Here is a 1153433-nt window from a genome sequence, read left to right on the forward strand (position 1 = left end):
TTCTATAAATTTTTATTTAATTCATTTGGATCTATTTCAGAAGGCACCCATAATTTTAGAACTATGGTATCTTCCCGATGAATTAAACATTTTATTATAATGATAAAAAGCCCTAGTGATACTTTTTGCCTTATAGTCTATTTTGTCTCATATCAATATAATTATACCAGCTCTCGTTTAGTTAGTATATGGCTGGTACAATTTTTTCATCATTTTTACTTTCATCCTTTCCATGTCCTGTTATTTTAGGTGTGTCTAAGGCCTTTTTCCTATTTATTTATTTTATTTTAGTGAGCTCTACACCCAATGTAGGGCTCAAACTCACAACCCTGAGATCAAGAGTTGCATGCTCCACTGGATAAGTCAGCCAGGCGCCCCTAGGTGTGTCTAGTTTAAAAAAAAAAAAAAATCTAGGTCTGAGAATCAAGTCCTTTTTTTTTTTTTTTAAAGATTTTATTTATTTATTAATGAGAGACATACAGAGAGACGCAGAGACACAGGCAGAGGGAGAAGCAGGCTCCATGCAGGGAGCCCGATGTGGGACTCGATCCCGGGACTCAGGGGTCACGCCCTGAGCCGAAGGCAGGTGCTAAACCACTGAGCCACCCAGGGATCCTGAATCAAGTCCTTTTTTAAGATTTTTAAAATTTATTCATTTTAGAGAGAGAGCACCGGGGGGAGGGGCAGAGGGAAAGGTAGAGAAATTTCAAGCAGACTCTGCTGAGCATGGAGCCCTACACAGAGCTTGATCCCACAACCCTGAGATCATGACCTGAGCTGAAACCAAAAGTCAGATGCTTTACCAACTGCACCACCCACGTGTCCCTGAGAATCAGTCTTTTTTTTTTTTTTTTTTAAGAATCAGTCTTTTAATTGATTGTTTAGTCTACTTATACTTCTTGCGATTACTGGTAATATTTCCATTTCAACCATATTTTTACTTTTTGTTCTTCTCTAAACTTCTTTCTTCCTTTTTTTTTTTCTTAAACTGAGTTGGGATTTTTTCCCTTATTCTAGCTTCTCCACTACTGGCATGAAAATTATATCTTCTCTGTTTTTAGTGATTACCCTTGAAATTTTGCCATGCGAATTTAACACACTCTGAAGTGAGTCAGTATCTGAACCTTCTCAGGAAGAATACAAGGAACTTCACTTGACTGTCATCAGCCTCACCTCCCCTTTCTTCACCGACATTATTGTACAGACCTTGTTCCCACCCCTGTCAACTCCACAAATTGTACATCATCATCATCTTCCACTAGTAGATTTATACAGACAGTGTGAGTTTGCGATTATCTACATGTTTATGATTTCTTTGCCCACCATTTCTTCTTGCATTTTTAGATCTTCCTTCTAGATCATTTCCTTCTTCCTAATGCACCTCTTCTAGACGTTGTTTTAAAGAAAGTCTATTAATGGTAAAATTCTCCATTTTTTTCCTAAAAATATCTCTGGTACACCTTCATGTTTCTATCTCACACTCACTCTTGAGTGATAGCTATGCTGGGTACACATTTCTGGGTTAATGGTTATTTTCTTTTATATTTGGAAGATATTTTTCTGTCTTATAGATTTACTGTTGCTGTCACCATCTAATTATTGTTTCTTTGTAGGTAACTTAGATTTTCTCTCCAGCTGCTTTTAAGATCTTTGCCTCCAGCGCTCTGTGGTTTCTCTACAATATGTCCAGGTGTGGGTTTTTTTTTTTTTAACCTACTTGATGTATGTTTTGTTTCTCAGTCCAGGGGTTTGTGTCTCTCATCAGTTCTGGAAATTTGCAGCCATTATTCACTTTACAAATATAGCTTAATCCTTCCTTCATATTTCTCTCTAGGTAATTTTCACTGATCTGTCTTCCAGTTCATTAATTCACTATTCTGCTGTGTTTAGCCTGTCCACTGAATTTTTAATACCAGCAATTAAATTCCATTTGCTTCTTTTCCAGATATTGCAATAGTCTCTTTACTTTGCTTATTTTTTAAACGACAGCTTTATTGAGATATAATTCACAAACAATAAGATTCACCCTTTGAAAATATACACTTTTATAGTACATTCACAGTTCTGATACTATTACCACTGTCTAATTCTAGATTTTTTCTGTCACCCCCCAAAATAAATTCTATGCTCATTAGCAGTGACTACAAATTTCCCTCCACCCCTATCCCCCAGAAACCACTAATCTATTTTCTGTTTGTATAGATTTGCCTATTCTGGAATTTCTTTTTTAAAAAAGATTTTACTTATTTGTTCATGAGAGACACAAGAGAGGCAGAGACATAGGCAGAGGGAGAAGCGGCTCCCTGCAGGGAGCCCAATGCGGGACTTGATCCCAGGACCCAGGATCACGACCTGAGCCAAGGACAGACGCTCAGCCACTGGCCACCCAAGTGACCATATTCTGGGCATTCCATAATGGTTCTAAGATTCATCCATGTTGTTGCAAGTATTAGTACTTCATTCCTGCTTATAACTGAATAGCAGTCCATTTTATTAATATACCACATCTTCTTTATTAATTTACTAGTTGATGGACATCTGGGGCTATTACTGCTTTTGGCTAGTATGAATGATGCTGCTATGGACATTTATGTACATTATCATGCTATAAGACATATAAAGAACTATGAGGCTGCGAGAATGTACCCAAGGAACACAGACTTTGAAGGGGGGGGCTCCCTTCCCAAAGCTGGGTTGCAGCCCACTGGATGGCAGAGAAGACTGGAAGGTAGCATGGATCAGAGCCTGTCCTTAGTCTCTGGAAAGGGAAGAAGTAACCTTCTAGGTCACAGGGGAGCTTCTCTTAGCGGGGGTGGCAGGTGTGCAGAAGCAGCATAGGCGCCGCTGCTGGATGGAGGCCTGGAGCATCTATTATCCATATCAGAGGGCCACCAGAAAGTGATCACTAGGCTGGACAGGGACTGCAAGTTCACTGAGACTGTGCATCCTGGGTGTCTGGCTGGGACAGAAAACCACTGGAAGTCCCCCCATCCATACCACCCTCCAAAGGTACAGCACCAAAAGCCCCTTGCTCCCCCAAAGTCCTTCCAGTGCCTCCTCTTGGAAAAATTCACCATCTTCATTGTAAGGCAATGTGTTAAAGGAATGTTGCCCATTACCACACTGGTACTGATGAGTGAATTTGGAGCTGAGAGTCAATAAATTGATGATTGGCACACCAAGTATCTAAGTTTTGAACACAGGGAAATAGAGGTTTACACAACCATTTAATCAGTTAGGGGAAGAGAAGGAGGATCTCAACTGTGACTTCCATCGGTGGCTCCCACAAGGGTGGTTCTCAAGGTTTGTTCCGAGTCTACTCTGACTTTGGCAGCCTCTTGGAAGCTCCCACCCACCCTCTCAAGCTGCAGCACCATTGCTGGTGATTCTCAAGCACATCCAGAAGCTGCTGTGAACCATGTCTCCCCATAAAGTCAGCCTGCAACACCTCTAGAGAATTGTGCCCTCTCTCTTTTGCTCACCTTCAGGGCCTCTCACAAAGGCCTCTGGTTTGCAGACAATACTGGACTCCCACGGGGCAGAGGATTCTCGGAAATGTAGTTTCTGCTTCCCCGCACTGCAGAGGAGACCTCAGAAGGTGGGGAGAGCAACAATATACAATCCCTTAGAGACCTGAGCTAAAGTGGAGTCTTGAGTGAGATTCCCCCACGTTGTCACTGGCCCAAAGGGGGCTTCCCAGCAGCCGCTGAAATGGGCATCTGCCCTCAGGGCCACCCACTCTTCCCTTTGCTCTCCTGTCAGGGCTTCCTGTACATCTCAGGTCTGTGATGTTTTGTTTGATGAGTGCTGAAGCACCTTGGAGATTTCAGTTTTTTAGGGAGTAAGCCCTTCGGAGAATCTAGTCTATCACACTGCCAAAAGCAGATGATCCAGGCATTCATTCATTCATTCATTCATTCATTCAATTAAAGTCAGTGCCTTGCCCAGCATGGAGGCCAATGCAGGGCTTGAACTCAAGATGAGATGAAGATCTGAGCTGAAATCAAGAGCCAGACTTAATTGACTGAACCACCCAGGTGCCCCAATCCAAGCTACTTTTTAAAAGAAAATGATTCCAACTCTGAACACTCCTGTCAAGTTGGCGGAGTAATTTTGATGCCACTGCTGACAAGAGAAAAAGACTGAGAAAGAAGTGATTCAAACTTGTGGCTGTATCCCAGAGGCCTTTGAGGATCTGAATGAAAGCTGTAACTACAGAAAAAACATATCCTCAAAACATGCTGCATATGATTTCACGTGGTTCAAAGACCTCTGATGCCCATTTGCAGGCCCCTAGCCATGGAGAGTAAAAACCTGACCAAAGAGAAATAAGGTCCCATACAAAATCTCAACCCAGCTTTCATAAAGAGGCCAAGGCCATTGGGATTTTTCTCCCAATGCTTTTCTAAAGACAAACAAAAGCATCTCTAATTAAATGTCCACTGCTCATCATTTTTAGCATATTAGCTTGAAATTACATCAAAGATATAGTTGAGTTTTTCATGTGGCAGTAAAAAAATGTGCAGGGGGCTAGGCCCCCTTGTGTAATTAATGCCCACACTGTCTTCACGCTTATTTCACAAAGACTGAGCATAGTTTCACTAATAAGATATTATAAGAGTTTCTATTTGTAATAACTTTGCTTATACGAGCTTTTTGTCACTTCATTTATGTCAAGGCCTCAGGAACAAGCTCCCAACCCAAACAATGCTGTTATGGGGAAAACACAGTTTTATGCAACGGTTGGGTTTTTCAGGAATGCCCTGGGTGAAAAACCGGATTGTCTTGTACCATGCGTGTAGTCCTGCCACCACTCCCAACCCCTGGCTACCTTACACCACTCCCAGGAGAGAAATGGCACAGCAGAAAGACCTGGGAGTCCACTATGACGTCTGCCCGGAAGCCTCAGGCAAATTAATTCACATCTCCAAATTTCCATTTAATCCTCTGCCCAGGAACAATGACAATACCCCCAGAGTGCCTCGGCAAGGACAGTAAGCTTTCGAGAAACATTGGTTCCGTGCACACTATCCTGGTGCAGCTCACCAAATGTTTATTGACTGTAACTGAGTGGTTCTGTGGTTCTGGTTAATTGTCTAGCTAGGAAAAGGGATCCAGCTTTGTCTGCTGGGTCCATTTAGAATTATGACTTGCCCATTGTTCAATGGTGGATCCTGTAGCCAAGCAAATGAATAGTTAATTGAAAGTCAGGCAACTAGGGCTTTTTGCTTTGGGTGGAAACTTAATTCCCAGACAATCTATACATTATGAATAAACTGCCTTGACCTGATTCTGCACTTGGCACTCAGGCCAGCACCCAGCACAGGAAGATCATGGAAGGGTAGGGGAGATGAGGGTGAATGACCTAATTTAGAGCTTTCCTCTCACTCTACAGGGACTAGGAACCTCCAGGCCATCAGGGATGAATGCGCAACTTGATTCATCACAATGATGCACTATCTGCTATAGTCCAGAAGGTAATCTTTCTGAACTGCTATTGTTGGGCAGAGTGCAGCTACTTTCAAAAACAATTTGCAATTTCTAATAAGTAAAATATGTACTCACCATATGACCCAGCAATCCCATTTACCAAAGAGGTACTTATCTAAGAGAAATGAACATTGGCCCACACAAAGACTTAAGTGTGAATGTTCTAGCAGCTTTATCAAAACAGCCCCAAACTGGAAAGAGCTCAGATGTCCTTCAACTGGAGCATGAATTAACAAACTGGTCCATCCAGACAATAGAATTCTGCTCGGTAATAAAAAGAACTGAACTCTTGATATATAGGACAACTGCAAATGAATCTCAAAAGTATCATACTAAATGAAAGAATCCAGATGGAAATAGCTGGATGATTTGTATTTATATAGGATTTAAGAAAAGGCAAAATTATAGGATTTAAGAAAAGGCAAAATTATAATGGCATAAAGAAGGTCAGTGGTTGTCAGGGGCTGGGGGTGGGTGGGAGGGAGTGACTACAAAGTGACATAAGGGAATTTTCTCAGGTGATATAATGATTCTGTGTCATGACTATGGTGGCGGTTATATGAAAATACATCAAATCTCATTGTAATCAAATCTCACGTATCAAATCTCATTGAATTGTGCTTAAAATTAAAGAATTTAATTGTGTGTAAATTGGACCTCAATGAAACTGATTTTTTTAAAAATTATGCGACTTGAAGCTATTGTGTTTATCTCTCAGTAAAACCTGAAGCTTACTTGAGTTTGATCTCAGACTCATTTTGCAGGCAGGTCAGTGGGCCTCAAAAGAACTCCCTCATACCTCATTCTGAGCCTGTGGCAGCAAAGGCTGCTGCAGGCTTCTAGAACTGAGCTTATGTGGTGCTTTCTGCTCCAAAATCCACAGGTTCAAAACCCAGAGAGGAACTCAGGTCATTCTTATGATATGGAACAGGATACCCAACCACCTGGTAGAGCTCTAGGGGACCCCAAAGTCCTTTAGATGACCTCCATGTTGGTGCTGATGTTCTAGTCTTTTTTAAAAAGTTAGTTACTTATGGAGCATAAGCAGGGGATGAGGCTGAGGGAGAGAGAGAGAGAGAGAATCCTCAAGCAGACTCCTCGTTAAGTGTAGAGCCTGCCTTGGGGTTGGATCTCACGACTGAGATCATGACCTGAGCTGAAATCAAGTCAGACACTTCACCAACTGAGCCACCAAGGCCCCAGTGATCTTCTAGTCAGTGCTTCCTGTGGATTAAGCATCACCTTCCCAGAGCTTCCTCTCAGGAAACATTTTTCTTACCACCAGATTGATTATCACAAGTTGTCAAGCTTCTCCCACCTTTGTTGAGCCTCCCAATGACCTTGGAAGGTGGCTGTTGTGATTGTCTCCATTTTGCAGGTGAAGAAACCAGGACTCAGAGAGCTTGGGTGCCTGTTCCAGGATCACACCGCCCTCAATCAACCTGGAAAGGGCCAGATCCTACCTAAGGCTTCTCTCTTCAAAGCCCTCACTTTCAGCAGCATGCTGTCCACCTGGTGAATGGTTATCCTACTTTTGAAGGATCAGGCCTATGAAGATACCTTGAGAAGCCAAGATTTGATTTGATTTGATTTGATTTGATTTGATTTGATTTGATTTATTTTTAAAGGATTTTTATTTATTTAATCATGAGAGACACGAGAGAGAGGCAGAGACACAGGCGGAGAAGCAGGCTCCCTGCGGGGAGCCCAGTGTGGGACTTGATCTCGGGACTCCAGGATCATGACCTGAGCCGAAGTTGGACGTTCAAACCCTGAGCCACCCAGGCTCCCCATCTTAAACCCTTTTTAGAAGCAGATCTTACTCACTGCTTGCTATGGCCACAGGAAAAACTCCCTCAGGCCTGCAGGGCCTGTGCCCGCAGTTCGTGCGGGATTCTGAACCACTCAGGTCCCAGAGGAAGGACTACACCACTGACAGGCTATGTGGTCTTGGGCAGGTGACTCGGTTTCTCTATGCTTGAGTTTCCTCATCTGTCAGTGAGGTAAAAGTTATTCCTACCCTTTAGGGTGGTTGTGAGGATTAAATGAAATCCTATACATGAACCCCTTGGGGTGCCTGGGTGGCTCAGTCCATTAAGCATCCGCCTTCAGCTCAGGTCATGGTCCCAGGGTCCTGGGATGGAGCCCGAGTCTGGCTTCCTGCCCAGCATCTGCTTCTGATCCTCCTCCCCTTCCTCCCTTGCCCCCTGCTCTTCCCCATCTGGCTCCTGCTGTCTCACCCTCTCACATTCTCACACTTCTTTCTCTCAAGTAAATAAATATTTAGGAAAAAATGTGGGGGGGGTGGGGATCCCTGGGTGGCTCAGCGGTTTAGCGCCGCCTTGGGCCCAGGGCGTGATCTTGGAGTCCTGGGATCGAGTCCCACATAGGGCTCCCTGCATGGAGCCTGCTTCTCCCTCTGCCTGTGTCTCTGCCTCTTTCTCTGTCTCTGTCTGTCATGAATAAATAAATAAAATCTTTAAAAAAAATTTTTTTTAATCTTTAGAAGTCCTGAGATCAGGACATATATAGCACACAGCAATTGTGTAATACATGTTAGTTACGACCAAAAGAAAAGGTCCCTGAATTCCTTTCTGAACTTTGAAACTATGGACTCCTAAAGCAGAAAACACCACCCAAACTCTGGTTCTAGAAGCCTGCAACAGCCTTTCCACCACAGGCTCAGAAACTAGGTCCCTGGGAATTCTTTTGAGGCCCCTGACCTGCCTGAAAAAGGAGTCTAAAAATCAAATCAAAATAAACTCCACTAGTGTTCGTTTCAGTGCTAAGGATGTAACATTAGGACTGTGGTGGAGGGGTGGGGGGGGGTGGGAATGGGGGGCTCAGGGCCCTCTCAGCTTTCCCCATCTCTCAACAACAGATGGGGGGCTCGGGGGCTGGCTGAGCACAGGTCAGCTCTGGGCTGAGAGGGGAGGCAGGCTTATGGACAAGGTTTGAATTTACAGCCACATGTAGATGAGACTGAGCTCTTTCTTTCTTTTTTAAGATTTTATTTATTTATTCATGAGAGACACAGAGAGAGAGACAGGCAGAGACACAGGCAGAGGGAGACGCAGGAGCTCTTTCATTAAAGAGTAGAGAAAGAGCACAGAATCTCCTGTCTCAGGGCTTTTGTTCAAGGTGCAAGCCCAAGGCAGTGGCCTGCCCCCCCCCTTCCCCTGCCTGGCCGGTTGAGAGGGAGCAGCCCTGGTACAGCACCTGGCCTCACTGATCAGCCCAGGGGAGTACCTGCCCCAAGCCAGGCCAACCAGAATCCTTCCCTGAGCATTCAGAATTGTGCCCAGAAGCGTCCGGGCTCATCCTGTGTAGCACCATGAAAGAGAAGTGAACTTGGAAGCTGTTGGCTGAGGCCATTTGCTGTCATATTCCCCAAAATGCAGGTAAGTGCATGCTTCCTGGAGACAGGGTCAGAAAGGGAGTGGGAGCAAAGTGACTTTCTGGGGGTGCCTGGGTGGCTCAGTGGGTGAAGCATCTGCCTGCAGCTCGGGTCCTGGGATGGAGCCCCATGTCAGGCTCCCTGCTCAACAGGGAACCTGCTGCTCCGCCTGCTTGTGAGCTCTCTCTGTCAAATAAATAAATAAAACCTTCAAAAATAAATAAATAAAGTGACTCTCTGGATTCTCCAATCCAGACCCTGGGTCTCATCTGTTCTCCAAGACCCAGCTGTACCGTTGTGCTTAGATTTCCTAAGATGTCCCTGTATCCTTATAATAGAGAATCCCCTTTTGTCACCAACCTGTCCCCAGGTTGTTTCTAGGAGTCTCAGCCCCAAGGATCTTCATGAAAGCAGCCTGAGGCACACACCTCTTTCTCTTTTCCCCAAAATGTGGCTGCCGGTCACCCTCTCTGCTTCCTGAAAGGTGAATTCAGCCTGGACAAGGTGTCCCCCAGGCGCCACCAGTGGACATGGAGGCCAATCTCTGGCTCCTTCTGCGCGCCCACTATTCCCTGGGGCCTGTCCTGGTACAGCCTTCCAACCACACCTCATCCCTGTTTCCTGCATGCAGACCTCCTTAGTCCAGGTGTTTCTTTCCTTTCTTTCTTTCTTTCTTTCTTTCTTTCTTTCTTTCTTTCTTTCTTTCTTTCTTCTTTCAAGTTTAAAGATTTTATTTATTTATTTGGCACAGAGAAAGCACAAGTAGGCAGAGCTACAAGCACAGGAAGAGGGAGCAGCAGACTCTGCGCTGAGCAGGGAGCCCGATGCAGGGCTCCATCCTAGGACCCTGGGATCATGACCTGAGCTGAAGGCAGGCTCTTCACTGACGGAGCCACCCAGGCGCCCTCCAGACCAGGTGTTTTCGGATGGCCTTTCTCCCCTGTCCCAGTTCGTCTTTCTCTGCCCCCACTGCCCGGGTCCCTGCTTCTGCATTCAAGGCTCTGTGTGTCAGGCCCCCCAGGTGGAGGCTGCAGTGCAGCAGGGCCTTCCTCCAGGCAGCCTGTGCTGGAAGATGTTTGGGAAAAAGAAACATTCTCAGAAGTTCTTCAATGAACTTGAAAGAAAGAGTGCTGGCTTAGGAGGGAGGAGACCGGATTCTGGTCTGGCTCTGCTTCTAACTTGCTGTGTGACTTTAGGTTTCAGTTGCTTCCACTGCTGAGTGATAGAAATAGGTGAGATCAAAGGCTTGCCAGGCAGCCCTGTCGAGGCGCCGGGGTCATCATCCTGGAAACTGTTATCAAGGGACAAGGGATGGCATGTGGGGCCCAGTTTCTCTCCACCCAGAGTGGCCCCATTTGTATCCACTTTCTACTCTGAGCATCCTTGCCAGATGCTGCCTTAGCCCATGTTCCCTAAAAGCAGAGCTCGAGGCAGAGTGTGTGTGCTGCCGCTTGATGAGGGAGTGCTGTGCCAGGGAAGCTGTAGTGAGGGAAAGGAGGTGAGGCAGGGGAGGACAGAGAGCTTCGCTGAGGTGGCCACCACGAGCAGCAACGATGCTAGATCCTGTGGGACCTTCTCTAAAGAGGCTCTGAGAAAGAGGGAGACAAATCATAACAGATTGTTAATCATAGAAAACAAACTGAGGGTTGCTGGAGGGGACAAGGGTGGGGCGATGGGTAACTGGGTGATGGGCATTAAGGAGGACACATGATGTAATGAGCACGGGGTGTTATATAAGACTGGCGAATCACTGATCTCTACCTCTGAAACTAATAATACACTGTATGTTAATTAATTGAATTTAACTTAATAAAATAAAATAAAATAGGCTCTGTGAAGCTTAGGACAGTTCATCCAGAAAGAAGCAGCAAAGATTTCTCTGCCAATCCCTGTCTCTTGTTGGTCAAAGTTCCACCCCACAGAGTGTCTGACACCCCTGCACTTCTGAGGCCAGAAGTCCAGAGGGGAAGTGGGTGCAGTTGGCTTATGTTGGAATGAAATAGGTGGCAAACACCTGGAAGACAGGTATGGCTGTATCAGAAAAGTATCTGACACAGCTATAGCTGAAAAAGAGTGAGAACATCTGCTACATAAAAGGTGAAGCCACTGGGCTGGATAATCCCAAAGGACCTTCCTAGCTGAAAAGTTCCTTGATGTGGCTTAATAGAATGGCAGCTCAGGGCTGAGACCATTTGCCCTTCTTGTGTGCAGGATCCATGTCCCCAGAGAGTTGCAAGCAAGATCTCCGGAAACGTGTACTCCCCAGTGCCCAAGGGTTGATGCCAATTTTGCTCTGTCCCCTGGCCCCCAAATGTCAGTGCAATTTGAGAGCACACGAAGATGATGTTCTTAAAGGGTCCTTAAAGATCAGTCACAGGAAAGAGTGATAATCCTAGCAGGCTGAGGACAGGGGGGTGCAGGGGTTGTTCATCATGTTCTTTCAGGAAGGCCCCGCTGCCAGCCTGGGCTCCCCTCCACTCGGGGCAGCTGCCAGTTCCAGATGGAAGTAGATTTGTGATATTTAAGGGACTGGAGAATTAAATGGGCCAGAGAAGCTTCCTCCACACAGCCTCATCCTCTCATGGCTGGAAGCCCAACCCTGGGTGCTATTAAATTGATATTACATCATAGGCACTTCATGCCCCTTCCTTTGAAGCCCAGCAGGCTTGCAAAGCCAGCAGAGAATAAGAGATTGGGGTCGGAGCCCGAAGCCTCCATCCTTCTTCTCTGGCATATACATAGAGAGCAATCTGTAGAAGGAAGATCAGACTCTCCCAAATCAAACCTGGGATCCAGTCTGAGCATTGTTGTTGGCTCACCTTAGGGATCAGCTCAGGGCACTTTCTCTGCTGCAAATAGGGACATCAGCTCTGCTTATGATGACATGATGAGAAGCAAAGGAAAGTAAAAAACTATAAAGCCAACATGCCCTCTAGTGGGGCTGGGGTGGGCACCAGGGTGTGTGGCCTGTGGGTTGCTGGACCCCAGGAAGGAGCTGATGGAAAATGACCCCAAGGTAGTCACCTCTCACAGCCAAGATAGGATGTGGGCTTTGATCAAAATGGGAAGGAATAAAACTCAATAAAATTCTCCCAAAAGAGAGGACAGGCAAGAAAACAGAACGGAAATAGGCTCAAACCCCGCACGTCTCTCAGGAAACATCAGGTCCAGGGTCAGAGCCCAGGGTCAGGCTACGGTAAAGAACAAACCCGCCAGTGCCAGGCTCTGTGTAGAGCGCTCCATATGCATTACTTCATGGAATCATCACAGCCCCAATACAGTAGATGCAACAGACTTCACCTCATTGCAGATGAGTAAACTGAGGCTAGGAGCAGTTGAGCAATTTACCCAAGTGTCACAGCTAGTCAGGAATAGTACCAGGACTGAAACCAGCAGTCTGCTTGCTGATTGTTCTTGGGCTTTGCCCCTTGTTCTTTCTTCTCACAGGGTCACTGTCTCCCCAGGCAGCCTGTTAGGTTCAGACAGTCATCTATATTCCCCTGATTCATACGTCAGTCTGCCCTACTCCCAGGTCTGCCCTAAGCTTCAGATCCATGGGCCCAACAGCCTTCCTGACCCACCTCAAGCATATATCCAAGGAAGAATTCTCATTTACCCTAAACTTGCTCTGACCCACTTCCCAGAGGGCACCTCCACCATCCACCCAGCTGCAGAACCCGGCCGAAGCCTGGACTTTTCTCTCCCCACCCAACACCCAAGGCACTGCCATGGTATCCCCCATACAACTGAGGTCATCATCTCTCTCCTTCCCACGGTGCCTGCTAGCAGGGCAGGACCCTCACTAGGACAGATACACACCACATTCTTTGCCTGGTGGTGTCCAGTGTTGCCTCCTCTCCTCCACCCCACGCTAAAATGCAAACATGATGGTGCCACTTCCGTGCCCCAGATCTCTTGAACGGCTTCCTCTTGTTCCCAAGATAAAGGCCCTCTTCATCTGTACCCTTCCCCAGGCCACCTCCTGTTGCTCTTCCTGTGTGTACTCTGCTGCTCTCGCTGAACTTCCCTTCCCTCCAAACACCGGCTTCTTTCTGGATGCTGCGCCTCCTGACTGGCTGTTCCCCCTGCCTGCAACACTGTTCCACACTGACTGTGTTCTCTCCACTCCAGAGCAGACTTCATGGTCAGCTCCGAAATCCAAAGTGACAAGCAGGATGTCCCGCCTCCAGAAGCCCGGTCTGACCCCACCCCCTCCAAGTCTCTGCTCACACCACGCAGGATACCTCCCCCTTCACACCCTTTACCAGGGCCCCTTTCCCAGCACCAAACGCGCGCCTTACTAGAGCAGGGCCTGTCCATTCCCGCCCGCACAGGGCGCTGCTCACAGCAGGGAGTTAATACGTTCGAGAGGAGGAGAGAGCAAGTGACCTTTCTAAAGCCACAACGTCCAAGAGAGTGACAAATCCAGAATTCGAATGCATCAACCTACTCCACGCCCCCCAGACTTGGAAAGACGTCTTATCCTCTTATCCTGTTCATTATTTAATTCTTGCGTCAAGGGCCACGGAGGTGACATTTTAGGAAACGACATCTTCCATCTGGAAAAGGAGAGCGCACAGCGCAGGGGGGACGGACCTTAACTACCCCCTCGCCCCAGCCCCGTCCGTCTCCCCAAGGACAAGGGAAATCCAGCGTCGCCTCCTCCCCAGGGGAGCATCTGCCGGGCTCTGGGCCTCAGCCAGCTCCGCGAAGCCTCCGCCCGGAGGTCGCAGACGACCCCAGGAACGCCCAGCCCCCCACAGGGCCCCCCGCGTGGTGCGCGCAGGCCGGTGCCCCGCTCCCCGCGGGAGACCCCGCCCGGCTCGCGCCCGTCCCGCGCCCGTCCCGCGCCCGGCCCCGCCCGGCCCCGCCCGGCGAGCCCCGCCTCTCCGGCTCCGCCCACCTCCCCGCGGCCCCGCCCCGCCCCAGGCCCCGCCCCCGCCCACCTCCCCCGCGGCACCGCCCCCGCCTCAGGCCCCGCCCCCCGCCTCTCCGGCTCCGCCCACCTCCCCGCGGCCCCTCTTCCTCCCCACCGCGCCGACCCCGCCTCTCCGGCTCCGCCCACCTCCCCGCGGCCCCTCTTCCTCCTCACGGCACCGCCCCCGCCCCCCGGCTCCGCCCACCTCCCCCGCGGCACCGCCCCCGCCTCCGGCCCCGCCCCCCGCCTCTCCGGCTCCGCCCACCTCCCCGCGGCCCCTCTTCCTCCCCACGGCGCCGACCCCGCCTCTCCGGCTCCGCCCACCTCCCCGCGGCCCCTCTTCCTCCTCACGGCCCCGCCCCCGCCTCTCCGGCTCCGCCCACCTCCCCGCGGCCCATCTTCCTCCTCACGGCTCCGCCCCCACCCCCGGCTCCGCCCACCTCCCCCGCGGCGCTGACCCCGCCCCGGGCCCCGCCCCCGCATCCGGCCCCGCCCACCTCCCCCGCGGCGCCGGCCCCGCCCCCGCCCCGCCCACCTCCGCGGCGCCGGCCCGCCCCCCGATTCTCCGGCTCCGCCCGCCTCCCCCCGCGGCGCCGGCCCCGCCCCAGGCCCCGCCCCCGCCCCGCCCACCTCCCCGCGGCGCCGGCCCCGCCCCAGGCCCCGCCCCCGCGCCTCCGCCCCGCCGGCCCGCCCCGCGCCGGGTGTCCGCCGCTCTGGCCGCCGCCGCCGCCGCCCGGCCGCACTGTGCTTCCCCCAACTTGGAGAGCGGGGCCGAGGCGCCGGCCGCAGGCAGGGCAGCCATGGAGGCAGCGGCGCGGAGGCGGCAGCATCCGGGAGCGGCGGGCGGTGCGGGCGCGCAGCCGGGCGCCTCCTTCCTGCAGGCCAGGTGGGCGCGCGCCGGCGCGGGGAGCGAGGCCGCGGCCCCCACGTGACGCGGGCGGCGGCGGCGGGCGGGGCGGGCGGGGCTGGCGGGGCCGGGGGTGGGCGGCCGTGGGGCCGGCGCGGTCGCCCTGCGCTGCCCCGGAGTCCACCGCGCTTCCCCTCCCGGGGCCGCCCCCGCTGCCCGCGCGGCTCGAGGACCGTCGCCCCTCGGGAGGCCCGGCAGGGGCCCAAGGACGGGGCGGGGAGGCGGCGCGCGCTCGGCCCCGACGCACCTGCGCGCCCCGGGGCCCCGGCCTCGGGGTCCCCCTGAGCGGAGTAGGACTGGGGTTTTGGTGTCAACGGGAGCGACGTGTGGAAGCTCGCCTGCCGAGGAGGAAAGAGCAGGAGGGCTTTTCTCACTCGGAGGGGTGGGGGGGAGCACGGGAACCACCTTTTAGTCCCCCCCCCCCCCGTTTTGCCTTCATCCCGTCGTACAGGCCCTCGCTTTAAGGAGGCATCTTTGGTTGCCCGGTGCTGCGGCGGGCACTGAAGAGGTGGGTAAGGTGAAGCCCCAAGGGGCTGAGGTCGTCTTGGAGAGCTTCGTGGAGGAAGCGGCCCCGAGCTGAGGCTCAGAGCATTCAGTAGGCGACTAGGGAGGGAAGGTTCCAGTCGGGGGAGGAGGTGGTGGAAAGTTTGGGGAAAGTCAGGTGGTCTGCGGTGCACAGCAGCGAGAGGATGTGGACTGAATGGGAAGGGCCTTTCCTGGCCGCAGGACTGGGACTAGAGTGGAAGCCTGGACTGCATTTTTTTTTTTTTAAGATTTTATTTATTTATTCATGAGAGACACAGAGAGAGAGAGGCAGAGACACAGGTAAAGGGAGAAGCAGGCTCCATGCAGGGAGCCCGACGGGGGACTCGATCCCGGGTCTCCAGGATCACGCCCTGGCCTGAAGGCAGGTGCTAAACCGCTGAGCCACCCGGGATCCCCTAGACTGCGTATTTTAAGGAAATTTAAGGAGACGCTCACCCTCAGGCAACTGTGCCTACTTAAATGCTGAGCCCTGTGTGCCTACCTTGCCTCACCCTAGCTCCTGCCCTAAATGGCGGGTTAAAAATACAGCCTTTATTTTGCAAGTACAGGAGAGCCATGGAAGGTTTTTGAGCACTAGTGCGCTCAGAGTCAATTTTAGAAAGCCTGGTATGATCTGGGATGAGGGGAGAGTCTGAGAGACTTGGCTGAGGGTAGCTCTTTCCTCTGCTACTGAGGGTCATCTCTCTTCTGGATCCCCTTCAAGTTGGGGATCTTTGACTGCCCTGAACTGTGGCAGCCCAGTTAGAACAGTCGTCGGTATCACATATGATCGCCACTTTAACTCCCGTGTGGGGCTTCCATATGCAGTATCTTAGTCTTTTTATATTTTGTATTATATGGAAACATACACATATTTTCTGTCTGTACAAAAACATATATATATATATATATATATATATATATATATATATATATTTTTTTTTTTTTTTTTATATGAGGCCCAGAGAGATTACATCATTTGCCTGCAAGAACCAGGATCTAAACCCAGGGCTTCTGCTTGTACTTCCACTTGGGCTGCTGAGGACCAGTGTTCACCTTTACTCCTGTATGAGCTCACTACCGGCCACCGTGCTCCCTGGGAATGGCACGAGGACTGACTGCCACCCTCTATGACCATTTTCAGTATCATTGTTGCTGAACACAATAGACAGAATCATCTTGTCTAGTTCCTAAAATGCTTAGATTTCCTCTTCTGCCCCCATGCTTTGCTTACACGCCTCTAATGACACCTTTCAAGGTGGCCCATTCCAGCTGCCTGTGCTGTTGACACTTTTTGTATTCCTATCAAAGTAATACATGCCTGTCGTTAAATAATACAGATGGGCTTAGAGTAAAAAAACAGTGGTTCTCTCTTCCACCTTTCCCTGGCACCAGAGACAACAGTAGCTTCTTTTAGCTGTTTCTACCATAATTAAATCCATATTTTAAAATATTAACAAGTGGGCAGCCCCAGTGGCCCAGCGGTTTAGCGTCGCCTTCAGCCCAGGGTGTGATCCTGGAGACCCGGGATCAAGTCTCATGTTGGGCTCCCTACTATTTGCCTGCTTCTCCCTCTGCCTGTCTCTCTGCCTCTGTCTCTCTCTCATGAATAAATAAATAAAAATCTTTAAAAAAATAAATAAAATATTAACAAGTCTTATGTAACACTTTCTGTGGTCCAGATCCTGCTCTAATGTTTTGCACATAATAATTCAATCGCAACTCTTGAGATAGGATCTGCTATTATCATTCAATTTACAGATGAGAACATTGAGGCCCAAGAGAGATTAAGTAACTTGCTCAAGATCTGGCTGGTGGCAAAGCTAGGATGTGAACCCAGGTGGTCTCCAAAGTCCATGTCCTTAAAAGCTGTACTCAACTGCCATTTCTTGATTTATCTTGTGTAGCTTCTAAGATAATGTTTATTTATTTTTTTAAGACTTTATTTATTCACGAGAGGCACAGAGAGAGAGAGAGAGAGAGGCAGAGACACAGGCAGAGGGAGAAGCAGGCTCCATGCAGGGATCCCAATGTGGGACTTGATTCCCAGTCTCCAGGATCACACCCTGGGCTGAAGGTGGCACTAAACCGCTGAGCCACCTGGGTGCTTTCATATTCTTAAGGGTAATGGTATTTACCTGCTGTTTTTAAGGCATAATTGCCTTCATGTTTTGTGTGTGAATGGATTCTAAACTTTGAAAATCAGTATACAATATTTTTATTAGTTAAGCCATGTAAACATTCCCTGCAAAGCCAAGGAATGTTTGATAGTACCATATGCTGTCTTATATTGTTTTTGTTTCTCCTGGGGTTTCTAATTGCCTTTCTTTTCCCTTCTTATTATATGCCTTCACTTTCTCATTTTTTGTTCAAGCTTTCCATCATGTCAGGTATTTTACTGTTCTTTATATAGAACCAAAATTAATCCCCTCTGTAGTTCCCATTTATGGGTCCCTGCTTGACTCCACCATGGTTGGGTCCTTCCTTTTCTGCCAGGCAGTCCTGCACATGCTGACTGCTTTGAATATTTCAGCTGTATGTTATGTGGTCCCTGCCTGTCATGGTGTCAGTTCCCTCATATGGTACACTTGTAAAGCTGTGGAGGAGAGAAAAGGCTATCCTTGTCTTGGGTTACCTGCCATTCACTAGTGTTCTCAGCTGTAGTTTCTGATGACAGATCTAGAGCTGGCACAGGCTGGGGGTTCAGTGTGTGAAGTCTGTGGAGTCAGGAACTTGGGACCGGCTTGAGGTTGCTCATCCCCAGGACAAGAACTAGCGGAGAGGATGCCAATGCCCTCTGTGATCTGCCACCTGGAGTCACAGTCCCAACGAAAGAAAACCAGTCAGATGCTAACCAGTCTTGATTCCCAAGCTGAGTGGGATCTGCCTCTTTTTTCCTGCCCTGCTAAACCAGGGATCCTCATTAACTGAGATGCCCCCTTCGGTAGAAGAGGAAATAATGGCTGAGCCCCTAGTATATACTAGGTATCCGCAGCTTCCAGAGACCCATTCGTAAGTGCTTCTCCAGGCTTTCAAAATACCTTTCTTCTCTGTAGCAAACATCCTACTCTTTGACCACTTTGGAGGTTTCCAGAATAAAACATTGAGAGTTTATCCTCTCTCCTGCCAAGTTCTTTACGCCTGGAGGTTCTCACCATCTGCTTTTTGAGTCCTTGACTAATAGTCACTAAAGGGAAGGGCACATGGACCCTCTAAGCCAGTTGTTCATCTCAGACTCATCTCTGAACAATGGTCACATTGAATTTCCGAATATCTGCCCAGCCTGAAGCCCAGCCAGTCCCTCACTTCTCTTCGTCTCAGCCGATAATAAGCCCAGGCACTCAACTCCATGCAGTGCCTTCCTCACTTTCACCCCAGGCCTTTGATCATGCTCTCCTGCTTTTCTGCCTACTTAAATCCACCTATTCATGCTTCCAGGCTCTCTTCCTTCATACAGGCTTTGCATTCTGATCTCTTCATATGTCACATAGTTTATTATAATAGAAACAGAATAGGAAACTATCATTCTGATCTCTTCATATGTCACATAGTTTATTATAATAGAAACAGAATAGGAAACTATTTAGAGCACAGGTCTTGAGTTCATAAAGACACAGGTTTGGATTTGTGCTGTTCAGGGCTCCTGGATAAGTGACATAAAGCTAGTGTGAACTCTAGTACCTTTAGCAAAAAAGGAGTGTATTGGTTCATGTGGCCAAACCATTAGCTTGGGGTTGCCTAGAACTCTCGGGCTTTTCCTCATGTTTTTCTCTGGTCTTCTCTGCAGGGTTGCTTCATTCTTGCCTGGCTGCCCTTTGAGGTTGGCACGCGTTGGCCACAGGCAGCCCTGGGCTTGCAGCCTTAGCACCCCAGTGCCAGAAGGGAAGACACTCTCTCCACCAACTCTAGTTGGAAAAGCCCCACTGGGTTGGCTTAGGTCACCAGCCCTGCCTTTGGCCAAGGAAACATCATCTCTTACTAGAAGAAGCTTGAAGTGGGAAGTTGGCTGACAAAAGGAGTAGTTGCTGCAGCGCCTTACTACATGGGTGATCTTGGCTAAGCACTTAACCCCTGTAAGCCTCAGTATCCTCTTCTGCAACACAAGAGGGGAACAGCCTCGTGCAGGTTGCTGCCAGCATTCAGTGAGATGGTGCAGGTGAAGCTCCTAGCACAGCACACACCAGCACTCAATAAATGTGGGGGACGGGAACGCTGAGTAGAAGGGACAAGCAGGCTTGACCCAAGAGAGGCCCCCTCCACCTGTCTTGCCTGCCACCAGAGGATGATGAGATCCTCCCCTCCTCCCGCTCCAGGAGCTTTGCCCCTCTGCCTCTGGGCTGCTCCACCAGCCCACTGTGGGCCATGCTTAGATTGGCTGAAAGGAATCCCAGAAAGTGACAGAAGCAATAGCAGTGCAGAGAAGAGGGAACCCTTCATGTCGCCTCTAAGCTAATATTGGCCAGTAAAAAGAATGAGTAACTGGTAATTGAGATTGTTTTAAATCATCCAGTAATCTCTCAGCACAAACCAGGAACTGAGCTGAGAACTCTGGGTGATCAGGACCATTCACACAGCTCCTGTTCTTGGCATAAATAGAGCAATAAAATTCACACCTCAAATCATCTTAGGAATAGCAGGCTGCTTCTCGTCACCGGAGGCATGCAAGTAGTGTCAGGGACATTGTGAAGAGGATTTGGACTCTGATGAGGAAGTTGATGAGTTGAGAGAACCTTAAAAGTCACTCATCTTCTTGAGGGGCTCGGTAAGAGCAAAACTCCAGACCCATGATGTCATGGTGAGACTGGGGGTTAGAGATGAAGCACCCCTGGAGTGGGGCTGGTGGGGCTTTGGGAAAAGCTTCATCAGGAAAGCCATCCTGGAGGAAGTGGCATATTCACTGGCCCTTGAACTTCAGCTTATCTGTGAAAAGCAGATGGCTAACTGCTTTGCAGGAGGGACAAGTGTCCAAAGATGTGTTTTCAGATGGCATTCCACTTCTTGCCATGTTTCTTGTGTCACCTTGCAGGGTGTCCCTGCTGGAGCGTTGCACTGTGGATGAGTGACACCAGCAGCCTTATTCTTCCTTCCTCCTGCCTGGTTCAGGATCTGAGGGAAAGGGCCTGTTGGTCCCAGTCTTTAGTCTATAAGGCAGGTCTCACTGGAGGGCTCTGATAGCTCCAGCTCAGGTCACATGCCCATCTGGTGGCCCAATCCCTGTGGACATGATGCTGGCAGCGAGGTCATAACTATAAGCTATGGAGCCTAATCATTTGAGTGCAAATATTTAACCATAGGGGCACCCGGGTGGCTCAGCGGTTGAGCGTCCGCCTTTGGCCCAGGATGTGATCCCAGGATCCGGGATCGAGTCCCACATCAGGCTCCCTGCATGGAGCCTGCTTCTCCCTCTGCCTGCGTCTCTGCCTCTCTCTCTCTCTCTGCGTGTCTCTCATGAATAAATAAAGTCTTAAAAAAAAACTTGTCTATAATTTTGGGCAGGTTACATAACATCTTGGACCTCAGCTTTTTCACTTGTAAAATGGGGCTAATATTCCAACCTCAAAGGGTTTCTGTAAGGATTAAAAGAGTTAGATGAGAATGCGCGTGGAATACAGCAAGTATTCAATAAAGGTTCACTGCTGTCATCTATCAGCATGAGATGCATTTTCCAGCCACATTGCATCCTTTGCCCTAGTTCATTTCCCCGTTATTCTATAGGTGAGAACGCCCCCAGAGAAACTGCTGGTTTAGCAGTTTCCTTCCTGAATCACGGAGAAGCTAAGCTAATGTTGGGGCAGCTGGAATCCATTCCCAGGACGCATTCCCCTTGGCCTCAGAGCCAGTATTTCCAGCAGAGCTCTTCCTGGCAATGAATACCCCTACCCTCGAGTCCCCATACCTTTCTGTGGCTCATCTCAGGGGGAAGGTTCCCATGGGAGCAGAGAAGAGCTGACCCCTCTTGTCTGGTTGCTTCTCAGGCACAGCTCTGGCAAGGCTGATGAAGCTGCTGGCACAGCTCCCTTCCACCTCGACCTCTGGTTCTACTTCACCCTGCAGAACTGGGTTCTGGACTTTGGCCGCCCCATCGCCATGGTGAGTGTGAAGCCGTGGACAGAGCCCCTACCAGCAGTGAGGACACAGTGTGACCTGAATTTGCCAAGTGACCTTAGACAAGTCACTTTCCCTACAGTAAACTGGGAGGCTAGACCTGGATGTTTCCGTGTCCTTTAGCTCTGTGACTGTGCCAGCGAGTGGGGGTCCCGAGGGCCTGCATCGTCATACTGTGCCCTGACTCTCACAGGGGAACTGGTGGCCCTAAACAGTGATACTGTGTCTCTGTCCATCCCACCACCCCACACCCAGATTTAGCCAAATCACCAAGCCATACTGTGCGGTGTGGGAAAGAAAGCAGAGCATCCCCACAGCCTTGGCATAATACTATTATTTTTCTGGAGGTAAAGAGTCTAGGTTGATTTTGTGTATCATGACTCTGCGCCCCAGGTAATTTTTAGTGCTGTCTGTGAAACCATCTCCTTCCTTCCAGGGCTACTTCATGCATCAGTGTACAGTGGTGGCCTCCACAGAGATTAATGCAGAAAGAGCACTGAAACCCCTGGCTTGTAATAAGTAGGTAGGTAGATAGATAGATAGATAGATAGATAGATAGATAACAGAATGTGAATATATTGAGTGAGGTAGCACCATGTACCAGGTGGTTAATTTGTGTGTGTGTGTGTGTGTGTGTGTGTGTGTGTGTGTGGTAAAGATAACTATATCCAATACTGGAACAGACACCTGGCACATGCTAGTGGAAATGCAAATTAGCAAAGCCCTTTTGGAAAGCAGTTTGTCCAAGTGATAACTAGGAGCCTAGAAAAGTGCTTGGCATAAATGCTTGATGCACTTTTATTTTTATTATTATTTTTCAAAGGATTTTATTTATTTATTCATGAGAGACACAGAGAGAGTAGCAGAGACACAGGCAGAGGGAGAAGCAGGCTCCATGCTGGGAGCCCGATGTGGGACTCAATCCCAGGACCCCAGGATCATGACCTGAGCTGACAGCAGATGCTCAACCACTGAGCCACTCAGGTGCCCCTTTTTATTATTTTTTTAAAGGTTTATTTATTTTAGAGAGTGCTTGCATGGGTGGGTAGGGGAGTGGCAGAGGGAGAGGGAGAGAGAGACTCCCAAGCAGACTCCACAGTCAGCGCAGAGCCCAAATTGGGGCTGATCTTAGGACTCTGAGGTCATGCATGACCTGAGCCGAAATCAAGAGTCAAACGCTCAATGGACTGAGCCACCCAGGCACCCCTCAATGCACTCTTATTGAAGGAATAATAATAATAATAATAGGAAAGTAGGAATAGTGATTAACATACATTGAGTGCTTGCTCTGTTCTAAACTCTTTATGTGTTTAAATTTATTGGATCCTCACCTCACCACTCTTATTTTACAGATGGGAAGACCCAAGGATAGAGAGGGCAGTTAACTAGCTCGGGGTGGCCCAAATAGCAAGGGGAAGAGCCAGCACCTGCACCCAGGCACTCACCCCCTTCCTGCCCTGTATATATCCAGAACTCTAATATGTTAACCCTCCTGACCCAGTAAGACCCCTTCTAAGAATCTGCCCTGAAGATGTAATCAGCAAGGAGACAACAGCCTCTATAACCAAAGGTGTTCCCTGCAGCGTTGCTTACCTGGGACGTGACTTCAGCGTCCAGCAGTAGGTGCTGGGCAAATCAGCTTTCTGTATCTGGTATAGAGAACATTATCTGGCCATTAAACATGGACAGTCTGGAGCAGCCTGGGTCGTTTGGGAGAAAAGTTGTGGCGGTGGCATGCATAGTGCCGGATTGCAAGTCAGTGACAATCTCAACATCTTGTATACGTGAGTCAGACACTTGAAGGGAATTAAGAAAAGCTTTTCTAGGGCACCTGGGTGGCCCAGTTGGTTAGGCGGCAACTCTTGATTTCTGCACAGGTCAGGATCTCAGGGTCCTGGGATCAAGCCCTGAGTCAGACTCTGCACTCAGCAACTCAGCACAGTCTCCTTGGGATTCTCTCCCTCGGCCCCTCCCCCTGGCTCATTCTCTTTCTCTCCCTTTCTCTCTCTCTCTCTCTCTCTCAGATAAAAGAATAAATAAATCTTTAACATAACAACAAAGAAAGCTTTTCTGGCAGCACTTTTGGGGCAGACTTGGGGTGGATACCGTTTTTCCTTTCTGCAGACTCTCTGTAAGATTTATGTTTTTTCAGTGTGGGAGAAAGAAGAGAGCCTGAGCCAAGAGTCAGGGTACCTGGTCAGCTTTGTGGGTGACTTTAAGCAAGTCACTGTCTGCTAGGCTTTGGTTCTCTCATCTGTAAGAAGGCTGGTTGGCCTGGCTGCTCTGAGCTCCCTTCCCGCACAAAGGTCCCACATACTAGGGACCAAAGGAGCTGCCCATCAAACTGATGCTAAGGAGTAGGGGGGAAGTGAATACGGGAGCAGGCTCATGGCTGTCCTCTGCCCTCACTCCTTAGGACTCAGCCACAACTGGCCATGGTGGCCCATGTGGTGGCCCACATCACTTCCTCAGCCCACCCAGCCACCTAAGTGAGCTTGTTAGGAGAGTATACATATGAAAAGCTCATATATACACTGGAGCTTTTGAAATGTTGGCATGACGTCCCCAAATTTGTGATAGTGAAAAACAAACTCGTACAAGCCATAAAAGTGGTATGTAGTTAATTGTAACAGGTCAACTAATGCCCAGGTGTATGAAGAAGTATTAGATTCTCCCTTTCTATTTTTTTTAAAAGATTTTATTTATTTGTTCATGAGAGAGAGAGAGAGAGAGAGAGAGAGAGAAGCAGGCTCCATGCAGGGAGCCCGACGTGGGACTCGATCCCGGGTCTCCAGGATCATGCCCTGGGCTGAAGGCGGGCACCCAACCGCTGAGCCACCCAGGCTGCCCAGATTCTCCCCTTCTAAGTCTCACTTCGGACAGTTTGGGGCACAGCTACTCACTCCTTTCTCTGCTCCTGCAAACACACATTCTTTTTCCTTTTCTAATTAAAATGAGATCTTACTTTATGCCTTTTTCTACAACTTGCTTTCCTTTAGAATATACAATGACTGTCTTTTCATGTTCGTACATACAAGGTGTCATTTCTGATAATGGCTACTTCACCTGCTAGAGTAAAGATGTGCTGTAACGTATTCGGCTCATCCTGGTTAGTTGAGGAGTCGGCCTGTTTCTGATATTTTCCTATCACAAAGACTATTTCAGCCATCACATGTATCTTTTTTTTTCAAAGAAATTTAAGTATGGTTGACATACAGTGTTATTTTAGTTTCAGGTGTATAACATAGCGATCCAACAATTCTATACATTATGCTGTGCTTGCCACACTTAAGTGTAGGTGCCACACCGCATTATTACAATATTATTGACTATATTCCTTATGCTGTACTTTCCAGCCTCATGACTTATTTATTTGATAACTGGAATTTTTTACCTCCTAATCCCCTCCACCTATTTTGCCCATCCCCCAACTTCTTTCCCTCTGGGACTCACCAGTTTGTTCTCTGTATTTATGATTCTGTTTCTGTGTTTGTTCATTTGTTTTTTTAGATTCCACATATAAGTGAAATCATACGGCATTTATCTTTCTCTGATTTATTTCACTTAGCATAATAGACCAAGAAGTTATTGCAAAGTGGGAAGATTCTTCTTATGACTGAGTAATGTGTTGGTGAGCACATGGTGAAAGGGTAACCCTCGAGCACTGTTGATGGAAATGTAAATCAGTACAGCCACTGTGGAAAACAGTATGGAGTTTCCTTTAAAAAAAAAAATTAAAAATAGAAATATCATACAATCCAGTAACTCCACTACTGTGTATTTACCCAAAGAAAATGAAAACACCAATTCGAAAAGATGTATACACCCGTATGTTCATTGCAGCATTATTTGCAATAGCCAAATTATGGAAGCATCCTAAGTGTCCATCAATAATTGAATGGATAAAGAAGATGTGGTGTATATATCCAACATATATATCTTGATATAGATGAAGATACAGAGATACACACCGAGTAAGAGAAAAAGAGAGGAACAGAGACCTCTATCCTGGGAGTTTTATATGTGCAGGTTAGTTTTAACCAACATGGCATTTCTGAATTAAAAGAGATAAACATTTATGATTTCAACTGAAATTTGTGGTCATTGCCTGTGTCCTCAATCAACAGATACTGGAAGTCCAGTTTGGGGGGTCATAACATGTTTTGACTTTGCACAGGGGTTTTCACACTGACCCCAACAAGGCCAGGACTCACTGGGGTAGACCAGTAAGAGAGGGCTTGCCAGGCAGAGGAACTGCCCCTGGCCTGCCTCCTTTCTCAGGGAAGGTAAGAAAGAAAGAACTGAAGCTACTTTGTAGAACTCACTTATTTTCTCCTTTGTTTCCTGACGTATACTTTTAGAAGTGGTCCATGCTCAGTACTTAGAGCATGGAGCCTAGCGGTCAGGAGATCTTTTCATCATCAGAGGACTGGAAAGTGCCAGACCCCTAAGGGCCCAAGTAGACCACCTGGGCCACATCTCTTGTGTTGCAGATGGGGAAACCAAGGCCCACACAGGAGAAGGACTTGCCAGGGGTCACCCAGAAAGTTTGTGGCACCATGAAGTCCCAAAGTAGTCTCTAACTACCAGACCAATACCCAGGGACATTTATTTAGTACCCACTGGGAGAGGGGCGTAGAGTCAGGCTCTGGATTTGCCTCTACTTGTGTGCCTGGGGATACCTCCTTTGGGACTCAGTTTGTCTGGGTACCCTAGGGCTGCCAGGAGGATCCCCAGAGATCACAGAAAGAATTAAGTATGTGTGGAGGAGGTGGGGGCCAACTCTCCGAGGGCCTTCCAGGCCTGGGTGAACACCATTTCTTCCCTTGCTCCCCAGCTGGTGTTCCCACTCGAATGGTTTCCACTCAACAAGCCCAGCGTAGGGGACTACTTCCACATGGCCTACAACATCATCACGCCCTTCCTGCTGCTCAAGGTACAGTCCCAGCCTCCCTGCCCTCCCTTCTCACCCTCATCCTTCCTCCCTGGCAGGAGGCTGGTGCCAAGCCCTGGGAGTCATGGAGGCCAGTGGAAGCAGGCCTACCCTTCCTGAGCCTGGGGGGGTGAAGGCTGTGGCAGAGGGACACACCAAGGGCCTGGCGAGGAGGGATGCAGAAGCCCTCCCCGAGGAGGGCTGTTTGATTTGGGCTTCATCCTGGTGTGCCAGGGGATGATGTGCAAGAGGTGCTCAGGCAAAAGGACCCGAAGACAGGGCCATGCTTGTGAAACCACAGTAATTTTGGGGAAGCTGAAGCAGAAGGAGTGACTGGGCTGGTTGTCTGGGGGAGAAGTCAGGGACCAGTTGGGAAGGCGGGTAGGGTCCAGGTGGCAGCAGTGGAGGTGACCTTTACTCTGGCCTGGAGATCTGGGAGCACAGAGCTAGCCAGGGCCGCCGGCTTGGCAGGTGCAAGTAAGGGCTCTTAAAACAACTATTGCCATGTGCCATCCTCATCATTTTATTTCTGGAAAGATGCTTCTAATCTCCAAAAGTAAGAAAGGTATGATGCTAGAATTCAGAGGAATCTTAAATAGTTTGGTTTCCAAAGCATCTGCCCTCCCCTCACCCCACCCCCCCCCACCACCACCACACTTCCCTGACATTTTCTTTGTGCTTACCATGGGCCAGTGGCTCAGAAACCAGAGGGTCCCACTGCTGAGCCAGCCCAGCCACCCAGAGGCACACCTGGGGGTAGGGAGAGGGCCGGGCATTGTGCCTGGATGCCTGTGTTGAAGGCCTGGCTGTCACTTCTACCATGTGGTTAGTGTGTGACCTTGGGCAATCAGCTAGTCCCTCTGAGTCTGCTCCCTGGGGAAAGGGGGTGCTGTTTCCCAGCTCATGCTGGCTTCACGGGGATTGCCTGAGACTGGAGGCTGGCTTAGCCTGCTAACGGGACCCACCAATTCCGGGACCCACCAATTCCGGAGTGACTTTTCAGCCCGTGGCATGCATCCGACCCCAGGCATGAGGGGGGCGCAGGGGTGTCTCCTGTTGCGGTGGAGGCTGAGCCACGGCCTCCCTCCAACCTCAGCTCATCGAGCGGTCCCCTCGCACCCTGCCCCGCTCCGTGATCTACGTCAGCATCATCACCTTTGTCATGGGCGCCAGCATCCACCTGGTGGGCGACTCCGTGAACCACCGCCTGCTCTTCAGTGGCTACCAGCACCACCTGTCTGTCCGCGAGAACCCCATCATCAAGAATCTGAACCCCGAGACGCTGGTGAGGCCTCCCCCCCCCCCCATGCAAAGCCCTGTGGGTCGGGCCGTCCTGGAGCCAGAGAGCCCCGCCGCCCGCCCTCCTGACCTGCTGGAGGCGCCCTGCTGGGGAGAGGGACCCCTTGGGAGAGGGGGGGCGGGGGGTGGTATGAGGGCGGCTGGGGGAGGCCCGCCCCGGCACCTCCCGGTGCACCTGCCGCCCTCAGATTGACTCCTTCGAGCTGCTCTACTACTATGACGAGTACCTGGGCCACTGCATGTGGTGAGTGATGGGCCCCGGCCCGGGGTGCCCGGGGTTGCGGGGGGCGGGCGGGAGCCCCTGGGAGCGGGGCGCGGCAGTGCCCGCGGCGGCCACTAGAGGGCAGCCGGCAGCCGGCCCTGCGCCCCCGGAGCCGCGGGGAGGGCGCGGCCGAGGCCCCGTCCCGGAGCCCGGGGTCTAGGGGGGAGGTCGGGGCGAGGCGAGGAGGGCCGGCTGGACTTCGGGGGGCGCGGCTGCGTGCCCGCTCCTGCAAGTCCGGGAGAGCCCCCCTGCACCCCCAGGGCGGCGGAAGCCTCCCAGCTGTGCGCAGCCCCCCCACCTCGCGGGACAGCCGGCCGGGAGCGGGCTGGGGGGCGGGTGCAGCCAGCCGCCTCGCTCAGGGGGCCTCCCGCGTGTCCGGGGTCCTGGCCTGGCCTCCCGGGGGGCCCCGGGGAAGGGAGGAGGGGCGGGCCGGGAGTGTAGCCCCCCCAGGCGGCGGGGGCGGGCACCGGTGAGGGGGCTTCACAGAGCCCCTGCAGGACCTGGAGCCTGTGGTCCCCAGCCCTGGAGTAGGTGGGGGGCACCCCCTCAGACCCCCTCCCCGCGCAGGGAGGTGCGCCCCCCGCAGCATAGGCGGCCTGTGGGCCTCTGATGTGCATGTGCCCCAGCCTGGACCCCAGCCTGCCCCCCCCAGCCCGGGGAGGACCCACCGGGAGGGCTGGTGGGGGGGGGAGCGCTGGGTGAGCGGGAGGGTGTGCACAAGCCTGAGGCACGCTCCCTGTTGCAGGTACGTCCCCTTCTTCCTCATCCTCTTCATATACTTCAGTGGCTGCTTCACTCCCACCAAGGCCGAGAGTTCAATGCCGGGGGCAGCCCTGCTCCTGGCCATGCCCAGTGGCCTCTACTATTGGTGAGTGGACCTGGACCTGGGGGGCGGGCGGGGGCGCCAAGTGAGCCAGGCAGTAAAAACGTGCCCTGGGCTCCTGCTTCCCCCTCTGTCTAGCGGGGACGGTGGCAGTGCCGTGTGGTAGCCTCTCTGTCACCGGGAGGCCAGGCCTGAGTGCAGCCTCTCCACCCTCATGCCCCTCTGCCCCAGCTCACAGAACCCCAGTGCTACCTTGGGCCCAACAGAATCCACCTGTAATACCAAACCCATAGAGCCTGGTGGGCCTCAGTTTCCACCTGTGCGAAGTGGGACAGTCCTTGCTCGTCTCCGTCTCAGGAGATGGCGAGGATCTAGCAGGGCGGAAGGAGGCTTCGTGAACTGTAAAGCACTATGAAGGTGACAAGGACAGAGAAGGGGAAGTCCGTGGCAACTCCGGCCTCAGCCAGGCTCCTACCTCTCCTCTGTCACTTCTGCCCCAGGGACAGGCTCCGGGATGTCCTGGGAAGGACCGGACCCTTCTCTGATGGGAAGCTTGCCTCAGAATGAGAAGGGTCTTTTTTCATGGAGCCAGATCCCTAGGGTCCATCCCTGGGTCTGTCCCCTGCCCTGCGGAGAGGATGGACCAGGGCCAATTGGTATGCCCCCTGACGACAGGGCGAGAAAGAATGAGTGGCACCCACAGCAAGAAGGAAGGTGGTTCGACATGGGCAGGGCTTTCTGTGCAGTTCTTACCCACAGGGTGTTAACGCGGAGGTAGCCACAATAGGAGCAGCAGCCATTTAAGCCACGCGCTTTTCCGAGTAAGAGATGTACACAGTTCCTGCAGGTCTTACCTCCGGAGAGCCAGGCCCATTTATGCCCTCTCTGAGAGAACACGGAAGCTCCAGGATGTCCTGTAAATTCCCCGAGGTCACACAGCCACTGAGCTGTAGAGCTATAATTCCTCGAGTGGAATGGTCAGCATCCTGGCTCTCCGTGGAGGCAGGGGAGTGGACCAGACAACACATGTTACTGGATTCCTGACCACGTGCTAAGCACTGCCCTGGGAGCTGCAGAGAACCCTGGGAGGTCTGGGACTGTCCCAGCCCTCAAGGAGACAGAAGTGACCACCCCTATGAATTGCAACTGCATTCCCAGACTCAAATGCCTATAGGAGCCAGGCTGGTAACAGAGAGGCATCGAGGAAGCATTAGGGAGTGGTGGGGAGTGCGGCAAACAGTAGCCACATGCTCTTTCTAGAGGGGACGGCTGCCTTCTCCTGTAATCAGTTGTTGTCATGTGGGAATAGGGGCCTAATGTGACCAAAGAAACCAGAAATCCATACTTTCTGCTACTTTGTTACTTAAACATTGGTAACAAACTCAACATTTTAAAAAATGGCAGCTATACGAGCCAAATTATCATGCTGCCCACGGGGCTGTGGCTCGGAGTAGTATGGTTCCCTGAGACCCCTGTTACGTGAGCTGCTCTGACCGGCTGGGAGGGCACCCTGGTATGTGGGTACAGCGAGGGATGCCGGGCAGGACAGAGCTGTGATGGGCCCCGACTCACCTCACCCGCTGGCCTCTCCAGGTACCTGGTCACCGAGGGCCAGATCTTCATCCTCTTCATCTTCACCTTCTTCGCCATGCTGGCTCTTGTCCTGCACCAGAAGCGGAAGCGCCTCTTCCTGGACAGCAACGGCCTCTTCCTCTTCTACTCCTTTGCTCTCACCCTCCTGCTTGTGGCCCTGTGGGTCGCCTGGCTCTGGAACGACCCCGTGCTCAGGAAGAAGTACCCAGGTGTCATCTACGTCCCCGAGCCCTGGGCCTTCTACACCCTCCACGTCAGCAGCCACCCCTGAGTCCCAGGCAGCGGCCACTCGGGGCCCTGCCTGGAGGGAGATGAGCTGTAGCGAGTGTGTGAGTGTGGGATGTGTGTATCCCCCCGTGGATGTGCAGGCATCACGGCATTGGTAGGGATGTGTGTTGTGCACATGGACAAGGGTGTGTGTGTGTGTGTGCGCGCGCGCATGCGTATGTATGTGTGTCTGCTTATGTGTAACTGGTAACAGGACATTGGTGAGGGTGTGCATCGTGCACTCGGACAGGTGTGTGTGTGCGCGCGTGCGCATGTGCAGAGTGCACCATCATAATACTCAGTTGTTTGGATCAAGTTTCTCTTTGGTTTGGATCTTTTCAGGTTGGGATATAGTTTCAGGCAGTGCGTCCAGGCTGAGGTCGGGGCCCTGCCTTCTCGTGCACCTGACTGGAGCCGGGCCTCCTCACGCGCTGCGTGGGCTGGTCTCTTCTGGGGTGTCCTCTGACCACGCTGTGTAGGTGGGTGGGGCAGCAGCAGTGAGGGGACTGGGCATGTCACCGTCCCACCTGGCTCACCCCTTAGACCTGCCCTGACCCTGCAGGCCGGGTGACAAAGGTTAAGTTCACTTTCTGGGCGTTGTTGAGCAAAGCGCATCCCTCCCCTGGGCCTCACTTGCACTGGCGGGGCTCAGGGCCCAGAATGTGTCGGGGGGCTGGTTGTGGTCTCCTCTTGGGGCAGCCTCTGGGATGGATGGAAAGTTCTTTCCTGTCACTGACCTCTGCTACCCCCGGGTAGGGTACGTGCACCTCAGATCCCCACCCAAACTCAGGTCACACGGAGTGTTGAGCCACCCAACCCTGGAGAGCCGGAGGCCAGCCGCCTCCCCTGACCACAGCCCGGTCTCAGGGCCTCCAGCCATTTCCCTCTACTGGAAGCTGCCTCCCTGCTCCCCACCGGAACTGCGGCACCCCTTCCTGGCAGCCTGCCCGGGATGTTTGAGCTGCAGCTCCCAGTATTTCCTGAGCCCCATTAGAGGGCCAGGGGGGCTCTTGGGGCTGTTGGGGGCCGGGAACCGGAGGCCTTGTCTCAGCCTTTGCTCGTGGCCCTGCTCCCAGAAAAGGGAGGCATCGCTCCCAGCAGGACGCCCCAGGCCCACGTCCCCCCGGCCTTGGGGCCAGGTGTGCCCACACAGCTGCCCACGCAGTCCCCCTTTCCAGCCAGCACTGGCTCCGCGAGCTGGGGGTCTCGGGGCCTTGCCTTCCCCGGGGCCTTGCGCCTCTCCTGTGTCCTCAGGGAGCCCCAGGCCTCAGCTCCTTTCATGTTGGGGCCCCTCTACAGCCCCCCTTAGAGGTCCCCCAGCCCCTGGTCGGACGGGTGGAGGGACGTGTGAATAAAGACCAGCGTGGAGCCAAGCCTGGCTGGTGGCCGCTTCTTGCTTCACTTGCGTGACTTGGCGGGGTGGAGGGGGTGCCCTGGGGCCGGGCAGAGGCCTGTGGCTAAGAGCAGGTGCTGCTGCTGCCCGTCGGCCTCCCGGGCCCCTCATGGGATGCTGGGGCGTGGGGGGCTCCTCCCAGTCAGTCCCAGCCCTCTCCAGAGGAGCTGCGGATATGGGGGTGGGGAGTCAGGAGGGGCACCTCCAGGCCGCCTGCCCCCCTGCCAGCTCCTTCCAGAGGCCAGAACAGAGAGGGCGCCTTTGGGGAAGGTGAGGAGGCTGGTTGGTTGGAAGCTGGCACTGAGCCTTGAGGAGCCACTTACCCCCGCGGCCTCGGACTCCCCATGCGGCCCCCGGGACTTCTTGGGGCTCCCGTTAGCCGGGACAGGAGGTGCTCTATGTTGGCGTCGTCCCTGGATTCCTTCCTGGCCGGATGCTGCTCCTTCCAACCCGCTCTGGGCCTCTTCTCCACAGCTGCCTGCTGGTGGCCTCTGAGCAGGCCCAGTTGTGTGGGGCCTGGAGCTCATACAACTTTTAGGGGTGGTGGCAAAGGGGGAGGCCTGGCTAAAACAGCAAAAAAAAAAAAAAAAGAATAAGAAATTAGGTATGAGGGTTGCTGGGTGGCTCAGTTAAGCATCTGGCCCTTGATTGCAGCCCAGGTCACCATTGCAGGGTCCTGCGATCGCGCCCCGCACTGAGCTCTGCCCTTGGCGGGGAGCCGGCCTGACAGTCCCTCTCCTTCCTCCCTGCTCCGCCGCAGGTGCGCTCTCTCCGTCTCTCTGCCTCGGTCTCCCTGTGTGTCTCTAAATCTTAAAAAATTAGATATGAAAGTGAACGTTTAAAATGGAAAAGACATCACAGCCCGTTATCAGTCTTGGAGATTTCGTGTCCCTCTTGCCCAAGACCTCTTTGGGCATTTTACTGGAGAAGGTCCCCAGAAGTTCCCAAGTGCACCCCGGAGGCCGCGGTTCTCGGTGTGGCCCTGACTGGCCGCGTCAGGATGGGAGCAGAAATGCCCCGTCCTAACTGCCGGATCGCGAAGTCTGGTGGCGGGGTCCCGCGGGTGAGCGAGTCCTGCCCCCCGCCCTGCTGCTATTGGGGCGGTTTCTAGCTTTCGTGTTGCGGTGGCGCGTGGCGCGTGGCGCGCTCAAGGATGCAGCTTGACGGGTTTTAGGGGCCCTGAGGCAGCCACCCCTCCCTGGGCAGCCCTTTTTGATCACAGGCTCCCTCAGTCCAGGATGCCTGCCTCCTCCGGGAGCAGCGCGAACAGGCTAGTTCCAAGGGCTCCGCACCAGCCTCGGCTCTGCACCCCTGCCCCCGCCTCCCGCATCCCACGCATCCTTCCTCAGCCCCAACCCAGGGGACTCCGACCCTCCCGCTGAAACCCTCCGGGCCGAAGCAGATGTGAGGAGGTGAGGCGGGACTTCCCCTGGGGGGACCCCTCCACGCGGAGGCTGGCCCGGGAGAAGGGGCAGAGCAGGCCGAGGGCTGGAGCGAGCAGGCAGGTGCAGCCTCGCCGGGACCCGCCCCTCCCCTGGGCCCGGCCCCGAGGACGCCCCAGGGAGGCGAGGGCTCCCCGCAGACAGGGGCCGGCTCGGAGCGGGGAAGGCCCAGGGCCGCACCCCCGGCGGGGCGCAGGGGGGGCCGCCGCTGGGGCCGCTGGAACCCGACCCGGGCGCCCGGCCCGTCCCCGGGGCAGCGCGTTCCTGACGGGGCCTCACCCCGCCCCGCGGACTTTGCCCTGGAAGCCGCCGGAGCGAGGAGCCGCGGCCCTGGGAGCCCGAGCCCGAGCCCGAGCCCGAGCCCGAGCCCGCCCGCGACCGCCCGACGCCCCGATGGTGGGTGGGGGCGGGGGCGGGGGCGGGGGCCGGGGCCGGGGCCGGGGCCGGGGCGGGGGCGCCCTCCCTGACTGTCTTCCTCTCTCTGCTCCAGGCCAAGTTCCTTTCCCAGGACCAGATTAATGGTAGGTCGGCTTTGCTCTTTAATTAGCGACTCGCTGCAAAATGTGGGGCTCATTAGGCAATTTGCTGCGCCGGGTGTGCCGGCGGAGGGGGAGGGCGCGGGGCGCAGGCCCACCCACGGGCAGGGGCCGCGGGCTGCGGGGGCTCGGACGGGGAGCGGGGGCCTCGCCTTGGCCAGTGCGACTGGCAGGTGGGCGGACGCGAGGGGGCGCTCGCCCCGGTGCCTCCGGCTGAACGCTGGATGGGGGAGAGGGAGGGGGGAGGGGGGAGGGGGAGGGGAGGGGAGGGGAGGGGAGGGGAGGGGGCGGGGCAGCGGGGCCACCTGTAACTGGCTGGCGCCGAGGGCGGAACAAAAGGGGCTGCGAGGGCAGAGGCCCCGGGTCCGCCCTCTGGCAGGCGCCTCGGCTCCTGGGCCTCGGTCTCCGCATCTGTGAAATGGGGGCGGGCTGAAGTGGGCCCTGCGTCCGCCGTCCTGGCGTCAGGCCTAGTTTGGGCGTCCGGAGCGTTTCCTCCCCGCGCCCAGCAGGCCTCGGTGAGGCACGGAGTTGTGTTTCCAGGAGGCCCGGAGGGGAGAGTTGGGTTACACGGAACAGAGCGCGGACCTGCGCGGGGGTGCGGGTGCGGGTGCGGGTGGGGGTGGGGGAGGCAGCAGAGCCCAGCGAGGGTCCCGCAGGCGCTGGAGGTGCTTAGGTTACTTGGGATAACCATAGTGCTGGGTCCCCGGAGCCGGGTCTGCAGCGGGTGGGTGGCTTGGGGCACCTCGTCTTAGACGGCGCCGCATCCTCACCCCAAGACCCCCAAGACGAAGGTAAAAACCTAAGGCCTCTGCGTGGCGACTCAAGCTGCGGTCCAGCTGTCGGCCTCAGGGACTTCCCTCCACCTCCAACCAGCCCACGCCGGGTTCTGAGGCTCAGTGACCGCCCTCCTGGCACCTGTGAAACTCCCAGGAGGGAGGAAGGGAAGCTTCCCCATGGATTCTGGTATCAGACACCAGGAGGGTGGCCGCTGGCGTCTCCTGAATGCGAGGTTGCACACAGGTGGCCCGCTCGAGTGGGAAGGGCAGGGGGCTTGGAGGCGGCAGGCCTGGGGCCCAGTCACCTCTCAGCCTCCACTTTCTGGTCTGTGAAGTCGGGAGAATGACCCGGCCTCCCAGGCCGCTGTGAGCAAGGGGCAGAGACAGGTCAGTCCGGGGCCTGGCTCCGGCCGGTGTCGCCCGGACTCACTCTAGGACTCACTCATTCTTAGGATTTTTAGATTTTTGAATTGCTTCTTCAAATCAGCCATTCTTAAACCGTGTAGCATCAGAGTTTCAATCCCTGCATCGAGACAGCCAGTGTTTTAAAATAACCCTATTGGCATCCGTGGTGCTGAAGACTTGCAAGAGGTCTCACTTTTAATGAATGTAATTTGCACGAGGGTGAGAAATAGCATAACGGTGGCTCACTTATCAGATTTAATGACAATACATTCATTGGGGAAGGAGTTGCATTCACTGACATGCGACCTCCCTTGGCAAACCGTGTTAAATGGAAACTGTAGGTTGGCAGCGGACACAAGAGTTGGCAAAACTCACTCATGATGATCAACTGGCTGGAACGGGACTTAGAAAGAACAGTGCATATTTTATTATCATTTATAAGCCGTGTGCTCCACAGCCTGCACGTGTGTAGAAGTGGAAGACTTGCCATACACAGATCATGGAGCTGGTTATTCTAAACATCCCCTAGCACTCACCTGGTGCTATCCTAGGCCCTGGGGAGGATTCTTTCCTGCCCCAGGGCACTTGCATTTTCAAAGGGAAGACCTCAGGGGGCTTTTCAACCTGATTTATTCTTTCCTTCACCAAATACGAGTCCTTTTTTTTTTTTTTTTTCTGCTCCAGCCCAGTTCTAGGCACTAAGATAAGGCCGCCAACATGATAGACAAAATCCTTTTGCTCACTCACACAACAAAAGCGGTAACATATATAGGGGGTTAAATGGCCTGCCCATCAGAAGAATAGGCCAGTAAGGGGGAGCAGGGAGGTGTGGAGGTCGTGGGGGTGCAAGGAGAGCAGCCTGCTGTCCTGTGCCAGCACCAGAGTCCCAGGGCAGGTCTGGCTGGCCAGGTGTTTTGATGGTAGATTTGTCAAGGTGGGAAGATCATTTGCCCCTGGGCCTGCTGATGGCAGGGGCACGGTCCCCATTACTGACCCATGTGGGAGAGGAAGTGTGCCCACCTGTAGGGCTGGCCCACTCCAGGTCCCAGGGGTGTGATGACCGCCTTCCAGCGCTGGCCAGCCAGGGACAACTGTCATAGGACAAAGTCTCAGAGCACAAAGTCAGACAGAAGCAGGGTGTGGGCATGAGAGGTCCCCAGGAAGGATGCTCTGGGCGTTTTAAGCCCCATGTGCGGGGTGGCTCTGTCCCCCCATGTAAGGTGATGGTATCACCCCTGCTGGCACTGGGCCCTCTTGGAGGGAATTAGGTTTTGCAGGAACCAAAGGTGAGATCTTAGGCCAGGCTCTGGGGCTGCTTCCCCTGGGCCACTTTAGCTCCTGCCTCCTGGTCATGTCTGTGTTCTGGCTTTCTCCAATCCCATGCTCTGGAAAGTTCTGAAAAGGGCTAGACCTTTCTCTTCAGCCCCTCCACAGGCACAAAGGTGGCTGTCTCCAAACCCTGCCAGGGAGGCTGTCGATTATTAGCAGCACCCCTGAAATCCTCAAGGAGAGGCCTTAATTGGGGAACACAAAGGGGCCTTGGGGCAGGAGCTGCGGGCCCTCCTCCTCCTCCCCCGGCCCCCTTCTGTCCCCTGGTGGCCTCGGCCTAGGAATCCAGGGTGCAGAGTGGCCTCGTGGTGGAGCTCTGTTTCAGGAGCCAGACTGCCTCCCCGCCCCAGCCCCCAGGCCCTCAGCTGCCCCAGCCTTCGGTGGCCCGGTGCACCATGGGAACAGTAGAGGCCCTGCATGACCGTCAGGGGCCACTGCAGGGTGGGCCGGGGTGGAGAGCTCAGCAGTGTGAGCTGCCACTGCTGCTGTTACATCAGCTGAGGAGCGCTGGCCCAGCCTCTGGGAGCGGGTGCTGAGAGGCCCCGGTGCGGCTCACGCAGTGGCTCCCCCTGTAGGCCTCAGGACTTGGAGAGTCACCTGGGCAGCTCTTGACCAATTCTTTTTTTTTTTTTTTTTTTAATTTATCCATTTGAGAGAGGGAGCACGAATGGAAGGGAAAGGCAGAGGCAGAGGAAGAGGAATAAGCAGGCTCCCCACTGAACAGGGAGCCTGATGCGGGACTTGAACCCTGGACCCCGGGATCATGACCTGAGCCGAAGGCAGACACTTAACCACCTGAGCCACCCGGGTGCCCCAGCTCCTGACCAGTTCTGATGGCAGCCCCACCCCAGCCTGAATCTGACTCTTTAGGTGGTGGTGACAGTGGCAGTGACGTGGCGCAGGCCTCTTCCCCAGCTCCCCACTGGCTTCTCCGTGCTCCTGAGGCAGGGAGCCGGGCTCCCTGCGCCCCGACACTGGTCTGGAGGAGCCTTAGCTCCAGCAGCTGGGTGGAGAGAGCAGCCAGCCAGATCGGTCAGAGCCTGGGGGCAGCCTGCGGTTTTAAGAGCAGGACCAGGGCGTGTGTGGGAGGACAGCCTGGAGGTGGCAGGCTGGAGAGCTGACGCAGCCGTGCGCACAGAAGTGATGATAACCGTCACCACGTAGAAGAGCCCTTCTCTGCCAGGCCTTCCCAGAGAGGGGGGAGCCTCTCCATAACCCGGAGCCATTATTTCCCAGGGTCCCGACATCAGCTGTCCTTGCGAAGGCACCCTGGAGTCTGCACACCCTGCTGTGGCCCCCGGGGCTCCACGGGCTGGCCCTGGAGGGTGGGATTGCTTTCCTTCGGGTTTAGTCAGTCATGGAAGGGGAGAAAAGAGGAAAAGAAAACAGAGAAGGAAGGGAGGGGCTTGAGCAGGAAGGGGGCCAGAGGGAGGAAGCAGAAGGGAAGTCAGGAGGGGGAGGGGACAGGGTTGCCAGATAAAGCACAGGCCACCCAGCAAAAGTTGGGTTTCAGATTAGCCACAAAAGCTTTTTAGTATAAGTATATCCCATGCAAAACGTGGGATATACTTATACTAAAGATGTCCTCCTGGTTTATCTGAGATTCAGCTTCACCTGGCAGCCCTGTATTTTTCTTTGCTGTTGTCTGGCAACTCTTAGAGGGGAGAAGAGTCAGCAAAAGGCAGGGGCAGAGAAGGGAAAGAGAAGGGGGCGAGGGCAGAGAAGGCCTGGGGCCTGGGAGGGGAGCAGCTGCGCGCCGCTAACCCTTCTTTCCCGGCTGTGCGCAGAGTACAAGGAGTGCTTCTCCCTGTACGACAAGGAGCAGCGCGGCAGGATAAAAGCCACTGACCTCCTGGTGGTGATGAGGTGCTTGGGGGCCAGCCCAACGCCAGGGGAGGTGCAGCGCCACCTGCAGAGTCACAAGATCGGTGAGTGGGCTGGGCCAGAGGCGGCGCTGGAGGCAATGGCCACAACGGCAGGGAGGTGGACCCCGAGCCCTGAGGCCTGCGGCTGTGGTCCTGGGGTGGGGCTCAGCAGGCAGGTATGGGTCGTGGGGGCGTGAGGAGCTCAGACATTTGGGGGGCAGCTATGGAGACATCTGGCCAGGTGTGCTGTGTATCCCTCAGGCTTCCTCGAATCCCCACAGCAACCGGCGACATCCCCCTCTGTCACAGAGAACCACAGGATCTAGGCGATCCCTCACGGTTATCACAAGCCTGCAGCAGAGACAGTGCTCACAGGGATCCCAGGTGTTATGATGGGACAGTTTCCCTTCACTGAGTATCTGTCACATGCTGAGCTCAAACAGCTTGGGGAAGGAGGCACCATCCTACTGTTTTACAGGTTTAAGGATCAAGGTTCAGAGCCATTAGGTAACTTGCCCAAGTTCTTAAGCCGATGGTGGCGTCAGGGTTGGGACCTGATTCTTCTTTCAAAGACTGACCTCCTAAAAATGATGCAACACCCGAGAAAAAAGGTAGAAGGAAACCCACACAAGACGCTACCAAATTGTTGTCTCTGGTGATGCAATTAGGGATGATTTTCATTCCCTTTATTGTTGTTCCTTGTATGTTTGACAATTGGAACATCTAGGGCTTTCATAGCCAGGAACAAGCTTTATTTTTTAAAAAACAAAAATAATAAAATAAATAAAATAAAATAAAATAAAATAAAATAAATATAAAACAAAAATTAAAAAAACAGAGAGGTGTCAGAGGCCGGGTGGATGTTTGCATTGGTAGCTGGACACACAGGAAGGAAAGACTGGCCCAGAGGAAGGAAGTAGACTGGAAAGAGCACTTGACCTGGAGCCCAGAGGCGACTTCTCGGTGTCTGGACCTCTCCTCCTCCTCTTGCAGATGGGCTTGCACCATCGGCTAGGGTTACTCTCAGGTCCCATCAGGAAGTACCCACGGCAGCGCTGGGAGCCCATCGGGGGGTGGGCCTCTGAAGATCTGGAGCCAGGTGATGGCTTGTGATGGGGTGCTCGGTGACTGAGAGACCCTGTTCCCAGCTCTGAAGGGGTGGTGGTTTCCTTTGGCTTCTGTCTCCTCCAAACAGGAAGTTGTGGTCAGGGGAAGCTCTGATTTCCTGCAGTTGTAGCGGGTGAGGGTGAGGCCCCCAGGCGTGCTTGGAGGAGGGGCTGGGGCTGGGGAGACTAGAGCAGAGGCCACAGGGAGGGGGAGGGCATGTGGGGTCATCTGTCCCTCCTTGTGGATATGCTGCAGTGGCCACCGAGGAGCGATGGATGCAGAGTACTTCCCTCCAGTCCAGGGCCAGAGGGAAGCACCTGGAAGGGCGCAGAGGACGTGGGCCCCACCCTGGTCCTGCCAAGGCTCTGTGAAGTGACTGCACACTCTGGGGCCTCCATCTCCTTAGTGGGCAAGATGGGGCGATGGTAATCTTGGTCACTGAGGATTATTGAAAGGATTAGGGAGGCAGATCCATGGTGGGCACTCAGTGGGAGGGTCTGCCTCCTCCTCAGGACAACATTGTCTCCATTGTGGCACCTCCTGAATTAGGGGGCCGTTGAACAGCCCATGAGGACTTGGGCCGGGGGGGTGGTGGTGGCATTTAGCTTCTTCAGGATGAGCCTTTCCCTCCCTGCTCACTCTGCTGTGTTTGGGGGTTTCCCAGACAGAGATGGGGAGCTGGATTTCTCCACTTTCCTGACCATTATGCACATGCAAATAAAACAAGAGGATCCAAAGAAAGAAATTCTCTTGGCCATGTTGATGGCAGACAAGGAGAAGAAAGGCTACATCATGGCATCCGAGCTGCGGTCCAAACTCATGAAACTAGGGGAGAAACTCACCCACAAGGAAGGTAAAGGCCTGGGTCCCTCTTGCCCAGCAGTTGGGGGGGGGAGGGGAGAGCTGGGGGAAGGACACCAAAGCCTGATCCCTGCCAGCAGGATTGTGCAGACACTGCATGTGATGCTTGCCCCAGGGGGCTGAGCCTAGATGTCTCGCTAGGTGGCCGCCGGAAGAACTAGGGGCCAGAGTGACAGAGGAAGTCCACCAGGGTGAAGAGAAGGCCTGTGGAGAGACAGCTAGGATCTCCTTGGGCCTTCATTTATGCTCACAAGACCCCTTGGGACGCCAGTGTTCCCCATATAGGGACAAACAGGTGACAGGAACGGCTGGCAGACCTGGGGCTTGAATGCAAGTCTATTAGACACACATACACCCCCTCGCTCTTTCCTCTTGCCAAAGCTGTCTTCTGAGGTTGTTGCTGATGCCAAATTTTCAAACTGAGATGCTACTTTGCCCCCTCTTCTCATGACTCAGCCAGTTCTAAGAGCTCTTCCAGAAGGAGCGTGTGCGGTGGCCTTTGCCTCACAGCTTCCAGCAGGCCTGTCTTGCTGCCTCGGAGCAGGATGAGGGACCGGATGAGGGACAAGGGGCTTCTGGCCCACACCCTGGGGACCTTGGAGGAAGTGACCCCCTGTGCTGGGCTGTCAGCTGCCTTTCTTCCAGCCTCACCCCTCGGCCCCGTCACAGCAGCTGTCCCAGGTCCGAGGCCAGAGGCTGGCATTTCTAGTTAGGCTACTGGGTCCATCTGTGGTTGGGGACAGGAGCACAGGGCTAGGACACACGAGGCAGGAGGGAAAGGCTTTCAGTAATGGTGGCCCTTTAGCCTTTGGTTGGATCTCAACAGATCAGTGGCTTGAATTAGATGTGACCCCTGGCTCCCCCTCCTTCTGGGGGCCCTCAGAGGAGTTTCTTAACTGCTCTCACCCTCTCCTCTCACCCTCCTTGGTTTCCTGGTTGGGAAACGACGTTACAATAGACAATCCCCCAGGTCCCTCCAAGAGCTAACATTCTGTGAAGCACTCTACTTAGATTTTTACCTGCAGTCACTAAGGCACAACGCAAAGCATTTAAAAATAGCGCTACAGACGGCACATTGAGCTTTCCCTGAATTTTCAGGCTGGCAGCGACCGTGATCTCATCCTTCGCTGTGGCTGTGTTCATGTGAACGGGGGGAAGCATGGGCTCTCCTTCCCTCTCAGGCTCTGAGGACACTGTCCGGCCTTTTATGTTCCAGGTGGGGTGTTGGCAGCGGAGGCCCAGCTGGGGCCTGCATTCTTCTGGTTAATGATCTCTGTCTAAAGCAATACCATGGCCCCCAGACTCGCACACAGCTCTTGTTTGTTTAACCAGGGAAGAAACATTTCAAACAAACTGGTAATGTGTTCCAGACAGGCAGGAAGACCCATTTCCCTTCCCCTTGCTGGGGGAGAGAGGAAAGATGATACTAGAAGTAGGAATCTTTTACCCTGGGTGACTGAAAGAAAAGCTTCAGTTTTATTAAGAAGCCTCCTCCGAACGGCTGGAGAAGGCTGCTGGGGAGGCCTGGGACAGGCTGATGTCAGCACCCTGAGTCTTTATGGGTTCCGGGTGGACTGCCGCTCTACCCAGAAGCAGTGGTCAGTACTTGGCCCTGAAGCGCAGCCCCTCTTCTGGGCAGGAGGGAGCTACAGGACTCGATGCTGCAGGTGGTATTGGACCTGACCACTGGAAAGGGTTGAACCAAATGGCTGACGGGTAGAAGCTTCTCCATGAAATAAGATAAATTACAGTCTCCTCAACATTCTAAAAATACTCAGAACTACCATCAGCTTAGGCACAGAGCATAGTAATTACATTTTAGAGGACGATGGATGGTTAAGCAGAGAAGCACAGGATACTTTCCAACTGCCCAGAATTATGTGTCGGGGCATCCAGCGCCAAGAAAGTTGACACAGGGCAGTGAAACAGTTTTTGCAAGGGGATGAGGATGGGCCCAAAGAGCCAAAAGCAGGTTGGCCCCAAGAGGCCACTGTGGAGAAATGGAAGCCGAAATGGTCTTCTCTTGCCAGCATCTGGAACAAGCTAGTATTTTGTCCGAAGAATCCAGAAGTAAATGAAGTGATTTTTTTTTTTTTGGGGGGGGGGGGGCAATGTCAGAGAACAATGACAGTTTTGTACACTTTGAGCTTTAGACACAGTTGAGTTTATTTTCTCTCATGATACCCCCCGCCCCCTAAACATACACATTTTAAAAAAGAGGTGATGGTGGCAGACACCACTTGTCACCAAGTCTCCTCTTGGGGTGGGGCATGCCCATTAGGAAGGGAAGACAGGCAGGCCGGGGCAGGCCAAAGCTATGGGGCAGGGTGGCCCAGGACGGGGCTGCTGAGGATGCTGAGCTTACTCTGCTCTGCTCTGTTCTGCCGGGAGGCTGAGAGGGTTGGCTGCAGAAGGTAACATCCATACCTAATACCAGATGTTTCTGGAAATACAGGCACGGGGGTCAGATCTTTTCTTAAAAAAACAAAACAAAACCAAAAAACCAAAAGACAAAGATGCAAGCAAGCACAAGGTGGCTTCAGTGACTTACTGGTCACTGGCACACCTCCATACCCTTTACCCACGCCCCTGCAGAAAGCCTGAATAACTCAAAATTCAATCAGTGGTCTTCAGGGGCAGGGGGTGGCTTGTCCTGTTCTGTTCACTGGTTTATTTCCTGGCCTACAGGAACGGTCCATTGGACACAAGGGAAGACCTCTGGGGAGCCCCACCCCCCAATAGCTAACGTGATGTCCTATACAATAACACTACAGCCAAACTGAAAAATTAATGTGATTTATTGCAGTGGATGATCTTTTCAAGGAAGCAAATATAGAACCAAATGGCAAAGTGAAGTATGATGAATTTATCCACAAGATCACCATTCCTGTGTGGGACCACTGAATGAAGAAAACGCGAGAGAGCACCTCCCCTGGGCCTGAAAACTCAGAAGTGGTTTTTAAAAAGAAAAAAAAAGCGTTCCTTTCACGGGGGGGGGGGGTTGGTAAACACAGCAGCACGATGACATGACCTGATTGCAGCGCAGGGTAAAACTTAAGAGTGGCATGAAATGATTTCAGTCATGGCATTAGCATGTCTTTAATAAAAGATGTGTATTGATTTTAACAACTATCATTAGTCCAGCCCTTTATAGCATCGAAAGAGCATATGGTTTGGAGTTGGGCCTGGGTGGCTAAGTCATTTGACTCCTCAAAGCCTTGTCGGATCCTTGAACTTAAGTTGGATCGCTACTTCTTACCTCACAGAGCCTATTGAGGGTGGTCTGAGACAATGACTTGGAAACGCTGTAGCAAACTGTAGAGCACCATGCAATACTGAGTTACCGAAGTGGCATGTCTCCTAAAAAGTGCAGTCTACCAAAAGTCACTATTCTGTATTTGGGTGCTGGAACCGTCTTCCACATTTCCAAGGTAAAGCCAGTGCTAGCGGAGAACTAGCATCAAGCAAAGAGCTAAAACAAACAAACGAAGAACTATGGTTAACATTTCTGGCAGCCATCACAGGGCCACTGACAAATTCTGATTCCCAACACAACACATAGTGACATCTTTCAGGATATTCATTCATAAACACAGAGTATGGAGTGAAAACAGTCACGTTAAAACAAGTAGCATCAGCCAAACGGCAGGAAGAGTGATCCGACTTTACAGCCCACACCATAGGACACCAGATGTGACATGTTGCATTCATCAGAGCCTCACAGATCTTGAGGAGCTCCGTCTGAATTTCAAGCTCTACTGTTATCACAGAGGGTCACGGCACCACGATGGTCTGCTCAAGTGGGCCAAATTGATCATGGCTTCAAGCCATTTCCCCCCAAGACTAATGGAAAGTAATAAAGGGATGTAACAGGCCACGGCCACGATATAGCAAGAGGCCTGCTGGGACCTCTTCCAGCTGGAGCGGATTTTTAAGTGAGTTATGTAGCCAGGAGGTGCCAGGCTGGTACTCCCTGTATGCTCAACAAATTTGTGGAACCACTGGTGGTGTCAGCACAGCCCTAAAAAGGGCTGGAGTCAGTCACACACCAGCATGTTGAGCAGGGGCAGGCCAGAGCTCTGAGCACGGAGATTTTCATCCTTATATGTATCAAAATTGGGCACTCTGGGCTGTGGCTTTGTTTAATGGAGCCTTAGTGGCTCAAGCAAAAGAAAACCAAATTAAGAGGGAGGTGGGTCTCTTGGGAGACAGAAAACACAAATCTAGGGCTAGGCGTGAGGGGAACCACGAGGGACAGATCAGTCCTGGCCTTTCTACGACTATCTCCTGATGCTGTGGCTTCAGACCTAACCAAGGTCCTCAGAGAGGAGACTTTCATTTTCCCAGCAGTGTAACTGCCAGAGGGGGCGACTGGGAATTCCTAGGAGCTGTAGAAGGGTCTCAGTGAGGGCAGGCAGTAGATAGTCCAGACCCCAAGCAGGTGAAGTTGTGACCGTCTAGCTGGGGGAGGCTGCAGGATGTGGGGGCACACCCAGGTTTTGTGCGGTCTGAGGCTTCTACTATGTGATGGCCTTCTTCCAAGAACACATGAATAGAAATACAGAATTGCTAGGCTATTCCCAGGACCCTCACAGAGGCCAAAGTAGTAGGGCTGGGGGGGCAGGCACTGGTGCTTAAACTTCATTACCTGAAGGCTCCTCTGGCACCCCATAAAGAACCAGTATATTTCACTTTCAGGCAAGGCTCAAGGAGCGTGGCCCCACATCTTTTTCTCATCATGGACATTAGGAAGCAAGTCCTGCACAGCTGCTCTGGAATACCACAGATGAGACAGTAGATACCTAGGAGTTAGATGGGACAGGAAAAGGAAGTTCTGGGCTAGAATAAACAAACAAGGGTACTTTCCCTCAAAGCTTTTTAAACTGCCACTAAATGGTCCCAGGATGGTTTTAAAGCAAGTCTTATTAATCTCATTTGCCTACTAAGAATCTGAAGTATAGCTTGCCAAAAACACCTAAGTGGTGTGGAGTGGTCATTAGAACCTGGGGCTCATCTCAGTGAGATGAGAACCTGGAACACTGACTCAGTGTTCCTAATTAAGGGTGTTCGGTGGCTAGGATTCTAAGATCCTGTGACAGGTTCTGATGTAAACCTCTCCCCCAGGAAAGGCTTTATATACTACCCCATGTCCAGGTTTCTTGTTCATTCCTGAAATTCCAGTTGGTTTACCTAGCACCTAGTGTTGTTTACAAAAAGGCCACCGTTCTTAGCACTCCAACTGCAGATTACTAAACAGATTAATTTAAAATTAAACAGATGCTATGGTTCAGTACAAAGCTTACCATGTTTCAGTGAGAAAGGGGAATGATGGCCATATATGCATTACTTACCTCAAAGCATGTTGCAAGAGAATTAGTTAAATGCCATGCTTTGAAATCTCTGGATGAAAGGTGCTTTGGAAGCACAAAAGCATTATCATTTTTCTCATAGGGATTGTCCCTTGGTACCCACAGTATATTTTACAGAAGACAAATTAACTGAAGGCTTTTCTTTTATTACATCTAAAGAGCTCTACATAAACAGGTAACATTCAATAGGTAAACAATTTTTTTCCAATGCATGTAATAAATATTTTCACTTGGTACTTTTATACAAACTGACATTGGTCTACTATACATTTTTAAAAGCCATTTTACTGGTTTGGCATGCGGTATGGAAATTCTAAGAGAGAAAGTTTTAAGGCAATGAATCACAGATTTAAGTTCATGGAATTTATGGTAACTTTTATATCTGTTTATATACATTTCCCCTTTGTTAATTAAACAATTAACAGCAGCGCACTCTGGGACCACCAGCTATTCTCCCTCCCTCTTTCTGAAATCCAAGCTTTGTGGTTTTTTTTTTTTAATTAAAAAACAATTCAACACGTATTGATAAAACAAAATTCTTACTAAAATAATTTTAAATGTGCTTTAAAGTCCTGAAGATCTTGAAGTGTCTTATGTATTTAAACTTGGAACTATTTAAAAATGTTCTTTCCACAATTAGTTCATTTAAAATTGGGATATATATTTTCATTCAATTTCAGACATTTGACTCTAAGGAAAATCTGCCAAAAAATCACATTTAACAGAAGCTTAAGTGCAATCTTTCCTAAGTCAGTAATGATACAGAAATGTGATAATGTCTAAGTTAACAGAAGAAAAATTTTAATGCTCAAAATAAATTAGTCAACCAAGTGTGGTTATGGTTAAGGTTCAGACTGTTTTAAAAAGATGTGTCCAATAATGCCCACAAAATGATTAAAAGCCACTTCAACCCTAAGTCAAACAGCTATTTTATCAAAGATGTGTGCATGGGTGGGTGTGTGTGCATACACCCACCCACCCACACCTACACACAGAGAGTACTGTACAGAAACACAATCCTATGCACAACTATTATGAAAGACCATGGCAAGGGGACGGTGATAGCTTTCTGAAAAGACTCTGAGAACCACAATGTGTCCGCAGACAGCATGTCAACATTGGCATGGGCAGGGAAGCGAGGGTAGGCTAAGGAAAAAACAGATGAAATGACTATGCACTTCTTTTTTTAACTTAGGACAGTGCAGTGCATGACTGTACCAGTAACTAGTACAGATCAAGACAGTCTGATTGACTAGTATCAACCATGAGACCAACAGAATGATAGCTACCACTCAGGCAACACTTTGGAAAGTCAACAGAAAGAAACAAACTCCTTAGAGTGGAATGAACTAAAATCAAAAGACAATCGAATGGTTCATTTCTCCTTGTGGAGACATGACCAAAGCCACTAGACAGACATTTCTTTCTCCCTATTACCTGTTCTTCCCTTAGGTTGGCATAATGCAGGACACTGGGGAAAACTCACCATCCCTAAAACTGGGCTGAAGAAAGGAGAGGGATGGGTTTTCAACTGGATCAAAGTGTTTGGAATTCAGCATCATACACAAAGTTATTGATCAGAATTTTGAGGCCACTAATGACATCATAAAAACAAACAAAAAATACAGAAAACTATTCATTTTAGGTAGCTGAATTAATAGAAATGTTTCCTATTACATGTGAAATAAGAAGCAACACCCCACAACTTGAGTGATTTCTATCCCAATCTGAATTTAGACACAAATTATGGTACCATTAAATATTAGCCTAAGTTAATATAGCTATGAGAGTTCTTAGTTTATTCACCATAAGAGCAGATTCATTAAAAAACTTAATTCCTGTTTTAACTGACAATGAATCTTTTGTTTTTATTGCAAATTGTTTAGTGACTATAACTCAGCCATGTATGTGTGGAATACACATGCGTAGGGGAAGACTATATAACTCACGTGTCACTCACACTTGTCTATAAATACATATATACACACACACATATACATATCAACACCAACTTGTTTTTCAAAATTCAAGTCAACAAATTAGTGGCAGAGAGATGCTGTAAAAACAGATATTATTTTTAGATGCCACACAGTCATGTGAACCGTTAATTTTATCATACAACTGAAGATATAGCCATCTTGAATACTACCTGGAAAAAGTAGGTTGCTTTGTTACCACTGCAAGGTTGAAACGACACTTTTATACACAAAGGTGGTCCTTCATCAACTCTGTGAACAACTCTGAGAACATGAACAGTTGTGAAAGAAAAATCCAGTCTGGGAAACCAGTAATTATTATGCCCCTTCCTTCTTTTTATCTTTTTTGTTAAACTGGTTAAGCCTCTCCATCAGCTAGAAGATACTTCCCACACCCTCAGGTACTCCCTGAAGAATGTGATACCTTCTCTAATGAGGATTTTGGAACACAAGTAGAACCACCTTCTTTCCCTCCAACCCACACTCATCTCCTGAAAAACAGTTCTCACTATATTTACATGTTCCATTATTAATAAATAGATCAGATTGATCCATGAATTCCAAAAAAAAAAAAAAAGAAAAATAAATCCACTTTCCTATGTCATGCTTCTCTTTAAAAGGTGAAGAACAAGTAAAACGAACAAGATAGCCAGGCTAAGAAAAAGAAGTACACTCAGAACGAGAGTAAAAATAACCAAGAATCAAGCCTATTTTTGCATTTCAACTGTTTATCAGATAGTGGATTTCTAGACTGACATGTGTGGTGCACTGTATTTTCCAAAGAGAATTCACTTTTAGGATAACTGACTTTCTTTTTCGAGGTGATGTAACCTTACCTCTGTCAGCTGCACAAGACACCCAACACGGCTTTCTAAGCTATTTTTACTTCCTACTTTGGCATGAAGATCTTATATGAAAACTTTTTACCCTGTGGCCAAAAAGGCAGGTGTTCACAGACTTGGTTTAAATACATAATACTGGCAATCCAAATTTAGAAGAAAGAACTAGACTAAAGTGTATTATTCACAGGTCTGCCAAGCCTACTTTACTCCAAATCCAGACAGCTTTACTCCAAATCTCTAAAACATATTCTCAGGGGGTATCTAGCAAATAAGAGAGAATATGTGATGGAGAACATGCAATTGGGATATCAATAAAGATGCTCATATGTGAGTTCAAGACCTTCAAAGCACTTTGAAAGAAGCAGGCAACTGATTTATCAACTGAATGCAAACTTGGGAGAAGGAACAGTAACAACAGAAAAATATACACAGACACACACACTGAACACACACCCCCACGAGCTAGGTCCTGAAAATACACAGGGAATGCAGTGGGACAGATGAGATTTATAACTTAAGGCTGGATAAAATATGCACACACACAAACAGAATCCAAGTCTGTCCTTTTTAGAAAATGGAAATGAAAACTACCCCCCCTGCCCCCTCCCCGCAACAAAGAAAAGCCCACAATTTAAAACTTCATACATGCAATTCCTTTTGTTATTGCAAATAAAATAATGCCATTGAAGTAAAATAAAACCAAAACCATAGGACAAATGATGAAAAAAAATCTTCAGAATCCAGAAAAAAAAAAAATTGAACTGAAGGTGGTTTGTGGGTACTGTTTTTTTTTTTTCTTTTTTTCTTTTCTTTCCTTTTTTTTGGTTTTTTACAAGTGTTTTATCAGACAGGCAGTCTTAGATTTATATACAAAAGTAAAACTGAAAATATAGTTTTGTTCTCTGTACATTTCTTTTAATTTTTTCCCTAAAAAAAGGAAAAAAACACGCTTGTGTACTTTTCTAAACAGAATAAGGTAAAACATAGCACAAAGTTCTCTTCTTTCTGCCAAGTTCATTTAATCTGGGGTGGGGGTGGGAGCAGCAGGGGCAAGGGAATCAGTCCAATGAAATAATGTCTGGTATGATGCCAAAGATGGATGCCGTGTCCGTGCTGCTCCTGTTTGCAACAGTGTGGCTATGGCTCTCCCGCAGGCTGTTGGAGGACACGAGGCTGCTGTTACTGCCACTACTGCTTCCATTGGTGGTTGGCAGAGAAGTACTGCCTCCTGCACTTAACTGATCGAGAAACATCTGCGAGGAGGTATACGGGAAAAACCGAGACGAGTGTAAGAGGTCTTGATCATCTGACACTGCTGCTGCAGCAGCAGCCAGGAGGGAGGTGTTATAATGCTGGTGGGGAACAGAAGACACAAAACCCATCAGTTCTAATTCATAAACCTTCTTAGCAGAACAGAGTCCTAAATTTCATATACACTGCATATCTGCTATGTCTGAGATATCTAATAAAATATTTCACAAAATCAAATGGCCTTATGTAATGATCACATCCTTGATCTTGAGAGACATTTCTGTATACCAAATACCAAAATAAAATCGGCACTGTTTTTCATTTTAATTTGTAATGCAAACAATTCTCAAAATTCTATTTCCAAAGAAGCATATGCTCATAAGCAGCTGGAAAGAAGACCGTCCACCCTTTTTCTCTTCTGGAGATATTTGGCAAAGAATTTATCAATTGACTTACTGCCTTGTTTCTTTATGAAAAAGTACTGGAAACCAACAAACAGATACTATTCTTACTATATACTCAGGCATGGTTGAAACAAGGGGATTTTTATTTAAATTCTTAAAACCTTAACAATAATGAGTAGGACTACTCTGATTTTCCTAAGAAATGTATCTTGTCTCTCAGTTACATTATTATATTTTAATGAGCAATTAAAACAACAGCATTTTTTTCATTAACATACCTGATTGTCTCCTGATAAGAAAGGAAAGAAATCTAATCCTGTGAGAAAAAAAATTATTTTAGTTTTGAAAAACAAAAGAACCCCCCCCCCCACCTCCCAATCCCCTAATACTCCAGAAACAAAAATCTGAAAATGTTAGTTCTAAATTCATTTAGAATTTAAACAAGACTGGACCTGAATGTTGTATGTCTCCCTCATCTCTAGATTATCAAGGCTGAAGTCCAAGCTTTAGCCATGACTTGCCCTCCTTATAACTCCATCTGTGGGGTCTACGTCATTGCTGCCCTATTGGATCCAACACTGATCCCTTAAACTGACAGAGCACTTTTCACCAAATCTCATTGACTCCTCTTAAGAAACATTTCAAATTACTCTAATTTATTCCTCACAAGCACCTATGAGGTTTGTCATGATTACTAGCCTCATTTTATGAGACAGTTTTACGCAGAGGGAAGTTAAGCAAGCTTTAGCACAGATTTTCTTTTTCTTTCTCAAATTTGCCCACTCACCACTAACTGTACCAGATTCTAACTCAGAGATCCTCCAGTGGTAGGAGCGGGGAAAAGAGATCTGAGGGGCATCTGGTGGCTGGGGTGGTGCATCACAGAATGACCAGCTCTGATCCCTGGCTGCCAGGGAGTCAATGCAAGCTGCCCCTTCTAAGCCCCAATCTTGTCTGTATCACTCAATGGGTAACAGGACGAAGAACAAGAAAACCCATTTGAATAAAATGCCTTACTATGAGATCGCAACTTGGGGGAAAGGACAACAAGCAGATGTAGAGAAAAATATGACAACAACAGCGATACTTTGGAGATCCATTCACTGTCTACACTAGAACACATTATAACATGAGGATCTGGAAAATGGATAGCACTGTGGTTCCTGATAGTGAGATCTGGCAGTAGCCTAAGTGAGAAACAGGGCTGCACTGTCTGATAGAGTAGCCACTAACCCCATGATGTGGATCTAAATTCATTAAGATTAAGTAAAATGAAAAACTTCAATTATTCAGTCACACTAGCCCTGTGTCAAAATGCTCAATAACTCTATGTGGCCAATAGCCACTATAAATTATAGCATTTCTCCTCACTGCAGAGTTCTTCTGGACACAGCTCAAAGAGGGTTTTCCTAACAATCACTAAGAATCTACTCAACTATCTCAGCTTCCAAGAATCTCTGTGTCGGATTCTTAGTCCCAGATTTTTCTGTAGGGGAGGGGTGGAGGGAAACTTTCACTTTACATTTTTGTATTAAATTTTCTACAATGAGCATATATCATTTTTAGAATAAAAATATTCTTAGATATACAAATTATTAAATTACAAAGATATAGGAGAACAAACAACCTTTTGATAATGTAAATAATTATAATCAACTCAAAATACATTGTGCAGTGAGTCCGCTGACATTTCAAACTACTTTTTAGAAGAATCAGGTTCACTGGAACAAAAACTATAACTTGCCAACATCTCAATTCAGTACTATTTATTTATTTTAAAAGATTTTATTTATTTATTCATGAGATACACACACACACACACACACACACACAGAGAGAGAGAGAGAGAGGCAGAGACACAGGCAGAGAGAGAAGCAGGCTCCATGCAGGGAGCCCGATGTGGGACTCGATCCCGGGACTCCAGGATCATGCCCTGGGCTGAAGGCAGGCGCCAAACCATTGAGCCACCCAGGGATCCCCCTCAATTCAGTACTATTTAAAAGATAACACAACATAGCTACCCACAATGCCTATTGCATTATAACTGGATTCAAGGAACACAGAATCATTTTTATAAATATCAAAATTCAAAGCAACATATTGAAAGTCACCCCAAAACAATTTGCAGACTATTTTGAAGCTCACAAAACCTAAAGATTATCGTACTACTTTCACCACTGGTAGTAAAATAATAGTTACTGATGAAGGTACAAACAAGAAATTGGATCTCTATTTATGACCACAGTATATATATTTATCCCAGTTCCCTAGGCCAAGCCACCACTTTTTCAGTCTTTCCATTCTTCCTTAGACTCACCCAGAGGAAGATTATGTAGATGAAACATATTCATAATGCTATGTGACAAGAGAGAAGAACTGGTGACTCACCTTGTAGGTCATAAGGCATGGGTGTCATGTGGAAAGGATGCCTGTAGTCTTGGATGAGGGATGTATTAATGTAGCTTGTGTCTACAGCAGGGAGGCTCGGGGTGCGGGACACTGGAGATGCTTGATGTGGAAGACTTAATATGCTAGAAGGAAAGGTTCACATAATTTTCATAAGTCAGTTGAACTTCTAAGTTTAACAAGGGACTGCATCTCACAAAATGAATCCTAGGTTTTGTGCTGGAAATAAAAAGACAAGCAAAATAATATATAATTTAGACTATCTTACTTACTAGGAGATAATCTGCATATACAGTAGTGCTTTCCAGGGGCTAAAGGGAGAAATGGATGGGTGCAACAGCACATCCAACATCCATATATACCAAGCTGTCTCACCTACACTTTCTGAATGCACAGAGAAAGCATGGCTGAGCCACTTCAGTAAGACATGAGTGAAAGGTATCTATAGCAGCTGCAATTCTGAAAACTTTTAAAAGTTTTAAAAACACTAGAGTGCTGTCTAGTAAAGTATAGGTAAATCCTCGCAAAGAAAACACATATAGACAAGCCTGGGGGACAGTAGCAATCTGAGCAGTGGAGTTAACACCTGGCCCTCAGACTTGTAAGCTTTATGGAACAGAGACGAAGACAAGGAACTGTTTACCCTGGTGTCCCTAATGCCCTGCACGCTCACCAGCATATTGTTTGCATACAAGGCCTGCTAAATGAATGAAGGCAGCAAGATAAGAAGAGATGTTTCAAAATAAACAGGTGGCGGTGGAGAGGGAGAACAGAACTGAGGGGGTTATGAGAGGGGAAGAGAACAAAAAGAGGGATTCTGGAAGAACAGCATGAAATGTTTAAGTAGCTGAGAAGTTAAACCTTTTTTCTTTTTTAAAAAAGATTTATTCCAGAGAAAGAGAGAGCAAGCGAGCATGAATAGGTGAGTGAGCAGGGGTGAGAGGATCCCAAGCAGATACTACACTGAGTGTGTGGAGCCTGACACGGGGCTTGATCCCATGACTCCAACATCATGACCTGAGCCAAAACCAAGAAGCTGGATGCTTAACCGACTGCACCACCCAGGCGTCCCTAAATCCTTTTTCTTTACAAAAAATTAAGTAAAAAACAAAAAGGAGAAAAAGAAATGAAAAAAAAGAAGAACTGAAATGATTTTGAAAAGAAAAAGAAAGAATTCTAATATAAATATAGAGTCTAAACTCTTTAAGGTTAGGACGGTACTTACTCATTTTATTAAGCACAACCACAGAAGGGGCTAATAGGCATGTAAATTATGGAAAGTAAAGAGAAAATAGGGTATAAAGAGGCTGATTTTTGCTTGTAAAACATAAAGTACTTGGGTGTGGAGATCAATTTCAATGGTGTAATCCAAGTTCAGAATATTTCAAAAGAGGCCAAGGCTGGATTTTCAGGAATAGAATTCTAGTTATGGCCATCTACCACATTTTTATGAATGAGATATGAAGCATAAAATATACTCTCATCTACCTCATAAAAATGTTTTGTCTAATGGAAACTTAATTAAACCTCTTACATCTATAAAAAGTACCATTTTCCATTAGCTGTCTCTTCTGACATGCCTAAGGGATTACAAGAGAGAAGAAAGCAGATCAGATATGTTAGCTTTTGAAAACATCTTGGTATACACCACACAGCAAAGGGAATTTCTGGATGAATACTAAACACTCGGTGGCTGAAGACAGTAAAATGTTTTACATTTACTAGTGTTTGCCTCTAATTCCTAACTGGCAACTTTTCTTTCAATTTTGTGATAATATTCTGAACATGCATTTCCACCTTTACATTGCACAGTAACAAATACAATATGCTTAGGGTTTAAGTTTTTATTTGTTGGCTAGTTATTCTTGCAAAATGGCCACCAGTGTTGAATATGGCATTATCCTTCTAAAAATGTCATAAACTTTCAGGTTGCTTGTTTTTATAGGAAAATAGAGAAAGGTCTGGCATTTGTAAATATCATATCTGGATTTAATTGGTTACTCGGAAGCTCAGGAAGTAGTTAATGCATTTAATGTAATTTTTTAAACATAATAAACACACCTGTTTTTGGAAAAAAAGCAAAGCAAACATCTAAAGATCTGAAATATTAGATTTCTAAATACTCAAAAGTTTCTTTTAAGGAAAAGTTTAGAGTCAAGAGAGCAAAATTACAGCATAGTTTATGTATATATGTATGTGACTACTATAAATATTCTGAAGAGTAGAACGAACTTATACACAATGGTGCATTTAACCCATAAAAAGTATTTATATACCCAGAGATTTATGAAATACCTTTTAATGTTGCAATTATAGCATCTAAAAAAACAATACGATAATATGTGTTTGGCTATAGTATGGTTGGATAATGAATACAAAATATCTCAGAATCAAGATTCTATTGGTATTTGTTCTAACTATACCAGCTTCTGGCAATTTGACTTTTCTTTTTCTCCCACTCATATTCATAAAATAAGTTGGTGTAATAATAAGGTCAGTCTTATTGGGGAACAGCCATCAAGGTAGGCTTTCATCAGAGGTAAGTCTTCATAAAGTAGGATTTAAAGTAGAATTACTGTTTAGATAATTCTTTTTTTTTATTTTTAAGAATGACATTGCTATTAATGTCTTTATTGCTGTCTGATGTCTAAGCTACTCTAGAGTGAAAATACCAACTTGTGTAACAGGGTTTTATTGTATTATGAAGATTCCTCAAAGTTTGTTTCTAACAAGCGAGTTATATATTTATAACAATTATGCTTTTACTGTTGCAACTCTTACCTTTCAAATAACTACAAACATTCTCAAATAGAAGATCTTTTATCTCATCAAACAGTCTCAAACCTGAAAAGGATTTCACTCCAAGCATGAAAATGCCTGCTTTGGGTCTGATGTTAACTCTCTCTCTTGAACCCTGAAATCTCGCAACAATGCCTTCTGTGGACCTTCCTTCTCACTTAACATTCTTTCTTCAGGCACTACTATTTGTTGGAAGGAGATTTTTTGAATAGCTCCTATTCAGTTCCAATAAGCTACACCATTCTCCTGATACATACCTAAAAAGGGCACACCTATTTCTAGATTTACCTTTAGTGTGCTACAATTGTGCTTTAGTAAAACATGCAATCTCTTTGTTGAGAATCCTTGGTGTGTCTCATGAGGCTGAGTCTATTTAAGAGTACACCTAGAGCTAGCTACTTGTTTTACCATCTTCTACAAAACGTTAAACTCTTTAAGGTTAGGACGGTACCTACTCATTTTATTAAGCATAAGGTGTTTTACCTAAAGTAGATAACAGTGTTTGCTAAACTGAACTGAAGCATAACCAAGGTACATTATTACTGATATGAAACTAATGGGAAATATGGGAAATCAGTCTGCAAAACAAAAAGCACTGTGCTCTGCAACTTCAGTCTCCAACTTCTTTCACTGCCAACTTCAAACACTATGAGACAGGTTTAAAGCATTCCCCTGGTCTTCCTCTGTTTTCTACTTGAAAGACTCAACTCAGGATTAATCTTACAGCATACATTTCCAGTTTGAGTAAATGTTCTAAATCCTATGAGCAACATTAAGATTCCCTAAGAATTGACGAGGTTTCTCAGTCCCTACTCCTGAATCAGACTTGGGGGAATAGGGGAGTGATGTGTGTTAATGAGCCCTCTGGGTGACTGCTGTACACCAAAGTTTGAGAACCCCTGTACTAGAGCATCCTTTGGTATGATAAATACTGTATCCAAGGAACTCCTTTAATGTATTACTCCAGCCCCTCAAGAATATCACACACCTGGGGAAAAGCCAACCTACACTTCGATTACTCAGTTAAGTTTTACAATCATGCATAATCATTTTATTAGGCAGATCTTTTAAATCGTATTGCAAAATTAACTCTCACAATGACTTTTTAAGGTCTCAGTACTTACCCTTTATTATTTAGTGGTGATGTGGGAGATAGGGAAGGACAGGTCCTCTTGGCAGAAGGCTCTTCCTCCTCTTCATCAGAGGAACTGTCTATGGTTAAGTCAATCACCTCTACTTTCTTATTTTTATTTGAGGACTGGTGGTGAGAAGCCACCTGATGCTCCAATGTGGAGCTCAAGCATCCTGTGTAGGAATGATCAAAACACAAGGCAAAAAGGACATATGATACCTCTCTTTTTTCCTCAGTGTGCCTATGGATTAGTTTATCAATTACGGGGTAGGCTTACAATATTGCTGGGGTCTGAGAGTAGCTCCAGTTTCCTAAGCTTAAAACTACTACTTTCTTATTGGTTGTTAAAGATTTTCTTTGTTTGTAAGACAATTCTGAATTACGGCAAACAATCAAAATATATGTCTACTTCAGAATAAAAACAGTTTGAGGGTAAAGACTATATATTACGTATGTACTTGAGATACTTAAGAAATGTATGGTAATAGCTTCTTCCCAGCAAAAACAACTAAAAATCAGAAAAACAATACAATATAAATGAATCTTTCTTTACCAATTACCATTTCAAAAATATGAACTTACAAATGACTTAGTAGATTATGTTACTTTTAAATCTTGTATCCCAGGGACGCCTGGGTAGCTCAGTGGTTGAGTGTTTGCCTTTGGCTTAGGGTGTGATCCCAGAGTCCCAGGATCAGGTCCTGAGTCAGGCTTCCTGCATGGAGCCTGCTTCTCCCCCTGTGTCTCTCATGAGTAAATAAATAAAATCTTTAAAACAAAATAAATCTTGATTCCCCAAATTTTTAAAGTTGGCAAAGTGAATTTAAAAGGAGTTTTACTACTTCTGAACATTCTTAAAAATATTTTATTTATTTATTTATTTGACAGAGAGAGAACAAGCAGAGTGAGTGGCAGGAAGAGGGAGAGGGAGAAGCAGGCTTCCCAATGAGCAGGGAGCCCCAAAGTGGGGCTCAATCCCAGGAACCCAGGATCATGACCTAAGCCAAAGGCAGACGCTTAACTGACTGAGGCACCTAGATGCCCTCTACTTCTGAATATTTAGTCAATAATTTAATAATAGTTTTTGAGCTACCCATGAAATGCTGAGTTTTTCAGAAGTGTATACTTTTTTTAAAAGGTTTTTTTTCCCCCCAGTAATCACTACACCCAACGCGAGGCTCAAACTCACAAATCTGAGATCAAGAAAGTCACATGCTTTACTGAGCTGAGCCAGCCAGGTGCTCCCGGAAATATATACGTTTTAATACTGAAAAGCAGGGCTAGCAGTGCTAAACCGCTACTGAAAAGCTGGCTCCCCCAACAGCAGGGAGACTGCCCCACCCTTCTGGAAAACCAGCACTCACCATCAACTCCATTGTACGAGGCAGAGACTTCCTGTACTTCCTTTTTTGATCTCATAGGTGCCCAAGAGCCATCTTCCTTAAACTGTATCTCATCGCAGTCTGTACAGTACTTTAGGATTTCCATAAACAAGCTACAAAAAACATGTGGTCTTTTGAATATCACATTGTATATGAAAACAGGCTAAAGTACTGCTGTTCAAAAAACATTCCGACCTCCAATGTTTTGTACACGTATAGATGAGAAAGAAGAAAGAATAGACAAGTTGTATTTGTTCTTAAAACCTATATTGGGGAAATATTACTTAGATTATTAGTACATTATACAAGGTACCTTATATAACCATGAAAAATGAGGTTTTCAAATATTTTAATACTGTGGGAAAATATTTCACAGGAAAGTGGGAAGAGGCCAAGAAAATAAAATTCTACATTGTAAAAATAAAATTCTGTGGGCGAATGGTATACAAAGAGCAGTTATTTCTGAGTGGTGACATCACGACTATTTCTTTTTCTCCTTTATATTCTTGTGCATTGTCCAAATTGTCTACAATAAGCGTATCTTATTGAAGCAATACGTACAAAAATATGTACTGAATGTTACCTCTCCTTGAAAAATATGCAGATATTAAGAAATGAGATTTGCAAAAAATATGTAAAACTGTCCAATTATGAAATGAAGCCAAAGGATAAAAAACATTAATACTGTACAATCCAGTCAGAAAATACATCAGAAACCCCTTTTATTTTCCTATGTTTTTCCATTTTTCTTTAGATGTGTATATAAATACATGTATGCGTATACGGCTTTTAAAATAAAAAAGGAAAAAATTGATGGAGCACTATACAGCGCTGGTAAAGTATTACTCAATTTATTTTATTATTATTATTTTTTAAATATTTTATTTATTTTTAAATGAGAGACAGAGGGGGGAGGAGCAGAGACACAGGCAGAGGGAGAAGCAGGTTCCATACAGGGAGCCTGACATGGGACTTGATCCTGGGTCTCCAGATCAGGCCTGGGATGAAGGCGGTGCTAAACTGCTGAGCCACCCGGGCTGCCCAGTATTACTCAATTTAGATTAATGATCACAGTCATTTCTCAATGATTAAATGTAAAACATTTAAGTGACACATTTACGTTTTTCCCATGATTGGTCTGCTATTTTTCAAGCTCGAGGTGACACTATATTGCTAAATGTATCCCCTTCCTAATAGTACATCTTCAGACTCCTAGGTTTTCTCAAATGCTGTAGGTAAGCTGCCTTAAGTGTTTTGCTGGAAGTATAGGAACTGTCAAGAAGATCCTTCTTTCCGCAATTTATTTTTGTTCAGTGGCAAAAAGGAGGCTAGTGGATAAGGGGTACATTTAGAGAAATATTCCAAGATGTCTGGAAGGAGAGATAAAACATAAGAGTGTTAAATAAAAAAAGAGAGAGAGAGACTGCTATGACTGTTATGATGCTGTAGGTGAACAAGAAAGACAAAGACAAGTATTTCAGAGGAAACAGAGAAACCAAGAAAGCTGCTATTCAGCATGCTGATCAGTTTAGGCAGTCTTTACAGTGGGGAATAGGTATGATGAACCATGACTGAAGCAAGAGAAAAATCTGCAAAAACAGGTTAACTTCCACTAAAACGTCCAATTTGGGTGAGCTTAAGTTAACCAGAGTTTCACAGTGCTTTCACTCTTTCTCTAAGGTCTGCATGGCTTGGGGTAGATGGATTCATGTGAGAAAAAGGTGTAAGCATACCCTGCTCAGAACCAATGGTACTTTAAATGGTAAAAGTAAGGAGACACAAATGGTAAAGGATGCACTTCCCAAATAGGAGGATGTCAGTTTAAAAAGGAAAAATACTCATGATAGTACTTACTTTGAAAAGTATGAATTTCTAGAATCAAGAAAATCCTAAAAATGTATTACTCAGAAAACACTACCTGTAGAATTTTCAACCTAAACCTAGTTGGATAACAAATCCAGATAACAGATGGCCATTCCACAGTAAACACTTTAAATTGACATACCCATCAATAATAAGGTGTTCGTACGGAGCCTTCTTATCACAGACAGGACAAACCCAGGTTGGTTTTTTCTCATTCATCTGAATATAAAGAGTTGCATCAAAACACTGCAGATGAGAACATGTCAGGGCCCGACATGGAATTGTCAGCCGCATTTTACCAAGCTTTAAAAGAGGGAGACAAAAGTAAATATTAGACAACTGTCATTCAATTTAAGTCTTGATAAAAATCTCCTTAAACACAGTATGTATGTATGTATGTATTCTAACTTAAAGCATATTATATTTACTTTCTGTCAATATGGAGGAACAACATTAAATACATTTTCTATGAAACCTACATGTTAAAAAATTATACTATATCTTTAGATATTAAACACAGTGACTATGGAAGTCTACAGCAAGGGTTATTCCCACCCTCATCCCCAAGCTCACATATCAGCTTATGGAGTAAAGAATCATGAACTCCTTAAAATGATATGCAAAATTCTGTAAGTTTGTGCATTTCCCTAGGGATAGCACTTTAAGATTTTTAAAATGTATTCATTTGAAAGAGAGAGAGAGGGAAAGAAAGAGAGCATGCACACACATGTGCAAGAGTGTGGGAGGGAGGGGCAGAGCAGGAAGGAGATGCATACTCCCCACTTAGCAGGGGGTCCAATGCTGGGGCTCAACCCCAACCCCGGGATCACGACCTGAGGCCAAAGCAGACCCTTAACCGACTGACCCACACAGGTGCCCCACCAAATTCTTATAGTAGTCTGTGATCCAAAAAAGTTTAAGAATCACTTTACTAGGGATTTGGGGAGTGGAAAAACAATGTCTTATTAAATACTACAGGATACAGATGTAAAGACATTCACCGTGATCTCTGAATGACAGCAGTTCACAGTTCAAAACAGAACGAAGGGTAAGCACTCCCCAGGATGTTTGGCACAGTTGCCAAATGGCAGCTCCGAGACAGAAGTCAAGAGGGTGCACTCTATTTCTTCCCTCACGGGGCACACCATCAGAGACAATTCAGCAAACATCCCTTAGACCTCTAGCATGTCCACCATGTTATGAGACTTTCTCTTCTCACCTTGAAATGTTGCTTAGGCTGAGGTTAAGTAGAACCTGTCCCATGAAAAATGATACCTACTTCATCCAGTCCCTGAGCTGCTGCTAGCTTGGGCCCAGGGGACAGACACTGCACTGAGAGCTGTCCCATCACAGCTCCTTCCCTGGAGGTCACCTCACAGAGTGCAGCTGGGTTACCACCATGGGGCCCAGGTAAGCAACTATGGCCATACAGTAGAGAAGTTATCTACAATAACTTCTGTTATTTGAATAACCACACTGTTTGCTAACCAGGAAAAGATTTCTCACATTCTTGCGAGCTTGAAAAACAAAAAGGCTTGAAAAGGATATGAGTTAGATGAGGAAAAAAGGAGGAAAAGGATTTTGGCTAAGAAGAATTTCAGGGAAATGTGCAATTTCCTACTCTACCAAGGAAATTAAGTGTCATTTGTGGCCTTAAATTATTGTTCTGGTACCAATGATTTACTGTGCCTCTAGGAAAGCCACTTAACCTTTCTGGGCCTCTTTTTCTATCTCCAAAGTAACACTGTTTCCTCCTTACTTCAACAGGATGTACTGATGAAGACTAAAACAGGACCCTGTGCTATAAGCTTGTGAGAAGGGAGTAATGCCAACTTAGAGTGTCAGAAGTTTGGACAGGAAAGACAGAAAACTGACAGCTCCCTTCTCTGGGTGCCCAACTCTACCCTGTGCATGACTAGGTACTACTTGTTTATATATGTGTTTCCTCCTACGAGATGTACTGCTATACATCAGACTTGGTTCCTTATTCCTGGCACTTGGAACTGTATGTGCTACACAGCAGGAAGATGGTCATGTGTGTGGACTAATAATGCCTTGGCTGTACTTCACTGACCAGCTCTAGGATGGACCGGACCGCTCATGGAGTGTGGGGGGCTGTATGCAGTACTTTATGAGGCAAGTCAGAGTATGAATTCTGGAGTCAGACTACCTAAATTTGAATTTACTTGCTGTGGGAATCCTGAATCTCATTTAGTCTCCCCGAGTCTAGCTTTGTAAAATGGCGATAAAAATACCATCTATGTCATAAGATTGTGGGATTTAAATTATGTTATGTTTATTGTATACTGCCTGACATATAGTAAACTAGTGCTCAATGTATGTCACCTATTATAATTAAAGTACAGAAACATTATCTGTTTCAAATTACTTTGTAAGCTAGTAGGAGACACACCCACATCTCAGCTCAGCCGTTCTTCCATTCTAGCTCACCTAATATTTAACAACTCTTTCCTCTATTCTACTACTATTCAATTTTTATGATTGGATTTATACGAGCACCTGATGAAAAGGCAAAAAAGAACAAAGCAGTTCTTACAACACAAGAACATCTATTTACTGTCAGCCAAAACACATTGCATTATTCCAGAAATATTTTCCAAATAACAATCTGCTTGGTGGTGTTAAATTAAATTTTTATATCTGAAAGCAGACCTTCACTTACCTGAAGTGCAAATTCCTACTGAGCAGGTATTTTTGCTACTGCCTAAATACTAAGTAGAGAAATCACTGGCTGGAAAATCCTATACAAATACAGTAATCATAGACAAAGTCCATGAATTGCAGAATTAGTAGGCCATTTTGGATAGCTTATGAAGACAGCGGATAAGAAGGTAAGACATAAAGTCTGATTCAGAATCCAAGCCATAGGCTGTAGAATGTACACTCTGAAAGCAGTTATTCTCTACACAATCATCTCACAGACTTTCCTCCCTCTAAGCCTCACTTGTCAGCTCATCTTTTTGGTGAGAGAGCTACTTTCAGGGCCTGATGATCAGCCACACTTGACAAATTTACCCGGAGTTTTAAGGAACATTGCTATGTGAAGGATGCAGGAAAGACATTTACAGAAAAGGAAAAGATCACTTCCAAATGAGCTGTTTATTAGCTGTCACACAAATGCTTTGCTTCCCAGAATCACTAAGTAATAAGTGTTTTATGATAATACTCCTCATATTTCTGATTTTAAAAACAGTTTCTAAATCCTAAACACTTAATCTACAAATAGATACTGATTAACATGGTATCAGGAAAAAAGCAGAGTTTTAAACGTCTTCATAATTACCAATTTCCCTTTTTCCTTCATAGGGCATCAACCCCCAAACAAGTCTCCCAATGCCACTAAATTTACTATAACATAACAGTACTATTTAGTAACTGAGGAGGCTGCAAAAGAAAATACCCTACACCTAGATATGTTGAAACTAGCTTACATCAAAAGGGCCCTAAAAAGTCAAGAAAATGTATTTTTTCCTTGTAAAAAGAAAGGAACAGTGATATCAAGAATAATTTCACAACTTCTTCATTATCATCATCAGTATTTCATAAATAAATTTCAAAGGATTTTTTTTTTCTTCTATCAACTCCAAGTCATTTGTATAGAAGTTCATAGGTCTGGGGAGTATTTCACAAAGTAGGTTCTTAAACATTCCTCCAGTTGTATTTTTTTTTTTTTTAAGATTTATTTATTTTAGAGAAAGAGAGAGTGCACACAAGTGGGGAAACAGAATCACAAGCAGACACCTCACTGATCATAGAGCTAGATGCAGGGACAACGAACACAAGGCTCAATCTCACAACCCTGAGATCGTGACATGAGCCAAAACCAAGAGTTGGATGCTCAACCGACTGAGCCACCCAGGAGCCCCTCTTCCAGCTGTATTTTTAATAAATCAGAACTAAAAAATACCTAAAGAGCAAAAACATTTCTAATTATTTTCATTGCCTTTAGCTAAATGGTACACAAACAACAGGAACTCATTTATTTTGAGCTGTGTATATCACAAGGGCAATTCAAATGCACAGTCAGATATCATATTTACATAGTTCAAAGAGAACAAATCTCTTTTATTATTCTATAAATTTGATATATAGAGGAGTTGTCGTTACCAAGTTCTACTTTTTGGAGTAAAAACATACCTAAAATATATTGTCTTAATGTTCCAGAATAATTGTAAAGGGATTTTCCCTTCGGCCAAATAGAAATCCATAAAAGTATTACAATTATGGATTTTATATATATAGTTTTTTTTCTATAATCTGAATTTTAAAAGCAGATGTCAATTTAAAATGAACTGCTAAAGCTGTTGCAACTAAAAAAGGGAGGAAAGGGGGGGGTTAAGGTAAGAAACATTAAAGTTGGCCCATTATTAAGAGGTGCAACAGGCAAAACCTGATTAATATTTTCTAATAAGACGGGGCAGCCCTGGTGGCTCAGAGGGTTAGTGCCACCTTCAGCCCAGGGTGTGATCCTGGAGACCGGGGATCAAGTCCCACATCAGGCTCCCTGCTTCTCCCTCTGCCTGTGTCTCTGCCTCTCTCTCTGTATTTCTCATGAATAAATAAATAAAATCTTTAAAAATATATATATATATTTTCTAATAAGATAAAGATCATCTGAACTATAAAATCCAAAACTAGTTCTCTAAGTAAAAACGCCAAGATTTATAGTACAGTGCTTATCTATATGAATAAATGCTTCATCTAATGATATAAACATCACATACATTAGAACAACTGTAAACACTTTTAAAAGGAGACTGCAGGAAAACAAGACTTCTTCCAGTGATTTAAATGGAAAATGAAGCTTCTGCACTTTACTAAATTTCTCAGTCTCTGAACTGGTATTTTCTAATGGAATGGGATGGTAAAAAATCACATGGAGGAGGAAAATAGATACCAAGGGTCTGGGGGAAGGAGGGTAGGATAAACAGGTTACTTTTTTTTTTTTTTTTAATCTTTGTCTTCTTCCTACCTTCCACTTCCTTGGTCTGTGAGCCATTTTCCTAATGTTAAAAAAATGCCAGCTTCCTTTACACTATAATCTGTTATAACATTTATCTTGATGTTCTTACTTAAGAACCCACCCCATGACTCTGGCCTGTATTTTCTATCGTGGTAAAAACATGTAATATTAAATTTACCACCTTAACCATTTTGAAGCATTCAATTCAGTAGTGTTAAGTATATTCACCTTGGAATAGAGACTGAGACTTCTTGAACTTTTTCATCTTCTAACACTGAAACTTGATATCCACTAACACTAATTCCCCCTCCCCCCCAGTCCTTGGTAACCACCTTTTATTTTGTTTCTATGGTCTTGACTGCTTTAGATACTTCATATGAATGGAAACACAGTGCTTATGTTCTTGTGACTGGCTTATTTGTTTATCAGAATGATTTAGAGGTTCATCCATGTTGTAGCATAGGACATGGCTTTCTTCTTTTTAAATGTTGCATAGTATTCCACTGTATATACATATTTACCACATTTTCTTTATCCATTCATCTCTCAATATACATTTGGGTTACTTCTACGTCTTAGCTATTGTGAATAATGTTGTAATGAACATAGGTGCACAAATTTTCTCTTTAGAGATCCTGCTTTGAATTCTTTTGGATATATACCCAGAGGAGGAACTACTGGAGCATATGGTATAACTTTTTTTTTTTACTTTTTTGGAGAAACTTCCACACTGTTTTCCAAAATGGCTGCAGCATTTTACATTCCCACCAACAGTGTACAAGGGTTCGTTCCAGTGTCTTTACATCCTTACCAACATTTGGTATCTACTCTTCTTTGGATAGTGGCCATCCTGATGGGTATGAAATTAATAATTCATGTGGATTTTATTTGCATTTCCTTAGTGATTTGCAATGGAGAACATCTTTCCATGTGTTTGTGGCCATTTGTAAATCTTCTTTGGAGAAATGTCTATTCAAGTCCTTTGCCCATTTTCCAATCAGGTTGTTTGTTATTGTTGAGCTGGAGAAGTTTCTTATATATATATTTTTTTAAGATGTTATTTATTTATTCATGAGAGACATAGAGAGAGAGAGGCAGAAACACAGACAGAGGGAGAAGCAGGCTCCATGAAGGGAGCCCGATATGGGACTCGATCCTGGGACTCCAGGATCATGCCTTGAGCTGAAGGCAGATACTTAACCGCTGAGCCACCCAGGCATCCCAAGTTTCTTATATTGTTTTTTTTTTTTTTTAAACACATTTTTTTTTTAAATTTTTTAAATTTATTTATGATAGTCATACAGAGAGAGAGAAACAGGCAGAGACACAGGCAGAGGGAGAAGCAGGCTCCATGCACCGGGAGCCTGATGTGGGATTCGATCCCGGGTCTCCAGGATCGCGCCCTGGGCCAAAGGCAGGCGCCAAACCGCTGCGCCACCCAGGGATCCCTAGTTTCTTATATTGTTAACCTCTTATCAGATATATGATTTGCAATGATCTCCCACTCCATAGGTTGTCTTTTCACTCTCATATTTTTTTTTTTTTGACATGCAGAGGATTTTAAGTTTGGTATAGTCCTTCTATTTTTGCTTTGCTACTTACATTTTTGGTGTTATGCCCAAGAAATCACTGTGAAATTCAATCAAACTATCCCCCTACATTTTCTTCTAAGAGTTTAGAAGTTTAAGGTCTTTAATTCATTTTTAATTACTTTTCTACATGTGGTATAAAGGCCCAACTTCCTTACTTTGCATTTAAATACCCAGTTTTCCAGACACCATTTGTTGAAGAGACTTTTTTCCCCTGCATAGTCTTGGCACCCCTGTTGAAAGGTAACTTGGTCCATAAATGCAAGAGTCTGTTTCTGGGTTCCCTATTCCATTATTATAGTCAACACTATTTGTCTTTATTTCTGTACCACATCATCTTAACCATAATTACTGTTGCTTTGTAGTATGTTTTGAAATCAGGGAATGTGAAGCTCAAACTTTGTTCTCATTAAAATATTGTTTTTGGCTCTCTGGGGTTCTTTGAGATTCCACAGGAATTTCAGGATTATTTTTTCCTATTTCTGCAAAAAATGCCATTGGGATTCTGATAGGGATTGCACTGAATCTGTAAATCACTTCGGGTAGTACAGATATTTTAACAATATTCAGCATTCCAATCCATGAACCTGGGATGTCTTTCCATTTATTTACGTCTTCTTTAATTTCCTTCAGCAATGTTTTATAGTTTTCAGTGTACAAATCTTATTTCTTGATTAAGGCTATTCTGGAGTATTTTATTATTTTTGATGCTGTTGTAAGTGGAACTGTTTTCTAAATTTCCATTCTGGATTGTTTACTGTTAGCGTTTAGAAATACAACTAAGGGGATCCCTGGGTGGCGCAGCGGTTTGGCGCCTGCCTTTGGCCCAGGGCGCGATCCTGAAGACCCAGGATCGAATCCCACGTTGGGCTCCCGGTGCATGGAGCCTGCTTCTCCCTCTGCCTGTGTCTCTGCCTCTCTCTGTCTCTCTCTGTGGCTATCATAAATAAATAAAAATTAAAAAAAAAAAAAGAAAGAAATACAACTAAGTTTGTATTTTGATTTTGTATCCTGCAACTCTGATTTTGTTTTTATGTGGAATCTTTAGGGTTTTCTACATAAAAGACCATGACATCTATGAACAGAGATTATTTTACTTCCTTTCCGATTTTTAGGTCTTATTTCTTTTATTTTATAATTGCCCTGGCCAGAATTTCCAGTACTCTGTTGAACAGCAGTAGTGAGAAGGTGGGCATTCTTGTCCTACTGAGTATCATGTGTGCTGTCGGCTTTTTATATGTGGTTTTTATTATGCTGCAGAAGCTTCCTTCTATTCCTAGTTAGTTGAGTGTTTTTTATAATGAAAGAGCATTGAACTTTGCAAAATGCTTTTTTCCCATCAATTGAGATAATCATGTGGTTTTGTCCTTCATTTTGTTAATGTGGTATATTACAATGATTGATTTTTTAAAATTTTTATTTATTTGAGAGAGAGGGAGGGAGGGAGGGCATGAATGGTGGGGAGGGGCAGAGGAAGAAGCAGACTCCCTGTTGAGTAGGGAGCCCAACTCGGGACTCAATCCCCTGGCCCAGAGATCATGACCTAAGCAAAGGGCAGACACTTAACTGACTGAGCCACCCAGACACTCCACAGATTGATTTTTGTATGCTGAACCATCTTTACATTCCAGCTACAAATCCCAACAACTGGTCATGGTGTGTGATTTTTTTAATGGTTTGGTTTCATCTGGTTTGGGGATCAGGGAAATGCTGGATTCAGATAATGAGTTTGGACGTATTCCCTGGTTCCTCAATTATTTGGAAGAGTCTGAAAAGGATCGGTGTTAAATGTATTTTAAACATAAGGTAGGGAGGTGGATCCCTGGGTGGCTAGGCGGTTTAGCGCCTGCCTTTGGCTCAGGGCGTGATCCTGGAGTCCTGGGATCGAGTCCCACGTCGGGCTCCTGGCATGGAGCCTGCCTCTCTCTCTCTCTATGTCTATCATGAGTAAATAAATAAAACCTTTTTTAAAAAAATAAATAAATAAATAAACATAAGGTAGGATTCTCTGGTGAAGCCATGAAGTACTGGGCTTTTCTTTGTTGGCAGATTTTTGATTGGTGCTTCACTTTCTTCACTACGTATAGGTTTGCTCAGATTTCTTATTTCTTCATGATTCATCTTGGTAGGTGGTAAATTCCTAGGAATTTATCTATTTCTTTTTTAAGTTGTCCCGTTTGTTGGCACATAATTGTTCACAGTAGTCTCTGATAATCCTTTTTATTTCTGTTGGATCAGTTCATTAGTTGTAGCATCTTCTCTTCCATTTCTAATTTTAACTATTGAAGTCTACCCTCTTTATCTCTTAGTCTAGCTAAGAGTTTGTCAATTTTGTTGATCTTTTTGAAAAACTAACTCTTGGTCTCATTGTTTTTTTCTATTGTTTTTTTATTCTCTGTTTCATTTATCTCTGTGCTAATCTTTGTTATTTCCTTCCTTCTGCTGACTTTGGGTTTGTTTTTCTTTTTTTAGCATCTTGAGGCATAACATTAGGTTGTTGATTTGAGATCTTTCCTCTTTTTTTAATGTAAATATTAACTGCTATAAACTTCCCTCTTCCTACTGCTTTTGCTGCATCCCATAAATTTTGGTGTATTGTGTTTTCATTTTCATTTGTCTCCAGATCTTTTCTGAATTCCCTGTGATGACTACTTTAATTCACTGGCTGTTTAAGAGTGTGTTGTTTAATTTCCACCTATTTGTGGATTTTCTTGTTTTCCTTCACTACTGACTTCTAGTTTCATCCCACTGTGGTCAAAGAAGATACTTTGTATGACTTGAACTTACTAAGGCTTGTTTTGTGGCCTAACACGTGGTCTATACTGAAGAATGTGTGATCTGCTATTATTGGTGGAGTATTATATGGTCCAATTGATCTTCACTGTTTAATTCCTCTGCTTCATTAGTGACTTTCTGTCTGGTTATTCTATTCATAAGTGAAAGTAGAGTATTAAGTCTTTTACTATTATCATGTTGCTTTCTATTTGTCCTTTCAGTTCTATCAAATGATTGCATCATATATTTGGGAAAGAATTTTAATAACATTAAAAAGGATGGAATCAAAATATTTTCCCTAAGAAAAAGATTGGCTATTTTAAGGAATAAAGAAATATAAGGATATATACAAGAGGATAGGATTTGGGGGGGTTTTATTACCTCCACTGTACTTTTTTCTGTAATTTTACAAAAGCCTAATAATGAATAGGGGTTCCCTTAGCAGTAATTATGAAACAAAAAGTTTTTCTTTTCTAAGAGCTACATCAAATACAGTATTATACACTAATCTGTGAGCTAATGGCTTTTTCATCTTCTGTTTTGAGATTTTATAAATTATAAAAGACTAAGATGTAGGACAAAAAATTTAGTTTCTGTTTAAATTATTTGTTTAAGAATATAATAACTTCATCTTCATCTTAGATTAGCAGGATTTCAATATTAAAAGCTTTCAATATCAGGCCTGCCCAAACAATCCAGGCATGTCAGGAAACAGCTGTGTCCTCTTATTCTTCATACTTTCTCCCTAATTTAGATATGAATAATTTGATTAATTATAGAATAAAAGATAATTAAAATGTCAAAGTAATTTACTCCTAGTTTTTCACATATTTTTGTACGAAAGCTACATTCAATTACCATTCCTATAACTGTGGACCTAATATCAAACTGGTTAAGAAAGAAATCTTAGCAACATATTTTTTTAGGGAAATCTTTTCACTACAAGTTTAATCATCTGGTATGTTTTGGACCTTATACTCATTTTGTACAAATGACTGATTTTGACCTCATTTTCTGTTTTAAAAATATTTCTAGGTTATTTTTATATGCATAACCAATTCAGTTATTCAGATGAAACAGAACAGTTTTTAATTGGTAGATTCTTACAATGTAGTCATTGTTGGCAAATGGTTAAACTAAATGTGTTGGTAAATCATAGCTAGATTTCTATTCAAAAGGATACTATTTTAAAAATGCAATTTTAATAAATGCATCAAGATAATACACATTCCTTATCTGAAGACTTTATACTTGAGTCTGAGAAATAATCATTAATCATCACAGCAACATTTAAATACAGCTAAGAGTAGAAAATTTTTAGACTTAAAAATTTGGTTAGATTCCAAATCTTATAACTAGATAATAATGTCTTTTTACTTTTCAGAAACTGTGACAAAGGTGGGTATATTTCAAAAGTAAACCTCATTTTGCAAATATTGGAAATACTTCATAAGAGGAAAAAAATGTATGTTGAATCTTCTGGAAAGCAAGTATTAGTTAACACTTACTGGACATAGTAGAGAAACCCTTAGGCTGGTTGTAGCTATTTCACTGTCTGGATCCGCAGTCAATTTCTCTTTAACTGAAATTCATTGAAGAAAAAACAAACAGAACATGTTTATTAAAGATACATCAGTGATGCAACATAAGAAAAAGAACAAGCAACTTAAAATGAGAGGTTAAAAAAAAAAAACCTCAAAAATCATCTGTCCAATTATCTCCAATTAAGTGAAAAGTTAAAAACAATTACATGGTTTATAATTCCTATCATAAGCAAAAGGGAAATAACCATATATCTATAGACTGACTATATTTCCTGTAAGTTTCCTATTTCTCATTCATGGAACAAAACTGCATTGTGTAACATACAGGAAATTTCTATAGTAAGCTGACATAGCAGAATCTTTTCCTTTTATGATTCTAAGAAACTGAATAAAGTTTTTCTTTCTTTTAAACTATGACCATTATCTTTTTTGCCAATACTGTTTTTAAAGAAATTAATCAATACTGACTATAAAAACATTTATAAATTTTTTCCAAAGCTCAGATAACAAAATATTAATATATTTGTTAATATATTTCTATTTTTCTATTAATTAAATTCTTAAATTATGAAAATACATTAATTCTTTTCAAATTATGGAAAGAAAAAAGTTCAATTGCTTTTTCCCCATATAACTGAGTTTTGTATTTATTTATCTATAAACTAATTATGCTATCTTAGACAAGTCAATCCTCCTCTCTGAGCTTAATTTTGTTTCTAGCAAAAGAAGAACCCACGCTAGATAATCTCTAAGTCTTTTTAGCTCAAACTTTCCATGGTTTTTACAAATGGAGGCACTAGTAATAATGGCTGTTCTGTCACTTGTTGTCAGTCATATAACAAGGACCTACACGCTTCTCAGGAATCCTGAGGCATATGTTACTTCTGAAAACCTCAATTTGGAACTTCAATTAAACCACACTGGAGTGAAACTGGAAATGTGAAAATGTAATACTCCAGTATTTTTAGAAATTATTCCACAGTGACTTTGAAATCTGTGAGTGATGTGGGCCCAAGTGGAGTGGCTGTGTACATAGTCAATCACAGATTTCAAAGCTGTGGCACAACTAAGTATAACCAGAGAGTTAATACATAGTAGAACTAAGAAAATGGGGAGCAGAAAACTACTCCGATAAGGAAGAATGATTTCAGAGTAGATGTCTGTTGTGCTGATAACCATTTATGAGAATTAAGAGTCAGTTCTGCCTTTATTAAACATGGTGATCAATGCAATCTGGATTTTTTTTTTTTTGAGATGGTCCACATTTTATTCCACTTACTTTTTAAAGTTTTATTTATTTAAGTAATTTCTACACCCAATGTGGGGCTTGAACTCACAACCCTGAAATCAAGAGTTGCATGCTTTTCTTCTGAGCCAGCCAGGTGCCCCAGTATGGTCTACATTTTAGATATTCTATCTGTCTCCATAAATTAACGAATCTCAACTATGATACACATCAGAACTACCTACAATGTTTCCTAACTTGTAATTGCCCACTGATTCAGAAGGGGAAAAAGAGATACCAATGGGTCTTTTTTCAAAAGCTCCATATGTGATTTTGATGCCAGAGTAAAAAGTCATTTACATTTGGCCTGGAAATTCCAAATGTTTGAAATCTATATAATTCATAGGCTGCCTCTCACAGCTGAAAAGGCATAAAATCCCTAGGTTTTAGTTTGGAAAATATAGTTACCACATCACTTATGCTATATAATACCATATGTGAATTATGGAAAGTGTACCTGTGTCATTATAGACCCAATATTAGTCAATCTTTTCTTATAAAGATACATTTAACAAATAGTATCTTTTTAAATAAAGGTAGCATAATCATCATACAATATAAACATGTAAACAGAACTGTAATGGATTACTAGCCATTCTGCATGCTGCAAACCTTCACCACCTTCACCACCTTACCCTACACACAGCAATGGAAAGTTTGGATTTTATCTATTTAAACTTCCACTTATATGAAGGAATACAACAGACCATAATATCTGTGTTATGCAAAACAAAGTTCACTGGTTAGTACTTCCTAAAGAAACTGAAACAGGAGAGGAAACCTGAAGTAGTGGTTAAGAATACCAGGATCTAGAACCAGTCTAACTTAGAATCCAGATGTTAGCCAAGTTATGGGAATAACAGCACCTCATAGCAATGTTCTAAGGATTAAATGAATGAATACATATAAAATGCTTTAAGATAACAATATTCAATAAATATTAGCTATTGCTACTTAACATGTGATTTGTATGTTTACTTTCTCTTAGAAAAGGTAGAATTTTCTGAAATTATTTTAGAATCAGCAGGCCAATTTCTATTTTCTTTTTTAAAAAATAAAAAGCCTTTGATTTTTGCCTCTGCTAGGATAGACTCAATCTTAGTCAATCCTTTCATGTGAAGACACTTTAAAAGATCCTACTAGGATATTGATTAGATTGGGATTAGATTCAAGATTGGATCTTGAATTTAACCTACAGGCCAATTTGGAGAGAGCTGACATCTCTCCAATAACAATACTGAGTGTTCTGATCCATTAACATGATATGTCTCCCCATTATTATTAAGGTCTTATTTTAATTTCTCTTGGCATTATTTTGAAGTTTTCAGCATATACATATTGCACATATTTTGTGAGCCTTTCATATTTCTGGATGTTATAGTAAATTCTTTGTTTTATGAATTTCACTTTCCATTTTACTATGGATTATCTTTTTAAATTTTAATTGAAGTATAGTTGACATACTGTATCATCTTTTTATTAATCGACTTAGAATTGTTGACTGTGTATTCTGCAACCTTGCTAAACTCATGGATTAGCTCTAGTAACTTTTTAATAGATTCTTTGGGTTTTTTTCTACATACATAATGAAGTCATCTTTAAGTAAAGACAATAATTATTTATACATTTCCAATCTATATGTTTCTTTTTTCTTGCCTTATTGTGCTGGCTGGGATCTCAAGGGCAAGACTGAACAAAAATATTAAGAGCAGATATTCTTTCCTTTTTCCCCATCTTATGGGGAAAGCATTCAGGTTTTTCACTAACTATAATATTAGCTAAAGGCTTTTTGTAAATGCTATTTATTACACTGAAACTGTTCCCTTCCCTTCTCTTCTATTTTCCTAAGAATGGATATTGAAGTTTGACCAGATGTTTCTTCTGCACCTATGGAGCTGATCATATGATCTGTTCTTTTTTTTTTTCTTTTAGTTTGCTGAGAAGGTGAATTATACTGACTGATTTTCAGATATATTGTATGAACCTGATATTCCTGGAATAAACTCTACTTGGTTACTATGGATTATCTCTTTTTATTTTAATTGAAGTATAGTTGACATACTGTATCATCTTTTTATATATCGACTTAAGAGTTGTTGACTTAGTTCAAACAATTCTGAAAAACAAAGTTGGAAGACTATCTGACTTCAAGACTCACTACTATCAAGCTACAGTAATCAAGACTGTTGTATTAGCATAAAAATAGACTTATAGGTCAATGGAAAAATAGATTCTACATCTATGGTCAATTGGTTTTTGTTTCTTTTTTTCTTTTTTGTCAATTGGTTTTTGAAAGGTAATTAAATGCAGAAAAAGTTTTTTCAACAAACGTTGGAACAACTGGGTATCTATATGGGGAGAATGAATCTCTAACCTCACCTTGCATCATACACGAAAATTAACTTAAAATGAATTGCAAAACTAAATCTAAGAGCTAAAAAAGTAAAACCTCTAGAAAAAAATGTTTAACCTTCAGTTAGGCAAAGACTTCACAGTACCAAAAAGCACAAGCCTTACAAAGAAAGACGGAAAAGATTTGAATAGATACTCCATCAAAGGAGTTATAAGGATACCAAGTAAGCATGTAACATCATTAGTCATGAGGAAAATATAAATTAAAACCATAACAAGATACTACTAGACACTAAAATAGCTATAAATCAAGGCAACCTGACAATACAAAGCACTAGTAGGGATGGAGAAAAACTTGAAATTACATACATAATTGGTAGGAATGCACAAATGGCATATACATTTTATAAGAAACTATCAATCCATTTTCCATACACATATCATGTGACCCAGCTGTCTGTGTTCTAAATATTTGCCCAAGAGAAAAAAATATATATCTATAAAACTGGGTTATCCATATGCAAACTATAAATATTTTAGTAGCTTTACTTGTGATAATGCAAAACTGGAAACAACCTCACTGTCCATTAATTGATAAGTGGATAAACAAATGATGATACAGATTAATGGAATACTACTCAGTAATAAAGAACAAACTACATAGATGAGCCTCAAAAACATTTACTAATGTTTTAGAAAAGACAAAACTACAGAGACAGAGATCACATCAACAGTTACAGGAACTGAGACTAAGGGGATGAGATGAACTGCAAGAGACCACAGGGGAACTTTCTGGGATGAAGGATGTTCTATATTTTGATTGTGGCAGTGGTTCATGATTGCATGCACTTATAAAATTCATCAAACTGTACAATTAAAAAGGTGAATTTTTATTTTTGTAAACTATACATCAATAAACATAACCAAAAGAAAGCAGAGAAGGGAGGAGTAATCACCATGTTAAATTGAATCACAAGAAAGTGAGGGAAAATAAAGTAAGCAAAATCCTTATAACATGTGGGCAAGGGAATAAAAAATAAAGACAAATCATAATATTTACCCTGCAACCATCAACAAACATGTGGAAAGTCTTCTGGGAATTAAAGTTTTCCTGTGTCACTGAGTACAGTGGTAACAGTATTTTATAATATTACCTATAATAAAGTTATAGCGAGCCACATTTAAAGTTAATCTTTAAAAAAATCTGTTATCATGACTTATGAGAGTTAGCCACCAGTCAGTCACATGTGGCTATATTTAAAATAAATACAATTTAAAATTCAGTTCCTTGGTTGCACTGGCCACATTTCAGAGCTCATAGCCACATGTTGCTCGTAGCTATTACACGGGACAAAATGTACATTTCCATCATCACAGATTTCTCTATTTCTGCTGCTTTAGAGTTGTTTTTTAATAATTTCTGTTGTTCCTTAATATCAGATTATTTTATAGTCATCCTTTTAGAACTTTAAGGCTGTAAGCAACTTAACATATTAAGTCGAATACTTCATTTCAGAAGCAAGGAAACAGAAGCACAGAGACAGGATTTTTATTCTGTCTCTTTTAATCAGTTTACCTCAACAGAAATCTGAGGATCTACTATACTCCAGGAATTGTGCACTACGAATTCAAAGATAAATAAGATTAAATTCCTGCCCAAGAGGAACTCAGTCTGGTAGAGAGTAAAGATGAACAGTGGGATCATCTCTAATGTGGTCTAATGGAAATATGTTCAGGAAGTTAGCTGAAAGTCAACTTATCTATTCTGGGGGGTTCTGAGATGCCTCCTGGAAAAAGTGAAGCATGAAAAATAACTGGAGTCAGTCAAAGAGGAAGCAAGTTTAGAAACAGAACAATACTGCCAGAGCAGTGCATAAAAGAAAAGAATTCAGTATTTTGGGAATATGAAGTACAAGAAGAAGGGTGAATACAGATGACACTGGAAAGTAGTAAGCAGGTGCCACTTCACGGAAAGCTGCATCTGCCATGCTAACAAAGCTGGAGTTTTTACTTCACTGATGTTAACAAGTCATGGACTACAAGGGAACAGTAAGATTAGATCTGCATTAATCACTTAGGTTGCTACCAGGAGAGAGATATGAAGAAGGTTATATTATTGAAGAATAGGGTTTTTTTTTAAAGATTTAATTTATTTATTCATGAGAGACACACAGAGAGAAAGACACAGAGACACAGGCAGAGGGAGAAGCATGTTCCATGCAGGAAGCCCGACGTGGGACTCGATCCCAGGTCTCCAGGATCACCCCTGGGCTGAAGGCAGCACTAAAACGCTAAGCCACCCAGGCTGCCCAAGAATATGTTTTTAAAATAAAGGCAGAATATGAGAGCTTAAATGAGGGCAGCGATGGTAGGAAGAGAAAAGACAGATTTGAGAAATATTTAGGGTGGAAGTTTGATAGGGTTTGGTTTTAAATAACTGAATCTGAGGAACCAGTGGAATGTTTTGGTAAGGGCAGTTACCTAGCTATACACATTTATATTTTAAATTAAGTGGAAAGTCTGGGATGAAGGTATGTATTGGGGAGTCGGTGCTAATTTAAACCACAAGACTATATGTGATTATCTCTAGGCAAAGTATGCAGAAAAGCGGACCAAGGATGACACCCTAGGGAAAACAAACATTTAGGATGCTTCCCTTAAGAGAATCCACTGAAACCAAGTGATTGAGAAGAAAGAGCCAGAGAAGAGACTTTCAAGGAGAAAGTGGTTGGTGTGAAATACAGCAAAAATATCTAAGATGAAAACTGGAAAGATAAACTTTAAATTTGGCAATCAGACTTACTTGTGACACCAGTGGAATGACAGGGGCTAAAAGAGCACAATGAGTTGCAGCGGGGAGGGGGACAGCAAGGGTAGAGCACTCTAAACAAAGTGGGATGAGGACAACAGGAGAAACACAAGAGCTCTATCCAGAGTAGAGGATAGCTTGTTTTTGTATTTTTTAAAGGATGAAAAAGACCCGACAGGGAAGGCTGACAGGAAGAGTTCATAGAGGGACAGAGAGCAGATAAAGGAGGGAGTGAGGTCTCATAACACTACCTCTGAGCACCTCCACCTGGATGTCTCATAGACATCTCAAATACTAGTGTAAACATACACTCGGATCTTTCCTCTGCACTCTAATCTTTTCCATACTGTTTTTGCATTACAGTAAATGGCACTGCTATCTAACTGGCTTAAGAGGCCTAGAACCCCTCCTTGACTTCTTTTCCTTCACTCACCACATGTAATTCACCACTGTTGCTACCCTTCAACCGTTCTCAAGCCATCAACTTTTATGTCTAGCATGATTACATACGTTCAAGACACTATCACCTCTTACCTGGACAACAGGTTCCTAACTGGCCTCACTGTGTCAGTCCAGCCGCTCTTCAATTCAGTCTTCAGAGCAATCTTATTGCCCAAATCTGATCATGCCACTCTGCATGAACTCCCCCCATGGCTATCTCTGTGGACACTGTCCTCCTCTGTTCTCTCTGATCTAGCTCCATAGGCCTTGTCTCTTGGCATTTCTCTCCCTCTCATCTTAGGACTTCACTCCTCCTCACCCTTATAGTCTTGTCATAAACATCACAGCACCAGAGAGGACTATATTCTTCTGTTGTTACCTCCAGAGTTCCCTGTCTTTCTTCTTCAAGGCACATGTCACAACTGTAATTCATTAATGACTTGTTCAATCATTTAATTCTGTCTTTCCCACCAGACTGCAAACTTCTAAGGGATGCAGAGACGATGTGTGTCTTAATGCTATATTCTCCTGTGCCTGGAACACTGTAGACTCTTAATATAATTTCTTGAATGAGAAGAATAAATGAATAAAAGATTAACTTGGAGCCGAAAAAGGGACATTTCCTCCTGAGACTGAAGAGAATAAGTAAGGATAGGTATAAGTATAGATAAGTTGAAAAAGCAGTTATGGTGGCACTAAGATTAGGGAAGAAATAGACAGTTGGGAGAATTCACACCCTATAGCCCCAATTTCTTGCAGTGGCAGTGGGCTGACGGAGAGTAGTGTCTGAGTAAACTATGACCAAGGTTTAAAGTGACTGCTGCAGGGAAGAGGGAAAGGAGATAGGAATGTGACCAAAAACTAGTAAAGAGCTGCCTCTGTGATAGAGGGGACAACTCTTCACAAAGGCAGAAACAAAACAAAAATCTACTAAATCAAATGAATCAGAGTAGATTTCTCGATGAGAAGTCTCAATATTACTAAGTTTATTCTTTCAAGAACATAATAGTGCCTGACTTGATGAATACAACTCTGCTAGCAGAATTTACTGATAAGATTGAGAATAACTTACTATGAATATATTTTTAGGTAATTTGATTCTTCAAAAATATCTGGAGAAACCTGTCAACATTTCTTTCTGTCAAGTTGTTTTATATAATCTTTTAATTATACAATCAATTTATTCAGAATGTTCTTTCTTTATAGATAGCATAAAGGCAAATAATCTGTTTTTTTAGCCAATTACAACGAATGTCTTATTGGAAGGATCCAAATTAATGTTCTATTGGTTCTCCAAGCCAATAAAATAAGATATAAACTGCTACAAAAATCCCACCCAATCTGTATCTACTCTCCACTTCCAGCATTGTATCACAGACAAGATAAACAGCTTCTGAAATGAGACGTTTTTGCTGCTTAATAGTGACTAACAGTGTTTCCTTCCTGAAAATAAAATAATCCTAGGCTCACCTTCCCACTCTCCCTCCAGATGGTGCTCAACTACAAGTGGGGAAGAGTGAACAGCTTGAGCAAAAACAGTTGCCGTACTACTACTACTATTATTAATAATAGCCTCATCTGCCTTATTTGTTGGTGTTACTTTTTCCACACAAGCTCACATAATTCCATAACACTTTCTGATTAGCTGAGATTCTAGTGCTATGTGGCAAATATGAAGATTTCAGTAGAATGACCATGAATGGACTTCAGCAAGTGTGAAAAAAGAAAAATTCTTGTCTTGTATTCTCCTTCAAAGCAGATGCTTATCCGTTTTCGTCTCTGTCTCTGCCAACTGGTGCTTTCTCTCCCCTAGATCCCAAGCCAGGGCTGTCATTGTAGCTCTCCACTGTCTTTTGAGGAATATCTACAGAGGCAGTAGCCAAAAGTATGTTCCTCTTGACTCTGGATTATTTTCATTTTAAAAAGAGTTCTTTTTTTTTTCCCTTCCTTCCTTCTTCTCTTTCTTTTTTTCTTTCCTCTCAGATTTTTTATGTATTTATTTGACACAGAGAGAGAGAGCAAAGCAGGGGGAGCAGTAGGCAGAGGGAGAGGGAGCAAACTTCCCACTGAGCAGGGAGCCCAATGTGGAGCTTGATCCCAGAACCCTGGGATCATGACCTAACACCAAAGCAGACACTTAACCGACTGAGCCACCCAGCCGCCCCTAAAAAACGGTTCCTTTAATGCAGAAAGTCCTTCAATGAACTACTGAGAGTATACTGCTATTCTGGAGTTAGTGGGATCTTTTACTCTGGTACAGAAATAGGTTAGAGAAAAAAAAAAAAAAAAGATAAAAGCTATGCCACAGAGGAAAGTGAGAGAAAGCTGGCCCTACTACTAAAGTACTTTTCACCAGTGTGTCTAACAACAAATCTGAGAGTGGGTTTCATTAATCAACTCACATAAAGAATTGTTAAAGAAAAATAAATAAAAAATTAAAAAAAAATTTTAAAAAAAGGGGATCCCTGGGTGGCGCAGTGGTTTGGCGCTTGCCTTTGGCCCAGGGCGTGATCCTGGAGACCCGGGATCGAATCCCACGTCAGGCTCCCGGTGCATGGAGCCTGCTTCTCCCTCTGCCTGTGTCTCTGCCTCTCTCTCTCTCTCTCTGTGACTATCATAAATAAATAAAAAAATTAAAAAAAATTAAAAAAAAAAAAAAGAATTGTTAAAGAGGAGCTAATTCCTGCCTGTAAAAGTTTTGTTCCCTGAGACAGAACCATCCCCAAATCCATCCATAAAGAATCTATCTCTCACAAAGAAAAGAACAAAAGAAGAACTTAGAGGTGAACTCTTGGGAAAGGCTGCCAACCTCTGGCCTTCATCCTCAAAAACTGAGGCCAGAAAGGTCAATTTGCAGACCTTGCTGCATTTCACATTCTACACAACAAAATGAACCATCTAGTTATTCATAACTATGAATCTAGACTTAGAGGAGCTTTAGAAATCATGTGGTAACAACTTCTTGTTACAGATGAGGAACATGAGACTCAGAGAAGTAGTGACTTGTCCAAAGCCTACAAAACTAACAGAACTTGCTTCGTTATTATTTTTACCATCCCACTGACTCTCCTTCTATTTTATTAATGTAGGGATACCATCATCACATACCCCTGCACATTTTTCCTGGATAAATCTTAAATATAAAATAACTCTCATGGAATACATGCCAAAATTTCCTGTCTCCTAGGATTCCATAAACATTTATTTATTTTATGAAGTTTTAGTAAAATATTCTTCTGTATTCATTTACTGGCTTCCTAATGTTAATCTTAAGGTCAGTAAAACAGAGACTATAAAATATAGGTCATAACAAAGATTAAAACTACTTCTAAGTCTTGATTTACTTTGTGCAGAAAACAAGTTTTCAGAGTTTTGAATCTTCTATGACAAGCTCTAGTGAAAAAAGAAATTTATTTTTTTGAAAATTTACTACCCTAACCTTTACCGGAATAGTTCAGCTGCATAAATGAAATAAGTTTATCATACGTACTTAAAGCTCTAGAATGATCCGGATTCCTTATTCCCTTTGCTCGTAACCTCTGAAGAAGAACTGTTGAGGACAACTGTTTTACAAGATACACTGCCATGGAATAGTTCTGGAAAAAAAAAAAAAAAAGATGTAGAAAAACAACATATATAAGTAAATAGTACATCTATTTTAATCCCACAATGATAGGGAAAGAAAACTAACACTTGTTAAAACACCTACTGTGTGGCCAGGTACTATCAGGTGTTTTCACAAACAGGAATTAATTTGGTCCTAATCAAAAAGCTGCTGAGGTGGTCATAAACCTACTTTTATGGACGAGGAAAGGTAGGTATAAAGAAGTAAAAGAATTTTGCAACTTTCAAGCAATAAAGCCAGGCCTGTCATGCTTCTATATTACCCGGCTACTTACACTTGAAGCTAATCAACCTGAGGCACTATATAAAAAAACACTGTTAAAACTAAATATAAACCAAGGCCAATAGGATGTCAAAGTCACTATAAACCACATTTAGTAAGTAATAGATAGATCTAAAATAGTAGCTATTTAAAAATTATAAATTAGATTGGCTTCCTAATCTATACCATCAAATCTCTCTTTATACCTCTAACTAGTTTTGAAAGACCCTATGTGAGCCATTATCACAATGAGAGGGAATATTAAAGATTCTCAAAGAGAAGCTGCTGGTTTGGCTAATGAATAGATGAGTATCCATTACCAGCAGAGGACTGGTAGAGTAGATGGTAGCAGAAGAAGGGAACAAAGAAAATAGTTAATAAGTCAAGGCAGAGTGAAGGGTACATGACTGGATCAGAGGAAGAAAAGGGGCCGAGGCTTATTAAGGATACGAGAGAGTGAGCTCCAAATGAGAAGGCCCACTTTCCATTTGGTGTTGGGATCAAGAGGAAGATCAAGAGATTTGGAAGGAAGCAAAAGGAAAAGCACTGCCACCTTCTAGCTCACAGCTACATAAAGTTTCTGAAGCCCTCTTAACATACACTATCTACTTAATTTAAACCTCACAGAAGGCCTATATGAGATGGGGAGGATAAGTATTTTTCTAAGTAAAGAGTTCATGAAAAAGAGGCATAAAAAGATATGTCATTTGCTCATTATCATTCATCCGCTTGGTGGCAGAGCTGGCACTAGAACCCAGGAAGAAAGAGTATGTAAGTCAGGACAATGGACTTAAGGGTCATGGCTAGTGGAGTTCTCTAGTTCTTGCTTTCACACATCTTGTTTGCTTTGACCCTTCTAACCTAGTCCAATGTATACTACAAATTTCAGACTTTTCAAAAAAGCATTCCCCTCTTTAACGACAAGAGAAAATATCCTACAGTATCCTCTGGAAGGCCAAATTTTCATTTAGAATTCAGAAACCTATCCATGTTCAGGTGTTACATATTTTCTGGGGAAAAAAAGGAAGTGTCAAAAAAGCTAATTTACAAAGAACCTTCAAACTTGCCTAAATTTTAGAGCATACAACACACCAATCTAATATAAAACTAAAAGACTTCCTCTGGGGGGAAAAAAAACCCTTATTCACCTTTTTTATTTATTTGATTAATGTTATGAGTATGATAGAAACTGGAGAAATGCTAATTAACACTGTGAAATTAGGTACTGACAGCTTGAATCTTTAGTACTAGAAATTCCCCTCAGGCTTTTTATAACTTTTTAAGGAGAGATCAAGTAGAAACCACAACTACAAGTTCAGTGAAAAGGTATGTTCGCTCTAGTTGAAACATGTAACCAAATTTTTAAAAGCAGCAGCAGGAGCAGCATCAAAAAAAAAAAAAAATGTCAGGTATTAACAAATGCCACTTGTACTGATAATACAGAATTCAATTTTACATCACTTGAAAGAGATTCCGAGCAAAAAACCCCAAACTTTCACGGTACTATGTTCTCTCTTCTAAGTAGATGATATATTGTTTCTGCTAACTCTTCAAAGTACTACTTAATTCCAACTACTCGGGATCCCTGGGTGGCGCAGCGGTTTGGCGCCTGCCTTTGGCCCGGGGCGCGATCCTGGAGACCCGGGATCGAATCCCACGTCGGGCTCCCGGTGCATGGAGCCTGCTTCTCCCTCTGCCTATGTCTCTGCTTCTCTCTCTCTCACTGTGTGCCTATCATAAATAAATAAAATTAAAAAAAAAAATTCCAACTACTCATAAATATTGCATTACACTGATGTTTTTGTCAAATGCCTTCTCAAAAGTCTTCAAAACTGTCTATCAAGTTCACAGGACATTTTCTCCACAATTAAGATATAATTTACTCATTAAATGTCCTCTATACCAGTATCTAAATAACTTTTCTATAAACTATGAGAGTTTAATAAATGCTAAATGCAGTGATTATCCTGAAGTAGGATAAGAAGTTACAATATAGTTCACTTGTTTCCTTCAAGCACTGTACTGGTTCTGTTTTTTAAAAAAATATTATTGTCTTTTAAGAATTGAGATATAGGGGATCCCTGGATGGCTCAGCGGTTTAGTGCCTGCCTTCGGCCCAGGGCGTGACCCTGGAGTCCAGGGATTGAGTCCCACATTGGGCTCTCTGCATGGAGCCTGCTTCTCCCTCTATCTACCTGTGTCTCTGACTCTCTCTATGTGTCTCTCATGAATAAATAAATAAAATCCTAAAAAAAAAAAAAAAAAAAAGAATTGAGATATAAATGACATAACACTGTGTAAGTTTAAGGTGTACAATGTGTTGATTTGACACACTTATTGTAATATGACTGTCACCTTAGCTTTAGCTAACACTAACTCTTCTATTTCCTTTGGGGATATATTTTTAACATTTCTCAGTGCTAACTAATAACACAAGTTAATCCCCCAAACAGTAAGAGATCCTACACAAAGAGTATCTTTACAAGTTAAATTAAAACTAGTGATAGAAAAACAGTCTAATAACTTATCTTTTGGGCTTTGGTAAAGAACGATTTTCTTTCAATGTTTTACTTCAAAAAGAAGGTCTCCAACCTGTAGACTGGGGTCTACACAAAGATCTTACCTAGTAGACCATCTTCAAATCACTGAACATACCATCTTCTCTCTGAAGTTTGAAAGGCTTTCCTCTCTTCTCTTATGCTATATATCAGCACCATATTTCCCTCCCTCCTCTGTCACAGTTGGAGTCTTTTTTCAGAGGTCACTGTAAATACCCAGTAGGCTACAGGTTTCACCCATGGGCAAAAAAGCCAGCACAAAATAAAACATTTGTTAACACCTTCTTCAAAAAGGAAGACAAAAAGGGGAACCCCAAGGTATACTAGAAGTAAAACATTTAGAAGGATTTCAAAAACCTGATGGTGACAAATTAATTAGGCAAAGGAAAAAATATATAATCTTGACAGGTGTCAGAAAGTATTCTGGTGAAATTTAAAATCCATGTCTCATAAAGATATGCAGTAAAAGAGCAATATAGGAGTACATTGTTAATCTAATTAAGTTCTGTCAAAAATTAATAGTAACACTATTAGTATTATTCTATTTCTGTAACACTAGTAGTATTCTCATTTTCATAAGGACCAAGTTGAGCATGTCCACTAACACTCCCATTATTTAACATTGTTCTGAAGGTTCTAGCCAGCACAGCAGAACAAAAACAATTAATTATATAAGTACTAGGATTATCATTACGTGTATAACAATACGTTTTTTCTTTTTTTTTTTTAATTTTTATTTATTTTTATTTTTATTTATGATAGTCACAGAGAGAGAGAGAGAGAGGCAGAGACATAGGCAGAGGGAGAAGCAGGCTCCATGCACTGGGAGCCCGATGTGGGATTCGATCCCGGGTCTCCAGGATCGCGCCCTGGGCCAAAGGCAGGCGCCAAACCGCTGCGCCACACAGGGATCCCAACAATACGTTTTTTCAAACTTAAAACTGTCCACCTGGAAATACCAAGAAACCAATTAAAAAGCTGTTGGAAACAATATATGAACGTAGGTATTATTAAGTAAATATTCGACTGTAAGTAGCTTTTAAATAAATCAACAATAAATAAATTCTTTAGAAAATATAACAGAAAAAAGATCTGACAACAGCCAACTATAACAATAAACAACATAGGAATTAATAAAAAATATGGAAGATTTATAAGAAGAAACCTATTAAATTATTGAAGAACATAAAAAAGGTTCTGAATAAATGGAGAAACATACCATTCCTGGAATGGAAATACTAAATACTACAAATAAATTAATCCTCCCTAACTTAATATACAAATTTAAAACAATCTCTTTCCAATTCCTAGAAAGATTTGGGGGAGCAATGCAGGGAAATCTGGCTCCCTCTCTGTAATTACTCTTCCAATACTCCCGCTCTCCTCACAGCCTCCCTCACTCTCAGCTCATATTTTCTTCTCTAGCCCAAACTTAGCCTCTCAGCTTATTATCAATTGCCTATTCAGAATATCTCCCAGGCATCTCAAACACAAAAGCTTCAAAACTGAACTCGTGATTATCTCCATCTAGTCCTCCAAAGCAATGACAAAAATACACACCTAAACTCAATCCTTTTTCATTGTCTCCTCTATCTTAGCAATATTATTATTCACTTTCTCACTCCAAACAGAAACCCAGGAGTCATCCTTGACACTTCCTGGTCCCTCAGCTCCTATTTGTAATTTCTCTCTCAGTCCTACCAACCCGACCCGTGACTTCTCTCCATCCCCACTGCCACGCCTTCAGGCTAACTAACACATGCTCTCTGCTACTAATACTTCAGTGATAGCTTGCTCGAAGCCGTGACTGGAAGACATGACTGCTCTGCAGGATTCTGGCCTCCATTCAAACTGTTTACCACTCTGAAGAATAATCTTTTATAAACAGAAATATACTACCACAAAATTCTCACGGAGAAAGAGAACATCCTTAACATTACCTCACAGGCCCTGCCTGGCTCAGCCCTTTCTCACTTCTGTAGCCTCATCCTGTGCACTGGTCTTCCCTACTCTCTGCACCCTAGCCCCAGTGGCTCCCTCTCAGTTTCCTGAAAAGAACCATGCTCACCCCTGTGCCACAAGGCTGTCTGTGGCTCTCTGTGGTTGTGTCCTCTGAAACTTTCACCCAAACTGCTTCCTTCTACCCTTAACTCTTGTATCAGTCACTACTTCCTCAGGGAAGCCCCACCTGAGCTCTCCCTAGTTCAAAGTACTCTTTTTATTTTAAAAAAGATTTTATTTATTTATTCATGAGAGACACACACAGAGAGAGAGATGCAGAGACAGAGGCAGAGGGAGAAGCAGGCTCCCTGAGGGGGAACTCAATCCCAGAACGTTGGGACCATGACCTGAGCCAACCAGGCACCCCCAAAGTACCCTTTAATATACTATAAAAATCACCACACACTTCTCCTTCATAGTCCTTCTAATAAGTATGTTCGCCTTTTTGTTTTTGACCACTTGGCCCCAGATCTCAGGCTCTAAAAGCATTAGGACTTTCTTTTCTCACTACGGTACTCCCAGTTTTCAATACAGTGTGTGGCGTACTATAAGCATTCAATGCATTTCAAATGAATTAATGAATAGACATGAGCTCACAGGATAAAACTGAAATAAGCAAAAACATTCTGAAATTATCCCAGAAACAGAATGCAAGACAATACAAAATATAGAAACAATATAGAACAAATTCAGAAACACAGGATAAATAAAAATCAAATACATAGTAATGATGGCTTTTGAATCAGCATTTGTTTAGGTAATAGTGTTAGACCAACTGGCTATCTAAAAAATGTAAGTTCTTATTTCACACCATATATAACTTACAATCGATTAAATATTTAAAAGATTAAACAAAAAACCTTAAAAGTCTAGAAGAAAATAAAAATAAATATTTATGTAAGCCTGAGAAGGGCAGACAGACTTAAGTGTGATGGGGACTGAGGAGGAAAGACTACAAAAAAAAAAAAAAAAAAAAAGATTAAAAACTGGCTCTATAATAATTTAAGTCCTCTAAACATTAAACAATCACATAAAGAAAAGTAAAAAGCAAATATATTGGAAACAAATATTTATAACATGTGAAAGAAGTCTTAATATATAAAGAATTCATAAATAAGAATAAGAGCAATAGAGAAATAAAAATAAATATATAGTTTTAAAATATAAATCACAACTGACAAAATATGTTCATCAATCTTAGTAGTAACAAAAGGAGCACTAATCAGAGCAACATGCTGCTTTTATTTACCTACTAACCTTGGTAAAGATTCTAAAGAAGATAAAAGTATTGACAGGGTATGGGTCAAGAGACACACAAACACTGAAAGTCAGAGAATAAATTTGTACATCTTCTGGTAAGGCAATCTGTCAAAGTATACAACATTTCTTAAAATTCTGCATGCTCTTTGACTCAGCAATTCCACTTCTGGGAATGTAAGGGAACTATGATGTATGTATGCAAAGCTGTAGCTACTAGGATGGTCTCTGAAACAACAATGAATCAATCAATAAATCCACTAACTGCTCAACAATAGGGAATATACTAAATTATGGCATACTCATGCTGGATTATGATCTAGCCATTAGAAATCATGCAGATGAACATGTAATGACATAAAAAGACGTTCATGATAAATTGCTGAGTGAAAGGATCAGGTTATAAAACAACGAACACTGCATGATCCCATTTTTTAAATGGGAACATGTTGAAAATTCATTTTGAGACAAAAATAAATCCTTTTGCAACTCATTTTACAATATCATTTACATACAAAGCTCAGGTAGCCATGGAGATTAACCCTTCCTTTATACTACTAAAATTTAGTAGAAATAAAAATCTACTTACTCTTCCAATTTCTGCAGTCCAAGAAACAACAATGGTGTTTGGTACTGTTGTGGACAATCGGACAAGTGAGGTGATATTAATTGGTCGGCTGGGTCGCTTTGGTTCCACACCATTTTTTGTAGGTGGAAGATAACCCTAAGGATGAAATATCATTTATTTCCACAATCATTTCAACTTCTATTCCTAAAGCAAACAAACAAAAAACTCCCTCTCTACATACTGGAAAACATGAATATTTTCATTAAAAAGCAAAGGAGCAAATATCTGTAAGCCTGTTTCCCTAAACAATCCTACAGTCTCATTATATAGTAAGCCTGAGAATAATACTGGCAATAGAATTTACAAATCTCTAAAACTTAAGAATCAGGATGAATTCATCAAGAACTTGGATAACTATATAAGAAACATTTTAAAGGTGACCAGTAATATCCTGCACTCTTGTTCTCTGTTTAAGACCCAGGATTCCCCCCCACCCCCCCCAAAAAAGACCCAGCATCCCTCCCCTATTCTACCGTAGGCTTCCAGATTCACAGTGTACCACTGAGGTTTTGGTGAAACAACTTCTCGTCCCCTAAAATCTAGTATAACACTAAAACCACCACACCCAACTCCAAGTCCTAGACTTTGTCTCCACAGCTAATGTCACAGCTGTTAATTATACAAAGCTGGTTCAAGTGTCTCACATAGTCACATGAATATACATCAAAAATAAAGATGTTTCCTTAGTGAAAAACTATGATTAACAACAGCTGTCATGACTTATTTGATAGCTATGTTGGCAATGCATTTAAAAAACAGCTTTTAGGACTTACCGGGAGGCTGCAAGGTTTTGTATTCACTTTCACACAAAGATTGGGTGGGAAATGATCTTCTTGTGGACAACTGGTTTCTGATAAACAAAACCTAAACAATAAAGGACAAATTTAACTTCCTTTATTAAAGGATGACCTCAATATTTCTGTTCAATAGCTAATCTAAAAGGTTGTCAAACTTAACAACACAACCAAAACTACTAAAGCTAGCCATGTCCCATGATGAATAAGCACATTTAAACAAATTGAAAATAAATAATCCTATCAATGTAGAGTTTCAGTGATCACGACTATCAACCTACAGTTGTCATAATATATCCAATCATTTGCTTAAGCATGTTCTAGGAAGGAAAATAAAGGCTCTGTAATGGAAAAATTAAAGAAATTCTGAATAAAAAATTAAGTTATCTAAATATAGAACATTTCAGAGCTAGGGTAACATGCACTGTAATTTTCTAAGAGGGAGATATAATACACAGTAACTCCCAAACTTATAAAACATTCATTTTTTTGGTTCTCAGCATAATATACTGAAAATGCTGTAAATCCATCCCTAAGACCAAATTCTTTCCACTAAGCTAAGGTACTCCATTATTCCCTGAGAATTGAAGGTGTTGAAAAATAACATTATTTGTACTCTATCCACATACATTTAAAATACTATTATATAAACTCATGAAAACATTAATTTCTAAATTAAATGCATAATCTTTTTGGAAAACTATGGATGGCTACATAATTTGTACATTCTCATTCTGCTCATGCTTACACAGATAAAGAAGTAAATTATTAATTTGCTATTTAAGATATTTTAATAACTTCCTTAATCGCAATATACAGCTGAGGCTCATCCTACCTTTACAGAATATTCACAGCATCTTTGAGTTATATGTTAAGAAGAACCCTACTGGAATTCTGTGAAATATTTATTATACACAAACATCTTCCTTCATCTACAGTGTAAAGTCGACCTGTTGGCTGTGGAATCTGTGTATGGGAGGATCTACAAATTGGGACAATTTTCTATGTACATATATATATTCATCTATATGGGGAAGCAATCTTTAGCTTCTATCAGATTCTCAAATGGATAATGACACATAAAGGGTTAAGAATCAGTAGATGTACAAAGATTTTCTTGAAATATACATAACAACACAGATGTCAAAGCTCACAGGATCATCTCTAAGCCCAGCAAAACCTATTACAGGCCAATTATTTATACTGCAACAGTAAGAGGGTGGCACCATGTTTTTAATAAATTATTCCAATGCAGTGATAAATTTAAAACATGGATTCTGGCTGCCTGAAGCTATAGAAAAGAATGATTTATATGACAAGTTGATTCCTATTCAATTAAGTAAAAGGTGAAAATCGAAGCCACTCTAACAAACTAAAGGGAAAAGAAAAAAAAAAGAGGAATAGTAGAAAGTTGCTGTGAAGGAGTTCATGGGGATGGGGAGGGAAAACAGGTACATAAATGAGAACAGAGTAGGAATCTAATAGAACACTGAACCTAATTCTGACCAAATTTATTTTCATGCTTTAGATAAAATTTATAATTAGCATAATAGATAGGTATACACTTGTAGACCTAGTTAATAAGGGTAAGGGGGCTGAGATGAAAAAATAACCATTTTATCAAAACGCAAAGACTGCCTAACAATTACCAAATATAATACAAAATGGTTCTTTTTTCATCAAGTTCTGGAGATAAATTTGAACTGAAAATGGCTAAACCATTTTTAACTACCAAGATTCCCTCAGAACCTATGAAACAGAGAGCTGATCTATCCTAGAAAGAAGACGTTCCTTTGGAATATGAACCATACCTGTTGCTGCATTAAAGAATGCATATATATATATCAATATAAAATATTGAAGACAGGAACTAGATCATTTGTTCTAGATCTATGGTTTTCAAACTTTCTTTTAGTCTTGGGATTCTTTCTTTAAATGAAAACTAACCCAGAAGCAAAAGATTATCTAAGCAGCACTACTACCGTGGTTCAGACAGAGTGTGTGAGTGTCGGGGGGAGTGAGGGTCCCAGCACAGACTCCTAAGAGTGGCTCCAAGCAACAGTTTAAAACCCACCGTTTGAGGGGCATTTGGATGACTTAGTGACTGAGCATCTGCCTTTGGTTCAGGGCATAATACCTGGTCCTGGGATGGAGTCCCACACTGGGCTCCCTATGAGGAGCCGGTTTCTCCCTCAGCCTATGTCTCTGCCTCGCTCTCTGTGTCTCTCATGAATAAATAAATAAAATCATAAAAAACATAATAAAATCCACTGTTTGAAACAATAACATCATGTATCAGTATGACCAAAATATAAACTGCTGATGTGGGAAGTAAGCAAAATTACAGCAATATATAATTATGAAGGCATCATACTTTAGTCCTTTATTCAGTCATTATCATATTCTGCCTCTGACAGAGGATAAAGCACCTTTTACATAGGAACATCTTTGTCAGTGCCCCCTAAAATCAAGACTTCAACCTCTCCTTTGCTTTCTCGCTGTTTTCATCACTCAATTTTTAAACCAAGATCAGAGGTTTTCACATTCCCTGAAGCAATGAGCAGGCGCTTTATTCTCTTTCTGATTTCCTAATGTATTTATTATTTATACGCACATCTTCAGATCCAATTATTGAGACTGGGCTATTTGACTTATCCTTCCCACTTTAGGGAAAATAGGTTATTGAGGAAAACAACTGTCTTGTACTTCCTCTTCTATTTCTATTGCGACAAGACTACTGTGGAGCAGTTTGGTTCCCACAGGGATAGTCATGGGGTAAAAAAAGTACCATAAGATGGTTTATATAAGACAGACATATTAACATAAAAAGAAATCTTAGATAGCCTTAGAAAAAATGAGCTAAGAAAAGAAAATGAATAAGGGGAAATTGTGAATCTATACTGGAAAATTTTCCATTCATCTTTGCAAAACTATCAAGAGACGTCTCGTGAAATCTAGAACAGTGTTTTTAAATTAATGACTTAAAATACAGAGCAAAGCAAATTAAACTGTTTTGGTTTTTGTTAGTCTGTGAGACACTGTAAACTTAACCTAAGTACTAGTCCCTTATTTACAGTGGTTTGTCATCCATACAGATAAAGCATTTGCACTATCACAAAAAGAGTAGTTTTAGAGAACCCACACTATCATATCATTTAAATATAACATTAGCTGGAGCTTCTCAATCATCTAGAGGCAACCAAAATGGAGACACACGGTTAGATATATGGCACATGAGTTGTTATATTAAAATGTAAACTGGATAAAAATTAGGATATTTCATAACAGGAGAAGGTCTTCCCTCACCCAAACATCTAAACCCAATATTTTCAATATACTTATTGAAAACTACATAATCTTTTAAAATATTTAAGAAATATTAAATTTTAAACATTGGATATATACTATAGGTGACACTGTACCTTAACTGGACCTGCACTGTGAAGTCACATTTGGTCCCAGAAATATCCCTAGAAAAGACAGTAAGAACTACAATTATTTAGAAAATATGCACATGAAAGCTGATTCAAAGACACTGTTATTCCATAAGTTTTTCAAATTATCAGAGATCTAACTGTTCTTTGGATAACTAACACTATAATAGTATATTCAATACTAATATTTGCATGACACTAATGCTCCCCCAATACATACACATATAAAAAATCACTTTATACACATTACTGGTTTCAAAGGCTAAAATGCAAGTTACACTTGAATAGAACTTACATGGAACTACTGATTTGCTGCACTTGTTGTGGTGTCAATGCAAATGCAAAACAGGTTTCTCGAAAGCGCTGACTGTTGTCTGATGCTAAAGAAGAAAAGAATTATACTTTTAATTACCTTCAAATTCATCAATAGAGAACATAACAGCAAGAAAAAAACAAGCCAAGCCCAATCATTGACATGACTTTAATTAACTGGAATGTATTCTAGAGTTTAGATAACAAGGCAATTAAAGTACTGAAAAGTAAGAAATGTGCCAGTTGTAATGTAACAGAAATAGCACCAAAATGGCTAATTCCAAAAGCCATATCAGGATTCAAATTCAGAAAACACATAATCAAAGAAACACTAATCAAAAATTATCTAATCATATAAATGGGTTCATCTAAATAAAAAGCACACTTGTATAAAAACATGCTTATCTTAATTTTATTTAAAATAGAAAAATATAAACTCATTTAAAGATAACATGGTTCTTGAGCTAAGTAACAAACATACCCATCTGGAGAGCTGCACAGGTGAAGTGACATTTGGTCTTCAAGGCAAAATAAGAATTTTATCATCTTCTGCCTAACTATATCTTGCAAGTGCTTATACAGTGAATATCATACATAGTTTCTCCCAAACTTAGATCATCTGATTTGATTTCAAAATCTGCCTATGGTCACTATCTCAAAGGAGGAAAGAGTTACAAAAAGAGGGGAAGGAAGGGAATGAAGAGAGGAAGAAAGGGAGGGAAAGGGATCCCTGGGTGGCTGGGCGGTTTAGCACCTGCCTTTGGGCCAGGGCGTGATCCTGGAGACCTGGGATTGAGTCCCACGTCGGGCTCCCTGCATGGAGCCTGCTTCTCCCTCTGCCTGTGTCTCTGCCTCTCTCCCTCTGTCTCTCATAAATAAATCTTAAAAAAAAAAAAAAAAAAAAAGGGAGGGAAAGGGGAAGTAGGGAGAAAGAAAAGAACGAGAGAGCAGGCAAGCAAGGACTGGTCTGTGTAAGAGTAGGGATTCCTACAGTATACTGCTGTGAACAACAATTCTATTGGCTTATACCAGTTACGTATATATTTTAAAAATAAGCACTAAGGTTTCCTCAGTGCTTGGACTTTAAAGAAGCAATGAATGTGCAGCCCAGTGGCTCAGCAGTTTAGCACCACCTTCAGCCCAGGGCGTGCTCCTGGAGACCTGGGATCAAGTCCCATGTCAGGCTCCCAGCATGGAGCCTGCTTCTCCCTCTGCCTTTTGTCTCTGCCTCTCTCTCTGTGTATCTCATGAATAAATAAATAATATCTTAAAAAAAAAAAAAGCAGCAGCAATGAATGATTGCTGAATGAATGAAGGAATATGACAGCTTAAAAATACCGAACTATTTAAACTGTACTTTTCAAGGGTAATTTTCTAGGACAAAAGAATCACTAAAAGTTACTACCAAGTAAATCCTGGCCTCTGGGCCATTTAAACCCATGCAGAAGAAAGAAAAAGTAGCTGAACTTGGCCATCTCTTGTTTAAACAGGGTTTAATCTGACTTGCAAGCAACACTTCCTCTACAATTACTACCAAATTGCAGTATGCCATGCTGAAAAATCTGTATAAATGTTCACGATGAGAAAAAAATGGAAAAGATTACTGCTGATCTACAATTCCATCTCAATATAGAAGTATCTTTTAAAGGCCAGATTTGCATTTCTGCTTTCTGTGAACTGGAAAGGATTTTTTTTTTTTTTAAAGAATCTATCCCCAAGAAAGAATTACTAACCAGAAAGCTATCTTAATTATGAGGTACCAATCTGGCAAATGGCTGATAACCTAGGACTAGAATGCAGAAAAGCAGATAATTTCCTCCATCAAACAATACAAGTAACTCCTTTGCTTCTTAAAGGATAGATCTCTATGAAGATTTTAATCCAGTAGACTTAGCCTAATTTAGATTTCTGGCTCCATTCTAAAACAGTGTTAAAATAATTTCCCAAGTACAAAAATTCGTATTTCTCTTTAGGCAAAATCTGAGGATTCATTTTAGAATTAGGAGTACAGTAAGTTTTGGACACACACATGCAGATTTAGATATAGAGGACATGAGTAAAATAAAGGAGTTGCTTGTGTCACACATAGAAATGAGGTTTATTACTTAGTAACAACCTCTATTTACAAACGTGTTAGATTATAATGCTCATGAAGTTATTACAATTTATCTGGAAAAGCATCTTTCATCTATGTGGTTTTCAAGCTTAATTTCCAAAATGAATGCCAGTGAAGAACTTAGAGTTTTGTCTTAGATAATAGACTATGTTAAAAACTCATCTGAAAGGCAATTAAGCTACTATTATCCGTTTCAGAAAAACTCAGGCCAAACAGAATCACAGAATCCTCAAAGTGAAAAAAAGAGTCAAACATATTATCCAAAATACTCACTTCCAATGTTGGGGGTATGTATCTCAAAAGGTACACAAGACAATCCACAGGGATACAAGAAAAAGTATCTACCTACCTTGTAAATATGTTTTAAAAAGTTGAGATTTTACATGAAATCTCAAATCTAATTTATAAAAATATCTAAAATTTTACATAAAACCTTTTTAAACTTCTATTTTTGTTTTATAACATACAGAATATTAGTATAATAGTTTAATAGATATCACACACACATACATATATGCTAAATTATTTTACTGAGAGGTGTATATGATCACATGTTTGCAGACTACCATTCTAGAGTTCAATTCTCCTTTCAATCCTTCCTCATGTTTTGTTTGGACCCTTTTAGAGGTGGGAGAAGAGTGGCCGTTACATCGTCAGGCAGAAGATGGCTGGTATTAACAGTTTAATTGTAAGAAAGCGTGCAGCCCTATAAAGAGTAGCAAAATTTAGTGGAAAGAGATGAGATCACATAGACCTGGATTCCAAACTGGTTTTGCCACTTACTTGTCATATGACCATAGGTACTCATTCACTCTGTGATAGTTTCCTCTTCTAATATTTAAACATAAACACACACACACAAAACTTCATAGGGTTATTTTGAATATAAATAAGTTAAGGTATTTCAAACATCCAACAATTTTCTATCTGCTCTCTTCCTTACGCCCTTATACTGAGTCAAAATACATAATGCTGTATTTTCCACTCATCAGTGTCATATATCCAGTGACAGTCATTCTTCAAATATTTTAGACAGCATTAACAAGTCCCTCTTTCTCAACTCTTCCCATTGTCTTTCAGGGGAGACTGCAGAATTACTCACCATTCTGATCCTCTGGACATAGTCCAGGTTGTAACACCCCTAAAGTAACAGCAAGAACTGGCCACACACTGTCATAGCATATATGTTTATTCTAAATATTTGTTGACCCTCTGTACTAGTCCATCCCTATGGGAAGGTTATTCCAGTACCACTGACATTAGCCTTGGCCAAAGAAATGTGAGTGTAAGTGTACCACTTCTAGGCAGATCTTTATGAGTTATCCTTTGGCTTCACCATTTTTCATTCCAGTCCACCCTGATTCTAGAGTGGAAAGAACATAAAGCAGAGTCACAGCCAATCTGCAACTAATAACTAACATAAACGAGACATAAACCTTATTTGCTGTCACTGAGATTTATGGTTGCTTATAAACTGATATATTATTCCAGATGTGATATGACTAAAAGAGTATTTTTGCCAACAACTACCATCTACTATTGCTAATCTACACAAGAGTCATGAAGAAAAGGTATCTGCTCCTTGTTCACATTTAGAAATTGATGTTCAAAGTCATTATGCAACTGTCAAGGCCTCATACTAAGTTAAGTAGAAGCAGAACTGAAACTCAGATCTAGGGGATCCTGGGTGGCTCAGCAGTTTAGCGCCCGCCTTTGGCCCAGGGCTTGATCGTGGGAGCCCCGGGATCCCTACATGGAGCCTGCTTCTCCTTCTGCCTGTGTCTCTTCCTCTCTCTCTGATGAATAAATAATTAAAAAAAAAAAAGAAACTCAGATCTAAACACCTCCAAAGCCCATGTTCTTTTCATAATACAGGTCCATTAGGTCCCCCAACCTAGGTGGTATATTTCTTTTAATGCAGCCTAGGATCATGGAAAATAGGAAAAGAATGATCGACTTATTCCTTCATCATAACTGGTTATCATTTTTACGTATTTCCTTTTAATCATAAAGTCCACTTTTAAAAAATCACCCTTGCAATGCCTAAGTGGCTCAGCGGTTGAGCATCTGCCTTCAGCTCAGGGTGTAATTCTGATCTGGGGATCAAGTCCTGCATCAGGCTACCTCTGAGGAGCCTGCTTCTCCTCTGGCTATGTCTCTGCCTAGCTCTCTGTGTCTCTCATGAATAAATTTTAAAACTCTTTAAGCAAAATATAATAAAATAATTTTTTGAAATTCACCCTTATCACATTTTTCAATTTTAATCTCTATTACCCAATCTTAATTATCGCATTGTATGAAAAATTTAATTACTCACTTGATTAGCTATTTAGGTTGTTTCTAATTTTTCATTATTTGAAACAACTCTGAACATCTTTGGGCTCATATTTGTTTTTTGAAAGGGGAGGGTAGTTATTACTTTGGATCAATTCCCAGATGTGGCATTTCTAGGTCAAAAATTATGGAGATTTTTATGAATCTTGACACATCACGGAAGTGGTTTTCAAATGGTTGTAACGTTATATGTAAGACCACCAGCAATTTATGCATCTACTATTTACCCCCTACTCTGGTCTTCGTGAGAGTTGTGCTAATTTAATGGGTGGATAGTGGTAACTCGTTAGTAGTTTAATTAGCATTAAAGAGCTCCCCCCTCCCAAAAAAAGTTTTTTCCCCCGTTTGTTTAGTTTCCTATTTCATTATCCAATCTTGTCTTATACCCATTTTTATATTTGCACAGAGGTTTCATATATAAGAACATTAACCTTTGAAAATCTGCTGCAAATATTTCCCCTAGGCTGCTATATGTTTTTTTCATTTGGCTATATTTTGGATGATATACAAGTTAAACTTTTATGTAGTCTAATCTGTCAACCATATCCTTTGCAAGTTCTAATTGTTCCTTTCCTTAGGTTTAATCAATACACAATTCAATTCTTTGGCTTGTTGTTTTATGTAATTATTAATTCATCTGGAACTTATTTTAGTATTTTAAAAATCTAAATTTCTGTTATTCCAAATTGCTTACAGTTATACTAACACCATGTGTTAAACAATCCTTCTCATCCCTATGAATATGTGTGTTTCCTTTCTCATATGTTAAATGCTTATATCCAACATGTTCCATTTCCGGGTTATTTTCCCATTGGTCTTTTTTATCCTGGTGCTGGCACTCTATTTTTTTAATTGGTATAGATTACGGTTTAATATCTTATAGTTAAGTTGCTCTCCACTCATTCTTTTTTCAGAACTTTAATCAATTTAAATATTTATTCATTTATATGAACTTCTGATTTTTAAAACCTAGGATTTCTATAATTTTAAAAATCATAGCTCTAATGGTATTTTGAGTAGAATTACAATAAACCTACGAATTATTTTGACAGCAGAAGTCTTTATATCTTTACATCTTTAATCTTGCCATCCCTAAGTATTGTATATGTGTCCATCTATTCATATCCTCGAGGTTTTGTCATTTTCATCACATAGTTACACAGTTCCCATTAAGATTATTCTTATGCCAAATATCAATCAATAGAATGAATGAATATTCATATAATAAACAAAAAAACTCTGAAGAACTACCAACATTAAAGGTGCAAATGAAGGAAGAAATAGCCAGAAATTCAGAAAGAAAAGCAAGGGGGAAATGGTGTCCTTGATACCAAGGGAAAAGAATTTCAGAGCAAATGTGGACAGTGTTAAATGCTCAGAGGTCAGGTAAGATGAGAATTGAGAACTGGATTTAACAACCAGCAAGTCATAGGTGACCTTGGCTGGATATGTGTTTCAGTGGAATGGGAGAAGCAAAAGTCAGAGTGCAATGGGTTCAGATGTGAATGGTTTAAGTTATTGATCTTAACACTTAAATATGAGATCTTCAAGTGTTTTCATATCTGTACCAGGAAATTATATTAATGTCTCAGGGTTTTGCATTAATTACTGTTCTGAATCACTATAACCAATCTTGAAGGTCTCTAAAGTTCTAGAATGTATATTAATTTGAAACTTTTGAAATTTTGCTAAGGCCAGAATTTTGACTGTTGGCTATTTGAAGGATGAAGAAATTGGTGTCTTGCAGGTAGTACCTCAGCCTCTCATTGTGACCTGAATTGTTGTACACTTGTAGTTACTGAAGGTAAAACAGAAGACATTCAAATTTTCACTTACTCTATGTTCCAATTTAGAGAAAAAATGAAATGTCCTAGTGGTGTTCCTAATTGAGGATACTTACAAAGGTTATAGAGGAATCTCTCTTATGAATGAATACTAAGGGGCTTACTGTACTCATGGGAGATTTTCAACAACCTTCCCCCTGTAAGTATTAATTACTAATGTTTCATCTGTAAGAAAGAAAAGCATTGCCCACAATAATCAGGATAAAATTATAATTCAAAAAACACAAAACATGTAAAGAGAAAATTAAGGTTTTAAAATTTCATTTTTTTTACACACTGCTCCACAGAGAGACGAACTAGAGTAAAAAGAGGAATCATGTTGCAATTTACATAAACTCAAAACATTGGAAGGTAAAACCTAGATACATAAAATAAACAAGGTTATTGAGATTCTGATGATAGAAACACTGAGCTAATCTAAGTGGCTGTACTTTCAACTGCTCTAAAAATATTCAGTATTCCACCTCACCAGCAGAAAGAAAAGCTAAAAATAGTCATCTTTCTGTTATAGAATATTTCTTGCTGTCTTGGGGAAAGTGAAACTAAAGTACCTATATACAAATGTCAGACTTAAAATCTCTAATGAGATCTCTAGTTTATTCAACCAAACAACCAAAAACCTGGACAACTATGTAATTTTTGAAAACAGAGCTGGGACTGATATATTTTCAGCATTAGACTGCTAAACTACCATTAAGACAGAAGGCTGTAGAAAATTTATTTCCTCCAATGAAGGCATATACATCAAATCATCAACAAACTAACAGTGCTTTGACGAACTACTTTATCTTTAAAATGGGTGGTTTCTTTAAACGATATTTAATGACATGAAACACAATCATAAAACATTAAGATAAAAAGGCAGGATATAAATTTGAAATGTAGAGCATAAGCAAAATTGTGTGTGTGTGTATATATATATATATATACACACACACACACACACACACACAACTACTGAAAGACCAAAAGAGCCAGAAAAGGCTGATTTGTAACTTTACTTTTAAAATTCTTCAGACTGCATTACGTATAGCCCTTACAATAGTTTTTGTTTTACATATCTTGTACAAAATCCAATGTAATATCACACACACATTAACTAGAGGGCTGTGATATTCTGCTAGATTTCAAAAATTTTCATGATGGCAAATGTTTCAGGATAAAATCTAGTTAAAAGTTCTTTGGGGTACAGCAAAAGTTACAAATGAATTTTTCTACTCCTACAGAATTACCAATACTAAGAAACAGGAAACAATTGTAACATGGAATACTATTCAGCTCAATAAAACCCTTTGATTTCATTTTATCATACTCTAACTGCAGGTTCCTAATAAACTCATTTCAGTATGCTTGTCTGTGCTTTTCACGATCTTTCTCCTCTGGAGTTTAACTCCTATTTATTTTGTCTTTCAATTATTTTTTGATAGTTTACTGAGTTAGTAGCTGGTTTTCAGATCGACTTAATCAAATGAGCCTATAGATTCCTGGGTAACTTTAAAGCTAAAAGTAAAAATATTTGATCTGGTTAATCTATTCTCTTACAGCTGGCAGGCCCTCAGGCTATTTTAAGTTTAGTGGTTTAAGAAACAGGACTGGGTCAAATCAAGCCAGCCAGCTATGAACCAAGTCTGATGACCAATGTTCAAATGCAAAAACAGAAAAGGAAAATAAACTATAATTAAGAAGTTAGTTTTCGGGGCAGCCCTGGTGGCTTAGCGGTTTAGCGCCGCCTTCAGCTGGGGTGTGATCCTGGAGACCTGGGATCAAGTCCCATGTCAGGCTCCCTGCATGGAGCCTGCTTTTCCCTCTGCCTGTGTCTCTGCCTCTCTCTCTGTCTCTGTCTCTCATGAATAAATAAAATCTTTAAAAAAAAAAAAAAGAAGTTAGTTTTCCTTTCTTTTGTAAAAATTTCTTTTCATTTCTTCCTTTTTTTCCCCCCTTGGTAATACAACCATTCCAAGTCCAAAAAAAAATCTAAAAGTCTACTACTTGATGGTAACAGCTAAAATATACGGTCGTATATACTCTTCCAGGCACTTTCCCATATATACACATAAGCACACATGTGTACACACGTGTTAAGATACGGTTTCTCACAGAAATTGTGAATACATTTTTTTCACTTAAAAACATGCAATGAAATCTTTCCTCATCAATAAACATCATTGTCATCATTTTAAGTGGTTACATAGTATTCTATTATAGAGATGTGCATAATATAACATTAATCTCTTATTGCTGGACATCTTTATCATTTTCAATTTTTTCCTTCCACAATCAATGCTTTTCTTCCCTCCTTGGGTGTGTGTGTGTGTGTGTGTGTGTGTGTGTGTGTGTGTGTCTGTGTAATCATTATTTCCTTAGGACATCCTCTTAGAAACGGAATGGGTGGGTCAAAGGATAGACACTTTCTTAAAGCTTTTGTACAAGGTACCAAATTGCTTCCAGAAATGTTCACTTGCATAAATAAGTGAGTAAATGAGAGTTCTAGATTTCCCCGGCAACACTGGGCAGTAGGTTAAAAACATCTTATTGTCTTAAATTTGTCTTTCTTTGGCTACTCTCTAAGTTGACTACTTTTCATACCCTTCCTTACTGGCTTTCTTCATGTTGTGAATCACACTACTCTGCTGTGTTAGTCATCTTTTCATTTTTTCTCTTGATGCTTCAAACTGAGAAACAACCATTACTTTTAGTGACATTATAGTCACTGATGACCTAGATAACAGCAGTTTCTTTGGCGTGAGATAGGTGAAAACCTACTTGGAAACAGTTCATGAAAGACAGGGAGAAAACAAAGAAGAAACAGTAAATTGAGACATTCCTGGCAAGGAATTCTGTGATGAAGGAAGAGAAAATGGGGGTATAGCTGGAGGGAAATTAAGAGAAAAGTAGTTTGTTTTAAGATGGGAAAGTTAGCCTAAAGTTGTATATTAATAGGAATGATCTAATAAAGAGGCAAAGAGTTGATGATGCACAAAGTGTTAAGGATTGGCCTGAGCCCAGAGATTTCATCCAGACTCTCAGAAAAAAAACACATATAACATATGGGCAGAGATACAGGTAGGTGGGTGCAAAGTTACCTTCTGATTGGCCCCATCATTTCAGTGATGGAGAAATAAAGACATCAGCTCAGAGAGTGGAAGAATAGTTGCTTGTGACAGATAAGAATGCAATGGTCATCTAGCAGAGTGGGAGTACGGAGGAGGGTAACACTGTCTGACAGGGATTAAGAACTACTATCCACACACACATGATTCCAACAGCCTTCCACATATTTAAGATATGTAATATGGTCCAATATTCTAAGAAGTTTCCCTTGGTTTATTTATTGTGCCATTTAATGTAATAAAGCTTTCTGGGTTTTGTTGTTGTTGTTGTTGTTGTTGTTGTTGTTGTTTAGTCTTCACTATGAAATAATGTTTTTTTTCCTTAGCCCAATATTATTTAAGTATTATTTATGTACTTTAATGCATTTATTTAAATGCAACTTATATTTCTCTCTGACATTGTTTTAGTTTCATTTCTAAGCATTTAAATCTTTAAACCATTTTGACATTACTCTGATAAGTTGCAAGATAAGAATACTTTTTAATGGTTAATTAGGAACTCCTGAACAATTTAATATCTAATTCATGCTACTAATTAGAAATTTCACTTTCATGTTATTTTTAAATTGTGTTTCGACTTCATTAACTGCTTATTCATGCACCAGCTTCACAATTACTCTGCCTTTGCCACATATAAAGATAGTATATTCTATATTGAGGTATGGCGTGCAGTCCAGCCCTTTGTTAGAATTCCTCTATTCTTATTTTTCCTTTTGAATTATACTGAACATTTTACTCATGGTACCTATATCACATCCAACTTTCCTTTCTAGTTGAATCTTCCCAGCTAACATATATGATGAAGGAAGCAAATTTAGGCTGTTTTCTGCAACGAACATTGATAGGACCAGGGAGCATAATTTTTCCAGGAGTGGCCTACCCACTGACTTCTGGACAACTCACGAAATGACTGAGCTTGAAGGAATCCACCATTATCAACATATGTAACTATCATCGATTCAAACTAGCTTCTTCCAGGATTTCTAAGGGTCTCTGGAAGTTCTTGGTAGCCAGAAGAAAACCAAATAGATGCTTAAAGATACACAGGTGCCATAGAGGGAAAGAAGGCATGTAACCAGACAAAGTACATAATCATAACTTTCTGATTCTGTTTTTAATTCCTATATATCCTGGGGTGCTTGAGTGGCTCAGTGGTTGAGCATCTGTCTTTGACTCAGGTTGTGATCCCGGGGTCCTGGGACTGATCCCACATCAGGCTCCTTGCGGGGAGCCTGCTTCTCCCAGGGAGCCTGCTTCTCTCTGCCTCTCTCTGTGTCTCTTATGAATAAATAATTTTTTTTAAATCTTAATTCCTATATATCCTTACATTAAACTTTTCTTAGATAACCTGAGGTATTACTGTCCTCCCTTGCAATAAAAAAAGCCTATGACACAAGGAACTTTAGAATCATTTGATAAAGCTCTCTTCCTCTTCCCTTTACCTCCCTGTTAAGTTTATTTAAATGCAACTTATATTTCTCTCTGACATTGTTTTAGTTTCATTTCTAAGCATTTAAATCTTTAAACCATTTTGTAACCATTTTGTAACATTTTGTAACTACAGCTACACTAAATTACTGACAATAGATATCTTTCAAAGGACTGTATCTTTCTACATATTAAGATCTCTAGGGGTCTATAAACTTTTTTTCTTCAACTAAGTTCTGTACATTTGAGGAGTATGCTTTTGTATATTTTTAATTGTTGCATGAGCTTTTGTCTTCAGTTTTATAACTAGTTCTTAGGAAACATATCAATATTTCTCACAGTGTGGTCCATAAGAATACATTGAGATGTTCTAAGAGAGTTCTGGAAAAGGAAAGATCTCTATAAAGGGGAAAGATTCCACGTTCAAAGAATTTTGGGTAGTTGTTGCATAAAACATCTTCCACTTAGAGATTCATAGAACACAAGGATCATATTTAAAGCCTGAGAAATTTTGCAGTAATAAAACTTATTTAAATTTAAATTTCCAAACTTAATGAGACATGGTCAAAGAATACCTACTGACATCCGATGGACCTAGTATCCAAGAATCATATTTCGTAAAACTGTGGTATATAAGCTAGTAGACATTTCTTGTATATTTATTCAGCAGATTCTATTCCCTCAATAGACATTTTTATTTGTAGCTTTACTTCCAGTCTCAGAGTGGAGCATATGACCAAAGCCTAGGAAAAAGTACATTACATTCCTCTGCCAGGGTTGATTGATCAAGGGCCGGACATGGCATTTAAAATAGTCCAATCATAATGAACCTCAGGACTTTCCCTGGGAATGTTGAGACAAAGACTTTTCCTCTTTTCAGGTAGATGGGAATCTGAAAAAACTGCTGGGAACCACATAAATGCCCCCAAAATGGGACCAACATCAAGGAAGCAGAGCCAAGAAGTGGAGAACATGAATTCAACTGTTAAACAAACATTCATTCAAGAAATATTTACTGAGCACCTAATATGTTTTAAGATACTATTATAGGTGCTTGAAATAATCAATGAGCAAGAGACCAAAACATTCTAATGGGCAAAGATAAATATCAATGTCATGATAAAGTATATTAGAAGGTGCTAAATATTATGGAAATAACAAAGCTAGGTAATGGGGATTGGAAGGAATGATATGCAATTTTAAAAGGAAATCTGGATAAGTCTCATTAAAAAGAGTAATGCCTTGAACTGAGAGAGATGAAGACGACGCTGGGTAGCATTTATGACAAAAGACAAATATTCACTTCTGGACATACTAAGTTTGAGACAGACATGTGAATGGTGATTTTTCTATAGGTGGTTAGATGAGCCTCTGAAACTCATGAAACAGGTCTTGGCCAAAGACATAAATTTAGGGTCATCGATGTGGAATTACTATTTAAAGACTTGAGACTAGATTAAATCACCAAAGTAGTAAGTGTAGGCAGAAAAGAATCTGGGAAGAGAAGTACAAGCCGAGAGGTTATAAGAAGAAATGACTGGAGAGATGAAAGGAAAATTGAGAGAGGGTAGTATCCTGGAAACCAAGTGGCAGAGTGCTGCAAGTGGCAGAATCTATGTCAAATGGTGCTAACAAATCACATGAGTGGGTCTCAGAAGGGACCATGGCTTTGACATCACAGATCTTGACAAGGGAGGTTTCAGTGGAGTGACTAGCAAAAGGCTGATTGGAATGCACTTACACAGTGAATGGAAGAGGAGGAACTGGAGATCTACTACAGAGGACTTGCTCATGGAATTTTGCCATAATGGGGAGCAAAGCAGTGGGGTGGAACCTGGAAGGGAAGTGGAAGTTCAAGAAAAGGATCTGGTGTTCACTGAGCTCAGCATCAAGCCCCTAATTCTTTGGTTATATGAACTAATGGATTAGCTTTTAGGTTAATGCCAGTTTTCGGTGGATTTTTCTATGATTTGCACTAAAAAGAAAACTGATTTTTTTTACATTAACTTTTAATTAGCTCTCATGCTGAACTCTTTATTACTTCTAACAATCCTTCACTGTTGATTTTCTAGTAGGTTTCTTGTATATGAGTTCTTATATAAAACATCTAGAAGTTTCTGGTTATGCTATATCTCTAGACTAGAAAGGGAAATTATTTTAAATAATGTTTCACTGGCATTATTGACTGGCAATTTCAGGAATTCTCAGTAGTTAGGCTAATACACTGAACTTTTATAACCAACTAACTTTGCTCTATAACTTACCTGGTACAGACCGAAACAAAATGACCACACTGAAGTTTTTTTCTTAAATGTGTATTTTCTCTAGCTAAGTATAAGCATTAAGTATTTACCGTCAACTTTTTCCTGTTATAAATGTTGGCCACTTTCTCTTTCCTCATACACTACAATTAATTGTATAATTGCATTTAGATATAGTTTAATAGCCATTTTCAAATCCATTCTATACTATCCTTTCTTTCTTAAAGTATAAGGATAAAATATTAAAATTTGAATAGCAACCTAAATTCAAAAACCCAGAAAAGGCTTCAATGACTAGAGTTATCTATCATAAACATTAGGCATTTAGTAACATTTGCCCATAACTAATTTTCTATTTACAAAAGACAAACTAGAAATTCTAGGCATTTGGGGGTGCCTGGGTGGCTCAGTTAGCGAAACATCTGCCTTTGGCTCAGGTCATGATCCCAGAGTCCCGAGACTGAGTTCCACATCGGGTTCTCTGCTCAGTGGGGAGCCTGCTTCTCACTCTCCTTCTGCTCCTCCCCTCGCTCATGCTCTCTCTCACTCAAAATAATAAATAAATTTTTTCAACAATTAAAGAAATTCTAGGCATTTGGGTAAATAATGATTTATACCCCTAAACAGTGTTTAAGAGACCTCAATCTTACAAACTATTATGTTTACTTTCCCCTAGGAAGAAATGAATTTCCTTTTGATAAGGATTAAGAGGGTTCATGAAATAAATGTGGTGGCAGGTGAGCCCAAACCTATGCATACTTACTATAAACAGTGATTAGAGGAAAAATAGTGTAAGTTGATGGGAAATCTCTGACAAACATCTACTACTGTCCTGAACTCCCATCCCTAAGACAGGAAGCCTAGAGGTTGAAAAGTAGAAATATTATGAATACCAAGACTACTCTAATGAAGCTAGCCCAGAAGATTGCTCGAGCAAATGTAGATTTCTTAGATTTAGCTCCTTCTCAAAAGTATCCTTCCCATATGGTGCCAAATAATCATAAATCATGCCAGATATTCTGTTTGACCACAGTTCCCAGGTGAGAAGGAAAGTGTGCTTACCTCAGTCTGTTCTTTGTACCCTCCTAAGGAGTGTATCTCACCACGCTATGTTAGTCTTTTAAAGATCCAGGAATGATTTTTCAGACAAAGTGCCCCTGAAAATAAGCCAACTTCATCTGTGTTCAACCAAAGAAACAGCAATGCTGGAGAAAAGCTGGTAGTATTTATTTAGACATGGCACACTAGAGTGACTGGCAATTTCAGGAATTCTCAGTAGTCAGGCTAATACACTGAACTTTTATAACCAACTAACTTTGCTCTATAACTCAGATTGCTTTCTTTCATTATACAGATAATATCCAAAGGAAAATGAAAGGGTTCTGTGGGGTTTAATAAGAGGGACATCTGTAGCCTGTGGAAAGTACCATAGTGAGGAGCCAGAGACATTAGGCACCTAAGAAGGGGGCAGAAGAAGGCAGGAGAAGCACAAAGAAACAAATTGGGAGATGCCAAAGACAACTTACCATTGAAATTTGACCTGGGGAAAAAAATTTTGACCTGAGACAGTTTTGTGACAGGTAAGAGAATATTTCCTTCTTGCTCTTAAAGTTCACCTTTCCTGTACCACAAACCCTCTCCCACTCAGATAATCTAGAAAGTCTTGAAGCAAAGGTGACTTTCCTCAGTGGCACAGAAACGATGTTTAACCATCATTTTTAGCTTTGATGGGGGAGGAAGAAGAGTAGCAACAGTTTAATATCTCTAAAAGGTATGTTCTCATTTTTTTCTCATCCTTTCTCTAACTCTAGGTGCAAAGGAATGCACTCTCTTAAACTACACAGTCATTTTTGCAAATGCTTGTATTCACAAACTACAGCATAAAAAAATCAACTGGAAAAGGAAATTGTCATCTTTAATTGAATCAGTATCTAAATTGTAGTTTGCCATACAGCAAAGGTACGCTTTGCAATGACCCTAAGTTGAAGAACTGAATTAGATAGATAATTATCTCTTTTTTAAAACAGTGAAATGTTTAATTACCTGAGGTGATTTCTTAGGTATCAAAAAAAAAAATTAGTGTTTATCCTCAGTTTATATAGAAAAGATAATCCGTGTAAAACAATGAGAGCTATAAGGAACTACTATCATTAAAAACTATAATTTCATTTTATATAAAGTTAAAATACATTTCAGAGGTTAAGTTAAAAGCACAACAGGGGTAAAACTAGAAGTGACATGTTAGATCTGGGAGCAAACTAAAAGGAAGCTGCAGATTTAGAAAGGCTAACAGAAGGCAGTAGAAAGCCTTTCTGTTAACAGAAAGGCTAACAGTCGCCAAAAGCTACTTCGGCTATTCCCGAAGTAGCAAAAGCTCCAGTATTTTTATTCTAGTCATAGTATCATTCTTCTCCAAATAGTCTTCTGATTTAGCAAATCCAGATCTTATGGTGGGAAGGGGAGAATCAATACGAAAAAATGACCACACTTTTTATTTTATATATATATTTTTTATTTTATATATTTATTCATGAGAGACAGAGAAAGAGAGGCAGAGACATAGGCAGAGGCTCCCCCCAGGGAACCCAGTGTGAGACTTGGTCCCAGAACCCCAGGACCAGACACTGAGCCAAAAGCAGACGCTCAACCACTGAGCTACCCATGTGTCCCAAAAATCCTAATTTCCTAGTCTGCTAAATGGATACATTACAATTTGACATGTTAAATATTGTTAGAATTCTGCTCTATTGGCTGAACTTTAACTCAATTCTCAATGCATTCATCAGGTCTTCTTATCCCCTCCCCACCTACCTTGAGTTGAACGACTACTTCTTAGCTTTGTATTCTATAGATTAGAGTCCTCTCAAAATAATCAGTCTGTTAAGATTTCGACTCTTATGCAATGAGGGAAAATGCTTCTTCTGTCAATGACTCCTAATGTGAGCTTTAATTGTTAATAGAAAATTTGAGGAATAAGCTATTAACACATTTCTAGTAAAACAAACCAGTGAATAAATTAATGGAAAGGAAAGGGAAGAGAACAAGGCACACTGGTTACACTGAAATTTCACTGATGTCTGCAGGAAGAGTTAAGTTTAAATTTTGATGTTTTGGTATTTATTTGGTGTTTGGTAAATTTCAAATAGTAACTACTTGCAAAATAGAAATAGAAGGGAGAATTCCTAAACACTAGAAAATGAAAAGGAAACAAAGAAAACATAATTCATCTCACAGGTCAGGAAAGAAAAATAAATGACAAAAAGAAACAAAGATGACAGAACAAAGACCAAATATAACAGTGATAATATAATAATCAGAGTAAGTTACATTTTTTTAGACTGAGTTTTTAAAAAGCCAGTCACAGCCTTGCTATTTATAAGAAATAAACCTGCACAAATACCACTTCACATCCACTAGGTTGATTATAATCAAAAAGACATACAATACCAAGCTTTGAAAAGGATGTGGAGAACTAGGACCCCTCACACTTTACTGGTGAGGATGTAAAATGGTGTCACTGCTTTGGAAATGTCTGAAAGTATATCAGATGTTAAATACAGACTTACCATATGTAATTCCACTCCTAGGTATATGATGAAGAGAATTAGAAACATACATCCACACAAAATCTTGTACATGAGTATTCATTCACAACAGCAAATATTCATAATTTCAAAAAAGCAGAAACAACCCAAATATCCATCAATGACAAATGGATTAAAACATATGGTATATTCATACAATAAAATGTTATTTTGCCACATAAGAGGAATGAAGTACTGACACAGGCCACAACGTGAATGAAGCTTTGAAACATTATGTTAATGTGACCAGTCACAAAGGTCACATATTGTATGACACCACTTATATGACATGTCTAGAACAGGCAAATCCACAGAGACAGAAACTGCATCATTAGTTCCAGGGAGTGGGGATAGGTGAGAATGGGGAATGGTTGACGATGGGTAAGGGTCTCTTTCTGGGGTGATGAAAACATTCTAAAGTTCATAGTGGTGATGGTGGCACAACTCTGTGACTATACTAAAACCAGCTAATTGTATGCATTTTAAAAGACTTCATTTTATTTATTTTTTTAAAGGACTTTTTTTTTTTTTTAGATTTTAATTATTTATTCATGAGTGACACACAGATTGAGAGAGAGAGAGAGAGGCAAAGAAACAGGCAGAGGGAGATGAAGGCTCCACACAGGGAGCTCAATGTGGGACTTGATCCCGGGTCTCCAGGATCACGCCCTGGGCCAAAGTCAGGCACTAAACTGTTGCGCCACCCAGAGATCCCCCAAGGCTTCATTTTATAGTGTGTGAATTATATCTCAATGAAACTTATGTAAAAGACAAAAAACACCCTAAAACAAAATGCCAGAAAAGTTTGAAAAAACAAAGAACAGGGCAGCCCTGGTGGTGCAGCGGTTTAGTGCCGCCTGCAGCCCGGGGTGTGATCCTGAAGACCCGGGATCGAGCCCCACATCGGGCTCCCTACATGGAGCCTGCTTCTCCCTCTGCCTGTGTCTCTGCCTCTCTCTCTCTCTCTGTGTCTCTCATGAATAAATAAATAAAATCTGAAAAAAAAAAAGAAAAAAAGAATAAAGTTTCTATCAGGCAAATGCTAATAAACAGGAAACTTAAATAAAAATAATGACAAAAAAAACAAGGGGATTTCAAGGGAAAAGTCCAAAAACAGAAAAAAAAAAAACAACAGCAGTTTATCTTGAGGCTCTCCACCTAAGACTGAGCCTTTAAGAAAGGATTTTATTCTCACCAGTATTAACTTCGCACTGGAATCCCAAAGTCCTATAAAGCAAGGTAAATGAATGAAAGGCATAAAGATGACAAAGGAGAAATAAAAGTTCCTATTTGCAGATGACACAGTAGTCTAACTAGAAAATCCAAAAAGAATTACAAAAAACTTCCTAAAACTAAGAGTGACCTTTACTAAGGTCACAAGATAACTAACAAAACAATAATAACAAAAATCAACTGTATCTATATCCTGACAATGAAAATCAAAATTTTAAATACAATAACATCTGTAATCACTCCAAGAATAAACTACTGAGGTACAGCTAGCTCTAACAAACAAGTGTAGGACTTGTATACTGAAAACTACAAAATGCTGATCAACAAAATCAAAGATCTAAATAAATGAAGAGACATACCATGCTCTCATCTTGGAAGAATCAACACAGAAAAACTACTAATTTTCCTTAAATTGATATTCAGGTTTAATGCAATTCCTATCAAATTCTAAGTAAGATTTTTTTCAGAGAGATAGATAACTAGAAAATCTGTATATAAAGGCAAAATAACTACACTAGCTAAAAGAATTTTTAAACAAAAAAATAAAGTTAGGGCAACCCAGGTGGCTCAGCGGGTTAGCGCCGCCTTCAGCCCAGGGCGTGATCCTGGAGACCTGGGATCGAGTCCCACGTCAAGCTCCCTGGATGGAGCCTACTTCTCCCTCTGCCTGTCTCTCTCTCTTTCTCTCTCTCTCTGTCTCTCATGAATAAATAAATAAAATCTTTAAAAAAATGAATAAAGTTAGAGAAATCACTCTGATTTTTATGACTTTTTAGCCACACTAATCAAGATCATGCGGTACAGGCAGAAATAGACACAGATCAGTGGAACAGAAAAAGGACCCAGAAACAAACTCATACAAGTGTGGACAACTAGTTTTTTTAAAGGTACAAAAGCAATACAATGCAGAAAGGATGAGTTTCAGCAAATGATACTGGAACAATCAGCCAGTTGTAAAAGAAACTCAACCTAAACCTCATTTTATGAACAAATGAGTCACAAATCTAGCATTTCAAAAAAGATTTATTTATTTTAGAGATAGAGAGCACATGGGGAGGCAGAGAGAGAGGCAGAAGGAGAGAAGCCTACTCCCAACAGAGCTGGGAGCCCACAACCAATGAGATCACAATGAACCAAAACCAAGAATCAGATGCTTAATCAACTGAGCCACCCAGGTGCCCTATGAGTCACAAATTTAAATGTAAAACTTTTAGGGAAAAAAATGAAAGAAAATCTTTTAAATCCAGAGTGAGGGAAAGAGTATTCAACCCTGACATCAAAATAGAAAGAGATTTTTTTTTACTTTTCTCTTGCACAAGGCCCTATTAAGAAATTAAAAAAAAAAAAAAACACTACAAAGTAGAAGAAAATAATTGCAAACCATATACTCAACAAAGGAATAGTATCTAGAATATATAAAGAATTCAGAAAACTCATTAGTGAAAAACCCAAACATCCCAATTAGAAAATGGACAAAAGATATAAAGAGAAATTTCACTGAAGATATTTTAAGGTAATGAAAACTAAACCACAATGAGGTATCACTACACATCTATCAGAATGGTTAAAATAGAAAATAATGATAGTACCAAATGCTGACAAGGATGGAGAGAAACTAGATCACTTAGATATGGCTGGTAGTAATATAAAATGGAATACTGTGAAAAATAATCTTGCTGTTCCTTTTAAAACTAAAAATGAACTCACCATATGGCCCAGCAACTGAACTACTGAGCAGTTATCTCAAAGAAATGTAAACGTATTTCTACACAGAAATTTGTATATGAATGGTCGTGACAGCCAAACACTGAAAACTATTTAAATGTCCTTTGGTGGGTAAAATAGTCAAACAAATGGTAGTATATCACACAATGAAATAATTCTTAGCAATAAAAAAGAACTACCAGGGCACCTGGGTAGTTCAGACAGTTAAGCAGTGGAGTCATGATTTTGGCTCAGGTCATGATCTTGGGGTTGTAGGATGGAGCTCTACATTGGACTCTGTGCTCAGCAGGGAGGCTGCTTGAGATTCTCTCTCTCCCCCTCTCCCTCTGCACCTGCCACACCATTCCACACTCATAAATAAATAAATAAATAAATAAATAAATAAATAAATAAATCTTAAAAAAAAAAAAAAACACCTATCAGTGTACAACACAACTTGGATGAACCTGAAAGAAATTATACTGAATGAAAAAACCCAATCTTCAAAGAATACATAAGGCATGATTTCTTTTATATAACACTGGTGAAACATATAATTTACAGATAGAGAACTGATTGATAGATAGGGGTAGTAAGGCTATAAAATGGCAGCAAGAAGGAATTTTGTGGTATCTTGATTATGGTCAAAGTTACATGAAACTATACATGTAAAAATAAACTGCATAGACCTGAACACACAAATATGTCCATGAGTAGTAAAATTTGAATAAGCTCTGTGAACGTCAATTCCTTGCTTCTGATACTGCTCTATTGTTAGTAAAGATGCTAACTATGGAGAAGGCTAAATGAAGAGTACACAGGGCATTGCCTTCCTGTACACTTCTTCACAATTTCCTGCAAGTTGATAATTATTTCAAAATCAAAAGTTAAAAAAAAAACCCACAAGTTACAGACTGGAAAAAAATATCTATAAACTATATACCTAAGGACTAGTATCTAGAATACATAAAGCAACTCTCACTACTTACCTAAACTCCTAAAATTAAGAAGTGATAATAACAAATATGCTGGCAAGGATGCACAAAAACTGGACCTTAGATATTGCCAGTGGAAGTGTAAAATGGTTCAGTGTTTTTCTCAAAAAATTAAATACACACTTATACATATAATCCAGCAATCACACTCCTGGGCATATAGCCAAAATAGAGGAAACTTATGTGCATACAAATACCTAGACACCTCGGTGGCTCATTCAGTTAAGCATCAGCTTTTGGCTCAGGTCATGATCCTGAGGTCCTGGGATCAAGCCCCAGGTTGGGTTCCCTACTCAGCAGGGAGTCTGCTTCTCCCTCCCTCTCTGTGTACGTTCTCTCTCTCAAGTAAGTAAATAAACCCTATTCATGAATGCTTATAATAACATCATTTGTGATACACAAAAACTGGAAACAAGCAAAATGCCCTTTGACAGGTAAGAAGGTAGAGAAATAATGATATATCCATACCATGAAATACTACTTAAACAACTAAAAGGAATGGATAGCAAATTTCTAAAATCAATCATAAATATCAAAAGGTATCACACTGGGGGAAAAAATGGCTGCAATTTATATCACAAAATGCTAAATCCCTTCTACAAGTCAGAGGAAAATTTCCAATAAGCCAGTTTTTAAATGGGAAAAGTTCATGAACAATTCAAAAAATAAATGGAATATACATATTTAAAAAACCCTTCACTCTCATTCTTAGGAGAAATGAAAGTTAAAACATTATAAATAATGAGTTACAAATATACATCTATTATTTTTAAATGATCAGAAAGTTTAAAAACATGGTATTATTGAAGGCACAGGAGAAAAAGCATTCTGCATAGCCAGTAGGATTATGAACTAGCACAAATCTTCTATGAAGGGAAATTTGGCAACAACTATCAAAATTTTAAATATATATTCTACTTCTAGGAATTTATCTTATAAAAATATTTTATACATTTAGACTTGTGCACAAGATATATATTACAAAACATTCTCTGTAATGCTGTTTTTAAATGCAGGAAAATACCTAAATGTTAATCAGTAGAATATTTAATAAAGCATAGTCCAATCAATCACATAGTAAGTAGATGCTAAAAAAGAATGTGGCAAATGTTTGCATATGCAGAGAAGTCTCTGGAAAGACAAAAAGGAACTGAAAGCAACACCTGTGGTTGAGATAAAGGTAGGAGAGGAACTTCTTTTCCATTATAAAGCCTTTTGTAGTTTTTGATATTGTATCAAGCAAATATACTGATTGGAAAGTTTTAAAACAATCAAAAATGTTAAATAAAATAATTCCATGTTAATGGGGAAATAAATAAAATAATTCCATGTAAATGGAGAAATATACAAACAAATCAGCAGTACAGAATAAGATTCAAAAAAATATTTGTTCAAAAAGTTTTGGAGAAAATAAAAGCTTTACTCTCATACAAGTAAAAATAAAGTCTAGAGTTGTTTTTTTTTTTTTTTTTTAAGCCACATAAATATCAGAAACAGAAGTGCAAGTCAGTTTTAATTTACTCATCTTGGAGACAGGATAGGTTTTCAAAAATCAGAGAAAAATCCAAAGCCACTGTTTTAACAGCAATCGATACAGTAGACCATGTTAATAGACTAAAGAACAAAGACCACAGGATCATCTCAATAAATGGAGAAAAAAATTTAAACAAATTCCAACACACTTTCATGATTTAAAGAAAATTCAACAAAATAGACATCTCTGAAAAAATTTATAGCTAACAGAGTCAATGGTAAAAAACTAGATACATACCCTCTAAAGAGCAAGCTAAGAATGTCTACTCTTCAAGTTCAACAGCATATGAAGACCATTATATACCATGAACAAGTGGGGCTTATTTGTGGAATGCAAGGATGGTTCAAAATGTAAAAATTAATAAATGTAATGTATCACATTAACAGAATGAAAGAAAAAAAAAAAGGTAACACATGATCATTACAATTGAGAGAAAGCACCTGACAAGTCAAGTTTTCAGGATAAAAAACCTCAAAAGACTAGGAATATATGGACATTATTTCAACCTAATTGAGACAATATATGAAAAATGCACAGCTAATATCATAGCCAATAGTAAATGACTGAAAGCTTTTCTTCTAAGATCAAGCACAAGGAATTCTCTAACATCATACTAGAAGTCCCAGCCGTTATGTAAACAAAGAAATAAAATACTAATTTGAAAGGAAGTAAAATAATCTCTGTTCATACGACATGACTTATATGCAGAAAACCCTAAAAAATCCATGACAAACTATTAGGATAAACTGATCCATCCATGAAGTTGGATCAAATTCTCAAATATCAGTTTTTTCTAACACCAACAATGACCAATCTGAAAAGAAAATTAAGAAAACAATCTCATTTTCTATAGCATCAAAAAGGATGAAATACATAGGAATAAACTTAATCAAAGAGGTGAAAGACTTATAGGGGAAAAATTACAAAGCAATGCTGAAATTAACACAAATGGAAATATATCCAGTGCTCATAGATCAGAAGACCTATATTGTAAAAATGTGCATACTTCACAGCGATCTACAGATTCAATGCAATCCCTATCAAAATCCCAATGGCATTTTCTATAGAAACAAAAAAAAATCATCTTAAAACTCATATGAAATCTCAAATGACTTTGAGTAGCCAAAACAATCTTGAAAAAGAAGAAAGTCAGAGCCTTCATATTTCCTGATGTCAAAACACATAACAAAGCTGTAATAATCAAAACAGTGTGTTACCGGCATAAAAACAGATATATAGATCAATGGAACAGGAATAAACCCAGAAATAAACCCTTACACATCAGTTCAAATGATCTTCAAAAAAGGTACTAGGACCATACAATGGGGAAAGAACAGTACTTTCTACAAATGATGTGGGGGGAAACTAAGTATCCACGTGCAAAACACTGAGGTTGAGCCCTTCTGTTATAATATATACAAAAATTAACTAAAACTGGATTAAAGACCTTAAACTATAAAACTTCCAGAAGAAAAAAAAAAAAAACTTCCAGAAGAAAACATAGGTGATAATAAATTTGGCAATTATTTTTTGGATATGACACCAAAGACACAAGTAATAGACACTTGGGACTATACACCAAACTTAAAATCTACTCATCAAAGGAAACAACCAACAGATTGAAAGGCAACCTACTGAATGGCAGAAAATATCTGGAAATCATATATATGATCATGAGTTAATATCCAAAATAAAGAACTCCAACAACTCAACAACAAAAAACCCTATTAAAAAACAGGCAAAGGACTTGAATAGGCAATTTTCAAATAAGATATACAAACAGCCACAAGCACATGAATAAATGTTCACCATTATGAATCATTAGAGAAATGCAAATCAAAACCACCACTTCACAGCCATTAAGACAGCCACTAAAAAAAAAGAGAGAAAATTAGCAGTAGTAAGGATACAGGGAAACTGGAACCCCTTTGCACTGTTAGTGGAAAAATAAAACGGTGCAGTTACTATGGAAAACAGTATGATGACAGCTCAAATAAGCAGAATTACCATTCAATACAGCATTCTCACCTTTTGGATATATATCTAAAATAATTAAAGCAGAATCTCAAAGAAATCCTTGTACACAGCAACATTATTCACAATAACCTAGAGGTGGAAGCAACCTAAATGCTCATTGACAGATGAATGGTTTAACAAATGTAGTATGCATACAATGGACTATAAGCCTTAAAAGGCAAGGAAATCCTGTCACATGCTACAGTACGAATGAACCTTGAGGGTGCTGTGTTAAGTGAAATACAGCCAGTCACAAAGACAAATACTGAATGATTCCACTCACATGAGGTATCTCAACTAGTCCAATTCTTAGAAACAAAAAAATATAATAGTGGTTACCAAGGGGCCGAGGGTAGGAGAAAATGTGGAATTGTTTAATGAGTATGGTTTCAGTTTTGCAAGATAAAAAGTTATAGCATTTGTTGCACAATATAAATATACTTAATACTACTAAATTGCAAGTTAAAAATGGTTAAGAGGGTAAATATTTTACCACATTATTTTTATTTATTTATTTATTTATTTATTTATTTATTTATTTATTTGAGAGAGAGAGAGAGAGAGAGAGCATGAGCAGGAGGGAAGGGGCAGTGGAAGAGGAGAGAATCCCAAGCAGGGTCCATACTCAGCTCAGTGCAGAGCCTGAAACGGGCCTCAATCCCATGATCATTTTTACCATAACTTTTAAATTTGTTAAATTTTACTATAACTTTTTAAATTTAAGAAGGAAATTAGAGGGGTGCCTGGCACAGCTCAGTTAGGCATCAGACTCTTCGTTTCAGCGGGTTTCATGATTTCAGGGTCATGGGACTGAGCCCCATGTCAGGCTCTGAACATGGTGAGCAGTCTGCTGGATAGTCTCTCTCCCTCTTGCCCTTCCCCTGCCCTACTCTTGCACGTGCTCTCTCACATACATACATACATACATACATACATACATACATAAATCTTTCTTAAAAAGGGAATTAGACACACCTCATTAAAAATTATATACCCTCCAAAAAGAATGAAGTACTCTTTATGCATGCTATAACACTGATGAAACCTGAAAACATCATACTAAGTAAAATAAGCCAGTCACAAAAAGCCATGTATTATATGATTCCATTTATATGAAACAGGCATAATAGGCAAATCTATAGAGACAGAAAGATGATTAGTGGTTTTTAAGGACTGGGAAGAGAGAGGAATGACTGTTAATCAGTACAGAGTTTCTTCTCAGAGTGATGAAAAATTTTTATATTAAATTGTGGTGATGAATGCCTAACTCCATGAATATACTAAAAAAATTAAATTGTACACTTCAACAGAGTGAAATTTAAAATATGTGAATTATATCTCGATGAAGCTATTATTTTAAAAATCCAAACACCATAAAAGTCGTAACTAACAGATCTGACAACTTAATTGTTTTCAACTTCCGTGTTGAAAGATTTTTATAAATTACATAATAAGGTAAGTAACAGACTGAGATGAAATATTTACAACATATAATAGAGAGTAGACTAGTATGCATTACTCACAATATACAAACCCTTAAGAAAAAAAAAAGGAAAATGAGCAAGAATATGAACAAGCATTGAGCTACAAATGGTTAATGGTCATAAAAACATTCATTTTAGCAGTAAGCAAAGGTATACAAATTAAAACAAAATATCTTCATTATATCAGTTTACAAAATGTCTTAAATATTGGATAAAACTGTGGCTAACAGGCACACATAAGAATGTTCATAGGAATATAACTGTTTTACGGTCAGGGACGCAATTGACAGCAAATGAGAAATACACATATCCTTTCACCTAGCAAAACTACTTCAGATTTAAAGAAATACGTATTATATATGTATGTATTATGTTATATATAAGGATGTTCACTGGGAAAAAATGGAAACAATCTATACGTTCATGGAAAGGAGAAAGCTTATGATCATACTATGATACATTCCAAAGGAGTGGATACCTTCCCTTTACAGGAAGGTATGTATATACCCTGACCCTTGAACAACACAGGGATTAGGGGCACTTATTCCAATGCAGATGGAAACCTGCATATAACATGACTCACCCAAAATCTAATAACCTACCATTGACCAGAAGAAGCCTTACTGATAACATAAACAGTCAACACATATTTTCCATGTTGTATGTATTATCTACTGTGTTCTTACAATAAAGGGAAAAGAAAATCATAACGAAAAGAAAATACATTTAGAGTGCAGTGCTACATTTAACCAAAAAAAAAAAAATCTGCATATAAGTGGACCCAAGTTGTTCATGGGTCAACTGTACATACTAAATACAATTCAGAAGATCTGGACTTGGATAATCTCTATTTTTAATGAGCACCTCCAATAATTCTGATTCCACTATTCCATAAAACAAAAATGTTAAATTCATAATCCCTGGTGAATAAAATCCCATTCATCTTTATCCCTAGGTTATGCCTTTTAGTTTACTTGGTCTTGCATTTTTAAGATGAATTAATGGTTTTTTTATTCCTCTACTAGACCATGTCTTTTTTTAGAATTTTTATTTACTCATTTATTTAAGTAATCTCTACCCAATATGGGGCTTGAACTCACGACCACAAGAATAAGAGTCACCTGCTCTTCTGACTGAACCAGTCAGGCATCCAGAACCATCTTAATCTTCCTCAGACAACAGAAGGTGCTTGGCACAAAAGGTACTTAATAAATATTAGTTGAAGGATGCCTGGGTGGCTCAGTGGTTGAGCATCTGCCTTTGGCTCAGGGCATGATCCTGGGGTCCTGGGATGGAGTGCCACATTGGGCTCCCTGTGAGGAGCCTGCTTCTCCCTCTGCCTCTGTCTCTGCCTCTCTCTCTCTCTCTCTCATGGATAGATAAAAATCTTTAAAACAAATAAATATTAGTTGAATGAATAAATTTTTAAAACTCAAAAGTAAGTTTTAAAGTTATGTTGTTTAAAAAGTCACAAATTTCTTGGCAGGAAGAGATGGAGAAGATTCTACTTCCATGACTATTGGTATTTACATAAAAATGAAAACATGCTTTATTAAGAACTTTGTTCTTTTGGAATATTTTACTTGATCCATATGAAAAGGATAAATCAGCAAAAAAAGAGAGAACAGACTGAAGAACCACGATAAATGATGAATCTTCTATAATTCCATTTTATTTCTTTTTTATTCAAGTAATTTTAAAAGAACTTTAAAATATTCATTTTTTTTCTACTGCTTTTAAGGAAATTTACAATCTCTATCTTATTTTTAAGGTCTCTCTCTACATCTTAGAAAATACTATAAGTTATTTTCTTTAAGGCAAAAATATTAAAAACCATCAGAAAAATTTTGAGATTAACTACAAATGTCATCTTAAAAGACTGTTAGCAAATAACTAAAATCTAGACAGCACTGAAAAAAGTTTAATTTTCTTTACAATATTCAGGTATTTTAAGTTATGAAGGATCTGTAATTTTAACATACTTTCCTTTAAAAAAAAAAAAAAACCTAGGGGCTAACATCTAGAAAATGAGAAAAATGAAAATGAAAGTGAAAAATAAGAATTCCCCACATATGCTGTGAATTTCAAACAGATCCAAACTGATTTGCTGAAATAAAACTCCATTTCACTTACAATGTGTACTGGTAAAGATTATCCTATAAAATTAAAATCTTACTTTTTTTTTTTAAGATTTTATTTATTTATTTATTCATGAAAGACACAGAGACAGAGAGGCAGAGACACAGGTAGAGGGAGAAGCAGGCTCCCTCCAGGGAACCAATACTGGACTTGATCCCAGGACCCCAGGATCACACCCTGAGCCAAAGGCAGATACTCAATCGTTGAGCCACTGAGGCATTCCTAAAGAACAATTTTTTAAAATCTTTTTATTTTTATTTTTTAAAAAGATTATTTGTGACAGAGAGAAAACAAGTAGACGGCAAAGGGAGAGGGAGAAGCAGATTCTCTCCCTCCTCAGAAGGAAGCCCGATGCAGGGGCTTGATCAGGACCCTGAGATCATGACCCAAGTCAAAGGCAGACATCTAACCAACTGAGCCACCCAGGCACCCCTAAATCATTTTATTTTTAATATCTCATGTTATATAACAGGAAGAACACTGGCTTTGGAAGCAAACTTATTCAAATTCTAGCACCATCTCTTAAGTTTTGTGAACTAACCTCGTGCAGACCTTAGCTACCTCTTATGTAACATTCAGGCTACGGGCCTAAACTTCCAAAGTTGTTTAGAAGCTTAAATGAGGTAACAGACACAAAGCTCTTAACTTATGCTTGTCCAAGTAGGTGCCTAATAATTTTTATTTATGTATCCCATTTCTCTCCCTACCTGATATGTTAAAGACTTCATGATAATCATTTTTAAAAGATTTGTTTTAGAGAGAGGGAGAGAGAATCCTCATGTAAACTCCCCGCTGAGCGGGACCTAGGGCTAGATCCCAGGATCCTGAGATTATAACCTGGGCCAAAATCAGGAGTCTGCCACTTAACTGACAGAGCCACCTAGGCACTCCCTCATGATAATCATTTTAACTCATCATTAAAATATTCTACATAGTAGATATACCACAGGTTAATGAAGTATTTTCTACTATTGGATTTTTAAGTTATTTCTAATTTTTATATTAGTAATCATGTTACAGTGAATATTCTTAGGCTTTGGGTCCCCAAAGGGGAATTAACAGATCAAGAAGTATTTTTAAACTCTTGCTACATAACGTCAATCTGTACTCTCAAAGAGCTATATTATAATTTATATTGCTACCACCAGTAAATATAAATTTTAACAAATCTTATCAGTACTAGACAGAAGTATATATTTTGAAATCTAGTACTACAGACAAGATTTCAAGCCTCATGGTTGACTTATTTTGAATTTTCTTTACGAACTAGTAAAAGTACCTTTTCGTGTTTCCTCATTGCATTTCCCTTTTGCTAACTTACCTATTCATATATTTTGCCCAACAGAATCTTAGTAGCCTCCCCCATGCTGATTTGTGAGAGTTCTTTCCTTAAGTCTTATGTATGATTAAAATATTTTCTATTTGGTATTTACTTTTATACTTGGGCTTTTTTAAAAAACCATGATGTAAAGGTTTAACATTTTTATATAAGCAACTCTATCATTTTCCTTGTGATTTCCTACAATTGTATATAGATATATTTATATAATTTATATAAACATAAATTGCTAACTTTACATTTAAAGTTTATTTGGGATGGGGCACCTGGGTGGCTCAGTTGGCTAAGTGGCCGACTCTTGGTTTTAGCTTAGGTGGATCTTTCGGGCTCTGAACTCAGCGTGGAGTCGGCCACAGATTCTCACTCCCCCTCCCTCTCCCTCCAGCTCATGTGCTCTCTCTTGCTCTCTCTCAAATAAATAAATAAAATCTTTTAAAAAAATAAAGTTTTGTGGGGAGATGGTGAAAAGAAGCACAAAATATTATCAGTATTTATATTATACACAAGTGATATTCCCTTCTGATCCATCATTAAACTCATTAATTTAAAAATTAAAATAAAATTTAAGAGCCAAAATAAAATAATCAAAAATATGGCTCTAAAATAAACAGTGAAGCAAAATTCTAGGAACTGCAGAGGACATACAGAAATAATTTAGACTTTTACATTTCTACTTGCCTTAAAATTGATTTAATTCTAATAATACATTCAACATCCAGCTTCTTTTGAACTGTAATATCCCCATATTTGACACATCTAAAGCTTATTTACATTTTAGTTTTAATAAATTTAGCAGCAGTACTGCCAAAAAATTAGAACTAATCTCTGCTCAAAACTGAGTTCATCTGCAAACCCTGTTGGCAATAAAGTAGTATGGCTCAAGAAAAGGAATGGCTTAAAATTATCTTCCAATCACCCAGAATCACCCAGATATCTATCAACAAAATTTCTTTTAAAAAAAGGAAAGAACTTGATTGTCAAAATTGGGTTATTCCTTTGTTGCACCATCTTACCTGCCCCATGATTACCACACCCAAGGCCTCCAGCTGGCTGGTCTGCAACTCATATGGAACCCAATTTGTGCTGGGGAGACTGAGCCAAAGCAGTGTGGAACCCACTGGCAAAGTCTGAAATGCTGCATTTCAAACACCACATATACTACATACTTGAACTTTAACTTACATTCTAGTAGCATCTTACATGTTGGATTTCTTTGTATTTAATTGCTGCTGAACCTAAACAGCTGGCTCATTAATATCATAATTAAGATTTTCAATTTCATATTTACAACTACACGGAGGAGTTCTTTTTTTTTTTTTAATTTTTATTTATTTATGATAGGAACACAGTGAGAGAGAGAGAGGCAGAGACACAGGTAGAGGGAGAAGCAGGCTCCATGCACCGGGAGCCCGACGTGGGATTCGATCCCGGATCTCCAGGATCGCGCCCTGGGCCAAAGGCAGGCGCCAAACCGCTGCGCCACCCAGGGATCCCGAGGAGTTCTTTACTGATTCTGATTTACTAATTCTATCAAGGTTCCTTTTCAACCCAAAACAGTTTTTTATTCTTAGTTCCCAAGATAACCCTTAAAAACACAGTCATTTATTAAAAACATAGCACCACTAGAAAAACAGCAATCACAATATTAAATAAAAAGAATATTATTTACAAAGGAATATAGGTTTAGGAGGTAAATCTTAGATTTTGTTTTGAAAGTCAGAAGCCAGTGCTGCCAAATTAGGAAGAAAAGTTTCTAGGATAAAAAAACCCACCTAGAGAAAAAAATTAGTGCTCTGATTTCCGAAAATTCAAGTACAGAAGAGCAAAGCCTTGTATTGAATTGTTAGAAGGCAAATTTTCTAAAAGCACAGAAGAGTGAATCATAAAACCTTTGAATGCCCTTTCCAATACTTATCAGAGCCTGCGTCCTTGAATTTGCATCACCTGATCTCCAGGCAGTGGCTATCAGGCATATGGAGGAAGGCAAACTCAATTATAAAAAAAATGAGAGAAGGAAACTGTGAAATCTAATCCAATGCCAGAGGAGCCCTTGGCAGAAAACACTGGTAACCAACATTATTAAGACAGAGCAGAAACCTTACCCATGCTGCACAAAACAAGATGGATCATTTTAACTATTTAGAAGTGCTGAGGCATCTGCTGCCTTTCTACCTAAGGCAAAACCCAAACCACACATATTCTGTGTGTGTGTGTGTGTGTGTGTGTGTGTGTATAAATTATTCATACAGCTTCCCAAGCCTAAAATAATTGTAATTTTCTATATAAAAGTGTTCTATTTTAAAAAGGAAAGAAAGCAACCTAGCTTTCTAAAATACTGAGACTATAAACCCCAATACATCTAGTCAGTCTTCCTTAGGAAGTATAGTATTTGTCCCACATCAAGTAAGAACTAGTTGTAACAAAGTTCAAGAAAATCCAAATATATATAACCCAGACAACAGATATTCATGGTGTTTAATGGGGAAAGACTGTTTAACAAACATTAAACCTTAAATAGAAGACACTTTCCAAGATTTAAAAAGGAGAAAGATAGGGGGCGCCTAGCTAGCTCAATTGGTAGAGTATGCAACTGGCTCTAGGAATTCTAAGTTCCAGCCCCACGCTGTAACAGATTCTACACTCAAACTGCTGCACAAGTCTTTAAATACTCTCTGCTCTAAAAAGAAAGACTGAAACTGGGAAATCTACAGTCTAAAACAAAGGCCTTGGGGATCCCTGGGTGGCGCAGCGGTTTGGCGCCTGGCTTTGGCCCAGGGCGCGATCCTGGAGACCCGGGATCGAATCCCATGTCGGGTTCCCAGTGCATGGAGCCTGCTTCTCCCTCTGCCTGTGTCTCTGCCTCTCTCTCTCTCTCTCTCTCTCTCTCTATCATAAATAAATAAAAAAATTAAACAAAAAATAAAAAAATAAAAAAAAATAAAACAAAGGCCTTGACTTACACCAAAAGGCTGGCAAGTGAATATACATTAATATGTTTTACATTAAAACAAAATATTTAAGTTATTATGTACCATTTCTATCAGTTGGTTCCAATTTGGATAAGAGAAAATGTTGTATCCTTTGATAATCAATTAAATCACTGAATGAGAACGTCAGAAATAACGCTCAATAACAATTATTATTCCTCATACGAATGCTCAATAACAATTATTATTCCTCATACCAATCTATGAGAAATCCATAGACACATGATGTGAATTTATTCAGATGTACTACTTAAGACCTTTAAAAATCTGAGAATGGGGCACCTGGGTGGCTCAGTGATTGAGGTCTGCCTTTGGCTCGAGTCGTGATCCTGGGGTCCTGGGACTGAGTTCCACATAGAGCTTCCTGCAGGGAACCTGCTTCTCCCTCTGCCTATGTCTTTTGTTTGTGTGTGTGTGTGTGTGTGTGTGTGTGTCTCACTCTCTCATGAATAAATTAAAAAAAAAAAAAAACACCTGAGAATGGGAGTGCCTAGCTCACTGGATAGAGCACATGACTCTAGATCTCAGGGTTGTGAGTTCAAGCACCACATTGGGTATAGAGATTACTTAGAAATAAAAGCTTTTTAAAAATGAATGAATTAATTAATGAAAAATAAGAACCTAAAAAGGAAGACATCCCTTGAGAGGATATAACGTGGCTTAAATTTGATATACAGCAAACCTTGTGATGACGACTCAACAAACTTTTACATGAGTACTCCAAATGAAGGCAAAGCTATCTATTCTCTATATGTTAGCCTTTGAAATAATTAAAACTACTAAAAATATTTCAAGGTACTGTTTTAAAACTGTAGTTGCTCTTTGAAAAATTTACCTGAGTCAAGGAAAATAGAAATAACTAAATCACTAACAAACACAAAACTGAGTATTAATGAATGTTTACCCATGTTAGAATGAAACCAAATATTCTTTCAATCACTGTGAAAATATTTTGTACTTTTGCCATTATGTTCTAACACGGCAATGTAAACAATATAAACGATAATACTCTAAAAAAAAAAAAACCCAAAACAGTAATATTCTAAACAATTTTATTATTCTAAAGAACTGAGGGAAAATTTTTTGCCACTGAATAGACATGACAAGATATTTTAATCCAAAATGATTGTCCATTGACTTTCATAATTGTAAATTTGATAGCTGAGCAACAACAGTGGCACATTGTACAAATAAGGTACTTCAAAGTACACTTCTAACACATGGTGCTCAATATACTATGAAGATTAAAATATCCTGTGCCCCATTTTTTATTGATACGGATCAATAATATATGTGGCTAAGAACCTCCTGGATTAAGTCAGTATTTGAGATTCTCCTTTTCATGAAAACAAAATCAGAAATAAACACACACACAAAACAATGACTGACTAGAACACAATAGAAATATTTTTAAATTTCTAAAGTAAGTAGTGTCTATGGATTCTATATTAAACATGTGATATATATCTTTGTAAATGGGGGGGGGATGTAGAGTATATTAAATATCCAAGTCATCAATTAACCATAGAGATTATAATGGGGGTAGAAACAATAAAGGGAAGGACATCTCTTTTCTCCCTACTCTATTTCCCATCCCTATCATAAGCCACTATTTATGGTAGATTATATAATATCCCTCAGTTGTATTTGAATGGTAAAATGATTAAAATTCACTAAATTAGAGGAAGTAAAAGACTATCTACTGTATTTAAATCAACTAGAGAATAAATGTTTACTGAACAATTACCATGTAACAAATTCACAGATAGCTATTATTATTATTATTTTTTTTACAGATAGCTATTATGGAAATATAAAGATGAATACAGCAAAACCCTTCCATTTTGAGGAACAACAAAATGTTGTAAGAACATGCTAGAAAGTGAAAGCAATTTTGGATGGGGGGAAGGAACAGACAAATATGGGAGGAAATCTTAGAATCATGGAAATGGTTTTGAAAAGCATTTAAAATAAGCCTCATAGGACCAACAAGATTTTAATGATAGGCAAAAATAATAAATCAAGCATTTTACTTTATAACAACCTTTACTATCTCCCAATTCTTCTAATTAACTATGGACAATGAAAAGAATTCTCTTTTATAAATATATGGTTCCATAATAAAGGATCTTAAAATTACTCATTGTTCAAGAAATAACAAAATTAGTTTAAGAATGGGTTAACAATTACCTAATAAAACTGGGGATACCAAAACTATTGTAATCTGGGCTATAAACATGAACCATACAGAAAACCATTCAAGTTACATCAAACATCTTAAAATCTGTTTAATGATTAAGGCCAAAAGAGGGGTGGGGAATGAAAACTTAAATTTACTTTCTGGACTCAAGGGATAATTGTAATGAACTAGCTGGCCATAGGTCAAAACTAATTCTTATGAGCTTGTAATGATTTTAAACGTATATATATTTAAAAACAAAGAGAATGTTAGAAGTCATTTACTTTTTCAGAAAATGTTGTTTTCCTATATTCAGAACAGATGAGCTATTGGCAAAAGTAATACTTTAGAAAACTGAATTCTATGATGAAGTAGTCACTTCATTCAATGAAGTAGAAATAGTTTTTTAAATAACATAAAGAATCTTATAGATTCTTTCATTTTTTTGCCAAATAGACAGGGCTTTAAAATATATTCAGCCTAAACTCTGCAATTACTCAAAATCCTTTTTCAATAAATCTTTTTCAGATTCACTGAGCATTCCCTCCCCTCAATATTTACTGAGTCAATAAACCTCCACAAATTACTTTCTGGTAAGATCATTTTATGCATAACCAGAATGATGATTTTTATTTCAATTCTATGGTAAAAATGAGAAATTAGCAATCTATATACCACCGAGCAATTCTGTTAACACCTATTCATTGTGTTGCATACCACAATGGATTTATTCAATAAAAACTAGTATTCAAATCAAATTATACTTCAAATGCACAATTTTTATTATGTGTGGCAATTGTTCTATAAAGTCATCACAAACAATAAATTAGTAAATAATGAACCAATGCTCCTAGGGAATACATAGGGCTAGGTTCCTGCAAGCCCTGATGATATCTGCAGCAACTAACCACAATATAACCTTGTTTTAGGTGTGTTTCTGTTCAAGGACACCTTATTTAATATATACTGGTGATTCATTAACACTACCTCATAGCCAACAGCATTAACTCAAGCCTGAACAAAACTGAATACATATATTTTTTTTCCTTTAGGTGAATTGCAGCCTTTTTGCATTTAGGAACACTAGACAGAGCTTCAGCACTATGGCTGGGGGCTATTTATAACTGAAATCACCAACAAAAAGCACAAAAGTGCAAAGAACATGACACTAAACAGAGCACAAGAGGACACATCTTTACAGTATGAGAGCTGAAAACAAGGCTGCAAGATTCACCTTGTGGGAAAGAGCAAATCCAAAGACTCAGATTTTTCACCATTCTGTGCATGTCCATAATGACCATGAAACTGTTGTAATGATTTTGAAATTACAAATAAATTTGAAATATCAGATATTCACATACACAGAATGTGCAAATAACAAGAACTGACAATACAAAGAAAGCCTAATTAAATAAATCTCATGGGAAATATTTTAATACTTCAATCTAGTCAATTTTACAAGGGTTTACTTACTGGTTATCAATGATGGGAAAAACTTTATGGCATTGTTTTTAAAAATTACCAAAAACAGCTCATTGAGTAGTCTATAAGTTTTCAGATAAAGATGGAAAAATGATGGCATTGTTTTTAAAAATTACCAAAAACAGCTCATTGAGTAGTCTATAAGTTTTCAGATAAAGATGGAAAAATTATTTAAAATTTACTGCCTAAAGAAATAAGATAAAATAAAATAAAATAAAATAAAATAAAATAAAATAAAATAAAATAAAATAAAATAAAATTTACTTCCTATTCTTTAAAAGTCATTAGGAGAAAAGCACTATAGAAAAATATAAAAAATTAGTTTTAAGAATATAATTTCTTTTTTTTTATTTTTATTTTTATTTTTTTTATTATTTGTTTTTTGAAAGAACATGATTTCTTAGGAACTGTTTCTAATATCTTTCAGAGGAAAATCAGATAGGTTTACCCATTACTATTATACATAGAAAAGTTCATAAGGATGAAAGTATCCTGAAGTAACAAAGCATAAGATACAAAATGTATCATATAACTTATGATACATGTTAAGCTAAAAAGGCATGAAAAGACTATCAGTGTAGACAATTAGAAATTGTCTAACATTAACAAATATATTCAAAGTACCTCAGTGAAATTAAAAATAACTGACTTAAAATTCTCTCAATTCTAATTTAAACTTTACAATAAAGTTTAATTATAATGTGTTGTATAAGTTTAACATTATAACTATGTGTGTAAAAATAATTACTATAATGTCTGTCAAGTTCGCATTTCTACTGTTTATAACAAAATTTAGATACATGTAAACATCATCTATTCACTGGTACTTGAAATTTATATTACTGAAAATGAAAACAGCAAGATACATTAATTAAGACCAGAAGAGAATTTGGTCTCAAATCAAATAAAAGCTACCAACAATTTTTCCTTTTAAATTTCAAATGATGTTCACTATAGCACGGTTTTTGGCAGCAAAAAAAACTAGAAAAATTTGTTTTTTAATAGGGGATGTATTTAAATCATGGAATAGTATACACTCTTTTAATAAGAAATGAGCTAGAATGTATGAGTATGTATATATATACATACACACATACACTGTGTGTATGTGTGCATGCATAGCCTTCAATTAAAAATGTGAAACAAGATAGAGGAGGGAGAAAAGGCAAGTCATGGAATATGATGAAAATATGATTCCTTCTTGAAAAACAAGACATATAGTTTGTTTATATATGCATGCACACTAAACTAATGAGGAAAAGACTGACATTTCATTTTTTATAATGAGCACATATATGTTTTATAAGCATACAACAGGTTCTTGACAAATGTTAGATTCCCTTATTAGAGCTATTTTAAAAATACAATAATGTGATATAAAATTCATGTTGTTTGAAAAGGATTCCTATAATCTTAATTTATTCAGGTAATTCTGTTAAATATAATTAAAAAAAACATTTCCCAATTCAAAGAATTTCAGTATGTTTTCAGTAAGTTTTCAGTAAGTATGTTCAGTAAGTTTTCCAAATTTCAGAATTTCAGTTCTCGAAATTTAACACTAACCAATCCCCCAAACTGAAATGTTTACTGATTTATAAACAAGGGTCAGCAAACTTTTTCTGTAAAGGTGAGACAGCAAATATTTTAGGTCTTGCAGACAAATGTGGTCTCTGCTACACATTATTCTTTTTGTTCTTGCCTTTGGTTTTTTTACAACTCTTTGGGAATATTAAAAACAAAATAAAACCAAAAAAAAAAACCCAGGTTATTATAATTATTATTATTCACAAAAAACAGACAGCAGGCTGGAGTTGCCTTGCTGGCCACAGCTTGTCAATCACTAATTTACAACAATAAACCAGCACCTGGACATCACATATTTTAAATATGACAAAGGTATCAAGGATCACAATACTCAGTTTTATTCTATGTTAAATAAAGTAAGGTTAAAAAAAAAAAAGAGGTAGTATTGGCGAAACTAAAATTACAAGTTGATTAATATAGTGAATTCTATTAATATGCTAAACATTAATCAAACAATGGTAAAACACAATTAATAAAATTTCATTCAAGTATTCATATTATAAAACCATGATCATGTGTGCACCTGCAAAGCACACATATCCACTTGAAAAAGTCAGCTGAAACTGAAATACTACACATCAAAGCTCAAATCCCCTTTTATAATAATTAAAACCATTTACTCATTTAAATAACCAAAACTAGTCAGTCATTTGTTTTAGATGTTATCAACCCTTGAAAATTAAGAATTGAATTCTGAGGCTGGTAGTATTACTAGAATTAATTTTTTAATTTGTAAGAGTTATAATAAAAATATTAATCAATAATCTAAAAAATTACACTTTAAAGGTTTATTACATTCTTGGAAACTTTTTAATATTTACTGTGTCAGCAACCATCACTGGAAACTTGACTATACTTTTTTCTTTGCCTAAAACATAGCTTTTACATATTTGATTTTGTCTAAGACTGAAAGATCCTTATTGTAATCTGAATGCTACTATCAAAGGAAAATTTCATTATGAATACTAAACTGGGTCAAATTGAAACTATCTCCCCACCCCACCCCCCTCAAGTAACCAAATAACCATTATAGAATAATCTTACCTAGACTGGTGGGTTTTATCAGTTCATCCAGTAAATCATAAAATGGTAATTTTTGAAGTTTTATATCCGGATGGACTGGGTGAAGAGCTGATGTAAGATGTGGGAGTTCCAGTTCATGTTTAGGTCCCAGAAGAGAAACAGGGAGTAACGGTGATGATGCAGGGTGACCATCGTAAGTGAGCTGTGGAATGGTAGATGGAGACAAAGCTGCTGGCATAGGACTTGAATGGACATTGGGGATGGACAAGTCCGCGGGCGTCATGATTTTCTGGGGGAACCTCCGCCTATAGAGTTCTTTAATTTTCATTTGCACAGCAGGACTGCAGCCAGCCTTTAGCAAATGCAGGGCTTTTGTGAGAAGTTCGTGTTTGCGTCCGTGCTTGTTTCTCCCAGCGTAGCCCAACAGTACTTGGAGTTCAGAAACTCTAAGGCTCATAACCATTTGCTTAGAGACAAAACAAAATGTAAAATGTTAGTATTCCAATAACATATTACAATTAAACAGTATAAATTACAATTAATACTTTGTTATACCCTTTCTCCTCATGGTTTGTTCAGTTACAGCCAATTCTAGTTATTTCCAACTTCAAATAAGTAACCAAGAAAATTTAATACTCATAAATTCAGTGACTTCTACCCAGGGTTATGAAAGATGTAAGAGGACATATACACCGGGTAGAACCACATCTCACCTCATTCCACCACTGTTTTGAGACAATTATCAGCTATTAATCAAGCACTTACTGAGTCTCCAGGAGAGTGTTGAGTGCTATGTGGATGGCAAAATAGAATGATGAGCCCTCAAGAATATTTGTTTTCTTGGAGGGAAAGTCTATAACTATATGTTAAACACATAAATAGCCTACCTCAAACACCAGATGCAAGCAGGATATAAATAACATACTATCACAGGGCACCTGGATGACTCGGTTGAGCGTCAATCCTCAGCTCAGGTCATGATCTCGGGGTCCTGGGATGGAACCCCACATTGGGCTTCCTGCTCAGCCGGTAGACTGCTTCTCCCTTTTTCCCTCTTCCTCTGCACCTCCCGTCCACCACCACTTCCCATGCGCACATGCTCTCTTTCTCAAGTAAATAAAATCTAAAAAAACATTGGTATTACATTCTATGCTGACCCTGAATTTGTACGACTTAAAAACTACATACCTTTTTGACCCATTATTTACCAGATATACTTGGTATTTTCATATGGGTTGACCCTTAATCTATATTATCTCCACAAGGTGTTATACCCTTCCTTCTTTACACATGAAGAAACTTTACAGTTAAGAAAGGTCAAACAACTTACCTAAGGCCACAGAGCTACTAAGTAGCAATCAGGATTCAAATCCAGATATGTATGATTCTAAAGCCCATGCTCTTTTCACTAAACCTTTAGGAAAGGTTTTAGGAAAAGGACAAAGCTGGAAACAATATTGACTCTCTCCACTGGCAAGGCCACTGCTAAAAAGTCTAGGAATTCAATCCACATGCCATAATGTAGAAGGTCGTAATAATGAAATCTATTTAACTTGTTTAACTCTTTGTTCCCAAACCTGTTTGGTCACTGTTTCTCCTTTTTCTCCAATTACTAAAAGACTACCAAAAAGAAATGCCCATGTATACAAATCCTCTCATTTTAAAGTGGAAGAAAATGGAATCCAGAGAGAAGAAAGGGTTCTTACCCAAGATCATATAGTAGTAACAGTAGGATCCTCACTTGACCACCACTGACAGGGAAGTGTTAGAGTAGAAGACACATATAAGTTTATCACGGGCTCTCTATTTCCCCAGCTGTTTTATCCCTCACCTCATACCAAATAGCAATACACAAAAGATAAAATGCCTTTCCTAATTCACTGCCACTCCTTGAGAGGCCACCCTACCTCAGCCAATCCTCTGGAAGCTCTTGAGAGAGCGCATAACAAGTAAAAAAATCAAATAGAAAACAGGGTATAAAGAGCTTTATGTACAATATAGCTAGTAATCAAACATATATGAGCCCTTCCCCTACTTTTCTGGCCTGAAAAATACTGTATTTCTTCAAATTCTAGCTTTTGTCAGCCTTAGTCTTTTAGGCCTGGCAACATGAATGACTCTTTTCTCACTACTTTTACTAGCCATTTTTCATATCTTTATTTAGCACTTGTCTTGCTTTATTACAATTTTCTATTTGCACAAGCAATTCCATGACCAGTATGAGGTCTTCTAAGTCACAAGCTAATGTCACCCTCAGCATCTAACACTAGGGCCTGACAACAGTACAAACTCATCAAATACCTAGGCAATGAATAAATAAATGAATGAAAAAAAAAACAAAATAAACAAGGCAGTCACACCAGAAGAAAGGGTGGAGTAGAATCTACAATGGTGAAGTCATATATGTAACTACAATACAAATGCAAATGAACTCCCAAACTCTTATGTCCCATATAAGGCACGCAAAGAAATACTATAGGCCTTAAAAATAAAGTCTACCCTAAATCCTACAAATGTTTCCCTTTTTTAGATATGATCAGAAATAATTACTAACTATAATGAGAGCTGGATATCAATTTCTCCCTACTCTCCAAAATGTCCTAAGAGTACAAAATAGTTCTAAAGATTTTTATGACTTATTTTAAAAGGAACTGGCACTTCAACTGAAAAGTAATAAGCAAGCATTAATAAGTAAGCTTCTGCTTTTGTAGAAATAGCAGAATTTTATGCTACTGAGATTATCGGTTAAAAAAATTTAGGTTGGGATTGGTCAAATGTACCTCATTTTTATACAGAAAGTAGTATAAATTTTAGAAAGAGAAGGATGTCTTTCTACTTCAATTGCATTCTCCTAGGTCAAACACAAACAAACCTGAAACTCAGTGATCATCACAGCCTTTTCAGTGATGACAGTTTTTGTCCTTACTCTATGGGTGTTAAGGATTTAAATGCAGCATAGATGTATTATCATCTTACTTATATGAAGAACACATTGTCAATTCACCTAAAATCTCTTGCTTGATGGCCAAAAGAAAAAATGACATAAAGTATAACTTTTTACTTATACTTTACTTTTTACCTTTTTTTACAGGATGTGTAATTAATCATAATTATGAGGCAGATACCGTCCTCATTCTACAGATAGGGAACCTGAGGCCTAGGCAAATTAAAAAATTTGTTGAATATTGTATAAATACTCCAAATGTTGTGCTCTTACACTGATACCATCATTTAGAGGAAACAAACCACATGCCTTTCAATTAGGAAAGAGAAACACCTTTTAAAAGACTAATTGATTTAACATTCAATCTCCATTTCAAGCTTCAATATTTTGGCTTTACAAAAATTGGTTCAGATAAGAAAAGAATGCATCTGGATTCAAATTAACCACTGCAGCTTAAAATCAGGTTTAGTGAAAGACGGGGTTCTATCCATTACTATTATTGGAGCAGCTGCTGCATACTCTTAAGGACTGTAATAAGCATGCAGTACTTAAAAAAAAATAAAATAAAAGGGGGCGGGAAACACAAACATCTGAAGTATCACTCAACCGAAAGGCTTCGGAGAAGCATGGAGCAATCAATTCACAATGCAAAGTGTTGACAACACAGAGGAAAACTAAACACTCACATCTAAGATGTTAAAACGTGATATACTTTAATCTGTCATGTGTTTAAAAATCTCCATTTGTTAGCACTACAACAAAATGAATATTTATAACTAAGGATAACATCAACCACTGCTACTGCTAGAAATCATTACCTCCTCAAATAGCATTCTGCTGACTCTACATCCCCAAATGATAGTTGTCAGAACCCTAGGAAATTCAGAATGTCTGAGAAATGTACATACTCTGTACAGAAAGCATTCTGTGAGGGGCATCTTTTTAAAATTATTTTTTTTAATCAAACAGACATGCACACAGTTTAAAAAGTCAAATAGTGTGAGGAGAAAACAGATGCCCTTTGCCCTATTCCCACTTTTCACATCCCTGAGGCAATCTCTTTCAAGTTTTTTTGGCAATTTCTTCTGGCATTTTTCACTATATTCTATACAGCAGGTTCTTAAATTTTTTCCTCCTAGGAAAAAATTAACCTATTATAAACAATAACTTAGGTTTAGCTCTGTGATACCTCTACCACCATGTTCCCATTATAAGTTTTGGTTGAACTAATTGTTTACATTATTACTATGGCTGTAAATAATTACAGTTGAGCCAAAGTACATTATGATTACTCTTCCTTTTCGGTGGGAACTTGGCTTTCCTTTAGTTAAAAACTGCACCATTTGTGCATTTGCTTTGTTTTCTAGGTTAACCAATTCATCTGCAAACTGATAATAAGTTTCCTTTCAACATACTCAAATACATCAGGTAAATATGTTTTCATTTCTTTCTTAAAAACATGCCTTCTGTATCCCTCCATCAAGTTCCAATTTAGACTGCTTATTCTAAACCTGGTACACAACTATTGTCATATAATTTCTCTTCAACTTATCTTGGTAATTTCCCTTTGTCTCTTCCATATTGGATCCATTTCATTGATCTCACTTTTTCCTCTTAGTTTTCTCTTTTTAGTAGAGTATTTCTTCCACTAGCTTCCTAAGAAGGAACTGAAAGCTATGGTTTATTCTTTGCATTGGCCAAAAACATATTCATTTACTCACACTTAATAATTGAGTTTGGCTCAGTATATGAATTCTAGACAGGAAAGCAGGTTCCGTCAGAATTTTAACAACCTTTCCTCATTGTCTTCTAGCTTCTGGTGTTGCTGTTAAGAAGCTTGGAATCATCCTGATTCCCAATCCTTCACAGTTGCCTATATATCCCCCTAAGGAAGCTTATAGAAGCTTCTTGGGATACCTGGATTCAGTGAAGCGAATGACTTTGGCTCCGGTCATGATCTCAGGGTCCTGGAATCCAGCCCTGTGTCATGCTCTGTGCTCTGCAGGGAGTCTGCTTCTCCTTCTCCCTCTGCTCATGCACTCCCTCTCTCTCTCTCTCTCTCTCTCTCATATAAATAAATGAAATACTTTTAAAAAGGAAAAAAGCTTCCTTCTACATGCTCTGCAATTTTGCAATGTTGCATCTTGGGGCTGGGTTTTTCCATGGGGTTTGTTTTTGCTTTCATTGTATGGATTGGTAATTACCGAGTCTTTTAAATTTAGAGATGCATGTCCTTCCATCCTGGGAGGTTTTCTTACTTCATCTTTTTTCTAGTCTCTTTCTTGTGTGCCTATTATTTAGGTACTAGCCTTCCTGGAGCAATTCTCCAATTTTCCTTTACTCTGTTTTGTTTTGTTTTGTTTTCCCCTTGCATTTTACATCTCTTGCATTTAGTGCTATTTTCTGAGAGATTTCCTCAATTTGATCTTCTAACGCTTCTATTAAAAATTTCATTCCCGGGGCAGCCTGGATGGCTCAGTAGTTTAGCACTGCCTTCGGCCCAGGGCCTGATCCTGGAGACCCAGGATCGAGTCCCACCTCAGGCTCCCTGCATGGAGCCTGCTTCTCCCTCTGCCTGTGTCTTTGCCTCTCTCTCTCTCTGTCTCTCATTAATAATAAATATCTTTAAAAAATTTTTTTTCATTCCTATGAGCTCTGTTGTTTGTTCCATGCCTTTTTTCTTTGCTTTTCCCACTATATTTTGCTCTTATTTTTCATGAATGGAGTATCTTATTTTCTCTCTGGTGATATAAATAAATAGAGTGTTTGACATTGTTATTTTCTTCTGCTGCCCACATGGTCTCTGGAACCTCTAGGTTCTTTTTCATTATCAGCTTTGGTCTGTCTTTCATGCCTGATGTTTTCCTCAAATGACAGGGGATTGCTAGCTGTACATTTTTATTTAAGAGTATAATACTAAAAACATGATCAAATGATCTGTGTGAGTGAGTAGACTCAGGTACTCCATTCTAGGTAGAGCAGGCAGGAATTTGGCTGTTTTGAGGATTCTTTCTTTCCTTTTATCTCATCACTCCTGATAGAGGAATCCTCCAATGTTCTGCTTTGGCAGTATAGGACTGGCTTCCAGTGTTCTCAGGATAATGAGGAGGAAGGAAGGGGAAGTTCTCAGGATTCAAAAAAGAAGACATTTCAACTTAATCCCCTTTTAAGATATGTAAAATTTTACACACACACACACACACACACACAGGAGCCTATGAGAACACCTATGCCAACTACAGAAGCAGGGACCACATTCTGATAAAGATAAATACCAACAATATTTAGTACTACAGACAGACTTTTTTTATAATTAAAAAAATTTCCAGTATTATTGTTTCTTTAGTTATGACCCCACATTATTAAAGGTCATACATAAATTGTGAATAAGAATTAAGTACTTCCTGTTGAGCAACATAATTACTTTCATTCACACATCCCAATGCAAGAGTTTAGAAGATTAGTTACAATAAAGCAGACTCTATATTATGAATCTTTATCTGGTATCAATTTATAACCAATAGTAAACCAAAATGAATTCTGAACACAGGCAAATTAGGCATTTAACGACATTATATTTCATTTATACTTTTGCTTTCTATCTATAACAGCAATCATCAAAAATTCTATAATTGCATAAATTAAAGCCTGTATAGTACAACAAAAATATATTATTATTTTTAAAGTCAGATGCTTCATCTAATGAAAATGACTTCTGCATCATTTCTAATCCTCTCCATTCAAAATAGTTAATAAGCAGCTATATTAGTAATCGGTCAACAATGTCCAGTTCAACCAGAAAACCTAGTTAGACAGTTTCTACTAAAGCAGCAAATCAGGATGGTTATCTCAATAATCTTGTTCAACCCAATTTCTCATTTTGTATTTATTTCTCAATATAAGATAACTGAAAAGTGACCTCGAGGGCCTATTCCTCTAGTTGATCTTCTCCATCTTCTCCTGGTCTCTATTCCATCATACCAGCTGCATTTAGTCCCACCTAATGACAAAATATGGAGATCATGCTCTCCTTTAAGCAAAATACAAGCTTAGTACTGTTAGATTGGTATAACATGGCTTTAATTTCTGACAGATCATTTAAACATCATTCCCAGTTAGGCACTACCACATTTCATGAAACATACGGATATGTCCTTCAAAAGGCTCCTTCCAGATGACAACCTGGATATTAAAAATAATAAACCTAACTCAGAACATTTTAAAATTTGAATATTTTTTCTAATAAAAAAACAAAGTTTAGAGTGTAAAATTCTAGCACATTGCCAAACTTCTTGGGCAATGGTAGGAAAAGTATGACTCTTATTTAAGTATAAGGCTGTTCTGCACACAGATGTTCAATAAATGCTTTCTGGATCAATGCACAGCTCCTAAATGAGTATGAAGAAAAAGGGAATACAGAATGAACACATAGAGAGAAGTTAGTCTTCAGAGACAGAAATGCATAATTATCATATTAATTCGATTCTCAAAACTTACTGAACACCTACAATGTACTATGTATAATATCAGTATATATAGAATTTGGATTCCAGTACCAAGTTGATCACTAATTTACTGAATCGCAATCTTTCACAAGGTACGTTTTCTCACTTCAAAAAATGAGATTAACTAGAGGTTTTCCAAGGCTCCTTTAAAATTCCAAAATTCTGTAATGTCATAACGCTATTAAATGAAATCTTTCAAAAAAAAAAAATGAAATCTTTCTTCTCATCCTTCTACTCTCCCATAGTTAAGGAAACAGAAACAATCTGTATAGTCAGTGAATCTAGGTTAGTAAGATTTTCAATCAAAATTCTGAGTGTCATTTACATGGACTGACAGAATTAAAATAATGATACATCTAATATATGTTTAATGCTTACAATATGCCAATCACATACTAATTATAGTAAACATAATTAACTTATTTAACTCTCACATGAACCCAAGAAGACAGACCATTATCATTCTCATTGCATGAACAAGAAAACTGATACTAAACCTGAAGTCAAACATTTAAATAAGTGATGGAGACAGGGCTCAAACCTGACCTGACTCCAAAGCCTAAGCTCATGAACACTAACCAACAGAAGTGTCTTATCACAAATCTCAGCCAGAACAGAATATGTGTTACACTGGGACATGGGGCATTAAATGACATAAGGAACTTAAACTATACAGAGTAAACAAGCATATTTGGGAGCAGTAAAAATGTCAAAAAAAAAATAGTGTTTAAAGCTATCCCAGTAGCTGCCTTTGGAACAGATGAAACAAAAAAGACTAAGAAATAAGATCTCTAGCTAAAATACAGAGCAACAAGAATTATTTACGTACATATAAGGCAAGAAGGAAATGTGACAGTCAACACAGAAGAGACAGGACTAAGAAATATTGCAAAGAAAAACTGCAGGTCACATGCAATATTCCAGCTACAGGTACCTCTTTTCACAATTAATACCAGACGTGATCATGAGAACAATCACCATTCACTTTTCAAATAAAATCTAGCACTTGAAAATAATAAGCAGGGCTTGAAGAAATTTTAATTTTGTCAAATTATAAAAGATTGAGGATTCTTTTCCAAACTCCCCCAACCAAAAGCAAGCAAAACACTGCAAGTGCAATTGGGAATACCATCTCATCTAATTTAAGTTTCAAACAAAAAGAGAAACTATGAAAGAAACCGTATATTCTATTTGAGAGAAAGGTAAGAAGACTAAAATGAGGAAAAGACAAGTATGAACAAAACAAAAACTGAGGGGGGAAATGCATTCTATATTAAACAAAAAGTTTTTAAATCATAGCTTTCTAAGTCCCAGAAAAGAGATTAAGGTGAAGCCCTTGAGGGAAACTATCAGGGAAACTATTTCAGAGTAACAGGTGTAACCTACTCAAAGTTACAGAGCTAGCAAGTAATGGAGCCCAACTCAAAAGTCAGATGCCAAAGTCCACACAATGCTGCAGAGTACTGACAATGACAGACACTATCAGATAACTGGAAAATGATAGTTTTTGGAAACAGGAGATTCAGAACATCAAATAAAACTTTAGAAATCTTCTAATCCAACTCTTCATCTAATAATACAGTTTTACTATAACCTCCTTAACTGATGGTCTCCCAGCCTCTGCTGAAACTCTTCTGAGACTTCACAACCTAATAATTTTAAAGCAACCTACCTTACTGAAAAGCTCTATGAATCAAAATTTTCTTTTAACTCCAACCAATGGTTCTATAAGTTTGTCCTATTGGTGTTCTACAAAGTCTATTTTTTTAAAGGTGCTAAGAGGATTATTTTCCTTCAACAGGCTTGGTTTCTAGACCTCTTCCCACCCTGATCATTGTTCTCTGGAGCATTTAGCAGTCCACTGTACTCAGAGCGATTGAAATAATCCAAGTAACAGCCTAATCTTGAATATAGCAATATTACCTCTCTTACTATGAGCACAGTATTTCTACCAATGTAACCTAATAAGGCATTTGCAGTTTAGGCTGACTGGTTTATTTTACCTGCACAAGGGGAAGGATGTGGTATGTATTATGTTTTTGTTTCAGCAATGAAGAGGAGTTGCATCCACATCACAGTTACTCATACTAAGCTTAAAGTTAACTAAAACCTTTATTCGATTTTTTTTGTTTTACGTGAACTGCTTTTACATTAAACCTCCTCATGCTTTAATACAAATTTTTTAAATCTAAAAGTAGAACTTCATATTAGGTGCTGTTAAACTTCACTTTTTTCCCAATTCATCATTCCAGCCTTTCAAAACCCCTCTGACAAACCGTCGTCTCCACCCTCTACTGCAGCATATACAGTAAATATACAGGTGTTATAAATTATTGATTTTCTGGTCTATGTCCTCCCCTATACTTTGAGCTTTTCAAAGACAAGCACTTATCTCTGTACCACCTATGTTAAATATTGTACATGACACTTGTAAGTGCCCAGGAGATGATGAACCAACTCCCTTTGATTCTGTCATCTAACATACTCTTCCCAGGGCCATCTACAAAACCAGAAATAATCATACAGGCCATTCTTCAAACCTGGGATATAACAGGGTCAAGACTACAGAGCCCTGTGGTACATCATGAGATTCCCCTTCAGATAACAATAAAGTTTAAGGTTACAAATAACATTACTCAACTACTTAGGATGCAGATGACTATTTTTCTCCAATATTCCCCAATCTTAAGGTTATTATTCAATACACTCTGTCCAGGGTGTCCAAGAAAAATAATTAAAGTTATCATATTTCAGTCCTGATTTATAGACTTGCTTTTCAGAGAAAAACAAGCTTAGAAAACATGTCCACAAATGTTCTAAAAGCCTTGGGTGGGGAGGGAAAGGGAGGAGATCGGGGTGGAAATTAAGACTCTGCCTTCTGCTCAGGTCATGATCCCAGAGTCCTGGGATCAAACCTGTGTAGGGCTTCCTGCTCAGCGAGGAGTCAGCTTCTCCCTCTCCCTCTCCCTCTGCCTCTGCCCCCATCCCCTGTTCCTGTGCTCTTTCTTCTCTCTCTGAAATAAATAAAATCTTTAAAAAAAAAAAAAAAAGCCTTGGGAATGAGATGCCTGGCTGGCTCAGCGAGAAGAGCATGTGGCTCTTGATCTTGGAGTCGAGTTCCGAGCACTATGGTGGGTGCAGAGATTACTTAAATAAACTTAAAAAAATTTTTTAAATCAAAGCCCTGGTAATGAATCCTCAAAAACTACAGGGAAATATTAAAAAGAAAAAAATAGGCTGGAGGAAAATGCTGTTCAAGTCTTACAGTGACAGCCTGCCTAAGGTTTGGGGGGTGAGGGGCAGAAAGAGATCTTACACAGGTCCCAAATCCAGTGCAGAGACTGACAAGAGGCTCAATCTCATAACCCTGAGATCATGACCTGAGGTGAAATCAAGGGTCGGACACTTAACCAACTGAGACATTCCAAAAAAAATTTTTTTAAGATTTTATTTATTCATGAGAGACACAGAAAGAGAGAGATAGAGACACAGGCAGAGGGAGAAGCAGGCTCCATGCAGGGAGCCTGACGTGGGACTCAATCCCGGGTCTCCAGGATCACACCCTGGACTGAAGGCAGCGCTAAACGGCTGAGCCACCCAGGCTGCCCAAATTTACTTATTTTAATAAAACTTGTGGGCAGCCCTGGTGGCTCAGCAGTTTGGCACTGCCTTCAGCCCATGGCCTCATCCTGGAGACTGGAATGTCGGGCTCCCTGCATGGAGCCTGCTTATCCCTCTGCCTGTGTCTCTGCATCTCTCCCTCTCTCTATGTCTCTCATGAATAAATAAAATCTTTTAAAAATAAATACATAAATAAGTAAAACTTGTAACTAAGACGTAATCTGATGGGGCTTCACAATGAAGAGCTTTAATTTGAATAACAGGATACTCTAAATCAGCATTTTCCAAACTAGGTTCATAATGTTAATGGATATTCAGAGAAATAGGCTTCTATGGCAAAACAAATTCAAGAAATTCAAGATTCTGTAATTCCCCACCATATCCTCCTTTCTCAAGTCATATTTGAACACATTAAAGGTCCCAAGAAATCCAGCAGAAATGTTCAAGCTGTATTTAACATTTTGCAAGTTTACTTAGCCATTTAACACACTGCAAAGTTTACTTACTTAACAAACAAAACCTTCTTTCTTATTATCATTGTTAAATCTATTATCATCTCATTTCTTAGCACCTCATAGAAGAGCACTAGAACAAATTACAAGATCTTCAAGTGGTCCAGGAGTTCCATTTTATGTCTGTTGTTGTGGCAAAATTATTAAAAGCTTCCCCCTCCACTCTTACAAGTGCCCCAGTATGGATGATAAATTATATAATCATAGAAGAATTAAAACTCCAAAACTAAACATGAGTTGTAAAGCATGTGAACTACCTTTACCAAATGTCAAATTAACATGGTCATGTTACTACATGCAGTTAAAATGTTATGTAGATGATCAATTCCGAATCCTTTTCCCAAACTTCTTAAAGAATTCTCTGCTAGAAATGTTACATATATTTTCAAAATACCCTGGACTGCTGAATTCTTGCTAACTAAACTCACGAACCAAACAAATTTAGACAGTGAAAGATATCTGTAGTGGCAAAATTTTAAGTCCATTTATATCAAATTGTAAGGAAAGACAATTTTTTTAAAAGATTTTATTTAGTTATTCATAAGAGACAGAGACAGTGACAGAGAGAGAGAGAGAGGCAGAGATACAGGCAGAGGGAGAAGCAGGCTCCATGCAGGGAGCCTGATGTGGGACTCGATCCCCGGTCTCCAGGATTAAGCCCTGGGCTAAGGCGGCACTAAACCTCTGAGCCACCCAGGCTGCCCAAGACAATTAAAAACATTAAAGCAGTCCATAAAAGATGTTTAAATTTTTAAAAGGGACTTAAAAAATTATTCCAGGTCTTAACTATGAGAATTTCTCTCTATTCCTGACTCTATCTTCACTCAGACCAGTCTTTCTGGAACACCTCATCCATCTTATAATTTCAAAATGCCATCACTAGCTTGGGTGGCTCAGTCAGTTAAGCATCTGCCTTCTGCTCAGGTTATGATCCCAGTGTCCTGGAATAGAGATCCACATCCACATCGGGCTCCCTGCTCAGTGGGGAGTCTGCTTCTCCCTCGCCCTCTGTCTGCCACACCCCCTGCTTGTACTCTCTGCCTTTGTCTCTACCTCTCTCTCTGTCATGAATAAATAAATAAAATCTCTAAAAAAACAAAAAAAGAAAGAAAATCCTCTCCATCTCTCAAAGGATTCTTAAACTGGGTTCTACAGAGATCCCTACAGATGTCTTCCCTTCTAATCCTCATACTACTTATTGGTGATATTATTTCTATAAAATCAATGACCAAAAGAAAGATAATATAAGCTCCAAATTCAAGCTACATATGTAATTTAAAATTTTCTACTAACTATACTTTTTAAAAGTATAGTTAAAGAAACAAGTAAAATAATATATTTTACTTAGCCCCATATATCCAAAATATTATCATTCCAATATGTAAGCAATATAAAAATTGAGATGTTTTCCATCCCCCTTTTCACACAATGTCCTCAAAATTCATTATATATCTGCACTTCCAGTACACCTCAATTCAGACCAGCCACATTTCAAATGCTCAAGAGCCACATTATGACTAGTGGCTATAGTACTGGACAGTGCCCATCTAGAACAATATCCCTGTCATTCACTGAAGGTTTTAGCACCTACTTCAACTATCCAAACTCCAACCCAATACCTTCAACTATATTTAACTTTTTATCATTACTCTCCACCCTCAGCCACTCACTCCTGTGGCCACACCTTGGATCTTTCTACAAAACCTGCACCACCTCCAAAATCACTAATTCAAACACTAAACACAGAGCACCTGGGTGGCTCAGTCGTTTAAGTGTCTGCCTTCAGCTCAGGTCATGATGCTGGGGTCCTGGGATCAAGTCCCATATTGGGCTCTATGCTCTGCGGAGGGCTTGCTGCTTTTTTTTTTTTTAATATCTTATTTATTTATTCATGGGAGACACACAGAGAGAGAGGCAGACATAGGTAGAGGAAGAAGCCTGCTTCTCCCTCTCTCTCTCTGCCCTACCGTTGCCCATGCTCTCTTGCTCTCTCTCAAATAAATAAAATCTTAAAAAAAAAAAAAAACACTAAATCCTCCAACTATCACCTCCTATTCTTGCTTAAGTACCTCCACTGCAACAATTCAAGATCATAAATATCTCCAATTCATTGATGTTATCACTCTCTATTCATCTGCCCCCTTACATCCAGCTTAGAGATTCCATAGCCCATCATTAAACTTTCTTTGCAAAATTCCCTTTCCCCTCTATACCAGGCACATTCAACTGGTTCCAACTTTACAACACAGACAGGCAGATACACGGGTAAACAGATGTTACTATCCATCCATAATCATCAATTTCAATGGACACAGGCATCTCACTAAATTTTCCAGTAAGCCAGCAATCAAACTTCCCATGATAATTACTTCAATCTTTTCCTTGCTATTCCCACATCTCTTTCCTCCAAAACTACCTTTAATAAGCATAAAGCAAATAACTACTCAACTTTCTACAACAAAGTATTCAACACATTATTATTTAAAAAAAAGATTATTTAAAAATTTTTATGTTATTTAAAAAAAAAATTCCAGGGCAGCCCCAGTGGCGCAGCGGTTTGGCGCTGCCTGCAGCCTGGGATGTGATCCTGGAGACCTGGGATCGAGTCCCACATCGGGCTCCCTGCATGGAGCCTGCTTCTCCCTCTGTCTGTGTCTCTGCCTCTATCTCTGTGTCTATGAATAAATAAATAAAATCTTTAAAAAAAAAAAAAAAATTCCAGAAGTGCCTGGGTGGCTCATTTGGTTAAGCCTCAGACTCTTGGGATTCTCAGTTTCACCCCAGGTCATGATCTCAGGGTGATGAGATGAGGCCCATATTGGGTCCCACAGAGTTTGCTTCGCTCCTCTTCTGCTGCCCCTCCCCATGCTGGAGCTTACTCTCTCAATAATAAATTAAAAAAAAAAAAAAAAAACCTTCCAAATTTTAAAAACAGCATTTTTTGCTAATTATAAAAATGTGTTCTTTATAAAAATTAAGATATAGAAAGGTGCAAGAGAACCAACCTACGTTTCATGTACTTAACTGGAATACTAGAATGTAAGACTCAACCTACTTCACTCCCAAATAATGACTGAGCATCTAACACAGTATCTGGCACACAAACCAGCCCTCATTTTTATTAATGGAATAAGATCCTTGCCTTAAGCAATTGGGATATGAAAGGCCAAACTTGAAACAGGGAAAAGGACAAGAAAGACGACAGTGCTTATTTGTTTTTCAAGATTTGGCATAAGATATATATATAGCACAGAAAAAGGAATATTTATTTTAAATAAAACTTTTTTAAATGTATCAAACAAAATAATGGGGAAAATGTATTAAGTGTAACACAGACTTCAATGGTTTATGCTTCCACAAAAAGCTAGACTTTTCTCACCACTTCAATTCAACTTCCTCATGGATTACAGCATGAACAGATATAAAGCTAAGCACTTTTCAAGATTTAACCAAGTGTCAATCACTGTGGCATTAACTTAAGTCCCTTTATCTTCCCCAAACAACATTAGGCATAATTGCTAGATTCTAATGGCATATATATTTACCACAGTTATGCATGTTTTCAAAATGAGGTCTCCAAAACTTTCCTCTCTACCTCCATCTATGGAATTCTCCTCTTCAAAGAATGCTATATCAAATTTGGAAAAACTTGTAAGACTACGACATAACTAGATGGTTTAATTAAAGCAACAGCTTAAAAACAACCTTACAAGGTAAATAATATACATAACTAATATTTCATCACCAGTTTTTATTTTAAAAGCAACCTATTAATACAAATTACTTAAAAGGAACTACAAAGGAAAACAGGATGAGTGTGCACAAAAAAAGGCCTCCAACTTTTGGAATATTCTATTAAGTTCAATGTTTTATTAGTTCTGTAAGTTATACATTCCTCAAAGTTATACATATTATTTTGGTATATACATTCTCTTTAAAGCAACCTAGCTTTCTCTCAGAAAAGAACACAATTTCTACTATCATTTGATATACATCTTCATTCAACACTGGCAACTATTTAAGAATGGTTATCATATATTAATATAGTTCATATTATAAGCTTCACAGAGTTTACAAGTCCACCAGTCAAATACAAACTGACCATACAAACATCTACCATATTCCTTCCCTAACAGGAAACAAAATGACAGTAAAAGAAGAAAAAAAGAAAAGTCACAAGCACAAAGCACAAAAGACAATAATCAACTGGTTTAAAAAAAAAAAAGTAGGGGCGCCTCGGTGACTCAGTCAGTTAAGCATCTGACTCTTGATCTCAGCTCAGGTCTTGATCTCAGGGTCATGAGTCCAAGCCCCATGCTGGGCTCCACGGTAGGCATGGAGCTTACTTAAAAAAGTACATTAATTAAAAAAAAAAAAATGTAAAGGCACAGGTCCAGTTCTCTGACAAGAGAAAACAGAAAATAAAAGGGAGAATATTACTAAAGGATTAGTTACAAAACAATTTCTTAGAAGTAAAGGACAGGTGTCTCCAGATTGTGCCATCAAGTACCTTAGCACAATGACTAAAATATACCCATATGAAGGCATTTCATCATGAAGTTTGAGCACACCAGGAATAAAGATCCTAAAACCTCCAGACAGGTCACATGTAAAGGTTCAAGAATGAAATGGCACACTGTACCATGTACAATGTGGAACTCATCTTTATGTTACAAAAGACAAAGATATACAATAGAAAATGTCTGTTCTGTCCAAAATTCCAGAATACTTCAAATTGTCTAGTTTTCATTCAAGAGAAAAAAACTAGCCCTTAGAGAAAATTTTCTGAAAAGTTAAGATTTGTCAAAGATCTAACAGTAAACTTTCAGTAAGATCATTATTAAAGTTCAACCTTAACTTTATTTAAAGTGCTTTACTCCTAATAGATTTTGGTTAATTTAGCTTGGCAAAATACTAATCTAAAAATGAAAGATCCTTTTTTAAAACCATGGATCAGGCAAGAAGGGAGGTGGGCAGGGGCCAGGCATCTGGGATAAGAAGGACACAAAAATCTCAGAACAAAAGACTATTATAGCATGTTTTTCAAAAGAGTTATGGTTAATTTTTTTTTTTACCAATCTAAAGTATTCTAATGTGAAAGTTGAGGAGAAATAATCTTAAATATAATAATTCAGAAATATAAGGTTTCAAAATTAAACTGTACACATCAACCACACATGGCCCTACTACTAGTCTTAAGCAGAGAATTATGATACAAGATAGTATGTGTCTGTCTCTCCATCATATGGAATTCCTTTCTAACAGAAATTGTTCTAATTATCCCTCTATACTGATGACTAGCACAATACCAGACACACAGCATACACTCAAATATTTACTGAATAAATAAATAACTGTATGAGAAGGTCTAATCATATGTGAAGTAAAATAAGTTATCTTTAACCTTGTTTTTAATTAGCTATGTTAAGACTATAAAAGGGAAAACATTAATGCAATTAATAAAACATCAAACAATTTTTAAAGCAAGTAAAAAGGGGCACCTGGGTGGTTCAGTGGTTGAGCATCTGCCTTTGGCTCAGGCTGTGATCCCAGGGTCCTGGGATTGAGTCCCACATCAGACTCCCTGTAGGGAGCCTGCTTCTCTCTCTGCCTAAGCTTCTGCCTCTCTCTGTGTGTCTCTCATGAATAAATAAATAATTTTTAAATAAATAAATAAAATAAATCAAGTCAAAAAATTATTTTTATATTCATAAGGTATTACTTTTTCAAATATCCTAAATCCATAGCTAATTAATAACAGCTTAACTATTTGCACTTCACATCAATATCAATTTTTTCCTTGATTAGCTTTATTTGCAGAATTACATTCAGTGGAGGATATGCGCCTTGAATTCCAACAGCATTCACTGCATCCTCAGCACCACAACCCCCACCATACAAACACAGCGTCACACTCAGGCCCCATTCCTTCAAATGGATTATGAGTTAGGATGACAAGACATTTGAACATCAAAAATTGGGCCACTTTTACTAAAGCTACAAATAAAACTGGAAACTGTATGCAAAACAAATGTTCAGTATCACTCTTCCCACTCAACAGAATCACCTGTTAAGATCAGCAGATTCCAGAAAATAACTCAGTACAGTATGAAGTGTTTACTTGAAAGAAAATATGTTCTAGACAATTACAACCAACCTATAAGTAGCAAAGCTGAAAACTACTCAACCCAACTATTCAAGAGGCACAGCACATTTTTAAATGCAAACAATGCTAATTACAAGTGAGTCTTACTAATACCCTTTCCATTGGGCATAGGAGGGTTGCCACATGGAAAAGCTTTTTTTATTTTTTATTTTTGTAAAGGTTTTATTTATTTATTCATGAGAAACACAGAGAAAGAGGCAGAGACATAGGCAGAGAGAGAAGCAGGCCCCATGTAGGGAGCCCGACGTGGGACTCGATCCCAGGTCTCCAGCATTGTGCCCTGGGCTGAAGGTGACGCTAAACTGCTGAGCCACCCAGGCTGCCTGGAAAAGTTTTTCTTTTTTATTTACTTTTATTTTTTTAAGTAAGCTCCATTCCCAACATGGGGCTTGAACTCACAACCCTGGGATCAAGAGCCACACGCTCCACTGAATGAGCCAGCCAGACACCCCAGAAAAACTTAACATAGTTGCCACAAAAACCAAGAAGTATCTTTTTAAAAATAGTATGGAATTAAGGGTTATTAACTTTTAACTCTGCCCGCTTCTCACTAGTAACTGCACTATTTCTAGGATTACTATTTAAATTTAGGAGTGAAAAATAATGGCAATTCTAAAATTCATGTTTTTTCCCCAAATAGGATTCAATTACATAAAAAAATGCCATACTTAAAAATATCTTTTACCTTTTAAGACTTTATTTTAAAATCACAGGTTAGAATAACTTTTGTACAAAAATCTTTGTTTTCCAATATTACCTTGACACCCAGGGTTTAGAAGCTTGAAAAATACACAGGCTGAAGCTTTTCAAATACAACCCTAAAGAAAGGTAAAAAGAAACTACAAAAGCATTCAGAGTATTATAATCTCTAGGTTCCACTTCAATCCTACAAGAGGGAAAGAAGAAAACAAATAGGTTGAATGCAAACTAATCATCTTGGATATCTGGAAAGAGCTAGTATGATCGGCTGAAGAGGAAATTATTGGCTAAAATAGGTTAGGGGACATCTGTATGGATTTTTCATTTATCCAAGGTATTTCTATCCCCCACTTCAGAAAAAAAGCCAATCAAGGGTTGAGACATAACCTTGAGAAAATAAAAAGTTTTTTTTTCTTTTTAAAGATCTTATTTATTTACTCATGAGAGACAGAGAGGGAAGGCAGAGACACAGGCAGAGGGAGAAGCAGGCACTCCTCGCAGAGCCAGATGTGGGACTCGATCCTAGAACTCCAGGATCACGGCCTGAGTCGAAGGCAGACACTCAACCACTGAGCCACCCAGGCGTCCTGAAAAAATAAAAAGTTATACAATTCCCACAACGTTACTGATTTAAAGCATCTAAGACTAGAGTCATTCAATGCAATGCAAAGCAAACCATCAGTACTTTTAATACAGAGATGCAGGATACAATTAAACAGTTTCTGCAAAACTTGCCTTGTAAATGGGATCACTGTTATCTATAAGCAAGCTATTTTTCCTTTTAAGTAATAAAAAAAATGCCATGGGTGAGGTGAAAGGGATAGTCTCATTTTAAGCTATAGACTCTTATAATGTAAATCTTACATAAACAGGGGCAGCCGGGGTGGCTCAGCGGTTTAGCGCCACCTTCAGCCCAGGGCCTGATCCTGGAGACTGGGAATCGAGTCCCACATCGGGCTCCCTGCATGGAGCCTGCTTCTCCCTCTACCTTGTCTCTGCCTCTCTCCCTCTCTCTCTACCTGTGTCTCTGCCTCTCTCTCTCTCTCTCTCTCTCTCTGTCTGTCTCTCATGAATAAATAAGTAAAATCTTTTTTAAAAAATCTTATATAAACAGCATTCAGGTTTTCAAAGTTTTTGCCCTCTGGACTCTAGAAAATGGAGGACCAAGAAAACTTTGTTGATTAAATCTATCTATACTGGGGCACCAGGGTGGCTGAGTTGGTGAAGCATCAGACTCTTGGTTCCATCAGTCCCCGCCCACTGGGCTCGGAGCTCAACAGGGAGTCTACTTGAGATTCTCACTCCCTCTCCTTTTGCCCCTCCCCCCATGCTCTCTCTCCCTTTCAAATAAATCTTTAAAGAAATCTATCTATATTTACTATATTAGAAATTAATACAGAATTTTTAAAGATTTATCATCATTTAAAAATAGGGATCCCTGGGTGGCGCAGCGGTTTGGCGCCTGCCTTTGGCCCAGGGCGCGATCCTGGAGACCCGGGATCGAATCCCACATCAGGCTCCCGGTGCATGGAGCCTGCTTCTCCCTCTGCCTGTGTCTCTGCGCCTCTCTCTCTCTCTCTCTATGACTATCATAAATAAATAAAAAAAAAAAAAAAAAAAAGATTTATCATCATTTAAAAATAATTCATTGTTTGTTAACATAAAGCACATATTAATTTTAAAAACTATGTTCCAAGACAAAACCATACTAGCAAGAAGACTGTTACTGTTTCACATTTTTGCAAACCACTTTAATTTCAGACTTAATAAAGACAGCCTGATTCTCATATCTGCTTCTGCATTTAATCTGCTCCATTGTTGTTCTAACTCCACTGTTGTTTTGAGATTGTTCTGACTGAAGTACATGAGGAAAATTCAGCCTCATACAGGTATGTAGTTGGAAAAAGATAATACTTTGATAGCCTTTTCAAGTAACTGTGGACATTCTTTGATCCTTCACCAAAACTCAACAAGCAGCAGTTTCTTAAAGGCTGCCATAATATGGAATCTGAAACCGTATCAGTGAACACTTCCTACTCTGATTTATTGAAATGCACTGATCTATCTTCCATTTCCAATGGATCTTTTTACCTATGCATGATTTTGTAATACCAAGCATTATTTAGAAAGCATTGCTTCACTGAGTTACACAGTTCTTCCAAATGTTGACACTTTCAATATATTGCATTCATTAGTACCACCACTGATCTTATCAAAAAGTACTGGGAAGCTGTCAAACTCACAGTAGCAAATACAAGTATTCCAAGATTCCATTTTTGCTTGAAAGCTTGAATTTTATCATCAGCAACAAATACTGTCAGTTGTTTTTCTTGCAGAGAAAAATGTCTGCTGAATATCCAAGTCTATATAACCACACTTTGTAAGCCAGTCTTTCAAGTAAAAACGGTATTCCATTAAAAAAGCAGCTAGTTTGCCCCAACTCAGGCTGCAAAAAAAGTCTTTTCTTTGAATTAACCATCAGATTTGGTACTCAGTAAAAGTGCTTTTACAGGTACTTTCCATTTCATGGCACAAAATATATTTTCAAACAGACTCAAGGATTGAGACATAATCAAATTAATGTGGTGGTGTTTTTTTGGTTTTTTGCTTAATTAAGGATACTATGTATAACTGGCATTTATTTTTTAATTCCAAATGGGTGGTGATGTACTAAGCTAGTACAGTTTAGTGCCACTGCCTTAATTCATGCTAAGGCACTAGCAATTTTACCCACCACTGATTCTGCAAATGCAATACAACAAGCAATGCCTTACTACTATTAGAACAATAGTTTTGGCCTGGACAACCCCAAGAAAGAGCCGAGAAAACCACCAGAGGTCTAGAAAATGGACTTTGAGAACCACTGTAATAGCTGATGCCCTACTTGTATGATTTAAAAAAATAATAATTTTTAAATAAATGTTCCATTATAACAAGAATGTTTAAATACATTTAATACACAGAGATAGACTAAGACCGCTGATAGCCTGGTACCTCAGAGCTAGAACTCAAAAATAATGAATGACAGAATGTGACAGATAACTTCTCGAATAAAACTATTGCCAAGTACCTACCATAAGATAGGTGCCTCTACATTCCCTTTCTTGGGTAACTTATAGACCCTAGAGACCAGAATGATGATTTTAATATAAGAGAAAAATGTTTATCCTGAAATCTTTCAGATTTTTTTTTAAGATGAGACCTACATGACTGCAAGAAAAAGTCTTAAAATTCACCATAAAGCACAAGATAGCATGTTAAATTCTATTTTAAGCACTATGCCATGAAGCTAAAAACAGGCTTGCTCACATTCAGAAACCCAAATACAAAATGAACTGCTTTGGCTGTGCACTACCAGAATCCCATAAAGAGCCTACATTCCATTTCTCCTCAAGCCAAACAACATTTACCTGTTCTAATTTTTATTCCTATTTTTCAGTGCAACTCCAATACTAAAACCATAGACAAAACATTAAATGTGGCAACTATTTAAATAAAGCAACAGTATAACAAAACCTTCAAAACAAGAACTTTTAGACATATACACATAAATTCAAGACGTAAACCTCTATAAATATACACACAAAATATGTGCACTGTTAAAAAAGAATGAAAAACAATCTCATTTTGGGATATGGCATGGAAAGATCTTCAATATATACTATTAATTGAAAAAAGCAAGTCACAGGATATTAGGTATAGTATCATCCCATTTATGTTTTTAGAATATATATTTATGTATATGTACGTTCATTTAGTAACACTGAGTTCCTTCTCTATGCTCAGTCTGCTCCCAATCTAGATATACACATACAATTACAAATATGACACAGCACAGATAAATGCCCACAAAAAGAAATATGAATAGGTCAGACACACAAGACTATTATAGGATTTCATATATGTGAAATGCCCAAAATAGGCAAATCTACAGAGACCAAAAGCAGACTTGCAGCTGCCTCAGGATGAAATGAGTTGTGAGCAATCGGGGTAATAGCTGAAAGGTACAGGATTTCTTTTGGGGTAAGGAAAATATTCTAAAATTGATTATGTTAAAAAAATAAAATAAAATAAAACTGATTATGTTGATGGTTGCACAACTTTGTAAATGATTAAAAACCAGTTAACTGTGTACTTTAAATAGATGAACTGTATGATATACCTCAAAAAAGCTGTTATGCTCCCCACCCCCCAAAAAAAGAAGATATCAGAGTGATTGCCCTTGGGGGAAGGGAAGGTTGAAGATGATGAAGGTCTTTAAATCTGTACTCTATTTACTGCCATATCACTACACTAAGAAATGTATTCACTTATTATCTATATAACTTAAAGAAATATAAAAGACAAACCTAAATCAGTCTTTCATAATTTATTTCAGATTTAACATTATTCAAGTTCATCTACAAAGCAGCCATGAAAAAAAAATGTGAAGATGTGAACATTTACAATTTAGACTGTCATACAGACATGTGCATCAGGCCCTTACTAACAGAAACAAATCTTGAACATAATTTGTTCATTCCACAAATATATCTTAAGCATCTACTTTGCCCACAGGATAGGAATGGGGAAAAATGAAGTGGTCTACAAAGCAGTACACCAGTCAACAAAAAGAAGGAAGCAAACTAACAGCTCTGGCTTTAAGTTGAGGACTTTCGCCACAGTGAAGAAGACAAAAGACACACAAAGTGGACTGGGATCACACTACAGAAAACCCGGAATACCTGAGAGCTAAGACTTTATCCTGTTTTCGATGGAAAGCTATTGGAGTGCCAGGATGAAAAGAATGTTTTAGGAAAATTAACCTGGCAACCAAAGGGGGGAAACTGAAAGCAAAGAAAAATAGCAGGAAAGGTAAGGAGATGAAGTTTTAAAAAACAGAAACATTTGCAACAAGCTCTTGAGAGTTACTGATATTTCAAAATTATTAATGTTCAAAGGGTTTATATTTATTTTGTTTGATCTAAGGTGAAACAGAAAAGGCAAAAAGGTGGTTTCATTTTGCTGAGTTCTAGAAATCCATTGCAAAGAATGAAGTTTTACCAGTTAATTCTGAAGGGAGGAAGAGTTTCGGGGGCTATCATTTCATGTGATACCACTTAAACCAAAAGTAGAAGGAATCAAAAGTAATGAGAGTTCCACAGTTTTTAACATGGAAGGGGAAGTATAATCACAAACATTTTATTAAGAGTAGCAAAAAGTACACAGCAATTATGAAATTAATAATATAACTACATACCTAACTTTTATTTATCACCTATTTTTTTAAATCCTATTCATAAAACTTTTTACATAAATTCGAGTTTACATGAGGACTAAATCTGACATGTCAAATTTAGAGTTTGATCATCTTCACTCCCTTAATCTCATCAACTGTTCCTTCCACAGTGCAGTACTTTCCAGATGTTGCACAAATATTCTTAACTGACATATCCATTTATTGATTTAAACCCATAAAGGCTCACATATGCACTTATTAGTCGATTTAACCCTTAAAAATGCCTTCTTAAAATAGAAAAATATTTTCACTGCCTCTGTAACCTCTTTTCTATAACAGCTTCAACAATGTTACCTACCAAACTACTACTCTGGCAACATTGAGTTTTGAGGAAAAAAGATATGAGTAAGGCAAATTCATTTCCACTTGAAAAAAGATATGAGTAGGGCAAATTCATTTCCACTTTATATTAATGCTCAGCACTGCTTTACTTAAAACGTCAGTTAAAAACAGATGTGCATCTAAACAAGGCACATAAACTTCCAATATTTGATTACTACGATACTATTTCCAAAATCAAACATACTTGAAATAAGTTATAATTGCTGTTTCATAGTTTATCTCATGCTTTATCAAATGTTCTGATTCAGAAACAATGTTTTCTTATATTTTATAGAATATATCTCTGCCATCACTTAATAATCTTATCTGATAGGTTTATAAAAACAGAAACAAAGGTACAGACAACGAACAAAGCAAGAATTAACTTATTTCACTCACAACACTTGATCTAATCAAACTACCATTAGCACTGCTCCCTCAAGCACAGAAAGTTCTGTCATATCAATGTATTTTGTTAGAATAAGACATTTGCAAACCTTTATACCAGGCTGTCAAGACATTGTTTAAAATAGCAAAAAGTGGAAATACTCTAATTGTCCAAGGATAAGGGACTAGCTGAGTAAACTACAATGTTACCTTTCAAATAATCACACAGACCTATATTTACTAACCTGTAAAGACAGCCATGAAAATAAGCAGATTACAAATAAAAGTGTGATCTCTTTTTGTGATGAACATACATACACATATGCTCACCGAGAGAAAATCTAAATGGATAGATATCCATATGTTAACCATGATATTTCTAAGTGCTGGGATTACAGGTGTTTATTTTTCTGCTTATTTTTCAGTATTCTCTGAAATTCTCAAAGCAAAATGACATTTGCAAGAATTAACATCTATGATTCCAACTAACAAGCTCCAAAATCTTCCTTGCAAAAAAGCCCAAGGAATATCCAAAAATACCCTGGCATAGCAAGAGGGAAAGTATTAGCAACAACATAACTAGAATTCTTTGTAAGCTGGGCACCCTGGAGGGCTCCAGGACAGACATGGCACCTTTACAGCAACCTATACAGTACAGGGTTTAAAATCACAAGACCTAGGTTCAAGTCCCCGCCACTTTTATTTGTATGACCTCGGGCTAGTCACTCACTGTTTCTGGGCTCACTTCATCAATAAAAGAGAGATATGACCTGCCTTCCCACCTCAAAGAACTGTTGGAAAGATCACATGAGATAATGTGATACATTATGAACTACAACATTATGAACTGCAAAGTACCTTGCAAAAATAAGATATTATTCATTCAAACATGAAAAAAGAAAAAGAAAAAGGTGCTTAATGCTGGAGCAAAATATTTCAGAAAGCACTACAATCAATTCTATAACATAATGAACCAAGGGTTTTGTTTTCAAAGGCCAGATCTTATCATAAACACCTAGTTTTCCAGAAACTCAGATACTTCTTCCCAGTTCCCACTAAAACCATGAGCCACTTTATTTTCTTTATCCCCAGTTACCACCAAGAAAGGGTACAAATTACACTGAACTCAAAAAGCTTCAGCAAGAACCCTGGAGCAGCATGTTGATATAGTTCATCAGGAGAAACCCAAGGTTAATCAGCTATGGACTCACCACTAAACACTATTGCAATCCACAGTGGTTACAAGAGAGTCTTTGAGGAGAAAGACAATACAGTGACCCAAGAGAAAATTGTAGATGAAAAAGCAGTATTTTAAAACAATTATATAAAATACTTAAAAACTAAAGTGTTTATAAATTGTTTTTAAATACTGTTCATAAAAATGGTGACTTAAAGCTATCTAAATGGGGTACTTGATACCAAACCAAATTAGGGAGATTCAAATCAAATTCAGGAATAGACTGTCAGGTTTATTTCCTTCTATCTGAAATAAAAGCCGACGAATCATACCACAAAGATCAAAATTAAGTGGCTATTTCTTGAAAATAAAGAAACAGAATATGACAACAGAATTTACTGACATGCTGATACTTTTAAAAGTATATAGTTTAAAAAGTATGGCTTCTCTTCCCACTAAATTCCATTATTTTACTCCATTAAAATGATGAACTTCTTCCTCCCCACCCCCCTTCCTCCTATGAGTTAAAAGGGCAATATAACTTAATTTGAGTTTTAATGTAAAAAAATTATAATAAAAAAAGTACTTTGGGGTGCCTAGGTGGCTCAGTTGGTTAAGAATCCAACTCTAGATCTCAGCTCAGGTCATCATCTTAGAGTTGTGAGATCAAGCCCTCAAGCTCCACCCCCCAAGGCCCCCTCCCCTGAAACTCCAGGCTCAGCCAGGAGTTAGCTTGAGATTCTCTTCCTCCCCCTCTACTCCTTCCTCAACTCCCCCTTTGGCGTGTGCATGCACTCTTTCTCTCTCTCTCTCAAATAAATAAATCTTTTTTTTTTTTAAGTACTTTAAGAGGAACTACATGAAGCTATCAGATTATTAACTTCAAGATCGTCTGGCCATCATACCCTCCTGTTCTAAGTTCCTAAAGATAATAAAATGTTCACTCTACATTCTTACAGATGTCATTTATGGGTATTCCCCTAATGAAAATTTAAACCTTTCATAAACAAATGTGCACAGAGAATTCTTTTTGATATGTATGACTCACAATCTAATTTTTATTGGCAGTATCTTCAAGTGTTGCAGCTTGCACTATTCCTACAGGAGATACAGATCTATTTTTCCCATCTGATCTTCATAGATCTGCTATAGATTTAAAAGGACTCACTAAAATGGGCCGTGAGGAAAATAATTATGAATACAATCAACAGCAAGATGAAACGTGGGTTGTGCATTAAGATAACAAAAAAGTTACTGTATTTACTCAAAGCCTAGTTGGAAATTCATTCTAAGTACTGCAGTTTTACCTAAAACTGAAAAATCTAGGTTTTTCTTATTCTGACTTTTCCTATCTAATTAAGAATAAATGCTATTTACTCCCAAAACAAAAACAAACAAACAAAAAAAAAAACCATCAGAAAATATAATTTCCATAAGGAGGATCTTCCAAAAGCTTACTGCACAGGAAATTATATACACACATTCTCAGATAACTATGGTAGGCGTTCCTAAGATCATCTACCCCCTTCAAAAACAACAACGGAAAAAAAAAGAACAGCAAATCTAACCACAATCAAGTACTAAAGTTTTTAACACAGCTATCAACAACTAAGCAATTTATCACAGCTTTTAAAAGTATTGGGCACACACAATGACAAACTAGTTTGTCAAAACAGTTCTTATAATCCGAAAAAAACTGTACTACATGAACACAAGAGCAGTTTTTCCTCTGGGGAAAAAACTCAAGTAGATTTTTGAGAGCAAAAAGGGAGACCATTTTTTAGAAAAATAACGTTCCCTCCCCCCGCCCCAAGTGTTTAGCATTTATCTGATACAGGCTCATTTTTGTAAAGAGAAACTTTACCTAACAAGACTCACACCAGGGATCTGATCTATCCCCAAAGGCAGTTTCTTAAAATGAGAAAGAACAAAGGAGGAAATCTCCCAGCATGTGCTTTCCATACCAGTTTCTTTGGACAGCATCAAGAGTGACAATATAACCGGCACAAGCTTTTCAGCTTTATTCTGTGGCCCATGTATAACAGAACTGATTAGCTATCATTCAAAAGGATTCCAAATAAGATAAATATTAGAAGGCAAAGATCACAGCAACATTGTGACTATAATGAGTGAAACTATAGAAAATATGTATCTTAAAGTTGTGTATATTTCAAGAGTCCATGATCTCAAAATATTTCAATCGCTGAGGCTTTTTCATTTCACTCAATAGTTTGAAAGTGGGGAGAGGAAAAAGAAAAAAAAAGAGAAAAACACGAAACCAACCCTTCCAAATCTGCTCTCTCTTCAATTAGTGTGTAATGAGAAGTAAATTTTTTAAAAGAATGACATTCAAAGCCAGCGCCTTAATATACAAATGTTGGAATGTCAACATTGCAAAAAAAAAAAATCATTGAGGAAGCCCATCCTTCAGCTAAGCTTTCCACGGAAAAACTCCAGAAACAAACCTGGTGTTTGCCTGTTTGAGAAGCTGTCGTTTCGGGAGCACGGAGAGGAATTTTTTTTTTAAGACGATTTTTATTAATTTGAAGCCGAGGACCCTCCCCGGAGATTTACAACTGTAGATCCCAATCGCCACTCTGACAGGGATGTCAGTGCCCTGGGTCGAGCTGGGACCGGCTGCTGGGTTCACACACACACACACACACACACACAGGAAGCCAGGAGAGGGGACCTATCGCGTTCAGAGCCTCGACGTCGTACGCGTTAGTTAAAACTGCCTGCTACTAAACCAAAATTATTCAAGCGGAGCCCCATTTGTCACGATCCAATCATAAGGGTTCCACCCCCCCTCCCCCCTGCAGCTCGTGTAGTGGTCTGTCTGCCTCGGTAAAGAAGCCACCATCATCAGGTAAAGAAGGCTGGGGTGGGAGCAAAAGCAGGGGGTTGGGGGTGGAGGGGGGGGGGACACCCTTTCATCCAAATTCCGCGAGGCGTGAGCCATTCGGTACAGTTGGGAGGGACGGAGGCAACGTTCTATTTATTGGGGGTTGAAGTAGGATGAGGGGAGGAATTCCGTCCAAATCAACATGGCCAGCGAGATGTCCCTACAAACAAAAGGCAACGGGGGGATATAAACACGAACCATTCACCTCCATCAGCTATAGCATCGCCATCATGGTGTGTGTGTGCAGAGACCCCCCCAACCCCCCTGCAAAGGCTCCTCTCTCACCCTCCACACCAGCCAAAGGGGAGAGGAGCACCAGGAGGGGGGAGACGCAGCCGCTTCCCACCACCGCTGGCAGATACACACCCTGCGAGGGGGGGTCCTGCCCCCCCTCCCCGCCCCGGGGGTCCGGAATCAGAAAGTAACGTCCCGCCGAGAGCGACCCCCCACCCATCACCAGCATCACCAGCACCGCCGGCACCACCAGCACCGCCCCCCGGGCCGAACCCCAACGCCGGTCCGGGGCTCACGAAACTTTCCGGGAGCTTTTCCCCCCGCGTCCCCGCCCCGCAGCCCCAGCATCGCGCTGCCCACGGGCGGGGACCCCGGGCGCCTCCTGACAGGCGGGCGGGGAGAGCCGGTCCGCGGCGGCGGGAGCGGGGGCGGGGGGGCCGCCACGGAGGGGAGGGGAGGGGAGGGGCGGGGCGCGGCGGCCGGAGGCAAGTTCCCGGGGGTCCGCGGAGAGCTCCTGACAGCAGCCCGGGACCGCAGGGGAGGAAGAGGAAGCGGCGGCGGGGAGCTTTCCCAATCCCCCCCTGCCCCAGCCCCCGTTCCCCGTGGGGGCGGGGAGGCCGGGGGGAGGCGAGGAAGCCGAGCCCCGGGGGCAGCCGAGGCGCCCACCGCCCGACGCGCAGGCTCTTCCCCCGCCGCCCCCGCCGGAGGCGCCCACAACAATAACACGCCGGGGACGACCCGTCAGCGCCCCCGAGGCACCCGGGGCCCGCGGCCCGCCGCTGCCGGGCCCCCCTCAGCTGCGGCCGGGCGCGCCGCTCCTGCCTGCAACTCCGGGCCCGGGTGGAGTCCGCCCCGAGCGGCCCCCCAGGGCCGGACCCATCCCCCCCGGCGCCGCTGGTGCCGTCTCCGCGGCCGAATATTAGAAGTGAATTCGAGCTGCGCTTTACCTTTAGTTCCGCACTGTCCGCCATCTTGCGTCTGTCAGCGCAAGCGCACTGAACCTCGCCGGGGGCCGCCGCTAGACCCGCCCCCCCGGCCAGCCTGGCCCCGCCCAGGCCCCGCCCAGGCCCCGCCCCTCTCGCCCCTCCGCCTCCCCGCCCCGCCCCCGGCCCCCGGCGCTCGCAGCCCCGCCCCGGGCACGTACAGCAGCGAGACCCGCACGTACCATTTAAATAAAGGCGCCAAGCGAGGAGGTTTGACAGTTACTCCCCCCTGGACCTCCCCGCCCCCCATCCTCGCCGGGCTAGCGCCTCCGGGGAAAGCCGGAGCCAGGGGGCTGCGGGCCCGAGCCCCGCCTCTCCGTGGCCTGCAGAACCCTTCTTGCAAAGCTTGGATGCCTGCAGTCCCAGAAACCATAACGGCCCCCTCGCCTCCTCCCTCCCCCTCCCCACCCCCCCCACCCCCACCCCCGCAGCCAGCGAGTCCTTTTCACCACCTGCTACCTGTGAGGCCACGCGTGCGCTAAAAATAATCCGTTACGTTTGCAGATCGCTGGATGAAGCATTTCCAGATTTCTTAGCTCACATGTTCCTCATGACGGCGCGGTGAGGTGGGCAGAGGAGACGTTACAATCCCCGTGGCATCCTACGTAGGCAGAAATGAGAGTTCAGACAGGGGGAAAAGTGAGTGCCCCAAACACTTGACAGCGGTGACCCGGAGACAAAATTTCGAAGACGTTCGTCCATTTAACGCTGTTTCAACGAGTGATGATTCACTGATTATGTACCAGTCCTGTTTCTCTGTGAATACATCGGGGAAATTAAAAAAAAAAAAAAAAAAAACCAGAGTCCCCGCCCTCCTGTATGTAGTTCTCTACTGGAGGAACAGACAAGTGCACGGATAAAAGATACAATTACAAATGGTGATGAGTACCGGAAAAGAGCAAAAAAGGTCCAGGGAGAAAAAAGCGGTTGGAAGGAGATGTGCTTAATACCGGGAGGGCTTTCTCCAATATTTTGACGTTTGAGCAGATGTGATGAATTATTTCACACCTTTTCCTCTCTACTGAAAGCTTCCTATACCTCCTCCCCAACCTCCACTCTTTGCTCTCAATTTTTGCTTCATTCCTCATGGAAAAAAATTAAAAGATATAACAGCCATGAACTCCCTTATCTTCTCATCATCAAAACTATTATTACAGACATAGTAACATTTGGGTTACTATGAATGAAGTGTCCTTGCGCCTATGAATGCCAGTCCCTCTACCAGTGACCTGGATTCCTTTCCCTCCCACATTCCTAAGAACTTTACTCCTACAATCACCTCGCCCTCCAGCATCATAACTTTTTCCCCTATTAGATTACTTCTATCAGGATACAAACATACTGAAATTCCTCCCATCTAAAACAAACCTCCCTTGACTCCAACATCTCCAGAACTGCCCTATTTCTCCCTCTTCAGTGCATAAAATCTCAGGTTTTTCAAGATCTCCCAACAGTGATTGTTCTCCTTTCCTCATTCCCTTCTCCTATCACATTCCCTTCTCAGCCCACTCTGATCCAGACTTGACTTCTCTCATCAAGATCACTTATCAAGACTATTAATAATCTCTCTTTCCAAAACCACCTGTCAATTCTGTATTATCTAAAATGACCTCACAGCAGAACTGCAATAACTAAATAAATCTTAAAAAAAAAAAAAAAAAGGATGGGAGCTGGTCACTGGAAAGACTAAACACTGGGCACCTGGGTGGCTCAGTCGGTTAAGCATCTGCCTTCAGCTCAGGTTATGATCTGAGAGTCTTAGGATCAAGTCTCACATGAGGCTCCCTGCTCAGTGGGGAGTCTGCTTCTCCCTCTCCCTCTACCCCTCCCCCCTGCTCATGTTCTCTCTCTCAAATAAATAAAATAAAAGAAAGAAAGAAAGAAAGAAAGAAAGAAAGAAAGAAAGAAAGAAAGAAAGAAAGAAAGAAAGAAAGAAAGAAAGAAAGAAAGACTAAAGTGATTAGAGGGAGGTTAGTAGATACATGGAACTAGGAAATGGGCACCGAGAGAGAGCAGAGAAGCTCTGCATTCCCACCCTTCATGCATTACCCTATGCATCTCTTTCATTTAGCTGTTCCTGAGTTATTTCCTATATATTAAACTGGTAGGGGGCACCTGGGTAGCTCAGATGATTAAGCATCTGCCTTTGGCTCAGGTCATGATCTCAAGGTCCTGGGATCGAGTCCTGTATTGGGCTCCCTGCTCAGTGGGGAACCTTCTTCTCCTCCTCCATCTGTCTCTCCCCCTGCTCATGTTCTCTCTCTGTCTCAAATGAATAAATAAAATATTTTAAAATAATAATGATAATAACAATAAAGTGGTAAATGTAAGTAAATGTTTTCCTGAGTTTTGTGAGTCCATTCTAATAGATAATCAAAACTGAGCAGAAATTATAGGAATTCTCAAATTTGGTAGGTCAGAAGTTCAAGTGGCCCATGAGACTAGCAACTGGTATCTGAAGTAGGAGCAGTCTTGTGGAACTGAGCCCTTAACCTGTGGGATCTCAACTTATCCCTGGAGTTGATGTCAAAAGTGAATTATTGGATATTTAGTTGGTGTTGGAAGAATTGGTATGGAAAGATTTAGTGTCAGAACCTCAGTTTCTTTAATATATATATTTTTAAAACCACATTTTACATTTGTATTGGTATAAAGACTAATGCAATCCAAGCAGAGTATGCTAATTTTTTTCTTCTGATTTTAAAGATTTAAAACATTTTTGTGGGCCCTAAAATGATTGTCTCACCCAACATGTAAAAATTAACTTCGAATTAATCATGGACCTAAATATGAATTAAAACTTTAAAACTCTTTGGGGTAAGTATCTATAACCTTGAGTAAGAAGTAGCTTTCTTAGATAGGGATCACACACATGTTTGTGGTAGGAATGGTATAGCCATTTTGGAAAAGAGTTTGGCAGTTCTTTGAAAACTGAAAAGGTACTCACCGTACAACCCAACAACTCTTGGACATTTATCCCAGAGAAACAAAAATTTCTTTCCATGCAGGGAATTGTACAAGAATGTTCATAGCAGCTTTATAAGAATCCCAAACCAGAAACTATCCAAATCTCCTTTAATGGGTAAATGGCTAAACAAACTGCAATACAGGTATCTTATGGAATACTACTTAGCAATTTAAAAACAAAAACAAAAACACACAACAACTTGGATAAACTTCATGGAAATTATACTGATTGAAAAAAACTAATCCCAAAAGGATGTCTATTATGTAACATTAATGAAATAACATAATTACAGAGATAGAGAACAGACTAGTGGTTGTCAAGGAATTAGGGATGGGGGAAAGGGTGGTTCCTACCAATGTCAATTTCATGGTTTTGATATTACACTTTAGTTCCACAAAATATTAACTTCCAGGGAGACTGGGGAAAGGATGCATGTGACTTCCCTATACATTTCTTTGCAATCTCCTGTGAATCTACAATTACTTCAATACAAAAGTACACATTTTTTCATATATATATGTATATATGAATATGAATACCTAAAAAGTATACATGTATATAAATATTGAAGATACAATGTATCAAAATTGTGAGGAGAGGGATATCAAAATGGCAGAACTGACAGCTCTAAATCCCCATACCTTCATGGAAACTTTAAAAAATAACCAGCAACTGTCAGACCAACTTTGTCAGAATTCTGGAAAACAGTCAACCAAGTAAATGTTCAATCCAAAAAATAAAGTAAAATAAAATAAGACAACTTAAAAATGGCAAGAAAACTTTATGATACTTTCATTTACCCCTGCCCTACTCTATCTATGACTTGGCCACAGTCTTAAGGACCACAGCCCACCTTCCTAGGATGGAGCTCTAGTCCCTGGAAATCATTGTGTTCATCTGTTCTAATCTTCCTGGAAGCCAGCTGAAGGACTAATGCAAGGCTTATCTCTCTTTTGCTTAACCAGCAGAAAAGCGGCAGACATTGCCTGAAAATACTGTAAGGTAAATAAACAACCTGCAACTGCCTGGGGACAAAGGTTACCATTGGTACCTAAATAGACCACCTAAAGCCTGGGAGTAAAAGCTAAGGAGAGAAGTATACTGGGAATTTAGGGCATTCGAAATGAAAAGTGCTCATGAACACAGGGGCATTTAGAAGGCCATGTAACATGCCTGAGACAAGATGCATCTCAGGAAAGACCCCAAAAAGGCCTAAGATTCCAACATTGGCTGGTAAATATGTTAGTTGCAACCAGGAAGTGAAGGCTAAGAAAGAATTTCAAATGGCCTTGTTAAGTGTTAAAGAAATACTCCCACACAGAGCCAAACCACAAAGATTGGGAAAGGTGTTTTGTTTGTTTTTTTAAGTTGCCAGTGTTCAAGGAAATCTCAGTAAAAACAATGGCTGAACATAAGCTGAGTCTTCAATAATCAAGAACAGCAAATTCTGGAGAAGGGAGAGCACTTGACACCCAGAGATAACACATTATAATATTCAAATGCTTAGTTTTTTGATGACAGCAACCAAAAAATAATTTTAAAAAAATCCCAAAACATAATAAGAAACAGAAGAATATGGCCTAGTCAATGAAAAAAAATTGACAAAAACTATTCCTGAGGAAGCTCAGACATTGGACTTATATAGACTTTAAAACCACTGTTTTAAATATTCTCAAAGAGCTAAAGGAAGCTAGGTAAATAATGTATGAACAAAATTAAAATATCAATAAAGAGAAATTGCTAAAAAGGAATAAAGTAGAAATTGTGGAGCTGAAAACTACAATAACTAAAATGAAAAATTCATTAGAGAGGTTCAAGAATGGATTTAAGCAGTCAGATGAAAGCAGAGGAAATCCTGAAAGCAGAAAGAGTAAAACAATTTATCATATACAAGTATTCTCAATCAGACTAAAAGTCAATTTCTCATCAGAAACAGCAGAGGCTACAGAGCAATAGGATGTCATATTTAAAGTGCAGAAGTGCCAAATAAGAATTCTATATCCAGCAAAACTATCCTTCAAGAATGAAAGAAAATATAATGGGCAACTGGGTGGCTCTGTTGGTTAAGCATCTGCCTTCAGATTAGGTCATGGTCCCAGAGACCTGGAATAGAGCCTCATATTGAGCTCCCTGATCAGCAGGAAGTCTGCTTCTCCCTCCCCCCACTTGTGCTTGCTCTCTCTCTCAAATGAATAAATAAAATCTTTAAAAAAAAGAATGAAGGACAATATAAAACATTCCAAGATAAGTAAAAGCTAAGAGTGTTTATTAGTAATAAACCTGCCCTGGAAGGAATGCTAAAGGGAATTTTTTTTAAGATTGTGTTTATTCATGAGAGACACACAGAGAGAGACAGAAACACAGGCAGAGAGAGAAGCAGGATCCCTGCAGGGAGCCCAGTGTGGGACTCGATCCCAGAACCCCAGGATCACAACTTGAGTAGAAGGCAGACAGTCAACCACTGAGCCACCCAGGTGTCTGATAAAGGGAATCTTTTTAGGTTAAAAGAAAAGGACAGGGGTTCCCTGGGTGGCTCAGCTGTTTGGCACCTGCCTTTGGCCCAGGGCCCGATCCTGGAGCCCCAGGATTGAGTCCCGCTTCGGGCTTCTGGCGTGGAGCTTGCTTCTCCCTCCTCCTGTGTCTCTGCCTCTCTCTCTCTCTGTGTCTATCATGAATAAATGAATAAATCTTAAAAAAAAAAAAAAGGAAAGGACAGTAAACAGTAACTCAAATCCACGTGAAGAAATAAAGAACACTGGTAAAAGTAACCATATAGATAAATAAAAGTCAGTATTACTGTACTTTTTGGTTTGTAACTCTTCCCCTTTTCTTCTATATGATCTAAGATATAGATTCTCAAAATAATAACAATAAATCTATGTTAATGGCCACATAATATATAAAGGTGCAATCTGACAATAGAAGGTGAGGAACAGAGAATGTATGAAAGCAGGGTGCTTGTATATTATCAAAATTTAGTTGGCACTAGTCAGATTAGGTTGGAAAGTCACTAAAGTATGTACAAAAAATTTAAGAACAGAATCAGAACACTAAAAAAAAAAATCAACTAGATGCAAAAAAAGGCAGTAATGGAGGAACTGAGGAATAAAAAGTATATAAATTATACATAAAAGATAGTTAAGTGGCAGAAAGAAGTCCTTTCTTATCAGTAATTACTTTAAATGTAAACAGATTAAACTCTTCACTTAATAGATGTTGTTGGAACAGATATTTAAAAAAAAAAAAAAGATTATATGCTATCGACAAGAGACACCTTTTAGATACAAAACACAAAGAGATTGAAAGTGGGAAAAAATATTCCATGCAAGTATTAACCAAAAGAGAGTGGTTATATTATTATCAGACAAAATAGATTTTAAATTTAAAAAGGTTATAAGAGAAAAAGAAGGACATTATAGATAGATAAAAGGTTTTTTAAAAATATCCCCTCTGATGGGGTGCCTGGGTGGCTCAGTTGGTTGGGTAATTGCCTTCAGCTCAGCTCATGATCCCAGGGTCCTGAGATTGAGCTCCACATCAGACTCCCTGCTCGGTGAGGAGTCTGCTCCTCCCTCTCATTCTGCCTACCACTCCCCCTGCTTGTGCTCTCTCTCTCTCTATCAAATAAGTGAATAAATAAAATGTTTAAAAAAAAAACTATTTTGACAATCTGTCTTTGAATTGGAGAGCCTAATCCATTTACATTTATATTGACAAAGACTTAATACATATAGAAGACTTAACACTTAGAAACATATATGTAGGGATCCCTGGGTGGCGCAGCGGTTTGGCGCCTGCCTTTGGCCCGGGGTGCGATCCTGGAGACCCGGGATCGAATCCCACGTCGGCTCCCGGTGCATGGAGCCTGCTTCTCCCTCTGCCTGTGTCTCTGCCTCTCTCTCTATCTCTCTGTGACTATCATAAATAAATAAAAAAAATTTAAAATAAAATAAAATAAAGAAACATATATGTACATATTGACAGAGCCCCAAAGTATAAGAAGCAATTGCACGTGAAGCATTCTCTAGGATATACTATATGTTAAAACAAGTCTTAATAAGTTCAAAATTATTGAAATCATACAAAATATTTTTTCCAAACACAATGGAATGAAACTAGAAATTAACCAAAGAAAAACTGGAGAATGCACAAATATATGGAAATTAAACAATAGTCAACTAATATGACAATAGTACCCCAACAAATTGGATAACCTAGATGATGGACAAACTCCTAGAGACACAGAAGCTAACAAAATGACTCACGAAAAAATAGAAAATCTGAATAAACTTATAACAAATAAGGAGATTGAACCCATTATTATGTTTTTAAATTCTCCCAACAGAGAAATCCCAGGACTAGATGGTTTCACTGGTGACTTCCACCAAACATTTAAAGAAGAGTTAACACCAATCCTTCTCAAACTCTTCCCTGAAAATTAAGAAAACCTAATACTTTCTCTCTTTTAAGATTTTGTTTATTTATGAGAGAAAGAGAGAGAGAGAGAGCACAAGCAGGAGGAGAAGCAGAGGGAGAAGGAGAAACAGACTTTGTTGAGCAAGGAGCCTGATGTGGGGCTTGATCTCAGGACCTGGGATCATGATCTGAACTGAAGGCAGATGCTTAACTGACTGAGCCACCCAGGTCCCTGAACCTAATACTTTGTAACTTAATCTGTAAAACCAGCATTAGCCTGATACTGAAATCAAAAACATTACAAGAAAAGAAAACTATAGACTAATATCTCTTACAAATCTTTTGGCTAAATTTGCTCCTAAGAATTTTTTTAAATATTTTTATTTTATTTTATTTATTCAATCATGATAGACAGAGAAAGAGAGGCAGAGACACAGGCAGAGGGAGAAGCAGGCTCCATGCTGGGAGCCTGACGCAGGACTCGATCCCAGGACTCCAGGATCATGCCCCCAGCCAAAGGCAAGCGGCAAATTGCTGAGTCACCTGAGCAGGATCCCCTGCTCCTAAGACTTTTATTCTTTTTTATACCATTATAAATGAAATTCTTTTCTTAATTTCTTTTTTAAATTGTTTGTTGCTACTATATAGAAACACAACTGATTTTTGTTTTTTGGTTTTGTATTTCTCACCTTTGCTGAATTTGTGTTACATAATTAACCACAATTTTTAAAATAGTATGACAAACTCAGAGAGAAATTTAGTGCCATTATACATATATTAGAAAAATTTTTAAGTTGAAAACCAATTATATAAGTTTTCAACTCAGGAAGACACTAAGAGAACACCAAATCAAACTCAAACCAGCAGTAAGGAAATAATAAAAATGATAGCAGAAATAAAATTTATAACAAATATAAAATATAGAAGATCAATAAAGCTGAAAGTTGGTTATTTAACATTTTTAATAAAATTGGTTACCCCAATAAGGCTGATTAAGAAGAACAAAAGACAAATTATCAGTACCACAAATGAACAAAGGATCACTACAGATCCTGTAGACACTAAAGAAGATTATTAGAGAATACTGTGAACAGCCTGTTGCAATGTAGCTGATGATTTAAATAAATTAAACAAATTCATAAAACATGTAACTTACCAAAACTGACTCCAGAAGGAATAGAAAATAAGAATAGTCCTACATTAATGAAAGAAATTGAATACATTATATAAAAACTTCTTACAAAGAAAACTCCAGACACAAATTATTTCACTAGTGAATTTTCTGGACAATTTAGGAAGAAACAATAACTAATCTAACACAAAGTCTTCCCAAGGATAGGAAAAGATATACTCAACTCTTTATGAGGCCAGGACCTTGAAACCAAAACCTGACAAGGATACTACAAGAAAGAAAAAGTATAGACAGTTCTCTCTCATTTCCACAGGAGCAAAATTCTTAAGCCAAATATTAGTAAATTGAATCCAGTAATATATAAAATCAAAATAGAATATAACCAAGAGGCTCTTATTCTAGGAACACAAAAAGTTGTTTAACACTTAAAAACCAATCATCTTAATTTACAGCACTAACAGACACAAAAATTGAAAAATCATATGATCATGTTGTAAGATGCAAAGAAGCACTTACTAAAAATTTAACACCCATCATGATATAACCTTAATAAATTAGTCGTAGAAGGGAACTCTTTTATATGCTTATAAGTATCTACCAAAAACATGCAGAAAACATAGTTAATGGTAAAATACTCCTTTTGATAATGGCGATGAGAAAGGTGATAAGGTAGGTAGAAGAAAATATCAGGATTAGAAAAAAACTAATAAAATTTCATTTACAGAGGACGTAATTGTGCCTGAGAACACCTAAAATAATTCTCTGAAAAACTATTAGATAATAGAATTAATAAGTGAATTTATCCAGTTTACTTAATGCAAGGTGAGCTAATAAAAATCAATTATATTTCTACATATCATCAGTAAACAAACAAAAATATATAATTCAGGAAAGATACCAATTACAGTAACACACACACACACACACACACACACACACATATATATATATATATATATATATATATTTTTTTTTTTTTTTTTTTAAGGAAGCTCTACATCCAATGTAGGGTTTGAACATATAACCCTGAAACTGAGAGTCACATGCTTTACTGATTAAGCCATCCAGGCACCCCTACAATAACATTTTTAAAATAATAAAAGATATCTTGGAACATATCTTTTAAAATAGGCCTCTACACTGAAAAATATTAAAATTTCATTGAAATTAAAATAAGACTAATATTTGGAAAATAAAGACAGATTATACTCTTTTCATAGATTTGAATACTCAATATTGTAAAGATGTCAGTTTGCCACAAACTGGTGCATATTTAATTGGAATATACTCAATGTAATTGTAATCAGAGCCTTGTTTTTTTTGCTATAAATACAGATTAACTGATTCCAATATTTACAGAAATGCAGTGGATACCTCACAGTACCAGATATCAAGACATATTATCAACCTAAAGTGATTAAATCATGAATATTAGCACACGGATAGATGGGAAGACCAAGGAACAGGAGATATAGTTCAGAGACTCTTGGGGAAAGCATGATCATTTCAATAAAAGATACAAGTTAATTAGAAATCATTTAGCAAAAAATGATATCTCAAATAGTACAAAGAAAGCAATTCCAGGTAGATAATAAATCCAAATATGAAGTGTAAAAATAGAAGTGCTTTTTAAGTTAACATAGAGGAATATCTTTATGACCTCAAGGTAGGCAGAGATTTCCTTTTTTAAAAAAAAAAAATTATTTATTTATTTATTTATTTATTTATTTATTTATTTACTTATTTTTAGAGAGAGAGAGAGAGAACATGGGGGGTTGGGGCAGAGAAAGAAGCCAAGAGAGAATCTCAGGCAGATGTCCCATTGAGCACAGAGCCTGTCAAGGGGCTCCATCCCACAACCCTGAGGTCATGACCTGAGCCAAAAACAAGTTGGATGCCCAACCAACTAAGCCATCCAGGTGCCCCTAGGCAGAGATTTCTTAAATAGGATGTAAAAAGTGACAACCACAAAGGAAAACATTAATAAATTGGAGCATGTTAAAATTTAAAACTTCTCTTCATAATAAGACATTATTAAGAGAGAGAAAAAGCAAGTTAATAGTGGGAGAAGATATTTGAAATCCATTTATCCAACAAAAGAGATTACTTAGAATATTACACTACAAGTTTTTAAAACTCCTTCAAATCAATTTAGCAAAATTAAAAGCATGCAACCCAATAAAGCAAATAGACAAGAGACTTGAATTGGCACTACACTAAAGAGCATATTCCAAATGGCCTATAGATACATGAGAAGATGTTCAACTTTGTCAGTCACCAGGGAAACACTCACTAAAATCATGATGTGACAAACTTGGGAAGAAGAAACAAACAGGCATGGCTCAGCTTAAATACTGTTACTTTCTCTGAGATGCCTGCTTATCAAAAGATGGTAGAGTTTATTTCACCCAGAGTCAAACTTTGTCCTATTTTCAGCTGATCCACATCTAAATCACCTTCACTATAATAGACCTCACAGAGAGAATTCCCCACTGTGGGAATTTTAGTGGGAGGGGAGTGCCAAGAGCTAGACACCCAACCTCAAGGCCAGAAGCTGAGAGACGGTTCAGCGAGATGGGCCAGGTATGTGAGCTAAGCCCAAACAAGTAAAACCTCACAGTGGGCTCCCTGGTTACAGGGACACAGGGGACACCAAGACAGAGACCTAGCAACCAGCTTTCTGTAGAAGGACCATCTCAGCTCCTGAGTCATACTCCCTGATCTCTCAAGGTTCTTCTTCACTTTCCAAGCCTTCCCTTTGACCCCGAAAGCTCCCAATTATCTTCCTTTCTTTTTTCTTTTTTTAAAGTTATCTCTATGCCCAACTTGTGGCTTGAACTCACCACACGAGGATTGAGAGTTACATGCTCTACCAACTGAGCCAGTCAGGCACCCCCTTTTCTTCCTTTTTAGTGTATATCCTTACTTGCAATCAAGAATCTAAACTAATGCATGGGCATCTGACTGGCTCAGTAGGAAGAGCATGTGACTCTTGATCTTGAGGTCTTGAGTTCAGGCCTGGTCCACACTGGGAGTCCCTGCTGATCTGCACTGGGAGCAGAGATTAAATAAATAAACAACTTTTTAAAAAGGAATCCTGACCTATGCACCATTCTATCCTTCACCTTTTCACTGTAGTTATCACAGTGTATAATTATTTTATTAAATTGTTTGTCTAGCTGGTGCTGACCCACACCTAAAAGTAAGCTCCAGGAGTTCAGAGTTCCTCTCTGTCTTGTTTTCCACTATATTCCCTGCACTTAGAATAGGGCCTGACCTATAACAGGGACCCAATGAATGTTAGATGAATGAATGAATGAATGAATGAATGAATGACTTATTTGCTTGTGACCTTGCAGCCTTGGGTGCTTATTCACAGAATGGGGTCTTCAACAGCCATCTTTTTTTTTTTTTTTTAAGATTTTATTTATTTATTTGAGAGAGGCAGTGTGCACACAGAGGAATAAGGGGGAGGGGCAGAGAGGGAAGCCAACTCCCTACTAAGCAGGGAGCCTGATATGGGGCTTGATTTCAGGACCCTAGGATCATGACCTGAGCCGAAGGCAGACACTTAACTGACTGAGCCACCCAGGCACCCCTCAGCAGCCATCTTTACTGAAATGTTTAACTTGACATATTTTCTGTCAAGGCATTTTCAACCAATAATTTAAAAGCCTGCATTTAGTAAGACTAGCTTCAAGACAGGCCTAGGATCTAATTTCAGGATGAAAGATTAGAAAGCTGCCTCATGTTGCTACTGAAGTTCTCAAATATGCTGAGATATTTATATTAGTTGCTAAACAACAGCTCGGCTTTCTTTCTCACTAACATTTTTCCACTCAGTGAAGTAGATAATCATAACCTTAAGAATACTCAATATTTTAGAACTAAAGCCATTTAAAAATTTTTTAAGACAAACGAAAGTGAAACAAAACTTTCATTTTGAATAAAAACAAACATTTGAAATTTTCCAAATTGGCCTTCTTGCAAAACACATTATTAACCATGGTCTACAGTCTCTGATAGAATTGCAGAATGAAATGTCAGCTGGGAAGAGAGGATAGAATAAGGAAATAACCAAATTATAACTCCTGTTGAATGGGTGTGGCTTAAGTGGAAAGAACTCAATCTTAAGGATTAGGTACTTTTATTCAGGTGTAAAGTTTTTTGCTTTTAAAAAAATATTTTTTTTTATGTATTCATGAGAGACACAGAGGGAGAGAGGCAGAGACACAGGCAGAGGGAGAAGCAGGCTCCATGCAGGAAGTCCAATGTGGGACTTGATCCCAGGACCCCAGGATCATGACCTGAGTGGAAGGCAGTGGCTTAACCACTGAGCCACCCAGGTGCCCCCCCAGGTGGAGTTATAAAACTAGACCCAGAGATATGGATAATTGTTACCCATAGTCTATTTCACTGCAATAAACTCTCAAAACAAAAATACCTGTGATAGCCATTAAGATTGTTCACAAGTACGCATGTTCTCTTTTCTGTGAATCTGATAAGATGGACACTTTCCCAAACCTTTTGAAGCTAGGCATACTCATGTGATTTGCTTTGAATAAGAAAGTATTAGGAAAAGGAAAATGTGTCACTTTTGCACAGAGCCATGGATCTGTGCCATGTCCCCTATCTCCCTGCTGGGATGATTGTGGAAGCATATGATAAAGTGGAGCTCGTGTCAGCTAAGGTTCCTGAGTGGCTTTAAAGAGTAGATGTCCCTACTGATCCACACTGGGCATGTAGCATAGGCAAAAAATAATTGTATCATTGTTAGTGATTGGGATTCTGGAGCTTATTACTTATACCATAGCCTATCTTATCTTGACTGATCCTTAATATGAGATGCAGCCAGAACAAAAATCTAGAAAAGTGTCACTGATAAGGATGGTGAACCATATGACACAATAGTGAAACATTTGCTAAGGATGTTGCCCAAGGGACACCTGGGTGGCTCAGCGGTTGAGCGTCTGCCTTCAGTCCAGGGCATGATCCAGGGTCCTGGGATCGAGTCCCACATCGGGTTCCCTGTGTGGAGCCTGCTTCTCCCTCTGCCTATGTCTCTGCTTCTCTCTCTGTGTCTCTCAGAAGAAATAAATAAAATCTTAAAAAAAAAAAAAAGATGTTGCCCAAAATTACTTGGAAGGTGGATTAGGTACCTAATGAACTTGTAGCCCTGGAAGAAGCAGTTAGAAAACATAGTATTAGAGGGACCTGGCTAGCTCAGTCAGTAAAGCATTTGAGTCTTGAGTTTGAGGTTGCAAGTCTGAGCCCCAAGTTGAGTGTAAAGATTCCTTAAGAATAAAATCTTTAAAAGAAAGGAAGAAGAAAAAAAAAAGAAAAAAGAAAGGAAGAAAGAAAGAAAACAATATTAATGATGTGCCTTGGTTGTATTTGACAAGATATCAGAAAGAGATAGTGATCTAGAAAGATAGAGAAGGAGAGGTGTGGGTGGGGGAACACACAGAGAGGAACTGGCTTGTTTGCAAGTAGAAATGAAAAGGAAAAGAAAGAGTCCACAAATTCAGAGATTTATGGAGTTGGAAGACAGACTGCTTCTCGTTAGAGATTAGATAAAACGATAAAACAGTGAAGACTCAGCCTTATGACAAGGATCTAATAAAAAATATTGCTTCCACATCCATGTTAAAAACCGGGTGGATTAAGGTGTCAGAATAAAGATCCAACCAGAATGAGACTATGGAGTTGACTGCCTCAGAAAGGGTGAGTGAAGGTATTTTGATCGTAGGGATGGCATTCAGTGGCCAGAAATGTGGATTACAGCCTCCAACTTAATGATTTTTTGACTTTATAATGGTGCAAAAGAATTCAATAGAAACTGTACTTCCAATTATGAATTTAGATCTGTTCCTAAGCTAGTGATGTGCAGTACAATCCTCTCCAGTGACCCAGGGCAGGGGCAGTGAACTCAGCTCTCAGGCAGCCACACCATCATCAGGGTCAACAACCAACAAATTTTTTTTTTAAAGATTTTATTTATTCATGAGAGACACACAGAGAGAGGCAGAGACATAGGCAGAGAAGTAGGCTCCTTGTGGGGAGCTTGATGAGGGACTCCATCCCAGGACCCTGGGATCAACCACTGAGCCACCAGGTACCCCAACAACCAACAGACTTAGAACTGCCCTGTACCCAGACATCCATTCTGTTGTCCACTTTCAGTACAGGAGTCAACAAATTACACGAGATATTCAATCCTTTCTTATAAATGAGGCTTTGTGTTAGAGGATTTTGCCCAACTGTAGACTAATGTAAGTGTTCTGAGCAAGTTTAAGGCAGGTTCAGCTGAGCTATGATGTTCGGTAGATGGGTTATGGGCATTTTTGACTATTTTATTGTATTTTTTAAAGATGTTATTTATGTATTTGCCAGAGAGAGAGCACAAGCACGGGAGCAGTAAGCAGAGGCAGAAAGAGAAGCAGGCTCCGGCTGAGCAGAGCCCCATGCAGGGCTTGATCCTAGGACCCTGGGATCATGACCTGAGCCCAAGGCAGACGCTCAACTGACTGAGCCACCCAGGCGCTCTAACTGATGATATTTTAAACTTGGGATGGGTTTATCGTGAGGTAACCTCATTGTAAGTTGAGGAAGAACTGTATAGTAGTCCTTATTATTACCTGAAACCGGGTTCGCCTCTTGCTGTGTGTTGAACCAAAAGACACAACCAAGCCAAAGAATTGGAAAAGGAAGAGTTTTGCTTGCAACATGCAAAGGAGAACACCGGGGATATTTCCCAAAGCAATGTCTCCCTGAACAACAAAACTGGGGAAGTTTTAAGCTTAAAGTGTATACATATTCATGAAGGGGCTTGCACAATGAGAACTACAGCATGGAATTGGGGCAAAAGTCACGTTAAGGTGACTTAAGTCCAGGTTAAAGTCATGAGGCTGGCAAGGATCAGCATCAACAATTCTTGGGCTCCAGTCGGTTGGGTATCTGAGTGCTCAAAGGGGTTTAGATCCTGCAAAGATAAGTCAAGAATGTGTGTCAGGTCAATCTTTACTTTTGAATCAGCACTGGGAGTTTTACCACTGATTTATTGTCTCTGATATGATTAGGCTACCTCCTGGCCTGATAGTGGCTGTTTGTTCTTAAATTCTTTCACAAGATGGTCAGGGTCCTTAAATGACTTTTCTTTCTTTCCTTTTTTTTTTTTTTTAAAGATTTTTATTTATTTATTTATGAGAGACAGAGAGAGAGAGAGAAAGAGAAAGAGGCAGAGACACAGGCAGTGGGAGAAGTAGGCTCCCCACAGGGAGCACAATATGGGATTCTATCTCGGATCCTGGGATCATGCCCTGGGCCAAAGGCAGACGCTCAACCGCTGAGCCACCCAGGCGTCCCCTAAAATGACATTTTTTTATGTCAAGAAAGCTATATCTGTCTTTGTTTTTTCCCCAGGGACCCCCTAATTCTTTCTGCTTACATTGTGGCTGTTCAGAATATTTTGGTTCTCTTCTCCTTGGATTCAGGATTGTATTTCCCCAATTTATTGGAAATTAATCCTTGCCATGTGACTGAATGTTTTTGATAAAATGGGACAGGAAATCATGTATGTCATTTAGGGGCAGAAAATTTCAGAGTTAGTGCATACTGATCATTTCTTGAGATGGAGCCTCCCTCCATCAGCCTGAGTCCCTGAGTGACTACAACCAGTGTCAGTTTCTTTGAACCCACCACAGAGCATGAGTGAGAAATATTTGGCTTGAGTTACTCCACTGAAATTTTAGAGGGTTTTTTGGTTTCCTACCGTAGCGTCCTTAACCTAGCCTCACCAATCTACTGACCATTGTGCTTATCTTTGTAGGAGGAAACCGTTATTAAGCAAGAAAGGAAATCCATAAGGCATAAAGTGAAAGAAAGTTACATCCGACAATATTCTAATTTTGACTTTCACCCGGCAAAAGGCACTAGAAAGAAATTACATGCTGGAAAAAGCAATCACAACACATGTACAAAGGGTTAATGTGAGCTACACATCCTTACACCGATGACAGAACAACCCAATAGAAACAATAGAGCAAAGGATATGAGGAAGTTGTGGACATTGGTTGTTTCCTTCTCCAGCATTGTTTGTCCTTCTCCTGCCAAAAGCACCTAGATTTTCTTTGAGGAAACGGCCGCTCTCGTTCTCAGGCGTGTGATTTTGAGTAGGTTTGACTACCCAGCCTGCAGCTGCAGGTGGGGATCACTGGATCACGTGTTGAACCTGAGCCAATCAGTGAGACTAGGAATGATTGGGTCAATTTTGGCATTTCCGTGAGATATTACTGAGCAGTAATTATTCATGTGTTCTTTTGTTTTACTGAGCAGTTTTTAAAAATGAGATAGCTCTAGTATGCTTACATGAAAAGATGTGCATGCTATATGGTTCAATGAAACATGCAAATTTCCGAGTAATGTGTGTGACAGGACCACCTTTTTCTACATAAGAAAGAGGGGGGGAAAGCCTCTAATAAATATGACTATATCTTTGCGTGAGCATAGAGGAAAGTATGTAATGCTATGGACCAAATTGTTAATGTTGTGTGCTTGCTGTTAGGCTCTTGTCTCAGATCCAAACCAACCCTTTAATTTTTCTCTGTGATGCCAGGATAAGACTCCACAAACTACACTTGGGCTTTGCCAGCTGCTCTGTTACACTCTGGTAACAGAATAGTAATATGGGATTCGAGAGGCTAGAGGAGGAACTTCCTGTTTGCTTCCTGAGGGCTTCCTATTCCTATCAGAGCATCCCCAGTAGTTTTTCACCCTGGCAGCAACCCCTGGTTCTAGTTTCCAGTACTTTCCACGTGCCCAGAATGAGCTTCAGAGCGCCCACACCTCAGAAGTCTGGGTGCCAGATCCACAAGCCCCTTCTCCAAGTTTCTGGGTTCAAATGACTCAGCCACTTCCCTTTGTTTCTCAGGCTTGGGATGGGAGCCACCTCCTGCAGCTCCTCTCTCATTCCAGCAGCCCCTTTGCCTTTGCGGTCCTCTACTACCTGTTAGGTCAGTTGTCTTAGTTTGTTACTGCTGCTGTAACAGATCATCACAACTTAGTGGCTTAAAACAACCCAAGTTGATTATCTTACAGTTCTGGACGTCATCGTCCAAAATGGGTTTCACCTGGTAAAAAACAAGGTGTCAGCAAAGCTTCCTTCCTGCTGGAAGCTCTGGGGGAAATCTGCCTCTATGCCTTTTCCAGCTTCTCAAAACTACCTACATTCTTTGGTTCATGGCCCCTTCCCCTACAAAGACAGCCATGCAACATCTTCAGATCTTTCTCTGACTCTCCTGCCTCCTCTATCCCTTTTAAGGACCCTGTGATTACACTGGACTCACACAGATAATCCACGATAATCTCCCCATCTCAAAACCCTTAATGTCATCACATCTGCGGAGTCCCTTTCATCATATCAGGTAAGTGACCTGGTTCTGGAGATTAGGACATGGACATATTTGGGGACTATTAGTCTGTCTGCTATCCCAAACCCCTAGATCAGAGGTTTGTAAACTTTCACTGTAAAAGACCAGACAGCAAATATTTTAAGCTATGCAGACCATATGGTGTCTGTCACAACTCTTCAACTCTGCTGTCATAGACTGAAAGCAGCCATAGCCAATACAGAAGGGGATGAGCTTGGCCGTATTCCAATAAAACTTTATTTACAAACATATGCGGTGGGTGGGATTTGGCCTGTGGGCCTTAGCGTGCCAACTCTATGCTAGATAAAATTTCGTCTTTTAAAATACTGATGTATTTTCTGTTTTCCTGACTGATTCACCTAAATTACCTAAGGATGGTGAAATGGAAGAAGACAGTGAGGAGATTACTAAAATTTCTGTATACAGATCTCTATATTGTCTGTCTTGTCATGATAAGAATACATTACTTCTATGACTAAAATATCCAATAAACCAAAAATGTGTCTATTGTATGATCTTAGCTCTGTATAAAAAATATGTTCTTCATAATAGCAAAATATTGGAAATAACCTAAATGTCCAACCAATGCCTGAATTGGTTGGATAAATTACATATTTTACACAACGGCCAGTGCGATGGTTCCCCATTTCACTCTTACTAAAAATAAAAATCCTATAAGGCCCTACATTTATTTATTTATTACTTTTCTTTTTGTTTTTTTGTTTTGTTTTGTTTTGTTTTGTTTTTTTAATGTTTATCTCCTGCTAAAATGTAAGTTACATGAGGATGGGGGTTTTTCTCATTTTTGTGAATTGATTTATCCCAAGAGCCCAGGACAATACCTCTCACATAGTAGATACTCAATTATTATTTACTGAGCAAGTGAACAATGGGATAGTTTGCAACCATTACAAATGATTTTATAGAATTAAACCTCCACATTTAATTGCGTGGGAAAATGTTCAAAATATATTAAGTGGGGAAAAAACCTATTACAAGATAATATATCCCCCATAATTTAGATATCAAAAGTTATATTTATATGTGAAAAAATAGGGACAGATATACTCTGATATTAAACAGTGGTTATCTCAGAGTTTGAGATTTTGAGTAGTTCTAATTTTAAAATTTTACTTTCAAAAAAAAAAAAAAGAAAAGAAAAAAGAAAAAAATAAAATAAAATAAAATTTTACTTTCTGGGCACCTGGGTGGCTCAGTCACCTAAGCATCTGACTCTTGATTTTAGCTCAGGTCGTGATCTCAGGGTCTTGAGATCTAGCCCTGAATCTCAAGACCCTGAGATCATGAGCAGGGAACCTGCTTCTCTCCCTCTGCTCTTTTTCCCACTCGTGCACACAGGTGTACTCTGTCTCTCAAATAAAGAACAAAAAAAATCAATCTTAAAAAATTTTCATTTTCTTATATATTTTTTAAGATAGAAGTTAGACTATCCTTGAGATACACTTTAGGGGTTCCACTGCTTTTTTTTAATGTGACTCTTTAGCTACAGAGAAATAGCACAATTCCTAAGTTACTGGCTTCCCTCACCCAAATGACAAAAACAAACAAAATAGCCCTGACTTTTGAACCAACCTGCCCTCCAACCAGCAGTCCTGATCGTAGTAAGAACTCCCAGAGAGTTAGCTAGCTGTCCTTCAAGGTTTACAGGGCAAACAGCAAACCTGCTGTCAATCTACTCCTCCTGTCACTTCTGGTGACTGTCATACCACCTTCTCTGAATGCCCTAGACAGTTTATTGGCACTTCAGAGGCACTCATTATGTAAGAATCCCACCTAAGAACAGATGCACCTTGCGGGCAGGAATCCTTTTAGATTGAGAATTAGTCTAGGTTAGTAGAAGCGTGATAGCTTGGGAGTCATTAAGACCTACTTGATCTTGGACAAGTTTCTTGACTTCTTGGACTCTCAGTATTCTCGTCTGCAATTTGGGATAATAAGGTCCATGTGACATGACTGCAGAGGTGTGATTGTTAAGCACAAGGGCCTTGGGGCGCCTGGCTGGTTCAAGTAGGTCAAGCATGCGACTCTTGATTTAAGGGTTGTGAGTTCAAGCCCCATGTTGGTCATTGAGATTACTTAAAAAATAAAAAGAACAAGGACCTTGGAGTGAGAGTGGGCTTCATATCCTAGCTTTGCCACTGTGTGCCCTATATCCTTAGGCACGCCACTTTACCTCTGATCCTGAAAATCCTCTTCTGTGTGAAGGATTATTATAGTACCCCTTTCAAAGATACGTGGAGGCTAAAACACAATTGTAATCACTGTGACCTCCCTGGTCTGCGAATCATCCTCATGTGTCCCTCAGTTGACTGCAGTGGTCTCCTCATATATCCCTGCTTCTCCTTCCAGTCCCTTCTCAACACAGCAGCCAGGGGACTCTGGTTGAAGCTCAGTAGATCCTGTCATTCCTTTAATGTGAGGCTCAGCAAACTATGGCTCACAGGCCAAATACAATGCATGAACTCAGAATGGTTTTCACATTTTCAAACAGTTGGGGAAAAAAATAAGAGACGAATATTATTTTGTGGCACGTGAAAATTATATGACATTCAAACCATGTATATACATAAAGTTTTGTCAGAGAACAGTGACATTCGTCTGCTTATGCATTGTCTCTAGCTACTTTCCCTGCAGTGGCAGCCAGTGAAGCATACAATATTTACTCTCTGGCCCTTTCCAGAAAAAGTTAGTTCACCAACCCCTGCTCTAAAACACAGATTAACAAAAGAAAGCAAACTATGAGCACTCTGATGGCTTCCATCTCACTCAGAGTAAAAGACAAAGGTCCTTCAGAGCCAGACCCTTCATAATCCAGCCCTCTTCTTTCCAGTCACTCTAACCTCCCTGGTGTTCAGACACAGTCACTCTGGGCCTCAGGCCCTTTTCCCTGGCTCTCCCTTCACCCTGGAACACTCTTCCTCAGGTATCTGCAAAGCTCAGTCCTTTACCTCCCACAGCTGAATCTTGGCTCAAGTGTTACCTTCCTGGGGAGGAATACCTGGAGCACTTTTTCATATTCAAGTCTCCTTTGTGCTTCTTAAATGAGTATGAGCCACCAAAGCCAGCTCCATTCATTGCTGTTCTCCCACATTCCACTTAATTTACTTATTTATTACCAGGGTACCTGAGTGGCTCAGTGGTTGAGCATCTATCTGCCTTTGGCTCAGGTGCTGATTCCGGGGTCCAGGGATTAAGTCCCACATGGGGCTCCCCACAGGGAGCCTGCTTCTCCCTCTGCCTATGTCTCTGCTTCTCTCTCTCTCTCATGAATAAATAAATACAATCTTTTTTAAAAATTTTCTCATTTATTACCTCTGTGGGTCAGTCCTTCCCACCAGACTTAAATCCCCAGAGCAGGGATTTTTGTCCACTGTTGTTTCCAAGCACTTACTACCTAGTAGATGCTAAAACAAATGAGTTAAATGAGCAAATGAAATAAAAGAGAACAGAAAACATTAAGCGCTGTGCCTAGCCCGTAGGAAGTACTTCGAAATGCTTACTATTGTTGGTATGATTATTAGTATTGAATGTTAGTGTGTATATAAGTGCCTAGTGTGAAACACTTAATAGATTTTAATCCCCTTCCCTTCCCTTTCTATCTCTAACAGCACTCAGGAAGGTGCCTTACCTGTACTGATCACTCTCCTCTCTCACCTCTGTGCCCCTCTCTGTCACTAGGATCCAAATGCTGGGCCTCTGATCCTCATCCCTCTCTACCCCCCACAGCATTCAGCTCTGTTACTCTGGGCCTCCGTGACCAGGGGAAGAGCGTGCATGTCATTAAGATGATGCTAGTGGCCTCACCTTACCAGATCTGCCTGAACTGCTATGGACTGCTCTGTGGAAGACCCCAGCTCTGGTGTCAACATTTGAAAGACAATTCAAATGCAAAAGACTTGGAAGGTATGGATGCTTGGCCCTAAAATAAAATTGTTATAAAGTCTTCAGGGGTTGGAAAAAAAACTTGGCTATGTAATCACCATAGCTGGGCTTTGTTTAAATAAGAGTGTTTGAGGAATGTGTTCAGGATTATTTAAACTCAGACCATTTAAACTCTAAAGAATTCAAAAAGTAAGGGCAAACACTTAAATGATTTTAAAGTTTTGCAAGATAAGAAGCTATATAATTTATATAGTTATATATAACTTATATAGCCTCCATCCATCATTCTGAGGATCATGTCATTAAAAATGGCTTGTCTGTGGGAAACAAATGTGGGGAGGGGAGATGGAGTCCATGTGTAGGTGTACAATGAGGTTATATGTCCTGGATTTTCTGGGGTTAGGTCTAATATAAAATACTCTCACATAGGAAGGCAGTGTATCTTGGATTTTTTATTTCTGAAAATACGGCCACCATTATAATTCATTGGGATCATCTATTCCAACACCCTTATTTACAAAGAAGATTATGAGACCAAGAGAGGGACTTACCAATGCTAGGTACAATTCCTGACATATAGGTGTTCACTAAATATTTGCCAAATGATGAAACTTGGGCTGATGACTTGCTTAGAATTCATGAGTTGCAGAGTTAAAACTCTTCCTCTGGCCTTCTTAGCTGGAGACCACCCAGCCCACTGTGTGTGGGATCCAAGCCAATACTGACCATGGAAGAAAGAGTATTAGCAGCCATAGGTCCTTCAGAAAAGTGGGTTTGGGATTAAATGAGCCTCTTCAACTTTGTTGGGGCCTCTGGACAACTGGTGCACAAGTCTCTAATACCTGTCTCACTGGTTAGTACATGATGCCATTTTTACAGGCCCTTCTGAGAAGATATCTTGCTCTGAGTCAGGTAGCTCTCCAACCTATCCCCTCCGACTGATTAGATGGAGGATCAGGCCCAAGTCAATGGTGGCCATCTTTATAAACTGGAGATGAAGAGGGAGGGGCACCTGGGTGGCTCAGTCAGTTAAGTGTTTGCCTTAACTCAGGTCATGATCCCAGGGTCCATGAATCAATCAGGCTCCCTGCTCAGCAGGTGTCTGCTTTTCTCTCTCCCTCTGACCCTCCCCCTGCTCATGCTGTCTCTCACTTTCTCTTTCTTTCAAAGAATATAAATAAAATCTTAAAGAAGGAAGGAAGGAAGGAAGAGAAATGAAGAAAGTCTGTAGGGTGCCAGGCATAAGAACACTAAGCAACAGACAGTAGACCCACCAGAACCACTCTCAGGGAACAGCCAGATAGAAGATATACAGGACGCTATGATGTGCCACCATGCTCTCCTTTAGGACTGAAGAGCTCATTCCTTCTGCTGCTGGCTTTATTGGCTGTTGACAACCCACTGCTGAGTCCCTCTTCTAGAACTGCCCTCTACTTCTTTCCCAGGAGCAGCCAGCATCAATGCTTAGTGAGAGTACAGAGGCCTAACCCCACCATCTCAATCTGGAGCAGCTCTGAAAGGCCACCCCAGCTTCAGAACTCCCCAGGGGGGTTGGCTGAGGCCTTTGTTTTGACTATATTGAGGTCCAACTTCTCCCTGGGCCCTCACTCCCCACAGATGTTGATGCCAAGAGTTAGCATCAGTTAATTTCCTGCTTACAAATATCCACTTCAGAGTCTTCTTCCTACGGAATCCATCCTGAGACACAGGGGGAAGCAGACAGTGAAGCAGAAGCCTGGAGACCATCAGAGAAGACAGTGAACAAAAGCCAGGAGGTCGCAGACACTGAGACCTCACAGAAGCTATTCAAGAATCAGGAGTTACAATTAAGAAGAGAGAAGAAAAGTAGAGGGAGGTCAAATCAGTGCACCCTTAAAATCAGGTGAAGGAACCTGAGTTATCTCCCTTCAAGCTAACAGAACCTCTCAGAACCGAATTCAGCTGGGCATCTGCCTTGTGTCCTTATCTTCTTTCCAATTCCTGCCATGACCCTGGGGCTGCATGACTGGGACATTCTGCCCATGTTTGTCAGCATCTCTCTTTGAGGAACTGGCCAGTGTTGTCTAAACCCCCAACTTGTGGCTGCAGTCTTGTTCTGAATCAACTGATGACCCAGAACAAAGGTGCTTCCGCCTGTCTGACTCCGAGAACTGCATGTCCCTCTGGACAGCGTCTTGGACTGCTGCCGGCTCCCGTGGGGGCTAGTCTTATGGCAAGGTCATTTCTTCGAGCTCCATCCCCTCCGGCTCTGGCTCCCTTGCTCCCTCCATTAACCCGTGATGTAGAGGGTACAGCCAAGTACACTCATGTTCTAATCATCTCATTTTCCTTTCTGGCTATAGTTCCCTCTTTAAGAAAATACAGACATAGCTCCTAACAATTTAGGGTTTTTTTTTCCCCCCTCATTTCATGCTCTCTTGGTTTACATGTTTCGTTCTTTAGCAAGAGATATTTTCAAGCTTCAAAAATTCATTAGGTCAGAACTAAGGGCTGTGGAGAACATCTAATGAGTAGAATGGAGTGTTGTTCACTTTGAGTCTGAAACATGAGTTCAAATATTTGTTGTCATAATAACAAGTTGATGGATCATAAAAAGTTACTTTTAAAATGGGTTCATGTGTGGGGCACCTGGATGCTCAACAGTGGTTGAGCGTCTGCCTTTGGCTCAGGATGGGAACCCTGGGGTCCTGGGATTGAGTCCTTCATCAGGCTCCCTGCAGGGAGAGCCTGTCTCTCCCTCTACCTATGTCTCTGGCTCTCTGTGTGTCTCTCATGAATAAATAATCTTAAAAAAAATAAATAAAATGTGCTTATTTTTAAAAATGTTAGGGGCACCTGGGTGTCTCGGTCAGTTAAGCATCTGACTGTTGATTTTGGCTCAGGTCACGATCTCAGGGTGGTGAGATCGAGCCCCACATCAGGCTTCACAGTGAGCATGGAACCTGCTTAAGATTCTCTTTCTCCCTCTTCCCCTCCTTTGCTCACACACTCACACTCTCTCTCTCTCTCTCAAAAAAAAAGGGGGGGGGGGTTAGGATGTAAAATCTTAAACATACACAGAATCATATAATGAACCCCTCATGTACCCATTATCCAACCTAATCTATCTAAAATGTATATATTTATTTCTACTGTATTCAGTTGAACAAGTACAGTCAGTAGATGATGAAGAAGCAACTAATTTACTTCAGGTACCTGAAGGTGACCTTAAAATGACAATTACTGACCACATTGTCTGATTGACCTGAGTCATGCTCCTTTAGATGTGCATTCCTGTGACTCTTTACACTGAATTGGCAGGCAAAAATTAATTCTTTTTTCTATACCTTTTTTCCTTCTGTGTTCTTTTTTCTACATGTCTCTCTCTTTTTAAAATTAATTAAATTATTTACTTATTCATGAGAGACACACAGAAAGAGGCAGAGACATAGAGGGAGAAGCGGGCTCCCTTCGGGGAGCCCAATGTGGGACCCGATCCCAGATCCTCGGGATCACGACCTGAGCCAAAGGCCGACACTCAACCACTGAGCCACCCAGGTGCCCTTCTATATATCTCTTGAATCCACCTCCTTTTATCTCCATCCTACATTTATGATTTCGGGTCCTCAATCATCTTTTGTCTGTACAACTAGATCATATATTTTGAGATTTTAATATGTTATCCACCCCCCCCCATCCCTGCCCCATATTTGTTTCTATCTCTCCAGTTCAAGCAGAAGGTTAGCTCTGAACTATGAAACCTCAAGAGAAAAAAAAAAGCAGAGCAGAAGGCAGAAGCTGACAAAACTTTCTGGTTTTTGTTTTCCCAAAACCCAAAGAGCTTGAGGGAAAATTAGAGGGTGTGCAAAGTAGAAAAAGGAAGAAGGCTATTTGCAGGTATAGATAGTGTTTAGAAGCAAAAATAGAATCCCTTGGTGGGGGGAGTCCCCATCCATGGGGAGTCTGGTTTTGTTTCTGGTGATGTAGCAAGTCCTCAGGGAGGAACGGCTGCTGGCTACATCAAAGCTGGGTGACTTTTGGGAAAAGATGCCCAAATTCCCAGTGTGGTACAAAGGTTACGGAGAGTTGCTGGGCTTGAAGGGACCAGAACCAATAGTTTTCTTGGTGGTACTATGTGTCTAGTGAAGAACACATTGCTGTCCACTCCCATCTTGACACCGGGTGAGACTCCAGAGCTGTATGGTACCACCCCTGCTGGTGAAATGGGGGAGCATCTCAGGTTAAGTCTCAGTGGAATTGTCTTGGCATCAGTTAAATAACTTGTCTAAGTTCACATAGCTGCTAAAACATGGCAAAACTGCTACTTAAGGCCAGCTCTGGTGGCTTTCATTACCTGTGTGCCCACTACTCTGCAGGATTGCAGACATTCAGCGCCTTCATACCTCCATCACCTGCTACCCCTTTGCCCCAGAGGTATAAGGGTATATCAGATTCCCTTTCAGCTGATCTCTTTCCATAGGCAGCTGTAGAGAGTAAAAGGAGCCCAGGCTGGCACAGGCCCAGACTCCCTAAGAGTCTCTGAGCCACGGGATGATGTCTGGCCTCAGGCTCCTCGTCTGTGAAATGGAGCTACAACGTCTACCTTGTAGGGTTTTTGGTGAGCATGAGATAAGAGAATGGAGATGAAATAAACTGTACTATCCAAATGTCTGGCTTTAGGAGTAATATGGGAAAAACAGTGGCAAAAAGCACTACCATATATAATAACCCCATCCCTGAGGCCTCAGCCCCTACTGGGGCTCCAAGGGCAGCTCTGCTCCTAAAGGCTGAGCTCTCTGAGGTCACAGCCTAAGTCACAGCCTGCTCCCTTTTCCTGAAACTTCTTGCCCAACACCGTCCCTCCTGGTTTTCCCTCTGCAACCTCCTATTGATCTTCTGGTCTCAAGGTAAGATGTCACCTCCTCTGAAGAACCTCCCCAGACCACACCTTACTCAAACATTTGGGCGGCACGCCCCTTCTCTGGGCAATCCCAATGCGCCCACTCTGGCCCTTTAGCACTGAAATCCCCCCATTCACCAGCCCACCAGCCTACTCCACCCTCCCTACAGCCCCTAACTCCAACTAACTAGCAAGTTCCTGCAGAGTAGGGGCTGTATCTTATTTATCATTGTATTTCTAAGGTCTAGAAAACCAGGCCTCACCATAACAGACACTCGGTATTATATATTAATAAAGGGAGGTACAAATATGCCCTCTGAGTCATCAAAGACGATTCATTTATGGCCTGGAGCATTTCAATGCCAAGTATATGTCTTATTATAATTGAATTTATTTAAAATTGGCAATCCAAATACAGCTTGAATATAACATGGCTAGTCACCACCCACCCACAAATAGATCATAAGTTCCTCCTTGAAGGGCTTGATAATTCTTTGGCTTGTCTCATTGTCCCTAAGTAAGTTCTCAAAAAACATTAGTTGAGTAATTGGTAAACATAATACATCTGTCCCTGACTAGTGTGGGGACAGGATTAACTGCTTAAATCCCCATTATTTACCATGACTCAGAGCTCAAGGGTGTTCTATATTTCATAAATCATAGGAATTGAGGACAGATCTTTCCTCTTAATACCATATGAGGGTCCAGTGTATGTGAGGCCTGATGCCAGGAACTACGGGATGGCTATGATAATCTAGAGCCTGGATTCCAGACAGCCCTGCCTTCAGCTGTTTACAGTCCAATATTGGAAGATGGGAAACAGTGCACCGTTCCCAATCTTAGCCGGGGCTTCTGCTCAAGTCCACAGACTTGTGTTCTGCTCTCCCGTACCTCAAGCTGGTTAATGAGAAGTTGATGAACTAAGACATCAGCCAAGTCTGAAATGAACAACTGGCCTAAACATTGACTAGACTGATCAGCCACAGACATTTCACAATGAACGATGGGGGGAAATTCAGTCTTACTCACAGCAAACAGTACTAGATTAAAATGTCTCCCACAATACCATGACAAGCAGTTGGGCCATTAAAATTACAAATGGCCACTTAAGCTAATGTATTTTGTTTGCCTGATGCCCTCTGGAGCCGTTCATCTCTCTGCCAGAGATGACACAGATATGTGATATCTTGGTTTTTGTCTTAGGCTGGAGTAAGAACAATGAGGTCTCCTATAAAGTTTTGGATGGCTGGTCTTAGGACACAGCTGTTATCTTTTATAACACCCAGCAGACTCTGGGCACAAATGATATATTTCCTCATAAGGAAAATATGGACATAGAGACGTAGACCTTTTTTCCGTGTGGCTTCTGTATCTCCCTCAGCTTTTTTTTAATAGAAGAAGAAAACTTTGACTGATGGATCCAGGGCTGGGCATTGGAGCAAGCTGAGCCAATAAGCTCCTTCTCTGGAAATCTGGAATCCAGACTAAGAGATTCCATTTTCTGTGTGACTGGTTTACAGACAGGACTTAGAAACTCAGAACTGGGAGTGGTGATTTTTTTTTTTTTAAGATTTATTTATTTAGGGATGCCTGGGTGGCTCAATGGTTGAGCATCTACCTTTGGCTCAGGCCATGATTCCTGGGTTCTGGAATCACGTCCCACATGAGGGTCCCTGCAAGGAGCCTGCTTCTCCCTCTGCCTATGTCTCTGCCTCTCTCTGTGTGTGTCTCTCATGAATAAATAAATAAAATCTTTAAAAAATTATTTATTATTTTAGAGAGTGAGGGAAGAGCAGAGGGAGAGAAAGAATCCTTAAGCAGATTCCCTGCTGAGTGCAGAGCCTGTCGCTGGGCTGGATCTCATGACCTTGAGATCATGAACTCAGTAGAAACCAAGAGTCAGATGCTTAACTAACCGAGTCCCCCAGGTACCCTTGGTGATTTCTGCCACATTTATTTGGTCTGTGGGACAAACAGAGCCAGAATGCTGTTGGGAAAAATTACCAATTTGTTTTTGTTTTTTTCTAAGATTTTATTTTTATTACTTATTCATGAGAGACAGAGGGAGAGAGAGAGGCAGAGACACAGGCAGAGGGAGAAGCAGGCTCCATGTAGGAAGCCCGACGTGGGACTCGATCCCGGGACCCCAGGATCACACCCTGGACTGAAGGCAGCACTAAACTGCTGAGCCACCTGGGCTTCCCCCCAAATTACCAATTTGAATGAAGACACCACTGCCTCAAACTTTCTAGTTGGGTTCTGCTTTCCAGCCTGTTTCATGACTCAGGGGGAAAATCCTGAGTGCAAAGCATCCCCTGATGGGAACTGACACTCCCCCCTCAGCAACAAGGACTGCCCCGAGCCATCAAGGCCCCGTCCATGATTGACTGCAACACATAGATGGATTTGACCTTCACTGCCCACCTGCTGGTACCCACCCTCCTTTGTCCCACATTCTCCTTACATAAACCTGGAAGTGTTTTTGGCCACTTTGGAGGTTGTCTTTGAGACCCTAGTCCACTGTCTTCCTGGTGTTGGCTTCGTTGCAATAAAGTCCTTCCTGTTTTCACCACCACTCGTCTCTCTGCCTTAGGATTTTGTGAGCAGTGAGTGGCCAAACCTGGTGTGTTTGGGACCCCTGGAGCCAGGTGCCCTTGCACCCCCATGTGCCGGCTACAAATTTGTTCTATTACCAATTTGGTGTAATCTGTTAGTCAAGAGATTCATAACTCGTACACTGTCCATGTTGTGGCAAATATAAATTGCAGTAGGAGTTTGAGAAAAGGAGGTATTACCAGCATCACTAATCAGCGCCAGAACCCAGGTAGAGTGGGCCCTGCAGATGTGTGGTTTGATGGTTTTCCCACCTTACTGCTACATTTAACCCTTACAGTACTTTGGTTTTGTCCAGAGGTATAGGATGTTGTCAAGAAATATTTGTGGAATGCGTTAAGATCAGTGATATGCTGGTACATGTTTAACTACCAGCTTTGTGGGGCCGGAGGGGTAAGGAGGTGAGCCCTAATTTCTAGCATTTGCCTATTTTTAAGGTGTCAGTATTCTATTCATGGCCAATTTCAAGCTATCACTGTGAATTCGGCAAATGCACAGTTAGAAAAAGATGCACAGTAACAAACCATTATTCAGTATTTCTACCATATACACACAACCGGTGTAAATGACCTCAGGACACTAATAATAGCAGCATACAGTAGGGCGTCTGGGTCGCTCAGATGGTTAAGTGTCTGCCTTTAGCTCACATCATGATCTCCAGGTCCTAGGATGGAGCCCTGCATGGAGCCAGCATCACATCAGGTTCCCTGCTCAGTGGGGAGTCTGCTTCTCCTTCTCCCTCTGCCTCTCCCCTCTGCTTGTAGTTCTCTCTCTCTCTCTCTCAACGAATAAATAAAATCTTAAAAAAAAATAGTAGCATACAATAAAATTATTAGGAAATGATGAGTATTGAATGAGTATTTATTACTCTTGTTTTTTTATGTAACTTATTTAATATATTCAAGTTTCAATTTTAATAATGACTGTGTTTAATAACTGGCAGAGTTCCTGTAAATTTGACCATCTGCTTTTGCAAACTGGTACAAGTGGGCTCCAGCAACACCACTAATTGGGATGAATGTTTGTTGATCAAATTCAAATACAGGTTTATTATCTGGCTAATATTATCACTAATACAGAGTAATCTCACTGAAACTGTCGGTGTTAGGGTTTGACATATGCATTCTTATTTTGTTGGTGTTGTTCCTAACTCAGAACCTTCTCGTCCCCTGTGCAAGCTGTTCTAAATCTTTACCCATTCTTCTCCCAGAAGACGTAATGCCCCACCTTTTCCAAGGCTCTCCCATCCCATCCCACCCCACGCTCCTGCTCTCAGCCACCTCCTCTGGAACATCAAGCCATTAACTGCAGTCAGCACATCCCAAACCAAACTTATTAGTTTCTACCTGAACTTGCTCTTCCTCTCCCTTCTCCACCTATTTTACACCCTAACCACAAAGAACTATTTGTTCCCTATCTCATTTAATACCATCCCAATTCATTCTGCTTACCAAGTTGGAATGCTTCGTTCGATTGTTCTCAACCTTCGCGCTACATCCTTAGATATCTGGGCCTAGGTACAAGGGCCACAGTTCTAGACTTAATTAGTCCAAGATGTGGCCTGAACGCTGGGGGATGGGAGGCTTACAAGATCCCCAGATGGTTCTGATATGCAGCCAAGTGCAAACCACTGCTTTAGTGCCCTCCCTACCCGATCTCTTCCCATTTATTATTTTTAACTGGCTGCCAAAGACCAGGTCAATCCTGCCTCCAAAATGTTTCCCAAACCTGTTGCAAATCTCCATTTCGTATGTCCTTGCTCCATCCCCACCTCACCTAAACTACCACAGTGGCATCATGACCTCTCTCCCCACCGCCTCTCCTTTAGGGCATCCTCTTGCAATCACCAGAGTAATCTTTCCAAAATGCAGGTCTGATCGTGTCTTCACACCCACTGAAAAGCCATTAGAGTGGCAAGCGTTTGCACCACAATATCTGGATGCCAGGAACATAGCATCTCATTATCTTTCTAAATCAAATTAAATTCACTCTGAGCATCCATTTTTGGGGGGAGTGGCTTATTATTCAGAGTTTCCTTTCCTAGAATTGTACAAGAATCCCAGGGGGCTTAAAGGGCCAGGAAGTGTGGAGAAAACCTTTCTGGGTCCATTTTGGTCACTACTGAGATGTTCTTTATCTGACTTGTGAGGTAGCTCCATTCCTTTCAATTCAAGCAATTCACAAAGGTCTTTCATGGAGACTTCATGCCATAGTGTCTGGGTCTGGCTTCCCTGGGCCCAGCACACTGCTGCCTGCCATCTGGGGCACTGTGCGCCAATGGGTGCCCAAGAGTTCACCATCCATGGGCCTCCTACACCCAAACACTTGGTCCCTTCCCTACCTTGGGGAAACCAACTATCTCCTCAACTTTGGAAGAATTCCTTCTCCTAGAGGAATCAGTTTCAGAGTTCAACACAAAATCCTGCTCGCTGAAGGGTACCTGCCAAACAACCCATTTGACCCAGAGGACAATCCTGGCCCTGGCCTGGTCTGAGCAGGTCACATCCCTGACTGGGGCTCCCTTTTCCTCAAAGGGAGTGAGGAGGGACACTTTGATGGCTCAGTGGTTGAGCATCTGCCTTTGGCTCAGGGTGTGATCTCGGGTCCTGGGATCGAGTCCCACATCGGGCTCCCTACATGGAGCCTCCTTTCCCCTCTGCCTGTGTCTCTGCCTCTCTCTCTGTGTGTGTGTGTCTCTCATGAATAAAGAAATAAGAAGAGAAAGACAGAGAGAGAGAGAGAGGCAGAGACACAGGCAGAGGGAGAAGCAGGCTCCATGTAGGGAGCCCGATAAGAGACTCGATCCCAGGACTCTAGGATCAGGCCCTGGACTGAAGGCAGATGCTCAACCTCTGAGCCACCCAGCCATCCCAAAGAAATAAAATCTTAAATAATAATAATAATAATAATAAAGGGAGTGAGGAGCCAGCACTGCTGTGCATTGGGGTAGCCATGACTCCACTGCTGTGCATTGGGGTAGTCCTAGCCTTTTGTCATAGATGCACTCACCATCTTATCAGCATGTTCCTCCTTTACTTAACCCTGTGGAGTTGCAAAACAATAGAAGGAAGGAGTGATGTGGTCAATGATTAAACAACCGTATTGTTAGTTGGTCCTGTACTTGCAGGATCCAGTATCAACGCAAAAAGAACTCACAGAAGCTGAGAGTTTGGGAGGAGTGTCTACTCTACTCAGCTGGTTCCTCAGCATCCCTCATGGCTACTTCTAGCCACAGTCCTTGGGTACACAGGGAACATACCGAGCTACCTGTGGTCCCCCAACCATGACCCTTCTGTGGCCTCTGTACCTTTGCTCATTGCTGATCTCTATGCCTTTAACAACATTCACTCAAATGTCACCTTCTCTAAAAACTTCCGAAATCATCTCTCAAATGCTAGTTCCATACTTCATTTTAGACATTATCATGTTACTATCTTTAATATCACACATGGTATTTCACGCATACCCCCACCTGCATACTCACACGTGCACCTGTGGACTGGTGAATTTCTTACACCTAGGAATGAGAGGGTTGTTTTGTTTGTTTTGTTTTTGTTTTTGTTTTTGTTTTAAGTAGGCTCTATCCCAAGGTGGGGCTTGATCTCATGACCTGAGATCACGTCATATGCTCCAGCAACTCAGCCAGTCAGGCGCCCCTAGGGTTTTTTTCCTTTTAATCTCTGTATCTTCATCACCTTTCATAAGTCAGACACGTGTTAGCTGGATTCCTAGAATTTTAGAACTATATGGGACAGTGGAGCTCATCTCTTCCAGTGGTTTACCAATTCTACTTGAATTATGTGATCCTTCTTTTATTTCAAACAAAATCTTACACAGAAAATCCAATATTTAAATAGGTGAGAGCAGAGAAGCTCTAGTTAAAGCAGGAGAGGCGTGGTGCTGAGAGAGGCCCATGGACCCACCTCCACAGGTCAAAATCAAAAACCACAGGTCTTGCTCAATGCCTTCATTTTGCTAATGAGACAACCACAGACAGGGGAGATTTCTATTTTACATAAATGTACTCCACCCTATATCTTCGGAAGGTTATTACTTTATTCTAGAATCACCATCATCTTCTAGAATCATCTCAGGTTCATAAGAGACATCAATGACCCATTTTTCAAGCCTTTGTGGAATAAACAATTTTCTTTGCTGTGTATTGTACATCCTATTAACCAATTCTTCAAGGAAGGTGTTTACAGGCAAGTTATTACTGTGTTAGGGTTGCAGAAACATGTATTCCAATTATACTGGTTTTTTTTTTTATGACTTAAAAAAAATTTTCACCCTATAATATCGTGTGGGTGTTTGTGAAATTAAACTGCATGAGTTGGTGCCACGGGGCTCTGCCAATGTGCCTCAAGAGTCTTCCAGGCTGAGGATTCAGGAAGTATCAGTAGTCACTTATTACAAGGTCCAATTTGGTTTTTGTTGTTTTTAAACAATCCAGGAAGCTGACCAAAGAACTCCCTTCCTTTAAAAGCCACAGTGCATGGAGATGCAACTCTTTGAGGGTGGAGGCCTTTGCTTATACCTGTCAGGCTCTGGGTACTTTTTAATGATAACACAGACCATTGGAAACTCTCAAGTTCAGGTCACAATCGCCTGGAGGGGTACACGTGTATGGTGAATTCCTGCAGTGCCATAATGTCATTTCTTTCACATTCAATGCTCTTCTAATCTGACCCTGCCTCTCTTTTTCTACCATCTCTTACAGGAACCACTGCTGTTGCCTCCTGACAAATTTCGCTGCCATCGGTTTCAACTCCCCTGACCCATCTTTCCAGCTGCAGCTAGAGAGGGCTTTGGCAAATGCATCTGTGTCCTTGGGAAGGGATGGTGACCAAAAGCAGCTTCTGGGATGCTGATCTCCATCAGTTTTTGATTTAGGTTCATGGTTACATGGATGTGCTCACTTTGTGAAAATTCCAGAGCTGTATATTTATCATTTGTGCATTTTCCTGTCTTTGTGCCTTACTCTACCAGATGGTTTAATTATCCTGTTAGGGAAAAAAAAAAAAATTGCCCTGTTAGATCGTGACCCAGGGACAGAATTCCTTCATCATCTTTATATTCCATTATCTAGCACAGAGTGGTTAGTCTACAAATTCTGGTTGAAAATGTTATAGGAATATATGATTAAATAAATGTATGAATGGAATTGAAGACTCAGGTAACAAGGACAGGAAGATCTTTCCTTGGACTGAATGATTGGATATGTAAGAATGGAATTATTACATTTGTAGGAGAGTGGGGGTGGAGAGTAGAGTAGAAAATATGCACTTGTCCTGGAAGGAAGAAGGTTGTTTAGAAGCATTAGGTGCACACAAGAAGAAGGCCCCAGAAAAGCCAGGGGCTCATGGAGCATCTGCCAGCATAAGCCACACTGGAATCGCCATGCCCTGCCCCACGTCTAAGGCAGTTCCTGACTTCCTATTTTGGCTTCTGGGACTAACAATCCCCCAGTCACAAAAGCACCCAAACTCTTTCTTCTTTCTCTCTCTTTTTTGCCCCTTCCACATTCCATTTGCCACCAGACTTAACCCTTTTCAACTCAATCTTCTTTGCATTCCCATTATTGGCCCTTTTCTTATGACTCCCATGGCTTTGGGAGCCTGGCTGGCTCAGTTGGAGGAGGATGTGACTCTTGGTCTTTGGGGTCATGAATTTGAGCCCCACGTTGGGTATAGAGATTATGTAAGTAAATAAAACTTATTTTTAAAATTAAGAAAAAGAAGATTCTCATGGCTTCTTAGTTTGGTAGCTCCCAACTGGTCTTCCAAGTAAGACTTTTTATGAAATGGAGCTAATAATGGATATGAACTGTTTTGTTTTTTTTTTTTTTAAGAAAAAGAACAAAGGCTGGAAAGTAAGATTCATTGAAAGATTACAGGGATGTAAAAAAAAAAAAAGATTACAGGGATGTCATACAAAACCTCAAAAAATGTTAGACAAGGGTAAGAATTCACCAAGACTCTTTAAAAAAAAGATTTTTTTATTTATTAATTTTGAGAGACAGAGCAAGAGGATGAGCAGGAGTGGAGGGGCAGAGGGAGAGGGAGAAGCAGGCTCCCTGCTGAGCAGTGATTCCCAACACCGTGTTCCATCCCAGCACTCAAAGATCATGACCTGAGCTGAAGGCAGACGCTTAACTGACTGAGCCACCCAGGCATCCCACCAAGGCTCTTTTGGTACCTCTTTCTGTGTACCTTTCCATGAGAGGTGCAAATCCTTCTCCTGTTCCTCAGATCTCATGGTGGAAATCATGGCCATTGAACCACAGCTGAAATTTTACATCTGCTTTCCAGAGACCAGACCTGGCAGGGACTAGAGTCTCCCAGGCTCAATTCCAAGTTCCCACACAGGAATCCTGGTTAGCCCCCTGGGTTGGGCCTCCATCCTTGGACCGCTCAACTGTGCCACAGGGATGGGATCCCACTGTGCCAAAGAATTTCCACAATCGAGCACCCTCACCATGTGGACGGAGTCGGGCCATTTCCAGAGAAGAGGAACAGGACACAGAGCCTGAGGATGAACTTACACCTTTGGCCTTGAATCTGCCTGGCAAGCTCCTACAGGTTATCCTTCTTAAAGGAGAGCTCTGATCAAGTCACTTTCCTTCAGCACACTGATCGCAGCTAGTCACTTCACCCGTGGTCACACCCCAGGGCAACCCAGAGCTGTCCCACAGCAAGACCCAATGAGATGGAAGTATAAAGGCCTAGCCCATAAACCACACCTGAGAAAGCCCTGCCAAGCACTACTCCAAGCAGAATCAATTCCCACCCAGCTGGCCAAGGCTTTATCAAGCCTGCATTGCAATTCCACTTCTGTGCAATCCCGCTTCCTCTCTCTTCCTTTCATAGATGTGGGCCTCAGATGCTGCTTCCAGAGAAGTGAAGCTTTGGCAACTACTCACATCCTTCTGCCGCCTCCAATTCCCAACTCCTACCTTCTCCATTCACCACACCCTCAGATGCCACCTCTTCTAAGAAGCGTTTTCTGGTTGTCCCGATGAGGTGTCCCCTCTCCATCCTATAATCTCTGTCATCCCCTGTGATGCTGTGCCTCTTTCACTGAACTCACCTCATCCTTCCTAATACTGAAGCTATCTGTGAGGTTTTCTACCCCCCAACCCTCATTACATACTGATCTGTAAGCTCTTGGAGGGCAAGGCCTATTTTTGTTGGTTTTTGTTTGTTTGTTTCAATCTCCAAAGCTCTGCTCAGGGCATGGTCACTGGTCACTTCCCAGTGAATGCTTATTAATGTTCCCAAACCCTTGGGAGAATCAGACAGTGAACACATACAAACCACTAAAGTTCTGTTAAAAAACTTTTTTTTTTTTTCTTGGAGTGCCTCTAGCTCAGTCAGTAGAGCGTGTGACTCTTGATCTCTGGGTTGTGAGTTCAAACCACACATTGTGGGTAGAGTTCACTTAAGGAAAACAAGCTTTTTTCTTGAATAAGGCAGGACAGAAAAAATTTAATACCAAATGTTTGCAAAATTGTTTAATCTCCTCTGCTGGCCTGTAAGCTCCTAAACCACAGAGAATATATTTTGTCAATTTATTCATATCCTTCCCCAGAACAATTTTAAGCGAGTTAAACCCATCAGGTCTGAGCCCCTTAGGCCTGGGGTCACTTCTTGACTCTATCACTTACTTCTTGCATGACCTTGAGCAAGTCACTTCAGTCATTTGACCTTTAGTTTTTACTTGTAAAGTGGGAATAATAACTGCCTCATAGCACTGTGAAGGGATTAAATGAGATAATTAACTTATATATAGTGTCTGGGTTCAGGTGTTTCATAAAAATTAGGTAATTTTATTTATTATTAAAGGGTGTTTTATACTGTTTATTAAATGAATGAGTAAATATAAAGAAAGGAGGAGGAAAAAAATAACATGGAGAAAAACTCCTTGGTTGTTTGCTGAAAGTAGCTTCAGAAGTTAGAGGCTGAAATGTCAAGTCACATGACTTGCCAAATGGTTGCATCCCACTTCTCCATGAGAAAGAACTGAGCGTTTGCCCATAGGAGGTACAGGACATATGGAACTCTTCCAGAGGCTGAAATGGGAGAGGAGATAAAGGAAATGGATCTGTCTTAGAGTAGGAAACTGTTCTCAAACCAATTTGTTCTCAGGATACCTTTACATCCTTAAAAATTATTGAGGAGTCTAAGAACTTTTGTTTCTCTGGGCTGTATCTTTGATAGGTCAGTATTAAAAGTTAAAAGAGAAGGGGCATCTGGGTGGCTCAGCGGTTGAGCATCTGCCTTTGGCTCAGGTCGTGATCCCTGGGTCCTGGGATCAGAGTACCGCAATGGGCTTCCCGTGGGGAGCCTCCTTCTCCCTCTGCCTCTCTCTCTGTGTCTCTCATGAATAAATAAATAAAATCTTTTAAAAATAAGTAAAAATTAAAAGAGAACATTTAGAAGTATTATTTTTACTATTCTTTTAAAAATGACAATAACAAACACATTACACATTAACATAAATGACATAGCTTATGAAAAATAACTATATTTTCCACACCAAAAAGTGGTGAGAAAAGTGGCATTGTTTTGGGTTTTTGCAAATACCTTTGATGTCTAGCTAATAGAAGACAGCTGGATTCTCATATTGAGGAGTCAGGGGAACCACAGGGACCCCATGACAGAAAAAAGCTCTTTTTTTCTTCCTCCTTTCCTCCTTCTATTCTTACTAGGACCTGTATCCCTGCTTTCCAAATGCCTTAACTTATGTCCTCCTTGTAAGGGACAAAGAATTAACGATATGTTTGGGGTCTTCCAGCACAATAGGTAATATCTAAACCACTGGCTCTATACATCTCAACACCAGGACCCCTGACTTCAAAGAAGAAGTGACTTATGATGGACCCCTGGGCCTTGTCCTTGCTCTAACCAGTTCCTGAATGCTTGAGAGGACACATACACCAGACCGCCATTCCCTTTAAGAACCCCCAAACCCTGAACAAAGAGGAAATTTCCTCTTTCCTTTCTGAGTCTCCTGGACATTCACTCCATCTGTTATCTGATCTCTCTATATCTTCGATAAACTCTGCTTTCACCTCCTGCTGGCTCATGTTTGATTCTCTCCTGTGTGGAGCCAAGGATCCTTTATTTTTTCTTAAGTTATTTTTTATGTTTATTTTTAAGTAATCTCTACACCCAACATGGGGCTTGAACTCACAATCCCAAAATCAAGAGTTGTATGCTTCACCCAGTGCCTGCCAGGTGCCCCAGGAGGAGTATTTTAATAGCCTTTTCAGATAATTGTGAATATTCCTCTTGCTACCACTTTAAAACTTATTAATGATAGTTTTCTTTTAAAGATTTTATTTATTTATTTATTTATTTGAGAATGAGAGAGCATGAGTAGGGGGAGGGGCAGAGGGAGAAGCAGACTCCCTGCTGAGCAAGGAGCCCCATATGAAGCTTGATCCCAGGACCCCAAGATCATGACGTGAGCCCAAGGCAGACACTTAACTGACTGAGCCACCCAGGCACCCCAAAGATGGTTTCTTGAAGTTTGGTTGTAGTGGTTGTTTGATTATGAACACATTAATGAACTTTTCCCACTCTGTTACCTGAAAATCCATGTGCTTTGAATGGATCATTTTACTCATGTATGACCATTTTAACATGCTTTGGTCATTTGGAAAATAGTGGCTCACTGAGTTACACAGACCTTCCAAATGTGGACATCGTTCATTATATAATATCAAAAAATCTTATTTATTTATTTATTTATTTATTTATTTATTTATTTATTTGGGCAGCAAAGCAAAGTTTACTGAGTGGTAATAAAAAGCTCCCGAAGAGAGAGGGGACCCAAGAGGGTTGTCCAGAAAGTCACATTAATTAATATGATTGTAGCCTGTGCGCAGGGGTGCAAGGGCATCTATATCCGGGGGTCCCAAACAGATCAGGTCCAGTCACTTGACCAGTCCAGAGGCAGAGAAAAGAATGTTGGTGAAACCAGGAAGGAGTTTATCGCAATGAAGCCAAAACCAGGAAGACAGTGGTTGTCTCAAAGACAACCTCCAAAGTGGCCAAAAACACTTCCAGGTTTATGTAAGGAGAATGTGGGACAAAGGAGGGTGGGTACCAGCAGGTGGGCAGTGAAGGTCAAATCCATCTATGTGTTGCAGTCAATCATGGGCGGGGCCTTGCTGGCTCGGGGCAGTCCTTGTTGCTGATGGGGGAGTGTCAGTTCCTATCAGGGATGCTTTGCACTCAAGGGTCTTCCCCCTGAGTCATGAAACAGGCTGGAAAGCAGAACCCAAGTAGAAAGTTTGAGGTCACTATGAAGGCAGCAAAGTCCTCTTTCTTCACCACTGATGTCATTAGAAAAGTCTTTAAGTATGAGAAAGCTGTCAAGTTCCCAATGGCAAATATTGGCTTTCCAAAGCTCATTTTCCATTGAAAACTTGAATTTTATCCTTGGCAACAATACTATCAGTTTGTATCAATACTATCTTGTTTTCCTTAAAGTGACTGGCTCACTTTGTTTATATTTAAGAGAATGACTGCCAAATATTCAAGTCTGAATAACCACACTTTGTCAGGCTTGAGCTCTTTCAAGTAAAAATGGCATTTCAGGAAATAGGGGAATTCAGTATGTCACGCAAAACAATTGCACAAAAGCCTCCCAAGACAACTGTCACTATTCTTCAGTAGTTAGTAGAAGTACTTCACTCCTGTTTCCCATTTCATCATACAGGATAGTTTACTTATTTTTTTTAAGATTTTATGTATTTATTAATGAGAGACACACAGAGAGAGGCAGAGACACAGGCAGAGGGAGAAGCAGGCTCCCTGCGGGGAACCCGATGTGGGACTCGATCCCGGGACCCGGGATCACGGCCTGAGCCAAAGGCAGATGCCCAACCACTGAGCCACCCAGGCATCCCATACAGGATACTTTAAAAAGACATGTGCTCAAGAGTTAAGATTTAATACAATAGATACATTCACAGCTTCATTGGGGACATTCTTACGGGAATCTGGCTTTTTTTTTTTTTCTAACTGCGAATGCATCATAGTAAAGAATGTAATGACTCATGGTATCCATGGGGGCCACTCCCTTTATTTGTGCCAAGGTGCCAGGAGTTTACCCATTATTGCTTTTGTAACATCAGTACGAATGCCAATCTGAGGAAAGAAGCAAAAACATCTTGCTGTATCATGAAAATAGTTTTAACAAACCCCCCAGAATGGTCTCGGGGATCAACAGGGCTCCACCAATCACACTTTGGAACAGTTGACTAGAGGAAAGATATTGAGAAAAAAATAAGATATGTCACAGCTCAAAGGGTTATGGCAATAAGGGTAATTTGGGGAAGCGCAACGGAGGCATGAGGACAGAGTCCTTAAAAGGGACTACAGAAGACCCCTTGGGTTGGCAGATTAGAAAACTGAGGTTTGGTGGGCACCTGGGTGGCTCAGTGGTTGAGCATCTGCCTTTGCCTCAGGTCATGATCCCAGGGTCCTGGGATGGAGTCCAGCATTGGGTTCCCAGCAAGGAGCCTGCTTCTCCCTCTGCCTGTGTCTCTGCCTCTCTCTCTGTGTCTCTCATGAATAAATAAACATATATATATATTTTAAGATTTTATTTATTTATTCATGAGAGACACAGAGAGAGAGGAGAGGCAGAGCCACAGGCAGAGGGAGAAGCAGGCTCTCCACAAGGAGACCGATGTGGAACTCCATCCCGGATCCCAGGATCAGGACCTGAGCCATACAGGCATCCCTCTCATGAAAAACAAATAAAATCTTTAAAAAAAAAAAAAAAAGAAAGAAAGAAAAGAAAACTCAGGTTTGGGTTATCTTTAACCAGTGATATAGCCAGCATATTTGTCTCTGGAGCTGATCTTTCACTTTTTTTGGTGAACTTTTCATTTTAAAACTCTATTAGGTATACAGAAATTGAGAGTTCCCATAGACTCCAAACCCAGTTTCCCCAATTATTCACATTTTACATTGCTATAATATACTTGTTACAATGAACCAATATTGATACATTATTATTAAAGTTTCTACTTTACTCAGCTTTCCTTAGTTTTTAGCTACCATCCTTTTGCTGTTGTTCCAAACTCCCATCCAGGATGCCACATTGTTTTTGGTTGTCCCCCATCTCCTTAGGCCTCTCTTGGCTGTGACCCTTCTGATGATTTTTTAATGCTCTCCTCCCCCATGTGACCAAATTTTTCTGTAAAGAAAATTTTATTTATTTGAGAGAGAGAGAGAGAGAGAGAGAGCACGTGCATGAGCCAAAGGCAGATGATTAACTGACTCAGATACCCAAACGGCCAACAAAATTCTTTTCAATAATAATAATCAAATAAATAAAATAGTATTAGTGGCCAGGAAAAAAAAATCAGTGAGTAATAGCTTTCTTTTATTTATTTATTTTTAAAGATTTATTTATTTATTTGAGAGAGAGCAAGAGAGCATTCATGCACACAAGCAGGAGAGGGGCAGAAGGAGAGAGAGAGAAAGAGAATCTCAAGTGGCCTCCATGCTGATCTCAGAGCCAGATGCAGGGCTCCATGTGGGGCTCCATCCCACAATCCTGAGATCATAACTTGAGCCGAAACTAAGAGTCAAACGCTTAACCTACTGAGCCACCCAAGCACCCCAAAGCTTTCTTTTATTTAACTTTATATGGACAATTGTGTCTGGGAAAAATAAATAAATATAACAGTACAAAAAAGGAAAAAAACGAATAAGCAGTATTTCTTAATTATATTGTCTCTCATCTTTTAAAGAGGAAAAAACTTACATCCACTTATTAATTTGTTGTAGCAATGAATAATATGAGCATAATTTCTGTTTTCTTGATTTGTTCTTTAGTTTTTAAACATGCAACAGTTTTTAAGATGAATACGTGTAAAATATATTATCCAAAATCATTAAAATACTTCATGTGTGAACTAAAAATTCTAACTACCTAAAAATGTTTGATCTCGCAGTTCTTACTCTGTTTTGATGTTTTAAATTTTAAACACGAAGGACAACCAAAAATAAATAAGTGAAAAGAAACACAGATGACAACTGCACGCGGTTGTAGAGAATGACAGAACCGAAGTCATTCGAGTTCTTGACAATCATCGTGCTATATCATTGTTTACTGCAAATGTGCAGTTGAAATGCAGGAAGTGGTAGTACCACAAGGGCTGGAGACATGAATTGGGTCCAGTGTGGGCTCAAGATGGGTCTTGAGCATTAGCAAAGTCTGACCATGTATGATGGAGGTCACTGTAGAATCAGTGCTTCACTGAATGAATTTCCACATAGAATACGGTTATTAAGGGAGAAGTGATCATAACACCAATTTTCTTTTTTTTTGTTAAGATTTTATTTCTTTATTTGAGAGAGAGAGAGAGAGAGAACATGAGGAGGGGGAGGGTCAGGGGGAGAAGCAGACTCCCCACTGAGCAGGAAGCCCGATGTGGGACTCAATCTCACGACCCCGGGATCATAACCTGAGCTGAAAGCAGACACTTAACTGACTGAGCCACCCAGACACCCTCAATTTTCAATATTTGCTCATTTATCAGAATTCATTTATAATTAAAACAATAGCTGCAATCCTTTAGAACTTAGGCCAACAAAAGATTCCTTTCAGGGATGATTATTTCAGGAGCAGGGGGAGGATATTGTTTAGAGTTGCCAGGGCACTGTGATAATTAAAAGCAAAAGGATTCTAGAAGTTTCAATATTTTTGTTTTTAAGTCCTCTACAGATAATCCTGCTTCTGTGATGACCGGCGGAAGACTGCTCCCAACACCGTTTTTAAGAGACCTTGAAGGCCTGTGACCTGCCCATGGTCATTTGCCCTTTCCTTGTTCTTTACTTCATTGTTTTCTACTTTGGATCACAGATGCGTTTTGGGGGAGGTGACATTTCTGTAATTCATCAGTCTCGGTATGTGCATTTTTATACATGGTAACACTTCTGAAATTGAGACACTTACTATAATCCATGGCATTTGACAAATGCTAGTGGCCAGCTAGTGTTGTGTTGCCATCGGCATTGCCACACATGTGCAACCTTGGCTATTGTTTCCCGTGTGTGACCAGAATGGTGCCAACCATCAATACTTCTCTCGACAAAGCATTGAAGGACTATTTGGGTAAGGAACATGAGTCCTGCTTGATGTTTGAAAATGTCTGTTGACACCTTCTGGTGAGATCAAGTGCCAGAACAGGAGGTAGGGGCTTGGAAGAAAATCCGAGAGGCCAATCACAGAGCAATCTTTGAGAAAATGCACCATCACCAACACTCTTGGTGGCAGGGAGGATGGCACTGTGTGGAAAACACAGATCTCACTCACTCACTCTAAAAAATTATCCAGGGGAGTTGACTTTGGATGTGAAGATACTTTAGGAATACGTTAGCAAACTTACGTGTCTCTATGTCCCTTTTTACTTAGGAATGATATGTAATAAAGGTAAAATATCTAAATGAGTCCAAGAAAGCTCTTTCAATGGGTATAAAATAAAAGAACCAAGTGATAAAATGTTGTTTATTTGGCAGTATTTTGTTTTTATTCTTAGTGATACATAAAATGATGGTGTATCTCATAATAGATAGTGTTTTAGATTTGATGAATTATGGTGGCAATATTTGGATTTGGGCATACCTGAGGTTTTGAAACACAGTCCTTATGTATGAAAGGAGTCTAGGTGTCTGGCTAACTCATTTGGTAGAGTATGCAACTCCTGATTTTGGGGTTGTGAGTTCAAGCCCCAAGATGGGTAAAAAGATTACTTAAAAAAAAATAAAATCTTTGGGGCACCTGGGTGGCTCAGTCTGTTAAGCATCTGCTTTCAGCTCAGGTCATGATCTGGGGTCCTGGGATGGAGCCCCACGTTGGGCTCCCCACTTAGCAAAGAGTCTGCTCCTTGCCCCTGCTCATGCTCCCTCTCTCTCTCATTCACTCTTTATTTCAAATAAATAAAATCTTTAAAAATAAAAAAATAAAATCTTTAAAAGAAAATAAGAGAAAGGAGTCTAATATAGTTTTCCCTGTTTTTTTTCTTATTGTTTTCTTCCAATACAAACGTTTGCATATACATCATGAAAGAAAATCTGAAATAGGGGAGAAAGTCCCCCAGAAACTCAGTCCCTAGGCACACCACTGCAAACAGTGGTGTACCTTCCTTTAAAAATATACTAAAATATATTTTAAATATATTAATTTAATTCTGAAGTATTTGATATGTAGAATTTAAGTAATGCATATATAAGTTATGTAGCATAAAACCAATAAGCATGAACCCATCCACCACTTTAAAAATTATAACATTGCAATATCATTGCATTTTCTTGTATACTCCTTCCCAAGCCCATCATGTCTCCTCACCAGGGAAACTGATATTTTTCTATGTTATTTTTCTTGATTTCAGTATAATTTTACTATATTTGTGTGAGTCCCTATATAATGTATTCTTTTGTTTTTTTTGCCTTTTGAACTTTTAAAACATAATATTACACAGTATATATATCCTTCTGCAACTTGCTTTCTGCACTTAATGTTATATTTATGAAATTCATCTATATTAATGCCTATAATTCAGGGTTTCTCGATCTTGACACTACTGACGGGTTGGACCAGATAATTGTTGTCTTAGGGGACTGTCCAGTGGCTTTGCAGTCTTAAGTTAGAGCATGATCTGTAGAGACTTCTCTATAAATATTCTTTCTTATAGTGGATACAGTGACTTGCACATCAAGGTACTCAATAGTAATATTTGTTGAATGAATGAATGAATGAATGAATCAATGAATGAATGAATGAATGAACAAACGAAGCCTTTACTCTTCTGGGGGATCCTCTTAGGGCTGGTGCTACTCCTAGCTCATCAATCTTGGCTTGGTTTTTCACTTTGCTTTGAATTCCGACCAGATCTGAGCCAAATTCTGCCCTTTGATCATGGTTTGTCCCCCTGTGGGAAGTGACAAGCGATCAGGAGAGTACTTGACCTATCCAAAGAAGACAGCTTCTCGTCAGCTCCATCTGAGTGTCAAAGGCCAGGATTTGAAAATCTCTGATTTTCAAGAGAATCCCCAGATTCTAGGATTTATGGATATCTTCCAATATTGAAACATTGGCAAGGAATTCCATTTATTTCAACATCACATAGGACAGATTGGAAGGGTCTAAGGTTGGCTTTGGCCAGCAGGCAGCCAGTCTGCAGCCTCTGCTGAGAGCTGGCCACCTTGGGCCTGCTTTCAAGGGGCCATGGAGGCAACAGCCCTTGGCCTTGAGAAACAGGCCTTCACACAGGGCTGCTAGGACTACCCTTCCCACATGGAGCTTCTGTAGGCTATAGACTCAAGGAAGGGGAAGAAAGGCAACATTCATAGATGCATCCTGCAACACACACCCACTATTTCCTTCAATCCCTACAGCAGCCCTGCGAGGGCGGTGCTATCATCATTCCCATTTTGACAGAAACAGAACCTCAGAGGTATTACACAACTTGTTCAAGTTCCACTTTGCCACTAAGTTACAGAACTAGGATTTGAACTGAGGACAATATGATTAGACTAAATTCACAAAGAGAAGGGAGAAGTAGCGCCTTACTCCTCTCTGGATCCTTCAAACACAGGCCTGGGCACGTAGTCGGGGCTCAGTAAACACTGTTGATTGATGCATATTGACTGAGTAAAGACATGCTTATGGAAGCATCTTCTCAACACTGGCGAATTTGAAATTCAGTTGGTCCATGCCAGATAGACAAACTTCTCCACCAAATAAGAAAAACATCTCATGTGTTCAAGTAAATTAAATGATCCAAAAGGAGTCTTTATCTGAATTGCCATCTAAGAGATATAAAGTAAATATTTAAAAGAATAAAGTTGTGATAACCTATTGGCTTCTCATAAGCTCTTCCCATTCTCTCTCCTCCTCATCTTCCCCCAAAGAACATTTTCATGGCAAAAGAGAGAGAGAGAGAGAGAGAGATCTCTAATTATTCTTTCATGAGCACACCCTGAGCAGGATTCCATACACTATAAACCTTTAGTTAATATGAGTGGCTGGTGATGATGACAACAATACCTCACCTATGCACAATGATTAATATCTCTATGTCAGTATTTCACAACATAAAGCTCAAGTTACAGACTTTATCCAACGAAAAAACACGAGAGGCATCTATAGCCAAAATACTTGTTGAAAGACTCTCCACCTATAGAAACATACAGAATAGCTCCAGGAAAGAGTCTCATCATTTTCCTAAAATTTTGGCAAGAGGCTGTTAAGGAGTCCTGATAAGGCTGGCAACAAGGAAGAACATTTCCTCCTCTCGGTGGCACCTAGCCAGCTTCTGACAGCCCTGTGCCAGCTTCCCAGAGCTACAAATGGCTCGGGGTGATTTTATCTTGACTTTATTATCCTAACTCACAACCTATAGAAGTAATAAAAGAGGAAACACAATGGATGAAATGTGAAGCAACAGCAATGAGCCATGACCAATTTGAGATGAAGTTCAGAATAGATAACCGAGGAACAGACTTAATCCAAATTCAAACTACTGAGGTGGAAAAGCCCCAAAGAAAGTAGTGGCTTTAGAGAATACAAGGACAAAACCTAAAATTTTCCTTTGACCTCCCTCCCCACCCCTGTGGGGCCAGAGAGGCAGAGATTCTTTTTCCTCCCTCTTAAGAGGGCTTGAAATGGAAGTCATGGATGATAACAAGGATTTCTATATAATTCATTGTCCTAAAATATCATTTATAGTAATATCATACTAATATTAATATACAAGAGACTGACCATAACTTATTCATGCATTCATTTATGAAATATGTTTTGACACCCACTGTGCCATATTTCTGCCCTCAAATCACTCACAGTCCCCGGAGGGCCTCAGTCATGAAGACACATTGTTACAAGATAAAATGATAAGTTATAGAACAAAAGGATGGGGAGCAAGACCAAGGAATGGCCTGACTCCTTCCTTGGGGTTGGAAAGCTGAGTGAGGACCTAAGAATCTGGGGTTAGGGCCAGGAATTCCCCTCACATATAGCTGGGCCACCAAAACAATTACAGACTGTTTGAACCAACTCTGGGATCTATGCACAAAGCCAAAATCCAGAGCCAGAAAGTAGTAGGGTGGGGGCTCCTGGGTGGCTCAGTCAGTTAGGCATCTGCTTTGGCTCAGGTTATGATCATCTCAGGGTCATTGGCTTGGGCCCCACATTGGGCTCCCTGCTGAGCAGAGAGTCTGCTTCTCCCTCTCCCTCTGCCCTACTTGTGCTCTTGTATTCTCTCTGGCAGATAAATAAAATCTTAAAAAGAGAGAGAGAGAGAAAGTAGTAGGGTGGACAAGAGAAAGCACTCAGAGGCAACTCTCACCACTGGAGCACAGAGCCCCAGACCTGGGAAGTCAGAGATGGCCCTCAGGAGCCCCCAGAATGGAGCTGCATACTCAGCCTGCTTCTGTTTTGATTGTTTTTTTGTACTTGTTGGGGGACATTGATGTGTGGGTGAATCAGTCAAGTTAAGGATGTGATGAAAGGAGTATGTTACTCTTTTGGGGGAAAAGAGGAGTTTTCTTAGAGACTTTGATGAATAGAAAGGCATTGAGCTGGTGGAAATAAGGAGTGAGGGAGACATGTATGCAAGGGCAGGAAGTGTGTCTTGGGGCTGGGCAACAGGCTGGAGGGGCCATGGCTGCTGTGGCCATGGGCCTGGTCTAGTGGGCTTAGGCCATTAGGGGATGCCTTAGGTGCAGGCTCCAGGGCTTGGACTTTATCCTATAAGCAAAGATACCTTTTCTTCAATTAAGGGGAGTTGGTTCTGAGCCCTCAGGTTCCCAGCAATTCTCACTGCCTTACTAGGTCACCTGAATGGTGACAGTCTTTACACCCTTGTCTGTGTCCCAGAGAACAAGCCACTTAAAAACAGATGCAAGTTGTCTGGTGCCAAATCACTGCCTCTGGGCTGAGGAGGGCTACAGATGCTCCAGTCACAGGAAGGCTTGGTGAAAGAAGGTGCCAAAGGGATGCAGATGTCACCAGTACCCGAGACCATAGCAAGGGTGCCTCTGGAGGATAAGCAATCCCACTGCCCCCGATCCTGGGATACAGCCATTTTTGGGGGGTCTTGACCTTTCACCTCTCAGGATCTCCAGGGTCCCAGAGTCCATAACTGCCCTGGTGGGTAGTTCTGACAGGCCCCTGTGCCACAGGCGAATAATACATCCTTATGCTCTCCTATTAGGGATACAACTCATTTGCCCCTGGTCTATCCCTGGGGTAAAGAGCTGGATTATTTCCAAAGTATAGACATCATCTAAGAATCCAACAGGTCTTCCTTCCTTCCCATCTGTGTATAAAATCACTGTTACACCACTTTGTGTTGCTCAAAGTTTTGGGGACTCTGAAAGACAATCCCACCCAACCTCATGGCTGCCCAGTGTCATCACCCCCTCCTACAGGTGAGGAAACAGAGGAGACTAAGTCCCACCAGTCACAAAGCTGAGATTCAAACCCAGACTTTCCAGAAGCTCCAGACCATGCAATACCCACCCCCTGCACCCCCACCCCCCTCCGCTGGGTCCACACCTTCTCTCCTCCAAGGGAAGAGAGGCAAGCCCAGTACAAGAACTGCTCTCCCAGACAACTTAGGTTTCTCCAAATGTTCGCTCTTGAGGTCAGGTGAGTTTCCTAATCTTACAACTCAAATCATTCTGACTGGGTCTTAAAGACAACATCTTCCAAAGGTGAAAAGTGTCTGGGGAGGAAGGTTTCATTACAATATTTTGCATTTATAGGATTCTCTGTTCTCCCAAGCATTTTACAGTTTCCACTGCACTGAGTCACACAGCCATCCAAGTGTTCGTTACCACCGGCTCCTTCTGAGGTTTGGGCAGAGACCAGGCATTCTGCTTGAACTGAGCTGATCTGAGCTTCAGCAGCTTCCTTGTCGAGAGTTACAGTCCTTTACTGTGTATTAGGAAGGAGAGGTTTGTGCAGCAGAGACCTTCCAGCACCTCTCACTCCTCCCCAACAGCTCACTGGGGCTTCCCAGAAAGCTTGCTCATGGTCCCCTTGAGAGGAAGATGCTTTCTCCAAACTGGAAGAGCAGGCCGCCTCTCTTTTATTCTCCACAACATCATAATATGAAGCGAAACTGGGGAGGTGGGTAGAGTTAAGTAGAGGGAATCTCAGTGTAGCAATGGAAAAAATTTTAAGCATGCATGCTAAATATGGTTTCTTCTCCATAGATTGAGAGAGAGCGCCAAGAAGTTAAACCCTTCATCCCAGGTATGTCTGTGGGAAACACAAGCCCTCAGGGCTGCAGTATCATGCAGCTGGGGCCCACCTGGGGCCTGGCCAATCCCTAACCCAGTGCCCCAGCCTCTTGCTTCTCTGAAAAAACTCCCTCCTTTTCACTTCTAATACACAGGTCTGACTTGCAAATCTTTTTACTCTGCCTTGAAAATCTGCTCCCGCTTTTTAGGAAATCCCAACTCCAACCTGCAGGGCTCTATCTCACCCTCCCCAGCAGTACAATTTCTTAAGTCTGAGTTATTCAGTCTGGAACGATGTCTAGATGGTCCGCAGACAGACCCCAGAGGGTCGAGGTGCTTTGTCCCACAGAACAGTCAGAGAGGTTGGGGAAGGCCTTACCGGTCTTCTTTAGAACCCCTCCACCCCCATTACCACTACCCTCTGAGCATCAGGTACGCTTCTTTATTTTCTGATTAACGGGTGCTTAAGTGCTAGATTAGATAATACACGTCTAGTGAACAGAGTTTCCAGTCTAAAGCCCCAAAGCTAAATGAAAGCCACAAACATCTTCTATTGGGCCAGTGCTGTGTGTTCAAAAATGTTGGAGAATCTGCACTCCTTTGGTTAGAGTATGTCTTCTCAATTAGTCACATTCTCCACTGTTCCCTAGTGTCCTACACACCAGGGATTCACTCATTTATGTTATGTGTCGTCCCTATGGGCATTTGTGTTTGCAATTGCTCTTCCAAACCCACAAGGAACAAGAGAAACATTTTCCTAATTGCCCCTTAATTTGCAAACCTGTGCCCCTCTCAGTAGAGCTGGTACTGCACATTATTACTGGCATCATGCTTGACCTTTTCCATAAGCCCCCTCCCTCCTTTTAAATAGGCTTCGTTGGCTCTGTTGGAATCTAAAAATTCCATTACTGAAGCTGTTCATCTTTTAAGGGTTACTCTTCTTATTACACCACACAGTCAAAGCTTTGGAAGTGTCTCTGGGATTGGGACAAGATGGTGGGAAAGGGGGTGGGTGGGCAATACCAGTCACTAGGCTGAGCAGAAAAGAGGTCCTTACTTGGTCCTGGGACTGGCCTTCAGACTGTGACTTTCTTTCAGTGTGAGCAGAAGGGAGTTGCCCTGAATCAACTCATCAATTCACAATTCGCTAAGCCTTAGAGATGTGAAGTGGCAGCCAATGACCCCAACGACCCGAGTTGTGGTAGAGGACTCTGGTCAGGTTCAACGCAGTCCCCAAATGCTGCAAGGTGCACTGACCATCCCTCATGCTCCTCAATCCCCCTGCCTGGCAGACATGACCAAACAATCACAGCAGCCTTTCTCACCAAACCAGCCTTCTCAGTTCATCTCCCCAGGGAGCTGCCACAGCTCAAGCAAAACAATTGTGATGAAACCTTTCCTATCCTTGGTGTGTTGGGAAGTCTGTTGGACAGCTAGTCAGAGACCTGGGTTCTGTTTTCACCCCTGCCATGGACTCATGAGGCTATCTACAAGGCTGTTTTCCCCCATAGACCTGTTTCTTCATCTGTTAGATGAAATGGTTGGACAGGTGATTAATTGGTTTCCAACATCCAGTCAAGGCTGAGTGGAATGGTGATTTGGATGAGGAGGACTGGAAGAGTAGGGAAAAGGAAGAGGATACTTGTGGATCGGTGGCCGTGAGAGGGTCTCTAAGTTAGCAGGATTCATGCCAAAGCTGCTGACCGCCTTGCAATATGCGGGAAGGATTAGACCAAGCAGGAGGCATGGAGGTGAGAATGGACTAAGCAGGGAGAGGACCCATAAATGAATGGTGATCTCATAGCTTCCCAGGCTAGATGCATGCGTTCGCTCTCTCAGTGAACACCTCCTGCATCTGACCATGTGCAGGGCATTGTTCTAGATGCTGAGATCCATGAATAAAACACACATACAGAGCCATAGGGCTATAAGCTAGCTGTCTCCCCAAATGTAAGCAGAGAGGCCCGGAGACAGCTTGCCCCGTGGCCCTTCCAGAGGGGTGAGGATATACATCTTACTGGCAGAGTGAGCACAGCCAAGTCACCTAACTGCTCTCAGCATTTGTGGAGAAGGTGAGTGAGGTGCTTCATGTAAAAGGCATGTTTTAAATTGTAAAATCCTTGACTGATGTTGTCTATAAATCACAACTGTAAACAATAACAATAGGATGAGGTGCTAATGGTGGAGTTTCAGTCGCCAAAGGCCTGGAAGCCCCTGGAAACCAGCTTGTCAGAGTAAAGCCAACACGGACCCTTGCTCTCTGACCTTCCACCTTCGATGTTTTGACCCAGGCAAAAGCTCATAGAAATAATTCCTCACTGTAATTATAGGCGAGGCTCAGGATCTGTGTCGTAAGTAGAGCTGATAGAAAAGGGACAATTAACCAAGGCACATAATTGAAGGGTAGATAAATATATCCGGTGGCAGATGAAGCCCCCTCCTATTGGATACTATTCCCAGTATCCAAGGGCAAAAGTAGGAATTTGCTTCATTTAGACCAGAGATGTTGAGTGCTTTATTATTAAAGGCTCCTGTCAAGAAGTGAGGTGCGTGTTAACGTGGGCGTGGAAGACTTCCGGTGCCTCCTGCGTGGACTGAGTCAACGTGCTCCCTTCCCTACCCGGAGGCTTTCCATGCTGCCAGCAGTGGTTCCATTTAAAAAGTCTGCTAATCATGAGATTCGAGAGAACATTTGGAGCAGAGACAGTGTGACTCCTGTTACTGAGTGGGACAATGAAAAGTTCAAAAATAGTAGTATCCACTGGTGGAAAAACCAATAAACATATAATTTCTAGGTAATTACTATCATATAATTAGCTCTCTGCTTTTATATGCCCCAGCGGAAACTGGGTTGGGGAGCAACTGTAACACAGTTTAATAATCACGGTACATTCCATGGCAAGGTGAAGACTTTGATCCCAACAAAATTGAGGGCCTTAGAGCACCAAGCCTGGCTGAGCCCAGGCCCTGAATGTACATACCGCCTGGTGAGCCAGGTTCTCGGGGGATATAAAATGGACTCAGGACGAGGCATCAGAAGAACTGGTTTTCAGTCCAGTTTTGCCTGATTCCACTCTGTGACCACTCCTCTGGCTCTACATCCTTCTAATCTGTACGATGATGGTGTTAGACTAACTCATGCATTCTCATCACACCCAGAAGGGTGAGGATTGGTTTTGAGGGAGGTGAAGAAAAATTTAGCCCTTACAAGGGTTGATGGTCCTCCAAAGCTCGGCCCTACCATGCAAAACCTTATTCCTTTGTGTTCAATTGATTTCCCTAATTGGATTTTCTTTTGTATCAAATGAACAACATTGACACAAAGGTCATGGAAGATGCATTAAGCCCATGCAAGATCAATCAGTGCTGTGAAACTATGGCGGACAGATGGCTGTGATTGGCGGACTCTCTCTCCCTATTTACTCCACCAAAAGGTGCTGTAAGAGATAGCTCGTGGGTGCTTACTGGCTGCCATAGCCCCCTTGTGCGTATTGTTCATGCTTATTTCAGAGCTTTTGTGTGTGACTTAGGCTTTGAGAATTAAATAAGAATGGCTTATACTTTACTATTTCATTCTAGTAAGTTATTTGATCTATCAATAATTATGTCAAGCACGAAAAAGAAAAAAATGTCAACAATATCTGAAAGAATCTCTAGCCAATGGTAACACACACACACACACACACACACACACACACACACATAGTGCATAAATATATATACAGTATATCTGTCATATTAAGATTTTGTGGGGACAGTGATTGGCAAAAAACAAAACAAAACTGTATCAGAGTTTTGGGAAGGTAATAACAGGTTGAGAAGGTTATTAGGGGATTGCACTAGATGATTCTAAGAGTCCTTGCAGCTACAAGATTGTGTAGGTCATGTTTGAGAATTGCCCTGTGAGTTGGTATTCACCCAGCATAGCAATGTCGTTTATGTCTTGTGAATTTAGGAAGCTTCCTTAGCCACTCTGAGCCTTAAATTTCTCATTTGAAGAAAAGGAATGCAGACCTGCATGAATAAATAGCAACATCTTCCTTCCAGGGGAACAGAAGTAAACCAGTTTAACCAGTGTCTTAATTTGTGTTCTCCTCAAAGTAGAACCTGAGATAAGGACCCAACAGGCAGTTTGATGGGAGACGATCTCAGGGAGTAGGAGTAAGGGAATAAGAAGAGCAAGACAGGGGAAGCCAGTAAAGGGTGTAAGGTGGTTACTGCTGTTAGCAGTTGGGCTTCAATCCTGCGGGCGAATGTCTGAGGAGTCAAATAGGACGCATCTCAGAAATGCTCCTTCGAAGGATGGGAGGTGGGGGCATTTAGGCCCTGATTGTCATCCTCTGTGGCAAAGGGTAATCCCTCACGATGTTGACTTCTATGCACCTTGAGGCCGCCCTGCAATTAGGCTGAGTGAGTTTCTGCAGCTTTGGAGAAAGTTTTTAGGCAGAAAAAGGGATGAGATGCCCGAGGTGGAGCATTATAGATGTGCGTGGAAATATTCACTGTGGCTGCAGTAGTGGCACAGGGTACCCAGAGTCTCTGCCACAACACAACAAAGTATGTATTAAGAGTAGTCTTTCCCCTAATATCCATCCATGCATCCATCCACGCACCATCTATCCATCCCTCCATTCATATCCCTGCGCACCCATGCATGCACCCATGCATCCATCCAGGTACCCATCTATCCCAACATCCATTCATCGTGATCCTTCCTTTCATAAAAAAGGAGCCACCAGCATGTGCTAAGACTGTGAGCAAGTCATTCCCCCTTTCTGAGATTGCCTTCTTCACTGAAGAAAAATGGGAAAGAACTGGGACAGCTGATCATACAGCCCCCTGCCAGCCTTGGCTTCTAAACTGTAATAGGAACGAGTTGGAAAGGCAGACAGAGTTTGGATTGTCAGCAGCCAATCACTTCTGGAGAACGGAAGCAGAGATGAGTTCTGGTGAGGCTGGCTGGTTGTCCAGAGAGGCAACACCCTGCTGCAGGTCCTTCACTCCAGAATCTGGTCTTCCACACCAGAGCTTCAGACACTTGGTTATTGAATCTGGGTGTGTGGGCCCCAGAGATGGAAATAAAGATTATCAAGAGAATTGGAACCTTTCATGGGCTGATCAGCACAATCACTCTGTACAGGTGAGCTATATGGGAAATCAAATGCTAAACACAGGGATGATTGGGGAGTCTGGACTCAGAGCCCTGGGAGGGAGCAGGTGGTCTTCATGGCCAGTGTCACTGAGCCATGAGAGTCTCATGTATCCATCCCTCTTTGGGGGCAGGCTTATAGGGGACCTGTGGTGAGTCTACTTTCTCTCCTGAACAGAATTGAGACACATGGCCAAATTCTGTTCTCTGAGTCCTCTCACCCTGGCTGTCCATACTCCTACTGAGAGGTCTTAGTTCCAAGAGTTCTACTCCGTGATTGAGTGCAATGCAATCAATTTTCAATTCAATTTCTTAACTGAAATCACATTCGAGTTCTGCTTCCTGGGAATGTCATCAAAGCACTGTGGCTGGAGTCCTGGGGGCACTCAACCCCCTCTATCCCCTACCAAGGACTGTTTCAGGGTGGTCGATGGCATCCATCACATGTAGGTTTTTCTAGTTTGGCTCTCAGACAGTGTGTTGGCTTGTCACCCCCTGCTCCCTGACAATCACACACACCCTACCCAGATCTATTCTACCCCCTGATGTCTCTTTCTCTGTGGACCTCCCACCCTCTTTTGCCAGTTCCCTTCTAGTTGGCAGGAGATTGGGGACAGGAAGAGATATGGGTCAGATCTTTTTCTTTCCCTCTAACTCCTGTGGTGATGGCAGTGGCTGCTTGCCTCCATGGCTACAGCCTCTTCTTTCAGGTTGAGCCCATCCTGGGCTCCAGTAACACCATTTACTTCTCTTGCCCCTTCAGAACTAAAGGAGGCACCAGCTTCCCTCCCTCTGAGTGCCTCAACATCCCTCGCTCTCTAGACTCTGCTGATATCTCTCTAAGTATCTCTTTCTGTCAAGTGTTTTCATTTGAACCATCTCGGGTGAAGTCTACTTCATGCTATGACCCTGATCATTACAGTGGCTATCCTTATTCTCAGAGTCTTGGCAGGCACCCATAATCATTTCCCTTATCGTCACAAGAAGGGCTTTATGTTTTCATGTGACAACATGTGTTAGTGTAAAAGTGAAAGCAATTGACATTGACAGGTTTAGAAACCCCGGACAAGTATAAAGTGCTTCACGAAATGTCTCAGCTGGACAGTAGCACATTAAGGAGGAGACAATTATGACCATCAGTGACTTTCTCAATGACAAACCGAGGAGGGCGTGCCAGTCCTGCAAGTAATCCCATCACATTTCACTTTATGAGAATATAGAGGTATCAGGTTTAGAAATTAAATAGCTTATCAAATTTTAACTATCAATCACAGATATTAAAGCTATTAATTATTAAAATTCTAATCATGCATTAAGGTACTTTAAACATTTAAAAATACACCCAGCTTCTAACAAATTAAATTTTACATAAAGAACATTGGTCCAAATGCACGGAAGCGAATTTCTCTGGGACCCCTTCCCCTTGTAGTTCAGCAGAACGATTTTTCTTATCCTTCTTACTAGTTTAAAAAGTCTAAGATTCCGTGATCCCATGGAGATGGCATTCTACCCAGCAGAGTATCAAAGACTCAGGCTTTCTTCAACTTCTTTGACAAGCAACACTGTTGCATAAAAAGTATTGTGGAGCCCACCCAGGGGAGTGCTTTGTCCCGCCTCCAGGTCTGCTTCAGGTCCCAAAGGCCCCCTCTGGTACCCAACCACAGTGATCTCATCCCTCTTTTCTTTTCTTTTTTTTTTAAATAAATTTATTTTTTATTGGTGTTCAATTTCATCCCTCTTTTCCTTGTCAACACTCAGAATTTAAAGCACACTGTTTGGCATCTCACTGCATATATTTTGTTTTCTAAATTGAACATTGCTGGTAAGGCTCAAAGTCCTTTTGAAACTCCTGACCCCAGGACCCTCTCACCCTTTCTGCATCCCCAGGGGAAACTATTATTGTCAGTTTGGTGTGTAAACCTCTCTGACTGGATGGATAGATAAATAGATGATAGATAGATAGATAGATAGATAGATAGATAGATAGATAGACAGATACACACACACATATATATATATGAAATAATTTATGAAACCTAAGAGAGAAAAGATATGGGAAATATCTTTATTGAAACCATACAGTCTTTAAGCAAGTAGAGAGCTCATAGTCCTTCAATAACTTCCAGCTACTTTCTCTTTTCTGATTTAGTATCTGAGCACCAAGGGCTTTCAGGGACCGCCGGGGCAGCCAACACACTGTGTGCCAGAAGGATAAATGTGTAAGAAGGAAAAATCCTTGGACATCACTCCCAACTCCCATTCTACAGATGGGTGTATCAAGGCCTGGAGAGGAAGAAATGAACTTCTGAGGTCATACAACTGGGTAGCAGGAGGGCTGGGGTAGAAATCCAGACTTCCAGATTCCCAGTCCAGTACCCTATCCACACGCACATGCCTAGTTTCTGCTTTCCCTTTGGGAACTTTCCCACAGACTGGCCTGTGTGCAATCTCTCAGAAGTGATCATTTAAGAGAGTCCACTTTTGTACACACACTGTGCCCATTGCTGCTGATGTGGGAAACTGTGAAATTGAAGGATTTTATGTGGATGGGTTCTTTCATTCACTTCTCCCAGTGTTCACAGAGCACCTACTCCATGACAGGAGCTGTGATAAGTGACATTGGGATATAGAGATGTGTCAGATCTGGCCCTGCCCTTCAGAAACTCACAGCCTAATTGAGGGCATATGACAAGTACAATAAAAGCTGAAGTGCTGCGTTTTAAGTGCCAAGTCCATGGGAGAGATGGAGAATGCAGAGAGAGCTCAGGTGCCATCGCACCCGAGAATGGGCAGTCAGAGAAGGCCTCTTGGAAGAGGTGGCCTCTGAGTGGCCCTTGAAGGATGATTAGGTTAGATGAGGGGTAATAAGTGCAAGGAACTCCAGGCATAGCAAAGTACTAAGGAAGAAGGGCACAGAGGGCTCCAGGGAAAAGGCGCAGCTCAGGGTGCTGGGCGGCACAAGGATGCTTAGAAAGGGTGCTGGAGCTTAAGGTCAGCTCCCTTGCTTTGGAATCATGAGGCACATATCTTGCTGCCTTCATGAGAACATGAGGGGGAACATGGCTCCAGGAGAAAGACAGCTGGCCTCATTCCTCTGAATCCTCCTGGTGCCTGGCAAAGTCATGCATGCATTGTATTATCATGGATTATATTACATTAATAATGAGAAGATATAGCATGATATTAAATGTATACATTATATGTGTATACATACACAAACCATATATTATTATATATGCATACATATATTTAGAAGGGAGGAAAAAGGGAGATGCGAGGAGGGAAAGTGGGGAGTATGCAAACAGGCAAGGAAATTACCTCCCCCTGTCACCCACTCTTCACCCTTCCCTGGGGATATTGTGTTTCCTCGTTCTAGGAGTCTAAATAAATTGTGGATTCAATCTCGTGTGGTAATGCGCTTGTGTCACAAGTGATGTGACTGCGTGCTCTAGTATGGTAATCACTATTTATTACTTCTTAGAAGTTACAAACGGCTTTGCTATCGTCACCCCCAAGAGAAATGTGTGACTGTCACAAATCCCCCCAGGAACCCGGAATAAACACAAAATCACTATTCATAGGGGGGGAAAACATCCCCTCCAATGCTTAATGACAATTAAAACAATATGAAATATCCCTCTTCCCCCTCAAATTAGCAAAACTTTTAAATGAATGAGAATATGCATGAACATGACTGAGTTACTCCAATTCACATGAATCAAGCATGTTTTTAGAGTCTTAAAATGTTCACACCCCTGGACAGTGAGTGATTAACACTTCCATGGACTTACCCAAAGGAAGACATCTGAAATGTGGGCAGAGTATCAAATATAAGGGTGTTCACTTCAGTATTATTTACCATTGGGGGAAATTAGAAATAATAGAAATGTCCAACTTGAAGGCTATGATTGAGTGAATTTTTTTTTAAAGATTTTATTTATTCATGAGAGACATAGAGAGGCAGAGACACAGGCAGAGGGAGAAGCAGGCTCCCTATGGGAAGCCTGATATGGGACTTGATTCCAGGACCCCAGGATTACGCCCTGAGCTAAAGGTAAGATGCTCAACCACTGAGCCACCCAGGTGCCCCACCCTTTTACTTTCAAACAGAGCTTTATATACTTTTCCCCTTCTAATTAATCAGAATGTTGCAAGGAGATGCTTTGAGGGAATGTAAGTACCTTGTTTCTTGCTAAATCTTTACCCACTAGTTTTAGCATCTGTTGGTGATGACTCCTGTTTCACAATTATTACTATGGTTGTTGCCAAAGAATGGCTTTCTGATTCCATCAATCCTCCTTCCCTTCTCCCTTCTCCCTTATTTATTTATTCATTTTTCATATCCGCATCGATTCTTTTTTTAATTTTTAATTTTTAAAAAGGTTTTATGTGTTTATTTGACAGAGAGACAGAGACAGCAGAGCAAAGGAAGGGTAGAGAGAAGGAGAAGCAGGCTCCCCACTGAGCAGGGAGCCTCATGTGGGTCTCAATCCTGGGACCCCGAGATAATGACTTGAGCTGCAGGCAAACACTTAAGCCACTGAGCTACCCGGGCACCCCTCAGCATCTATTCTTATTTTACTTTTATGCTATAAGTTATTATTTGTTTTATAATTATTTATTTTCATGCTCAGATTGTCCCAGATTTGCCCAGTGGGAGCCCCTTCAACTCACTTCTATGTCCTTTTGATTTAACCCCATTGGTTTTGGGGGGTTTTAGCACTTCCCTGCTATTTTGTGAAATAGTATGTTCCAGGTCTATCTTGTAGTCCATGCTTGTCCATGCTTCAGTCCTGGAATCAGTCATTTCTCCAAAGCAGTTTTGGTTACTTTTAGTGGATAATAGTACTTAGAAACCAAGATTTGGGCCATACTTTTACTCTTTCCTACTAAAGCATCATTGCCTTTGGGCCCTGTCAGTAGTCACAGGTAGGAAATACACACACATACACATTTATACTCACATATCTGAAAATATATTTTTAATACAATATCAAGTGCAAAACCATAGAATTATATTTGTCACATATAGTTATCTATAATATTAAAAATATTATAATTATATAAAATAAATATGTATCATATATAATTAGTATATAATATATTTTATATAATTAAAACATATTTTATACATTATAGATAATTATATATGATAAATATGATATATACAATATCACATGCAAAAACAGAATTATATATATTTATCATAACATAATCATCTATAATATACAAAATATTATAATTATATATAGTAAATATATACTATTAACTGTATATTTTATATATCATATATTTTTATGTAAAATAATATTTATTTTATATATTATTAATATACAATATTTATTTTATATAATTAAAATATATTATATATTTATTATATATTTGTATTATGATATATACTATAACATTAAACATATTTATATATTAATATGTAATATTTATTTTATATAAATATATAATTAAAATATAATATTATACATAATTATATGTGATAAATACAATATATATAATTCTGTGTTTTTCACTTTATATTGGTGTATGTGTGTGTGTATATATATATATATATATATATATATATAGCACACTGATTCCATATCCAGCTTTAGAAAAGACAGCAGGACAAGATATATGTTCAAAAATGAGTAGGGGCTCTATGATCCAAAAGTGTGAGGAATCTCTGCCAGGCTAAAGGCAGGCAGGATTGGACTGGACAGGAAAGCAGCAGCAGCCACAGTGGAAATGAACCTCCTAGAAGGGAGAAACACCAGGATGTTCCATGTCTAGAGGTGATGAAAGAGAGCTGTAAACAAGAGAGTATCCAGGGGAGGTTGACAGGGGTATTATTTGGGAAGCTATAGCAGGAGCAGCTAGGCCTACCCACTTACATTTCTCGACATAGCCTGTGTATATGAACTTTGGGGGTAAGTATTAGGATTAAGGAGAAAAGACCATGTACTGAGTGGCTGTCAAAGTCTGGAAGGAATGAGAAACATCCAAGCCTGGAAGACCAGCTGCTGAGGTTCCCACCCAGCAGCAGGTCCTGCCCATCAAAATGGTATGGAGTACAAGTTCCAGCAGCTGTTTCTCCATCCCTATAAGCACACTGCTCAACCAGAAGCAGCCATCAGCATTAGAAGACAGTGCAACTGCAAAAATGTACATAGTCAAGAATCACTAAATGTTTGAAGTGTGCAATATTATAAAAAAGAGATCCTAGATGTAATAAACAGATAAATACACATCAGAGGAAAGAGAGTTAATAGGGTAACTGGAATTAGGCTTAAAAATAAATATAATTTGGGGCGCCTTGCTGGCTTAGTCGAAAGAGCATGGGATCCTTGATCTCAGGGTTGTGAGTTCAAGCCCCACATGGGTATAGACATTACTTTATAGAGGGGCACTTGGGTAGCTCAGTCTGTTAAGCATCTGACTTCAGATCAGGTGGTGATCCCAGGGTCCTAAGATGGAGCCCTGCATTGGACTCCCTGCTCAGTGGGGAGCCTGCTTCTTCCTCCCCCTCCCCCATGCTTTCTCTGTCAAATAAGAAAATAAAATCTTTTTTTTTTTTTTGAAAATAAAATCTTTTTAAAAAAACAGTCTTGCCCCAATGTTCATAGCAGCAATGTCCACAATAGCCAAACTATGGAAGGAGCCACGATGTCCTTCAACAGATGAATGGATAAAGAAGATGTGATATATACATACAATGGAATATTACTTAACCATCAGAAAGGATGAATACCTACCATTTACATTAATGTAGATGGAACTGTAAGGTATTATGCAGAGTGAAATAAATCAATCAGAGAAAAACAATTATCATATGGTTTCACTCATATGTAGAATATAAGAAATAGTGAAAGGGACCATAAAGGAAGTGGAGAAAACTGAGTAAGAAAAATTAGAGAGGAAGACAAACCATCAGAGACTCCTAACTGGGAAGCAAACAAAAGGTTGCAAAAGAGGAAGTCGGTAGGGGGATGGGGGTGACTGGGTGATGGGCATTAAGGAGGGCACATGATGAGATGAGCACTGGGTATTATACCATATGTTGGCAAATTGAATTTAAATTAAAAAAAATAAAATAAAAATGTGAACAATAAACAAAACTCTTAAAAGAAAATAAAAATATGGGGTGCCTGGATGACTTGGTAGGTTAAGTGTGCAACCCTTGATTTCTGCTCAGGTTGTGATCTCAGGGTCATGAATTTAAGCCCAAATCATAGTAGATTTAGGGTCCATCCTACTCCAATATGATCTCATCTTAACTGGATTACCCCCATGTTTAAAATTCTTTCTCTCCCTCTCCCTCTGTGACACCTTTAAAAAAAAAAAAAAAAAAAGAAGGAAGAAAATAAAAATAAAAAACAAATGTAATTCTAATGATCAGAAAGATAAGGGAGAGTATTTCATTCATGAAACTGGAATGGCTGGTTGTAAAAAAGAAACAATTAGAGATCTTGACTAAAAAATTGAATTATTGAAACTGTTAATAAATGGGCTATTATCATAATGAATACAATCAAAGTGTGTATCAGAGCTGTAGATGAGGCCTAAGAATTCTTTTGTTGAATGTAGCACATTTAATAGAGATTTTGGCTGTACTGCCTAGCTCAGTAGAGTGTGAAACTCTTGATCTCAGGATTGTGAGTTCGAGCCCTACAATGGTCATGGAGCCTACTGAAAACACACACATATACACACACTCAAAGTAATAGAGATGGATAGTAAAAAGAAAACTTAAAGATATAGAGGATAGAATCAGAAGTGCCAATATTATCTAATAAGAGTTCTGGAAATATTTGGCAGAGATAATAGGATATAGTGTTTAAAGAAATAACAACCAGAGATTTCCCAGAATTAAAAAAAATATATGTCTTCATATTGAAAGTATCACTAGTTACTAATAAGGTAATTTTTTTAACCCGCATCTGTACTCATCATAGTGAAATTTCAGACATCAAGAATAAAGAAAAAATTCTAAATTAAATGCTTGTAGAAAAAAATCAAATTTACCTACTACCAAAAAAAAATTGGTTGTTGAGATCCCCCTGACAGTCCTGGTAAGAGAGAGAATGGAGAATCACATGTGAGCTCCTTCTGCTCACATTCTACTGACCAAAGTTCAATCATAGGGCCATATCTAATGGCTAGAAAGACCAAGAAATGTAGCCTCATGGTGTACCCAAGAGAAAGGTGGAAACAGATTTGCTTATTGGTTAACTAGTCTTTAACACAGAAATTAACCAACTGTGAATTTAATGGATGCATGTAGAACCCTGAACCCAACAGAGAATGTGCATTTTTTTAAAATACAAATACACCATCCACAAAAATTGTCTAAGTACTAGGCTGCACAGTAAGTCTCCAAAATTTTTAAAAATTAATGTAATATAAAACATTTATTGATGACACAGAAATAAAATTAGGTTGTATAAAGATGGTAGAAACACACACATGGAAATTTAAAACAGAGGTCTAAATAATTCATGGATTGAAGAAAAAATCATAATAAAGCAAGAATTAAGTACAGTATTTGGGAAGCAAAGTGGTTTTAGGGGTGCCTGGGTGTCTCAGTCAGTTAAGCACCTGCCTTCAGCTCAGATCATGATCTCAGGGTCCTGGGATCAAGCCCTGCACCGTTGATGGTGGGGGTGAGGACAGTGGGGGGAATGGGGCCTGCTTCTTTCTCTCTCTCTCTGCCCCTCCTCCCCACTCATTCGCTCTCTCTCTCAAATAAGTAAACAAAATCTTTAAAAGAAAAAGACCAAAGTGGTTTTCAGGAAAATATATTGACTTACAGAGTTATTCTAAAACAAGAAAGACTAATGACGAATGAACCTAGTTTTTGTATTAGGGCAGCCATAATCAATTACCTCAAACTGAGTGGCTTAAAACAATAATTTCTTGCCTCATACTTCTAGAGAAGAGAAGATGAAAATAAAGGTGTTGGTAGGACCCATGCTCTCTGTGAAGGATGTCAGAGAGAATCCTTCCTTGCCTCTTGCTAGCTTTTAGTGATTACAGGCCATCTTTCACACTCCTTGATTTATAAATACATCACTTCATTCTATGCCTCCGTTGTCACATAGCCTTTTCCCTGTGTTCGCCTCTGGGTCCAAATTTCTTTTTTCTTCTATAACACCAGTCATATTAGATTTAGGACTCATCCTACTAAAGTATGATCTCATCTTAACTGGATTACAACCACTAATATACTATCTCTAAATAAGGTCACATTTATAGGTTGGACTTCAATTGGGGGGGGGCACTTCCAATTCAACCATGTCCAGCTTCCAATAAAAAATTAATTGAGGGGAATCTGGCTGGCTCAATGGAAAGAGCACATGACTCTTGATTTTGCAATCATGAGTTCAAGCCCCACAATGGGTGTAGAGATTACTTAAATAAATACACTTTAAAAAAAAATACACTTTAAAAACAAATATATAAAGGGGAAAAAATTCCTATGAAATATAAAGTAAGTAGAATAAAGGAAAATAGTAAAGACTGAAGTAAAAAGCAATAAGATAGGGAAAATGTTAATTAATAAATATAAAAAATGATTCCTTGAAAAGACTTAAAGAAATAGGCAAGCTTTTTCAAAATTGACCAAGTGAAACACAGGGAGGAAGACAAATTAACAATATATAGATTGATAAAATGGTCAAACTACAAACTACTAACTCAGAAGAGAATCTAAATTTTAAAAAGCTGGGATCCCTGGGTGGCTCAGCGGTTTAGCACCTGCCTTTGGCCTAGGGCACGATCCTGGAGTCACAGGATAGAGTCCCATGTTAGGCTCCCTGCATGGAGCCTACTTCTCCCTCCTCCTGTGTCTCTGCCTCTCGCTCTCTCTATGTCTATCATGAATAAATAAATAAATAAATTTTTAAAAATAAATTTTAAAAAGCTACTAAAAATATATAAATAAATAAAAATAAATTTAAAAACTACTAAATAATATTATTCAAATAAATATGAAACCCAGATGAAATGGAAACAGGAAAACATAATGGTAGACAATTAAAGAAATTAAAACAATAGTCAAAGATCTATCTACTAAGAAGATAACCGGTCCATGTGGTTCTATGGGAAAGTTTCACCACAAGGGAACTTTTCTGTATAACACAAGGAATTCTCATCTTATATAAGCTCTTTGAGAGAAAAGAAAAAGAAGGAAAGCTACTCATCTTATTTTCTTGGTTAATGTCCTGTGTGAATTTGAGAAAAACATTTATTCTACTACTGTTGGATGAAGTGGTCTACAGATGTCAATACAGCAATCGATTGGCGGTGTTGTTGAGTTCAAGTATATCTTCACTGATTTTCTGCCTGTTATTTCTGTCCATTTCTGAAAGAGGAGTGTTGAAGTCTTTAACTATGATAGTGGATTCATCTATTTCTCCCTTGCAGTTCTATCCATTTTTGCCTTGTGTGGTTTGATGCTTGATCGTTCAACACATACATACACGTCTCAAGAATTATTATGTCTCCTTGGAGAATTGACCATTTTATTATTATGCAATACCCCTTTTAATCTCAGATAACTTTCTTACTTTGAAGTCAGCTCTGTCTGAAATTAATAGACATATTCCTGCTTTCTTTTGATTTGCATGATGTATTTTTCCTCTAACCATTTACTTTTAATCTGTATGTGTCTTTATATTTTAAAATGGGTTCCTTATAGACAACATGTAATTGGGTCATTTTTAAAATCGATTCTGATAATATCTGTCTTTTAATTAGGGCACTTAGACCATTGACATTCAAAGTGATTATTGACATAAGCAGACTAATATCTACCACATTTGTTACTGTTTTCTATTTGTTCTCTTTGTTCTTTGTACCTATTTTGTCTTCCACTTTTTCTGCCTTTTGTGGTTTGAATTGAGCACTTTATGTGATTCCACTTTCTCTTCTTTCTTAACATAGCAATTGTACTTTTTTTTTAGTGATTTGCCCTAGAGTTTGCAATATAAATTTACAACTAATCCAAATACACCATCAAATAACACCATACTACTTCATAGATACTGTGTCTTTTAATAACCAAATAATCTGAATTCCTTCATCCTATCCTTTGTATCATTTCGGTCATTCATTTCACTTATATGTAAGTGTACATAATATATGCATATGTGATATGTACATAAGCATACATAATTACATTGTTGCTATTATTATTTTGAGCGAACTATATCTGTTTCATCAATTAAGAATAAGGGAGATAAGTTTTATTTTACCTTCACTCATTCCTTCTTCAGTGCTTTTCTTTATGTAGATCTGAGTTTTATTTTGTTTTTTTTTTTAAGTTTTTATTTATTTATTCATGAGAGACACACACAGAGAGAGAAGCAGAGACATAGGCAGACATAGGCTCCATGCAGGGAGCCCAATGTGGGACTCAAATCCAGGAACTCCAGGATCATGCCCTGAGCTGAAGGCAGACGCTCAACCGCTGAGCCACCCAGGCATCCCTAGATCCGAGTTTTTGAACTACATGATTTTCCTTCTCTCTACAGAACTTTCTAAAAATATTTGGAAGGCAGAGGCACCTGACTGGCTCAGTAGTGGAGCATGCAACTCTTGATCTCAGAGTTGTGAGTTTGAGCCCTACACTGGGGGTAGAGATTACTTAAAAATAAATAAATCAATAAAGTATGAAAAAAAATTTGCAAGGCAATTCTACTGGCAAAAATTCCTTCAATTTTTGTTTACTTTAGAAAGTCTTTTTTTTTCACCTTCACTCTTGTAGGATAATTTTGCAGGGTACAGAATTCTAGGTGGCTGGGTTTTTTCCCCCCTCAACATTTTAGATACATCATTCCACTTTCTTCTTAATTTCATGGTTTCTGAGAACTCACATGTAATTTTTATTTTTGTTCCTTTTTGTCCTCTGACTTCTCTCAGGATTTTCTCTTTATCTTTGGGGTTTTTTTTTTGTTTTGTTTTGTTTTGTTTTTTTGTAATTTGAAAGTGATATGCTGGGATGTAGCTTTTTTGCTTGGTGTTTTTTGAGCTTCCTTAGTCTGTGGGCTGGTGCCTGACATTAGGGAAATTTGCAGTCATTATTGTTTCAAATATTTCTTCTGTTTCTTTCTTCTCCTTCTGGTGTTCCCATCACAAGTATATTATACTTTATGTAGTTGTCCCACAGTCCTTATGTATTCTATTATGGGCTTGTTTCTCTTTGTTTTCTTTGCTTTTAAGTTTTCAGATATTCTATTGGTCTATCATCTGCCTCAGAGATTCTTTCCTCAGCCATGTCCCTGGTCTACTAATGATCCCATTAAACACGTTCTATCTTTCTGTTACAGTGGTTTTGTTTGTTTGTTTGCTTTATCTCCAGCATTTCTGTTTGGTTCTTTCTTAGGATTTCCATTTCTCTACTTACATCATTGCCCATCTGTTTTGCATGCTGTTTACCTATTAGAGCCTTTAACACATGAATCATAGGTGTTTTAAACTCCCAGTCTGATGATTCCAACAACCCTGCCATCTCTGGTTCTGAAGCTCACTCTGCTTCTTCGAAGTGTGTTTTTTGCCTGTTGGTGTGCTCTGTAATTTTTTTAATGGCTGGACATGACATACCAGGTAAAAGGTAATGTTTTATCAATCATTAAGCAAAATTATTTTTAATTGCAATATGATACACTCTGTACAAAGAAAAAAGCATAGAAGAAAGACTGAAAGGAAATGTACAATGATATTGAACAGTGGTTGCTCTGAGTAGTGTGCTTATATGGGTGATTTTTATTTTCAGCTTTTCTTTTCTTCGTTTTCTGTACTTTACACATTTTCTGGAATGGCCATGTGTTAACTTTATAATTAGCCATGAAAAATGGAAAAAAGATATAAAGGTCCTTTTAAAAACCCACTGTCAAATTCAATCCTTAAAGAACAGTATGCTTACTCCCTTTCCCCCTGACATTTAGAGACAATATAAAACACTCTGAAGCACCATTTAATCCTATTATTCTTCTGGACCTCTCACAAACCAGGGGATGATCCTTTTGGCTCTTTAAAATAAATCTCCCAAGGTCATGGGGCTTGTCTGTAACAGAGGGGGCTGAAGCTCCCAGGCCAGCACTCCTCCCCCTGCACCATCTGGCACCTCAGAGTTTCATTAAAGACTGCACGAGCTAGCCAAAAAGCCAAATGTTCAAATTCATCTTTTTTCTAAGGGAATATCACTCCCTTTTAGAATCACTCCACTAATAAGCTACTGTCCCCTCTCTGGACCTCAGTTTCTCTCTCTGTGAAATGAGGGCATTGTGTTGTCCCAGGAGATCAGGTTCTTAAGGCAACCTGTGCCCACCCTCCCGTTCTCTTTCCTGCTGCCTTGAGACTTCTACTTCTTTCTGCTGGTTCTGTTACAGTCATGGGGAGGCCACTTCCCATCCTGGTTCTGTCATGAGCTTATCTACTGGGTGTCCTTGAACAAGTCAGTGCTGTCTGGGGATCTCAATTTTCTCATGTATACGATGAGGGTTTGGGCCCAGATCAGAGATTTTCACACTCTGGGTGTTGCAACCCTAGAGTCCTGGGGAGGGGAAGGTGAGCAGCTCTCTATGTGTTTTGCATATTGGGGTTCTGGGTAATATTTCTTTTGAAACAGGGATGTCTTGCTACAAACCTATTTGAAAACCACTGGGCCAGGAGACTTTGCAATCCCTTTTTCAGAGCTGACATTCTATTTCTACAAGAAAAAGAGTGGCTGAACACTGGGTACAATGGTAAGAAAGTGGGGAAGACTCCCATGGGCTCCTCGAGGCTGGCTTCCCCCCAGCAGGGGCTGAGCTATTAGGAGCAGAAGAAGCAAGGAGGGATACTACTAGGTGGTGGTAATATCGAGATGCTCAGATAACTCAGCCCACCCAGCCACTTTTCCCTCACCCACCCCCCCAACCTTCTCTCTCCATCACCTAGGCAACCAGGCAGGGCCTGGGCCTGCAAGTTCCTCCTTCCCCCTTCCTCCTACCCACTCAATCTGCAGGGCGCATTCCCACCCCTCTGTCTCTGCCCACAGCTTCTCTGGGTCTGGAGAGGAAAGTTCCACCTTCAGGGCTGCCTTTTGTGAGCATGGAAACCAGATTCCAAACAGGAGGCCCCTAACTCCTAAAATAATCCTGGTTTGCATGCTGAATTTGACTGTTTTCCTGGCGGGCCTGTTGCAGGCAAAGGGCCTGACCTTGCCAGGGCAGCTTGTGCAGAGCTCTGGAAGGTCTGAGAAGGGGGTTCGCTGGTGCTGGGGGAGACCAGGGTTCCTGGGAATGAGGGCAGAGCAGAGGGGTTGGGTGGCCCTGGTGGTCCTCTGCTCCAGAAGGGAGGTCAGGAACAAAGGATCCTGGGTTTAATTTACTACAACTTATCTCTACTTCCAATCAGCCAGAACTGGGGGTCAGGGTGGGAGTCCAGCTCGAGTCATGATAATAGTTAAAATGGGGGCAAATGGGATGGGGAAAGACTGGGGAGTTGGAAGCAAGAGACAGGAGGCTTTGTAGAGGGAACTCGATAGAATTTGTGCCTGTAAGTTACATTGAAAAGTCCCAGGTTCAATTAGGGGAGTGAGCTGGAGTCCTGAATCCTAAAGAAAGCACTAAGCCAGACCAAAGTTCAGCCATAAGGGACAGTAGGACCCCAGCAAGTCCCAGCTACTGAATATCTTCAACAATGAAATGTGGATGAGAGAAGGTGTGTAGACTAGAGCAAAGTTCAAATATGAATAGGAATTGGAGCTAATAAATTTAGCAAAGTTGCAGGGTACAAGATCGATATGCAAAAATCAGTTTTATTTCTGTACACTAGCGATTAACAACCCCAAAGAAAATTAAGAAAACAATTCCATTTATGATAGCATTGAAGAAAGAAAAATAAGAGGGTATACTGGAACTCTCTGTACTTTCTGCTCAATTTTTCTGTAAACTTAAAACAGCCGCATAAAATAGTCCGTTCATTTTTTTAAAGTTTCAGAATAAATCATAACCAAGGAGATGCAAGATATACACTGTAAACATTGCTGAAAGAAAATAAAGATCTAAATAAATGGGAAACCATTTCAGGTTCATGGATCTGAAGATCCATCTTAATACTATTATGATGGCAATACTATGCAAAGCACTCTGTAGATTCAATTTCATCTGTATTAAAATCCCAAGGACTTTTTTTGCAAAAATGGACTAGGTGATTCTAAAATGCATATGGAATTGCAAGGGACTACAAGTAGCCAAAACAGTCTTGAAAAAGAACTAAATTGAAGGACTCATCCTTCCTGATATCAAAACTCACTACAAGGCTACAGTAATCAAAACAGCATGGAACTAGCGTTCAGCATTGGCTCAGTTGGTAGAGCATATGACTCCTTTTTTTTTTTTTTTTTTTTTTTAGAGAAAGAGACTCTCGAACTCAGGGTCATGAATTCAAGCCCCAAGTTAGGCAAAGAGCTTACTTAAAAGAAAAAGAAAGAGGAAAAGAAAGTAGTGTAGAACTGGTATAAGGGTAGACATATGAATCAGTGAAATAGAATTGAGAGTCTAGGACTAAACCTATACATCTATGGCCAATTGATTTTTAAAGGACATGAACTCCATTCAATGGGAAAGGAAAGGGATCCCTGGGTGGCTCAGTGGTTTAGTGCCTGCCTTTGGCCCAGGGTGTGATCCTGGAGTCCTGGGATCGAGTTCCACGTCAGGCTCCCTACATGGAGCCTGCTTCTCCCTCTGCCTGTGTCTTTGCCTCTCTCTGTCTCTGTATCTTTCATGAATAAATAACTAAAATCCTTTTTAAAAAATGGGAAAGGAGAGTCTTCACCAAATTGTGGTGGGAAAACCAAATATCCACAAAAAAGTGAAGTTTGAATCCTACCCCACATAGTATTTAAAAATTAGCTCAAAATGAATCAAAGGCTTAAACATGAGAGCTAAAACATAAAACTTAGGATAACATAGAGATAAATCTCCATGACCTCAGATTTAGTGGTGGCTTTTTAAAACATGCCACCAAAACACAAATAATAAAAGAAAAAAGTGATAAATTGGACTTTGTGAACATTAAAAACTTCTGTATATCAAAAGACACTATCAAGAGAGTGCAATGACAACTTGTAGAAATGAGAAAAAATTTTTGCAAATTGTATATATGATAAGGGACTTGTATCCAGAACATATTAAAAATTCCTACAACTCATCAACAAAAAGACAAACAACCCAATTTTAAAAACAGGTAAATTAGGCAGCCTGTTTGCCTAATGGTGGCTCAGTGGTTTAGTGTCTGCCTTCGGCCCAGGGCATGATCTTGGAGTCCCGGGATCGAGTCCCACATCGGGCTCCCTGTGTGGAGCCTGCTTCTCCCTCTGCCTCATCTCTGCCTCTCTCTCTCTCTCTTTCTCTCTCTGAGTCTCTCATGAGTAAATAAATAGAATCTTTAAAAAAAAAACAACAGATAAATGATTTGAAAGACATGTCTCTAAAGAAAATATGCAAAGGCCAATAAAATGAAACGATGCCCAAGTTCGATAGTCATTAGGGAAATGCAAATCAAAACTGCAATAAGATATCACTTCACACCCTGTGGGTTAGCCATAATTTTAAAAAAATAGAAAATAGATATTGACAAAGATGTAGACAAAATCAGAACCCTTGTCCATCGCTGGTGGGCATGCGAAATTGTGCAGTCACTACAGAAAGCACTGGCACTTGCTCAGTAACTTAAACATATGACACAATCATTCCTCTGCTGGGTGTCTACCCAAAAGAATTGAAAACAGGTGTTCAAACAAAAACTCGTACACAATTGCTCATAGCAGTATTATTCACGATAGCCAAACGGTGGAAACAATTCAAATGTTGATCAATAGATAAACAAATTGTGGCATATGTGTACATGATATATTATTTATCCATAAAAAGGAATGAAGTACTGATATTATGCTATATCAAGGATCAACCTTGAAAGCATTATGGTAAGTGAAAGAAGCCAGCCACAAAAGACAACAACATATTGTATGATTTCATTCATATGAAATATCCAGAATAGGCAAATCCACAGACACAGGAAGTAGATTAGTATTTGCCATGGACTGGGGAAAGAAGGTAATAAGTGACTGTTCAATGGACATGAAGTTTCCCATTGGACTAATGAAAATGTTCTGGCACTACATAGTGGTGCATGTTGCACAACTTTGGGAATGCTAAGTGTCAGTAAAGGTAAATTTTATACTGTATACATTTTACCATAATAATAAAATGCACAATGAATTATTTTCCAAAAGAAAATGAACTCCCTAAAATTTTTGCTCACCTCTCCAAAAACAAACGACTTGTTTTAATAGCAAAACTATTTTTGTTTAAGCATGAGCTTATGCAGAAACTCCATATCTAAAATAGATAAAAGTGGAGGCCCTGGGGCAGAGGAGAGCCTGTGCCCCTCTCATCCCATATGGGAGTCCCTCGGCAACTGGACAGTTTCTGAGATGCCTTTTAGCTTGGTCTTCTGAGCTGGAGGTGCTTGGTAAATGTATATTGACAAAATGCTCTGCTGAGGCCACCAGGATTCAAAGGTCCTGGATTGGAGACTATGCCAGGGTCTCATCTCTGGTCTAAGTCCACTGTGGGGTTCTGGCCAGAGCCCGCTGAGCCCAGCACTGGATGGCATTTTGAAAAGATGGCAAAGTGAACCAGTAGTGAAATCCCAGAAAAGGTCTGGATAGGGAGTAGGTCGGTATGGTGCTTGACTTGGGGACTCTGGAACCAGTCTGCTGGGCTTCAATTCCTGCATCCATACTTGTTAGCCATTTCCTTGAGGTTATGTTCTCCAATTGTCTGTCCATCAGAAATGAATAATACTATATATGGTGTGATGGTGCTATGAGCATTAAATGCATTAATTGGAGTAAAGTGCTCAGAAAAATGCCTGGCACATAGCCCTCAATAACTAACCTTATTTTCATTCTAGAAATATAGTAGTCCCTTTCATCACCTGACTCAATACAGTCAACCCTATGGTGGCTGAGAATCACCAAGGAGGGTCCTCGATGGTCCTGGACCACAACATGCCCTTCATCCTGGTTTCTCCTATAATACACATGGCGGAGGCAAACTGAGGTATCCTCTCCAAAATATCTGCATAACTCCATTGCTTTGCATGTGTTTCCAACTGCTGGCCTTAACCCGCTGGTCTTGAAATTAACTGAAAGGGTTGTGAGCAGTTACAAACATTTCCCAAAACAAAAAAGAAAAGAATGGAATGGAAAACAAAATGCTCATAGATAATTAGGGTTAAGTATTAAGTATTGTTTGTTGAAACTTGTTGCAGGGTGTGTGTGCGCCAGGGCACGCTACTGCGCACCTGTGTCCTGGGTTGTGCTGTGTATTCCTTAATAAGGGTTGCAGAAGAGAAAGAGAAAGAAAGAAAGAGAAAGAAAGAAGAAGAAGAAAGAAAGAAAGAAAGAAAGAAAGAAGGAAGGAAGGAAGGAAGGAAGGAAGGAAGGAAGGAAGGAAGGAAGGAAGAAAAAAGTGTGAAGGCCATGATCTGGTAACACTGGAGGACTTCCCGAAAGCCCTGGAACGGAGCAGAGGAGGGCTGCCTGCCCTGGGACAGCAGATCTGATGTGGGGCAGGACTGAATGAGCTCAGGCGATTTGTCCATCCCCCAGCAAAGTTGGACTGGGGACCTGCACTGGAGACTGGAGTCAGGAAAGCAGGAAGATTCTTTAACTGAAAGGTGGGGAGACGCAAAGGGTGGGAAAGGTGCCCTGAATCTTGAATTAAGTCATCAGAACTCAGAAGACTCCTGCCCCACCCTTGCCCCCCATGAACAAATCCTGGGATCATTTAAGCCCAAACCAAGGCATTTAGCCATCTCTTTCCCAATATTTTGTATTTTCCAGGCTACGTATTCCCCAGAACAGTTTTGTGGTTACAGACATACCCCCCCTTTTTATTTTTTATTTATTTTTTAAATTTTATTTATTTATGATAGTCACACACAGAGAGAGAGAGAGGCAGAGACACAGGCAGAGGGAGAAGCAGGCTCCATGCACCGGGAGCGCGACGTGGGATTCGATCCCGGGTCTCCAGGATCGTGCCCTGGGCCAAAGGCAGGCGTCAAACCGCTGCACCACCCAGGGATCCCATACCCTCCCCCCCCCCTTTTTAATGATCCATACAGACTTACTTCAGAGTCACTGGCTGTCCTGTTCTCCTTAACCCTAAGGCCTCAGATGTCACCTGCTCCCCTCATTCCAGGTCCTCCTGGCAGCTTTGGCCCTCTGCGGACTTCTCCTTTCCTCTACTCCAGCATGGAAAACTAGCACCCGCTCTCTAGATACTAATTTAGGAGAGAAGGTTTAGATTCTTCAGAGGTCTGGAATCATTGCGATAGCCCTGGGCAAGGGCTGCCAGCTTTGTGGAAGGGGGCTTCTGGAGATTTCCCACCTGGGGATGTGTCCTGAGAAAGAGAGAGGGAAGATGAGCTAGAAGTGGTGTTAAAAAGGTGAACAGTTGGGACACCTGGGTCGCTCAGTCGGTTAAGCATCTGCCTTCGGCTCAGATCCCAGGGTCCTGGGATCCAACCCTAAGTCGGGCTCCCTGCTCAGCACGGAGTCTGCTTCTCTGTCTGCCCCTCCCCTACTGCTTGTGCTCTCTCACTCTCTCTCATGTGCTCTCTTTCCTTCTCAAATAAATAAGTAAAATCTTTTTTTAAAAATGTGATACACCGAGACTACCATTAGGTATTACTCAATCCGGGATTAAGTGGTGGGAGGTGAAGTTGCCTTCTGGTGCTTGGGACTGCAAAGCCTTGCTCTCACTCCACCCTCACTTGGGTCCCTGGCTGGAGGATGACAATTTTCTGAAGACAGCACATCAGAAGTCAAAAGGAGGGAGCTTGACCTCAGCTGAAGAGGAGTGTGTTTGAGACTCAGTTTTCAAAACCATTCACGTGCCTCACAGGGGTTCATCAGGTCGGAGGCTTTAAATCCAATCCTTATAACAACACCAGGGGTGTCTATGCTGACTGCACCTTTGCTTTGAATTTCCTGGAAGCCATGATCAGAGCCAGAGTTTGGGGTCAAGACACTTTGGCTCTTTGAGTTCCATCTTCTTCACCTGCAAAACGGTTCTAATAGCATCTTTCCTAGGGGGCTGTGAGGATAAAATAAACTAAGAGGTAGAAATACATTAAAACAGTGACTAAAGCAAAATAAGCATGCCGCAGATCAACCAGCTAGCACAAACATCCTTACGATATTATATTTTATGATTTGGTTGAAAAATTAGTGAAAGCACACAAATTGAAACCAACCGTAACCCAATGATGCTTAAAAAGGCAGTCCAGGTGGCTCAGTGGTTTAGCGCTGCCTTCAGCCCAGGGCGTGATCCTGGAGACCCGAGTTCGAGTCCCATGTCCGGCTCCCTGCATGGGGCCTGCTTCTCCCTCTGCCTGTGTCTCTGCCTCTCTCTCTCCCTCGAATAAATAAATAAAATTTAAAAAAAAAAAGGAAACTATACAAAGACCCACTCTCCACTCCTCAGATTCACAATTTGCTGTGTATTCTTCTTTATTTTTTCCTTTGTGTTTAGATGGACCCACCCATTTATCACTCTCTCTCTCTCTCCATGCTTGTTTTAGAATACCGAAATTGAATCACGCTATCTGTCTGATTTTTCAATTTGCATTTTTCACTTAATATATCATGAGCAATGTATGGGTGCAGCCATTTCCTTACTTTGCACTTCTGTCTTTTTGGTTCTTTTCCAACCCGGTGGGCACAAAAGAGCACTTCATTGTTTTCTTTTGCATTTCTTTGACTAAAGTAAAGTCAGGCATCATCTTATGTCTTTTGGAGGTTTGTGTTTTCTCCTTTGTGAATTGCCTGTTCAAATCTTAACCTATTTTTCTATTGGGCTTTTCAAATTTTTCCTTATTAAATTGTAGAGTGCTCTTTGTATAGGAAGGACATTTACCTTTTGTCTGCCACATGTGCTGTTTCCCCACTCTGTCATTTGCCCTCTGACTTTATTTGTGGTATCTTTTACCCTTGCAAAATTTAAAATATTTTATGTAGTGAGATATGTTCATTTTTTTTCTTTATGGTTTCTGGATTTCTTTGCAGGTTTTTTTTTTTTTTTAGAAAGCTTTTGTTTTCTGACCTTCCTGAGCCCACAACTATGTTCTCCATCTGTTCTTCAATGACAACTGGCTATGAATGTCCTCACTGACCCCTGTTCGTCCTTCATGCCAGCACTTTGGGTTCCTTATCTAATAACATGGTGTAATAATGTCTGGTGCTGGCAAGTATTACATTGTGTCAGAAGAACGTGGTGAAAGGATGGAGTGGAGGAGCCCAGATAGTCTGAGAAGGCAGTGAAAGTGGGGAGGGAGTTCGTGGAGGTGAAGGATGGAGGAGCAAGGAAGGAGAGGAATCCCATGACCTTGACTCAAGCCCCTAAAAGTCATCTGGCTGATACTCTGAGTAGGAATCTTAAAGCCAACAGCGTCCTGGAAAGGAATTCCGTTTAACTTTTTCTCCAAAGCCATTCCATTCTTTACAAGCACTGCATAGGAGCTGGTCCCCACACCTGGGAGGCAATATAAAAACCTCCTGCCAGACTCAAAGTGAAAGGAAAAGAAATCGGAAAATAGGACCTCAGCTCAAAAGTATGTCTCCTCGTGAATGAATTTTAATCTATATTCCAGGCTCCATAGATCAGTTGCTTACATTTAAAAATGACCAAGATCAAGCAACTAAGGAGCGAATCTGAGTTCCTTACCTCTCCATAGTTAACCTTCCTGAATAAACAAACAGCAACAGCCCAGGCAGCCACATACAAGAGAGCACCGACTCGCTCCCCATACAAAGTGCTGGAAGTAAATGGGACTTGGTTTAGTGGGTCATGCAGCTCTGATGCCTGGAGCGCTGCCTAATGGCCCCAGGCATCCATTGCCCTGACTCTGGGGCTCTCCCATCAGGCCACAAAACTGCTCTCTGCCTCTGCCATTACCATTCCTACAGCCTTGCCCTACCTTCCTTAGGGCTGCTGCCCACTGCCCTCTCCCTGCACCTCTGTAGGCTTCTGCTTCTTCCTGTCTGCATGAGGTGCCCTCTTGAGACTCACACTCAACCATCCCAAAAGAGAGAGGGGTCTGATGGGTTCAGTTAAGTTATGGGTGTCCTTCTGGGGGCTGTCTCACTGGCTGCTGGTCAATCCACAGCCGGCTGTCCTTGGGTTCGTGGCCCACTCCTGCTCCATGGTGGTGGCCTCAAGCAGCCAGCTTTCCTTAAAAGGAGCCTCACATGGGCATTAAGGTCCCAAGAATAAAGTTAGAGTCTCTCCAAGACTGACTCCTAACAGCACACCTAGCTGCAAGACGTGACATCTGGCTCCCCAGGGCACAGTAGATGAACAGCAGTTAAAAATGAAGAAGGGAAACCAAAGATGAGAATCAATAGCCAAACATTATTTTCATTCATTTGTTGTTTTGGCAGCTTGATTTTCTTGCAGAGAAGCTAGGGAGAAACAGGGCCAGTGAGGGTCTCTGCAGGAACTCCCCACTCCTGAGCAGGGCTGTCAGGTCCCAGTCTATCTGGAAGCCCGAGAGGATCAGCATCCTGCCCCCTTAGGCCCATCGGGCAGGCTGGACTTGGGCCTTCGCTAACCGCCTTTCCTGTTTTCCCCAGGGGCTCCAGCAGTGTCTCCCCTGGGCTCAAAGTCAATTCACACCTGCTTGTTGGGCAGGTCCATGTCAAACTGAGCTCCTCCCAGCTTGCTGAGGAACTGAGTGACCAAATCAGAGCAGTTTTCATGGGCCATGTCCGTGGAGAACTGGTTCTTCTTCAAAATCCTGGTTCTTGAACTACTAGGTTGTCTCAGGACCACCAACAACTCTGATGTGGGTGGGCCCCCAGCCTCTAGTCAAACCTTATTAATCAACCAATATTTATTAACATTTCCACACATTTCAACAACATCGATCACTTTCTAAGCAGTTAAGATATGGTTGCTAAAAGCCTATACTGAGGGAAGAGGCTGAAAATTATAATATAAAATGTATAATTGAGATAGAAGACCTCACAAACCTACCAACTGGGGCCTTTAGAGGGTCAGGGCAAGGCTTGTACCCTTCAGTTACCCACATACACCCCTGTCCTGCAGCACTGAATAATATTTGATGTTCAGAATAAACCATGGACACATTAAGCTAGTTCTAAAGACTCTAGTCTGTGTTTAAGAACAATTGAAACTTTTTTTAAAAGTATTTATTTATTTATTTATTTATTTATTTGAGAGAGAGACAGTACAAGCTGGGGGAGGAGGGGTGGAGGCAGAGTGAGAAGCAGGCTCCCCACCCAGCAGGGAGCCCGATGCAGGACTCGATCCCAGGACCCCAGGATCATGATCCAAGCCAAAGGCAGACACTTAACCAAATAAACCACCCAGGTGCCCTGAAGCTTTTGATTATTGATCTGTCATTACCCCTTCATGCCGTAGCCAAAAGTCATCTACCTGCCAGTTTGTATAATCTCGGGGCAGACATCAGGGTTTTAATCCTTTTTCATAGTCTATCCCAGTCTAGACACTGTGCTTTTTGGACACAGGCACCAGGCATAAATTCCAACCCTAGATGTTGTAGAAACACATCTTCCTGGTCCATACCAGAGGCAATACTGGTGGTGACACTATCACCATCACTTTAAGTAGAGGACTCTTTTCGACAATCCTACAATAGTACTACACTCATCTTGAAGAAGAGAAATTCAAGCCAGGTGCCTGTGAAGGTATGCTGGCTCCCCGGGCAGGGACAGCCACTAAAGCCTTGAGGGGTAGCCAGGATGGGAATAGAATGGCACTTCCTAATCCTCCAGGCCAGTTTGGAAGCAGCTGACCCCAGGTGACTCCTGCTCAGGCTTCTCCTTTATGTTCTCCTTAAATTTTTATAAAGTTATTTTTGCTGCTGTTGTTTAAATTTCAGGAGAGAGCATTAAGGGGAAGTGGGAGGAGGGGCAGGACTCTGAGTAATAACCATCCACCCCTTCCCTGTCCCCTTCGGGAGCAAGGTCAAGGCTGGGCCAGCCTCCTTCTCGTTGACTCCCTCTCTCCACTAAACCCTTCAAGCCTCCTTCCAGAACTACCTGGGAGGTCCTGGGTGTTGCTTTGATGAGGGAAGCAAGGTCCCTTCCATACCTACAGGCATGCATTTGGCCAGAGAATTCAACTCAGAATATTTAAACAACAATTTATTGAGATTTTTCTAAACTCAATCTTCTTTCTATCTATTTGGATTCTTAGCAATCTTTCAGATTATGCCATGGTGTTTTAGCCAGGATCATTATTAGAAACAGCCATAACTAACAATTCTAACATAATTTCTGAGCTATGTGTGTCACTCAGGGCCCCTGCAGGGGATCTGTGTGATTTGAGGGAAAATTAAAAAGGAACTATAGTTGGCTCTTGAATAACATGGGAGGTTTGGGACTCTGACCCCCACGATGCAGTCGAAAATCCCACAGTTAACTTTTGACCATCTCCCCCTAAAACTTAACTACCAATAGCCCACTGTTGACTGGAAGCCATACTTTAACACATATGTTGTATATTATATGAATTATATATCATATTCTTTAGTTTTTAAAGATTTTATTTATTTGAGAGAGAGCATGCAAACAAGAGAGAAAGAGAGAGAGAGGGCATGAGTGACAGGGAGGGGCAGAGAGAGGGGGAGAAGCAGACTCCCCACTGAGCAAGGAGCCTGACTCGGATCTTCTATCTCTCTGGACTCCAGGATCGTGAACTGAGCCGAAGACAGATGCTTAACAGACTGAGCCACCCAGGCACCCCTATACTGTATTCTTAAATAAAGCAAACTAGGTAAAGGAAACTGCTATTAAGAAAATCATAAGCAACACGGAAGACTCCTAACTCAGGGAAACGAACTAGGGGTGGTGGAAGGGGAGGAGGGTGGGGGGTGGGGGTGACTGGGTGGCGGGCACTGAGGGGGGCACTTGATGGGATGAGGACTGGATGTTATTCTGTATGTTGGCAAATTGAACACCAATAAAAATAAATTTATATAAAAAAAGAAAATCATAAGCAAAAGAAAATACATTTCCAGTGCTATGCTGTATTTGTGGGGAAAAAAATCCATGAAATTCAAACCCGTGTTGTTCAAGGGTCAACTATATTTGCAAAAGTATGAGGGCAGAATTTAGGGAAATCACCCAGGGGCAGTGCCACGGCCTAGGACTAGCAATGGTAGGGAGCAGTTACCACTCCAAGGTAACTGCTAGAGGCCTAGAGGGGAGCAGGGAGGAAGTGGTGACCAACACCCAGACAGGGGGTGTGTAGGGAGAGGTAGAGTCACAAAGCCCAGCCATGGTGACCCAGCAGAGAAGAAACCAAGGAAATATATCCCTTTCTTCACTTTCCTCAGGCCCAGCTACTTCTAGTATTTCCCATTTGCCAGAACCTACTGGAAGCCTGAGTGCAAGAGATACAGCCCACAGAGGGCTGTCTCCTGGAGCACAAGATAGAGTGGAAAAGATGAGGGGATATAGAGGGTCGAAGAGAAGATGTCCAGTGCTTCCATTATTAATGACAACAATATTGGGGCACCTGGGTGGCTCAGTGGTTGAGCATCAGATGCCTTTGGCTCAGGGCGTGATCCCGGGGTCCTGGGAACGAGTCTCGCATCGGGCTCCCTGCAGGGCACTTGCTTCTCCCTCTGCCTATGTCTCTGCCTCTCTGTGTGTCTCTCATGAATAAATAAGTAAAATCTTTTTTAAAAATTACAATATTAATCATATTAATATTTCATTAATAATGCAATCAACAATATTGATAATAGTTTCTATTTGAGCCCGTGCTTTGTGCCCTTCACACCAATTTGGCCTTTTACAGAAAAGGCAACGATGGTTCACAGGTTACTATGTCTTCAGTGTCCCAAGTCGAGTTTACCCTCTGCAAAGGAAACTCTTGAGAATGAAAACAAAAAAAGATGATCTCGGCCACCTAGGGTATATTAGTTATCTGTCGCTGTTAACAAATCATGCCAAAACTTAGTAGTGTAAAATAATGAACATTTATTATTTCACACAGTGTCTGTGGGTCCAGGGCAGATTGGCTCAGGATCTCTGGTGAGAATGTCAAGGTTGGCCAGGCCACAGTCATTTGAGGCTCAATTCGGGCTGAAGGATCCACTCCCTGTGTGGCTCACTGTCACCTTGCAAGATGGTGTTGGGTTTTGGCCGGAGGCCCCAGTTCCTCACTGCCCAGACCTCTCCACAGGACTGACAGAGTGTCCTCAGGACACAGCAGTTGGCCTCTCCCAAAGTGAGTGGTCTAGGCGAGCAAAGCAGGGAGGAGCCACAGTGCCTTTATGACCTCATCTCACCAGTCACACACCGTCACTGCTACCACACACTACTCATCAGAAACAAATCACAAGGCAGAAAGTGGGGAGGAAGGTGGTGTGGCCAAAATCTGTCTCTTAAAGAGAAGATTCGGAAAGAATTGGGGGATGTATTTTAACACCACCATTCATCACAGTAGCAATATCCCAGGTGCTGTGGTTATATAATTGAAGAGTTTGGGAAAGACTTGACCACCATGGGAGTTGAAATCTCCCACGCATGCGGTGCTTGGTCTGAAGAAAGTACATGTTAACAGGAGGGGACTTTTTTTCCAAGGCATTTAGGAAAAAATGGCCCAGAGGGATGATACTGTGGTAAACCCAGTGGACTCAAGTTATCTGATAAAAAGAGAGGTTGACTTGGTTTGGGGACAGGAAACGATCAGGTCTGGATGAAATCAGGTCTGGATCAGGTCTGTCAGGATTACCCACGCCCCCTGGGTGGGAGATGCCTTCTCAGAAGGCAGTATTTCAGTAAATGAGTGTGAGTACCTCAGTAAAACTAAAGAATCGCTTCCACTTAATATCAATTCATGCTACTTTTGGATGGTCCTCAGGGTCTTCTGAGTATGGTTAACGTGAGGTGGGCCTCAGCATTTCCAGACCTGCAAAGCTGAGGACCAATGAGATCCATGAAAGGAGAGATCCACGTTGCAGAGTAATCATCTCCTTGTGTGAGATCCATGTCTCACCTTGCTTTTGTTATTGAGGAGCCCCTTCTAGAAAAATCCATGTCCCCTTTCCTTCCTTGCACCCCTGAAAGCAAGATGGTCACCAGCAGTATTATTGGTAGTATTGGAGCCACCTGTGAAAATTCAGCCAGGGTTCTTGCTCTGGCTGCATCGGCTCACACTGGCACCGCCTGACCTGGAAATAGCATCTCAATAGGAGCCACCACAGTTTCTGTCAGTACGTGGAGGACATAGACTCTGTCAATTTGGACTAAATGATCTTTCTTAGTAAGAAAGCAAGATGTAGGATGTGTAGACCAGTATTTGGAACATGTGATTTCTTGTGATTGAAAGAGAAAGAAAAAAATATATTTATATTTGTGTGAATTTACACAAAACTAGTGAAAGGGGGCAACCCTGTCAGGACCCCTCTCACTTCTGAAAGCTTTCTCTGTATCTCTACTTAATAAACTTCTATCCCTTTACTTAAAAAAAAAAACCAAAAAACAGTGAAAGGGTAAATAAAAACATATACCTCTTGGACAAGCGGAATAGGGAGGATGGGGGTGGAATAAACGTGAGGCTTTGTAGTGTGTACTTTCTTATATTGTTAAGGTTTTTAAGCCATACAAATGTATTGTCTACTCGATAAAATAGAATAAACCAAAGTAAAATGAAACTCTAAAGATTAAAAAGGGGGAAAAAAATCCCTATGAGGAGATACTCAGCATTGAGTGTTAAGAATAGATCTCTCTCTCTCTCTCTCTCTCTCTCTCTCTCTGGGTGTTCATTGACTTCCTGCTATTGGATAAAGCAAGATATATGAATTACCATGTTTCTTTTTTGCCTGAATTGCCAGGTAGGACAGAGCAAAATTTAGTGCTTTGCTACGGTGTCTTTCACTTATATAGTTTTATATAGATTTCTAGTATAAATCTACCCACCTTCCTGCCCAGTCCCACTGCTTACCTGGCTTTGGTTCATTTATCCTCCTTTCTGGCTTTCATTGTAGGCCCACTCTGATCCTTTCCAAGGCAAAAATAGTCAAAAAATAAGGGAAGGAATAAACATAAAATACTCCCTTTAAAAAGACAAGAAAGAGGATACTCACACTTTTTTTTTTTTTTAAGTAGGCTCTGTGCTGGGTTCAATGCAGGGCTTTAACTCACTATGTGAGATCAGAGCTGATCAACTGAGCAGGACCAAGAGTCGGATGCTTAAGCGACGGAGCCGCCTGGATGCCCCCTGCAAATTTTTGATAAAAGCTTAAGATGATATGATCTTTTCAGAATATAATTTGGATGTGTCTACTAATTTTGTAAATGTACATGTCTCTGATTCAATAGTTATTTTAGGAGTTTGACTTACAAAAATACTTGCAAACATGTATAAGACATAAGTACAAACAGTATTCATCATTCATTACAAATATTAATGAAAAATTATAACCAATCTAAATGTCCATCAATAGCAGGCTGGTTAAGTAAATTATGAGAAAAGTGCAATAGCTAAAAGGAGAGAGATAAACCTGTGTTTATTGGCATGCGAGGATGAGCAAGTATGGAAAAATCTGTAGAACAGCAGTTCTCAAACTTTTTTGTCTCAGGGCTTTTTTATATTCTTACAAATTAATGAGGATCCCAAAGAATTTTTATTATATATGTTAGGTCTATTGTTGTTCACCCATTAGAAATTCAAACTAAGACATTTAGGGGCATCTGAGTGTCTCAGCTGGTTAAGCGTCTGCCTTAGGCTCAGGTCGTGATCCCAGGGTCCTGGGATCGAGCCTCGAGTTGGGCTCCTTGCTCAGCAGAGAGCCTGCTTCTCCCTCTCCCTCTGCCTCCCTGCCACTGCTCATGCTCTCTCTCTTTCTCTCTCAAATAAATCAATTAAATCTTTATATAAAAAAAAACCAACCCAACTACTAAGACAGTTTTAAAATGTACTTACTAATTATTTAAAGTAATGAGAGGTGTCTAACTGGCTCAGTCTGTAGAGCCAGCAACTTTTTTTTTTTTTTTTTTTTTTTGAGCCAGCAACTCTTGATCTTGGGGTGGTGAGTTCAAGTTCCACATTGGGTATAGAGATTACTTAAATAAATAAATACATAAATACATACATACATACTAAAAAAAAGTAACAATAATGATGAACTCATTACATGTTCACCTAGTTACATTCTTTTTATGAAAATGAATCATATCAAGACATAATTTAGTGAGAAGGCTGGCATTGTCTTACACGTCTGCAAATGTATTTAATGTCACTTTAATAGAAAATAGCTATATTCTTTTTTTAAAAAGATTTTTTTATTTACTTATTCATAAGAGACAGAGAGAGAGAGAGAGGCAGAGACATAGACCGAGGGAGAAGCAGGCTCCATGCAGGGAGCCCCACGTGGTACTCCATCCGGGGTCTCCAGGATCACCCCCTGGGCTGAAGGCAGTGCTAAACCTCTGAGCAACTCGGGCTGCCCAAGATAGCTATATTCTGTCCCCACCTTTCTCTTTCTAATAAAAAAAAATAGAAGATAGCTATATTCTCAGATCTGCTTCTGCATTCAATCTGTTGTGATATGTTGTGCTGGTTGAAGTACAGGAAGAAAATCCAGCCTCATATACATATGCAGTTGAAAAAAGGGAAGATTGTTTTGATAGCCTTTTCAGATCATCGTGGATATTCTCCTCAAATAGTTCACCCAAATTCAGCAAGTGGTGATTTCTCAAAGGTTAGTTGCCGTGTGGATTCTGAAACCCCATCAGTGAGCTTTTCCTACTCCGTTACGTTAAAATCCATTACTCCGTCTTCCAATTCGAATGATTATTTTCCCCATGCATGATTTTGTAACACTCGTCACTTGAAAAATATCAGTTCACTGAGTTATTACAGACCTTTCTAATATTGACCATTTTTTAAAAAGACTTTATTTATTTATTCATGAGACACAGAGAGAGAGAGAGGCAAAGACACAGGCAGAGGGAGAAGCAAGCTCCCTGCAGGGACCCCATGTGGGGCTCAATCCCAGGACCCCAGGATTACGCCCTGAGGAAAAAGCAGACACTCAACCATTGAGCCAGCCAGGCATCCCTGGTATTGACCATTTTATTAACAATATCAAAAAATCCCATTTGTTACTATCACCACAAAGCTCATCACTCAAGTCTTTAAGTGTTGGAAAGCTGTGCAGCTCATAGTGGCAAATATGAGTCTTGGAGTATTTGAGAACTGCCCATGTAGTGAATAATCCCTCCCTTTTTAAAATTTAACTTTTGTTTGAAAGTTTGCATTTCATCATTAGTAATAAACAGTTTTCTTTGAAGGGACAGGCTCATTTCATTCCTTTTTGAGAAAATGTCTGAAAAATCCCCAAATCTGAATCACCATAGCTTGCCTGTTAGTCATTATTTCAAGCAAAAATGATGTTCCTTGAAAAAACCAGTTGAATTCAGTTTGCAAGTCAAACAATTGCTGACGCCCTACTCCCCAGACGATCATTGTACTGTGGAATGCAGCCGAAGTGCCTGGTGTGTACTTCTCATCGCCCTATACAGAATCTTAAAAAAAAGACAAGTACTCCAGGGTTGAGATTTAATAAAATGAATCATCTTACAGCTTTCAAAGACATTCCTAAAGAAACTGGCATTTCTGTTATTCTGAGTGTGTCGTGGTGAAGGGTTACAGTGACCACTAGGACAGTTTGGTGTTACAAGCTCTCACGTACTGGCTGTTTTACTCACTTTTGCTTTTTGTCACATCAATGCCAAGGTCAACACTGGGAGAAAAGGCAAATCATGCTTTAGTATTATTATTAAACATTGTTTTGGCATTGCAGACCCTCCGAAATGGTCTCAGGGACCTTCAGGGATTCATCAGACCACCCGCAGAGAGCTGCTGACCATAGCATATAATTCTCTTTTCTGTTAAAAGAAGAAGCAGCAGCCAAAAAAATAAACAAACAAACAAAAAACCCAAGATACACACCAAAATGCTAACAGTGGCTACTGGTAGCAGTAGAAAGTGATAAAATGTTTACTTTTTCACTTTATATACCTTTCTATTTTTTGACTCCTTTACAGCGAGTATGTATTTCTTAAGTAATTAAAAACAGTAAAGAAAGAGATTAAATTTAAATTATAAACAACAATTACAACACACTCGGAGAACGTAAAATGCCGGTAGAACTATCTTCACTTGGAAAATATGGAGAGATTAGGTACATAAAGCAGGGAGCTTAAATTATTAAAAAACAAAACAAGACAAAACAGAAACCTCACCCTGAGAAAGACCTCATCTCCCACAGGGCTACAGGAAGGCAGCGCTGCTCTGGGTGTGCACACTGGAGGCACCCACCAGGCCCAGGTAGCTGAAATGAATGACCCTGCTGGTACCTCGCGATGCAGTTTGAAAATAAATCTAAAACACATTCTCTCTAGAAGGCAACAGGATTAGCTTCCAAGAGTGATTTGACACTCTGGAAAGCTCACAGCTTCCTTCCCAGAGGAAGGAAGAAATCAGGCCTAGGACCCAGAGCCAACAAAGCAGCTGTCATGTTTTTCCTTTGAGGCCTTACACCACCCAGTCCTGTGCCTTCCTACTTCCAGACTGAGCCCTAGTCACCTGGGCCCAGCAGATCCCGCACCCTTCTAGATCCCCCCTTCTCTACCCCCCCTATCTAAACCTCTAGGTGTCACAACACCATGATAGCAGTCATCCATGCCCTTGCAAACATGATCTCCATTACCACGTTCCCTCCCTCAGTGCCTTTGCTGGGTAAGCTGATTTCTGATGGTGATACAGAAGGCGGGGTCCCCTGCAAAGAGTTTTAGGTTCATCAGAAAATGATGGGGAAGCCTCTGAAGCCAAAGTCTCCTCCCCAGCTTCTGAAATCATGCTCTGTGAGTGGCTGCTTAGGCAAAGCTTATCCTTGCTGCCCTGTGACATCAAAGAAGTTAGTGCCCCTTTCTGGGGTCTGTAAACTGAGTGGGTTGCACTAGCGACCTCCAAGGTGGCCACTGCTCTGGAGTCCTTGGGGTGAGCTCCTTTGATGCAGGGTGGCATTCACTCCGGAGGCTTTGGGAATGGGGCATCTTGTTTTCAGTTGCTGAATTAAAAGAAGATCCCGAGGAAGCTCCTCCACACACACTCCCTGCAGTTTGCTGCTCCCCCTCCCCCTTCTCTTCCTCATGACCTGTGTCTCCAGGGGGAAGATCAAACAAAGAGGTTGCAGAGGGTGGTGAAATGCTGTGTTTGGTTAAGTCCCAGCCTGGATGTGATTACAAAGTTCCTGTGACTGGGGAGACGGGATGGGGAATGCGGTGGGAGGGATTCAGATCTTCGAGAACCAGCACAGGCACACACACCCCCGACTCCTGTGCACACGAGGACACATGCACACACTACCCTCCACACAACTGGGAGTTGCTAAAGTCTGTGTTCAAAAGCCCACCCTGTGGGCGCCCCCCCCCCCACCTCCTTTAGATGTCTTCTTATAGGGATTTGTTTTTTCCACAAGAACTGTTGGAAGAGTGGAAAACTTCTGCAAAGTAAAGGGATGGAGAAGTGACCTTTTGCCCATATTGGGTCTCAGAGTCTGTCTTCCTACACCTGTGAGTTTGTCAAGGGCAAGACTCTTGGCTGGTTCTTCTCTTTACCCCTCATTGTTTTCATTACACCTGGTACCTATGTGAGGCCTCAGAAAATGTTCTTCCATGGATGGATGTGTGGATAAATGAACAAATGGAAAAATGAATGCTTCCACTAAGGTTGGAGAAAATGTTTTTAAAGGTAATGGATTATTCTCCATCAGGTGTCACCATGTCATTCACCGTGGCATCACGTCTCTATTTCCTTCACCATGGTTCACAAAAGAGGGGCTCCGGAGGACTGTTTATACAAGCTAAAGAAGAACACAAGAAAGCCATTGTGCTGGCACTCTTAGCTGTGTGATCCTAAGATCACCCTAGCCCTCTCTGGATCTCAGATTCAACTCAAAAATAAGGTTAAAAATACCAGCCATGAGTCTACAGGGAAGCTATGAGACTCCCAATGACTGAATGAGCACCATTTGCAAACTGTAAAGTGAATTGCAGCCGTAATGGCTCACAACAATTACTTTTAGATAAGCCACCTAAGGCCCAGAGAGGCCAAGTGATTTGTTCAGGGTGACCCAGTGCGTCAGTGACAGACATTCACACTCAGCAGTGTACACTGGGGGAGGGCTTCCCACCTGGTGCCTGGCATCGCCACCCACTGGAAAGCACATAAAGGACAAAGTGCTTTGTCATCATCATTCACCAGCCCCTTAGAGCAGTGGGGACCATCAACTCAACAGGGCATTCTGGAACTATTTATAGGAAGATGGCAATCTGGCTGGGGTGGGGCCAGGGTCACAGACTCGGGCTATGCTTATCAGATAGCTTTGCTGCCTTTTGGGGGCTGCACCTGCCAACAGCTGGGCTGGTGGTGATGGGGTGGGGATGACAGTGCAGACATTCCTCCATCAGACAGTGTCAGCGCCCTGCCTGGATCCCCATGGCCCACCCTGGAGGCCACCCACAGCAGTGGTGGACAGTTCCTGCCACTCGGTTCTACTCAAAGCCTGCTTCTCTCTGCCTGAGGGCTTCCCCTGTAGCAGGAGCGTGGGACAGGCCGAAAGTGTAGAAAATTAATAGCCCCAGGTTTAAACCTCATCCAGTTGATGGCCAACAGCCTCAGAGTGTCTCCGGGGGGACTGACCAAAGAAACAACCAGCTCATCGATGGCCCTAATAAAGTTGTGACTTTCCTGCCCTTCTGTCTCACTGCCCCACTCTCTCACCTTGAATTCCTGGGCTTACCTCCTAAACAAATAATTACCACCAAACCCTTCTCTTAGGTCTGCTTTAGGGAGATCCAGGTGAGACAACTCCTTCCACACTCTCCAAGTAGAGAAATAGCTAGAAGGACAGGGCATCGTATCCACGCAACCATTCAACAAATCCAATCACTGGGCAACTTCCTCTGTGCATCATTTCCACAAAGGCTACTGTGCTAGATGATGGGGATGCCAAGCTCAAGCTGGGGAGGGGCTCAGCTGCCACCTGGCCATTCGTTTGGCCTCAGTCTCCTGTCAAAGCAGCTCTTTGAGAGACAAGGCCAGGTCAAGGCCTTAATGGAAAGACAGGAGAACAGTCCCCAGGGCCTGGCTGGTCCGTTCACTTCTTCATCCACTTGTTCATCACAAATTTTTGAGAGCCAACCATGAGCAAGGCCTTGTGCTGGGTGCAAACCTGCCGTTGTGAGAAGCATGGTCACAGCTCCTCCCTCTGTGAGCCATTCCATCAGCACAGGACGGGCCTGCCAAGGTGTCTTGGACAAGCGCTTTTCCCTCCCTGGGCTGAACTAGACCCTCCTGAATGGCCACTTGAAGCTGGAACATCTGTACACCTAAGGCGGAGACCCTGCCCTCCAGCAGCAGAAACCCTAATGATTCCTCCGGGGCCTGAATATTCCTTGGTGGGATCCTCTGCACAGCATAAAGTGATCAGTGTTACATGGCACAATGGGATTTCTTCCCTTAAAAGAAACATATAATGGAAAGGAAGTTGTTGGTTTTTTTTTTTTAAGATTTCATTTATTTATTTATTCATGAGAGACACACAGAGAGAGATAGAGACATAGGCAGAGGGAGAAGCAGGCTCCCTGCGCGGAGCCTGGTGTGGGACTTGATCCCAGGACCCCAGGATCATGACCTGAGCCACAGGCAGATGCTCAACCACTGAGCCACCAAAAGGAAGTTTAAAACAAATTTTAAATTTGGCAGGGACGCCTGGGTGGCTCAGTGGATTAAGCGTCCCACTCTTGATTTCAGCTCAGGTCATGGTCTCAGGGTCATGAGATTGATCCTTGTGTTGGGGTCTGAGCTCTGCTGAGAGTCTACTTGAGATTCTCTCCCTCTCCCTCTGTCACTCCCCCCCCTCTCCTGACTTGCATACTTTCTCTAAAAAAATAAAAACAAATTTGAACTTAGCAGTAAAGTAACCAACTACAGATTCTTCATGAAGAGGGTACTGTGTTCCCCAGATCCCCCATGTTTAGGGTCAAAGTATTTAGGGCCTAGCTGTAAGGGATGCCTGCTCCAGTGGCCTGAGCACAGTGTTGTCAGCCCCTGCTGCAACAGGACATCCTGGGAAAGCTGACAGCAAGAGACAACACTCTCACCACTAAAGGGACCTCAGCAAGGGGCTGTCACTACATGGACTCCAACCCTGGAGCAAGTAAAAGTGTCCTGCAGTCCTAGCCCCACACTGGGTTCCCAAGCCAGCGGTGTCAGGGGATAGGCAGGAGTGTCTGCAGGATGGACACTTTGGATCAGGATGAAGTCATGAGAGTGAGTGGCCAGGCAGTGGGTTTGGTCAAGGCTAGACTGCCAGGCCCAGCCTCAGCTCCTTGCTATCAGCTTCTTTGTAACTGGCAACATTCTGCTGAATGCTTGGTCAGATGTGGCAGGTGTAGCAGCTGCCATTCCTCTTTGTAAAGGCACAGGGAACAGGGCTGGCTTTGAACTCAGTTGCAGCCCCTGGGAGTCTATGGCTTGATGGTGGTGGTGGGCTTCCCTACCTCTGTACCCCCTGTCCCATTCCTCTTATCTATACAATGAGTAGTAGAATGGAATCTCAAATCCATCCTTGCTTGTCTCAAAGCCTATGATCTTAACCTCTCCGGTACAGGGTCACTGGGGGGATTATCTTCAGGCCCCCTCCTCCCTGTGCCTTTCTCCAGCACCCCCAGCCCAGGTGGCCAGGATCCTCTTGGTAAGCAGAGGCCTCCCATCAGGAGGAAGGCAGCAGACAATGAACCCATTCAGACTAGAGTTTTGTGAATTTACTTTGTTCCCCATTTGGGCCTTGAGCGTACTCTAGAAAGAGGAGATGGAACAGGAACTATATTTAAGAAAAATGGCCTAATTAGCCATATGACCTTGGGTTACTTACTCAGCCTCAATGAGCCCCAGTATCTTCACCCATACCACGAGAATAATAACTCTCTTTGCCTTGTGGTTGTAATTATTAAATGTAGAAAATGCCCAGAATATAATAGGAATCTATTAATTTAGAATCTCAGGCACAACAAAAGAGAGATTTGGGTTTTATTTCCCGACATCCTTCATCCTATGACCCACCTCACTGATGTTAAGCTTCCTTGAATTTACTCATGGAAGTGGAGGGTGGAACTGTGTTTCTTTGGTGAATGATTTTTTAACAAGGTTGCCCATTTTTAACAAGGTAGCAGTAATTGGAGTCTATGAAAAGATGTCGGGGCTAACAGGACTCTGAGAGGCCCCCACTTGTAGCCCAAGCCTGAAGGGAATCTGGGGGCAGACAGAGAAGGGGACCTGGATTAGAGTAGCCTGTACGGTTTAATCAAGGCTCCCCACACCGTTGGTCTGTGTTTCTCTAAATTTCTACCAAAGAACTCTTTATAGTTGCAGAGAGGAATGTGTACTGCCAAGAGGTTTAGATATGCATATGGACTTGGAACCCCGCCAGTCAGAAATTTCTTAGAACACATTTGTGTTCTCATAAAAATTCCTGCAGATTCTTATATTCTACGCCAAAATATATATGTATTTAATTTAAAATTTTTTTTAAAAACCATGTCTCGCCCACCCCCATAAAATCTTCAGATCGGTGCTTCCGGAAGATGCAGTGTGCTCAGCCTGTGGTTTCAGGCTCTGCCTGTATCTGCCACAGGCCCCCTTCCCCAAACTGTGCAGTCTCAGTCTGACAGCATGGCTCGGGGACTGGGATATGAATCTAGCTGACCCTACCCCCCTCTCCTGGTACCTAAAACCCAACCCGGCCTGCTCCACCCCTGCCCATGCCACATCCACAGCCTAAACAAAACACAGCCAGAATTAGTAAGACCACACATGCGCACAACTGAAATAGTCCCTGAGCCCTTGGGGAGAAAATGGGGCTTGAGACCTAGGAGGCATGGGTGCCATATAAGTCAGGAATCTTAGGTGATGAGCAACAGAAATTGACTCTGGATCATTTACTTGGCAAGCTCTTCAAACAGAGAACTGAAGGAAAAGCTACAGCTCAGAAGAACTCAGTTCCAGGACTCTGGGAAGCAGACCCCAGAGGGAAGTCACCAGAACTAGGATAAATTTGCCCCCAAAACTTTCTGTGTCTGTATCATTTGCTCAAGATCCAACTTCCTGGGAGGAATATCTGGTGGCATCACTGAGGTGGCATGGCTCATCTTCTGGCCAGGGGAGGTGGCAGATGAACAACCCCACCAAAACCATGGCAAATGAAAGAGGGGTCAGTTGCTAAGGCAAAGGTGTGCTGCCACCAGAAAAGTAGACATTGGATGCTGAGCAAGCAGGAGCAATTCACAGCTATTCATTGCAGATCCTCCAACTTGACTCCAAAGCCAGCCTGGCTGTTCCCCCCAGGGACTCACAGGTCCTCTCTAGGTAGAGTGTACCGTGAGTGTAAAGGCACAGGGAACAGGGCTGGCTTTGAACTCAATTGCAGCCCCTGGGAGTCTATGGCTCGATGGTGGTGGTGGGCTTCCCTCCCTCTGTACCCCCTGTCCCATTCCTCTTATCTATACAACGAGTAGTAGAATGGAACCTCAAATCCATCCCAGCTTGTCCTCAAAGCCTATGATCTTTGATCATAGTGATCCGGGTCACTACTGTCACCTGCTGCACTGAGTGTCTCCTTCTCAGGACACAGAGCCTATCACCTTGAGTAAGAAGGTCCAGCAGAAGGCACAAAGGCCCCAAGGGATAAAAAGACCACCTGGAGAGACCTTTGTCCTCATCAGGATGACCCACAATCAGAACCAGAACCATTCAGTGGCTTGAAGTAGAAGTAGAAGGGGCTGCAGTCAGGGGGAGGAGGTGTGGCCACAAAAGAGAACCCAGGAAGAGAGGCCTCCATTCCTATGGGCAGCCTCACCACCCTCAGTTTGGCCAAAGGCAGGTGCTGGCCTAGGAGTCCTTACTCAAGGTGCACCTGGGTGGCTTAGTGGTTAAGCATCTGCCTTTGGCTCAGGTTGTGATCTCGGGGTCCTGGGATCGAGTCCTGAATTGGGCTCCCTGTGGGGAGCCTGCTCCTCCCTCTGCCTGTGTCTCTGTGTCTCTCATGAATAAATAAATAAAATCTTAAAAAAAAAAAAAAAAAAAAGAAGAAGAAGAAGTCCTTACTCGAGAAGTCTCCAGCCAGACCTGGATTGCCAGCCAGCATCTTCTTTCTGCAATTTCAAAAAACAAAAAGGAAAGAGAAAATAAAGAAACAGCAACAGCTAACGTGCAGTCTACAAATCACACATGTTATAAAACATTCGAGTCGTGCAGAGCTATATGGAGTAAAAACTTAAAGTCTGTAAAATGACTCTTTTATTCCCTGCCAAACTCCCCGACATGTGCCCCATTGAAGGGAGCCTCCGGGTACCCGCTGCCCCCTTCTCAGTGGACAACCAGGGGAGTCCCTGGGAGGAAGGACCAGAGGAGACAGGGCAGGGACTTGCCCATGGCTGTTGCAAACCTGCAGCCAGGGCCCAGGCGAGAGCTGGGGCTGTCTGGGCCAGCCACAGCCCGGCACAGAGGTCCCCTGGGCTCCCCAGCAAATAGGGCAGTGGGGGGATGGGTGGGGGCTGGGGCATGAAGCTGAAGTCAAGGCTTCCTTTTACTTCCCCAGTTCACCCCTGCATCGTACTCCTCCCACCCTGGGGGGCGGGTGGCGGTGATAACTGTTACCAGCCCTCCCTTACTCATACTTACGTATGGCTGGTAATCAAGGTGAGAAATGAACGGAGGGTTCTTTTCTTGTAGGCTTTTAATGCAGGCAGGACAAGAAAGTAGTTTGCTTCTCCTCCTCTCAAGAAGGCAAATCCGCTTGACCCTCTGGAGGACCAGGGCTTCCCCGTGGTCCTGTTCCATAGAAAAGAAGCCCTACAGGGTGGTGGGAGTTTTGTTCACTTTCTTCCTCTTCCTTTTTTTTTTTTTTTTTTTTAAGATTTTATTTATTTATTTGACAGAGAAAGAGAGCACTAGCAGGGGGAGTAGCAGGTAGAGGGAGAGGGAGAAGCAGGCTCCCTGCTAAGCGGGGAACCCAACGCGCTTCGGGGCTCCATCCCAGGAGCCGAAGGCAGGTGTTTAACTGACTGAGCCACCCAGGCACCCCTGTTCACTTCCTTCTTGTTTCTCTACCACTTGGAGCAGAGCTTGGCATATGGTGAGCGCCCGGTACACATTTTTTTTTTTTTTTTTAGTTTTTTTTCACATTTTTGAATGATCGAGGTCTTCTCTTTTCTCAGATGCCAATGAGATTGTTATTTAACAGCACCTCCTGATTCGGTCGAGTGTGAGGTACTGTTCTCCCCAGTCAACAACCCTGGTCTGGGTCCTGCCTCTGAGATAGTGGAGCCCATTACAGCACTGGAAAAACAGGGCTAGCCTTGTTAGGTTTGGATCAGGTGCCTCTACCTTCCTGTTCCCTACCCCCCAACCAGAGGTAGGGACCCAGGGTAGTGTAGTGGAGGCTGTGGTGCAGCATGCAGAGCCCTCTTCAGGGCTGAAAGGGTGTTTCCTCAGCAGCTGGAAGTGCTACAGCCCAACAGCCCTCAGCTGAGTCCCCTGGGGGCTGTAAGGCCCCACCCCCCTGAAGGTGACCTCATTGTCCTGGGGCAGCCCAAAGGCTGTCTCCCTGCTGGAATATACAGAGCTGCCCCAGCTCCAGAGCAACCTGTGGGATAGTGTGAGGCCTTTCCAGTGGTGCATCCAGTCCAGCCTCCCTCTGCACCCATCCGCTCAGTCCTGCCTTCTACCCTGGCGCCACCTCCCCAATCCCCACCCCCACCCCACCCCCCTGTGCTGCTCCTGAGAGCACTTCCCAGTGAACTTCCTGCATGCGGGCATCAGAGCCTGCTTCCCCTTCCCCGGAACCCAATGCATAATAATAGGCCATCTGATCTCTCTGTTCCCAGGCTCCTTAGCTATACAACACATTAAAGAATATAAGCTTTGAAGTCAGAGTCAGATTTTAATCCTAGATCCAGCACTTGCCAGCTCTGTGTTTGGGCATAATTTATTTAACCTCTCTGAGACCTAGTTGCCTCATCTGTAAAATGAGATAGACATCTCTAGTGCCCCCAGTCTCATCCCTTCCACCTGCCTGTGACATCAGCTGCACGGGGGGGGGGGGGGGGGGGGGGGGGGGGGGGCTGTTTCAGGCAAGCTCAGACTCATAAAGACTCCTAACTCTGGGAAATGAACTAGGGGTGGTGGAACAGGAGGAGGGCGGGGGGTGGGGGGGGAAATGGGTGACGGGCACTGAGGGAGACACTTGATGGGATGAGCACTGGGTGTTATTCTGTATGTTGGTAAATTGAACACCAATAAAAATTAATTTATTTAAAAAAAAAAAAAAAAAAAAGCTCAGACTCACTTGTGCTGGCAACGTCCCAGCAGTTATCCTTGACATTGGCAACTCTGGAAGGGATGTCTCTAGGCCACTGAACCTCGATACGCCTCACTGACCTGTCTTGGCCTTAAATCTGGGTAGGATTTATTTCCCATCCTCTAGCGTGAATTCATCATACTTATCCCTTCTTGCTCCTTTGGCCTCATTGACATGACGTCATTGCTACGGTACACTAATGTGATAGTCTACAGAACTGCTCAGATGGTCTAGGCCCCCTTCAAACTACATTAGGGGTAGCAGACAGAGTTAACATAACCCTGATGCAAGACGCCCGTGTATCCTGTTCTCTGCTCCATGAGAATGTGAACTGCTTTTGATTCTCCTTTCTGATATAGGAAAGAAGGCAATAAACAGATCGCAATCGTGCACCATGTACCGGAGGCTGAGTTGATCTCCTCCAGCAAAAATAGCATACTTAGCACAACACCAACAATCAGGGCTATGACTTGGTTAAATCTGTGGTAGCTTATTCTCATCAGCATTTTATATAGTTTGGTAGGGGGCCAGGCTGGGAAGTTAGACGGGAATGTGATGGAAACCACCATCCTTGCATTGTTTCTTCCTTGCGAATGGCACTGATTCCTGCCGTTCCCCCTGGATACAGTCATGAATCGGATTTACTGTCCTGGCCAGGGAGAAAGGGCAGGGTATAGACTTCCAACTGGATTTCCTTACTACACTAACTCTTATTCCACAGGTCAAGGAACCAACAACATTGGGGATCTACCAACTACCAAGTGTGTCCATTTCAGTTATACACTCGGTCACAGGGATATAAGCACAGTGTACCCAGGGACCCCAGTGAATTCACTGTGAGCTCCAGGCAGTCCAGGTCTCCATTATTTCCTGGCTCCCATACTACTCACTCCAATGGCACACGGGGTGGCGCATAATGGCACTTTGGGTCACCAAATGTCAGTGTCAGTTCAGATTCCGTGGCCAACATTCTTCAAATTCCCTGCTAGTCACCCTTTCTCATGCTTAGTTACACAAGTAATGGCCATGGATTCTTTTTTGAAAAGGGCTGGGGATGATACTACCAAATACACTCGCTATAATGTTGCGGATCTTCAATCAATGGCTCAGGTCCAGAAATTGGGTAAGGAATGGTGACCTTTACTGGAGGTGGGCACCTTAGCCCCTAATCATCCATCCTTGACTTCTTCTGACTGTCTAAAGTAGGCAATACACTGTTGGCCACTCATCTATCTTGCCTCTAGGAACATTGTGTTCTTTTTTTTTTTCTTTTTAAAGATTTTATTTATTTATTCATGAGAGACACACAGAGAGAGGCAGAGAGAGAAGCAGGCTCCCTGTGGAGAGCCCGATGTGGAGCTTGATCCCAGGACCCTGGGATCACGACCTGAGCTGAAGGCAGATGCTCAACCGCTGAGCCACCCGGGTGCCCCAGAACACTGTGTTCTGTTACCATCTCCAGAGCTTCTATGGGTCAGGCCCTCCTGACTGCCACTCTGAGTTTGCTGTTCATTGCAGTGATCACACCTACCTAGGTTCTAAAGTTTAGGCACCACCGCCTGATCTCTCTTATTTTGGGGTCCTATAATCCCCGTGGGTAGCAGCCCAGTTGTGCAACAGCATCTCCTACTGTCAGGAAAGCAGGTACTCCCCCTCACCAGCTCATTCCTTATTGCTTCAATAAATAGTGTTCTCTAGAGCCTCCCCCTGAACAGCAGGCAGGTGGGGTTTTTTTTTTTAAGATTTTATTTATTTATTTATTCATGAGAGACAGAGAGAGAGAGAGGCAGAGACACAGGAGGAGGGAGAAACAGGTAGAGGGAGAAGCAGGCTCCATGCAGGGAGCCTGACGTGGGACTCGATCCCAGGACCCCAGGATCACGCCCTGGGCTGAAGGCAGGCACCAAACTGCTGAGCCACCCAGCGATCCTGGCAGGTGGGTTTTCCTGGCCCTCTGTGTTGCACACACTACAACTTACCTGCTTCTCTGAGCCTTTTGACTTCTTCCACTATCTGCCATGGCCATTCTAACATTTCTGCTTCACGTGGAACACTACTTTTCCTGAAGCTTCTAAAATCCATCTTTAAGGCATGTTAGCACCGTCTCCTAGGTTCCTTGCCAGGTGTTAAATCCTGCATCACAGGAGTGTATTTCCTATCAACACCTGCTCTTACCCAGCTCTCTTTTCTGCTTCTCTTGATCTGACCCCTCAGGATTCAATTCTGTGCCTACTTCCCACCCCGGAGGTATCTGAGATCCAGTAGCTCCTCCCCTAGCAGGCCCCACACAGTTGGGATTTGACTGTTGGTGTCCACCAGATAGTCAGAAAGAGGTGGAGGCAGGTTCTGAGGGAGACAGGCATTAACTTCAAGGGCACTCACCCCATTTAAAACTGTACACCCTCTCCCCCAAAGAGGGACCACTCTTGGTCAACAAGAAGTAGACCACTTCTGCAGGCCCAGTGGGTCCAGAAAAATCTGAGTTCAAGCTTGTCAACTGCAGGGGCACCTGGGTGGCACAGTCCATTGAGTGTCCAACACCTGGTTTCAGCTCAGGTCACGATCTCAGGGTCCTGAGATCCAGCCCCGCGTCAGGTTCCACGTGGAGCATAGAGTCTGCCTGAGTTTCTGTCCCCTCCGGCTAGTGCTCTTGCTCTGTCTCTCTCTCTCAAATAAATAAATCTTTAAAAAAAAACCAAAAAACTATTCTCAACTGCATCTACTATCCCCAACCTGAGTATCAGATCCCACCTCTTTCCTAACAGGCTCTCATCTTGGCACAAAGCCTGTCAGGACTAAGAATCCCACCTTCTCTGGACCTCTGCAACTCTTACCATGAAGTCTTAAGCCTGGTCCTCCTGCTGTGGGAGGCATGTCCTTAAATATGGCCCCAGAGGTCCTCTGGCTTTTGCCTTCAGCCTTGGTGATTTTCCACTTTGAGATGGTCATTATCCCTCTTTAGCAAATCTGTGGTCTCAGCTTCAATCATTCATTTCCTCAGTCCTTCCCTCACTACTTCCTCAACTTCCAGAGATGCTGCACCAACCACTGTGACTCCCTCCACCCATCTCCCACCCCAGCGCACTAGCTGTGAGGTTTTATTTTTTAAAAAAAAAAAGATTTTATTTATTTATTTGAGAGAGAGAGCACAAGCAGGGGGAAGGGCAGAGGGAGAGGGAGAAGCAGACTCCCCGCTGAGCAGGAAAACTGACATGAGGCTTGATCCCAGGACCCCAGCATCATGACCTGAGCCAAAGACAGATGCTTAACCAACTGAGCCATCCAGGTGCCCCACTATCCATGAGTTTTGATAATCCTGCAGTTAGAGCATGCCAGGGACCAACCTTCCTTCTAGACCAGTGATGGGGTCTTCACCGACAGCCAGATGGCAAATGACCCATTTCCCATTGCTCACTTCCACTTCCTAGGACTAATTCTGGCACCAACTGTCTTGGTTTAGGTTCCCGGAAAGCAGACTCTGAGTTGGAGAAGTGTCTGCAGAAGGTTCATCAGGCAGTGCTCTTGAGAGACACACCCGTTAATAAGCAAGAGGACAGGACTAGGAGAAAACTGACCCCCAGTGGGGGTGCAGCTGTGACCTCAGCTGATCCTACAGGGAGCTCTGAGCTGGGATGGCCCTTCGGAGGGTCCCAAAGTGAGGCAAGGAGGGCCGGGCCTTCACATTCCCACATCAGTCAGTCATGGGCTGCCCTCTGAGGCTGGGCCTCACCTTGATGGAGGCAGCAACTTTATAGTCAAGGACAGTTCCCAGTGAGGGAAGGAGATGTGAGCCATCAGTAGCCAATATTCCCAGCAGCTGGGAATGGATGTGAGGGCCTTACGGGGGACCCGGGAGGCACACTGCCCTAACCACCCTAGTGCCCACTTCATAGAGTTCTCTTGAGAACTGAATGAGGTAAAACATGCTAAGAGCTTAGCAATATTTCAGACACTTAAGAAAAAAGTGCTATTATTGTAGTTATTTATAATAATTATAGTTATGTTTGTATAATACTATTAGGCTGAACCATATACATTGTCAACATTCAACCATGTTTGACCTATAAATAGGGAGTTTCATATGGCTCATCCTCTTAATGAATAAACAGTTAATCTCACGCTTGTTCTACATATCTTATAGGATTATGTGAGGATCAACTAGAGATGGCACGTGTAGAAATGCTTTGTAAAGTGAAAAGCTCTATTAAAACATTGACACACTAGATTATTCATATTATCTATTTTTCTACTACAACATCTAAGACAATGGCTATGTCAGGCTCCCCCAGCCAATGATAATAAACTGTCTTAGTCCATTAAAGACTCCAGTTACAATTACTTTGAACCCTACTGGCCCTCATGAGAGCTCAGCACCTGCAGAGTATCCAGAGCTATTTTGAAGAGCTCCTCAGTGCTAGGCTACCCCAGCCCCAGAGCTTCTCCTCCAGCCTCCTCAATAGGTCCCACACCCCCTAGGACTCCCACTTTGGGGGAGATGGCCTCTACAGGCAGCTGTCACCCCTGTGGCCCCACTCTGGCCTCATCTTAGCTACTCAACTCCAAGCATGGCTAGGGCTCTTTTCTCAATGCATTGCACTTAACAGATACCAGGTCCAGCTTCTAGCACTGGATGACAAGATTTGGGGACCACAGAAAAAGAGTAAAACAGAGCAATACTCACAACCTTGATTCGTGTGTGTTTTTTCTCAGAGCCCACGGATCCCACGCTGGTCCCCAGGTAATGTCAGAGGGCCACCTACTTATTCAGCCTCGGCTTGCTCCACATGGCCAGGTCTATCCCAGCTCTATCTCTAGAGTTGCATGGAATATGTCTTCCCTTATAGGGAAGATTCAACCTTTTTTTTTTTTTTTTAAAAAAAAAGATCTTATTCATTTATTCATGAGAGACACAGAGAGAGACAGAGGGAGAAGAAGCAGGCTTCCCCCAGGGAACCCGATATGGCACTCCATCCCAGGGCCCCAGGATCATGACCTGAGCCAAAGGAAGACGCTCAACCATTGAACCACCCATGTGCCCCCAGATTTAACCTTCTTAAAACAGAAAAGACAGGGGACAGAGAGAGAAACTTCTCTGTCATCCCAAAGGCCCACATCCTGAGTCCTTAATTTTTCCTCCAGGACACTCTTCCCCCCAGGATTGACCGGCACTGGGAACTTCCCTTTGGTGAAATTTTCCCTCCTCCTAAGGCCATCGTCTTGCTCTCTGTGAATGGCAGGACAATACAGAAATGCAGAATGGCCCAAGATCAGTCCAGGCCAGGATCTCGTGTACGTGTGATGTGTGTCCAGCCCCGCCTGGCCCAGGCCCTTTTCACAATTTTTCTTCTGGGAGACAATCCTGTCTGCATGCGCTTTCTGCAGTCCTCTAGATTACAGTCCCCCAAATCTTCCAAAACGTCTGTGCAAAGCACCCACAGTTTCATAAAGAGCAAGCAACAAGTTTATTGCCCCAGTGCACTCTTGACTGAGACAGAGCTGAGAAACTTTCTCTACCCCCCACACACACCCAGCAAAGCACAGTATCCCCTGAGTGCCGGCTACATGCACCGCATACACAAGATGCCAGCTGCCGTGAGCTTTCAACCAGTGGGGGTGAAAGACATTACGTCGCCCGTCAACCCATCAGAAGAGCCTGGTAAAGGGACAAGGGCCCTTCCGAATGATGGGAAGTTGGGACAGCCTGCTCATACCTTCTGTAGGTACTGCTATGGAACTCTGGTCTGCAGCTTTTGTAATAGCTCCCAGTGATCCCCACCTCCTGGCATTTATTTACACTCTGTGATCCCCACCTCACAGGTGGGAATGTGTGTGCATGTGTGTTGTGGCTGGGGCGGAGGTGGGGTACAGCCTCATGCCTTCTCCTAACAACTAAATTATGCAAAAGTGATGAACATCACTTCCAAGATTAGGCTCTAAAAGCCTAGGACTTCCGACTTGCCTATACTCTTCCTTCTCAGCGCGCTGCCATGCTGGAGGGCCCATGTGGCCAGTTCCAACAGCTCCCAAGGAACTGACTCTTGCCAACAACCTCATAAGTGAGCTTGGCATCTGATGACAGTGGAGACTTGAGATGACTGTAGATGGCACCAACCCCCCCTCAACTTCTTTTAAAGATTGTATTTATTTATTCATGAGAGACACAGAGGCAGAGAGAGACAGAGAGGCAGAGGGAGAAACAGGCTCCCTGTGGGGAGCCAGAAGCAGGACTCAATCCCAGAACTCTGGGATCATGACCTGAGCCCGGGGCAGACGCTCAACCACTGAGCCACCCAGGTGTCCAGGAACCAGCCCCTTGATGACAGTCCGTGAGGGACGTGGAGTGAATGACCCAGTTTAGCCTTGCTCAGGCTCCTGACCCACAAAAATAGAGGTAGAAGTGTGGTTGGGATAAGCCACTAGCTTTGAGGGGAATTGTTATATAATTAAGACAGGAATACTTTTCAAGATATATTCTCAAGTAGAAAAATCAAGGTGCAGAAAAATGTGTATAATACATCACATACACAATATAAAAAGGGGGAAATAGATCTACGTTTGTGGGTCTGGGTCATCCATATATGTGCATCCGTATATATTTATTTGCTTCTACATGCATAGAATATCCCTGAATACATTATATTCATAACTTGGGTTGCTTCCAGAGAGGGGACCTGGTGGTTAGGAGAGGGAGGGTCTCCACCGTATACCTTTTATATCTTGATTTTGTATCATGTGCAAAGGTTGGTTCTTCAAAAATGAGCACAAATAGGGGCATGTGGGTGGCTCCGTCAGTTAAGCATCGGACTCTTGATTCCAGCTCAGGTCCTGATCTCAGGGTTGTGGGATTGAGCTCCGCGGCAGGCTCCCTGCTGGATGTGGAGTGGCTTAAGATTCTCTCTCTCTCCCTCTGCCCCTTCCCCCTCTTAAAAAAGAAATGAATAAACACAATATATATTAAAAGAATAAAAAAGAATCAGTCAGTAAACCACTTAGGGAAAAGAAGCTGAAGATAAAACTTTTGAAAGTAATTAGTGAAGCCCCAAACTGGGACTGTTTATGGACTTGCTCATGCCATTTACTCCCGACATTCAAGTGCTATCAACTGTGCTTGCCATCTCTGCCCCCCCTCCCTGCACAGAGCCACAGGCCTCTTGGGCCTGGACTACAGTAGAGGGTCCATTCTCCCTGCTTCCACCCCTGCCTCCTTTCCCCATCCTGTGCCACCCAGCCTCCAGAGGGATCTTGAAAAATTAGAAACTAGATCATGCCACTCCCCTTCTTCAAACTGGAGTTTTCAAGCCACATTTTCACTTTCTCTTTTAGCATATTTGGTATAGAGATGGCTTCCAGTTTTAGAAATGCTCCTGAAAACATGAAGGGAGAGAGGAACTAATAGGTATTAGGTGTGTCCATAAAGCAGACTTTGTATATATTGTACTGTTTACTCTTCATAACAGCCCTATAGCGTGGGCACAGTTGCTGTCCCCATTTTACAGATGAGGAGAGTCAAGGTCAAGAGACTGCAGTACATGTCCATGGAAATTATCTGCTCAGTATCCCCTCTTCTGAAATTACCTCCCTTTGGCTTCATCCACTTGCTTTATTGAAAGAGCTGCTATCATCTGTAGTTGCCCTGCCTCCAGGCCACAGATGATTGGTTCAAGGGCAGACATCTGGCCCAGTGTGGGCAGCAGAGCACTCCCAGTCCTCAGGGATTCCTTCCCCAGCTGCTAACAGCTGCAGAGAGACCCAGGGAGCCGGAACAGGACAGAGGCCTTTGCCGATCATCACTCTTGGCTGAGGAGAGGCTGACCTGGGGTGGTCAAGACTCCCTGAGTTTGGACCAGGAATCTCACTACTCCCCCCACTTCAGTCCTGAAATTGAGTTTGTCACTTTCCCTGAGCCTCAGTATCCATGTCTATAAAATAACAGGGTGGAGACCATGGGTGATTTGGATTGGAGAAGATCTCCCAGGACCCCTAGCCGCTGTGTGATGTTGGGAACTCTGTTTCCCCTCTCTGGGCCTCAGTTTCCACCACTATTAAGTGAGAGTTGGAGATGGTAGTGGGGAGGTAAGGAGTGGATGAAGTGACCTCTGGAAGAATTTTCCAGTTCAAAAAAAAAAAAAATCACAGGGTGGGACGCCTGAGTGGCTCAGTAGTTGAGCGTCTGCCTTTTGCTCAGATCATAATCCTGGGGTCCTGGGATCGAGTCCTGCATCAGCCTGCTTCTCCCTCTGCCTGTGTCTCTGCCTCTCTTTATGTGTCTTTCATGAATAATCAAAATCTTAAAAAAAAATCACAGGGTTATCCTCTCAGAGGTAAAAGGCTGCCTCCCTTCTTGGTAAGAGCTATATCGTTCCCCCTAATTTTTTGGCTGAGCCCCTCCTGGCCTCTTTAATGAGAGGATGGTAGACCTTCTGATCCGGGTCTCCTGACTCAGAGGGGGCTAATCTCACTCAGAACAAATGAACCACAGAGATGTAAACCATCTGTGGTATGGTGGAGACCCTGCCAGAGGCCCCTCAGCAGCCTGCCTCTCGCCAAGACCCAAGCACCACCCCCCCCACAATCTTCCAGCCCTCTCTGCACCCCCTCTCCCCCCAGATTTGATTAAATGTTACATTTCCCACCATGCACTTGGCCCTACTGCTCAGAGGTTACTAGCTGCTCTTAAGAGTTCTTTATACAACTCCACTTGGGCTCCCGGCCACCAAATTCTTCCTGCGCATGCATTACTTAGATTAGCTAAGGATGTTGGCATTTAGAGCCAAACTCCAGCATTTATCTCAGAAGGCGGCCTCATGACTGTTATTTCAATGCGGCACTTCTCTGAAGGGATCGTTCTTTGTGATGTGAGGTGTTATATAGGCTCTTGCTGTATCTATAAGTCTGCATATTTTTACAGTTAGTGGGCTCAGAGCACATTCCACTGGTGACCTCACACATACAATCAGTCTAGGAGACAAGGCAGTAGATTCCAACCACTTGTGTTCCCTGGATCCCCTTCAGAGGACCCCACCTTGCCTCTCAGCTGAGATGGGGCCTGTCTCATGTCCTCCCCTGCTCAGCCAGGGAGGAGCCCTCACACTTGTAGGATGCTCAAGGGTGCTATGAATCGGTCGCTGGCACTCCTCGTCTTTCTGTGGCTTGCCATGGTACAGATGAGGAGACTGGGTCTCACGGAGATCTTTGTCACCTATAATGCAAAGCACAAAAGGTCCATTATTTTCACTAAGCAGTCAAACTTAGCTTTGAGTCTAGGGCGTTTTCCACTGGAACACAATGGCCTATTGTTTTCTTTTTTTTTTTTAAAGGAAACCAACTTTGACAAATGGGTGCCCTCACCACGAAGGCCCGTGCCAGATGTTAGGGCAAGGTGGAGCTGCTGCTGTAATGAGAGATCCAATAGAACCATGGCCCGGGGAGGGAGCAAAAGGATTAATTTCCCTTCACACAGTCCACCAAGCCCCAGGTTCCTTCCAAGTTGTTGCTCGGCCATCTCCAGAACCTGCTTATGGTCTCCATGACTGACACTGGTTTTGTGGCCACATCTGGGTTCCAGCTGGTGGGAACGGAAACGAGGAAGAGACATTCTGTAGTCTTTTTTTCTTTTTAAGATTTTGTTTATTTATTCATGAGAGACCCAGAGAAAGAGGCAGAGACACAGGCAGAGTTTGAGAAGCAGGCTCCCTGTGAGAAGCCTGATGTGGGACTTGATCCCAGGACCCCGGGATCACAGCCTGAGCCAAAGGCAGATGCTCAACCACTGAGCCACCCATGTGCCCCACATTTTGTGGTATTAAGGCCTGAGTCCCCAAATGTCACACATCATGACCACTCGCACTCCACTAGAGAGAATCTGGTCACGCACTCTTAACTGCAAGGGGGGACCTGGGAGATAACATCTAGCCATGTGCCCAGGAAGAAAGAGCTGAATTTGACTAGGTAACCAACATGGCCTCCTACACAAAGCTTTGAAAGCCTCCAATCTTCATACTCTCCTTGACCCCCTCCCAAGAAAATAGCTCTTTCTCTCTCTCTCTTCTCAGTCTCTCTCTCACTAGTTTCTCTTGTACCTGAAAAGCAAACATTTAAGGGCCACCTTTAGGGTTTGTTTGGTTTTTTTAATGTGATTTTTTTTTCTTTTTCTTTTTTTTTTATTCATGAGAGATACACAGAGAGAGGCAGAGACATAGGCAGAGGGAGAAGCAGGCTCCATGCAGGGAGCCTGATATGGGACTCGATCCTAGGTCTCCAGGATCAGGCCCTGGGCTGAAGTCGTTGCTAAACCACTGAGCACCACACCCCCTCCCCGGGCTGCCCCACCTTCAGGTTTTGAAGGCCCTTTTGTCTTCTACCAATCAGTATTTGAATATTTTTTCACCTTTTCAATTACCATCCATCCTCTATACTGAGTTTGGATCATCTTTATTTTTTTTAAGATTTTATTTATTTATTCATTTGTTGAGAAAGAAAGAGAGAGAGCTGGGGGAGGAAGAGAGGGAGAGAGAGACCTCAGACTCCATACCCAGTGCAGAGCCTGATGCAAGACTCGATCACACAACCCCGAGATCATGACCTGAGCCAAAATCAAGAGTCAGATGCTCAACTAACTGAGCCACCTGGGCACCCTAGCATCATCTTTAATCCTCAAAATACTCCATTAAGTAAGTACCATTATCCTCTTTTTATAAGTGAAAGAACCAAGACTCTGGAAAATCAAGTATGTGATTCAAAATAGAGTCAAAATTCAAACTTGGCTCTGACTCCAAAGCTCACTCTTCCTGCCACATCATAATGATTGCAGATTGATGGATTTTCTTTGTAACTACAGCTTTTCTTTTTATCCAGAACTATGTTCCTAAAAATCGGGTGCTAGTCTCAAAACAAAGTCTGCGGGGCCCCAGGAGACAGGTCAGTGAGGGGTTGAGGTCTCATTGTAAGCCTCCTGCACGGTCACGGAAATGATGTCCACCTGCCTGCCATCCCACGAGAGTCACATGTTGGGAGCATCTTTTCTTTCAGGACTATGTTGCAGTTGCCATCTGGAAATTCTCCTGGGCTGTGACCCAGACTCTTTACATTAAAAAACAATTCTTAGTGAAACCAAGGAGCATGTTTTGGTTCCAGATATTATTTTATGGAAAAGACTAACAAGAAACATTTTTTTTTAAGGGGCACCTGGGTGGCTCAGTGGTTGAGCATCTGCCTTTGGCTCAGGTCATGATCCCCCGGGGTCCTGGGATTGAGTCCCCCATTGGGCTCCCTGCAGGGATCCTGCTTCTCCCTCTGCCTGTGTCTCTGCCTCTCTGTGTCGCTCATGAATAAATAAATAAAATCTTTAAAAAAAAAAAGAAATAAACTGTTTTTTTCCAAATCCTTGGAAAAGCCCACTGCTCTCATTATCCATGGATCAACTTGACTTTCCTTGTGTTTTTGGACGATCTTGTAATTAACTACTTCTGGGATATCAATCCTCAGCCCAGTGGTGAGGAGTGGCATGTGTTGATGTCTGGATGTGACAAAATTATTCTCTGCCCACATCTATCAGCACAGGCAGAGAATCTCCAGTTCCAGACTAGAGGAACACAATGGTTATCTAGAATGAGGCCTATGCAACACTCTCCTTTTTTTCTCACTATTTACACACCCCACCTTGGGCTTATTCACTGTCTTGTCACCACTGTCCTCCTGGGATGCTCCTGAGGCCTCAGCATTTTTCTTTCAACCAAACTGACATCTTTTTCCTGAAAACATTCATCCACTGGCCCTAGTGTTCCTTCTTGTACCATCTAAAGCAAATCTAATTCCTTTCCGATGTGACAGCTCTTTATATATCTCAAGATATAGTCCCATCTTCCAGAGGCCTCTCTTCTTGGAGGTGAACATCTTAGGTCCAATAACCATTTCCTGGATAATACCTCTGAGTTTCCTAACCTCACAAACAGCTTCTGTACCCACTTACTCTTTTATCCATCTTCCTTATATTGGCCAGGGATCTTTCATCAGCTGGCAATATAAATCCAATTCAGGGAAGCCTGGGTGGCTCAGCGGTTGAGTGCCTGCCTTTGGCCCAGGGCGTGATCTTGGAGTCCCGGATCGAGTCCCACATGGGGCTTCCCTGCGTGGAGCCTGCTTCTCCCTCTGCTGCTCTCTTTCTCTGTGTCTCTCATGAATAAATAAATAAAGTCTTTAAAAAAAAAAAAAGAAATCCAATTCAAATCAAGGATTAACAAACAAGAGGGGAGAGGCCGGGAATTTATTGGTTCACAAAGCTGAAAATTCCAGGAAACGGATTTTTGCCTTCAGGCATGGCTGAATCCAGGAACTCAAACAATGTTATCAGGTCTCAGTTTCATTTAATCCATTTCTTAACTCTACTTTCTTCTGCCTTGTCTTCTTCTCAAACATAAGCTTTCAGTGCAGTGAGTCATCATAACTCCAGGCTAACATTCTTCCAGTTTTGCAGTCTTAGTGGAAAGGCTGCATTTCTTTCCCCATGGTTGCAACCAAAGTCCCAGATCTAGGTCTTACATGCAGGTCTGGGTTGCTTGTGTTTCCTTGAAGCCAGAGGATAAGCTGAATCACTGAAAACCATATAGACTGAGGGAAAGAAGACTCTTCAAAGGAAAAATTCCATTGCTTTTATCAGAAAAGTGAGAGTAAATGTTAGGCAGGGAAAAAAAATGAAAACAGATATCTACTCCATCTATCCACTCCATCACTCTTACCCTCTCAGCAATATCCGCTTCACTCTCTTATCTTTCTGTCCACCAGAGTGCTCAGCACAGCAGAGGCCAAAAAGTACTTGCTGAATGGGCAAGTTATGCTCAGAGAAGGCCAGCTCTATCCCCCCCACACCCAAAAAAAGAAGAAGAAGAAGAAGAAGATGAAGAAGATTACCCCAATGGGAGGCAAGTTACTCAACAAATATTTATTGACTGTATACTCTGTGCCCAGACACTGCTCTAGATGAATGAGCAAAACAGACAAAGCTCTCACCTCCAAGGACCTTACCTTCTGGTAGGGAGTGTGAGGAAAGACAACAGCAACAATAAGCAAATGAAGAGATAAATATATAAAATGTGGCAGGGATGCAAAATTCTTATCCGTACTACAACATGGATGAACCCTGGTGACATTATGCTAAGTGAAATAAGCCACACACAGAAGGACAGATATGAGGTCTGTAGACTGATCAAATTCATAGAAACAGAAAGTAGAATGGTGGTTGCCAGAAGACGAGGTGGTGGGGTAGTGGTCAGCGGGTACAGAGTTTCAGTTGGGGAAGATGAAAAGGTTCTGGAGGTGGATGGTGGAGGTGGTTGCACAGCGATGTGAATGCACTTAATGCCACCAAACTGTACGCTTTAAAATGGCTAAAATGGTAAATTTCACATTACATGTATTTTATCATTTCACCCAGCTGGTCTAGTGAGTGAAGCATGTGACTCTTGATCTTGGAGTCATGAGTTCGAGCCGCATCTTGGGTGCAGAGATTGCTTAAAAATAAAATGTTTAAAAAAGAAAGGCAGGTGATAATAAATGCTGTAAGGAAACAAAGTCAGGGAGAGGGGAATAGGAAATGGAGTGGAGAACAGGGAGATGTTATTCTTAGGCAAAGGATCAGAAAATTTCTTTCTGATCATCCACCAGTGTTGAGGTAGGAGTCCAGAATGAGGCAGGGGTGCCCCCACTGACCACAGGAGCACCAGGAGAACGTGCCAAGTGGAACCAATGGTAACTGCAAGGACCCTGGGGCGGCAGTGATGGGCTTGGTAAGGACCAAGAGGAGGCTAGTGTGGCTGGGATCCTGGGAATAGGGCAGAGCAGCAGGGATTGAAGTCCAGGGGCAGTTAGGGTTGGATCCTGCAGGGCCTTGGAGGCCATTATAAGAGCTTCGAGTTTGGGGGATCTGAGTGGCTCAGTTGGTTAAGCATCTGACTCTTGGTTTCCACTCAAGTCATGATCTCAGGGTTGTGAGATTGAGCCGTGTCAGGCTCCCTGCTCAGCAGGAAGTCTGCGTGTGATTCTTTCCCTTCCTCTCCCTCTGCTCCTCCCATGCTTGTGCACTCTCTCTTTCTCTAAAATCTATCAATAAGTCTTAAAGAAACAACTTTGGGTTTTACTTTAATGAATTGAGAAGCCATAGAATGGCTTGAGCAGCATATTACTTGCCCTTTTTCTACTCCTTTAAAAAAATTTTTTTAGATCTCAAACATGTGAAAATAGTGTGTAACTATCACTTTACTAGTACATAACTATCACCAATGATTTAACAATTATTAACATCTTGCCAAATTTGCTTCTTTTTTGTTGCTGAGTTTTTTAAAGCAAATTTTCAGACATCATGATATTCCATCATAATTAAATGTACATCTCTAGAAAATTAAAGACTTTTCCTAAATATTGATGATACCATGCTTGTTCCTAACAAAATTAATGATTCTTTCATATCTATATCCAAATTTCACCATGTGTCCCAAAATGTCATTTTATAGTTGGTTTGTATAACTCAGGATCACACATTGCATTTTCCAGTATGTCTCCAAATGTTTTACATCCCTAGATGTAGACAGTCTCTCATCCTATCCCTGCACCCTTTTTCATCACATGTTGACTACCAAATTGGTTAGGGCAGTGTCCTATGGAATATTCACATTTTGATATCGTGACTTGCATTTTAAAGGACCTTGTGTGTGGATAATAGACTTTAAGGGACAAGGATGGGATCCAAGAGACCATTTTGGGGGGCACTGCAATAAGAACAAACTCTAAGCCCACAAGGATAAGAGCACAAGAATGGAAACCATAGGGGGAGAGAGTTGTCAACATGCTGGGAGGATGAAAAGCTAATAGAGTTATCTAGTTGGTCTTATCCGAGTAGAAGCTGACTCCTGAGAGACTGTACATTGGTAATACCATGCAAAGTGCACCAGAATGGCTCAGGGACTGGGGGCACCTGGTAAACAGAGGCAAAGAGGAAACTAGAAACAAGAGGCTTGGTTGATAACGACACTTAGGGGTTTCCTCCAAAGAGCACTCTCTCTGCTCTGTCTCCTTCAGTGAGGCAGTCTGTTGACAACCCTCTCTATGAAAACAGAGCTTCCATAAGCTTTTCGGCATCTCGCTCTTCAATAAGAATAGTCAAAGATTACCAGTGAGTTGGGGAAAGCTTCCAACACTAAAGACAGAATAAAACAAAAGGAAAACAGGAACTGAGAGGAAACAAAGACAGTGCAGGGAGCAGAATAAAACTTACAAATAAACAGAGGCCCATCCATACTTAATATCCTCAGAAGAATACAAGAAGATACCGTGAACATGTAGAAAGAACACAATGCTATAAGAAGCAACAGAGGACAAGACAGAGCTTTGAGAAATCAAAAGTATGGTAGCCAGTGGGAGGCCTGGATGGCTCAGTTGGTTAAGCATCCAACTCTTGGTTTCAGCTCTGGTCATGATCTCGGGGTCATGGGTTACAGCCCCAGTTGTGCTCCACGCTCACTACAGAGTCTTTTTTTTTTTTTTAAGATTTTATTTATTTATTCATGAGAGACAGAGAGAGGGACAGAGACATAGGCAGAGAGAGAAGCAGGCTTCCCCTAGGGAGCCCCATGCAGGACTCAATCTCATGACACCCTGACCCAAAGGCAGATGCTCAACCTTTGAGCCACCTAGGTGTCTCATCACTGCAGAGTCTGTCTGAAATTCTTTCCCCCTCTCTCTTTCCGCTCTTCCCTTTGCTTGTGCACATTATTTCTCTCCCTCTTAAATAAATAAATAAATAAATAAATAAAATCTTCAAAATTATGGTAGCTAGAAAAAAACTATTTTTTAATATTTTACAAATTTATTTATTCACGAGAGACACAGAAAAAGACAGAGACATAGAGGGAAAAGCTAGCTCCTCACAGGGAGCCTGATGTGGGACTCGATCCCAGGTCTTGGATCATGCCCTGACTCAACCACTGAGCCACCCAGGAGTCCCAGAAATGAAAATAATTTAAATGGAAGTATTGGAAGGTACAGTCTAGAAAATTCATCCAAAAATAAAAAGATAAAGGCAGCAGGTTTTTAAATTAAGGGACAATCCAAGAGGTCTAAAAGACAATGAATTGGAGTTTCATAAAGAAAGAACAAAGAAAATGGAGAAGAGGAAATTTCAGAAGAAATATTACAAAGAATTTTCTCAGAACCAACGGTCATGAGTGTCCAAATTGAAAGGGTCACTGAGTGCCTGGCACAATGACTACAAATTTTAGAACATTAGTAATGCAAAGAAGAGCATGAAAACCTCTAAAGAAGAAAAAAAATTGCATACAAAGAGTTAAGAATCAAAAAGATAACAGACTTCTCACAACCTGTGTGTCTCAAAATCAAGAAAAAAATGATTTCCAGTCTAGAATTCTGCACCCTGCAAAACTATCATTCAAGAGTGATGGCAGATTAATGATATGTTCAGATACACCAAACTTCACAATTTTATCTTCCATGTGCCCTTTCTCAGAAAGCTACTAGAGGATGTGCTCCAGCAAAATGATGAAGTAAGTCAGAGAAGAAAACTTGGGATCTGGGAAAAAGAGATCCAACTTAGGAAGGAGTAGAGAAAGGAAGCTTGAGGATAAGAGCTGAGCCCAAGCCCAAGGGGTACCCAGTCCACAATAGAGGAGGAGACTAGAGGACTCTAGGAGAAGCTCTGGTAAAATAATGACACTGGAAGAAAGAGGCACTGATGCACTATCTGTTTAACCATGTAGACAATTGTCTGAGAGGCTGTTGAAGGTCAAAGAAAACTTGCAAATGAAAGAAAGAATAAGAGACTTATCAACTCCAGATAAAAACAAAATCTATATGAGAAAGTAAATGTCACATGGTATGCAACTTGACTCAGGAAAGAACAGTATTTAATCATAATAAGCAAACATTAAATACTGATTTTACTAATAATTACAATAGGTCTTGATTAGGATGGCTGAGGCAAATAAACAACCATAGAGAGGGGAGCTGTTTAAGAAAGGTGAGTTTCTGTACACCACAATCGAAAATGAATGGGTTGTGCCTAAAATTACACATCAAAAATATTAAGGAATAGAAGTTTAAGCAATTAGAACAGGTGTCAACAAATGATATGCCACAGGCCAAATCTGTTTTTGTAAATAAGATTGTACTGGGATATGTCCACACCCACTCATTTACCTATTGCCTAGGGCTGTTTTCTAGCTACAAGGAGAGCTGAGTGATTGCAACAGACTGGCCCATAATGCTGAAAATATTTCCTATGTGGTCTTATGCAGAAAAAGTTTGCACTTCTACAGAAAAAGTAAACCCCCAGGGGACCTGGGTGGCTCAGTGGTTGAGCATCTCCCTTTGGCTCAGGTCATGATCTCAGAGTCCTGGGATCGAGTCCCATGTCAGACTCCCCAGAAGGAGCCCACTTCTCCCTCTGCCTATATCTCTGCTGATGTAGAATACTGGAGAGAAATACATAAAGCATTAGTAGCCAGAAAGGTTAAAAATGATTTTTCTCAGATGTTAACTTTTTGTTATAAGCCTTCAGTATTGGTTGGCTTTTTTTAAGTCATATGCATTACTACTTTTAATAAAAATTTTAAAATTATTGTTTTTAAGGAGTTGTCCTGATGCCCCGGGGTGGGGGGGGCGGGGAGGCACTGGACTGACATCAGGGTTCATGCCTGAGCCTTGCCCTGCTGTCTCCTGCTCTTTGCCAGCTGTCCATCATCCCATCTAAATGAGGCTGAGTGAGTCAGAGCTGCCTGGCCAGAGTCTCACAGGAACTGGAACCAATTCCTGATATCAGACTTGGACAGAGTTGCCTCCTGCCTCAAGCCATCACTTGGTATTGTCAATTTCATCAATGAGTGACAGCGTAATAGCTCCATGGTTTAAGTTACTATGAGCTCTACTATTAGATTGCCTGGCTTCATAAACTCCAGGCTCCCCCTCGAATTAGCTCTGACCTGGGCAAGTTATTTAATTTCACTGTATCTCAGTTTTGCCATTGATAAACAGGAATAATGATACCTCCTTATAGGGTTGTGGTGAGCTTCATTCAACTAAAACATGTGGAAACACTTGGCACAGTGGCAGGCACATATAAGCCTACTGAATGTTAGCTATTAGTATTCCCGTTTTCACAGATGACACAGATGAGGTCCAGAGGGGGAAAGTGGCAGACATAAATGTCACACAGGGGACTGGAAGCAGAGCTAGGCCTAACGCCTGGGACTTCTTTTTGTCTCATGCAATGCTCTCTCCTGGCACCACTCTAAGTTGCTTATATATGCATAAAGCATCTCTGGAAAGATACACAAGAGATGAGCACCAGTGGCTACCGAGGGGTGAGTGGAGCCAGAGTGGAAGGGGGAGCCTATTTTCACTTTAAAATGTTCAAGTCAAAAACAAAACAAAACAAAAATTTCAAGTCAGGGACACCTGGGTGGCTCAGTGGTTGAGTGTCTGCCTTTGGTTCAGGTGGTGATCCAGGGGTCCTGGGATCGAGTCCTGCATCAGGCTCCTCGCATGGAGCCTGCTTCTCCCTCTGCCTATGTCTCTGCCTCTCTCTGTGTTTGTCTCTCATGAAAAAATAAATAAAATCTTAAAAAAAATTTTTTTTCAAGCCATGTGACTGTATCTTTAGTACAAAAACCAGAAGCCACATAGATTAACTAAATATATGAGATGAATAATGGCTTTTTTTCACGGTGGAGATCAAACAAGATAGCAAAAGTGAAAGTCTTTTCTACATCGCAGTGGTATCCAGAAGTAAAAGGTTATTACTAGCAACCCCGGTGCTTTTTAGTAAAAGGAAACTTTGCTCTGGATTTGTCGAACAAGCCGTGGGAAGGGGCATGAATTTCACTAGCCAGGGTCTCCTCTGGGAAGGCAGAATGGGTTTCCTTGGCCACAGGTGAAGCCATCTTGGAGGGCAATGGAAATTTCCACCTCGGCACCTTGCAGATGAAAGGCCCCCTCCCCCCAAACCAGCTCTCCCAAACTCAACATTTTGCATCCAGGCCCCCACTTGGACAACTCTTCTGGAAAACATGATTAAGCCTGCAAAACCTGGGGGTTTTATTGGGGATGACAGTGAGGGCCACAGTTTGTTTTTCAAGGGAGGGAACGAAGTCCCAGAAATAGCTGAGCCTGAGCTGGCAGGCGGCTGGCAAAGAGCAGGAGGCTCCAGGGCAACGCTCCCAGGCCATGTTGACTTTGGACGGGCTGCTTGAGCATTGTAAACAATTGCAGAAATGATTTCCTACCCTGGCAAAAGTCTTGTTTGGACAAGGGGTCCCCCCCCTTCTTTAAAAGGCAGTTTTATCATTTGTTTGCAAAAATGCTCAATCCCCTCTTTCTTTTCTTGTTCCCTCTGTGGCTCTGGTCTCCCCCAGAGCCAGATGAAAAATCTTTGTGTTTCTTTAATGTTAACCAAACCCCCATTCCTTCTTTTTAAACGGTTCCAGGTCTGTTGGACAAATACTCCCCAGCAACAGGACTTACAAGGGTCTGTTAAGGATTTTGTTAGGCTGGAGTCTTTAGCCAGAGTGACTTAAAATATTTTTTTTCTCCTTGTTTATTACATTTTAAACTCCTAGCACAATAAAAGCTGCACACAAGGATTGGGAAAGCAATAAAAATACGACTCATAATGTCTTGGCCTGAACTAGCTAATGCTCCATCTAGACACTGATGTAACAGATTTGGTCTCACCCACCCCTCCCAAGATGTCAGACTAGTAAATAAAATGGGTTGTCTATAAGGGAAAAAAGCATAGGATGGGACTGTGAGCCTGTCAGACTGCTGGCCAGGGTGGGGCTCTGAGAGGCTGAGAGATAGACTGCACGTTCTGAAAATCAGCCAGAATATTGAGCCGTTCAGAAAGAAGGAATACTCTGTTCTTGACCACCCAGGGCAAGGGCAACCACAGAGCAGATGAAGAGGATGATATGCTAACCCAATACCACCTGTCACCAAAGGACAAAAGGAAGAAGAAAAAGTAGGGAGAGGATGGAGGAGAGAGAGAGAAAGGGGACAGGAGGTAAGTAAGAGGTGTGGGAGGAGAGGCCCATAGTCCCTGCTGGAACAGAAGCTGGCTCAAACTGGGTAACTGAAGGGAATTCAATGAAGAGACAATTGACAAGGTTTAGGCAAGAAGTGAGGGGGGCCAAAGGGGATGGAGCTACATCCCAGAGCTAACAACAGCAGGGAGCTGTCCTACCTCCAGGCTGGAAGGCCCCCCTCCAAGGATGTCACACAAAAAGTTACATTCTTCTCATTCATCCCATCAACAGGAAATCTATTGCTCTATTTGAAGACATGAAAAAAAAATACAACCAACCAAAAGATGAATCCAAATTAAGAATGTACATAGGAGGAAACAGAGGTGTCAAAAGACTCATGGTAAGCATTAAATCTATTTAAACATAAAATTACACATTTATAACTGCAATGATTATGTTGACCAGGAAAATAATACAGTTGTGAGAGTTATCATGAAAAAAGAAAAAAAAGCTATAAAATGTGTTGTTGTTTTTAAATTTTATTTATTTATTCATGAGAGATGCAGAGAGAGGCAGAGACATAGGCAGAGGGAGAAGCAGGCTCCCTGTGGGGAAGAGAGCCTGATGTGGGACTTGATTCCAGATCCCTGGGGTTGCAACCTGAGCCAAGGGCAGATGCTTAACCACTGAGCCATTCAGTCACCCCTGTTTACTTTTCTTACAGTAAAATATACATAACATAAAACTTACCATTGTAACTGATTTCAAATGTACAGTTCTGTGGCATTAAATCCATTCACGTTGTTGTGCAACCACAACAATCATCCATCCACAGAACCTTTTCATCTTCCTCAGCTGAAACTTTATATCCATTAAATAGTACAGTAGCTCCCCGAGCCCCCACCATTCTCCGTGTCCTTGACTATTTTAGGAAACTCGTAGAAGAGGAATCCTACAGGGGTGCCCAGGTGGCTCAGTTGGTTGAGCATTTGCCTTTGGCTTAGGTGGTGATCCCTGGGGGTCCTGGGAGCGAGCCAGCATCAGGGTCCCTACTCAGAGGGGAGCCTGCTTCCCCCTCTGCCGCTCCCCCATGCTTGGGCTTTCTCTCTCTCTTTCTGTCAAATAAATAAATAAAATCTTAAACAGAGAGAGAGAGAGAGAGGAATCCTACAGTTTGTGTCCTTTCCTAACTGGTTCCTTTCATCTAGCATAATATCTTCAAAGTTTATCCATGTTGTGGCATGTCTCAGAATTTCCTTCAGTTTTAAGGCGGAATGATATTCCACTCTATGTATGTCCCACATTTTACTTATTTATTCATCTGTTGATGGACACTTGGGTTGCTTCTTTCATTTGACTACTGGGAATAATGCTGCTATGAAAATGGGTGTTCAAATATCTGTTCAAGCGCCTGCTTTCACTCACTTCCTTTGGGTAGATACTTGTAATAGGGATTACTGGATCATATGATAATTATTTATTTATTTTTTTGAAGAACTGCCAGACCATTGCCACAGCAGCTGCGAGGGAAGTTGTTTAAACCACTAATGTCCTTATTTTTCTTAGGAGAGAGAAAATGACATTGTTTCTCTTCTGAAATGATAAATGGAGAAATATCGGTTAAAGATATTTCAAATGACAAAGATAACCACCAGGAGAACTAAAAACAGTCTGACTACTTTCCAAATTATCCGAAAGCAACAAACAGAAACAGACCACATGGAAGTATAAAAGCAGAGAACACAAAATATTACAGAAGTAGGCCAAATCTACCTGTTATAGGGATGAATCGAACTGATATAATTTCACTTTTCAAGAAAATGAAAGCCAATTATGAGTTATCAAAAGACTGAGGCCTAAGACAAAAGAACCTGGAAAGGTTGAAATTGAGGCAGGAACAAACATATTGCAGGCAAACACAAAAAGTAGAGAAGAGTTCTGCTAATAATAACAGGCTGACATCATAAAGAATGAAATGTTGCCATTTGCAATGACATGGATGGAGCTAAAGAGTATTATGCTAAGGGAAATAAGTTAATAAGAGAAAGGTAAATACCATATGATTTCACTCATATGTGGAATTTAAGAAACCAAACAGATGAACATTTGGGAAGGAGAAATGAGGGAAACAAATCATGAGAGATTCTTAAAGATAGAGAAGAAACTGAAAATTGATGGAGGGAGGTGGGTGGGAGATGGGATAGATGTCTGATGGGTATTACGGAGGGTACTTATCACGATGGGTGCTATATATATGTAAGTGATGAACCATTGAACCCAGTCCTGAAACCAATGTTAAACTGTATGTCAACTAACAAGAATTTAAATTAAAAGAATAATAACAGGTTGAATTCAAGCCAATAAACACTATAACAAATAATAGCATTGAAATATAAAAATTATAAGGACTAATCAATATAATACTATACTGAAATAAATACAGAAATAGAATTGTAATAAGATGCTTTCACTCACATCTCTCAGACCTTGACAAATCACATAGACTAAATGTTATGATTCTGACATTCCAAATAACATATTTGATAATACTGATACTACATAGCTAACTAACTAGCTAGACAGGTAATAGGTATATAAAGCATATACATCTCTATATGTAGAATCTGAATCTAGAGACTCCATCTTATTTTCAAGCCTCCATGAGACATATGTAAATATTAAAAGTAGAGTAGGCCATAAAGAAAATGATTTACCAAAAAATGGAGGGATGCCTGACTGGCTCAGTTAGTAGAGCATGCAACTCTTGATCTCGGGATTGTGAGTTCAAGCCTCACATTGGGTGTAAAAAAACAAAATCTTAAAAAAAAAAAATGAAATAGAATCAGTCACATCCTTTGACTATAGTGCACTAAAACTGTCAATGAAAAATAAAAATTAGAACAAAAATTAGAATACCATCTCTTAAGTGACTTCTGAATCAAAGGTGAAATCAAAACAGTAACCATAGAATATGTAGAAAACAAAGAAAACACTGTATATAAAAACCTATGACCTTGAAAACATGCTCAGTGATAGATGTCAGACACAAAAGGCAACATACTGTAGGATTCCATTTCTATAAAATCTCCAGCACAAGCAAATCCATAGAGACAGAAAGTAGACAAGTGGCTGCCCAGAGCTGGGGGAGGGTACATGGGGAGTAGCTGTTTAATGGATGTGAGGTGTCCTCTTGGGGGTGATGAAAATGTTCTGGAACTGGATAGTGGTGATGACCGTACAACATTGAAAATGTACTAAATGCCACTGAGTTCTTTACAATGGCTTAAATGATAAATCACATGTCAATGTATATTTCACCACAATGAAAAAAAAATCTATGGAAAGAGGGATTTATGTTTCCATTGATGGTAGACTAGATAATGCTGACCAAACTGAGGACACTTCTAAAATCTGGACAGAATATGAAATACATCTGACTGGAGGATGGAAGATCTAACAAGACAATGAAAAATTATAGGGTTAAAATTCAGAAAAAGGAAATCTGGAGTTTGCCTTTCCACAGTGGGCATCAGGTGAGTCCACAAGGAGCACTTGAGAGGTAGAGAAGCTGAGTGCAGTATCTTAACAGCCTTTTGGGGCTGGGGATAAAAACTGGAGTCTGTTCTGACACCCACTGGTCTACTGCAATACAGTTCAGATGATGACTACCTGGAATTCACATCAAAGTCCACTTCAGACACCAGCCACACTTTGGGGGTCCCTAGGCCATCTTCATTTCTGACCACTTGGCTACATATTCAAGGGTTCCCATGACTCCCATAGGCTCAATATTTTCTTTTCTTTTAAGATTTTATTTTTAAATAATCTCAACACCCAACATGAGGCTCGAACTCATGACCCCGAGATCAAGAGTCACATGGCTCCACCAACTGAGCCAGGAGTCCCAGATTCAATATTTTCACAGAACTGAGGAAAGCACCATACTTATGATTGCAGTTTTATTATAAAAGAGCAGCCAATGAAAAGACACAAAAGGCAAGATTTGGGAAGTTCCCCAAAACCATGCTTCTAGGCCGTCTCCCCATGGCATCAGTTCATTTCACTCTGCCAGTGTGTCCTTAGAGCTTCAGTATCTCGAGGTTTTGTTGGGGCTTATTGAAAAGACATGCTGATTGAATCACTGGCCATCAATCTGCAGGCCCCATTCTCTTCCGGGAGGTTGGGAGGTCAGGCTGATATCACAGCTCGATCAGCCCCTGTCCAAAGCTATGAAAGGACTCAGCAAGATTCAACTCATTAGCATAAACTCAGGAGTGATCCAAAGAGGTTCATGAATAACAAAGACATTCTGACCACTTGGGAAATTCCAGGGGTTTAGAAGCTCTGTTATGGGACCCTAGGAAGAAGAGCAGATATATTCTTTCTTATAAGCTCAGGGCACCCCGGGTTTTTGGTCATGGTTCCCTTGTAACAAAATGATCAACCCTGTCAGCATCTACATTTGATATAACATTTATATAACATATACAAAACAACAGTCCAACAATACGTAACATTTGGAGGAGCCATTGTGAGATAGGGATGAGAGGCTTTTAACTCAATTTCCTAATACATCTGACTGTCAGGATCAGTATTATAATTTTGCCAACAATGCAATGTTACATCGTTATCACACTATGGTAGATGTAACCAGAAAAATAAGTGTTAAAAGATATCAGCATGTCACTACAGTGCCCTTCAGTTACTGATCATTAGTCCAGTCCATAATCATATCATATGACCAAAACGTGTCCCGAGGCGGTATCACTCAGGTTTGGAGGTTTCCATTTGATCTTGTCAGGCTCCAAAAGTAAGACTGGTCTCAGTCATGTTGGCTTGCCCTTTCAGGCATCTGGTATAATCCAGCTAAGAGTCAATATCATCTCTTGCTCTGAACCCCCTTCAAGGTGTTAACGTATTATTGAATTTCCCTCATTGCATAACACATTCATTAATCCCTTTGCCCTCAGCTACTAGTTCCTCTTTTAACTTATACCCAAGTCTTTCCACCTTTGGAAGGGATGTTAGGCTCAGCCACTGTGCTGGTCTAGACCACAGTAAAGGATGCTAGTCTAACAAGTGCCTCCCTCTCTGTTCACTCTCCTTCATCTAGGAAAGGGTTACACGAGTACAGATTAGTGGGCTATTTCGACCACTGTGAAATATGGTTGCATCCACTGTTAACCCCAATTTTGCCAGATGAGATAAAAACACCACCAGTTCCATCAGACCATTAGGAATTCTGACATAGAAGTTGAACAGTATAGTTACAGTTTCCTTCTTACAGATCATTCTTGCCTCTAGCACTTGTAGTTGCAGCCCCATCCCTGGGACCACTGCATCAGGTAGGAAAAAGATGTTGATAGTTGACATGATGTAGGATAGAAAAGAGAAGTATACTCATATAACCATCTTTTCCCCATGGGAGGAATTGCATAGTCATACTGGTATCCATCCCCCACCCCCATTCCCCAAATCCACTGAAAAAGCAGAAGAATCTATCTAGTGGGGACCCTGCCTTGGCATCCCCATGTTGGATATGAGCACACGCTCATGCAGGCATTAAGCCACACTTCATGCCAGTATCTGCTCTCATTTTAGACAACCACTATTTTAATCCACCACTTCAATTTCCTATCAAACTATCTCTGTGACTGGGGAGGAGAATGTCTGCCCATCGTTGGACATTATGGACTATAGATAGAGCATGTTCCTTGGTCTGAAGAAATGTGACTTGGTGGTCCAGACTGGCGGAGTGTCTTCAGTTCCAGGTTTTCTACAGCACTCTGAGTTGAGTATGCAAAGCCCGGCAGGAGTGTTTGCTCTTGCCAGAACCCATTTGCAGCCTCCTTGTGCCACCAGCATTGGTCCCACTTGGCAGCTATGTTCAGGTCCTTCTCCCCAGGAAATTTCCCCATAGCCATCTGCAGTCTCTGCCTCTCTTATTGGAGGATGGAACGGTTCTTATCGGCGTGCTGCACCTCAGAGGGTACAAAAGGAATCCATCTAGTCACCACATCTGCATTGTCACAGCCCCCATGACCATTTATTTCATGGACCTACATGGTTACCTCAGATGGGCACACCAGAATATCTATTCACTGGCTCCAATGACCTGATCCTGAAAGGGAGTTCTTATAACGATGTTCAAACAGTGTTTTCTTAGACTCGGTATTTGTCTGTTTGGCACCCATTAATCTCAGGCCAAACTGACAGTCCCAATTGTGTATATTTCACCTGTGACCTGGAGCCCGTAATCTGAACACTTGCTCTCACTCTAACACACCACACCAACATCCCTCACCCCAAACCACCCAGGGCCGGGGACCAGACAACTAGTGACAGCCCCTATATGCCAAAGCCCAGATGAACTGGTCAAACTAGCCAGTCCTAGACAAGTCACCTTTGGCTGCCTTGCCTTTCCCATAGAACCCCTAATAAAGGCTGTGGCCTGTGCCTTCCCCTCATTCCTCTCTGTCTCCTCACCAGCACTCATGCTTCTCCATATGGCCCTGTGTGGTGTAACTTGCCCCCTGCAGGAAATGTAAGTAATGAAAATCTTTCAATGGTGTTAGCCTCCAAATGTCAGCACTCAGTTGCTCTCATAAATTGCAACCCAGCACAAATAAGAAGGACACTGACGTGTTCTACTTTAATGCACCCCTCAAATTCCCATGATGGCTTCCGTTGGGCTGTGCCCTAAATAGGCATCCCTTTATGTTAATTTCTTTTAAAGATTCAATTTTTTTAAAGGACTCTCTGTACCCAACATGGGACTCAAGCTTACAACCCTGAGATCAAGAGTCGCATGTTCTACCAACTGAGCCGACTAGGCACCCCATGAATTTTGTTCCTTATCTCAGGTCACATGTGAAAATAATTCCAAAGGACTGGAGATCTAAGTATAAAGGCAAAAACAATAGCACTTTTAGAAAGAAACATAAGAGAACATCTTCATAACCTTGTAGTATAAAGATTTTTTATTCACTTATTTGGATTTTAAAGATTTATTTATTGTAGAGAGAGAGAGAGCATGGGGGGAGGGCAGAGCGAAGGAAAGAGAATCCCAAGCAGACTCCACCTTGAGCATAGAGCTCCACTTGGGGCTCAATCTTACGACCCTAGGATCATGACCTGAGCTGAGACTAAGAGTTGGATGCTGAGCCAACTGAGCCACCCAGGCTCCCCAGTAAAGATTTTTTTAAAACAGGACTGAAATATGGGGTGTTTTTATGTGGCCAGAAGAGATTTAAAATCCCTACAAAGCAATAACAAAATGACAGAAAATGAAGAACCACTTTGCAATAAAATATATCCAATGACCAGTAAACACAGAAGCAGTACTCAACTTCAATCAGCTTCACTAGTCTAAAGAGATGCAGATTAAAGTCATAAGATATTCCACACTATCTCCAGAATTGACTAAAAAAAATGGGGGGAAAAACCCCAGACAATACCAGGTGTTAACAAAGATGTAGAGCAAACAGAACTCTCAGAAACTGCTGTTAAGAATGTAAATTGATCTATGGGAAAAATGATTGTCAGTATCTAGTAAAGTTGAAAATAAGGACCCAGTAATTCTTAGATATATATCAAACAGAAATATTTTTTAGGGATGCCTGAGTGGCTCGGTGACTGAACAGACATCGGCCTTCGGCTCAGGTCGTAATTCCAGAATCCTGGGATCGAGTCCCACATTGCAGGGAGCCTGCTCCTCCCTCTGCCTATGTCTCTGCTTCTCCCTGTGTGTGTCTCTCATGAATAAATAAATAAAATATTTTTAAAAAAGTAATTTTTTTTATATTTATTTTAGAAAGAGAGAGAGAATTAGGAGGGGGAGGGACAGAGAGAAGGGGAGAGAGAATCTCAGATAGACTCTGCCCTGACCTCAGAGCCAACTCGAGGCTCAATCTCATGATCCAGAGATCACAACCCATGAGATCACATCTGAGCCTAAACCAAGGGTCAGACACTTAACTGACTGCACCATCCAGGCATCCCAACATACCCAACAGAAATGTGTAATATTGACCTAAAAGATATAGAATGTTCATAGAAGTACTACTCATATACCCTCAAAGTGGAAACTAGCCAAATGCCCATCACCAGTAGTACAAATAAATAAAACAGGGTATATTCATACAGAGAATTTCTTACAACAATGAAAGTTAGCACTCATGCAACAAGATTGTTATGTTGAAGTCCTAACCCCTACTGTTTCTATATAGGGTCGGTCTTTAAAGAGTTGAATGAGGTCATAAAGTGTGGGACCTTCACCCAACAGAACTGGCATCCTTATAAGAAGAGGGAGAGATGCCAAGGACGCACATGAACAAGCCATATGAGGACACGGTGAGAAAGTATAGTCTGCAAGTCAAGGAGAGGTGCCTCAGGAGAAATCAAACTGCCAAATCTTGATCTTGAACTTCTAGGCTCCAGAACTTTGCAATGATAAATTTCCGTTGTTTAAGCCACCCAGAATGTAGTATTTTGTTATGGCAGCCCTAGCAAACTAATACAGTATAGATATGGATATATGTGTGGATAGAACACATTTTGTTTTTCCATTATCAGTTGGTGGCATTTGGGTTGTTTCCATTTTGAGGCTATTATGAAGGATGCTGCTATGAACATTTATGTACAAGTTTTTGAGTGAACATATGTTTCCATTTCTCTTGAATATATTTTGAAATGTAATGCTGGGTCATATGGTAACTCTGTGTTTCAACAAATTAAATGTTTAAAAGTATAAAGGAATCCATAAAGATAAGCAGAAACTCATATAACAAAAAAATAAAGTACATAGGACAATCAAAGTCAAAGGATAGTTCTGGGTTTACATTAATAAAACATAAAAGCCCATAGGAAAACCGATAAAAGAAAGAAGGCATTAATCGCCAATATTAGGAATGAGAAAAGGATAGAGCTACAGATCCTACAAACATTATAAAAATAAGATGATGAACAAGCTCTGTCTTCAAATACATTGAAAATCCAAGTTTGAGAAAGATGCTAAGAAACTACAACTTACAAAAACCCACAAAGAAGGAATAGAAAATCTAAATGGTGCTATGTCTATTAAACGAATGGAATTCATAATTTAAATCTTCCAACAAAGAAAACTCTAGTCCCAGATGGCTTCACTGGAAAATTCTAATAAATATTTAAGAAAGAAAAATATCATGATTGCACATACTCTTTCAGAAAATAGAAGAGAGGAAACATACCCAAACTCAAATTATGAGGCCAGCATAACTTGTCACTAAAACCTACCACAGATATTAGAAGAAAGAGAATGTGTCAGTCTTGCTAATGTACACAAACACAAAGTCCTGAACAAAATAACAGCAAATTGATTTCAACAATATATAAAAAAGAAAATACATCCTGAAAGTTTATGTTATTCTAAGAATGTAGGGTTGGTATAAATTCAAAATTAATCATTAAAACTTATGAACAGAATAAAGAAGAAGAAACATATAATCATATGAGAGATTTTTCTTTTCTTTTTTTTTCTTAAGGTTTTACTTATTTATTTATAAGAGACACACAGAGAGAGGCAGAGACACAGGCAGAGGAAGAAGCAGGCTCCCTGAGGGGAGCCTGATGTGGGACTCGATCCCAGGATCCCCAGATCATACATCTTGAGCCAAAGGCAGACGCTCAATCATTGAGCCATCCAGACATCCCCATATGATAGATTTTTCAGTTTAAAAAGTAATTTGATTAAATTCAAAGTTAAATTTAAAAAAATTTAAAACTAATATAATTTAACCTCCATTGATGGTCATCCACCACCATGTAGACTCTTACGTACATCTCTTAATTTAATCCAATTTCCCTCTCTTTCTAACTTCCCCATTCTTCCACTGTGACCTGAACCTCAGGTCTGCCCTCATCAGTATGCCCTAAATCCTCAATTTCTTTTCCAAACATTCATTTTCCCTTCTTGCTTTCACTGAAATCTGGCTCTGCCTGAGAACATCACTCTTCTTACAGTCCTTTCATGCAGTATACCCCATAGATCACAAGCCCAGGGGTAGACTAGGGGTCCTCCTTGCTCTCCTTTCACTTTGACTTTTCTAGATTATCTCTCCTTTTCTCTACAAAATCACTATTCCCTTGGAGTTTGTGTCCTTAGATTTTAACAGTCCCTATTCTCGTTGAAGCCTTCTACCAGCTGACTGGTTACTGTCAGTCGCTCATTGAAGATTTTATTTTTTAAGATTTATTTATTTATTTATTTGAGAGAGAGAGAGGAGGAAGAGGAGCAGAGGAAGAGAATCTCAAGCAGACTCCTTGTTGCGCATGAAGCCCCACAAGGGATTTGATCTCATGACCCCCAGTTCACGATCTGAGCCAAAACCAAGAGTTGGGAGCTTAACTGACTGAGCCACCCAGGCACCCCTCACTAAAGATTTTAGAGCTTGGCTTCAGCCTCTCCCTTCACCATTAATATCTCAATATTCTTTGTGACTTCAACCAACAACCATCAAAGACTATATAACACCCTAGCTTCTCAGGTTCTGTATTGTTTGTCTATTATAAGAGCTACATTGTACTATGAGTTTACACATGCCAGGTTCTAAACTGTTCTAAATGCTTCACAGGTATCAGCTCATTTGATCTTCACAATAAGCACAATTATTATTTCCCTTTCGCAGATGAGGAAACAAATCATAGAGAATTAAAAACTTTGCCTCAGGGTCATGCAGTTAAGTAAGTGAGGTGTCTGGGATTTGAACACAAGACTCAGGCAGCCAGGCCTTATCTACAAGATACTATCAAATGTAGATCAACAAATTGGGGGCATGTTTATGGGGCCAGAATCAGAGACAATAAGCTATATGTTTAACAGTAGGAGCTGGTTAAATAAACTGTGATAGAATCTTATTTAGCCATTAAAGTGATGATATAGATCTATATTCATAATACTGAAAGCCATTCATGATGTGATTTTAAAAAAGCAAGCTGGAAAATATGTAATAAATTCGCACATGAATGTTTATACCAGCCTTATTCACAACTGCCAAAAACAAGAAGCAACCAAGATGTCCTTCCAAAGGTGAATGGATAAACAAACTGTGGTACAGTCATACAATGGAATATTATTCAGCATTAAAAAGACATGAACTATTAATACATGAAAAGACACGGAGGAACCTTAAAAGCATACTATTTAGTGAAAGAAGCCAGCCTGATGTAAGAAAGCACGGCTACTTATTGTATGACTAACTGTGACATTTTGGAAAAGGTAAAACTAGAAAGACAGTAAAAAGATGAGTGGTTGCACCAGGTCCCAGGGGGAGGGAGGGATGACCAGGTGGAGCCCAGGGGATTTTTAGGGCAGTGAAACTATTTTGTATGATGCTGTAATGGGGGACACATGACATTATGCGTTTTTAAAAAGATTTATTTATTTATGTGAAAGAGAGAGACAGAGAGCACCAGTGCCAAGCAGCAGGAGGGGCAGAGGAAAAGAATCTCCAACAGACTCCCTGCTGAGCACACAGCCAATTGTGGGGGTGTGGGGCTTGGAATCCATCTCTCAACCCCAAGATAATGACCTGAGCTGAAATCAAGAGTCTGGAGCCTAACCCACTGAGCCACCTGGGGGGGGGGGGGGCCCAGTGACATTAGGCATTTATCAACACTTTGAACTTTACAGCACAAAGAAGAAAGCTTAATTAAGCTATGGGCTTTATTAATAGTAGTGTATCAATACTGATCCATCAATTGTGATGAATGTACCATCCTAATGCAAGCTGATAATAGGGATAATGTGAGGATGATGAGGATAATGATAATAGGGAAAACTGTGAGGATGGGGATGATAGGTATATGGGGGGATAGTAGGTACATGGGGACAGGAGGTACATGGGAACTTTCCACTATCTCAATTTTCTGTGAACCTAAAACTGCTCTAGAAACTAATGTCCGGGGCAGCCTGAGTGGCTCAGCAGGTTAGTGCCACCTTGGACCCAGAGCCTGATCCTGGAGACACGGGATCAAGTCCCTGCATGGGGCCTGCTTCTCCCTCTGCCTGTGTCTCTGCCCCCTCTCTCTCTTTCTCTGTGTCTCTCATGAGTAGATCAATAAAATCTTTAAAAACAAATAAAAATAAAAACTAAAGTCTTAATTTAAAAACGACAGTATGGGGTACTGGGTGGCTCAGGTGGGCGTCTGCCTTCAGCCCAGGGCCTGATCCCAAGGTCATGGGATCGAGTCCCACATTGGGGTCCCTGCATGGAGCCTGCATCTCCCTCCGCCTCTCTCTGTGTGTCTCTCATGAATAAATAAAATCTTTTAAAAAATTTAAAAACACTATAATTGCACGAGCCCTTTCCTGTTAATATGCACGTGCGTGTGCTGCGCGTGGGGAGGTCTGGAGGGACACAATCCGAATCAACAGCAGTGGTCTCGGGGTGGTAGGATGCACGGAGATCCATCCTTTCCCTAGTTCTCCTTGTCCTGTTTTCTTAACAAAAGGCTGCATTCGTTTCTTATAAAGGCTGAAGTGAGGCCGTGGGGCCGCCGGGCCGAGCCCAGCGCGGCCGAGCCCCGGCGCCCGTCTGCCCCGCCCCCCGCCCCCCGCGGCCCGCGGCCTCCTGCGAGGCGGGTCGGGAGGTTGGGGGGGGGCGGGGGGCGGCGAATTCCTCCGGTGCAATCGCGTCCGCACGCGGGCCGGGCGCGGAGGCCAGGGAGGGGGCTCTGCGGGGTCCCGCCCGGCCCTGGGGGGGGCTGGAATGTTCCGCGGCGCAGCCTACTTTGTTCTGGGGCTGCAGGAGGGTGCAGCGGGGGCAGGACTCCAGGGCCCCTGGGACTTGGAGCACAGCCAGCTTTCCGTTCCCAGGGTGCCTCTGCACCCCCCTCCCACCCCCGGGGGTGGGGTGGGGAGTGGAGGCAGAGGAACTGTCTAGTTCCCAGGCTGGGCAGCTACAGGGGGCCCCCAACAGAACCCCTGGATTCTAGACCCTGCCACCCACTAGCCAGCCTCATGCTTCTGGGGTGCGGTCTCAGTCTCTCTGGGCCTTGCTTTTCCTAATCTACAGATTGGAGATGATCAGTAATAATAACATTGATGCACATAGTTATTGCCCGGCACCATTGGAAAGGGCTCTGCAAGTGCTCAAGCCTCATAACTACCCTTTGAGATAGGTACTGTTGATAGAATAACATAATTATCCTATTAATAGAGTAGGAAGGACATGGGAACATGTATGGGCCCTTTGAACAGCTCAGATGCTCTGGCCCAGCCTCCTTCCAGATAGTGAAATGTGCACCATTATTATTTTCACTGTAGAAATGAGGAAAGAGAAGCTCAGGGAGGGTAAGTAACTTGCCCAAGGGCACGCAGCTTCTAAGTGGCCAGAAGCAAACAGAGGCAGGAAGGAAGTCAGGCAAGAAGCCTCTACTCTTAACCTCTACACCCCCTGCCTCCTCGCTGCCAGTCTCAGGAGGCCCTAAAATCTTATTTATTTGGACATCCTGCAATCCATGCAATAGTCTGGAGGAAGTATTACTAGTAATAATTACATGTAAGTAATGATAATTATCACCAACCGAGGGCTGTGATTCTCACAACACCCTATGAGGTAAGTGCCATTATGATTAATCTCATTTTAGGAATGAAAGAATTGAGGCCCTGGAAGGTCACTCTGGTTCTAGGAGATGGAACTCATTCATCCTGAAGCCAGAGCTCAACAAAAGCTTAGCTCTGAGCTAATTTCCAAGTATTTAATAGGGAGACAGACTTCTACAGACTCTGAACATAGAGGGGAGCTTGGAAGGACAGTGCTTTGCTTCCTTCTGCAAATGTTGTGAGAGGCAACTTTGCCTGGTAATCCGAGGAGCTTTGGAGAGTGTAATGAGTCTCTGAGGACACCTAACACCAGCTAAAGAGCCGTTCCTCTCCCCTGGGTGCGCTGCCTCCGGGGCCCAGCTGCCTAGTGCCTGGAACCACCTCTACCCAGAATCTCCACAGCAGGATAGGTCAGTAATGTGACTTAACGGCTTCAATTCAATGTGTTTGAAGTTTGCTCTTGAATATTTTAAACCACATAATTCACAGCGTGTTTGATAAATAATATTTCATATTTGTTCCTGGGGGATCAACACGTGAGCTTCTACTTTCTTATTTTTTGAGCTATGTTATTTATTAGCAACAACTATGTTTTCTCATTAAAGGAAACAGAAAATTCCATGCTTGACTATGTTCCTGCCATAATCTACATCCTTGTTTTTTGCTTTATTAGGATGAATTTTCAAAATTTGTTTAGGGGCGCCTGGATGACTTAGTTGATTAAGGTCCAACTGTTTTTTTTTTTTTTTTTAAGGTCCAACTGTTGCTTCCAGCTCAGGTCATGATCTCAGGGTGGTGAGATCCAGCCCTGTGTCAGGCTCCTTGCTGGGCATGGAGCCTGCTTAAGATTCTCTCCCCCTCCTCCCTTCCCCCCCTCTTCTCTTGCACATGCTCTTTCTCTCTCAAAAAAGAAATTTTGTGTGTGTGTGTGTGTGTGTGTGTGTTTGTTTAAGTGGCCTGAGAAAGAGAGGAAGAAGAGTTTGAGCCTTGTTCCTGGGAGGTGAATGAAATCTGCTGGGCTTCTTTTGTAGTCACCCGAGCTCTCTGGAGAATTAGGGGAATGCACTGCTATGGATGACACTGAACTCACACTTCCTCTCTGCCTGAATTTCCCCAGGCTTGGCTGTACTGTGGACTGGCGTCACATCCGACTTAGGAGAAGTGGGAGGGACCACTTGAGAAAAAGTAGTGAACATATCGTTTTTCTTATTGAGGAAACTCTAAAAATATGCACAAAGTAGTATGTCTTATGTGATTTGAATCAGAAATCTTATTATATTGCATGTGTGTGATGATCCTGGCGTCTGTTAAAATGGTGGTAAAAAGTGCATTCTGATTGGCTTGATTCTAGAAAAATACATCAGAATGAGTTCTGCATAACTCTCTGCAAGCAATCATTGCAGGATCCTTACGAGCTGCGTGGGAGAGAGGGACCGCTGAATGGAAGGATGAGTGGTGGGTGATAGATGAATCCATCTATGGATGAGTGTGAATGGCTGGAGAGCTGCTTGGGTGGACAGGTGAGATGATGGCAGATGAGTATATTTGCTGAGCTCCAAAGGTCCTTGGTCCACCACAGCATTGATCATATGATTTCAGAGGTATTTCCTCACGAGGAGATTTGGAGCTCCTAAAGGCAAGAAAATAATTCTCTCCTTTCTTGCTTCCTGGGCCCCACTCCCAGAATGTGGCACATTCGTGGAGGTAGTAGTTAGGATGTAAACCTGGCTGCTACTACATGCAGCATCCCTTCTGTATAAAGAGCGCCACAAAGCCCACAGTGCAGACCCTAGAAGGAAGGGAAAAACAGGAAGGGGCAGGCACACAAGTCCTCTTCAAAGGCAGGACCTGGTATGGTAGTTGTATCTATCACCCTGGCTCTCATCACACAGGCCAGAACTTAGTCATATAGCTACATTTTGGTGAAAGGATACCTAGAAATTTTGTCTTATTTACGGTTGCCTTGTGTCCATTTATTTAGTTTTATTTTGTTTATTTTTTTAAGCAGGCCCCACGCCCAGCAGGGAGGCACCACCAGGCTTGAATTTAGGACTCTGAGTTCAAGACCTGAGCTGAGATTAAGAGTTGAAAGCTTAACCAACTGGGACGCCTGGATGGCCGGCGGCTCAGCGGTTAAGCATCTCCTTCAGTGCAGGGCGTGATCCCAGGGTCCTGGGATCGAGTCCCTCATCGGGCTCCCGAAGGGAGTCTGCTTCTCCTCTGCCTATGTCTTTGCCTCTCTCTGTGTGTCTCTCATGAATAAATAAATAAAATCTTTAAAAAAAAAAAAAAGCAAGCAAGTGAAGCAAGTGAGTAAGCTTAACCGACTGAGCCACCCAGGGCCCCATCTTCTGTCCATATAAAAACCAGAGGTTTTAAAAATAGCAGAAACGGATATTGGAAAGCGATTAGTCTCCCTCTGCCACCTAAGTGAGCAACACATTCTTATTTGTGAAATGAATAAAAAGACACAAATGAATCTAACTGACATTGCAAGTCTATTCTAAGAAGAGAAAGCATGTGGAATCACATAGTTAAGTGAAAAAAGCCAAGTAGGATTGGCAGATATAGAATGCAATTATTGCTGTCCTTCTTTCCCGAGAGACATTTTGTTGAGAACGATAGTGGGCCCAGATTAGATATTCTGCTTCCCAGACTCTCTCCAAGTGGCCATGTGACGCCATGTGGCCAATGAGATATAAATGGAAGACAGCTGGGAGACCTGAGAACGTTTTGCTTTAATATAGGCATACTCTTCCCTCGTTCTTCTGTTTGGTTTCTGAAGTGCAGATATGAGAGTGTAGCAGCCAACTCGCGAGACAATGAGCAAGAAAGCAAAAGTCACACACTAAGCATGAGGGAGAAAAAAGAGAGGTGTGACCAGACATTGACACTGTCATGACAACATGCTGACTCTGTGGTGACCATGCTGTGGGACCATGCCTGCCATCCTCCAAACACCTTGTTCATCAGAAATGGAAACTCCTACCTGGTTAAGACAAGATAGCGGCCTTTCTGTTGGATGCAACCTAACCAATACACACATTCACACGCACATACACCTTGAAAATTCACTGATTATGTTGAATATTTCCAGAAGGATACCCAAGAAACCATAGCCATAGCTGCTTCTCCTGGAGGACTGGGGGACAAGAAACTTACTTTTCATTTATAAGCTTCTAATTTTTTAAAGATTTTATTTATTTATTTGACATAGAGAGAGAAAGCACAAGCAGGGGGAGTGGTAGGCAGAGGGAGAGGAAGAAGCTCCCCGCTGAGCAAGGAGACCGATGACTCAATGACTGATGGCTCAATGACTCAATGATGACTCCATGACTCAGGGCTTGATACCAGGATCCTGGGATCACAACCTGAACCTAAGGCAGATGCTTAACCAACTGAGCCACCTAGGCACCCCTAGGCTTCTAATTTTGAATGTTGAATTGTTGGCAATTATATATTCAACCAAAAAGTGTTGAAATAACAGCTTACAATGAGGAAAGTCAAAAGACACTGTTCATTCATGACTTTTATGGCTCAAGAAATATGATGCCCAGCAGTTATGATTGTATCACTTTGCTACATCGTCATCAGTGGCACAGTTGTTCCAGGACTCTAATGACTAAGGGTGGTTCAAGAACTGAATTTTGAAAGCTATGTATCTGTTAAAAATAAATTAGCGTATGTATGCCACATGTCAATAAAAGTGGGGCTTGCCGGGTAGGGGGGGTTGGGGGAGGCTTCTTTTGGCGTGTTTTATTTAAATCAGAGAGACCTAATTATCTTGGAGTTTAATCATAGCTCTAATATTGCATCTCTTAAAATAGGTGGAGAATATACCGTTTTTGTCTTATCATTCACTGTATTTCTTTGATTGGAATATTGTCTAATCTGAAATTAATTGTGAAAACTCAGAGTGCATTCAAATATAATCAACCATTCTCAGTCCCTTGAATTACATGTGCTTTCTTGAGAAATGAAAACAGGGCTGATATAGAGACTACCAAAACTGCACATGACTCACAGTGTATCTTATCGCAGCCTCAACTAGTGGAGATTATGCCAGTGGCACCAAAGAGCTGTGGAGATTATGAATGCTCTCAGTACCTGGGAGTCATGATTCTTAGACTTACTTTCATTTTCTTCTTAATTTTACCTATAGATAAATTCTTAATAGGGAATGAGGTAGGAGAGATGAATCAAACCCAAAGATTACATCCAACTCTAGCAGGTGCAAGAAAGAGCATGGCCTTACTATCATTTCTATTAGGAGTCACATGGCAGTGATGATGACCAAGTCAAAACCAAACTAATGATGCAAAGGCAACATGTTGTATTCATAGTCACATATATATATGTGATTCAATTCTGTGATAATTTTCAACAGTAGAAGATTCACCGTTTATTCTGCAACAACACACACTTGTTCCTTTCCTAATATTATCTACACTATGAAGACATGGGAAAAAATAAAATTTATTAGAAGATGTACTTTTAACTTAAATACAGCTTTGTATTTTTTTTTAAAGATTTTATTTATTTATTCATGAGAGACAGAGAGAGAGGCAGAGACATAGGCAGAGGAGAAGCAGGCTCCTTGCAAGGAGCTCGATGTGGGACTCAATCCCAGGATCCAGGATCACGGCCTGAGCTGCAGGCAAATGCTTTTTATAAAATGCTTTTATAAATACCATGCCAAAGAATGTATGGGGGGTTATTTATTTTACTTTTCTACAGAATGTTTAATGTTCCTTAATAAAAGGTTATGTCCATGAGATTGTGCCTTGTATGTGAATGTCGTTTGCTATGTACGTCATGGAGGTAAAAAAAGGTTGAGAAACAGAAGAAAAATCCCACATTATTGAGAAATTCTAATAAAACTTATCATAAGATCAGCTGTAATTCAAAAGGATCACTGAAGAAGATCAAAACTGGACTTCTGGGTGTCAGTATGTGTGATAAATTACATGTTTATTTTGTGGCAAGTCCAAGATCCTTACCATGCTCCCCCTAAGTAAAAAAAAAAAGGAGGGGGGAGATTCTGTATCATCTCCTTTGGAGGTGACTTGCTAAGGGACAGATATAAAGCAATATATTTTTTAGAAGAACACTGATATTTTGTTAGGCTATAAATAGACCTGATAATAAAGATGTGTGTATCTTTTTGAAATAAAAAAAATATTTTTAAAAGCTTAAACTCTAGTAGAATTAAAAAATCGGATATCTGTCTTCCAAATCACAGCAAAAGAAAAGCAAACAAAACCCAGCCTGCATAAGAAAAGACAGGAAAAAAGTAATTAGAATGATAAACAAGTATGACTCATAAGCAAGAGTACCAAAACTAAAATACATAATCTAAACAATACATGTAAATGAGTTAAATCTTCTAGTAGAAGACAAAGACTCACATTGTGTTAAAAAAAAAATAAATCAACCATATGCCTCTTATAAGAGACACATCCAAAACAAAATGATGCAAAAAGAGGATCAAAAGGACACACGACACAAACATTTAACACTAACTTAATGTCAATAAGAAAAGTAACTGTAGTACTTACTTTTCAGTGTTGGGGACGGTGGTGGTTGGTGGTGGTAAACAATTTCTAGTAGGATGCCAGATTCAATATGGACCTGCCTATATTAACAAAATGTTCATACTAATCCTCTCACTCCTTCCAAACTACCCTCCTCTCCTCTATGTGCCCAGGAACCTATTGTGTGTGTTGTGTGTGCATGCTGGTAGAGGGAGTGAGTAGGAGGGTGCTGCTCACTTTTATCTTTTTCACCACAACCAGAACTTGGATACATATCTTTGGGGCCAGAGAGTGCCAAAAAGGCTAATGCAGACTCCTCCAGTATAGACTGGTGGGCCCCCAGGACACTAGATCAAAAGCTATTGTCATAGTCATTTAGAATGGAGATAAGGGGTGCCTGGGTGGGTCAATCAGTTAAGCACTTGACTCTTGAGTTTGGCTCTGGTCGAGATCTAAGGATCCTGGAATCAAGGCTCCCTGCTCAGGGATATACTGGGCTCCCTGCTCAGTGGGGAGACTGCTCCAGGATTCTCCCCCTCTCTGTCTGCTCCTTGCCCCTCTTATACTCTTTCTAAAATAAATAAGTAAACATCTTTTTTTAAAAAAGGAATAAGAATGAAGACCATGGAAGGATGGGGTGGGAAGAGTTGTTCTTTAAGGCAGAACAGTTCTTGATGTTATTCAGCCCCATTTTATCCCTGCTTTGATAGATCTCACAAATACTAATGCAGAGTCTCACCTTCCCAAAGATGGGCTAACTTCCTCTATGCTATAGGCTGTTCCTCAAAGTCATGCAGGAACCCAGAGCAGCAAGGCAGGGCTGCTATCTTCAACATATGGTTTTCAAGATTGCTTCAGTTGTGATCATTTCTGATGAGCAAGAAGACAAGGAGGATAAAGCACAGAAGTATCTTTAAGAGTATGAAATTGGAAATTGCACTCACATCATATTGAGGTGAGAATTTTGCCACATGGTCATAAGTAGGTGGAGGTGGGGTTTCCAGGGGGCTGGGAAATGTAGTTTCTAGGTAAGTAGCCCAGGGCCCAGGAAGAAGGAAAGAACAGTTTAGTAGCAACCATCAGGATGCCAAAATTATCATCAATAATCTATGCAAGACCCCTCACTTGTTTTCACTCATTCATTCATTCATTCACTCACTCTTTTTTATGATCATTCCACATACCCTCCTATATACCTTGACAATCACTCTGCTGTGTCTAAAGCACATGCTTTATTTTTCTGACAAATATGTATTTCTGAAAAATAATGTTTCAATCTGCCTTTTGTTTTAAAAAGGTGAATTCATGTTTTGAAATCTCCCAAAGCATATTCTGGTTTTTTTTTAGTGTTACTTACCAATAAAGCCTCCATGCATCATCAATGGGATACCAATAAAAAAATATAACAATTGCATAACTATGATGCAATGGACTGCAAACAGAGGCATGTGAGGGTGATGCCACTGTTCATGACTCAGAATAAAGAAGAATTCTTTAGACTATAAATAAATATACATATTTGTTTTGTACACATGTATTTTCCTTTGAGTCAATCTAATTGCAGGGAAAATTTTTAAAGATTTTATTTTGTTTGTTTATTTGACAGAGATAGAGGGATGCCTGGGTGGCTCAGTAGTTGAGCGTCTGCCTTTGGCTCAGGGCATGATCCTGGAGACCGGGGATCGAGCCCCACATCTGGCTTCCTGCATGAAGCCTGCTTCTCCTCTGCCTATGTCTCTGCCTCTTTCTCTATGTGTCTCTCATGAATAATAAATAAAATCTTAAAAAGAGAGAGAGAGCACAAAAGCAGAGGGAGAAGCAGGCTCCCTGCTCAGCAGGGAGCCCAAATGGAGCTTGATTCCAGGATCCTGGGATCTCAATTTGAGCCAAAGGCAGACACTTAATGGACTGAGACACTCAGGTGCCCTATTGAAGTAAAATTTACATTCAGTAATAGTCAACTGATCTTTGTCAAAGGAGAAAAGGCAATTCAAGGGAAAAATGATAGTCTTCAATAAATAGTACTGGAATCGCTAGATGTGCATAAACAAACAAACCAATCAACCAAGAATCTAGACACAGACTTTCTACCTTTCACAAAAATTAACTCAGGGGTGCCTGGGTGGCTCAGTCAGTTAAGCATCTGACATCAACTTAGGTCATGATCTCAGGGTCCTGGGATCAGCCCCGCATCAGGCTCTGCACTCAGTGAGGAGTATGCTTCTTCCTCTCCCTCTGTACCTTCCCCTTCTTGAGCTTTCTGTCTCTCTCTCAAATAAAGAAATGAAGTTTTTAAAAAAATTGTTTTAATTAACTAAAGATTGATCATAAACCTAAATGTAAAGTTCAAAACTATAAAACTTCTAGAGGGAGACAGGAGAATGTCTAGATAACTTCGGGTTTAGCAATAATTTTTTAGATACAACACCAAAAACATGACTGATTGAATGATTGATTTTTAAAGATTAATTTATTTATTTGAGAGAGAGCGAGAGAGCACACATGTGCACACACAGGAGTTAGGGGAGGGGTAGATGGAAAGAATCTTCAAGTAGACTCCCTGGTGACCACAGAGCCAGCCAGGCACAGAGCTTGATCCTATGATCCATGAGATGACAACCTGAGCTGAAACCACGAGTCAGTCACTTAACTGAGCCACCCAGGTGCCCCTAAAAACACGATTTATTAAAGAAAAAATTGACTGGTTGAACTTTATTATAATTAAAAACTGCACAGATACTGTTAATAGAATGAGAAAGTCACAGACAGAGAGAATATATGTACAAAACACATATCTAATAAAGGACTTATATCCAAAATACAAAAAGAACTCCTAAAACTGCATAGCAAAAAAACAAACAACCCAATTTAAAAATGGGCAAAACATCTGAACAGACACTTCACTAAAAAGATAAACAGATGGCAAATAAGCATACAAAAAGATGCTCAATATCATTTGTCATTAAAGAGTTGCAGATTAAAACAATGAGATATGTTCATAAGTATATATTTAACTTTGTAAGAAATTCCAAAGTGATGAACCATTTTACTTTCTCACCAACAATGTATAAGAGTTCCAGTTGCTTTGCCTTAACAACTAGTAGTTGGTTTTGTCAGGTTTTTTTATTTGAGCCATTTTGTGATGTAGCAGCCTGTCATTGTGGTTTTCACTTGCAATTCCTAATGACTAATCATACTGAGAATCTTTTTTTTTTATGTGCTTATGTGCCATTCATAGATCTTATTTGAAATAAATAAAATCTTGAAAAAAAAAAAAAAGATCTTGGGCAGCCTGGGTGGCTCAACGGTTTAGCACCACCTTTAGCCCAGGTTGTGATCCTGGAGACCCAGGATCGAGTCCCATGTTGGGCTCCCTGCTTGGAGCCTGCTTCTCCCTCTGCCTGTGTCTCTGCCCTCTCTCTCTCTGTCTCTGTGTCTCTCATGAATAAATAAATAAAATCTTAAAAAAGATAAAAGATCTTATTTGATGAAATGTTTAAATCTTTCATTCATTTTTAAAGTGTATTGTATGTTTTATTTATTATGGAGTTGTGAGATTTCTTTAGACATTCTGGGTATAGGTCATATCAGTTAGGGTCCAATCAGGAAAACTATTAACAGGAGATTGAAATAATGGAGAATTGGCTTGTAAGAGTCAAAGAGAGCTCTAACGAATACAGGAATATCAAATTCCCCACTACTGGCAGGGCTAAGATCTAGTTATCTGAAAAGAACCTCCAGACCTGTTGGAAAGAGCATAGCACAGCTCACTGGATGGTGAAAGAGACACTGAGGTGGCTCACCAGAGGACATCTACCTTCTGTGATATTGTCCACAGGGAGGTGCCGTACCCTGGAACTTGATGCAAAGTCACCTGAGGGGTGCTGGAGGAAGTGGCTCACAGTCAGGTTCACTTAGCAGTGGCACACCACTTTGAGAAGGTGTTGAGAGAAGCTTCTAGCAGCTGGGCACTGCTGGTTGCCCTATGCTATCAGAACTGGGATCTAGGGAAGCTGCCCTTTACGGGAGCTCAGTGCAAGGAAGCCTGTGCACTCTGCAGGAAACAGGAAGGGAAGTCTCCTTCCTCCGTCAGTGTCCCTCCAGCACTCCCTACTGGCACAACATCATTCCAAATGTCACAGGTGAAATCTCTACATAGCCCACCTCCAGGATCACCGAGCAGGCGAAGAAGGGTGGACTTGGAAATGTGAAGCAATAAACTGTTGACTCGCCCAAAATCCTTTATCATATATGTGTTTCTCCAGGCCATGGCTTGCCTTTTCATTTCTTAACGGTGTCTTTTGAGAAGCAGATGTTTTTCATTTTAATGATGCTCAATTTGTCAGTTTTTTCTTTTGCCATTCATGCTCTTTTCAGCCTAAGAGATCCTTGTGTTATCCCCAAATCAAAGACTTTATCCTATGTTTTCTTCTAGAAGTTGAACACTCTGAGCTCCTAGATTTAGGTTTATGATGCATTTCAAGTATTGTGTATATGTATTTAAATTTTACTTAAAGACATTTTTAAAAATTTTATTTTTCCTTTGAATAGTTTTAGGCTTACAGCAAAATTAAGGGGAAGATACAGAGATTCCCCATACTCCTCCTTCCCCCTCACATACATAGCATTTCCCATTTAAAACATCTCCTACCAGAGGGTATATTTGTTACAAATGCTGAACCAACACTGACACATTATAATCACCTAAAATCCATAGTTTACACTAGGACTCACTGTTGGTGTTGTACATTCTGTGGGTTTGGACAAATGCATAATGACATAGGTTCACATTATTTTCATTGCCCTAAACATCCCCTGTGCTCTGCTTATTCATCCCTCCCCCACTCCATATGCATTTTAGAAAATTGATAAAAAGCATATACACAGTAAATTACAAAAATATGTGCATGTACTGTAATTTATATGAATGGTTTAGAGTTATCTCCTTTGTCAACTCAGCACTGTTTTTAAGGTCTATTCATGTTGCTACATATGCATCCAATCTCTTGCTTCTCTAACTGCAGCATAGTATTGTTACCAGGTGTACCTTCTATACTTTACGCATCTACTCCTCTGCAGGTGGACAGCTATGATTGCCCACTATCAGAACTGACACAGCAAGTAAACATTCTTTGTTTTTTTAAGATTTATTTATTTATTTATTCATGAGAGACACAGAGAGAGAGAGAGAGAGGCAGAGACACAGGCAGAGGGAGAAGCAGGCTCCACGCAGGGAGCCCGATGTGAGACTCGAATCCTGGTCTCCAGGATCAGGCCCTGGGCCAAAAGCAGCGCCAAACCACTTAGCCACGCAGGCTGCCCTAGCAGTAAACATTCTAATGCATATCGCCTGATGGACCTGTATGATCATTTGTTTGGTCTATCCACCAGGATGTGATTTGCTGGGCCCTAGGCTCTGCACATGTCTGATTTGCCTGTGTTGTGCCAGACTGCTCTCCAGAAAGGTTGACTGTTCTGCATCCCCAGTGGCAGCAGGTGTAGGAGGCTGTATCTCCATACACCTGCCAACACTAGGCATTTTCCAGCTTTCTAAGTTTTGCCAGTCTAATAGATGTAAAGTGACACTTCACTGCTGTCTTCAGTTGAAATTCTCTGATCACCAATGATTTTAATTCTTGATAATTCCCTTCATATGCCTATTTGGGTTACCACTTTTATAAATTGCCTGTTGGTAAACTTTGCCCATTTTTCTATAGGACCTGTTAACTTTTTGCTTACTTCAGATTTAATCTGCACTTCCTTTTCTAGTTTCCTAAAATGGAAGCTAAGATCATTGATTTTAGATCTTCTCTAATACATGCATCAGTGCTATAAATTTCTCTCTAAGCACTGCTTTCGCTGCATCATACAATTTTTGATTAGTTGTCTTTTCATTTTTACATAGTTACTTTAAAACTTCTCTTGAGGCTTCTTCTTTGACCCAGGTGTCATTTGTAAGTGTGTTGTTTAATGTCCAAGTATCTTGGGACTTTCCAGCTATCTCTGTTATGATTTCTAGTTTACTTCTGTTGTGGTCTGAGAGCAGACATTGGATGATTTCTACTTTTTAAGTTTGTCAAGATGTGTTTTATGGCCCAGAATGTGGTCTATGTTGGTGAGTATTCCATGTGAGCTTGAAAAGAATATGTATTCTGGCCTGGGATGCAGTAGTTTATAGATACCAATTCTATCCACTTGATTGATGGTGCAGCATTCCAGTGTCCTTACTGATTTTCTGCCTGTTGATCTGTCCATTTCTGGTAGAAGGATGTTGAAGGCTGTAGCTAGGAGAGTGGATTCATCTATTTCTTTTTGCAGTTCCATCTGTTTTGCCCCATATATATTGACACTCTATTGTTAGGCACATACATATTAAGGATTGCTCTGTCTTCCTGGAGAACTGACCTCTCTATCATCATATACAGCCTTGCTTTGTCCCCCAAAACCTTTCTTGCTCTGTAGTCTTACCTGGTTGAAATGAATATAGCTACTCCAGCTTTCTCTTGATTAGTCTTTTTCCATCCCCTTACTTTTAATCTATATGTGTCTTTTTATTTACAGTGGAGTTTTCCATAGACAACATAACTGGGTCACATTTTTTTTATCCACTCCAATAATCTCTGTCTTCTATTTGGTATATTTAGACCATTGACATTTAAAACGATTATGATATACTATAATTCGGTTAATATCTACCACATGTGTTATTGTTTTCTATGTTATGTTTCTATTGTTTCTTATGTTATCCTTGCCTTTGTTCCTATATTTGTCATGTAGTCTTTTTCTGCCTTTGTGGTTTTAACCGAGCAATTTATAGAATTCTACTTTCTCCCCTTTCTCAGCATATCAGTTATACTTCTTTTCTTACTTTTTTTTACTGGTTTCCCTAGAGTTTGCAATAGACATTTACAACTAATCCAAGTTCACTTTCAAAAACACTACAGCTTCACGGGTACTGCAAGTACTTACTTAATAATAACCAACATTCCTAATTCCGTCCTCCCATGCATCACGTCACTCCTATCATTCATTTCACTTACACATAAACTAAAATCATTGAACACGTTGCTGCTATTACTATTTTAAACAAACTGTTACATATTAGGTCAATTAAACATTTTTAAAAAGTGTTTATTTTGCCTTCACTTATTCCTTCTCTAACACTCTTCCTTTCTTTTTTTTTTTTTTAAAGATTTTTACTTATTTATTCATGAAAGACACACACACACAGAGAGAGAAGCAGAGACATAGGCAGAGGGAGAAGCAGGCTTCATGAAGGGAGCCTGACGTGGGACTCCATCCTGTGACTCCAGGATCACACCTGGGGCTGAAGGTGGCACTAAACTGCTGGGCCGCCAGAGCTGCCCACACTCTTCCTTTCTTTATGTGGATCTAATTTTTTGACCAAGATCATTTTCTTTCTCTCTGAAGAACTTCTTTTAAAATTTCTTGCAAGGGAGTTTTACTGGCAACAAATCACCTCTTTTTTTTTTTTTTTTTTTTGTCGGACAGAGTATTTCTTCCTCACTTTTGAAGGATAATTTCCTAGGATACAGAATTCTAGGTTGGCAGGGTTTCTTTTTCTCTCAACACTTGAAATATTTCACTGCACTCACTTCTTACCTGCATGGTTTCTGAGAAGAAGTTGAATGTAATTTTTTAAAAAAATTATTTATTCATGAGAGACACAGAGAAAAGCAGAGACATAGGCAGAGGGAGAAGCAGGCTCCCTGTGGAAAGCCCAAAGCAGGACTCGATCCCAGGACCCTGGGATCACCACCTGAGCTAAAGGCAGATACTCAACCACTGGGCTACCCAAGTGCCCCTCCTCCAGTGTAATTCTTATCTTTGCTCCATTACAGATAAGATGTATTCCTCCTGGCTTCTTCTAAGGCTTTACCATTGATTTTTTTTTTTTTCAATTTGAATATGTCTAGGTGTAGGGTTCTTTCTTGAGGGGGATTTATCCTGCTTGGTGTTCTCTGAGCTTCCTGTATCTGTGTTTTGGTGTCTGACATTAATGTTGGGAAATTTTCCGTCTTTACTGCTTCAAATATATCGTTTGTATCTTTCTCTCCTTCTCTAGTGTTCCTATTATGTGTATGTTACACCTTTTGTAGTTCTCCACAGTCCTTGGATATCCCATTCCATTTTTGCATCATTTTTCTCTTAGCTTTTCAGTTCTGGAAGTTTCTATTGATGCATTCAATATTACATATTGTTGCACATGTCTGATTGACCTAATAATGTCCACTCTATTAATGAGATGGCATTCTTCATTTCTGCTACAATGATTTTTATCTCTACCATTTCCTTTTAATTCTTTCTTAGAATTTTCATCTCTCTGCTTACATGACCTTACTGTTCTTGAATGTTGTCTACTTCATCCATCCATTCCCTCACCATGTTCATTACAGTTATTCCAAAACCTAATCTGATCATTCCAACATCTCTGCTAGGTTTGAGTCTGGTTCTGGTGCTTGTTCTGTCTCTTCAAAATGTGTTTTTACCTCTGAGTATGCATCGTAATTTTTTATTGAAAGCCAGATGTGATGTGCTGGATAAAGGTAACTGTGGTAAGTGGGCCAATTTTTTTAAGGATTTTATTTATTTATTCATGAGAGACACAGAGAGAAGCAGAGGGAGAAGCAGGCTCCCTGCAGGGAGCCCCATAGGAGACTCGACCCCAGGGCCCTGGGATCACAACCTGAGCCAAAGGCAGATGCTCAACCACGGAGCCACCCAAGCGCCCCTAAGTGGGCCTTTAGTGATGTGGTATAAGGTATATGTGGGGGAGAAGAAGCCTAGAGGCCTGTGATGAGCTCTTAGTCTTGTTCGTGAACCTGTATCTTTGGAATGAACTTCACAAGTACTTCCCAGTCCCCCACCCCCACCCCAGTCAAGTGGACCAGGATGGCTAGAGCTGGCTGGAGGCTGGAGTTGGGTATTTCCTCTCTTCCAGGTTGGTTAAGGTCTGATAAAACCATGGCGAGCAAAGCTCAGCTAAAAGTTTCTCCTGAGGGCTGGTATTAAGAACAAAGTCCTCCAGCATATTTCAGAATGGTTACTTTTTCCCCTCCCTCTGCTAGAAGTGTGAATAGAGCTCTCTCTGATATTTGCTGTGAGAACCTGTAGAGCTTCTGGAGGTAAAACTCTAAGACTGGCCAGCCCTGGGGTTCCTAAATCTCAGACTTGTGCACCCTGAGCCTTCAGAAATCCGACAAGCACAGTTCCAGTTTTCCCACCCAGCCCTGGTTCCAGGAAGGTTTCTGCTCTGGTAAGTTGTGAGCATCCATCTGTCTGTATCTCCAGTTTTTGGAGCAGTGGTTTGCCCTGTGTCCTCAATTCTCTGGCAGATCTAAGAACAGTTGTTTATTTTCAGTGTGTTCTATTTTTTACTTGTTAAGAGAGAGTGTAGACTTCCAAGCTCCTGACTTGCTGGACCGGAAACTCTCTTTTGCTTATTGGTTTGCATGAGTTACTTGTATATTCTATTTTGGGGAAGTATATTCTATGTATTAATTCCTCATCATCTTAACTAATTTATTTATTTTGAAATGCCTTATCATATTTAGAGTTACAAATATATCCACTTATTCTATCAAGTATTGTCCATGGTATCCTCTCTTGAATAGAAACCCTTAATCTTGACATGATCAAATGAATCCATTTTTTCCTTCTGGTTTGAACTTTTGAAGTTTTATAGAGTCTTTCTCCTGGGGCACCTGAGTGGTTCAGTGGTTGAGCATCTGCCTTCAACTCAGGTCATGATCCCTGGGGTCTGGGATCGAGTCCTACGTCGGGCTCCCTGCAGGGAGCCTGCTTCTCCCTCTGCCAGTGTCTCTGCCTCTTTCTCTGCGTCTCATGAATTAAAAAAAAAAATCTTTTTAAAAAAAAAGAGCCTTTTCTCTCAACTCAGGTTCCAAGGATACTCTCCTATATTTTCTTCTATTAATTTCGAGTTTTATTTTTATATTGAGGTCTTTTGTAATTTAGAGTGTATCTTTTTATTTGGTGTTAGGCAAGGATCTCATTTATTTTCTCCATGTAGTGAGCTGGTTTAATCTGTCCCTTCTTTATTGATTTGTGATGCCTCCCACACATACACTCCTGGTCTGACTCCGAGTTTTCCATTCTGTTCCATGATCTATTGGTCTGTCTTTGTGCCAAACCAATGTTGTTGTTTTGCTTTGTTCAGTTCATAGACAACTTTGTAGTGCGCTGCTCTTTGCTCTTCTTTTGCAAGCTTGACTTAGTCCTGTTTGTCCCTATGCTATACATTTTAGAATGAGTTTGCCAAGTTCCGGGAAAACACACCTGGAATTTTTATTGGGATTTCATTGCACATGTAGATTAACTCATGCAATTAACACCCGTATAATAGTAAGCCATTTTATCCAAGAGTGTGAGATTTGCCTACATTTATTCAGGTTAGTTTCTACATCCTTTATTAAAGTTTAAAGTTCTCTCTGTAGGTTTCTTGTATATTCTTAGACAAGTTCATGGTTAGAGATTTTACATGCTATTTTGATCCCCTTCTCCCAGAAGCTGGTTACTGCTGGTGAAGAGAAATGCTATGAATTTCCTTTTTTTTTTTTTTTTTTTAAGATTTATTTATTGGAGATAGAGAAAAAAGTGGCAGGGAGGAACAGAGGGAGAGGGGAAAAAAATCTCAAGCAGACTCCCCACAGAGGGCAGAGACCCACTGGGGGTTTGATTTTACAACCCCAAGACCATGACCTGAGCTGAAATCAGGAATCTGATGCTTGACCGATTGAGCCACCCAGGTGCCCCAAGGATTTCTTTTTTTAGGTTAATCTCTTATCTAGCGATTTACTGAATTCTTTTAATCGGTTTGACAGTCTGTCTGTTGATTCTCTTTGTTTTTCAAGGAAAATGAAAACATTATCTTTACATACCATCATTTTTATCTCTTCTCATCCTTATATCTCTTATTCCTTCTCCCCTGATCCGTTTGCCAAGAATGTCCATTACTATATATTCAACAGTAGCACTATAGTTGGATTCGGATTTCATTCCAGATCTTAAAGAAGATGCACTTCACGTCTTTTCATTAAGCGAATGTTTGCCTTAAGCTCTTGCCATATAACCTTCACCAGTTAAGGATGTCTCTCTTATATCCATAAGTGAGTGATGAACTTTATCAGACGTTTTCTCTTCATCAATGAATTGAGATAATGGTATTGTGTTTGTCCTTTATTCATGGGGTGATTCTGATGTGGAGGGAACTCAGAATTCCTGGCATAAATCCTACTTGATCAAAATGTATGTTTTAAATACATAATTGGATTAGTTAACTGATATTTCATTTGGGATTTTTATATGTACATCATAGGTGAAAGGAACCTATTCTTTTCTCTTATTGCTTTGTCTTTACTGATTTTAGAATACATATTGCACTGGTTTCATAAAATGATCTGGGCGGTATTTGGTCTTTTCCAACTTTCTGGAGAAACTTACATAAGATAGGAATTAACTGTTCCTTGAGAGTTTGGTACAACTCCAGAAATTCATAAACGTTTATTACTCTGACCCCGCCAGCTTCATTGTTCTCGAGTTTACCACATATTTTGAAGAAGTTGGTTTAAATTAATGAATACGGGGATGCCTGGGTGGCTCAGTCAGTTAAGCATCCAACTCTTGGTTTCAACTCAGTTCATGATCTCAGGGTCATGAGATCCAGTCCGTGTCCGGCTCCTTGCTCAGCATGCAGTCTGCTTCAGAGTCTCTATCTCCCTCTCCCTCTGCAACCCCCCCCCCCCCCGCACGACTACTACTCTCATGTGCTCTCTCTCTCTCTCTCAAATAAATAAATCTTTAAAACAATAAAATAAATTAACAAATACAAGTCTTACTTTCCCAGGTAGCTGCATATGGTAGAGAAAATACACACAGCCCTTAAGAATAGTGGCACCACATACTGGGTCACATGCCTCAACCCGACTTTCAACCCTGTTAGTCTCTGTAGGTAAAAGGGCTGCATCTTCTCAAGTCTCTCCCTCTTCAGCCCTCGTACCCTTGAACTCAGCCTCCTGTTTTATTGAGAAAATGAAACCCCTAGGGCCTAGCTCCCTTGAATCTCATCTACCTGCTTACAGCGACTGCCTGTCCAGTCACACCTCTTTTCCCCAGCCTCAGAACAAGAGGTGTCAGGGATGCCTGGGTGACTCAGTGGTTAAGCATCCACCTTCAGCTCAGGTTGTGATCCCCGGGTCCTGGGATTGAGTCCCACATCCGGCTCCCTGCATGGAGCCTGCTTCTCCCTCTGCCTATGTCTCTACCTCTCTCTCTGTATCTCTCATGAATAAATAAATAAAATCTTCAAAAAAAATGAGATGTCCCTTCTGAGTCCAGGCGACCCCCATGAACGTGTCCCCAATCCCCCTCTCTTTCTCTCAGGGACCTCACTCCTTTAGACAATCCCTCCTCTCCTGAAATTCAAATTCTCTCTCCCTACAGGGCTTCTTCTCCTTGGTCCAACAACATAATCAAATCTCACCCATCCCCAAAAAATCCCTCCTTTGTGTGCTGTGGGACAGGCATTCTCACACGCTGCAGGTGGGAGTGTAAATTGGCAAGATCTTTCTGGGAAGCAATTTGGTAACCCGAATCAAAAGCCTGAAAAATATTTGCACCCTTTGTCCCAGTAATCCTGCCTCTAGAAATCCATCTAAGGAAGTAATCAGAAATGCTGACAAGGAGAGATGTTTAAAGATGTTAATCTCACTGTTATTTTAACAGCAAAAAACTGGAAACAATCTAAAGGTTCAACAACAGGGGATAGGTTCAACAAATTGTACTTAAATATAATGCAATTTTGTGCAATCACTAAAACTATAAGTTTTAAAGACTGGTTGACATGAGAAACTATCCATTAAAAATAAGTGAAAACAGCAGCATATGAACAATATGTACATAGTACGGTGCTGAATTTGTTATGTATAGAAACAGCTAACCCTTCTGGAATGTTAGCTATTGTATACATTCTCTCAATCTTCGCAACGTTCCTGAACAGTTAATACTGTTATCCATGTTTTATAGAGAAAGAAACCAACCAGAAAGAAAAACATCAATATCCATGGGGGGGGGGGGCGGGGTGTGACATTACTGATGAATGTTATTTTCTTCATTTCCTTCCGCATTTTCCAATACTTAAAAAAAGGAGGTTTTCCTTTCTGTCAAACAGAAATACTGAATCATTCTTCTTTCTGCGTTTTTTCTGTGTTATATATGCTTTATGCGTATAGTAGTGAGTAATTTGAACGACACAGAGGAAATGAAAATCCTCCTCCCAGTCCTGCTGTTTCAACCACCAGAGACTGGCCACTGAGGACAGTCTGGCTTTTGTATTTATATTTGCTGGAAAACGTGTATATGGGGGGCCTGGGTGGCTTAGGGGTTGAGCATCTGCCTTCAGCTCAGGTCATCATCCCCGGGGTCGTGGGATCAAGTCCTGCATAGGGCTCCCTGCTCAGTGGGCATCCCTGCTTCTCCCTCTGCCTATGTCTCTGCCTCTCTCTGTGTCTCTTATGAATAAACAAATAAAATCTTTTTTTTTTTTAAGTGTTTGTAGACATACATGCGGAGAAAAAGCAAATGTGATCACCCTACCGTGGCAATACATGAGACTGCACAAGCGGACTGGCTGAAGGGACTGCATTTTGGTCTCTGCCCCGAGAGGGGCCCCTTTGGGCAGAAGGCTCACGTTTAATTTGGCCAAGTGCTGGACCGCCTCCCGACCCTCCAGCGCTGCCCTAAGGGCTGCAGGTTTGGGGCCTTGCCCAGGGAGTAGCCGTTCCTGCCTTGCCCACTTGAGAAGGGGACCCTGTGATGCTCCAAAGTGCTGATGGTTAGACGACCTCTTAGGGCTCCCCCCTTCTGACTCTCCTCCGTATTTCCCAGCTGCAGGCATTCAGCTTGTCCCCAGTGGAGCCAAGGGGCCCGCGGGCCGCGAGAGGGGGAGGAGAGAGACCTTATCACCAGACCAGCGCTGGCGGCCTAGAGACCCCAGGCTGGCTTCCCAGCGCGCGCCAGCTCACTAAAGATGGGCTTCAGCGGCGCAGGACTCTACGGTGCGGGGGCACCAAGGGGCGCCTGCAGGGCGGTGGGGGGAGCGGCAAAGCGGTAGGACAAACTGGGAAAGCCCTGGAGGGCTGAGAAGGCTGCGCAGCCTCCACTTCAAAGCGCCTTTCCGAGGCTCTTCCGGAGCTGGCGGGTGCAGAAGCCAGGGCCCTCCTCCGCGGAGCCACCGCCCTCTGGTGGCAGCGTGCAGAGGTTACGGCTGCTCCCTCGGCCCCGCCTCCCCGCGCAAGGCTGGACGGCGGAGGTGCCACTCACGCATCCTGCAAGCAGGAGGCGGGTAGCGAGCTCCCACTGGAGACCTGAAACCTGCCAAAAGGGGAAGTCAGGCTGGGGTGATCCGGGGCTGGAACCTGAGATTCTGGACAGCCCGCCCAACTGATGACGCTTCCAGGCACCTCTGCTAATTGTAAAAGCAAAAGGCACCAGACAATGAAGATTTTATTTCAAAATGTTTCTTTGGCCAGGATCGCCTCAAAGGAAAGGGATGGGGGCCTGGGGTTTTAGAAAGGCAGGTAAACGGGGGGAGTCATCAGCAAGTCCTAGGGGGGTTAGTAAGAAAGGATGGAGATGGGTTTTTCTGGGCAGAGTAAGGGGGTCCCGGTGCAGTTAGCTGGTTGCCCAGAACTTAAAGGGGTTGGGCCTTTTCTTAACCGTCGCTGCCTTCGGGGAGCACAGGATTCAGGTGAAGCTCCGCGTTGCTGTGACAGAGGGAGCATGCTGCAGAATGGCCCTTTGAGAGCTGGGGAAGGGGGGGTCCGGGTCACCCATGTGTGTTTTAGTGGCTGAGGCAAGATCCCAACTTGCAGGTGCCGAGAGAGCAAGGTGACCCCAACCCGAAGTTTCACGTCCCTCCAAGAGAAGAACCACAGAGTCACCGGGGAAGGGCTGAGCCCAGCCAGCAGCAGCAGTGATCTGCTCCAGTCGCAGCTTCTGGCTTTGCAGGCTGTGTCAGAGAAGTGGGGGATCACCTGGACTACCCCAGGAAGGAGGCGGGAGGGTTCTGAAGGCGCAGGGAAGGCCCCAGTCAGGCCTCTGGAAGGGTCAGAAGCCCCGCAGTTCTGAGACTGGGCTACCTGTCTGCTTCTCCGGGTATCTGAGTGCCTGTCTCTGACTCCTGGGCACCCACTCAGTTCCCTTTTCCCACCCAGCTTCTTTTTCCCACCCACGACCTTTGCTCACTGAGGGCTTCAGCTGGTACCGGCCCCTTATGGCCATCCCAGCACCACCCTCAGCCCTCGGCCCTGGGGCGCATCATCCCTGCAGCTGCATCCGAAACTTTGCAGCCTCTCAAAAGACAGCCCACGTTTTCAAGCCAGAGTCACTCACTGCGGCCAACCTGTGCCCTGCCCGGCTTGCTTCTGGAAGGCGGCCCACCCTGGCCCCTCAGTTATAGGTGGGGGGCTCCAATGACCTGCTTCTCACAGGGGCTGGGGCAGGACAGCTGCCCTTGGAAGAGTCAGGTGCACTGCACTGAGCTGAAGGAAGTGAGAAATGACTTAGAAAGACTTGGCATGCGTCCTGGAACCCCATGCAGGTCATACCGCCGGACCTCAGGTGTATCGATCGACTCCTTGCTCAGGCTTCCCCCAGCCTGCTCTTCTCACTCGCCTGACGCCCTAGCTCACCACTGCCGTGGCTGGCTCCGGGCTGGATCACAGGCCACTGGGCTTTGGGAAGGGCCAGTCTGACCCAAGTCCAGATACCCTGGAGAAGTAGGCCCTGATCGGCGTGTTCGGGTACCCACCTGACAATAACTATAGCTACCTTTTCACTGAACAAAATGGCTTTCTGGTAACCAGGGAGGTGGATAGGTGGGGCATTGAGGTAAGGGGACAGCAATGCTAGAATGAATGTCCTTACCGAGCTTGTCTGCTTGTGTCATTTTTCCCCCTCTGCTCAGGCTGCTCTCCTGCCCTGATTGCCCCCACCGCCCCCACACCCCTTCAGCAGGTCAGCTCTTCCTCTCTGTGGAGACTCAAGTTGCCATCACCTCCAACTGGAAGCCCCTCCTATCCCTCCCGGCCCTCACAGCATCCCCTCCATTCTTGCTTCCATCCCTGTCAGCTCATCCCAGCTCCTGAGATACTTGAAAGACTCATCCCGAGAGCTGGGGACCCGAAAGGTTCAGTAACTGTTTCCTGAATGGACCAATTTTGAGAGCTCAGGTTAAGCACTGGGGTTGATTTTTCAGAAAGGGATCCCAGGACTTCCTTTCCAATGTTTCTCACATGACCGCAGGGTAGCAAGGGAGTTTCCATGAGTTTCAATCCACACTTCACCACATGCTCATTGAACAAGTTCACCTAACCTCCTAGCTCCTAACTGCCTCAGTTTCCCCATCTGTAAAATGGATATACCGATAGTGCCTACTTCAAAGAGTTGTTGTGAGGATCCAGTTAAATAGTGCTTACCACAATTCCCGGGACATTGCATGTGCTCATTGTTTTATGATTATTACTGTTACTATCATCATATGCCCACCCCACCCCCCCAACTCGATGCTGTTCCCAGAGGCCCTGCAGAGGACAGGATGCCACTCTTGGGCCCTTGGAGATCTGTAAAGCAATCATCACTCCATCAATAAAACAAAGGCTGAGACTTTAACCTCACTGGGCTTCTGTAGCAAAGGTACATATTTTAAATTCTTTGGAAAATAATAAAAAATAGATCAAGCCGTCTAACACACTTTGGTATATCTTTTCCAGTCTTTTTTTCTTAAGAACATTAAATGTAGTTCTAATCACACTGTACATACACATATGAGTTCTATTGCTCATAAGTAGCCTTATATCATGCTTGCTGTGTTGTTATACATAATGCCGAACATCATTTCTCAACTTTTCAGGAAAGGACAGTTAAAGTATATTTTTTTAAAAAGGCAAAACTAAAAAATAAAAATAAAAAATAAATTAAAAAGGCGAAACCATTACACTTGTATGTATACAAAATGAACACATTAAACATTTTATTTAACACATTATAAATAAGGGACCTAGGAAAATGACAACCAGGTTAAAGAAAAATGTAGGTAGGAGTGCCTGGCTGGCTCAGTTGGTTGGGCATGACTCTTGAGCTTAGGGTCATGAATTTCAAGTACCAGGTTGGGTGTGGAGCCTAGCTGATTAAAAAATATTGTGGGATGCCTGGGTGGCTAGGTCACTTAAAAGCATGGGACTCTTGATCTCAGGGTTGTGAGTTCAAGCCCCGCTTCAGGTTCCATGCTGGGCAGAGCCTACTTAAAACAATCTCAGATACAAATATACCAGATCCAGCTGATCAGGGTACTCGTGACTACCAGGAGGAAACATGGTTCACTTACAAAAGTGGGGTAAAAAGAGAATCCACTCCATCAAGCAAGGGAAAAAACAATATGGATAATACCATCCGATCCAAGAGTAATAATAATAATCTCATATGCTAAAATATATGTAGAAAAGTGTACAGGAATATATACTAAACTGTTAATGGTGTCTAGAAGGTAAAGCTATGAAGGCTTTTCATTACCTTTGGGGCTTTTTTGTAATGTTTAAATTATTTACCATGACCTTGTATTACTTTTATAATTTTTAAAATAAAAAAGGAAATGGCAGTTTCACATGCCACAGGTTAAGACTCTCTGGATGATTTCAGAGTTACTTATGCAATTTTCCTGAAAGAAGTACTCAAACACATACTCCCAGCTATCCGAAACATAAATCAAAATCAAGAATTCAGGGAAATTGGGGTGCCTGCGTGGCTCAGTCAGTTAAGTGTTTGACTCCTGGTTTTGGCTCAGATCATGATCTCAGGGTTGTGAGATTGAGCCCTGCCATGGGCTCCAGTGCGGAGTCTGCTTAAGATTCTCTCTCTCCCTCTGTCCCCACCCCAACCCCTACCTGTGCACACACACACACACACACACACACACACACACACACTCTCTCTCTCTCTCTCAAGCAAAAAAAGAATTTAAGGAATTGCAGTGTGACTGATTTTTCAAAGATGACCATGCCAACATATATCCGTATGTATGTATGTGTATATATGCACGTACATATGTGTATACTTTTTTCAGATTTTATTTATTTATTCATGAGAGACACAGAGAGGCAGAGACACAGACAGAGGGAGAAGCAGGCTTCCTGCAGGGAGCTCATACAGGACTCGATCCCCAGACCAGAGATCATGCTCTGAGCCAAAGGCAGACACTCAACCACTGAGCCACCCAGGGACCCCCATGTGTATATACTTGTAAGCATCTCACATGTTCATCTTACAGAATGATGCTGACACACTTCCATTGAATTTAGGTGAATGTCTGTAATGGCCCTAACCACTAGGATACAGCAGAAGTGACTGAATGATTTCTGAGGTTTGGTCATGAAAGGCAACGTGGCTTCTCCTTGGCGCGCTCTCTCTCTCTCTATCTATCTGGGGACACAAGTGTTTAGAACTCAGCCCCTATATCATGAGGAAGGCCAGACTACACAAGAGGCCGTGTCTGGAAGTTCTGTCCAATAGCCCCAGCCAGGTCCCAGTGGGGTAGCAGCCAGCACCAAGCCCTCAGATGATTAAGCCAAGTTAGAAACTCCAGCTATTAAGTCTTCCTGCTGAGGCCTCAGACACTGCAGAGGAGACACAAACCTTCCTTGCTGTAATCTGCCTAAATTCACGATACACAGAAACTGGAAGAGATAATAAGGATTGCTGTTTGAAGCCATTGAGTTTCGGGATAACTTGTATGGCCATAGTACCTGGAACATGCGGTGTAGGTGGAGACCACTTAAATACCCAGAATTCAATATTTATAATGATAAGCAGTGTTACAATGTGAACATGAAATTCAGAACCAATGTGTGAAAAAAGAAGACCCATGTTGTTTTTGAAAAGAGATACAGTACTCTGAGCCCCTGACGGAGGGGCACGCAAGCAGGGAGGCTGGAACACTCTTCACCTTATCTGGTAAGGGAGGCAGAAATGATGGATGCATCTGGAATGTGACAGAGACATGGAGATTCAGGGAAATGTTTTACAATCTTGAAGGTGTCGAAGGATAAAACAATAGGCTGTATACTTTCCAAATCACAGAAAATAAAAACAAATAAACCTTTGCGCGTATCACTGAGAAGGAAAAAAAGCAAAGGAAACCAAAAAGCGAAGATGTAGGCCAAAATATGATAATAAAGCCCCAACATGGACATAAGACCCAACATGCCAGAATGAATACGAATGTGTCACACTCTCCTGGAAAGCCAAAAGACCCTGCAACTGGATGAATACGATTGAATTACTTCGATGCGTACAGGTCACCATCCATAAAATACAGCTAACCAACCCTGTGCTCTTTGTAGCCCGGGTGTGGTGGACAAACACTGCCTCTGGGTGGCCCCTCACCATCCCACCCTGCTGCCTGCCTTGTAGGTGCCGAGTGCCAGTGTCCAGGTGGACGTGGGCAGACACATGTAATGGAAGAGCCCAGTGAAGACAGCGACAGCCCCAGAAAGCTGGACCTGCGGGGCGAGGGGCTGCCCAGCTATCTGGCTGGAGCGACTCCGAGCCCGAGTGCGGGCCCAGCCTTCCTCCTCCAGGCTTCCCACCCTGCAGTTCTGGGTCAGTTTGGAAGGCAAGACATGCACAGGCCACCGACTGTGCCGCTTTGCCTGGCCCCCACTGGCACCTCATTAGGGAAAATTCGTCCCAGACTCCTGCCAACAATTTGGTACTTTTTCTGAAAGGTTCTGAGTTTGTTGTTGTTTTTTTCTTTCTCTGTGTCTTAATTAGCTTTTTAATTGGGACGTTTGGAGGTGGCATATCAAGGAAGGTTGGTCTAATGCCCTCTACATCAACTCGAAAATCCTATTATCTGTCATTGGTAATAGCAACGCTTTTTGGGGGAAATGCGTTTGTTAACATCAGGTGCTATGCTGCATGCTAGGAGGGCAATAATGAAGAAGGTCTGGTCCCCTGTCCTGGGAGGGGTGGGAGAGGCAAGCAAGTAAACAACTAACTTTAATACGAGGCAGAAGAAAATAAGTGCTAAATATAGGAACTGAGTGGCAAGAACGGGGGAGGGAGCAATTAATGCTGATGGAGGAATGAGAGGAGGCTTTATGGCGAGTTTGCAGGGCCTCGCTCTGCACGGCAACAGTAAACTATCAGAGGGAAAAAACTGCCCACACACCAAAGTGCTCTCAGCCTGCAGAGCTTGGGTCATCCAGGGTTAGCTGAGCCACTCTGAGGGGAAGCTGTGACCCTGGGCACGGGAATGGGGAGAGGCCAAATAAAATGGGTCACACTGGGGGTGCCTGGGTGGCTCAGTCAGTTAAGTGTCTGCCTTCGGCTCAGGTCATGGTATCAGGGTCCTGGGATCCAGCCCTGCATTGGGCTCCCTGCTCAGCAGAGAGCCTGATTCCACCCCCCCCTCCCCTGCTCGTGCTCTCTCTCAACACACATGCTTGCTCTCTCTCTCTCTCAAAATCTTAAAGAAAAAGAAAATCCGGCTCCTTGTGCACAAATAAACAACTATTTAACATGATTTCAGTGACAAATATCTATCACCAGCATTAGGTACTAAAAAGAAAAATAAAGGGAAACAGAATGAAAGGAGGTGCTATTGTCAAGAGGTGGTTAGGGAAGACCTCCTGGAGGAGGTGACATTGAGCAGAGACCTGAGTTAGAGAGAGAAAGAGCCTTAGGACATTTAATGAGGCTTCCCCAGTCTAAAGATGGAGAAACAAACTTCACAGAGAGGCAGTGACTTTCCCTAGATTACAAAGGTCTTAAGACTTCTCTAGAGGAGAGTGTTCCTCCTGAGATTCTGGGCTCAGATGATGTGCTCTGAGGCAGCACTGCCTTCAGATCCCCTCTTTATATATTGCTGAGGCCTCACAGACCCTTAGACAACCCCACTTGGAACCAGGTTAGCCCATTTGTTCCATCCTCACCCCCTTCCATCTGCCCTCCTCCCCCTCCCCTTCTTCTCTCTCTCCCCCACCTCCTTCTCCTTGTTTTTACAGTTTTTGTTGTTGTTGTTGTTGTTGTTGTTTTGTAAATAGACACTGAACAGTATCTAAAGATAAAGGTTCAGGTGAATGAATAGTTAGAGGAAGAACACCTGAGGGGCCAGCACCCAAACGAAGAAATGGGATGTTGCTGCCTCCCCTGCCCCAGGAGCTTTCATGTGTCCCTTCCCACTTCCCTGTCATTTATGGCAATCCCTTCCTTGCTTTTCTTACCATCTCTCCATGTGTCCCTAAACATATAGTTTTGCCTTTATAACTTTGAACTTTATATAAATGGTGTGATCCTATATATGTCTTTTGTGCCTTACTTCTTTCACTCAGCATCAGGTTCACAAGATTCATCCCTGTTGCTGGGTGCACAGGTTTGCTAGAGCTGCCGTAACAAAGTGCCACAGACAGGCAACTTAACAGCAACATAGTTTTTCACAGATCTGGAGGTTAAAAGTGCAAGGTCAAGACATCAGGAAGGTTGCCTCCTCCTGAAGATGGTGAGACAAGGATCTGCTCCAGGGCTCTTTCCTTGGCTTGTAGATGGCCGCCTTCTCCCTGTCTCTTCACACCATCTTCCCCTCATATGTGTCTCTGTCTGAATTTCCTCTTCGTATAAGGATATCTTCGGACTGGCATGAGTCCCACCCATATGACCTCATATTAATATCATTACCCATGTGAAAACCCCGTCTCCAAATATGGTCATGCTCTGAAGTATGGGGATCAGGACTTGAACATACGAATGAGGGCGGAATGCACTTCAGCCCATCACCCTGAATGTAACTGTGGTTCACTCATTTTCATAAGCATATGATTTTCAATACTGCGTAGCGTGAGGACCCCACATTATATTGATCCAATCTCTTGCAGATCCGCACTTGAGTGGGACCATTACAGATAATGCTGCTATGAACATTCTTTTGCCTGTAAGTTGGTGCGGGTGTGCATGAGTTTCTGCAGGGCTTACAACGAGAAATGGAACAACTGAGCCATAGGGGAAAGTTTGTCTTCAGTTTTAGAGGCTATGCAAACAGTTTTCCAAAGTGGTTGCACCGATTTCTCTGACTCCAGCCCCATATTCTCCGATCTTCATCACTGTACTTCCTCAGCAACACTTGGTATTCTCAGACTTGTCAGTGTTAACTGGGAGGCAGTCTATTTTGCATCTCCCTAGTGACTAAGGCCCTTGAGTACACTTTCACATGAGGTGTTTGAAGCTCCCATTTTGTGAAGCACCCATCCAAGCTTTACCAGTTCTAAGTTATCTTTTTAATTTTTAAAATTTCTTCACTCTCTCCACTCATGGGAATTTTATTTTATTTTTTTTAAGATTTAATTTGGGAAACCTGGGTGGCTCGGCAGTTGAGCACCTGCCTTTGGCTCAGGGCATGATCCTGGAGTCCCGGGATCGAGTCCCACATCAGGCTCCCTGCAGGGAACCTGCTTCTCCTTTGCCTGTGTCTCTGCCACTCTCTGTGTGTCTCTCATGAAATCTTTTTTTAAAAGATAATTTATTTATTCATGAGAGACACACAGAGAGCAGCAGAGACACGGGCAGAGGCAGAAGCAGGCTCCCTGCAGGGAGCCTGATGTAGGACTCGATCCCAGGACCCCGGAATTACCACCTGAGCCAAGGGCAGCCTCTCATCCACTGAGCCACCGAGGTGCCTCCACAATTTTATTTTAAAGGCATAATTAACATTTTCCTCTGATGGATTTTGGTATGTACCATCCAAGTTGCCCTGCAAGTTTGTAATATCTTGATTCTAGCCAGAGTGAGGCTGGGAGCTTCATCCCTTCCTTCTCAGAAGTCTCTGGGCTTCTCATGCAAACATTCCAACTTCCCACCTCCATCTGAGGACACAGCTTCCCCCCAAAATGCAGCCCCTCCTCTACTCAACCCGTTGCTCTGCCACCATGAACTGTTGCTCTAAATGGTCAAAGAGCCAGCTCTGTGACACAGTGGAGCCATCAGACCAGACCTTGAGAGACAATTTGTCTCATGCAAGACAGAAATTTACCTCTGTCACCTTAAAGCAATAGTGATTTGGCTTTCTATTACATGAGGCAGAACCTAAGCCAGATACTTACAAAGAGTACATGTTTTTGATTAATCATAAACATGTGTTTGCTTAGGCTAAGTTTTCCTGCCCCCATCGAAATTATTTTTGCTGGTAAGCAAATGACAATATATTTAAGTCTCTACACTCAAATTTATATTTTTCAAACAGCCCACTGGATCGGTATCTTCACACTGCTATGAGCAATTGAGATGTGGCATCTCAAATAGCCAAGAAATTAGCATTCCCTAATTAGATAAAAAGTACTCCTTACTCTTTGTAAGAAGTTGTCTTGTTTGTGATAGGTACACATAGATATGTGTCAGGATCCTCAGAAAGTAATGAATTCATTCTCTCTCTCTCTCTCTCAATCTCTCTCGAGAGATTGAGAGAGAGGTGAGGGGAAGGGCAGAGAGAGAGGGAGAGAGAGAATCCTAAACAGGCTCCACACCGAGCCCAGAGCCCAACAAGGAACTTGATCCCACAACCCTGAGATCATGACCTGAGCCAAAACCAAGAGTCAGAGGCTTAACTGGCTGAGCCACCCAGGCGCCCCTGAATTTGTTCTTTTTGAATTGAATGAGCAGCAATACTCACAGAGCTTCCTGTGTGAGTTAGGTAGACTGTTCAAAGTGAGACTCTCAAGTCATGGTCCCTACCCTTCATGTGAAAAGTCATAGGTTGTAAGTCACGACCAGACAGCAGGTTATTGTGTTTGGTTCCCGAATCATGATTAAAATAGGAAGCGGTATACACGTGCATGTGCACACACATACATATACACACATACTAATGTGGAAGCTGTGGTGCGTGATGTAGGGGCAAACACTACGGATTCTGATCATAAGACCTTGGATGATTCACGTGATCTTTCTGAGTCCGTTTCCTCCTCTGAAAATGGTGGCCTATTTGGGTATTGTGAGGACAAAATGAGAAAAATGTGTATAAAATGCCTGCCATAAACAAAGCACTCAGTAAATGGTAAGGAAGGTAGGTGTGTCACTCCCCTACCCAGCCAGGCCCCAGGGGGAGAGGCCATTGACACCTTGACCCTGATGCCCTGCCCTGGGGTGGGTGCATGGGGGGGGCACCTCCCCAAAACAACAATACTCCCAAGCAGTGAAGCCCAGAAGAGCTGGGTGTAAGTACAGATTCAGTTTCAGTTTTTATTTAAAGATCCTAATTTCTGGACGTTTATTTGCAGGATTACAGTGGTGGCTTAAGCTCCTTTAAGACATTCTACGTTGAAGTCTTTCCTTCACTTGGCTGCTAAAGTTTAATTCAGTCTAATTATTTCATATGGCACCGACTATAATAGTTTCATAATTTCTAGTATATTAAGCACTTAATATGTTGTGTCATTTGAAATCACATATTAAATTCAGCAAAGTACATTTTAATGAGAGTTAAGTGGTGTGAAAATATTAATACAATGTGATGGTTCATCTTGGTGCTTATATTTTATAGGTCTGTTCCTGATGCACAAATGCCTCGCTCACCAGGTAAGGGAAGCATTTAACTCTTGAGGCTAGAATGGGTCTGGCGAGACAATATTCCTACCTTTTGCCATGTAGCATTTTACAGTAGGATTTCCCATTGGGCCTCACGACCCTATAGAGTGAGTAGGGAAATCATCACTTCTATCTTAGAAAGGGGGAAACTGAGGCTCACTGCTGGCCCTCGTACATAGGGTTTTTCCTGGCTCAAAGCCATTGCAGGTTTTCACGGTACCACAGCTGCTGTCAGCGTGACCTGAAGGGTGAGCACTATCTGGACTCCAGGGAGGAGGGTGAGCATCCGGAGGATGTGTCACTTCTCCCACCTGCAACCCCACGTAGAAAAACCAGACAGAACCAGGAATTTGGCAGACTCTGGACTTGGAGATTGCTTTTGCACCCTCTTTCAGAGTGTCCCTTCCATACCCTCAACCTAAGCCTCCTGGGAATACCAGAGAAGAGAGTCTTGAACTAAATCACAGTGAACCCTTCAGATAGCAAGAGCTCAGAATAAGGAGGCTTCAAAGGCAGGACTTAAGGCGAGAGAGACAGAGAGAGAGAGAGAGAGAGAGAGAGAGAGGGATATGTTAGGGAGAGCCTCCCAAGAGCCCTCAAATGGGACTCCTTTATCCCATCGAGGTGCAAAGTTGGCCCTTGGAGCCAGAGAGATCCCAGAGCAGACTTCAGTGTCCTGTACTAGCTGTGTCACTTTCCTCGCCAGGCAGGGCTAGGTTTTCCCCATCAGCCAAAGAGGAACAACATTCTCTTGTGCTTTATCTCTGAGACATGCAAATGAAACAGAACGTCAGAAGAAAGGGCAAGGATTCACACTAAGCTGAGTGAACAGGAGTGAGTGAGTCTAAGCACGCTGCCCCTTACTAATGACATAGCTGCAAGCAGACCCAAAGCACTGAAGGCCTCTGGGCGACAACAGTCCTCTGATAGCTAAGAAAAGGAGGGGTGGGGGAGAAAAGGAAGAAAAGGAAGAAAAGGAAGCTACTACAACAAAAACTTGATCCAAAAATGTTATCATAGTGAAGAAACAGTCCCTGCAGGAGCTTTTAAAAGAGGACCCATTTTCACTTTTTAAGAAGCCTTATTCATCCCGAAATTAGTTAATTAGTTAATTAATAGTTGCTAAATTGAGACAACCAAAGAAGAGTAAGGAAGTGGTTATACATTATTTTTTTTAAGATTTATTTATTTTAGAATGAGAGAGAGAGAGCGCAAGCCAGAGGGGCAGAGGGAGAGGGAATCTCCAGTGGACCCCACGACCCCGAGATCAGGACCCCAGCTGAAACCAAGAGTCAGACGCTTAGCAGACTGAGCCGCCCAGGCGCCCTTACATTGCGGGTTTGTATACCTACCGTGAACTTCCCGCAGGCCCAGGGCCTATTTTAAACACTTCACAGGAAGCAGCTCATCAAAGGTGCTCAGGCCATTCCCAGCAATCCTGCAGTTACCGTTCAAAGAGCCGTGCCGGGCACCCAGCAGAGTCACCACCGTCCGACAGGTGGGGGGGAAATAGCCAGATATTCACAAAGCTCCAGGCACAAAAAAAGAGATCGGCGGGAGAGTGAACAGTGTGACCTGGGCTGGGATCCCCAACCCCCTCCGAATGCAAGCTGGGGAAGGGGCAGGATTACGGGGCATCCCTGAGGTCAGGCATCTGGGATGGATTAGAACTGCTCTAACCACAGCAGGGGCCAAGCCAGAAGAGCAGGGGCTCCAAGCACACGGGGATTAGGAGGCTTGGAAGGAGAGACTCCCTCGGCCACAGCTGACCCCGCCTCTTCCCCAGGCCACCCTCTGCGCGCCGCACACAGCAGACCTTCTTTACCTGCCCCTCCCCCACCCTGGCTTTCTTTACTGGGAGGCAAAGGAGGAAACAGGGAAAACTCATTTACACTGGAGCGATTGGGTGGGAGAGTGCTTCAAAAGAGATCTTATGAGGTTTAAGTCGGAGCAGGCGCTGCTCAAAGGGCGGGCTCTCCCCCACACCCAGATTCCCTGCAGTCCTGCTCTGTGTCTGGGGCCGTGGGTGCTTCTGGGCCAGGCCTCTGAACCCGGTTCTGGGGAACACCTGCACGCCGGTGCCGTTCATCCAGGGCTCCCAGCACAAAGGAGGCCATGGCTGCTTCTCCACATCCCTGCTTCGTTCTCCCTGGGGGGGGGGGGGGGGGGTGATACCAATCCCTGGCCCCTCTTAATGTGACTTATGGAAACACTCAATGCTCCCAGGCTTTAGCGGAAACACTATAATGTTAGAGAATCCTGAGATCTGATGTCTTCACGGACATGGTTTCAATATGAAACAGCCCATTTCTTCATTTACCAAAATGTAATGAAATTGGCTCTGATTGCTCCCACTCGGAGTGGTGGGGAGCTTCACCTCAGACAGGACTGGGGGAACCACTCTGCATCTCCTGAGGTTCTGCAGCCCAGGACATTCAGGGAAGATTGTGAGGACTCAGGCCACCTCAGGTCTCGGAGTGGAGGGAAGACAAGGGCTCTGTCAGCCAGCGGCAGGCGGGCCTCCATGGCAGCTCTGAGATGGCCAACCAGTGGGTCCTCTCCGGTACCCACAGACTCCTCCTTGCCTTTAGTGTGTCTGTCCCTTTGGGGTCTCTGGGGGCATCCATCCATCTCATCTCATGTCACATCCAATTCACCACCTCCCTGCTCATCCTCACTCTCCTCCCCCTTCCTCCACGCTGGGTCTTCAGGGTTCAGGGGCAAGTTTTGCATAGTTCAGCAGGTTGCAGACCCTAGGGCCACAAAGCCCCTTTGGACTGTTCTTGGGATCTTCCATGCCCCCAAGGACGACCAGAATTCTCCACCCTTCTAAAATAAAAAACAGGAGCACTTGGGTGGCTCAGTTGGTTGGGCAGCTGCCTTCACCTGGGGTCATCATCCTGGGGTCCTGGGATTGAGCCCTGTATCGGGCTCCCTGCTCAGCAGGAAGTCTGTTTCTCCCTCTCCTTGCTTTCTTGGTCTCTCTCAGATAAATAATCTTAACAAAATAAAATGGAAAACAAAAAGTTGAATTTTTATATCTTGCTAATTATAGTCTCAAAAAAAGTCCTTCAGTTACCCAGTTACCAAAAAAAAAAAAAAAAAAAAATCGCAGGATGTCAAAGCTGAGAGAGATGTTAAAGATCACATCTAGGGCAGTTTCATCACTTTGCAGAAGATAAAACAGGACCAGAGAGGTCCGGGGAGCTGGGCAAGGTCACAAAGACAGACGCAGGAAGGAATGGAAGCTAGAACTCAGATATCCCTCCTCTCTGCCACCACTGCTCAGTAAGAAAAACAGACAAAAACAACAACAACAAAAAAAACCCTACCCCTGGCTCAAAATAACACATGCCCGTGTAGCCGGAAATGGCGAACAACCAGGTCCATCTCCTGCTGGTTTTTGCAATAAGGCAGTTATGAGCTCATGAGATGTACCTGTCACCGTGACACGTGGGCCCATCGACTGTGACGAAAAGGCTCTTCTTCTAAATAAATGAATAAAAAACGTGGATGCTAATTGAAGATTAGCATCATCTCCCATCAATGCTAATACGCTTTTTGGTTATTTGCAATTCCCTTTTGTAAATCCAAGGGAAACGTCATTGCCCAAATTAGCTCTTTCTCGCTCAATAAAGGCCATATTAGCATTCCGAGGTTTGCATTTGCTTACTGCTTATTTAGAGAGAGGTCAGGTGGGAAGTTGGGCAGCCTGCACCTGATTTCCATTTCACTGAAGACAGGTGCGGGGGAGGGGCTCCAAAGTCCTCAAAGGGGGTGCTCCCTGGCTGGGGCTGGAGTCAGGCTCACCCGTGCTGAGCTAGAGCAGGGCCCGGGCGCACCAGCCACCTCCACAGCGGCCTCACCTGCCTCAAGGGCTTTGCCCAGGTCGGCAAAACTGACTCAGGTGGCTCCAGGCCATCCCCTGCCTGGTGCTGCCCGCCCTGTCCTCTCAGGGCTGCGTGCAGATCAGGTGACAGCTCCACTGTCCCCTCCTGTCCTGCCCACCTCCAACCCCCAGTCTCTGTGCCCCGGGTTCTTCCTTTCCAGCCCATCTCAGCAGCTCGTCTTTGCTTCAGGCCTGGCTCGCCTGCTGGAACCCAAGCGCCCTGGCCACGGTGACCCCGACCTCCCCAGCTTCGCCCTGCGGACCCGGCGCTGACGTCACAGGCGCTTGGCATCTGGCCGAGGCCCGAAGGCAGGAAGGAAGTCTGAGCTGATAAGGCCTCGGGCGCCTTGTCTGGGGTAGGGACAGGGAGGCGGCAGCCCGGCCCGGCCCCAAAGCCTTCCTTTCTCCAGTTCCACGGTGAAGAGGGAAGCAGGCTCGCCTGCAAGACCCCAACTTCTTTTCACAGCTGGCGGGATAGTGTTGGCCTTGACTCACCCACCGGAGCTTGCTTTCTAACCTGCGAATTAAGGAGGAGGGCGGGGCGGGTTAGGAGCCCGGCCACCCGCACAGGCGCATCCCGGCGGCGGCGGGGAGCACCGCGCATGCGCGTCCGCGGAGGAGCCCCGCGCGCGACCCCGGGGGGAGGGGCCCAGCCGGCAGGTGCGGAGCGAGCGCGCGGGCTGCGCGCACCACGTGACCGACCTCGGGAGCGCGCAGGGGTCGGGCGGGCCGAGGGCCAATTTCCCATGGTCCCTTCATTTGCATACACGACGTTGGCCGGTTGGGGAAGCCATTAGGATTAATCCGGCCGCAATCACAGAAATGCATGACCCTGTGCACGACATACAAGAGGTCATAACTAGGCATGGACAGTTGGGAATTTTGAAAAGCGCGCAGCAGAGTCGCCATAAGCATAAAAGTCTCGGCATATTAGAGTTTATATAGTCCCGGGAAAGCCTGCAGTTCGTGCTCGCTTCGGCAGCACATATACTAAAATTGGAACGATACAGAGAAGATTAGCATGGCCCCTGCGCAAGGATGACACGCAAATTCGTGAAGCGTTCCATATTTTGGTGCCGGCCCCTTTCCTTGCAAACACCTCCCACCTGCAAGGATTGATCTTTCCTTTCGCACAAAGGAAACTGTAGTCGCGGGAGACAGACTAAGAGGAGGTGGGGCCGAGTCCGGTGCCCTCTCGGCCCTGCACAAACGCCAGGCCCCAGGCCTAGATCTCCGCCCTGTGGCCCCTGCTCCCCTGCACCACCCCGAGTCCCGCGGTGCCTGACACCCTTTAGGACGTGGCTCTGCCGAAGTGGACCCGCTTCAGGTCCCAACTTAGCAGGACCCTAGTGCTACGATAGACCCAAGGGGACTGCAGCAGGAACGAGCACCAGGACTCCCTCCTCATGCTGCCTCTGAGCCTTAAAATAAATAAATAAATAAATAGATAGATAGATAGATAAATAAATTAATTAATTAAAAAAAAAGACAATCCCAACTCCTTACTGAGCATCGGTCATGTCCAGGGGCTTCCAGTATCTCATTTGGGTATTGCAGACAGCCCTGCCCTGTGAGTACTATTGTCACTTTACAGAAGACCCTGGGGGGTAAAGCCCCCGGGTCACGAGCGTGCAACTAGTAAGTGGCTGCAGCGAGGCCCTGCGCAGGCCCTGGAAAGAGCGGGGCCCCTGCCCTCGCGTGATGGATGCAAAAAAAAGCACCGTCCTACTTAGTAAAATGGGAAGGGGGCCAGGTCCAGGAAAGTTCAGATTTGCAGCGCCGACTTTATCAATGTGTTTTTGAGACACCCGTTTCTTTCCAGTTGGAAAATGTTGGTGCGCGTGCTTTGCTGGTGCCTGAGCACACGCGTGGAAGGCCCAGCGGTGCCCGCAGCCGCCAGGGGGAGCCCCTGGTCGCCTCCAGGGCCCCAGGGCAGCGGCGGGGCCTCTCCCAGGCGCTGCGAGCTGCCAAGCAGCGTTCCATCACGGATCCATTTCTGTTCCCTTAGTGGAGGTGAAATGATCCTCTCCAGGTAACAGCCGAGACGGGGGGAGAGGTCCGTGGGACCTCTCATTGCACCTTGTCTGCTCACGGGCTCCAGTGCATGGAGCTGGGAGACAAGCTTTGGTTTCCCTTCCCCCCCCCTCCGCCATATGCCTGGCTCTTAGGAAGAACTTGGGTCATTGGGTGAGTAGTTCTCAAAGTCCCCTTCTGGGATGCCAAACAAGGAAAGGACCAATGTTGGCGTGACTCTCTCTCCTTTTAAGGAAACTTGTCATTCTTCTTGGTATGACCCATTGTCTTGGAGCAGAGAGGAGGAAACACGGGCAATTCTTAGTCCTGGAAAAGCCAGAGACTTGGCTGACTCTCCTGGCTCTGCACTGTTCTGTGAGGTTGGGTACCCTCTCCGGCCTCCTGTTATTGTTATAGATGAGGAGGCTGAGGCACAGAGAGATCCCACAACTTGCCCAATGTCACACAAGTAGTAAATGGCAGAGAAGGGATTGAGACCCAGGAAATCTGGCTAGAGAGCTTGTGCTCCTAAACAAACACTAGGCCACCTTTGAAGGCAGAGAGTGGGAGATAAAGCGATTTAGAATTAATGGAAAGAGCCTATGGGTCCAGTCCCGCTCTTGCTGGTGTTCTGAATTCAAGGATCCTTTTGCAAAGGATTGAGGCTACACTTTAGATGGGGGTAGCTGGGACTAGGTGGACAGGTACGTGCGTGGTGAACTTGAAAATGTGAAGGAGTGAAGCAGTGTGTGTTTGGGACACAACTGGAAGAGGAAGGAAGTTTTCCTAGGCTCACAGTCTCTTACCAGACACCTGCCCCCCCCCATGCAAATAATCCTATTGATGAAGGATCATCTGAGCAGCAAACTTGTGCTTTATTAATATTATGCAAATGAGCTAACTGCCTCCCAATAGCTGCTGTCCAGAAGCACCTAGGGACTCCTCCCCCCAGGCGTTTCCAGCACCCAGATGAACCACAAAGTTGGAAAGCCTTCATTTAGACATCTTTAAGCTACTGTGATACACTGGGACCTGTGTTGGAGATCACAAGGAAGAGCAAGATGTGTCCCTGGTTGCCAGGATACTTACAGTCCTATGGGAAACACACACACACACACACCAAGGATAACCCCGAGAGGTGAACACACCCTTAGTTTTATGAACCAAGTGCCACAGGAATGCAGAGGGATTAGTCCCAGGAATCCAGAGGTCTTGCAGCTGTGTTTTATCTGGTTTTGTTTGGCCAACAGGTTACCCAGATTTGCAGGATAAATAGAGGCACGGATAGTCTGGGGGGGGGGGCGGGCGCTGTGAAAAATCAAACCGCTGGATGTGGTCCCCACCAAGGCCTACAGCTTCACTTAGTTTCTCACCTTGGATTTGCTGGGATAGGTGAGAATATAGACCAGTTCACTACATCCCTTAACTAGTAGTGGTGAGTTCCTCTGCTGAAAAAAGGGAGTCTGAGGTTGAGGGGGGCATGTTTGCCTGGTTCTTTATCCCCAGACCCTGGACTCCAGAGCAGCACCTCCTGTGGGCCCCTCCTGAAGCCAGGAGTGTGAAACCAAACACCTCGACGGAACACCCAGGAGGCGTTCTGTGCTCCACAGCCCTCTAGCAATCCCCCAAACCCCACCTTTTCTCCTTAAGACAAGGCTCCTTAGTCTGGGGGGCCTTCGGACGTTGGCTGTAATACCTAAATTGCGTCGCAAGGTGGCAACGTTGTGGCAAGAAACAGACTTTTAAAAAATCCTGCGGGTTTTTTTTTTTTTTCAAAGCATATTTTCCCTATTAATGTTTCATTTAACTTAATTAGAATCTGGTAAACTAATTAAAGTAGCTACGAGCCCCGCAATCAGCAATAATTCGTATAATTATTGATAATTACATCCATACCAATCGTTTGGTTATTAACATTTGGGGGAGAACAAACCACTTCAGAAGGGACGAGGAACCCAGGAGGTTTTTGCGACAAAGCTTTCTGGGTCGGATCCGCCTACACCTTCAATCTGCAGAGACTCCGGCCCCGGATGGGGTGCCCTTTCCGGCAAGTCCCAGCTGTCTAGGGCTTTTTTTCCCCGTCCACTTCGGGGGGAATTCGGAAAGGGATGGTGAAAAGGAGTATTTGCGAGGCTCCTGTGTACGGGCCTGGGTGGTAACCGTAATTCCCATTTTACTGGGAAGGGAGAGCGTGGTCACCCTGGGGGGCCAACACCTGCGCTGCTGGGGCATCCGAGCACCTCCCGGCCCTGGCACGCCCCAGGATGCAAGTCACTTCCTCTGGCGACCTCAGTTTCCCCGTGGGCACAGCGGGGACCTGATCTGGTGGGTTCCACCCAAAGGGAACGTTCCCGCGCCCTGGAGGGTTCCTGCTGGAGATCGCGTCTCCCGAGGTGGCTTCTTCCCAGGGCGACACCTCGCAGCGCCACTATCTCTGTCCTGTCCTCTCTAGGACTAGCCCTCGGCACATCTCGGGCCTGGCGGGGGGCTCAGAGCTCCAGCGCGGGGGGGCTCCGGGGCCCCGCTCGCCGCCTGCTCCGCGCGCACCGGCTCGCCGCCTGCGCCCCTTCCCCGCCTCTGCCGTGCGCCCCCTGCTCGCCGCCGGCCCCGGGGCCCCCCAGACGCCCCCCCCCCCAGACTTCCCGGAACCGCGCAGCCCAGGGCCCCCAGGCCCGAGGGGCGGACCCCGAGGCGGGGACCGGAGAAGCGCACGCACCGGGGTCCCCGGGATGTCGGAGCGCGGCGGCGTCGGGGCTGGTCCCGCGCGCCCGGGGTGGGGGGTGGGGTGGGGGGAGGCCCGAGTGCTATTTTATTCTTCCTAGAAGAATAAAGGGAGAGACACAGCACCCTTGCTAGTCAGCCCAGGAGGTGAAACTGGGAGCCAGGGCTGAATGATCCCCCAGCACGGTGCGCTTTGCGGCTCCAAGCACACTCCCCGCGCCCCCCTCCAAAAAACGCGCTGCAGGTTGCATCCTTTATCTGTAGCCTACCCGGCAGGTGCGCTGGGGAAACTGAGGCCTATGGGGGCCCAGCAGCAAGGTGAGGCCTCATCAGCTGGGCCAGGATGCCATCCATCCCTCTCACACACACCCTGACACCCCCTCATCCCAGCAGTCGAGACCACATGACTTCAGCGTAGACGGGCCTCACCTGGCTCCAGGTCCCCACACCCTTTGGGATGGAAATGGACAGAACAGTAAAAACTGCCAGGGCCAGCCCGGCACGGGAAGAGGAGGCCAGGCCCGAGGACATTTGTGCCCCAACGCGGAGTCACGCCCTGCCCTTGTAGGCCTGGCCCGCCGAGGGACTCCCTACGTACCTCGTCCCCCTCCCCCCCCCCCCCCCCGCCCCGCCCCAGCGCATGGGGCTGGGCCCGCAGCGCCCGCGCCTCCTGGCAGTTCCGGGTGAACCCGGCCTTCGCGGCAGGGGGCAGGGCTGTGTCCCGCCCCCGAGAGCGCCGGGGGTTACTCCCGAAGTGGGGCAGGCGTGGGAGTGGGCCCGAGCAAACCCTGGCGCTTGCAGAGCTCCAGGGAAGAGTGGGGGACCCTGCCACCCAGGATCCCGCCTTGTCCTCTTACCCCGGGCCGAGAGGCTCAGGGGAGAGCCCCAAAAGTGGGGATAGCGTGGCCTGTGGGGCCAACTCGGTGTGTCTGAATGGCTGGGAGGGAGGTCGAGGCACTCGCTGCTGCCCTACCGAGCGGGGTGACTCCCAGCCCCTGCGCCCCAGAACCCGCACCTGCGGCCTTCCAGCTGCACCTGTTGCGCATCGCTCAGCCCACCCCCGCCCACCAACCTCCGCAGCCCCAGGAAGTGACAGATTTCTTTCTTTTTCTTTTTCTTCTTTTTTTTTTTTATTAAAAACAAAACAAAAGTCACGGATACAGGGTGGTCTCCCCAAACAGGCTCAAGGTGGTCTCCATCTCGTGAGTCAGTTGTCGCCCTTTTTAAAGTGCTGTTACATCAAGAGGTTAACAAGGAAACATAGACAAAACCAAACCCAAAGGGGAAATGCAAAACGGGGCTGGAAATAGGTCCAGGAGAAGGGAGCAAAATAACTTACAGCATAAATAAAACGGAACCCAATAGGGAACCAAGAGAGACTCACAGTACATTTATATCCATTGCACATAGCCACTTTGTCGTCAGGAACAAGTTTCAGAAGTGGACGGGACGGGGGAGCGCGGGGCCTGCGCCAGCGAAGTTGCTACATCGTGGACACAATCGGGGGTGGAGGCCGAGCGGGGCGGGGGAGGCCCCCCTTCCCCTATCTTACCCCCTGCGGTCCAGTTAACCCCATGAGGTCCGGTGCCCTGGAGTTCAACGGTGGGGCGAGGTGGTATTTACACTTGGAAACGGAGAAGGGGCCATGGGCCGAGGCGCCCGGGAGGAGGGCGGGCGGGCGGGCGGGCGGGAGGCTGTATGTACACGGGCGGGTCCGAATGGCTTGTTCCTCGCTCTGGGCCGCCGCGGCGCGGGCATTTCCAGGAGGAGAGCAGCATGGCTTGAGGGCGCAGGGGCGGCCGGGCCGGCCCTAGGGCAACAGTGGGGGCTTGAAGGAGCAGTTGCCAGTGCAATGGCGGGGCGTCAGCATCTTGCAGGAGAAGTGGTGCAGGGCGTCGTGGGCTTCTGGAAAGACAGTCGGGCAGGCCGAGGTGGGCACCTCGCCCGCGTGGCCCATGGGCTGGTCCACTCGACCCCCTGTCCTTCCCCGCCCCCGTGCCACCCACCCCCTTCGGGCTCAGGGGTTCTCAACGGATAAGAAAAAGGCAGGAATGTAGGTGAGAAAACTGGGCGATTTAGAACCACTGCTCTGGTTCAGTAGCCCCATTATACAGAAGAGGAAACTGAGGCACAGAAAGCGGTAAGTCAATCTGCCCACAGCTAGATTTGGATCCCACGGCGGATTTCCCAATGCCAGGGGCTCAAGGGGTTCTTAATCCCCATTCTATCGTTCTAGAATTATTTCCCCATCACAAAAAAAAATTCCCATTTTCCTCCTCTCAGCTTTTGATCTAGGTAGACCTGGCCTTCCCCTCTCACAGCCCGCCATTTACTCATTCACTCATTCATTCGCTCATTCACCATCCATTCATCCGCCCATCATTCGTTCACTCATTCATTCATCTATCCATCCATCCATTCATTCATTCATTCACTCGTTCATTCAGTGGCACAGCCAGAACCTGGCAACAGTCCTATCTTTGTTCCTCGGCATCCGCACCTTTTAATTTCTGCTGGATGGCATAGCGCGCCTTCCGCTCTTGGTCCAGTTCGTTACACAGAGTGTCTGGAAGACATGGGGAGGGGCCGGTGAGGAAATGAGACCACCCTCCAGCCGCGGGGGTCAGAGCCCACGCCTCACCCTCTCCCCAGCGCTCAGCCCCTCCAAGAAACAAATCCGGGAGACGGAGGAAGGAGTATCAGTGCTCCAAACTGCAGCCTGGTGGAGGGAGGAAAAAGCCTGGGCTGGTGCTTAAAGGCAGACGGATCTAACCAAAATTAAAGCAAACTTAGGCATTACTTCCCAGGTAATTTTACGCCTCGATTTTTAATTTAGAAACCATGGAAATTGCCGCGATAAGAAGTTCAATCACTCCATGTAATGATGCCTGCAAGCCGTTTGCTGGGCTCGCTTGCCATTCTGAGGCTAATCAGAGTATACAAAGGATATTAAATAAAAAAAATAATTGTTAAATTACCTTCAATTTAAATCCAAATGACTGAGCCAACATTGAGGCTTCTGCCAGACGAGAGGCAGTTACGGCCCCGTGCGCGCGCTCACCTGACTCCCGTCTTACCTCTGACAATTTGCAGCTGTTGCACCATTTCTTCTCGATAAGCCAATTCCCTCTTCATTTGATCCTGAAAATTATCTGTGCAAATTGATTAAGTGAGAGCTGTGACGCACAGCCCCCTCCCTCGGCCCCGTTTCCCCTCGCTCCCCATTCCCACCCCCACCCCTGCGGGCTCGGGCCTAGCCGGGAAACCCGGGAAGGGGAGGGTGCTGGGCAGCTGCCTGTCCCAGGGTCCCGGTGTGCAGAAAGAAGGCTCTCCTGCTGAAGTGGGGTGAGGTGGGTCAGGAAGGGGGTACCTTTGAGACTCTGAAATTCTCGCTCCAGTTTCTTGCGGAGCTCCATTTGCTCCAGGAGCAGTTTTTGCAATTCGTCTGTGGGGGGTGGGGGGTGGGAGGAGAGTGGGAAGTAAAGGTGGGTGGCATGTGCGGGACTCGGCTCCCCACCCCCCAAAGGTCCTGGAGGTCCTGCTCTGGCCAAGAGCCCTGAGGTGGGAGTTGTGGAGCGGTGGGGCCAGGAGGTAGAGGCCCTCTACACTGGTTTTCCATTTGCTTCCAAAGGATTTGGGGGTGTGTGTGGGGGAGGTGTTGGCCAGGAGACAGGTTGCCCAGGAGAATTAAAATTCGGGGTTGTAGAAGCCATGTTGGGCTTCTAAGCCCTGGCTCCAGGCGCTAACCAGCATGGTATCTGCTTTAAGTTGTTCCTAACTCCCTAACCTTAGAGGCTGGCCCAGGACTTGATTTACCCCTCCAAATGACACACCTAATCCCTCCCTTCAATAGTAGGAGCTGGATAAATCTGATCAAAGACTTGGATCCCTGCCCTGGAAAAATACCTGTACTCACAACAGTTTGTTCACCATTTCAGGGGGTCCCAGGACCCCAAATCCATACTACGAGCTCTCATATAAAGCACCAATGATTTTGAAGGTAATTGTATACCTTATAAAATCTGTGACTTGGAAGAGTGGAAGACCACCAATGTTTCTCCCCCTTCCCACACCAGTTTGCAAGCACATATCTGGGCTGGTTGGGGGCAGGGTGATGGATAGCAGGTGGATGTGGAAAGCACTTATGCCCTCAGAACCAGCTACAGAGGGATGGATGGCAGGGGCTGCCCTGACCTTGGAGCTATTGGGATCAGAGTCCTCCCCATGTGGAGGCTCTCTGAGAAATCCCACCCCAAGCAGGTGCTGAGAAACACAAAAATGGGAGGTAGAGGAGCAAAGTGGGGTCAGAGGCTTCTATCCTCTCTGCCTCAAGCCACACTCTCCCCCCTGAAGGTGAAGCAGCAACCCAGGATCCCATTCTGAAAGGCTCTATCCCCCCCCCCCCCATTTAGGGTGCATTTGGTTGGGGGTGGTTATATGTTAATTCCAGGAAAAAAAATTAACCTCTCAGATATTCCTAAAATAAATGCCTCCTTTCCACCTTTTTAGAAAAAGTCCGGTCTTCCAGTGAGTTTGGGAGACCCAAATTGCCCTGATTGTCACATGCATCAACTTCTGAGGATCATTACTCACTGCTCTCTTTTACTGTGCTCTTCACACAGGCCAATCTTGGGAATCCAAACTTCTAATGAACCTCTAGGGGTCTGGTTCACTCACCCCCTCCCCCTTCCCCTCCCCTCTACCTCTATGCCAGCATCAAGTGCCCAGAGGATCATCCTTTCTACTCAATGAAAATTGACCCCCCCCCCAAAAAAAAAGAAAGAAAAAAGAAAACTGATTCCCCAAGAGTCCTGTCTTCCCACACACTCCCCTACAAGAAGGGTGCCTCTACCCCAAGCAGAGTGTACCCTCATTTCACAGATTTAACCTCACCTCTGGCCAGGTTCTCGATATCTTTCTCCACTAGCTGAGTTCCTGTGACATCCAGGGTGAGCCCATCTTCACCTGAGATACAAGGGCAGGTTAGAGGGATTCTACGCTGGGAAAGGCCTTGGGAGGGGAAGGGTGAGCTGCCCGGATCTATGCTAAGTCAGGGAGCTGCTCCACATCTTCCGCCTTTAGAAGAGACAGTTACCGGTATGGAATGCCACCTACCCTCCAAGCTATCAGTTTAGGGGTGTAGCTCTCATTTTAGAGAGTGACCCACTGAAGGACAGTGGACTCACGTAGGCTATCTTAGGGCAGGAAGTGCTCTCTGACCTACTTCATGTGGGTGATGGTGTCTGTCATCTCCTTTTAGTACACTATCCCTTTCTTTTACCCGGAAGAGCCCCAAACCCACTAAGGAGGAAAACAGCTCGGGAAACCTGGCCTGCACCTCGCGCGCGCTCTTTAAATGTGTATCCGCCAGCCGCACGCGGGGCCCAGCAGCCGCTTACAGTCGATCGAAAGCCCTTCTCGCAAGCCCCGGCCGGTGGGACCTGCGCGACCTGGGCCCCAGCTTCTGGGTGCGGGTGCGGTTGGCGCGCAGGGGTCCTAGGGCTCACCTCGGTCTGTATTTGCGGGACTTGGTTGGGAGATACTCCTTTGGTCTGGATAGGATTTCCTCGTTTCCAAATCGTCGGCGGTCGAGTGATTGTCTTCCTTATCTGGTTCTTAAAGGCAATAAACCGAGTTTCAAGGAGAAGCAAAGAAACCGTGACCCCGATACGGCCAGAGCTGCCACGGTCGGGGCGCCCGAGCCCTAATTAAAAGTGTCGTGGCCGCCGCTGGTTCCCGGCTGTGCGCCTGGGCTTGCACCCTCAGGCTTTGGGCCGGGCACCCCCTCCCCCGCGCGCGGTCTGCTCCTCTCCTCTCGCGCTCCACGCCCCCTCCCCAGCCCCCCGGAAAAGAACAAGACGAGCTGCCGAGCCCACCAGGGACGAGCGACCTACATCGCGCGCAGATACTGGGGCACCGCGAGCGCGCGTGGCCGCCGGCTCTGCCTACGCCGCTCCCGCCGAGAACGCGGCCCAGGCGGCCCCCCGCGCGGGGTGGTGGCGGCGGGGGAGCACCCTTCCCGGGGCTTGGCCTGCCCGGATCTGCGAGGCCCTCAGCCCCTCCTCTTCGAGCCCCTGGGGCCCGGCGCTAGGGCAGGGCCCCCACCCCACCCCCACCCCGGGGCCGGGCCGCGGCCGCCTGGGCGCATCGGGGGCATCCAAGCGCGCGGCCCAGCGCCCGCACCCTGCGCCCTCCCCCGGCCTGCCCCCGAGGACCTCGGGGCCCAAGCACTGCCGAATGAGTGAGGTGCCAGGCGTGATTTTAAAAAGGATTTGACCCAGTGTGTGAGGTGTACGGGAGCGTGTTTATGTGCGGGGGACAGGGCGGTTCGTTAAGTGACCAAACGGGGGAAGTTACTGGGAGTTCCCGCTGAGTTTCCTTTATTCTTCTGTCCGTCTCCCCCTTTCTCTTGCTCTCTCTGCCTCTCCCTTTTTCCTCCTCTCGGCTCCCCTCGCAGCCCACCCCCTCCCCCCGCCCCCGCCCCGGCCCTCCGCCCGCGGTCCCCACGTCGCATTGGCCAGCGACCTCGGCAGGGGGGCGGGGGGCGTTACCGTGGGCCTCGGGGGTGCAGAGGTAGGAGGCCGCGGGCCCCAGCGCCGCCGCGCTCTTCACGTGCTCGTCCCGCTCCGGCGCGTACACCTGCGGCGGCCGAAAATGACAGGCGGTTAGGGGGGCGCTGGAAGCGCATCAGGGCCGCCCGGCCCCGCGCGGCGGCGAGAGGGAGGCGCAGGTCGGCCGGCCCGCGGGACCCGAGCGCCCCGCGCCCTCCGAGGCCGCTCCGCCCGCTGCAGTTTCGGGGTCATCAGAAAGACAAAGCGGCTCCGAGCCGGGCCGGGGCTGCCTGTTCCCAGCCGCACCCGCCACCCACCTTCGCCCGCCTCCTTTCCCGCGTCTTCCCGCCAGCCCTCGCCCAGAGTCCCCGCATAAATGACGCCGTTCGCATCCGGCTAATGATTCGTGTTTTAATGGACCTGATGCAAATGTACAGGTGTGCGCACCCACTTTCGGCTCAGTCGCGCAGCCCCGACCCGAACCCGTGGCCCAGCCACCCCGAGAGCCCGTCCCCGCGCCCCCACGTCCCCCCACCAGCCGTCTGGACAGCCGCCTACCAAGGAACCCGGCGGAACCCGGCGGAACCCGGCGGAACCCGGCGGTTCCCAAGGCCCGAGTTCAAAGGGGCTCAGAAAGCAAGGAGCTGGGGTGGAGGGAGATTCCGGGCCGGCGTTGCTGGGGCCCGGCTTGAGCGGGGCGCCGGCCTCTCCTCTCCCTACCAGCCCGTCTTCCCCGGGACCCTGACCCCGCTCCGGGTGGGTGCGCCCCGGGCCCAGCCTCGCAAGCGCTCTTCTCCGGCCCTGGGTCCCTTTCTCTGCTCCACGTTCCTTCCCCAGACCCCTTCTATTTCCCGCTCTCAGCGCTACGGGCGGCCTCCACCTCCCCTCCCCCACACTCAACGCGAGCGTAGCACACCCGTCTCCCAGGCCTGGGCGCGCCCCCCACCCCCCACCCCCCGGATTTTCCGAAACCCTCCCCCTGCGAGGCCCCGGCGGGTCGCGCGGCGCTGCGGGAGCGGGACACGGTTCCCGACCCTAACTCGGCCGGCGGCTGCCCCACAGCCCCGTGGTGCCGCGGGGTAAGCGAGGAGGCGCCCCCAGCGAGGCGGGCGCGGGGCTCACCTTGGCCGGCGCGGGGCCCCCCAGCGGCCCGCACGGCTCTCGCAGCTCATAGCCGCCGCCCGGCGGGCTCCTCTCGGGTCTCCGCACCACGTCGTCGGCCGCCAGGTCCCCAAACGTCGGCCTGCCGGCCGAGGGCAGCCCGGGGCGGCGCCGGGGACCGGGGCTGCCGCCGTCGGGGGAGTCCGTGGGGCCGTCGGCGCCCGAGGAGGCGGCGGACGGGGGCCCCGCGGGCTGGTCGCTGTCCGCGCCGCCGCCGGCGCTGGGCGCCCTGGGCGCGCCCGGCTCGGCCTCGTCCGGGGCGCCGTCCTCGTCGGGGAAGCGGCTGGACTCCACGTCCACCTCGGGCTCGTCGGCAGTGTCCACGTCGGGCGAGGCGGAGCGGTAGCTGGAGCTGCCCTCGCTCAGCAAGTCCGGGCTCACGTAACCGCCGGCGGCCCCCGCGCCCGGCCCCGGCCCCGGCCCCGGCCCCGGCCCCGGCCCGCGGGCAGCCCCGGAGCCGTAGGCGTCGCGGGCGCTCCCGTAGAGCTTGGCGATGCTCTCGGCGTCCTTGACCACCGGCCGGAAGGCCGACACGTAGGAGCCTTTGCGCGCGGGCGGCGGCGGCGGCGGCAGCGGGGCCAGCGGCGGCGGCAGCGCGTCCTCGGCGCCGTCCTCGTCCAGCGGCCCGCGGGACAGCGCGCTCGGGCAGCGCTCCTCGGCGCCCAGGCCTCCCTCCTTGGCCGGCTCGGCCGCGTCCAGGGCCTCGGGGCCGCCGCCGCCCGCCGCGGCCGCCGCCGCCGCCGCCGCCGCCGCCACCGCGGCCGCCACGGCCTTGGCCTGGCTCTGCGCCGCGGGGTAGGGCGGCACCGGGAGGCTGCCTGCCGCCGGCCAGAACATGGGGAACGTCGGGTACACGGTGGCCGCGGCGGCCGCTGCCGCCACGGCCGCTGCGTCCTTGGCTGCCCCGGAGGGCTGGTGACCCCAGAACATGCCGCCGCCTCCCGGGCCGGGGCCTGCCCCCGGGGGCAAGTGGCCAGACCCCGGCCCGCCCGCGCCTCCGCCCGCGCCCGCGCCCGCGCCGCTCCCGGTGCCCGGGCCGCCCTTGGGCTCGCCCGCGCCCAGCACCGGGTCGTCCTTTTTGGGGCAGAGGCCGAAGGCCGTGGGGAAGCCGTAGGGATGAGGGAAGAGCGGCGGGGGCAGCTTCTGCAAGAGGCCGAAGCCCTTGCTGGGCACCGGGATCACCGGGTAGCTGCGCACGCCCGCGCCGCCACCAGGCCCCCCCGGGCCCGCCGGGCCGCCGGCGCCCGCCGCTAGACCCAGGCCCCGCTGCGGATGCGGGGGAGGCGGCCCAGGAGGCCCGGCGGCCTCGTCGTCGCCGCAGCGTAGGGCTTTGTGCGGCGGCGGGCCCGGGGCCAGCTCTGCGCCGCAGCCCGGGCCGCCCCCGCCGCCGGCACCGCCCTTCCCCTGCGCCCCCGCCCCGCCGCTCGCGCCGCCGCCGCCGCCGCCGCCCTGCAGCGAGAAGGTCCGCTTGCGCGTGCCGCCGTTGAACATGGCCTTGACGTCCTCCCAGGCGTGGCTCAGTTCGTCCGTGGCCGACTTGTCGCTGAGTTTGAGGTGACGGCGCCACGAGTTGAAGTTGGCGGCGTCGGGCTGCGTGTACTTGGCGTCGGGTGTGCGGTGCGAGTGGAAGATGAACTTGTTCGGCGAGAAGTACATGCTGCAGTAGCCGCACTTGATGCACTTGGCGCGCGAGCTGTTGTAACGCGCGGGGATGAAGCTGCCCCGCGAGCCCCACGCGCACTCGTGCACCACGTCGAAGGCGAAGTTCTCGGGCAGCTTGGGGGGCTTGTGCTCGCCCAGGAACGACTTGCACAGGCGCTCGGCCTCGCGCTTGGTGATCATACCGCAGCGGCGCGACGAGATGGGCATGGCCCCGGCCCGACGCAGGATCTCCAGCTGCACCGGCGTGCACTGCACGCACGTGATGCCCAGGGCCACGCGGCGGTTGTGGATCTCATTGTAGCTGTAGTTCTTGAGCAGAGTGTTGGAGATCTGCGCCAGACACAGGCGCTCCTGGCCGTCGATGACCAGAGACACGATAGGCACCCCGTACAGCGACGTCTCGCCCACCTGGTTGGGTTTGAGAGCGCTGGAGCCCGAGTAGGGTTGCAGCTCCTGCTTCGAGGTGGGCGAGGAGTTGCCCTCGCGCCCCGGCCCCAGCTGAGTGGTGAGAGCCTCCATGCCGCCGCTCCTGCGAAACAGAGAAAGTAGACAACAGATGAGCCATTTTCAGCGCCACTGTGGCTCGGGCCCGCCCAGCGGGGCGCGCCGACTTGGGCGCGCGGGGAAACTTGGCTACAGGGAGTCCAAGCTCATTCGCCCCCCGCTCCCCCCTCCCGCCCCCGGCCGGGAGCCTTTTGTTATCCAAACGCGTGCTGGCGCCACAACAAAAGCCCCTGGGGCTTGGGGAAGAAGAAAGGGGTAATTGAGACCCCAAGAACGCCCCAATTTTGCTTTCGGATTGTGGAGGAAGTGGGGCCCAGAGACGGAGAGTGACTTGCCCAAGGCCACACAGCAAAGCCATTGCCTAACCCAGGCTTCCCAACGTCCAGATCCGCGCGCGCCTTTGGCTACCCTCGCAGCCTGCCCTACCCGCCCGGGTCCTGAAGCCCGGACTTCGGGGACAGGCTGCCCCTCTGCTCAGTCGCGCATGCACGCGGGCGGGCGGGGGAGGCGCTGGGAGGGGTACGGACGGGAGGGAGGGGCGGTCACTGCCCATCTCCAGACAGCAGGGGGCGGGGGGGGGGGCAAGGAGAAGGAGGAGGGTCCCGAGGCCGCGAGGGAGGGGGAGAGGCTGAGGGGACCGCTGTTCGCGGTGCTGAACCCGGCTGGCTCTCCGAAGCGCGCCGCGCGCGCCCAGCCCCCGGGGCGGCCCCCACCGCACCCAGCTCCGTGCCGAGCCGGGTCCCCGGGATAACGGCCCTGGTTTCCACAAGCCCGAGTTTCACCTTTCATGCCCGGAGCCTCGCGTTCGTTGAGCAGAAAGATTCCGGCTGGAAATACAAACCTTTTTTTTTTCCCCCAGCCATCAGTGGAACCGGGGTCACGCAGTTCCTAACCACATTTTCTGCATTTTTAGCTGCGTTCCGGACCAAAGCTGGTTTCCATCCGGGTCAGCGCGTGGGGACAGACAGGTTCTCGAGGAAGTTTCTCAGGAGCCACACTTCTCCTTTGCTTCCGGCAGCCCACTCCCTAAGTTTTCCTTCTTCTTCATATATGCCTTTCCTGCTCAGGCCAAATGCAGCCTCTCCGAGCTCTGGACTTCCTCTTTGGGGGGCATCTCCTCCCTGAGTATACTTCAAGCCAGGCTGTCCCAGCTCATCTGGGTTGAGAGGAGTCCTGGCCTGTGTCCGAAGCCACAAGGGTCCAGGTCAAAAGTTGCTGCTGGTCCCGCGCTTTGATCTCTGGCCCAAGCAGGGAGGCAGCCTCTCCCGTGGACCTCAGCAGCAGGAGGACCCAGGAACGGATGCGTGGGGCCCTCTAGGTCGCCTGGCCCAGCCACGTGTCCTCAGACACCGAAGGCTCCCATCCGGCCCATGGCTGCAGGTGCTCTTGCGGCCCAGGCAGCTTGACCCCGAGGGCCCCTCCGCTACACTCGTCAGGAAAGGCCAATCCATTTTCCGAGGGGCAGCTCCAGGGTGACTGGGGATCCGAGTTCAAAAGCTTCATCCAAGAGACCGGGCTCCTCTGTCTCTTTCCCTCCCGCTGTTCCTCTAGGTGCCCCCCGTCTGTCGATCTTATCTGGCCCTGAGCTGCCTGTCTCTCCCAGCTCGCTCCTCTTTCTCCCATCTGTCTTCAGACCTTCTTCAAGTATCACGCTATTTATCTGTTATCTGTCTGTTTCATCTTCATCTCCGCGGATCGAATTGAGACAAGTTGACCCTCCTTTCACGTTGAAGTCCCTTGCAAACATCTTAGGAGGCAAAACCACTGTCCTAACTCCCCGGCAGAGGCGAGCCCCGCGCCCCCTCCCTCCCCAGGAGCTCTCAGGCAGGCGTGGGGAGGTGACGGGGGGCTCCGCAGCTCTGGGAAATGACGATGTCTTCTCGGTTTCCGAAATCGGCAAGTGTGCCCTGCCCGCATGCAGTGAAGGGAGCGCCCAGAGCAGAGCGCGTCCTCCCCAGGCTGAGGGTCTGGGGGCCCCGCAGGGCTTTCCGGAGTGGAGGGGGCTCTGGGCCCCAGAGCCAGGAGAAGGGGGGCCCTAGGAAAGGAACTGGATTTCGAGGGCCAGAGCGGAAAGCCCGGGCAACGAGCTGTACGCAGCGGCCAGGAGCGGCCGCCCGGGCTGCTCGCGGAGCCCTCTCCGGCTCCTGGGGTTTGAGGGGTGAGCTTGGAGGGGGCGACGAGGCGGGAGGCGGACAGCAGTGGGAGTGAGGGGATGGAGTCTTTAGGTCGAATAATAAAAACAACAGCCGCAAGAACCCAAATCGGAACTAAACGAAAAAAGCTGCAGGGGCAGGGCGCGGGGGTGGCGGGCGGCCAGACGCGGGTACTCACCGTGCGGCGGCGGCTGGAGCCGGGCGAGCGGTGAGAGGAGGTGCGCGGCGGGCGGAGCGGCGGGCGGGAGTCCGGGATCCGCCGGGCTCTCCGGGTGACGGCGCGGCCCCTCCCCGCGCGCGCGCACAGCCGCGCTCCCGGGCTCCTCGCGCTCACACCCGCGCCCCGCTGGCCCCTCCCGCGCGGCGCCGGCTCTCAGCAGGCGCCCGACGCCGGGGCCCCGGGAGCGGAGACGTGTGCCCCGCGCCGCTGCCCCCGAGGCCTCGGACGGGCCCGGAGCGGAGGCCGGAGCCTGGAGCGCATGGCTGGGCGACGGGCGCGGCGCGGTCACAGCCCGAGTGGCGAGGCCGGCGCGGGGCGGGCGCGCCTGGCAGCTGCGAGCCGGGGCGCCACACCCACCGCCCGCGCAGCCACTCGCGCCCTCCCGGGGTCCTCCAGCCCGCGGGCCACGCGCCGCGCCCGCCGCCTCCTGCAGCTCCGGGCCTGCGCGCCCCAGGTAAGCGGCCGCACACCTGCGCCCCGCGCCCGGCACCTGCGGCCCACGCTCGCCAAAGGGGACGGGAGGGAGGAAGGGCCCAGGGCCGCGAAGTTTGCCTCCCAGGACGAAGTGGGGAGGGCCCCGCACTCCCCGCCTAGGGGCCGCGAGCTGTCTGGGCCAAGGCCGGATGACGGGGCTGAGGAAGGCTCTGAAGGAAGATGCGCGGGGAAGGACATCGCGCTTTGGGGCCAAAGCAGTGGCGAGCCCGAGCGTGGCCGTGGGGAGCCAGTTGGGTAACCGGCGGCGGCGGCCAGCTGGGGCTGAGATAAGGGTGTGGGCCATGGTGTGTGTGGGGGGGGGTAGTTGGGAAGCCGCAGAATCAACTTCCCCCCCGCTTCTGATTTGGTTGGAAGACAACAGCTCCAGCCTGGGGAGGGACGACTCCTTCACCAAGCAGTGGAATTGGATTTGGGCCACACACACCCCCATCTTGATCGCCTCCCCCCCCCCCACAACGACCTGCCCAGGGTAGGAATTAAGTCATCGCCGCTCCCAGCAGCGTCAACTACTTTCTAGGTGGCTGCTAGCAGAGTCTCCAGCTCTCCAGCTAACTCAGTTTCCCCATGGTATGGGTTTAGCCCTCTGACGCTACAGCCACCCCTTGGCATCTTCTCTTTCCAAAGCTCCATTTCTCTCCACCCTTCTCTCCCCTCTCTGCCTGTAGGTTTCTGTCTTCACCATTCTTTCCCCCCACTACTCGTTTGGGTCACCGTGTTCTTCCTTTCAATCTCCGTCTCTACTTCATTTGAGTTACCAGGCTCACCCCCTCCCTATTTGTTCATACCCGGGTGCCCCCTCGCACCCCCCATGGCATTAATGTCCTTAATGGACACGTTAATTAAACTGTAATTAATCATACTGTCCAGCCTAAGTTTGAACAATTACCCTAATCAAACAGAAGTTAATAATGGCAAAGATGGCCCGGGGCGCAGCGGGCCGTCCGGGCAGGGGGCGCAGCGGCCACTGCGGCTACCGACGGTGGCAGTAGGCTAGCGCAGCCCGTCCTTGGAACCCGGACGGCGCCATAAATCTTCCGCGGCCGGCGGCGCGGGGTCGCCCTCGACCCCCGCCCCGTCGTTTTCCCTCTCGCTCTGGGTTACAGCCCTCTCCCCTCCTGCATTAGGCCTTCTCTGGGGTTCGTCACTCCTCCCCCTTATCAGTCCACTTCTCTCCTCTAGCTTTTTCTTCACCCCCAACCCCCTGTCCCTCGCCCCGGTTCCCAGGGACCCTAGGAGAATCCTCTGGGGGTGCGAACGGATTGCCCAGGCCTTGCCCTTGGAGAGAGGGGGCCTGGCCTGACTCGTTTGTCACCCCCTCCCCTTGGCTAACGCGTTATCAAAAACTGCCCCCAAGTTTCGGGGGGGGGGGTCTGTTGGCCCTGAGGGGTCCCTTCTAGAGCGGCCTCTTGCTCTTTCACCTCCCTCGGTTTCCGAGGCTTTCTCTCTCCTGGATCTCCTTGCCGGACTCTCTTTTCTTTCAGAGCCTGCTCAGTCCTTTTCTTTGCCTCTGGTACCTCTGCTGGTGCGTCTTTCCCAGGCTTCCCTCTGTCCGGCTCTAACTCTACCGCTTTTTACCCTCCCCGAGACACTTTCCTCCGAGCTAATAAACAGGAACCCGTTTTCTGTCCCAGTCCGAGAGCCAACCCCAGCCTCCACCTGCTCATCCCCCCTCCCTCTGCCCAGCCTCCCCCACCCCATAATTACAATCCCGTTCGGTAATTATTCTTAGGCTCCTAATGATTTTTTAAAAGGCATCTCAGAATTCGGTGTGGTAGTGACAACGATCGCGGAGCCAGGACGCCCCTGGGGTAGTGGGGAGGTGGGAGTGGAAAGAGGAGGGGCAAGGCCTGCCTGTCCTGCCTCTATTGTACTGCGAGGACCAACGACGCCCTCCAGGGTCGGCCTCTAGGGTGTTTCGGGCAGCCTGGCCCCACGCCCCCGGGAACTTCTCAGACAAAAGTTACCTCCCCGGGTTAGGGTTACGGTTAGGGCGCTAGGGCCGTGCAGGGGCGCCCCGGCATCTCCCTTCAGCACCAAGCTGCGGACAGCTCTCGGCACCCAACACCCGCTTCCCGGACCCACCCAACGCTCCGTCCAAGGGTCTGAGCTGGAGAGAGTCTGAAGGCGCCTGGAGACAGGTTGGGGAGGTGACATCGCTCCCTTGGGGGGCAGTGAGTGGGCCCTGGGTGTCGGGCCTGGGCTCTGCCCTGAACCAGCATCCCCTTAGCACCACCGCGAACATTTTGCAGTTGCAATGGCCTTGGGAATAGATAGGGATCATTTATTCCCATTTTACAGGCAGGAAACTGAGGGTCAGGCCGTGAAAGCCAACCCTCCCAGGCTCCCCAGGCAATAAGGGAGGCAGGCTGATCTCCCAGAAGCCAGATGTGCCTTGCACGCATCTGGAGAACCTCGCTTAGGGATGGGAAGATAAGGAATGCGAAGGACCGCGCAGCTCTCCAGGAGCTTTTATCATCACGGGACACCTCGTGCAGAGGAAACAGGCCTCGCACCGCCAGGTCACTTGCTCTGGTTCAGGCCGCCAGTGCAGGGCAGCACTGGGACTTGAACTCGGGACCAGTCGTTGGAGGGTGGGGCCCATCTTCCACAGAGGGAGCTCTGGATCCTGAGGCCCAGTGCAGAGTCTGGGGGGAGCCCGCGGCACTCAATGCCCTTGGTCTTTCTGACCCCCCAACAGCGCCGATTCTCTCTTATATCCACTGCGAGGTGGCTCTGAGGTCGGAGGGCCCTGCTCCGGATCAGGTGCTCCCCCATCCCGCTCCAGGTCTGCTGTGCCTCTGCGTCCCTGGGTCCCTGGCGTCGCGTCCACGCGGGCTGGGCGCCCCGCGCCCATTGGGCTCCGGCAGGGGCTGGGGCTTGGTGGCCGCGCCTCCTCCACAAGCCCATATCTTTTACCAGTTGAATTAACGGCAGTTTTCGTCAGTTAATTAGGTTTAATTTACATAATTAGTACAGTATAAAGAGGATTGGGGATAATCATGGGGTACGTAGCGCTTACTGTGTAAACACGTATTCTGAATTAAAAATCAGATGTAATTAAGGCGCGCAGGCCCTGTTTAGGCAGGGTTTTAATTGTAATGAATTTCTAATTAACACTCAATGATTGCCAAATGCAAAGGGCTGTAAAATTTTCTTGTAGTTTTGCTAATTTATTGTTTACTTAATATCTGGATATTAATCCGACGGCCAGATAGACCCGAACCCCGCGCTGCGGCCTCAGATGGAGGCAGGAAGGGTGGCTGGGCGGGGCCTGCGGGCCGCAGCCTGAGAGCAGTGGTGAGGTCGCGCGGGAGGCGGGGCCCCAGAGCTGCGCGAAGTGATCAGGGCCACCTGCCCACCTCACTCTGGGTGCGGCCACGAGGCTGGCCGGGACTTGCCGGAGGCTGCACCCTCCGGGTTCCCGTCGCCCAGAGCTCCTCCCAGCGGGACTCCCAGCTTCTGGTCGTTGGAAAGAGCAAGGCAAGTTGAGGTCCAGAGCCAGTTCTTCCACCTACCGCTTGAGTGCAGGGGACCTTTTCTTGGCCTCAGTATCAGTCTGCATCTGTAGGATGGGCACACTGACCATCACTTTTTGAGAGTGAAGGATTGACCAGCCCTGGAGGGCTAGGGTGGGGAGTGGGACCTGAGTGCCCCAGCTTGAATGTAAATCCCAGAGCCAGGAGGCCTTGGGAAAGGTTCAAAAGTCATGAGGCCTGGCTCTGTTCACCCTGGGGTTTGCTCTGCACTTGGGGAAGCAAGTTAGGCTAGGAGGGCCTGAGTGGGGAGCCAGGACCAGATTTCTTTGCCTCAGCCAGACATAGAAGCCTCCCAGACCTGACCAGAGGTATATGGAAAGAGGGTGGCTGAGTAGCTCAGCTGGCCCAGGACTCCCTCCCCGTTCAGATCTCTAGTTTGGGTCCCTGCTCATATCCCAGCTACCCTCCTCTCAACAGCTCCCCTTTGGTCAGCGCCAGCTTAACCACAAGTCTCTTTCCAAGGTCCTGAGCACAGAGGAGACTGTGGGCATGTGGAAATTTCCTACCAACCTAAAGAAACACACCAAGAAAATTCAATGGCACCTAGAGACTTCTAACCCGCAGAGCAGGCTGGCTTCACTTCTCTTTCCAGGTCTGCCTTTCAGAAGTCTCAGAGCGCTCTCCTGGAGACAACACTGGGCCTCCTCCAAGCCTGCCTGCTTTCCTCGGCCCACATCCCTCTGTCGCGTACTGTTTTGTTTTCATCATTAGATTGTCCACCAGTTAATATTGTCCAATTAGGTAATTTGTGAGCGTTTTCTGAATCTCTCACTGGAATGTTTTATTTGCTATTGTATTCCCAGGACCTAAAACAGGGTTTAGCACACAGGAGGTACTCACCATAGTTGTTGGATGAATGAATGAGTGAATAGCATTTGAATGTAAAGGCTGTGAGCCCCAGCCCAGGTCCCAGTTGACTTGTTGGCCATGGTGATTGAATGGTACCCTTGGTGTCTAGCGAGCAGCTGGTTCTTCAAGAGTAAAGTTTTGGTGCTCTCTGGTCATGTCTAGGAGGTCCTTCCTGGGATTCCTATCATCCTCACAGGTTCAGGCAAGACCACTCAGGTAGAGCCCTGAAAGGCTTGCTGTCTTAGACGGTGGGAGTGGGTCGCCTCAGTGGCTCTTCGGCTAAGTGTCTGTTGGTCTCGGTTCAGGTCAGGGTCCTGAGATCAGCTCTGCCTCCTGAGATCGAGCTCCATGGTGGCCACCTCCCTCAGGGTGGAGTCAGCCTGAGACTCTCCCTCTCCCTCTCCCTCTGCCCTTCCCTCTGCATCTCTCTCTCCCTCTTTTTCCAAAATAAATAAATAAAATCTTGGAGGAGGAGGAGGAGGAGGAGGAGGAGGAGGAGGAGGAGGGATTAGGCCCTGGCAGGCAGGTGGAGAAGCAGCTGGAAGATTTGCCAAGCTCCCATTGGTTTTAGGTGGCTTCCTTCCCAGGCTCTCTTTCCACTCAGCATGGTGGGGAGGCCTGCAAAGAGGACAGACTCTGGAGCCAGCAAGACCTGGGCTCAAATCCCAGTTCTGCTCTGAGTCTTCAAACCTCCATCAGTAGAGTAGTTACGTGGGTGTTACAGCGGTGTCATAATGATTACATAAACTGCTGGGTGTGTGGCACATACCCAGGTCTGGGGCTAGAGTGAGGTGCTAAGGTGCAAAATTTAAGGAGATGTTATCTTTCCTGAACATCCTTCCCCTAGTCTCAGCCTGCACAGAGCACACGGCACAGAGTGGATGCTCAGCACATGTGACTTTTCCCCTCCGTGACAGCCTCGGGTCATTTCCAGACAGCTGCCTGAACATTGGTGGTGGAATCCGGTTGCTTGGGCAGGGCAAGCCTTACTAAGGTGTAATACACAGACCACATACTTCACCTATTTAAAGTGTACAATTCGGTGGTTTTGTTTATATTCAAAGAGTTGCGCAACCATCACTTTTATTTATTTTTATTTTTATTTTGTGGGACTGGCAGTGGCTTTATTTGGGAAGACATGCAACCATCACTTTTAGAATGTATCTATCACCCCAAAACCCTTGTACCCATTAGCTATCACCCCACAGCTCCCCATCCTCCCCAGCCCTAAGCAACCACCATATTTCCTGCCTCTATATATTTGCCAATTCTGGACATTTCATCTAAATGGAAACACACAATATATGGTCTTTTGTGACCAACTTCTTGCATTTAACATAATGTTTTTAAGGTTCATCCATGTTGTAGCATAGATTAGTGCTTTATCCCCTTTTATTGCCAAGTAATATTCCTTTGTTGGTATCTCTTATCTGTTCATCCATTGATGAATATTTGGTTTGTTTCCATTTCTTGGCTATTATGAATGAGGCTGGTATGGACATTCATGTGCAAGTTTTTATGTGGTTGTATATTTATTTAATTTTAGTATGTGTGTGCGCGCGTGTGTATGGTTGTATGTTTTCTCTTGGATATATATCTAGGTGTAGAATTGCTGGGTCATTTCATAACTCTACACTTAACCTTTTAAGAAACTGTCAGATTTTTTTCCAAAGCACTGCAGCATTTTACATTCTACCAACAATATATGAGGGCTCTGGTTTTTCCACATCCTTGATGACACTATCATCTTTTTTTAAAAAGAGATATTTAGGGGATCCCTGGGTGGCTCAGTGGTTTCGCGCCTGCCTTTGGCCCAGGGCGCGATCCTGGAGTCCCGGGATCGAGTCCCACGTTGGGATCCCGGCGTGGAGCCTGCTTCTCCCTCTGCCTGTGTCTCTGCCTCTCTCTCTCTCTCTCATAAATAAATAAAAATAAATCTTAAAAAAATAAAAAGAGATATTTATTTATTTATAGCATTTGCATACATCAGGTGTAGAGGGGAAAGGGCAGAGGGAAAGAGAAATCTCAAGCAAACTCCCTGCTGAGCACAGAGCCCCATGCAGGGCTAAATCTCAGGACCCTAAGATCACGACCTGAGCCAAACCCTTGAGTCAGATGCTCAACCAACTGCATCACCTAGGGACCCCCATCATCTCTTTTTATTATAGCTATCTTAGTGGGTGTGAAATAATATTTCATTGTGGTTATGCCTTGTATTTCTCTGATGACTAATGATTTTGAGCATCTTTTCATGTGCTTATTAGCCATTTGTACATCTTTGGAGAAATGTTTGTTCAAATCCTTTCCCCACTTTTTCAATTGGACTATTTCTAGTTTTATTATTGAGTTGAAGGAGTTCTTAATATATTCAAGGTACAAATCTCTTGTCAGACACAGGTTTGGCACATATCTTCTGTGAGTCGTCTTTTCACTTTCTTCTTGAGGGTGTCCTTTAAAGCACAGAAGTTTTTATTTTTGTTGACATCTAATTTATTGATTTTACTTTGTGCTGCTTGTGTTTTTTGTTTTTTGTTTTTTTTTTTTTTTTGCTTGTGCTTTTGGTGTCATATATAAGAACTTGGCCAAATCCAAGGTCATAAGATTTACACCTACGTTTTCTTCTAAGCTTTATAGTTTTGGCTCTCATACTTAGAGCTATGATTGATTTAGAGGTAGTTTTTGTGCATGGCGTGAGGTAGGGATCTAAATTCATTCTTTTGCATATGGCTATCCAGTTATCTCAGCACCATTTGTTGAAAAGATGACTCTCCCCATTAAATTGTCTTGGCACCCTACTGGCTTCTCTGGTTGCCGGAAATGATTATCCTTTTTTCTCCAGGAGAGAAGAGCCCCCTCAGCCTCTTCCCTCTGCAGATGCAGATGAAGTTCACCATAACTACTCAGGAATTAGGGACCAGTCTATTCCTCAGCAAATGCTGTTGAAGCTTTCCCCTTTTCCCACTGATAATTCACTTCTCCTGTCTGCCTTCCAGTGATTGTGGTATGTACCTCTTTTACTACACGGGTCTGGGATGGAGTGACTATGGGGTGTTCTGTCTCTCTGTTACTCTCTCGGAGTAAGAGAATGTAGCTGGCATCTTACACGGAGGCAGCTGTTGCTGAGGAAGCAGCTTGCCCTTCAGGCAGGCATGGGTTTAAACCTTAGGGTTACTACTTCCTGGCTGTGTGGCTTTGGGCAAATCACTTCACCTCTGTGAGCCCTAGCTTTCTCGCCTGTGAAATGGCATGCTGGCATCATAGGATTGTTGGGAAAACTAACCGAGATGAGATATGCCAAGGGCCCAGCACCAAGCCTGGCACTTGGGGGCGGCTCAAGTTTCCACTTGAGGTGTCATTGGAAATAGGAAAGCGCCCCTGCTCCCAGCAGCACAGCGGCCACCCCAGCCTTCATCCTCTGTCCCTTCACTCTGCTTTAGTTCTTCACAGCGATTGTCCTCACCTGAAGTCTCCCCTGCTGGAATGCGAGCTCCTGAGTGCAGGGACTTGCCTCGATCCCCACTGTGTCCCCAGCTCCTGGCACACACGCGGTGCTGAGGAAGTATTTGATGAATAACAGTGACTCCAGTGCCTGCAGTGGGTACCTCTGAGGATCCGGAGAGGCCCCGGGTCGTCCGCTGTGCCAGCTGGTCCCCAGGATGGGCGAGGTCCTGAAAAGGCTCAGCCTCCAAGGCCCAGGAGGGGAGTGGAGCTGGCGTCCTGAGGGAGCCTGGCTCTTGAAGGATGGGTGTTGGTGCTGCCAGGTGCATGGCTCTAGGAGAGCGCGTGGGGGTACAGGCCGGTCAGCCGGGAGGACGCTAAGGACGGCGGGCTGGAGCATGGGTTTTGTAAACTCTAAAGGGATGTGTACATGAGAGGGTTTGCTCCAAAGGCATTTGGGCAGCATGGGCTGGAAAATGAAGAGGAGACATTGTTTGAGTTTCCTATTGCTGCTCTAACACCTGACCACAGCATTTTAAAACAGCACAGATTTATTATTTTATGATTCTGGAGGTCAGAAGTTGGAAGCGAGTTTCATTGGACTAAAGGCGAGACACCAGCAGGGCTGTGTTCCTTCTGGACGCTCTAGGGAAAATCCATATCCTTGCCTTTTCAGCTTCTCGAGGCCACTTCTATCCCTCGGCTCCTGAGTGCTCCTTTCTCCGCCTTCAAGCCAGCAGCCTAACATCTTCACATCTCTCGGACCCCACGTCTCCTCCCCTGCCTCCTCTTCAACTTTCAGGGACCTTTGTGATCACACTGGGTTGACCTGAATAATCCAGAGAATCTTATTTTAAGATTAAAGGACGGTTGATTAGCAATCTTTATGCCCCTTAGCCATGTAACATAATATATTCATAGTTTCTGGGTATTAGGATGTGAATTTCTTTGGGGGGGAATCTCTTGTTTTGCTTACTGCGGATGGAGGGAGGCAGAGAAAAAAGTGGGGAGTCACAGGGAATGAGGAGTGGCTGTGTGTGTGTGTGTGTGGGGGTGTTAAGTGTGGGGGGCCGTGACCTGCATGTCCTGGTCAGCAGCAAGGATGATTTAATAATGACACCAACAGCCCTGAGGTGGGTACTGTCATTACCCCATTTGACCAAGTCGAGAACTGAGGCTCAGAGAGGCTAGGAGTCCTGCCTAGGGTTACACAATCAGTGGAAGAGCCAGAACTTGGGGCCAGTTCTGTGTGACTCCAAGCCCCTTCCTTTCATTGCTACATTGCATCAACTCCCCCAAAGGGTTGCCAGGAGGACCCTGGAGGCCACGGGGTAGAGAAGGGCCCTATTTGCATGTCAGAAGTCTCACACTGAAGGCTGCCTCTCCCACTGCCTCACTGACCAAGGCACTTAAAATATTAAAACTATTATAAAAATAAGGAAAGCCAAGAGCACCTATGCCCCATGGCTTCACGGTGCCTTTTAGGATCTTATTCCCAGAAGGCAGAGGATGAGGCCTCCCTGTGCCCAGCGTCTCCTGGAATGCCAGGCACTGCCCCAGCTCCTGCCTTCCTGGGTGAGGGAATGAGGCAGACGGATGGGGTGAGATCAGGACAGCACAGTGAGGCCAGGCCCTGGTGGGGGCTCTGGGGCCACAGCTGGACGGGTCTGTGAGGGGTCTGAGGGGTCTCCTGTCCACCTCCCCACCCCTTCTTCCCCGGAAGTGTATTTCAGCTTTGGAGGGTGAGGAGTTGGGAGACAAAGGGGTGGCTGGAAAGGTGTTGGGGCCAAGGGACCAGTCCCTGCAGGGGCTTGGCTCATCCATGGGGTGGAGCATCCCCTCCTGGGAGGGAGCAGGGGGACGGGAAATGGAGGTGGGCTACTCATCCCTGGCAGGGGTGCCAGGAGGGCCAGCTTGCCAGGTCCAGCTGATGTTGCGAGAAAGTATTTTCTTTCTCAGAACTAAAGTGATCTGGCCCCAGGAACTCTGGGTACCCCCCGTTCCCTGTTTTTGCACCTGCCGCCCTTGCTGTGTTTCCTGGTGTGTACCCCCGCTGCTTTCCCTACTACCCCCCCATCCCCAGGAAGGAGGGGAGGATAAAAAGCACATCCTTGGGAAGAACCTGCAGCACAGCCTGACTCCCCCCGGTTGGACGCCTTTAACTAAGTCTGTGGACAGGAAAGACTTTTTATCCCTTGCAAGTTAATGCGAACTGTTAGGGAGATAAATACATGACAGGGCTGCCGATGGACTGTTGGGCTCCAAGGAGGGAGATTTGTCTCACTTTAGAAGAAGGACCTGCAGGGCTCAGCCCCATCGACTCGTTCATTGTGTTGCTATCTGCCAGAGAGGTGGTGACACCACAGCAATTAAGACAAACTTTAGTCTATAAGTTCGTGCCTGCAATCTCTGGCTTCAGAACAAGACAAATGATACCGCCAAGGGAGGAAACAAAGTCTTTTTCAGACTGTGTCCAAAGTCACAGAGAATATTTGTAGTTGTTCAGCAGAAAATTTGTCATTACGAGGCCTGGGCTCTGCTGCCCCCACCCGCTGCCCCACCTCATGAGGCCTCTTGGTGCTTTGTGCCAGGCCAGCCCGGCCTCCTGGAGGCCACAGGGCCTCCCCCTGAGCCCCATGTCGCCCACCTGCTCCCCAGCGTGGGAGCATCTCTGGGGAGCCAGGGGCACAATGTCGGCCCACCAGAAAGGAAGTGCCATTAAAACCCAGCCCCTCCGCTGAAGGCTGGCTGACTTCTGACTTCCTCCCACTGGCCATCTTCGAGGACCAGGCTGGGGGATGTGGCCCTGAACCATTTGCCCCTCCTGCCGACCTGGGCTCCCCTGCCAGCCCCTCCCCATCACCACACCTGCTGGCCTTCCCACACACCCCTGGGAGCTGATGCCCGCCGCTTCCCACCTGCTTGTAGTGAAAAAACCCTGGCCCTTGGTGTAGAAGCTGGGATCTGGTCCAGGTACAGTCTCGGGAGTCTACCTGCCCCAGGATGGTGTCAGGAACTGCTGGCCTGGGCTGCGGCGAGCTGTCCCCACCGGCTCCCTGCTCGCCTTCCTGCTGCCACTGCGACATGGCCTTTGGCCAGCTTGCCTGCCACTACCTTGCTGCCCCCAGCCCAGGACTCGGGGTCCCATGTTCTCTCTCCCATCTCCCCTTTACAGTGAGAACAGAGGCTCCCGTCTTTAGGGCCCAGACTTAGCTGAAAGATGAAGCTCTAATGGGGCATGTGGGGTACAGTCAGTGGGACAGAAGCAGTCTTTGGGCAGCATGATGGCCTCCCTGGGCTCCCCCAGCCCATGTGGAGGCAACTGTCCATCCCCTTCTGGCCCTCAGTCCTGAGTATGATCTGGAAGCTTATTTTCAGCAGGAGCACAGGGCTCTAGGTCCTTGGCCTCCAGGCGGCCCCCTGCAGCCTTCCTTACCAGGTTAGAGTACTCGGCCCACCTTGCACTTGCCTGACATCCCCCACTGAGCCGGGCCCCAGGTGGGAGGCTCTGGCTCCTACTTGTCTAGGCCAAAAGGACTCTATCTAAGCACACCGGGGGAACAAGGGTCCCACTCCCCCCCCCCCCCCCTCCCCCCCCGTCCCCATTGCCTTTTTGGAGGATCTTCAAAGCTCTGGGATTCTGGAACCTTTATTTCCCAGATGGGAAAACCAAAGGACAGAACCAGGAAGGGACAGTGGGCTAAGTGCCAAGGGGCCTCCCTGCCTCCGAGCCAGGGCAGCACCTGTTGCCCAGAGTGACCTCGGGGTCCCGTGAGTACACTCCTGTCCTAGAAACTCTCCCCTTCAGTTCTGAGAGGGCTGAAGCTGGATCTCATGGGCTTGGGTCTCCAGGAGGCTCTGGTTAGAAAGCAGATGGGCTTTACTGAGGGTTGGAGCAAGAGGCCAGGACAGATAGTGACAAGTCCTGGGGAGCGGGAACAGCTCCAGGGGCCTGGGGCCTGGGGCCTGAATGCCCCCTCCTTCCATTCTGCCCACCCCCCTCCCATATCCTGGAGCACCTTCCCCCTGCCACCCTGGCCAGTCCCTGGGGAGAGAGGAGTCAGCCTCATCCCTGCCCCAGAGAGGCTCACACAGTCTGTACCCCGAGAAGGGAATGAAGAAGCTCCCAAGAGGTGCCATTTGAGAGGCCTGATGGGAGGTGTGGGGGTTGGCCACGTGGACGGGGGAAGGTGGGTTGGGTGGCTTTCTGGGCAGAGGGAAGAGCTCACTCCTGCGGGCAGTTCCAGCTCTCAACCCTCCCACGGTCCCGAGGGCAAAGGCAGCTTGGCCTCGGAGCTGCTAAAGGTGGTCGGAGGAATGAGAGCGCCGAACCAGGCAAGAGAGGGTCTTGCTCTCCAGCCCGGGGCGCTGGGGGCGGTTTTTGCAGGAGAACTCCTCGGGAATTGCCCAGGTCCCCATCTTCCCAAGACTTTGAATAGAAGGAAATTTAGACATCGGGGGCCACCCCAAAGCAGGGGCTGTCGATTTGGGGTCCATGAGTGAGTGGGCTCCGGGGGTGCCAAACCCTCTTTGTGAACAAAACCCTGTGTGCTTGCATGTGGATGCACGTAATTCTGGGGCCAACTATGTTGCTTTTGTGGGATGCTCATGGCAGTCGCCCCTGCTCCAGAACATCAGGCCTGGGAGAAGCTCCAGGACTCAGTGAAATCAATGCCCGCATCTACTGATGAGGAAACTGAGGCTCAGGTGGACACACCTTGTCCGAAGTCAGCCTAAATGTCAGGCAGGGCTTCAATGTGGCCTCTGGAGCAGTGTCTCCCAGTACCGCTGGGGGGCGCTCTGCATGTGTGTCCCAGGGGGCTGGTCGTAGAGCAGATGCCTGGGCCCCATTCCCACAGATGCGGACACACTATCTCTGCACACCAGTGTGTGTGTGCCATCTGTGTGCCAGGTAGAGTGTGGGGTGTGTGTGTGTGCACGTTCACACGCACACATGTATGCTTGGGGAGCTGACTTCTGGGGCTGTGGTGAAGGGTGGGTTCTGAGTTTCAAACCATGCTTTGCTACTTACTTGCTGGGAGACCCTGGGCCATGTCTCTTGGCCTCCCTGTGCCTCAGTTTCTCCATCTGTAAATGGGCAGATTAATACTAGCACCTACCTCAGGGCACTGTTGTGAAGAGGAGAGTCGATGAGGTGAGCCCTCAGCACGGGACTGGTGCCTGCTTGTTTTCTCTACTCCCCTGGCTTGGGATTTGGGGGATGACAGGCTTGGTGGGTGCATCTTCTTAAAGCGAGGATAAGTGTTAGGTCTGGGTGGTGGCTGGTTCCCATTCTGGGGTGGTCGGCCCCACCCCTGAATGCCCCCACTCCCCGAATGCCTCCCCACTCCCTGAATGCCTCTTCTTTGGGAAGTCCACAACCCGTGTTCTGCGCAGGCCTCCCGGCCCTGAGCCCTGACTCTGGGAGCAGCAGCTTCGATGGCCTGAGCTGCATCCAATCTGTGACCTTCCTAACCTGAGGCAACAGCAGGTGCTCAGCAAGAAGACGAGCGCTCTGTTTGAGGCCAAGGGGCAGCTGGAAACCTGTACCACCTTGAAGAGAGTTACTGGAAGTATGAGGACTCCAGTCCTGCGGAGAAAACAAAATGTTGCCTCACGTAGGGTGGCTCCTTCGTGGGCAGCAGACTGAGCATGGCCCGGGACTCACAGCCCCGCCTGCAGCCACTAAGCCAACAAGCATTTCCGGGCCCCCGCGAGGCTGGGCTCTGCTCCTGGCACCGGGGATGCCGTGTGAAGAAGGCAGACCAGAATCCCCGCCCTTGCAGAGAGTGTACACGGGGGGCAGGAGGTGAGAAGATAGGAGGTACATTGTGAAAGTAGGGGTAGGTCATGTAGTAACAGATGCAGGAAGGAGGACATGTAGGCAGAGGAACAGGAGTCCCAGGGAGGTGTGGGGGGCTGCAATCTTAAATAGAGCGATCGGGTCAGAGCTCGCCGAGATGCCACCTGAACGCAGATCTGACGGGGGGAGAAGCGAGCCATGCAGACGCACGGGCAACTGTGCTCCCACACCAGGTACAAAAGGCCCGTTAGGTGGTGTGGGTGGTGACTCAAGGATTCAGGACTCCTTCCACTTGGGGCTCGGCCTTCCCATAACCAGGAGAGAGAGAGAGGAGTGGAGAAGGCACATTTTGCACCTGATGCTTCTTGGCCTGGAAGCAACGTACCATCTGCTCTCTCCTTCCATTGACAAGCACTAGTCAGGTGGCCCTCTTAACTCCAGGGGGGCTGGGTAGTGTCCTCCTGGGCTGGGCAGGGACTTCCCGGCACCTGGCCTTCACTCTGGAGGGAGTGTCAACCTCCTAGATGTCCCTGCCCCGGCCCTGAGTGCGCAGTGCGCCTGGCTGTTCAAGGATCCCCCATGTGGTGGGAGGGAGCTGGGGGTGACGGGAGAAGAATGTGGGGTGCGTTGTTGGGTCTTTGGCTTGTCCTCTGAGGGAGCGGGCCGGGTTTCACTGGCTCCTCTAGCGGCCGTGTTGAGAATGGACTGCGGGGGGCAGGGGCAGTGAGGAGCCTGGTGGGGGCTGCCGGGCCGTCCGGGCACGGTGCCTTGGAAGAAGACACGAGTGGCAGAATCAATACATTTTGAAGGTAAAGACAACAGGTCTTCGAGGTGGGCTAGATGTGGGGTGTGAAGGAGGAAGGAGCCCAGACTGGGGGCCAGAGTGTTAGCTTGGGCGCCGGGAGGACCTCCGTGTCTCCCCCAATACTGAGGGGGGGAAGCGGTGGACGGGGTTCTGGATGTGTGTGTGGCACCAGGAGTCTGCCTTTGGGTGTGTGGAGATGCCACTTAGCCCCGCGACTCAAACCCGAGGCTCTCTGAGCCTCCGCTGTAAAGTGGGGGTGCCCACACTTACCCGGCAGGAGGGTTCCCGGAGGGCGGCTGTGAGTGGCCCGAGAGGAGTGAGGTTCACTGGGCCTGGGGGATGGGGGCGGGCCTCAGAGCCCCTTGGGGCCCTTGCCCACTCCCCACGCACTGCCCCAGGATCCCCGTGTTAGAGTGGGCCCTGCTGTCGGGGGCCAGGCCAGCAAGGAGCATACAACTGGGTCCTGAGGTCCGGGATCGGTGGCCGGCTCCGCCGCTCCTTGCCATGGGACTTGGCTCGGGGACCTGCGTGCCTCAGTCTTTTGTCTCAAGCGGCTGGGCTGTGGGCCTCATCACAGCATGTGCGGAGGCACTCGCGGCGCTGGCAGGTGCCTGAGGGTGGGCAGCTGGGGCGCTGCCATACGTCCTCACTGAGTGGGGGCCCTGCCTCCCCCCCGGGGTAAGAGGCTCCCCACACAGTACGACCGCATGAGGGGAGGCAGTCACAAAGCAGTAATACTTTTATTCCCATCAGTGATGCTGACGGGCCTGACCGTTTACAAAGAAAAATGTTAGGAAAAAAGAGAGGCAGGGGTACAGAAGCCTCCATTCTCGACACCCCCACCCCCCTGCCCACCCCAGCCAGTGCCTCCAGACCAGAGGAGGCGAGGGCTGGCCACTCTCGAGGGCTCCCTAGGCTAGGCCATCTGCCAGCAGAGTCGGAGGTGAGAGCAGGGAAGCCGGGCCCAGCGAAGCTCTTCTGGCGCAGACAGCAAACAGAAAGGGGGCGCAACAGGTAGGTTGTCCCCTGGCGACCGGTTCGGGGCCCCTCTGCAGCATCACGGGGGCCCCTGCTGGCTCCGCCTCTCCTCCAGCGCCCTGCACACCCACATGGACACCACGGCGGCGTTTCCGTCATTGAACTGCATGATGAATGGGTGGCCCTGTGGGGGGGGGGGGGAGAGGCTTTGACACACATTCCTCAGAGTCTGCACATCATCACTCTTGCCCAGGCCTGTTCTCGGCCTGAAGCTTCTCCCCCTTGACCCCAGCCCTGTGAGGTATGGAGGGCACCATCAACCCATTTCACAGCCGGCTGACTGAGGCCGGGGGCAGGGCAGCACCCGCTCCCTGCAGGGCTGGGTGGTCCTGGGCTCCACTACCTTCTCCTGAAAGCCTGGCCGGCCTGCAAGCCACCAGGGGTGGGGGGGTCCCTGGTGACCCGCCGTGGGCTGGCCTTTGGAGGGGCCCACACTGCCTCCACGTGGCCTGTCTTGGGCTCTAACCTCCTTAGCCCACAATGCAGGCCACGCTGGATTTGGCCAGTCCCCTCCCCTGCTCTCCTGAAGAATCAGGATTCACATTCACGATCTTAGGGCCCCTCGGGACTTCCCAGGGACGGTCAGAAAAAAGCAGGGGTAATCAGAGTTACCCTGACCACAGGGTCAGGGGTGAAAGGGAAACTGAAAAGCATTCGCCTTCCTCCTCGTCACGAAGTGGCATCTCTGCCAGGAAACGCACCCCTGGCAGCTTCCTCCTCTACCAAAAATGTACCTGAGACTCAGGGAGCCCCCTGCTCCCTTCCCTTCCCCAGCTCCTCCTCTCTCACCCCTGCAGCCTTCTAGCTCCAGCTTCCCTGCACTCTCCAGCTTGTTTTTTCAGATTTATTTATTTGAGAGAGAGAGAGAGAGAGAAAGAGAGAGAGAAGGGGGGAGACAAAGGGAGAGAGTGAACGTGTGAGTAGGGGAGAGGCAGAGGCAGAGAATCTTCAAACAGACTCCCTGCTTAGCATGGAGCCCAACACAGAGCTTCATCCCATGACCCATGAGATCATGACCTGAACCAAAACCCAAAACCAAAAGTCAGAGTCCAGCCGACTGAGCCACCCGGGTGCTGGTGCACCTTCCGGCTTCCTGAACCCTTCCTGGGCTCCCTTTCACCTCCTCACTGGCGTGAGCTGGGCTCCCAACACTGCTCTTCCAATATACTCCAGTCTTGCCCAGCAGCCCCCGGGGATAGCCAGCCACTGGCCACCTGCTTGAAGCTCCAGGCTGCCTCAAGATGAGTTCCTCACATGCCAGGAGGGATGTGGGCCCGGGACTCTGCCCTGGGTGCCCAGATCCCAGTGTCTGCAGGGAACGGTCCAAAACCAGACCAGGGGTGGGAATGGGGCTGCTTGGTCAGACCCGCTGTGTCCCTGGGGACAGAAAGGAAGACCATCCAGGCTTCCTTACCCTGGACTCATGCTGCCTCCCCTTACCTGGCTTTCTCAATTCAGGCAAAGACAACCATCCCCAGGAGCATCCTGCATGGTCTAGTTCAGAGACATCCAGAACACTGGCAGGAGGGCAGGGAAGGTACCAAGGGCACTCAGCCCTGGGCAGCAAGGCCCATCACGGACCTAGGTCTGGAGTCCATCTGGGCACCTTCTGTGATCTGCTCGTGGCATTCCACGGGGCTCCCAACACACCTGTGGGACCACTGGGGGGAGTAGGTGCCCCTTGCAGACTGCCACTGGGGAAGGGGAGCTGGAGGCCAGGTCGGCTTGGTGCTTGCAGGCAGCTGGGTTGGGGGCTGGGGCAGGAGAGGCCCAGGAGAGCCTCTATCTTGACTCCCAGCTAGAGCTCTCTCCACCATGTACATGCCTACCTTACACCTGCATTCCTAAATCGCTGCCTAAACAGAGGGAATTCTTCCTAAAGTCCGAGGGTGCACATTTCCTTTCCGGGAGGCTCAGGAGAGGCGACCTTGTGCCCTTGTGAAGAACAAAGGGAGAAGCTGTGCTCAGAAGCCGATGGACCCCCTCCCCCCAAGCCTGGGGTAGCACAGTGTCACTTTCCCAGAATGCCCGGTGACTTTGGGGCCCATATGCTCCATCTCTGTTATCATCTGTTCGGGAACAAGCAGAGCGGAACTGCAGGAGGGGAGCGCGGAGGCATTCCTCCAGTCATGGGAAGGCTGATGGCCGCACTGCAGGGAAGCATTTGCCCAAGTGCCCTGGGAGGCGGGGAGAGGAGGAGGAGGAGGAGGAGGGGGGGGGGGGAGGCCGCATGCACTGCTCTGGCGGCGACCCTGCCCCTTTCCCGCCCTCCTTGGCGGAGGTGACTCTCCTGTCCTGCCAGTCCTGATGCCTCACACCAGCCTGAAGCGAGTGACCTGGACAAGTGGCCATGTCCCCAGCTGCAGTCAACTGGCAGGGGAGAGATGAGTGGAAGAGTCACAGAGGGAGGCAGAGAGGGGACACAGACAGACAGATAAGGAGGGGAGCCCCCACCTCTCTAGGCAGCCGGCCTGTGACGTGTGAACTTGGGAGCCGTCAGCAGGGTGGCCCCCAGGGTGACCGAACATACAGAGAAAGCCAGTGTGCAGAAGGGAGGGCAGAGGGGAGCAGGGCGGAGCAGCAGTGGCCTCCGGAGCCACTGAGCACCTCACAGTTGGGGCAAGAGCCACCCATCACGGGGCGGGGGGGGGCACTATGACCTCCACTGAGCAGGCCTGGGCTCCCAGGGTCGCATGTTTCTGCCGCCCGCGCCCACTGCCTGGGGCTCTCCCCTGCTGGCCGGGAGGGGACAAAGGGGGAGAATCGAGGACCAGGTCACAACTGCCCTCACCTTCATGTCTGTCCCATGATCCAGCCCCTCCTGGACGGAGGTGACATCGAGACTGTGAGCCCGACCTGGCCCAGCTCCTGTCCTCTGTCAGCACCATGCCTTGGACACACTGGGAGAAAGCCCGCTCTGCCATGGTGGCAGGTCACGTACACCATCATCCCATTTTACAGACGAGGACACTGAGGCCCAGAGAGGGAAGCGATGGGCTAAGAGTGCTGGGGCTGAACCCAGCCGTCCTGGTTTCGAGGCTGCTGCATTCTCAGGGCTGGTCTGTGCCCGCCCCTGTGACCCTGGCAGCGTGTGTCCTCCCCTTCCCGTCTAGAATACAGTGGCACTCCTCCAGCCCCGACATGCACGACGCGGGAACTTCTCACGACTTTAATGAGCAAACAGATAAAATCCGACGGACGGTCATGGGGAAAGCAAGAGAACCAGTCAGCCACTCTGGGGTGCCTGGGTTCCCAGGTGGCCCTGGACAGGCCTGAGCAGATGCCAGCACAGCCAGACACTCCTGGGGCCCCGCAAGGCCACATGCCCAAGGCGGACGGCAACTACACCCTCCGTGACACTAGTCCTGAGTCCGGCCCTATGGAGGAGTGCTGTGTGCCAGGCACCTGCCGGGGGCTTTGTCCTGACTTTCCCATGGAATCCCCACGCTCACTCTGGAGGCGCACGTAACGATCTGCCCCCAGATGAGGAAACAGGCACGCAGGGACCCGTCTGAAGTCGTCAGAGCAAGTGACTGGGCTGGACCCACAACGTGGATCTCCTGACTCCAAATGCTCTCCTGTACCTGCCACCAGAGAGACTTCGCAGGCCTCTCTTGGGCTCTTCATGAGGCCCCGGAGGGCTCGAGCCTGCCCTGCTGGCGGGAAGCGCCCGTCCCTCCCTGGGAAGAGGAACCCGGACACAGACCAACTGTCGCAGCCCCCATCAGGCTACGAGAGGCAGAGGAGCGTGCTGCGGCCCACCTGCACGGCGGGACCCCCTCGCAGCTTGTCAGGAGCATCCCACCTGGCCGCGGGCGGCTGCCCCAGGTACCAGGCCTCTGTCCTCCAGGGAGGACATGTGTGGGCAGCCCCTCCACCGAGGCTGGCGGGCTGCGCCGGGCCGGGGCTCCTTCTGACCTCAGCGGCCTCCTCGCCAGGCGGTGGGAGCCACTCTCAGTTCCCGGATTCTCTCAGGGCCAAGGGCAACTATTAAACCAGCCAGGGGTGAAGCGTGCTGGTCCACCAACTTCGCCGCAGAAGATGGAGACAAATGAAGGCAAAAAGATGGGATGGCAAGAAGTACGATGGCTCTGAAAGTGGGACGCGGGGAAGCACGAGAGGGACGGGTCAACGGCCGCCTATGACAGCTGGCACCCCTGGTATGGCCACGGCCACGCGGGGCTGAGCAGCAGATCCTGCCAGCACGAAGAGGGGCGCCCATGGAAACCAAGAGCTCTGGGGGAGGAGCAGTAGTTGTCTCCTCCTTCATCTGGGCAAAGTGATCTGTGGTTTGCTAGTGTGACTCTGCCTAGGTAATGATGTCCCTATTTTTCCCATCCATTTATTTCATCATGACGAGACGCCTTCTGGACTGACAGCAGAGCACTCCCGAGTCCCCAGGTGGGCAGTGCTCTTCCCTCTGCTGGGGGGAGGGTGGCAGCGGGGAGGTGGGGGGTTCGTGTGCCCACTGCACAGGTGGGAAAAGGAGCTCCGGGCCTGCTGCCCTGCTAAGAGCTGCCCAAGGCTCAGGCCTCTGGATTGCTCATGCTCTGCCCTTAGTTGGGTTTTGACTTTTTCCCAAATGGGAATTTACCTACTGGGTCTCCACACTTCCTTCTCTTGTGTAATTTCCTAAAGAACATCATGCATCTGAATCATTACTACCACGCTGGTGTGGCTGCCATGCTGACACGCAGTAGGCCCTCGATTAGTAACAGGTCTGCGGCAGGACAAAGCCATCGCATATTCTGTGTGTCGCCATCTACTCACCAAGCACTTGTCGTGTGCCTTCTGGCTGCTTGATATTGGCACATGGTCTTGAACCCTCCTGGTACCGCCGTTTATAGACAAAAGGAACTGGGGTGTCAAGAAACAGGACCCGGGGCAAGGTCACAGAGCTAGGAAGTGACAGTCTTAGGGCTTGAATCCAAGACTCTCTCCTGTCACGGAGGACATCATCTACAGTGCTCTCGGAGGTCAGGCACAGTTGAGTTCTAAATTTCTGCTTTTGAGGAGCCTGGGTGGCTCAGTCAGTTAAGGGTATGACTCTTGGTTTTGGCTTGGGTCATGATCTCAGGGTTGTGGGATGGAGCCCCATGTTGGGCTCTGTGCTCGAGGGGAGTCTGCTTGAGATTCTCTCCCCCTCTCTCTCTCTCCCGCTGCTCACCAAGTGCTATCTCTAAGGGAAATCTTTTTTTTTTTTAAAGTAAATTTCTACTTTTTAAAAAGAGTATCTTATATATCATAGGTGTTTAGCAAATGTTTTTAAAAAATACTTTATTTATTCATTTGACACAGAAAGAGAGAGAGAGAGAGAGAGAGAGAGAGAGAGAGTGCACAATAAGCAGGGGGAGCAGCAGGCTCCCTGCTGAGCAAGGAGCCTGACATGGGGCTTGATCCCAGAATCCTGGGATCATGACTTGGGCTGAAGGCAGATGCTTAACTGACTGAGCCACCCTTGTGCCCCCCAAAATGACTTTTTAAAAAAGATTTATTCATTTGAGAGAGAGTGCACAAGGAGTAAGGAAGAAGGGAAGAAGGAGAAGTTTTGTTTTGTTTTGTTTTGTTTTTTTAAGATTTTACTTTTTTGGGCAGCCCTGGTGCTCAGTAGTTTAGCGCAGCCTTCAGCCCGGGGTGTGATCCTGGAGACCCGGGATCGAGTCCCATGTTGCGCTCCCTGCAAGGAGCCTGCTTTTCCCTCTGCCTGTGTCTCTCTCTGCTTCTCTCTCTGTGTCTCTCATGAATAAAATCTTAAAAAAAAAGATTTTACTTTTTTATTTGAGAGAGAGAGAAACAGAGCATGAGCAATTGAGGAGAGGCAGAGGGAGAAGCAGACTCCTTGCTGAGCAGGGAGCCCAACTCTGGGCTCGATCCCAGGACCCTGAGATCATGACCTGAGCTAAAGGCAGATGGTTAACTGACTGAGCCACCCAGTCACCCAGGGAGAGAGAATCTTAACAGATTCCACACTCAGCGTGGAGTCCGATGTGGGGCTCAATCCCATGACCCTGAGATCACAACCTGAGCAGAAACCAAGAGTTGGAACACTTAACCAACTGTGCCACCCAAGGGCCCCCTCAACAAGTGATTTTTAACTGGTAACTGCAGTTAAGGTGACAAAATGGCCTATCTGTGTCCTCCCTTGTTCAAAGTCCTATGTATTAGGCACTTCTATTCAAACAATTTATGTGATAATCAGCAACTCTAAGTACTATTATCTCCATTTTACAGGTGAGGAAGTCAAGGCAATGAAGGTTGAGAAAGCTGCCCAAGGCCTTGGAGCTTGAATACCGGGTTGTCTCCAGAGCCCGAGCCCTCAGCCAGGGTGCTGACCTGTGTCACCAGTGCCAGAGCTGGAGGATGGCGGCCCCCACCCTACAGGACATCCTGCCCTCAGAGCAGAAGTGGGTGGTCTAGCTAAGAACTCCTGCTTCCCTGTTTCTCCACTCCTTCTCTCTGGGCCTAGTCTTTAAAGAAGCTGGAAAACTTAGGTCTCGGGCCTGGAAACTTCCCAGGGCTCCAGACACCAGAGCCTGAAGGTAAGCACAGAAAGAACAATCAGAAACTGGATGTCCAACAGCTGACTATACCCTAAACTTAAGATCTCCTTCTATGGGGCCTTCCATCATGTCTCCTCACAAAAGATGCCATCTCTCCCAGACAGAACTGTGCACACACCTTCCTGCTGACCTCCCTAGAGCACACGCTTGGTTCTGCCTTGGGTTATCATCATTGGAACCATTTTTACCCTGACATTAGACAGGAAACTACTTGAGGGCGGGGTAAAACTGATCACATAGCAGCCACCAAGAAAATTAGCGGGACTGGTCAGTTATGGCATTTCCCCAGGGGCGTGCTGCCAGGCTGAGAAGCGTCACAGGCTGGGGTGGGCAGGCCTAGCGAGAAGGCGCCACAAGCTGAGGCTGCTCTACACTCTTGGGGTCGGGGGTCCTCTCTGGACCACAGGACGAGCCCCAGGCCACCAGGAGCTCCTCTCCCACCAAGGAAGCTGCTTGAGAGAGAACGCCAAGAACCAAAAGGCCCGTTGAAGCGAGCAGGCCGAGCCCAGTTGCATTTTTAGCCAAGTTTAAAACAAGTGAAGAGTCCAGCAGGCTGCTCACGTGAGCTGGCAAGGGCGGCCTCCTGATTAGGTGGTGCCTGTTAGGGGTGCCCCGAGGGGCTGAAGGCGCCCCAGTGTCACCACAGTGTCCATCACTTCGTGTTTCCTGGCTGGGCCCGCAAGCCTTGCCTGAAGGTTCTCCGCATGTCCCTTTTAGGATTCCGGCCCTAGTGGTGGGCTAACACTTCAGGTCCTTCTCGGCCATTGTGGAGGAGTGGCAGGACTGGATGGGACCTCAGAGGCCAGTGGAGCCACAGGATGTGAGGGGTGCTGGGGCTTCTACATGTTTGATGAAGGTTGTCAAGAAGTATTTTAACTCTATTTGTAAAAACCTAATTAAAAAAATAATGTACGTACTCATCTACCTAACTCACATGTCATGCTGAATACTGGCCATCGTCACTGTGCACCGTGGCCAGAAAACTTGTTTTTTGAACAATTGGAGCAGAGCCGGTCCTGCTTGTTGGATCTATGCACGTTACTGAACTTCTTCTGTGTGGGTTCACAACTGGGAGGCGCACTGGCCATTTGTAAAACCTCCTGGCTGTGATGTCAAGTCACACTGTAAAGACCTATAACACTGTGAGTGCCACACCGCCCAGTGGCTGCCCCGCGAGGCCCAGCAAGGGCGGTGAGGGTCAAGGCTGCTCTGAGTTTCTGAGGCTGCCGGTCCCAGTAAGCTCCACCTACCTCTTGTCTGACCTGCAGAGGTACCATAAGCAGCTCATATGAACAGCTGCTAGTCACTGTCAGTGGCTAAACTTTGAAAATAAAAGCTTTCTGCTGTTCCCTTTTGTCAAGCTTCTATGTGGGTTCATCAATGCCTCAGCTGAGCAGGCATCTGGGTAAGTCAGGATTTCCTTGACTCTGTGCTCCTGAGACAACAGCAGAGGGAGGCTGAACGCTCCTGCAGACAGGACTGTAAGTCTCACCGACTCTTAGATTTTGTGTCCTTCAAGAGAGGGCTGATAAATGACTTGCTAAAGAAGTGTCCACAATGAAGACTAATACATTCATGCTAAAGAACACACCTTTTTTCTCTATTAAAATTGGGGTGCTGCATTAATGTCACATAATAAAAAAGACTCCACTGCTAAAGGTTCAAAACCACTAATGGAATCCCTGCTTACCTAGGAGGTAAGTCAGAGTAGAGAGCGAGATGACTTCTAAAAGGAGGCACAGATGTCCGACGTCTGTCAACCTGCTGACAAGTGGCAGGGCAGCGGGCAGCCTTTATAGTATTAATTACATGACATAATAAGTCATACTCACCCCTGGGGTCAACTCTGCCTTTCAGGCTGGGTGTGCCAGGCTGGTCACCAGGCAGAGCTGGGGAAGGAGGTGGCAGGAGGGGAGCCCCCACGAGCAACTCAGTGGGGAAGAGCTGAGGCAGCTCAATAAAAACCCTTCTCTCTGTCCCTGTGTGGGGTAATGCAAGGAGCTCTGGACAGAGAGTCAGGAAACCCACTTGTTGCTACCCCAGAACGATGGCTCGGGAAGGGCCACGATTGCCTCCAGGGGGGAACCTCCATTCCCCAGGCATCATCGCTCTTCCTAGAAGGCCTTCTGCTGTTCATACACTCCTGAGTCCTGCCCCCAAGGAGGAGGACAACACTGAGAGGGAGGGCTGGGGTCTCCTGTCCATGGGGTGGTGGGGGACGCATTCTGGCCTGCCCTCTTGATGGGGGAAGCCTGGGGTTGCTCACCCCTGGGACTCAGGAAATTCCCAGCAAGGCAACTCAGGCCACAGGGTAAGCATGGGCTTTAATCAGGGCTTTATTTATTTATTTATTTATTTATTTATTTATTTATCTATCTATCTATTATTTATTTATTTATTTAATCAGGGCTTTAGAGAAGTAAAGCTGATACTCGCTTTCCATTGTCTCCCAAGTCATGGGTCTCTGATGGTTTTGAACATGAGCACAATGTTTGCAGGCCTCCTCAGTCCCAGCCAATACCGCTGCTCCCTCTTCCTCTTGGAGTGGGGTGTAAGGACCACACGAGATCACCAGCCCCCACACAGGGCTTCTCAGATACAGGTGGGCAATGTGAGGGCTGCTGATTAAGATGCTACAGTAAGAGGGGGGTGTGGGCCTTGTCTCTGTGCAGCTAGTGTGGAATCTGCCTGTCTCCCCAGCTCGGCTTTCTAGAATGTGCTTTCTCAGCCTCTGATTTCTAAAGCTTTTCCCTGGGTGGAGGTCTGATGCAGGGTGTGTGTGTGTGTGTGGGAGGGGTGTGTGGGGGTGGTCCCTTCCAGCCCTTCATTTTCTTTTAAGACCTCAAAAAACAGTTTGCAGCTGTGACATGCCATTTCAATCAACCTTCCCGAGTTTATTCTTCACAATTGCTACAGAAATAGATGTTTCTCCCCAAATATTCAATTATTAACAGCAAATTGCTTACCTCTAGCCATCCTAGACTGTACACAGGCATCTAAGGAGGGTCAAGGAGCTCTCCACCTTTCATCTGAGTAGATCTATGTGCTCCTTCACGGAGTAATTGGTCAGAAAATGGCCCATCGAGAGAACAAGGTATTTGCAGAGGTCTCTGTGAGTCATTCTTGGGCCTGTGCAGTGTGGTATAGGGCAGGGGCATAGGGTGACTTCAGAGGGACATGGTGAGAGGGGTAGACATGTGGGATGCCAGCACTCATGAGTGTGTGCCAGAGGAAGCTGACCCATGCGAGAGGCAGAATGGTGTCTCCGGCCCACGTAAGGGGTGGGGGGCTGTGGTGGCTGCCTGGCAGGAAGGAACTCAGGACCACGGAGGATGCTGGCTCCCTCAGGCAGTCTCAGGGTGGGCAGATGCCCAGGGGGGGTCGGGATCAAAGCGTTGCCAGAGGCAGAAAGGGGGTCTTGCTTCAATAATGCTTAGGACTCTTTGCTGAGAGGCTGAATCCACAGCAAGTCCAAGCAGTGACTATGGGGCCAGTTACTGATCCATGTCTTAGACGTTCAAGGTTGGCCTTTTGGGGTGACGGCTGTATGGTGGTGAAGGTTTAACAACTCAATGCTCATGAGGGTGCATTTTCTCTTCTGCTCTCTTTTTTCTTACCCTTAAGATTTGATGTTTGAGCTCAGAGCCCTTTGCTGAATGTGTGCATCTACTCGTGTGTGTGCGCGCATGCACCTGTGTATGTGAGCATGTGAGTGTATGAAAGGTGGTGGGGGGTAGTCAATGAGAACCAGCACAATTTCTGGCACACAGTGGGAGCTCAGTACATTTGCTGAACACAACAGAATGGACTGATTCTGACAGTTGAGATTATGGGAGATCCAGACAGCCTAAAAGCCTTCCCTCTACATGGCCCTAGCCATGCTAGATAATATGGAGCAGTTTTAAAATGCATGGGTGAACTCATAAGAAAGAAAGAGAATCCATAAGTGCTGACAAGGAAGAGGGAACCGGAAACCAGAATAAGAGAGTGGAAGTATGTGGCTTTATGGGGGTTACTGGTTCCAGGAATGCAGTCCTGACAGGAATGAAGAACTAAGCAGAAACAGGAGACAAGGTCCCTCAGGGGGCTGACCTTGAGACCCTGAACAAAGCTGAGACTACAGAAAGGGGGAGCTGTAAAAAGTCTACCTGTCAGCAAAGGGGACCTGAAGGTGACTCTGAGGGGAGTTGCGCAAGAAATACAAAAGCAGGGTGGATCCCTGTGCGGCTGGGGACTGAGTGTACTACCTCTGTAGTCTCAGAATCCCAGGCTGAGAAATTAATATAATGTTGATCTTGAGCTAGCAATACTCTGGAATGTCTGCCAGAAGCACATAAAAAACCATTCTGGGCAATTCTTCTAAAATTTAGGAGTTTCCAGAGTAATAAACCCCATTCCATATGAGCTTACAGTAACATGTATCCTCCCAAAACATGGGAGGATATAATTCACCACAGACAAGGATGAGCAGACAAGACACATGCAGGAAGAGGAGAGTTTCTCAAAACTGAGATAATAGGAAAATAATTGGGAGGGAAAATGTAAAAAAAGTGTGTATCTAAAAAGATGAAAGACATAAAAGAAGAAAGTGAAATACTAAGAAAAGAATAAGACATGATAAAAAAAGAAAGAGATTTGAAAAAGAATTTAACTTCTAGAAATAAAACATACAGTCCATGGAAAAAAAAAAAACAGTGTATGGATGAGGCAGTCAGCAGACTGCAAAGAGCTAAGAGATACTTAGTAAGCTAGAAGAATGGCCAGAGAAGATCCAGGGCACAGTGGAGCAAGATAAAATTTTCATTCATTCATTCATTCATTCATTCATTCATTCATTCATTCATTTAAAAGATTCTATTTATTCATTCAGGAGACACACACACACACACACACACACACACACAGAGGCAAAGACACAGGCAGAGGGAGAAGCAGGCTCCATGCAGGGAGCCCAATGTGGGACTCGATCCTGGGTCTCCAGGATCATGCCCTGAGCCGAAGGCCGTGCTAAACCACTGAGCCACCCGGGCTGCCCCAAAACTTTCTTTTAATGTGAAAGACAAAGGCCTGGAAGAAAGACTGAGACAAGACTGAACACATGGGGGGAGAGGTAATATCCAGAGACAAGAGCTGAACATTTTGAGAGCTGATGAAAGATGTGAATTCTCAGATGAAAGAATCACAATGATCTCCAAATAGAATGTATATAATAAAAGCTACACCTAGACAAATCATAGAGAAAGTGCAGAATAACAAGGACAGAGATGTTTTGTGTAGAGTGGGCGGTGACGGGGCAGCCAGCAGATTCTTACCAGGAAAAGTAGAAGCCAGAGGACAACAGAACATCTTCAAGGCCCCAGGAAGAACTGCCAGCCTATACCACCAAACCTGACCTGATTAAGCTAACAATCAAGAGTTACCCCAAAGCAAAGACAATCCTGAACAAAAAGTCAATTGTTTCGCCACCCACAGACACTCCCCAACAGAACTCTTAATGGAGGAAGTACAATGCAACAGCAACTAGGAACAAACAACTGGTAAACACACAGATAAACCTAAACAAGCACTGATTTTGATTTATATATATATATATATATATATATATTAAAGTATATATGATAGTATATACAATATATATTATATATTAAAGTGTCAACAGAATGCAAATTATAAACAGAACAAAAAATAAATCCAAAGAAAACATAAGACTGCAAATAACCAAAGAACACAAAGATATTAGATAGAAAGGTATCACAGAGATGGCCAGTTCAATAAAATACTGGTCCTTCAAAAAATTAGAAAGCAGGCCAACCTCTGACAAAATTGATTGACAAATTGACAAGCACACATCATCAGGGATGAAAATAGGATATATAACCACAAATTCAGAAAACACAATAATGACATTCCATATGGATGCTATGAGGCCAAACATTTTTGAAAATGCAGAGTGATGACTCCACAGCAGAGTGGGGTGGGGCGAGATGGATAAATACATGGTGGGGGCAGTGAGAAGGGTGGTATGGGTGGGGACTGGGAGGTGCCCAAGAGCCCTGACTATACATCACCCCAGTAGGTGAGCCATGGGTTCTGAGCCCTGGTATCACAATTTCAACTTTTAAAAGAATGTCCTATCCATTGCCTTATTTTATTTCAAGAAGCACCCAGTTAAGTGAGGGCTGCTACTTCTTATATTCCATCTTAGTAACAGCTTTTCTGGTTTCTTAATAAAGATAAGCAACTGGGATGCTTGGATGGCTCAGTTGGTTAAGTGTCTGCCTTTGACTCAGGTCACGATCCTGGAGTCCTGGGATCAATCCTGGCATTGGGCTCCCTGGTCAGTGGGGAGTCTGCTTCTCCCTCCCCCTCCTCTCCTGCCCCTCCCCCTACTTGTGCGCTCTCTCTTCTCAAATAAATAAAATCTTATTTTAAAAGATTTTATTTATTTATTCACGAGAGACACACAGACAGAGGCAGAGACACAGGCAGAGGGAGAAGCAGGCTCTATGCAGGGAGCTCAATGTGGGACTTGATTCTGGGACCCCAGGATCACGACCTGAGCCAAGGCAGACGCTCAATCACTGAGCCACCCAAGCGTCCCTCAAATACATAAAATCTTAAAAAGAAAAAAAAAAGAACAACCATTTGCATGAAGCCTGAACCCAAAGTGGACATTTTCTGATGCTACCAAATCAATAAAAAACAGAGAAGAAAGAAAATTGCTAAAGACCACTGAATGTCAAAATTTTGGGTACATAACTAATTTAAGTGCCATCTTTTTTATTGTTTTCAGCTGTGATGCCCCCGAGTTAACTGAGCCTCACTCAAGTTCAATGGAATGGGTTACTACAGGGGTGAGTGTGGGGAGCCCAGGGGACTGGCTGGGGCAACCCTTTTGGAAATCTGAAGTAAGAGCATTTAACAATGGCCAAAGCTGTTAGGCCTAGTCTACAAAATACAGGATTGAAAATCACATCACCAGTTACTCCAGAGTTTCTGCTATCAGCAACCAACATTTTCCATTTGAAACTGCCCCTCTTTTTCTTTTTTTAAAGGATAGCCACAAAAAAGGAGCAAGCCATTTGAAAATTCTGATCATTTTGTGTCCCAGCAGCAAATAAAAATCATCAATAGAACCTACTTTTTTTAGCCTTGAGCAATATTTTCTAAAACAAAACACAAAGAACCTGTGGTACTTAACTATTCTGTTATTGATTTACTGTGGTTTGCAAGGTAATGTTGAAGAAAATTAAATGTACGGGAGCCTGAAATGCGTTTTCTGTGGCGGTGAACGGTGTGGCTTGTGTTTTCTGAGGCAGTGTCGTTGGTCATGCGCACGATGAATGACTAAGGGAACACACTTCATCTGGTTACAAATAAGCTGTCCGCCTTCACTGCAGAGCCTTATGAAACCAAAGTCTACTTTCACTGTTAAGAAGGAAAAAGTTACCTTGTTACAAGCTCGCTTCTCCTGGCATTTATGCTCCAGTTTTCACTCAAATCCAATACAGATGAGTATTGAAAGGCTTCTAGTTACCTGACACTAGATCTGGTTTCTTTCTTTCTTTCTTCTTTTTTTTAGAAAATCAAGTTATATATATATTTAAGATTTTATTTATTTATTCATGAGAGACACACACACACAGAGGCAGAGACACAGGCAGAGGGAGAGGCAGAGGGAGAGGCAGGGTCCATGCAGATAGCCCAACGTGGGATTCGATCCCGGGTCTCCAGGATCACACCCTGGGCCAAAGGCGGCACTAAACCGTTGAGCCATTGAGCCACCCGGGCTGCCCTAGATCTGGTTTCTAAAGCCTCAGTACTTCCTTTAGCATAGTCATGGCTGGCTTACTTGTTCTCTTCAGAAAATAACAGAACTTCAATACTTTCAGGCCTACCCTAATTATTGACTCCAAAGCAGCAAAGTGGTCATATGGTTTCAAACGTGGACATTCACATACAATATGTTCCCTAGTTAGATGGCTGTTTTCAAATCTAGAAGCACTGGACATATCAACAGGTCACTATAATTTAAATATAAATATAAACCCTTATTTAAGATGAAGAATTTGGAAGTTCAGCTAAAACTTCATCACTTTTAGCTAGTCAGTCACTCAAGCCTTTATTCAAGCCAGTTTTCTTATAGTGAAGACTTAGTGCAAACAAGCTTAGTATCTGGTTTCCCAATCTAAAGCACGTAAGGAACAGTCAAAGGGTAGAGGAAGAGGCGAAGGTTGGCTGTTGGAGAGAAGAATGAGGACAGGAGTAAGAAGTGCCATCGATGAGGAACACTGACACCACAAAAACGGAAAGCCAGCTTGGGCTCAGTCAGGGCAGGGACAAATGGCCCTACACAAACAAACAAACAAAAAACCAAATGGCCCTACACATGTTAGTATCAGGAGACACTGATAAGCAGAACCCAGCAACTAGACAATGTTCATAATGTTGATCTAGGGACATTCATTTTTTAAAAAGCTAAATCCTGGTGTACATATCTGTTGAATAGAATAAGGAAATGTGGAATACACTTAAGAAGACCTCTTATCTATAATTTTTTAATTTTTATTTTTAAAAAAGATTTATTTGAGAGTAAGAGAGTGAGAGTGCGCACATGAACAGTGAGGAGGGGCAGAGAGAGAGAGGGAAAAGCAGGCTCCCAGCCGACCTGGGAGCCTGACCTGGGTCTGGATTCCAGGACCCCGAGATCATGACCTGAGCCGAAGGCAGACAGGTGCCCAACCGACTGAGCCACCCAGGCGCCCCTGTAATATCTTCTAAAGTTTTGGTTTTATAAAGAATAAGCTTCAGTTACCTGGATAGATTCTTTGTATGGGGCAGCTCGTTCACCAACAGAAGGTGTGGCGCTGCCCTCTGAGCTTTAGAACGTCAGTACTAAGCACGGTGAGAGTTCTCACTCTGCCCGGCGCCTTTCTGCAACACTGGGTGATGTCACGGGGCAGGGAAGCCCTCATATCGTCTGAATTCAGTAAAGACATATGGGGCCATTCGGGGCCCAAGTTTATCTCCGCTTCCTCTGCAGAGAGTTTGATTACTTCTAAGATTTATGGTCAAAGTGGAGAGAAAAAAAAGAAATACTTCACAAGAGCAGATTTATAACCTCATCTTGTTTTTTTAATAACATTAGGGATGACATCCTATGACAGAATCTTGGAAAGACTGCTGGGCAACTTGGAAACTCAGTGGGAAGTTTTATATTTTGGGGGTTTGGAGCATTTTGTACTTATAAAGGTCAGGTAGGAAAGGGCCAGGGAAATGAGCCAGGGAGACCGTCAGAGAGTGAGTGTCAGCTGGTTTAATTTTCTGTGTCAACTCTGAAAATTAGATAAACAATGACAAACCAGGCTTTTTAAATGAACTTGTCACTTCTGGTTTTCTTGATACATGGTAACATTTTTCAAGCCCTGGTAGCCCTAAAGACAGATTTAACCCCTGAGAGGTTTCCGTGTTAAGTGTTCTGAAGTCCCCACATCTGAAAACAAAAGGTTCAGTCCAACTCTGTAACCCTCAAAAGAAAAACTAATTATCTTTGAAACTTAAATACTCTTCTCCTAACAATTAAGGGGACTTTGCTATAGCCAAAATGTTCAGCCTGAAATTTTCAGGACGGGTCTCAACAACTTCAGATTTTTTTTTTTTCTTTCCATCATCTTCTTGGCTCTCCAGCCCAGCCCAGCCCATTCAACACAGTCCCTTGATCTTTCGACCACTGTTCTAAGCAAGACTGTCTACCTTGAGCCGGTACTGGCTCTCCTCCCGCTAACTCAGGTGAGGACAGACACTGCTCTTTTCTCATGAAGACAATAGAATAACTGCCCCCCCCCTTTTTGGTGCTATCCTAAGTCTACATTCCTGTGGCAACATGCTCCCCCATGGTGAGGGAGGGAGAGACCCGTGAGGCTTTTCAGAGACACAGGCAGAGGGAGAAGCAGGCTCCCTGCGGGGAGCCCAACGTGGGACTCAATCCCAGGACCCTAGGATCACACCCTGAGCCGGAGGCAGACGCTCAACCGCTGAGCCACCCAGGTGGCCTCCAGTGAGGCCTTTTAGTAGCTGCCCTTATTGGCTTTGCTATAAGCATATTTATTCAGAGATAACGCAGTTTGAATATATTGATTTGAAGAGAGAAATACATATATTTACAGATACCAGCATTTGATGGGGTTTTTCGTTCCACAAAATGCTTTCAGGTCCATTAACTAAATTCTAGCGTCACAACCACCCCCATGAAGTAGCTGGACGACATTACTGTTAATTATCTTCAATCTATGGATTCAAAAACTAGGTTCAGATTTAAGTGACTGGGGTAAGGTAGGGTGGGGATTTGAACCGGATGTCAGCTCCAAAGTCTGTGCCTTTGGTTACGATATGGCACAGCAGCAACGTAATCGGGACTCTTGTGAGCTCCTCCCTGTCCCAGGCACTTATCAAGTGCTTTCACATATGTTACTTAATGCCTCCTTCCGTCGAAGAAGCAGATGTTGGCCTGTTTATAAACATGGACAATGGAGCTCTGAGGCACGAAGGACTGTTGGGGGCTGACGTCACCCCAGGTGCTCGATGTCCCATGTCACTCTTTCCCCCCACCCTACAGTTGGTAGAAGCTGCACCCCCCTAACAAAGCACAGACGCCATGGTCTGCCCTGGATAAAAGTAGGAAATAGGTGATTTTCAGCCCTCCGATCCCCACCGTGGCCTCATCCCTAAATTCTGATGTCCTTTTCTGATGTATAAGAGTCTCCTTTGCCAGTGTCCCATGTTCAAAATTACCTCTGCTACCAGCTAACTGCTGAGAAGAAAATCACCTGATTGAACCAACTCATAGGAAGGTAAGGAGAACTAGTAGGAGCGCCGGGACCACATGTGTTTGAAAGGAGGGCACCTGCCTGGCACAACTGCCATCTCTGGTCTCAGGTGGTCGGCCCGAGTGCGGGTGTGAGGGGCTCCATCTGTGCCCACACGTCATTTACCTCTGGCTCCTAGGAGCCAGGAGTCTCCCTAACAGTGCAGCTTCCCCCCAGCTCTGTGAACTCTGTCTTCTGTAAAATAAGAAGAGCAGTGACCTCACAGGGAGGCTGTGTGTGAACCTCCCAGTGCAGAAGCTATCATGGAGACAGGTGTGTAGTCATGATTATTAAGGGCTGAAACTTGGCAGGACTTACCATACTTTACTTTTTTTTTCTTCTTTCCTTTTTTTTTTTTTTTTTGTAGATTTATTTATTCATGAGACACACAGAGGGAAAGAGAGGCAGAGACACAGGCAGAGGGAGAAGCAGGCTCCATGCAGGGAGCCCAAAGTGGGACTCGATCCTGGGTTTCCAGGATCCCGCCCTGGGCTGAAGGCAGTGCTGAACCGCTGAGTCCCATACCCAGGCTGCCCCCATACTTCTTTTCTAAGGAAATTTTTATAACACCCAGCATATGTTTAGTGCTAAGTGTGGAAGACACTAGACCAGCTCTCCTGCACACCTTGTGGGTGGATGGGCAATAGAGAATTAGGGACCTTGCCAATTCTCCAGTAAGGAAGAATGTATTAAAGACCCTCAACACTCACTGAGCAGCCCCTGCCCTGAGCCTCAGGCCTAAAGGCCCAACTCACTCCCTCATTTAAACTAAGAATGAGCAAACTTCCCTGGGTTCAGAATTCCGTGTAAGTAAAACACAAAATAGAAAAGAGGCATCCCAACTGTTGCACTCGTGCACAGCCTATAGACAAGACGGCAGTGCCCTCAGACAGCATTTCAAATACAGTTTATTAGTGTGTGATATGAAAAGGGTATTTTTATTGCATGATATAATGCAATGGGACCTTGGGCGCTCTGTGGAAAGACCTCACACTCAGAAGTGTAATGAACCCGTAGTCCCAAAAACATTATACTGTACATTAACCTATCATTAATGGCACATTAGGGCTAGGGGCATTGCACGCTTGCTGGTCAGGGCTCTATCAGGACAGTGTTGAGAAAACCACACAGTCTTCCCAGGCTTAAAACAAATAGAGAAAATAAATATTCCTGATGTCTACAGGCAGCTTTAAAGGAAGTTCAATCCCAGCTCTGCCTTGTAATTTCCAAGCCTGCTTTTTTTTAAGAGACGAAGACACACACTAAACAAAAGAAGAAAACGGCCCTCTTGCAGTGTACCCTCGGCTATTGGCTATGCAGCCTCAGTGCTGGCTCGGCAAGGTCACGATCAGATGGGCACTTTCGTTAGCATACAAGCTGCCCAAAGGACAGCTTGGATCCTGGATCCTTGGGCCAGGATCCCAGACCAGAGAGGCAGAAGGTGCCTTGGAGGTGGTATGTCCACCTCCCTCGCTTTCTAGATGGGGCATTCAAGGTTCAAAAACATGATGAAGCTGGGGCAGCCCGGGTGGCTCAGCAGTTTAGCGCCGCCTTCAGTCCAGGGCCTGATACTGGAGACCCGGGACCGAGTCCCATGTGGGGCTCCCTGCATGGAGCCTGCTTCTCCCTCTGCCTGTGTCTGTGCTTCTCTCTGTGTGTCTCTCATGAATAAATTTTTAAAAATCTAAAAAATAAAAATAAAAACAAGACAAAACAAAACATGATGAAGGAAGAGACAACCTACGCAACAGAGAAAGGGGCACAGTATGTGAAAAATATCACAAATGGCCAATAAATGCAAGAAAAAACTGTTCAACTTCATGCTTAATAAAACAATGAAATTGAAATGACTATTGCTGGTAGATTGGCGATGATTCAGGTCTGGTAATCCAGCAGCAGAACAGGTGAGGGGGAGCTGGCATTCCCATAGCCAGTATACAAAGATGTGTATAGAGATGGTCACCATCTTACTAGCAGAGATCTGGAAATGGTCAAAAAGTTCTATGACAGGGTCCTGGTTAAATAAATATGGTACATTTATATAATGGATTACCATGCAGCCATTAAGAAGAACAAGGTAGACTTTTGTATGATACGGAAAGATTCTAAAAGAGTCTAAAGATATAGTAAGTGAAAACACAAGGTGAGGAACAGGAACACTATAAACTACTATTAAAGGTGTTTTAACTCTGGAGAGCGGGGCTTGGGTCGTGGGAGGGGTTGGGAGACCACGAACTTCTTATTGTATATCCTCCTGTGCCACTGGAAATTTTATTTTTTTATTTTTTAAAGATTTATTTATTTGTTAGAGAGAGCGAGAGCGAGAGAGAGAGAGAGAGAGGGAGAGAGAAAGAGAGAGCACACAAGCACAAATGGTGGAGTGGAGGGAAAAGCAGACACCCCAGGACCCTGGCATTATGACCTGAGCTGAAGGCAGATGCTTAACTGACTGGGCCACCCAGGTGCCCCCGGAAATTTTAATCATGACTTAAAAACTAGTTTCAGAAAAGAAATGATGAGGGTAGGAGCAAACATTTTTGGGAACCTCTTATTTTCCAACTCCTATGCTATCTGCTTTGTGTGCTTCATCTTGTCTGGGTTTTCACAAAAACGGAAACAGTAAGTTAGTTACTATCATCCCTCTTCCACGAAGCGGGGATTGAAATCTCGAGGGGTGACATCATTTGTTCAAGGTGACCCTCATCTCATCTACCTTCAATAACAAAACAGAGTATTTGTAAAATAGAGAAATTCTTTCCAAACTCTCCTGAGCGGGGACAGTCTAGACTGGCTGACCCAGCGGTGATCCAGGACATGGGGGAGAAGGCAGGGCAGAGGCTACTGACTTTGGCGGAGGTCCAGTCAAATTTCTGGAAATATCTTATCTCCATGGCGCCCCTAGGGCTACACAGTGTTCAAGTAAGTAATGCTTGGCAGCCAGGGCTCAAACACATGGGGGAAGTGTTTCTCTGATTAAACACAAATCATCTCCCCCCCCAAACAAACAAACAAACAAACAAACACAAATCAACTTCAAAGGACACCCAGTTGCAGGTACATGGAGAGGTAGCTGCCTCAGACCAGCAGAGTCGCAAGGTGACGGTCAGGGCCTGCAAGTATCTGGGCAGCCCCACAACTTAGGACCGTCTGTGTCAAGTCTCCCCATCGCTGCAGAAAGTTTGCTCCCTGTTTTCCCATCCCTCCATTCTTCCCAATAACCGCCTTGTGATTTTCGGGTAACAGACTTTGCAGCGATATTTTAAAATGCTGGATTTTATTTGTCCTAGGGTCTGCCAACACACGCTGTAATTAAAATGTTGATTAGTAAACAGTTTAAATATATGACAGACAATGCAGTTAAAGCCTACAGTTAGGTCAATATGTGATTTAGATTTGCCATTTAAAAAATCTCATTTAAATTTTGCATACATTAATCACTACCATACTTCAAGGTTCTGATATCCACCTGACTACAATATTAAAATAAAACTTGCTGCCCCAGGGAAATCCTACTTATTCTTAATTGTTTCGAGGCTTTGATGGGCTTTTAATCTAAGATTAATTTATGCAATTTTAAATAACTCTTCTTATGATTAATAAGCTTGAAAATTAAAAGGAGTCTAAAGCAATTATAATGAGCATTTGGTCATAACCTCATTAGAAGAAGGAGTGAAGGATACAGCTCTGGAATTCTTACAAGACTACAATTTAAGGTTACTTTTAGAGAAGTCAAACATAGTTCCTGAAATTGCAAAGGCAGGTTAGCAAAGGTCAGTGTTAAAATGACGGCTAGCTAGATTAGCATACTAATGATTTTCCCTGATGGTGGCAGAAAGGACACAGAGAAGAAGCTGCAGAAAGAGAGACAAATGACATGCTGCCAGGAAGCTACAGGCTCCGAACTTAGTTTTCTCTTCTTCTGGCTAGAGACCTCCATGGAATTTCAGAAAAAGCCAGAGGGTGAGAACACCCCTATTCTGAAGTAGGTTCCAGCCAGAGTCTGGTCTGTGTGGAGCAGATGGAGACCAGCACTGGGTGGCCTCGTGGAGCCCCTGTCCTGCTCGGGAACCAACGACAGCTTCGTGCAGCCACGGTCCTCACCAGCGTGCAAAGCCCTTCTAGGTCAGACCCGCCCCACCCAGCTAACTTCACTGCCTTAATTCCTGGGGGTCTTCTTCGCTTTGGCCAGAAGGCAAAGGGTTCCTCACTATCTGGTGCTTCCTTTTCTCTCAGCTTGAGCTGTTCCTTCTTCCTGAAGCCTTTCCCTCTTGTTATTAGGGGTGAAGGTGATGATAATGCTTATTATCATCACTACTTATTGAGTGCTCATTTTATGCCAGACACTGTGCCAGGCATGAAACATACTTTTTGATCTCACTTAAATTTCCTGCTTTGTGGGGACTCTGTTTCTGCAGGTGAGGAACGTGAGGCTGAGACAGGCCATGTCTGACATGGAGCAGCTAATGAAGAAGGGGTGGAGGGATGGGAGGGGCTGGCTTTTGGCTGAGCCATCGCTTTCTAATTCTCATACTGAGTCAAATTCCAACCATCCCACAGGTTCAGCTGGAGCTGAGCTGCCTCCCTGACCACAGACCCCTTAGCTATCCTCCCCTGAGCTCTTGCACCCTGCAAGTCAGCAGCACACTACCTACCCTGCCCTCTTGGAATGTCTCCTGTGGGTGTGTCTCATCTGCTCGTTGATGACACAAATTGTTTCTTATATTCTTTTTGAACCCATCACAGCACCTCAGAGACACAGACAACAAATACTTGTTGATTAACTTGTTGATTCACAATAATTCCCTCCAACAAGATGCTGCTTACATTTTACCGAGGACAAAAGGAGACAAAAATTAAGCTTTCTAATGACTGAGGAGGAAAACTCATAGGAATCAATCCACCTCCCAAGAAATTACCAGTTCACTGGACACTCACTGCAAACATCCAACACATTTCTTTCTAACTCACATTCAGCTCCACTAAACACATTTGTCTCTCAAGAAGCTACTAATTGGAAATGCCCAGAACATTAGACAGATGAGAAAATCATGACCCAAAGAGGCTAAATGATTTAGTGCTCCACATGTGTCTAGCACACTTTCAGAAACTCTTATCTTATTTAAATAAAAACAGTACTTTAAGATTGGTATCTTAAAGTACTTACAAGACTACATGGTCTTGTAAGTACTAAAATGTCTAAAATGGGTGGGACCCCCATTTTACAGAAGAAATGGAAGCTCGGATAAGGTACGTAATTGTTGACTATTCAGTTACTTAGAGGCAGAGCCTGTACTTGAAACCATACCTTCTGATACTCAGATCAATGCTCTTTTCCGGTTTACCATATTGCTTCTTGGCTTATTTTCAAGATCTAGAGCCCATCTTTGGCCTCTCCAGACTTCACAGAGGAGAGAGTGTGTCTTGCCAGTGGCCTGGCCACAAATCTTTCCACCTTTCCATTTCTGCCTTAATGGTTACAGAAACGAGCAAGGCCATGGCTCCACGTTTGTGCTCCTGCTGCTCTGCTTCCCTGATGCCTGTGTCGGACAGACATTTGTGGGTGGTCTTCCCAGCCTCGGGTTCCCTTCTGCTTTCCTGACAGACCCTGATCTCTGTCCGGCTTTCTAGTCTGTGTGACCTAACTACTTTGTTCACACATCTCCTGAGGCACTCACCAGTTTGGATCCTCTTTCATTTAGTTCTACTCGCGCCCCCAGCTGGTTTTATTGAGATATAACTGACATACTACAACGTATGTTTTAGGTGTACGGCATAATGATTTGACTTACGTTTATTGTGAAATGATTACCATAATAAGTTAACATCTGTTATCTTTTTAGAAAAGACTCATCATCTTATATAAATAAAAAAGAATAAAAGAAAAATGTTTTATGTTTTTTTTCCCCCTGGTGATGAGAACTCTTAGGATTTACCCTCTTACCAACTTTCAAATATACCATACACATAGGTGGTGTTGACTATACCTATCACATTGTATGTTATATCCCTACTACTTACTTATCTGTTTGTACCTTTTGTACACACATTTATCTATGACCTTTTTGACCATTTTTATCCAACCCTCCCCACCAAAAATCTATTTTCTATGAGTCTTTTTTTTTTTTTTTGAAGAGATTCCACATACAATGAGATTATACAGTATTTGCATTTCTGTGTGGCTTCACTTAGTATAATGTCCCTTCAGGCTCCATCAGTGTTGTTGCTAAAGGCAGGATTTCCTTCTTTTTATGGCTGGATAATATTCCGTTGCACACATATACTACATCTTCTTTATCCATTCATCAGTCAATGATACTTAGGCTGTTTTCGGTCTTGGCTATGTAAATAATGCCATAAACACGGGGGTGCAGATATCTCTTTTGACATAATGTTTTCACTTCCTTTGGATATAATCTCAGAAGTGGAATTGCTAGATCATATAGTTTATTTTTAATTTTCTGAGGAACCTCCATACTATTTTCCACGATGGCTGTACCAGTTTGCATTCCCACCAACAGCACAAGAGGGTTCCTTTTTCTTCACATCCTCACCAACACTTCTTACGTCCTGTCATTTTGGTGACAGCCATTCTGACAGGTGTGAGGTAACAGCTCATTGTGGTTTTGATTTGCATTTCCCTGATGGTCAGTGACACTGAGCATATTTTCATGTACCTGTTGGCCATTGGTAGATTTTCTCTGAAAAAAACGTCTATTCAGGTCCTTTGTCCTTTAATTGGTTTGTTTTGTTCTTGCTATTGAACTGTATGAGTTCTCTATATATTTTGGATATTACCTCCTTATCAGATGTATGGTTTGCAAATATTTTTCTCATTCTGTAGGTTGTTTTTCACTTAGTTCTTTTTGACTATCTATAAACAGAGATTACTGAACAGCTCCTTGGTGTCTTCTATCAGGTCAGCTTACCCCTGCAGAAGTTATATAAATGTCTTACTCCCACACCACACTGTAAGCTCCTCTGATCAGCCTCTATGTTTCCTGCAGCTCCGTAACTCAAGTGGTTGGTCTGGGAACTGCTTGCTACTCGTCTGCGACAAGATAAGGAGCTATGACACAAAGTGAATCAGCACACAGCTTCCTTCATTGACCAAGTTTTGCTACCAATGAATGTTAGCTGAATTAAACAGAAGCTTTGAGTCATGCTTGATTTATATTCTAGCACAAACTCCTTTCTTGTTTTCAAGAAACAGTTCAGATTCTACTACTAGTTCATGGTCCATATTTGAATAGCACTAAATACAGCATCTAATAATAAATTCTATGAATAGAATGTGGCTAGTAAATTTGCCAAGTTAAAAGAAATTTCTCCCAAACTCAAGGAACAGTTTTTCTTGGAAACTGCTTATTTCTTTCTTTCTTTTTTAAGATTTTATTTATTTGAGAGGAAAGAGCACACAAGGGGCGGGGGGGGGGGGGTGCAGAGGGAGAGGGAGAAGCAGACTTCCCGCTGAGCGGGGAGCTGGACTGCCAGGCTTGATCCCAGGACTCTGAAATCACGACCCGAGTCAAAGGCAGGTCTGAGCCACCCAGGCACCCCAGAAGTTGCTTATTTCTGTAACCACGATGGAAGAACTGAAAATAAGGTTTGAGGCTCTTGGTTTCTGCTACAAAGTTGACAAAACCAAAAAACAATAATAACTCAAAAATACTCACAGCCTCTGCTCAGATAACCAACTAACAGACCAAATGCAAACCGCTTGTGATTATTTTCTCTCTTCCTGTTTGGTTTGCCTGCACTGAGGTTGAGGCTTTGGCCAGGCACCTGCTGCAGTGTGCAGCCACCAGCTCCTTGCCTCAACTATGGCAGCTGCAGGATGAGGCCAAGGTGGAGGGGACCAGAGGGGCATTTTGGCTTCACAAGCACCCTGCTGAAATCCTACATGTTTCTTTGTAGGCTATTTGTATTTAGTTTTATTTTTGAGTGCAAGAAATAGTTTGACTTAGCTGAGATTCTCACAAGCACCATCCCCTGCTCAGGGTGCGCCAGTAGATACAGCTTTGTTTAAGGCACGATGGTCCCATTTCTGTCCTGGTTTTGTGGCTCCAGGCAAGCCAATTAACCTCTCTAAGCCCCAGTTTAACACATCAGTTAAATGGGAATAGGAATAACCCTTGTAGTGTTTGTGTGAGGGTCAAATGAGTAATTTATATGAAAGAACTCTGAAACTCAGGTGTTTAAGAAATGTTATCTGTTTAGATTAATTTCTCTCTCTATAATAATTTTGGTTTTTTAGATGTTAAAGAACAGAAGCCTTTCTGAATTTATCTGCAGCTCCAAGATGCATGCAATCCTCGTAAGTGCTTTCAGGTAAGTTCAGAGAAAATAAGTTGTAATAGATTCTGGCCAATGCGGACATTACAGGGTCTGTCACTTGTGATCCGAGCTGTGTTCCATGTTGTATGCAAGAAGTAAGACGCTCACGTAAATAAATGTTCTGTGAGGACTGCCTTACTTGTCACCAATTCACAAAGCCTGCCCGGAAAACCCTGGCTGGAAGAAACCTTGCCTCCCGCAGAAAACATTTTACCTGTTAAATTCATACCATTTCAATTCAATAACTATATAGTGGGCATTCTACTTGGGGCTATGCTCAGGATACTCACATAAATAAGACATGACATTGTCCTCTAGAAACCAGTAGTCTTGGGATGCCCGGGTGGCTCAGCAGTTGAGCGTCTGCCTTCAGTTCAGGGCATGATCCCAGGGGCCTGGGATCGAGTCCCACATCGGGTTCCCCATGGGGAGCTTGCTTCTCCCTCTGCCTATGCCTCTGCCCCCTCTCTGGGTCTCTTATGAATACATAAATAAAATCTTAAAAAAAAAAGAAACTAGTAGTCTTGTTCATGCACTGTTACCAGTTATGTAGACAAGCTGCTGCCACAAAGGGTGAAAAGTGCACTAACAGAGGTACCTGCCAGCAGGAAGGATGCCATACACCAGGAAGTCGTGAACCCTACCGAAGCAGGCCTGGGAAGCCTCACAGAGGCTGTGCCAATGAACACTCATTTCCCACCCAAAGCTACTTCTAATCCTCAACACGTTTTTGGAGGCTCTTGAAATTACTGGAATTGCAGGAATTTCCCACTTGGATGTAAGGAGACAGCACATCAAAGACATGACCATGCAAGGCTGTCTCACGTATCTGGGCACCATGAGAATACTGGAGCCCAGCGTGCGTGTGAAGGGGCAGGTGAAGGTGGGCAGGAATTGCAGAGGGAGGGCTTCGATGGGTCTCATGTCCCATCCAGGGCTTGGCTGTTACAGCCTCATCTTCCTTGCTAGACTATAAGCTGGTTGAGGTCAGGATTCAGGGTTGCCACACCACTTCCTCGGCATCAGGTAGGATGCTCTGCACCTGCCAGGTGCTTGACAACTAAAAACGGTGAAAGCACACTCGTGATGCCCAGAGGTGTTCCCTCCCCTCTCACAGGAGTAGAAAAGCCTTAGTCTGAAATCTGTATCTGTACCAGACATGCAGTAGGTTATAATGTAGCCAGCCCTCTAAATCTACCCTTCTGCCTTTCTTTGGTATTTAACCCACTTTCCACATGACGTGACACCACTGCCTGCACAGGAGAGCTGGGCTATTTCCGCAGGCAGGAAGGACAGTGTGCCCAGCCACAGCTCTGCTGACCTCCCTGAAGGGGACGAAACGCCGGCTCTGGTTCTAGAAAGAACTTTCCAGCCTGGGAGCTGGTGCCTCGGGCCCTACACACACTAGCATTCCAGGGTTGCTGATTTGCCTTCCGAGAGTTAGAGCCAGAGTATTCCAGAGGCAAGGCTCTGGCTTAAAAAAAAAAAAAAAAAAATCATGTTTAATTTAAAAATTAGAAACTGGAGCAGGCTGTGAGCACAGGGGTTGATTGAAACAAAATTTAAATTCCTGTCAAGCCCATTTAAACACGGGGGCCCTTCATAGACAATTAGCTGCTCCCTGTGAATGCTGAATAAACTCAGGCCTGGTCACTGCGAGAAGACAGGCGCCTACTGTGAGGCACTGGAAAAAAAATTAACTAAAATCAGGCTGTATGAAATATTTTGCCTTTCACTATATCACAGGGGTTTGAAAGTGTAAACAAGACAAAAATCGATTCCTTGGTGCCCTCAAATCAATCCCCCAAAATGGTTAGGGCATCTGTTTCTGCTAAATTTTGTTTACATCGGCAGATTTGCCCTAATTGCGGTTGTTTATCTCTCATCGTCCCTGGGGCCCTAATCTCCCGATTACTAATACTTAACACTCATTTCACATCTAAAGCTACTTCTAATCCTCAACAGGTTTTGGGGGCTCTTAAAATTATTGAAGCCACAGAGGCGGGAGACACAGCCTCTTTGTGAAAGGGACATTTTCTTATCTACTACCAGCTGGGCCCAATCATCACCAGGGATGGTGACAACAAAGGTGCTAAAAGGCTCTTCCACAATGACTGCTGCTCCACTGGGGATTCAGAGGATAAAAAAGAGCTTTGATGGAAAAATCTGAACAAGAGGCGAGAGCAGTCCAGCCAAATAAAGTTACTGTCATAATCAAATGCTGTCAATCACCATGAAAATCCAATTAAAAATGTTTCAGCACAGCCCTCTTAAGTGGAAAAATGTACCCTATTTATACAAATTTTTGTCAACTCCACACCAGTCCCACAATTAGAAAGTCCTGCTATTAATTGAATCCCTCTGCCCCCCCCCCGCCCCAAGTTTAAAAAGAGACGCAGGCCATCCAGAAGCCTTCTGAGGGAGGTGAGACACACGTAGGCTATTGGTATACAATTAAGAGTTAATCAGGTTACATTTGAAAATTCCATTTTTATTTGTGTCAAGGGAACCTCTGCACGAATAAACGAATGCTACCTAGCCTCCTACTTCAGGATCAGTGACCATTTATACTGAAAGCACAGAGAAACGGTAAACCAGGATACTGGAAAGAAACTAGTCCATGCTCCGGCAAATGTCTCTCGGTAGACCAAGACCTAATGTTTAATTCTAATCTTGAAAATTAAATAGAGGACAGAAGGCCCAAATGTCTTTACTGCCTTTAGGCAGTCTCTAAATGGCCAAGCGAACCTCAAATTATCTGCAGGCAGATCCAGCCCCCCAAATAACTGCATATCTACAAAAGGGTTCACTGAAACCACAAGACTCCCGATCCCCAAAGGTCTCTCTCAAAACTGCTACAAATTAAAAAGCAAACAACCCATTAAACAAATCCAGCTGGTTTCAACTGTAAATAGGAGGCCTCTAATATTTTTCCAGCCCTTGAAATTCCTGGTTAGACTCATTAATTATTGATAAGAATTGCATCTATTTATTGGAGTGTACTCCCAGGAAAACAAGTTTGCTGCCTTCAACAGCAATTCCCAAATCACAGAGACTAGGCTTCAGATCTTTTTATATTTCCCCCAGAAATGACTAAATGTCTCTGGTTGTTTTCAACTTAATCCATTATTCCTGAGAGCTAGGGGTTGGGGTGACACGCATCTGTGATGCTGAAAAAGACTGTGGGGTCCCCCTGCCATCAGTCTAACCCAGCAAAGATGGTGCTGGCCAGGTGGTCTCCTCTAGGTCTTGGTTCTCTGGTGACCTCTTGACTTGGAATTAACGGTCAAGGTGGATTCTCGTGTGGTTAGAACACACCGGAGAGCTCACAGGTGCTGCTGAGCAACACCTGGGTAACACTGTCTTGCTCTTCTCGTACTTCCAGGGTGGGATGGCCAAACCCTGGTGCCTGCTCTGGTCACAATACTGGTTGTTAAATGCTTTGAACGTTATCCCCCCTGCAAACATCGCAACATCCTAAAAATGTCTTTATTTTAGCATCAAATTATTTCACCCACATGACCTCTTGGTAACTCCGACAAAACCCTTTGATGGGGCTACGCATTCTGGTGTGATCACCCTAACTTATCTTGTATGTTACAACGTCCAGAGATTACTTGTTCTTGGGTCAGTCTGAGGAAACTGAGAACAAGGGACATATCCCGTTTGTCTCTCTGTTCGATGTCTAGTACAACGTTTCACTGAACTGGATGAGAGAGACTGGCGCATGCAAAGAGGAAGTGATAGCGATTTCTCTTCTTGTAATTAGATCAGAGACCTCGCCTGAATGGCAGTTGCATAGAACCAACCATGCTGGCACTGAATTCTAAGAGCATGATCCTCCTTCACGGCACTTATAATCGAGTAGGAAAAAAGGGAATTAAACTAGCTTCTCCTTGTAATCACCCAGAGAGCTTTTAAGAAACAAAACAGTACCTGCTCTCTGGCCCAAGCATCACAGATTCTTTGATCTGGGCTGGGATCCAGGGTTGTTTTGTTTTTTGTTTTTTTTTTCCTCTTTATTTTTAGCCCACTTGTCTGATTCTGATGAGTTGCCAGCATTAGGAACCTGTACCACATGGGCCAAATTGGGAATATACAACGAATATGTAATTTTGTGTAGTTAAGTGCCATTCTAAGTTAGAGACAGTAAATTCTGGAGTGCCTCAGAGAAGGGACCAAGCACTGTGATGCAGAGGAGGATGGAGATCTCCAACGGCAGGGAAGGGTATTCCAAACCGAGGCCACCACCCAAATAAAAGAAACTGCCAACAGGCTGAGTGGTGTCAAATGAGGAACTAATGGACGACACACTCCCAAGACCCAGCTTCGCCCCCCGTAAATGTGGCGTAACACAGTAGAGCAGCCCCAGAGATCCACTTCACTGCCTCCAGGATAACCAAACTATTTTTGCAGTCAAGGCACCACAGCCTCATTGTGCCATGAAACGCGATGCTGGGAAGATGACAGTTGGCCCAGTAAAATGAGAAAGAAGCACTGCAGGCAGGAGTTCAAAAAACCGCAATCTTAAACAGGCAAATCATCACCATATTAAGAGATCTGACCTGACTGATGGAGGAAAAAAGTTATCCTTAACTGGGAAATTAAAACTGTTAGATCACCATGATCAAGGAGTGACAGATTTTTATCTATGTGTATCTCTCTTGCTACGTGCGTGTATATAAATACACACAAACACACACATGTTTATCTGCTCAAGTCTCGTGAAAAGATTAAGCAGTCATGTCTGTGGAAAAACAAAGCTTGTTTTCTGGGGTTATAATCTCTCTGTTCTTGCTGAAGTGCTAACGTGTCATCAAAAATTCAAATTAAAGCTGTCTGATTTAGTGCGATCTCAAGCATCCAGATAGTGATTTTGCCGTTGTAATTATGTGCAATTAAAAAGCTAAAATCAACTTCTTACTAGTAGATTCCTATTTATAAGCAGACACAAACAGATGATTTTAATGGCCTTCAGAACTTGAAAATAATAATAAAAAGATCATTACATGGTTGTCAACTGGGCCTCTGTAGAGCCCCCAGGTTTCTGGGATGCTATTTGTGCTTGAAGGAAATACTTAGCTGAAGTTACAATCCCAGTCAGGGAGTCTCCCTGCAAATTCTGGGTGCCTTGGCTAATGAGCTGATCTGCACCTCCAGATGAATAACCAAAAGCAAAAATGATGTCTGCAAGAATGGGTGGCCAGACACACATATGAGTTTGGCCTAAGGGTCTATTTTAAAACATGCTCTTTTAGACACAGGCAATAGCTAGATGTAGTAAATGACAACCAAATTCGTAATTGCTTATTAAATCATCATTAATATCTTAAAAAGTTTAGATTGCAAGCAGAGTGGTCCATGAACACTATGCAAGGGGGCTGCTGAAATGTGCATTTCCTCCTATCTGTGCTTGGAATACATGTAAGGTCTGGATCAAAGAAACCAAAACTCACTGCTGGTCCGTTTAGTAGAATGTGGTGACATAATGTTGAACTTTATCTGTGCTCCCAGAAAGAAAGAATAGATGAGAAATCTCCTTACTCTTTTGTTAGCCACAAAGGACCACCCAACTTTCACAGAGATATGATCCATCCTTCCATCTGACTTCCTCGTTTACCTGCCTCCATAACCATGGCCCACTCCTTTTTCTTTGAGACATTCCTCCCTCATAAACATTCTCCATATTGCAACAGCCTGAATAAAATCATCTTTTTTTTTTTTTTTTTTTTAATGTAGGCTCCTCACCTTGCATGGAGTACAACATGGGCCTTGAACTCATGACCCTAAGATCAAGACCTGAGCTGAGATCAAGAGCCAGACACTCCGGCAATTGAGCCACCCAGGTGCCCCTAAAATCATCTTCTTAATTGTCCATTCTGACTATCACAGGGGTCAAAAGGTTTGGGTCTAACAATGCCGGATGAAACCATTTGGTGTAAACCCAAAAGGGGTTTTCTACCCTGGAATTGAGGTGCTGGAGAGACAAAAATCTAACGTGGTGATTTCTTCAATTTTTAAAAGGGACCATGTAGATGCCCAGTTTATCACATCCATTGATTAACTGAGAGAACAATGAGCAAAACTATCTGAAAATGTAATTACAATCAGTTTTGGATCACAGAAAAGCTACCAGTGACAATTTAACAGAGAGGAGTTAAACAAGTTAACAAGTAATTAAATGTTTAAACAGATTTTTCTGGAGCAGTTTGGTGTTTATTAGCCCCCAAACAATACCACCTCTTATACATAAAGCCTTTTCTGAGAAATGAGATGCCTTTAAGTTTGCAGCTGCTGGGATTTAGATGAAGGGAAAAAAAATCTAAAAGCATTATTTTGATTATAACTGACATCCCTCCCCCAAGATCCACACCTGCTTTTTAAGATTTCGAGTCCCACGATTTACTTGCTTTCTAAGCAAAATGTCAAATTTCAATTGCAAACTGCACTCTGTGTTTCTTCTTAGTAGCCTGAATGGAAAACCAAAACCAAAACAAACAAAAAAACCCCCCAAAAAACAAAAGCCCAAACCCGAGGAGATACTGAACGAGGACGCCTTGCTCTGGAATGTACCAGGAAACGCACAAAATAACAGGCATTATTAGAACCTAAGGAGAAAACCCATGTTTTTAAACAATTACTAAAGCAGTATAGTAATAGCATAAAGACAATTTCTGCGCCAGCTTGTTTCTTTGAAATTCTCTTTGCCACTGAACAGCTAGAACAGATAATAACTATTAGTAAATCAAACTCCTCTGCAATATCCAGCTGTGCCTCACGCATTTACATACAGATAGAATGGGTATATGTTTTTAATATGTATGTGATCCGTACTTTTACCACAGCCGAAGTGCATGCTACAAAGGAGGAGGAGAATGGGAATCGGATCAGCATGAGATAATAAAGTGGCCTAGATAAAGTATTAGCCAGCGATTGATCTCAAACCGGGATGCTGCTTCTTCTGACCTGATTACTTACTATGCATAGATTCCATTAAATAGAGCTTAGACATGGGAAGCTTCTGGAAATACTCTAAATGCATAGAAGGATCTACAGCACTCTGAACCTAAATTGTAACTGTAGAGGTGCCCACGGCCCGTACCCTCCTTGCCTGCGTCGAGGCCCACATTCAGGACAGGCTGGGAGGTTAAGGACACCTGCCAGCTGGGGAGCAGCCCTGGCGAGTCCCACAGGGAGGGCCTTTCCCTTCCTTCCCCTTTGCCGGGCCAGCACCCTCCTGAGCTGCTGGTCTGGTCCTGGCTGCACTGCAATAACAGAATGAAAAGGCAGCCAGGGAGCTTAACAATCATTCAGGGTCACGGTCCCGTTTGAAAAAATGATGACAGCCACAGATTCCTCTCCTCAGAAAAGAATGCAAATCCCTGCATGCATACACGAAGCTGGATGGAATTTTAGGGGCTCTAACAGACTTCCTGAAGTCATGGACCTGAGATGGAGGACTGGGGGATCTCGTCCATCCCCTCCGTTTTGCACATGAGGATGCTAAGAGCTGGGAGGGGATAGGGAGCTGCTGACAAGGGAAGGGAAGTGGGGAAGCTTTCCTGCTAAAGCACAGCCTGACCTTGGCTACCAGAGAACTCCACAGGAAGACTCATTCAGCAGAAGGCACACTCGGTGGCCTCCTCGAGCAAGGGCCTACAAGATAATGTTTCTCTCCGTTTTCCTTCTATTCAAAAATACTTAAACACAACCATTTGAAGAGCAAAACCAGATCTGACCCTCTCCATCTCAATATGCTCCCATCTCAAGCTGTCCCTGAATTTAGAGGTCTGATTGTTATTTTTGTGTGTGTGTGTGTTTTTAAAGATTTTATTTATTTATTCATGAGAGACACACAGAGAGAGGCAGAGACACAGGCAGAGGGAGAAGCAGGCTCCATGCAGGGGGCCCGATGCGGGACTTGATCCTGAGATTCTGGGATCACACCCTAAGCCGAAGGCAGACGCTCAACCGCTGAGCCACCCAGGTGTCCCTTTTTGCGTCCTTCAATTGGATTGCTGACATTTTGGGAAAAGGCCTCCATCACCCTTGCTTTATCATCTTCTCCCTTCTTGCCGCATCCTCGCCATCCGTTCTGATGGGCAGCAGCTGTCCCCCACTCCACATAAGCTGCAACGTTCCCCCTGCGTTGTCTTAAGCCTGGTGAACATTCTGTTTGCCATCTCTACAGAGCTTCTACAGACTGAAACTTTTTTCTAAGTTGATGGGTCCTACTTCACAGAGCCGAGGCAGCACTGACCTAGGTCTTCCCTGTGATTTACCAGGGTGATGTAAAAGTGGGTTAATAACAGAATCATTTTCTTAGGAGCAGAAAGAGTGTGTGTGAGTGAGGGGTATCAGCACGTCGGAGGGTCTTCACCGCTTGCATGGCTGGCTTTCCTTTGTTGGGTTTAACGCTGACTCTTGATTTATGCAATAGTTCTTAAAGGACAGAAGGGTTTCCTTATACTTGAATGGGAGCCCACTCACGGAAAAAAAGTGTGGGTGGGTGGGTGTGTTGCTTCCATGTCAGGTCAAAGTTTTCAGACTTGGACTAGGGTTTCTTCTATAAGAAGTGGAAGTTTTAACAGATCACCCAGCTGGTGGTGAACGTGTAGCCTATCTGAATTCCACCTTTGTGGGTTTGGGACTCCACGAGAACAATGTCAATAGGATTTCTGTTCCAAAGGGCACTAGAGTTCTCATGCTGCTCTGAAAAAGTCTGGAGCCTCTTCACACTCAGGCTTTGTCCAGTCTGTTTCCTTTGTCTGGAACGTCCCCTTGAAAACTCTTTACTAAAATTCAGTCCATTCGCCAAAGGCCCTTTTCAAATGCTACCTTCTTCATGCAGCTTTTTCCATTTTCTCCCAGTGGATCCCCCAGAACTCTGCAGTTCTTTTTCTTTTTTTTCTCTGCAGTTCTTTTATGAGTTACTTTATCCTAGCAATTTGTATACTTGCTGTGTTCCCTGCAGGACTGTATGAATGTGGCTTGTTCTTCCTTGTATCTTGAGTCTAGCACAGGACTTTGCACATAATGGTCTACAAATATCTGCTGAATTGAATTATTTACCTGGTTCTGAGATCTCCCAAGATGATGTGGATGCTACCGATGAGAGTTCTGAGTGAGTTCTATATGTAGCTTAATGGCTACATGCCAGAAAAGCCTATCAGCTCACATGAACTCTGGGCTCCCCAAAATGTGAGCGTTAAGGGAGTTTCTTGGTCCAGCTTTAAAATATTTCTACTTAAAACAGAAAAATTGATAACTAGGGATGCCTGGGTGGCTCAGCGGTTGAGGGTCTGCCTTTGGCCCAGGGCGTGATCCCCGGATCTGGGATCGAGTCCCACATCAGGCTCCTTGCAGGGAGCCTGCTTCTCCTTCAGCCTCTGTCTCAGCCTCTGTCTCTGCCTCCAGGGCGTGATCCCCGGATCTGGGATCGAGTCCCACATCGGGCTCCTTGCAGGGAGCCTGCTTCTCCTTCAGCCTCTGTCTCTAACTGTGTGTGTGTGTGTGTGTGTGTGTGTGTGTCTCATGAATAAATAAATAAAATCTGTTTTAAAAAAGAGAAAAATTGGTAACTATCTTTGGAACAACCATACAAAGTAGAATTAAATAGCTAAACACCTAGATGAGTCCTAACACTGGGATTTTAGTGGCCTCAGGAGTCTAAACTTGAGCTTTACACTTCATCTTTAAGACTTACATGGTCAAAAATTGCAAAGATGATGGTTTTTATGACTGGGGTATTCTGGATATAAGGTAACCCCACCAGATAAAAACTGCTTACAGGCCCATTGTGTGCATGGCCCACCCCTCCCTGCACTCTGGTTTACTTAGGCGGGACCCAATGTGTTCACGGAGGTCACTGCCACACCAGAGGTCCCCGGTGACGCATCTGTAACTCTCAGCATTTCCACCTGGTCCCATCTCTGATTTTCTCCCTTTGGTTTGGACAATCTCCAGGCCTCCCACAGCTGATGCGGCCCAAGCGGTACGCCCAAAAGTATTGACCACGTCAGTACCCTGCTACCTGGTGTTACCGTGTCTGGGAGATAAACTGCTCTTTTTATGAAAGGCAGGCCCCCACCCACAGTGACAAATGTCCTCCACAGTTCATGCATTCCAGAGGGTGCTCTCAGCTTCCAGATGGGAGCACCATCAAATAGGTTGTGGGCGGAGAGGGAAAAGGAAAAATTAAAGTCATTAATATGCTGGAAAACACAAAGACTGGGATCCAAGGATGTGACTCAGGTACCCCAAGTCAGGTACAACCCACTTTCCTTCCCTGCCCCTATTTGGCTCAATATTGCAGTCAGAGGCAGGCAGCACCCAACCCTCTTGACCGCAGGAGCCTCACATATGTTCCAAGTTTTCCGCCTCCTCACCAAGCTCTTTCTTAAGCCAGGGTGCCTCACTAGTGCTGTACCTAAGGAATATGTTCATTTAAATCCAACTGGGAGCAGTACTAAAAATGTTAAATTACGTATAGGATGGTGCTTCCTGTGACTAAATTTTTCACTGTTTTTTCACTGATTTATTGATATTTATTAATTAAAAATGTGGGACAGCACACACCAGGGTGTACAGTTATAAAGAGATATCAAAATATGTATCGCTTGTTTCTCTCCATACACACACACACACACACACACACACACACACACACCCTTACATACACTTCCTTCTAAGGCACTGAAAGTACTCACCCTTTAGCTTTGTCTTTATGACCTGCCACCCTGGAGTTGTGCTCCTTACCAAGAAGACATACATCCGTATGCATTTATGAGTGTACGTGAGATCTGGAGTGTTTTATTTATAAGTGGCCAACTCATCATAGCACTGAGACATGCGTTTACAAACATATCTATTTTATGAAACCCTATTCCTTTGTTTTAATAGCTGAGCTATCCAGCCATAGCATAATAATGTACAAGGTAAATGGGTCTCCATCTCTAGAACCTGTTCCAAGTTTTCTCAAATGTGACTAACTGCAAGAATTTCCCAACCATCAAAGAGATGCCGTCGCTGAAAGATCAGTGTATTCTAGACATGAAAACTGCACAGTTGTGAATTGCAGAGGTTTTAGGGCTGAACTTTAACTTGAAACTACCCTGAAAATGGAGATTTGCTCCAGGGGTAACACGAGGGAGAAAACTACCTTTCTGGAAAGCATTCATGATGCGAAAGGGAAACATAGCGTTATTTTATATTCTAGGATGAAATCTGTATCCTAAGTAAGAAGTCTGGGCACTCAGGGTGTTGATTAGGATGGCAAACAACGGATGAAGACCTCTGGACTGGTATCTGTAAAATGTTCACTGTTTAAAGTGGTGAAAGGAAATCGGCTGGAATGTGCTCTGAGCAATAATCTAAAGACGGAATGGTATACACAAAACATGAGAAAGAGCAGACGATAATTATTATTTACTAATGCTCGATCCTAGCGGTCTAACAGCTTGTGCATTGTCAAATCAACAATCTGCACTAAATAAATGACCATTTGGGAATTGCCAGGGAGCGTCTCTGTTCCTCTCCCTGCTCCACTAAAAACTGTCATTTGCAATCAAAGAAAGCGGCCTTGGAGCTGAGAACACAGCACCCGCAGCCTTATAGTTGTCTCTTTCTGTGGAAAGACCAAAGATTCACATTAACTTGATCTTTTGCAGCCAATCTAATTTCATTCTACATGAATCCAAGAGGACTCCACGCCACATTCAGACTCTCCTGCAGGACTGCGCTAAAAACTTAATATGCTGACTCGCTTTTCTGTTACCAATCCTCTGGATTCTGAGAGGCTGTAACAGCAAATGAGGACAAGGAGTAACCCAGATTAACTTGTGACCCTTGGGTGTGAGGCGAAGGAAGAGAGTTCTGCTTTAAGTTTCAAAAACGGTGGTGGGTTTTTAAAAAGTAAAAACTACTGTCTGAGGATATGAACTTCAAAAACACCTCCCCAAATGGAGTAAGTAATGCTGCCTCTCTAAAGCCTGTGGATGTTTTAAATTCCATTCTGGTACTTTTAACAGAATGTTAAGCACAGATCTATAACTAGAGAATTCTAATGTAACTAAAAAAATGTACTTACCATCAGGTCCTCAGGTGCTGGTCTTTCTTTTGGTTGTTTTCGCATGCTGTAAGAGGAAGGAAACCCCACTGTTAACCGGTATCACTTAGGAATCTGTGCTATACTTTCCACCCTTGACCGTTTCCCCTGGAATCTGAATGTTTCCAAATTCATCATATTTAATTCTTGGCCAAAGTATTAGCATATATACCCTGTCTTTTATTTGGGCCTTTAATTAATCAGATTTTGGGGGAAATCTCATGAATCAGAAACACAAAGATTTTTTCTTGTGTGTGTGTGGGAGTAGAGTTATTCTTGCAATACAGATGAAGAATGGATTTAAATTTACCTAATTCTACTTTTGAAATAAATGTGTGTGTGGTGGGGAAGCAGCAATATGTCTTCCTGACTCAGTTCTCAATTTATTTCAAACTTAAATGTAGGGAACAACAGACTTTTTTTTTGGTAACTGGGAGAAGGTAATAAGAAAAGAAACATGACTATCAAGTCAAATAGGAAAATATCTTATTCCTTCATTATCACTCTGAATGACAAATAATACATAAAAGAGGCCAGGAATCTAGAGAATGCTACAAAGTTACAAATGGGCTGTTACATTATCTCAACTTTTATTTATTCTGGTTACAATGCAAGTCTATATGCACTAAACAGCTGTGAGGAGTTAAGTTTGTTTAAGCTGCTTAAAGAACCACATTCCTTACAAAATATTTCTTGTCTTACAGACAGTAAGTATCATCCACAGCTGTATCATGTACGTAGCTACATGATGAAACACTCACACGTGGGACTGACGTGACTATGGGTAGCTCTTTGGCGGCCGTATTTGTACTAAACCCAGAATGTCTGTGGGATGAAGTCATGAAAAGAGACTGCTTCTTCGATTACTTCAAAATCATATGGATGCTTTTTCTTTACATCAGGCAACCTCTAACAAGCAACAGGAAAACCCATCATATGATCCCTGCATTTGCTGACAGTATTTATTTTTTTTTAAATAGAGAGACTTAATGATCATTTGGTAAATAAGAACCGTAGTTATGAACCATTAATGACATCGAGGACATTTGCCTTCCCTATAAATAACCATATGCACCTCTCAAATACTGCATCCATTAGCAAGTAATTCAAGCTGTCTCGCCAGTGGAGTTGGTAACAGTCCTAATCTGACATTCCAAAGTAGCTGTATCTCTTGGGAAAACAAGGCTATTACCCACTATCATTTCTGTTTCGGCTTGACATCTGTGGAAATTTCAACACAGGTTATCCCTCCCCCTGCCTCCATAAAACTTTTACATAGCAGCTGATTAATTTTTTGGACAGAAGGAAGGCAAAGCCTTCTCTGCTTTTCCCCGTCTGCCCAGGACTGGCCCCACCCCCGAGCGGCTCTCAGGCCACACAGCGAGATGCACAGCCGTCCTGTCCCGTCACAAAGCCCACATTGCCGGTCGGGTGATGCCCAAATCAGTGCTCCAGGCGGCTTAGGAATGGCACCGTTTACTTTTCAATTTCTGCATTTCAAAATAGGGCATTCCCATGATGTGCTTCTGAGTGTTTCTAGGAATTCCATGTAAAGGAAATTAAGAGAGATTAATACACATTTCTGGATAATGGCTCTATATTATTGATGAGCTCAGGACTCCAGTGTTAAACCGATATATGTGCTTTTTTCCAACATGATATGCTTTGGAAATAAAATGTCTGCAGGGTAAAAATAGTTTTTAAAAGCTACAGAATACTATATAAGTATTTTAAATAAATAGAAACAGTGTTAATAAAATTTTCGAAGTCGGGGGGGAAAATCTCTTCCTCACATATTTTTCTATGCAATATAAACCGTATGAGACATTTTTATTAAGAGGTAACATATTACACTTAGTCAAAAAGGTGATAAAGCTTGACATTTATATTAAGGAATATTTCTTGGCTTCACTTTAGCGTAATCATCAGATGGATCATGGCAGGGGGGAGGGGGACAGCGTACAACAGTTTTGGTTTAGCAAGGACTCCCGACAGCACCATTTCGAGGCATCGCGGGAATAAAGGGTTCATTTTCCACCACTGAACATGACTCTGAAGGGCTGATGAAATGGAACCTGGTGGATGAGGGGAAGGAATGGAGAGGTAGTTATGAGAAAGTTCTGGAACGTCCAGAACAGTTTCTGGTTAGTTCTGTCTCCTGCATTGGGGTGGTCATTGCTATGCTCTCAATTTCTTCCTCTGTCTGTCTTTCTCCATGCTGGGGCGAGGCAGAGGGCAGAAGCAGGGCAGTGGGTTGGAGCCACTGAGTTTCTAAGGCCACCCTGGTGCTGCTGAATGGGGAAGAGGCAGGTGGATGATGTGCAAGGGGAAACCTCACTCTACTGCGGGGAAAGGCAGAAGGCTGGACAAGAACCATTGGCAGGAAAATGCCTGTTTCCTCAGGTGTAAAGTGATGAGGCGCTGCCCAGAGGCTATGAGGGCCCCTTTGATAGAAATCCTGTGGTTCCTTCCAGTTCTTTAATGGTTCAAGTGGGCCTCATGGAATCATGCTTGCATGGGCTTTCAAACATCAAAATTCACTGAAAGGGGACCCCAGTATTGTGTTTAACATATAACCAGGGATAAAAGTTATTTACTGAAAATCCAATGAATTAATAAACTAGGCTGCTTCCACTAAGTGACAGACAGTTTTATGGGTAGCTTGAGGTTACATTAATAAAAATAAGCTTCATATGTCTGTTCAATAGGGGCTATAAAATTGCGTATTTCTTAAGAAAAAAAAAATCGGATAGCACAGTATCTGTGCTTGAAGAAGTAGCCCGATTCTCAGCAGTTTATTAAAACAGGAAAAAGCCTCTAAAGTACATTTACGACCCTTTGTGTAAATAACGTTTACATAATTTAAACAATTTCTTCAGCTTTGCTGCCCCATCTGCCCAAGGCCCCCCGAAGTCCCTCCCGTCTCCAAGAGGAGGCAGGGAGAGCCAGAAGGTCTCGCGGAGCCGCAGAGTTAATGGCATGTATCATTTACATTGAGGGCATGGCATGTTTGCAAACGGGCTCACCACTGAGTGATGAAATGTACAAATGGCTCGGAGAACTCTCCAACCGGAAGGACGGGCGAATCCTGGGATGGAGGAAAAACAAGTCACCAAAAGTCACAACAATTCCTGTTTTTTTCCTCTATGTGCTCCCCCAGCCTCCCCCCTCCAAACCCCACCCGCCCCCCGGAGCAGGAGAAAGATGAATCTGTAACAAGGCTTCACCACCATGTGCAAATAAATAAGGCCTCGGCCAATTAAGAAGACTGTCTACACCCTCTCCCACACGTTTATGTTAAAAATGCCAAATTTCAAGCCACACACGTTTTTACAACGGTGAGAAACGCAAGAGCAAAGAGGCAGGGGAGGTGAAAAAAGGACAATGATAGCCACGGGGTAGGAAAGAAGGTACGAAAGTGTAAATGAGAAATTAATGATTATTTAAGTAACACACAAATGGTCTTGTAATTAACAAAGAGCTGTGAAATTATTCTTGTGCTGACCTTTGTTTCTTTTACTGGATTTGCTATTTATTTACACTTTCCTTTTTATTTACATTTATTTGTATATTCAACTGCTCTTAACTGCCTGCCGGATCATTTGGGTTAGTTGTGTTTTTGTTTTGTTTTGTTTTGTTTTTTGTTTTTTTACTTTAATAGAAAGGCTTTTTATAGGGGAAGCTGTTGCCTGAAAAGGAATTTTAGCCTATTTTCCAGTATGGGCAAACTCGTCACATGAGAAAGGCAGTGAATTAAGGACACAATAAAAAACTCCTACCTTGACCACCAGACAGGACTGGGATGGAGGTAAGAGCCACTCAAAAGAGCAGGAAACAACACAGCCACAAATGACAACCACTGAGTAACACAGGGAGCAAACCCCATTACCATTTGCAAAGGAAGGCTTTAAGAATTTAGGAGTTTTTCCAAGAATGACAGAGAGCGCCACTGTGTTTATAGTGTAGCGGCTCAGGATGTAATGAAATTACACTGCAGAGTACTTTAACAGTCATCTCATTAGACCTACAGTTGGAACAAGAGAGCCACATAAAGTAGGCAGCTGCAAATGACTCCATTCCCATCTATTCTCATTTGCTATTAAAAATACCTTTCGGCGGCTTTTTTCCTCTCTGACATCCCTACACAAAGTGCCCTGCAAAGTATGATACATGCACCTATTTAAATTAACAAAGGAATGACTTATTTTAATCTCACTGTGCTTTGGAGTGCTTTGGCCATTTGGATGAGCAATATATCATTACATACAACCTTCCAGCGCTGCAGGCAAGAAACTCAGAGCATGCAGCATTTGGTGGGAGCCAAACAATTTCTCTAGCACACAACTGTGTCAAATGCATGCATGTATTCATTATTGAGAACGAGAGGAAATAGCTTTGATGTAGTGGAAAAAAGAAGATGATAAAAGCACCTCTGCAATATGCGTGTCATTATCAATGGTGGCAGATAGATACAATTGCACAGCCTCCTATGTGATTAGTAAATATACATATAATTGCTGTGGCCAATTATCAGAAAAATGAGATCGGTAATTACAAGACAGAAAATTAACTAGAACTCTTATTAAGGCTTTGTTTCCAATTCAAACAATTGGAAACTGCCGGAAAATACAATTAAATCAAAAGGAACTGGGGGCGTGGGGAGGGGTCAAAGCAGCCAAAACAAAACAAAACAAAACAAAATCCCAAAGAGGTTAAAAGAAACAGAATGTGAACCAAATGATTCTTAGATTTTCCGTATCTGTCCTCTTTGAATTTACTCTATTCATCCAGAGCAGGGGAAGATTAGTAATCATAAACTTAAAATACTCATCAGTAGGGAAAGGCTTCCAAGAAAAAAGGAAAACAAAGGAAAATGGAAGTGAAATAAAATCTTGCCAAGTTCAAAGGATTACATGCAGGCATTGCATAGGACATGAAAAACAGGGGGCTGATGAAGTCGTCCACTCAGAAGAAGCAGGCACGCAATCACATGACAAGTCTTCGATAAAGGTACTAGAAAACGGTCACTAAAGTCCCATCGGTTTGAAGAGCAAAAATAAAACATGGTATCAATTTCAGCCCGGCCTGTTTGAGGAAAGCCATATATATCACCGCGCCTGCGAGATTCTACAAGGCCCAGTTTAAGAAATGACATTTCACTGTGTCTCAAAAACTGTTAGTAAAAAAATGGTTCAGAGTCTGAGGTGCAAAAACTATGGATTCTGATCCGGTATTTAGTCCTCTATGTCATCATTTCTGACATTCTTTTGGAGGCCGTAGTACTGGAAGTGTCTGAGTAGTGGTTGATTTACAGTGCAATGGTTGGGAAGATAAAAGCCTACTACTGCCTTAATGTGGCTGAATATTTACTAAGATGGTTAAAATTCTGGACCGGTTTTCTACAAAGATCCTAGTATAAAACATGATGCTAATGTGGGCCTCATTTCAAAGTATGATACCAAGAGTAAATTAATGAATTATAGACTAGGCAACTTGATGAAGATGTCATTTTAACATGGATGAGAAACAAAACGAGGAAATGTGACATCTTTGCATGGGTAGTTAATTTTATTTAAGACCTGATATTGTAGCCTGTTAAGTTCCTCATAATATAAAACTAAGGAACACTGGGTGGTACCCATGAATAATTTATTTCACTTGTGAAAATGCCAGCCCAAGTCGACTTTACAGAACCGCAGAGAGTGGAATCTCATCTCAGGGGTGCCTGGACAGAATCACTCATCAGAGATGTGGGGGGAAATTCTAATCTCACATGCATAATGCCAGATATTTCTTTTCCTTTTAAAACCCACGTCTCTGGCATACCTCAAAGACAATTTTCTGTGATACAGAAGACTGCATGATGTGGGGGGGAGGGGTGGTGGTCAGAATGTCACACACACACATGGGGGTGGAGGGAGAGCAACCGAGTCCTCCGAGAGCCTCCCACTCTACAAAAGCACACAAGCTGGGAACACGCCAAAGGAAAGCAAATGAATAGACCTGACGGTGCTCACCACACTGGAGGATTTTAAAATACACTTTTCTCATTTTTAAGCAAGTAAAAGCAGAAGTTTGTTTAGGCCAGCATGTAAAACACCTCCGAGAACCTGCCTATTTCATTATCTAATTCAAATCTGTGCAAAGGAGGGAGGCAGGCTCAGCGCAGAGCTGTCCCAGTTTCCCTGCAGCTCCCAGGGAGGGGGGCACATCCAGTCACTACCAGGTTACAGGGAGCCTGAGACTCATGCCAGGGAGAGCAGGGAACTAGTAAAGTCCTTGCTGCTACTTATCAAAAATGTGCTCTGTGAAACATGGGTTCAGGGAAGATGAACAAATACATTTCAAAGATATAAACATGAATTGGAGAAGCGGTTACACTAATAACTCTCAGGACTGGCTGAAACCGACTCTGAATTGTTAATAAAAGTCACTCTTTTTTAAGACCCTGGGTGCCATACTTCACCTTAAGGGCTTTTTTTGGGGGGGATGCTTGTCTGTTGAACTTCTAAGCACAGAGGTATGGAATAAAACTGTGGACACAACCTTAACCAGAAGCCTTAACCCAAGATCCTGGTCCCAAATCAACTTTAGAGTCCTGCTAAAGGGACACCAGCTGGATCTTGTTATCGAGCCGGCCACTGTTATATAAAAACAGCAGTCATAAACCATTTCAGTAAGCAATTCTGGTCATCAAGGAGGACAGTCTCTGAGTCTCAGAGGCTTCAGTAACTACCTGGTCAGCCCCTTTTGCTAAACAACTGGAACACAAGCACGTGGCATGCTGGAGAACAGCGAAGGACAATGGGAAAAAAGTTTGAGTGATGCCTTTGCCTTGTGAATAATGAACAGTTCAGGAAGGTCAACCCATTACAACCGAAACTGTTTAATTATTAATTATGCACAATCTATGAGCAAAAGGACAAGTTCAGAATGTTTAATGTATGCTAACTTCAACTGGACTCTCTCTGGGTATTTTGTTATTAGCACTTGTCAGCAAGGTACTCAGGCATAAAAAAGGCAAGCAGCAGAAAATCTGAGTGTGTGTGTGTGTACACCAACACACTCAGAGAGTGGGGGGTGGGGACGAAGAAGGAGGTCTGATTTCAATCGCCGCTGCTGCTAGTTCACTTGCAGACTGACTATGCCAATAAGCACACTTTGTGACCTTGAGAGCAGGCACATAGGCTGGATACTCCAAATACAGGAAAATACAGATGAGATAAATGCTTTTGAAATCACACTTTCTTAAAAGAGAGATCATTATTTCAAAGGCATCTCTTTTTTTTTTTTTTTTTAAGATTTTATTTATTAATGAGAGACAAGAGGCAGAAGGAGAAGCAGGCTCCCTGTGGGGAGCCTGATGCAGGATTCGTTCCCAGGACCTTGGGATCACGACCTGAGCCAAAGGCAGATGCTCAACCACTGGGCCACACAGGTGCCCCAAAGGCATAGTTTTTTTTGTTTTAAACCATGACGTTTTTTGGCTTTGGAAAGATCCATGACAATGTTTATGCAAGTACCCACACATGCGCACACATGCATGAGTGCATGGAAAATGGGTAGAATCTGAATTCGGTGGATTGTATCAATGTCAGTTTCCTGGTTGTGGTACTGTACTATGCTTATGAGCTATTAACATTGGGGGAGATTGAGTAAAAGCTAAACAGGCTCTCTCCATATTATTATTTAAAAAAAATTATTATTATTATCATTATTTTTTAGAGAGGGAGAGGCAGAGAAAGAATCTTAAGCAGACTCCTTGCCCAGTCATGGAGCCTGACACCGGTCTCGATCTCATGACCCTGAGATCATGACCTGAGCCTAAATCAAGAGCCAGACATTTAACCGACAGAGCCACCCAGGTGCCCCTCTCCATATTCTTTCTTACAGCTGCATATGAATCTCAAATGATGTTGAAATAGAAAGTTTAAAGGGAAAAAGGTAAGGAGCTATTTTTAAAAACTCTGATGAGGTCCAGATTCTTGGCAGAGCTTACCTTTGTGTAAAGGGAAAGGCTGGCATAACTACTCAATGGAAAAAAGTTAAGGAAACTTTGCCTAAAAAAGTATACCTGAGGATTTAATTTTTGCTTTTAATTCCTAATTACAGATAATAATGAAGCCTGACAAGGATATGGTAGTTAACTGAAACATTGAAAGGGCATAGACATAAAATGATAGTCATTCATTACTTATTTATTGGTTTGTTCAATAATTTTCTTGATCACCTAACATGTCAAAGGCTCTGAGCCTGGCATTGTGGGATGACTGATATTTAATCTATCACCTTAAAGAATTTGTGTACTATCGAGGGGGACAAGATGTGTACCCCTAATAAATAGCCCTGCAAGATGGAGGGAATGGCCAAGTAAGAGCTGGGCATTTGGGCTGTACTGGGTGGCACTAAGTTCGGCTGGTACACATGAGTTCATAAAGGAGAGTGACAGAGGACAGAGTATGAGTCTGGAGGGCTGTAAAGGATCTTCTTTGCTCTCCCACCTTCTTCCTTCCTCACCTCCAGAGAACACGTGGGTGGGGGAAGGGACCTTGAACATTTTCATCCACGTCTTATTCCCTTCAAACGAAGATTTTATACTTACTGGCAGTAAATGAAAGAAGACAGGTGTCTTCTCAAAAATCTTAAGATGTTGGGTACACTGGCAAATTCTAAGGTCAGTTGTGATGTGGTTAAACTAGCCTGGCAAGTTACATAGAATATGGCAAACCTTCTAACATTTTTTAATAGCCTATTTCCAGATTTCATGGTGTCAAGCCATCACATCAACAGGTAGTTAAAATCAGAGACTCACCTAGAGTTTGATCAGTTTTGAGTTAATATTCTAACATTTTAAGAATAAATTTTCTAATTTGAGCCTAATGTTCCTTTGGCCCGGCCCACGATTTCTGTTCCTACACCCTGGGATTCACATTAATCCCCACAACTCTCTTAGACTGTTCCACTTTTGTCCTCAGCGTTGGGATCAAAGGTTGTTTGTAATTCCAGTGGCTTCATGTCAGGCACAATAGCATTTTGCCTTGACAGATCCTAAATTGGTTTTTGATTCTCAATTGTTCACTGCCTTAAAATTGGATTTTTAGGAGACAGATGCAGATTCCACAGGACCTATCTCTCGACTGAGGAGGAAACCTGGTTTGTCTGAAAAAAGAGAAAAAAAAAAAAACAAACACAAAAAAACTGCACCTTCACCTTTAAGGATCTCCACAGAAATTCATCTACAAACCAAAAATGTATCTATCCAAAATGTAACCAATGGTAGATTTTGAGAAATTAGCTTAGTTTTAGTATTTTGAAGGTCCTCAGTGTTTGTGTCTGTAATTTGCTGCTCTAATAGACTGTAGTGGGGGTGGAACAGGTCGGGAGAAGACAGTCACATCTTGTCAGAGAGAGAAAGGTGGGAACTCGATGGACAGGTGCTCCAGGTCAGCCAGAGACAGCCCAGCTTCAGATATAAGTGAATCATAATTACACATTGGAGTTGTACATGTTTACACAATGTTTATTAAAGACACTCACTTAAAAATGTGGCCACTCTTGAAGGAGTGATTGGTATTTTGACATTATGTATATTTTTGATTTCACAATGCACAGTTCTGTGTGCATTGTGAAATCACAATCTTTGGGTGTTAGGTGGGACAGGGCTGGTAATAAGGCTGTGAATTTAGGAAGGCTTGCAGATGCACGTCATCAGAAAAAAAGCCTCTGCCCCTCCTCAGCTGGAGACCAGAAAGCCCTCCTTTACTTATCCCACTCCACGTCAAGTCCCGAGCAGAGAAAGTGAAAGATGATTCAATTTCCACACTGGGTCACCTCATGCTCTGGGGTTGCCAGATGTGACAAATTACATGTGTGGGCATTTTGGTGTGAAGTTCTGTCCACTGGGCCTGGGCTGACAGTAGCAGCTCATTTAACTTGTCTCAGAAGGACCCAGGACCAGGGGCAAAAGGCTGGAATTTTTGCCACTTAAACACCCACCTGACCTATAAACCCTTAAATCAAGGGAGAACCAGCTGTTAGCCAAGTGAACATCACAACCAGATGGCTTATAAAAAACCACAAATATAAATGAAAAGGTCTAAAAGAATCTGTCTGTAGATAATTGAGACTTGAGATTATAAAGATTTTTCCTATTTGGTTTTTCCTCCTAAACATTTTGTAGAAGTCCTTCGGTAGTGAGGTAAAAGACAAGAGAAAAAAAAACTTGTCATTAATAGCATAACTGACCATTTAGTCTACAATTTTTCTGTCACTTAAAGATCTATATTCACTTAGAGATTTTCTAAACCTATGGCAAAGATTTTGGGGTTTTATTAAATTCCTTGAAAAGAGGTAGAGAACTGGAACGTGGATTAATCTTTGAAACCCTATTTATAGTTGCTTTTTTCTCTGAAGCTAAAACACAACACATTTTTTTCTCTTTTTATTTTAGGTCACTTGTTGGTCATACATTATAGGTCACAGCATTGTTTAGGGGTGTCCATATGAATAGTACACACACACATGGTTCACACACACACACTTGGACACTCACACTAACATCTACATCTACCTCCGTTTTCCATGGCATAGGCGGAACAGCAAAAACATGCCTGTCTCATACCAAAGGGACCGCATTTACAAAAGCAAAACCCGTTATTGTCCTCTCTGGAGCCTCCCAATGCATTTCCATTGCTTTTCCATAAAACACTGCTGCAAATAATCAAGCATGACCATTGACATCCACAAGATTGAGTTTTAGGAACCATTAAATGAGCTCACCCTCGTGGGAAGCCTCCTGCTCAGGCTGGTCTAAAGGTAATTATTCAGCAATTCCTACCTGTGGTTTTACCTTGTCCCTATATAGTGTTTGAATTTCATAGGCTGGTAAGGTCAATTTTTTTTTTCCTCAGGAAAAGTCCAGCTACACATGTTTGATCCAGGACTTAAATTATAATGTTCCTACACGCACTTTACCAGGTTCTATCTGCAGAAGTGCTGATTAAAAGCCATCTTAGATTAAAAGTAGATCCTAAACTATATTAAACAAAAACGAGAGGGGAAAAATCTTGGGGTGAATAATCACCCTTCATGGATTCAGAAATGAAAAGAAATACTCTTCCTCTTTTCACAGGTAAGGGGTTAACACTGAGAGATCCGAACTACATGCATACACTGTTCAAGGGCAAGAACATGGCAGGTCCGTGTCCTGAAAAATCAACAAGCCATAACACTATCAAGGCAGACTCTGAGAACTCACTGAAATCCAAAGACCACATCATCACACTGTAGGTCCTCCTGATGTTCACTCGACTGTTAGTTAAAATAATTACCGCCATTTGCCACCTGCACTGCGAGCTATGGATAAGGGGACAAACAGAACTTCCAGAGGCTGCATAGTGCAGGAGTGCTGGTGTTATTTGCTTACATATTTTTATAAGCAAATTCAAAGGCTATGTGAGCTGTGACTCAAAGGCTGAAAATTATATGTGAAACTGTGCTTTACCTGGTTCCAAACAATAAACCCGGAGGGAAGAGAATTTAAAGCTGGGTGAAGAAGATAGCGCATCAGTTTAAAATTAGTCAATATGAGAGGAACAAAGAGAGGGAGATAGGGAGGGAAGAAGGGGGAGGAAGTGAAAAAAAAATAGAACTACATACTGTGAAATGAACAAGTTCAGTTAGAATGTTCATCAGGATTTGGAAAATCATAATGCCATCTGCTACTCTGGACCTCAGAACATCAGGGATCTCGTGGGTCCAGACGCTTCCATTTCCAGGAGGAAGGAAGGAACTTATACTCCCTGGAACGCTGCCTCCGTTCTGGAATGGAGGCAACACCCCAGCCGACCAGTTTGGAATCTCTTTTGAGAACATTTGCACTGTTCGCATATGCGTTTTTCCCTGGTTTAGGGAAAATGAACGGCAGGCAAAATGATTAGAGCAGCTCGGCAGTGAGGCGGAGCAGTGCCCCAGCCCGAGCTGCGGGGTAACTGACCCTGGCATCCAAGTTGGGCTCAGGGTGTGTAGGTCCCATCATGGTGGATTAAATGAGCATTGTCCTACGGCTGGGTAAGACTTCACAATAGAGCAACACATGTTAAATGACAGCAGCCAAAATTGGCCCCACCAGGCAACTGCCCATTCACAGAACGCTATTCATAGGCCTCCACCACCAAGAAATTAATTCATTAATAATACATCAGGCTTCATGGACAATTCAAAGAAAACAACACAAAGCTACTTGTCCAATGACTGCCTAAAGATGCAGATTTTTTCCTGGTTAAAAAAATAAACAAAACCCAAATCTAATTCACTTAGTGAAATCTAAATCACAGGGATACTTATGCTAATATTTTGGTTAGTAAAAAAGAAGAAATGGAGAAAATTTACTCACTGAATTCACTCAATGCCACTAAAAAATAATAAAAACACAGACTTTTCTTCAGCATCAGTTAATAGAATCTGAATTTATATAACTGTGTATTTAAAAAATTATTTTTTTCCCACTAAATGACTTTGTATATCCTTCAGACTCTCAGGAAAAATCCTGCCTTTAACTTGTTTCTTCTGTTACATTTTTTAAACTCACTTTCCTTCTCCTCCCTCCCGACAACTCATAAATATGAATTAAATATAATTATAAATGAACAGAACATTAACTTTTGGATTACTGCTGTGTTTTGGTAGAATGTTAATGTCATTTCTAAAGAAACAGTTATTACCAATAGAAAAAGTAATTACTAAAGGAATCATGGCCTTAATGCTAACCTATTTTCAATCTTCAAACCAGCCAAACTGCATTAATTTAAATATACTGGACTTTTCAAAGGAGGTATTAGATTTCTAAAGGTTGGCTTACATAAAAGAGGAGTATCAGTTTTCAGGGTCCCAATTATATATTCCCAACACTATGGGACACCGGTCTAGTTAACGATATCAATGGAGGGCAAGACTATTGTGTATCCATTTGTATTAACTTACTAAGTTTCTAATGCCTCCATCATTAACTCATACAAGTTACAAGCATCATGGAATTGTGTATCAACACCCATGTATCTGAGTCCATAGAGTGTTAGCCACTGCGGTTAGAAGCTCGGGCCAGTACAGGTCATCGGAGAGCTCAGGCCAGCGAGTCCTGTCTCACTAAACTGCCTGCGGTTTTGTGTCATGAAAGGAACAGGCCAGCCTTTGGATACTGGGAGCAGGAGAGATGGGCATGTTCCTTTTAGTTTTTACTAATTTCAGGAGCCAGAATTATGGCAAAGTCCCCCAGGCAAAAGAAAAAAGGGGATATTATTTCTTCTGGGGTTGGTTAATACCACTTTTTTGAATTCCAGGGCAGTTTTCCTTAGGCAATCATTCCACCTCTCCACCCACCCTCTGCCCCCAGAGAGCACCTGCTATGTTCAGAGTCCAGTAGTTTCTCAGTTAGCCAGCCCCCAGTGACCTGCCTGGGAATGAGTGATTCTCCAAGAATGAATTTTTTAAGACAACAAGGGTTTAAGAGCCAAACTTTTTATATATATAAATCTTTCTAAAAGCAGCCAACCTCCTTCCTGCCAATTTAAACAGATATGCAGAATAGAATTCAATTTTTTCTTAAAGACCTGGAGTCATTCTCATAGACAACAAAACTGAACTGTGCTGCAATAGATCTATGCCCTTGGGGCATGGCTACAGTGCTTTCTACGTTGTTTTCTTTTGTAGCTTTTAAAATAATCTCTCCTTCTGATGCCAGAATGTTCAGCTGTCACTTTTTGCTTCCATCAAGGTCAGTTATGAGGTAGTAAGTGGAAAGAGCCATACCCTCTGACTGTCACTCAGTTTCCTCATCTGTAAAATGGAATGTTATGGGAAAGCAACATGATTCCTTAGGGTAACATCTGTAAACCACAGAAGTTAAGCCTAGATTTCTGAATTTTGATAAAGAACCATATAAATTAGCTAGGTACCTTCTCATCATATACTCTACTTTACTTTTTGGATTTGTTTTTCTGAAGTCTTGAAAACACAAGTAGTAAGTTCTTATAATTATGCACACATTTCATCAACAAGTATTTGTAAATGACTACTCCACATTAGGTGCAGCAGTACAAAGACAGAAATGAAAAGCCTAGGAACTTAAGAGTCTAGTTGATAAATTATGTATAATTGGGTCTGGAACAGGAATTAATAACACAGTTTTGAATGAGGTATGCAGAACTGTCTTATGAACAGAATGCTAATCATCTTTTTCCCGTGAACATGCCTGTCTCTCTGTGAGACCCATGTCAGTGAGGGCCTGACCGCCCAAGCCATGTGCTTCATCCCTGACCCCACCTCTCTACTTTCCCCTACATCTCCAATTACTCTCCAAAGTCAGTTTATCTCCTGACTACTCTTCAAACATGCACAGGCTAATTAAAGCCCTCATAATCTGTGATCAGACCTATAGCTTCCTAATTGCCCTTCCCAAACATCTTCCACAACTCTGTCAGTGATTTTTCTGAAACACAAATCTGGTTCTGTTGATCCCATTTAAAACTTTCAGTGCCCTGCCCCTGAAAATGCCTTCAGGCACAGTGTGTAAAGATCCTCTGAAATGTGGCCCTTGTCTCATTTCTTAGTATTTTGGTAAGCGCTGCAGCCACACTGAACTCTGTAGGGGCTTCTGGTATCTCTGAGAAACCTCATAAACTGCTGACGGGAATGTAACATTGTGCAGTTGCTCTGAAATACAGTTTGGAAGTTCATAAAAAAATTAAACAGAATTTTCATACAAACCAGCAATTCCACTCCTACGTGTGTGTGTGTGTGTGTATCCACATTAAAACTTACACATAATGTTCATTATTATTCATAAGAGCCAGAAAGCAGAAACAGCCCAATGTTCATCAACTGATAAACAAAATGTGGTATTTCCATACAATGGTACATTACTTGGCCATAAATAGGAATGAAATACTGAAGAATGGCTACAACATGGAAGTACCCTGAAATCATTATGTTAAATCAAAGAAACCAAACATACAAAAACCAGGTATTATATGGTCCAATTTATATGAAATATCCACAATAGGGAAATCCATAGGGATAGAAAGTAGATTAATTAGTGGCTGCCAGGGATTGGAAAGGACGGAGGAATTATGAGTGACTGCTAACAGGTACTGGGTTTTTTTGAGTAATGGAAATGTTCTGGAACTGAGTTGTATACTTTAAAAGGGTGAATTTTATGTTATGTAAATTATAATTTTAATAAAAACTTTTTCAAAGAAAAAAAGACAGAAATGAGTTTCTCTATGATGGCCTCTGTTCTTAGCTGCTGTTATGGGACACAGGCCCTTCTCTGTTAGATAGAATGGACCTCAGAAGAAAAGACAAACTTAGACCACATTCTGTTTTGTGTAGGACAAGCCTTGCCAGAAAAATCTGTATTTAATTTACTCCAAGGAGCATTTACTGAGCTCCTTCTTGAGTCATTATCTCTACCAGGTGTTGGGATAAATAAATCCCTGTGCTGGATGACTTCATGATCTACTGGCAGAAAAACTCATGAACTTAATTTGATTTTGTGTAATAAAAACCATGATAAAGTTTTTGTAACCAATGCTATGCTGAATGCTGCCTAGTATTGGGCAGGAGCATGGTACGATGGAAGAGGTGGGAAGGTAACAGGGACAGCTTCAAAGAGGAGATGACTTTTGAGCTGGGCTTTAGATGATGCTTAGATGGACGAAGTGAATAGCAGGAGGAGGTCATTCCCAGCAGGGGGAGGGGCATCACCACAGGTGTGAAAGCATGGGGCAACTCTGAAGGTCACTGGCTGAGCTAAAGTGAGGCTGAAAGAAATATGGGTGAGAGTCTCAAATGCTGTGCTAAGAAGTTTAGATATTACCTTATAGACAGATATTACCTTATAGATATTATCTTGAGATCTGTATTTTTAAAAAGATAATTCCATGGAGGTGGAGTGATAAAGAGAAACAAGGCAGAGCAAAAAAGCTTTTCAAAAGCATTTTTAATAATGTGCTTTCAAAGCAGGCTCTTCCCTCCTTTCTTCCCCCTTTCCCCATTCTCAATCTTTTTAAAATTTTAAAAAGATCTTATTTACTTATTTATTTGAAAGAGAGAGAGAGAGAGAGAGAGAGAGAGAGAGCGCACGCACACACAGGGAGAAGGAGCCCAATGTGGGGCTTGATCTCAGGACCCTAAGATTATGACCGGAACCAAAGGTTGACGCTTAAGTGACTGAGCCACCCAGGCACCCCCCCGCCCACCATTTTCAATCTTTTCATCTCCTTCTTCATGTGTCACCCTCTGCTAGAACAGAGATATTAGGTGCCTCTTGGTTTGCCCAGTTCATGTCCAAGTGTCTAGCTAGCTGCGTGATTAACCTCTACCCTCTTTCGCCAAGTAGGCGCCAGCATTAAACGCTATTTTCTTCCAGCACTGGACATATTTGGTGGCATTTCCAGAAAATATTAGAGGAGCCTCATCTAAGTGAAGGGTTCTTGTGAATTCAGGTGTTTAGTGGGGTGGATGACTCCCTATTTATAAGGACTCTTTTTTTTTTTAAGTAGGCTCCAAGCCCAGAGTGGAGCCCAATGTGGGTCCCTAACTCATGACTGAAATTAAGACTTCAGCTGCGATCAAGAGCTGGATGCTTAACTGAGCCATCCAGGCACTCCTCATAAAGACTCTTTTTAATGCTCCTGTAATGATATGCATATGCCAGTCTAGCAGCTAAGTAAACAGTAGAGGCTCTTTTTAATCTTCATTAAAATTTATGGTTAAACAGAGTCATAAGTACTCACTGAAGGCACAGACTTCTTATAAATGGAGATTTGCAATGATAGGCTATCTATTATTATTATTATTATTATTATTGGCAAGAGTCTGTTCCTATCTTCAGCTTTACTTTTACTCATCATGGATGACCCCCAGCGGGGCCTCTTGGCAGCACCTCCTCCATCCCCCACCCCCACTTCCTCCAGTTCTTGCCTATCACTCAGCTGGTCACTTTGTTTCCATCTTCCTTCCCCATCTCCACTGTGGCCTTCTTCTCAAGACCCCTTTCCTAGCCACAGACCTTACAGGAAAAGACATTACCTCCCCAATGTCCTAGAATGGGCACAAAGGTCTCTCTTTTAGAGCTATGGTTGGCCACCACTCTGTCTATTGACCCGGAGGCCTGGCATTGTTGTAGTGATTCCACTTTCTTGATGGTGTCCTTTTGCATTTTGATGAAGTACAATGTTTTTTCCTTGCTTATGCTCTTGGGTGTCATAGCTCAGAAACTGTGACCTAAATCACAGTCATGAAAATTTACATCTATGTTTCCTTATAGGAGTTTCATAGTTTTAGCTCTTACATTTAGGCTTCTGACTTTTTTGAATTAATTTTTATGTATGATGTGATCAGTAGGGGTCCAAATTCATGCTTTTGTATGTGGATATCCAACTGTCCTAACATCATTTGTTGAAAAAGTGATTCTTTCATCATTGAATGGTCTTGGTATCCTTGCTGGAAAATAATTGAGCATGGATATTTGGGTTTCTCTCTGGACTCTCAATTCTATTCCATATGTCTGTCCTTATGGCAGCACCATACTACCTTGATTATGTAATTTTGTAGTTTTGAAGTCAGGAAGTATGAATCCTCCACTCTCTTTTTCTTCTGAGATTGTTTTGGCCCTTCTAAGTTCCATGCGTTTCCCTATGCATTGTGGGATCAGCTCATCCATTTCTGCAAGAGCTCACTGGGATTTTGACAGAGACTGCACTGAATCTGTACATCAATTTGGGGGGGTACTGCCATCTTAACAATATTAAGTCTTCCATTCCCTGAACACGGGATGTCTTTCCATTTACTTAGGTCTTGAATTTCTTTCAATAATATTTTGTAGTTTTCTGCTTTTGTCACATTTCTTCCTAAGTCATTCTTTTTGATTCTTTTGATAACTTGAATTGTTTTAATTTCATTTTGGACTAAGAGTGTATAGAAATACAACTGATTTTGGGGCGCCCGGGTGGCTCACTTGGTTGAGCATCCGACCCTTGGTTTTGGCTCAGGTCATGATTTCATGGGTCATGAGATCAAGCCCTGCATTGGGTTCCATGCTCAGGAGGGAGTCTGCTTGAAGATTCTCTCCTCCTGCCCCTCTTCCTACTTACATGTACACATGCATACACATGCTCTCTCTGCCAAATAAATAAATCTAAAAAAAGAAAAAGAAATTGATTTTTGTGTGTTATTCTTGTGTCCTACAACCCTGCTGATCTCATCTATCAACAGTTCTATGTTTTTCTAGTGTCTTCTATATATAATATCATGTCATCTCTAAATAGTTTTACTTCTTCCTCTTCAACCTGGATACTTCTTCTTTTTCTTGACTAATTTCCCTGTGTAGAATCTCTAGTACAAAGTCAAATAGAAGTGGTGAGAGTAAATAAACATCCTTGTCTTTTCCTGATCTTAGATAGAGGGGGCAGCTTTTAGTCTCTACCATAAAGTATGATGTTAGCTGTGGGGCTTTAGTAGATGTTTATAAGGTTGTTGAAGTCCCTTTCTCTTCCAACTTTGTTGAGTGGTTTCTTTTTTTAATCAAGAAAGGGTGGTAGAAAAAAAAAAAAAAAAGAAAGGGTGGTAGATTTTTGTTAAATGCTTCTTCTGTGTCTACTGAGGTGATCATGGGATTTTTGTTTTTTATTCTACTAATATGGTGTATTATATTGACTGATTTTCACTGGGCCAACTTTGCATTTCTGGGATAAATCCCACCTGGTATATATGTGTAATTTTATATGCTGCTTGATTCAGTTTGTGGGTATTTTCTTGAGCATTTTTTGCATCTATATTGATAAGAGAAATTAGTCTATAGTTTTTTTGTGAGGTCTGTTTGGCTTTGGTATCAGGATACTACTGGCTCCATAGAAGAAGTTAGGAAGTATTCCTTTCTCTTCTACTTTTTGGAAGAGTTTGAGAAGGATTGGTATTAAATCTTCTTTAAACATTTGGTAGAATTCACCAGTGAAACCAAATGGTCCTGAGCTTTCTTTTGTGGGAAGATTTAAAAATTTTTTATTTACTTGTAAGTCTATTCAGGTTCCGTATTTCTTGAGTCTGTATTGGTAGTTTGTGGTTTCCTAGGAATTTGTCCATTTCACCCAGGTTATCCAATTTGCCAGCATACGACTGTTCATGTCATTTCCTGATAATCCTTTTTAATTCTGTAAGGTTGGCAGTAAGGAGCCTGCTTTCATTCCTAATTTCAGACATTTGAGTCTTCTTTCTTTCTCTTTTTAGTCAGTCTAGATAAAGGTTTGTCAATTTTGCTGATCTTTTCAAAGAACCAATTTCTGGTTTCATTGATTTTCTCTGTTGTTCTTCTGTTCTCTATTTTATTTCCATTCTAAATTTTATTATTACCTTCCTTCTGCTTGCTTAAGTATAGTTTGCTGTTTTTTTTTTTTCTAGTTTCTTCTAGTAGAAGGTTAGTTTATTTCTTCCTTTTTAATGCAGGCACTTACAGCTAAAAATTTCCCTCTGAACATTGTTTTTGCTGCATCCTATGAGTTCTGGTATGTTGGGTTTTCATTTTTGCTCATCTCAAAGTATTTTCTAATTTCCCTTGGGATTTATTTGTTGTCTCATAGCATTTATATATATATATATATATATATATATATGTGTGTGTGTGTGTGTGTGTGTGTGTATTTTACACACCTATATTTGTGACTTTTCCTTCTGTTTTCTACCCCATGGTCCCCTGGCTCCCTGACCAGCTATCCATTTGGTATTCATACTCTGTCTATGCTACTGTCCTCTATCAAAGCTTTCTTTGCATTCATCTTCTTCAGAAAGTCTTCTTGGAGTAAGCAGAAGAGATAAACTGTCCAGTAGACCCACTCAGATGTTCTACATGGAGTGCTATGCTATGACATTCCTAAGACCAAATCTTTTTTCCTTTCTGTTCATGGCAGGAAAGAACAATCAGTGCATCTCAGAATTATTCAACTAGCACCTTCAACAATCAAGTCTATTGTTTGTCTACACACCTGGCCCGGTTATAGCCCACTACTGACCACTATAAGTTTGTGCTTCTATATCAGAATATAAATTTTAGAACTTAACAAATCTTGTAGTTCTTTCAAAATTTTTTGTTTGTGTATAGTTGATACACAATGTTACATTAGTTTCTGATGTACATCACAGTGATTTGACAACTCTATATGTTATGCTAATGCTCACCTCAAGTGTAGCTAATCATCTATCACCATACAATGCAATCACAGTACCACTGAATATATTCTCTATGCTATAGCTTTCATCCCCATGACTTACTCATTCCATAACTAGAGGTCTGTACCTCTCACTGCTTTTCACCCATTTTGCACACCCCCAACCCTGTACCCTCTGGCAACCACCAGTTTGTTCTATCAGTGAGTCTGTTTCTGCTTTTATTTATTTGTTTTGTTCTTTTTTTACAGTCTACATATAAGTGAAATCATATAGTATTTGTCTTTCACTGCCTGACATTTCACTTAGCGTGATACCCACTAGGTTCATCCGTGTAGTCACAAATGGCAAGATCTTATTCTTTTTTAATGGCGGAGTAACATTTCCCTGTGTGTGTAAACATGCATCTCTTTTACCTACTCATCTATCAATGGACACTTGAGTTCTTTCATATCTTGACTATAATAAATAATGCTGTAATGAGCACAGGGGTGCACATATCTTTTCAAATTAGTGTCTGCTTTGGGTAAATATGCAGTAGTAAAATTACTGGATCATATTGTATTTCTATTTAAAAATTTTTGAAGAACCTCCATACTGTTTTCCACAGTGGCTACACCAATTTACGTTCCCACCAAGAGTACATGAAGGTTCCCTTTTCTCTATATCCTAATACTTGTTAATTCTTGTCTTCTTGATGCTAGCCATTCTGACAGGTGTAAGGTGATAGCTGGTTGTGGTTTTGATTTGCATTTCCCTGATGATTAGGGATGTTGAACATCTTTTCATGTGTCTGTTGGCCTTGTAGTTCTAAGAAATCAACACTTTCATGTAGAGGATATTACTGATCAGGTATAAGCACAACTTAAAAGAATTCACTTTTTACTAGTAAAGTGAATAAACAGAAGTCTAAATCAGGGGTTTGCTGTCTTGCTGAGCACCTACAAATGTTAGATAGGAATTTATTTTTAGGCATATGATTGAAATATATATATGCTGAGAGTAATAATTCATTTTTCTGGTTGTCATATTTTAGACAATCTGAATATTTTGAAAACATATCTGTGAACTTAAAAATGACTCACAAGAAGGATTCAAACCCTTCTGCTGACATTAACTTTTTTCCTTTCCTGATCTGAGAAGCTCCTAGTCATCCTTTAAGACCTAGCTTAAATGCCACCTATCCTGAAGGATCTTTCCTAATCACCCCCAGAACAAACCCTCCTGTCCCTGGGTTGGATAGATGCCCTCTACACCAAGCCATACTATTCATTTCTGTGTCCATATGTTTTCTAAGGCTGTGAATGACTTAGGGGTAGGCTCAAGGGTGAGGTTCTCACTTCCATCTTTGAAATTCCTAGCACCTTAATCCACTGATGGCCTCTACTAGTTGACTCCAGCCAGCTTGGGATTTGGTGACTCAGAAATCACTGGTGTATCCCCACCTGCCACAATACCATTGTGGCCAATCCTTTGTTGCCAGCCATGCTGGGACCCTAGGTGTTGGGGAGAGTGTTAGATGGCTATGTAGCTTCCTGAGTCCTAAAACACTGTAGTGGCTCAGGATGTGGGACTGTGCTTCTGCCTTTCTACTTTGATTTACACACCTAGGCTGCAGTCGGCCTAGGTGCCTTGAGTGGAAGCCTAAATTCCCTCTAGGCTTGTAGCCTGTCCTCACTGTGCCTTGCTCAACTTGGGCTATCAAATAGCTGGAACTTTTGATAACTATCTGCTCAATGAATGCAAACAAGCCCACCCATCTTACTTCATTAAAGAGAGGTACAAGTCTCTATCTTCCTTCTCAGATGAGCTTTGACCTTACACATACCACTTAGATTTCTTTTTCTTTTCTTTTCTTTTTTTTTTTTTTTTTTTACCACTTGGATTTCTGATTTCATTTGGTACCTGCTAGTTTTGCTAGGGTCACTATTAGGAGAGCAAAGACCGAACACAGATGGTTAGATCAGTGCGGCAGCAGGGAATCACTGTCAAGAATGAAATAACCAAAGAAACCAGAGATGATCACAGGAGAGAACACAGGAAAGCACCAAGCAGAGCAGCACAGCCAGCGCAGCCCAGGTGGCTCGGCAGTTTAGTGCTGCCTTCAGCCCAGGGCGGGATCCTGGAGACCCGGGATGGAGTCCCACGTCAGGCTCCCTGCATGGAGCCTCCTTCTCCTTCTGCCTGTGCCTCTGCCTTTCTCTTTGTGTGTGTCTCTCATGAATAAATAAATAAAATCTTAAAAAAAAAAAAAAAAAAGCAGCACAGCCATGTAAGGGCAATTTAGCCTGGGGACAAATGGCTTTGTACACCTCAAGAGGCCCAAGCATATCATTGAGTGCCAAGGCCAAACACAGACAAAAGGGTTGGTAAAATTCAGTGAAAGAATAAGGTAAGTCCACACAGTTGTATTGCCCTAGAGGGCATCAATACATCAAAGTTTAGTTTGGTATCATGTTCAAAACAAGGACCTGAGTCATCAAGGAAAGGTTAAATGATACTCATTATACACTGTCAACAGGCTGCCAAGAGCAGATGCATTTTAGAAACACTTCTTTCCAAAAATGAAAATTTCTCATTGATGTCAGAGCTTAAAGTGGTAAATCTCAGTTATCTAGACAATAGGAGCTATCTTACTCCCCAAAGATACCAGATGGCTAAGGCATCATGGCATACATAGAAACTCATCACGTAATAACTAATCAAGTACTTCATATCACAGGTATTCAGGGCTTGGAGAGGGCCTGATTATGTAACAGTTTTATTTATTTATTTATTTATTTATTTATTTATTTATTTATGTAACAGTTTTAAAATAAGAAGTTGTTTTGAGAGAAGCAAGTCGAGGCATTGATGGTATTAAGATATCACTCATATCCTGAGTTAGCCAGCTCTAAGCCAGATGAACTCTGCATACCAAAATTAAACTGGATTGCCCTGATTTCTGATTGGAGTTTGATTCTCTCGTTACCTTGAATATCCTTTCAGTTCCTGATCTGTAGTCCAAATTTCATGTTCGTGATTGTTACTTGTGTTTAACTTTTGGTGTCTTCTGTTTGAACGTCTGGTAGCTCTGTTCCACAATTCCACTTCCTGACTCCCACACTGGCTCCGACATTCACCCCTGGCCACTTTAGGGCTGGCTCCTGCCCACCTGGTCTTGTTTTATTGTTTCTTCATTGTTTACTAGGCCATGCCAGGAGGTCAAGAGGCATCCACATAATGTATGTAATACTGGGCTTTACTTAGCCATTTTATCTATGACTCTGAATATACCCATCCTGTTTGAACTAAGCTCCCTTACGGTGGTACTTTTTTTTTTTTTTTTTAAAGATTTTATATATTTATTCATGAGAGAGAGAACGGCAGAGACACAGGTAGAGGGAGAGCAGGTTCCACGCAGGGAGCCCGACATGGGACTCGATCCCAGGTCTCCAGGATCACACCCCGGGCTGCATGCAGGCAGCGCTCTACCGCTGTGCCACCAGGGCTGCCCACAGGTGGTACTTTTTGATCTGACTTTTCTCTATCGGAAACGGTATATACCATCATTGGATACACATTTCAAAACGGGGTGTATCTCATACCCAAGGAGTAACATGGCCCAAATCCTACCTGGTTATATTCACGCAGGAAGAGAAGCCCTAAAAGTCAGGTACAAATGAATATAGAGGGCTCACAGCCCTCTGGGATCTAAAAGGGCAGATATTGCCCTGAAAGACATTACAGAAGAGGTTCTCAAATCTGAATGTCAGAGAGTTACCTGGGAAACTGGTAAAATGTAGATTCCTGGGTTCCATCCCTTGAGAGTTTAATTCAGTGATCTGGGTCGAAGAATCTAATGCAGTTAGTCCTGAGACCACCCTTTGATAAACACTGTACCACGGCAATGAGAAATCCGACAAACATGGGACAAGCACAGTAATTAACACCTCCCCCAGCCCCTGCCATCCTTTCTTTCTTAAAAGCCATGATGCCCTTTGCATAAGGCAAGTCATCTGGCCAACTCTTTCCTAATACTCATCGCTGAACAGAGCTCAGTTTTAAGATCAATTTATGTTTGTTTTACTAAATACAATGTGAATTTCCCATGTTTCCATAAAGAAGATATTTTACTATATCTTTTGAATAAGTGGGAAGAAATGTCTAAGTCATATTTTTCTCTCAACTGAGGAAGAAATGCTATAAAGAAAAACAAACTGTTGAAGTTAAACGCTATTGTCTTCCCCACCTCAGAACAACATCTCCTTAGGATAATTTTAAAAATCTCAGGATTTTGCCCAAATCAAGAAAGTAAAGTATTTTAAATTTAACAGCAATCACTACTACCTTAAATAAGGAACGAAAACATCTATTGGATTTAGAAAAATCTTCAAATTAGCTCTCCAGCAAAATATATACTGCTGGTGAGTAGTATCTGTACCTGAATGTTCTGATGCCCAGGAGCCTGGCAGACCAAGAACAGGAGAGTCGGGAAAACCTGGCAGGCTGTGCAGACTGAGTAAGCCAAGTTTCCCTGGGCATGGCCCTAAGCAACCCTGGAGGGGGACCTCAGGAAAATCAGCTTAATTGGGAGGATTCTGATGGGGATAGGATGCTTTTGGAATCTAAGATGACAGAAGATATTGATGAGCTATTAGATCCAGGGGGCCTGTCTGATATTTGAGATAATGGGACCTCCATTTGTTTCAGGACGATGCCTTCATTTTTGCACTAACATGGTTTATGGCTTGCAGGGGATATATGGACTGACGGATGCAACCATTAAGGATGTTAGAGCCCCACTCTTACTATTATTGTGATATGTGCGCACGTTTGTTTTTTTCCTAGGAGGATCTTTATATTTTCTCCCAAATCTCATAACTGGTTATACAGATGTTTAATTGAGAGGAATAATTATGAATTACGATTTGTTTTTTTCTTTCAAACTTTCCTATCTGAATCATTTATCGCCTTCATTACAAGTGTTTTAAATATTGTAAAATTAAAGTTTAAAAAATAAACATTGCTGGTAGGCAAGCCCAAACCCAGAAAAAGTGTTTAAAAAAAAAAACATTAATGTTGCTTGATTGAGAGCTTTGTGCAGTATAAGCCTTTAAAACGGACTTTACATTCAGAATAAGAAGTAGAAAAAGTAGATTGAGAAAGAAATGCAGGTAGATTAATTCCATGAAGGCAAAAGGACAATGGAACTCAATGGATAAGGATGATCAGAGGTAGGATGATTTAAAATGTGAGGATTCTAGTTTAAGGCACAAGAAGTTAGGGATGTATTCTGGGGGAAAATGGCTAATTAGGAAACTAAAGCTGAACCGTTGACCTAGAGCTTTGGAACATTTTTATCACCCTGCTATGCTTTGGGTAAATAAAGCAAGGAAGACAAATTTTATTCAGCTTATGTCTGCTGTTCAACTCTGACCCCTGTCTACTGGAATGACTTTAAATATCTGCTATGGAAAAAAAAATGATACCACTTTAATTTCCGGCTCCATCCCCATCTGGCTAGGGAGACGATGAATTAATATTATCCTGTTTTGTCTTTAGGGCTTCCGATACCCCTGAGGACCAGCCTGTGGGACAGTCTGTTTGGGCAGGGATTCTGGGCCAGAATCAGAAGAGTGGGATTCAGGACAAGGCCAGTCCACGTAACACAGCTCAGAGCCATACAACACAACTTGCTCCGAGGATGTTGGGCATTGTGCTTCATTAGGAAACAAAATATAAGCTTTCCACACCATTAGGAATGACTTTAGGAGTGAAAGCACATAAGACGATGCCTCACCTCATCAACAATGCACTGCAGAAGCTGGAGAGGCTGCAATGGGAAAGAAGAAAGGAAAAAGTATTAGCCTCTATGCAATATCTTTACAGTGGAGTGGAAAGAAAAAATCATTAATGCAATAAAATATAGCAAGATTAATCAACAACAGCAAACTCTTATAAAAACATTGATGCTCAGGATGTTCTATTATTTCTAATGGTACCTAATCTAATACAGGCAGTTAAAGGTTTGCATTTTCTTCAAAATGCAATTTGCTAAGTTTAAAACAAGGCATTCAAGCATGCAAAGGAAGCAGCCATCAGGAAAAAGAAAAGTGAATTTTTTTCTGAACTCATAAAGCTTACCATTAAAGATCCCTGGTTTTTCTGAATCTGAAAAAAGGCAATATGTAATTAGCATGTCATAATCAAAATGACTCACTTGGACACATTATGATCACTGAGAGAAAATTATTGCATTGCTGGTGGCAATTTGTGGGCATGTGTTAACACAATTTACATAATGAAAATACACAAATGTTAATAGCTCGCTTCTCATTTATAGGCGAAAGTCAGCAGAATGTTAATTTCACACAACACTTTTTAGTACCCTCCAGGTTGTATTAGAATAGGGAGAAAAACCATAATCCATTTCAAAAGGCTGTTTACGATTCAGATATAAATAATGTTTTATATTGCTAGATTGTGAACACTGGGCTTAATGTTGCAATCATTGCTAATGTTATGAAGCTCACTCTTTTTAAATTAAAAACCGATTTATTTAAAATTGAAATTAAATCATAGTCAGAAATTAGAATTTTGGATTCCTGCCAGTGTCTGCTCACAATCCCCTATTTTGTGAAGAAAACTTTAATTATGTGGTTGAAGTATTTGTCTTTAACTCCAGAGTGGGGTGAAAACTCCACCTTTTCCAAAGTTCCTTCAGCCTGTTTCCTGGGAAGCAATGCTCCCTGGGAAACTCAAATTCATGCAAGTTTTACAGTGTTTTTCAGGGAATAAAAAGTAGAGACAAGTGAATGCCTACTTATAATCAACATTGTGAAGGCAGGCCGCTCACGCATCTAACGTGGATACACCATATTTCTTAAAAAGTTACTAAAATGTGACACCAAATTCATAATGAACACAGCCAGTAACTGAAGTACTAAACACTTCTTCAAACTCCCACCCCTACACAAATGACTGCAGTTACTACAAACTCAATGAAAATGGAGTCCCAGGCACTACATTTCCCAAGAAGGAAAATTTCAGAAACCAAATATGATACTGACGGGACAGATATTTGCTGAGATAACTGAGCTCCAATAAGCTAGTAAAATATAGGGAATATATAATAGGACAGTTGATCAATGAGCAATGCAGGGGTTAGGGATGCCAAACTCTGTGCAGTTGAAAATCCATGTATAACTTTTGACTCCCCAGATATTAATAGCCTACTGTTGACCAGAAGTGTTACCGATAACATAGTCAACACATATTTTACACAGTATATGTATTACATGTTGTATTCTTTTTTTTTTTTTTAAGATTTTATTTATTTATTCATCAGAGACAGAGAGAGAGAAAGAGACAGAGACAGAGACAGAGACAGAGAGAGGCAGAGACACAAGCAGAAGGAGAAACAGCCTCCATGCCGGGAGCCCGACATGGGACTCGATCCTAGGTCTCCAGGATCACACCCTGGGCTGAAGGCGGCGCTAAACCGCTGAGCCACCAGGGCTGCCCCTACATGTTGTATTCTTATAATAAAGTAATCTAGAGAAAAGAGACTGTTATTAAGAAAATCCTAAGGAAGAGAAAATACATTTACAGTATTGTACTGTATTTATCTTTAAAAAAACTTGCATATAAGTAGCCCCATACAGTTCAAACCCATGTTGCTGAAGAGTCCAATGTATTTTTTAAATTAACAAAATTTTGATGGTGTCCTAAAAGTTCTTCCATGGGACACCGGGGTGGCTCAGTTGGTTGGGCATCTGGCTTTGGCTCAGGTCATGGTCTGGGATTAAGCTCCCCCTTGGTTTTCTCTCAGCAGGGAGCCTGCTTCTCCCTCACCCTCTGCCCCTCCTCCCTGCCTGTGCTTTCTCCTTCTCACATAAATAAATAAAATCTTCAAAAAAATAAATAAAATAAAAAGTTTTTCCATGTATATTTGTTCTGCACAACCACCCTTAGGTTGGCAGGGAGGATCATGTCTTTTTTTTTTTAAACATTTTATTTATTTATTTATTTATTTATTTATTTATTTATTTATTTATGAGAGAGAGGAGCAGAGGGGGAGGGAGAAGGGGACGGAGAGACATCAAGCAGACCCCTCGTTGAGCAAGGAACCCTAAATGTGGGGCTCAATCTCACTGCCCTGAGATCATGACTGGAGCCAAAACCAAGAGTTGGGTCACTTAATGGACTGAACCACCCAGGCACCCCAGGGATGATCATTTCTAGCCTCTTGATCGAAGACTGGCCTCCCAGAAGACGGGGCAGGCCCAAGGCCATGGGAACAGTGATGCTGGGGTTTCTCCCATGATCCTTTCTTTCTACCATCTGTATTATATCTGTCTACAGTCACAGCATTATTTAAAAACAACTGGATTTGTATATATTTATACTTGGTGTGGTAAAGTTGATAAATTATCAATTTTTGGCGGGTTCCTCTGAACTAGACTACAAGTTTCTCAAGGGCAGAATATATGTTTTCGCATTTCTTTTGCATCCATATGGCTTATCGGCAGACCCTTCACGTAATGCTTGAAAGCACTTTCCCATGTTTTACCCCAACTGCACATGGCACCCACTCATCCCTGCTCTCCCTAGTCACCATTCTCCAAAACCTCTGCCCAATGTTGACTGGCTGTGAGGGCGCCTTGGATGGTTCCCACTTAATGCTTTGCTGAATTACTGCTCCTTCCTCTAGTCCGGGAGTTTTTCTGGATAATGCTGTGATGGGTAAAGATTTACTTTAAAAAGGAAAACGGGTTAACTACCACCCTGGAGTGGATAAGGATTTTAATAATCCATACCACCTTCCAAAAGTCTTGAAAGGCCTAGGTAACTTCTCCTATGGTAGGAGACACCTTTGGTGTTCGATTTTATTTTTTTCTAAGTACACATGGATACTCTTCCCCCATCCTCCATTCTTAGTAAGATATATCTGCTTCAACAGGAGAGTTACTTGTCATGAACTAAGAATCAGAAATCCAGTTTTGGCAAAGAGAATGTTTTTCACAAATTTCCGATAGTCAGGGGGATTACAACATTCTCTGAGGGAAAACATGCAGCAAACATTCTAAGTGAGATGTTTCAAAATAAATTCAGGAATAAATTGTACAACGTTGTTCCCAGCAACATATAAGTGGTGTGAAATGAGTTCAGGGGAGAACATTTTCTCATGAACCGAGCTCTTAAGAGTTCTCCACTTTGCCCTACCATGGTTTAAAGACAACTTTAAAGAAACCATGGTTTAAGACAACTTAAAATTTTACTATTTTAATGCTTTCTTTTTACTATGAGAAAGAAACAGCAATATCAAAGTCTTTTTTTACGATCTTATAACTAGACCGATTTTCCCAGGTTTTTAAAGAGAGATGTTGTTACCAGGTTTTATTACACAGCTTTGATAGCTACATATTATATGAAATCATCTTCATAAATTTTGTATTAAGGTAGCAGTGCTACTACCTGAAATTGATTCAAAATGCTTAAGATACTCAATTACTTTTTAACACTGTTACACAACGCGGTGACTTATATCTTCTATTTCACAAGAACTTGATGATGCAATATCATTGTAATTGATTCATTTTCTCAATTAAATAAAGCTACTGTGCTTTTCTTTATATGAATGCCACATAGACCATAGAGTTAGATATATCCTTTCCTTTCTCTGTCTCAGATATATTGCCTTCAAGGATGTATTTTGTTCCTCTGTTTAATTTCACCAGAAAATTTAATGCCACAGTCATATTTTTCAAATTCTGAACTGCCATGGACTTGACTGTATTTATATTAGGCATATTTTTCACCGCTAAACTCTTTGTTGTTTACCTTTTTCAAGATCACATTACTGTACTGGAGCAGCAAGCATAAAACAGACTGAAGCAAAGGCAACCTCCAGTCATTGCCTCTGCTTTTGCACACAGTTCATGAAAGAGTGAAGCCCCTAGTTTTATAGCACATTAAAAGTGGTACTAAGGGTACTCGCTATAAAATGTTAGCTTTGTGAATGCCTCCCTTTATTCTAGGTCTGCCTCCCAAATGCTTAGCTGTGAGAGCAGAGTTCAGAGGAACACAATAATATTGTTAGGGCTGATGAACTGCCTGTACCCCACAACATATGAAATGCCGTTTATAACTAACTCGTCCAAGTCCAGAGTCCTGCTTGCACACTCTGCTGGTGGTGGGAGTTTCCAATGTGTAACCAGTACTCTGGGACAATGAGCAGAACAGCAATTGCTCCAATCATTATACTTTTCTAATCAGACTCCAGAACTAGTAGCATTTTGATAGACTAATTAGATGAATCTCTTCCCTTTTCTGGACATAGCCTTTTTCTTTTTCTTCTTTTCTCAGCCCCTAGCTACAAGACTTTAAGTCACACTAACCAGGGATAGTTAAGCCTCAGTTTGATGTAAGACAGACCCTTGTATGTTTAAACGGGGAAGACTGCCTTCCTATCAGGCAGGCCTAGGTATCAGTTATGGGGTATTCCTGCAGTAACATTTATCATATATTTCCTTGCAAGGACCAAGTAGTTGGCAATCTCAAAAGCTCCTATAACATGACTAATGACTGGAAAATGATCCTAGAGAGGAAACTGCCAATGCAAAAGTTTGCTGGGGCCTTCAACTTTTTAGTCCACAACTCCAGTGAGAAACAGCAAGTCTGGGAGCCCCACATTCCATTTCCATCTCTGTAGAGGTGCTTTTTACAGAGAGGGAAAGCCGTGGACTTGCCACCAGTCCTTTTACATTATGTGCAGAAGCACAATCAGGAAACTAAAATGATCCACCTACGTAAGTTCGAGAAGACACCAGCTATAGCTTTCATTTTCTCTTTTACTCTCTGAAATTATGGCTTGCCCTGCAGCCCTTGTCGGAGAGATTTATGTGTGACCGAGGTCAGATCTTCCAATATCAGTTGACAAATTTTCTCTTTACATATTTACTGCTTTTCAAGCCTGTGTTATTTTCTCTTAAGTAGAAAAAGGAAATATAAAATTAAATGATATGGTTGGCATTTTTAAAGAATACCAGGTGTGTGTGTGTGTGTGTGTGTGTGTGTGTGTGTGTGGTGTCACTGACATCACACTCTAGCCTTCAACATTCTATTCTTATTTTACACTTTTGTGTATAGGAACGAAAGCTATTTTGCAGACGCTCTTTCCAAATCAGATGCATCCAGCCTAACCCTGCCTAATATGAACCAGATTATGGTAAATTGAGACTTTTATATTCTAAGTGAATAATGACCTAAAATTTTTGTTTTCTTAATGAAAGTAGCTGCAGAGATAGTCTACTTCAATCTACTCACTTTGCTGCTAGGGAAACTGAGGTTTAGAGGGGCACAGTGTCCAAGATCATAGATACAGACTGGCCTAGACCTGACTGCTGATTCAGCTGCCTGGTGCAGAGAAAATGCACAAACACTGAGAAAACCGCCCAGAATTCCTGTCAGACCCCTATGGCCTCAGAGGCTCCCTCCTTTCACTGGGCTCAGCCTTTGTATACAAAGTGAAGGGATGAACTAGAGGAATCCGAAGACTCCCCCCAGACATAGCTTCCATTCAGGTGCTACAGCACTTGTTCCTACCCATGGGAGAACTGGTACTGGCATTCAATCTCATTTTATCTGGCACTGTGCTGGGTGCTAAAACTTAGGGACACATGGCCTCCAATGCCTTATAACTTATAAAACCAAAGTGCTCAAATCTCAAAAAGGCTTCAGTGAGAGAAAAGAAGAATTATTTCCACATGACCACAAGCTAACCACAATGCTTGGTATACCACTAACTTAAAGTAAGATTTCCTAGACAAAGGACTGCTTTAGGAAAAAAAAAAAAAAGTAGAACAGAATGTACTCTAGTGAACCATACATGGGAATTCTGACAAACTGATATTTTTAGATATTGAATGCATGAGGAAACAAAGAAAATGAATAATACGTAATCACTAAAATATAAAATGAACAAGTAAAATTCACATGTGCCATTGTATCTCTCCTGTTTATCAGCCTTGGTCCCTGTTCAAGTTTTTTTTTTTTTTTTAAGATTTTATTTATTTATTCATGAGAGACACACACACACACACAGAAAGAGCGAGAGAGATAGAGAGAGAGAGAGAGGCAGAGACACAGGCAGAGGGAGAAGCAGGCTCCATACAGGGAGCCTGACATGGGACTCGATCCTGGGTCCCCAGGATCAGGCCCTGGGCCAAAGGTGGCGCTAAACCGCTGAGCCACCCAGGCTGCCCCCTGTTCAAGTTCTTAACATGCCTGTAAGTCTATTGGCTTATCTTATATAGAAGAAAACAAAAACAAAAAATAAGTCATGAAACTTAATTAAAAACTAAGGACTTGGGATCCCTGGGTGGCGCAGCGGTTTGGCGCCTGCCTTTGGCCCAGGGCGCGATCCTGGAGACCCGGGATCGAATCCCATATCGGGCTCCCGGCGCATGGAGCCTGCTTCTCCCTCCGCCTGTGTCTCTGCCTCTCTCTTTCTCTCTGTATGACTATCATAAATAAATAAAAAATTAAAAAAAAAAACAAAAAAACTAAGGACTTAAAAATAGGTGGTAAGAAGATTTAGTAAGGAGTGACTCAATGGGATATGAGAGAGTCATTAGGTTCCCCACCTTTTAAGATTTACTCATGGCATCTTCTCTGCTGCCTTCAGCAATCACCAGTTTTGAAAAGCCAAAACCAGATATTCCTGAATCTCACAAACAGCGAGGTGGGACAGAAAGTCTCTACGATGCCCAGAGGAGGGCTCAGCTCAGATGGGACCAGAAAGAAAATCATCACAGCCATAAATTAGATCACTTGGCTCTTACCGCTTCCTGAGTATCAAGGACAATGCATTTTCACACAAAACACAGCAGCCAGAGCATCAAGGTACAGTGTAACATTATTCATTTGCTGGGTCTACCAGTCAGCGAGCAGGAAAGAAAGGACCTGACTGCCAGTCTACACTCTTATCTCTTGTGTATTTAAAATTGACATAGCTCATGTCCTATTCCACATAGGTATATAGGAACCCTAGTAAACCATCCTCTAGGCAAATGTAAATTTTAATATTTAGACTTGAATTTTGTGAGAAAAGCGGGGGCTCAGAAACATAATTTAAAATGATCAATGTAAATTATAAAATTAACCCTCTCCCTAGTGGTACAAAGACTGGCCAAGACGTCCATTAAGCACTTTCCTTTCAGATAAGATTTAGAATATTTTTCTTTTCAAAGAAGATACATTTGCTGTATCAAACTTTTCCCTTTTCTTTGTTCCAAAAGAGGGTGGTCTTGTTTCAGAATCTAGCTTAGAACATCAGTTATGTGTGTATGGGGGGTGCAGGCAGTGAGGGGAGATGCAGCTTTTTTGAGAAAGGCCTGTTGACCATTCCATTCTTTATGGTCAAATAAATCTGCTATAGCAAAAGATTTTTAATATGTCAAAATGTTTTTTCTGAAGCTCTCATTTGGTCTGTACTTCTACTAGCTCCAATCCTCTATATGCCATAGAATCCAGAACGATGTTAGAGGTCACCTGGTCTGACTCCTTGCTCCATGTGGCAATTTACTTTATAATATTCCTGACAGGCAGGCATCCTGTTTTTGCTAGAAGACTTCCAGCGATGGGATCCAGTTATTCGATCCTGGGTGGCTTAAATTGTTGGAAGGTTCTTTCTTATTATGAGTTCAAATACGTCCTCCCACAAGATATGCCCATGGTCTGGAGCTGTAGTGATTAAGTCTAGTGATGGCAATTTGCATATTTGAAGATGGGTTGTTTCTCCGCAATGTTTTCTTTCCTGAGTAAAAATCCTGTTTTCTTCCTATGATCATTTGCTATGACTGGTTGCCCTCTACTCTTCCCCCTTCTATTACTAATGACACTCTAATAACATTCCCCTGCCCCTCAATAGCCCATGTGCTTCACCTCCAGCTACTTCACCACCAGCTTTATGGGTGGGACATGCGGTTCAGGCTTAAACTAGTCAGTATCATCTAGATCCCCTGGGCTTGGGGAGTTAAACTTATCCAATCAAACTGAAGCCTAGGGCCTCCGGTTGTCTCTGGGGAAGAGAGACCTGCTCTTCCCTTCCAATAGGGGAGCAGGTCGCCCTGGAACCCCAAGCCAGTCTTGGTCTGTGAAGGAAGAAGCCCACCAAGAACAGAGTCAGAAGTGACTTTTTGGACCAAGTTCTACCTAAACCCACCAATACTTGACTTTTGGCCATGCTGTTCAATCAAGTCCCTTTGTAGTTGAGGCAACCTGAGTTGGGTTTTCTGCTACCTGAACTGGAAAACTGCCTGGAGGAGCTAGGCGTGGTTTGACAATCTCCACCACTGTGACGGCATTTCTTGGAATGTGGTTCCATGTGCATGTGTTTCTCATAAAGCAGGACACCCACACCTGCACACATACCTCAGACTGACTGGCTTAGTCAACCTATTCGGGACATTATACACCACTCAGTAGAAGAAACTTCTAGAAGCTGTAAGTGCGTTCATGATTTTGATAGCCATATCACATAGTTGGCTCATGGAGAGAAACATGGAAGTTTATTAATCTTGGACTGAAGAAGAATTACTTCTTTCCTATATTCCATTTCTTATGTGCTTCATACTGACCAGGGTATTTGAGAGTTAAAATGAGTATATGATTAAACCAACTGCAGAATCTAAACAAGTCTGAGGAAGTTTCTACCTGTTGCCTCTCCCTTGCAACAGATAGGAAATACATCATCAGCCTTTTGTTTGTCTGGTTGAGGAGAGGCCTGTCCAACACTGAAACAGAATCATACACTCTTGGGACTTGAAAGAATCTTAAAAGGTTTTTTTAGTCTGACCCACCTCTGTTTGATCCCTGAATCCCTTCTTCATTACACTCCTGGCTGACTGGACTTCGGCCTGGATGCATACAGTGATGGGGAGCTTAGGTCTTCTGTCTGTCTTTTCTACCTCTCATTCCAGTTCTACCTTCTTGACAGTACAAATCCATGTCTTTTCTTATATAAAACCCTCAAGTATCTTAAGACAACTCTTTGGAAGCTTTTATCCTTCAGGTATTAATGCTGGCAGGATAGGGTAGAAATATGGACACAGAAGAAAAGGGGACAAAATTATTAATTTAAAGCCTAAAAGCGTGTATTGATTCTTAGTTCCTTCTGATTCTAAAATTTGCTATGCCAACCTATAAAACAGTCAAGTTAGACTAAATCACTAACTCACTTATTCATATATCTTTATCAAGTACTCACTCTATACAAGGCACTGTATTGGAGTCTGGGACCCAGGGGATGGATGAGCTACCATTGCTGGTCCACAGAAATGAGTGACTTAGGGATCCCTGGGTGGTGCAGCGGTTTGGCGCCTGCCTTTGGCCCAGGGCGCGATCCTGGAGACCCGGGATCAAATCCCACATCAGGCTCCCGGTGCATGGAGCCTGCTTCTCCCTCTGCCTATGTCTCTGCCTCTCTCTCTTTCTCTCTCTGTGACTACCATAAATAAATAAAAATTAAAAAAAAATTTTAAAAAATGAGTGACTTATTGAAGTTCCCTGAAAATTAGTGATAAAGAGAAGACTTAAGCAGAGGGCTTGCATTCTCGCCTAAATGACACTCATTTGGATAAGATACAATTTGTTAGATTCAAGGAGTCGTAGATTTCTAAGGCAGTGTCCCCCAAAAAAGGGATATTTTCAGGCATTTCAAGGAATGCTTTCTTTGTGGGCAAAGACTCTACATATTGCTGCCTTTTTAAATGTTTTTTTGGCCATGATGTATTTCACAACATTGTTTGACCTGCTGAGATTTTGAGATAAGTTGCAACTGCAGTCACTACATGTTTTATATGGGATTAAGAAGGAAAGAATTTTGAAATACAGTTACGCGTAATGATGTTAATTAACATGTGTCTTATTGGTTTGACTGTAAATGAGATTCAAATCAAGACTTAAAGAAGTCATGGATCTAGAATGAACTGAACAAAGTTTGATTTCTGTTTCTGAGTTGTAGGGCACATTTCTCATTTTGATATAAGTGAAATCTGGTCCAAAAGAATCCAAGAGCATACTCGGGGAGATGATGATGAGAAAAGCAGCTGAAGATAGGGAAAAGAGGGGGAAGTTGCTCATACAAAATGAAAGGAAACCACAGAAGGAACTAGGCCAGCATGTTTCAGATTCTGTTTACCAAATAACCCTAAGTTCTTATAAGATATTATTTAGATACATAAGCAAAAATTAACAGACAAAAACAGAACTGCTCTGGGGTTTGTGTGTGGACTGGTGTGTGTGTATGTGTGTGTGTTTGTGTGTTTGTGTGTGTCAAGGAGTGAATGTCCACCTACCTACTTCATGTCCTGTCTCTCATCATTCTGCAAATCACTGACCTAGCACACCTCTCTCCTCTTTCAGATGAGAAAACTGAGATCTGTGGTGGGGAGGGAGGGCAGCCAACGATTCCACTGGTTATCTGCTGGGGGTGTCACTTCTTGCCTCCCCATCCACTCTGTAGTGAGTCAGTGAGCATTTGTAGCTGCCTGGCTAGGGAGGCAAAGGGCTGTCCAAAGAACAGGGGGTGGAGGAAGGCCTTTAGCTGGCAACTTTCTTTTGCTTACTGCATTTAACCAAACTAGAACTAGGACTGTAGTCAAGTCTCCTTATGTACAGAATGGTGCTTTTTGCAGCCTGTTTCTGAACAGAAAACAAGACAAGCTTCATTACCTTCTTTGGTCTTTCTTTCCTCCTCTGGCCTCCTTTCCTCTTAAGATTGACCATTCTATTCTCCAGCTTTTCATTCCCTCTCTTCATGGCAGTCAACATCTACAGACTTTGACAGAATATGGCATAACAGAGTCCACACTTGGTTCTGACTGGTTGCCTCAGCTTCCCACAATTCCTTGGAGCTGACACCCTGGCTGTGTGCATAAACAAACAACTAACTGTCTCCTTTCTTAGCTCCTACAAGCCCTTGGGACCCTCTTTCCTCTTTGGTGTGTCCTGGGCAATCTCCAGTCCTAAATCAAATCTCCTTTGCTCTTCTTAGGCAACTCAGTGACTTTTCAATGAACTTAGCTTGTCCATTTTATTGGCACTAAAGATGGTTGAGTTCTTAGCATCATTAGCATTTTAGTTGAGGAAGAATTCCCAAGCCCTCCCCAGGCATTCATTCAGAACTGTTAAACATCTAAAAAGTAATTTGTGCTCAAACAAAACTTGGCTGGGTCTGCCCCCTTCTTTAACTTAGAGTCCCAAATCTATCCAAGTTTTCTAAACTGAAAATAGTGATAAGTAAAACACTGGAGTGCGATCAAAGTTGATGTCTTTGTTGCTGTTACTACCACTGTTGAGGACCATGTTCCCTGCAGGGATCTGTACCCATCAGCAATTATCTGATAGACAGGGAGCATCCTGGGACAAGTCCCTTTCATCTCTGCAGACACACCAGTTGGAGGCAGTACTTGAGTGGATGGTTGTGTAAAATAAAAATGGCATTTGGGCTCAAAGCCTCTGGGTGCCTTTCTCCCTGCAACCATCTCTCTAGAGTGGGAACTCTGTTGCTAATACCTGGTAATCATGAGTGAATCACCGAATGGCTATTGGAATCCCATTTCCTCCTCTATAAAATAAGAGTTGGAATAGATCATTGTAAGGTCTCATTACATTCTGAAATTCTATGACCCCATGAAGTAGCAGACAGCACCAATAAAAACCAAGGTGGTAACAGTGGAAGGGCTCCCAGACCACAGAGCCCAAGAGGGAGACAAGATGGCAAAGCTGCCTGCCACCTGAAAGCCAGACTGGGCACCAAGTTCATTACTTCAAACTTCAATTCTATTTCCGGGCTAAACAGATTATTTAAAAATTGTAAAAGAATCAGGGTCCCCAGTTACTCAACTAAAAATGACTAAGTTCTGTATATAATTCTATATATTATGATTGTGATTGTGAATGATAAATTATAACTCGAAAAAGAAACACTGTAAAGGAAGGCTCTTGTGGGATCAGAAAAGTAATTCATTTTAGTCCTACCTGGTATGAGACATGAGACATGGTCATATATTTTCAGAGCTACATAGGTAAATCCCTAAAGTACTTTCTGGAAATATAAATAATACTAATATTACCTTGCTCTTGTTTACCCTCTTATATTTTTCAAAGTGTCCTCTTAGGTATTAGCTCATCTGATCATGACAACTCCCCACCCCCAGCAGTCTAGAAAATGTCCTGTGATGTGCCAAGTCCCTCAGAGGCATGTGCCAGCTGACCTTGGGGGCAGAGATCTTAAAATGTAATGATTTCCAGCCTCAGACTGGCTCCCAGTCATCTCAAAGGGATTCATGAAATTCTCAACCCCAATTTCATTACCTGGTCTCTGCTGCACTTGCCATCTCCATCCTGACACATCACCTCTCTCCTCTACCACTGTGCCCTTCCATTTTTCCTTCCCTCCCAGGGCTGCTTAAAGTTACTTAGGGAAATTTCTAAACTGGTAGGGAAATAAAAGTAATAGTAGTAGTAGTAGAAGTAGAAGTAGTAGTACCCTACTGAATTAAAGTATTGGAAGGATACTACATACAACATGCTGCTTCAGACCTTTAGCTTTTACCAGATGAGTCTCCTTCTGACTAGAGTGGCTATAAAGTTCTTTCCCATTCTTTTAGCCTCATAGCCTCAGCTCTGGCATCACCTGCTCGGCGAAACCTTCACAGCTTTCTAAAGTGAGCTGACCAGTTCCAGAGCATACTACCTCCTATTGGGTTCTTTTTGCATCAACTGCCATGTGTTTTATATTTTTCTCTCCATTAGACTAGACTCTTTGAGAGCGGGGACCACATCTGTTTCATTTCTGTACTTCCGGTGCTCAGCACAGTGCCAGCACAGAGTACTTTCTCAACGACAAATACATGTTGAATTGAATTGAGATGTATGTCATGAAATAGTTTAGGATGTGCTATAAAATCAAAACAACATGGGGTTAGTGTTTTAAAAAAGACAGGGTTCATTAGCCTAGCTGGCTAACTGCATTTACCCCAAATGAGGTATTGATAAGTAATTTATCTTTAATGAAAAATGTCATGTTTCTAAGCAACCCACACTTTTGGGATTCCTAAGAGTTACATAGGTAAATCCCTTAGTCTATACCCTAAATAACGAGAATGAAAATAATAATGGATTAAAACATGTAGGCTAAAAATCTGGCTAGCAAAAAAAATTGCACCCACATTGCTCTTTTGGAGTCTTGCCAATTACACGTGAGTACTTAAAGTTTGGGGTAATTACCTACTACTGTTTTTTTTTTTTTCCCCTTCTGACTAGAGACCTCACACAAAAAACTGGATACTTATGACTTTATAGAATCCTTGATGTTCTGGACTTCAAAAAGTTTACGTAACAGAGGATAAATTCCAAATACCTCTTTTCGAAGAAGGTCAACTTCTGAGGTATTATGTTGCAATTTTAGGTTGCTCTGGTCATGATCAATACATCAGTACATAAATAAGGTAATAAAATCTATGGTCTGAATTTAACACTGGATATAAAACAATATTAAATTATCAAAATTAGGATTAGTAGTAGCATAGTCAAAGGCTTTTAAAATATGAATAAAATTAGGTATAAAAATTAGGTATAATGCTGAAACTAGAATTTCAGCATTAGTTTTTGAAAAGTGTTTAATATTTTAAAGTAGTTTTAAGAGCACACGTTTTCTACTCCATTATGAGACAAATGCTCTATCCAGAGCACAATTTATTACTACAGAATAAATGAATGTTTAAAAGACAGTCTGTCAATCGAAAAAGAAAAACACAATAAAATAGCAGGTTTCCAAGCCAAGTTAAACAAAATATTTTCTCCTTGACAAGCTGCTTACATTTAAATGAAAACAGGGCAAATTTGGTCAATAATATGGATTGTATATAATAAAAAGGACCTTAGATCATGTTAATACAAGGATCAGAAAGCAGTAAGTTCAATTAAACCCACCCAATTATTTAGCAAAGTTTCAGATACAGCAAATAAATTAATCTGTTTTAAGTGAAAGTGCTCAGATAAGTAGCTTTTTGACCTGAGTAAGTTTCACTGGCAGCAATCACAGCAAAGCAAGAATCTGCTGAAGCAAGGCAAAGCCCCCAAATCAAACAAACGGTATTAGTAATCAAAAAGCATTTGCAAAACATATTTCCTTGGTTAGTAGCAGGGGGTTCTGAGCAAAGGCCACCTACAGCTTCTCTCGTACTTTGATAGATAGTGCACAGGGGATGAACACACATTCCGTTTACCCACAAACAACTGGGGTATTCTGATTTTAAAACAGGGAATTTCATTTCTGTACTATCTTACGAAAAAGGCCAGTCGTTATACTATTAAGAATGCATGTCTTTCACTTAAAATCCTCTATTATCCACTTATGTTGAACTTGTATTGGGATTTAAGAATGCCTCTTTATTGAGACAAGTAATACGTCATCATTTTGTTGAGCTAACAGGCCTGACAGACCCTGTCTTCTCGAGTTAAGAACTCTAGATCTCTATTTTGTACATTGGTGGCAAAAGCTAGCAGAATAAATGAGAATTAGCCAATTGGTAGTAAAGGCTTTTAATCCCAAAGATCCAGACTTTCCTTCTACCGTAGCCTTAATTATTCTATTTGGCCAGATGATAGTATATTCTTTTCAAGAAAAATGATCTCTAGATATTGCAATAACTTATTTGAATGCCATTCTTATGTATTTTTAACAAATAACGTTGCCATTCACTATATCTCTTATGTTTTTGATCCTTTTTACTACTTATCATCGTCTTTATTTGAAACAGATTTTTAACAGATAATCTTGATCGTTACAACAATATCTTGCCTGCATTTTATTCAAATAATTCTTAAAAACAGCTTAAAAAGCCGTTTGGAATAACATCAAGCTTGCCATCAATCAAACGAAAAAATTCCGCTGGCGGTTGTATAAACATCAGATCAAGTCTGATGTCTTCACGGATTTCAGAGTGAACCATAAAAAACTCCATTAACTTCTGACAAAGAATGCAAATTAATCACAACATGGGGTGAAATGAAATTAAAGGCTCTTTTCTAATCAATGACAAGGCGGGATGAAATATTTGTTACTCTCTCTGCACTCAGACTGCCTGGGATGTTTGCGCTTCCCTCGCAAAGCCCCAAATGTAAGGTGTGAGTACAGATTCACCCGCAGTTGCCGTACAGCCCTCCTGCCCCCCCAGAGCTATCTGCTTACAAGTCGTGGAGATTCACAAAACACACTAATCATCTGAATCTCAGGTGCATCCAATTTGTTATTCACACTCTCCCATGCCAGTGAAAAGCCTGGCGCAGACAGATGCACCAGGAACCCTAAATGACAGTTTTGGCCTCCGGAAGTACGATCACTACAACAAAATCTAGTACAGCCTCCAGGTGAAATGTCTGGAGCTCCATATGGAGCAGGGAAAATTAACAACAAGATGAAAATCACTGCAGCAGCGGGGAGTCGGAATTTTTGAAAAAAAAAATGAAATTTAAAGATGAAGAAAGAGAAGTAATAAATTAATGGGGTGTGAAAACATTCAAAGCTTTACAATACCAGGGGCACTATTTGCTCAGATTTTTTTTCTTTTTTTAACTTCAGGTCATTTTGATGTAATTTATTAACCAAGATCAGGAATTGTAGCCAAAAGAACAACAACATTTTTATACATACAAAAGTACTTTAAATACATTTGTATCTGTATTATCTTCACTTTCCTGTGGCAGACATCCTGCTTACCAAATTTCCAAATGTCAGAGCTGGCACATCCACTGAGAAGTCTCCCTAATGGATTTACTATCATCTTAATGCAAGGCACTATTGAAAAGTTTGAATGAAGGATGATAATTTTTAGCAGGCAATCTTTTTCATTTCTCCTAAATTATGGTGTCATTAAACAAACCATTGCCCACCATCATGTTTTTTAAGTCAACTGAACTTGGATTTACATGATTAACTATACATAGCTCCAGTCCTTTTCCAGACCTGTGCATCTTTCCCAATTACTGTTAATGCTAAATTGTTCAAGAAATGAAGATAATATGTGGTTGTGAGCTATATAAAAACACAATTTTTCATGATCCTATTGCTTCAAAGGCACCCAGAATTTAATGGCAGTAGGGTCAGTGAGAGCTCTGGAGCCCTCTAGACCCTCTTGTCACTCTGCTAAACACAAGGTACAAAAGCAAAGGGCTCTAGGGAATGGCCTTGTCATTATCTACCATGGTATGGCCTCCGGTGTTCAGCACATCTTATCACACAAGAGGCCTCCTTGCCTGGAGATGGCAAACCAGGAGACGGGCTTGGAGGGGCTCAGTGGGAAGAAGAGGAGTGGTGTGAACAGCCAACCATGCTCAGAGTACACCGAGCCCATGCATTTGGTTTAGTTGCCTACCAGACCTAGATCTAACTGTATCCATTCATCCCTGTGAAGGCACAGGTAAGGTGCCTTACCTGTCCAGGCCTCGGTCGCTCACCTGAAGGATGGGAATAATAGCTGCTGCAGGTGGGATTCACAGCCTGAGTCAGATAACAGGAAGGGATCTGAATGAAGCTTGACATCAGAAAGGGGCTAGATGAACCCAAGACACTGCTGTTGTTCCTATTATAAGTTGTAGTAATATGGCTGTGTGTCTATAGCGGCTCCTAAACTTTTTTTTCTAGAGTCCTAAACCGCATGGCAGTGAGGCTATGCAACTTCAAGGACTAAAGGAAAGGATTAGACAGTCCTTCCCAAGAACAAATAAAACACTAATGCACAAAACAATGAAGTTCATAGAGAAGACTATCTCAACAAAAATCCAGTCCTTTCATCTTTATATTGGCCCCAGGCCACTGACTCTCCCTGATACCTTCCTGACACCCTTCCCTCATCTGGGTCCCCACTGGATACACACTGTGTCACCGGCAGGAAGAGGCACTGCTAACGACACTGTTAGCAGCACTGACGCTGGGCTGGTGGGAGGACAAGTCTCAAAGCTGGCCTCTCCTCTCCGCTCATTTTATGTTCTGCTCCAGTTGTGGCTGGCAGGTTGCCGAGCACATCCTTTTGTGAACTTTGGTTGACAACCAGAAATTCTGTTCTGTGCTATGGCCCAACATCAGGGCCAGTGGGTTGGGCCCTTGTTACTTTCGCAAGTGGTTTCTATCCATAAACTCATTTGATCTGCATACTTGCTCTAATGAGACAGGAAAGGTAGGTATCAGGATCTGCAATCTAGAGTTAAGGCAACTGAAGCTCCAAGGAGTTACAGAGCAAGAATTAAGGCCTGTGGTGACCACAGTTTGTGGTAGAGCTGGGTTCCCATTCTCATCTTTCAGCTCCTGGTCAGGAGCTCTTTCTGATAGGCCCGTCTTCTCAACTTGCCACTAGTGAAGAGCTCAGATCTGGTGCCCTGACCTGACTTTGAGTTCAAAGTAGCAATGTCCTGGGATTGTCCCCAGTCCTGGACAGAAGAGATGCAAAACTATGGTGATCATGAGGATATAAGAAAGGCTTTCACCTGTTCAAGGGTCAGACCAGCAGGTGACAATGAGGATGAAGCCGTCAATCCTCAGCTTGGTAAACAGAATGAAAGCTGCTTTGACTGGATGGCTATGTATAAAGTAGTGAGTTTTATCACTCGAGGTATTCAAGATGAATGTGGATGCTTGCTTCTAGAGATATGGTACGGAGGTTTGATTCGATGATGTCTGAGAGCCCTCCCAATCCTGCGAGTTTGTGGTTCACTCCTGACTACTGAGCTTGGGATTCCAAGGAACTAACCTCACTGTTAGTTCAACAGTGTTGAACTGTAGTTCAACATTGAGTAAATCAACCATTTGGTATGCCCAATTTATGAGGGGATGCCATCTCACAGAACGGTTTGGGGTTCAAATGAGATACGTGATGGGCCAAAGAGAAGGTATTATTCCTAATCCAGTGTCTGGAATACTATGAAAATAAACAAGGTTCTTCATGTACTTTGAGGACAGTGTGATGACAGGAAGGGCATCGATTCAGTACCCTTTCCCAGTCTCCAGTCTATAATGCAATGCCTGTAAAATAAATGCCAACTCCACCAAATGTCATTACTGATTCTAGCAACAAAGTGCACAAACTTCTGTTGAAAGATCTGGGAAATAATCCTAATGGCACCAAAGCTGCTTCTATTATTTCAAATAAAAGTCCCAGTTTGGTGACAATATTGTATCACAATTCAAGGAATATAGCTTTCCCCCCCACTCTGGCATAAAGGTTATTGCTAACTAGGGAGTCCAGCACATTAGAATTTTCCAGCTTCCACTTGACTGATCAAGTAAATGTATACTTAAACATCCAAGAAAACAGAATTGCAAAGGTGTACAGCCTCTTCCCAAATCTGACCAGAGCATCCAAATGCTTCATCTGTCAAACACAACAGCAGTCCGTTTCTTAGACTCATCACTTACCAAATCTCACTGGTTAATTACTCGACACATTAGGAATCTCAAGAATATAGCTACATTCTCAATCTCTGGCATTTTTATGAGATGGTTTACAAGTTTTCTACTAAGACTTCTCTGAGAGCTATTCTGTAACAGGATGTCTTCATTTACAAAATTTTAGGGGATTGTATAAATTGGCCAAACAGTGAATTGTTTAAAAATTACTGACAGAATAAGAGGCTTACCAAGATAAATATTCTAATGAGCTATAAATCCTGAAAATGTGATTTTAATTTGATGGGCTACCTAGAGCTAAGCAGCAAGGCTGTATACACTAAAGTCTGACTAAATGCTAGCATGCATGCCAAGCAATTACACTTTAGATTTTCTCTTTAAGGAAAAGATTATATTTAAGCAAAGAAGCCTACAAATTTGACAAGTGAGTCTAACACTCTTGAACCTAATAACTTAGGCGATTTCTCTTCCACTCATCTGATGGCTTTAACTGTAAAAGAAAAAGGATACAAAAGACACATTTCAGTAAGTGAAGGGCCTTTAAATGTCCACATGGGTACCAGGAGAATTCGCTTAAAACAGCTTATAAGGATGGTAGAGTGAATGAGCCCCATCCTATTATTCAATAACCATGTTTGTGATGCATCTGCATAATCTAACCATGCATAAATTAGTATGTGTAATACAACACTTATTTGCATAATAATAGCAAGTTAATAGATGCTTAAAGAGCAGAGACCAACACCACCTTTAAATCAGACATGCCTCCAGGCACTTTGGCCTGTACAGACCAAGATGCCAGAAAAACAGTAAGCACCAACCAGAGGAAAACAGTCAAACCATTCATTTTTCATCCCTCTAGACATTTCACTTATTCCCCCCCCCACATCGGGGAATCATTTTCAAACCACCAGAATAGCTTTATATTTTCTAAGTGCTAGCACCCTTCTAAAGAAAAATCTTAAAGAAACGATAAATGGTAATATGATGGACAGTTTGTTTTCTTACAAATTGTATGGGAATGGGCATATTTTAAAAAATAGTATATTCAGAATCACACCCACATAAAATTGGGGGCTTATTTATGTAGCAAAAATAATGATCTAGATTCACCCTTCATCTCAACAACCCTTTAATTGAAATAATTTTAATTGAATCCAAAAGCTCAAATACCGTATAAAGAAAAGGCTGTGCCTCTCTAACCTCAGCATGAGCACATGGCACTGGGCGAGGATAAGGAAAAACATCACCAATGTCACACAAAGGAAGAGCACGATGATGCCTTTCAACCTTTAACAAAGAGGAAAAAATCTGGAGTTTAAAAAAAATCAAAAATCAATAGAGACTTTTAAATGACTCCTTTAAGATATCACTTTTCAATTTAACAGGACAGATTTATTTGTATGTGGCTCAAATGTTCACAATTGCTCCCTGTACCTTCATACATAGGAATGAATGTCACAGTGGCAAACGGTAGTAATGAACAATCTTACCTGAGGATATGGAAACCTCCCAAGAGCAAGCTGGGAAAGGAAATAATATTTGTCTAGTTATAGATTTGCATGCAGGGCAGATCTCCTTAAGACAGACAAGTACTAAATTTTAGAACTATACTCAGCAAATATAAAAAGCTCACAACCCTGGATGCAGGAACCCTATTTGCTGTAATTACACTAAAGTTGTATTTAGAATGGACATTTTCAATGGGCAATGTTGCATCCCTGATAAAATATTCTGATTTTAACAACTAAACATTAGCAGTATGTGGCTTCTCTTAGGAATATTCTTAGTTCTTTGGGCATTATTCACATTTACCTGTGTGTGACAGTCTTCACCTAGACAGAGCTGTAAAACCAGAGGAAACTGTGGGCTTTTCCTCTTGTACGATGGAAACACCTTATTGTTCCCAGCCCATAGTTCTGTAATGTTCTTAGTAACAAGTACATAGGTAGTGTTGTAGGAAATAGGGAATGGGCCACACAGAACAGAAAATTTTGCCACTATTTTCATCAATTTATTATATTTTTGATTAATTTTCTATCCACGGGGGGTGGGGGGAGCTATCACTAGCAGGAAAGTGGCCATTTCAAGGCTGAGAAGTTAGGACTGTAGGTCTAAGTTTGAAATTGGGAATGGCAATTTTTAGAGAGCTTCCAATTTTGCTTGATTTGCAAACTGCCATGTGTTTCTGGGCCAGTCACTTAATTTTGGTCTTGGGATTCTCACCTGTAAAAACACAATGATTCAACCTGGACAGAGTTGATATAAACTAATAAAACTTACGAAATATACCATAACATATTTAAAGAAAATAGTGGCAAAATTTTGCAACTTCATAATGTGGCTCATCCTCAGGCCTGTGAAATCCTTTGTATGTATTTGTAACTACTTTCAAAGTAGAATCACAGGGAACTTTGAAGCTGGAATGAATCCAAGAGAGCATCAATCCATTTCACACATTAGAACCCTAATGGTTTAACTCTAAACCTATTAAAGAAGTTCTCGCACAGTGAATCAGGAGAAGCCTAGGGCCTGACCATAAGACTTGCAACTTAATCCAGTGTTCTTTCTAGAGTTTTACATTGCTTTTCTACAACTTGAGGAGTTGTGCATTTGTTTCAAAAACAAGGATATTACTGAAACATTAATGAACTTCTTTGGAATTGTGTTTAGTATCGTTTCAAATAACAAAAGAGCACCTACTTCATTTTATTAGAATTGCATTTTATCTTGGACTTAAAATTATACCCCCCAGCTTTTTGATTGTGTACATTATTTGTTGACTCGGTTTGAATGGCCTATGGGTATTACCAATACCCAAAGCTACCTGCAAAGAAAAAATATTTTGTTCCTTAATAAGGACAGACACGAAGATGCTGTGGTTAATTTTCAAAGATCTAAAACCAGTCTGAGCAATAGCAATGTAATAAGAATGAACCATATGACTTTGTAAGGTGACTACTTTGAAAAGGCCAACGCTCATTTGGATGTATATTTATATATACGTGTCTGTTTTGCAATGCCTAGTCAGTTTCATTACCTTGTACTCATTCTTACATACTCAGAGTTCACTGATTATCAAGATATAAAGTTATACTACTGAGATGCCTGGGTGACTCAATTGTTCAAGCATCTGCCTTAGACTCAGGTCATGATCCTAAAGTCCTGGGATCAGTCCTGGGATCAAGCCCCGTATGGGGCTCCCTGCTCAGTGGGAAGTCTGCTTCTCCCTCTCCCTCTGCCCCTCACTCCACTCATTCTCTCTCTCTCAAATAAATAAAAATCTTTTTTAAAAAGTTATACTGCCATTATTTCACTTGGTAAATATCATTAATCAAGGGACTAGTATAAAGCATAGACAGCAAAAACATCACAAGGTGGGAAAGAGAGTGTGGATGTTAATCAAACCCCCTTTCAGTTTAATGTGATTGTTTGTTGCTTACGTACTGCTTTATTTTTTAAAGATTTTATTTCTTTATTCATGAGAGACACACAGAGAGAGAGAGGCAGAGACATAGGCAGAGGGAGAAGCAGGCTACCCGCGGTGAGCCTGATGTGGAACTTGATTCCAGGACCCTGGGATCACAACCTGAGCCAAAGGCAGACACTCGACCATTGAGCCACCCAGGTGTCCCTGCTATTTATATACTGTCTTAAATTAGGAAGAGGAGAGACTCAGCTCTCCACTCCCCTTACTCCAATCTTACCTAATACAGGCCATCCATTTGCCTTATATTTTGCAAACACTGTGTTTCTGGACAACGGGAGCGGGCACACTGAGGGGGAGCCACTGTGGTCTACCATGGCAGTGATGGCAGGCTAAGCCTTTGCATGATTGTATATTGACTTGACAGGCAATGGCAACTCTAGAAAAGCTGTCACCCATCATCACAGTCATCTGTGGATGGCAAGTTATGTGTATCTTTCCATTTGGAATTATTAAACAACCAAGAGGAGGATCTCTCATCTAAAAAGGCTAGCAACTTAGTGACTAGTAGATAATATTTAGAATATTTTATCTCAAGCCATTCTATAGACACTGTGTCCCTCACTTGGGTATACGTTTAACATGCACTGAGGATCATGGAAGAATTCTGTCCATGTAGCTTTCCAGAGCAGAAGAACCTGCCCATGACACATACAGTGGAAATCTAAATTTGCTGGCTGGTACCAATATGGGACATTGGTTTTTGCTAAGGAAGTAAATAAGCAATGATTAATGGAAGGCTTAAAAAAGAGTGGCATAAAATGAAAAATATGAATTGTTTCCAGTCAACACAGACCTTCAAATTCTCAAGTCATTATTGTTCTATGGAGAGGCCAGGCTACAGTCAACTTGGGAACTTGCACTCATCTACTTGGTGCCCTCTGCCATAACTGGTACAATGTAATAAGGATGGCTGATATCATTCATTTACCCTATAAGACCCCCCCATGCATACAGAGAGAAAATTCAGTGCAGGCTGGTCAGCTGGGAGCCTCTCTGTACCAGTCTGCTTGGAAACAGGTGTCAGGGCTTGAACTAGTGAACTCATCATTCTTGGGTCTGGCTTTGCCTTGTGCGTACTTTTCTGACATCCTATGAAATTGCAGTCCTGTCAACTACATTCCTGGGAGAACTACTCTAAGACATCTTGCAGTTCTGACCTCTTTGGAGCCAGAGGACAGAGAATGTTTTTTTGTCCTTGACCAGAGCAGTTCAACAATCATTTCCTTTCTTCTAGACCGCCACCACCTTGCTGTTCCAGTAGCAGGACAATGATTCCAATTCTGCACCAGTGAAAACTGGCAGTGGCACCATTAGGCTGGTACCAAAAGCAGTCATTTTAGGGCCCTGGGAAAGGAAGCTGCCTTCCATGTATGTCACAGGCCTTCTAAGTTTAATGCAACCAAGGTGTTTTTGTTCCACACTATTTGTCTTGTGGCAAAAGAGAAGGAAATATATAGCCAGGCTCTGGAACCCTTTTATCAAGTTCAATTAGGAGAAGGCAAAAAAAGAAAAAGGTCTCTTAGCAGATATGGCTGCCTGAAGAACAGGTCCCTCATGAGGCTGTCAAAAGTCAAAATAAACACCGAACCCTGATGAGAAAGAGGGAGCACATATGCTATGAGTGAATATTTCAGAGACAGATGGACCTGGGGCCATTCCGTATCTTTTACCCCTACTGGTCTATTAATCTACTTGCATTTCCCCAGTTTTTATTGTCAAGGTATTATAAATTAGGAAACTTACAAAAGAGAGTATGTAATCTTCTCTGAAATGGCCTGCAGATATGTCACTGTACTAAATGTGTTTCAGATTTAATGAAGCTTTAATGTCCTTTTTAATTTTGCCTGTTTCTGTATCACCAGGGGTCGGGCAAGGCAATCAGCACTCAAGAGGGTGGTTTGGTTTAAAACTAGGAAAAAACTCATTTGCTTATGAGTTGCACTGTATTTTCTTAATTAAATTTACTGAGTAAAATGGTTTAAGTTCAGCCAACCAATGACCTTTGTATGTAGATTTAGATTTATAAATAGGTTAACAGTTAAAGAAAGGGGAAAAAAAAGAATCACAACAAAGCAAACAGATTAGGACTAAGCCAATAGAAATCTTTGCTCTCTTTATCATCTTTACAAAAGAAGCATTTAAATATAGGCAGCTTAAGTCCAGTTAAAAAAAAAAAAAAAGTATATTGAAAAATGTGGATGCACATAAGTGCCAGCAATTCATCAAATGACTCTCACATCCTTTTCATTCCCAGGAGGGGAACGGCTGCAATGTAAAAGATTTGGAAAAGCTTTATTTATTTTTTTTTGGGGGGGGGCAGAGGTAAAGAGATGGGAGAGGGAGAGGATTCTATTTAATGTTAAATAAAAAAGTACGTTTTAATTCTAAATACTTAAGATTCAGCAAACTGCTAAATACTCTGTTCATTGTGGGAAATTCACTATATAAGAGGCAGAAAAAGAATGCTCTGGAAACATTTACCATCAGGAATACATTTAAATAACAGTAAACCAAAAAAAAAATATAAATAAATAACAGTAAACCACTAACACTTCACTGTAAAACTAAAATTGTTCCTTAGTGGCATCTTACTGATCTTTGATTTGTCCTATCATAATCTATGAAATACTCTTGAGTTAGCAGCATTTGAATATGTTGGATTTTATCACTTAAATAACAAATATGTGTGTGGGGGTATGATCATAATGACTGTCAAATGCATAGCAACAGCATGAAAGAAACATCTGTATTTTTAACAAAAAGATAGAAGATATTTATTTACAAAGCAACAAAAATGGCTTCTGTTGAGAACATGAATAATTATGTATGAAGTCACAAATGATAAAGAGAAAAAATAAATTATATCAAGAAAGAAAGTGGGGAATACACATTCCAAATATGTTTTTGGTGAATCATGTTTCTTAGAATATCAACAATGTATGAGTAGTTTTAAATTTACAGTTATACTAAAGAGCCCTGGATTTCTTTTTAATTCTTAATTTAGACATATTCTATGTTTGTTGGCATAACTGCAAATTGAAAATAAGCATTTTCAATACAGCCAGTGATCTAGCTGAAGGAGGACTTTATAGTCTGAAATGCTCTAAAATTTGTTCTTAATTACCTTGAGCACATTTTATACAATTAAATTTCCATCTAAGGATCTTGCATTTAGATTGTGCACTGCAGTTAAACCTTCATTTTACAGAAATGCAGCAGCCACTTTGGAACATTCAGACACAGGGAAACTTTAAAAAATCAGACTTAACTACTGGATTACATAAAATTCCCTAGGTGAGATTTCATCCCAAGACCAATTTACACAGTCCTAGGGAGAGAGTTTAAATCATCTGAAACTATGCTGGTGAAGAACCATAATAAATATTAAATACCTCAAGATCTACCCTAAGATTTTACTTTTCTTCCCATGTATCAATTTCACTATCCTCTTACTGAATGGTTTAAAAACAATCCAAAGGATATAACAGCAATTTACCAGTGTTAAAGTGCTTTGGAGGTTAAACTGACAACAAAGAACACAGAAACACAAAGCGTCTTGAAGTAGGGTTTCAATTAAATGTGGAGGATTTAGCAATGCAGGACCAAAAAAAAAAAAAAAAAAAGAGTTACAAATTAATTTAATCTTCTGCCTATAGTTTGCAGCTGCACTCCAAAGTGTCTAGGGCTTAAGAACAAAGCGTTGAAAGGCCTCGGAGTGAGGAAAGCTTCAATTTTTAATGTATAACGCCATTAGCTGATAACTTGTGGAATCTGCGACCCCTGCGGAGGGGCATAAGTGCGAGTAACAGAGACTGATGAAGTGACATATTTGTTCGTGTCTAGAACTATGAGGAAGAGGGTTATTACTAACACCATCAGGCCCAACAGAAATATGCCCTAATAACCTTAGGGACCTTCCACGTTATCAGTTCTCACTACATCAAATATATTAAAATCAAAACCTAATTCACTTTAATTAAAGACAATTAGTTTGTTTTACTATTATTGTTTTAACTTGCATGACATTATACTACATTGCAAATTAAAGATGGGATAATAAATGTAACGAAAGCACTGAACTATGTCTACCTTTCTACCCTGCTTCGAGAAATAAGCTTATCACTGGTGTCTACTGTAAAGAAATTCACGAATACCATCATTAAAAGTGGTGTAGAAACGTTTCACTCTAAAATGAGTATAGTAGGATTGTGCAAATCTCTTCCCTATTCAATTTATACTTTTCACATAACACTTTCCTATAAACTCCAAGGATTTCCTTAACACAAACAGAATTATGGCCCAATGGAGGCACCAGAAGCTTAATTAATTTGCCCAAGGTCATACTGCAGGTTGGTGGCAAAGCTTGTTAAATCACTAAGAACTGTGGGCTCTACAGATGTTTTTGGCAATGGCAAAGGACCCTGTCTGCAAAGGCCTAAGAGACTTCTAGTGCAGTGGGTGAACCACGACAAATAACTCATTACGGCTGTACAAAAGTGCCAAGTGCTCCTGAGAGCTCGCAAATAACATGTTTTCTTTGTGTCAAAAGAGCCTAAATGTGAGGTTCCCATCAGGAGTGCTTCTTAACATGTGCCAATATTTAAAAAAGAACTACTCATCCTCACTAGAGTCCAAGGATAAAAAGTAAATTTATTTTAACTTAAGGAGGCCAAACACAGTTGCACAAAGAAATAAATCAAGTCCTTCTCCATCATTCGGAAGGTCCTACATTCTATCCCTCAGATTACTAATAATAATGAAGAAAAGACAGCATTATAAATAAATGTTTCCAATAGAGTGTGCTTTTTTTTTTAATTAGAAATGGGCTTATTACAGTGGACACTTAAATGGGGAGAGGGCAACAGTAATTCACAAGTACAATATCCTAATGCTGTTCCATTAATTGCTTTATTTGTTTCACGGTTAAAAATGATTGCTTGCTGTAGCCTAACGGTGGATGCTGAAAAGCATGATACATTGAGGTCTCAACCTGGGCAAACTGTACCTAAACTTACACTTTATTGCAGCTTAGTTCACAATCTTCACCTAATATAGGGGTATATCCCAGTGCAGCAGGAGGATAAATCATCCTAGAATATTACTCTGGCAAAGTTTAGCTGTGACTGGAGCATATGTGCTTTCGAGCCACTGAAGCAAAGGCCCATAAAATACACTAATTACTGGAAGTTATGGTCACTGAGTGATTGATAGCGCTCTGCAAGGCAACTTCCTCATTTTCAGCTCTTCAGACGGGCTCATCCGCCACATAGCAATTATTAATTCATGACCCACCCCTCGGGCACTAGTACCTTTACTTCTAATTCTCCTGCTACCAAACTACTGCTACAGCTGGACACTGTCTTTCTTCATTCTGATGGCTGGGTAAGGATGATAAAAAGTAGATTTCATGCTAAATGCTATTGTTTTGAATCTTTAAACGTTGCTCGGTCCTTCTAACCCTGCTGTCCCAACATAAATTCTCCATTCTCTCCCACAATGCTAGTTCACTTTGCATGGTTTTCTTTCAGACTGTGTGTGTTTGTATATATGTGTGTATATAGCTATCAATCCATCTGTCTATATACTACATTAGGCCAAAAACTCTGACTGAATAATTTTTTGCATGAATACTATGGTTTAAATACAATTTTAACTAGGCCACAGTAAATATGAAGCAGCTGATTAAAAAAATAGGAAAACAAACCCTCTTTATTTAAAGAGACCACTTTTTTAGCTTTGAAGATACTCTGTTCCATGTTGATTTCCATTGGCATTTTTACTGAGAGCAATGCTAATTAAAATATCTGGGTATATAACCAAATCTCTAAAAGTCACCGAGAAACAACTGCAAAGGTCTCTTTTGTGCACTGAAAGGAAACTCAGTGAGAAATTCTAAATTAAAAAGAGATAAAGTTCAGTCATGATGGGTGAAAGCAAACAATTTACTTTTCTAACAGAAAAAAATGAACTTCAAATTTTTGCACAACTCAAAATGCAATACTGGGGGGTAGTTTATCTGGATTCTAAGACAGTGTAACAACAGATGAACAGATGGAACTCTAAGTCACCTATCCTTTCAGGACTTGGTTCAAGTTATTCTTTTTCTTCTGCTGGGAGTTAACCCCAGAACACAATTTGAAGACAAAATTCCTATCACTCCCTGTCCATACCGTTCCCTAGGCAGCGCTGCACATCCTACCTGGTGACATTTCCTAGTGTTCTGCATCTTCCTGTGTCTCTAATGCCTGGCAAATTTTAAATTTTGTTTAAGGGCAAACTCTTAAGTCATACACTTTTGTGTTCTCCATGACACCAGAAATGGTATTTTTCAGTCAGCTGACAATAAGCATTTGTTGGTTATGATAAAACCCCTGATGGTGACGTCTTCTAGAGCCTAGCCAACTTGGTAGTGCATATTAGTTGTTTCTATGTTATAATACTTTTTCTTTTTTTAAGTAAGTTCCCCATCCAGCATGGAGCCCAAAGCGGGCCTTGAACTCATGACCCTGAGATCGAGACCTGAGCTAAGATCGAAGTCAGATGCTTAATTGACTGAGCCACCCAGGAACCCCTCTGCGCTACACTACTTTAATGAACATAGTATACAAACTCTTCAGTATTATGGCTTGATAGTCTTAACTGACAAGGCCTTCTTACACATCACTGCTTAGAATAATCATTTTCACATATTTAAGCATTATGATTAATTTAAATGACTTATGTCTTATTAAAGACTTAGGGGTTGCAAGAAGGGAAAAAGCCTGGCCTCCAATCCATCTCTAATCCATCTCGTATACTTAATTCAATAACCATTTTAACCTTCACAGTAAGAATATTAAGAAATGATACTCTTTCAATATGTTTGTATACTGTTGACCTGTGTCTTCTAATGGTACATAAGTTCAATTATGACAACAGACACTGGAGACCTAGCTCTGGGTATTGGGTGTGTGTGTGGGGGGGAGGGGGTGTTCCTCCCCTTCTAAATTGCTCACTGGAGTCATGCAGCTGCAAGTACCTGAGAAAATATCAGTGCGGGTATATTCCACTGGTTCAACCAACTCTATACTTCTATTTCTAGACATTTCAAAGTCAAAGGAGTCATCATCAGGTAGTGTTCTCATACTTCTAGCATCTGTATGATGCTCCTGAGAGAGAGGGAGCGGCCACTCCCACCAGGGTGCCATGCATGCAGGTGAAATCATCTTGGATCTTTCATTCTTAACCACCATCTGGCTGCACATTCATCAGAGGCCTCTGTGGAATCCATGTTGAATGGCTGCACCTAAGATTCCTGATCCATAGAATCCTGAGTAAATAAGGGGTCATTATTTTAAGCCACTAATGTCAGGTCCTTTATTAAGAGTAATAGATAACTGAAATGCTTTCCTTGAAACTGATGTCAGCCCTCCTTCTCATCTTCCCTGTCCTATGCACTTCCTTGGCACTTTTATTTATCTTTTTACCTCTTAGTCAAGGAGCTCCTGAGGGCAAAGTGAGTATCCTTACTGCCAACATAGAATAGCGCTACATAATACTTACTTATTAGATGGAATTCTCACCTACCTGCTTCCTAACAGAGCAGACACACTGGAAATTAGGTTAATTTTTGTATTTCTTTAGAAACATAAACTAGGCATTGGCTTCTGAAAACCGATGGTACATGTACACTTTGAAACATGGTAATACTGAAGCAGCTATAGAGACAGTGTAGGTAGTAAGCCTGGGACAAGCAGTCTTGACTGACAAGCAGAATCATAATAAACCAGTCTTTTCCTTTATATAATTTCCTGCTCATTTACATTTACCATTTCCCTCTTCTCTTCTCAAACTAGTTGGTCTACTTATTCTTTATAGTATAATGATAGCAGCAGAGTCAGGGCACCTGACTGCTGCTGCCTGGTCTATTCACTTAACCTTTCTAAAAAAGTCCTTTTATTTCTCTGGATCTCAGTTTCCTAACTTGCAAAATTGGAGCTTTGCTGCTTTTATGGTGGAAGAATCTTGGGTGCCTCAAATTACTGATTTTTCAGTCATTTCCCATCACAGCGTAGAGGAGCCTAAATGAGGTTATGAATATCAAGTGGTTTGGTTAAGCATTAGGTATGTGCAAAGTGTTATGTTGTCACCCTTCTTGTGAGAATGACATTGAGCCAGAAGATGTCAACAGCTGAAAAAAGAAGACAGAGCACCAGACTTGACTCAGAAGTTATCGATTCCAGTCCTCTTTTGCCCAGGACTGGCTCTAAGGTGTCACTGTGGGCACATTTACTTCCTCTCCTGGCCCCCAGCTTCCTCACCAGTACAAGGACGGATCTGATTTAACAAGTTCTAAAGACTCCTTTGAGATAAAAAACCAAAACCAAACCAAACATTCTAATCTCTAAGAACAAAATAAGGTGTGTAAAAGAATTGCCTAAATAAATTCTATAAAAATGTTAGAGTTTTTATTAGCCAGTTCAGAACCAAAGTATGTGCTATGGTCTGTAGGATCTTCAAGAGGATTTTTAGACTGACTTCCAGATCATTGGATTGAGTATTGACAGAATTCTAGGATCAGTGGTTTTTACCACTAGACATCTTCAGGGAGCAATAGTGGTTCCCCAAATTATCACTCACAGAATTTAGAGCTGACAGGTGTCACTAGAAGACTGGCCCCTTATCTTTTAGATCTCAGTTTAAGAGATCTTAATTTACACACCACAGCACTCAGTTACTCCTATCACATAATGCTGTTTGTTTCTGTCTAATGACTTGCTCTTGTCAAACACCTTCTTTGGAAGGTAGGCTCCACAAAGGGATTTTGTGAGTTTCCATCACTGCCATGTTCCCAGTGACTAGCACGGTGCTTGCCACACATTTGACATTCAATAAAAAATCTGAGTGATTAATGAATATGTTGCTGCATATTATCTAACCTTATCCCTGTTTCTTCTACAAAGCATTGCTTCTTAAGAAACAAAACAAAACAAAAGCTTGAGACATGGCATGTGGTTATTCAGTCACTATGTAAATAGGGCATTTGTATCCCTAAAGAGGACCGATTCCACTGTGGCGGAATTTCCTTCTTTATATTAAATAGAAAACTATGGGTTGGGTTTTTGTGTTTTTGGTCATGTTAGCTTCAGAAAGTTCAGCCTGGGGCAGCCCGGGTGGCTCAGCGGTTTAGCACCACTGTTGGCCCAGGGCGTGATCCTGGAGACCTGGGATCAAGTCCCACATCGGGCTCTCTGCGTGGAGCCTGCTTCTCTCTCTGCCCGTGTCTGTGCCTCTCTCTGTGTGTGTCTCTCATGAATAAATAAAAATCTTTAAAAAAATAAAAATTAAAAAATTAAAAAAAAAGAAAGTTCAGCCTGCCAGTCATTGAGCAGCAGCTTGCTTCTTCTCTACTGACAATCCTTCAAACATTTGAATATGGGTTGTCAAATGTTTGCTTTGTCTTCTTTTTATTTCTTTATTCTTCACATGAAGACTTTGTTGATTTAATGTTTCCTTAAAAGTCCAAATCACGTGTGTCTGTGTGCACACAAATGCATACAATTTGGACATGTGCTATTGGAAAAAAACTTTTAAATCAGTCTGAAATCCATCAAAATAATAAAATGCTTAGCTGGGACTGCTAGCACCTGTTCCATCTTGTTTTGTCAATCTCATGGTTGTTTAGATAGTTCTGAGCACAAAGCAAGCTCAACAATGCCTCATTCAGTGGGAAACACTCACTTTGTCTGCCAGTTGCACATTCACTATGATCACTGACAACCTTGGAAAATGCACATTTAGGCATGGTAATCTGAGACAGCTGGATCCCTTCACAAACCTTGCAGCACTGAACTTGTCAACCCATCATCTCCCAAAGGTCATTTTAACAGTTCCTTTTTGCAGTAAAGTTGTAAAAAGTTTTAGATTAAAAAAAAAAAAAGACCATGGAAAAAATCAAGTTGAGACAGAATTTATAGAAAGGGGAGTTAAGAGCAGAGGAATGAGTGACAGAAACTGTGACATGCATTCTTCAATGGGAGGGAAGGAGGCCCATGACAAGGACTCTGGACCACTCTCCTGCCCACTTTCCTATATGATCTTCCCCTGAAATCTCCTTGGTGTTTCGACCCTTCAACTTTGATCTTTTTGCCCTCTGATGGTTTCAGCAGACACTTCTGATCAACAGGTAAAGATGTTTCACTAGATGGAGCAGCAGACCGAACGTATGATAAGATTCAACTTCTACTCATGTTCTTGATAATAATTATAAAAAAGGAGAGGTGAAAATATCAGTGTTTAAGTAGAGCACACCAAATGCCAATTTTTATGGTCTTGAGAAGCTGACAGCAGCTGTTCATAGGGTATCCAGAGCCATACGTCACCCCTCAGACCAGGTTCATAATCACCAAGGGCTAGAAAAGCAAACAAAGCCGCAGCTGTAGACCACTAGAGACAGCCGTGTCTCTGGGTGTTTTTATGTAGGGGGGCAGAAGAGATGGGTTCTTCCGTATATTTAGGAGCAGGAACTGAGACTGGATAATACTCCATAGTTGTCATTTGGCAAAAACACCCAATACATAGATGAGGATGCTATTTCAAACAGAAGCTTACTCTCAAAGTAACTTTATGGGGTTGTTATTATTAAATGAAAGTGTTCATAGAAGAGCCATGAATACTGAAAGTACCTGTTTTCCAAAAATGTGTTCACTCTTGTTTATCATCTGCCTCCCTCGTGTAAGTTCAACAAGGAAAGGGAATATGACTGTTTTATTTATTCGTGTATCCTTGGCACTTAATAAGGTGTTTGGAACATAAAAGGTGCTTGGTAAATATTTGAAGAATGGATGAATTCTAAAGTTACCTTCATTTTATAGATAAGAAAGTGACACTGGAGTAGCAAAATGACTTGGCCCAAATCACACTGATTGTAAGTGGTGGTACCAACATATCTTGGTAATTCAAAGTCTGAGCATTTTAAGAGTTCAAGAATTAGGATGACAGCCCTTGAATCTGAAAATCATATCACAGAAAGAAAATTTAGCCACTTTTCATCAAACTTCTCTAGAAGCTTCTGTCAAGGGTACCGGGCTGAGTGATCCATGCCACTTTTTCAATAGTTTTATTTTCATTTCACATAGCTCAATGTATTTGCTTGTAAATGTAGAGGATTACATCTCATTTTCTTGGTATCTAGTGAGTCTTATCTAGCATCCACTAAAAACATGTATAAAGGCAGTATGTTAAAAACAGGATATGTTCACAGGTTTTAACATTTCCATAAAACAAGGTGATTCTATCCAACTATTTTTACTTTTTTTTTTTTTTAAGATTTATTTATTTATTTTAGAGGTTGGGCAAGAGGGATGCAGAGGGAGAGTCTCAAGCAGATTCCCTGATAAGTGCGGAGCTGGACACAGGGCTCAATTTCACAGACCTGAGCTGAAACCAAGAGTTGTACACTACTTACCTGACTGTCCCACCAGGCACCCCAACTATTTTTACTTTCTATGATAAATTTTCCTTGGGAAAAATTCTATTGAGATGTCTACAGAAAATTCAAAAAATTTACCTTTCCCCAGTAAAAATTCCATTTCTCTGGGCAAAACTGTTGACATATGTCACTTAGAAAAAAGTAAGGTTTTTTTTGTTTGTTTGCTTGTTTTTTGTTTTTTTGCTGGAATACTAAAGAGGAATACCAAAGAGCAATCTTGAACAACATATAAATATCTTTCTCATGTTATAAAATTCAAATGAAAACATTTTCTTTGGTGATTTCTTCACCTCTGTTTCCTCTTCTCTTTCTTCCTGAAACTTCTGCTTTTCACTTTAGACTATCCGACCTGGTTCTCTAGTTTTCATTTCTCTGTTGTTGTCATTCTCTGAAAGTTCCTTTGTTACAGCATACTGTTCTTGTTTCCTGAAGGCAGTATTTTCTCTTATCCCTCCAAGAAATACTATAGCAGTTCATCTGACTGTTTCTTCACTTCATAGTTTCCAAGGTCTTCCAAGTTGCTTTTGTTTTTTTTTCCAGTTATTTTAGGTCTCTGTGTGAAAACCCTTCCTCATATATCTTGCCAAGAGTAAGGGACTAAAAATCTGGCTGGAAACACTGTGCTCATTGGCAGAGCTTGCAGACTGACGTAACATGATGTAACATGAACCCCCAGTGTCTGGATCTTTAAGACTTCTTGGTCAGATTTCCTTAGAGAAAGTCTCTTCTCCCTGAAAGGTAATCTTGGCTGCCAGCATTGTAGGAACAGGGTATGATAGGAAGGCTGGGAGCTCTCAACATTTACCATTCCCTTAATGCCTCTGTGCTTCAGTAACGGGACACAGTCTTCTACAGTGCCAGATATCACTTATTTTACTCTTTCCAAAAAAGACCTCCATCTTCTTGTGTTGAGGCTGAGGAGTGGTGACTGTGCACACATGCTGAGTTAGGGGAAGAACATGTGGGTCAGATAGCTTACGTGTTTCTCAAACAGACTTAAAAATAATTCTTTCTTCTTTGGTCCCACTTTCACATCTAGTTCCAGATAACTAGTACCACCAATTCCTGAGCCTTTTCGGTGTTCTATGGGAATTGGGGATGCTTGTCACTTGCTTTATAGCTAGCTTAGGATTTTTGCATTCTGATGTTTGCCGCTGTCCATCTGCTTCCCTAAATCCAAAATTTGACTTTGTAGTCTTCTTTCCCTTTTGCTTTGTCTTCCTGATAGTCTGCCTTTTTTTTTTTTTTTTAAATCCCTTATGGTTATTTTTAGCAGAGTTTGAAATGAAAGTGCAAGGTATGGCATGTTCCATGTTCTATGCTTTATCCAAGTTAGTGGCCTTTCTGAACCAAATAGAAATATTTCAAGAGATAATTCCTTTTAAAGAGAGGGCAAATTGGCTTAATTTTCTCATTGTGACCTTTGTCCAGAAGGTCTGAAGCTTCCATCTAAAGATGAGGACCTTGAGGCCCAGAGATTCAATGACTTATTCAAGAATCTAGAGTTTATAATGACAAAGGTGGAATCTGAATCTAGGTCTATATCCCGGCAAAAGAAAATCCCTTTCCACATCAAAACATTTGCGATCTATTCAGCAAACATTTATGTATGCTTATGTTTAAGACTCCATCAAACTTCAAGCTCTGAACTTTATTTTCAGAAACTGCTTTAAAACTATTACAAAAGTATGAAAAAACCAAGCCAAAAAGATTTCTTGAGTGCCCACTTAGGGGCAATCGAATTGTGCTAGAGAGTGTAGGAAGTTTTGAGACTATCAGATTTGCATGCTATCATAAGGAACTCTGACATGCCTATAAATTATTGTAGCACAAAGTAGAAAAGGCAGATGCCACAAGGAAGATGTAGATGAAGGTCAGAAGAAAAATATGTTATTTTTCCTGGAGAGATCAGAGCAGGTGTCATGAAGGATGAGTATTTAAATTCTATCTTGGGGAGATGAAGAAAAATGGTATTCTCTAAAGAGTGAACAGCACGGTATTCCATGGATTTATTTTTAACTTGGTAAAGGTGATTCTAAAACTCACAAGAGAAACTCTAACTCTTTGTTGAAACAACAGAACTCATAAAAATCTTCCAAAGATGGTGTTACTTTGATGACAGTGACCTTGTGTGGCTCTCTGAATATGTTCTTCACCTATCTAGAGACGTTTTTCTCAGCCATGGACCTTGCTTTCATCATTTAACACATCATTCAAACCACTTCAATAAAATAGGGATCATGCTGAAGAGGAGTCTCAGAGGACTAGATGACACTCCAATTAACCAAGCACATCGAGCCAGATTGTTCTATGCTTCGGACTCAAGAGACTGGCAGAGAGAGGAGGCAAACAAAGGCAGAAAGAGCGAGGACCCAAGTGAAAAGAGCAAAATGCATGTGTTAAAGATGGGCTTTCAGCCTGACTCCTGCAAAAAAACCTGTCAGAAGATTATTCACCACCAACCTTAATAAGGTTTATAATATCCCTCAGATAGAATCACTAACCATAACATGTACTTGTAGAGCATACTCAGTGAGAATAAGAACATTATAGGACTGGCCTGGTGCCTTTTTAAATATGTATGCATTGTTCTGGGTACTGCAAATGCAAGGCTAGAAGGGGATGTATTTTGACTTCTTTTTTGAACCAAGAAGGGCTGAATGAAATATCCAACTTTGGCGAACATGTTGTGATTTAAATGACACAAGAATATGAATGGAATAATGAATTTGTGAAAACAACAGTGGGGCTTCTCTCCTTAAGCTGTTCTGTGGGAGGAGAGATATACACTGAGCTCCCTGTGAAATTAAGAAATTGTGCCCTAAAATGTTTAGGTATTCCTCTCCCCTATAGATTAAATAACATCATTAGACGTGGTGAAACAAAACTCTTATTACCAATTTTCATTTTAAAGTTTAGCCCTGAGGTCTTGAATGGCAACTGCCAGGGTGAATTGTCCTAAAAAATCACCGAGTTGACTAAATCAGTGCGAGCTTTCTAGAAGAGTCAAATATTGTGGGAAGCAGGATTAATCCTTCCAGTTTGTCTTAGTCCAGGAATTTTGAACCTTTGTTAGTGGGCCTTACTTCTTTTTCTCTTTTCTTCTTCCTTTTTTTTTTCTTTTTTTTGCATTTTCACACTGATTTCTTTCATGAAGTTTCAAGGAAGAAGAGCAATTCTACATGGATTCTTTTTCCCATTACATAATGAGCCCATACATACTCCACATATGGCAATGGCCTTTATTTGGTTTCACAACTAATCCACATGAGGAGAACTACAACACATTTAAAGATCTGAGTATCTGAGTTGAAAACCATAAACAAAAAACAGAAAGGGGCCAGATTCGTCTCATCTAGTAAAACTGCCATGCTCTAGTGAAGCTGAATAATCTCATTTTTTTTCCCTTCTTAAGGGTAATCTCCATGTTTATGTTACTTCTGCCAACTCTAAATACTACATGCAGCTGACAAAATCCTAGAAGAGAACCATTTTATCCCACGGGGATGCTGAGCAGAGAGGAGATGGGGAGGTTCTGTCCCTGTATAAAAGATAGTCTGATATTAAAGATTCTTTGCTTAAGGCACAAATGTACCTGGCTGTGACTTTTTTAATGGCACATTTTAGTGGCATGTAGCATCATCTTTTATGAACGAGTGTGCAAGAGGCCTTGTTATGACACCCATGGGGACTGTGACAGCACATTAATGAGGGAAGGGCGGTATGGAGAAGGCAAGCAAAGGTGAACCTTGCTATTTTGGGAGTTGAAAACAACGAAGGCCGCTTCTGATGCCTGCATCACCAAATTTCAGGGATGGGTTGGGAGTTTATGGGATTTGCAGGGGGGCAAGGGTGCTAGCAGAGATAGAAGGGATAGAAAACTCTAGTTCCCATTTTGTCTCGATTTGATTCTTGTGTAATTTCAGAAAAATTTCCTTTGCTCAGTTTCCTGTATTTATATCTCATTTGTTTCTTTACCACCAGTATTCTAGGGGAATAAAATGACTCAAAACACTTTGAGGAAGGTACCCACACAAATAAGTAGTGAAATGGCCTAGGCGAGACCTAGTAGTAGGCTCTGAGACTAGATCTCTCCGGAAGTGTTCACAGAGATTTACCTTAGAATGTGCAGGGCGATGAGGAGGGGCTCTTCCCTCTTTCCCTTCTTTCTTCCAGTGGCAAACTCTCTTCAAGACTAACCCAGTTCAACTTTCAACTCCTTTGAGAAAACCCACTTCTCCCCCAGCCCTGGGGCTCAGGGTACTCCGGAAGCAGCTTTACTGACAATGCTCGCATGCTGTTTGTTTCAGCTTTAGATGTCTTGTCTTCTCTATCAGAAGTGTGCCCCCACTCTCCAAGGCCCAGCACATGATAAGTGCTTAAACAGTAATTATTGAATGAATGAAAGTTTTTACTTGTCAGGGCACACACCTAGAAAGGGAGTCTTGTTTTTAAAAGTGAGGATAAACAGAAGAGAAGTAATTCTTTGACGATATTGACTATGTTTCAAAACATAATTTGTTATTTGGAATTTTAAAATACTATTGAGATTTATACTTTTCTCTGTTGTGATTTTAAATAGGATTTGCCATATTTATCCCAAGCAGACTGTGGTGAACACAAAGTGCATCTTGTGGACTAACTTGCCCATTTCTTCAGATAATACTCTCATTACATTTGCCCTTAGGGAAAAGAACCTTGGAGTTCTCGTCATCACTGAATCACTCACAGTTTCTCATCTAAGGGCTCAAAACCTCTGAATCGCCTCCCCTATCACTTATTTTGTGTTACTTTGTACCCCCAAATTAACTTGGTATAAAGCACACACCAAGGGCCTTACACTCTTCTCTAGTGGCTTACTGGTCTACCATTTGCGTTCGGTCATATGCTGTCACTTGCTTATCTGGTGGGTCATGAGCTCCTAGAAGACAAGGGCTGCAATCACACAGTTCCCTCTGAAGCCATTTAGTTGAGCATCATGCACAAAGAGGTGCTCAACAACCCTTCCTGATGATCATAATCAGACTGCACTTTACATCCTGTACCAACATTACCTCCTCATTCTGATAGAACATCTGGCTTCTCACCAATCATTTGAAAACACAGGAAATGCTAAAACACCTAACCCTTTCTGGCCCTCCCTCCCAAACGTCTGTCCTCTTCTACTCTCACCTTCACTCCACGAGCCAACACATTCCTTCTGGCATTCAGGTGTCCCAGACTTACTGTGATAATTTCTTACACAGCCCCTATACCTTAATCCTCCTCAATCTTACAAATTCAATGAGTCTGTTTTCTTCAGTCTTCCAGAAACCATCCAATACTTTATCTCCAGGATAAATGAACATGGTTGACAAAACTCCAAATACATCAATGCAAACTCCTTCTTTAAAAAGCCTCTTTTTTAATCTTTGCATCCCTACCACCTACCAAAATATTGGCAGACATGTGTTTCAGCGTGCAATAGAAGTATGTTCTATGTATTGGGCATCTATCAATCTACCTACCTACCTATCTTAATTGATCTCCCTGTTTGCCTGCTTGCCCTCCTATAGTCCATGCTCTACAGAGCACTCCATGATTTTTTGAAAATATAATTCAGTCATTTCCCCTCAGAGTAAAATCTAAAGTCCTTACCATGGCTTAGAAAATAGTATGTGATCTAAATCCTCAGCTATCTTTCTGATTGTATTTTCCCCCATTTTTTCCCCTTGCTAACTCCACTATAGTCACCTCTCTCTGCTTTCTTTAAACATTCCAAACACACTCCAGCTTAGCAACTCTGCTCTTGCTGTCCCCTGATGGCTCCCTCCTTTTACATCATCCAAGTCTCTGCTCAAAGGTTACTTTATCAGAAAGGATCACTCTGCATTATTTTTCTCCATAGGACTTGCCACCACCTGACAAATTACATATTTAGTTATTCTTCTGTTTTCTGTCCTCATGCCCTACTCCATGAGTCAAGACTGGAGTGTCCTTTCATTACCATATCCCTATTGCCCATTTAAGAAGCACTGCAGGACCTCAATACATAAGTGAAAAAAATGAATGTACAAGGAAAGAACAGTGAATACTTATATGTGTCTTAAACCTTAAATCTTAGTTATGCTCTCTCACACTACTGCATGTTATGTCACGCTAGGGTATATCATCATCCAAGTCACTCAGCTCTGGAGTTGATGCAGAAAGTTAAAGAAAGACAACAGACTGCTTAGAGTCATAGAACATTAGTCTGGAAAGGGGCTTAGAGATCATTATCTTACAGAGGGAGAAACTGAGGCTCAGGGAGAGACAGTGGCTTGTACAGGACACCTATAAGACCAGCAGCAAAGGTGAAACTGCTATCTCTGTCTTTCATTCACAATCTGGGATTCTTATCTCTACACTGCAAACTTCTCAAATGTTCTACAGTCCATCTAGTCATTTATTAAATGCATTCAATGACAATGATTTAAATCTGCAAAGGGAATTTATATAACAGCAAGGTCTAAGCTCCACAAATCAAAAGTACTAGTTTCCCTTGAAACAAGTTACCTGAACAAACCCTTCAGGATTCTTTTGGGTAACTCCATTCTAAGCTTCTGTCTGCCATTATTGCTAACCTCTCAGTTCATGCACACATATCCTATTTCCTCTTAGATTCTTTTTTTGTGAAGAAGCAGAAGAATATGGCTTAACAAACACTACTTTATTTTTGCTTTCTTTCTATAGCACAGGTGAATTGAGTCTTAAGATATTCCCTTATAAACTCAACTGCATTCATGCGTTACAAAAATCACAGAAAAAGTATCTGACCCAAAAAAGGTGATAAAATCATGATTGCAACTCTATCCATGATCTTATTTAAGGAGTCCTTTCTGCCTTTTTTTTTTTTTTTTTTTTTTTTTTTTAAAAAGCCTTCCTTTCTATGAATCAATGCATGTGAGAAACAATTCTCTGGTGAGTATCCAGATTCTATACTAGTATAATTCATGAGCCAGATGTCCTTCTAATGGAAATTGTACACATTTCATTACAGATCAATAGTCATTGTAAAGAGTCATTGGCACAGAGTTCTATTGGGGTTACACGTAGCACACTAAGATGAAGTCCATTCTAACTAGAGCTATAAAGAGTAAATACTGTGCTAAACACACATACCCTTCATCCTCCCCCAGATTGTATCATGCCCTATCCCCCAAGAAGTGAAATGACCATACTGGAGTGAAGTGTTTTTTTCTTTCTGAATAAACATATAGAATTCATACATCCAAATGAGTAGGGCTGTACTCTTTAAAGTAATCACCTTTGGAAGTCATATATGCATTCCAACAAGGCCACCATTCCACAGAACTTTTCTGGAATCTCTCTTTTATTATAATGCAGGCTCTCCAGACTTGGTGTGCATAAGGATCACCAGGGAACATGTTAATAATGCAGCTTCTTAGAGATGTGAATTTAATTAGTCTCAGAGGGAGTCTGGGAACCTGTATTTTCAAGAAACTCTCCAGGTAAGTTTTATACAGGTGATATGTCAGAAACAGCACCTTAGAATGGTCTGTTCACAAGCCCTTCAAGGATACCAAGAGGACCTTAAAAGTCTGTGTACACATATACATAACACACTGGAGATTTATTTATTTTTTCAAAATCTTCATTCTTCCTGATATTAGAGTGGGTATACATAGAAGCATCTATTTGCAAACAACATACCTCCATGAAAGAGATTCCTAAACTCCAGACATCAGAATGGATTCCATATTGCTCCCCTGAAATTCTTTCAGGCTGTAAGAGAACAGAAAGGAGCTGGTGAGTTGACGTGAGCTACTCCAGGAAACACTAGTGTGAGCTTAGCTAAGGCAGGGAGCCATCAACATTTTGTGGTACTTTATGAAGCACAAAACAATATCGTGTATGTGTGTACAGGTGTATTATACTGGTACATACAAAAACGATATAGGGTAATATGGATAGATATAATCTCACTGAATCCCCCACAAAGTCCCTGTGAGGAAACCTTTATTACCTCTATTTTACAGATAAAGAAAATGGAGGCTCAGATTGGTGAAATCATCTAGGCAAAGTTCTCAGCTAGGAAATGAGTTGAGACTTAGACCCAGGTCCTCTCTCTCCAAATTCAGTGGTCTCAGCTGTGAAGTGACAAACTATACAACATTATATAATGTTATCACTTATTTGTACTTTTGAGAGTTGGGTCTGGATCACTAGGGAGTCTGTTATTTTTAATTTTTAAACTTTTCAATTTCAAACTAAGACTAATACAAAAAACATCCATATTTCCTTTGCCCAGATTCACCTATGGTTCAACATTTTATTCCATTTGTCAGGGTTTCTTTCTTTTTTTTTCTTTTTTCTTTTTCAGGGTTTCTTTTGATATGAACCAAGGAACAGTTTGAAAGGTCCAACTGGGACAACTGGTTCTCCATTCAAGATGTACAGCAAATACTGGTCTAGAAAGCCACTACATGCACACTCTCTACTTCAACAAGAATAGTTTCATAGTGAAGTGGATGTTGCCTGGTTTCTCTATCCCTCCAGGATATAGCATTGAGTATCTACTTTACAGAAATCTTTTGAATGAACACAGGGGCACACGAATAAAAGACACTCAAGTCTCATGGAGGTGGAATGATCGCTCAAGGTTACAGAGCTGGACATGGCTGGCCTGGGATTATAACCCATACCTCCTGGCCCTCAGGGCACCATTCTGTTCGTGGTACCACCCCTGGAGTTCCTGCTGGCTACCAGTGGCATCAGCTTTCAGGAGCTTTCATGGGACCCTGAAGAGTACCTAGGGCCAGATCAGCCGGGTCCACTGCACATGGAGGAAGTAGGCACCTACCACTCACCAGTAGGGCATATGCCAGGGGAATGGAAGATATGAGCCAGGTGCTCTCAGGTTATTGGCAAGTCCTACATCTCAAGAAGTTGGCTTAGCTGGGACCCAGAACTTTGTGACCTACTTTCTGCCCACACCTATCGGGCTACCTCAATATACTTACTGCCTTCTCTTGTGACTACTTGCCACAAAATTACATTACATTTCCCTTCCCTTATTTATTTCTTTAATTTATAAACCCTTTTCCCACCAAGAACAATTCTTCCCAAGGGCCAAATGTCATGTGACCATTTCTCCCAGCTGCTCATAGACATGCTCATTGCAATTCCCCAGGACTTTGACATTCAAAGCCCTCCACCATGATTTCTGAAGTTCCTTGTTCACACATGAATGAATCTATTATCCAATTCCAGCCAGTTCAATAAGTACTAGGATGAAAGCAGCCAGTTACAGGAATATCATCACCATCGCCACCACCATCATCAAAAACATGACTGTGTGCATTTACTGAAGAATTTCCATATGCTTGACATTAAATGCTATTCATGCATGTTTCATTTCAGACTCCTAAATACCTATATTACATTGGTACTATTATCATGCCCTTTTAACAGATGAGAAAAAGGAGGCACAGAGAAATTTAGTTTGCAATCAGTATATAAGGATAGTAATAGCCATCCCAATGATCACCTTGTATATGCCAGATACTGCACCTTGTGCCAATCTTGCAAAGTTAGATACTATTACCCTTATTTTACAGATGTAAAAACTGAGACTTTGTAAGATTGACTTGCTGAAGTCTAGAGTTGTGGATCAGCATCAAGTGTGTTTAGGAACACAGCCAGGATTCAAACCCAGGTATGTCTAACTGCAAAATCTGGGTTCTTTCCAGTGTGTCAAACTGCCCCCAACACTAGTAGTCAGAAAACCCACACACTAATCTCAATCTGGTATTTCTCAAAATGCAGTCTTCAGACTAGCCATCAACTGCCTGAGGTGCTTATTACAAATGAACCTCCTGAATCAGAATCTCTGGAAGTGGCTCCAGGAATCTTAATTAAAAAAAAAAAATTTCTCTGGGTGATTCTTTGGTACACTCAGCCATAGTCACTAAACATTTCCACGTTCCCTGCAGAGATAAGGGCCTATCTTCCTCTTCTCTGCTTAGTTAACGTTTCTTTTTCTTTTTTCTTTTCTTTTCTTTTCTTTTCTTTCTTTTCTTCTCTTCTCTTCTCTTCTCTTCTCTTCTCTTCTCTTCTCTTCTCTTCTCTTCTCTCCTTCTCCTTCTCCTTCTCTTTCTCTTTCTCCTTCTCCTTCTTCTTGGTGAAACGTTCCTCCACTTCTCAGGAAAAATTATAAATTTTTGCTTCTGTCCTTCATGAAAATATCTGTATCTTTAATATTAATTCATTGCACTGTGTTGTAACCATCTGATTACTAGCCTATTTCTCCTAGGACGCCAAGAGAGTGTCTTTTCATCTCATACCTAGTACCATGGCTGGCACACAGCTAGTATGCAGTCAAGGTATATTGCCTTGAGGGGATGCAATACATGTTTACTGCACATTTGGTTTTAAGCATGTACCAATGATTAAGTCCCCTGGAGTGTTCTACTAATATAATTTCCCCAATATTATTGCTATTCATGCCCACCATGAATGCCCAGCAAATATGAAAATCCTAAAATCCTCCAGAATTCTTTATTTTTTTTAAAGATCTTATTTATTTATTCATGAGAGACACACAGAGAGAGAGAGGCAGAGACACAGGAAGCAAGCTCCTTGCAGGGAGCCCGATGTGGGACTCGATCCCAGCACCTGGGATCACCCCCTGAGCTGAAGGCAGATGCTCAACCACTGGGTCACCCAGATGTCCCAAATCCTCCAGAATTCTTTTTTTTCCCTCTAGAATTCTTTTAAAAAAAATCACCAAATGTTGCCTTCCTCCTGTTTCTCCTTTCCTTACTCTCTTTTTTCTTCATTCCAAAGCTGATAGTTATCACTATATAGCACTCATGGTATAGAATAAGCAAACAAGTGAAAGTGGAGCTCACATACAAAATATTTTGGCAGGACCAACCATAAGATTACATATATTCATAACATTTGCTATTGAACTAGTAAAACAAGTGCAAACTGGAAGCTGAAAATAAAGCATTGAAAAATTGGGACACCTGGGTGGCTCAGTCGGCTGAGCATCCAACTCTTGGTTTTGGCTCAGGTCATGAGATGGAGCCCCATGTCAGGGTCTGTCCTGGGTGCGGAGCCTGCTTAAGATTCTCTCTCTCCCCTTCTCTCTCTGCTCCCCTCCCCTGTGCATTCACACATGCTTTCTCTCTCTTGAATAAAATAAATAAATCTTCAAAAAAATAAATAATGAAAACATTAAATTTAATTTAAAAAGAAAAAAAAATAAAGTGATACTGGTCACAGGTATTGGGAGGCAAATAAGAGAGCTCCTTAAGGAAGAGATTCTGACGACCTCTTATTGGAGAAATAATTCTTGCAATGAGTTAACAAAATGAGATCACTGCTGTGATGCTGTGCTCAAGCTTGAATGCTCAGTGAAAGTAGGTAGCCAGCTCTATGGGTCCACCTGAAGACCTGGTACAGTAGATACAGGCTGGGAAAGGCGCCCAAGCCCCTGAAACGGACGCAGGCACAAGATGAGCCCTGGTACACTCTGACTTTTGGAGCCAGGACTTCATGGCCCAAGGCAGCACAATTCAAATCTGTTCTCACACTTGAAGCCAAGGTGGCCTGTCCTGTCTAGAACAAAATGAAACAAAACAAAATACCAACCACCAGGTATCGCACTACTGACAGATCTGCAATGGATATTCTGCGGTTAAACACCAAAAGCTGGGTTACCTTCTGACATGGCAGCTGTCACCAGTGTGGCGAATAAACAGGAAGAATAGCAGGAAAAACATGACTCCTGTCCGAAGCACCTTTGTACTGAGGTTTAAGTGTAAGGGTTGGGGGGGGTGGCAAATTCTGGTCTGTTCTTAATGAGAACAGTGGGGAGTGGTGATGGTATAAAAAGCAGAGTTTAAAGGATCTGAAAGGGCAGTAGCTCTGAGCTGCACACTCCACTCCTTCCAGTCACCTTCTGTGACTTGTTATTTACCCAGGACCCATGTTTTGCTGACTCATTCCAGAATTGTCTCTGTATACAACAGGATTCACTTGTCAAAAGCAGGAAGATACCAAGGTACATCCCTTATTTCTTCTGATAAAGAACTTCTGCTCAGGGTTACACAACTCAGAAAATTAGCAAAGTATGCACAACTACTTGAAGTTAGTAAGTAATCAAAGTATATATCACAAACAATGGGGAATTCTTCTTCTTTTTTTCTTTTTTAAGGTGGCAAGGTCCCTGCAGGTCGTGGAGCATACTGGTTAAATCAGGGTTCTGGCATCAGACTGCTTTAACTCAATCTATCTTCCATATCATGAATCCTTTCTTTTGCTCTACCCAATATGCTACCAAGTAGTGAGTTTTTAAATTGTAATCTAGTAGTTCTGTTTGAGATTTTTCTCAAGCCTACTAGATCGCTTTTAAAGTCTGTGATCTAGGGGCACTGAGTGGCTCAGTGGTTGAGCGTCTACCTTTAGCTCAGGGCGTGATCCCAGGGTCTCGGGATTGAGTCCCACATCACGTTCCCTGCAGGGAGCCTGCTTCTCCCTCTGCCTGTGTCTCTGCTTCTCTCTCTCTGTGTCTCCCATGAATAAATAAATAAAATCTTAAAAAAAAAAATCTGCAATCTAAAGTCTGTGTGTCTCTGCCGTTCCTGCTGCTTCTTCATGTTGTCTTGTTTCCTTGTGTAGTTTCTGTGGATTACTTGCTAGCTTTTGCTCTTGAAAAAATTTTGAAGAGATTCTCTGAGGCTTAATGTAGATGTTGCCCACCTCAATCCAGATTCTTACATGAAGTTCCTTTTCCAGCTTAGGCCATGAATATAATCAGGGTGCAAATCTGTGTCACAGTTAGTCTATGGCTGCAACCTTCCCCCTCTTCCCTTTCCCTTGCTTCTCTGCTTGGCTCTGAGAAGCCTTCTCTTATGTTCCCTGGGACTGGGGGAGGAGGAGGAGAGGCAGCTCTGGCTCTGGTTTGCTCTTATTCTGAGGGTGAGCCCTTCAGATTTCCAACATAATACAGAGAAAATCTCCTTTGAGATCTCTACAGAAGATCTCCTCCTCCTCTGAGACCCTCTGCCTTAGGAGGACCCCCATATCACTCACAGCTGTGGTACAGGCAGGCACATGCCCACAGGAAGAAGTAGCTTCGGTGTTCCAACATTTTGCCTCCCTCTCTATTGCAGGATTCCATCTGAAAATTGTCCTGCTAGATCCCATTGTCTTTTTAGCTCTTCAGTGCATTTGAGATGGTTTTAAAAGGATTTTACCTAGAATTTTTCAATGGAAGAGTTGGTTCAAATAACCTAACCTGCTGTTACCAGAAACTGGAAGCTGGTGTCTTAACTAAATCATGACTCTCATTATTACTTGGCCAAATTTGAAATCCTGGGCTAAAGTCACTTCACCTTCGGTTTCCTTACCTGTAAAATGAAGACAATAATAATATGTAGATTTCATGGGGTTGTGTGAAGATTAAGTGAATCTGTGCAATGTGCTTGACTCAATACCTTTCACACAGGAATGTTTGGTAAATGCCAGTCTCCTTCTGATCACCACCGTTGCCATGACCATTGCTGCATGAGCATGGCCAATGTTGCTGTATCATGTAATCTGTCTAGGTTTCATTCTGGTGAAGATACTGTCCAAGGGCAAGAATAGCTCAGGCAGGAAAAAATGTTCAGGAGAGAAGAATAGTCATTTTCATGGACTTTCTTTTTTAAAGATTTTATTGATTTATTTTAGAGCAAGAGAGAGAGTGCACATGGGCAGGTGGAGGGGCAGAGGAAGAGAGAATCTCGAGTAGACTTCATGCTGAGCACAGAGCTCAACACAGGACTTGACCCTGAGATTGGGACCTGAGCTGAAATCAAAAGTCAGACACTTCAGCGACAGGGCCACCCAGGCACCTCTTGATGGACTTTTCTGATCACAAAGCACAAGTATTTGGGTAAGGTTCTTTTGTTTTGTTTTAAAACCTTAACTATTCATAATAATAATGTCAAACATTTATATTTGATTAAAACATTATAATAAACCACAATGACTGAACATTAGGTTAAAGTTTTACGGCCTTCTATGTTTAAAATAGAGTAAGATTTTTAGTAATTAAAACATCTGAGAAGTGGTTTAATGTAAGCTCCCAAAGCCTTCTCAACTTCTTTTGCAATCCTGCTGGATGAGAGCCTTTTAAAATATAGCTGAAAATATTTCTTGCATCAGCTTAAAGTGTCTACTGAACCTAAATATCTGCCTCGAAAATGTAGTATGTCCTTGAACTTGTCATTCCACTTTCCAATCTTGTTGGTCAATGAGGAGGTTAGATGACCAGATGACCTTCCAAGTCTCCTACAAGTTCCACCCTTAACATGCCCGTAAGTTGTTAATTAGTATTATTTTTTTCATGACTTAGGATCTTAAGAAAGCTGCCCTTTTTCCTAATTATCATTTTCCTATACCTTACACTTGAGATTACAGAAGAATGAAGTGAGATTGCACATGCAGAGCTATTTCTTTATTTTCTTTTCAATATTTGAGCAGCCTAGTGACTGTATTTGAGTAATTTGGGGGTCTTCTATACCTTATAATACAACTGAGATACTTAATATGAAAAGTTAAATGCTCTGCTTATAATTAGTGAGTAGGTCATCTAGGGAAGGCAGCTTTCATGAACTAATTTATTCATTTAGCACTGTGTGAAGGACCAGATATAGAGAATGAACAGAATAAACCCTCCTCCTCTGAAGATCACAATCTAGATTGGGAGAGACAGACATAATTTGGATATAGTGAGAGGCACTGAAGTTAGAAGTTTAGTTTCTGTAGATTGATTACTTGGGTCTGAATCCTGACACTGCCACTTATTAGATGTATGAACTTGAGTAAGTTACTTAACTTCTTTATCCCTGTTTTTTCAGCTCAATGAGAATGATCTTACCTGATAGGGTTGTTGTAAGGATTTAAAGTATTAATATATGTAAGAGTTTAAAAGAGTGATTGGCACATGGGGTTAACTACTAGCTATTATTATTGTTATTATCCTGTACGAATACAAAGTAAGAGAAATGGATGCAAAAGGAGGGTAACATACCAGCTGACCTCTAACTGTATAATCCCACAACTTATTATTTGTCCTCTACCCCACCTCCCACCCCAACAATGTCACAATATCTTCTGTTTTTAAGTCTTTGCTCATCTCTTCACAGTGATCTCTTTTAATAAGCACCCTTTTCACATACTGTTAAATCATCAAATTCATACATTGTATGACTTTTTACTCTCTAAGTGTATGCTTGGTACAACTTACGTCTTTATTATGTCACACAAAATGTAGCCACATATAATGTTAAGCTTCCTATTTTGCCCATACTTTATGCAGGTTCAAGTGGTTCCACCATAACCTGGCTAATGGCACGGAAGATGCTCAGTAAATACTAGCTGATTAACTGAAGGTACTCAGATACAGCTTTCACTGGCATAGACCAGAAGCTGGCAAACTTTTTCTCTACATGACCAGAGCATAAATACTTCTCCCTCTGTGGGCCATATGGTCTCTGCTGCAACTGTCACAGCAGCTCTACTCTGATGCTGTAGTGCTGAAGCAGCCAGAGACAATACACAAACAAAAGGGTGTGGCCATGTTCCAATAAAACTTCCGTTTTTTACCTTTTTTTTTTTTATCTTGAAATACTTATCAATTCACAAGTTGAAAAAAATACATACAGGGAAGTTCTATGCACCCTTCACCCAGTTCCCCTCAATGGTAGTTCAATAATACAATATTAAGGTATCTCAGGCAGGGATTAATAACGGGGATTAATAACAGAATAATGTTATTTCCATCTTCTCCACTCCCAACCTCTGATCTCATACTAATTAGGTAAGTATGTGGCTAATGAGAGTCTGCTGAATTGAGTGAAGCTATCAGGCTATCACACTTGGCTTTCTAGGTATCTTATGCTTTTTACAGCTTGAACTATAAAGCTGATGACTAGAACTCACTCACCCAAGAAGCAAAGCAATCTGAGCTTTGCCAATCTGAGCTAACATTTCATAATTTTAATCCTCAAATATTCAATTAACAGATGGATGCATCACATTCATCCATAAACCAAAAAGAAAAAAAGTAATTTCTTTAACGTACACCTGGGAAAGACAACTGTAATCTAGATTTGTACATTCAAACATAATGCAACTTAATTATTAGAGCAATTTAAAGCTACTAAAAACATGATGGGTAGATGAAAAGTTGTTTCATTTACAGTAGGTTTATTTATTTATTTTTAAATCACAGTGTTCCATATTCTTTCAAAGACTGAAATTGTGTATTTGATAGGGATTTATTAACTGTAAAAGTGGTTCACCAATCTCAGCTAACCTGGTAGAGCCAAGAGGGTGATTATGTTTTATAAAAACAGATACAATGACTTCAGAGGTTACTTTTTTTTTTTCACATTTCCTAGGAAAATGAGAAAGGATAAATTTTCTTTAAAAACCAGGCATGGAAAAAAAAAAAAAAAACCCAGGCATGATGACAGAAATTAATGATTATGGTACCTTGATTAAAAAAAAAAAAAAGGTTTGTACTGTTCTGAGAATAAGATCCAAAGTTCCATTTATATTAACATCTTTTTATCAAGATAATATATGAACTGAGAGCCAGGTTTCCATCCATACTAATATTTTTAACTTCATATAAAGATTATTGGAAGTAAAATAAACTACCTAAATAAATCCAGAATCCTCATTTAAAAAGAAAATTGAACATAAGGTGTTAAAATAAAACCTGGCTCCAAAAATCATACTAGATAACCTTCTTGCTTGTCTCTCCCAACCTGCTCTTGAAGTGGAAACTAATAAACAAAAGCATTTGTGCCCCAAATAACTTCCCTTACTTAAAAGGTAGGAATAAGGAAAGGGTTGACATCAAGTCCACACTGGTTCTTTGAAACAGTTCTATGCTTCTAATTTTCATACATGGTAAATTTATTTCAGAGAAATTAATGTTATCTTATGACAGGCATTAGCCAACAAGTAAACAGAATATAGATGTACAAGTTCGAAAGAGAATTTCCTGCCAAACCTTTATTTCAGAGATCCATAAGTAAGAGTTGGTCATGTCAAAATTTTAATTTTGATGAGGTGACAAAGCCTGTATTTCTGGAAAAGAACAACCAATCTTATTGACTGACATTTTGGGATACTTGAGGGTTAATTAAATGAGCAATGTGGCAAAGTGGTCAATGTGCTTTAAGGTGCAATATTTCTGTAGGATTAAGCTTCAAAACTCAGCAATTTCATACTCAAACCAACTAGTTAAGTCAACTAAGCAGATAAGTTGGCAGCTCCTATATAAACCCTAATGCTTTTTAGAAAGATCTAAAAATCGGATCATGACTGGATTGACTTTGTAATTTATGATCTGTTAGGATAAAGCTGTTGAATTAATTCAAGAATTCTACATTACCAAGTACATAAAGATAAAGATGTTGGTTTTAAATGTTATTTTTGCATAAGTTTACTTACCGCCATATAAGCATTTGTTCCAACATACGTCTTGGCTATAGAATTCACCAGCTATGAGACAAAACAGTCTGTTAGAACAATATAAAGATAATGTGGAAATAAAATGGGCAATTATTCCTCATTTAACCTACAATCATCATTTCTATAAATCAACTAAAAATTATGTAAAAGGGAACAAATTTATCTACAAAGGCATTAAAAATGATTAAATCTCTCTTTTCTTTTGAATGTGATTTCCAATTTAAACAAGCACAGCATTACAGTTTATAGCAGATAACCTTAAACAATTCACTTAAGCAGGATGCTTATCGCTTTAGTACCCCAAACCCGCCTGATATAAAAAGTCAATTTGAAGTAGAATTTGAACACACTCATTTTTTAGTCAGATGGCTCAAGATGTGAATGAAGCCCGTGCATTACTAGAATGGAATGAACACTAAATACGCTGGAGGGATAACAGACTTTGACAGCCCATAATACAACGATGACCTTCGCTTTGGTCTTCGTGTTTGGCTGGGAGTAAAGGTGGCTGCAATTCAAATCAACATCACAGCACGCTCATGGGTCACTATCACCGGGGTTCTCAGGGGAGGCCCAAAATGGAAATTAATTAAAATTTGTGCTGCACATTGTAATGGCCCTCCACCATTGTTGCTCCCAATATTAATTTTTATTGTGGGCCAGTTGGGCTCCCCAGGCACAGCTCCCACTCTGCCCTCCCTTTTGTCTGGTCAAAACGCTTTCATATCAAAGCTGCATATCAATGAAGTTTGCTATTCGTAAGTAGTAATTACAATATCAGCAGTTTTTACTGTCATTAAACAATGAACAATCATATTCTGATGAAGGAAACTCGCTCAGAGATTAAAAATGAATAACACACTCCCAGCCGAGGAGAAGATGCAGAGTTCTGTTTGTCTGGCAGCTAGGTGATTTTTCAATCCAAAGAGTAGACTGAAAATAAAAAGTGAATGCTGCAGAAAAGAGAGCAAACTGGGAGGAAAAAAAGAGACCCACCTGAGTGCTAACTCCAAAATCGCACAGCTTGACCTGTCCTCTTGTGTTTACTAGCATATTGGAGGGCTTCACATCTAAAAAGGGACCAGAAAAGTCCATGTAACTAATTCTGTATCTACAGTGTATGTTTAATAAAAACACACATGCACACCATACCATATTGCAGAAATGACATCATCTGTTCCATCCGGAATTCTAATCACAAATTTAATGCAAAGCATTTTATCTGGAGGCAAAATGTAAGGTCCTAACTCCTTCATTTCCAACCATTTCTGGTTTCTATGGAAGCAAGGGATTATTTCAAGTGAAAGTCAAATAAAATCTTGGCTTCCAACAACAGTAAATACATCTATCATCCTATCCCCAGGCTTTCAAGAAAAGTAGGTGGATAAGAAAATGTAATCTTCTGGCAAAGAATTTGCACAAAAAGGTTTAGCTTTGCTGTTGATGTGAAACTACTCCTCCCATCTAAGAAGCAGTAAGGCCAAAGGGAAGCCAACAAGAAAAAAAAAATCATTCATATGTTGCTGGTAACAGGTCATATCTGAATGAAACAATGACAAAACGAATGCAGTACTGTTATCTCCTGGTTTTATGTGACAAATGTCATTTCAGATAATGCTCAGAAATTGGTCTAAAAGGCATGTGGATGTGTGTGCATATATGCATGTATCGATCTTTGTTTAATTTCTCTTTCTCTTCCCTTACACCACTTTTGACTGCTGTTATATAGTAAACAAAAGAATTGACATAGCTTTTGCCAAGGCAGTCAGTTGCTAACTACTGACACAAAGGGTTTCTGTGAAGCATCGCCAGTGACAACAATGAGCCATTTTGGGAATTCAGGGACCCCACAAAAACCATCCCACCAGGACAAGAACACACCACTGTCAATGGTACAGAATAGCACCTGCCTCAACGTTTCATCTTCAATGGTAAAAGTAGTCTGGAAGAGACAACTTGTTATATTTAATATAGCATATAACCTGAATTACTCCATAACTGAATGAGAGACTCAATTTCTAATGTAACATTAAAAAAAATGTGAGTCAATCCACTCTGACCCTCCACTTTGCAAAAGGGTACTTCAACTGTATCTTGCCAATGGCAGGCACTTAATTCAAACTTCAAGTTCAAACTCCGTAACCAACAGTTATTGAAGTCTACTATGTGACAGGCATGTGCCAGGAACTTTCTCAAAGATGTGCTCATATTGTGCTGCCTACCTAACACTAGAATGTAAAAGCCATGAAGACAGCAACTTCGTTTCTTTTGACTACTACATTCCCAGCCCCTAGAAGAGTTTCAGGGAGATAGTAAATGCTTACTAAATATCTGTTGAACAGATGAGAGAATACATGAACGGAAACCATACACACAAAGTATGATTTTATGTTGACGATTCTGTTTCAGTGATCAGAGGTTGGCTATAGAACAGGTCTTCACACAAGACATACTATAATACTTCCTGTAGGGCTCTCTCTAAAGAGAGAGTTTATGCCTAGGCACACTAACTTGTATAAGTTCTCTTACCAACTAGTTTCTCTGCCTCCAATTTTCCTCAATCTGAATTATAAATCTTATACCACCATCACATTAAAATTACCAAATTTACTACATCATTTCTCTCCTGGATGAAGAAATAAAATATTCCTTGACCTCTTCACCTAAATGTGAACTAGTAGTTAGTGCAATACATACGTAGCGTAGACAGCCACCATAGATAATAAATGTTTGGTGAACTGAAAGAAATGTTAGACTCTACATATGGGTAGGTCTTATTTTACAGATACAATTCTCATCATACTCAACTTTGAGTATCTTTCTTTTGGACAACCTGCTCTTTTATATATTGACATCTTTAAACCACTCTTAAGCTACATCAGATGGAGACAGTTAATGAACAAATATTTTGAGCTCCTGGAAGAAGGACCTGCTTGGAAATCAAGAGATATGCCAAAATCAACAAATCTTTAGCTTTAATCAGATACACTTTTGACTTAAGTGGACCAATAGAGAGAGGAACACTGAACAACAGAATTGCTAGATTATATTCTAAAAGGCAAGGTATAAATAAGAACTTCATTGCATTTTTCTGTTCTCCAGCAACTTCTTTTTTTAACTTCCAGGCAAAGCCTGCTCTTTGACTTTTACACATTCACAGCCTAGTTCTTGGGAAAACTTCATATAGGAAAATAGTAAACATCCACTTATCTTTACATCCTTTGTATTCCACCTGGACTGTTTTAATCACCATCTCAGATGTTGTGTGTTCCCCTCTCCCTCTCACTGACCCCCAGGTTGAGAAACCCCTCCTCAACCCTTCCTCAACTATTGAGGAAGTATAGGTGAAGCCTATACTTCAACTCAAGTACCCACCTTCCAGTTGCCTTAACTAATCAGGCGAACAAAGTCATGGCCTCCTTTGAACTGTTAACATATCTACTGTCTGTGCCATTTGTTTAGAACTAAGTATGTGACACTATTTGATTAGCAGTTATTTACCATATTTACTGGTGTAGGTATTGCTTCCCCTGTAATAACTTCACAGGGTAGGAATATGCTTCACACATCTTTGTATGTATCTCTTCTGACAATAGTACCTTGCTCACTGGTTAATGGCTTACTATTTATTTGGCTTTATTTGAAAGAGAAAGAGAGAGCACGTGAGCGCATGCACAAACGGGGGGGGGGGGGGGGGGGGGGGGGGAGCAGAGGGAGAGGGAAAAGAGGACTTACCCACTGAGCAGGGAGCCCAATGCCAGGCACAATCCCAGGACCCTGGGATCATGACCTAAGCTTAAGGCAGAGGCTTAACCTACTGAGCCACTCAGGTGCCTTGGTTAATGGCTTTTTATTTTTATTTTATTTATTTATTTATTTTTGGTTAATGGCTTTTTTTTTTTTAAGATTTATTTATTTATTCATTCATAAGAAACACACAGAGAGAGAGAGAGAGAGAGAGGCAGAGACACAGGTAGAGGGAGAAGCAGGCTCCATGCAAGGAGCCCGATGTGGGACTCGATCCCGGGTCTCCAGGATCACGTCCCGGGCTTTTTAAACAATATACTAAATTTGCTAATAGAAGTAAACCCCCCCCCCCCTTCCCAGTAATATCTTGAGACATCATTTGAACATAACAGACCCCTTTAAACAAAACCAATGGATTTAGGCTAGGAGACACAGGACCAGTGTTTTAGCTTTTTGGCCTGGTCACAAACTTGACATGTGAATTTCATAAGGCAGGTGATGTTTTAATTCCTACCTCTGCAGGGACATAATAGCCACTGTGTCAATCTTAAAGAACTATGAGGATTGGATGAGATAATGAATGTAAAATTGCTTTTCAACTGTCAAACACTCCATAAATATAAGGTATTATTATCCACTGTTATACAACAAAAGTGGTATATTTTAATATATTTAGGAAATAATGTTACTGTAGCACGTTTTAGCGGTACTTGAGTAAAATACTATCTAAAAGAAGATAATTCCCAAAGTGCAGTATGCAGAACTATAAAACCAATTTAATGTTCATGAGGAGGCATTTTCATCAGACCACATACACACATTCCTCAACAAGGCTACTGAACTGGTCTTCCTGTATTTATGCCTGCTCTACTACAGTCTGTGTTGAACACAGCAGGTAAAGTGATTCTCTTATTTAAAAAAAATTTTTTTAAGTGATCCCTCTAAAACTACATCAGATCATGCCATTTCTCTGCCTAAAACCTCCAATAGCTTCACAGGTCAACACAAAACACAGCCCTCACAGTAGTCTCTGAGCTGGTTCCCACTAACTCTGTGCTCACACTCTTCCTATTCCTTTCTCTGCCCAATCTGCCTCATTTCACCGGCTTCCTTGTTAGACATGCTCCTGTTTTGGGGTTCCATATCTCTAGAATACTCTGCTCCCATATATGAGCTTGCTCCTTCATTTCTTTTAGGTTTCTACTCAACTGTAATCTTTTTAAGAGAAGTCTTCCAGAGTTACCAAGTATGAATGGCAATACCTTTCCACCCCAGATATATGTATAAGTCTACTCTCTCTGTCCTCCATAATTGAAGGGAACCTCCAGAAATGCAGAGACTTGATCTGTTTTGTTCACTACTATATCTAGAATGGTATCTGGAACCAACAATAAACCATATTTGTTAAGCAAACAGTGAATGAATGATATCTTTACTAAACAGATGGGGAAACGTGCTCATCCAGAGAATCTGGCCTGAGAAGGAGCTGGATCTTTTCCTACATAATGGCATACACTTCAGAATGAATACATTTTACTATTAATGAATACAGTTTATTTTTTTTTAATTTTTATTTATTTATGATAGTCACACACACACAGAGAGAGAGAGAGAGAGAGAGAGAGAGAGAGGCAGAGACACAGGCAGAGGGAGAAGCAGGCTCCATGCACCGGGAGCCCGACGTGGGATTTGATCCCGGGTCTCCAGGATCGCGCCCTGGGCCAAAGGCAGGCGCCAAACCGCTGCGCCACCCAGGGATCCCTGTGAATACAGTTTAAAAAGACATTTTTCAATCTGGAAAGAATCCATAATCATTCAAAAACATTTATTCAAGAAGTATTTACTGACACCTTAACATGTGCCAGGTATAATGGTAGGTGATGTGGAGAGAAACATGAGTAAGTCCCTGTCTCTGCCCTCCAGGTAAATTCAGGCCAAGGACCTGCTGGCATATTCTTTTACCAAAATATAGCAAATGACATTTGAGGATAACAACACTGCTTATGTATAGTCTAAATGGAATTCTCTTCCTGAACAACTGGCATGCTTCTTATAATAAAATCAATGAGAATTACATAACTAAAAAGCTCCCAAACTTGGCTGTGCAAATAAAAACAACAAAAACCAAACTGAAACAAAAACCAAAACCCAATTTTTTGAGTTCCACCTCAGATCTACTGAATTAGAAACCAATGTAACACAGCCTGGTTCAAATCAGCACTTAGAAAAGACTAACATAACCTTCTGTATTACTTCTGATTTAACTACTATATAGTTAAAAATATCTGAAGAGAAATTAATTTTTAAAAATCAACTTTATTCATAAAAAATAACATTATTGCAATGATGTTGAACATAGTTTGATGAGTTTGGCAAATGTATGCATTCATGTATCCACAACACAATCAAGATAGGAAACATTTATGTGACCCCAAAAAGTTCCCTGTGCCCATTTTTATAGTCACCTCCCCCCTGACCTAAGTTTCTGTTGTTATAGTTTTCTTTTCTACATACACTATAAATCCCATAATGTATTGGCTAGTGTTTAGATGGTATATCTGTCATTAATATTCAAAGTGCTTTAATTGGAGTATTTGGACCATTTACATTTAATGTAATTATTGACATGGATGAGTTCAACCTTAACATCCCACTATTTGTCCCATCTGTTTTGTTTCTTTTTTCCTTCTCTCCTTGCTTTCTTTTGGATTAGTTAGATTCTTTTTTATCATTCCACTGATCTCTACCGTTGGCTTCTAAGCCAGAGGTTGATAAACCATTTCTGTAAAAAAGTGTATTTCAGGCTTTGAGGGCCATATGGTTTTTGTTATAACTATGCAATTTTGTTGCTGTAGTGAAAAAGCAATCATAGGCAACACACAAATTAAAGGGTAACAGGCAATGAGCCAAATAGCCTGTGGGCTAAGGTTTGCCAACCCCTGTTTGAGGCTTATTTTTTTTTAATGTTTTTTTCTAGGATTTATAGTATGTTTCTTTAACGCCTCACAGTTTACTTTCAAGAAATATTTGTAAGGCAAGAACTCACAATACACCTCCACTTTCTTCCTCCTATCCTTTGTGTTACTATTATATATCTTTTCTCTACATATAAGCTCCACAATACACTATTTTTGTTTTAATCTTTTAAAGAAATTTAAGAGTGAGAAAAAAGGCTTTTATATATATCCACATGTTTACCATTTCTAGTGCTATTTATTCCTTTGTGTAGGCTTAATCATCCATTTTTAGCATTTTCTCCCTGCCACAATAACTTCAACATTTTTTATAACGTTGGCAATAAGTAAACATTTTTTCTCTGCTTTGTTTGCCTGAAGAAGTCTTAGCTGTAACTTTTGAAAAGTATACTTACAGAACACAGAATTTTTGATTGACAGGGGGTAGGGGTTGTCCTACCCCAACATTTTAAGGATGTCTTTCCATTATCTTGTAGTTTACATAGCTGCAGACAAGAAGTCTGCCATTATTCCTCCTCCTCCTTTCTTATTTTGTTTTCTCTGAATATTTTAAAGATTTTTAATGTCACTGGTTCTTGAATTTTTTATTCTGTTGCACTTTGGTATGGTTTTGTTTGGTTTATCCAGTTTAGGGTGTGTTGAACTTCTTAGATCCATGAGTTTATGGGTTTCATCAAATTTGGAAAGTCTGGAGTCTTTATTTCTTCAAATTATTTGTTGTTTCCTTTTCTTTCTTCTTTCCTTCTGAGACTCCAGTTACACATATATCCTAGATTTCCTAATACTGTCTCAAAGTATCTCAGTGAGTCTGTGCTAATTATTTTTTTGGTCTCTTTTTTTTTCCCTAGTAATTTTGGATAATCTCTATATATATTTCTATCATTAATATCACTGATTATTTTTTTCTGTAGTGTCCAATCCATTATTAATTCCATCATGTAAAATTTTAAAATTTCAGATATTTTATTTTTCATCTCTAGATGTTCCATGTGCTTTGTTATGAACTTCCATTTCTCTCCTCATAATGCTCATGTTTCCCTTGAGAACCTTGAATGTACTTGTAGTATTTATAATAACTGTTCTAAAGTCCTTATCTGCTAAGTCCACTATCTCAGGGTTAGGGGGCCTGTTTTTTTCCTCCTAGTTATGATCTTTCATCCATTATCAGAAAAATTTATTTACCTACTAATTCTCATTTGGATACCAGATATTGTGAATCTTATGCTAAGTTCTGAATTTAGCTGTAATCCTTTGAAGAATGTTGAACTTGATATCAGCAGGTAGTTAACTTATTTGTAGATAGCCAGATCATTTTGAAGCTTATTTTAGAGTCTTTATTCATGGAGAGCCTAGAGTAAGCCCTACTGTCGGGCTAGGTTAGCCCCACTATGAAAGCATGACCTTTCTAAAGTCTCTCTTGAATGCTCCAATGTATTCAACAAGGTCTGTCCACTCTGGCTGATTGGAATTTAAAAAATTCTCAACCTTGTATAAGCTTTGGGAATTGTTCAGCTTAAGTTCCCCAGAAATTTTCTTTCCCAGACTGTAGCTCTTTATCTAGGTTGTAAGATTTCACCCTATGAATACAGAGGTTGATATTTGGTTGAAGACTTAAGGAGACTCTAATACAATTTCTCAAATTCTTTCTCTGCATAATTTCTGCCTCTCTAGGGCTCTGCCCTGTAAATTCTAGCCATTTTGGTTGTCTTGATCTCCAAACTCTGTCTCTTAAGCTTAGTAAGACCTTTGGGCAGGTCCCCTCTCTCTATCCAGAAACTATCTCAAGGCAGAAAGCTTGGATGATTATAGAGGTCACTTCATCGATTACCTTTTTTCAGGGATCACAGTCCTAAATGCTTGGTATCTGATGTCTGAAAACAGATGTTTCATAACTTTTGTCCAGCTTCCTAGCTGTTTTTGGTGGAGGACAAGTCCCATAGTAGTGACTGCTTCCTGGGTAGAAGTGGGGATAACTCTTTATTTTAAAATTCTTGTCTTTTATCTTTTGTTCATTAGATTTTATTTATTTATTCATGAAAGACACAGAGAGAGGCAGAGACATAGGTAGAGGGAGAAGCAGGCTCCCTGTGGGGAGCCCGATGTGGGACTCAATCCCAAGACCCTGGATCATGAGCTGAGCCAAAGGCAGATGCTCAACCACTGAGCCCCCCAAGTGCTCCTTGTTCATTGTTTTGACCTGACATCATAAGCTGCCTCAAATCTTTTTTTTAAAGCTCATAATTATTATTTTTCTAGTAATCTTTATACCCCTGGGGCTCCAACTCACAATCCCAGGATCAAGAGTCAAATGCTCTTCTGAGCCAACCAGGCACCCCTCAAATCCTTTTTTGAAATAGGGTATAATATTAGAGATTTATTTAATTAGACTAAATTTTAATTCACTTGGCAGAATTTGAAGCAAATGGGATCTCTTTTAAATGGTGGAATGAGGACGGCTCCTCCAATTTAAGTTTTACTTCCCCTGAATACAATATTCCACCTTATATCTAAGGTATCAACAATCTTAACATGTAGCTACTGAACTTATTACTTCCGAGTGTTCATTTAAAACATGCAAATTCTGTAACTCTAGGAATACTCCAGGAATAATTCCAGGAATAAACAGCTCCAGGAATACTGAGGTGATTTTTTTCTGGTTTGTTTTCAACTTCAAGCCATAAACATGACAGGTTAGGCAGAAAGTTTCTTTAAAGGAGGTAGTTGTTAACGGTGCTTATTTTAATACAATCTCAAGTTATGGAAAACAAATAGCAACTGAAAGCATAGTTTTTTAAAAACACCGTAGCCTTTCTTCTGTAAGCAAAGCACAGAAAAGATGAGTCATTAAAGTGCCTGATTATAAATGGCAATCATCAGGGCAGATGTAAGTCATTTTGGTTTAATCAGGCCATTAATTATTAGGGTTTATCAATTAGTTTTATTGAAGGCAAGGGAGCTTAAATGAATAGTAGGGCATTGATTTTAACTGAGACATTTTCTCAAAGAAAATACAAATGAAGTGTGTAAAATTACAGGTCCTCTTCATACCACTAAAAAGAAATAAGCTTCATGTAATGTAAAACATAAGGATTTGGTGAAAAGCCAAATTAACTCCAATTCTTTCTTTGTATTACACGTTAAATATGTTTTCGTGTTCTCTAACTTGTAGCAGTCTGATTTTTATCTATTTTGGCCAAGAGGTCAATATCACATTGACAATAGGTACTATGCAAAGTGACCCATTTTTAAGGCAGGTATTTCTTATCTTCTTTCATTTTATTTTTTTAATTATTTTAAAAAAATATTTAATTTATTTATTCATGAGAGACAGAGAGAGAGATGGTGGCAGGCAGAGACACAGGCAGAGGGAGAAGCAGGCTCCCTGCAGGGAGCCTGATGTGGGACTCAATCCCAGGTCTCCAGGATCAGGCCCTGGGCTGAAGGGGCACCAAACCGCTGAGCCACCTGGGCTGCCCATCTTCTTTCATTTTAGAAAAAAAAATTAGTTATTTTATTCAGATAGATTTTTATGGGAATCAGAATAGATTTCTGATGGTCAGATCCTCTCAGAGGAAGCAGAGATGACATGGAAAGTGTGCAAGTGTGCATGTGTGCAAGTGCTCATGTGCTTATGATATACAAGATCATGGGTGATATCTGGTCTTCCTACACTGACAAGGTTGTTAGGAAAACTGAATGGAATTGTGTGCTTAGCAGTGCTTGTTATAGAGTTGTACCTAAACAAATGACTAAATAAATAAAATGAATGGGAGAAAGAAACAATTTGTAAACTTGAATGCACTATATATACTGGAGCTATTGCTTTGTAGAATTAGTAATGACAATGACTGTCACTAGAAAGTCAAGAAGTGGATTATCTAATATACTGAAGCAGACCCAATTCTAAATAAAGTTCATTTTCATTATATGAGTTCTACCTGAAGACAAGCTTCCATGAGAATGGCAAGTGCTGTTCAGCTGGGATCACAGAAGAGTTAACAATTATCCAATCACAACATGCATCACCTGTCACAATATTTGCCCACTCCTTCAGTGAGATTTCACAGTAAGCTTGGCTTTTTATTGGTGATGTAATGAGTATTTGAGTTGCAGCAGTAGATAATAGGCAGTTGTGATGTAGTTCTGTTTAATAATCTGAAGTGCTTAGAAGATTAGAAAAATATTAGAGAGTGAGAAGAATATAAAAAATTTACAAACAGGGTCTCATGTCATGCATAAGATAATAGTAGGTAGTTTTCTATAGGACCCTCTAACTGAATAAAAATCAGCCTGAAAGTGTCTTCAAAAATTAAGCATAAACTTAGCATATAACCCTTGTGGTCACTTTCTTACTTTTTTAAAGAGATTTTTATTTTTATTTTATTTATTTCAGAGAGAAAGTGCACATGAGCAGGGGAGGAGCAGAGGGAGATGGACAAGTAGACTCCACCCTAAGCACAAAGTTTGATGTGGGCCATGACCCTGGTTCAGGTTCAGATCACAAACTGAGCTGAAATCAAGAGTTGGATGCTTAACCAATTGAGCCACCTATGTACCCCTCTTTCCTGTTCCATCCTTAACAAACCATGAAACATCAGTTAACTACACTGATCATAAACCATGGATCAATAGTAAAATGGTTATTTCTTCTCAAAATTGGTATGTACCAGATGACCTGATTCACTCTGATTACAAATACTTAAAGCTACTAACCACCCCTATGTATCTACTCGAGGGATATGAAAACACAGAATCAAATAAAGACTTGTATGTGAATAATAGCATTATCCGATTAGCCCCAAACTAAATACAATCCAAATGTCTATTACCAGATGGATGAATAAAATATGATCTATCCATACAATAGATTACTCAGAAATAAAAATAAATGGATGACGTAGTAGAACATGAATGAACCTCAAAAATATTATGCTCAGTGAAGGAAGTGAGAGAGCAAAGATTTTATACTGAGGCGCCTGGCTGGCTCAGTCAATAGAGCATGTGACTCTTAATCTCAGGGTTGTGAGTTCAAGCCCCATATTGGGGACAGAGTTTACTTTAAAAAAATGTCCAGAATAGGCAAATCTATAAAGTCAGAATATAGATTAGTGGTTCCCTGAGGCTGGGAGCAGGGACTGATTACAAATGGGCATGAGGACTTTCTTGGGGTGATGGAAATGTTCTAAAATGGATTATGAGGATAGTTGCACAATTCTTTTAACTTATTAAAAAAATCCCTGAATCATACACTTAAAATGGATGAATTTTATTATATGTAAGTTACAGATCAATAAAACTGTGTAAAAAATCAGCCTCCAAATATAATTTGACTTATTCTCCATAGTGTCTCAGCTGCCTGATGGTCACCATGATTACTTTTCTACTCTATTTATAACAAAATATGAAACTTCAGCTAATTACAATGATCATATACTATATGCCAATGGCAAAATGGAATATAGTATATGATATCAAAACTGATGTGAACTAGAAGGCCTGACTGTGATTATAAATGTTTAAAGACACTAATTTTTAAGTGTCACTTCTGTGTAGTTAAGACTATTTCCCCAAATGGCTAAGGCTATGTATACAAAATGTGAAAATGACTGGTTCAAACATGAAAAATTTGGTCACCCAACCATAGTTGCCTCAATAATCTCCAGAAACTGCTCTGATTTTCAGGCTGGACTGACTCATTTTTTTTTTTCACTGAATTGACCAAATTGACTGTGGAAATTGGTATCATGTTGAGACAACCCATGTTGCCACCCATAACCGCCTCATGCAAGAAACTGTATCTCGACACATGCTGCATCAATTAGCCATTAAACAATCCACAAAAACAGCATCAAGCTGAAGCCTGCTAATAAAGACCGGAGCCCGCAAGAGCATGTGCTTTCGGCAGTTCTTCACAAAAGGGCCCACCGCCCACAGCCCAGCCCCTGCTCCCAACACAATTAGGGGTCAGAGTGGGAGGCTACCCTCGGTCAGGATGTGGCTGGGTGCCGAGGGGGCTGTTCAAAACAGATAAATAAAAGCACTTTCACTAAACTACAGTTAGAGTCACCCAATGTGCTTTTGTACAGAGATCTGCATGCCAATTTCCTGGTAAGATTACCTCCAAAGAAAATGTTGACTTTGTACAAGCTACCACTGTTTTCTGTCAGAAAAGGAAAACCACACAAATCGAGAATTCCCTTTTTGCAGTGATCTTTTCGTATCAAGTGCTCATGATATTTGCTACTTCTGTTCCCTTTTGGTATCCATTCTTGTTTATACTTAAAATATTTAATTTGCTCTGTACTTTCATGTGTAAGCCTCACTGGATGTGTTTAGAAATAGGCATGGTTACAATTCTTAAAGGAACATGAGTTCAGTTTTGAAATATGGCACGTGGCTCTGTTGTGGGTGACAATGAAGGCAGAAATAAACTCTTCAACTTCTTCTCTCCATAAAGCAATTACACGGTTTTGCTTGTATGCCAAGAAGCACTTTAGTTTGCCAGGAGCCAGAGGACACATTAGCAGGTCTCCCCTTTTGGTACCCTCTCCTAGTGCTGTTCCAAGGGTGCTGCAGGAATTTCCTTTCATTAAGTTTAATTGTCTTATGAAAAGACAACAACTAATATATCTATCTAGTTATTTCTTGGGGACTGCATTCTAATGAATGAGAACAGCAGGTACAATTAAATACAGACTATGCTGACATTCTGCATTACAAATTCATCTGTGCACAACAGGGACGCACATAAGAGAAAACCACAATGCAATATAAAAGTTATTCTAATCACTCCATCACATAATAAAGAGTAGGTCATCCAAATATTCTTGAAAAGCCTTAAATAAAATTAAGCAGTATAACGAGCTATCTGAGATGGCGGCTATTATCTAGAGTCTCAGGATTCCATTCAGAATGCAGCCAACAAATCTGGTTTTCTCCTTCATGTATGAGAAAGGCAAGAGATATGCAGCCTTTACGAGGCTGATACCAAGGGCAAAATGGCTTTTGCCTTCCCTCAATCCTTTCACAGTACGTAAAAGAGGCTCCCTTATGGCACAGGGGATTTTAGATGCCTACCTAGTAATAGGTTTACATTCTGGCCAGTGTGTGAGAAATATCAGGTATGGAGGAACAAGTTCCTGGGAGTCAGAAGGTACATATATCCTGCGCCAGCTCTGGAAGAACTGATTTCCCTACATCTGACATACCACGAATTGTAAGACTCCTATGGACTACAAAAGTGTCTCAGTGAAAAAGGAGAGAAAACAATGGAGTACTACATTAAATGCATAAGTAAACTATAAGGTACATTTTGATTATAGAGTCGACCTGAAGAAGCATGTCCACAAGACCAACTCTGGTAAACTGTTTAAAAGAAATAAAAATTCCAGGGGTGCCTTGGTAGCTCAGTCGGTTGAGTGTCCGACTCTTGATTTCAGCTCAGGTCATGATCTCAGGGTCATGAGATTGAGTCTATATAAGGCTCTGTGCTAAGCATGGGACCTGCTTGAGATTCTCTCTCTCTCCCTCTCCATGTGCCCTGCCCTCCCCTAAAAAAAAAGGAGAAAAGAAATAAAAATTCTAGCAGCTGATACTTCTGTGGCACTTGTATATGCCAAGCACTGAGCTAAATGCACTATCATCACATGTATTATTAACTCATTTAGTTCTCATTATAACCACTGAGATAAATATCATTAGCTCCAATTTAAGATGAGTAAATTGAGGCTCAAGTTAATAAAATTACTTATCTAAGGCTACACAACTAGAGTCTCCAGTGCTAAGTCTTTTTTTTTTTTTTTTTTTTATGATAGTCACAGAGAGAGAGAGAGAGAGAGGCAGAGACACAGGCAGAGGGAGAAGCAGGCTCCATGCACCAGGAGCCCAACGTGGGATTCGATTCCGGGTCTCCAGGATTGCGCTCTGGGCCAAAGGCAGGCGCTAAACCGCTGCGCCACCCAGGGATCCCCTAAGTCTTTTTTAAAAAAGATTGTATTTATTTATTTGAGAGAGAGAACACAAGCAGAGGGAGGGACGGAGGGAGAGGGGAAAACGACAAGCAGACTCCCCACTGAGCAGGGAGCCTGATACAGGACTTGATCCCAATACCCTGAGATCATGACCTGAGCCAAAGTCAGACACTTAACCAACTTAGTCACCCAGGTGCCCCTCTAATCCTAAGTCTTAAGCCTTAACAAACTGCACTATATTTATAAGATAAATCTCATCTGAATTTATCAGCTGGACTATTATCCTAGCTTTGGCATTTAATAGCTGGCTGATATTCAGATGTTTTATTTTAGATTTTTCCACTTCTCACAGAAAACTAAATAAGAAGGAAAGTTTGGGGAAGGTTCTAACTATTCTCTTACAGAACCTTGTGCTGCTTTTCTTGTGAAGCAGTTACTTGAACTATAAAATAGCTATTATGTGACAGGCACATGCTGTGACCTCAAAGAAGTTAAGGAACTGGCCCAAGGTCACGCAGTAAAGTTGAATTAAGAGGCAGAAGCAGAACTTAAACCTGGGTCTGACCCTAAAATTAGAGTTCTTCTGTTAGACTGCCAACCCGATTATCTTTTTTAGGACTAAATCCTTTAGCCTTACTGAGCCTTAGTTTCCTTATCTGAAAATGGGGCTAGCATGATACTTTTTTTTTTTTTAAAGATTTTATTTATTTATTCATGAGAGACACACAGTGAGACACAGAGACATAGAGCGAGAAGCAGGCCTCCCCGCCGGGAGCCCGATGTCATGCCTGATGTCATGATCCCTCTGCCTGGGGTCATGCCCTAAGCTGAAGGCAGATAGATGCTCAACCACTGACCCACCCAGGCGTCCCAGCATGATACTTTTCTTGCAAGGTTGCCATGAAGCTTAAATGAAATAATATACGCACAAGATCTAATACAGTAGCACACAGAAGGCATTCAATGAATGATAATAATTACTGTTGCACATAGTCCAGAGGGAATTTAATACTCCAAAAGCCAAATAATGGACTTGATTTCCATAGTGCTGATCACTTCAAACTATGTCTTTGGAGAAACGAACAGGTGTGGAGAAGTCTTATAACTGCTCAATAATCCTGGCAGAGAGTTTCCATCCGAGGATAAATCTTTTACTTTAATACTAGAAAGGGTAACAAAGGATAACTTCCAATGAAGCTACATAAAATTATAATATTTTCTCCTAACATTTCTTCTAGAAAGAAATTATTATGCTAGAAATTTCTTTCTAGAAGAAATTCTAGGAGAAAAACATTATTCCCAGAAAGTTATCATTCAATTTATTCATTTAATAAACCTGCAGTGGCATGTAACCAGTGCCGTACATTAATAGTGGCCTCCATCCTCTTACCAACAGAAGTGACCATCACACAGGTGTTCTTCTTCCTAGGGTAAGTTACTAAACTTCATGGTCTGCCTACAAGACTTAGCTATGATTAGAGCTGTCTGAGGGACCTGGTGAATCAAACACGCATCAGGCCACTTACAGAATTCATCCTGCTGGGTGGCTGGAAGGGCTCACCATTAACGCCAGGGGCTCACTTTAGGGTACTATAAAAACCTGTGAGTCAAAACACATAGCGATCACATCATGGACTTTAAATCCCAACCCTCAGCTTTAGGGGAGGTGATGCCTCCCTTACCCGCCACTTGCATTCCTTCCCCGTATGGCACCTGGTCTCTTCTCTCTCTTCTAAGGCTTCTATGGGTACTCATTTCAGAATTGGTGGGGGGGGGGGGTGCCTGCATGGTAATTCCCCTGGGTTCATCACCCTGTTAGAGATGTTCTAAAAGGGATGAATCTGCTATGATAAATCCTATCATGGATGCATAGGAGAAAGAAAAGGTTAAGTCCAAAAAAACCCTCTCTGATTAAGTAGACCACCCACACAGATAACTAGAAAGTTTACATATTTTTTTAATTAAGCTTTTTATTTTGAGATCATTGGAGATTCACATGGAATTTAAAACATAATACAGAGACATCCTGTATACCCTCTATCCATAGAAAATCTTGTAAAACTATGGTACAATATCACAAACAAGGTACTGACAGTGATACCGTCAAGACAGAGAACATGTCCATCATCATATTCTTTTCTAGCCACACCCACTTCCCTCTGGGCCCCAAAGACTCTCCTTAGCTTCTGGAAACCACTAATCTATTCTCCATTTCTGTAATTTTGTCATTTAAAAAATATTATAAAGATGGAATCACACTGTATGTAACTTTTTGTGCCTGGCTTTTATTTCACTCAGCATAATTCTCTGGAAGATTCCTTTTTACTGCTGAGTAGTATTATACAGTAGAAATGTAAAATGTTTAATTCTTGATTCACTGATGGACATCTGGGTTGTTTCCATTTTTGGGCTATTATGAATGAAGCTGGTATGAACATTTGGGTACAGGTTTTCGTGTGAACCTGTCTTCACTTCTTTGGGATAAATGCTCAGGAGTGCATCTGCTGAGTTGTATGGTGGTTGCATGTTTAAGTTTTTAAGAAATGCCAGGCAGCCCGGGTGGCTCAGCGGTTTAAGCGCCTGCCTTCCACCCAGGGTATGATCCTGGAGTCCCAGGATCGAGTCCCACGTCAGACTCCCTGCATGGAGCCTGCGCCTCCCTCTGCCTGTGTCTCTGCCTCTCTGTGTGTGTGTCTATCATGAATAAATAAATAAAATCTTTAAAAAAAATTGTTTTTTAAAATGCCAAAATATTTTCCATTGGGGCTATATCATTTTATATTCCTATCAACAATGTATCAGTGATCTAATTTCTCTGCATCCTTGTCAACATTTGGTGTTACCACTATTTTTAAATGTTAGCCATTCCGGTGGGTGTGTAGTAATATTTCATTGTGGTTTTAATTTGGCTAATGATGCTGAACATCCTTTCATGTGCTTATTTGCCATTTGTATATTCTTTTCAAGAGTGGGATGTCTCTTCATGTCTTTTTACTGTTGAGTTTTCAGAGTTCTTTATACATTCTAGACACGTATTCTTTTAAAATACTTTTAAGTAATGTCATATGAGGCTTCTTGTCTTTTGAAGATCATTACTGCAAATACAGAAATCCCCATTGATTACCCGAGGCAAAGAGAATGAATGACCAACGTAGGGGAGGAGACTTAATTTGTAGATACGTTCATTTGTGTGGATTGTCAGAGCTAGAGAAAAACCAACAACCCACAGTCATTAAACTAGTTTGTTTACCTCAGTTAATGGGCTAAGTCTATTTTTCTTCAAAAACACAAATGTTCATGAGTTATGATCTACTACCGCACTGCCATGTGATTAATATTTACATTTAAAGGGCAATATTTGAAGGATTTAAAAAGAAGAGCCAAGGTAACTGTGCTCCTATCAGTAGCACTTGCTTAACATAAATGCCCCTTCCCGACACACTTGACCAAGACAGTCACAGAGCTCAGGGAAGGAGCTTGGCTCTCTCATCCTCTCATGTCCAACATAAAACCAACTGGGGATGACTCTTTCCTAAATGACTTGGGTTCTTCAAACACTAACCAGTTCTTTTAAAAAAGCTGTGACTGCTCCTCCAGATAGCAAAAATATGGCTTAGATCAAAAACTCACTCTAACCTAAGAGTAAGCACACATAGAGTAAATCTCTACAAAAGCGACGGTTATGAAAGTTTTGTGTACATTTCTCATAAGTTAAATTAACCAGGTTAGTCTTCTACTGATAGTAATGCTTTCCAACAATCCTTTACCTAAAGAATCACTTTATCCAGCAAATGATCATTCCCTAATTCGTTTTTGCCAAAAATCCCAAGTTCACTATACACTAAGGTATAGTTTTAACATTGCCACCTTGACATGAAAATTTCTTTCCTTAGGAATTCAAAGGTTTTACTTCTACCATCCTATTCTCTTCTCTCACTTAATAAATATAATAAAATACTTTTGGGATGTAATACAAATATTCTTCTAACATTTTTTGAACCTTAAAGTTTATACTGATCTTAACATAAAGGCATTTGCAAACATATATATTTAACATTTACATGCCTACTCTTTTGGATTATCAGCCTCCAATTCTCTTCCAAATTCCTTCCTTGAAAAGAATGCATGGGAATTTCTTGTACCTTTTGGGGCAACTTCCTGTGAATCTACAATTGCTTCAAAATAAAAAGAGTTTTTAAAAATGTCCTTGCTTTCCATCCACATTGTGTCTCAACATGTTTTTTTCAATAATTTCTTTGTTAATGAAAATATTTTATGTCAGTATACTTTGTAGTTGAAAAACTCTTTCTCTTAAAGATGTCTTTTGATTTTACTACACCAGTTTGGTTTAGAAAGCATCAATTTTCTTTTCTTTTTTCTTTTTTCTTTTTTTTTTTTTAAGATTTTATTTGAGAGAGATTGAGTATGAGCAGGGGGAGGGGCAGAGGGAGAGGGGGGAGGGGCAGAGGGAGAGAGAGACACAGACTCCCCACTGAGTAGGGAGCCTGATGCAGGGCTTGATCTCAGGACCCCTGGATCATGACCTGAGCCAAAGGCAGACACTTAACCAACTGAGCCACCCAGGCACCCAAAAGCACTTATTTTCTGAGATAAGTCACATTGTTTTAATTCTCAATTATATGTTTGCATTTCACAGTGTCTCTTCTTCAGCTTTGAACGATTTCACACTTCCAGGAATTCTCTACTTTGAAGGGACACAAAATAGTTTAGACATATCAAGCACTTAGGGCAGTATCTGGTACAGAGTGATGCTTAATAGATATTCATTATTATCACTATTACTACTACTATTACTATTACTATTACTATCACTATCACTATTACTACTACTATTTTCAGAGCATAATCTATTTTCAGGGATTCCCCATCTTTTTCTTCTCCCATCTACCTCTCTGATTTGCCTTGTTCCCTACCCCACCAGCCTGTCACACTTCATCTGTCTTGGATCACTGACTATGGAATCGTGGTGCTTGAAGGAACTTGAGTGATCACCTAGCCATCCCTTCAATGTACATAAGAGGAAATTGAGACCCAGGGAGGAGGAAAGACCTGTCTTTCCAGGGTCACACAATGAGGCAGTTCAATCAGTGTGACTGAACTGGGAATTCAAATAAAGCTTTATTTCTTCTTAGAAATTTAGCTTTTTAAGTTGTCCAAGTTGGACCAAGTCAGTGCTGCACACCTGCAGTTCTTTACTAATATCTAAGGGAAAAAAATGGCTTAACTAATGAAAGAAAATTCTGTCCAATTTCCAGATGCTCCCAATTGCTGGCCAATAACACCAACTACTTTTAAGTTTCTCTCTCGCTCTCTCTTTCTCTTTCTGACATTGCAAATGTCCTTTAAATCATGAAGGATTTTTTTTTTCCCAACCTACTGATTTGCTAGACCAAACATATGTAGGATTTTTCGGAAACCATGAGGTATAGTGATAATGACAATCACCAAGACCCTCTGAACCAATGGTTTGCCTTTTTGGCAGGGGAAACTACTTTCTACAGTACAGCTTCCGCCACACTGCTAAGAAAAGAATTCCTTCTTTCTCTTCCTTTTTTAAGTCTGATCTGATTTACTGTAGTAAAATTCACAATTTACAGGTGTATAGAACTCTGTGTTCTAACAAATATGTACAGTCACATAACCACCATCAAAATCAAGATATAGAACATTACTAACACTCCTCAAACTTCCCTCATGGCTTTATAGTCAACTTGTCCTCTACCATTTGGCAACACTACCCATGCATTTTCTATCCATATAGTTTTGCCTTTTCCAGAATGTCCTATAAGTGGATTGCACAAGGGTTGCCCATTGAGACGGACTTCTTTCACCTAGCATAAAGTATTTGATATTCATCTATGTTGTCACATGTTATCAGTAGTTTGTTCTTTATTTCTGAGTAGTACCCCATTGTACGGATTAACTACAGTTTGTTTATTCATTTGTTATCTAAAAGACATCTGGGTTTTTTCCATTTGGGGGGGACTGTGAGTAAAGCCACTAGGAGTGAGACTACTGGCTCATGTTGCAGGAAAGTGTCAAACTGTTTCCCAAAGCAGCTGTACCATATTCATATTCCTGCCAGCAACGTGTGAGAGTTCCCGCTGCTCTGTATTCTTGCCAGTACTTACATTATCTGTTTTCTCTTTAATTTTAGTGAAGGGCTGCCTTTTAACAGAAAAAAGTAGCAGGAGACATTTTTTAGCATACTGAACTACCGCTGAAACTTGAAGCAACCTTGACTCCTTTCTTTCTCTTAATACCCACAAGCAATTAATTGGAAATTCTACTGGTTCCACACTTAAAATATATCCAGAATCTGACTACCTCTCCCCATCTTCACAACTGTCTCCCTGATCTAAGCCTCTGTAACTTATCTGGATTACTGTAATAGTTGCTAACTCAACACACCAGCCTCCTTGCTGTTCTGTGAATACTCCAGACACATCCCACCTGGTGTCTTCTGCTCTATTCCTCCTCCAAGCACCTGTTCCAACCTCAACTTCTGTACATGGCCTACCTGGTGAACACTGTACTACCCTTTGGCTGCCCCACACCTGATCTACTTTTTTTCCCTCTCCATATTACTAACCATCTTCTAACACACTGTATTTACTTTTTTATTGTTTATTATTTATGGATTGGTTCCCAACCCTGCTCCACCCCTGTTAGAATGTGTTCCATGAGTGTAGGGATTTTTTTTTAATACTAATATATTCCAAGTACTTAGAGCAGTGCCTAGAACATAGTAGGTAATAAAGAGATGCTAAATGAATGAACTAATGACACAACTTTGGCATCTAAGGTAGCACCAATTAGAAGATCTGTGTGAGGCCAGATTTATAAAAAGTAAAGCTAGGGGTAAAAGATAACATTTCTAACATGCATATTGAAACCACAAGACTTAGTCTGTCTAAACATATATCTATTTGCATAGCATGTGCCTTCAGAATAACATAAAAAATTAAATATATAGGGGTGCCTACGTGGCTCAGTTGGTTAATCATCTGACTCTTGATTTTGGCTCAGGTCATGATCTCAGGATTGTGAGATCAAGCGCAGCATCAGACTCCATGCTCAGTGCAGAGTCTGCTTAAGATTCTCTCCTTCTCACTCTGCCCTTCCTCTCCTTCTTGCTCATGCCCTTCCACATGTGTGTGGGGGCTCTCTCTCTCTCTCTAATAAATAAACAATAAAATCTTTTTTAAAATAAAAAAAATATTTTTATAAAATACAAAAACATTAAAAAAACTCTCCTAGTAGGAAAAGCAGATGAAATTAACCAGGTTCATATATACCAAAAATGTCTTGGGACACCAACTATCTAGGTTTTTTCTTTCTATAAACTTCTCCATCTGTGTAAGATTGCCCTGCTCTGATTGCCAATTTTATTTTCTTAATCTAAGCTCTATTCTCATTACCCTTCCATTTCTATTTTTTATCCTCAGGGAAAGAGAGAGCAGTTACTGCCAGGGCATTCTCACATCTTCCAAAGAAATGGCACAGGTGTTAATCTTGTATTTATGTTTGATGTGGGTAATGATGGCTATGGCTGGAGCTGCAGGTTTATTAATATGCAGGGCTCTCACCTCATTAGTGGCGATGTATGTTTTGAAGTTAAGCTGCAATGTTTGCTGTAATGTCAAATCTGGTCTACTAGACTTTCTCACTGTTCATTTTCTTTGTTTTTACTCAGTATATGCTATACTTACAGGGCTCACACATGTGCTGTTTAATAAAAACAATTTTCCACAGTAGTTAATCTAGGTGGAACTTTCAAACATTTTTAATAATTATGTTCCTCATGTGATACCACATCTCAGAGAAAAGGTTTTCATAAATTTTGACCCAGTAATACAAAGAAAAATAAACTCTCTCCCCAGCTTAATCTAGAAGTGGTATGTGTTTACTAACTGGATGAAGTGATTAACTTATAATTATTACATAATAAAAACCTGTGCTCATTATTAGCATTTGATAGTTTATGAAGTACTTATACATATACCTCAACCAAGTCTTTAAAAGAACAAAATAAACAATAGTAAAACCTTATTGATGGGGCATCTGGGTGGCTCAGTCAGAAGAACATCTGCCTTTGGCTCAGGTCATGACCTCAGGGTCCTGGGATTGAGTCCTGCATCGGGCTCCCTGCTCAGTGGGTATCTGCTTCTCCCTCTCCCTTTCCTTCTCCCTCTGCTACCCATCCCCCCTGCCCCACTCATGCTCTCTCTCAAATAAATAAATAAAATCTTTAAAAAATTAAAAAACTTATTGAATATAATATTTGATAATCCATTATGAACAGTAACTGTCATACTTTAATTCCTAAAAAAATGTCCAGTGGACATAATACACATCAAAGAAACAAACCTGTGCCAGACTAACAAGCCCCGCAGGGTGGGTGGGCTGTTACTGCTGCTGCTCAGAGTCCATTCCACTCTACAGTCCTCACTGAACATGCACTGCAGGAAAGATTCTTAATTTTCACCAGCTTGTCTGGAAGTCATTAACTGTGTTTTATAAATTCCAAAAGATACTATTTATGCATTTATGTTTTACAGCTAAAAATTTAGGACTGCAGTATTCCAAGGAAGCCATTTAAATGTGAGAAATGTTTTCTCTCTCTCTCTCTCTCTCTCTCTCTCTCTCTCTTTATTAGGTAGCTGAATGCATCTCTGTTACATCACCTTTTAAAATTTGTGTTCTTAAGTACAAGACCCTGGCTCTAGGAGCAGCATTTGTAGGAAAGGAAATATCATTATTGGAGGAGAACACAGGTACTTATACCCAGACAAAGCAGAAAGAAACTTAGATCATTCATGAGCATTTTTCTGCACCATCTTCTGTTCACTCTGTTCTCACAGTACCTATAGCAGTCCTCCCCCGCCTCCACCCCTGCAAAAGGACCACTGCCTTTGATTTGACAATGTGACACATATTCAGCTAGAATTCCCATCATCATTCATTTAGGGAAAGCAAAAATGAGTATATGGGCTTTTAAGAAGGTACAGCAATGAGCTTATATAGCAAAAGTGTATAAACAAGTATATTACCTATTTAATTGCCTCAGCTGAACTTAGAAGCTCTGATCTTTAATTGCCTGATTGAACTGATCTAAAAAGCCATAATTTTTTAATCAGGGAGAAAATTAAATAGCTTTTTGGTAAATAAAAAGGCATCTTTAATCTTATTTTTATGGAATCCAAGTTATTAAATATGGACAAAACCTCTAAAATATTAAGTTAACAACTACTCAGTCTGGAGTAAATTTCTCATTACAATGCTTCACAAAAGTCTACAGGGACACCTGGCTTCTTCCACTCTTCAATAAAAACACATGCTTTTAAATCCAGAAGGCAAAAGTTTCCATAAATAACTAGGAAACTCTAAAGCTAAGCAGGTAAATATATTTAATGAGGTGTATTACCACAGCATATTATTTCTTTAGTTAAGGACCCATAATTATAGGGAATAAGTGTTCACCACACTGTCATTCATTAGCCTTTCCATTTAGATAGATATAGATGCAGATGCACATTCATCCATGGGATTTGTTTAAAACTGAAATCCTGTGGGAGGGCTTGTTGGCCTATTCCCAATGTCCCCACTTAGCCCCTCACAGGTTATCTTCTTCCCTTAACTAGTGGCATGGCAGAGTAGGGGTGATGTAGGAACTGAGCCGGCCAGCAAAGGCTGAAAAGAGAAGTAAAAGTCCAGGATTCCTTTTTGAAACCTTTATGTCCTCAGTCAAGAAAGCCATTAAGGTCATCAAGGTATGTGAAGCAATCTCTTAAGGAACAGTGTATGGTGATATCTGAAATGTTAATAAGAGGAAGGGATGCAATTATAAAGAAAGGGAAGGTTTTTGGGGTGCCTGGGGGGCCTAGTTGGTTAAGTGTCTGCTTCAGTTCAGATCATGATCCCTGAGTCCTGGGACTGAGCCCCATGTGGGGCTCTGCATCAGGCTCCCTGCTCCACAAGGATTCTGCTTTTCCCTCTCCCCATGCTCCTGCCCCACTTGGGCTCTCTCTCTCTCTCTCTCTCAAATAAATAAAATATTTTTTAAAGAAAGAAAGAAAGTGAAGACTTTGCAGTAAATGACCAAAGAACCTTTTTTCTTTTTTTAAAAAATTTATTCATGAGAGACACAGAGAGAGAGAGAGAGAGGGAGAGGCAGAGACACAGGCAAAGGGAGAAGCAGGCTCCATGCAGGGAGCCCAACAAGGGACTAGATCCCAGGTCTCCAGGATCAGGCCCTGGGTTGAATGCGGCCCTAAACCGCTGAGCCACCAGGGCTGCCCAAGAACCGTTTTTTAGATCAAGTTGCATCCAGAGCGGGGAGGGACCCCTGAGAGGCTCTGGTCAACCACGCTTGCCCATGTGATTACAGATGCTTGTTCTGGGAAACTGATATACACCTTAGACTTTATTTTTAGATCCTAGGCATAAGTCCATTTGAAATATGCCTATCAAGATCCCATTTCAAAGAAAAATTCAATTATTTCTCCAAAACAAACAGTAAAACTAAAATCAGTGATTGCAAAGAAGAAAAAACAAAGATGACTGCAGAACAACTAAACAGTATTTCGCTATTACTATAATTCTTACTACCACTAAGATTGCTCACAGAAAGTTATGGCTAGGAAGACTTCACTATAAGCCAGAAGTATGCTATATGCCTAGAATATAGGATGATCCTAAGGATCACTTTAACAGTAACGTTTGCATTTCCATGGCAAGGTCCTTTTAATGAAGGCTTTGCTATTGAGAATTGATGCCTTCCTTGGGTTCCTTTGTCAAATGGATAGCAGATGTCCATAAAAGTCAATAAAATGACAAGAACTGACCAGTGTGTTAACTACTATTAAAATGGCTATTACCACTTTATGAGTGGGTGAGTGTGGGGAGGTGGGAGTACAAGGAATAGAAGCAATATAGGTCATATTATGTTAAATACCATTCTCTCTTAACCTTGGTGGTGAAAATGCTCCATTGGTTTTCTTACCCACCAGATGTGTTCACATGATGATTTCTTCCCAGGAAGAGTAACACTAAGACAACTCAGCTCACCCACCCTGCATGTCTACATTTTGCACCAACTATACTCTAGAGATAGATGGGACTAGCTTTACGAGAAATTTTCATTTATTATTCTATTTAATCTGCATAAACACCTTCAAGAGCTGCAAGTTTTACTTGTCAAAATCTACACACCCTCTTCAAAAGAGGACGAGGGATTTAAGAAGAAATCTGAAATCACTAGGACATTAAAACAACCAAAACAAAAACAACCCTTAGTGACAGATGTGATACTACAATTAAAAGCATCCATTGTTTCCTCTCGCAAAGCCTATACCTTAAAAAAAAAAAAAAAACAACTTTCCTTTAATCACATCTAATGTGTATGCTGTTGCATTCCCCAAATGTGCATAAAGCGGGACTAAACAGATGTGTAAAATTAAACAGTACTGTTAGTGATACGAGGCTCTAAAGTTGTTTTGCTCTAGTCATGTTTCTCATTTAATAACTTGCTCCAAATGAATTCAGACATTTTGGGAACACTGGAAATACAGAGGCAGATTCCTTCTACAACATTCAACAGTTATCTGATTATTTTTCTCCTGTGTTCTGTTAATAGACCAGGGAACTAATTTCTGATGCATTCACTGATTCCTTATTTAAAGTTTTACTTTCAAGGTAGGTGAAGCCATCTCTTAAGGAACAGCATCTGGTGATACCTGGAGAGTTAATAAGAGGAAGGGATGCACTTGTATAGAAAATGAAGGCTTTGCAATAACTAGAGTTAGAGATTAGAATAAGATCCCGTCACTTTCAAATACTATGAAATATCTTTTTACATGTTTGGTACCCACAAAAATACTATGCTCATAATCTAAATCAGAGCAGCTGAAAGAGAAAATAAGAAAAACCTGGATAAGGCAGCCATCTTTTTGACTACCAAATATATCAGTTGGCTTAAATATCAGATCATTTATTTTATTTAAAAATCAAAGTGTCTGGAGAGCTCCCCACCCAACCTCACAATTAAGTCAGAACTCATAAGCACAGTACGTACCTCTATGTAAAATCTTTAAACTCCACAAGTAGGTAAGGCCTTTAACAACCTAAATGTAAGAAAGAGAAACAGCACAATGATGATTTTTATCAGGAACTTTCCACATTTATACACATAATCATTATCAACCACAATTCTTCCTTTAAAACTCTGAAAACCCCAATATGCATTTATTGAATGTCTCCCATTTCTGCACCAGGCTCTTTGAGGATGTCAAGTGTATAAGCTACAGCCCCCCTTCCTTTTGTGGGCTTAGAGTGTCCTGAAGCTAAAGCATGATAAAAGAAAAAAACGAATGTCTATGCATGTAAGATGACCTAGAAGTACATCTACTACATCTTCAGTTGGTGGTGTGGGCAGGGAGGAAAGGCTTTGCTTTTCTATACTTCTGAATGTGGATTTTTTTTAAAGTCATGATATTTATGACTAAGAAAGACATTTTTTTGAAAGTTAACGAATGAAGGCAATGGGTGGAACAGAGATGGCTTTTCCTGCCCATAATCAGGAAGACTTTACCAAAATGCTGAGCTCTAAGTAACAGATTCAAATGATGTGAAGGAAAGAGACGAAAGTGTTCAGGCCAAGGTAAAAATACACAGTCCAAGTGCTGGGGCCACGTACTCTTCAAAAAGATCAAGGAAGGTCAGGAAAGACATAGAAACGCTGAGACTGCTCTGGATTAAAAGAGACCAGAGATGTGACAACTAAATACAATGTGTAATCCTAGACTGAATGCTGGACCAGAGATTTTTATTCTTTTGGTCTAGAAAGGGTATTATTACTGGACAACTGGCAAAATCTGAGTTAGGACTGCTGATTAGATAATAGTTTTGTACCAATCAATGCTAATTTCCTGATTTTGATCAGTATACAGTGATGATGTGAGAGAATGTCCTTGTTCTTAGGAAATATATACCTGAAGTATTTAGGGGTAAAGCGCCATATCTGCAACTTACCCTCAAAGGTTTCAGGAAAAGAATACATATGTGTATGTGTCGGTGTGTGTGTGTGTAATGTATATTTATGTAAAAAAAATATGTATATATATATTTTTTTAACCAAATGTAGTTAACTGTTAATAACTGGGGCATCTGGAGGAAGCATCTCACAACTTCTCTGTAAATTTAAAATAATTTTTTAAAAAGTTTCCAAAAAATGTTTTAAATGATACTCAAGTAGTATATCAAGTATATCATCAGTATATCAAGATGATTAGCCTTACAAGCCAGTCTGGCAGATGCAAGATGCTTAAAGGGCAGGTTAAGAAAATGAAGTGAGAGGGACACCTGGGTGGCTCAGCCGTTGAGCATCTGCCTTTGAAAGGCTCAGAGCAGTGATCCCAGAATCCTGATCCCAGATCGGGTCCCACACTGGGCTCCCTGCATGGAGCCTGCTTCTCCCTCTGCCAGTGTTTCTGTCTCTCTGTCTCTCATGAATAAATAAATAAAATCTTTTAAATAAAATAAAATAAAATTTCTAAAAATAAAAAAAAGAAAAGAAAGTGAGAAAATACAAACATTCGAATAAGATTGGAGTTTTGATTGAACAGCTTATGTTAAGGGTAATTAGTCAAATAAGATTCTGAAAAAAAGATGTTTCTAAGACCCTAAGTACATGGGTACAAGTGCTGCCTTTTATGTGGGAAGTTTAATCACTAAATGCTTTAGCAATCTTTTTATATAAATGGTTGTAAAAGGGGGTGCACGTGTTTTTATTCACACCTACTGACCCTGTATGTGCATGAGTATGAACATATCAATTTCAGGGCTGACTATTCATAATTTAGTATCAGATACAATGAATGAACCACTATCACTCAAGAATTTAAAAGTACCCACCATTATAGAAAATTTTAGGAGAGTCAAGACTACAGAGAGTCAAGACTATAAAAATAAGGAAACCTACCATTATACATATTTTGAAAATGATGAAAAGATGATTGGGGCTAAATATGAAAGGATTTTAGTTGATCAAGAAAGACTAAGAGCAATACTAAAAACAGAAATGCGAAGGGATAAAAAAATTTCCAAATACTAAAGATCTAGGAAAAGGTAAAATCTATATCAATTCATGTTCAGCAGAGATTAACATTTTAATTGTTTTCTTAGAGGGGGATATTCTCCTGAAATATCTGCTAGTAAGTTATGAACATTTCCACGATAAGTTTGTCTGTTTTAAGAGAACTGAATCCATTTTTATAGCAGATTATTTCTTCCAGGATTTGGAATAAGTGACATTTCAATTAAACACATTGTTCTGGACAGTAAGGCAGTAGGAAAAAAAGAGAAAATATCATAATAGTAATAATGACAACCAACAGGCAAAAGCATTTCCTTAACTGTTTACAAAAATAACAATAAAAAAATAACAACAATAATGAAAACAATGTACTCTTTGGGTAGTAGGAGGAGGCCATCTTATTTAGCATAGAAGTAACCACCGCTGAGTTCTGGAAATAGGGTTAAACTTCTCAAGTTAGGAGCTTAGTTGCTTATTATACAACCTTCCCATTAAAGATGGTTCACCACTAAAAATTGGTCCCAGAAAAAAGGAATAGCCAGAAAACACATGAAGGGAAGGCAATTGATTGATATATTCAGATAATCCGGCAGAAAAAAAGTAAAACCAAATACTGATTTCATGATACTTAACTAAAATTGTGAATCTTATTAGAGCTTCAAAAAGAATGTATTATTCTTCCAACTTTGTCAATATAGACTACATTTTCCTTTAGAAGCATATAAAAAGCAGTGTACAGGGGGCTAGAAAACTGTCCATTGAAATTCTAGAGGATATTATTGGCATTCAGTAGGCCAGGTTTCACAACAATAACTTGACAAAGCCTTGACACTAAAAGTACTTATATCTGCTGTCAATCACTCACTCCTTGACATGTCAAGTGCACATCCTTTCAGGGACAACTTCAATCAACATTAGCACTCAAAATACAGTACACAGTGTCATTGCTTCAGAAATGAGAGGAAAAATAAAATGCGCCAGGATGGCAGGGAATGGCAGAAAGGCATTCCTCCTTCTAGGAGACCATGTTCAAATGGAAGCAGGTAAAAATCACTGAGCAAGTTGGAAGGCTGAAATCAGCCAATTTATGTGAATTTTTTTTCCCTAGAAAAATATTATCTTGCCATATATCCTACAAGAGAAAATTCGAACAGCATATCATATAGGCTGACAGGGGTCCATCCTGTAACAAACCTTGGATCTTTGGGCATCTGCAGCATGCTAGATTATTGGAACCCGGAAAATAAAGCTAACTGGGGGAGGAAGAGATGCCTAGATATGATTCTAAGACATGAAAAGAATCTGAAGCAATTGTATGTGTCACTCCACTCCTTTCTCATATATTTCTCTTTCTTTTCTCTTTATTTTTTTCTCTTTAACCCTGTTCTCCTTTTCAGCCCTTCCTCTCCTTTTTTTTCATCCTCTTAGGAAAGCACAGTGAAAGAGCATGAGGCCTGGGGTGAAACAGCACTAGGTTTAAATCTTTACTGATAAGTTATAGATAACTTTAACTGTCCTACACTTCATCTTGCACATGTATAAAATATGATCAATAACCTATAATTTACAGAGTTTTCTATAAAGACTAAATGATACAATATTTACACATAAAACAATCAACAATTGGCACAAGGAGGTATTTAATAAACACCTATTTCTCTCCTTGCTCATCTGATTCTGTTACTTCTGACATGGCAAAGAGCACCCATGTGCTTTCTCAGCCTCATAGAGAGAACTCAAGGGAACAATGCTGATCTGTCTTCAGAACAGTAGAAGAGAGACAACTAAGGATACTGGAAACTCAGTCAGGCTGTGAGAATATTTATGCTGCGAATCATGACCTATAAACCATCAATTTGCCAGTCTTATTTTGATTGGGGGAATCCTTCCATTCGTGTGTGTGAGCTGCAACAAAGGACTATCCAAGTTTGTAGCCTAATCAAATTACTTTTAAAAAACATGCTTTGGAGGCATTATACAAGCTTAGACCCCAGCAGAGCTTATAAAAAGTGGCAGATGAAGAGCAAAATTATCAAAAGCATTTCTTTTACTCTGGCCACAGGCAGTTTTCATTACTATGACCTGATGAGCCATAAAAGCTAAAGAAACTGGACACATTTTAGGGGGGAAAAAAAACCCTAATTTTTAAAAATGTAAGGGCAAATGTAAACAATGCTTTGGGCTAGCACTTATTTTATAAGTGCCTTTCACTAAAATAATTTCTGTCATATTTTTGATTACCCAATAGGTAATCCCAGTATTTGAAGCCAGATTATTATTATTATTATTATTTTTGCTGACTCCATTCACTTTGCAGGCTTCTCATTCCAGTAGAATTGAAAAGACCAATGGCCTTGTGTGGATGCCCTTTACAAGAGGGAGGTAAGATTTATGAAGTCTAGGAAGAACATGCTTCTCTAACTGAAGAAGGCAGATTCCTATTTTAGCCAAGTTCAACACATAATTGAGTATATAGAACTCATATACTTTTTTCTTTTTCAATTGGTATCCTTGCCTTTTTTTGCCCTTTATTATACGTGTTATTAAACTTTAGAGCCAAGAACTGCCAAAAGCCACAAAGCATTCATTCCCCTCTGAGATTAAAAGAGGAAATGAAACATTTTTATTTTCATCTAAAATAGTGACTTAGGTACTCAAATTTCATACTAAACTCATCTACCTAAACATGTAGATTAGAAGCTACTTAGCAATAGCATCAGAAAAGAAAGTTCTCATCACCCTGGGCAGTTCACACTAGTAATTAGAAAGAAAAAAGGAAAGCTGTGAATTACAATGAACTAAGACTAAATAAGTGTCCATGTTGGATTAAAGGATTTGAGTTGTCAGTTTGATGTATAATGAATGCGAAAAGCAGCCATTTAATTAAATGGTACATGATATAATCTCTTTGTTCTGCATTAGACTGCTTAAGTTATCAGAGAGCCTTTAGTTTAGCAACTGTTTACTATTACACCACCCCATGACTTCTCTCAAATGTTGTTTAGCCTATATTATTCCAAATTTCAAATGTGGAGCTTATAGTAATGTCAGTTTAGTTATTTCATCGATTTATGTGTGAATTTAGAAAACAGAAAAACTGCTTTTAATCACAAAGGGAATAAATTCCTAGGCATAGCTGGTGAAAAAACGAAAAACCAAGAACACAAAAAGTATGCGAAAATCTTTAAAAATAAAGTAGTGTTTTTTATAAATAGTTTTATTCTAACAATTTGGACTTGAAATGTATTTTCTAATCATATGCCTATAACTACAAAATGTCCCCCAAACTGTTTCCTTGTTGAAGAACCTGGAAATTTTACTGGTTAACAAGTGTACTAAGGTCAGTATACACATGAAAATAAAATAGGTCACAGAACCCGTAAGTCTGAAGCATGTCATGTGATTATGTTATTATTGTGGGTTGGTCTATGAAAACAAGAAAAAGCAAAAATGACAAGAGAGTTAAGAAGGCCCTGTCAGCGGTGCCTGGGTGGCTCAGTTGGCTAAGCATGTACCTTTGGCTCAGGTCATGATTTTGGGATCCTGGGATTGAGACTGGTGTGGGGCTCCCCGCTGAGTGGGGAACCTGCTCTCCTTCTCTGACTGCCCCTCCCCCTTGGCTCGTGCTCTTACACTCTCATTCTCTCAAATACATAAATAAATAATCTTAAAAAAAAGAGAGAGAGAGAAGGCCCTGGAGGTCAATAAGGATTGAAGACAAAAAGAAAACATCCTGAGGATATAAGGAGAATAGACTTGACTAGAAGGATTAAATCACCCAAAATTCATAAGGTTGAAGCTATATATACTCACTGCTATTGCAATTCTTCCAAGGACATGCTCTGGAATTTTTCTATATACATCCAAGGATCCCCCTGTAGAGACAGATATGTTGGATTATTATAAATAAAACTACCAGAATACTGCATTGGGCTCCTCCTCTGTGTATTCACTGTGAGAATATTTTTTTTTCTTCTCTTCTTTTTACACTGTGCATTGGATGTCAAGGGTAGAATTGGTTTTTAGTCCAATTTTAATATGACATAATATCATACTTCTAGATGAAGCATAACTAGGTATCTCCATTTTATTTCCAGGTGTATAATCACATACATGCACAAACAGAAAGAAACTAGTCAAGGGCAGGCCATGCCTCTGCACTTTATGTAAAATTAAATATATACACAAAACTAAAGATCAAGAGGTCAACCCTATTTAAGTAGCTACCTTGTGTAACAGTTTTCTCAAATATAATCCAGGACTCTGTCTTAGAATTTTCATATTAACCAAACAAAATGTGGTTAATATAAGGTCCAAAATATACATTAAAAAGCTAAAAAAGTAAAATAGCAATATTAACAACTATCTAAATGAATGTTATCCTTCAAATTAAGTACCAAGACAAGCAATCAGTCTATTCCAAAGATACTTTAAGAGTTCAAAATGGTTTGAATTTTGTTTTAAAAATTCTTTTTGATACCACTTTGAAAACCATTTTACTAAGTAAAAAAGAAAAACCAATCTCCTTGCAGCATAAGATCTTTCACTAAAATGGTATTCACTAACATCCTTCATCTTTACCAAATCCAGTTTTTAGCAGTTCCACAAACTAAAACCATTAGACTGTAAACAGAAGGCCAGGGGCATGTTGCTTGTTGGTTTTAAATTTTCATCAATCTAGAAATAAGCATAACTAGCAGATAGTTGCTATTTGATAAATATCTGTCAAATGAATAAACAGATAAATTAAAATCCCCTTGAACTTCACCAATAGGTATGGTTGCTCTGAAAGGAGTTTCAAAAGAAGAGACCATACCAACAGTAACATCACTGAAATAATTTAACAGCTTTCCCAGCTAGCTATTTTAAAGGAACGAATATTCACTTGGAGGTGTAAATTTGGGTATGGTTGTTACATTTTCTTTTTTTTTTTATTAAAAAAAAATTTTTTTTGGTTGTTACATTTTCAATCTCACACAGGTAATATAAGAATTTCAGAAAGACGTGCAAAGTATCACTACTTCACTCATACTAATGATACAATTATATGAGAGCCATTTAACAATATGTAATAACCTTTCTTTGAGTCAAGTTGAGGTGTAGTCTTTCCATTTTTTTTTTAAGATTTTATTTATTTATTTGACAGAGAGCACATGAGAGAGAGAGAGAAAGAGAGAGCGAGCGTGAATATGAGCGAATATGCATGGGAGCATGAGAGGGAAGGGGCAAAGAGAAAGGGAGAAGCAGGCTCCCCACTGTATAGGAAGCCTAATGTGATGCAGGGCTTGATCCCAGGACCCCAGAATCATGACCTGAGCCGAAGGCAGATGCTTAAGTGACTGAGCCACCCAGGTACCCCTAGTCTTTCAGTTCTATAAAGGAATTATCCAGGATATTTGAGAAATAATTTCCATTTCAATCAGAAGCTAAAAATTCATATTTAACTACTTTACTACAGTATGATTTATAAGTATGTCTCATGTGATACTAAAATGGAGCATGTTACTTGTTTAAAATGATGCGTATTTTACAAATATAAATATTTTTATATGACAAGTTCTCCTATGAGTATCAGAAAAAATATTTTTTCCTATAGAAATGAATTATAGGGACACCTGGGTAGCTCAGCGGTTGAGCATCTGCCTTTGGCTCAGGGCACGATCCTGGGGTCCGGGATCAAGTCCCATATTGGGCTCCTTGTGGGGAGCTTGCTTCTCCCTCTGCCTGTGTCTCTGCCTCTCTCTCTCTCAGGAATGAATAAATTAAATGTTTTTTAAAAATGAATTATATATATTGCCTATCTATAAAGCTACTGACTTTGTATTTATCAGAAAAATGATCACTTCTTTAGGTAACTCGGACTTGTAGTTTCCAGATTCTAAAAAGAAGCTGGAAAAACCACAGTGTGACTTAACTTCATATGCTTTGGCTTTGGCTCTGGGTGCTACCTGAAGATAATGGAGAAAAAAAAAAAACACTTCTGCAATGAACTGAGCCATCTTTATTTACTAAAATAACATTTTTATTATAGATGCAATAAAAGTAAAAATATGACAAGAGAACCTTTCATGTTCTCATTGATCTTTCAAATGAATTAGCAAATTGCAAAGATAAACAGTCTCAAGAAGATCAAGCTTTACATGCTGGTATTTGGAAGACCGACAAATGCAGTGTATCGGACCAATCCCTTGTGAAGGGAAAGGAAGGTTGAGTGGCTCAAAAGTAGGAGGTGCAGATCCATTCACATATACTAGTAAGAAGTGCTAAGAGGAGATTTTTTTTTTTTTTACATAAGATGTAAATCAGAGTTTAATTAACCAAACAGACAATCAATAGACAACAAGCTAAATGGAAAAGCCAAAGATTACATTACTATCTCTATTGGTAGAACAAGCCAAAAAAGAATTTCATTTTGAGGCAGTTCACTGGTTTTTGCAAAAATCCATTTACTGTCAGTTATATTCCACTCTCCTTAACCATCTACATGGGTAAAGCTTTATGTACTGGCTTTGTGTCATCACATTCATCCTGTCCTTGACATAGTCATTAGAGATCACCGTCAGATCCACTCAGAATCAAGAGTTTCTATTTAGTTTAATAAGTTCTTTTTGTGTGATTAAATTATTCTTAGGCTAAAAATGAGAGTTTTCAGTTGAATTATCACTGAGTTTTACTATCATTTCTATCCTACAGGCCTAGCCCAAAAAGATAATTCTTAGACTCATCAAATCATCCAACATTAATGCTACGGGGGAAACTCAGTCCCAGAAAGATAAGTTTTCTAGTCACAGCCATGAGTCAGTTGATGGTAGAGCTCAGGAAAGGTCTCAGTCTTTGAACCCAAACATTTAAAAGGTTTCCCTGTAACATCATAGAGCTTGAGAACCACATGTGAACTTTTTTACAGTTTAATGTAATGTGATATTACCCTTACACACTCAGTTAATCTTAGCTGAGAAATGGTATTCAAGGCATTTAGAAACTAATTTCTATGTTGCACGTTGTTTTGAACCTTTAATTCATGGTTGTAAGGGGACGTCACTGATTTCCTCTCTGTGGCCTGTCACTTCTGTCTTCCCTAGCCTCAGATCACCCCTAACCAGTCATTTCATTGCATGCCACCATCCAACATTGGAACCAGGAAGAAGAGTGCTAATAGATTAGCAAAAAAAAAAAAAAAAAATCTCAACTGCCAAACTCTACACTTCTCTTGATGAATTACGGCTATCATTCTCCTGTAACTAAGCCAAAAGGATTCATGGCATAAAGTCTGTGCTTAATCTAATACAAGGCTAAAATATAAGGTAGTGTCTTGCAGGTAGGATAAACACAAATATATATAAATGAATGAGAAGCAACAATACTGTCATATTCATCTCAAAATTATCCTTAAATTAGTATTATTAATAGTATTATCAGTACCAATAAAATTAAAATCTGAACCACAAGCAAAAATTTCAGAAGAAGCTCTTTTAGCCTCTGTTAGTTGAAAGAACAAAGAGCCTTTTCTTTCAAATACTCAAGGGAATACTTGATTCTCCCTTTCTTTCTCTACAATGTGGGTTTTGGGGAAAAAAAATTATTCCCAAGATGGAAATTTCAAAACATGGGCATATATTCTGAGATGCTATATTTGAGCATTTCTGAGGAGTTTGTGTTTTATTCAACGAATTTGTGTTTTACTCAATGAGATGGCATATCACATCACTCCCTTCCTTGAATTTCCATTGACATCCCAATTCAGATGGAAACACAACTTCCTTACATAGCCTCTACAATCTCGTTTCCGCTTACTTCTCTGGCCCCCTGCTTGGCCCCAGGGCCTCTCATCACTTGCTAGTCACTCTGATAGGGCCTTGAGTATACCAAGCCTGCTCCCACCTTGATGCATTTCCCCATGACCTTTGCTGAGTGGCTCATTGACATTAAAGACTCTGCTAAAATGTCAATCCCATGACAAAGCCATCCCTGACCATCCTCTGTAGCTCCTCCTCTCCCATAGTCATCCCATAGCATCCCTGCCATGCTTTATGTTCTAACAAGATATCCCTCTCGGAGAGTGTACTGTGTGTTTCTTCTGAGCCTCCCCTTTTAAAATTTAAGTGCTATAATGACAGGAATTAAGTCCCAGGTTTAGAACAGTGTCTATAGGAAAATGCTAAGTATTTGGAAATAAAGGACTAATATGAGATTAAAATAGTGAGAATTTACACTAACGGAACAATCTCAGGGTTGGGAGAAAGTTGTCAAGAAGTTTAACTGCAATGGGAAGGGAAGAGAAGAAATGATAGACAGTGGTACATAGTTTTTACATAGTGGGTACATTTTGCTGTACCAGAGAAAATGAAGAATCAAAAGAGAGAGGGAGATTGATGGAGAGAACTCCACCAAGTGGACGTACATGTGGAGGGACTGACCTTATGCAGCACTTCACCTATAAGGACAATCAGGAAGGGGCACGTGTGGCTAAGCTACAGGTGGAAGCACAAGGAACTGTGAGAGCTCATACCTGAAAGTCTATATTATCTCTGAAGGTGAAAGGAGGAGGTCAGATCTGGAAAAGGGTAATAAAATTTTAGGACAGTTGATGTGGTAAATAGCACAGAGATGAGAACTGGAGAACAAAATATGAAAAGTAGGAAATTTTATTGTTCAGGGACTCATTACATGGAGTAAAGGGAAGTTGCCAAGCAGTAGTTAAAGAGACGGGCTTTAGGCAGCTCAGCCTAGAAAGGAGTTGTCTCAAAAAAGACCGTTATATTTGGGCTGTAAAGTGAATGTTTTAAGGACTTAAAGTATTAAAAATGTGTAATCTTTGGGGCACCTGAGTGGCTCAGTTGGTTAAGTGTCTGACTCTTGGTTTTGGCATAGGTTATGATCTCAGGGTTGTGAGATTGAATCCCACATAGGGCTCTGCGCTCAGTGCAGTGTCTGCTAGAGATTCTCTCTTTCTCATTCTCTCTCCTCCCTTCTTCCCTCTGTTCTTCCTCCTGCTCTCTCTCTCTAATAAATAAATAAAATCTTTTAAGAAATAAAAGGGAACCCTTCAAATTTCAGAGGAAAGTTACTAGGTAGTAACTCAAATCTACATGAAGAAATAAAGTAAACTGATAAAGGTTACTATATAGGTAAATATGAAAGACAGGATAAATGTATTTCCTGTTTATAAGTCTTTTTCTATTTGATTTAAAACAGAACTGCATAAAGCAATAGGTATAAATCTGTGTTAATAAGTACACAACTTATGAAGATGTAACTTATATGACAACAGCACAAAGGAGAGGGAAAGAATGTAGCTATAAAGGAGCAATGCTTTTATATACTTGAAAAAAAGTTGGTATCAATCTGAACTAAATTGTTACAAGTTAAAATGTTAACTATAATCTCTAGGAAATTCAAAAACATAACTCAAAAAATATAGTAAAAGAAACCATATGAGAATATAAGCAATACATTAAAAACTATCTATTTAACATAAAATAAAGCAATAATGGAGAAACAGAGAAAACAGAGAAAAGATATAAGACTTGAAACAAGTAGTAAAATGGCAGATATGAATCCTACCTTGCTAGAAATTATATTAAAGATTTACTTATTATTTTAGAGAAGCAGGGGTAGAGGGAGAAGTAGAGAGAATCTCAAGCAGATTCCATACTGAGTGCAGAGCTTGATGTGGGGCTCCATCTCATGACCCCAAGATCACAACCTGAGCCGAAAGCAAGAGTCAAACACTTAACTGACTTCACCACCCAGGCACTCCTGGTAATTATATTAAATGTAAATGAATTAAACACTGACAGATTGGCAGAATAGATTTAAAAATGACCCAGCTCTATGATGTCTACAAGAGATGCACTTTAGATTCAAAGACTCAAATAGTTTGAAGGCAAAACAATAGTAAAAGATATAACAAGCAAATAAGAATCAACAGGGAGCTGGGATGACTATATGAATATCAGACAAAATAGACTTTTAGATAAATACAGTGACTAGAGATTAACACTTTTTATCCTATTTATTTTTTATTTTATTGTTTTTAAAAAATATTTATTTATTCATGAGAGACAGAAAGAGAGAGATACAGAGAGAGAGAGAGAGAGAGAGAGAGAGGCAGAGACATAGGCAGAGGGAGAAGCAGGCTCTCTGCAGAAGCCTGACGTGGGACTCAATCTCAGACCCTGGGATCACACCCCAAGTCAAAAGCAGATGCTCAACCACTGAGCCACCAGGCGTCCCTATTTATTTTTCATTTTAAAATATTTTATTTCTTTATTTTGACAGAGAGAGTGTAAATAGGGGGAGGAACAGAGGGAGAGGGAGAAGTAGGTTCTCTGCTGAGCAGAGAGCCCGATATGGGGTTGGACCCCAGGACCCTGGGATCATCACCCGAGCCAAAGGCAGATGCTTAAACTGACTGAGCCACTCAGGCATCCCAATAAATGCATTTTATAAGAATAAAAGAGTCAATCCATTGTGAAGATATAACAATTAAAAACACATATGCACCTAACAACAGAATGCCAAAATATGTGAAGTATAAATTGAAGTGAAGGGAGAAATAGACAATCAAAAAATATTACTTGAAGACTTCAACATCCCACTTTCAATAATGAATAGAAGAACACTGAAAATCAATAAGGCAGTAAAATACTTAACACTGTAAATCAACTAGACCTATCAGTCATCTAAAAAACATCTCACCACAAGGGCAGAACCGTCTTCTCAGGTGCAAACGAAACATTCTTTTTTTTTTAATAATAAATTTATTTTTTACTGGTGTTCAATTTGCCAACATACAGAATAACACCCAGTGCTCATCCTGTCAAATGCCCACCTCAGTCCCCACCACCCAGTCACCCCCACCCCCCACCCACCTCCCCACCCACCACCCCTAGTTCGTTTCCCAGAGTTAGGAGTCTTCCATGTTCTGTCTCTCTTTCTGATATTTCCCACTTATTTTTCCTCCTTTCCCCTTTATTCCCTTTCACTATTATTTGTATTCCCAAATGAATGAGACCATATAATGTTTGTCCTTCTCCAATTGACTTATTTCAAACGAAACATTCTCCAGAATACACAGTGTTAGGGCATAAAACAAATCTCAATAAATTTAAAAGGATTGAAGTCATATAAAGTATGTTCTCTGACCTCAAAAGAGTATTAGAAATCAACAACAGAAGGACATTCAATGTGGAAAATGACATATTCCTAACTGAAAATCGGTCAAAAAAGAAATTGCAAGGGATTTCCTTTGTGGGGAATTAGAAAATACTTTAAAACAAATGAAAATGAAACACAATGTGTCAGAACTTCTAGGATGTAGTTAAAGCAGTGCTTCAAGGGAAATGTATAAGCTGCAAATGCCTTCATTAGATAAGATCTCATATCAGTATCATAACTTTCCACCTTAAAAAAATTAGAAAAAGAAGAGCAAGAAGGTAGTAGAAGAAATAAATGAGTATTAGAGAAGAGATAAATGACATAATAGAAAAATAGAGAAAAATCAAAGAAACCAAAAGTTGGTTCTTTGAAAAAGACAAACTGACCAACTTTTAGCTACACCAAGAAAAAAAGAGAAAAGATCAAATTACTAAAATCTGGAATGAAAGAGAGAAAATACAACTTTACAGAAATAAAAATGATTACAAAAGAATACTAGGAACAACTGTATATTAGCAAATTAGAAAATTTAGATGCAACAGCAAATTTTAGAAAGCCACAAACTATCAAAACTGACTCAAGAAGAAATAGACGTTCTGAATACCTATAATTAGTAAAAAAATTGATTGGTAATCAAAAAACTACTTAGAAATATTATTCAGTCTTAAAAAGGAAAAAAAAATCTGACACATACAACAGCATGGAATGAACTTGAGGACATTATACAAAGTGAAACATGCCAGTCCCCAAGAGACAAATACTGTATGATTCCACGTTATTTATTTATTTATTTATTTATTTATTTATTTATTTTACTTTTTATGTATGATTCCACTTTAATGAAGTACCCAGAATCATCCAATTCACACAAACAAAAAGCAAATGTTGGTTGCGAGGGGCTGGGGGTAGGAAGCAGTGAGGAGTTACTGGTTTAATGGATACAGAGTCTTAGTTTTGCAAGATGCAAAGAGTTCTGGAGATAGATGATGGCAGTTATTTAACACACTTAAAGAATGGTTAATGTGGTAAATGTTATATGTCTTATACTTCAATTAAAAAAAATACTATTAAGAAAAACAGTCTAATGTTCACTATTCTTCGAATCCTACTTGGCTGCATAAGAATGGGCCTTGAGCCTAAAACACCTGCTTACCAACAGATAAAGAGCCCATATAGCATATGCTGGGCTGGGTTTACCTCCCTGTTTTGGGATATTTTTCCCTGTTTCAGGCTCCATGTGTACTCCTTTGTCCTGCATAAGCATTTCTGACACCACAGGAGTGGGGGCGGGTGGAGGATCCTTTTGGTGCAGCACAAGGAGTGTGTGTAGGTCAAAGGCCCTGCAAACACTGTCAGGAAGGACTTGCTGTTGGCCACAAGGAAATGACACTCACTACCAAAATTAATCTTTCTATGTCTCTCTTTTTTTTTTTTAATGTGAGTAAAGCACTGGTAAATCCAGTACTTCACAGTACTATGTTTTCCTAGGCAACTCCATACTCAGATGCAGTGGGCAGAAGTGCTTGGACTTCTGATAATCAGCAACAGAGGACACTTGACCATAAAAACTACTCACAAACAAAACCCAGAACCAAATGGCTTCACTGGTGAATTCTAACAAATGTTTAAAGAAGAATTAACATTAATCCTTCACAAATTCTTTAAAAACTAGAAGAGGATAAAACACTTTCCAACTCCCTCTTTGAGGACAGAATTATCATGACACCAAAATCAGACAATGACATTATAAGAAAAGAATACTGTAGATCAATATTCCTTAAGTATATAAAGGTAGGGGTGCCTGGGTGGCTCAGTTAAGTGTCTGTCTTCGGCTCAGGTCATGATCCCTGGGGTCCTGGGATCCAGCCCCATATTGGGCTCTCTCCTAGGCAGGGAGCCTGCTTCTCCCTCTCCCTCTGCCTACCACTCCCCCTTCCTGTGCACTCTCTCTCTCTCTGTCAAATAAATAAATATATTTTTAAAAAGGATATAAATATAAAAATTAAAAAATATACAGCAAATTGAACCCAGCAACATATATAAAGGATTATACGTTATGTCCAAGTGGAATTATCTCAGCAATACAAGATGGGTTCAACATGCAAAAATCAATTAATGCAATACACCATAATTATGGGATAGTGGTTTTAAAAAGCATGATCATTTCTTTTTTAAAAAGGATTTATTTATTTGAGAGGAGAGAGGGAGAGTGTGCACACACATACACATGGGGGGGCAAAGGAAGAAGGAGAGAATCTTTTTTTTTTTTAAGATTTTTATTTATTCATGAGAGAAAAAGAGAGAGAGAGAGAGAGAGAGAGAGAGAGAGAGAGAGAGAGAAAGGGCAGAGACACAGGCGGAAGGAGAAGCAGGCCCATGCAGGGAGCAAGACATGGGACTCGATCCTCGGTCTCCAGGATCAGGCCCTGGACTGAAGGTGGCGCTAAACCACTGAGCCACATAGGCTGCCCAGAGGGAGAGAATCTTAAGCAGACTCAGCACTGAGAATGGAGCCTGATGTGGGGTTCAATCTCACAACCCTGAGATCATGACCTTAGCTGATATCAAGAATTGGATGCTTAACCAACTGGCCCACCCAGGTGCCCTACATGATCATTTCAATAAATACAGAAAAACCAATTGACAAAATCTAATGTCTTTTCAATATAAAAATATTCAATAAGCTTGGAAGAGGAGACTTTCATAACCTGATAAAGGCCATCTACTAAAAACTCACAGCTAAAACCACACTTAATGGTGAAAGACTAAAAGCTTTCCTTCTAGGATCAGGAGCAAAAGAAAGATGTCTGCTTTTACCACTTCTATTTGACATCGTAGCCAGGATAATCAAGCAAGGAAGAGAAAAAGCATCCAGACTGGAAAGAAAGAAGTAAAACTAGATCTATTTGCAGATGGCATGATCTATATAGAAAACCCTAAGGAATTTAAAAAAATCTATTAGGGTTAAGAAACAAGTTTAGAAAGGTAGCAGGATACAAGATCAATATACAAAAATCATTGATATATCTATACACTAACAATGAACAATTCAAAAATGAAATTAAAAGTTCAATTTACAATAGAATAAAAAAATATTTAGGAATAAATTTAACAAAAGAAATGTAAAACTTGAACACTGAGACCTATATAACATCACTGAAAAAAATTAAAGAGGATATAAATAAATAGAAAGATACTATGTCTTCATGGAGTGGAAGACTTAATATTGTTAGGTTGGCAATACTCCCCAGTTTGATGAATAAATTCACTGGAATCTGTACCAAAATCCTAGCTTGATTTTTTTGGTGTGTAAATTTTTGGCAAGCTGATTATAAAATTCATATGAAAATGCAAGGAACCCAGAATGGCCAAAATAATCTTGAGAAAGAATAAAGTTGGAGTACTCACGCTTAATTTTTTTTTTTTTTACTCATGCTTAATTAAAAATCTTATTACAAAGCTAAAATAATCTAGAATAATAAGGTAAAAGCAAGCAAGCACAGTCTGGTACTGCCACAAGGATGGGCAAATAGATCAATGGAATAGAATCAAGAGCCCAGAAATGCATTTCATGGTCAATAGATTTGTGACAAGAGGGCCAAGAAAATTCAATGGAAAAGAATAATCTTTTTAACAAATGGTGCTAGGACAACTGGATATTCACATGTAAAAGAATAGATGTGGATTCTGTATCATATACAAAAATTAACTCAAAATGGATAAAAAAAACTTAAGTGTAAGTGAAAATTATAAAACTCTTAGAAGAAAACAGGTGTACATTTTTATGACTTTGGATTATAATTTCTTATATACAGTATCTAAAACATAAATAACCAAAGAAAAGACAGATGAACTGAACTTCACCAAATTTTACAACTTTTGTGCTTCAAAGGACACTATCAAGAAAATGAAAAGACAACTCACAGAATGGAAGAAAATATTTGCAAATCATACATTTGATAAGAGTGTAGTATCCAGAATATTAAAAGAATTCTTTCAACTCAACAATAAAAACACAAGTAATCCATGTAAAGACAAGGATTTGAATACACATTTCTCCAAGGAAGAGATACACATGGCCAATAAGCACATGGAAATATTGTCCATGTCATTAGTCATTAGAAAATCTAAATCAAAACTAAAGAGATACCATTTTTCACCAGGCTATAATAAAAAGACACACAATAACAAGTGTTGGCAAAGATGTGGAGGAATTGGAACCCTCTGTTACTGCAGCCTTGAAGGCAACCTGGTGTGAAATAGAATGTAACAGTTTGGCAGTTCCTCAAAAAAAAATAGAGTTACCATATAACCCAGTAATTTAACTCCTAGATATATACACTCAAGAGAACTTATAACATATGTCCACACAAAAACTTGTACACAAACACACAGAGCAGCATTATTCACAACAGCCCAAAAGTGGAAACACTTAAATGCCCATCAACTAATGAATGAATGAAGGAAATGTGGTACGTCCACACAATGGATTATCATTTGGCCATAGAAAGGAATGAAGGACTGATACATGCTACAACGTGGATAAATCTTAAGAATGTTATGTTAAGGGGCAGCCTGAGTGGCTCAGGGATTTAACGCTGACTTCAGCCCAGTGCGTGATGTGATCCTGGAAACCCAGGATCAAGTCCCACATTGGGCTCCAAGCATGGAGCCTGCTTCTCCCTCTGCCTGTGTCTCTGCCTGTCTCTCTTTCTGTGTCTCTCATGAATGAATGAATGAATGAATAAATAAATAAATAAATAAAATCTTAAAAAAAAAGAACATTATGTTAAGTATAAGAAGCTAGACACAAAGGCCACACATGATTCCACTTACATAAAAAGTCCAAGATAAGGAAATCTAGAGGGAGAAAATAGTTTAGTTGTTGCCACAGACTAGGGGAGAGAATAGTGGCTAAGGAGTTGGTTTCTGGGATGATGAAAATATTTTGGAATTAGTGATGATGAGGTTGCACAACCTTGTGAATATACTCAAAACCACTGAATTGTATATTAAAATGGTGAATTTTATGGTGATTAAATATGCCATCTCAATAAATACATATTTTAATGAAGCTGAATTTAGAACATATGATATACCTTATTATAGTATCAAGGTACCAACACTGGCTTGTTAAAAAGTCTTGCAAGGCATGAACTAGGTGATTCAGTAATATACTGAGAATCCCCCAAATGAACTAAATATATAAAAAAATGTTGAGTTTTAAGGGGCTAGACATTGAAAAACTGAATATGTAAAATCTAAAGATGGCTTTGATTTAAAATGGGTAAATAACAATGGTGATATCATTTCAGGAATAGGGTACCAGGAAATCAGCATTTTGCCAAAATCTTCAGATCAAGAAAGAGTTACCAACATAGAAATGAATGAAAAATACATATGAAAGGAAACGGCTGGAGTCCAAAGAAAACTAAACACATCTTGGCTAAACAGCTGTGTTGAAAAACAATTTCTTATCTTGCAATTAAGAACCGATTTCTTTCTAAAAGACACAGGACATTGGGTTAATAGATTTCTTTAAAAGAAAATCTGTTTTGGCTATTGAAACATTAAAAGAACAGAACATCTGTTTTGCAAGTAAAGACAGATTGTATGGAAGAATCAAATATCAAACCACCGATTAGACCAGCATTTAATCTGTTCTATTTAAATTTTCAATAAAAGTAAATGAAATTACATTCTTGAAATTATAGCTCAGCTCTAAATATTTAACACCAGGAACCTCTAACACTGAGATGTTTTAGAGTATAAAGGAGGTCATTATTGGTATATTTTAATTATTTTTAATTCTATATGACATTTATATCAGAACCAGGTTTAAAGCACTCTACCTCCCAAATCATTTTTAAAGTATTATAATAGGGAAAACTCACCATCCATGAATTCTGTACATATTGAAATCCTGTTTTCTACGAAAAACGCACCATAAAACCCTATGATATATGATGAATCACACTGTAACAAAAATAAGACAAAAATAGTTAAAAAAAAAAACCAAAAAACAAAAAACAAAAAACTGTCAGCCAATACCATAAGATGCTTTATGGGGGAAAAAAAAAGACCAAGAAAAAATTACCTTATAAAGAATTTCCAATTCAGACATAATTTGTTTCTGAAGTTCCAGTGTAATATCTAGTAGTATGACCTAAATACAGAAAGGAATCAACATTCACATATATATTCACCTTTAAATTAAATATAACTATACTCACCATGAAATTTAAAAAGGAAAAAATATGGTGTTTCCTCTATTCATTGCCCCTTGCTCCTCTCCACTACTATAACCCCCAGGAATAAAACTGTACCCACATCTGCCTAACCCTTTGTATTGGGGGAGGTGGTATGGAAGTGATTGATGGGACCAAGGAAAAAGCCAGGTCTCAAAGGTCAGTATTAATGGCTTTAAAAGTCAGTTAAGTTATAACACCCTTAATTTATATACCCTATTTTGGCCACATTGGTTATTTCCAGAAAACGGAGAAAGGAATGACCCTGAAACCATTAAAAGAAAAATTGTCTTGTTCAAATACTAGGTGATAAGCAGAGAGGATGATGAGTAAAAATGATATTTAAGGTGGGCTTTTTAGTTAATAGAGTTTTAAAAATATAGTATCTGTTTATATTCTTCAAAATCATGTTTCTTTGCTAATAGTATAATAAAATGCTGGAGCTTGAAGGAACCACAGAAATTATTTCATCTAATTTTCTTGTTTTATTATTTAAAAAAAAATTTTTTTTATTGGAGTTCAGTTTGCCAACATTTAGCATAACACCCAGTGCTCATCCCGCCTAATTTTCTTGTTTTAAAGGAGGAAACCAAGGTACTGAGAAGCCACACAGTCTGGCAATGTCAGGGTCCCTCCCTGACTCCCAGGACGCCTCTTAGAATGTCCCGGTGGTTTATGGTTTTCCTTAAAGTACCAACCACTGAGAAAGACTCATAACATGGAAATGTAAAATAATTTACAAACTTAGAATAAATTCTAATTTATTTCAAACACTTGTTTCTTAAGAAAGGAGACCATCAATTGTTCAAATTTTACTGAACAGTTCAGTGAAGCCAATTCAAGGGAAATTGTTTTTACTTAAAAAAGACAGTGTTGAGAATAAAATAGGTGAAAGATAATTTTTAAGATTTGTGGCAGAGTTTCTGACTCTAGACATTTCTAGATAAAAACCTAACATTCATGGATACAATAGTGCAGTTATACACTATCCAACACTGAAACACATTTTGTATTACAACTGGAGAATATATATACTCATACTGGAAAATTACCATAAATTATGAATTGCAAACTGCTGATAGAGTAAGAAAAGAAGAGGATAATTCTAAGACACACATTTTACAGTACTGACATTCATTTGAGGGAGGGAGAAGTGAGGGGGGAAAAAGGCACGGCCAGTTTCTATCAAGAGTTTTTGCTTTAGGGTTATTTATAAAAGCTCTCACTAAACCAGATTGTAAGTGTAATACAAAACTGCCGAGAAACATTTAAACATTTCTCCTGATCAATAGTTGTTTGCCAACAATAATCACTTACATTTTTGTTCCTGTATAAAACTTAGTGACAAAATGAATTCATCTAGTGTGTTTCAATTCCAGGCCACAAAATATTGAAACAATTCACACCACTATGTCAAGGGGATATACAGGGACTCTCACTCCAAAAAACTAAAAGGAATGAACTTATTATTACCTTAGAGCAGTGATCCTCAAACCCGGCCTCATATTATAATTACTTTTATATAAAAGTATTTATACCAATACATGAAGGTACTTTAAACAAATCCTGGTGCACTGGTCTTACCCCAGAAGAATGGAATCAATCTTTGGTTGGGATCACATCACATTTTATTATTCTTCAAAAACTCTCCACCTGATTTCTAACGCACAGTAACGTTGAGAACCACTTATCCAAGGTTTCAAAAATGCCATTTATTCAGTATTCTGTATGACTACTAAGATATACAGTATCTTCAGGCCCCCAATCCAGAAATGACAGGATCCACATGATTAGCCAACACTTTGCTATTAACCCCAAATTACTGGCTGTAAACATATCATTCCCTTGATCCCTTGATTCCCTTGATGGGCACCTTAATTAGGTGCCCATGGTCTAGCATAACATTAAAATTCTAGCACGACATTGAGAGAATTCCTCCACAATCTAGTTATTCCATCTCCTTTTTCCACTACTCCCCACCACAAACCCAATTCTCACGTGAAGCCAGGTGATTTGAAAGGCAGCTATGCTCACCACTGTACCACCAATGCAAAAACTAGGTGCTTTTGTACTGGTGGTCCACACACACACATCCTGTGCTTTCCCCACTTTCAGTCTTTGCTCTTGACGTTCCCTCCACTTGAGGTGTGCTTCCCTACTCCACCCCACCCACCCCACAGTTACTAATTATAAAACCTTTTTTATCTTCTGGACCCAGCTTGAATGCCACCACTACCTCCATGAAGCCAGCCCCAAACCCTCCATTAGAATTTACCTCTAGCTCCAGTCCTTGGTATTTCTCCTTATTACATTATGCCTTGGCATTCATGCCTATCTCCTAACACCACAAGCCTAGAGAGTAAAGTGGTTGTAAGCCCCTGAGGGCAAAGACTGAGCTTTGGGCATCTTCCTCTCTCGTCCCCTTCCCCCTACACCCAGTACCCAGCACAGGGTCTTACTTACAGCAGCGCCCATTAAGAGATGTGGAATTTAATTAAAGTACTCCTTACAACCATAATCCTCTAAATAAGAAGCTGTTTCTAGACAGGAAGGAGGTGGATTGTTTGATTTCTTCAATTGAATTTAAAACTGAAGACATAAACAGCAAAATAAATAAAAGTGCCACACTGACCTAAAATATAGCAAGTAATAATTCTAATGGATCTGGATCATTCTTGGTATTTGTTATGGTCCAGAACAGTGAAGATTCCATAATGGTGCGAAAATGAATAAAGTAATTTTTGGAACTTAAGAGGGAAGGTAAAATTCACCTTAAAATAACTCTACTGAAATGTTCTTCTATTTTCTGGGAGACTTGGCACTCTAGGTAGAAGGTTAATTCTCCTTCCCCTGGGCATTTCTGACAGTGAGCTTTTAAACTGCTAAAAATAAGTCTAATTCCTTATTTGAAAGCAATGGAAAAAAATCATGGCAAACACGAATTTTCTTTTTAAAGTACAAGGAAAGTATGGACTCCTTGAGTCTTCATTATTATTTTGATATTTTCTCCTTCAGAAGAGCTCAATTTTTCAAACCGGAGAGGATCTGCACATGAAGGAGTTTCACAGAGAAAGGGTTAAAACGAGAAACTGAAATACCTGGATGCATTTCTGCTGCTCTCCACTACACCTCCAGGACAAATAAGGATGAGTTGTCAAGTTAAATATAAGCAGTCAAGTGACTGAATTATAATTTACTCTGTGCTCAATTTAAATTAGTGTGAGGCTATTAAAATATACAGTATAAATACGGCAATTCATCACAAGCTGTCATGGATGACTTCATTTATTTGCTGGAGTGGCAAATGCTGCACTAAAGGGAAAGAGAGCAAAATCACAGGTCAAATTAAGCCTCTATTCTGTTTTAATTCACTTATTTAATCTGTGGCGACATAATTGTCTTTTACAGTATGTACAACTCAGAAAGGAAATTTGGGAGGATTACAGTCAGTATACAAATGATTAATCAAACGGTCCATTTAAATGCTAGTTTAAAAGCAACAGAAACCCAAAGCAGTCAAAGAATGATAATCAGCACATGCTATATACAAGCTAAGAAATTTCTTCTTACATGACTTTTTCCCAGTTAGAAAATAAAAAATATTAGGAAAGCTGTTAAGCTGTATTTTGAAAGATCTTATAGAATACATTAAAGACATAAAAAGGTTCTGGTTGAAAAATGGCTATTTTTATTTGTTTTCTGCTCTACTTGCTTGCAACTATCTTGCTTACCTACAATAACCCCACGTCCCAAAAAAGCAAGTTAGAAACAAATTTCATGAGTTACAGTCATTATCAAACGGTTATCTTTGGTTAGTAGTTTCCAAAATGTTCTTTTTAAGGTAGAAATTTTCTAAATTCAGTATAAAATAAAAATCCAAGGTCTTTCTATTCTATCCAAAATTCAACTTGCTTTTTAGAATATCTGAAGTGATATTTTCCCACCTTTGAAATCTGAGAGGGGAAACACCATAATAATCTTTTGTTAGTCTAAAAAAGCAAGAACATTTAGAAGAACAAAAATAGAAATATTTTGGGTAGGAAGAAAAAAGTAATGGGTTTTCAAGGATTCTCATCTAATTGCTCCCATAGACATTCAAAGTGTTGGTCCAACTGACTACTTGGCTTGGGAAATTAAATTTCCCTCATCATTCTATGCAGGCATCAGAGCCCTGCAGGTGATTCTGTTTAGACAAGGACTGTGATTTGCTGCTCTTCACAATCCCTCTGTGACATGAGGCAGCCCCGTTTCACAGCTGAGGTCACAGAGAGGTTCAAGTGACATGCTTGAAGTCACACAAAAGTCAGGAGGGGGTCAGGAAAAGATCAAATGCACTTCTAACTCTTAACCTTTCATTTCACCCTTTTATATATATATAAAATATATATATATATAAAGCTAAGAACTACTCTGGGTGAGAGCAATGGTCCATACAAAAAACACTATGGTTTCTTTTGTATGTGAGCTGAACTTGCTTTCAAGATGCTGCTTCAAAAGATGAATGAATGAACTAGAGAATAAATGAAAGAACCAAATTTATTTATTCAGTCATTCAACAAATTATGTGTTGAACATCTAGTTATTATATGCAGTCCTCTGTCTAGGCCCAAATGCAAGGTTCTGGATGATTCAATGAGTAAGACAAGAAAATAAATAAGATCTGTTCTCTATTTACAAAGAGATTTCAAAGTAAGGGGAGAAATGCAGAAGTATATTAATAGCAAAATACAAGGCAGTATGTGACAACATCCATAAGAAACACATACAGAGAATTCTAGAGAGGTTCAAAGGAGAAAGTGAGTGAGTGATAGATAGACCATATGTGACAGGATTTATCTATGTAAGTTCAATAGAGGAGCAGGCTTTGGAGCTGACCCTTGAAGGGTGTTAAGAATTTTGATAGGTAGAGACATGGGTGAAGGCATTCTAATTAGAGAAAAATATGTGAATCAAAGTGTTGAAGTGTGAAAGTACCTGGGTTCAGATAAAGCGAGGAGTTCAACTTAAAAGAAGCACAGCATTCAGACACATTAAGATAATGCTATAAAAAGTAGGCTGATAACATACTGTGCAAGATCTTGGGTTTCATCCCATATAGTTTTTAGTTTATTTGGGAATAATACGGAGCCTCTGAAGACTTTTGGGAGGGGAAGAGATGTGACCAGAACTATGCTTTAGGAAACCAAATTTAAGGACAATGAGTAGCAACAAAGTATACAGGCTAAGAGCATGAACTTGAGGCAAGACGTGCCTGACTTCAAGTCTTGGTTCTATTGCTTATTAGTTGTGGGACCTTCAGCAAGCTATTTATTAATTAATTAATAATTAAATGAGGAAAGAGTAATAGACTGCTTATTAGCATTTATTAGCACTCATTTATTAGCACAGTATAAATGATTGATAAATGGTAGCTTCCATTTCTTAGAGAACACTTTAAATGTTTAATGTCTGATGAGAGAAAAAACAACATCTGATTATAGCGATGACAAGAAAGGAAGAGATCTAAAATAAAAAATACCAAACCCAGAAAAATTAACAGGCTCCCAGACATTGACAACAGTTAAAACAGGACAATGATTCTTGAGAGAGAGAAAAAAAGTAAGAAGAGCCCTATGATTGCCTGCCTTACAGACTAGAGAGTATATAGGCCCCTGTATAGGGAGAGAAATCTAGGCAAAGCTCAGCCATCTCCCTACATTGAGGAGACAGAATGGGAGGGGTCTAAGGAAGCCAAGGCAGCTAGAGTTCCCAGACAGAAGACCAAAGAGAGAAGGCTCCAGGGATCTGCCAAGGGGCCCCTGGAGTCTTCAGTTGATTAATAACCAATAAGTACCTGGATGTCAGGAAACTGAGGGCAGAGAAAGAACCACCAGAAAGAACTGGAGGAAACAATCTCCAGAACTCACACTAGGTAGAAAGAGTTTGTGTTTCCACCAGCCAGGGTGGAAAACCTCATAACTGTCAGGGTGCTGGTAAAATACTCAGTAGACTGTTGCCTTAACTGAGTGGAGTAAATTAGTTCTTGACTAGCCACTGGGCTGGTCCCATCTAATAAAGCTTAAAAGCAAGTCTTGAAAGGATCAAACTGTCTCAAAGTCACTAAACAGCATCTCAGAACAAGCTCAAGAATATTTATAGGAATGCAAAAAACATGTAATGTCTATGATGCATGACTAGCATCCAATCAAAAATGACAAGATTTTTTCAAAATAAGAAAATATTGGGCACTTAGGTGGCTCAGTAGGTTAAGTGGCCAACTGGATTTTGATTCAGGTTGTAACCTCAGGGTCCTGGGATTGAGGCCTGCATTGGGCTCCACACTCAGTGGAGAGTCTACTTCAGCATTCTCTCTCTCCTTCTGCCCCTCCCCCACTTGCTCACTCTCTTTCCCTCTAAAATAAATAAAATGTTTTTAAAAAAATAAGAAAATACAACCCAAAATGAGGAGAAAAAGCAATCAGTCAAAACTGACCCCAAATGACACATGATGGAATAGACAAAACCATTAATTCAGTTAATTATATTTCACATATTCCATAATTACATTACATATATTCAAGAAGATAGAAGGAAAATTGAGTATGTTAAGTAAAGACATTGAAGATGTAAAAAAGACCCACATAAACTTCTAGGGATAAAAAGTACAGTGTCTGAAATGAAAAATACACTGGACAAGATTAATAGCAGATTAGACAATGCAGATGAAAACTTGAGTAACTGATAATAGAAACTATCCAGAAATGAAACATCAGAGAGAAAAAAAGACTAAAGCAAACAAGAGAGCATCATTCTGCTGTGGGACTTCAAGTAACCTAATACATATGCAATTTAAGGTTCAAAGTTGATGTGGGAAGAATAATGGCTAATATTTCCCCAAATTTGATGAAAGCTAAAAATCCACAGAGCTGAGAAACTCAACAAATCCTAAGTATATGAATCAAGAAGAAAATTACATAAAATCTCATTATCATCAAATTGCATAAGACTAGAGATAAAGAAAAAAATCCTAAAAGCAGCCAGAAAAGAAGTCAGTTCTAACATACAAAAGAATCAGGATTTAAAATGACAGTAAGCTTTTCATTGGAAAGAATGCAAACCAGAAGACTGTGAAACAAAATCTTTCAAATGTTGAAAGAAAAGAGCAATCAACCTAGAATTCTCTATCTGGTGAAAACATCTTCCAAAAATGAAAGTCAAATATACATTTTTCAGACATGTAAAAGCTAAAAGAATGCATTACCAGAAGACTCATGCACTATACGAAATGTAAAAGAAGAAAAGTCCTTTAGACAAAAGAAAAGTGATATAAGAATAAAGTTTGAATCTACACAATTGAATAAAGAGCACTGGAGTTGGTAAAAACAAGAGTTAAATATAAAATAAATCTTTTCTTACTGTTGAAATGTCTTTAAAAGACAAGTAACTATCTAAATAAAAAATAGTAATAATGTATTTTAGGGTTTAAACATATGAAAAAGTAAAATGTATAATAGCAAACTAGTTGATGATGGGGGAAATGAAAGTATACTTGGGATTACAAAGTTACATACTAGGGATCATACCAGTTACAAAGTTCTCATACTAGGGATCCCTGGGTGGCTCAGCAGTTTAGCACCTATCTTCCGCCCAGGGTGCAATCCTAAAGTCCTGGGATCGAGTCCCATATCGGGCTCCCTGCATGGAGCCTGCTTCTCTCTCTGCCTGTGTCTCTGCCTCTCTTTCTGTGTCTCTCATGAATAAATAAAATCAGTCTTAAAAAAAACCCCAAAGTTCTCATACTATAGATAGTGGTATAATATTACTTGAAGGTAGACTATGATAAATTAAAGATATATACTATAAACTCTAAAGCAACCACTCCAGAAAAAGGACATACAGATAGAATAGAAAATAAACAGCAAGATGACAGAACTGAATCCAAACACAGCAATAACCACATGAAATGTTAATGGTCTAAATGCCCCAATTAAAAAGCAGAAATTATTAGAATGGATTAAAGTATAAGACCCAATTATATGCAGGCTACAAGAAATTTATCTCAAATAAAAAGACACAACAGGTTAAAAGTAACAGGTTATCTCATGCTAAAACTAGCCAAAATAAGCTACACTACCTATCTTAATATTAGACAATGTAGATTTCAGAGCAAAGAATATTGGTCACTTTGTAATGAAACAATAAAGGTGCCAATTCATCAAGAAGACATAACAATCCTAAATACATCTAATAGATCTTCAAAAAAGATAAAGTAAAAAAATGATAGGATTACAAGGAAAAAAACAGACAAATCCACAACTATTGCTGGAGATTTCAACACTCATCTTTCTTTCAATAGTTGACAGAATGAGCAGATTAAAAACAGTAACTATACAGAAATTTTGAATACTGGCAGCCAACTTGATCTGACATTTATACAACACCCTATACAACAGACTATCCATTTTTTTCCTGTACATAGGAAACACCAAGGTAATTCATGTTCTGGGCCATAAAATAAATCTCAATACATTTAAAATAATTCCAATTATACAAAGTATGTTCTCTACCCACAACAGACTTAAAATTTTAAATCAATAATGGAAAGATTGGGAAAATCTCCAAATATATGGAAACTAACACATTGCTCAGATTTAATTAAAAAAAAAACAAAACAAAAACAAAACCCGGGACACCTGAGTGGCTCAGCGGTTAAGCGTCTGCCTTCTGCTCAGGGTGTGATCCCAGAGTCCCAGGATCGAGTCCCATATCGGGGTCCCTGCATGGAGCCTGCTTCTTCCTCTGCCTGTGTCTCTCTGCCTCTCTCTCTCTCTGGGTCTTTCATGAATAAATAAATAAAATATTTTAAAATAAATAAATAAATAAATAAATAAATAAATAAATAAATAAATTTAAAAACCTGCCTGTTTTAAAGAAATGACACATTTCTTTCTCTCAGAGTATGACTATTAAATAAGTTACATGATTTTTGCCTTGGCTGCCAAGAAGCTCAGAGCTAAATAAGAGGTTTATTTTTATTTTTTTAAGATTTATTAATTCATTTTAGAGAAAGAGAAAGCATGAGTAGGAAGGGCAAGGGGAGAGGGAGAAAGAATCTCAAGCAGACTCTGGGCAGAGCTCAGGGCCTGACATGGGGTTGGATCTCAAGACTTGGAGATCACAAACTGAGCTAAAACCAAGAGTTAGGTGCTTAACCAACTGAGCCACCAAGGCGCCCCTAAATATATCTACTCTGAAATTACTCATTCATTCAACTCAGATGAAGTTTAAACACAACAATCTTACCTGAACTCTTAAATCATTCGTTCAACTTACTTTAAGCATCTAGTATGTTTCATAAATTTTATAGAATCTAGGGATATAAAGTGACAGCAATATAGTCCTCACTCTGAAGCTCAGTTTTATGGTCAGGTCTAGTAGAAAATATATTTGCAAACACCTGTTTTCATTTATTCAAAAATCTCAACTTTAACAGCTCTTTCTAAAATGTGTCCTTTCTGGGGACACCTGAGTGGCTCAGCAGTTGAGTGTCTGCCTTCAGCTCAAGGCGTGATCCTGGAGTACCAAGATCAAATCCCACATCGGGTTCCCTGCACGGAGCCTGCTCCTCTCTCTGCCTGTGTCTCTGCCTCTCTCATGAATAAATAAATAAAATATTTTTAAAAAAATGTGTCCTTTCTCTAAAATTGCTTTTAATCCTTTCCAGAAACAGCTGTTAGCACCCTGCCATACCCAACTAAATAATCATGCACAATAATTTTAATAGTAGCCTAGGTTAAACATGATTCAAAGTGTATGAAATTATGAAAAATTATAATGCACTTGCAAGGCCAAATAGTTACTTTTTAGATGATTTATAGGAATGCTCCCTTCTCTTGGAGTGAACAACTTAAAGTTGACTGTCTTTAAATGTATCATCAGCAATAATCTAAGAGTTATGATATCTAAAGGAACATATAATTCAATAGCAGTGTTTGAGTAGGTGAAAGTACCCTCTGGGAGAGGAGGGAGCTGAATATCACAATAGGACCATAGCTTTCATCACCTACCCTCCAAAATTTAAATCATTTCATCTCTCTTTCATGATACCAGTGACTCAAGCTATCAGGGGAAGAGAAAGTAGTAAGCATCATGAATTTCATAAAATTTATCCAGCACTTACCTTTACAGCTAATATTTTCCCACTTGGGACATGATATGCTCTATGGGAAGAAAAAAAATAACAAAATCACTTGGGATACTAAACAACCTACAGAATGGTTAAGGACATAAACGTGAATCTGAACATATCTGCAGTAATGGGATATGTGATACTTTAAAAGAACACTAATAACATTAGTAGCTTATATTTTTATTAACCTTAATGGTTTAGACAGTGATTCATTATACATTACCTTAAAATAACCCCCTGAGGTAATGCTGGTATTATTATCCTCCTTTTATAGACAGAGAGCTCTGAAGCACAGAGAAGCTAAGCAGTTTTCTCAATTGTACAAAGTCAGTAAGTGGCAGAACTAGACCTCAAACCCAGGTCTTCTGCCTCCAGACCCTCACAATCTTTTGTAAGTCTTCTGCTAAGCATTGTAGAGTCATATGAAGTAGGAGGTTTTCCTTTTGTTTACTTCAATTATAGAAACAGATAAACTATATCCCTACATTTCATCAAAATAATCTCAAAACACGAGGAATTAGCTATGGCTTAAGATATAAATTCATATAAGAAATCACAGACTTATCAGGCTCAAGTATTTGGTTCATCTTTTCCTAAAGCTGGCATCTCTCAATTTTAAAAAAGCTTTGGAAAAGAGGCAAGCTCAAATGATCAGATAGAGTGAAATAACTACAGTTTAAATCAAGGCATAGAAATGCATTCATTTATGAAAAAGAATAAGAGAGTAGGTTTGCAGAAATAAGATATCATTACTTCTCATTAAGACCTTCGTGTTTAAAAGACATATGGCCTTGCACACATGTTCTGAAAGGACTGTACATTCTGACCATTATCCAGGGACAATCTGATATAAAAATGTCTAAACAAACCACACAATATAAACAAGCACTGTTATTGCAATATATATTTACCAGGCTCCCAATAATGACTTGGCAATGATTTAGTAGTAAAAACTGCCATTTCTTAAAATAAAAACAATATATATTCTACTATTATCAAAATGAAAACATCAGTTTCTGCTGTATGGGTAGAAATATGTGGATGAGGGATCCCTGAGTGGTTCAGCGGGTTTAGCACCTGCCTTCGGCCCAGGGCATGATCCTGGAGACCAGGGATCGAGTCCCACATTGGGCTCCCTGCATGGAGCCTGCGTCTCCCTCTGCCTGTGTCTCTGCCTCTCTTGCTTTCTCTCTCTGTGTCTCTCGTGAATAAATAAATAAATAAATAAAATCTTAAAAAAAAATATCTGGATGGTTGCTCTGACAAATTTTTTCGCAACTTTCTTTAGGTACTATTTTTTTTTAAAAGATTTAATGTATTCATTCATGAGAGACACACAGAGAGAGAGGCAGAGACACAGGCAGAGGGAGAAGCAGGCTCCATGCAAGGAGCCCGACGTGGGACTCGATCCTGGGTCTCCAGGACCAGGCCCTGGGCTAAAGGCGGTGCTAAACCACTGAGCCACCTGGGCTGCCCTGACAAGTGATTTTTAAGTGACTGACTTATAGAAATGGTTTAGTTACTAAGAATACACAAGCATTTGTAGCTTTTCACATATAAAATGTTACAAATTCAGGTAAGATTAGAAAAAAGTATATATGAATATAGGTATGTATATATCTATATATTAGTGTTACAAGAAATTTGTTCTGCCTTTCCTATTTGAGTGGACAAAGGTCAAGCCAACTATGGAAGGTAAACTTAGCCTTTGACAATCAATTGTAAAGAAATTCAATTATATCACATTTAAGGAAAAGCAAGATTATAAAAATTAAGTGGTAATTGTTCACCCTACTGAAGAGTTTTTTTTTTTTTTTTAAGATTTTATTTATTTATGAGAAACACAGAGAGAGGCAGAGACATAAACAGAGGGAGAAGCAGACTCCTTGCAGGGAGCGTTCCTGGAACTGATGTGGGACTCGATCCTGGAACTCTGGGATCACTCTGAGCCGAAGGCAGCCACTCAACCGCTGAGCCACCCAGGCGAGCCTGAAGAGTTTTTTTAATCTATAAGGTGTCTAAAGACTTTCTCTAAATATCAACCTCCAAGTATATATAAATACTATTACACTTATAAAACAAATTATTTTAAAAAATTTTTATGTTTTAGATAAAGTGGTATACATGTTATAAGTGGAACCCCTGTAGTATACAGGTTTTAGAACAAATTACTATTTAATTTACTATGTATGTTAATATCAAACCTTTACAATGTGAAACTACATTAAAGGTAATGATTCAATTCATTATATATCTGAACTCATATAATATACTGGTATATAAAGACTAACACTATTTTTCTCACTGTCTGACAGAGAAGTTGTTAGATTAAGCTAATTTGAAATGTGATTCGAAGGAAGTTAATAACCTTATTCTATGTAAATATAGTTAACATGTAAGATTTAATGATATATTATTTCCCCCCCTTACCATAGTTCTTCCAATTTCAACTTTAAAAATGCTGTATATTAGAATTTCTAACCAAGGACTGAAATATGAAGATAAAACAGTTGAATGCTTACACAAGGCTTCAAAATTTGCAAAGAGAACAATGGTGTTACTTTGGACAACAAGCAATCCCTGGACGTTTGAGACCAACAGCAATGATAAGGAGATGACTAGAAGATAGTCTAATGTGTATACCATACTGGATAGTTTGGCAACTTAATAAGCTTGTCAAGAAAGCTGATGTCTTTTCCAAAAGAAAGGTCTCCTATTTCCAAGTGAATTAAAAGGGCGAGGCTTGATGATTTAATTATGACGCACGTTAGTTCATCCGTGGAAGTTTGGGTTGGATTTCGAGCAAGAGAGATGCCATGAGGTTTGGTTTACAGTGCAATGACAGTACCAGTTTAACATTTAATCACCAAGAGAAGTGAATGACAAAGGCAAGGCCAGGCAGGAGTCGAATGTGTCTCTTAACTTTGCAAATGGCATTCTACCTAGAGAAAAGGAATTTGTTTACTTTCAACAGATACTGCATCTCAATTGTCTTGACCTTCCCCAACACATTAACTATAAAGTGATTAATGAAGTTTGAATGGAGGCTCTGGTTACACCAAAAGACAACTATACACCTCTCCATTGTTTTAATTAACAGCTAACACTTCAAATTAGTTTACTGTTGCCACAGTAATTACCTGTTCCAGTGAGTGCATGAGGGAAGCATTTTTATGTGATATTTTTAGTGCTGAGTCTTTGAGTCCACTTTCTTTGTCACCAGCACAGATCTTCTGGGAATGGTCCTAGCCCTTAAAGTTGAGCCCACAACATAAACACTTTAGGATGGCATGAACTAAGCAACCTGGCCTAAAGTATTTGACTATTTAAAATAGCAAGGAGAAAAAAAAAATAAATAAAATAAAATAAAATAAAATAGCAAGGAGAGGGCAGCCCAGGTGGCTCAGCGGTTTGGCGTCGCCTTCGGCCCAGGTTGTGATCCTGGAGACTGGGGATCGAGTCCCGTATCGGGCACCCTGCACGGAGCCTGCTTCTCCCTCTGCCTGTGTCTCTGCCTCCGTCTCTGTCTCTCATTAATAAATAAAATCTTTTAAAAAATAAAAATAAATAATAAAATAGCAAGGAGAGGAGTAAAAGATGGGGAACACTTACTGTCCATATTTTCTTACTTTTGTTTTCATTTGGAACAATAGGTTTTAGATGACTGGAGAAAAAGTTGGTATCAACCTTCAATTTTCATACAGAATCAGGTAATTTATTGAGCTCATAGGTAATACAGAGAATTGTCTAATCTAATCTTTTCTTTTTGGATTGGAAACACCCAAAAGCCATATTTAAAAAACTTGTCCAGGGGTAGCCCAGGTGGCTCAGCGGTTTAGCGCCACCTTGGGTCCAGGGCCTGATCCTGGAGACCTGGGATTGAGTCCCACGTCAGGCTCCTTGCATGGAGCCTGCTTCTCCCTCTGCCTGTGTCTCTGCCTCTCTCTCTCTCTATCTCTGTGTCTCTCATGAATAGGCAAATAAAATCTTTTTTTAAAAAAAGAAAATTTTAAAAAAACAAAAAAATAAAAAATAAATAAAAAGTAAAATAAAAAACTTGTCCAAACTTACAGTCAATGACAAGGCCAAGACTGGAACTGGGGCACAATATATATATTTTAGGACCTTAAAGAAATATATGGTGATGTTTAAGTTTTATTAACTGCATTTCAGGACAGGGAAATTTGTAATTCAAAACTTACAAAGGTGCTACCTATTTCCATCAGTCTAAGGACCATCACATCTGAATCTTCCCAGGCAAAGAAGTATTCTGTGAGCACCACTCGTCTATCATGGGAGGCAGAAAAGCAAAAGGTGTTTTAAGTTTTTATTTAAATTCCAGTTAGTTAACATATAATGTAATATTAGTTTCAAACGTACAATATAGTGATTCAACACTTCCATACAATACCTGGTGCTCATCACAAGTGCATTCCTTAATCCCCATCACCTATTTCACCCATCCCCTTACCCACTTATCCTCTGGTAACAATCAGTTTGTTCTTGAAAATTAAGTCTGTTTTTTGGTTTGCCTTTTTTCCCCTCCCTTTGCTCATTTCTTTCATTTCTTAAATTACACATATGGGTGAAATAATAGGGTATTTGTCTTTCTCTAATTGACTTATTTTCTTAGCATTGTACTCTCTAGTTCCATTCATGTTGTTGCAAATGGCAAGATTTCACTTTTCGTTATGGCTAAGTAATATTCCATTATATATATTACTACATCTTCTTATGCGTTCACCCATCGATAAGACAGTTGGGCTGTTTCCATAACTGACTATTGTAAATATTAATGCTGCTATAAACATCAGATGCATGTATTTGAATTTTTATTTTTGCATTCTTTGGGTAGGTACCTAGTAGTGGTGATTGCTAGAACACAGGGAAGTTTTGTTTTTAACTTTTCAAGAAACCTCTATACTGTCTCTCACAGTGGCTACACCAGTTTGCATTCCCACCAATAGTGCAAGAGAGCTCCTTTTTCTCTACATCCTTGCCAAAACTTGTTTCTTGTGTTGATTTTAGCCATTCTGACAGGTGTGAGGTGATAACCTCATTGTGGTTTTGATTTGCATTTCCATGATGGTGAGTGCCCTTGAACATCTTTTCATGTGTCTCTTGGCCATCGGGATGTCTTCTTTGGAAAAATGTCCATTCATGTCTTCTGCCCATTTTTAAATTGGATTATTTGTTTTTTGGATGTTGAGTTGTATAAGTTCTTTATATATTTTGGATACTAACCCTTTATCAGATATGATGTCATTTGCAAATATCTTCTCCCATTCCACAAGTTGCCTTTTAGTTTTGATTGTTTTCTTCACTTTGCGAGAGCTTTTAATTTTGATGTAGTCCCAATAGTTTATTTTCATTTTTGTTTCCCTTGCCACAGGAGACATATCTAGAGAAATGTCACTTGCCCAATGTCAGAGAAATTACTGCCTGCACTCTCTTCAAGAATTTTAGATCTTTAATCCATTTTGAGCTCATTTTTGTGTATGGTCAAAGAGAATGGTCCAGTTTTATTCTTCTGCATGTTCCAGCTCTGCCACTTCTTAATGTGAAGCTGAACTGTTAGAAAACCTCACTGTGTCTCAAGTCTAGAAAGGGTGTATGGTCCTTATACTATAGAGTTGTGAGGATTCGGTGAGGTAATGGAGGTAAGGTACTGAGAACAGAGTCTGGCACACAGTAGGCATGCATTAAATGTCAGGGTCCTGGGAAGTTTTCAGGGTAGCTATGTGTTTTACAAATAAAATCTGTTAGGGGAGCCTGGGTGGCTCAGTTGGTTAAGCATCAGCCTTCAGCTCAATCATGATCACAGGACCCTGGGAATGAGCCCCAAGTCAGGCTCCCTGCTCAGTGAGGAGTGTACTTCTCCCTTTGCCCCTCCCCCTGCTCGGGCTCACACTCTCTCAAATAAATAAATAAAATCTTTTAAAAAAGTAAAACCTGTTAAAACTGAGTTATTTTTATGCGTTAAGAGTTAAGCTGTGTGCTCTATAAATGAAGGCTACTAAAGCTTTAATAATGAAGACTGGCAAAAGGCTGCACTGTATCATTTTCATCGCATTAAGAAAAGCAAGTTATATTGCATGTTGAACCAACTTGTTAAAGACAAAGAATTAGACATCTGAAATGCTATGGCTATACCAACATTCAAGGTCGAGATTTCACATTTAGCTCTTGCCCACTACCAAAACTTATTTATACATACAGACAGGTATGGTAAGTGCCACTTTTGGTGTTCATCTCAGCAGAAAAACCACATGACAATCACTGTTGCTAAATGAGAAGCCTAATTTTCATTCTCCTTGGGTTTATAGGAAAGCTATTACTAATTATTATTAATATAAGCTACCTTTAAAAAATCTACATATTTTCTTTCAATATAAACCCTAGATTATAAAATAAAATTTGAGGCCTCTCCAAGTCTTTGGACCTTAGTATCTCTGTTATAACAGCTAGCACACTGCAGAAAAATTGTTTACATTTATCTCCCATACTGGGCAGGAAACACTACCATGTCTTAATCATCTTTGTATTCTTTACACTTTGTACAAGACCTAGCATGGTAGGTGCTCCGTTACTTAAATAAATGTTCAACAAATGAATAGAAAGAAAATCTATCACTTGGATAGAAGTTTACAAAGAAATTCTACATGCATTTAATTGATTCCATAATCTTATGAGCAGAAATTTTTTCCTTAGCTCCGAGATATCACTTAACATATAACACAAGTAGAAGTATCATCCTCACTTTATGGGTAGGTTTCCAACTGCTGAATCAAAAGTCCTTATAAGGTTTCCATGAATCTGGTCCTTGATTACTCACTGATCTCTGCCTCTGCCAATTTCCCCTATCCACAGTACTCACTCTGTTCCTCCAAACATCCCTGCCTCAGACCCTTTGCATCTACTCCTCAGGCCTGGAACACTCTTCCTTCCAATATCCACTTGGTTTGCTCTATCACTTCCTTCAGGCCAAAGTTACTTCTTTGACTAAAACAGCTCATTTTCTCTTGCTTTATTCTTCACAGAATTTATCAACACCTAACCCAATTAATTAATAATATTTTTTGTCTGCTATCACTTGAAAGCAAGTGCGATGAAAAAAAGCACTTTTATTTTGTTATTTACTACTATACTTCCAGTACCTAAAATGTGCTGGCACATTTTATAAATATTTGTTGAATGAAGGGATACATTCCCTTAATTGGTATATTTTTGTTTTTTATTTTTCTTTAGGCAGTGTAAGGTTTTACCAGGAAACTGTCCATTTTCTGCTTTCAATTTTATCATAAAGTTATTCATTGTATCCTCTTATTTTAAAAATCTGCTCTGTCTAGAATTATGTCTTCTTTTTTCGCCTAAATTTTGTTATTTGTGTCTTCTTTCTGTTGTATTTGGTCATTTTTTCCAAGGAACCAGCTGTTGGTTTTCTTGAGTTGTTTCTTGAATTTTGATTTATTTTTTCTTTAATACTTTTTCCTTCCATTTTCTTTGGTTTTAACCCCTTCCATCAAAAAAAAATATATTTTCTTGAGTTAGATGTTAAGCCTATTATTTTCCAGTTATTCTTCTCTAATGTTTACGTTAAAAAACTATCCTTTAGGTTATGACTTTGTATCACATGAATACCCTAGGTTTTCTTCAGTTGTAAATGTTTTTATTCCATTATAATGTATTATACAACTATAGGTTATTCAGACATGTGCATTTTAATTTCCAAATGTCTGAAGGTTAACTTATTAATTTCCTTTTTCAACTTTAAAAAATTTTTTTTTAATTTTTATTTATTTATGATAGTCACACACAGAGAGAGAGGCAGAGACACAGGTAGAGGGAGAAGCAGGCCCCATGCACCGGGAGCCTGACGTGGGATTCGATCCTGGGTCTCTAGGATCGCACTCTGGGCCAAAGGCAGGTGCTAAACCGCTGCGCCACCCAGGAATCCCTAAAAATTATTTTTTCTTAAAGGAAAACTTTTTTTATATATATTTTATTTATTTATTCATGAGAAACACACAGAGAGAGGCAGAGACACAGGCAGAGGGAGAAACAGGCTTCCTGCAGAGAGCCTGATGTGGGACTCAATCCCAGGACCCAGGGATCACGATCTGAGCCAAAGGCAGACTCTCAACCACTCACTGATCCACCCGGGTGTCCCTTAATTTGTTTTTTAACCTACATGGGGTGTGAACTCACAACCCTGAAATTAAAAGTCACATGCTCAACTGACTGAGGCAGCCAGGTGCCCCTTATTAATGATTTTTAAACCACTGTAGTCAAGAAAGAGACCTGTACATTTCAAACTTTATTGAGACTTGTTTTGTGCCCTGGTATGGCTTTTAAAAATCAAGTTTTTTTTTTTTTTTACCTGAAAATATCGCATGTTCTCATTTGATTAAGACTTCCATATATGATCATGTAACCAGCCTGTTAAATGTGTTAAAATCTTCTATATGCTTACTAATTTTGGTCTGATTAATCTATTGATTACCAAGAGGCATTCTCCCATTATTACTGTGAATTTATCAAATTTTCCTTGTAATTCTGACAATTTTTCACTTATGTATCTTAAGGTTATGTTATTAGTTACATATAAGTTTAGGGATGTTTCACAATCATGGTCTTTTTCTTCTATCATCATATAGTAGTCCTTTGCATTCTTAATAATACTTTTTATTTAGTAGGCTAGACACCCAGCATGGAGTCCAATGCAAAGTCCCAACTCACGACTCAGATCAATACTTGACTTGAGATCAAGAGTCAAATGCTTAACTGACTGAGTCACCCAGGTGCCCCCCAATAATACTTTTTGCCTTAAACTATTTTTTCTCTTATATTAATATAACTACAGCTTTCATTTTTTTTTTTTTTTTTTTTTTTTTTTTACAGCTTTCATTTTATAAGTTTTTACTGGTATCTTTTCCCCATCCTTTTCCTTTCTACCTTTCTCTGTCTTCATATTTTAGGAATGTATTCTAAAATAGTCTAAAATAGCATATAACTTTATTTCTAAAAGTTCAATCTAAACAATCTATTGTCAACATATTTATTTTAATTACTGATGTTTATTGTCTGTTTATATTAACTGTAATTACTGATATATTTGCATCTATTCCTACCACTGATTCATCTACCTTACACCTCTCTCTTTACTATATCAGATTATTATCCTTTTATTCCTTCTCTTTGTTTTGAAGTTATACATCTATTTTTGGCCTTTTAGTTGTTATCCATTCAACTTTTAATAATCATAATTGATTTAACAAAATATTAATTTAACATTAGTATTCTCTCAAACAATATAAAAATCTTAGAATGGGGTGCCTGGGTGGCTCAGTGGTTAAGTGTCTGCCTTTAGCTCAGGTCATGATCCTGGGGTCCTGGGACTGAGTCCTGTGTCAGGTTCCATACTCAGTGGGGAATCTGCTTCTCCCTCTCTCTCTGACCCTCCCCCTATACTGCTCATGCTCTTGCTTTCTCTCTCTCTCAAATAAATAAATTTTAAAAATATTTTTTTATAAAAGATATTTCTAAAAAAAAATCTTAGAATATTTTAATTCCAATCAGCCTTTCTCACCCTATTTTGTCTAGTCTTCAGTTTGACTCCATTTTGACATCCCTGAATTAATCATGACTATGGTTGTTTTATATAGTCAGGTGTATCTAAATAGTCACCGCTCCTTCTTTCATTTTTATTCCTTCCTGGATGCAGTTGGATTCAGTTTCTTTCTACCCAAAGTACTTCTCTCAGTAATAAACTAATCCTCTCTCCTCCCCTATTTATCTCTCTCTCTCTCTCTCTCTCTCTGCCAATATACACACACACACATTTGCATTCATTTCTGAAGATGTATTTATTTTCCCTCACTCTTGATCGATAGTTTAACCAAGACAAATATTTTGTCTTAGTCTTTTAAAGATACTGTTTTGTTTTCTTTCAGCTTTTATTACTGTTATTGAAATTCTGCTGCACCCAATTTGCTGGCCAATACAAAGCCACTGAAGGCTTTTGGATAGAAGAGTGATATGATTAGAATTTAATTTTAAAATCCTTACTCTGATTGCAGATTACCACAAAAAAGGAAACCAGAGAGAGGAAGGAGCACTTAAAAAGCTGTTATAGGGGGAATCCCTGGGTGGCGCAGCAGTTTGGTGCCTGCCTTTGGCCCAGGGCGCGATCCTGGAGACCCGGGATCGAATCCCACGTCAGGCTCCCGGTGCATGGAGCCTGCTTCTCCCTCTGTCTGTGTCTCTGCCTCTCTCTCTCTCTGTGACTATCATAAATAAATAAATAAATAATTTTTAAAAAAAGCTGTTATAGTAATCTATGCAAGAAGTGGTAAAATGAACCCAGGCAGTAATTGTGAATATGGAGAGAGGGAAAAAGATACAAAAGCCTTTGGCCAGAGAGAATTTATAAAAAATGAGGATGAGCAAAATAAGCCTAAATTTCAAGCTATTAGAATTATAGTATTTATTCACAGAAATAGAAGAACTTTACCTAGTTAACCTTACACTATGCAATCTGGTACTTTTTAGCTCCATGAAAGCCAACAGGACTTGTGGGTAAATCTAGTGGATTGTCTGGGAGAAAAAGAAGAATCAAGAATGATTGCAAAGTTTCTGTCATGAGCAACTTATAGAACAGTTTCCATTTACCATTTACCAAGACTGGAAAAACTGTAGAGGGCGCAGCTTTCAGAGGAAATCAAGAATCCAATTTTAAGTAATTTTAAATCCCTAAAAGACATCCAACTGGTACCTAGATAGAAGTTTGAAGCTTGGGACAGAGGAGTGGATAAGATAAGAGATACACTTTCGGGTTTTACCAACATATAGACAATATGTAAAGTCATGGAACTACAAAAACTCTTAGGAATTTAATTAATTAGGGATGAGGTCTGAGGACTGAATGTGAGGCACTCCAAATTCAGAAGTCAAAAAGGTGAGAAAAAAACAATTAAGGAGATGAAACAGTACAGACAGTAAGCCAGCAATTGGACCCAGAGAATGGTGTCCTAAAGGCCCTGAATGTTGGTGTTACCTCCCACACTGCCAAGTGCAATTCCTTGCCAGAGTAGGTATTCAAAAAGCCACATGACTGATTTCAAAGCAATACTTGGGACAAATGAATTAATTCTATTATGTGCTCCTTGGAATTTTAAAGATGAGTCTAATACAATATAAACAAGGCTAAAATGGTGGACTCAACTTCATCTAAATCCTAATGAGAATATGTTAAAAGATACATCAGTCCAGTGAATACATTGAATTTCTGTAAGAATCTTTAAAAGTGTGTAATGAAAAATTTCAAAACAAAATGTTAAAAACCCCTATATTCACACAGCACATAAGGAAGAAACAACCTGTGTTCACATTCCAACATCTGGACTCTCACACAAATTTATGTCATGCATAAGATCAACCGCATCTGTATTTTACAATGTTTACTGAAATTATTTATGCTTAGAATTTCAAGTTCTAGGAGAACCAAAAAAAATATAAATCGTCCCAGCTGACTCCTGTTCACAAAATAAATAACCTAGAGCTGATCATACATTTTCTGATAAAGCTTGTATAATCTCATACAATTAAAGCAGGCATCTAATTTCTATGGCACTATTCCACAGATTAATTTCTATACATGCTCTAATCAAATTATCTTAAATTGTGAAGAGAAAAAAATTATAATAGGGAATATCTGTGCTTCTCTACCAATTGTGAGGTAGGATATAATTTAAGAATGGAGGGGCTGGGCAGCCCGGTGGCTCAGCAGTTTAGCGTCGCCTTCAGCCCAGGGCGTGATCCTGGAGACCTGGGATCAAGTCCCACGTCAGGCTTCCTGCATGGAGCCTGCTTCTCCCTCTGCCTGTGTTTCTGTCTCTGTCTCTGTCTCTCTCTCTCTTCTCTGTGTTTTTCATGAAAAAATAAAATCTTTAAAAAAAAAAAAAAAGAATGGAGGGGCTGACCTAAGGTCTGATTGTAAATATTTCAAAGTTCAGTAAAACTGATAATATATGTAATAAATGCCAATTTGTCAGCAAAATGGTCATCAAAATGAGTAGGAAAAGATCTTTCCTTCCCCCCCCCCCTTGGAACAAGGATCCCAGGAGTAACTGCATATATGGTAACTTTTAATCACAATGTCAAAACAAGAACTGTACCTCCACTGTCCTGTGAAGGAGAGAGGCACTCCTGTCATACACCATGTGGAATAAATGCCATTGACTTCAATGCTACTTCTCACATAACATACTTTAGAGAAGGTTAGTGAAAAGACGAACATGATTACTGTGAATTATTTATAGAGTGCTATCAATTGTTGAGAAATTCTCTAAATGGATGGGAAATCTAAGAAAACTAAAATGGTGAAACCAATAGTTAAGATCTGGCTTAAGAAGTAACCAGTAATCAAAAAGGGATGGTCTTAGTTCAGGTAAGCAAGAAAGAACATGATGTTTATCTGTGTTGTTCCCTGGATCTCCTAGAGGATAGGTAAAAGGCAAGAAAGTAAATAAAGGCCATTTTAAATAAATAAAAGTTACAAATGCATTTGCTATTATTCACTTGCCTCAGATATAGTTAATGGCTTTTCTAAATGATAAAATCAGGCTCTTTTTCAGGTAAAGATTTCAGGTTGTGGGATATATTGGGTAGTCTGCTTCTCTGTTCTTTGAATGCCATAGAGATTTCCAGGACATCCATCAGAGACAGAGCAGAATAAAGGAAACAAGGTGAAAGAGAAACCTCTCTCTGATCTCAGTCATTACGACAAAAAGTATGATTGGGAGGAGACAAACCACTGTCTAAAATGAGATTTTTTTTTTATTAGTTATCCATTTTAATTATCTATGCAACTCTTAATTCTCATTAGCATAGAAAGTTAGAGTTGGCCACATTCAGATTTAATTACTGAATCTATATCTTTATTTAAAAAATTGGTATCTGTTAAAGCTGATATCATACCTCTAATATCTTATCTGATGTGTGATTACCAGTTTCCATACTTACAGATGCTGTTTCCTTGCTTGTCATGTCATATTTTATTTATTGATCAAAAAAAGGAACTCTGGGGATCCCTGGGTGGCGCAGCGGTTTGGCGCCTGCCTTTGGCCCAGGGCGTGATCCTGGAGACCCAGGATCGAGTCCCATGTCGGGCTCCCAGTGCATGGAGCCTGCTTCTCCCTCTGCCTGTGTCTCTGCCTCTCTCTCTCTCTCTCTCTCTCTCTCTCTCTGTGTGACTATTATAAATAAATTTAAAAAATTTAAAAAAAAAGAAACTCTGATTTTATGTAAATTTAGAGTAACAAATGGAAGTCTTTTTCTAACTCAGAAGTTTTTCCATCTCAAACTCTTTATAGCCAGGGGCACCCAGGTGGCTTAGTTGGTTAAGTGTCTGACTCTTGATTTTTGGCTCAGATCATGATCTCAGTGTGGGGCTCTGTGCTGGGCATGGAGCCTGCTTAGGATTCTCTCTCTCTCCCTCACACTGTGCCCCTCCCCCGCTCATACTCACTCTCTTCCTCTCCCTCTAAAAAATTAAAAATAGGGTATCTGTGTAGCTCAGCAGTTGAGTGCCTGCCTTTGGCTCAGGTCGTGATCCCAGGTTCCTGGGATCAAGTCCCACATCAGGCTCCCCGGAGGGAGTCTGCTTCTCCCATTGCCTATGTCTCTGCCTCTGTGTGTCTCTCATGAATAAATAAATAAAATTAAAAATTTTTAAAATTAAATAAATAAATAAATAAATAAATAAATAAATAAATAAAATAAGGAACCTGAGCATTGACTGTACTACATTATGCTAAAAGATGATAAGGCTGAATGATTCTGCAGCCAATACCTAACATGTGAGACACATTTCTTTGCCTTCATAAAAGTTAAGTACATAAATGCATGTGAGTATGTACATAAATCCAAAATTAAGAATTTTTTGTTACCTTGTGAGATTAAGTTTTAATACCCTTGGATATCATCTTTTAATTCAATGACACATTTTCAGTAAACACATGTGAATTAGCTGTATTTCAGAGTTAATGAAAATTTTGTTTTATTGCTTGAGCTTTCAGAGATCTGTTCTTGTGCTAGACTTCTTTGGGGGTGGATTTTACCAATATGTCACATACTAAAATAGCCATCCACGGGAAAAAAAAATCAAATAGTTTCAGGGAAATCAACACTGACAGTTGTGCCTTCCATAATAGATAAACACATTAGCCAGGCTCTAGCTGTTAAAGTAGGAAATCCAAAGTAAACAGCAGTTGTAAAAAGAAGCTTTTATGTAAACTGTACTAGTTCAAATAGCAATCTATGCCAACCTTCCTTCTGCCTAAAATTCCATTATAAATGCCTGACTACCGATTTTAAAATAATCTGTGGTTAAGCAACAGAACCCCTCCCCCCCAGATTATTTAAGTATCAAATCAAACATGTCATTACGTTATAGATGTTAACAACTCTCTCAAGATGCTGATTATCCATAGGGTGTACTGGTTGCTAACCTAGGATATGGGGAACTTGGCAGGGTTGGAAAGAGTTCTAGTCAGAGAAAAGCTACTGGGACCCTACATCTGATCCTTTCTCATTCTTTCTAATTACTCTGGTTATATACCCTTTTCTGCTCCCCACCTGCCTCACTTAATGTTGTCACCACTGCCTTCATATTTCTTCTATAAGTTGATGCAGCCTGGTTCAAGCCTTTAGCACTCCCCACATCAACTAGAGTAATGTCTTTTCATATATGTCCTAAATACCTTGGAGATCAAGGAAGCTACAGTCACAGTGATCTCTTGATCAAAGGTTTGGAAAGAATGGGATGGGCAAAACAGAGAGGCAAGAAATATAAAGCTGAATGATGGCAATGAAAGAAATACAGGACTGAGGCAAATACAAGATGTGGGGAAAAATAGGATCACCTCGAGGATTAAGGACCTGGGACACTTCTCCCCTGAAATGACTTAATTACAATATAGTATCTGCTCACAGTTTCTTAGTGAAGAGCTAACAATAAATCACTTTCTAAAATCAGACACAAGAATGGCTATTTCAGAAAGCCTCCATAAACTAGTAATTAATATTCTATTGTGCTTCATAGTTTATCTTTTTTATAGAGAGAAGCTATTTGATTTGCACAAAAATTTCTTGTTCTTATTATCCTTACTTTATAGATAAGGAAACCAAAGCTTGATGGGGTTAAGAACTGCTTCAAGATTCTGATAAGCATTAGAGGATTCAAGTCCTTGGAAGCCAAATCCAACACCATGCCCCAATAAGCCTGAGCGAACACAAATGTGTTGCTTCTAGATCCTCTAACTCAAGTTGTCTTCAAAGTTCTCTGGATATGATCAGTGTTGATTTTTAAAAAGCAATAGGAAAAATCGATTGAATGACTCACTTTTCAGAGCTGCATTAACTTTTTCAGGCCACTGGGGTACTATTTACTAAATTACCTCTCCTAGAACACTAAATAGTACCCTAGTGGGTCAAAGAGTAAATGCACCTCTGAAAAGTGAGCCATTTATTCCCTTCTTCCCTGTAGTACAAGATGTAATATGTCCCCTATGACAGAAATATTAACCCATTTCCATTAAAAACTCAAGAAATTGTTCCACACTAGAGAAAATGAGTATGAGGACTCTTCCCAAAGCAAAAAATCTTTCTTCTATAACCCTGTCCACAATATTGTTGAAAAGTCAACATGTACTTATATAATACTTGTTTTTTATTCACTGGAGATTGATTGATCAAGACCTCAAAACAAAATAAAATGATGGTTTTCAGCAGAGAGATGCATAGGATATCATGACGGCTAGTTTTATCCTGTACTAGAGTATTTTTTTAAAAATCATCTCAAGTGGTCATCTTATGAAGTAAGATCTACATCACCAACAGCTGTTCTTTAACATATCTCATTACATTACAGGTTATCCCTTTGCCAGAAAAACAAAAAATTCCTTGGCTAACAAGTAAGTATATTATTACTTGTAATCTCTATAAAGGCCAAAGCCTCTGGATATATTTTTTAGTTGCCTTAGGAATAGCTATTGAGTGATTTCACACTTGTGAGGTACCTCAACAAAGCAAGACTTTAGGTTTTCAGCACTGTTAGTCCCTTACTCTTCTGGAAGATAGCTATGCAATGAAAACAAGACAACTTTAATTTAAGAATCATCCAGCTTCTAATTAAACTGCCATAGGCAGCTGGTTGGATAAGTTTTAATCAGTTTCAATCACCTATTGATTGGTATACTGAAGCCTAAAAAATTAAAAGTAAAAGATGATTGGGGAATTGTCCCATCTCAGAACAACAGTAGAGGCCTCTGTAAATAACTCCTCTTTTAACCATCAGCTAAATGAACACTTCAATACTGCAGTACAAAGTCTTCTGCAAAATTACTTTAACTAACAAGCAGAAATTTATCAGCTTCAGCCAAAATCAATGCTGAAATCAATTTGAACACTGGTTGTGTCTAAAGGGGCTCATTGGCAATTTAGGGAAATTACACCATGTAAATGCCTGTGCTTTAATTGAACAGTTTCATCAACTAGGCTGTGATTGCTGTCCATTCATTTATTTACTTTCACTGCAGCTACCATTCTGCAAAGGAATGGCTTTTGTCAGGCTGGAGAGAGGCACTTTATCTTCATTTTGTGCACTTTTGTGCATAACAGACTTCATGAAACAGGCATATCATGACTAGGGTCAAAACAAACCTGAAGGGACTTGTCCTTTCACATAAAAACTGAACACTCAAACTACCATCATACCTTCTACCATTTGGGGACTGTCATCTTTAAACCCAATAACAAGAAGGAATTTGAGTGACTTCTCTGCACATGGCACTGTGCCTCTGTATTGAGGAGCTATGTTTTGGACAAAAGAAGGAAAAGCATTTGGATTCTAAATTCAGTTCAACCACATTCTTTCTGAAGAATCTTTAGTGACTTCCAAAATTATAAAAACTATATTGGATCATTCTCTTCATACATGAAGCAACATTGTGTTTTATAAAGTCCCTTGAGACTAGTCAAGAGAAAGTCTCCTCAAATCCATTCAGGAGACTAAGGCTTAAATATGTCACATAGACTTTTAAAGATTAAGGAGGGGAGAAAGGGAGAGGAGTCTGTGTGGGAGGAGAAAAATGAACTTCCTTGTAAAAACCAGCAGCCAAAAACATGAAAAAGGTCCCCAAAATGACTTAAAGGCATACACAAATGCACTCATAAAATCATGGACAAGGAAAAAACCCAGATATAACTTCTGGAGAATCATATGCTGAAATGACTCGAGTTTAGAAAGCATTAATGTTTTTGACATTAGATTAATTAAGATTGGGGATCCCTGGGTGGCGCAGCGGTTTGGCGCCTGCCTTTGGCCCAGGGCGCGATCCTGGAGACCCGGGATCGAATCCCACGTCGGGCTCCCGGTGCATGGAGCCTGCTTCTCCCTCTGCCTGTGTCTCTGCCTCTCTCTCTCTCTCTCTCTCTCTCTCTCTCTCTCTCTCTGTGTGACTATCATAAATAAATAAAAATTAAAAAAAAAAGATTAATTAAGATTACAGGCTCTAGGGAAGGAAAGAAGATAGCTGTTCGGTCACATGGGTCATCTGTAAGGTACATATGCCTGATGCAAAAGTAAAAAGTACAACTGTAATATATTTGCTAGAACATACCTGCAGAAATTCTTAGACTTGCACGTACTTAGTTCCTCATAGAACCAAGTGGAATTATTCACCAGGAAGGGCACCAGGAAGGGACTATTAACAATGAAGTATGAGTTTTGGTGGTGGTTCTATCCCTGTCTTGTTTTGAATACTCAGGGAAATCTATTAATCTTGGTGTTTCGGTCTTTTCACGGGGTCAAATGAGGACAGTGATACCTATTCTACTGAGCTATATCTCAGTGCTGCTGGAGGCCAACCCTGGGTGTGTGATGGTGGCCCAGTTTGGAAGTCTGAGCATCTCCTGTGGGTATAATGGAGGCCGGCAGGATCTTGAAACCTACTGGGGCTGCCAGGGATGCAGGGAAACTTCTCATTTGCCCTTTTAGTCAGCTACCCCAGCTGTTGTACTCTGCCAGACTCACTAGGAATTGCCTTCAAAAAAAGTTAAAAGGAAGAAGAAATAAATGGTGTGCAGAACCTTAACTTAGTACATGTGTTTGTGGTAAAAATGCATTCTGTAATTTAATTCCATGTATGCTTTTCCCTGCCACTCCAAAGTTTCACTGGCTATCCATCTTGTTGCTGAGACAATATAAAAATATATTTTATTCATAGTTTTTAGATAACGTTTCTGAAAATTTAATTACAGTTTAATTAGTTTTATGTTTATTGACTAAGTATATTGTTACATTTTGCTGCTATAGTTAGCAGTTGTAATAGAATCAGAATGTTTGAGAACCTTATACAATATGTATTTTCCAAATACACTAAGCTTGTTAAAATGCTATATATTGATTGTGCCCTAAAGCAAGTTCTAATTTTGTCTTAACATTTTTCACTTCATTATTTGAATTCACCAAACAAAAACCATGAACTCTGCTTTTAGCAATAATACTGAACATTCTTTTTCTTTCTTTCACAATATTGACAAGGAAAAGTATAGAAGTTTTAGGGTTAAGAGGATAACATAATACAAAGTCACATCTAAAAAGCAAATTAGTGTTTAAAGACACTTTATGCTTAATTCCCACAACCTAAGTACCTATTGCTATTTCCCCTCTAATTTGGTCATCTGCTCCTCCAATTTAACGTTAGTGCACAAATCAGAACCAAAACATATTTCACTCTGGTAAGGTGGCAATTTAACAGAAACACAGTCTCTTATATCTAAGTAACTAACAACAGAACAACAGAGAAAAAAAAAACTGGCAGAAAGTTATACACACTAAATGTCTTTTGGACTTTCCAGTGAATTATTTTCCCATAAAAGCAATTTAGGTAAATACCCTAGATGCTATGGTGTACAAATATTTGCTTGTGCTATATGCCAACCAAGACACTATGTTTTGCTAACACATTGGATATTGTAAAATACCAAAAAAAAAAAAAAAATTTAATGTGTCTCATAAATCAAGAAATGCACCACCTCCACTAGCATAACCATACAGTTAATCTAGGGATTCAATTATTAAACTCTGAGTTTTTGATAAGGAAAGAGACCCAAAGGATAGAATAACAAGCTATGCTGCAATAGCTCCGTCAGCCAAGAAATGATCGTTTTAACAGCTCCTAAAGAGCCTCTAAAATTAACTAGAGATGGTACAGCACTGACTTTCAGAATTATTTATATCTTATATCCAAAACTAATTTGAATTAAAAATTAAGAAAGTCAGAAAGTGAATGGCAAATAGAAAACTCCTGGCTTGGGGTGCCTCAGTGGCTCAGTTGGTTGAATGTCCAACTCTTAGTTTTGGCTCAGGTCATGATCTTGGGGTCATGAGCTCAAGAAGGAGCCAGGCTTTGTACTCAGTGCAGAGTCTACTTGTTCCTCTCCCCTCTCCTCTGCCCCTCCCCTGCGATGTGCATGTGTGTGTGTGGGCGGGGGGGGGGGGAGTGTGTTTCTGAAAGCTAGTCTCTAATAAATAAATAAACAAACAAACAAATAAAGAAAATCAAAAGAAAGAAAGAGAGAAAGAGAGAAAGAGAGAAAGAAAGAAAGAAAGAAAGAAAGAAAGAAAGAAAGAGAGAAAGAAAACCCTTGGTTTGACTTCTAGTCTTCTAAAAATTGTGTATTTGTAAGGTGCATGACTCGATGTTTTGATAACTCAGTTTTAGTCTTGATTTGACCTTGTGCATGCCCCTTAAACCCTCCAAGCTTTATCTACCTCACTGGTAGAAAGGGGGTAACCTTCATAGGAAGGATTCAGCAAGGTCTGACAGATCTAGTGAGGTCAGGCCTCTGCCCATCTCTCTGTTCTCCCCTAAGCTCACTCTACTACAGCCACAGTGGCCTGGACACAACATGTTGGTGCCCACCTTCGGGCTTTTGCCAGAGTGCTTCCTTCTGCCTGGGAGGTCCTTCTCCCAGATTTTCCGACAACTGGCTCCTTGTTGTCCTTTAGGTCTGAGCTTAAATATCAGCTCTTCAGAGAAGCCCTGCTGAGCTATGATTTTACATTCTTTACAGCATATGCAAGGTCTGACACCATCTTACTTCAGTATTCCTTGATTACAGTCTGTGTGCCCCACAAATGTGAGGTCCAGGAGTACAGTGGATTTGTCTCTCTTATTCACTGCTAGACTGTAAGTGCTTAGAGCAGTCCTTGGCAAAGAGTGGACAGTAAGTACAATTTCCCCTAAAACACCCTGGGGGTTAGGGCCTCTGACCACTGGGTAGTCAAAAATCCACATATAATTTTTGACTTTCTGAAAACTTAACTACTAATAGCCCACCACTGACCAGAAGCCTCACTGATAAGATGAAGTCAATTAACACATATTCTGTATGTCACATGTATTTATAGTATATTCTTACAATACAGGAAGCTAGAGAAAAAAAATGTTATTGAGAAAATCCTAAAAGAGGGCAGCCCAGATGGCTCAGCAGTTTAGTGCCGCCTTCAGCCCAGGGCCTGATCCTGGAGACCCGGGATTGAGTCCCACGTCAGGCTCCCCCCATGGAGCCTGCTTCTCTCTCTTCCTGTGTCTCTGCCTCTCTGCCTCTCTGTCTCTGTGTGTCTCTCATGAATAAATAAATAAAATCTTAAAAAGAAAGAAAGAAAGAAAGAAAGAAAGAAAGAAAGAAAGAAAGAAAGAAAGAAAGAAAATCATAAGGAAAATACATTTACAGTGCTGTACTATATTTACTGAAAAAAAAATCCACATGTAGGTGGATCCATGCAATTCAAACCTGTGTTGTTCAAGTGTCAACTGTATTTGTTTAATGAATAAATGAACAGATAATAAGATCAACTTTTAAAGAATAAAACCAAGTACCACGTGATATAATACTTTTACAGCAGGTGAATGCTGAATTAATTCTGGCCTTAGGAGTGATCTCTGTAATCACATCATGTCCAGGTCTAAGTGGGAATTCTTTTCTCAGTGGTTCTTTTTTTTATTTTTTAATAATTTTTTAAATTTTTATTTATTTATGACAGTCACACAGGGAGAGAGAGAGAGGCAGAGGGAGAAGCAGGCTCCATGCACCGGGAGCCCGACGTGGGACTCGATCCCGGGTCTCCGGGATCGCACCCTGGGCCAAAGGCAGGCGCCAAACCGCTGCACCACCCAGGGTTCCCATCTCAGTGGTTCTAACACCAGTCATGTTGTTCTGCTTAAGGGAAGTGGGTTCACACCTCCAGAGCTACCCAGCAACAGACAGTACTCTGCATCCATCCTTAGATTGTAAAGAATCTGCCCCTGCAGGTTAATTCTTGAATCAGTGCCCAAGTTCCTACAGTAGGTGGGATGCAGTGCTCAGCCATGTTAGGGTGCCTGCCCAGACTCATGGGACACAGCTCTCCTCCAGGAGAGACAGTCTAGTGGGAAGAACAAGAGGAGGAGTACACCACTCACTCTAACCCAAGGCAGGCTGGCAGAGACAGTGCAGAAGAACAATTTGAGGCTAGCCTTCAGAAACACACAAAGCAAACCTGTTCCTTGGTTGACAGGAATGCTTTTTTGACTTGTTAAAGTCAGCTGTCATGGAAGCCCTAATTTTCTCTTCTTCAGATAAAAGCTGGCCAATTCCTTCACCTCACCTCCATGAGGCCTTTAATGATTCCTTCTGAGGAAAGAGTTAAAGCTCATCACCCTGCCTCAGCACCCCCACTCAGGGCCTGTTTACAGGCCACACATACAGACAGGTGCCCTAGACTGTGAAGTCCCATACTTACTTTTTCATCTGCCTGGACATGGTCCAAAGAGAGTCAGGCTGCCTTCCTCCCTCACCAGCAAGGTGCCATCCACACAACATGCACTCAGAATGAGGCTGTTCAAGGAATGTACAAGTTTAGGGGGCACAATTCCCAAGCTCCCTATAACTCTCCCCGTGCTTCTCTGGCTGGTCTCTGAACTGTCCACATCTCTCTGTAGAAGAAACTCCGTACCCAGAACGAGACACATGAATCCTAAAGTGGCAATGCTATACGATGAAGTCAAACCCGGATGATGTACCCACTTAATGCAGCCAGAGAAAGGAAAACTAGATCTCCTCCACCCTATAAGTGTGCTAATGGTTATCTGTTCACAATCATTGCTGCTTGGGGACTTCCAATATCTTTATATATTTTTTCTTTATATTTATTTGTATTTCTTTATTTTTAAGATTTTATTATTTATTTATTCATGAGAGAAACAGAGAGAGAGAGACAGAGACACAGGCAGAGGGAGAAGCAGGCTCCCTGCAAGGAGCCTGATGTGGGACTCCATCCTGGATCCCGGGATCAAGCCCTGAGCCAAAGGCAGAGACACTCAACCGCTGAGCCACCCAGGCATCCCTCAATTTCTTTATAAAGCATTTTTACTAAAATAAAATATTAGAAGAAAGTCTTGCTACTTTAAAACTATTTTTCCCTGAAAGGAGATGGTGTTGAAATACTTCGATTCAGCAAATTCTTACTTGAAATATTACCATAATGTATTGATTTTTACCAGACTCAATTGACTGAAAAGTTGTTTGTATAGCAATATTGGCCAAACCAATATACTAGAACAATTTTGTTACCCATAGTAATCAAGTGCATTTCTGAAGTATAATTATACTGTCATAAAAATAAAGCCAAGATACCCTTTTCCAAGCAATAAAACAATAGAGGCTATAAAATAGGAAGAAGAAAAGGCTAAATAAATGAGATTTTTTAAAATTAAATTTAGTGTCTTTTAAGAACACCTCCACCTCCTCTTCCTTCCCTTAAGCCAAGGTTAGCAGAAAATGATCAATACTTCAATCTCAATAAACTATTTCAATAATAGTTAATTCGGGTGGAAACAGAGTCTGAAAATCTCTGCTCAGCGACCTGTAACATCCTGTCATGTTGGTTGGACGCCAATAATCCATCATTGCCATAATGGATATGAGCACGTGTGAAGTTACAGGAACACGGAATGGGGGAAGCAAAGGTGGGAAAGGTGTAGAGAATCACAAGCTCAGGTCCATTCTTTAGATTCTAATCAATACAATATACATTACCATATGAAACAAACCTGTATCGGTGAATGCCGAGAGAGCGCGAGAGAGGGAAACATTCATAATTAATTTTATTTGACAAATACTCATTGATTTTCTGGAAATATTAATATCCTTGCTTGTCACATGATACCTTAACACAATCCAGCCATATGCAAGTATTTAATTTTGCATTAAGATGATATCTTGTTTGCTTGTTTAAAATACGATCTTGGCGGCAAGGAAAAGGCTCTTCATTTGATTGGAAATTTAAAGTTAAAATAAATCAAACACTCACCCTAGCTCTTGGGTCAGTATCAAAACCACTTAAAAACTACTCTTAATTTACAAGATGTACCCCAGGGAAAAAATATAAAGGAATGGGGTCACCAACACAGTGGGCAGAGAAGCAGGGGTCAGGCCTACTGCTGATTTGGTTTGGCACCTTTAGGTTGGCCAGTAAAAGGGAAGTGAAAGCTTTCTGGGTACTATGTGGTTCCCAGTATTTTCATTAAGGACACTTTTTTTATTATGCTTTCCCCTCAGGAATCTCATGTTTTGACATATTTTGTTTACTAAACAGCATTTAATTAGACAGCAATTCATGTGTTTTCTCATTTTACGTAACTGACCACCAGAGCTTCTGGTTTTCATTAAATACATCATGTTACTGTAATGAGTTGATATAATTCCAGCTCCAAAACCACAAACATAATGTTTTCCTTGGACTCTACAGCCATATTACAAGAGCAGAATACAACTTAATAGTTCATGTGATCTCAGTTACTATCTCCAAGGACCATCCTCACCTACTGCCCGGCAAATATCTCATAAAATGGATAAGACAAAAGAGAAAAGGAGAGACCAACCCTTTGAGAATTATTATCCTGTCCTTCTTCTTGTCTCTAGATATGGTCAAACTAATTCTTAAATAATGGTTTATATCCAATCTTCAAAACACCATGTTTTCTCATCACTGAGAAAATCCTACCCCAAATCCAGGTTAGACCATTAATGTACTAGGAAGGGACCGGAGGCAGAAAATTCATTACTGTTTCCAAACACCTACACAGGACCAAAAAGCTGACAATCTGAGTCTTAGGCTGACTGATTTACATTAAGGAAAAAAATAAAGGATGATCCCTAAGTGTCTGTTGGCTGACTTATTAGCATGATTTAAATCCTAAGAGTTAAATATTACTTTATTTCTAGACCTAGAGCTTAAGTGACTCTATCAAACAATGCCCCGAGGGAGTAAAGAATCTGAGTGACTGGCCTTCATTATCATAGGATGTTTCCAAGGTAAGTGGGCCTGTTAATTACTTTCATTTCATTGTGACACACTCTCCAAAAAAAGAGGACAGTAACTCCAAAGTTGAGTTAATGGATGCTAAGTACTCGGTTTTAACACCTGAAAGAAAATTCATCATTCAAATATATGCCCTTAGTTTAGAATTCCTATTCTTCCAGGTGAATGTGCTAAAACAATTATGCAAGCTCTAAAACTAGCTAGATATGAGAGAAATGGGAGAATCCAACTAAAAAGGCCTACTAAAACTTGCTTTGGAAAAAAACCCCACTTGCCTCATTCTCATTTCAGCCAACATATATAAAGCATCTATTCCATCCTTGGGATTGTGCTGAACACATTAGAAAATACAAGGAAACACAATGGATTCTGCTTGACCTTGAGAAACAACACGGCCTAGGGGAAAAACACAGAGTGAAGAAGAGAGCCACTAGAATTCTGGTTTTGCAGTTGAGTGGCCAAATGCTTATGAGTCCTAGCTTTTTCCGGTGGTAAAATGGGCTCAACATTTTGCCAGGTGTCCTAGAACAATCTGAAAATAAACTATGATAAAAGAGAAAATACTCTGGAACTTCTAAACAATCATTATATATAAGATATAATAAACCGCATTCATGACACAACTAGTGAATAGCAGGAAACATAGAGGTGTATGTATCATAATATAATACAGAATTTCTTAAAGGTAATTAAACACAAATCTAACACAGTTCAACATCTGAGATGTTTGTAGATGTTCCTCAAAAAAAGAGCCCCATGGTCAAGTAAGTGTAGGAGGCACAGGGCTTAGTAATGTTTCTATTATTAGCACTACCATTGAACCAGTAGGTAACATTTAGTCGGTCATAGTGCTAAGCCTTTTCTATGCAACATCTCATTTAACTTCATGACAACCTTATTACATGTTATTATTCCCATTTTACACACAGGCAAACCGAGGCAGAAGACGTTATGTAACTTTCCACAGGTCACACAGCTAGTGGCAGATACAGGATACACTTAACCACAACACATACTGTTCTCTACTATCTCAAAACTTCCAAAATTCACCGTGTCTCTCAGAGGGGGATAGAATATGAGTCATTCCTGAACTTGGGGTTTTTTTGGGAGCACCATGCAGCATTTTGGGAAATGGAACCATAATGAAAGTACATTCATTTTCTTTCCTAAATTATTACTCTTCCTAGGCATAAACTCTACTTTAGTCCAAGGTATTTCCTTTATAATCCATTTCACCCAAATTAGTAATCCAAGAAATACCAATTTAAAATTACCTGCCTGGGTCATTATCATAATACAGAGAATAACTCAGCAGGGGACTATGCACAGCATCCACAATACCCTTGGTTTAAATGTCTGGGCCCAGAATTTCATACTGTATAACTCAGGGGAACATCCAGTCTTAAATGGTGAAAATGTGATCAACTATTAAACAATATATTTTTGCAACTACACATGATGTCCTATCCCTTGAAATTCACAACATCCCATCAAGTGGAGCAAATAAGAAAGAAATATTAAACTTTTGCTTTGCATTTATTAGCTTTATTATACTTTACAAGAAAAAAATTAAATAGGCCCATTAGGCAGTTTTGTTACCAATGAGTGGATTTTCCAATATTTTCTTCATCTAGTTTATGTAGCATAGCCTGTAATGTAATCATTTTGTTTCAAAAAAATCACAGTTTTTATAGTCAACACCATTAAGGTAAACTTAGTGTAGGAGAAAGTCAATCATAACACATCAAACAGTTTTATAGAGACTTTAGTAAAGTGGATTCTCATTTCTTGACGATTATACCATTTTTTTGGGCTGAACTAAAAGCCAGGAATATAAGAACAATACAATTGAAGCCCAAGCAGAAATGAAGACCAATGATCAATGACAAGTGGTTATGCAAATTGGGGTCTTTACATTCTCTCCTCTTAAGAATCACCTAAACAATAAGATCAATGAAATGTCTTCTTTGTGTAAGAAATACACTACATAAAATAAAGCATTAAAATGATCACATTACTGCCACTCATCCTCCAAAAACAACCACTGTCAGAAACATATTAAATCCTACAACATGCGGGGCGCACCTGTGTCGCTCAGTCAGTTGAACAGCTGACTCTTGATTTCAGCTCAACTGAGGATCTCAGGATCCTGGGATGGAGCCCCACCTCAGGCTCAGCACTCAATGGAGAGTTTGCTTGGGGATTCTCTCTCTTCCTCTCTCTCTCTGCCCCTCTCCCAGTTTGAGCATGTGCTCTCTCTCTTTCTCTCTAATAAATCTTTTTTAAAAATAAAAAAACTTTAAAAAAAATCTTACAACAAGCATATTGAGCACTAGCAGTGGTAAATAAATAAACTCAGGGTAAGCTGCTAATGTTAATGTAGCATTCCAGCAGTTAAAGAACTTGTGCTAAGGATGTGTAAGATAATGTGGCCCTAATCAAAGGAGAACTTCTAGCCATGCATCTTAGCTAAAAACATGAACAAAGCAAACAAGGAATTAACTGTTTAATGAGTACAGGTTTCAGATTTGCAAGATGAAAAGAGTTCTGGAGATGGATGGTGCACAACAATATGAATGTGCCTAATGCCACTGAACTGTAGGCTTAAAAATGGTGTGGATAGGGATCCCTGGGTGGCGCAGCGGTTTGGCGCCTGTCTTTGGCCCAGGGCGCGATCCTGGAGACCCGGGATCGAATCCCACATCGGGCTCCCGGTGCATGGAGCCTGCTTCTCCCTCTGCCTGTGTCTCTGCCTCTCTCTCTCTCTCTCTCTCTGTGACTATCATAAATAAAATAAAAAAATTTAAAAAAAAAAATGGTGTGGATATAAATTTTATGTTATATGTTCTCACCATGATTAAACAAAGAATAAAACACTAACATGATTTGGGGAGCCTGGGTGGCTCAGTCAGTTAAGTGTCCTGATTCTTGGTTTTGGCTCAGGTCATCATGATCTCAGGGTTCTGAGATGGAGCCCCACATTGGGCTCTGTGCTCAGTGCTCAGCACTCAGCACGGTCTGCTTAAGAGAGAGTCTTAAGGGATGCCTGATGCCTGGGTGGCTCAGCAATTAAGCTTCTGCCTTCAGCTCAGGACGTGATCCTGGAGTTTAGGGATTGAGTCCCACATTGGACTCCCTGCATGGAGCCTGCTTTTCCCTCTGCCTGTGTCTCTGCCTCTCTCTCTCTATGTCTCTCATGAATAAATAAATTAAATCTTTTAAAAAAGAGAGAATCTTAAGATTCCTCTTCTGCTCCTGTAAGCTCCTCTTCTGCTCCTCCACCCCTCTTTTAAAATAAATAAACCTTTAAAAAACAAACAAACACACAAAAACACTAACATGATTGCATATTGTAACTTTTCCTTGGTAGATGGGCATGTTATTTCCATTTCCCTGCATTCCCCTCCCCTTTTTGTTATTAACCTATGTTTTATACATAATCTTAACATCTGGGATATTAGTTCTAATAAAAATCATCTGCTGGAGTTTGGTGGTCTTGTTTCTCCCCCTCCTAGAATAAACCAGGATGGCAAATTCACAATAGGACTTCAATTTCAAAATACGAACATGCTTGCGAGTTAAACATCTGGTTAAATAGAACACGTGAATAGGTTAGGCAACTAAAGAAATTATTTTGAATTCCATTTGAAGTCAGAAAAGGAATCCAGAAAGTTGAAAAATTGCTAGAAATCTTTCCTGTTTTATTACATTTGGCTATGGAGCATAAAAGTATTAGTAAAAGCAAGGTTGAGGCTTTGAAAATTGCTCCCCACAGGGAACTCAAGAGAAGCAAATCAGAACATGCAGGTTCCTTCTTCTTTCCTTTTTAAGGGCACCTGAACCCAAGGACTTTCAAAACAGGGTAAACATTCAAGTCAGCTAAGACTAAGAAGAAGAGTAAGATGAAGAGATGTTCTTTATGCAGGCCTGGGAGCTGCTTGGGAAGGAATGCTAATATGACCCAGGGAAGGACAAGAGTGACTCAAATCCATCAGATGCTTCTTTTTTTTAAGATTTACTTATTATTTGCTTATTTATGATAGACATAGAGAGAGAGAGAGAGAGAGAGAGAGAGAGAGAGAGAGGCAGAGACACAGGAGGAGGGAGAAGCAGGCTCCATGCTGGGAGCCCGACGCAGGACTCGATCCCGGGGCTCCAGGATCGCATCCTGGGCCAAAGGCAGGCACTAAACTGCTGAGCCACCCAGGGATTCCCCCATCAGATGCTTTAGGCATAAAACATCTTACGGGCAGGGCCTCAGGATTATGTAAGCAATATGCTGTTATTTAATTCTCTGAATTATCATAGTGGAAGTACTTAATTTTCAGACCAACTCCTCACAATACCCAATCATCTGTAGGAAAAAAATAATCCAAATATATGAACATAAGTTCTTAAGGACTAGATTCAGGAGAATGGACTCATATCCTGGCTCTACCTGCAGAGAAGACTGAAGTCTTGAGTAAGTCAGCTGACTAGAAGAAGCTTCTAACCCTAAGAAAGCTAATTCTATGCCAAGGCTGCATCTATATGTGGAAGATGTTCTGGGATTTTAGGATGTGACCCTTCATGGTCACCGGGCAATAGTGCAATTTTTATTTATAGTCACGCGGCTAGCAAGCACTTCAAATTCTAAGAACATTAATAACCAATTATAAATTGTTTCACAACTTTGAAGATATGTATTAATATCAATGTTAAAACATCTAAGGTAAAAACACAATTATAATGTGATGCAGAGTCAGTGTATATATGGAAAACAGCTCTCTGGAGGAAAGCTTTATTACTCCCTCAGGGCTTTCTTACAGAGTATGGATTTTTTAATTCCTACTGGAATATTTTTCATACACCATTGCAGACTATTAAGTACCAGATATTACATTATGTAGTTTAAACTTTGCACTACTGCATGAGAAAGACTTCCCTGTCGAGAGAACTATTTTTTATGGTTAGCATTTTTTAATATGAAAATGAACACTCCTTTAGGGTAAGATCACTGTTACTGGAATTTGGGAGAATTTTATAACTTAACATATTCATCAATGTGTAGAAACTCTCTCGGGACTCAGGTGAGGAGAGAAGGAAATACAACAGGAAGAGGGTTTGTTAATAACTTAAAGTGTTGACACAGGGCACAGCAATGGTATTTATAAAGGTTGTCTTCTACTGGGCACAGCTGTAAAAGGGCAGGGGACTAGCACAGGGTGCTGGCAAGTTTTAAAAAAACTGGTGTGAAAGAGTGAAGGAAAAAAATGCATTAAACTTCAGGCCAGTTAAAGGTATACTCGCTAATGGTGGACTATTAACTGCTCACCCAGGAGAGATGCAGACAGAGAAATATTAAAGAGGCAATATAAATGCACTTTTCCAAGCAATTCCTGAGAAAATAGATGCCTTGCAGAATTTTGGAGTCAAAGTAGAAATAACATTTAAGTGCTGGTGGTCATTTAAAAATCTTTGCCATGGAGAACCTGGGTGCTCACATTTGGCAAAAGTGGATAGAAAGTTTAAACAAAATCGACTACTCACTTGTAGACTGTGCCTCCGTTGCCATGGCCAAGAGTGTCTCGATACCGTATGTCTTGTTCATTCATCTCCACGAGAAAGAAAGAAAAACAAAAAGGGTGTCATGCTGTGGATGGAAATGTCAAGGAAAAGCAACTCTAGGCCATAAACAACAAGCAGTCTGGGTCATTTCAAGTTCAGCTGCAAGAACGAGAAGATCAATACAACATTTGCTGTCCAATTTATAAAAGACGATACCAAGGGACAAAGTGATGGAAAGTTTAATGACAATTTGTTTGCCTGGGTCATTTCATTAAAGTTTGATAAAAGGTGTCAAAATGGAATGATATAACATAGCTCAAAAGGGTCAGGTCAGAGATACTGATAAGAACACAGTCCCCAGTACTACACATAACCAATGCCAAATAGCACTGCACATAACCAAAGTCAAACTTGGGAAGACAACACACACACACAGACACACGCCCGGTAATCTAATGCACAATCTGTAAGTAAATCAGCCCCTAAAAACTCCTTAGGTGACCTCATAGCTAACATTAAACAAACTAGCTGAATAATGTTAATGATTTTCCTGAAGTAGATAGAGCTTTTCTTCGGAAACAGTAAATTAGTATACAGCGGTAACTGGGTAGAAATCATATTACACTGATGGAAAAGGCCCAAATTAGTGCACTTTCAAATGCACATGCAGTCAAATATTGCAATGCAGAAGGGGAAAACATATAAGCATGTGATTCTTATAAACTCAAGTCATTTTCATAATTTGTTAAACAGCATGCATATCTTCCCCAGTTCTGTGAAACTATTACACCACAATTACTACTCTCGTTTGTATTGTGAATAGTAGCTGATTATTTCAGGTCCACAAAATAATGTTTTGGAGTTTTAAAGAACTCCCTAAATTATTTATCAAATGACCTTAAGACCAGTCAGATTATATTTGATGCATTCAGTAATTTTCTACACACTGGTCCAGTTGCTTAAAAATTAACTGCCAACTTTATTCACTAAATGGATTCAATAAAAGTGTTATTTTCCATATAGCTAAAGCTTGGGAAAAGCCATAGTAAGCCCTGAAAAAAAAAATCAATTTCCAGGGAATTGCATTGCCTTGCATGGGCAGAAAATGGATGGAGTTTTTAATTCAATATCACCTGGAAAAAAAATAGTTTGCTTTCAGACCATTATAGTAAAGCTTTAAATATTTTGCTCTAAACATCCACCACTTGAATAAAGCAAGGTTCCATTTATCAAGGGAAATATTTTTCTTCTATACATTTCTGAGGTTGAAGCTTCAGAGAGCCGTGATAATTAGGAATATAGTGCAGGTAACAGAAACAGCTTCCTTTCCAAGCCATTCTGCAAATCCTTAAAAGAATATTGACAGATTAATGTGTAAAAGCCAATTCAACACCAAATTTAATTGTAGTACAACCCGATTGATGCAATTTGCAATCGGCTAATTACTATATTTAGGGTCAGAGGCAAAATGATAGACAAGTCAGAAAAACTGGCAACTATTTTCCTATTTAAGGGAAATTTTGTTCTTCATTATCTTTATATTACTAATGCAGAGAAAAGAAGCCATATTTTAACCTATATAAAAGACAGAACATGAAGAAAAGAAAGAAAACTTCATTATTCTGGGCCAAATGATATGTTTTAAATAGCATGAAGAAGAGCAGCACATCAAGTCACTTGAGATACTAAGGTAGCAGAGCTCTTACTGGGTTTACTTTGATCAGTGGGTATGAAGGAGACACACATAAACTGCATTATTTATTGGCCAGCCAGTACAAATAGACTAATTCCTTTGCAACATCTCTCAAGGTAGTCTAAACAGCATTCTTAACAACCTCATTCATCCCATTAGCTTGCCTAACAAGCTGCACCCTCATCAGGTCCCAAAGCAAATTTCTAAGAGAACAAATTTCAGGGAGTACATATAGGATTCAGGCTCTGGGGGAATCACACCCCAAGACTACATCCCCTCTACCACTCCATCAGGGCCTTCCAGATAAAAGGACCAGTAATCTCCTCTCAGAAAAATATACAAACCAAGACATACTGTTATTACACATTCCAAAAACACACTGGGATGGACCTAGGACTTTGCAGGGGGCTTGATTTTGTGGAATTTTGTTGGAAGAAGAGAAGGCAAAGAAGCAGGTATGGCATGTCTCTGAGCAGCTTCAACCATTATAGTCCGGACATTGTTTTTAACCTCTAATACCCAAGAGGCTGAGAATATAAGTGGAGCAGCCGTCCACCGCACATCCCCAGCATTCCAACCTGACCAGGAGTGGTAGGCAGCCAATAGGGGAAGGGCTGAGAGATGTTGTATATTTTGTGTGTGTGTGTGCTAAGCACTGGGTAAGCAAATTCAAGGATAGAAATTTGGAATCCCTCAGAGAATAAGATTATAAGAGCCTCATAAAGATAAAAGTGGTTTTTTTGGAGGGAAAGTCCTAAAACTATCTCACTTAAAAAGACAGTATCCATAAAAAGATAGTTAAAATGTTTCTCCAATGTTTTAAAGTTTTATAGACCTTTGCCTGGCCTATGAACTGATGGACAGATTTTTATATTTAAAAAAATCAGATTCTTTTCCTTTTCACTTATTTGGATTTTCTAATTTTATATAGTATGCAAATGGTATTTGTATAAAAAAAATTTTTAAAGGAAACCCTTTAGAGCCAAGCTCATGAACTGATAAACAACCGTTTGAGAATTTCAAATCTCTGATCAAAATGGGTTACTCAAATCTTTGCTCTTAACTATGAAAAAATCACTAACGGGATCAATTAATAGTTGATAACATTGTTGTCTTTTTTCTTTAGATAGCATATTAATTCAACTTTTCAAAATGAAGCACAGGAACAGTGTTCGTTTTGAGACAAAGGTGGGATTTATATGTCTACAGCATACAGTATTTAAACATTACAGTTGGGATCAAGTATCACAAAAAATCACAGAACTGTACAGCATTCCAAGAGCAAAGCCCAATTAGGTCATAAAACTAGTCAGTAACAACTAGTCAAGGCTAGAACTCTGTCCTTCAGTAGTCTCTGCTCGATGCCATATCTTAGCAGCTAATGTCCTGGCGACATCCTCCCCCATCACTGGCCCACAGGAAGGAAAGAACCAAAGGAAAGGTACTCACAAGTTAAAAGCAATTTCATAAGCTGTGGTATTTGTTTTTAAGAAGAGAAATGTTTCAAAGATCACATAGCTCTTTATATAAAAAGGAGGTGAAATAAAGTTTTTGTTCAATAGAGATACTGAGTTATTTTTTTTAAAGATTTTATTTATTTATTCATGAGAGACACACACACACACACAGAGATGCAGAGACACAGGCAGAGGGACAAGCAGGCTCCATGCAGGGAGCCCGATGTAGGACTCGATCCCAGGTCTCCAGGATCACACCCTGGGCTGCAGGTGGTGCTAAACCGCTGCACCACTGTGGCTGCCCTGATACTGAGTTATTTTTAAATATAACTGTTTCCTTGTTTTGACTAAAAAAAGCAAATAAAAGGCAGAGAATACTAGATGTGAGAGAAGTAAAAGCCATTAGAGTTATAATTACACGTCAACTGAAATACAGCAAATGACCCAGGAGAAATGATGGGCATTGGGCTCTGCTCCACTTGAAGGAGAGTCAGGGCCTGGGAAAGAAACGTGGACTAGACAGGACAACCCACGGGTTGCGTGTGTGGGGAGGGGAGGGTGTCATGCAGTGTGGACTTCCATACAGTCTCACTTATGTTTTGGTCTTTGTGTGGGATGTAAGGTGAATCATAAGAATCTAAGAGTTTTATATAATGGTGATAATACAACTTTTAAAGCTAATTTTACAGGAGAATTCATATTTTTCTTCCTCTTCTTTTTTTTTTTTTTTTTTTCACCCTTCTAAACACAACAAATTTTCCCAAAGGCAGCTGAAGTTCTCAAAAGCGCCAAACATGCAGCAGGGTCAGAATTAGTTCTACGATCTATATGAACTATAGCTTCTCAGTATATTTATACCTGATTTATCAAGAATAGGAAAATAGTGTAACCCTCTCCTACAAAATCTAAAACACAAAAAAGAGGAAAAACAACTTTAGAGATGCAAAGGTCAAAGTAATTCATCCTTGGTTGGGGTCACTGTGCACTTTTATAATCCTTTAAGCTGACCTACTGGGCCATTTCTAAATCAGTTTCAAATCAAGGGCCAATGTTAAAGAAATGATACGACACTAAAACGGAAGTGGGAAAAACACATCACAAAAACATACCAGTGGTACTGATTTATAGGTCTCAATGAAACATGCCCAAAATATCTGATGATTTGGCTTTTTTTAAGCTAGGAAAAGAAAGGAACCCTCCAACATTAAGTGGTAAAAGAAAAACAATGTCTCCATTTCAAAGACTGTATGTTAAATTTTAAAAAGTGCTTGATTTAATATAATATTAATGAAATTAATGAGAAAAATGAAATGGAATTCAATTATGGATCAGCAAAGAAAATATTCTTTGCTTATTGTCTGCCTGTGTTAAGATGAATCAGTACCTATCGCTTATAAATCATTAAAATAAAAATGCTCAATTAATCCTTATTTTATATGTAAAGGTCTGACAGAAACCAGGCCTATCACTAGACCTTTGCTTCACAAATCGAAGCAATAATGGTTTCAGAAAGCAGTCACACTCTATGAGCAGACAATTGGAGAGATTTAGTAAATCCCACTTTATAGAGCAGAGACTAATCGGAAAACACAAGCCAGTCAAATGTTTCTTATGAACTGTTGACACTATATCAATGCTGAATCAATTGGTGGCATTTACTCTGAGTGACAGAAAAGAAATAAATATTTATATCACATAACCTATATCAATGAACCCAGGCAGAAAGCTATTTCTAACCTGTCAATATTTGATTATCTTGAAGAATCATGTCCCTTTCTTTTAATGATTAATATGAATTCCTTATTAAATCTAAGTGGAGGCTAGTGGAAAGGCAAATCATTATTAATGCTTGAGAGCATAAACCACTAAAATAAAAAACTATGCTCAAGTGTTAAAGTATCGTTAAATGTGACTTACATCTTCCATATCAAGTGGTGTCAGTGCTCAACCCAGAAATTTATTGACACCACAGCTGCGCACATTACCTCACTGCAGTGCGATCTCGCTCACTCTCTAGTTATCCTATAGCACCAAGGAACTGAGAAATTAGTACAAGGAGGTATTAGGAAGACTTCTAAAGGTGCGTTTTTGTTTTGTTTGTTCATGTGAATGAAAGTAAATACAATGAAGGCTGCTCCTGGAAAGAAAGAAAACACCATAGTGTTGAACGTGGGGTTATCACATTCCCAAGGGAGGGCAATAAACAATCTTTAAGTGTCAAAAATCATCGTTACAACAATCTTCCACCACAGAGAACCTCGTAACTGAGACCACTAAGATATTTATGGTACTAGGTCTGTTGTCAAAACATTAGGAACATTTCAGAATGCTCATTTTTTTGTGGTGGAAATAAACTGGTTTTCATCTTTGAAAGAGGAATCTATGACAGGTTATTTTCCATTGCCTGGGTTGAACAAATGTAGTTAAAGCTTCTTAATTTATGTCAATTTTGAAATATATTTTCCAGCTGAAGAAAGCAAGTGACTCATACATAAGTTACAATTAGTAACCAGAATGCAAGCATGTTGAAGATAAGTAAATATTCTAGGCTCAAAGTTGCTGCTTTCAATCAGGTTTTGTTTCATACGGGCTCTGAACACATCCAGGGCACTAGGAGGACGCATTTACAGACCTCAATCCAAACCAACCTCTGGCTGCTTCAAGTCAAAAGTATTAGGTAAACACTACCTAAATTTTACGGCCATCAAGATTACATGCACATCACCAGGTTCTCATTAGCTGTAAACAGAATATCTAAGGACTAGAATTCACACACTCTGGATGATGATCAAATGTTGGAACCAGATCAACTTATTTTTTCTAACTGTATTCAAGAGACTGTGCGCTAAGGAAGTAGGCTTTCAGAAGCACTACCCTACAGTCACTGTTGTAAGTCATGCACATCTATTAGGCCACAAAGTTACAGGTGATATTAAAGGACAAGCATGAGGACCCAGCTTTGTCTTCTTGACGGGCTCCACTACAAGTACTTGATTCATGAAATGCCAATGAGCCTTGGAGAGGTCAGCGTGTGAAGGCACTGAATAAGCATCTGAGATAATTAAGATTTCAGCCTTCGAAACATGGACGGGAAGTGAACAGCAGTTAAGAAAATCAATAAGAGTCTTTTATTTGCAGTGACACAGATGTCTCAGTCAATAGAGCCTAATAGGCAGGCTTGATCGCAATGGACAGGCGCCTGCCTCCAAGGCTATCAAAGGGCTTCCTCTATAACAAACATTAAAACGCATTTATGTTGCTATTGAAGAATCGAGGACCCTGTAGGTAGCTTAATTTGCCAGTGTATGTTTAAAAGCACTATAATATTTCAGATGTGTCCATTTACTTGAATCAAAATTAGTGAGAAATAACTGGCCTGCAGGCCCGTTTGTCCCTCACTGGCTGGGTGAGGTCATTCAGCTTCAGGATGGCCAGTCCACCAGGCAAACCAAACCAAGGGCTTCTCAAGCCAAACAATTTTAAATGCCAAAGGTCTGCTGTTACTGTGTCTCCCTAAAACGCCAGTATTCCTTTCAGGACAAAAGAAGGAGCCAAGGTAAGAAAGTAACAGTTCTTCCTTTTCTCCTCAAAGATAATGAAAGCAGCAGTCACCTCCCGATGCAGGGCCATTTCAACAACCCATGGGTTGACACACTTGTTCAGAACTGATTAACTTTTTTTAGACTGAGATGGCAGCAGGGTGTGTGCATGGTACTTCAATCTGCTGGGAGCGAAACCCATTAGCACAGTTTGAAAAACGTGCTGCAAATTGTTCTGCCAATCAAATTAAGCCATTGTAATTCATTTATGACAAGAAGCCATTCACAGGCTCTTTATCTGTATATTAAGTTTATGGATACAAAAACTGGGCAGTAACAAGTTACAGCTATGAGAAAATTTTAATATGTCATGATACCTACCTGGCCATTGGCTAATATTTTTTTCAGTTCAGCAGAAGACTTCTTTAAGCTGAAAAGGAAGACATGATTTTTAATGGCAAGACTAAAGACACCTTGGAACACCACTCAGAATTCCACACTAAGGGATCCCTGGGTGGCGCAGCGGTTTGGCGCCTGCCTTTGGCCCAGGGCGCGATCCTGGAGACCCGGGATCGAATCCCACGTCAGGCTCCCGGTGCATGGAGCCTGCTTCTCCCTCTGCCTGTGTCTCTGCCTCTCTCTCTCTCTCTCTCTCTGTCTGACTATCATGAATAAATAAATAAAATCTTTAAAAAAAAAAAAAAAAAAAAAAGAATTCCACACTAAAATACTTTGTTTTAGGTATAGACATGGACTACACTCTTCACAACCTTCTTCCTACATAATTTTTTTTTTTTGGAATTAACTGGCCAAATGGCAAAGTTATAAATAAAAAACCTGAATCTCTAAAGCCATAAAGAAGTCTACAGTCACAATGAGGCTAGACTACCTTATGGATGACTTCAGTGACCTTTTTTGGCTATTAGTCCCGCTGCCTTTGGGTAGCCTTTCAGCGGCTATTTTATGTGGACTCTGTCATCTGCTAAATACAAAGTACTTAATGATGCATTCTTTGTATGTTCACAGAAACAAGAAAATAGAACTTCAAAAGATAAAACAGTTTAAGTCCTGATCTTTTATTACAGTTAAGAGTTAAGAGTTACAATTCAGCTTGCTGAGAAGCAAATGTGAAGCAGAAATCAATTCTGGGACTCTCTAGCTGTGCGATCTGGAACGAGTCCGTTACTTATCCTCTCTGAACTACAATTTCCTTTCTGTAAAATTGGGGAAATAGCAACATTAAAGGGTAATCAAGAAAATTAAATATTACAAAAAGCTCATGCATATAGTAGATACTAAATAAATTTCTGCTGCTTTCTTTCCTTTTCTGTACTATAAGTGGGAGATCCAGCTTCCGGAGTTCATTAAGAAATATGAAAATGCTCTTCCTTTGGACATCTATGGTTATGTAAACACTTATGGAATAAATTTAGGAAAAGTGGCCAGGGGGTGCTCTGAAGTCCTTCTAGCTTTATAATGAGTTAGACCCAAAGATATCCACTCAGTAGAGTGAGGTACAAAATAGCACCTCATCTCATCAATGTTCTCATTGGAAATTTAAAGCTTGTTAACTCTATTCTTTATCTACTCAAACCCTCTACGCAACTACCAAATTAACTCTCCCCCCTTGTGTTAAGTTACCTGCATAGATGCTTTTCTTTCCATTACACCGTCCCTTAAGACTGGAAGATCCCCAAGAACACAAACCACATCTTTATCTCCTCTATATATGCCCTTTCCCAGTGACTTGGTGTGTGCTAAGTGTTCGGCAAATGGAGGTTGTGGCTTTGGTTGTGATTTATTATACGGCCGTCACAGACACACATACACACACATTCATTTGGTACCTTTAGTAAGTTATATTTGAGAAAGACCGCAGACTTCGAGTTTGACCACACTTGCTATTTCAAGTTACGATTATTCTTCTTCCTAAATACTTCTTAAACTTCTGCTATGGTCAAACACAGACTATGGAGCCTCAGTCCCTGCTTTCTCCAGATTTTATAAAACATGCCCTCAACCAAGGATTCTAAACTTCAATAAGGTCCTCCCAAGTCTAAGAATTCACATCCTGAAGTGGCAGTTAAGAATTCTGTAGAATGAGGGGTGCCTGGGTGGCTCAGTTGGTTAAGAGGCTGCCTTCAGCTGGGGTCATGATCTTGGGGTCCTGGGATCCAACCCTGGGATGGGTTTTCTGCTCAGTGTGGAATCTGCTCTTCCCTCTCCCTCTGCCCCTATCCCCCGATTCTCTCTGTTTTTATCTCTCTCTCTCAAATAAATAAATAAATAAATAAATAGTTTAAAAAAAGAATTTTGTAGAATAAGACCAAAGTAGAAACAAATATCAAAAAATAAACTGCCAAAATCAATCCAGTTAAGAAAATAATAATAACAGCTATCATTTACTGGATGATACCATGTGCCAGGCATGGTGCTTAATGCTATTGCTTATTATCCTGATTTAATCCTCACAGCAACTATAGCCCTGTGGGAATAATTTATCAAGGAAACTAGGGCTCAAGCCTCCTCAGTCTGTCTCTCTTACACACACACACACACACACACACACACACATACACACATACTTTTTTATCCTGGGAAATATTTAGACCCTTGTATTCCCACAGATGACTCCCAATTTAACAGTTACAACTATTGTAAAATTAGAAATAACCAAACAATGCCAAGGCAAGGTTTCTCCACAGATACTCCATAATGTCATACAACTTGAAACAATAACATTTTGATTCATTGCATTTACAAAACATCTTTCATCCAAGAAACAAAATGTGATTCCTTAATACAGTTTCATCAATCTTCCTAACACTGGAGATAGATAGATGAAAAGTTTAATCATCTTGATTTTACAGAAGGAGAAAGCCACAATATTTAGGAAAGGCCCTGAATTGGCAGTGGGACTTGAATTCAGTAATTATGGCCTAGCAACACCATGTGGCTTAGTAAACTCAGTTTAATAAACAGTCATCCACCTAAGGCAAAAACTGATTCATGCTTTGAGAGTAACAGGAGAATGCTGATTTCATTCATTATAACAATGTCTGACTACCACTTGGTCGCACTAAAAGAAAAAATTCTGGCAATTTTCTTGTTCCTCAATTTACTCAATATTTTGTTTATCGTTAATGATCACAGTGACTTGGGCTATCCAAAAATCACTTTTTAAAACATTTTAAATTTAAATGTGATGTTATTGTAACCTTGGTATGATACTTTAAGAGGGACATTGAGACATCTAAAGAAGAGGAAATGGGTGAGGGGACTAGAAATAATGTATCGGAAAGGCTTGAATGAGTTTGGGAGAATTTAATTCAGAGACAAGAGTTAGAGGGAATATAAATTTGTTCATCCACTCATTCATTCAAGCATTATTGACTATCTCCTATGTGGCAAGTATCACACTGGGAATTGGGAATTCAATAATGAATATGCTACAGTCACTGCCCTCAAAGAGTACAGAATCTATTGGGGGACAGAAGTGATTGTAACACACAACGTGCTAACTGCCACAGTAAAAGCAGGCACCAGGGGATTAGGGAAATTCATAGAGTGGGCACCTGGTATACAGTAGGAGGTGGGCAATCATCAGAAGACGATAATAGCTTGTTTCCTCAAAGATGACCGAGACTGGCCAGACTGAATATGAAGGAGGGGACAAAAAAGGAGGAAAGCAGGAAGGGCCAGGAGTAAGAGAAAGCATGATTCACTGAGGGCACCACACATTCATCAGCAAAGCTAGAATGTCAGGTAGGAAGGGGCAAAGAGGGCAGAGGCCTACATGTGAAAGGCCACTGCTCCATTGCAGCCAAGGCTATACACTGTCCTGAAGGTTTTGAAGTGCAATGAGCAGCTGTAAAGGGGGAATGATGGGCTCAGAGTGAGTGTCAGTAAGATCCCCCTGGCCATGGTATGGGGAGGGACTGCACAGAGCAAGACTGGAGGAGGAAGCCAGCAGATGTCTGCCACAGCAATCCCCAGAGCCCCAACTGCTTCGGCAGCGACAGGCTGCTGACAAGTGGACGGACTCCAGAGTGACTCGGAAGGGACAGATATAGGGACTGATGTGGCATTGAGGGAGGCCCAGGAGGCAGTGAAGGATGCCCAGCAAGTTAGCAACCAGGTAAGTGTGGGAAAATCTGCTAAGACAAGAAATCTATAGAAGTACATCTGCAGGGAAGATGACGGGAAGAGCGACCTAGGAAAGGGAACAGCTGTGCTCTGAGGGCCAAACGAAATCTTTATGAGTGGGTCCTAAAGAGGGACCAATCTCAGCTCGTGACAAAGAAAGTTCGAAGACAGAGCTATGTGAAAATGGACAGGCTGCCATGGCGAATAAAGTGCATTCATGCTGCAAGGCATATTCAGGAAGAGCCTGGGTGACCATTTGGCAAGGTTGTGGGGAATCAAGCACCAAAACAGAGCAGGGTAAGATGGGTGCTTCTCCACTCATTCCCCACAGCAGAGGGTGTTTTATAAACAGAGCTGGCCACAGGACTCCTGAAAACCATCTGATGGCTCACCAATGCCAATACACCAAGAGGAAAACTCAAACTTAAGGCCCTGCTGATCCAGCTCCGGTCTACCTCCTTCTCGCCTGTCACTCCAATGTTCTCCTCCCTGCCCCCATCTCTCCACACCACCCCCTTCACTCCAATCAGACTGGCCTGCTTATGAACACGGTGTGCTCCTTTTCCACCATAGGGCCTTCCCCGATGCTCCCCGCTCCCTCTTAAATGCCCTCTGCTGGCCCTTACCCTCCTGCAGGCCTCAACAGAATGTCACTCTCCTCCCAAGAATGAGTCCCTGAGCAGGCTGTCTAAATGCCCAGTTTTCTGGGCAGGAATATGTTCAAAACCTGCTTACTTCAAAACCTGCTTACTCCCTTTAAAACACTAATTATAAGGTGTGATTGTATATATTTTTTCTGTATATCCATTAGATAGCAAGCTGTACAGGCAGACCACATTGTATTTCTCGTGCATAGGACAGCACATAATAAGTGGCACTCAATAAATACTTTTGGTTAATTGTCAACAAGGGACATAGAACATGGCCAACCTGGGGTGGTATATTAAAATCTATGATAGGTCTCCTTCAAACTGCGTTCCTCCCATAACAGAAGTCCCTACCGGAGGAAGCCACCATCGCTAGCTGGGAGGCTGTCACACAGGTAAGCAAAGATGCTATACCAAAGGGCCGAGAACTACTAGATCAGACAGTTTCCAAATTTCTGTCCAACCTGGAAATTTTATGACACTCAGTGAATATACACAGTCATTCTTTAAAAACCAAGCTAATTTATTCACGCTGTAAGTGCTAAATCTCAGAGAACTAAAAAGTTATCCTGCCCCATCTCTGCCTTACCATTTTTTTTCAACTCTATCCTGCTTTTTATACTATGATGAAATGGGACCTAAGATACCAGGGAAAGACCTGGTTTCTCCTCAAGGCTCATGGTGAATCTGGGTGAGTAACAACTTTTCTGAAAGTAGTGGTAAAAATGAAATGCCTGGCCTTCTTTGAACTGAATGTAACAAGTGACTCTCAGCCCAGTGTCTCCACACTGCTGGGCCAGGGTCAAGCTCTCAAATGAGGACTAAGAGACCTACTCCTTGTGCCCACAAGGACAGATGCACCTCCGATGAATAATCAGGCTAAGTGTACTTGAAGACAGAATAAATTGCTTAAGTGGGAAACACTCTAAAAGTCGTGCGTTCACCCCAAGAAAGCTGGTGTGTAGATATCCTGACACTACAATAAAGCAATCAAGGAAGTGACTTTGGGTGGAGGCGGAGGGGGGGCGGGGGACAGTAGAGTAAAAAGAGAGTCAGAAGGCTAGACTTTAAATTATCTACAGTAAAGCCCTGTGGCAAAAAGAATGAAGACTCTGGGTTAAGGAGGAGTAGGGAAGGAAGAGGAGAAACCCAAACTACATCTCAGCCAATAAAAGGCAATATTGGTTACAGCTCCAAAACCAGAAGAACCTGGACACAGAATGGAAGGGTAGCTCGATGCTGGCTTTTCAGTCACCAGTGTGAATACATACATACAGAGCATCACCTCCACAGTGTCATCTTCAGGCACAGTAGGGAAGCTTACTGGCTGAATAACCACACGTATAACTAGGATGACTCAGAATTCTATCAGCTTAAGCAGGTTGCTCCTTCTTACTTGAGGACCATGAAAATCTGGAAATAAGATTTTAGGCCTATCAGAAGAACACTGTGAAAAGGCTCTCACGTCTTTATTTAGTATCCTCATGCCAGTGTCAGGGCACTGTTAGCATGAATTAATGAAGATTATCTTCCTTCTATAAATAGCATCAATCTTCATATGACCAAAGATACAAAAAGAACAACGTGGCTGGTCCATCTAAATTTTACTCCTTCACTCTTTCCTTGCCTCTTTCTAGTAAAAATGTCAGGGGATAACAATACTGCCAAAAGATAGGCAAGCAAGAAAAAAATAATGAGCCTAATACAATTTATGAACCAGATCATCAAGGCATAAATGGCACTGAGGTCAAAGGCACTGATTTTTCTGTATAAGTTGGAGACTGAAGGAGTACCATTCTATAGATCAAAATTAATAGCTGAAAATACCTCGTTCCATCTTTCTCAGTAAGGCTCTTTCTCTCTAGTCAACACGTAGTTATGGTGACTCAACTGGTCAAATTTCTTCTTAGCCATATATGCATTCATCTGGTCTTTCAGAAAAGAAGGGTCATCCCATGGGCCTCTTCCCCACCCCCAATCTGCAGATCAGCATGCTCATGGGCACACTTCACTTGCTTGCCCTCACCTATTGCTTGGAAGTGAATCAGAGACTGCTGGGCTGCCGTGTTGAGAGGGTCCAGCTCGGGTATTCACCTACAAGGAAGAAAGAATCTCCATCAGTCTTGTGTTCTGAGGACACAGTTCCAATTAACCTATAATTTGCCACAAATTTCTCATTTCACTATGAAGGTTAATTAGCTTGTTGCTAGATAGACCTACAGTTGGAGTCTATTCAGTATATAGGTTACAGAACTGTACAACCCGTATATTACATAATACACTTTTCCTGTCATTATTCAAATACTTAAACAGCATTGAACAAAGAAGAGATAAATGGGAAATTTTCAATCACCATCTAGAACTGAATTCAATTCACTGCTTTGTTTTGTTTCATATACAAAACAGTATGTTCAAAAAAAGAACATAAAGAATACATTCAGAGGTTAGTGGTGAACCTCAAGTTTTCACACCCTTCCAAATGTAAAGCCAAACAGAACACTGTAGAATGTTTCTTATTCACTGAAAAATGAGGCCCAAATAATTAATTATAAAATGCTTGAATCTAATACAATAGCCAGCTTTTCTTTCAAATGTAAAGCTGTAAGCAGAAATCCAGAATTCAAAAGACACAGAACAAGGAAAAGACATTAAATCGATATATGATTCTAACATAAATATGTCAAAAGAAGAGGAGGGTATTCTGTGTGCAATATGCTTATGTGCTTAATTAATCACTGAATTGAAGTCTGTATTTTCATCCAAATAAATCTTTGTGGACAATATACCTAGAGTCATCCTGAAGAAATGGACCAACCAAAAATTCCAAATAATAAAAAAATATGGCACCAAAACCCTTCGATCCAAATATGTACACATACTGAGCAAATACTACAAATGAATCCCCCTCCACATCCTGTTTAAAAAAAAAAAAAAAAAAAAAGAATCGCTTGTCAGAGCTTGAGAAAGTGCAGTTTTATTTGACATTTCAATAAGTGGAACACAGCATTACAAATCCATCTAACTTTACTGAAACAATTATTGAAATTCGTACCTTCAGGCCATGTATGTTCCGTTCCCCAGGAGGCTTGCAGGCTGAAACAGTAATTGACTAAATTGTAGAACACATCAGGGCCATTTACAAATTTGCTCAAAATGAATCGTTTAAAAAGAAATGAGGGTGACACCAAAATTAGCAGAGAGAAATGATTGAAAAGTGGCTCCCAAGACCCAAAGTGGGAATTATGAACCAGGGTTTTTAACTTGCAGGAGTGAGCATTTATAAATGCAAAGAGCTTTCTGACACCACCTCATATAAATTCCAATTTCTGCTTAAAACATATAAAAATCAAGTTAACTGAGCTAAAATGATTAGATTCCTTTCATAATTCAAATTTCTGCAATCTTTCCTCAACTCTATTACATTGTATATCTGCTATCACTTAAACTACTTTGAAAATAGCTAGGTTTGGGGGGAGAGGGGTAGGGAGAAAAGGGTCTTTTAATGCCAGAAAGATGGCTAGAGAATCTAAAATGGAATATTCAAGTTTGAATACCAGTTTGCACAGCAATAAGTAGTCAAATTTATTAAAATACAATGATAGCATTAATTTTACTTTTTTTTTTTTTCAAATTTTGACATCCTCTAGTATTTAAATCTAAAGATAAAGCAGTGCCAGTCAGGAAAAATAATATTAATTTCCGGACATCACCCTGAGTTACAGGGTAGTACTTTTCCAATTCAGCAAATGCTTCTTCATCAAATGTTAAAAATACAAGTGTGTCCTACCCATTTTATAGGCTGCTTCCATCTGAAAACTACAGTGCCCTACATATTGTATGTTAAAGGGCTGTCAATTTTGATTGATTGTTTGGGGAAGGATACATTTTATTTTTTTTCTCCTCTCCTCAATTCTTCGTCTGTTTCTGACAAAAAGAAAAGCAGTTTAATAATGAGAAGATGTGGATAATAAATACAGAGCGGTCTGAGCCACTTTAATTTTGCTTTAATTAGTTGTTGCTTTAATTTTGTATATTTTGAGTATATTCAAGTTTATTGTTATTTTCCTAGAAAATATATCTAAACCTTAATAAAGAACTTTTGTTTTTCCAAAAATACATTAAAATTAGATTCAAACTTCTTTCCATAAAATGGAAATTAAGTTTTTGAACAAAACAAAAGTCACATACATTTGATGCCTGGTCCTTGAGGGACCATTAAATACTTCCTAAGACAACACTTCACAGTATTTATACTTAAGTACCCAGTACGTTCCTGAACTTCATTTATTTTATTTTATTTTTTTAAAAGATGTATTTATTTATTTTTATTTGTGATAGACAGAGAGAGAGAAAGAGGCAGAGACACAGGAGGAGGGAGAAACAGGCTCCATGCCGGGAGCCCAATGTGGGACTCGATCCCGGGACTCCAGGATGGTGCCCTGGGCCAAAGGCGCAAAGATGCTCAACTGGCTGAGACACCCAGTGATCCCCTGAACTTCATTTAATAAGAAAGTGACTAACTAAGGAATTAGAGACAGGTATCAAGTCTTACTACCTCTTACCTTAAAACATCTGCCTCTTTACTCAATTGGCTTCTCAAACCTTTATGACTGGAAATCTAAACAGTATTCAAAAAAAAACCCACTAACCTCGCATTTCCTAAAGTTATGCAGTTAAAAGTTACATAAAACTAGTAATTTTTCATACTTATTAATATGTAACGTATCTTTTAACTACAGAGAGCACAGCCATGAGCTGGGAGTTACCATACAAGGCAAGTGTAATCTTATTTGGAATGAGAACACCTGATGTTAGAACAAAATTGTCTTCTCTGCTCTTTCTCACTAGTTCACTCTAGAAATTCTTTTTAGCATAGGGCCTGACCAAAGAAACTAAGGTCTGGGAGCCTCTGACCAAACATGTATTAACCCAGGTAATCTACCCAATATGTCTATATCCTTGTATAAGTTTGTATTAATCTCATTTATAAAATATAGGTAAATAAGCAAAGAGCAAGACTACAGAAAACTAAAATCAGTTTTACAGAGGTGCCTGGGTGGCTCAGTCAGTTGAGCATCTGACTCTTGATTTCTGCTCAGGTCATGATCTCAGGGTTGTAAGATGGAGACCTGCGTTGGGCTCCACACTCAGCCGGGAATCTGCTTCTCTCCCTCTCCCTCTCCCTCTGCCTCTACCCCTTCTCCCTTGCTTGTGCTGGCTTGCTCTCTCTGTCTCCAATAAATAAAATTTTTTGAAAAAAATTTTTAAAAATGAATAAATAAATAAAATAAAAATGGATGTTATGCAATAACATCCAAGAAACCACAGAGACAGGGAGACTGAGTCTCATATTTTAAAAAATTCAAATCTGGCTTGAAAGAACTTTATTTAATGATTTATTGGAGCCTAACAGGTCTGTGTTAGGACTACATGTGATGATCACATCTCACGTACTGTCTTAAGTATCTTCTCCCTATAATACTGTTCTCTATACTCCTACCAACCCCCCTCCAGACTATCCCCATCACATTCCATGAATATTTTCATTTATATGCCCTTCCATTTTAAGCAAATTATAATTTGAACAAAATTCTTACTCAAAGAATATTGAGAATAACTTACTCTAACCACTTATGGGCTGCTATGTACTCTGAAGTTACTTAACCTCTCTGAACCTGCATATTCTCATCTATACATGGAATCGATAATGCTTAATAGGCAGAAATGTCAAGAGAATGAGAAATGATAACATTTAAAGCAATATTAGTGCCTACAGAGCAGATGTCTAAAAACAGTTGTTAACACCATGAGAGGCAGCACAATGGTGTAGACAAGAAGACTGCCAAGGACTGGTAGCACAAAATAAAAGAAAAAAAACGAAACTTAGATTTTGGATGAAGAGAACTAAATCTTGGGGGGATGGGGGCTGTTACCACAAAGACCCACAGCATCAGAACTTTCCAGGTCACCGTACTAGAGTTTGCTACAACAACAGTGATAAAGTCAAGTAGGGAAACAGTGAATGGAAATTTTCAGCAGGTAAAAAAAGTATTCTTTGTGGAGAAATAATTTTGAAACTTGCCCAAATTCTCCCGTCACAGAAGATAACAAGAAATGATCTGCATCCCTTGTTACTGGCCTATGCACAGAAATGGCAACATCTGCTTTTCTTTTTTTTTTTTTTTTTTTTTTTTTTTTTTTTTTTTTAATTTTTTATTTATTTATGATAGTCACAGAGAGAGAGAGAGAGGCAGAGACACAGGCGGAGGGAGAAGCAGGCTCCATGCACCGGGAGCCCGACGTGGGACTCGATCCCGGGTCTCCAGGATCGCGCCCTGGGCCAAAGGCAGGCGCCAAACCACTGCGCCACCCAGGGATCCCCAACATCTGCTTTTCTTTCTGCTTTTTCTATTTTAGTTTTCAGTCTTGAGATACAACAGAAGTGGATTAATCATAATTTTTGTTTCAGTCACACTATCAATAGCTCAATTTCATTTACTCACTTAGCTCTTTAATACATTATTATTAATAATGTACGAAGTACTCCCAATCCCACTGCCCACCTTCATGCTACAAAGGTATAACTCTTGAACCCAGACCTTCCTGTGGGCTGGCTGAGTCGGCTGCCTTTGGAGACTTGATCGGTGTAAATAAGAGTCTACTGGTTAATTGAGCCACTCAACTTCAGAGAGTTACAGGTAATGAAAGTCTAGAATGTTTAATTGAAAAACCCGTATCATGATTATTTGTACAGTATCAGTTAACAAAGATAAGCTTAACTTTTAATGATTTCAATTAAGTTACTTCTAAAAAAGTTACAGCATTTCCTTATCTGCTCCATCAATTAGAAAATATTAATTCCAAGTAGGGCAAAGTATAGTGGGGGAAAGACTTGATGATTTATATTAAGTGGTTAATTAAACTGTTCTTTTTTCCTATTCTTCAAATTTTGAGGGAACATTTATATTACAGCTGATCAATTGTATCTGATACAATGCTAGTTCTACCAATCTAAATTGGAAAAGGAATATTATTTGACTAGGTGATTCACCAATGCTTACCCTCATCAGCTAATATTTTTGGAAACATAACAATTAAATTCCCATTTATGAAGATTTTTCTGTTATCTGGAAAATGCCATCCCCCAAAACCAAGCACCAAACATTATAAATTCTCTCCTAAAAACCTGCAGTAAAGCTTCACTTCTGTACCAGCTGAAAGCTTTCTCCTCAACAGCAGCTTTGGCTACCATCATGAGCCACAATTTATAAATATCTGAAATTAAAGTCATTCATTTGCTTTGGTTTAGAAACCATGTGGACCCCCAAAGAGTTCTTTAAGCGAATGTAAGTATGTACTTCAAAAACAAAAAACAATCTAGTTAGTTTAATTTACTCTAGTAAATTAGATATTTTATCTGCCATAACTATAATACAGCCTGCAATCCCCACGATAATGAATACTTCTTTGTTTTTTCAAATTAAGAGCTAAACATCATGTTATGTGCATTTAAACCTTTGGAAAACATAACTGTTGATGAAACAGTTTACTGAAATAATCATTGTTGATTAGAATTTGTTCAACATTACCTCTTGGAAATATCTGCAGAGGCTCTATTAACTGTCCATTTACTTGCTGTTCCATTACTGTGGAATAATACTGCAAAGAGATTATAGAAAGAGATTACTCAGTAATGTATGAATACTGGAACAGACACTTATGGGTTGTTTAATTCATAGTACTTTTGTAAATTGCTGGTATATACATATCAGCCTCAAGAATACTTTTTCCTATTTGCACATAAAAATGGCTATAATGAATATTCAGGATTGAAAGTCCAGTATAATGTTATCCTCCACACTGTCATTTATCTTTAAAAGTAAAAATGTTGATTAAGAATTTAGCATTTAATCTCTAGAAATATTTTGAAAATGACAGGTATCAAAAATGACACAAAGCTTTTTAGGGGAAATCTCTCAAATTGCCTCTTGTTCTTTTCTCTGGGTTTTGCAAAGCAAAATGAAGACACTTCACATTTAGCTCGGACCTATGTGCCAGATAGTAGATCAAACATTACACATATTTGTGTATAAAGGGTACAGATAATGGAAATCTAAACCATAGAAACTGTGCTCAAGCAAACAAGACATGATTCATCCAAACATGACAGGATTAATATGATAAAAAGCTCAGTTTTAAGAAAACATCTTTTATGCTTCACTTTTATAAATAGTATAAAGTCTATCTGTAAATAGTATAGAGTACATTTCACTTTAAAATTCTGGGCACCAAAAATAAAGTTCCAAATGAAAAAGCTTTCATACTCCTTCATAAACACAAATTCAATCACCAGGTTGTATTACGGTCTGATACCTGTTTTTCCTTAATTTGCTAATTGGTGAATATATGTCCGCCTAACCTAGAGATGGCTTCTGTGCCCTCACTTCTTTTAACATTTGGCAAACGACAAAGTGATGCTCATGGCGGAAAAATATCAACAACAGAAACCACCGATTTTGTGTTTTGAGGGGTTGTCACACACAGAGCAGATCTCTCCTTTTAACTCTTGCTGTATCTAATTTAAAACAGACACATATTATGTAACTGCCACTTTTTTGGAAATTCTTCCTTGATAATCATTACTTGCTGACTTTCCTAAGAAGTCTTTTTTAGAAGATACAGACATACATCTTCCTAATGCTTTTATGCATATTGCAAACTCAAGGTTTTTGTTTTTGTTTTTAGAAATAAAGGGGAGCTATGTAATTCTACATCATCTTGGGAATCACAAGTTAACAATCTAAGGCCCTTTGTCCTAAGAACAGATAAAGTGGATTTCTGATAGCTATGGACTGATACAAGTGTACCTTGCTCTCCAAGGGCTTCCAAACTGTAAAGGACGCCGATCCTCTCCTTCTATGGACGTAACAGCCTATATGCATACGGCATAAACATGTGTGACATACACTCTGGAATACATACTAAGCTGAATGTCTTTCAGGAGACTATATTCCTTAAAATCTCAGAAATATACCGCTCGCCATTACTCAAACAGTGATGACAAGTAAATGAAATATCCATCATGTAAGCTGTCAACCTTTTGGGACGGCAATAACTGTTAACAAGTAGTCTGGAAAAATTGTCCGAAAATGACTTGTCCTCAGCACACAAGTATTCGAGGTTTCCATGGAAAATTAAGATGCCAGTGGCTATTTGGAACATTGCTCAGGTATCCTTTTTAATGGGAAATTTGCTGGTTATTGATCCACAGCATGTACCCCCCTGGTTCTGGAAGGCTGCAAGCAACTTTCCAATCAGTGGCTGTCAAAAACATTACTGCCTTCTTATACTGATACAAGACAACAGCAGTGGTGCTGTTCTCCTATAGTTAATGCTTTTCTTTAATTAACTGCTATGTACAATAGGTACTACTTCACCACCGTCCTAGAAATCAAAACAAATAAAATATCCTTATGCTTTATCTAACAAATTAATTACAGGGTTGTCTGAAACTGGAGCTTGGGGTCAAGTTTGAAAACAAATAACCTCAAATGTAAAGGGTCAGAACAGGTGCAATGCATTTTTTTCCTACTATAAAACCTTGCATGCATGAAATTGACCTGTTTTCCAACTTTATTTATTTACTTCACAAAATAAATAAATAAATATGGTTTCCTTTTCATTTCAGATCTGTGCCAAATCAACTGGCAAACTATATATGCTTTTATAATCATTGTACAAAATTTTTAGCCATCTATAACCATCTCTTTATGCTACAATTAACAGTCACAATAATGATATTGTGTGCACTTGCCAGTATTTCTAAAGCAAGCAGTTGCATTTGTTTTTTGTTTTCTATAATACTTCCAAATCCAAGAGACATTTTTTTTTCCCCACTGAAATACTGGGTTTCATCTCTGTATTAACAGAGACTCTTGTGATCCATACAGCAAAGACATCATCAGAAAGACACTGGTAATTAAACCCATGGTCTGGGTCCACTGTAGGCAACTGAGTCTGAAGAGTAGGCCATGTGAGGACTGGATGGCTGCCAATGAGGCCCCAAGCCCAAGAGCTCAGGCTGCTGCATATGTAGCTTTTTTTAAGGAATAAGGATACAGCGTGGGGCCATGCATACCTACTGGCACAGAGCAATCCTTGCAGGCCGTGGGCCTGTGTCATCCAGTAAGACAAGCAAGGCACTTGGGGGAATTAGAAGACCGCAGTGTAGGAATCTGAGTACTGGTCATTCCCCAGCACATGAGCTCTGCGAAGAAACACTGGCTGTGCCACATGGCTAGAGGAGTGCCATGTGACTCACCTGAGGGAAAGAGGCTAGTCCCAAAGCTACAGAGCAAGCTCTTTCTAGATCTGGGTAGTCTCTTAGTTTTTAGAAATCTCCTTTTATTTATTTATTTTTAAGATTTTATTTATTTATTCATGAGAGATACAGAGAGAGAGAGAAGCAGAGACACAGGCAGAGGGAGAAGCAGGCTCCATGCAGGGAGCCTGATGTGGGACTCAATCCTGGGTCTCCAGGATCACACCCTAGGCCGAAGGCAGGTGCTAAACGGCTGAGCCACCTAGGGATCCCCGACAATCTCCTTTTAAAGAGAGTTTTTCCAATTTTGTTCTACATAGTGATAAAATAAGCAATAATGACTTCCACTAGCCCAAAACAAACTGAAGAAAACAAACAAAAACCTCAATCTTGTGCACCAAGGTATTTAATATGGCTTGGACAGAAAAGTGACCAAGTGACCTTTTCTTTAAAAAAGATTTATTTATTTACTCATGAGAGACAGAGAGAGAGAGAGAGAGAGAGAGAGAGAGGCAGAGACACAGGCAGAGGGAGAAGCAGGCTCCATGCAGGGAGCCCAATGTGGGACTCGATCCTGAGACTCCAGGACCATGCCCTGGGTTGAAGGCAGGCACCAAACTGCTAAGCCACCCAGGGATCCCCTCAAGTGACCATTATAATAACATTAATGGGGCCATAATTGGAAGCTAATCAAATAATATCCCAAATGCAATCTCTATAATTCTATCCTGGCTTTTATTATTCCTGACACAGAGCCCTGCACGTAGTAGGTGTTCAATAAATATTTAGTGACTGAAAGGGGGCCAATTCTGATTCTGCTATCTACAACGCAGCCAGGCATTGAACCTCACTGAGCCCTAGTTTCCTCCAAATGAGAGTAAATCTAGCTAGTCTATTACATTTTGAGTTGCCATGAAATCGACCTGCAGCAAAGGTGTTTGCAATGGCACTCCATAAACTATGATGCATTACCGGAGGTTGAGAAATTAAAAAGTTAACTCCTTACCACTAAAACAACAGCACTTTCTGAACAGAAGCGTTCCCACATTTAAAAATACAAAAATAATTAGGTACAAAGAGTAGAAAATACTGTGCTCAGACTGAATACATCAGCAGCAGTCATAAAATGTGTTTTCCGCTACTATTCCTGGCAGGATCTGTTACATGCAGTAATTGCAGCAATAATCAATAAGCTAACTGAGTAAAAGATTAATCAGTTTTGTGATTGCTAATGGAATCTTCAGTACCAGACTCAGATTAGTTTCAGAGTCCCTCTGAGATGCTCTTCAAAATCCTTAAACAATTTTAATAAGGATGTGACAAAGTTTAGCACAGTTATCCAAAAATCTAATTAATTTGAAACAGAGGGCCAGATTCAACGAGGGGATAGGAAGTACAATTCTTGGCTTGTTTTGTTTGCAAGTTTATGAAACAGTGTTCCTATTTGTTATGAACCTAATTCTAATTCTAACAGCACAATTCAATCAATAATTACAACATTTTTTTTTCTTCATGGAAATCTGCCATATAAAAAAACTCAAATTCCAAAACAGTACAGTTTAATTTTACAAGGCGCAAGTTCTCTATTAAAAGAGAAAGAAAAGACACACACACACACACACACACACACACACACACACACACACAAAACCACTTACTGACTACCTACTGTGTACTTGGCTCAATACTAGCTATTTATGTTTATTCATTTAATTTCTCACAACCCTATCCTATTCTGTGAGTATCATTCACAGATGAAGCAAAGAGGTTATCAGTGAACAAAAAAAACTAGTGCATGTACTCAGAAACATAAAATGTATGTTACTATTTAAGAATCTAAAGGCAATTCCTCTTATTTCTCATATCTCAAAACATTTAAATAAACCAGGCTACTGGGCAGACTGCTGAGCTGGTAGGGACCATGGCTTCTTTGGTCATACCCTATACCAGTGGGTCATACTGCCAATTTTTCAAAGACTAGGGACACATGGCACCACATTGACAGGTGACCTCTCCCTCCTTCTTCAGCACCTCCGTCTGGTTTACCTCCTCTCCCTTTGACCACTCTACTCAGTTTCCTGTATGTGGTTCTTTTCTCACCTCTCCTTTAAATGCTGGAGCTCCCCATGGTTTTTCATCAACCTTCTCTTCTTATTTTATACTCTCCTTGAGTTAACTTCAGCCACTTCAAAGGTTTCAATTACCAGAGGAGTCATTGAGACTAATTAGGAGCTGATGAATCACAAATCTTTATTTCCAGCCCAGATTTCTCTCCTAAGATTCGGAACATACCCAACTGGTTATCCAGGGGCCCCTCAAATTCAACAAGTCTCTACCTCTCACACCCCTCCCTCATGCCCTAGACGCATCTTCCACCACCTGGGCTCACTGTCTCAGTGAATGACATGACAATGACCTACTTTCCTAAGCCAGATAGCTGGGAGGAAGCCAGACCATCTCTCTATCCTTCCTTCCCACACTCAATCAATCACCAGTTTTATTAATTCTGCATCTTTCCAGTTTCTCAATTCCTTTGAGCTAGGGCGCTCCATGATCTAGTCCACCTTCCTTTCCAATATCGTCTCATACCCCCCCCCACCTCCCTGTGGAGGTGATTCATACCACAACTGAATCAACGGTAGCTCCTCCTGAATGCACCAGTTGTCCTTACGCCTGAGCTTTGACACACTGTTCTCCCGGTCCAAAACATCCTTCCTTGTCCCTTTGTCCTACCTTACTCCATCTGGATGCTACCCTCTTCAGGAAGCCTTCCCTGTGCCCAAAGCTACATCAGGTGCTCCTTCTTTTGCTCACACAGCACCTAATGCTTAAGCATATTATGGCATTTATCATTCTGCCTGGTAATTATGAGTTTTCCTATCCTCCCACGCTGAACACTGATGGCTTTTTTGTTACTCTCCCTGAGTGGACCATGGGCTCCTTGAAGGAATGAACTATATGTTCACTATACCAGCGCCACTAAGCACAGCACTTGACCACATAGTTACTAGTTCATAAATATTTAACTATATAAAACTGCCTGTACAAATAAGTGAACACATCAGTACATGAGTGATCTCAGGTCCTAGTTCTGCATTTATTAGCTGTGTGACCTAGAGAAAGGCATGTAGTTTGTGCCTCAGTAGCCTCAGCTATAAAAATGAGGAATATGGGGGCCTCCGGGTGGCTCAGTCAGTTAAGCATCTGACTCTTGATTTCAGTTCAGATCTTGATCTCAGGGTTGCGAGTTCAAGCCCCACAATGGGTTCCACACTGGGCATGGAGCCTACTTTAAAAAAAAAAAAAAAAAGGGAAAATAACCTGCCTTGCTTACCTAAGGTATTAAGAAAATCAAAGGAGCTAGTATATGGGAAATTTTCTATAAAGCACTTGAAAAAAATCTTGAAATAGGGCATAGGGTTATGAATCACCCATTTCCAAGCAATAGGACATAGAAGAAAAGAGTTCATAACAGTAGAGACCAAATACAGAGGTAGAAGAATTTAACTGTTTATCAAGGCTGGGTTAGTACTCCCTCCCTTTCCCTCAATTACTATTGTACTGCAAACAATAAAATAATTAAATGGGTATTATAAAGAATATTGTCTATATTTCTTCTGGAAGTTCATCAAGGCCAGGAGCCCTGTCTTGTGTATTTTATTATCTTGTATGGCAGAGGTATTAAACTGGAGTCTATATGGGCCTTAGGAGAGCCTTCAAAACCTGAAATTATATGTGAAACACTACATTGTGTGAATTTTCTGGGAAAAGAACAAACACCTTTCTTCAAATTTTCAAAAAGGCCTGCACCCCTAAAAACCTAAGAAATCACTGCTGTACAGTGCCCAGCACTGTGCCTTGCACATAACAGTGCTCTACAAATATTTAAGGGAAGGAGGCAGGTAAGAGATAAGAGACATGGCAACTACTCTCGTTGCTTCTAACTTAACTCTGACAAGTCTTACATACCAAATCAGGTTTATTTATGTTTGTTCTATACACATAGCAAGACAGTTTCCTAAACCTCTCTTTAACGTGCCTTCTAAAGACTTTTCAACTTCTAAAGAATAAGCATGCTGGTTTTTTCCTACTAATGATAAAATTTTCAAATTCCTGTTCAGTCAATACTGCAAGCATACTCCATTTTAAGAAGCCCAGTCAGTAATTACAGTAATAATCAATAAGCTAACCAACTATTTGCAGTCCATAGTTAATTTATTAGTTTTTCTAGTGAAGAGCCCAACAATCTGAACTCTGTTAAATGGCTACAATTCCAATTAGAACATTACTTAGTGTGTCCTCAGCTATAGTTTCTTTTGGTTATTTCTTATATTTTACATTGAGAGGCTTTCCTTCTATGACACGGACCTCTTAGGAAGCACACAACTGCTCCAATAGTGAGAAATAACATATAAAAGCAAAGCTATCTTGAATATCAAATTAATAACTGATTTACCTGGTTTCAGATCTCCCCACTTCTCAATAATTCCCTGCCCCTGCCCTGAGGCACTACAATGTGTACATGCTCTTCCCTGAGTGTTTCTAGACTAAAGATCCATGTATAGTCATGGACTGATTAGATAATGAGAAAGAAAAATCACAGTGAAAAGTCTTCCAGTGAAAAGGTCAACAGGGAACCACCCTGGGGCCTGCTTATAAGCTAATGTTATTGGATAGATGTATTTATTAATGATTTGGAAGTGAAAAAGACAATAAGTTGGCCACACTTAATGATAACACTATTTGTTTTGGATAGTAAGACCATAAAGGGCATTAGGGAGCTCCAGAGGGCCTTAACAGAGGTGTGGGCAGCCAGTGGCTGATGAACTTCAACTTGGCTAAGTCTAAGGTAATGTATGTTGGCAGAAGGAGTTCAAATTTGTATTCAGCAATGCTTCCGAAATGCAGAGGATCCTCTTGGCTGAAGCTTTCAGAGTCATCACCATGGTTGGCTGGGGGCAGTGTCTATACTGCCCCTTCCTCTGATATCTAGGCTGCAGCAATTCTATTACATTTCTTAAGGAGAAGTTTAAATGCAGTAGTTCCCCCCTTTCCCGTAGTTTCACTTTCCATGGCTTAGTTATCTGTGGTCAAAGGCAGTCTGGAAACAAACGACCCTCTTTTAGATATGTCATCAGGTCAATAGCAGCATAACACTAGGTTCACAATGCCTATGTCATTCACTTCACTTCATCTCATATAGGCATTTTATCAGCTCCCAGAATCACCAGAAGGGTGAGTGTAGTACAAGAAGGTATTTTGAAAGAGAGACCACATTCACTTCAGTATATGGCTATAATTGTTCTATCTTATTATTAGTTATTGTTGTTAATCACGTGCTGTGCCTAATTTATAAATGAGACTTTACCACAGGTGTGCATGTAGAGGAAACCATGCAGTATACATAGAGCTTGGTACTATCCATGGTTGCAGGTATGCACTGGAGGGGATCCTGGAACTCATCCCCCACAGGAAAGGGAGGACTGCTACAGTAACTCCAAGTAATCTGCCACTTAAATAAAATAGGACCATCAGGCCATGCAGAGAGCAGGTCAAATGTGACATTCCCTTACACTTTATTTAGCCATTTCCAATAGTGCTTGATAAAGATCCAGCCTACTGCTCAACTTCTACTAAGAAATGAATAAATAAGGGCAGCTAGGTGGCTCAGTCGGTTAAGTGTCTGCCTTCGGCTCAGGTCATGATCTCAGGGTCCGGGAATCAAGCTCCACATCAGGCTCCACACTTAGTGGGGGTCTGCTTCTCCCTCTCCCCTTCCACCCACTTGTGTATACACTCTTTCTCTCTCTCTCTCAAATAAAATCTTTTTTAAAAAGTGAAGAAATAAAAATAGCAGTGAGGAATGAGTAAAGAACATATAAGTAAGGGAGAAACATATATTAAGAAAAAAGCAACTTGTTTTGAAATTTTCTATTACTTCAGTTTATACCTTTCTGGACATATTTCCCTGGTTGATAATTTACTGAATTTCTCTAACTTTACTGTATTGTAGTATATTTACATTCACTTTTCAAATATATGTAGAAAATACCCCTCTCATTTCTGGTAAGACTGCCCCTAAGAGAATAGAGGCTCATTAAGAGCTGCCAACAAGGGCCTAACAACCTGGTTATGCCCCACAGCAATCCTACTGCAAGAGGTCCATCATTTCCCTGCAGCCCACATCTCCCCTGAAGACAAGCTCCTAGTCATAGCCCCTATGGGGCTCACATGGGTATCACATGGCTCTACTGCCTCATGCCAACTGCCTTAACATGGGACCCCAGGGGAACCAGCCTACAGGCTACACTGAGCCCTCCACAGAGATTGAGCTGAACTGGAAGCACAACCATGTTAATGACAAAAACCTGGGGAACCCTGGATGGCGCAGCGGTTTAGCACCTGCCTTTGGCCCAGGGCGTGATCCTGGAGACCCGGGGTTCGAGTCCCACGTCGGGCTCCCGGTGCATGGAGCCTGCTTCTCCCTCTCCCTCTGCCTATGACTCTGCCTCTCTCTCTCTCTCTCTCTCTCTCTCTCTCTCTCTCTCTCTCTCTCTCTCTGTGTGACTATCATAAATAAATAAAAATTAAAACAAATAAAAAATAAACTAAAAAATCTGGTGGTCCAAAGCACCCCAGAATGCCCCACTATCACCCTGCCTGAGGACTGCTGTGCCTGTCTTCTCCTTTGCTTCCATGAACCACAAAATAAACCCCTTGTTCTGATGCAAGTTTCAGTATGCTTCTGCTCCTTGCAAGCAAAGACGCCCCACAATATTTCACAAAAGGGGTAAATAAGAGGCTACCACATTTTTGTCACTATTTCATGGGCATACAAGTGTCCCAGGCAACAAAGAGAAGGGAGTTAAAATAATGTGCCTCTGAAAAAAAAGTTTTATTCTTTGACTAGGATTAAAAAAAAAAAAAAACTTTACTTACAGCTTAGAGCATGTGATTATTTGAGTAAAAAAAAAAAATAGTAATTTCCAAAACTATTTTCGTATTTCATTCATTTACCTCTCTTTGTCCCACTTCTCCACCCTGCCAGGAGAATATGCTGCAGTATCAACTGTTCAGGTGAACCACACTGAGCTGATTTTGCCACATACAAAGGAAGTTCAAAGTTGAACCTATTTAAGATGGAGCACCATGCGGAAAATGAGCTTCCAACCTCTTACTCTTTGAAGAAAACTACTTAATAGCAAAAGGCCCTGGTGCTGTTAAATGTTCAACTCCTAAGTGGGCAACAAATTCTGTGGTAAAATGCAGCCTTGTGAATAAGGACAAAATCTTGACAATTTCAAAACCCAGGGCACTCATTCAGGTAAGCACCTGACCCTTGATTTTGGCTCAGATCATGATCTCAGGGTCCTGAGATCTGGCCCTGCATCAGGCCCCATGCTCAGTGCAGATTCTCTCCGTCCCCCTCTGCCTCTCCCCTCGCCTTGCTTACACACACTTTGTCTCTCAAATAAATAAATAAAATATTTAAAATTTTAAAAACCCACAAAGTATTTTTTTTCATTCTTATTCAAACTCAAGTACACTAACATTCTAATAAATAGCATTCTTATTTGAAATCAGGAAAAAAGTAGTATTTGCAAAGCTTCCTCAGCAGGACCTCAATAGATGCCAAAACAAAAACATCATTTCAAACCACCAGAAGTAAATAGACTGGGAGTCAAAATGTGGGACCTTATCCAGGCCTTCCCATTCATCGGCAATGAGACCTCCAACTAAATCTGCCCTCTGAGAGCCTCAGTTTCCTTATCTATAAAATGAAACAGCTGGACAAGACTTCTAAGGCTCCCTACTGACTCTACTTGAGTAACTGTATGATTTTAGAGGCAATCTCCAAGTTATGTATACTACGATAAAGCTAATCATATCCCAATTTACAAGGTGCTACAGAGGTCAAGGAGTATCTTTCCTCATTGTACCCAACATGTAAAAAGGTACACTATGGTCAAGTATACCAAAGGGAATACTTATACTCCACTAAAATGCAAGGTCTCTGCCATAATGGGAGGCATTACAGTTAAACTCATCCCATACTCTTCTGGCAACATGGAAAAATGTTATAAAGGCAGAGAATGGGCAAAATGAAGAAAATTATTCTTGTTAATACTGTACTACACTCACACAAGCCTCTCAGTATCGAGAGAACCAGGTGTAATAAATCCTGTACTAGACACACGATTTAGCAGAAACAAATATGAATCCATTTACAAAAGCAAAATGTACTGCTGAGTTTCTTAATGAAAGGTCACCCAAAAGCCGAGGTTAACATTAAAATAACCCCTCCTATAACTGGGTCCCAGTGATAGATAAAGCTTGTGATGAATCAATAAACAAGGCCCGGTACTATTGTTTGGTGCTGAAAGGAAATGAAGCCAGCACTGCCAGACAACAAATACAGAAAGATGGAAGGAGAAAAACAACATTGTATCTTTAATCTTTCTGGAAAATGAGAGGGGGAAACAAGAACATCAACAAAAATGTAAACTATATTAAGGGAATATTTAACAGAGTCCTTTAAATAATTAGCAACGATCAGGTATTTAGTTTTCAGAATATGTAAGTTGGGTGTACTTTTTTTTTTCCTAATAAAGCATTTCAGATTCTAATTAAAAAAATACTTTATGGAAGAATTAAAAAGATACAATAGTGTCAGAGGAAAAGCCATGATCCCAGAAGTGGAATATTGTAGCAACATAACTTACAAGAAACTACGCTATAAAAACAGATTGTTGATTAACACAAACTCATAACAAAACGCAGAGAGCGATCACAATGGTGCTGTAATAACACTTGGCTGCTGGATTCTCTCAATACATTAAATATCTCCTTGGAGACCAAATTACTTTACATTTTCTTAAAAGACAATTTATTATAGCTTTGTTTTCTTCTCATTATCTCTTAAAAATATATCTAATGAAGAAAAGAATACAACTTCTAAATAACTTACATAAAACGGTACTAATGTGTGACAACAGACTTTGGTTTAATATGTTGGTTATTATTTAACAGCACATGACAACTTATTGTCATGACAAATCCTTACCACGATGTGATACTCCATTTGTAACATGTATCAAAAACCACTGTATGCCATTATTATGGCACACATAAAATTAACAGCCTAAGGCTGCTAGCAATTTAAATAATTGATAAGTTTTCAATTAAAAAGGCAACATTTTTAGGTCTAATATGAAAATCTATTTAAATTACTGATAAAAACTTATGCTTCTATTGGCCCAAAGCCAGAAAATGCTTGCATTCAAGGGGGAAAAAAGTAATTCTGCAAGTTGCAACTCAGATGTTGCAAATTTTCTTCTTAATTTTATGCAGACATCCCGGCTGTTTATTCATTTAACCTTTGTAATCAATAGAAAAGAATGATTAAGGGATTTCTGGTAAAAGTGTCTCTAGTTTTGCTTTCCCCATCTGGATTTTAAAGAAATAATAAGGGTACTACAAATTTATTAAATTTGACATGAAAAACTAAGCTGCTTTTTACAGTAAATACAGGATCACCTGTCAGCATCTCAATATCTTCCCTATTCCACCACCCACATCCTGGATTCAAAAAGTTTTCAGTCACAATGAACCTGAAAAATAAAGACTGTGCAGGTTTTCCATAACAGATCAGCAACTGAGGGCTATCAACCAAAGTCTATTGTGAGATTAGGTCCAAGTGGTTCTCCTTATAGCAAAAAACTGGAACCCAAAGGAATTTTAATCATAAGAACCAAGACAGGGATGCCTGGGTGGCTCAGTGGGTGAGTATCTGCTTTCGGCTCAGGGCGTGATCCCAGAGTCCAGGGATCAAGTTCCATATCAGGCTCCCTGTGAGGAACGTGCTTCTCCCTCTGCCTATGTCTCTGACTCTTTCTGTGTGTGTCTCTCATGAATGAATGAATAAAACCTTAAAAAAAAGAATCAAGACAGATCAAGGGCACCTGGGTGGTTCAGCCAGTTAAGCATCTGCCTTTGGCTCAGATCATGATCCCAGGATCTGGGGATAGAGCCCCACATGCCTCCCCACCCTCCCCACCCCCCACTCAGTGGGGAGTCTGCTTCTCCCTCTCCCTTTGGCTCCTCCTCCCCCACCCCACTCGTGCTCTCTCTTAAATAAATTTAATTAATTAAATTTTTAAAAAAGAACCAAAACAGATCAAAATGACAGGCAACCAATTTTATTTGTGCTTTTTGAGGAAATGATTCCCCTACTCTTTACTTTTTAAAAATGTTTATTCAGAGCCTGACTCTACATAAACAACACATATATGATGGGTAGGGCTATCTCAACAGATAAGAGGAAAAGGAAATCCATTTAGGCTTTAAATGACTTAAAGCTTGTTCTCTCAGGGATATTTTCATTTAAAAAGATTTTGCTCAAACATTCAGAATCAGAGGAGTGGAACATAAGTTAAAATCCTTTGGGGACTTCAGGTTCCCATGTATAAATATTTAAGTGAATTAATGAGAAAGCCTGACCTGATCAGTGAACCACAATGCTCGGACCACTGTCAATTCATAAAAAAGTCTTTACCATCCACTGCAAACTGATAAACAATATCAATTCACTATGTGGTAGATCTGAAACTAATATAACATTATATGTTGACTATACTTCAATTTTTAAAAATGAGGGGTAAAAAAGAATATAGTGAGTTTTACATAAAACTAAATTTACTCACTTTATCTTTTTTTTTATTTTTAAGTAGTTTCTACACCCAACATGGGGCTTGAACCCACAACCCAAGGTAAAAAGTCACACAATCCACTGACTGAGCCATCCAGATGCTCCTAAATCTACTCACTGTAATGGTCACCTTTACTTTTGAGATTATGTACTGTCCATCATTTTTTAATCTTTAAATGACTCTCACTGTTTTTCTCTGTTAGTAAAATAATGTTCAACAGTAGATAACTTTTATTATTTATTTATTTTATTAATGTGTCCATCTGGCAAAGTAAAATGTTACAATGCCTATGTCCTCCAATCTAAAATGAAAATTAATTAGTTCAAAAATTGATTAATTCATGAAATCTACATATCTGGGGATCAGTGAGCTAGATGATTTCTTTTCTTTTTTTTTTTTTTGATGATTTCTTTTCAAACTAAAAAGTGGCTCTATAGAAATCTCAGAAACTTATGAGTTTAAGGACAATTATATAACTCTTAATATTTTCCTATAACACAAAAATAAATGCTGCATTTGAGAAAGTAAGCATAAGTCATAAGGAATACATACTACAGATATCTCAACTAAGGTATTACATACACACAAATCATCCAGAATGTAATAATGACATAGAAAGCCCCCATACTACTGTGCAAAGAGGTGGATAAGAGAAAACAGCATAAAACACCTCTTACAGATCAGTTTTCACACAGGGAGAGGCTGAACATAAACTCCACATTCGCATTCATACTAGCCCTAAGACCTTGGGCATATGTCTTAGCCATGGCTTCCTCATCTGAAACATAGGGATGCTAATATCTATCTCACCAAGTCATTATTAAAACCATTGAAAATTAAATACCTTTAGCATCTAGTACATATATAGTAGGCAGTTAGAAATGGGAATGATTATTATCACTATGATCATATGCATAACATTTCTCAAAAGGCACAATTTGTCAGATCTTCCCAAAAGCACATTTTTTAAAGCATACCTTTGTGTGTGGTGATGTCAGAGACATAATAAAAATACAGTGATGTCAGTAATGTGCTCTCTGCAGTGGATGTATGTTGAAAAACTAGAACCCATCTGTGTATGTGTGTTTTCTGAAAATGAGCATGTCACATTCTCAGGAGAGTTAGCCAATCTATCAATACTAGTGCTAGACCTTTCAGCAGACAATCCTCCTCTGCCTTTCAAGGTACTGATGAGCCCTGCTCTAAATTCTCAGTGCACAAAGACTCTCAAATAAGTTAATGGGAAGTCAATGGGAAATTGACTTTTCCTACTCTGTGCTGGTCTGAATGCAACGCTCTGTTAATCATGCCATCCTTCTTGTTCTCTTTCCTCCTACCCTAAATTAAAACTATTGGCGGAAACCCTTACAGATATTTTACAGTTTTCATTACGATGAAACAATATCCCGGTTGAAGCTGAGGTCCATCAAAAACCTACAACCTCACTGTTGGCTACAGAGTCTCACTGACAAGCAAGGGCCCTGATTCCATCATTTCCACCATAATACCACTTTGCATTTGTATAGAACTTTTACTTTTCAAAGGGCTTTCACATCTATTATCCCATTTAATCATTACAATGACCCTGTGCAGTAGAAAAGAGAGGAGTATTATCCACAATTGACAGATGAGGCAGCGATAGCCCAGGAAGGTTAAGTGATGTGCCTAAGGCCAGCAAGCCAGCGGAGAGCAGGACTTGAGTCCAGGGCTCTCTCTTCTGGGCCAATAGAAAAGGTTTTGTAAACAGATTACAAACTCGGATAAAAGAAAATAAAATGAGTAAGAGGAAATAAAACAAAATAAGAGGACAGTACAAATCAGGGCTCAGGAAAGCTACTATGCCTCTTCATCAGAGATGGATTTGTCTAGCTTGGTATTAAAGTTTTAGATATAATAATATATATTGCTCTTATCTTGCTTATCTACTTCTCTTGCTCTTATCTTGCTTATCTACTTCTGTCCTAGACAAACACTAAGGCAGATTTTCACTAAAAATTGAAACATAAAAGAAAAGTCATTTCAGGATATATTCAAATCACTCTGATTCACTAAGTAACCCCGTAGTTCATTTTGGGATGGGAAAAAAAAAGGGTCAGTTAGTGCATAAAATAACTGAGAGTACATTTTTAAATCATGTATCCATACTAAGCCTGCAGCTACATTATAACTATAGTCTGTTTGGAAGGGTGAAAGAGATCTCCAGTTGAAAGTAGATTTTGAAAAATTTTTTAGAGCCCAGGGGTTCATTTTTAATGAGCCGTTACTTTAAGTACTGCATAAAAAATACAGGAAGCTGACAGCCCATGGAGTCTGCACCGTACCTAATGCAAAAGTCATTAAGATGCATTATTCTTAATGTTTGTGATATGATCAGTAAGTGTCTTTTGAAAAGAATGCCCTTAACTTTAACGTAAAGAAATCCTTGAAACCCTTATGCATCTGATAGAAGAATGTTATGGTAGCCGTGATTTACTTTTACATCTTCACCATGCTGAGAAACAGTGCCCACGATTACATTAACATGTTACAATCGTCCTCATTTGTGACACTTACATAAGACAGCATGGCCTTCATTTCTTCATCACTCCTCACTGTAATTCGGTCACCATCTTCATCTTCATCTGTTTCAAAGGCAATACAGTGCGAGTGGTGAGATTTGCAATTTTGAAATGCACAAGAACCGTGTCAGCTGGAAACATAACACAACTGCTTTCCACAACTTGAGAGCCAAATCTTCAACACCGTATTTTTGAGGATGTCGAGGTTATTGGTTTGTTGTTTTGTTAGGGTTTCTGTTGTTCAGAATGTGAGCGGTCTCCATAAAGAGCCAAAAGTTTCGGGGACAGCTGAAAATTAAAATACTGCTTATGTCAAGCATGACAGGTATCTAGGCTAACATGTCACTGGAGTGTGACTAAACAGGTTTGGTGTGAAGGACTTTAAACACTGAAGGAGGCCAGTCTTGTCCTTCTTTCCCACGCAGCACCCCCTCCTTTATTTGTCCAGTCTTCCTCCCTCTGAGGCAAGCTATCATGTCACAGTGGCATGATAAAAATGGCTCACCTGTACTGAACATGACTACACACAAAGCACCATGATTTCATACTCCGTACGCCATACCTCCTTAAAAACCTCACAGTGATCCTGTTGTGTGGACAGTGTGACTTGATTACTACTACTCCCTTTCCACAGAAGAATAGGGAGCCTAGTATAAGGTTAACTTGGGAAGCAACTCTAACACAATTATCCCTATATCCCATTCTATCTGGTATCTCACTTGCTCTTTCTGAACAGTTTCATTTCTGTTGGGTACTCTGACTATAATGAGCTTCATATGGCTACTCACACAATTTTGAAAAAAATCTGATAGTCTTTTTTTTTTTTTTAAATCTGATAGTCTTAAAACTGGAGGATAACCAGACTCTACAAAATACACAACCAGAATGTATACATTTGAATAAGGATATCATCAAAGCAGCCACATCCAGAAACTTATTTCCATGATGCTTCTCCTGTTCAAAATAGTTTTGAAATACATCTATGAAAACTGCTTTAAGGGGGCTGCTTATGTGGCTCAGTGGTTGAGTGTCTGCCTTTGGCTTAGGTTGTGATCCCAGGGTCCTGGGATGGAGTCCTGGATCAGGATCCCTGTGGGAGCCTGCTTCTCCCTCTGCTTATGTCTCTGTCTCTCTCTGGGACTCTCATGAATAAATAAATAAAATCTTTAAAAAAAAAAAAAAGAAAAGAAAAGAAAGAAAGAAAGAAAACTGTTTTGAAAACCCAAAGATAGACCACATGAAAATATCAGATCTCATTTTTGTTTGTCTTTTAAAGATTTTATTTATTCATGAGAGGCCCAGAGAGAGACAGAGACATAGGCAGAGGGAGAAGCAGGCTCCCAATCCCAGGACCCCGGGATCACGACCTAAGCCAAAGGCAGACACTCAACCACTGAGCCACACAGGTGTCCCTCTCCTGTTTTGTTTTTTTAAGTTTTTTTTTTTTTTAAGTTAAACTCTACATTCAATGTGGGGCTCGAACTAACAATGCTAAGATCAAGAATCACATGTTCTCTCGGTGTCCATCGAAAGATGAATGGATAAAGAAGATGTGGTTTATGTATACAATGGAATATTACTCAGCAATTAGAAACAACAAATACCCACCATTTGCTTCAACGTGGATGGAACTGGAGGGTATTATGCTGAGTGAAATAAGTCAATCGGAGAAGGACAAACAGTGTATGTTCTCATTCATTTGGGGAATATGAATAATAGTGAAAGGGAATATAAAGGAAGGGAAAAGAAATGTTGGGAAATATCAGGAAGGGAGACAGAACATAAAGACTCCTAACTCGGGGAAACGAACTAGGGGTGGTGGAAGGGGAGGAGGGCGGGTGTTGGAGGGGAATGGGTGATGGGCACTGAGGTGGACACTTGACGAGATGAGCACTGGGTGTTTTTCTGTATGTTGGTAAATGAACACCAATAAAAATTAATTAAAAAAAAAAAAAAAAAAGAATCACATGTTCTACCAACAGAGCCAGCCAGGCACCCCTATCAGATCTCATTTTTAACCCAAAATGGTGCCTCTCTGATCATTCACCCACACTATCTGCCAGGCAGGACTCAGAATGACTTTTGTTTATTTCTAAGTATTTAGTTAGCTATTTCAAGCCTCTGAAAATAAAGATCTGTCAACAAAACAGCCTATGTGATAGATTTTAAATGTATGGTTGGGGATCCCTGGGTGGTGCAGCGGTTTGGCGCCTGCCTTTGGCCCAGGGCGCGATCCTGGAGACCCGGGATCGAATCCCACATCGGGCTCCCTGTGCATGGAGCCTGCTTCTCCCTCTGCCTGTGTCTCTGCCTCTCTCTCTCTCTCTGGGACTATCATAAATAAATAAAAAATAAATAAATAAAGTTAAAAAAAATAAATAAATGTATGGTTGAAAGAAAAATGCCAAAAAACATTTTGAGCAATAGAAGCACTGCTGGAAGAAGTAGAGCTTCCCAGCGGACAACTTGGAAGGGGCAGGCTCTCTCTCAGTTTGGAGGCTTTAGCTCTGATGTACCTGTTAAACAGTCAGTGTTGTTGTTGTTGTTGTTGTTGTTGTTGTTGTTATTATTATTAGTCACTCTTGAATATCTAGTTGCTGATTTTATCAGATGCAGAGAACCTGATCCCAAGCCTGGAGAAACAGACAAATCTCAGGTCATAAAGAAAATGAGCTTACATGACATGCTCTGGGGACGCTTACTGAAAATACAGAGGGAGTTCAGTCCAGCACACGGATCTTTGCCTGCCACACCCCAGTGGCCCTCCCTCCCATCCAGCTGCAGCTCTGAAGATATGCCCCTGCTCAGTGGCCAGGCCCTAGAAACCCTAGGAGGGAGCTTGTATTCTTTCCTAATTAGCCTATTCTGGAGCAAAATGCTACTTCCTTTTTCTCCCAACAGCCAATAGCAATCTATCTAATCTAGCATGATGGGAACCAGCAGTTGAGCCAGCCCTGCTCAATGACCAAGCCAACTGCTCTCACTGGGGTTTCTCTCCAAAGCATTTGTTCCTGGATCCTGGACTGATCGTGGTTCACTCCCAAAGAGTTCCCCAACTCACTGTAAATCAGTATCATCGAGTCACACTATCGAAATATCTACACAACTAAGAGCTGTCCAGAGTCACTACTGTACTATGCTACTAAGAGCTGCTAGTCTTCTGGATAAAAGGCAGAGAGTGGCCACTTTCAGTAACAAAGACAGCACAGGCCTAAGTATATTACATTTATAAGGGACTATATAGGAATCTAGCCCTTCCTTCCTTCCTTCCTTCCTTCCTTCCTTCCTTCCTTCTCCCTCCCTCCCTCCCTCCCTCCATCTTTCTTTCTCTATTTCTCTCTTTCTTAGCTATAGACACAGTAAAGCCAAACTGGAGAAGAAAAAGAAATGACCATCCTAGTTTTGGAAACAAAAGGGAGTTTCTACTTTCTAGAAACCAGGATTTTCAAGATTAAGTCAAAAATTCTTACAAATGCAGTAAACAAAGGAGAAAGACAGATACAGTATAAAAGGATATAATGTTACATATTACCACACATGAAAACACTTTACACTTTTGTTTCAAAAGCAAGTCAAATTCTCTGTTTAGATGTGGGCTACAAGGATTTTTTTTTTTTTAACATTTATTCATGAGAGACACACACAGAGAGAGAGAGAGAGAGAGAGGCAGAGACATGGCAGAGGGAGAAGCAGGCTCCATGCGGGGAACCTGATGTGGGACTCGATCCTGAGTCTCCAGGATCACGACCTGAGCCAAAGGCAGGCTCAGGCTCAACCACTGAGCCACCCAGGTGCCCTCAATGATCTGTTCTTGATAAAGTTCTGAACTTGGTAAAATTTCCAGCCTGAATAAAGTAGCTTTCTGTAACTCTCCTTTCTATATCAGAGCTAGCTACAGAGACAATGGTCACAAAGGTATTGCTTATATTCAAATTTCAATATACACAAGACCTCAATAAGGTATCGGTCACATGAATGAGGAAGTGTTTGGAGTTTAATCAAACAGGTGAAAACCTTTTTTAGAATTTGTGAAGAGAGGGTACAGTTTCCAGAAAAATCATTTAAACCACAGTCTCTCTCAATCAGGAAGATTCACAACAATAAGGAGAGTTCTCTAAGCTCTCAAAGCCAGAGCTTGAACCTTTAAGGTTTCTTAAAATAGAAGATTCTGGAATTCCATGATATCTCTAAGGGATTATTTCAGGAAAACAAAAACAAAAACAAAACAAACTGTGAAGGAAGTCAGCTACCAAAATAATTTCTTGCCTACCAGTCCCATGGAAAGCAGCTATGAAAACACTAAGAACACTTAGCTTTAAGTGGACAGAAAACTGAGGCCAAAAGGCCAGAATAGCCAACCCAGTGGTAAAATGTAGGAGCTGTTCCATAAGGGGTCTGACTCCCAACAGAAAGAATTTGGTTAAGCTGAAAGATGCATTCTAATAAAGTCTGGGGATAAAATCAGACTTACATAACACAGTGATTAATAATGGTTCTTACAGATTATTAAGAGATTTCATTTTATGTAGGTATTGGTTTTCTTTACAAATTCATCTTTAGGGGACTGATAGATTCTTTACTATTTGTGATCAGTAGTTTTAATGAAGACTCCTATTCTTGTCACAGAGGAGACACAGTAGGAAAAGTAATCACATCTATGAGAAGAGTGGGGATTCTGGCCAAAACACAAAATCCAAGCTATCTATCCCTGTGATGTCAGTCAAACCATTTGCCTTGACACCTAAGTGAGAATACACTTCTCTGTAAAAAAAAAAAATAAGTTCCAAAGACATACATATGGCCAATAGACAGATAAAAAGATGCTTTACTATCACTCATCATCAGGGAAATGCAAATCAAAACCACGATCTAGGGGCATGCTGGGTGGCGCAGCGGTTTAGCACTGCCTTCAGCCCAGGGTGTGATCCTGGAGACCCGGGATCGAGTCCCGCATCAGGCTCCCTGCATGGAGCCTGCTTCTCTCTCTGCCTATGTCTCTGCCCCCCCGCCTCTCTCTCTCTCTCTCTCTCTCTCTCTCTCTCTCTCTCGGTGTGTGTGTGTGTGTTTCTCATTAATAAATAAATAAAATCTTTTAAAAAATGATCTGCTATCACCTCACATCTGTCAGAATGGCTATCCTCAAAGTTGACAAGAGATTACAAATGTTGGTGAGGATGTAGAGAAAAGGTAACCCTTGTGCACTGTTGGTAAGAATGTAAACTGGTGCAGCCACTATGGGAAACAGTATGGAAGTTTCTCAAAATATTAAAAACAGAATTACCATGTGATCTAGCAATTCTATTTCTGGGCATCTATCCAAAGCAAACCAAATCACTCTGTCAAAGAGATATATGAACCTCCATGTTCACTACAGCAGTATTCACAATAGCCAAGATATGGAAACTACTTAAGTGTTCACCAACAGATGAATTGCTAAAGATCTGATATACGTATACAATGGAATATCACTCAGCCATGAAAAAGAAAGACATTCTGCCCTTTGCAACAACTTGGATGAACCCTGAGGAGGATATGACACTAAGTAAAGTCAGTCAGAAAAAGACAAATACTGTATGAGACCATGTATATGTGAAATTTTAAAAAGCCAAACTTAAGGATACTTGGGTGGTACAGTTGGTTAAGCGTCTGACTCTTAGTTTGGGGTCTGATTGTGATCTCTGTGTTCAGTGCACAGAGTCTGCTCAGGATTCTCTCTCCCTCTCCCTTTGTCTCTCCCCCCTAAAATAAATAAATAAATCTTTAAAAAAAAAAACAAAAAACCTAAACTTAGAGAAGCAGAGAGTGTGATTATGAGCAGTTGGGGTGTAGACAAATGGGGAGCCTCTGCCGAAGGGTATAAACTTCTAGTCATAAGGATAACAAGGTCTGGGGATCTAATGTAGAGCATGGTGATTAATGCTAATAACACTATAACTTTTTTTTTTTAAGATTTATTTATCCATCTTAGAGAGAGAGCGTGCATGCATCCATAGGGGCGACAGGCAGAGAGAGAGGGAGAGAGTGTCTTAAGCAGACTCTATGCTGAGCACAGAGCCCAATGCGGGGCTCAATCCCACAATCCTGAGACCATGACCTGAGTCGAAACCAAGATCAGATGCTTAATGGACTCTGTCACCCAGGTGCTCCAACACTGTAACATATATTTGAATGTTGCTGAAAATAAATCTTAAATGTTCTGACCACAAAAAAGAAATGGTAATTATGTAACAGGATAGAAGTATTAGTATTACCTAATGCTATGGTGAAAATCAGCTTGGAATATGTAACTGTATCAAATCAGCAGGTTGTACATTTTAAATTTACACAATGTTATACATGTCAATTGTATCTCAATAAAGCTGTAAAAAAATGTTTTAAAATAAAGACAAGGAGGGATGCCTGGTGGCTCAGCCGGTTGAGCATCTGCCTTTGGCTCAGGGTGTGATCCCACTGGAGTCCTGGGATCAAGTCCCACATCAGGCTCTCTGCATGGGGCCTGCTTCTCCCTCTGCCTATGTCTCTGCCTCTCTCTGTGTGTCTCTCATGAATAAATAAATGAAATCTTAAAAAAAAAAAAAAGTTTCGATTCAGGTCATGATCTCAGGATGGTGGGATCAAGCCCCAAGTCAGACTCCATGCTCAGGGTGGAGTCAGCTTGAGATTCTCTCCCTCCCTCTTTGCCCCTCCCACTACTCATGGGTGCTCTCCCTCTCCCTCCCTCAAATAAACAAACAGATAAATAATCTTTAAAATAAAGACAAGGAATTGACAGGTATTAGAAGTATTGAAGGATAAAGCAGAAAGACATACCAAGCAATTTAGTATAACAATAATTTAAAATACTTCTCTGTTAAAAGTTGGAAACACACATTCTAGCTGACTCTGGCTATTTGCCTATCAAACTGGATTAGCTATAAAATGAACACTAAGTGGAACTGTAAATCATAAAAACTTACTAAAGTGGCACTAAGAGTTTCAAGGTTATAAATATATTGCTGAAGAATGCTAGAAAGTAGTGATACTAAGTAAAGAGAAGCAGAAAAAATAATTTGAACTTTTTGTCTTTTACATAGAGGTTCTTTACCATCTGACCAAAAAAGCATTACTAGATATGACCAAGGGAGGGGGATGGTGCATGCGAAAGATCTGATACACTGGTTCACAATGAGAATTCCAGACTTCTCTAGTTGCCTGGAGCATAGTAATATGATTTTCCAGCACATTAGGGAAGCAAAAGTAGAACCAGAAAGTCTATGTACTGGCTGGATTTTGTTAATGTCACTTAAAATGGAGGAAAAAATCCTAGCAAGATACCAAATAGAGTGCAGCAGATGGTAAACAAATATTATGAAGCAATCTTCACAAAATCTGCAGTGTGTCACAAATATACAAAATGGCAGAGTTTGGGAAAAGAGAATCATAACAGGCCATATGTTGTTAGCAATTTTATTTGGAGCAACATGCAATCCAAAAGAGAAACCAAGAGGAGGAACATAAAGGCCCAATAGAGGAGAGGCAGCCTCAGGTAAGGGCGGTCAGAATGGCAAGCACAGTGCCTATCAAGGTAAACAGCCGTCAACTGGCAGACGCCAGGGAGCTCTCAACAAAACAGCACCCACTACAGTGACGGGGCTCAAGTGGGCTTTCGAGAGAAACAATCTAGATCCTACAAAGAACAGCAGAAAGTTAAGGCAATATATTATATGTCATTTGTCACAATCCTTCAGTGCCAGGTGAGAGTCAATTAGAACTACAGCAAAGGCATTTTCCCAAGACAAGAGGAAAGAAATGCAAACATAATTTTAGAGGTTAGAAAGACATTCAACAAGAAATTATCAGAAAGGTTGTCAAGTTTGCAGAGCCCTTCTCAGGCATGGCATCTAAGATCTGGACAGGACTAGCAATCCCAATTTCTATGGCCAAATCATCTCAGCCATGAATTTTAGCTCCATGCCCCCACCTCCTGATTCCTTCTTCATTTCTTTGCTCCCTTCCTCTCCCCAACAAATATGCAAGTGCCCACTATGTAGTGAGCAATGTTATCGGCACTGGTGATAGTGACAGCAGAAAAAGAAAAAAAAAAAAGCCTTGCCCTCTTAGTGCTTACATTCCAGTTGAGATAGACTTGAAGGGGATGAGGGGCTGCGCTGCACAGCTATCTGGGGAAAGGGTCTTGCGGGCAGAAGGAACGGCTAATGCAAAGGCCTTGAGGTAGATGAATATCCGGCATGTTCGAGAGACTGAAAGAAAGGCAGAGTAGGTAGTACAGCATGAGAGGTGGGAGGGGAAACAGTTCAGAGAAGCAACGCTGCTGACGCTGGGGGCAAATGAGAAAATGCAGTACCTTCTAGGGTGTTTTAAAGACTTGGCTTTTACTCCTGAGTTAGATGGAAATCACTGGAGGGTGCCAAGTGCTGTGATCTCACTTCTAAAGGATCACTTTGGCTGCTATATGCAGAACAGGCTGTGTGGAGGCAAAAGCGGAAACAGGGAAACCAGTGAGAAGGCCACCATCCTAGTCCAGGTGAGAGATGATGGTGGCCTGAACCAAACTGAGATTCTGAGCAGTCATCATATGCTAGACATATTTTAAAGCAAGAGCTAATGGGATTTTCTGATGGATGAGATATAGAAGGTTTGCCTTTATACTTCATTCCTTCAACTATCCATGCATTCCTGAAACACATATTTAGCATCTACTATGTGCCAAATGCTATGATAGGGTTTCTAGAGGCTCAACAATAAGCAGTCTTGTCTAGTCCCCTTAAGGAGCAACTAGCCTGGTACTTGAATAAAGGACTTAAACTTCCTTAATTCTCACACAAAATAGCAAAACTACTATTAAGCTACTATTCTCATAGACTAAAAAGGATCTGGACTTTGCACGTGGATGATACTACAAACCAAAATTTCAATAAATTAAAACTCTCTTCAGATAGTCTCAAATTCCAGGGTGCATAATTGACTCATACCTGTTAAATAATTTTTAGACTGTGTACTATTGTGAGTTACAATTTTTCATCAACCTAATTTTACTTATAAATAGCTACTTATCTTTTATACATACTGCAGTTTAAGAAAGTGAAACTTCATAAGTTTGATGAAGTTTTTGTGAAGTAAAACTTCATAAGTGAAACTTCCAAATTTCATAAGTGAAACTTCCAAACTTCCTAACTTGATTTCCAAATATTTTATAATTCAGACTTCTCTCCAAAGCAAAAAAGGGTTCTCATCTAACTATTTTTAATGACACTGTCTTTGCTGTTTGGACATGAAGGGTATATATCCTAAAGGTATTTCTCCAGTAAACAGCTACCATAGTTTTCTATACTGTAAGAAATTATAACTTATATAACTTACAATTTGCTTTAAATGGCTCTGTTATACCAAATTTAAAATGATGAACTGGGGGTGCCTGGCTAGCTCAGTTGGTGGAGCATGCAACTCTTGATCTTGGGGTTATGAGTTCAAGCCCCATGTTGAGTGTAGAGAATACTTAAAAATAAAATCTTAAAAAAAAAAAAAGATGAATTGGTTTTAAAATTTCTACCCAAAATAATCTTCCAGAAATTCATAAAACAATTGAAATGAGAAGTGAGCATAAAAGGATCATGGTTGAAGAAAGGCATTAGTAAAATAAAGATTTATCCTACAATCATATTTTATGAACCAAAACTCAGAGGCACGGTTTGACAAGTGTGAAGATACTTATGATACTTATGAAGGCTACAGAGCAAAACATGTGAAGTCAGAGAACCATGGAAAAGGAGTATTTATAGGTATAAGTCAGCACTTGTCTACATAGACTTAAATGCATCTTTTAAGTCACCAGTAATAATTTACCGCCCATTACCACCACTCCATCAGTCACTTTGCAGCAGTCACCTGTCTAGAGACAATCCAGGAAGAAGAGCACACGTAACAGATATGTACAGGAAACTAATTAGTGGGCACAGCTGATTTTTATCGCCTGTGTGTTGGTGCACTCATTAATCTGTTAATGAAACTGTGGAAATCAGCAGGGGTCTCTGGGCATGTATGAATGTCAAGCTCCTACAGCAGATGTAGGACCCACACATGCAAACATACAAGACTTTTTATGGTAATGGAATTAAGTTTCGTCTCAGGAGTGTTCTCACATTTGGGAAAAGACAAATTATTCAATAACTGGTATGGAGTCAGCTGTCTATGTGTTTGAAAAATAAAGTTGGATTCCCCACCTGACTCCTCCTTTCACCAAAATAGACTGGAAATGGTACAAAAATTTGAAATCTTGTGACCTCTGTAATAAAAATGCAGGCTCTTTTCAGGAAAAAAAAAAAAACCCCACACAAATACACATATGAACATATGTACTTATATACATACCTAATGTGCTTGTGCTTAACCCTATTAAAGTAGAGCAAAAAAGACTATGGATGAATGTTTTTTCAATATTTGGAATGTGAAAGACCTTCCTAAGAATGACATAAATCGGGAATCCCTGGGTGGCGCAGCGGTTTGGTGCCTGCCTTTGGCCCAGGGCGCGATCCTGAAGACCCGGGATCGAATCCCACGTCGGGCTCCCGGTGCATGGAGCCTGCTTCTCCCTCTGCCTGTGTCTTTGCCTCTCTCTCTGTGTGTCTGACTATCATAAATAAATAAAAGTTTAAAAAAAAAAAGAAAAAGAAACTTAAAAAAAAAAAAAGAATGACATAAATCCAGAAGTCACAAAGGGCAATACGATAAATCTGACCAAGTAAAAACTTCAACCTTCTCCATGGAAAAAAAAAAGAAGAGGGGGAAAAAAGACCAAAGCAACCTGAAAGGAAAGCAGTAAACTAGGTAAAAATAGCTCCAAAATATAAGACAAAGCCCTAATTTTTTTAATATTGGAAAATCCTTTAAATCAATTTGAAATCTATAACCTAAAAGGAAAATGGGCAAAGGTGATAAAATAGTCACAGAACTTAAATACAAATGACCAAAATACAAATGAAAGGATACTCAAACTCATTTAATTGATACAAAGTAAAACAGTAACATCATAATCTCTCCCACCTTTCAAACTGACATTGACTAGGAAGTTTGCTAAGAAAAAAATACCCAGAGTTGGTGATACCCAGAGTTGGTGGTGAGAGAAATGGACACTCTCAAACATTGTTGGTGGGAGTATAAATTGGTTCTACCCTTTAGAGAGCAACATGGTAATAGCTATTAAAATGTAAAATAGGGGTACTCTTTGTCTCAGCAGTTTCAACTCCTGGGAATTTATCACACAAATATATTTCCACAACGTAGAAAGATATAAGGTGATGCTGTTGACTGCGGCATTTTTTCTAATACTAAAAAACTGCTAACAACTTAAGAGTGGTCTATCAGTCGGTTAAATAAATTAAGCCATGGCCATAAAATTAGGTATAATATAGTCATCCAAAGGACTGAAGTTGATTTGTGCACGCTAATGTTGGAAAGAGGTCCGATATATACTCTAAGCTGGGGCATAGGAATCCAGGTGTGGTATAGTATGTATCACATACAGAGAAAACCTCCCTAAGGCTACAGAAAAAGTTGTTAACAGTGAACTGGGGAAATGGGGACTTTTAGTTTTCCTTTCATCATTTTTATGCTGCTTAAATTATTTTTTAAAATCATCTATACCTTCTTAATTAAAAAAAGAAACCAAGCACTAGATATTGGAAAATATTTTTTGCACTCTAGTTATAAAGGGAAAAGGACCTAAAAGCAGTAAGATGAAAAAGGTTTAGGGCCATCGGTCCAAGAGCTGAATTCAGCACAAATGGGCCTGTCTCCCTTCAGCCAGCTTAACTCCCCTTGAGAACACTCTTCCCAGGAACAGAAACCAGAAAGAACACAGGCACTATAGACTCTTCCCCTCAGGACAGAGGGCCTAGTCAAGTGTGGGAATTTGAATTTGAATTTGGAGCCTGACTGGTCCACCTGACCAGCCAGTTTATATCCCGGGCCTGGGCAACAGCACAAATAATCCAAAAAAGCAAATTACTTACTTAGTATTAGGTCACATTAATTTTAAATTTCTCATCTGAATAGGGACCAACATTCCATTTTATTCAGTAAGGACATTCCCGCAAGGCACTAAGCTAAGAACTAAGAAGAGAACAAGAGTGGAGTAAAACATGGTACCTGTCATCAAGTCATTCAAAGTCTAGTGAGGAAGGGAAATGCGCACACAGCCATCCCATCAGAAGGAAGGCAGGCTAACAGGTTACCTGCTGGGTTACCTGCTGTAGCAAAGGTGTAGAGAGAGATTAACCCCATCTGTGGGGATCTGAGGTCTCAGTGAATACATGGCACTTCTCTGAACTGAAGAAACTGTACAATTACCTTTCTCCTCCTTTCCACTTATCAACTCATTTCCTTGGAAAATTTGACAACATCCTTTCTCCTGTTGCTTGATTCCTATCACTAAGCATAATACCATCTCTTTTGCAAAAGAAACCAACTAGTGTTACATGTACTTTTCAATATTGAATATAGTACCATAAATACATCTTTGATCAAAGTTTTATTTATCCGGGAGTTGTTCACTCATAGCTATACACCACAGAAACAGCTCAAAAATGTCAGCAAATTAGCTTACAAACTGTATCTTCCCAAATATTTCTTCTACATAGATTCCATTTACTAGTTCAGGTCTTTGGTTCAGAATATAAGGTCATCCTAGAGCAACCATGAAAAAAGCCAGGCTAGGATTTTAATCTAAACTGAAGAAACAAAGGACTGTTACTATTTTGTCTGTGTTTTGGGGTTTTAGTTTTGGTTTTGGTTTTGCTTAGAACTGGTGGAGACACAGATAAGTATAGAGTTACTACCCTCGACTCAGTAAAGAAGGAACAACATCTCTTAAGAACTTAAATCTAGAAATCTAAACATTTTTTTAAAAGATTTTATTTATTTATTCATGACAGACAAGAGAGAGAGAGGCAGAGACATGTAACAGATATGTACAGGAGGAGAAGCAGAGGGAGAAGTAGGCTCCACACAGGGAGACTGATGTGGGACTCGATCTCAGGTCTCTAGGATCACGCCCTGGAATGAAGGTGGCGCTAAACCGCTGGGCCACCGGGGCTGCCCTAAATATTTTTTTCTTAGTGTTAGATATACTTTCAGTATTAAATATATTACCATAAATATGTCTTTGATTAAAGTTTATTTATTTAAGAGTTCCATCAAACCAAAAAAATAAAATAAAATAAAAAAAAATAAAAAAATAAAATAAAAAAAAAAAAAAGAGTTCCATCAAACCATAAACCAAAACCCATAAGCCATGTAAACCATACTTAACACACTTTGTAAGCTTTCAACATACTTAGCTCTAAAGAGTGCATGTTTCACAGTCAAAAACCACTGTATTTAAATTTGGTTCCACTACACTGATGAACTTTGGTAATCATTTCTTATCTCTGAGCTTCAGTTTCCCAAAGGTATACTTTTCCTACCTCACAGAGTTTTTTAAGGATTAGCAACAATCTAGGTAAATCATCTAGTCTATTGTCAGGCACAGAACAAGCCATCAATAAATGACAGCTACAATAATCAATGTTATTACTACGAACCCTAACTCAGTGGGACAGAGGTACATCAAGCCACTCTGTGGGACCCAGAAGGCAAAAGTACAGAGTAAGCTTCTTTTCTACTACAATAATGAGCAATCAGAAGAAGTGATTTCAAGAACTATGACAACTCGCAGAACAAGTATCAAAAGTGGCTGAGAATCTATACATGCTCTGGATTCTATACAGGAAAGACCTCTTCACCACTAATTATACTCTGAGCAAGCTGTTCAAAGGATATGTCCTTTCCTCAACTAAAATGGAACTAATAACTATATGAGACTCTTAATCATTGGAAACAAACTAAGGGTTGCTAGAGTGGAGGAGGTGGGGGGATTGGGCAACTGGGTGACTGGAATTAAGGAGAGCACATGATGTAATGAGCCCTGGGTGTTACATGCAACTGATGAATCACTGAACTCTATCTATCTCTGAAACTAATAAAATATACTATGTGTTAATTAATTGAACTTAAATAAAATAAGATTAAAACAAAAACAAAATAGTCCTTTGAAGCACTTTATGGGGATCTTGTGAAGGTTAAATTAAATGAGATAATCATGGAATATTCTTAGTACAGCATCTGGCAACAGTGAAAGATGTTAACTATCAGCCTGTCCATAAAATCCTTGGCACCACCAAGACTTACCAAAAAGGGTGTGAAGAGCTTGCAACACTAACATGTATTTCAGATACATGTACGATTTTTCAGAAGTATATACAGTCCAGAGTGATTAATAAAATACTAATTATTTTAAGAGTTCTACACAAGTGACTTTTAAATATATGAAAGGATTATTAAAAATATTCAAATAAAAGAGAAATCTAGAAAGGAAAAAGTGAGCTCATTTAGCCAACCATCCTCTATTCTAACCCTCAAGTCCACTTTCCAGGGGGAACCACTGGAAGGCACTGTGGTGGGCACACTTCAGATCCTTGTCTCTCAATATGGACATGAAGTGGGATTAGCTATTTTACAAAATTGGATCACATCACACATACTATTTGTTTATTCAACAATCTTTCCATGTCAATGCATAAATTCCTAACTCATTCTTTTTAGGTGTTGTTCAAATTGCCTACTGCTTCAGATAAAGGATAATTTATTAATCCATTATTCTAGGCATTTAGCTTTTCTCTAATTTTTTGCTATTAAAAATCATTCCACAATGAATATTTTGTTTGAAGGTCATTCAACACATGGGCAGGCATTTCTGTTGAACAGCTTCCTAGATATGAAACTGCTGAATCAAAGGTTTTGCACACTTTATATTTTGGTAGTAAGGACTGCCAAATTGTCCTCCAAAGAGAACATAAATAAAAGAAAGGACATTGTACTGTCATTAACCATCTGCTTAAAAACCAATAAGTACACTATAATGTAGGAAAAAACTGTACATCTTCTCATGGAAAAGTAGCCCTCACCTTCAAAAAAATAGATGGGAATCACAGCTAAAAATCCTTACTCTATCCTTCTCAACATCAGAGCCCCTGTTCTATCTTCATCTTAACATCCTAGACCCTCACATCACCTCCTGCAATGACCTGGCTCATGTCAAAACTAGTTTTCTAGTCCATCCTGCCCCCACCCAATCCCGAAGCCAACTGGTTTGGAGTGGGGGGCAGCAAGGAGGAAAGACTCAAGACCTGAAGGGCTACTGTCATCATGTAGCAGCCACACCAAGCTCCACTAAAACAGAATTATTCTAAGCAATGCTCGCTCATAAGCTCTACTCTGTTGCTGTTTTAAAGCAGCAATGGATTACAATCTTTTAATCAATAATCACTGGCCTACAGGTAGTTTACACGTTTCATTTTGTCCCACAATATTATTATAGTGAGGAGCAAGAGCAGATAAAGGTCATGTTGGTAATTAAAGCTATATTATAGAAATATGCACACCCAAGATATGATTAAATAAGAAAATATTACTCAGTTTAGTATCATCATTAAACTTGCATTAATTTATAAATATTTAAATGTACCATATGATGATCATAAATAATCTGTTTTTGTCAGTTTCTAAAGTAATGCAACCCATAAACCCTTTGAAAAATCACTGCAGAAAGAAATAGTCAAGAAAGTATACAAGCCAGACTTACATTCAAATGCTGTGGTTGTTGCTTCAGGCAGAACCTGGCCTATCACATCCTAAACAAAGAAAGAATAAAGAAACACAATTAGCCATCTTCTTTATTGCTAACATGTGGCAAATCCTAGAGGAAATATGAGAACCTGAAAAAGATTTTTGAAATGTTGGCATAAACTACAAAAACATTAGCTCATAATCACACTTAGCCCAGCAATGTAAGCCCAGAGTTTAAATCTCTATTTAGGGGTGGGGCAGAGGAGGATTTTTTATAAAATCTCTTCTACACTGTATTAATAACATCACCTTTTACTCTTGATTCAATAGCATATACAAATACACTGTTGCCCATTTAAAAAATACATGTAAGTTTCTTTTATGGGAGGCTGTGGAACATACTGCCAATAGAACTGTATTTAGGAGTCAGACTAGCCTGGATTTAAATCTCAGCTCTGTACTTAACAGCTGTGTGACTACAAATTACTTAACCTCTCTGAGCTTCTATTTGATTATCCTCCAATATGGGTCTAGTAATACTTAAAAAGATAATGCAAAAATTAACTTAAATAACATAATAAACATAAGTTAGACTAACACACTGTAGACACTCAACAAATATAGCTTCTGATACGTAACTAGCAACATCTTGCCTTATATTCCATAGAGCAAAGAGTTAAAAAAATTTTCATGATATATTATTCCAATGATGATATTAACCTATAGTGCTACATTTGATACAAACAACTTCCGTCAAGTTTTACTCTCTTTTTTTTTTAAAAGAGTTTATTTATTCATGGGAGACAGAGAGAGAGGCCGAGACATAGGCAGAAGGAGAAGCAGGCCCCCTGCAGGGAGCCCCATGTGGGACTGGATACCAGGACCCTGGGAGCACACCCAGAACCAAAGGCAGATGCTCAACCACAGAGCCACCCACGTGTCCCTCAAGCTTTACTCTTAAGCAACTGGAAAACATACATTTAATGACACTGGGACAGAGTTAAGCTAGCCTACAAAAAAAATTTTGTTTAATGTATATAATCTGATATCAATGTTTAAATGAACCTATAAAGTTGCAATCTTTAAAATCAGTCTACAGAGAAAGCTTAAAGAGGCATGGAATGTCTTCAAGAAATAGCCAGTTCTGGGAAAAGTGACCCTCCATTATATCCAGCCTAACCCAAATGGTCTGCAAACCTCACCGCTCTCAGGGAGCTGTGCCACAAAATCCCTCCTGGGCTCTGCCAGTAACTGGCACCAGGCAGCGGGCTGACAAAGCCGCTTGCAGTAGTTCTCAGCAGGGAGCCCACAGCCCATCCAAGCAGGGCACTTGGCAGAGTGGCGGCTGCAACTTCCTTCTAAAAGCAGTTCTTTAGAAGCTTTTGCTGCAGTGGAAATTTGCATAATAGCCTTGCCTCTACAGTGCCTTTTATTTCCCCTGAAAAATAAATCTGTGCATATAAAGTTGATCAAAGAGAACGATCTTAGGCAGCCCTCACTCATTAAAGCCAAAGGAGGACATTTTTCCCCTCTGACTCTAGTCTTAGCCAATGAAACACCAACTCTGAGAAGTATTTATGAAAAAATTTCAGTGTTAAAAAAAATTCTCCACACTTGTAGGTAGAAAGTATTTGTCAATAGGTAAACAGAAACTGTAGAGTGAGTATAAATAAACTATAGAGGCAGCTAGTGTAAAGCCTGACTCTGTGGACTGGAGCCAAACTGCTCAGGTTGGACCTTTGCTCTGCCATTCAGTAGCTGACTATGTCTCTCTGTGCCTCAGTTTCCTCTTGTGTACAATGAGATCGTAACTGTACCTACCTCATAGGATTAAATGAGTTCACATCTGTAAAGTGCTTAGAGAAGTATCTAGCACATAGTAAATGCCACATGAGTGTCTGTTAAATAAAATAAGTCCCTGATGACTGGAATGTTACAAAGCTTACCTCACAACAAAACCCAAGGATCGGCAGATGGCCACCCATTCACTTACATCATCCTTCCATAGCATTTACTGAGGACCTTTCTTTGCCAGTAGTGTAGTTAAAAAACAAGCTGGGAGACTCCACTCTTAACCCTCCAAGTTGAGGATACCTCTGGTTACTTCAAGGGAACTCTCATCACCTCAATCTTGAGACAGGACCTCTAGTATTAGAGGAAACTAATTTAGGATCCCTCCTACTTAATGAATAGCAGAACCCATCAAATTTCGAATGACTAGCTGAAAAACTCACCAGGCAGCAGTGGCATCCTTTGCCCATCAACATAAACAAAGAGCCATATAGGTTTTAAATCTAATGTAGGGAAAAAAAGAAAAGGCAAACTTCCTTGAGAGAATCATGAGAATCATATGAACAGGTCATTTCTAAGCAGGGCACTTTAATAATTTTATGTATATTATAAGTTATATTTTAAGTGACTTATTTTAAAAAATCTTATTCTCATAACATTTACCTAAAAAAGGTTTCTTTTTCTTTTTTTTAAAGATTTATTTATAAAAAAATAAATAAATAAAGATTTATTTATGATACAGAGAGAGAGAGAGAGAGAGAGAGGCAGAGACACAGGAGGAGGGAGAAGCAGGCTCCATGCCAGAAGCCCGACTTGGGACTTGATCCCGGGACTCCAGGATCGCGCCCTGGGCCAAAGGCAGGTGCTAAACCACTGAGCCACCCAGGGATCCCCCTAAAGAAGGTTTCAAAAGAAAACTTAAGTTTAGGGATGCCTGGGTGGCTCACTCAAGGTGTGATCCTAGGGTCCTGGGATTGAGTTCCACATCAGGCTCCCTGCAAGGAGCCTGCTTCTCCCTCTGCCTATGTCTCTGCCTCTCTCTTTGTGTTTCTCATGAATAAATAAATAAAATCTTAAAAAAGAAAAAAAAAGAAAACTTAAGTTTAAATATTTTAATGGTGGCATTTCTTGATCCCTTTCTGTGCTTTTAATAAATCAGTCAAATACAGAAGTATAATTAAGCATCTACAACATCCCAGGAGCATAAAAACCATGAAGCTATAGGCTACAGAAGAATAAGATATAGCAATATTCTAGTCTGGTCACAAAGATAAAGACAAACCTAAAAGAGCCAAACAAAAGACATAAATAGCAAACAGTATTTGCTAACTCAGGAGACAGGAAAAAATCAAAGGCTCAGTTTAGATAAAAATTGCATAGATGAGGGGAAACATGAGTGGAGATTTGGGAGACAGGATTCAAACAGCAAGAGGAATAAAAGGAACATTCTCTCCTCCCATTGACTAGTTGAAATCTCCTGCACAGTATATTCCCAAAATTGGAGGCTGTGTCTACAAGGAACAGAACACAGAAAGCTGAAAAACAGATAACCAAATGTCTCTGCCCTTGGAGACCAGCTAGGCCTACATTACACTACAGCCAGTCCCTAATTATTCAGATGCAGGACAAAGGCCCAGAGAGGTTGAGTGACTTCTCAAAGGTATCTCAGCTATTTGATGGAGCTGTGACAAGAGCCCTCAACTACAACTCCAGGTCCAAAACACACTCAGGAACAGATGACTCAGTGACCACAAACTGCTTCTGGTTTCTGCATCTGGTGCTGCCCCCAATGAGCTGTGTGACTTTAGCATTTTCTCCCCCTCTGGGGTTCATGCTACCTCATTTGAAAACTGGGGTGAAATGAGTTATATATTACATAAAGGGGATGCTTCCAGATTTCGTTTGGCTTTAAAATTTTAAGGTTCCAAGCCAAAGATGCTGATGTATCTGTTACTTTTTGCCAATTTCTTGATGAATAGATGAGGTGACCCTGGAGAAGAGGTCACAGGTGTCCACCAGGATCTGGGCATGCAGTGCATACAGCCTGCTATAGGGAGCATGCAAGACAGCACAACACTCATTGCAAAGAGCCCTTCATCAGGCCCTCCTGACAAAGCATGATCCACCGGGGCTTACCTGCACATATGCACATGTGAGGACCCATGGCACTCTGAGCTCTAAATGGTGGGACCATTTGTGCAAAATTTACCTTAAGGCCAGTCAGCCCGGAGCCAAGGAACCATTGAGAGATGCTTGAGAAGCAGAAGATCCAGGCCCTGTCCTTTATGTCTTAATGACAATACTTACAGAGCACTTACCAGATTCTAGATTGTTATAGGGGCTTTATGTATATCAACTCCAGTAGTCTTCATACTCTATCAGGTGGGCACTATTTTAATCCCTGACTCCTCTTTTTTTTTTTTTTTTTCTTTCAGATAACTAACTGAGACATAGAAGACACTTGCCCCGAAGTGAGTCTGGTAAGCTTTGCAATTTAAACCAAGTAGTCTAGCCCAGAGCTTGTATTTTTAAACATTGCACCATTCTACATTAAATAGTACCTTCTGTTATTTCAAATGAGCAAAGTCAAAGAAAGCTTACATCTTTCTCATCACAGGCATAGTCCCACTTAAACTTTGCAAGCCTTGAAGACAAGTATCGTCCCAATTTTACAAGTAAGGAAACTGAGGCTAAAAGAGACAGAGTGACTTGCTTACTTAGTGAGACTGCTTGCAAATAAACCCATGTTTCTAGATTCAAAACCTAGCAGACTGTCCACAAAACCTTAACTGCATGCATCTTCCTTGAAGCTCCCTTTGAAATGTTTGAACAAATATTTCAAGATGCTATGGAGCTCGAGAAACAGGAGACAGAAATGTACATCTCCTCCAGAAGTTTACCATTTAGTGGAGAAGATAGACAAAACTGTGACAAAACCTGCTAGCTTTGCTGGAACGGAGCTATGGGAACACAGAGGAGAGGCATATTACGACTAAGATAGAAGAGGGACACACGGGTGGCTCAATGGTTGAGCATCTACCTTCGGCTCTGGCCGTGAATCCAGGGTCCTGGGCTGGGATCAAGTCCCACAGTGGGCTCCCTGTAAAGAGTTTGCTTCTCCCTCTGCCTCTCTCTGTGTGCCTCTCATGAATAAATAAATAAAATTAAAAAAAAAAAAAAGACTAAGGTAGAGGAAAAGTGAAGCTGGGCTCTGAACAACAGGTAGGAGGAATTGGCCAGCTGAAGAAAGGGGTCAGACAGCCTGGGACAAAGGTTAGCTCTATGTACCTGGAGCACACAATGTTCTCAGGGATGTGGTGAGAGACCGAGCTGGTGCCAGGCAGGCACAAGCCAATCCAGATAGACCTAGAGGACCATGTTAAAAAAAGTTTGGGCCTTGTCAAGAGAAGAAATCTATATGCATGAGAGAGTGTGGACGGACTCCAGATGCTAAGAGAAGGGCAATATTTGGTGTTGGCTCCCTAGAAGCTACTGGCTCACACCAGCTTCTGAACTCCTGGCCCAGACACCTGAAAATCTGTGATATTCTGGGCCAGTAATATCCAGAATTCAAAATGTAGGTATTGGAATCAAATTTTGATTGAGTCACATACAGCAACCAAAAAAAAAAAAAAATCACACCCCAGATCCTCCTCCCCACAAGAACCTCTGCTCCACCCCCATTTTATCTTGTAGGTAAGTTCCACCATAGATTTGGTACCTGCAACATGTTTCTGGGCATGTCAGTTCTCCTCTTCATACCTCAATTATTCAATACTTAAAATGGGCACAGTGCACTCCAGCTATCTCAAATGTGTGCTAAAAGATGAGAAATGACAGTGCAGCATGTGGGGAAAAATTACTAAGTAAGCAAATCTGAGTTCTGGTACGGGTTCTTGCACTCAGGAGCAACACAGCTTTGGAAAAGCCATTCCGTCTTCACTACTCCTCAGTAACTATCTCAAAAAAGGTTAAGAGGTCTCAACAGGCCACTGCCAAGGTTACAGTCCGCTCTCACATTCCACGACATCATTTGAAATAAGTTCTGGGTACCCTGAAAGTAATGACACAGCTTTGATTCTGAGATGCACCCTTCCCCCCCAGGGTTAGCATCATCTGAAATTGAGCTCCTTTTGCATTCTGTGCAGCAGGTCACAGTTTAACAGGCAGTATTTTTTCTCAGTAGTAAGTAAAAGAGTGTCTTAGAACCAATGACACCTTAGGTTTGCTGAAGCACGGTTCAAGCAGCCTAGATTCCCTTCCCAGTGGTCACCAACCAAGTTCGGGGAAGTCAGTAGAAAGGCATGACTGGAATCTGGCCAAGGACATTCCGAGAAACACTTGGTGGGGCGGGGAGGGGGGACGGGGGGGGGGGGGGACTTCTAGACTCAGCTCTTTGCAGCCGGTTGGTTGCTTCTGTGTGTATGTCCCCAGTGCAGGCTGTGAGCTCCTTGAGGGCAGGAGTTCAATCTGATTCATCTCTACGTCCCCAAGGCCCTCCCTGCACAATTGCCAGATTTCAGTCCATGCAATTAATCAATGTGTGTCGCTGAAGCAATAAAGCCGCCCCCACAGGAAGCCAGCAATGGCCACTGCCACTCGCTCGGTGGGGGGGGGGGGGGGGGGTGCAGCAGCCTCAGATTCAGCGGTCCAGGTGCTGACTCCCCCACAAATCCCTGCGCCCTCCTCAATGGGATTTGGATCCTGCGGTTGCCACTCACCAGCACGTCCCTGAAGAGTAACTGCGGCCCGGAGTGCACTGTCCAGTCCACCGCGCCACTATTTGGAATCTTGATACGAATCACCAGCACCTGGTTCTCCATGGCATGGAAGGGGCCAAGGGCGAGCCACAGCATTACAGGTGCCGGGGGCTCACATCCTGGGGTGGGCGGTACCCCCTGGATCGTGGTCAAGCGGGGGCTCCAAGAGGCGACCAGGGGACGGGGGGTGGGGGGAGGACAGAGGGGCGGGGAGTCGGGGGAGTGCAAAGAGGAGGGGTGGTCTGGAAGGAGCCCGCGGGCACCGAGCCGGACCCAGGCTGCAGGGGGTCGGGGCTGCCTCCCTGTGAGCGTGCACCGGGCAGGAGGCAGGGGCCGGTAGGAACTAGCGGAGTTGGAAAACAGCGCGAAACGGGATGGTGAAGCTCCCTGGCGTCTGTGTGGATGTGCGGAGACGACCCCGCTTTCGGGTGGGAGGCAGAGCGGCAGGTGTCCGCTCCTCCGTAGCGCAGAGGGAAGGGTCCCCGACTGGAAGGAGCCCCGGGGGCCCCCAGACCAGGCGGAAGCCGGCCAGGGCCTTCCGCCCGAGCGCCGCGGGGCGAATCGGGCTCCCCCCCTCGGCCCCCCTCCGAGTCACAGGGCGCGGCGCGCACGGGATCAGCCTTGGCCGCCCCAGGCCGAACGTTCCGGCGGCAGCGGCGGCGGGAGGAGGAGGAAGGCGCGGGGAGGGCACTGTTACTCCGGAACCAAAACGCACGGCACCGGAACCCCCGGGAGCCGGCGAGACGCACCCGCCTCCCGCGGCGCCATGTTGGAAAAGGGCAGCTCCCGGCCTTCCCCGCCCCCGCCCCGGCGCCCGGGTGGGCGGGACCTGAGCGGAGCTCGTGAAGTGCGGGGGCGGGGCTTTCGCGGGGGGCGGGGCTTCGGGGCGGGGCTTCGGGGCGGGGCTTCGGGGCGGGGCTGCGCTGTCCAGGTCCGGAGACCGCAGATGACGCGCGGAGGATGGTCCCTCCCGTTAGTGACCCTGTTTGAAGTCCGCCAGCTGAACCACATAACGAACGGAGGAGGAAACCCAACTGGGGCTGCAGTCCGCCCAAAGCCAGTTGATGGCTTAAAAGTGTTTGCGGAAGCCTTACCTTTATCCCAACTTTGCTAAGCCCTTTACCTTGAGGGGGTTTGTGCATCAAATCCGCAACAGCCAGGCAGGAACTCCAAAAGTACTTGGCTTTTTCTCTTCCTCCTTCCCCGCCACAGACGGAGAAGGTCATCGTCTTCCTCTCACATTAGCAAACAGTGCATGGATTGAATTTTTTTTTCTTTTTTCGGTTTGTTTTGCCCCGCTCTTGTCCTGAAATAGAAAACAGCCTCCGTTCAAAAGCAACAGGAAACAGGTTCAAAAGCCACCTGGGTGGCTCAGTGGTTGAGCATCTGCCTTCAGGACGTCATCCTGGGGTCCTGGGATGGAGTCCCCCATTGGGTTCTCCGCAGGGAGCCTGCTTCTCCCTCCGCCTATGTCTCTCATGAATAAATAAATTAAGATGAAAGAAAAGAAAGAAAGAAAAGGAAGGAAGGAAAAGAAAGAAAGAAAAGAAAGAAAGAAAGAAAGAAAGAAAGAAAAAGAAAGAAAGAAAGAAAGAAAGAAAGAAAGAAAGAAAGAAAGAAAGAAATCAGGGAAGAGTGTAACTGCCAAGGGACAGCTGCAGTAGTGGCCTCATGTTCTCTCTCTTATTAAATCCTTGCAGAAAATATCCAGTCTAGTCCCCAAATTTTCAGATAGATCCTAGATAGGATTGTTGACGCATTGGGTGATATCTTGGGAAGTAGGAATAACCCTTGGTTGTTTTTAAATGCCTTCTTAACCTCAGATTTTAAAGTGCATGACTGTGTTCATCTGTGGTGCCTAAATAAAAGTTTGTTTACAAATTTCAACCTGTGGGTTTGTCCATAATCTCCTGCTAATGTGCACCTGTTGCTTTACTTTCAGGTACTGAACTTTGTATAAATTTGGTGGGAGAGGAGGGACAATTTCTGCCCTAGCATTCAGATAGTTTACACAAGAAAAAAAAGAATTTAAATGTTGATTAGTTTCAGTACAATACCAAAAAATTTTGTGCATATTTTTCCCTGTCTGAGATTCTTTTAATATTTAATTTGAAAGTCCGAGTATGAGATAAATTCTCTCTTTGTAGATGTAAAACCCCCCACACGACCTGCCTATTGTTTCTTGGGCACAACAGTAGTTATTGTAAGTTAATAGCTTAGGTAGAAATTTACTTAATCAGATGCTCCAGATATTCTGAAATTGCCTTTTTCCACTGGCACTTCAGTCAAGTGAAAAATAAACTGTGCCTAAGGTCCCCATGTACTTTTCACTGAAAGTTCATTTCCTATTGTTTGAAAAAATAGACCACAAAACTAGAGATTTTCTATGAACCTATCATTTGTTAAAATGGCTTTTTAATTCATTGTACTCTGGGGAAAACCAACTCAATTTGTACTTTCAGTTCTTCTGGATAGTTATATACCCAGAAGTGGAATTGCTAGATCATATAGTCATTCTATTCTATTTTTAATATTTTGAGGAACCACCATTCTGTTTTCTGCAATGACTGCACCATTTTACATTCCCAATAGCAATGCACGAGTGTTCCAATTTCTCCACATCTTCACCAACACTTGTTATCTTCCTTATTTTTTATATTAGCCATCCTGTTGGATGTTATGCAGTATCTTACTGTGGTTTTAATTTGCATCTTCTTAGTGATTAGTGAAGTCGATAAATCTTTTCATATGCTTTATATATCTTCTTTGGGGAACTGTCTATTCATCTGCCCATTTTTTTCAAAAATATTTGTTTATTTTAAGAGAAAGAAAGCACAAGTGGGAAGGGCAGAGGAAGAGGGAGAGAGAATCTCAAGCAGAGTCCCAGCTGAGAGCTGAGCCGGCATGAGGCCATAACCCCAGCCAAAACCAAGAGTCAGACATTTAACTGACTGTGCCACCCAGGCATCCCGCCTTTGCCAAGTTTTAAATTGAGTTATTTATGGTTGTTGTTGTAGACATTTTTTTTAATGAGGAAAATACATTTTGCTATTGTAAACCACAGAGGTTTTCTTTCACCTTTTTTTACCTTGCTCTCAATCTTGAATTCTTAATCCAGAATCTGACCCTTTCCTACTACTTCACAGCTACTACCTCAGTACAAACTACCATTGTATCTTTCTTCTAATCTTGTTTCCACCTTTGCCACTACTCTATTCTCAACCCAGTTGCCAAGGTTATATCAAGTCATCCTTTATTTAAAACTCTCCAGATGGCTACCTATCTTGTGCAGGATAAAAGCTGAAGTCATTTCTTTGACCTATAAAACTCTACACATTTTCTGCTCTCAACACTTTATGGACTCTCAAACCTCATCTCCTGCCGCTCTCCCTCATTCACACCAGCCTCCTCCTCATTGTTCCTTGAACACATCATGCATTCCACCTCAGGGCCTTTGCATTTGCCATTCCCCCTGCTTGGATTGCTCTTAGCCCCAGTATCCAGATGGTTCACTGCCTCGCATTCTGAAGGCCTTTTGTGGTGGTTTTATTACTCAAAAAAGGTTGTTTGTTTGTTTGTTTGTTTTTTAGCTTTCTGACTCTGACTCTGCCTTCAACATGTTCACAATGATTTTCTGCTCCTGGACAAGGAAAGCACACTTGATCCTGTCATGAACATAGTCAGCAGACATGGAACCACCAAAGGCCCTGCTGATGTGTTTTTGTTTTGTTTTGTTTTGTGTTAGACAAATTCATAAGGACTTTAGGTCTCATAGCACAAACTGCTCAAAGTCAGTCTGAGCACATGCTATGTGGATTTTGGTACTTTACCAACTTTTTTGGTGTAAAGGTAGATGATTCTATTACCAGGGGTTCAGGACAACCTAGTTTCATTAGAGGCTATTTTGTAGGACAGGCCGCGATGGTACGTCAAAAGATGAACCATTCTGAAAACCTATGGACACCCTCCCCAGAAGAGTGCATTCTGTAGATTGACCTAAATGTCACCTTCTAGCTGTGGTCTTCCTTTAGCACACACTATGGAAATTACAAACAAGCCCCATACCCACTCCACCCATAGATACAAGCTCATTTATTTTTCTCCTAGCATGTATTGCTAATATATCATAGGTTTTACTCATTTGTTTGTCTTTCCACTAAACTATAGCTTAAAGAGGAAGGGGAACTGGGCGTGTCTTTCTTTGCTGCCATGTCCCTAGTATCTAAAATAGTACCTGGCACACAGCAGGCACTTTAATAACATCTGTTGAGTGAATGAATGGATTTTGAAGGCACAGTGGATTGAGTAATAGGAATGTAACTGTCATGTGCATTTCTTACCTGTCTTTTTTTTTTTTATTTTTTTTTATTTTTATTATTTATGATAGTCACAGAGAGAGAGAGAGAGAGAGGCAGAGACACAGGCAGAGGGAGAAGCAGGCTCCATGCACCGGGAGCCCGATGTGGGATTCGATCCCGGGTCTCCAGGATCGCGCCCTGGGCCAAAGACAGGCGCCAAACCGCTGCGCCACCCAGGGATCCCCCATTTCTTACCTGTCTTAAGCCTCACTTGTTCCTTTGCTTTGCCACCACCGCCATCAAGGGTGAGACAACCGCCATTATGAACTCCCAATGAACTACAAATTTTATAGCAAATATTGATTATTTTCTACGTTAGAGAATTGCACTTATCTCTTTCAGAGCCTACTGTGTGCCCTTAAACACAACACTCAAATACTTGTTGATTAATTTTGATTTAAAAGAATATGATGTGGGATGCCTAGCTGGCTCAGTTAGTTAAGTGTCCCACTCTTGATTTCAGGTAAGATCATGATCTCAATCATGAGATCAAGCCCAATGTTGGGCTCTGCACTGGGGGTGGAATCTGTTTAAGATTTTTTCTCTCTCTCCCTCTACCCCTCCCCCTCACATGTGCACACACATTCTCATTAAATAAATTAAATAAAACAAAATAAAATAAAAAATATGATGAGAGCAGAGGATGAAAACAGTAACTTTCCAGTGGAGAAACCTAGCAGACACCGTCCTAACCAAGTGATCAAGGTTAACATCCTCAGTAATAAGTCATGTTGGCATCATGTACTCTCTAATACGAGACAGTAAAAAGAGCAGTTGACTTCTGTGGTCTTCTGGTCTTCTCCCTAAAACTCATAACCCCAATCTAATCATGAGAAAATCATCAGACAAACCTAAATTGAGGGACATTCTACAAAGTACCTGACAAGTACTCCTTAAAACTGTCAAGGTCATTACACACAAAAAAACAAAGAAACTGTTACAGACCTAAACAGACTAAGAAGACATGAGAACCAAATACAATGTGAGGCCCTCAGTGGTATCCTGGAACAGAAAAAAGGACAGTAATGAAAAACTGGTGAAATCTACAATTTAGTTAGCAATAATGCCCCAATGTTGACTCCCTTGACGACTTAGTTTTGGCAACTTAGGTATGTAAGGTACTAACATTAGGGAAATCTGGGTGAGGGTATATAGGAACTCTGTAATATCTTTGCAATTTTTCTGTAAATTGAAAATTATATCAGGAGTGCTGGGGTGCCTCAATCAGTTGACTGTCTGCCTTCAGCTCAAATCATGATCCAGGGTCCTAGAATTGAGCCTAGTATTGGGCTCCCTCCTCAGCAAGGTGTCTGCTTCTCTCTCTCTCTCCCTCTCTCTCTCTCTCTCTCTGCTCTTCCTCCCTGCTCATGCGCTCTCTCTCTCTCTCTCTCTTTCTCATAAATAAATAAATAAATAAATAAATAAATAAATAGTCTTTTAAAAAATAAAAATAGGGCACCTGGGTGGCTCAGTGGTTGAGCGTCTGCCTTTGGTTCAAGTCGTTATCCCGAGGTCCTGGAATCAAGTCCTGCATCAGGCTCCTGCGGGGAGCCTGCTTCTCCCTCTGCCTATGTCTCTGCCTCTCTCTGTGTCTCTCGTGAATAAATAAATAAAATCTTTAAAAAATAAAATAAAATAATTACAATAATTTTTTTAAAGTAAGCTGTGTTTCTATACAACAGCAATAATGTCTTGGAAATTTTCATTGCAAAAAGATAGAATTACATAATTTACAATAGCACTGACAACTAAACAATAAACATTTTCTTCATGTTGCCTAATATCTTTTAGTTTTTAAAAAAGAAGATTATGAAGAGGCGTGAACAAAAATGAGCACAGATAAACCCCTGAAAATGTGACAGGAAAGTCTACTCTCTCCTGTTTTGTCAGGAAGAGAAAAGAACAGTGGGAACAATTCATGCAGGGGCAGAAACAACAGTTCAACAGATATTCATGGAGCACCCACTATGTGCCAGGTACTATGGATTTTAGATGCTCTAAAATGAATTAATTCATTAATTTAAAATGTCGTTAAATTGAATTTCTACATAATACATTTTCCTTTAGATAGAGTAGGCTGGTGTTCCTACAAATCACTTAAGCTTTATCACTTCCCTCTTGTCATTTTTTAAATATATCTGTATTATTCTCTTTATATGAACGAACAAAATATATCTCACAGTTTTGTGATACTTGATTCCTTGCAAAGTGCTTCCACATCCATTATGTGACAAAATTGTCCTATGTGGGGAATCTCTGGGTGGCTCAGCAGTTTAGCGCCTGCCTTCTGCCCAGGGCGTGATCCGGGGTCCCGGGGTCAAGTCCCACATCGGGCTCCCTGCATGGAGCCTGCTTCTCCCTCTGCCTATGTCTCTGCCTCTCTCTCTCTCTCTCTCTCTCTCTGTCTGTCTGTCTTTCATGAATAAATAAATAAAATCTTTAAAAAGAAACTGTCCTATGTGTTGTAGTTTAAGACTACGGACTCTGTAGACTGCAGAGATTGGAAGAACACTCACCATGTGTGATCTTGGGTGAGACTTCTTGGTTTCTACAACTAAAAAAAAAAAACAAAAACAGTGCCTAACTCATTGGAGTGTTAAGAGAGGAGTGAGTTAATATGTATAAAATGCTAGGTCTAGGACCTGGTACAAAAAAATGCTATGTTAGTGTTGGATAAATTCCTTATTGTATACATGAAGACACTAATAAGATTTAGAAAGTTCTAATTTCTCTCCATCATTTAACTGATAATTGTACAAAAAGAACTTAAGCCATATATTTTTTCTTCAAAACAAGGTTCTCTGCATTATACACATAGTGGAACAGCAATAAACACCAACCTAAATAGCATGATTGGGAATCAGAGATAGGCATGCAAGAATGATAGTAAAATTTCAGAATTAAAAGAAACTTACAAAATCACCAATCCAGTTCTCGGCCCAATTCAAGAATTCTCTCCATGTCTCCCTAAGGAATTGTCATGCAGCTTCTCTGAATATATCCAACAAGAGTCACTGCCTCAAGAGGTAGCACATTCCGTGTTTGGCCAATTCAATTAAAATGTTCTTATCTCCTAGTTACTAAAATATTGTTTCTAATTCTGTATAAAATGAGTAGGTTTAACTGATCCTAGTACTTTTTTTTTTTTTTAAGATTTTATTTATTTATTTATGAGAGACACACAGAGAGAGGCATGACACAGGCAGAGGGAGAAGCAGGCTCCCTGTGGGAAGCCCGATGTGGGACTTGATTCCAGAACTCCGAGATCACTCCCTGAGCCAAAGGCAGATGCTCAACCACTGAGCCACCCAGGCATCCCAATCCTAGTATTTTCTATTTAATATTTTACTTCATTTACTTCTGCACATCGTTTTGTTTGACTTTAAAATAGCAACATTTCTACATGAGAAGACAGCACCTTTTGAAATGCCTCAAAAGGATAATGCAACAAAATTCCAGTCTTTCCTTTTTCAGAATATATTAAAAAAAAAAATAGAGGTTAACTCATTACATGTGAGGTATTTCAAAACTTGTTGCTATTCTTGCAAATAATCCATATGACCTGCAGTTAAAGTATCCTTTTCTTAAAGCTCTTAAAGATGAAGCAAGCTTTCTCTTTAATTTTGAATATCACACATTCATTCTTCACAGAGCCTTCATTATATGACAAATAAAATACTGCAAGCACAAAATTAGTAAGAGGTATACAGATGCAGCTGTGTACAGAACCTATTTTTTTTTTCAGTATGGCTTGTACATAGATTCAGAACTGCTAGATTTTGTTGACAAGTAAAATTACTAAAATTTACTTTCAACGTGGTCAATGTAAAAGTATTTGAAGGATGGATGAATGTTGATTTTTAAATGTAATCTAAAATTAGGTGACAGTATTTAGATTTTTTTCAGTACTTAGATTTTTATTCCAACTTTAAAATTCTTGGTTCCTTCATTTTATAAATTTGGAGTTTTGAAAGCATAAGAAACTACAATTTTGGCTTCATCTCACACCAAGGGCCTTAATATCACGCATAAAGAAAGGTTATGAGATAATCCCCTATCTTCATGGATTTTCATTCACTTCTTAAACATATTAATTTTTTGAAATAAAAATATTCACTTTTATTAAATTAAATGGAGTTGAAATTTTTAAAAAATGTAATCCATTTATTAGAGTATTGATTTTTTTTTTGTTATTTCTTTAGGGTTTGTGTAGACAACTTTCATAGGTCTGATTTTAAATTATGCACTTATATGAAAATAGAGTAAAATGAATCACTTTGTGGTTAATAAATTCAATGTTCTGTTTACCGACAGATTGTTATAAAATTACTGATATATTCTAGCAGAAGCAGTAAAGGTTATGTCAAGCAACTACTAAAAAAATCATACTATGTGGTGTTAATGATGTTACCTTAACATACCAGCTTCAGGGGCTGCATAATTGTTTCTGCCAACCCATAAATTTTTGAGTAACAACAAAATTATTGTGATTTTTCTTACTAAATAATTCATACATTACAAAGCATGTATGTAACAAGGTCCATGAATCACTAAAGCATATAATGATCATATATATCTAATGACATATCTCTTTTCATAAGATGAATTCAAATAGATTTATGTATTTAGGTTAACTAAAAAATACTGTGTTTATATGGTTCATAATTCAAAAAAAATATATGGTTCATAATTCTATCATCAACAACAATACAAAAACTTCAAATCTTCTTTAAGAAGTACAGCTTCCATGATTTCCTTTTAAAAACGGGAAGCTTTTGTTTATCAAAATCTTTGTATTTAAGCTACTTTTCATGAAGTTTTACTGCTTTTAAATTGGTACTATAAATATCACTGAAGTTAAATTAATAATATAATGGAGTAGTACAATGTTCATAAACTGTATTTAAGATGATATAAGTGCAACTGAAATAGCTATAAGCAACACTATATAACACCTCATACTAGTCGTAGCTAATATTCTTCACCCAGCAACTAGGATCTAAAAGAGGATATTTTCATTTACTAGCATTTTACATGCTTTTCTTTGGTCTTATCTTAAATAATCTCAAACCAAGTACATCTTTTTAAAACAACACATCTCTATATACATATGTGTATGTAATTTTATGTTGAACAATATTTGACCTACAACATTGTATCAGTTTCAGGGTAAGAGTATGTAATAAAGATACAAAAGTATATCTTTAATGCTACTAAAAATGATCCCAAATGAGATTTCATCTACTTAATTAAAACTAGGTTTTATAATTAAAATTTTAAAAATTCTGAGACTGCCATGCATAAAATGATATTAACATGTTTTACCTATTTTAATCTCTAACATTTTTCTAAACAATTATTTTCTATAGAAATCATGCAACCAGTTATATTTCACTATAGGGATATTAAATCCTTTACAATTAAAAAAAATTTTATTTGTAGTAAAATACATATAACACAAAATTCACTATGTTAACCATTTTTTAGAAGATTTTGTTTGTTTGTTTATTACAAAGAGAAAAAAGGGAGGAGTAGAGAAGGATGGAGAGGGAAAGGGAAGGAATCTCAAGCCGACCGCGTGCTGAACACAGAGCTGAATGTGGGGCTGGATCCCAGGACCTGGGATCATGACCTGAGCTGAAACTGAGTCCTACCCTCAACTACCTGAGCCACTGAGGAACTGCACCATGTTAACCATTTTTAAGTGTATAGTTCAGTGGTATCAAGTACAGTCGCATTACCATTCACATTACAGTGCATCCATCAGTACCAACTATCTCCAGACCTTTTTTCATCTTGAGAAATTGAAACCATATCACATTAAATACTAACTGCCCTTTTCCTCTTTCCTCTTTACTAATTTTTTAAGTTTCATTGAGAGATAATTCACACGCCATAGTCTTCCATTTAGAATGCACGATTCAATGGTCTGAGTATAGTTGCAGGATTGTGCAACCGTCACCACAATCAAATTTAGAACAGTTTTGTCACCCTAAAAAGAAACCCCATACCAATGAACAGTCACTGCCCATTTTCTCCCATTCTCCTCTTTCCTAGACTCTAATCACTGATCTGCTAATCACTAATCTACTTTGGTTCTGTTGATTTACCCGTTCTGGACATTTCAGATAAAAGGAATGATGTAATATGTGGTCTTTAATGACTGGCTTCTTTCCTTTAGCATGATGCTTTCAAGCTTCATTACGTGTTGTGTTTATCAGTTCATCATTCCTTTATTTGATTGAATAATATTCCTTTGTGTGAACATGCCAAATTTTATTTATTCATGCATCATCAACTGGTGGCTGTTTGGGTTGTTTCCATTTTGGGGCTAGAATGAACAATGCTACTTTGAACATTTTTGTACAAGTTTTTGTGTGAACATGTTTTCATTTCTCCACCATATATACCTAGGAATAGAATTGCTGGGTCATACAGTAATTTCATGCTTAATATTTTGAGGAACTGCCAAACTTTCCCAAAGTTGTATCATTTTACACTCCCACTGGTAATACATGAGGGTTCCAATTTCTTGAAATAAATGACATCCTTGGCAACACTGGGTATCACTATCTTGGGATTATAGCCATTCTAGTAGGTGTGAAGTAGTATCTCACTGTGGTTTTGAGTTGTGCTTCCCTAACAGTTAATGTTAACATCTTTTCATGTGCTTAAAGCAAAAATTTGTATAACTCATTTGGAGAAATATCTGTCCAAATCTATTTTTCTATTGGGTTGTTGAGTTATAAGAGTTCTTTATATATTCTAGCTGCAAGTCCCTTATCAGATTCATGATTTGCAAATATTTTCTCCCATACCATCAGTCGTGTTTTCATTTTCTTGACAGCATTCTTTGAAGCACAAAAGTTTTAAATTTTGATGAAGTCCAATTTATTTATTTTTTTCGTTTCTCATTTCCCTTATACTAACTTATTCTTTCCCCAAATAAGATTTTATAGCAGACTCTACACAAAATCAATTTTTTTTTCTTTCTAAAAAGATATTCTTTAAAAAGATCTCTCTCTTGAAAGAGAGAGCGCACAAGTAGGGTGGAGAGGGAGAAGCAGGCTCCCCATTGAACAGGGAGCCTGATGTGGGGCTTGATCCCCAAACCCTGGGATCATGACCTAAGTGGAAGGCAGATGCCTAACCAACTGAGCCACCCAAGTGCCCCCACAAAATAATTTCTTTACTAGAAAACTAACTGAACTTTTAGAAACACACCAAAAACCATATGGGTTTATTTTATCCCAGTTGTATTAAATGCCTTCTCAATTAGCAAAACAGAGTTCTGAGAAGTAGCTGGAGAGTCAAACTTGTGTCAGTTGGAAACTATTTTAGCCACATTTTAATTTAAAGAAAAAAAAATTTCTCAACATCTCTAATTTATATTACAAAAATACTCTGTGGACCATAGTCACTACTAATAACACTTCTTATTGTTGGGAAAGCTCTTGTGAAACATTTGTCAAGCACATAAAATAGTATAAAAGTGAAATATAGTAATTAAGATTTGTGTTCTATCGATTGTGTAGCTAAAGTAATTTTTCATTACTAACATAAGATTTAATAAGTATAAGTAGTTAAAGATTCTGACTTGGCACCAGTCATTAGCATGTAATTGAACTAGTAAAAAAATCAGTTAAAGCTGTGTTGATTACCACCTTATCTTTGAAAGGCAATTAAAGACCTCAATCATTGCAACAAGATTTGATTGTGCAGCCTTTATTGGACATTGATCTTTCAGCAAAGTGCAGTTACATTTTCCATTAATTTACAGTAACACAGTTTAACTTTGATACCCTAGACTGTTGACCCAGGTGAGATGTAATGCTAAGTACTCATTTAGGTTAAGATGCCCTCAAACATCATTACTGTCTGAATGGTAAGAGCTGAAAAAAAGTAGATACCTGATCTACTGACTTTAGGATAAGGTTTCTGTTATCTGCATTAGCTTTTAAATGAAATGAAACCAAGATCCTTGTCTTGATGTCACCACATCCATTTAAACGTCATTCATTCTTTAATAGAATTGAGATATTTCATGAAGCATTATTGTTCTTCTAGTTTTGAGTGAACATAAATATAAATAACAAAAAATGAAATGTACATTGTTAAAGAAATACATATGGCTTTTAATAATTAAAAAATGTTTCAAAAAAATGTTTCAATTTTTTACTGAAGTCAACAATTAACAAAATATGTGTGACCAAAAAAGGGTGATAAAAGAAATAACTATTTGTCATTTTGGTATGTTAAGACATTAGCACTGAAAAACTAGGGATGTTTATGTTAGCAACCTCTTTCATGCCCCCAATTCTTATTGCATCTTTATGGTGGCTCACAGTTTACACAGGAACTAAAAATTTTGTCCATAAATTTCTTCCAGCACTTGATAATTGATTTGCATAGAAGGAATAATAGAGGATTTGTAAAATGTTATACTAAAACTCATCTTCCTTAAAAAAATAGTTTTGCCTGGAAAAGACAAAATCCCATCAAAGAAATATTGGCAAAAAAGCTGTTTTGGGTTGTTTCATCAACTAAGGATATTCCTAACATCCAGAAGGATAGGGTCAACTCAGAACCCTTTCTGCCATCTCAGGCATAATCAGCTCTCATGCAGGCATACATACAATGCCTCAGTGTGTCTCTTCCTTTCTTTCTCTCACCTTATTTTTAAACTTCTTTCATTAATGAAGTTCTTTACATATAAATACATATGGAAAGGAAGAATGATTACAAACAAGCTTTTACTGAAATAAAACTGACATTTGCTTACAAGCATATTTATCATACATTTTAAAGTAGAAAGGTTTTTTGTTTTGTTCTCAGATTACAGGTGGAAAAACTAAGACACAAAGGAGTCATTAGTTTGAGGTCAAAAAGTAATACAGCACTGACCCTAAAAATAGAATCAATCTCCTGACTTCTAGCATTTATACTTTATCCCTTTTAGGGCACAATGCTTCCATGTCATATTCAACTTTAAAGGAAAAACTTAAACCATTACTGTTCAATGGGGAGCATTTTTAGACTAAACGTTTCACTGTAGGACTTAATAAATCCAATGAATGATATTTTAATATTTGAAGTATGGCCTTAGCCATTGTTGAGTTCATCCTTCACCATGATCAACTCCATGAGAGCAAGAGGTCTATTGATTTTCATGTAATACAAGAAAATATTACATTTGCTTAATTGTTACACAGTGAGCACAGGAGACAAGAAATCAAGGCTCTATTTAATGCTGCAAGCAGCAGAGAATTACAAAGATCAATAGGGTAGTTTGTCAAGATCTTCTCCAAGGAGACTTACCTATCACTATATGGACAAGAAGTCACAGTGACTATAGCTATTGAAAAACAGGTAAGCAGAGTCAGCAGTACAAATTATCAGAAATCAAACAGGCCAGTGTGAAAAGAAGTGCAACTCTACTGAAAAGCTGTATTTATAGTCTGGTAATTAAAACCCATTTTATCAGCCTTGTGCTGGGACCAAACCTTTACAGCAAGTATTGACAAGACCAGCAACAGTGAATGAGCACTATTTGACTTAAAACTTATGAGCTATAGTTATTTAACATTGCCCATTACAGGGGAAATCAGTTCTAGCCTTCCTTGCAAAATGCTAATAGTCAGTTTTATTATTAATGAAGCTTAATGTAACACTATCTCCTTTGTGTAAGCCATTCATTTAAGTAGTGTCAAGTATATTCTTCTGGACTAAATATATTGGCATAAGTACTTCTTTGATTAAAGGGTTATTTAGAATTACTTTTAGACAAGGGAACACTACATATATTTGAAGAAGAGCTCACTCTCTGCAGCTCATTTAAAACCACCATCTTTAGCAAACTCAGTTTGTATTACTTTATTCTGGTATTTTCACCTCAGTCCCTGCCACTCACTATCTCTACTGATTTGCCAGGAGCAAGCACCCAAATGCTGGTTAGATTGTATTTTATAAAATATTTTGCTATAATAATGTGTGAATGTTGCAGAGTATCAGCAAAACATTAACATAAAATGATATATAATGCATGTTTGTAATTATGGGAGAGATCATAAATCTTAAACACCCATTGGTTTAGAAATTAAATAGTTCTACTTAGTTCTCCCTAAATTACTCCAAATTTCTGAAATTTACCATTCGTCTGGGTATTTTGTAACTACCCCCAAGGATAAATTTTTTTTTTAATGACTTTGCTTTCAAAAATGCAATTAACTTAATAAAATCTTAACACAAAACTGCCATCAGGTCTTTAAAATTTCAGCCCATTTCCCATCGCCAAAGAAGTGTATGGATATGTACCATTTCAGCTAATTGCTTTTATAAACCGTCACCAAATTTATTCTTCTGGGTCTTTCTAGGTCTTAATTGTTCTTACAGCTTGATCAGCATGCTATTTTAACTTTTAGTAAGTCCTAATTTCATTCGTCTTGCTACATTTACATTAACCAGAGTCATTATTTTTTAGAAAGTAGTATGGTATTGGATGTTTAGGCAACAAGAAGTTTCAACACTACATCTAGACCTGTCATCCAGGTAAATGGCACAAGGGCTTTAACTTTAAAACATTCCCATTGAAAATCCTAGCAGCTGAATAGATTAGATTTTGCGTTTCAATGAGAATTCATCAGTTTTGGATTTGACAATGGTGTTATCTCCACATATATCCTAAAATCCTTTACTTCTTTTTTCAGTATCATATAAAAGATTTGTCCCCTCCCTTCTTTGTGTGGATGTCTCCATTTTATCTTCAAAGAATCGATTTAAATTAATACCTAAATATAGAATACATATGTATGTGTGTATATATATGTTATGATCATTTTTTATCTGTGATTTAACCTAATTCTAGGAATAAAAATTGGTATATGCTTCATGCATCTGTAATTCCCATTGGCTAAACTAAGCATACAATATGTAACAATGTATGAAAAGCTTTACCTCTTGGGGGCAATGATTCATCTTAAAGAACCCGACACTGTAGAAAGAAAAAGGTGTTTGCAAAAGTTTTATTTTAAAGGGTCAAAAATAAACATTGCACATACACATAAGAGAAAATCCACTGATAATTATGTTCTTCGATGAACACCTTCAATACATGGCACCTTCATCTTCTTTATTTAGAAAATAAACTGTTATTGGTCCATAACTGGTATGTACAGTCTCTGTGACTCTAGCAAATAACCAGGAGCCAAGTCCATATAATAAAGTTGGAATACCTAGAAAATAAATGAATATGTTATTTATGAACATCAATGCTTATTAATCATGCATCCACGTATTTGTCACGGTACAAATCACAAAGCACTTTTCAGCAACATCAACAAATTGTAAAGTTATGAAAATATAAAGATACGAGTAAAGACTAATTATCTAAGAGTTCAATTTCATCAGTTTGTGGTACATGGTAACAACTGTGTGAGCCTAGAGATTTTTAAAACTGTGGATAAGGCTGGTTTAAATTTTAATTCAAAGCACTTTATAAGTATTAATTCATTACTTCCAAGTCATTATGAAGTAATTCTATATTCTTTTCACAAATAAGCAAATAGAATATTCATTAATTTAGTTATAGATGCTCTGGATTATAGGCCTTGAGAGTAAATTACTAGGTCAACTTTACTGTGCTTTACGTTAGACAGTAACACTGATGGCTAAAGTAATTTTTTGTACAACTTAAAAGAAACTGGGTCAAAGAGGCGTCTACTAAACCTAAGGCAAAAACCTAACTCTAAGGAAGATTTTACTATAACAGGTATGAGAAATATTCCCATGAGTATTTTTACAACCGACTTGAAAACAATCTTGTTTCAGCCTATTTGAAATAGGTATACAGTGGATTCCAACATGTTTCTTCTTTGGAATGTTTCCATTTGACAAGATTTTGCTGTTATATTTGAGATTAGTTACTGTTTGCAATACAGGAAACTAAACATATACTAACCAGAGATAATGGATTAAGCACTCATGCATATGACACTATATTGGACACAAAATAAACTTTCACAGCTCCTATCTTTTTTAAGGCACTTATTTAAAATCAATGACTATTAACATATTAAAAACATGTATAAAACCACAGGCATATGAATCAGTAACAAATACTGTATGCTCCACAGAAGTATTAATTTTATTGTTCCTGTGTAGGAGTTGGACAGAAAAACGACAATTTAAAAGAAGAATGTACATTTGTAAAATCCCTCTTTCTAGTTAATAGAGAAATCATATGCTCAGGACTAATCATATTGCTAAATTTTTATTCTTTCTGCAAGAATATATTTGCTGTGTTATGCTCGTTTTGAGTGTGTAAGTGCATTGGACTACTTTGTGCTTATTCCCTGAAGCGGCATTCCAACCACTGTGATGCCAGAGATTAATCAGGAGAAGCATCACTAGCTGGCAATGAGAACAGGCAAACACGCCCATTCAGGCTGGCACCTCTATTTTTAGGAATATACTGGGTCACAGTTTGTCACTATCACAGGGTTCCCTGGGACTCCCAATGAAATCTGTGACAGTATATTGCCTTCTTTGCCTTGGTAATACCCCCAAAAAATCTCTGAATGCTTCAAAGGAATATCACCAAAAAGTGACAGAAGCTGGCATCATAAAGCTATTTATCAAAAAGAAGAAAAAACAGGCAACTGGAGCATGGGTAGGGAAGTGGACAAGAAAACAAAGCAGAAGTGAGTGAAGAGTAGGTGGAGAAGTTGAAATAAAAAACAAATTTAAAATGCAGTATCACAACTTTAGAGCTGAAAATCAATGGAGGGAGAAAAAAATGGGTTCTAGAAACAATTATTAATTTTCTAAATATACTGACAGTAAAATATACCTTTTAAACCAATGCTAAGGATATAGATTTAAGGAATGGCTGGTGAAACTGAAATGTTGTTTTATAGTACTTATCAGTTTCCAGTTAAAATATTGACACGTTTTAAAAACCACACAAATCAATGGTCAATATTTTTTCAGTTAAAATGGAGAATGGACCAGATTACCAGCTTATAATAATTGCATGGTCTCTTATTAAGAAACAGCGAGGAACCACTATCAGTAATGCAGTTTGACAGGGTGTGATACAGGAGTCAGAAATTCTTTTCTTTTTTCCTGCAGTCTACTTAATGCAGTCAAGCTAAAATGAGGAGATTTGCCACTTCCGTAATTTAAACATAAAAAAATAATTTTCTTTATCTATATCACATATGCTATAAAGTCTATAAAATTCCATTAGAAATTAAATTTTTCCCAGACTGAAACATAACATCAAAATGAACATGAAAGTCAGTTCTTTGCATAATTCATTTTGAGTCAGCTGAACAGTAGGTAAACCACTGTCAAATTAAGCACTTAAAAAAAATTAGAACTTCTTAGCAAGTCTCCGATTACCCATTCATTCCAATGGTAAGTTGCTTTTCTTAAATCTCAATCTACTTCCCAGCAGGATACCCCGACTGATAAACCATCAGTAAAATGTCAGCTTCCTTTGAAGGGAAGGCAGAGGAGAAAGGGAACAAATGGTAAAAGAGAAATCTTTATTATTTACAAAAGAGAAAAATGAATGACTCTGATAATTGCCACTTTAGAAGGGAATAAGAGGAATAAAATCCTAAGTATTTTTATTAATAGAATAGGTACTTGATGATCCAGAGAGGCAACTATACATCACAGAACAGGAAAGAATTCATTATCTAATTCCCTACCTTAAGACAAAAAGAAAAAAAAAAAAAAGAAATAAACATTACCAAATTGGTGAACACATTACTGTTTAAAAAGTCCAGGAAAAATTCCCTTTATCAGTAAAAGCCAATTTGTATTAAAGCATGCGTGAGCAGAAAGTTTTCCTTTTTTGTTTAACTTAAAAGTCTTATTCCCCTTTAGGCAGGATTTTTCGAATTTCCAAAAGACCATTAAATCACTCTTCAGCCTTCTCTTCCACATAAAGAAACTACAGCTGTTGTTTCTTTCCTCAAAATGTTTCACTTCTTTGTGTGAGGATGTTCTGTGTATTCTACTTTTCTTTGGATTTCTTCATATTTATATTTAAAAGAGAAGCCCCTAATCATCAGGGTGTTCTTAAAGTGTTAAGTTTTAAATGAAAAATTTCTTTAAAAGGCATTTGGCTCATTCATAGTTTACCTATTATCTTCCAATTATACTTTTCCTAACCTGTTACTTTTTACATTCGGGATGAATGACTGCTTCTGATTCTGAAAACTCTAAGATAAACATCTTCCTCAATCTATTCATCACTCCAGTCTTTCCAAATAATTTTGAATCGACTCTTCGAAGTGAGCTTACCCTTCAACTTCCAATCAACCTCAAAATTAGTGGGCAGGCTCTTTATAATCCATCAGCCAAACAGACATTTTTAAAGAATCACACATTGCTAAATAATCTTCTCCTTGGTGGAATGAACCCAGGAAAACCTCAGTAGACCAATGGCTCAAAATTCCCATGACAAGACATATGTGAGTTATTATAAGCAAAAATACATAAATACCATATTTAAATTTAATGAGCCATCAGATTATATAATAATACCAGCGCAGGTGCACAGGGGGTTCAGCTTTAACTCTGGTTGTAAAAACTGGTTGGCTAACATGGTTCAGCCCCCACATCTAGATCCCGAATTACTAAAATCTGGATCAATGTGGGATTAACTTATTAATAGGTTCAAAACATCTTGAGGCCTCTCGATACAGATACACACGATGTGCCCCTGTGCAATGTTCATGCCTCTTCTGTCATTAGCCAAAAGAAAATAAGCATCCAGCAAGAGTAAATACTCCCAGAATTAGAATATTCCCATTAAAAACAAACAAACAAACAAACAACACACAGAGATATTAAGAGGCAGAATATTTTAGTACCCTTGAGGCCTAACACCTAAAAGAAGCTGAAACGACTGGCGAAAACCTTTCGTGCTTTCAGTAAAGCGCACTTGCTAGGGTTTCATATAAAGAAAATAATGAAGTTCAGAAAGTAGTTCCAGTTTTTATAATAAGGAACGCGGCGAGGAAGAGGACGGTACCGGGGTGGAATCCTGCCATTTCAGTGAGATTATTTCCTGACTGCAGAGCCACTTCGCAGTGGGGGCGTTTCCTTACACCGGCCTTCTCACTGCCCAAGGTAGGGGTGATCCTGGGCAGGAGCTGCAGCAGGTGAGGAGGGAGGGAAGGCCTCCGCCCCAGAGGGGTGATGCAGTGTGGTCCCTCCCTACAGATCTGGATAAAGACCCTACAGGTCTGGGATAAAGCCCTACTTTATTTATTTTTTTAAAAGGCTTTACCTATGTATTCACGAGAGGCAGAGAGAGAGACAGGCAGAGACACAGGCAGAGGGAGAAGCAGGCTCCATGCAGGGAGCCCGACGTGGGACTCGATCCTGGGTCTCCAGGGTCACGCCCTGGGCCGAAGGCAGGTGCCAAACCGCGGAGCCCCCCAGGGATCCCCGAAGCCCTACTTTCCTGGGAACCACGGACTCCAACAAGCACCTACGGGGAGGGGTGGAAGGGGGTGGGGGAGGGGCGGGAATCCAAACCACCGCGGCCGAAGCGCGGGTGGGACGCGGAGGCAGAGTCTGCGGACCGCAGGTGCGCGGGGCCGAGGCGGGGCTCCCCCGCGCAGCCGCGGCCCGACCTGGGGCCGGGGTCTCGGCCTCTGAGCCGCGGCCGCGTCGTGCTTTGCAAACACCGATGCCACTGCCCCGGGGGCGCGCTTCCCCGCCCGGGGCCACTCACCCAGGTTGACGACCTTGAGCGCCGTGAAGAACCGGTCCTGCGCCGCCAGGTCCTGCCAGGGGGCCTTGGAGCAGTGGTACTTGATGAAGGGGAAGCAGCCGGTACGCAGGACGTGGTAGTTGGCGCCCTGCACGGGCCAGTTGAAGTGCGAGAGGCCGAACTGGTCGTTGCGGACGGCGCGGTAGGGCACGCAGAAGGAAGTCCAGTGCGGCAGGCGCCGCTGCAGCAGGTGCCGCGTCAGCACCTCCGAGGCGCGGGGCTTCGGGCGGGAGGCGGCGCCCGAGGCCCAGGGCCCGCACAGCAGCAGCCGGACCGCGGCCTCGTGGGCCCTCCGCAGGGGCTCCATGGCCGCCCCGCTCCGGTCCCCGCCCCCTCGGCCGCCGCGGGGCGCGCGCCGCTTGGGGGGCGGGGCCGTCCGAGCGCGCACGCGCGCACGCGCCCTGGGGCGAGCCGGCGGGGACGCCCAGGGGGCGCCGCGCGAGTGCGCGAGTGCGCGAGAGCCCCCCGGGGCGCAGTGGCGCGTGCGCACGAGGGTCTCGCGGGCTCCCGCGGAGAGGGGGGGCGGGGGGCGCGGAGGAGGCGGAGGCGCCGGCGGAGTGACGCGCGCGGAGGGTGAGGGTCAGCCGGGCCAAGGAGGTAATGAAATCCTCACAGGTGACTTCACGCAGCCTGGGCCGTGAGGTGAGGTGAGGTGAGCTGGGGCGGGATTCCGGAGGTTTATCAGTAGGGGCGTGAGGTAAATTAAGACAAGTAATCCCCGTAGTGAGGAGGCAGAACTGGCACCCAGATCTCCCTTCCGGGCCTGGGGCTCACGTAACCCGCCTACCTGGCGTCGCTGAGGAGACACCTGGCCAGGTGTCCTGGGGGAAGCAAGTCCCCAGATTTGCACTGGCGAAGTCAGGAAGCGCTTTTTATGTGTAGGTGTTCTCTGTCGTGGTCGCTGATTAGGGTAAGCCTCAGGTAGTTCGAAGTAAAGGTTATAAATCATAAAAGTAAAAACTAGAAAGTTTTGTTTTTTTCATTAAAAAAAAATATTTTATTTATTTATTTATTCATGAGAAACACAGGCAGAGGGAGAAGCAGGCTCCACGCAGGGAGCCCGACGCGGGACTCGATTCCGGGACTCCAGGATCGCGCCCTGGGACGAAGGCCGACGCCCGACCGCTGAGCCACCCGGGGGCGGCCCCCCAAAATAGAAAGTTTTAAACAACTTCCTACCGCTCTCTGCGCTTCGCCCACAGGTGCACCTGTGCCTCCCTCCTAGGCTTGGTGAATGCCAAGCCGGGGTATTTTCTAGTCATAAAGCTTTGTAATCCTCAGCTACCCACTATCAGTCCTAAAAATAGTAACTTTAGGAAAACCTCCTCTCAACCTTCACGGCCACTTGATGTAATAGCTGATCTCCACCTGCTTTCTAAAGAAGCATGTCTTCCTCTTTGTCCTAAACTCATGTTGTGTTGGAGAAACCATCAGTAAATAAGATGGATGTGTCTAGGGACACCCGGGGGGGCCAAGCGGTTGTGCACCTGCCTTCAGCCAAGGGCGTGATCCTGGAGACCTGGGATTGAGTCCCACATAGGGCTCCCTGCAGGGAGCCTGCTTCTCCCTCTACTGTATCTGTATCTCTGCCTCTATCTGTCTCTCATGAATAAATAAACGAAATCCTAAAAAAAAAAAAAAAAAAAAAAAAAAAAAGAAGAGGAGAAGATGCGTCTGGAAAGCATTATATGTAAATAATATAATTATGTATAAGCACCACTTAACAACTTACTATTGTTGAAACTCGAGGGAAGGATGTAGGATTGTGTGGCTAATTTTTACATTTTCTAGTTTTTAATAACTCATTCAACAAACATCAAGCACCTGCTACCATGTGCCCAATTCTGAGGGGACTTGTAGTCCTGCATATAATTTGAACTTTACATTATCGAATTCCCTGTTAGTAAAAGTTTTAAAAAAGATTTTAGATGGAGGCATGATGTGGTTAGACTTGCAACAGAAAAGGCTGAAAGGAGGCTACGACAGGGGTCCAGGAGGTGATTCAGCACTGTGATTTTCAAATTAAAATTTGAAACGCATTGCAGTCTTTTCCAAACAAAATCTGTCATTGAACCCCAGCATATAAAGTACATGAAAACTTGTTTTATTGTTAAACATAAGTTCAAATTTTTAATGTTAACTTTATAGGTAAAGTTTTTTTTAAAGGCTACTTTGTTATTGCCTTGGGTTTTTTTGTTTTGTTTTGTTTTGTTTTGTTTTGTTTTAGTAGACGAGGTGTTTATCAGAAGGAAATTGGGTAGCTAAAGTAATAAACAGGAAGTCTGTGGAACCAAGCTCAGAAAATGGGAAGGAACCAAGGGAGTCTGCGGATGGAAGAGACTAAGAGAAACTAGTCTGGCTAGAGTGTCATAAAGGCCCCACTGTCACTGAAGGCTTGACTCTGCTATTTTATGCTTGAAAATTTGCCAGGTTTGGGGTTATGGACAACAGTTGCATTTAGGAGGACTATAAGCAGCCTCAGGATAGTTTATTTCATATTCTTTTGTTTAGGTGGTACACTATCAAGAATATCCTGATCTGTGTAGACAAGTGGATGCAAATTAGAGTTGCCTTAAAATGATTTATCTTGAAATCTTGGTGCTTCAATTACAAAGATGGCAGGAGGAGGAAATTCTAAGATCCTCACTAAGATTACTTAACCTGAAATTAATGTGTGAGCAGTTGGCAATGTGTTAAATTTTGGCATTATCTCTTGGCAGTATGAAAATCTATTTTAAAAAGTGAAATTTGAGTCAAACATTTGTGAAACCTGAAGTATATCTGAGAAACTCTAAGTTCTGTGGCATATATAAGGTAAAAAATAAAACAAACCACTGATAAAGAGAGCCACATATTTAGATTAGGTTTCACTGCATTCTCCCTTGAAGGCTTGGGAAAAGGGCTAGGGAACTGAAATATTTCTACTGGAAGATGGTCTCTTGGAAGAACCTCATCAGTGATGGCTTCCTTAATTCAAGGCTCCATGACTATCTCCCTCTCTCTTCTATCCTAAGGTAGAAAATTACTTCAAAGAAAGCAGATGATGGTGGATCTATCTGAATACCTGAATACTCAGGTATTCAGGAGTGTTTGAATGAAATATTATCTTAACCTAAAGATACAGAGCTGGAAAGCATGACTTCTAGCTATCTCTTCTGACTTTAAGATTTTACAGTGCCATTTTCATAATTAAAATAAGATAATCTGTCAATAAATCCACAACTCAGATCAGTTCCAGTTCTTGATGGTCATAAAACAAAGGGGCTTAGAAGTTGGCATTCAAAAGCTTAAGTCAATGTTTTAAAAACATTATATCCAACAATTAAGAATTAATGGAGTAAACATATAAATATTTAGTTTTACACAAAACATGGAGAAATGGCATACCTCTTTGGAAGGAACCCCTTAAAAATAACTATGAAGAGTGATGCTGTGTATAGCATTTAGCTTGTGTGTGAATATGATGTTTGTCCTAGAAAGAAGGGATTTAGCCTTGTTTTATTTTAAGGGCACCTAGGATGCTATAGGTGTTCAGAACAAGTTAAAAAATGAATTCTTCTTAGGGCACTTGGGTGACTCAGTCAGGCTTAAGCATCTGCCTTTGGCTCAGGTCATGATCTCAGGGTCCTGGGATAGAGCCCAGGCTCGGCAGGGAGTCTGCTTGTCTCCCTCTACCTCTCCCTCCCATGCATTCTCTCTCTCTCTCAAATAAATAAATACAATCTTTTAAAAATTGAGTTCTTCAAGATTGATAAATTGGAATATATTAAAATTAAGAATTTCTGTTCATTAAAAGGCAGTATTACGAGAACCAAAAAGCAATCCATAGTGTGAGAGAAGTATTTGCAATACATGTCTCTGACAAAGCATTTGGTATCTAGAACAAATCATTTTAAAAAGACAGGCCAATGGAAAGGTGAACAAAATATTTGAATGGCCTCTTCACAACAGAAAATATCCCAATGTACAATACACATGGGGAAAATTACTTAATTTCAACAATCATCTGAAAAGTAGACATTAAAACCACAATGTGATACCATTACACATCCACCAAAGTACCTGAAGTAGAAAAGATGGAAAGTTCTGAATGTTGGTGAAGATATGCAGCAATTAGAACTTTTATATATACTGCTGGCAAGTAATTTGGAAAATTTTTGGCAGTATGTATTCAGCTGCCTATATAATATTATAAGTAATGTTATGACCCAGCCATGACACTCTTGGATATATATTTATGAGGCTATAACAACAACAACAAAAAAAACAGAGATGGGCTGCCTAAATAACAGAAATTTGTTATTCACAGTTCTGGAGACTGAGAAGCCTAAGATCAGAATACTGGCTGATTGGGTTCTTCAGAGAGAGTTCTCTTCCTGGCTTATAACTCTTTCTCAGTATATCCTCCCATGGCCAACAGAGCTAGTTCTGGTGTCTTCCTTGGTAAGAGCACTAGCCCTATCAGACTAGGGTCCAACTCTTATGAACTCATTTAATTTTTATTCCTCAGGGACCCTTTCTCCAACTACTGTCACATTGGGCATTAGGGCTTCAACATGTAAATTTTGAGATGATGCAAACATTCAGTCTATAATAATGCCCTGCAGAAATTGTGTGCATATGTTTTCCTTTTTTTTTAAAAAGATTTTATTTATTTATTCATGAGAGACAGACAGAGAGAGAGAGAGAGAGAAGAGGAAGAGACACAGGCAGAGGGAGAAGCAGGCTCCATGCAGGGAGCCTGGCGTGGGACTCGATCCCGGGTCTCCAGGATCATGCCCTGGGCCAAAGGCGGTGCTAAACCGCTGAGCCACCCGGGCTGCCCTGCACATGTTTTCCAAAAGACCTACAGCAGAATATTCATAGCAGCACTATTCATATTTGTGATAGTCAACCTGGAAATTACTTACATGCCTGTTAACAGTAGAGTAGATAGACAAATTGTGGCATAGTCACTTGATGGAATACTATATAGCAATGAGAAAGAATGATCCATAATTGTACATAGCATGCAGGAATCTCATGTACATAAGAGTGAAAGAAGTCAGACACTAAAGTACTTACAATATTTCATTTCCATAAGTTATCAAAACTGGCCAAAATTTACCTTTGCTGTTAGAAGGCAGGATAGTGATCACCCTTACCAGGGGTGGAGGTCTAGGGAGTAGCCAGTGACTATGAGGGGACTTCCTGGGGGTTGGAATTATTCTCTTCTTTTGTTCATTTATTTCTATACTACTTTTTAAAAAGACCTTTTTTTTAAAAAAAAAAAAAAAAAAGATTTTATTAGAGCATGAGTAAGGGAGGGGTGGGGAGGGGCAGAGGAAGAAACAGACTCTCCAGTGAGCAGAGAGCCAGATATGGGACTCGATCCCAGGACCCAAGGATCATGACCTGAGCCAAAGGCAGAGGCTTAACTGACTGACCCACACAGGTGCCCCAAGACTTTTTTTTAAAGAGTAATTTTAGGCTCGCAGAAAAAATTAAGAGGAAGGTACAGAGATTTCTCATATACCCTCTGCCCCATACATTCATAGCCTCCCCCATTATCAACATCCCCACCATAGTGGTATATTTATTATGATTCATGTACCTGTGATTGATCTGGGTTCTGTTAAAATGGGTGTAGTCAATTTGTGAAAAAAATTTTCTTTTAAGTAGGTTCCATACCCATGATGGAGCCCAGTACAGAGCTCAAACTCATGATCCTGAGATCAAAACCTGAGCTGAAATCAAGACTCAGATACTTAAGCAACTAAGTCACCCAGGTGCCTCGAGAATTCTTCTAACTGAACATGTATGGTATGTGCATTTTTCTGTATGTATATTATACTTCAATAAAAAGTTTGAAACAAAAAAAAAGTTTGAAACAGAATGAATTCTACAGGTAATATTACATATTAATACATCCTATTACTAGTGTTTATTAAAAAATACATGTAGAGAACATGTATAGTGGACATGACCCAAACATGACCTGGTACACATATAGAATATTCTCACATTGTTTTTACAACCTTGCTGTGAGATTATGATTTACTCACATATTTCGAATGATGTGATTTAAAAGAAAGTTGGATAGGCACGTAGATTTTCATTCACTGCTATTCTCAGAGGGAGAATAATAGGCAAGATAGTGGATGCATATGACAGTTAAAGATAAAGGAATTTTGAAAAAGGGATATAAATGTTTACATTTAGGATTTCTTTTTTTTTTTTTAAAGATTTTATTTATTTATTCATGAGAAACACACACACACACACACACACACACACACACACACACACACAGGCAGAGACACAGGCAGAGGGAGAAGCAGGCTCCATGCAAGGAGCCCGACATGGGACTCGATCCCTGGTCTCCAGGATCACACCCTGGGCTGCAGGTGGCACTAAACCACTGCACCACCAGGGCTGCCCCATACATTTAGGATTTCATTGACAAATTTCAATTTGAAATTTAAGGACTTTTGATTCAAGGAAAGAAGGATTATAGAGATGCTGCTGCCCTGATTCATATTCCAGCATGCTTTAAAAACAGATACCCCCAAAAAGCCACTGACCTAGCTTTCCTAGGAACCCAAATCTCCCTAATAGCTCAGTGCCCTCTAAGCCAAGCCCACTCGCATTAGTGGCGAATTTTGCTTGCTGCTCCATTCCTGTATCCTATCCCATCCCTGGGAAGGACAGTATACATTGGCTTTATCAAAGTTATTCTCATGGTACTGAGTTATGGCAGAAGCCATTAGGAAAGGAAAGAACTGCCATATTCTTACCTAGATCTCGAGTCCTATGGAACTGATTGATGTTCTGAAACCCTCCAAGGAGTTGGTTGCCAGCTGGAGCTGCTGTTACAAAGAGTAGCAGGAAGCATTACTCGGTAAAGCATGTTACTGTGAACATATAGGGTACAAGATCTCATCTAAACTGCATGTTATGTCTAAACTATTCTCAAGCTCTCCCCTCACTGGCATGTAAACTTCCTAAGGACAGGTGGTTATGCCTGTTTTGTTAACCTTTGTGATTCTAGCACCTAGGACAGTACTTGCAATATGGTAGGTGCTCAACTTCTTGAAAAAATGAAAAAAAAAAAAAAAGTGGGCAAAGTGAATACCATTAGTGTGTTTGAAGAATGTTGGAGAAAAATTGTAATATGTAGGGTAAGTGGTTTTAATTTAATTACAATTTTAATTTTGGTAGTTAGAGAAATTAAACTATAGAGTAGGTAAGAAACCTACCCAAGATCATATACCAGAATCAAGAATCAAAATTCTAAAAAAAAAAAAAAAAAAAAAAAAAAAAAATCAAAATTCTGACCTTCCAACTTTCTGTGAGCTTTTCATTAGGAAACATTTCTATTTCTTTCTCTTGCTGTGGATGCTAGAATTCAGTGGCAAGGAGACATATTTGTCACTTTTTGAAACCAGATAGCGATTTATGCTAGTAGATAATACAATCTATTTTATAGGCATGTTTCCAATATTACAAATCCTATGTAGTCAGTTTGTGGAAGCATTTGAGAACATGGCCAAATAAATTTACCTTGTCATATAGGTCATAGTTATGGTCCCAACTTTGTAAAGTATGCTTTGTTTTATTAACAGATACATGCATGAAAAGCATATGACACTTTTGTAGCACAAATCATATTTTCATACTGAATTACAAAGATATTTTGGCTTTATTGCTGATCTTCCTTCGACAGTGGCTTTTAGCACTTCAGCTTAAGCCTTTATGCCCCCTCCCCAGTCTCACTGTCAAGTAGTTAATGATCTATAAACAAATACTGAGATGCCCTAAGGGGGCTCTCCATTTAAAGGGGCCTTGAATCATTTGATAATAGAAATACAGTAGTCCACCCACTGATTTATGATTTGTCAGTTTAGGTTTTTTTTTTTTTTTAATTTTTTTTTAATTTATTTATGATAGTCACAGAGAGAGAGAGAGAGGCAGAGGCACAGGCGGAGGGAGAAGCAGGCTCCATGCACCGGGAGCCTGATGTGGGATTCGATCCCGGGTCTCCAGGATCGCGCCCTGGGCCAAAGGCAGGCGCCAAACCGCTGCGCCACCCAGGGATCCCTGTCAGTTTAGGTTTTTGAAGTGATGTTCCACTGGTATTTCAGGCGGGACGAGTTTTTAATTTTCTGTGTAATTAACATTAATTTTTAATCTAATTTTTCCTTTCAGGAGAAAACTTTTCTTTTTTTTAAAGATTTTATTTATTTATTCATGAGAGACACAGAGACAGAGAGAGAGGCAGAGACACAGGCAGAGGGAGAAACAGGCTCCATGCAGGGAGCCTGACATGGGACTCAATTCCAGGTCTCCAGGATCAGGCCCTGGGCTGAAGGCGTCGCCAAACCACTGAGCCACCTGGGCTGCCCACAGGAGAAAACTTAAAAACGTTAATTTACATTTGCAGTTTTCATTGTATGAAATACTTTCTTGTGTGTGCATAAGTATGTACATTTCAGTTCCATAAGCTAAAAGTGGCCACAGAGGGTAATAATACCTCATAATGATATCTCTCAGTTCCTGAGAATTTCTTCCTGTTAGGCAGTTTAAACCTATTTTCTCATTTAAACAACACTCCAAAGCAGGGCTTCATTTACCTCAATATCAAGCTGAGGAAAATGAGTGTCAAAAAGTAGAGAAGTTGAAAAAAAAAAAAAAAAAAGTAGAGAAGTTGAAACAGTTAACTGCAGTCACAGAGCAGGCAGGTGATAGAGCTGGGATTTGAACCTTCATTAGCAGTAAGCAAAACCTTATGCTTTGAACATAGTTAGAGTCAAGTGATGCCAGACTCAGCTGAAATGTTGCTGACACAACTGAACATCCCTTGGATATTGCATAATCATGAAATAACATTATAGTTCCAAAATATGGCCCTTCTAGCCTAGGAGTCTGCCTCAAAGGAAATTTGGGGGCCTACATGATGACTCAAAAAAAAAAAAGATTTTCAAAGCTAGATCACTTTGCAAAATTTGTTGTAAAACACTATTTCTATGTATATTGAAAATACTTCCAAAATATCTTGAACATTTTCTTTTTATTTATTTTTAAAGATTTTATTTATTCATTCATGAGAGAGAGAGAGAGAGAGAGAGAGAGAGAGGTACAGACACAGGCAGAGGGAGAAAGCAGGCTCCATGCAGGGAGCCTGACGTGGGACTCAATCCTGGGTCTCCAGGAATCCACCCTAGGCTGAAGACGGCGCTAAACTGCTGTGCCACCCAGGCTGCCCATCTTGAGCATTTTAAATGTGCTAAGACGTTTGGGCACCATCAACAAAGATCCCAACTTTAAGCCAATTATCAGCTCTGAAAACTGGGGTTTATTTGGGGACCATGAGTAAAGCATATATAGAAATGTTTTGGACTTTTACAACTTCTTGGTAAGTCTAAAATTTTATTCAAATTAAGAAGTTTAGTTTGAAAAAAACTTTGCATTCTGGCCTTAATTTGGATGGGTTTGAGTAATCCGCCACTATGGATAATAGGCACATTTAGTACAAGCCAGCATTTCAGTGAACCACAACTTATGGTTCAGCTTTTTTTTTTTAATTCCTTGTTGCTGTTTCTAATAAAGCAAGATGTTAAAGCTAACTACATGCTCTATTAATTATATGAAGGTGAACTTGAGTCATATTTGTTACTGAAGATGATTAATAATTACCAGTTCTGCACACGTATCTGGTGCATTTCAGTAAATAAACAGGGTACGTTGTTGGATAGTAATTGATTAATTAGCACATTCATCCTACACAGCTCAATGGTCTAAGGATGCTGAGTTTGAGATATTGCTCATAATTATTACAAGAAACAAATCTGTTCCATTTTTCAGTTTATTCTTCTGTATGCTAAGATTTTTTTTTCTAAATCGAATGTTTAATGGTTCAAAACCTTATAGGTTTTATTCAGATAAATCAACTCATGAAGAATTGCTAGTCATAATCTCCAGAATCTTGTTTTTGTGTGAACTAGGGTGAAAACTTTTACAAGGCTAATGTTAACATTAGATCTTGCTGTTAAACTGGATCAAATACTGTAAATATAGGGCACTTCCCTACCATGCAGGAAATGCTCATTGAGCACCTATGCGCAACAGGGGCACTGGAATCTCATTTGCTTCCCAACCACATCAAATAAGCTCAGGATTGCAAGTGTCATCAGGTTGGCACTTCGCAGCACCAAGCAAATATACTGTGCAATCTTCAGAGAAGTATAACAGCATGTATTGTTTGCTGATTTGACTATGCAGTAATTTAGGATTTTTTTTCCCCGTCTTTATTAAGCCAGCATGTAGTTGAGAGAGCTTCAGACAGGGAATCAGGAGTCCTAGGTTCTACTCTACCTGTATTCTTTCTTGAAGAAGTTCTGTGATTCTGAGCACATCACTATTCCTTTCTCTAAGCGTGGATCACTCATCTGTAAAATGACGGTGTCAACCAGGGACAGTGAGGTATATGAGGAGCCTAGGCTGCAGAGACAGATAGGGCTAGGTCTATCTGAGTCTGGACTCCCTGTTACTATTTTGGAGAAAATTATATATTTAAGTTCTTTGAGTTTCTTCTCTGTTTACTTTGAGTTTATTGCAAGGATTAAATGACATATGAAAATAATTTATAAAGTTCCTGTGAATATAAGGCATTGTTAATATTATTAATAACTATCTTACCTCATTGACCTTAACATGGCTTTTTAAAAATATTTTATTATTCATGAGAGACACAGAGAGAGAGGGAGAGAGAGACAGAGACACAGGCAGAGGCAGAGGGAGAAGCAGGCTCCATGTAGGGAGCCCGACATGGGACTCGATCTCGGGTCTCCAGGATCACACCCTGGGCTGAAGGCCTGAAGGTGGTGATAAACCACTGAGCCCCCAGGCTGCCCCGACCTTAACATGTATTTGAAGGATGCATCAGAGTGCCCATGTACTGGTCTAACAATAGGGGATTATTAACATCCTTTATGCCATTATTGAAATCTCATTGGATAAGAATTTCTGATATGTCGTCATAATTTATTGCTAAGTGAAAAACACAGTCTGCAAAACAGTATTTCTGGTATGATCCTATTAAATTATACATACAAAGATAAAAGATTCTATATAATAGGAACTCAATATATATTTGTTAAACAAATGCAATATATGTATTAATGGAGCATCTCTTACTAGTGATAGGTGTACTGTTGTAGGAGCAGGGCTGTGTCTTTACACTTACAATCCATTCAGTGAGACAGATAACAAAAAATAAACCTATTTTGTAATACTACATATTGTTAAGTGCTTTGGAGAAAAATACGGTAGAGTTAAGAGGATGGAGAGTAAGGATGGGTGCTACATTAGGGAGGGTCCCTCTGGTCTAGTGACAGTTGAGCAGAGACTGAATACAGGGAGTAAATGAGCCAGGCAAACTTCTGGAAGAAGAGTGTGCCAGGCAAAAGGAATTGCAAATCGAGAGGCCCTAGGTAGGAATGATAGCAGGTATCCCCCCAGATTTAAGTAGTTCTCCCTAGGTGGTGAAATAATTGCTGATTTTTTTAATTGTTGATTTTTAAAATATGTTTTATTTTTAAGTAATCTCTATACTCAATGTGGGGCTCAGTCTCACAACCCCAAGATTAAGAGTTGCATGTTCTACCGACTGAACCAGCCAGGTGCCTCTTTTCAAAAAAAAAGATTTTTTTTTAATGTAATCTCTGCACCCAATGTGGGACTTGAACTCACAACCTCAAATTCAAGGGAGTTGCATGCTCTACTGACTGAGCCAGCTAGGTGCTCTACCTCCACATTAAAAAAAAATGATTGTTGATTTTTAAATTTCTTTCCTACACATGCCTGTTTTTTAGAAGTTTTTGTTTTTTTAAATTATTTGGTTAAGAAGCTATGTAATCCTTTTTTGTATCATGAGCATATGTTTCTGTAATTAGAAAAATTTTAAAACTGTACAGGTATATTGAAAGACAAAGTCATCTTAAGAAAAATATTCATAAGTGGTTTTTGTTTTCATGGTGTTGGTACCAAGAATCTAAGCTGTTAGAATAAAGGAAGCAGAGAGATTTCTGCTCTGGCAACTTTAAAGAATTGTTTTAGCCATAACAATGAGTGTGGGCTTCATAAAGGGATAGAGAATCACTGTACTTTCAGCTCCTTATTCTAGCCCCTCTAAGAGATAGCAGAACACTTCCTGGAAAGACTGGCCTGACTGACTACTTACAGACATGGCCCAGGAAACACTGCATTTTAGGAGTCTTTAAAATATGGAATTAAAGATGCCAGGTTAAATTAGTTTCCGAGTTTTATGTCTCCTTTATGCAGTTCACTGGGGACTACATCTGCTATACAGCAAAATGGAGTGTTGCAGAATACTTCATCCATCTCTTTCTGAGTCCAGGTACAAATTAAAGAAAAGCCCAGAGACTGTACTCCAGCTCTCCATCCTGTCCCTGCAAAGCAGGTGTAAAAAGAAGATATACTTTGGGTTTACAGAAACAAAAATGCACATTGGAAGCTTTGATTTTCATTTCTATCCCATCTATTTGCGCTAAGATCTTCTAGGTACACATTAAATCAGTTCAGATAAAATGCTTTCAAAATAAAATGTTTCCATTACTTTAGGTGAGTAGCAATACCTAAGAGAGTACAAGCAAAAACCAAAGAATGAATGACACGATCCCAGTCTAAGTGATATATTTGGCTTGCTACTATCTTTAGTCAAAATGATTCCTTCTGAGAGGAAACTACATCTCAAGGAACTGTCTTAAAATTATAAAACATTTTGTAACTCTTTAAAGTCACAGCTGGCAGCCCCGGTGGCCCAGTGGTTTAGCGCCGCCTTCAGCCCAGGTGATCAAGTCCCGTGTCAGGATCCCTGCATGGAACCTGCTTCTTCCTCTGCCTGTGTCTCTGCCTCTCTCTCTCTCTCTCTCTCTCTCTCTGTGTGTCTCTCATGAATAAATAAATAAAATCTTTAAAAAAAATAAAACCCCAGCCATTTTGGATAGTAAATAGAGACACTTAAGAGGCTGAACAAAGTTACAAAGTATTATCCGTGATTTCAGATAAATGGAAGAAGAAAGCTAAAAGAGTTTACCTCCCTGTGTGGTATCAGTGGTTTTGCCCTTTTGATACTTTGATAATGGTTGGCATAGAATCATTAGAATTGTCAGGAAGTTTAAATATCAGTTCTGTTTTATTTTACATACCAGAAAGCTGAGGACTAGAGAAGAGAAGTTACTTATCCATTAAGGAAAGAGCTGGAAATAAAACCCATTAAGACCTTTAAATCTAAAATGAATGGTGTGTGTGTGTGTGTGTGTGTGTTCACAGCCATTTAGGAAAACTGCAAATGCCACCTAATCACTATATGTCCCTTCAAATATTTGTAGGTAAAAGAATTTACCCTTTCATGCATCTCTGTTTACATGAGCAGATACAGCACTAAAGTCATAGTCCTGTGAATTCTCAAATATCCAGACTAAGGGTATTAAGCTTAGACTGAAACTTGCAATCTGTGATGCTAGGGAACAAGCCATTGCTAACTGGTAACAGCTTTGGGAGCTTGGAGGAGGGAGATGGTTATGACATTTCCACTGCATGTCCCTAAGTTCATTATCACTTTTGATAGCAGAACTTATAATGAAGATCTTCATATATTTTTCTTTCCCAGACTCCCCCAAATTAAATTTTTGTTTCATTTGCTCCATTAATTAAAAACAGGTTCATTATAAAAAAGAAAATACAGAAAGAAGGAAATTCCATCATTAAGAAGTAGCCCCTATTAACAATCTGCGGAGTATCTGTGTCTGAGTTGTGTCTGTGTGCATGTGTGTGTGTGTATGTGTGCATGCATACATATATGTCATATTTTTTAATGTTATAACTGGAGTCCTAGTCTTCATGCTGTTTTAAAATATGCTTCCTAGGGGCCTCTGAGTAACTCAGTCAGTTGGACATCAGACTCTTGATTTTGGCCCAGGTCATGATCTCAGGGTTGTGAGGTCAAGCTCCACATTAGGCTCTATGCTCAGTGCAGAGTCTGCTTGTCCTCCCCTCCTCCTTGTACCCCACTCTCTCTTTCATTCTCTCTCTAAAATAAATAAAATCTTGGAAAAAGAAAAAAATACATACTTCTTAATGATTAAATGCCATTTCATTTTCTTATATTCTCATAGTTCATTTTTTTTAAAACAGCTTTTTGAGATATAATTGACCTTCAAACATTGCACATATTTAAGGTATATAGTTTAAGAAGTTTTGATGTATGTATACATCCAAGAAACCATTTTCACAGTCAACATACTGAAGCTAAAACAACAACAACAACAACAACAACAACAACAACAACAAAATACATAGTGAAGCTACCCATCACCCCCAGAATCTTCCTCCTGCTTCTTTGTAATCATCCTGTTTCTCCTCACTACCTCGCCCCAGCTTCCCACCTCCAGGAAACTATTGATTTGCTTTTGGCACTATAGTTTGTATTTTTAGAATGTTATGTATGTGGATATGCACTCTTTTTTATCTAAGTTTTTTTCATGCAGCACAATTATATTAAGATTCATTCATGTCTTTGATTTTTATCAACAACTTGTTCCTTTTCACTGCTGAGTAGTATTCTGCTATAAGGATGTCCCATAATTTATCCATCTACATTGTGGTGGACATTTGGATTACTTCCAGTTTGGGGCTATCACAAAGTTGCTATGAAGATTCATGTACAAGTCTTTGAACGGACATATACTTTTTTTCCTCTTGGGAAAAATAAATGTCTAGGAGTGGAATAGTTAGATCCTACAGTAGTTATAATAACCTATAATTTTTTAAATGGTTGTATAGAAGTCTTTATATAGCTATTCCATAATTTTTTTAAGGATGTGGAGCCTGATGTGGGGCTCCATCTCATGACCCCAAGATCATGACCTAAATTTTTTTTCAAGATTAAGGGTTAGATATTTAACCAACTGAACCACCCCAAATTATCTCCACCAAACCACCACCAAAAATTATCTCCCTATAATTTTTAAGTAATACCTTATTGTTGAATGTTTAGACCTTTCTGATTTTTCACTGTTCTTGAAGATGAATCTGGTTTTTTGGCTTAAAAATGTGGCTATGTATTTTCAACTTAAAAAGAAGATGAGTAGAAATGCATTGTAAAGGGGACTTGGAAGTCCTGTATTGTTAGATCATTTTAAATTTTTCAGTGATTCCAAAATAATTATTTTATGACCTCTGCTGGGAAGCAAAGCAGCCTGAATCTTTAAATGAACCAGAATTTGAATTTGAGTTTGAAGTTATTTTGCAACCAATAGAAGTTTTGCTGTTTTGTTGTTAAATTCATGGGACCATGATTTTATCATAACATTCTTTATGAAGAGACTACAATAAATTTGGGTGTGACCTTGATATCTAGGAGCTATAATTAGCTATACTATACTTATACTTTATAACATTTTATTTAAAATTCCTGAAATATAATGTTTTACTCATTTCTGTCTCACATACATGTATATGATATATATGCTGGGCCACTGTAGAGGCCCAGGTCTGATCTCAGGGTTGTGAGGTCAAGCTCCATGTTGGGCTCTATGCTCTGTGCAGAGTCTGCTTGTTGTTCTCCCTCTCCTCCGCATACTCCACTCTCTCATTCTCTCTCTAAAATAAATAAAATCTTGGAAAAAGAAAAATATATAAACTTAATGATTAAATGTCATTTCATTATCTTATATTCTCATAATTCATTATTAAGTAAAACAAAATGTTTACAGAATGGTAAAGAAATGCTTGGGGAGAAAACCAATGTAAAAAAAAAAAAACCTAAATCCAAAATGCTATTTTATGCATAGATGCCAAAGTTTTATTTTTCTGTGCTATGTTTAGGGTTTTCTTATAACCAAACAAAAGTTGTTTCTACCAACAGATTTTTAAACAGCAGGGACATGCTTATTATTTATTGTTTTGGTATCTTTTCCTCATTTACATAAATACCCCAGCAACCAGCAGTTTAAAACTAATAAAAGCCAGAGTCCTCCATCAAGTGCAATAAAGTTTCACAACCATGAGTTAGACTGTTAGAGTGAAAAATAAACCTATATATGTGGTTATGAAGGGTTTTTTTGGGGAAAGTGTATAATCACATTTCAAAGTTAGAACTTCCATTTGAAGTAGCAGTGCAATAATAATACTTAAACATTTATGTGGAATGCTTCATCTTGGAAACACTCTCCTTACATTGGCTAATTAATCTCTACTGCTTCCCCAAGGAGCAGGTATTACTATCTGCCATTTTTTCTAGTTAGAAAATTGAGAAAGGTATGACCAGCCCAAAGAGAGTGAGGGCTGGGGAGACAAGTTTCTGGCCCTTATTATTCTGTGACTCTTTGGGATGTAACTCCTAATAGAATGCATCTAGTTTCTGTTCCACTTTAGTAAAACCATCAGTAAAACAAAGATGTAAATAGTAGTTCAGTCTACCTCATGCTTACAGATATAATCTTTACCCTCCTGCGGCTTATCTTTTGGAAAGAATGGGATACAGAAAAGATTTGGAAGATCCACAGTACATTTCATCTGCATTTGCGATGAACTGAACCAAACTTTTCCCAGTGAGAAAGCGGTCATATGCTCCCCCCAGCCACAACTTCCACCTTACCATTATCTCAGCAATTTATACTTTTCCAGAAAAAATTTACCATGATCAGTACATTTAAAGAGTTGAACAAATCTGGTATGCACATTGAAGCCAGAGGAACAGTAAAATAAAACTAGTGAGCATTTACATTTTTGGAAATATAATTAATATATGCTTGAGAAATTCTGAAAGATAAACATTTAAATGTTAAAATACTTATTACTTTCCCCACAGGGACAGTGTTGGGAATTAATGAGATAACAAATGTAAAGTGCTTTGAGCTCTTTAGAAGAAAGGTGCCAGATGCATAAAAATGATTATTAATTGTTAAAGCTATCAGATGGTTACTAATATATTACTTCTGATAAAATACGTATTTTTATATCTGAGAAATAGGATGATTGCAATTCTTAGGATGATATAGCCAAAATAGTGCTCCCAAACGTCTCCTAGGTTACTCTACATTTTCTTGGAAGTCAGTTCTTAACCTTTCCTCAGTTTCTTGACTTTATACACATTTTCAAACAAACTATGGGGCATGACCTTCCCACTGAAGTCTTACAGATCCATCACCATGAGAGAATTCCACTGACACCACATTCTCTTCTGATTTCTTTGATTACATAATTGTTATGCCTCATGATACTGTCAGTTGTGCAAGGTGATTTTATTAGCAGGAAGCATAAGTGAAACCATCCTTTAAACAACACTAGAATTTGTTATAAAAAAAAAAAGGTGGGTCCCTTGTGTGATCTGGGATAAGTGAATCTGAACTTCCTACTCTATACAACATGCTAGAATTTGTGGTAAAAGAGCAAATCCCCAATTTCGTTTGGTCTTGAGATGTGCAGAGATACCCTCACAAAATCTCAATGTCCTCATATGTAAAATGAAGACAGCAGTAGCAGAGACCCACATGGGGTTGTTGGAAAGATGCAATAAAATAATGTGTATAAAGCTTCTAGTACAGTACATATTTAGTCTATAATAAGTGTTCATTAAAGGTAAATATAAGTAGATTACAGGAGATAGGAAAAGTAGATAACAGTTTGTCATTAAATTTTACCTATTTGGTTTCTTTAAAATCAATATAAAATGGATAATATATTTAAAGAGACATCCTCTTATCAACAAATAATTTTCCTATTTAGAATTGTAAAGCTCAGTAATTCATCTCAATTAATTTTTGTTTAGGATACATTGTATACATATGTGATTTTTTTTTCAAACTTATCTTAGTTTACCAGTAGGACAGTGTCTTTGCTACATATATGTGTTAAAAGATGATGGACTATGCTTCTTTTCAAATGTTCTGTAATTAAAACATTTCACTAATTTAATCTGGTCCTCTGGCTTCTTCCACTTAATTACTTGAAGTGATTGTTTTATTATACCAAATTTTTTCCTTTCATTTTGAAGCTGTAGGTTTTTAGGTAGAGAACCTGAAACAGGCATTCTATGGTGTACGCTAATGAGAGATGCAAAGAAGGAAAGTGCATTGTCTGAAAAAAACCAGCCACGGTGGGTTTAAAAAAAAAAAAAAGGTACAGGAGAGTGAACTCATTTTACTATTGCCAGCAGCTTGAGGCTCGAGAGTGCTAATCAAAATTCACATACAAAACTTCCCTGATAGATTTAACAGTTTTGTACTGTTAAGAGGGGTTCTCACCATGTGAAAGATGCACTGCTGTGCTGAACAAAACAGAGACAGTTTTCTTTTAAAGTCCAGAGCAGATGAGAGCCATAAGGAGACAGAGGGTTTCATTTACTCTCAGGACACGATTGTGCCAGTGAACTAATGAGTCTCTTGGACCTTATGTTGCTCTGGCTTCAATTGAGGCGAGACTCTAATGGCCATGTAGTACTTCCTATCCGTCAAGTGTCTGGACAATGGGCCCCTCATATGGATTAGAATGATCTGGCAAGAAAAAGAGGTCATCATTGTACCTAGCACAGGCAGGAAACCTGGCTAATTAATGTATTTCCAACTATAGCAAAACAAAAGCTGACACACACAAAAATGTTGACTTTATTGCAGGAAATCTTAGCTTGTGGCTCAGGCACTGTTAAAAATTATTGAAATTCCATACATAAAATGATACTCCTAGTTTCCCCAACACATTCACATGTTTTTAAAGATCTAAAGGTATTCTTTAAAACGACTGTGCAATTTTGGTATTGTGACTTGCATATTTTACCCTTCTGTAAAACTGGATGATATTGAAATATTTTGAACAATTGAGAATCAAATGCTAAGAGTATCAGCGCTGCATAATTTTAACAATTTGCACTTTAAAAGGTATTGTTGAATTATCATAAAAATCCTACTGCTGTATTAAATGGAGAATTAGAGATTACAAATGTTTATTCAAGATAGAGGGCTTGAGTTACCCTATATATTAAACTAAGAGCAGATACTGCCACCTAGATAAATTCTGATGCTTTGGTTAACTAGATGTTGGTTTACCTTACTTTTTGAGAAATGGCAACAAACAGTAGTGGCTTGGTACAAAAAAAAAAAAAAACAATGAATGATAAAGGGTCACTTTAAAAACCCATGTAAAAATAATTTTCTTAGGGAAAAGATGACCCATTTTGCCAAATAGCAATGATTAAGGCTTTATTCAATTTTTTAAATGCAGAAGACAAATTACTCTTAGAAATAGGAGGAGAAAACTTTGTAAGGCATAAACAAAAGCTCCATAATCCTGAAGTTTATAAAGAGGTAGAAGAGACATGCTATCAGTAAGACTCGTAACTTTCTTGTTTTATTATTTCTTCCTGAGTTCGGGAAGAAGAGGAGATTGTTCAACACCTCAAGTAAAAGCACAAATAGGTTTTAGTTTAATAGGTAAAATAATATCACTTAATATTTTTTTCTAAAAAGAGCATTACATTATAATCTGTTTTGATAAACCTCCTAGCAAACAAAGCAAACTAACTCCACTCCCCACTCGTATTCCTAACAGCAAAAAGAATGTTGCCTTTTTTTTTTTTGACTCCAGATTAGAATCCAAAATCAGCAATATATTCCAGGAGCATTCATTTATCAGGTTTAGAGAGGTTTTTTATCATCTTTGGACTGTTTTAGCTCTTCTTCAAATCTTATTTTGTTTTCCTCTGTTACTCCTAGAATGGCTTCAATGTCATCAATGGCAGTCTGTAAATGAACAATAAAAATAATATTCTTTTTTTTAAAAATAATATTTATTACTTAAAGACCTCTTACAACTCTTTCCCCCACCTTAATTATTTCTCCTTTTTGGATTTGAATATAATTTAGACTAGTTAAACTCAAAGTGTATTTTGCCAACTAGCACCCATCTGTGTCATCAGTCCTGAAATGAGTAAAAAAATTGAGAGTAAGAACTTGGAAACCTTTATAGAAATTTTTACAGCACTAAATCAAACCCAAAAAATGGGCTTCTATTTTATACATCTTTAATTTATTTCATTTTTTAAGTAACTCCAGAAGTGCTGATCCTTGATAGGTTGGAAAAAACAAATTCACTACAGATGATTTGAGAAGCTCTTGTCTAGTCATCCTTAAATGAGGACTAGTAGACTGATGGGAGTATTTACTCCCATTGGTTTTTCCCATTGGACAGAAAAATGGCACCTTTCCCATTTATTTAGCTATTTTTTTATTGAGGTAGTATTCACATACCTTAAAATTCACTCTTACAGAGTTCAACTCATGGTTTTTAGTATACTCACAAGAAACTATCATTACTATACAATTATAGAACATTTTCATCACCCTATTTAGAAACTCTGTGCTCATTAGCAGCCTTTCCTCATTTTCCTCCTCCCCAAGCTCCTGACAATCTCTAATCTACTCACTATCTCTGTGGATTTGCCTACTCTGGATATTTCACATAAATGGAATCATACAATATGTGGCCTTTTGTGTCTGACCTCCTTCACTTAATGTTTTCAAGGTTCATTTGTGTTGCAGCACAGATCAGACCTGCATTTCCTTTTTATATCTGAATAATACTCCATTTTATCTATTATCTATTTTTACTTTGATTGTTTGCACTTTAGGTATTGTACCTAAAAAGGCATTGCTAGCTACAAGGTCATGAAGATTTATTTATAGCTGTGTTTTCTCCTAAGAGTTTTTTATTTTTATTTTTATTTTTCCTAAGAGTTTTATAGTTGTGGCTCTTACATTTAAATTTTTGATCCATTTTTATTTAGTTTTATATATGCTGTGGAGTAGAGGAACAGCTTCCTTCATTTGTATGTGGATATCTATGTTTTGTGTTTTCTCCAGTACCATTTGTTAAAAAGACAGTTTTTTTTCCATCAAGTTGTTTTGGCACCCTTCTTGAAAATCAGTTGACTATAAATGTATGAGTTTATTTTGGACTCTGAATGATCTATGTCTATTCTTGTGCCAGTACCACACTGTCTTGATTACTGGAGCTTTGTAGTTAAGTTTCATATATTGATTTAAAAAAATATATTTTATTTATTTATTTTAGAGATAGAGTATGGAAGGGGTGGAGCAGAGGGAGAGGGATAAGTAGACTCTGGGCCAAGTGTGGAGCCCCACTCAGGGCTCAATCCCATAACCCTAAGATCATGACCTGAGACAAAATCAAGGTCAGATGCTTAACTGACTGAGCCACCGGGACACTCCATTGTAGTTAAGTTGAGAAGCATAATTCCCCTTTGTTGTTCTTTTTAAAGATTATTTTGACTGTTTTGGACCCTTTGCATTTCTACAGGAATTTTAGGATCATTTGGTAAATTTCTGCAGTAAAGCCAGCTGGGATGCGGATAGGAATTGGTGTTGAATCCATAGATCAATCTGGGGAGTATTATTTAGATCTTCTTTCTTTTATGATGGACAGATCTTGTACTTTTTTCTATTAAATTTGTTACTAAGTATTTTATTCTTTTTGATGCTATTATAAATGGAATTTTTAAAAAAGTTTAAATTTAAAATTAAATTTATTTTTGGATTGTTCATTGCTAGTATATAGAAATACAATATGTCTCTGTATTGATCTTGGGTCTTGCAAACTTTCTCAACTTGGTTATTAGATCTAATATGTTGTTTCTGGGTTCATTAGGATTTCGTAAGTACAAGATCATGTTATTTGTGAATAGAGATAGTTTTACTTTTTTCTTTCTAATCTGTATGCCTTTTATTTATTTTTCTTGCTTAATTGCCCTGGCTAGAACCTCGAGTACAATGATGAATAGAAGTGGTGAGAGCAGATATCTTTTTCTTGCTCCTGATCTTAAAAGGAAATCTTTCAGTCTTGCACTGTTAACTATGATGTTAGCTATGGTTTTTCCCTAACCCATAGGTTGAGGAAGTTCCCTTCTAATCATAGGATGAGTGTTTTTAGGAAATTGTGTTATATTTTGTTAAATGCTCTATCTGCACCCCCTTCCATTTTTATTTAGTCTTTGTAAATCCTTTATAGAAGGATTGAGAAATTGCAACAACAAACAGTAGTGGCTTGATACAAAAAAAAAATGTTGTGTGGGTTTAAAAAAAAAAGGAAAAAAAAAAAAAAAAAAAAAAAAAAAAAGGTGCAGGAGAGTAAACTCATTTTACTATTGCCAGCAGCTTGAGGCTCAAGAGTGCTAATTACTAAAATGAATCTATTCCACTTTTCAGGTTTTGTCATTATTTCTACTTTGTTAAGATTTAAAGTTTTTACCTTTAGACATTTTGGTAAGAGTAAAAAATATCAAGATAACATTGTTTCACTTGAGAAGGCTAGAAACCATGAGATTTAAAAGCTACTTGGAAACATCTGACTTGAGAAGGCTAGAAACCATAGGATTTAAGCTACTTGGGAACATCTGACTTTTGATAATTTTGAAAGTCAGGTAAATGGCAGAGAAATAGCCTTCATTTTGTCAGTAGTATTTGACTCTGCTAACCTCATGTCCAAGCTTGGGGTTTACCAAGTCTGTGTGGTTTTGAAGATAAACCACCTGTCTTAGTCTGCAGGCCCAGGCCTGCTATAACAAAATACCATAGACTGGGTGGCTTAAGCTGCAAAAATTTATTTATTATGGTTCTGGAATCTGGGCAGTCTCAGGTCCAGATGCCAGCCAATTCAATTCCTGGCAGGAGCTCTCTTCCTGGCTTGCAGACAACCATCTCTTTGCTGTATTCTCTCAAAGTGGTGGGGGTGGAGACAGGTTAAGAAAGCAAACAAACTCTCTGTTCTCTTATAAGGGCACTAATCACATCAGGAGGTCCCCACCCTCTTGACCTCATTTAAACAATACACCTCAAATGTCCCTTTACCATATATCATTACATTGGGGGTTAGGGCTTCAACATGGAAATTTTGGGAGAACATAATTTAATCCATAGCACCATTTGATTCTGGTTATTATATTTGGATAGACTAGACTGATCATGTGCTTAGAATTTTGCACATGGCAGTAACTGATGAAATGATGCTAGCTGACAGTAACTTAGAATATAAATGAAGAGATAGATGCTTTCAGACCAGTGAAAGCTGATGCAACACTGGGCCTATTTTTCATTGAGTCTTAGTCATGTTGTAGGAAAAGCAATGGTCATTCTTTCAACTCATAAAATCACATTGAAGAGGAAAGCATTATCATTATTATTACTGTTATTAGAGAGACCAGGCCCTAGTGCAAGGAAAATACATTCAAAGTTTACATTTTTAGCTTTCATTGGGCTTTCCATTTAAGAGAAATATCACATGTGGTTTCCAATTGAGTCCTTTGAGTTACTTGACCTGTTCAAACATGATGAAGGCCCATGCTGGGAATCAGATGCAGATTTTGGTGATCAATACCAGCTGTTCACAGAAACAGACACAATGATCAATGGAACAGAATAGAAAACTCAGAGATGGACCCACAACTATATGGTCATCTAATCTTCAACAAAGCAGAAAAGAATATCCAATGGAAAAAAGACAGTCTCTTCAACAAATGGTGTTGGGGAAACTGGACAGCCATGTACAGAATGATGAAACTGGACCACTTTCTTACACCATACACAAAAATAAATTCAAAATGGATGAAAGACCTAAATGTGAAACAGGAACCATCAAAATCCTAGAGGAGAACACAGGCAGCAACCTCTTTGGCCTCAGCCACAGCAGGATCTTACTAGGCATGTCACCGGAGGCAAGGGAAACAAAAGAAAAATGAACTATTGGAACTTCATCAAGACCAAAGGTTCTAAAAAAAAAAAAAAATACCAAAGGCTTTTGCATAGTGAAGGAAACAATCAAGAAAACTAAAAAATCTATGGAATGGGAGAAGATAAAGGGGTAGTATCCAAAATCTATGAAGAACTTATCACACTCAACACTGCAAAAATACATAATCCAGTTAAGAAATGGGCAGAGGATATGAATGGACATTTTTCCAAAGAAAACATCCTTATGACTAACAGACATATGAAAAAATGCTCAGCATCACTCATCATTAGGGAAATACAAATCAAAACCATGATGAGGGGTACCTGGGTGCCTGTTAGTTAAGCATCTACCTTTGGCTCAGGTCATAATCTCAGGATCCCAGGATGGAGTCCTGCATTGGGCTTCTGCTCAGTGGGGAGTCTGCTTCTCCCGCTCCTCTCTCCCTCTGTGCTCACACACACTCTCTCTCCAATAAATAAAATCTTAACAAAACAAAACAAAACATGATGAGACACTACATCACACCTGTCTGAATGGCTAAAATTAACAACACAGGAAACAACAGATATTGGTGAGGCTGGGGAACCCTCTAACACTGTTCGCAGGAATGCAAACTGGTGCATCCACCCCGGAAAACAGTATGGAGGTTCCTCAAAGAGTTAAAAATAGAACTACTCTGTGATCCAACAATTGTACTACTAGATATTTATCCAAAGGATACAAAAATGCTGATTCAAAGGGGCACATGCACCCTGATATTTATAGCAGTGTTATCAACAATAGCCAAACTATGGAAAGATAAAGAAGATGTGGTATATATACACAATGGAATATTGCTTGGCCATCAAAAAGAATTAAATCTTGGCATTTGCAATGACATGGATGGAGCTAAAGTATATTAAGTGAAATAAGTCAGAAAAAGACAAACACCATATGATTTCACTCATATGTGGAATTTAATAAATAAAACAGATGACCATATGGGAAGGGGAACAAAAAAAAAGAGAGGGAAGCGAACCAGAAGATACTCTTAACAATAGAGAACAAACTGAGGGTTGATGGAGGGAGGAGGGTTGGGGATGGGCTGAATGAGTGATGGGTATTAAAGAGGGCACTTGTGTGATGAGCAGTGGGTGTTATATGTAAGTGATGAATCACTAAATTCTATACCTGAAACCAACCCGACACTATATGTTAACTAACTAGAATTGAAATAAAAAATTGAAATAAAAAAAATACCATGTGTTCATCTCTGTTCAGCCTGTGTTTCAAAAACTCTTGTGTGGTTCTTGTTCCTGTTTTCTTGTTCTTGTTCCTGTTTCTAGAGTTTGGAGACTTCTGATCAATTACATACAAGTAGTTTTCATGGACCAATATCTTTAAAGGCCATTTGGAAGCTTCAAACAGGTTAGTGATGAAATTTCTGCTCCACTTTGAACAAACAGGGTGTACAAGGCCCATGTATATACTGAGGGGTTTTTCTGTTTCTCCCTACTATGTATTATCCTTCCTGGGGTCTCAGAACTCCTCTGGCTCTAGAAACATGGCCTCCCCCAGGAATCCTTGGCCAGACACTGCATTATCTGAAATGTAAATAGGTTACATTCAGGATTTTTTTGTGGTGACTGTCTCTGTTTTGGTTTCATTGTGACACTTCAGCTTCACCTCTGATCTCAGAAAGCCCTGTTGTCTTGTAAACTGGGTTTTGAAATGGCAGCAACTTAAAACAAGTCTACTATATTTCAAAGAAAAAATTTCAAACTATTAAATTTAACTAACAGGTTCAGTGGGAACCTTATAATATTGACCCTGTGCATTATAAGATCTGTACTGCTTCACAATAAAAAAAAAATGGTTTAGCACTTGTTTACAATACAGCATGAGGTATTTTCAGTCCTTGTATAGAAATTAACCAGAATCGTTAGTTAATTAACACCTCACCTTAAAATTGGTCTCGCCTTGCATATTAGGTGCTGATATTTCTTGATGGATGATGAAGAGATTTCGAGCAAAGGTCATGAGGACCCCCTGGAGATCTTCACCGATTGTTCTGTTAATGATATCCAAACAAATGAGTTTACCAACGATTCCCCTCATATGCTTAAAAACAATCACCCTCTCATTTGTGCCTGTCTGGTGGTGGAATTTAATGAGTATTTTCAATCTCACAAGGTGGCAATCTTCAGGGAGATATGAAAGATGAGGCTCCATTTTAACTTGTCAACAAAGAGGATTTGTGTAATAAATATTTTTTATTAATCAACTTAGCAGAATATAAGAATAGCTTCAGTCATTCCTAGCAAAAGGCTGCCACTGCGCTAGGATAGTAGTATTAGCTCATTTAAAAAAATGTTGAAATCAGCTGAAGAGAATTGTTGCTAAGTATAATTCATACCCAACAATTTCCTTGTCTACAGAGATACTTGCACCCGGTATTCTGGAGACTTTTGTCTGGGGCTTATTTTCTATTTATGAGTATGCTCCATCCATGTTCCTAGGAGAATGTGTCTCATTTCTGAATAGCCAGCTTTATAAAGCTGAACACACACTTGAAGATTTCAGAGATAATTTGCAAACTATCCTGTAAAATTACACAGTGGTCAGTGAACATTCCCCAACAGCTGGATTGTTGTTAAGCTTTAACTTTGTAACAAAATGCAGGGTATTTTTTCTGGTTATTTTGTAAACTTTCTGTATCAAAGGAAAAAAAAACCCAGATTAAATGAATGGATTGATTTTTAAGAATTGTTCTGTCCTGAGGGTACAACACAAAAGAGCTGCCTCTTAAGGCAACTGCAAAGAACTTGGGTTACTTCCTTCCCAGTTGTTACCTGTAAAATAAATCATTTTAGAGTGTAAGGCTTAAACACCCTTAGAATGGCTGCCGTCCAGCCTGATTAGGCTTTTTTCCTGTAGGTCAGGCTAGGAGCAGAAAGTTTCCCAGGCCCCAGGACAGGAGACTTTGTCCTGCCACTGGCAGTGTGGCTTTGGGAAGAAAGCAGCTTGAGCTCTCTGGGTCTTTATTTCTTTTTTCTTTAATGAAGGAATTGGACTGGATTAGTGCTTCCAAACTTTTGGAGTTACAGTCCCCAAATCCAAGGACTGTCTACTCTTGTTTCTCATAGTTAGTGAACATTAGTATTATTGCCTTTTTTAAGAGAATAATAGCCAAAGGCAACTTAGAGTCCATAATTCTTAAAAGTGATTTGTACTTTATTGCCACAGAGGCAGTATGTAATAGACACCGGGCACTTTTTAAAACAGCAGATTCCTGGGCCCCAGCAGATGAATAAAATCAGAATCTTTGGGTTTGGGATCCAGGAATGTATAGTTTCACTGAGACCCCAGATGATTCAGATAGCTAGCTAGCTAGCTAGCTAGATATAGAAAGAAAGAAGATTGAAGCCCATTAAAAAATTTGTGTGTGTGCGCGTGCGTGTGTGTGTGTGTGTACAATGCTGGGCCCACACATGGATTCATGGCCTCTTGCCATCTCTCCTTAGTCTCCTGGGGTCCATGGTCCCCAGGTTGTAAACCAAGAGACTGAATAAGTCTTTTTCCATATTAATTCATTTCTAGAATTTCCTTCATTTTTCCTTCCTTGAAATTTCTTGAATTCTGCTATTCACAGAAATATACCAGTATAAATGGAGTCAGTATGAAGTTATTCTGGCAAAGCCAAACCACAGAATTCTGGTAAGGTCATCCCTCTGGGAGCCCTTCCTTTTCCTAAAGAGGTGGCTGACTTACATTCTTCACCTGATGTGAACTGATTGTAACAAAACCAACCAACTCGTGAAAAGCCTCTCCTTAAAGCTCTAGAGAAAATCCACACAACACAAAGAAAGTTTGTATTTGCTCATCTTTTCTTTTTCAATATGAGTTCTAGAAAAGACTTTCTCCTGGTCATTGTCTATTAAATAATTTGTTCTCAACCTCCATGTCCATGTATCAGTGCAATTCCTGATGTACTAACTGTAATTCTGCCCATTTATCACATACCTAAGAAAGTACAGCTGTATGCAAGTGAGAATTTCGGGGGTAATCTTTTTTTTTTTAAAGATTTATTTATTTATTCATTCAGAGAGAGCGAGAGAGAGGCAGAGACACAGGCAGAGGGAGAAGCAGGCTGTCCACGCAGGACGCTCGACGTGGGACTCGATCCCGGGTCTCCAGGATCACACCCCGGGCTGCAGGTGGCGCTAAACCGCTGCGCCACCAGGGCTGCTCTCAGGGGTAATCTTGAATCCTACCTAATACTCAGAAAAAGTAAATTAACGCACTTGGTCTAAACTTGCATGGGTAGTGATGAGCTTTACAGTAGGCTGAGAATCTCTATTCTATAATAGGGTTCCCCAGGTAAGGTAGCCATACCTTATGGGAAAAGTACACTAGATTCAAGGTCCGGAGACACTCATAAACCACATCTCTGTTTGAACACCCAGTTTGTTTTCTACACTAGGAGAGTCAATTAATCCCGAGGGTCCTTCCTTTCCCCAATATTCTCTGGTTCTATGGCTGGAGGGAAAGGATGAGAAAGATGAGATAGGAAATAATAGACAAGGCTCTAGAATCTTCAGGAGGCCCACATGCATCAACAGTGCCCTTTCTGTAGGATATGTGAGTAGCAGTACCATCTAGAAGGTACACCAGCAGAGCTATTTCCACCACCAAAGCTAGCCTGCAGGTCAAGATATTCCTGCTTGAAGTCTCAGGAGCAGGTGTAGGGATAGGGTAGTTGGGCGAGCTCCTCTTCATCACCAGTCTAATTATTCATTCTGTAGGCTTCATCATCAAACCAACTTTGCTGCTTAGTTTGATGATTGGGGAATTTCCTTTCTTACATAAGTATCTTCTGTCTCCTAAATTCCTTGATGCTGTCCTCTTGCCTGGTTCCTTGGTGCTCAAGTACCCACCTGGATACATCTTGTGACCCATGCTGCAGGAACTTGGCCATCCCTGTTAACACTATCCCTGTCTCAACCTGTCAGTTGTAGGATACCAGTTCTGTTCCTGCATGTCAGCCTCTTCTGGGTTCTGCCACTTGGTGACAGGCTTTCTTCATGCCATCCCCTTACTGGCCTGGGTCTGTAAATGCAGCTTCCTCTTTGAGCTCCTATGGTGGTGCTCCTCCCAACTAACTCTCTGGATATCTGTTCACTCTCTGTAGTTGACTTTTCTTGATGCTGTGAGCTGTTGCTCTTTGGGACGATGTCCTGGTGCCTGGACTCCCTGGGTAATTGGCTTCCCTGGCTGCTCTCCTCCCTTTACCTGAAGGGTCCTGTCCCTCCCAGCTTCATTTCAGCGCATGAGAGGTTGTGTAATTCCAGTCCTGGCCCAGCTTGTTCTTTGCAGTTTACCTTTCAGACCAGCCAGTACCTGGTAGGGCAGGGTTCATGTTTCTCTGTTCTGATTTCTAGTTCTTATACTTAACTAACCTACTTCTCTGAATTCCTGAGCTTAGACATGTACTTGGACCTGGAACTTTACCTGCTTAATTAGACTCATAATTCTGAAAATACAAAGTTCTTATACCCCAGCTTGCCAACTTTAAATCCGCTGACTGCTTGATTCTGTCAGTCCTGGTGACTGCTGGGTGGCCTGTGTCCTGCCACAATCCTGGGCACATTAACTCCTTTACTTATTTACTAACTGTCCACCCATGACCATGTCAGTTTCATGAAGGCAGGGACTTTCTTTTGGTTCACTGCTATATACCTAACACCTACAATGGTACCTGGCACTGTTGATAAAATACTTTTGAATTTTCTGGTAGTGAGGATAGGGCAGGGGGAAAGTGGAGGGATAGAACATTACTGGGAAGCAAAGGGCAGCTCCTTCTCTGCACATGCACAGAGGTATCCCTGGCTCTGTTTTCCTCCTGGACATGAATATCCAGGCAGATAAGATGAATGTATACTTGTTGGGTGTTAGGTCTTATTCCTGTTGCTCTCCTGACAGCATAACAAGAGTGAGGAAGACAGCTTACAATGAACAGTGAAGGGACTCTCCTAACACGACCCAGTAAATTTTACATGTTTATGGGACTTTGGGGAAAGGTGGGGACTGGAAGGGATGACTCAGCCAGCCAGCTCTCCACTCAAGTGAAGAGAAGCATTTAAGACTTTAAACACTAGGTTGAACTGTTAGCCACATTCTGGCTACAAAGTGGGGGGAGGCTGAATATCACTGCACTGATAAGGGCCTCTCATAAGTGACAATGCTGTGGTAAAACAAAGGACCGTACTTAGGAAAGGGGAGTGCGTGTCCTGTGCATGTCTTTGCCCATTTCAGTGTGCAACTCTTGGGACCAGTTTCCAGGGGATTGAGTACCTAGGAGAAACTGAGGCTACTCGGGACATTGGTGCTTAGTAGAGGAATTAGCTCTTACTTGGTTTTTCATGAGACGAGATCTTAGTGTATGTATGCATTTCAACTTGAGGCCACAATGTCTACACTGGTATAGAAGTCACAAGGAAGAAAAATATAGGCAGAAACAGTTTCCCAGTAAGTTAAGATAATTTAAAAGTGTCAAATGGCCATATTCCAAGATATGAAATAAGATCGTGTCTCTAAAGTACAAATCCTAGATCAGAAGACAAATTTGCTAGCTCTCCAGAATATGCTGGGGAGAAATTTGCAGGAGATAGGAAACAGAGCAGCCTCCTGAGTGCTGCTGGTAGGACTCTTAGCATACATGCATCAAGGGCTGACTGGAGCTGAGGAAGGGCTATGGACCCTGCCTTTTGGGGGAGCATCTTGCCAAGTCACCAGAGCACTTTTCTAAGCATACCAGAATGACACCTGCCCTTCTACAATATGGATGTCTTATCTGGTTACTCCTCAGTCAGATTTATTGTGTCTTATATGTGTATGTGTTTGAGTATAATATGTTGTTGGAACTAGCCTCTTTCCCATAAATTTTGGATAATTAATCAGTTATATTTATGAACCCCCACTGACACATCTAAAGTCATTTTATGAAATACTTGAAGATCTAAATAAAACAAGATAGACTTCCAATAAATCAGTATGCTGATTAAAATGCATGAGAAGCATCATTCTTATTGGATGGTATAGTCTATTTTCATAGTTTATCACATCTCATAGACACACTTCATACTCACAACATTCCCAACTTGTTTCTCTTCAGGTGTTCATATAATATAAAAACAGTTCCTTGTCTCTCCTAGAAAATTTGAATAGGGAGAAAAGAAATAGCATATTGTCTCAGAAGCAAAGAAAACATACTACACTAAGACCATTAAGACTGATTGGAATTAAAATCCAGAGCTACCTTCAAATATTGTGAAAAGCACATTTTGGGAAGCTGTCTCCTGAATATGGAATAGATACGTTCTGGAACAGCAATGTTGTTGTTGTTAATTTAGATATAATTTCCATATAACATTGTGTAAGCTGAAGGTATATGCCTTGATCTGATACATTTATATATTGTGATATGATTACCACTGTAGCCTTAGCTAACACTTTTATCACATTCTATAATTATTTCTTCTTTGTGGTGAGGACATGTAAGATCTAGTCTCTTTGCAGTTTTGAAGTATATAATACAGTATTATTGACTATAATGACCATGCTATGCATTAGATCCCTAGAACTTACTTGTCGACTAGTTGCAAGTTTATACCCTTAAATGGTATCTCTGCAATTCTCCTACTTCCCAGCCCAATAACCACAATTTACTCAGTTTCTGAGCTCAGCTTTTTTAGTTCCAAATATAAGTGATATCATAAAGTGTGTGTCTATCTTTTTTATCTCACTTAGCATTATGCCCTCAATGTCCAATCATATTGCAAATGGCAGGATTTCCTTCATTCTCATGACTGAATGATATTCCATCATATATATACATACATACAAAATATTTTCCTTATCCATTCACCCATCAATGAACACTTAGGCTCTTTCCATGTCTTGGCTATTGTGAATAATGCTACAGTGAATATGGGGGTACAGATAGCTTTTTGAGATACTGATTTGGTTTCCTTCAGATATATGCCCAGAAGTGGAATTGCTAGATCATTTGATGGTTATATATTCAATTTTTTGAGGAACCCCTACACTGTTTTCCACAGGGGCTGAGCCAGTTTGTATTCCCATCCACATGCTCAAGGGTCCTCTTTTCTCCATAGCTGTGCCAAAACTTGTTATCTCTTGTCTAGGGCAGTGTTTTGTTTTGTTTTGTTTTTAAATATGATCTTCAGAACATCTGCATCAGAATTATCTAATGTGCTTGTTAAAAAGGCATTTTCATAGGCATCATCCAAACTCAAGATCTTTGGGAGGTAATCTGCCTTTCAGTTTACTTCCTGAGTGATTCTCATGCAAATCAAAATTTGAAAACCACTATTCTGAGAGCAATGGGTAAAAATATATAGGGAAACAATTTATTTTGTGGAAAATAATTTGTATTTCAGTGGAAAACTAAGTGTGGTCTATGGCACACCCTATTGCCTTGATTCTATGGAAGAGATTTACAATTCTCTAAATTGTGGGTGACTGAGAGACAAATTCTGGGAGAGGTTCAGTTGATTTTCCTCATCTGCTCCCCTCATGGAAAAACCAGTTTTTTCTCTATTTGCATGTCCATTTCAGTATTCCTGATCTATAAAGATGTCTTGGGTTTTTGGATTTTTTTTTTGTACTGGTTTAACATCTGTCTGATTTTTCTGTTAAGTAAAATACTATGTTTTTATTTTTGGATGTGTATAAGAGGCATGATTTTATCCTTTTTTGAAAACTATCTTTAAACCGTTTTCTCCAAATAAATAAAAAGTTAACTCTGGAGTTGTCCAGTAGTGGAAATGGCTGTCCTGTGAAGTTGTAAACTCATCATGCAAGGCCTAAAAAAGAACTATTTTCAAGATTTGGTAAAAGAAATTACATGTTAGAATTGAGACTGTTGACTCATTTTGTCGGGGAACCCGGGCATTAGGACAGGCATTGGATTAGAACAGTGGCTTTCAATGCTAGCTGCATATTAGAGGCATCTGAGTGCTTTATTTTGATTCTTAAGATAATGCATTATAATATTTTTTATCAGTATTAGTATTTTTGGTGCTCCCTTAAATTTTGTGCTCTGAGTATGGGGCCTCACTTGTCTCATCCCAATCCCAGCCCCACTGGCCTTCTGTACTTTTTAAAGCTCCTCACTCAAGTCATTCTAATGGGCAGTCAGGGTTGAGAACCACTGACTAGTTTATCTGTAAGGTATCCTTTGCATCCCTTTCTGTACTGTCCAATATGGTAGCCACTAGGCACATGGGGCTACTGAGAACTTGAAATAAATATGAGTGGTCCAAATTGAGATGCACTATAGCTTTCAAAATCTGAGTACAAAAATGTAAAATTATGTCATTAATAACTTTTATACTGATTACATATTGAAATATTAGTTTTGTTTGAGGAGGGAGCATCCTTTTCTTGATACTGATTTCTGAATCAGTAGGTAGGCTAGGTCATGCTGCAATAATTTTAAAAAACAAACTCAATTCCTAGTTGTTTGTAATAACAAATATGTGGTTCTTGCTTGTACTCTACTCTCCACATGAGCTGGCATGGGTCTCTGGTCACTGTTAGTATACTCAGGGACCCAGGTGAAGGAAGCTCTGTCTCAGTGTGCTTCCATGATTTCTAAAGTAGGAAAATGGACATGGCAACTCATGAAGTAGCCCTTGAAGGCTTCTGCATCGAAAGGACATGTATCACTTCTGCTTATATGTCATAAGGCCAAGTAAGTTATTTGGCCATACTTGACTTCAGGGAGAGGGCTGAGGAAGTATACGCCTATTATGTGCCTGGAAGGAGGAGAATCAGAACATTTGTGAACAGCTCTAATAATTGCCACCACCATGGCAGTACCCTGGCCCGAGGAAATGACTGCTGGTGGTTATGGAGCTATTTAGGACCATGGCACACTGCCTATGTATGTGTGAGACCAGCCCTTCCCCACACTGTCACAGGCGGTAAACGTGAAACTTTTCTCCATATGGCTTTCATTACAACTTCATTTCATTAGGAAATCAGTGGGGGTATTCTGTTGCATTACAGAAATACCAAGAACAAGACCCACCAAGTTGCTCACAAACTCTATAATCCTTCCTTCCAATATTCAGCAAGGAAAATACACTCGTGAGGCGATCTCATTTCCCTGTTTTCCCCCTCAAGAGTTTGGGTACAAAACATTGGAAATTCTGTGATCATCAGGAAGAAAGACATAAATGTCAAGAAACAAGGACTTTTGAGGATTCTTTTGATAACATTGATAATTGATGTATTAACGTTGCTTCTTTTTCTGAAAAGAGCACCCACATTAAATTTGACCAACAGTGGGAATGGGTAGTGGAGGCTTTTTAGACTTAGCATAACCCAAAGAGGCAATAATAGTTTAGAGAAGTTAGTATTAAACATAGCTTTTTTTCCCTCTCTCTCTCTTTGGTAAGGTAGAGAGACATGGGGGCCACAGAGAAGTTTGTGCTTCTTCAACTGAAGAATACATATAGGGTGCCTAGATGGAATATTTTATTTGAAATCATTCCCAGCACTTTTGGACTGGGTTGTAATAATATTTTAGAAATACAAATAGTCTTTAGGGGAAAGACTATAGGGGGAAAAGATGCATAGGGAACACCCTTGGTGTAAGAGAATCATGTTTGACTTTACTGATTCAAATGTTAGTTCCACAAAGTGCCTAGCTTTGTGATCGTGGGAAAGTGCTGAAACCCTTTGAGCCTAAATTCCCCCGTGTAATGCGGGAGAAATAGTAGCTTCTTAGAGAAGAGATTGGAAGATTGAAGAGGTAATGAAGTTAGTGCTTTGCTCAGTGGCCAGCACATAGCAGATTGCTCTGCAAATACTGGTTCATCACCCATCTCTTCAGAAAAAGGCAGTTAAGAGAACAAGAGGACAGCTCAGACTAGGGCTGAACCCTGAATCTAAAAAGATGAGAACCCATCTCAGGGAAACTGGAGCAGGAATACTGTTGGAGAATCTCCAGTGACTCCTTTTTCTCACCTTAGAGTTTTAGGACTTCGTATTTTTCATCTCTGTCTCTCTTCTTGTACTTTCTTTATATCATTTGTTCTCTTTCTCTTTTTCCCCACCTCCCCCCTTTTTGTGGATTCTTCCTGTGTTTGGATTTTATCCTCTCTCTTTTCTTCATATTGTTCTGTCACTCCATTGTCCCCAATCCATATTTCTCTTTCTCCCTCATTTCAGCTCTCATCCTTTGTAGGATGTGTAGCACAGGTGACCTGGAGACAGAGCCAGTTATGTCGTGGGTGCCCCTCTGCTCCTCTCTGTCATTGTCCTCACCTTCAGTGGAACTCCTCCCTCTGCACCCTCCGCTGTTCCCCTGGGGTCATAGCAGTCTGTTTATCATACTAAAACTTGTTCTTAGAAATGACTGTGATCGACTCAAAGGCCATAAAGGTCTAAATAACTTATAAATTTGGTGCTTTACTTTGCTCAGAAATACTAGAACTTCAAGTAGAAAGCCTTTAGCCAAAGAAATAAATCTCTAATAATAATTTCAGGCAATAGAAAAATTACGAAGGATATTTTCTCCTGGGAAGGAGACTTTCCCTGCCAAATATGCCTATTTAGAGAGCCTGTTCCATTTTGATATTTTAGAAAAAATGAAATAAAATAGATTCAGAGAAAGCTAACATTAGACTTGGCTATCTTCTGGCATATGGAAGTGTTTCGGTCTAATCAGTTTGGGGCTAAAAACTATTTAATTCCAAAAGGATTCTGTAGAGCAGATGTAACAATTAATTTCAGGTAAATCAGTTCAATCTGGCTTTTTCATTCTTTCTTATATTTTACCAATTTTAATGTAATTTGTAAGGGAATATGAGCTCCATTATATGTGTTTGCAGACAGCATGAATCAATCTAACCCCAGAGCCTTATGCACTCTGACGGTGCCCATGGTAGTGGGGACATTCTATTCACTACTGGCCTCATACCTAAGGTCTATGTGCTTTTCAAGAGCCTATAAAAAAACTGACCCCTTAAAAATTGTATTTGCTCTCAAGTATGAGAAATGAAAATTAACAAATGTAGAACTGAATGTCTCTAAATCAAAACATTTGATCAATTAGTTGTTGCTCAATTCTGTCATCTATAAATGACTTTTAATATGAGAGGTGACTATATTTTAATATGTGTGATGTCATGTGGGATGAGTCTTCCATAAGTAAGAGTGCATAGGTCCTCAGGTCTTGGAATAAATCATCAGTGTCAGAAATTTGAAAATTGGGCAGCCCCGGTGGCGCAGCGGTTTAGCGCCGCCTGCAGCCTGGGGTGTGATCCTGGAGATCCGGGATCATCGAGTCCCATGTCAGGTTCCCTGCATGGAGCCTGCTTCTCCCTCTGCCTGTGTCCCAGCCATTCTCTCTCTCTCTCTCTCAATAAATAAATAAATAAAATCTAAAAAAACGTTTAAAAAAAGTTTAAAAAAATTTAAAGGATATATGTTTGAAGGGACACCGAATTACTAGCTGCCTAGATCACCCATAGGCCTGTATGTGGTCCACCTTGGCCAGCTGTCAACTTCATACCTCAATGTCATAGCCGATGCCATGGGCCTTACACATTTGGAGGAAAACATAGTGGAAAACCAGCGAGAGATTGTCATGTTTCAGGTGGGTGGTCATCACTGCATAGCGACTGGTTGCTGGCGACTGGAAAAGACCACAAATGCATATAAGACTCTTTACAAAACATGTAAGTCAACTCTTAACTTTAGAATAGTTCTAGGTTAACAGAAAAGTTGTGAAGATAATACAGAGAGAGTTCCTGTTCCTCTTTTGTTAAGATTGCAGTGCCTTTGTCACATGAGGAAGCAAATTGCCTCATTTCTGTTAATTTGGATTTCGTTTTTTCCTAAATCCCTTTTTCTGTTCCATGATCGCTTCCAGGATACCACATTGAATTTACTTGTCATGTCTCCTTAGATTCTTTGGGGCTGTGATGATTTCTCTGACTTCCCTTGTTTTTGATGACTTTGAGAGTTTTGAGGAATCTGGATCAGGTGTTTTGTAGAATGTCCTCTGTTGGTATTGTCTGATATTTTTCTCCTGACTAGACTGAAGTAATGTATTTTTTGAGAAGAGGACTGCCATAGGATCACCTCATATCAAGGGTACATGACTTTCCTTCAATGATGCCAAGTTTGATCACACCAAGGTAGTTTTTGCCAGGTTTCTCGCTATAAAGTCACTTTTGCCTGTTTCTGTACTATATTCTTTGGACTGAAGTCACTAAAGGTATTCTTCCTTCTTGAGAGGACCAATGTTAGAATTTTGGTTCCAGCTGCTTTCTTTGCTTGAGAAAGTGCTAATCTTTATCTTGCTTGCTTATCAGTGGGAGCTATCCCAAAGAGACTGGTTATGTTTGGCCTGATGTATTTCAATTATAATATTTCCTAAACACATTTAAAATTTAGTATGTATAAAATAACGTAATAGATCCTGGCAATTTTTTAGCATGTCCTTTGTGAGATGTGACATTCGTCTTTGAAAATCAGATATGTTTATCCTGTGATAACTGGAAATTTGGAGAATAGCGTGTAGGGTCATGGACAACCTTAGGACATGGAAAATGAAGGTGCCTGGCACAGATTTTGAACTTTGAGGGCCCTTGGGTGTGGAGCAACCAGGTGCTTGCCCTTGTTTAGTGACTTGGAACAGGAGAAAGAAAAGGAGGTGCTGTTGGTCCACAGCTGGCTGTAAGGATCATAATAACCTGACACTATCTGTTGTGAAATGTCAAGGCTTGCTCTTTCTATCTCTGAGATGATGCAGGGGAACTGGGACTGACTGAATGCCCAGCGGAATATGGACACGTTTCCCCTGCCTGTATAACACATACGCATACACACACTTTCTCTCTTTCTCAGATTTCACATTCACCTTTTGTGACGTATTTCCCCATATATGTTGTCTTTTCCTTCAACACTTACAGAAAATACTGTATCTGATGGTCATATTTTCAGTACTCTTAAGCCTGTTCTTCCCACATATAGGCAGAGTTTACATCTATAAAAATGTAAGGCGGGCAGCCCGGGTGGCTCAGTGGTTTAACGCCTGCCTTCGACCCAGGGTATGATCCTGGAGACCCGGGATCGAGTCCCATGTCAGGCTCCCTGCATGGAGCCTGCTTCTCCCTCTGCCTGTGTCTCTGCCTCTCTCTCTGTCTCTCATGAATAAATAAATAAAATCTTTTTTTAAAAAAAGTAAGGCTTCCACAGGTAATGTATCTTGAGTCATACATCTCCATTAGTATTGTCCCATTTGTAGACACTAGGAATTTTATTTTATTTTTTAAAGGTTTTATTTATCTATTTGAGAGAGAGGGAGAGAGAGCAAGCATGAGCAGGGGGAGGGGCAGAGGGAAAAGCCGGCTCCTCACTGAGCAGGGACCCCGATGCAGGGCTTGATCCCAGGGCCCTGGCATCATGACCTGAGTTGAAGGCAGACATTTAACTGAGCCAGGTTCCTGAGAACCCTGAGAATTTTAATTTTGCAGAAGAAAATCTACTGGACCCTCACATGCCTCACAACTGTACTTTGTTATCACTCTGACCTATCTTGGATTGTTCCCCTGGCTGCCTCCCTGACATAACAAGAGTTCTCTGAAGGCAGGCACTGTTTGGTTTCTGAATCCCCAGGCTGAATGTGATGTATTCAGTGTTTCCTGAATGAAAGAAAAAATGGATGCACGTAATAAGGTGTGTCTATAGCACTTTCCTCTGGCTGCAGAGACTCTTCCAATGTCATTCAGGGGATGTCCAGTTAATGAGTGCTTTGTGGGGCAGGAACGGACCCTGGAGAATGACAGGAAATCCCTAGAGAATGATAAGGATGATTGCCCCCAACAAACTGTCTCTTGGAGGACAGTGTAGCTCTGGTGGGTATCGTGGAATTATTGGTGGGTAATATGAACCAGCTAAGAGAAGTTCTGGCTCAGTTGTTGAGTCATTCTGGAGAAGCATGATCACCAGGCCTGCTCACCCTATCATGACAGGCTGTGCCATGTTCCTGCCTCCACAATGAAGGCCCAGAAGCTTGAGCTTTTGTATATGAAAGTGAACTGTAAATACTCTGGAATTCCACTGTGGGTACTGAGCATGTAATTGCATGGTGATTACCATGAATTCACAAGATAATTTCAAGGTTATTTTTGTCTTCTAAAGTTGTCTTATGCTGCCATAGGATATAAACTAGCAAACCTAAGACTAGGCCCCAGTCAGTGAGGGAGAGAGGTAGGCAGGCATCTGGCAGCAGGAGCCAACTCATTGCTATGTATCTTGGCTCCAAAGCAAGGCAGAGAGCTCACTGTCTAGTATTGTTGGGCAACAAATAAGGACAGGCTATCCTGAGGTTTCTTCCTCTCTACAGAGACAGACTGCAGTTCCCCCTCCTCCCAGGCCTGGGGTTAGGATTCATAAAGAATCAGAAAGAAAAGCCAGGATATTTGGTATATCTCTAAGCTGTGTCTTTTCCATTGCCATTGCCATCCTACTCCAGAGCTTTATGGCCTGAACAGCTGCTTCTCCTTCCTACTTGGGAGGCAGGGAGACAAACAGAATTCTGGGGTGAAAAAGTTATATGGATAGAGTCAGAAAAACTGAGGTTCAAAACCTGACTGACCTTGAAGGTGTCATTTAACTTGTCTGACTTTTGGGGCTTAAATAAGCATCTAGCACAGCATTTGGCTATAGTTGTCATTGCCCTTTCTTTGAAAGCATCTACTGGGCTTGGAGCATTTAGGACCTCCACTAAATGTAATTTCCCAGGCTGTTTGTTTCCCCGATGGTACCTGGGATTCCAAGCATTACCACAAGATTGATTGTTTCCCAGACCCAGGCTGGTCAGTGCTCAGAACTCTTCAGTGTCTTCTCTTTGCCTTCAAGATGAAATCCAGACACCTGACTTGGTGTGTAGACTCTCCCACATGGCTCGGGGGGATTGCTCCAACCACTTCTCCTGCTTACCCCTTCCCAAATTCTATGCCCCACCCCACCTGGTTCATTGCTAGCTCCTAACAGACAATGGGCTCTCTTTAGTCTTTGTCTCTTCTGCTGGGGAGGTCTCCTTCCTCTTGCCACTTAGTGACTGCCCTAGTCTATAAGGCAAGACCAAGTTCCTTCTTTCTAGTAGTGTTCCCTGTCCCCATCAGTCCACCGTCCTTTCTCATAAGAACTCCAGCAGCAGGTTGAAGAGCCATCACTCAAATGGCACTGACATGAGGCCTTGAGGTTTTCCATGTGTATGTGCTATCTACTTTATATTTATTTTCAATTCCTTGAAGACAGGGACTTTGTCAAATGTCTTTGTATCCCTGATGCTTGGTGAAATTCCTGGCTTATGTTAAGAGCTTAGTAAATATGTTATGATAATGCCAATGAAGACGAACATATGTGATACACTTACTCTTTTTAGACTTAACCAACTCCATAGTTTCTACAGGAAAAAACTATTGATAGTCTAGGGTTGTCTTTTATTCAGCCCGATAGCACAGGTGTGACAATGTTGTGGTGAGGATTAGATGAGTATTTAAAGACATTAGAAGAGGGATGCCTGGGTGGCTTAGCATCTGGGCATCTGCCTTTGGCTCAGGGCCTGATCCCAGGTCCGGGGATCAAGTCCCACATTGGGCTCCCTGCATGGAGCCTGCTTCTGCCTCTGCCTCTCTCTGTCTCTCATGAATAAATAAATAAAGTCTTAAAAAAAGACCTTAGAACAGTATCTGGCACAGTGAAAGCCGTCAAAAAATGTTAGTGCTTATTATCATTTGTTAACTAAATAATTTCACAAATAAGGTAAGTTATTTAAAATAAAAACCAGCTAACAAACTTTTTCATCAGAAAGGGACTTAAGTCAGAAAACCTGAGCTTTTCTAGTTACTTACCTTTATGACTTTGGGCAGCTTACTTTTACATAGTTTCAGTTTCCTAATCTGTAAAATGGGGATGATAGTCCCTGTCTTATCTGTTCCTTGCGGTCATCATGGGGATCAAATAAACTCATGCCTATTTGAAGGATAAAGCATTATGCAAATAGAAAACATATTTTTTTAAAAGGTTGACTTGGATAATCAACTGATACTATAAAATCCATTTAGGTTTGCTGAGGAAATCACAACCTAAATGAGATTTTACAACATGGGAAGACTCCTCCGTGACCATCTGGCCCATTCAGTGCTGAGTCTTGGCCTAACCCAGAGCAAATTAGAAGCCAGTGTATAATGGCAGTATGCCTGGAAACAACCTCATCACAGAGGGAGCTGAAGCCTTCTTTGGAAGAAGAGCTTTCTTTCTGGTCTTAACCAGAGACTTCTTTAAGGATAAGCTTAAACTGTACTCTGGGGCCAAATTACTGACTCTCAGCCAGTGCAAGGCAGGTTGCACAGAGCAGTGGTCAGACACACAGGCTTTAAAGCCTGGCAGGCTTGTCTACCACATGTGCTTATTGAGTGACCTTCCATAAGTTGCTTAACATTTCTTAACCTCAGTCTTCTTAAGTAAAAATGAGTGTTGGAGGTGCTTGGGTGGCTCAGTTGAATAAATATTTCTGTTGAATAAATAAATAAAATCTTTTAAAAAATAAATAAGTAAAAATAAAAATGAGTATAATAGCCTGAGTGGCTCAGCCTGGGGGCTCAGTCAATTAAGTGTCTGACTCTTGATTTCAGCTCAGGTCAAGCACCGCATTGAACTCATGCTGGGTGTGGAGCCTGCTTAAGGTTCTCCCTCCCTGCACACATGCTCTCTCTTGAAAAAAAAAAAAAAAAAGTAAGCATTATAACAGCCCCTGCCTAACGTATTGGGTTGTATAAAGATTCATGTAAAGTGCTTAGTTACATACCTGGTGTGGAGTAAAGGCTTAATACATTTTGGATGTTATTATGTTATTATATGTATTACAGTTATTTGTTGGCCTGTTTGTGTCTTTTGATAAACTCGGAGCTCTTTGCTGCTTATCCTTAGATCCTCTGTACTTAGAAGGGTACCTGACACAGTGTAGGTGTTGAGTAAATCTACTGAGTTTGCTTGTAGTTAGTGCCCATGGAAAGTATTAACTGATAGCTGAGGTAATGGCTGATGAGGACTTAGGATGTGACTTCTCACAATATTACTTCTTTCTAAAATATTTTGCAAGAAAAAGCCCTTTTAATGAAAAGCTACAGCAAGTAGGGATGGGCCCTTCCTGTGTCCCCTTATAGGAGATAGTAGGATGCCCTCAGCACCCCACTGTACCTGAGACTGCCTGGGCTAGGCATGGTACAGAGAGAGCCCTATTTAACAGGCCCCATAAGATTAAATCCCTCGAGAGACCTTGGCATTCACTTAGCCCTCCTTTATTATACAAAAGAGGAAACTGAGGCAGAGAATGATCAGAATTCATGATCTGTAACTTTCAGACCAGTATTCTTCACTCCAAATTCCCATTGGTTACATTTGGAATGTGTAGACATTTTAGAGGCTAGCCTTTTCTAGTAAAACAGGGAAAAACTAGAAGAGAAAATATTATTGGTAGAAGTCTAGTCTTATTAAACTACCTTTCTAAATCACAATCTAACAAGAATGCTTCAAGCCAAATAAAGGAAGCTCGAAATACTCCTTTTCACTGGAGAATATAATTTTGCTTCAGCCACAATTTAAATTGATTTAGTTCTGAGCACCAGCACTTGAAGTGTAGAGCATATTCTATTTTCGCCATGATACTTGTTTTGACAGTGATACATTTCAGTTGACATAGTTGAAATCCTTATGTAATAAATCTCTGCCTGAAAATTAATCATGTTTATAATATTCTGAGAATTAATAACACCCATTGCTCAAATCATTAACTTAAAAAAGGAGCTTCCAAAATCTGTTCTCGGCAGTAAGGGACCACAAATAAATGAATGTTTGATAAAATAATCCAAGTAGCAGTTTAACAAGCGTAAACTTGAATGTGGTCGCAATAACACAGAACTATTGTTTAAAGGTTGGCAGAGGCTGATGAGGTTCTTATTTCAGTTACGAAGCAGGCATCCACATGCATAATGAACTGCTCTCTGAATTATTAATGTGTTGCTTATTTAGCCTCATCTGTCTGGAAGATAATGTATCCTAACTCTAATGAGTGATTGGTTTTGTACATAATTACAGTAGCAGCAGTAGCGGGGAAATGTGTGCCTTCAAAGAAGGAGTTCTAAAAATAAAGTCATCACATAAACTCCGTTGTTGTGGCATTCTATCAAAATCAAACCCGAAGCATTTGAGAATTCATAATAAATTACAGGAGACAGAATCATTATTAACATCATAATTTAACACAAAAGGTTTTACTTAATCATTCATTACAGATCATGTGCTGTTAAAATGCTTATAAATGACTAGGGTTGTTTTAAGATGTTTGCAAATATGTTCCCTTTTGGCCACTCACCCACCTGTGGTGCAGAGGGTCCACAGAGAGAGAGGAGTAAAAACAACTGAAAAAAGTAATGCTTTATCCTCATTTTGTTAGAATGTTAATTAAAAGTTAAAAGTGACTTCTTTTCTAAAACATGCATGTCTGGGACTCATCTGACCTGGTTTCTGACTTCAGGTGGTAATTGTGGAGGACACTAGATCAGAAGCTCATGCACCTGGCCTCACTGGCTGTACCTGACAGTTCTTTGCCACCTGTTTCTGATTTGGGACAACAGCTCTTTGTAGAGCCCAGAATAGTCTTTGCTTCCCCCCAGCATAGCATATTATTTAAAGGAATAGGCTCAAACCAGAGGCATTTTGTAGGCATTATTCCCAGTGTGGTCTCTTTATCATTGTGGGTATGTTGTCAGTACCTTTCCTTTTTCTTCAGTCTTCAAAGGGGGCTGTCAGCTGACTGATTATAAACCTGATGGCATCACAGCCTGTTCACACTTGTTCAGGGAGCTTCAGTTTGGTTGTAAATTGCATTGTGTGTGCAAGTATGGATGCTTCTTTTTAAAAATGGCCTATCCTGTGTGTATGCATGCATGGGAGCACATACATGCACAGTGGCACCAGGGTGAGAACAACCATTTATCTTTCTAAATCCAAAAGCACTTTCAATTTATTTGCACATCAGAAAACTTGCATAGCTTTTCTTTAGTGATTGTAGAGACATTTGAATTATTGAAGATCATAATGCTACCCTCTTGAGTACAGGCAATTCCTAGAAGTGTTTAAGACTCTTGATCACAAGAGAATTCCCGTATGTTGCCTGTAGCTAGGATTGAAACCTATAGGCAAAATGGGGAAAATGGGAAAGTGCTTCTAATTCAAAGAACAACTGCTTATAGCCTTCTGAAGCAACATACTTAAATGTAGCAACTTGTCTTGGAAAGTCTTGTATTGAATACTAAGCTTCCAGCTTCCTTTTAGAAATGGCACGGAGTTAGGTTTGTTAGGCCACAAGGCTCAAGTTTTACTGCCGTACCTCCATCTGGCATTGAACTTAGGGTCCTGTACGTCCCTTTGATGAGGATGGGGGTCACAGGTGGAGTTAGACCTGGTTAATTCTCAGCGAGGTCCTAGGACATAATTAAAAGGGACCTGTTTCTCCTCCCTGGTCCAATTCTGCTTTTTTTCTCTCTCTTTTTTTAAAGATTTATTTATTTATTTATTTGAGAGAGAGCATGCAAGTAGGAGGAGGGGCAGAGAGAGAGGGAAAGAGAGATTCTTAAGAAGGTTCCAGGCCCTGCATGGAGCCCAACATGGGGCTCAATCTCACAACCCTGAAATCATGGTGTGAGCGGAAATCAAGAGTCAGATCCTTAACTGACTGAGCCACCCAGGCACCCCCCTCCTTAAAAAAGATTAATTAATTACTTAATTAATTATTAGAGAGAGAGAGTGCACGAGCAGGAGAAGGGGCAAAGAGAGAGGGAGAGACCAACTTGGCTTCTCTTCTTAAAAAGAGATCAAGGGGATTCCTGTGAGCAAGGGTACCTCATAGGACAGGTAGATTGAGGAGAAGGAGGCTGCTATCTGAGATCCCCAAAATATCTGGTACCCTCTCCAGACTGCCCTTCCAAATGTATGCTGGGTTCCTGCCAAGGAAGGTGACCCTAGGCACTCAGGTGAGAGTCAAACAAGGGTTCTTTAAATCCAGAAGTATCTCCTGGACCCAAAGAGGCTCATCAAAGAGGCAGGAGATACTGCTCTGCAAAAAGTATCTCTAGGGCACCAATGTGGTCCTATTAACCACTGTAATTCCTCTTTTATCTATTTGATATATTAGCATCTCAAGTAGATGTTCATTTGCCAAAAGGGATGTGAAGCCCACTGTGTAGGAGAGGTGGAAGGAACCCCCTAGCAGTAGTCAGAGCAGCTATAGCCAGAGCCCCTATCTGCTCTCAAATTCCATGTACACTAAGGGCCATCTGGTCCACTTGACCCTTGTTCTCCTTTCCCAAAACCAACCTAGCCCATTGTTTCCATGGAGATTTGAACTTTGTACTTTGTTGCCCTGGGTTCTAAGGTTGGTAAACTTCAACCAGCCCCAGGACTTCTGGCCCCAGCCACCCTAGCATTGGGGCTAGTGATGAGATGAGAGGTAGGGGCCATAGAAAGAGGCAGATCATAAAGGCCCTTATTAAGCCAGCTGGGAAGTTGGGATTTTCAGATGACAGGAATCATTTCAAAATCATAAGTAGGGGAACAACATGATCAGATTTACTTTTCACTTTGACCATCTTGACTATATGTATGGTTAGGCTGAGGGAAGGGACAAGAGGCAGGGAATCTTAAGAGCAAAACTAAGGAAGTATCTCTGTGGAGGGAGAGGAGGGGTTAGAGTTGAGGTTGGTATTGACTGATGTGGTGGTGGAGGTGTGCCATCAGCCTCTGACAGGACCCACCCCAAGGAAGTACAGGGGGAGGAGAGATGATGAATGCAGTTTGGGACAAATCTGACCCTGAAGACTCTAGAGAAGTTCTGTAGAATGGTGGATCTGGAAGTCTGGAGCTCAAAAACAAGATTAGAGGTAGAAAAAAATGGGTTTTGTCAGAAGTTGCTGGTAGTTGGAGAACTTGTCCAGGGCTACAAGATGAGAAGAGATGGAGGAAATGTCCCAATAGACCCACTCTTGGAGAAACTCATACGCTTTCATCCCTTCAACATGGTGCCTTCCCTTTCTGGAATGCCTTCTCCCCTCTCCTCTGGCCAATACACTCGTATTCCAGAAACCCATTCTGGAGAGGCTAAGTGACTTGCCTGAGGTTCTTTCTTCTCTCTATCCTCAAAGAGTTAGGCACATAGCCAGAGCTCAGGAAGTGGCCTGAACACCATGGGGAATCAGGAAGCATCTGTTACTTACCGGTACTGAGAGGGCATTAAGGCAGCTCATTTTCTTCTCTTTCTTGGGAACAAAGGAGGGCACTTTCAGGGTGCTCAAACTGCAATCCAGATGGCCGTCGGTCAGGTATAAGGTGAGCTGAGTAAGGGCCAGCTGGTCACTGTATGAGAGACTGAGATCTGTTGCCCACACCTGATTAAAACAGGAGCCACAGAAGTGAGGTTGAGATCAACGACCCAGAGAGAAAGTCCCAACCAATCCTAACCAGACCCAACTACACCAGTACACAGCTGACTGAGTGGAGTAGATGTTTTTGCTTCTGTTTCTACTTCATTCAACTTGAAGAATGGAGCCTCCGATCTGATTCTAACTTAGAAGATTGAATGTTCTTGTGGAGAAATTACAAAAATCAAAACACTTGGCCAAGGAAATCTGTTGGAGATGCCCCATTCCAAAAGGCTCATGGGGGCTTTGATTCTTCTGCCTATGGTTTGCCATTTCTAGGAGGAGGAAGAGGACACTGGTCTTGACCCAGCCAGTCCTTACTCTGTACAAATTCCCCAGTTGTGCAATGTTTTCTGTTGAGAACAATGAGACTGGACAGAAGCTTCAGAGGATGGGGAACTAAAGAGGAGCAGACGGGGGGAGAGAGGGAGTGAATAGGATAAAAGGTCAGTTTGCTCTGATTTCAGAAAAAGCAGTGCCAGGAAATCTCACTATGAAACTTTAGGGAAAATCACGACTGGCCTATAAGTCTTAGTGCTGCTCCCATTTGTCATGAGTGTGGGAAAGTCATTTTGCCACCCCACAGTGCCACAGTATCCTCAACTGGGAAATGAGAACTGTGAGAACATCCACTCTAGCTGAACAGCAGGGCAATTAGAATACTATGATGCAAAAAAATAATAATAATGTTTTGAAAAATAGACATATGTGAGCAATACTTTAAGCCACTTGATAAGTCAGTCCATTAATTCCTTTGACATTTATTTACTGAGCATCTACTATAAACTGGCGATGGCAGAGTGGATCATGTGCTATATCTCCCCTCTTCTGGGGCAAACCGTCATTTTTAATTGCCCCTGTCACCATCCACCCCCACACTGAATCCAGAAGCACCCCTGAATCATACTCAGTTCAGTGCTCAAGGCTAGTGAAGGCAAGTTCAAGGCAATTGTGCTACTTATTGGAGTCAAAGGTAGATGGGCACAGGCCTTGCCATCAAGGAGGGGAAGACAAATACATACGTATTCAGTCATTTACAGCACAATGTAATATGTGGTATAATAAAGGGATGGAACAAAATTTTACTGAAACAGAAAGAACAAACTGAGTTTGTCTTGGGAAATCAGGACTGCATCATGGAGAAGGTGACATCTAAGCTTTGACAAGCAACACAAATGTGACTGGCTCTTGTGTGTCAAGGACCTACCAAGTGCCAGGTGCTTCCCAAGCATCTCAGATCTTTATAATAACCTAAAAAAAATAACAATCCCATGACATAGATGAAAAAACACAGGTTCAAAGAGATACCTAATTCCACACAGCCAGGAAGTGGCAGTGCTAGGATTTGAATACAGTTCTTTCTGGCTCCAAGTCCATCCTTCTCCCATTCCCTGCTGGCAGAGACAGCACTAATCTGGGCCTAGTTATTCCTTAACTTTATACTAGTTTCCCAGTCACATTAAAAGCTAAAGTTACAGAGGATGAAAACATGCACTTGTTTACTATAATCCATGCCATGAAACTGTCTTGTGGAGAAAACATGAAGTATTGTATTTCTGGAGTATGCTGTAATTAGCAGTAACGCGTTTTCACTGTAGGAAGTTGGAAACGAACACATTTTCATGATGACTTGATTAAACATTTTTTCCTCTTAGAAGGCCTCCATGTGCCCCACACACCAACTCTATATGTTAAAATACATAATACATCTGCCCTAGAGTGGACTCCTCTCAAACAAATCTAGCAGTGAGTGACTTGAGTAAGCTTTGAATGTAAATGACATCATTATAAGGATATTAAGAGGTCAAGCTGTCAAGGCCCCTTGCTAAACTGAAGCTAATTTCAGGAGTCATATTCTCACAGTAATGCCCTTTTATAATAGCAAATAAATCACATTTGCAACAATTGTTAAAAACTAACTGCCAAGTATCTGTTGCAGTTGTAAATATCCTATTTGTCAACTTAAATATTTCCTGCTGTATGGCATAAAATGCAAATCAGATGGGGACAGCTACTTTTTCTTTAGAGGAGAAAGTAAACTTGCTATTCTTACATGTCAGGAACTTTTTTTTTTAGAGCTTCACTTTTGATGTTCTCATGTCCTTGATTAAAGGGAAATGTACGTAACAAATATTATTAATACTTATGTTAATAATATTAATGTCTTGGTGATAAGGATTTTTTAAAACTTAAGTCCAGTATAGTTCACATACAGTGTTACTTAGTTTCAGGTGGACAATACAGTGATTCAATGCTTCCATGCATCACCTGGTGCTTATCACGACAAGTGCACTCGTGGTGATCAGGATTTTAATGGGAAGACAGCACGGTGTAGGGGAAGAGTGAGAATCATAGGGGTCAGCCTAATTCTGGCCTTTCCAAATAGTGTAAATCTGACCAAGTTATTTAAACTCCCTCAATCAGTATCCTTGAGTGTGAAAGGAGCAAATGATAATACCTACCACACAGGACTTTGAAAACAAAATAAATGCACCTAAAATTGCCCTACAAATGATAAAGTTCATACAAACGTTATTTTTGATTACTAAACATTTCTTTGAGGAGTAGGATCTTAGGAGACATTTTCAGTTGCCTGTATGGCTATTAGATTGCGCACACTTATAACTATTCTTCCAATTCGTGATTGTTGCACTCCACCTCACAATAGCTCAGTCCAGTAGGTGGTTAGATTTGGGCAAGTCACTCATTGCTAGATTACATGACCTCCATTTGACCAATGAAGATACTGAGATCAGAGTGTCTTCGTGGTTTGCCTAAGATCATGGAGGATGGGCCAGAACTCTGTTCCTTATAGAGCATACTTCTGCTTCCTTAGACTGCCCTAAACCCGTGGTTCACGAAATAGTAGAACAAATTTCGTTAAGCCTTTTCCTCAACAGCAGGCTTGCCTGAATTGCTCAGATAATTGTTCTGTTCTCCATCTGGTTTTTCCATTGAAGACACTGCCTGAGGCACGCTTGTTTTGTGTATAAGGGTTCCTGTCTTCCCCTCTAGACTGTCAGTCCTTTAGGGGAAGCTGCTGAGTCTTTGTCTTCCCACACATCCTGTATCTGGGGCAGGGCTTGGCTCACAGCAGGGCACATCAGCACCTCTGATGCTTCAATGTGAATGCCACTCCAACTTTTAAGGAACAGGATCTAGGTGCGCCCCCTTGAAGCTGGTTTCAGATTCCAGTGTAGAAAATATGCATTGAGCATCTCCTCTGTGCCGGCGTCATGCTTTCCCACATACCTCATTTAATCCTATTCTTGATTTTGAATTTCATTGTTAACTTTAGAACCTAATCTCTCTCTGCCCTAGATACTCCCTCATAATTTAGATGAGCGGTGATGACAGCCTGTACAAAGGCACTGTGGGCGGGGATGGAGAGAAGTGGATGGATTTTTAAATGCTAGGAAGTGCCTTTGACGTGACTTGCAGGACTTCTAATGACTAGCTTGACAGGTTAATTGATTAGCTATGACAATGAGGCAAAGACATCACTGAAGGTTAGCACTGGAAAGACCCTTAAAAAATCATCTAATACAATCAGTTTACTTTATAAATGGAGCAAAGTAGTTTGCCCTCAGTTACAGAGCAGGGTATCAAAGGCATGGGATGAGAAAAGAAGGTGTCTCAGCTCCCAGTCATAAATCACTAGTTGATAATAGTTTGACTTACTGCGGATGTAAAAATCATTTTGTTAAAAATGATTACAGCATTTGCATCAAGGCCTTAAAAAGAATATATAACACAGAAATATTCATCTCAGCATTACTTGTAAGATTAAAAAATTGCAGTTGTTCAACATTGGGTATTGGTTAAAAAGATTCTGACACATCCAAGGGATGGGATAGTCTATGATGTCATCACTAAAGATAATGATTGTGAATAACTTTTGATGGTGTGGGAAGATACACAAAAATAGCAAGAGAAGGATTTAAAGTCATATAGGAAACATGACTTCAGCGTTGCAAAAATAATATTATACATAGAGAAGACTAGATGAGAATGTGAAAAATATTAACAGCTAGTGGTTAATATTATCAGAATATGAGCAATAAGTGCAATTATATGTAGATTTTAATGTATATTCTGGAGTGCACAATCTGATAGGGTGGTCACTAGCCACTTGTGGTTATTGAGCACTTAAAATGTGGCTGGTTTATTTTATTTTATTTTATTTTTAATGTGGCTGGTTTAAATGGAGATGTGCTCTAAATGTAAAATGCCAGATTTTGAAGACCGAGGAGGTAAGAATGTGAAATATGTCATCAGTAATATTTTATACTGATTATACGTTGAAACGATAATATTTTGGTTATGTAAGGTTAAGTAAAACACATTAAGACTCTTGTCTTATTTGGTTACATTTTTAAGCCAGGCTGCTAGAAAATGAAAAATTACATGTGGCTTACATTCTATCTTTATCGGATTGATTGCAAAAAAGCCCGTTGCAAGTTCAGCAAGAGACAGGGTGAGTAGGGGCGCGGTTGGGGGATACTGCAGAGGTTCCCAGCTCTCTGCTGTTCTGACCAGCACTGTGCAAAGCTTGCAGAACACAGGGCAGGAGGCAATCTGGAAACTATGATGACCTCATCGACCTTAAACAAGCATGTGAGAAGCAGAAGATAGGCAGAGGCAAGCTTGCCCAAAATCGTCTCCTTCCCAGGTTCTGCATCTTGTTTGGGCCATGAACTTTGGGATGAAACAGTAATAACATGCTCCTATGTGGAAGGTATGGGAGAGAGGCACAGTATTGAGTCCTTTCGGCTTTGAGTGTTCTAGGCAGGTGATGGCTGCCTGCTTGCCCAGCTTCTTTGGCCTCTGTCCTGTGGCAGGCACGGTGGATGGGTGGCAGGCCCTGCAGATGCAGGCACATGTACTCAGACTCATATTTTGTGACTGCCTCTGCTTGCAAATAAAGTTTTTGTAGCAGAGAGTTTGATCTTGCCAACCTTCTCTTATGGGCTTCTGGGTAGGTATAGGACTGAGTCCAGGTGCATCTATGAGGCTGACTGGGAATTGTGAAGATTTATTACCCTGTAGAGAATTTTTTGAAATTTAGATTCTCCAGTGAAGGCAAATTGGAGATGAAGCACTGAAAATTCACCTATCATAGGGATGGTATTAGGCCTTTAGAGCAGAATTTGATACAACCTTACCCTCCTCAGTAGCCTGTCTTGGTTAAAGGACAAGTGCATCACCTCTCATGTAGTCCCAACATGACAGGAAATCCACCATTGGGCACTTTCTACAGTGAGACCAAACTCTATGTCAGACCCATGGGTCCCAATAGCTATGGCTAGGTAGAGAGGCCAGGCCACTTGCCCAGCCTCTCTGTTTGCTGGTCAGCACAGGCACGGGTTAAGTTAAGGTTCCTTCTGTCGTTACTGGTTTAGCTAAATACAGAGCCAAGGCCTTACCACTTTGGAGGCCAAATTCCATTGGCATGACATGATCTAACTTCTAATTTTAAGGGGTTACTTTGGTTGTAGAGGAGAGAAGAGACCACAAAGCGTCAAGGATGGAAACAGGGAGGCCACTTAGGAGGCCATTGAAATAATCTGGGTGAGATGTGGTGATAGCTGGGCCACATGGTAATAGCAGAGGATAGGAAAAGTCATATTATAGATACATTTCAAAATTGCAACCTAAAGGACTTTGTTGATGCGTTGGATGCAGGGTGTGAAAGGATTTCTTCAAGACTTTTGCCCTGAGAAAATGAAAAGATGGAATTACTATGTACTAAGTGGGTTAGACTGCTAGAAGAAGTTTCAAGGGTAAAATCAAGATTTCAGGTTTGGCCATGCTGAGTTTGAGATGCTTTGGTTGAACAATGTTCTAGAGGATGGGATGAGCTCTCAGATACCCTTTGGACCTTCTCAACTGTAAAATCAGGAGGATGTGCTTGGCCAGGGTATAGGGACAAAGCAGAATCAGGCTCTGGTAGGGAGGCATCTTTTTCTCTGCTGTCATTTTTGGGCCTTGGGCTTGAGAAGGCCCTCCTTGTTTGGGGAGAGGAAAGGTCTACAGACCTTTGTCTACATGACTTAAGGACACGCAGCCTCCCCTAGGGGACATGCTTCTCACCATGTTTAGGCCAAAGATGAAATAAGGTTGAGAAAGATAGAGGCAGGTTGGTAGGGGAAAGAAGTGACTGCAGCTTGAGGGTAGTGGAGACTGGAGGGGCCTATGCCTTGAGGGTGCAAGTGGCTTCACTGGAATGACAAGAGCCCTGGACCAAAGTTATAGGACCTCATTGGGAGTGTTGGGCTGGCCCTTTGCTACGTGCCCACAGCTTCCTTGTATGTTAACACAGACCTATCTGTAATGATCTCTCTCTTTTTTTTTTTTCCCTGTAATGATCTCTATCTGTGAGGGGTATTGTGAGGATACAGTAACTACAAGAGAGAAACTATGTGAGTCTATTAATTTTGGGGTCTGGCAGACAAATCTATCTGGACTCTGACTTCTCCCCTGTGTCTGCCAGGAGCAGTCTGGGGCAGATATAACTTGGCTCAGAGACTTCCTTGGCTCTTGACTTCAGTGTTTTTTGCCTGCTTCTCAGAGATTGGGAACACTTTTTACCTCTTCTCAGAAGCTATTAAAAACAGGCTCTACAATCCTGGCAATTATGCAGAGAATGTTTTGTCTTAGGCAACTACTAAGTGATATCTCTTCCCATGCTGACCATCAGCAGACAGCATTGAGCTCCCCATTGTGGTAAACAACATACATGATACTTAATTTTAAAGAATTGGTACACTGCACTGTAAGAATTTTCAGCTGGTAAAATATTAATGTGATTGTGATATTTGGTAAGAATTGTTTGTATTATATTAAAAAAATGAAAAAAAAAAATGAATAGGAAGGCAGAGGGGACTGCAGCATCTTGGAATGTTGCCACCTAGTGGCAGCTGTTGGGATGGCCTGGTCTCTTGGAGAGGCTAGGGAGAATGGCAGTTGCCCCATCTGGGGCAGTCACCCTGGGGCCCTGATCAACAATTGAGACTCTTAGTATTCATCGTGGAGGCCTTCCTCTCTGTCCCTATTGATCATATTTGTCCTTCTGGCCACGATTTAAACCACAGCTTGACGAGGCTGTCTCCAAGCAACTACAGCATCCAATTTCTGTACCACCCACCCTGGACACTGCCTTATCTTGGGCCTTTGGAGTGTGTGAGACCAGAGGCAGCAGAAAAACCTGGGCCCTGCCACTTAGCCCTCAGGGTCCAGTAATGGGCCAGCTTATGGCCTCCATTATTTTCAAAGGCCTTCAAAATATTAGATTCTGAAAAAAAAATGTTACTCGATCCCAAACATAAAACGAAAACTACAAAATAACAATAAATGTTTTTAAAATATCAACAGAATTTGGCACAATTCTTAAATGCAATAAAACTCATACAGTTATATCTAAATCCTATTCTATGAGACCGCATTTTATTTATTATTTATTTAAAGATTTTATTTATTTTTTCATGAGACACACACACACACACACACACACACAGAGAGAGAGAGAGAGAGAGAGAGGCAGAGACACAGGCAGAGGGAGAAGCAGGCTCCATGCAGGGAGACGTGGGACGCGATCCTCCAGGATCACACCCTGGGCCCAAGGCAGGTGCTCAACCGCTGAGCCACCCAGGCTGCCCGAGCCCGCATTTTAATACATTTAATATGATCTACAGTAATGGGCTCTCCAAGACCAAAAATACTCAGAGACTGGAGAGGTCTCAAACAATTCTGTCCCACAGACCTAAAATGACCTCCATCATTCCCACATCCCCATTTTATGGATGAGACTTTGGGAGATGAACAGACTGACTCAGGTACCTGGGTCAGAGGAAGATCTGGGACCAAAGCCTGAATCTCCCGAGTTCTGGTCTGGCTCTTGCCATGACATCTAGTCCCCAGCATTAGCAGTCTAGTTTCTTTGTAGTGCCAGAGGCTTTTCTGTGACAAGTTCTTTCAGGGTGTTCAGGAACTATATTCAAAATTAGTTTGGAGATCCAAGATGAAAAATATTGACATTTAAACCTGCACCATCACAGCTTTCTTGATGTTTTTCACTTTTGTTAAAAAAAAACACCCCACAAACATTTTAATATACTCTTGCCTTTTCTGCTTCCTTTTCCAAGTTACTTCCACTACTTCTATACATTTATGATCCTCTGTCTGTTACTTTCAATACTAATGGCCTAATATTATTTGTATTAAGATATAGAATTACATACTCATTTCTTTTTCTTTTTAAAATATTTCCATACTTTTTTATCATGAATTTTTAGAAGGTCATTTTCTTATTTTGACATTAGAAACTAAGCTATAATAAACACAAAAACCCAATTTTTGTAACCTATTACAGGTTTCAGGACTAGTAATTGTATATGCTTCTTCCATGGCAATTCAATATAATAATCTCATACTGTAGATAGTTATTCTCCTCCTTTAATTTTCACACTATAAATGTCAGGGCTGGTGAATGATTTGCTTAGTTGAGAAGTATTCCTTTAAAGTTACTACAAATAATCTCCAAAAGGCATTGAGTGTGCATTTTCAAATTTCACAAATGAGAGCTCTGTAGATCTCACTGTGGAAACTGAAAGCTGTCATGCAAAGTGAGATGGGGATGAGTGGTAGACATATCAGGGCAATGAGTTGGCAGTAGAGTTTTCCTATCTTTCCCAGTTTCCTTGACATGTACAGTAAATCAGAATTTTTTCTAAGGAACAACCTGAAGAATATGTAGGCAAGAAACACAGGCAGTCAGAGCTATGGCCTTGGACTTGGTCTAGTCCAGCCCTGTCAAACTCTAGGCTTGAGGCTGCAGGAGGGGAAGACACCTGGTCAGGAGCAGAGTTCAGATTGAGCTCAGAGTTCTTGAATTCAAGTCCAAGGCAAGCTTTTTTACATTTGGGAAATTCCTAGAGAGGAAAATTAGACTGAGAACAGGGACTCATCTTACTCATCTCTGCATCCTGCATCCTACATACCTAGCACAGCACTCTCAATATAAGTGCACAATAAATCTTTGTTGGGTTACTCAATAATAAATAACACAAGGGAAAAAAATCTTCCCTTTAAAACAGATAGGAGACTGGCACAAAAACAGACACATAGATCAATGGAACAGAATAGAGAATCCAGAAATGGCCCCTCAACTCTATGGTCAACTAATATTCGACAAAACAGGAAAGACTATCCACTGGAAAAAAGACAGTCTCTTCAATAAATGGTGCTGGGAAAATTGGACATCCACATGCAGAAGAGTGAAACTAGACCATTCTCTTACACCATACACAAAGATAAACTCAAAATGGATGAAAGATCTAAATGTGAGACAAGAATCCATCAAAATCCTAGAGGAGAACACAGGCAACATCCTTTTTGAACTTGGCCACAACAACTTCTTGCAAGATACATCTATGAAGGCAAGGGAAACAAAAGCAAAAATGAATTATTGGGACTTAATCAAGATAAAAAGCTTCTGCACAGCAAAAGAAACCGTCAACAAAACTAAAAGACAACCTACAGAATGGGAGAAGATATTTGCAAATGACATATCAGATAAAGGGCTAGTATCCAAGATCTATAAAGAATTTATTAAACTCAACAGCAAAGAAACAATCCAATCATGAAATGGGCAAAAGACATGAACAGAAATTTCACAGAGAAGGACAGAGACATGGCCAACAAGCACATGAGAAAATGCTCCCCATCACTGGCCATCAGGGAAATACAAATCAAAACCAAAATGAGATACCACCTTGCACCAGTGAGAATGGGGAAAATTAACAAGACAGGAAACAACACAACAAAACAACAAATGTTGGAGAGGATGTGGAGAAAGAGGAACCCTCTTGCACTGTCAGTGGGAATGTGAACTGGTGCAGCCACTCTGGAAAACTGTGTGGAGGTTCCTCAGAGAGTTAAAAATAGAACTGCCGGGCAGCCCCCATGGCTCAGCGGTTTAGCGCCTGCCTTTGGCCTGGGGCATGGTCCTGGAGTCCCAGGATTGAGTCCCACATCCAGCTGCCTGCATGCAGCCTGGTTCTCCCTCCAGCCCGTGTCTTTGCCTCTCTCTCTCTCTCTCTCTCTTAAAAAATAAATAAATAAAATCTTAAAAAAAAAAAAAAAAAAGAACTGCCCTACGACCCAGCAATTGCACTGCTGAGGATTTACCCCAAAGATACAGATGCAGTGAAACGCCGGGACACCTGCACCCCGATGTTTATAGCAGCAGTGTCCACAATAGGCAAACTGTGGAAGGAGCCTTGGTGTCCATTGAAAGATGAATGGATAAAGAAGCTGTGGTTTATACATACAATGGAATATTACTCAGCCATTAGAAATGATGAATACCTACCATCTGCTTTGATGCGGACAGAACTGGAGGGTATTATGATGAGTGAAATAAGTCAATTGGAGAAGGACAAACATTATATGGTCTCATTCATTTGGGGAATATAAAAAATAGTAAAAGGGAATAAAGGGGAAAGGAGTGAAATTGAGTAAAAATATCACTGAGGATGACAGAACATGAGAGACTCCTAACTCTGGGAGACGAACAAGGGGTAGTGGAAAGGTAGGTGGGCCGGGGGTTGGGGTGACTGGGTGATGGGCACTGAGGGGGGCACTTGACAGGATGAGCACTGGGTGATATGCTATATATGCTATATATGGCTATATGTTGGCCAATTGAACTCCAATTTAAAAACAAATAACACCACAGACAGGAGAGATATGATGTGAAACCTGAAAGGATGGCTGAAATAAAGAAGACGGTAACAAGTGTAGGCAAAGATACAGAGAAATTGGAAGCCCCATACATTGCTAGTGAGATTGTAAAATGGCCCAGCCAGTTTACAAAATGGCTTGACAGTTTCTCAAAAAGTTAAACTTAGAGTTACCAAATGACTCATCCAGTCTACTCCTAGGTGTATAACCAGGAGAGATGAAAACACGTATTCACACAAAAACTTGTACACAAATGTTCATAGCAACATTATTCATACTGGTCAAAAGTGGAAGCAACCCAGATGTCCATCAACTGATGAATATATAGATGAAATGTGGTATGTCCATACAATGGAATATTATTCAGTCATTAAAAGGAATGAAATCCTGATATCTGCTGTGACATGGATGAACCTTGAAAACATGTTAAGTAAAAGAAGCCAGTCACAAAGGAATCCCTACTGTGTGATCCATGTATATGAAATGCCCAGAATGGGGAAATCCATAGAGGCAGAAAATGGTTCCCCATGGCTGGGCAAAAGAAGGCATGGGAAATTATTTTTCATTGATTCAGCATGTTTTTTAAGGGGTAAGGGAAATTGTCTAAAATTAGGTAATGGTAATGGTGGTATAACTCTGTGAATATACTCTGTAGAAACTACGGCAGTGCACATTTTAAAGCGTGAGTACGGTAAAGGATATCTCAGTAAAGCTATTATACACACCTGCACACACCGAACCTGGTCTTCAGGAGGACCATTCTTGGAAGGATGCCTGTACAACCTGTGTGGCTACTTGTTGGAATCTAGTTTAGTGTGTAAGTTACAACTGAATGAGAAAACCTGTGATAAACCACCTTCCAAACTGCCTTCTGAATTTATCCGAGGTGTTTTTCAAGTCTACCTTAAAAAGCTTCTCCATATGTGTGTGAATAATATCTGCTTCATACACTAAAGCAAAATAGTGCCCAGTAATGGTTAATACCTTGGCCCAATAAGCAGTTGTGGGCCGGAAGGGATAATACATTAGTTTATGTCAAAAAGACTCCATTAGCTCTAAGGACAGTGTCACTTTTCCAAAATTCAGTGCACTTCTGTGTTCTCCCACTGCCGGCCTTCATTTTGTATCAGCTCCTGGACCAAGTAGGGCTAGTTATGGTCAAATCCAGAAGAGAGGCAAGGCTGGTCAAGCAAGTGGGCCCATAACATGTCCTAGATGTGTCCACTTCCCATTTTCCTTTCCCTTCCCTTCCCTTCCCTTCCCTTCCCTTCCCTTCCCTTCCCTTCCCTTCCCTTCTTGTTCATTCCAGGGCCCTCCCAGCATCTCAGCCTACCTTCTGTGGCTTGGAGCTCCACAAGGACACTTCTTCATCCCAAATTAATCTAATAATCCAATACATCCTGACTAATTTGGTGACAGGAAAGGACTCAGTGCCAGGTAGCATGTTTGTCATCATGGAACCTTTTAGATTTGGCTATCCTATAAGCTGAATCTGAATTCCATGACTTTGCCTTTGTTTTCTATAGACTGTGTTTGAAAGGTTCAGCATCTCCATCAAGCCAATATGCCATCTTTTTTTTTTTTTTTTTTTTTGATGGCAGCAGTGTTTAGAAAGCTGCCTATTTGACCATGTGGAGGATAGGCTTTAGGAGGGAGACTGGGGAAAGTAAAAAAAGAAGGGAAATTAATATATATTAAAGGTCTACCATGCACAACTCACTGTGGTATTTTCTTATATCATTCTCACAACCACCTTGTGAGGTAGGTACTAACGTCACCATTTTATAGAAGTGGAAGTGAAGGCTCAAAGAACCCAGAACATGCCAAGTTCTATAGCTAAGCAGCAGGACTAGGATTATGATGTAGGGTTGCCATACTCAGAAGTCTAGACTCTCTCTCCTGTACTTGGTCTTGGAAATTTCTCTCTGCCTGGAAGGGAAACAAATGCTTGGCAGGATGTGAGAGAGCACCATGATGCCAGCAGTCACACCCAGAAGCTCCATCACTTAATAGGTGGTTCTGAATCTAGAGGAAGGCCTGTGATTTACCATGGGACTTTGGGCAAGCCACTTAACACCTTTCTGCCTCACTGTCCCCATTATTTGTCTGTAAAGCACTTTGAGAGCCGATAATAGAGGAGCTGTGTGAAGACAAAGAAATACTGTCCTTCAGTGTAGGCAGAAAGCCAAGGTTCCTACCTGTGATCAATGAAAGTCCTGTGGCACTTTCCAGATATGTATGGGTGGAGCTTTAGGGCCTTGGGAAAAATTTGAATTGTGTAGCTGCTGACAAATCACCCTGTAGTTTCACCTGAATAAGTGTTCCTCAGTCCGGGCTTACCTGTCAGAGCTCTGCTGCTCTGCTGCTCTGTTAGGCCTCTTTTCCGCAGAGCTTCCTCCCAGAGACTGCTTCTACCTGACCTCCTCTGATGCCATTTGTCTCTAGGTTCACTTTCTAGCAAATGAAAGAAACAGCACTGGGGGTGGGGGGGGGGGGTGGGCGGTCACCTGAATGGCTCAGTGATTGAGCTTCTGTCTTTGGCTCACATCATGGTCCCGGGGTCCTGGGATTGAGTCCCACATCGGGCTCCCTACATGGAGCCTGCTTCTCCCTCTGCCTCTGTCTCTCTCTTTCTCTTTCTCTGTGTCTCTCATGAATGAATAAATAAAGTCTTAAAAAAAAAAAAAACAGCATTAAGGGAGGTCTTTCCTTCCTCTTTCTTTCTTCCCTCCTTCTCCCCATCTCTCCTTCTAAAATTCAGTGCTCTGTTTCTTAATATATAGCGTATGCTCAAGAGAATGCACTAGATGGCTCCTGGCAGATAAGTGTAAATTTGTAGCTTGGCTCTAGTTATATTTGATCGGTGTGCTACACAATCTTCAAGAAATTTGTAGAAAACAATTGTAGAATTCATTTCTTCATATTTCCCTCATCAGTAAGTGAGCAAAAAATACAAAATATATGCTTTGATATCCCTGCTTCCCCAAATCTGAGATAGTGTATTCTTTCGTATACCTTAAGTCTTTAATATAAGTAGAAGTTTTATAGGTATTTCTTTGAAAAGTGCCTCTTTATGTTGAGTCTCTTTAGTGATGTCCTCTTGTCCTGCACCCTTCTTTTTAAAAATTTTTAAAAATATTTTATTTATTCATGAGAGACACACAGAGAGAGGCAGAGACATAGGCAGAGGGAGAAGCAGGCTCCCTGCGGGGAGTCTGAGGTGGGACTCAATCCCAGGACTCTGGTATCATGACCTGAGCCAAAGGCAGATGCTCAACCCCTGAGCCACCCAGGCGCCCCTGTCCTTCACCCTTTTATTTATGTAGGGGCACTCAGCTGCTGCCCCATGGGGCTCAAAAACCTGCTCTTTTGGTTCAGAGAATTGGCTGTAGGAGAACATGGTTGTCCTATGTGGTAACTGCCATTCCCATGTTCTTCCTGGAGCCCAAATATACCTCTTCTCTGGAATTCCTTTGTATTTCCTATTAGCTCTCCCTTTGGGGTTTGAATTTTGTTATTTTGTTTGGACTTGTATTTTGTATCAGTTCCTAGCTTAGCCTGATCAAGGTTCAGTGAGTTGGTTTGATATCCTTTACACATTAAGACATTTGTGGAGAGACATAGAGAAAGGTTAAAAAGCCAGACACAAATAAGTAGGTACTTATTTGTCTGGGCAAGGAATGTGGCATGATAAGGGAAGACCCACTCCACCAAGATGTGAAGGCATTCCATTTATTTACTTATAGGAGCTTGGAACAATAGGCAACACAATGAATCTTATGTTTAAGAAAGCAAAATGTATGTTTAAAGGAATATACATACTGTTAAAACAGTTCTATTTATGCAAAAGATTCATGTAACTTTATAAAGGTTTTCAGGGATTTTAAAGGATTTTAAGTGCTGTGTTAGACTGTACTGGTAACAGATGTTCAACGGCATGTTTAAGTTTTTGTTTTACTGAAAAAGCAATGGATTACTTGATATTTTCTTTTTAAAAAATCATACCAAAGCCGCCGCATTTTAGGTATAGTTCAAATTCATTATTTCTAAGAAACATGAAAGATTTAAAATAACATAAGGGCTTCTAAAGAGAAATATCACTATAGTGGAGCTAGAAGATTTTGTTTGCTAAATATTCCCTTCAGAATCCCAGTCTTTTGTGTCACTTCTTGTTCTTTTTCTATGAAGACAGATGGTGTCAGTAATTGCCTATATATTTAATTAAGTTAAAAAGCTACATAGTAAGGTTTTGGCAAAAAGTAAGAAATTTTGTGCTATGAGCAAAGAAAGCAAAGGGAAGCAGAAATTGGTAGCATAAGACACTATTCCTCACCAAATAAACATTTTGATATCCATATGTGTTGGAATGTGAGATTGCATTTCATGAATCTCATGAGAAGAACAAAGCCATTTACCCTGAAAGATGAAGCCTGTAATAGAAATTTAGATGGCAGTTCTCTTACATTTTGACTGGCTGTATTGGAATGACTCTACCTGTGGTCACATCATGTCCACCTTTGGCCCAATACTTAGTGGTCATTCTAAACTTTTCTGATACCCAGGTTTTTGCCTGAGATTTCTCACCTAGCAGGCTAATCATTGTGAAATTATTATGGGAGGAGAAGCAGTAGCTACTTGTAGAAAGTGGTTTGGAAAACTGACTTAGCCATTCCTGTGGTGTCTGTTTTCAAATGTTCCCATCCCACGAATCCACCTTCTGGCTTAATGGCAATATGGCACTCCCAGCTGTGGTGCTGTGTATGGGCTTGCTCATTTAAACTCTTAAAGCTTAAAAATGGCTACCACAACACTGATTTTATTCCATTTCGCTTAGTCATTAACATTTAATGATTACCTTATGTGCAGAGCACAAGGATGGAATATATTTAAAAAAATAGGAGATGTGTTTTCTGGCTTTAAGCTGTTCAACTCAATTCAACAAGCATATTGAGGATATATAAGAGAAACATACATTTCCTTTGGTGATGGTGGTTGAGGAGGGGGAGAGACTTACAAAGAAAGTCACCATCAATCCAGTGCAGTACCACAGTGAGCATCTGCCATGAGAAAAAAGAGCACAGGTTCATCAGCCAGCTAAGTCATGATTTGAATCCTGGATTTGCCACTTCTTAGCTGTGTGACCTTGTTTGTGTCACTCTAGCCTCAGTTTCCTCATCTGTAAATTTGGGATGATAATAATACCCACTTCTCAGGGTGTGAGGATTAGGAATACTGCATGCAAAATATATAACAGAGTGTCTGGTGCATGACAAAAATTCAATAAATAGTTAATATTATTATTAATAATTACACTGGCCTTCAATACTATACCTGTGCTCTGAAAGGTTAGAGAATGAAGTGACAGTTGAAGGGGGGTTAGTTAAGGTGGGTTTCCATGAGAAGTTGGATTTGAAACATTTTGAATGAAGGAAAGTTGTAAACAGAAAAGAAAGGAAGAGCAGGTTGTAAGAATGAAGCATGCATGTGGAAGGCAGGATGAGAATGCATTTATTGAACATGGATGTCACCAAGCAGTTCAGCTTGCTTGTCTTGGAGAGTACTTTGGACATGATCAGTGAGAAAAGCAATTAGTGCCACATGAAGATTCAGGGGCATTTTAAGAAATAGGTTAAGGCCAAGAGCAAATAACATTGTACTTCGTCAACCCAACATTATTGTACAGGCAAAATTAAGTTAAAAAGAATGTTAAGGACAACTTCAAAAGGGAAAATTTACCACAGGAAAAGTCCTGACCATAGGTGACAGCTGAAAGTTAGGAAAGGACCACTCATTCAGCTTTAGTTTTGTGATGCTGGTGGACAAGCAGTTAAATACATGTATGTAGAGAATTTTTATTTTTTGTTTGTAGAGAATTTATGGTCTTTCTTAGCACTAGCAGGACTTTTGCCATTACCTGCTGCCCTCCTGAGTCCTGCAGAAATGTGGTACCTCCTGAGAGGTACAGGATGCAGTGTCAATGCCCAGATTTGCCCTGCTCTGGCAATGTTTCTGGCGATTAAAGCTAAAGACCTCAGAGTCTGGAGGGAAGTGTTTGGGTTTGAAAGGAAGCAAGCATCTCCATGAGAGTGGACATCCAAAGTCCTGGGTGAGACGACTGGACATAAACAGAGGAGTTGAGTCTATTATACGTAGACCAACCAAAGTTCTACCCAAGACCTGATGTTTAGGCTTGGGTTCAATCTTTTTTTTTTTTTAAGATTTTATTTATTTATTCATGACAGACACACACACACACACACACAGAGAGAGAGAGAGAGAGAGAGAGAGAGAGAGAGAGAATGAGAGAGGCAGAGACATAGGCAGAGGGAGAAGCAGGCTCAATTCAGGGAGCTTGACGGGGGACTTGATCCTGGGTCTCCAGGATCACACCTTGGGCTGAAGGCGGCGCTAAACCGCTGAGCTACCCGGGTTCAGTCTTTTAGTATAAGGGAGTTAACCCAACATTTAAGGACAGTCACATATGATAATGTTATATATAGCAAAATTGGCCACTAGTTTGCCCGCACCATCAGTGTTAAGAAACGGAATTGTAATTTTTAATGTAAAATTTACTGTCCTCATTGCTTTTGTGCTTATTGTAGAAACCATCATCATCACCATCATCATTATTATTACTTGTATATTACAGGTCTCTGTCATTGACATGAAGATGAAGACCTTTTAAAGGGACAAGTCTTTTACTTTAATGCTTCAAAACCCTTTGGGATCTATTTTCCCTTTCCTAGGTATTAAGTTGTGATTAACAGTGTGCCTATTATAGCATTAAAAAACACTGAATAATAGGCACTGCTGTTTATTCCAAAGGCCTATTAAATTTTAATTTAGAAATAAACTGTTAACCTTCTTATATATAAATAAAATACCTTCCCTAAAGAGAAAAAGTAAATCTCATTGAGGTCCCTTGGTGAATACCTTATATATCTTGAAAACAGAGATAGGGAGATCTTGCAAATCAGAGTACTAGAGGGGGACTCAGAGAGAAGTATTCATTCATTCATTTAATAAATATTTATTGTGGAGCTAGTATATGCTAGACTTGGTGCTAGGTGCTGGGTATACAGCAATGAATAAAAAGGAATTATGATATTTCTGTAGACTTTGGTTTTTCTGCTCTCTGAAATAAATATATTCATTTTTGATGCTTATATATCACTTTGAGATGATGATAATGCTCACTGAGTTTTAAAAATAATGCTAATTTCATTCAGATTCCACTCACAGTTTGAGAACCTGCTGAGGGCTCGGGTGACAGTTTTACATGTGATTATGCTGTTTGATTTAATAAGAAGAGCACCTTATATCAGCTCAGCCTCTCAGAACATCCTGTGGGAAGGAGGGCAGGAATTCACCATTTGTCAATGAAAAAATAAGGCTCGGAGAGGTCTAGTGAGTTGTCTAAAGTATCACAACTGGCTAATGGACAGATTGGGGCCAGGACCCATTACTTATCTTGATGAAAATATTTTCCTATCCTTTTTTTTTTTCTCTTCTGTGCTGATATATTTGTATTAGATACTCTTAGGGACAGTTTTCAGAATGTGTGGGATATTCTCTGATAGACATCAGAGTCTCCATTTTTGTCTTTCCTCACAATTTATACTTGAGGTAAGTCCCACTTCCTTCTGTAGTTACCTTTTGTATCTGGGAAGGGCCATGACTAGTTGCCTGAGGCCGTTTTTCATCTAGACTCTTTTCTTAAACATTGGATTTCCTTTCTCTTTAAAAAAGGTCACAATTATCTAAAAGCAAAGTGTTTTATCTGGAAATTCCAACAGAAAGCATCTTTGCCAATCTATCTGTTTAGGGACTTTCTATAAAGAAAAGGAACTTGAAAGTGATATATAAATGCATATTTATAACAGGCAAGTCAGATACAATGTTTATAAAACTTAGATCCTTACTTTACCCATATGTGTTTGTACTTTTCTACCACCAGCTTTCACAGTATCTTTCCCACTTGGAATGCACTCTTTCTTACCTTCTTCAAATCTTAATTATCTTTCAGCTCGAATCCCACCTACTCTGTACAAACCTTTCTTGATTGCTCCAAACAGAAGGCAGTTAAACTGACATTACCTTTTTGATGTCTCTTTTATTGTTCTATGTTGTTGTAATTTATGTTTTTACTTGTAATTCATTTTTCAAGTTTGTCTCCCCAACTAGATTGTGAACTCTGTAAGGACAGGCCTCCACTTCTTTTGCATCTTTGCAGCCTCTCTAGCACCTACCAAAATGGCTTGTACACAATAGATACTCGATAAATACTAGTTCTTTATTTTAGAATTTCCCAGAAGTGACTAAGTGACAGATCTGGGTATTCTAGAAGCTCCAAGAGTATGTCAATCACCTGGCTATCACATGACTATCATTGTGTTAGACATTAGGAAGAGGTAAAAAATGCAAGGTCCAGTGCATTTTCTGGAGGATTTACAAACCTCACAGAAGTAATATTTATGCTTAGGAAACACTAAGAGTGAAAAACAATTATGTGTGTGTGTATCAGATGAAATTGGATGATTGATGTGAAGGCCAGATCTCCAACGTGGCTACCTTGTAGCTCTGTATATTCTGCATTGAGTCTCCGAAAGCCTGGAATTTACCCATTCCTAGTGTCCTGGAATCTTGAACATAAATCCACTGGCAGGAGTGGTTTTGTATTATGTTCCTACTACCTACATTTCCCAGGGACTGGCCCTTTTCCTTTTTTAAAAAAATTGAAGTACAGAGATGCTTGAGTGGCTCAGGCAGTTAAGCATCTGCCTTCAGCTCAGGTCATGACCCTAAGGTTCTGAGATAGAGCCCCGCATTGTATTCCCTACTCAGTGGGGAGCCTGCTTCTCCCCCTCCCTCTGCTGCTCCCCCTGCTTGTGCTCTCTCACTCTCTCAAATAAATAAATAAAATCTTTTTAAAAATTGAAGTATAGTTGACATATGATACTATATTAGTTTCTGGTGTACAACATAGTGATTTGACTTTTATATACATTCCTAAATGCTCACCATGATAAGACTACCATCTGTCACTATACAAAGTTATTATAATGTTATTGACTGTATTCCCTATTCTATACTTTACATCCCCATGACTTATTTACTGGCTCTTTTCATTTTATTTCCAATGACTCTGTGATGTTTCCCAATATTTATTTATTTATTTATTTATTTATTTATTTATTTATTTATTTATTTAGGGGGGCGGGGGAAGAAAAAAAACATCTAAAATTTATTCTCCAACAAGACAGACAGCATCAGCAGGTAAAAACTACAGGGGTTTCTCCACAGATCATACATTCATACGGGCATGATTTGCTTAAGAGTTTCCCAATATTTAAATGCTATTATTTCTAAAATTTTTCCTCCATTCTACTACCTCAGAACCTCACTCTCATCTCCTTAAGACTGAACAGGATTTTTCACATTCTTATCTGGAGTTGATTCACAACTGTGGGCTTGTCCTTGGTGATTTTATCTTTCTTTTTTTGGCTCCCAATCCCCCTTGCTTCCCCATGCTCTTCATGGTAAGTTATGGGGACTCAGCTGGGACCAGAGAGCAAAAATGTGAGATGGATGTGGTCAACTCTGCCTCCCATGTCTATTGTAGGACATATGTGTATGTGAGGTTATATCTCCTGAAAGTGTTTGTAAGCTATTACATTCTATACAAATTTGTGATTATCATTATTCATGTATTTTTTCTGATTACATCTATAATAGTGCTTACTTTTGAATATGCAAGTGCAGAAAGCCCAAAGAATAAAATGGAAATCACTCTGTACTAGTTTTCTATTGCTGCTATGATAAGTTGCCATTAATTTAGTCACTTAAAGGGTCAGAAGTCAGAAATCTCACTGGGCTAAAATCATGGGGTCAGGGGCTTTGTTCCTCCTGGAGATCCTAGAGGAGCATTTCTTTCCTTGCCTTGTCCATCTTCTAGAGGCTCTTTGCATTCCCTGGCTCACTGTCTCTTCCTCTGTTCTCAAAGCAAGCAGAACCCTTGTGATTACATGAGCCACTTGTATAATCCAGGCTGATCTTCCCTTCTCAAGATCCTTAGGTAATCACATAGTCATGTTACTGTATATGGTAACATTCACAAACTTCAGGACTTAGGACATGGACATCTTTGGGGGCTATTACTCTGCCTACTACATCCTCAATCCTCCAATCCAGAAATAATAACTTGTAACTTCTTAGCATATTTCTTTAGGTTCTTCTTGCTCTTTATATATGTATTTTTTCCTTTTATAAAATGGTTATCATGTTGCATATATTGTTTTCTAATCTACATTTTACCCTTCCAACTATTCTTTTTTAAAAAATATTTATTTATTTATTTGAGAGAGAGCACAAACAGGAGGGGCAAAGGAAGAGGGAGAGAGAATCTCAAGTGACTCTGCACTGAGTGCAGAGCCTGACCTGGGCCTGATCTCACTCCTGAGATCATGACCTGAGCTGAAACCAAAAGTCAAATGCTTAACCAGTGACACCATCCAGGTGCTCCCCCACTTTCATCTATTCTATCAATAGCTTCCATTAAATATTATTCAAAAGCTTGAGTTTTACTGTTTTCATAGAATTCAATTATATTGCTCTATCATAGTTGGCTTAACAAATTCTCTATTTTTGGAATTTAGGCTATTTGAAAATTTTTGTTGTCCTTAATAATGTTCTGATGGACATATGAATACTTAAACCTTGTGATCATCTCCTTGTGATATTTTTAAAAGTACATGATACAAAAGTAAGTACCATGAAAATATTATTGAAATACATAATATTTGAATGGGAAATTTTCTCAGAAGTCAAATAAGCTAATATACTTACTTCATAGCTGAGAAAACTGAGGATAGGAGAAAGTGTTAAGTTTAAAGTAATATAGTAATTTAGAAAAAGAACTAGCTTCAACTATTTGAAACTTTAGTATGACAAAGAGCATTACAAATAAAACACAAATGACAGGGTTCTGTATCCAAATACAATAGGTGTAGGGGTGGGACATAGCTGTGGCAAGTGAAGAAGACAGCAGGATTGGTTGGGAGGGTTGGTACATTGAACAAACAAATACATTGAGCAAAGAAGCAAATATATTGAGGATAAAGAAACTCAGGTTCCTTATAGTTGGAGAAAATACTTATTTTTAAGTGTGGAAAGGGAAAGTCTAGGAAGAATCCTGAAGTGTCATATTGACATTAGAGATGTTGGCAGAAATGGATAGTTTTAAAATATACACACTAATAGATACAGGGATATTTATAGATGCATTCATATGTGTGTATGTGTATGGTACATATATAATGCATATACTTCTGAGCTGTTCATGGACAGCAATGAACAGTAGCACTGACACTCCAGTAGCAATGACAGTACTAAGAGCCCAGATCTTAATACCATGTTCCACTAAAAGGAACCAAGGCTCTTGGGTTGATACTAGGTCCATGGAAGGTGAATCTGGAATATCTTTGTGATTGTAAGACAGTGCTCAAAGAATAATGGAGACATGTCAAAAGGACACAGTAGTCACCCTGAAGTTCTCCCAGTAGTCAAATCTGGGACAATTTGAGCATCAAAATACAACAGAAGAAAATAGAAACTCACACATTCAAACTGGTATAAATACATATATGCATAAATACATAAATGAAAGATGGAGAAGGAAAAACTCTTGCCTGCAGTTGATTGCCAACTACTAAATGTAGAAAGCATAATAGAAATAGAAAGTTACCACTATCACAGTAATGGTGGACTCAGGAGAAAGTTGGCAGTGGTTGCTGAGTTTCATGGGTGGAAATCTGATGAGGTATAACATATTGGTGTACTTTTGGGACACCTTTCTATAAAATATTATTAATCAATGACAGATGAAAAAAATAATGATTTTTACAGTGGATAAACATGGCTGGAAAAAAGAAAGAAAAGCCACAAATGATAATCTAGAAGAACATATTTGTAACTTGTATAACAACCAAAGGATAAGAGTTGCTTATGTACAAAGAGCTTCCACAAATCAACATTTTGTGTTATAGTCCAATTTAAGTAGGATAAAAGATATGATAAGGCAAGTAAGACAAAATAAGACCCAACAAACATGAGGAGATGGATCATCACTACAAATCAAAGAAATACTGAGGAAAACAATATAACATTTCCCCCCAATTAGACTGGCAAAAATGAGATGATAATATGCCAGTGTCTTCATTTTTACCACAGTGCATGCCAACTAGAAAAGAAATTTAAGTGTTTTTCGAGGATGCTTCAGCAGTTGAGCATCTGCTTTCAGTCCAGGGAGTGATCCTGGAGTCCCGGGATCAAGTCCCACATCGGGCTCCCTGCATGGAGCCTGCTTCTCTCTCTGCCTATGTCTCTGCCTCTCTCTCTCTCTCTGTGTCTCTCATAATAAATAAAAAAAGTCTTAAAAAGAAAAAGCTTAAAAAAAAGTGTTTTTTGAAATGATATAACTTACAAAATGGCTGGAGTATGCCAGTGATTTTGCAAAAAGAAATTTTCATTATATATATTACACTTATTATAAATAGGAGTTTAATATATTTATTTATACTTTTATTATATATGTATAATTATATCTCATTTGAATATATTTGTGTATATTTTATATTTTACTATATACACACAGAGCTAATCTACTTTCCTGGCCAGTGTAAAAATGCTGAGTGCTTCCTTCAATATTGTCCAATTGAAAATTGTAACACAAATGACCATATACTCAAGTATTAACAAGAAAGGACAAGGAGAGGTCATAATATGATAACATCCCAGAATCATGGGTTAATATTTATTTATCTCATCCATTAACTGATTCTTGAATTCATTCTCTAAAAGTCTTGGCACTACATCTAGTATTTGCTAGAATACCTCCTTTAATTCATTCATTTGTTCCTTCTTTCTTTCAACACATATTTACTAACACCTACTTTGGGCCAGAATAGTGCTGATAATTGAGTGGGGAGCAAAAGGAGACATCGTACATCTCCTCGGGGAGCTTACAGTCTATAGAGAGAGGTAGCTGTAATCAGATGATCATATAAATAAGTTTAAAATTGTAACTAAGCTAACATTATGGGAAGGAGAGGTACTTGGTGATATAAGAACTCAAAACAGGGAAACTAAACTTTGTCAGAGAGGTCAGGAATGGCTTCCCTAAGAAAGTGTGGCTCAAGCTGAAATATAATGGATAGGAAGGGGGTTAACTAGGTGAAAAAGAAGAGGCGAGAGCATTTTAGGCAGAGAGGGGCAACACATGTAAAGGCCCTGTGGCAGGAGGTAGCATGATGAGTAAGGGGGACTGAGAAAGGCCAGTGTGGTTGGAAGAGAGAAAAAGAGGGGAGGAGTTAGGTGAGAAAAGGCCAGCAGGGCACATGGGACTAGCCAAGGTAAGTGTGGTTCCTTAATCCCTGAAGCCCAGAGGGTAGTAAGCCCAGAAACAGGACCAGCTCTATGTTTGAGGATCCCTCTCACTGCCATGCAATTTTCCCCATACCAAACTTGAATAAATAGAAACCACAAGTCAGCAGTCCCCATAGTTCCAACCTCCTACTGCCCTAGGGATCACAGATGTAATCCTCCTTTCTCATCATAAATGTTTGGAGAGGGAAGCCTCTCCGGCTTCTTGGCACCCAGCTCTTTCACCAGAGAGCATTGTGTCTGTCCTCCCTCCACCCCAGGTAGATTTCTGGATGCCCTTCAGTTTGTCCTTTCTCTCTCAATGTGCGGGCCGGAGAAAGGAATGCCACACCCATGGAGGTCCCAGGAAGGCAAATGGAAAATGATAATTGAGCGAGCTGAAAGCTGCCCAAAACATAAACTCTCACTTTGAAACCATCATCTGACTGAAATGGAGAATCATAAAACTGAGAATAATGAATATAAAATGACTAGAGTATATTTACAACGTTGGATGGCCAGAGGGTATCAGGAGAGCCAGGGCGGAGGCCATTTCACCCTGTAGACAGAGGTCTGGTCACCCAGCACTTACAGAGGTGGAACTGAATGTCTTTAAAACTGAGTCCTGTGAAGCAGTACTGAATCCAAACATTGTAATTTTGGCAGGGATGGTGAGAAGCGAAGCAAAAAAGGCTAAAGTTATCTAGACCATTCTAAGTCAGAGCCACATGTGTGCATGTGAGGAACTTCCAGAGGAAGTATTGAATAAATAAAAGCATGTTGTACAATGATGATAATATATGGTATGTTATGGTCTATAAAAAGGTTTAAAACATGCAAAATGAAGCGATCATTTATGGGTTCATCCATGCGCTGTCCAAGCGTGAAGATATGGAAGGGAAATCAGATCCCCAAATGTAAGATGGAAGTTGCTTCTAGGAGGAAGAAGGGCCACATTAGGAGGCTTGGCAAGGAGTGTGCACGAGTGGAGGTGGTATCGACATTGCTTTATTTCTTAAGCTGAGTGAGGGCACATGATGTTCATTATATTATTATCTAGGCCTTTAATATGTCCCAATATGTTTTTTAGAAAAAAAATTGACAACCTAAGCTGTTGGTGAACTACTGTTAAGGAATGGAAGCCAACACTCTCTTAACTCCTTTCTAGTGATTTAAGCACAAGATTTAGACAATTCAATCCCTGGATGGCATAAAATAGGCTCATGATAAGACAAAGGCAGAACACTAATGGGCGGAACTGAGGCCCCATTGACAGAGCTACGCGGGATGAGCTGCGGTCATTGAAGCTGTAGCAGTACCCAAACCAGAAGACCCTGGGCACAGACCCCATACATGCTGAATTTACAGTCAGCTCATCTGAGGAGCCCTGAATCTGAGTGACTCCCTGATACTCGCTGTTGTACAGGGGCAGGCAATATGGGGCTTTTACATATTTTAGTATTTCACATGGCATCAACTTACCTGCTGTCCCATGGTGCTTGGATCAATAAATGTCACCAGGTCTACAGAAAAGTAACCAACCACATTTCTCGTTTTACAAGCATTTCCGATTTTGAGGCACAAAGAGGTGAGAACTTGGGGATCCACCGAAGTCTGAGGCATGGTGGTACCAGAAGAGATGAAGGGGCCTTCTGCATGAAGCTGGTCCCCCGTTGACAGCACTCTGATTTCTCCATTGGGTTCTATCAGCATGTCCACTGTCAGGTTGGTGACACTTTCTACAGGTGGGTATGCTTCCATTGTGCCTCCTGGGGTGGGGGGAAAGCATGGAATAGGTGAAAAGGCATGTTCATGTGGATCGTGTCCACTTAGCACAGGAGGAAAAAGCCCAGGCTTTGGCAGATGGACTTGGGCTCAGATCCTGCATCTGCCATGTCTTCTGAGACCTTGGGGCAAGTAGTTTCAATGCTCCAAACTTCCTTTTTCATAATCTATAAAATGGGCATAATAAAACCTACCTCACCAGATTGTTGTTAATCTTAGAGATACTGTATCTATTATCTATAGTATTTATCCCAGTACTTGGCATATACCAGGACTCAATGAATGCCAGTTTTCATTCACCATAAAGACACCAAAGATCATCAAGTCTATGCCTATTGATAACATAAACAATGGACCTAAGGACTATGGGCAAATCCCTCAGGGGGAATTAACTGCCCAGAGCCTGTATTTATACCTTGATGACAGGTGCTCTTTCTGTTCAACTTCATTGCTTTTTGAAGTTTCAACAAGTTAGGACTTTTATCAGGAAGAAGAGAACACACACTATTATATCAAAGGACTCCTACGTGACAGCAGTTGTCAAGTATTTTTTTTAAAAATGTAGAGCGCAGGAGATGCTATCATTCTTGAGGCAGGATCCTTCCTGATAACGAGAGCTTTATAATTTATCATACTTTACCTTTTGCTCTGAATAACAGAAATCACAGAGGTGAACCTGATGTTTAGCCATGGCAACAATAGGAGCCCTGGCTAATTTTGTGAGTTAGCTTAGTGACATCCACAAAACTTACATGGCTCTGATTTTTTTTTTTTTTCTGTGAGGCCTAACATAAATCTTCTTGTATATCTACCTCTTATAGACAATTTTTTAAATATTATTTATAAAGAATAAGATACAATAACTTAAAAGTAAAAACAATGAAGCGTTCCCTAGGCAGAATGGCCTCTGGAGCCCAAGAGTATTAAGATAAACTTGGTTCATATTTTATAAATTTGCTAGGAAGTGACCTCTGCCCAAAGGCTTTGAACAGCATATATGGTTAGATCCTGAGATTTTAGCACTTCTCAGAGGCAGCCATCTGTTACTTTATGCAAAAGGCACTTTACTTAAATGTGTGTAAGTTTGTTTGGAGCTGGCCCTAAGGAAAACTGAGTTTTGGAAGGAAAACTGATATATCTGTTTAGTTAGTATGAGATGTGCTTTTCTTTAAATGGGGCCTACTAGTGTCTGCTGTACCTAAATACACGTTGTTGGGGAATTAGCAAGGTAAATGCAACAAAACAACAAAATCCACAAAACAAACACAAATACTCTCTACATCTCCCTGAGTGAATTAAATTTGTGGCTTTATCTGTCACCTATATTTTGAAAGATAGTGCCTCAGTGGAAACACATTATTCTTTATACTTAGAAGATTACTTGAGGTTTTTTTTTCTTTCTTTCTTTTCTTTTTACTTCAAAGTAGCTTATTTGTACTGTCTTCTCAGCATTATGACCATGGCTTTTTCACTGTTAGCTTTTTCCCTTTCAAAGCAATTAATTCCTCTTTTTAAAAAATATATTGCCTCCGATAATAGTCCTGTGACAATGTAGAAACTGAATCTGTAGCACATATTGTGGCCATAAGAGCACTTGAAAGATCAGAAGGGAAATGAAACAGGCAAGAGTGGAAGGTGGTGAGTGATGTGGCCTAAGAATCAGGAAACCTGGGGTGACAGTCTGGCTTGGTCAGTGAACATTTATGCAGGGCCTCCTGTATGCACTGGGCTCAGAGCTGGGCAGAGGTTTGGAAACACATGACTTCCTAGAATGGGATTTTTGAGACGTGTTAAAATTATAGGGTCTCACTGTGTTCCCATTCACCAAATATTGGTTGTGTAGTTTTGCCCTAGTGACTGCCTAGCTTTGAGCCCATTTCCCCATCTAAAAAATTGGCTTAATAAAGCTTATTCTGCTTACCATAAATAGTTACTGTATTTACAACATGGCTGGAAGAAAGGGAGAATGGGTAGAGATGAATAGGAGGTCATGGCACAGCCAAACCTTGTGGTTACAAGGTGAGAAACTGGCTGGGAAACTCCTTTCCAAGCTACAAAGCTCCCATGACAATAACTAGATGAGAGGACAGTTTGCAAAGGACAGTTTGGAAGATTCAGAAACTCCTAAGTCCTGTACTGGATGCACCTGGAGATCTTCATGGTCTTCCCCTCCTAACTTAAAAATAATCCCTTATTCTTGACCATTTTTATTGTAGGTATCTTATTTTCTCCCATTTATGCATATGAGGTTGACTATTTTGGTTTTACTTTTCTGTCAGCGGATGCATGTGAAAATTTGTAGAATCACAGAAGTTTAGATTTAAGAACGCATTGGTGATCATGCATCATCGCCCTTTCTCCCTGCACCAGTGAAGAACCCCTTTATATCATGTTTGTTAGATGGCTGACCATCCAATCCCTAGCTTGAATAATCCATTAACAGGGTGTTCCCTCCCACTCCACACTTGCCCACCCGGTGCATTCCAACAAGCCACATCTGTCCTTTCTGTTGCTCTCTCATACATGGAGCCAGGATGTGTTCCTTGATAAATATACCTGCTGGATCCCACCAAGACTCCTGGAACAACACAGAGGTAGCCTCTTATTGGCTCTGCTATGTGTTCATGGGGGTGATTTGGGGCAAGTTACTTTTGTACCTCCGTTTCCCATTCTGTAAAATAAGGGTGATAATGGTACCCACCTGAAAGGATTTCTAGGGGGATCAAATAAATGAATGGACATATGCCTAGAATAGCGTCTGGCACATAATACACACTCTATGGTGCTCATTATGCTATCTCTACTGTGCTGCTACCAGTGGTATGTAGTTGCTATTGCTCTTACCTGATGTCACATTAGTATGATATTATTATATGTTAATATAATAACTTTTATTATCACCTGACAGTGGAGAATAGAGAGTAAAGATATCTTCTGTGGACTGTTATACTAGCGGTCTTGTGTCATTTATGTGGGTAGGCCAGTAATAATATCTGCCCGATGTCATAACCTCCTAAGAGTAAAGGGCCTTGCATAGCCATGTGGCACTCCCACAGGGACTTCTGCAACTTGGGACAAGCATCATTCACTCCATTCATCCCCTTATCCACAGACCTCCTTGCATCCTTGGAGAATAAGGGTGAATTAGGAGGATGAAAGGACAGTGAAGGATCCTTACTTAGAAATTCTGTCTTCAGAGTTGGTGCAGCCACTCTGGAAAACAGTATGGAGGCTCCTCAAAAAGTTGAAAATACAGCTACCCTAAGACCAGCAATTGCACTTACTAGGGATTTACCCCAGTGATACAAATGTACTGATCTGAAGGAGCACCTGCACCCCAATGTTTATAGCAGCAATGTCCATAATAGCCAAACTATTGAAAGGGCCCAGATGAATGGATAAAGAAGATGTGGATGGTATATATATATATATATATATATATATATATATATATATATATACCTCTCAGCCATCAAAAAGAATACGATCTTGCCATTTGCAACAACCTGGATGAAACTAGAGGGTATTATGCTAAGCGAAATAAGTGAAGCAGAGAAAGATGATTATATATGATCTCACTCATATGTGGAATTTAAGAAACAAAACAGAGGGTCATAGGGGAAGAGGAAAAAATAAAACAAGGTGAAATCAGAGAGGGAGACAAATCATAAGAGACTCTTAATCATAGGAAACAAACGGTTGCTGAGGGTTGCTATTGAGTGATGGACATTAATGAGGGCACATGATATAATGAGCACACTGGGTGTTATATAAGACTGATGAAGCACTGACCTCTACCTCTGAAACCAGTAAGACATTATATGTTAGTTAATTGAATTTAAAGAAAAAGAGAGGAAAAAATTCTCATGTAAACATGGCTCTATTTCTGGACATTCTTCTGTTCCATTATTTACTCCTATACTACGGAACACATCCTTTTATAATAAAAATAATTCTTATGATTATATAAAAAAAAGAAATTCTGCCTTCAGAACTGGAGGTGACACCATTTCTGCTATCTCACAAAAGGGAAGGGGAAACTAACATGTACTAAAGACTTATTTTGAGACTGCGTGGTAGAAGTGTTCACATCTGTATTGCATTGAATCCTTCCAGCAACCCTGTAAAGTAGGTAAAGAGAGTTTTAGAGCCTTGTTCAAGGTCTAGGATGAGTTCCATAACCAGGTCATCCGATGCCAAAGCCCACCCATCAGGGGAAGGCTGAGGTGCAATCACAGGGCTGAATCTTGAGCCATGTTTGCCATGCTTGGTGTGCTCAGTTCCTATTTATGTAAGAGGCTGAGAGCAAGATAAATATTTAGGCAAAGTTTTAAAGAGGAAGAAAAGTCTGCTTGTAGGAGCACTTTTGTAAACCAACACAACAGACGCAAGGTATTTAAATTGGCACAAGGTTGACCCAAAACTGGAATTCAAGGTTGTGTAGACCAATCCTCAGTAGAAACTTTACAGTCTTATTTACCTTGACTGAGAAATGTTTGGAGGAATTTCCTCCACGTCGGGAACCGTTTCTCATTGACTGGCTGTGCGTGCTGTGCTAAAATGCCCGCCAGCTCCTCGGAGATCTTCACCAAAGCTGGCTCCTGCAGAAACAAATTAAATAGAACCACAAGCAATTTTACTACAGAAATGAAAACTGCTTGTGGAGTGATTAAAAACCAGGCCTCCAACAGGCAAAAAAAATGTGGTTACTGTTTACCCAGAGTCAGAAAGCCATTTTGAAATTTTTCTCTAATTTTCTAGGCATTTCAGTTTTCATATTTCAAAGTAATTTGGCCCCTAAATATTGCAGCGAGTCATGCCTATTGTTTCTGAAGGGCAGCCTTCTGTCTGGACATCAGGAAATTCGGCTGCAGACCCAGTGCAGCTGACCAGCTGAGTGTCCTTGGGCAATGGGCCTCTCCACTCTGGGGCTCAGTTTCCCTTTATGTAAGATGGGGGGTTAACTACCTTGCCCCAAGATCCTTTAGAGCCGAACGTTTTTTATTCTATGACCCTAACAGGGCTGACTCTAGGAGAAATTATGGGGTTGAAAGAGTCTTTCTCTGGCACCTCCAACTCTTTAAGCTGTACCTTTCCCCCTTTTGAGGGCCCTTCACATTCTACAGCCATAAGATTAAAGCCTGTAACTTCAGGCTAATGCTGTAAAGGTGAGATTATAGGTGGGAGCAGATTGGAAGAGTGAGGTTCGGAGAGGGGCTGGCATTCCCTACTAGTGAGAGCCTCATCTGACTAGACCTGAGACAAGACCCCTTACCATCATCAAACAACCCAAAAACACAGAGCCCCTTGTCAAAATGAAAACAGCTGGAAATCCCCTAAAGAATAAAATGCCTGACTTTTTGATATAAAAAGTCTGGGGTTGCCAGGGCCATTGTTTATTTTTTATTTGGATAGTCTTAGTTGACTCTCTAAAAATTTTCAAATAGAAGCCACATCTTTAGATTTTATTTCTGGCAGAAGTAAGGCAGGGCATTAGATATAAAACCATTTGATGGCCAGTATTCATATTCAAAATACGGAATGCTGACAAGAAAAACTCCAGCTTTCTTTGGGTTGTGGGGGCCTTCTGGGTCTATGTGTGAGTGCTCAGTGATTTGAAAGAATTGGAAAAGAATCCATTGCTTTGGTGAGTGGGGTTGAAATGAATCTTAGAAACGACCTGTATACTCATTTATTTCCAACTTCCCTGACATTAACAAAGTAACGGTCCTACCCACCCCTACCCCCCACCCCCAGCTCCTCAGGATATCTTTCATTCTGGGTCCAGTGCCCTCTGAAAATCTATAATAGAAGACAAATATCTGAGAGCATACTCTAGGCAGGTCCAAATAATCTGAATAATTTCTGAAATATCCAGAAAATCATTGTGCAGGGGCTGGAGGTCTGTTCAGAAGGATTGGGGAAGCTGGCTTAGGCTATGAGCCTTTGCCTGGGAAGGTGGAGGCAGGGAAATTGCTGTCAATTGCAGGGGGCCTTTTGCCTTCCATGCCCTGCACCCTGTACATCTTTGCTCTTTACTGGACATTGCCTCAGGTCCCCATAGCCCTGCATCTCAATCATAAGCATACACAATGTGCAGTTTCAACAATCTGGACCTCCTCGTTGCTCCCTCTTGGAACACTGTCCTCCAAACCCACCTTTCTTTTTGTTTCATACTTGTTTCAGTTAAAAGCATTCTACTCTATCAAAGAAGACCAGTCATCTGTGATTCATGAGGTGCTGCAAAGCTGGGATGCTGAAGCATGGCTGTTGATTCCCACCTTGCTCAGGAAAGCCCAGTGTCAAGGGAGGAAGCCTCACACGCCAAGCCCTCCCTCAGGACAGGGGAGACTTCTTTTCTGTTCTACTGTGATTAAAGGGCTTTTCCTGCCCTGCTTCTGAAAAATGTTAAAACATCTGTGCAGTGATCTGCCATGTGGCTATTTACATTAAGACAGTCCAAAGAGAAAGAATTCATTTATTCATTTGCTCACGCATAGATCAATAAATTACAAATAGGTGGAGTAGCAAAATCACAGAGACAGAATAATGGTGGCTATCCAGGACTGGGAGTGGGGGGAATGGGGAGTTGGTGTTGCATGGGCATAGAGATCCAGTTTTGCAAGATGAAAAGAGTTAGGGAGATGGATGGTGGTGATGGCTGCCCAGCATTATGAACATATTTGCCACTACTGGACTGTACACTTAAAAAATGTTTAAGACATTAAATTTTTGTTATATGTATATATCACAATAGAAGCAATTGGAGGACAAATGACAAAATGTCAGGCCTTCCTTTTAAGTAGCTAAACTAGGGAAAAGAGTGTCTATGTGTTTTAGGGAGGTAGAGATGGAGCAGAGTCACTGAAGGAATAGGTGGAAGTTTTGCTACCTAAATCTTGATACTAGATCTCCATCAACTTGAGAATCGTTGACTCTCCCCAGACAACACGTGAAGAGGGGCCTCTGTGACTTGTCCTGTGATTCCTACTGTAGCCTCACCTCTCTCCTCTCCAGCTCCCAGCCTTGCCCCAAACTCCCCTGGTTCAGTCTCCTTCTTCAGCCTCCTCTCCTCTACTTCCTCCCCTGGCTGCCTCTTCCTCATGCTAAGTTACTCCAGGTCACACCTCCCCCAGGAAGCCTTCTCTGTCATCAGTTGGGTATCCTTTCTCTGTGCTCTCCAGCTCAGGGGGGCTCCCTAATGGCATAGCCAGTGGCTTTGAGGTCATTTGGCCCAGTGCTCTGTACAGGGAACACTCAATGTGGAATGAATCATAGCGGTAGTGAACATGGACCCAGACCTGAACAGCTGGTTACAGAATAAGGGAAAACATGAAACGTCTCAACAGGCCTCCCTTCTTGCTGCCTAGGAACCACCTAGGGGGATGACCACTTAAGAACCACCAATTCTTCCTGGGTAGATATTATGGGGTTCCCTGCTTCTGAGAGGCTTTGGGAAGATAAATGAGGTGACATTTATGAAGTGTCACCTCAGATGCAACATGCTATGTGAGGCCAATAATTAACTTGTAGGGCTGAGGCTTGTGTGAGGCATCTGGACACTGTGCCAAGCTGCCGTCACTGCCTCTGCTTCCACAGCCAGCCATTCTGCTGATCTGCAGCATTTATGGTGTGCACAAAGCCACAGCAAGGGGGTAAATTTCCTAGAGGAAAGTCTGCTGCAGGAATCTGGAGGATGAATCGTGTCCCGTCATGAGAAGTACACAGCTGAAGGCATTGGTGGGGTGATGTTCACTAGAGGATGCTGGGGCACATGGAGGCAGCTTAGGGCCGTGATTAACTCTCTAAGAAAAAGATATGAGCTGGAGTAACGGGGTGGGTATTAACTATTCCATTAATTTATTTTGAAAACATCTGTTGGGAAATTGCAAAGATGGGTATACTAAGAATGGCCTTAGTACCAGTGAAAAGAGAATTGTCCCCCTACCAAACAACCGAATCATACAAACCCTGCAGGACATGCAGCTCATATAATCAAGGCAGCAAACCAACATTCCATATAAGAGCCCTGTTTTGTCTCCCACCATTCCCACAAACATCCCCCAACAGCATAGTTTCTGCTGAGAACTTGCATACTATCTGGGCGCCGGTGGATGAGGCCAGAGCTCACAGCCAGGTGCAGAGGACTCTGTCAGAGCAGTGGAGAGACAGCTTGAAAGCACCCTCTTCTTTTCTTTTCTTTTTTTTTTTTTTTTAAGGATTTAATTTATTTATTCATGAGAGACTCAGAGAGAGAGAGAGGCAGAGACATAGGCAGAGGGAGAAGCAAGCTCCCTTTGGGAGCCTGATGTGGGACATGATCCCAGGACCCCGGGATCACGCCCTGAGCCAAAGGCAGATGCTCAACCACTGATCCACCCAGGCACCCCTAAAAGCACCCTTTTCATGGGTGCAGCATGGCTCAATAGCCACGGAGGGCCATCCGATGTCTGATGCCAGTTCTCAGTTTCAGAGGGGAGGTTTCTGTTCTCTAATGATTATCACTTTGCATAGGTCAGACACAAGTACCAAACCTTTAAGGGCAGATGCTGGTAAAGGAATATCTGCCGTGATCCATCCTTATTCCCTTCAAAATGAACTCAGGTACACCTAGGCGCCCACACACACCCACGAACATAACCACACCAGACAAACCCCTAGGCTCATGGGGATGGTCAAAACTGTGTACATGGGGATCCCTGGGTGGCTCAGCGGTTTGGCGCCTGCCTTTGGCCCAGGGCGCGATCCTGGAGTCCCAGGATCGAGTCCCATGTCGGGCTCCCGGCGTGGAACCTGCTTCTCCCTCTGCCTGTGTCTCTGCCTCTCTCTCTCTCTCTCTCTCTCTCTCTCTCTCTCTCTGTCTATCATGAATAAATAAATAAATAAATCTTAAAAAAAAACCTATACATAAAATACTTTTCCTTGTCAGAGTAGGCTCACATTCATGAGCTCATTCGGTCCCTACAGTAACACTCCAAGGTAGGCCTGCACGGTACTGTGCCCCCTGCTTTACAAATGGGAGGTGGAGGCTCCTAGAATGAAGAGGCTTGTTGGCGTTGTCAGATTGTGTTACTGGGTGATTTTTAACATGGACTAAAGACAGAAAAAAATAGAGGTTGTGGGAATGAATGCTAGCTTGCTTTCTTTGCCTCCTCCTCAACTCCTAAAGTGTGTATATATAGAAGTATGTGTGTGGGGGTATATATACAATACATAAAATGTGTGTTATAAGCCAGCAGTGGTGAGGGGGTGGGCATCTTCTCTATCCTACAAGCTTGTAAAGTGAGTAGTTAGAAAGTTTCACTTCGGTGAGTCACATCAAGGTGGTAGACTGCCCAGTCAGTGTTTCAGAGGTCCCACCACCCACACGGAGTAGATCATTTAGAGCTAACGACTCTGGGGGTGTGGAAAGGAAAGTATGTATCTTATAGGTGATAAATGGATGTTAGAAAAATTCATTTTACTTTTTGGAAAAAAAATCAGATTTCCAGATTCTTCTTCCATCATGATTACACCGGCTCTGCCAACACACATTAGCTGCTGGTCTTTGTGGAGCTGATAGCTCTAGAGCAATTCCCATCCAGGAGAAACTTTGGCAACATCTTTGCCATTGCACAGGCTTGTCACACTTTCTCCAGTACTCACATTTACCCCCAGAGTGCATTGACAATAGTCACGACCTTGGAAGTTTTCCAAGATACCTGCAGAGCATAGAGCACAGGGCCTCCCTCCACCCGACCAAGACATTCTAAAGAGTCTTATCTGTCAAGTATGGACCTTGCCTCTCAGCCCACTCTCTTTTTCTATCAAGAAAGTGTAAATTTGAAGGAAAAGAGATATCACTGAAAGAAATTCGTGATCTCTCAGGGGAAGCTGCTAGCATATCCAATTTAATATTGCCCTCAATGACTAAAGCTACTTCAAACTCCAGAGAGTTAGGTTTCCCAGGTAAATTCTGTGTGTGTGTGTGTGTGTGTGTGTGTGTGTGTGTGTTGGGGGGAGGGTGGGAGAGGGGAAAGTGAATACAAATTAGAATGCTCTAAGTATCAATCTCACCAAAATCTACTTTATTTTAGAAGCTTCTTTGCTAGATCTGCAGTGGTAGATTAAGGAAAATAATGTCCTGGCTAATCACTTCTAATCTCTCACATCACACATTGGTGGTGTTCAAAAGAGAAACCAAGGAACCTAGCTAGATTGTTCTGCTTCATAAAGATTTCTGATATCTCTAAATGCAGGAATGGAGGGTGGCATAAGGTCAGAAGGGCAGGACAATGACCTAAAAAACTAAGTAAGACTGTCATTGTTGAGAGGGGCCATGTGAACCATGTAAGTCAAATGCTGCATGTTACAGGGGATGGGACTCCCACACCCACACACTGAGACTGTAGGAGCTCTCTTGCTGCCTCTGACTCCTAAGTGAGTCTTCTTCACCAGCCTTGCTGCCTCCTTCAGAGCGTAAAGTGTGGGGCACTGTGAAAGGTGTTCAGGATGTGAATTGGTTGGTGGCACAGAGATGGAGAGAAGGGAGGGATTCCAAATTTGAGGGCAAATTTAGAAAGGTTACTTTGCTGTGCATGGGATGCATTTACCACTATGGTCATTTTCTTAGGTAAAATAATAGCTCTCACTTACTGAAAGCTTACCATGTGGCAGGCCTGTGCCAGAGATTTTTTATATTTATTATCCCAAAGCCACTCTTGGAGTAGATATTATCATTTCCACTTCATGTCATACAGCCATGAAATAGCAAACTGGGATTCAAATCCAGTTGATACCAGTATGCCAGAGTGCAATGGGATCTGTTTCTGTAACCACCATCAGAGGGCATAAATGGTCACTCTGGGTCAGATTAGATCATCCATATGTGATGCAAAGGCTGTGCTGTCAAACTAATGAAAAAAATGGTAGAGTGGACATCTGTTATTGGCCACCCAACATCTTTGTCCCCTTGTTCAGGGTAACGATGTCCCAGACTTCAAGAACTGCCCCTACCACATTCTTAGCCGTGTACAAGTTGATTGAGAGTGACTCACCCTCAACTCCCGTGTTCTTTCTTGCTATTGTCTTGACCAAGGACAAGCTCCAGGAGCTACTGGCAGCCATCTTACACCCCTGCAGACAGCCAGCCTTAGGGTGGAGCTGACATTAATGTGCAATGAGGAGAGATGGAGAGTCACTGCCTCCTTAGTGGTATTGAGACACTGGATTAAGCCTTGTCCAAAGTCAGACTAAATCCTTGGATTTTCAATTAGCTGAGATAATCAAGCCATTTTGAATCGGATTTTCTGTTACTTGAAGCTCAAACATTTTAAGCAGATATAAATGGGTGGGCCAAACCGTGTGCCCACGTCTGTGCTGGATGCTTTCAGTCAGCAAATGTTCTGATTGTCTGTGTGTTGGTTACTCTCATTCTGCAATTGGTAAGTGAAGTTTTCACTCCTTTCTCTCCATTAAGATCATTAGGAACAGTCCCTCTTTAGAGTACAAAAATATGCTGAGAAGATGAAGGAAAAATGAAAATGTCTTCAGCAAGTCATAAACTACTTCCCACACCTACTTAAAGTTTAAGGACTGCTTTAATACTCCATGTTTAATTGTTAATTGAGAATTTAAAAATCAAAAATGCCAACTTTGCCTTCGATGAGATGGAAAATTATGCTGCTGTAGAAGGTAACATAATGTAAAACAGCCAACATTACCAAGGCACACAAATGTTTTTGGTATGTAAAATTGCTTTGTAAAATATTTGCTCCATCTGCTGAAAGCGGCAAAGACAATTTTCCCTTGATAGCTAATGGCCCATTTCGGCTGTGTGGCAAGTGATTCGCTGCGGTGGCGGCTCTCATTAAACAGAATGGTGAAAATGCGGTATATAATTCCATACTTATGTAGCATTATCCACTCCCTGCTTCTCGAGGAGTCTGTCCCTCATTATGTAGGCCTCCACCTTGTACCAACATGCAGGCCTAGTAGTTGATTTGACTGGAGAAGCGTTTTGTCCAACTGAGGCACATATGTTGTGCTTCCATTCCAAAGCTCAGCACAACTGCTTCACCCCGACCAGAAACACTAGAGAGGTTCATTCCTTTTCAACTTTCCAGCACTTAAACTGCTGTTTCTTTCCCCCTCCTCACAGGGGGCCGTGGTTTTCTTTCTAGGCTCACCCTGTCGCGCTGCATGCTGGGGTTTCAATAGATCAAGATTAAGCGTTTCTTGAAATTCTTAATTGAACTTTGCACACGCACAAAAGCAGGAAATTTGTCCCCCTAGGGCCCAAACTGCCATCCTAAGAGCCCAACAAACACTGTCCTTGGTTCCTGATGTACCCTGCAGTCTTGTGATCTCTCTCTTGAAAGGAGTCGTTTACACTACGCCCTGAATTACTCCAACATCTGCTAAAGGAACAATTAAAAATAAATAATCCAGGGTGGTTTAAAAAAAGAAGAATATGTTCATGGTCTGGGAATGATATTAAAAAGTAGTTACAGCTGCAAGTGGCAGATTTTTAAAAAATATTTTTAACGTGGGGAAAATGGGTTTAAAGGAAATTGTATGAAATAAGAGTGACATCAAGTAAATACATGAGTGTTTTAAAGATTACACAGCCTTTTGAAGCCGTAACCATGCAGTTTCAAAATCAACCGTCAGTCGAAGTGGCCATAATTCTTATTATTGGTAATAATCTCTTTCTTACCAGTTAGAGAAATATCATGGGTTGAGAAACTGCATGTGCTAAAAAAAAAAAAAAAAAAAAAAAAAAAAAAAAAAAAAAGCTCTTTAGCTGGAAATCGAACACAAAAGAAAACACATGTGCCCTTTGGACTTCGATTTTTTTATTCAAGTGGTAGAGGAGAGGGGTGAATTTGTGGAATGAAATGAGACATTAGGAGGAGGATTTTTATTATTTTACTTTTATACAAAAAGAATGGGTAAGCATTTACTCTTCTTGATCAGAATGAAGAGCTGTACCTTCTTCTGTATTTCCACATGTATGAATGTATATACTTGGGCAGATATGATAGCTTTATGTACTTATTACTGTCTTCTTTCTACAGACCACGTTGGTGAAAACACCAGAGTAATTAGTCAGTGAATTCCAAAGTGAAGATTTTGGTCGGATCTGGTGCCACGATAGGAAAGTCCGAGTCTTCTCAAGGGCATCCCTGTCTCACCCAGGGGCACGGAGGACAGACGTCCAGAAGCAAATGGCACAGTCGGAGGCAGAGAGTAAAAACTCGTTCTGAATCTGTTCCAAATACCCCTGTCTGCTCTGTGGTTTTCAGCAAAGCAGATATTTCCAAAAGAACTCCAAGGGGGACTTCCTGGATGTGAAAACACGAACCAATTCTCGTTTCTCTCATCTTTTGCTTTATTCCTTCCTTCCACGCTGTTATTGCGAAAAACTGGCAGTTAAATTCAATTGATTCAGAATATTCCGGATCCATATGGCCGCCAACCCTGGAGCTGAGGCGGCCATAGCGCCTCACTGCTGTTCTCAAGCATTTGCCTCTCCCCTAGTCCCCAGATGGTGGGAGTAGCATTTAAACCTCCTTTTCTCTGCCTTGTACAATAGACCTTGGCACCATTTCAACTGTTTACTCCGGTAATTAACAGCTCTGATACCACAACAATTACAACTCCTACACTCTCACCACAATAATGCTATGAATTAGTGAGAGCTAATGGCTGGAAGGTAGAGTGTTTCCAGACTGTGAGATCTGTGCATTTTTAGAATAAAATAAAAGGTACAAACAGCACGCTTGCAGTAGACAATGATTACCTAGTAATTAGTTTACACAAAGCTTCCTATTTAATGGCAAAACGCTGTAATTAACGTGTGACAGAAAATCAAAGGGTACTTTGTAAGCATATGAAAAATTAACACTGCAGGCCCATAGCTTTATGTACTGATTAGAAGCATATTAAATCAATAGGACACACAAACCAACAGCTTGTGTAGCTGGTTATTATAGGTCCTCGGAAGGGGGACCCGGCTTTCATGTACTTGGGGAGGCAATTTCCCTTCTCCTGTCCTCTTTCTCCAGCCCAGTAAAGTACCTCAAACCTTTCCCTGGCAGCTTCATGAAAATAACCATTGAACTGGAAGAAAACATTCTAAGTCATTCTCAGAGATAAGGAAAAATATGTAAATGATTAAAGCTTTCCAGTGATTGTGGTGACGTGCTGCTACGCTAATTAGAAAAGACACCAACTGGAACCAGAAAATGAAGCAACTGGGTCTCGAGCTTGTGGTCAGAGTAAGCTCTACTTTATCAGGTCAATGCCTCTTTATTCGACATGTAGAAAATTAAAATAACTGGGATAATTTTCAAATGATAAGAAACCACACTGGTTTATTTTTTTAAAGGTTTATTCTTTTAAAGGTGTTATCTGGTCAATCACTGGGTGGCCACAATTGGATCAATAGTGCATATCTTCAACAGCCACAATCCTATAGAATGATAATTGACGCACAGAACAAAATTCTAGAGGCCTACAAGATGCTAAAAGACCTTCTAAATCACCCAAGGAAGATTAAATTGTATATACTTGTGCAATGTTACCTGCAATTTAACTGTAATACAGTTTTATGGTAATATTAATAATAACAGGGAATATTTCTTGAAGGCTTATTGTGTGCTAAGTACATTGCTAGCCCATTTACAAGGGTATCTTATTTAATTTTCACCACCCACCCCCATGAGGCAGGTACTAATATTATCCCTCTTTACAGATGAAGAGTTAGAGACTTGGAGAGCAAAAGTGATTTCCCATGGCTCCCCTCTAGTGACCTTGATGTGTCTGGGCTACAGAACCCTGAGGAGCCAGACCACCTCCTGGTTATCCTAAATGTTCAATTATTGAGACTAGCCTATTCCAACACTTATTCAGCTTAAGAGGGAGTTTACCACGCCAACCAGAACTAGGAGACAAAAACAAACAAACAAACAAACAAACAAACACCAAAGTATGTGGCTGCTTATCCAAAGAACAAGGTTTGAAATGCCCACCATATTTTTATTGCCACATTTAATCTTGAAGTTTGGCTACTCTGAGCTTCGTGAGAATTTGTTTACAGGCTTACAAAAATGATCACGCTCCTGTTTTAAGTTGAGAAAGGCAGTGAAAGTTTGTCACTTCCATGAACCATCAAAGGGTGGTATCTAAAACTCACTCTCATCACCCAAGAACATATAAGGGTATGAGAGGCAGTTGGGTTACAAAAAACTGAATCCTTAGGGACTCCCCAGCAGGGCTCTGGCCCTTCTACAGCTCTCAGGTACGACTGCCCTCCTACCTCTCAACTCATTGCTTTTGGGGGAAATTCCAGCACAAAATTCTACTGTGTTGGGGAATGTGTTTTTCCACATCTCTGTAGAAAGCAGAAGACCTGTCCCTCAGGCAGCTGGTCACAATGGCAGGGACGTGGGGGAGAACACTGCTCTGGATTTTCAAACAAGGGGTCTTTTCTAAGTAGTCTCAGCTCAACGTGGCAAGAACATTGGGCCAGGGGATTAGATGTGGGTTCCGAGCTAGACACCATCATTTATTAACTACATGAAGTTGGGCAAGTCTCTTAACTACCTAAAGCATCAGTTTCTCCACCTGTAAACAGAGTAACAAAACTTACCAAAGTGGTGTGGAGGTAAATGAGTAGGTACGTCAGGGTTTTTATGAGATTGAAACAGTTCACAAAGTGCTGAAAGGCCTGGCACCCCCCAGCTATTCTACAATGCTAATTATTATTAAGACACAGAAGTGAAGACATCTGTGTTTGGAAAAAGTGATTATGTACTTATTTGGTTAAATATTTCTTTAATCTTGTTATATAATCTTTTCTAAAAAATTATGTGGTTGTAGGATAATGTTTCTTTGGGATCACCTAATATACCTGCTAAATTCCACATAAGCACCAAGTCTCAGACATCCTACAGTGGCTCCTGTGACCCAGAGGCAAGGGCATCTCAAAAGATGAAGGTCTTCGCAATAGAGACATGGAGTTCTAAGGCACTAACTAGGTAGGTGATGGTTCTCTGTAATTTTGTTTGTTGATTTCATTTTACAAGTAAGCAAAACAACTACTGTGGTTTATCTATTTTTCCTAGGCGTGGATGCCTTGAATTAATTTATTTTTATTTTTATTTTTATTTTTATTTTTATTTTTATTTTAAGTAGGCCCCAATGTAGGACTTGAACTCATGAACCTGAGATTAAGAGTTGTATGCTCTATCTACTGAGCCAGCCAGGTGCCCCCATATTTTTAATATTTTATTTTATTATTTTTTTAATGTTATTTTTTTTAACAATTTTTATTTATTCATTCATAGACAGAGAGAGAGAGAGGCAGAGACACAGGCAGAGGGAGAAGCAGGCTCCATGCAGGGAGCCCAATGTGGGACTCGATCCCGGGTCCCCAGGATCACACCCCAGGCTGCAGGCAGCACCAAACTGCTGCGCCACCAGGTCTGCCCATTTTTAATATTTTAAATACAGATTGTTTTCCTTGGTGATCCCCAAATTAATTTCTGATGTCTAACAAAGTGCACAGAAGTACAAGTAAACATAAAACTGCTCTTGGATGGACTAAAATAGCAATATTATGTAGTAGCATTCAAGAGCCATTTCAGTTCCTCCTTTCTCTTGTAAGTGGTAAAAGCCCTTGGCATCCTGTAATGTCCATCCAGGGAAATAGAGGCTCAACAAAGGGCTGCACAGAGAAAAAAAAAATGGCTTAGCTTTCTACATGGAGAAACTGTTCTAGAAAGACCTTTTCTTGCAAAGCAGCATCACCAGCAGCATCTCTGCCACCAAGCCAGTCTCCCAGGAATGAGGGAGAGAATATTTACCCTTCAAAAAAAGGAAAGAAAGAAAAAAAGAATCACAAGAAGGACTGGTACCACAGCAAATGTCTACCTGGGTCTCCCTAGACTGTCTTGGGTGACAGCGGCTAAGAAGGCTTTTCCCCTACGAGCATGCCTTCCTTTGTTTAAGCCTTCATTCCCACTAAATGAAAAGAAACACCCCCAACTGGGGAGTGGGGTGTTTGGAGTGTGTGCAAGTGTGTGGATTCATTAAACCTTAACAAGCATTGAGTGCTTAAGTGAGCAAGTTTACTGGCACCTATTGCGGAAAGTAGGTTTTGTTAGCTGATAGGCTGAAGTAAGAAAAGTTGGTACCAAAACACCATGAAAACAAAACATCCTTTGTTGCCACTGTGGCCATCATGTAATATTATGCTTTTCCTAAAATCACCTACATGTCTATAGGGTTTTTGTTTTTTTAATGTGATGATAGCTTTTCTAGCATTTGTTGATTCTGTGACTTTGTTTTGAGTCTCACTTGCAACCAATCAAATAACTCTGATCCTAAATTAGATTAAGTAGAAAAAAAATATGATCTTTGTATTAGATCCTTGAGTCTACACTGAATCATGCCTACCTCTAAAACCAATATCTGCAAAAGATGCAAGAGAATCTCAAAACAGTTCAAACTCCCATAAACAGCACTGTTTTTAATCTGTTGCCTACAACATACCAATGAGAAAAATCATGGTATCGTGTCATAAACTGCTATGCAAATGATGCTATTTGTAAGTATTAACATAATTTAGTGCTTACAGTCATATTCTCATTTCTAATAATTCTCCCAGAATGGAGTATTTCTCTGGACTCTTAGCCTGCAGGATAGTCTTTCATCAAGAAGCTGAAATTTTTAATAACCTGCCAGCATATGTTTTGTATGTGCCAGGCTAGGCTTGATGACACAACATCTTCATTATCAAAAGAAACAGGTCTACAAACTGTAATAGGACATTAAAACATGCCTGTGCTCATAAAGTAATGCTTTGATGTCTAAATGTGCAGCATTACTATGGTCTTCTGGAACAAAGGATAATTCTAATCCTAAATTCTCAATTGCTGCACTCAATGGAGATTGCAGTTCACTTCTACTCTGAATACAATTTCACTTTGAAGGCAAAAGAATGTCAATAGTCTCCTACCAAAAGAAAAAAAAAAAAAAGCTCTTTGGAACCGCTTTAGTTTTTATTTTTGGCTTCTAACTACATCATGGCTAAGCACAGTCCCTCACAGTACTAAAAGGACTTCTGAATAATTATTTTTTCCTTGTTAAAATAAAAAATGATGTAGATAATTAATTATTCAAGAGTTTCACATTTAATAATATTAACACTAACACCAAATGTATTTGGTGACAATTTTAAATGGTGTAGTTTAAAGTAATTGAAATTAAATAACATGTAGTCAGGTTTTAAGTGCAATTTAGCCACGTGTCATTATTCTAACTATTTTTAAAACTTAAAGTCAAACATTTTAAATTTATCATAGTCTAGCATCTATCGTAGGGAATTCTTTAAAAATTATTAGCTTGAAATATTGAGAAAAATAACCTTGCACACTAACATTTTTATTTTTTTAAATAAAAAAGTCTTTTATAAAAAATAAAGTCTTATTTTCATGTTTTAATTTCAGTAATTTGGCTTTGAAAAGAAAATTCTATACAATATGAAATAAAATCCAACTCAAAGAGAACACAAGAGAAATCTCTATGGGCCTCAAAATTAAATACATTTTCCTTGTTTTATTATTTTTTTTCTAGAAGAGTAATTCACTTTGGTATCCTTTAAATAATATGTAAAAAGCTGGCCATGACAGGTAGTGCATTTAGTCCATTCACTGATGGAGGGGGAAGAAAAGCCCAGAATAGATCATGGGGAGAACAGTAACATTTGTCAAAGGGAACTCTGTCTTCTGACTGTTCTCTAGATTTATTCGTCATTTCACTTCCACAAGAATAATGCGGTTCTCTCTGTGTGCCCCTCCCTTTCCATCACTTGTGTTTTGATTCATATATTGTTGTAGTGGGATGCTCAAAGCAGATGCAACTCACTGCCCAGCCCACTGCTATGTATGTCAGCAGGGAAGGAATTAGTTAAGGGAATTTGCACCCAAATTTTCCTCGTCAGTTATGCTTTCATTAGTACGTCAGCCAAAACAGAGATTTGACATTAAGAGAAGCCAGGGAGATCTAGGCCTCTGGATGGAAAGTGAGGCAGCTTTAAGAATGGTGGGTTTAATTGATATATTAAAGCCATTAAAATTACTTTATTTATTAAGTAAGTTTGGAACAGACTAAGAGGTTGTACAATTCATCCTTCTACCAGTATATGTGGAAAAACATACACATCCACTCATATGCTAAGGTTTCTTTCCTATTATTTAGTTTCTGCTGGGAGGTTTTTTTTGGATGAGATGTATTATTTTCTCAACATCTCATAGGGACCAGCAGTTACATAAATTTCCTTGAACTGTCTTCAAAAACATATGACTGCTGACAGAATGCTTTTATACATTAGCTTCCAGGTGACAGCCATTCACTACTAGAATTTTCTCTCATAATAAAATACAGCCAGCTTAATAACAACACTTGTTAGAAGCATATGATCAAGACCCACTTAAACCAAAAGATAAGATTTGTAATGTTATTTGAACATAGTAAAAAAAATCACTTCCTAATTATCATAATCAATTTGAAGATGTGACTGAAGGCTTTTAGGGCCCAAAGAAGGGACGTTTAAAATAACCTAATCATACAGGCTTCCAGTTATGGAATGAATAAGTCACAGGGATGAAAGTGACAGCATAGAGAATGTAATGAATGGGATTGTCATAGTGCTGTATGGTGACAGAAAGTAGTGACATTTGTGGTGAGCACAGCATAATGTATAGAGTTGTCGAGTCACTGTTTATATGTCTGCAACTAATGGAATATTGTGTGTTAACTCAAATTTTAAAAAAATTTAAAAATATATTAGAAGTAATGTTAAAGTAACTTGATTAAGCCCACTCACTTTGTATATGAGGACTAAGGCCCAAGAAAGTGAAAATGATCTAAGGTCTCACGGCTGACAAGTGACTCAGCTGAGTCTAGAAGAAAGTGCTTTTGACCTCCCAGATGAGCCTTTTGCATCATCCCTTAACTGCTCACAAACACCGTGGGTTTCTGTCACCATCGAACTCACCTGTGCCCATTTCTTCCTCCAGTCCTCATAGCCATATCTGCTCCTCTCCTTTAGGAACCAGTCGTAGCACTCCAGATGGGAAGGAATGTCACAAAATGCAGTCCCGTTTCCTCCAAACTCATAGTCCATTTTAAAGAGCCAGCGTTGGATTTCCAGGTGATCTATGACCAGCTGACCCAGCTGCTCTAGCATCTGTGGAACCCAAGACACAGCAACATTTGATATGGCTCATTTCCTAGATTCCATGAACTTAGTTGTACTTCTCAGGTGTATTTACATGGTCTGTTCATTTGGTTATATTTAATTATTAAGACAGATTAAGTTTTAAGTGACATATATAGGATGTGAAGAAACCACTAACCACTGGGACTAAAGGTATGTTTAAAAGTATAGTCTTATTTATGAGAAATTCTGAAATTATCATTTTGCTAGTTTTTGAAGACAAAAGAATCTCTGAATATCTGTAACTGAATCTTGGTTTTGTTTCGTTTCTTTTTTTAGAGCATTATGTGTTTACTTATTGATTCATCAAATTATTTTTTTTTTATAGTTTCAAGACCATAAAGAGTTATAGTCTTGAAAACTTTAACTATTTGGAACTTTGCTGAGTTTCTAAATGTCATAACCTATAAAGGTTTAATTGTTTCCTCATTAACATACATGAAATGCATTTGTTTGACTGGTCAATTGGCCAAGTATGTCATACGTATTATGGGAACAAGACCCATAAAGGAGATAAAACATTCATGAAAATAATTATGTTTTATTTGAAACAGTATTCCCTCAAGAATGGGGCTCAATCCCATGGAAATGGAATGGACAGAAGTTGAAGTTTTATCATAATGATAGCAACATCTAACATTACTGAACTCTTGATAGGAGCCAGGGCTTTGGCTAGGCTCTTTACATGACTTTTCTCTTGTAATACTCAAAAATGAAGCAGATGTCATTATTAGTTCCATTTTATATATGAATAACTGAGACTCAGCTGATTTACTTTTATTATTTTTAAAAGATTTTATTTATTTATTTGAGAGAGAGAGAGCACAAGCCTGGGGGGAGGGGTGTAGTTGGTGTGGGAGATGGAGAGGGAGAAGGAGAGGGAAAAGCAGACTCCCCACTGAGCCAGGAGACCAAGCAAGGGGCTTAATCCCAGGATCCCCGGATCCTGACCTGAGCCAGATGGAGGGTGATGCTTAACTGGCTGAGCCACCCAGGCCCCTCAAGACTCAACTAATTTTTTTTTTTAATTTTATTTATTTTATGATAGGCACACAGTGAGAGAGAGAGAAGCAGAGACATAGGCAGAGGGAGAAGCAGGCTCCATGCACCGGGAGCCCGACGTGGGATTCGATCCCGAGTCTCCAGGATCGCGCCCCGGGCCAAAGGCAGGCGCCAAACCGCTGCGCCACCCAGGGATCCCAAGACTCAACTAATTTAAATAGTTTGCCCACGATCACACAGTGTTAAGTGGAAGAGCAGAGACTCCACCCAGGGACACACTGACCCCAGCTTGTTCCCTCTCCTCCATGTGGCCTACCTCAGCCTGCAGAGAGGTGGAAGAGGAGAGTGAGGTAGAGAAAGAAGTCAAAAGAGGAACAAGAGAAGCAATTTTCCTTGTAGTCAATAAGCCACTTGGGATAAATTTGAATCAGACAAAAGTCTATAGCCCAGATTACTTGATTATAAGTAATATTCTACTAGTAGAACCTTGGAGAAAACCCATTAAATCACAAAATGATTTTTTTGTCTGGTCTTCCTGTCAGACGTTCTGGTCAGTATTACCCAGAAAGAAACAAAACAGTATTAAGCATTCTCTCTCCTGAGCTCTCTTGACTATGGTCTTCTGTATTTAGGGAGGTAGGTCTCCATGACACTCTTATTCTCTTCTCTTTTGATGAGTGTTTGCTCACCAAATGGATTTTTGATTTTTGATTTTTTAACCAAAGAGTGTGAAAGCACTCAAGATTATAGTTATGCTGAAGTCTGAAGCTAGAAGATTAAAATTGTTTTGATTAAAGACACAATCTGTTCTCCTATATTGTGTCTTTTCAGCAAATCTTCCTGGGGATGTTACACCACACAGCAGTATGGAAGTGATATCAAAATGGGCATAGTTGGGATCCCCGGAAGCCCCATGCAACCATGGGGTATTCAATTAGGGTGGAAATGGAATTATCTTAGCTCCCTAATTATCAAGTAGTGTCTGTAGATAATTTGGTGTTTAAATGACAAGTACTCTTGTCTGCATACCATATGGCTATGAGCATAGCCTAGGAAGGTTTTGTAATGTGCCTTCCAAAGTTGCATCCCTTCTTCCTCTAATGTGTTGAGAAGATAGATTCTATATTTAATCATACTTTGCTGTATCACTATTGTACTTCACAGAAGTAGAAATGGTCTCTGGCTGTTCATATCTGATGAAATTCTTTTGCTAGTCTAAGGAAAGGTGTTCCAGACTTTATAGTGTTCTAGCCTTCATAGCCTTTTTCATTGTATGTTCAGATATATTGTATATTTGGAGGTTTCAACTACTAACAGAATTATTATCTGTTTCTTCCAAATCCTATTATTTGTTGCTTCTGAGAATCCTATAAATGAGTGTCTGTTGATGGATCCCCTACAGTAATGAAGAGGATCAATAGTATTGTAAAGACTGCACCACTGGAAAGAATTATGTGCTATCTTTAAGTGAAAATTGAACAGTGCTTTTAAAATAGCATCACCAGTTTTGATTATTTAACCGAAGCTGTCAATATTTTATACGGAGCACATGTCAGAAAGAGAGCTTGCATGGTTACTTTATGGATCAAAACAGGAAATGCTCACTGGGCTCATACTAGATTTAAAAAATAAACAAATAAATTACTTAATCATAAACCAAATGACTTTATGCTATTTCCAAACATTTATCAATTTTCTATTTGAGTCTATCTGTTCAAAAGAGGTAATATATTCTTTAATTGCCTTTCATTTTATACTGGTGTGGAGCAAAGTAGAAAAACGCCAGCTGCTAAAATCCAGCTGATAGTTGGGAATATTTATTCACCTAAATTAAAATAATCACAGCTTTCTTTCACTGGCTTTAAGTTTATGGTGCACATCGGTAAAAAGTCAGTGTTATTGATTCATCACCATCTGCAAATTCAAAATGCTGACACACTCAGATAGATTAGATAGGGCAGTCACTATCTGGAGAATTCTCAGTGGAGTACTTTAATTCTTGATGACCTCAGACATATGTTTTCAAACAAGTGGAGTGGAAGTCAGTGATAACTTGGTTTATTGTGATGTGATTTGCACATGCCATAGGTTAAATGACATCCTTCAAATCCAAGTTGTCTAGGAGGTTTTTTATTTTTTTCCGTGTCTAGGAGGCTTTTAGGAGGAAGTTTTTATTTATTTATTTTTTTTGGAGGGGAAGCTTGTTTTAATATTTTTATATTAAAAATATAAAATTACAATATTCTATTGTTTTTTAATATTTTATTTAAATTCAATTTGCCAACATGTAGCATAGTACCCAGTGCTCATCTCATCAAGTGCCCTCCTTAGTGCCTGTCACCCAGTTACCCCATCCCCCCACCCTAGGAGGAGGTTTTTAATCCTGTTCCTGAGTACCAGCATGAGAAGGAAGTTTTACTGCATTCCACAATGAACACATACAGTTCTAAAATATTTCCTAGCAAAGATGGCCCAAGTTCTCATCAGTCAAGATGAAAGCAAGACTTAACATAAATTTTGCATATACATTTTAAAGTTTTGAAGACTACTTTCTGTAATTTACACATGTAAAGTTATAGTTTTAAAGTGCATTTCACTTATCTCAAGTCTCAGCTGAGTATTCATTCTACTGGGAAGCAGAGTCAAACGGTGCATTTTGTTACCTTCAAATTCCAGTGGAGACTAATGATAGTGAACAGTGGGGCGCACCAGTTCAGGAATAGCCTCTCTCTCTTATTAAAATTGCCTGTGCTTTTTCCAGACTCTGCAACTTCCTTCCTGAGTCCATGTATTGCCCAAGAACAGTCTAGCAAGACTGAAACATTTTAGGGCAATTAAATAAATTAACAATACCTAGTCTTTAGAGAAGTATGATTTTGAAAGGCTTGATTTTGGGGACTCAGCAGCTATGACGTACAGAACATCATGATAAAGCGACTGAGGGAAGAAGGAGGATCCCTAAGTATGGTCCCTCACAAACTGCTTCATTGTGCACAGTTCTTTAGATTCCTGAGAACTGTGTGCCTGGGGTAGTCGTGATTGGCCAGGAGTAATGGTCAAGAGATGTCTATTGAAACAGAGATTAGGAAATGTTAATAGCCATTTGTCTTTTTATTTTCTTTCTTGTGAAAAAAGGTTGTGGTTACATGGGAGAACATTTGCCAGAGCTGACTCAAAGATCATTTCTAGTGACTAATATAGTTCTCTAAATGGTTAGGATCCTAAAGGTCTGCTGGAGGAATGCATAGCCAGAGACCTGGTTCAAAGCAAAGACATGGATGCAGATAGTTTTATTCCTGGACCCATTTCCTGTCCTCTTTCCAGGGTTTTTCTTCTACTCCCTTTATGGCCCCTTCCTCAGGAGCCAAAAGGTTGTGTTACAGAGCCAAGGATGTCTACAGCCCTCTGCTGCAGGACCTCTGCAACCTGACTCGGCAGAAAGGCTCACTTACTGAGGTTTTCCAAACTTGCTCCTTTTCACCAAAACTGACTCTGACATTTCTTAAGGTCTTCCTAAATGACCGGCTAGCTAATATGATGATCAACTAATCCATGCTAAGGCGATAAATACTGACAGCAGATTAGTATATCGAAAGGGCCTTCAATGGCTTAACCCAAATAAGTAAATACCTTAAGGAATCCCAACAATTTCTGCAAGGCCATTAGAAAGACACTTTGAAACGTGAAGGCCTAAAGCAGATCCCATCAAATAGCTTAGGCATTCCATATATTCTTCATTGGGTAGGGCTGGCTCTAGAAGATCTGAAGCTCCCACAAGGTCAAGAAGGTGTGAAATATTTGAACAGAGCCTCATTCATCCACCCCGCATACCTGTTGGTGACGATAGATGCCATATACTCCAGGAGGGACTGGCACATCGGCACTGTCAAAGACCCATTTGCTTCCTGACTTGCTACTATAAAGATGAGCTATTTCAGGCTCTGGACCCAGGATGGGTATGTTTAACATATCCGCCACGGCCAAATCATCTCTGTGGAGGAGCCCGCTGACGATGTAGGCCTCTTTTCCTTGGATGAGATTTTTTATTCTTTTGATTGCCTTGGGACTGTACATCAGGTAAGTGGCCAGGCACATATGATGCTTCTGGGGGGACACCATATCATTCTTGTTAAAAGGTGTTCTTTTTCTAGCCCATATGCCTAATTTATAATGTTGCACACAATAAATGCATTATTAATAGCAGGCTGGGTTATGACCTATCCTGTTGTTTAGCAGTTTAAATTGATAAAAGCTGTTGGGGTGAGGCTCTATAATCGCTCACATCTTTAGTGTGTTGGAAATAGGCTCACTGGGAATAGAACTAATTACTACACATCTGTATTTATTTGATCCACGTGGAATTATCCTTCTGTCAGAAGGAAAAGAGGCTGGCGGCCTTTGGATAATAGTGATTCATCTCTGCAACACTTCTGGCATGGTTTAACACTAAAGCGTCTGGAAAATCAATACAAAAAATGAAGAAAAAAAGCTTTACAGTGTGCTTCACTATACAGGACTCCTAATCCAGCAACTCTTTAAGTGACTCCATAGGCAAAGGGCACTTGATACTCTTTCCAAAGTTCCACCACCAAGTCCATTTTAGAAAAAATGTACTTTTATAATGATTATTTTGGTTTTTAGCCAACACTCTGGAGAAGATTCATGGATAGAAAAATATTTGAAAATTTCAACAAGGCTTAAATTTATTTTCCAATGGAAAACTCTTTTTATTTTTGACTATTTAGACCTTGCCCAGGAATACATGTGACCACTTATTCAGTTAAATACTTCTGGCATGTCTAAGAGGGGCAGAGGGCAGAGCCAGGTGGTCAACATATACCAAAACCAGTACAAGGTTGTCTCTACATTCAAGGAGTGAAGACACAAGTAAGTATAGTCAACGGATAACTAAATCAAGGCAGAGAAGGGCCATAAAGAGTTACAGAGGGCTCAGAGGCATAGAGGAAGGAGGCAGAGGCCATGTGCTGGTGGGGATAGCAGAGAAGTCCAATTACTCATTTTCCTTGGACCTCAGTTTCCCCATCTGTAAAATGAGTATAATAATAGTAGCCATCTCATGGGGATGCTCTGAGGATTCAATGAGATAATACATGTAAAGCACTTATAATAGTGCTTTGGACATAATAAGCACCTAATGAACGCTAATTAGTATTTTATTATGAAAGAGGCTGGGGTTGAGGTGAATTTTGAAGGATAGGTAGGATTTTAATGGGTGAGAATGACCATGGGAAAGACATTAGCCATCATGGATGGAATTTGAGAACCCAAGGCTGAGCTTACTTTCTCTAGAGAGGAGGGCATCATGGCACAAGAGAAAGTGCTGGGGGCTTAGGAGTTCTGGCTTAGAATCCAGCTCTATCACTTATAAACTACCTGAACTTGGGCAAGTGACTAACACTCCCTCTGCCTAAGTTTCTCCATCTGTTTATTTAAAATATATATTTATTTGAGAGAGAGAGCGAGCAGATTGAGGGAGGAGCAGAGGGAGAGAATCCCCAAGCAGACTCCCTGCTAAGTGGGGAGCTGGATGCAGGGCTCAATCCCATGACTCATTAGATCATAACCTGAGCCAAAACCAAGAGTCAGATGCTCAACTGACTGAGCCACCCAGGTGCCCAAGTTTCTCCATCTATTAAGTGGAAATAAAAATACCCATTTGCTGGGTTGCTCTAAGGATAAAATAAGATCATGAGTGTATAATACTTATTATAATGCATGGCATTGAGTTGATATTCAATAAATAGTAGTAATTATTATTACAGAGAAAAACTCTCTTTTTATAATAATCAAAATGCCATGCAGATTATATAATGCAAGGTGCCAGCATCCTAAGGATTTTGTAGATTCACACCTACTTCAGCAACTCTTGTCAAAATTATCTACTCAACATGGCATTAAAATGTGGAGAAATGCTAAGCATCTATTTTCAGGAATGTTAGCAGCACTTGTTTGCAAACTGTTAGAAGGTGTAACTGATGAGTATGGGAGAAAGACAGTGAGGAGAGCCCTGGCTTTCAGTCTTGCCTGAATTTGTAACTTGCAAGGTAAGTTACAAAACTTGACCTTTCTGAGCCTCAGCCCCCATATTCAAATGATGCATTGACTAGAAGTTTCTAGAGTCTTTCCAGCTCTGAAGTAACTTTCCCTTTAAAACCAGAGCTCTTCTGGGTTTAGTTTAATGGGTACAGAGATTCTGCTTGAGATGTTGAAAAAGTTCTGCAAATGGATAATGTGATGGTTGCACAACAGTGAGAATGTACTTAAAGCCACTAAACTGCACACCTAACATGATTAAAATGGTAAATTTTATGTTATATGTATTCTTCCCCTAATTACAAAAAAAATGACAAAACCCAGAGCCTCTCTGAGAAGAGCATTTATATGATTTAGGCTACAAGGCCTTTCTTCCAAAAGGGCCCTTCTATTTTAAGCTCTTAGATCTATGCAATATGCCTTTTCTACCATAATTTAAATCCATTTTCAACATATACTTCAGAGAGTACAATTCTAGGAAACCCAGTGTTCCCTAGACAATGGCTGGTACCACCTCTTGAGGTTTTGTTTCCCATCTAGTTGATCACCATCTTTCCTCCTTGTTTATCTCACCCCTTTCCTTGCCCTGCAAATTATTCCAATGAGGAAATGAAAAAAAATTAACTGTTGGGGTGAACTGGGAATTTGAATCATAATTGGAACATATGTAACACAGTGGGCTTTACAGAGTACCTAGAAGAGTGTTTCAAGGTGGCTGTGTTCTCAATGAAAAGGTCACAAGGCCAAAGCCTTCTGACATTATTCTCTTGTTTGACCCATATAACACTGTACCAATGAACTTTTGGAGGTGAGGAAATGGAGGCTTGAGTGATTTGCCCAAAGTCACACAGCTAGTAAAGAGCAAAGGCAAGATTGAAACCTGGGGATTAGTATAGTTTTATGCTACAGCTACCAAACTTCTCCCATTCTATAGACTGAGTAGTGAAGGTCTGGCGAGTTTATGAGGTGTGATGAGGGGGTGCCAGATGCAGTGATAGAACCTAATGTTAGAGTTCTGAGCCACTTCCAGCCAGGCTGGGTTTTTGGCTCCTCCAGGTTTGCTTATCTCTGTTGTCAAGTACTCAACCGGATTCTGGTTTATGGTCATCTATGGGCCTGCCTTATTCTTCAGGCAAGATGGTACCACAGTTTTGTGTTTGATATGTTTTTAGCGAAGATTTGAATACGAGTGAGTGATGGTACAGCGCACATTACTGACCGTTTAGAGAAATTTGGGATCATCAGATCCAGGCAGTAGATTAGCACAGATGACAAAAGTCTAAAATGTTCCTAGTTCCATAACATTATAGCTACATTTCATTTATCACCACTAATTTTTTTTTGACCTGAGACAAAAAAGTAGTTGTTTGGGATGTCTTTGTAAACATTAAAATGTTCAAAACTAGACATGATGACTTTATAAGAGCACTTTTCACCATTACAGATTCAGGCATCATATAGTAATTTGGAGAGATGTACAAACAGATTTTTGGCACGCTTTAAAAAAATTTCCTTAAAGCCATCCATTTGAATGAAAATCAGCACTGATACAATCTCTCAAACGCATTAAAAGGAAATAAAGCAATAACTAAACATGAGCAGGAACTGATTTGAAAGTGAGAGTTTAATTTTTGTATTTTAAAAAGTTGATTGCCTATGAGTGATTAATTACTCAAATAATTTAAATTTAAACTATGAGAAGTATTAAACACTTAAAATATTCCCTACTTGTTTCTACTCACCAAGGTGCAAACTTAAACTATGAATGTGACTCAGTGCATCTGTTAGCGCCAACTGCCTATCTTTTGCCGAGAAGCTGAAGAATGGACTGCAGGGCACATGTCTCAGGTAACAGGGTTGTAGAGCTGAAAAGGTCTTTGAAATGCCCTAACCCATCACCTGATTGTATATATGAAGATCAGAGGACCAGAAAGGTAAAGGAAGCTGCCCAAGCCACAAGGTCATCCAGGGGCAAAGCAGTCATTCCAATACACGAGAGTGTTCTGGGGTTGGACAGATTTGGGAGTCATACTCTGACCCCACCAGTAACTTTGGACTAGAAAGTGAGACTTGCTTTCCTCAGCCATAGAAGAAGATTGATAATTTCTGGCTTGTTAGCATTTTTCTGAGGACCAAATGAGAACATGTGTGCTAAGCATTTGATAAATGTTACTCATGCACTCACTTTCCTTCTCCTAAACTAGTGCTCCTTTCCCATTCCATGCCTCTTTGCTGTGTATGGACTTTTCAGATGTGCGGAAACTCCTTAGCAGCAGCAACCAGGTATTAGCTTTGGTTTCTGACTGGATAAAATCAGGAATTTAACTACACACTAGTGACAGTTTTTTCTTCCCCACTTTCTAATGTCCACAGTGACCTTGCCACTGAGGCCAGGGGATAGCCAGGAAACACCAAGCAATCCTTGCACTGATGGAGGATATTGGGGGTTCCTAAGACCATAAGGAAGTGGTGACCATTTGTCCCCTGTCTTTTCTCTTGTTCACCCGGCCCCTGCATCTTCTTCTATAGCCAAGCAGTACCCATGAGACAGAGCTAGGCAGAGAGCTTTGGGAGGAACATTGAGGTATCCAGTTATGAAAAAATAAAATTTTCATCTTGGTAGAAGAGAGTAAATCCTGATGACAATTCACTGGGTATACTAGCAAAGCAGAGATGTTTTAGCAAACCTCCTCAGCTCTGGCAGGCCTTTTTTGGTGGGTGGATGGGGGCGTGTGTGTGTATCAAATCATGGTGCATCTGATGGGTTAATCAGTAGTAACAACACATAGATAGTAAAGTATGCTATTGGTTTCTTTGCCAATAAATTGAGCGTTGATTTTGGTGCATCCCATTGTGAGTGGAGAGAGCTATCTTTAGCAGCAAATTTAGACCCGTAATTATACAAAAAAAAAAAGTCTCCTCAAATTGTATAGTCCATTAGATATTAAAATGTTGGTTGTTTAAAATGGAAAGTTTACATTCTTGTTAAAACAGAGAAATTCATTTCAAGCCATCTCTTGCACTGCCTTATTCTATAACACTGCCCTTGTGACTCCGTGAATTTCCCTGTGTGGGGATAGAGTTCCATTTAGAATTCATCCCATTCAGTGGTTCAGTGGTAAAGCATCTATCTGCCTTTGGCTCAGGTAGTGATGCTGGGATCTTGGGATTGAGTCCTACATCAGGCTGCTTCTCCCTTGCCTATGTCTCTGCCTCTCTCTCTGTGTCTCACATGAATAAATAAGATCTAAAAAAAAAAAAAAAAAAAAAAAAAAAAAGAATTCATCCCATTCATTAAAAATCAGTACAAGTTAAAAAAAAAATCTGAGCCTCATTCAGTATGAACCCTGTGATATGGTAAATCAGGCCAAATTCCCTTGAGGAAAGAAGTTCAGGGAGTAACAAAGAATAGCAGTGTGGAAGTCGGAAAATGGGCCCTGGAAAAGGTTCTGTCCCTAACAAGCTTGGTGAGCAGGGTGGGCCCAGCCTTTCTCTGTCTTGGTGTTCTCCATACAAAATTAAGGAAAAGGAACTATAGATGTTATAAATTCACCTACTTGATGGTATCACCCAATCACTGCAATTAGGCTTCAGCTATACAAAACTGGGCAGGAGTAGCTCAACTAAATCTGAAAGTTAAACTGGGATATTTATTTCCTACAGTCCAACTAGTAGTCTAATCAGTAAAGCTGTTAAACTTGCAATAATATTTCACTGATGTGTACCAGAGCGTTGCAAGTTATAAAATTTCCAATTTAATTTTACTGCATCCCTGAAGCCGTAGTAATTAGAAGACAAACTCACAGGGAAGATGTTTATAGCTTCAGGGGTGATAATTTTGAACCTGTCCTGCAGGTCACTTCTGTCCTCAAGGTTCCCCGATTTGACAGCTGCCTGTAGACTCAGGATTTTATTATAATATAGCAGTAACTCGTCGTTCATCTGATGGGAGCAGATGTAGATGACACTCACATTGGCATCTAAAAACAACAGGCGCAATGTTAATTACTGGTATAAAGGTAAATGACATTCTGAACTCTGGCATTGGATTGATGTTGCACAGTTTAAAATAAAGAGCATATCCAAAAGCCACATTGAAGTTGATTTAGATTGGTTTTGTAAAGATCTTTGCAATTTAACGGGCTTTTTTTGCATTTTAGCATTTCTCTAAAGAAAAGATAAATAACATCACTACCAAAAAAATAGACACAATGATTCCTTCAGAAGGAGGGCTGTGAGGTACTATAGAAGTGTGCTTTCAAATAATACATAGGGATTTAGCCCCAGAACTACCATTAACATCAATGGGAATTGCATACTGCTTTAAAAATTTATCCCATTAACTTCAGTAAATTATAAAACAGAGCTATTAACTTTAGAAAGCTGATGAAGTTGCAATTTCTTATTCTGCCTGGACTTGGCAGGGCCAATTCAGGGAACATCCTGTCCAAATAAATGGTCTGATTATGACCATAGCAATGATTATTTCAGGAAACCAACCTTTTCCCTGCTTCATTCCCAAAGAGGAGTTTATTACTTAAATAGGACATCTAGTGATTTTTGGTTTAAAGGAAACGCTGTCTTAAATTAACTGATTTTCTTCTTAAGATGTGCTTCTTATTATGTACATAGAAAAATCCTAATTAAATATCCCACCCAAATGGGATAGTGAGATGAGATTACCCATGCCTGGCTGCAGGGTTTTAATATTTTAAGGAGTTGGGACAGGAAATCAGCAGCCAATGGAGTGATTCATTCATTCATAAAATAACTGGCTAATCAGTAGGGGCAAAGCACTTGGCTAGACATGGAGGGAAATAAGGAATCAAAGTAGCTGAGATGCTGCCCATAAGGAGCGACCATTTCACATGCACAAATAGCCACTAAACAAACAGGTGGAGACTAGGGGACACAATGAAGCACGCAGAACAGGTGGTTAGGGATGTTCAGGGGAGGGAGGGCTATAAAATGTTTCCTTGGTCAGGTAGGGCTGAGAGGGGATTTTAAGACCCCTTTGTTCAGTTTGACAAGAGTATACAGAACACAGACTGATTAAATTCCAGCTCAGCTGCCTCGGAATGCTGGGCACAGTATTTAACCTTTCTAAGCATTAGTTCTTCATCTTTAAAATGGAAAAGAAAATCACTGGGGACATAGAGTTTTGAAGAGTATTAAATGAAAGAATATCTGTAAACACCTCGTGCAGTATCTGGCACATAGTAGGTACTTCATAAACAGTACAGATACACAAGTCTGCCACATGGCCAGCCCTGACTAGGTGAGCCAACAGTGATTCCACACCCTTCCCTCCACATTTGTGCTCCTTTTTTCAGCGCCTCCAAGATTTAACATGATAGATTATATTGTCATTTCTTCCTATTGTTTCAAATCTATTAATCTTGTCTCTCCAAACTCTTTAAAGGCAGGGTGTATGCTCTTTCCTATATTCCTTCAAAAGCTGGTACAGTATGGAGTATGCAGGAGCCACTCAATCAATACCTGTGGGTTGACCAAAGGGATTTGGTAGGATGGAGAGATTTGGGAAGTAGAAAATCTTACACAATCAGTGAGATCAATGGCTTGTGGGAGAAACCCTCCTCCCACCGGAGAAGCAGTGTCCTCTGAACTGGCCCAGTGCTGAACCAAGAGTAGGCATTTGACAAATGTAAATATCTAAATGGCCCCTATTTAATTTTGAAACCAAATTGCCACATAAACCTCAAAATAAATTAACTGAGGAGACAGAAATATTCAGTTGCTGAATGACCAAATTACTGATCCCAAATCTGTGTTTTCAAAAGGAGATTGGTGTCTTCAAAACTAATGGAACTTCACAACCCTCCTCCTGAAAGAATCATTGTGTCTATCTTTTTAGTGGTAGTGTTATTTATCTTTTCTTTAGAGAAATGTTAAAGTGCAAAAAAGCCATTTCAATTGCAAATATCTGTACAAAACCAATCTAAATTAACTTCAGTGTGGCTTTTGGATATGTTCTTTATTTGGTTTTAAAAAACCAAGGTAGGATTTTTTTTTTTACTATTAAGAAGAGACATAAGAAACAAACAACAAAAATAAAGATTCCACACTGGAGAAAACAAAATTTTTCTTGGGAAGCAATTTCTAGGTTACAAAAAATGACAGCAAATCAAATTGCTAATCTCATCCTCCTTGTGCATTTCTGGCAAAAGAATACAAATCACTTACACGAATATCCAATAGTTGTGAATCTGCAAATGTTCAAAATTAATTGACAGGTAATTTTGGAAAGAAACTAATATGAACACAAAGATTGCTTTGATCACTAGTCAATAGTCAATAATGGTCACTTTCTTGCTTAACTCCCCCAGGAACTGGCCATTGGGGGGTCTCCACCTGGCACCCCGACATCACTGCCGATATCCAAAGGATGGTCTTACCCACCTGACCAGATTCTCTTTGTTTCCCCCAAATAAGCAAAAAGTCAACTCACTTTACTAGGAATTAATGGAATATAAAAAAAAGATAATCATTTATTCTTACATAAAATTACTAATTTTCCTAGTTTCTTCATTTTTTTTTTAATTTCACAAGCAAGCACTTTTTCTACCTTCTAGCTACTGTTTCTAAACTTCCATTACTCTTCTTGAAGAGGCTTTAGGCTCAGATTGCTATATGATGAAGACAGTGTACCAAAAAAAGGTATTTGCTTCATAGTCTGTCAGAAACGTTCATATTAGCAAAATTTTCCATTGCAGGTAGACATAGACTGAATTATTTAAAATAGAAGCCTCATACTTTCAAGTGTTTTCTAATAATGAGACTCTTTTGTAAGGAAATTCTTTGGCGATGGTTTGTGCTATATATAGAAGGGTATATAAAAAGCTAAAGAAAAAAATTAATTCAAATAAATTAGAGCAAAGTCTGCCCTCTGCTGCACTTCAGTGGTTTCCACCCAGTCAGGTTTTTAGTTGAAATAGCTCAGCACTAACAAATCAATCTCAAGTCATTAAAACAAATTTTTTTTTGTAATGCTGAAAAACAATAATAGTGCCTACATAATAGATTAAAGCAATTACACTATTATTATTTTAGGACACTGTAAATTTCTAGTACTGATGTATTTCTGTTACCAAATGGCATTTATAAAATAATAATGATGCTGAAATATATATGAATCATGTAAACTATGTCATTCCGGGGAGCCAGCTGAGTTGGTCATTGATAATTTAAAATTTTTCCTTGTTTTGCTTAAATAAAGGCCAAAGCAATTATATTTTAGCAGAACAAAAGAAGTTCTTATTTGGTAACTAATAAAAACCTACTCTTTGTTTACCCTGAATTTTTGGCTAGTACCTTCTAAACTGATCCAGTGTTAGTGCTTAGCCTTTGTGACCTTGCATTAAGGCTAACCTGAACCTTAGCCTTGAAAGCACCAACTGGAGCTGGTCCATTATTGTGTTCTTCTCTCCTGGCCCAGGTTGGTGTCCGATTTAGAACTGACCAAGACAGTATCAGAGCCTGACCTTTGCAAGGATGTATCTAGTGCTAGAGGTCTATATTTCTAAGAACTCTCTCCAGGAGGCAACTCCTGATTTCTAATAACTACGTAATATATATTTAAATAAAACCTTCTTTAAAAGAATCTATCTTCACATCCCTCTTAGTCTTATAATGAAAACAATGATTTTCATTTCTGATACTGCTTTCCACTTATTACCCAGAAAACATAATAGATGATATAAACACAGATATAAAATGTTGGCTTCGGCCACTGCCAGATTAAGGAAATTAAGAGTATTTGGGGCCACAGGAGAGAAATTCTTAGAATTTAGAAAAAGTCATCCAAATATATTAGTTTTTAAAAATGTCGTTTTTAAATTCAAGGCAACTCCTCTATAAATCTGTTCTTTAAAAACAAAACATTTAATTGCCCTGCCAATAGATTAGAAATCCACGATTTTTCCTTGCGGGGGGGAACAATAAGCAAAAGTTAAACATTTTTTATCAACATCCTCTGACAAACATTCTAAAGAGTCATTTGTGTGAAAGTATTTACTGTACCTAAGATGTCACACAGCCTCCCCAGCTGCATGTTCTGCTGTATGTTGAAATCGTCAATATTTTGTCGCACAGGAAGAGAATATCCTAAACAGCAAACAAGGTGTCAAAACGCAGAAAGAGAAGGTCAGTATGGCAAAATGACACACTAAGATTTCCAGGTGTCACAGTCCACATTTCTTGGGAAGAATTTTCTCTGAAGCATCTTGCAGACACAATCTAACTCCTAAGAATGAGGTCCTTGCTTCTCGGGGGATTTAAGCATTATTCTGGAAGATTTGCTAAGCAGCATATTCTGCAAAAGAAGAGTTCATCTTTTTCAATACCAGCAAAACCACTGGGAATCAAGACTATAAAAACATAGGGGAAATTTCTGACATTGAATATGATGTTCAAAACAACATTGAAGAAAATTATGCTCAGGGTAAAAAAACAAAACAAAACAAAACAAAACCAAAAAACTGTGTTGGCTCTTTCAACTTATGCTTCTCATGTGGCATTCTGAAGATGTGTCCCCAAAATCATTCTAAACTGACACAGAGATTTCAGAGAAACCCCTTGCTGTCAGGAATATATATTTAAGTAGTACTGAATACTAAAGGAATACTCTTCTGTTCATGTAGTCAAAAGAAATTTTTAACCTTTAGAGGGCAATAAAGGTTAACGCAGTTACTTTGTAGGTACTAATAGAAGTCCTGCAGTTTGCCTTCATGTCAGCTGGAAACAGAGCAGAAGGAAAACACACGTGGATTATTATTGTCCAAAACTCTTTTACAAAAGAAACAATAGCAGCAGCTCTTCTTGCTGGTATTTCAGGGGTTAAAAAAAATAAGTGGATCAAAACATGAACTTAAAAGGCACGCATACTCACAAGCAGATGTAATTGCTTATGAAATTCAGCAACTGTTGGTGCAACTTTTTTTTTAAGTAAAATTGCTTTTCACATTTTGAAGAGATGCTTCAATGCCTCCTTGTGGTTAGTGAGCCCAAACACATGTTTCAAGTTAAACTGCTATAGATAAAGTGATTTTAAATATTACATCTTTGAGATGTGACACAGATTTCCTTTTCAGCATAAGGAAAACTATAGCAATTCAGGCAACAGGGCTTCAGATCAAATGCACTCTGATAATTGGCTCTTTGCTTTGATGTCAGTGTTTAAACACTAGACATCGTCTGGAAATTAAATGAGCTTACAATTCTTCTTAAAGTCTCCCTTTTGCTTTATGCGGATGAACTTAAGAACTACAGAGGCAGAAGGACAAATAGCTTGTTCGAGTTATTTTTGAAAAATTATTAATTTCTGAAATACTTTGGGGAACCATTCCACATATGAAAGTTAATATAGACAGCTTTAAACGATGCTGTCTTGATGTGTGATTGCAGTACTGTAACTTAGGATTCTGCATATGTATAATTTTATCTGTATTCAGATAAATGTTTAGGAAGATGTCTTGTGAATAACTTCTATATGCAAGCTATAAGAAGGCAGGAAAAAATGCCTAAAGAATAAAGTATGATTAAGAAAAATGCCGGAGAGCATTCCACGAATGCATTTCCTTTCAAAAGTAAAGATAAAAGGCAGTATGAGATGTCTCATTAAGATGATGTCCAATTTAAAATATAAAAGATGTCTGATCACTTTGTTGCCGCATGTGAATAAGTCTGTGTTTCAATCAAATGCTGGAGGTCAGTTTTCCAACAAATTACTTGGTACCTCTGTTACCACTGATCAAGGATGCCTACGCAGAATTATGGCAGAACTGGCTACTCGGTTAACCCTACAAATACACCCATTTTAAAGAACTGAATGTTAGCAATCCCAGAACAATGTTATAGAGGATCACATGAAGTAACAGATATGAAGACATTTTTGTAAACTGTAAAGTGCAGTACAAACATAAGGTATTTTAATGCTATAGGGGTATATGTGCTTCCAAAGCTCATAACAGCAACAAATCCTGTGACAAGCAACAGACCATTCTACATGGACAAGATACAATGCAATGAACATTGCCGTCAATGGAGCAAAAGTTGGTAGTCAATTTTTTTAAAAGTCAGATTTATTATGTTTTGTACACCCACAAAATATGTTTGACACCCAGGTGAAAAGATGCTCATCAATGCTAGCAGTGCACATATTAAATACAGTAGTGACTCAACCACTAAGCTTTTGGCAAGAATGTTGTAGCCTTGGGGAACTCAGCAGACCTGCTTGTTGGCAATGAACCATCACACTTAAAAACATAATCTGCAGAGACACAGGTACTTCAAAATTCAAATAGAAACACCCGGGGAGCTCTGAGACACCATCTACTTCAACACTGTCATGCTATAGATAAGGAAAATCAGGGTAAGTGCCTGTTTCTTGTCCAAGAACACATAAGCCTACAAATTACTATATAGTTTGGATAGGACATATTTAGCTCTTGCATAAATGTGGTTGCTTATAAAAAGAGAGGAGGCAAGACTTTCCAACGATGAGCAGAGAACTCCAGAAGGGACAAAAAGTCTTTGCCTGTTTTCTCACTTTTATTTCCAATTGTTGCAGCATGCAGAATAATGGCCCTCCAAAGATGTCCATGTCCTCATACCTGCAACCAGTGAATACTTTTGGTTACACAGCCAAGGGAAAATAAAGTTGCAGGTGGAATTAAGGTTGCTAATCATCTGACCTTAAAATAAGGGGATTATCCTGGATTATTTGGGTAGAAGCAGTATAATGACAAGGGAGGCAGAGGAGGAGAGAGTTAGAGAAGGTGTGTCCATACAAGAAAGGCTCAGAGAGCTGCTTGTTGCTGGCTTTAAAGATGGAAAAAGGGAGCCAACTGTTCTGACTCATGCCTTTGTGGGCAGCTTCTAGAAGCTGAAAGGGTAAAGAAACGATTCTCCCCTAGAGCCTCTAGAAAGGAGTGCAACCCTGCCTACACCTTGATTTTAGCCCTCTCAGACTTCTGAACTACAGAATCATTACTGTAAGGTAATACACTTGTAATGTTTAAGCCACTAAGCTTGTAGGGACTTTTTAAAGGGTCATAGAAAACATATACGATGCCTACTTTCCATCTTCACCTTTAACTTTTATAAAATGGGTTTTCTCATCTAGAGAACTTGTGGGAATTCAAAGAATGGTGAGTGGGACCTGTAGCCTTATCTAGCTCCTCATCAGCCTGGGAGAATAGAGCATACTTCTGTGTACAATTGACCCTATCCCAAATATTCATGAGATAGTAGTTCCCTAACTCCACTCTCCTCTGTCAAAAGATAAGAACTGGGGGTCACTTCCCTTTGTAAACTGGGGAAGGGTAGAGAACCACACTCAAGAGTGTTGTCTCTGAAATCATTCTAACTATGCCTCCAAGCACACTGCCATCTCTCCACTTTCTCGTTTTTGAGTTGACAACTCAAAGACATGACAGACTCTGTAGGAAATTGGGACTTTTAATCAAATCTTCATGGCCTTCAACATGTCTTTTAACAAGTAGCTATGGAATCCACAGGTTAGCTATGGCATTGCTACACTAGATCCTTGAGAGATGTACTGCCAAGATCTCCCAGATAGCAGTTCCCAAAAATAATACACATCCTTTGAGATCAGAAACAAAGCACACTTAAACTTTCAAATTCCTGGGGATCCCTGGATGGCTCAGCAGTTCAGCACCTGCCTTCGGCCTAGGGCGTGATCCTGGAGGCCTGGGATCGAGTCCCACATTGGGCTCCCTGCATGGAGCCTGCTTCTCCCTCTGCCTGTGTCTCTGCCTCTCTTTCTCTCTCTCTCCCTCTCTCTCTCTCAGTATCTCTCATTAATAAATAAATAAAATCTTTTAAAAAACTTTCAAATTCCTTTACAGCCTGAATTAAAATGAAAACACGTTGCATTCATTGATGTTATAGCCATCCAAATAATCCAAATCAACATTCAGTCATTAGTTAGACCAGAGTTGGCTCTGTGACCCTGTAATATTAAACTGTGTCATTGGCCTTGACCTATCTGATGCTGCACCAGAAGTACAGAAGCAGCATTGAACTGGGTGTCAGTAACACCAGCTCATGAGCTCTTTGTGAAATGGATCAGAATTAGGCTATGGTCAAAAAAGAGTTTTGCATATACTAAGATAAAACAATACTCTTTGGCACCGCCTTCATTGTCATAAAAAATATTAAAATGTTTGTTCAGCAGTTCTCAAACTTACACTTGTAACAACTATAGAGAACCCAAAAAGCATTGTTTCCATCGGTTGTATCTATAAATATTTACTATATTAAAAACTAAAACTGGGGATCCCTGGGTGGCTCAACGGTTTAGTGCCTGCCTTTGGCCCAGGGTGTGATGCTGGAGTCCCGGGATTGAGTCCCACATCAGGCTCCCTGCATGGAGCCTGCTTCTCCCTCTGCCCGTGTCTCTGCCCCTCTCTCTCTCTCTCTCTCTCTATCATGAATAAATAAATAAAATCTTAAAAAAAAATTAAAAAATTAAAAACTAAAACTGAGAAACTTTAAAAAATACTTAATTTACCTTAAAATAACAATAAATCTGTTACCAATAAAACCTAAAAATATATTTTTATTAAAAAGCTGTTATTTTCCCAAACAAAAAAATTTAATGAAAAGAGTTGCATTGATTGACAAGTTTGTAAATCTCATAATAGAATGTGGTTAGATTCTCATATCCATTTCTGTGTTCAACCTGTTGAAATATGTTGTTTTGATTAAAGCATATGAAGAAAATCTGGCCCTACACAGGTAAGTATTTGGAAAAGAGAAGACTATTTTATACATTCTATAGCCTTTTCAGACAATTGTGCATATTCTTTGATTTATACCAAAAATAAACAGTGGATGGGAATTCTCATGTTAGTTATAATGTAGAATTTGCAATCTTATCAATAATTTTTTTTTTTTACATTTTGTGAGAGGACAAGATTTAAAAAGGCAACTATCATCTGAGTTTACTTTGAAAATAGTTTTGACTTTCCAGACTCCCAGAAAGTGTCTTAGGACCTTCCACAGTCTCTAAGACCATGCTTTGAGAATCACTGGTTTTAGATGCATGCAATGCTGGGCCAGTCACTGATAAAGCCACTGATAAAAAGTTTAAATGAGATAAAGCCTTCTTTCTCTCTTCTAAGATTTATTTATTTGAGAGAGAGAGGAGAGCACTAGCAGAGGGAGAGAATCCCAAGCAAATTCCCCACTGAGTATGGAGCCTGATGACGCAGAACTCGATCTCAGGAGCCTGAGATCACCATCTGAGCCAACACCAAGAGTCAGATGCTCACCACCCAGGTGCCCCAAGACTTCACTCTTTAGAACAACACAGAATCCATTTGGTCAGTTTAGTTTGAGAATGTCTTCAACATTCAACAAATACTTAAGCACCTCCTGTATTTTCTACATCCCTATCACAAAATTCCCTAATCCTCCTCAGCAGTCCCCCTCAAAAAATGCTCAGTTTTATTTTCATCAAACTGGCAGTGGGTATACTTCATACATACATATGTAACCCAGAAAGGCATCTCTCTTACTGTATCTTAATCTTTTATCTCAGTAGCTTGTGCTTTCACAGTTGCACAAGTAGTTAAAACCTGGGTAATAACATCTCTGTATGACTGTAATATGCTGCTGATGGGCAATCAGTTGTGACAAATGTCACATGTTCCCTGAAAGCTTTTACAATTAGAGTACCAAAGTTGGCTAATGTTAACTTTTTTTTATGAATTGGAGTAATTCAAGAGTACCTCTATAACGTCACTCTTGCTCAGCTGTATCCAGGATGCTTTCTTGAATGGAAGAGAAAGGGATGCAGTGATGGCTACTGCTGTTGTCACCCAGTGTAGGCCCCTAGGAGTGCATGATGCATGTGAATATCACAAAGGATGTGTTTCAAAACAAGGAAAAGGTTGAGAACTACTGCTCCAGTCCATCAGATTGAGTCATGGTCGACTACCATCTTAGGCCAGGGTGATCAGATAAATGGCAACTACTTGGTAACTAGAAGCCCAATGTTAACCACTTCTCTGCCTTAGGCATCTGTAAGGAATAGAAGTAGGGACAAAAGGAACTAGAAGTCAATCACATGCTAATGAGCAGACTGTTCCAGAATATGTACTCTAATGCAACAGCAGGAGCTTGTTTGCAAGAGGCACACAACAATCCTGAGGAGGCATAGTCACTGAGCATGGCCTTGCTGGTGGGTCTCTGTGGTTTCCAAGAAGGAAAAGCCAATCCCAGCAGAGGCAGTTTCCTGGGTGCAAAGAGGCAATTAGCATCATCTGATAATAGGAGTTTGCGTGGGAGTGGGGATAGGGATGGGGGTGCGGAGACAAACGCAGAGATGAGGGTAGAAGAGTGATAACCAGTAACCACTGATGAGCATCCTTGTTTCAGCAGAACACCAAAGGTAGCCTCTTTTGATGTGAAACAGAGGCAGCAACATTTTGAGAAATGATGGAACACCATATCAAAGTAGGAATATTTTCACACGTGATGGGGATGGCCGTAAGGAAAGAGGCTGGGTCCCTCTCTCAAGTGATAAGGAAGAAAGAGTGTCCATTTATAGGAAAGAAAGTTTTCCTATCTTTTTGGCCTCCATGACAGTACAAAGCAGCAGGAAAAAAATGGTTGTTTTTTTTTTCATGAGATTCACAACAACAGAATCCATAACCTTATGGAAGGGAGACCTTCTTGGAGACCACTATAGTATTCGCTCCAAGAATAATTTCCTGAAGTAATGCACAGAGGAAAAAAAAACGAAACTGAACTATATAGATTCCTTTTAGCTATTAAAACAGTTGACAGTGAAATAAAAGATTACAAAGAGAAAAGAGAAAACCCCACCTAATTAATTCCCTATTTTTATTTTAAAGAGGAAGAGAAGTGAGAGAGCACTTCACTGGGGGTTTAATTGGTTGGCAGTGCCTCATAGACCTGCTCACGGCATCAGAGCCCCATACTTGGCACATCTCATTTAATGTCAATATATTTTAAAATGCCACTGAGTTTAAGTGTAGCACCAAATGATGCACTGTAATAAAGCAGCACAGGGGTTAAATTGAAAGTGGAGGAAATAACTTGGCCAAAGAAACTGGAAGCAGAATTAGTTCATAGGTTTTATTTAGACCTCTGATTTTTCTAGGGGAATTAGGATACTTTGTTGCAGTTCTTATTTGACTGATAGATTTTGCTTAAAATAGACCCTAGTATTCTATTCCTGCTATGAACCATAGTAGATTATTTTGTTGTATTATTGTATTTCATTGTATTTCATTAATAAAAATGATAAAAATACCTAATATCCAATTAAGAGATTAGCCTATATACTCTGGAAAGGATGAGTTTTTTTTTTATCATGAAATTATAAGGCCGATCAGTTTCTTTGAAGAATTAATCAACAGCATCCCACTCCTCCTGTTTGTTAAAAATAGCTAAAACTTTTTGTTATATCTAGGAATACTAACCAAAATATGTAACAGTCAATCAAGTTTTATAACTACTCCTTTCAAAGAGGTTACTCTGCAATGTGTAATTGTCTTAATGTTCATATTAACAAGCCATAGACTTGAAAATACATGGTAAATATTTTGTGGTCAAAGCATAACTGAAAACATTACTGTGGTCCTTTACATCATCATCATTTGGAGAATGCAATTATTCTTGTGTGCAGAAAACTGCATAAACAAATAACCAGATGCCTATCACTGCAATATATTGTACAGTTATCAGCTACTAATCTTTCATTTTTAGAATTCAAACAAGTTAGTGCAGCCCTAATTGGTTAGCAACATGGTATAATTATTTCTAGGGCTAATTCTACACCAAATTGATTGCAAATGTCCTATAGAAAAAGAGAACAAGGCTGTAATTTGTATTAAATGCCTACCTGAACTTTACATGCCTACCAACTGATTTTGATTAGTGAATCCCTCTCAACTCTAAAAACAAAATTACTACATTAAATAGATTTGGAGAAAAACAGTGTTTAGAGAAAACTGTGTTTAGAGAAAAAACAGGCTTTGCTTTTATCTACTCTTGTTTTCATGAATTATGTAGGCAAGTCTCTGGTGCAGGATACAAAGTAGCCATGTTATGACTAGCTAAAATCTTCAAGAATTCACAGGTAAAGTGGTGCATGAAAAAAAAAAATACCATAATCATTTTTTAAAGAAAGGCATGGTTTGAGAATTATGTCTGTGGAATAAGTACAAGGTGACAGGTTAACATTATTTAAACTTAAATATTCACAGGTCATTTTATAAAACCTAAAGCATAGGTTATGGAAACAAATACTATTTGATTAGAGCCCAAGTATTATTCTCTTGTAAAAATGTGTAATTGGGCTTTTTAAATACTCAGTTGAGAAAAATATATGTGCTTAGTCTTATCTCTTGGATGATACATGATTAGCAGTTTTTCTTTAAAATGGGTTATTATGTTGTTAACAAAAATTACTACAATAGGGAAGACTTTCAGATTTATTATGTGTTTATTTAAACTGAGAATATGTATTTTAGAAGAAAACTGGTTTTAATATCAAATCTAAAATAATGCAATTCTAGTTTCTGAAGTAGTTATTTTTCTCTTTAATTTATATCTGGCAAAGCCTTTTGGAATTTTAAAACATTTTCATTTAAAATTATTTTTTATTCCCCAGTTTAGATTACTGCCCATTATTTTACCTCTTTGGACAAAGACTCTTCTCTATCAGACTTCGCTGCACTGCTGATTGCCCTGGGGCTTTGAAGGGTCACAGGTGGAGGAAAGGAGTTTGTGGAAATTATGCCTGAAAATACCTTTGTGCTGTCAACATTGCAAAGTGGGGGTCTTGTTCTATTTCTCGTTTTGAATAAAATAGAGAGCACAAAACAAAATTTCCCACATAAGTACCAGGTCAGGTCCACAATTAGTTGCAGAAGCAAAAGGCTCTTGCACCTTATTCCAAGGACTGGAGTCTGTTAATTGTGTCTGTAATTAGCCTCTCTGGTTGTAATCAATTACAAGTGCAATTTCTGAGTGTGAACTAATTTTGTGTGCAAAACTAGTCCCACCAAAACAAAAGTCCAGGTTGGAATGAAATTCAGATCTGTCTTACCTCACTTACAATCTAAGAATTTCTTCTGTGGAGCCATAAAAAGACCCAAACTGTAAAACTGTGATGTATTTTCTTAACTTTTCTGTAAGCACTCTAGATTCTAGGAAAGTTTGCATTACTTTATTACTACTAATATTTGACTAATTAAAAAGATAATTATTTTATATAATAATTTTAATGGATTTTTTCTTTTCATATGACTGTTTAAATGTGTTATGTTCTATACTATGCATAAATATACAAATACGTACACTCACACAGGGGCACAAATAAATTGCAATCTAGAGTTCTATTACAATAGATCACTTAATGCATTGCTCTACTTAAAAGGCCTTAACAAAGAGCCAATATGTAATATGAAGATTTGATGAGGTTTGCTGTTTGTCAAAACTACTGAGTCAGCTTGGGAAATTTGGCCTCACCAAGGACATTTTTAACACATTAGGTAGATTAAAAAAGTAAAACAGAACAAAACAAATAAGCAAGCAAACAATCCCACACATTTTGACAGCAGCTCATGTTTTAAAGGAACTTCCAGTGCAGATTTCTGAAATTCCCAATGTCATTTTGGCATACCTATTTTACCACTGTGTTGCAGACAACAGCTTTTAAGTTCCCCAATTCATAAATGTAATTAAATAATTACATTAGTGCTAATTAACATGAAACTGCAGATTATTTAAGCGCAAAAAACACTATTCAACTTCTTAATTATTCTTGTTCACACAGCATTTCCTTTTGCTCAGGCGCCCTAGGTGCAAATAAAGCATCCCATCTGCTCGTAATTAGAACTAAATAATTTCAGAGAATGTAGCTTATCATTTTGACTGCACATTTGATTAAAAACAGTGTACAAGCAATATCCTGGCTTATTGGTGTAACAGCAACAACACACGCAAGCCTGTGTTCTTCTATCATTAAAGAAGATCGAAAACATTATCTGTTATTTCAGGGGGAAAAAATACAACTTTTTAGTTCATTTCATACAGATGAAAGCGAATTACAGCAAATCACCTCTCCACTGAATAGCAGCCCCCACATAATGACTTTATTTGCTTAATCCCCAAATTAAACGCCGTTTCGAGCGAGGGCCCTGTGTTATTACTCTCATCATGTCGAGAACATTTTCCTGCCGAGACCAATTTGAATAAAACAAGGGGCCTTCCTTGAACTCAATCAAGGAGCCATAATGTGGTGGGTAATAGAGGTTGCTGATAGATTTGCAGGCAAAAGTGTTATACCTAATGATGGGATATGGATAATAGTCCTCCTGGAGGTCCTGATGCGATTCCAGTTGGCTGCCAGATGCTAAAAATCAAGAAGAGCATTGATCAGTGACAGGAAGCTGTAGTGGATTCATCTAGTCAAACTTCAGCTGTTTTTCCACTGTACAGTTAAGCCAGGCATAAATTATATTAATTGATTTAATTACATACTTAAAACATCTTCCCCAATTAATTTAATTAGGTGGCTACATGATGCTACTGGCAGGGGAAGATTAGAGGCAGCTCACTTAATTAACAGAATATGAATGAAAAAAAGAGAAAGCAAACATAAATGAAATTGTGAGCACTAATTAAAAGGCTGTCTGCAAACTTAAATACTTTCTGACAAAGTGGTGACAGCAATGTAGACAAGAGAGGATTTTTTTTCTTAGCAAATTAAAGTGCCAGAAGGTATATATAAGGAGAAAAGGTAGTGCAGATAAAACATTGATTTTCTGACAGAACTACCATAGTCAAAGTGAAGGTACTTCTTTTCTATAGAAAAAATTGCAATAGATTTCACAGGTGCAAAAGCCAGATTCCTGATTAGGGCTAAAATATGATGTACAAACACATGTAGGGTTTGTGCATCATACACGGAGAAGAGTGGAAGGCAAGAGAGGCTGGCTAGGAGGGTAGTGGAGAGAGAAAGGGAAGATAAAGAGACAACTTACTGCAATCGCTCAAGCAAGAAATGTTTAGAAAAAGAGGTCTGCCTTAACAGCTGGCAGCCTTGTGTACCTTGGCTCGAATACGGAAATTCTCCAGGTGTCTCTCACGTGATTCCTTCAGGATCTTCTTCACTCGGGTCTTGTGGCAATGTAAGAGCCATGCAATGGCAATCACACCTGATGCCCACTTCTGCTGGCGATAAATGAGGAAGAGTTTTCTTGCTTTGAAGCACTTCCATGTGGCTTGGATCTTGTTGGCAGCCTCTGACCTTCCATCTTGGCCCTTGTACCTTTGCCCCGGAATATTTAACATCATCTGGATGTGAATTGGGTTCTCTAACAGTGAGAGGAAGTCATATCTGGTAAGTCTATGCTTCAGCTCAAACTCTGGAAGGAAGGCTACCAAATTGTTCCCTTTTATTTTAACTTCTGGTATTGCATAGTCCCTGAGAAACTTCTCTACGTGTTCCAACAGAGAAAAAATGCTTCCCCAAGATAACTGAAAATGTTCTTTGAATGCTAAGAAGTCCGTGGATGTCTTATCTATGACACCATTATAAATAAAAAAGTCATAATCCCATGGTGATTTCACAGCTGTCAAAGGTGTTGTGACTTTCATGATCTGTGAAAGGAAAGTGTCACAAGAGATGAAATAGGATTGTGGTCTTTTAAATGAGTGGTCAAGACACTATCACATTGTCATTTATTACCCATTTCTGGGAAAATGTGGATCCTAGTTTTGACTTACATACACGTCATAACTGGAAAATCTGGCTAGTATATATCATGAAATTCATCACCAGAAGTGTATCTTAGAGGTCACTCGAAGCTATTATCATTTTTATAAAAGTGTTATAAAATTGCTCAAGGAAAGTGATCATATAAAAGTTGTGCATTTAGTTTACTCTGATATGGTCAGCCGAACCCATAATCTCTGTGATCTACATTTTAAATATGCATGAATGGAAGCATGTCACTGCCTTCTCATTCATTCATAAATTATCCACCAGTCCTGAAAAACAGGGTGAAATATTTCTTTGCAGTCTGTACAGTAACATCAAATATACTCATCAAAGCTGTCCCATCTATTCTGACTTTCTAACAGGCCATCAGTTTCTAGCATTTTTAGTTCTTCTGCCACCTTCTGTTAATATCCAGGAGCGATTTGTACAAGGAGCATTATCTTGTGTGTGATCACCCTTGCCACTTACTCTAGGCTTCATTTGACATATGTTCTTTTATTCTTAAATCTGGTATCTTCTTAGAGGACATAAGTGGAGTTGTGCCCGGGTAGAGAGAATCTGAAATCTCACAACAACACTAAAGAAGCATTGTCTTTTTCATTTGCTTCTGTCCATATTGATTGAAATTTTAAGACATGTAAACATACTACATTTATTTTTAAATGCCAAGAAGGTTCTCTAAGAATGGGATGATGGGCAGTTTTCTCCCTTATACTTTTCTGCATGAAAAAAAATGGGATAAATGTGATTTAAAAATAAAATCAGAAGAGGTTTGGGTGACAACAGCAGTATATGTCACACATATCCCTTAAAAAAAGAGAGAGAAACGGAAATTGTGTTGTCTGTGTCCAGTGTGAAATCACTACATTTCGCCATTGAAACCTGTTGCACTACTACAATAGATACTCTGCCTCATAGTCTAGATGTTCCTAATGGCCTGGGGACCTGGAGGGGCCGGGAGGATGTGACAGGAGGGCATAGATATTTCATATCCTGCCTTCTCATCTGTAAGCCAGGTATCCAACTTACTGTGTGGATTGCTTCTTGCTTAGGGATTTAAGGAACAGATTGTCTTCAATATGCCAGCGTTTACAGGCATATAAGCCCATCTTTACCAAATTGTAGGGTTATGCTACTTTCTGAATTTTGAAGAATTTTTGGAGGACTCAAAAAAAAAAAAAAGACCCAAGTAATTCATCAATAACTATGGTGCCACAGCACTATATTGAGTATTACTATTAGATTTCTCATGCTTTGTCTTTACTAATCAAGTATTAATCATAAAAAATTCAAGGCAGAGAGCTATGTAAAAGAAAAGTAAGCTGAGAGATGATTTATTATTAAATGACATTAAGCAAACACAATATTTTTAAAATAAAGAAAACCTTCAAATTCTTTTTCTTTTCTCAGGTTCTAGGCAGTGAAATAGTTAGACTGTCATCTCAAGTAAAAATGCTGAAAAGCAAACATTAGTCCGGGGCGGCGGGGGGGGATTTCCTTTAGAGGCAGACTTAAACAGCAGTGAGCTTTTGTATACTTTTAACTCAAGAGTGTTATAGGCATAGGAATGATGGAAAAAGCCTTCTTGCCAAGACTCTAGCCCTTTCTGATCTTCTCAAGGTACCAAAAGAGGATACAAACTGTTTGGTGGATGAAGACCAATTCCTTCCTCATGGATGGGCAAGAGAGAGCTGGAGAAATAATGCCTCCTGTAGCAGACATCAGTGCAGGCAGGAGGAGCCACAACTCCTAGTGGAAGACAAGTGGCACATGTTCCAACAGAAATGGCCTGTGGCTACATTTCTGCCTTCCTCCAAGAATGGAGTCTGATGATGGGAAGGTTAGAATTCAGAGTAGAATGACCAGGCTTCATGAGTGAGAAACAGACACGTACAGTCATCACAGATGGACATGTATGCAACTGGCTGGTCCTGCCAGTCATGTGTTTGATCCTGTTGCCAAGAGCTTGAGACTTTTATAAGAAGCGCAGCTCTGGACGAGAGGTTTGCTGGGGAATCAGGTTTTCTTGGAAATATGGTTTTGAAGTTCCTTATCCTTACAGAGACTCATATGAAAATGGAGCAACCTTGGGAGAAGATTTTGAAAGAAGAGGATTCTTTTTTTTTTTTTTTTAATTTATGATAGAGAGAGAGAGAGAGGCAGAGACACAGGCAGAGGGAGAAGCAGGCTCCATGCACCAGGAGCCCCACGTGGGACTCTATCCCGGGTCTCCAGGATCGCGCCCTGGGCCAAAGGCAGGCGCCAAACCACTGCGCCACCCAGGGATCCCAAAAGAAGAGGATTCTTAAGTCTCTCTCAGGCAGTGCTTTCCAAAGGCATAGGCCTAGGGTGTCTATGTAAAGCAGCAAATGCCTTTAAGACCTTTGGAAAGAAGAGCACTGGTATAGGAATGGGGTTCCAGAGTTTGACAGTGGCTGTTTTAGAACAAAGGGATTATACCTCCCTACCTTCTTGGATGATATTCCAGTAAAGACCTGTTCTCAAAGGAAACACACTCTTGGACATCAAATAGACCACTCAGGCACAGGGAAGCTATGGGTTTGGAGTCAGCTAAAGCATAACTGTAGTACATCTGTCACAGAGAATGCCACACTTGGGAGCACTTCACACTTAGAGCTGGAAAAGACATGTCTCTCAAGAGAAAGCCTTCCCAAATTAAAGCAGTGCATCAGCATTGTAGGATCCATTGAGCAGGTAAAGACAAAGCTGCTTCACAGCCTGCTAGGAATAAGAGCCCTGATTAAAGGTCATGCCGTGCTTCAGATTTTGGTTCCTTCTGTTATTCTTCCTTTACTATTTATCTCCATGAACTTGTCTACAATTATTTGCTGCCTGCCTTTTTTCCCTCCTCCTACCTTCCTTCTTTCAATTCCTTCCTTCTATTCTTTCCTTCCTATCTCCCTTCCACATTTTTTTTTTTAAGATATGCTGTCCTCCCAATGTGATGTTACTGACCCAATAGCAACATAGTTTTCCTTCTAGTGGGGATGGCTCTCTGTCCTGCTATCCACATTCTCCCCTGGTCCTTCCTGAGACCCTGGCCACAGCTTTGCCAGAGCCCAAACCTGTGGCCATGGCCTAATTATTAACATCCTGCTCTAACTAACCAAATCAACTAGCTGAGAAATGCTCTACGTCATTTGCAAAGTGTTACTACTAATTAGGTAATTTTGAGCATTTCTGGAGCAGTTATTTAGGAAAAATTCTAAATTTAAAACAAAACAAAAAAACAGGAAGGCAGGATGATGATTACATATGTCAATAAAGTCACAGGTGTGAAACAAAAATGATAGGCCCAGTATTACCTCCTAAACTTTGGAAATAACTGCCATAAAGAAAAACTCTGGGAACGAGGGTATGTGTGTATTTCTAAGTTGAATGTCTTTATGAGAAATGTTCTTCTCACACATGTCGATAGCATGTGGATGTAGTATTAGACCATAGCTGAGGATCCCTAAATTAGATATAACCAAGATATCCTGGTGGCAAATCAGCAAGTATTTGGGATAATTCAACATGGGTATCATTTTTAGAGAAGGATTTGCCTAGAAAGACAGACTAAATTGCTTTTGAATCCATAAGCTGATGTTCACTTTCTCAAATACTCAAACATACCTGTTAGTAACTAGCTTTGGCAATTCTGTTGTGTGAAAAAGAATAAATTCCTCTTGATCATTATGGCTCTGAGTGCTTAGATTTAGAGTATGAGAGAAATGACCCTCAGAGATGGAATGTTCGTTACTCCCTGAAAGCCAGGGATGTCACTTGTCTGGTGTGCTCTTTAATATTTATCAAGGGTCTGAAATGTGTTAAGTTTTAAATAGAAAATATATAATTACGTCGGATGGCTAGCATTATTTGAAAGTTATAAACAATATTCAGAGAGAGAGCAGCTGACTAAAGGAGAATTTAGGGATTCAGCAGAATTATGGTACTGAATTTAGAGCATGGCAGATCTTGAAGGTCACTGGCCTTGCCTTTTTTTTCCAACAGGCTACTATGGGCTTAGGGAAATGAGCCTTGGCCCTGAAGTCTGACTAACCTGAGTTCAAGTCCAGGCTCTGCCATTGTCTGCTACGTACTCTTGGACAAGTTATCAACTCCTATGGATTGAAATTTTGTGTCCCCACAACATTCATATGTTGAAGCCAGGTCCTTGATGTGATGGTATTTGGAGGTAGGACCCTTGAGAAGTAGGTCACAAGACTGGAGGCTTCCTGATGAGATTAGTGCCCTTATAAGAAGAGACACAAGACAGATGATCTCTCTATCATGTGAAGATACAGCAAGAAGGTAGCTGCTTGCACACCAGGAAAAGGGCCCTCACCAGAACCCAACCATCCTGGCATCCTGATCTTGCACTTCCAGCCTCCAGTACCATGAGAAATAAATGTGTTTATGCCACCCAGCCTATAGTATTTTGCTATGGGTGTCTAAGCTAAGATAACATCCTCTCTAAACTTAAATGTTTCTCATTTCTAAAAATGAGGAATCCCTGCAGAATTGCTGTGAAGATCGTAACACGTGTAAGGAACCTTTCACAGTACATGTGATTATCCAGTCCATGTGATTTTTAAAGAAAGATTTTATTTATTTATTCATGAAAGACACACAGAGAGAGGCAGAGGCATAGGAAGAGGGAGAAGCAGGCTCCCTGCAAGGAGCCAGATGTGGACTCAATCCCGGACCCCAGGATCATGCCCTGAGCCAAAGGCAAACGCTCAACCTCTGAGCCACCCGGGCGTCCCAGTCCATGTGATTATCACCATAGATAGGAAACAGAGAGGTTAAGTGATTTACCCAAGATCACATAGCTGGCTGCCCCATGGATACCTATACCATCCATGCCTACAGCTCTAACTGTCCAGAACTCCCTACATGGCCTCTTACCAAGCTGTGCTCTGCTCATTCAACCTTCTTTTTACCACCTCCTACATCAGAGCCAACCTGGCCCTGACCTGCTGTTTCTTTCTTATTTGGAAAGCAGTCTGTTAAACTAACCCCTATGAACATGCTAATGAACCATGGCATGGTAGGAAGGTGATGGATTTGAAGTGAGAAGACTTAGGATCTAGGCTATTACCACCTTACTACATGGCTTTAGGAAGTCACTTCTCCCATGTGGTATTAGTTTCCATTAGGGGATCATTCAGGGTACTTCTGATTTTGACACCCTGTGTGTCTATGATTAAAGTGTTACCCCTTATTAAATGATATGTGTTGTTTAATAAACTTCTGGAGCTATGAGAACCATCAAATCGAAGGCAAACATATCCAAACATCACCTCATCTACCATGAAAAAGACCTGGGGACTTCCCCTCCCCCTTTTCTCTTTTTTAAATAGGAAGCTTTTTCTAGAAACTTATACATCGGAGTAGAGGAATAGCTGTTTATACCAACTACATGTAAAGATGTTCATGGGTAGAGAAACCCAAAGAGTGATATTCCAGTATTTCAGGGTATACAAATCAACAAAATAGTTCTCAGTTCATAGGACATAGAAACTGCATTTAAGCCATAAGCAGCAATTAGAAGTGAGGATCAGAATCTCTAAGCTTTATAAAGAGGATAAAAGGCAAAAATAGAGAACTCACTGAGCAGAGACCTATAAAGAAAGAGAATTGTGTGAAGGCCACTCAGATCAACAGCAATTTTCAAGGGATAATTTCTGCAATTGCTTTGAAAGGTATCTTTATTCAAATGAGTCTTCCTGAATTCTGAGCACTTTCTGAGTAGGAAAAAAAATCCCCCCTCCCTGATGTATTCTTCTGGAACAAAAACAATCATTGGATCAAATTCTGGTTGAAGATCAAACAGAACAAAATCTGGAAGGTTTTTTTTTTTTTTTTTTTTTTTTTTTTTTTAAGAGATGGGATATATTTTCAGCCAGATGTGAAACTTCCTTTTCTAGAGACCTATCTCATTTTACTGCTGCATTGGTTTTATCTTTTCTCCTACCTTTATAATATTTTCTGAGGGAATGCGACATAGTGAAGGACCACTTGGGACAATTATGAATTATGGGTGGAATTTGCCTGGGATAGGCACAGGGTACCCAGAAGGTAGGGAGTGAAAAGAAGCCTGGATTCCTAGATTTCTGAGAAAAGACACATCATCATTTTCTCCATGGATAAAGAAAGAAAAGTGAGCCTCCAAAAGGATCTCTGTTATCACCAAAGTAAAGCTTGACTTTACAGTTTTCCTGAGGAAAATGTGTGAATAACAAGTCTGTTGATCCCAGATGGCTAAGAAATACTTGCAAAATTCTTAAAACACTCCACCTTGTCACCTTCTCTAAACCTACATATGGATTCTGTTTTATTTTAATTCATAGCACCTATTACTGTCTGACTCTTATATTAAATATCTGCCTTCCTCACTAGAATATAAGTCCCAAGAGGCCAAACACTTGGTTTGTTTTGTTCACTGCTACATCTTCAAAGTCTTGTATACTACTTGGTACAAGGTTAAAGGTCAATGAAGATTAGTTAAATGAATAAATGAATGAAGCTCATAGCCACTTGGGCTGGGTTTACAGCACAAAACTGTTCTATAGTCATACAAGTTATTTGCAAACTCATACCTTGAGTTTTGAAGCACTAATAGACTACTGAAAATGTCTATCCCTTGACTAAGGAATTCTGCTAGGAAGTAGCTTAAATACAAAGATTTGTGTACAAATACGAAAGATGTTCATGGTAGTTTTATTTGCAACAGGAAATAATTTAATTTATCAATAATTAGAATAGTTATTAATAATCTGATATTTATAATTTAATATCAAACAATAGGATAATAGCCATTAAAAATGTTTTCTGAAGACTTTTAAGTCATATATATAAAGGCTTATGATAAATTGTTAGGAGAAAAGAGATGGATCACAGTTGAATATACTGTATGAAAACAACAGAGGACCATGCCAAAGTTTAAATAATGCCAAAGGGATATGGTATTATACGACTTTTTTTTTTCATATTTAGGCATTTTTTCCCCTCTTTTCTGAACCTTCCAAATTTTCTATGAAGGATCAGGTCATAGTTTGATGAATAAAAAAGATAAAGTAAAAAAATCAAGATTATTTTGTGGCTTATTGATAACCTTTTTTCCTATAAGTAAAATTGTTAGTCCCAGGCAATAGAAGTAGATACTTAGATGCCATGAAGAGAAATAAAGACAATTTTATAAGTATTTTTTTCTCAATTACTTCTTACAAGACAAAATATTGCTTTGCATATAAAGCTGTATGATTTTAATTCACTTTGAAAGTTCATGTCATGCAATAGGTGAGGGTGGAAGTTGCTAGTGAATTAGAAAAAACAAATGGTTTTAAAGGATGCCACAGGTTTTGTTTCTGTTTTTGAATTTTCTTTTTCCTTTTCTTCCATTAAGAAGGTAAATTAAGTGAGGTTTAAGGAGGGAAAGTGAATGTAAAAGGAAAGAGCAGTCCTAGACTTCCTTCTGAATCTCATCTTGTATCTTCAGGTTGTAGAACTCCAATTCTTGCCAAAGTGCCACCTGCCCTCTCTATGACCCTTTAAAACAAGACAAAAAAGGAGACTGCATTGTGCTGGGCACAAACCCCATCGGGGAGGCACTGTGTGCTCTTCAAGAAGTATGCTGATTTGGAAAAATGTCTATTCATGTCCTCTGCCCATTTTTAAATTGGATTATTTGCAGTTTTTTGATGTTGAGTTTTTTAAGTTCTTTATATATTTTGCATACTAACCCCTTATTGGATATGTAATTCACAATTTTTTTCTCCCATTCAGTAGGTTGCCTTTCTGTTTTGTTGATGGTTTTCTTTGATGTGCAAAAGCTTTTTATTTTTTTCTTTTATTTTTTAAAAAGATTTTATTTATCTCTTCATGAGAGACACAGAGAAAGAGGCAGAGACACAGGCAGAGGGAGAAGCAGGCTCCATGCAGGAAGCCCAATGTGGGACTGGATCCCGGGACTCCAAGATCACACCCTGAGCCAAAAGAAGGTGCTTAATCGATGAGCCACCCAGGTGTCCCAAGCTTTTTATTTTTTTTGTAGTCACAGTAGTTTAATTTTGTTTTTGTTTCCCTTGCTAGAGGAGACAGATCTAGAAAAATTTTTCTATAGCCAGTGTCAAAGAAATTACTGCCTATGTTTTCTTCTAGAAGACATACAGATGGCCCACAGACACATGAAACAATGTTCAACATCACTGACCATCAGGGAAATGCAAATAAGAACCACAATGAGATATCACATCACACCTGTCAGAATGGCTTAAATCAACACCACAAGAAATAGCAAGGTTGGTGAGGATGTGGAGAAAAAGGAACCCTCTTGCATTGCTGGTGAGAATGCAGACTATTGCAGCCACAATGGAAAACCATATGGAATTTCCGCAAAAAATTAAAAAATATAATTACTATATGATCCAGTAATTCCACTACTGGGTATTTACCCAAAGAAAACAAAGACACAACTTAAAAATATGTTCCCCTGTATTGATAGCAACATTATTTACAATAGTCAAGGTAAGGAAGCAGCCCAAGTGTCCATCCATAGATGAATGGATATAGAAAGATGTTCCGTGTGTGTGTGTGTGTGTGTGTGTGTGTGTGTAATGGAATATTACTCGACCATAAAAAAGAATGAGATCTTGCCATTTGCAATAATGTGTACAGATCTAAAGAGTATAATGCTAAGTGAAATAAGTCAGAGAAAGATCAATACCATATTTCATTTGTATGTAGAATTTAAGAAACAGAACAAATGAACAAAGAAAAAAGAGACAAACCAAAAAAACAGACTTTTAGATACAGAGAACAAACTTGCAGTTTCCAGAGGGGAGGTTTGGGGAGGTTGGGTGAAATAGGTGAAGGGGATTAAGGATACACTTGTGATGAGCATTTGTGATGAGTGCACATTATTGAATCGTTATATTGTAGGCTCTGTGTTAATTATACTTCAATAAAAATTTAAAAAGAAGTGGGATTATTCCCTTGAGTAGATGGGTCACGTTGAAACTAAATGCTGCTGCTAGATACTTCCTGGTAAGGTTTTCAAAGTATGTATTTTCAGACTTGGAACACTTTGCTCAGAAACAATACAATCTAATGGTAAAGATAGACACAATTAACATAGCTGCTGTGGGTGTGAGGGGTCTAGAGCCCTGCCTACTGGGAACTTTGGCTTTTTTCCTTTTCTTGGGGGTCTTGGGGTGAGCATTGTAGGGACTATGGAAATTTTCTAAAAAAAACCCAAGCTGGTCTAATCCCCGCATTATACAGATTGGGGAAATGAGATTGTACAAGGGCAGTATCACTGTCATATATATTACCTGATTAAAATAGTTCAACTAGGGGTGCCTGGGTATCTCAGTGGTTGAGTGTCAACCTTTGGCTCAGGTCATCATCCCAGGGTCCTGAGACTGAATCCTGCGTCAGGCTGCCCACAGGGAGCCTACTTCTCACTCTACCTATGTCTCTGTTTCTCTCTCTGTGTCTCTCATGAATAAATAAATAACATCTTAAAAAAAATAGTTCAACGGACTCACCTGTAAAATAATCACAATTTTTAACATAAGGATTGAGAGTATACACTGGGGAAATATTAAAGAAAGTAACAATATAACAATGACTAAGAAAAGCAAGACCTCAAAATTGATATTAAAAGGTTATCACCCAAACCTATTCTTCCTGTACCAAAGTAGATTTTACAGCAGAGATATGTCTTACAAAGTAGAATTTTGTTTTTTTCTTCTTTAATTTGGAAAAAGTTTTGAAAATGCAGAAAAGTATAGAGAATCATATAAAAAAGCTACCATGAAAAAAAAAAAAAAAAAAAAAAAAAAAAAGCTACCATGGGCACATGTTAATATTTTGTCTTCTTTGCTTGCTCTCTATATATTATATATATATATTTTTTAATTTTTATTTATTTATGATAGTCACAGAGAGAGAGAGAGAGGCAGAGATACAGGCAGAGGGAGAAGCAGGCTCCATGCACCGGGATCCTGACGTGGGATTCGATCCCGGGTCTCCAGGATCGCGCCCTGGGCCAAAGGCAGGCGCCAAACCGCTGCACCACCCAGGGATCCCTATATATATTATACATACAAATGTATATTACATGTTTATATATATATATATATTTGTCTATGGCTCATAAATGTAAGAAAGCAAACAATAAAAGTCCAGTAGTTTAAATCAGGGGACTCTACATAAGGATGAATTAGATAACATTAGATAATACAGGATATATATAATGTATATATGATATATATATATGAAGCAAGGAAGACAAAAAATATATTTAAATCTTTTACATTTAAAAATAATACTATATTTTATGTGTTTATATAAAAATTAGATGTATTTAAAATATTTGTATATTTATATATATTTTGAAATTAAAAAAAAAACCAGCACATAAGGTACAACTGAAATCCTCTCTTTTTAGCTCATTCTTTTCCCTCTCCAATTTCCAGAAGCAAACACACTCATGAATTTAACCTGGACCCTTACATCCAATAAATGTTTGCTTGTTTTACCCACAAGAGATTTTTTTTTATTTTTGAAATATTAATTGAAATTAAGTGGATATTGACATAGTTGTTAACATGCCTGACTTGAGATAATAAAAAGATGTATTTGCTGAGAGAGGCAATTTCAGCAACCTTAAGCATTTGAACTAAAGCCCTGGAAATAAAGGCCTCAGATTTCTTGCCATAATTACAAAGTCTGCCCCTGCTTATTATGTTATTCCTTGGATCCTTGTGCAAAGCCTGACTGACTCAACTTTATCCTTTCACTTCTTGAGTCTTGGTTACTTGGTTAATGATCTAGAAGACAGGAAGGGCTCCTGAAAGAGCCAATGAAAGCAGACGTGACAACAGAGGTGACAAACACTGTCCTGAGAGTGAAGGAAGCAAATGAAAAATGACCAGAAATGGGTTCTCTGCATACATGATGCCGGGGAGAGAAAATGTTAGATTACAGTAGGAAAGCAGAGATAGGGAAATCTTTTAGAAAGATTTCCACCAAAAATGATGGAAAGTTTAAAATATCTCTAAGGCTTTAGGACTCTGGCAGCCACATAGCCCAGTTCTGTATGCTGGCTCTGTCACTTACTAGGTGGATGACCTTAACTTCTCCATATTTGGGTCCTTCCAGGAAAATGGGAATAATAATAGTACCTACTACAGATAGATGTTGTCAAATGAAGTGAGCCAATCCATGGACCAGAGTAAGCACATGATATGCATAAGTGCTAGTCGTAGTCGTAGTGGTTGTGGTTGTGGTTGTGGTTGTGGTAGTTATAATCATAGCAGTAGTAACATTTGGAAAACTAGTGCATGTAGAAGAGTTCATAACCTTGTGTGTAGGAGGGTAGACTCTGGAGCCTCGTTCTTTCACCTGGATCCTCCATACCCTTTTACCAACTATGTGGGGTTGGGGACAATGACACTACAGAGGTTCTAGGGCTGCTGTGAACATTCAGTGGGTGGGGAAGATGCTTAGCGCCATGTTCTAAGAACATGCTCAATCAATGTCCACCACCATAAATATTCCAGATACATCATACCTAGTGTTCTTAAACCACATCCTATTTTTAAAGTGTAGGAGCCAGCTCACAATTTCCTCATAGCAAGAAGTCAAGGGAAGCTGGAGGGAAGGTTCTGATTTCATTGATTAGTGTATCCAGGACTGATTGGTCTAGGTTTGGAAGGACTGTATGCAGTCATCGCTGTAAACACAGCTCTGTCCTGTCACAGCTCTGCAGAAATACGAGACCTAAAAGGTGGGCTCTTTTTCCTTAAAAACGGGAGGCTAAGCTCCCTCTGAAATTCCTTATGATAAGATCCCCAAAGGAAGGGAGGCCTAGAAGGGAGGCCTAAAAATAAGCCAGTGAATTCTGTTAACAGGTGCTTTATAATGCCAAAGCACTTCCACACACATTGACAGCACAAACATAACAAACCTATGAGAAAGGAGTTATTATCCCCATTTGTCAGAGGAGGAAGTGAGGCACTGAGAATTTAAGTGACTTGCTAAAAATTCCTCTATTAGTAAGAGAAGAATCCAGCTCTTTCCTGCTTCAAGTTTAGAACTTTTATTACTCACTCATGGCCCAGGGGAATGTTCCTTACTGGCATGTACTTGTGTTTGTGGGAATTATTTCATTCTCCCAATGTTTTGGTTACCTTATTGGTTTTAGGTAGCTTAATTCTAAATCCTATACCCTTACTAATCACCTCATATATGCAGTGTGTGTGCATGTGCACGTGTGTATGAATGCACACATACACACCCATGTACACATGCCAGCACATGCAGGGGGACAAGGGAATTTTTTTCACATTTTATTTATTTATTATTTTTTCATTTTATTTATTTTTAAGTTGATTTTTAAAAGATGAGAATCATAGACTGAGGGTGAAGACCATTGTGATTCAGCCACATTTCGAGTATGCTAAATCACTTTTCTGGATTGAAGCCTGAGAAGTAATTCAGTCCTAACTGAACGGGTGGGGGTTGGGGAGGGGAGGTTTTTCACTTTAAATAAACCTTTATTTATTTTTTTTCTAAATACATGATCTAATTTCTTTTATAAAAGAAGAGCAAAAGAACTTTTGTTGCAGTCTCCAGCTGTCAACCCGCCTCCCATACTTTTGCCCTGCAGCCAAAGGAAGGGACATCAGGTGACAAACCCCAAATTTCAACTAGTCACACAAATTACAGACCTTCCTATCATGATGTCCTCTTGACCTTTTGCCTTTCCCCTACAATGAAGAATGAGACACAGTTGAAATCAAAATGACTCTCGTGGGCAATTTTACAAAACAAATAGAAGCACAGAGCCTCCCTCCGCCTCCTTCCCCTGGCTCCCCCCGCTGGGCCAGCCTGTTCCCTCTTTCTATGCAAGCAGGAGCTAATAATTAGAAAGACCTTTCCCACCCCAGACAATGCTGTGTTGCTTGCCAAGAGCCCTGTTTGATTGGAAGAGAGAGTTTGACAAAGTAAATATTTACAAAAACAACTACAGTCAGATGCCAAGTCCTGCTTCTAGGGGACCCTTAAAGAAGTATTTCCAAGAAAGGGTTTCTCCATGTGGCACCACACCGCCCGGTGGTGGATACGGATCCAAGGTCTGCTCTGGCTCTGTCAGTGTTTCTGTTAGCCTTTTAATTTCCATGCTAGGATGCTCTTCACAGAGTGTATGAATAATTACATTTACCACTGAAGAGTCAATTCAGAAATATACCAGTTTGGGACCACAGGAAAGAGTCTTTAAATATTACTGCTCCAGCAGTAGGGGAAAGCTTTGTGAAGTCAACAGAGAGGAAATTAAAGGCAGGACTAATTAGCACTCCGAAAAGTGTCATTATCAAAACAATTTTTTTTTCTTCTGAGAAAGGTCGATTACTGCACAAAACCTCGTCATGTCTGTATTACCTGTAGATCTGTTGTCTAACACTGTGAGGCTTGAGAGCTCAAACATGGTGAGAATCAAAACAGGTGCCCCTGCCTATTCCCATTATGCACATTAGCCCGTGGCCTTCGCACAGCCTGTGAAACAGCTGAATTTGAAGCAATCGTGGTGCAGGCCAAACACTAGCCTGAAGGCCTGTCTGTCTAGGGATTTGGCCATTTACATTGATTTTTTTTTTTTTTACCCACATTTTTCATGAAACACAAATATTTGCCATGGCAACTGGGGAGTCACATGACACGCTGCTACATAAACAGCTTGGAAATCTCTTAAGGGGACACAGCCCACCAGCGCTGCAAATACGGGAAAGGCATCTTAAGGAAGATTTGGACATTAAGATGAAGGTCTGGGAAGAGCAGGTAACAGTCTACTATGTGGAGACAGTACGATTCATTTCTTCTCTGCCACTCTTGCATTTCTCTTCCTTGCCTTTTTTTTTTAAATGGGAGCAGCTGTAAATATGACCACATAGGGTAAGCCCAGAAAAAGACACTGCCAGCTGTCTCCTTTTTGTAGTGAAAAGTTTCAATTATCACAACTCTGTGGCTCATAAACATAAGAAAGCAAGCTTCAAAAGTCCAGCACCTATAAACCCAGAAAATCTCCATGAGGATTAATTATATTGAACCATGAGGTCCTAATGTTAGAGAATACAGAATTTCTTCCCTTTCCTCATTAGGACATCTGTGCAAAACTGGAGCGCTTGCTTTTATTCTATGCTTAAAGACAAATGAAGTAGAGTAAAACCTCATAAGACCATACCCTACGCAACAGGGATATGGATATAAAGCAAGAGCTATTGTATTCCGGATTCCTGGACTCTTGACCAGCTAGGGGTACAGATTGGCACATTTAGTTAATCTTACAACGTAACATGTGGCATGATTGAATTTTTTAATACTTTGTGGACAATGCCGTGGTATGTACTTGTACAGCAATCCCCCTTTAAAATCAAATGCATCCCAGCAACCAAAATAGTATTTATTTCTATGTGAATGGTACAATTCTATAATATGTGTATATTACCAAACATCTCACTGAGAATATTGGAAATAACAATTTGCTTGTTAATTAGAAGCATGAGGGGCACCTGAGTGGCTCAGTCAGTTAAGTGCCTTTGGCTCAGGTTATGATCTCGGAGTCCTAGGATTGAGCCCCCCATTAGGCTTCCTACTCAGCGTGGGAGCCTGCTTCTCCCTTTGCCCCTGTCCCCTCACACTTGTGTTCTCTCTCTCTCTCTCCCCCACATAAATAAATTAAAAATCTTTTTTTTAAAAAAGAAGCATGAATACCTGTGATCTTCGTTTCTTGGGAGATAACTTCGTTGCTTCCACTGGAATCAGCTGTGGTTTCTGAGGTATAGTGAAAGGGGCTGTGGATGGAGGTGGTGCAACGTTACCTCTTCCAGAAAAAGGCTGAGTCACTGGGTGGATGCTACTGGGTTTGCCACTTGAAAGTCAGGTGGCTCTGTCACTGTTCACTATAGTCTGGCCTGTATCAATTCAATGAAACATTTGTGATCGTTGACTTCAAAAGCAAAGCAAGAAGAATGAGAGGACAACTGTTCCATTAGAGTATAAGGTCAGCTCCTTTTGTGCACACTGCCCAGTTGAAAAGGCACATTTTAAAACCAGGCATATTAGAAAGTAATATTTGTCACATAAAAATGTTTTGTGGGGCACCTGGTGGCTCAGTTGGTTAAGCCTCTGCCTTCTGCTCAGGTCATGATCTCAGGGTCCTGGGATTGAGCCCTGTGTTGAGCATCACGCTCAGCGGGGAGTCTGCTTGTCCCTTTCCCTCTGCCCCTCCCCCTATCTCTGCCCCCCAAATAAATAAATAAAATCTTTAAAAAATGTTTTGCTATAAGATTTCTTCAAGGAGCCATTTTCCCAAGTTCATTTAATAGGGAAGTTGATATAACTATATATGATGGACTATTGTACTGTGTGGCCACTAAAAAAGACAATTCTGAAGAATTTAAATGCCTTGGGGGAAATAATACAAGTGAAAAGAGAGTAAATATCATTTTTGAAATTAAATCTTGAAGCAACAACGTTTAGAGATCTGGTCCATAGGTGGGTAGGCCTACCTGCTACTTGGGAGAGAAATCACATCTCTCCTGTTGCCTGGCAGCAAATCCATCAGCCTTTTACAAATAGTTCAAGTCTGACATTCTCAGGAGAGAAAAATCCTTACACTATTCCTTCCAAGAAAGAAAATTAAAAATAATTTATGTATATAATTAATTGAGTCAAAGGAGTGAGGCTTCTTCAACTCCCTTAGTCCAAATCTCTTTCTGTCTATTTTAGAACAACAATCTGGCCATTTGTAAGAATGGGCAAATACTGATCACATCAGTATTTATTTAAATATATATATTTGTATATATATTTATATATATACAAATACAGCACATCAGTACACAATTTGGAATCCCTCCTTGAGTTCTGGGCTCTTTCACATTGCCTCAAGTTGGCTGTAAGCAATCTCTTCAGCCATCTCTTAAAAAGTAGCAGGAATTCTAGAGTCTAATCACTAAAATTCATCTCCATAGAAGACATTTGTTGGTTGCCTCTGACCAACTTGGTTTGACCTGGGTTTTCAGTTTTCTTGGCTTCCAGGGAGCCTCCCTGACTGTGAAACTGCCCATCACCATCCCTGAGCCTGGCATTTGGCTATACATTGCGGGCGTTGAGATAATCCATCTTAAGCCTACAAGTGTTGCCTTGACCTCTATGCTCTCCTGCCCTGTTATTCCTATTGTCTGCAGGCTCAGTATACTTTTGGTTAAATTATCAGGTTCCTACAAAGAAGTGAGATTTATGGTTAGGTTTTCATGTTGAAACAAAACAGCAGCTGCCAAGTTTTTAAATAGGCATAATTTAAAAAAGAATTTCAGTAAATTTTTAATGAAATCTGGTAGATAAAGATCTAAAATATTTGTAATTTCAGGGATCCCTGGGTGGCGCAGAGGTTTGGCGCCTGCCTTTGGCCCGGGGCGCGATCCTGGAGACCCGGGATCGAATCCTACATCAGGCTCCCGGTGCATGGAGCCTGCTTCTCCCTCTGACTCTGTCTCTGCCTCTCTCTCTCTCTCTCTATGACTATCATAAATAAATAAATAAATAAAAATAAAATATTTGTAATTTCATATGAGTGATCCACAGTTAATTGTATATCTAAAAATTTTATAAAGTTTTTCTTGGTTACCTGCAGAAATTCTGTTACTGAATTATAACTGCATGTAGCCTTAAATTTTAAGGGACACATGAATTTGAAGAATGTATCTATGTCTTCACCAAAATTGCATCATAAGATACTGCCTATAATTTGCTACTCAGTTTTCCTTCTGGAAAAATCTGTATGATGAGCTTTGCCAGAGTTAATGTCCAGGGAAAAAGATCTTGTCTTTCTGGATAAACCTGTATGCTTCTATGGTAGTTACTGATATGTACCTGCCCAATAGTCCTCCTTTCTTGCTAATTTTAGAACCTAATTTTTCCCCCAATATGCCCAGCTCCTAAGGATACCAGATTTAGAAAAAAAAATCTTTTAGAGGACACACAGTTAAATTTTAATTTTAGATATACAACAAATGTTTTAGAGTGAGTATGGCCCAAATAGTAAATATATTTAATATCCAACAAAGAATTTTCATGAACGGGTTGTACCAGGCATAACTTACAATACTAAGAATTTAGTATATATCCCAAATCCTAACCCTAACCCTAATCCTATCCCTAGATATTGACTTTCCCAGACTTATAGCTCACAGTAGCCACATGACTGGTGAGCTGTAAGGGGAAGTCCATCCAGGGGCTTCTGGGAAGAGACTGGTACCACTTTTTCCCCCCTTCCTGCACTGAATATGTACATTAAGACCCAAATCTGCAGGAGGCGTTATAGCCATGAAGTGGCAAGCATGAGGCTGAAATCAAACATCCAAAGAAGATAAAGCAGAAAGAGAGCTATTCCGATTCTTTTGATGAGTACCACCGGCCCTACACTGCCTACATCCTGATTTCTTACATGTGAAACAAATGAACTCCTCATTGTTTAAGCCACTGGTGGTTAGGTTTTCTGATATTTGCAGTCCCATATGTTCCTGGCTGATGCCCCTTTCTCCCCCACCGCCTTGTCTCCATTCCATTCTTTGTCTTATTGTGTGTACCAGAGCCTCAAGGACGGTGGCAGCTGTGGTCACTCTGGAACCATCTCTGCTTTTCATGGAAAGATAGAATGCTTCCCAAGTTTGCCTAGTAAGAATATTGTTGGCTCTGGGGTTTTCGTTGAAGGCAGTCATCAGGGTCAGAAAATCCTCTCATACTTCCAATCTGCTCAGAGGTCTTGTTTGATTTTTCTAATGTTGACTTTTCCTCACATTCTTCCTTATCACAATGAAGGTTAAAAAGCTAACTTTTATTTAGAATATCTGCCTCTGTGTTCCTGAGATCGAACTTTTTTTTTTTTTTTTTTGGCACTATCCTCATCCAGTTTTGATACCAAAGTAATAGCTTCATAAAATCACTTGGCAAGCTTTTCTTTTTCTATGGAATGGTTTAGGCAAGGATCACCGATCTTTTAAGTTGGTAAAAGTTGTCTATCAAAGGCCTGAGGCCCTTTTTCCTCTGGTATATTTTTGTGTACGTATATGTGCGCACACATCCACATGTGTTGTTTAAGACAGAGATATATTTTTGACCACCAATTCAAATAATCTAATGGTATTGTTTTCTTTAAGTTTTATACTTTTCTTGAGTTAATTTTGGCAATTATCCTCCTTTCGTTAAAAAAATACATATTGGCATAGACCTATCATACTATTTCTAAAAAATTCTATGTATCTTTTTTCATTTTAATATTATTTGTGCCCTCTCTATTTTTAAATTTCAGTTTTATTGAGGTATAACTGACACATAATTGACATATAAAAACTATAATATATTTAGACTGTACATTGCGGGTGTTGATATATGTATGTAGAGTGGAAGGATTCCCTCCCATCTAGTTAATTAACACATCCATCATCTCACTTATCTTTTTTTTAAATTAATGGAACATTTAAGTTCTACTCTCTTAGCAAGTGTCAATTATGCAATATATCATTATCAACTCTAGTCACCATTAGATCTTCAGACATTATTCATTTTATAGCTGAAAGTTCATACCCTTTTTACCAACCTCTACCAACCTCTCAGTCCTTGGCAATCATTTTTCTACTGTTCCTGTAAATTTGACTTTTTAAAAAATTCCACATATGAGTGATACCATGCAGCATTTAGTCTTTCTCTGACTGGCTTATTTCACTCAGCATAACACCCTCCAGATTCATCCATGTTGTTGCAAATGGCAGGATTTCCTTCTTTTTAAAAGATGAACACTATATATATATATATATATATATATATATATATATACACACACACACATATATATAAATATACATATTTATATATATTTGTGTTATATATGTGTGTGTGTATATATCACATTTCCTTTTTCCATTCATCCATCTACAGACATGTAAATAGTGTCCATACTTAGCTATTATGAATAGTGCTGCAGTGAACATGGGAGTACAGATATCTCTTGAGGTAATGATTTTGTTTCCTTTATACCCCAAAGTGGGATTGCTGATCAGATGGTAGTTCTATTTTTAATTTCTGGAGAAACTTCCATACTATTTCCCCTAGTAGCTTTACTAGTTTACATTTTCACCAACAGTACACAATGATTCCCTTTTCTCCACCACCTGCTAGCCTTTGTTCTCTTGTCTTTTCGATGATAGCCCTTCTGACAGGTGTGAGGCGATAGCTCATTGTGGTTGTGATTTGCATTTCCCTGATGATTAGTGATGTTGAGCACCTTTGCATGTCCCTGTTGGCCCTTTGTTCATCTTCTTTGTAAAAATGTCTGTTCAGGTCCTTTTCTGATTTTTAAATTGGGTTATTTGGGTTTTTTTGTTTGTTTTGCTCTTTTGTTTTGTTTTGTTTTTGGGCTATTGAGTTGTATGAGTTTCTTAATATATTTTGTATATTAACCCTTTATTGGATTTGTGGGTTGCAAATGTTTTATCCCATTCCAAAAGCTAACTTTTTATTCTGTTGGTGGTTTCTTTTGCCATGCAGAAGCATTTTAGTTTGATGTAGGCTCCTTTTTAATTTTGGCTTTTGTTGCCTTTGCTTTTGGTTTCAAATTCAAAAAATCATTGAGCTTATCCCTGTGCTTTCTTCTAGGAGTTTTATGGTTTCAGGAATTATGTTGAGGTCTTTAATCCATTTTGAATTAATTTTTGTGTATGATACAAGATCGTGGTCCAGTTTCATTCTTTTTACCATTGCTGTCCAGTTTTCCCAATACCATTTACTGATGAAATTATCCTTTTCCCATTATATTTTCTTGGATCCTTTGTTGAAACAGTAATTAATTGACCATAAAAACATAGTTTTATTTCTGGATTCTCTATTCTGTTCTATTGATCTATGTATCTGTTTTTAATGCCACTACCATTCTGTTTTGATTATCAAAGCTTTGTAATATAGTTTGGAATCAAGAAATGTGATATCTCCAGTTTTCTTCTTTTTCAAGATTGTTTTCCCTAGTTAGGGTTTTTTGTGGTTCCACATAAATATTAGGATTGTTTCTTCTATTTTTATTTAAAAAATGCCATTGGAATTTAATAGGGGTTGCACCAAGTCTATAGTTTGCTTTGAGTGGTATGGCCTTTTAACAAAATTAGTTCTTCTAATTCATGAACATGGAATATGTTTCCATTTATTTGTGTCTTCTTCAGTTTCCTTCATCAGTGTTTTATAGTTTTCAGTATATAGGTCTTTCATTTGCTTGGTTAAACTTATTCCTAAATATTTTACTTATGCTATTGTAAAGATTATTTTTTTAATTTCTCTTTCTGACATTTCCATTTTAGTGTATAGAAATGCAATTAATTTTTGTGTTGATTTTGTATCCTACAGCTTTACTGAGTTCATTTATTACTTCTAAGCACTTTTTGGTGGTGTCCTTAAGGTTTTCTATACAGAATATGTCGTTTGCAGAGATAATTTTACTTCTTCCTTTCTGTTTTTTATTTATTTTTCTTGCCTTATTGCTCTGGCTAGGGCTTCTAGAACTATGTTGAATAAAAGTGACAAGACTGGACATCCTTGTCTTGTTCCTGATCTTAGAGAAAAAACTTCTAGCTTTTTGTCATTGAGTATAATGTTAGCTTTTATTATGTTGAAGTGAATTTCTTCTATATACAATTTATTGAGAGTTTTTCTTGTGAAAGGATACTGAATTTTGTCAAATGCTTTTTCTGTATCCATCGAGATGATCATATGATTTTTATCCTTCATTTTTTAATGTGATATATTATCTTTATTGATTTACATATGTTGAATCATCCTTGTATCCAGGAATAAATCTTACTTGATCATGGTGTATGGTTCTTTAAATGTGTTGTAAAATGAGTTTGCTAATATTTTATTAATGATTTTTTGAATCTTTGTTTATCAGGAATGTTGGCCTGTAATTTTCTTTTCTTGTCTGCTTTGGTCTGAGGATAATGCTGGCCTTACAAAATGAGTCTGGAAATGCCCCTATTCTATTTGTTTTTAAGGAATTTGAGAAGGATTGGCAATTTTTTTTCTTTAAATGCTTGATAGAATTCACCAGTGAAGCCTTTCTTTATGGGGAAGTTTTTGATTATTCATTCAATCTCCTTACTAGTAATTGGTCTCTTCAGATTTTCTATTTCTTCATGATTCAAACTTTGTAAGTTTATGTTTCTAGAAATCTATCCATTTCTTCTAAGCTATCTAAATCTCGGTATATAATTGTTCATAGTAATTTGTCTTTTTTTATTTTATTTATTTATTTATTTATTTATTTTTTAATTTGTCTTTTTTTAAAAGACTATTTATTTGAGAGACAGAGACAGCGAGCATGAGTAGGGGGAGGGGCAAAAGGAGAGGGAAGGGGAGGAGCAGACTCCCCACTGAGTACAGAGCTGGGTATGGGGCTGGAACCCAGGACCCTGAGATCAGGACCTAGGCCGAACTCAGATACTTAACCAACCGAGCCACATAGGCACCCCCACTCATAGTGATTTCTTATGATCCTTAGTATTTCTGCATTATCATCACTTGTAATGTCTCCACTTTCATTTCTGATTTTATTTGAGCCTTCTCTTTTTTTTCTTAGTTTGTCTAGCTAGAGGTTTGTCAGTTTTGTTTATCTTTTCAAAAAACCACCTCTTCATTTTATTGATATTTTCTTCTATCTTTCTAGTTTCTGTTTATTTCCACTCTGATCTTTGTTATTTCCTTCCTTATAAATTTGAGCTTAGTATATTCTTCTTTTTCTAGTTCTTTAAGGTGTTAAGTTAGGTTGCTTATTTGAGATCTTTCTGTTTCCTTAGCATAGGTGTTTATTGCTTAAGCTTCTCTCTTAGAACTGTTTTTTTTTTTTTTTTGCATCCATAGGTGATGTTGTGTTTCAATTTTTGTCTCAAGATTTTTTTTTTACTGCCTTTTGATTTCTTCTTGACCCAGTGATTGTTCAGGAGCATGTTGTTTAAGCAGCACATATTTGTGAATTTTCCAGTTTTTCTCTTATAACTGATTTCTAGTTTCATATCATTCTGATTAGAAAAGATGCATGGTATGATTTCAATTATCTTAAATATATTAAGACTTGTATTAATTTGTATTTAATTTGTATTAATTTGTTTTAATTTGTATTTGTATTTCCCTAGTAACTAATTATGTTAAGCATGCTTTCACTTACCTATCTACCATCATATATCTTCTTTGGTAACATTTTTTTCTAATCCTTTGTCTGTTAGGTTATTGAGTTGCTTGTTTTCTTATTGAATTTCAAGTGTTCTTTATATCTTCTGGACAAAAATTATTTAATATATTTCAATATGTTTTGAAATATGAATTCCCAGTCTGTAGCTTTTCATTTTCTTAATATTGTCTTTCAAAGAGTAGAAGTTTTAAATTTTGGTGAAGTCCAATATGCTATTTTTTTACTCTTATGGATTTGTGATATTTAAGAAATCTTTCACTAATCCAAGGAAACAAAAATTTCCCCCTTTCGTTTTCTTCTAAAAGTTCTTAGTTTTAGACTTTCCATTTAGTTCTATGATCCATCTTGAGTAAACTTTTATACATGCTGTATGGTATGGGTGAAATGTCTCTATATATCTATCTTCCATCGTTCCAGCACCATTTATTGAAAAGACTATCCTTTCTCCATTGAATTGCCTTTGTGTCCTTGTTGAAAATCAATGGACCATGTATGTATAGATCGACTCCTGAACTCTCTATTCTGCTCAATGGATCTCTGTATTTATCCTTTTGCTACTACCACACTGTCCTAATAATTATAACTTTATACTAAGATAACATGAATCCTCCAATGATACTCTCCTTTTTCAGAATTATTTTGGCTATTGTACCATCTTTGCTTTTCCATATAAATTTTAGAATTGGCTTGTCAATTTCTACAAAAAATTCTATTGATCTTGATTTGGATTGCATTGAGTTTACAGACAACTTTGGGATGATTAACATAACAATATTGAGTCTTCTAATCCATAAACATGGATTACCTTTCCATTTATTTAGGTCTTATTTGAATTTTTTTTCATTAGCGTTTTGGAGTTTTTAGCATATAGATCTTACACATTTTTTTTGTTTTATTCCTAAGTATTTAATTATTTTGTGTAATTTTAGTGACATTGTTTTTGTTTTTGTTGTTGTTTTAAGTAGAGTGTACACTGAATGTGGGGCTCAAATTCATGACCCTGAGATCAAGAGTTGCATGAGCTCTTTTGACTGAGCCAGCCAGGCACCCTGGCATTGTTTTTTAAAATTCAATTTCCAATTGTTCATTTCTACTATATAGAAATTCAGTTTATTTTTACATATTAATCTGTTATCCTGAAACCATGCTAAACTCTTATTTATTCTATTGTTTTTTTGTAGATATTTCAAATTTTCTATGTAGTAATCATTCTATTTATGAAAACAGAGAGTTTAATTTCTTTATTTTCTTTTTTTTTTTTTTTTTTTACCTAATTGTATTGGCTAGGACCTTCCATACAATGTTGAATAGCTGTGGTAAGAGTGGACATTTTTGCCTTGTTCCCGATCTTATAGAGAAAGCAGTTGGTCTCTCACTATTAAGTATGATTTCAGCTGTAGATGCCTTATGTCAGGCTGAGAAAGATCCCTTATATTTTTAGTTTGCTTTAGTCTTTTAAAAATGTATTGTTTAATGGATGTTGAATTTTATTTTTTATGTATTAAGAGATGGTGATATGGTTCTTCTTCAGTTTATTGATATAATGATTTACATTGATTTTTTTTTAATGTTGAAATAGTCTTGCATTCTTAGGATAAACCCTACATGGTCATGGCATATTATTATTTTCTTATATTGTGGGATTCAATTTGCTAATCTTTTGTGGAGGATTTTTATATCTGTTTTTCATGAAGAGTAACAGAGTGTGGTTTTCTTGTCTTCTAATGTCGTTGTCTGGTTGTGGTATCAGGGTGATGCTGACTTATTCTATTTTCTAGAAGAATTTGTGTAGAATTGACAATATTTCTTTCTTAATTGTTTGGTAGAACTCACCAGGGATACCATCTGGAACTAGTGTTTTCTTTATTAGAAAGTTTTTAAGTACAAATTAAATTACCTTAATAGATATAGGACTAATTAGATCATCTGTTTCTTCTTGAGCGAGCTTTGATAGTATCTGTCTTTTTTAAAAAAGATTTTATTTATTTATTCATGAGAGACATAGAGAGAGAGAGAGAGAGAGAGGGAGAGGCAGAGACTCAGGCAGAGGGAGAAGCAGGCTCCATGCAGGGAGCCCGATGTGGGACTCGATCCTGGGTCTCCAGGATCACATCCTGGGCCGAAGGCAGCACTAAACTGCTGGGCCACCAGGGCTGCCCAATAATATCTGTGTTTTAAGAGTTTTTCAATTAGTCTGAGTTTTCCAGTTTATGGTCATAAAGCTATTTATGTTCTCATATCATCCTTTAAATGTCTATATTATTTGTAATGATGTCTCCCTTTCATTTGTGGTATTGGTTATTTGTGCCTTCTCTCTTTTTATCTTTGATAGTCTTTTGTTAGGCTAGAGGTTTACCAATTTTGTTGATATTTTCCAAGAAACATATTTTGGTTTCAGTAAATTTCTCTATTTTTATCTATTTTAAATTTCATTGCCTTTTATTTTCATTTTTATTATTTCTTTCTGCTTGCTTTTGGTATAATTTGCTTTTCTTTTTCTAGTTTCTTAAAGTTGGGGCTTAGATAATTAATTTGAGATCTTACTTTCTAATATAAATATCTAATGCTATAATTTTCTATACTATTTTAGCTGCATTCTATAAATTTTTATATGTTGTGTTATTTTTCATTCAATTAAAAATATTTTTAAATATCCTTGTAATTTCCACTTTGACCAATGGGTTATTTATTTATTTATTTATTTATTTTTTGACCAATGGGTTATTTAAAAGTATGTTCTTTAATTTGCAAGTATTTGGGAATTTTTTGAGATAGTTTTCTCTAATTCATTTTTGGTTTAACTACATTATGGTGAGAGAACATATTTTGTATAATTTACATTCTTTAAGTTCATTAAAATATTTTTTATGGTCCAGAATATGGTCTCTTTTGCTGAATGATCTAGGTGCATTTGAAATGAATGAGCAAGCATTCTGCTATTTGTTTTAATTCCTTAGATATGTTAAAATAGGTTGATAATGTTCAAGTCATCTATATTGTTATTGATTTTTGCTTCAAGTATTTTGAATCTCTATTGTTAGGTACATACACAGTTAGGACTGTTATTTCTTTTTGCTGAATTGTTCCTTTTATCACTGATATCCCTCTTTATCCTTGCCAGTGTGTCTTGTTCATCTGATATTAATGGAGGCAATCTAGACTTTTTTGATTATTTTTTGCATGGTGTATCTTTTCCCGTCTATCTCCTTTTTATTAATTTTAAATTTATATTTAATTGATGCCTTTTCCAACCATTTATTTTTTATATTTAAAAAAACAAACTTTAAATTTGGACTAATTTTAGATGTACAGGAAAGTTGCTGTACACCCTCATTCAATTTCCCCTAATGTTAATATCTTTCATTACCACAGTACAGTTGTCAAGACAAGAAACTATCATTTGTATGTTACTATTAACTAAATCCCAGTCTTCATTCAGATATCACTAAGTTTTTACACTGTCCTTTTACTGCTCCAAGATCGAACAGGATAACACAGTGTATTAAGCTATCATGTCTTCTTAGTCTCTTCTGGTATGTGACAGTTTCTCAGTCTTTCTTTATTTTTCATGATCTTAATAGTTTTAAGGAGTATTAGTCAACATTTTATAGAATTTTCTCAGTTTGGATTTATCTGATATCTTTCTCATGGTTAGAGTAGGGTATGGGGTTTTTGGCAGAATACCACAGAGGTGAAGTACCCTCTTTATCACATCGTATTAGAGGACATAGGTTATCAACATGGCATCACTGGTGATATTAACCATGATCATTTGGTTGAGGCAGGGTTTGTCAAGTTTCTGAACTGTATATTTTCTATTTCCCCCCCCCTTTTTATACTCTGTTATTTGGATATGAATCTATTAATCTGGTTCACATTCAGCTTTATTCAAAGTAGCCCCAGACAGGAAACAAACCACATCATATCCTTCAATTAGTGAATGGTTTAACATCTGTACTACACTCATATTATGGAGTACTAGTCAGCAATAACAAGAAACAAACCATTGATATAAGCAACAAACTGGACGAATTATGTTGAGTGACAAAAGCCAATTCCAAAAGGTTACACACGGTGTGCATCCATTTATTTAACATATTTGAAATGATCAAATTATAGAAATGGAGAGCAGACTATGGTTGGCAGGGATTGTTGAAGGGGTGTGGGTGGGAGAGGAGTGTGTGTGGCTATCAAAGGACAACATGAGGTATTCTCCTGGTGAAGAAAATATCCCATATCTTAGCTGTGCCAATATTGCACTACAGTTTTGCCATACATTATTATTAAGAGTGCAAGAGATCTCTCCATATTATTTCTTACAACTCTATGTGAATCTACAATGATCTCAGTCAAACATTCAATTATAAAAGGATACCAGTAGGAGAATGAAATGCCAAACCACAGACTAGGAAAAATTATTTGCAATACATATAACTGATAAAAGATTAGAATCCAGAATGTATAAATGGTTTCTATAAGAAAAAGAAAGAAAATCCATTAAAAAAATAGGTTAAAGTCCTAAATCACTTTTTAAAAGAGGATACTCAAATGATGAATACACTTATCCAAAAAAACTGCTCAAGTTTATTCATCATCAGGGAAGTGAAGATTAAACCCGCAAAGAGATACCACGACAAACTCATCAGGATGGCTAAAATTTAAAAAGAAATAAAACTGAAATAAAATGTTGAGAAAGATATATATTATCTGGAATTCACATGTACTGCTAGTAGGAAAATAAATCAGTATAACCACCTTGGAAAATCACTTGGCAATATCTATTAAATCTGAGCATATGTATACTCTATGACGAAGCAATTCTACTTTTTGATATGTTTCCGGCAGAAATGCATATATATGTGCATTGAAAGACAAGTATGAGAATGTTCATAGTACTTTATTCCTAATGGCCCTATACTATAAACCATGAAATTCCCATCAACAGTAGAATGGATACAAAATTGGGGCACATTCATACATAATTCATTCATACATTTATACATATTTATCCTTAATGTCTCTCTTTCCCTCCTATCCACCAGCCAGTCATCATGGCTCCACCTCCAAAATTCTACCTGACTTTTTTCACTTCTCTTTATATCCTCTGACACCTCCTCAAATCCACTGTTATTTCTCACCTAGTTTACAGAAATAGCCTTGAACTAGTCTTCTTGCTTCCACTCTTGCTTCCTCCCCTATGATTCATTATCTGTAAAGCAGTCAGAATGATCTTATTACAATATAAATCAGATCACCTCATCCTCTTATTTAAACCTTTCAGTGGGTTCTTATTATACTTGATTGAATCCAACTCTTCATCATGGTTTGAAAGGCTGCCATGCTGGTTCTGCTATAGTCAAAGATATTTACAGAGAAAGATCCTAAAATACACAGAGTGGTTTAAACAAATTAAGAGTTTAAGAGTTTATTTCTCTCATACACAAGAGTTGAAAAGAAGACAGTCCCAGGTTGGCAGGGCAGCTCTGCCAGACTCAGAGATGGAACATGGAGTTCTACCTCACAGGTAGCTCTCATGTGTTTGCCCATCACATCTACATCCCAGCTAGCCAGAGAGGAGAAAGGAAAGGTGGAGACCATGCTCCCTTTCTCTTACAGATTCAGCTCAGTTTCCCTTCCCACTTCCACTTCCATCCTCTTTGTCCAGAATCTGGTCACAGGACATACCTAGTTGAAAGGAAGCCTGGGAAATGTCTTTAGCTAAGCTGACATGTGCCCATCCATGACTCCATTACTGTGGAAGTAGGAATGAATGAATATTGAGGACAACTCATAGTCTCTGCTCCATCCAAGTCATCATTCCCCTCTACTTTTCCAACCTCATTTCCTCCCTCTTCTCCCTGGATTTTGGTTCTCTAGCTAGACCAGCCTTGTTCATCCCCTCCGTAGTCCTTAGGCCCTTATATCTGTGCTGGCCTGTATCTGAAATGCTTTTCTCTAGACCTTTACATGACTGACTTCTTCTGATCATTTCTACCTCAACTCAAGCCTCATATATCTTCTGAGAGGCATTCCCTAACCCTTCCGTCATAAGCAAAGTAACCACCTCCTTACCACTCTCTCATTCATGTTGTTTTATTTCTAACCCCTACCACTAGTTTAAATTCTCATTTACTCACTTGCTTATTATCTGTTTCTCCCACTGGAATATAAACACCACGGGGGCAGAAATGTTGTCTGACTTATTCTCTGTTGGATCCCCAGCACTTAAATGCTACCTTTGATAAAGCAAGCATTCAGCAAATACTTGTTGAACAGATGAGCCCATTTAGCCCTAACTCCCTCATTTTGTAATGGGGAAAGCTGGAGCCCAGAGAAAGTAAATGGCTTGCCTGGGCTTCTGCAAGTAGTTAGTAGATTCCCAGGTTGGTGCTTTTTTTGAACACACTATTTCATCCAGCCTCTTCTTTGAAGTCTATTATCTCACCCCTCCACAGCTGTGCCTTTGAACACCTGTAGCACTAGACTTTAACATCCATTTGGTTTCTATGCTATGCTTCTTTGTATTATTATTTATCTTTGTTCTGTCTTGTTTTCCCAACCGAGCTGCAGGCCCCTTGAAAATACCAACCTTCTAACATACAGACAACAACAGGCTGTGTGTAGGTGTTTGACAAAGAGACTAAAGTTACTTTATTCAGTCAAGTGAAACTCAGAACCATTACAGCTTTCATCTTGCCCTATCATTGAAGATAAAAGTTGGATACTGGAAGACTAGATTTTGGTGAGAAGTAATTCTTACGTATCCCCAGCTAAGCATGTAGGCAAGACTGTCTTACCGGCAGTTGGAATCTTATGTGCTTCATCCAAATTATGCAGAGGGGCTGCTCTTGGTATAATGGGTGGGTTCTGAAAGGTAATCCTTGCTGTTGGTGGAATCAGCCCTCGTTCTATCATACTCAAAATCCCTGAAAAGGAAGGTTAGAAGAATATGATTTTAACTCCAAGCATTTCTTTTCTTTTCTTTTTTTAGGATTTTATTTATTTATTCATGAGAGACACACAGAGAGAGGCAGAGACACAGGCAGAGGGAGAAGCAGGCTCCCTGTGGGGATCCGGATATGGGACTAGATCCCAGGTGTCCAGGACCACGCCCTGGGCTGAAGGCAGTGCTAAACCACTGAGCCACCCAGGCTGCCCAACTCCAAGCATTTCTACAACGTCTGAGCTCCATGAATTTCACAGGTAAAACTTAACTCTAGTCATCTTCTTATTTGTGAGAGCACATCTAGTGCTTTAATCCTTTGCAAGAAGAAACCACTGTTGTGCACATTCATTTAAGCCTAATATTATAACCCTAGATAAAATGGCATTTCCAATAGTGCTATTATAAAATAAACTTGTATTAAGATAATTTCATTTTAAGGTAGAAATATAACTTCAGTGCAAACTAAAACATCTTTATACCTAACATTTTCAATGATCAATAACATTGTTACTCTTTTTAAAATGCGGAGGAATCAAGTCCACGGTCTTCATAACCAAGGAGAGGTTTTGTTCTGAAAGAAAGAAAATCTGTGTGCTTACAACTATTCCTCTATTGTTACAAGTCATATTTTATAAAATAAAGTGATTTTTAGGGGTACATGGGTGGCTTAGTTAAGCAGCTGACTCTTGATTTCAGCTCAGGTCATGATCTTATTAGGGTCGTGATCTCAGGGTCATGATATCAAGCCCTGTGTTTGGGTCCTGCTTGAGATTCTCTCTTACCCTCTCCCTCTGCCCCTCATGCCCCATTCTCTCAATCTCACTCTCTCTAAAAAAAACAAAGAAAAAAAAGAAAATTATTTTTAGATATTTCTCATGTCACCAGAAGACATGATTGCCCACATAGGTGAATTTAGCGTAACTAGTCAACATGGATAGTCTTAATTCACCTAATTTATAATTCCTAGAACTCATACCATGTTAGCTTAGCTGGAACCAGGGCTTTTGAAGGACAGGAGACTATTAAATAAATAAACAAATAAATGGATCAATGAATAATTGAGCAAAGCCTTCTGGTGGGGCAATGCGTTCATTTAGGTGGGTCTATTGTATTGAAGCCAGAAACTCAGAACACAGGGAAGATGTGAAATAAACTTGTAATAGGGCTTCAGCTTCTTATTGCTCTTATGTACTAGGAAGGAAAGTAAGGAACTCCGGGTCTCAAGGAAATCCTTGTCTGCAAGCTGTGTACCATGCTAGACTAAGTTGAAGAAATTGGCCCAAATCCTAAGGGGAACAGATACTGTTTCTGTTTGTCCTAGGACCTCGATGACGATGTATGTTCTATCAAGGATGCTAAAGTCTAGTGTTCTAGGAATTCAGAGAAATGATGACTAGGGGATTAGGGAGTTCAAGAAGGCTTCACTCGTAAAACAATGATTCCAAAGAAAAACCTCCTTCAGTTTGCTTACTGCAGAATCATTTCAGAGGGAGAATTTCTTATTAAAAATGAAGACTCTTGGGTCCTCTCCTTGGCCTTTCCAAACTTCTGAGACTAGGGTCTGGGAATCTGTATTATTGAGGCCTCCAGGACATACTTAATGCTCCCTGAAGCTTGAGAACCAGTAGAATTGGAGCCCGGTAATCTACATTTTAAAGTAAGTACTCCAGGTCAATCTTTTGTACTTTTAAAATTTAAGAACTGCTCATTATCATTATGCCCCTTTTGAAATTAGGACTTTAGGTTTTAATTTTTCTAACACTGGATTTAACTACCTTAAAATGGTAAGAGCAATTCTTTGTCCTCATAAATATTTTCCACCTTTAAATATCAAATCCCATTTCTAAGAAGTATGCCCGACTTGCAGATGGGAAAAACAGAGCTCCTTTTAATTCAGTATATTTTCATTACTGATCTTAGAATCTCAAGGAATGTGAGCCTGATTTTGACCTTTGCTTTAATATTGGTTGGAGCAATTTACTTAATTCTAGATAAACACATGTGTATACATTTACTGTTGGGAGGAAAAAGTTAAGACTTTGGGATAAGCACAGGAGGCTGAGTATCATTTCATTGAAATGCTGGAATCTCTGGAGATGATCTGACTCTATAGTCACCTTTGTTTTTGATGAGGCTATTATAATTCTCTAGGAATTAAGGTTATTTTATAGAAAACTGAAAGTAGTGCAAATTCCTTTTTTATACGCATGCAAATAAACTGTCACACAGAGCGATGATGCTTCCACCACTCCCAAAAAAGCCAGTTGTTTGTCCATTTGCAAATTTAGTTCAGTATTCTTTTTTTTTAATTTTTATTTATTTATTCGTGAGAGACACAGAGAGAAAGAGAGAGAGATGCATAGGCATAGGCAGAGGGAGAAGCAGGTCCATGCAGGGAGCCTGACGTGGGACTCAATCCCGAGTCTCCAGGATCACACTCCGGGCTGCAGGGAACACTAAACTGCTGCACCACCAGGGCTGTCCTAGTTCAGTATTCTTGATTTGTAAAGGTGTCTGTTGTTTGGATTCTCCTTGGAATCATAACATCTTACTGATACCCTCATTTAATCAATGAGTTAAATAAAATCTTTGATGTGTTCATTTTATAGTTGTATAAGAGTTACAGTTTTACTCTAAAATATATATACATCCTTTAATAATTTTGGAGATCTCACCAAGATGAGCAGAAGATTCACCTGAAATTACCAGAAATGATGCTCTGCACAGGAAACCAAGTCCAGGCATGTGTTTTCTTAACACCCCCAGGTGAATTAAAAGTGGCAATAAAACTTTATTGATTGTTTTTTTAATTTTGGCATTACTGTATTATTCCTATTAATTTTTTGTTTTTCTTTTTGGTTCATGTATGGCTAAGTTATTATTCCTTATTGGTAGCTACAGTGACTGGGAATTTGGCGATCTCCATAAGTGGATTAGAGTCTTATAGATATCTAATTCCATGTTGAATCAGGGACAATAGAGAATATAGTTTGTTAGTCTTTTGTCCACTTGTGTATTTTGAGCTCAAATCAACTAGGAATGTCACGCCACAAAGAAGGTGGCATCTGGACCAGTAAGTGTGTTTCTGTGTTTATCTTTCATCCATAGCTAAAATTGTAGAGTTGAAGCTATGAGCTCTGCCTGTATCTGTATGTCTATGTGTCCATAATTCAGAAAAGCCTTTATCTTTCATTGTGAATATAGAATATTTTCTTGTCTCTAGATGGTATTAATAAATTAGATTGTAAAGTCTCAAATTAAAGGAGCTCTGTTCTGGCTGACTTACAAAAAGAAATAAGTGCTTATATAAATTGAATATTCTTAATTGAATTTTCTTAAGATTTTTAGGAAATAAGGAAATTAAACTTCTAGTACTTTAAAATGTGTTCCCCCTCATCTCTCAAATTCAGAAACTCTCATTGAGTCTCTTTGCTTTTCATGGCAATATAGTTATTTGCATAGTTTCAATAAAAATCTATTCTCCTTTTACTAAGCTATAATTGGAAAAATCGCTTATGTAACCAAGACCTTATCTGGAATTTCATATTTAAGAATGAATACTTATTAATCACGAATGACAAGTGTCTTTTAAAGAACTAAGGTTGACTTTATGTAGCCAATGCTTACAAATCCTTCCAAAAAAACTGGCCTGGTACATGGCTTTATAGGATTTCCATTCTTGCAGGTGGTAGAAAGGTCATGTCCTGGCAGGCCCAAGAACCTTGGGATATTAGGATATTTGGAATGCCTCTAGAAAAGAGGAATATACCCAAATTTATAGATCCTGTAGTTGAAATGTGGTAGGCAGAGTTTCTTGGGCTTGATTTTCTATCCTTAGGATAGCAAGTAATAGAAGATTTTAAAAGTTCAATTTGAGATTCCTTATGAAAACTTCCTGTAGAGCAAACTTAAGATGGCCTGTTCTTTGCTGCACCTGTGTAAATAATCAGGACAAACCTAATGAGACCAGCCTTATTTTTAAAAAAAAATTTTGGAGATCATTTTAATCAAAGTGGTGGAAGACTATAAGAATATATTTTTTTAAGTTTTGGAATAAGCAAAAGAGATTACTGGATACCTTTGGAATGGAATGCTGGAGCCCTCAGGGATTACCTGAACCTAGTCTTTGTTTGAGCTATTTTACAACTCTAGAGATTAAGGTTATTTTGTACAAAAACAAACAAACAAACAAAAAAACCTGACACTAATACAAATAATTCTTATCTACAGACTTGAAAATAAATTCCATCTGGTGAAGGGACATTCCTCCTTCCCATAGAAATGTCAATTTTGCATCTATTTGCACATTTATTTATATTATTTATTTATATTTATATTCCTGCTCTACAAATATGTTCTTTAGATTCTCCTTTAAAACAGCTGTGACATCTTACAGATCTTTCTCTCTCTTTTTTAGAGAAAGATTTATTTATTTATTTGAGAGAGAGAGAGAGAGAGAGAGAGTATAAGTGGGGGGAGGGGCAGAGGGAGAGAGTCTTCAAGCAGATTCCCTGTTGAACTTGGAGCCCAACCTGAGTCTTGATCTTAAATTAAGACCCAAGAGGTCATGACCTGAGCTAAAACCAAGAGTCGGATCCTTAACTGATTGAGTTGCTCAGATACCCCTACAGATCTCTCTTTTGATTGACAAGTTAAATAAATAAAATCTTTGACATGTGTTCATTTTATGTTTGTATGACATCCATAATTTTACCTGTTTTGGGAAATTTTTTTTAAAGACTTTATTTTTTATTCATGAGAGACACAGAGAGAGAGAGATGCAAAGACAGAGGCAGAGGGAGAAGCAGGCTCCACGGAGGAACCCGACCATGGGACTGGATCCCGGGTCTCCAGGATCATGCCCCCAGGCCGAAGGCAGGCTCTAAGCCGCTGAGCCACCCAGGGATCCCCACCTGTTTTGGGAAATTATCCCTTAACACCATTGTCTCATTAAACTTTCATAACATGTTTACTTTCCAGTTGAAGGGATTAGGGATTAGATAGATGTTCATTCATTCAACTGATATTTGTTCATTGCTTGTTATGTGGCAGGAACTATTCTGGAGGCTGGGGGTGCAGTGGTGAGCCAGAGAGAACTCATGGAGCCTCATGTTAAAGACATGAAATAAACTCACAATAAATATATAATTACAAATTATAATCATCTATGAAGGAAAAGACAGATGCTTAAGGAAGTGACTTTTCTGGACAGAAATAGAGACACTTGAGAAGGCCCATCTGAAAATGTGCTTGGCCTAGTGAGGAGCAGAGGGTAGGCTCATATGGCAGAGGGTAGAGGAAACAGCAGAGAATGAAGGGAAGGTCCAGGTCAGGTCTGCCTTGTTTGTAGAGTTTGGAGTTGATTAATCAATCGCGACCAGAGAACAATTTGTCTAAGGTCACCCTCAGCCTGAAAGTTTGGTTTGGGTACTGTGAGACATATATTCTTAACCATTAAAAAAAAAAAAAAAAGAGTTTGTTTTCTTTTTTTGGATGTAGCAAGGTAACTCAAGAAAAAGTCAGGAAGTTTGTCCTACATTTTCCAAAACAACTCTCTCTTCTGGGTGTTGTCAGTCCTTTACCTCTTGCTGGACTTGTGTGAAACTGAGATGACAGTTAAGGGCATTGGGAACATGTAAAATTCTAGACACTGTATTTACATTTCTGTGGCTTGTGCTTTCCTGATGCTTCTATTACCTTGCACAGTACCAGACACATGGTGAGTACTCAATAAATATATGTTGATTAATTGCCTGATTAAATACAAATATTATGGTAGGCCATCTGTTCTCTGGTGGATAATTGAGGGATGAAAATGATTTTTTTTCTGGGTCAAGTTGCCATGGTTCTAGATTCACCTTTGTTTTGCATCAGTTTTTTTCATTATGTCTATTGCTAAGGTGGATATTGATTGATTGATGCGTTCATTCACTATTTCATTCATCTTAATTTGATCCAGGAAGAATGTAAGATGTTATTAAAGCAAGAATTCTGCTGGAGTCATTCCATAGTCGCAGGGAGTAAAGATGTAAACTAAGTAAAATCATATGTCACAAAGATTTCTGAACAATATGGTTTATAACTAGAAAAGTAATAGTTACAGTCATGAGCTTCACACATTAAGGAGCTTATAATGATGCTGGGTTCTCTTGAGTTCTGCTATTTCTCCAGCAGCAGGTCAGTAAACAGAGCAGACAAGATGGAGAACTTTAAATCTCCAAGGACCAAGAGAACCTTTGGGAAGCAACTTTAGGTCCAAACTATTCCAGACAACAGATAGAAAGTGAAATGGGAATAATTAAAGACTATCTCCCTTGGTTATATTTGAGATACAAAAGGGAATCCACTTAAGCATTTTTCAACTCTTCAGCCAATTAAATTAAGTAGCAGGGAGAAGTAGAGAGGATGACACAACATTCAGTCCTTAGTAATTTACTTACTCTTTCATTTACTTATTCATTCAACCAACATGGCTCTGGACACTGGGGATACTGGGATGAAGATGATATGACCTTTTGTTTAAAAACTGGAAATCCACTAGTTTCCTGAACAGTAGAATTTAAATGTTTTAAATGCCATTTTCATTAATTCTGGCTTCATATTTTTGCATACTAGTATATTAAAATAAATTTTTAAATGCTACCAGAATAGCATCAGAAACTATCTGCTCAGAAGCTTGAAAAATTCTAGTAATACCATGTAAACACAATAATAATTTTAACACGTAATACCACCAACATCTAAATCAATAGTAAATCTCTGGAATGTTGGGCTATTTATTTATTTATTTATTTAAATGATGGGCTTTAGAGGTGGAAGGGACTCTACTTGTTGTCTAGTTCAACGTTCTGATTTACAGAGGAGCAAATTCAGGCCAGAGTGAAGATCCCAACTTGTTTGAGGTCACCTAGGAGAATTAGTGGCTGAGCCCGAATTCAAACTCCCTATCCTACCTCAATGCTCTTTCCCATAGATTCCTAAGCACATAAAATGGTCATTGAATCACTAACCTTTCCTGGCATCTGCTTGTGGGACAGGTATGGGGGTGAAGTAGGGATCTGTGCGGTGAGAAGTTGGTGGAACCGTGAGGTTGGCTATTGTAGACCCTTTTATTAACTTCTGAACCTTCACCTAGACAATCAAAAATTTGTTTTCAGCAGGCAGTTTTGCTTTCAAAATGAACACAGTTTTCTTGTAAACAATAAATAAGATTATGAATAGTTTCATTAAGTTTTAATAAAGTAGCAATAGCAGCTCCAATTTTATTGCTCGTGAGGACCCTGCGCTATTGTCTACTGTCAGGAGTTTGTGTAATTTAAAATAGTTAATTAAATCCAATTAACATGTTGTGATTTCCACTATGCAAAGTCACTATAGTAGTTAATAAGGAAACTATTAAGATTTTGTTCAATTTTAATGACTATGATATAAAAGTGCTAAATCTTGACAGAAGAGATTTTGAATACAGCAAAGTTTTGTACAGGCAAATTTCCCAGGAAATGCATATTAGAGTTGTAAGAGTAAAAAATAAACCGAGCAAACTGGGAGAATTTCAAGATAGATGTATCAGGTTGCCTGAGTGGCTCAGTCTGTTAAGCGTCTGACTGTTCATTTCAGCTCCTGTCATGATCTTAGCATTGTGAGATTAAGCCCCCACTTAGGAGTCTCCCTCTCCTACTGCCACTCCCCACATACCCCTAAAACAAACAAACCAAAAAGGATTTTAAAAAAAGATAAATGTATTAGTCAACATTAATAGGTTGAAAATGAACTTTGAGTGGACTCCTGAAAACCTCAGAGAGAGTGAGAGACTTGATATCTAGATCAGTTACAGTAGATGATTACCTTTTCTAAAGTCATTAAATGCTTTTATTATAGTTATGAAATATGAATTGCTTCTAGCTTTTAAAGACTAATATGTATATTGTATATAAATCACATTTAATTGTATAACTCCAGTACACTATTTTTACCTTTATTAGAAGAGGTTATGAATTACCTGGGCCCTCCTAGCAGGGAAGATGTAGCTGTTTGGTATTTATAGACTGATTTAAATTTTCAAATCATTTTCCAAACATTAATTAATCTGTATAACTTCTAAAGGAATTAGACAACAATTTGCCCTTTAGCTAATAAAAAAACCAAGACTGATAGTAGATTTGTTTAAGGTCACACAGTACCCAAGAAATACACAGATTATCAATTTTAAGATTAATTTGATTTTACATTAGTGAAATTTGCCATTGGACTCTGTTGTACCACACCTTATTGCTCCTTAAGGTCATGGGAAAAGAGAAATTTCATCAAGCCTGGGGGGGGGGGGGAGTGAGGGGAGAAAAGTCACTTCTCCAAATAAATGTTAGCTGAAAAATGCCTGTATGAACAAAGGATGTGGGGCTTAAGGGAAACTGTAAGCAGCCACCATCCTATGAACACCAAGCATTTGGTGAGGACAGTTTAAAATGACTATAAGTAGGGTTGTTGTTGTTTAAACAGGAAAGAGTAGAAGCACAATCTCCTGCCTTCTAGGTGAGTTGGAGGAGGAAAGAGGAGTGCCATGGGCCTTGCCTTAATGACAGCGAGGAGCTGTGCACGTGGTGTTATTATGGAACTTCCATCTTGCTGATCCACCTTGGTCTCTGTCCCATCCCCAGCACTCCTCACCCCACCTCACCTCCAGACCCAAGTGGCCTGCAGGACCTCCTAATCACCCAAGGTGAACACTACCATGTTCTGCAGACATGGCATGGACGTAGCTGATTTTCAGTAGCAAAAATGGAAGGGTCTCCACTTGTCTGATTGATGTCAGGGTCAGGGAGGCAAAGGTAAATCGGAGGAAGAAAGAAGGATTCCACTTGAATAAAATTGTCAAGCATTGCGAAGACGTAAAATACAGATTGGCAGTTTCAGGGCACAGAGCACCATTTATCTGGATTTTCTGAAAGCCTTTGACAAAGTATACCTGACAACCTGCTCTTGAAAGCCAGAGTAGCAGGATCTGACATAAAACACAATGCAAAGTATGACACAAAGGAGAGGGTGCAAAGCAGATGATATTCCAGTTCTGTCGGGAAGTCAACACATGCGTAATGCTGGTTTCTGTTAATTTTAACAGAAAATTAAAGCTGTTTCAATTGCAGCTATCTCAACAATGTAAAAGCCAGACTCAAGGTGTGTGTGTGTGTGTGTGTGTGTGTGTGTGTGTGTGTGTGTGTGTAGAGGCATGGAGAAGAGGATTACACTTGGGAGTTGACATCCTCTTGAGATTATAGAAATAAACCCCGCACGCAGTGTTATTGGATGTGAAACATGAGCCCGTTCTGCTGTCTGCTCCCCTGGGAAGGACAACCACCTTTGCATTTGCTTGCTTGGAGGGAGAAGGCATGTAACAACCTTCAGCATTTACTGAGCACTTACTATATAACACTAACTTTAATGCGATCGGCATTAGGTTTCATGAGGAATGGAAAAGTTAAGGGCAATGGGAATGCGGAGGAGGGAGTAATTAACTCTGTATCCCGGCATTGCAGAAGACTTCAAGACCCAAGCTGTATGTTAGAATCTCTCAGGGAGCTTTTTAAAAATACTGCTGCTGAGTACTGGATGTTATGCTATATGTTGGCAGATTGAACTCCAATAAAAAAAATAAAAAAATAAAAAATAAAAATAAAAATACTGCTGCCTGGGCCCCAACTCTGGGCGAATAAACCCAAATGGCTGGGCTGGAGCCTGGGCTTCAGCATTTTTATAATGCTCTCCAGGTGATTCTGATGTGCAGCCACGGTTGAGGCGGACTGCAGGAAGTGATATTTAAATTCTGTCTTAAAAGAAGCATTGAATCATATCACATGGAGAAGAGGATGCAATTATTGGGAGAAAGAATAGTGGCGACAGAGCAGACTAGCATATGGACGCATGAAGACTTCATGGAAGGTGAGGAACTCAGTGTGGCTGGAGTATGGTGTGTGTACCAGGAGGGGAGGGCGGGGGATGAAACCAAGCGGTAGGTTAATGCAAACTAAAGAAACCAGCTTTATGAATGTGCCGATTGCCTAACAGAAGTCAAATATCTGTTTCTGGCTTCTCCTTTATGTCATCTTTGTATTTCAGGCTGGAACCATGCTTTGTAGTTTGTATAACATGATATGGGCTATCATAGAAATAGAACAATGTTCTTCATATCTGGCATGTCATTACTATTTCCAAAACTCTGTCGCTTAGTGCCTCAACCTTCTATAACAGCTTAATTGTTTTTTAGACTTTAAAAAAATATGCAAAAGCTTAAAAAGGAAAACAGCAATCACATTCCTGCCAGCCAGAATTAATCATTGTTAATAATTTGGTATATTTGCTTCTAGTGTTTTCAAATAGAAAAACCATTCTATTTTATGATTCTGGTAAAAAATGATATATGCTTATTATAAAGATTCCAATTAATGCATAAAAACACAAAGATGAAAGTTTAAGAAATCATACCAAATATCTTTAGGTGATCTATTATTTCTGATATCTTTGGAATGATTAATATATCAGTTTATAAAAATAGGATTTATATTACATTATTAAACTTAATTTTTGACATGAATTTAATATGAGGGGAAAAGACTGAATTGAACTCAACAAATTATTAAACCTCAAGTTAATATTTCTTTACCACAAGATTCCTGTGAGTTGAAAAAGATTCCTCTGTAAGGGCTGGCGACTTTTTTTAAAGGGCCAGACGGTAAATATTTTAGGCTGTTCTGATTTGTTATAGCCAGAAAGTAGCATAGACAATACGTAAACAAATAGTGGAGCTGTGTTCTAATGGAACTTTATGTGCAAAAACAGGTGGTCAGCCCTCAGGCAGTTGTTTATGGACTACTACCCTATAATTAAATAAAAATGATTATGAAAAACATTTAGGTTTTTTTAAAAAAATGTTTTAAATTTGAATAATATGAGAACATTAAAACTCTCTTGCTACCCCTCACCTTCCAATTTTTATTATATTATTATTTTTATGTTGTCCAGATTTATAATATCTGCATTGTTTTGAAACTACAATTGCTAGGGTTATTTAGTATTCATCCTATGTGTAAATGGATCCAGTGTCATGGCTTCTCTATGCTAGTTCCTTATTTTGATTGACTTTTTTGAAGATTTAATTTATTGATTTATTTTTAAAATTTTATTTAAAATTACTTGACATATAGTGTATTATTAGTTTCAGGAGTAGAATTTAGTGATTCATCAGTTGCTTATAACATCCAGTGCTCATTACATCATATGCCCTCCTTAATAGCCAACACCCAGTTACCTCATCCCCCCACCCACCTCCCCTCCAGCAACACTCAGTTTGTCTCTTAGAGTTAAGAGTCTCTTATGGTTTGTCTGTTTTTTGGTTTTTTGTTTTGTTTTGTTTTGTTTCATTTTTGAGAGAGGGAAAGAGAGAAAGCATGAGCAGGGGGAGGGGGAGAAGGAGAGGAGAGAATCTTGAGTAGACTCCATGCTGAGTAGAGCCCAATGCAGGTCTCAATCTTATTACCCTGAAATCATGACCTGAGCTGAAATAAAAAGTCAGATGCTCAACCGACTGAGCCACCCAGGCTTTTGAAATCAAAATTGAAAAAATTAAAAAATTGATTGATTGAAATCAATCAATTTTGATCGATTTCTTAATTGTCTGCTTTTGGTTATCAAGCAGTCCTTTCCAACAAGTACTCGTGGATATTTATACTTGAATGATATCTGGGGTCATCCTCTCTTTCCTCAAAACTTTGCAGACACTGACTCATTGTCTTCTATGATGAATATTGTGAAATCTGATGCCAACCTGATTCAAGGGGTAACCTTGTCGGTAACTTTTCTTTTTGCCTGGATGTCTGAAACATTCTTCGTTTTTGAAGCCCAAGTGTTTTTTTTTAAATATTTTATTTATTCATGAGACACAGAGAGAGAGAGAGAGAGAGAGAGAGAGAGAGGCAGAAGGAGAAGCAGGCTCCCTTTGGGGAGCCTGATGCGGGACTTGATGTCAGGATCCCAGGATCACGACCTGAGCTGAAGGCAGAGGCTAAACCACTGAGCCACCCAGGTGCCCCTGAAATCCAGATGTTTAACTTGAAAATACTTTGATGTAATACTCTTCATCAAATTTTCCTGGGAATTAGTGCTTTCTACCTGTAGATTTCATTCTTTCTTCATTCTGGAATTTTTTTTTCCCATTATATCACTGGATACGTTTTCTCTTTCATTTTCTGGGTTTCCTGTTTTAGAGACACCAAGTGTCATTAAATGACACTTAAAATGGCTTATTTTTATCTTTTATGTTGTGGTACCCAACTATTCATTCTCTCCTGGTTCATTTTAGAATAGAAATCTTTTAGCTGAGCACACATCTATCCAGTTCAGACTACATTTCCCAGTATCTCTGGTAGCTAAATGTGGACATGTGACCAAATACAGACCAGTAAGACATAAGCAGCAGTGATAAGTATAACTTCTGGGCCATCTCCTTAGAATGCCTGCCCTGAACTCTCTTTATCCTTCTTGTGGGTGAAAACATGGGTGTAGAGAGAAACCAGCTTCAACCACTGGAATGAGAGCGTCTGTAACCACAAGAATGAGATGAGACAGCATCCAGAACCCTCTCTTGGTTATGCTCCCTATCATGGAGCAGACCTGTTCCACTAATCTTAAACTTCTCACCTGTGGACTATTTTGTGAGTGAGAAATAAACTAATCTATTTATGGCATTATATTTTCAGATATTTTTGTTACAGCAGCTTAGTCTGTAACAAACTACTATGCATATCTATTAGCTTCTAATTAATTTCCTTTGTCTTTTTCCTTTACATTTGCTGTACTTACAGTCTTTTCTCCATGCCTATATTTCAGCGTTCAGCAGTGTCTGTTCTTCCTATTTATAGTTTATTTATTAGTTCCATAAAGTATTTTGGTATTCAATGTGTTTCCTTATGCCTGCAACCTCCCTTTTTATCTCATTCTGCTATTTTATCATCTCATGGCTGAGCTCTAGTTTTACTTAATTTATGTTCCTATCAAGCTGTGCTATAATGTGAAGAAATTGTGAGAAAATTCCTTCTGTTCCTTGAGTTATATTTTTTTTCTGGGTTAGGCTTTGTCTTTTGCAGACCATGGTTGTCCCTCCCTCCTCCTCTCCCTTTCTTTTGTTAGCTCTGGGTGAAATACTGGGATGTATATAATAAATCAGTACAGTGGCCATATCATTTCTCTCCCCCTTGTACATTCTTGGGCAGCTCTGCCCCGACAGTCTGCTTACTCTGATGTAGCATCTCATTCCCTGTTGTCTGCTACCAGTGTGTTTTCTTTTCCAGCAACACATGAGAACTGAATATTCTGGGTGTTCTCCATCTTTCTGTTACCTGAGGGCCTGGGTCAAGGAAGCCTCCGTTTCAGGATATATACAGTCTTTAAAAATTTGTAGGCTCTCCTCCCTCTCCTGATATTCTGATGAACATCCTACATCAAGGTCTGCTGTATTTTGTCCTCCCACCCTCCAGTCCCAGGGGTTTTGGATCATTTCAATAGAATCCTGAAGATGTCATTTCTCTCTGGAAGAATTCGACATATTATTTACCTTCCAATTTCACCTCTTTCTCTCAAGTCCTCTAGTCAAAAGATAAAAAAAGTACAAGGATGCTTGCTTGCTTGTCTTCTCTACAGATTTTATAGTATTTCTGAGAATCTCAATATTTTGATAATTTACCAATAGTATTTCTGTTTTTCAGTATTTCTGTATTTCAGAGAATATTTCTGAGGGGGAGGGAGGGGTGAGGACTGGAGCTATGTCATACCCCTCTACTCTGCTCCAGAATCTTCTGCTTGGTGAATTGAAACCTGCACAGCCATATTCTGCAGTCCTGCCCCAGCCCTCCTTCCCATATTATGAGTGGCGTACTAAAGACTGGGAAGGGAACATGGCTAGGATACACACCTAATCTGCCCAATAGCGGGATAACTAAAAGGGCACATCACTGCTTCATGGGCCAGTGCTTTTTACTATATTTTCTTGCTTCCTGAGTTTTTGAAACTTTCAAGCCAAACAACTCAGGTCACCAGCCCTACTCCTATCCTCACAGTAAAGCCCTATCACTCTATCTCCTTTCTCAGTGTCATTTCACACAGTTACAGTAGGAGCCTTATTACTTTCTCTCAGACTAAGGATTACCAGCATTCTTGGAGCTGAAGAAAAACTCCCTTGAGAGGCATCTATAGCATAAAAGCAAAAATCATGGGCTTAGTGTACTAGATTTCAGCCCTAGCTCTGTAATTTAATTAGAAATGTGCTGGGGTAAGTCATTTAGCTTCTCTGAGTCTCAATTTTATCTTCTGTAAAATAGGTACATTTTTATCTATCAATAAGACGAATTTTATGTGAAGGATTTGTTCCTGAATACATTTCATAATTCTGAATTCACAGAATTGAGACAGCCTGAAAGAATGGCAGTTATGGCAGAGACTTCAAGATGATTCAGAGGGTAGAATTAGCAGATAAAGACTTGAAAGCTGTTATTATACATATGTTAAAGACCTTAAAGGAAATATGATCATGAATGAATGAACAGATGGAAAATCTTGGTAGAGAAATGAAAACTATAGAAAAAGAACCAAATGGAAATTTTATAATTAAAAAGTAGAATTTGCGAAATGAAAGCATGTTGGGTAGGCTTGACAGCAGATTGAAATGGGCAGAAGGAAAGGGAGTGAACTTGAAAAAGATCAACAGATATTATCCAATCTGAAGAACAGAAAGAAAAAAAGACATTTAAAAAAGAATTGATCTTCAGTAACCTACAAGAAAATATCATGCTGTAAATTTGTATGTGATTGAAGTCCTAGAAAGAGTGGAGAAAGAGAAATGTGGAGGAAAATATTTAAAGAAATAATGGCCAAATGTCTCCCAGTTTTCTGGAAAACATAAACTCACAGATGATCCTAGAAGCTCAATGAACCTCAAGCAGGATAAACACAAAGAAAACGACACATAGACTCAACATAATCAACCCCCTGGAAGCTAAACAAAGAAAAAACTTGAAAGCAGCCAGGAAAAAAAAAAAAAAAGATCATAACCATTATCTATAGAGAATCAATGATCCAAATGATGGCTGACTTATTAGAAACAAAGGAACTTTAAAGCATTGAATGAAAAAAAAACACCCTGGCAACCCACAATTCTATGTAAAAGCAATATAAAGATTTTTTTCTTTTTTTCAAAAGAAAACAATGAGTCACCAGCAGGCCTGTGTTACATTGCATTAAGCAGGCAAGAAATGTTTTTTTTTTTTTTTAAAGATTTTATTTATTTATTCTTGAGAGATAGAAGGAGAGACAGAGCCAGAGACACAGGCAGAGACATAGCCAGAGGGAGAAGCAGGCTCCATGCACCAGGAGCCCGACGTGGGATTCGATCCCAGGTCTCCAGGATCGCGCCCTGGGCCAAAGGCAGGCGCCAAACCGCTGCGCCACCCAGGGATCCCCAGGCAAGAAATGTTTAAAGGAAGTTATTTATTTATTTTTATTATCTATTTATTTATTTATTTTTAAGATTTTATTTATTTTTTCATGAGAGACACAGAGAGGCAAAGACACAGGCAGAGGGAGAAGCAGATTCCCTGTGGGGAGCCTGATGTGGGACTTGATCCCAGGACCTCGGGATCACAACCTGGGCCAAAGGAAGACGCTCAACCATAGAGCCACCCAGGCATCCCTAAAGGAAGTTTTTTAGGTGAACAGAAAATGACACAAGATGGAAACTTAGATGTCTATGGTAAATATAAAATACTATGCGTTTTTCTCCCTTAATTTCTCTGAAAGACAATTGACTATTCAAGGCAAAAATTATAACATACTGTGAAGTTTACAATATGTATGAGTCACATGACAATACCACAAAGGATTGGGACAATACCACAAATGAAATTGCAAATACTTTACATTGTATGTGAACTGGTGCAATATTAATTCTGCAGAAACTCTAATAAGTTGGGGATGGATGCATATTGTAATTTGTAGAGGAACCACTAAAAATAACACAAAAGAGATATAGTTTAAAAGTCAGTAAGAAAAAAAAAAGTCAGTAAGACAGACTATTAAAATAAATTTTTAATCATATAACCCTAAGTCAGGCCAGACAACAAAGGAACAAAAAAGAGACGGTAAAAATAGAAAACAAGTAGAAAAATAGTTGTCCTACATCAAACTATGTTAATAATTGCATTAAATAAAAATGGATTAAACACTTTAATTAAAAAGCAGAGATTATCAGACTGGATTTTTAAAAAAAGATTTTATTTATTTATTCATGAGAGACACAAAGAGATAGAGAGTCAGAGACACAGGCAGAGGGAGAAGCAGGCTCCACACAGGGAGCCCGATGTGGGACTCGATCCTGGGTCTCCGGGATCACGCCCTAGGCTGTAGGCAGCACTAAACCGCTGAGCCACCAGGGCTGCCCTATAAGACTGGATTTTAACCAAAGATAAAACTATATGCTACCATAAGAAGTGAATTATAATTTTGTTTTGTTTTGTTTTATTTTATTTTATTTTATTTTATTTTATTTTATTTTATTTTATTTTATTTTATTTTATTTTATTTTATTTTATTTTATTTTATTTTATTTTATTTTATTTTTAGGGAGAGCAAGTGAGCAAACACATATACACAGTGGGGAGGGGCAGAGGGACTGAGAATCTTAAGCATACTTCATGCCCAGGGCAGAGCCTGACATGGGGTTCAATCTCACAGCCCTGAGATCATAACATGAACCAATATCAAGAGTCAGATGCTGGGATCCCTGGGTGGCGCAGCGGTTTGGCGCCTGCCTTTGGCCCAGGGCGCGATCCTGGAGACCCGGGATCGAGTCCCACATCGGGCTCCCGGTGCATGGAGCCTGCTTCTCTCTCTGCCTATGTCTCTGCCTCTCTCTCTCTCTCTGTGACTATCATAAATAAATAAAAATTAAAAAAAAAAAAAAAAGAGTCAGATGCTTAACTGACCAAGCCACCTAGGCACCCCAAGATGAATTTTAATTTTAAAGACACAAGTTGAAGTAACAACAAAGGATTGATATACCATGTAAGCAGACAGCAAAAGAAAGAGGGAGTGGCTATATTAATACCAGACAAAGTAGACTTTAAGACAAGGACTTATAGAGAAAGACTAATAAAAGGGTCAATTAGCCAACAGAACATTAAAAACCATAAACATATATGTCTTTAATAACATTAACACAAAATACATGAAACAAAAATCATCAGAACTAAAAGAAGAAATAGACAAGTTTTCAGAGTTGAGGGTTTAGAAATCTCCCCTGAGTAATTTGTAGAACAAAGAGATTTTAAGAACTTAATAAGGATATAGAAGATCTCAATATTACCATCAGCCATCTTGACCTAAATGATATTTATAGAACACTACAACCAACAACTGTAGGATACACATTCCTTTCAAATGTACATGGAACATTCACCAAAATGAATTATATCCTGGACCATAAAATCAGTCTCAATCAACTTTCAAAAGATTTAAATCTTACAGAGTATGTTCTCTGATCTTGATAGAATTAAATCAGAATTCAATAAGAATGAGAAAACTAAGACAACACCCTTCTATATAACTCATGAGTCAAAAAAGTCACAAGGGGAATTTTGAACTAAGTGATAATAAAAATGCAACATTTGAGAATTTGTGGGACATAGCTGGAACACTGCTGAGAGGGGAATTATCAGTCTAAGTGCTTACGTTAGAACAGAAGAAAGGCCAAAAATCAATCATCTGATTCTGCCTTTAAAAGCTTTGAAATAAAAAAGAAGAGTAAAATAAACTCAAAATAAATAGGAGGAAGAGAATAAAAACATATAAGAGGAGAAATCAATGGAATAGAAAATATATAATAGAGAAAAAAATTAGAGAAATGAAGCTTAAAGTGATTCTTAGAAAAGATGAATTCAATTGGTAAATCCCAGCAAGAGTGAGAGAAAAAGAGAAAGCAGAAATTTACCAATATTGAAAGTAGAAGAGAAAGGGAAGGAAGGGAGAAGAAAGGAAGGAAGGAGTGAGGACAGATAAGGCACACAGAGGGTTACACTTCTCAGAACTGGAAAGAGTCTTAGGATGAGGCCAAGGGAGTCAGTAGCAGAAGTGACCATGGCATTGGGAACAGACTCAAAGAATGAGGTGAGTAGAGATGACCATGGAGAGACTCCAGAGGAAATATTACTTTGATCACACAGAAGTCTGAGGTATGAGCATATGCACACCTCACAAGCCCCATACAGCACATCACACATAAAAGAGTTAAGCTTGTTATAATGTCCCAAAGCCTCCAAGAAAATACTAAATTCCAGTAAAATGTGACTAAGAAAGAAAAATATGTAGTATTGTCTAAACACTTTCCCATTGAAAATAGTTAAAATGTAGCATTTAAGCAAAGCTTCCCAAAGTGCCTTCCTCTGAATATGGTTCTATGAGCTCTTCTGTAGAAAAGGGTCAGAGGATGTTTGGGTAACACTTTTCACCGCAGGGACTGTGCTCCCGGTGAAGATTCATGGTGCACTCCAGTATGGAGTCAATGACTCTAAGCAGCCTAACCGTATGGAGGTCAGCCTGACTCTCTTCAACCTCACGTTTCCCACTTCTAGCAGCCATAAAACTCTACTTTCATGGAACACCTATTCGCATTCCAAGGAGCCAGTATTTTTTGGAATGCAGTTCGGGGAAAAAAACTGACCAAAGGATTAGGATATACCTGACAGCAGTAATTGCTGTGATTCATTAGTATGAGACCATTCTGCAGAGGGTAAAGATAAGGGACAACCTGGTTTTACGTAAAATGTTTCCTCAAAGGAGCTTGAAACACACTGGACTCCAGGTTTTTTCAGTGGAGTCAAATAGAAGTCTACTTCTTGTTGCTATTTTTCCTCTCTATATCTAATAGCATTTCTCTAGCATTCCAGTAGAAATTTAAACATTCTAGAAAAGCGATTACAAGAGACCAATAAGGCCCTGGGATTTCATCTACACGTCTGTTATATATCATACAAGAATGACTTGAGTTGCTTACACTTGTGACTTTTGCATTTTGGTGAATATTATACCACAGCACCGCTCAAACATTGTCACAAGATATGAAAAGACAGCAAATGGAGGACCTCTAGGTTCTATGCCATTTTCCTCCTGTAAACTTAGGGCTGCGTATTACAAATTGATACTTAGATGGAATACATCATCTCAACCTTCACCAGGAGCCCGTGAGAGGAAGTGAGTTTATTTTTTTATTTATTTTAGGAAATGAGTTTAAATGGTGGTCTGAAAGGTGAAAACCTAAGAAAAACTTTGTGAGTGGGCTTATCATGTAGTTTAACTATTTTTGCTCTTGAGATGCATTGCCTTATTTTAGAACAGTGTGCCAGTCTCTAGGCATTGTTGTTTAAATACCGGCAAGGGTCACAAGTGAGAAGGAGTTCGGTCCTCATTTACCTCATACCAGCAGCTGGGTTGGCACACAGCTGCAGAACTGCTGGGGGCTCTCTTTATTTAATTTGGCATCCCTTCCTGAGCAGTATTGAGACTTTTACTTCAACGACTCCACTGGGCTTTGCCATAATTTCTATGCTGTATCGGTAAACTCTACAGAAGAGAAGCCCAAGCAAACCTGAGAGCAGGCTAGGAGCGTGTCCCGTTCAGGTATTTTTGCCTACGTCAATGATGGCATTAACCCCAAATACAAATTCAGCCCACTTTAAAAATACAACATTATTCATTAGTAGAGAAGCTGATTTGTAAGGAAGAGCATTCAGTCATCTTAGTAGTGTGTTGTGTGTGTGTGTGTGTGTGTGTGTGTGTGTGTAAGACCCTGTCCTTTTCACAGTTTCCCTTGAGATAATTTTCCTAGGCTCTGAATCAGACTGTCAAAAGTAAATATAGGTCCAAATTCTGAGTAAGGCACATAATAATGTTAGGGCTTGGTCATATATCTTAGCCCCTATGCCCGGAGTTTCATATCCGTAAAATGGGAGACAGGATCTCTCTGACACACTCTGAATGTTAAAAGTGGTAACACATAATAGTCATGAGGGCAAGGTACACCATAGGCACTCAATAGATGCTTTATGAAATGTGTCATTGCAAAGGGCAAAACATCAATACCTTCTGTGAATTTTGTTTCCACCATCAGAAGAGAAAACAGTTTCACCTGGTCTGCTCTTCCGTTTTCCCACCATCTTATTGGTGGTCAGAAAAAGGAAAGGAAGGGAAGCAAAGGAAATTGATTTTGCTCAGAATCAGAATGATAGGTTATCAGAACTGGAAGAAGTCTTAGGGATGGTGTGATCCAATGCCCTAAATTTACCCGTGAACAAACTAAGCCCAAGAAGGATAAGTGGTTTGCCCCCAGATCACATAGAAGTTAGGGACCGATCAAGGATTGGGATCCAATATATGGACTTTTCTTATAAGGCAGGCTGTTAATATCACGTGAGGTTATGGTGTTTAAAAAAAATCTTCCTTTGGCTAATTTGAAAACTAGTTCTCCTTTTATGGTTTTCTTATTATTTTTTTCTTTTTTAACATCTTTCTCTCCTTTAATCCATCAGGAATTTTCTTTGGGTTAGGATGTAAAGTCAGGACCTAACTGAATGTTCTCTTCCCAAATCATTAGTCCAGTGACTTGGCACCGCACATCTAACCAACCCCCACTTTCCCACAAACTTACAGTGTCACCTTTCCTACATTCAAAGCTATTTTTTACACTCAGTTCAATATCTGTGCTCAGTTTCTTATTCCATTGATCTGTTCATTTTTCTACCCATAGGATGCTATTATAATTATGTTAATGTTATCATATGTTTTAACAAGTTGTCTGAAAAATTTACCTTCATTAATCTTCTTTAGGAAAAAAAACCTGAAGCTTTTGCCCATTTATTTTTCCAGATGATGAACGCTGGCAAGTTGAAAAGAATTAATATTCCATACAAACCAAATAAAACCCATAAGAATTTTGATTGGAATTATACTAGATATAAATATTAATTTGGAAACAACTGGCATTCTTATTATAATCATTTTTCCTTTTCAAGAATATGATATATCTTTTTATTTATTCAACTGTTCTTTGATGTGGCTCAGTAAATTCAAGGCATAGCACGTCAAACTTTAAAAGCATACAATAATGATCTAGGGAAGGGAAAATAAATTCTACCTGAAGAGATCTGGGGAGATATCTTTTATGGCCAAAAAGAAGAGTGCTCTACAAATGTAGCCAAATGAGGTATGTGGTATTTCATTATTTAAATTAACTTGACACAGCCTAACTCAATTACATGGGTCCTTACCAAACTGTTATTAAAAGTCATTAACCAGGGCAGCCCAGGGGGCTCAGCGGTTTAGCGCCCGCCTTCAGCCCAGGGCATGATCCTGGAGACCTGGGATCCAGTTCCATGTTGGGCTCCCTGCATGGAGCCTGCTTCTCCCTCTGCCCCTCTCTCTCTCTCTCTCATGAATAAATAAATAAAATCTTGAAAAAAAAAAAAGGTCATTAATCACATACACATCAACCAATAGTAACTATATTGGATTCTTACCAGATTTGGTACTATCCCTGTCCTCAAAGGAGGTTACAGTCTAATTGAAGTAATTTTCCATCTTTAAAAGTACCAGCTCTAGAGAGTAGATTTTTTAAAAGATTTTATTTATTTGTTTGTTTATTTATTTATTTATGAGAGAGGGAGAAGCATACTCCCAGCTGAGTGGGGAGCCCAATGCAAGGCTCGAACCGGGATCATAACCTTAGCTGAAGGCAGATGCTCAACGGACTGAGCCCCCCAAGTGCCCTGAGAGTAATGTTCTCACAACACACACACTCATATAAAAGGTAATTATGTGAGATGATGGATGATATCATTTCACAGTATAGTATATATGTGTATCAAGTCCTCACATTGGACACCTTATACTTACTTATACAACATTATTTGTCAGTTCTTTCTCAATAAGCCTGGGAGGGGGGAAGAACCAGCTTCTCTTCTTGTTCTAAGCCTTGAGTAATATAGTCTATTACTGAGTAGCTTGATTTTTTTACTTCTATTCCCAGACCAAGGCAGAGAAATTTCTCTAGCAAATTCCTTGGTCATCAAGGAAGCAGGTTTTGGCTGGGTCCCAGATCTACTCCTCAGGAGCAGGTCAAAGTCATCATCCTCAAAGTACCTGGGGGTACCATAGAATAAAGATTAAGACTTGACTGGCTGAGTTTGACTTGTAGCTGTGTGCTTTTGGGCAAGTTATTTAACCACTTTGCCTCTGTTTCCCCAAATATCAAATGAAAGTGGTAACAGTATTTAACTTGTAGGGTTACTGTGAAGATTACATGAGCTAATTTGTGTATATTGTACTTACCACCATGCCCAGCATGGAGGAGCACTCAGAAATGGTGGCTATTACTTAAAATGCAGTTTCCTGGGCAGGTAATACATTTCAGCTTAAAGTGCAGCCTGGAGCAAAAGCACAGCTAGGTGTCCTTGCAAGTGTTCAAGATGAGAAAATGGGAGTTTATGGGGGAATGATCTTCCCTCTGATGGAAGTTTAGGTCCTACAGTTGAAACTATGGGTATATGGAATAATAAACCTATGTCTGTGGGAAAATGGTGGCATCTTCCCTTGGGATTTCAATGTTTTAGGTTAGATGGTAATTCCATAATGAGAGGGGTACAGTTGTAAAAATCCTTGGCAGAAAGTCAATCCTCTTTCCCCCTAAACTATGGTTATATTACATGAATCCAGTATCAGGTATCCAATATATCTTTAAATGGGTCAAGAGGAGGATGTTGGAATGTTTTCTCAGTGGTCAGCTACCTCTCTTGGGTCAGTGCCTGTTTTCACTTTACAGTGTCTCCTGATAACTTTCTACAAGGATCAGCCCCCTTTTGGGTAGAAATGGAAAACAGTGTTTTGAAACCCAGAAGAGAATTTTCTTAGGAACATATTAAACAGAGTGCTTAGGTCACGTGAGATAGTAGGACAACTGAACCTGACCACCAGGCACATCTGGGCCTCTCACCAGCCAATTCTTTCCTCTCCAAGGGAAGGAGAATTCTTTTGCACTAAGTGGCCACAGTGGCTTCAGAAACTGTCCAGTGCTGAGTAACTTGCCTGGGCTCTCCCTGGGAGGTAGGGAAACAGGGTATCTCACCAAGAAATCCCCAAGGGTACTCTGCATTACTGGTTTTTTTCCCATCTCTCTTCTCATCTTTCTCATTCTCCTCCTGATGCCTCACGCCTCCTGTTTCTTCTAGCCAGGGTTTCTCTCCTGCTCTGGGTACTCCAATTACCCAGATAGGGAGATAGAGTAGTGACAAGGAGACGTGTTCCCCCACTCCTATCCCCAACTCTGAGCCTTCAGCTAAAAAAATGAGTATAAGATCAATGCGATTTGCTTGGGCCTAAGTTGCTTTAAAAGACCCAGGGCCAGAATGGAATGTCGTGTGGCTAGTGTTGTCAGAGAAACTAGGTGCCAATTGAAGGCAGTGGCCCTTTATAGGAAATTATAAAAAGAAAGGCAGTGGTTAAGAACATAGGCTGGGATTTGAATCTGGGCTGTCCCAGTCACTAACTGCATGGCTGGAGCAAGTAACATAATTTCTCTATGCCTCAGTTTATCAGTAAGATGGGAGTAATATCACTCATTCCACAGGGATCGATGTAGGCACGGATATGAGAAGCTCAGCACAGTGCAAGAGAATTCAGAGTCAAGTCCAAGCAGATATTGGCTATTTATTATAAAAAGTTGAATCAGAGAGTTACAATTTCTCAGTGTCCATAAAGCACTCCACAGAGATGTATTCATATCCCTTTGGCAGGAGGAGCTTCACAGATGGATGCATCGGACTATAAATGTGAGATGCTGCTCACCATGAAGATCATCCAACTAATTACCCTCAGTCAGTTTCCCTGTTCACTAAGCAGCCTTCTGACTGGGCCTCCGCATAGCTTTCTAAGAAGGATACAATGTGCTCAGCAGATCAGGCTCACTGGAACATTCTGGCTTGTCTGACCACTACAGCTGTTCTTAGAATAAATAAAATGGCATTCCAGTTTATATGTCAGTCTCTTATGAGTTCAGCTGCATCCCAGAGACTGATCCAACTCAGACAAAATGAAATCTCTAATCCTGTAAAGTCGAGGGTCGCACCCTGGGTTGCAGCAAATTAGTAGCATTCCTGGGCTCTCTAAGCTGCAAATTGCCGACCTGCAATACAGGTGTAGACTGGAGGCCACTTTCTTTGAACTACATGGGATTTTAAAAAATTATCTGAACAAACAACTGCGAATCAAGAGATTTCACCAAAAATATGAATATGCATTTCCAGCTTCTCCTGAGAACCCCGCCATAGGGCTAGAGCTGCAGTGGCTGCCTCCTCCAGGGAAGGCCTGTCTCCATAACAATGCACTCCAGTGATAAAGACTTAGCGCTACACCCAGTCACTACTGTCTGTTGTCACCGTCCCAGGCCCATTGGACTTACTTTCATGATTCATGTTCTAAGTAAAAGAATGCTGGACATTTTCTTAGGGTTCTTACTTCTCACGAAGAGCAAAAAAGGAAGAAAAAAAGCCTCTCCCATGAACACTCTGCCTTTTTCTGTTTAGCATAAACAGATAAGTTTGGAAACACCTCCGTAACTTAGAAGACACTCAGATGAAGACAGTCCCCCAGGCATTTCTTTGCATGAACAGTTGGGAGTGAGTTAGCAAGTAGGTGATATTGGGGTGGTGGGGCTCACACTGTCCAGTGCTGAGGCTGGTAACTGGCATTGAGGAAGGGGTGTGTGGAAAAGGTATGCCCGGGGGAAAGGAGGGGAGGGCAGACAGCATTTGCCAGGAGTCAGTCACCCTGGTGCTCTCCCCGGCTCTCTTGCCTCCACAAATCTTGCCCCAGATCCTGCTTTGGACTAACACTGGAGGGAGAGATGAGATGTGAGGATTAGGGACGGGGTTCCTGTAGAGCCCTAGGTAGCAGTGGGGAAGTATTCGGCATCCATCTGGCTAGATTGGCAGCTCTGAGTGGCCATTCATATGACAGGGACAGAGCTGGATGTAAATGGTCAGGGGGAAGGCTGCCTGTAGAACTTTAAATAGGCCGGTTCATGAACATTGAGCAAGCTCAAGTGATAACGTTAGATAATCTAATTGAGAAACCTTTATGGCCAAGGAGAGAGGAAATAAAGTTTAATAACCAATGAGGACATCAAGTAGAGAGATTGTTCAGGAGAATTCTAAAGCTGCCCTTCAGTTAGAGCATCTGGAATAGTGATCTAATTTCAGTAACTGCCTTCAGCCCTTCTCTTTATGATCAAGGATGAGATCACACAAGTAGATTTCAGTAGCCCATTCAAGGCCAACCATCCATTGGCCTTACCCATCCAGCCACGTCTTTTGGGTTTTTCCCTTTATAAAAAATCAAGATGATTAGGGCAAGCTCCAAGCCACCCTCTCTGTTCAGAGGAACAGAGACCTCTGCCTTTGCTTATAGAGCTTCCAGTGCTTCCAAAGCAGGCTTCTCCTCTCAGCCACACCCACCAGCTCCTCCAAGGCCTATCTTGATGCAGCAACCCTTCCCTGCCCCGGGGCAGTTACACCCATCATTTCTTTGTCTCCCCTGAGAGACTGGCAGTTCCCAAGGTGCCAAGGCAGCATTGATCTGGGAATCACAGAATCAGAGCGGTGGCCCTGACGACAAGGACTCTGAACAAGCCAATTTGTCTTCTCAGAATACAGGTGGGGCATCTCAGTACTTAGAGACTCAGTGATGTTCTCATGACAGCGTGGCTATTACAGCAGTGGTGGGGCCCGATTAGTGTCCACGTCCCCTTAGTCTCCTCTTGGTCTATGGTTCTTTCCACTGAAATGCTCACGGCTGCTTCTAGACTTCATGGTTGCCAACCACAAAACAGATTTATTCAGGCTATCATTACAGATAGAGATGGAAATCAAAAGACTATATAAATTGGATATTTTGGTGGCATATTGTCCCAACTTTATGGCCTAACGAGAAGGATCTCCTCCAAATAAGCGTCTTCTGGGCTTACATTACACATTCTGATTCAGAGGGGATGCTTTTAAGGAAAGTATAGGGTGAATTACTCGAGTCTATGGGTACTTACTTCTGTTCTACCGATGGGGTTTTAAAAGGCTAGGAATGTATACTTGAATTCAAGTACAGTTTAAGGTACAATGGGTTAGAATATTGGAGAACACAGCAATTGTATTTATTCATCTCAAGTACCTCTCAGTGGATAATTAACCTGGGCCATGATAAAAACAATTCTATTAGGCCCATTTCTCTTGTGGCTAATGTAACTGTGCTACTTGCTATAGTATTTTTCCTTTGCTTCATTCCAAGTAGAATGCTCACTCTAATAATGCAAGTATTACCTCTTATGTAGCAGTTCCATTTTTCCTCCTTGTAGTGGAAAAGCCACTGTGGTTAGAGGAAAACAGGAGGTTTTATATTTTCTCTCACAATGATGCAATTCTTATGAAAATCTGCAGTGGTAGATTTTCATAAGTGGATATAACCACTTCTTTGGTAGGTCTCCTGTACCATCCACTAAAATAAGTGGGTCATCTATCCATAGAGATTACAGAGTTTTTAGTATACTTCTCTGTTCTGATATACACTTTGCCCCACACTGGATATTTGTGTAAAAGAGAAGGAAATCTATCACAGGGAGTTCTAATTTGTGGGGGCGGGGGAGGGGAGATCAGGGGCCCCTTTGGGACTCTGGTGACATGTACACACACCTTCTCAGAATAATGTTTTCATAAATTCATAAGACAGTATACAATGGAAACCAAGTATATTGAAATATAGTTCTATCCATGGACCCCTGATGCCCTCAACCTATCATAGAGCTGAGTCAGGCTCCACTAACTATGTAACTTTTGCTTCAAAGTGCAATTATGAGGTTTGAAACATAGTCTCCTAGCTACCAAAACTCAAGTCCAAAGCCCAAGTCACAAAGCACAAAGGCTCTAGATCACATAAGGAAGCAAGGCTAGCTGCTTAGCAGGTGGCTGCTGACCTGGGATGATGCCAGGGCAGTGAAAGGCTCTCTTCCCACATCCCCAAATCTCCCTTCTCCCTGTCCACTCATGCTTGAAATCCCTTAATAGAGTCTAACTCCTTTGGTTTAATTAAATAGAGGATTTACTCTTGTTAAAAACCAAAAACCCATGGGAGAAGTAATACTCCATGCCAAAGATTTCCAAATTTATTTTCAGGAGTGGAAGCTATCTTTCAAAGGCAACCTTAAATAGAATGCTGATATGTAAATAAACGCAAGTTTTGTACAGTCTAATATAATTCTATATGTTGAATTATATATGCAAATAAGTATATGTAAATCAACACTGGAAACAGATTGTCTTGATGAAGGCAAATTAAGAAGTCAAGAGTTATAAGATGATAACTCCCACCTTACATCCACCTCAGCATACAATTTATTTCTGTATTTTTTCTTGCATACACAAGATGGAGAACATTCTGACACCAAAGGATAAGGAATTTCAAATAGCTAACGATTTGATATGGTGTTTATAATCTCAGGAATTCCCTCAATTAAAATCATCCAGAAGCTTTAAAGAATAGTAGGAATTTTTCATTTCAAAATGGAATCACTGACAATATCTAACAACTAGTAATTAAGGATTGGTGAGTACTTCATTTATTGAGATTTGTCCAGTAGATTTCATAAATAATTTGCATCCTAACTCCCCTTCCTTACTTCGTAGCCTTGGGTGAGTAGCTTAATCTTAGTCTCACTTTTCTTATGTGTAAAATGGTTATAATAATAGCACCTGTTTTTATAGGTATAAGAGTTAAATGTGAGAGTGTACGGAAAGCCCTTAGCACGGTGTCTGGCACAGTTTAGTAAGTGCTCTTATTATTGAGGGGTTGGAAGTACTTTTCAAATGTGTCCTGTCACATTGTAAGATATTCCATCTTGTCCCATTTAAATTTCTTCTCGGTTATCTCAGCAACCCTCCTATTTCAGATAGTCACTCAACTGCAGAACAATCTGATTTTGTTTGCATGTTGAGTCCAAATGTTAAGAGGATGCTTTATTGCTGACCTCTCATGTACAGCTGTAAGCAAAGTAACACGGCAACCCTGTACTGCCAAATGGAGATTGTACAGCACATTTCTGACCAGGTGAGAACCAAGTCAAACCTAAAATTAGCAACGAGATGATGCTGTATTATCACAGTGCAATGTGTATTATTGTAATTGCACCATTGACTATTATGCTGCCAAATGTGAGCTCCAGAGAACTTGCCTGGCTTTGAATGCACGGTAACACACATGAGTTGTAACGCTAACACCAGTTGAATGCTTCAGAGGGGCCAGTCACTGCTTTAAGACTTTGACGTGTATTTGCTTACTTAACCTTCACTTATTTATTTGCATAATTCTTAAGGAGTGTATATGAGCAGATCTGAATTTCAAAATGTGACTCATACAAAGATATACTCTATCTAATTAAAAAACACCTTTGTAAGAAGTTCAAATGTGCATGTGTGCGTACGCCCACGCACCCACACAACTGACCTGACAGCACAAACTAACCCATGGATGGTATCTAGCGTGTATGAAGATTTGGTACCTAACTTAAGTATGACTGTGTTGTTCTTTATTGCAATTTAAAATGGTTCAAATATTTATCAAAAAAATTAAATATGCATTAAATGTTTGCAGTCTCCCTGAAACTCACTGGAGTTTCCCAAAATAGTCTGAAAACGAGATCAGTAAGCCTTATTATTCATTTATACTGGAGTGTGAAAGGAGCCAAATCAGATCCTTTTCTGAGAGCACAGGTGTGAAGAAGGGGAAGGGAGGATGAGATTTCTAATATTAGCTCATTCTTCACAAAGGTACGAGCAGTATTAGGTACCTATTACATGCCAGCAATGTTATTTTATCTATAATTTCCAGGATCCCCTTGCCTAATGAGCACCACTATCCTGACTCTGCAGGAGAGGAAACTGATGCCTTAAGATTGCATTTGCTTGCCAGGGGTTGGACAACTGGAATATGGCAGATAGGACCCAAACTGATCCACTGGACTCCACACCCTTCCCACCACACCAGACTGTCTCCAATGCAACATCCCCATTTTATAACCCAGGAAGATGGGAATGAGCAAGGTGGAGTAACTTGCTCTTGGAAACAACTAGTTGGTGGCAAGGCTGTTGCAGGAATCCAGGAGCAAGGATGTTTCACTAGGAAGATTCTCTAGGATGGCTCAGTGGGAGGATGCCCTGTGCAACCAGGGTACACCCAGGGTGACCGGTTCGGCAACATCGTTTCTTCACTCCTAGACTCTGGCATCTGGGTCACTTAGTTTTTAATCAGAGACTGGATGCAGGAAGAGACAGACCAGTCCTTTGCTGAGCACTTATCATGTGCAAAACACTGCTTGGGGCAGTGGAAGATCTAAAAGACAGGCAAATGGAACAGACAGCAAGGTCTCTGCCCTCATAACAGTGAGGGAAGGAAGGCATCATCGAAGGAAGTATTAAGTAGAATCCCTGGCAGCTATTTCAGTAATATTTTGGTTCTCTCCCTCAGCCCCTACATTAATGCAAGTTTTATTTTTTTTTAATGCAAGTTTTAAACGCCAATATAAAACATGGCACAATACAATCTGCGAAAATTGCTATTAGTCACAACTATTGTTTCCAGAGCACTTATTTGTACTGGGACCTTTGCTAAGTGCTTTGGATTCTATCATTTAAATCTCAACATGATCCTATGAGATACTCTTATTATGGACATTTTTCCCATGAAACAATGCAGGCTATTTCTGGGGGGTCCCTCATCCGGCAAGATTCACCCCAGGCATTCTGGCCTTGAATCCCTCCAGTGAGAGCCAGTAAGTGCTTGGAGTTCAGCATAGGGTTGGTCTGGGAAAGCCTGCTGCATCTCAGCACAGAAAGTCAGGAAACACCATTCTCAAGAAGTTAGGGAACTTCCTGCCACTGGATTTTTTGTGAACATTACCCGACCACGAGGGCCTAGCCTTTTCCTACTCTCGGAGTCATATAGGGCTTTTGTGACAGATCCCGAAAGCATCCAATGACAAAAGGCCCACCACATCCTTCAGCTTTTCCAGGACGCAAACCCCAGGTGGAACTAAAGTGCTAAACAGCAGCCACCTTCAAAGGCAAGACACTACCCCTTCCACCACCACCACCACTGCCATATTGGTGGGAGACGTTTTAGGAGTCAGGAGGAATGCGAAGAGTCCCTGTTCTCTGGAAAACTCTAAGCAACCTGGAGAGAAAGCTCTCCTGAGTGACAGAAGTGGCTGCTGTGCGTGCCTTCGCAGCGCTTGGGTAGTGACCGTGTGTCATAAATAGGATATGGCATTTCTGAATGTCTTTTAAAGCTATTTTCCTTTTGTTCCACTAATTTAATTTACCAAATGCTCCTGGCGAAAGGGAGGGGGACCAAGATGCTGACTCCACGTTTCCTGGAAAAAAAAAAAAATTCAACGTTCTCTACTTAAACTGTTCTCGAAGAAACTCCATCTGATTGTTGTCTGCTGGCTCCCTCGGACTCTACCTCTGTCAAAATTCTGACCCGGCAGGTGTGAGAAAGAATAGACGCAGAACTTGAGTGAATACCCACATCTGTTTTTGGGAAAAAGGAACAGAAGCAGCACAGAAGGAAGTAAAAGAGATAATTGCTGGCTTGAACTACAATACATTTTACTTGTGGGCAGAGGGCCAACTTACAGCAGGCGGAATATGCAGGCCCCATCTTATTGGAATTCAGGGGTGGGCCTGCATTCTTGTCCGGAGACAGCTGTAAACCAGCAGCCCATAGCATCACAATCAGGCACCGAGTTTTGTCAAGGAATGCTGATATGTACAGAAGCAAGCTTTGTCTGCTTCAACTGCACCCCTGCCTGGTGAAATGACAGTCAATCTCTGATTCCAGATGACAAGAACTGGATAAAAACTTAAAACAAATGGCGACCTTTCAAAAGATTAATTTGTTTACCAACAAAATGTTCCCTCTTTGTCATCCGAGATGGGGGTGACCTTCACTTTCTCGTATCTAGGCTGAAAGGATGCTGACTATACTCATCTGTTAACTCCGGCTCAGCAATTATTCCCTTTTTTATTTTTAGTGACAAGAAGGGTTTATTAATTCACTCTGCTTCTTGTTATGGTTTATAAATGCAACAAGCTCATTCTGAATTACTGCAGTGTAACATCAATTTGTTTAAATCTAATTCTGCTACCATTGCCAAATTACGTTGTGACTGTAATTGTGGCCATATGCATGGGCTTAAAACACAATCATGTTTTGAAATAGTCCTTCTTCCCCACCCCCCCCAAACACAGCACCCCCCGCCCCCCGCCCCTTTCTTCTGGTGCTTCTTCTAATCATTTGACACGAACACAATTGCCTCACTTTTCATTACTTTATCATTTCAGAAATGGATGTACTTTCACGAGAGAGATTACTATGTACACCCCAAGTGAAACAGTAAAGAATGAAACTATGATTTGTGAAGTGTGGTTGCTACCCAACTAAGTTCGTGAAAAACACCGCATAACGTATGACTCATAAAATCGAGAAATCATAATAGTATTAAATTCAACCTCATGAATAAATAAAGGATTCTAAGTTTACATTGCATTATATATTTATTTACTTGGAAAGTGGGACCAAAGGACTGCATATAACTCTACAGCAACTCATATGTTGCCAACAAGAAAAATGGTTTTATGATTCTTTTCTAGGTCATAACAGTTATAATCAGAGTTATTTGTGCAGCGATTCAAAGCAATGTTTTGTTTGGCTATTTTGTTATGCATTCATAATTGTTCTTTTAAAATTCATGCTAACAGATACATGTTTCAAGCCTCGTAAGAAACCTTTTTTATTTAAATGAAATAAATCAAAGTCAAATTTTGGGTAGCGTGTTGCATTAGAAAGTCTAACTGGAACTGCATGTCAGTGAGGAGGTGCGAAGCTGATGTATCAGAGATTTCTTCTTGTCTCTCCCTGCCTTTGAGGCTCTACTCTAAAACCTGTTAGAGGGCTCCTGTGGTTATTGTATAATTTGGCAGATTTAAGATATTAGAAAAAATCATTAGTGAGTTCCACTTTTAGTACTTTTTTGGTAAAAGTACTGATTTTACATATAGTAACAGGATATAAAATTCTGAAGGCATGTGTGTGTGTCTAGGGTATATGTACTTTCAGTGCTCTAAATTCTCTGCACCAGCCCCTTTATGATTAAGAAGGATATACTTCTCATAAAATGGAGAAAATACCAGTTTCTAGGAACTAATCATGTAAATCAACTACATATTCAAATTTGCTCTGTCAAAAATGTCAAAGATTATTTACAGGCTTTTGACAAATTTCATAAGAAGTAAGGAAACACATGGCCCTCGGCAGCCAAATCATCATCCCCTTGGAGTGTTTAGAGTAGCTCTAAAAAGCGATTAGCCTTGATGCTGCCTTTCTAATTAACTATACATCACAACACTAGACACATTGTTTCAGTTTGGGGAAGGGCTTTCAAAAACATTTTTGTTAAGTGGTAAATCACGACTGTATCTGTTCCCAAATGCTCTATGTGATTGTTTAAAACCAATACCGGAATATTTCTTTAACGGGACTTTTGGGCACAGTGTTTCTTTTTTTATAAATCCAAAATGAAAATACTGATTTTCAGTTACTACCATCATATATACATATAGCAACACGAAACGATAGTATCAACTATTTTGATTGAAGTGCTAACAGATTGAGCAAAATGTATATAATGTACATACATTCTAAAGTCCTCTGGTGTAGATTTTCATGGAGTCAAGTTTAGTGGGAAAAAAAAGGATCTTTAATACATCAAATGAGTGTATATTATCTCTATATCATGCATGGCAAAGTGCTTTCCCAAACCCTCTGTGTTTGAAGTTCATGGGCACAATAATCAAAGCACTCATCCTCTTAGGAATTAGGAAAAAATATATAACAAATGGCTAAGGTTCTGCCCCAAATTTTGGATATAACTTTGAATTCTTGCTTATGTCTGAATTGTCACTCACATTCATTAAAGTCAAGCATAATCCTCTCTAAATCTAGAGATGTGCCTTTTTAAACTTTGATTCCATACTCATCAGGAAAAGTTTGCTGGAAATGCAGCAGTTGCCTTGGGCTACAAAGCCTCAGCACTCCACCAGCTAAGCCAATATTAATTCTAGATTGAAGGAGGGGAACCAACAACAACACAAGAGAAATCTGCTTCCGTCTGTGCAGCCAGAGAAATAATATTTTTATTTCAAGGGCTTTGGGCTCATGGGAAGCAGATAAAAACCCTTTCACATTATTCACAGTGACATTTTAAATAAAGTTTCAGCAGGAATAAAAATATCTAACTTTCTGGTTATTTCTTAGGCTATAGAAGTATTTCTGTGATAAAGTGCTCTTAAGCCAAACCTGTTAGAATAACATAAAGCACAAAGAAAGAAACTAAAAAATATATTTCAGAGTTACACGAATGAAGTAGGCAGATGAAAATGTCTGTGCAGGAAATTTAGAAGATTAATGCTGGTTAGAAATGGTTTTGCAATCTAATTCTAAAATGCACCTTTTTTTAGTTTTGATTTTCCCGAAGTGTACATTTAAGAGCTTTTGAGAGAAGCCAAAGGTTAAGAATGTATTTACAAATGTATAGGTGTCACCTCAGTGGTGGTTTTCAGTATTAGAAATAATCACAAATCAAATAATTTCTCAATGAAAATGAAGCACTACTTTTAAATCTCCTAAGAAAAACCCACAACATAGAAAGCACAGTCCTTGCAGCCAGTCAATGGCAAATATAGGCACGGACTCTGAGATCACTTAATGCCAATTTCCATTTGATTATTCTTCCCTCCCATCATTTTGCTGACAGAAAATGAATCCATACTTGCTTCAGATTTAGAAGAATATTCTTAATTTTTATGTCCTGGATGATTATATGCCATTGAAGCCGATACAATGCTGTTGTATTCTTTTTTCTGGTGGTAAGCCAACTATCGAAGAATAAAATATGTAAAATTTCTCTATTCATTCTTTTTGTTGTTAAATTATTTCATCCTTGTTAAAATTATGATACCAGATTATTTAGGAACATCAGCTAAAACAGAGAAATTTTAATAGGCTATAAATAGATCTTTAAAAAAATAGATTTACACAGTTTTAATCATTTGTGATTATAAACAGGATGAAAACCTCTCCATTTCATCCCCCCAAAATTCTAAGGATCAAAATCTTTACTTAAAATCTACATTGTATCTTATAAAATATATGACTTTTTATTCTTAAAAAAAAATTAAGAGCTCATTAAAACAACTCATTACTTACACATGCTTTTCTCTGATTAATATATGGCAAACTGATTCCATAGTTCGCATTTACAGCAGCTCTGTGGTGAATGTTTTCAGGATCCTGCATGATTTTTACATTCAACCCTATCTTTCGCTGAAACAAAGAAACAATGAAACTTTCATGCTGAATGAACAAAAATGCTTACTGGCATATATATTCTCAAAGGAGTGTGAAGTTCTTTGAAAATAATTAATTTAACGTCATTCTTATTGCAAAAAATTATATATATATACATATATATATAGGCTGCTAATTGGTCTGTTTATTCACAGAAAAGGAACTTTCTGTAGATTTTCCTCTGTATATCCTATTATTCGAACAAATATATCCTTGGACACCACTCATTTGCTCCAAAATAATACCAGAAGCCAACCAAGGTGGACAAAGGACCAGATTACCTGGTCTCCATTTATTTTTAGCTTTCCAGGTCAAGGATTTTGCCAATGAAATCTATACTACAAATACACAGGTAGAGGGCTCTCTTGGTCTGCTAATGTGGCCACTTTCCTCAAGGGACATTTACAGGTAAATCTCACTTTGGACTGGTGAATTTACCGCAACACATTTATTTACTCCTTCACAGGGATCTTGCTATCTATAGGAAAAATGTGTGCGTTCATTAGAAAAAAATAAAAGGATGGTGCTTGAACCAGGTGTTCCTCATTTTAAATAATTCAAATTAGTTACTCCTGAGATGCCTAACTATAAACCACCAGAGAAGATAGTACAGTGGTGGTGAAAAAGAGGAGAGAGCTAGGTTCCAGTCTTGCCTTCCCCTGGACTGCTTGCATGTTACCTTGGGTAAGTCACTTTCCTTCTTTGAAAGTCAGTTTCTTTGCAAAATGCAGCAATTAGACTTGAGCGTCTCTTGAAGAACTATTCACCTTACCCCTAACCTCCAAACTCCGCCCTTACCCTCCTCCAACCCCACACCCCCTGCCATACACACCCTCCCCAGCTTTGGCATTCTATGATTCGGTGCTCAAAGGTAAGCTGACACTTAAATTTGACATTACCGAGTTTCTGAGGCCATGTGATATAATTCACATACTATAAAATTCACACCTTTAAAAGTAGGTAAGTCAGTGGCTTTTAGCATATTCACAAAGCTGGGCAAACACCACTACTAATTTCAGAACATTTTTCCTCGCCCCACAAAAGAAACCTCATACCCATTAATAATCACTCCCCATTTGCTCCTCCTTCTGGGCCTGGCAACTACTAGTCTACTTTCTATCTTTTAGATGTGCTCATTCTGGGCATTTTATAAAAATGGAATCCTAAAATACCCAGCCTTTGTGACTTTTTGAAAAAGGAGGTGTTGTGAGTAATTAAAAAAAAATTTCCTTTGAGAAAGTCTTAGTTCTGGGGGTGATCTAGTGCAATTGTTAAGATGGTTGTGGCAATCAGGAAGATTAGTTCATGAACTAGTTATTTATTTGATCATATGCATTCATAAATGGGCTGTGCCTAAGGTCAAAGTGAGGGGGGAGCCTCCAGAATTACCTACGGAATGTGTGGCTGTCCAGATAAGTTATTTTTTAACACAGACTCCAAACCTTTTTTTTTTTAATAGCAGTTTTTAAGCCAAATCTCTAAATAACTGCCCTCAGCTGTCCACTTTATTTAACCCGTGCAGGGATACAGGTTGCAAGTAAAGCATATCTCTTTTCTTCTCCTCAAAGTACAGGGGCTGCAAAAACAATGCAGTGCCTATTTATAAACCGCTTTCCTTCTATGGGTAACCCACACTCACAGCACTACTCCAGGGCTTTTGCATGGAAGCTGAGTGCTTCTTTTATTGAAATTAATACCTGAACATAATTTTTTCCTTCTTAATTAAACTTTCAGAATAATTTCCATCCTACTAAGGATTAGGAAATTGCTAATATGTATTATATTGACTGGATATGGTTTCTGTAATTAGAGTGTTTTTAAAATGTGAACCCAGGATACACTGGTGGTAATAGCTTCATCTATCATGTCTAAGCTTTGTTAGAACTTTTTAATTCTGGAATCATTGGCTCGGTGGGCCATAGCCGTTTTCTTAGTTTTATTATGCTCCATCCACTTTGTGTGGCTATAGTAGTGGTGGAAGGAGGATATTATCAAATACAGAATCATTGGTAAAAGTGGCATAAAAATCCAGTTCTCTGCTCCTTTTTGTATTTCTGTGGCAATGGATGTAGATCTTTATGGAAAGAAATCCAAATGGAAATGGAAATCCCAAAGAAAAGACCAAAAGAATTGGCTGTAATACCAATTATGTATTAGTTGGCTTCTAAAGCAATGGGAGAGGTTGTTTAAAATTATTAATATTCTAATATTTACTATTTTGGCACCAAAACATGTGTATACCAAAATAGTAATAACACATGATGAAATTTTCCTTTTAAAAACCTATTAAAAGAGCCTACATTTAAATAACATTGATGTATCAAATGGTTCCACTACAAATCACTACCAAATACATTCATAACCTCAAAGTGTTTCACAGACCACCTATAGAGATATATAGGAAAACACTTAAAAGCATAATCTTCTTTAGCAGACCCAGTAATAAGATTTTTTTCAAGAAAAATAGTTGTCAATTTAAAAAAGAAAAACAAAATCAATCATTCCATTAAGCAGAAGAGCAAACTCCGGAAGATAACTTTTACCAACAGTAAGATGAATATCAAAAATAACTTTCAGAAATTTTTCTTAAATTGATCAAGAAAAGGCAGTGATTTGCTTTATCTATGTCACCAAACAATCTAAACCTTGAATTCTCTCCTTTTGATAGTAATTACAAGCAGATATATCAAATGTGACTCTCATTTAGACTTTGGTTTGTAAGAACAAAAGTTATTATCAGAGCCAATTACTGTTTTACCTACATGGCTGCACAGAAGCAGGGAGCTCAATTTTCATCTCATCAGTGATTTTGTGGTATTTATTTTATTACTATGCCCACAAAGCTATCTAAGAAGGAAATAGCTTATGCTATTAAAACGAGGGTTTAAACATAAGAGGCTAAGGTTTCTATTCAAAGAAGTTCTGAATTAAAAACACTAGGCAGCGTGTAATACCAGCTCCCCAGACATGGGCAGACCATAAAATGACATACATCTGAGCAGTAGATCCCACACAGAGTAATCAAAATCGAAATGCTTCACAAACAAAGTTGAGACGGGCTATTTACTAAGTTACAGTATTATCAGCATAACATTATTCTCAACAGTGTTTGCCCCAAGTAATGCCTTCTAAAGTGTATACTGCTTAATATCATATTCCCACTGGTTAAAGACTTCTACTGTTTAATCTTAAAACCAGAAGGAAAAAAACAAACAAACAAACAAAAACGAAGAATCCAGTCACCTTTAACACTCTAATTCTTCCAACCATTATTATATTTAATGGAAAGAATAGACCTCAAATTGTGGTTCAAGCCATGTGGTCTGGATTTCTCATTTGTAAAGCTGGGTAATAATACCTACCTTCATGGGGTTGTTTGTGAGGGACATGACTAATGTACAGTAAATATCTTGCAATGATAAAGCACTACTCAGGAGCCTACTGGCCAAAACATAATGACTGTAACGGATTGAAACACTTCATATATATAAAGACCCATGAGTTCTTAATGTTTTTCTCCCTCTTGCAAAAAAAAAAAACAAAACAAAACTACTTGATAAAATTGATACATTAGTTTGAAAGCCGATAAAGGAAAGTATCAAGCGTTTATCCTGTTTTTCTGAAAAATCTATTTTTCAGATGAACCAAAGAGTTGGTAAGGGACAGTTCTTCATAGAACCAATAAATGCAGAAGGAATGGTGAAATTTATAAAAATCACTGCTTTGCAATCCCTAATGAAATACTGTATTTAGGCAAACATCAGTGGTTACTAACACCATTAGAGGAATTTTATAGAGGCTAGATCAAGCCAGTAATACTCAGACTCACTGATCAATCTTAACATCTTTAGAAGAAAAAAAGAAATTGCCTCCTGATATCCTGTGAGGGGACGTAAACAGCACCACCTATGACCTGTTTCTGCCAAAAAGATGTTACCCGAATCTGGTCAAGTTTTAGACAAAGCCACTAGTTTACAAGAAATACTAGGGACAGAGGAAAACATAAAATGACACCATGAGATTGCAATCAGCCAAATCCAAACAGCAAAGAAAAACTCAATGACAAATGACCTGGTTTCTTCTGCAGATAAGTGGCATTTTTTAAATGAGGGGGTAATGTTGTGGATAAACTGAGATGCAAATGCACTGTGTGGACCTTATTTACATCTTCATGCAAACATTAGAACAACAATTATAAGACAATTGGGGGAAATGGAACAGGGACTGGGAATTCTCTGGTATTAATATATTGTTAAATGTGTTAGATGTGATAATAGTTATGGTTTTTTTTCTTTTAAGTCCTTATCTGAAGTGCTTAAGGGTAAAACGATACAATTTCTGGGATTTGCTTTAAAAGATTGCACCAAAGGGCTACCTGGGTGGCTCAGCGGTTGAGCGTCTGCCTTTGGCTCAGGTCATGATCTGGGGGTCCTGGGATCAAGTCCCCCATTGAGCTCCCCACAGGGAGCCTGCTTCTCCCTCTGCCTATGTCTGTACCTCTCTGTGTCTCCCATGAATCAATAAATTAAAAAAAAAAAAAAGATTGCACCAAAAAAATATGGAGGAAGAGATGAAATAAGAACTGTAAAATTATGTAACTATTCACACTGGACGTTGGTACATGGATTTCATCCTGTATTTTTGTGTCCAAAAAAAAAACAATTTTTTAAAGTAAAAAGTCGTATTTAAAATTAAAGTGTGGGGATCCCTGGGTGGCGCAGCGGTTTAGCGCCTGCCTTTGGCCCAGGATGCGATCCTGGAGACCCGGGATCGAATCCCACATCGGGCTCCCGGTGCATGGAGCCTGCTTCTCCCTCTGCCTATGTCTCTGCCCCTCTCTCTCTCTGTGTGTGACTATCATAAATAAATAAAAATTTAAAAAAAACACTTTAAAATTAAAGTGTGATTCAAATCTATTTATTGTTGGGTTATTGTTTCAACTCTAGCGCTGTATGCTTTAGGACAGCTCCTCTTACCTCCCTGCTAGGGTTGGAAGGAACCCACAATTACAGCACCACTTAACTCCAAGCTGCTTGGAAATTGCCCAGCTGCTGCCTAACTGCCTCAGGTTCACAAAACCTTAAGACTTAACTACTTCCAGTCAGATGTGCCCCTCCTGTTTTCTGATTACTATAGGAGTTCAATTGTAGACTATGGGAAACGTTGGGGGAAGAGAGCTAACATTTATTCAGACCCATTTGGTGCCAGGCACTGTAATATGTGGGTACTGTCCTAATGCGCGACTGATTTGCTTTAGTCTTTAAAAGGACCAGAGGGGGATCCCTGGGTGGCGCAGCGGTTTGGCGCCTGCCTTTGGCCCAGGGCGCGATCCTGGAGACCTGGGATCGAATCCCATGTCGGGCTCCCGGTGCCTGGAGCCTGCTTCTCCCTCTGCCTTTATCTCTGCCTTGTCTCTGCCTCTCTCTATATATATGACTATCATAAATAAATAATAAAAAAAATTAAAAGGACCAGAGGGATGTGGTGAGCACCGGGTATTGTATGAAACCAATAAATTACTGAAAACTACAGCTGAAACCAGTGATGTACTATGTTGGCTAATTGAATTTAAATTAAAAAATAATAATAAAAGGACAAAGAGGGGAGGGCATCTGGATGGCTCAGTCAGTTGAGCATGTGACTCTTGATTTTGGCTCAGGTCCTGATCTTAGGGTGGTGGGATCAAGACCCGCCGCAGACTCTGTGCTCAGTGTGGAGTCTGCTTATGGCTCTCCTTCCATCCTCCCCCTACTTGGGTTCTCTAGCTCGCTCGCTCAAATAAATAAAATCTTTTTAAAAGAGAATAAAAGGACATGAGGGAGTATGTGATATTCTTACTACTTTACCATTGAAGATAATTAGTTGAGGGACTTCTCAGGGTCCTACAACCCCAAAGTGAGGAGACAGGATTTGATTTATGTCTCGGACTTCAAAGTCTTTTTCCATCATAGCGTGCTGCCCTGTTATAAAGAAATGTTGGTTGGGGGCACCTGGGTGGCTCAGCAGTTGAGTTTGCCTTTGGCTCAGGTCATAATCCCGGGGTCTGGGGATCGAGTACTGCATCAGGCTCCCTGTGGGGAGCCTGCTTCTCCTTCTGCCTGTGTCTCTACCTCTCTCTGTGTCTCTCATGAATAAATACGATCTGAAAAAAAAAAAATGCTGTGATACACTCTTGATGCAACTTCCTGTCTGTCTGTCTCTCAGATCCTTTACACTCAATCCTCACGGGCACTACTTTGGTTTGCCCTCCTTGATTATTACATAGACCTCTGTGATGGCTGCTATGTGGTCTCCTTTATGCCCATCCATCTTCTGCATAACCTCTAGAAAGACTGAACATTGGATCACTAATTAAGGGATGTCTCTTACCTCTTTCAAATCCCCCAGTGGTTTCCCTTATGGGGGGCATGATCTGGCCCCTTCCTACCTTCCAGCCCCCTTGTCTCCATTCCCTCATGAACATCCATACATTCTCTCCACCTTGTGAGTGAGCTGTTCCCTCTCTGGGAGTGTCCTCTGCTCTCCTCTTCAGTGTCTTCTGGGCACACTTTTACTCCCAAACTTGAGCTCAGGTCAGGCACAACGTCCTCTGGGAGACCTCCCCCTAACCTCCATCTCTCTTCCTCTATTCCCCACAAAAGTCATTCATTCATTCCAACATTTTATTATTACTATTATTTTTAAAGATTTTACGTATTTAAGAGAGAGACATAGGCAGAGGGAGAAGCAGGCTCCCTATGGGGAGCCTGATGCTGGACTGGATTCTGAGACCCCAGGATCACTCCCTGAGCCAAAGGCAGATGCTCAACTGCTGAGCCACCCAGGTGCCCTGACTGTACCCTTTCATCAGGAAAGCAAAACATTTCCTAGAACCAATCCCCAGGAGACTGCTGCTTCGGTGAGCACTGGACAGATGGGACACGTGGTCATACTTAGCTGCAAGGAAGGCTCAGAAATGAGGGATCTTCCTCATGGTGTGTGCCACCCTGAACAAAACCACAGTTGTCAGTAATGCAGAAGGGGGCATGGGTTTTGGGTAGGGAAGCAACAATTTCTGTCACAGGCATGCAACCTAACCTAGCTAAGAAGGAAGAGGACAGTAAGGCAAAAGTGATAAATAGTGAAATGATGAGAGGTCAGTGAAGGTCCTTACAGTGTTGCAGAATTATTGTAAGGATGTGCCATGCAAGCTGGCAGCCTAGGACACAGAGGGCAGACGGCTGTGCTTGAAACAGAATTAGAGGTGATGTACTTACTGGTTATAACAAAGCCCCGGCTTCCAGCGTGCCCCCCTAACCCTACCAGAGCATTTTTTCTAAACCTCTATTATGGCACTCCTCATACTGTAGAATGCCCACCTAGAGACCGTGAGCTTCCCACAGCACAGAGATACATATGTCTACCATCTAGCACATAGTACCCTTAAAATTAAAATATTTGAAGAAATAGCTTATCAGTGATGAAAGGCTTTTTTTTTGTTGTTTTTACTATGTTTGTGTTATCATTACAGTATACCACAGTGCCGTAGTCATCAGGGTATAGCAGTAGCATGTGCCAAAGGTGACATTCTGTCCAATTTTTATGGCACATGGGCCAATTGCTAATTTTATGACCTCTCTCCCTTTGCTATAAACTACCCTCATAGGTTGGCGGCCAGGGCATGATGACTCTCCTGCATGCCCAGAAGTTAGTATTTCCTGGTAAGCCATGGAGCAAGGCATGAGAAATTTGGAATGCCACCTTTAAAATGTTAATATATGGAATACCATATAATAAAATTTGGGTAGTCTTTGCACTTGTAATAAGTAACTTATGTTTCTGGAGAAGATGCCATAAGTCCTAAACATGTAGCTAATCAAATCTTCCCATAGAAATAATATTCTTAGAAGATGTAGTCCTAAGGGCCCCTTTTTGATGCCTCTTTTTGATAGAAATAGCCCCAAATACCACATTTAATCATTTGTTTCATTAGCTATAGATATAGTACATTGTAAAGTATAAACCTCTTTAAAAAATGTATGTGCAAAAAAAAAAATGTATGTGCAAACCAATTGAATAGTAACCGGTTACAGTAAAACAGTATTGAATATGCTAAAATATCATAATGTACTATAATTCTTTTTTTTAAAAGGTTTTATTTTTTTATTCATAAAAGACACAGAGAGAGGCAGAGACACAGGCAAAGGGAGAAGCAGGCTCCATGCAGGGAGCCCGATGTGGGACTCGATCCCAGGATCACAACCTGAGCCAAAGGCAGATGCTCAACCACTGAGCTACCTGGGTGCCCCTGCAAGTCTCCTTTGACACATAAAAATTCCTTTAGAAACTTCCTTTGTTTATACTCCACAAGATATATGCTGGTAGTCATCCTCCAAGCATAGGACCCACTGATATCCTTCTGAAGGGTCTCATGACTAAGTTTTTACTAGATAGTAATAAATGACCTTGCTTTCAAAATTCCTGAGAGACTTACACTACCCCTAACCCCTCCCAACTTGAAACTATATAACCGGTCAGCCCTCAAAACCCCAGAGCAGCCCTTTCTGCCCGTAGACATTGTTCTCTGCTTTAATAAAACCACCTTTTTGTACCTAAGACATCTCAAGAATTCCTTCTTGACCGTTTGCTTCAAACCCCAACCTTGCCACATCATTCGTACTCCTAAGGCAGGGTCTTTACATGTTCTGTTTCCTCTGGCTGGAATGTTCTTCCTCCAAATAGCCAAAGATATTCATTCCCTCATGTCCATTAGATTTCTGCTCAAGTGTCACCTTACAGATGAGACCATCCAATGTCCTTAGGTTCCTCCCCCAGCTTTTCTCTCACCAACTAACATACTATATATTTACTTTGCAAATCATTTTTTCTTTTCCTGATGACTGCCCGACCCCAACTAGAATGTAAGCTCCATGAGAGCAGAGAGGTTTGGCTGATGCCTAAAGTGTCTGGCACATATTAAGTACATCATTGAGGTTGATAAATATTCATTAGCAAATAATAAGAATTGACTCTTGTAGAACAGTCCCCACACATAGGGCACTGTTATAAACACATTTACATGTGTTAACTCACTTATCCTTACAGCAGCTCTATGAGGTAGGGGCTGTCCTTATGTCCATTTTGCAGATGAGGAATTAAGGCACAGACAGAGAGGCTAAGTGACCCACCAAAGGATAGGTAGGACATGGTGGAGCCAAGCCATGAACTCCTACTTCTAACCATGATGTTGTCCTCTACTGAGAGCCTACTTAGGGCAGGGTATGGATTACAGCCATGAACTGAACAGAGTATCTCTGCTTTGGATTATTAGAGTCTTGAGAAATAATCGAATACAATGAATATATCTTAGCAGATCCAGCTTTGGATAAAGGATTGGTAAAAGCCATTTGAGGATTAATTGGGGAAATTTAAGTGTGACCTGAGTATTTATTATATTCATGACTTATTTCTCATTTTTTAGGTATGATAATGTTATTGTGGGCAAGTAGGAATATGCTCTTTTTAAAAAAGACTTTATTTGAGAGAGAAAGAGAGAGTAAACATGGGAGAGAATCTGAAGCAGACTCCTTACTGAGCATAGAGCCTGAAGTGGGGCTCACTCTCACAACTATGAGATCATGACCTGAGGTAAAACCAAGAGCCAGTTGCTTAACCAACTGAGCCCACCCAGAATATGTTCATTTTTAAAGATCCTGTTAAAGCATTAAGGGGTTAGATGCCATTAGGTCTGTATTTCAAAACCTTTCAATAAAAATCCATTGATAAGAAGCGGTATTTTATTAAAAGTTGCTGCTCTCGTAAAGCCTGGCTTCTTGGGAGAAGACAGAGCTCACAGTGGTTGGCTCTTCCACCTGGCATCCAGGTTGGACACCAGACATGTCCCAGACCTGCCTGCAACTACCTTCTCATAGGTAAAACCTGCCACCCACCAACTGCTAAGTGAGGCAGGACTCAGAGCGACAATCTGGGAAGTAACCCTTATCTGCTCTTTTCTCTTCTCATCTCTTACCATTTTATTTTTCATAATGTCCAGAGTCCTCAAAACCTCTTTTTAAAAAAAATTATTTATTTATGAAAGACACAGAGGGAAAGAGGCAGAGACACAGGCAGAGGGAGAAGCAGGCTCCATGCAAGGAGCCTGACGTGGGATTCGATCCCAGGATTCCTGGATCACGCTCTGGGCTGAAGGCGGCGCTAAACCGCTGAGCCACCCCCACCTGGGCTGTCTAAAACCTTCTTTTTGATTAAAGTTTGAGAACCACTTTCTCGATTCAATCCAAAATCACAAAATCAGAGTGTTCCCATCTTAGATACAGATAATGCACAATGCTGCGTTGTATTAGATCACAATTTTTTAGGTTTGTTTGACTGCTAAGGCATCCATTTTATGGAATTAATATAGGGAATAATTCTCGAGCAATGAGATGGGTTTATCTTTCCTGCCCCACAAACATAACCAACTGTGTCATGCTTGTAAGTAGCTCCTTGATCTGAATAGTATAGGAATTAGCTTGCCAGATACAACAAGAAAATCAAATAATCTCTTGGCCTGTGAACTTTTTCTTCTTCTTTTCTTTCCTCCACTTCTTCCTTCATTGTATTTACTTCAAGTCATTTCTTTATCTGTACGAGTACACGTGTGCCTATAATCTAAGGTACCCCAAAGAGAGGTTGGGATGGTAGTTGATGTGGAACAAAGACACACTGTAAAGAAAAGTCATCACAATATGGCTTTTTCAAATGTAAAAGAAGATTAATAAACAATTCTCTTTTTTTTACAACATTATTGACTATATTCCCTATGCTGTACTTTTCATCTTTGTGACTTACTTACTTTTTATAACTGCAAGTTTGTACAACTTAATCCCCTTTATCTATTTTGCCCATCCTCTATCTACCTCCCCTGAGGCAACCACCAGTTTATTCTCTGTATTTAAGAGTCTGGTATTTGTTTGTTTACTTGGTTTTTTAGATTCCATATGGAAGTGAAATCATAGGAGATCATATAGTATCTGCCTTTCTCTGTTTGAATTATTTCACTCAGCATAACACCCTCGAGGTCCATCCATGTTGTCACAGATGGTAACATCTCATTCTTTTTTAGGATTGAGTAATATTCCACTGTGTGTGTGGGGGGGGCACACACCACCTCTTCTTTATCATTCATCTGTGGATGGACACTTGGGCTGCTTCCATATCTTGTCTATTGTAAATAATACTGCAATAGACATAGGGATTCATGTATCTTTTTGAATGAGTGTTTTCATTTTCTTTGGGTAAATACCCAATAGTGGAATCACTAGATCATATGGTATTTCTATTTTTAACTTTTTGAGGAACCTCCATAGAGCTCTCAGCAATGGCTGTACCAATTTACATTCCCACCGACAGTACACCAGGGTTCCCCTTTCCTCCACATCCTCACAACACTTGGTTCTTAGCTTTATGATTCTCTCCATTTTGACAGGTGTGAGGTCATATCTCATTGTGGTTTTGATTTGCATTTCCCTGATGATGAGTGGTATTGATCATTTTTTTCATGTGCCTGTTGGGTGTCTGTATGTTTTCCTTAGGAAAATGTCCATTCGGGTGCTCTGCCCATTTTTAGTTTTTATGTAATGCCCATTATTATTTTTTTAGTGTTTCATTGTATAAGTTTTTTTTATATATTTTGGATATTAACCCTTTATCATTTGCAAATATATTTTCTCATTTAGTAGGTTGTCTTGGTGTTTTGTTTGATGGTTTCCTTTGCTGTACAAAAGTTTTTTATTTTGGTGTAATCCAAATAGCTTGTTTTTGCTTTTGTTTCCCTTGCCTAAGGAGACACATCTAAGAAAATGTTGCTAAGGCCAAAGTCAAAGAGATTACTGCCTATTTCCTTCTAGGAGTTATATGGTTTCAGGTCTCACATTTAGGTCATTAATCCATTTTCAGTTTATTTTTGTGTATGGTGTGAGAAAATGGTCCAGTTTCACTCTTTTGCATATAGCTGTCCAAAGAAACAATTCTTAATCATGACTTGGAATTATAATCGCACAACTCCTAATTGTAGTGTAAGTTTTTGGCATGAAGTGGAATTCCAAAGATAGTTATCTACTTTTGAGAAAGAGAGCTTAAAGAAACAACTGGGGTTTACCTAGTTGAACAGGTTGGCAGTAGGCAATTAAAGGTGGCAATATCCCAGTTGGATTTCACTGCTACTTAATAATACAAGCTTTTAAGTTGGTGTAGTAGGCTTGCAGGAACAGCTGGCAAAACAGCACTGTTTGTCATTGAGTTTACAATGCAAAATTAGGGCTGTCTTGTGTGTCAGTGGTTATGCATTTTTAAGCAGATGTCACTGATATTAGAAATAAAACAACAATAGGGATCTAGGCCCGGGAGGTAAAGTCTGGGTAGGAAACAGTTCGTGCCCCTTTTAAATGAAGCTCACCCATGCTAACAGTATTTAAAAGAACTCCAGGGTTATATTCAGCACATAAGATTTCTTATCTTTGTGATCATTTGCCAGGATTCAAAACTCTTTCGGGAAAATAAATTTCTGCTGATAGTTATTTTTTTTCCTGGAATAATAATAGCAGCCATATATTCTAAATAGTCCTAATTTCAGATAGTTTGTTTCATTGGCCTTATAAACCAGAGAGCTCTAATCTTCTACTTGTGGACCAACAGTGATCCTCCTGAGATTCTTAAGAAAAAAAAAAAATTAACAGAGGCAGAGAGTTAATAGTAAGGAGATAAGAAATTCAAACTCCCTTTATCAAGGCATTCTGTGTTAACAGGAGAGCCTTTATTATTATCTGGTGTCTTCTTATCAACGATCTATCTCCACCAACTAGAACACAAGCTCTGAGAGCAGGGACCTGGCATCGTCTATCACAGTGTGTCTCTGACAGTTCCTGGCACATAGTAAATACTCCGCTGAACAACTCGATGTAAGAAGTACAGTGATGAAGGTAGAAGCGGGCTGCTTTGGGAACGTAGTGGAACCTGGACTGATTCTACATGGGGGTGAGCACACCCTAAGAGGTCTCTATGGTTTCATTTTTTCATTCAACAAACATTTATTGAGAATTCCCTGGCAATGTATAGTAACAAACAAACTGACATGGCTCAGGCCCTCATTAAGCTTATATTCTAGTGGGAAAATAGACATTTAAAAAAATCTAGTTACAAATTTTGTCAAGTGTGATAGAGGAAAAATATGGGTAACACCGATGTAAAAAAGGGTACCATGGAATGGCTGCAAAGTTTGGTGAATATACTAAGAACCACTGAATGTACACTTAAAAGGGTAAATTTTATGGTATATTAATAATACCTCAACGAAGCTATTATTTAAAGTAGGGGTACCACAGTGGTTATCGCTGTATTTCTGGGCACACAATCCTGGCTCTGACACTTACTAGCTGTGTCATCTTGGGCAATTTCTTTAATATTTCTGAATCTTGGCTTCTCCATCAATGAAATGAAGACAATAATAGCACGTCCCTCTAGGATCTTTCTGAAGGTTAATCTAGTTAGTGTTCCTAAAGCACTGACAGGAGGTGAGCTGTTACCACTTTTGGGGAGTTGGGGAAGAAACAGGAATCCAATTGCAAGAGCCTCCAGCAGGTAAAATCAGTAACCTCTTGGGCTCTATCCCTTGCCACCTGGAAACTTGCCTTCCAAGGGCCCTGTTCAAAACTTCTAGCTTTGCACAATGGCAGCATGGTAGCCATTGGCTTATCTGAGGCGCAATTATTGCTAGTTAAAAAATTTGAAGGCACTGTGTTTTGATATATTTTGCGTTCTGAAGAAAGCACTTTTGTGATAGAAACTGACTGTGCCACGAACATATCTGAAACACCAGTGGCATGTTTTCTCATTTAGAACACAAAGTAAATTTCCTGCCTTTACTCTGAAAAGGTTTTATTTTTTCCCTAACAGCTTTATTGAGACATATTTCATATACCTTAAAATTACCCTTCTGAAGTATACAATTCAATGGTGTTTAGTAGATCCACAGAGTGGAGCAACCATCACCACTATCAAATTCCAGAATGTTTCATCATCCCAAAAAGACACTTGATATACCCATCACATGTCCCTCTTCAGCCTCCCCTCTCTCAGACTCCCCAACCACTAATCCCCTTTCTGTCTCTATGGATTTCTCTATTCCTACCTTTATTTTTGGAAAGGCATGTGGAAATGTACCATGCTGTCTTTGGGTTTGCCAAAGTTTACCCTCAGATTCTAGAGGGAAAACAAATGATTTCTGATCAATTACAGCTGGAAGCAACCTAAGTTTAAAAAAAAGAAAAAGAAAATTTAAAATTGAATTTAACAACCACAAATTGTAATTTGCTTCCTAGTTAAGTTAGATTTTACAGGAAATATCCTAATGGTAATTACAATAAACTAGGTCAACTTTAGCATTTTTACCGCTATAGAACCACACTTGTTTTATTAAGCAGAGTAACTTCTGAGTCTGATGATGACCACTATAACATGAGTGAAAAGCTCTATCTCTGGCTGAGGTTGTATGACCCATGACTGACATAATTACTATACTATAAAACATTTCTTGGTAGAGAAAAATCCAGCATGCTGTATTTTGTTTTGTAAAACTAAATTACTGAATGGCCGATGCTAAATATATTCAACATGCTGGTCCCTAAGTAGTTAGCACTTATATTCTTTAAATTTCTGCTATTTTATATAGTTGCAAAGACTTGGGGATCAAAGGTGGTGAAAGGTCCTCCTTATTAAGCAGTGGGCAGCTCCATGGGAATGCAGTGTAAAAACAAAGTTGTAAGAACAACTGTGTAATGTGTGTCTTAAAACTTTTCATTTGAAAGCAGACCTTAAAATGGTCAACATAATTAAGATCAGTTAAATTCAATCTCTTGACTCTACTGTGATGTCCATGTTTGTAAAATCATCATTAAGAAAAATTTGTGGGGATGCCTGGGTGGTTCAGTGGTTGAGCGTCAGCCTTTGGCTCAGGTCCTGATCCCAGAGTCTTGGGATGGAGTCTCGTATCAGGCTCCCTGCAGAGAGCCTCCTTCTCCCTCTGCCTATGTCTCTACCTCTCTCTCCATGTCTCTCATGAATAAATAAAATCTTTTTTTAAAAAAGATTTAAAAAATCTTAAATCTTAAAATTTTAATCTAAAATTTAAAAAATTTTAAATCTTTCAAAAATCTTTTATTCATCACACACACACACACACACACACACACACACACACACACGGGCAGAGATACAGGCAGAGGGAGAAGCAGGCTCCATGCAGGAAGCCCAATGTGGGACTCGATCCCTGGACACTAGGATCCTGCCCTTAGCCAAAGACAGATGCTCAACTGCGGAGCCACCAAGGTGTCCCTAAATAAATAAAATCTTAAAAAAAAAAAAAAAAGGGCAGTTTGTAGACTCCTGGCTTCATTTCAACATGAAGTTATTGTGAGGATGGGGGTGATAAGAAAAAGCTGAACAAACTGAAAAGCAATTCTTCTTTGATCTATCAGAGAATTGGGATCACAGGGAAAACTACTGCCCTGAAAACTGGAGAGAAACAAAGACACATGGACAGACCTGGATAAAGTTACAGAGTGGAAGCCTCTTGCTGGAACTGGTATTGGCAAGAACAGTTTAACTTTACTTAACAAATTGCCAGAGGCTCAGCGTGCATTAACTTGAGCATTAAAAACCCTGAGGGGGTAAAAAAACAAACAAACCTCTGAGGGGCTGGGGGTGCCTGGGTGGCGCAGTTGGTTAAGTCTGCCTTCAGTTCAGGTCATGATCCCTGGGTCTTGGGATCAAATCCTGCATCGGGTTCCCCACTCGGTGGGGAGTCTACTTCTCCCTCTCCCTCTGCCGCTCCTCCACGCTTGTGTTCTTTCTCTCAAATAAATGAATAAATACAATCTTAAAAAAAAAAACAAAACCACCAAACAACTCTGAGGGTCCCAGGCTTGGGGGGGGGGCAGACTTGCCTAAGTTTTACCTCCAGGAACCCCACCATGTTCTTACCATTAAATCTGAGAAAAATCACCTCCTGCTTTTAGCAGTGGGGAGTGAAAATAAATCATTTCAAACTACTCCCAGAGAGTTCTGTCCCTTGTTCTGTTCTCTGTATTAAAGGCCAGCTCTCAAGGAAAATTATTATCTGGCCTGAGAAAGGGCAACTAGCTAACTCCAGTCCCCTCCGTTCTTCCTGCCTCACCTCTGAGGGGGATATCAAGAAAGACTTGTGAAGGTAACAGTCTGGAGGAACAGACCTAGTTAAAGATGGGAGGCCAGATCAAGGAGTATTGAATGTGTCCCTCCAACACCTTACATCTACAGGCATCTGTATAACAGAAGATCACAGATGATAGGACTTCAAGGCTAGGATCTATATAGGAAAGAGTTTCTAGGGAAACCCAAAGACCACAGGAGAGACAAAAGCAAAGACAGCTGAGGAAATTGAATTGTCGGACACCTACAGTAAACTCAGTAAACACAGTACAACTCCTAGCCAGGTAAAGGCCTACTTACCTCCTACTCAAGGCCTGCTCATCTCATTTCCTATTACCCAATACATCATGTCCAGCTTTCAAAAGAAGGGACAAGGAATGCTAAAAGTCAAGAAAAAATAAAGTCTAAAGAGACAGAGCAAGCATCAGAATCAGATAAAACAGAAGATTGTGGAGTTATCAGACAAGGAATTTAAAATCACTCTGATAAATAGGCTAGGGCTCTAATGGAAAAAACGTAGATGTCATGCAAGAGCAGATACATAAGCAGAGATATTGAAATTGAAAGAATATAAAGGAAATGATAGAAATCAAAAACACTAAGAGAAATGAAGAATGCTTTTCATGGGTTTATTAATCGACTGGGTACAGCCAAGAAAAGAATCTGTGAACTTGAAGAAATGTCAATAGAAACTCCTAAACTGAAATGCAAAGAGAAAAAGGAATGCACGAAACAGACCAGAATGTCCAGGAACTGTGGGACAATTATAAAAGGTGTAACAGATACATACTGAGAACATCAGAAAAAAAAAAAAGAAAGGAGCAGAAGACATATTTGAGTAATAATGGCTGAGAATTCTCCAAAATTAATGACAGATACTACATCACAGATCTAGGGAGCTCAGAGAATACCAAGCTGGGATAGATCCTTAAAAATTACACCTAGGGCATATCCTATCCAAACTATGAAAAACTAAAACAAAATCTTGAAAGAAGGCAAAGAAAAACCCCAACTTACCTACAGAAGAGAGACCTAAATTATATCAGACATCATAGCTATGCAAGCAAGGAGAGAGTTGAGTGGACTAATTGAAGTACGGAAAGAAAAAAACCCACTAACCTGGAATTCTATATCCAGAGAGATTATGCTTCAAAGACAAAGGGGAAATAAAAACTCAGATAAACAAAAACTAAGGGAATTCTTCGCCAGAGACCTGTCTTGCAAGAAATGATACAAGAAGCTCTTCAGAGAGAAGGAACACAGGATAACAGGATACACAAAACAAAAAGAAAATTCAGGAGCTTCATGAACATATGTCCTTCCTTGGGTCCTAGGGCCCCTAACTGGCCTGCCTTCTTTTCAAGCCTTCATATGTTTTATATCTAATGTCCAGGCTTTTTAGCTGTACTTATCAGAAGGAATAGGGGCAAGTATGTCTACACCATCTTCCTAGAAGTGAAACTCTCTTCATGTATTTCTTATGAATCTTTTTAATTCTGTGCATTATGTATTTAGAAGTGAGTTTGAACTGAGATACAATTTTGCGTTCTGCTTTCTCCCCTGTCAACATATACTGTGAGGACTTTCCACATCATTAAAATTTCTTGGACATTATCAGCTTTAAACTTTTTAAAAAATTTTATTTGACAGAGGGAGAAGCAGACTCCCCACTGAGCAGAGAGCCCAATGCAGGGCTTGAGCTCAGGAGCCTGAGCTGAAGGCAGATGCTGAACTGATTGAGCCACCCAAGTGCCCCTCGGACAGTATCAGTTTTAATAGGTATGTAATGCACACATAAGATGAGCTATAGATTGAATCATCATGCTTTTACTGTTAACCTTGAAGGCATTTCCACGTTTATTGCTATAAAATAGAACACCAAAGTAAACAAAGTTATACAGAGGTCCCCGTGTCTTATTTCCTAGGAGAAGTTCCTAGAAGTACAACTACTAAATTAAAAAATGACAATTTTGAAAAGCTCTCACACCCATTGAGAAATTGCCTTTAGGGGCTTTGGGCCAACTTAACCCTTTAGTGATAGAATCAAAATATTCCCATCCTACTGCCACTTATCAGCTCTGAGTATGAGGATGGTTTAAATCATCTGTTGTCCTAATTTGTAAGAAAAAATAGTAATACATTGTTTAGTTGGCATTTCTCTGGTTTCGCAGTGAGATTATACATTTTTCACCTTTATACAGTTATCTGCATTTCTATCTCTGTGACTAGTCTGTCAATGTCCTTCTGTGTCAAGTTGGGTTTTTTTTTTTATTGGCATGAGCTCTCTATGAATATTGGCAATTTTTGTGTTATATCTATTGCAAATGTTTTCCCAGTTTGTTTTTCTTTTTTCTTTTATTTATTTATTTATTTATTTATTTATTTATTTATTTATTTATTTATGATAGTCACAGAGAGAGATAGAGAGGCAGAGACACAGGCGGAGGGAGAAGCAGGCTCCATGCACCGGGAGCCTGATGTGGGATTCGATCCCGGGTCTCCAGGATCGCGCCCTGGGCCAAAGGCAGGCGTCAAACCGCTGCGCCACCCAGGGATCCCTCCAGTTTGTTAGTTTTTCATTTTATGCTGCTTTCTATTAAAAAATTCCTTTTTTTGTTTAAAAACATTTCACACCCACTGAGAAGTGGAAAGAACAGTTCGCATCCACATACCCTTCACGCAAATCACCAGTGTTCCTTTCTTGTTCCCTGTGCTTCACCTCTCTCTGTGATTAGGATGTAGGCATAGTCTACATAAGTGGGATTTGTGTACTTCCATGTAACAACCCACAATGCTTCATCAAATGAGGAAAATACACCTTCTGATACACACTCGCCTTGCAACACAAACGCCTTCGTTCCCTCTCACTGATGCTCACTATTATCTATTTGCTATTTCCCCTTCGCAAACGCTGGCACAACATAATATAAAATGGAGATTTTGGTGTGGTTCTGATCGTGTTGGTACAGATGGTAGTCACCCTCCCAGTGTCAATAAGCAAAGTGTGGTCGTTATGAGCAGTGCGAACAGATATTACAAGCAATAAAATCCATGAAAGCCAATCGTGTGAGAGGAAGAACCACACGTTGACATAGGAGAATCACTGACAAAATGGGGATCATAGTGGTACATATTTTGAAAACAATACAAAGGCTTGTTGAGCTCTTTGGAGAAAATATGCCACTTCTGATAATGTCCTCATCACTGTCTTCTGCATGTCTGCTGGGAAAATCTTGTATTTGCTGAAATCCATTGTTAGCACTTTGTGTCGCTATTTTTTGTTTCTACTGGACAAAATGACCAGGTTTTCCTTTCTTGTTGAAAAGAAAACCATCTTTTGTGAAAATGCTGCTTCTTGGTTTTCAGGCAGCCTGAAATGGTGTGGGAGTGTTCAACCACAGACAGGTGACCATACTTGAGTCTGGGCCTCATTACTCATGACCCGCACAAACTGGGCCTGCTGTGTTCCTCAATATGCACATCTTTAAAAGTAAAGGATAAGTATCTGCCTCATAGGGTAAAATAAAGTCCTTTGTATAACTGTTAGGTATTATGGAGATATTGATGACAATGATGAAATTCACAATAATGATAAAAATGAAGATGATGAATATTGTATCTGGTCTGTTGTAAATTATTATTATTTTTTAAGTATTTTATTTATTCATGAGAGAGAGAGAGAGAGAGAGACAGAAAGGGAGAGACATAGGCAGAGGGAGAAGCAGACTCCCTCTGGGGAGCCCAGTGTGAGACTCAATCCCAGGTCTCCGGGATCATGCCCTGAATCAAAGGCAGATGCTCAACCACTAAGCCACCCAGGTGCTCCTGTTCTAAATTATTTTTAAGGTCTATCCTTAAAGGTCTATCCAGGGACAGTGGTCATTTGGAATGAACTCTCCTGATTTCCTGGGTTTCCACAGATGGAAAGAAGCCCCATATATCTGAACAGTGTTGATTCTCAGTTACTCATAGCAACTGTGCTTCTGTCAAAGGAGCAACAGGGATCCACAGTCCTAATTGTATGGCACCCCTCTCAGAAGGAGTTGCTCCTCTGACACTCTAGCACACTCACAGTTTAACCAAACAGTGGCAGTCCTACCAGCCTGACTGCCAGGTCCCACTACTGGCTTGTTCCTAGCACAAGAGGCTTACTCCAACCCTTCATAGCAATGGGATAGCTGAATTTCCAGGACTAGGCTCTTGATCATATAGAGGCAGGCTGTCTATGTGGCCAAAAGAATACTGATTCCAGGGAGTCCTACTCGTTCCAGGGATTCCAAGCACAAATTATCTGCATTAGGAATAGCAAGACTGTTTGAGGAACCTCCATACAGTTTTCCAGAGTGGCTGCACCAGTTCACATTCCCACCAACAGTGTAAGAGGGTTCCCTTTTCTCCGCATCCTCTCCAACATTTGTGGTTTCCTGCCTTGTTGATTTTCCCCATTCTCACTGGTGTGAGGTGGTATCTCATTGTGGTTTTGATTTGTATTTCACCTAATGGCAAGTGATGCAGAGCATTTTCTCATGTGCGTGTTGGCCATGTCTGTGTCTTCCTCTGTGAGATTTCTGTTCATGTCTTTTGCCCATTTCATGATTGGATTGTTTGTTTCTTTGGTGTTGAGTTTAATAAGTTCTTTATAGATCTTGGAAACTAGCCCTTTATCTGATATGTCATTTGCAAATATCTTCTCCCATTCTGTAGGTTGTCTTTTAGTTTTGTTGACGGTATCCTTTGCTGTGCAAAAGCTTCTTATCTTGATGAAGTCCCAATAGTTCATTTTTGCTTTTGTTTCTTTTGCCTTCGTGGATGTATCTTGCAAGGAGTTACTGTGGCCGAGTTCAAAAAGGGTGTTGCCTGTGTTCTCCTCTAGGATTTTGATGGAATCTTGTCTCACATTTAGATCTCTCATCCATTTTGAGTTTATCTTTGCGTATGGTGAAAGAGAGTGGTCTAGTTTCATTCTTCTGCATGTGGCTGTCCAATGTTCCCAGCACCATTTATTGAAGAGACTGTCTTTCTTCCAATGGATAGTCTTTCCTCCTTTATCGAATATTAGTTGACCATAAAGTTGAGGGTCCACTTCTGATTCTCTATTCTGTTCCATTGATCTATGTGTCTGTTTTTGTGCCAGTACCACACTGTCTTGATGACCACAGCTTTGAGTTAAAAATAGACCTGTCCTACGACTCAGCAATTGCACTGTTGGGGATTTACCCCAAAGATACAGATGCAATGAAACGCCGGGACACCTGAACTCCAATGTTTATAGCAGCAATGTCCACAATAGCCAAACTGTGGAAGGAGCCTTGGTGTCCATCGAAAGATGAATGGATAAAGAAGATGTGGTTTATGTATACAATGGAATATTACTCAGCCATTAGAAACGACAAATACCCACCATTTGCTTCAACGTGGATGGAACTGGAGGGTATTATGCTGAGTGAAATAAGTCAATTGGATAAGGACAAACATTATATGTTCTCATTCATTTGGGGAATATAAATAATAGTGAAAGGGAATAGAAGGGAAGGGAGAAGAAATGAGTAGGAAATATCAGAAAGGGAGGCAGAACATAAAGACTCCTAACTCTGGGAAACAAACTAGGGGTGCTGGAAGGGGAGGAGGGCGGGGGGTGGGGGTGAATGGGTGATGGGCACTGAGGGGGGGCACTTGACGGGATGAGCACTGGGTGTTATTCTGTATGTTGGCAAATTGAACACCAATAAAAAATAAATTTATTATTTAAAAAAAAAAGGAATAGCAAGACTGTTAAAATGCAAATTCCAGGACCACCTGCAAGGCAATGAAAGAGGATTGCAAACCAAAGTTTAAGAACTATCATTCTAGAACCCATGGTCTCTCAAATAGGATGCCCACATCTCCATAAGATAATGCCATTGGTTGTATAATACAAGACCATAAGAACTTCTATTTATACCAACTAAGAAATATGTCAAATAAGAAATTAAGAAATTCTCTGGGCTACTATTTAATATTCAGCTTGTCCCTGGATTTCTCATGGGGTCATGTCACCTGAGGTTCTGGAGGCCTCCTGGGAGTGGAGACTCCAAACCACAAAAGCATGAACAGTGGGGTCTTTACTAGTACATGTTTTTTTTTTTTTTTACAGCATTGTACAAAAAAAAAAAACAAAACAAAACCCACTCAGTTGAGTGGGTTTATCGATTCTATCATTTAGTTTTCACTCAAGCCTGAGACAATAGACAGTTGTCTTAAAAAGATTCCCACAAAAAAATAAATAAATAAATAAAAACCACACACACACACTGAATTTTGAAGATGATGAAAATGGGCATCAGGGAAAAATAAGAAAATGCCAGAATGGACACCTACTCATATCATGAGCTTTTCTTTAGCCACACTAGGGACCAAAAAATGATGATAAACCCATCAAACTTATGAAGAGTCCACCAAATCTCCACCCCCAACTGCAAAATTGAAAATTATCCAGTAGACTAATTGGACTTCCATTCAATCAGCATCTATGCTGAATCTCCACTAAGTGTAGAGTGTATTTTGGGTTATTGGCCACAGCCAGTATAAAGCCATCATCATTAACAAGATAAATCAGCCAGAATATTATGATTATGATATTATGATTAATATATGATATTATGATATTATATAATATTATGATAACCGTTTTTTAGCAAAAGAAAGCTTTGTGATTTAGCAAAGAAAGATTTTTAAGCTGTTTAATCTTGGTCTCGTTATTTAAATGTTTCTTTGTTGGTATATTTTATAATGTATTCATTCCCTAGATTAAATATATAATTTATAAATAAATACATATTATGGATCCATGTCCCAATTTTCAAACTAAAGGCCATGTGGGATAAAAGTCCAGGTCCAGCTTGTTCCAACTCAAAATTTTGATAAGCTAGGTCTCCTTTGGCCTCCTGATCAGTGTTGAGATAAGCAACTTGTCTGTTAGTGAGTCATGCCATCAATAAAGAAAAACCACCTTCTTACTTGAGTATTAGAAAGACTGTCATGGAACCTCAGAATAAAAATGCAATGAATTGGCCAGTCCTGCTGCCCCCAGGCAAAAGAACCTAAAAGAATTCTGGGCTCTGTAAACAGCTTTGCATAGAAAACTCCCCATGGGACACAGACTCCGAAGGCAAGTCCATTCATGACCAATCTCTTGGGATACCCCTGCAAGTGCAGAGTCCCGTGTGACTAACCACCCAGGAATATACCAGTCACAGGCAACGGTTCCCGAGGTCCTGGGTCTCCTGTTTTCCATTTCCATGGACTGCTTCTCTTCTTCCCTGAGCCACTCCCTGTGACTCACACTTGGACTCACAGGACCTCAGGCCTGCTTGCTTTAAAGGCTCAGTTAGGGGTACTGTAGCAGCTCAATGGTTGAATGTCTGCTTTTGGCTCAGGGTGTGATCCTGGTGTCCTGGGATCAAGTCCTGCATCGGGGTCCCTGCATGGAGCCTGCTTCTCCCTCTGCCTGTGCCTCTGCCTCTCTCTCTCTGTCATTAAAAATAAATAAATAAACAAATAAATAAATAAATAAAATCTTAAAAAAATAAATAAAGACCCAGTTTAGACTTCTCTCCAGTTTTCAACCTGGCTCCTATCATGTCATTTTCAAATTCATGCAACGTTAGCAGTACACATCCACAGCTCTGATGGAGACAGTCCCCCAGGCATGTGAGGCTCGTGCAGACTTGCCAGGCTCCCATCTTCCTGCCAGGAGGGCCAGCAATTATTATTCTATTGAATAGGAGAGAAAGGATCCAAGGACTGCTCTGGGAGCCAGCTCCATGCCCCAATTGATGATGAAGTCTTCCTTTACTCTTCCACGTCCTAAGTGGGCAAGGACACTACTCAACAAGGGAAAAGAATTGTACAAGAAAGACCTCTTCCAGAACCTTTCTGCTTGGTTCTCTGTGTCTGTAATTGCTTCAGAGTTTGCTCTTCTTCAGCCATCCTAATTTGCAAATGGATGGCCCAGACCCTCTATTCTTTGTCAGGATAGAAGAATAAAGAGAAAGCTAGAGATAGGACAAGAGAACTTCATCAGAGCTGGAGATAGACATCTTTTTTCCTGTTTGCTTTCCTCAACCCCCCCATTCTGAGGCTTTCCTACTTGCTGCTTTAATGCTCAGTCTTTGGCCACACCCTACTGCAGATCTGTCCGCTGCGGTCTACAAAGGCTTCACACTTTGCCTATAGGCTTCCCTTGATTTCAAACTGAGTCATCAGTATAAGTTGGCAAACTGACCTCCAATATTTTCTTCTCCAAGAATCCCTTTTTTATTATTTTCCTTACAGATTCCTTGTTTTTTAAAAGATTATGAATATTAACCTGTTTTCAGGTCATTTTTTAAATTCCCAAATGTAAAAATCAAAGACTTAAATGAAAAAACTAGACAACTGAGGGAAGGGTTGCCTCTACAAGGGATGATGGATGCCTGTGGCATTCCTTCATGTGGGGGCAAGGGAGACAGATACCCCCCAAGGCTCTGCTCCTCACTACAGAATGCTGGATCCTGGTTATGTCTATAGATTGCTGTGTTTCCTTGTGCACTATTTCTGAAACTTGACCTTACACTCTGATACTACTTACTTATGCTTGGTATATATTTACAATGCAAGTAGGGCCACAGGTTTTTTAAGCTTAGCACTAAACCTTACTTTACATACACTCAAATTCAGGAGGCCTACCTGTAAGAGGGTCCAAAGTGAGGCAGGCAATTTCTTTCTCACTCAAGTCTAATTTTAATAAATCAACTCTTAGGATATATTACATTGTGAATATTTCAAGCAAGTTTTATTATTTTTGTTTTGTTCATCCTGGATACCAAAATTAAAAAAAAAAATGTGCTCTACAATAAAGCACATGTGATGTGCTAAAAACTGTAAAGAAATTTCCAGGGATCCCTGGGTGGCGCAGCGGTTTGGCGCCTGCCTTTGGCCCAGGGCGCGATCCTGGAGACCCGGGATCGAATCCCACATCGGGCTCCCGGTGCATGGAGCCTGCTTCTCCCTCCGCCTGTGTCTCTGCCTCTCTTTCTCTCTCTGTGACTATCATAAATAAAAAAAAAAAAAAAAAAAAAAAAAAGAAATTTCCATGTAAGCTTCATAGAGTAAAAATGGATTTGCATTAAAATTTTTCCTTTAGAGGAGTTGAATTTTGGATACCTTTTACTAAAAAACAAAAACAAAACAAAACCCAAACAAACAAAAAGCAGTAACACCAAAACTAGGACTCTGAAGTAATTGTCATGGTGTCAAGCATTAGAAGACAAGAAGAGTAACCCTGAATAAACTTCGTTAAAGTTCAAATTTTGCCATTAACTTCTTATACAAAACTACTGAAATTAGTAGAATGGATATGAACAAAGCCAAGGAGATTTTGACTTTATGGTCACCTGACCGGAATGGGAAAAGTTATTTTTTTTTATCGTATTTGTTTTCAACCCCAAAATGGCTATTTTACTTACCAGCTGGAAGTGTGAGGAGAATATAAATTATCGTCATTAACAGGAGTTGTTAACACATGATGGTTTACAACATTTAAATACTTCTCAATGTGAATCTGTTACAGAAAAGTTAAAGTTTAGGTTATTATAGTGGACTTAAGATACTCAGCTAATTTACTTTATTTCATTAGGGTAATGCTTTGAATTGTGTAATTAAGCCAAAAGACACAACATACTATGTGTTTATTACATGCCTAAGGTATTGTTGGGCATTTCGAGGCTAAATGACTTTCACTATCCCAAAAAGCATAATAAACAATTGAGATGCAAAGCTCGAGTGACCTGTAGCACTTTTCACAAATTAAACTATGCACAACAGTCAGTAAATCGCTTAGCCAGGTAAGCTTACTAGGCAGGACAGACATGGAGTAATGTCTTTCATTTATAGGGATTTCAAGCAAGCATCCAGGGAAAGAATTTGGGCCTTAGGTAACAGATTATTTAAAGTGGCCAACTGCAAGACTCCAGCTGGGTGCAGCCCTCTCACTGTCAGGTAATGTAGGACAATGGTGTGCCAGTTTGATGAGGCTACAGAACACACCATATCTCCCACAGCCTGAGGAGCTGGGCTGTGGAGCTGATAACGTGGGAGAGTGAAAGTCTCAGGCTGGAGCAGGAGCAATGACAGTTAGAGGTCTCGAAGATGGAGATGGTCCTTATTTGGACTCATGTGATCATATATCCTTGTTGTTTCTTTTTTTCTTTCTTTCTTTTTTTTTTTAGAGGTTTATTTGAGAGAGAGAGAGAGAGATGGAGAAAGTGCAAGAGCCCAAGGAGGAGGGGCAGAGGGATGAGAGAAAGAATATCAAGTAGATGCCCCATTGAGCACAGAGCCTGAGATGGTGACCTGAGCAGAAATCAAGGGTCAGACATTTAGCTGACTGAGCCATCCAGCACCCCCAGATCCTTGTTTTATAAGTGAATATTATCCTGAAGAGTGGATTCTCCTCTTCCCTTCAACCCATCTTAATGATGAAGTTCCCGTGTAATTTATTTCTCTCTTCCAAAATTGGTACATCTCTTTAGCTTTACCTGCAGGATTACAATATCACAAAAATGACTAGTCTCAAGATATGTAAGCTATTTAGGGAAAAACAAACTCTTATTCTTTAGAATCCCAGTGAATCTGATAGAAACTCTCTGGAGTATTCCTTTGAATCCTTTTCTGTTGGGCATATTTCTGGATGAATGGTTATTTTAAGAATTCTTAATTTTTTAAATCAAATCACATGTTAGGGGTTGTCACTGCATAATCTTACATTCCCAACAGCTTACATACTTTGTGGGATGTGACAAGATGCAAACCAACCAATCAGTTAATAATCATGATTTTAATAAAAAGACCAGAATGAGCAAGCTGATGACCAACTTAAGTCCACCTATGTTACAGAATTACGCAAGGTCTTGTGAGAACCACAGTCCTTACATACACAGCTTACATACTTTGTGGGATGTGACAAGATGCAAACCAACCAATCAGTTAATAATCATGATTTTAATAAAAAGACCAGAATGAGCAAGCTGATGACCAACTTAAGTCCACCTATGTTACAGAATTACGCAAGGTCTTGTGAGAACCACAGTCCTTTCCTACTAGAGGAATCTTTGTCTCCTTCCAGCACTTTATTTAATATCTAAAGCTCTACTTACTCTTAGCCCCATTTCAGTCCTTTTGATTGCAGTTTCCAGGTTCTGAATGTTTAGAGCCTCTCCTTTTTCCTCAAGAGGGAAATTTGTTAATTTCTCCTTTAACTGATAAAGGTCTTCATGGACCTGGAGGTATAAAAAATATAAAATATTGAGAGAATACATACCGAGTTCACCCGAAAGTTATTTATCTTAAAGATTTGCAGTTTGCTTGAATTGCTAGAGATCATCAGGTAGATTTTATGATGTTCATTGAAAAGGACTGTCTTCACGGTTCTCAGATATTCTTTATTGGAACGTCTCATTATCGTCTTTCAGATTTTAAAAAACTAAGTTTTCATACAATTTTCTATTTTTCCTTAAGCCCCCCTACCCCCACTCCATGAGAAACAAATCCAAGATAAAACTACAACTCAAATCACGTCTGTTTCTTAGCTGATAAAAAGTCTGAGCTGATAGGAAGTTTGAGCCAAACTCAGATTTCTACTAACTGGTTAAGAGGTAAGAAAACAGAAAAGTTCTAGCAAAGAGAGGTTTTAGTGAAAGCAGAGCCTTTCAGGGGAGCTGAGTGGCTCAACTGGTTAAGTGTCCGACTCTTGGTTTTGGCTCAGGTCATAATCTATCTCAGGGTTGTGAGATCAAGCCTTGCGTAGGGCTCAGTGCTCCGCATGGAGTCTGCTGAAGTTTCTCTTTCTTTCTCTCTACCCCTCCCTTCTCTCTATCAAAGAAAGAGAGAAAGCAAGCAAGCAAGCAGAGCCTTTCAAAAGGGAATTGTAAATAGGTTGACAGGGCCCTTTGGTTTTCCATTCTGGCTGGATCTTCCCCACGGACTGCTCTGAAGAAGCAGCTCTGTAGGTGTGTGGCCTCGATTCTGTTTTTACATAGTCAGAAATGGAAATGATCGGTGAAGAAAAAGCAATGTGATCACTTTGACATTTTCCTTTAATCTGTATTCTCCTTAGAAATGATGAATGCAAAAAAATAAAAATGATGAATGCCTCTCCAACGTCAACCACCCTCACAACAAAATGGGTGCTATGAGATTAGACACCACAAGATTCTCTGCATTCATATCAGAATCCAAATTTCAATAGATAAATACAGATGGCACCAATTATTGTATGGGCTGCTGCCACAAGAAAAACATTTTGTTATGCAAATTTATGAACCCAGCACCTGTTTCAGCAATAGTCACACCAATAACAATCTGCAGACTGGGTCGCTACAGGCATTTTGAAACAGTTACCTTTTCTCTGTTAGTATAACTGGATATACACATTGGTCCAGCCTGTGTTATCGATTACTTTGGAATATTCCCATGGAGCCAAGTATTCAAAAGATCTGAATTTGCATCTTTGCACTGATGGGCATCACAGTCTGGTAGACACATCTGGTCATTTGTACTCTGCACAAATTGTCATGGAAAGCCTTCAGGGCTCACAGATTGAAATCAGAACACACCTACTGTTTGCTTGTAGGCACCAAGGATGAAGATGTACTTCTTTCAATTGTTTTGTCCAAATTACTCCTGCAAGCTGATTTACCATCTATTGTCTAAAGGCATTTGGAAAGTACAAAGAGACAGTTCAAGGGCAAGCCCCACTTCTAGGTGCACATTTCTGGGTTCTTCCTTTGAATGTACTAAATTTCCTCCTTGTAGCTCTAGTATTTGTAGTATTTGTAACTTCACGTACCATTCTGTAACTAATGCTGGTCCCCATAGCTGGGGGGAGTGAAATTGTTCTGGGTTATTCATCATGGAACCGACAGGTTGTTTTCTTTATCTGCCAGCTGTGGACAACTACACTTCTTCCCAGAGTCATGAGATAATATGCAACAGGTTTAGTAGATAGTAACGGACCAGTAAAAGGCAAATGGACATCATTCCTTGCTCTATCACTGGTCACAAGTTGTCCATGCACACCATCAAGTTTCCTCTGGTTTCTTTAACAAGAAAAAAAAAGAATTATTCTATTTTATAGAGTTGTTGAATAAAAATAAGGCAATGTGTGAGAAAAGGGATGAACGTAGGCTTTGGAACCAGGCAGATATGAACTAGATCCTATTTCTTCCTTTACCGAGCTTGACAAATTCGCTTAGTTCTTGAGAGCCTTTGGTGCTTCTGTCAAATGGGGGTAAAAAGCTACCTGTTGGAATAGTGGCAAGAAAAAAATTTCAAGTATGGAAAGTGTTTTGTACAAGGCCAGCTAGCCCCATAGGAGGGCACTGAACAAATGTTAATTCTCCTCTCCTGAATTGTAAAGCCCAGTGAAACTTCTTGCACAAAACTGGCACTTAGTAAATGTTTATTGATTTGAATTGCTCTTTTAATCTTCCTTAAGAGCTGCTTATTTTCTTGCCAGATATTTTCTTCTCCCCTCTCAATAACCACATATCTGTTCGTATAGTAATTGCAATAGAGACAAGTACTGTAGGAAATGTGTCACCAGACTTCGGTAGGAAAAAAGATTAAGTTCTAAATCTCTGTCCTTTCTTCAAATAGATCCAATTTACCATATTGAAATTTTACATGTACCCCATCATCTCTATGATCATCAGATCCATTGCTTTCCATATATTTCCTACTTGGAGGAAGATTATTATTTTGACAGTTTGGGAACAGGGCTGCTTAATAAGAAGCCCCTGAAGGTTTAATGCAGTGAAGGTTTGCTCTAGAATTAATTAATTAATTGATCTCTAGAATTTAGAAGTCTAGCTATGCAACTGGATTCTGTGTTGTCAAAAGCAGTTACATCAATTGCATTTTATTCATCTCTGCAGATAGTGTTTGGCTGCCTCATTCTCGTCACACTTACCCACTTGCCCCTTCATTTTACATTGTATGCTCCTGGCAAACCAGATGGAGGAGTTGATAAGAAAGCGATGATATCAAGCTGTCAATTAGTTCCAATATTTCCAAGGTTGGTGTTAGCATAAAATGGTTGGATTTTTGAAATAATGATTTCCAAAATGAATTACAAAGCTAATTTTGACTGCAAGATTACAGTATCCTTGTGGCACAAACATTGGTTTCAGAGTTTGGTCAAGCAAGCGTTTTCAAAGATATATTAAGAAGATACCACATACTCATTAATAAAGTGGAAAAACAAAGCTTGTAAGAGTTATTTATAAAAGAAAGCACCAAGGAAACCTCTCGGACTCATGACCCACTTCTTCCAGACTGTTTCACAAATACACCATAACCTGTTTCAGGATCAACACAGACAGGATCTCTTCCCTTGGGCAAATTACTTTAGCTGTTTGTACCTTAGTTTCTTCTTCTGTAAACTGGGGCTACATATGATACCTACCTGAGTTGCTGCACACGGTCAAAAAAATTGGCTACTTTTCAATTATAACAATGATTATCATCACTATAGTTATAACATCACTGTTCTGATCAGATGAGGAAAGATCCAGCTGAAACCATAAAAGGTCTTAATGATAGACTTAAGAGTGAAAGAAGTATTTATTTATTTATTTATTTATTGATTGATTGATTGATTGATTGATTGATTGAAAGAAGTATTTAACAAAAGTTAGCCTAGTAGAATTCTGCGTGGAGATAGTAGTCATATGTCCTGAATCAAAAATGAGGACATGGGCTTTGGTACATGATCGGACGGTGGAACAGAATATTCACAATCAGAACTGTTCTGTGAAATTCAGACGTACAAATGTACACAGGTTTTCAAATAAATCACACTAAAAGTTTAAATTAGAACACTGATTATTTGTATTTAAAGATTTCTCGGGTATTTTAGATATTTTATCAAAATATTGTATTATTAATATGTATCAGCAATTGTGTTTTCTAAATAATAGTACCTGTTAGTTCAGCTCCCTTCATTTTTGAATAGGATGTATATTATTAGAGACTGAATTAATGAGAAGATCATTATCCAGTTGTCCAAGATCAATGGCCCCAATCCTGTACTAGGTAAAATGGGATATCCAAAAAATCCACTGTCACAGGGAAACAAGGCATACCTTATTTGCCCTATAGCATCACCCATAAAGTTTTAGTTAAGAATGGAGTAGTCCTGGTTAAAAAGACAGGCTAAAATTAATTTTTTCCTTTTCTTTCAGTAAAAAACAGGCTAATCTTAAAAAAACACACAGAAATGAACAGAAAACTACACATTAGTAAGAGATCAGATCTAATAATAACTCGTTTCAACTGAACGTTTCACATTATATGTTACCCCTTAATTTAATCCTTACAAAACTCCTAAGAGGGAGCTTATAGTGTCATCTTTATTTCATACTTGAGGGAATTTGAGTTTTAAAGTGGTTAAGTACCCTGTGCTAGACAAGATAGCTGGTTAATTGGCGGAACTATTCAAATCCAGGCAGTCTGAATCAAGAACCTTCATGCCTAACCATTAGCCAGTACGTGCATAATATCTACAAATATACAAATACGTATTTATAGATATACAAAGCTAATGGTTGCTGAAAATTCAGTGGAAAAGGCAGGACTGAAATATCTAGAGAAGCAAAAAGGGGCAGGGGAAGACTTCCTTTTTTACCAGGTTAGCAGACTGAAAGGGTTTAAGAAGATTGTGTTTTCTATGTATATGGGTCAACCCATATACTCCTCTTTGGTCAGTTTCTTTTCCATAGTGTGAAATAATAGCCCTTATCGGATAGCTTTGTTGTAGGGGGTTAAATGAGTTAAAATGTGTACAGCACTTAGAACTGTGCACAGTATCCGGCAAATACTATATTAGCTTTGATTATTGAGATTTTTCTTTGAAATCATATTACAGTTTCTATTTTATAAAACTATTTAAGGTAGAAGGTCTCAGAATTGAGCACATATCAGAGCTATCTGCAAGGATTATAAGAACAGATAGCTGGGCACTACCCCCAGAACTTCTGATTTAGTAGGTCTGGAATGAGGTCTGAGAATTTGCATTTCTCACAAGTTCTCAGTTGGTGCTGAAAATACTGGTCCTGAGGTCACTCTTTGAGAATCACCGGTCTAAGGAGTTGTTTAATGTATCTGATTGAAACATAGACCTGATATACCCACTTAGGGTGAAGAAAGTAGATATTTGAAGTACCTCTACTTTTCTGGCAACTTTGTATGTATACGTATATGTGTTATATATAATACATGTAGATTTATAACATATTAATATATTATTATATAATTCCAATTAATATATATCATACTTATATATAAACTGATAGAAACATTTGCCCATGCTGACAAAAGGAAGACAACTTTATGATAAAAAGAAATCATGTAGCTTTGGGGAAATTGGGTCAATTTAGAGTCAGAGGTGGATCTAATTCAAGCTACAGAGGAGAAAACTTAGGCCCAGAGAGGTGACATGATTAGCCTAAAGTTATTCATCTGGGAGAATGTCATTGCCAAACTCAGACCTCAGTATTCTGACTCCCCAAATAGTGTTTTCCACTAGGTGTACTGCTTTTTGGTAGCCTGTTTGAAGGACATACATCAGCCCCCGACAGAAATGGAATCCAAGCTACGTGTCCGAGGGTAGTGCTGTATACTCATAAACACTCTGGAGCCTTCCTCATTTCTTTGTTATATATATTCTACATAATTCAGAGAGAAGGTTATACTGTGTCTAGAGATCAGCCTCAGTAATCAGGTTAGGCTCTCCACTTAGTGTGTCCAGAATAAACCTTTTTTACACATGGGGGTATTGATCAGCATGGACATGCCTGTTCTTAGCTCTTCTGTTCCATGTTATGATTTAATGATTACAGACATTGATACTGCAATGTTGTATCCGAGGCTGATCAAACAGCTACCTCTGAATCCTACTCTGAAGTGAAAAGGCTTCTGGCTTTTCAGTCAATCTGCTATTTTACACTATTCCAATCCTCAAGGGGAGCAGCCTTGGGGAAGAGAATTATCTCAAGGGAAAGCGTGAAATTAGGTGTGAGAATTCTCCCCAGATTCTGGTCTCTCTTTAAGAGATGTTCCAGGTCTGGAGAAATAAGAAAACTAAGGAGTAACTTAATTGTTCTTGTAGTCAATGTGAAGTATACTGTGGGGGGAAACTGGCTGTTTCTGGGTAGGAGTCTCCATTAGTGTTCCAATTATTTGGAGCCTGTAAAAATCGGCCCTGAATTTAGAGGGGGGGGGGGTGTCTAAGTAGTAAAGAATCAACCTTGCCTAGCAAGAGTTCTTTGCTTTGCCCTTGGATATTGGGAGGTGATCTGTAGGCCCCTTGAGTGTCCTGCCTGATAAGTGTCTTTGCTTGGGGGCTTTGGTCACCACACAGTTCTAACAATGAGATTTATGATGGGGGCCTTGAGCCACACTGTATCTGTTCCAACCTCTAGAGGAACTAGAGACTAAAGGCATTAATGTGACCTCTGGGAAGGATTGGTGATGAAAGGTCAGAACATGGGCAGTGTGTGACGGAGTCCCAGTAAAAGCTCTGGACATCAAGTCTTCGGCAAACTTTGCTAGTTGGCACAACTCTGTGTACATCGTTATACATCATGGCTGGGAGGAGGTAAAGCCACCCATGACTCCATGGGAAGAGGATGACAGGAAGCTGCATTTGGATCCTTCCTCTTGGATGCTGCCCATACATGTCTTTCCTTGGCTGACTTTTTTTTTTTTTTAAAGATTATTTATTCATGAGACACACACACACACACACACAGAGAGAGAGAGAGAGAGAGAGAGAGAGAGAAACAGAGACACAGGCAGAGAGGGAGAAGCAGGCTCCATGCAGGGAGCTGGACATGGAACTTGATCCCAGGATTCCAGGATCACGCCCTGGGCTGAAGGCAGTGTTAAACTGCTGAACCATCCAGGGATCCCCTCCTTGGCTGACTTTAATTTGTATCCTTTTGATGTTGGTAACATTCTAATTGTAAGCACAGCACTTTCCTGAATTCTGTGTTGCTCTAGCAAATTACCCAGTGTGAAGGTGGTCGGGCTCCCAATTTTGTAGGTAGCTAGCTTGAATTGAGTTTGGTTCTGGGACTCCTGGACTAGGCTGGTGTAGAAATGAGGGCAGTTTTGTGGGGACTGGTCCCTCAGAATTTGAAGTTTGCTAAATTCATCTAGGGTGCTAGTGACAGAAGATAATAAAAGGTGAGGTAAGATTTGGGTATTACACATAATGGGGAACTCTATGAAACTGGTGAATTTAGGGGTTTGTATTTTAGAAAAGGTGCATATAAAAGAATTCTCTCCTAGATGAGAGGTAAGAGACCAATATTCTGGCAGGAAAATCCACTGTGCAGATCTGAGTGAGCGTTGGAATAGAGTGAATTTAGGCAAATCATTTCAAGCTTTAGACAACTGGAGCTAAATAGACGTTAAAAGTGATGATCTATGCAGAAATGTTTTAAAGTTACCGTATGTAAATGTGAAAGAAGAACATTTGTGTGGGAAGCATCTGAGTATAACTGTCACAAACTGAGTTATACTGGAGAAGTTAAGACTTCTTTTTTTGATATTCCCCCCCCCCCCCGGTTTAGAAAAAGTCATTTCCCTGAGTTTTTTGGGTCACAGGTCTATATTCAAAACTGCAACTGGACAGGCAATTCAAGTGATCATTAATGTATTTTCCTGTGTGTGCTCCCAAGCAAGGGACTTTTATTTAGTTCATTAATTTATGTGAGATATAATCAACATACAACGTTGTATTTCAGGTACACAACATAATTATTCGATTTGTATACACTGCAAAATGACCGCGATAAGTTTAATTAACATCCCTGACCATACATAGTTTTTTTTTTTTTCTTATGATGAGAACTTTTAGGATGTATTCTCTTAGCAGCTTTCAAGTGTAGCAGTAGAGCATTACCAACTATACCAGGCTGCACATTATTACATCCCCAAGACTGACTTCTTGGCCAGGCACTTTCAGATCCAAAAAATTAAGGTGCTTACGTGGTTGACATATTTCAACTCCTCCTCAGATTTCTTATTATCTCCCCTCAAGTGTCTGACTTGCATTTCCCCCATATCACGGGTCCTAATTTTTCGGAAGATAACATTTTTAAATGGTGCCTTGGGTGTAAGATGGATTTTGGGAAGTAGAAGTTCTGGGTGAATTTTAGCAGACGCAGAGCGGTGGAGCTTCTGCAGCGCAGCCTCCAGGGGAGGGCTAGGCTGGTGGCCGAGGTCTTGGGGGGGCATCTTTGGGATTTCTGGGGGGCAGTGCCCCGGGGGGGGGGGTGGCGCGGGAGGATGGGCTCTGCCGGGCCTCGCTCGGAAGGGTCTGAGCTGGGCGGGGCGGGGCAGGGCCCGTCGCCCACCTGGATTAGGATGGTTCCGATGGGGTCGCAGCTGTCAGCGTCCTGCGCCATGGTAACGGGAGGGCGGCCTCCCGGAGGAGGAGCGGTTTCCAGGCGCCCGAGCCCGGCGCCGCGGCGGCGGCAGCGGCAGCGGCAGCAGCGGCAGCAGCGGCGGCAGCGGCTGCGGCGCGCGCTCGTCCCCATGGCAACCCCACGCGCAGCGCGGCCCGTCCCACGCCGGCAGCGGAAGAGGGGGTGTGGGAGGAGTCAGGGCCGCCGCCGCCTCCCGCGCACGCGCCCCCCCCAGGAGCGTCTCCCCCGCGCGCCGGCCGCGGTGGTGCAGCCCGAGGCGGAAGCGGCTCCGGGGCGGAAGTGGCTCGCGAGCGCAGCGATGGCTGCGGGCGTCCCCTGTGCGCTCGTCGCCAGCTGCTCCTCCAGCTTCTCCGGAGACCGGCTGGTCCAGCGTGAGTAGCGGAGCTCCCGGGGCCGACGTCCAGGGCGCCCGAGTCTCTGCGGGCGGTGGCCTCGGAACCGCGGCGTCCCTCTCGGCTTCCGTGGCCGCCGCGGGGGGGCGGGGGCCGGGGGCTCGTCGGGTGCCGCCGGGACCCCGCTGCCCTGCTCCTGGCCTGCCCGCCCGGCGCGCTGCGGCGGCCCTTCCAGTCCTTCCAGTCCTTCCAGCCTTCTCTGCCGACTGCGGCCCCGCCCGCGGGGAGCCGGAAGGCGCTGTGCGCGGCCGTGAGGTGCAGAAGTTGGGGTGCTTGGTGCTGCAGAGGGGCTTCCTCCTGGCTCCCCCTTGACGTATAGGGGTTAGCTGATGTCCCCATCCGCCCCACGTGTTCACTGCCTCCCTCCCGAGTCCTAGTAGGAGTCCTGCCTAGCAGGCTCTCCGGGCAGCTTTGGCTTTGGGGTGCTCCTGGGCCTGCACCCTCGACCCTCGGGGAGGGGAGGGGCTGTCACACTAAATAACGCTTAGGAGAAGCCGTAGGCCGGACGGCCTGGCACCGGGAACTAGGAACTAGGGTTCTCTGCAGTTGGTTGCTTGTAACCCCAAGACACCTGGTTTTAAATGCATGGCTTTCTTTCTTTCGGTAAGATTTTATTTATTTATTCATGAGAGACACAGAGAGAAGAGAGGCAGAGACACAAGCAGAGGGAGAAGCAGGTCCATGCAGGGAGCCCAATGCGGGACTCGAATCCAGGACCCCGGGATCACGCCCTGAGCCAAAGGCAGGCGCTCAACCGCTGAGCAACCTGGCGCCCCCGGTGACATTTTGGAAGCACTTTTTAAACTGTAAAGCATCACACAAACATAAATATATATATATATTTTTTCTGTACCTGTCAAATGTCAGAATTAGGCAGGATGTCCTTCCAACACAAATATTCTGTAACTTAGTTGTCAGTTCTTTTCTACAGTGTTTATGTTGAAAAGAATTGTGGTTACATTTCATATATGTCTTGATATTTTATATATAATTTTATATATAATTTATAATTTTATACATAATTTTTGTTTTATACATAGTGTATGTTTTTATATTTTGTATGTAAAATTAAAAAAAGATTTTTTAAAAAGATTTTTTATTTACTTATTCATGAGAGACACAGCGAGAGAGAGAGAGAGAGAGAGGCAGATACACAGGTAGAGGGAGAAGTAGGCTCCACACAGGGAGCCGGACATGGGACTCCATCCCAGGTCTCCAGGATCAGGCCCTGGGCCGAAGGCAGGGCCAAACCACTGAGCCACCTGGGCCACCACAAAATTTTAAAATATTTAAAAATATATAGATATATAGATATATGTAAAATATGATTGACATTTTAAAAATATAAAAAGCATTTATATAATTTGTATTTACATTTTACATATCTTTTGTATATAATTTTTTTGAACGAGAGAGAGAGTACATGTGGGACGGGCAGCGGGAGAGAGAATTCTAAGCAAGCTCCATGCTCAGCGTAGAGCCCTGGGGTGGAGGGGCTTGATCTCACAACCCTGAGATCATGACCTGAGCTGAAATCCAGAGTCCAGTGCTTAACCCACTGAGCCACCCAGGCTCCCCTGTATATGATTTTTGTCCTGATATTTTTCATTTAACATTACATAATTTATGACATAATATAAATTACTTTCCTCTAGTGAACATAGGTTTTGCTCAGAATTCTTAAAATACTTGGTGTATTTAACTTTATAAAATAATTACATGCATTTGGGTTTCCATTACTGATATATAAAAGTCCTTTTAAAGCCAATCTCGGAAATATTTGTTAAGTATTCTGATGGCTATGGTACTCTCTCTGAGCGCTCTAAGGATGAGAATTGGCAGACGTGGTCACTTCCTTGAAGGAGCTGATGACCAATAGTTGGCAAATAGTAACACTTACTTCTTTAAAGTACATTAGCATCCTTGGAGGTAAAATTAATTGTGTAAAATAATCCACTTTGTTTCTATATATAAAATCCCTCTTAGGTACATCAAAAGCCAGCTTTTGTGTTGATTAAAATTAGATGGCCTTTCCTTTGTGATTCCATTAATGCTATGTAGGGAGAAAATAAGAGCAGTTAGTGAGGACATTACTTGTAAGAAGAAGCGAAGTATAAAAGAGAGCTTTATCATTTCTTCCCAGGTTATTGATAGGGAAATGATGGGTAGCACTAGACCATGCTATTTGCTGAGCATTCATTCTGTTTTATAATTAAAGATTGCATTAAATTAATCATAAATTGAGTCTAATTTTGATCTAAGAGATGAGGATGACCATAAGGAGTGATGTTTGTCAAGTGTTCAGTGGTATCAGGCCACAGTGTGATTTTAGATTGATCTTTTTTGGGAACGTTTGGTTTCATTTCATCCATCAGGAAGAGGAACTTTAGGGTTTCTCCAGGTTCTCTTTCTTTCAACATCTGATCTATTTTACTGCTTTTACCCAATAGGAAATATTTCATAATCAAATAACCCAGTTTGTTATAAATACACATGAAATAAAAATCCGTAGGCCTCGGCTATGGATAAAGTGCATACACGGATTTTGTGAAAAACCTTTTTTCATTTTGTCACTCAGAGGCCTTCTTTTGGAATTCTGGGTAGGTGTCTGACATCTGATAAAAGGATGTTACAGACTTACATTGTAGACTTTTAAAGGGAAATGAAGGCTCAGAATTCTGAAGGGTCTTCAGCAAGGTTATATGTGTGTGGGAGCAAGTGTCTCTACTCCAGGGCCAGACCTCTTTTCACCTCATATATATTCACAGGAATATTTTACTTTCATTATGGAAAAGTGTGTTCTGATACTAAGCACAGAGCTGGTCTCTGTGCCAGTAATTATAGCTAAAATGGCAGCTAAGGTACTATTCTTGCTCTTAAGTGGAGGGATATAGTTCAAGTGTGTGCTCCACTGGTGAAAATATTAAAATATAAATACCTAAGTTTTAACATTTTACTCTCCTTTAGTAGAAGAAATTTTATTTTTTAACTCCAGTATAGTTAACAGAGTATTTATATTAGATTCAGGTGTACAGTTTAGTGATTCAACAGTTCTGTACATTACTCAGTGCTCATGAAGGTAAGTGTACTCTTGGGGCACCTGGGTGGCTCAGTCTGTTAAGTATCTGACTCTTGATTTCGGCTCAGGTCCATGATCTCTGGGTCATGAGATTGATTGAGCCCTGCCTCAGGCTCAATGTGGAGTCTACTTGAGGATTCTTTTCTCCCTCTATCCCTCCCCTGCTCGTGCGTGAATACTCTCTCTAAATAAATAAATAAAACCTTAAAAAGGATCCCTGGGTGGCGCAGCGGTTTAGCGCTTGCCTTTGGCTCAGGGCGCGATCCTGGAGACCCGGGATCGAATCCCACATCGGGCTCCCGGTGCATGGAGCCTGCTTCTCCCTCTGCCTGTGTCTCTGCCTCTCTCTCTCTCTCTGTGACTCTCATAAATAAATAAAAATTAAAAAAAAAATAAAACCTTAAAAAAACAAGTGTACTCTTAATTCCCTTCACTTATGTGTCCCTTACATACTTCCCCTCTGGTAACCATCTGTTTGTTCTCTATAATTAAGAGTCTATTTTATGATTTGTCGTTTTTTCTTTATTTTTTTGTTTCTTCAATTGAATGAAATGGTATTTGTCTTTCTTTGGCTTATTTCACTTAACATTATACCCTTTAGATCCATCCATATTGTCATAAATGGCAATTTTTCATTTTTTATGGATGAAAAATATTCCATTGTACATATATTCACAACATCTTCTTGATCCATTCATCTATCACTGGACACTTGGGCTGCTTCCATAGTTTGGCTGTAGTAGATAATGCTGCAGTAAACATAGGGGTGCATGTATCTTTTTAAATTAGTGTTTTCATTTTCTTTCTTTTCATATCCAGTAGTGGAATTACTGGATCTTATGGTAATTCTGTTTTTCATTTTTTGAGGAATCTCACTACTTTTTTCCTACTCTAAGAAGGAGCTCTCTCGATAGAAAAGCCCCTGGATACTTGTTTGGTGTTGAAGTGTGTAATACCAACTCAGCAACTGTAAGCTATTCAGGTTCTACATCTGAACTTTTGGAGCAAAATTCTTTCTTTTAGTGAAATGTGGGAATTTGGAGATCTTACAATCATAGCAGTCATTTTTATGTATATCAGTACTCTTCTCAAAAGTGTTCTCACATTTTTTAATTTGGTTCTTGTTTCCCTGTGAAGTCATGAAGTCAGATTATCTACATTTTGTAAATGAAGAAATTGTGGCTTGGAAATACCAGGTGACTTGCCCAAAGTGCTCAAGTGCTGAATGTTGGAGCATATGTTCACATTCAGAATTTGTATATATGGAATATATTAATGAAATGTATTGGAATTCCTTAGCAATCAGAATTATTTAAATTTAAGATGGTGGTGTTGGTGTAAGAAGTGATAGAGAAGATTGACCCCTAAAAGAGGGTTTTAAAATAGGTTTGCATTTCCATTTAGGAGGATTGAAGTCTTGGAAGAAAAAAATATCTCTGTCCAGAGGACCTGTATTTAAAAAGAACATTACGTATACCCGATAGGTTTTTTTTTTTTTTTTTTAAGATTTTATTGTGAGGGAGAGGGGCAATGGGAGCAGGAGTGGGGGTGCATGAGGCTGAGGGAGAAGCAGACTCCTCGCTGAGCGGGGAGCCAGAAGCAGGGCTCCACCCAGAACCCTGGGATCATGACCTGAGCTGAAGGCAGTCGCTTAATGGACTGAGCCACCCAGGCACCCCTGCCTGGCCGTTTTTTAAGTGTCTGGATTTTTATTTTCTCAATTAAGTAAACTCAAAATAGAGGCATATTAATAATATATTAGCCACTCCTATGTCAGATTAACATAAAAATAGAAAGTTGTTTGAGATCATCTCTTCCATCCCTTTTAGGTGAAAAATTCTATGTTACCATATTACTTATTTTTATGTTAGATTATATGGTGCTTCCTAGCTCTAGCATTCTTAATTTTTGTGAGTGCATTTTTTTTGGAAAACTGCTCCATTTTTTTCTAGTATAATATCACAGTTTATTGATATTAATGTAATCCACCAATCTTACTTAGATTTCCCCAGTTTGACTTTTATGCATGTGTATGTGCATATGTATTCTACACAACTTTATCACGTGTGGTTTGTGTATTTACCATCACAGTCAAGATACTGAATAGTTTCACCACCACAGGGATCCCTTGCATTGCTCTTTTGGGTTATGCCCCCAGTCTTCATCACCCCAGGCAACCACTAATCAGTCCTTCATTTTTAAAATGTTGTCTTTTCAAAAATGTTATATGATTGGAAACATAGATTACTTTTGGGAATTTTTTTTTTTTCTGCTCAGCATAATTCTCTAGAGATTGATCTATATTGTGTGTGTCAATTCATGGTTTTTGACTGCCAAGCAGTATTCCATGGTAAAGATGTGTCACAGTTTAACTGTTTACTTGTTGAAGCACATCTGGGCTGGTTCTAGTCTTTGGTTCCTGATCCTGTTTTTGTATAAAGTATTATTGATATACAGCTGTGACCATTTGCTTATTTTGTCTATGGTTACTTTCCAGAGTTGAATAGTTGCACCAGAGACCATGTGGCTCACAGCCTAAAATATTTGCTGTCTGGCCCATTATTGAAAATGTTTGACAACTGTATTCTGAGCATGTGAATTAATGTGTACTAATCTGCTTAACTTTTAGAACATTTTAATGCTGTTTTTACCATCATTATTCTCATTTTGCATAGAAATTACAGCACAGAGAAATTAAGCAATTTGCTCAAGGCCAAATAGCTGAGCCAGGTTTTGAACCCAGGCAGTCTGGCTGTGGGAACTACCTCTTAACCAGTCCTGTTCGCAATTAATAGCAAGATAGAGGAGCTCAAAACTGGAAACGGACTAGAGAGGTAGCAGCCAAACTATTGCAGGGAGGGGAATTCTCTTTGAAGGCTGAGGGATAATAGGATTTAGCCTGTGGTCATTTGCTTTCTTTAGGAGAATAATGCTTGAAACAGTGCTAAAACTTCTCACTAATTTGGATTTAGTAATACCACATAGGACTTTCTACATTTTCTACATATTTCCAGTATTTAACTAAGGCCCCCAGTCCTGGTCACCTGGTTTCCACAGCTCCACTGGCAACTGAAAATTAGCACAGCCATTGTTTTCTTTTGCTTATCTCTCAGGGATTTGGAGTTAAGTAGGGCCCTGGTCCTAGAAAAACCTCTCTGGACTAGGGGGAGGTGAAATGGTGGCCTTTAAACAAAATACATTCTTCTCATTTTAGATGGGAAGACTTATGCCCAGCTAAGAAGATTTGGGCCTCCCTTTAGGACAATCAACTATCTTGATTTTCCCAGGACTGAGAATTTCTTTTTAATTGAAATATAGTTGACATTTATTAAGGTTTCAGGTGTACGACAGAGATCTGACAATTATAAACATTATGAAATGCTCACCACCATAGTGTAGTTACCATCTGTCACCATAAAAAATTATTGCAATATTACCGCCTCTATTCCCTATGCTGTACTTTCTATCCCTGTGACTTATTTATTTTATAGCTGAGAGTTTGTGCTTCTTAATCTCCTTCACCTATTTCACCCATCTCCCCAAACCCCTTCCCTCTGGCAACCACCAATTTGTTCTTGTATTTATGAGTCTGTTGATGCTTTTGTTTTGTTTTTTTGATTCCACACAGAAGTGAAGTCATACAGTATTTGTCTTTCTCTGACTTATTTCTCTTAGCATAATACCTTCTAGATCCATCCATGTTGCATTTTATTTTATTTATTTTATTTTTTAAAAGATTTTATTTATTTATTCATGAGAGACACACAGAGAGCGAGAGAGAGGCAGAGACACAGGCAGAGGGAAAAGGAGGCTCCATGAAGGGAGTCTGATGTGGGACTCGATCCTGGATCTCTAGGATCATGCCCCGGGCTGAAGGCGGCACTAAACTGCTGAGCCACCTGGGCAGCCCCATGTTGCAGTAGCCACTCCACTTTTGGAGTAGGGAATTTGACTTTTTGTGTTTGGAACTTAGATGGACTTAGCCTTGTAAACAATGCTCCGATCCTTAGGTTTCTAAAACTGCAGAACCAGATAGCTCATTTATATGATAGGTAAACTAGGCTTTAGGGAGTTACATAGGCAGAGCCAGCCATCATTTATGACATATTTTCTTTGGGAGACATTCATTCATCTTCAAGACTGGGAGTTTGTTGCTTGGCCTATCAGACCAAAAAGGATCTTAAAGTAATTTGCTAGGGAGAGCATTCTTATTTCAAAGGTAGGGGCTTATTGGACAGTCTAGCCACCAACATTGCCCAGCAACAGAAAGGGGATAGAGCTTGGGTTTTTAAAATTTGCGTTTTCTGTAGTTGCTTTAGTATTTTGACTGGAGTCTTTTATTCTGGGAATAAGTTATAGTTTCTGCTTAAGCAAAGTTGTTTATTTTGTTGTGGTAGGACAACTCTGCCTTTGATTTGATTGTATATTTCCAAGGCTTTATTTTCTTCAAAGAAAGAAAGATAGGGCTAACAAGATCTTCCATGAACAGTCTGAGGTTGTCATCACAGACTGATGAGGTAGGTGGTCAGACAAAAGCAGTGATTTCTACTAGTAATGGTGATAGAGGATTGTTTTTAGCTATAATACTTAATATATCTTTAAATTTTGAATTAACAGTAATAGATTTTTATCTTTATTAAAAGAGGGGTGTTAGTTAAGTCATCAACCTCAGGAGGAAAAAGATTAAACACAAGTTCATATTCTCTCCAGACCCAAAGGTACCTACAAAATGTACCCATGTTATCTTCTAGTATGAGCATGCTTCTGTGTGTGTGTGTGTGTGAGAGAATATGTGTATGAGAGAGAGAAATTCAAGCTCCAAGAAGTTGTGACCTTCCAAGGTAGTTCAGCCCATAAACACTAAGGAGCCAAGAAGCAATTCTGGTTCTTTCATATACATGAAACATGATGATCTTCTTGGCAGCCAGGATGGCGTGTATCCAAGGTGGAGGTAGGGATAAGAGAAATTATAGTAAAGGATTTTACTATCAGAGGAGAACTTTTCTGCCTCCACTTAAGTGTACACTTTTTCTTTCATGGTAGTTAGAGCCTTAGTAGATGAACTATGTTAGTTAGGTTCAGTAATTTAATTAAGACACTTTTATCTATGTCCAGTTTGTTTCCTTGTGGACTAGAGAATTGGACTTTTTGTGTGAGGTTATTGTTGATGTGGGAAATGATTATAACGTCTTTGCCTTCCTGGCATTCCAATAAAGAGGGTGGAGAGTACAAGGAGAAACACCAGCGGAAAAGTATTATGCAGTAACCTATGTCGCATAGAACCATTTATGCTACAAAGAGCATTGTATCATTCTGGACGAGTCTAAGTATAGCTAGACTCAGATCTTTACTTCTGGGACATTCAACTGCTTGTTTTGCAGCAAAAGTAAAAACATCTAGAAAATATGTAGTGGTCATTTGGTTTAAACAACTCGTCCTGTGTAATTCCTCAACAAATAGTGCTGCTTTATAAATCATGAAATCTGATCAAGCGCCATTTTTTAAAAGGCTAAGTTACAAAATTGTTTTGAATATGTCTGGTGAGAATGATAATCTGGACTTGACATTGTATTTGTCCTAACCAGTGCACACAGATATCACAAACACATCTCTAATAATTACTCATCCAAAAAGCAAGATTGACATAGGTGAAGACAGAGAGGACTAATGTGAGACTCAGCCCGTATGATATTATAGATTTAGTAACAAATCACCCACTTAGGTTTAATTTTCCACACTGACCCGAAGGTCGGCTCTGCTCAGAGATGGGGAAAGTATTATCGTTCTTGGATCAAAGTCCAAAACCTAATGCTCAGAGCAGAAAATGCGTGATCATTTGGTAATCAACAGCTGACATAAAATTATCATTCTGCCTGAATTCAGGGGGGATTATGTGGGGGGAAGACTTTTTGTGAATCAAGCACTGAGTTCTTTTCCTGGTGATTTTGATTTTAAGCAAGTTAACTTTCCTCCCACAAATACTCAAAGCATTTGTACCTTTGCCATCATTGCTCGGAGTCGCTAAAACATCCTGTGCCTCAGTCACCTCCTTACTCAGTAAAATAAGGACATTATCTTCCAGCCTCTGTGATTTTTTTTTTTTTTTTTAGCAGCTTTATTGGGCTGTGATGCAGATATGATAAAATTCACTTATATTTGGTGCAGAACATTTCTATCATCCTAGAAGGAGAGACCTTGTGCCTATTTGCAGTCATGCCACATTCCCACCCCCAGCTCTAGGCAACCACTAATGTACTTTGTCTTTACAGATTTGCCTTTTGTGGACATTTTATTTAAAAGGAATCTTACAATATGTAGTCACTTGCGTCCGCCTTCTTGTACTTAGCTTAATGTTTTTGAGATTCATCCATATTATAGCATGTATTTCATATTCTTTTGTACGGGTATACCACATTTTATCCATTCATCAGTTGATAGAGGTTGGGTTGTTTCCATTTTTTGGCTATTACGAGTAATGCAGTTATGGAGATTCAAAGAAACTGCTGTGCTATTTTAAGAAACTGTTTTCCACGGTGGCTGCACCATTTTATGTTCCCATCAGCAATGTATGGGGGTTCCAGTTTCTCCTCATCTTCGACAACATTTACTATTATCTATATTTTTGATTACAGCCTAGAATCTAGTGGGTGTGAAGTAGTATCTCACTATGGTTTTGATTTGCACTTCCCTAATGACAAGTGATGTTGAGAATCTTTTCATGTGTGTATGGTCCATTCATGTATCTTCTTTGGTGAAATGTCCATTCAGATCTTTTGCACATTTTTAAGTTGGGTTTTTCATCATCTTATTAATGAGTTTTAAGAGTACTTTATGTATTCTGGTTACAGGTCACATGTATACTACACATATATTTTCCCCTGTTCTGTGGCTTGTCTTTTGGTTAGCTTGATGGTATCTTTTGAAATGCAAAAGTTTTAAATTTTGGTGAAGTCTAATTTGTCATTGTATTCTTTTTCCATGATCCTTTGACCATGTGTTGCCCAATCATTTTACCCCTCTTGAAGGAACTTTTAGGTCCTGGGACATTGGGTGTGTTAGCTTTATGATGTTCTCCAATGGGTTAGGCTTATTTTCAACATTTGAATACATGGGTTACAGAATAAGTGTTCTTCATTAAACTTACTGTTTTTGGAAAATTCATATCAGACATGTTTACCTTCTTTCAGAATAAGTTAGCATCTGCTGCAGTTACTGTTGTCATCCTGAGCATTGACGTTTTTTGTGAGGTTTTACTATTCAGTGCTGATTTATGAAAAATTAACATTTGAATATGAGAAGTAGTTTCATTTCATCATTGTCCCATTTAGCCTTATGTATTCTTTTGTCCAAAAAAACACCATTCATAAATTATTTTCAAAACATCTAAGGTTAATTGCCAAGTAATTTTTATGGTTAAAATAACTAAGATGCTAGAGATAGATTTTATCAGAGAGAGATTTTAGGAGGTTGTGACACCTATGTTTTAGGAGAAAGAATAAAACCAACTTTGTATTCCAGAGCTTGTATTTTGTATCATAAATACAGCCAGGTCAGTCCCACAGGTCCACAAGATCAGGGTTTCTGAGCCTTAGCACTGTTGACATTTTGTTGTGTAGGTGCTATCCTGTGCATTGTAGGATGTTTAGCAACACTCTTGGCCCCTGCCCACAAGCTGCCAGTAGCATCTCCCAACTTGTGACTACCCAGCAATGTCTCCAGATGTTGATGTGTCCCCTGGAGGGGCAAAATCACCCCCCTCATAAAAAATCAGCTTTAGATGTATATCTAGAACTGATTTTGAACCAATAAGTATTAGTAATTAAATTCAGAGAAGTTTCCCCCCCCCCCCCATATGGGAAGGAATTGTCCATGAGCTGTGCGGCTGATAAAGCAGCACTGTGTCCATGTGCTGTGGGATTGGTAAAGCCAACTTTGCACGCAGCCCGTAAAACATAGAGGCTGGTTCCTCCTTGGCCCTCACTTCTCCATATTCTCTCTCCCCTTTCGGCCGGTGTCTTCCTGTTCTTTCGGGCATGTTTGTCTCCCTGCGTTGTGAGGTCTTCTGAGGGCAAGCCAGACCATGTTTTCTCCCATCCCCTCCCTCCAGTTATTTTAAGACAAAGCCGTGGTGACCAATTCCAGATGGTTACTGGGAGAAAGTGAACCTCAGTTAAAGGAGGAGGACCGAGTTAGATTCCCCCTGCTCCAACTTTAGAACTTTCCCACCATGACATAAAAAGCCCCCAAGTGTGTGGAGAAGTGAATTTCCGAGTGTGACCAGAGAGGAGGAGCGCGTGCGGAAGAGGTAATCAAGTGGTGTAAGCAAACAAGACCTGCATTCTCGTGGAGGCCTGGTGTGCAGCCCTAACCCGGCCGTCTGCCCTCGGCCGCCTAATACTGCCCCAGGCAGCTGTACTTAGACTGAAGCTAATGCTGCGTCTGCTTGCTCTTGCTTGCTCCAGGAGGCCGCGGGATGATACTCCGAGAATCACAGATGGAATCTGCGCCCATTTGTCTGTGCGACATCCCGACCCCTAAGGTTGCAGCTGAACCTTCCAGTATCACACGGGCTGGGAAGGCCCTTTACGTTGCAGCTGTAAATTCTGCCCCCGCTACTTGGGGAATAATCTGTTCATCCATAACTGTGTCTGGTTAGTTCATAACAGAGTATTTGACAGCAGCACCCACCTCATAGGACATTCTCACGAAATCGTGGCTGTGAAATTGTAAGGAGTTGCAACAGTGCGGAGCCATTGTGATATTTAAAGGTCTCTCTTTGCCTTTCGTCGCTGGCTCATGAAAACTCTTTCATGTTTTTTCCTAAATCACATTTTACTCCATTCTTTTCTCTCATAATGGCTACTTTCCCCTTCAACTGACGTCAGACTCTGCTGCCTCCTATAATTTTCCTAATTGCTTTCTCTTCTGTTTCGGTCTGTGCCTTAACAATGGAAAAGCAACATTTGAGAAGGCATATTTTGGGAAGGGAGGGGCCCGAACGGTTTAGGGAGGTGGTGATTTCCTAATTGCACTTGCCCTTACCAGCTCTCAGTGCATCTCTGACTCAGCCTCTTGTCCCTGTGCAAACACTTGACCTGGGGAGGAGGGAATAGCATTACCAAGGGCCACCCTGTGTCCAGTGCCTGCCTGCGCCTTTTCACGCATGATTTCAGTTAATCTGCAAGAAGCCATTTGAGAGGTGTGTCCCCTTGTACCATGAGGAAATGAGACACACAGAGGTTAATTTGTCATTCTCACGGAGGGCCAGCATTCAGATGAAGGTCTGTCTCACCCCAGGTCTGTGCCGTCTGTATTATGGCTTTTTCTGTTGTGGTTAGTACTGCCAGCTACAGAGTGGAGGGAGAGGGACCTTGGGTCCCTAGAAGAGTGGATACCATGAAAGACACTTGTATCTGGGGTGGGAGGTTATGATACCTCCCTATAGGCAGCTTTAGTTCAGTGAGAAAGAATAAAACCAGAAAAGTACTGATTTCTGGAAGAATCATCTTGGTTTTGAGTGGCAGCTGTTGTTTCCCTCTGGACATAGAAAATATGATTTAACCACTGGACAATGTCTCATTACAAAGAATGTCATGATTAGTTAAGGGATCATTAATTCTGGTATCAAGAGTGTCCTTCATTCTACTACTGAAGAAGACAGGAATAATCCAAAGCAGTATCCATGCACTTAGTTTAGAATGGACTTGTTTTGGGGTGCCGGGGTGGCTTAGTTGGTTAAGCAGTCGACTCTTGATCTATGCTCAGGTCTTTTTTTTTTTTTTAAAGATTCTATTTATTTATTCATGACAGACACACAAGAGAGGCCAGAGACATAGGCAGAGGGAGAAGCAGGCTCCTCACAGGGAGCCTGATTCAGGACTCGATCCCAGGACCCTGGGATCACGCTCTAAGCTGAAGGCAGGCAGACACTCAACCACTGAGCCACCCAGGTGTCCCATATGCTCAGGTCTTGACTTCAGGGTTATGAGTTCAAGCCCTGCATTGGGCGACTGGAACCCACTTAAAACACACAAACAATAGAATGGATTTGTTTTGTCTTTTTTGGTTGGAGTGGATAGGTAAGGGGGTAAGAGTGGTGTGTTTGTGAGAGAGAGAGAGAGATTGAAGATGGATATTTTCAGTGTCATGGGAATTCACCTTGGAACTTCAGTTTGCTTTCTCATTCATGCTAAAGAGAATATCACTCATTTTTTTTTAAAGATTTTATTTATTTGTTCATGAGAGACACACTGAGAGAGGCAGAGACACAGGCAGAGGGAGAAGCAGATTCCCTGTGGGGACCCGGGCACAGGACTTGATCCCAGGACCCCGGGATCAAGCCCTGAGCCAAAGGCAGATGCTCAACCACTGAGCCACCCGGGCATCCCTGTCATCTCTTATTGATTCTGAACTAAAGAAAGCTGGATGCCTCCTTCCAAATTTACACTCTGAGGGAAGCAACATTCCGATAGAAGAAGCACAAAGCGGGTGTGAGGATGGAGGAGTGGCTGAGCTGACATGCTTCCTTGGCATACAGCTTCCTTCAACTCTCTTGAATCTTGCTTGTCACTAACTTGCCATGTGGGACTGTAGGGGAAATAAGTTCATGAAAGCAGTGAGAAGTAAATAGGAGTTGCTGGAGAATTGATGGCTATGTATAACAGTTTCTCAAACAGGGAAAGAGATTTATACTTGCACTTAAAACCGGGGGAAAGGTTTATACTTGCTACTGGAACTGGGTTGACATTTAACTTCTCATCTGAAAACACTACAGATTAACTATTTTAAGCTGTGAGACCAAGTTTGTGGTAACAGACTGGCAGTTAATCATCTGGTATTTGTCTCTTTAAAAATGATGTATTGCAGCTCCACCAGGTGGCTGCCAACAGTGTGAATGAGACAGGCCAACATCCACCAGGAGAAGGGAGGAGGTACTCTTGATTTTACTTGTGCATCTTTTTGACTACATCAAAAGTCAGCTTAGTGAAGGCAAAGAAGGGAGACTATTGCCGGTTTTTCTAGGAAGTCTGGCAAAAAAACAAAACAAAAACAAAAACCATTTGATCATTGTGACTCACTTTTGACATATAAATGGCCAAAAGCCATACATAGAGTTTGAATGAGTTAATTTTGCTTCAGGCTCATATATCCTGGTGCCCTTGTTCTGGCTCTTATTTTTGGTTTTCATAAAAGAACAGGTGATACTGTAGGCCCATAGGTTGGTTTTGGCTTGTGAGCTGTGAGCATTGGACACTTGAGTGTGATCTAGCTCAGATGCCAAATACCACATGCACTGCATCACAGGGTAGTACGAAAAAAATGCTGATGGCCTGAATTTTGTTTTACGTTCTTCTCCTTTAGGCAAGTGGCTTCTCTCTTTCTCTCTCTCTTTTTTTTTTTTTGGCCCTCAGTTTTCCCATCTGTGAAATGAGTAAACGGTCTGGCTGATCTCCAGAAACTCTTCGTCATGTGCTTAAGCGTTTGAGCAATTTTTGTTTTAATCTGGAAAAGAATAAACGTGTTAGACGTTTGAAACCAAATAGAGATGAGCGAGAAAAGCTATATTCAGTGTAGACATTTACATTTTTTAAATTAAACTCTACATTATGATATCGATGACAAGAAGAATGAGACTGTTCACTCTTTTCTAGTTGGGAGATGGCACAGATGTGATAATAAAGTCCATATGCAGCCTCGCCGAAAGTATCTGATTAGACATGAAATGTTAAAAATAAAAGAATCTGATAAGTAAATTGAGCTATCAAGTAATTCTAGTCAGCACAAGGAGTAAGGAACAAACCACACACAGCCAGCTACGGAAACACTGAAAGGTGAAATTTGTTTTCCCAACTTAGTGGTTCTGTTCTCATCTAGGTTTTAGAGACAAGAGGAATTGCTTCTTTCTGTGTGTTTAGTAAATATCTTCATCATTTGAAAATCAGAGAGAGAGTGTAAAATTGAAATTTTAAGAGCTCTGAGTAGCACAGAGGTTTGGTTTGCTGCCTTGTGTTCTACACATTGATTAATAAATTGAACTATCCTTAATGGATCCAAATATCCTAAATTGCAGTTGAGTGAGTAGATGGCACCTTAATTGATTTTATTTTTTCATGTTAGTTGAAGACACTGATTCCAAAAAAGTGTAACTGCAATTTTCTTCCAATTTTCTTAACAACACTTGGAGTTTGGGAAATAATAAGGAACTGGTTGTGGTGATGGTAGGAGTCCTTGTCCCATGCTCCTTGTACTTTGCCCCTTAACAACATGTGGACTCAGTATTTTACCCTTTGTGCTTCTCCACTTAAAAAAGTTAATTCGTTATTTTAAAAAATTACCTATGAATGAAGAAAACTGATTCCATATGGTGGCTCCTCCTACCCTTAAAAAAATCAGTTTATACATTTTTTGCTACTCCCCTTGGTTTAGTTTGCCTTCTTCCATATGTGCTTTTATCGGCATATTGCTGTGCCACCTGCTTGAAGTTTGGAAGATTAGCTTTGAATGCAACATAGACTTTGATCTAGGTTTTTTTTTTCCCCCTGTGAGACATTTACATGAAAAAAGAATCTTTGTCATGCTTTATCTGTTCTTCCTGCTATTTCCTATCTGAACTTGTCATGATGGCACACGAAGGACATTGCAGCTGGTTGCTGTGGAATTGATTGATAATTAATAAAAGATAACTTTAAGTAGAAATTAAGCAGCAAGAGCTGCTTGATTTCTTAAAGAGACAAGATAAATTCAGATTTTCAAATATTGGCACAGACCTCATGGTAATTTAAAAGTAACAGTTCTGGTTGTGGTGAAAATTTTGGAAAGTTAGTTTCACAATGTGCCATATGTCAAATGTCGTCTTAAATTTATTTTAAATTTACTTTTTCTATTTTAATTAAAAAAGGGGGTTTTGTTTTCAGACTAGTTCTTCCTAGTAACCACATGATGGAAGTTTACCAATGAAAAAGCGTGCATATGTGCACATACATACTTTATATGTTATTATACATTATTTCGAGCAGTCTTTTAGACTAAATAATTTCCTCATATCTTTTTGTTGAACAGAAACTATGGCAGTGTTCCAAGTATATAATCTCAGCTCTGGAATTGAAAGTTTAGCTTCTAGTTTTCTGCATCTTGTTAATTGTGAGTTCGAGGGATATTTTATATGTTCATCTTTGTTAGCATCAAAAAGGAATTTGTGGCCATTTTGCCATATATTTTTATAATAACCCAATTTTAGTAGCATGTTATTTTACTTCTCTAAGCTTACTTTCCACATCTGTATAAAACAGAGGTTGTGGGTATGAATGTGAGAGATGGGAGTTTAGGTTAGAACAATTTCTAATGTTTTTCCACTTCTGAATATTTTATGGCATTATGGAAGCAGACTGCTTCAGTGGTTCCATGACCTCGTCTCTATTTGTTCATCAGTGACTTGGCCTTTACTGTAAGAATTGTGTTAGTTATAGCCGTGCTGCACATGGGTTTCTGAAAGATTTAGTTATATTGTAAATAATTAAATGTGCTTGGCTATTATGTATTTAAATTATGCCAAAAGTGTCTTTAGCAAACAAAAATTGGAGTTGGCCTTCAAAGAATTTGAACAAGGCTGAATGTAAATGGAATAGGGGTCATTTATCAGTATCCATTCTTTTATGAATTAATGTATAAGCATTTGGCCCAAGGAAGATGGGTAGCTTTTATTTTATTAATGGTTTAGCCTTACTGCTACCTTCCTTGTAACTTGCAAAAAGGACAGAATAGTTACAGATTCTTGAAGATTCTTGTAACCTTCCATCTCACATGAATACGTAAGCAATAAAATAAATGTAAGCTGTTAATCTTTTCTGCTTGCTCTTTCTGGGTGTTTAGATAGATGACTGTTTTGTCTCCTGTGTAATCTAGCCACAGTAATTTTTGTGTTCTTAAAGAACAAAAGCCAATGAGTTAAATTATGTCACTATTACTTTTCTAATCAAATGATAGAGAAGAAAATGCCCTGACAAATGGGAGGCCTTTTGAAATCCTTACACAAAGAAAAGTAGCCGAAGTACCATATTAATGTGGTATCTTTTTTTTTTTTTTTTTTAAGATTTACCCATTCATTTGAGAGAGAGTGTGAGTGGGGGAAAGGGCAGAGGGAGAGAATCTTCAAGCAGACTCCCCACTGAGTGAGGAGCCTGATGTGGGACTCAACCCCACGACTCATGAGATCATGACCTGAGCCAAAATTAAGAGTCTGGACACCCAACCAGTGGAGCCACCCAGGTGCCCCATCTGGTATATGTATTGGTTTTGCATATTCCATGATAACATTGTGTCCTTTGTTTAGATATACTTGGAGCAGAGGATCTTATTGTGGAAGTGACTGCTGATGATGCCGTGAGGTTTTATCCCTGGACCATTGATAATAAATACTATTCAGCAGATATCAATCTATGTGTGGTGCCAAACAAATATCTCGTCACTGCAGAAATCGCGGAGTCTGTCCAAGCATTTGTGATTTACTTTGACAGCACACAAGTAAGATTTGGTTAGCCCAGGACCTTGAGTAAGAAGTTATTTGGTGCTTTGTTTTTTCCCCCTGCTTTTCCCATGAGTTCTCTTAATTGTCTCTTCTTCTGGTTGTGTTTGTATGTTTGTTTTCCCTCCCTCTAGAAATCTGGTCTTGATAGTGTTTCTTCATGGCTTCCGCTGGCAGAAGCATGGTTACCTGAAGTCATGATCTTGGTCTGTGACAGAGTGTGTGAAAATGGTAAGGCATGCCAACGGGACTGTGATTGGTACATACAATTGCTGTCCCTTGGTAAATAGAATACTTTTGTTTTCTTAGAAGAGTATATCTCCTGTGATTATATTACTTTATGGAAGTATTTTCAACTACTTCTGTTTGGAATCTTGTAATATTTACATTTTATTTTTGAGAATGGACACTTGGGGTTTAAGAAATCATTTTTTTCCTATTTATTTTGGATGCCTTTAGAATAACTTACATTAGGGGTAACATCGAGATTTGTGGAGAGTATTGCAGCAATATTCTATTTTTAAAATTTTTTACTTATGAGGACTCTTTTGCACATTAGGTGTAAACCGGCAAAAAGCTCAAGAATGGTGTATCAAACATGGCTTTGAATTGGTAGAACTTAGCCCGGAAGAGTTGCCTGAGGAGGATGGTAAGTATTTATGTGTCAGGAGAAACATGATGTTTAGATTCAATAATGAGGGAATATTTTAATCCAGGGAAGAATCAAAGTGAAATTCAAAAAATATTTTTTCCTCAGCTGTTTGAAAAGATTTGTGCAAAACCCATTGGTGTGGTCTTACTATTAACCAAATCCAGTTTTTTTTTGGCTTTACACATGTGTTAGGACTTTTCAAATATTGTTTTTATTTCTTATAGATAAAGATAGAGATTTCTACCTTAAATCTTAGTCATTTTGCCAATCTCTTATCCTTTGCCCGCAGCCAAAAAAAGATTTGACTTATACTCATAAATAGTTAAAGTTTATGTTCCTTATTTTGAATTTCTCCTATCCTAAGGCTGAAGTCCCAGGAACTTTAGAGGGCATGTCAGCCCTGTCTTTATGTCCTATTTTATGTGAAACCAAAAACAGACCCAGAATACCACCACTACCTCCCACCCCCACCCCTGGGGTAGCTCTTCACTTTACTCTGGACCTTCTGTTTCTTCCCTTCCTCTGCTCTTCTTTTCAACTTCTCTCCTTCCAAGTACACCTGTGCTAGCTGCTGTGGGACCTACTAAGACAAGACAGGTTTTGGCCCACCAAAACCTTATAGTCTAGTGCAAGAGATAAACACGGATATGAACAATTGACTTGCCAGGTGGAATGTCATAAATATTTTTAAAATGTACTGGTGCTGTGATATTTAGGAGACGGGGGAGATTATTTCTGTTTAGAAATTCAAAGACTGTGTTGGCATCATGAACTTTCACATGTCACTTGCTCCATAAGGAAGAAATAAGAAAGGTCCTGGGCTTGTAATGAGACTATCAGTAGGGACATGGCATTGAGAAGATGCCAGTTGTTGCAAAAGACATTCTAAGAGACAACCAATGTGAATGAAAGTACATAGATAGGATATAAGTAATCATTTTGTGAAACCTTTTTTTTTTTTTTTTTTTTAACGAAATTAAGAAATCTCTTTTTATATTCTGGCTTGCTTAGAATTTTTCCAAAATGTTACCTTTGGGAATAAAACCCTGCCAGAGAAGAGGATAAAAAGGCTGATTTTTCTCCCTGTCATTTTTAATAATAATTGAAAATTAACAGGTACAGTTTCTCTTCCCACGTCTTTCCAGATCCCCTAAACTTATGCCTTGTTTTATGTTTGTGGGCATGTACAAAATTGCTTATTTCTGACACTAGAATTTTCTCTTTTTCCTGTTTCCTGTTGTCCTTGAAAGTCCACATTTGAGTCATTTATTTAAATCTGTTTTTTTTTTTTTTTGTAATTTCTTCTCCCTACACCACCACACATCTCCTTGCTCCTTGTCTGAACAATGTGCCTGTGTTAATTCAGCTTAATATTAAAATAGATTTTTTTAAAAAAGATTTTATTTATGTATTCATGAGAGACACACACAGAGAGAGGCAGAGATACAGGCAGAGGGAGAATCAGGCTCCATGCAGGGAGCCCGATGTGGGACTCAATCCTGGGTCTCCAGGATCACGCCCTGGGCTGAAGGTGGCGCTAAACCACTGAGCCACCTGGGCTGCCCTAAAATAGATTTTTGACATATCTTGAGGTGAAGTTATGAAATCCTCCCTAGAATTTTTAAACACAAACTGTATGCTTTGTATGCATGTATTCTAACTCTGGTATGAAACTTTCTGCATGTTTGGATTAGATTTCATCTTACTGGTTCTAGCTCCTTATTTCAGACCATATTTTTGGTTTCTGGCTCCTCCATCTGAAGTGTTAGTTATCCTTTTAAAAACTGAATCGTTCATAGTTCAAGTAAACATGCCTTCTGTTTCTTCATTTAAACATTGATGATGATAAAACTCATCTTGGTATTTTCAGTTTCATCCTTGTCATATTTCTCTTAGGTTGTTACTGCTGTCCTTCAGGCACTGTGTTAGGTGGTGATTCCTGCCTAGAGGGTTTGTTACATCAGCAAATTTATCAGTTCCAGGGCCTCTTCCTTCTGGGAGAGATGTGTGCAGAGTGGCATCAGCCCCACTCTTCTTGGAGAATAGCATACGTGATTTGCCCTTATCAAATAGCTAACAAATTATAGAACCTGAGTTCCAATTCAGATTTTCTGACTTCTAGTTCTGTGTCCAGCCAGGCCATTAGACACAGGTTCTAGGTGGATTGTGCTCTGTAAGCTCTTAGGAGACTTTCTCCTCCAACCACATGAAAACTAATTTTCCCATTATCTACCATATTCAGTCTTACAACACTCCTTTCCATCCTACACCTATCTGCAAGCTAAGAACATCACCTATTCGTATGCTAACTGGGATTACCACCTGTTATTTTGAGTAGTATCAGTTAAATTCCAGAAGCAGGGTGGTACCAGTACTAACCCAGCTAAACTAAATTGGTGGTTTTTATCTTTAATGACCCTTGCCTGTCTCCTACACTTAATGGTTATAATAGTTTTACTTCTCTTAAACTATCTTTCTCTGATCAACAAATTGTTCTCTGAATACCTATTATAAACAATAATAGTTATTCTATGGTTCCCAAGAGAAGGTAGGATATTTACAGCATTTTATGGCATACCAAGAGGATCATTCCTGCCTTCAGGAAACTCATTCTCCATAAAGAGCCAAAATTGGTGTTTCCAGTGCTATGCCAGGATTGTGTAATTAACAGGAACTGACATTTTCAGGAGGATATGAGTGGATTCCATTAGTGAGGTGATAGAGATGACTTTATCATAGAAATCTTTTGTAATGTGCATTTGTTTCATTGTTTTAGTTTCTAGGATATTCTTATCAGGAACTCTGAGCTTTGTATTTATGTTTTTCTTTACTACCTAGGTTACAATGTGAAGTACCAACTGAACAAGATGACTAAGCCACAGTTATTTAAAATGATGTCTTGGGGGATATACCTATATGTGTATAAATGTATGTATAAATATATCTATTTCCTCTTCCTGATTAGATGACTTCCCAGAATCTACAGGCGTAAAGCGAATCATTCAAGCCTTGAATGCAAACGTGTGGTCCAATGTAGTGATGAAGAATGGTAAGTAACTTGGCACTAAAAGTCCTAAGGAGTTTTTTTCTCTTGTTCCTTGTACCTTTTACATTATCTGTATATATGTGGAAACCATTAAGATCATGTAAAAGCTGTAGGTTGGTTCAATTTTAAGTCCCCAGCTAAAGGAAGAGCCAAAAGTAATATTTCTAAGAATTTATAATATGTGTTTGTTTATTCCATAAGAATTTAGGAACTTAGAGCTTGCTTATAATAAGCCTAGCATTGTCTTTGACTTTGAGAAATACTCTCAAAGTTGTAAAATATGAACCCTATGCCTAAGGACCTCACGGTCCAGCTGTGGAATCAATGTGTGTACTTTTACCATGCTAGGTAACCATGCAAGGCAATCTTTGATGCGTGCAGGTTGGCAGAAGTAGTAAACACATAGTGGTCAGAGATGTGGTCTTTGCCGTTGGGCATGAGGATAGAGAGAGGGCATCAAGGTGAAAGTAGATAGAGGTCAGCAGTAGTGTTCACAGGATGGTCAAGATTTGGGTTGTTGAAGGTGGAGAGTGACAAGCAGGGGAGGAAGCATGGCATCAACAATAATGGTTGTGTGTTCCAGGGTCACTTAGCAGTTGGAGCTAGCTTAGAAGAGGGAGGCTTAAATGCTAGGCAGGACAATCTGGACTTTTCCCTGTAGTTATTGGTGAGTCATTAGAGCTTTTTTACCCAGAGAGTGATGCAAAGAAGTTGGCATCTTTCAAATGTTATTGTCATGGGAACATGCAGGTGAGTTTGGCAGCTGAAGCTGGTAAAGGTAGAGCCTGAAGACAGGGAAACCAGGCAGAGTGAGGTGATGGGGCCCGGGCTGACATGGTGGAAGGTGGCCCTGAGGCGGGAAAGCCAGAGTTGACATGCAGCATGCAGGGGCTGGGCTGGTTGATGCATGCTGGCCCCTCACTTTTGGCATCCGTGTGCTGAGGCTGTGATTGCAAAGGACCACATGCTGGCTGCTTAGTCTGATAGGTACTTACTGTCTCCCAGCTCTAGAAGGCAGGTGTGTGAAACCGAGATGCCAGCAGGGCCATGTTCCCTCCGAAGGTGCCGAGGAGGTATCTGTGTGGTTTTCGCTCCTGGCAGTGCACTGGCTCGTGGCGGCTTAGCTCCAGTCCTCCTATGGCATGCTCCCTGCATGTTGGTCTGTGTTTAGATTTCTTTTTTGTATATGGACAGTAGTTGTACTGAATTCAGGGCCCACCCAACTTCAGTATAACTTGACCTTCATCTGCGAAAGTTGCAGATAAGGTAACAGGCTGAGGAACTGGGAATTAGAACTTCACCCGTTGAACTTGATGGGGGATACAGCTCAACCTCTAACATGATCCATCTGGAATTGCTGATGGTGGGGTTCTTCTCTGTCTTGGAGCACTTGGCGTCTCCACAGAGACCCCACGGTAGATGAAATACTATGGAAAGGAATGAGAAAAATCCTGTTAACACTGAGCTTACCCCATCTCCCCTGAGATAAGAGAGTCAAGTGGAAGATCAATTTTAGCAAAGTAGAATACTTCATCTCAATTTCCGGTTGGCACTTGAGTTTTAAGTCAGATTGGGGCCCTTTGGCTTGCCTGAGATCTGACCTGACCCACGTCATCCTTAGAGAAGCTCCTGGTATAGTAAGCTGCTCCCTCCCCTTTGCTTCCCTTCATCCTTCCTCTCCCCCTACTTTATTCTTTCTCAGGGGAATCTAACGTATCTGTTGCATTGAATTGCAAAGATGGATTTTTATTCTTTCATAGTAGCAATAAAATAAGGCCCTGGTAGATTTAGATTTTAGCCTATGTTGTCATCTCCCTGTTACCAAAACACACTCAGATTGAGGCTTGGACCTTCCCATTCATTCACTGAGCAAATCCTTGTCGAGCATTTATCATGGGCATTGCCGTACACTATCTTCACTGTAAAAATCTCTTTAAGGTATGGTACATAAACTGGATCAATTTGGACTAAAATTATATTCAGTGGTGCTTGTTAAATTTATGAGAACTATTTTCAGAGAAGCTTATTTGGCTTCAATCGCTTTTTGAAAAATCTACACCCACCCCCACCGCCCCAGTCAGTTTATACATTAAAGAAGCACTACCTTGTACTTTGCATTTATGGCTATAAATTTAGAAGCTGGACTGAATACACTTTATTACCTTGGAATTATTGTCAAAGATGTTTTCTGAAAAAATGCTGTTCTACTTGTTTTAGACACTACACAGTTTCTTAAGAGAATTGCAGAGCCAAGAGGCATACTGTGGATATTTCATGACTCTTTTCCTAGAGCGTCTCTACCTTCTTTTCTCTTTAGTGTTGGTACATTGTTTTGCGGTTAACAAAAGACAAACCTACTGCCATTAGCTTAATTCCACATTTAAGAGGATCCTGAACTTTGCCGTATGAAGGAAACTTAACTATCTTCTCTATAGGAGGAGCCCTAGATGTGGAAATCCAGTGACATTTGGATACAACCCAGGTCTTAGGCAGTGTCAAGGATATCTTTGTATAGCCCCACATCTTAGATTAGAGACCAAGCTCCGTGTGGTTATGGGCTAGGTCATGTTACTCCTCCAGGGTGACCTACTTCCTGTGCTCTTAACAGAGTCTTGCTTTGCTGGTGGTCTGAGTACCCAGTGAATTGATCCTTCCTCCCAGCAGGCTTTTCTTGAAGTCTGCCAGCAGGTGCTCAGACTGGTTAAATTTGTTTCTTTAGATCTTTTTCACCCCCACTCCTTTCTCTTTTTCTTTTTCTTTTGTTTTTCTCTTACTTTTAAAAAGTTGTGGTTAAATATACAAAGCATAAAATTTACTATGTTAACCATTTTTATGTGTACAGTTCAGAGGCCTTAAGTACATTCACATTGTTATGCAGCCATCACTGCCTGCAAGTTTTTTAAGCCAAAAAATTGTTTAAATCAAAAAGTTGGTTGACAAGGTAAAGAAAGATTTTAGAAATACTAGAGGTGGGTTTTTTTTTTTTTTCTGGAAGTTCATCTAGTTATTTTAATAAAGGAATAAATGTTTACACAAGATTTTAGAGTATAGGAAGTTAGGTAGTGTACCTAATTCATTCCAAGGCTACCTTAGCAAACCCTGATCCAAATCCTTAAAGATAGTTGCCAGTATAGAAAATTTCTCATTCGTGAACATAGATGCCACGATTTTAATAAAAATAATAGGGATCCCTGGGTGGCGCAGCGGTTTGGCGCCTGCCTTTGGCCCAGGGCGCGATCCTGGAGACCCGGGATCGAATCCCACATCAGGCTCCCGGTGCATGGAGCCTGCTTCTCCCTCTGCCTGTGTCTCTGCCTCTCTCTCTCTCTCTGTGACTATCATAAAAAAAAAAAAAAAAAAAAAAAAAGTTAAAAATAATAGCATTTACTTACCTAGCCTTACACATTATTATGTTGTAATGAAATTTCACTTTTACCACTTTTTCTCCAAAGAATCAAGCAGCAATTTCCAGTCCTGACACTGTCTACTCAGCTGTGTGCCCTTAGATCTCATTTTGGCTGGGTTTTATTTTTTAATATAGAAAATGAAGTTGAGCCCTATCCGTGGCTCCCAGCTGTGGTTGCACATTCAGATCACCTGGAACACCTTTACAGTCTATGCCTCACCCAGACTATTTATCTTGGAAGGGAGGGGCAGCTACAGTATATTTTAAGTGCCTTAGGAATTCAAATATGCAGCCCTGGCTGAGAACTACTGACATAAATGATAGTCATCTAGTTCTAACTTGTAAGAGTCTGTGCCTAATCCACGGGAGTAAATTAGGCATTTTGAAAGTGACATGAGCCCTGACAGACTTGCTTTCTCCCATTCCTAAATCACGTGATGTTTGCAAGTCATCCCTCTGACTTACAAAGCTGGAGGAAAAAGACCAGACTGCTCAGTGTAGAGTCACCTAGAGGCAAAGGCAAAAATAGTGGGCACTGCCTTTCATCCATCCTTGGTGTCTAGTAGGGGCTAGTACTATGACAAAGTGGCCAGTATTTACATAATCTGCCTTGAGATCTGAAAGAAATAATAATACAGCCTTTTATTTTTTATTTTATTTTTTTAATTCAGAGGCAGAGAGAGAGAGAAAGGCAGGCAGAGAGAGGCAGAGGCACAGGCAGAGGGAGAAGCAGGCTCCATGCAGGGAGCCCTATGTGGGACTTGATCTCCGGTCTCCAGGATCACACCCCAGGCTGCAGGCGGCACTAAACCGCTCTGCCACCGGGGCTGCCCTAATACAGCCTTTTAAAGTAGCTAATTGTGTAGGAGCATAATTGAGACCCAAGGTGTATCTGGGCCATTTGAGTTTTTCTTCTGTCAGCCTCAAATCTCTCTCTCTGGTTTGTAATCTAAATCCAGTTTTGAATGTTAATTCATGCATTAAAAAAATATTTATTGAGTACTTATTGTGTGCCAGGCATTATGCTGCATGCTTGGAATACATAAGTGAACAAAATGAACAAAAGTTTCTGTCCTTGTGGAGTTTTCATTCTGGTGGGAGGCAGTAATCAATAGACAACACAATTAATAAATCACACAATATGTTAAGATGTTAAGTGATATAGAAAAAATAATAAAGCAGGGTTGGGATACTGAGATTGCCAGATAGACTGCATTATTAACTCGGGTGGTCAGGGTAGGTCTCCTTGAAAGCTTGAGATTTGAGGAAAGAGATGACGTGCTTTGCCATGTGAATATTTGGGAGAAGAGCATAGCAGTCATAGGGAATAGCTACCACAAAGGCCCTAAGGGGAAAGCATGCCTGATGTGTTTGAAGCGTATTAAGGAACACACAGTGGCTGAGAGGAGAAGGTCAGAGAAAAGTGGAGGACCAGATTATTTAAGGCTTTGTAGGCCATCAAAGTAACTTTCACATTTTTTAAAAAAAGATTTTATCTATTTGTTCATGAGAGATACAGAGAGGCAGAGACACAGGAAGAGGGAAAAGCAGGCTCCCTGCAAGGAGTCCAATGTGGGACTCGGACTAACACAAAAATGTCATGCAGCCCTGTAAATAATTTAACGATCAGAAAACAGCAGCCATGTCTCTGGAGAGCCTCCTTTGGCCTGGCACTATGCCTTTGGTCATTCAACCCTGGCCTCCACCATCAATGGGTGAGTTCCATTGAATGAGGAGGTGGTATAACTTACTCACCAGTGTCCTAGCCTCTTTTCTTTTCTTTTCTTTTCTTTTCTTTTCTTTTCTTTTCTTTTCTTTTCTTTTCTTTTCTTTTCTTTTCTTTTCTTTTCTTTTCTTTTTTCTTTTTTCTTTTCTTTTCTTTTCTTTTCTTTTCTTTTCTTTTCTTTTCTTTTCTTTTCTTTTCTTTTCTTTTCTTTTCTTTTCTTTTCTTCCCTTTCCCTTTCCCTTTCCCTTTCCCTTTCCCTTTCCCTTTCCCTTTCCCTTTCCCTTTCCCTTTTCTTTTTTTCTGAAACACAGGGAGGCAGAGACATAGGCAGAGGGAGAAGGAGGCTCCATGCAGGGAGCCCAATGTGGGATTCGATCCCAGGACCTCGGGATCACGTCCTGAGCCAAAGGCAAATGCTCAACCTATGAGCCACCCAGACATCCCGTAACTTTCACATTTCTTAAAGTCAACGAGGTAATCTTTAGGTCATTGAGTAGAAGAGTGATGTGATCTGACTTTAGGTCTGAAAGGATCCCTCTGGCTGCTGGGTGGAGAATAAGTGATAGAGGTGAGGAGGAGCCAAGGATATCTATTAGGAGACCATTGCAGTTCTCTAGGTGAGACATAGTGGTGGCCTGATCAGAGTTGTAGCAATGAAAGACCTAAGAACAGGTCAGATTCTAGATAGATTTTAAGGTGGAGCTAGCATGATTTCCTGATGGGTTGGATGTGAGTTATGAGAGAAGGAGAGCAGTCAAAGACTCTGGGACTTGAGCAATCTGAAGGATAGGTGGCCATCGACTGCCAAGAGGAAGCTGCAGATGAAGTTGACTTTGAGGGGCAGGGTGACATTTGCATAATTCAGCTTTGGATACATTAACCTTGAGTTGGCCACTAGACTTCCAAGTGGAGATGTCAAGCAGCCATTTGGATAGATGTGTGGAGTTTCAAAAGAGAGGCATTTAAAACCATGAGCCTGGATGACATCTCCAAGGGGGGAGTAAGTATAGTGAATAAAGTGGACCAAGGACTCAGCCCAGGATTTCCAACATGAGGAGAAAAGAAGGAACCAGCAAAAGAGACTGAGAAAGAATGACCAACAAGGTAGGAAAGGCAAGAGAGTAGAGTCTTAGGATTAAGCAGAGTGTTCTTAAGATGGAAGGAATGGTAGCTATGCCAAATGCTGCTCATAGGTCAAGTAAGATGAGAACTGAGAATTGACCTTTGGATTTAGCAATGTCACCAGGGACCTTGAGGAGAGCAGTTTTGGGGAAGTAGGTGTAAAAGAGATTGGGAATGGGAAGCCTGGGTGGCTCAGCGGTTGAGACCTGCGTTTGGCCCAGGGAGTGATCCTGTGGTCCCAGGATCGAGTCCCACATTGGGCTCCCTATATGGAGCCTGCTTCTCTCTCTGCTTGTGTCTCTGCCTCTCTGTCTGTGTCTATCATGTATAAATAAATAAAATCTTAAAAAAAAAAGAGAGAGAGGAATTGGGAAGAGAGAAATTGGAGACGATGACTATCAACCTCTCTTGAAAATTTTGCAGAGAAATAAATGGAAGCTAGTGAAAAGAGTGTGGCTCAGTCTTACCATGCTTTTAAGGTGAGAGCAAGAACATATCCACAGGCTGAAGGGAAAGTCCAGTAGAGAGGAAAAAAAAAAAAAAAAACCCAAGACAAAACCTGCTGAGGTAGGAGAGAGGGGAGAATCACTGGAATAGGTGAGGGGGGTCGGCTTTATTGGAAAAGCAGAAGGATTGGCTTTGGACAGGAGAAGAAAAGTAGATCTGCAGAAAGAGGCAGGGAGGGAGTATGTGGGTGCAAATGTTGCTGGGTAGGGAGATTTGATATGGAAATCTATGGAAGTTTCTTGTGATTGCTTAAATTTTCTCAGTGAAGTTAGTGAGCCAACTGAGAGGGCAGAGGGAGGGGTAGTGTTAGGATTTCAGGTGAGAGAAGAAAATATGGATGTTTTCTAGAAGAGCGAGAGAGAAGGTGAATGTAGGGATGTAAATAAAGGAAGATTACCAGACAGCATGAAGGGGCCCACTAGAAATTCGGTATGGTAAATTTGAAGTGAAGCCAGGCAACTTATGTGTCTGTGCGCCTGTGTTCTTTCCCCAGCTACCTTAAGCTGTCTGGGTGCATGCATAGAGTAATCAGTTGTGCTTTTTTGGTAAAGATTTTATTTATTTATTCATGAGAGACACAGAGAGAGGCAGAGACATAGGCAGAGGGAGAAACACGGTCCATGCAGGGAGCTCGAAGTGAGACTCAATTCTGGGACCCCGGGATCCCGCCCTGAGCTGAAGGCAGATGCTCAACCCCTGAGCCACCCAGGCGTCCCTATCAGTTGTGCTTTTACCAAGCAAGGGTATCACAGCAAGAGAGAGGCAAGGAATTAGACAGTATACATAAGATAGGAACTGTAATGATTGACTATGGAATTTAAACTGGGTAAAAAAGGGAAAGAGAAAATCAGTAGGGAGAGGGTCAGTGAAAAGGTGGTAATTTTGAGGTCCCGGTGGAGTTGGTGAATAGTGGGATTGAGGCACTGTGGGGAGGGAGTGTGCTGGAAAATTAGGTGGTGGTTAGAGAGTGTGGGATACATGAAATTGAGATTATGGAGGGGTTGTAGCTATTAATGATAAGGTCTTAGGGCATGATGGGGAATATATGGCCAAAGTAGGGTAGAGGACAACATCAGCAAAAGAAATTAAATGAACTGAAAGATTGTTGAATCATCTCTATATCTGTTGAGCTTGCTAGGAATTCAGACAGAAGTAGTATTGGAGAAAATGACAATAATTAACATTATGAAGACATGAGGGGGGAGTATTGGAGGAGGGGCATCTGTTAGATGATGATAGCAAAGGCCTTAGACACTTGCCCTAGTCTTTGTGGAAATATCAGTAGGCTTTTATATTTGGGGAGATTTTAGGAGTAACTTAATCCATCGATTCTCAACTGAGACCCACTGCTGGTATGGGAGTGCATATCAAATGCTACACACTCCCTCTCAAGACACTTGCCTGGCTCCCAGTGATAATTACTTCAGTAAGGCAGTACTACTAGTTGTTTGATAAGATGACGAATCTCTCAAATACAACTACATTGGATTAAAAACTTTTAGGAACTTTTGAGCTAGTATCTTCTCTCCAGTATAGGAAAGGCTTTTATAGCATTCTTGCCAGATGATCCATCTTTTAACCAAAGATCATCTTTTTTGGTTAAATGCTTCAAGTAATAGGTACTTCAGTACTTTATGAAAATAGTCCTAGCAGCAGTTCATTGCATAGAGAAATCAAAGAATTCTTTTGTGAATTCTTAGCAGATAGAGTGTCTTTTTATGCTGGTAGTTTGGGGAAAGGATACTTGCTTTACTTTGTCATAAAAGTGAGCATAATCGTGACAGTTTTCTCTCTGGATGATGATGTGTTTTCTCTGCTTCTTGCTGTTACTGGCTTTCCTTTTGATCACTTTACTTCCTAGCCGGTGAAGAAAGTTCCAACGGCATTGGAAAAAATCTAGCTCAGGGCTACTGAAGCAGTCAAGGGGATGGGAAGAATGGAGATTGTCTCTAGTAGTAAGTTTGGAAAAACCAAAGCTGAGAAGGGATTTAACTGGAATCTGTAGTAGTATAGGGTACATACGGACTTGATTCCCCAAATCCTAGACTACTATAATTTAGGGACATTTCCTAAAGCTTAAAATGGCTTACCAATTACAAATAAAATGAAAGCATTATTGAACGTACAGGAGATAGTTTATGGAGTATATTACACTAAGAGATGATCCAAGCAGAAAATAGATAAGTTCCATAAGGGGCTGCCGATGGATTCTCATGAACAGTGGTTGTACCTAATTCAGGTGGGGAAGGTACTTTGCCTGAACCTTGTATCCAAGACTCCAAGACTAGTATCTTGGAGAGCAATCATGTTTTTCTTCCCAGTGTTTTTCTATTCTTAATTTTTTTCTATCAAGTCTTATAGTCACAGAGAGCCTGGAGAGAGAGAGAGAGAGGCAGCTGACACTTGGCCGAGGGAGAGCAGCTCCTGCACGGAGCCCGACGTGGATTCGAATCCCACGTCGGGCTCCGACAGGTGCATGGAGCCTGCTTCTCTCCCTCTGCCTATGTCTCTGCCTCTCTCTCTCTCTGTGACTATAATAAAATAAAAAAAAGAAATGCATTAAGTCTTAGACCAGATGGGTTGACGCATTGAATTTTGTAGAATTTAATAAAGGACATTATTTTATCTGGTATGATAGTGTATTTGGATTAGCCAGGTGAAGGCATTTAAGATGTAGAATCCCCATGCATACAACGGGTGGGACATTTTCCTTTAACAGATCTTACACTTTTACAGGTGAGGCCTCAGAGAGGAGAGGTGACTTGGCCAAACTCACACAGTCAGTCAGTAGCTAAGGTAGGACCAGACAACAGATCTCCTGACCAGGATTGTTGTTTTTCCATTACAGTATGTTGATTTACATTGTTGGCTGGTTAGAGAAATGAACACAGAGTAGTTAAATAATTTACCCAGGCTGCATAGGAAATATTGGCAGAGCCAGATGAGTTCATTCCCTATAGAGCCCCCCTCAGCCTAGATGTAGTGGGGGATTTTAACAAGATTTTAAGAAGACAGACTGGAATTAGTGATCATATCTGAGAGTTGGATTTTTTTTTTGCTTATTGCATTTAAAATAAACCCTTTCAAAAAAATCAAATCCATTTAATTTAATTTTAGTGTTTTAAATTTTATGTTTTTATTGAAGTTTAGTTGACACACAGTGTTATTAGTTTTAGGTGTACAACATAGTGATTTAACAAGTCTGTGCTTTATGCTGTGCTCACCACAGGTGTGGCTACTATCTGTCACCATGCAATGCTATTTATCACTGACTATATTATATTCTCTTTGCTGTAGCTAATATCCTCATAATTATTCATTCTATAACTAGAAGCCTGTACCTTCCACTCCTCTTCACCCATTTTCCCCATCCCTTGCACCATCAGTTTGTTCTCTATTTATAAGTCTGTTTTTCCTTTTTTTTTAAAGATTCCAAATATAAGTTGAAATCATATTTGTCTTTTTCTTTCTGACTTGCTTCACTTAGCATAATACCCTCTAAATACATTCATGTTGTTACAAATGGTAAGATCCGGTTCTTTTTAATGGCTGAGAAGTATTCCATTTTGGATACATACTACCTCTTCTTTATCCATTCATCTATTGATGGACACTTGGGTTGCTTCCATATCTTGGCTATTATAAATAATGCTGCAGTAGACCGGGGTGCATGTACCTTTTTGAATTAGTGCTTTTATATTCTTTGGGTTAGTACCCAGTAATGGAATTACTTAGATCATATAGTATTTTTATTTTTTATTTTTTGAGGAGTCTCCATACTGTTTTCTACAGTGGCTGCACCGATTTATAGTCTCACCAACAATACACAAGGGTTCCTATTTCTCCATATCCTAGCCAACACTTGTTTTTTATCTTTATGATTCTAGCCGTTCTCACAGGTATAAGGTGATATCTAATTGTGGTTTTGATTTGCATTTCTCTAATTAGTGCAGTAGTGATATTGAGCATGTTTTCTTGTGTCGGCTTGCAAAAATGTCATTTTAAATCAGATTTTTTTTTCGTGTTAAGTTGTATACATTACATATTTTATTTATTTATTTATTTATTTATTTATTTATTTATTTATTTATTTATGATAGTCACAGAGAGAGAGAGAGAGAGAGAGAGGCAGAGACACAGGCAGAGGGAGAAGCAGGCTCCATGCACCGGGAGCCCGACGTGGGATTTGATCCCGGGTCTCCAGGATCGCGCCCTGGGCCAAAGGCAGGCGCCAAACCGCTGCGCCACCCAGGGATCCCTATATTTTGGATATTAACTCCCTATCAGGTTATTTGCAGATATCTTCTTCCATAGTTGGCCTTTTTTTTTTTTTTTTTTTTTGGTTTTTTTTGTTCGTTTGCTTTACTGTGCAAAAAGTTTTTATTTTGGTGTAGTCTCAGTAGTTTATTTTATTTATTTATTTATTTTTTACCAAAATATTGGCACTTTAATGGTCTGGTAACATCAACTCCAGAACTTGGTATAAGGCGTGGAACTAGTAAACGCTCAACGCACCGGAAACGGACGACGCATACCTAAGGGAAGAAATTTCAACATTTTTGGCTCAATGAACAGAAGTTATCTTTGGAAAATGGTAGAGCGTGTGGCATTTGCTTCCTTAGAAATTCAGGTTCTGAATTTTCTGGCAGAATCTTGTCCTCCCCTCAGAGTTCTCACAGAAGTCTAGACTCATGCCCTTCGCCAGGTGGCACCTCAGTAGTTTATTTTTGATTATTTTTCCCCCTTGCCTGAGGAGACCCATCTGGAAAAATGTTTTTAAGGCTAATGTCAAAGAGATTACTGCCTGTGTTTTCTTCTCAGAGTTTTAGGTCTCACATTTAGATCCTTAATCCATTTTGAGTTTATTTTTGTGTATGGTTGAGGAAATGGTCCAGTTTCATTCCTTTTTATGTAACTGCCCAGTTTTCCCAACACCATTTGTTGAAGAATCTGTCTTTTCCCCATTGTATATTTTTGCCTCCTTTGTTGCGGATTAATTGACTATGAGTTTGGCTCTATTTCTAGGCTCTCTATTCTGTTGATCCATATGTCTGTTTTTGTGCCAGTACCATATTGTTTTGATTACTATAGCTTTGTAGTGTATCTTGAAATCTGGGATTGTGATACCTACCTACGGCTTTGTTCTTTCTCAAAATTGCTTTGGATATTTAGGGCCTTTTGTGGGTGCATATAAATTTTAGGATTATTTTGTTCTAGTTCTGTGAAAAATGCTGATGGTAATTTGATAAAGATTGCATTGAATCTATAGGTTGCTTTGGGTAGTATGGATATTTTAACAATATTAATTCTTACAACCCACAAGCATGGAGTATCTTTCCATTTTTAGAAAGATATCTTTCCATTTTATTGTGTTGGCATTAATTTCTTTCATCAGTGTTTTACAGTTTTCACCTTTTTGATTAAGTTTATTCCTTGGTTTTTTTGTTTTTTTTTGGGGGGGGGTGCAGTTGTAAATATAATTATTTTTCTTAATGTCTGTTTTGCTACTTGTTTTAGTATAGAGAAATGCAACAATTTCTGTATATTAATTTTGTATCCTGGAACTGGATTCATTTATTACTTTTGATATTTTTTTTTAGTAGAGTCTTCAGGGTTTTCTATGTATAGTATCATGTCATCTGCAAATAGTGATAGTTTAACTTCTTCCTTGCCAATTTGGATGCCTTTTATTTCTTGTTTGTTTGCTGTGAGCAGAACTTCTAATACTATGTTGATTAAAAGTGGTGTGTATGGACATCCTTCTCTGTTCCTATCTTAGAGGAAAAGCTCTCAGTTTTTCACCATTCAGTAGGATGTTAGCTGTGGGTTTTTCACATACAGCCTTTATTATTTTGAGGTATGTTCTCTATCCACTCTGTTGAGAGGTTTTTGTCATGAATGGATGTTGAATTTTGTCAAGTGCTTTTTTCTCTGCATCGTATTGAGATGATCATATGATTTTTATTTTTCATTTAGTTAATGTGGTATGTATCAATCACATTGATTTGCAGATATTGAACTTGCATCCCTGGGATAAATCCCACTTGATCATGGTAAATGATCCTTTTAATGTATTGTTGAATTCAGTTTGCTAATATTTTGCTGAGGATTTTTTTCATCTATATTCATCAGGGATATTGGCCTTTAGTTCTCTATTTTTGTGTTGTCTTTGTCTGGTTTTGGTATCAGGGTAATGCTGGCTTTGTAGAATGTATTCTGTATTCAGAAGCTTTCCTTCTTCTGTTTTTTGGAATAGTTTGAGGAGAATAGGTATTAACTCTTCTTTAAATATTTGGTAGAACGGGATCCCTGGGTGGCGCAGCGGTTTGGCGCCTGCCTTTGGCCCAGGGTGCGATCCTGGAGAACCGGGATCGAATCCCACATCCGGCTCCCAGTGCATGGAGCCTGCTTCTCCCTCTGCCTGTGTCTCTGCCTCTCTCTTTCTCTCTCTGTGACTACCATAAATAAAATAAAATAAAAAATTTAAATATTTGGTAGAACTCACTTGTCAATCCTGGATTTTTGTTGGTTGGGAGTTTTTTGATTACCAATTCAGTTTCATTACTAGTAATTAGTTTGTTGAAATTTTCAGTTTCTTCCTGATTCAGTTTTGGAAGACTGTATATTTCCAGTTCTTCTAGCTTGTCCAAGTTGTTGGTATATAATTTTTCATAGTAGTCTTTTAACAATCCTTTGCATTTCTGTGGTGTTAGTTGCTATTTCCCCTTTCATTTCTGATTTTATTTATATGGATCTCCTGTCTCTTTTTTTAGTAAGTCTGGCTTAACAATTTTTTATCTTTTCAAAGAACCACTGTTGGTTTCATTGATTTTGTTTCTATTGTTTTTTGGCTCCCAATTCATTTATTCCTGCACTAATCTTTATTATTTCCTGCCTTCTCCTACCCTTGGGCTTAGTTCTCTTTTTCCTGGTTCGCTTAGTTGTAATGTTATATTGTTTATTTGAGATTTTTCTTATTTCTTAAGGTAGGCCTGTATTGCTATAATTTTTTCTAAGGGAAATTTGCTTAGGGGGATGTTTTTGCTGCATCCCAAAGATTTTGGACCATTGTGTTTTCATTTTCATTTGTCTCTATGTATATTTTAATTTCCTCTTTGATTTCTTCATTGACCCTTTCTTTGGTTGTTTAGTAACATGTTTTTTTAGCCTCCTCATGTTTGTGCCTTTTCCCCAGTGGTTTTTTTTTTTCTTGTAATTGATTTCTAGTTTCATATTGTCATGATCAGAAAAGATACATGGTATGATTTCAATCATAAGTTTATTGAGACTTGTTTTGTGACCCAACATAGGATCTATCCTAGAAGATGTTCCATGTGTACTTGAAAATAATGTATATTCTGTCATTTTTGGATGGGGTGTTCTGTATATACCTGTTAAATCCATCTGGTCTAATGTGTCTTTCAAAGACACCATTTCTTTATTGATTTTTCTGCATGGATGATCTGGCTGATGTAACTGGGGTTACAGTCCCCCACTATTATTGTAGTACTGTCACTTTCTTCCTTTATGTTTGTTAATATTTGCTTTATGTATTTAGGTACTCCAATATTGGGTGCATAGATACTTACAATTGTTATATTCTCTTGTTGGATTTAAAATAAATCCCTTTTAAAAGGCTGTCTGAAATGGTGTTGATACTACCTCTATTATGCTGTTCTGACTTAATCCAAAGTATAGATAAAAGCTGCAGATAGTTAGTATAATAAATACTTATATATTACTTTTGAGTGAAAGATAGTTTATTTTAAATTATTTAGTGTTACAAGAGATTATTCTCTTCAGTTTGAGTTAAAACTTATGTAAACAGAAGGTACTCAGTTCATGTGTTTTTGTTACTTAATTTCATATTGTAAAAGCAAACAGGTAAAATTATACTGCTGAAATTGTAGGCAAATTATTATCTGAGAAAGAGGTTTGAAAATCTCCCTAATATAAGACATAACTTTTGGGTTATTTTATAATAACCTAGTTGTTGTTTTTTTTTAAGATTTATTTATTTATTTATGAGAGAGAGAGAGAGAGAGAGAGGCAGAGACACAGGAGGAAGGAGAAGCAGGCTCCATGCCGGAAGCCTGACGTGGGACTCGATCCTGGAACTCCAGGATCGTGCCCTGGGCCAAAGGCAGGCGCTAAACCGCTGAGCTACCCAGGGATCCCCAATAACCTAGTTTTATATTCTTAGCTCTACCAGTGTCTTGTTTCATAAAGTAAGGTATGCATTCATAATGCATAGGGTGGAAGGTGTGACTTCCAATGCTCCAAGAAATGAAATGGTTAGGACTGCCTTTACAATTGGGCTCTGCTTTTTCAGACCTCTGTGTCCACATCAGTTTGCTCACTGCCTTGCCTCCCATTTCTTGGCTGTGGCTCAAGAAAAGAGATGTGGGTACAACCTCAGCTGTCTACTTGAGTTACCCTCATTCCCTGTCAAAGCTGGGCTCATGGCTGTGGGGGCCTAACATTTGGGCCTATCATTTATAGTTTGATAATATCCCCTTTATGAGCATCAGGAAGGGAGAACCGGGTAGCCCGGGTGGCTCAGCGGTTTAGTGCTTCCTTCAGCCCAGGGCCTGATCCTGGATACCCGGGATCGAGTCCCACGTCAGGCTCCCTGCACGGAGCCTGCTTCTCCCTCTGCCTGTGTCTCTGCCTCTCTCTCTCTCTCTCTCTCTCTGTGTCTCTCATGAATAAATAAATAAAATCTTTAAAAAAAAAAAAAAAGGAAAGGAGAACTGGAGGATCAGTACTTTTTGCCAAATATGTCTGACATTCTTCCTCACCTGGATGGCTCAGTCTATTAAGCATCTGACTCTTCGTTTCAGCTCTGATCATGATCTCAGTGGTGTGAGATTGAGCCCAATGTTGTCTGCTTGAGATTCTCTCTCTGCTCCTCCTCTCTGTCTCTCTCTCTCAAATAAAATAAATAAATAAAATCTTTATAAAAAAGTAGACCCCTCTTACTCCTTTTCTGGTCTCCAGTGAGGTTGCTTTTTTTTTTTTCTGTCTGGTACATCATAAGAGTTGGTTGCAGAGTACTTTGTTATCACTGGAAGAGCTAGGTATCATAGTACTGTGCCTGGAACTTGGGAGGCACTTGGTAAATAAGACTTGGTTTTAAGGGCAGGGAAAAGAAGATGGTTAATAGATGCCTGATGAGTTGTTTTGTTTTTCAGATGAAGTTGTCACTTGTTTCATATAAGAAGGTAGCATTATACACATTGTCCTTGTTTGAACTTTCAGTTTAGTGTTACTCGGAGGTCCCCATCCCAGGCTTTGTCTTCTGAGCACTGATGAGGGCCATGTAGGATTTAGTCTGTACTTGTGGCTCTTGGGTGTTCAGTGGGTCTTTTTACTACAAATACCACCACTGAGTGAAGGGCAAGGAAGGGAGATTTTATGATCTTTCACTGTTACTAATCAGTAAAGGAGGGACTACACTGAACAAATATGCAGAGTTGTGACTTTGATCCCACAGTGGCAAACAATAATTGTAGAGATTGGACTTCAAAAGCCCTGAGAATTTACTTTCAGTTTATCTGTTATAGTTTAATCTCTAATGATAAAGATGGGTAAGGATTGAGTGAAATTTTAATAGTGGAAACATTCCTTCATTTGATAGTTTTCTATGTTCCCATTATAAATGAAAAAAATTAATCATCTATTAATGTATGTTCCCCTGAATTTACTTGGTGATAAGATACCAAAGTAGAAATCCTAGAATCTAGTTTAAGGAATGAATTGCAACTGATATATAGAGCAGTGGCAAGAAATAAGTACCAAAAACACAAGATTAATCTGGCTGCCTGTTTTCTGCCCTACTCTCCTGAGAAAGTAGATGACTAATGCCTTTAGTATAATTTTTTTTTTAAAGAGAGAGTAAAAATAAATAATTAAATTTAATGTCAACAGAAAATAAAACATCAAATTTATGAGAGGAAAAATGGTTAATGAAGAGGATTCTAGTGGAGTCTTTATCTGCCTTGCTCATCTGTGTCTCTTGATCCCAGTTTCCTCATCTCTAGGATAGTATAGAATTATACCAGCATCACATTCTATGGAACCGTGTTCCTTGAGTCAGACTGAGTTGTTGTTCTTTTTATCCCATGCCTAATATTGTGGAATTTTTGAAGGAATGATTTGAATAATCTCTTAGGTTGTCTGTGAATGTTGTGGTCAAAAATAAAATAAGTAGATCTCTATTCATGTGAGTGTATATGTGCATGCCTTTGTGTTGAAGGCATCACTTGGAAGAAATTGTGTTGTAAGAGAACAGGGAAAGTGAGAATTGTGAATAGTTAGAGAAGATGGAAGGGAATAAATGAGTCCAGTGATTAGGCTTTGTTTAAAAAAAAAAAAATCACCCTCTAATGCTTAAGCAAATGAATGGTGGGAGGTCTCTTCAGGTTGTTATCCTGGAGGCAGGGCCTCCTTCTGCAGCCACCTTGCAAAACATTTTTGATAGTTTTCCTATCAAAACATTTGATAGTTTTGATAAACATTTGATAAACATTTTGATAGTTTTCAGAGCTGGTTATAAACCACATAAGAAAAGTCATCTTTTTCACTATGATAGCATCTTGTTTCCTTGCTCTTGTTATTCCTCACACTTAGTTCTGAATGATTTTTGATTCGATTCAAAACATTCCTTTGAGGATTTTTTAAGAGTGTGCTTCAGGCTGTAGATACAACTCTACAATGGAGCCATTATTGGAATTAGTGTAAAGCTTTCCTTTACGACTTTGTGAAAGACAGGACTCATTCTTCTGTTTAGTTTAGTTTATTAAGAATTTGTGCGTGTATGTGCACAGAAAAGAAAAAGACCAGGAGGATTTATGCCAAAGTATTGATTGGCATCTCTCATTTCATTTTCTTCTTTATACTTTTCTGTTTTCTAAATTTTCTACAATGAACATTTCATTTACAATCAAGAAAAAGGGAAAAAGCAGAGCCTGGCTACTTTGTGGTCCTGTTCATTTTATCTTTAAGCATTGGCAGAAACCATTCTTGACTTGTGAGCAGGTGTCCCAGGTATCAGAGGGTGAGCACAGATTCACTCTCGTGGGTTCAAAGCCAGTGATACCACCAGCCACAGTGCATCAAAGTTTTGTCTTTTCAAGCATTAGTTTTTTAGAACAAATCAGTTCTTTTAATTCTTTTTGATTTCAAAAATGTTCATTTCAGTATGTCAGGCAGAAATGGAATATGTTAAATATGTATAGGCTTATTTCCCAAATACTAGTGAAATCATTTCTGATGGAATACTTGCTTAAAATAAATTTTTATGCAGATTGTATGGTGTGATCTAAAAATACCATTCAAAAAATAGGCACAGTTTCTCTATGTAAGTTGAACTATCTTAGTTGTGGTGTAATTTGGTCATGGTGTCATATGGTGCAAAGGAAAATATTCTGTGGGGAGAGAAAGAGGATATAAAGAAAACTTAAAATATGGGGAACAGTTGAACTTCTTAAGATGATGCCCAAATGATTGCTTTCAAGAAATAAAAGCAGAATATAATACAGAAAATATTTAACAGGTCATTTAAGACATTTTAGGGGTGTGGCCATGGAAATTTTTAATATTGTAGCCATGTGTATACATTTGAAATAAACACTTCTCTGTTTAGTGTTTAGTGTTTTATGCTTGCAGCCTCTGTCTGAGTTATATACAGCTGTCAGCAGATTTTTCAGCATCCTTTGTATATTTAGCGCTATGCTGAAATTTCCCTTTTAGCCCAGGTTTTCAGTTGTCCAAGTATCTCATGTAATACAAGTCATATTTACTTGTGTGGAGTACGTTTTATGTTTCTATAATAATACTATGCTTTTAGATCTATGAAGAGGTATCCAAACAATGTCATATATATGAAATGTTCTGGAAACTTCTTATAAAAAAGTATATAAGTAGAAGCTCCTCCCCAAGGCACTTCAGATCTTTATTTTAGAGGCTGTAGCTTTGTTTCTGACACTTCTGGAAGAATTCTGTGCTAATGACTAGCACCACTAGATTTTTTTTTTTTAATGATACCATACTTTTTAAAATCTAGTATTCCACAGGTGCTATTTTAGTAATCTGGAATTGAATTAGATGTTTTTAGGACCAGAGTTTAATATACTTACTGTGTGCTCCAGAATGATTTATTTTATACCACTTAACAACTTTTCCTTTTCTGAAACTCAGAAGCTCCAGAAGAATCAGTTCAGTAGACGGGTTAATTTAACCCTTCCAGATTAATCTAGTATTTTGTGGCACCATTAAACCAGAGATGCTAGAGCCAGTTTCACCAATTACCTGCTAAAGGAATAAATTCTTATCAGGGATGGTGTTTCCATGCCCTGAGTCCTGGGGAGAAAAATCTGGCAAACAAGGAAAGGTTTATGTAGTCCTTTCCTATGAGAAAAATAGTTTAACAGTGGGTGCACATGGGCAGAATTTTGCTAAACACGTTTTCAACCAGGCAGGATTGAGAGTTTCCTTAAAACCGTAGGTGTGTAAAATATCATCCAAGTTTTTTTGAGCAACATGAATATGCGAGCAATCTGCTTTGGATGAACAAAAATGAGTTGTTTTTCTAATCATGAAAATTGATGTTTCTAACCTTAAAATATAAGCAGTGTACCATAGTGGACTGTCAGTTTGATTGCTTTTCTCTGTTGTTTATAAGAAAATTCTGAGCAAAAATCCTTCCAGCTTATTATAATTAGCCTGAAACCTGATTATAAACTTGTAGTCATCTGTGAACCTTAAAAGGATTAGGATATTTAAGGTTCTTGTTTTTCTTTTTAGTAATTAAAAAAAAAGCCCAGCTGATTCAAAGTTACTATAAGAGGCTAAAGAGTGCCTCTTCATAAAATCACAAGCTTCTAGAACAGAAAGGACCTTAACAACCACGAATGGCATTCCTCTTATTGTACAGAGCAAAAAATTGAGATGCAGGAAGATTGATTAATTGCCCCGAGGTCACACTGTAGGCCCAGCCAGGAGTGAAATCCAGGGTTTCTGACTGGTAGCTCAGTTCTCTTCCCATTATTCAGATTTTTTTCATCATCATATCCATTATTAAAAGTGGGGCATTCTCTTTTGTGATAAAATACACATAGCACATAGTCATTATATTAAAAAAAAAAAAAACTTTCAGTAGGTAAACACGTGAACATGAAACAAAAATCAGAAGGCACACAAGGGTTCGTGGTCTGCAGTGCTGAGTCTAGCTCCCTAACTCCTGTCCATCCCAGATACCCTCCTTGGAAGCAGTCACTATAAAAAATGAGGGATTTTAAATAGGTTGTTTTGATCTAATAACTTGCCTAAACTGTCACGATATTGCATTATTTTTTAGGGATTGCAGCTTGGCCTGCCAAGTTTAGGTAATGCCCCACAGAGGAAAAACATAAGCTGTGAAATTGGAATATGGAGAGATTTGTGATTTGGATTTTGAAAATTATCCCAAGCCCCGTGTATTTCCAGTAATAAAAGTGACGGGTCTCTTACAGCAATTCTCTGTTACTTGGATAATGCCTTTTGTATGAAGAGTCTCAAGTATACTATAGGAATTTTCACAACATCAAAAATCCCTGTCAGAGTATTGTATTGTATACATCTGCTTTAAAATCTATAGCACATTGACCAAAAAAGAAGGAATTATGCTGATGTTTAAATAAACCTCCGTATAGCCATGGGTGTGAGACACCACATGGCTCTACTTCTCTTGGCCTCTGAGCCTCCACTGATGACACCTTAGTGCTTGGTTCTTGGATGGGGCACACCCAAGCATTTGGCCTAGAACGTTCCTGGCAGAGTGAGCAAGTTGGATGAGGAGGTGAAAGGGGCTGCAGGAGTATGTGGGCACCATAGGCCCTGCTGCCACCATTGGGGTATGGCGTGAGAAAAGCAGCAGGTTCCTGGTGCCCACCCAGCGCCTTGGTAACCTTAAAAACAGCTACTGGGTTGCTCGTGTGCGCAGCTGCTCATGTGGTGAGAGGTGAGGTGAGGCTGGAGAAAGCTGCGGGCCTCTGCCTGGCATGCCACGGTCAGGCCTCCGGTCTTGTGTAGAAGACAAATCTCTAAGGAAGGAGGAGGACAGAGGCTGCAAGTGTTTCTCTTTCCTCAAAGCCTCTGTGTGACTCTGGTGGTTTAAAGAGCTGAGAATAGGTTCAGGGAAGAAGGAGAGAGGAAAGACAAGGGGAAGGAAGTTCTTTTTGAGAGAGAAATTCTTTGACTTATATACCATTAGACCCTTGGATTGTGGGTTTCACATTCTACTCTAAGGTGGTGATTCCCCGCCCCCCCCCAAACTTCCCTGATCCTAAGATTCTCCTGGAATACTTGCTAAAAGTTCAGCTTCTGGGGCATCTGGCTGGCTCAGTCGGAAGAGCATGCCTCTCTCTTTTCTTTTTTTCTTCTCCAACTAATATCATCTTAAATGAAGTTAAAAGTGTTTTCTTTTCTTTTAAATTGTTTATTTAAATTCAGTTCAATTAACATATACTGCATTATTAGTTTCAGAGGTAGAATTTAGTGATTCATCAGTTGCATATAACACTGATGCTCATACCATCAAGTGCCCTCCTTAATGCCCATCACCCAGTTACCACATCCACCCACCCATCTTCACTCCACCAACCCTGTTATTTCCTATGATTAAGAGTCTCTTATGTTTGCCTCCTTCTGTTTTTATCTTATTTTATTTTTCCTTCCCTTCTCCTATGATCCTCTGTTTTGTTTCTTAAATGCCACATATGAGTGAAATCTATGGTATTTGTCTTTCTCTGACTGACTTCACTTAGAGTAATACTCTCTAGTTCCATCCACATCATTGCAAAAAGATTTCATTCTTTTTGATGGCTGAGTAATACTCCATTTTGTAGATATACCACATCTTTATCCATTCATCTATCAGAGGACATCTGGGCCCTTTCCATATTTTGGCTGTTGCAGATATTGCTGCTATAAACATTGGTGTGCAGGTGCCCTTTTGAATCATTATGTTTGTATCCTTTGGATAAATACCTGGTAGTGCAATTGCTGGGTCATAGGGTAGTTCTATTTTTCACTTTTTGAGGAACCTCCATACTATTTTCCAGAGTGCTTTCTAGCTTACACTCCCACCAACAGTGTAAGAAGTTTCCCTGTTCTCTGCATTTTTCCTAACATCTGTTTTTTCCTGACTTGTTAATTTTAGCTCTTCTGACCAGTGTGAAGTGGTATCTCATTGTGGTTTTGAAACGTATTTCCCTGATGCTGAGTGATGCTGAGCATCTTTTCATGTGACTGTTGGCCATTTGTATGTCATCTTTGGGGAAATGTCTGTTCATGTCTTCTGCCCATTTCTTGACTGGATTATTTGTTTTTTGGGTGTTGAGTTTGATAAGTTCTTTATAGATTTTGGATACTAGCTCTTTATCTGATATGTCATTTGCAAATATCTTCTCCCGTCCTGTTGATTGCCTTTTAGTTTTGTGGACTGTTTCTTTTGCTGTGCGGAAGCTGATCTTTTTTTTTTTTTTTAAGATTTTATTTTACTTATTCATGAGAAACAGAGAGAGAGAGGTAGAGACACAGGCGGAGGGAGAGGCAGGTTCCCTATAGGGCGCCTGATGCGGGACTTGATCCCAGGACCCTGGGATCATGACCTGAGCCAGAGACGGATGCTCAACCACTGAGCCACCCCAGTCATTGCCCCTGTGTGAAAGTTTATCTTGATGAAGTCCTGATAGTTGTTCATATTTGCCTTTGCTTGCCTTGCCTTTGGAAATGTGTCTAGCAAGAAGTTGCTGTGACTGAGGTCATAGAGATTGCTGTCTGTGTTCTCTAGGATTTTGATGGGTTCCTGCCTCACTTTTAGGTCTTTCATCCATTTTGAGTCTATTTTTGTGTATAGTGTAGGAAAGTGGTCCAGTTTTGTTCTTCTGCATGTGGCTGTCCAATTTTCCCAATACTGTTTGTTGAAGAGACTATCTTTTTTCCATTGGATATTCTTTCCTGCTTTGTCAAAGATTAGAGAGTTGAGGGTCCATTTCTGGGTTCTCTGTTTTGTTCCATTGATCTTATGTGTCTATTTTTGTGCCAGTACCATATTGCCTTAATGATCATAGCTTTGTAATACATCTTGAAGTCTGGAATTGTGATGCCTCCAGCTTTGGTTTTCTTTTCCAACATTACTTTGGCTATTTGGGGTCTTTTCTGGTTCCACACAAATTTTAGGATTGTTTATGCCAGCTCTGTGAAAAATGCTGATGGTATTTTGATAGGCATTGCATTGAATGTATAGATTGCTTTGGATAGCATAGACATTTTAACAAAATTCTTCCAATCCATGAACATGGAATGTTTTTCCATTTCTTTGTGTCTTTATCAATTTCTTTCATGAGTATTTTATAGTTTTAAGAATACAGATTCTTTACTTCTTTGGTTAGGTTTATTCCTAGCTATCTTACGGTTTTTGGTGCAGTTGTAAATGGGATCGATTCCTTGATTTCCCTTTCTACTGCTTCATTGTTAGTGTACAGAAATGCAGCTGACTTCTGTGCGTTTTTATATCCTGTGGCTTTGCTGAATTCCTCTGTCAGTCCTAGCAATTTTTTGGTGGAGTCTTTCAGTTTTTTTACATAGAGTGTCATGTCTGCGAAGAGTGAAAGTTTGACTTCTTCTTTGCTGATTTGGATGCCTTTTATTTCTTTTTTTTTTTTTTTAATTTCTTTTTGTTTGATGAGCATGCCACTCTTGATCTCAGGCTTGTGAATTTGAGCCTCACATTGGGTGTAGAGATTACTAAAAATGAATAAATCAACTTGAGAAAAAATTAAATTTCAGCTTCCTTGGCATCTGCTCCAGAGGTTGTGCCTCAGTAAGGTCTGAAGTAGGGTCCTTGAATACCTGGGTAGTTTGCATAGATGTTCCAGGTAATTTTGAGGAACACAGTGATCAGAGCTGGTGTGTACTGTCATCAGTTCTAGATGTGCTGCTCCAGATTTGCCCTCCATTGTAAGTACAAACATTGAGAGTATGGGGTGCCTTAAGTGCAAATGGCTTATGTATCACAAAATGAAAACTTTATTTTTAAAAAAATTATGCATGTTCCTTTTCCCCTGATAATAATGCCTTTGTGTTGCTTTTTAAAAAATGTTTCTGAACACTTAAAACATTGTTTAAAACACCGGAATGCTGGTTCATAGTGATTGTTGAAACATGAGTGTGGTTAACCTTTGCGAAGGAACCCCTGAGTGGTCTTGTTTGTTGTAATGGCCCTGCCACTATATTTGACCCAGACCTATGTCTGTGAGTTCTTAAATTACTCAGAATTGAGAGAATATGGTAATTGCTAGTGACTACTTTTTTTATTTTTAAGAAGTTTTTATTCAAGAAAATTCATATTTTCAAATAATTATTATGAAGAAAATGCAAGCATGAGTAAGATATTGTCTGACAGTAACAGTTTTATAATTAGAACTTTTATAATGAGGAAATAGCCACTGTTTCTTCATAACGGTCATTTTAACATTTTAAAATAAAATGTAAATAACACATTTCAGTGATTGTTTTCTTTTCAGATAGGAACCAAGGCTTTAGCCTTCTTAGCTCATTGGCTGGAGCAAACCATAGCATTGGATCAGCAGAGACGTGTCATTCAGAGGTAAAGATTCTTCCCGAATCCTTTCATGCTTTAGTTTTCATTTCTCTTTGTCAGTATGAGTCTTTATACCATTTATCATTTTTTTTCCTTTCCATTTGAGAGGCAGCAGACAATAGTAAATGAAGGATAAAAAGAGAATCTAAAACAGTCATCTTGTGCCTGGTACCTGTTGAGAGAAGGCTAGTTCAGCATTAAAGCAATAAGCTCTTTAAGATGTTTGCAATTTGGGCTGTTCCATGACATTTTTTTGCTAGAGTGCTTTAAAACATGTGCTAGGATTCCTTTGAGACATAAAGTTACCTCCAGATATTTATAAAATAAAATTGATGGTTCTTTTTCAGTCCTTACTATGTATGAGGCCCTGTACCAATCTGAGGCAGGGTTCCTGCCCTCAGTGGGTTTCCTAGTCTGACTTCAGCCTTCTGTTTTCAAGGACTTTGGTCCAGGTATACTTTGGTCAGCATGCCGGCTCCAAGAGCAAATAAAAGAGTACCAGATTGTATTCCCAGGCATCTTTTTCATCACATTTTGAGTAAAACATGGCTCTTAAAGGAAACAGAAGTCAGTTTTAATAGCCAAGAATAGCAGCAGAATCATAACACTTTGTAGTTTTTCCTTGAGGGAAAATACTCCTGACTTAATGAATGTTTAGCCTCTTATTATTACTTTATATATATATATATATATATATATATATATATATATATGACATTGATCCTTCTTCCATCTCTCCTTGTCTGTAGCTCCTATTTATTACTACTTCTCTAAAGCCAACCAGGGAGTGGAAGTGTGAGCCTTTTTGGCTTTAGTTCTGAAATAGCCTACTATTAAATTATTGCTTGTGTGTCTTTTCCTCAACAGCAGCCCCATTTGCCAGCAGCAGCTAGGACTGAATCTCTCTTGGAGCATCGGGGTGGTGCATCTAACACAACAGACGCTCAGGCTGATAGCATCGTGGGTAAGTTCCTCCTCTGACTGCCAGGAGACAGCTCTGTGGAACTTGGAAGAGGTGTGGGACATAAATCATCCAGGAGGAAATTGACTTTAAACATGAACAAGGGAAGAAAATTGATAATGTACCCCAAGTGAATGTAAGCCTTATGGACAGCTATCAGAAAAGGAGGGAGAATAACCATATAAGCAATCTGTGGGTACCATTTTCTCTCTGATTCTTATAGCAGGATCTTGATTCAGATAGACAGAACCAGGTGGTGAAACAGCTTTATATCTCCATATTCCAGTTTTTTTTCATAGTATTTAACAGTTGGCAGAATTGATGGTAACAAGAATAATACAAGTGTATAAGCCCTTTCACATCCTTTGAAAGTTCTTTTATAGCCACTTTCTTGTGTTTGGTAATGAAATTTGGCAGAAAAGTTATTTTATGGATATTAAGCTGAAGTCCAGAGCAGTGTAATAACTTGTCCAAGAGTATCTAACAAGAAGGTCCTGGAGCTGAAACTAGAATCCATTCTGGTGTCTAAAAGCCAAGAAATGTAGTTTACAATAACTGTAAATGTCCTTTTGTTGGGCAAATACTGACATCTCTGCTCTCTCTTTGTACCACAGAGGCCCCATGTGCAGAGTTTTCAAAACTCTTTTTCTGACTAGAACAGAGTCCATGTAGAAAGTGATTGGTAATAGAAACATATTAAGAAGGAAAAAATTACATATAATCTCTTTTCTGTTTAGTAAATTCACCCTAGTCTTTTCACTTGGGTCCTTCCTATTGGCTTTAGACCTGCTAAAGTCTCTGCCATTAAAACAAACCAATAACCACACTGAAGGAGGTAGGGAAGACAAGAACTAACCTAAATAACTTGGGGAAACAGCATTCTGACTGAGTACCAGCAGGCCCAAAACAGAAACAACTGAATGGAAATAGTGAACTCTGCTTAATAAATTCGATTGTCAAAGCAGTATGGTTTAGAAATTATAAAATTACATATATTATATATGTAATTTGTAATTACATATGTAATATGTAATGTTTCAGGGTTGAAAAAATAAACTAAGAGGGAATGAGAGCTAGGTTTCTCACTTTCCAAGAAACTGCATGTAAGGAAAGGAGAAGGCTTAGATGAACCCTTTGGTACTGGGCTAGAACTTGAAGGTATTAGCATGATGATATACTTAAAGTTAGAGCAATAGAGCAATAAACAGTGATGTGCATATGCATGTGTTAGTATGCATGTATGTGTGTGTGTGTGTGTGTGTATATATATATGGATTATATATATATATATATCTTATCAGTTTCCACTGAGAGGGCCTGGAAGTCCCCAACTCGAATAGCAGTTGACACCCTTAGCATTTATTTTTTATTTATTTTTACTTTTTGAAAGATTTCATTTATTTATTTATTTATTTATTCATTCATTCATTCATTCATTCATTCATTCATTCAGAGACACAAAGATTGAGAGAGAGGCAGAGACACAGGCAGAGGGAGAAGCAGGGAGTCCGATGTGGGACTGGATCCCGGGTCTCCAGGATGACACCCTGGGCCAAACGGCGGCACTAAACCTCCGAGCCACCGAGGCTGCCCAACACCCTTAGCATTTAGATCTTGCTTTTAATACATCTTCTAATAAAGGATCCACTTGGAGAAGTGATTGACTCGAGGGCTGGGGCAGGAAAGATGCAAGGTGATGAACCTAGTACCATTTCACGGGGCCAGAAAGTAAGGAAGGTACTGACAAAAACGATGGGGATGTGTTGAAAAGGCACCGAACCAACCTGGGAGAGCTTCTAGGGGCCAACACTGGAACAGTTTGACCAGCAAGAATGAATTTAATATTGGGCTGTAACCCATAGAGTAAAATAAATATCTGTGAATCCATACTAGTATAAGAAATAACTGGGTTAGAAAGGACTGCTCTTCCTTAGAGCAGAATTCTAATTAATACCTGTATAAAGAATGAGGGAAAGAAAAATCCTCACCACACACCACAGTAATAAATGTTGTTGTGGCCAGGATCCACTGATGAATGTGAAAATTAGTTGATGAAAGTTTTAGAAGAAACATGATGTCTGCATTGTCCAAAGTATCTCTCCCAAGATATCTACTTATTACAAAGACGAAAATAGTAACTTTGCACTGAAGAAACCTGTCAGATAGCACTTCCGGTGGCGGTAAGCCTCACCAGCTATAAGGCTCCCAGACATCATGTGCTGCCTAATAGGGGCACCGGAAGGGCTCATCATGTTTCCGGTCTCTGCCAGAGGTGCATAACCTCAGTCTCATAGGAAAACTTCAGACAAACCCGTGTCAGGGGACAGTCTACAAAATAACTACCAAGGACTCTTCAGAAGTGTCAAAGCCATGACAGACGAGGAAAGGCTAAGGGATGGTCACACTCACACACTGAAGGAGATGATACAGATCTGGTGGCCAAATGCTGTGTAAGCTTCTGGAACAGAGTGTTAGTGAGAGAGCTGACAAAGTTTGAATGAAGTCTGCAGTTTAGTTAATAGCACTGTACCATTGCTAACTTCTTGACGTGTATCATTGTACCATGGCTAGGTAAGATGTTAATGCTAGGGGATGAAGGTGGAACCCTAATGCTTTTGCAACTTTTTTTTTGTAATACTACAATTATTTGAAAATTAAGGAAAAAAAAAAGGCAAGACTCTACCAACAAGAGTAAGACACATGTCAAGCCCTGCCCCTGTCTCCCTCCTTTCTTTAATAAGCTTTCCAGCCCTGACCACACAGTACTCACTCCCACCAAGCTTTTGCCCTATTTACCACTCAAACACTTCACCAGCAGCCTCCAGACCACTAAGTAGATACTTCCCAGTCCTTATCTTGACCCCTTGGCAGCATTCAGTATTATGGATCAGTCCCTTTTTAAAACATTTTCTCTTGCTCACCCAACACTTCTCCCAACACTTGGAGTCCTGGACAATTGAGTTCAAATCATGGCTCTTCCAGTAGTGGTGAGATGATCTTGAGTTAAGTTACTTAGCTTATGTGGGCCTTAGTTTCCCTTTCTGTAAAATAAAATTTTTCCTCATAAATGCTTTTGCAAACATGAAATGAAATCACCAGGTGCCAGGGTGGCTTAGTCCATTAAGCATCCAACTCTTGATTTTTGACTCAGGTCATGATCTTGGGGTCATGGGATCAAGCCCCACCATTGGGCTCTGCACTCAGTGGGAAGTCTGCTTGAGGATTCCCCCCCCCCCCAACTCACTCTCTCCCTTGGCTCATGTGCAGTCTCTCCCTCTCTAAAATGTATGGGATGAATTCTAGGGAAGGAGACTTGTTAGCTGGGCTGGCTAGGGAAGACGTCATAGAGGTGTTTGTCATGGAGTGGAGAGTGAGTGAGAATTCTGATTAAAGACAAATTTTGATGAAGAGATAACAGGCTGTGGTAGAAATAATAAAGGATTTTAGCTCTACTTCTGAGTAGCTGTAATTTTAGATGAGTTCTTTTTTTTAAACCCAGCCTCTTCGTGTGTAAATTGCAGACATTGGTATCTGTCCTATACCCACCTTAGATAGTGGCTGTCAGTAATCAGTGTGAAAATAGTTGTTGTATGGGAAAATATGGTATAAATTCCAGGCATCTATTGTTGATCATTGCATCTTAGTGGAGAGTGAGGTCTTTAGAGTTGGAAACACCTGAGTTTCCAAGTTCACACCAGTTGTGACCTTGAGCAAGTCACTTCAACTCAAAGCTCTAGTTTTCTCATCTCAAAAATTAAACAGTATTCTTTGCCTCGGTATAATGTTGTGTGGATAAAAGAAGTTGCTCTTTATTGGGGAAGGCCAACTAGCAGCCCAGGAGGGGGAAGGCTGGAACACATGGGGTATTCATTCAGTGAGGACTCCCATCAAAGCGAGGATTGATTGCCTTAGGACTGTGTAGTTAGCACACATGTGAGTGATAAATGGCAAATAACGTGACACATCCTTTTTTCAGATCCCATGTTAGATCTGGATATTCAAGAATTAGCCAGCCTTACTACTGGTGGAGGAGATTTGGAGAATTTTGAAAGACTGTTTTCAAAGTTAAAGGAAATGAAAGGTAATTGGCTCCATTGTGTCTAACACGTTCCCATCTCGGTGCTCCTCTATTTTATATAGTAGGATTTTGGTTTTTAACTGTTGATTGGATTCCATGTTCTGGTCTCAACTATCTGTGGAGACACTTGGTGACTGGGGGACCTTGCCATCTTCTGGTAGAAATTCCCTGGGGAAAGTTTTCCTCTTTCTTCACTCTTCCCTCTTTCTTTCCCATCTCTTGCCTCTCTTGGTTTTCTTTCAGTGTGTCTCATTAACCTGGAATCAGTAAGACCCCTCTGCCAATTTACTCACATCATCCCCATGTGGAAAATCGGGAAGACTTAAGCTCCCTAACATCTGTAATGATTACTCCATGAGTATTTGTCTTTGAACCCCATCTCCCATCTTCTAGTGTTAGAACATCCATACACTCCAGACTCTCCTGTGCTATTAGATGAATTTCTTAAGATATATTTTCCCCCTAGACAAGGCTGCGACGCTTCCTCACGAGCAAAGAAAGTTGCATGCAGAAAAGGTGAGATGATCAGTCAGGTATTTATTGAGTATCTACAAAAAAGTCCAGTGCTGTAAGAATTATGTATCACACTCATTGACTTCTATTAAGTGTCTCAGTGTGAACTTTTCATCGGGTATTAACTTGGAACGAATTGAATGTTTACACAGTAGTGATATAATTGCTGTAGTCAAACCCAGATTTTTCAAATGTATGTTGAGTGACATGGAACTTTCATTGAGACTCAGGATGTTTGCCTTCTTAACTGTTGGGCTGGAAAACTCTTAGTCGTTTGTTTTGTTTTGTTTTGTTATTACCAACGCAACACATGTTCTTGGCAGGAAATGTACGTGGTTTATGGTATTTCATTGTATGAATGTGTCCTAATTTATTTATCCATTTCCCTTTTGCACATTTAGGTCATGTGCATTTTTTGCTTCTATAAATAGTGAAGCTGTGCATAACCTCATACATCCATCACCTTTGTATAGAACTCTGATTTTATCCTTAGTATAAATTTCTAGAAGTCCCAGATCAGGGTATGCAAGGGTTTTTGATATATGTGGCTGGAGGGCACATTAATAGAATTTTAGGCCTTGATCAGTTCAACATATTGACTGACTCATGAAACAAGCTGTAGTATAGCTGTGTCCTAAAATGTGTTGCATGCTTCTCTCCACAGGTGGCCAAAGCCTTCTGGATGGCAATTGGGGGAGACAGAGATGAAATTGAAGGCCTTTCATCTGATGAAGAACACTAAATTATTCGTGCTAGGGTCTGACTGCCTGAGATACTTCCCTGCTCCACCCAGTTCTATTTTGCTGAACTTCCCATCATCATGTTGGCCACCTGATTTAGTTCTAGGGCCCCCTTACTTTTAGTTTTTAATAGGAGATAGTAGGGCTTTTCTCCCTTGGTATATTTTAAGGGAGTAAGGAGTATAACGACAACAAGGAGTGAGGGTTTTTCAAATACACCATTTCTAGGAACAGGAGTGAAATGAGGCTCAGCAGCCTGTGTGATTTGCCCAAGTTGAAAGAGAAGGCCACCACGCCATTCCCGGTCCGCCTTTTATGTAATGTCCTCTGCAGTTACACTCGATTACTGCAGATCAGGAGCTGGTGCTACCTTTCCTCGGACTTCTGGACTTTCTGCTTTCAGGGAGCTTGCTGCTCTGAGCTTTGGTGCTTTCGATGGCAGGAAAGGGTGCAGCTGCTGATTTGATTTGTGCTGTAGTCGAGATGGGGCCAGAGTCAGTGGACCTCAGGTTAGTCTCTAGCTAAAAAATGCCTCTGGACATTTCATCTGAAATAGAGGGTCTCAGCTCACACTAGACACTAGAAATTACTGAGAAACGAGCGTGAATTTTTAGACAATGATAGAGGAGGCAAAGGTATCCTCCTCTGGTAGAGAGAAAACAAACCCATCTACCTTGCTGGGTTGCTGTTGTGGGGGTACAGGCAGGGATTTTTGTTTAAAAGAGAGAAGGGAACTTCAGGAATTCCCGGTTCTGGGCCATTGAAGCAGTATATGATCGTATCCAGAGGCTTTTGCATTAGTCTCGCCAGGAAGAAACTGTTCTTCCTTAGAACTCTTGAGATGTCAGAGCTCTGCCATCACACTTTATACCCCCAAAACAAGGCAATTTCCCGCCTCTCTGTCTCTGAGAGCCAAACAGATGACTGCCAAAATAGTCATACTGCAGTGTGGGTGAGCCAGGAAAGGATGTGAAAGGTTAGGCAGTGAAGCTCTGAGGACCTATGTTACTTCCAGGGCTGGGGGGATGAGTGGGGGCAGCCTGAGGGGAACTGGTTGCCAGAGGGAACGTTTGCAAAGGAAGGGTGGGAAATAGAGCAAATTAAAAAAAATCCCTATTTCTGTGTTTGTAGATACTTGGTAATGCATGCCATTAACCTTCCCCGTGGTAGTCCCTGCCACGGTTTTAGACTGGTGCCCCATGGCTCTAGACTGATTGGATGGTGCTGGCTAAGAACTGATCCTGGCCTACTATGGACTGTGAACTCCTTAGGTTACCAGCAGAAACAAGTTTCATCCTCCCCCTCCCCCGGTGACTGCCTTCTAAGCACTACAGAAAGAATGGCAGGAAGAGTAGAATGCCTCAGGTTCTGGACCAGGGCAGCTACCAGGAGGGAAGGTTTCAGTGATTGGAGTATTCAGGAAGAGCTGTCATCACAGGCAACATTGGCAGTTACCTTGCTTGGTGACTCTTTTTCCCCTTCCTTTTCTTTTTTCCCCTCTCTTAACTATTGTAAAGGTCTTTGAGACCATAGCTGATCGCCATTCCATCATTGTTTCTTTGAGGTGACATTAGCTATTGATTAAGAATGTAAGGGAGGTTGCAAAATGAAAGACAATGTTCTTCTCAAAACATAAAGGGTTCCAAAAAATACGTCAGGTCACATGGTTAGGAAAGACAGATTAGAAAAAGCTATGAATGTGATTTTGTGGATTGAACAAAGCCAGGTGATTAAAAAAGGATTTATTTATAAAGTCTACTAATGTGTGTTATGATTTTGTTTTTTAGTATTGGATATGTTGGGGGAAGCCATACTTTCAGATTAGGCATAAATAGTGAATAATCGGAGACTTTGTCAAACTCACAGTTTTGGAACCAACCACGTATGTATAATATCAGCTTACCTTTTCAAGACCTCAGCTTTCTGGGGCTATTGGCCCCTTCCAGGGGACACAGGGATGAAAGTGTCCAGTGCTTGTCCACTAAAGGTCCATGTTAAGAAGAGTGATCATGAGCTAATAGTGCAATAAAAGTTGCCGTTTACCAGGGCACCTGGGTGGGGGGCAGGGGGGTGGTCTCAGTTAAGTGTCCAACTCTTAGTTTCAGCCCAGGTCATGATCTCAGGGTCAGGAGATCGAGCACTGCATGGGGCTCTGTGCTGGGCGTGGATCCGGTTTAAGGTTCTCCCTCTGCCCCTCCCCACCCCTCTCCCTCTCAGGAAGAAAAAAAAAAGTTGCAGTCTATCTAACATGACCTATGCACGCGCCAACACAAGTTACTATGGACTGTCTGGGATTTAAAGTGAGAGACTCGTGTTTTTTTCCCTGCAACATTTCTCTCTCTGTGTAACACACAGGCACATAGTAGGTTCTGAATTTTTGGTTTTGATTTGCATATGCTAGTTTGATGAAATTGATCACAAAGTTTGAAGGTCCAGAGTGTTGGAAGGTAGGGAGAGACAAAAATAAACTTTTCCCCCCCTGAGAAAATCATGTGTTATGTAATAATTTTAGAGTGATGAAGACATAGATATTTTTATAATTTTAAAATATGTTATCCTGCCAGAGTATGAGAAGATTGACAGAACCAGTTTGCTTTCTCTCTATTTATAGAACTTGGCCACATCTAATTCAGAGAAGCAAGAGATTCAGGGACGCTAGACTTGGATGGCTGAGTAATATGGAATGTGGTTCAAGGACCATCGAGCATGTCAGGCCATTGCTGCAGACTACTTGTAACATGTGAAATGTGATATATGGCTGCCTTCCTGTACCCACTGTGGAGAGGTGGGGATAAATATCTTCCCTGTAGCTTGTCAGATTCCTTTAACGTTAGGCCAGTCTCTTAACAATGGCCATCGAGAGAGCACGTGGAGTGCCCCTTACCCTGCGCCTGCCATGGAAAAGCAGTCTTAGAAGAATCACTGTCTAAGGGTAAGATGAGAGCTCCATGAACTATTCTGAGTGCTTACTGATGCAAAGCTAAATTTAGCGAACATGTGTCTAGTGTGGTCAGAGGTTCTGATTCATTGAACATTCTGATTGATGGAGACAGAGCTTCAGAGACTTGTGTAACGAGTCAGAGGCCTTCACCCCCACCCTACATTTAAAGCAGTCAAACAATTTAGGTGTGGCATTCGGTCACTAAATACCAAATCCTATGAGAGGACGCTAGGTGGAGAAAGTGAAAAATCTGGTCCAGTCTACCACCTTCATGCAGGACGGGTTGGAGAACACCCTAACGATGAGCTTTCCCAGAGTTTGTACGTTTCCTAAAAGCAGCAGGCTGGGTGTGCAGGGCGAAGTTCGCGTTTTGATTTAGATTCCACTTGGGGTTTGGTGTAGTAGTGATCCATCCTGGCGTCTCTGGCATCCAAGCTGTTGCAGTAAAGGTCTTAGAAATTCTCAGTTTTGTATTTTTGGCACTACCTAGCTTGTTATTAATATCATGAGTCTTGCTGTTAATGTAGATCTTTATTTGGAGTTTAGTGTGTGTGTTTGTAGCATTAAAGCCATGTTCTTCTAGGCTAGGAAGCATCTTGCATGATTCTGCGGTGTTTTCTGAGGTGCAGAGTGAAGAATTAAGAGTGGTAACAGCAACCTCGTGGACCTTCGGTTAGACCACCACTAAGCCCCATTCCAGCTGCTAATGGTTTGTCACTCTACCTTGTTTCCTGTTGGAACAGAATTGAGTCACAACCTGGACCTAATGATTATTACCGCATCTTTGGAACACAGGTTTGGGAAGAAAAATTTTTCCTCTAAAATGTTGTTCTATCTGTATCTGTCGAGAGGTCCAGACCCTCTCTCCCCCCAATCACGGATCCGGGAGGCAAAGGCAGGTCACACAAGGCTGTTCCTGACCGGCCTCCCTGGTTCTCTCCTGTGAAGGAGGTGATCAGTCATTGCCTCCCCCTTCTCTCATCAGCCAGGTGGCTTTAATGCTACAAAAATGTGGCCTGAGGGAGGCCTGGGGTAGGAAAGGGCACAGTGTAGGAGACCATCCTCTTCCTCTGAAGCCCAGGGATGTGGTCTGCACTTATCCTGCCACTGTGGAAAGCTCTCAGGATGTCATCAGTGTTGAAGTTAGAAGGCTACAAGGCTGGAGTTGAGGGAGAGCAACTGTCACGTATTCCTTTACCCAGGTGAGAGCCAGAACTGGATTCAGGGTCCAGCACTAATTGTGAACCTTCTTGGTACCAGGCTGTTCCATGTGTAGCAGAGCACATGTAGGTAAGGATGCAGCTTTTCTCTGGAAGTTCCTTGTCCTAGCCAGGTGACGGGGGGGGGGGGGAGCAAGACAAGCCACAGAGGTAGGATGCGAGGCCGCAGGTGAGGTGCTGTGAACCCTCAGTTGCTGCAGGAAGGAGCAAGCAGAGTGGGCTGGGGAGAGCAGAGAGTACATCTTGGAGCGGTCTTCTCAAGCTTGAGCCCAGCAGGGCCCCACCCCGGAGTTTCTGGTCCAGTAGGGCCCAAGCAGAGCCTAGGTAAGTATGTTTCTACCAGCCAGGGTGGTTACTGAAGCTACTGGCCAGGGCCCAAGCTTGGAGACCCACTGACTTTGAAGAAGTTGAGGCCTAAATTGGGCCAGGGGCTAGGGTATGAATTGGGGCAGATGGGTGAATAGAGGCAGGAAATTCTTAGTGGAAGTTGCAGCATGGACAGAGGTATGGAGAGAAAGCAAGGGGTTATGTTGGGAAAACCCACATAGGCCAGTTAGAGAAATGGCAAATAAGGATGGAGTGAATTTGGAGAAAACCTTGAAATACTACTTCGTGGAGCCCCTGCCTACTCAAGAGGGAATCAAGGAGCCCAAGGGGTTTAGAGTGGAAAGGGCATCCAACCAGAATTACATTCCTGGGAAATCTGGCAGCAGTAGTAGCCAAAACTAATTGATTAGCGCGATCTGCCTGAGAGCTGTGTTGAGGATTCTGAGGCTTGAGAACAGACCGAGTACCGGGACTCCTGCTTTCTGCCGTGGATAAACAGTGGTGGTAATTCTGCTGCGTGCCATCCTTGGACTAGAAGGGGACAAAACGTTAGGACAGCTGTGATAAACAGTAATCAGAACTGTATTTTGGGGGCATTCCTTCAATCACGTGGGGGGGGGCACAGTGGAAGCAGACATAAAAGATATTTCTGAGGTAGAACCTGCTAGATAGAGACACTGATTCAATTATTCAGCAAAAAATGGTGGCCCGAAGAAGGCAGGAGTACAAGAATAAGATGTAAGTGTTGCTCTCCAGGAACTCCGAGCCTCGAGGGGAAAACACACAATTACCACACAGTTGGGTGGACTGGCGACACATCTGTGAAAGGCTTCCTAGAGTTGTCTGACCTGAGTCTCAGCATTCATGAAAGTTCTCAGGTGACCTGCTGGGGTGTCAGGCAGTCCCAGGGGCAGTAAGCACAGACTGGGGAGGGGGGCTTGACATCATGGAGAGGAGTATGTAAGGAACTACACCGCCCGTTCATTGCTGGGCTGCAGACTGAAACAGTGAGCTGTGACGGCCAGATAGGGGCCAAGTGAGGAGATCCCAGTGGTCCGTGAAAAGGCTTGAGAGCGTGTGCTGGGGCCCAGGTGGGGGGCATCTAAGGTCATGAGGGTCACAGGGCAGTGTGGATGATGCATTTCCTGGAAAGCAGGCAGAGGCTGGGAGCTGTTGGGGAGCTGGTGCAGGTGTCTGAGTGCGAAGGACCCGAAGTGTAGGGCCGGGAGAGAGGACAAGCAGGACTGGGTGGATGTGGGAGTGAAGGAGTGCAGGGCTGTCAGGCCAGAGGAGAGGGAGGTGGTTTAATGAGGGCAATGATGAATTCCCTTTTTATAGTTGTTGAGTTTTGAGGTACTGTGGCACCTCCACGCACCAGTAGCCAGTAGGCTGTTGGATACAAGTCTGAAACTTAGGATTGATGTCTGGGCTATAAATACTGACTTGGGAGTCATTAGCATCAATGTGGCTTGAAATCATGCGGGGAGATGAGGTCACTCAGGAAGGAATGTCAAGTCCATGCAGTGGTCTAGGAACATCGACCCGGAAGAAGTAGGCGCAAGCCCAAGAAAAAGAGAAGATGGCATGGGAGAGCCAGGACATCTGGGGAGTGGGGCCTTTCTGAAAGGGAGGGGATAGAGAGCACGGGAGAGAAAGGTATCGAACCACTCGGGACTTGGACGATGGGGGAGAGGAACAGGCCACTGATAAAAATTGGGAGTCTGCAGGGTGCCAGCTTGAGAAAGACGATTCGGGTTGGGGCTGTTGTGGTTTGGATCTCGTTTACTAGGCAGCTGGAATTTAAAATCGTGGATCTGAAGGAACCGGTTGGGTTAGAGGCATAATTTGAGTCATTTGCTGAGAAATGCAGGCTAAAACCTTGGGGAAGACAGGGACAGAAGGGTAGAACTAGTAATTCCGAAGGTATTTGATGCTAATTTGATACAGGCTGTAGGGCCAAATCTCTAGGTCCAGACGGGCCAGCCCGAGGAGATAGGCTTCCCTCCTGGTAGGGGAGGTGTTTATGGCGTTCCTTAGCAGGAAAACGCATAGAAGGAGCCTGGCTAAAGGATTATCATCTTATTTCTTAATCCACATTATCTGGGGTCAGTGAAGATTCAACCAAGTAGTGTTTCTCCTTGGGGAGTTTCATGGAGACGGACAAACACCTCAGAGCTGCAAAATGTGAAAACCTACTTATTGATGTGGCTTGAAACTACCTCAGTGCCTATGGGAGGATGAATCTGGTGCCACTCACTTCCCCTGCTTGAAGGTCTTTGGCAAGCAACTGGTGCCAACGCAGGGGTGGCAACAAGGGGGTGGGTGTGGGGCAGATGTGGGAAGCAAGGGAGATGTACCCAGGGTGAAACTTCGGACCTCTCCTGGGCTGAGCCCCAGGCTCCTGCAGGCACGGGAGGACGGGCTGGCCCTCGTGGTACCCTGGGAAAGTGAGAGAGGCTGGGTGGGGCAGAAGGGGGGCTGGGGGCATTTCTGAAGCCCCTGGTACCCTTCAGGGCTCCCCTCCCTCCCCCAGCAAGAAGAGACTGAGCTCCTGGCACAGGAGCTTTTCAATGAAAAGTTTATTAGATGGGCACTTTCAGGGAAAAGAGAGCGAGGACACAGATCTTTAACAGGTACAATGTTTAAACAGGTGCTCTGCTCTTAAGATACAAAAGTTAGAAAAATCTAAAACACTATAAATACGTACATGCTTTTTACAAAGGTATTAAAGGTCAGGCTGGCTGAGAAGTGAAGGTAATCACCATCCTCCACATTCCACCCCCCCTGCCCATGTCAACACCACCAGAGTCTGGAACAGCCGAGTTGCCACAGCAGCAGGGAGGTGAGTGAAGAAGGGTAGGTGGCTCTGGCTCCAGCCCTCTGGGTGAAGTTCTCACCGCTCAGGAGGGAGAGGGGCTGGGTTCGGAGCTCCCCCCCACCCCCCCTGGGAAAGGGCGTACAGGCGACTCAGGCTGCCATGTGTTTAGTCAGCCCAGGGTGGTGGCTTTGGCTGCTGGGCCACTGCGCCCTCCACCAGCCTTCAGACCTGGCTGGGCCCCAGACTCTTCCCAGCCACGGCCCTGGGGAGGAGAGACCTTTGCTTTCCAACTTTCTCCAAAAAATTAAATAGTTCTCTGTCTTGAACAGTTTTAAGAAATTATTACATAAATATAAAAACACCAGAGTGCTAGAGTGTACATTACTTCAGCATTAAAAAAAAAAAAGAATCAATTACAGAATCACTGAGCAAGTTTCTCAATCCAGTTTACACGGTAGGCGAGTTGATGGGGGAGCTGTGTTTCTGGACAGTTGCCTGCGCGGCGTCACCTCCCCACGGACTGCCACCCTTCCATCAGACTCCTCCTCTTCTGGTTGGAACCATACCCTCTTGTGTACATGTTTTGCTTCCCCACCCTCTTGAGAAGCAGTTGATCCTCCTCAAAAGGATGATCTAGAAGGGAACATTCATGCCACAAAAAGAAAAACGGTACAGCGCAGCTGTGTTGAGGTTTTCTTCCAGTAAAGTGGGGACAACACACGGAGCTCTTGGGGTATAGAACTACAATCACACCCGCTCTTGCTACCGGTAACCCCCTTGGAAACCGGCCTGTGAACAGTCCCCAGATTGCTCTTCCTTCCTCATCCTTCTTCAGGACGACAGAGAGGGGCCTCAGGTGAGCTCTGGCCCTGCAGAGACAGTCACGGAGCCTCAGGAAGGGCAGCTTGGGACCCGGAGCCAAACCCTACCTGCCTTCTCCCCAGACTACGTACATGCATGTGCAACATGCACACACCACTTAAAGCCTTTTCCTACAGTTGAGTAAAAGCATTTAGCCCTGGAATATGTCCAAACTCTAGGAAGCCAAGGGAAGATGGAGAAAAGAAACTAAGCACAAGATACGTGCTATAGCTCATTCCAATACATTAATGATTTTTTAAAAAATTAATCACCACGGTCAATAAAAAAAAAAACACAGACACCATGAGGACGACGGGAAAGTCTGCCAGCAGCCTTGCCCTCATGTGTGTGCTTCCTCAGAGAAGAGTCAAAGTCCCTGCTCCTGACTCTAGGCTTGTCTCAAAATGTCAGCTCGTCCACAGCCCGCCAGGAAGGTGGCCAACTGAGATGATGTTCCAGCACAGGCCTGTAACCCGAACCCGCTGGGGCAGCTACCTACTTTGCTTGTGCTGGAAGGCCCTAAGTTACTAAAGTTAGGAAGGGGAGGGTGGGGGAGGAAAGGGAAGAGAACAGAAGCCGGCTCCTGGGGGAGTCAAGGAGCCCTGACAACTACTTCAAACTGCTCTCCAACACCCCCCCCTCTTAGATGGCCCTATTTTCTCTCTACCCCATTAACTGTTCTTTAGGAAGCTCTTTTTTAACGTGGAAATGCCATTCATTCAACAGGATTTTCAAACTAAGAAAACAAGCTTTGTGACTTGAATGAAGGACACTGATGTTACACAAGCCTCAACACACCACTGCAGCCTTGAGGATGGGAAGGTCAGCCTGTCCTCACCTCTAGGTACGACTGAACTTCTTCCAGAGGTGGGCTTACCTACACTTTCACCCCGTCCTCCAGGGGTCTAGTCTGGAAAGGAGAGGGGCCAAGGCGGCTTCTGGAGAAACACAAAACTAAAACGTCATGCCTCCTAAAAGTAGCCTTCAGCTCTGAGCATCGGGGGTCCTGAGACACTGTCCGAGCACAGCCACTGGATCGCTCAAACTGTGCTGTACCTGAAGCTGGTTCCCAAATAACTGGAGGACAGGAAGGCCTCAGGATCAGGAAGCCGGTGGAGAATGCCGGCCCGCAGACACTGCTGCCCTGGCTTTTAGGGAGGGCATAACGATTGCATGAGCAGAGGTCACGCTGGAATACACCACGAGTCTCAGACCTGACCAGGAGCGGGAACGCACATCCAAGAGGTTCAGGTAGCTTCCTGGAAGCAGCAGTCCACAGATCATTTCACAGCAGGCAAACTTCGGACCCGCGGTATTTGATCCTCTCAGGTAGAGAGGAGTTGCGTGGTGTCTCCGGTTCTGTGTCAACAGCCCCGTGAAAAGATAAGCATATAGGTCTGGCAAGGTGCTCCTCCCATCTCTTCCTGTGTCCTCAGGGAGCATGGAGAGCAGCTCTCCTACCTGGAAACCATATAGCTAGAGCTGCAGAGGCATTAGGATCCTGTCGGGGAGGCATCAGAAAGCCCCAACATCTCCATAAGGCATCAGAAACGTCATCACATTTGAGATACAGACCTGCCCAAAGTACATACTTTCTCCCCTTCACCTGGAAGAAGACAGGACTTCCATAGGAAATCCCTTTACTTTTCCTGGTAGAAATCCATGCAAAAAGATGGGATAAAGTCATTTCATACAAAAAACAGCAACAAGGGATAAAGTACCAATTGCAAGGGGCAACTCTGTCTGCTGGATCCTGCAAAAGGCCAGTAGAAAAGGAGGGCTTTTTTTTTTTTTTCCAGTTGAAATAACTTATAATAGTTTCCTCGCTAATTGCCACTGGGAGCAGTACTTCTTATACACAATATAGCTGCTAGAGTTGTCACTGATGATCCTCTGCCATGAGCTAGATAATCTTACGTCCCAGGGGAAAGACAGCAGACCTCTGTGCACCAAGCCTGCAATTTTCAAAAGTGTAAAAAAAATTTAGTAGCCCTTTTCATTGGCCTACGTTGGCCTGCGATTTTTCCCTCCTGGTGAATTTGCTTCTGTTGATTTCAGTTCCCAGAGGTGCTGGCAGGTGTCTTTTCAACAAAACTTGGAAAAGCTTCACCTTGAGAGAGAGGTTGCTGCCCCCCCCCCCCATGGGCTTCCCAATCAGCGTGCCAAACCCAGGATTTTTTTTTTAATATAAAATAAACGTTTAAACGAGCATACTGATCAAGCTCATTTAATTAATGCAACTGACTAGGTAAACCAAGATAGCTGGATGCGTAAGAATAGCAAGTGAGCTCTTACAGATGACTGGAGACCCACGCCATGTCATGCTGCCTTAGCTCAGATGCTGTGATGCGACAGCTGCCTCCTGCTTCATGTGACTACTTCACGTAATTCCAATCTCTGAGATTAACACAAGAAGATAAACTATACATTGCATAAGCGCCGAGCCTCAGCAGATCTCCCAACCGTTTGAAGTTGAGAAAGGACAAATGTAAGAGAGGAGGTGTCTCACCAGCTTTCCCCACTGTCCCCGTGCGCATGTTCTGAATGCACTGGCTCACACTTATCAGTCTGCTCTGTGAGGAGAGGAGACAGATGAGCCCGCCTCCCCAGCCCCAGTCAGCCCCGCTCCTGGGGTGCAAGGTCTGCTGGAAGGCTGGGGCTCAGGAATGCTCAGTTGAAGCGTTCGTTAAAAGTGGCAGAGGGCTGGGCCTGAGGTTTGCTCATGCCCTTGCAGGCTCCACCCTACCTAGAACACCCAAGGTGAGCTTGACACTCCAGTCTGGAGCCAAGGGCCATGTCCTGCTGGACAGTGACATCCTAGATTGCTGTCATTAAAACAGAAGGGGGCTGGGAGGGGGGGCAGGTGGTGAACTACTACCTGTTTGCTCAAGCCACCAGAGCAGAAGCCATTTCTTGCCCTTCAAATTGGGGCCAAAGGGCAGATGTGTTCAGCAGACACAGCTGTTCATAAAATCCATCTCTGGGTTTGCTTTTGTGTTTTGGAAAACAGGTTGGCGCCGCTTTGATGGAGGAAGAAAAATTTCTTCTTCATTGACAATAGTGAGTTGAGTTCCAATTTCCTCCACCTCCTGCACGGCCTTTCCCCCCCAAGCCCACCCCCCCACCCTCCCCCTTCACACCCAGCGTCTCTAAGACACACTGGAACAGCGGATGCTTGGGGAGCCCATCTGGGTGAGGACCTTGTCAAGCCACTGCAAGGGCCCATTCAGGTGCAGCTCGATCCAGCAGGGGGTGCTGGTCACTGTCTGTCTCCTGCAAGACAGAAGGACAGGGGTAGGGTGGAAGACTTCAGAAATGTCCAGAAGGACACACATACAAGTCAGAACACTTTTTCCTGCTTCAGTGAGGGTCTTCTTCCCAGCGTCAGAGGTAGGTCCTTGGCACCTCGCTAGCCCCTGCTCTAGAGGTCTCAATAATGGGCTAAGACCACTGGACCAAACTCCTCCAGGAAGAACCTTGAGTAAATCAGGTTCTCTTGCTGGGGAAGGAGGTAGCCCTTCAAGGGTTAAATGTGTAAGGCAAATTCTAGGGTGTCCCACTTGCGCCCCCGCCCCCCCACCGTCCCATTTCTGTGACAGGCCTCCCAGTGAAGAACTTCCGGCCTGAGCAAAGGTCTCCCTAGGGTCCCATCTGTCTTGAATGGGCAGCCCATCTCCAGCCCCGGATCCAGTCCCAGCAGGCCATGATGACGTATGTCTGTCTGATTGAGGGGTGTTTTTTGCACAGTGCCGACAGAGCCCACATGCCATCAGTTCCCCATGTGCTGATATAATTCCCATCTATGGCCTTATTTTGGAAAATCTTACGAGCAGAGCGAGCCATGGAACAATTACTGGAAAAAACCAAGGCACACCACACGTTTCTTTTCCCCAAAGCACTTTGTCTAAATTCAGGCTGGTTGATGACGCAGCGCCGCAGGCGAGCTCCCAAAGGCTATCTGCTGAGGCCGGAGGCGCTGGTGCCAGCTGGAGGTGAGAGGCCTGGGCCCGGGGCCCTCCCCACTTTGGGCCATCTCACAGGAGGGATGAAACCTTACTCTCTTTGGCCCAAGAGGCGGAAGGAGGGCAAGACTGTTCTGGGAAGGGGCCGCACCCGCCCATTAGGCCACTCTGCAGGGCTGCCAGGTGGCGGTGACGTGGTGGGCCGCACAGGACCTGATGTGCTGGCAGTATGCGTCCCGCGTGGTGACACAGTGCCCCTAGGGAAAGGCTTCCGCCACCGAGGGGCCTCTTCCCAGCACTCAGAACTGCAGGGCCACGGTGCTGGGCCAGGTCGAGAGCTGCTAGCCTGAGGCCACCGCCCTCCTCGGTTGCCTATGCTTCGCCCGAGTGGAGGTTTAGCAAATGGGCCTGTGGGGTACCTCTCTGACCTGAGGTGCCTGAGCAGTCTCTGGACTCAAGTCTGGGTGTAGCAAGAGCAGAAAGACCTCTCTCTGGGTCTTTGCCACTTCCCCACTAAAGGAAAAATACTGTTCCCTTCCCCACCAAAGGAAAAATATTAATTTTGTAACTTTTTACTCTTATCCCATTAATGCTTTCAGCCAGGGCTAAAAGGTGGGCTAAAATCTCTCTCGGGCTGGGCCTTCAGGCCTGGGCCCATCTCCTCCAGCTATGGTCACTGGGCTGTAAGCTCCTGAGCTAAACCTCCAGGCTTGACCACTTTGACTGGTCAGTGGGTCACTCACCGTGGATGTCATGGAGACCCCACAGACCAAGGTGCTGTGTTCCCTGGCCCCGTGGTGCAGATCCAGGGAACAGCAGCTAAAATACGGTAAATAGAAGAGGACTTCACGGACCGAAATCCTCTAATGAGAATCTGACTTTCCATAAGTCATGCTCATCTGGATTTCATTATAAACAGTGGCCCAGTGCCAATATTGAAATGGGTTTGGCCTGGGTGCAGAATGACTACAAAACAAAATGGATTCCAAACATCTGGAAAAATGAAGAGAAGAGGGGAGTCACTTGCAAGGCGCTGGCCCCAGCTGACGTGTGGGCACCTCTGCGTCTGCCACAGGAGCGGGGGGCTGGGCAGGGGGAGCGTGGGGCCGGAGGGGCACATGGCCCTGGCCCTCGCACACCCCTGTCTAGCTGGGGGAGGAAAAGGGACCGGATTCCCTAAACCTAAACTAGAATGGTCTGAGACAACAGAGCAGACCAGGTGGACCCGACCAGTGCCATGTTTAAACCAGTATTGAAATTCTGAGAAAAACCTTTCTCAGCAAATAACCTTCATTCTTTAATGACTACCCAAATCTCCCATCTGCCTCTCCGTTTTAATACCCTAGACCCCCAGGGTCACCCGAGTCAAAGGCGGAGCCCCAGAGGAGGGAAGAACAATGGGATGAAGACTTAAGTCCCTGGAGAGGGACATCCTAAAACCATCTGCCCAAAATGAACAATGAGGAAGCAGCCAAGAGGCCCAATTTCTGGGCTCAGTTTCTTCACAAATGATGTGACTTCAGGCAAGTCACTTTCCCCTCCCTGGGCCTCGGTCCCCTCGTCCATGCACCGGGGGTGATGCCAGCATCCCCACCCAGGGACGTGGTGAGGAAGAACTGGAACATGTCTGTTTATGGTGCTTGAGAAACTGAAGTGCTGGGCAAACAGTGCCCGGCTCTTCCTTATCTAGGTGGCTCAGGCCCTCATGGCCTGCCAGGCTGTGGCCTCTGACCCTTGGCCCCTGCTCTCTGCAGTGTGGGTGGCCTAGCTCAACTCTGAGGAGCCCCTGCTCTGCTGTCTGGGTCATGTGCAGTTGGGTCCCCGTGGCATGTGGCACCCAGATCTGACCTGTATTCTGCTCCCCAGCCTTTGACGAAGCTCATGCGGATGGTACACATCCGCGTCAACTGGTAGACTGCCTCGAAGCCCTGGTTGACGGATTGAGCCAGGAGGGCGGCAAACTCCTGGTTGTTGAAGATCTTCAGGTTGCACCCTGCCAAGAGAACAAAAACCGTGCTCATGGGGACAGAGACATGCGCGTCCAGTGCCCCACTCCTGGCTGAAGCCACCCCTGGGTCATCCAGAATGGCATAACTCACACGGTTCAAGTGGCACGTGGTTATTCCATGCGCTGGCCACACACTCCCCACTTAGCCCCCATGCTAGGGACATGCCCCCTTGGTCCCTGCCCTTGATGCCGTCCCCACCTCAAGGGAGAGGTGCTGCTGACACACGGGGCGGATCAAACACCAGCCTGTAAGCTCTAGCTCCCAGAGCCAGGGAATGCTGAGGAAAACTGTAAAGTGGGCTACCAAGAATAAGAGTGATGGTTTGGAGAGCTGAGCCTTGCCCTGGGCAAAAGGGCCAAGGCAGGACTCTATGGACCCAAGCCAGAACGCCCATGGCTGTGTAGGGCATGGCTGGCCACCCGGGGAACAGGAGCCCTTGACATGAGATAGAAGGAGTGCCAGTAGGAACAGGCCAGGTGAAGCGCCACGCAGCTTGCCGCTCCCACAGGAGGCTCAGCAGAGGGTCCCAGGCTTGCCTGGTGAATCCACCTGAGACCAGGAAGGAGCAAGTGACTGGGGCCACACTTTGGCCTTTGGGCACACGGCTGGGTCAGGGTGACATTCGCAGCAAAGTGAAGATGTGTGTCTAACCCTCCAGGCAGTAAAACCAGAGACAGGCACAAATAAAGTTTATAATAAATCTCCTGAAGTCCTACCGCCCAAGTGCCAGGAATGTATCAATCAGAAAAAATAAAGACAACAGCACATACTAGAAATACCCAAAAGGTGAGCTAAGGTGGCGTTTAGTAACAGGCCAGCACTGGACTCCTAATCTTGCTGTGGGACTCTGGACCTGTCGCTCTCTGTTTGTAAACCGTGTCTCCTTTGTCAGATGGGAGGCTGGCCTCGAAGGTCCCTCTATGAGCTAATGAACCCCACCACAGCCAACTCGGCCCTCCCCAAAAAGGTGGGTGGGAAGGGCTGGGGAAGGGAGCAGCCACAACAAGCCAGGAATACAACAGAGCTTCCGGTTCTCATTCTCTCCAAGGGGAAGTGTGGTGACAAAGGGCAGCAAGTGGGCCCTGGCTCGCAGCGGAGCCAAGGAGCACAGGAGCACTGGACTCGGCAGTCACACAGTCCTAAGGCTCATCCCAGCTCAGCCACTCACCAGCTGTGTGCCTCTGGGCAGGTGGCTTCACCTCTCTGAACCTGTCTCCTCACCTAAGGAGCCAGGATGCCTGGAGAGAACTAAGCGAGAGCAGAGATACAGATGTGCTCTGCAGACACGACCACAATGCACTGAAACCGCGGGGCCCCGTTGTTTCGGACCTTCTGCATGCTTAAGCTGACCCTGCCCCAAAGCCCATCGCCCTACTGTCCATCTGCCACCGAGACAAGAAAACATGTGGCCCTCAGTACCAGCCGGGCACAGCCCACGTTCTGCTAGCAGCGCGGCCGGGGCTGCGTGCCTGTGAGCAGGGGGCTCGGCCGGTGCTCCCAGCCTTGGTTTTCTAAGTCAGGAGGCCTAGATGGGATCAGTCCCCACCCGTGTTGCTGTGCAGCCGTGGCCCTATCCAGCCACCCTCTGGGGTGCAGCCCAATACCCTTTCTTGCGGCACAGGTGGGAATCATCAGCTCTGCTCAGAAAACCCCCAAGAGGTCCCCCAGAACAGAAGCAAAGCTTTCTTGTGCCCTTCTGTGGCCTGGCCCCATCGTGCTTTCTAGACATTTCCCATCTCTTACATGGCCTTCCCCAGCCAGAGTGCCACCCAAACGTGCCCTACCCTCCGTTACCTCTGGGCTTTTGCCCATATCATCCCCCCCCACCGCTTGGAATGCCCTCAGGGTCCCCACCCCACCGCCCCCCTGTGCCTAATGCTAACCAGCCTTCAATGCCCGAAGCCCTCTCCACAAGGCCTTCCCTGATCCGTCCAACAGCTAAAGGAGTTCTTCCTGCCTGGATCCAAGAGCACCTCGTCTGTGCTGCTTGCCTGGTGCTCAGGACCCCCTTGTATTAGGCCCATTTGTGTCTTTGTCTGGTACACTCAGCTGGGCTGTAAGGTCTGCGGGGACAGCAGCAGGGCTTCCTGAACCCCTCCGCCTTCCTCAAGCACCTGGCACGGAGCCCACATGCTGTGCGAGTTGGTGGCATGAAGGAAGGAAGCACAATGCCTGAGCATCTGTGCACGCAAGGCAACAAGCAGGTACCCCTGGATCGAAGGCAGATCCATCAGAGGCTGCTCCCTGGAGGGTCAAGGAGAACACAGGCAGGAAGACCCAGAGAAACCCCAAGTGAAGCACCTCCAGGCTGGCGACACAGGAGGAGGAGAAAGGAAAGCAGCTCCCAGCATCGCAGGCACGTGTCGTGGCACGCAGGCGGGTAAGCGCTCGTACCTGGGGGGATCTTGCAGACGGTGGCCGGGTGCCAGCCGTAGCGCTGGTTGCAGTTGGGAGACTGGACAAAGATGGCACTGTCGCTGAGGCACTCTGCGAAGACCTCCCCGCCGATGTAGTACAGCCGCACGCCTCGCCCTAGAGACAGGGGGTCAGGCTGGAACCGGGCGCCCTGGCCCCAGGGCCTCCCGCCAAGGGGGCCAGCATCACCAGACCAACAGGACCCAGAGCCCACGCTTAAACCCGCGCAGGGGACACTGGGTGGGGAGGGTGACGACGTGGGGTTCCTAATGCTGGAGGGAACAGATGACGAGCGGAAAGGGCACGGGGCAAGTCTCCAGGACGTGCCCCGCCACGGACTAGACGGCGGCCGCTACCAAGGCCCTCCGCCTCTGAGCCTCAGTTTCTTCATCTGGAAGATGGGGTGGTAATAAGACGTACCTCCTCGGGTGGCTGTGCCACACACAGCGCGTGCCCGCGGAGCGTGAGCGGTGACTACTGCTGCTACTACAGAAACCCGTTCAGCAGACCTGCGGGGCTCCTCCCGAGGCATCCCAGGAGCCCTTCCCGACAGGGATGGCTTAATGCCACCTCCTGTACCTCTCTCCCCGCGGTGCATTTTTCTAAAACATTCCATAGGTTTATATCATTCACTTTTCCTTCATCTCTTAAATCCATTCCAGATGGACAGAAATTATTTTTAAATTGGCTCTGCAATCCAAGCAAGCAGTTACGTAAACACTCTGAGTCCTCGCCTCAGCCAGGGGATGTTCTCTTCTTCTGCACGGGAAGGCCTCCGTTGCCGCTTCTGGGGAAGAGGCCCAGAGGGCTGGAGAAAGGAGCCAGATTTTACAGGCACGACGTCAAGTGGGAGAGAAACCAGGGGGCCACTGGGTATTCTCCTGCCTCCTCGTCTCACCACGGCCCCACCACCCCATTCTCCTTGGTGTGCCACAGACAGGCGGGGTGCTGGCAGACGCAGAGTGACGTGGAGGGGCCACCGTGTCATGTCCGTCAAGAGCAGAGGCAGAGGTAGAGATGGGGACACCCAGACCAGAAGAACAGAAATGTGTTCGGGTTTGGGTAATCTTTGAAATGTTATTCTTAAAATACAGAAGAGCATAAAGAGAGTAAGTGAACACCTATGTATGCCACCCAGGATCAGGATCTTTTTAAAAGTAAGACACACGGGGAGGCTGCGAGCTCGGTGGCAGGGCGCTGCTTGTCACTGGCTGTCACACTCACTGTGTGGCGGCCTCTGCAAGGCTCTGCTCTTCCCGGGGCATCAGGTTAGTCCCTGGAGAATGAGCCCACAGGCCCCGACCCACGGCTTCCAAACTTTGGAAAATTCCCCCCCCAAATTTTTTAAACTATAAAAACCCTCTCTTCAAATGAACTCTTCCTCATCTAATATGAACAAGATCCAGGGTGCTCCGGTTTACCGAGGACCAGACCTCCTGCTGCCCTGCAGCCCTTCACACCAACCCCTGAGGGGCTCTGGGCCGAGAATACCCTATGTCACCATCCCCATGGCCTTCTGAGGGACTGGGGGTCACAAAATTATGAATATCCTTAGCATGATACTTTTATGAGCAACCCCAGTGACACACACACCCCTTCCTCTTCCCTAAACGAAGTGGCCTTCTACTCTGTCCTGGGTGTTGGGAGGCAGCGTGTTAGCACCAGTGCTGTTCAGGCAGCCTAGAATAATCGCATACGAAGTTAACAAAAGATCACCCGTGTAGGACGGACACCGCCTGCCTCCCCACCTGTCAGTACCGTAGGGGTACTTTATCAAAAGACTTGCATGTATTGCCCTTCTCCTAGATTGCCCATCTCACCCCCTTAAATGAGCGTTTTCCTCGGTGGCTTTCACATCTTCAGACTTAATCCATGTTTGGGAAATGGGACTGACCAAGCCATGTGAACTCTCCTGGTCTGGCCCCTAAACAGGGCGATACAGAGTTTGGGGGCTGGCTGGGGGAGCGGGCCCTCTCCCCATGTCCCGGCAGGAGGCTGCTGGGGCCACGGGGTGGGTGGTGGATGGGGAGACGCCCTTACCGATGTGCCTCCGCGTGAGCTCCACGGCCGCGTTCCTGTTGACGTTGGAGAGCAGGCCGAGGCAGAAGCGCTCCGAGTTGGAGGGGTCGGTGAAGCCGTCCACCGTCATGGAGGGCTGCGAGGCGTGGAAGGTCTCCCCCACGCGCTGGTTCAGCTCGTAGTAGGAGATGGAGCACCAGAAGGCCGGCTCGCAGTAGGTGACAGGCTGCAGGTCTGGGGAGACAGGCCAGGCTACTGGGTCAGGCCCCCCCGGTCACCTGCTCCTCAGCGAGGTCCCCTGGATGCTTTGTAAGACAGCTGGGGACCTCCCAGAGGGTGGTACGATCCCTGCCCTCGTGCCTGGTGTTAAACTTTCAGGACCCAACGTGATAAAGTACTCTCGCGTTTGGAAAGGCCTTCCACGAGCTGGCCACTTTGATTTCGTGTTAGCTCATACCGGCCCTGCCCTGCCTGGCTGGCCTTGTTTGTGCTGAAGCCACCTTTTTTTTTTTTTTTTTTTTAAAGATTTTATTTATTCATGAAAGACACAGAGAGAGGCAGAGACACAGGCAGAAGGATAAGCAGGCTCCCTGCAGGGAGCCCGACGTGGGACTCAATCCCAGGACCCCAGGATCAGGCCCTGGGCTGAAGGCAGGTGCTAAACCGCTGAGCCACCCGGGCTGCCCCAATGGCTCTCTTTTTTGTAAGATTTGGGAACCCCTGAAATAGAGGTTTCCCCTCACGTGACCCCGCGTCACCTTTCCTGGGACCCCCTAGCCCTCCTGTCACCTCCGGTCACTCTGGCCCACACCTGCCCAGGCACCCGGCCCTCCTCCCGCCTCATCTGACACCTCGGCAGGTCTGAGCTCAGCCCTGGGCCCAGCTCCCAGCCTTCCTCCCTGGGATCAGGGCCACAGCGTCCTAACAGGTCTCCCCGGTACCCTGGCTGGGGTATCACCTCATTCGCCGACTACTCAAATCCCTCCTTGGAGAGCCAGGGAGGCTCCTGCCCCTTCTCCCTCCTCTGGCCTGACCATCGTTCTGGCTCTTCAACGTATTTGGAGCGGCCGCTTACTCAGGGTGCGTCTGGGAGCTGGTGCGAGGGACAGAGGGCTCCCCAGGCCGGGCCTCAGCACTGGCCGGAGACCCCTGCTCCCACCTGCGCGCCACCTCCTGGAGTGAGAGCCCCCTGGGAACTCTGCTCTACAGGGTCTGGAGGTGCGTGAAGCACAAGCAAAAAAAAAAAAAAAAAAAAAGTCAGAAGTTGTTCTAGGAGGGGCCTGCAGGGCTGAGGGCCCAGATCTACTTGTGGGGTCTGTGCCCACAATCCCTCTAAGGGCGGAGAGAACGCCTACCACATGTGTGACGAAATGCAGACCGGGAACATCCCTGCGCTCGGCACACACCCCCAGAAAGTGTCAGCTGGAGGGAGGCCAGGGACACCTAGACCCGGCTCCTCACCTCATCTTGGGTCAAAGAAGTCTCTGCCTGGAATCCTGGGCGTCACGGGCCGCTTGCTCGCACCCCTGGTCGGTGTCTACCCACGAAGTGCCAGCAGCACACCTCTGTCTCCCCCTCCCAAGCCGTGACAGTGACAAATGGCTCCAGATATCGCCAGCTGTCTGTGAAGGGGCAAAATAGCCCCTGGATGAAAACCACCGCCTTAGAGGCTTATCCAGGTCAGGAGCACAAGCTCGAAGGCCAGGTGGCCTGGGACGCGCTCTGGGCTTGGGCACCGACCAGCTGTGTGGCCGTGAGCAACCCGAACAGCTCCAAGTGTCAGCATCCACATCTGTCCCTGCAGCCACTGGCGGGGACCCGAAGGGGGGGGTAGGACGCCGTCTGCGGAGGGCCCAGGAGACATCAGAGGAGGTGCTGGGCTCACCTCAAGCACCCAGTAAGTGGTGCTGACAACCAGAGCTGAGCACATACGTGAACCTGAGTCCATCCTGCTCCTGAAGCGGCCTCCCCTGCAGGGGAGGGAGGAAAAGCATCCTCACTCCTTTCCTCTCTTCCCAGGATAGAGCGACATTAGAGGAGGGAAGGCAGGGGACTGAGGCTACTTTTAACAGAGGAGGGCGGAGTGACGGGGCAGGAGCGCCCAGTGGCCTGTGCCCGAGGTTCAGCAGAGCCACATGGGCCACATCCGGCTCTGGCTTTGCTCGATGCTTCGACATTCCAATGAGATAAGCTATATTCTAAACAATGTGGTCACTAAAATGTGAGCTATGTTGCTTTGGAAACCCTAAAAAAGAAAAAAAGAAGAAAAAGCCCAAGAAATCCAAGCGTAATCCATGTACTCAAAGGGGTCGGGCAACGGGTCAGAGCCAAGAGGCGCTGGGCAAGGACTGCTGACCACCACTGCCCAGGGGCAGGCTCTGCTGACCCTGCTGCGTGGACGTTCCTGGTCTGGGCAGCGACTGCAGCTTTACTGGAAGACATCTAGCACGAACCATCTGGGTCACTGTGCATCTGGCGTGGGTCAGCCTGAAGAGGCAGCTGCGGCTGATCTGTGCGGGCCCTGGCTTCCCCGGCAAAGTACAGAACAGAGTCCTCACCCCAAATTATAAAGCCTTCCAGCACCCCCTGGGCTTCATCCAGACAGGAGAGCGAGCGCTTGGCTCCCAGGAACACTGGCACAGCCTACCCATCAAAAGAAAAGCCACAGGCCACCCATCGGGTAACACGGTGCCAGAACCACTCTGGGGAACTGTGGGCTTTGAGGCATCTCAGAAGCAGAGGCGTGCTTGGGGTCCTAGCCCAGGAGGCCCCCCAAGCAGATCTGAGCCCTTATCCAAACATCCCTGCAACTTGCAGATACTGGACAACGTGGTGGAAAACGCTGGACTCGGGAGCCTGACACGTAATTAAGGAGATGCTGGTGAGGGGGTGGTGTGGGGGGGGGGTAACAGTGCAGTCAGGCCAAGGCAAAGTCTGACGGGTACCATTTTACAGAGAGCTGTTTGGATGAACTGGCCTGTGTTCAGAAGCAGGACCCACCCGGGGCAGTGCCCCCTGCCACGTACTCACTATTCTCCGCAAACACCTAAAACCTAGCCCTGCCTTTCACCTCTGTCCCTCCAGGCACCTCTCAGCTGCTTCCTCAAGATTCTTCTGCAAGAGGAGCTGCAGATGAGAACATATGGTCACCACCTCTGGGTTCTGCCTTGAATGGCAACCTGTTTTTAAACAGCATATATGTCCTCATGGTTCCCCCCGCCCCCCACTCACTTATCCACACCACGGTTAAGTACAAGGGGAAAAAAAAAAAGTCAGGACCCTGGAAAGGAAAATATTATAAATAGGATAACCACGAGGTTATAGCTACTGAGAAAGCACTCAGCTTGACTCTGAGCTTCCCAGCAGACAAGGCAAAAAGGGAACATGAATTGTTAACTGGTTGTGGACAGACAATGCTTACAAGTTCTGCAGGGGAATCGAAGCTTGTCCTGATAGCAAATCTTAAATCTGTCACAGGTGGCAATCTCCTCCCACATCCATCAAGCCAGCCAGCCTTCATTTCAAGAGTTTTCCAACAAACGCAGAAGCGACTGTGCATAAGGTTGCTTCTTGAAAAGGACCTGCAAACATGCCACTCGGAGGCCCGTCTGGGAGGACGACTCTACAGGGCTAAGGGGACTTGCCTCCCTCGCGGTGGTTCCGCTTCTCTGGGCCAAAGACTCAACGCACCTGGAGTGGCAGACGGTGGCATGTGCCCAAAGCTGCCCCTGCAAACAGCCCTGCTCCCTGCTCCCGGCCCGACTGCTGAGTCTGTGCTAATCTCTCTTCCCAGAGCAGAGGTGTCGGAGACACAGGAACCTCCAGCTCCCCCCAGGCGCAGCCCCCTGCCCCCACCAGTGTGGTACCGGCCAGACTTCTCAAGTGGCGTGGGGCACCGAATTCGTGCCTGGCCCCCTGCCAGCCTAACGGCACTGGCTGGCTTCAGTTTTAAGGCCGATTCCAAGCTGGCATAGACTTTCTGTTTTGTTTAAGGAAAAGAAAACAGAATAAAACCCAGAAGGCAATACTTGGATTAAGGGATGCCTATTAAAAACATGTGCGAGAGATCCAAATCCGGTAAAGGAAAAGGAGGGGCGACAGAGGGGGAAATTAACTTTCTACTATGAATCGAAAGCAGGGAGCGGGCGAAGCACCGAAGCCGCAAAGGCTAAAGGTCAGAACAGGAACGAACAGCCTTGGTCGGGGTCCTCCCCACCTGTAGAAGGCAGCGTGACCTCCTGTCCTGCACACCAGTCCCCACGAAGCCTCACGGTCCTCACTCAGCCCCGGGACTCAGTCCCTGGGTGCCTGGCCTGCCTGCCCCTCATCCGCCCAGACTTGACCTCCCAGCCCCAGCTCGTGCGGCTGTCAACTGGCCCCTGGTCTCTCTGTGGCCCTCACGACTGAGCCAGTGGCGTCCCCGGGGATGGCACCTGCTGGCCCAGGACGGCCGGGTCCCCGCACCCGGTGCGCCAATTCCAACCTGTAAGATGACATGTGCAGGGGGAAGCCTGCGCCCTTTCAGCCTCAGACCACCTTCCTGCAGCCGAGACCAGAGGCGAAGTCGGGGGGCCAGAGCCTCCGGCCGGCGGCTGCCTCCCTGCCACTGGGACACCTGTGATTTCTTTTTTTCTTGTAAATACCTTATTTACTTATTCATGAGAGAGAGAGAGGCAGAGACACAGACAGAGGGAGAAGCAGGCTCCATGCAGGGAGCCCGATGTGGGACTCGATCCCGGGACCCCAGGATCATACTCCGGGCCAAAGGCAGGCGCTAAACCACAGAGTCCCCCGGGGATCCCCGTGATTTCTTAAGCTTACAGAGGATCAGGGCCTGATGAGGCCAGAGCAAAAGCTTCATGCAGCAGCGGCAGATGCTGGAACAAGGTAAGGCCGGGCCCCAGAGCCCATGGTCCCCCAGGAAGAGCTGGTGGCCCTCCTGCTGCCCCGCCACCCCGCCCGGCGCCTGGCAGGACAGGAAGGTACCTTCTCCAGGGGCCGCGCTGGAGCCCATCACTCCCTGCAGCCCCGGGCGCTCCGGCTACTTCTCCTGGGCCAGGGCTCCTCCCCCGGTGTCCCACGCTAAAGCAGCGACAACTTACTCACTGGCAGCGTCCCGCTCAGTCTCTTTTTCCTTCTTCCACTTCCCTCTTCCTTCCCCTCCATTTGGTCCAATCCTTGACCTGGTCCCTTAGGAAAGCCCAGGTGACTCATTGAGCACCAGCACGATGTGTAACAACAGGCACGTCACCTGCTCGCATCCCGTCGCTGCAGGACACAGCTGCCGGGTCTCCCTGGAGCCGGCCTGTGACAAGGAGCTGAGCTGGCCCCCAGTCACTCATCGGGGCCCTGCCCCACGTCCCAGTGCCAGAAGGGGCCTCGCTGTGGCAGGAGCCTCCTCCTCTTGCCTGGAGTGGGAAGGAAATGAGGAACGAACCAGACGTCCTGTTCTCTCTCTCCCTGCATCATTTCTTTGCAGGAAATAATCTGATGTCCTGGGATGTCCCATCCTTCTCTGTTGTCATCCTGACTTGTATTTGCCCCGTGCATACCACTGACTGACCGCCACCCCCCGCCCCATAAGTGCTCAGACGTGCCCAAACTCCCGATGTCATCTTGGGGCCTCTCCTGCCCCCCTGCCCACTGGCCTCCCTCCGCTCTCGCTGCGGGGGCCCGGCCTTCCCCTGACCTTCAGCCTTTCCCTCCCGCCGAGGCAGCCCCTCTCCGGCCTTCTTTCCTTCTTGAGCTGGGTTTCCCTCTCGCAATTCATCCACTCCCAGGATTCAGCCGAACCTTTGTCAGCGTTTCCGGGGAGCAGTCCCACAGATGGTCAGCAGGTTGTAAGAGCAAAGCATTCCAGCAGATCCACGGGCAAAGGACTGCTCAGAGGCCTTGGCACGTGAGTGCCCGGGGGCTACGGCACAAGGCTTTCCAAACTCAGGTGATGACAACACCCTGTCCCCCTGAGCCCACTTTGGGAAAGGCTGCCCACAGGCTAACGGCTCCCAAGTGTGCGCGGCAAGCCCCAGCCTCTGTCCTGATGGCCACAGGCACCTTCCCACTCCAGCCCATCCCAGCTCCTGGGTGTCCCACCTCTGCAGCTTCCCAGTTAAAGCTGGCTGATGATAAGCACCCGCTGATTCAGGCCCACCGCCCTCTCTCAGTGCCCCTCCCGGCCCTGCCACCATCTCTCCAAAACAGCTTCCTAAGGTGTTTTTTTTTTTTTTTTTTATGGGGGAGGGTAGTGGGGTTTGGCCACCAGCCATTTCCTCTAGACCTTTACGTCTATAAAGTGGCCAGATTCATCTTTATGAAGCTGTCATCAGATAACCACCCCCCCGCCCCCCACCCCTGGCCAATGACTTTATTTGTAGGCAAGAAGGGAATCACTAAAGTATGGCCTTCAGGGCTCTTTTCTCAGTGCCCCACAGCCTTGGCAGCCCCATCTGGCTCCTCATCCCAACCAACTATACTGCCAAGCTCTCCTCTGAGCTCGCCCTGCCCTTTCCTGCCCTTCCCTCTATCTGTGATGTCCTTCCCTTCTTCTCAGCCTCACAGCGTCCCACCTGTCCTGCTGGGTGCAACTCACACATGTCACCACAACTCTGACGTCTTTCCTACCACATCTGGCACTTTCCTCCTCAGCCTATACGGTTTGTCTTATGCCTGCACCCCTGGCACAATGCATCGCAGGGGGACGCAGATACCTCCCGCCCACCCGTGAGACCGTGAATGGTCACGTGGATCCCCAGGGTCAGTACCGACTAGGAAACACAGTGAAGTTGACTGAATGAATGAAACAGGGACACTGGAAGCCTGGAGGCATGTCCCCACTGGAATGCCACTACTGTTTCCCTTGGCCTCTCTGCCTACTTCAACTGCACCCACTCCTTGTTTTAAAATTACATTCAGGGATCCCTGGGTGGCGCAGCGGTTTAGTGCCTGCCTTTGGCCCAGGGCGCGATCCTGGAGACCCAGGATCGAATCCCACGTCGGGCTCCCGGTGCATGGAGCCTGCTTCTCCCTCTACCTGTGTCTCTGCCTCTCTCTCTCTCTGTGTGACTATCATAAATAAATAAATAAATAAATTAGAAATAAATAAATAAATAAATAAAATTACATTCAGTCCTGCCTTATTGATCCCCACAAGGCCATAGCATCATTCATTCCCCTTTGACCACCGCCCCCCGCCTGGACTCACACTCACTGACTGGGAGAAACACCTGGGGAACCGATGAGGGAGGAAGACACAGGCTGGTCGGCAGGGCTCCCACCCAGGGTCCTCAACCTGACAACTGCCCTCAGCTACAAGTTAGTAAGCGTCCTGGAGCTTTGTTCTGAGAAGGAGGTGGTGATGGGGGAGCTGGTTTAAGTGATGGGAGCAGATGGAAGCACGTAATCTGGATCCTGGAGGCCGGGATTCAGAGCTTCCCCTTTTCCTAACTGTGTGAGTTGGCAGGAATTAGGTAACTAGTCTTGTTCTTTGGCTTCCTAATCAGGAGACTGAAACACTGTAATACTGTTATCTTACAAGTGGTTAAGGACACTGGTTAACACACGCAAAGTGCCCTGTGCAACACTCAGTAAACAGTAAGTTCTCAAGGAATGTTTGCCACCATCGTCACTGTCACCCGGCCCCTTCCAGCTAGGATGCCAGGAGTCTGGATTTTTCTAGGTAGGGATGAAGCTGATAGTCTTGAATGGGTGAAGGTGGGAGGTACTGGGGCCCTGCAGGCAGGGAGGAATCTGAACCCCAACCTATCAGTTGACTCGTTCTCCCGTTCAGGTGTTCCCAGCAGACTGGCTCCTACTGTCCACTACCAGGCTTGGGGGCTATTCCTTCCTTTGGAGAAGTGACCTAAAAATTCTCAACCCTCAGACAAGGGCCCTGAGGACCAGGGCAGCAGGGAGGGAGGATTGAGTCAATGGGACACTTCTGCCCCAGGTCCATGTTCAAAAACCATCCTGTCACCCTGGTCCACACAATCTAGAAGGGAAACCACAGCAAGCAACCACGTGGGACAACTTTCATTTGGAACCACTGAGTCAGGCAGCATGGCTTCAAAGGCAAGGGCTTTGTTCCAGAGTCTGTCGACCAACCGACGACAGGGCTGCCTTGGCCATGGGGCGGGGGTGGAGGTGGGTAGTAAAAAGGGCCCCCAAATTAAATCTAAGCCAGCTGACCTCAAAAGCTGGGAACTCAGAGTCAAGCTCACAGTCTTGGCCTTAATTTCTCAAGTGTTAACACAGCTTCTAGCCTTCAGAGTTTGTTTTTAATAACTCAATCGGTCCTTTCACGTCAGGAATGTGACCTTCCCTCTGCAAAGCCCAACACTCACAGCGATATTATTTTACAAAGATGTTAGAACAGATTCGCCCAAAGTCACATTTTCACACTGCCCACTTGTCAGCCTGTATGAAAGCAGTCTCAGGCATCTCCCAATGTTCTAAATGCTTTTCTTCATCTGATGCTATCAGTCAAGGACTGGGAGCAACTGGGAATAAAAACCAGGCTCCCAACCTACCCCGCCCCTCCACCCCCCACCCCCACTGATTCACAGAGCTTGGGTATTAACTCTTTCTTTTCCTGAGCCACAAATCAAAGCCCAGCAGTAAAGGCCAAAATGAAATCAAACTCACATTTTTCTAAAACTACCAGATCAGCACATTAAAAAAAAAAAAAATCCCCTCAATAAGAATGGAATGGATGTTTCATTTGTTCGGAGCGTTTCTGCAGACCCCACTCCTGGAGCACAGAAGCCAATCTCACAACAACCGACCTGGAAGTCCAACGGCCAAAGGGATGGCCACGGAGACGTGGGCCAGCTGCTCCAAAACATCATGAGACAGGATGAGAGAGGAGGCGTCTAAATATGGAAATGCATTTCCAAAATAACAAGAATGAAAAGAATGGATGGACCCTGTGATCTCCACTGGCAAGGCACAAAATACACACGCCTGATGTGCAAGCATCAGAAGGACCGTGATACAACAGCATGGGCGGGCGGGGAGATGATGGGCAATTGTGCTTTCCCTGCATCCTGCTGTTTCAAATAAAAAGTACATCATTATAAGACGAAATACTCAGATAAAATCCAAGTAAGTGTATCTTGAAACCAGTCGACCAAAGTCAGGGGGCTGGAGTCCGCACTGCCGCCCGTGGCTTTGCATCAAACCACACACGTATGCTTGGCTGACCACAGATTCTCGGCTCCTGAGCACAAGGTTTGGGGGATTTTCATTCACTCACGTCTGACTGCCACCCAGGGGAAATACAAACCCGGCACATGGTCGCCTTATTCCTGCCACTGCTGCTCTTAGGTTACTCTGTTCTGTGGGTGACCCCAGAATCACTGTAACCAGAAACCTGACAGGCTGAGCTGAGCTGATGGAGCGGGGCCTCGCAGTCAGGTTCCCCTCCTCACACGGGCCACCAGCCAGCACTGCAGCTAGAGGGGGTGACAGTCCCGTAGATGAGGAGATACTTACCCAAATTATTGTGTGCTGGGGACATTGGATTCGGGGAGAGGTTTGGAGAACCTGCAGGATGAGACACAGTTGTGAGAACGAAGAGAACATTCTTGGCTCAGAGAGCCAAATTACTGAACGCTTGCCTCAAGATGGGGCAGCTCAACGCAGCAGGAAGAAAACCCTGAGCTGAGCCTCCTAGGCCCTGCAGGAGCCCCGACGCCGTGTCCTTGCTTGACCCTCCCTCCCTGGGTCCCAGGCTTTACCCGTGGGATGAAGGGATGAGCGGACCACCTCAGAGGGGTCCCTGGGACCCGATGGGGTGAGGGCCCCACCCGAGCCCGTGGCACAGGGCACAGAGCCCCCAGGAAAACGCCCCAGCAGGGACGGACCTCACCCCAGCCTCACTCCGAGGCCACCAGCAACACAGAGAGGGCTGCAGCTGCCCACCTGGCCTGGAACCCCAATCTGATCCCTTCCCCGGGTCTCGGGATGCTCGAGCTGCCTCAGGAAGGCTGCACCTCTGCTGCCCGAAGACGCAGGACATGCTGTCCGAGGCCTGGAGCCCAGGCTACCGATCCCCCTGCCCCCCACCTCCCATCCAGCCCGCACTCCCAGAGAGAAGCGCGGCCTCGGCCTTCGGAAATGCGGGGCTCATCCTGTCCCTGCCCTGGGGGCCCTTCTGCAGTCACAGCCCCATGGGGTGTACGACCCCCCCCCTCCGGGCCCCCCACACAGGTGCCGTGGGCTATTTGTGCGGGTCTGTTCCTGCTCCCCAGCTCAGCTCCAACCTCCCTGGGGCGAGGCATGAGCCATGGGCTTCTCTGCTCCCCCAGAACCCCATCCACCAGGGGAGGTCGAAGAGTCCTGGAGCATAAGGGCTCCCCGACCGCCTTGGAGTCTGGCTGGGTGACAGCAGTGTCAGCTACGGGATTTTAGCAAAGTGGTCTAACCTCTCGGAGCCTTGATTTTTTTTTTTTTCCCCTTCTCAGGTATAAGACAGGGATACGACCATCCATTGTGTGATTTGTAGACGTGAAGTGTGGTCGAGCATATACAAGTGACTGCACCATGACTGCACACAGCAGGCACTCAATACATGCTGGTTTCCCGTTTTGTGGCAGCCCAAATCACAAGAGGGTCCACGAAGGCCTGGCCTGGAAGGGCATGTGGTGTGTGTCTGGGGGGCACACAGGGCCAGACAAGGTGGTCCTTGGACCCCAACTAGGACACTGTCACATCTCAGCTGCCAGGACAGCAACTCGACTGGTTTCCAAATGGACAACTTTGAGTCAAGAAGAGAGGGGAAGCTGGAGACCCCCACCCATCCACCCACTGGCTGGGGGGGGTCCCCTAAAGTCCCTAAAGCCCCGTGTCTATGACTGACAGATCACGGATGTCCACACAGGGCCCTGCAGGTCCACTGATGGGAGGAGAGGGAAAACGATGAGGGGACAGCGAGAACGGGGCAGAAAGGAGGGAGGAGAAGTGGGGGGGGGGGAGAGCCGAGGAGGGGGCGCGGCTGGCTGCGCATTCTGTACTCAGACTCTCTCCGGTCTGCTTTCTCAAGCAACAGTCATCATTCCACAGAGAAGGGACAGCAAGGAGGGGAGAGAAAGAGCAAGAAGAGCAGTGCAGCATCTGAAGAGATGCTGCTGGGCCGGCCTCTTCCCACACCAGCCCTTTGGAGCTGCGAGCCCGAAGCGGCTGCTGGCCTCAGCGCAGGAGGCCGTCGACGCATGCCAGCGGGTTCAGGCCACCCCCTTGCGGGCCATGTGCTAGACTCCCAGGTGCCACGACACCCGGCTGGGTATGGAGCAACTGTGTTTACAACAAACGGGCACGTCTCCCTCGTGCTTCTTTCCAGATCCGCACAGCCTGTCTGGGGCTGTGTGCAGGGCGGGGGCTCTGCTGCAGGTAGGGGCTCCCTGTGCACCAGGCACGCCCCTACCATCGGGAGGGAACATCTGCTCGGCTCCCCCCCCACCCTCCTCCACCTCCTCCTCCTCGCCCAGCCACACGCAATACGGTGTATGTTCCATGTGGCAGCTGGGGTTCAATTCAAGGAGCCTCTGGTTTGGAGCCAATTTGGTCCCATGACAAATGACGCGGGAACATCTGGAGATGTGGCTGGAGACAACTGGGCTGGGGCCCTCGTGGCAGGAATACACAGATCGTGTTTGGTCCCTGCATAAAAAATAGATGCTTCGGGGGGCTTCCACCGGCGAGGACCCTGCTTCCTGGAGGACTCGGGCTCTCCTGAACTGTGTCGGTGCTCGAGCCCACCCACCACCCCACTGCCAGCAACGTCTCACTGGGGCACAGACTGCGTGAAGCCAGAAGTGACTCCCGGCCACACTTGAAGCCTTGAATGATGATGGTCTTCCTGCCTCGTCCCCACTTTCCAGCCATGCTGGGCACTCGCCACCCCCGGAATGCACCGGGCTGTCCCGCCCACGCCCCCTCACGCCCACCCACCATGACTCTGCCTGGCATACCCTTCGCCTGCCCTCATGGCTTGGCCAACACCCACCGGCTCCAAGACTCAACTCAAGAGAGACCTATGCGGTAAGGTACTTGCCCACCCCCGACACCGCCTCCCCAGCCTGGGGCAGGTGGGCCTCCCTGGGGCCCAATGCCACAGGTGTCCCCCATCAGGGCATAAGGAGATGGCACAGTAACTGCCAGTTGTCTTCCTTAAAACTGAGAGCAGCTCAGGCCCCTCCTCTCCCCGCTGCGCCCGGCACACCACCAGGCACACAGGGGCTGCTCCACGAAGGCGGGATAGAGGGGGAGAGGCAAGGGGCGGGGGAGAGCAGGGAGGGCGGGCACTCAGGGTTAGGACTGACCTGCGTCCATGCTGTGGTTCATCTGGTGGTCACTGGTCTCTCCATCTTCACTCAGGTAGCCAGGGGGTGGGGTTTCTGGGAATCAGAAGGAAAGGTGGTCCACTGAGCGGCCTCCGTGGTTTGGCTCCGAGGCCCCCACTGCACTCATCACGCGTCCACACCCCTCCGCCAGCAGCAGGTGCTGGAGGAACTGTGGGCCCCAGAACAAGGGCACCAGGGGTCCTCACGCCCTTTGACCCCCAGCTCCTTGCCTGGATTGCGACCACTTTTGCTCACGCTGCCCTGACTGCCCAGGCTAACACGCCTGTTCCTAGAGCCTCTGCCCAGCTAACTTCTCCCCATCCTGGAAGGCTGGGGCTAAGCCCACCCCTCCAGGGAGGCCGTGCACTTGCCTCAGCCTTACCCGTCTCTCCTCCCAAGGGCACACGCCTCATGCTGCCCCTTGGCTCTGCCATCTACTCCTGCACAGACACCTTGCTCCTCGTCGTCCCTTTAGGGGACATCCTGGCTTCCCCAGCACGCTGCACGTTCAATGACAGCAGCGGCTGTGATCCCTTTCTCTGGAGGACCCCAGATCATGACTTAGTTCCCTAAGGTTTGCTCAGTGAGCCCAGTGACCTTCCCCCCGGGGGGCCAGAGCCACCTGTGAAGGACCCGGAAAGGCCGGACTCTCCGAACGCTCTGCCCCCACGCAAGGGCCTGTGGTCAACCTGGCTCGGCACAGAGCACTCACGCGGGGCGAGAGGCTCCTCCAAGCCGGAGCGCTCTCCCTGCTCTCACTCTCGGGAAGGCAGGCAGCAGGATTCCTAGGCTGGGACCAGCCCAGGCGCTGCCAAGCAGTTTTCCTGGCTGCCCTGGTGCTGGTGATTCACTCATTATTTGCATGTAAATGAGGGGCTTCCAAAAACATCTGCACTGACAGCTGAGCCCCCTTGCTCCCCCAGCAGGAAAAAGTCCACTCGGGCCTCCGCCCCCACCCAGGCTGCAGCCCGCACCAGGCTTACCTACTTAGGGCCCCTTCTCCGCACTGGCTGCCTGGCCCTGGCTCCCCCTCGGCTCCCCCACGGCTCTGCGGGCCCCTAGACCCTCGGGGGGATCCTGCTCAAACTCCAGCCTCGGCCCGCAAGGGCGGTGAGAGAAACACAGCGCTGCTATTTCCGCTTCCAAAATAAATGACTGCACGGAGCCCGGGCGGAAGGGTCACGCCGCCGTCGGCCGTGCCAAGGAAAGCATCATTAGCGCGCGCGGAGCCAAAGCCACGGGTCCTCTCCCAATGGGTGTGCGGGTCTGAGTCAGGGGCCCTTGGGCCAGTGCTGTGTGCAGAGGGTGGACGGCCGAGGAGGGCCCGCAGAGATGGGGGGCGGCCTGCATGCCCCGGGGCCTACCTGGAATATTGCTCTGGGGCTCGATGCCCGCGGGGAAGTTAGTGTTCTCGGGGATGGAATGGCTGTAGTCGTCCAGCGGGGGGAACTCGGCCGGGATCTCTGTGTGGCGTGGCACCAACACGGGAGGTAGAACTTTCCGGAAGAGCAGAGGCAGATCAGTGTCAAGGCCAGGCTGGCATCAGAGCCCTCCGAGCACCGTATGTGCACCCGGCAGCCCTGCACCCGGGGAAGGGGAAGGACAGGCAGGTAGCCGCAGACACCCCCGACCGCCACCACCAAGAGGCGGCGCCTACCTGGGGTCTCTACCCTCTGATAGTGGTAGGGATTCACGCAGACCTCGTCCTTCTTCATGTTGAAGGCGAACTCACACAGCTCCATGGCCCGCAGCTCGTGGTGGCTGTGCAGGTCGGGCCATCGCCACAGGCGGCAGTAGATGACATGCGGGAGCCCCTTCCGATGGGACACCTGCAGCCGGCCATCCAGGGACCTGTCGGGACGGTGAGGGGCCAAAAGAAACAGCAGAGTGGATTTGGCTTGTGTTCCCCCCGAGATGAGCCCGCACGGCTGCCTCCAGGGAGCTTGCTGGAAGAGCCTCAGGAAGCCTTCCCCGCTGTTCCCCCAAAAGCTCTGAGCCGCACAGGGCCCAGGGACCAGAGAATCCTGTTAGCTGGCACTGGCAGGAATCCCAGAAGAGGAACACAGAGGCCCACTAAGGAAGGCCCAGGGCCTCCCAGGGCCTCCTCAGGCTGGCAGGGTGGACCTTGACTGCACCGGGCCCCGGAGTGGGTTCTCCAGCCCTCAACCCCCCACATGAAGGAAACAGCACTTGAATCACGTTCTGAGAAGGTCCACGGGTTGGGCCGAGGGGGTCAGGACTGAGCAAAAAAACGGGGGTTCTTTAGGTAAGTGTTTGCGTGAGGATGACAGATGCTGCGAGGTGACAAAGCACAGGCTGTGTCTAACCCCTCCCAACACTCACTCAGGGTTATTACCCCCAGCTCCATGTCAGAAAACAGCAAAAATCCTTTAGTTGGTATTTGTGATGAAGGAGGGAGGGAGGGAGGGCAATTATAGGGAATTTTGGATGGTTTAACATATGCCAACCTCTCAGGAATCCCTTTCCGGTGGAGGGTCGTCTGCAGGGGTCACATCCATAGATCCCCCTCTCCCCCCAGTTCAGAGCCAAGGCCTGAAGGGTGGTGCATGAGCTGAGCATGAACAGAGCCTCCAACTCTATATCGGGCTCAGTTTTGCAACTGTCCCCAGCCCGGCTGGTCCGAACACCACTGCCAACAACCGTGCCCTATCCCTGTGCAAACGACGTCCTCTGTGCTGACCTGGCCTCTGAGCAGCTGTGACCTGGCACCCCCACCTCTCAGGCCAGGCCAACACGTGGTCCCCGACCGGCAGTATGGGTCCACAGAAGTTTGTCAAAAAGGAAGAATCTCAGAGGCTTCCCCAACTTACTAAGTCAGAACCTTCCTCTTTGCAAAACCCCCCAGGTGATGTGCATGCAAAGAAAGGCAGGCCGAGCAGTGGTACAGGATGGGGCGGCTGGGAGCTCAGGAGTGCAGGTACGCCGACGGCCCTGAGTAAGGTGGGAGGCAGGAGGCTTCCGAAGAGCATGACAGTATCAGACGGGTCAGGGGTCCTGTTCACACAGGCCTTTACCTAAATATTTTCTGAGCTCCTATTATGTGTGGCACTAGGGGACACAGTGGTGAGGGAAGAGATGTCACAAACAGACCACAAAGTGGTCCCTGCTCCCACGGAGCTTCTAGTGCAATGGACAAGACCAGTATTAATGAAACGATCATACGCAGCTGCAGTCACAAACCATGCAAGTGTTCTGAAGGAAAAGTGCAGGGACACCCATGACCCTGGGGACCTTGCTTTACTGACGGGCTGGACAGGGTATCTCTGCGCGGCTAATGGTTGGCCTGAAAGTCCGAAGGACAAATAAGAACTAACGAGGCAAAGGGGTGTGGGAGGAGGGCGTTCCAAGTAGGGGGAAGATCACGTGCAAAGGCCCTGTGAAGGGTGGAAAATACGGGAAGGAGGGAGAACAGAAGGAAGGCCAGAGCGACTAGGGAGGAGAGAGGGTGAGAATTGGGCATGGCAGTGGGCAGGGCAGGCTCTGCAGGGCCTCAGGAGCCTTTTTCCTAAAAGCCCGAGGGAGTCCCTGAGATGTTTAAGCTGAGTCTGTGCACGGGTGTGACACGAGACAGGCCCCGTGAGAATCCCAGCATCCGGGACAAGACGGAGGGCCGTGGGGCTGGATGATGAGTGCAGGTGCACGTGAATAAAGAGGTACACAACGGCGGTGGGACTCCTCTCCCTCCAAGAAGGCCCATCCAGGCCACCATCCCACCAGTCAGTGGGTGCAACTTTTCTTAATAGCTGGGTGGGGCCAGTGGAGAAGCATCTGCAAGCTCTCCCTCCCCTCTGCCCCCAGCCAGGACTGAGGGCACCCATTTGCCTGAATCAACAGAATTTATGGGCACTCTGTGAGGGAAGGCCTGGTTAGATGCAAACCAGAAGAGAGAGAGAGAGAGAGAGAGATATGGGAATCCAATCAAAGTCTCTAAGCCACCGGCCTGGGAACGGGGAAGGGACAAAGGTTAGAGCAAGTCTTAGTTACAGGGATTGACAGGGAGCTGCTGACGGAGGGCGTCTCAAAGGATGTAATTACCTCCCTCCCGTGGGGCCCTGAACCAAGGAACCCCTCCAGCCAAAACACAGTAATTACCACACAGAACAAGAAAGGACAGCCTGGGACTCGCCGGCCCCCCACCCCGGCAGCCTCCCCCAGGTAGAGGACGACTACGGGATGTGGGGTCATGCAGCCTGGGGTCAAAATGGGGTTCTCCTCTCCCAGCCTGAGGTCTGTGGGATGCCCTGTCAGCTGCTTCATCTGTAAAATGCAAACATCTCCCCTCACCCGTGCAGCTCAGTACCCCCTGGAAATGCCCTGCGAGGCACCACCCCGTGGGCGGGTGTTAGTGCTGCGCACTCAGGAGCCCTGGGCAAATGGAGTGAGTTATAGGGCTGAGGAGGAGACGGAGGGAGGGTGGGAAGTGATGAGTGGAGGGAAAGTTACTCAGCTGCTCCCACTCTCCTGTGAAGCCTGCAGATGAGGGCCGTGGCCACGTTCACTCTTCAGACGTTGATAAGAGCCCAGCCCAGAGCCAGCTGGGCACTGTGGCTGCCCCTCCAGGGGGAGGCCCTGGGGAAGGGCTCTGGAGCGCAGCGAGGGAGGGTTGTGGCTACGGAGGGAGCCCTCCACCCCCCCACACCTGTGATTGAAGGGTGTGACCCTCTTGTTTTTAAAAATAACAATAATACAGGGCAAGAGGCGGGGTGGCGAGGGACGACACAAGAGCCGGGTCTCAGCTTCCACGGGGCAGACAGCCCAGGAGCATGACCAAAGGCCAAGCTTCTGACAACTCTGTACCTGGGCCAGAGCCTTTAGGAAGGGAAGGTGTTGGGGACAGGATGCTCTGGGTGCTCCTGATGAGGAGAGGCCTTTACACACAGCCCTGACTTCGGAAGTCCCCAGAACAGGGCACCTTGCTCAACAGTGACTGGAGTGGACCTAGGAACTCACACCTGCTCAGGGACCTGCGAGGGCACCGAGGCAGAAATGGGGCGGCCGTGTAGACATGCAGCTCTGGCACGACGCAGGTGACAAGGAGCAAGGTCTGGGTGTGAGGTGGGCTGGGATGTGGTCGCTACGGGGTTTTGCAGTTGAGGGATGGGAAGGAGCGTTGAGGTGGCGGAGGACAGGTTTATTGCACCTGTAGGTTGGGGACTTCGGTTTGCCAGTTCCTCGGCCAATCCTTTCTGCATTTCATGGGCTGTTTCCTCTCAAGGATAAAGTGCTTGGCTGTCTCCCTGAAGAATTATGGCATGAAAGGCTCCAGGCAGGGAGGAAGGAGGAGAGAGGAGAGAGAGGAGAGGGAAGGGGACATGGGGGTAGAAGAGCGCGGTGGAGGGAAGGAAGAGAGCAGAAAGGGAGGGGTGAGGAACAGAGGAAGGGAGGAGAGAGGGGAGGGTAAGAAATGTCCTTCCACCAAATACAACCAACGGCAAGGGCGCATCTATCTCTGTCCTGCCCAAGGTAACAAGTAGGAGAAGAGCGCACACAAACACAGAAAGGCGGCCCAATGGGAAGAGACCTTGGAGTGGAATGAGCGGAAACAAAGCCAACCTAGCAGAGGAAGCCAAAAAAAGGTGATTCCATTTGTGCCTCAGAACCCGGGAAAGACTCAAGAATTGGAAGCACCACGCACTTCTCCAGCTGAGGCGAAAACAGGAGGATGGGTTGGAAGTGTACGGAAGAGACAGTGAGATTGGCTCCCCTCCCTGAGCCCCTCAAACAGGACACCCCCTCCCGAGGCGTGTGAGAGACAGGTCTGCTCTCTGCAGAAAATGAGCCGGAGGAGAGCGGGGCTCTGGGTGGGACCACCAGGGCACAGCTAGGGTCAGGCGAGGGCTGGAGATAGGCTGTTGTGGACGATCTCTTGCTCCCTCGGTACCCAGGACAGTGATGGGCAGGTGCATGCCCCCAACCCTCACCTGTGGAGAAACAAACGGCCCAGCCCATAGTCACGCCATCCCGACATTTGGGGAACCCCTCCAACAAAACGGCCCTGTTCCTGCCAGCTCAGCCTACAGGGAAGCTCACCTGCCAATGCCAAACACAGCATTCAATCTGCTTTTTACAGCTTCACTCTTAAATACAGATGCCTACCAGAATCTTCCAACGTTTAAAGAAAGCCTCCAACATAAAGCACAGAGACAGAAATAAGTGGGGGAGAAAGAGGAAGTCTCAGACCATGCAGGGAGCAGAGAAACTTGCAAACAAAATGAAACAAAAACTACTCTCTCAGAGGGACAAGATACTGCAACCCTAAAACCGGAACATTTACAAACTATTCTAAAAAAAAACTCTTAGGGGGGCGCCTGGGTGGCTTAGCTGGTTAAGCCCGTGACTCTCGATTTCACCTCAGGTCATGATCTCATGGGTTGTGGGATCGAGCCCCGTGTTGGGCTCTGTGCTGGGCAGGAATCTGATGGGGTTCTCTCTCTCCCTCTGCTTCTCCCCCCGCCAACTTCTCAAAAAAACAAAAACCAAAACCAAAAATACCCTCTTGGAAATAAATAATACAAATAAGGTAAAAATTGAGAGACTTGAGTTTTTCAGCTGGTATACGTGATGTATCAATTAAGTTTTTAAAGATCAAGCCCAGTAACTTCAAAGCAGTGTGTCAAGGGCAAAACCACTGAGAACCACACCAATGGAGCCTAACGAGGTCCAAAAATAGTCGCGTGTATATGGACAGCTGATGTTCAACAAAGGGACAAAGACAATTGAGTAGAGAGAGGATTGTCTGTTCAACAAAAGGGGCTAGGATGACTGGAGACCCATACGCGAGACAAATGAACTTCAATCTACACCTTGCACCCTATACAAAAATGAATTAAAATGGGTCCTACTACAAAGCCTGGAAATAGACCTCCCAGAAGAAAACACAAGAAGGGATCTTTGTGACCTTGGCCCAGGCACATGTGCCTTGGATACCACCACAGAAACACATTCCACTAAAAAAGAAAGTTGGTAAACTGGACTTTCTTTTTTTAAAGATTTTATTTATTTATCCATGAGAGACACAGAGACAGGCAGACGTAGAGAAAGAAGCAGGCTCCTCACAGGGAGCCCGATGGGATCACGCCCTGAGCCAAAGGCAGATGCTCAACCGCTGAGCTACCCAGGTGTCCCGGAAAATTGGACTTTCATCGAAATGTAACCTCCTGGTCTTTGAACAACATCGTCAAGAGAATAAAAAGCCGCAAGTTGGAAGAAAATATTTGCAAAGCCTGCATCTGATAAAGGACCTGCTCCTGGAGTATATAAAGAACTCCAAAAACTCAATATGAAGAAAACAAACAACCTGACTATAAAAACAAAAAAAACGGGTTTGATTGGATTTTAAATGATTTGAACAGATGCTCCACAAAAAGATACAAGGATGGTAAACAAGCACACGAAATGATGCTCGACGCCACTAGTTATTAGGGCAGTGCAAATTTAAACCACGATGAGACACCACTTCATAATTGTTCAAATGGCTACAATTAGGGATTGTGCGACGCGCTGGCGAGGTCAGGGAGGGCCTGGGACTTCCCACGCTGCCGGTGGGCACGTGTAAGGGTTTGACTACTTTGGAAAACACTTTGGAGGTTCAGAACAGTTCTTCAAAAGTTCAAAACACAAACCTACCACGTGATCCACCCATTCCACTAAGTGCTTCCTGAGAGACGGGAAAGCATCTGCGACCTTGCGTACGAACGTCCACGGCAGCTCTACCAGTAACAGCCCCAAACTGGAAGTTGCCCGATGCTGATCACCAGGTGAACGGACAGACAAACCGGGACATACCCACACGAAGGAACACTACTCGGCTGAAGAACGAGGGTCCTATCGATACACATAACACGGACTAATCTAAAAGCAGTTACGCCCAGGGGAAGAAGCCACGCAGGACTCCGCTGATGTCAAACTACAGAGTAACATAAAGGGAAAATGGAAACTTCTCTCAAGTGACAGGGAGCAGATCAGTGGTTGCCTGGGGTTGGAGGGAGGGATGGGAGTGGAGCCTGATGAGGGTTTAAAGGCTGTTGGTTCACAGGTAGATACAGATGACAACATTTCTCAAGCTGTTCACTTAAATATGTGTGGTTGGTTGTAGGTCGGTTACACTATTATTCAAGAGAAAGAAAGAAAAAAGGCTGCAAGAGCTTTGGGGCTTTGGACTTGGATAAACCTGGATCCAAAGACTGACCGTGCTCGAGAACCGTATAAACTTTATCAAACTGGCTCAGGTCTTGGTCTTCATCTTTTAGCATCTGAAATGTAAGCCCCTTTTTGCGATTGCTGGAAAGATCCAAGCATCCTCGGTGCAAAAAGCCTTTGGCATAGAGTTCGAGCACAATAAACGTAGAGGGAGCTCAAAAATACCAGCCCCCCGCCCCACCTCCCCGGCTATGACAGCTGGGGGCACAGCCAGGCCAGCCAGAGAGAGGCTTCGATTGGCCTGGTGTTTCTAATTTCTGCAAGGCTTCTGTGCTCCTCGGCTCAGAGTGGACCCTCCACAGTGCCATGCCCCCAGGGGATAAGGCAAGGCTGGGTGATGACGACGGGACACCAGCGTGTCCCAGTCACCAGGCTCCTCTCCTGGGATCACGCAGCAGTCTGCATCGGGCCACGACCAAAGACCAGCCACCTTGGCTGCCAGGCTGGGCCCCGATGGCTCTTCAGCTCACAAGCACGTGACCACCAGTGTGGCTTGGCGGGATTTTCCAGAAGTCATCTGGTCCATGCCCCAGCTTCGGGGCCCTTGAGTTCTTCTTGTGCATCGGCAACTACTCCTCTTGGCTCCGAGTCCGGGCTGCCCAGAGCCAGCCCTGGCCGTATTCCTGCTCACTCCCTCCGTCCCACTTGAAATCCTCACCGATGCTTACTGAAGTCAGAATACTGAATCAGGGGTTTCAGCTGCTGGATCTGATTTAGCTGATGTGTCCAGTACACGCCCTCTCACAAGCTCACAGGGCGCCAGGCCCATGTTAAATAAATTCAATAAATAGGCCTTAATTCTGAGCCGATGTTACCATGAACATGCTCAGATGCAGAAGAGGGTCTATTTATGGCTCATTCTGCTCCCTGGCCCAGTCCTTCCTTGTGGCCCAAAAACCAGTCGCTGGGGCTAAGCACACAGTCCCAAGGCCGGGCCTCTGGGCTTCCTCCCCATTTATGACGGAGATCTCTTCCCACACCCACTGGCTTCCTGATGAGAGACCTCCAAGTCTTTCTCCAGCAACCCTCTCCAGCTCCTCTGACAGAGGTTTTAATCCTTAAATATATTCTTCACCAGCCGAACCATTTCCTGTGGCAGGAAATTAGGTCTCCTCCCATTGGCTCCAAGTGGGACCCGTAAAGTGTCCCAAAATGGTGGTGGGAGCCACAGCCAAGGACGTGGCCAGAGCCCAGAGCCGACAGTAAGGCAGAGCAGGCCAGAGCGCTCCTGGGGGACAGGGTGGGCCGGGCCCACCGCCCACCACATGCCATCCACATCCTCTGCTGCCAGGGATCTGCTGCCCACAGCCAGCCATGGGCCAAAGGAAAGTACCAGAGGATGCGGACCTGGGGGTCCAGCAAAGGCCTGGGAGCAGAGCAAGGAAGCTCCAGAAACGTGTCGAGATCTACTCGGCATAACCCATGAGCTAGGCACACCGCTGCTATGTGAGAATGCAAAAAATGGCCAGGCCCCAGTCCCCCCGGCCTCCACCTAGCTCGGAGAACCGAAGGGGTTTGCCGCAAGTCCCGCAACTGCGTACGGCAGGCCCGGGACTCAAGCTCAGGCCAGTGCAGAGAAGGGGGAGAGAGGGAGGGCAAGCAGGGCTTCTTCTGCTGTCCCCCGCTGCATGCCTATCAGGGAAACCGACCTCTAGGCAATCAGCCAACACTGACTAAACACCTACCACATTCCAGGCATGAGCCGAGGAAGCCAACCAAAAGAAAATCTGTGAACATGAACCTATCTCAGTTGAAACTGATTTTATTTAACACACATAATACTAACCTTTCTAGCTTCTTTCAGAGATAAGCTTTCCTTTTGGACCTGCCTATTAAGCAGTAATAGTAACAACAGTGACAGAAGTTGCTACTACTACATGCCAGGCACCGTGCTGGTCTCTCGGTGACCATGGCCGATTGAATTAGTCACCTTTGTCGGCATCCGTGCCCTTTGCTGGATGGCACCACTGCTCCTCCCACTGTGGGTGTAGGTCCTTGACTTTGGGTTAGGCTACTACGGACTAGCTTTGGCCCATGGAACATGAGCAGAAGAGCCAAGAGCCATCATGTGTTTCTGCTTATCCTCTTGCACCTCGCCTTGAGAAGAGCTTCCCCCAGAGAAGCTGCCCCCTCCACCGGGGCCCGGGATTTCACACAGGGGGAGCAGATCTGCACAAGGCACCAGACCCAGGTGAGCCACAGAAGCCCGAGTCAGCACTAAAATGGCTGTTTCAAGCTGCTGAGCTTTTGGGAGCGATTGTTACTCAACACTAGCTGACAGATACGCCACCACCGGTCTTCCAGGGAAGTGTGCAAGTATCATTATCATCACATCCTGACGGAGAAGCAGAGCACTTACAGGGTTTCCCAACGTTGCTAAGGCCCGGGGTTGAAATAAAGTGAAGTCAGGCTCTGCGACGCTCTCTTCCTTAACCCTAAATGGGGCATAACGGCTATTTCCTGACCTTGAACAGGCCATGGAGAGAAGACTTAACCGTTTCGGAAGGACTGAGTTTCCGTTTGTGGAGGACAACCTGCCTACAGGCTTTCAGAGTCAGTTTGTATTGAATATGAAGTTACCGCAATTTCTCAACTACCGTCAATTTTTTGAAGTGGTTCAATCAGCACATTAACCCAAAAACCAAACCTCTGGTATCCACTTCATCTCAATTTATTCTGTACCTTTACATTTCCCCCCTAATATCTGCTCTATCTTAGTGTAAGAAAATGGGGCTATTTCCCATCCCGGGGTTGCCAGTTAATACCACAAACCCACACCCACACTTCCCTGAATACAGATGCTGCAGCTGATAGGTCCAGTCCATGTGCTCTGAATGTTCGATGGATTCCCCTCCCACACGAGTGAGGTGAGGCCTCGCCTCCCTCCCTTGGACAACAATCATGCCAAGCCATCATCTATGTATCCACGTGCAATAAAATCTTTATTCTTTTCTTGAGCTTTGCAGTATATGCAGGTTTTCTTTGTTTGGTTTTTCCGGGACAAAATAAAAGCAAGGCTTGAGTGACTTCAAGTTTGTGTTAGGTACTCACTCAGCAGACCATCTAAGAAGGCAGAAAAAAATTCTAGAGACTTTATAAGGTCTCTAGCATGGGTTCCATGTGGCCCTTGGGCCGCAGTGGTCTGACCGAGAGCTCGCGCTCTCTGCTGCTCCTTACACCATGCATGCAAACATCAGAACGCGACTTTCCCTCTTCCACGCCATGGACGGCCCAGGAAACTATCTGATGGAGCAGCAAATGCAAAAAGCCCAGAAAACACTCCTGCTGAGAGAGTCAACTGATTTGGGGGTTCACTCAGGATCCACGCCCTTTGGTAAACACAGCTAAAAGCAAAGCATCCTTTGTTCTGGACAGAACTTCTGCTGGGGGGGGGGGCCCGGGGGGATTTGTGCCGAGCCTCCTGGCTGTGGGTGACAAACCACAGAGGCTTGACATTCAGGGGACAAAATGTCCCGGCCAGCTGAAGCTCTGGTTAAGTAAATGTCCGCCTAAAAACCCACCCTGGAGAACTACACACAGCTGGGACTCGACAGTCTCTTATCCAATCCCTTCCTCCCGTGGCTGGGCGAACAGAATGCTGAATTAAGCATCTCCAGTTCACCCAGCAAATGGACCTAGAGTGAGAAGGGGGCTCCCCCAGCACTGGTTCACTGTAGCCAGGAAGCCTGTAATACGTACAAGTCCACTTTCCTGCCTTGGGAATTCCAATACAACAAAATGCTGTGTTTTGTTTCTTTCTTCGTTGTACTGAATCTCAGGTGGCCTGAAGATCTCACTCATCAGAGGACGGACCTTCAAAAACGGGATGGAGTAATTGCTAACTCTGGGGAAGGATGCATGCGCTACTTCCTGTCCTACCACTGTGACTTTTTGAGGCTTGAAATGATATCAAAATAAAACAAGTTACAAACAAACAAACAATTGAGCTATACACGGAATATACTATTGGGTGGTTGGAGTTGAAAGAAAAAGCATGTCCGATGTCAGCCTGTTCTTGTCATTTGGTGCCATAAAGAAGGAAGCTGGCTAGGTGAGGTTTGGGGGGAGGTGGGCTCTGGATAACTGAGGTTTCTTTATGAGCTTTGCCACAGGGACCATATGCTCTTGCCCGGTTTCACGTGTTCTCAGCCAGTTCTGAAAGCATAAGCACGGTTTTGAATGTTCCAGTTTAGATTGGCCTGTGAGGAGGCTCAAAACAGGATTTCACAATCCCTGATACCAGTCCCTGAACCCTCCCACCAGGAGCAACCCAATTTCCATCTGAACTTGCACATGGATAATATCCGGTGCTTCAGGCTGCCAAATTTGGTGGAACACCCCATAAAATGCCAGGCCAAACCCCTCTGTGCTTTGCCCCAGAGCGGTGCCTCGCCTCCTCTTCACTCCTCCGCACTGTATGTAGGGCACTCCCCTCTCCCTGTCCGTCTTCCAGAATGTTCTGCTCAGGTCCAGGACAGGCACCCCAAGCAGATGAGCCCTGAGTGTGAGCTCCAGCTGTTTGAAGAGCCTCCTGGGCAGACCCTCAATGGAGGAACACCTCGCCCTGCCCTCTACAAGGGGCTGGACCCTATGGGAAACACATGAAGACTATGGAGATCTCAGGGCTTCCTTCCTCCCCCGGGGCCAGGGGTGGGCACAGAATGTGTACTTCCTGGGAAAAAACAGAAGGCTGGTTTGTGGAGAAAGCTCGGCTTAATTATGAGCATCTGTAAAGCACACGTACACCAGGAAGCTTTCCACATGCGGCTACAAAGCGAGCCCCACTGTTTATCAACCTCAGCTCTCCCCATGTTTGGGGCCAGATGATTCTTTGTAGTGGGATTGGGCTGTTCTGGGCACCGTCGGGTGTTCAGCAGCATTCCTGGCCTCTGCCCACTAGATGCCACCTCCAACCCCAGCTGTGATAACCAAGAGTGTCTCCAGATATTGCCCAATGTCCCCTTGGGGGCAATTCACTCCCCTGGTCCCTGAAGAACTGGAGGGTTAAGGAAATGCTCTGGCACAGGTCAGGGGTGAGGGACAGAAGCAATTCCTACCTCAGCACCGGTGTTCCCCTGGCACTTCTCCCTCGTTATCTTACAGAACACAGGGGTCCTACGTGGTGGGTATCCTGCTCTCACTTTACAAGTAAAAGATACATGTGATGTTGGAAGACATGCCCAGAGCAGCAAAATCTGGGCGGCCTTGAATGTGGGTGTTACACCCTCAAACCCAGCTCCCTATGATCTCAAAAACAGTGTTCACTGTATTAGAATTATCAAATTCTCCTTGGGGTCTGGGGAGGTAAATGTCCTGGTTCCCTTCCTTCCCCCATGCAAAGAAAAGTTGTTAAATCTCGGAGGAGGAGGAGGAGGAGGTTGCTTTTGAAATCTTTCTATTTAACAGCTTTGGTTTTTAAAAACTTTTTTTTTCCCCTCCAAGCACCAGCTTGACGGAGGCTGCTTTTTCTCAAGTATCAGCAGGATCGCAGGGGCTTTAGGTCACAAATAGGAGATGCTCGAGATCTGGGTTGGTCTCTGGTTACTGGAAGAAGGGGAAAGAAGAGTTCCCAGGCTTCACAGAACTCTCTGGATGGCCATTTCACTCTGCCAGTTAACATTCACACAGAGTGGAATGAGGCCTGAAGAGCATTTGTTTGTTGTTTCAAGAGCTCACTCACGGAAGGTTCAGGATACTCACAGCCCTTATGGCACTGTTCTGTTGGGCTTACGGCAAAAAGTACACTTAGGTCCAGCTTTTATTACAACCCCCACCCCTAAAGCTCACCTCATAAAATACAGGGAGCTTGAAACAGAATCATAAATCCAGGTGTGTTTAGAGACCTCTTCTCTTTCTACTGGGTGCTTCTGGCCTCAGATCTCCTGCAGCCCCGCACTGGACTGTTCCCACGACCACCACTTAGAGGCTCGGTTTCCAAACTGCTTTTGGGAAAGGGGCAAATCTGTATTTTCAGTTCAGGGGAAGACAAAATAAAATGCCAGGCTATACCCCCAAGACAGAAGGGACCAGAGCAGAAAGGATTCCTTCTCTCTGACAATGTGATGCTCCAGGTGGGGAAACAAAAATGAGCAGTTAGGGAAAGAAATATTTTTACTAGCCTCAGAAGTCTAACTTTGGAGGGAAGGGCAAACAAAGGAAAAAGAGATGATTAGATAATTATCTTGGCTTTGGACTCTTTTCTCTACAGAAGGTGCAGCAGGGAGATGGGAGGGCTGGGAGGGGGGCTAAAGTGAAGATCTCACTAACAAATGCCTTAAGATGAGAAATATTGGGGCACCTGGGTGACTCAGTCAGTTAAGCATCCAACTCTTGGGTTCAGCTCAGGTCATGATCTCAGGGTCGTGGGATCAAGCCCCACCGCTGGGCTCCCTGCTCAGCAGGGAGTCTGCTGCTCCCTCTCTTTGTCCCTCCCCCTGCTCATGTTCACCCTCTCTCTCTACCTCCCCCCCCCCCAAAAAAAGACTGAGAAATATCTTTGCTCCTTAAAAAATAAAAAGGGCAGGTCACCAGAACATCACCTTCCCTGACAACTGCTATTTCTCTTATCTGCCAGCGAACTTTAATATTAGCTCACTTCATTAAACAAACAATTCTTATTACACGACTCTTACTCATTCTGTTTTTCACTTTCCTCCACAAAGCAGAAACCATTAAGGTCTGAGTATCCTCTCTGGGCTGTCTTTTCCCAGACCCGGTTCCCAGCCTCCCACCTCCTGCCCCATCAGGTTTGCATGAATAGAGTACCGTGAATCACTTCCTGTGGGCAGATTGCACGTTTAGAGCTGGGATTTTCTTTCTTCTTTCTACCCCCCCCCACCCCGCCTCCCACCCCTTGGGAGAAGATTCTCATAGACGTTTGGGGTTAAACAAGTGGAACCAGGCGATGGTGATGATAACTGGCTGCCTTGTCCTATCAAAACACATCAAAGTTTCCAAAGACTTACAGAAAATGTCAGGCTGGTGCTCGTGTCTAGGGCAGGGGGTGGAGGGGCAGAGGTGAAGAGGGCAAGTAAGGAGGTTTTGTGTTAATTGCACAGTTTTGACTTCCTTAATTATGAGTCACTGGACAGGGAGATAAAACAATGTCACAAATGTCAGAGAACATGCAAAGGGTAAACAGGGCAGCATGGGGACATCCCAAATGAGAGGCAGTGCTCAAGCTCCAATTTTACAATTCCTAGCAAGAGACCATGTAATATGGGTTGGAAAAGGCACATTCCCGCATTTCAGTCTTAACCACATTTACAACTCTTTCCCTGTTTGGAAGAGAGGCCCCAAAGCCTTTTAGAATCCTCAAACCTTTCAGGTCAGCCACGGTGGGGGAGCTGGAAGTATGGGGTGGGTGGGAAACGGATCACATTGCTAGAAAAAGTCAGTTGAAGGACCGTGAGGTTAAATAGCTACCTCTGTGTGCAGAAAATACAGCATTTGCAGGTCACCAATCTCTGACCTTCCACAAACACCCTCCTGCTTTCTGGACCAAAGCTTTACAGGCTTACATAAGCAGTTTCCATCTAACCGGTAACAAAGAATGGGTGTCCGTACATTCTGGGCACCGATATCTTGAGGACAGTTAAGCAACCAATTAGCATTCCTTGCTGTCTAAGGGGACAGACTTACTATTGTACCTTAACAAAAGATTCTGGTTCATTGGGGGCAATTTCACCTAAGACAGCAAAGAACCCCTACGGGCAGGATGATAGGAATTCCAAGGAAACAAGGGAGGACTTCAGAGAGCCAGGCGAGCACTTACAATGCCCGAGTGGCAGCAGCCTGCGGCGAAATAGCTGTTGGCTGAAGGCTGCCTCCCACGGCAGCTGGACAGGCACCCAGGCAGGCTTCCAGGTGAGGCTCCGTCCCCAGGGTCCTGGGCACTTACCCCTCGGTGTACTCTGTCCCAGCCAAGATTTGCATGGGACCCACCCCCCAACCGCCACCAGATCCCTAGTCTGCAGAAGAGACAGACGTCTCGAGGCCTGATCTACAGGTACAGAAATTCGAAGTGCTTAACCCACCCAAGCAGCAGAGGTAACAGGCTGCAGCCACGGCCGCCGATCATGGGGCTCCTGCGCCCCTGAGCCAGAGCTCTGCAGCCCAATTAGCTCAAAACTTAGCCCGCTCTGTGGCTCCTTCTGTAGAATGCTCTCTCTCTGACCTCCTTCCCCAAAGTCTCACAGTTCCTTGCTGCCCCATACTCCAACTCATCAGCACTTAGCCCCAAAGGCCTGCTGAGATGAAGGAGCCTCCAGATGTTTCTGGCTTCCCCTCCCAACTAAGACAGGAGCTCCTCGAGGCCAAGGAGAACCAAAACTTAGCTCTCCCTGTGCCCTAGACGGAGCACACGGCTTGAATATTACATCTGCTCCCAAGTAGGTCACGACAGTAGAACCGTTCATCTGTGCGTCAACAAGCAGAAGATGGAGGAAACAAACAGAAACCCCGGGGCGCACCCCAGCCTCATGAACCCGATCAAGACACCCAGCCTCACAGGGGAGGGACCCACAGCCCCATGTTACTGCCAGAGGCCCAACATCAGACACGTTCTTGCAGCCATTGGCTGCTCTTGAGAGGTTCAGGTCAAACCGCAAGGGATGACAGAGGATGACAGGGGATGAGCTCCCCGTCCCCGGGCTGAAGCAGCCAGCGGGGAAGCTAAAATGCTTTTGAGTGAGGAAGTTCCTCCCACTTCAGCAGCCACATCAGAGGGACACCAGGTCACCTGTGGCGGACTGTAGGCCATCATGGTGAGTAGAAGGCTTGGCGATAAACTTGCTTAACAAATATTCGTTGAATGTTAGATTGGCCAGAAAAGAAAGCTCACAGACCCCTAAGGGCTGCTGGGGAGTGGAGCATTTGCAGCTGTGCTGCCCGATAAGAGTCCCTAGGTACGGGTCACCCCAGCTATAAGATGAAGGGGTCCATCGACCTCTGGTGGCTCCCTGCTTTCTAAGCACTGACATCCCACACACCCGTGGAATGCGCTCACTGGCAGCAAAAAGTAGCTTAAAGCTGACTGTCGCCTACACTTGCCGTTCCTTTACTGCCTTTTTGGCACGCGAGCCTGGGACCAAACAGAGCTGAATCATCGAAGGAAGCAGAGCACATATGTGATCAAGGGTGAGGACGACCACTGAAAGTCCCTTCTTCTCTACTGGAAGTGGGACAACAGCAGGGAGGGCGAGACTTTGGTCCAGTGAGGCAGGAGCGAAGTAAAGAGCCCCTAGGGTCACAGAGGCCCAGCACACCTGGGCAGTCGCAGCCATGACGTGATGTGCAGGAATGAAGTTGACATCAACCAGCTTCCCGAGACAGAAGGTGGCTCCAGAGAGAAGGGTGAGGGAGGCTGCAGGATGGCTGACCTCAGACGTGAGCCGCTGGGCTGCATGGTGAGCGGGCTGGGCCACCGACCAGCTCACACCGCGGGGCTGACCCTGCTGGAGTTGCACCCAGACCCTGGAGTGCACCCAGATGGCCTCCTCCTGTGGGATCCTCCAGGCTCAGGAACCCCAGGACCTCGGGGCTGAGGGTAAGGGGTGGGGAGGGCTCTAAAGGTCAACCACTTCACAGCCACCTCTCCCCCTTGCCCCCACCCCCCCCCCCTTACGAGGAAACTGAGGCTCGGGAGGGGACAGTCTCTGAGCCAACTCCCACGTCTTTCTTCGAGTTTAAGAATCCCTGATGCCAAACGATCTGGGACCCAAAGTGGAAATCACAGCTGCTGGGCCCCAAAGCGGCTAATACCACCACATGGGGCAGACTCCCTGCCTAGAGCAGTCTGTGCAGGGGGGCTGCACGCTTGGATTCCTCAGTTTCCCCAGTCCAGCTGTTGGGGCCCCTGGGCCCCTTGCACCCTGCAGTTCAAGTAAGCCGGGGCCCATCTCCCTCGGTTCTGGAAATGGCTCTGGCTCTTTCCCTTGCGCTAGGCCAGAGCCCCAGAACACCCCTGGCCATCACCACGGGGCGTGGATTGTTTGGTAACAATGGAGGGAATGTTAAACAGGAGCTGAATGAAGACGGGAAGTGAATCACTGACGTCTCAAACAGGCTCCCTGGAAGAAGCAGGGAGGCGGGAGGGGCGGCAGGAGCCTGGGGCCCCTCACAGGGCCCAGGGGGGGAATGGGAAGGGAGGTTCTGGGGAGTTCACAGGGGACCCTTAACCTCTGCCTGCCTGTGACCAGGGAGCTGCTTCAGGCCTGGGGGAGACCAAGCTCCTGAATCACCCCTGCCATTTCTTGAGGGATCCAGGTGTTCTCTGTCCCTTCCATCAGGCAGAAGGAGGGGGATAAAGTGGGGCATCCAAACACCCACCCAGCTTTATCCCCACCCCCCTTAAAAAGATAAAACCTGAGAAGACGAGGCTGCTGGCTCTCCCAGCAAGGGGGAATGGGCTGGGCTCAGAGCAATCATTACATAAATGGGAATGTTCTTCACACACACACACACACACACACACACACACACACACGATGACTGAGCATGAATTCAGACTGCATCTAACCATCTGAGGCAGAGGTCCTTTCTTGCCCTCCTTCACTGCCCCCGGGTCTGTGCAGATCCCTCCCCCCCCCCGCCCTGGTGCCATGGCACAGCCAGCCTCAGTACCAACTCTCACCCCCAGGCCCCACCTCCCCAGACCAGCCTGGGCCTGAACAGCACCTTTCAAGACTCATCTCTGCCAGGATTTTGTCCTGTTTTATTTGAAGACTGTATGCAGAGTATGCAGGTACACACACTGCTGCTCTGAGCATCCACAGGGAGAGGGCTTGATTAGCCAGTCTGTGTTTACTGAGGCCCTACTATGTGCAGGGCATCTGGTGAGTGCCTCGGTTTTCTTTTTAAGATTCTATTTGTTCATCCATGAGAGACACAGAGAGGCAGAGACCTAGGCAAAGGGAGAAGCAGGCTCCCTGCAGGGAGCCCAATGTGGGACTCGATTCCAGGACCCCAGGATCATGATCTGAGCCGAAGGCAGATGCCTAACCACTGAGCCACCCAGGTGCCCTGTGTCTCGGTTTTCTTAAACGGTGCAAAGGATCAAGGACCAATGGACCAAACCAGAAAACAGTTAAGCTTCTGTGTGCAAGAAGAGCAGGGGAGAGGGCACCCCACAGTTTGTGCAAATCTGCCCTAATTTCTGTCTTACAGGCATTTTTTTCCATTTCAGTTCATTTTGCTTTCCCACCCCTGCCTCACCTTGATTAAAGCCATATCAACCGGTGCTTTACATAAGCAAGTTCACTCCTAAGCACTTTATATGTATACGCTCTAATCCCACTTTCCAAAAGACAATGAAGTTCAGAGAGGTTAAGCTGCTATCACAAGCTCCCACAACAAGCAAGGGAGCAGAAGTAAACTCTCAATTCCAAACATGAAAGCCCAGGGTCTTCTCACTGTGTCATGCTGTTGCCCTGCACACCCCCCTTGCCTTGAGGGGGATGGGGACAAGCAGAAATGGGATGAGACTGGGAAACAGGACCTGGATTCCAAGTCTGGCTCCTCTTTGCTGCCTGGGTGATCTTAGGCAGGCTGCCCTATCTCCCAGGGCCAGTTTCCTGAGACAAAGGGGCTACCCAGGAAGACTGTCAAGGGGTTCATGTGAGAGGCTACACAGAGGCTTTTCCTCCACAAAGTGCTACACAAACTAATGGTGTCACCTTTCATTCATGTGCCAGAAAATACTGCCCAACGGGGCGGATCATCCACCCCTGAATTTTTAACCTATTCCTGGAACAAGTTGGTGAGAAGCTCAGGAGACTATGAGATTTTGAGAACATTCTAGAAACATCATCTGGGACAATTTATGTTGCTTTTTTTTTTTTTTTCTTTTTTAATAGTTTGAACAGCTTTCAGCACAGGCTAAGAGATTAACAACTTCCTTCCCCAGCCTACCGAATTTTACCAAGTATTCCTGAAATTTCCCACCCTCACACATTAAAGGCTTAGGCAGTTAGCTGGGTCCCCGCAAATCTCAGTTCCTGATATTAGGGACCATGTGTCAGTTATCCCCACTCTCCAAGCCACAGTACTCATCTGTAAAATGGGGTCCCTTCTCTGACAATCTGTGACTGTTAGTCAGAGGCTCCCTGGCTTTCCACATACACAGAGAAGACCGCCCAGTGAAGATTCTCCTGAAAGAAATGAAAATGAGAGCACGTGTGCAACTCCCCAGAAACACTCTTCCGCGCAGGCACCTGTTGGGGGCTGCCCAAATGCTGAGAACATGACTGCCACAGTGAACTCTGGTGCCCAAATGCTGAGAACATTGGTGAACCATTGGCCCAAATGGTGAACTTTGTGAGGATGAGGGAATCCTCTAGGTGAACTTCCTGCCTGCACTCTCCCCTCTACCACACACGCAATGCTCTGGACGGGAATCACAGAATTGCAGAAATTACAATTGCCTGACCACAGAAGAACCGAGGGCAGGGAAGGCCTAGCTGCTGTAATGTTCTATAGAGCTAGAAAACAGGGCCAGGCCCTTAGCAGACTGTGGAAGGCAACATTTCAACATTTTTGCAAATCTGGCCCAGTTCCGTGTCTACAAGCACTGCAGGCCCCCCGACATAGGAGCTGGTGCCAGAACTGCTGATAGGCCTTCATAAGTGAATCCGTTCCTGGCTGTGACATGAAGTCCTTCTATGCTCTACAGGTACTGCTCCATAATCAACTAAATATGCACAGATCTAATGAGTTAAGTGCAAATTTAGGGCCAAACGAGTTCTATACACATATCTGCTCTCTCAAAGCATACTTAAAACAATACTCCTCCCCAAGAAGCTTTAAAAACAAAAACAAAACACAAACATACACATCTTATAGAGATCGCTTGCTTCCAATGGTCTCAGCTGTAATTCTTCACTCATTCAAACATCAAGACCGAAACTCTGTTTACATCTGTACAGTGAAATCTCACCCAGCCGGAAAAAGGAGCTCAAGATGGCAACAGCTGAAAACATGGAGAAGGCTGTATGCTATGGCAAAGAATGCAGACCCCTGCCCCTTCCCCAAGAAAAGACTCCATCCTGTATGATTCCATCGGTTTGAAATTTTAGGATATCAAACCTAATGTATAGTGACAGCAGACCAGCGGTGCCTCGGGCCTCGTAAAATCACAGAGGGTCAGGAGGAGCCTTTTGGGGGGTGATGGACATGCTCATGTTCTTAACTGCGCTGATAGTTTCATGGGTGCACAGACATGTCGAACACACCGAATTGCACACTTCCACTATGTGCCATGTATTATATCAATTACATCCCAATACAAATGTCTTAAAAAAAAAAAACCCTCCCTCAACTCTGATGAGAAAATTATCAGAAGCTGGATTTTGAAATGCAGGAAAGAAACAAGGGGCCCAGACATATTATTCCAGCAGACTCTGTCAAAAATGTTTTCCTCTTAAAAAAAAAAAAAAAAAAGTCTTCCTCTGCTCACTGCATGGCAAACTCCAAGCACCAACATTGAAATGTGAATTGAAAAAACAAAGAAACCAAACAAAAGTGAATGGGCTGCATTATGTTCTAAAGATGTGTGACAGACATATATACTAAAGACTTCACTGAAAAAGTAGTTATGGCCTATGCGCTCCATCAATGTCTCATCTACTTCCTTGCTCACCTGAAAACGTATGGAGATTAGTTACCTGACATGACAAGTACCACTCTGGGCCGACGATGCTCCTAATGACTCTTCACCAGTGGAGAGCCCTGAAGGGCAAAGCATCCCAAAGTGGGTCACCAAATTTCAAGTTGGCATTAGAGAGTCGATCGTACCCAGAGACTCTCACCCCTTCTGCAGTGGTGCAGGGATGGGAGCGCAGTCACCCCTCTTGTTAGGCCTGGAGGCTCGGTCTGGCCGAGAATGATCCGTCCGGTAAAGGGATGTGCTGGGGAAAACGAGCAGGTTGTTCAAACGCAGGAGGAAACTGCCGGGTGTGCCAGATGCTGAGCTCTCTCCTGCACATGGGTTCATGTGAGCGGGTTCCAGATCGACATGGTCGGCCCACCTAACGAGCCACATGGGCCCTTTCATGAGCATCACAAGGCTATTGTTTAAGCTCTTGTAAAACTTCTTTTTACAATTTGATGTCCGTCCAGCTTCGCTGTTTATTTAGCACAATGGTTTTTCTTTTCTTTTTTAAGATTTTATTCATTCATGAGAGACACAGAAAGGGAAGCAGAGGGAGAAGCAGGCTCCCTGCGGGGATGCAGGACTCAACCCCAGGACCATGACCTGAGCCCAAGGCAGATGCTCAACCCCTGAGCCATCCAGGTGCCCCTAGAACAGCGGTTTTCAAAGGTCTTCAGATGCTGGCGGCCTCTACATGCACTCAGGCCTCTGGACCCCCCATCCCAGCCTCCTATTCCGTAACAAACCAGATGTTTAATTCTCAGTCCACCAAGAAGCCTGAGATTTGGGGACTGGAGGGGTGCATATCAGGGAACATCATTTAGAAACCTTTTATCTAGGACATGGAACAGAAAAAGCACTTAACACACTTGTGACTGACATGGCGGGGTGGGGGGGAAGCAAAGGTGGGGAGCAGCATTAACAAGGTAAAAAAACAGTGTCACCAGTCCTGAAAAAAATTCTTTCCAACTCGGTGATTTGTCCTCAAAAGTTCTGCAGAAAGACCTAGTTCATTGCCAGCCAGCCAGCCCTGGGGTCGAGTGTTTCTAGTACAATTCCACGCAAACCATGGAGGCTCGGTAAATGTTCACAGATGGTGATGAATTCCTACTTCTGGCCAAGTACACAGGGCAACCCCCCCCCCCCCCCACAAAACCCTAGCTGTTAAACATTTGAATGCTGATCATCCTGAGACAACGGGGGAAAAAAGACACATGGAGGAATGAAAACACAATAGGAAAAATCAAACAGGTTAGTGTAGAGGGTGGGAGAGCAGTGGAAGGCAATTACCTGCTGTAGGACCAGGCTTCTCATTGTCCAGCCATGTGGCCTTGAGCAAGTTGCTTAAGCTCCCTGGGCCCTCGCTGCCTCAAATCATCCTAGCAGTCACTATTATCCTCAATTTGAAATTCATGGTGTAGGAGACTGGAAAATGTGAGTGACAGCTCACAGCATCAAGGGCAGACTCTCTAAGGGTTACCTACCCCAACCCCCCACTCCCAGGTGAACAGAGTATTTTTTCAGTCAGAGCTCACCTGGCTTTTCCAGGCGGGCTCTTGGCTAAAAATTCATCTGCCAGAGGTTACGAACAAGCTGGTACCTGCCGGGCGTTCAACAGACGTACAAGCCACAAACCAGGGTATGAGGCCCAGGAGTCTAGTGGGTAGGAATGAAAGACCCACTGAGAGGTCATCTAATCCCACAAGCACAGGATGCAGAGCTCCACTAGAAAGTTCTCCCATGCACAGAGTGAACACAGTCTGCCTCCCGGTCCTAGTAGCACGCAGAACAAGTGTCCCTGGCTAGGATCTCGCTGCTCCAGCTTCTGCGTCCCCAGGTTTTTCCTTAGATGAGGATCATCTCCTCCTATGTTAAGTTCCCATTCATCCCAGTTCTAATCTCAGGGAGGGAGGCATGGATCACAGGAGTGTGTGATACAGAGTCCATCGGCATGAGTAAGACGCAGCTCATCCCAAAACATTAAACAGAAAATACAGCATAACAGAGAAAGTGCTCTGAACATAACAGGTGCTCAATAAATATTTATTGTGCCAACGAGCGCTCCGTGGAAGCCAAGTTAAGCTCCTCTCCCCTCTCCCTCACCTCACTTGTGGTCAATCTGGGTAATTTCCGTAAGAAACTTCCCATCGCCGGAATTCAGAGACACAGAAGACAGCCACCAATTAATGGGTCTAGGCTGGAGGTCAAAAACAGGCGGCACCCTACAGATGTTGTGCTTGGCCTACACAGTGTTTTTAAGATTTTGTAATTAGTTGCCATCCTTTAGAAGCTGGGAGGCTTCATATGTTAAATGTAGATCTGGGGCATCTCTGGAAAAAAAAAAAATCAGAAGATCTCGCAACACTTGATCACTGGCTGATGCCAAGTCACCAAAGCCCCTTCCGGCTGGAAATGAATGCTGGGTCCTGCTTGGTCTTCTCATGCCAGGCGCCACTGCTGGCACTCCGGCTGTCCTCCTAAGCATCTAAAGCATCACTCCTCAGCAAACAGATGTATCCTGAAAGGCCGGGGATGCATCCTTTGTAGGCCAACCCCAAGCCCCTTTGTTTGGGACAGCTCCATTCACACTTCCTGTCCTGGTATCATTAGTACTGGAAGCCCCCTTCACTCTCAGAGGCCAGGCTGGGGTAGCAAACTGGCTGCCCTGGGCCTTGACCAGCTCTATGCCAGTCTGGCTTGCCTTGAGGATTCTATACCTGGAAGGCAGAAGGCAGGCCACTTGCTCTCTACCCTGCAGATTTCAAGTTCCTTCCGGTGGAGTCCACTGGCTCCACTCAACGATGCTTCCAACACCCTGCAGAGCTCATGGTGGAGCTTCCTGATGGCTCTCTCAAGGCTGTGGCAGTGGCCAGCACCCCAGGGGGCCCGCAGCACTGAGTGCCCAGGGGTATTGTGGAGGGATGGCCAGGACTATCCAGTGCGCTTGGGGTGGGCAGACGTCAAGAAGAAGTGGAGGGAGAAGAGAGAAAGAAAGGAAGCCAACTACCAATCCTACCTCTGGAAACCATTTCTGTAGCCTGAAGTCAAAGGGAGAACGAAGGTCACCACAGTCTTCACCCCCACTTTCAGTGGGAACTAAAGAAGAAGAGAGGATAGTGGCTTTTAGGAGGAGACAAGTCATCCATTTGGATCTACTGTTCCTTCTAGAACTTTGCACCCTCTTGGATCAAACCCATTGACTTGTCAGGGCCAAGGACACAGTTTCCACCTGTGCCTGCAGACAGACAGGCTTACCAAACCTTTAGCTGGGTGAAGTTGGGTCCGGGTTCAAGAAAAAAAATCTAGTTACCCAACATTTGGGGGGCCTTTTAGCATAGCCAGGCAGTACCTCACTTTAGAAGGGATGCTTGACAAAGGCACAGAGATGGGAAAGCAGGCAATGTGAGCTGCCTTTCATACCAAATGCTAATACCCCACCAGCTCCAGGACCTGCCTGCCTCGGCTGCTGCATTCTTAAGGATTTCCCAATACACCCGAATTCCAGCCTAGGCTAATATGGAGGCTTTATATTTTAACCCTAAAATCCAAGCATTCCCCCTCCCAGTCTTTAAAGGGTTAAAAGGCCGGCCAGGGCATGAATGAGTTCAGGGAGGAAGGATGATGCGAGAAGAGCCCCATCCACGTAATAAATCTTGACATTTTATAGAAAAGCCTGGCATAACCAGATATCCTAGGGCATCTGAGGCTTACTTTCCACAAGGTGAGCAAACAGAAGAAAACCTGGTTCTTAAAATCCTTAAGGTACAATGTGATTTCAGATTCCAGAATCTGAAGTTTCTTCCAGAATGAGCCTATCACAAGAATCTGTTTCTAGGCTTCCTTTGGTAGCTGTCTCAGATATGGCCCAGCCCAGTTTACTGGCGGTGGGAGAGCTAAGAGAAGACACACTGTGTGTCTAAGTGGCTTCCTGACACTCGGATCTCAAACTTACCTTTGGGTAACTCTGTACATAGGCACTGGGGAGGGCTTTTTGCTTTGAACTGGGCAATCGGCCACTGTTGTTTAAACATGGAATAAAATCCCACAAAAAGGATAAAGAGAAAACCCATCCAGAGAAAGGATATTTGACCCTTTTCCTGATCAAGTCGACCAACAGCTTAGGTTTGGAGGGTTCGTGGGATGCATCTTGCAGGGAGGGGAGGTGCTGAAGGGTATTTATAAATCCTCGGCTGGCTTTGGCCAGGGCTGCTTTTATTGATCTAGACAAACACAAATTATGATGCCTGACGTGACTTGTAGACACAAATAACCATCTGAAAACAGTCACGGGCCTAATTGAAGGAGACAGAAACAAAACAAAACAGAGGATGGACAAGTGGAGGAACAAAACAAGGCCCTGACCCACACAGCACCATTCCAGCTGCCCAGGGAGGCTGAGCAGGGCTTTTCCTCCGAGAGGAGGTGGATGTTTACTTACACAGATGAGTTCGCTTCCCTTGGGTGCAATTGTCCCAGGGAGCCACTCGGCACAGCCCTGCCTGAAAGAAGGAACAGCAGCCCTCGCCAGCAGGCTCTCCCTGCACCCTCCGCTCCAATGGCAGGCCTGGCCCTGATGTCATGCGGGGGAGCAGAGCCCGGGGACCGGAACTGAGCCGAGGGCCATGAGGAACGCCTCTGCTTCACTCACGCAGGGGGTTTCCTACGGGAACAGTGGCTTCCTGACACCCCAAGCATGCACATCCCCGCTCGGAGCAGGATAAAGCCTGAAGACCTTTGACACATCTCTGGCCAGCGACCCCATGGGCCAAGAGGGAGGCCAGCCCATACCGGACAGAGCACTTGTCTCCATCCTCTGGGCTTCCTGGCCTACCGGCTTGGAGCTGCCCCTTCCGATGGCTGCCTGGGGTTCAGACACTGAGTGCGAATCTGGGAGGTCACAGGGCAGAAGGCAGGGGATCTGATGACAGACCACTCTTCCTAGAAGGGGTCTGACTCCTCAGAGCTCCCGTTTGCTCTGCCACTAAGAACAAAGCACTAACCCTCAGAAAGGAGAAATCCAAGGGGAGAATAATACTTCACAAGCTTGTTCCAAACTCATGAAGCAGCAAGACGTCTTGACCCGTCATTCTGGTTCCCACAGGCATCCTGGCACCAAGAAAAATGAGACTGCAGAGAAATAACCCAAAACAAAACTGGTAACATCCCAACACCTGAAACATTTGTTGAAGATAAAGCGTGGTGTGAAGAATCCTCTCTTCCTGGCAACAATGAAAAAAGTGCAAAATCCACCCTGGGGTGGGAGTTGGGGGGATGGAATAAACCTCAGAGGGAAAAAAAAGAAAAAGCTCAACATAAAAATGAAAGTAGATAAAACTACAGGCAGTGAAAGTCATGAACTAAAAAGTGATGGAAAAATTTTAGTAACTCAAATCATGCAACGTTTTCCCGTTGAAAAGAATAAAGAAAGAAACCAAAAGAAAATCCCACATGCCAGAAGTTAAAATCAGTACCAACAACAAGAAAGCAAACAAAAAGAGAAGGATGTTTTGTTGTAAAATGTGCATGGAAATGAACCAATGCTACTGAAAATCATTTTAGCTTCAAAAAAAGAAAAGGAAGAACTCTAGAACAGTCTTGCTGTGGTACACACAAAAGGGCTAAGGTATTAAACTGACCTGTAGCCAGTTTAAAAGGGCAAAATGAAAAATGCCCTAGACTTTTAGACTTTTTCAGCAAAGACAGTCAAAGGCCAAGCCCAGGAGAACATCTCCCAGGTTCCCTGAAGAGGAAGCAGCCCCCCCCGCCCCTTGCCTCTGGTGGGCACTTGTCACCATGCCTAGGCCAGGGCCAGGCACCACGGAGGGTCAGACCCCAGAATGAAGAAGAGTAGACATGATGGGAAAAACACCTTCGGCCACCAGGAGATGGCCTTCTCGTCCCAGCAGGGACCTGACTTGAGGCAGGTGCTGGTACCTCTCTCATCTTGGGGACACCCACACAGGCTGAGGGCCTGCTTGCTAGGAAACCCTAAGAGACCATGGGGCCAGCCCCATTTGGAAAGCCCAGGGACCTCCAGTTCTCCACACTGCGGGGAGGATGGGGGATACCTCTGGTGGGGTGGAGCTCAGGCTAGGAGGGCAGCAAACGATTTTAATCATTACTTCTCTGTAGGCTGCAAATCCTCTACAGTAAGTATATGCTACAGCTGTGATCTAAGTGGTGGGGAGGGATGAGGACAGAAGGGGAGGTGGGGAAAGCATCACAGGAAAAAAAAAAAAAAAAAGCCAAACACCTGCTCTAAGAGTAACTGACTCTGGAATGTATTTACTCACAGGAAAGGTCCAAATGACCCTGGGAGCTCAAGATGGCAAAAGCTCAAATTTATAATTAAGCATGGGGGTAGGGGGGGTCAAGTTGCAAGTCAAAGGCAGTGGATTTATAATTTTGGAATTTCGGCTTGGGAACAAGTGGGTTTATTCTCTCTTTCTATAGTCACACTCCCCTGGCCTTGGGTATTCATGCTTCTTCTCCTCAAATACTGATTATTTGCTTTGCTGGTTCAAACACATTCCAACGGAGGCAATTTGACTTCATAAACAATAGGCTACAAAATCCTGGCTGGGGAAGGACACACAGCAGTTTCAGGAGAGTAACTACCTGGGGAGCAGGGAGAAAGAAGAATAGGAAGGGGGCAGGAGTACCAGGAGGCCTTCAGCAGAGTCGTTTTATTCTTTAAAAGAATAAAGAATATTCTTTAAATATTCTTTAAAGAATATTCTTTAAATAAATTTCTGTAAAGAAATATGACATTATAGATATCTGAAGTGAATATGGAAAAACATGAATATTTGTTAAATTCGGCAGAAGGTGGGCAAGCTATAATTTACCTAGAACCTGAATGTTTCACATCTCTGGGCTACAATGAAAGTACCCACACAAACCCCAACAACAACAGACGAAGGCCAGCAGCTGCTCCTGGCGTCTTGGAGAGGGTGTCTGAACCAGCACAGACCCAGCTGAGAAAATCCAAGTTCATAGTCCTCTGGTATGTAAACACTTAAGACATTCTTGGCCTGAAAGTATATACAGCAACATATTAACTTGTCTCTGTCTTCTAAAATTTTTGTTATTAAGGGGGTGGTGGTGGAGGCTATTTAAAAAAAAAAAAAAAAAAAACACCAAACGAATGGAAGGGGAAAAGAAAACTATTATTTAAAGAGGGTGTACTTGGAACCAGGTGCTTCGCAAGAAGTTCTAGGTATCAGCTCATCTAATCTCAGCAGTGAAGAAGGGTGCTGTGACCCCTTCTTTTCCCAAAGGAGGGAAGTGATCTTCAATGGGGCAAAGCTGCTGGCCCAAGGTTACAAAGGCAGCAGTGGTGGGGAGAGAAGGAGGCTGGCCCAGGGCTGCCTCCTGGATTTCTGGCACATGGAGAGGCCCCCAGGTGAGAGGGACTCACCGGAGCCACCCTCTCTTCCTCACCACCCACTCCAGCCACCCTCACCGTGTCCCATGGGGTGGCTGGAACCCAGATGACCAGCCCCTTGGGACAAAGAGCCTTCCAAGACACAGCCCTTTCCTGCCATCTCGTCTCTGCCATTCCAAAATCGGGCCAGCTTCATGCCTTAAATGTCCTCAGCTTCCATGCCGCTCTCTTAAGACAGGGCCACCCTGGATGCCTCTGCCCCAGGACCCTGGGGGGGATCCGAAGGGCTGACGGCTTGGGCTCCAGTCCTCTCCTCCACCTCACAACCCCATTACATTTCGCCTCTATAACCCTTGGTTTCCTCATCTGTATAAGAAAGGAGGCCTGGCCCCACCTCACAGGTCGCTGTATCAGGGGCTCTCAGAACAGGGCCTGGCACTGTCACGTGCAAATATTTACCATCAGTATAATGGTCCTTAAAACCTGCATGGAAATAGTTTTTCTCTATATCAGGACCTCAGACTTTTTGATACGGGGGGTGAGGGGGTGGAGGTTTCATGCCCTCAGTAACCTCACCCCACCCCCCACCCCTCAGCGCCTGGCGTCAGAGGGCGAGGGAAGGAAGCCCAGGAGGCTGGGCCCGGGGTGAAGCATCCACCCAGGAGAGCGAGCTGTGCCCCTTGAAGGAAGGGTTCCTCCCAGCCCTTTAAGACATCCTGTTAGTGAGGAAAACCAATGAAACAGGACCAGGAACTCCCAGCAGTTCATCGTGTTCTGCCGATCTGAGGTCTCTGTATGTCTCACACACACACACACACACACACACACACACGCACACACACGCACACGTGAGCGGGGGAGATGACATCACAGAGCCTCATCTCCAGTGGGTCAGGGGGAACAGCATTTCAAAAGGCCCCTGATGACCTCAGAGCATCTTAAAGCCTGGCTCATCTGGCTCAGGGAGCCCCTAGAAAGAGTTCCCGCTGCAAACAGCTCAGCACTGACACACATTCCCTGCTAATGAGCCACAGGCCAATTTCACTCACACAACGGCGCATCCTCAATGTGCAGTGCTGGGGCTTGGCTTGAGGTGAGCCTGGGGAACCACCAGGCCCCTTCAAGTGTGACACGCGGTAGGCACCAGCACGTCTGCACCCTGGGTGCATGTGGCAGAGGGGGACTCTGACCAGATCACCTCGAGTCTAACAGGGAGCACCGCCTTGGGCATGAGTACATCTCAGTACTCTAGCTGGCCAGCACCAGGGAAGCGGGGGCACTGGCAGTCGGTCGGAGCATCTATCCCAGTGCCGGCCTTCCCGCTGTGTGACTTTGGGCAAGTCGCTGACACTCTCTGAATCTCTCAGTTGTCTCATTCAGAAAACAGGAAGGTTAGAACAGATCATTCTCAAGCCCCTGCCAGTTTTGAGATTGTCGGAAAAGTACTTTCTTCTGAGGAATATGTGAGTTGGTCCTACTTTTCCCAAATCAGACTTGAGTGAAAAACCAAAGCCACCCTTGGGTGCCTCCCCCTACCCCACAAACACCCATCTGCTTCTGCTAGAGTTTGTGAGCTGGGCCCTGAAAAGTCCTCCCAACCCTGTTCTAATTTGTAGTTAATTATAAGGAACTGCACTTACATTCACTTTTGGGTTCACAAATGGAAAATACTAATGACTTTGTAAATTAATTTCAGATTTGGCTTTATAATTTCTGGCAATAAGATCATACTTTGTTTTCCTTCTCATTGTTTTTAGAGGCGAATGGAAACTCAGCCCACCCCCTAAAAATACATTAAAAATTCCAATTAAGTTTTTCTGAAGAAAAAAAAAAAGGCAATATATATTGGCATCTGGGGCAAACTTACGTTACAGTGCTGAAGATTACAGCTGTAAGCCGGGAAGTGCGCAAATGAGCCGAAGGGGACATGTTTTTCCTCGGGCAAGAACACGGATTACAGGTCCGGGAGGGCTTTTCCCATTTCTGCCAGCAGCTCAGCAAATGCGGGCAAGTTCACCCTTCCAAAGAGTCAGGCTGTCACAGTGACCTGCCTGGAGACGAGGCACAGACCCCACACCAGCGAGGCTCTGGTCTCTGCCACTTTGGCGGGGCTACTGCGTTGTGTCCTGCATGTGACACTAGATAGGCCATAAAGCAGCTAGACTTGTCCAGGGAAGGGAGTGACCAGGAGGGTGAGGAGGTGCAGAACATGGGTCGGGGAGCAGCAGATGATGCTCTGCAGGGAGAAGTCCAAGGGCAGGGTGATGAGCAAAGGGCGCCGGCAGCTCGCAGATGCGAGCCCATCTTACATCAAAGTCATGCTTCCAGTTGTTCTACTACACAGCATGGCTCCTCAGCCAATGCACACCCCGCCTCTGCAAAACCTCCCAAACCTATCTGAAGGTCCTCAACATGGACATGGAAACTCAGAGGTCACGCAGCTAATAAGCACAGGTGCAGGGCTGTGAACCCAGACCTTCTACCCAGTGCTCTTTCCCTCTAACAACTCCTATTCCATCTAGAGCCTTGGAACCCCTGTCTCTTGGATCAGAAGGCTGGACCTGGGGGGTCTGGCCTCTCAGATCCTGCAGGGGAGGCACAAGATGTCCACCCTGGTCTAGCTCCATTTTGCCTGTGGAGGGATTTCCCAAGGGGGCCAAACGTTGTGCAGTGTGCATGCCCCCCTGATTTTCCATCGCAGACAAGGCCAGACAGCAAGGCTATTCCTCTGGAAGCTCCCTGACAACAGTGGTGGGGACAGAGTCACTTACCTAGCAAGTGCTAAAAAGTGTTCCACTTCCTATAAGGTCCGGTGAGGGTCAGGCTGAGGTTCCCAGCATGGGAACTTGCCGTTCAGACGGAGAGAGGAGGTGCATTCTCAGGGACCTACATCAGTCCATACGGCTGTTCTTTCTAGGACTTGGTTTTCCCCCTGTATAAAGTCTCCAAGGTCACTTCCTGTCATGAAGTCCCAAGTCTCTAAAGTATAAGACCACTCAGGTGGCCATCAAGCATGGACTGAGTTCCCTGTGGGGCTGCTGAGGCTGTCGGTTCCACGGAAAAGGACAGCTCCAGATGCTCCCAGTTTAGGGAGGAGCACACCCCATGCATGCCCTGCCAACAAGGGAAGAGGAGCAGATCAGAGGAGATCAGAGGAGCAGAGAGATACCCTGATGGGGCGCGCACACTTGATGTCTCTCGCACGAATACAGCATTATGAGCCCAGCAGTATCCCAAAGAAGCATTGTCTCTTGGGCAGGCTGGGTTCTCAAGAGGGTGGACTGGCTGGCCCTGCCCCCACGTTATGGTTAGTAAAACTGAAAACAAGACAAGGCTTCACAAGAAGGTACCGGCAAGTGGGGCTTCACGTCAGGACCAGTACTGGACCCCTGTGATAGAGAAGCAGCCAACTGGCTGCGTCAGAGCTCTGGAGAGTTGTGTGACTGTAGAAAGTAACGTCCCTGTGCCTTGGTTTCCCCCTCTTTACAAGAGGCCTGAGAAGACTCCCCAGTGCCTGGTGTACACACACACCAGATGTCAGCCGTGGTTCAACATCCAGACGCTGCGATTGCCCTTGAAAATAAAACATAACAAGCACACCACAAAACAAAAATATGAGAATGGAGCTCACTGCCTGGCAAATGAAGGAGCTCGATGTCTGACTGCTGACTAGACAGACAGGCAGACAGATGGACAAATGAATCCAAACCCCTCAGTTCTGAGGGCTTCTATCTTCCGTTCAGCAGCCTCGACAGAGACCTCCACTTTGAGCCTCGGCGCCCTGCGCTGTGCAGGGGGGATGAACGTGAGTACTTCGTGGGGCTGCTGTGACGTCCCACCGTGCTGATGAGCAGGATCCTCAGAGGTAAAGGGAGCACCACACAGGATAAGATAACACCCAATAAATCTTGCCCAAAGCACGTATTCGGTAAATATTTGGTAAATGAGCGAATGAGTAACTGCATGAGTGCACACAAGCATTCAAGAACTCGCTCAACCCCCGCCTCTGAATTCTTGGGAGCTCCCCAGGCAGAAACTCTCAGCTGCTTGGAGGCTCACAAGGTGCATGGCATTGGCAGCTGGTAGGGGGAGCAGGGCCCAGCTCACTGGCCTCCACCACAGCACCCACCACCAGCTCACCATGCACCCCCCAGCCCTGCCCCCAGTGGCGGAATAGGGTGCCTTTTCCAACAAAGCCACACTGATTGGAAAGAATGCTGCTCTTACACACATTACCACCTCAACTCAAGCAAGCCCGGGCCTTCTGAACAGACCTCCTAAAGCCCCTGTTCAACAGGCCTAGCCTCGGTGTCCCCTCCTGGGCGGGCCCGTGTGCTTTCCTGGAGTACTCGGCCTACATCCTCTGCAGTGTACAAGTTCTCCGTCTTCTGCGTAGGGGGAAGAGGACAGGTCAGCAGGCTCCAATTCCAACTCCACCTCTGACCATGACCTTGGGTAAGCTGCTTGGCCTCTCTGAGCCCATTCCCTCATTTGTACAATGCACACAAGGCTGCCTTAAGGATTAACTGGCATAACAAGGGGAGAGCGTCTAGCACAGGGCCTGGGACACAGCAGACATTCAGCAAATGCAAGTTCCCCTGCTCCTGAGCGGAGAAAAGACCTGAGCTGTCGCCCCACACTGCCCCCTTACTGGACGTAGAACCTAGCAAGTCATGGTCGCAGTGAGCGCACCTTCTCCTTCCAAACGCAGGTGACAATAGCTGACCTAGCAAACAAATCCTAGAGCTGTGCTGCCCATTAGGGCAGCTGCCAACCACACGCGGCAACAGAGCACTTGAAAGCGAGATGCGTCCGAGTGTGGGGAACACATTAATGTCGGAGGCTTAGTATGGTTTTAAAGAACAACAAAAAAAAAAGAACATAAAATAGCTCATTAATAAGTTTTATGTTGAGTACATGCTGAAATGAAGGATTTTTCATATACTGTGCTAAATACTATCGAAAATTAATTTCACCTTTTTCTTTCCACATTTTAACACCGCTACAAGATTTCACATTGTACATCAGCTCAACTATATTTCTAGAACACAACACTGATCTCCGACAGTAAGCAATCAATAGTCATTGTTATAGGCGCTATTCTCTCCCCACAAAGATGGATTCCTTCTAGAAAGAGGTCCTCTGTTGGCTTTTACTTTTTTCTCCTAGCACGTAACACGTGGTGCACACCAAAATACTCTCAGGCAACCTTAAGATTTTTAGAAACGACCATGTGGTCACTATGCACCAGGAACCGTGTTGATGTGTAAAAAGCATACACTGATTCATTGAATTCTCCCCAGAACCCATGAAGTAAACTTCATTCCTGGTATTCTTTAGGTAAGGAAACTGAGGCTCAGAAAGGTTGAGTGATTTGCCCGAGGCCACCGGACGGTCAGGGTCAGCTGGGAGCCAAACCCTAAGTCTAGGGTTGTCTGTTGTCCATGACACAGGCACATAATCCACATTCCTTGTCTGTGTGAGGCCTCGAAATCATACACATCCTAGAAGACCTCTAGTGCGGGCAGTGCTCTTCTTCCCATCCCCACCCCTACTGCCAGAGACTTTCCCAGCAAGTCAGAAATGACACACCACCAAAAGGGGCCCATGCATAACCATGTCCACGTCTGGCCCAGGCTCGGTTAGCTCAGAATTAGTCACATTTTTAAAAGGCGAGTGGTAGGGAAGGTGGATTCTCTTTTGTTGCCTGTGAGCTTCCTGGACAGGGTAGAGGCAGGACCCTGCAGACATAAAGAACCAGTGAACCGACAGCAAAGAGCCTGATGAGATAGTTCTTCAAAGGAGCTCATCGGCAAGGCTGAGAACTCCAGAGCTGCAGCTCAGCTCCTCTGGACTCCATTAAAAACCACCTCCCTGGGGCACCTAGGTGGCTCGGCGGTTGAGCTGCTGCCTTTAGTTCAGGTTGTGATCCTGGGGTCCTGGGATCGAGGCTGGCATCGGGCTCCCTGCACAGAGCCTGCTTCTCCCTCTGCCTGTGTTCTGCCTCTCTCTCTCAAGAATAAATAAAATCTTTTTCTTTTTTAAGATATTTTTATTTATTTATTCATGAGAGACACAGAGAGAGAGAGAGAGGGGCAGAGGGAGGAGACTCCATGCAGGGAGCCCGACGTGAGACTCAATCCCCGGACTCCAGGATCATGCCCTGGGCCAAAGGCAGGCGTTAAATGACTGAGCCACCCAGGGACCCCCAAGAATAAATAAAATCTTAAAAAAAAAAAAAAAAAACCCTCCTCCCTGTCAACTCCCAACCAGCCCGCACTGTCCTCTGGGCCCCAGCCATCCATTCCAGCCCCAGCACAGGCTTCTCTCGCTCACAGTGGGGAAAGGCACCGAGCCGGATGCCACGCAGGCTGACCACAAGCGTGTGTCGTCAGATGAGCGGGTGAGGGGGTGGGTGTACAGATGAACCCCGTAAGGGAACGGACAGCCCTGTGTCTTAAGGAACTCACAAGATGGGGTACAAAGGACGAGAACAGTGAGAGGGCTGGGCAGGAGCTGCATATGACTATCCACGTGAGTGCTGAAGGGGACAGAAGAGGAGTGACGGTGCTCTCTTTTGTCGAACCTGGGCCATCATGGGGCACAGGCTGTCTGCAGGTCGAGCTCAGGGAAGGGAAGGGGCAGGAGGGGGGTGGTCAATCTGGGAAGGCTTCCAGGAGGAGGACGCACCTGCACGAGGAGCAGGGTTCAGACAAGACGGGAGGACATTCCTATGGTTGGCTGTGTCAAGCCGGTCACTTAACCTCTTCACCTCTCCCTTTCCTTTTTTAAAAAGGGGGAGGGGCAGCAGGCAAAGAAGGAGGAGAGAGAGAGAAAAACAAAACTCCTGGTAGACAGTTCACATTCAACCTCAGACAGGGTAAATATTTACTCATGCGTTCATGAGCCTGGCTCTAGGTCTGAGCCACCTGGGTTTATGCTGGTGTCTGGTCTTGATTTGAGGCCCGAGGTGGCCAGTGTTTAGCCCGTGGCACAGAGTCCAGCCCTACACCTTGTCTGTCTGTGAGCTAAAAGGATCCCGTTTGATGGCAGTGGAAAAACCGACCGCCACGATGACCCTGCTGCTCAGGCCAAGACACCAGGGAGCTGCAGCACATGATCTGCCCCCCTGTATGGGGATCCCCCCCCCAGTGTGTGCATGTGTGCGGGGAGTGTTCATCCCACCCTCGCCGGAAAGCTGGAAGTGATGCCCACTGCCTCCCATTCCTTAGACGGGGAAACGGACCCTCAGCAAAGCTGCACAATCCGCACAAACGTAGCCAGAAGGGAGACTCACCGCAGCCCCTCGAGGCTCCGACATCCACTCTCCCACACGAACCACGGAGCCGAGGAAAATACTCATGTGCCCAGCAAATACATACCAAGGGCCTACTGTGTGCCAGGCACTGTCCCAGGCAAGGGGACAGAGGACATGGGCATGCAGCCACGAACAGGACAGGGAAGGTCCCTGTCCTTGGGGAGCTGGCGTTCTGTACAAGGAGACTGGCCTTAAACACACAACCAAAGATTAAGATAATTCCAGAAGGGTATCCAGGCTTCATGTCTGAGGTAGGAGGTTTAAGCAGAGTCAGCCACTGGGTCACTTTAGCACCAAGGTCCGAAAGAATCACCGTAAAGCATGTTTCAAATACACATTCCCATACAGTACCCCAGGGGTTCCATGAGAAGTGGAGGGAGAAGCCAGGAAAGCCCATCTCTAGGCTGGGAGAGGGGGAGGCCCTGGCGCCCTGGAGGCCTCAGGTCCAGGCCCAGGGCTCTGGCCTCGCTCCGCCACATGGAGCCCCAGTGAGACAAGAATGGCGACACATGCCTCAGCCTCTTCATCCCTAAGAAGAGCATTGTAACACGGGCTGGACCACCTTGCAGGGTGGTGCTGAGACGTGAAGGTGGCCAGAAGGTCAACGGCAAAGGGCTGAACAAATGGGAGCTACGTACATTCTTAAATCATACTCCTGGTAGAGAGAGGATGCAGGAGAAGACCAGCCAGCAGCCCCCTGGGGACCCAGGGGCTCCCGTCAAACGTGCAGCTGCTCGGCGACAAACACCCCCACGCGTAACCCACCGAGCCAAATAGTGAGCTCTTACTCAAGCGTGGTTGCTCAAGGGCCGGGGGGTGTGGGTGGCCATGCAGCCGGCCCATGCTGTGGGAACCCAGCGTGTGGGGCTCCTGGTCAGGCGAGTGGCTGCGAGAACTGACCCCACGGCCCGCAGTTCGAGCCCACATGTTGCTCTTATGGTCAGCGCGCTTCATCCAGCAGTGACCTAACCCCAGCGCCAGTTCACTCCGCAGCCTCTCCTGTTATGTGAGGCACCAGCTCACATTTCAGGCCGTTTGCTCCCCTGGGCATGACTCAGAGAGTCAGTTGTCTTTAAAAAAAAAAAAAAAATGCTTTTCATATTTCAAATCAAAAATAAATACCACGCACTCTGGACGCCAGCCATCACAGATGTCTCTGCTGAGCTATTAAAGTGAAAAGGCCCGGGGAAGACGAAAAAAGTGGTTAATTCAGATCATCCTGTCCCTGCGGCCTTCATCTATGCCGGGCTGCAAAGAGGCCAGGTCGCCGGGCTGGTTTCTGGCACGGGGTAGCCACAGTGAGGTCAGGGGTTCAGGCATTCACTGGGCCCAGGGAAGGTGAAGAGCAAACCGCTCTGCAGGGCGATCCCACTAGAAAAGAGCGTGGATCTAGGCAGAGATGAGCAACCTCACCTCAGAGAGGCTCTGTGTCCCCGACTGCAGCAGGGCTCAATCCCTATGGAAGACAGGCTGGCGGTCAGAAGGGTGAAGGCCGAGGGCTGCCGGGGCAGCCAAGGTGGGGTGCACACGCTGGGCTGCCGTTAGGGTCCCTGGCACTTGCTTCCCAGCGTTCCCATCCCCCCCCATCCTGACCCACCCACGCCTCTGACCATTTGGCTTCCTGGGTGGGGTGCCCACAAGGAGAGAACGCCCTGGTTATAACCCCACAGCGGTTAGACTTTCCAACAAATAAACTCGTGGCTTGATGTGTGCTTCGGCTTCTTGCAGGTTAGTGGGAACCGGCAGTTCTGACTCCAGGCTCGACAAGAAGAAGAGAAAAATGAGGCTTCTGAATTGGAAAGGCCAGGCCCAGCTCCCAGGTAAATTCCCCCAAGGTTCGGGGCCATCCTCTGGCCACTGGCTGCCCCCGTGTCCCATCTTTTCCTTCCAAACCCTCCAGATGCATTCTCACCAGGGCACCACACTGTGAGGCTTTTCAAGGTGCTCTAAAGCCACACCTAGAGAAATAGATTATATATATATATATTTTAAGGATTTTATTCATTTTTTCATGAGAGACACAGAGAGAGGTAGAAACACAGGCAGAGGGAGAAGCAGGCTCTCTTCGAGGAGCCTGATGCGAGACTCGATCCCAGGACCCTGGGATCACGACCTGAGCCAAAGGCAGATGCTCAACCACTGAGCTACCCAGGTGTCCCTAGAGAAACATCTCTGAAAGCTGAAGTTCAGCTGAAACTTTACCTTCAGCCATTTTCTCCAAAGCTAATAGATTCTTTTTCTAAAGATTGGGGAGCCTCCAGCCCCTCGGGCCCAGATTATGAAGGGAGTTCCCACGGCAGAAGTCAGCAAGCTGGGGGTGCTGCCGAGGTGGATGCTTGGCTGGGTTGCCAAGACACCCCAGGACAGCCACCAGCAATTTCTCCTTCCAGAGGAACAAAAGCCTTGAAATAAAACAAACCTATTTTCCAGGGATCTTAGTCTGTGGGGTCTCCAAAAAGTTGGTAAACAGGATACACTATTTTCCCTGTTTCTAGACTTCCTGGGCACTCTGGGATGTATATATTATATTCTCCAGATTAGCAGTTGGCCCCATCACTTTAAATTTAGAGGTCCTCCACCTGAAAAGAAGTCCGAAGGTTGCAGAAAAACACAGAACGTATCATTTAGAAATATAATTAAAATACTTTTCAAAATAAATTTATCCTGTTTCCCAACTTTGTGGCGTCCTATATGTCACAGTGCCTTATGTACGGGACACCGAGCTATAAAAAAAAAAAGAAAAAATAGACTGTTGGAAGGAGGTGACGATACCATCATAATGCTAATGGTGACCATTTAATGAGCATTTATAATATGCCCAGAATTGTAAACCTCTTACACATGTTGCAATTTAATCATTAAAACAAATGCAGTGAGATGTTTCATCCCTGTTTTGCAGAGGAAGAAACGGACACCCAGGAAGTTTTAAGTATTTGCTCAAGCCCCACGACTTTCAAGTGGCGGGACTAGGATTTGAACCCTGGTCTCTCTAACCCTAAGGCTCCGGCCCCTCCACCTTCCTGAGCGGCCTCAGACCACAGGAACATCACTGCAGTGTTTTTCTCTCCACAAGAAAACTCTCCCTGTCCATGAAGCGATCACTTTCTTAAGATTATCAGATAAACCCTGGCTACCTGTGTGACCCTCCAAGTCCCCTCATGTCTCTGGGCCTCAGTAGTTTTGGCTACAAAATTAGTATCTATTTCCTGAGGTCTCTTTTGGCTTTAACAAAAGGCACTACCCCCCCTCCCCACCCTGGCCCCATTGCCCCCACAAGAGATCACCAACATCCACAAATCCCCAAACAGGAAATGGGCCAAAGGATTACTGTGAGGAAGGCAGTGCTAGCTTACTCACTCCCAAACCCTGGTGAGAACACCAACAGAAACCAGCCACCCCCAAGCTGGACGGGGTCTGGGAAAAGGGAAGGAGAGCAGACCCGCACAGCGCCCTCCCGGCTACCTGAGGGGCCCCTGAAGCTTCCAGACCAATTTCTCTTCTCTAAGAAAGAAAAAAAGAAAAGTATAACCTTCAGGTTCCTTATTCAGAAAGTGAAAAGGTCTCCTCTGGTCGTTAGACAAAGGACTGCTATATGGATCCACTGAAATATCAATCATGAATGTGTTTTTTATTTTTTAAGATTTTTTATTTATTTACTAGAGACACACAGAGAGAGAAGCAGAGACCCAGGCAGAGGGAGAAGCAGGCTCCATGCAGGGAGCCCGACGTGGGACTCAATCCCGGGTCTCCAGGATCACACCCTGGGCCGAAGGCGGGCGCTCAACCGCTGAGCCACCCGGGCGTCCCAATCACAAATGTGTTCTGATCAACAAACAAATGGATTCTGGATTCAGGGAGATCTGGATTCGAACTCCCGCTCTGCCGTTTACCAGCAGTACGTGGTCAAAGTACCCTTTATGGGACTCCGTTTCCTCATCTGTGAGGTTCAGACCTTAGACCAGTGCTAGAACCTTCCGTCATGATGGAAATGACCTCTTCTGTGTTGACTAACAGGGTAGCCACTAGCCACATGTGGCTGCTGAAGACCTGAAATGTGGCTAGTATGACTGAGGAACTGGGATCTGAATTTTAACTACCTGAAATTTAAACAGCCACATGTGGGTAGCAGCCACAGAATTACGTAACACCGCTTTCTACTGTGGTGATAAGAGCTATGCAAGATACTGCTTATGAACGGCCTTGTGCGCTAAGTCCTGGAGGAAGAAAAAAAAAAGGCATGAAGATGTAGAAGTCCTACCTTTTTTTTTTTTTTTAAGCACATCAAGATATGGAGGCCCTAGAAGCTGACAGTGAGACATGGATGTTTCAGAAAGATCTAGAGATGAGATGTTCTATTGGAATCATTCTTTGAAGTACATAAACTAAATGGCCCAAAGTCTGCTATTTTGTTTTATTTACGAATGCTCTCGTCAGCAGATAGAGAGTAGTGTCAGGCCAAGCTGAGTTTTTATAACCCCAGACACCCAGCACAAGCTACCCCATGAGCAAGCTCTCCTGCTCTTCCACCAAACCTCCCATCCTCACGGGCGGCCACCCCCGGCCCAGCTGAGGCCTCCCCAGGGGCCCCCAGGGAGCTGCCCACCCAGCAGGACGCGGCCTAGCTAGGGTCACAAGGTGGGCTGGCAGCGGCCCGGGACGGGAGTACCCCCCAGCCCCCGCTGGCAGCCAGCCTGCGTCACAGCCCCGACAGGAAACGGGGAGAAGACAACACGGGCCGCGTGGAAATCCCCACCGGGCTGCAGGCCAGAGAGTGACTCAGTGGGGCTGGCCGGCGAGCTGCCCTCCCACCCCCGGCCAGGGCCCAGGGGGCCGGCCTGCAGTCTCTGCACAGACAAGACGTGAAAGACCTTCCACAGTATCAACTACCATTACAGATGCCATCGTGTCCGGCCTGAAAACCCGCCAGGCAGAGGCCCAATATACCAGGTGGGGGTTCGAGGGCCCTTCTGCAACAGCCAAATGGGCTTTCTCTCAAGGGAGGTCTGAGTTCAAGTTCCGGAGCTGCTGTGCAGCCTGAGAGACCCACTGAAATGTCCCCAGCCTGACTCCTTCCTGCAAGACGAAGGCGCACCCCCAGAATGAGGCTCCCATGCTCTCCACGCAGCATTCCCAGGCAGCCCTGTCCCGAGGTACCTCCTGCCTCCTCCCAGCCCTCCGCCCTCCCTACACCACCCTGTGGCAGGTACCAGTCCCGGCCCTGTGATGTGAATCATCCTAAACATGAATGTTGTGCCAGGCCTCCCCTCAGACACTAACGTCACCAGGACGCAGGCCATGCCTGACACCGCCTTCGAAGTGAGTTGGATACACAGAGGAGTCTCCCAAATCCCTTCACGTATTGATCCAAAGAGATGGCACCTGTCCAACCCCACCGTGGCTAGGCTGCCAGAGGCTCCCGCCATCTCCATTCCTTGCTGCCCCATGTTCTTTTTCTTTCCCCATAAGATACACCCAGTAGATTCCAGGGGCTCGTGGCTAATAGGAACCAGTAAGAAGTAACAAAGTCCAAAAAAAAAAAAAAATTCCTAGTGAGATACAAGAGGCTTACTTACTAAATCCAAAGTCTCGACCCTTAGTAATGACTAGAAAAATCCAACCCCCATTATTTCATTTTATAATGCCAACTCGCCTTGACTTCTTACTTTCAGAAGCTCTCTTGGGCAATTTTACCTTTGGACTGCAAATTTCTTACAAAATAATCCATTTGCCCCATTCCCCTGAGTGTGTACTGGTCCGAGTTTTATGGATGTCTTTGGCAAGTCTCAGATACAACTGGGCCAGGGTTCCGTGTGTCTGCTCGAAGCACAATTCCATTCAGCCGGCATGTGGAGTACTCGAGGCGCACCCCCCTCGCCAGGTCATCCCCTGCCCAGGCCCCCACGTAGCCTACCCTGTGGCTCCCTCCCTAACACAATGAGCCACGAGAGCAGTAGTTACCCGGGCCCTCTGCTCCCACTTCCTCACTCCCATTCACTATGGGACTCCTTGTGGGCTTCCGTCCCCAACACTCTACCCTGACCTCCTGATTACAAAACCCGGAACGTGTGCTTTTCACGCCTTACCATCCTGGATTCTCTGCAGCACCTACTGTCCAGGTCCTTGGTGTTCCTGTACACTGCCTCCCTTCTCTTCTCTCCCCATCCCCTAAACGTGGCTGTTCATCAGCTGCTGGCCTGAACCTCCTCGTCCTGCCCTCACATGCTCCTCAACCCGGCCTCATCCACGTGAGGACTCCCAAATGTACGCCTCCACTCAGAACTCTGCCCCGAACCCCATGTTCATCCACCAAGCTGCCCAGTTTATGTCACACATGTTGGGTGCTCCACATATGCTTGCTGCTGTGCAGCAGCATTTCCTAAGGACCTTGTGCGTGGCTCTGCTCTAGGCACAGCAGGAGATGCACATCCCTGGGCTCAAGGAGAACACAGGCCTGGACATTAAGCAGAGCTCTTTTGGTGGCTTTTTGTGACAAACGGATCTTTTCCCCCCAATTCTAAAAATAACCTACCTTTAGACCGGAGTTTGCTGGTCCCAGTCCCACCCTCACTCAGCAATGGGATATGACCTCCTTGGCAAATAGCAAAGACCACCGGAGATGAAGCAAAATAAGAACTGACATCCGTTAGCAGAAGATACATTAAATTTGCTTTACCCTAACCCTAGCAGGGGATGCTCGAGAGAGGAAAGCTCCATCCAGATATGGGCTAGATGGGCTCTAGCTCTCAGCCGGGCTAGATCCCCTCACCGGGTTCCCCCATTGCAATTCCCAAGCCAGATGACATGGTACGTGCTCAGCTCCCCCGATTGTGTTGAGGGCACCCAGCCCTGTGTCAGGCGTGTGCTCAGCACCCACCATGAGCCTGCTCACAGAATGAATTTCAGATTCTCAACCAGGAGTTCTAACTATAAATTATCTACATGTTGTGCTTGGTATTATCTGCTTTCTAGGCTATCACTAAGACGTTACTTCCCATTTGATCCTGTTTCCAGGTGTTTCCAACAAGAACTCTCTAAAGAAGGTTTCAAAAATCTGTGCTTGAGAAACCACATGAGCTTGGAGGGCTTCCCAGCAAGGAGGGAAACATCCTCACATCCACCAGAGTCTCACGCCCAGTGCTCAAACTCCACTTGGGGACCTGGTGGCTTCCTAAGGATCAAAAGAGGACATGCACTCTGAGCAGTGGGTACAGCATGGGGCTGGCCTCAGGGGCCTGAACGGGGGGGCTGCCCCCCTCCACCATCACCACTTCTACTTGGGCATACGGCTTCCTCTTCTAAGAATAAAGGAACTGGACTTCTGAGGTCAGAGGCCACTCCTGGTTCTGAGAACAGTTGTCTTCCGCCTTCCGGGCCTGACTGAACAAATCCGCGCCACCCGCTGTGGGAGACCCCAGCATCACCACCTGAGCGAGGCCAGAGGGGTGGGAAAGCACCTGGAGTGGAGGTCCAAAGACCCGAGCCTGAATCCTAAGCACCCAGAACGGACTACTGCTCTTCCTGGCTGCTCTGCTGGACACACCGGCCACGGCCCAAGACCAACCCTCCAAAGGGGGAGACTCCTTCACACGGCACGTGTTTAGGCTCTGGGGAGATGGGGGGCCCTGGAGAACCAGGCGGGATAACCCCGAAAGGCTTCCCGGAGGAAGCAGGCATGGGGATTTCCAAGCAACTCATGACATTTTTCAAGATAAACACTGTATTTATCCGCTTTCCCACCTCTCAACCTTTTGCCTTCCACAAATCGGACATGCCATCATCTCTAGTCACAAGATTTTTCTTCGACAACGAGGCAGGAAAGCTGGCTGGGTCGCTTCCCCAGAGCTGTGAAGCCATCCGCCCAGCTCACTGGACACGCGTCCATTTCCTCTACGCCTCCTGGATACGCCCCTGCCCCCCAAGGTCTTTCCTCACCCCCTGAAGCTCAGGTCCTCTCCTGACCCCACTCAGGAGCCGCTGCCCAGAGCCCTCCTCCTCTCTGGCCATCCTAGAGCTTCCATGGGCTCCGAAGAACACTCCTCCCGGCACTGGTGACCTCCCCTCCTCTGATTTCCCATGGCCCCTAATTTTCAAGACCACTTGTGGGGCTGTCAGGAATACAGCACTCATCGTGGCAGCTCCCCTTTACCACGGGCTTCCCCAGGCAGCCACTGGCTTGCCACGGTCACGGCTGCCGCAAAGCCCACACGCCCGCAGGAGAGGGTAGCACCGTTACCCCCACTGGAGCAGGAGGCACCCGAGGTTCAAAAGCTTAGGTCCCTTGCCCGAGTCCACATGATTTCTAGGCCACCTTGCATGGCTCAGATCTGCATCCTAAGGCAATGTGTCCACTCACTCTGTGCCAGGCACCGCGGATAAGGAGATGCGTACAGCATCCAAGGCCCTCACGGCGACCGTCATGCCCTGATTTACCGGAGAGCTGCCCCTGGGCACCTGGGGATGAACTTGGCACCTAGCAGTTGCTCCAAAGAGACCTGCTGAAAGAGACTGAATAGGAGATGCTAGAGAGCAGTGTCCACAATCCCCCAGGCCAACTTCCCTGTTAAAACTCTTCCGCCCAGCTCAGGGCCTCTGCACTGCTTTTCCCTCTGCTCAGGCTACTCATCACCCATCTCTTCTCTCCTGGGGACTCGACTCACCCTTTGGGCTTCAGCTCAAATGTCACTTCCTCGGGGTAGCCTTCCCTGACTACTGCTCCCTCTCTGAATGGAATCAGGTCTCTCTCTGGCTCCCTGTCCTCATTCAAGGTCTGCAGTGTGACATCTGTTGACTGCTGGGCTCCCCAGACTGCAAGCGTCTTGTCGAGGGACAGGTGCTGCCTCTGTTCACCACCGAATCCACAGCCTGGCAAAATGTGAGCTGTCAATAAAACATGCTGAATGAAGGCACGAAGGCGTTCATGCTGTTAAATTTTATTTCAGCCCAGTCATCACTCCAGGAGGGAGGCTAACCAGACATCATCATCGCCCCCACTTTACTGATGGCTCAACTGTGGCTCAGGGGACACAGGTCTGTCATGTGGGGTCAGGTACAAGGCCAAGACTGTGGCAAGAGTACCCGAAAGGGGACCACGGGTTTTTCTTGCTGAGTTCTTTGGCAGCTAGCACAGCTCTGAGCACACAGATCTGGAAGGCCACGTATATGGAAACAAGTGAACGAGCTCCAAAACATCTTGGTGGTGGTGGTAGTGGTGGCGGCACTAAGCATCATATTTCCATCACAGCAGATTCTGGAAGGAGGCCACATCTGTTTGCTTTTGGGTCTTTTCTACCTGCTTCTGTTCTTAGAACACAGCTAAGTGCTAGAGGGATACAAAGAAATCCACGGGTGTGGGTGAGACTTCACTTCTGGGGAGAAAAAGACAACTTTCCTATTGTCTCATCAAGCAGATAAGGAAGTGCTAAGGTGTTCCTGGAGGGACTTAGGGCAGCTAGAGTTCCAGGAATTCTAAGCTTGTTGATGCAACTTGATACATATTTGCTCCAGGGCTGGGGCAGGGCACTACACTTGGGGTTAGAGACCTGGCTTCTAAGCCCATCTCTGACCCTGACTACCTGGTGACCCCCCCGGGGCAATTCAGTGTCCCTATGGGCAGAGTGGGGTTAACAGCACCCACCTTACCTTCTTCACAAGGCTGTGGCCAGACTCCAGCAAGAGCGGGTGTAAGAGGCTCTTTGTGAGCTATAAGCAGTCATCAGACACCCATATTATTGTATCATTACAAGGCTGTGCCTAGTCCAGGGTCAATGGTGCAAAAGGTGATCCCCGGGGGCCTGCTTGTTGACAGCCTTCCCCATGGAGGCAAATGTTAACTTTAAAGGGAACTATGTTCACCTATCAGAAAGAAGGCTGGCCTCTTCACCTCCACAATTAGATAAAGACTAGGGGCCAGCAGGTAGATAAGGAAGGAGGGAATGAAGTCAAAAATCAGGATTCCCTGGGCTGGAGCCGCATCTTTGCATGCCATGGGTCTTGTGACTTAGAGCAAGTGCCTTACTACTCTGAGCCTCCACTTCCCCATCAGTGGAAGAAGGATGGCCTCCGTAGAGGTCAGCGTTCAAATCTACTTTTTCAAAAAAGGATTCTACCGAAAAACAGCAAAGCCCTTATTGGGAACATGATTGAAGGCGACTGTGATATGTTGAATTGTCTTTCCCATTTGTACTCGGTCTTTTTGTTCAGGGCTCAGGCTGAGGCTCCTAAAACCCTTGGATCTTTCTGTGATAGGAGCAATGAAGGAATCTTTTGTTATGTTAAGGCAGGTGATTTGGGGCCCCCACCCAAGGGCACTTTGCCAGGAGGACAAAACTTGTGAGTAGAGGGTTGGCACTTTCATTCCTACCCTTGCCATCTCCCAGGAGCAGATAGGGGCTGGAGGTTGAATCAGCCAATGGCCAATGACTTAGTCATTCCTGAGTGTGCCAGCCTCTGTGAAAACCCAACAGAGTGGCACGCCTGGGGGTGAGGGCACGAAGGTTCTTAGAGCCCTTCCCCATACCTCGCCCTACATATCTCTTCATCTGGCTGTTGATTCATATCCTTTAGTAAACTGCTAAACGTTAAGTGTTTCCCTGAGTTCTATGAACTGCTCTAGTGAATTAAAGAACACAGGAGGTCATTGGAACCTCTGATCTGTAGCCAAATGGTCAGGAGTATAGGTAACAACCTGGGACTTGGGACTGGCATCTGAAGTGTGGAAAGGGGGTGACCTTGTAGGACTGAGCTCTTTACCTGTGGAATCTGATATTATCTCTTGGTAGGCACTGTCAGAACGGAGTTGACTTCTTGGGCACCAGAAAAGGTGTTTGTGTGGGGAAATCGCTCCTATGTTAAAAACTGGGGTCCAGGAACCCTAAAAGAGCCACCCAACATGACATATGCAGCCAGTTAAAGGTGGCTGGTTCCTTGCCCCCAGGGAAGGCGCTTGTCTGGGTGGGCTCTTTGCAGAGTGGCCATCCTGATGCCAAGCACAACCACAGGTGGCAGCCCCCACTCTGGCGAAGCAATGCCACCTTCCAAAGCTCTCTGCAGAGTTACTGACGTCTCTCAGAGCAAAGGCACACACTCCTTCACCCAAAATTTACCACGGCTCTGGAGTTGAATGCAAGAAATAACCCGCAAAATACAGCCAGAGCCAACCACTGCCCACTTTCTACACCCAAGTCAGTCCAAACTACTCTCAATCTGGTGGTAGAAATGTCACCATTCTGAATCTCAGAAAGAATTCAATCAAGATTTTATTTAAGCACCTTCCCGTCCTGTCCTGGGCACTATGAGATGTGAGGCAAATAAGACACAGTTCTTAATTCTCAAGAAGCCATGAGTCTAAAGGGGCAGAATTAACCTAAATGAAATAATGATGTGCTTAAGAAGCTCTGGTTCCTAGGACCCCCAGGAGAAATCCTCTCATGTGGTAGTTGCTGAAAAGACTGGGGAAAAAATTTTTTTTTTAAATTCTTATTCTTACGGACACTCATGTTACTCTTGGCAGAGGTCACATTTCTGTTTTACCTCTGGCTACTAGGAAGATCAGAGCCAAATTTGCAGGCCACGTCTAATATCTCGCAAGACCTTATAATATGCAATACTGTCTACAAACACTACCTTTGATCTCATTTTCCTCTTCTTGTCTCCTTTCTCCCTCATTTCCTTATCTATCACTATCTGTTTTTATTCACTGTACATCTGAGAGTTGCTTCACAATCTTTTTTGAACAAAGTGGATGATGAAAAATCCACTGAAAATGTTGACTAATATTGTAACACTTCATCATCACGACTGGCATGAAGATGGACATGTACATCAATAGACTCGAATGGAGAGTCCAGAAATAAACCCTGATTCTCAACAAAGGCGCCAGACAATTCAGTGGGGGAAAGACCAGTCTTCTCAAACATTGCTTGAGCAACTGGATATCCATATGCAAAAGAATAAAGTTGGACCCCTACCACCCACCGCATATAAAAATTAAATCAAAATGAATCAAAGACCTAAATTTAAGAGCTAAAATGATAAAACTCTTAGAAGAAAAACAAGGGGAGTCGATTTTTGTGACCCTGAGTTAGACAGTAGTTTCTTAGAAAGGACACCAACAACAAAAAACACATTTAGTTTCATTGGAATTAAAAACGTCTGAGCTTCAAACAACATCATTGTGGAAGTGAGAAGACAACCCACGGGACCGGAGAAAATATTTGCTAACCATCCATCTGATAAGGGGACTTGTACCCAGAATATAGGTGGACTCTTACAAAACAGAAAGACAGCCCAATTGCCCAAAAATGGGCAAAGGGGAGCACCTGGGCAACTCACTGGGTTAAGCATCCGACTCCTGATTTCGGCCAAGGTCATGATCTCCGGTCCCGGAACTGAGCCCTCCAGTGGGCTCCTCACTGGGCAGGGAATCTGCTTGAGGACTCTCTCTCTCCCTTTCCCTCTCACCCTCCCATCCCATGCGCACACATGCATGCTCTCTCTCTCTCTCTCAAATTAAATAAATAAATCTTTAAAAAAAAAAATGGGCAAAGGCTCCGAAAAGTCATGTATCTCAGGAAAATATACAATGGCCAGTAAGAACATGAAGAGATAGTCAATATAATGAGCCATTATGCAAATGAAAATCGAGACCACAATGAGATACTACTTCCCACCCAGTAGGACAGCTCAAATAAAAGGAGACAGACAATAACAAGTGTTGGAGAAATCAGATCCCTTATAAATCGCTGGTAGGACTGCAATAAGGTACAGCAGTTTTCAAAGAGAATTTGGCAGTTCCTCAAAGAGTTAAACACAAAGTCATCAAATGATAGCAATTCCATATTTAGATATCTACTGTGTAGTTAATGAAAATACCGCAAAAAGGCAAAAAGGTATACACAAATGTTCACAGTAGCATTATTTGTAACAGTCAAAACATACAAGTGACCTAAACATCCATTAACTGAAGAAATAGATGGATAAACAAAATGTGCTCCATCCAAAGAACGAACTATTATTTGGCCATAAAAAAGAACCACGTACCAGCACAGGCTACAACATGAACTCTGAAAACATTATGGTAAGTGAAAGAAGACAGTCACCAAAGACCACGTATCCCAGGGCTCCATCTATAAGAAATGTCCATAGGAGACAAATCTGTAGAGGCAGGAGGTCAACTGGGTTTCCAGAGCTGGGGGAGGAACATAGGGAGCGGCTACTGATGAGTACTGAAGTTTCTTTCCGGGTGATTAATATATTCTAAAATTAAATCAGGGGCAGCCCGGATGGCTCAGCGGTTTAGCGCCGCCTTCGGCCCAGGGCATGATCCTGGAGACCCGGGATCGAGTCCCACGTCAGGCTCCCTGCATGGAGGCTGCTTCTCCCTCTGCCTGTGTCTCTGGCTCTCTCTTGTGTCTCTCTCATGAATAAAGAAATAAAATATTTTTAAAAATTAAATCATAGTGACGCTTGCAGAACTCTGTAAAGCCACTGAATTGTACATCTTAAAAGTGTATTTTACGGTGCACAAATCATTAGTTTAAAAAGCTGTCTTTTTTTTTTTTTTAAGTTGAAAGTCTGATTAAAAAAATTCTGGACCTGTATTCATAGTAACATGATGTTTGTTTCTTCGTCTTGACAAACGAACCAAGGTAACGTGAGATGCTAACATTAAGGAAATCTGGGTGAGGGGTGCACGGGCACCTCACGTCATTTGCGATTTTTCTGCACATCTACGACTATTCCAAAATAAAGTTCTTTAAAAAAAAAAAGGCTGATCACACAGAGCTCACAATTATGCAGGGATCTTATTACCTTCCCTCATGGACCACAGCAGCTCAAGGGCAGGGACAGCCCACCGGGGTGTGTGCGCTGCTGATGCTCAATGAACTGGAGGCAGAAGGGCTGAAGCAATAATCAACACAGTCCTTTCCCCTCTTGCTCCTTTCAAGCCTCAGAACAACCCTGCGAAGTAAATCCTGTCACCCAGGGAAAAGGACAGAGGTACTCTTAGCATCCTATCTGTCCCCCGACCCCACCTCGTTCTGTTTACACACACACACTTCTGTTGTGCCAAACCCACCAGCCTGTAAATCCAAATCTTCCAACATTTCCTGCTGCAGGCCGGGGTCATGGGAAACCTAGCCAGGCATTTCCTCCCCCTCCTCCCCCGGCACAGGCGGTAACTTGAGTGTCCTTCGGATCCTTGCACACACCTTGATTCGAGCCCCTAGATCTCTGCGTGTTTATGGGCCTCGTCCCCCAACTGGCACAGAAGTCCAAGGGCAGACACGGTATCTTCTTTATTTCTCTACCCCCGGGGTCTTACAGATAGGCCCCCAACCAATGAATGAGGTCACGAACCCATTCTTTGATTAGCTGCTGACCTAGACGAGTCCACAAAGCGCACGGTAGCACCGTCCTGAAAAGAAATGTGCTGATTTCAGGCAGAGGGCCTCCAAAAAAAAAAAAAAAAAAAAAAGCCAAACCCTTCTCCCCCCCTGCATGGACATCACTGGTGGGTGCAGGTTTTGTTCTTCCGAGACGCCCCGGGTGGGTTTCCCACTCCGATGGGCCTGGGAGCTGCGGCTACGCGGACGCGGGCAGGTGGGCACCGGGCCACGGAGGGAGCGCGGGCCTCGCTCGCATGCTCGGCCAGGCGGATGGCAGCCCCGCTTCCTGTGGGGCCGCGGCCCGCTGACATCACCGAGAGGCCGGCGGCACGCAGGGGGCACGCGGTGTCGCAACTGCAGGCAGCACGCGGGGTCATGTGAAGTTCAGCACTGGGGCTTTCTCAGGCCATTGGGTTTTACTCATCCCCTGCCCATTAAGCGTCTCTCCCTTCCCCTCGCTTTCCTTTGTCTGCGTGTGTGTTTTAATTATTCGATGGCTCTTGGCTTGCTTTCCTAACCCCAAATTAACATTTCTCTGCGCTCCCGAGACACGAGGCCTTCTACCCACTGGAAAGCAGTCCGAGAGGCCAGGGACAATTCCGTCTCTGCGTGTGAGCCCGCCGGCCGCGTCCGATCGCCAAGGAGGAGGAATCCGGGACACAGCCTGGGACACAGCGGGAGCGCACAACACTCTCAGGAGCCACGTGGTCCACGCCCACCTTCCACCCACTTGACAGGCCACAATCCCAAGGCCCCCGGGGGGAGCACCACAGTGGCTTACGCGCCCAGCCCCAATCAGAGCAAAAGGATTCAATTTTTCAAAACTGCCCCCACACAGCCTGTGGGGCTGTGATCCAGGCAGGCATCCCCCCCCCCAAAAAAGCATTCCCCCCCAACAGAGATTTTTACGATGGAAATGCTGTCTTACCAATTAACAAGCCACGCACATTTACTCACCACCCAGCACCAAAAGTTCCAAAGTGTCTATTCATCCCATGCATTCATTTGAAAACTATTTATTAAGTAACCACTCTATCAGGCACTGTGCTAGGCTCAGGAGACACGAAGGTAAATAAAGACCGGTCCTTCTGCCTTCGAGGAGAACCCAGTTGTGAGACCCAGACCAGCCTGTGGAAAATAAACCTATTTTGGGGCACTTGGGTGGCTCAGTGGTTGAGCGTCTGCCTTCGGCTCAGGTCGTGATCCCAGGGTCCTGGGATCGAGTCCCGCGTCAGGCTTCCTACAGGGAGCCTGCTTCTCCCTCCACCTAGGTCTCTGTCTCTCATGAATAAGTAAGTAAAATCTTTAAAAAAAAACAAAAACCCCTATTTCAAACGAGCCTTGATGTACGTAACATTAAGTAATAGCCTTTGATCTTTATAATTTTATCTTTACCTCCAGGCCAATGAAAGCTCTGTATTTCCACTCTTTTTATTTCTTCCCCAGTGAAAATGAAACACAACCATCTATTTTCGGTATATTAAGTCATAAACCACAGGGTATAGGCGAGGCCCAAAGCTCAGTTCAGAATCACTGCAGTCCAGAGAACAGAACTCCCACAACAAGGCAGGGACCATCCTGTGGTCCCGAGGAGCGACATGCAGCGAGTGACGAGGTCGCCAGCACCCTGCCAACCTTGGAGGCAGAGAGCAGCCCCAACAGAGCTCCCAGTTCTCAAGAGGTTCACGGTCTAGGGCTGAGAAGACAGACCCAGAAACATAGGATTCTGATGTATCATGGTGCCCGCTGAGAACTAAGGGTGCTCCGGTGATGGTGGGACAGTCTGGGCCCAGCAGGAGGTGACGCAAGGAGGTAACAAGTGGCCTGGGGCACCGTGGGGGTAGGGGTTGGCAGGACTGGAGACGGAGTGGGGATTCTTGGCCATCTGGGGCAAAGAGCGACCCTTCTGAATTCCAGGGATTTCCGAAGAGACCCCCTACACCCTACAGTGTGGTACCTGGAATTATTTACTGCACAGACAAGGCTAGCGTTCACACGGATCCTGATCGTTCGCATCAAATATGCAACCTAGTAGCATCTTCAGACTCCTTACCAGAGCCACCCGGGGCAAGGCCGAGCGAGGGCTGGGAGACATGGCACAGACCCCAGGGGACAAGCCAGGCTATCCCCCAGGCACCCAGAGGCACGGGTGGATGCTAAGTAGGGAGGGGTCAGGGCAAGATCTGCTCTTTAGAAAGATTTTATCTCGGGCACATGATGAGAGCAGATCTAAAGGGGTGGGAGGTGAGGCTCAGTCATCCAGGTGACGGAGGGTGACTTTCCATACCAGATGTCAGTGTCATGGAAGCCTCAGGCCCCAGATAATCCTCCCTTCCAGAAACTACACTTAGCCAAGCTCACCCACTCATTTCCAATAACTGTCATCCTCCTCGCACCCGAGGCTGATCCTTCCTGCCTCGATTCTCAGGCCACATCCTCATGGGGAGGTGGGGGGGGGGGCATGGCATGGGACATACTGACTGTGGGTGGGGGTGGGAGCAGAGGTTCCAAGGAGGCTGTGGACCCCACAACCACAGCCAGACAGCCAATGACTGGGCTGCACAAACCAACGTGACCTTGACAGGGGTGGGAGGGGCCCAAGAAACCTGCTCTCCTAGGAGGTGTTATTTTCAGCCTTTTGCTGCTTCATCGGCCTCAACCTGCAGATGACCACAAACTGCATCAGACGATGAGGAGGATGTGGTAACAAGACTCTTTCCCCTCCCTCTGGCACCTCAGAAAGCGAAATGCTGACAAATCTCACGTGGGGCAGGAGGACAGGTTGCTGGGTGGTATGGCCCGGTGGGGTAGGCAGGGAGAGATGGGGAGTTGGGGGGCGGGGGGGGGGGGGCTCTGAGAAGCCATGCCCCTCTATCCCAGTAAAGCCCCCTCTCCTGGTCTCCTGGCACCAGCATGGCCACAGTGCCTCAACTTCCCACCGTTCGTCATTCCTCTGGCATCCAGAGCCCAAAGACTGACTATGCCAAATGCTTCATTAACACATGAGTCATTAAAACATTGATTTCTTTTAAATCCACATAGTAAACATTAACTGAGGGCCTGCCCCTGCCAGGTCCTGTGCTGGGCCCTTGGGGAGGAAGCGGGGGTGATGACAAAGTCCTGGGGACCTACTGCTGGAGGAGTAGACGTGGAAGCCAAATTGTGCAGACAAGGCCTTGCAAACCTGGCTAAGGAGACCTGCCTCTACTTGGGCTCCCTGGGACGTTCCTGAAGCGTCTTAAACCACCAGGGAATGCTAGGTTTTGAGGTCATCATTTTGCATCCCCTGGGGTTATAAACACTATGTCATTAGCAGCTTTAACACCTTAGTGTGAATTAGGTAATCAGACGAAGTGTCACCTTGCAAGAGATGGAGATATGGGACAGATGGCTTCTGATGCCAGAGGAGTGATGCCAGGAAGCGCGGGTGCTCAGTGGCCACTCAGTGGGGACTGGAGAGCAGGGGCCAGGCCCCAGGGGAACCAAGGTGCCAGGGCAAAGCAGCACAAGCAGACACGTCCTCCACATACAAGTCCTGCCTGTAAATATTTGCTGAGCTCCTCAGTCCCAGGCCATGGAAGGGAACAAAAGAGATGGTCCCTGCCCTGGAGGGGCAGACAGACAGTAAACAAATAACCACACAGATTTAGAACTACAACTGAGGAAAGGTCTATGACGGAAGAGAACAGGGTGCTATAACAATATATCAGAGGACAGAGTTTAAATAGAGGAGGAAACAGTGAGTGCTCTCTTAGGATAGTTAAGCAAAGACCTGACTCACATTAGCTGGAAACTGTGGGGAAGAGCATTTTAGGCAGAAGGAACAGCATGTGCAATGGCCCTGATGAAAGAAATGTAAAAAAAAAAGGCCAGAGTAGGGATGAGAGCCCAGCTGGGGGAGGAAGCCTGACAGGCAGGTGAAGCCAGATGCACAGCCTCATTAGGGGTTCGACCCTTACCCTCAAGATAACAGGAAGCCCCTGAACGCTTTTAGCAGACGTGCTAGATGATAGGATGTGCATTTTATAGAGATCTCTCTGGCCACCAGTGGAGAGGTGGATGCAGGCAGACAGACCAGTTGGGAGGAAGGCTAGGCCAGAGATGCCCTGATTTGGATGAGGTGGCCCCAGTCAAGACGAGGAACCAATGGGGACATAGCTATTCTGGAGGCAGAACCGACAGGGCTCGGTGACCAATGGGATGATGAGCAAGAAGGGAAAGCTGGTGACAGAAATGACTTGCCCGGTGTGGCTCAGGCAACTCAGTGGAGGGTGGTTGTTTGGCTGAAAGGGGAGACTGAAGGAGTTGGGCGGAGAGCAAGAGGAGGGCAGACCAACACTTGAATGGGAGACGTGCTCAAGCAGGGCTCAGAGAGGTGGCCCAACAGACACGTGCCAACAGGGGCACTACCAGGCCCTACATGCAGCTTTGGGCAGAGATGGGTCACTGGTGGTTGAAAATCCCATGGGACTCCCAGCCAGGCCTTCAGGCTAAGAGAATTTCTTGGCACTTGAGTCCAAAGGGACACATCCTTGTTTTCCCCTCCCATGTGCTGCTGTTGGAGAGAAAGGCTTTCCCTTTTCTGGAAGTGTCAAAAACGTACAGGAACCTCCTTCAGCTGCCAGGGTGACTAATATTTATCACTGGTATATACAGTAGCCACCTTTCGAGGCCATGAATTCAGCCACAAGCCTCTCAGGGGCCCTGCCCGGGCTCAGCCATGCCTCGGCATTCCACGAGGCTGAATAATACCCCTCACTTCCCAGAGGGGCTCTGCTCACCACACCCCGGAGGCTCCTCTGCGTCCTGGACTCGCCGCCTCCGGGTCGGGGCCCAGGGTCTCCACTATGGCGCGGAGGTAGGCCGCGACGTCACCAGCCTGCCCCTCCTGCCTGAGTTCCCACTGCAGGACACAGGTGGTGCTTCCCTCCCTATAGGCAGCAGCGGAAGGACAGGAGACCAGGAAGTTCCAGAGCCCTTTGGCCAACCCTATGTTTTCAGAGGAGCAGAGAAATCAAGTCAGTTTGCCCAAGTTCAAGCAGGAGAGCGGACATGGTAGCGCCAGCCCACGGCTTGCCCTCCAGAGTCCTGGCCACAGGAGCGAAGGCAGCAGGGCTGAGCGGCTGGGGTGGCGTGTGGGCAGCTTGCCAGCGAGACCCCTGGGGGAGAACAGCAAGCAGAGCAGGATAAACAGCCCCTGGGACATCCCACAAGATCAAACTCTCCAAGAAGATCGCTCATGGGATGCCACACCGTCTGTCCTCCCCCCGCAACTCTCATGAGAAGCAGACAGCGGTGCTCAAAGAGGGGAAGAATCAGGCCTCCGGAGAACACAGAGGCGGGCTGGGGAGGGAGGGACCCCGCGGAGGAGGCTGTCAGCAAGACCCCAGCTCTTAACAGAAATGGTTTCACTCCCACGAGGCTGATGAATTTACGTACACCCAAAGGTCCCTGTGCAGGGAAGACCACAGATGCAGTACTTTCTCAGGTGACAATGACCGTCGAGGAAACAAGATAACAAGACAGCACGGAATACGGCCATCTGGTGTCAACTTTGCCATTTGTGCCCAGCCTCCTGCCAAGGTTATCTGCCCACGGCACCTGCCAGAGCAGAGGGGGCTGGTGGGAAATCAACTGGAGAAAGGGCACTGCCCACAGCCAGTATGAATCTTTACCACTTGGTGTGTACAGAACCACGTGAAGTCCCCGCTGGGGGCACCGAGAGGAGGGCCTTCACTGCTTTCTGGCCCCGGACACTCCTGGATTCAGAGGGTGACCCCAAAATGCAGAAGAGGACAGAGAGGACAGCTTCCAAAGGGCAGTCCTTTTTTCCCAGAAGCTCTATCTTCTCTAATCAGACACGTTGGTTAGTATTTAGCCCATGACTTCATCATCCACGGACACCCTCCTGAGAACTGGCAGTCATTCATTCATTCATTGAGCATGCTGTGTGCCCAAGCATTGTACCACACGGGGGTTACAAAAGTTGAAAAACACCCAGGCCCTGCCCTGCCCTGCCCGCCCCATTAAAGCTCTCCACCGGCAAAACTGGGGGTGGGGGCAGGGAAGGGTAAAAATCCTGAAATCTGATCTTATCTATTTTCCTGCCTTTGAACACCCTCACGACCAAACCAACAGAGGCAGGCACTTTTGAAAGGAGCGGCCGGTTACACACTCTGCTCAGCTCCTGGCTCCTTTCCTCCTTCCAGATTTCCTGCCTCCCCTTCTGTACCATCACCCCAACCACCCTTAAATGTCAACACCTCTGCAAAGGGATGACAAAAACTCTGCCACCTTCAATGGTGCAAACAGCCTCTCCCATTAGTCCAAGCGAGTGTTTTTTTTTTTTTTTTCCCAAAGCGAGTGTTTATGGAGATCTAGCAATAAGCAAGGCACAGGGGAAAAAGGTCCAGTGCCATCACTCGAGGTGACAACAAAGCTGCAAAGGCCATCCCAGAAACACTGAGGTTTAAGGGAAACCCTCCTGATTGTTTTGGCTGAGTTCCAGCCACACAGGAGAGGGGAGCCCACCCCACTGCCCCCTCCGCCACACAGCTCCATGGCTGCCAGTGTCAGAGCTGGAAAGGGTAGCCAAGCCAAGGAAACTGAGACCCGAGGATGGTGAGTGGATCTCAGGGGTCCTGGACTCCGGCTCAGCAGCATACGCCAGCCCTCCACTACTCTTCAGGCCCCATGCAGGACCTAGCATCAATGTCAAGGCCATGTGGTATTGACAACCTACAAGACCATTCATAACTCATCTCTGCACAGCACTTTGTGGTTTTCGGAAACTCTCTCCTGATCATCGTGGTAGCTTCTGGTACAGGCTGGGTAGGTCTTACTATGCTCACTCTGTTGGATAGCAAGGGAGTGCCAAGAAGCCTGTGATTCTTATTGATGCCACACGGGACAGGGAGAGAAGTGTCTAGGCCTTGCAGGATCTTATCCAGGACTCTTCTATAAGCTGACAGGGTGGGGGTGGGGGTGGGATAATAATAATTAAAAAATGACACTACGACACAGCTCCTATACAGGGAAGTGGGCCCTCACGTCTGGGTAGATGAATGACACACAAGCAAGTTGCCTATCACAGACAGGGCCACGTTCAAAAATATTTATGGAGCACGTACTATGTGCCAGACCCAGGAAGCAATTTGGGAGACCATTTAGAGAAAGGGGAGGCAGCCACAGTGAGCTGGGATATATAGTCAAGGAAAATGCAACAGAGGAGGTGGGGCTCGGTCTGGGTTTCAAAGACAGAAAGGTACAGAGAAGTCCGGGAATGTATCCCAGGAAGCATACGGGTGAGCCAAAGCAAGGCAGTGGGTGTGGATGCAGCAGGCTGGGGAGGAGCTGTGCTGAGCCTCATCTGGAAGGAACAGAGGCCCACAGAGAAGGCAAATTCACAGAGTGGTCAGCTCTGGGGGACTTCAAGTACCAGGCCCAGGAGACCACATAACCCACCTACGGAAACGTGGGTGTCGGGTTCTTCCCGGCCCATCCTAAACCACTGCATGCTACAGACCAACCGGGACCAAGGGCTTCAGAATTCCACCTGTTTAACAGAACAGAACCTCTAGAACCTTGATTCCATCACACACAGCCTACGCCTGTGTATCACACACACAAGTCAGCCTGGACTGGGCCTAAACCTGCACCCCAGGCAAAACCCAAAATTCCTGCAGACAAGGAAAGAGCTGAACATTCACAAATCCATTTGTGCTCAAGACATTGTGGGTGTAAGGCTTACTTTCAAAAGGGCCACATTTCACACATTTTAAGTGGCTTTCACACATTTCTGTGCAAGTGCATGACTGCTGTGTATGTAAGCATAACACATTTCAAAAGGGAAAAAACAGTGGGTAAATCTGACTCATCCTACTTCCCTGGCTTTCTCCTCTCTCTGAACACATTCTCTCTCTCTCTTGCTCTCTCGCTCTCTCACGCACACACAGCATCTCCCCAGGACTCCAATCTGAACAGCACAGTGGGTCTGGGGCTGTGCAGGACTCATCAGGCCAATTGCACTCTCTCTCAACACATGGCCTTCCAGGTGACCCGTGAAAAACACAATTACACTGTGAACTTCTGGAGGACAGGGACTGGGTTTTCCCCACATCGCCTTAGAGCAGGCGCCTCCCAACCCTGCCCATCTGACGGCAGAAAGAAATGCCCATGCACGCCAAGTCCTGTGGCCCAAGGCTGAGGCCCCCCTGGCTCAGAAACACAAATGCCACAACCACCACCCAGCCCCAACTCCAGATGCAAACCAGTGCATGCATCAGTTCAATTCTTTCTCTCAGCCCCTCCCACCCGGTCTCCTCAGTCACCTCAGGAAGAGCGTCGACAGCTAACACAAGCCCACGAACGCCCATCACCTCGCTTGGGCGCTCACCCCAGCTTGCTGACTGGGACAGGCCAGGACATTTGTAGGCCGCTTTGCTAAGGTCACACGGCTCCCACTGAAAGGCTGGTCTTGTCATTGCTAGCGCATGGATCCAACCGAGAGAAAAACTAAACTTGCAAGATCCTAAAACTTCACTTACATTTTTACATTAAGAGTGTACATTTAGGGCAGCCCGGGTGGCTCAGCAGTTCAGCACTGCCTTCAGCCCAGGGCACACGATCCTGGAGACCCGGGATGGAGTCCCACGTCGGGCACTGGGCTCCCTGCATGGAGCCTGCTTTTCCCTCTGCCTGTGTCTCTGCCTCTCTCTGTGTCTCTCTCATGAATGAATAAATAAAATCTTTAAAAATAAAAAGTGTACACTTAATTCAACGACTGTTCCATCTCATAAATGGCATCACCACCACCACCATCATCACTATGTGGCAGGGACAGTTGGCCAGAGCTTGACCTAAGAAAGAAGGCAAATCTACCCACCATATAACCAGAAGGTGTGTGTGTGGTGGGGGGGGGATGGGGACCCCGTTGCTACATTTGAAACCTTTTCTGACATCCAGGCATTTCAACAGCTCATTGACTTCCATACATAAATATTACTATAAGCTATAGTTTCATAGTTTACCCTGTGCTGCGTCTGAGAGGGTTTGAAAGCAGAGTGAGCACAAATTAGGTACTGGAAAGTTTCTCGTTTCCTGTAGGGTCAGATGTTCACAGTCAAAAAAGAAAAGAAGAAGCGGTGTCACATGGTAAGTCTCCCATCAAACGCCAAATGTATGTGTTTACACACAATTGGTTCCTTTTGCTAAATGCTGAAATTGAGTAGCACAAGTGGAATTGTTCTACACACACGTGGGGACACAGCCCAGGCCTTTGGCTATGTCTACTAACCAGCCCTGGGCCTCCAGACAGCCGAGCTAACCCAGGTGCTGTCCCACCAGCATGGTACAGGTTCCCCAGCTGTTCAGGGAAAGCACAAACCACCAGGTGGAGCAGAGCTGAGCCTCTGCGGCCCAGAATGTACCCAGTAATGTGAAAAAGCTACAAAATCCCACTTTTCCTCTAACTTTTCTACTGGAAACCGAGAAGGCCGGAATCCAAATCCGAACTCTGGTATCTTGCTCTGCGCCCCTGGGCGAGTGAGCAGTCCTTTCTGGGTCTCTGGTTCCTCATAAAGCTGCGGCCTGAATCAGAAAGCCCCAAGCCTCTTTCAGCTTCAGTGTCCACAAAAATGACCCCTTCCCTTTCTCTACCCTTCAACACACGCACAGGAGAACCCAAGCTAGTAAGAGGGACACCAAGAGAGGAATATACTTTTAAAAACCACGTATTGTGCTTAAATGCACAGAGCAAAAACATGCCATCGTGAGGGTGTACAGCTCAGTGGCGTTCCATTCAAGCACGATCTTTGCAAATCATTACATTTACTTAGTATCAGAACATTTTCATCACCCCAAAAGGAAACCCTGTACCCGTTAAATAGTCACTCCCCATTTCCCCCCTCCCTCGGCCCCTGGGAGCCACTGATCTGCTTTCTAGCTCTATGGGTTTTCCTCATCTGAACATTTCACATCAATGGAATCCGAGGATATGCAGTCGTACGGGCCTGGCTTCTTTCACTCAGTATAATGTCTGTTTTCAAGGTCCATCACCTGTGTCATGGCACATCCTTCATTTGTTGGCTGAAAAGCATTTCATTGCACAAAGGAATGTACCTTTAATTGCTAAGTCATTCACAGACTTCAGTACTATTAATCAGTAGTAGTAATTTTTTTTTTCAGTAGTAATTGAATAGGATCATCTATGTAAGGTCATGTGAACATGGTGAGTGCTCAATGAGCCCTTGTTTCATGATCATCACCGTCACCGTCCCCAACAAAAACTCCTCCTAGCACGTCTTATGGGTGATGCATCCCCACATCTCACTTGGGAATCCGTGGCCTGGCTGCCCCGAGGCCACACCTAGGTCCCAACTTCTCGGGGTACGAGGATCAAAACATTCTGCACACGTAGCAGATCTTCCCCAAGTTCTCCCACCTGTGGGAGCCCCTTCTGAGCCCAGAGGAGTATGCAGTGACAGTCATAAGCTAGCAGGACAGTGGGACCCCTCTTTTAAGCAATCTTGTGATAACCCTATCTATAAGATAGAAGATTGTTGGGGAGATACTGTAATTCTTCATTTTTTCAAAATGACCCACAATGGGATTCCTTTAAATGGTTTTCCTGTCATGCTTAAGACATAATTCAATTTACACAACCAAGGTTTCAGCAACATACCTTCTCCAAAAAACAGTACGTGGCCATTAAGAGCGTAGGTTCCAATCCTGGAGGGCAGTGGCGGTCGTCAGACAATAGGAATTGATGTTTGCTACCCCCCTCCAACCCCCACATAATTATCATGTTCCATCTGCAGACAGAAGTCCTGAGTCCTTATTTCACTTTCCAGCCCCGAGCCTTGGAACAAGAAGAACCACCTCTGAGCGTAGGTTTACTCTCAGGAACACAAAAGTCATACCCACTTTCCCTAAGGCTGGTGGGAGAACCCAAAGGGCTGCAGACAGGTGACTTAGCATTACTCGCAGAACTCACTCCCAGGACTCTGACCGTATCTGTGAAGCATTTCAAAACACTGACCCATCTTCGTGGGGAGCTTGAACTTCTTCTACAATGGTCCCCTCAGGAACCAAGACTATCCCCCCCACCCAACCAGTGAGGGAGGCCCTCCTGCTGTCTCCATCTGGGTCTCCCTGCTGAGCAGCAGGGGTCCTCAGGGCACCACTGGAATGTGTGGGACCCGGACACCCACTTCCACCTGCCTTCCGGTCAACTGCAGAGGCCTCCACGACTAGAGCAATCCTCCCTGAGGGTTCTGTGGCCAGTCCTCTCCCAACTCCCAAAGCTTATTTTCTTTAATTAGCTCCCTGTGGCAGGAGAAAAACTCGGCCCCACCCTCGAAATGAGCAGACCAGGGCCTCAAATGTACTCTGTGGTTTGCCTCTGTGCTGCCAAGCTGTTAGCCAGGGAGTGACAAGCTACCGGGGCTCGGGAGGCAGGGGGTGGTGAGAAACCCCTGCTGCAGTAAGGCCGTTCTCATCCCAACATCTGACATTTGTCAACCACAAGGCCGGGCTGCACCCCCGTCCTGAGTCCCTGAAACCTGCCATTGGGACACCAGTCAGGGGACAATCTCAAATTCTGCGGGTTTTCTTTCTCTCACTCTCCCTCCCCATCCCTTCTTCCTTCTTTTATAACCTGCTCGTGGGGCAGTTTATGTTACATCCAAGGCTGTTCCTCTAACCTCACAGATGGAGAACTGAAGCCCAGGCAAAGCAAATGCTTCTCCATCTCTCATGACAATAATGAGCAAGACGTCAACAAACATTGAAGATGCTCTGTAGAGCTCTTCCTAATGCAGCACCTCGAATTTATGTTTAGGGGAGACTTCTACGCGTGTCCTCTCCACTGGGCCTCGTGCTGTAGGTAGACCCATCACCACTCCATTTTACAGATGAAAAAAGTGATGTTTGATGGGGAAGGGACTGTCACTGGTCCCGTGACTAGGAGTGAGACGACAAGGACCCAGACCTTCACACTGCAAACGCTGTCATTTCCCCTTCATTCCAGTAACTTCTGGAACACACGGTCTAAAGAGCTGCTTACAAGTCTGAGGCAAAGGTCCCATAGGCAATTGTACTCGCAGAATCTCTGAGGTTAGAGATTTGGTTAGAGATTTAGGTGCTTTGGTCCTAGCACCTCTAGGGATTATTTCTTCCTCCTTCACCCTTCTGACCATTGCAACTGTTTATTCAACATTACCTACCAGACACAATGTTAACCTCCTTCCCTGCACTCATTTATTATCCTATGAGGTTGTTACCATTATTCCCTCTTTACAGATGGGGAAACCAAGGCTCCAACAACCTGCCCCAGATCGATCCAGAAACTACTTAAGAAGTGAAAACAAGAGTTGACCCGAGAATGGGCCTCCAAGACGCTCACACTCTTAACAGCTAAGTTACAACGGAGAGACTGAGGATCACCTGATGAGGAAACAGATCCAGGAAGAAATGATTTGCCTAAGGAGACCAAGACAGGGCTGGGTTCAACCTGGGGGCCTCTCTCAGCCCACTGCTGGCTCATGCCTCTATGCTAAGCAGCTCAAAAATTCACAACAGTGAATGCACAGATGACCCCAAAACACCTCTAATAAGACGGCGTGTGGGGCCTCTGGAATTCCCCAACTGTGATCTCTAACAACAGACCCACCATCACCTGGAACAGCCTAGAATCTTCAGAGCAAGTGTCAGTGCTCATTTGTCTACATGTTGCTTGTTGGTCCTGTGACCCAGAAGATAGTATGAGAAGACTGGAGATCTAGCAAAGAGCCTGCGTGTGCAACAAGAGCTCGAGACCGCCAGTCCCGGGATGCCAGCCAGCATGGGCTACGTAATTTGTGGGGCCCAGGGCAAAACGAAAATGTGGAGCCCTCTGGCAAAAACCAAGAAGAAAGTACCATTAATGGTATTAAAATAGAAAACTTTCTCCTTTCCTTCCAGTCTTTCTCTCTCCCCTGACTTGCTGTGGTGGTTTTTTAATTGCTATTTAATATCGTTCTTAGAAAAGTGTAAGTTTTGAATTATTAGCATGTATCTTCCCACTCTTGTGCATGTTCTGCGGTGCAGTTTTAAATACAAATGTAAGGGGATTTAACAAGTACGTGAAATCACTGAAATGACACACTGTGTATTCCGGGGCTTGGTCACACACAGAGGGTGACTTTACCAGAACAGCAGCAATACTGCATAAAACGAACTTAACTAGTTTTACTTCCCTTCTTGAAACGTGCACATCCTAGCAACACTCTACCTTCTGCTTACTGATGAGTGAGGAGGAGCTGCAAGGATCAGACACGATGGGCTGCCTTAGCTCTTTCTTCCACATCATTGTTTTTGGTGTGAGCGGTCAGCTAATATGGGGAAGTAACACAAGTAAGGCAAGGGATAGGGATTTCTTGGTCATTATCAATTCTTAGAATGACATGGCCTTCTTCCTGCATGCAAACAAGTTCTGGTTCAAATAAAGTGTCGGGACTGTCCGGGCAGAGAGGAACAATGTGCGTACAGATCTACTAAAGCGCCTGCTCCGCTGTCTCATCAGACTTCGTTTACAAGACCCTCAAAGAAAATCAAGAATTTCAAGATGCTGACAAGACACACTGGAGGGCACAGGGCCCTCCTGAGTGTGGGGCTCTATGTGACCACACACACTGCGTGCCCACGAAGCTGGCCTCCGTGCCAGCCATGGGCATGTCAAGGACAGGCTCAAGACCCACTCCCAAAGCTGTCCTTCCCTTTGCTGCCTGGTTAGTCTAAGCCAAATTAGCTCAAGTCTCCACACCCAGAGGCCCTGCGTCCCAGAAATGATGGTTCAGGGCTTCAATGTTGAAACTAAGGAGTGGTCTGGATTAAAATGCTTACCCATCACAGCACCTGGTGGGCTGGGGGACTTCACAGGCATTTTTTCACCTTTCTGGGGCTTCCATAGTGGGTGACAATTCCTTTGTCAACACACTATAGTAGTAGGCTAGGTGAGCAACCAGCCGTCTTTTTATCAGGTCCACACCAAAGAAAGGGAAGAAGGGACCATTCACCAGCTCTTAGCAAGGTGATCAATGCTGAGCTAAGCTTTGTACATGCGTCAACTCAGTCTTACAACAACCCTAAGAGACAGGCATCATTATCTCCATTTTACTGCTGGAGAAACTGAGGCTCAAAGAAGTGATGGGACTTGCCCAAGATCTTCCCATCAGTCAGCTCAGGGTGACTTTTCTGGACTTATCACCATCCCCCTGAGGTTCCTTGTGATATTGTGATTTATAATAAGAAACCTACATTTGCTCTTTGTCCACCGTGCCTGCCACATTGCCCCTAAAATCCTTGCAATTTCCTAAATGAGAGCTTTAAGGGCATCTTTTGTTATATTTTGTTAGAATTCCTGAAATAGGCCCAGAGCAACGAAGGTGAAAGGAGGATCTTTTGCTATTCACAACAAGCCCTTTTCAACCCCAACTGGGTTTCCGTAAGTGAAGGGACTTCTGGAAAGTCCCAAAAGGATGGACAGCTGGGTACCAGGGAAACCAACCGTGTGATTAGAAGGCTGGAACCTTCAATCACAGCTCCCCACCTCTGCTCCCACCTCAGGCACCAGGAGAGGGGCTGCAGGTGGAGTTCAATCACTGATGACCAATGACGTCATTAATCACACCTAAGGAATGAAGTCACCATGAAACCCCCAATGAGTGGGGTTCAGAGAGCTTCCAGGTTGGCGAGCACAAGGAGATGCCAGGAGACCTGTGAGTCCAGAGACCAAGGAGGTTCCAAGCCCCTTCCCACCTATCTTGCCCAGCGCATCTCTGTCATCTGGCTATTCCTGACTTGCATCCTTCTATAAACTGGTAAAATGTTTTCCTGTCCTGTGAGGCACTCTAGCAAATTAACTGAGCCCTAGGAGGGGATGGATGGGAACCTCTGATCAACAGCCCAGGGGTCAGGTGTCAATATGGACTTGTGATGGGCATCCAAAGTGGGGCAGGGGGTAGGGGTGGTCTTATGGGACTAAGCCCTTAACCTCTGGCATCTGATGCTGTCTCCAGGTAGACAGGGTCAGAATTGAGTTAAACTGGAAGGAAGACATTCAGCCGGTGTCCAAAGAATTGGAGAACTGCTTGGTGTGGGGAAATCACGTGTGCAGTCGCACACATGTGCACACATCTACACACATACACACACACAGAGCAACCCAAAGCATCACAAGTGAAATAGGCTGTATGAGAGGAGAGGAGACACACAAAAGAGCTTCCTAAACACCCCCCACACACACACCCTCCCCCGTGCAGCTCTGCCAGCTGCCCAGATGCTGGGGGCACTGGCTTAAAACTCAAGTGCATTTAAATCCAGGAGGGGAAACAAAAAAAGAAAGAGAGGAAGAGGAAGAGGAGGAGGAGGAGGAGGAGGAGAAGAAGGAGAAGAAGGAGAAGGGAAAAGAAGGAGAAGGAGGAGAAGGAGGAGAAGGAGGAGAAGGAGGAGAAGGAGGAGAAGGAGGAGAAGAAAAACAATTCTGATCCCAAAAGTTCTGGTACATCCAGTCAGTGGCCACCTGCCAGGGTTTAAATAAAGAATTAATGCAAAGACTTCTCTGAGACACCTGTTAAGCGTATGTGGCCACATGCTTACCTGGGCTAGTACAGCCTGGTGCGCTCCCCTAAGTGCCTGTAAAGCAGATCTCGGGTAATTATGATCCTCGGGTCGGCCCTGGCTGCATTAGCAATAACGTATACTTAGCGAGTTAAAAAGCTCAGGTCCTGAGCTCCGCCACAGTTATTTACAGTCATTAAGACCTGCCCCAGCAGGCCCGGGTTCCATGTTATCACGCCCCACCCTGCCCTGCCACAGCCCTCTCTTCAGGGTAGCAATTTTGAGCACAGCTTGAACAATAAGATTGTTTGGTGCTGAGTCTCCCTGAGAAGGCGGCCGGGTAAACGGCCTCCGCCCTGCCCGGGTGGGATGACCTGCTCACCCCCAGATGCAGGCCGAATGGGAGCACTGCTGCTCTCCTCGCACGGCCTTCACCCCCTATTCTGGCATCACTAGGAGTGGCAACCCACACGGTAGGAGGACAGTTGTTGGCTGGAGGGTGGCACATCTTCAGACCCGCCTGGGGCTCAGGCTGACTTTGCTGGGCCCTTCACAGCAAGGACCCCCCCCCACACACACACACACACATACCGGCCATTCACTATCCGGCTGCCCACCCAGAGGACCTCCCACAGAAGGGCTGGGAAATGGCGTGGACAAGCCCCAATCATGCCTGGCTCAATAAAGCACAGAAGAGTCGTGCAAAGAGCCCTGGACCAGAAGCCACATGACCTGGGCTTAAAGTCCTTGCCTGTTTAACCTCAGGTAAACCACTTGATTTCTCTGAGCCTCAGTTCCTCAGCCAGTACACGAGGACAGCACCTGTGGTGGGATGGTGGCTGGTCCTCCTGCTGGTGCCAGAGGGTTCTCGGGTGCTGCCAGAGGCAGGGAGATGGGAAGGACTGGCTGTCTTAGCTTCTTCCAGGTAGCCAGTCCCAACCAGCTCCAATCAGCTTGTCTCTTCCACCCACACACAGTGCTTGTGACCCCATTGGATCACCCTACATCAGCAGGAGCTCTTACCCTGTTCCTCTTTCCCTTCTTAGCAGTAGCGAGACTCCACCGATGGCTCGGAGGCAGAGTGGGCCTGTCTGTCCGTCCGCTTAGGGGTTCATTCACATCCTTCCTCTTAAGCTATCTGAGTTTGGTTACTTCTCAGAAGACTCCCTACTTGGTAGAGCTGTGGAAGTATAAGCGGAGCATGTGTAGAAGACCTCAGCCCAGTGTCTGCCCACAAGTCACTACAGGACGATGGGGCACCCAGATGCCCATCCTCACCGATAAACTCAGGTTTAGTACTTCCTGCATCGGAACTAGGAGGGGAGGCCTACACGGGTGGCAAGGCTGGCCCTGGCTGAGATGGGACCCTGAAGGCTTTCCATTCATGGGGCCCACTAAGGTTCAAGGCAGATTTCACGTCCATCGGCCCACCTGACCTACACCATTGCCATCCAGGTAGGCAAGGTAGAGGTTTTACAGATAAAGAAAGTGCAGCTCAGAAAGCTTAAGTGGTTTGCCCGGGAACACACAGCCAGCACAGGAAGCCAGGGGTCTTGGTCTGAGTCCAGGGTTCTTTTCACTCCACCAATGGCTAGACGAGAGGGACAACAAGTGTAAGCACGGGGTCAGGCTCGAATGGTAGTAAGAATGGGGTGGGGAGGGGGAAGCTTGACTCCAAACATGCAAGCCTCAGTCCAAAATTCCTACCACTTAAAGCTTGCTCATCAGCTTCCTAAGGGCTCATCACTGACTTTCAGACCACACACCTCAAGTACTGGTACCAGGGCCAATCGTGCATGGTGCAGGAGCTGGCTGCTATTGCCACACTTCCTTCTGCAAAGCCTCAGAAGACCCAACAGATGGGGAACATCATGCCCATTATTTCATTTAATCTTCTCACTACTACATGGTTTGATATTTTTAGCTGTTGAACAAAAGAGGAAAGAAGAACCATAAGGAGGTTAAAGGCAAGGGAGAGGCCTGACCCCGGGTTGGGGGAGGTATAGCTGGAGTCTTGTGCCTGTGCCACTACACCACAGCCCTCTTGGTAAGGAGGCCCGGCCACCGGCACCCTCAGCATCCCGTCCCCCGCCCCCCGTCAGTGAGGTGTGGCATTGCCTGTGACAGTGGTTCTCAAACTATAATGGGCATCGGCATCCCCCAGAGGGCTTTTAAAGCGCAGACTGCTGGACCCACCCACAGGGTTTCTGATTCAGGAGGTCTGGGGTGGGGCCCGAGACTGTATTTCTAGCGAGTTCCCTGGTGGTGTGGATGCTCCTGGTAGGGGCTTGCCCTTCGAGAACTGCTGATTTATCATTATTTTAAGCACTCACCCAACAGCTGGGGAATGAGCAGGCTAACCGTGATATATCCACTTGAGTTAACATGCAAAATTACAAAGACCACGTGAAAACATGGGGAAAATGCTTCTGACAGTATTAAATTAGAAGAGGAAGCTTGCACCCTGGGCTGGGCTGGGTCCCATCTGCCCTCCGATCCATTTCTCATCCTGTTGTGTTCTGCTCTGCATCCCCCAGGGCTGACCCCTGACCTTACAGGCCCCACATCAAGGGCATCTGGTGGGTGGGAGGAGGGTCCAGCAGCAGGAACTCAGGAGACTTGAGGGAGGGAGGGAGGGAGGGAGGAGGGAGAGGCCAGAGCCTTTCTCCCATCTCCCTCTATCTTGGGTGGGCACGTTTAGAGGCAGCTGCATCTGCTCTAGGTAGGCCACCAGTGACCGTGACCCTGGCTTTGGGAACACTACCTTCTCCCTTTGTCCCTCCAGCCTAAAGGTGGTGGTGGCTTCCTGCCACAAAGCTCTGGGTCACCTTGCCTTCCCATGTTTGGCTTATAAGCTTCTTTATCACCCATGAAACCAAGGTCCCATATTAAATTCCCTCCATGGTAAATACTGGATGGAATTCCTGCTTTCCTGGTTTGACAAATGGACACGCTCTGATGATAGCCACATAAAAACACAAATGGACAATTCTAGAAAATATCGAAAAATTAAGCTGTAAAGACATGAAGGTGTTTCCCCCCAAATGTTGGAAGAGTGTTGGCTATTTATCATTAATATATAAATGATTTTTATCATATGATTTAAAAGAAAGCCAGGTGAGTCTTTATGAAGAAAAAGGCAGAGGAGCCATGAATCCATGACAACAAATCTAAGGAAACCAATCCCTATACTTTCATTTCTAAACACACCTTAATTTGGAGAAACCATGGCCACAGCCACAATGATACCAGCAGTTCCCCTGAAAGTACCGGTGGTTATCTGGGGGTGAGTGACTCACTGGTTGAAGAGGTCATATATCGTAGCACCACAGCGCTGGATCGCCAGCCTCCGTGACAGGGCAGGTCACTGGGCAAAGGCCCCAAACCACCTTCAGGCCTTGTTAACCATGGAGGCAGCTCCCGTCCCAGGTCAGCCTCTGGCCTGGAACCTTCTGGGAAATCCCTTCAGAGGAGACAGAGGGGCCTGGAGACTGGGGAATAGGAATAACACACGAAGATATTCAAAATACGAGAGGATTCTGCTCAGCCATGTCCACCAAGTTTTCCTCTCCCAAGAGGAAGAGAAAGATCAAAAGAAACAGACTCCATGAACCCAGATGATAACGATGTAAGAAATTATGCTGGATTCCTGCACTGGAACCAACAGTCCCCGCCCCCCCCCAACCCACCTCAAGACTGAACATACTGCAGCAGATAATCGGAACACTCAAGTGGGGAAGGAGGGTCTTAACCTTGGACCAAGCACAGTTTGGAGGTCTATGATATCTGAGCCTAACAACACTGCACAAAATGGACCTGAGGCTTACCACTATGGTGGGGCTCCTAATCCCAAGTCGAAGAGGACTGAATGCCCTAGAGAGGAGCAGTAAGGCTCTTGAAGAGAAAACGAAGTCTACTTTCCAAGACCCTGAGTGGGCCATCTCAGTGTCTGAAGCTCGCTTACCATCAAGCACACTTGGGAAACCAGGATTCAGCCAACGACGGTTGACATCAGACAAGTACAAGGGAGTGTTAGCGCCCTGCCCGACTCTCCCACCCAAGCTTCCCTCCCCAAGAAGCTGACACCAGAGACCTCACTCATTCTCTCATGGGTGTTAACAGACTACCTCGTAAGACAACTGACTACTCAGGGAGATTTGTGAGGGTGTGAATGGACAAGAAAAACTACCCCAGGTTCATGCAAAGCACGAGCAAACACACAGAACACCTGGGCCTGGGCTCAAGAAACCTGGTCCTAACTCTGGCTTTGCCACTCATTCACTATGATCTTGGGCTACTCATCACGCCACTCAGGGCCTCGGTTTCCCCACCTATCAATGAAGGGGCTGGACTAGAGGACCTGGCAAGTCATTTCTGACCAAGAGAATATTTTTTTTTTTAAAGATTTTATTCATTCATGACACAGAGAGAAAGGCAGAGACACAGGCAGAGGAAGAAGCAGACTCCCTGCAGGGAACGTGATGTGGGACTCGATCCCAGGACCCCGGGATCATGACCTAAGCGGAAGGCAGATGTTCAACCACTGAGCCACCCAGGCGTCCCGAGAGTAATTATTATATGACCCACACTATGGCAGAGACTCAAGCTTCTGACATATGAAGGACCCCCAAATTGAGATTCAAAGTGTTGGAGTGACTGTCCCAAGAGCCCACAACTACAAAGTAGCAGAGCTGGGGTTTCCAACAAATCTGTCAAGGCTCCAGACTCCTTGATCTTCCTACCACACCAGGAGAGGTGCTGCCACGATCCAAGCTGCCCTATTCCCGGGCATGCACTTCGAAGTCCACCTCTTGAATAGGAATGCCTGCCCCAGGCAGGGTGAACTCCAATGCCAGCCACTCCCACGCAGCCTGTCACCACTCCCTCAGGGGGCCCTTCACTTGACCTGGGCGTGCCTCTTCCTCACGCACTGGTTCAGGCCTCCACACGGGGCCGGGCGTGCACAGGCCGGCCCTCAGAGAAGATCACGCTCAGGAACCAGGACCCTGCATGGCTTCTGAGACAAGAACAACAAAGCCTACTGCCTCCAATCACTAGTTACATCACCCACTGCTCCACTGGACTCTCACTTCCCCTCCACAGCATTCAGCTAGTGCCACCCACTTACCACTGGGCCACTTGCTGGCTGGTGCCCTGGGCTGCGTCACTCAGCACCTCCAGCTCTCCGTCTGCTCCTCTAGACTAGCACCTACTTCCAGGGACTGTCGCAGAGGTGAAAGGAAATCATGTATGTGAAAGTGCCTTGCACACTGAAAAATAGTCTCCATAGGATCGGTCATGGTGGCGCTTTCCCCTTCCCTGTGACAGCAGCTGGGAAAGAATCCATCGTCCCCTGAGGGATGTATCGAGAACACACGCATGTACATTTATTCCTGAGGCAACACGGTGCAAAGAGCTACTCCGTCAAAGGACTAGAAGAATAGCCTCAGTCTCTGCCCCTCTACTCACATATAAATTGCCCCTGGTCACCTACGGAACAGGGATGAGACTACCTGCCCTGTCGCCACCCAAGGCGCCTTCAAGACGGAACAATGGGAATCTGCTCAGCAAGCTACAGAAGAATGCTGTCCATCACCCCACCATGAGGCTGAAGACGAAGAATGTCACAGACGAAAACTTGGCTGGTTTATCTGCTCTTCAAAATTACCAAGAGGCTTCGAGGGAAAAGAAATAGGAGGAAAGGATAATTTGTTGAAAAAAAAAAAAAAACCAGCAACAATCTTAGCCTGGCTTCTTCAGAACCAGCAGCCCAAAGCAGCCACTCCCTCCCCCAACACACACACATATCCCAGTAAAAAGGCCCACTTTGCAAAAGAAGACTGTTGGGTGTACTCACACTCAGGACCGCTCGCTTTATGTCAAATGCTCTCTGGGGGGTCTCGGGAACTGCGCGGGTCAGGTGCCGAGGGCCTCTGGGGAAGGACACCCCCCCCCCTTCTCGGTTCCCTGGGTCCTCTCCCGTCCAGAGCAGGGTGGCCCTGACAAAGGTACGAGATCCTGTCCAGGCCACACGCTCCCAGGTGCAGGCTGCTTGCAGAAGTGGCTGCTCCCTCCGTTTGTGGGGTGACAGTTCTGAAATGGTCTTCCCAGCAGCACTGAACTGGAAGGGGTGTGAAAAAGCAGCAAACCACCACCTGGTTTCCTTCACTGCCACCCCCAGCACGCAGCTCTGGGCGACTCTGCTGCTCTGGTGGGTTTTCTCCCTGGCTTCTCCGGCTCACCTCCCTTTCCCAGGTCTCCCCAGCTGACAAGTAAAGCTAAGAAAGAAGAATGATGTGACCCCACCCCTACCCCCCAATCTCCCAGGAGAGGCCACTTGCACTCAGCAGCAGCTAAACCTAGTGTGTGCCCAGCCACACATGAGCTCCAGGCTCGGGGCTCTGGGAAGGTCTGACTTCCAGAGCAGAGGTACCTATTCCCAAATGGGAGAATAGAGGAAACCGACCCCAGACCAGGACACACAGATGATTCCTCCTGCAATGAAGGTAGTGATGGGGGATAAACTAGTAACTGCATAGCCCCGCCCCCCTCCTCAGGCTCCAGGTTTCTATTTTAATTCTAGGGAGCTCGAGTAATCACATCTGAGCTGCCAGTCAGCTGGTCCGAGTAACTCTAAGAACTCTGACCTAAACCATGGCTTCCAGAGGGCCTGGCCTGCTCCGCCTGCTTCAGGCAGGGCTGGCCTCACAGCCAAACAATTTCAAAGCATAGAGACCATAAACACAAAATTAAAAGGTGAAGTAACGAGGGAGGGAGATATTTACTGGAAACTCAAATTCTACTGCCCAGAAAATATAGGTCTTTTTTTAAACACACACACACACACACACATATATAAAGCCTCTGCCACCCACCGTAAGAAATATGTACTTTGCTCTATATATAACTTTCTTATCTGCCCCCCGATTACACTCGGCTCGTGACCATGAAGCCTGGAATAATTACCCACAGAGAAATAACAGCCTTGGCCACAGCCAGGGCCTAACAAAGCCAGCCGCACATTTACTGACAGTCACACAACTTGCTCACAGGACACACGTGAGTTTTCTGATGCGCAGATAATCATTCCCATCCACACCTGAAACGCGGCCACCACCGAGAGGGTGCCAGGTGGCTACTGGAACCCAGAACAATCATACTACATGGCATTTCTGAGTCCGGCAGAAAAAAAGACTTTCCAACTGCACCGATGCAGAGAATGAAGGTGGGCAGATGGGGGTCATGAAAGCAGGGGTCTGGCAAGGACCACCCCACCTGTGCAGGAAGAGGAAAAAGCTAAAGGAAAACTTGCACTTGAAAGCAAAGGATGTTGACGGGGCAAGAATATAGTCATTCCTGCTGGCAACAGGGTGCCCATCAGGGCTGCTCCCCCAAAAACCATTGACATAGTGCCAGAAGGGAGGTGGGGAGATCCACACCACAGTGGGGTGGGTGTGTCTCCCTTTCACTGGCTCAGACCCACATTTCCTGAGGCATCTGTCCCATCCCACCCTCCTTCTGAGCCTACAGGTACTGGCCACATGACCACAGCAGAGACAGCCTCCACCACCGTGCCCCATACTTGTATATCAAGCCCCCACCCTCAAGTGAGACTGCATGCTCTTTGGACAGAGGGGCCGTATTTTGCATTTCCCTGGCTTGGATGGACGCCCTCCTCACTCATCTCCAAAACAGCAACTTACATCTGGCACATGTGTGTCTACACCTGCATCTCAAAACTTGTCATTTTAAAACCTCCTGGAACATCCCTGCCGCTTTGCGAAACTCTTTGGAGTTGATCAGAACTGACAAGTTCTCCTTTCTCCTGTGGCTCATTTCACACCAACCCAGGTATTCACCTTTGCATTCCTAACCACCACCTGGAAAGAGATTCAGATTTATCTATCGTTTCCCATTTGGGCCCTTCCCATGCACATCTAACCCTGACAGCTGTGCCCCATCAGATTTCTTAGGCCGTAGGGATGGATTCCCTGCAGGGACCCACTCCCAACTGGGCACACATAGGAGTGTCTAAATGTTACAGCTGATGAGACGGTGGATGCTGTTAACCAAGGGCGGGACCACGGTCACCAAAGCACGGGGAACAGCATACATGCTTCCATGGCCCCTGGAATCCACCGGGGCATTGCCAAGGATCTGACACTAAGGTACGCCAGCGTTGGCCGAGGCTTCTGAGTTTGTTTCTCAAAAAAAAAAAAAAAAAAAGTGTGTAATGGCCTGTTTAATCCAGCCCTGCTCCGCCTCTACGCTGGCACGCCCCCCCCCCGCCCCCCAGCACTCGGAGTTTCCCAAGCAGAAATAACCAACTACAGATGGTTCTACTACTTCAGAGATGCTGAGAAACCACTGACCCAGAGATACGAGAGAAGTGAAGCTCTAACCTCAGGGTGGTGGCAGCTGTGACCGCCACGCCAACATGCTTCTAGAACCTAGAACTTTTCGGAGTGCATGTGCTTTTTGTTTATTTATTTTTTAAGCAACCACTATCACCCCCCACCCCAGAGCAGATGCCGGGAATACTGAACCACAGCTTTACATGAGATCCAGGGCTGTGATTCTCCATCCTGGCTACACACCACAGTCACCAGGAGAACTCTAAAATACGGATTCCCAGGCCCCGCCTGCAGAAACAGAAATTCAGAGTTGTTATAAAGCGTCCGGGATTAAGGACCTGCCGCAGTGAGCCTGGCAACCAAGTGTGAATCGTTATGAAGGCGGAGTCCCAGCTACCACAGCTCCCCTTTGAACCTCAAACCTTTTTCCATTCTGTTTTTTTGGGGGCCCCGCTCTCTAGCCCCCACAGCGATTGTACATTGATCCCGAAACTATCGGAATGAGTAACAGAGCCAGTCATTCTCTGAATGCAAGCTCAAGAATGAGAATTTTTACAGTGGAAGAAACCTTAAAATCCTGGTAAGCCAACGTCTTTGGTCTGCAAAGGAGGAAACCAGGGGCCAGGGTAGTCAAGTGACTCACCCGAAGTCACCAAGCTGGCTCATGAGGACACTCTACCTTCTGCCTCTATTTCCCTCTCCTGTCAGCACGAAGCAGCCCCGATGGAGACAGACTCCTGAAAAAAAAACAGGGTCAAAGGAATGGTCGTTGTTCGCTTATCCTACACCTTCAGATGCCATCCTCAATCTATGGAAGGTTCCAAGCCTTGGTGGCCTCAAAGCAGCTTGAGGACTAAATGACGCTTCTCTTTAAAGACTCTTGAGCACACTAGTCAAATTGTAATCCTCAAAGACTACGCTTGCTGGCTGAGGTTCATGGAAAAAAGCCGTTAGCAAAGAGAATCTACTCTAGTTTTGAAAGGGCACTCTGCTGAGCTGAGCTGAGCTGAGCTGGGGCCCTGACGGACCAGAATGCCGATGGTGGATTCTGGTTTCTTGTGGGTAAGAGAGAGCTGATTGTCGGTTTAAGATCTCTAACCAACCTGTGAACACGTTTCCCTTCCTTCCTGTATTTTTATAGCACGAAGGTTGGAATGCAGCTGGAGCTTAGAAGCACAGGAAGCATGTGCTTGGAGCTACATGGGAATTCCTCTCTGCCTGCAGACGGATTTCCACGGGCCTGGAACACGGAGTAGATCCCCATCAGGTGGGCTTCATTCCACCACAAGCCTGGAAGCTTCGGGAAGGCAGAAGTATGTATGCATGACTGTCCAAATCAACAACAGTGCATTTACAACTCCTGGACCGTAGTGTCTGGTCCCATCACCACCACCGACTAAAGATGCTCTGTAAATTTCTAGGCAGTACATCAGATGAAAAATTAGATTCGTCCCCTAGGAAAAAGCATGCATCAAGAAAACAGCAAAGGGGCACTTGGGTGGCGTGGCTGGTTAAAGTGTCCGACTCGTGGATTCGGCTCAGGTTATGATCTCAGAGTCTCGAGACTGAGTCCCAAGTCAGGCTCTGGGCTCAGCGGGGAGTCTGCTTGAGATTCTCTCTCCTTCTCCCTCTGCGCCTCCTCTGTTCTCTCTCAAAAATAAATAAATAGGGGTGCCTGGGTGGCTCAGTCGGTTGGGCATCTGCCTTTGGCTCATGATCTAGGATCATGAGGGTCCTGGGATCAAGCCCCACGTTGGGCTCCCTGCTCAGTGGGGAGTCTGCTTCTCACTCTGCCTCTGCCTCTCTGTGCACCACCACCCCCCGCCACTCATACTCACTCTCTCTCATATAAATAAAACCTTAAAAAAATAAAATAATATAAAAAAAAAGAAAAAACAGCAAAAGGCAAGAAGCCAAGGAAGAGAGAGGATGGAGAGGAATCAGGACATATTATAGCTGATTTAAAGCTCTGAGGTTCTCTCAAGCCTGTCATTTTGTAGCTGCAAAGACCAATACCCAGAGGAGCCAAGATGACTTTCTCGAATTCAAAAGGCAACCTCCACCAGGGAGGAAGAACCAGGACACCAAGGCTGCATTTCCTCCATGTGTGCCCCTGTCTGTTTACGGGAGGATTCGACACTGCACTGAACCCACAGCTCGGATAAGAATGAAGATGAAAATCAGCGTAGGTGGTGGGAGGAGGAAGACAGAAAGGAAAGGCACAAGTTCAAGTCCAGGTGTTGCCTGGACGTTCGGGTACTGCGTCCAGGGAGCAGGAGCGCGGAGCGGAGGGCCTCTAGCTACTCAGAGATCCAGAGCCGGGGGGCACCCCCACCGTGAAACCCAGGGACAAGAGAGGTTTGCATGGCAGTTTTGATCTAGCCCAGCTGGGGAGCACAAGGTCCAGCATGTGGTTTGATTTTTTTTTTTTTCATTACTGAAGTGGAGGCCGATAGGCGAAAAAAAGTAAAAATAAAAACACAGTGGCCAAAAGATGACATTCAAAAGGATTCTTGGATCAAAGTCCCTTTGTGAGTACTGTTATTTTACCCTCCTCCTAACGGTAACCACTTCCCACACGAGCCCCAGTAAGGCAACCGTGCAGCCCACAAAAGAGATAGAAATATGACCACACTTCCCTCTTATAAACAGGCGATGGTAAACATCTGAGACCACTGGTCCACAGCCGTGGTTAAACAAAGGGTTGGGGGCACCCCTGGAATGGCAGGCAGGCCCTCTACCTCCCCACATGCTGACTCTCCCTCTGTGAGTGGGGAGCTCAGGCCATTACCTCCAGAACCGAAGCTGATCAAACAGATCCAGCCTCACACTGGGACCACGTAGTTTGCTTTCACACCCAGGCTCACCTGGCCACCACTCCTGGAAACTCACCAATTTTTTTTTAAAGATTTTATTTATTAATTCATAAGAGACAGAGAGAGAGAGAGAGAGAGAGAGGCAGAGACACAGGCAGAGGGAGAAGCAGGCTCCATGCAGGGAGCCCCATGCAGGGAGCCCAATGCAGGACTCGATCCCGAGACCCCAGGATCACACCCTGGGCCGAAGGCAGACACTAAACCACTGAGCCATCCAGAATCCCCTCCAATTTTTAAGGAAAGTAGCTGCTTTGGCCTATGCTCCAAGGTGCCTCTCTGTGGGGGACCACACTCAGGGCAGGAGGGCAACCTCACATGTGTACTGACTTGTGGAACCTCCCTAGCCCCCACACTTCGATCAGCAGCAGTGATAGCTTCTTCCTTTTTTTTTCTTTAACAATAAAAGCAAAAATGGCAACTCTTTCAATCAAGCAAGAGAAACAAGCAAACCTCAAGCAAACATCTTTAATTAGCTTTGAGATGTTCCCCCCCACCCTCCCACCCCCACCCCCGGGGTCCTGAGTTATCCAGCATCTAGATCAATAAGAAAATGAAACATGAGGCCTTGGGATAGGCTCCGTTTTGGGGTTGTTTTTATTTTATTTTATTTTATTTTTTTGTTCTGAATTGGAATGAAAACACATTCGCTGACCTGAAGTCAGTTATTAGCTCACTGTGACAGGAAGACTCCAGGGTATTCCATCTCCGCAGAAAGTTCCATCAGAAAACAACCAAAAAAAAAAAAAAATTACATAAATCAGCCAGCACTTTGTTTTTAACCGCTAAACATTTATAGAATTCTCATTTCTTCATCTATATGCTTTCAGAGAAAGTTTCCAGCAGACTCAAAGCCAGTGAGACTCACAAAGACGCTAATCGTGCCATTAAATTGCACAGGGTTTTGAAACTAGAATACCACAAGAACCTTCAGAAAATTTCCCCCGGGGGCAGGAGGCTCTCAGTTCTGTTCCCTTCCCCCCACTCCATACCCAAGGGCAAGTTTCTACCTTCATTTTGTCAACAGGAAAACAAGACTGGAGGGGGTGGAGACAGAAATCGACTGCCTAAAGCCACCTGGCTTGGGTTACAAGATGTCACCTTCAGGCATGGCCTTCAGAGGCCTCGAAGGTCTCCCCTGAGTCCCACCTTCGTCTCCCTGAACCCCAAATTCACACCTCTTCCAAAGATGCCGCACATGGCAGACTGTCACAATCCACTTGCTAGAGGCTCCAAACACCATCACGTAACTTGTTTCTCCATCTCATCTCCTCTTGACTGTAGGCTCTGTGGAGGCAGGAACTGGGGGGCAGGAACTGGCCCCTGAATCGTTTTCTGCCACAACCTCAGAATTAGCAAGACATTAGGGAGAGGCGCTCAGGAGTCTACTCAGAGAAAAAGGTAAACGATAATCAACACTTTATTAATTGAAATTTACCAAGTGCCCAGCAGATCCTAAGTACGGTAGTGAGTCAACAAAACAGCCTGCACCCTTGACTTCAAGAGGCTCATCACAATCCATTACTTGTGCCGTGAGTGCACATGACACGACCCCGGCCACTGAGATTCCAGGAGGTTCTTCCCAGATAAAGAGACTCCCAAGGAGAAGCGGCCTTGCCTGCCCCTAGGATGGGTCAAGAGGGTAGTGCCTGGAGCAGCTGTGGCCATCACTGGACCAAGAGGGGCAGAGCTTGGGAGGCAAAAACCCTTGGGCTGAAGATGGCAGGGCAGAAAGATGGGAGGCTCCCAAGTCCTTACCCATGCCTCAAGCCTCCCGGCCTCCAAACTTCATAGAGAGAGTAAACCTCCACCCTGTTGAAGGTGTGAGTTGGGTTTGAGTGACTTGCAGCCAATAGCATCCTAATGCAGTGAGTCTGACCCCAATAACAGAATACAGAATATAGGATGGACCAGAGAGGAAAGGGCCAACTGGCTGAGTGACGTACCAGGCAGGAGGGACCGAGGGCCTCCACTACGGAGGAGAGGCTGGAATGGTCAGGATTGCTGGAGCTCCGCAACGGATTCCAGCCTTACCCACGAGATGGCCTGGTCATCTCCATGGAGCCCAGGGCCCAGTTCCCACGATGGCTCTCCAGAGAACTGGAACATAAATCATTAATACTCCCTGCCCATACGCACCCACACACATGCCTCCTTGTGTCTGTGGGGTAGGGCAAGGGGAGGAGGGTGAGAATGCATCTTGTTCTATTTATAAGACACGGCCTAGCCACAAAGGATGACGACCAGGGCTCCATAGTATCAGCTCAAGTTCTCTAAGCAAGTGCTGCCAAGTTTGGCTTGAATTTACACTTCCCTTTTCTCAGCCTGTGAGCGGCCCTCTTTGTCACTCCAGCTGCTCTCCTTGGAGCTCATCGGACAGGACCTCGCCTACGACAGCCATGTGGCTGGAGAACACAGAGGAACAGAGGACTCGAGTCCCCTTCCAGGCTTCCAACAAATTATTCGGGGCAAGAGAAGATCACAGGAACAAATCCTGAGAACATAAAGCAGCAGTGAAATGGCTCAGAGCCCTTCCATGTTCTCCACAGAATTCCACTGGCAGAGGGGTTATTTGGGGCCACGTGCTCCACAGAGGCCCTGGCACATTCCATGCATTTACCACAATCAAAGAGAAAGAAAGGCATGCTTGCTGTTATTTTTAATTCCTTCCTCAGTGCCTTCCAAAATTCTTCAGCAGAAGGATTATCCACTAAACTTGCACCAGCCACCGGCCAGTGGTATCCTCGGGGCCTCTAGAATGGAACAGGGGAGCAGGAGAGAGGTCAGCTTACAGAAGAAGTCTCTGCTCCTGGCCATTACATATCATCTCAGTTGCACTGGGCCTGAGGGCCTCTCCTGGGTTTTGAAGGGACACGGCCTGTAGAGGATGCAGGCATTCTAGAACCATGTGAATGCCTTGCTGTCTCCCCACTGCCACCCCCACCTCCACCCTCCATCCCCTTCCCTTCAGAGTACCCATCAGCAGAGCCAAGCGTTCCCTAAGTCCTGCTCCAGGTAAGGAAGCTCTAGCGCTAACTTCACTATGATTATTTCTAAGGCCACATCCAGTTTTTAAATACTATGTTGCCAACTTGAAAAATGACCCTAAGTGAAGTCCCTTCACCCTCACTAGCAGTAAATAACTCAGCCCCTTACAACAGTATCATATCAACCGGCTGGCCTAACGCTCCCAGTTACCTTCGCAGGTGTCATAACCATGGCCACAGAGGCAGGATGACTGAGGGTGTCCATTTACCCACATTTGGCTGGACAGTCCATGCTCATGCTCACTTTCTGACCATAATTAATAACAGCCCTGCCCCTTCTCACTCTTAGATGGGTCCTGATTTGTTCAATAAATTATATATCTTCACCCTAGATTGTAGAAGGGCTGGAGCTTCTTCTTCTTTTTTTTTTTTTTTTAAGATTTTATTTATTTATTCATGACAGAGACAGACATAAGGCACAGGGAGAAGCAGGCTCCCTGCGGGGAGCCCAATGCAGGACTCGATCCCAGTACCCCAGGATCACACCCTAAGCTGAAGGCAGATGCTCAACTACTGAGCCACCCAGGTGTCCCAAGGGCTAGAGCTTCTGAGGCAAATCCAGCTCCATTTCTTATCATAAGACCTAAAGCAACCTACCCAGGCAATCACATGGACCTGCTTATGAGGCAGGAAATTGCAAGAATGGTAGCCCCTTCTTGAGGAGCCTCGGGGCAGACAGCCAAGGTCAGGAAGCAGAGATCTGAGCCCAGACTCCTTTCTGCCACTGTCCCCTCAAAGCCTCGGGCTCCTCTCCTGTGAGCAATCCAGCCTTCTCAGAGTACTGCAGACAGGTAAAGAAGACCAACCAAACCAGTTGATCAGTGGCCCATGCTAGTGTCCTGCATACTCAGTTCATGCTGTCCCCAGGTGAGAGGGCTAAGGTGACCCGCCACTGGTCAACACAGCTGACTCAACCCGTTAGGCAAGGAAGGCCCAGAGCCTCAGCTCGCCTAAGCTTCTGGCACCAAGCCCCAGATCGTGCCTGCCCTGAGTTCATATTCCAATTGAATTTTGCACATCATTTATGAGTTATCTCTAAGGCCTTTGTGAGTACCTGGGTGTGAACTCAGAAGCTTTAGTCTGCCTCTGTCAGAAAGCATCTTTAGCAACACTACAGAGCTGTGCTTCATCAAGAAATAGGAAATGACACCGTAATATTTTCCACTCTGCAAATGCTTTGAAGGCATAGCTCATCCACATAAATAACCTCAATAATCCTACCGAGGAAGATATCATTGTTCCCGTTTTAGTGATGAAGAAACGAGGCTCTACGGAGCAAGGTGACGTGTCCACGTCACCAAAGCAGCGAGTGGGGAGCAGGGGTTTGAGCGTGGATCTCCTGAACATCAACCCAGAACTCTGCCCTATGCTGTCCCTTCAGAAAGTCTCTATCAGCATTTTCAAAAATGGTCCATGAACAAAAAGTGGTCCCTGGACACAAAACTTTCTCCTCTGGAAATCTGTTAAAGCTTCAACTGGCAACACCGACAACAGAAAGCGGACTCTAACAAGGTAAGTAAGTTGTACCCGATCTCTAAATGGTCAGCATGATTTCCACTTGCCCTCGGTGCTGAAAATGATGAACGACTTTGGGGCGCCCGGATGGCTCAGTCAGAGGAGCGTGCAACTCTTGACCGCTGGGTTGTGAGTTCAAGCCCCATGCTGGGTGCAGAGATTACAAAATAAATAAATAAATAAATCTTAAAAAAAGAAATGAACAACACGAACTTAAGTCAACTGTTGCTCTTATTAGGAATATAATCTGTCTTTAAGACACTTGTGGAGCATCCTGCGAGTCTGCAGGAGAGGAGAATGGAGGCATTCTTGCTGACTGCAGTGTGGTTGGGACGTGGAAGACCTGCCGGTCTAGATGGTCATCAATGAAGAAATGAGAAAACACCATCCAGAGGCATTCCACCTGAGGCGCTGTGCCAGGCACAGGGGACGCCAAGGGGGCAGCCGAGATCTGGTCTCGAGGCCTTAGCTTGAAGGGACCCGGCACGACTCAGCTCACTTTCCCAAGGAATCCATGGCAAGAGGCGAGCATGACTCACCAGCTAATTACCTGAACACTTGGGCTCCCAGAGCCCTCCTGGCTGTACAACTAGTCTTCTCTCCTGACGGCGAACAAAACACTATTTTCACCCTGGTCCAGACATAGCCTAAAGCCGTCCACATGGTGGTGTAAGGGATTATGACCCTGACCTGGATAACTCAGGCAGAAAACCTGCTGTTACTGGCTTGGGGTGGGGAGGAAATGAAGTCCGAACCCAACGGTGGCTCTGGCCCCTACTTGAAAATCCCCGACACACTCAAAGAGCAAGGTCCAAACGCTAAGCCTGTCCTACTAAAGCCTTCCCTCGGTTCCTCTCTGGCTGCACCTCCCTCCATGCCCTGACCACCCCGAAATGTCCTGCTTGCCCTAGATGCCAGGTCCTTCCACACCCCATCTGGCCAATGCTCTAGGCAGCCTTTGCTACACACCCATGCCCTATCCATTCATCGAGGTCCTGCTGGAGCTCCACCTCCTCTGGGAAGCCTCCCGCCTCTCCTAAAAAGAGAGCTGCTCTTTCTCTGGGCTCCCAAATCAACACTTGTTTGACCTTGACCTGAGTGTCTGTCCCACCAGCCCACCATAACCGTGGGCAGTGTGACCCTTTTTGCCTCTATGCAGCCCAGAGATAGGACCTCAGCTCTGCATCTCTCTGTATCCCCTGAAGTCCAACATGAGGTCAGTGCCCCATAAATGCATCGACCAACAAGCACACTAGTGGGGGGTCCAGCTCTCCACTCCACTTCTGAGACAGGCAGCTGCAATACGTGCCGCCTTCTCCATGACCTGTAATTCTCTCCAATCCAAGTTTGCAGTGAAGGGAATCCATCCCTGTCCATTCCATGGCACCTCCTTGGCTGGGCCTTGGTCGTGGCTAAAAACAGGCCTGCTTCCCCACCGGTAGGTCCCGGGCAGAGGCCACATGCTGTCATGTTCAAGTGACAAAAATCAAGGTAACAAACTGATACACAGGATACATTCTATCCTCCACTTTGACAAATACCTTAGTACAACACAGAAGGCCAGGGTTGCGTTTTGCCTTCTCTGATCTCTTGGTTTCACAGTAGAATGCAGCCATCCAGGGAGAAGCGGGCCCGAATGCCAGCACACCCCCTGGCACCATCACACACACTCAGAGGGGCTTCACACGCCCCCATACAGACGCCACGGGCGTGAATTCCATCCAACTCCTCCATCCCCCTGCCCTGCTCGCCTTGTCGGCCCTTCAGCCCACAGGTGCACGCATGTCCATGGCTGAGGCAGCATGGCCTTCCTTGGGCTGATGGATCTGGGAGGGGCCCAGGTGGGACCTGAAAGATGTCTTGAGACCACCAGGACAGGGAACTGAAGGGTCAGAACCCAAAGCACAGTCTGGAAGGAGGAGGTGCAGGCTCCAGATGGGCCACCCCTTGGGGCGCCCCATGAGAAGGAACACACCCAGACGGCGGGCCAAAGGCGGGCCCTGTGGGCATGGGTCCTCTCTTGTGCCTACCTAAGGGCACTCACAGGCACCACCGTCCTCATCTACGTCATTTCCGAGACCCGAGCTGCTGCCTCTGACCATCCTTACTTTGACAGCCAAGCTGACCGGTAAGGTGGTGCTTGGAACCGGAACTGGCTTCCAACTGGGTCTCGAAAAAACACCAGCCACAATAAACACCATGCACTTCCACACACTTACGGGCAGGCTATCGGTGACAAGTGCATGAGTCACAGCGTTTCTTCTTCAGGAGGCTGCCCATCCCCCGCCCCAGGAGCACTGATTCATCAAAGTTTGTTTTCAATACTATTATTTTTAGTCAGCCAAACAATTTTTAAAATGACAATCAAGAGGGGGAGAGGGAGGGCAGAGCCACCCAAGAATATGAATTGTTTCTCTTTCAGGAGCTCGCCCAGCCCTCAGTCAACAAGTGGCACGGCTGGGTTTCTCGGTGTGCACCGGACGTAGGTTCCATCACCACACCAAGGTCCTCCAAACGGTGAGCTCTGTGGGCAACTGGGGGGGGGGGTGCCCCCAATGGAAACCGACTGACATTGCCTCGAAAGGGAATGATGAGTATTTCCTGAGCACCTACTATGTGCCATGAGCTGCAAATACTGGCTTGATTGCTGTTATCTCATTTCGGTTGATTTATGACGGTCCCATCCCCATTTCAAAGATAAGGAAACGGGCTCAGTAAATGGAAGCAAATGTACCCAGGGTTGCCACAGAGCCAGCAACTGGCAGGCCCAGGCCAGGTTTGTCAGACTCCAGTGCCCTTTGCTCTCTCTTCATTACCATGCTTTTCCTGTCCACCCCCGCATCCCCCCCCCCTGCTCCCCAGGTAATATTTTAAGAATCTGTTTGGTTAGAGATAAATGGCAATGCACAAAATTTAAAGGGATAGCAGGACCAACCAACTCACCCTGCCCTCCCAGGCACACAGAGACATAAGGCTCACCTGGAGTCTGAATTCAACGAGGCTAACAGAGACTTTACAACAGGAACGATTTGAAGCAAAAGGAAAAACCCAATTTCCATCATCAGTGCCTGCTTTCAGCCCCTTGTAACTCCTCAAAAAGTCTTTTCTGGATCCATTACTCCACATTTGGGCTCAGCCCAGAGGTGATTTTTTAAGGAAAAAATGCCTTTTGGCATTTTTGAGCTGTGACAGCTTAAAAACAGACCTTTAAAAAACACACACCCAAAAAGCATCACTATTTTCAAGAGTCCAGTCTAAAAGGAAAAAAAAAAAGTGACACCTCAGAGCTACAACTTGGCTTGGCAATCGGTGATGCAACACTGAGCGGCAAAAGCAACCAGATTTCCAGCTCTGGAGGTTTCGAAGGTAAACCCTTACCCAGGGTGTCCTAAGCAGTACTCTCTCTCATCCTCAACCGAGAGCAACGTGGTAGGAGAAAAACTTGCTCAGTATCAGCACGCAGGGCCATGGGATACAGAAAAAAGTACTTTTTCGGGGGAAACTCATTTTTCACTTCCTAGCTGGGGTATAAACTTGTAACCTCCACGCTGCCTAACAAAAGGCACAACGCTTTCGAAATCAAGTAGAGCCTTTCTTTATATAGATGCTTGAAAAATAAATAAAGGAGGCTTCCTGGGTAGGCTCTGACATATGAGCAAACATTTTCCACAGGTATCCTTTATAATGCCTACCTCTTACATTTCACCATTTTTAGGCGTCTGTGGTCATTAGAGTAAGTAAACTTCCTGCTCTGAGAATAGCCAAAAATAGCAACAAAAGAAGAAAAATTGCTCGCTGCATCTCAAGACACGCAGCCTTCATGTCTTTATCCTCGAATTCAGTTATTTTTCCATTCCTTTGTAGTTAAATTTCACTGACGTAGACTCACAGGGTTAAGAGGGAGGGCAGGAGAGAGGGTGGGGAGAGAGGTAACATAATCAAAATTAAGACTGGATTACAGCTTTATTACTTTCAGTTGTATAAATTAATGGGCACCAGACTGATGGGGTCTTAGGACATTAATAATTAAGAAAGACCTGGGCTGTATTGTTCAGCTGAAGGCGTGCAAAGGGGAGCTTCTGAAATGGTTTACATGAAAACCACTTGAGAGTTAGAAAGGCCCACTAGTAAGGCTTAGCTCACCTATGAACGGAGAACATCTGAGGCCCAGAGACGTTAAGTGATTTGCCCCAGGTCACACAGCTAATCAGAAACACAGCTAAGTCTAGAACTTACCCAGGTCTGCTGACTCTTGCCTCCAAAATGACCCCAAAAACCTTGTTTATAATGAATTTTTCTTTGACGGCATTGATGGGGAGAAAAAGCCTGCTAAACAAACTTTAGCCTAGTCCAGAATTAGCCAAACTTCTTAATTAATAGGCTTCTACGATGTTTTCATTTTCAACTGAGTCTCTCTGTCAAAACATTCTGCAGCAGTGTGCCACTGTGGCAGGCCCGCTGCTTACAGCTGAGGCCTCAGATAATCAACACCGGATAGTGTGACTTGTGTTACAGATTTGTTATTTCTAAAACTGTTAATTAAATCAAAGCAAAGAATAATGTTACACACTCACGCACACACCTGCGCACGCACACACGCGCAAATTACCGTTGTCAGGAGTCAGAAAACCTGTAAAGCTGGAGGGATTCAGCCCCCTGGCATCAAGAAAACAGCATTTAGAAATCCAAGAGGATGAACACACAGAGCGTTATTACCTATCCAAAGAGCCCATGTTGGCAGCCAGTGGACTAGAAGCTCCAAGAGGGTAGGGATGGTGTGGTCTTACTCACTCTATCACCCCTGCCACCTAGCACAGGGTTTGGCTCCGGGTAGGTACGATGCAGGACAGCACAGAAATGGACTGGACAAGTTCTCTGGAGATCTCTGTTCTAAAACTTGGCATACAGTAAAATTAGAGACCAAATTTCTGCAGGGGGGGGGTGAATAATAACCTTTTCCAACTGTTTCCAGGAACCACTGTGCTTGAAGGTGGAGATGTTGAAGGCTCCAGGACCAGGAACCTCTCAGTGGTCACTAGCTGACTGCCCGCCCTCTCTGGGGAGGAGCTACTATCATCCAACAGCACACCAGCCATTCCTGCCTGCAGAGGTGGTAAACGTCCCAGCCCCAGCAGGCTCAGCAGCAGGCTGCCTTCAGAAGCAGCCTTTCTGGGCACTTCTCTTCCCAGTCAACTAATACCATCAGATGTGGATTTGGGGAAAGGTGCAGAGTTGTTGTTGTTTTTTTTTAATAGGTCAATACATCAAAGCAGAGAAGGACAAAAGTTAATTAAGACTAACCATGAGCCTTGTTGATTGAGAAAGCTGCAGCCACTGCAGAGAACTTAAGAGCATGCATAAGAGTCTGGGGGGCGGGGGGGGGGGGGGTGGAGTGGATAAAGAAGATGGGAGAAGAAGGTAGAGGGAATAAAGTCCGATTTCAATTTTTCAAGCTAGAGCTGCTTGGTCCTATTTATTTCATAAAGGAGCTCACACAGAACAATGGCTGTATTGTACATCAAACGGCATTAAAATCCCCTAATAAATTAACAAGTGAAAATTAATGGTTGCTCAGTCCATTAAATCATGTTAATTTTATTTCCATTAAAATAATACAGCAATTACAAGTTTACATTATTAAACCAATATTTATTTTTCAAAAACTCATTTTAATTGGATTCCTGATGTGATAAGCTTGAGCCACATTCTCTCCATTTCGACAGCTTCTTGCATTTCTCATCAGAGCTAAATGACTACCGTATTGGCTGACTTTTCTCCGTGATTAAAACGGTCCTTTAAAACTTGACATCCTTGCAAAGACCTTTAAAAATATACCATTCAAAGCTCTTCCGTTCATGCAGAAACTCAGGCTTACAGGATTCAGTTCAGCAAATGTTAACCAGGGACATGGAAAGGCTAGGTCACACCAAAATTCTGAAATTCTAAGTATCCACATCAAAAAGTTATCCAGTTTTTATTGACACTCTTTGTTACATTCTGAGCTAATATACCTAAAGTCACTGTTCCTCCCACCCAGGAAACCTGAATTTCAGGTTTGCTATACTAAATTACTTTTTACTTCAAAGAGAGAACGCTGTACTCGGAGTAAATACTGCACTGCACGCAGGTCACTCGCCCTTCCGAGCATGCTATGATGTCACTTATTTATAACAGTACTCAGTTTAGCCAAAGACAGAAAATAAAGACACCCTCATTGGGCAGCCCTGGTGGCTCAGTGGTTTAGCGCCTCCTTCAGCCCAGGGCCTGATCCTGGAGACCCGGGATCGAGTCCCATGTTGGGCTCCCTGCATGGAGCCTGCTTCTCCCTCTGCCTGTGTCTCTACCTCTGTCTCTCTCTCTCTCTGTATCTCTCATAAATAAATAAATAAAATCTTAAAAAAAAAAAAAAAAGACACCCTCATTCTTGTAGATTGGTATCACCACGTACCCAAAAGCTCACATGATCACCTTGTAGTCCAGAAACTTCCTTTGGATAATAACTCCTCACATTGACTCCTCCCTCCTTTTCCCACCTCCTCCCACAGAATTAACGGTCTGTCCCCATGTCCCTGGGTCCCTACATCCTTCGGGAGCAGCTCATTTCTTGTATCTCTGGCCAAGTCTGTCTCCCCCTCTAGACAGGCAGCTCCCTGAGAGCCAGGGCCCTGCCTTGCTCGTGGTGGCAGATATTTAACAAATGGGTGAGCAATTCAGTAACAGAGGAGTGATGAACACGGGAGGCTAAAAACCTAACCCTTCTTTCTGTGAAACTCCCGGGTTGACCAAACATTTCCACAGGCCTTATAGCATCCTGAATTCACAGGTGCAGACATTAAGGGGAACTTCTAAGTCCCTCCGGATATAAAAATGGCAAGATCCAGGACTTGAATCCTGTGCTTTTTCTAGAGACAACAGATGGCTGCCATTATTCTGTTTTCTAACAGTGACTTCCACAACATTTAAAAGACACATTATAGTCCCACCCTCAAATCACCCGATACTAAAACTCATTTTCTTCAGTTGGGTGGGAATAAAAAAGCAGTAGCAGTTAGACCCTCAAATAATGCCTTATTAAGGTTTCCATTACTGAAGTGGAAGCTCTTCACAGGCAGGGGCTGTCTCAAATTTACCTCTGCATCCTCTCTCCTTGCCTGGAATATTGACTCAGACCTAGGAGGGGACCAAGGATTATCAATGAATCAACAAGATCCAACCCTGTGATATCTGATCAGGAACCGGGAGCAAGGGGGTGTCTGTAACACGTACTGGCCCAAACATACGACTCCTGCGTGCAAGCGGCAAGTTCCAAGGTTCCAAATGTCAAGGGAACATCAAGTGGCATCTAGGTCCAGCCAGAGCTTCGAGCCAGCCCCAGAGTCAGCTACTGTGGTGTCCGGGCCCCTCCTCTTCCTAGCCCTGTATGGAACCAGAGAAAGGAGAGCATGGACCACCTCCCTGGCAGCCAGAGGTGGGCTTGCTAACAACGGGCTACACCACAATGGTGTTCTGAGAGTCCATCAGAGAGGCGGGTAGACAGGAGATAGTGAGGTCAACAAGGTATTAAAGAAGCCACTCCTGCAGCCCTGGTAAGAGGTCTGCCCCCAGACGTCTGAGAAAGGAGTCTGAAGGATGACGGTCTTTTTCCTTTCCCCCTAGGGTGAGAATAGCCTGGCAAAGTCCAGGTGACTTAACAGGAGGAGGCTGTGTTAAGAGGCCAAGTTTACTGAGGAAGAGGAGATGGCAGGTGTCAGACCTGGTGTTGGGTTCAATTCCCCCATTTCCTCTGGATGTGGACATGAGAACGTGCTTGGACACAAGAAAGCCCCAATTCCCTTCCAAACGAACCAGACATGAGGTCTGCTCCAGCTCCCAACCACTGGGCCAAGGCATGGAGCCCATCGGTGGAAGCACAAGTTATCAGTGTCCACCAAAACCGTCATGTTGCAGCGTGCCTGGCCCCTCACTGCTGACACAGAAGGCACACGCCTTCTCTTCCTCTCCGAGGCAAATGCTGGGACTCCATTCTTCACTGGCCAGGAGGATGCCTGCTGCTTTACTCCGATACTCAAGGCCGGTGACGGGGAAGATGCTGTTATACAACTTGTCTAAGTCCTGCCCCGACCGCCAGACCTCAGAGTATCCTGATAGCCTCTCTGCTGGGGTATCTAAATCAAGCTCTTACCATTTCCTTGGCACTGGTCTCTTTTACATTCTTGGGACCGGGAAGCCTGTACCGCTCCAGCTCCCCTGACTGCCGGGACAGGTTAGAGCCGGCGTAACCCAAGCAAGCACGCAGTCTGGAAGATCCGAGGATGCAGCCGCAACTGCCAAGGGTTGCTGCTGCTAATCACGATTACGTCGTAGCCAAAACACGCTTGTCAAATCTCCCCAGACTGAGGTCTCCTGAAACCCCAGGGCAGTTTGAACCACCCAACTCCCCACACCCCATGGGATAACTAGGCTAAGTATCTCCCTCCGTCAACTTCCCAAAGCCCTGGTTACAAAGGTAGTGCAGAGGGAGCAGACAATATGACCATCACCACCACACTCTTTGGGGCTGAGCAGACATGCTGATACTCCACTGACGTGGAGGCCAGCTAGCCACCTTCCCAAGACGTGGCCTTTAGTTTTCTGCCCACGACCAAAACAGTGGCAGCCGTTGCCAAGGGAGACAAGGTGACCTAGAGGCGTGGGCACGAAATCCGGGGATGGAAATCCATTTTGTCTGGATCCACCCAAGCAACTGGGTTTCCCTGAGAAAAGATTAAAAACAAAATCTACCTTCATATAAGGCCCCTGCCAAGGCAGGTGGAAAAGATGCCCCACTCCTAACAGAGTCATGAGAAGGCCGGATCGAACCTGCTTGCTCGAACTCTTAGAGGTGTCCAAAGCTTTCCTATGCCTCAAGCTGTGGAGGACTTTAGAGGTGGGAAAGGAGGGCCACAGCTACGCTCACCTAGAGGGCAAAGCCCTACCAAGGCAAGGGAAAGCCAGGGCTCTCCCCCAAGCAGTCACCAACCCAAAGACACATCATCAGCAACCTTACCAACCAACCAACCAACCAACCAACCAACATCCACAGCCGCCCCCACCCCAAGCTAACTGTGCTCCAGCATTCAGCAAAGAATGTATTTGGAACTTTCGAAGTAGAGAGCGGTGCGAAGTAGGAAAAGGGGCGCAACTGGTCAGAGTCCCAAGTCCACCGGGCCAAACCTTTTACCTCCCTCCTCCTTCAGTTTTCTCCACTTTTAAAAAAAAAAAAAAGGAGAGAAATCTGAAGTCTGACGGCCTTATCTAGTCGGCGGGAGCTTCTTGCTTTCCTGATCTCATTAAAACCATGTGAAAGTGCTCTGAAAACTGTAAAACACTTCATGCAGCTGTTCATTTTATAACTCATGCCTTTTCTTTCCTTTTTCTTTTTCTTTTTCTTTTTTTCTCTGTTTCAAGGCACAAAGCACTTGTCCTCAATGCACCCTGACAGGTAAGAAGGCACGTTTTGCACATCCCTCCCCAGACAGGAGATGTATGACGCTCATTCACCCTACCCCCGCACCCCAGCCAAAGGAATAAAGAAGGATTCAGAACCAGAGCTGGGACCAGAATCCAAGGCTCACGACCCCATCACATCACACCACCTCCTCTGAAGTCAATTCTGGCTCCGGATCACACACCCAGGGCGCACTTCCCAGACGACACACCACCTTCCCTTGCCTTTATTGACTGGATCCACCCAGTTAAAAAAAAAAAAAAAAACCTATATATTACTTTTTAAGTCAGCACTCCCACCATATGTGGCATTTATTTCCAGAGGAGGCCTGTTCTGGGTTCCTGTGGACAGATGTTGCTTTGTGCCTGCCTCACACTGCGTGTACAGCTGCCCCGAGCAGGTGGCCAAGGATGCAGTCCACTCCTGGCCCAGCAGCAAGGAGGACCATCTTTATGGGGCTCATGCCCTGCAGACCCTCTACTCCTAACTCTGCAGACTGGGACCCCAGGACATCCCACCCAGATCCACACACACACACACACACACACACACACACTCCCTTGGTGCAGAATCAGACTTTAAAGGGGGCCCACAGGGAGAGACAGGAGGTTAAAGTGCACACACACACACACACCCCAATTCCCAGCCAGGGGCAGCGCAACTAAAAGAAGGCCCTGGGGAGTGGAGAGAAGTCACTGACCCCTTCCATCAGCCATCTGTGAGCTCCCGCCTGACCTAGCTAGCGCGATGCGAAGGAGAAAGGAGGTCCAGACAGATGGCAAAGCGCTTGGAGAAGGAGAGCTCTGCAGGAATGCGAGGGCCGATGCGAGGCCCACTTTGGGGTGCGTTTTGCTATCTGATCAGCTCTGCCTCTCCTACATTGGCCGCAATCTCAGGCTGAAAGCAGGGCGCGCGCACACACACATACACACACACACACTCGTCGGGGGAGGGGGGAGGACCCTAACCTCTGCCCCGGGTCTCTCTGCAAGCACCGCGCTGCACCGAAAGTGCGTGTGCGCGGAGGGGGCGGGCGGCGGGCACAACCGGGGCTAAAAATACTCGATAAAAATGCTAATCCCGAAGGCAAAGAGAGAACCCAGAAGGAACCTGTCAATCACGGGGCTCCCGCTCCTCACCCACAGCCCCAGCTGTACGGACTGCATTCCTGTTTGCGGAGGAGAGGCGTGGGGGGACAGGCCCGAGGGGAAGAAAGGGAGAGACACCGCCACCTCCACGAGCGCGGGCCGCGGGGGCGGAGGGGAGGCGGCGGCGGAGGAGGGGCTCGGGCCCGCGGAGCCGAACAAAGCGGGCCTCAACTTCCAGCCCGCAGCCCCAGCCCCGCCGGGGTGGGGGCGGCCGCGTCCCGCGACACCCCCCTTCCCGGGAGGCGCAAGGCGAGTGTGCGCTCTGGCAGGGGGCGCGCCCCGTGGAAGCGCCGGGCTCCGAAATGTGTGCAAGTCCAGAGGCGGTTTTGTGGGGGTCCCCCCGCCGCTCAGCGCCTTCCGGACCGCGCTCCCGCTGCCCCCCTTGCACACGCACACGCGCACACACACGCGCACACACGCGCGCGCGCGCACCAGCCCTCTCGCTCCCACCCCACCCGCCCGCCCCGCCGCGCTGGGGGCACCGGGCGGGCGCGCCCCGGGTCGCTGGGGCCCCCCACCTGGGGATGGTGATGCACTTGGTGTTGACGTTCTGCGTGGTGATGGCCTTCTCCAGCTCGTCCAGCTGCCCGGTCTTCTTGAGCTTCTTGACCAAACTCTTGACCGCCTTCTCGCACCACTTCTCCTCCTGCCCGTTCTGCTCGCCCTTCTTCCAGCCCAGCAGGCGCTTCACGATCGGGGGGGTGAAGGGCAGGATGGACGACATGGCTGGGGAGGGCGCGCGGGCGGCGAGGGGCGCCCCGGCGGGGCTGGGCGCGGACGGGAGCTCGGCCGCCCGAACTTCGCCTCAACTCGCGGCCGACTTGCCCGAGCTCCCGGCCGGGCCGCGGCGCTGCAGCCAGCGGGGCTCGGCGCGCGGCCCTGCGCCCCCGAGCGGCTCCCGCGGCGGGAAGGAGGGCGGCGGGGGGCGGCGGGGGGCGGCGGGGGGCGGCGGGCGGCGGCGGCGGCGGCGGCGGCGGCGGCAGCGGCGCCGGGTCGGGAAGGCCCCGAGCGCGGGGCGGAGGCGGCGGCCGCGAGACTCCGAGTGGCAGAAGAAAGTTTGGGTTTCCGCACGGGGTTAGCTGTTTGGGTGCCGCCTCCAGGAAGGAAAGTCCAACCCCCAGCCAAACTTTGCTCGCCTCGCCCGCTTTGATGCGCAGATCCCTCCGCCTCGCCCGCCTCGCCCGCCCGCTTCCCTCCGCCTTCCCGGCTCGCCCGCTCGCTCGCTGGGCCGGCCCGGGGCGTGCGCCGCGCTCCCGCTCCCGCGCCCGCGCCCGCGCCCGCGCCCGCTCCCGCGCCCGCGCCCGCCCGCTCCCAGTCTGTGTTTCATGCAAATCCGCGTGCAGCCTCCTTTCCAGGCGCTGTCACCGCCCCCTCGCCGCCGGGGCTCCCCGCCTCCTCCCCCGCGCCCCGCCGCCCCCGCCCCCGCCCCCGCCCCCGGGCGCCCGGCCCACCCCAGCCTCCGGGAGGGCGCCCGGCCTGCCCCCGCCCCGCGCGGAGCACGCCCACGTGGGCGACCCGGGGCCGGCGGCGGCGCTGGCCGGTGCGCGCAGGACCCCGCGCGGCGCGGGCCTCGAGGGCGCCGGGCGCCGGGAGGAAGTCGTGGGAACCGGGCGGCGCGAGGGGAGGGCCGGGTCCTGCGGCGGCGTCCACGCTGCGCTCCCGGCACCCACCCTCGGGAAGCCCGGTTGCAGCGGCGGGCTGGAGAGCCACCCCGGCGGCGGGCGGGTGCACCCCTAGGACCCCCGTCCGAGGAAGGGCGCGCGGAAGGCGGAGGCCCAGGAAGCCGGGGCGCGCTCTGGGATGCGCGCGCGCTGACCCGCGGCAGGGGCCTTGGTGGCGCCGCAGACCCGCGAGCCGTGGGGTGCTTTTTTTATTATTATTTTATGTTTTATTCTCTCTTCGGTGAGATCCCTCCGGCCGAGAGGCCCCCGAGCCTGTGCGCGGAGGAGAGAACTGGGATGGGGGTGGGGGGTGCTCTTCCAAGTGTGGACGTGGGGACCCCAGAGACTCCCCCTTGGAATACTAGCCGGAGCCAGGGGTCCTTTGTGAATCAAGTCCCCGGGCAGAAAAATGGGCCTCAAAGACATCTGTTGAGTTCGGGAAGAAAGGAAGGGGGGCGCTTTAGAATTTACCTTGGGGGAGGGGGGGAGATTACATTACTGGGTGTTTGCAACCTTATGATACCTCCTCCCCCCCCCAAAAAAAATCCGAAATTCGACACCCCCCAAACTGGGAGAGAGCTTTGTTTCCATAGCTGTGAACTCGCAAAAAGTGGGGCAAAGGGGAGTCCTCGGCAGCTTTATGTATGCAAACTTAGGCCCGAAGGGAAGCAAAGAAACGCCGGCACATTGGGGCACCTGGGGCTTTTCTCCCCACCAGCAGAAATCGGGGGCTTCTGCGCTGGAACCCCGCGGCTGCTTTCAGGAATTACTCCAGACCCTCTGGGCGTTTATCCTGTTGCCCCTCCCCTGCCAGGCCTCTAGCCGGGTGTCTACCGCCTTTGTTTGTTTTTAACAGCAGGAAACCCTCCTAGTGAGAAAGACGTTATCCGCTAGCGGGTGGGGAGTTACAAAGCCCTGTGAGGTGTGGTCCAATCCACAAAATCAGCCCAGTAGCTGCAGGGGTCCCTGCCTTAGAGAGAATGGCCTCCACCCCACCCTGGGCCTGTCCGCTGCTGCCCCTGGGGACTGAGCTCTTCACACTCCTCTCCTAACTCCCCTGCTGCCTGGCCCTGAAAACCCCTGAACCCCAAGTGGGGCTGTCCCTTTCCTGGCTAGTCCTGGGGTAACCTGCAGCCAGTGTGAAGTTTCACTCCCTTCTTCCCAGCCTTCATGGAAAAGGAAAAGGAAAGAGCAATCAACATGTATCCCTGGCTTTCTTCATTCCAGGTAACCCAAAAGCTGCCCTGGGATTTAATCGTCAGAATGGCCCCATTTACAGATGAGGCACCTAGGCGTGGAAATACTTACTCAGGATTCCAAGTCCGGTTGCTGGGGTGGGGGTGGGGAGGACACGCTGGTGGCTGGAATTTGAACCCAGTGCTCCGGGAAGCTGAAGTCCACATTCTTGCCTGTGCATTGGGCTAGCAGGCAATGGTGACATCACTGATAGAGTTCTTTGCAAAACAAAAGTTCTTTATGCAGGTGCACTATTGTGGCAGGACAAGGAATGTTTGCTCGCCTATCAAATAAGGCTAGAAATAGCTTTCCTCTCCACCTCATGCGGTAGATGTGGGAATCTCCTGTGAAAAGCTTTGCAAACAGTCCAGCGCTGTGAAGGGTTAGAACCACACCCCGGGCCGCCTCTGCTGCCATGGAGAGTGGTGCGAGGTTAAGCGAGAACGGTTCTGTTAGACACGCATCTGTGGGATGTCTCTGTGTTGCAGCCCGCCCCGTCATTTCTGGGAAGGCTGGAAAGGAAGGTGAAGGCCCCTGTCCTCAGGGAGCTCACAGCCTAGAGAAGCACCAAGGCATGGGAGGCGTATGCCCGGGAGAAAGGGCCCCTGCAGTCCTCACCCCCTAGTAAAACATGAATTTTAACCTGAGCATTAAACCATGCAGGTGGGGCTGCTGAGAGGCAGTCCTATAAGTAAGGGGACCTCAGGCTCCATCAGTGACTTGACCTGACTTTCCATCCTGGCTCCCTTCCTCCTCGTTGAGCATCTCCTCCCTGCTGTAAGAACGGACCAAACAGTTGTTATCGTGCAGAGTGGTGAATCTAGAAAGAGCGTTGAAAGTGCTCTCCTACAATGCACGTGTGTCACTTTGCAGAGGCAGAGCCACATCTGGGGGAGGTAGATGATCTATACCACGGAGGTAAGGAGCCAAAGAGGTCAGAGAGTTAAGTGTAGTGGAAGGGCCTGGTGTATACCTCACCCTCTAAAATCATGGCATGGGAAGAGCTCCTCTTTCGGCCCTCCCATTTTCCCCGAGGGGAGGAAATAACTAGTCAGCAGCTAGTTAGTGTGGCTGAACCATGCTTTCTTGCACTTCCTTCGCATGCCGTCATCCGTGTGACAGGGACAGCTGTGCATGCAGAAAAACAGGGCTGGACCCACGTGAGTCCAGCAAATGCCGTTTCTGGACTAGTCCTTTCTCCTCTGGGCTTAGTCTCTCCACAAGAAGAATTGAGGGACTAAGTCCCAGTTTCAACCAAGCAGGATGGCTGAGGACAAGAGCCTCTCAGTGCCAAGAGGATCCTGCGTGCTCCTTTGACTTTGGGTGGTGAATGGGTGGGCGGCTCCGGATGGATAGGAACTCTGTTCTGGCGCCTGGTCTCCTGGGCCCCAGCCAGGCCAGCTTTTGCAGAGGTTGTCCTTGGAAGGACATTAGCCCAGTTAATTTTTCATCACCGTGAGTGCAAAGTTCAAGAGAGGTGGGATGGGGCCAGAGGCAGCGACTCCGTTTCCCTGGGAATAGTTAGTCCTATCAAGAATGGCCTCCCAAATGGACTTGCCAAAGGGTTCTCGAGTATTTGGAGTGGCTCCCAGGTAGAACACTGGAAAGAAACAAACACATGACTTCAATTCTGATTATTTTTTTCCATTAGCTAAAGGGTGTTTAATCAACGAGTGGCAAATCTAGAAAGAGCTTTAAAATTGTTCCGTCTTCATTTCACAGAGACGTGAAGTGACATCCGGTAAAGGAAGGCAGTTGGCAGTGTGGACATGTCGGAATCTAGGCAGGACTGGAACTCTCCCCGGAGTGTCCTGACCTGAGAGAGCACCTCGGTCTGTGGCTCTGTGTGCACCTTACACGTGGGAGCCCACCCATGGCACCAGGCAGAGCTGGGTTAAATTTCTAGCCCTACCACTTCCAGCTCTGTGACTTTGGGCAAGTCCTTTAACCCTCTGTATGTCAGTTTCCTCCTCCATAAAATGTAAATAATACACCTACCTGTCAGGATTGCTGTAAGGAATCAAATAACCCATGTTGAAAGCTTGCCACAAACACACGTATGCTCCCAGTATATGTGACATGGTTGATGCTTACCACAGGGCACCACGCGAAAGCTAGAAGCAATGGGTTCTGTGTACACAACGTAAACGGATGGATCTTAAAAACAGTTCCAAGTGCAAATAGTAACACAGAGGATGAGATAAGTAGCATAATGCTACTTATGTAAAAAATTACATATATACAAACTGTGTACATTTTGAAAGATGTCTTAAACCAAAGATACACATTTAACCACTTCACGCTCATTGGTATGGGTATTAAAACACACACACACACACACACACACACACACAAAATAACAAGCGTTGGAGAAGATGTGGAGGCACTGGAAGGCTTGTGCACTGCTGACGGGAATGTAACATGATGGGGGCACTCTGGTAAACGGTATGGTGGTTCCAACTAAACAAAGAATTACCATTTGATCAAGCAATTCCACTAGGCTGATACTCAAAAGAAGCAAAAGCAAGAACCCAAAGAGATATCCGTACACCCATGCTTACAGCAGCATTATCGATGCTAGCCAAAAGGCGGAAGCAACTCTAGTATCTACTATGGAGGAACGGACAAACAAAATGTGGTACGTACACACACAACGGAATACCCTTCAACCTTAACAACGAAAGGCAGCCTATCTCAAGCCACAGTGTGGATGAATCATAAAGAGATTATACTAAGCGAAATAAGCTAATCCCAAACTAATCCAGGCACTCATGGGGCAGCTAATCCCTCCTTCTATTTATACAAAATACCTAAAATAGTCCAATTCATAGAGACAAAAAGTAGAATGGTGCTTGCCAGGGGCCCAGGGGGAAGGAAGAATGGGGAGCTAGTGGTTAATGGGTACAGAGTTTCAGATGGGGAGGATGAAAAAGTTCTCGAGGTGGATGATGGTGATAGCTGTACAATAATGGGAATCTGCTTAATGCCACAAAGTTCTACACTTAAAAATGGCTAAAACAGTACATTTTAGTTATGTACATTGTACTGCAATAAAAAATATATATATAGGAAAACATCCTGGGGGCAGCATATAGGAACGGGGCACAGTGCTCAGTTGACCACATGATAGTCAATATACCAGTTTGCTCATAAGACAGAGCCTTTGGCTTCCAGAACTTTCCAGCCCAATGATCATGATAACTCATATCGGAGAGCACATTTGTCGCTGTGTTTTCCCTCTCCCATTTTCTGGGATAGTAACAGTCACAAACACAGCCTTGGCTTCAGCCCAGAATCTCCCTCAGTCCAGGGTTCAGTTTACAATGTGAACCTAAAAACTAGTAGTTGGAAAATTGTTGGTTTATTATAATTACATTTATTTTTAAAAAGCACACACACACACACACACACACACACACACACACACCTACGGACAGCCACCAAAGAGTGGTGTGCTGAAATGGAAACATAGCTCTGTAAAAGCAGTGAGATTGTATGCCTTCAAATTATTTTTACTATATTGGCATGCTACTTTTATATTAAAAATGAATAGAATATACCACATTAAAGTTATACCTTCATTTTAAAAAAGATTTAAAAGAGAGAAAGAAAACTACGTGTAGGACGAAAGCAGAGTTGGGTGTCTCCAGTGCAAGGGCTGTTAAGTTCTGGAAAGTGGAAGAGAACCAGGCGGTGGGTCTTTGGACTGTCAGCTCTGAGACAGTTGCACATGCTCGGGGCGGTGGGGGTGGGGGAGCTCAGTATTTCTTTGTAGGCAGGCCCTGGGAATGTAGAAGGAGAGTCCTTACCTCTCAAAACACACACCTGGAACACTCTGCACCTTATGTACGACTCAGCATTTGAAAACAAACATCCTGCGGTTGGCTCAGACTTTGAAGGAATGAAATAGAAGTTAAAGAAACAAGGAAAAGCTGTCCCTCTTCCAAGAGATTCAACCTAATGGAAAGGAGGGATCGACGAGTTTGGTTGTGTGCTTTTTTCCAAACTTGATAACAACATTCGTAGTGAAGGTTGTCTGCAATAAGAAAGCAATATGAAATCCATGCTAGGGCATGGGTGAGTTTGAAAACATAATGCTAAATGAAAGAACGAGTTACAAAAGACCACATGTTGTATGAAACCCTTTCGATGAAATGCCCAGAAGAGATCCGCAGAGAGAGAAAGTAGGATACTGGTTGCCAGTGGCCAGGGGACGGGGAAGGGTGCGGAGTTTCCTTCTAGGGTGACGAAAGTGCTCTAAAACCAACTGAGGTGACGTTTGCACAACTCTTTGAATATACTAAACACCCGTGAATGGTTCATTTTGCAATGGGTGAGTGTAGGATATGAGAATTTTATCTCAATAAAGGTGTTTTTAAAGATATCAGTAAAGGCTAACACAGACTGAGGTCTTGCAAGCCCTGTTCTAAATACTTTACATGGATGACGTGAACTCATATAGGTTTTACGACTGCCTGTAGTTGGTGTGATTATCATTCCCTTTCTGGAAGGGGACACTGAGGCACGGCCAGGGGTGTGTGTGTGAGTGGCCTCACTCAGACAATCCAGGCACCCTGCTAGACCTTGGCCTTAACCATGGTGAAGACAAACCACAACCACTAACTAGAAACAGCCGTACTACTTTCTTCAATGTCACCTGCTTTTTCATTGACTGTATTGTGAACATCGTTCTATGTCAATAGATACACACGGAGACATTCTTCTAAGTGACTGTGGACATTCTGTCACATGGATCTATCAATTTATTACACCAGTTTCCCATGATTGGGCATCTAGGTTTCTCCCAATTTTATTTGGTATTAAGGAAAGTGCTGCTTTAAACATGTTGGGGCATGTGTCTCGTGTCCATCTCTGATAATTTTCTTAGAATAAATCCCTAGAAAAAGAATTGCTACCTTTGATGCTATTACCAAAGGGCCCCTGAAAAGCTACTGTACTGGCTTAGCCTTGTCCCACCAGCATTATTTTTATTTATTTTTTTAAATATTTATTTATTTATTCATGAGAGACACACAGAGAGAGAGGCAGAGACACAGGCAGAGGGAGAAGCAGGCTCCATGCAGGGAGCCCGACATGGGACTCGATCCCAGATTCTGGGATCACGCCCTGAGCTGAAGGCAGATGCTCAACCGCTGAGCCACCCAGACGTCCCCCCCCACCACCACCAGCTTTAAGAAGTGAGATCACCACCTGAACAGATTCCTTTCTTACTGTCTCCCGCAATTCCAGTAGCTCCATTCAAGGGGACCAAGCTTTTCTTTAGCTGTGACTTTTTTTCTTTTCTTCTGAAATCAACAAACGAAAGAGGGTCTCTGCTGAATGAAAGACCTCTCATCAGAGAGCTAAAAGCTGCCTGCAAAGGTCATTGTTGACAGGCAGCATAAAGATGCATTTTTCTCTTCCCCTGCTCTTGCATTAGTGTTTGGGTTCCCCAGAGCCAGCTGCTTGCCTCTTTCCTTTTACCTCCTCTCCCTGGGTGATCTTATTCCCCATGGAGTCTTATCTAACCTTAATGCACTAACTCCCAAACCTAAGTAACACCATCTCAAACTGTCACCTGGACATTAGAGCCCCACAGTCATCTCAAGTCCATGAACTCCTCAGCACCTCCATAAACCTCTTTCTGGGTCCTCCATCCTCCAGGGGCATCACCAGTGTCCATAGCTGCCCACCAGCAACCTAGAGACCCTTGCCTTCTCTCAACCCCACATGCAGTCTGTCACCAGACCCTGTAGATTCAGCCTCCCTATCACCCAGCCTCCATCTTAATTCAGGCACTTCTCATCGCTCACTGCCGATCATTAAAATAATTTTCTCATTGTCTCCATTTTTCCACTCGCTGCCAGTGTGAGCGTTTCTAACCTGTACCTCCCTGCTTCTAAAAGATGCCTCTAGTGACTTTCTATTGTTTGCGACAGGACTGTCCACTGAGATATATGAGAGTGATGAGTAATTTTACATTATCGCAGGGCTGTGTTCAAAAAAGGGGAAAAGAAACAGATCATGTTATGTTTGATAATGTTTTTTATTTCATCTAACAAATCCAGTAGATTATCATTTCAGCATATAATCAATAGAAAAAAATCTCTGTTTTACATTCTCGTTCACACAAAGTCTACAAAATCTGCTATGTCCTTCCACCTCAATTAGGACTGGCCACATTTCAGTGCCCAGTAGCCGCATGTGGCCAGTGGCTGTCCTGTTGGAGAACACAGGCCTAGACAATAGAGTCCATAGTCCTTCATATGGAGGGATGTGACCTGGCAGGCTCTTGCTGCACCCCACATCACATCTTCTCTCCAGGAATCACAAATATTCCTGATTCTTCCATGCAACTGTGCTTTTGCTCAGGTCACTCCTTCTTGCCTTCCAGACCCTTTCCATTCCTTCAATTTCTACATCCCACCTCTTCCACTAGATGAACACCTCCTCCTCATCCTTGACCTCAACCTTGACTAGCTTCAAGCCTTTCATGAAATCTTTACTTTCTTGACTCCCAGGGTAGAAGTGAGCCCCCACTTAACCCTATTCAGACCTCCATGCTAATACCTAGAACCCATGAGTCCATTCATTTATTTAACTGATCCTACACACTAGTTTAAACCCCTAACATCAAAGACCTTGTCTTGTTTTTCCATCCCCAGTAATGTGCCTGAGCACACTGAAGGTGCCTAATAAATGTTTGGTGGATGAGTTCATTAATAATTGGAAAACTGAGGCCCAGAAGGATTAAGTGATGTGCTGAAGATCTCAGAACTAAAACGTGGCATCCTGACTTACATTGCAGGCTCTCAACCCAGTGCTCATTCGGCCAATGGGCTAAGGGGACGTCAGAGAGCCACTTCTGCAGGGTATGCATGCAAGGATTTACGTGAAGATTGGTTTGAGGTGTCAGTTGCTAAAATCCAGGCAACCTGAACCACAATCCTGCTGTTTCTGGCACAGATTCAGCTTTAGTTGCACTATATTTTACTGTCCTCAAATAATTACTAGGAAATTACAGGGACCAAAAGAAACATAGGAGCAGCGTACAGGATAATATGCAAATGTCAATCAGAGCTGACTTGACTCACAGAGGAAGAGGATGGCTGCGATTGGGGGTCGCATTTCCTCTGATAGCTTGAAGCCCGGCTAATCGGCAGAACAGACTGCCTGGAGTGCCGGTGGGTCTGGGTGTCTAGCTCTATCTGTGGACCCGCTACCTATTTGCAGGCTGGAGACCCTTGCCTTCTCTCAACCCCACATGCAGTCTGTGAAGTTTCACGGAAACTTCAATGTCCTCATCTGTGAAATGAAGGGATTGGACTGGCCTTGGGTACCCAGAAGACACGAGCCACAGCAGATATTGCCAGCGCACGACTGAGTTCTTTCCTGCCTGGGGAACCTTCTCTACACTCTGCCTCAGATAGGTCATTCTTCCAGCCGAAGCCTGTTTGCCTTTGAGATTATTCTTGCTCTGACCTCCTAATGCTACAATAGACACATTCCTCTGGTCTTTGGGAAACCCCTAACTGGATGCAAAATGACTGTGGGAGGGTAACACCTTGCGGTTCTTGTCAGCTTTCATCACAACCTCTTTTTGGGGCCTGAACCTGCCAAGACCACCCAGGAGGCCTGGGAGAGATGCTAGGAGACGAGGTGGTGGGGGGAAAGAAAGCCCAGCGCCCACCAGAGCGTCAAGACACATGATTCCACTTTCTTTTGTGAGCACGTCGGGCCTCTTGCCCAAGCATCCATCGTGGGCACACTTGTTCAGGGGGCTTTGTAAAAGAAATGCCACAAGAGAAGAGCCTGGCTCCCTGCCCTGGATAGGGTGCAGCGTAAGTTGGGAGCTAGAAAATCAGAGCTCTGGGGTTCTGGGTGGCTCAGTGGTTGAGCGTCTGCCTTCGGCTCGGTTAGTGATGCTGGGGTTCTGGGATCAAGTCTGGCATCGGGTTCCCCACAGGGAGCCTGCTTCTCCTTCTGCCTATGTCTCTGCCTCTCTGGGTCTCTCATGAATAAATAAATAAAATCTTTTTTAAAAAAGAAAAGAAAAGAAAATCAGAGCACTGTTCCTTGTGACTTGAATAGACAGATTGGGAACTCATCTATTTAATTACTGGATGTGTCACCAAGTGTCTGGTACAGTGCCTGGCACAGAGTAGTTTTTCAATAAGCATCTGTATAAATAAGTGTGAAAAACCAATATTCAGATTCACACCAACAAAGAAACGCTCCCCATCCTTGAAGCTTAGCTGGGTGGGGTGCCGGCATGGACTCGTGTTTTCCTCATTCTCTCCCACATCTCCTTTAATTTTTTTCAGGTGAGGCCACATGACCTTAGCTCAATACCTGAAACACACACAAACTATACACTCTCCTTCAAATCCAAATCCCATTTTCTGTGGTTTTGGTGTCTTACACCTTCATGAAGTGTACTTTGGCCATTGCTGTTATTTTTTAAGTGGAACTAGGCCTGTTTTTTTTTGGTAGGAATATGAGACGCAGACGATGGATGGATTGGGGCCACATCAGGAGATCCTATAATTCCTTCGTGGAATCCCGCGATTCTTCTGTGAAGCTGGGGGTTCCTGGCCCAGCATTCAGCCTTTCAGTTCAGGGGTTGGAGCTGATCCGTCTGTGGAAAACTCAGTCCACACCTGGCCAGGTGAGGAAACTTCAATCACAGATATTGATTATGAAAGGAAACAGTGGGTTTTAAATTTGCTGTCTCTTCTAACTACTACTAAATTAAGGTTGCGAGCCCATCCATGCACATGGATGTGTGTGTGCACCTTTGCTGGGCTGCCACAGACCCTGTCCACACCCTAACACAGTATAGTCCTTGTCCAGGAAGTGGTCACACCTCATCCAGTCTAGAAGATGTGTGCTGAGCACCCACTATATCCGAGGCCCCTTGGCAGACGAGGTGACCCAGGACGGAGAGCAAGTATGCGCTTTGGCCACTGGCGAAGCCACCCGCCCTCCTTTCCTAATCTACCCCCAGCCCAAGGAGAAAATTTCAGCTTTCTCGCCTTCATCCAGGATTTTGCAGTCAGACTCTCTAGAAGGAATCTATTTTGAGTTCAGCACACATGGTTGGGTGGCACTTTTACAGGGTTAGAACTGAACAGTTAGAACTGTTTTTGTTTGAATTTCATACAAGAAACCTGGTTCTCTCCAGAGCATCCCAGGGTCTTATCCCAGCCCCATCCTAGTGACAGTCCCTGTGGGAGCACAGACATGACCAGACAAGTTCTCCAGGGCGAGGCTCACACAGTGCAATTACCACCGCCTCCCCAAGCCCCATTCTGTTAGTCTAAAGCAGGTAAGAGGAGGAGGGGAAACCTGTGACCACACTTCCCTGGGCACTACAGTTCCAAAACCCTGAACAGAAGCCCATGTTCCTGGAGACCAACACCATCATGTCCAGGGACCAGAGGTGGCATCCGAGGAACATTCTGCTAAACCCAGCATCTCCTGATCCAGGAGTCAGGCACTAAGCTTCCTTGCCCAGCTCTGCCGGGAGTTCCACTGAGATCCTACATTCAAGAGTCCTTCCCAAACAGCAAACGGTCACTTTTTGTGGTTTATGATTGACAAGTGCATCACACAGCTTCTCTGAGAGTCGCACACTCACCTATAAAATGAGGTAATAAACACACCTGAGGAATAGACGTGAAAGCCTTTGGGAAGCTGAGTGGTGGTGGGCCAACATAAACGGCCTTAGCGTCATCTCTCGTCCCACACACCTGACTACCTGCCTCCTTCAGAGTGGTAATGAGCACACTCTGCCAGCCAGGGAGCAGAGAGCTGAGTGATGCATGGCTTTTTTTTTTAGGTAACAGCTCCTTAAATCCCTCTCCTGACCCCAGGGCCTTCCTATGAAGGGTCAAACTCCAGAAGTCAAACAAATCTAGGTTAATGTGGGGAAAAGCATCAGGGGTTGATTCCAGCACTGGTTTTGCCAAAAGGCTGGAAACAAAGGCAGAGTTCTGCTCCTCCATGGGCGTGTCTTCCTCTTTCCTCCAAAGGGCCAGTGGGGAAAGATAGGGGCCACAGAAGAGGGAGTCCCAGTGCTTAGAGCTCACTTTCCCTCTTCCCCAGGCGCACACGGGTTCTTTCTGTGCTCCAAGAAGACCCACTGCCCAGGGGCAAAGTGCTCCCCCCAGGCCTGAGACAGAGTGCCGAGAAAAATCAGTTTGGGATTTCTCACATCCCCATTCATTTTACCAGGTTAGGACACAGCTCCAGTGTGAACTAATTTCCCCATCTCTGGGCTATGCTATGGCAAATAGCTTACTCATGAGTAATGTGGCCATGTTTGTGCAGAGTTTATTTAGATAAGAAAAACAACCCCAGGCCTCATGGGAGGGACTGCTAGGCACCGCAGAGCCAACCCTGTTTCCTGGGCCTGCCTGGGAGGGCCCAGCCCTCAGGCTGCTGGCAGACTTGGAGGGCTCCTGAAGAGCCCACCTGCCTCCAGACACCTCTGGGTCCTGCCATGGGAAGTAAAGGAGGGGGGAGGAGGAGAGGATGGCAGACAGGAACCCTGGGAGTTGGATATTGAGTCACCCCACAGTTGTGTGGCCTCGGGTAAGGACACCTCCACCCTCTGTGCCTGTGCATCTGGGGGCTTCTGCATGGTGCAATTGGTTGAGCATCTAACTCTTGTTTTCGGCTCAGGTCACGATCTCAGAGTCATGGGATTGAGCCCCGCATTGGGCTCTGCCCTCAGTGGGGAGTCTGCTTCTCCCTCTCCCTCTGCCCCGCCTCCCTCTCACAAATAAATAAAATCTTAAAAAAACAAACAAACCAGCAACTGCCCCATGGGATGGTGGAGGAGATTGAGAGACCATGTAAGGGAAAGTATCTTGTAAACTGCAGAGGGCAATGCGCAGGTTAGTTATTAATTAATGTCTGGCTTACGGCTGGGTTTTCAGGCCCCACACACCTGTGCAATGGGCACTATGCCGGGAGGTGAAGGCCTGTGTCCAGGTCCCAAGGCTGCTGCCCACAGGTCATGTGACCTCAAGTCTCTTCACCTTCCTGAGCCTCTGTATTCTCCTGTGAAGTAGGGATAGTCGTTCCTTGCTGGGTAATCCTCAGAGCTCTCTGCCAGGCCTGGTTTGAGGGGCAAGACAGATAGGAAAGGGGTCTGTGAACTGCAGAATGGTGCCAAGTTATTCAAAAGGTTATTCATCAGTCAATCAACCAACAGATGCTTCTTGAGCTAGACACTGAGAATATAGAAATAAGGAGTCCAGGTGGAGAGCAGAAGAAGGTACCAGTACATGAAGAGTGAATGAAGCACACAGAGCAGGGCCAGGGGCAGACAGGCTTGGGCAGGGCGTGGGGGGATCGGGTGTGGGGGGTCCCTCACCCCCTCCCTGTTGACATAGTCTGTTCATACCTGGAACCCTTGTGAACAATGCCCAGCTCATACTTGTTCAATTACTTGTTCTTACACTGTTTTAAAAAGCAGAATCCAATTTTCAAGTGCAGAGTTAAGCAGAACCCCATGTCATAATGCATGGAAGCAGATGTGCTCTGGCTGAAACAGGTGGGGGCTCAGAGCCAGGACCAGTCAATATTCCCATCCCATCCACCTATCTGTCTCTCTCCCCAGTCCTGCCCCTCAACAGCCCTGGGGCACCTCCTCTGCATACTTCTTCATACTTCTTCTTCTTCTTTTTAAGATTTTATTTATTTATTTGACAGAGAGAGAGAGAGATGGAGAGCACAAGCAGGGGGAGTGGCAGGCAGAGGGAGACAGAAGCAGAGTCCCCGCTGAGCAAGGAGCCCAACGCGGGGCTCAATCCCATGACCCTGGGGCCATGACCTGAACTTCTATGGCTCTAGCATCACAGCCTCGTCTGTGAGGTGTGCACACAGAAGGCATCTGCATGCATATTCATGAAGCACCATTTGTGATGATGAACACTGGAAACAACCTCAATGTCCATCAACAAGAGAAAGGGTAAACAGATGGTGTTATGTGTATAAGCGTAATTAACTTTGCTCCAGTGAAACTGAATGAATGAGAGCTACACATATCAATCAAGATTCGTCTCATAAACATATCATTGAGTTCAAAAAGCAAGTAGCAGAATACGTAATACATTAGTATATTATGATATATTATTGGTATAAAATCTAAAAAGATACAAAATGATATTGTATGTGCTCAGTGATACATTACATGTAGTGAGAGTATGAAAATGTGCATGGAGAATAATGAAGCTTCAGGAGAAAAACATAGGAGAATGTCCTCATGGCAAAAGCAAAGTTTCTTAAACAAGATACAAAAAGAACTACCCATAAAAAAATTGATAACATTGAAAAAATTGATCAATTGGACTTCATTAAGACTAAGAACCAAGGATACCAGGGTGGCTCAGTCGGTTAGGCATCTGCCTTTGGCTCAGGTCATGATCCCCAGATCCTGGGATCCAGCCCTGTTTCTCCCTCTTCTCCAGCTATTTCGGTCACTCTCTCTCTCAAATAAATAAATAAAATCTTTAAACAAGAAAAAAAAAAAGAACTTTGTAAAAAGAGATAATGAAGAGATCTTTAAAAGCAATGCGGAGAGTAGGAAAGGCTCTTATATAATATATAAGATATAATATATAAGAAACTCCTACAATATATAAGAAATTCCTACAAGTTCATAATAAAAGATGATTCAATTTTTTAAAAAATTGGATTTGAACAGACCCTATATAAAAGAGAATAATCAGAGGCCACAAAGCATTTGAAAAAGTTCAACATTATTCACCATCAGGAAAATGTGAATTAAAGCAACGCTATATAGCCACACACTGGTCAAGATGGCTAAAATTTTATACACTGACGATACCAAGTATTACCAAGAATGTAGATCAACCAGAGCTCCCATACATTGGTGGTTGGAATGTACATTGGTGCAGCCACCTTGGAAAATTGTTTGACAGCATCACTTACTGAATGTGTGTAAACATCCCCCCGAAATTCTATACCTGGTTATATGCTCAATGGAAATGAGTGACTAGGTCCATCTAAAGACATGTGCAAGAACGCTTATATAGTCATGATAGCCTCAAACTGGAAATAACCTGAATGCCCATCATCAGTAGAATGGATAAATTATAGTAGAGTCATTCAGTATTACACAACAGCAAAGAATGAACTATGCTATACACGATAATCTTGTAGGTGAATCCTATAGGTGAATTAAGACAGATACAAAACAGGATATACTACAGATCATTCATACAAAGGTCAAAAGCCAGCAAAACTAACCTATGTGATAGAGGTCAGGCAAGTGGTACTTTGCAGAGGTACTGACAGTGAAGGGGCATGAAGGAGCTTTCTGGAGTCCTAGAAATGTTCAATATTTGATCCAAGGGGTAGTTGCACAGGCATATTCACTTGTAAAATTCATAAAGCTACATATGCTTAAGATTTGCACACATAACAGAAAACAGTATGGAGGTTCCCCAAAAATTAAAAATGGAACTACCCTATGATCCAGTAATCACATTACTGGGTATTTACCAAAAAACAAACAAACAAACAAACAAACAAAAAAACAATAATTCAAAGGGATACAAATATACCCTTATGTTTATTACAGCATTATATTTATACATAAATATATTAAAATATATAATTATATGCTTATATAATATTTATAAATGTATAAATACATATTTTTATATATTTATATATAAATATAAATAAATAATGGACTATCACTCAGCCATTAAAAAGAATGGAATCTTGCCATTTGCATTGATGTGGTTGGAGCAAGAGTATTATTATGTTAAGTGAAATATGTCAGTCAGAGAAAGATACCATATGATGTCTCTCAAATGTGGAATTTAAGAAACAAAATAAAGGAGCAACATTTGTTTTTAAAAAGGGAGAGAGAGAGAGAGACAAATCAAGAAACAGACTCATAACTATAGAGAACAAGCTGATGATGACCAGTAGGGAGGTGGGTGGGGGGATGCGGAAAATGGGGGGATGGGGATTCAAGAGTATACTTATCATGAAGAAATAGAAAGATTTGTGTACTTAGCGCAAGCGATACACTAACAACTTACAAAACAGAAAGACATGTATGGGAATGAACAGGACCAAGTTCAGGATAAGTACTACATTCACAAGTGTTTCTTCTGCAGAGTGGGAGAAACCACCTGGAACAGCTTCATGGAAAAGGTAGGCCTTTCTTTTTTACTTTTATTATGTTAAAGATTTTTTATTGATTCATTTGAGAGAGAGACAGAGAGAGCACGAGCAGGGGGAAGGGCAGAGGCAGAGGGAGAAGCAGGTTCCCAACTGAGCTGGGAGCCCAACGTGGGGCTCCATCCCAGGACCATGAGATCATGACCTGAGCCAAAATCAGATGCTTAACCATCCGAGCCACCCATTTGGCGCCCCAAGAAAATAGGCTTTTAACTGGACCTTAGAAACACAGATGGGACAGAGTCATTTCAAGAGTATAAAGGGAATAGTGAGAAAACACAGGAGGAGCTTAGTGAACAGAGAGAGAGAGACATCGTGGCTGGAGAAGAAGAGTCAGGGCAGGGCACAGGGGATGGCAACCGCTCTTGTGTGGCGGGAAAAGGCTGGATGCGGTCGGGTGGTCCATGTGCAAATTCCACTACAGACAAGCTCTGTGACTTTGGGGATGGTCACTTCACCTCTGGGTTTCAGTTCCTCCTTTTGTAAGATGGGAATTGCTGGACAATAATGTGTCCAAGCTGCCTAGCATAGTGGCTGGCATACTGCCCAAGCCCCAGAAGTCCCCCCCATCATGATTCTGCATCAAGGAACTGCCTGATTCTACATGGTTACTGCATCAGGGAACTCTCCTAACAAGATGCTACAATGGGGCGCTTGCAGTCTTTATCTCAGCTGACACCCCGAAGGCCTGAAACAATGCAGTAGATGCCAAGAACACCCACATCATAAAGCAAGGGCCTGGGCCATCTGTGTGGGACAAGCTAAGAGATCATGGAACATTCCGCCAGCACCTCCATGGTAACAAAGAGTGGAATTGAAAGAGAACAGTTGTGAGAAATTCTTTGAAGAGAGTTAAAAGTGTGTCATATGTTCCCGGGACATATAGAAGAAGGGAGGAGGCTCTTCCAGAGAGGAAGTGGAGGGACACCTGCGTGGCTCAGTGGTTGAGCATCTGCCTTTGGCTCAGGCTTTGGCTCAGGCTATGATCCTAGGGTCCTGGAATCAAGTCCCACATCGGGCTCCCCGCAGGGAGCCTGCTTCTCCCTCTGCCTGTGTCTCTGCCTCTCTCTGTGTCTCTCATGAATAAATAAATAAAATCTTTTTTAAAAAGAGACAGAGAGAGAGGACATGGAGAGATTGTTATGGGACCCCAGAATTTGGGGGACACAGGGACATGGCTGCATAATCTGATGGTGGGAAGCTGTTGAACAGGCTGGAGTGGGGAGACAGGAGCTGCCCTGGGAGGGAGCATCACACTGTGATTGGGTCAGAGGCAGCCCGATTGGGTCAACTCCTCTCACAATCCCTGCAGATGACACCGGGAAGCAGAAAGCAGAGGGCTGGGGGAGAGGGTTCCTAAGAAGCCGAGGGGAAAGAGAGGCAGCGCCCACCGCAGGAACTGCAAAAGACTATGGTGTGACACTAGAGCAACACACCAGTCATGGGGGACCTTTCCTGCCCCTCACCTCTTCTCCACCCCGTGTCTGGCCTGCAGCTGGCCAAAGCAGCAACTGGCACGGCAGCAGGCAGAGTGAAGAAAGCCAAGCCGTGGCCCCGGCTTCTCCTGTCAAGCCTGCAGCAGGCCTGAGCTATAGGAAGGGGAGGCTGTCACTACATCAGAGCTGAAAATGTCAATATTAAACTAGACTAGATTTCCTATGTATTGAAGTGAGCCTGTCTTGAAGCCTGGAAAGGGCCCAGAAAAGCCACAAGACCTGCCTGAGATTTTATTGACAAGTGGGAAGAGAGACAGTAGTCTAACAAGGACTGGGGGAAGAAAAAAGATAAAAAGGTATGGGACACCTGGGTGACTCAGCAGTGGAGCGTCTGCGTTAGGCCCAGAGCGTGTCCCCGGGGTCCTGGGATCGAGTCCCACGTCAGGCTCCCTGCATGGAGCCTGCTTCTCCCTCTGCCTGTATCTCTGCCCCTCTCTCTCTCTCTCTCTCTCTCTCTCTCTCTCTCTCTCTCTGTGTCTCTCATGAATAAATAAATAAAATCTTAAAAAAAAAAAAAAAAGGTAAAGGTGACTTCTGTCTGCACGCTGACTCCAGCTGGAGCCATAAAATGGGCCCATGGGGGCAGGAGTGCCTGTTGCATCCCAGGTGTGTCTCCTCTTCCCCCCCAGACCACAGGAGGGGCCACTTCCCAAGCGGTGCTAGCCTTGTTCCCAGCTCAAAAGATGCCTCCCACTCCCGGGAAGGCCTTTGCTCCAGGATGGAAGCTGACAGGGGAAAAATACTGCTCTGGCAAGATGTGGCCTCAGCCCCCGGAGCTCACACTCGCCCCACTGCTGTGCGCTGAACATTCCTGCCTGTTCCAGCCGGAGCATGAAACAACTGCTCCGGGAAGGCCCGGGCCTGGCAGGGGCTGGCAGGCCTCTCCTGACTTCCGAGCTGCTGTCAGAGGCTGTGACCTCACTTCCTTGGCTGTGCAGGCCCGCGGTGGGGGGGGGGGGGGGGGGCGGTGAACGGGAGGGCCTGGCTGGGGGCATCTCGCTGTTGCTGAGTGGGGGGCTCCTGGGCTCTTGCCATCTCTGCCCCCACACCCCACCCCGGGCCCTTGTTTGAAGCTAAATGCACAGAGGAGATTCCCCACTCCAGGAGAGTTGGGGGGAGTGATGTTCTATTAGTTCCACTGAAAGGGAGCAAAGGAGCTGCTGTTTATTGGGCGCTGACTGTATACAGAAGCCTGTAGGAAGCGCCTTCCAGAGGCTGCCTTGCATGCCCCCGAGGATAACCCTGTGAGATGGACATTGTTACTCCCATCCTACAGATGGGAAGGAGGGACAGTCCAGAAGTTAGGAGACTAGGAAGTGGTGGGACCGAGTTTCCTCCGTGTTCTTTCCACAGCATCACGCGACTCTGGATACGGTCACGTTCTCACATGAATATGCTCCCCAGGAGTTGTTAAATCAATAATTGCAAATTATTATTTTTTTCTGGCACAGAATATTGAATGGAGTATTTATAGCATTAAAAGCCAAGGGCTGGGGCCGGCCTGCCCGGATTCCACTGCTTATGAGCCGGCCACCCACCGAAGCATTGTTTAAAGTCTCTGAACCCAGGTTTCCCTACCTGTAAGGATGAAGAATAGTAATAATAGCACCTTCTCCATCACCTTGTGAAGATGACATGTGATCGTGCATGGGCAGCACTCAGTCCAGGACCCGGCCTAATGTACATGCTTAGTAATTATTACTTGTGATTACACTTGTCACAACCTAGCAAAATGATGGGACAGACCAGGGTACCCTGTGTGGATGGATGATTAGGACTCTGAGCTTCAAAGCTTAGATGATATCCAAAGTCACCCACGGTGCCTCCAATGGCCCCAATTCATGGCCTGCGTCTTCGGAGGGGGCCAACTTCCGCAGGGTCCCCTCTTGCCTTTGGGACCTCCCTTGGAGTTCCGAGCATTTGCTGACACCCCAGGAATGGCACTGGGCTGCGGATAAAGACGAAGAGGGCTGTGTAGGTGGCCAGTGCTTCAGGCTACCAGACGATGCTGGCTGTGTGTACTCCGCTCTGTGCCTCGGGGAGCCACTTGCAGGAGTGGGAAGAGGTGGCTTCTTGGAATAGAAATTACAGAAGGCCCCGTAGGCAAGAAGTGCTTCCCCACCCCTTTGCTCTCAGCCACACGAGACTCCCTCTGCCCTCCAGATAAAGTCCTTAGCATAGCCTCATGTCTTTTTTTTTTTTTTTTTCCAGCTCCTTCCCAATTTGATTCCTTGAAGCATTATGTTGCATCGCTCTAACTTCTTCTCTGGTCATGCCCTAAACACAATCCCACTTGCAAACCGTAAGTCCAGTTCTCCCCCAGGTTAGGCTGGGGGCTCCACACACCCCCAACCTCATTCTCAACTGGAAACGAATGCACATCGGGGCATCTGGACAATTGCCACCTTGGACTTTGGGAACAATAGCAAATCCTCAAGCCAGCAGAGGAACTCAGCTCATTCTGAGTAAAAATAACCTGTCAAATCAATTACAGTGGCAGAACCAATTAGGGTGACCGCAGGGGAATAAATATGCAGTGTTTAACTTAATCATCTTTCTGTTCCAACGGCTCTCCGGCAGGGCTGCATGACTAAAGGCAAAAGACTATTATGTAACTGATATTTTTATTCTTTGCCCCTTCTTTTCCGAGAGAAAAGCCATCAAATCTAGCTTTGCTTCAAAATGGAAAAAAAAAGACAAAGAGAGGGAAAAAAAGATGATTTCTGAACTGGCATGAATGATAAGAAAGTGCAGAGCCTTCTATAGTGAATACCTACATGTCAAACCACTCATTAACTATGTGACCTTGGGCAAGTCACCTCTCATCTGTGACTCCCCATTTGTGAAGGAAGGGATCTGGACTGGTGGTGATTGCCAAGGGCCACCTCAACGGATTCGGGCTTTCTATTACCTTAGGACAACTTGGACTCTAAGGTCCTGCATACTTGCCACAATGGCATGTCACTGATCTTTGAATCTCCCCGTTGCTCCTTGCACGGTGTCTGTGTGCTCAGGTGCTCCATAAATACTCACTAAATGGAATTAATTGACTTGTTCTCTATGTCAGCATTTCCTAGATCTAGAACACTTACTGGGCACTGGAAGGTAAGTAGCCAAGTGGTGGAAAGAAGAATGTCCTCCATTTGAGGGAGGCTAGGTATGTCTCTGAGAGATGCCAGTCTCATGTGATAGGGTTAGATGGATGTCACAGGCAGTAGATACTCAGAAAAGAGGGATATTTCTAACCTTAAGGTGATCACGAAGCTCTTCTAGGAGGAGGTGAAATTTGGGTTGGGCTCTGAGTTCTAAAAGATGAGTTAGATGAAAGATACTCTAGGAGAATCTATAGGAATGGCCTGTGCAGAGATGGGATGGGAGAAAGCCTGACAACAGTGAGGATTTCTATTGGAAAACAAAAGAAATTAAGAACCAGACTATGAAAAACTTTGGAAGCTGGGGTGGGGAGGGTGGGTCAGTGTCCCTGACTCATTGGGAACGGAAAGTAGGATGGAATCTGTAAGAATAGCACCTTCTCCTCTGGCCAGTGGTCGAATTGGCCATCCTGAGTAGTGAGAGATGAACTCTGGTATCAGCCTCTGGGAACGGTCTAGAGATCTGGTATCTGGGGAAAGGGCCAGAGGCTTGTCATTGATTGTGGAAGATGTAATCCTTTTGTTCTGCATATCATACCAAGGCCCTAAATCCACCTATGTCGTGCAACTGTGTACCCACAACATTTCAGGGCTGGAGGAGATTTAAAGGTCAATTATTGCACCAGATTCTGTCAATGTCCACCCTCTATCTCCTCAGCACTCACTCCCACATGGAAGGCTGCTCACTTCCAGGCCTACGGACACGGTAGGCCAGTGTGGGGCAAAGCCCTAAGTGTGCAAGAGCTCCTGGAAACAGCCCTCTGTTAGTGAGGGATCAGGATGTGGTGGGTAAATTGCCAGCTTCCTTAACACTTGGGCAGAAGAACTCTGAGCTGTGCCCTCACTCTGGCTGGACTGACCCCCAGTTGCCCATGTGATGACCTGCTCAACAACACACCTTGCATTGGCTTCCTTCCCTCTCTGCCTCCCTTCCATACCCCTTGACCTGTGCTTCTAGGGATCACCTCCCAAATAAGTGACTTACATTTGAATCTTGGACCCTAGGTCAACCTCTGGGGAAAGGAAACCAAAACAATTCATGAACCTCCTTCATTTATAGCTGGGGAAACTGAAATCAAGAGGAGGTATTTGCTTGTGAGTCAGGATGAAAGCCTAGGCCTGCAAGCCCCCACTCCAGTGCCCTACCCACTAGACCAGACATGTCTTAGAGGAGTCCTCCCTCCCCCCCTACTTCCCCACTGAGGCTCCCCAAAGTCAGAAGTTAGCAGCAGAAATGCTTGTTCTGCTCCTGTTTGAACAGAAAGCCAAAGGCCTCAGCAAGGAGGAAGAGGTGAAGGTCCTGAGGCCCCCAGATGCGGCCCATTATCTTGGAAAGTGTGCTTTTGTCTCTGTGGTAACCAGGGCAGCCACCCCATTTATCTGATTTCACTAAAGCAGCCACATCCTTTGGTTCCCACTGCTGGGGTTTAAATGGCATGTTTGCAAAACGGGGTTATTAGCCCTTTAAAAAAAAGGAGGAGGTGGGTGGTTTTATCCCCCCAGGGAAAGGGACCTAAGGCTTGGGGTCTTTCCATCATCAACATCAAAGGATTGTGATATCCACAGAAATGACTTTAAGGAGGCGAGAGCAATCCCACGTGAAGATAGCAACCAGAAAAAGGAATGTAGATGGATAGAGTGGTGCCTTTTAAAAGCAAGCAAATACATCTTATAATGGTGAAGCTGTTTATTGTCAGTGAAAGGAATCCAAAGGGACTATCACCGAGGAACAAAGACATTTTCTGTCTCTTTAAATAACTCAAGGCAGCTTGACATCTTAGTCAACAGAAGGAACAAAGATATTGTGTGTTCAGGGTAAAGGAAACTCTTTTTCTCTTGAAAAGAAAGCAGATGTTATCACCTAGCTCTGGAGAAGTTTGAGGAATCTAAGCACAATTTGACATTTTTCCAGGTTCAATAAACACAGCTTTGATGTACTAACAACCCTAATGAAGCCGGCCAGTTAAACGAGCCAACCTTTAGGCCACGAATAGATTGTTACGAGAGTTTACCTTTCTGAGTATGGAATATTAAACCGCAGACCCCTCGAACAAATCGTTTTGTTTCTGCCTTACTGTGAAGCATTGGTGATGGGCTAATAGTAAATTCATTCTTTCACTCAGAAAATTCATTATCTGTATCACATGGTTGAAGAAAAAGGATATATGCAGATAATGGATTAAATTGGTCACACCTGGGGGTGCCTGGGTGGCTCAATCAGTTAAGGGTCTGCTTTTGGCTCAGGTCATGATCTTGGGGTCCTGGGATTGAGACCCTATTTGGGCTCCCTGCTCAGTGGAGAGCCTACTTCTCCTTCTCCATCTGCACACCCCATTCCCCACTCATGCTCTCTCTCTCTCTCTCTCTCTCTCTCTCTCTCTCTCTCTCTCTCTCAAATAAATAAATAAATTCCTTGGTCATGCTTGTAATACACAAGGGCAAGAAAATGTCCCTGCTGTAGGCAGGGCAGGGAAGAATCATTGTGGCTGCAGGAGGGAAAGGGAAGATTTCACTGGGATTGAGTATCTTTTTCTCTGGCCCTCATAGGTTTTGAGAAGAACTTGAATAAATTGTTAGGAAGGTAGCCAAGGCCAAAGCCAAGGTAGCTTGGCTGATGTAGGTGGTAGATGACGTGGACTTGTTGGAGACAAAGCTGGAAAGGTAGCCCAGGTCCCATTTGGAGGACCTGAAAGGTATGCAAAGAAGTCTAAGCTTTTTCCTAAAGGCAATAGGGAGCCAGTGAATGCTCAGGATCATGTTGGGGAAGAAAACTGAGCTCAAGATGGTTGTCTACTTACTCCAAAGAGCAAGGTCTCTGGTAAGGTGTTGCTATGATGAGTTGGCTCTAAAGTCCATTCACACATACGGCTAATTTAAAGATGTCAAATTACAAAGTGGAAGAGAAATTGCTCAACTGGGACAGACAGCAAGGACACACTCTCCTTGCTGGGAACCAAGCCCCACATGGTATCCCGGTCTGGTGCATACCACAAGATCATTTGAGCTGGTGTGAAGATTCTGCTGGGTCTTCATGATAAATCCTTAGACACTTAACATTTATATAGTGGTCCATTAAGCTTCCACTTCAAGTTGGACCTCAGCCTGTCCCTTGATTATGTTTTTTCCAGCCACCCTCCAATATCTATCAGAGAGAGTAAAATACTCTTCTATTTCTGAATGATTTGGGATTTTCCCCCCTTCTACTCCTCGGAGACCAGACTTTGGAAACGTGTGTGTTTCGGTCAATACTCTATTAAGCAGAAAGCTCAAGGAGTGGGGAGTGGGGGATGCAGGGTAATGACATTTTCTGGGTAAGGGAGGGGTCTGCTGATAAAACTCAATTTGTTTCCGTCCACTTTGTGGCTGCTAGTTATTAAAAAAAATGTCTGCATCCACTTTTTCTCCCCTCTTTTTGTGATTAAGTGGATCCTTGCTGAAGAGGGTTCTTGTGGGCCACAGAGGAGTAGTGTGGTCATCAATAAGATGGCTAGAGAAGGAGATGGAAAGGAGGGCATGGGCCAACCACCTCCAACCACAGGGCTGCAGGGCAGCATGGGAACAGAAGGCTAGCCGCCACCACACCCCTCATTCCCTGTTCCCTCTCTAGCAGCCTTCTCCCATCACACAACCCAGTAAAGGAAGCGGCGTCAGAACCATGGCACAATCTTTTTTTTTTTCTTTTTTGCACACTGTTTATCTGATTTTCACAGGGGATACACACATGTTGGGAGAAATACTGTGAAGGGGATTCATTTTAAATGGCATCTTCCAGGGGAGCCCTAGGGGCCTCACCCCCATCCCTCACCACCATCTCGGATCAGATAGTGTATCAGCAAGAATGTCAGACCCATAAGCCGGAAGAGTTCACTTCTTGTCCCAGCTCTGCTCTTCATTACCTGTGTGGCCTTGGGCAAGTGGCTTCTCCTCTCTGGCTTCATTATCTGCTTCTATAGAGTCAGGCGGCTGGGCTAGGTTCTGCAGGGTCCCTTCCCTGCGGCTGTAAAATTGGAATAATAATGCCTTTCCTGTTCATCTCAATGAGGCATGGGGAGACCAAAATTTTAAAAATGATTGAAAATGCTTGGTAAGCTTAAAGCCCTATGTGATTGGGAGAGGCTCCCCGCAGCAAGTCAGGAACTTCTTGATGCAAACCAGGTGTTGGCCGATCAGATTTGAGGGCAGGGCCCTCAAATGGCCTTGGGTGGGGAGAAGGAAGAAAGGTGGGCAGCCTGGCCTCCCCATGTGTCCCTTCGGGCAAGACCCCCTTGCACCCACAGTCCCCATGCCCAATAGGACTCACCCCCCTCCCTGACCCTTTGCCCCGCTCAGGCCCTGTTATACTGTGAGCACTTCCCCTGCTCCTGTGATTCGTCTGCCTGGTTTCTTCGGCCATCCCTGAACCTGTCGGGATAAGAAACTGAGCCACCTCCAGGGAGAGGTTCGGTACTGGGCCCCAGGTCCTCTGGCAGGACAGAGCCCTAACAGGATGCTGGGCTGTAGTGTTGTAGGCAAAGCACAGACTCTGAAGGCAGAGGGTTCTGATTGCTGCTGAGCCAACTCCCTGACCAGCTGTGTGACCAAGGGTAAACTAATTAACTTCTCTGGGCCTCATTTTCAGACAAGTCTAGGAGGCCTTCTGCATGCTTCTCAGGAGATCCGGCTGAGTTGTTGCCCCCTTTGCCCACAGCAGTGAACTTAACAACACCCCCTTACGCGGGACAATGCCCGACACAACTGTCAGAAGTGGCTGAAGCTGTGAAGTGCACTGTTTTACAGACAGCTTCCATCACAAGCTCTGGAGACCCCTTCTCTCCCACCCCACCCACCACTAGCAAACCCTGTCTGTAGAACTGGGGCCTCACTGAAGTCCACCCTGGTACCATACGGCTCCTCTTCACTCCCCCAGGCTTTGATCTTGAGGCTCATCTGTTCTCCCAAGGGGCTTGGGGCACATCCACAACTCCGGGACCTTAGCCCTCCTCAGAGGTACAGGGAAGTTTTCGGGAAGTGCAACTTGGAGGGAGCTTTACTTTGGCCAAGAGGGTTGTGGTCTAGTCCCTTGAGCTTGGGGTTTAACTGAATCTTAAGACACATTTGGCAAAATCTCTCCTCTGTGTCCCCAGCGGCAGGACAATGGTGGCCATTTATAAATTTGCACATGGAATGAGAACATCTGGTTCAAATCACACACACACACACACACACACACACACACACACACACACACATACACGCACGCACACACCAACGGGAATACATTACAACAGGGACAATCACTAAAACTGAATGCATGCCCCCGTCTCTCAATTCAGGGACCATGGGAAACAATAAATAACACACAGTCTCTATCCTGGAGGAAGGAATCATCGTAGAGATCATCTTATCTACACCTCCCACTTTCAAGTTAGGAAATCAGAGATGGCAAGTAACTGGTCTAAGGTCACTGGGCAAGTGAGAGACAGCAGCAAGAGCAGAAGCAGGGTGTCCCAGCGTCTATGCTAATGCCTTCCCCAGCTCTGCATGCAAGTACTACTCCTCCCAGGGGAGAAGAAAACAGGCCCTCTGCCGTGTTGAGTCTTGAGGAGACAAAGACACCTTCTCCCACCAAGACGACAGAGAGTTCAGGGCCCCGGCCAGCAGATGGACTTCTATTCCATGCACAAGGGTCATCCTTGCAACCAGTCCTGATGCTGCAGCAGAGAGCCCCTCCACCCCCCAGTCATTAAATCGACAGGGCTCCTCCATGACCAGCCAGGCAGGGCCACAAAGCCCAGGGTGCTCCAGGCCTGGCGCAGGTGGGCACAGGTGGGCACAGAGGTGCAGCACCAGGTAGGGGCTGGGGGTGGGGAGGCAGTGTGCACAGGAGGTAGCAGGCCGATGGTTGTGCCACCACCCAGGCTGCCTCTCCCTTGAGTGCGTGCTTCTGCAGAAAACCTTTCTCACTCTGTTTAGTTCCTACTTCTGGATTACTCTGGTTCTCCCTCTTTCCAGGGTCCCTCCATTTGAGTTCTGCTGCCCAAGGTCCCCATGTGGATTTTCCCCTGAGAGAGGACTGGGCTGAGGTATGGACACCGCTGCCCCAACCTGCCTTTCTTCTTTATTGGGGATCAGTTTTCTCTCGCCCCAGAGAAAGATAAATACCCCTTCCCTGTCTTCCCAGAAGACTGCCCACCCCTTCCCCTGTGACCTTAGCACACCCTTTGGCTAGTAGAGCCAAGTTGATTGGATATGGGGTGTGAGGGCTACAGAGGGATCAGGGGTAGGTAATACCTGCACATTTTACCTGACTGCCTAGAAGGACTAATTTGCCATTCACTGAAATGGGGAAGAGTTGGGTGACCCAGGTTGGGGCAGTGAAGATGTAGGCATCTTCATGTTAAGCATATTTTGTTCCTGGGCCCTGCCAGACATCCAGCTGGGAATTCTTAGAAGGCAGTTGGATACATGAACTTGGGGCTCAAAAGGGTGATCTGCTTGCAGTGAGAAATTTGGGAGAAATAGATGATATATAAAGCCACAGGACCTAGGTGTGCGTGTTATCACTTTACCCCTCTTTTCTGAAGTGGGGTAAAACACAAGAGCCTTCCTCACAGGGCTGTTGTGGGGATGAAATGTGATGCTGAGTGTTGGGTGCCTAGCATGGTATTTCGGTGATATCTCACTATTACAGATGGTTCGAGGAGGTTAGGAAGGAAAGGTGACTATGGGCAGCAGCAGAGCCTTGAGAAGGGGAGACTGCAGATAGATCATTAATGGTAGAGCCTAACCGCCCCCTTGAGGAGTGGGGTCATCCTCTCTGCAGAGATCAGATCCCAGGGTGCCCTCTGGACCTTGATCCTTTAATCCAGGCTGTCTTACCAATGAGGACTCCATTCAGCCCATTCAGGGGGGTCTGGACACCCTCTCAAGACAAAACCCAGACCCTGCTTGCTCGTGTTCACCTTGCTCCAGCTACATCTTGGTAGTTCCCTTGCTCCTGACTGCCAGGAGCTTTCTATTTCCCTGCCTGGCATGCTCCCACTGGATGTGGCCACAGATCTGGTACCTTCCACCCCTGCACCCCCCCCCCCATTCTATCCCCACAGAAGTCCTACGAGGAAGGTTCTCTATACCCCACTTCAGAAGGAAGGTGAAGGGACAAACACCACTCACTCCCTAAGTCATCTCATCCAGTCCCAAATATGGCCTCATATCATCTATATGGCCTCAAATATCATCTACACCAAGGGCTCCCCAATTTCTCTGCTCAACCCGACCTCTCTCCTGAACTCCAAACTCTTATATCTAACTGCTCTCATGGTTCTACAGAGTATCTAGAGGGATCAGAGAGCCAGGAAGAGATCTGCTAACCTCATTTGTCTCCCCTCAAGGGGTCATTTTTTTTTTTCCTCCATAGAATGTGAGAGCTGGAAAGGAGCCCAGCGGCCATCTGGTCAATCTCTTCCATTTTTATAGATGAGGAAACTGAGTCCCAAGAGAGGAAGTGACTTGCCTAAGGTCACATTCAGGATCAAGCATCAGGGCTCCATGTGCTGCCCAGAATGTGGGGAGAGCAGTGTTCAGCCCAAACACCCAATATGACCCCATCATCTTCTGTTTGAAATCTTTCAGTGGCTTCCTATTGCTTTGTCACAGTAAAGTCGAAATTCCTTAGAAGGACAGAGAAGTCCCTGCTACCTCGGCCAGCTGCACCTCCTACACTCCAGGGGTCCACCCATACCAAATCACTAGCGTGTCCCTGGAAAGGCCCTAGTGTCCCTCGACACCTGCAGACCTTTACACAGACTCATCTTTGCCTAAATACTTTCCCATCTTCTTTACTTGGGCAGCCTTTACTCAATCTTTGTTTCAGCTTAGATGTTCCATCCTTCAAAAAAACCTCTAAAAGCTTCCCCTCAGTCTGGCGCAGGTCGCCTCTCAGTCCCCACAGCGCCTTGTCACCCACATGGCGTTGTATTTGTCTGGTCTTTAGCTTCTCTACATCTCTAGAGATTCTAAAGTTCATGCCTTAAAGTGTAAGGGGAGTGATGGGGTAAATCACGACTGGTGTTGTTTTAGAATTAAACCAGTAAAGGCAATGTCAGCTCCAGAGAGGACTGGGGAGCAATCAAGGTTCAGAATCAAGCACGCCCAGGCTCACATCCCAGCTCGGCCGGTCCTTAGTTGTGGGATCCATGATTCCTTACTTGTAAAATGAGGCAGTAATCATTAGTCAGGGCCAGTCCTGGAACGGCGCTAGTAGCAGGATGAACGTAATGTGGAACCCAGTTGAGCGCTCACCAGAAAAGAAAGAAGCAGTAGCAAGTGGGAAGACCAGGCTTTGTTTGCAAAGGGTAGGGGTTACCAAGCCTTTCTTCAAAGTGCCTTTCCCCTTCTGTGTTCTAGACTCTCTGCATCTTTGGTCTTCTGTCTCTATGTCAATCTCTCTAAACCCCTGCTCAACTCTTAGCTTTTGGCTACTAGAATATTCCCTGACCTCCTCTCCTACCTTGCCCTGCCATAAAGATTGGCAGGGGGTCATCCAGCTGGGTGGGGCTGTGGCTCTTAGGGGAGGAGCCTTGTGACTGGAGGGAGGCCCCATGAGAGACATCCTGGGGATTGTCCCACCCTTTGCCTGTCTCTGTGCCTGGTGGCCTTGTCACATGCCTGCTGGCTGTGCCTCCAGACCCAGACCCTGGGTTCCTCCTGACCCTAACCTGGCATCTTCTGAGTGGAAACACTGGCCATCTCTCACGGAGCCTTGGCCTCCCAGGCAGTAGACTCAAGTCCAGACTGCATTTTTGTCTCTCTAGTCTTAACTGGGAGGTGACTGCCCACCAGGTCGCCTATCTCACCACTGGCCCAAGCCAGGGCAGGCCCTCCACCACCAGTCCTCAGGGCTCAGTACAGCCTCACCTCTTCTGTGAAAGCTTCTCCATACTCTGAGTCTTCACTCAACCCCCTTCTTTGAACTCTTAAAAAGCCCTTTTCTGTCCTAGGTATAATTTGCACTCATCATCTTAGTCCTGAGTTATATGCTTCACAAATCAATCATTTTTTTTTTTTGCATAATATGGTAAAAAAAAGAAGGTTTTCTTTATAGTCAACAAATCCCAGGTCTGCTGAGGGACTAAGGCAAATGACTTCACCTTTTTGGGCCTCAGTTTGTGCAATCTGTAGAATGGGATAATAGTTAACTTTTCTGATGGGGCTAGCTGTAAGGATTAGATGGATTATCACATCAAGTGCCTAGCCGAGAGCCTGCCATATGCTAAGGTGATCGATAAATGGCAGTATCTATTGTGTGGGGAGGCAGATATTTAGACAGCTGGCTTCAAGTGTGCTCCACCACTTTCCAGCTTTGGGATCTTAGTCAAACTTCTTAAACTTTATAAGCTTCGATTTCCCTACCTGTGAAATTGGTCCCTCATTTGTGACCAACAGTGTCTAGTTTTAAAGGTAAAGACACCAAAGCACCAATGGGTTGAGAGACTCGCCCCAGATTTCACAGCCAGCAGGTGTCAAGTACAGTGTACAAAGGCTCTAGAGCCTGCTTGCTTGACCAATACCACAAAATGGTGCAAGTAACAGACAGAGGCCCCAGAATGAGGAAGTGGAGAGGAAGGAGCTGTCATTTCTGCTGGGGGAGCCTGGGGGGATGGAAAAGCTTTAAATAGAAAGTGAAAATTGCTCTGGTCCTGGAGAGATGATGTGTGTGGCTAAGCTGAGAATGAGGTTAGAAAGTCATCCCAGATGGTTGCACAACGGTGTGAATGCACTTAATGCCATAGAACTGTACACTTCAAAGTGGCTGACATGGTAATTCATTGAGTAATTGAAAAGAAAAATTTAACTTATATTAAAAATAATTGACTATGGTGATATACATTTTCTGTGAACATGCAAGAAATGCAGATCATCAAGAAAAAAAATAAGTGGGGGCACCTGGGTGGCTCAGTGGTTGAGCGTCTGCCTTTGGCTCAGGTCGTGATCCCAGGGTCCTGGGATCAAGTCCTGCATCGGGATCCCCACAGGGAGCCTGCTTCTCCCTCTGCCTATGTCTCTGCTTCTCTCTGTGTGTCTCTTCTGAGTAAATAGATAAAATCTTAAAACAGAGGCAAACAAACAAAAAAAAAAAGAGGGATAGAGTGGGAATAAAACCTGGATTGGCTGGGACCCTTGGGTGGCTTGGTGGCTTAGCGTCTGCCTTTGGCTCAGGACATAATCCTGGGGTCCTGGGATCCCATCCTGCATTGGGCTCCCTGCAGGGAGCCTGCTTCTCCCTCTGCCTGTGTCTCTGCCTCTCTCATGAATAAAAAAATAAAATCTTAAAAAAATAAAACAAAAAACACCTGGATTGGTTACTTGGAACTTGAAACTAGAGGGCCTGAAAGGAAAACCATTAATTATGCCAGAAAATATGGGCTAAAGGGAAATACCCTATCTTTTTTTTTTTTTTTAAGATTATTTATTTACTAATAAGGGCTGAGGTTCCTGGTAGCCAAGACAAAAAGAGAAACGCATAAAGGCCAAGAGCTTCACGTCTTACAAAGGACTGAAGCCGCACATGCTTTGGAGCCCAGCTCCCCAGTTTGAGTCCTGGCTCTGCCCTCTATTGCTTCTGTTGCTTTGGCAAATTAGTTAACCTCTTCGTGATTCGGTTCCTCTGTTCCTAAAACAGGAGAAATAACAGTGCCTACTTCATACGGTTGTTAGGAGAATTAAATGAGCTCATGCATGTAAAGCCCTTAAATCAGAGCCTGACACCTTGTGAACTCCCAATAAAACTTAGAAATCGTTGTTATCAACACGTTTTCCTGGCCGAATTTTAAGATGACTTTATCTTGAGGTTTCCTGAGGCAAAGAGCTCGGCGGAGCAACATAAGAGATAGTATTCTCAATAAAAATGTGACAGTACCCATGGCTGTTCTCAGTAAGCAAGCCTGCGTCTGACGTCTCCTGGAAGGAAGCCAAGGGCAAGCAAAGGGCTCTAAGAGAGAGCCAGTGCTCCCATCCCATCCGGGCCCAGACGCCCCCACTGCCTGACATGCTCCAGGAAAGCCGCTGGGAAATGCAGAGAACATTTGCACCCCCTTCCTGCTTGCCCTCTCTCTCCCTGTTCCACTCATCCTCTCGGCCTGGCTTTCTGCCCCAGTTGTTTCCTGTTTCCTGAGCATTTATCTCCTGCAAATTCATGCTTTTCTCTTGTATCATCCCCCTGCCGGCAATACTTCTTCCTTCCAGAATCCTCCTGGCAAACTCCTACATGCCCTCCAAAACTCACTTCCCTTCTCTGGCATTCCCTGACTCTCCAAGCTCTCCTCTGCTCCTGGAGGACGCTGCACCGCCCTCTCTTCTGTGCTGAGTGACGGTGATGATGGTGATAAAGATGGTGATGAAGGTGGCCGTGGTTACGATGATGCTGGCAGCTTACCATACTGACCTCTTCTAATGCGCTCAGCGCTATGCTAAGGGCTTTGCCAGTGTTGCTTCCATCGGTTTTTCCAACTACCCTATAAGGAAGTTGCTGTTTGCACCCCCATGTTATAGAAAAGGAAACTGAAGCAGACAATGGCTACGTAAGTTGCTCGAGCCGCACACCTAGCAGCCGAAGAGCTGGGAATCCTACACAGGGCATCTGTTTTCAGAACCAGCACCCACAACCATTATGACAAACTGCTTCCCTGTAGTATTATTTCCATTTTCCTTGTGATGATCATTATTCATTGACGATGGGTCCGTTTCCTTTGTGCTTGGGTCCTCAAGGCCTGGCGCCACAACTAACACCCAGTGAGCATTGAAGAGGTATCTTCTATGGTCCAGGCTAGTAGTTCCCTTCTTTGAAAAGAGTCAACCCTCATTTCCAAGACTTCTTCCTCCCTACTGGACCTCCCAACCACCCCACCCAGTCCTCTTCGGGCTTTATGCTTCTCCAGGAGCACTCCCGGTCCTGTGGTGTACACACATGCATACACACACGCTGAGAATGCTTCCAGAGCGCCCACCAGCAGCCGCCATAGGGTGAAGCCCTACTATGTGCCAATCAGCATGCTGGCGACTTCAATACCTCATCCCATTCAACCCGCACACAGTTTAATGAGGTGGGCGTAGCCAACCCCACTTCACAGATGAGGAAGCCAAGGCTCAGAGCTGGTAAGGGACCATGCTGGGGTTTGGTGCCAACACTCTCTGGCTTACAAGCCATTCATTCCTCCTTCCATGTTTCCTTATAGCGTATCCTGCATCTCTGGATTTCCCACTCCCAAGTCCTTAGCACAGACCTTGGCACACAGTAGGCCTGCACTAAATATTTGCTGAATTGAAATGAAATGAATTAGGGTGTGGGTGGTCCAAGAAAAATGTGCCACGACTCAGGCATTTCAAGTGAAATGCATAGTTTCCAAACCCGGGCCTGGAGGAGCCCGCTAGTTTTGGATGGCCTTGCACAAATGTTGTGTGGGCTTCCTTTTTGCTACTAAATGTCACTGCATTAGTTTCCTAGTTTCATTCTCCTGCCTGGGCTGGGGAGGATTATGCAACCAGAGCCTAGGAATGAGTCATCCTTGGCTCAGCTGCCAAACTGTCCACAATTGCCATGATATGGTACAGTCTTTCTTTTTTTTTTTTTTTTCCAGGCTATTTGTGGGTGGTTTTGTTTAACTTTTACAGTCTTTCTTTCTTTCCTTCTAATTTTGCTTCTCCCTGTCTTTTTATTTGAAGAGATGGGCTAGAGATATGGAAGGACTTTAAAACTTTGGCCACTCTGTTTCTGCAAGTCAGTCTATACTCTATGAAAGCCATACACGGGGGCACCTGGGTGGCTCAGTGGTTGAGCATCTGCCTTGGGCTCAGGTCATGATCCCAGGGTCTTGGGATCAAGTAGCATCAGGCTCTCCACAGGGAAGCCTGCTTTTCCCTCTGCCTATGTCTCTGCCTCTCTCTCTCTGTGTCTCTGATGAATAAATACATAAAAATAAAAAAAAATCCATACAGCGAAGAAAATCCTTCTGGTGATGATATCATGAGGAGCTGACCTGCAAAGGAAGGTGGATGGATCTCTTTGGGCACATGGGGTTTCCCTCCACTGGACCAGGTGCTGTCGCCCGCCCCCCCCCATCCTACCCACAGCCTGCTGGTACACTAGCAGAATTGGCCTTCAGCACCCCATACTATGGCTGTGCCCTTCACGCTCCTTACACGGGCCTGTTCCTGGATCTGTCGCGGCTGGCTGTTTACTTACAGCAGGACCCAGCGGCCTTGAGCCAGGGCAGCTCTGGGGCCGGCCCCCAGCCCTTGCAGGAGGAGAAGGCTGACCCTACAGGGGCAGCAGCTCTGAACCATCCAGGAGGGCAAGGCCCAGTGCTCAAGGTGACTGATAGGTATGTGGCACTTTTGGCGTGCCAGGTGCAGTGCCGGACAGCCAGGCAAAAAGGGTGAGCTGATGTCCAGCTGTCTAAGTGCTTCCTTTATACAGGCCAACCACTCTGTGATCAAGGCAAGTTTGGACTTGTAGGTGAAGCAGCAGATCCACATGTGAGGGGTGGGAAAGACGGAACAGGAGCCGGAATTGGTACCTTTCTAGATGAATAACAGCTACCAGCAACACTCAATCCAGCATGCAAATGGGGGACCGGCAGTCCCTGGGGACCCAGGTTCAGGAAGAATCATCAGGAGCTTTTTAATAAGTTACTATACCACTTGCCATATATGCAAGACTTGATCATTTCCAGGGTGCTTTCTTTTTATTTTTTTAAATATTTTATTTATTTGACAGAGAGAGAGAGAGAGAGAGCACAAGCAGGGGGAGGGGTGGAGGGAGAGGGAGAGGCAGGCTCGCTGCTGAGCAGGGAGGGAGCCCCATGCCAAGCTCTATCCCAGGACCCTGGGATCATGACCTGAGCTGAAGGCAGATGCTCACCCACTGAGCCCAGAGTGCTCTCTGTACATGATCTCCAGTGCTGCTGTAGAACAGGTGCCTGGCAAGCCGAGGCAAAACGAGACCTCCTGTCACTGCCCTGTTCCAGCGCTGGTTTTCCAAACACCCCAGGCTCATTCCCACCTCAGGGCCTTTGCACTGGCTGTCCAGCTTTGGCTTTGCTGGAGCGCTCTTTCACTCCTTCCCCAGGTATCTCTCCACAGCACCCCCTCACCTCTCAGGTTTTTGTACAGATATTAGCATTTCAGTGAGGCCTTCCAAGAATTCCCTAAAACTGCATCAGCTCTTCCCCACACACACTGCCTCCCCTCTCCACTAAAATAGTAGCTCCAGGAGGGCAGGACTTTCTCTGTTTCATTCTCTGCTATAACCCCAGTGCTCAGAATAATGCCTGGGGCACATATTAGATGGTCAATAAATATTCCCTGAATGAATAAAGAGGTCTTTAGTACTGCAATCCTAGAGCCAAAGAGCCAGGCTCAGTTTTAGTATCCTGACCCCACTAAGGCCAAGGCCTGGGGCTCTTTGAAGCTGTGGTCTCCAGAAAAAGCTAAATCCTCTTCCCTCTCTCAGCTCTTCTGAAACCCCAGTTTGATAACACAGAGCATCAGTTTATCATGTAGTGGATGACTGCATCTTGAACATCATGCTAATGGCTTGCTAGTGAGAAAATGGTCACTTAGCCTGTCATCAGAATCAAATGGGGTGAGAGAAGCTTCTTCAAATGCCCAATTTCTCCTAAAGAGAACAGTCACTTTGCAAGAACTAGGCCATCCTGTTATGACCAGCAGGGGTGGCAAGGCCAGGCCCCCTCCTGTGCGTCTGTAGACTGAATGGAGGAACAGGTTTGGAGTAGAACTACTACGTCTTGCTCCTTAGACTTGACTGCCAAGCGCTCTGGAGCTGCAGCCGCCTCGGAGGATGCCGGTTGACCCCTCCGACCGCAAATCCCAGGAGTGAGTTCCTCGGGGATCCTTTATAAAGCTGATTGTTCCCTAAGTGATAGCGCTTTTTAATATCTTCTTTTTGAAGACACTTTTTTTTTTCCTTAAAAGGAAAGGCTAGCTAATTCTCCCATGAAAGGGTTGTTTCCCTTTGATACCAATGACTCCATGATATTATAGGGGATTATATTTTGATGACCAATATACTTTACCACAGTGTTTTTTTCTAGATAGAAAAGATAAGCTGGATATATTTATAATTCCTAAGTTTTAAAATGCACCCCCCCCCCCTGCTGTTTTTATTCTCACAGATTTCCACTGCTGCTACCTTTGTTAGGTGTTTGGAGGAGTCCAGGTATAAGTCAGGTATACCTGAAAACTAGAAAAATAGAAATGTTCCTCTCCCCAATGTTTACTGTGCCCTTGCCGAACAGAAAGCCAACTGAGGCCCCTCCGGCAGCCAACATCAATACTGGGGTGAGCTGAGGCCAGAGTGCCAGCCAGAGAGCGGGCAGGGAGCCCAGACTTGGTCCGCCAGCAAAAGCTGAGTTGGACTAGCTTGGGACTCTGCCAGGAAGGGGGCCACCCACTTCAGGATCTGAGTCTGGAGAGGCTGACGAGGAAGCAAGCCCAGGAAAGTGAGCCACTAAATCCATCCAGGTGGAAGGCCCAAGCTCCTTGCCCCTGTGGGTGTCAGAGGCACAGCTCAGCAACCTTAGAATCAGCAAGCAGAACACAGTGGGGCGCTGTGCATCTCTCAGAGGCCCAGCCCCCGTGATGACATGGAGCCCCCTGATTCTTCACACCACTTGTGAAGGCAAGACGTAAATGTTATTACTGTATATCTGAATGGGTTGGTAGCCATGCCACCTTGCAAAGCAGCACCTGTCAGGAATAATAATACTTCGTGGAATGCTTTGTTGTGTAATGAGCATCGTTCCAAGTGCTTTAAGTACCTTAGATCACTTGTCCTTTAAAGAAAACCATACCTATTTTAAAGCTGAGAAAACTGAGACAGATGGCAAGTGGGTCAGTTGCTCCCGGTGGAGCTGGGCTATGAAGCCAAACACTCTGACTTTATAGTAAGGATTCTCTACCTTGGCCCTTTTGACTTGGCGGGACAAATAAGGCAGACAGTTCTTGGTTGAGGAAGCTAAACTGTGTGCAATATAGAATGCTCAGCAGCATCCCTGACCCCTGCTCACTAGATGCCAGTGGCACACCCCACCCCACCCCGGGTGTGATGATTCACAGTGTCTTCAGGCATGGCCAATGATCTCCCTTCTCACTGGGAACCGCTGCCTTGCAACCGGAGTCATTCACCGCTAAGCCGTGCCTCAAGAGCCAAGCTGGAGTGCCGGATGGGGTGTGTTATGTGTGATGCATCTAGGAGAGAGACTCAGGGGGGCTGCGCACATCACATCTCCCAAGGGGATCCTCACAAGGGTCCTTGGCTTTTAGTTTTAAAAATCATCTCAAATCAGTTGGGCCCATGGAAACAAACGCATCCCAATACAGCCAACTCTTGCTCCTGTAATATGGGGCAGGGGTAGCGATGGGTTATCTGGTTGGCTGACCACACGGGACATTCCCCTGGACAGGTGACTGATGCATAGAGCAGTGAGAGAGTGCAGAGGGGGGTCAGATTCCTCTGCTGCATTCTGGTCTTGAGTCCTGGGTTCTTCCCTAGTGTTTCTCTGTGAAATCTAGCATGAGGGTCTTGCCTTTTTCTGCCTTGTGAGGTAGGTGACTCTGGCAATGGCTTTGGCCCAAGGCAGGGCAGGACTATTTGTCCCTACTTCTATCATGTTCTTCCTACCGCATACTACCCTGTGAATGTGGGATGTGTCCCCCCCAATGGGCCTCCCCTCCCTGAGAAGGAATCCATTCTCTCAAACTCCCATTTTACTGTTTGAAGACTGAGGCTGAGTGGCAGGTGGTAAGTTTTCCAGAAGCACACAGATCATTAGTAATTGAAGAAGGACAAAACCCCGGGTCTCCGGATCACCCCCTTCCACCTCTTATTGGTTGGTTCTTCTCGGAATATTGAAGAAAAGCCCAGAAGCTGAACGTTAAGGGGACTTCAAGACACACATGTTTACCGAGGTCCTACTGCATGCGGAGCCCCAAGAGTCATGCTGGGACATGTAATTCCCAAATTCTGACCTTAAGATTATAGACTGGGGAGGGGGAGGAGCCAGAAGCTAAGCAATTATCCACAGATGAAATGAGAGGAGAAGGAAGGAGGGAGGTACCATGAGGCATGGGCAAAAAAGGTTCCCATTCAGAGTCCAAGGAGCTCTCTGAATCTGCACCTGGATTCTATGCTTTGCAACACAGGTAGAAGGACAGGGTCCGGGGACAGGCGATGGCCCCATTTGAGGCCAGCGATTTGAAAGGCGCACGGGCTGTCCAGGGGCGAGCCAGCTGGCTAGGCCAGCAGCTCTGGCTGAACTCTGAACTGGAGATGGAGACTGGTGGCTCGGCTGTCAAGGTGAAAGGACAGGGCTGGAGTTGTGGGATCCAGGGAGGGGACGCAGGGAGGGGTGTGCAGAGCGGCGAGCAGCCCCAGAAGGGGGAAGCTGCAGGGTGGCTGAGAAGGAGCAGCTGGAGAGGAAGGAGGAAAGCCAGTGTGTCCTGCCAGAAAGGCGGGTGACATGAGGACAGGGGAGGACCACCAGCCGTTAGGAACAAGGGGGCACTCAGGGCCCCTATGGAGAGCAAGTCTCGGTGGGTGCTGGGCAGAGAGGTGAGTGGAAGGTGAGTCCAGACTCCACCTTTGAGAAGCTTCACCGGGAAAGAGAGGAGACAGGGCTGGAGCTTGGGGGAGAGGCACATTTTCACTTTCAAATAAATCCCTGGCATTTTGGCCAGCAGAGGAACTGGGAGATGGGGGAAGTCCCACGATATTTCCCCACCAAGCTGCCAAGTTACCCAAGTGTGGGTAACTGCTCTTCCTCTGCTACCACGGCTGCCACCGCTGCACACCTCTCACCGGGCTTGCTGTCGTTGCCCAGGGGAGCAACAGGCCACCAGTGAAAGATGCCCTGGGCTCTCAGGTGCTGGAGGGGGTTCAGGTTCAAAGCGTGTGGACTCCTCTTCCAAAGCATCTCAGATCTTCCCGGTGAAGAACCCCTCACTGGCACACAGGAAGGAGGTCATATCCCAGGGCTCAGGGGTCGAAGTGGAGCGCGGAGCAGTCACCACAAGCCCAGTGTTCCTCTGAGGCCTTGTGTTTCAGCTTCAAGATTCATGCACTTTTGCCCGCTACTCTGTGATGCGCATGTGTGTTCTGGGCTTTCAAACTGACATTCCAAATCACTTCCCTTCACGTAAAACTGATGCTTAAGGAAGATGTGCCTGGCTTGTCCCAGGGCACTCCAGCCAGAGCAGGGGTCTGACCTCTTGCCTCTACCCAGCCCCTACACCTGCACCCAGGTGCGCGCGCGCGCACACACACACACACACACACACACACACATGCGCGCGCACACAGATTTTATAGTTGAGGAGGAGACTGAGGCTCAGAGAGGGGAGGTCATAGGCCCAAGGTCACACAAAGTGCAAAAACTAGAATCCAGGTCTATTGATTCCCTATCCAGTGCTCCTTTTACTCGGCTTTATTGCCAAGGGAATTGACGGTGCCACACCTTTATTGGGGGACCTTGGATTCTACATTTGATTTTGGCAGAGGAAATGAAAAATGGATAGCAGGAAGTTTCAGGTAGAAAATAGTAATTTAATGAGCTGAGCCCCATAACAAGGTTCTGCTGCTTTTAAGACTGGACACTATGGTTAGAATTAACAGCCACATTCCAGGGAGGGTTTAGCAGACTTTAAGAAGGGCTTTCAGCTCCAAATCATCTTCTCTACCTCTGGCATTAAAAAATGTGAAAGCCGCCTTTCAGGTAAGCATTGCCCTTGCCCCCTAGGTCATTACCATGGGCTGAATAGGTGCCCCCCAAATTCATATGTTTAAGTACTGACCCTCTGTACCTCAGAATGGGACCTTATTTGGAGATGAGGTCTTGGCAGATGTAACCAAGCTAAAATGAGGTCATGTGATACGGGTGGGGGTGCGGGAGGTGTTGCTAATCCAGTATGACTAGTGTCCTGTTAGGAAGAGATTTGGACACAGAGATACACAAGGAGGAAGAGCAGGTGAAGAAATACAGGGAGGAGGTGGCCATCTACAAGCCAAGCAGGGAGACCTGGCACAGATCCTTCCTTCCCAGCCCTTAGGACACCTTGACCTCTGACTTCCAGCCTCTAGAACTGCAGGACAGTACATTTCTGTTGTTTAAGCCACTGGAAAACTAATACAACTGGCCAGATCCCTTTAGCAGAAACGTGTAATCTCTTAGCAAGGGGAGCTCCTGTTTTTGAGCTCAACTTTTTGCTAGATGCCTCACACATGGCATCTCATTTCCTCTTCACTGGAGAGATAATAACAAAAATTATGGCTCATCTTTATGGAGCATTTGCTATGTCTCGGGTGGTTTTTAATGCTCCACATTTAATACCCCTACCAGGAGGTCTCAGGTATTACTGTTTCCATTTTATAGACTAGAACATTGAGTCCCAGTGAGGTCAAGTGCCTAGCCCGGGGCACTCAGCTAACAGTAAGTGGGTGATCAGAATGAGAATCCACTTTCCACCCACCTTTCCCTATACTTTCAAGGTGAATGAGCTTCCCCGGGGCTCTCCTCCCGGAGTGGATAGAGGGGAATGGCTCCCCTCCCCACACCTGCCCTGCCAAGGGGTGCAGCTGGTTAATGCAGGAGGAAAGAGGGGGACCCCTACGTGGTGCCTGAAACCCTGCACCTCTGACCTCCCAGCAGCCCAGCAGCCGTCCCTCATCCCCCCCTGCAGGTCGGCTGGGCTTGGCCGCAGTCAGGGCTGACGTCAGCCAGCTGGAAATTCCTCTGCCCCACGATCAAGGCTTGCAGAACAAAAGCTCCCACCGCAGGAAAAAACTTCCTGCTCAGCCCCTAGCGAGAGGCTCAGGTTTCAACCACACAGCCGGTGAAGTCATCGGTCCTGGGCCAGCGGCAGAGGGGCTCCCAAGGGCCTGGAGCAGCTGGGCGGAAGGCCTCGGCTCTCCTCCCCTCCAGGCCGCAGGGCCCGGCTCCCCGGCCGAGATTCCCCTGCGGCCCGCGGGGAAGGCTGCTGCCCAGCCTCGTCACAGCCCTTTCCCATCTCTGACCTCCGCCAGTGCTCTCACCATTGTGGCCACATCCATGTGCCAGCGGAGCAACCGAGGCCCAGAGAAGTGGCATCAGGGGCTCAATGATATTCAGCAAGTTAGATTCGAGCACTCTAACCTGGTCCTTAAATTAAGAGGAGCTGAAAGCCCTTGGATACTAAGCAAAGAGGGAAGAAAGGAGATAAACTCCAAAAAACCTCATTCCTTGGCCATCTGCCCTGCCCCCGGTGGAGCGCAGAGGGCTGGGTGCATGGGCAGGTGGGCTCGCTGGAGCCACCCGTGCTGGTCAGCAGCCTGCGCGCCACGGGCCCTGCTAATTTACTGAAGTCAGCAAAGCGAGGTAGGGAGCGATCGAGGCAAAGGGAGGAGGTGACTAGGGGAAAAATGGACATAAAGCATCTGGAGACATGAAAGACATTGCCATTAACAATAATGTTCCGTCAGAGTCGAGCGCTAGCTAGGAACACGGACGGCTGCGCAGCCCAGCACTCCACCCACAGCTGCCAGGCCCCGCTGGTCACTTTCCTTTGAACTTTGTTTAGTCTTCACGAAGACAGCCCTGTGAAGCTGCAGCGTGGACCCCAGGATCTGCAACCCCCCCTCTTTGGGGACCTGGATCCCTGCCCTGTCCACTTAAGAAGTCCCTGAGGCCATGTCTGTACTGACTGGCTCTGCCCCATGGTCACAGGCAATTGAATTAAGAGTGTGGGCAGGTGACTCAAGCTGGGCCCATCAGATTCTCTTGAGAATTTAGAATTGGGATGTCATAACAATGGAGGATCACAAGAATAAGTTCTGGAAGTGGAGAGAGAGAGATAGGGAGAGAGGGAGAGAGAATGAATGAATAATGCATCCAGTATACTGAGGGCAGGAGAGTGGGTGATGGAGTCCTGGTCTTGCTGCTTTCCACCTGGGGTCTCCACACTTGTCTACATTCTTAATAATACATTCTGGTTTTGCCTAAGCTGGCTTGAGTTTGTCTCTGTCACTTGCATCCAAGGACTCTCCTAAGTAAGTTCCATGATGGCAAGGATCAGGTCTTGTTCTCCGGTACATTCCCCAGACCTGGCACATAAAAAAAGTGCTTGGTATATGTTTGTTGAATTCATGAAAAGTGGAGGTTCAGAGAAGTTAACAGATCTGGACCCAAGTCACACACAGTACGTAACAGCTGGGACGTGAACTGGGTCATCCAGCTTCAGAGCGTGTGCTTTTTCTACTGTACCACCGCCTTTTACTGACCGTTATTATTCTTCTATTAAAATCACAGACAGTTAGAGCTGGAGTGGATCTGCAAGGTTGGTAGGTCTGAAGTTTGTTTCACAGATAAAAAAGTGAAAGTGGCAGATGTCTCTTGAATCCCATGCAACCTCCTAACCCCCGCTGGGCCTGCTGGTTGTTGGGGTACTGAAGTACTTTCATACCTGCTGGTGAATAGCAGCCACTGGAAACCCCCAGAGCTACCTCTCTCTCCCAAGACCCTCTCTTTGGGACCCCCGGGCCTTCCATCACCCACAAGCAAAGCCTAGTAGGAGTTTCTCGGCACTTGGTTATTACTTCTGCTGCTCTACCTGTTAAATATTGTGCATATCAGTGCTATGTCTCCCTAGATGTGATCTGAGGAGTTCTGGTCACTGTTTCTCCCTTAAAAAAAGCTGTCCCTTCTGCCTCCCATCACAGCTGAAACCCTACTGTTCAGAGACAGTTCATGTATCTATTCATCCTTCCATTCCACAAATATTTACTGATGCCCCTTCTGTGCCAGGCTTTCAGCCCCCAGGAGCTCTTGTTCCCAGCAACCTTAAATGCAAATACCCATGGGGAGGAAGGAATCCAAAGTCTTTATGGTCCTCAGGGCACAGGGATGGTGTGGCAGCAGGCTGGGATTACCCACCAGGCTGGCTAAACCACCCGGAAAAGACCAGTAGCAACAGAGAGACCAAAACGAGAAAGCAAGAGCAAGAAGGAAAATACAGAGATAAGCAGTTTATTTGCTTTCAGTTCTATTTGCTTTTTTTTTTTTTTTTCTATTTGCTTTAAGTACATTTCATGGCCCATCACAAGGCAAAAGATGCATATGATGTGAAGAGAAACCAGAGTACATGTTTTGGGGGCCCTGTCAAAACACCAAATTTTATTGTATGGATTGGTGATGTTATTTTGATTTACATGTCTTGGAGGGAGGGGGCATCGTGAGCACTGGGGGCTCGGGGCCATCTAAGGATTTGAATCTGGTCCAGCTGGCAGGCAACTGAGAACAAATGCCATGACCTCAGATACGATACGAGTGCTTGAGGCAGGCTGAAGGTCTAGGGGTAGAAGTGAGGACTCCAAGGTGCATTTAGGACTTCTCTGTGCCAGACCCCGCCCCAGCTAATTTGTTGTGTGCTATCTCATCACACCTCAAACCCGACTAAGCTGTAGATTGTGTTATTCCACCTTCCAGATGGAGAAAGCTGAGATTTCAGTATTGCTAAGCAATTTTCACAAGATGGCCTCAATAATAGTTAACAGAAATGGGATTTGTCCCTGGATCGGGCATCAGGTAATTATCTGTTGAATGAATGATCCTTCGGCTCCAAAATCCATGCCCTTTCTACTATGATTGAGAGAAAATAATAGAGAAGTTCTTTCTGCACCCCCAGAAATAATAGCTAACACTTATACAACACTTACTATGTACTACGCACTGTTCTAAGCACTTCATCCATCTATCACCTACCTACCCTCCTAGAGAGATTCATCTAAATCTCATTTGATAGACAAGGAAATGAAGGCACAGAGAGTTGAAGTCCCTTGCTATAGGTCTCAGAAGGGGCACATGGTAGAGCTAGCATTTAGTCCGGCTCCCAGGTCCCTGCTCTGAGCCTCTCTGTACTCTCCTGCCTGCTTCCCTCAGCTCTACCAACACAATGTTTTGCTCTTTTATTTTGATAGTTTGATGAGCATGTGCTGATACCTTAGAGCCGGTTTGTTTGCATTTTTCTCATTTCTGGTGGACTTATGTACTTTTTCACATTTTGATCTACCATCTGTACTTCCTGTATAAACTGTCTGTTCATCTCTTTTGCTGCTTTCTGAGTGGAATCTGGGCACTGGTTTTAGCTCTTTGTGAAAAAGCAAAAATTAATATATTTTCGATGTATCGGTGGTTTATTTTTTCCAGGCTGTTATTTTCCTCTTGAGATTATCCTGTATCTTATTCAACAAAAATTTCCTATTCTTTAATATGAAAATCTTTTTTGTCCCTGGTGATGAATTCTTTTCCAATGTGATAAACATGGAATTGCAGATTCTTGGAGTTTGTTTTTTTTTAATAGTTTTTCAGAAGTGCACCAAATCCTACCTGCAGTTTATTGTAGAAAATAATATAAGGTGTACCCTTCTCTGTATTCATTATGACTCTCTCCCAAACATTTATTATATAGTAATTCCTTTTCTCATTGTTGGATAACTTGTTGCTTTACTATATATTGGATTGATTTTGGATCATTTAATTGCTCCCACTGATTTTCCCCCATTGTTAGTTACCATATGCTTTGGATAATTGTCATTTTGTAATATGTTATGAAATCTGGTAGGTTAAATTTACAATCATACCCTTTAAAAGGGAAGCTGTAGACTTTTTAACTATTTAATCTGGTAACTGAACATCATTATTCATTTATCAAGTTCTTATATACTATCCCTTGGAAATCTTAATTGGTGGTGCATTATAGCGATCTAGAATTCATGGAGAAGTGTTGGCTTTGCTATTTGTCATCCCCTTGCCTGGAGTAGACGGGCTGTGCATTTATTTTCTTTCTTTCTTTCTTTCTTTCTTTCTTTCTTTCTTTCTTTCTTTCTTTTTCTTTCTTTCTTTCTTTTTCTCTTTTCTTTCTTTCTTTCTTTTAAATATTCTATTTATTCTTATTTCTTCTAAATATTCTATTTATCTATTTGATAGAGAGAGCACAAGCAGAAGGAACAGCAGAGGGAGAGGGAGAAGCAGGCTCCCCACAGAGCAGGGAACCAGATGTGGGGTTCAATCGCAAGACCGGGAGATCATGACCTGAGCTGAAGGCAGACGCTTAACAAACTGAGCCACCCAGGCACCCCAATCATCTTCTTTTATTTCTCTCAACAGTGTTTCAAACCTTCCTTGAGGAAATCTTATAACTTGAAGTAAACTAGTGTTCAAATATTGAATGTTTGATGTTAAATGAAGCTTAAACCTTTTCCTGTTCATTTTCTATCTATGCAGCACTGGGCCATGTGCCACAATGGGCACTCTTGGCTCATGGGATGGTTTCATGACTTGGAAACTGGACTCTGACGTTGGAATGTGGCAATGAGGAAAGTTCTCTGGGAGCTGGGGGTTGGCATACCACTGGGGGCTATGGGAGTCCTGCAAGAGGGAGGCACCCACTGGGGAGTGAGACCACTTGACTGTCATGGAGGGCCTGTGCAGGGGGTCAGGGCAGAGAGCAGGAGAACTGTTTGATCCTGGCCTTGAAGTTAGAGCCTTGATGTTAGCTCTAGATGAGATATCTACACAATCAGTGGGTCCTTCTGAGAGCCTATGGGGTTACAGGTATGACATCCTTAGAATCTCTCTTATGCTCTTATCCCAAATGCCCTGCAGTATCTCAAAGTTTATTTCAGGAGGAGTTAGGAGTCTGTAACTGCTGTTGAGTGCCTGTAACACATACCAAATCCTATGCCTGAAACTGTTCTTGCTCTCTTGTGTAGTATTCACTGTAGCCTGATGAGGTAAGTGTCATTATACCCATTTTGAGATGAGGAGGCTAAGGCTGCAAGAGGTTAAGGATGAAGCCCAAAGGCGCACACACAACCACTAACTTATAGACCTGCAGTTGAACTCAGTGTTGCCTACAAAATCCATATTCCTTCCATTCACCATCCTGTTTTTCTATCCTACAGGGTCTCAGTGTGCAGCTGTGTCACTTGGGAAGGAGTGAACACAAGCAAATCCCAAGTCTTGGCCAGGTCACTCATTCATTTGCCCATTCATCCACTCAATCAACCCATAAACATTTGGCACATGTCAATTATGCATGCCACTTCTTCCAAGTGAAAGCTTCCTCTCCCTGCTTCAACCACCAATGACTCTCATCTATCCTTCCAACCCAGACTTCTTTCCCAAACTTTACACTTGCACAGCCACCTTGCTGTGGGTGAATGTAGCAGGATGTCGCATGTTAATATGTCAGAAGGAACTGGCCATTTGTCCTTCATCTCCCAAACCTGTTCTGTTCCTTCTAGGTGAACAATTTCACCATCCATCCTCCCTCTTGTCCATCTTTCCAATTTTTCACAAAGCCTTACTGATTTTCTCCCAAACTATGGTTAAATGTATGTCTTGCTCTCTGCCTCAGCAACCACCCTGTTGGGCTGAATCCTGCCCAGTTGGTGTGAGTCTGCCCCTTGGCCACCTTCCCCACAGCCTGACCTGCTCTGGCATTGCTTGTGTGTTTCAGGTGGATCTTTCTGAGACATGCCTGTACACCTTCCAAAGCTGAGAAATACAAATCCAAAGAAGATTTTTGTGCAGCCATGTCAATCCCTTCCAAGGGGAACTGGCTCACTACTGCCACCTGCTCAAAGGGCTACCCTGTTTTGGGCCCCACCGGCTGATTGAACCAGGGGTGTCCATCTGGCTGACCGGCTGGCCAACAACACATAATACAACTTGGTGTAGAAGAGGCATGTTAGGTCAAGCAGTTTCCCTTGAGAGAGTGTGAGCCAAGAAATATCGAGAGAATGGAGAAGTTAGCAGTGGAAACAGACCAAAAAGTCATGAAACAGCTGGTACCAGAGAAACCAGTAGTCGGGTCTTGAGCAATGAGGAAGCGGGTCAGTACAGAGAGGAGGATAGAGTATCACACAGGGCTCAGGAGCCATGTAAAGGATGCTGTGCATCATAAATGGGATTCTTTACATGGAATACTTTTTTTAGCTTTAGGGAAAACTCTCTGCATTGTCCTTATTTTCTTGTTTTGCTACAGACCAGCAAAGATCACAGTGGGATGTTGGGGGTCCCCCAGTCTGGCTCACATCAAACAAACCCTCTTTCATTCAGTGGGGCTGGGGGGGGGGGAGTGGTGGCTTGACAGAGGCGGCGGAAGTCTTGCAGAACTAGAGAAACAGCCTCAGATCTTCCCTCTGGGGAATCCAGACAATAGAGCAGCTGACTTCTTTCCACTGAGATCTCACCGCACGTGGCGAGGCCCGGAAGCTCCACTTCAATATTTAGACTTTGGTGCTGTGGAAGTCCACGGTGTTTGTTATTCTGGTGGCTGGTGTTTGGAGAAGCACATTGTCTCCACGGAGATGCCTGGTGCTCACAGGTTGTTCTATTGTCTCTCGAAGCCCCGCTGTGATGAGATCACAGGGCTGTTCCTGCAGGCACTCTTTCTGATAAGGCCCCAGGAGGTTGAGGTTGAACTAATTCTCTGAGGGAAGCTGGTTCCCTGACTCTGGGGGTCAGGTGCCAGGGTCAGTCCCTGAGACTGTCGGTGTCTAGAGAGGGGGTCCACGAGCGTGGGCTCTGGAGTCAGACCCCATGGATTTGTAAGCTGGCTCCATCACTTACCAGCTGTGTGAACTTGGGTGAGTCAATCTCTCTGAGCCTCAGTCTCCTTACTGAAAAATGGGGCTAGTAATAGTATATTCTCCATTGAGTTTTATCATGATGAAAGAAATGTGTTAGGTTGGCCTATATGAAATTGTCACTTTAATTGTCTTAAACTGGGTTATCCTAATACAATGGTGACTAAGAGTAACAGCATAATAAATGCTGGCTAAACATATAGGAAATTACATTAATATTTATGATTCTTTCAGTCCTTCTCTAACAGTGAGGAGCAATCATTTCTGACCAGGCCTCGCCAGACTGGTACAGAGAAGCAGGTGGTGCTGAGGCCTACTTTTGGGCTGCAGGCACCAGGAGACCCTGGGTTCCCTAGTGCTAGATCAGGCTCTGCTCTACTTGGCTGTGTTTTTCCCCCTCTGAGCTTCCTCATCCAACAAAAGTCATGACATTGGATGAGCTCATGAACCCCTTTCTAGCTCCAATTATCTGATTCTAAGTGTTCTCAGAACACAGAAGCCTTCCTCCCCCTTTCAATTCTGAGTACTTTGTCTCGGTCACTTGTTTACCACTTGCAAATTAATAGCTCTAAGACCTAGTCTCCCAATTGCCCCTGGGTTACTGCTATGTCTAGATAGGCTGGGTAGCCTCTGTAGCCCATGACAACATATCAAGACTAGAGTTCCTTTTTTTGCCCCAAGTACAACATAGGCCACCTCCAGCTTTACTATAAGAAATACGGGCATTTTCTCTTCACCTTCCCAAATGATAACAGGTGAGTATCACTTCTTTACCACAGTCCATATATCAGTATTATTCTAAGTGCTCATAGGTAGTAAGCCACTTAAACCCTCACAGCATTATTGTTCCCTGCATATTTTCAGACCGCAAGGCTTTGAAACTAGAACTGATTCACGAGAAGAAATTTGGAAGAAACTCAAACACATAGAGATTAAAGAACATCCTACTAAAAGACGAATGGGTCAACCAGGAAATTAGAGAAGAATTAAAAAGATTCATGGAAACTAATGAAAATGAAAATACAACTGTTCAAAATCTTTGGGATACAACAAAAGCAGTCCTAAGAGGGAAATACATTGCAACACAAGCCTCCCTAAAAAAAATTGGCAGAAACTCAAATATACAAGCTAACCTCGCACTTAAAGGAGTTGGAGAAAGAACAGCAAATAAAGCAGAAGGAGAAACATAATAAGCCCTCACAACAGCTCCATAAAGTAGGTACTATGATTCCCACCTTACTGCTGGGAAGTGAGGGACTAACTAACTCTCCCAAGGTCAGTGGGTGCCCAGTTCTGCCAGAAAGTGAAAGGACTAGGATTTAGACCAGGATGCATGTTTGTGGCCACAAAATCTGCTCACATCGTAGTCCCTAGAAATTTTTACCTGTTCCACACACCCCTCTTGGTGTCACTTGCCACCTTATCCAACAGTCTGGCTCCAGAATCCTGTCCCACTTGGTGACTCATTTCTAGCCAGTCACAGCCTTAAAACCTTTAGATGTGTAGTATGCAGCAGACTGGTACTTAAAGGAGCCACCCTTGATCTTTCTGAAGTGTTAACAAAGGATGTCACAGTCATACCCTCCTTTTATTTCATCTTTAGACCATGATTTCCTAAGAAATAGTTGCACTTAATCTTTACTCGGAAGCTATTTCTTAATTTTAGCATCATTTGCCATCTGAAGAGGTGGGAATCTTCACAAACACCCAGTCCTGTCTTTTTTTTTTTTTTTTAATATTTTATTTCCTCATGAGAGACACACACAGACAGAGAGAGGCAGAGACATAGGCAGAGAGAGGAGCAGGCTCCATGCAGTAAGCCCAATGTGGGACTTGATTCCAGGACTCCAGGATCATGCCCTGAGCAGAAGGCAGGTAGGTACTCAACCGCTGAGCCACCCAGGTGTCCCCCCCACCCCCACCCCCGCTTTTTAAAGCAATCTTTCCTTCCTCTTATGTCTCTCTTCTAGCATTTTAGTATAAGCAGCAGGGAACCCAGCCATACCTTCCAGAATGTGGGTGGAAGTCACCTCAGCCAATTACCCAGTTCATTTGCATATAACTGCAGGTGCAGTGTTGCTAAACTTTCTCCAGTTACAAATTAAGAATCCCTTTTCTTCCAATTTCCAAGAACATGCTTGCCACTTGCCCTTAACCTGCCATCAAAAGTTTTCTCAAAGTCCTCCCATCTCCATCCAGCTCATTGCTAAATTTCAAAAACCCTCACAAATTTTAAGTTTTTGTTTTCTGGCAGCAGCCCACTTCCAGACACCAAAGCCATTATTAGTTATCTACTGCTTGGTAACAAGTTCCCCTAAAACTGGTCAGCTTAAACAAAAGCCACGTATTATCTCATGTAGTTTCTGAGGGTCAGGGGTCTGGAGTTGCCTAGTTAGGTGATTCTGGCTCAGAGTCTTCCATGAGGTTGTAGTCTATTCGTTGTCTAGGGCAGCAGTCGTAAAGATTCATGGTCTTGAAGTTGGGGGATTCACTCCTTTTTATTTTTCAGATTTTATTTATTTATTCATGAGAGATATACAGAGACAGAGACAGAGACACAGGCAGAGGGATAAGCAGGCTCCATGCAGGGAGCCTGATGTGGGACTTGATCCCGGGACTCCAGGATCACACGCTGAGCTGAAGGCAGACGCTCAACCACTGAGCCACCCAGGCATCCCAAGGGGATTCACTCCTAATATGCGATCTTTCATATGGCTGCTGGCTAAAAGGTTCAATTCCTCATTGGCTCTTGTCAGTAGGCCACGGTTCCTGGGTACACGGGCCTTTCTGTAGGGCTGCTTGTTATGTCATCTGGCTTCCCTCCAAGACAAGTGATTCTAAAGAGAGTGACCAAGCTAGAAGCCACAGTGGCTTTTTATTATCTAGTCTCTGAATTCACACACTGCCACTTCCCCATTATTCTATTGGTCATACAGACCAACCCAGATACACAGAGACTAGCGAGAACATGGATACAAGTTAAGTGAGGATCATTAGGGAAGTTCTACTTTCTCCACTTTCCCATCACTTGCTATTGTCCATTGTTTTTACTGCAGTCATCATAGTAAGTGTGTTCATTTGTTTTATATATATGTATGTATGTATATATATTTTTTTTCTCTCACCACACAAAAAACTGTAACTGTGAAATCTATATGTGTGTACGTACACATATGTATACGTATATATGCATATATGTATATATATGTTATACACTTACACAATGGAATATTATTCAGTCTTAAAAAAAGGAGATCCTATTATTTGTGACAATGTGGATAAACCCAGAGGACATTATGCTAAATGAAGTAAGCCAGGCACAGAAACACAAATATTTGCACTATCTTATTCATATGTGAAATCTAACAAAGTCAAACACGTCGAAACAGAGGGTAGAGGGTTAGAAGGGTGGTTACCATGGGCAGGGAGGAGGGGAAATGGGAGATGTTGGTGAAGGGACACAAAGTAGCAGTTATGTAGAATGAATAAGTCTAGAGATCTACTATACACCATGGTGACTATAGTTAATTATACTGTACTGAATACTGAAATACTGTATTGCTGAGAGTAGATTTTAGGTCTCTCAACACATTAAAAAAAAGGTAATTATGTAAGGAGATAATATATGAACTATCTTGACTATAGTAATCATTTCAGTGTGTGTGTATGTGTGTATACATATAGATTCACAGATACATATAAAAGCATCATGATATAGGTCCTCACTATATATAATTGTTATTTAAAGATAAGGTAATTCTAGAGGCATCTGGGTGGCAGAGTCAATTGAGCATCTGACTCTTGGTTTTGGCTCAGGTCACCCTCTCAGGGTCATGAGATCAAGCCCCACATGGGCTCCAAGCTCAGTGAGGAGTCTGCTTATGAGCATCTCTCCTGCTGACCTTCTCCCCATAATTCTCTCTCTCGAATAAATATTTCAAAAACTAATAAATTAAAAAAATAAAATAATTTTTTAAATAGATAAAACTATAAAAAAATAAAACTATAAAAAAAATAGTGAAGTATTAAACATACACCTACTATAAAGTCCAGCTGTTCCATTCCTAGGTATTTACCCAAAGGAAACAAAAATGTGTCCACAAAATGACATATACATGAATGTTCATAAAATATTATACACATGAGTATAATTATCATGAAGTCTATTTCAAAAGTGGTTAATGAGGTCGTTCTAAAATACCATTATTTATTAGGCATTTGTGCTTTGACAGATTCTTAGCTTAACATGGCTATTTTCTTCAACCTATGATTGCTAACTGAAACTCACAGAATACATTAAAGTATAATTTGAACAAAACCAATATAACTACACTAAGAGAAATCAAAATGAAATGGAAAATTCAATCATGATCCACTTTTTTTTTGACAAATCAACTCATTTATTTTTCCTTCTTCCCATCTGGTACTTGTCTGCATGCATAAAACATTTCTACATAGTTGTAAAACTCCAGTTTTGCATTTGGCTTTTGAAAAACAATTGTAATACTATAAACTATTTTCCATATTGCTACTTAGTCTTCACAATGATTTTTAAATGACTATGTTGTTTACTTTGTGGGTCTACCACTCTTTTACATGCCCCCTATTGCTGGACATCTATAGATTTTTTTTAAAAATGTCCTACAAAAAATGCAGTTATTATCTTCATGTATAAAACATTTTCTTTCTTTCTTTCTTCTCTTCTTCTTCTTTTTTTTTTTTTTTGGATTACTTCCTTGGGATAAATTCCTAGAAGTGGGATTATTCGATCAAAACATAGGAACATTTCCATAGCTCTCAAAATATATTGCTAAATGGATTTCCATTTGTTCATTCACCAAATATTTATTGACCACTTTCTTCTTGCCAGACATTGACTAAGTATTAGGATTACGACAGGGAGGAAGAATATACAGTCTGCATTCATAAGCCCTACCTTCTATCTGGGGAGGCAGACTCAATCAGGTCATCACACAGACGGATAAAATTATAGCTACGCTAAGCATTACTAAGAAGACAGGCACGGGGCTGGAAAAGTATTTCATGGTGGAACCCTACTTTGGCTGGTAGTTAATGGAAGGATTTCCTAAGGAAAAAGTGATTGAGCTAAGGATTTAGTGATGACTAGGAGCTAATTAAAACAAAGGAAAGGAAAGAATAGCATTCTGGACAGAGGGAACAGTGTGTACGAATGCCTTTTGGCAGAATTAAGACGACAAAAAGCTGGGGGCGCCAGGAGCAAGACCCAGGAAGGGCCTATGGGTCATATGATGGGCATTGGTCTTTATTCTGAGAGCAGTGGAACCCTTTTGAACTAGATATGTACTTCGAAATACTCACTCTGGCTGCAGTACACGCATGACAGGAGGAAGTTTGAGCAGGGAGATGGGGTACCAAGAGGCAGCTGTTGCAATGGTCAAGAAGGAAAATGTTAGTTGTGCAGATGAAGAGAGTAGGGATAGAATTGGAGAGAAGTGGGCAAGAATTGGAGAGAAGTAGGAAATATCAAGGAGGTAAATTTGACAAGACTTAGTAGTAGATCTAATTTAAGGTGGGTGGGGGAAGAGGACGGAGAAGGAAAGATGAAGAAAAACAGCTAGATTTCTGGGATGAGGAACAGGATGAATGTGGTACTGATCACAGAAACAGGGAATGATGGAAGTGGACCAGAACTGGGGAGTAGGTGGAGGTCATACATAAGAAGTTTAAGTGTCTTTGAGATAGGTCAGTTGGTGGTTGGACCATGGGTCTGAAAACCAGACCAAAGTTTGGGATAGAGCCATGAACTTATGAGTTGTCCACATACAGACAGGAACTAAAGCCACAGGTGTGGATGATCTTGTCTAAGGAGAAAGGTTGAGGGTGAATGGGGTCTGGACCAGATGAGTGAGGAACTCCTACTTTCATGACCAGGTGGAGGAAGACAACTGGCTCAAAAGCCTGAGAGATGTGGGAGGAAAACCAGGAGGACAGGTTGTCACAGAAGCCAAGAGAAGAGTATCGTAAGGAAGGAGAGAGTGGTCACCACTGTCAGGTGATGCTGGGCAGACCCAGAAAATGGATTTAGATCAATGGTGACCTTGGCAAGATCTGTAATGATGGTGAGCAGCAGAAGGGAGACGTGGCTAAGACCTAAGGACAGGGGGATGGCATGTCTGTACAACCCCTTCCGGAAGGGTGGCTGAGACAGGGTTGTGGGAGGACAGCTGGAGAAAGTGGATTGATGGCTTTAGGGAGGGTTTTTGGTTTTGTATTTCTTTCCAGAAGAGAGGACTTGTGCGTATGTTGAGTGCTGATGGGAATATGGGTTGAGAGCAAGGGGGTAAATGTCGAGAGAGAAGTAACCATCAATAACACAGTCCCTGAGTAGATGGGACAAGATAAGGTCTGAAATGCTGGTGGAGGGATTGGCTTTGGGGAGGAGAAGGAACACTTCCTCTTCCATAACACGGCTGTACCCATGTATACAACCTCCAAGGAGGACTTAGAAGAGCCCAGCATTTTATTTAATGCTCTGATGCTGCCATCCTGAAATTATTAATAATTTTTGAACAAGAGACCCCACATTTTCAGTTTGCAGCAGGCCTGCAGATCACATAGCCGGTCCTGCTTCCGGCAATATCAGAGCTATTACTTTCCCCCAGACCTCACTGGAATGGAATATATCATCTAAACCTTTTTGTTATGGCTATTAGTTTAATAGGTGGAAATGTGCGCCTCAGTTGTTTTAACTTGCATTTCTTTGACTACTGGCCAGGTTGACTGTTTCCTCATGCCTGTTTACTAACCAAATTCCTTTTTGTGTGAACTGCCTGTGTCCTTTGCCCATTTATGGTGTTTTTGAATGCCATAAAACAGTTTCCTATGTGGGAATGAAGTACCAATTTGTTGAAATGTATGGAGAGAGAGTTTGTGGTAGAAACGGTATGGGGTTCCAGGAAGGAAGACCAGGCAGGGTGCCTTGGAAAGCAAAGATCCTCCCTGTCAATAGAAACAAACTGGTACAGGTGCATGGCCTCTGTCTGAATGTGGGAACTCAGCATGCAGTACTTTGCCTGGGCTGTCCCTCCTGCCCGAAGTACCCCTTTACCCTTGATTTCCCCACCACTAGATTCACCGCGTTCTATTCATGTTGCTATTCAAACATATCTAGATCACATTTTACTGTAATTATTTGTCTTATATCTGTTTCTCCTTCAGGGCCATGAGCTACAGATGATCTCTCTGCCCCACAATGCCTCACATGGTGTCTACACACACCAGGTGCTCAACTTCTGTTTACATGTGAATGAAATCAATTGATGAATGGATGGTGTATGAATCTGGACTGTTTTGCTCCTCCTCTACAATTCTTTTACCCTTGACCACATCTGGGCAGCATGTCCGATCTGGGACACCAACTTTAAGGACTGATGAGCAAGGTCCGTAGCTAGAAATGGAAGTAGGATGCTGTCATCAGATATTGGAAAGATGGCTGTTTTCTCATCACGGTAGAGGAGCAGATGGGTGGACACCAGGACTCACATATGCTCAAATCCAGCTCTGTCACTAGCTGTGTAATCAGGGGAAGTGGCTTAGCTCCCAAGCCTCTGTATCCATCAAAAGGGACTGGCTTATTTCACAAGGTATTGGGAGAATGAAATGAGAAGAACCATGGAAGAGCACATAGCCTAGCACCTGAGGTAGAGTACGTGCTCATTCCTCTAGAGCTGATTTAGAAAACTGCCCTGTAGATACCTCTAGTTAGCGCTAGAACCAGTCGGTGGGAGATACAAGAAAAAAGATCCCTTACAACTTTCCAACAGTCAGGGTTGACCAAAGATGGAAAGGGCTCAGAAGAGAGAGGTCCCTGTCATTAGAGATATGAACATAAAGATGAATATTGCAAGAGAGATCCAGGCAGTGAGTTGCAGGTTGGACTAAGTCATCATTAGGTGCCATCCAACCTTGAGGAGCTTAGATTCTGTGACTGATACTGGAAAGTCCACTGTAGTAGACATCTGTTGGGTGCCCTCAAGCATCTACTCTCCTTATTCTCCTTTCTTAAAAGGCCCAGAGCCTCCTTACCAAGTCAATCAGTTCATTTTATTCCCCAGTCACAGAAATTGGCTTGGAAATAGGCATTTCAAGCCAAGAAGATAAAAAGAGGTGTTTGCTTGAGGCTCTGGAGAAGCACTGTACTCTCTTATCTAGAAGCTACCAAACAAAGAGGAAGAGGGATAACATGAACAGGAAAGAGGGAGAAAGAGTGAGAGAGAGGAAGAATGAAAATTAGTCTTAGCATAGGGTTGTCAGATAAAATACAAGATACTCTGTGAAATCTGAATTTCAGATAAACAATAAATAATTTTTAGTTAAAGATGTCCTAAAGAATGCATGAGAATACTTTTTTAAAAAAATATTTTATTTATTTATTTGACAGAGTTTGAGAGAGAGAGACAGAGAGAGAGAGTGAGAGTGCACAAGCAGAGGGAGCTGCAGGCAGAGGGAGAGGGAGAAGCAGTCTCCCCACTGAGCAGGGAGCCTGACACAGGGCTTGATGACCTGGGCTGAAGGCAGATGCTTAACTGCCTGAGCTACCCAGGTGCCCCGAGACATATTTATATTAAAAAAAAGTATTAATCTGTTCATCTGAAACTTAACTAGACACCCTGTAATTTTTTTTTCTGCTAATTCTGACAACCCAATGACTCCATGGAGGACAGAAAAGAGAGACTAGAAAGAAACTGGATTCCTGGTAATAGCCACTGGATCAAGCCTTTCCTGAAGCCTACACTTTTGAAATGTTCAGGTACACAACCCAATAAATTGTCTTTATTGTTTAACTAGATTTGAGACCAGTTCAGTCCTCAGGACCCTCCTTGTCCTAACAGGTTTATCAAAAGCTGAAAGTTTTTATCTTACTGGGATGCAGACCTTGTTAGGAGAAAGCTCGCTTTGTACTCTTGGTCTAGCTGCCCTACTCAGGAACTTCTGCAGGGCTCTGGCCCTTCCTGTGATGTTAATTTTATGTGTCAACTTGACTTGGGCCACAGGGTGCCCAGATATCTGGTTAAACATTATTCTGGGTGTGCCTGTGTGGGTGTTTCCAGATGAGATGAACATTTGAATCAGTAGACTAACTAAAGCAGATTGTGCTCCCCAAATGACTGATTCTCATCCAATCCACTGAAGGCCTGAATAGAACCAAAAGGCAGGATAAATGAGAATTTGCTCTCTGGGCCTGCCATTAAGCTGATAATTGGTCTTCTCAAGCCTTCAGACTGGAGATCTGGACACAGACTGGAGTTCACATTATTGGTTCTTCCAGTTCTTAGGCTTTGGGACACATGCTGAAACTATACCATAGGCTCTCCTGGGTCTCCAGCTTGCTGCCTACAGGACATAGGACTTCTTAGCTTCCATCACCACGTAAGCCAATTCCTTATTATATATATAATATTACATATGTGTTTGTGCATGTGCATGTTAGATACACACACATATCTATATCTCCTGTTAATTCATATACAGAGAAATGTATACACACACATTTCCTATTAATTCTGCTCCTTTGTAGAACCCAGACTAACTAATACACTCCTCTACTCAGACAAGCATCCCTACAGACACTCACTAGGCTAACTCTGTCTTTATTTTTAGAATGAGACCTTTACGAGAAGCACAGTTTTGTCTTCGGCTTCCTTTCCCCCCACCCGAAGCGGTCTGAGCTGAGGCCAGCTCCCTCCGAGAAGTCATTACCACCTGGTGGGTGCTGCAGCCTCAGCCCTGAACACAGACTGGCCAGTGTCTGCTTGGCTCCAGGGCAGCGAGGAGCTGCCTCGGGACTAACAGAAAACTGACCAGCTTGTTTTGCTTTGGGACCAGAAGAAACCAGCTCCTTTTAATTCTCGATGGCCAGGCTTGGAAATCTAGCTTGCCAGAAGAGAGGAAGGGGGCAGAAAAGCAGTCCTTTGGGGGAGGCTCTGGCCAGGACATTCAAAAAGCAGGATTTTGCTGGAAACTGTACTCCCTAGCCAAGACCAGGTGGAAAGATCAATTTGGGCTTTATGAATTAGTCCCTTCATTTTTCTGGGTCTGCTTTTCCTCATCTGTAAAACAGGTCGGCCCATCAGGCTGCAAAGCGGATATGTCAGGGCCCAGGGCCCAGGAAAATGATATGGGGTCCCAGTTACTTGGCCTGGGGCCTGAGGCAGGGGCTGGGTCAAGGGCAGGTGGACCAAGCCAGGCATGAGGCAGGCGCAAGTACAAGAGCAGTGGCTGCAACTTTGAAATTAGTACGACTCACGATAACAGGCCGGGCACAACTGCACTGCTTCCAACAGCTCCATGACCCACCTCCCTCCGTTTCTGACCTTACTTTACCCCCTCCTAACCCTCAACTTCATTTATATCCTCACAGATCTTGCATTTGGTATCAAGGCACGTCGGTTGCAACATCTTGCATTCTCTAAGGATGATGATTCAGGTCTGCTCTTTGGTTTTTTTGTTTTGTTTTAAAGATTTTATTTATTTATCCATGAGACATAGAGAGAGAAAGGCAGAGACATAGGCTGAGGGAGAAGCAGGCTCCATGCGGGAAGCCCAGTGTGGGACTCAATCCCGAGACCCCAGAATCACGGCTCAGAGAAACTGAGTCGAAGGCAGACGCTCAACTGCTGAGCCACCAGGGCATCCCCAGATCTGCTCTTTGGCCCTTCCTGCTTTGGTCTTCCTCAGGTAAGATACCCCACTCTGGGGTGTTAGTTAGGTGTTGCTGCTGTGAAAAATAGACCCAAACATATCATGGATGAACAGGAAGGAAGTTTATTTCATGCCTCATCTAACAATTTAGAGCACTTCTAGCCTGGGGTCCAGGTGTGGTGAATGGGGGTGGGTATCCTTCTCCATGAAGTCCGAGACTCTGGCTGATGGCAGCTGTGCCATCTTTAAAATGGTTTCCAAAATCATGCTGAGGAATCACTGTCAGTTGACCAACAAAAAGAGTGTGGAAGGCTTTTATTGGTCAGGCCTGGAAAGAGCACTCATCCGTCACTTTTCATTGATCAGAACCATGCTGTTTGGCCTCACCTACCTCCAAGAACAGAGTCTAGCTGTGAGCCCAGGAAGAAGGGTTAGTGCGTTGGGTGAACAGCTAGCCAGTCTCTGCCAAGCCCGACTTCAGCCCACTGGCATCTCTGGCAGCCTGGGCTCATGGCCCACCTTGGCTCAGATGCTGGGCCCAACCTACGGTTCCTGAAACTCCTCTGACTGGAAATGGGAGTGGTTTGGGATTTTGGGAAGTGCCATTTCTATCTCAGATGGATTAAGTAGAAGGGTGTGGAGCAATGAGCCAGGCAGGATGTGACACCGCTGCCTTCACTACTGTCACAAATCACCATCATTAACCACATGCCCTCCAGGCCTATGGAATCTGTCTTTCCCTGCATGAGAGGAGAATTGTGGAGACAAGCTTTCTGGTAAGCTCCCCAGAAGGAAGTACATCTTAGTCCCATGGCTCTGACATTTCCTGGGAAACCTGTGTGTATGTGTGTGAAGATGGCCACACAAAATAATCACAACAATGCAGAGGTATATTATCCCCATTTCACAGGTGAGAAAACTGAGGCTCAGAGAAACTGATTTTTCTAGGTGCAAATTATAAGCCAGGGTTTGGAGACAGATCATCAGGCTCCGTATCCCAAACTTCTTTCCCTATGTCATACTCTTCCCCCTTCTGTTTCTCATGCGTCCTCTCTCTATCCAAATGCAACCTCCCCATGAAGTCTATCGCTCCTGTCTCTGAATCCCCACTGTCCCTCGTTTGTGTCTTTTTGAAGTCTGCCTTGTGATAGGATTCTTTGGTGTATTTTGCTCCCTTGTAAGCCTCTTGAGGGCAGAAACAATGCCAAATTCACCTCTGCACCCCGCCCTCCTGAAAGCAACCCATGTGTACTTACCCATCCCGTGAATGAATACTTCAGTCAGAGAATTCTTGAATTCGGTTAAATGGAAAATCTAAGCCAACCATGAAAGAAAGATCAAAGGACAATTTATAGTAAAGGACACACACTGGCTCTTGTTATTTTCTCTTCACACCCTGTTCCCTTCTCTCATCTCCTGGTTTTCCCGGGCTGCCTTCCATCAGGAGTGGTTCATTCACTCTGGCTAGAGAATTTCCTAACATTTTGTTTATTATTACTAGTAGTAGCAGTAGTACTACTACTATGAATAGCTGCAATTTATAGAGCCTCTGAATGGCATCGTCCTTGAATAAAGGGCCTGTGTAGCCCATAGGCCTGAACACAGGTCTAGCTCCCTGTATACTCTCTTTTATTTATTTATTTTTTCAGATGTATTTATTTGTCTGAGTGAGAGAGAGCATGATGAGGGGCAGGAGAGATGGGAAACAAGTAAACTCCCCACTGAGCAGGGAACCCGACATGGGGTTTAATCCTAGGACCCTGAGATCACGACCTGAGCTGAAATCAAGAGGCAGACACTTAACTTACTGAGCCACCCAGGTACCCCTCCCTGTATACTTTCAATATGTGTTTTTGGATAAATGAATAAACTTGTTTAGTGTCAGGCATTGGGTCAGATTCTCATAATATATTATCTTTAATTTTCAAAGCCACCTAGCAAAGAAATTATTCTAAGCATTATTTTATAGATAAGGAAACTGAGGCTCAGCAAGGCTAAGTAATGTGCCCAAGGTCATACTGGTAAAATGCCATTGAGTCCAGGTGCCAGTCAGGGACCATCAGAGCCCAGGGTCCACCTTTGTGTTATGAGATCCTACTGCTTCCCGGTGCCCTTTGAATATTGCATCCCACTCTCTTTCTTTCCTTTACCTATGCACACAGGAGATATTTCTGGACTTCTTTTCTTAAAGGGTGATGCCACATAGGGATGAACAGGGCAGCCAGAGTTTTTACCCTAAGAGCTCATGGTGCAGTGGTCAAGAGAGGTGGCAAACAAGTGAATGCCCAGTTACATGCCCACTTTAAAGTATGGTGAGTGCCATGAGGGAAAAGAAGAGAATACTGTGAGGGACTTTCTTGGCTCAGATGGCCAGGAAAAGCCTCTCTGAAGCTTGGACTTAATAAATACCAAAGAGCCATTGGTAAAGAGAGTGTATTCCAGGCAGTGGGAATAGTAGTGGCATAGGCCCTGAGGCAGGAGAGTGATGGGCACAGAGAGAAATGGAGGAAGGTCAGTGTGGCAAGCTGTGGTATGGAGGACTGTGGGTGCACGTGATCCATAAGCAATGAATGATGGTAGGGCCCCTGGGTGAGGAGCCCAGATTGCACTGGGTACCACGGCAGACCCCAGAAGAGCTTTAGGCAGGAGAACCACTGCACAGTGAGTAGACCTGCTGGAGACCAGAGAGGAAAGGGGAAGGAGGCCATTGCAAGAGTCCAACAAAGAGAACAAGGTGGTTTGAACCAGGGAGAGGAAGTAGAGGTATAGAATGGGGCTCACTGATGGAACCTTTGCAGAAGAATGAGGTTTCCATGTGTTGCTGGGGCTTGATCTCAGTCCAGTCCACACAAACAGGGGGTGTCCTGGACTAGGCTTCCCAAGAATTTCTGATGAAGAGATTCAAGTTTATCCCATCAAGTCAAAGCAGTTGAGTTTGCATCTTGAGCATGTGTGATAGAAGGACACTCAAGTGAGGGCTGGTTCTGCCTGTGAAGGTGTGATCACTACAGAGTAAAGGCATGGCTCTGGGTTGGGTAAGGCCACCATGTCCCATCAGAGGGAAAGATGGGTCAGTGGTGTGCCCCACAGGGTTGCAGTTGGCTCAGGATGAGCCAGACCAGGATGAAATGTTAGAAGGAGGTTAAAAAAAATAAAAAATAAAAATACCCTGGCCTTTGGAGTGTAGGAAGTAGGGTCCAGAAACCCAGGCAGAGGGGCCATGTGTCAGGAAGCAGGCTGTGCCTACGATGTGGAGATAGGCAGTGAGTTAGGGAACAGAAAGCCCAGCCAACGGGTCACTGACTGAACAGGGTTGAGACGGTGCTCAGTGGAACCTACAGAATTGGAAAGCTTTTCATGATTCACTTTCCAACTTGAGAAAGGTTAAGGGTTATTTTCTTGTCTACCTTCTTTCCCATAAATTCCCCAGGGGATCCTCCAAATGCCAGTTATATTTGGGGGAGGACTTGTGAGAGATGCCTTCTTTAATTTCGAGGTTTGGCCAGATCCACTGGATTTGCCTCGCTGTTGGGTGAGATTGACTTTCTGGGGCTTGGGAGTCCTTGGGTTCCAGTTCAGTGAAAATAGTGGGAGTTCTTCGATCAATATCTGCTCCCAACCTCCTTCTCTACTCCTTACCCCGACACTGCTCCCTGACTCTGGCTGCATCCACAACCCCCAGCTCTGGGTGGGATATATTCTCCTTGCCAGGCTCTCTCCTCCCACCCACCCCCCTCCCCCCAGGGCCAGAGAAGGGGTCTGGACACCTGCCACACACTCTGAGCCCTCCATGGTTGCAAAGACAGGTCCCATTAGCCCACACCCTCCCTCCTGAGGAAACCAGGCCCTTTGAGCAAACCTGTGATGGGCCACACATTTCCCCCTCTTTTTAAAAATAAGCACTCCCTGTGGCTCCAGTTGGCGCTAACACTGGTGAGGTGAGTCCCTTCCAAAAACCTATGTCAGAGCATCCTTTGTAACACTCGGGAAGAGAGCAGGCGGAGAAAAAAGGCTTCTATGTATCTGGATGTTTGACATCCAGAGAAGGAATATTATTGTTTCTCCAGTCAAACACCGGGGTTCTACTGAAAAGTATTTTCAATCCGCCAGACTGAAGTCCAGCATCTCTGTGAACCATCGCCAATACTCGCAGGCCCAGGGTGTCAGAGCCCCGGCTGTTTCTTCCAGGCAGCCACATTCCTGACACATGCTCCGAATGTGGCCTACCTGGTACTGTTCCGTGGAGGCAGCTGCTGTGTCATTCTCCCAACCTACCGGTGGGGTAGGGTTAGGGAATTCCCTCCCTGCCATTCATTACAGGGCCAGCATCCCTGGTACTGCCACGGTAGGCGTGGAGTTAGGCCGAGGAACTGCGGTGACCTGGAAGTCACAGAAATGATGTGGCTGAAATCTCCTTACCGCCAGCTAGTATTTGCCCAGGTGCAGAAATTGGCCTGGGATAGGGTTCGCAGAGCCCACCTAGTCCCTTCCTCTGCCTCTCTGCATTAAAAACATCATTTTGGGGGCTGGGGGGGCAGGCATTTGCTTTTTTTATATAGTGCAAATGTGACACATCATCATTAAGGAAATTTGGAAAATACGGCAATCAAAAATAAAAAAATGAAAATCACTCAATTTCCCATCTCTCGGAGAGAATAGCTGTGTCCACTACATTTATATCATTTAAGGATTAGTTTTATGCATGACTTCGATCTTTTTAACAACACTAAAATGACTTGCTTTATAATAGATAACTTGCTTTCTTTACCTCATAGTATACCATGACTATCTCTCCATTTGATTAAATACTTCTCTAAAATATTTTTTTAAGATTTTATTTATTTATTCATGATAGACAGAGAGAGAGAGAGAGAGAGAGAGAGAGAGAGAGAGAGAGGCAGAGACACAGGCAGAGGGAGAAGCAGGCTCCATGCCGGGAGCCCGACACGGGACTCGATCCCGGGATTCCAGGATCGTGCCCTGGGCCAAAGGCAGGTGCCGAACCTCTGAGCCACCCAGGGATCCCCATTTCTCTAAAATATTAACAGACATCTAGTATTTTATTTGACTGAGGCATCACATTTTTTAAGGCAGTCCTCAATTAATGGCCATTATGTCATTTCCAATTTTTTGCTACTATAAACAACACCATGATGAACATCCATAAGGCTAACTCTCTGGTTGATTGTTTTTTACCTATGATTATATCTATGATTATTTGTTAGGAGCTGCCATATGCCATATTTTTAGTGTGCATTCGACCTTATGTGGAAACAGATCTAGCTTAGCCAGTGTACAAAACTGTACTTGTCAGGGGTGGAATTCATACCCAGGATTGTCTGGCTCAGAGTCTAGATCTCTAAATGGCTATTCCCCTTATTCTATTAGGTTGATGCTTTAGAATGATGAGGAACATGGTAGGACCAGTGACTTCCATGAGCACAACCCACTGATGCACTTCATTAGCTGTGAAATGAGTTCCCTAGTCAGAAGCAATGCTGTGAGAAATGCCATGACGGTAAATAAGATCTTCTGTAAGCCCATGGATGGTGATGTGGGCAGAAGCACTGTGGACAGGGAAGACAAACCCATATCCAGATTAACCACCTATTCCAGTAAATTTAAGGGGAAAAAATGCTTCCAAAATATAAGTGGTCCAGTGTAATCGACCTGCCAGCAAGTATTTGGCTGGTCTCTCTAGAGAGTGGTCACCACACTGGGTGCTCTGTGTTTGGTAGGTCTCTGCTACTGGTAAGTAGGTTGGGTATTCAGCAGTGATTGCAGCCAGATTGGTCTTGGTGAGTAGAAGTCCATGTTGCTGGGTCCAGGCAAAACCTGTATCTGTGCCATCATGGATTCTTTATGAGCCCAGTGACATACACAGAATGGGTCATCTCACTGACCATATTACTAAGATCATACTGTGCTGAGATCATTCTTTGATGAGCATTGACATAGGACACAAACAGATGCCTTCATCTCTGAGACCATTTGGAGAGGTCAATCCAAATACCTCTTTCTCAGACCTCCTTATCATCAAACTTCCAATTGTGTTATTCCAAGTCTTTGACGAAACCATTAGCCATGTCCATGAAGGAACACTCAAAGTTCTCAGGTTGGGAGGATTTGCCTCCACCACTGTCCTTCCAGGACATCTCTAAGTGGAGCTATGCTGCTGGAGAGCTATAATCAGTTGTCTCCCCAAGACTTGTCTCTCACCCATGGATCTTTCCCCATAGCCCCTTAAGGTGGGATTCCTAATGAACTCCTTAACCACAATTATAATGCTCCAGAACTCTTTTATAGAAAGTTCCCAGATCCTTCAGATTTGTATCTGGGAATAGTCACTCAATGACACAGACATCGGGTTGCTTTCTCAGCCTTGTCTTGGTGGTCCAGGGTCAAGGACCATGTCTACTGACCCCCTTACCTAAGATTGAAGTTTTTTTCCATCAGGGGATGCTCTCCCAAGGGTGGCAGCGACAAATCTACCTCCCTGTCCTGGTAGTGCTGGTTCCCAACATCCAGAGCACTTAGCACAGAGCCCAGGTTCCTCCTCAGGTCTTTGACCTTAAGGCACAGAGCCATGTATGCAAATCAAGCCCCATAAGCAGAAAAGGCCACAACCCAAAATCCACTAACCTCAGGGTAGTGGGTTGTTTTAGTTAGTGTGGTTGAGGAAGTTGTCAGAATATTTCAATTTCTCATCTTGAAGCACAAATCCTTGACTTTAACAGTTCTGAAATGGGTATATCTTAGAGTCAAAGGGTACATTTACTGGAGGCTGCTCCCCTCCACACAAAACAAAACAAAGACACTATATTAATAGTGGATCTTCCAGTCAAGGTCATTCTTTGCATTCAGGTATTAGACAAAATGAGAGCCAACCTCCAGGGATGGGTGAAATCACCTAAGGAGACGGGGGAGGAAGAGAAGTAGGAAATGAAATAAAATAATTATTAGTATTCCTGTAGCATCAGTAAACAATTATTGAATGCTTGCTGGGTGCTAAGCACTGTGCACATATTAACAACTTCAGTTCTGATGAGAGCCTTGTGGGGTAGGCATTGCTATCATCAGGAGCATCTCCATTTTTTGGGTAAGGAAATTGAGGAAAGTTGCCCAGAGCCTATAGCTACTTAGTGGTAGAGGTGGAACCTCAACTCAGGCGGTCTGGTTCCAGAGACCTCTCTCTTAACTTCTACGCTATAGGTCCATCTCAGTATAGGCACTGAATCAGGCATTTGCCAGGTTGAGTTCAAAAAGCACCAGACTGGATACCCGGTATGTATCTAGCAGAGTTCTTAGTTGCAAGCAATAGAAACTTACTTCTCTCTTTGAGAAGGAAAGGGATTTATTGAGAGGCTATCAGTTTAGGCACCAATGAGCAGCAGTTGCCAAGTCTGTGAGCAGCAATGTTGAAGACATGTCAACCCTGGGTCAATCACAGCCCCATGGAAAGAGGGACATCTGGACATTTATATGTCCTGATTATGATGCCAAAATAATGAACCTGAATCTGATTAAGCCTCCGACATAACTGCCAGTTTCCAAGAAATGCAGAGGCCAGAGGAGATATTAAGCAAAACTATGAGACAGCAATCAGCCAAGACCAGAGGTTGAAAATTCTCTTAAAGAATTCACCCTAATTCTTCAGGAAATAAGAGGCACAAAACCAAAAAAAAAAAAAAAAAAAGAAAGGAAAACTTTTAGAAATGGAAAGATATTTAGGAGCATGTTAGCCAAATCCAACAGGTGGATGTTGTTTGGATTCTGATTTGAATAAACCAACCAGAGAAATACTTTTTTGCAGACAATCAGGGAAAATTGAGCATGATCTGGATATTAAATATTAAAGAATCACTGTTGGTGGTGTCGGGTGGCATAGTGGTACTGTAGCTAGATGTGTGGTTTTTAAGTTCATGCCTGTCACACTAAAGTATTTAGGAGTGAAATGATAGGATGTCTGAAAGTATCTTTAAAATAAACTATATAGAATCTCCACCTTTGAGGAGCAGGAGCATATTTCCTTAATTCTTTAATTGTGGATTCTGTATAGTGACTTCCTTCCAAAGAGTCCAGTACATAAAGGGGGAAAATGGATAACTCAATAGTAGAGAAACCTAATGAATACCACCTCAGTAGGTAATTGGTGCCAACGCCGGCAACGATAAATCATGTTGACGGTATGTACACTTAGTATGGTGTGATGAAAGTCATACTTCACTGCTGACTTTCCTCCCTCAAACCCATAACCCTGGTATAATCATGAAAAAATTAGTAGACAAATTTCAACAGGGTGGGGAGCAAAAGGGGGCTTCTTACAGTATAGGTGACCAGTGCTCCTCAAAACTATCAAGGTCATCCAAAACAAGGGAAGTCCATGAAAGGAAAAACTGCTTCTCTGCTCACAACACCTCTGATACCAAATGTGTGGATTTTCCACACAAAGCAACTCTCCGATTTTCTATAGATGCCTACTGGCTGTCCTGCAATTTAATTCAGTTCTGACACTAAGTACCCAGAGTTAACGCAGATGCCACAGGTTAAGGGCTCAGCCCCCCGCCCCCACCCAAAACTGACCCCATGTCAGACACCAATCACTAGTGGTGGGTGTCCAAGTTACCCACACTTCTGTCTGACTTGGCTACAGGTTGAGGGTTCCCAGTATCTTCTTGTCAGTTTTGATAATTTGCTATAACAGCTCACAGCCTTTCGGGAAACACGTTTACTGGTGGCATTATAAGGGACATTACAAGAAGTACAGAGGAACAGCCAGTTGAAGAGATACACAGAACGAAGTCCAGAATGATCCTGAAGCAAAGGTACTTGGGTCCCTCTTATACCAACATCCCAGAGCATGAATGTTTTTACCAACCCAGAAGTTCTCTGAGCTCCATACGTAGTTCAGGGATTTTTATGGAGGCTTTAGCAGGTAGGCATGATCAATTAGCAAGTCAATCTCCAGCCCCTCTCCTTTTCCCAGAAGATGGAGGTAGGGTGGGAATGAAAGTCCCTACTTTCCAATCTTACCTTGGTCTTTCTGGCAACTAGCCCCCATCTCAAAACTAGTTAGGCCCCCCCTCCCCCCGCAACAGTCATCTGGTTAGCATACAAAGCCACTCATCACTCAGGACTGTTCCAAGGGTCTTAAAGCTCTTGTATCAGGAACCACAGACTAAGACTAAATATCATAGCAGATGGTGCTCCTGTCACCCAGAGAAGTGCAAGGGTTTTAGGACCTCAGTATCAAGAACCAGGGACAAGACTGAATTATATATTTCTTACTATATCACATTGTCACAGTACAGTGCCCTTACTATGGTGTGATGAAAATAGCCCTTAACTTCTGTGATCTTCCTTCCACAAGCCCATAGCCCCAATCTAATTATGAGAAAAACAGTAGACCAGTGCCCAGATCACAGCATCCTACAACATACCTGATGAGTGCTCCTCAAACTGTCAAGATCACCAAAAACAAGGGAAGTCTGTGAAACTCTCATAGCCCAGAGGAACCTCAGAAAACCCTACAGCTAAATGTACCGTGGTCTCCGACATGGGATCCTGGACAGGCAAAGGGCATTAGGTTAAAAACCAAGGCAATATGATGAAGTATGGACTTTATTTAATGACCTATCAGAACTGGTTCATCACTTGTAATAAATGTACCATACTAATGTAAGATGTTCATAATAAGAGAAACTGGGTATGGGATGGGGTTTGCAGGAATTTGTAGAACTATCTGCTCAAATTTTCTGTAAATCTAAAACTCTTCCGAAAAGTCAACCTTCATTAAAATTCTTGAGGAAGAAGGCATTTGGGGATTCTACAGGGGAGAAGTTGAACAAGAATGGAGGAATGTTTGTGAATTTTGAAGCTTGGTGGTGGGTAGGTACATGGGGATTCTTCATGCTGTTTTACTTTTATATATGTTTGAAAGCTTCTAAATAAAAAGTTGATTTTTGAAGAATACGGAAAGCTTCCCCTGTCTTACAGGTGGGTTGGGGCATCATCCTAGTGGGAATTGTCACCCACATGAAGAGCCAGAACTGGCCAGGTGGATGCTGTGGCCTGTGCCACCAGCGTCATCAGCTCTGCCCCTGCCTCTGGGTACTCCATTACACTGCAGCTGCCCCGGCCATGAGATACCCTTGTCCCCTTTCTTTGCATCACCAGCTTGAGTATAAACTGGGACAGGTGTATCTACCTGGGCAAACTTTGTTCACATATCTCAAGTGAGGCTGGGATTGGGGGTTACTGGCCTTCCCGGCTCCTTCAGTGGGAGGTGGGATTAGTCTGCAAGCAGGATTCACCACGGCAGGAGTTCCCCAAGCAGAGGGAGGGGTCTGCTGCTGGGGCCCACACGTTCCCTCACAGTCTCACCACACTGGGCTGTGACAGCGGGTGCTTCTCTGTCAGGTCCACCCTCATGTCCTCTGGACCTAACACCAATCCTAGTTCCTGGGAGGCCCTCACTCAAAAGTGAGTGAAAGAGAAATAAGTTGTAAAAATGTTCTTGCCACTTAGGGAGAAGGTGGTAAGATCCTAGGGTTATGGGGCCAGGGTCCTGGCTCTCATTCTACATGGTCCTGGCTGTGCTTTCTCGGGGAGTCGCTCTCCTTCTCTGAGCCTCCCTTCCTTCCTTCTGCAAGGTGGGAGGTGGACCAAATGGCCTTTGTTGCTTGTCCATTCCTCAGCCTAGGTCAAGGACACGGTCTGGACAGAGAATCAGGTCCAGTGGGTCCTGCTGCCAGAAAGGCCATCTCACGGCTGACCTGGTGACTCCCTGTGAGGACCCAGCCCTTTTTACTGCTGAGGGGGAAGATGGGATATCTGCCACAGACTGGCGGTGTGACCTTCAGAGGGGTCTTGAAGACACTGAGGGCTCTTTCCAACCCTCAGTTTCCCCATCTATAAGATGAGGGGACAGGGCTGGTGACCAATCCCCAAGGACTTTCCCTACTCTGGGCTTCTGTCATCACGAAGCCCACCTAGGAAGGCCTCTGTCACAGATGTCCTGGCTCAGGGACATCTGGAGAGCAAGCCCTGGAAGAAGGAGCTGTTTGCTCAGGATCTAGGGTCTGAGGCTGGCCCTTTCTGATAGGGACTGGCTCTGTGGGAGTGCAGGAGAGCCAGAGTGGATGACACATGCTGTCTCTCCAGAGGGAGGGAGTCTCTGAGAGAGGAGCAGATCCGGGAACATAAATCAAATGAGGTGTAAAATTGTTCCAAGCCACGCTTCGTAAAGCTGCTGCAACATGTCATTAATAGCAGCCCCAGAGCTGGGGACACACGGGCAGGCACCTGGTGGGCGGGTGAGGTGGCAATTAGTCCAGAAGTGATGACGGGGGCTCACTGTTCATGTGGGGGTGCCACTGACCCACTCTGGCCCTCACTCCTTCTCTGGCGGGACCCTAGCCAGGGGACTGGGGGGCAGGCACTGCTGGCCTGCTGGCCTTACCAGCCTCTCCTCCTCGAATTCTCCTCTGAGACTCTCACCATGGGTAACATAGAGGTGAAAGGGGACCTGAGGTCACTCCCACCTGCAGCTCAATCTACAGAGGGGCCTGAGGCCCCAGGAAGGACAGTCAGCAAGTCATCGGCTGCCCTAGACGTGGCCAGGGTCAAGGTGGCCAGCTGGCCTGCTAGGCCAAGGTCAGCGGGCTGCTAACCCTCGCTTCACTCAAGCCTCTCCACCAGCAGCACAGGGAACCACCTGCCAGTGATCCCCAGATCTAGATTTCCAGGGTGAAGCTTCTTTTGCCCAGTGAAGACATTTTAAAAGATAACAAACTACAATCTATTATCAGTATTATGTAGTCATATTCATCACAGACAATTATGATCAGCATAATCATTTCCCTAAAATCCACTGCATCTTTTTCCTTACTTCACTCTGGGCTCAGAAGTTTCTCCTGGCAGCACCAGAGGTCGGTGGTTTGACCAGGGGCCTTGGTGGACCGAGAATCAGGTCATCGCTGTGCGTGACACACTCACCACCCAGGCTCACTCTAGAAAGAGGTGTGAGTCTAGGCGTGCAGCTCTTCTCACCTCCCAACCCGCATTGCACCTTTACCAGCAACTCTAATAGAGCTTACTGAGACAGCCTCCATCTGAGCCAAACTATATTTCCAGATTTCTAGGAATCTGAGCCAGACATTAAAGGGCCTATTTTTCAGGGGTGGGTGGTTCAGGCCCTGGACGGGTTGGGGAGCTGCCTTCTCTGCATAATGAGGATAGTGGTATTGGCAAGGTAACCTTCTTATATAGTTTTCACAGGCTGGGTTCCCCAAGAGCAGTCAGAGGTGAAGATTTGGGGCCCAAGATGTTATGAGGGGTCAACGTGTGAGAGGAAAGAGGGGAAGAAGGTGAAGGGGGCAGAGGTGACCCTCAATGTAGGTCTGAGGATGCAGGCTCAGCCAGCGGCCCCAGGAGTAGACAAGGTGGACAGAAGAGCCCTAAAGACAGACACCACTTCCTGAGGGGGCCAGTGCTCTGACCTGGGGGCTGGATCCACTTCTCATCCTGGTTGTGTGCCCTGGAGCCAGCCCCTTTCACTCAGGGTTTCTGGCAAAAGGAGGGTCTAGCCTATCCACTTTCTAAAGGATCTTCCTGAAAACTTCTAACCATCTGGGTTTCTACTTTGGATTCCTATCTGGAGCCACCTTTGGCTTTGTAGACCTGCTTCTGCAGGAAGCCCCCTGGATGCCCTGGCCCCTCGCTACCCCCAGCTCCCCATCTACAGGTTGGACCATGTAGGTTACATCTGGCCCCACACGGCAGCAAGCCGGTCTCCGTGCTGTGCCATTTCCCCTTCCCCATCACACTTGTCGTCTACAAGACCCAACTGGCTCCTGTAGGAGGGTTTGGCAAACACTGCCTCCTCCAGCTCTCCTCACTCCTGGGCCCTGGGCAGCCTTTGGCCTAGGAAGATAGTATGGAGGCTCCTGGAGAAACAAAGCTGGGGAGGGAGGAAAAGAGGAGGCAGCAAGGGGGGAAGCAGGGAGCAGGGTATATAGGTTTCAGGGGGGTGGGGTATGAAAGGGCCGCAGGAGCTCCACATTCCTCAGGGAACCCTCTCCAAGAAATTTCATGCTCCAGCAAGAACTCATAAAATCAAAGATGTGCTTCCATATGCAATAATTTACCCAGAACCAGTGATGAGAGCTTCCCTCCCATTAATCATTGGGCAAGAGGCTAATTGATTTACAGGCCTGTGGCCTGTGCAGCACTCCGGGGGTTATGTGTGGTGTGAGTATGGCTCTGACATCACATGCTCTCCAGCTTGGCATTCAAGACTCCCCAGGCAGGGCCAGACCTGGCTCTCACTACCCACACCTGCCTACGCCACACTTCCACATCTTATCCCACCACACCCCAACTTCTCATATGTTCTTGGAGCTGCTCCTATAAAATCAGAGCCAGGACTTATGACCATTCCAGACAGGTTTTGGCTGCGTCAAACCAGTCACAACAGGCGCAAAGTGCTTCTAACCAGCCCAAGCTAGTTCCAGCTCATTTCTGATTCTGACCAGATCGGGATAAAAACTGGTTCTCACGTGATCTCACTGGATCATGCTCCTTTAGACCTTTTAAAACAGATTCAGGCTAAACCTAACCAGATCAAATGAGTTCTACCCAGATTAAACAGCAGCAGTGCTGACTGCTTTTAGATGGGTTCAATATGGTTCCAATGTGGCCTGCATCTTCAACTCTGAGATAATTGTCATGGAAACCAGCCCCTTCCTTGGCCTCCTCTGAGAAGGTGGACCCCACTGACTGTTCTTGAAGAAAAAGTAGGCTGGTCATATGTTTGGTTCTGAGACAGTCTAGAGAAAGAGTTTGTTGTTTTATCAATGACTCCATTTACAGTTCCCTCAGTGCCTTTGTGCACGCTGGTTTGATCCCCACAGGAAATGTCTGAGCCAGGGGTTCATATCCTGCACCCATTGGATTTTCAGAGGGGGTAAGAGGTTGGAATCCCAACCCTCTACTTGCCAGCCTTATGGCTTGGTTTCCCTGCTCCGAGCTCAGTTTCCTCCTGTTGAAAATGGGGAGAGTAGAGGAGTCCATTCCGTTGTGATAAAGATTGAGAAAGATAATCTATGTCAAAGCACACAGAGCAGTGTTTTAATAACCCACAGCAAGCACGCAATAAATATTAGCTCTTTTTTAGAAGCATGGTTATTGCCACTGTACAATTATCACTGGCTGGCATCAAGCAAATAGGAACTAGAAAGACTTGTCCTGGCTCTGTCTCACTTAAACCCTGGCCCCACTGGGCCCTGACCTCCTGGCTTCCCTCCTAGAGGGTTCATAGGAAGTTAGAGACCTGCTTACCACAGGTGCTCCCCACCATCATCTTCCAGGTGAGACGTGGGCTGTCCTGCGATGGCTTTTCCAATACAGCTCCTGGGAAGTGTCACTTCTAAATCGCCTCTGGATGCCTGTAGAGGCTTCCTCTTTGCAGAGACTTCCTACGGGTGCGTGAACTCCCTGGGGACAGGGGAAATGGAACCAGCTTTGGAGCTGCATCTGGCAAGCTGGGCAGAGCCCAAGACCCTGTGTAGGTGGAGGGCTGAGGGGGTGCTCCCCTTGGGCTGCGGAGAAAGCCCTGGGCTGAAGATTCAGCTCCTGGGGTGTCTCTGACCCCCTCCAAGCCTCTGTCTGCTAAGGAAGGACTAGCTGAGGGGGGGTCCTTTGGGGATGCTCCCCAGGGGTTCTGGGGAGCTGGCTACTTAGACCTCTTGACCTGTTGTGACCGAGGATGGGGAGAAATGTGAAAGGCACCTCGCCCCAGGAAGGATCCAGCTCCTGTGGCTGGGCCTGGAAAACTTCCCCTCCTCCCCTTCTGCCCCCATCCTTCTCTCTCAGAAACAAATTATGCACACACCACTAAACACGCAAAAACTAACAATTTATATAAATTACAGTTTGTTGAGGGTTCACTGTGTTCCAGGCACTTTCCTCCATTCTGTCATTTACTATCACAAGGACCCTATGAAAGGGATGCTGTTATCTGGCCCTCACACAGAGAAGGGAGGGCAGGATTGAGCCCGCCTCCCCCAGACTCCCACACTTCACCCCTAACCCAGAGCTCTCCACACCAGCTGGCCATCCAGGGGCCCGCAGGGGCCTGGGTCCAGATAATGCAGTAAAACGTGGCCCCTTGTTCTCTTGCTGGCTCCTCCCTTGCTCACCACCCACTAGAAGCTCCTGCAGGGCAGGGGTGTGGCCAGGGAGGCAGGTGCTGGGGACCAGGCCCGGATGGGTTGTTGGGTGCAGAGGCAGGACAGAGGCACCAGCAGATGGTGGTAGGACACAGCCTGAATCCTCGCCAGAGTAGGGAGTCCAAGGGCACCTCCAACTGCAGCGCTTGGCCACCTGACCTCCACTTGCACACCCCTTCTGCCGAGAAGCTCACCACCTCCCACAGTCAGCAGTGGGCACAGCTCCAGCTGCAGGGACCTGCCTTCTTAGGAAAGGGCCAGAAAGGGAGAGGGTTCCTGATGTGACCCGTCTACACTACACCCGTGCAGAGTGATGGAAGGGGGAGCATCTCACTGAAGTCCTACAACAACCCCGTAATGTAAATGCCCTTCCTAGCTCCATGTTTCAGATTAAAAACTATGAATGGCAGGAAGATATACATGAAGTACAAGTCACCATCGTAACCACTCTTAAGCTATGTCCACATTGTTGTGCACCCATTCTCCAGAATGCTTTCATCGCGCAAAGCACACCCTGCCCAAACAGCGCCCCTGCTTCCTGTCCCCTGAATTTGACCACCGTAAGCACTCAGGCAAGTGGAATCATACAGTACTTGTCTTTTTGTTATTACTATCTCTGTCTAAAGCAAGGAAATAGGGGTGCCTGGGTGGTCCAGGTTTGAGTTCAGCTCAGGGTATGATCCCAGGGTCCTGGGATCAAGTCCCACATCGGGCTCCCTGCATGGAGCCTGCTTCTCCCTCTGCCTGTGTCTCTGCCTCTCTCTCTGTGTGTCTCATGAATAAATAAATAAAATCTTTAAAATAATAATAAAACAAGGAAATAGGGGCTCAGAGAGACTAAGCCACTTACCTACTATCACCAGCACATCCGTGACACAGCCAGGCTCCGAGGTCAGACACTCCTTCCACATGGGCCCCCGAAGCCCCTCTAACTCATCTGGCCTCTTCACAAGCCATCCTGCTGCAGGTGGAACAGCCCGAGGTCCTTCCGTGTCACAGGTGTGAGGGCAGTTGTGTGGAGCCAGCCACCTGGCTCCAGGCCCAGAGACACCTCAAGGGAGGTTGGATGTTGTTTGTTTGTTTTTTAAGGTTTTATTTATTCATGAGAGACACACACAGAGAGAGAGAGGCAGAGACACAGGCAGAGGGAGAAGCAGGCTCCATGCAGGGAGCCCGATCTAGGACTCGATCCTGGGAGATCACGCCCTGAGCAGAAGACAGACGCTCAAGCGCTGAGCCACGCAGGCACCCAAGGGAGGTTGGTTTTTATTATCACTCCCTAGAATTTGGCCTGAACCTAGTCAGCCAGGAAGGGGAGGGGAGGGGCGCTGAAATCTTTCTCAGCTGCTCCCTCAGGCCTAGCTTGCTTTTCTAGACCTTTCACCTGGTGGCATATTAGGGGTGGGACAACCTCTCAGCAAACAGCATCGAGAGACCATCCTCTCAAGTCTCTACTTAACGCTCACTCTTCATTCTGAGCCACAGATCCTGGTGGGTACCCACCTGTCTAGGTCTAGGCCCAGGGGAGTCGGTGAAGCTCAGAAAATAGACCCTGGCCTCTGGGGCACCTCAGTGATTGAGCGTCTGCCTTTGGCTCAGGTCATGACTCCGGGGTCCTGGGACTGAGTCCTGCATTGGGCTCCCCGCAGGGAGCCTGCTTCTCCCTCTGCCTCTCTCTCTGTGTCTCTCATGAATAAATAAATAAAATCTTTCAAAAAAAAAAAAATAGACCATGGCCTCAAAGACCTCCCTGAGCTAGGACAAGTGGTGTCACGTGAATACTGGGAAGGTGGGGCTAGATGAACACTCCATGACAGGCACAGTGAAAGAACTAAGGGAGTCTTCAGGCAGAGGTCCTTTCCAGGTGGGGCAGTCAGGAGGTGACACTGAGTCAGGAGAGGGTCTAGACAGGGTTTTAGAGAGGCAGTGGAAGTGCTGCCCAAATGGTGGAAATGGCCTGAGTGCAGGCCCAGAGGCCTGCGAGTGTCTTGTCCTCACGGGTAGGGCAGGGAATAGGTCCTCACCGTGTCTCATAAAGTACTCAGTGAGTGCCCACAGACAATAAGGGTTCCTGGAACAGGGAAGAAAGTTGGGGAGAGCCTTGTCCCCGATTGGCCTCAGTCTTCCTCTTCCCCCAGGGCACAAGCTTCACAAAAGTGGTCCCTCTTCAGAAGTGAAGCCACCCCACCCTAGAGAGAAAGAACTGAGAGTGCCATGAGCCCCTGCCAGGTGCACATAGTAGGTCTCAGAAAATGTCTTCGTTGTGACTTCTATTTGGAAGGAAGGGGGACAGACCAGGTGATGCTCCGGTTTGCACACAGTACTGGCTGTGAGTCACCTGGAATTTCCTGAGCAAGTCAGAAGGTGGAGGGAGGGGCAAGGATAGGTATGTGGAAAGAGGAGAAGAAAAATAGGACTAAAACTAAAATTTATAGGAGGGAGAGAGAACCCTTATTGTGGGGAATCTGTGAAGCGGTCGAGAAGGTGGCAGCATTTGCTAAGATGGTCTTTGAATACGGGGAAGGTTCTGAGAAGTAGATGCAGAGAGCAGTGGTGAGGGCAGGCACTCCAAGAAGAGGGGACTGCATGGCCCAAGGCCCAGGGGTGGGACAGTGGGGGCCACACACAGGGCCAGACATTCACTTTGGCTGAAATGTGAGTGAAGGGGAGTCGGGGAGTCACATTGGGTGATGAGCCCAAGGGCCAGGTCATGGACACCCTGCAGCTGGGCTCTCTTGGGAAGGCGGCGAAGAGCCTTTGGGAGCCTGTGAGCAGAGAACTCTGGAAAGGGCATGCTGATGAGCTCCCACAATGCACTGGAGCCAGAGAGGAGACCACGACGGGGCCCCTCAGGGGTGACGAGAGATGGGGCTGCAGTGGGGTTGAAGGAGGCAGAGAAGGGTCAGACAGGACTTGTCAACAGAGCACTCTGCAGAAACACAGGACTTGTGATCCATCTTCCCGTCTCAGATGGGACACTGACAAGACTTGCCCCAGGCCACCCCAGGCAGTTGACCTCCACCCACGCTACCAGGGAGGGCAATCCTCCACCAACTGCTGCCTGGAGGGCTGTGTGGATGGAGAAGCATCCTGAACTGGAAAGAAAAGAGGATGTGATTGATTAGTGATGTCTGCCCAGGCAAGGGTTGGAGACGCATGGCCTCAGTGCCCCCCCATCTCTGCACCCACCCCCCAGGCTGAATAGATCTGCCCACCCTCCCTGACCAAATGGCCGCAAGGACCAGAGATCATGTGTGCGAACATGTTTTGAAGGCTATCAAGACTCCCTAAGTGGGAAGGGTTATTTTTATGGTTATGCATGCCTCACTTAGTCACCTGGAGCCTGGTGCCAGAAAAAACACACAGCCCCCCAATATCCTCGACAGCTTTCACCCACCAAATGTCCCCAGCATGTTGCCTTGCTTGTTGACTAAGGAGGGCTTAGTCACAGGTGGCTGCATAGGCGCTGCGTTTGAGGAACATATGGAGAGATGACATACTTCCCAACCACAGACCAAGGGCGCTGTGAGTCACCAGCTCCCGGGCACAGGGAACGGAGGGCAAGGCCCTTTCGTGATCGGCCAGGCCTGACCCCAGTAGAATGTGCAGCCACGTTAACCACCTCTGCGGCATCTTGTCAGAGTCCTGCTTCAGCTCAGCATGGGCTTCCCCCTACCCCCGAACTCCAGGGTGCCGGGACAGACAGAGACACAACCTCCTGTTTACACTTCTGGGTAACGTGCCCTGACCTGCTCATTTGCTGCCAGGACAGTGGACCCCAGGGTAGAGGAAGTTCGCCCAGTAGGGTGGAATTCACAGAGATTTTCTTTCCATGGAGATTTTGTACAGAAGCGATTGGTGGAGCAGAGACTAGACTAGACTCACAGCACCGTGACCCTGGCTCAGTCACTGCTTGTGGGACCTCAGGCAAGTCACTTAACATCCCTGTGCCTCAGTTTCCTCACCTGTAAAATGGGGATGAAATGATCTGTCCACCTAACTCCCTGAGAAGGGTAGGAATGAACTCTGAGATGAGCTTCCATTCTTACAGGACTCCCACATCTGGAAAGACCTTTCATCCCCACTTCTATATTTGAGCTTCACAAGGCTCCCGTGGGGGCAGCACATGTATTTGGCTATCCCCATTTCATAGAGGAGCAAACGGAGGCCCAGAGTCATATGGCCAGGTAGGGGTGAGGCCTGGGATTTATTCCAGGTCTTGTGCTCTGTTCATAGCGATGCCAGGAGAATAGACACCAGGATGTGGTCACAGGTCAGTAAAGGCATTGCAGAGACAACCCGATTCTAGAAATGGAGGATGGGATCAAGCGAGAACCCCTGGTCCGGGCCCTCAGGTGAGAGAGTGGTGGAGACACTCAGCCCCAGAGCTCCAGGTCAGGTGCTAGGAGACATGCCATTCCTGAAAGGGGAACGCCACACAGCCAGGCCTCTGCTCCAAGGCCCTGCTGGCCCTGCCCAGCCTCCACCGTCCCACATCCCCCACAGGAACACTGTCACTCTCAGCTCCACACTGTCCCTGTTGTTGATTTATCATTTACACTGCTGGTCTCCAGTGGTGGTCAGACACCCAGCACCTGCCACAGAGCTGGGCACACAGGAGCCACCAGGAAAGTTTTGTGCAGTTGAGCTGAACTGAGGAAATCGCTCCCCTTCCGGGCCCTCGGTTTCTACCCCTGAGGGGTGCTCCCCCACCAGCATCACAGTGCACATGGAGACAGGTGCTTCTCGGACTGACAAGAGTGAGTGAATGTGAAATTCAAGGTGATCTGTGTCCATGTGCTACCCCTACTTAGCTATCATCTTGGAATTCCCCCCAAACCCAAGAGGCCCACTTCCCAGAGGCCACCACTCCCCAGAGGACTCACTTCCCAGAGGCCACCACTCTTTACCTGAGTGGTAGGGTTTCTCCCCCATGCTTAGACTATAAGCTCAGAAACTCAGAGACCTGTGGCCAGGTGCCTGTCAGCTACATAGGCCTCTGGGCTTCCCTGGCTCAGGCATTTTTACCTGGGCCCCAACCCCCGAAACTGTATGCAGAAATGTGTGGGTGTGCGCACAGATGTTCACACGTGACTTCCCAGAAAGGGAGGCCCGCCACGCTCACTATAGTCTCCAAGGGACCCAGTACCCCGAAGTGTCAAAACTACTGCTCCATCCTCCTGTCACATGCCTCATTACACGGGATGGCCCCTTGCCTCTGTGACCCCAAACGGACTCTGACTTCATATGACCACCCCCCTCCCAGGCCTGTCACACACTTGTTGCTCAACACACATCAGTGAGGCCCATATCAAGTTGAGAGCTGAATAAATGTGGGTTTGTTTGCCCCTGAGACAGGCCATGTCAGTCCCCTTAGTGATCTTTCACTCTCGTGCCTGATGTGGAATGGACTGCCTGAGTCACACACTCCCTCTCTCAGGTCTCTTGAGCGCACCCCACCCCTCAAAAGATCACATGAGTACCTGCTGAGAGCTAGTGCACCCCCACATGTATTCCTGCTGGATCCTCACCACTCTGCGAGGTGGGTCAGCCAGGGAAGCTAGATTATGCTGCAGTGACAAAGAGCCCTCCCATTCCTGTAGCCGACACTGGACTCGTCTCTCATTTGTGACTTGGCGTGACTGGGATTTCTGATCCACGTCAGCCTTGTTCTCACTCTGAGACCCTGATGAAGGAGCAGCCACCATGTGAAACACTACTGACCACACCAGCAGAGGGAGGAAGGCTCTGGAGGGTCCTGCGTCAGAGATTACATGTCAAACTAAAAAATACACATGTCACAGGGTGCCTGGGTGGTTCAGTAGGTTATAAGCATCTGACTCTCAGTTTGGTTCAGGTCTTGATATCCTGGGTTGTGGGACAGTGTCCTGCATCAGCTACGTGTTCAGCAGGAAGTCTGCTTGGCGATTCTCTCCCTCTGCCCCTCCTCTGACTTGCACATGCTCGCTCGCTCGCTCTCTCTCTCACACACACATACATAAATCCTTAAAACACACACACACACACACACACACACACACACACACACATCACTTTTACTCTTAAATCATCAGCCAGAACTAGTCAGAACACAGGTTCTGAGAAATACCTGGAAATAGGACAACAGCACTAATTATCCCCATCTTACATTTGTAGAAGCTTACCCAAGGGCATGCAAGGCAGTAGCTGGGCTGGGAGCTGATACACTCATGACTGCTCCAAATCCCAGTCCATTCTTTGGCACCATCCTGCCCCCACAAGGGGCTGCTCAAGGCCCAGGAGCAGCCTGGGGCAGATTGAAGGCTCTCCAGGGGGCAGAATGAGGTCAGTAGGCTCTCAGGATCAAATTCCTAGTTGGGCCACTCTAATTTGTGGAGTGTTGAAGGAATGATGAATGTTAAGGGGTCCCAGACCCCCTCTTGGCTGTATCCTTTGCAGAGAAGACATGTCTGTCAAAGATGTGCTGAGTTTCTCCCTGATGCCCAGCTAGAGTCTCACAGTCCAGCTGGGGAGCTGGGATGGCATAGATGATAACCAAAAAGTTCATCCATCATGGGGGCTAGACAAGAGGAATGTGTCAAGATGGCAGATGAGACACCCATGTCTACTTTTGCTGTCTCCTCAGTCCTTACCACAAAAACCAGAGTGACTTTTTAAAAAGTATACATATTGGGAGAATAAGAGAAGAAACAATGGCAACAGAAGACAGATTGCCAAGAAACTGGAATACTAACATGGTAGTGGGGAAAGCCAAGAGCCAAGCTGGCTTATCCTGCAGGGTTTTTAGAAGGTTCACGACCTGGAGGCTCCAGAACCTCAGAGGAGCCCGCCCAGAGAAAGGGGTCAGAGCCTTTATGGTGTAAGGAGAGCATCCATGCGGTATAAGGACTGGCAGGTCCACAGAGTGTTGGAGACCATGTAGGGTGAGGAGGGCACCCCACTGGGGGCAGCCTGGGGGAGCAGAGACGACCAACCCCGGGGTGGTAGGTGACTATAGTGACTCAAGGAGGGGTGTCAAAGCTGGAGCAGGGGGTGTGGTTCCTGAGGGTGTCATGTCAGAGGTGGGAGGTTGGGTACATTTGGAGGATTGATCAGATATGTAGATTTATTAAAGATGGTGGGATCTTGGTTCCTCGCTGTCAGAAAAGCAAGTTACAAACACGGAAGGGGGGGAACTAAAAGTCTCAGGTGAAACTCATGATTTTCAAGATGGATAGGTAGATGATGGACAGATAGATGTTGGATGGATAGCTGATGGATGGATAGATAGATGACATAGATGGATGATAGATTAGATAGATAATGATAGATGATAGATAGTGTTGATATAAACATGTAAACGTGAGTATAAATTTATACATATTCTCTAACTCTAACCACTGAGAGCACCTAGGAGCAGCAACATCCCAAGAACAGCAAGCACACCTAGCGCCCAGATCTTGGCTCCTAAATATCATTGTCCATCTGGGGAACCAGTGCTCTCTGGACAGGTGGCTGATTCCAGAACTGGGGCAGAGAAGGTCTGAGATGAGCGCAGAACATTTTGTGGTGCCAGAAATCAAGGAAGCACTCAAATGATGGAAATATGTCCAAAGGACGCAGGTGCCATGCTGAAGGCACTCCCACTAGATACCCGATGGAGCACCCAATTATGTAATGTTGGTAACAGGTTATAACCCAGTGCAACAAAACATGAGTCCACGCTCATATAAGTGAATAAATAAATTGAACAAGATAGTTACGTGATGTCAAAGTACCTTCCACAAAATATTTATCAATTCCAGAAGACAAAAAAAAAAAAAAATAACACTGCAGTGGAAAAGTCTGGCGGCTAGCACCCAAATAGAGTGATGGATCCAGGTGAATGAACATCATCAGGAATGATGCAAACTGAAATCTCGCCCCGCCTGGTAAGAGCAATGAGAAGACTCCAGCATCAGAGAATAGCACTGCGGCGGAATTCCCGCTAATGACGCAGGACTAAAGTCTAATCATGAACAATGTCAAAAAAAAAAAAACAAAAAAACAAAAAAACCTCCAAATTGAGGGACATCTTCCAGCAGCGTGGGGCTCATAAGAGTCCAAGAAATACTAAGGAACTGTTCTAGATGGAAGAAGGCGAATGGGACTTGACCACTAAGTGCAGGAATATTTCTAATCTGGACACTTTTGCTCCAAAGAACACCATGGAGAAAGCTGGTAAAACACGAATGGGGGCTATGGTCTGGGGGGCAGTGATGTTCCAGTGTTACTTTGCTGTCATGTGGTTAGAGTATGTCCTTGAGAGGAAGTTGCTGAAATGAGACCCCACGTCCACCAAATTCTTTAGGGCGAATTTCCCTACAAACAAGGACGTACTTTTGTAGAAAGCACACACTGAAGAACTTGGTGGATGTGAAGCCTCATTTCAGCAGCTTACTCTTCATGGTTCAGGGCAATAATTCCCTGTATTTCATGTGCACAGTTCATTTATGTATGCTACTGTTTCAAAATGAAAAAAAAAAAAAAAAGAAGACAATCAGACAAGTAACAAAACGTGGAAAGGGCCTTTCTTGGCTCTGTGGCTTTGGGAGAACTTTTTGGAGGCACGTCTTTTTTGGTGCAACGGCGCTCTCTTGTGGTGTTCATAGCACAGTGTGGCACGCACAACCCAGCGGGTCTGGGAGCTCCTTAACTCTTCCCAGGGGTCAGCGTCCTCGGAGGACATCTCAACCAGCCCTGGGACCTTCAGGCCAGGGTTTCTCCTCACCCACACCACAAAGATCCCTATGTCGTCTGCCTTCAAAGATTCTGATGTGTCCCCTTCTGGCCAGGACGCACTGGGATGCTGGGAATTGCTCTGAGGACTGGACCCCTTGGAGGTTCTCAGGACAGACAGAGGAGCCTGGAACCAGCCTGATGAGAGGTGAGACCAGAGACAAGGGCTGTGGAAGACACATCCCAGCTGGGAAGCCAGAGGCTGCCCCTGTCCCCTGGGCCTTGGGCACATCACCTCTCGACTCCTCCTTTTCTCTGGACATTTGCAGTTTAGAGACCATGAAACTTGCCCAGACTTCTCACAGAAGCTGATGAGATAAAATAATAGATCCTAGGTCTCAATGAATGGACAACCGCATGTCCAAGGCTACCTGGGAAAGTCCTGATCTACACTTGCTTCCCCCTACAATTACTAATGACCACTCTTTCTCTCTGATAGGTCACTTGGTCACTGCTAAGGATAAATAATCTCCCACGTCGGTGAAAAATGATATGGCCACTTGACCCCTGGGGGCTTACATGTGATGGATTTTTGAAAGTCCTCAGGTTTCTAAGCCTTTGTGGTTTCTTCCCACCCCTTCCACTTTGGATGTGATACTTGTAGGAGCAACGGATACGAACTCATTTTAGCATCACTCTTAGCAAATCACAGACAGCAAATCTCATTCTGAGTTGGGAGCTACACCCATCTAAGGTGGATGGGGACTTGGTGGCTGGTTGGCAGGGAACTGGCTCCTTCTGCAGAAATCCAGGAGTCTTGGCAGGCAGGTGAGCCCCAGGGGCCTGAGCAGTGAAGTTATAGGTGATTTGTGGAAAACATTCTTAATATATTTTCATGGTAGAAGAAAATGAAAGCTCTCTCCTTCTCCCTGAGAAGAGGAGCCCAAGCCTTTGGGTTCCAGGGTCAGGAAGAGGTGGGCAGAGGGACTTCTGTGTGTTTCAGTGGCTGTTGCCAGATTTGGCCCATCATGGGCGTGGATCTGGCTGAATTTCCCCAGGGATAGGGGGTGACAGGGGAGAGCCCTGAGGGTCAGAGAGCCCTAAGTGGTACCTGGAAGGTGATGGGAGCCTCTCCATGCTCTGCTAGGAATGGAGATAAGGGGGTTTAAGGCCCAAAGTCACGTCGTATACCTGCTCCCCTATATAGGCAGGGCCTTGATGGGCTGGGGGTGGTGGTCAGGTGACTGGACAGGCTCTTTAGTGGCTCTGGGCACAGCCAGCAGAGTGGAGCATCTCAGCAGCAGCACCATGCAGCAGGGGACACAGGGAAAATATCAGGCCCCATGCAATCATCTGCAGAGGAAGGGGCAGTGACATTGTCAACAGCCACAGCCAGGCCTCGGGCCAGGCTCTGCCCTGTGTTCCGGGATGCCATGTGATCAGACTTCCTGTAAGATCTAAGAAGGGAATGGGGGAAAAAATAGGATGCTGTAGAAATACACAAAATTGGCCCTTATAATCACAGTACAGGGGGCATGTGGATTCAGGCTGAGCTGGATTTAGGAAAGCAAAGAAGTGACATTTCTTAGACCCAAGTATAGATGAGGCCTCAGACCAGTCACAGAAACTGAGTGAGTTCCTCAAAGGGGGACCAGGCTCATAGGAAGCTGGGGCTGGGGGCAGCAGATAATTAGTGTTTAATTTTTCTTTACTGGTATTTTCTAAAAGTACAGTCATTGTGAAAAGGGCATTTGCTCTAGAAAACAGGTAATATGAATGTTAATTTAAGAGGTATTTGTACCATCGACTCTTTAAGGTGAACTTTCCATGGCCAGGGGCTTAGGACATGATCCCAAATGCTCATGATCACCCTGTAGAGACCTACTATTATCCAAATTCTCTGGGTGGGGAAATTGAACCTCCATGGGGTGCTGAGGGGTATGGACAGGGACTCTGAGCTCTCATAGGTGGTAAGCATGGGGGCCAGGACTTGTACTGGCCACTATACCCCACAGCCTCTCTGGAAGGAGCCCTATTCCAGCTGTTCCACTCAGCTCCTGGGCACCGACTAGATTCAGGCCCTGGCGTGGTAGGCGGGCCCCAGCCTGTGAGGAAATTGGAGAAAGGACCGTGGAGAGAGTTCTGGGTGTCTACGGCCCTGTGGAGATGCATGGTGGGGGCTTGGGGACTGCTGGTAGTTGGCAAAAGGCCTGCAGGATAGTCCTGAGGACAAGCCGGATATGGGACAGGAGGGCACATCTGTGTGCTTGCAAATCTTGCCAACTTAGACCGTGCAGGGAAGGGGATTCTGGGAAAGGCAGTTCTGAGCTCTATGGGGGAGCAGAGGTGCCAAGATGACACCCCAACCCAGCACAGCAATCCTAGGGCCTCGCCTTGTCTCTTGGGGCATTGATGTTGGGAAGGTAGTTTGGCAGCTACTATGTGTCTTCAGCCAATCATCTCTCCATGCCACCCCCTGCCCTTCTCACATGGTGACACAGACACAGGGCAGCCTGGAGGCCTTTCCTGCCCAGAGCCTGGAGCCAAAACCGATGCCCTGGGGGTGGGGGTGGGGGTGTGACAGTGAGAAATGCGGCTCCCACAGTGGCTTCTTCAGGGAGCCCTGGGCTCCAACATTCAGAAGGGAGAGGAGGCAGGGAGGCAGGGAACCAGTAGACTTGCCATAGGACACTGGGCAGCATGCGCCCTCCTCGTCCTATACTGGTTTCCCGTATCTCTCCTCCACCTTCTGCCTGGCCCAAAGGGGCTCTCCATGCTACAGAGCCTCTGTTCCCCACAGCCTCCACCCTGGCGTGAGTGAATGGGTCCTGGAAGGACAGAGTCGGGGAAGCCCACCCAAAGCTGGCCCTGCCTTGGGGCGTCTGCTTTTTTTGGAGCTGGGTCTGCTCCTGCGGCCTGTGCTTCCTCTCCCCAGGAGAAGCCTAAGACCATCACCCCTCTCTGACACCAATCCCTCCTGGCCTTGACACCCTCCCAGCTTCCCAATGGAATTAGCCAGTTGGGAGAAGGACTGCAGCCAGAGGCCCAGAGTGGGGTGGAAAGTGCTAGGAGCAAGAGGTAAAGACCTAGGCAGCTGCAAACCTTCGGGCGCATTTCTTTCTAAGATTAGGACTCGAGTTTGCACCCGGGCTGAGCAAGGAGATGCCTCCCACCACCCCCAGCCTGTGGGCAGGACTGGAGGTGCACGTTGCTGGGTATGCAGTGGCCACACAACCAAGTTGCAAGTGGCCGTACGTCCTCCCGCTGCACAGAGGGAGCCAGGGGTGATCGGGTGGGTCTGGGACCATTCCAGAGAGTTGCTGGGGAAGCAGCTGGTGGCAGCTGGCATGCAATGAGTGTGACATACAAAGTGAAGACCTGGCTCTGAGAGGGGAACGTTCCTGGGACATGAAAGACCTCAAAAGAGAAACTGGGTAGACAGAAGATGAACAGTAGTGACCAGTGAATGTTGTGTCACACATTTTTTCTTGCATCCCTGGGAAGCAAGTCTTATTGTGTCCTCACTTATTGTGTCCTCATCTCTGCTTTTAAGACCATACACTGCAAACCCGTCCTCTTACAGAGGAGGAAACTGAGGCTTGGAGCAGGTGCGACCCCTGAAGGCCCCCCCGCCAATGGGCAGCACCAAGACTCTACTACTCCCTGGGCCTTGTGATGTGGGGAGCGCCCTAGGAAAAGGCAGGGAGGCCACAGAGTGAGCTGGAGCAGGGGGGCTGCCCTGGGGGTTCTCCAAAGGGGCCCAGGGGATGATCTCTGAGGAAGATGGGACGTGGGTTGCAGGCAAGGCGGACAGGTAACAAAATGGAAATTCGAAGGCAATCCTGCCCCGGCTTCTGGTGGGCCGGCCTGTGTGCCAGACCTCTTCACATACTGCCTCTCACCCACGTAGACATTGTCAGCTCTGGGCCACAGTGCAGAGCACAAGGGCTCTGAGAAGGGAGAGTCTTCCCCGGGGTCACAGGAGGAAATGGTGGCGCCATTACTGAAGCCATGGTCTTCTGTGTCCAATGCATAGTCCTTCCCAGCATGGTCCATGGTTAAGGAGACTGGGTGATGAGACAAGGAGCCAGGTACAGTGCCAGGTGCCTTATCTGGAGTATCTTTTATCTCCACGACCCTCCCTCATTTTATGGAGTGGGAATATCTGGATCAGAGAGGTCAGAGGTCATGCCCAAAGCCACACAGCTTTCTTTCTTTTTTTTAAACTTATTTTTATTTATTTATGATAGACATAGAGAGAGAGAGAGAGAGGCAGAGACACAGGCAGAGGAGAGGGAGAAGCAGGCTCCATGCCAGGAGCCCGACACGGGACTCGATCCCGGGACTCCAGGATCGCGCCCTGGGCCAAAGGCAGGCGCGAAACTGCTGAGCCACCCAGGGATCCTTTTTTTTTTTTAAAAAGATCTTTTATTTATTCATAGACACACACACACACACACACACACACAGAGGCAGAGACACAGGCAGAGGGAGAAGCAGGCTCCATGCAGGGAGCCTGACATGGAACTCGATCCTGGGTCTCCAGGATCACGCCCAGGGCTGCAGGCGGCGCTAAAACCGCCGCGCCACTGGGGCTGCCCGCCACACAGCTTTCAACCCCGATCTTCCTGGACTCCAAAGCCCATACCCTTTTCTCTATAGCTTGTTTCCCAAAGCGTGTTCTGTGGAATATCTACGATGTCCTATTGGGGGGGCGGGCAGCTGCTGGTGGACAAACATCTTGGGAAACATTGAGCTAAACAGTTACCTTTACATTCAGATTTCTCAGAGCTTGGATAAGCTAATCAGTTTGGCAAATCTCTGACAGTGGAAACTGGCATGCCCCAACATCACCTGTGCACAGTCCCCGTTTATCACAGAACACTGCACTGGTCAGGAATGTGTTGAGCTGCAAGAGAACGACCTCCCCCATGAGTGCCCATGACCCAGTATGGAAATAGGCAGTCCAGGGCCCATGTTGTGGCTCAGATGTGGTGCTGGGAACCCAGGCTCCTCCCAGCTTCCAGCTCTTCCATCCTTGATGCGGAGCTTCCATTCCATGGTTGAAAATGGCACATCCCCTTCTGGACCCAGCAGCACTCCAGGGAGGATGAAGGAGAAGGGCCAAGAGGGAAAGTGAATCTGAACCTTTCTACCCTGAAAGCCCCTTCCAGCAGACTTCCACTTACATCTCATTGGCCAGACGTGTGTCACACGACCACCCCGACTGCAAGGGAGCCTGGGACAGTGAGTACCTTGAAGGGGCATGTTGTCAGCTGTATGGAATAGGTCTACGGCTAAGAAAGAATGGATACCATAAAACTCCTCCGGGGCCTGGTGTTCTGTGAACCCGATCTGGAGAATGCTGCTTACCCCTCATGCCACGCTCCCTTCTTTTTCAATGAAAAGTTAGCTCATTCCCCAAGACCCTTCCTGGGCAGGGGACCCCCTCTCCCCTACCAAAGCCCTTGGATTCTCTCACCTCCTGCTCCCCACCCCTTATCAGCACACAGCAGGTTGTGCTGAAGTGAGGAACAGGGATGTGTTACCTACCAGCTGCTGGAGGGCAAGGACATATACCCACTGGTGCCTGCATCCACCCCCGGGCAAGCCAGGCACGTGTGTCCAATAGTTGCACAAACAGCGTGCAGTGGCAGAAAGTGGTTCAGGATGCCTCACTTGATTAGTTGAGGCAGGTTTCAACTCGAACAAACATAAACAGAAAAGAAGACTCCTTAATAAGGACCCAGGGGGTATTGGGGGAACATGGGGCTGGGATGTAGTCAAGGCTTAGCAAGGGATGGAGCAGAGTCTGGAAGGGCACTGGGATTCCGGGTGGCCTCTCTCCCTGGGGCTGCTCCATCTGTATGCTCTGCAACCTGGTCTTTTCTGCTCCTGTGTCCAGGGAGCTGGAGGATGATGTCACACTCAGCTCTCAGGGAGATCAGCCAATTCCCAAGCCAGGGGAAAGACTCTGAGTGGCCTGGCATGGGTTAGGTGCCCCTCAGCAGCTGGGAGAAGGGGCAGGCAGGGCTCATGTAATGCAGTGAGGGGGAGGGACAGTTACAGCAGGTACCCCAAGACGTGACTACTCAGTTTAGGGTGTTGGAATACATCAGGGGTCAAGAAATTCTGACCCAAGGGCTAAATCCAGCCCGCCAGCATTTCCATAAATACGATGTTATCAGACCACAGCTATACTCATTCATGTACCTATCATCGTCCATGGCTGCTTTTGTGCCACAATTACAGTTGAGTGGTTGTGACAGAGACTGTACAGCCTGCAGAGCCCTCTTTTTATTATCTAGCCCTTTAAAGATTGATTTATTTATCTGAGAGAGAGGGAGCAAGTGGAGGAGGGAGATGGAGAGGGAAAGAGTTTTTCTTTTTTTAAGATTTTATTTATTTATTCATGAGAGACACAGAGAGAGAGGCAGAGACACAGGCAGAGGGAGAAGCAGGCTCCCTGTCAGGAGCCCGATGTGGGATTCGATCCCAGGACCCCAGGATCATGTCCTGACCGGAAGGCAGATGCTCAACCACTGAGCCACCCAGGAGTCCTGAGAGGGAGAGAGTCTTAAGCAGATTGCTCCCTGATGGTGGAGTCCAATGTGGGGCTGAAGCTCAAGACCCCGAGATCACAACCTGAGTTGAAACCAAGAGCTGAACGCTCAACCTACCTTACCGCCCAGGCACCCTTTATCCAGCCCTTAGAGACAGGTTTGCCAAGCCCTGTGTTGCAAGAAGGAATTGAATCAATTAGGACCTTGTGGGCACCTTGAGGGCAAGAATGTGTCACTCAGATCTGCATCCCCAATCCCCAAAGGTGGCAGTACAGGTCCCTGGGTGAGGAAGGGAAAGGAGGGACAGAAGGGATGAAAGGCAGGCCGGCACCAAGCAAGCAAGCTAGCAAAGAGGGAGGGAGAGAGAGCAGGAGGGAGAGAAGGAAGGAAGGTAGAAGGGAAGGCAAGAGAGGGAGGGGAGGAGGAAGAGAGGCCAGGAAAGAGGGAAGGAGGAAGGAGGGAGGCAGAGAGGGAGGGGAAAGGGAAGCAGGGAGGGAGGGCGAAGCAGAAGCTGGTGCCCTTCCTGGGTGGCTCAGTGTTAGAGCATCTGCCTTGGGCCCAAGTCATGATCCCAGGGTCCTGGGATCGAGCCCCATATAGGGCTCCCCATAGGCAGCCTGCTTCTCCCTCTGCCTGTGTCTCTGCCTCTTTCTGTGTGTGCCTCTCATGAATAAATACATAAAATCTTAAAAAAAAAAAAAAAAAAAAAAGCAGCAGCAGCAGCAGCAGCAGCCCTTGCTACTCAGACCACTTCTCTGGAGTTGGAGCAGAGCAGAGGGACGTCGGGGAAGGGGGTTTCTCTCTCTCTTCTGCGCTCAGCCCTGCATCTGCTCTTAATTGAGGCGTAGTGGTACAAGCCTGATTGGGAATAGCAGGTGCTGGGACGCGGTGAACATTAGGGAATAGTCACTTGGCGGGCTCCGGAGCTGCCAAAAACGAAAGTGTGCCGATGGGCCAGATGTTCGCTCATTACCATCCGCTCCTCCTCAGAAACGTTTAAAGGGAACATTTGTTTGTTGAGGAAACACAGCTGTTCCTAGGGAAATGGGTTTCCCTCCTTTGGGCAGAGAAGTGGGGGAGGGGACTGGTGGGGGAGGGGTGCTGGGGACGCCTTGGGTGCATGACAGTTAAGAGACTCTATCCATCCTAGCCAAGGGCGGGGGGAGGGGGCCTGGGAGGACAGGACCTCAGACACTGGAAAGGCCTGGTACACCCATAGTGACTTGCTCCACACTTGTGTGGAAGATCATTCGCCCCATTTCTCAGGGAGGGAAGCAGAGGTGGAGAGAGGCCAAGTGACTCTGCCAAGGCCACAGAGCTAATCAGTAGCCAGTCCCAGGCTCTGTTCTCCAAGACCCCGGCTCTGACACATGCCATCTCTGGTCCCCTTCCACTCTGTCTGGGACACATCTCTTGGCAGCTCAGTTTTAGATGCTTCATCTCCAGGCCTGTGTTTCTGTCTCTGTATCTCATTTTAAATTTCCCGTCTCTGCATCTCCCACTCGCTGTCCCTGGGCCTCTGTGTTTTTCATCTGCCATCACCTGGCTCCTTCTCTGCCCTCTCAGGGTGTCTCGTTGGCGTCTGTGGGCGAGTGGCTCTGCGTTTCATTCTTCCCCTCCATCCCTCTCCCTTCCTCTCCCTCTCCATCTGTCTTTCTTTGTGCCTGAGCAACCTCAGTGATGTCTATAATATCTCAGAGTCCGAGGCAGGGTCCGGGGGATCTTGCCTCCTTTGGTTCTCTCTCTCTCTCTCTGGCATCTCTTTCTGTGTATTCAAGATAGTGTTTTTCCAAGTTGTGTGTCATTATCATAGGGAGGTCATAATATCAATTTATTAGATTGTGACGAGTGATGAAACAAACAAAAAAGAATAGAAAATAGAACATTTCAGGGGTGCCCGGGTGGCTCAGTCCATTAAGTGCCCAACTCCTGATTTTGGCTCCTGTCATGATCAAGCCCCAAGTTGGGTTCTGTGCTGCAGGTGGAGCCTGCTTAAGATTCTTTCTCTCCCTCTGCCCCTTCCTCCTCTCTAAAATAAAATTAAAAAAAAACTTTCAGGATGTGTTACGCATACTATCTTCTGAATTATTTCAGTTCTCTACATGACTGTACCCTGGGGTCAAATGTAAAATGTTTTCACTATGAGATCTGGTAAACAAAAATATCTTCAAAAACCACTGAGTAGGGGCACCTGGGTGCCTCAGTGGGTTAAGTATTTGCTTCGGTTCAGGTCATGATCTCAGGGTCCTGGGATCCAGCTCTGGGTCAGGCTCCCTGCTCAATGGGCAGCCTGCTTCTCCCTCTCCCTCTCCCTCTGCCCCTGCTCATGCTCCACCTCCCACTTTCTCTCAAATAAAGAAATAAAGTCTTATTATAAACAACCCACTGAGTGGAGGTTCTTTGGCTATAAGTGCTGAAATCTCTGACCTAAGATATTCAAGAAGGAATTTATTTATTTATTTATTTATTTATTTAATTTATTTATAAAAGATTTTATTTATTCATTAGAGAAGAGACACACAGAGAGAGAGAGAGAGAGGCAGAGACACAGGCAGAGGGAGAAGCAGGCTCCATGCAGGGATCCTGATGTGGGACTCAATCCCGGGACCCCGGGATGACGCCCTGAGCCAAAGGCAGACGCTCAACCCCTGAGCCACCCAGGCGCCCCCAAGAAGGAATTTATTATCACCACTACAAGAGGTCTGGAGGCTGCCAGGCAACATCCTCCTCCTCAGGAGTCAGGCACTTTCCCTTCTCCTTTTGCTCTCAGCCAACCTCAGCAAGCCAGCGCACTGTCCCCAAGGTCACAAGGTGGCTACAGAGGCTCCATGACCCCCCACTTCCCCCTGGTCAGGTCCAGTGGAGGGTGAGTGGGCTATCTGGTTCTCTGCATCCCTTTTTATAAGCCAGGAACCCTTCCTCTTGGGTCTCCTGGGCCAGGACAAGGTCACATACCCATCCCCTAAATCCCGGCAAAGGAGACAAGGCTTACTGTGATTGGCTTAGCCTACTCAGGAGGGGCCTCTTTGCTCAGCTGCTGAGCGCACAGTCCAGGGTGGCGGTCAGAGGACCTGAGCCTGCTCCCACCAGGAGAAAGAGGGAGAAGTCTGTACGCTGGACTGCCCCCCACACCTCCCCTAGTCTCACTGCCCCCTCCGCCTCAGTGCCCACCTCGGTTTCCCTTCTGGTCCCTCTTTAGATCCATCCTAAAGGAGGCCACGGGGTACAGTTTAGGTCACTGTCTGTATGAGCTTTTTGTGGCTGCTGCAACAAATTACCACCAACTCGGTAGCTTAAAACAACAGACTTTTCTTCTCACACAGTTCTGGAGGCCAGAACCCAAAGTCAAGGTGTTGGCCAGCCTAGGCCATACTCCCTCTGAAAGTTCTAGGGAGAATCAGTCCATCTTTGCTTTTCCACCTTCGGGTGGAGGGCTCCCTGGTGTTCCTCAGCTCGTGGCTGCACCCTCCTCTGCCTACCTCCATCTACACATCCTTCCCTTCTTCTCCCTGTCTCTCCCCTGTGTCTTTTATAAGGACACTTGCGACTGGTTTCAGGCCTATCTGGATAATGCAGGATGACCTCATCTTGAGATCCTTAACTCCATCTGCAAAGACCCTTCTCCTCAAATAAGGTCACATTCATGGGTTCCTGGACATGGACATGTCTTTTGGGGCCACTATTCAGCCCACCACGAAGCCTCTGTCCACCCAGGCCAGCCCAGGCTCTTGGAGGGGCACAGCCTGGAGTCATAGCCTCTCTCTCACTTGCTACTACTGTGAGACTTTGACCTCTGAGCTGCAGTGTCCTCATCTACCAAATACAGACCTGAATAGAAATGATGCAAAAAATACCTGGCAAATATCAGGGGGCAACATGTTTTCCGATTTCTTGTCCTGTGAGAGAAAAAGCAGGTTGGCTTCTCCCACGTGTTCTCTGGGGGAACTAGGTTTTTTTGGAAACCAGGCTGAGGTAGTGGGGCCTAGTGAGGTATTAGAGAAAGGCCCCCAGATCTCCAGTGTGAATCATATCATAGGACCTGGCCAGCCTCCCTCTCCCAGTAGCTCCCTTGAGTCCAAGCATGAAGTCTCCAGAAAGCTCCTCATGCACCTGTTACCTAGGAGGAGCTAATCTGGCCACAGCCACAGATCTAAGAAGAGATAGGTACTGCCCCTCAGATCTGCCTGGCACCCAACAGCTCCCCATAGGCCCCCACACATCAGACTCTGACAGCAATACTCATAGCACGGTAAAGGGACTGAAGTATATTCATTCACTCAACAAATATTTGTTCGAACATCTATTATGTACCTGTCAGCCACTGTGCCAGGCCCTGGGGGTTCATCAGGGAACAAGACAAACATCCCTGCCCTTCTGGAGCTGACATGTAGCAGAGAGGTTAAGTGACTTCCTGAAGGCCACACCAGGCCTCGCCCTGGGTCCCCATCATGTTTGTCAGTGGATGGTTCACTGGTCTTCTAGGAAACCCCGTGGGAGTGTCAGGTTAAAGGCAACAAAGTTGGGAGGGCGTTTAATAAAGAATTTGGCTGGCCTGTGTCCCCTGTCCCTAGCAGTTAATTTCTAATCCCTCGGTATTTCCCACAGTATTTCTTCATTACTCATGATAGGTGCCCCCAGACCTTGCGTGATTGTTTATGTTAATGAGGTGATTCACGGTGGGCCTGTCTATAGTTTATGCTAAAGGTATGACTCTGATTAGGGGCTGGCTATATCAGAAAGACTGACCAGATGAGCAGAGTATTGGAGCTCTGAATCATGTGATAGCAGCCTGATTTTGGAGGGGGCCCTTGAGACTGAGTTCAATCATCTGACCAATGATTCAGTCAATCATGCCTGCAAAATGAAGCCTCAAGAAAAACTCTGGACACCAAGCTTGGGTGACCTGCTCCAGCTAGCAACATGCTTTCAGTGTGTCACTCTGCAGTGCTGAGGGTAATATATCCCTGAGGAAGACAGCAGCTTTGCATTTGGAACCCTCCTAAACCTCGCCCTATGCGTCTCTCCTTTTGGCCAATTCAGATTTGTAAATTTTTGCTAAAATAAAACTGGAATCATCAAAAAAGGACAAATACTGTATAATTCTACTTAGATGGGGTACCTAAGAATAGTCAAATTCATAGAGACACAGAGTTGAAGGTGGTTCCCAGGAGCTGGGGGAAGAGAGTTGTTTAATGGCTATTGAGTTTAGGTTTGCAACACGAGAAGCTTTCTGGAGACTGGTCGCAGAACAGTGTGAATGTATGTAACATTACTGAACTGTACACTTAAAAACAGTTAAGATGGTGAATTTTATGTTATGGATGTTTTATCACAATTTTTTAAAACACCATAATCATAAATCTAATGGTTTCCTGAGTTCTGTGAGTCTTCCTGGCAAATGACCAACCTGAGGGAGGTCATGCAAACTCCTGAATTTGTAGCCAGCTGGTCAGAGTGAGGGTGGCCCAAGGGATCCTTGAATTTGCAACGCATGCCCTTAACCTATGAAGTCTAGCCCAATTCCCCAAGGGGAGGCTAAAAGTGAGAGCTGGTGTGTGGGTCAAATGGCTTTTGGAATCCCATTCAGCCTTGAGTTTCTGCAATTCTTCCATGAAGACCAGAGGCCCTCAAAGCATCCACCTTCCATTATCTCTTCTGCTTGCTCATGGCCTGGCTTTCTCCCTTTGGTTTCGTTTCCAGGGTGTGTGTGTGTGTGTGTGTGTGTGTGTGTGTGTGTGTGTGTGTCTGTGGCCTGGAACTACACTTTCTACTATTGCATTGCTTCCACAACCAAAGAGTTTCTTTGAATAGCCTTTCCCTCTTCCCAGGCCAAGGGTTGGCCTCCATGAGGGGCCCACAGTCAGTGTTCACTGTTGTTACTCCATATTCAAAGTTTGCCTACTTGAGTTTGTTCTGGAATGTCCTTTGGAGGTAGCTGTAACTGCAGACGGGAGGTGAGGTGTTCAGCTATAGGACAGCACAATGACTAAGGAAACCAAACACTACCAGGGCTGCACCCCTACCGTTGGTCCCTGAGGCCACCAGAAGGGATCAGACCCTCCTTCCCAAGGATGACCTCACCACCCTGGGGATGTGGACTGTTTAATTAGAACACCTTCAGTCGGAAACACTCATCCATTTATGGCAAAAACAGCGACAGGCTTTTAAGGACATGCCATAAGTTTTACAGTTATTGGATTTTTCAACTTGTTTACAAAAGCAATATTGTTAAATGGCCAGCGGCCAGGCCCAGTTGTTTTTCCTCCTGTGCCTTCTGACAACAGGAAAGCATATTATCTCCCCCAGCCAGTTCCCAGGAGGTGTGTGGAGCTGCATTCCATTTTGCTATCTGTTTAATTATCCATTCAGCCAGGCTTACGCTAAAGCTTTTTCTCGTTTGTTCACAGCCAGATCTGTTCTGGAATGCAGCAAAAAGCTCCTTCCCCATTCCTCTACCCCCCCGCAGTAGTTCCTGCAAGCAGTTTCACTCCAAGAAAATGCCAACCCCTTAAGAACGTGTCCTTTTGGAACAATGGATCCAAAAGGGGATGTGGGACAGCCTTAGTGACCTTGACACTTCACTCAGCCACCTCTTTGTCATGGACTCCTCCTTGTTCAGAGAAAGAAAGAAGACTGCTTTAGAAAAGTGGTTTCCAAAATAGGCTGCTGGGCACCAAAAGCCCCTGAGAAGATTTTAAAAATTAAGCTTGCCCTTTCAGATTCTGATATAGAGGGTCTGGGGCCTCAAATCCAAAGTTTTAAAAGCTCCCCAGGTGATTCTGATAACCTAGCAGCAGCGCCCTCTGGACCTGATGTTTTCTACCTGCCTCTGACTCTGAGGTGTGCTCCCACAGCGGAGGGGGCAGGGAGAGGACCGAGCCTCCCTTCGCTGCTTTGCAGACCAGCACCAAGCAGGAATTCCACACCTGCTCACACCTGCTGAAAAGTCATCTCAGAGAAACATCCAGGTTGGACGGGGCTTCAGAATCATCAAGTGGGTAAGAATAAATGGGGAAGAGCAGATAAGCCGCTGCAAGGGTTTTGTGAATGATGTGATCATAGAACATGTGCACTTGGGGAGCCGGGTGGTTCAGTGGTTTAGCGCCGCCTTCAGCCCGGGGTGTGATCCTGGAGACCCTGGATTGAGTCCCACATCCGGCTCCCTGCATGAGGCCTGCTTCTCCCTCTGCCTGTCTCTCTCTCTCTCTCTCTCTCTCTCTTTCTGTGTGTCTCATAAATAAATAAAATCTTAAAAAACAAACAAACAAACATGTGCACTCCCTCAGCAGTGGAGGGCCTGAGAAGATGCTTGCCTCCCCAGCTTTCATTGGGAAAGTGCCTCCAGGTGAAGGTAGGCTTGACATCTGCTGCTGGCTTGGCTGAAGGATGTAGAGAGGAAGGTTAGCGGCAGATAGCTCTATGCAAGAACTCCTCCTAGCAGCTGAAGATTTGTTCAGAGAAGGGCCAGGAGCTCCTGCATTCAAACTTCACACACCCCATGCCCTCTATAGCGGTCACAGTGATGACAGTCACAACAGCAGCCACAACCCACTAGGGCTTAACCTCTCTGGGGCACCTAACTGTCTAGTACATTCACATATTCCTTCTCCTCCTCTATCCTTCCAGCATTTCTGTGCAGGAGGCAAGGCAAACCCATTTAACAGCTGTAGGGCCTGAGGCTCAGACAGGAAGTCAGGATGGAATAATTTGAAAAAGGTCTCAGGGCTGCCAAGTGGTAGAGCCAGAATTTTCCCTCAGATTCCAAGATTCCAAGTCCACAGCCCCACAGACCACCTTTATCATCATACACTTACTTGCACCCAGGCTTTGATTTTTCTCAAAGTGCTTCCACAGATATGACTCGACTGGACTAACTGGAGGTAAGTGGGGAAGGTTTGACATCCTCAACTCATAATTAAGGAGACAAATTCTGAGAAGCTAAAATGGCCACAGAGCTGTACCCCTGGTAAACCAGGAGCTGTAAGAAGGAAGAGCGTCAGATTGGGAAGGAGGGTACGTAGCAGAAAGAATATAATGTTTGAAATTGGACTGTAGCTCTTAGAAGCAATGACCCTGGGCAAGGTATTTAAGTTTAAAAAAAAAAAAACTTTAAGTTTTGTCAAATTAGAAAACAAAAGCCAACTGAGTACATTTTAAAGATCTTATTGGCTTTCTTCAATGATTCATGAATCGAGCAACATCCAATCGGCAGACAGAAAAGAGTTCTGAGGAGCTGTACAAAATGAAGGAGTTTATTATAGGCAGAAGGGAGTGGGAATAAAGAAGTTTATGAGCAAAGAGTGGGGACTCCTGGGTGACTCAGCCATGGAACGTCTGCCTTTGGCTCAGGGTGTGGTCCTGAGTCTGGGGATCCAGTCCCAAATCAGGCTCCCCGGGAGGAGCCTGCTTCTCCCTCTGCCTATGTCTCTGCCTCTCTCATGAATAAATAAAATCTTCTTTAAAAAAATAGTGGATTGGTTGTGGCAAGGTCACTTTCCTTTAGGAGATGGCAGGGTCTATCTATCAGCCAGATTACCTCACTAGCGCTAATCAGGTAATTCCTAATTGACTAGTTTAGGATTCCTTTACTGGGAGAGCCAAAATTTTAACTAAGTCTGGGTTTGGTAATGAGGGGCTTAGCATAAGTGACTCCATTTTGGGCCTGTTGTCTTGTTTTTAACAATTCTGTTAAAGGACAATTTTTTAAATCTAAAATAACCACTTTATTACAAATGTAAAGATGAACAAATATCAAAAAGACTTTATTTAACTCACTAATTAATGAGGGAACCAGTAAGGTGTTAAAAACTGGCTCAAAGGAGAATTCAAAGGGCACACACAGAAACAATTTGAAATGGATTTACAAATAGTGCAAAACTGATCAATATCCTCAAGGCAATAGTCATTTGCATTCCAACAGACACAATTTATTTGCATGTCTGTGGACAAGATCATTTGCATTATTATCAGTTTTCTACAACTGAGTTGTAAAATAGCTCAGACAATAAAAAACATACAGATTGCCCAAAAAGGCAGACTATTCCAGACAGCCAGTAACCTTTTTTTTTTTTGCTCATGCCAAAGACTTCCACAATTTTTCCTAACTTGGGGAAATGGGATGATCCAAAGGGCTGTTGCAAGCATTCAAGGAGATGGTAAAAGTTTACTGCCCAGGGTGAAGTAGACGCCCAGTAAAGTTCCTTCCTCTCCTTCCCCAGGTAAGGCTCTTCCCTTCTAGAATGGCTTCCTGATTACCCAAGCACATGGGTTTTCACTCCTCTGAGTCTAGCACAGAGGAAAGGAATGGGGCTTTGATGTCACCCAGCCCCAGGGTCTGGTCCTATCCCTGCCACATCCTTGGGCAAGTCATTTCTCCGCTCCTTAGGCCTCACTTTATCGCCAGTAAAAATGAGTAGCTGGACCAAGGAGCCTCAAAATGCTCTTCAAGCCTCTAATCCTGGCTTCACATTGGTTGTTAAAGCACAACCAGAACTGTGGGTTTTCTGAGACCGATTCATGGCATAGTGAACAAACATGGACTTTGGGGCCAGCAGATAGATGTCTGAATCCTAGCTTAGCATCTATCTGCGTGCTGTTTGAGCAAGTGGCTTAACATCTCTGAACCTACATTGTTTATCTGTAGATGATGAGGTCACAACAGAGGTCCAAAGGGTTACTCCAAGGAGGAAGCTGGACACCATGCTATGTCTCTCACCACTTAATGCTCTGCAAGTGTTGGCTTCCATTCTCCTGTGCCTCCCTTTGGGTGTGATATTCCCTGCCTTGGTCCATCAGTCAGTCAGCGAACAAACCCTCACAGAGCTCTCCCCTGGCCAGGTGTTGAGAGCATGATTGCATTTGGCTCCTATGCTCAGGCAGATCCAGTCTTGTCATGGATCTAGGCCGAGGACATGGTTAAGGACAGGGGAGAGAGAATTCGGTCCTTAGAGAGAGGCTTGCAATGGGCAGGAAGAGGTCACAGGAGATAGAGCTCACTTTGGCAGCTACATCCAAGATGGGCTTCTAGAAGGAGGTGACCTTTGAGAGAGTGCTGCAAGATTTAGACTCAGGAGAGTGCTTTAGAGGCACAGGGGCCACTTGGACAAAGCAGTGGAGTCTGGAAGACAAGGCCTGTGCTAAGAAACTTCTTGTTGTTTAGCTTGACCAGGGCCCAGGGTACCTAGAGGGGAATTCTGGAGGACAGGAATGGAAAGGGATGTGTGATTTTGATTGCCAAGGGCTTTCAGTGGCAGGCAAAGGAGTTTGGACTTCACCCTTCAGATGGCGGTACGCCAGAGGAGGAGGCTGTGGAACTCTTGTCTTCTGGCCAGAGGATAATATCCTGGGGAGATGTACCTCCCCACTTTGTAACCTTTCCAATGTCTAGCATGGGGCAGGGCACATAGGAGGCACACACGAGTCCTTAGGGATCTTATGAACATGCCGACTCTGATTGAATAGGACCAGCAATGGGGCCACAACTCTGCATTTCTAACCAGCTCCCAGATGACACTAATGCCTCTGGCCACACTTTGAATGACAGTTGCATCAAGTGTGCCCTGTGGGTAACCTCAGAATAAGCAAAAGACAACACTGTCGGGAAAATGGAACTTAGGCTAGATACCTTTCTCTCCTCTTTCCTCCTAGTCTCTAGGCTCCAGATCCCCAGACTTCCTGTACCTGGCTTCCTAGGACTCAGCACCCAACACACTGCCCTACCAGGGCTGCCCCTTCCAAGCCTGAGAGATGCTGAAGGTCTCACTTCCCATGACTCTCATCTTAACTTACAAGTCTCCTTCCCTGTAGGTTCTAGGAGGTGAGAAGGATGGGACCACTTTTAGCTAAACCCTCCAGAGAAGTTCATGGAGCAGGTGGCCATTCAGCTAAGTCTGGACCAAGATGTTAATGGCTGACAAAAAACTGTCATCCATGCCTTCTAGAACACATTCTTGACTTCCAACTGGGGCTTCGAGTGCCTCAGGCCAAAGGAGCTAATCTAATGCTGGGCATCGTGGAAGGCTCTAGGATGAGAGCACATGATACAGGTACCTCTCTCTCCTCAGTTCCCAGAGTACCCCCATGCTCTTCCACTATCATCACCCCAACGGCCTGCCTCCCCTGCTGTACTTGGGAACTTCATGAAGAGAGTCAGCTTGGCATTTCCAGCACCAGCACCTGCTTCACAATGTTTGAGAAATGAACAAGCGACACTCCCCAGAGCCCTCACCTATGTCCAGATTGGTGGTTCTTGATGTGGCAGTTTTGCCCAGGGACATTTGGCAATGTCTAGAGACATTTTTGGTTGTTATATCTGTGGTGTTGGTGGGGGACAGGGTAAGAAAGGATAGCTGGCCTCTGGAGGCCAAGGATGCTGTAAATAGCCTCCAGTTCACAGGACAGCCTCCACACAAAGGATTATCCAGTCCCAAATGCCAATAGTGTCAAGGTGGAGAAATCTTGGTGTAGGGGGACAATGAGTACATAGGGACACAGTACTTCCCGGGGATGTTCATGGGGGCACCAATAGAGTCCACTATAGAAACCGAGACCCAAAGGGGGTGAAGTGACTTTCTCTGGGTCATAGCACAAGGTAACAAAAGCCCCAAAAGAGAAACCCATCTTTGGAATCATCAGCTAAGACCCTTTCTGCCACCACACCCAAAACCCCTTTCTCTTCACCCACATTGTCACATCTCAAAATCATCCTGCCCCTGCTTCCCTGACACTAGGGATACTTAAACACTAGTTTACTAAGTCAACACTAGTTTACTAAGAATACTTCAGTAGCAGAGGTGAATGTGTCTTGGAAGATATCAGATGGTTTAAAACTATGAGACTCTGAGCCTTCACAGACAGAAAGACTCTTGGTCCTTTTCCTGAGACCTGCATTTATGACAACATGCCCACTCAAGAAATTTAAGAAAAATTTAAATGGTAACAAGTAGAGGCAGGCAACAGTGAGCTAGCAATAAGACACACTGGGATGTTCATTATGCCGGATTTCCGGACAGTTAAATTGGTTAATGCATTTCCCTTTGGCTTGTGGATCAGTCTCAGTGACTGCCAGCAATGCAGCGACCACCTTGTTATACATTACAGCTTAAATGCCTTGGTGACATCAGTGAAGTCCTCTCCAGGTAAGACCTTGATTCATGAATAGCAGAGTGGAGGAGACAGATGACTCTGTGCCCACCATTCAGGCTGCTGGGGCCCTCACTCTAACTCTCCTGCACCCTCATATGCCCATAGCCCCCTCACCAAAACAAGCAGCTACATACATGCAAGTGAAAGTAATTTACTCAATTATTTCCTGCTGTTAATTAATTAATTCCTGTAATTATTTCCTATAAGGCTTGGGCATGGGGAAAATCATAGTGTCCTTTCTGCATGGGGAGTTTCTTTTAAGGGAGCTACAACCAGCTAGCATTAGCATGGCTCAGGGAGGGAGTGGCAGAGGGGGGCAGTGGGACGGTTTAGGGCACTGAGCATCACGAAAACCCAGCCAGGGCTACAATTCTATAGAATGAGTCTGCTTTCGGTTTCCTTGCCTGTCACAGCAGGGCTAACAGGCTGTCCTTCCATCCACCCTCTCTTTCTTCAACAAATACTCATTTAAGAGGCACCTGGGTGGCTGAGTGGGTTAAGCAGCTGGCTCTTAATTTTGGCTCAGGTCATGATCTCGGGGTTCTGGGATCAAGCCCTGTGTCAGGCTCCATGCTCAGTGGGGAGTCTGCTTGAGGATTCTTTCTCCCTCTCCCTCTGCCTCTCCCCCCTCACTCTCTCTTTCTCAAATAAATCTTTTTTTAAAAAAACAACACTCCTTAAGATCCTAGCAGGTGCAGACTCTAGGCTAGACACTGGAAATATAACTGGAAGAGAGGAGGGGTAGGAAGGAAGAAGAGAGGAGGGGTAGGAAGGAAGAGAGGAGGGGGTAGGAAGGAAGAAAAGAGGAGGGGTAGGGAGGGGCCAAGGACTGTGAGACCCATGGAGAGGGTACAGGTTGGGTGAGCATCAGGTGGGACAGGCTCCACCTATGAATTCATGGCCTTCCTCACTGGCCCACAATACCTATGATCTGCCCGCCTCCCCAGCCCCCCAGCCTCCCTCCTGCCAGGCAGCAACCAAAGCCAACTTCCTCACCTCCCTGCCTCCTGAGATGTCACCTTCTCCTGGAATGTCACACTTTCCTGGATCTGAGGCATTCTTCACACTTCACACACCTTTCCCTCCCTCTCCGTCATGGTTGTTGAGCTTTCTACTATGTTCTTATTCTGCTGGTTGATTTTCACACGGGTTTGCCTTGGCTCAAAAGCTAAGCTGTACCACCTCACCCCATCAGGATGGCTATTATCAAAAAACCAGCAAACAAATGAGGAAGTGGAGAGATTGGAACCCTCATGCACCCTGGTGGGACTGTAAAATGGTATTGGCCACCGTGGAAAACAGGATGGCAGTTCTTCAAAAAATTAAACAGAGGGGATCCCTGGGTGGCTCAGCAATTTAGCACCTGCCTTTGGCCCAGGATGTGATCCTGGAGTCCTGGGATCGAGTCCCACATCGGGCTCCCTGCGTGGAGCCTGCTTCTCCCTCTGCCTATGTCTCTGCCTCTCTCTCTCTCTCTCTCTCTGTCTCTCATGAATAAATAAATAAAATAAAATAAAAAATTAAACAGAGAGGGGCGCCTGGGTGAGATGGTCAAGTGTCCGACTCTTGATTTTGGCTCAAGTCATGATCTCAAGGTCACAGGATGGAGTCCCACATCAGGCTCTATGCTTAGCAGGGAGTCTGCTTGAGATTCTTCTATCCTTTCCCTCTGCCCCTCCCCCCACATGCATGCATGCACTCTCTCTCTCTCTCTCTCCCCTCTCTCTAAAATAAGTAAATAAATAAAATCTCTAAATAAAAAAATTAACCATAGAACCACCATTTAATCCAACAGCTCCACCTCTGGTATATACACAAAACAAGCAAAAGCAAGGTCTCAAATGGATATTGGTACACCCATGTTCAAAGCAGCATTCACAGTAGCTGTAAGGTGGAAACAATACAAACATCCATCGATGGACGATGGATAAACAGAATGTGGCATATACATACAATGGTTTATTGTTCATCCTTAAATAGGAGTGAAATTCTGACCCATGCTACGACATGGATGGATCTTGAGAGGGAATATGCTAAGCCGAATTAGCCGGACACAAAAGGACAAATATTATAAGATTCCACTTATATGAAATACCTAGAATAATCAAATACATAGATTTTATTTGATACATTCAGAGATTTGATACATACACAGAGAGTATAATGTTGGTTATCAGGAGCTGGGAGCAGGAAGGAATGGGGAGCTTGTGTTGAATGGGGACAGAGTTTCAGTTTGGGAAGATGAAAAAGTTCTGGAGATGGATGGTGGTGCACAATGTGACTATACAGTTCAGTGAACTGTATTCTTGAAAGTGGTTAAAATGATACCTTTTATGTGTATTTTACCATAAGAAAAAATATTACCTATATTTCAATTTTAAAAAGAGAAAGAATGAAATCTAAGATGTGAACTCTTTGGGTCTGAGCCTGTATTTTTTTTACTCCTTTGCCTTCTGTTCAGTGATACTGACAAAAGCAACCACTATGGGGATTGAGGGAGCGGGTGCATCTCTGGGTCAGTGGTCCACTAGGACCAGAGAGGGGAGCTGCAGTTTTCTGCCCCTGTGGCAGGCATCTCCTGCAGTCCCTTCTTCCGGAAGTGGGCACTGTAGTCACAAACCCCAGGCCTCCACATACCTCACCAGGCCTTCCTGCTCCATTCCTGCAGACCTGGAAGGCCCTGTCACTAGCCACTCTCCCCATGTCCCTTATGCTCAGATCACACTCAACAACCTTGTTTTCAGTGGTGCTATATTCCCACTACCTCTCTACGCCTTTGCTCAGGTCATCTTTCATCTGGGAAGTCCAGCTTTACCTGCTCCCTGGTAAAGTCCACTTCATCCTTCATGCTCAGTTCACACACATTGGCTTACCCTGAACTCCTCCAGAGCTCCTGCTCCCCCCTGGGGACCCCCACAGAGCCCTGCTGCGCCATCCCTGAGTCAGCACCGAACACCCAGATCTGTCATTATAATTGGGGGCATATCTGGCTGGAAGACTGGCTGGATGGTAGAGCACTGTCTGGTGATGGGAGCTTTCCCCTTCTTCCCACCTTGCTGGCAGAGTGCCCCTGTCCTTCAGCTCATTCCCTTCTGTCTGGGAAGGGAGGGCAGCCTCCACCCCAGGGAGATGGAGACTGTTTCTTCTGCTCTAATCACTGTACCCCATTCCGCTTACCAGTATTGTTGCTGAGGAGCGATCATGAGATCTAATTCTGGTCAAGGAAATGGGAAGAGAAATGGGGCGGGGGTGGAGAAGGCCTATAGAAATGCCTCTTTCTGCTTAAAATGACGTGGGACAGGACAAGAGGAGAGAAGTCCTTTCCACCTCTGGGCCTGCTCATTGGCATTTGTCAGCTGCCACCTTGTGACTCAAGTAGTGACACCACCGACACACCTGGGCGTGTCAGGGCAGAAAGAAGTGTTATCAGGCAGCGTCCAGGCAGAAGTCAGGAACCACACCAGTGAAGCCAACAGTGGAAATTACTAGTTGTTACCTAGGCATAAAGAATGCTACCTAGGTCCCTGAAAAGGTTAAAAAAAAAAAAAAAAAAAGGAGGGAGCAACCGCAGGAAGCACAATCATTGACCGGGACCTAGAGGAGGGTGCCGCAGCGCCGAAATGGGGATCGGGAGCCCGCGGTTGCAGGCAGGTGCTGCGCCTCTGAGCTTGGAGAACCCACGCCGGGGGCCTGGTCCAGGCTTTGAGCGGGTGGGCAACGAGGCTGTACGTGTGCGTGCTGGACACACAGCAAACTCACTGGGCTCTGCTGTGGAGGCCGGGCCTCGGCCAGGGGGCACCCGCAGCCCCCAGGGGAGGAAAGGTGGACCCCAGGCGCTGCCCCCTTGGTCGCCCTCCTTGGGGCCCCCTCCTGGCTTTGACAGAGCAGCTGGCCACGCAGAAAGGTCTGGTTGCACCTGGCTAGGGTGGCGGATGCAGGGGAGGGAGTAGGCCCAGTGCAGGACCCTGGCTTTGTGGCTGATGAGCAGCACCAGCTGAGGGCGCCTGAACCTTGGATCACATGCTAAGCTACTGAAGTAAAAAGACCATGGAGCTGCCCTACCTCAGATTTCCTGGCATCAGAGAAAATAAAATGTCTCCATCCATGAGCCACTCCTGCGGGCTTGCCTGTCACTGACCTAGCGTCTGTACCACCACAGCCTTGTCTTACTCAGCTTTGGCTCCCACAAGGCTAGGACAGGGCTCCCGCGTCTAGAAACATTAATGAAGTCTAAGGGAAGCCCCTCATGCAGCTAGTTAGGGTGCGGGACCACTGGGGTGAAGCCCTACTCTTTACTCAATATGCCATTTCAGGCCAGTCTCTGGTTTTCCTGGCTGCCATCTTCTCATCTGAACAGTGTCTCATCGGATCCTGGTGGGGGTGATGTGAGAGGCTAAGGTACAGTGCTGATGTCACCTGCCTCACACACAGTAAGCAATACCAGGAGCTGTCCTGCCTGGTCATCAGCTCCTATGCTGCTGTTCTGACAAATGGGCTTTGGGCTGGCTCCCCCAACACCCAGCGGCACCCTATGCCTCATAGTAGAGCCAGGCTCTGTGCCTTACCTCCCTGGGCTCTGGTCACTGGCTGGATGACCTGTCTAGTGCCCGCCCGCAAGGCCCAGGACTCCACGTGTCTCTGGGTCTGTCCACCCTGATGTCTTCCTGGTGCCATGGCTCTGTAGCATATGCTACATTTGCTGCAGTGGCCGTGTCCCATCAGCCTGGACTTCCCTTCCTTCTGCTCCAGCTTCCACATTCCACTCCCTTCTGGCCAGCTTGGACCATTCCCCCATCCCTTCAGGAGATAGGTCAGGGATGCTCATTTCATGGTGTTGTTCTTCAGCACTCTATTGGTATCCTGGGGATATTGTAGCAAATAACCACATACTTGGTGGCTTAAAATAGCAGAAATGTATTCCAGAGGCCAGAAATCCAAAATCAAAGGGTCAGCATGGCTACACTCCCTCTTCCTTGTCTCTGTTCTCCCCTGATCATCCCTTGGCATGTGACAGCATCACTCCAATCCCTACTTACTTGTCCTGGCCTTCTCCTCACTGGGTCTCTGTGTGTCTTTTCTGTCTCCATTAGGACACTTCCATTCGATTTAAGGACCACCCTAAATCCAGCATGAGCTCATCACAATCCCTACCTTCATGTATCTACAAAGACCCTATTTCCAATGAATCTGGGGGACATACCTTTCAACCCACTGTGAGTGGCAAGATCCAAATCCAGAGGAAAGTGGAAGAGAGAGCAGCGACTGTCCCCACCCAGACACGCGGGTTTCTTCTTCTGGAGCCAGCTGTCACATGTTAGCCAACATTTCAGCCCCTGTAACCACTCAGGCCCTGGCAGTCGCTGGTCACTGCTAGAATCTGTCAATAGGTTACATTATACCACCCTTCCATCTCACCTACAGGCTGCTGGTTAAGTTCCATCTGTCAAAGCACACATTGTAAATAAAGCCAATTCCATCTGGGGACTGGCAGTATAGTGAAGGAAAAAGGAAAAGTATTCAACAAATAAAGGCAAAATCTTCATCATCCACCAAACAATACGCAAAAACCAGGGCATTCCTCTGGACCGTCAATAAATAACCCACACCACAAAAATAATATATTAGACAGCTTGTGTAATGGTAGCGTGTGAAAGACTGTGGAACTTTCTAAAATTAATTTTCTTCATTTTGGTTTATTAAAATTGCACTCATCTATCTCCCCTGTTAAATATTTTATTTTTTCATATTAATGGCTGCAATTTCAGCTTGTGCCTGTTTCTGTCATTAACACTGTACAAACTTAATATCATTAGTAGTTTTTCCCTTAATTATGTGACTAGAGAAGAAAAACATCAAAGTTTCCGTGAAATTGGAATAGTATATCTAAATTGCCTCATGTTTATTTTAACATTAACAGTAAATGAAGCTAATGGGCTTTTATATTATTAAAAGCACTCATTTGTGTCCTGCCTGTTCTAATATATAACAAAGCTTTAAAAGATGTTAAATAATTAGTTATTTAATAGGGATGGGTGGAATAGATCAAATGAAAGGAAAAGTTGAGGGTAACCAAAGCACACGGTTGAGGGGTCCATCCCTTTTAGGGCTTTCAAATGGGATTCCCTCTCCCCAGGATCCCTACCCCACAGTAAAGTGAGAGCTCTAATTTATAACTACCCTGGAGAGTTAAAGCAACAAAATCTATTGCTGCAGCCCTGCAGAGGACACACATGTGTGAGGGGCAATAATGTTTGCAATTATTTCTGGGCAATCTCCATTCATAATTCAATACCTGCACAAGGGCCGTGTGAGGCTGGGGCTCGAAGGTCCTCTGTGGGAGAGAGGCCGCGGGGCTGCTGCTGGTCTGCCATCTCTCCCCTACAGCCTCCTCACCTCATAGCAAGATATCCTTGGCTTCAGGGGATGCTGATGCGTGTAGACATTCAGCTGTGTTAGGAACCCAGGGAGACCTAGTGAAGTTACTCCAGCCTGTGAGTCTGAAAGAGGTACCAGACTGTTGTCACTGTCCTGCTCAAAAACCTGCAATGGCTCCCTTGGCCTGCTCCATCAAGGCCAACCTCCTCCTTGGCACCTAAGGCCTTACCTCTCTGACACTAACTTCCACTCTTCCCAACATCTGTACTCTGTTCCACCAGCTGGTTTCCTCACCGGGCCCAGAACATGCCAGATTGTCCCATCTTGTCACCTCTGCTCATGCTGTTGCCTGTGCCTGAAGCCACTTTTTACCCTTTCTCTTGACTAGTCATATTCTAGTCATTCCTTATGATTCAAATTCCAGATCCTCCATCAGGCCTCTCCTGGTTCCTCTGGCTCCTGAATTCCTAGAGCAGTGGTTCTCAAATGTGAGCATGGTCAGAACCTTGGAGAGGGCTTGTTACAGCACAGGTCACTGGGCACCACCCCCTAGCAGGTTTGGTTTCCTAGTTGGTTCCATAGGTCTCAATTTCTAACAAGGTCCCAGGTGATCCTGACTGATGCTGCTGGTCCAGGGACCACACTATGAAAACCACTGGAGGGATCCCTGGGTGGCTCAGCAGTTTAACAACTGCTTTCGGCCTGGGGCGTGATCCTGCAGTCCCAGGATCGAGTCCTGCATTCAAGCTCCCTGCATGAGAGCCTGCTTCTCCCTCTGCCTGTGTCTCTGCCTCTCTTTCTCTCTGTGTCTCTCATGAATAGATAGGATCTTTAAAAACACAAAAACAAAACATAACAAAACAAAACAAAACAAAACCACTGGAGCATATACAGTCAGTCCAGACCATTAAGCACTGTACTTGTGTTGCTAGAAAGGTTCTCCAATAGTGGCATGTGGCTGATGTCTCCTCAGACAGTTCTTTGAGGGCAGGGACACTGGGATACTTCTCTATAGCCCTCAAAACACCACCAGCTCATGGATGGGCTCATGGTGTATGAGACAATGACTCCCGTTGAATTGGTTGACTAGTTGATGTGGAGTTTCATTCAATCCGTAGAGACATCTCCATCATATGGGTGAGGAAGCTGAGGCTTTTAGAAATGAAGTAAGTTGCTGGTGGTCACACACATATTAAGTGACAAATTTGAACCCAGGTTCACCTCCAGAGCTCTTGGACAATACTTCCTGGTTGAGTGATTTCAGACATGAGGATTTGGAGGGCAAGGCACCTGTTTTAGGAGACCAGATGTTTCTTCTGTCACTGCTGTGTAAGGAGCCTGGGCTTCCAAAACAATTATGTCTAGTGGCCAGGGGCTGGGGTGGTGGTGGTGGAATTGAGATAATCTCCCCTCCATGGATTTAGTGATCCTTTAGTCTGGGGAAGATATACAGTGTAAAATAAGCTGCAGTCTAGCCAATTGCTATACTGTCACCCTGATGTTAGGTGCAGTCTCCGAATCCTTCATCAATTGGCATTTCTTTTTTTTTTTTTTTTTCAATTGGCATTTCTAATGCAAGATGATCTATATCTGCAGTTACAATGTAGTCCAACTTCTCTGCCACATAGTTAAAGAAACAGAGATTCCAGAGAGGAAATGCAGCATGACCAAAAGCAAATCAGTTATGTGTATTAGTTATCTCCTGGGCATAACAAATTAGTCCCCAACTCAACAGCTGAAAAAACAACAAATATTTATTGACCCATGGTTTCTGTGTGACATGAATTTGGGAGCTTCCCAAGAAGCTCTTTCACCCAGCTGTTGGCTAAAGGTCTAAGATCTTCATCTCAGGCTAATTGAGTGTCCTTACAACATGGTGTCCCCCAGAGCAAGCAATCTAAGAGAAAACAATGATTAATTTATAGGGCCTTTAATGCCCTGGTCTCTGAAGTCACATGTCATCACTTCCACTTTATTCTATTTGTAAAAACAAGCCAGTGAGTCCAGTACATATTCAAAGGGGAGAAGAATCAGTTTCCATCTCTTGAAGGGAGGAGTATCAAAGAATTTATGGACATCACATGGGGAGCAGAGTCTAGAACTCAGAGTGTCCAATTTTTCTCAGTTATTAAATAAATTGTGCAAACATACATTGATTCTACATATATAGTGTAAAGCAGAATTATAAAATGAGCACCTGAGTAGTCACCACCCAACTTACTAGACCTAGAATTTCATCAGCACCCCAGAACTAATCATACCTTGTGATTACAACTGCTTTCCTCCCGACATGTAACCACTATTCTGACTTCTGTGATTTTTATTTTCTTGCCTTTCTTTATAATTTTAACACCAATTGTGAGTCACTAAATAATGTAGTTTTCCCTGTTCTTTGAACTCCATGTCAACAGAATCACATACTATACTGATTCTTTGTCTTGCTTTTTTTTACTCATCATTATGTGTGAGTTTCACCCATGTTTTGGCATGTGACTGTATTTTATTCATTTTTGTTGTTGTACAAAAGCTTATCTTTTTTTTAAGATTTTATTTATTCATGATAGACAGAGAGAGAGAGAGAGAGAGAGAGGCAGAGACACAGGCAGAGGGAGAAGCAGGCTCCATGCTGGGAGCCCGACGCGGGACTCGATCCCAGGACTCCAGGATCGCGCCCTGGGCCAAAGGCAGGTGCTGAACCACTGAGCCACCCAGGGATCCCCAAAAAAGCTTCTTATCTTTAACAGTTCTTTTTTGCCTTAAAGATTATGCTGTTTGATATGATACAGCTATGCCAGCTTTCTTTTGATATTTGCATGATATGTTTTCTTCCATCCATTTGGATGGATTTTTGCACTTTATATGTTTTCCAAATAGTTTTAAATTCAGTCTGATAACCTTTAGTTTTTTAACTGGAACATTTGTTCTGCTTACATTTGATATCATTTCTGATGTATTTGGATTTATTTCTTTTTTTTTAATTTTTATTTATTTATGATAGTCAGAGAGAGAGAGAGAGAGAGAGAGAGAGAGAGAGAGGCAGAGACATAGGCAGAGGGAGAAGCAGGCTCCATGCACCGGGAGCCCGACGTGGGATTCGATCCCGCGTCTCCAGGATCGCGCCCTGGGCCAAAGGCAGGCGCCAAACCGCTGCGCCACCCAGGGATCCCTTTGGATTTATTTCTGCTACGTTTTCTTGCACTTTCTAATTGTACCACTTTACTATATTTCTTTTACTCTCCTTTTCTGCGTTTTTTATATTAATGGAATATTTTGTGACCATTCAGAACTGCTTCTTCAACCAGTTCAGAAGGTACGTTCTCTGTTTTTATTCTTTTAATAATTGATCTGGAAATTACAACGATCTATATTCAAAAACTATCAATAGCTAACATTAATCAATACATCCTCCTGGACTATTCAAGGATGTTAGGACACTTTACATTTATATGTTGGTGTTTTCATATTTTAAAATCTATTTTTTTTAAATCTCAAATACAACTACTATTAAAGCTGTTAATATTTATTTAATCAACCTATATAACTCCTGGCTTCTATGTTCTTCATCTGTTTATACATTTTATTCCTCATTCCAGGATAACTATCTTTCTCCTTGTAGCACAACCTTAAGCATTGTCTTTGGTGAGTCTCTGCTAATGGCAAATTTTTTCTTCTTATTTTTTATCTGAAAATCCTTAATTTTATTTTATTCTTGAAAGACATTTTCACTGACTACAGAATTCTAAGTCAGTGGTTGTTTTTAATCAACAGTGCGCTAAAATATTCTATTATCTTCCGGTTCCCACAGTTGCTATTGAAAGTCAGCCATCAATCTACATTTTTTTCTTTTGAATAGATTATAACCTGTTTTCCTCTTTTTCTGGCAGCCTTAAAAATCTTTTCTTTGTCTTTGTTCTCCATTTTCACTCTGAGGAATCTACATGTGTATTTTATTTATATAATCTTTCATTGGTGTCTAAAAACAATGGATCAAGGTCTTTCTTCAGGACTGGAAATTCTTAGCTATTATTTCCTAAATTATCACCTCTTCCTCATTCTCTTAAGCTTTTCCTTATGGAATTGTTATTTGATGTATATTAGATCTTATCATTTTATCTCTCATACTGCTTAACTTCTCTTTCATAGTCCCTATCTCCTTTTTCTCTTTACTGGATCCATCCATTTCACTGATTCTCTCTTCGGCTGTGTCTAATCTATTATGCAGATTCACTGTGTGTTCACTTTAAATATGTTTTTCATTTCTAAATGTAGTATTTCCTTATTTTAATAATCTTTTAAGTCTCTTTCTTTTTAAACATTTTCCTCTTCCCTGCAGATATTATCATCCTTGTCTTTTTACTCCTTTTAAATGATAAGCACGGTATTTTATATTCTGTATCTGATAAGCACAGTATCTGAGATCTTGCAGATCTGTTTCTGCTGTTTCTTTGGGTTCTTGTTTCCAGTGCCTTGCTTCCTCGCGTACTTGGTTAATTTTGTCTGAGTTGTTCATTTTCCTCGGAAAATTTTTTTTGGTAATTCTTTGAAAACTGAGATGAAAAGATCTTTGTTTACTTCTTCCAGGTACCTTAAAGGCATTACTAGTCCAAGACAACTTTATAAGGTCATGGCTACAGTTATTCTGACTGTTCAGGTGATGTGGATTTGGGCCATAAATCCACTTTTCATGAGTAGCTCTTTTTCCCTCTGACCTCCTCAGACCAAGGCAACTTTTCTCACAGTCACTGAGTGTGAGAGGAATCAGACCGTTTTTCTTCCAGCTCACACATACACTGAGAGCTTCCCTTTGGAGGATATCCTCTTAGACACCCCATCTTTGCTGCCCTAAGTTTTATATTCTCTCCCCCAAAACCCTTGGCAATGTCAAAACTGACGCTCAAGTTTGGTGGTTGGGCAAATACCCATAAAGCACAAGTAGTTGCAGCATTCTCAGAGCTCCTGCTTTCAATTAGCTTTGACTTTGTATCATCTTTCTATATTGTCAGATTTTTAATGCCTTTAAGAACATATTTTTCACTTTTTTCAGCATCTCTAGCTGTTTCTACCCTGAGAATTGATCTAAATGATCCAAACTGCCAAATGCTAGAAATAGAGTCTGCTCTATGCTTTCTCCACAACCCTGGATTAGCATGTTTTCTCAATTGGAGAAACCAAAACAGGAAGTAGGACGGTCCAATCCAGTGGGGGGTGGGAGTGATGGGTAATGGCTATTGGGCAAAAAGTCCTGCTGAGGATGGTGGGGGTTCCTGGCGCACAAAATGTGAGCCCAAACCATGCACCTGAGTCTGTGTTCTCTAGGAGGAGAACCTCCTGATTCTCTTAACCTCCCACTGTTTTGCCAAGGTGTTTGGAGGATTTTAAGCAGAGGATGACACAGTCAGATGTTACTCCAAGAAAAATGGCTGTACCTTCTGTGTGGAGTTGGAGACAGCACAAATTTAGGTGGAATAGTCCAGAGGCTGTTGCAGTGGTTAGGGTGAGAGATGATGGCAGCTTGACGGAGCTCAGGGAAGGGGAAGAAGTGGAAGACTGACTGATATATGAGGGTACCATCCATGAACATCATGCTCTTGGCATTGTTGCTCAAATTTCTTGGACTTTTGATACAATGATGATTGTAGCTCTTAAGAGATGCAACTCCGTTTTTTTTTTTTAAGGTTTATTTATTTATTTTAGAGAGAGAGAAAGAGCACAAATAGGAGGGGCAGGGGTAGAGGAAGAGATAATATCAAGCAGACTCCATGCTGAATGTGGAGCCTGACATAGGGCTTGACCTCATAACCCTGAGATCACAACCTGAGCTGAACCAAGAGTCAGTTGCTCAACCGACTGTACCACCCAGGTACCCAGGTACAAGAGATGTAGCTCTTCTTAAGTTTCAGTTAACATGAATGGCCCAGCAGCTACTTGATTCCAATGAACCAGTGATGTGACCACACTGAGTTAACTGAGGGATACAATGCTCCTTCCTTAAAAGGGTATGCCAGATGGACCACCACACAAACAGGGGGTGAGGGGTACTGGGGCATCCAAGATGTGCACAGGGCCCTTCATTATTATGATTCCCTGGCACCCATTCCATCTGCTTCCTGGCAGAAATGCCCATTCCCAAGTAAAGAGGATTTCAAAGAGAGAGCAAGAAGAACGGAAATAAAGAATAGAGAGATAGAGGATCCTGGGTGGCTCAGCAGTTTAGCACCTGCCTTTGGCCCAGGGCATGATCCTGGAATCCCGGGATCGAGACCCACATCAGGGTCTCCCTGCATGGAGCCTGCTTCTCCCTCTGCCTCTCTCTCTCTCTCATGAATAAATAAATAAAATCTTTTAAAAAAAGAATAGATAATAAAAGTAGGATGAGAGAATTACAAAAAGTCAAAATTAGAATGAGAATAAAAGGATGAAAAAATTTTAAAGGAAATCAGGAGTTGAAAGTAGTGTTTATGGATAATACAATCAACTGGACTTTTAAAAGTAAGATACTAGGGGCACCTGGGTGGCTCAGTGGTTGAACATCTGCCTTTGGCTCAGGTCATGATCCCGGGGTCCTGGGATCGAGTCCCACAATGGGCTCCCCATGAGGAGCCTGCTTCTCCCTCTGCCTATGTCTCTGCCTCTCTCTGTGTCTCTCATGAAAAGATAAATAAAATCTTTGAAAAAAAAAAGGTATTTGAACCTGGGAAATAAAAAGCTGTGTAAGTGAGAGGGATTCACTTGGAGCAATGGCAAGTGTGGCTCTAACTCAAAAGGTAAAAATGATAATAAAGTAATTATTTAAGTGCAAAAAATTGGAGGATTGGTAAAAGGAGTTCAAATAGGAATATGAGATGAGAAAAAATGAGGTAGGTGGTAAGAACCTAAAATAAGAGGAAGAAAAAAAGATGATTTAAAGATAAAATCAGGTTCAAAAAGATACATGCACACCTATGTTTATGGCAGCATTAGTCATACAGCCAGAATGTGGAAGCAGCACAAGTGTCAACTGACTGATGAATGGATAAAGAAGAAGTGGTATATGTATGCAACGGAATATTATTCAGCCATGAAAAATAATGAAATCTTGCCATTTGCATCAACATGGATAGAACTAGAGGGTATTATGCTAAACAGGATAAGTCGGTCAGAGAAAGATAACTACCATACAATTTCACTCATATGTAGAACTTAAGAAACAAAACAACAACAAAAAAAAAAAAAGAGAGAGAGAGAGAGAGAGAGAGAGAGAAAAGAGACCAAAGAAACAGACTCAAATACAGAGAACAAACTGGTGGTTGCCAGAGGGTAGGTAGGTAGGGGAAGGGTAGATAAAGGGAATTAAGAGTATGCTTATCACAATGAGCACTGAGTAATGTACAGAATTGTTGAATCACTATATTGTACACCTGAAACTAATATAACACTGTATGTTAATGATGCTTTAATCTTTTTTAAAAAAAAGAAATTAGGAAACAAAAAGGAAAAATTCAACAAATGTGAGACCTAAGAGCTCCTGGGGAGAATAAGTGGGCCTGGTCCAGAAGGTTCCTACTCTTTCTGCTCTCAACCCCTCCTACTGCAGCAAAAAGAGGGAGCGCATGGTGGAGAGGTTGTTGTGAGCAGGGTAGGAAAGCCCCAGTCTGAGAGTTGAGAGAGCTGGGTCCCAGCTGGGTCTGACTTTCTCCCTGCGGGGCCCAAGCCAAACCCTTTCCAGCCAGACTTCGGGCTCCTCTTCCATACAGAGTAGAGCCAACCAATATGCATGGGGTTCCTTCTGCTCTGATGTCCTGGGGTGGGGAATGGATGTCAGCAGGAAGCAGGAGATAGGATCTTTGTTTTGTGGCTTCTTAGGGGAAGCACTGAATCTGGAGTCTGAAGTCCTGAGTTGGATTCTCAAGGCTCCAGAATGCAGCAGAAAGCAGAAAATGAGAGGTGCTCAGCAGGCAGCCAGCAGAGGAATGTGACCCCCTGCCCAAGACCATGGCCATCCATGTAGGACACCCCACCCATGGCAAAGTCCATATGTGTGCTGCAGCATGAGCACCATCCCAGAGCAAGGCTTCTTTAGCTTCTCATTGTCTGTCTCCCTGGGCACTGAGCTCCTTGAAGGCAGGCCCTTATCTTATGCAGTTCTTTATCCCAGCTCCCCACCCAGCACAGACCTTGCTAAGACACTGCTCAGTGCCTGTATGAGGGATAAATAAAGCAAAAACCATAACTTACTAGGTGCTCTCACTAATGAATGGGTCCACTGACTCCTCATGACAGCCCTATAAAATAAGTAGTAGTATATCTCATTATACAGATGGGGAGACTAAGACTGAGAGCACTAAAATAACTTGCCCAAGGTCACTCAGCTAAGAAGGAACCAACCTAGGTATGCTAGCTCAAAATGGCAAGATTCATCATTCTGCTACGAAGCAAGCGGGAGGGAGCAACTCTGGATCTCATAGCTCAAATGGTATGGGTATGTTTTAGAGAGGAGGTTATCTTAGGCCCCACAGAATGAGGCAGCCATAGTATGGCCAGAGCATGGATGAGGCAACCTTACTATATGGTTAAGGGTGGGGACCCAGTTCTCCAAAGTGCTGGCTCATCCCTCTGAGGTCTCCTCTTCATTGGCTCTGAAGCAAATGGAATCTTCTACGAACAGAAGAGAGTAGCCACTTCAGTATAAAACCCAAGGAAGAAACAGCCAAGGGAAACAGCCTTTGTTCCTGGCAAAGGGAGATGGAAATTTCCCTGTGGGGAAGGAGCTTTGAGCCGGGAGGACTGGACAGCCTCTCAAGGGGCCTTGCCCCCTTTCAGTGCATTCTTCTCACCATCTTCCTCCCCAGGGTCTTCTGAGACACAATCTCCCCACAGCTCCCACCCCTTTGCCAGCTCTGGGTCCTCAGGATGCGCCCAAGCTTGCTTCTGTGCCCCGTCTCCGCCTCCAGCCTTTTGCTGGGCCTCCTACCAGACCCAAGCACTGTCTGGATCCTTAGGACTCCCTCATTAGGATGGTTAGGATCCCACAGCTTAACCTCAAGTCCTGAGCCAGGGGAGTTAACAGGCAGACCCAGTTCCCTCTGTATTTAAGGCAAACTTCTGGTGGAGGCTGCTGGTTCTGCCTTGTAATTGTCTCCTCATTAACCCACGAGGACACTGCAGCCTCCCTACAAGGATGTGGAGCTAACCCCACCTCTGCACAGGCTCCTACAGATGAACAACTCCACTGCTCCCCTGCACTTCCCTCTCTGCCTCCTCTGATTGTCAAACTTTCCTCTTGGGCTTCCCAGGTGATGAGTTGCAGGTGACCCTACTCTAGTTCCTGAGAGGGCCCCTCCCCTCCTCTCCTGCTGGAAGTATTTCTAGTCCTCTGGGCTGTGAAGGTCACTTTGACATGATGAAGCCTGTGAGGCCAACCTGGCCCCTGCCTTCAGGAGACACAAGGAAGGAGGACAGGTAGCCAAGAGAAGCCAGAAAGAACTCTGGAACAGAGCCTGGTGAGCTATGGAGGCCAAGTACAGGACCTGGTGCCCTGGCCACACACACCGCTGATTTATTCAACAGTTCCTGGGGGGCTGCTCCATGCCAGACACTGGCGGACATTGGGGAAGAACCAGGTGGATGGGGAACTTCCTCAGAGGAGCATATGGTGCAGTGACAGTCGAGATGCTGAGCACTGGCAAGCTGCATGGTTAGAGCTGGGGCCAAGCTGCTCCTCCTTCCTCCATCTCTGTTCCTCATTTCTAAAACAGGTACACAGCTACCCAACTCCTGGGCAGGTAGGAGGGTCAAATGATATGAAACACAGAAAGTCTCCCACATGGTGGCTGGTGCAGGTGGCTTCTTCTAAACTGAAGGTTGAGGTTCCACAAAAGAAATGGAATAAAAATATTACACGCATCATACGTACTAAGGGTATCATGTTTGTGAAACTTTCACTTTAGTTATAAGGCTGTGTGTATATACTCTGGGTCGTGTGGGAAAATGTATTATTTTTCAAAGAAGTTTGAAGGTCACTCCCCTAGTGGTTCAGAGCGGGGCTTTCAGGTGACCTGGGTCTAGTTCAGATCCCAGCTCATACTGTGACGCGAAAACCTCTCGCTCCTCCAACCCTCACCGGAGGCGGCGCACATGAACCAGATGCTCAGAACAGCACCCACGACCTCACAGGGCCTCCAAAAGCAGTACCTGGTCTCTGTTAGTATTGTGTATGTATCACAGGTGCTCAAGTAAGTGCTAATTGTCTCTGATTGAAAACAAACAGGGAGCTAGTATTTTTGTCAACCTACTTTTTTTTTAAGATTTTATTTATTCATGAGACACACACACACACACACACACACGCACACACACAGAGGCACAGGCACAGGCAGAGGGAGAAGCAGGCTCCATGCAGGGAGCCAGATGTGGGACTTGATCCTGAGTCTCCAGGATCAGGCCCTGGGCTGAAGGCGGGGCTAAGCCACTGAGCCACCCGGACTGCCCTATATTTTTAGTATACCAGGCACCAACCTCATGTCCTCACAGCAGCTCTGTGAGGTGAATTGGCTCCTTATTCCTATTTTACAGCTGAGGAAATGGAGAAGCAGAAGGTTCAGATTTAGTGTGCCTCTGGCAGGCAGACCAACCAAGCTCACTCCGGGTGCTCAACACCATAGGCACTGCCAGCCCTGGTTCCCTGCCTCCGTCTGCCCCAAGCACCCGCCCCCCACCCCATGGTTCCAGTTTTGAGGCTCAGGAGCCGGCCCTCCCTGCTGGTCCTAGTGCTTGTGGCCTCACTCTGCAGGTGACCAGCCTGGCCACTTTGCACAGCTGCCTCTTGCTATCACACTCCCGCTGTTTCTTCTTAAAACACAAGCTCCTCAGGGTTCCCAGAGGCTGCCTTGAGCACTGGCAGCTGCATCTGGGGAGCCGGTCACAGGTAAGCAGGGAGCTGGGGGGAGCCTGGCCTTTGAGGCCGGGGCTGCGGCCTGCTGGCCTCTGCTGCGGTGCCGAGCAGCCAGGAGAATGGAGCTCAGCTTCTGCCTTGGTCCCCGGAACCGAGGAGGAAGCCCCTGAACGGAAGTCTTCCCCCGATGGAGCCCCAACTCAAGAGCTGACCCCTCCTTGCCCGGAAGTGGTGAGCCAGCACAGCAGCCCACGGGTGGGCCCAAGGTGCCAACGTCGCCAAAGCGGGATTACAGGCAGCATCCCAGCGCGGTGTCAGCCGCCGGCTCTCACCACATCGATCATCCAGTCCTTAAGACATATTAAAATGGATTTAAAAAGACATTTTGCATTTTCTCTCCTTAACACCCACATTATTGCCACACATCGGCTTTTGTTTTAATTAAAATCGGTTTTGAAATCCTCCATGAAACTTCAGTGGGATTGTTAAAGGCGGCAATTTCCTTATCGGCAGTGCGTCCCCACAACATACTGTAATAGTTATTTTGCAACAAAGCACAAGTCTTATTAATTTAGCTCAATCAAATCAGCACCACGTTAATTTATGGGGCTGTAAAAATCTGGCAGCGCTGCTCTAGATCAAGGAACTTAGGGCAGGCAAGACACCAAGTGGGATGTTTATTTTGTACAATGGTCCCTAACTGCATTTCTGTGATTTAAAAGCTTTCCGAGGCGTGCGATGATAATATTACATGCATATAGAATTGTGTGTTTGCTATGCCTCATTACTCCCCACAGAGACCCAAAATCATTTGGTATTCAACTCCTACCTAAAATATTTCCTTTTACATACAAATATTTTTTCTGCTTTAAATGGCTTCTCTATGTTAGATTTTTTTTTTCCCCAGCGCTGTGGAACAAGATCGTTTCCTGCGTGGGATTCTATTTTGGTCCAGTATTGATCTTTAGTGGTGGTTATTAAGTAGGTATTCGGCTCTCGCCCCTTCTTTTCCTCTGGTCAATCCCTCCAAGGCGGTTTTGGCTGGGTTAATTTTGCCTTTTTCTGCCTGTTTCTCCCCCACCTTCCAGATTCATGCTTCCGGATTTACTTTTACTAATGTCTTCTTTGGTGACTCAGAATGCTTCTCTCTCACTCATGTCTTAACAACAGAGCTTCACAATGATTACAATGATTTACCAGGAAACCAGCTTAGCAGCCAGCAGAGGATTTGAAAGTCAGGGTGGGGCGGGGAACTGCAGCAGATGTGAGTTGGAAATCAGGAGATGGAGGCTCAGAGAGAACAAGCAACTGGCCCAAAGTCACACAGCAAGTTAGGAAGTGCACTGGACTCTGGGACTCCACCTGGATCCTCCAAGCACTAATTTTCCATCAGCTGAATAAGGACCATATAAATTGGAGGTCACTTGCGTGAAAGGCTTTAGCTCAGGGCTTGGCACGGAGTGGGTGCTCTGGGTTCTCCTCATTAACCCATGAGGACACCGCAGCCTCCCTACAAGGGTGTGAAGCTGACCCCAACTCTGCACCTGCTGTCCTTCCTCAGCAAGGCCGGGTCTGATTTTTCAAGCACCTGACTGAATTGCAAAGATGGACTCTGCAGGTGCAAAAAGGAACAACTGACATCTCAAACATTTACACCTGCCATGCTGCTCTCCCTGTACAGAGACACTTCCGTCTACTCCAGGAGGGCATGTGCTTGCTCTGAGGATATAGACTGGGCCCTGAAATACCACATAAGCATTAACTAATGGGCTCAAGACAACCTGTCTTAGAACAGGCATACATGAAACCCCATTTAGTGCTGAGATGACAGAGACTAGCTGAGAGTTTTGAGGGCTGCCCATAGACAATCAGTGGCAGAGGGAGATTCCAACCCAAGGCCATAGCCAAGGTCAATGCCCTTTCTAGCACCCTGGTTGTGGCTGGCACCCTGGCCAGTCTGCAGGGGCCCACAGAGGCTAAGGTTTGGGGAGGAAGTTCCTGCTGGCAGCATAAGCATCTGCTAATGAGACAGCATTTGAGAGGCCCTGGAAGGCATCCCTTGCTCCCTTCCTGGCTGTAGCTATGCCTTCAAAAGGACTATCCTCTGGGGTAAGTCTTGCCTTTTCCCCACACCTGTGTATTTGTTTTCGTTATAGAACCCATACTGTCCAGTTATGTTCCTTCTGTGTCCCATTAGTGAGAATGTGTTTCTAGATAGTCTAAAAACAGGAGAGCTCTCAGTGCCTGGCAAGAAGCTTTGCACTGGAGGTGGAGATTTTGATGTGTGACTCCCAGATGCCATTACATCTTTAGTGACAACGATGTGGCACTTACTACCTCCAAGGCCATTAACATCCACACCATTTTTGGGCAAAGCCCTTGTCAGAAATTCACCCTTCCTGTGAATTCAGTATTCCAGTATCTTCAGTAAAGCATTATGACTTCATCATGAATAGCCAGCCAGGCATCCTCTCTGACCTGCCAGTGCTGGAAGGTTCCCAAACCACCTAGAGATGGAGGTGTCTCAGCTATGCTGGGTAGCAACTCAATGCCATATAAGTTAGTGGAGGCAGAGAGAGTTGTCTCTAGGGCGAGGAGGGTGGAGGGGCAGAGGTGAAGTTATGGGAGATGAGAAGATGGAAGGGGCGTTCAGGCCTAGGCCAGATGTGGAGTGCTGGCTGCCGTGTGTGGTCCTGAGGCCTTCTAGGCCCAGAAAAGTCACAGCCACGAAGTTCGGTTCTAGGCAAATGCAAACCCTTTGGCTAAGTTCCAGAAAAAAAGACAATTGAAATGGGAGGTGAGATGTGAGCCAAGAGTTGGCTGGATCAAGTTTCAGAAGAGGCTTCACCACTGAGCGGGGATGTCAAGAGTGGAAAGCTCCACCGTCGACTTCATTCAACAAGTACTTTGGGGAACGTACTATGTGTCCGGCCCTCAGGTGGGCTCAGAAGGGAAGAGGAAACACAAAGCATTCCCCATGCCAACGCTGTCCTCCCAAAGCATGCCGTTGGCCACAAGGGTGCAGGCTCTGGCCAGGCTCTGGGCCGGCGAGAATCAGTCCTCATTTCCTGCTGCGTTTGCCTCCTCCTTACTTTGGGAGCTGGACTCCGTAGAGGAAATGAAAATGTTTGCAGAGGAGGCTGCTCTTTGGACCTCCTAGCTCAGCCTCTGCAAACAAATGCTAAGCCTGTGGGTACAAGGCCAGGACCCACGGTTGAACCAGTCTGAGAGGCATCAGTGGCCACAAAAAAGAGATGGCAAGCAACTTGGTTGCTTTCAAAATGGCTTCTCTCAGACAAGGCCACAGAGGGATCACAGACTGCCTTTGTGGGAATGTGAAGAAGGCAACCTCTTAGGGCAGACCCCCCCACACTCCTACACAGGACCTCGGACTGGCACATGGATCCCAGGATGGACCTCTGTTTTTATAGCTCCCTGGGCTGGGCACACTTGTGCAATGAAAAACTTGTATAACTGCAGGTGGGGGCTTTGCTCCAGACCCCAACTGCATGACCAAAGCCGCCGGGGCCTTTTCAGTTACGAATTATGAGAGGGTGCAGGCTGAGGCTCCCTCTACACATCTGGATCACCCCAGAGCTAAACCAGAACTCCCCGCAAAAGATGAGGAAAGCTGTGCTCTAACACCCTGCCCCTCCTGCCCTCATAACCAGCTCGCTCAGGGCACCAGCGTCATACCCATGACCTCCTCCATCGCCGCCTCCTTCCTTTTCACGGGAGGGACAGGTGGACGTGGCAGGGGGAGGAGGAAGCCCCCCGCCCCGAAACTGCTTCTCCGCAGCCAGTGCCAGGCCTTCCTCTCTCCTCCCGGTTCTTTGAGAAGGCTTTCTAAAGAAGAGGAACCTTCCGTGGTAGCAGATGGCGGATAAGTAGGAATGGTAAATAGTTTTAATTACTGCATAATGTAAGTGAGACAATAAAGGGGAGACAGTGGAAGCAAGCT

The 1153433-nt window shown here is 42.8% G+C and overlaps 9 protein-coding genes, 3 long non-coding RNA genes, 1 other non-coding gene and 1 pseudogene across 34 annotated transcripts; 6 read left to right on the forward strand and 8 right to left on the reverse strand.

The window, feature by feature from the left end:
* The first annotated feature begins 14477 nt into the window (after positions 1 to 14477).
* CLN6 (CLN6 transmembrane ER protein) lies at positions 14478 to 31892 on the forward strand. Its single transcript, XM_041746251.1, has 7 exons — positions 14478 to 14691; positions 21213 to 21327; positions 26180 to 26278; positions 27372 to 27560; positions 27763 to 27818; positions 28582 to 28704; positions 30253 to 31892. Exons 1-7 carry the CDS (start codon positions 14606 to 14608, stop codon positions 30521 to 30523), a joined length of 939 nt encoding a protein of 312 aa, XP_041602185.1. The 5' UTR covers positions 14478 to 14605; the 3' UTR covers positions 30524 to 31892.
* A 1442-nt stretch (positions 31893 to 33334) lies between these two features.
* On the forward strand, positions 33335 to 43363 carry CALML4 (calmodulin like 4). Its single transcript, XM_041746252.1, has 5 exons — positions 33335 to 33750; positions 33845 to 33875; positions 38188 to 38328; positions 40037 to 40225; positions 43040 to 43363. Exons 1-5 carry the CDS (start codon positions 33748 to 33750, stop codon positions 43135 to 43137), a joined length of 462 nt encoding a protein of 153 aa, XP_041602186.1. The 5' UTR covers positions 33335 to 33747; the 3' UTR covers positions 43138 to 43363.
* A 2369-nt stretch (positions 43364 to 45732) lies between these two features.
* Positions 45733 to 160443, reverse strand: PIAS1 (protein inhibitor of activated STAT 1). 2 transcript variants are annotated; one of them, XM_041746249.1, is made up of 14 exons: positions 160379 to 160443; positions 130704 to 131148; positions 92290 to 92374; positions 91983 to 92030; positions 88540 to 88630; positions 87728 to 87862; positions 80927 to 81032; positions 70514 to 70587; positions 59800 to 59960; positions 57777 to 57907; positions 56405 to 56585; positions 52464 to 52606; positions 50354 to 50391; positions 45733 to 49772 (listed from the first exon to the last, which is right to left on the reverse strand). In XM_041746249.1, the coding sequence occupies exons 1-14, from the start codon at positions 160400 to 160402 to the stop codon at positions 49479 to 49481; spliced, it is 1956 nt and encodes a 651-aa protein (XP_041602183.1). In that variant the 5' UTR covers positions 160403 to 160443; the 3' UTR covers positions 45733 to 49478. The 2 variants fall into 2 exon arrangements, with proteins under 2 accessions (XP_041602183.1, XP_041602182.1); XM_041746248.1 differs by lacking the exon at positions 160379 to 160443 and adding an exon at positions 131570 to 131693.
* An 82725-nt stretch (positions 160444 to 243168) lies between these two features.
* Positions 243169 to 246666, reverse strand: LOC121482899. Its single transcript, XR_005985657.1, has 3 exons — positions 246533 to 246666; positions 243370 to 243503; positions 243169 to 243283 (listed from the first exon to the last, which is right to left on the reverse strand). It is a non-coding gene; the product is annotated as an uncharacterized LOC121482899 (long non-coding RNA).
* Positions 246667 to 324372: 77706 nt separating this feature from the next.
* Positions 324373 to 324479, forward strand: LOC121485883. The gene has a single exon (XR_005986389.1). It is a non-coding gene; the product is annotated as a U6 spliceosomal RNA (small nuclear RNA).
* Positions 324480 to 329858: 5379 nt separating this feature from the next.
* SKOR1 (SKI family transcriptional corepressor 1) lies at positions 329859 to 340369 on the reverse strand. 2 transcript variants are annotated; one of them, XM_041745440.1, is made up of 9 exons: positions 340350 to 340369; positions 335814 to 338043; positions 334692 to 334779; positions 333648 to 333755; positions 333034 to 333105; positions 331511 to 331585; positions 331218 to 331292; positions 330641 to 330706; positions 329859 to 330045 (listed from the first exon to the last, which is right to left on the reverse strand). In XM_041745440.1, the coding sequence occupies exons 2-9, from the start codon at positions 338031 to 338033 to the stop codon at positions 329951 to 329953; spliced, it is 2799 nt and encodes a 932-aa protein (XP_041601374.1). In that variant the 5' UTR covers positions 338034 to 338043; positions 340350 to 340369; the 3' UTR covers positions 329859 to 329950. The 2 variants fall into 2 exon arrangements, with proteins under 2 accessions (XP_041601374.1, XP_041601373.1); XM_041745439.1 differs by lacking the exon at positions 340350 to 340369 and adding an exon at positions 338285 to 338376.
* Positions 340370 to 356041: 15672 nt separating this feature from the next.
* MAP2K5 (mitogen-activated protein kinase kinase 5) lies at positions 356042 to 615128 on the reverse strand. Of its 7 annotated transcripts, XM_041745525.1 has the most exons (24): positions 614978 to 615050; positions 608482 to 608530; positions 600913 to 601045; positions 592801 to 592868; positions 576807 to 576876; positions 572270 to 572310; positions 571244 to 571311; positions 564806 to 564854; positions 557718 to 557782; positions 527750 to 527789; positions 517440 to 517508; positions 517237 to 517318; positions 503996 to 504057; positions 498164 to 498212; positions 472371 to 472444; positions 471354 to 471404; positions 461544 to 461615; positions 440385 to 440414; positions 440065 to 440181; positions 420564 to 420590; positions 420220 to 420252; positions 397247 to 397308; positions 394203 to 394248; positions 356042 to 356479 (listed from the first exon to the last, which is right to left on the reverse strand). In XM_041745525.1, the coding sequence occupies exons 4-24, from the start codon at positions 592819 to 592821 to the stop codon at positions 356375 to 356377; spliced, it is 1233 nt and encodes a 410-aa protein (XP_041601459.1). In that variant the 5' UTR covers positions 592822 to 592868; positions 600913 to 601045; positions 608482 to 608530; positions 614978 to 615050; the 3' UTR covers positions 356042 to 356374. The 7 variants fall into 7 exon arrangements, with proteins under 7 accessions (XP_041601459.1, XP_041601455.1, XP_041601454.1 ...); XM_041745521.1 differs by lacking the exon at positions 600913 to 601045 and having other exon boundaries at positions 440095 to 440181; positions 614978 to 615128; XM_041745520.1 differs by lacking the exon at positions 600913 to 601045 and having other exon boundaries at positions 614978 to 615128.
* Positions 615129 to 618602: 3474 nt separating this feature from the next.
* Positions 618603 to 618961, reverse strand: LOC121477205 (annotated as a pseudogene).
* An 11419-nt stretch (positions 618962 to 630380) lies between these two features.
* C2H15orf61 (chromosome 2 C15orf61 homolog) lies at positions 630381 to 635515 on the reverse strand. Its single transcript, XM_041740592.1, has 2 exons — positions 635129 to 635515; positions 630381 to 630605 (listed from the first exon to the last, which is right to left on the reverse strand). Exons 1-2 carry the CDS (start codon positions 635472 to 635474, stop codon positions 630478 to 630480), a joined length of 474 nt encoding a protein of 157 aa, XP_041596526.1. The 5' UTR covers positions 635475 to 635515; the 3' UTR covers positions 630381 to 630477.
* An 11-nt stretch (positions 635516 to 635526) lies between these two features.
* Positions 635527 to 728847, forward strand: LOC121482764. 6 transcript variants are annotated; one of them, XR_005985620.1, is made up of 7 exons: positions 635527 to 635819; positions 640829 to 640969; positions 660295 to 660376; positions 707259 to 707421; positions 720540 to 721742; positions 723346 to 723503; positions 728796 to 728847. It is a non-coding gene; the product is annotated as an uncharacterized LOC121482764 (long non-coding RNA). The 6 variants fall into 6 exon arrangements; XR_005985615.1 differs by lacking the exon at positions 728796 to 728847 and having other exon boundaries at positions 707259 to 707441; positions 723346 to 723527; XR_005985617.1 differs by lacking the exon at positions 728796 to 728847 and having other exon boundaries at positions 635528 to 635814; positions 723346 to 723527.
* Positions 654400 to 854400, reverse strand: IQCH (IQ motif containing H). 5 transcript variants are annotated; one of them, XM_041740511.1, is made up of 21 exons: positions 854107 to 854400; positions 845842 to 845964; positions 844153 to 844247; positions 832611 to 832728; positions 790867 to 790987; positions 783708 to 783836; positions 769392 to 769471; positions 767351 to 767389; positions 753935 to 754486; positions 753170 to 753236; positions 742844 to 742927; positions 738608 to 738783; positions 732581 to 732853; positions 727526 to 727717; positions 711962 to 712082; positions 707179 to 707465; positions 681331 to 681501; positions 671556 to 671678; positions 666097 to 666158; positions 660911 to 661019; positions 654400 to 654966 (listed from the first exon to the last, which is right to left on the reverse strand). In XM_041740511.1, exons 1-21 carry the CDS (start codon positions 854287 to 854289, stop codon positions 654862 to 654864), a joined length of 3210 nt encoding a protein of 1069 aa, XP_041596445.1. In that variant the 5' UTR covers positions 854290 to 854400; the 3' UTR covers positions 654400 to 654861. The 5 variants fall into 5 exon arrangements, with proteins under 5 accessions (XP_041596445.1, XP_041596451.1, XP_041596459.1 ...); XM_041740517.1 differs by lacking the exons at positions 732581 to 732853; positions 790867 to 790987; positions 832611 to 832728; ... (1 more) ...; positions 845842 to 845964; positions 854107 to 854400 and having other exon boundaries at positions 783708 to 783825; XM_041740525.1 differs by lacking the exons at positions 671556 to 671678; positions 732581 to 732853; positions 790867 to 790987; ... (2 more) ...; positions 845842 to 845964; positions 854107 to 854400 and having other exon boundaries at positions 783708 to 783825.
* AAGAB (alpha and gamma adaptin binding protein) lies at positions 854401 to 908326 on the forward strand. Of its 2 annotated transcripts, XM_041740543.1 has the most exons (10): positions 854401 to 854549; positions 871979 to 872169; positions 872305 to 872401; positions 872730 to 872819; positions 875788 to 875871; positions 900200 to 900282; positions 901144 to 901240; positions 905214 to 905318; positions 905782 to 905831; positions 906493 to 908326. In XM_041740543.1, exons 1-10 carry the CDS (start codon positions 854477 to 854479, stop codon positions 906568 to 906570), a joined length of 948 nt encoding a protein of 315 aa, XP_041596477.1. In that variant the 5' UTR covers positions 854401 to 854476; the 3' UTR covers positions 906571 to 908326. The 2 variants fall into 2 exon arrangements, with proteins under 2 accessions (XP_041596477.1, XP_041596486.1); XM_041740552.1 differs by lacking the exon at positions 905782 to 905831.
* Positions 908327 to 913620: 5294 nt separating this feature from the next.
* Positions 913621 to 1031210, reverse strand: SMAD3 (SMAD family member 3). Of its 3 annotated transcripts, XM_041740571.1 has the most exons (10): positions 1030978 to 1031098; positions 1013033 to 1013126; positions 939136 to 939329; positions 938843 to 938974; positions 937458 to 937532; positions 934630 to 934680; positions 925162 to 925374; positions 923101 to 923238; positions 920546 to 920690; positions 913621 to 918008 (listed from the first exon to the last, which is right to left on the reverse strand). In XM_041740571.1, the coding sequence occupies exons 2-10, from the start codon at positions 1013053 to 1013055 to the stop codon at positions 917885 to 917887; spliced, it is 1095 nt and encodes a 364-aa protein (XP_041596505.1). In that variant the 5' UTR covers positions 1013056 to 1013126; positions 1030978 to 1031098; the 3' UTR covers positions 913621 to 917884. The 3 variants fall into 3 exon arrangements, with proteins under 3 accessions (XP_041596505.1, XP_041596497.1, XP_041596512.1); XM_041740563.1 differs by lacking the exon at positions 1013033 to 1013126 and having other exon boundaries at positions 1030978 to 1031210; XM_041740578.1 differs by lacking the exons at positions 1013033 to 1013126; positions 1030978 to 1031098 and adding an exon at positions 1009893 to 1010314.
* Positions 1019431 to 1025681, forward strand: LOC121482776. Of its 2 annotated transcripts, XR_005985634.1 has the most exons (3): positions 1019431 to 1019821; positions 1022247 to 1022341; positions 1024797 to 1025681. It is a non-coding gene; the product is annotated as an uncharacterized LOC121482776 (long non-coding RNA). The 2 variants fall into 2 exon arrangements; XR_005985628.1 differs by lacking the exon at positions 1024797 to 1025681 and having other exon boundaries at positions 1022247 to 1024260.
* Positions 1031211 to 1153433: the final 122223 nt, after the last annotated feature.

This window comes from Vulpes lagopus, chromosome 2 (genome assembly GCF_018345385.1).
Source record: "Vulpes lagopus strain Blue_001 chromosome 2, ASM1834538v1, whole genome shotgun sequence".
Taxonomy (NCBI): domain Eukaryota; kingdom Metazoa; phylum Chordata; class Mammalia; order Carnivora; family Canidae; genus Vulpes; species Vulpes lagopus.

Bases quoted from the DNA above. Each gene is read 5' to 3' on its own strand.
- CLN6 (XM_041746251.1), top strand. From the start codon at position 14,606: ATGGAGGCAGCGGCGCGGAGGCGGCAGCATCCGGGAGCGGCGGGCGGT. The intron at 27,561-27,762 runs GTGAGGCCTCCC...TGCCGCCCTCAG, and splicing joins ATCTGAACCCCGAGACGCTG to ATTGACTCCTTCGAGCTGCT. The intron at 27,819-28,581 runs GTGAGTGATGGG...TCCCTGTTGCAG, and splicing joins TACCTGGGCCACTGCATGTG to GTACGTCCCCTTCTTCCTCA.
- CALML4 (XM_041746252.1), top strand. The intron at 33,876-38,187 runs GTAGGTCGGCTT...GGCTGTGCGCAG, and splicing joins TTCCCAGGACCAGATTAATG to AGTACAAGGAGTGCTTCTCC. The intron at 40,226-43,039 runs GTAAAGGCCTGG...GATTTATTGCAG, and splicing joins GAAACTCACCCACAAGGAAG to TGGATGATCTTTTCAAGGAA.
- PIAS1 (XM_041746248.1), bottom strand. From the start codon at position 131,605: ATGTTATTTATATCCTGCTTGCATCTGGTGTTTGAG. The intron at 57,908-59,799 runs GTATGTCAATTT...TGTTTTTTGTAG, and splicing joins GAACACCTTATTATTGATGG to CTTGTTTATGGAAATCCTAA. The intron at 50,392-52,463 runs GTGAGTCACCAG...TTTTTCTCACAG, and splicing joins CATGCCTTATGACCTACAAG to GATTAGATTTCTTTCCTTTC.
- SKOR1 (XM_041745439.1), bottom strand. From the start codon at position 338,376: ATGGCTTTGCTGTGTGGCCTTGGGCAAGTCACTCTCCGTCTCTGGGCC. The intron at 334,780-335,813 runs GTGAGCCCCGCG...CGGCCGCCGCAG, and splicing joins GGGGCCCCGCGCCGGCCAAG to GTGTACGCGCCGGAGCGGGA. The intron at 333,106-333,647 runs GTGAGCCCTAGG...CTTGTATCTCAG, and splicing joins TCCCGCAAATACAGACCGAG to GTGAAGATGGGCTCACCCTG.
- MAP2K5 (XM_041745520.1), bottom strand. From the start codon at position 615,112: ATGCTGTGGCTCGCCCTTGGCCCCTTCCATGCCATGGAGAACCAGGTG. The intron at 564,855-571,243 runs GTGAGGGCAAGC...CTTCCTTTTCAG, and splicing joins GATTCACTTCCAAGCAATAG to CTTAAAGAAGTCTTCTGCTG. The intron at 420,591-440,064 runs GTATTTGAGCTT...GCCTTTTTTCAG, and splicing joins CACAGCCTTTTCTTTATACG to ATTCAGAAAAACCAGGGATC.
- C2H15orf61 (XM_041740592.1), bottom strand. From the start codon at position 635,474: ATGGAGCCCCTGCGGAGGGCCCACGAGGCCGCGGTCCGGCTGCTGCTG. The intron at 630,606-635,128 runs GTGAGTGGCCCC...TTTATTTTCTAG, and splicing joins GCTCAAGGTCGTCAACCTGG to GTATTCCAACTTTATTATAT.
- IQCH (XM_041740511.1), bottom strand. From the start codon at position 854,289: ATGGGGACGAGCGCGCGCCGCAGCCGCTGCCGCCGCTGCTGCCGCTGC. The intron at 832,729-844,152 runs GTAAGTAAAATA...TTTTAAACTTAG, and splicing joins TCTCCTCACACTTCCAGCTG to GTTGCTTCCAGCTGTAATTG. The intron at 732,854-738,607 runs GTGAGTTTGTCT...GTGTCCCCCCAG, and splicing joins AAGCTATAAACATCTTCCCT to AAGCATCATATGTGCCTGGC.
- AAGAB (XM_041740543.1), top strand. From the start codon at position 854,477: ATGGCTGCGGGCGTCCCCTGTGCGCTCGTCGCCAGCTGCTCCTCCAGC. The intron at 872,170-872,304 runs GTAAGATTTGGT...CCCTCCCTCTAG, and splicing joins TTTACTTTGACAGCACACAA to AAATCTGGTCTTGATAGTGT. The intron at 901,241-905,213 runs GTAAGTTCCTCC...TCCTTTTTTCAG, and splicing joins TCAGGCTGATAGCATCGTGG to ATCCCATGTTAGATCTGGAT.
- SMAD3 (XM_041740563.1), bottom strand. From the start codon at position 1,031,183: ATGTCGTCCATCCTGCCCTTCACCCCCCCGATCGTGAAGCGCCTGCTG. The intron at 934,681-937,457 runs GTCAGTCCTAAC...CTCATCCTGCAG, and splicing joins GAACCACAGCATGGACGCAG to GTTCTCCAAACCTCTCCCCG. The intron at 920,691-923,100 runs GTACGAGCGCTT...TTCTCTTGGCAG, and splicing joins CGTCTGCAAGATCCCCCCAG to GGTGCAACCTGAAGATCTTC.